The sequence below is a fragment of the Filicampus tigris genome, chromosome 16 (genome assembly GCF_054856515.1).
Source record: "Filicampus tigris isolate MCC_2025a chromosome 16, RoL_Ftig_1.0, whole genome shotgun sequence".
NCBI lineage: Eukaryota > Metazoa > Chordata > Actinopteri > Syngnathiformes > Syngnathidae > Filicampus > Filicampus tigris.
Genome location: NC_141232.1, coordinates 1,714,676 through 2,670,129, shown reverse-complemented (window position 1 = coordinate 2,670,129; position 955,454 = coordinate 1,714,676). Strand labels below are relative to the sequence as shown.

At 45.6% G+C, this 955,454-nt stretch overlaps 68 protein-coding genes, 12 long non-coding RNA genes and 2 other non-coding genes across 173 annotated transcripts; 38 read left to right on the top strand and 44 right to left on the bottom strand.

The window, feature by feature from the left end:
• Window positions 1-745: 745 nt before the first annotated feature.
• Window positions 746-28,835, top strand: mybpc2a (myosin binding protein Ca). Of its 6 annotated transcripts, XM_086055550.1 has the most exons (31): window positions 746-971; window positions 6,200-6,238; window positions 6,345-6,353; window positions 7,639-7,656; window positions 8,162-8,176; window positions 9,422-9,505; window positions 9,895-10,043; window positions 10,274-10,391; window positions 10,574-10,622; window positions 13,597-13,653; window positions 13,754-13,926; window positions 14,005-14,137; window positions 15,062-15,186; window positions 16,167-16,272; window positions 16,332-16,501; window positions 17,780-17,945; window positions 19,108-19,214; window positions 19,293-19,322; window positions 19,846-19,985; window positions 20,047-20,206; window positions 20,357-20,461; window positions 20,525-20,713; window positions 21,251-21,385; window positions 21,909-22,076; window positions 22,148-22,236; window positions 23,103-23,298; window positions 23,612-23,751; window positions 24,295-24,454; window positions 24,621-24,757; window positions 24,838-25,024; window positions 25,630-25,757. In XM_086055550.1, exons 1-31 carry the CDS (start codon window positions 884-886, stop codon window positions 25,659-25,661), a joined length of 3,474 nt encoding a protein of 1,157 aa, XP_085911676.1. In that variant the 5' UTR covers window positions 746-883; the 3' UTR covers window positions 25,662-25,757. The 6 variants fall into 6 exon arrangements, with proteins under 6 accessions (XP_085911676.1, XP_085911672.1, XP_085911675.1 ...); XM_086055549.1 differs by lacking the exons at window positions 746-971; window positions 6,200-6,238; window positions 6,345-6,353; window positions 7,639-7,656 and adding an exon at window positions 7,768-7,811; XM_086055546.1 differs by lacking the exons at window positions 746-971; window positions 6,200-6,238; window positions 6,345-6,353; window positions 8,162-8,176 and having other exon boundaries at window positions 7,359-7,811; window positions 19,846-20,199.
• A 1,882-nt stretch (window positions 28,836-30,717) lies between these two features.
• On the bottom strand, window positions 30,718-32,488 carry LOC147134051 (uncharacterized). Its single transcript, XR_015090168.1, has 3 exons — window positions 32,215-32,488; window positions 31,749-31,848; window positions 30,718-31,618 (listed from the first exon to the last, which is right to left on the bottom strand). It is a non-coding gene; the product is annotated as an uncharacterized LOC147134051 (long non-coding RNA).
• A 5,627-nt stretch (window positions 32,489-38,115) lies between these two features.
• Window positions 38,116-61,111, bottom strand: lrrc4ba (leucine rich repeat containing 4Ba). 3 transcript variants are annotated; one of them, XM_086055387.1, is made up of 4 exons: window positions 59,813-61,111; window positions 58,584-58,861; window positions 42,680-43,215; window positions 38,116-40,551 (listed from the first exon to the last, which is right to left on the bottom strand). In XM_086055387.1, exons 3-4 carry the CDS (start codon window positions 42,953-42,955, stop codon window positions 38,617-38,619), a joined length of 2,211 nt encoding a protein of 736 aa, XP_085911513.1. In that variant the 5' UTR covers window positions 42,956-43,215; window positions 58,584-58,861; window positions 59,813-61,111; the 3' UTR covers window positions 38,116-38,616. The 3 variants fall into 3 exon arrangements, with proteins under 3 accessions (XP_085911513.1, XP_085911514.1, XP_085911515.1); XM_086055388.1 differs by lacking the exons at window positions 58,584-58,861; window positions 59,813-61,111 and adding an exon at window positions 44,376-45,374; XM_086055389.1 differs by lacking the exons at window positions 58,584-58,861; window positions 59,813-61,111 and adding an exon at window positions 44,376-45,374 and having other exon boundaries at window positions 42,680-43,124.
• LOC147134049 (uncharacterized) lies at window positions 59,424-69,132 on the top strand. The gene is made up of 3 exons (XR_015090105.1): window positions 59,424-60,401; window positions 62,563-62,727; window positions 65,718-69,132. It is a non-coding gene; the product is annotated as an uncharacterized LOC147134049 (long non-coding RNA).
• On the bottom strand, window positions 61,262-73,359 carry med25 (mediator complex subunit 25). 3 transcript variants are annotated; one of them, XM_086055383.1, is made up of 20 exons: window positions 73,147-73,359; window positions 72,664-72,804; window positions 72,539-72,584; window positions 72,032-72,156; window positions 71,856-71,954; window positions 71,303-71,423; window positions 71,087-71,234; window positions 70,088-70,212; window positions 69,871-69,946; window positions 68,780-69,042; window positions 68,588-68,689; window positions 66,330-66,415; window positions 66,203-66,260; window positions 66,024-66,131; window positions 65,756-65,932; window positions 62,840-62,950; window positions 62,528-62,599; window positions 61,965-62,135; window positions 61,753-61,873; window positions 61,262-61,643 (listed from the first exon to the last, which is right to left on the bottom strand). In XM_086055383.1, the coding sequence occupies exons 2-20, from the start codon at window positions 72,798-72,800 to the stop codon at window positions 61,540-61,542; spliced, it is 2,250 nt and encodes a 749-aa protein (XP_085911509.1). In that variant the 5' UTR covers window positions 72,801-72,804; window positions 73,147-73,359; the 3' UTR covers window positions 61,262-61,539. The 3 variants fall into 3 exon arrangements, with proteins under 3 accessions (XP_085911509.1, XP_085911510.1, XP_085911512.1); XM_086055384.1 differs by having other exon boundaries at window positions 68,588-68,677; XM_086055386.1 differs by lacking the exon at window positions 62,528-62,599 and having other exon boundaries at window positions 73,147-73,358.
• A 4,323-nt stretch (window positions 73,360-77,682) lies between these two features.
• Window positions 77,683-99,585, bottom strand: syt3 (synaptotagmin III). Of its 2 annotated transcripts, none has more exons than XM_086055043.1 (13): window positions 99,320-99,585; window positions 94,770-94,889; window positions 94,144-94,459; window positions 89,436-89,834; window positions 88,755-88,863; window positions 88,206-88,382; window positions 86,231-86,357; window positions 84,402-84,620; window positions 83,361-83,481; window positions 82,039-82,210; window positions 81,830-81,959; window positions 81,606-81,702; window positions 77,683-80,674 (listed from the first exon to the last, which is right to left on the bottom strand). In XM_086055043.1, the coding sequence occupies exons 3-12, from the start codon at window positions 94,292-94,294 to the stop codon at window positions 81,610-81,612; spliced, it is 1,698 nt and encodes a 565-aa protein (XP_085911169.1). In that variant the 5' UTR covers window positions 94,295-94,459; window positions 94,770-94,889; window positions 99,320-99,585; the 3' UTR covers window positions 77,683-80,674; window positions 81,606-81,609. The 2 variants fall into 2 exon arrangements, with proteins under 2 accessions (XP_085911169.1, XP_085911170.1); XM_086055044.1 differs by having other exon boundaries at window positions 99,454-99,553.
• On the top strand, window positions 85,158-107,704 carry LOC147134046 (uncharacterized). Of its 7 annotated transcripts, none has more exons than XR_015090060.1 (6): window positions 85,158-88,363; window positions 89,439-89,701; window positions 90,974-94,942; window positions 95,059-95,115; window positions 101,836-104,375; window positions 106,873-107,704. It is a non-coding gene; the product is annotated as an uncharacterized LOC147134046 (long non-coding RNA). The 7 variants fall into 7 exon arrangements; XR_015090059.1 differs by having other exon boundaries at window positions 90,974-94,959; XR_015090064.1 differs by having other exon boundaries at window positions 90,974-95,115; window positions 101,836-102,051; window positions 104,246-104,375.
• LOC147134045 (uncharacterized) lies at window positions 103,729-107,994 on the bottom strand. The gene is made up of 4 exons (XR_015090065.1): window positions 107,853-107,994; window positions 107,097-107,274; window positions 106,898-107,002; window positions 103,729-103,848 (listed from the first exon to the last, which is right to left on the bottom strand). It is a non-coding gene; the product is annotated as an uncharacterized LOC147134045 (long non-coding RNA).
• A 703-nt stretch (window positions 107,995-108,697) lies between these two features.
• LOC147134044 (protein kinase C and casein kinase substrate in neurons protein 3) lies at window positions 108,698-119,414 on the bottom strand. Of its 3 annotated transcripts, none has more exons than XM_086056505.1 (11): window positions 118,779-119,414; window positions 118,411-118,652; window positions 114,491-114,558; window positions 112,309-112,465; window positions 111,500-111,735; window positions 111,173-111,328; window positions 110,833-111,008; window positions 110,487-110,607; window positions 109,945-110,015; window positions 109,796-109,875; window positions 108,698-109,702 (listed from the first exon to the last, which is right to left on the bottom strand). In XM_086056505.1, exons 3-11 carry the CDS (start codon window positions 114,548-114,550, stop codon window positions 109,593-109,595), a joined length of 1,167 nt encoding a protein of 388 aa, XP_085912631.1. In that variant the 5' UTR covers window positions 114,551-114,558; window positions 118,411-118,652; window positions 118,779-119,414; the 3' UTR covers window positions 108,698-109,592. The 3 variants fall into 3 exon arrangements, with proteins under 3 accessions (XP_085912631.1, XP_085912632.1, XP_085912633.1); XM_086056506.1 differs by having other exon boundaries at window positions 118,411-118,500; window positions 119,148-119,414; XM_086056507.1 differs by lacking the exons at window positions 118,411-118,652; window positions 118,779-119,414 and adding an exon at window positions 116,640-116,822.
• On the top strand, window positions 119,388-120,929 carry LOC147134041 (uncharacterized). Its single transcript, XR_015090207.1, has 3 exons — window positions 119,388-119,530; window positions 120,107-120,209; window positions 120,394-120,929. It is a non-coding gene; the product is annotated as an uncharacterized LOC147134041 (long non-coding RNA).
• On the top strand, window positions 119,932-120,022 carry LOC147134043 (small nucleolar RNA SNORD88). The gene has a single exon (XR_015090279.1). It is a non-coding gene; the product is annotated as a small nucleolar RNA SNORD88 (small nucleolar RNA).
• On the top strand, window positions 120,241-120,330 carry LOC147134042 (small nucleolar RNA SNORD88). The gene has a single exon (XR_015090280.1). It is a non-coding gene; the product is annotated as a small nucleolar RNA SNORD88 (small nucleolar RNA).
• A 344-nt stretch (window positions 120,930-121,273) lies between the features above and the next one.
• Window positions 121,274-163,037, bottom strand: shank1 (SH3 and multiple ankyrin repeat domains 1). The gene is given in 28 exon segments (XM_086054762.1): window positions 121,274-123,482; window positions 123,936-124,823; window positions 125,355-128,763; window positions 129,651-129,768; window positions 130,601-130,716; window positions 130,902-130,958; window positions 131,046-131,072; window positions 131,270-131,278; window positions 131,920-132,000; window positions 132,077-132,212; window positions 132,831-132,955; window positions 133,041-133,123; window positions 142,233-142,308; window positions 142,559-142,672; window positions 142,885-143,051; window positions 143,257-143,381; window positions 143,484-143,653; window positions 143,990-144,026; window positions 144,028-144,057; window positions 144,151-144,228; window positions 144,475-144,591; window positions 144,810-144,977; window positions 145,388-145,542; window positions 146,292-146,400; window positions 146,515-146,586; window positions 146,966-147,169; window positions 152,149-152,640; window positions 162,894-163,037. Coding segments are annotated over 27 exon segments (7,191 nt in total). The 5' UTR covers window positions 152,590-152,640; window positions 162,894-163,037; the 3' UTR covers window positions 121,274-123,403.
• Window positions 163,038-165,326: 2,289 nt separating this feature from the next.
• Window positions 165,327-178,374, bottom strand: kmt5c (lysine methyltransferase 5C). 2 transcript variants are annotated; one of them, XM_086054764.1, is made up of 10 exons: window positions 178,035-178,374; window positions 177,268-177,627; window positions 176,740-176,872; window positions 175,121-175,286; window positions 174,390-174,499; window positions 173,999-174,162; window positions 173,070-173,089; window positions 172,740-172,876; window positions 172,499-172,659; window positions 165,327-171,871 (listed from the first exon to the last, which is right to left on the bottom strand). In XM_086054764.1, the coding sequence occupies exons 3-10, from the start codon at window positions 176,850-176,852 to the stop codon at window positions 166,920-166,922; spliced, it is 5,823 nt and encodes a 1,940-aa protein (XP_085910890.1). In that variant the 5' UTR covers window positions 176,853-176,872; window positions 177,268-177,627; window positions 178,035-178,374; the 3' UTR covers window positions 165,327-166,919. The 2 variants fall into 2 exon arrangements, with proteins under 2 accessions (XP_085910890.1, XP_085910889.1); XM_086054763.1 differs by lacking the exon at window positions 177,268-177,627.
• Window positions 178,375-179,899: 1,525 nt separating this feature from the next.
• ppp1caa (protein phosphatase 1, catalytic subunit, alpha isozyme a) lies at window positions 179,900-190,378 on the bottom strand. Of its 2 annotated transcripts, none has more exons than XM_086055626.1 (8): window positions 190,070-190,378; window positions 189,721-189,819; window positions 185,894-186,025; window positions 185,074-185,304; window positions 184,851-184,955; window positions 184,299-184,522; window positions 183,369-183,503; window positions 179,900-183,278 (listed from the first exon to the last, which is right to left on the bottom strand). In XM_086055626.1, exons 2-8 carry the CDS (start codon window positions 189,773-189,775, stop codon window positions 183,162-183,164), a joined length of 999 nt encoding a protein of 332 aa, XP_085911752.1. In that variant the 5' UTR covers window positions 189,776-189,819; window positions 190,070-190,378; the 3' UTR covers window positions 179,900-183,161. The 2 variants fall into 2 exon arrangements, with proteins under 2 accessions (XP_085911752.1, XP_085911753.1); XM_086055627.1 differs by lacking the exon at window positions 190,070-190,378 and adding an exon at window positions 189,926-190,043.
• Window positions 190,379-191,822: 1,444 nt separating this feature from the next.
• LOC147134037 (uncharacterized) lies at window positions 191,823-195,723 on the bottom strand. Its single transcript, XR_015090041.1, has 3 exons — window positions 194,661-195,723; window positions 194,298-194,482; window positions 191,823-192,158 (listed from the first exon to the last, which is right to left on the bottom strand). It is a non-coding gene; the product is annotated as an uncharacterized LOC147134037 (long non-coding RNA).
• Window positions 192,122-196,248, top strand: cldni (claudin i). Its single transcript, XM_086054907.1, has 3 exons — window positions 192,122-192,221; window positions 194,318-194,450; window positions 194,887-196,248. The coding sequence occupies exons 2-3, from the start codon at window positions 194,319-194,321 to the stop codon at window positions 195,388-195,390; spliced, it is 636 nt and encodes a 211-aa protein (XP_085911033.1). The 5' UTR covers window positions 192,122-192,221; window position 194,318; the 3' UTR covers window positions 195,391-196,248.
• Window positions 196,249-196,300: 52 nt separating this feature from the next.
• Window positions 196,301-202,494, bottom strand: coro1a (coronin, actin binding protein, 1A). The gene is made up of 11 exons (XM_086054905.1): window positions 202,358-202,494; window positions 200,885-201,091; window positions 199,304-199,426; window positions 199,097-199,226; window positions 198,060-198,241; window positions 197,869-197,988; window positions 197,641-197,745; window positions 197,288-197,433; window positions 197,149-197,206; window positions 196,684-196,899; window positions 196,301-196,583 (listed from the first exon to the last, which is right to left on the bottom strand). Exons 2-11 carry the CDS (start codon window positions 201,080-201,082, stop codon window positions 196,491-196,493), a joined length of 1,371 nt encoding a protein of 456 aa, XP_085911031.1. The 5' UTR covers window positions 201,083-201,091; window positions 202,358-202,494; the 3' UTR covers window positions 196,301-196,490.
• A 982-nt stretch (window positions 202,495-203,476) lies between these two features.
• paqr4a (progestin and adipoQ receptor family member IVa) lies at window positions 203,477-210,195 on the bottom strand. The gene is made up of 3 exons (XM_086054906.1): window positions 208,013-210,195; window positions 207,264-207,482; window positions 203,477-206,543 (listed from the first exon to the last, which is right to left on the bottom strand). The coding sequence occupies exons 1-3, from the start codon at window positions 208,284-208,286 to the stop codon at window positions 206,110-206,112; spliced, it is 927 nt and encodes a 308-aa protein (XP_085911032.1). The 5' UTR covers window positions 208,287-210,195; the 3' UTR covers window positions 203,477-206,109.
• Window positions 210,196-210,841: 646 nt separating this feature from the next.
• LOC147134033 (perforin-1-like) lies at window positions 210,842-214,195 on the top strand. Its single transcript, XM_086054757.1, has 5 exons — window positions 210,842-210,942; window positions 211,380-211,942; window positions 212,025-212,163; window positions 212,226-212,437; window positions 213,193-214,195. The coding sequence occupies exons 2-5, from the start codon at window positions 211,416-211,418 to the stop codon at window positions 214,049-214,051; spliced, it is 1,737 nt and encodes a 578-aa protein (XP_085910883.1). The 5' UTR covers window positions 210,842-210,942; window positions 211,380-211,415; the 3' UTR covers window positions 214,052-214,195.
• Window positions 214,196-214,703: 508 nt separating this feature from the next.
• On the bottom strand, window positions 214,704-227,523 carry LOC147134031 (uncharacterized). Of its 11 annotated transcripts, none has more exons than XM_086054747.1 (28): window positions 227,329-227,523; window positions 226,515-226,652; window positions 225,241-225,349; window positions 222,853-222,980; window positions 222,237-222,317; window positions 222,080-222,096; window positions 221,336-221,383; window positions 220,912-220,935; window positions 220,766-220,825; window positions 220,633-220,668; window positions 220,348-220,419; window positions 220,205-220,282; window positions 220,066-220,089; window positions 219,955-219,999; window positions 218,855-219,589; window positions 218,081-218,143; window positions 217,964-218,008; window positions 217,800-217,856; window positions 217,665-217,718; window positions 217,552-217,587; window positions 217,137-217,181; window positions 217,003-217,044; window positions 216,848-216,919; window positions 216,699-216,773; window positions 216,180-216,206; window positions 215,954-215,995; window positions 215,402-215,458; window positions 214,704-214,981 (listed from the first exon to the last, which is right to left on the bottom strand). In XM_086054747.1, exons 5-28 carry the CDS (start codon window positions 222,302-222,304, stop codon window positions 214,977-214,979), a joined length of 1,827 nt encoding a protein of 608 aa, XP_085910873.1. In that variant the 5' UTR covers window positions 222,305-222,317; window positions 222,853-222,980; window positions 225,241-225,349; window positions 226,515-226,652; window positions 227,329-227,523; the 3' UTR covers window positions 214,704-214,976. The 11 variants fall into 11 exon arrangements, with proteins under 11 accessions (XP_085910873.1, XP_085910872.1, XP_085910876.1 ...); XM_086054746.1 differs by lacking the exons at window positions 226,515-226,652; window positions 227,329-227,523 and adding exons at window positions 222,754-222,787; window positions 225,643-226,499 and having other exon boundaries at window positions 225,241-225,412; XM_086054750.1 differs by lacking the exon at window positions 225,241-225,349.
• cox6a2 (cytochrome c oxidase subunit 6A2) lies at window positions 225,348-226,679 on the top strand. Of its 2 annotated transcripts, none has more exons than XM_086054760.1 (4): window positions 225,348-225,513; window positions 225,672-225,735; window positions 226,290-226,432; window positions 226,531-226,679. In XM_086054760.1, the coding sequence occupies exons 2-4, from the start codon at window positions 225,672-225,674 to the stop codon at window positions 226,618-226,620; spliced, it is 297 nt and encodes a 98-aa protein (XP_085910886.1). In that variant the 5' UTR covers window positions 225,348-225,513; the 3' UTR covers window positions 226,621-226,679. The 2 variants fall into 2 exon arrangements, with proteins under 2 accessions (XP_085910886.1, XP_085910887.1); XM_086054761.1 differs by having other exon boundaries at window positions 225,672-225,739.
• Window positions 227,524-227,971: 448 nt separating the features above from the next.
• Window positions 227,972-235,340, bottom strand: armc5 (armadillo repeat containing 5). Its single transcript, XM_086054744.1, has 7 exons — window positions 234,462-235,340; window positions 234,078-234,108; window positions 233,856-233,966; window positions 232,127-233,018; window positions 231,309-231,988; window positions 230,984-231,116; window positions 227,972-230,045 (listed from the first exon to the last, which is right to left on the bottom strand). The coding sequence occupies exons 1-7, from the start codon at window positions 234,819-234,821 to the stop codon at window positions 228,752-228,754; spliced, it is 3,501 nt and encodes a 1,166-aa protein (XP_085910870.1). The 5' UTR covers window positions 234,822-235,340; the 3' UTR covers window positions 227,972-228,751.
• A 14-nt stretch (window positions 235,341-235,354) lies between these two features.
• Window positions 235,355-237,034, top strand: LOC147134029 (uncharacterized). The gene is made up of 2 exons (XM_086054758.1): window positions 235,355-235,791; window positions 236,295-237,034. The coding sequence occupies exons 1-2, from the start codon at window positions 235,698-235,700 to the stop codon at window positions 236,873-236,875; spliced, it is 675 nt and encodes a 224-aa protein (XP_085910884.1). The 5' UTR covers window positions 235,355-235,697; the 3' UTR covers window positions 236,876-237,034.
• Window positions 237,035-237,781: 747 nt separating this feature from the next.
• Window positions 237,782-240,871, top strand: LOC147134028 (uncharacterized). The gene is made up of 2 exons (XR_015089992.1): window positions 237,782-238,182; window positions 240,554-240,871. It is a non-coding gene; the product is annotated as an uncharacterized LOC147134028 (long non-coding RNA).
• On the bottom strand, window positions 240,484-248,350 carry LOC147134027 (jupiter microtubule associated homolog 1-like). The gene is made up of 5 exons (XM_086054759.1): window positions 248,131-248,350; window positions 245,814-245,956; window positions 242,539-242,693; window positions 241,467-241,497; window positions 240,484-241,037 (listed from the first exon to the last, which is right to left on the bottom strand). Exons 1-5 carry the CDS (start codon window positions 248,184-248,186, stop codon window positions 240,901-240,903), a joined length of 522 nt encoding a protein of 173 aa, XP_085910885.1. The 5' UTR covers window positions 248,187-248,350; the 3' UTR covers window positions 240,484-240,900.
• A 944-nt stretch (window positions 248,351-249,294) lies between these two features.
• On the bottom strand, window positions 249,295-253,964 carry LOC147134026 (small ubiquitin-related modifier 2-like). The gene is made up of 4 exons (XM_086055018.1): window positions 253,694-253,964; window positions 251,996-252,127; window positions 251,002-251,073; window positions 249,295-250,034 (listed from the first exon to the last, which is right to left on the bottom strand). Exons 1-4 carry the CDS (start codon window positions 253,712-253,714, stop codon window positions 249,972-249,974), a joined length of 288 nt encoding a protein of 95 aa, XP_085911144.1. The 5' UTR covers window positions 253,715-253,964; the 3' UTR covers window positions 249,295-249,971.
• On the top strand, window positions 253,831-259,715 carry nup85 (nucleoporin 85). 5 transcript variants are annotated; one of them, XM_086055015.1, is made up of 19 exons: window positions 253,831-253,984; window positions 254,656-254,746; window positions 254,951-255,107; window positions 255,181-255,251; window positions 255,337-255,380; window positions 255,502-255,565; window positions 255,651-255,772; window positions 255,837-255,971; window positions 256,117-256,239; window positions 256,380-256,511; window positions 256,595-256,701; window positions 256,920-257,003; window positions 257,095-257,160; window positions 257,619-257,770; window positions 258,023-258,140; window positions 258,230-258,330; window positions 258,465-258,616; window positions 259,111-259,221; window positions 259,542-259,715. In XM_086055015.1, the coding sequence occupies exons 3-19, from the start codon at window positions 255,082-255,084 to the stop codon at window positions 259,638-259,640; spliced, it is 1,707 nt and encodes a 568-aa protein (XP_085911141.1). In that variant the 5' UTR covers window positions 253,831-253,984; window positions 254,656-254,746; window positions 254,951-255,081; the 3' UTR covers window positions 259,641-259,715. The 5 variants fall into 5 exon arrangements, with proteins under 5 accessions (XP_085911141.1, XP_085911139.1, XP_085911138.1 ...); XM_086055013.1 differs by having other exon boundaries at window positions 253,887-254,048; XM_086055012.1 differs by lacking the exon at window positions 253,831-253,984 and adding an exon at window positions 254,030-254,090.
• A 31-nt stretch (window positions 259,716-259,746) lies between these two features.
• Window positions 259,747-266,716, bottom strand: LOC147134024 (ADP-ribosylation factor-binding protein GGA3-like). The gene is made up of 17 exons (XM_086055017.1): window positions 266,653-266,716; window positions 266,269-266,353; window positions 266,104-266,179; window positions 265,930-266,028; window positions 265,335-265,458; window positions 265,155-265,258; window positions 264,830-264,910; window positions 264,542-264,679; window positions 264,389-264,470; window positions 264,094-264,204; window positions 263,622-263,873; window positions 263,471-263,556; window positions 262,967-263,100; window positions 262,326-262,600; window positions 261,963-262,132; window positions 261,264-261,374; window positions 259,747-261,170 (listed from the first exon to the last, which is right to left on the bottom strand). The coding sequence occupies exons 1-17, from the start codon at window positions 266,690-266,692 to the stop codon at window positions 261,060-261,062; spliced, it is 2,079 nt and encodes a 692-aa protein (XP_085911143.1). The 5' UTR covers window positions 266,693-266,716; the 3' UTR covers window positions 259,747-261,059.
• Window positions 266,717-266,895: 179 nt separating this feature from the next.
• Window positions 266,896-268,642, top strand: mrps7 (mitochondrial ribosomal protein S7). Its single transcript, XM_086056512.1, has 5 exons — window positions 266,896-266,993; window positions 267,368-267,559; window positions 267,838-267,901; window positions 268,030-268,197; window positions 268,400-268,642. Exons 1-5 carry the CDS (start codon window positions 266,950-266,952, stop codon window positions 268,619-268,621), a joined length of 690 nt encoding a protein of 229 aa, XP_085912638.1. The 5' UTR covers window positions 266,896-266,949; the 3' UTR covers window positions 268,622-268,642.
• A 654-nt stretch (window positions 268,643-269,296) lies between these two features.
• Window positions 269,297-272,576, bottom strand: LOC147134022 (MIF4G domain-containing protein B-like). 2 transcript variants are annotated; one of them, XM_086056516.1, is made up of 6 exons: window positions 272,342-272,576; window positions 271,721-271,849; window positions 271,544-271,653; window positions 271,129-271,284; window positions 270,241-270,333; window positions 269,297-269,965 (listed from the first exon to the last, which is right to left on the bottom strand). In XM_086056516.1, the coding sequence occupies exons 2-6, from the start codon at window positions 271,797-271,799 to the stop codon at window positions 269,738-269,740; spliced, it is 666 nt and encodes a 221-aa protein (XP_085912642.1). In that variant the 5' UTR covers window positions 271,800-271,849; window positions 272,342-272,576; the 3' UTR covers window positions 269,297-269,737. The 2 variants fall into 2 exon arrangements, with proteins under 2 accessions (XP_085912642.1, XP_085912641.1); XM_086056515.1 differs by having other exon boundaries at window positions 271,721-271,801.
• Window positions 272,577-272,899: 323 nt separating this feature from the next.
• Window positions 272,900-276,213, top strand: slc25a19 (solute carrier family 25 member 19). Of its 2 annotated transcripts, XM_086056052.1 has the most exons (8): window positions 272,900-273,043; window positions 273,314-273,423; window positions 273,529-273,680; window positions 273,865-274,020; window positions 274,116-274,286; window positions 275,090-275,270; window positions 275,378-275,508; window positions 275,775-276,213. In XM_086056052.1, the coding sequence occupies exons 2-8, from the start codon at window positions 273,396-273,398 to the stop codon at window positions 275,991-275,993; spliced, it is 1,038 nt and encodes a 345-aa protein (XP_085912178.1). In that variant the 5' UTR covers window positions 272,900-273,043; window positions 273,314-273,395; the 3' UTR covers window positions 275,994-276,213. The 2 variants fall into 2 exon arrangements, with proteins under 2 accessions (XP_085912178.1, XP_085912179.1); XM_086056053.1 differs by lacking the exon at window positions 273,314-273,423.
• A 357-nt stretch (window positions 276,214-276,570) lies between these two features.
• On the bottom strand, window positions 276,571-309,106 carry pitpnc1a (phosphatidylinositol transfer protein cytoplasmic 1a). The gene is made up of 9 exons (XM_086056054.1): window positions 308,513-309,106; window positions 289,752-289,900; window positions 284,794-284,882; window positions 284,319-284,326; window positions 282,430-282,501; window positions 279,964-280,059; window positions 278,588-278,743; window positions 278,289-278,352; window positions 276,571-278,208 (listed from the first exon to the last, which is right to left on the bottom strand). Exons 1-9 carry the CDS (start codon window positions 308,558-308,560, stop codon window positions 277,898-277,900), a joined length of 993 nt encoding a protein of 330 aa, XP_085912180.1. The 5' UTR covers window positions 308,561-309,106; the 3' UTR covers window positions 276,571-277,897.
• Window positions 280,919-355,770, top strand: LOC147134015 (uncharacterized). 2 transcript variants are annotated; one of them, XR_015090156.1, is made up of 4 exons: window positions 280,919-281,202; window positions 285,476-285,605; window positions 341,383-341,565; window positions 355,709-355,770. It is a non-coding gene; the product is annotated as an uncharacterized LOC147134015 (long non-coding RNA). The 2 variants fall into 2 exon arrangements; XR_015090155.1 differs by lacking the exon at window positions 355,709-355,770 and adding an exon at window positions 341,738-342,410.
• On the bottom strand, window positions 320,903-328,583 carry cacng1b (calcium channel, voltage-dependent, gamma subunit 1b). The gene is made up of 4 exons (XM_086056059.1): window positions 328,095-328,583; window positions 324,231-324,305; window positions 323,103-323,240; window positions 320,903-322,704 (listed from the first exon to the last, which is right to left on the bottom strand). Exons 1-4 carry the CDS (start codon window positions 328,333-328,335, stop codon window positions 322,472-322,474), a joined length of 687 nt encoding a protein of 228 aa, XP_085912185.1. The 5' UTR covers window positions 328,336-328,583; the 3' UTR covers window positions 320,903-322,471.
• cacng4b (calcium channel, voltage-dependent, gamma subunit 4b) lies at window positions 331,237-346,093 on the bottom strand. Its single transcript, XM_086056055.1, has 4 exons — window positions 343,742-346,093; window positions 335,146-335,229; window positions 334,219-334,359; window positions 331,237-333,748 (listed from the first exon to the last, which is right to left on the bottom strand). The coding sequence occupies exons 1-4, from the start codon at window positions 343,962-343,964 to the stop codon at window positions 333,216-333,218; spliced, it is 981 nt and encodes a 326-aa protein (XP_085912181.1). The 5' UTR covers window positions 343,965-346,093; the 3' UTR covers window positions 331,237-333,215.
• Window positions 345,372-350,203, top strand: zbedx (zinc finger BED-type containing X). Its single transcript, XM_086056051.1, has 2 exons — window positions 345,372-345,780; window positions 346,911-350,203. Exons 1-2 carry the CDS (start codon window positions 345,589-345,591, stop codon window positions 348,621-348,623), a joined length of 1,905 nt encoding a protein of 634 aa, XP_085912177.1. The 5' UTR covers window positions 345,372-345,588; the 3' UTR covers window positions 348,624-350,203.
• Window positions 350,368-353,767, bottom strand: aimp2 (aminoacyl tRNA synthetase complex interacting multifunctional protein 2). Of its 2 annotated transcripts, none has more exons than XM_086056057.1 (4): window positions 353,608-353,767; window positions 352,266-352,484; window positions 351,760-351,994; window positions 350,368-351,019 (listed from the first exon to the last, which is right to left on the bottom strand). In XM_086056057.1, the coding sequence occupies exons 1-4, from the start codon at window positions 353,614-353,616 to the stop codon at window positions 350,628-350,630; spliced, it is 855 nt and encodes a 284-aa protein (XP_085912183.1). In that variant the 5' UTR covers window positions 353,617-353,767; the 3' UTR covers window positions 350,368-350,627. The 2 variants fall into 2 exon arrangements, with proteins under 2 accessions (XP_085912183.1, XP_085912182.1); XM_086056056.1 differs by having other exon boundaries at window positions 353,494-353,762.
• A 1,513-nt stretch (window positions 355,771-357,283) lies between the features above and the next one.
• pvalb8 (parvalbumin 8) lies at window positions 357,284-359,951 on the bottom strand. Its single transcript, XM_086055007.1, has 5 exons — window positions 359,667-359,951; window positions 359,396-359,465; window positions 357,974-358,106; window positions 357,784-357,893; window positions 357,284-357,511 (listed from the first exon to the last, which is right to left on the bottom strand). The coding sequence occupies exons 2-5, from the start codon at window positions 359,454-359,456 to the stop codon at window positions 357,486-357,488; spliced, it is 330 nt and encodes a 109-aa protein (XP_085911133.1). The 5' UTR covers window positions 359,457-359,465; window positions 359,667-359,951; the 3' UTR covers window positions 357,284-357,485.
• A 2,428-nt stretch (window positions 359,952-362,379) lies between these two features.
• LOC147134013 (parvalbumin beta-like) lies at window positions 362,380-364,534 on the bottom strand. Its single transcript, XM_086054871.1, has 5 exons — window positions 364,483-364,534; window positions 363,874-363,943; window positions 363,602-363,734; window positions 362,766-362,875; window positions 362,380-362,659 (listed from the first exon to the last, which is right to left on the bottom strand). Exons 2-5 carry the CDS (start codon window positions 363,932-363,934, stop codon window positions 362,634-362,636), a joined length of 330 nt encoding a protein of 109 aa, XP_085910997.1. The 5' UTR covers window positions 363,935-363,943; window positions 364,483-364,534; the 3' UTR covers window positions 362,380-362,633.
• A 1,152-nt stretch (window positions 364,535-365,686) lies between these two features.
• LOC147134012 (parvalbumin beta-like) lies at window positions 365,687-371,512 on the bottom strand. Of its 5 annotated transcripts, none has more exons than XM_086055656.1 (6): window positions 370,983-371,512; window positions 369,160-369,247; window positions 367,116-367,189; window positions 366,644-366,776; window positions 366,063-366,172; window positions 365,687-365,733 (listed from the first exon to the last, which is right to left on the bottom strand). In XM_086055656.1, the coding sequence occupies exons 3-6, from the start codon at window positions 367,174-367,176 to the stop codon at window positions 365,708-365,710; spliced, it is 330 nt and encodes a 109-aa protein (XP_085911782.1). In that variant the 5' UTR covers window positions 367,177-367,189; window positions 369,160-369,247; window positions 370,983-371,512; the 3' UTR covers window positions 365,687-365,707. The 5 variants fall into 5 exon arrangements, with proteins under 5 accessions (XP_085911782.1, XP_085911781.1, XP_085911779.1 ...); XM_086055655.1 differs by having other exon boundaries at window positions 369,160-369,244; XM_086055653.1 differs by lacking the exons at window positions 369,160-369,247; window positions 370,983-371,512 and adding an exon at window positions 368,034-368,264.
• Window positions 371,513-372,822: 1,310 nt separating this feature from the next.
• Window positions 372,823-393,957, top strand: lmtk2 (lemur tyrosine kinase 2). Of its 2 annotated transcripts, XM_086056771.1 has the most exons (14): window positions 372,823-373,329; window positions 377,778-377,899; window positions 378,097-378,250; window positions 378,343-378,419; window positions 378,518-378,636; window positions 379,348-379,435; window positions 383,631-383,761; window positions 385,469-385,553; window positions 386,226-386,347; window positions 387,172-387,321; window positions 387,581-390,482; window positions 390,597-390,729; window positions 390,794-391,033; window positions 391,496-393,957. In XM_086056771.1, exons 1-14 carry the CDS (start codon window positions 373,227-373,229, stop codon window positions 391,522-391,524), a joined length of 4,455 nt encoding a protein of 1,484 aa, XP_085912897.1. In that variant the 5' UTR covers window positions 372,823-373,226; the 3' UTR covers window positions 391,525-393,957. The 2 variants fall into 2 exon arrangements, with proteins under 2 accessions (XP_085912897.1, XP_085912898.1); XM_086056772.1 differs by lacking the exons at window positions 372,823-373,329; window positions 377,778-377,899; window positions 378,097-378,250; ... (1 more) ...; window positions 378,518-378,636; window positions 379,348-379,435 and adding an exon at window positions 382,350-382,738.
• Window positions 393,958-394,300: 343 nt separating this feature from the next.
• tecpr1b (tectonin beta-propeller repeat containing 1b) lies at window positions 394,301-405,036 on the bottom strand. The gene is made up of 26 exons (XM_086056773.1): window positions 404,874-405,036; window positions 404,668-404,729; window positions 403,903-404,154; window positions 403,604-403,786; window positions 403,355-403,477; window positions 403,160-403,282; window positions 402,690-402,864; window positions 402,475-402,575; window positions 402,278-402,379; window positions 401,070-401,197; window positions 400,161-400,744; window positions 399,658-399,761; window positions 399,416-399,571; window positions 399,062-399,211; window positions 398,794-398,951; window positions 398,534-398,661; window positions 398,117-398,210; window positions 397,937-398,033; window positions 397,544-397,623; window positions 397,194-397,250; window positions 396,933-397,107; window positions 396,675-396,810; window positions 396,514-396,606; window positions 396,305-396,411; window positions 396,073-396,192; window positions 394,301-395,869 (listed from the first exon to the last, which is right to left on the bottom strand). The coding sequence occupies exons 3-26, from the start codon at window positions 404,125-404,127 to the stop codon at window positions 395,738-395,740; spliced, it is 3,531 nt and encodes a 1,176-aa protein (XP_085912899.1). The 5' UTR covers window positions 404,128-404,154; window positions 404,668-404,729; window positions 404,874-405,036; the 3' UTR covers window positions 394,301-395,737.
• Window positions 399,796-404,604, top strand: LOC147134010 (uncharacterized). Its single transcript, XR_015090249.1, has 3 exons — window positions 399,796-400,761; window positions 403,632-403,800; window positions 403,931-404,604. It is a non-coding gene; the product is annotated as an uncharacterized LOC147134010 (long non-coding RNA).
• Window positions 405,037-405,128: 92 nt separating the features above from the next.
• bri3 (brain protein I3) lies at window positions 405,129-410,318 on the top strand. Its single transcript, XM_086056774.1, has 4 exons — window positions 405,129-405,147; window positions 406,230-406,785; window positions 408,087-408,195; window positions 409,188-410,318. Exons 2-4 carry the CDS (start codon window positions 406,599-406,601, stop codon window positions 409,318-409,320), a joined length of 429 nt encoding a protein of 142 aa, XP_085912900.1. The 5' UTR covers window positions 405,129-405,147; window positions 406,230-406,598; the 3' UTR covers window positions 409,321-410,318.
• A 2,128-nt stretch (window positions 410,319-412,446) lies between these two features.
• On the top strand, window positions 412,447-422,147 carry LOC147134007 (structural maintenance of chromosomes protein 6). Of its 3 annotated transcripts, none has more exons than XM_086056648.1 (27): window positions 412,447-412,585; window positions 412,834-412,959; window positions 413,467-413,599; window positions 413,973-414,078; window positions 414,867-415,003; window positions 415,219-415,280; window positions 415,363-415,443; window positions 415,516-415,617; window positions 415,926-416,045; window positions 416,143-416,241; window positions 416,308-416,454; window positions 416,548-416,636; window positions 416,726-416,890; window positions 417,003-417,181; window positions 417,869-418,070; window positions 418,148-418,262; window positions 418,817-418,977; window positions 419,066-419,201; window positions 419,351-419,431; window positions 419,505-419,675; window positions 419,838-419,975; window positions 420,038-420,183; window positions 420,432-420,557; window positions 420,641-420,746; window positions 420,823-420,975; window positions 421,046-421,143; window positions 421,721-422,147. In XM_086056648.1, the coding sequence occupies exons 2-27, from the start codon at window positions 412,849-412,851 to the stop codon at window positions 421,806-421,808; spliced, it is 3,252 nt and encodes a 1,083-aa protein (XP_085912774.1). In that variant the 5' UTR covers window positions 412,447-412,585; window positions 412,834-412,848; the 3' UTR covers window positions 421,809-422,147. The 3 variants fall into 3 exon arrangements, with proteins under 3 accessions (XP_085912774.1, XP_085912772.1, XP_085912773.1); XM_086056646.1 differs by having other exon boundaries at window positions 413,464-413,599; XM_086056647.1 differs by having other exon boundaries at window positions 412,484-412,580; window positions 413,464-413,599.
• A 586-nt stretch (window positions 422,148-422,733) lies between these two features.
• Window positions 422,734-573,213, top strand: fam20ca (FAM20C golgi associated secretory pathway kinase a). Of its 2 annotated transcripts, XM_086056650.1 has the most exons (13): window positions 422,734-423,181; window positions 426,567-426,667; window positions 444,990-445,046; window positions 535,030-535,108; window positions 553,672-553,856; window positions 556,908-556,986; window positions 568,481-568,573; window positions 569,731-569,846; window positions 570,164-570,344; window positions 570,440-570,549; window positions 570,676-570,757; window positions 570,908-570,967; window positions 571,347-573,213. In XM_086056650.1, exons 2-13 carry the CDS (start codon window positions 426,661-426,663, stop codon window positions 571,588-571,590), a joined length of 1,293 nt encoding a protein of 430 aa, XP_085912776.1. In that variant the 5' UTR covers window positions 422,734-423,181; window positions 426,567-426,660; the 3' UTR covers window positions 571,591-573,213. The 2 variants fall into 2 exon arrangements, with proteins under 2 accessions (XP_085912776.1, XP_085912775.1); XM_086056649.1 differs by lacking the exons at window positions 422,734-423,181; window positions 426,567-426,667; window positions 444,990-445,046; window positions 535,030-535,108 and adding an exon at window positions 551,558-552,722.
• baiap2l1b (BAR/IMD domain containing adaptor protein 2 like 1b) lies at window positions 423,968-443,483 on the bottom strand. Of its 2 annotated transcripts, none has more exons than XM_086056651.1 (14): window positions 443,099-443,483; window positions 441,005-441,080; window positions 440,801-440,887; window positions 436,002-436,063; window positions 434,575-434,646; window positions 433,894-434,028; window positions 431,770-431,922; window positions 431,267-431,422; window positions 430,781-430,901; window positions 430,478-430,697; window positions 429,539-429,601; window positions 428,294-428,546; window positions 425,788-425,834; window positions 423,968-425,226 (listed from the first exon to the last, which is right to left on the bottom strand). In XM_086056651.1, the coding sequence occupies exons 1-14, from the start codon at window positions 443,147-443,149 to the stop codon at window positions 425,154-425,156; spliced, it is 1,569 nt and encodes a 522-aa protein (XP_085912777.1). In that variant the 5' UTR covers window positions 443,150-443,483; the 3' UTR covers window positions 423,968-425,153. The 2 variants fall into 2 exon arrangements, with proteins under 2 accessions (XP_085912777.1, XP_085912779.1); XM_086056653.1 differs by having other exon boundaries at window positions 443,205-443,483.
• Window positions 454,938-468,381, bottom strand: nptx2a (neuronal pentraxin 2a). Of its 2 annotated transcripts, none has more exons than XM_086056654.1 (5): window positions 467,603-468,381; window positions 464,678-464,924; window positions 462,708-462,952; window positions 459,988-460,167; window positions 454,938-458,872 (listed from the first exon to the last, which is right to left on the bottom strand). In XM_086056654.1, exons 1-5 carry the CDS (start codon window positions 468,086-468,088, stop codon window positions 458,645-458,647), a joined length of 1,386 nt encoding a protein of 461 aa, XP_085912780.1. In that variant the 5' UTR covers window positions 468,089-468,381; the 3' UTR covers window positions 454,938-458,644. The 2 variants fall into 2 exon arrangements, with proteins under 2 accessions (XP_085912780.1, XP_085912781.1); XM_086056655.1 differs by having other exon boundaries at window positions 464,678-464,921.
• LOC147134004 (uncharacterized) lies at window positions 537,276-542,543 on the bottom strand. The gene is made up of 8 exons (XM_086056075.1): window positions 542,343-542,543; window positions 540,410-541,693; window positions 540,128-540,222; window positions 540,006-540,050; window positions 539,259-539,483; window positions 538,741-538,918; window positions 538,478-538,651; window positions 537,276-538,387 (listed from the first exon to the last, which is right to left on the bottom strand). Exons 1-8 carry the CDS (start codon window positions 542,395-542,397, stop codon window positions 538,296-538,298), a joined length of 2,148 nt encoding a protein of 715 aa, XP_085912201.1. The 5' UTR covers window positions 542,398-542,543; the 3' UTR covers window positions 537,276-538,295.
• A 5,659-nt stretch (window positions 573,214-578,872) lies between the features above and the next one.
• Window positions 578,873-632,881, top strand: rai1 (retinoic acid induced 1). 2 transcript variants are annotated; one of them, XM_086054951.1, is made up of 5 exons: window positions 578,873-579,115; window positions 618,976-625,344; window positions 625,521-625,614; window positions 626,977-627,026; window positions 630,702-632,881. In XM_086054951.1, exons 2-5 carry the CDS (start codon window positions 618,988-618,990, stop codon window positions 630,708-630,710), a joined length of 6,510 nt encoding a protein of 2,169 aa, XP_085911077.1. In that variant the 5' UTR covers window positions 578,873-579,115; window positions 618,976-618,987; the 3' UTR covers window positions 630,711-632,881. The 2 variants fall into 2 exon arrangements, with proteins under 2 accessions (XP_085911077.1, XP_085911078.1); XM_086054952.1 differs by having other exon boundaries at window positions 618,913-625,344.
• srebf1 (sterol regulatory element binding transcription factor 1) lies at window positions 632,178-647,634 on the bottom strand. 2 transcript variants are annotated; one of them, XR_015090049.1, is made up of 20 exons: window positions 647,250-647,634; window positions 645,259-645,834; window positions 644,347-644,522; window positions 644,123-644,260; window positions 643,696-643,914; window positions 643,398-643,512; window positions 643,044-643,207; window positions 642,576-642,792; window positions 641,545-641,729; window positions 641,142-641,403; window positions 640,706-640,872; window positions 640,306-640,474; window positions 639,847-639,955; window positions 639,610-639,719; window positions 637,051-637,183; window positions 636,784-636,949; window positions 635,737-635,973; window positions 635,108-635,219; window positions 633,656-634,855; window positions 632,178-632,444 (listed from the first exon to the last, which is right to left on the bottom strand). XR_015090049.1 is itself a non-coding variant. In XM_086054953.1 (19 exons), exons 1-19 carry the CDS (start codon window positions 647,353-647,355, stop codon window positions 634,635-634,637), a joined length of 3,582 nt encoding a protein of 1,193 aa, XP_085911079.1. In that variant the 5' UTR covers window positions 647,356-647,634; the 3' UTR covers window positions 632,178-634,634. The 2 variants fall into 2 exon arrangements, 1 of the variants encoding a protein (XP_085911079.1); XM_086054953.1 differs by having other exon boundaries at window positions 632,178-634,855.
• Window positions 647,635-648,988: 1,354 nt separating this feature from the next.
• On the bottom strand, window positions 648,989-663,216 carry tom1l2a (target of myb1 like 2 membrane trafficking protein a). 3 transcript variants are annotated; one of them, XM_086055899.1, is made up of 16 exons: window positions 663,094-663,216; window positions 661,529-661,613; window positions 660,046-660,124; window positions 659,811-659,960; window positions 659,063-659,197; window positions 658,860-658,994; window positions 658,666-658,782; window positions 658,270-658,403; window positions 658,117-658,159; window positions 656,934-657,105; window positions 656,416-656,509; window positions 655,908-655,983; window positions 655,266-655,340; window positions 652,321-652,380; window positions 651,114-651,150; window positions 648,989-651,027 (listed from the first exon to the last, which is right to left on the bottom strand). In XM_086055899.1, exons 1-16 carry the CDS (start codon window positions 663,143-663,145, stop codon window positions 650,885-650,887), a joined length of 1,587 nt encoding a protein of 528 aa, XP_085912025.1. In that variant the 5' UTR covers window positions 663,146-663,216; the 3' UTR covers window positions 648,989-650,884. The 3 variants fall into 3 exon arrangements, with proteins under 3 accessions (XP_085912025.1, XP_085912026.1, XP_085912027.1); XM_086055900.1 differs by having other exon boundaries at window positions 660,046-660,168; window positions 663,094-663,137; XM_086055901.1 differs by lacking the exon at window positions 655,266-655,340.
• Window positions 663,217-663,550: 334 nt separating this feature from the next.
• drc3 (dynein regulatory complex subunit 3) lies at window positions 663,551-667,499 on the top strand. Its single transcript, XM_086056141.1, has 13 exons — window positions 663,551-663,612; window positions 663,950-664,149; window positions 664,223-664,339; window positions 664,645-664,811; window positions 664,900-665,055; window positions 665,161-665,280; window positions 665,347-665,459; window positions 665,555-665,729; window positions 666,210-666,338; window positions 666,479-666,549; window positions 666,694-666,817; window positions 666,986-667,117; window positions 667,193-667,499. Exons 2-13 carry the CDS (start codon window positions 663,966-663,968, stop codon window positions 667,286-667,288), a joined length of 1,584 nt encoding a protein of 527 aa, XP_085912267.1. The 5' UTR covers window positions 663,551-663,612; window positions 663,950-663,965; the 3' UTR covers window positions 667,289-667,499.
• Window positions 667,500-668,177: 678 nt separating this feature from the next.
• On the top strand, window positions 668,178-672,083 carry gid4 (GID complex subunit 4 homolog). Its single transcript, XM_086055269.1, has 6 exons — window positions 668,178-668,538; window positions 669,393-669,452; window positions 669,947-670,054; window positions 670,138-670,239; window positions 670,353-670,483; window positions 671,076-672,083. The coding sequence occupies exons 1-6, from the start codon at window positions 668,314-668,316 to the stop codon at window positions 671,137-671,139; spliced, it is 690 nt and encodes a 229-aa protein (XP_085911395.1). The 5' UTR covers window positions 668,178-668,313; the 3' UTR covers window positions 671,140-672,083.
• Window positions 672,084-674,493: 2,410 nt separating this feature from the next.
• Window positions 674,494-678,413, top strand: noxo1a (NADPH oxidase organizer 1a). Of its 2 annotated transcripts, XM_086055266.1 has the most exons (8): window positions 674,494-674,645; window positions 674,741-674,821; window positions 674,903-674,966; window positions 675,045-675,228; window positions 675,581-675,771; window positions 675,860-675,973; window positions 676,066-676,183; window positions 677,101-678,413. In XM_086055266.1, exons 1-8 carry the CDS (start codon window positions 674,583-674,585, stop codon window positions 678,035-678,037), a joined length of 1,752 nt encoding a protein of 583 aa, XP_085911392.1. In that variant the 5' UTR covers window positions 674,494-674,582; the 3' UTR covers window positions 678,038-678,413. The 2 variants fall into 2 exon arrangements, with proteins under 2 accessions (XP_085911392.1, XP_085911391.1); XM_086055265.1 differs by having other exon boundaries at window positions 674,903-675,228.
• A 414-nt stretch (window positions 678,414-678,827) lies between these two features.
• On the bottom strand, window positions 678,828-693,913 carry tbl3 (transducin beta like 3). Of its 2 annotated transcripts, XR_015090087.1 has the most exons (24): window positions 693,729-693,913; window positions 693,569-693,620; window positions 693,348-693,443; window positions 693,211-693,258; window positions 692,971-693,112; window positions 692,781-692,865; window positions 692,494-692,664; window positions 691,957-692,032; window positions 691,723-691,819; window positions 691,416-691,636; window positions 690,710-690,851; window positions 690,288-690,346; window positions 690,102-690,208; window positions 688,799-688,934; window positions 685,398-685,637; window positions 685,217-685,287; window positions 684,785-684,941; window positions 683,331-683,389; window positions 682,406-682,509; window positions 681,433-681,504; window positions 680,915-681,073; window positions 680,311-680,404; window positions 679,910-680,051; window positions 679,285-679,432 (listed from the first exon to the last, which is right to left on the bottom strand). XR_015090087.1 is itself a non-coding variant. In XM_086055264.1 (23 exons), the coding sequence occupies exons 1-23, from the start codon at window positions 693,758-693,760 to the stop codon at window positions 679,099-679,101; spliced, it is 2,754 nt and encodes a 917-aa protein (XP_085911390.1). In that variant the 5' UTR covers window positions 693,761-693,912; the 3' UTR covers window positions 678,828-679,098. The 2 variants fall into 2 exon arrangements, 1 of the variants encoding a protein (XP_085911390.1); XM_086055264.1 differs by lacking the exon at window positions 679,910-680,051 and having other exon boundaries at window positions 678,828-679,432; window positions 693,729-693,912.
• Window positions 693,914-693,920: 7 nt separating this feature from the next.
• On the top strand, window positions 693,921-698,411 carry rnf151 (ring finger protein 151). 2 transcript variants are annotated; one of them, XM_086055268.1, is made up of 6 exons: window positions 693,921-694,124; window positions 694,254-694,474; window positions 694,594-695,465; window positions 696,485-696,660; window positions 696,733-696,829; window positions 697,868-698,411. In XM_086055268.1, the coding sequence occupies exons 3-6, from the start codon at window positions 695,463-695,465 to the stop codon at window positions 698,327-698,329; spliced, it is 738 nt and encodes a 245-aa protein (XP_085911394.1). In that variant the 5' UTR covers window positions 693,921-694,124; window positions 694,254-694,474; window positions 694,594-695,462; the 3' UTR covers window positions 698,330-698,411. The 2 variants fall into 2 exon arrangements, with proteins under 2 accessions (XP_085911394.1, XP_085911393.1); XM_086055267.1 differs by having other exon boundaries at window positions 694,249-694,474.
• A 540-nt stretch (window positions 698,412-698,951) lies between these two features.
• Window positions 698,952-701,327, top strand: rps2 (ribosomal protein S2). The gene is made up of 7 exons (XM_086054635.1): window positions 698,952-699,038; window positions 699,333-699,470; window positions 699,551-699,640; window positions 699,924-700,031; window positions 700,170-700,503; window positions 701,003-701,094; window positions 701,198-701,327. The coding sequence occupies exons 2-7, from the start codon at window positions 699,336-699,338 to the stop codon at window positions 701,276-701,278; spliced, it is 840 nt and encodes a 279-aa protein (XP_085910761.1). The 5' UTR covers window positions 698,952-699,038; window positions 699,333-699,335; the 3' UTR covers window positions 701,279-701,327.
• Window positions 701,328-701,842: 515 nt separating this feature from the next.
• ndufb10 (NADH:ubiquinone oxidoreductase subunit B10) lies at window positions 701,843-703,393 on the bottom strand. Its single transcript, XM_086054636.1, has 4 exons — window positions 703,151-703,393; window positions 702,378-702,516; window positions 702,094-702,233; window positions 701,843-701,988 (listed from the first exon to the last, which is right to left on the bottom strand). Exons 1-4 carry the CDS (start codon window positions 703,296-703,298, stop codon window positions 701,897-701,899), a joined length of 519 nt encoding a protein of 172 aa, XP_085910762.1. The 5' UTR covers window positions 703,299-703,393; the 3' UTR covers window positions 701,843-701,896.
• LOC147133992 (large ribosomal subunit protein uL3-like) lies at window positions 703,042-708,002 on the top strand. 4 transcript variants are annotated; one of them, XM_086054633.1, is made up of 11 exons: window positions 703,042-703,395; window positions 704,626-704,818; window positions 704,979-705,051; window positions 705,175-705,343; window positions 705,421-705,556; window positions 706,020-706,206; window positions 706,793-706,953; window positions 707,032-707,133; window positions 707,518-707,613; window positions 707,680-707,799; window positions 707,887-708,002. In XM_086054633.1, the coding sequence occupies exons 4-11, from the start codon at window positions 705,231-705,233 to the stop codon at window positions 707,944-707,946; spliced, it is 975 nt and encodes a 324-aa protein (XP_085910759.1). In that variant the 5' UTR covers window positions 703,042-703,395; window positions 704,626-704,818; window positions 704,979-705,051; window positions 705,175-705,230; the 3' UTR covers window positions 707,947-708,002. The 4 variants fall into 4 exon arrangements, with proteins under 4 accessions (XP_085910759.1, XP_085910760.1, XP_085910758.1 ...); XM_086054634.1 differs by lacking the exon at window positions 704,979-705,051 and having other exon boundaries at window positions 704,626-704,799; XM_086054632.1 differs by lacking the exon at window positions 704,979-705,051.
• Window positions 708,003-708,011: 9 nt separating this feature from the next.
• Window positions 708,012-714,168, bottom strand: LOC147133991 (testis-expressed protein 2-like). 6 transcript variants are annotated; one of them, XM_086054623.1, is made up of 13 exons: window positions 714,028-714,168; window positions 713,810-713,934; window positions 711,712-712,831; window positions 711,370-711,549; window positions 711,022-711,292; window positions 710,514-710,698; window positions 710,117-710,299; window positions 709,831-709,930; window positions 709,615-709,746; window positions 709,215-709,338; window positions 708,690-708,899; window positions 708,482-708,602; window positions 708,012-708,410 (listed from the first exon to the last, which is right to left on the bottom strand). In XM_086054623.1, exons 3-13 carry the CDS (start codon window positions 712,729-712,731, stop codon window positions 708,348-708,350), a joined length of 2,589 nt encoding a protein of 862 aa, XP_085910749.1. In that variant the 5' UTR covers window positions 712,732-712,831; window positions 713,810-713,934; window positions 714,028-714,168; the 3' UTR covers window positions 708,012-708,347. The 6 variants fall into 6 exon arrangements, with proteins under 6 accessions (XP_085910749.1, XP_085910745.1, XP_085910750.1 ...); XM_086054619.1 differs by having other exon boundaries at window positions 708,012-708,347; XM_086054624.1 differs by having other exon boundaries at window positions 709,215-709,334; window positions 709,614-709,746; window positions 714,028-714,167.
• Window positions 714,169-714,532: 364 nt separating this feature from the next.
• Window positions 714,533-717,517, top strand: msrb1a (methionine sulfoxide reductase B1a). The gene is made up of 4 exons (XM_086054630.1): window positions 714,533-714,701; window positions 715,379-715,521; window positions 715,888-716,002; window positions 716,873-717,517. The coding sequence occupies exons 1-4, from the start codon at window positions 714,647-714,649 to the stop codon at window positions 716,890-716,892; spliced, it is 333 nt and encodes a 110-aa protein (XP_085910756.1). The 5' UTR covers window positions 714,533-714,646; the 3' UTR covers window positions 716,893-717,517.
• A 94-nt stretch (window positions 717,518-717,611) lies between these two features.
• On the top strand, window positions 717,612-744,170 carry LOC147133989 (heparan sulfate glucosamine 3-O-sulfotransferase 6-like). 4 transcript variants are annotated; one of them, XM_086054629.1, is made up of 9 exons: window positions 717,612-717,880; window positions 719,004-719,172; window positions 722,755-722,835; window positions 725,739-725,853; window positions 727,102-727,179; window positions 727,817-727,964; window positions 729,699-729,759; window positions 730,071-730,931; window positions 742,361-744,170. In XM_086054629.1, exons 8-9 carry the CDS (start codon window positions 730,480-730,482, stop codon window positions 742,977-742,979), a joined length of 1,071 nt encoding a protein of 356 aa, XP_085910755.1. In that variant the 5' UTR covers window positions 717,612-717,880; window positions 719,004-719,172; window positions 722,755-722,835; window positions 725,739-725,853; window positions 727,102-727,179; window positions 727,817-727,964; window positions 729,699-729,759; window positions 730,071-730,479; the 3' UTR covers window positions 742,980-744,170. The 4 variants fall into 4 exon arrangements, with proteins under 4 accessions (XP_085910755.1, XP_085910752.1, XP_085910754.1 ...); XM_086054626.1 differs by having other exon boundaries at window positions 728,053-730,931; XM_086054628.1 differs by having other exon boundaries at window positions 727,817-729,759.
• A 6,998-nt stretch (window positions 744,171-751,168) lies between these two features.
• fahd1 (FAH domain containing oxaloacetate decarboxylase 1) lies at window positions 751,169-752,389 on the bottom strand. Its single transcript, XM_086056467.1, has one exon. The coding sequence runs from the start codon at window positions 751,879-751,881 to the stop codon at window positions 751,219-751,221; it is 663 nt and encodes a 220-aa protein (XP_085912593.1). The 5' UTR covers window positions 751,882-752,389; the 3' UTR covers window positions 751,169-751,218.
• hagh (hydroxyacylglutathione hydrolase) lies at window positions 751,803-755,698 on the top strand. 2 transcript variants are annotated; one of them, XM_086056466.1, is made up of 9 exons: window positions 751,803-752,011; window positions 752,689-752,873; window positions 753,069-753,133; window positions 753,712-753,829; window positions 753,900-754,008; window positions 754,160-754,263; window positions 754,479-754,580; window positions 754,670-754,749; window positions 754,839-755,698. In XM_086056466.1, the coding sequence occupies exons 2-9, from the start codon at window positions 752,769-752,771 to the stop codon at window positions 754,936-754,938; spliced, it is 783 nt and encodes a 260-aa protein (XP_085912592.1). In that variant the 5' UTR covers window positions 751,803-752,011; window positions 752,689-752,768; the 3' UTR covers window positions 754,939-755,698. The 2 variants fall into 2 exon arrangements, with proteins under 2 accessions (XP_085912592.1, XP_085912591.1); XM_086056465.1 differs by lacking the exon at window positions 751,803-752,011 and adding an exon at window positions 752,162-752,330.
• A 147-nt stretch (window positions 755,699-755,845) lies between these two features.
• Window positions 755,846-768,321, top strand: e4f1 (E4F transcription factor 1). Of its 6 annotated transcripts, none has more exons than XM_086056461.1 (17): window positions 755,846-756,080; window positions 756,188-756,235; window positions 757,751-757,992; window positions 758,235-758,359; window positions 761,320-761,441; window positions 761,971-762,046; window positions 762,476-762,660; window positions 762,754-762,874; window positions 762,947-763,099; window positions 763,676-763,863; window positions 763,932-764,156; window positions 764,305-764,404; window positions 764,647-764,864; window positions 765,371-765,569; window positions 765,643-765,845; window positions 766,037-766,099; window positions 766,806-768,321. In XM_086056461.1, the coding sequence occupies exons 5-17, from the start codon at window positions 761,439-761,441 to the stop codon at window positions 767,190-767,192; spliced, it is 2,121 nt and encodes a 706-aa protein (XP_085912587.1). In that variant the 5' UTR covers window positions 755,846-756,080; window positions 756,188-756,235; window positions 757,751-757,992; window positions 758,235-758,359; window positions 761,320-761,438; the 3' UTR covers window positions 767,193-768,321. The 6 variants fall into 6 exon arrangements, with proteins under 6 accessions (XP_085912587.1, XP_085912585.1, XP_085912584.1 ...); XM_086056459.1 differs by having other exon boundaries at window positions 761,320-761,513; XM_086056458.1 differs by lacking the exons at window positions 755,846-756,080; window positions 756,188-756,235; window positions 757,751-757,992; window positions 758,235-758,359 and adding an exon at window positions 760,915-761,083 and having other exon boundaries at window positions 762,479-762,660.
• Window positions 756,654-760,659, bottom strand: ciao3 (cytosolic iron-sulfur assembly component 3). Its single transcript, XM_086056464.1, has 11 exons — window positions 760,512-760,659; window positions 759,735-759,830; window positions 759,516-759,659; window positions 759,217-759,346; window positions 758,937-759,071; window positions 758,675-758,793; window positions 758,314-758,443; window positions 758,179-758,251; window positions 757,978-758,115; window positions 757,746-757,903; window positions 756,654-757,068 (listed from the first exon to the last, which is right to left on the bottom strand). The coding sequence occupies exons 1-11, from the start codon at window positions 760,575-760,577 to the stop codon at window positions 756,827-756,829; spliced, it is 1,431 nt and encodes a 476-aa protein (XP_085912590.1). The 5' UTR covers window positions 760,578-760,659; the 3' UTR covers window positions 756,654-756,826.
• Window positions 768,322-768,441: 120 nt separating the features above from the next.
• grid2ipa (glutamate receptor, ionotropic, delta 2 (Grid2) interacting protein, a) lies at window positions 768,442-793,232 on the top strand. Of its 5 annotated transcripts, none has more exons than XM_086056451.1 (23): window positions 768,442-769,315; window positions 771,177-771,430; window positions 772,018-772,350; window positions 773,043-773,197; window positions 779,837-780,112; window positions 780,845-780,930; window positions 781,007-781,076; window positions 781,318-781,620; window positions 781,727-781,878; window positions 782,146-782,289; window positions 782,724-782,830; window positions 782,933-783,080; window positions 783,838-784,169; window positions 784,868-786,991; window positions 787,731-787,818; window positions 787,908-787,997; window positions 788,095-788,291; window positions 788,647-788,802; window positions 789,181-789,267; window positions 789,562-789,691; window positions 789,772-789,890; window positions 790,215-790,379; window positions 790,757-793,232. In XM_086056451.1, exons 1-23 carry the CDS (start codon window positions 769,234-769,236, stop codon window positions 790,835-790,837), a joined length of 5,679 nt encoding a protein of 1,892 aa, XP_085912577.1. In that variant the 5' UTR covers window positions 768,442-769,233; the 3' UTR covers window positions 790,838-793,232. The 5 variants fall into 5 exon arrangements, with proteins under 5 accessions (XP_085912577.1, XP_085912575.1, XP_085912578.1 ...); XM_086056449.1 differs by having other exon boundaries at window positions 784,868-787,024; XM_086056452.1 differs by lacking the exons at window positions 782,146-782,289; window positions 782,724-782,830; window positions 782,933-783,080 and having other exon boundaries at window positions 784,868-787,024.
• A 144-nt stretch (window positions 793,233-793,376) lies between these two features.
• slc5a11 (solute carrier family 5 member 11) lies at window positions 793,377-800,464 on the top strand. 2 transcript variants are annotated; one of them, XM_086056462.1, is made up of 16 exons: window positions 793,377-793,544; window positions 793,912-794,055; window positions 794,430-794,501; window positions 794,855-794,959; window positions 795,049-795,108; window positions 795,182-795,286; window positions 795,369-795,474; window positions 796,052-796,132; window positions 796,215-796,420; window positions 796,763-796,898; window positions 797,467-797,574; window positions 797,652-797,802; window positions 797,989-798,157; window positions 798,517-798,732; window positions 799,220-799,352; window positions 799,418-800,464. In XM_086056462.1, the coding sequence occupies exons 2-16, from the start codon at window positions 793,912-793,914 to the stop codon at window positions 799,645-799,647; spliced, it is 2,022 nt and encodes a 673-aa protein (XP_085912588.1). In that variant the 5' UTR covers window positions 793,377-793,544; the 3' UTR covers window positions 799,648-800,464. The 2 variants fall into 2 exon arrangements, with proteins under 2 accessions (XP_085912588.1, XP_085912589.1); XM_086056463.1 differs by lacking the exons at window positions 793,377-793,544; window positions 793,912-794,055; window positions 794,430-794,501 and having other exon boundaries at window positions 794,854-794,973.
• A 375-nt stretch (window positions 800,465-800,839) lies between these two features.
• On the bottom strand, window positions 800,840-816,439 carry arhgap17b (Rho GTPase activating protein 17b). 3 transcript variants are annotated; one of them, XM_086055295.1, is made up of 21 exons: window positions 815,984-816,439; window positions 813,108-813,147; window positions 808,981-809,085; window positions 808,288-808,364; window positions 808,027-808,138; window positions 807,862-807,938; window positions 807,420-807,522; window positions 807,272-807,340; window positions 807,108-807,189; window positions 806,890-807,017; window positions 806,478-806,589; window positions 806,318-806,399; window positions 806,166-806,246; window positions 805,983-806,096; window positions 805,810-805,901; window positions 805,499-805,634; window positions 804,606-804,863; window positions 804,057-804,178; window positions 803,034-803,435; window positions 802,421-802,472; window positions 800,840-801,635 (listed from the first exon to the last, which is right to left on the bottom strand). In XM_086055295.1, the coding sequence occupies exons 1-20, from the start codon at window positions 816,034-816,036 to the stop codon at window positions 802,465-802,467; spliced, it is 2,253 nt and encodes a 750-aa protein (XP_085911421.1). In that variant the 5' UTR covers window positions 816,037-816,439; the 3' UTR covers window positions 800,840-801,635; window positions 802,421-802,464. The 3 variants fall into 3 exon arrangements, with proteins under 3 accessions (XP_085911421.1, XP_085911420.1, XP_085911422.1); XM_086055294.1 differs by lacking the exon at window positions 802,421-802,472 and having other exon boundaries at window positions 815,984-816,438; XM_086055296.1 differs by lacking the exons at window positions 802,421-802,472; window positions 804,606-804,863 and having other exon boundaries at window positions 815,984-816,438.
• A 4,276-nt stretch (window positions 816,440-820,715) lies between these two features.
• On the bottom strand, window positions 820,716-823,549 carry LOC147133981 (meteorin-like protein). The gene is made up of 4 exons (XM_086056181.1): window positions 823,327-823,549; window positions 822,661-823,049; window positions 822,329-822,388; window positions 820,716-822,026 (listed from the first exon to the last, which is right to left on the bottom strand). Exons 1-4 carry the CDS (start codon window positions 823,413-823,415, stop codon window positions 821,686-821,688), a joined length of 879 nt encoding a protein of 292 aa, XP_085912307.1. The 5' UTR covers window positions 823,416-823,549; the 3' UTR covers window positions 820,716-821,685.
• A 1,339-nt stretch (window positions 823,550-824,888) lies between these two features.
• On the bottom strand, window positions 824,889-829,910 carry cbx8a (chromobox homolog 8a (Pc class homolog, Drosophila)). Its single transcript, XM_086056180.1, has 5 exons — window positions 829,729-829,910; window positions 829,449-829,492; window positions 828,835-828,900; window positions 828,271-828,337; window positions 824,889-828,063 (listed from the first exon to the last, which is right to left on the bottom strand). Exons 1-5 carry the CDS (start codon window positions 829,795-829,797, stop codon window positions 827,371-827,373), a joined length of 939 nt encoding a protein of 312 aa, XP_085912306.1. The 5' UTR covers window positions 829,798-829,910; the 3' UTR covers window positions 824,889-827,370.
• A 1,872-nt stretch (window positions 829,911-831,782) lies between these two features.
• On the top strand, window positions 831,783-848,227 carry LOC147133979 (uncharacterized). The gene is made up of 3 exons (XR_015090169.1): window positions 831,783-831,924; window positions 847,723-847,821; window positions 847,925-848,227. It is a non-coding gene; the product is annotated as an uncharacterized LOC147133979 (long non-coding RNA).
• cbx4 (chromobox homolog 4 (Pc class homolog, Drosophila)) lies at window positions 833,941-861,003 on the bottom strand. The gene is made up of 6 exons (XM_086056140.1): window positions 860,926-861,003; window positions 840,766-841,668; window positions 840,588-840,631; window positions 840,040-840,105; window positions 837,865-837,931; window positions 833,941-836,809 (listed from the first exon to the last, which is right to left on the bottom strand). Exons 2-6 carry the CDS (start codon window positions 840,832-840,834, stop codon window positions 835,154-835,156), a joined length of 1,902 nt encoding a protein of 633 aa, XP_085912266.1. The 5' UTR covers window positions 840,835-841,668; window positions 860,926-861,003; the 3' UTR covers window positions 833,941-835,153.
• Window positions 861,004-869,449: 8,446 nt separating this feature from the next.
• On the bottom strand, window positions 869,450-895,833 carry tbc1d16 (TBC1 domain family, member 16). Of its 6 annotated transcripts, none has more exons than XM_086056094.1 (13): window positions 895,554-895,833; window positions 891,721-891,924; window positions 891,330-891,492; window positions 890,748-891,077; window positions 887,608-887,784; window positions 887,385-887,532; window positions 886,173-886,337; window positions 884,365-884,513; window positions 882,143-882,277; window positions 880,346-880,592; window positions 880,148-880,279; window positions 879,258-879,404; window positions 869,450-870,484 (listed from the first exon to the last, which is right to left on the bottom strand). In XM_086056094.1, exons 2-13 carry the CDS (start codon window positions 891,890-891,892, stop codon window positions 870,428-870,430), a joined length of 2,022 nt encoding a protein of 673 aa, XP_085912220.1. In that variant the 5' UTR covers window positions 891,893-891,924; window positions 895,554-895,833; the 3' UTR covers window positions 869,450-870,427. The 6 variants fall into 6 exon arrangements, with proteins under 6 accessions (XP_085912220.1, XP_085912222.1, XP_085912217.1 ...); XM_086056096.1 differs by having other exon boundaries at window positions 880,354-880,592; XM_086056091.1 differs by lacking the exon at window positions 869,450-870,484 and adding an exon at window positions 874,465-877,961 and having other exon boundaries at window positions 895,554-895,832.
• A 260-nt stretch (window positions 895,834-896,093) lies between these two features.
• On the top strand, window positions 896,094-898,867 carry galcb (galactosylceramidase b). Its single transcript, XM_086056703.1, has one exon. The coding sequence runs from the start codon at window positions 896,162-896,164 to the stop codon at window positions 898,184-898,186; it is 2,025 nt and encodes a 674-aa protein (XP_085912829.1). The 5' UTR covers window positions 896,094-896,161; the 3' UTR covers window positions 898,187-898,867.
• A 133-nt stretch (window positions 898,868-899,000) lies between these two features.
• On the bottom strand, window positions 899,001-905,666 carry gaa (alpha glucosidase). Of its 6 annotated transcripts, XM_086056701.1 has the most exons (19): window positions 904,995-905,664; window positions 904,772-904,923; window positions 904,292-904,457; window positions 903,959-904,055; window positions 903,754-903,873; window positions 903,567-903,685; window positions 903,113-903,244; window positions 902,914-903,024; window positions 902,725-902,838; window positions 902,503-902,587; window positions 902,260-902,377; window positions 901,924-902,057; window positions 901,399-901,550; window positions 901,169-901,317; window positions 900,641-900,782; window positions 900,463-900,561; window positions 899,580-899,744; window positions 899,352-899,504; window positions 899,001-899,281 (listed from the first exon to the last, which is right to left on the bottom strand). In XM_086056701.1, exons 1-19 carry the CDS (start codon window positions 905,481-905,483, stop codon window positions 899,216-899,218), a joined length of 2,763 nt encoding a protein of 920 aa, XP_085912827.1. In that variant the 5' UTR covers window positions 905,484-905,664; the 3' UTR covers window positions 899,001-899,215. The 6 variants fall into 6 exon arrangements, 2 of the variants coding, with proteins under 2 accessions (XP_085912827.1, XP_085912828.1); XR_015090239.1 differs by lacking the exon at window positions 899,001-899,281 and having other exon boundaries at window positions 899,358-899,504; window positions 899,580-899,712; window positions 904,995-905,665; XR_015090242.1 differs by lacking the exons at window positions 899,001-899,281; window positions 899,352-899,504 and having other exon boundaries at window positions 899,580-899,712; window positions 900,657-900,782; window positions 904,995-905,666.
• A 726-nt stretch (window positions 905,667-906,392) lies between these two features.
• ern1 (endoplasmic reticulum to nucleus signaling 1) lies at window positions 906,393-919,044 on the bottom strand. The gene is made up of 22 exons (XM_086056700.1): window positions 918,762-919,044; window positions 914,970-915,090; window positions 913,833-913,866; window positions 913,662-913,734; window positions 913,475-913,547; window positions 913,142-913,264; window positions 912,662-912,763; window positions 912,335-912,596; window positions 911,429-911,507; window positions 911,040-911,199; window positions 910,848-910,963; window positions 910,559-910,753; window positions 910,123-910,387; window positions 909,934-910,024; window positions 909,668-909,857; window positions 909,482-909,581; window positions 909,202-909,401; window positions 908,779-908,926; window positions 908,565-908,692; window positions 908,356-908,479; window positions 907,707-907,774; window positions 906,393-907,620 (listed from the first exon to the last, which is right to left on the bottom strand). The coding sequence occupies exons 1-22, from the start codon at window positions 918,831-918,833 to the stop codon at window positions 907,189-907,191; spliced, it is 3,156 nt and encodes a 1,051-aa protein (XP_085912826.1). The 5' UTR covers window positions 918,834-919,044; the 3' UTR covers window positions 906,393-907,188.
• Window positions 919,045-919,135: 91 nt separating this feature from the next.
• Window positions 919,136-919,917, top strand: LOC147133973 (uncharacterized). The gene is made up of 4 exons (XR_015090243.1): window positions 919,136-919,379; window positions 919,465-919,558; window positions 919,729-919,758; window positions 919,838-919,917. It is a non-coding gene; the product is annotated as an uncharacterized LOC147133973 (long non-coding RNA).
• A 343-nt stretch (window positions 919,918-920,260) lies between these two features.
• On the bottom strand, window positions 920,261-935,239 carry tex2 (testis expressed 2). Of its 2 annotated transcripts, none has more exons than XM_086056698.1 (13): window positions 934,871-935,239; window positions 934,122-934,193; window positions 930,564-932,268; window positions 929,851-930,051; window positions 929,013-929,355; window positions 927,041-927,291; window positions 926,571-926,714; window positions 925,778-925,877; window positions 924,930-925,050; window positions 923,603-923,725; window positions 923,168-923,377; window positions 922,845-922,965; window positions 920,261-922,243 (listed from the first exon to the last, which is right to left on the bottom strand). In XM_086056698.1, exons 3-13 carry the CDS (start codon window positions 932,241-932,243, stop codon window positions 922,094-922,096), a joined length of 3,444 nt encoding a protein of 1,147 aa, XP_085912824.1. In that variant the 5' UTR covers window positions 932,244-932,268; window positions 934,122-934,193; window positions 934,871-935,239; the 3' UTR covers window positions 920,261-922,093. The 2 variants fall into 2 exon arrangements, with proteins under 2 accessions (XP_085912824.1, XP_085912825.1); XM_086056699.1 differs by having other exon boundaries at window positions 923,603-923,719.
• On the top strand, window positions 923,192-926,580 carry LOC147133972 (uncharacterized). Its single transcript, XR_015090244.1, has 2 exons — window positions 923,192-923,430; window positions 923,616-926,580. It is a non-coding gene; the product is annotated as an uncharacterized LOC147133972 (long non-coding RNA).
• Window positions 935,240-955,454: the final 20,215 nt, after the last annotated feature.

The window sequence follows — 955,454 nt, the reverse complement described above, 5'->3', positions numbered from 1 at the left end:
CTTTAACACCTTAAACAGCTGTGCTATTCTTGGTGGGAATGTAAATGTGGATTTTATATGAATCGTTTCACTTTGTCGCGTGTTCAAATGGCGTGTTGAGAAAAAGTAGACCGCAGAAGAAGGCATGCCTGAAAAGACTCAGGAAATCTGCCGTTTTGGTTTAAGGTGGGCATTTTACGGCCATTTCAAAGGGTGCTTCAAAGGCAACCTTCTGGAATATTTTGAAAATTCAACCCCTGAAGGAAATTTAACTTTGCAACTTGAAATTTGGTAGACATGTCTATGACGAGTAGACCCACAAAAAAGACTCAAGAAGCCATGCTTGAAAAGACAGAATGTCTGACATTTTGCTTTGGAGCGGCCATTTGAGCGTCAATTGTGTCATCAGATTGCTTCTGCGTTGGGTGTGCCAAATATTGTGTCTGCTGAGCTTATATTTAAATCAGCTGTAAAAGTATCCGCTGGCACGTCTGCGTCGGGGTCACGGGGAGTGTACAGGGCACCTCCTAAAGAACTCATGAGATCCTTGACCTTCTCAATCCCGCTCCCGCTGACAGCTCGGACAAATGTGATTGTCCGAGCGCAGGCCCGCGTTCTCCTTTTCCACATTTTTCGCTTTTTATTTTGGACCACAGAAACGCACGCGAGGCCTCGGGGCCTCCGCCACCCGGTTGATTGATAAGCGCGGCGGTCGTTAACACCTCGGATGAGGAGCTCCTCTGGGGTGGGCGGCGTCTCCCGCCGGCCCTGATCTTCTGCTCTCCGAGCCGCTGCCAAGGTTTCAGGTGACATGCGCTCTGTCACTCCAAGAAGATGAGATGACTGGCAGCGTTGGCGGGAGGAGGAGAAAGGAGGAGGCGGTGAGGTGAGGTGATAAAAAGGGATGGAGCAGGAAGTGCAGGCAGATCCCCGAGACGACGAAGACGCTTTGGAAGTGACTGTGACAGACATGCCTGAGCTCCAGGAGCCTGGTAAGATGTGGCACCAAAGCTGCCGGCATGTCGACACAAAGGAACAGCTAACTGCTAACGTAGCCTGTCAATCACCTTCCACTGCTCGACTCCCGACAGGCCCACCAGGAAACGCGCAGCTTAAGAGAGGATTTGAAATTGTAGCTTATATTCTATAGTTTTGAACGGCATCAGAGCTTAGTGTAAGGGATCCAGATGGATTGAAAAGTAGACGTTAAAGGCATTTGAATGAATGCAAACGATGACTGGTCTTGCCTGTGGTTGAATTTTGGTGAGTTTTTGAGACCAAACATCAAACGCTTGTCTGGAAATAATTTGCTGAATTTGTGCTTATGATCTTGTATAATGGCTTTTCTGACAAGGAGATTTTTAAAATGTATTATGATAGAAAATTGATGTTTTTTTTCTCATCATAATAGTTTTTCTTGTAATGTTTAAAAAAAGTTGTTTTTTTGTTTCAATTATATTTTGTAAATGTTCCTATTTTGTGTATTTAGATGTTCTTTTTATTAAATCCATTTTGTATGTTTACTTTAACATTTTAGTTTTTGTATCATTTAAAAAAAATGGTTTTTTTTGTGTATTTAAAATTTTTTGTTTCATTTTAGTGTTCTTGTATTTTTGAAAAAATCAATTTTTTGTTTTTTCCCCCTTCTTTATTTTTTGTCTGATAATTTAGTCCCCCCCCAATATCCTAATAATATATATATTTTTTAAATCCAGCACAGTGGTGTTTTTTCAACATATTTTGTCATATTTGGAACATGCCTGCTTTGGCTCTGGTCTGCTTCCGCCGGGCTACCTAATGTTTTGACTTGTCCCACTCCCAATGGCAAATCCCTGACGTGTCATCTTGCAGTGACTGAAATCTGTTGAGTTTGTGCGTCTTTGTGGTCATAAAGTGCGAGGTGTCACGTTCAAGAATAACCCGGCGTGTGGTGAAATCATGCCGCGGGGGCCCGTAACGCATGTTGGTGCTGTCATGGTGACTAAAATATGCGCTGTCGCCGCCTTTTGTCAACAGCCGCGTAAATCACAGCTCGAAACCTGAGACGAGAAGCCATTGCGGGAGGAGAGAGGATGGATGGGGAGGCCTCTGCCAAGGCAGGTGTAACCACCTTGTCCTTTCTCCCCCGTCTGTGGAATGTAGCTGTTCATTCCACCGAATTTCCTATGAACTATAGCCGCTGTGCCGTGTTTGTTGTTATACAGCAAAGCCCTCTTTATCGCGGGGATGCATTTCGCACCTTTTAACACATTCCACCACCCGTTTGAAAATATTCCATAATATCCGTTCTCACGCTCTTGCTGTCAAGAATTAGGCGGCTATCATACTACATCACTTTTAGGAAAAAGACTCTTGCTCGCGCAGTTCTCCGAAAAAAGAAGCAAAGTGTGCTTGTTTCAAGTTGTTAAAGTTCATCACACCGTCTCAGCTTTGAGCTCTCCTTAGCTTCAGCCAGACCATGTGACTCCCTCGGGGGTCTGGTTGTGGTTGGGGGGGGGGGGTGATCTGGAAGGGGGCACACACAGCCCAATAAACAGCCACCAGAATAGTTGAGGGAGGTGTGAGGAGACTGCTGGAGGCTGCGCTCATTTGATGGTGTCAGCTCTCCAATCGGGCGGGGGATCATCATCCTGCCTCGCGACAGGTGAGAGGTGCGAAAGGCCTCTTGGATGGAGTCACTTGCCCAGTGTGGGTGCTTGTTGGTGCTTGCGGGGGTGCGAGGTGAAGGCGTTTGGGTGCGGTGACCACTCCACCCCACCCCAAGGCCAAATAAGATGATAGTACTCGGCATATCTCCAAAATTAAAAAGTTTTCAGACAGAAGACGTCTGCCATTTTGGTTTGACGCTGCCATTTTAGAGTTAATTTGGCCTTTTCCAGGTGTCGTTCAAAGGTGGACTCGTTTAGTCCGATTGCTACCGAATCTTTTATTCTAGACAGATGGCTGATGCTAAATTGTGAAACGTAATCTCCCGTCAATTTGTTTGGTCATAGCATAGCAGAAACATTCGCTGAATTGCATTGTCTGATATGTACTTTGCGGTTTATCCACAGTTTTACACGGCTACTTTTACTACGACAGTAATAAACTTGTCCAATGACGGATGTTAGCACAGTAGGCTAATTAGCGTCTATTTTTAGCCGCTGCTTGCGGAGCTGCGAGTCCGGTGAGATTTAAGGCGGCCTCTGCTTTTAAGTGGCTAAAATTCCAAACAGATCTCGTTTAGCCACAGAATCACTTTGGAAGCGTCTCCCGTGCCGCACGCGCCCTCTCGAGGCCGAGCGCTTGTTGCACCATGGCGTGACCGACATAGCTCTCTGTTAGGGGGGAAAAAGGAGGATTGGCTTTGAAAAGGATCTATTTTTGAATATGCGCACGGCTGGTTTCACTGGCCTTCGCGGCACTTGGGCGGTGGCCATAATTTGATGTGAGGGGGGAAGCGCCATTATTACCAGGACGCTTGTACACATGAGTTAGCTTGACATTCTCCCCATCGGTGCGAATGGCCACCAAAGAGATCATGGTTCAGATCAAGAGATTATCTGTAAGAGGGACTCAGAGTCACGGATGAGGACACCTGTCCCGTCGGCAGTAATTGTTGATGTTGTTTGAATGACCTACTTTTGGTCTCCTGAGGCCAAAAAAAGTAAACATTTTGTTATTCTTTTTAATCATCTCACGAATATGTTATTTTTATAAGAGAAGGAAAGAAAAAAGGAAGTTGGACTAATCAACTAAGACAATTTTTATCTGTGAACCCCGAAATGTGACAATTGGAAAGGAAGATGAAAGTTGAATTCATTAATCATCAAACTATGACAACCTTAAAGTGGAAGTCACCCAAACATATTTTTTCCAAGAATATGTTCAATGCAATCCCACTAGTTGAAACAAGGCATTCTGATAAATACTGCATTTGTGGAATAAGAGTTAATCCACCCGTTTTTAGCCATCTCTGGGGGCAGCCATTTTGTCACTTGTGTTGACTGAAAATGACATCACAACCGCTCACAACGACCAATCACGGCTCAGATTCAGAAAACAGGTCAGCCGTGATTGGTTGTTGTGAGTAGTTGTGATGTCATTTTCAGTCGACAGAAGACAAAATGGCCACTGCACCCTAAAATGGCTAAACACGGGTGGATTTTGCTGCTTAACTCATATCCCACAAACGCAATATTAATCAAAATGTCGTGTTTCAACTAGTGGGCCTGCTGGGAACATTCTTGAAAAATGTTTGGGTTGATTTCCCCTCTCACAGCAGCGAGTGGCTAATGTGAGCTAATATCAGTCGGTAAAGATCCAAAGTTGTTGTTTGTCTTGCCACAAATGTTTCCTCCTGCCACGCTAACAGGCGCTAACGGCCTTGGAAGCGCTCACTCGCCAACATACCGGTTCGGTCAGGCATGCAATGCGTTTGGGAACGCCAAGGACGGGATGTTTGGCTACAACGACGGTATTACGACTTGTTTGGATTCCGACTGGGACGTCTTCCCGTGAGGATTTATGGAAGAACGAAGGGCGCCGTTATAAGGCTTGTGGGATAAAAAGGTAGTGAAGTGAAGATTACATTTTATGGCCTGACTGTAAACTGATAATTGGAGTTCCTCGAAAACAAATGGTTGGAAACAAAAAAGCTACTTTGAATCGTTTCCACCCCCTGAGGAGGTTTTGGGAACGCTCCTTCCATCAGTTAACTTGTCGTCTCTTTTTGTCTTTCTTTTGATTTTGCATCTGCCCGTCATCCATCAAGTGCCCGCCGCATACTCGCGGCCACTTGATGACGGCCTGGGAATGAGGTAACGCTACACCGGAATGGCAGGAAGTGAACCTCGGCCAAAAGAGACGTGTCCATCTGCCGGGCCACGACGACGACGACCTTATACTTATGGAAGAAGAGTGTAAGATGTTTAGCGGGTATCAAGTATGCCTTTTCAACGGCATGGTACCTACTCGGCTCGGCAAAGTCGGTGCTATTAGCTGAGTTACTAGCAAGCCAAACGTCATTTGGCGACGTTTTCTCAACTTATTCCAGGTTTAGAAAGTGCTGAGTTTCCGATGAAGTGTCTTTCATACTTTTGTCCGCGTGTTGTGGTCCTGTTGGGAACGAGCAAGCCTCACGGCCACGACGGGCTCGATGATCTTCGCGTACGTCTGCTCCGTAATAAACACGCGGCGGTGCTAGCGAAAGGCCACCGCGCCGCTTTAAGAGTGCAGGCGGAGGGCATACGATACCGCCAAATGGTCTGGCGCTCGGCCGCGCCGCAGGCTGCTTCTGGTTAGCGGGGATTTGGACGGCTCAGGTGACATCATGTACACACACACACACACGCAGGAAACAGGTGTGTTGCCCCGGCTACAGTTACGTGACATACTGTAGATGCATGATCAAATGTTGGATTTAGACGAGACGCCAAATGTCAGCAGAGATTAGGGAGGAACATTCCGGGGAGGTGGCCGAGTGGGATGGTTTTTTTTGTGGTTTTTTTTTGCAGTTTGCTTCCCACGCCTGTCTAAGTTGTTGCACAATATTAGGTTGGTGCGCCTTTACGGTGATATCCAGTACAAGGCTTGTGTCTAAAAGTGGTTTTCCATGCATGAGTGAGTTTGTGTATCACTCTTGAGTCGTCAAAGTTGTTGATTTGGGCCTCCTGGCGCCTTCGTTACACCTCTGCCGGATTACTGCAATGCACTTTATTTTGGAGTCAGGCAGTCCTCCCTCCAGCGTCTCCAGTTGGTCCCAAATACTGCTGCCTAACTGGAGCTCCAAGGAAGGAGCGCTAAACTCCAATTCTGGCCTCCCTTCACACTCCCTGTACCCTTTAACGTTATTTTTATGAGTGTTTATCTTTAAATGGTCTCTCCGAGCTCCTCAGGACAAGTCTTGAAAGCAAAGTTGAGCGTCAAGTCACTACGGTAAACAGTGTCTGTTGATACGCGAGTCTTGATGTCAAAGTTGTACATCTGTCACGACAGTGGACGGTCTTTCAAAAGCTGCGAAATTGTTAGCGGGATTTCTGCATTGAACCAAGCGTTGGACTAGATTACCTTTGATGCTTTTGTACGCTTGCAAATGTCTTTTGTTGAAGTGCCCAAGCCTTCGTCTGGTGTTCTTCAAGCCAATTGTTGCTGAAGACGGCCTTTTGCGGTTCATGTTTGGTTCATCCTGTTGGCATCACGCCGATTGTGTTTTCAATTCTTGTCTCTTGTGCAATTGCAGCCGGTGATGGTGATCAAGCTTCAGCAGCGCCTCCAGCTGGTGAGTGTGGGGGGGTCACTGAATATTGAATTATGTTAATTACATCACAACAACTATTTTCTCATTAAAATCTGAAATCTTTTTTTTTTTTCTCTTTCTGTTCCAGACACCAAAGGTGAGGAAAAAAGTGTTCAGTGTGATGTGTGTGTGTGTGTGTGTGTGCGTGCACACAAACATGCGTTCACACATTCTTACAAAATCCTCAGAATCATTTGCGTGTGCACACACACACACACACACACACACACACACACACAGAGTGAGTCTTTGAAGAGGCAAATCTGGTTGTGAGTCTTCATCTAAGTCACCATTCTTCATCCTTGCACCTGCTTATGCACTAATTCATCTGGATTGACTGCACACGCGCGCTGTGACACACACACACACACAGACACACTCTCACTCTCATCTGCTATTAGACTTTGCCTGGCTAGCACGAGCGCGTCTTAATCCGACAAGGTGAGCGCACAAAAGGTGTTTGTGACTCTCGGGGGGCTCGTTAGCGATTAGCTGCTTCCTGCCTGGCGAGGCAAACATCTCCAAACATCTTTTCGGAGCCTTCCTTCTACCTGCAGCGTTTCTCTCACACACACACGCGCACACGCGCGCGCACACACACACACACACACACACATGGCACTCACACACACTCTACTGCTACTGTCAGACGCCAGGAATAAAAGATTTTGGTGGCGAAAGGGTGAGAAGGGGAATAGAAGAAAAAAAGGTTTCCAGAAATACTTAGCTTTAATACAAAATTCCCCTCCAGATCTTTTTAAGTTTAGTGCTAAAGTGATCAAAGGCCCGAACTGCAAACTTGCACAAAGGCAGCTGAAGGACACATGAAACATTCATCCGCTTGGCCCGCGCCATTAGGAAATCACACACGGATATGCATACATGCCATAAATGTGCCTTTTTATTTATTTATTTTTTTTTTTTTTTTTTGTGACATCATTTGTAATGCGTGACTGTTTCATTTCCTGTGATTTTGGGTGAATTTTCTCTTCAAATGTGTTCCAAATGCATTTTGTTTGACTTTCACGGAGCTTGAAGTAAACCTTGAAAGTCACGTGATAAAACGGAGTGAGAATATATATATATATATATGTGTGTGTGTGTGTGTGTGTGTATGTATGCCTCTACCTGTTTGTGTTACACGCTCATGCACACACACACGTGCACATTTACACTCCCTCGGAAGCTAAATAACTTCCTTTTTACCTATTTATGATGTCCACCGGTTAACAGACATAAAGCAAAAATCATTTTTTTTCGCTCGCGCATTGCTGTTTTTTTTTTTGTTGAGAATTATGGCATGAATTTAAAATTGCGCAATGATGCTATCAGGCTACCGCAATGTGATGCAGCGTTCGCTGTCGCTTGTCGTCCATTTGCAGACGTCCAGTCGACCTCAGGTAAGCCGGCTGGCAAAGGCGCCGGCCGCTTCCCTCGCTCTCTTGCGTGTTTGTGTTTGTCACCAAATGTCTTCCTCCCGCTGCCGCTTTGCTGCCTCCACGCCTCATTGGCATCCATGTTTCCTCTCGCTCAGCAAACGCTGAGCCAAGCGACGGTAAGATGGCGTCTGCCAACAGCTTTGTCCGTCCATAGCCTCTTCTTGTTTTTTTTTTTTGGTTTGTTTGTTTTTTTCATATTCACATGACTATGCAGATAGATGTGTAGTTAATTTTGACTGACTCAAATGACTATGCGGACGCTGCATAGCTTTATCCAGACTGCATTTGCACATGGGATCCTTTTGGAAAACGTTCCCATCAACCGCTCTGGATAGCGTGTATTGCTAACATAACTCAACATAGTTGTGAATTCATGTGTTGTTTACCTTCTGACCAACAACGACAATTTTGCGTTTATACCGACTGACATGCTTTCTCTTTCCCACCAACACGCTTTACGATGCAGAGTTGCCTCCTGATGGTAAGACTTGCAGAGAATCTGTCTGTTTGCTGCAATCAAGAAATAAGACATGGCTGTATGAATTCAGGAGTGACATTGGCTAAAGCGTAGGTGTCAAACTCAAGGCCCAGGGGCCAAATTCAGCCAGCCGCCTCATTTGATGCGTCCTCTGAGGCCATCGTGTGCGTCGACTTCACGTTTCTTGTCAAAATTGTCAATTGTCTTCACTTTTAATCAGAGCTTAATATGGGTTCACAGTCACAATGGACCTCCAAGGAAAAGCATAACTACGATGTGGCCCGTGACAAAAAATGAGTTTGACATCCCTGCTCTAATGGGTGATTTGAGTGGTCCCTCACTTGTAGGACGCTTGTAGTTAATCATACTGACCGGCGTGGCCGCATGTATCACCAATTAGAGGTAGCAGTTAATATTAGTTTTTTTATTGATATAATCTACACTGACTGAATGTATCCCATAGGACTAATTGTTGGGGGTCAGGATACAAGGGAAAAACACTCAAGGGGTATCGCTGACAAGACATTGTACCCCTAAATGTACAATGATGATTTTTTTTTTTTTTTGTTGCTGTTGGTTGTTCGATCTGAGTGTGGACACATGCCGAATGTTGGGTGCTTTCACACTAGTCACTGAATCAGTTTTAATGGAATAATAGTTGGTTGCTTTGGACAAACAAGAGTCAACACAGCACACCAAGCGCATCCTTGTGTCTTGAGTTTCACCCAGAACAATGCTTTAGTTGCCAGCTTATATCATTAGCGATAGCATCAGAAGCTAATGAGACGAAGCCCGACATTATTGACATGCTGATTGAGTCCAAATGCTTCTGGAAGTCCAAGAAAAAAGATAAATGGGAATCCTAACTTCCATAGCATGTTAGCAGTTTTAATATAGTCACCTTGTTGAAGCCGGCTAGCTGGCGACAAATGCTAGTTTTGCGCCATTTTGTCATTTCGTTCACTCTTCCATATTCTAACTAGACAGTACCTCCTTCTTGTTTACACTCTGCCGACCTGTGAGAAAAGAGAGCCATTTTCGTTTTGCTACGCTTGGAGTTTTGCTTTGTGAACCTAAACTTAACAAAGCTTACAAAACAGATCAAACCGGAGAAAGTAGACAGTTGGTGTGAAAGGACTCCAAAAAATAATCGAGTTTTCCCCCCTCCTAAAAGATACGTAGTTACGGGCAGTATAGTGAACGTCCATTTTTCTTTGTGTTGATGGTAACTTGTGTCAACCCTGGCAGAGGTCGCCCCGGGTGAGGACACTCAGCTGTCCGAGCTGACCGGCCTGTTTGCGCTCAAGCCGGAGAGCGCCACCGCCGTCAAAGGTCTGCACAAAATCTCCTCTGCCCTTTGCTCGCTTGTCGTGTTCACGCACATCACTCTTTTAGCTGATTCTGGCTACTTATTTTATGCCTCATAATTACCTTAGCTTCGCTATGTTTGATCCTTATTCAACCTATTTTGCATTTTACTTACATTTATATGTCGCTCAAGTTTGTTGTACAAACAGTAAACATTTTAATCTAGCGGTATCCTCGATTTTACAAATGTTATTCATTGATTTGAAATGACGTCGGTTAATGTGAAATGTCCAAAATGTCATTTCCTGAGTGACATTTAACTTCGGAAAAAGCACTTTTTTAAGTGTGAAAGGTGCTGCAAAACATCTAAAGTATGATTTGATTGATTGATCGATTGAGTGTCGTGTGAGCAGGCCAGGATGTGACGTTCTTGGCCAAAGTGGACTCGTCCACCCTGATGAGGAAACCCACCATGAAGTGGCTGAAGGGCAAGTGGCTTGACCTGGGCAGCAAAGCCGGCAAGCATCTGCAGTTCAAGGAGACCTACGACAGGAACACAAAGGTAGGCTAAGCTCGTGGCACGGATCGTTCTCTCACTCGTTACAATCATCCATTGAACCTTTTAAACACAACTTACAAAAGAGATGGGAAATGAATGGCCGAGTCAGGCGCTTGGTTTTGTACGAAAATCGGGACGGCATTTAGGCGGAAAACGGAATCATACGGAAGCTAAGGCGCTTGAAAATGGAGGTTCCACTGCAATAAAGGCGTTAAACACATTTGTTTTTGCAGATCTACACGTACGAGATGCGCATGGTGAAAGTTGTGGACGGCGACGCGGGCGGCTACCGCTGCGAGGTCACCTCCAAGGACAAATGCGACAGCTGCACCTTTGAGGTGTCCGTGCAGGGTGCGTGGCTTCCTTGCCTTACTGTCGCGTTCCATCCGGCCTCCTCTGCCGTGTAACCGCCTTTGTCAGACAATAACTGTGTGCGCATTTTATTCCATCATCCGGCGAGGTCAAGAGTCTCTTATTGGCGTGAAGATGAAGGGACATCAGCGCGCTTCTACTTTCTTCTATTTTGCTTTCAGCTGTGGAAGAGCAGCAGCCGGACAACATTTTGGAGGCCTTTAAGCGATCGTGAGTGTCCGACGTCCATCTGTCCACCGCATGGAGGCTCTATCTTTCCGACCGGTCACTTGTGTACATGGTGGCACTTGAAACCTCGCACATGCAGCAAAACAATCCGTCTCGTACACGTCCCGATAAAATAAATACTCAAGTTCAGTACTTTCAGTCCTCTTGGACAAGGTAGGTTATGGCCCGGCAGGATTGCTGATACACACACGCAATCGTAGAGGTGTCACATGATTATCTTAATGCATAGGTATCAAACTTGAGGCATGGGGGCCAGATCCGGCCCTCGACATCATTTTATGTGGTCTGCAAAGGCAAAGCATGTGTGTTGACTATGTTTCTTGCAAATTGTCTTAACATTTAAGTAAACTGAGATATGAGAAATTGCAAGAGTTTTTTTTTTTTTTTACTGATCACCCCTTTTAAAATTCAAAAATAGTTGAACAATTTACTGGCTTCTGATTTCCAAAACTAGTTATATAACTTGTTGTGCGTGTATGTGATAATTTAAGGCGAGCATACATTTATATGGGTTCACAGTTACGACGGACCTCCGAAAAAAAACCTAACTACTATTTAGCCCGTGACAAAAATTGAGTTTGACACCGCCTTAATCCAATCGACCCTCGCGTTTTATTACGTGGTAAACTCGTCTCAAGACATCACTGTATATACAGTACGTGAACTGGCTCTCCGGTCACTTTTGCGATGCGATGCTAAATCAGCGTCCACCTTCAGCAGGCGTCCTTGTATCAGTAATCTGCGCGTGAAGGCAGCGTTTCCCGTCCTCGTTAGCGTGCCTCGTTGAAGACGAGCAGCGCAGCATGCGAAGCGACAGTGCGATATTGAGCCGCGGACATCATTTACACAGGGCTCATATCGCAAACGCCAAGAGGAGGAGGAGGAAATGGAAAGCGAAAGGTCGCCTGGAAGTCAGATTTATTAGCCTGCAAGGTTAAACGTAGCTGATGCTGTTCGCAGAATCTTTGTGGCCACCGCTGAAGTCTTTTCGAGATGCAGATTACATGATTTTGGGTTGCAACTCACGGGTTTATATAGAAATTGAAAACATAGAACATTGGTGAAAAATGGAATCAATAAAGTAGGTCAATTCAAAAAGTCAAACTCGTTTGCTAGAGATTCTCTGCGCGCAGTGAAATAGTTGATTTTAGCTTCGAATCGAAATGATTTTTAATATCAAATTACGTACGTGGACAATTTGGCAATACTGCCTCATAGTTGGGAGGTTTTAGGTGTGGATCTCCGGGTTGATTTTGAACTAGCAAGAATGAGCCTTGTCATTTGCGGATGGGGGATTGGGGAAAAAAAAAAAAACGTTGCCGAAATAATAATAATCGCCAGATTCATTAATTTTTAAAGACATTTTTAGTTGCAGCCTTTGTATCTCGTCTCTTAAGAGCCCTTGTTGAAGTTCCTCCATTTTTGGAATACGTGTCACGGAATAAGCTAAAGAAAAAGCCCCAAAGCATTGACAAACTGAGGAGCTTCTATGAGAGCCGCGATCCAGACACGCGGGTCAACCCAAGTCTCTACAGTGCCGTTGGCTTAAAAAAAAAAAATAAAAAAAAGAAAAAGGCTCATGGATTAGTAAGCACAATGCCTAAAATATCACCCTGGCATCCAGTAATGTGGCTAATAAGTTGACGAAATTGTTTTAATTGCTTGCCATCCTCAGCTTAGTCAAGCGTCCGCTCTGCCCTCCTCCTGGCACGAAGGTTATCTGAGGCTCCCACAGGCCTTCAAGTACAGTAGGCCGCCGCGCCGACGTTTTCACGCTCAGCCGACCGCCGAGCTGGCGCGTCCCGTCGACGAGGTTATTATCGCTCCCCGGGGAGGGTTTGCCCTCCTTCCGGGATTATACCACCACCATCAAGCGCGCGTGTTATCCTTGAGCGGAGCGCTCATCCATGCCGGCACAAGAGAGGCTCGGAATTTATATCGCCGTTGAGGTTTTTTTGGGGTGGGGTGGGGGGTATGGTCCTCTGAGGCCAGTGGAGTGGTAAGTGGTAAAGAAGGAAATCGAGTGTCAAGCAAATAATGTCACATTTGAAAACAGTTTAAGGTGTTTAGTTCGGATGATCTCCCCGACGCCTTTCTAGTTTCACAAGGGGCGCAGGTTGGTGTTTACAAGGATAGCAAGTGCTAAGTAAGAAAGTTGAGACTGAACTAATGAATGAAGAAAACTGTGGAGAAAAAGGCACTTAGTTCGTAGGTGCAATAAGATGTCTTTGTAACATTTTTGTGAGGCGGGCAAGCGGTGATGAATAAAGTTAATGTAGATGAATAATGTCACGCCTTAAAGAAGAAAACTGAAAATAAAAAAACTACCGGAATAGCTTTGCCAATCGAGAAAATGGTTGTGCCGAGGTGGGTAAGCGGAAAGAAAGATGAGGCCAAACCAACAATAAAACAAGAGAACTTCCAATAAAATGTGGATTCAAGCACCTTTCTACGTTAGCAAGCAGAGCAAGGGGTGTGTGCTAGCTATGCGAGTGCTAGAAAAGACATTTGAATTCAAAACATGCACAAAATGAAACACTCTTGCCACTTAAGAGAACTAGAAGGAATAATGTGAATTAAGACACCTTTATAACGATGCAAGTAGAGCAAGTGGTATGCGCGAGCCGGGTAAGCGGTGATGAAGAAAGTTTAGTCCAAAATCAAACATTATGGACACTAACAATCCTGAAACAAGAAAATTGCCAGGAAAAAATGTGGATTCACTCACGTTTGTAACTTAGCGAGTGGAGCAAGTGGGTGTGTGTGAGGTGGGCAAGCGGTGACGACGAAAGTTGAATCCCAAAGCAGCACTGTTGACAAAAACAAGCCTAAAACAAGAAAAAAGCAAGTGAAAATGTGTCTCCAGACACTTATGTCGTTTTGCGACTTGAGCTAGCGAGCGCCTGTGCGAGGTGGGCAAGCGGTGAAGCTCATGATGAATGTTCTTCTCGTTCAGTGGCGATGCAGGCGAGGACGCCGGTGACCTGGACTTCAGCGCCCTGCTCAAAAAAAGGTACATCCAGCAAATCCAATTTTTTTTTTTTTTTTTTTTTTTGCCTGGCCCGCTGGCGGCTGACCGGATGCCCGCCGCGGCGCTCCCTCCCCCCCGTCAGGGAGAAGAAGCAGCAGCAGGCCCCCCCGGAGGAGGTGGACGTTTGGGACATCCTGAAGGCGGCCAAGCCGTGCGACTACGAGAAGATCGCCTTCGAGTACGGCATCACCGACCTGCGCGGCATGCTGAAGAGGCTGAAGAAGATGAAGACGGTGGAGCCCAAGAAGAGCGATGGTGAGGCGGCATGGGCGGCGGCATGGGCGGCGGCCTCCGCGGCGGCGATGGCAAGCTAACTGGATGTTGCGCCCGCAGCCTTCCTGAAGAAGCTGGAGCCCGCCTACTCGGTGGACAAGGGCCGCAGGATCCAGCTGAGCGTGGAGGTGGCCAACCTCAACGCCCCCATCAAGTGGCTCAAAAACGGACAGGAGATCAAACCCTCGGCCAAGTGAGCGGCGGCAACGGCGTCATCGATATTGTTGGGTTAGGTCAGGGAGCCATGTGATCGCTTGCAGCCAATCAGCAAAGACGAATGACGGCAGGAGGGGAAAAGTCCCAATGAAAGGGAAATTCTTCTATGTAGAATTCATGACGTCTAAATATGATCGAGTGTATGCGGTGTGCAAAACCTAATGATGAATAGGTTTCAAAAGTTTGTTGCGTTTTAAAATGTTGAATTTTGGTGTAACTACATCCAAATATTGATTGAAAGATTTTTAATAAATTATGAAAAATTAAAGACACTTCATTCTTCACTATCAAAATAAAACCAAATTCTTAAAAATAAAATGAATAAAACAAAATTGTGAGTTAAATTTAATTTCAATAAAATTACTAAATATGTATTGCGTATTAAAATAAAATTTAAAAAAATCAAATAAAATACATTAGAATAATAAAAGGAAAGTAAAATGAAAAATACATACACAATAATGCAAAACATTTCAATCCCAGGATATTTTACATACATTTGCTATGTAAAGAATTTTTACTGTAAAAAAATGTAGATAAACTTTCACTTATCTATTTGCCCAGACTGGTGCTCTGGGCTTATATTTAGTAGCGTAATAACCCTGAACCAAGCAGGAAATACATCTACGACAAAACACACTAACAAAAACGCAGCATACATATTTGAAAAACAGTGAGAAAAAGCTGCGCTTCAATGTGAATATTTATAACGTACAATCTTAGAATTCGATTTTGAGCATTTTTTTTTTTTTCACCTCTCCCTTGCTGATTGGCTGCTGGAAATCCCTTGCTTGTTCCCAAGCAATTGTAGTCCTGTCGCTATGTATAAGGTGAGCTGTACGCCGGCCTTGCGTCACCGTGGCAACCGTGTGACGTCACGGCGTTGGTCTTTGTGCGGCAGGTACGTGTTTGAGAGCGTGGGCAACCGGCGCACGCTCACCATCAACAAGTGCAACCTGTCGGACGACGCGGCCTACGAGTGCGTGGTGGGCGAAGACAAATGCTTCACCGAGGTCTTCGTCAAAGGTAGCTGACTCACGTGTCGCGTCTTTGTCACGCGCCGTCCCAAACTCATCCCGGCCGTTTGTTCATCCAAACGGCACGAGGCAAAGCAGCCAAGGCCGTCTTACTACCGATGTTCAAAAACATGACACGTATCAAATGTGGAAGTCTGAAAGGCTTTCAAAAATTACAATAAAGTATAGTTCATAATTACAGTGCTGACTAAAAGTTCCGAATTGGGTGCGTTGTGATCAGTGTGCAAAATGTTAAGGGAATATGACGTCGGCATTTATCGAAATCCGTGTACGCATTATAAAATTTCAAAATAAAATTATTAATAAAAACTGCAATAGATAATTACAAATAAAAACAAACAGACCCGAAATTAAAATATGTGGAATAAATTAGTCAAATGAATAAAAGCACTATAAGTAAAAGTCGAAAAAACTACAGTACTACCACTGTAAAAAAAAAAAAAAAAGAAAAATCTAGGTCTGAAAAAAAAAATCTAGGTATAAAAATTAAATTAAATACCCAATTTCAATAAATAAAATATACCAGTCTGATTAAAAAAACAATGTATGATACGGTAGAGGAAATAGAAATAAATATAACCGTACAGCGTTATGAATTGCATTTATTTTTATTATTCATTTCAAATAAGTTAGACCTTAAATAAATGTCAGATCACTGACAAATGTCAGAAAGTATCATTCAAATGCACAAATGATGCAATTAAAACAGATCAAATTGAAGAAGTTTGGTTTTTACTGCCAAACTATAAAGCCCATTTCGGATTTGAGTGAATGCGCCATCGTTCGGAGGCGTCCTTTGAAGACCGCTTGAACAACTCAACCACTCAAGCGTGCCGTTAAAAAAAAATACATGGAAAGATGATTGTATTTCCACGCTTCAATCCAGCACCGGCGCGACCATCTCGCGTCGGAGTCATTTCCACGACTGCTCCAAAAATACGTCGTCCGTTTGACTCGCTTGTCCCTCAGAGCCTCCCGTGACCATCACCAAGCTTCTGGACGACGTCCACACGGTGGTGGGGGAGAAGGTGGAGTTCGAGGTGGAGGTCTCCGAGGAAGGGGCGCACGTCAAATGGTGAGCGAGACCCTTCCTTCGTTCCCGACCATCCTGAAGCAGCGCGCGTTTGTTTTCAGGATGAAAGACGGCGTGGAGCTGACCAAAGAGAGCGCCGCTTCCAAGTACAGATTCAAGAAGGACGGCAAGAGGCACATTTTGATCATAAACGACGTCACCAAGGACGACATCGGCACCTACTTCGCCTTGACCAACGGTGGAGAGTCCAAGGCTGAGCTGGAAGTGGAAGGTACCCTTGCGCTATTTACAAAAAAACCCGACTCACGTTGCCATTTTGCGCACTTGGGGCTTTCCAAGCCAAAGCCCGGCGCACGTCGAGCGATGCGTCCGAAAGCGACTCAAGTTAAGCTGCTTCTTCTTTGACATCCGTGACATGTTTTTGCGGTTCACTAACAAATAATCGAGTGCAATATAGTGGATGCGGAGCGTCAAAACCGCATACGGAGTCTTTTTACATTTGCAGCTCTCTGGAAGATGTGCCGCCAAGGGTCGCCAGCAGTATTTTTTTCCCGCAATCGTCCACTTCAGCTGCTTTCGGCCGCGTCTCTCGAAAACTAAGGAAAACTCGACCTCGACTTGAACCACATGACAAGTCTTCGCTGTTTACGTTTGAAAAGCTTTTTTTTTTTTCAATCATCGGCAAGTTATTTTGCATGTAGTGCGCCTTCACCGGTTGTGAAAGTCGTGATGTAGATTGAAGAAGGCACTTCATAAAATATGAAATATGGAGGGAACCTAGCTAAAAATCTGGGTTGAAGCATTATGCTTTTGCTAAGAGCTGAGAACTGATTGGCTCCTGACTTTCTCGCAATTTGTTGGCGACTCGACTTGACTCGCTTGATTTTTCTCACAGGAACTGGGACTCGGACGTTTAAGACCCGAGTCTTATTTATAACTCGCACATATGCGCCTTACTCATAATTACTTTTCTGCAAACGCGCGACCCGAGCTGACAGCGCGCCGTTGTATTCGATGCTAAACGAAGCTAACGCATCAAATCGTCCATGAAACCAAAGTGAAAGCCGACGGGGGGGGGGGGGGGGCGGGGGGGGGGGGGGGGGGGGATGGTGTTTGGGCCGGACGCAAACTAATTGGCCGTCAGCGTCGGTGGGAGGGGCGGGGGGGGGCAGTTTGCTGACAGGTATTTCAATTAGCTTAGCCGTCGCTACGTGTTGATGTTTTGCATTCGGACAAGCGTGGAAGCTCATCAATTAGTTACCGCCGTAATTAATAGCGCTCAATTTATCCGTGAGTCCGTCGATCGTGGCAGCATCCGTCAGGCTAATTTGCTTTACACGGCTGAAACGGATGACAGGGTCGCGGGATGCGTTGCCTTCCTCGCTACAAATCTCTGGAGCGTTCCTTCAACGTTGCCTCGGAAATGCCAAAAAAGGTGGACCCAAGTTTGATGAACAACAACAACAACAACAACAACAAAAAAAAATACGTTTGTAGTGTTTGGTAAGCTAATTTGCACTGCATTTTTTTTTTTTTTTCTTGTGTGCAGATAAGGAACTGCAGGTCCTGCAGAGCATCGCCGACCTGACGGTGAAGGCCAGCGATCAGGCCGTGTTCAAGTGCGAGGTGTCTGACGACAAGGTGACGGGCAAGTGGTTCAAGGACGGCGCGGAGGTGCAGCCCAGCGAGCGCATCAAGATGACGCACATTGGAAGGTAGAGTCGCAGCCGCGTGGCACCGGTCGCACCGCCAGGTGATTGTGTCGCTTTGGAAGGAATGAAGGTCGCACTGGAAGGGACCTGAGCCGCACTGGTCACATTAGAAGGTCGTTGTATCACACTGGAAGTTAAGTGAATCACAATGGAAGTTATTTCAGCAGGTAACAAGTGGCGCTAAAGTTGTGCGGCGCTACACTTGAAGGTAACTGGAAGCTAATGTCGTCGCAATGGATGTATGGAAGTTGCACTGGAAGGTGACTGAGTCCAGTTAGACGGTTTCGGCCATACTGGAAGTTCACTGCGTTGCACCGGAAAAGAAATGAGGCCCTCTGGAATGTGAGTGAGTCGCACTGGAAGGCATCGGAGCCACACTGGGAAGTAAGCGAATGACACTGGGAGGTAACGGGACCGCAACGGAAGGTAGCTGAGGTCCATTCAGTCGAAATGGAAGAAGTCACTACAAGGTAACAAGTAGACTTGAAGTCCGCCTGGAATTGATCAGTCGCGCTCAAAGTCACACTGGACTGCATCGGTGCCCCACTGGAAGGTTCCCGAGTCGCTTTGGAAGGGAAAAATTGAGTGGCAGTCGAAAGTAGAGCATCTGAGCCGCACCGGAAGGGATCCGAGTCGTATTAGTCGTGTGCCGCAAGGTCTCGGTGTAGCCCCGGAAGCTATCTGAGGCGCACTAATCGCACCGGAAGAGAGCGGAGGGGCTACCGCGGCGGCTCGTGGAGGAATCTCTGATGCCCGAGTCACACGAGTCACAACCGAAGGTAAAAGTCAGCCTGTGAAAATCGTCAGTTGGGCCACGCACGCCTCTGCCCTACTCCAAACGTCATCCAATCAATGCCAAAGGATTTGCGTTCGACCCATTTTTTTTTTGGGGGGGGGGGGGGGGGGGAGTTCAGCCTCTTAACACACACACACACACACACAGAGATAAGCATGCACGCAGAAACGGCGCCCGCAGGGTCTCCGACTCGTTGGCGTAATCCCTCCATCGCAGACACGGCAAGGCGGCAGCGGTCACGCAAGGTGAAAACCATTTGGGCTGATTTTGTTGCCGGGGAGAAGCGGCAGTAGAACGTGTGGGCTCCGTCGCTTAATTGCCGCTCAGGCGCCGGCGGCGGTCTCCATGGTAACCGTGCACTGTCTCCAGGACGCACAGGCTGACAATCAGCGACGTGAAGCCCTCCGACGTGGGAGATTATACCTTTGTGCCCGACGGCTACGCGCTCTCCCTGTCGGCCAAGCTCAACTTCCTGGGTGAGCCAATGAATGAGCATTTCAAGTCTTCATATTTTTGGGCAAACGGGAGCTAACTCGTGTGTTCTTTTCTTGCAGAAATCAAGATTGATTATGTTCCCAGACAAGGTGAGTCGCTCGTACTTATTGCTTGAGCATGCTGTAGTAATTACTGTCTTATTACATAGCTGTTAAGCCCTACTACCTCGGTTGTACCAGTCCAGCTCATTTGTAAGCCCTTAGCTTTATTTGTGGATATTGAATGTTTATATTACTAATCGGTGGTTATGAGTAATTGAGTATTGTGTTCCAAGTACTTTGCACACAGATATTAAGCTAGTAGCAATGCTGATGAATTTCTTGATTATTACAATGACTAAATGCCGGATTCATTTCGTGCCGACGCGATTCCTGCGTCATGAGATGAGTATTCGTTAGTAATTACGGGTTTATTACACAGTTGTCAAAAAATGATGACTGGGTTTTTATTCAGTAGTAATTCCCTGATCATTACCCAAGTAGACGTGAGTAAATAGTGGATTATTGAACACAATCCGGTCATAAAGCACGCATTATTATCAAAGGGGAATTGCTGGATGATCACGGCGGTCTTGAGTAAATACCGCAGCGTGACTGCATTGTCACATGACAGACCCTCCCAAGATCCACTTGGACACGAGCGGGACAGGCAGCAAGAACACCATCACGGTGGTGGCCGGGAACAAACTCCGCTTCGACGTGGAGATCTCGGGGGATCCCCCGCCAGTGGTTTGCTGGGTGAAGGGCGACAAGGTGAGCGAGGAGGTGGCGGGGCTCGCGCGCTTCGCGCACGTGACAGCTTGTTGCGCCGTAGACGGTGAGCGAGGCGGAGGGCAGGGTCCGCGTGGAGACCAGGAAGACCCTGAGCAGCTTCGTCATCCAGGGGGCGGAGAAGGAGGACGAAGGCTTCTACTCGCTCACCGTCACCAACCCTGCCGGAGAGGACAAGGCCGAGCTCTTTGTCAAGGTCGTGGGTTAGTTGGACACCACCCGTTGAAGTTGCCAGCTTCGGTATTTGGTTGTAAGGGGTTGGGGCTTGGGATTATAATACGGAGGGGTACGCTATTATGTTTCATGGGTTGTGTTCCCTGACCGCCACGTGATTCCGCCTTCCGTGCTGCCAGATGTGCCCGACCCTCCCGAGAACGTCAAATGCACGTCGGTGGGCGAGAACAGCGCCACCATGGTATGGGACCCTCCCGCCGTCGACGGCGGCGCGCCGGTGAAAGGTGAGAGCAAAATCTCCGTCTCGACCCGCAGCGCCTGATGGCGCGCTGACGCCTGGGCGGCAGGCTACCTGATGGAGCGCAAGAAGATCGGCTCGTCCAGGTGGACCAAGCTCAACTTCGACGTGTACGAGTCGACCGCCTACGAGGCCAAGAAGATGATCGAGGGCGTCCTTTACGAGATGAGGGTGTTTGCCGTCAACGGCATCGGCGTCTCGCAGCCCAGCTTCAACTCCAAGCCCTTCATGCCCATCGGTGCGCAGGCAAACGCCGTTCGTTCCTTCCCTCCTTCATGCCGCGAGTCTTTTTGCCATTTGGAGAAACCAAACTCAGTCGAACGGCGCGCGGCCTTGCCCGGAATGGTCCGATGTGAACTCTTTCACCGCCAGCTGTTTTCGGATTCTGGGCTGAAGTGTAATCGGCAAGGGATGTAACGATTCGCTCGAGCCCCGATTCGATTTCAGTTCCCAGATTTCGATTCCATTTTTAAAAAATTGCGACCATGCTTGTCTCCGTGCACTGGCGTGCTTCCGCAGCCATCCACGAACGCAAAACGCAATGTTTGGCGCGAGCGCATCATTTGATCTACACATTCAAAATTCAAAAACATGTCAAGACATCATTTTCGAGATGAATTCAATCAACTCGATTTTTTTCACTTTATCCAATCGATGAATCGAGACGAATCGATTTGAGATTTTCAATTCATCGTGACGTCCCTAATCATTGGACAGGAAATGTCCGCCATGTGCATTTCCTCGAGGCCTTGACGCGGCTTTTGTCTCCCGCCAGCCCCCACCAGCGAGCCCACCCGCCTGTCGGTGGAGGACGTGACCGACTCCACCTGCGCGCTGCGCTGGCTTCCTCCGGAGAAAGTGGGACCGGGCGGCATTGACGGATACATCATTGAGTACTGCAAAGAAGGAAGTAAGTTGCAAGCACGTGCTTGACCCTGAAAGGCGTTCACTGGGGTAAAAAAAAAAAAAATCCCCCAAATTCTGGAAGAAAGTGCAAAGCTCCAAAGACGGCAGTGTGAATGTGCAACTCGTCGAATGCAAGGCAGTCATTTGACGCTGAATGAGGCCGTAATTCTCGACATGAAGCTTTATTGAGGGGAATATAAAATGAAAACTGTGGTCATAAAGTGAGGAAATGTACTTCAATAATAATTAATGGCGAGTGCTGATTAGATTTGAAAGTAAAGAGCTGAATGAGACAAGTGCTCGGCGAGAAAAAGTTTTGGGTTGATTTAGGCTGGAGTTGATTTATTTAGTTTGAGGCTCAGGGTTGCATTGCAGGTTAGCGTTATATAAGGTGCTGGGGTCAGGCGGGGGGGGGGAAAAGAAAAAAAAAATCAAAGGATTTAATAAGGAAAGAAAATGGAAATGAAGTCTTGGTTCATGTTGGTTGGAGCGCGAATGAGCTTAAGCGGCTGGACGATCGCCTCCAGGTGACGAGTGGGTGCAGGCCAACAAGGAGCCAGTGGAGAAGAACCAGTACAGGGTGAAAGATCTGCCGGTGGGGGAGAAGATGCTGTTCAGGGTGCTGGCCGTCAACATCGCCGGGCGCAGCCCCCCCGCCACGCTCGGCCAGGCCGTCACCATCAGGGAGATCATGGGTCAGACCGCGGACGGCAAGTCACGAATCCGCTCCAGAAGCAAAGGAAATGAAAGTCTCTTTTGCCCGCAGAACACCCAAAGATCCGCTTGCCGCGCCAGCTGAGAACCAAACTGGTGAAGGTCGTCGGGGAGAAGGTCAACTTGGTCATCCCCTTCCAGGTCAGCCCGACTCTCAAACCACATCGCCGCGTTTGGCTGTGAAACACTCACCCGGGAAGAGCTCGCGGCTCGCTGCTCACCGCGCATACCACCGCCCGCACTCCCCGTTCCAGAAGTTTTATTGTTAATGATCTTCTTTTCGATTTTCCCAGTCGACTGAAACGATGAATAAATACCACCTCATTCATTCCAATATTTTTGGTTGCAAACTCAGTGAGGGATTCTGCATCCCATTTTCAGCCTGTTATGAAGATTTTATTCAGCATGTACTCTGATGATCACATTTGACACCGTGTCGCACTTGTATTTGCCTTTACTTGGCTTTGCTTTTTTTTTTTTTTTTACTCTGCTGACTTTGCAAATGCTCTCAAATGCCTTACCTGGCGAAGTTAATGTTAACTAAATCAAAAAATCTCCTTTGGCCATTTCCAAGTGAGATGACAGGCAAGGTCTCTTTTCTAGTAATCTCCTGTTTTGGTCTTGTTCTTGAATCCCCCTCAAAACATGTTCTCTGTGATTTAAAAGTAGACTGAAGTAGCCAAAAATACCTCCTCCCCCCACCCCCTCCAAAAAAATCAGTGTGTTGGCACGAAGTAGGTCAAGTGGCGGTGAAGAAACGACTGGCAGATTTAGAAGTGCTGACTTGCCCATTTTAATATTTGATTTTGCGTCTTTTTTATTTTTATTTTTTTGTCAACGTGCCAAATGCACTCAGGAGTCTTGGGCTTTCAGCCCAGGTGATGTTTTAGGGCTGGGAAATGATGACATGGCAGCAATAAAAAAAAAAAAAAAAAAAAAAAAAAAGACAAGGTAAATTGGAAAGGTAAAGGAAAAACGCAGACTCTTTGTCTATTTTGGCGACGTAGGGCAAACCTCGGCCGGTGGCCACCTGGTACAAAGACGGCAAAGCCCTGGAAGACCGCAGCGTGGGGACGCGCAGCAGCGAGGTGGACTCCATCTTCTTCATCCGCTCGGCCGAGAGGCTCCACTCGGGCACGTACACGCTGGCCGTGCAGATCGAGAACGTGGAGGACCGCGCCGACATCCGCATCCAGGTCGTGGGTGAGTCAGGCGCGGCTTGGGCGCGGCTTGGCAAAACGCGGCGCCGGCGCGCGAGCGAGCGCAAATCTCTTCAAACGCGCGATGGCAACTCCTCATTGGCGACTTCCCATCAAAGCGGCGCTTTAATCCTAAGAGCCAGCTCATTCCTCATCGCCTCACAGGTCAGCGGGATTACGCCACAGGATTATTTGTGTGTAGACCGGGATTAGGTTCATACTTGACGCTTGACAAGGTTGAGCTAATAAGAGGATGAACCCCGCTCTGGAATCATCTTCCCAAAAAGTACATGGCTGCCGTGTGTTCCTTGATGTAGAAAAGCCGGGCCCCCCCGTGGAGCTGCGCGTCACAGACGTTTGGGGCTTCAACGCCTCGCTGGAGTGGAAGCCGCCCAAAGACGACGGCAACGCCGAGATCATCGGCTACACCATTCAGAAGGCCGACATGAAGACCAAGGTGGGTCGCGGGCGGCCATGTTGGACTGGATGGACTGATTTTATTATGAGGCAGTCAACCCCCTTACATTTTTTTTTTCCAAGAATATGTTCCATGCAGGCCCACTAGTCGAAACACAGCATTCAGATTAGCATTGCGTTTTTAGCCATCTCCGGGGGCGGCCATTTTGTCACTTCTGTCGGGTGAACATGACATCACAGTTGCTCGGGTAACGGGCAATCACAGCTCACCTGTTTTGTGAAGCTGAGCCACGATTGGTTGTTACCTGAGAACTGAGCAACTGCCATGTCGTTTTCGATCGACAGAAATGACAAAATGGCCGCCCCCTCAGCTAGCTAAAAACGGGTGGATTTCCCATATTCCACAAAAGCAAGATTGATCCGAACGCCCTGTTTCAACTAGTGGGCCTTCATAGAACATATCCTTGAAAAAAAAAAAAATGGTTTGGGTTGACTTCTCTCTTTAAGTTGGGCAACAGAAGCCTATCCTACCAATTCTTGCGTTTGTCCAAATGATTTGGTCGTGTGTCTCCAATCACGGCAGGATTGGTTCACCGTGTACGAGCACAACCGGCGGCCCAACTGCACCGTGTCCGACCTGGTCATGGGCAACGAGTACTCCTTCCGAGTCTTCAGCGAGAACGTGTGCGGCCTGAGCGAGCGGCCCGGCGTCAGCGGCAACACGGCGCTCGTCCGCAAGACGGGTAAGTCGAGCGCCTCGTGTGGAGGAGTAGCAATTCTATGTGGACAAAGTTGAAAGTGCAGGTATGTCGTTCTACAGTTAGAAAGTACAAAGTGGCCAGACAAATGAATAGGAATGCAAGGAAACGGACTGATGAAATAGTCGCTCCACTGCCTGACTTCCTCCAGGTTTGGACTACAACCCTCCGCCCTTCAAAGAGAAGGACCAGAGCGCTTCCCCCAAGTTCACGGCGCCCCTGGTGGACCGGAGTGTGGTTGCGGGCTACACGGCCGCCATCAGCTGCGCCGTGCGCGGCCACCCCAAGGTAGGCGCATGCCCGTTTGACGCCGCAATGTTGCCATCGGCTCCGGTGGCCAGGAAGCTGTGCGTCTCTCGCCGCCGTAGCCCAAGATCATCTGGATGAAGAACAAGATGATCATCGGCGAGGACCCTAAATTCCTGATGCAGAACAACCAGGGCGTGCTGACGCTGAACATCCGCAAGCCCAGCCCGTACGACGGCGGCCGCTACTCCTGCAAGGCCGTCAACGCGCTCGGCGAGGACGAGGTGGAGTGCAGGCTGGAGGTCCGAGGTAGGTAGGACTACAATGCCGTTTGGCTGCTTTCGGCGACAAATCACTTTTTGCAGACCAGAGGGGAGTCGAGGTGGTTTTTTTTTTTTTTTTTTGTCAAGTAAGTGTTTTGATTATTTTTAAATTCATACGAACTCAGTGTTTTTATCTTCAGAGAAAAATTTTAAAATGCCTTTTTGACATTTTTTTTTTTTAGACTTTTACTTGCGTTTCAATTTAAGGAATCTTATATATTTAACATGCGTGGTAGAAATTATATTAATTTGAAATTGTACATTATTGCTTTAAAGAGTTTTTTAAAATTTAAAATGCATTTAATTGTATTGGTGGTTTGAAAGCTTTTTTTTTGTTTTTATTTGTTTTTCCATTTCTTCATTTAAATGATTTATTGATACATTTCATTGTAAACTTTTATTTATTATTCATTACGATTTTTTTTTTTTAATTTAAACCATCTTACTTATACATGTTTAAGTTTTAATTTATTTTAGGGGCATTTAAAAAACTAAAAAAAAAAACTTTAAAAAGCATTTTTGTTGACTATTAACAAGTGTTGCTTCCCTCTTTGCCGTGACGTCATCGCGGATGTCATTTTTCTCTCGCAGTGGTCAGGGAGAAAGAAGAAGTGAAGAAATGAGGACGGACCCGAATGGACGACCCGCTGAGTAAATATGATTTCCTGCGCCATCAACTGTTCCTTTCACGTCTTTGAGTATAAAGTCCTTCAAGTACATCTGCTGCTGCTGTCTTCTGTCTTTCTTTCTGTCTGTCTGTCTTTCGTCTGCACTTCCTGTCACTTGGCGGTTGAATGTCGGGATCAGAATTCATTTTTCCCTTTAGTGTCGTCATCTGCGGAGGTTGAAAACGGCAACGAGTCTGCTTTGAAAATGTAAGGCGTACAAACGTCCGTTTCCAAATGTAGGGAGGCAAAGTAAAAAGTGCTTAGAAAAAGAAAAAAACGAAAAAAAAACTAGTTCACGCCACTGAAAAATCTGCATGGTTGCCACGGTTTCCGGATGTTTCAATGGAAAGGAAGTGGTGCCTTGACTTGCGAGTTTAATTTGTTTCGTGACCCCATTCGTAAGTCAAGACAGTCATATCTCAAATCATTTTCCCCAAATGGAATGAATGGAAATTCCGTTAATCTGTTCCAGACCCAAAACATTCTAACAAAAGTGTTTTTGAAGAGGAGCAAATTCACTCTCCAGTATTGTACTTTATCAAAACATACAGCGTTAACATCATTAAATAGATTAAAAAAAATACATTTAAATGAATCCCATTGTGCAGGTCCTTTTTTGCCTTGTCCACCAGGAGGCAGTATAATACAATACGAAAATCCCCAAATGGACACTCCTTTGTTTGTCATGAAGAAAATAAATAATTACCCCAAACGTGAATAAGTTGGGGATCAGGTCCCCCCAAAAAAAATTTCTGGTTTTCCACACATAACGCTAATGTGCATTTATGTTATACACAGTCCGCCGCTACTGCTCAGTAATAACTGAGGATAAAGAATATATGCCTGTGAGCTTTATAATATTGCCTGTCGCTGCGCTGTTGGTATTCGGATAACTTTGGTGCAAGTTTCGTTAGCCCGTATATGCCGTTTTGCATTGTGTGTTAGCATTAAGCTAGCAGACTTTTGTAAGAGTTAATGTAGCATGCTTAAATACGCAACAAGTAATCCTCCTCACTCCAGTTTTGAAATCAAGGCAGCACTGGATTTGTACTTGCTCGCTTCCCACCGCTTTCTTTCTTATAAGCCAATAAAGCCCCGATACTCGCACGCTCGGTGTTGAGTGTTGACCCATTGGTGCAAGCAGCGGGTATCGGGGTCTCATTAGCGCGGAACACGAGATGCTCATTAAGGCACCCCGACAACAGTGGCCTAATTAGCTCACGCTCTCACTTTTTTTTTTTTTTTTCTTCCTTTCCCGCGTCACCGCTAAGCAAACCAATTAGCGCTAATTCGTGCGGCCGCAAAACAAACACGACGCAGCCAAGAGGGAGGACGGCGAAACCCTCGCAAGACGTGACGCACCAACCAAAACAACCACATCATGTTGGATCATCGCCGCTGAAAAAAACCCAACAACAAAACAAATGGAAAATTCCGATAATTAAAGACGTCAACAGCATCGGGTTCACGTCATAGCGACACAACTGGTTCAAATTTTCTTTTTTTTAATAGAAATGTAGTGCAATTGAAATGATTGATTTTTAAACCGATGTCAGTTACTTCAAAAAATTCTTACCTTGATTTGTTTTTAAACCCCAAAATGTACTAAAATTCAACTTAATTTAATCGAAGTTTTTTTTTTTTTTAAATATTAGACAGCATTGTTTTCTAAAAATATAATTATAAATATTTAATATTGAAAATGTACACTTATTAAAATAGTCAAATTACTTTCGGTAAGTTATTGAGTTTATTTGAACAAATATTACTTCACATTCATCCTCATTGATTTATTTTGCTTTTTGCACTAAAAAATTCCAATTCAATTTGAGTTCATTTATTTTTATTACACTACCTTTTTTTAATTAAGTATAACATTGTGGCATCATTTGACATATTTAGCCTTGTAAAATCTTATAAGTGAATCATTTCATTTAATACACATTTTGAAATGAAATGTAGATGCAGTAGATGGTCTAGTCGCCTTTTGTGACGTGTGTGGCGTTTGCGGATGACGTCGAAATGACAACCGGTGAACAAAATGTTGTTGAATGGTCGCACAGGAGACCTGCAGTGCAGCAACGCTCCGAATGTTTTTGTGTTTTTGTCCCCCCCCCCCCCCCCCCTCCCATGAAAGCCTGCGGGGGGCTTGTTCCTGGGATGATTGACACATAAAAGTCAGCGCGCATACACACACACACGCCTCGTGTGGGGCTTCAGGAGGAGAAGAACAGCATGTCACCACCTGAGTGCACACATGCCAGTCGCGGATGCTCGGTTGCTAGGCGACCGCATCCCTGCACGCACACACGCCGACATCACCTCAGACTGACAGCAACTTTCAATACACACAAAATCACAATTATCTATGCACACACACTCGCATGATCGGACACAAACAAACATTGTCACATTAACAAAATATTCTGGCGCATTCAACAGGTTTCGCACAAATATGGAAATGTGTGTACAGTGTGTGTGCGTGTGTGTGTGTGTGTGTGTGTGTGTGTACATTCCTACACACACACACGTGCGTCCAGCTTGCACAAGTGTGTGTGTGTGTGTGTGTGTGTGTGTGTGTGTGTGTGTGCTGATGTTCTTCAAAGGCTCTCTCCCATCCGCCACTTAATTGTGATGTTTTTCTTCCGCCAGCAAACGCTGCGAATTGCCGCACACGCTTTCATCTGCGTTTGTGTTCAATGATGTCATCACCTTGATGACTTGCATCTATGCTATGCAGCTTTTTTTTCCCCTCCCCTTGGACTGCGAGAAGGGGAACATTGAAAAAGTCATTTTTGTGTGTCTAGAAAGTGAGTAAAAAAAAAAAAACAAGTTCATGGGGGGGGGAAAAAGAGCATATAAAAATGTTGTGAAAGCAAATTGATATTGTTCGTTCCTCTCATCGTATAATTCCAATTTTTCTTTAGGGTTTTGCGGCAACTCGATGTCGTCGCGTGTCGGCGGCCTCCGCCAGCGAGGGAGGACGCGGCGTACAAATGCGAGCGAGCGAGCGAGGCACCAAGTGGAGTGTGGCACTTGTTTGAGAGCCTTTGGCTTGATTCAAATGGTTGCCATGGTTTCCGGATGTTTCCATGGAAATGCTGCCTGCCAATAAAATGAATGTGAAAGAGCGCGGGCGAGCGGCGGCGGATCTTTGCTGCCGGTTGGCAGGACGGTGAGATATGAGGGGGGGGGGGGGAAGGTGGGGGTCGTCAATAGACTGGGGTAAACAAGTGAGCTGGTCACCATGGCAACGCAGCAGGTAAGTCCATCGGAACCTGCTGATCGTGTCGTTCCAGCCTCGCATCCTTCAATCCTTCCTGCCCCGCTTCCTTTCCTCCGTCCGTCTCCTTCCATCCGTGGCCCGTCGTCTCAGAAGGACGGAAATGTTCCCGCGTTTCTGCGTCGCCACGGCAACACTGCAGCGAGCGGTGGCTGCAGGAGAGAGGCGGTGGGGGTGGGGTGGGGGCCTGGGCCCATGTGAACAATACTAATGCCACTTCACTCATCAAAGAAAACCCCCCCCCCCGCCCGCAAAGCTCGCCGTTAACCCCCCCCAGCGTTCAGCATTTGCTCCTCGTTAACACTCGGCTTGGCTTCACACTCGCATTTGTTAAGATAAAAAAAGAAAATCTTTGAAGAAAAAAAAAGCACCTATTTGTGAAAAAATGTATTTTTAAAGTATTTTAATTAAAAAAAAAAAAACGAGTTTGAACCCCAGCAAATTTCATACTCTACACTGAAACCTAAATTTGAAAGCGTAAGCCTAGTTTAAAAGCACAAATAACAAAAAGGCATTCCACGTTTGTTGTCGCTTAGAGGAAAAGTGTTCGGCCTTTTGGCGCATTCCCGTCACACACGGGAACGCCGCGGCGACCCATCCCGGCTTAGAGACATATGGCTGCTCTCAGGGCGGGGGGAAAAAAAAAAAAAAAAAAAAGAAAACACTTTAGTGGATCATCGGGACGTGAAATGACGTTCCACCGCCAGTCGGTCGTGTTGCCCACACAATTGCCTGCTTCCCACGCACAACATTTGCCGACATGTTCTTGATGTCTAAAGGCCCTGAGAGACCAAACCGACGTCGGAGGTGGTGAAGAGTCGCGCCGTCTGATTGGCGTAGTGACCACCGTCGTAGAGTCGTAACTCATCAGTAAGCGTCTGGGGGGGGGGGGGGGGGGGGGGGGGCGTTTACGTATGTTGAATCGGACATTTGCTCACTCTGATCGGCTGTTAGCTAGCAAATCCGCGCGCGGAGCACCAACGGGAAGTGACAAATGCGGATAAGTTGTGAAAACATCTTATGAAGGTCCATTTCTTGCCCAGTGCCGCTTTAATGGTCAAGCGTCGCTGTCTGTCGTCGCCGTGTGTTTTTCCAGCGTGATGCGCCGACAGCCGGCCGCACGCCGCGGGCGGTTAGCGTCCGGCGCAGTTGGCCAACGTCGGATTGGTCTATCTAGGCCTTAACTCCTGGTGTCATTGTTTCAATATACAGCATATGTCCTCGTGTCGATAAACACCCGTGCGCTAATGTTAGCTTCCAGCACTTGGCGTGGTGGCACGCGTACCTAATGAAGTGTCTTGAACGCGGCCTGTTCGCACGTGCCCGAGGCGCGTCACCTCACATCGCGTGCGTTGGGTTTTGCAAGCTTGTGTGTCACATCCGATCAAAGTCTCTCGCTCTCTCCTCCCGCTCGCTCGTCCGTCCGAGCGGCATCATGTCGTCGTCCTGCTGTCGAATCGATAACTCATCTCTCAACGTCCGAAAGCGCCTCCCCCCCCCCCCCCCCCCCGCACGTCCCCCGCGGGAAAACAAACGTCCTTCCAGCGGACACGCAAACACGATCAGGAAGGATCGTTGACCAACTACGAGCGAGCAGAAGACGACGAGAAGGAGGGACGGACGGACGGACGGACGCGTGGGGGTGGGGCGGCAAGACGTGTGTTAGCACGATGATGACGCCCGCCCTTGACGGCCATTAAACGCGCCGACGCCAACCTTGACCTCCAGACGACGCTCGCCACCGCCTCTTCCTTGTCCGCAACGTGAGAAATCACTTGGACTCCAACCATGTGCGAGAATTGACATTTCCATCACCCCGCTGGCCAATCACGCGTGTTGAAGTTAAATGCAGCGGCGGCACAAGCGGCTTCACGAGTCAACTCGCTGGCGATGCAACAACACTCCAGGGTCATTTTGCAGTCGGGGCAGTGCCCCACCACATCCCATCCAGCTCAGAAAAAAAAACAACAAAAAAAAACAAATTCAGTTGAGTACCGAAACCAATTTGTCAATATCCAGTCCTCCATTTTCCACAGCTTTTGTGCTCATGACTCTTGGCCAGTGTTGCCACAGTTAGCTTGGAAATGAAAAAAAAACTCAGTTACTTAGTCTAAATAACTAAATCAATATATACATACATAGTACAGAATAACAAAGTCCACCACGAAGACGAGAAAATATTTTTTCATATTATTCGTATATTATTTCAAACATGTCAAAATAAAAAAAAAATAAATAAACGCAATTCACTTGTGAAGACAAAAAAAAAAAAAAAAAGACCAGCAAACGAAAGCAACACCAGAGGAAATGACACAGTAGTCAGCAGTCACGATAAATGAAATAATCCATTAAATATACATGGTCGAAAGGGAGTAGGAACAAGTATGAACTCATCTAGTCCTTCCCTTACATGATCAATATATCAGTCATTTGTCAATACACTACAGTAGTTCTATATCATATGGTAATACAGCCCTAGACACACACACACACACACACAGTGTGCAGGTTTTAACAATGACAAGGGGACCTGGTGATGATGGGCTGTGCTGTATTGTGCATTCCCTCTCCGGACGAGTCCCAGGAAGGGAGCTGCCGCCTTTGTCTTCTGTGTCTTCCCTCAATGGAACTACATTGTATAAAAATAAAAATATTAGTGTAAGCAAAATAAACATATGACCACCATCTTAAAAAAAAAAAAAACAACACACGTCAGTCACCAACACTTCAAAATATCCCCCAAAAATAAGGGTTCCTACACATTTCAAATCTCCAGACCCTCGTTCCCAGACCTCTCCGTATTCTCCTTAAAAAGAGGTCATAAATCTTCTCCCCCTGCCGTTTCATTCTCAACTGACCCTATGAAAAAAGAAGCCAGTCTTGTTAACGTTACTCCTCACATCACTTATAATCACACAATGTTTAATATTCAGACTTTTAAGCTAGCAGGCTAACTACCGTGTTCACGTTACGTTTTCATTTAAGGCAAGGGAGCATGAAACAGCTAGCTGGCTAATTCTCCAATTTTTACACCTCTCGAATCATTGGAGGAACATGTCTATAAATAGCAACCCAAAGGAATTGAATGTAGACGTTAATTTTGAGCGGCTGTTGGAAGCTAGACCGCCGTCACGTTTACGTTTGCTCTCTGCTTGTAGCATCAACAACATCAATCTATTATTCATTTTAAACAGTGACTCATTGGGAGACCGGCGTAAAACTTACTTTACGACGAGGATTTCACTGTCCACGAAGGGTATCCTTCGTCGGCTTCTTTTTCGCTACTTTGTGGCTCTTCTGTCTCCGGCCACGATCAGCGACTCCAATCAGATTGAAATCTTCCTCTGTTTCTTCTTCTCCTAATGAACGTGGATTGCAACGCTTTGTGCTACATAGCGCCAACTACTGTACAGGAAGGACTTAGCAGTCGGTGCCGCCATATGTCAATCATCTGGGGTGGCACCTGCGGGGGGGGGGGTCCAATCAGATTTCAGATTCCTTCTCGTTAAGATTGAATGTACTGACGTCCATGTGATTTTTTTTTATCAGCGAGGGTACCATTCCATTGTCCGTCATTTTTCCCGGGGGGAAAAAAATAGCACCCATCTTTAGGCCGGTCCGCCTCTATTTTTAAAGGTCCACGTTACATGTTAACGCTGCCTCGAGTTGAGTTTCACTCGCTGACGTTTGTCACCGTGACACCATCTTTGCATAATCAATTTAGTGCGCGGCGTAGCGTGACCCTTTCGGCAAAAGCGCAGCTGTCACGTGGATTCGTGTAGGCACGCAGAAAGCGGAGGCGTAATCCATACCAGTCTAACGGGATTACGAGAGCCAGATTAGAGAATTTGCTGAATGTTTGATGGCAAAGGAGCACGGCACATGACAATTACACGTATGACGGCAACAACGTTCTCAACGCGGTTAGTTTCACCCCCAAAAAAAAAACGACAACAAAAAAAAAAAACGATTTCTGCGAAGGGTTTTGGGCTGTTAAAATGGGCTTGCATTGGGGAGAAGAAAGAGACCTTGCATCCATTTTGTTGTGCTCGTTACTGCCACGCAGAGGACTGGAGTGGAACAGCAAAGAAATGTGCAAAGGGGCATGTTTTGTGTGTGCGTTCACAGAATGCGATGCTGCAGGTGGGTGGAAAATGGCTGAAGAGAAAGAAGTAGGAGGGGGCGGGCGAGCGAGCATGTGTGACTCAAGGTGAGAGGGAGGGGGGTGAGAAAATTCCCCCCCCCCCCACATCCCCACCAATACCCTCTCTCACCCGCCCCCCGCCCTCAGTGGGGGCACAGAGAAGAGTCATTGCTCCTGGGGCGCTGGGTGACATATAAGCGAGGCGGCGGCCTTGCTCCTTCGCAAACACACATTTATGCAGATCACACACACACACACACACACACGCAGTATATGCAGATCACACACGCTCACGTGGATCAAACACACACACACACACACACACACACATTCGCAGATCACATGACCAAGACGTTTGAACGACTTCGCGGTACGTCCGAACCACAACGGCCAGTCTAAAATGTTGACTCCACATTGACTCATCCACGCTTGCGTAATTATCACTGAAAGCTTCAAAAAGAATTGCATTTTCCATTTTTTAAAAAAGACATGAAAAAAAAAATCATTTGATTGCATTGCCAAATCAATTAAGATTTTGTTTTTAATTTGTCCCAAAAACAACAAACACAGACAAATATTTTTCACTTAATACACACACACACACACACACACACACACGACTTAAGCCTTTGGCGGGGGGGTTTCGAGGCTCACTGTTGTAAATAAACAAATATGTCACATATTCCTCATTTCATGCCATTTTTGTCCTGGTTGTTTTAGAATCCTTTTTTTCTGCCGTGAAGAAAATGCAGCGCCTGACTGGTTGACCTGCGGGGGCATAGACAAAAAAGCGCCAAAAAAAAAAAAAAAAAAAAATCAATATGGCCTGTCAAAGTTGATTTCATCTTGATGACGCTTTTACAACTCTTTCCTCCTTGCTTTCATCTTCTTCAGGGAAAAAAAAAAAAAAAAAAGAAAGAAAAAAAGTCAAACCTCACCAGCCAGGAACAGGCGGCGGGATTTCAAAGCTCCTTTTGGCCTTTTGTAGCGCGCGTGACCTCTGCCTCAGCAGACGGCTCCATTATCACAAGGGCTGCTTACATCAACGCAGCCGGCGGAAGCTTCCGTACGGCGCGCCGCCGCATCGCAATTTACACTTCAAAGGCCCAAAAGGCGGCGACGGCGTTCCCGCCCGGCCTCGTCCCGACGGGAGCCGAAAGCGGGAAAAGGCCAAAACGGCTTTTCTCAAGCGGCTGGCTCGGCGCATCCCAAACCAGTCACGGATTCTTCGCCGCATTCCCGCCCACAAAAGCTCCACTTCTCCATTCTCAAGCGTGACGTCCCAAAGCGGCAACGGCGGCGGGGGTGGCAGACATTTCCAGGGAAAACCTTTCATCGCCCACTTTGGACATCTGTAGAAAGCCCCGAGAGCTTCGTCATGCCACCACTTCCTCGTAACTTCATCGTTAGCCACCGTGCGCACCGGGTGCTGCAGGCTAATTCCTTTTGTAGCGCCCCCTAGGATTTTTTTTTTTTAAATTGGCCCCTGACCCCAGTTTGACGTCCATCAAAACAATGCGCATGAAAAAGTCTCAAGGACCCATGAATGGAAATGGAAGTCAGCCATTTTGCTTTAAAGCAGCCACTATACCACAAATTCCCAAAGTCGCGCTGCCTGAAAAGTTAGAAAGAAAAACAAAACAACAGTTTCACCAATGTGCACAAAATTGAGAGGACGGATCCATCATAACAGGACGCACTGAACAGGAAGTTGGACATTTTGGTCTGGAGTGGCCATTTCGAGGCAAATGTGAAGTGCCTCCTGAAAAGCTACAAAAAAAAAACAAAAAAAAATGAACATGACAGGACGCGCAAAAAAGTCTCGAGGATTGAACAGGAAGTGGTCCATCTTGGTTAAAAGCAGACATTTGGGGCAAGCAAAGGGAACTCGGCCAAATGAGAAACAACGTCACGTCATGTTGGCCGAACACGGCCTCAAAGTTTCATGATCATTCCGAGCATGATTGACGTGCCCGTTTATTCATGAACCTATTCTGCCTAGCAACAAGTGACCGCACGCCAGCCGCCTCCAAGCCGACCGGCACGGACGTGTGGTCGCCATCGGCGCCCGGTAACCAAGGCGACGGTTAGCCGCTCCCGAATGGAGGACACCTTGTCAGGAAAGGTGACAGCTTTGCGGTGACCTCTGCTCGCAACACCCCTCCGAAAAAGTACGCCCGCCCCCAAGTCGACATGATTAAATCAACCAGGAGGTTCGTGTGTGATGACAAAGACAAGCGTCACGATGCATCAGCTGACTGTCATTCGTGAAGAGAAACATCCAGAAGCATCCAATGTGACCGTAATGATGATGATGATGATGATGATGATGATGATGGCTTGTCAGGGTGCTCACTGACCGAGTGGCACACAAAAATTGCCAACACATCACAATATCGTGGAACACGAAAAATGCGTAGCTGCAAATTTCATGCATTTATCCATTTTTTAACAAACTAATCTTTTCTTTTTCTTTTCTATTTTGGATGAATGTAATCAATCAATCCTAAAGTTGGGAAACATGCACACATGTTCAGGAAAAATAGGCCTGAAAAGTTAAGTAGTAAAATTGAAATTGAAAAATGTCTGTTGATTCAAATGTGAATTATCTGTATTTAATTGTTCCTATCCTATACCCCCCCCCCCCCGCCCCCCAAGAAAAATTTTCATTTTAGAAGAAAAAATGTAAAAAGCCACCAAATTTGGAGAACAAATATACATCTCCAAATGCTACATTTAAAAAATTGTAATTTCATTTGGTTGTATTCAGGTTTGTTGCTGTTTGCGTTGGCGCTCGAGATGCGCCGACAAATTTCCGTGTCGTGTTCCCGTTGAATTTCACTCGGCGTTTGCAAAGGCTATAGCGGCAACCGTCTAATGAAAACGATGCCCTTCCTTGCTAAAAGTGTTTCCACACAAGCGGCCAAAGGCATGGCCTCGTCAGCCCAAAAGACGCCAGCCCGCCGGGTTTCTTCTTTGTAAACCAGATGGCCAGTCCAGCCCCGGTCAAATGCGCCGGAAAAAATGCGAGCCTGTCAAGTTGCTAACGTTACGATGACTGCGGAGCGGCGTGCTAATAACGCAGAAGCTCACACAACAGGTGACGACTCACCTTCGCGTTGCTGCTTTCATGATTTTTGGCCCGCAGACAAAAAGCGCAGCACGCCAGGACCTTGCTGGCAGCTGCTGCCATTTTTGAACGGCAGACGGCTGCGCGACATATGTGCAACGCCGGTCGCCTTGGCGCACGCACGCACATCATGAACAAGCCTTTTACACAAGCGAAGGCATCGCCTGCCGCTACCTGTCACGCGACTTCTTCAAAGATGATGAGCCAAATAGACGCGTAGGTGCCACCCGGCTGTCTTGGCGCTCAAAAGTGTCTTTCATAGTGCAGCTCTTTTTTTTTTTTTTCTTTCTTTTTTTTAAATCACTAAATTTGAAATTTGGAGACTTCAAATGAAGGTAAATTACGATCAATACAAACATGCCATTCTGATACATTGTGGGTAAAAAAGAGCTTTTTCTCAAAGACAAAAAGGCAAGAATATGCAAATAAGTTGAGGGCAATATGCTAATAGTTGATGCAGCATGTGTGCGCACGCTTGCACAAGATGGTGCTAAAAAAAAAAAAAAAAAAAAAAAAGGCCGTCACGGCAAAGCCACAAACGAGCAGCGATGTCAGCCAATCGGCAGTCAGCGGGGGGCGGGCTTAGGAGTCTATTGCAGAGTTTATGGAGCGAATGGAGACACCTTGATGAGGACTGTCGCAGCAGCAACAGTTGCCAAGGAGACCTGATGATGATGATGATGATGATGATGATGATGATGGCGGCGGAGGGTTTAGGAGGGGGATGGGCAGCGAGTGAGGTCGATGCGGCGGAGTTTGTTAGCGCGTCGTCTTGGCGACAAGATGCTGAAATTTCAGGCCTTTGCCGCCATGCTAAATAGAAAGAAAAGAAAAAACAATATCGAGGAAAACATAGCACACGTTTGATGATCCTTTTCGAGGATTAGCCATAAAAAGGGGAATGTTTTTGCATCAGTTTCACAAACCAATTTGAAATTTGCTGGTTTAAAGTCTCAACAACCCATGCCCAAAATTGTACAGAACTCATAAGCAGGTATGCTAGCAAGATGGGCTGCGCTAAATTGGAAAGTTGTTTTTTTTTTTGTTTATGCCACTGGACGCTTTACAAACAACAAATACTGTACACGAAGAAGAAAAAAAAAAAAATCAAGAAAAAAAAAAAAAACAGCCACGAGAATCCAGCTGCCGCCATTTTGTGTGCCAGTTTTTTTTTTTTATTTCCAAAGTGACCTGGGCTATAACAGAACATTGTTGCCATAATTAGAACCCGTTGAATCATCTAATTAGAAGAACAAGAACAAGAGTACAAGAAGAAAGAGAACACTTTTAAAAAATTAAGAAAAAAACAAATTGAAAAAAAAAACAAATTAAAAAAACACTTAATCATCATCATCATCATCATATTTAATTTTTTTCTTTTAAGAGATCTATATGTTTCTATATTTTTTCATTGATTTGCTCTTTTTTTTCTTTAGAAATAAAAAAGTCAGTTTTTAGGTTGTTTTTTTTTGTCCCAACGACAAGTGCCGCTTACCTTCGGAAAACCGCCGTCGGCGAGTGAAGTAATCCTTCCAAAATCTTCCAATCCTGACGTTTTGCTCCTGCTGACATTTTGTGTCCATTAAAAAAGACCCTCAAGTGTACAAAAAAAAAAAAAAAAAAAAAAAGCCAACAGTGTGAAAAGAACAATGCTAATGCTAACGCTATCATGTGAATCCAAAGACGGTGAGTAGCGGGCAGCCTTTTGGGACTATGTACACTGTGAGCTTATGACGCTTATTATTGTTATCATCATCATGTTATTATTATTATTGTTGATGCTACACAGCACGCCGCCGCTGACCCTGTTGGTGTGAGCGCTGCCCCCCCCCCCCCCCCCCAAAAACGAGCCTGGCTAGAAAAAGAAAATAAATTCATCCAGCGGCCATCTTGAAAGGCGGACCACAAAGGACAAAGATTTTTTTTTTTTTTTTAGATTGTTTAAATATATTCTTCACACTTTCTACGTCGGCAGCTCCGTAAAGATTCTTTATAATTTATTTCTTCCAGTGAAAATATATTTACTGTTTATATATAATAATATCAAGTACTTTATGTTCTTTTTTTTTTTTTTTTTTTATAGCTCTGGTTTGTCCACGAAGCCACGTGGAAACGCATCCCGTTATTCCAACCACCTGGCCGGTCCGTAGAAATAATCCACAAAAGATGCGATGTCCAGTTCAGTCGGCTTGACTTGGGACTTTGGCAATAACTAGAGCTGCTTGTCACCTGAATGCGGGTGGGAGCATGTGCTCGATGAGGCGGAGTGGGGGGGGGGCGGCCGTCCACGGGTGACGCCTCCCCCCACCTTCCGCGATGACATGAGGCTACAGGGGGGCTGTGGCAGGTTCCCTCAGATTTGAGTCTCTTGCACGTTCTCCTTGGAACCGCTCTTGAAAAGCAGAGGCTCGTTCTGCCCCTTGGCCATGAGGCCCTTGAGGGAGCTGTGCAGGCTGAGCTGAGGCAGCGGCACCGGGGTGGGCAGGGCGCTGCAGGTCCCCAGGCCGCCGCCCATGGAGCTGGGCACTTGGGAGCAGGACAAGGTCATGTTCTGGGAGCAAGGCAGCGGGTTGTTGTTGTTGTTGACACCCAGTCCCACCATGTTGTTGCCAAAGTGGTGCGTCTTGTAGTAGTTGAGGTGCTCCGAACGGGTCAGGTGCGGCAGGGTGACCACGTCCGAGTGGTGCCGCCTCAGGCTCTGGCCGCCCCCGATTCCGCTGCTTTGCGTCAAGGCGCAGCCCCCTGAGATGCCGCCGCCGCCGCCGCCGCTCCGGCCGCCGGCCCCTCCGCCCAGCTCGTCCTCCACGTTGATGATCTCGATGGCCCGGGCGGGGCCGTGGTGCTTGTGGAGCTGGTGCTGCTTCCGCAGCTTGTAGAAGACCACTAACATCACCGCCGCCATGAAGGTGATGGCCACAAAGCAGCCGATGATGATCTTGGTGGTCTTCATCACGTCGTCGAGGCCGGAGAAGCCCGGCTCCGTGATGGGCACGGTGAAGGTGGGCCGGGTGGCGCGTGGCGAGGGCCAGTCGACGGAGAGCGAGGAGGCCGTGGTCGGGATGCTGTCGGGCCACAGGTGCCCCCCCGAGGGCGTCGGCACCGGGAGCACTCGGATAAAGGTCTCGTTGATAGCCACGAGAGCAGACTCTTCTTCTCCTGGAGTCTCCACGCTTTCCACGGTGACCGTCGTGAAGTAGGTGTAGTTGACGCTGACGTCTGCGGCAGTGACGTTGAGCACGGCGGTGGCCGTGGTGTTTCCGGCCGCGTTGGTCACCATGCAGGTGTACTGGCCCGTATCTCGCAGGGTGACATTGGTGAAGTTAAGCGTGCCGTCGTGCAGCACCGAGATCCGTACCCGGTAGGAGCCGTGGGTCATCAGAGTGCCGTTGGGCGTGATCCAGTTGACCGAGGTGGTGGAGGTACTGGTGCGGCACTTGAGCTCGGCCGCCATGCCCTCGGTGACGTTGAGGTCGGTGGGCGGCTCCACGATGACGGGCGCGTAGCAGGTGAAGTGGCTCTGGTCCAGCTCGCCGATGTATTTTCCCTTGAGGAAGGGGGGCGCATGGCAGCGGGCGCAACAGGTGGTGTTGCTGGGCACCGTCTCCTTCAGCCACCAGCTGAGCCACAGCACGTCGCAGTTGCACACCCACGGGTTGTGGTTCAGATGCACCCGCTCCAGCTGGTGCAGCGGCGTAAAGAGATCGTGCGGTAGCGAGTGCAAGGAATTGTGCGACAGGTTGAGCTCCTCCAGGTTCTTCAAATCGTCAAAGGCGTTGCGTTCGATGACCGACACCTGCGAGTGCATGAGCCACAGCTTCCGGAGCGAAACCAAGCCTTGGAAGGACCCGGGACGGATGATCTCCAGACGGTTGCCCGACAGCTCCAGCTCCTCCAGCCGCACCAGGGCCGTCAGCTTGGGAATGTCCTTGAGTCCGCACATGCCCAGGTTCAGGTAACGCAGGTTGACCAGGCCCACGAAGGCGGCGTCCGAGATGAAGTCCAACTTCTTGAGTTCGCCCAGGTCAAGCCGGCGCAGCGAGGGCACGCGGTGGAAGGCGTAGCCCGGCAGCGTCTCGATGGGGTTGTTGCGCAGCCACAGCTCGCGCAGCTTGCTGAGGTACTCGAAGGCGTGCGACGGCACCAGCGTGAGCCGGTTGTCGAACAGCTCCAGCGTGTTGAGGTTGGGGAGGCCATTGAACGCGCCCACTTCGATCTGACGGATCTGGTTCTTGGAGAGCTGGAGGATCTCCAGGTGCCGCAGGTGCTTGAAGGTGTCCGACTTGATGACCTGCAGGGCGACGACACGGAGTGACAAAGGTGAACGTCTTTGTCAGTGGAACTGACCTAATGGGGACCTCAAACCGTTTCCCCTGATTACCGTGCATTAATCACTTATTGAAGATTCATTTGGTCTTGTTTTCTGATGGAAAAAAACCCAACTCGACGACAACCATCGTGTGATATTGTCACACGAGAGAGATGGATTCAGCTACTGCTTGGGTCATTGTTTCCCGAGGTAAACGCAGATGTTTGCAAATGCCTTACGTTGATTAAGCACAAAAGATAATCAGTCTGCTTTCATAAAGGACCAGAAAAATCCCAGAGTAATGACTGTTGAGAGGCTGAAATCGGACCATTTCAACAGCGACTCTAAACGCTCGCTCGATTGTTGAAATAGTCGTCGATGAATTTTATCATCGATTAGTTGTCGATGAATCAATTACTTTGGACAAATCTACCCCACACCGGCTTCGTCTGGCAATCACAGACGCACGAAAAACTTTCAAGGAACATGGCCAAAATTGAGCAGGAATTTGGCCATTTGGTTTTAAAACAGCCAAGTTCAGGACTTGTACTTTGACAAACTGCCAGTCAGGGAATTCAATTCACCCAAATGAATGCGAAATTGCGAAGAAGCGTTTTTGGCGTTTTCTTACACGTCACCTAAAGTGGGTTTGTTTGCACACAGTGCCGCATCAAAGTTGGACGATCGTTTCAAGGTTTTGCCATAAACCGGCGTTACGGAACGGATTGTGTTCCACTTTGGGGGTTTCGGTGTGTGTGAGTGTTGCCTAATATTGCTGTGACACACACACACACGCAAACACACACTCCTGGAATTGAGCCACCTCCGCCTCCAAATGTAGAGCAGGAAGTGGGGGGGGGGCTTTTTGGAGGATTGGTGGGGTGTGTGAGCGAGGGGGTGGAAGCTGTCAAGGCTTCACCGCAAGGGTCGTCAGCCAAGCAAAGAAAAAAAATATAAGCCGGAGAATCTAGGATGCCTTCAGGTGTTAAAACATTTTTAGATTTTTTAATCATTTCAAGAGGAGCTGCGGGATACGAGCGAGCGAATCGGAATGTATCCACTCCAAAGGAAAACGAATATTGTGTTTTTCGGGGTTGTTTTTTTTGGTGTGCGGCAGCTGGTTGAAGTCACAGAAAAAGTTGCAAAAGATGGAAGAAAAGGTGACGTCAACGTCACAACACCATCCAAAAGCTGCGCCGCTAGACCTCCTTTTGGCCAACATCAAAGGAGTAACTACGTGTCACATTTTTACCAAACGGCACCAAATGAGGTGGCCATTTGTGTCATAAGAGGATGTACACAAAAGTCCAATTAGCATTAGCTGCGGTTGAAACGCGTTAGAATGCCGGAGCTCACCGCTGCCCTCCCCCCCCGAGGAAGAAGGCGGTACTGCAATGCAAAAGCTGCTCACTATCGTCATAAATCACAAGCTTTTTTTTCTCCCGCCGACATGTTTATAATTACTTCTCTCGTAAACCACCGAGCTGGTTTTTAATTGAAATCATCTGCGTGGTTTGCAATCAAGCGAGCGAGCAAAAGTGAGTCGATACGTAATATATAAACTCTTAATTGGAACAAGTCTGACGTTGTTGTTTATCGCCGCCAGTCAATAAGTGGCACGCAGATTTCTCCCGGGGGAGCATTTTTATGCGCACCACCGTAAACAAAACACAAACAGTATACACAACAATTAAAAAAAAAAAAAAAAAAAAGTCATTTAAACGCGATTGGGCTAGTTTGGGATTTTAGGATTAACTTGTCAATGTTCACTTTTTCAAACTGCACTTGAGACTGGGGGAACAGACGGAAAAGCAAAGCTGGAATAATGGATGAAAGATATTTAAGACGCCAGAGGACTAAGGGAATATTTTATAAACACAAGAGTGTGGAGCATTTACGCGACAGCGGGCCGCCGAGTAATTTGGAGCAATTGGGTGGGAAACGTTCTGATTTCGGACTGTCCCTGAAAGTAGCACCCGACATGACGTACAGGTACTTTAAAATCCATAGCCGGGTGGCAAGACGAAACATTGAAGGACATTTGGAGGAATCTGTCACGAAGGCGACGGTTGGGGCGTGTCCCTGAAGGCACGGCGACACGCCTGCTCACCTGTATGGCGTTCTCCTGCAGGTTGAGGTATCTGGTGTTGACGGAGATGCTGTCGGGCACGTCGTCCAGGCTCTGGCGGGTGCAGATGACGCGGCTGGCCTGGTTGGAGCAGCTGCAGTGGCCCGGGCACGAGGACGAGGAGGACGAGGAGGACGAGGAGGACGAGGAGGACGAGGACGAGGTGACCGACGCCACCAGCGCCAACAGGAAGTAGAGCAGCGCAAAGAGGAAGGGGGAAGAAGGGCCGGGAAGGCAGGTCAGCGTGGCGATGCGCATGGCAACTGGGTCATGACCCGGCGCTGCGATCCGAAGGTGCGGCCCACGTGTCCGGAAAAGCCTCGGGGGGATCCCGCCGCACTCCTTAATCCCAACGCGCCGCTCCTTAATCCCGCATCGCGCCTCTGCCGCCTTGGCGCCGCTGCCGATCTCTGCGCTTCTTCTCTCGCTTGCCGTGGGAACATAGAGCGACGCAGACAAGCAGACGTGATTCCCTTTCGGCCGGCGCTCGTTTGGGGAGGGCGCAAAGACGGGACTCACTGAGGATAAACGACAAAGACAAGGAGAAGGGAATTTGCATATTTTAGGGAGGCTTAATACAAAACAAAATAGCGGTTGGACAAAATATGGTGGACGTTTTTACCACGACTGGATGCGCACACAAAAAATAAATCATCTCAAGGAGCCATGCCTGCGATTCAACAGGAAGTTGGCCATATTGCTCTGAAGCAACCATTGTATGTACCGCCTCCCGCAAAGTAAATAAAATGCAGCCCCAAACGCCAGTTTCACCAAAAAACACAAAATTGGGTCGACGTGCCTACCCATGGCAGGACAGACGAAAAAGTCTCAAGGACCCGGGGCAGAAAATGAAAAGAAAGTCGGCCATTTTGGTTTGAAATGGTCATTTTGGGCAAATTCTTTCAGATGCGCTTCCTGTAAAGTTAAACACAATTAGCTCCCGACACCAGTTTCACCAATGGATGTGAAATTGGATGGACCAAGGACCATGCCCCGAATTGAACAGCAAGTTTGACATTTTGGTTTGCTGCCATTTTAGACAAATTGTCTTACTGTCAGTTAAAAAAAAAAACAAAAAAAAAAACATTGCACCTGACCCCAGCTTCAGCAATGGATGTGAAATTGAGTGGACACATCAAACATAAATGGACGCACCAAAAAGTCTCAAGGTCTCATGCCTGAGATGGAAGTGAAAGTCAGGCATTTTGGTTTGGAGCAACATTTGGCCCTCGGTCACAAATGTCAGAATCACAAAAATCAGGCCCGTTTCTCCAGTTGACATGGAATTCATCGGAGCCATCTATCATCGGACAGACAAAAAAAGTCTCAAGGGCCAATTTCCCACGGCCATTTTGGGCTTGCACTTTGACAAATTTCAACAAGGGAATGTGTCCAACTGTCGGACCCCGATTCTAAATTGCCATCTGCTTATTTGCGACGACGCAAATAAGCAGATGTTATTCCCTTTCTTCCTGACGCTTGAGTTGTTTGGGGAACGTAAAACCCGGGAGTCACCACGGGGGGAGCAACAAAGATGAGAAGCAGAACGACAATAAGGAGAGAGCGTATCAAAGCCTTTTGCTTCGACACAATAAACAATGCAGACATTTAGAGCTTATCAAAGACAAAGATCTTCTGGAACTATTGTGTCAAACAGACGGAATTGTTCTTGGCAGACCTCCTCCAAGGCCGAACGATCCTCAAGACAGACTGGTTGGATTGAATGAGGAAGGTTGATATACTTCAAAACGTCTCTTTTTTTTTTCCTGGAAACGGTGAAAACACAATGAATGGGGAAAAAAAAAAAAAAAAAACATCAAATGAACTGTAAAGATTTGAAGTGTATCGAACTCAGCCAAAGTCATCTAAACTGAGCCATACTTAACTGAACAAAAGTGAAGACAAGTGAACCGATCCCTGGCAAGCTCAAGAGGCCTGAAAAAAAAAAAAAAAAAAAATGAACTGAACTGAGCCGATGTCGACAGAATCGACGAGAAGGAACTGAATTGAACCGAAACAGAAGTCAACCGAAGTACAAAGGGAACCGATCCGTCCAAACTGAGCTGTAGCGAACGGAACAGGAATGTAACGCGCTGAACTGATTCATGATGAAATGAGCCAAACACAGCCACAACTCAACTCAAAAGAACCGAATTGAACTGAACCAAATGGTACCCAACCAATCCGAACCAAAGTGTACTGAACCACACCGAGCAAAACTGAGCACAACAGAGCCAAAATGAACCAAAGTGGCGCGAACAGCCCGGAAATGAACTCAACCCAACCAAAGTCAACCAAACGACGAGACCGGACGGAAATGCGCAGAACTCAACTGAGCCAAAGAAAAGAGAAGTGAATTGAACTGAAGAGGAACAACTGAACAAAACCAAACTGAGCTGGAATAAAACGAGCTCGAGAACAAACTCAGAACTGAACCAAACTGGGTAGAACTGAGCACATTTGAAGCAAAGCAAAGTGAGGCACATTTCTTCCTAACAAACACATTTCCAATGAAAACATCCCCTCTCCTTTCTTAATCATGTCATCCTTCCCGGCCTTAAGCGACGACACTGCCAACAAACCACAAACACAAAAGGAAGCTAAAATGCTAATTCCTAGCCTGGGGGAAAAGACATGCGCCGGCCTGCCGCAGTCTGCGCTACAGCTAAGCTAACAGCGTTAGCGTCCTGGACGCAAATGCGGGCGGGTGGCCCGGCCCTGCGCAGGCCCCCCCCCCCCCCCCCGCAACAGGCGCCGACACATTTTCCCATCGACGACGGCGACTTTAATGATGCCACTTTGACACGGCCAGGTGAGGAAGGAGCGAAAGATTATTCGTCTGATGGATGGAGCAGAAGGAGGAGGTGGAACAAGAGGGAATTATCAACGGCGTAATGGATGAATACTGAGCAGCTGCAGAGGAGGAGGAAGACGGGGGGGGGGGGGGGGTTGAAGAACATGAAGCGGGAGTGAAAGGATGATGAGGGATAAAGAGATGGTATAAATAGAGAGAGAGATTAACAAGAGAAAGAGAAAAAGAAGAAGAATTCTGAATATTAATAAGAAGGGGAGGGGGGGGTGCAATGAGAAAGTGAGAAATGGTTGTTCCAGAGGTTGACAGGCGGAGGCGGTTCGAGGGAACTTTGGCGTGATCAATAATATTTTTTTTTCATGAAATGTGAAGATCAGTATTCTTCTCCCTCTTCTGGCAATGCTTAAATATCCACACCGCCCGATTGCACAAGTATCGACACGCCGACGTCGGGTATCGATCCCTATGACAAGTTTGACTCTCTCCAAGTGCTGTCAACACTCAAATCTCAACATATATGCCATTAGCACCGTATTGATACGTGTTGTCGGGTATCAATATTGTTGCCATGCAGCGTTCTGGTACGCCGCTGTGTCCAGCGGCTGCCGGCTAGACGCCGCCGCAGTGACCTCGCACTTTGATGAGACATTAACCTGCTACCATGTCACACATTAACCCTTTTGACACGAACACGCGCACACCCACACACACACACACACACACACACGCGCACACACACACACACGCAGAGCGCAGCTTCCTCTCCCAGCTTTGCTCCGGCTCGCTGTGCATTCAAATGTTCGCCAACAGTTGCCATGGAAACCCTATTCAGCCTCCATCCAGCTGTATCCCACTGCCGCCCTCCCACCGAACCCCCCTTAACACCCCCCCCCCCCCACCCCACCCCGGCTCATTAGCAGCCCAAACACAGGCCTGTGCAAACTACACGGCCTGAACATCGTCATATCGCTGCCGTGACCGCAAATGACAATGTTATCGTGCGTTAGTGCGACAAGTCAAGTGGGCGCTACGAAGACAACATTTGGAGCTCGTTACAAGTGGCGTTGGTGGAAATGGGTTGGTTGGGGGGGGGGGGGCAAAGTCATTGTTTTCATATTGTGGGTGGCACCGCTGTTGTGCTGTGGCTAACCTCACTATCTATTCCATTGTGCCGTCTTAGCTACGCCACGGAGTGACACCGCCGCCGTTAGCAAAGCGATGCCGCCCAAGCTAGCTTCAGCGCCTCTGTTGGCGACAACTAGCTATGTCGCCGCCGCTAGAAACAGCAGCTAGCTACATTTCCATTTATGATGAACAAGGAACAATTTTCAGTCAATGTTTGACCGTTTTTTTCCACCTTAGCAAGATAAGTCTTGTAGCATAAACGCTACTGAATTCAACTTACAAATACCGGTGGAAATAGCTACATTTTGTGTAGTGCGAGAATTGCAACCAGGGTGAGGTCCTAAGGAAAGAGGTAGCCACGCAGTGCCTGTTATGGGGTTGAGAAATGAGATGGAAAAAAATAATGAAGAAACAAAAAAAATAATCAGTGTTTTCTCAAAAAGCAAACAATGCAAGTAGACTATCATATCCTATGCCTGTTGCCAGTTGACAAGAAGTGGATTGTTCTGTAATGTTGAGTAGTTAGTCACAATAATATAGGATTGAAGGTCTACCATACACTGACAGAAATAAACGGCATTTGCTCTTACCTGAATCAAGCTAAATGTAAAAAAAAAAAAACAATCAAATTAGGACAACACCAAAAATATGACATTAGTTCAAATGTGAATCTCAGGTTCATTTTCCACAACTATTTTTCGTAACAGTAATGATTGTTTAGCCATTATTTCAATCGAGGGTTCTCCAGTGGCTTTTTAAGCGTCCAAAACCTCATCGGCACCCCTGATGGCAGGGCTTGAAAAGCAAAGCATTTCCTTCGTGTCTCTCGGTGCGTTTGAGGACAGCATGTTAAACTGTGACATTTAGCATAGCATCCAGCAGGCGCATGACACAGTGAATTTGATGTTTGTGTGTTGTGAGCGGCGAAATGTAGGCACTTCACTTCCCGTTATTCCCAACACGCCCCCTGGCCTACAGACATTCTGCTCCGTAGCGTTTTCTTCCTCGCTCTCTCATTCTCTCTCTCTCTCACTTTTTTTTTTTTTTTGTCTTCTTAAATCTCAGTGAAATAGTCCAGACGTTGCGCGCATGCTTTAGTGCGTTTAGCGTGCGGGGCCGTAATGCACGCTGACATATTTCATATCTTTGGACGCGTGACAGGAATTCCTAATCGCACACGAGCTAAATGTTTAATGGCCAATGTGTCGGCTGGAGGAGGTTAAAAGATGTCTGCACGTGCTTGATCCCGGCTCGAGGATTTGACTTCCTAAAGAGCAAATGCGCCTCTAAAGTAGAGAAGATTACGAGGCGCTACATTACCGCTTGCATCGTAATTGCAATCCATCGTATTCTACTTGCAGTCGATCGTATCGCACGGAACGGGAGTGAATTGAATCGAAATTAAAGTGAATCCTTTTAACGCCGCACGAAAAATTTATTGTCGATTTTCTTATTGATATCGGAGTCAATGAAATCATATTGCATCATAATTGAAGTGAATCGAATCGTATTGTATTGTAATTGGAGTGAATCGTATCACATCAAAACGGTGAACGGTACTGTATTGTAGACAAAAGTGAATTCTATCCGAGTTTTATTGCATCAAAATTGGAACCGTATCGTGTCATCGTTGAAGTGAAAAGTACCGCGTTGGTATTTCAATGAATTTTTAATTGGAAGTGGACGGAGTCGTACCCTATCGCTTCATTTGTATCATGATAGTATGTCCTCGCAGCGGCGCATCAAGAGCGTGTACGCACTGCATCAGCTCCAGTGATGGACTCCTTCCCACACATTTCGAGACGAACGTGCGCGAATGTGAAATGTACGAGTGTGAAAAGCGTTGTAACGTCGTCCAAATGACAAAGCGATGACACCGATTGACTTTGACGCTTTGTCTACTGGACGTGTGAATCGCCGGAAAGAACCGCGGCGAGCGAGCTGCTCCGCTCGTCAGGACACTCTGCAGGTAAAGCGTTTGTGTGTTTTTTTTTTGTTTTGTTTTTTTCCCTCCTTCTTCTTTGCCGGGTCCAGTCGAGCGTGAACGAGGACCCAAATCCGTCATCCGCGCTCGGATAAGGCGGGAATACCTGGATGAACCCCCCCCGGGAGCCGACACGCAGCGAGGCGCTACGGCGAGGCAGAGTGATAGAAAAGAGGAGACAGAAATGACTTTGCCCCAACATCAGCCCTTTGCCAACCGTACTTGGCGAGTAAAGTGTACACCGAAAGCGGGTGTACATTTTAGAACAATTTGACGCGGCCATTTTGCAACAAAGTTCAAAAGGTGGAGGGGCGGCATGACAGTGGCAGGGTGTGTCGGTGATTTGTTAGTGTCACTGTGTAGCAATGGTGTAATGGTGAGGAACGGTACCCGCTTCCTTGTGTGACGACGTAGCGAGTGACGGGGCGCCGTCTTGACTTTCTCGTCTGCCTATGTAGCAATGGCGTAGGTAGCAGTTGACTGACTGAGGGGCAGCGGTGGTACTTGTTTCTCCATGTGCATGCGTAGCAACGGCGTAGCTTGCGATCGGCAATCGTTAGTCGGCGACAGAGCGGAGGCGAGGTGGCGCAGCAGTACAACGGCGAGGTGGCAACAGCGTAGCGACGTTGGTGCTTATCTCTGGTGTGACCTAGCTTAATTGTTTACTTGGTTTTGTTTAGTTTAATACCAATTAAGTTGAATGTAAAATCATTTTTTTAAAACAGCTTAATCGATAAAATAAATCGATTCTAAAAATATTTTAAAAATAACTCATTAATATCAAATAAATAGAAAGCCTCTAATAAAAGACGATTCGATGCGCATCTCGATATATTTTAAAGTGTAATGATTAAATTCGGTCTGATTTGACGCACTTGCATCTTTTAAATCGATAACGATTTTACGATTCAAATCTGTTTTTTTTTTTTGTTACACCCCTAGCAGTTATGGTGTAGCAATGGCTTAGCGAGCAGCAAGCAATCCGCGGGGCAATGGCATCAGTCACTCCCTAGCGTCACCTTGCATAGCAACGGTGCAGCTAGCGATGGCGTGGTAGCATAGCAAACAGTAGAGTGACTGCAACCTTTGGGTCCTTGTGTTGTTATCTTTCATTATGGTCTAGCATTAGCATAGCAATGGTGTAGCTAGTGGCAAGGAGTCCATGGGAAAAAGGCATCGGTTGCTTCCTTGTGTCCTTGCTAGTGTCGCACAGCTAGCGGTAGATACTTTAGCTAGCTCTGGAGTGGCAGTGAGGCATTGGTAGGCGCGATTGCGACACTTCCGCGCGTCCTTACATAGCCTGAGTGCAGCTGGCATCCGTTTGTGATGTTTAACAAGAAGGAACACCCAGTGACAAGGTAGACTGTGACGGTGGCTTCCGCTCGGCCAGCTAGCTGCTGTATCCTTGCCTCGTGCGCTCAGTCTACCACACATTAGCAGTCATAATCTGTGACATATTAAAAGTCTCCATTAAGGGCGAGTTGAGAGCCACTTCCTGTGTGTATGTGTGCGTGTATGCTGAATCAATGGCGGTATTGATTAAAACGGCACGATGGAATCCATCATGTCAGAGCGAGTGCGCCGCTAAACGCATTTTAATAAAACGTTAATGGATGGAGTGGATGGATTCAATCAGCGGCTGGCAGCCATGCCACAATGTGCCACATATTGCGACATAATGTCATACAGTGTGACATATTGCCTCATATTGTGATATAGTGCCACACATCGTGCCTGGGCTCCTAATGGAAGAAAATCATATCCTAATTGGAAAGAGTCATATTCTGATTGGCGTGAATTCTCTTGCAGTGCGCCGTCATTTGAAGTGAATCGAAAGCAAAGTTAGGAGGGAATAATATAGTACTTTTAGAGAAACACCCCGTAATTGGAGTGAATTGTATTGTAATTATGGAGAAACGCACCATAGTTGGAATAAATTGAATTGCATTGCAAGTGCGGTGAATCATATCGCAATTATGGAGAAACGCAACGTAATTTGCGTAGATTGAATCCAATCGTATCGAATCATAGTTGAAGAGAATCATCCTGCATCAATAATGGAGTGATCCTGATTGGAATGAATCCTAGCACATGAAATAGGAGTGAAGAGAATCCTTTTGCATCGCAGTCGGAGTGACTTGTAGTCGAGCGGAAGTACAATAAACGGGATCATATTCATCATAATCGGAGTGAACCTGACCATAACAGCAAATATTGTGACATAATGCAATATATTGTGACATATCGTGCCCGATTGAGCGGAAGGGCATCCGCTCAAGTCCCATTGCGTCTCGCCGTCCCCTTTGGGCGGCGGTCGGGACTCGGCTCGCGCCGCACGCCATCTGCACGGCGCCGTCTTTTCTCAGGCTCGCCGGGTCGTTATCGACAAGCTGAAACGTGGAAACCACAAGGCCCTCAGGGAGTTGGCTTTATCCGTGAACTGGAAAATATCGAATCGATGATGCATTGTTAATCATTTTGATTGATTTTATGTGTCGGGAAAAGAGGTATGACGTGAGTTCACTCATGTAAACATGAAATGACTTGTTGAAATTAAAGACGACACACTCCAATGATATGACACGCTCCAATTACAAGATAGCAAATACTTCAATTCCGATCATTTCAGAGCAATAAATCAGAGCAAATGCTATATGTTTTGATTGCAATGCAATACGATGCACTCCAATTAGGATACGATTAATTTCAATCCAATTTTAATACAATCCAATCCGATTACGATATGATAGGATACACAAAAATGACCCAATTTACTCCAATTACGATATGATCCCCTCCAACTATAATCCGATACACTCAAATTACAACCCGGTTCACTCCAATTGAGATCCAAGGCGCTCAAAATACAATATGAGACAATTCACTCCAATTACATATGACACACCTCAATTACGATACGATACCAAACGGTCCAATTATGATACCAAGTATTATGACAATCGGTACCACCGAAATTACAATATGATTCCCAACGTGCCACAGCCCAATTTCACTGTGCAATACAAACCAATTAAGGTACCATCCACTCCATTTACGATCTGATTCACTTCAATTCCAATCCGATGAAGCCCAATAACGACTTGATACCGTATACCTGTATGGTGATTCACTGCAATTATGATACCGTTCACTTCAGATGAAACATGACTGACAATATGGCTAGGCTTCATTCCGATGACGAGAACGCTACACAAAATTTGCTGCAACGTGTAGCGCCGCTCTTTTTGGCGCTACATTTTCCCCACCATCTTTGGCTTGAGCGGTGCAAAATGGTACACGCCGGAACATCAGCGGGCCTCCTCGCGGGGCTCGTCCATCGCAGCTCGCGCTGGTTGCGGGCGCTTATAAACATTTCAAACCCTTGACTAACCGCCGGGCAGAATTGACTTTGCCCGGGGGGGGGATTTTGAAATATGAAAAAGGGGGGAAACTCGCAGACGCTCTGATTTAAGGCAACAACAAGAAGGAGAGCGAGAAGGCGGCGTTGAGGACCAAAAAAATGCAAAAGACGAGGGCAGACGTGAAGAAGAAAAAGAGGACAAGACAAAGACGGAAACGGTGACTAAGTTGAGGACAAAGACCACAAAGAAGCAGAAGGCCAAGATGGCAAAGAATAAAAGATGAGGAAGACAACAACAAAGACAAAAAGAGGATCAAGATGAGGACAACAAGGACGAGGAGAAAGACGGAGGACTACGGCGGGAATGAAAGAGAAAAGGAAGAGGATCAAGTGACGAAATTGAGGGCAAAGATAAAGACACAGATGACAAGGAACAGAATAAAAAAAGACAAAGAAGGTGAGGACGGATTGGAAATAAGTTGAGGGGAAACCAGATGAATAAGAAGACAAAGAGGACGAGGAAAGTGAATAAGTCGAGCAATAAGATGAAGAAGCAGAACACAAAGACAAAGATGAAGACTGAGAAGACTGAAAAGGAGACGCAGATGACAATGAGGAAGAAGAAGGAGAAAGTTAAAAAGAAAACCAAGAAGAGGAATTACAAGCGGAGCTGGGCATCGCCCCTCCGTCCCCGAGTTTCCGTCCTGCATATTTAATGGGCCCACGTGGTCCCAGTCGGTCGGAGTCAGCCAACCGGCGTCCAGAACGGACTTAACCGATACCACGTCACACACGAAAAATTATTTTACAGGGTGTTGTGTACCTAACAGACGCAATGACACGTGCCCCATATTGTTTTGTGTCACTTGTTGACGGAAACTCGGGGACGGAGGGACGATGCCCAGCTCTGATTACGCGGAAGAGGAAAAAGCAGCCGATGAAAATAAAGACGAAGACAAAAAAAAGACAAAGAAGACGGAGAAGGAGAAGAGGCGAAAGAAGCAAAAACCAAAGAAGTAGCGGAAAGAGATCACAAAGAAAAAAAAGTTCAAGATGGTGAAGAAGATGAAGTAAGTCATGTAAGTCAGCATAAAAAAAGCAAGCAAAAAGAAATCTAACGTTTTGAAAAGTGAAGGATGAACGCTACGATCTAAGTTTCATATTTCAAAGTTAAAAAAAGAGAATAAGTGCAAAAGTAAAATGTTTTTTTTTTTTTTAAGGTAACCTAACTAATGTAACAATACAGAAAGTGTCTTCCAAGTATAACATTCAAACGCTAGAACAAATGCAACAACGCAAAGTAAGTAAAATACTGACAAAGACTCAAAAGCAAAAATAAACAGACGGGTATATAAGATAAATAAAAGAAAAAGTGAAAATGGAAATGGAAGCACACACTTTTATGATGAACACACACAACGAATCCCGAACTCCATCAAGGCTCAAGTGTTTGTCGCCTTTCGTTGCTGTCTCCTTTTCCCAGACTCTCCCCAAAATCCAAAGCAAATCTTTCATGTGACGCTTGGCGGTCCCGAGGGCCGTTATTAACTTGTCCCGCGCCACCAAAGCGCCTCCGGCCCCAAACATCAATACCATTCGCGCAAGCGCACACGGCACGCGCGTGCGCGTGCGCTCAGTTCTCGCTGCACGCGTGTGTGATGATAACGTGTGCGTCGGTGAAGTGGCCGATGTAAAGAAGTGCAGCGGGCTTTGTTGTCCCCCGCATGAAATATTCAAAAGTTGCTGAAAAGACGCACGCGGGCCTCCGGCGATCACGTGCGAAAAAAAAAAAAAAAAAAAAAAAAAGACAAGCAGTGCCAATTGCAAGTGCCTCAATGTCAAAGTCCATGTCAAGGTCAAGCACAAAGCACAATAAAAAAAAAAAAGTGTCAATACTGCGGGAAGAAGAAGTACGCAAATACGGAAATGAAATGGAACACGAGAAGAAATCGGCATTTTACGCCAAGCCTGTGCCTGCGTTCAGAATGCAGGACACACGACGGCATAAATATTCATACACACTCTATACTATCTGGCACATTAACATCAAAGACAACACCGGTGGAAAGAAACAAGACCGGCTGAAAGCACTTTATAAAAAAAAAAAAAAAAAAAAAAGGCAAAGGTAACAGTAAGTAAAGAAAATCTAAATAAAATGCGCAATATTTTTCAAAAGCAAAAAGTAAATAGAACATTTTGAAAAATTAAAAACAAGTAAAACAAAAAGTCATGCGATTTAAACAAATGATTAAATAGCAAACAGTCAGTAGAAACACAAAGTAAAAGTAAAAAAAAGAAAAAAACATTAAAAATAAAGGCAAATAAAAATGGAAAAGTAGAAAAAGAGATTTTTCTTCTTACTGCTATACACTTTTGACTAACATTTTTCTTTTCTGTTTTTTTTGGAGTTTCAATGATGCACAATTGGTGGTACATGCGGTTGCCTTTCGTGCAAAATAAAGTCAAATATGCAAAAATAAATAACCTCAATAGTCAGCAAAAAAAGATAAAAAAATCCACTTGAATATGTTCATGTACATACATAATGTTCTACTGTGTGTACCTAATGAAGCGTCCGCCCAAGCGAGCAACAAATGGCACCTGATCGCGTACGTGACACTCTTGGGCGACCTCTCCCGAGATGATTGACGCGCTGACTAATATGCGACCGGATCAACAGCGGCCCCGTGTGAGGACGCGACCCGAGACCGCCGGATGATGGACGTTGCCGCGGCGACGCGGCGCCCACACCGAAAGGCGACAAGGGGAAGACGGCGGGAGAAAGTCTGGGCGCTGCCACGCCTTCCTGCCTTCCTGCCTTCCTGCCTTCCTGCCTTCCTGCCTTCCTGCCTTCCTGCCTTCCTGCCTTCCTGCCTTCCTGCCTTCCTTCCTGCCTTCCTGCCTTCCTGCCTTCCTTCCTTCCTTCCTCGGCTGAGGCGCGGAGGCCGTTTGCGCGCGTCCTCGCGCGCCCATGTGCAAAATGGAAGCGCTCTGGGGTTGCCATGGCAACGTGCCACGCTAAGCACTGGCCATCTTGCGGCGCCATCATCTGAAATGAGGCCCTGGCAACAAGAGTTGTTGTTGTCGAGGTTAAGTTCCAAATGTGACAGCTTTCCTGATTCCTCGGTGCAACACCGGGCCACCTCCCATTTCCAAGATGGCGGCGGAAGAAGACGAAGCTAGAACAGAAAGCAGCCAAATTGGATCTTGGACGCCTTCACAAGCGCTGCGGGAGAAAAGTGCAAGCGGGGCAAAACGTGGAAATAAAGCTACGCCACTGAGTCAACACTGAGCCCGCCCCGCGTCCGGGGACTTGAGGAACAAACTGAGAGTAATGGTCCAAAGCGTGCACACATCACAGTGGTTGGTTCCCGTGGGGGCCCACCTCCCTCCGCCCCCTTGTGACATCAGCACCCAGATTAGGTCTTATCTGGTGCGACAGTGCTCCCGCACTGCGCCCCGGGCGCCTGGGAAAGCGGGCAGGTTGACTCGCTCGCAAGTGGCGGCGGGGCGCTAAGGCTATTCGCACGTCCACGCCGTCAATGTTTATACGCTAGGCGGCAGGGACCGTCGGTGGTCCCGACGGGAGCCACCGGCTCTTATTGTGTCGCTGACCCCGAAAACAACGCGCACCAAAGAGGGCCCAAGTCCAAAGTCCGCCCAACTCAGCCATGCGGGAGATGATAACAACCAACAACAACACAATGCTAGGATACCGCGGAGCGCCGCCATTTGTCGAGCATAGTGAAAATCCGAAGAAAATTGAAGAGCGTTATATTTGCATTAAAAAGATTTTTTTTAATTAAATCTTTTTTTTTTTTAAATATTGAAAAGAATAAGTTAATTTGTGGGTAAAAATTGCATTGAAAAATAAATTTAAAAAAATAAAAGTGAAGAAAAAAAAAGTAAGCGTACAAAAAATTAGAAGAAAAAAAAATCTAAAAATCTGCTATTGTATTATTATTATTATGAAATCATGATGTGCTAGAGAAAAAAAACACGGGCAGATTTGGAATCAGTGCAAAAAAATAAATTGAGAAAAGTTTACTTGCTGATTAGAAACTGTTGTAAAAATGTGTTGATTAGAACTGTATAGCACCTTTTCAAGGAACCAAAGAACACTCAATGGTAAAATAAGAAAGTTAAAAAAAAAAACATGACATATTCAATATGGTCCAAGTCCAGAAATCATGAGATTTGGCAAAATGCTCAAATTAGTTTAAAAAAAAAAAAAAGAAAGAAAGAAAAGGGGGGGAACCAAATATGCAGAGGAAGCAACTCTCCTGCAAAATGGCAAAAAATAAATAAATAAATAAATATTATTTTAAAATCAATCAATCAAGAAACAAATAAATAATCAGCATCTCTTCTCTGTCTGCAAGGAATAATCTAGGAAGACAAAGTCTCGGTCTGGTGCCGTCGTGTTTCCCGCCGATGGTCGGCGGCATCAATCAAAGTGCGCGGCCACCTTATGAAGAAAGACATCAGCGCCTCTCGCTCGCTCAGCCGCCCTGATTACGGCCCTTTTTCTGCCATCCATAATCTCGGCCTCTCTGCTGCTGTCTGGAGGAGCGCACGCGACGCGCATCCACGTCCTGTGCAGTGTTCGCGCACACACACATTCGCACACACCAAATTTAGGCCAAGTGTTACTCGCTTTGCATCCTAATGCGGCAGCCGGACGTCCCTCGCAAGTCATGCGGCCTACCTTCAACTACACCTGACGACGATACGCATCGACGGCGGGAAAGGGGAAACGTGATACCGCGCTATAACGGAAGGTGGAAAAACGCAAGTGCTGACTTTGACAGCTGCCCAGTTTGTGTCTGTCCCGCTCACACAAAATGATGACTCGGAAGAAGCGGGGGGAAAAGACAACTTTGACACTTAGAAAGGGACAATTGGATACTAAGTCCTTGGGCCGACTTTGACAACTCCCCAATTTGTGTCAATGCCTTTCACACAGAACAATGAGTCAGAAAAAGCCGGGGAAAAAGATCATTTGGACAGGCAAATGCTGTCTGATACTACCTCTGAAGCCGGGACATTTTGTGCGCCCACTTCCACACCTTGAAAAGACGATCGAAGAAAGGGGGCGATCTGATAGTTCATCTGAAGCCAGCCACTTTGATGCCCCCATTCCGTGTGAGCCCCTTTCACGCAGGACAGTGATTCGGGAAAGAGCTTGCGCCGACTGGCAGCGTGAAAGTGACTTTGCGGGTGGACTTCAACACCTCCGCCATTTGATACCTTTCACGCACACGAGAAGAAAGGTGGCGTGTGAAGGGGCTATCTGGTAACAAGTCCACAGCCGGCAACTTCCCACAGAAGGGCAACGCGTGAAAACGCCGTTCAATTCCTGTCTGCGTGAAAGGGGCTTGATGAGGGAGGCACAACGACGACATTTGCATGTGACGCCACACGCTCCCAATCCAAATCAAACATCCGACGTTCATGCAAATCCCTGCACTCTGCAACCCCCCCCATTGACCCCCACCCCCACCCCCCGCCGCCTCGAATCTTACAGAATCTCGCACCAGTGCCCCCTTTCGCCCCCCCCTTAAGACACAGTATTCCTTCGTAAGCCTTCTATCTATCTGCTCCTTGTTCTCCACCGGGGGTAGGGGTGGTGGCGGGGGAGGGGGGTCTCTGACTGACTCACACGCTTAAGCCGGCGCACAGGCAGCAGCCCCGCAAGGTGCCTGCGCAATTTCCTGCGATCATCACGGCGGAGGCGAGCCGGGAAACGGATTATCGGCGCAAACAAGTGCCACTAATGGGCGACGGCGGGGAGGAGATTGGGTTGCTGGATTGGGGGGAGGGCTCAAAGCGAGACCACCACACGACATTGGGGGGGGGGGGGGGCATTCGAATCTGTTGAATTGAGAGTATGCAAATCTGTACTCACTCACTCACACGCTTATGAACACACGTGTACATCAACACTCAGACACACACTCTCACACACAAACTGATCACACACATACAAATCACACACACATGCATGAATCAAACACCTCAACAAATACACGCACACACTCAGACCAACAAATACCGACTCACACACACACACTCATTAACAAACACACACACTCTCAATAAACAAACGCACGCCTACCACTCTCCAACAAACACACACACTTTCCAACAGTCTCTCACACACACACACACAACCACATATTACTCACCAAGAAAAAAAACTGTCTCGCAAACTCACACACACCTGCACTCCCTCACAAATATCACAAAAACACACACACGCATGATACAAAAACCCCAAAACACACACGCTCACAAAAAACACACTCAGTAACAAACACACACTTGCCCTCACGCTCTCATGCGCAGAGCAACACACCAGCAAGCACACCCCCACTCGCACTCACACACACACACACACCCACACTCACATGCCAACACACACACACGCACGCGCGCACGCACCATTCATTCATTGCAGGATGTTCATGCCGGGACGACGCGGGTGCGGGATGCGCATAATTGCAAGTGTGGGAATAAAGCCCGCATGTACGCGGGCGCTCACAAGTGTTTGTGCAGGCTCGCCATCCCTCCTCGGGAGGACGGACAGGCAAAAGCGACTCACCTTGTCGGGAGAAGAGGCGGACGATGACGACAACGCCAGCGGGAAAAGACGCATCCTGCACCGGGCGCTCTCACGGCAGCGGCGGCGGCGACGACGACGACGTGCTCCTCTGCAGAGTGCTCGCCGAATGGGACGACGTCTTCCTCCGCCTCCCTCGCTCTCTGTCTCGCTCTCTCTCTCTCTCCACCTTCTCTCTCTCCCGTGAGGAGGAGGAGGAGGAGGATGATGATGCTGCTGCTGATGATGATGATGATGATTGCGGAACACTCGAGAGCTCCCTGGACGGCACAGAGACGAGCAAGTGGCGGTTTAGGGCTGATGACGATTATTCCTGACGGCGTGAAAGTGTTCGATTCCCACGCGCGGCGTCCCGCGGGTTGCGTCACGTCGCGTAGCCGAGCGGTCGCCCTGGCAACGCCCACGCGCACTCGGCGCAGCGCGCGCACACCTCTCGCGCGCTCTCACGCATGCGCGCACAGGTAGACGTTCACGCAGGTTGGTGGACTTGTGAAGCGCTTCACATCTGTGCTGCACGGAACGCAACTTGTGGCCTCTGTCAACTGCTCTTCCGGCCCAGGACGCTAACTCCGACTACTTGTACTTCCACTCCGACTAGTGGGCCGGCCGGGGCTGGCAGCCTTTGCTGGCCTTCCTTCCATGCAACACAGACGCGAAGCGGCCCAAGAGTCGAGCGCGGTGCGTTACACGTGTCGCTTTGCCCGTAGCAACAGGACGAGCAACCTGTTCTCCCGTTTGAACACGTGAGCGCCGCTGCATGCGCCCCTCGTGCACTTAATGAGCACTATGTAATTGCTCATTAGCCGAGAGCCCCCCCCCCCCCCCCCCCCTCTCCCCTTACACGCCGTCTGCAGTGAGGGTCTGTCGTTATGATGCCTCACACACAGCAGCAGCTTGTTTAGTGGCTCCCTCAGTGTGGCTGCTATTAAATTTCCAGTCACACAACAGTGCAGTGGAGAACCACTCCTCCCCCCCCCCCAACCACACACACACACTCTCCGCTCCCTGCTTCACTGTGTGTATTATGGTCATTCCGGATGTCTCCCTCCTCTCTTGTCACTTTACCTCCCACCCTGACTCAACACCCCTCCCTCCATGCCTCATTATTTAAATAAGCACCCCCACCCCACCTTCCCTCCTCTTCCTGTTTGTGCTGCAGAGCCTTTAACGCGCGCACACACACACACACACACACACACATACACACTTACCGCATGGGACTGGATAAAGATGGCCGCCGGCGTTAGGCTGGAAGAGCCTCGGGTGGCATTTTAGAGCCTAGCAGCCTTTGCCTTTCACACAGAAACCAGTCAGGGAGAGGTGTTGCTGTGATTGGGGGTGATTTCACACAGCAACATCTGGAAATCACATCATTAGCTTGGATAAACACAAGTTTGGGACGTATGAAATACAGGGTGGGAGAAGTGAGTGTCAGGTGTTAAGCTTCACGCCCTCGTCCCGGCTTTCCAACATTCCCTTTCACGCGGCCACTTCAACCCTCCCATTCAAACTTGGGAGTGCAACTCTGCTGATTGTTTGATTCCTTTCGCATTGCCCATCGAATCCCGGATTTCTGTTTAGCCGTTTTTTACTGTCAATAGTAGAAGCCGACCGATTAAATGGCAGATTGTTTTTTTTAAACACATGACAACACGAGACAAAGATAACGGCGGTCTAACCTCCCCAATTCTCCTGTTTTCATCGCTCGACCAATTTCATCCAAGAGGAGACTGTGGATAGCAAGAAAATGGATTACGGACTACAATCCCTTCACATCCAGAGCTAAGAAACGGCAACAAGGTAAGCTAATGCCGGCGCGTTTTTGTCCGTCATGCGAAAGCAATGGCAGGCTTGCAACCTACGCTAGAAAGCATGTGCCGTGTAAAATGGGGCCTCAGACAACAATGTCTGGTGCCGTAGCAAAGCGTAGGAGTGCACATGCAGCCGCTAATAGCGACGGGGGCAGGAAGACGGAGGTGGCGAGACAGAGGGAGGTAGGCGAGAGCGACGCCGAGCCGGGCTCCCAGGGACCTGCCGCTGATTAAGGGATGAGCAACAGCCCAATGAAGAGGACAAGTGAGGAGGGCCTAATGAGCGCCTAGGTGATGGGACCTTAGTGACGGGGAACTATTGAAGCGGGCCTAGAGAAGGACACTTAGTGAGTATACAATATATATATAAGGGGTATACTAGTCTAGTTACAGCTCCCTAGTGAAGAAGGGTACTTAGTGAAGGATATTTAGCGAAAGGGAGTTGGGGGACGGCTAGTGGGAGGGCCTAATGAGGAGGAGGAGAAAATGGGCCTAGTTAGGTAGATCGTGGAGGGGCGGTCCCGGTGAAGGGGCCCTAGTAAGGGGGCCTGCAGAAGTCAGCCTAGTGAGGGAGCTCAGTGAGGGGGCCTAGTGTCCATTTAGGGGAGGAAGGGAAAAAAACGAGAGAAAAAAAGAGGAGCCGCGGCCAGTAAAACAAGAGCCCACTGTCGCCGTATCCAGGCAACCATCTCCCCGGGTGACGGACGGCGACGTCACTTCCTGGTTGGCCCTATTGGTGGCCCAGCGACGCCATCTGGTAGGACTACTTGGCCACGAGCGGCGGCTCTGGGAGGTGGGAGGGGGCGACATATTGGAGCGGTTAAAATTAACACGCTGACACCGTTTGGCTGCAAAGTGGAAAAAAAGCACACAGTGGACCGTGTTTATTTTATGAAATTTGTTGTTAAACACCTTGCCATGTTTACTGAAGCTTCGCTACTACTACTTCCTGTGTGGGTGTGTGTGTGAGATCTAACCAAACCAACGTTAGCTTCGCACACACTCTATCCCGTCAATCTCGTCATTTGGGCTTCACTTATGTCCAAGGTCTGCAAAAAAATACAAATATAAAAGAGTCCAAAAAGCGTCAACGTAAGTCCAGGATTCGACCCGCTCCCAAAGTTCCCTTAAATGAGGTCCATGAGGATTTCGTCCTCCATGACGCTGGAGACTTGGGGCATCCCAGGTTGGGGGACGGCCCCCCGCTGAGCTCCGGACATCAGCATCTGACCTGCGCAAACATCAGGACCTAGACTGTTATTTTGTAGCCAACCACCCGTGTGCGCTGACATCTCACAAGTGTAAAAAGAATCTAAGCAGCGTCACTGAATGAGTCTCACCTGGCATGGGCTGCCTCCACTGCGCCTGCATTTGAGCGCCCGCTCCCGGCGCCGAGTGGACCATCTGCTGGCCGAGCCCCTGGTGCGACATCATCCCGGGCATGTGGGACACGCCCCCCTGCTGTGAAAAGGGTGCGTTTCGGGGTGATGACAATGTTGAACCTCCGCCAAGGCCGCAGGCGGACGCGCGGGACGTCGGGCCGCGTTCTTACCGGCTGCTGCTGGCTGAGGAGGAGGCTGCGCAGTTGCGGGTTGGCCCCTGGGTTGGCCAAGCGCAGGATGGGGCCCTGGGGCGGAGCCTGGCCGCCCTGTGTGACCTGATTGGGCGGCGCCCCGCTGACGGGCGGCTGCTGGCTGTTTGGCCCCGTCGCTCTCATGCTCATCTGAGGTCAAAGGTCGCCAGTGTGAGTCACGCCCGCCGGCTCGGTTCGGACGCTTGCGTTTCACCCTCGCACAAACAAGTCACTCTGAATATGCAAGATATTTTCCCTCTGAATACATGCCAATAATGTGTTCGCTAGGAATACGTTGAGCGTGTTGGCATGCAGCTGCAAAGGAGAATGCGAATGGAGCGCAAAGTCTCAACCGCTGTTAACATGAATGAAACACACTTATGTTAAAGTTAATGCAAGAAATCATCTGAACAGCGGCTATCATCTCGAAATAATCAGTCGGGTCTCTTGTATCTCAAGACTGTATATGAATATGTGCGCATGAACCTGTCGTGGTTGCCGTAGCGCACATCACGTGTAATGTCCATGCACGAATCGCTCACCATGTTGTTCTGCCTCTGCTGCTCCTCCATCATAGTGACCTGACTAACTGGGGGCATGCCCACCACCACCGACTGGACAGGAGGAGGAGGAAGAGGAAGAGGAGGAGAAGGAAGAGGATGACGAGGAGGAGGAGGAGGAGGAAGAGGAGGAAGGGTGTTGGCGGTGTTTTGGAGAAGAACCAAAGACTTCATTAAAAGAGGCAAGCATTACATGCACACAAGTCAGCAGCACCAGGCAGTGTGTGTGTGTGTGTGTGTGTGGGGGGGGGGGTGCACGCGTGTGTGTGTGTTGTTGCTGTTGTTGTCACCGACCTGCTGCTGCACGTTGCCATGGGAGACGGGGATGGGGCCGGGGGGCCGGTTGAGGAAGTTCTGGTTGGGGGGGACTTGACCGGGCTGCATCGGACCGCCGCCGCCACCCAACTGCCAAAGCGACCACAACAACAAAAGCGGATTAGTAGAGTCATCATTAACATCATCTTCAAGCTACTTCTTGCCGTTATCACATTCTTACAAAAAACAGTGTACAAATGTAGAAATTAAAAAAAACATATATTCCAAAATATATATTCCATTTTTTTAATGATATGTATTATCACGTATTAAAAGGACAGCTGAAAAATTATCCAATTTGGCTAAATCGGGGTTAGAAAAATGATATCTGGATTAAAACAATAAAAACAGCATTTTATCAAATGTATTGCAATTATTATTTATTTCATTATGTACATATATTCCTTTCAAGAAAAGACTATTTTAAAAAAACATTATTTTTCGAACTATATTTTGGTCCTGTGTGCGTCCATCTGCCTTGTCAAGTATTCCGACAATAGCACGCTGGCCCGAGAGCGTACACACTGCCACCTGCTGGTGTGGAGAATCAAATGTTTTTCTTGCATTTTCCACAGCAAAATTCAAGCAGTACCAAAATCCATCATTAAGTCTTTTACTTGATGACATTAAAAGGTAATGCGGGAGGAACTATCCGATTCATTAAGTTATTCTTGCATCTATCAAGCCTGACAGTTAGTAGTCCTAAAAGTGTCATCATTTCAACAAATTAAACGCTTTCCATCCACCAGAACCAGACGAGAAAAAAAAGGAAGAGCAAAGCAATTTAGATGTGACGAGGTGATGAACGAGCATGTCGGACGACGTGGGGGTGGGGGGTGCCGTGCGAGCCTCACAAATCATGGCAGCGGGGCGCTAACATGCGAGCAGACGCGGAGATCCTAAAGTGGCGGCCCCGGGACGTCAGACACACTTTCCAGGGAAAAGCATCACGCGTTAAGAGGAGCGTGTGGTCCCGTCGAGCCCATCCTGGCGACTATGTGCAAATTGAAATTTTAATTACGCCTCAAGATTGCTGCTGCCGTGGCGCCCTTTATTAGCGATGCAACACTGAATATGTGATGATACACAAGAGGCGGCTGGAGAGAGAGAGTGAGGGAGGGGGGAAAAAAAATCATTATTGTTTTATGCGTTCTGCTGCCTCTAAATGCTCGAGACGCACACGCACTTTGTCCGGATGTAAAATTAGCAGGATGACTAAACAACAACCATCGCCAACAAGCAACACAATGTATCGTGAGTTATTTTGCGGTACAGCGTGGCTCAGTCAACACGCCAAATTATTATTATTTTTGGGGGCCTGGCTAAGATTACAGTGACAGTGGTGCCTTGAGACACAAATATTGACCAAGCATTTTTGGGGGCCTATTCATTCAGGGCTACACCTACTAAAATTTTATTTTGCTAAGTGAAACATTTGGTCAGCTTCTGACGCTGTATTGCTGGCTTATTTGAGTTTTGTGTTTTATGGCAAGTCCTCACATTTGCTGCCAAGCTCCGCCTACACACAATGCCGAATTGTCAAAACGTCATCGTTGTCCATCTGTCTAGTAAAAGTGGTTAAAATTGAGCAACAATTGGGCAAAATCTATAGAACGTGCTAGTCTACGAAGGACTCATTGAAACTGACAAAATTGCCAGTACCCAAAAATGGCTGCTTAAAAGCAAAATGGCAGACTTCCTTTGTCTTGTCTGACATGGCTTCTTCAGATGTTTTGCGCATCTAACAATGAGACATTCCTACCAAATTTCAGGTTGTTAATCAAGATGGCTTTGGGCTGCATTAAAAAAAAAATTCAAAATGAGCAGGCTGTGTAACCCCCAAAAAGGTCGCTGTTTACGACAAAAATTAAGTTTCTGTCACAAATTCCTGGCACCAGGCTTCACTCTCGAGTGAGAGGACTGCATCAGAAAAGTGGTTTTACCTCCTTCAGGAAGACATGACATGGGGGTGGGGGAGGAAGGGGACTGTGCTTGCATCTCTGCAGATTGGCACACGGCATGTCTCATGGAATATATGTGACATCTGCGCTACCCGCTCTCTATTATTCATGGCAGTCCAACTTTAGCTTTGTCTAATCTGATCATTTTCAACATTGCTGAAATACACGACTGGGCTTCGCGCGCACTATGGAACCGTTTATTAGGCTCTCAAACCTTGCGCGAGAAGACACAGGAAGGCTGCCGTTTTGGTTTGAAACGTCAGTTTTTAGGTCATTTTGGGACATTCCAGGGCTTCTAAAAAATGGAATGCAACATTTTCTTCCAAATGACGCAACATTTCAAAAACATATACAAGCCTTGAAAGTCCGTGAAAAATCAAGCATTTCTCACCACTCTCCAACGCTGTGGGCATGTGCCCCGAATCTGCTGAAACCACACCCACTCAACTGTCTATTAAATAGCTCTAATATGACGTGGATAAAATGATGCTACTACGCCAAGCATCTTTCTTATGCCTACATATTTGAGCTGCACAAATATAATAAGATATAATAAAATAAGTCATGATGGTCAACGAGGCGCTCTAAAGCAGCCATGAGACATCACAAACCTCTGCTGGCCTTTTTTACCCCCACACCTCTACAAAAACAATACCACTTGAAAACCGAATGTGAGCACAAATAGGCTCGTAAAGGCATAATTTAGAGTTGGGTATTGGCCAGAAAGGTTGATGATGAGGGCTCGTGTCGTGTGCCATTAGCCTCTTGCTGGGCTGCAGTGGAGTGCTTGCGCTGAATGAAACGTCAATAGCGATGCAGCTTAAACACCAGTCACCTCCCCCGGCGCTCCTCAACGTCAACTCCTCCTCATCATCGTTATCTTTCTGCTCCGACAGAGCGCCATCCCACCTCCGCCCCCCCTTTTAGCACTCACCGCACGGTGACTCTGGATCTGCTTGTGGTTGGTGATGACCTGCCGGATGCCGTTGACGAAGCCGCTCTGGTCATTGGGGATGAGGCCCATGAAGATGCGCTTCTTGGACGAGTAGAGCAGCATGAGGACGCGCACCTCGCACGGCGACGTGGTGTGCGGGAAGTGGACGCAGCCGGCCTGAAAGCAGAAGGACAAAAGCTGAGCAGCTTGGCCAAACACAGCCGAGAACAAATGTTCCCGAATGGCCATTGAATTCCGGGTAACTTACAAAACCGTTGGCCATGATGCGGTAGAGGCCTTTGAGCGACTCCATGTCCTTGTTGGTGAAGAGAAACTGAACCATTCGAGAGTTCCTGAACAGCGGACCCAACGTCGTCTGCGGAGAGAGTAAGCGGTCAAAATGGCCAGAAACAGGCTGCCGTAACAATTGAATAAAAAGCAATTCACCAAAAGCTGCTGCGGGATCAGCTGCATGATGAGCTTCTGCGGCCATTGGTCCGTGTTCCTGTGGAGACGAAAACGTCAGCGACGAACCCGAAGCCAAAGGTGGCCAAAGAGCGAGCGGCCCACTCACAGGTTCTCCCCCTGGTTAACCTGCACTTGACACGGCAAGGAGCGTGTCAGATTGGTGGCCGAATCCATGGAGGAGGCTTTGGGCTTCTGCAAGAGGAAGAAAACATGATCAACGCACAGTCCAACTCAAACACGTTATTTTCCCCCCCCCCCCATCCTCTTCTTCTTCTAACACCTGCTCTGATCCGCGAAGTCACGAGGTGAAAGATTTCACGAGATAATTCGACGAGGTACATCGCCGACACTTTCTATTTTGGGTCTACGTGAGAAGTCGACTCATTTTTAGGACAAGTCTACATCGTAGTATAGTTCTTTACAATTTGATCAAAGTTGTTGCCTGCACAACTCAGTAAATATACAACAAGACTTTGCTTTATCCATTATTGATCACTAGTATTTGTGGGTTTTGGACTGTCCGAAATGGAACATATTTAGAAAGGGAGTGCAGCCACATATCTACTTGGTGTCCAAAAAAGATTTTAAAAATTAGCCGTTTAAATCGGAATGTCATCAAATCCGATTCTCGTCGAGTTGTATTATGTACAGTACATGTGTTATGTTCCCTCAGCATATACTAATATGTCGTTTTATCGATTTTTGATAAGATGGTAACAGTCCATTTTTTGGGGATCGTCCTACGGGGAATATATTCACAAAAGGATAGGCAGTCAACCTCCAGACGGTTGTCGTCTTCGTAAACAAACACAGAGCAACTCAGCGTCTGGCTAACAGACTTGCTTGTCAGCAATATGTTTTTTGGGTGTTTCGATTGCATAATTTCAAGTTTTCAAACTGTTACCTCAAGTTGTAATGCATTACACATTTAATTTTTACTCCTAGCGTTTTCATTTTAGATATCATTAAATCTGCTGCGGTTTATACAACGAGAAGCACATCTTCAGCATTTTATACATCTACTTTATCCAATTTGAACAAAACTATGACCTTAAAACCGTAGAGGGTCCCTAATCCCCTTTGTATTCACAAGGTGCATTATCAAGCAGGCAGATTTCGATCTTTTCATCCCTGTCGGAATCTCAATCTAAAATGTTACTTGGAACTTTTTCTGATGCCTTTCTTTAATATTATGCTTTTTTTTCCCTGTTTTTAAATTTAGAAGGAAAAATCAACTGGACAATTTACTTTTCACCCTTCCTGATCCAAAAGAAATTAAAGAGAGTTAATTGTACATCCAGCTTTGTTCTTGGTGCCACTTGTGAGGTCTGCAAGTTTTCCCACCTAGACAGGCATCTTTCCTAACATCTGATGACAGCGAAGCGACGGCGTGTAAATAATGTCATCCTAAAAAAGACCCTCCCAGCAGTCCATCTTGCGTGTCGATCCGGTGAGGACACGGTGCCACCATGACCTCAATCACATGTGTTGATGACAACAAATGGACTTTTGGGGGAAAAAAATGTCATAATGAAAAAAAACATGACAACATCCCACTGGGAAAGCCGCCGTTCATCTTCAGGCCGTGGATACGGGACCAGTGAGCAATCACCCCAGCCCTGCGAGGTCGTCGTCACGGTGACGGCTGGTAAAGTCGACTATAGTCTGAGGTGTGAGGTTGCCGCGGGTTTGATCTCTTAAAAAAAACGAGCCGCCGAGGTCGCCGGACACCCGTTGATGACAAACACATGCTGACTCAGCATCATTCGCTGTCCACAATTGATCAGGGCTTGAGGTCAGCCAATCACAACGGGACGATAAACTGATGCGCAATTAATCCAAAAGCAGCACTGATCAATCACTTATGGACACGTGAGTGACGAGCGCCTCACAACGAGCTACAACAAATCACATATTAGTTCAGCAAGCGCCGGACACACAGCACTAATCTCATCTGATTATTTTTCCACTCCTCCGATTCAATGACTTATAAAACACGTTATCAGTGGCGGTTTCTGGCATGTGCATTTTTGTGCGGCCGCATAGGGAGGCATTGCTGGTGGAGCAATTCAACAGATCCAAATTCAACAAATCCAACAAATGACCATTTTCAGTTCTTCTTTACAACCTATAAAATGTCTTGAAACACAGTTGTGCGTAATAATTTGGAACAGTGCATTGAAAAATACTGCTAGCATTGGGCGATTTGTTTAAAAACATTCAAATTACTCTCTATCAGTAGTTGGTGACTTGAAAATTATGTAGTGACATTTGTATAGACTATTTAAAAAAAAAAAAAAAAAATCTGAGGAAAAACATTAGCAGAATAATTTGGAACACGGTATAACTCTCAAAATCATTTACCTCCTGCCACTCCAGCACGCCGCTCCATGCCACAATCTTGTTGGCCATGCCCTGTTGCTGGCCCATCGGATTGGGGTTTCCTTGTGGTGCCTGCACACCCGACTTAAAAATAAATAAATAAAAATACACACATCCAAACGTAACTATGTCACTGCATGCACAGACTGGGGCACAACTGCTTCAACGTCGTACCATGTTGGGTTGTGCCGTGGGCGGCGCGGGCTGGTTGGGCGCCGGCTGCTGCTGAGTGGGAGGCTGAGGCTGCTGATTGGGCGGCGGCTGGCCAGGCGGCGCCACCACTTGCTGCTGGTTGGGGCCGCCCGGCTGCTGCGGCATCATGGACTGAGCGGCCGTGGTGACGGTGGAGATGTTGGGCTGGTTGTGCTTCACCCCCGACAGCGACGGCATGGACGGCTGGCCGGCGAACGGCGGGCCCGCGCTGACCATCCCCGAGACTAGAGGGGGGAGAAAGGACACATCGTTAGAGAATGACTTTTTACCTAGTGCAAAGTGTCATGAAATACAGTGCTGCCTTGAGATACAAATCGAATTTGTTCCACAACACACTTGTATCCCAAATCACCTTTTCTCATTAAAAATGAATGGAAATGCCATGAATCTGTTCCATTTTTTTTTATAATCTAATTGTATTCATCATTTTGTAAATGTAATGTATTTGTGTTATCTTCATTTATTAATTTGTCATTTAATTATTTAGTTTTATTTATTAGAATATTTACTTATTCTGTACTTTGATTTTATATTATCATTCTGATTTATTAAATTTTTCATGATTAACAACTTTTATTCTGTTTAGTATTACATTATTTTTGTTAATGTATTTATTGTCAAAGAAAAGAAAATGTGTTCATTTCATTTTTTTTTTTTTAATAGAGTTTTGGGTTATTCTTGTCACACTACTTTCATCATTGCCTACTTTTACAGCCTGTTCTTACAACCTCAGTCAGGAATTTCATTCCATTCACGTCAGTGCAAATTGTTATTAAAAAAAATCCTTTTGAATTATGAGATGGTGCAGATATGACTAATGCTGTGGCCAATGATGTGTCCTGTCGAATGACCTACAATAGAAAGACTCAAATTCCGCCTCAGCAGTGTTAATAATCACCCTCACAGTCCCGTGCATTAACAGCTCTTGCGTGTAACTCTTGGTGAGAACATCCTCTAAATAGCAAGTACACAAGAACAAGACAAAACAAGTGGAAACTTGGCAAACACACACACACACACACACACACACACACAGTCAGCTGACAACTCACATCGGTTCTTCTGGCCTTTGGCTGCCTCCACAACCATCTGTGCAGCCACCTGAGCAGCAGTCATGGTGGGTGGATTCTGTCGGCGTGCGGATTAAAGGGGAAAACAAAGCTGCGTCAAATATTTTCACCCCGGCAACACAAACGCCGCCGGCTGAACGGCGGCCAAACGCAAATCGGCGTGAATTAAGACTGCCACCGCTGGCCACTGGCTGCTGACCTGATAAGGATGCGCAGCGCTCATGGGGGGAGGAGCCTGCGGGCCTCCGACCAGAGGCTGACTGACAGTCAGCGGCTGAGGCGGCAGAACAGGCTTCAGGGGCCCGGGACCTCCGGCTGACGACACTGCAAGCCAAAAATGTTTCCGTTGCATGCTTGATTACATTACTATTTTGATGAAAGTGTTGACATTTTATTGAGTCATGTTTAATCATCACACACAATTCTGCTGACTCTTCTTGCTGCTTTTGGCCCTCCACATATCTAGTATACATAACATAATATTGTTTTGTGAATAATAGGGCTGCGCAAGAATCAGTGGTGCCTCGAATGGAGAAGCAAATTGGTCAATAAATCCTAGGTAGGCAGTGGATCAACGCCTTCCTTTACTGGCTGTTAGCCTGTCACGCCGTCCGAGCAAAGGAGAAGAAATACGAAAATACCCAGGTTAGCTTAGCGCTAGCTAGCAGCTGGTAAGACGCAAGCTGATGGATTCAAATAGGTCCGTCATGGGTCGGGATATGGCGAGGGATTCTGGAGGTTATAGTAAGTTTTTTTCAACTAAAAAAGAAAACCTTTCCACAGGTTGACACGGCTTTGTTAGTTAGCGCGTCAGTGTATATTCCAGTGTGTTTTCAAAAAAGTAAATACGAGGCTTTAGTAAAGCGCTTTGATGTAGATAAAGTGCTTTATAAGTGAACACCATTTACAATTATGATCAAATTGGACTTTTCATTTCTTGGGACTATGAAATGCTTTTGGTAACCCATTTGAGTTGATTCGAGACTCACTGATTAAACGGTAAATGATACAACACTACTGACTATTCTTGCTGGAGATGGATATTACAATAGAAAAGTGTATGTTAATGTTACAATTAACGGAATAATATAAAATAAAAATTTATGGCCTGTAGCAGCAACTGACATAAGACATGACATCAACCGTACCAAAAAAAAAAAAAAAAAAAAGTGCAATCCCGGTCATGTGCGCGACCTACCAGGCAGTGAAATGCCCCTGACCAGCACCATGTCTTGGCTGTAGTCTGGATGGGGCTCCACGCCGCCCCCCACTGGAGACGCCCGCTCAAACAGAACTCTCAGGGCAGGCAGCTTCCTCGGCGCCACCACCGAGAAGTGGATTCCTCTCTGGAAAGAATATACTGACGTGAACAACAGCTGACATGCAAACATTGCAAACGTTTGGGTGAACTCACATCTCTGATGATTTTGACCAGGTTATCGGCAGTGCAGCCTGTGTAGCTGACGCTCTCCACGGCAGGAAGCAAATACGGCGGAGAGTTACACAGCAGGACGCAGACTTTGTGTGTCTGACCTCTGGCGATGGTAGAAGAAAAGTGACATAGTAGCGAGGAAATTATCATCATGGTAGTTGCTGTGTGCTTTGCCTCGCTCACGCTATATTAATATTACTAGAAGGTGCTGAGTATGTCCTGCAAAGAGCTGGAAAATTCAGCCCCTGAAGTCAGTTTGACTTAATAGCCACACATTTAGTAGGCATGTTTATCATGAATATACGCCCAAGAGTCTCAATAAGCCAAGCCTTAACAGACACAAGGGTGTCATTTTGCAATGTAACTTAAAATGTTATTTTTATGATTAGTGATCATTGATTTTATTTGACATTGTATTAATTTTGGCTCCAATTTCATTTGGCCACCTGTATGTAACCAGACGGTGTGTGTGCGTGTGTGCGTGTGGGGGTGTGTGGGGGTGTGTGTGTGTGTGTGTATGTGAGAAGAGTCGCACATTTGTTCCCGCATCTTCTTGAAGTCGTCAAAGAGCTGCAAGGCTACTGAGAGGCCTTCCGCAATCAGACTACAACTCTCTGCTCCTCCCCCCATGAATCTGTGTAGAAAGTAGGGGAACACTTGAGATTTGCCACGGTTAAATACAGCATGTGCGTACCAAAAAGCTAGACTCACTGGATGCTGTCGATCCACGAGACAAACTCGAAGGCCGAGCTGGTGGGAGCGTGACACTGGACGTACGATTCGGGGGCGCAGTCCACCGTGTTGAACACCACCAGGCCGTACTGAGTCCCTCCGTACTGGAGGAGGGTGTGGAAGGGACAAAAAAAAAAAGCATTCGAGACAGGCTGCTAAATGTGTGCAGCTAATAGAGGCTTTGGTGAAGCAGCATATGGTGCAAGTATCAATTTTACACTGTTCCAAGCAACTGTAATATAACAAATCTTGATCATGTAGTCATGAGTCCTATTTATATTGCCTTTTGTAAGGTAATCAATAGAGTGGGGGTATTTGGGGGCAAATGTATGCGCTCCTTATTTTTTTTTTGCAGCCTGTTACCAAGTGGCCCGTGGACTGGTAGTGGGCCGATGGTTGGGGACCACTGCCATACACCACAGTTTGATAATCCCTGGATAAACAGTAAATGATCACAGTGCCAGAAAATAATGCAGAAACACTCACATCGCCTCCAAAGTCTGTTTCTGCTGGTGGTCCTCCATTGAAATACCTGCCGTGGCACATGCATTGCATGACTTATGTGATTCTATACATGAGGATCTAGGAAATGTTATTCATGAGGGTCTTACTCAATAGCTGGAAGCACATAATTCTTCCTGAGGGATTCAAAGTATGGCCCTAAATTGGCTGTGCCCTCAATGACAAAGACCACGTCAGCCACCTGGTTGCTGCCCGGCTTGGTGGAAGCCTCCATGAGGGACACCATGGACCTGCACACACAAGCACCATCAAATGTATCAACTACCATTCCATTCACATTATTGACTACATTCTAAAGGTCTGGAGGTTTGCGGGTATCTGAATAACAGTGGGAATTGACAGTGACATCACGTCAACAAAAACTTTGTCAACGCTTCATTCTCGCTGTACACTGTTATGGCAGGGTTGGGAGCGCGTATAAATAGCTACAATATATTCTATTTAATATTACTCCTTTCCTATGAAATGGTGACATAGAGGGACAAATAGAAAGCGAAAGTACACAGAGAACCACAAGGAAATGTTTTGACTGACAAGAGCCATTTGGCAGGCGCCGATTTTTTTAAACTCACGCGAGTCAAATCAAAATGTCCGTCCGTCCCGTCACAACATGGCGACACATAAACTAGGCTGGAGATGAAGCTTTTGGTGAACTCAAAGGCGAAGTGAAATATCCAAACGTGGAAAGCTGACTTGTCACAGCAGGGCTAGTATGAGCGTTTTGTTGTATTTTCACGGGAAGTGGCGGAGCACAAACGTGAAGTGACGTTGTTTTGAGTCTTCTTCGCCGCCATTTTGGGGCGATATTCAAACTCTACCGCCACTCAGCGGACATTTTAATTTCCGCAGACTTGTCTCCCTCTCACTGTGCGCCTCGCCGTCCAGTAGATGTCAGCAAATATCTACAGTGGATCAAAAATGGATGCCTGATGATGAACAAGAGAGTTTGAAGGCTGTTCAGGTACTGTTTACTACCTCTACCAGGGAGTTACAAGTCCGCAATACCGTAAATCAGTACAAATTACAATACACACGTAGCTAACATTAGGCTGTAAAATATTGTTATGCTAGTAGCATTAGTAATGAGCAAGGTACTTGGAAATTTTGGAGAGCTAAGATGCAAATTATTCAAAATTAAACAAGCTTGGAAGACATCAATACAATGTACACAAGGCTGTAAGACGTCAGTACAATGTTGTAACATAACACACCTGTACAACCTGCAGGCATCAGAACAATGCACACGCGACTGTAATGCGTAAGTACAAGTTTGTGACACCTGTAACTTTTCAGTACAGCACATGGAGCTAACGTGAGGGTGTAACACGCCAGTACAAGCTTGCGACAAATCAATACACACACGATTGTAACAAATCAGTACAATACACACAAGGCAATAATACAAAGTTGTAACACATCAATGTATAACACATCAAATCGTCATCATTTGAGTTCTTTGCTGCTATGTTACATTGCATAATTATGTAACGCGTGTCTGACATTGTATTTTTATTAATATTTTATTTCATTTATTATTATTATTATCATTACCGTTATTTTTTTTAACAATTTGGCTCTTCTTTCTCTGTTTGCTGTTGCAGCACCCTGCCATTGCTTCAACCCCCCACCCCATTCTGTTCCGGCTTTTGCTTCAAAGACGACACACTGGAGCAGGGATGATAAACGGCGGTCATGTGGTCACGCAGTGATGGAGACAAATCATCTCCGTGGCGTCGGTGCCCAGCTGGGATGCCGAGGGCCAGATGGTGCGTTCACCACAGGTAATCATTGCAGGACCGCAAGTCGATTCACCTGCATCGCGTCACCAGCGCCAGGTCGTTGGAAAAATATATTTCTCTTTGGAAAATCTTGCATTTTGGAGATAAGAGACGATATAATACACACAGTGAGTAGCTCCTGAATAAAAAAGCCACTCATTAAAATATTGTAATTAAAATTAAAACAAGCCCAAAAAAACCCCCGTAAATATTACAAAATATATATAATTTTAAAATTCTATTCAAAATACAACAAAAATCATGATCATTATAAAATCATTACAATCAAAACATTAAATTAAACATTTTAAATACTAGACCAAAAAAATTAAATCTGAAAAAAGGTGCACATATGTTTGAGAATTAAAAAAAAAAAGTTATACAAAAGTAAAAAAAGAAACAAAAAAAAAATCACAATTATTCTAAAATTATATGAATTACAATACAATTTATTAAACCAGAAATGCAAATAGCTATTCAAAAAAATAGATATGAAAAAAAAGTACTGATAACCATAGATCAGAAATATATAGTGATAAACAGCAATTTCACCCAACGTGAACACTCAGCACTAGCTAGAAAACACCACTAAGTGGCAGTACAGCTTGCAAAACACCCTCCTATTTGGCATCTTCAGAGCCTGAGTAGTGTTACTTCATTTTAGTCAGTGGGTAACTTGAGTTGTGTAAGCACTAAAAACGCAAAAACTCTTCAAGTGTGGCCATGATGGTTTGACCCGTAACGGATGATTTTTGTGTTACGTATTTGGTCAAGCCCCATGCGATGCTGCAGCAGCACGCCGTGATTCATCGCTCTTGTTATGCTAATGAGCTACATTAGCATTAGCGGCTAATGCCTGGCCTGTCAGTTTCTTAATCCGAGCAGCGTTGTTGTAGAAACACCTCGCACCCCCACCAAGACCCCATCGCACCACCTCCTCCCCCCTCTCCTCACACGCTCGCTTCTCTCAGCCCACTGAACTGAGTCAAATGTCTTTCCCACTAAATGATTTTTTTTTTCTCTTCTGCACGGTGGGAACGTTGCCATGGAGACGCTAACCCCCCTCGTCCCCTCCCCTCGTGTTTTTCTTCTGGAGCTAGTGTGTCGTTGTCGTCGTATGTGTGTGATAAGTGGGTTTATATACACAGCTGTCCCACACAAAGCGTACAACAAAAATATTAGAAAATCCAAAAATGTTGGGAAATGGTACAGAAATATTACTGGTAGGTGAAAATAGACACAAAAAAAAGCAAGAACGAAACTGAAAAATTAAAGAAATACTTTGATATAGACCAAAAAAATCACAACAAAAATTGAATAAATTAGGAATTAAATATTACAAAAAAATAGTTGGAAGTTTTACATAAATGGTACAAGAAAAATATTTGCCAAAAATACAGAAATCTAAAATATTACACACATTTATGCGGGTGAATATAACAAAAATACTATGGAAAAGTATTTTTTTTAAATAACTAAAGAAACAAGTCTTCTATTTTTTTTTTACATCTCGAAAAATACATGAAATATAGCAAAGTTATATAAAAAAGTAAAATTGCTCAAAAAATATACAACAAATACATAAATATGAAGGTAAAAGGTCATGGGGAAAATAGTCACAAATATATGAATATTCACTGAAAACTACAAACAATTTGAAAAAAATGCACATTTGAGATATTACTGAGTCACACATCTTTGTGATTAAATGATTTTTTCCCTCTTCTCGTCGGTGGGAACGTTGCCATGGAGACGCTAGCCCCCTCAGCCCTCCCCTCTTATATTTCTTCTCGGGCTGGTGCGTCGTCATACGTGTGTGTGCGTGTGCATGTGTGTCTATATCCAGCTCTGTCCCACACACTCGCACACAGCCCCCATCCCCTCTTGAATCGTCGTCTTCCGCCGTCATTCCAGATTGCTCTTCTTCCTCGTGGCCATCTCCAGCTCGAGGAGGAGATAATGACTACATGACATATCCTGTGAGGGGTTTGGGGGTCCAGATGGAAGCGAAGAAGCCAAGTCGTGCTCCATTTTGCATTTGGGCAATATAAATGCGGCTATGATAAAGAATTCATGGCAAAGTAACTGAATAATTACACATCGCTGACTTAATGCAGAGCACATTTGGTCGGGCCAGGTAGACAAATATAGATGTGTGGTCTATACACTCAGTGCTCCTCTATACAGCATCCTACACATTGTATATGTGCTGGGTGTGTGCTGAAAGAAGCCAGAGACACCGACAGGTTGCCCACAAGAAAATAAAATGAAATAAAATCCTCAAACATCATGCAAAAAAAGGTGCAATTAGAAAATAACAAAAATATTGGGGTGGAAAAAAGCACAAACCATATTACTACAAGATGCAAAATGTAGTTGACAAATCCTCAAATGTGTGTGAAGACACAACTAGGAAAAAAACAAAACAAATATATTACATGAGAACTATCAGAAAATAATGCAAAAACATTGTATATGATAATATAGAAGCTTTACAAATAGTATACGAAAAAGAATTAAAAATATTACATAAAAATATTCAAATATTAGATGAAAAATACACAAACGAGAAAAATCATATTGAATATAAAATGCAAAAATAATAGAACAAATAAAAATGAAAAATAGGAAAAGCAAAAATAAATTAGAGAACATTAGATTCAAAATACAAAAGTATGACAAAATAATTAACTAAAAATACACACATATGACAAAAAATAGAAAATATTAGATAAAAGGCAAAAAGTACAACAAAAACATTAAACGAAAAATGCAGAAATATTACATAAAAAATCTGAATTGTAAAATACTAAACAATTACAAAAATAGAAAAACGACAAAAAACAAGAACAATAATCAGAAAATAAAACTAAAATATATTTCTTAAAAAAACAATACAAAATTTGCTAAAATATACAAATAATACAGGAAAAATACACAAATGTCAGAAATAAACATGAAAAATTATGAGAAAATTTGACATAAATATATAAAATACTACATAAAAATACACCTTAGGATACAAAACATTTAAAAATATACAAATACTATTACAAATACAAAAATATTAGCTGAAAATACAAAAAAAGGAAAACAGACAAAAACACAACAAACTTAAAACTGACAAAAATAGTACATGGAAAAATACACAGAAAACAAATAAAAATAATACAGGAAAACACAATTGAAAATATGGCCTTTACTTGCTGCCATCTTTTAGATTATGTAACTATTTTTGTTCTCGTATTCTTCGTGCGTCTGTTGCTGCGAGCGTGCAGCAGCATCCACATTGCACACGCGTGTTGAAAGAAGCCATAGACGCCAGCGGGCTACATGATACATATCTTTTATTTCCAACAGCATTGCTTCACTCTTCCCGGACTGAAACAATCGCTCCCCAGCTTAAAAAAAAACATACTCGTGAATAAACCCTTTTTATTTAAAAAAGAATCCCAATTGATAAATATGCATCTTAATTCTGACACAGAGAGAAAACACACATTTGCCCCGCGTATCATCATCGTGGTCGTTAGTTGTATTAGTAAGGAGTTCATCATTTTCTTTTCTTTTTTTTCTTTTTTTCTTAGAGCTCTGAGCGTTGCTTATGTCATTTTGCATCGAGTTGACATCATTCGTGTTAATTGAGAAGCATGCAGACCTCCATCGTGACCATTCACAACACCACAAGACAGCCAGGGTGGGGTCCAAGATGGGTGATAGGGAAAAATGAGTCATGAAATAGATGGACGAGGAAGGGGGTGGCGCTTAAAACGAGGTGGCAGCATGGTGTTTAAATGGTGTCGAAATGAGCTGATGAAAGGAAGCGAGAGGGGTCGCGTCATGGAGCACTGGGTCCGCCGGATCGATAACTTTTCTACTCTGACAAAAGTTGATCCATAACCTACAAGTCACATGACGCACATTCACGCTTACATCCATTTCATTTACCTGATGAATCAAAAACATTTTCACTGTATTTATTTATTTTTTTGCCGTTGCCAAGGTTTTCGCACAGCACACAAAACAGCGAAGCACGACAGAGTTACACGACATCGGGAAGGAGTGACAGGGTGGGAGACCAGAAGGGTTTCGTGATGAGGTGAGAGAGAGCGTCGTTACACAGACTGCAAGATCAATCAGGTGAGCAGTTTTACTGTATCTTAAAAGCAATTCCATCTGTACCTATAAAATGCCACTAGGCGACTGTATGGATCTGCAGTTCAATTTGAGTAGTTCATGGATTATCAGGATGTCGAAGGAGCCATCATATTTACTGGTATTTGACAGGTGAGCGGAGCGTGCTCACAGCAAACGCTACACTTGATGGGGTTCTGCGTTCAGAAAAGTTGTTTTATTGGATTTTAGTTTTCGTTTAGAAGTGGTTCACTTCTGACTTGTCCACTTGATTAAGTGGTGCGTCCCAATACTTTTGCACTGACAAGCATGCTCCAAAGCAGTATCCGTGAAGGACTATTGCTGAAAAATACTCCAGCACTCTGTGCCTATTGTCCCCTTTGAGAGCTCCCTTCCTTCCAGCGATTACTTGACAGATGCACACTATCATCTCACTAAGTTGCCCCCAAGACACAAAGTTGCTGATAACAAGTGAAGTCAATTTAACTGTCTGCTCTTTGCCAGGGGAAGCCTCACAAGTCCGGAATCTATGGGAGTTATGTGGGGGAAATGTCGCTTTGGTGGTGTTGGGAGCCAAAGCCCGGACCTAAAATCCCTTAACCATGAAATGTAGGTGGAAAAACAACCCCTTTGGTGCTGTTAAACTAACCCGAAACCGTATCCTTAAGTCTATCCCCAAAACAGCTTTTGAGTCGATTTGTGTGAAGTTGCAGTTCTTCGAAACCTCCACGTTGCATGTCCTTGTCATAGTTAAACTTAGAGAGTTAAACTAGCCCCCATAGAAGCCCTAATCATAACCTATTAAAAACAAATGTGGGAAAATATCACCCTGCCAACCCCATTTCAAACCCTAGCTCAAATCCTAGCTCTAATCTTAACCCAAAGTCAATTTCAGTTCATATAAACGTCCAAAGTCCCTACCCTTGGTGGAGTTGAACTCTAACCCTAATCCAATCTATGGAATTCATGTTAGTAATTCTTACTGAACCTAACAAGAAAGTCTGACCCAAGGCCAAACGGCCATTTTCGTGCATATTTTGGTATAATGTCACAGTCCATATACACATCTATGGTCCATGTCTTTGGTGAAGGTAAACTTTAAGTCCCTAACCCTAGTTCAAGCCTAATACCAAACCTATACCTAACCAGTTGCAAATCAAAGCCCAACCCTAACCCTCAAGTGCTTGCCCAACTTCTGTTTTTGATAATGTTGCAGTCCAAGTGAACGTCCATATTCTGCCATCTGGATAGTGTTCGCACAACAACATGGATCCTTGTGATGATGTGAGACAGGACTTTTTGGAGGTAAAGTCAGAGCAGGACAAGGAGATATGGGGTGTCGGGGGGTGGTGATCACAGAAGGTCACTAGGACACAGGCATACGTACATACATACATACACACACTCACACACAAATACAAAACAAACACACCAACAAACACGGAAACACACACGGATAGAAGCAACACAGATGTGTGTCACGTGTGACTCGATGATTCTAAAGCTCGTGATGGGAAAAATACAAAGAAAAGTCCTTTTTTTTGGGATGCATCCGCCAAGGAAAAGTCTGACAGTGTTTTTGGGCGTCCCTCACATTGCTGGTACAAAACGGGACAACGCTCCATCCCGAGAATGATAAAAGAAGAAGCCATGATGGCCACCGCAAGCATGAAGAAGACAGACACAAGGTAACATGCTCAGGCTACAGTCAGTCCTGTCCTGGCTCCTTTGACATCAGTGAAGATCACGTTGGTCCTCCTTCCTCCTGGGGTCAGCGTCGGGTGCATTGAAGGCTGGCAAGGCCTGGTGAATCCAGCAGGTCCCGCTACCTTGCGTGATACAGTAAGTCTTTTTCTCTGAGATTCTGTACAAGAGCTTTGGTCCCACTCCAGATGACCGTTTGAGGATGGCTTCATATTTTAAATGTATTTGGAAAGAGTTTATCACATCACACACCTCCTAGATCAATTACTACTTATCAACTACGCATATACAGCAAACCGACTGTGAGTTGGTGTGTTTGTCTCCCCTGCTGCGAGGTTGTGTTTTTTTTCCCCGTCGACGGATTAGGGCGGAAGCACAAAAACGTCGAGTGTATCTGCAAGTCTCTCTTTGATGGAAAAAAGATGTATTCACAGATGAGAGGAGAGAAAAAGGAAAGGTCTGGAGGTGGAGAGACGGCGTGGACCTAAGGAAAAAGAGGAAATGAAGATAAATTAGGCCGCCGACAGCAGGCGGTTTACTGGGTAGAGGAGAGAAAAGGCTTTGAGGCATTGCATAAGAGCTTTAGAGAGCGCCCACGTCTGACAGACTCTTCATCGCACGCAAGCTTTTACATACTTGACCCTTAACTTTAACACTAACTCTAAATCAAGCACTGACACTAACCCAAACCCAAGCCGAACCCCAAACTCAATCCCATAGCCATTCCCAAAGTATAAACCACTACCATCTGACCATGGAATCTGATGCTGGTGCTCTTCATTTTTTAATCCTAACCCAAACCCTAGCCATAGCCCTAATCCAAATCCTAACACTGAACCTAAACCTTATCCAAATTTGGACTCTGATGCAGACGCTAATCTTTTAAATGTAACTCATACGCAAACCTCAATACAAACTCTTGCCTTAACCTCAAGTTCTCAACAGACACATGAACCTCAATCCCAACCCCAACCAAAACCTAACCCGACAGCACCCCCTAAACACTTACACAAAGCCAAACCCAAGACCACAAACCTACACCCTATCTCATCCTTACACTAGTAATGCTACAGTCTTTGTTCTCATCCTTACACTAGTAATGCTACAGTCTTTGTTCTGCCAATGTAACTAGTGTCCACTCAACAACGTGGCTGCTTGGGAAGTACTTGCATAAGGCGTGTAACATGAGATGATACGTATGCCTCTGCCAGAGAACACCCAAATACGACAACCACTTCATCGCGCGCTGTCAGGTTCAGCTTTTACACACTTGACCCGTTTTTCTTCTCTCATTCCGCCTGACAACAGGCAGCCTGAGGAATAGTTGTCATACAGACTACTGTAACTACTAAGCAAAAATAGAATGCGAGTCAATAAACAAATAAAGGCAGAAAAGAGACGAATAAATAACTGACCCGTTTAATCGGAGTGAGGACTGTCCACCACGATGTGTGGCTTGGAGGAGGGTGACGCTTCGCCCTTCGTTGACACAAACGTACCGATTGCTTTTTCCTGCCCAGAGGAAATAAAATTCAAAACACAGGGTATGGTTAGGTTCGGGTGAGGGTTAATGCCAAGGGGCTAGGTTAAGTTTAAGCTTCCACTTCAAATGCTGTTTCAACAAATGTGTGCATGTTACCTCAACCAGCTGATGCCAGTGCTCTATTGGCTTGCGGGGATTGGCCAACATGGCGGTCCAGTGCTCCCTCCCCGGGCCGTCGGCATCACTGCCAACACGGCACATTCCTATCACCTCGTTATGACCAATGCTGATGGGGCGGGAGAAAAAAAACAGCTGTCACAACTATTCATGCTGGATGAGCCCATCAGCTCCAGGACAAGGCTCACCAGTCGTAGTCCATCACGGCGATGACGATGGACACGCTCTCGATGTTCTCGTTGGGAATGTCGAACACCAGTGCCTCGTTGTAGGTTGGATTCAGCGTGTTCTTCTTGATGGACGTCTTCCTCTTCTTCAGCCGGCGACCGTCGCAGATCAATGAGGCCTTCACGTAGGGGTCTGATGGGAAGAGGACGACAGAGACGCTCATGGAATTAGTCCAGAACGCAACGTAATGTGAGGTCACCTTGGGAACAGCGGCGGATAAAAAGCAGCAGGTTGATATGCTTTGTTTTTCATTCAGCACGCTGCCCAGGGAAACGCACGCCCACGCCGCCGTCTTTTTTTTTTTCACACTGTTTCCCTCGCGTCTTTCTGGCACTGTCGGGATCACACTGGCGATAACAGTTGCCATCTCGTTTATTCCGGGAGGGAGACATGGCCAATGCTAACACAGCTGCTGCCACCACCGTTGCATCTCCCAAAGTGACGAGTAATACAACAGCTGTCAGTCAAAGACGGCGGCTAACAGGTGTCGCTTTTGTTTGACAAAAACAAGCCAGGAGGTTCACACTGCTTTAGAGAAGCAAAACTAGACCTGACCTTTTAAGAACAGAGTCAGGCTCTTCTGGGCCCAAAACGAGACCAGGACCAGCATATCAAAGAAAACCAATCAGGTGTAGTCGAGCCCTTTCCCTGAGAAAAACTGGTGACGCTCATGTCAGTCCATTGCCTGAGAAGAACAAGTCTTTACAGGTATTCCTTTACAGGAGAAACATGTTAGGTTCTCAATAATAGTTTATTAGAAGAATGAGTCAAGTGTACATTTCTTATTACTTGAAAAACTGGTCAAGGTTATATGAGTCCATTACCAAAGAAAACAAAGTAGTTCCAGGTAGCCCTTTACAGAAGAAACTGATCGGATACTGTTGAGTCCTTTACCCAAGAAATTAGTTAAATTCACATTATTCCTTTACCTGAGAAACTACTCGTTAGCCAAAAAACAAGCTGTTACCCAAAAAAAACAGTTAGGTCCGGGTTAGTCATCAGTGTTTCAGTCCTTTGTTGAACAGACTGGTCAGGTCCTCATTAGTTCATTAGTTAAGTCTGTGGTAGTCCTTTACCTGATAAACCAGTCAGGTCCACATGTATTTTCCAGAGAAAACCACATAGTTCCAGATGGTCCTTAACCCAGTCAACCAGTCTAAGTTGATCCTTTTAGACCTACGTTCACTATTTACTTGAAAAACCACTAATTTCCATGTTAGATCTTTTAGGCCGACATTAATCCTTTACGTCACGTCCAAATTAATTCTATGTTGCTCTTTACCTGAGAAACCAGTCAGGTCCATGGCCTTCAGATTGGTGGCCTTGATGACTGTGGCCGTTAGTCTGCCGGCTGTGGGCAGGTAGCATAGCGAGAAGTTGAGCTCCCCGAGGTCGGCCTTCTCCTGTGGATTCAGATAAAACAGAAATCAAAAGGAGTGTTGTGGTGGCGGTCGGTGGGAAGAAGGTTGTTAGTGGGTTTCGAGGCGGCTGGGTGATGTGTCACTGTAAATAAATCATGCTCCAATCTGTCGCTGCCAACTGGAGGCGACGTCTCTTTTGTGTTTTTCACGCCTCGCATCCCTTTTGGATCGATACTTCCTCTGCGAGTTATTTAATAAATCAGAGTCCATGAGTTGTCTCGTATGAATATTTCATTCGTAATGGACTCTGGCCATTTTTTTCTTCATTTGCAGGCTGCATGCATCTGCTGTTGATCAGTCGGCCAATCAGATGCATGGCAGCGTCCGCACTGCTGATCAAAAGTAACTTTGAAGGAACATGCTAGAACAGCAGACAGTAGAGGGCTCAAGGACTTAACGTCAACCGCGGATCAATATTCAATACGTGAACGTAAAATGTGCCTTTTTAAAAATAAGCAAGTAGACGCAATGTAAAAGATGAGCTATTAATGAAAGAATTTTATTGATCAGGCCCTTTGAGTCAGCAGTGCCTGGGCCTCTAACTGGTTGTTTGGTATGGTCTCGCTCTGGTTTAAACAGTGCAATGTGAACACAAGGTCACAAGGGTACATCAGTCCTCTTAGGTCCATGTTAGTCATGTTAGCTGTGAAACCAGTTAGGTTCTGCTAGTCCTCCTACGTTTATTTTAGGTCTTTACCCAAGAAACCAGGCAGATCCACATAATGAGGTTTACGTTCGTCCTTTGTTTTAGATACTAGTCACGTCTAAACAAATTACCTATTACTAGAACCAAAATTGGGTCCTATTTTAAGACACATTCTTTTTAATGGACGACAGCAGGGGTTCATTTACTTGGCCTTAGATCTGATTCTGTTCAAATTCGACCAATCATGGAGACCCACCGCCGTTCCTTCAACGATGTCCCTCCACACTGGCTTGTCTCCGCTGCCCTCGCTGAAGTCCAGCAAGTTGTCCACAACCACCTGCCCAATCAGGTCGTGGCGGGAGAAGCGGTCAAAGTCATAGACAGAGAAGTGAAGCTTGCGGGAGTGGAGCTCGTTCAGAGGCACACCGAACTGGAACGTCTCATTGAACACAGGATTCAGCGTCTTTCTGTGCACCTGCGGGGATACAAAGTACACAAATCGCAAGGAAGTCATCTTTTGTTGTTGCTTTTTGTGGTTTCTTTTCTGCTTCAGGTTCTCTGAACTCTTGTCCTTATAAGCAGGCTGTTTCACCAAGTTCCAACAGGTCTTGTTGTTGTCTTTGGTTATTACCTTTCGTTGTTTCTTTTCCCCGTTGTTTAGCGCCTGGTTCTCCAACAAAGTGCTTACCTGGTTCCCCAACCACTTTTCACCAGGTCTTTCTTTTTTTATGGCTTTTTTCACTCTCTACCAGTTCCTAACGAGTGTTATTGTCCTCTTTTTCACTCTCTCTCTTCTTCTTGTTCATCAACCGCTTCCTGCAACCAGGTACTAGCAGCTATTGCTGATTCTGTTGTTGTCTTTGGTCATTTTGTTCTCTCTTTCCTCTCTGTCTGTTCCCTCTCAAACCTTGTACCATCATCCCTCCTAGGGCATGAAAAATAGGATACACGTGCACGCACGCACACACACGCACAAGGGACTGGCACAATTGCCTGGTTTCCACAGAAGCTATTAACTCCTGTGACACCTTCACTGATCCTCGCTTCTTTCCTGGCCGCCTTTCCCGCCTCTCATCGACGCTTGATGCTACTAATGTTTCATTCCCACATTTCGGGCAAACCGACCGGCACTTTTTGTAAGCCCCCTAAAACAAAAAAGGGCCCCACACATACTACACATCAACACACCTCTTGATTAATTGCAAGGTCGTACTCACTGAGACGTCCTTGGGAAACACGCGCAACCTCAATGACCAGCCATAGAGCGCAAAATTAAATTTCTCCCGTTTTTCCATGGGAACAGAGTATCCAATTAACCTTCATTAAAAGCGTCATATTGTGTCTCACAAAAATTTCTTGTTTGCTCCGCAGACATCCAAAGCCGCTAAAACGAGCACATTGACTTCGTCTCTTTGTGCAGTTTGCTGATTCACCGCAACAATTGAAGCGTTTGATGGAATGAACAAAGACGACAACGAGGCGTTGGTTTCCGATGCTCGCTCGGTCGTTTAAATCCAACCTGAGAGGATCTGTCACTCCCGCTTATTATTAGCGCACCATCATCTCCTGTTAGCGGCGCGAGCTAACGGGAAGCGGATGGAGCGGACGGCGATCAGGCAGGCAGCAAACTAAATGAGGGCCTGATTCCATTAGACTTTGTTGCTTCAACACATGCAGTAGCAACCTAACTTACATTCCAGATCACAAAATTCCTTGTTTTCAGTGTCTATCGCAACCTATTTTGGCAGTCATTTAGTTGGGCCTGATTTGATTTTGCTCCATTGCTTCATGAAAGATTGACTACACAACTAACCAATGCTAACAAATCCCTGATTCAATGCCAACAACAGCCCATTTAGGGTTAGCAATTCAGTCAGGAGAGAATCCTGTGACCTGAAGTCCACAGAACAAAATTCCAATTTCCGTTTGTACAGCAGCCTGTTTAGGCAGCAAACTGCTAAGGCCTGAATCCAGTATCCCAAAAGATAACCTTGTTGATGTTAACAAATTCCACATGCCCAAATTCCTGTTTCAATCATCAACGGCAGCTTGTTGAGGCAGAAAACTTGGCTCAGGTAAGCCTACCTTAGTCTGGAACTTCTTCTTGCGGTCGGGCAGCAGGTAGATCTTGACGTAAGGGTCGGAAAAGCCGTTGGCATCCTTGGCGGGCAAATCCAACGCCTTGAGGATCTTCACCACTAGCTGCTCCGTGCTGACACACACACACACACGCAAACACACAAAAATAGCCGTTTAGGCTAATACGCCAGACATGCTCGGCCCACACACACCTGGCGTGACTGTGTACATAAATAACAAGGTGGGAGGTTGTTTGTCTCTGGAGCAACGGTGGACCAGAATAGCACATCAACCGGTGCGTGTGCGTGTGTCGCTACGTGGTGTATTTAATTAGCAGGCGGCCACTAATCAGACCTCGTTAGGCGGCGTCTGCACTTATTAGCCGGCGTGTCGCCACTTCATTAGCCGCTCGCCGTGAACTTTAGGCCGCAAATTCGCCGCACCAGCTTGTCGACAAGGCGACCAAGTGGCCGATCGCCGCACACGTGTTCACCTCCGTTAAGACAATTATAAGCAATGGCACGCAATCATGCTCCATCCCGGATGGGGATGATGGCGACGACCTTGGCTGCTGTGTGAGTGAGCAAAGCCTGGACACATTTCAGTACGCCCAAATCCAATCTTCAACCCAATCTGCTGGGTCAACATAATTAACCCAAAAGTAACCCAATCTGCTCAAAATCCACAGCTACCCAGTGAGCGAGCGGGTTAGGAAAACTGCTTAGCATTTTTTAGTGTATAGATTGGGTACTTGTGTTTTGGTAGACATAGCGTAAGTGTAGCAAAGGTTTTATTATCGTTTTGCTAGCATATTGTGATCGAGCCGTGCCTAATATTTTCGAGACCTTCTACTGGAGGAGAACCTGCGAGCTACTGGAAAGTGCCGCTGACAATGTGGGTGTTTTTTAAAAACAAGCTCGCATTCCTGACATTTTTTTTTCTTGTTTTTTTTTTTAGCTGGCAGTGGCGGCGGCGGCGGCTGCGACACGTTGAAGCATTGCGACGGCGCCGCAAAATGCTGATGGTCAGAAAAGTAAAAGGCGGCGCATGAATTATAAATGCTGAGCCGCTTGAAAGCGCAACAACACATACACACACACCAACACAAACACGCGTGACGGGAATTAGCCAGGCGGCGGGATGGCCTCATGATGAAAAGCATTCATGTGGCCCATTTATGAGGGCCAGTGCAAGATGATTTATGATATGATACGCCACACTCTGGAGGCTCATTACTGGAGCCAAAGTGGAGTAGTGTGTGTGTGTGTGGGTGTGTGTGGGTGTGTGTGTGTGTATGTGATAGCATGTTGCTAACGCGTGATAACACCGACGGGCCCTGCCGGCGTCACAACAACAGAGTCAATCTTCCTCGCTTTCCTCCAGGGCACAAAGATTCAATCGGCAAGTCCATTAAAAGCTGACACACGGGCCACGCGGGAATAGGCCATATCTTGTCCGGGTGTAACGCCACCTCCGCCCACCGTGTGATGCCCTCACGATTCTGCAAAACCTTGGGCATGCTCACGTACAATGCTGTCACCTTTTTAAGCAAAAAAAAAAAAAAAGTTTTTTTTAGTATAGTTATATTTTTTTCATTTCATTAATTTTTTTTTTGTTTTTGAAGATTTTGGGGGGATTATTCATGGAAAACGTTTTAGAGAGAAATGCTTTTTTTTTTTTTTTTTTAAAGAAAAATGTTTTGTTTTTAAGACTAAAGTATGTGTTTTTCCCCCAAGAAACATTCACATTTCTAGTGGCATAGGGGCTAGGGGTGGGGGGTGCGCAGCATTTTCAAGTTATCTTGTAACTTTAAAAATAATTGATGTTTTTCAAATTTTTAAAGGGTACGTCAAGTCAGGCTGTTTTGAAGGCGGTGGCAAGCAAGCGTAAAGTCGATAGGGCTCAGCACAGACGCTGATTCAGCATCTTCCCACCAACTTGGCTGACGTGCGTGTGCGTGCGAGTGTGCGTGCACGCTCACTTGAAGGCGTAGCGCAGCAGAAAGCTGATCTTGCCGCAGGCTTCGCCCTGCTTGCCATCGCCCTGGTCACCTTTGGGCCGGTACAGCTCGGGTTTGATCTGGCCGATGCTGGTCACCTGCTCCTTCTCCTCGCCGTGGAAATCGGGACTGGACAGCTGGTGAGTCATCGGCTTGGGCCTGAACGCACGCACACACCGCACCAGACACACACAACGGAATATCAAGTGACGCCGCTTCTAGTGCGACCGTTTCCAGTAGCCTGACCTTATTGCAAACAATATTTCAAGCCTCGTCTAATAAAAACTAAATAAGTGTTAAGTGCACTTAAGGCTTTTTATAAGGAAAGGGAGTGAATTTGATGATTAAACTCAAGACAAAATGCTTTAATATTTTTTCCCCAAGAGGAACTTTGTAATTCTGCAAGACTAAAGTCATATTTTTTTCGATAAACATTTGGATGCTGACTGAGCCAAGCCAAGCCGCAATCCTTGATGTCATGAACTGATATATGTCAATCGAAGATGTCATTAGTGATGTCATTAAACTGACCGTGCAGTGACCTGCTGCTGGGAGACGGCGTTGGGCAGATCTTTGTGAGGGTGCGCACCCCCCTCGGAGTTGGGCACATCCGGAGACGTTTGGCTCAGCTTCAGCGTCCCTGAACCAAAAAAACAAAAACACACACAAAACAAGAAGCAAAGCAACATCACTTACAGTGGAAATGGAAACGAAAAACACGTCAATAATTGTTTTCAATTTGAGTACGTTTTTTTATTCCTCAAGTGCGAGGGAAATGTGATGATAGCCATAGATACGAAAAGCTCTACACGAGCCGTACAATGACATCAAATTGTTATGATACATAGGACATTATTTGACCAATGAAGTCATATTGTACTTTTTCAACAATTTTTGTCTTTTTAGATAATACATTTGACATCAATACAATACGATACAATACAACTTTATTTATATAGCGCATTTCATAACAGCTACAGCTGGAATCGTATTGTTTCAGGGAGAGAATGCATATTTTTCAAGAAAAAAAGTCTAATTTGTCAAGGAAAAAAAAAATTTCAAGAAAGTGAAACAGCAAAAACTTATTCGTAGAAAAAAAATTAAGGAGGAAAAAAAAATCACATTGTTCCAGATAAAAAAATATTTTGTGGTATAAATTAAGATTAAAAAAATATATATTCAAGAAAATCATTTAAAAAATATTTACTTTACCAGCATTGTTGGGGTAGGAGTCCATGTCCAGGTAGGAATGCTCCTGGGTCTCATGCGGACCACCCACCAAGCCGCCACCGCCGCCGCCGCCATCACCCCTCTCCAGCCCCACCAGGTCGGAGAAGTGCGGGTGGTGCTGCCCCTGCTGGCCGAGCGAGGGGTAGAGCGACGATGACGACTGGCCCTCCTTGCGCTGCAGCAGCGGCGGCAGAAAGGAGGAGCCGGGCGCGCCGCCCACGCCGGCGCTCCCCGGCAGCAGCCCCGAGGTAAGGCTCAGGCCGCCGCCCTCCTTGTCTCGCCACGGCAGCCAGCACAGCTTCCACGACACGAAGAGCGACACCGACAGCAGCACGATGCCGCAAAATGTCACGATCACCGACAGCAAGCTCACCGAGATCTCTGCAAACGCAACATCGACCGCGGGTTAGCCAAACATTGATTGGAAAGCCAGGGCACTGATTCGCACATGGATAATAGTACTAAGTAACTGCAGTAACGACAAGCTAATTGATTAAATAACTAATGAGTAACAAACGAAAGATCTACTTGACAAACTAACTTAAACTAACTAATAAACAAATTAACCTCAGTAGCTAACAAGCAACTAACAAAATACCTAAGTGGCTCATTAACTGACTAAACTACTAACTCTCAGACAAACAAACCAAGTAGTTGACAAGAGAACCTACCTAACAAACAGTCAACGAACAAAACGATAAACAACTAATAGCTAACGATCTAGCAAAGCAACAACTTATTGACGAAATAACACTTAACTCCAAACAAACTAGATGGCTGAGCAATTAGTAGTGATCAAACAACTAATTAACTAATAACCAAATAACTAACAAACTGACCAACCAATCAAATGACTGACTTATTAACTAACTGATAAACTAACTAACCAACTGACACATTGACTGACCAACTAAGCAAACCACCAACAAGCTAACTGACCACCCAACTCTTTGACTGACTGACATACCGACTGACAAATTGACTGACTGAATAATTGACTTGCCAAAAAACTAACACACTAACTGACTCATTGGCTAACTACTGTAACTAGTTGAAGGCGGACTGACTCACTGACCAACTAATTATATGGCTAACTAAGTAACTGATAAAAACTGACCAACTAACCAACCAATCAGTGACAGACCTACCAATTAACTGACTAACTAAAACACTAATAACCAAATTTGCTGACTGACTGACCAATCTTATCAACCAACTAATAATAACTAATACACAAACTGAAAGACCAACCAACCATTACAACCAACCAACCAATCTACCGACTAAATGAATGACAGACTGAGAAACTAGCCAATTAATAAACTTACTGACTGAGTGAATGATTGCCTAACTAACAAATAAACAGCTAAAAAGCTAATTAGTTGAATACAAACTATTAATAACCAAGTGGGAAATGGGCGTCGGATCAAGTGAAGCATTTGCTCCGCTGTTAGGCACACGAGATTAAAATGCGCAGAGGATTGTTACAGTGCTGTTCCTTTTTCTTCACTTTGTTTCAGAGTGAAGCTTCCACTGCGCTCTCCTCTAAATCGAAACAACAAGCCTCTCTCCTCCTTCGTGCGTCTCCTCCACTTCAAACTTCACTCGGCCGGACGCTCACTTAGCGAGCAAGTGAGGAGACGCATGATGAAAATGTGCAATGTCAGCGCACATCGCCTCCTGTTGGCGTGACGGCGAGGACCACGTGCACTAAAGTTTGACGGCAAATTTGGAAAAAAAAACAAAAAAAAAATACTATATATAGCTCTAAAAGGTGCCTCTCATTAACCCCAAATAATGTTCAGCTGTTCACTTCTCGTGATTTTATTTTTTTTCTTTCTTTCTAGCGGATGCCAGACGCTTTTATGCTAGCACTGACTGCTATTTGGAACTGTTTGTAATTCCCTCCATATTGACAAAGGCCCCAATTCCCCAAGTCACACAATTCTGAAAGCGAGGCTTCCATTTGGACTCAAGTTATCAAATAAATACGAAAGTGTTTCTTTCTCAAGGTCATCTTTTCTCGGGCCAAGATGTTCAATCACACGCCGGTAGAATTGTGAAAACGTTGACTGCTTGCTGGCAGTTTTCCCATGATGCCCTCTGCTTGCCTGCTTGCTTGCCTGCCTGCCTGCCTGCCTGCCTCCTGTGAATTATTCATCAGTCTGTGTATGTCATTAATCAGCACTTGTTCCTCAGCGATATGACTGCGAAGACGCAGGCGTGGGAGGAGATTCGAGAGGGCTTTTTCATATTGCACTCGCCTCGTTTAGCCCCACGAGAGGGGAAAAATATTAGTGATGCCTTCGGGGACGCAAATCGACGGACGGAGACGCTTGTTGCCAAGCGCGTCTGTTCCTGCTTTTCCTTTGTCCCGAGGAAGTTGATGAAAACGAGCACGTGTGAAGGAGAGGTGGGAGAAAGCAAGCTGGCGATGATTTAGGGCCGAGGCCGGCAAGGGCGATGAGAAAGGTTCAAGTATTGATTGGGGCGACAGAGGAAGGATAGAGCGGGTATATAAAAGGGAGCCAAGACATCAAGAATTGTTAATAATGTACCGATTCTATAACATCAATAATATAATATAATAATATAAAAACCTCAATACAAACACCTCATATGGAAACAACAACACACATTGTGGTGCCACACAAGAACAAAAACAATCAGGCAAATAAGTTAAAATAATGAACATCAAAGAAAATTAACAATTTTAAAGAAATACCATGATCATCACAGAAAAAGTAACAGCTAAATCAAAGACAAAAAACGCCCGTCAAAGGAAGAAATTTAAGGGGGAAAAAACAACAGGACAAAAACAACAACCATAAAAAGTAAAAAATAAACAAAAGAAGAATCTAAGACCGAGCCGGAGACAAAAGCGATCATCAAAGACCAAAATCAAAACCCAAATAATTGATGATAATTGACAATTCACCAAAGTGGAACACTTAACAAGAAAAATCAAGTCCAAAATAACAAACTAAATTAAAAAAAAACAAATTAGCAAAGGTAAATTTTAAAAAAGACAAAACACAACAAAAAAAAAATCCAAAACCAAAGACAAAATAAAGTCAAATAGCAAACCTTCAAAGATCATTAGGATCAAAGACAAAGTGACCAAAAATCATCAAAGGTAAAAACTGAACCAAAATGATGACAAAAACACCCCCCAAAAATGTGACAAATTAAAACAAAAATGTGTCAAACAACAAAAAACAAAAATAACATTTATCAAAAACTACTGAACAAAGGAAACCTTCTAAAACAAAAGCCTCTATGTCGCGATGGCGTCCAACACTTGCTGTCAATCACGTCCTCTTGCGACCGCTCGGGGAGTGCGCGCGCGTCAAAGCTGGCCGCTCCGCTTACAAAGCCTTTTTTCCCCGGCAGCTTTCCCCGTCTCGGCCCTTCTCGCTCCTCCGAGGCCCTCGCAGACTTCCGACACAACCGCCTCGGGCCTCGCCGTGACATTTTCTTTGCAAATCTCCTGAGGCGGCGACCAATCCGGGCTAATCTACACGGCGGCGGCGGCGGCGGCGGCGGCGGCGGCGACGCTAATTTGCATAAGAACGTTCGACTCCGGAACGCGCACCGACGAGCGCCGAGTCCGGCGGAGCTAACAATCAAAGAGCTCTCGCAGCGAGAGTCTTCGGGGGCTCGTAAAACAAACGAGATGCGCCCATGAATATTTCATGCGTCCGCATGTTGACGCATCTTTTTAACGTGTTTGCGCTCGACGTAGATCATAGCCAGCAAACGTGGCACGGAAAGCATCCTTAGCTTACTTCAGCACGTGTCATTCCATAGACAGCAGTCGGTAGGCCACCCAGTGGTGACGTTTTGGTTGGGTTCGCTTTGAGGCAACGCCTGAAATCACACTTTTTAGTTGATAAAAGTGGTGCGAGTAATTGAAACAATCGTTTTTGGTTAATTTCAGTTCAATTAGTTCCGCAAGTCCTTGTTTCCACCAAAGTACTACGGTTCGGTTCAGTTTGGTACGGTACGCTATGGATTTCGCAGTGTATTCATTGGAAACTATCCGAAAAGTTAACATTTCAGTTTTCTTGTCTTTTTTGTTGGTATCAATTACACTAATACATTAAATCTGTGTTCCTACCGAGTGAGCCAGTTTGGTTTACGGTACACATTCCTCGGTGTATTTCTTGTAAATAGTCATAAAATATTAGATCCAATGAACCATTTTTTGTATGTTCTTTGTTTGTATCATTTGCGCTAGTACAGTAAATGTCCGTTTCCACTGACTAGTAGTTTTATTCGGTTTGACCTTTCACCATATTCTTCAAGAGTCCTAAACTATCACAAATATGACACATCGCACTTATTGAGCCTTCTAATTCGGCAAATCGCAATCCAAATCCGAGTTGCCGCCAAATACTGTAGTGTAACACAGGCTTTTTGGGGCATATTCTTTTGTCAATGATATAAAAGTACCAGACATGTAAAGCCTCACTTTTTCCCATCAGTTTGGCTAGTATGGTAAACTCTCGTTTCCACTGAGTGGTACAGTTCGGTTCACTTTAGTACGCTACGCATTTCCCCGAAAGAGGCCTAAAATACCAGACACGCAACATCTCACATTTACCACTCTTTCATAACGGTGACGGCGGCGCTAGTAGAGTAAATGGTCATTTCCAGCAATTAGCAGGGTTGGGTCCAGATTCCTTACCTGCGTCCAGCTGTCTGTTGCGCCCCCTGAGCAGGTAGCTGAACTCCTGGCAGAGTTCGCTCTGGCTGTGCCCGCGAGGCGAGTTGAAGCACAGCTCCTCCACCAGCATCAGTGCCTTCTTGCACAAATCTTCATCCCAGTCGCCCGACATCCTCCAATCCGCATCGCACTCTCGCCCGCACTCGGCCAGTCACAGCGCAGCGCCTCGGCCCGCCGCCCGACAGAAGAGGCTCGGCCCGCGAACGTCGGGGCCGGATCACGCTGACCGGAATGACGGGCCCATGAAGGAGTGACCCACCCCGCCGGCTCACTTGGACTGGAAAAAAACAAATCAACAACAAAGGTCTTCGCGCTGGAATGTTCGATGGGGATGCTGGATTGTCAGGTTGTCAGGGTCTAGCTCTAAAAGATTTTACTTGGAATTCTATTGGGATGTTGTACTTCAAAGGTATACTGGGAAGTCCTCTTGAGATGCTGTACTAGGAAATTCCACTGGAATTAAATGATCGCATTTTGATCATGTCAAATTAAATGAAGCAACAGTAGAGGCAGACGTGTACAATACAACGTGTGTGTGCGTGTGTGTGTGTGTCCGTGTGTGTTAATGCCTGGAGCGTGTGGGTAACCTTTAGCATGTTGTCGCGTTGCTAAAGCAGCTTGCTTTTTTTTTTTTGTCCTCCAGCGGAAAGCAATCAACCAATCAACGCGGACTTCCCGGAAGGACTCTCCAAGCTGCCTGACATCACCTGAAAGCACACGAATACAAGAAACCCATCAGAGCCGAAAATCATCATAAAAAGTTGAAAATGCCAACACGTTAAGTAGCATGCTAATTAGCTCCCGGGGAAACTTTTGTTTTTGAACTTATTCTGTCAAAAAAACGGGTCAAAGCCTGAAACTCTCCCTTTCTCACAGCCTGAACGCCTCCAGGGATAACTGAAGATCGACCACACGTACAGGACTCTTTATTAGGTACACCCACACACACTATAATACATTAGAGCTGTTTAATACGGTTCAGACTAATTTCTCCTTGTATTCCTTGTGAAGCTACCCGAAATTTCAAAAACCTAACACCTCACGTTTTAGCACGCTTTCGTTATCGGTATCACTGGTATTGCAAATCCACAATTTCTCCAAGTAGAACGGTTTGATTGAATCCTTTTTGGTAGCACTGGTTGGCCCGGTACAGTAAATGCTGGATTCCGCCATTTTAAGCATGTACCTAATGTCATGTCCAATACGTCAGTGGTGGCGAATCAATCACAGGCAAAAGAGCGGCGGGAGGCCGTCTTGAGCAGCGACTTCTCCGAGCGCGTCGGAGCGAACAAGGACTATCGATCCATCGGTCGCTGGATGCCGTTCGGGGAGACATTTGTCTTTTGAGTGGCAGCTGGCGGCCAGAGTGCTCGTCAATGTGTCAATCAATCAATCAGTCAATCAGCCAGTCCGCCGCATGGGGCGAGAATGAAGCAGGGGAACGGTCCCGCCGGCTTTGAATGGACGCAGACTGTCACGTCAGTCCATCGAAGGGAGAAGCACTTAAGTCTATTTATCTGGCCGTGGTAGCGTGTTGTGGAATCCAAAATTGGGGGAACAACAAAAAGATCCAATATTGCTAACATGGAGCCCCGCCCCAGTAAATCTGTCTGAGTGACTTTTAAATGAGAACATCTCACTATGAGCAATGGCCGGCTGGCAGCGAACAAGCCGGCGGTCTTGGGGCTTATTGCTTTGCTCAAAGACATTGTTTACATCCACTCATGTCCTGTTACCGCTTAGCAGTATGGCCCGGGTCACTTCGGTATGCATTTTTTCACTCTAATCAGTCCTGACGTCATTCCATCCCTCTGTCTTAGCACCCTTTGATTTGGTGACGGTACGATAAATCCAACATCTACATCCGTACGGTTTGGTTCAGCTCAGCACAGAATGTGTTCTTTTTGTCGCTGAATAAAGTAACGACGGTAATCCGCTCTCCTCTCGAGGTTACGTTCGTAGGCGTGAAAAGCAGGATCGAAGAGGCGTTGAACTGTGCTCAAGTACTTCTGTTTCACTCTTCTTGTTCGGAATCTACGATACTATATTGTGTCAAACAAAATAGTGTGCCACAATCTCCTGGTTGACAGTGGAATTACACCCAAAATAAACAGGAGAACAAAATATAGTTACACACTGAAAAAATAAAATCTGAAAAATAGCAGGCCCCTCCGGTGGACTGGCGATTACTCTACTTAAGAAAAAATCCAAATTGGTCATCTCAGGTTGGTATTGTACAATTTTCCTGAGCTCTTATTTTGTTTGCTGATTGGCTGTGAGAATTCACATGCTTCCTGGAGGCTTGTAAGGCTCCAGTTACCGATAAAATGGCTAACCAACTCAGCCACAGTATGTGCGGCTTGCGGAAGCGGAACACTTCCATGACTGCGGGATAAAGGAGCCTTTTGTGTACGCGCGGCAACACAAAACCTCCCGCTGATGCTCCATTGACTGGCGCGCCGCTCGCGATCGATACTCTCAGTGGGCCGCCCAGTCGCAGCCGTGCTGCCCGGACAAGGTCGCCTTCTCATTATGGCGCGCAAAAGGAAAATTACGGGAGATAATAGGCGGTCAGATTATGGGGGAACAGGCGGAAAGCAGGGCGGCCATGATAAAAATTCCACCGACGACCTCCAATTAATCATTAACAAGCTCTCGTCGTCTTTTTTTTTTTTTTTTTTTTTTTTTTTTTTAACGACTACATCCCGCCATTACTTGGACAATTCAAGAGGCCGTAAAGCCGATGAGGTGTTTATGTTGCATCATTCCCAGCAGTTGACTGGAATTCCCACAACACAGGTGGGCGGAGAATTCCATGAAATTTACATAATCGTCAACGGAGCAGAAAATACAAAGCACATAACCAATTGAGAATGACGCTAATTACAGATTTCGGCTCGGTTCAATTCGGTATGGTACTATTCACTGTATTTCTCTTTCAATACATTTTCAAGTTACTCAAACTGTTTGACCACTTCTCATGCTTGGAATTGATCAATAGAAACAACAACAAAAATCCCAGCCCTAGCAAAAGGCATATGAGGGATTATTTGCATAAAAGTGGGAATATGGACTACCTCCTCATACCCTGACTGGATTTGGGAATGACTGGATTAAGAGTACAGATGGCAGGAGGGAAGATGAAAACGATGATCGGAGATTCCGGTAAAGACAAACAACAAACGTCGACCTGAACAAAAGGTTTATTAGCAGAGTGGCGGGATTATGGAATGCGGACAGGGTTATTTAACACCTTGGGTGGATTTAAGAATGCCCAGGAAAGGGAGAGACGGAAGATGAGCATCATGGGCTTCCCTTAGTCAGAGATTCTGAAAAAGACTAACAACAAATCCCAACCCACGCTGAAGGTTTATGAGGGATTACTTCCAAAGCGGTGGGCATGTCAAATATTTTAATCCGGTGTGAATAACACACCTTGGCTATTTTGGGAAATAGCAGAGAAGAGAGCAAAGAGAGGAATGAGGGAATTCCCTTGCTTTGAGATTTCCAATTAATGCAATCATCCAATTTCAGTTGAAGCAGAACATTTAACTGGCATTATTTCCAGAGTGCCGGGATTGTGGAATCTCTCTTTGCACCTTGACTTGATTTAGAAATGACTGGATTAAAAGAACGGTTGACAGAGAGAAGACACGAACCATGGAATTCCCTGACTCAGAGATTCCGGTGGGGGCTGGGGGTTAGTTTGTCAAAGTTGGTAGTCAGAAACGCTAAGGGAAGCCCGTTTGAAATAATAGTCGGAGTGGCCTAGAGGCGATCGCTATTTGGTCCGGCCGGACAAAATGGAGGATAAACGGAAACCCGGAAACGGACGGCGAATTTGTAGTAAAATGCCAATAAATTGTGATCTCTTTGTTCTGCTGCAGCTTTTGGAATGAGCTGCAGATCTTTCGAGGCAGTGCAGTCAGATGACCGTTAGAATAATCAAGTCTACTGGAGATAAAAGCGCGGGTATGACAGGCAACTAACAAATCCCAACCCAGGCAGAAGATTTATGAGGGATTATTTCCAGAGTGACAGGTTTATGGAATTTCTTCCTACACCTCGGCTATTTGGGAATGGTGACAAGGGGTTGGATGAGGACATTTCCATGTGGACTAACCGAAGATCCCACCGGCAGAGCGGAATGTTTCCTTTCACCTGGTGCGTGTTTGGGACTGGCGCGAATGCCGACATTTGGACAGCGCTTGTTTCTCATGGCGAGGCGCCATCGTTAGAGCCAAACACAGCAGCAGTGGCATGCACACTGAATAAAACATGTTGTTGTTCCGGCGAGAAATGATATGGATCAATACCATCCGCCTTCAATCACCTTCACGGCCTCTTTGTTTACAAAGATACAGCTTGTTGTTTACAAAGCTACACGACACGGCTATTTGTTGACAAAGCGCCGACCCCGTCAATAGTTGTTTTTTTTTCCTTTAGGACTTGGGTGACTAAACGAGCGCACGTTGGCTCATTTATCTCCGACGGGGCGGCCTAATCCATCGGTTCTGCCTAATGGGATGCTTCTGCTTTCGATTGCTTCTGTCTGGGCCACCTTCCTCCTGGCGTTTTTCGGTTCACAAACGAACCGATTTCACACTCGGAACGTAGAGGTCACGACTTTCACGTCACCGCTCGTCTTAAGGCCCGGACGCCGTCTTTGTGCCGTGCCAGGCGGGATATTGACGCCACAAAGGTAATGATAGCTGCGCCCTAACAGGCTGCTCTAGGTCATGTATATCTATGTAAACACACCTCTGCTGGAACAGGAGCCGTTTTTTTTTTTTTTTGCAGCCTCGTGTACGCGCACACGCACGCGCACCGCCTGCAATTTGCATGAATCACTTCGGTGGTCAAGGTAAAGGGGCGTGGCCCCGCGGGAACTGCAAGCAACGGAAAGGAGACGGTTGTCGGGCGCGCGCGCGCACGCCGGGTTGACGTGCGCTCGCGTCATCCTACAACGTCTGCTGTTGCTGCTGGCTCTTTATTCTTAAAAAATACTAAGTTGGAGCATCTACATTTGGTGCACAGAAAGAAAAGCAACATGGACGCCGTGCGCGCCACACATGAAACATTGATGTGCGCGCGCACGTCGCGGGATGTATGCGCGTGAGGGTGCGTGCGTGCCTACCGTGGAACGTGCACGAATCTCGCTGCCGTCACGTCAGGTAAAAACACGAGTGGAGGGGCTGGGGGGCAGCGACAAAAGCAAGCATTCCCAGCGCTCTAGTTGCTTTTTAATTTTTTCTTTTGGTTTTCTCCCACCTCTTTCTCTTCCTCTCACGCACGCGCCGGGATGAGCTGACGAGGCCGGAGAGAAATGGAGCAAATGATGGCAGCCCTCCTGTTCGCTCTAATATTCCGGACCCACCTCCTCCTCCTCCTCCTCCTCGTCCTCCTCCTTCCTTGCTGGATGCTCGCTCTCAGCTTCCCGCCCTGTGCTCGGAATACTAATTCCCTGCCTCGCTCTCCCACTTTTTCTCTCTCTCTCTCTCTCTCTCTCTCTCTCACTCTCTCTCTCCCCCTCTCTCCCCTACTAAAGACACACTGATGTATGAGAAGTGTTGCTGTGCGTGTGCTTGTGTGTGTGGACAAGTGTGAGTGTGTCTGTGTGTAATGTGTATGCGCTACCTACGTATAGCATCATATCTGCGCTATTAAAGCTGCGATGAGGTCATAATTATAGTAACAATAGTGCTGCCACCGCTGCTGGATGGGTCCCTGGAGATGTGTTGATGGGGGTGTTTGCGGTGTGGAGAGCTGTGTGCGTGGTTCCACTATCGTTACTGGAATTACGAGTACAACGATACAGCTGGCGTCACGACACTGTTAGGGTGATACAGCTGTATCATCGTGCGACAGCTAGTGGTACTAAATCGCTTGTATCGCAATACAGCTATTATCACTATACTAGTAGTATCACGATACAAGTAGTATCACATGTAGCTAGTATCATCACGATACAAGTAGTACCAGGATACGCCATTATGATATTGGTAGTATCCTAATACAACCAATATCTCATTAAAGTTCTGTCACAACCAGACAGTTGGGTCAAATGAACCCAAATAGTGGATCAGTTCATCTTTGACTCCAAATTTGGTTCTTTTTGACCCAAGTGTTTTTAGACCGCGGTGGTGACACAACTGGTATCACGATACCACGCTGACTGTAAACCTCACCAAATGTTTCTGAATCTGGCGATGAGCGAATGAGAGAAGAAGCTACACCGGTCGTCGTTGCCATTTAGCCCGTAAGCCGCTAACATCTCACTGAGGCTAACGAGGCCCGGCGAGCGTGTTTGTTTCCCAAAACGGCGTTGCCCTCGCAGGGCTCCGTTGCGTCTGCTTTCCTGGAGAGAATCTGATTTGATTTGTTGTTCAGGCGGTGAGGAAAATGTAATTGGAATGTCAGCGAGATGTCCGTCTCCGTAACAAACGGCATCCATCAGGAGAAATCTCATCAGAGTTATCAGACAAAGTGATTAGATGGTCGGGGGGGGGGGGGGGGGGGTCGGAGGGCGTCCCTCCAGAGAGCGTGTGCGAATGGGGTCCCTCAGCCTCGGGTTTGGGCCCGACGCCAGCCTGCTGCGTGGTTATGTAAGCGGTAGAAAAGTGGCGCGTTTTCCCCTCAAGACGCCCCACCGCCGCCATCCTCGCATGCAAGGCGGCGGGCACCCGACACGGGGACGCATGATGAACACGGGCGACTCTTCGCCGCACACAATGGACAATTCATTGGGCACACCTGCCCGGTCCTTGTTAAGCAAAAGGGGGCATTGCGCAAAGCAAAAAATAAAAATCTACTCGTAATCGGCTTGTAAATCGGAACAGACTAACGTTTACGTTTCGCTTATTCACTGCCAGCGAGAGCGTTTTGACTGTTTGACTTCCAAAGGCTTGGCGTTTGTTTCCCTGATAAGCGACATGACTCACAAGATTTAGTCTTGATCTTCGACTCAAAAGCTGCGCTGAGCCCAAATCCAAAGCGATGTAACGCCGCCTTCTAATGGTGTCTGTTTGTCATAACAATTCACCGACAAGCCGGATGAGACCCACGTCCATCCCTACCCGTGATAAAGACATACGTCGGCTCCATTTGACGAATAGAAACGTCCACGGCAAGGAACGACTTGCCTCTAGTAGACAATCCAGTAAGATTTTTTTTTAAGAAGTAATAATGCAGTGCATTACAATATCATAATCATATTGTGAAGTTTACTATTCTCTGACAGTGTCAATCAAAGGTAAGAATTGCTAGCTTAGCTTTGATCTGATTAGCATGTGCATGCTAATTAAGTGACCACTGAGAATGGCTCTCGTCTCAGCATGGCCTTTTTTTCCCCTCCTCACGGCCGCCTCCTCGCTAACAAGCTGCCAGGCGGACTTGACGACCTGTCACTCGCGCGTCATAAACAGGAAGTGGCGCTAGCAGCCAGCAGTGCCGGAGCGTGGGTTGCCAACACCAGGGGCTCAGGCAACCCATTGGACTTGGTAGCATTATTTTTATTTTTTTTCAATTCAGCCCCCAAAGCCAGTTTGACTTTGCAACATGAAATGTTGTAGGCATGTCTGTCATGAGTAGATGCACGAAAACGATAACGGAAGTTGCCTTTGCGCTTTGTTTGCTGTGTTTGTTCCCCTGCAGTGGAGGGCCATGATTGTCTACTAATTGCGGCTAAACCGTGACCTACGCCAAGTGTCACAACACACACCGAGGAAGTCAACAGAGACAGCAGGAGAGGGAGAGGAGGAGGCTGGTGATGATGAAGGGAAAGGGGGAGTCCAAATGGAAGCATAAAAAGCAAGCAGCAACAACCAACCCAGAAACCTTGTTTGTATTCTCTCGCAAACAACCGCCGGGGTAACGCCACTTTTTGTAGCTATGACAGATCCATTCTTTTGGGAAAACTTGACTATTTTAATATAAGATGGAGGGGGTGGGAGAGGGTTGCAAGTCTTACTAGCTCCACTTTACCTTCTTCCCTCCACAAACGTTCCACCAGTGGTCAATCCAATGACACAAATAAAATGCTGCTTCTGTTCAAATGAGATAATGGAAGTACATCAACTTCAGGAGTTGTTTGCGGGCCACTGCCACCTTCTTAAGTCAATTAGCGGCCAGCGGTGACAATTTGACTCATTTCGGCTGCTCCTGGACAGAAGGTTGACAACATCATCATCATCAACAACAACCTCATTCCCGTGTCCGTCCATCTGCTCCGTCTCCTCTTGCCAGGGGACGGATGCAGCGAGGCACCCGGCGCTCGCAGACTTTGCCTTTTGCCTCAGTGTCACACAAACCAGGAAGTAAAGTCGCACGTAAACGAACCGGACAGCAAAAGCGGACCATTCATCACCATGGTGACCCCGTGTATCGCGAAACAGCTGGTCTCATGATACTGCTAATGTCAGTGCCCAGCATTTACACAGCTAGTATGACAATAGCGTTACAATCCAGCTAGTATCGCGACACCGCCGATATCGCACCATGGCTAGTAGTGCGATGCTGCTAGTGTCACAACACTGCTAGTGCTGTCGTGTGATACTGCTGGTGTCACGTACAGCTAGTATTGCAGATTACCACGAGCTGGATGACTGAGAAACTACGCAGACATAATACAGATAGCATCACGAACTGCAAGTGCCACAAGACAGCTGGTATCGCGACACCACAATTATTACGATAGAGCTAATGGTGTCAAATAATTTGTATCAAAATTTGGCCTCACCCAAACCAGGCAGTAGAGTTGCAGGTAAACATACCGATTGGATGGAAACAGCAGACCATTAGTCACTATGGCAACACCAGTTTAAAGTAAAAGACTGTTGACCTTCACGGCGACTGTTAGTGCTTAGGTAGCATCGGCGCGCTCACGGTCTCCGAATGATTACCGGCCACATCACAGCTGATCAGCCTTGTCGAAAATAATCCGTTCCAGGGTCAAACTGTCAACATTTTAAAGATACCTACCTCTAGTGTCAGGACGATACCGGATACTTTTTGTAACACAATCATGCTAGTAAAACGCTGCTAGCATCATCATATGTAGCTGGTATCACAATACCACTAGTATCATGATACCGCTAGTATCGCAATAACTGCTAAATGTGGGTCACCGTAAAGTCTAGCTAAGATTTGCTCATGAGTGACGTGCAGCAAAAATGCCAAAGAAAAAGCAAAATGGACCAAGTGAGCTTTCATCTCCTGGCAGTTTTGTGCGCACTTGATAATGAAGGTGGAATTTCAAATTGTTGGACCAGTTCTTTTGTTTGCCTTGTCCATCTTTTGAACTGCTTACGACCTTGACTAACCCCCTGCTGCCTTCCTTCCAATTTTATGGATCCCTGACAGTGAAGAACTCCTGAGCCAGCGAAAGGCTTTAAGTACACTTGGCTGGCCGAGCCCTCTCGTCTCTTAAGAGGCCCCCCAGCCCTCCGAGAAGCGCGATCCCCTTTTCTGGCATCGGCACGTCACGTCTGCGGCGGCGGCGGCGGCGGCTCCTGTATGTCTTTTTTCTGCCCGTGCTCACCCGTTGCCGTGACAACCTCCCTTCTCTCTGGACGCCCACCGCTTCCGTTCGCTTTGGAGCGTCTGTCGCGACTCCCCCGTCACCCGTCACTCACTTTACATTTCTTTTTACACCCCACTCGTTTCCGCCTGGGGGAGACAAAAAAACACGGGATCATCGTTCGACTGTATTCCTTGAAAGAAAGCAAAAGAAAGCCGATGTATGCAGTATAGAATTGTTTACTGTATTATGACAATACTGAGTTATGGGCAAAAGTGTTGGGACACCTACAGGAAGTGATTAAACCCTGAAAAAGAAATCTTTGAATATTTTTCAAGATTTCAGTATAGAAGAAGAAATTGGAGTTGTTTTGGGCCTTCACTGAGGGGCGAGGCTGCATGATGATGATGATCAAGTATCCAAGGTTTTCGGACCGATGACTAAAGTTGATGTCACGTTTGAGCGAAACAACAATCTGCTTCCTGATGACAAACATACAATTGTTGAGTCGGAATATCATCATATTTGAGTTTTGCACAACTGCAGGCGGTGAAAAGTGAAGAAAGGAGGGAGATTTGCCATCAGGCACCTGCGGGGACGGAGGAAAATGCCGATTCATCACGCAGGCGGCCAACTAGAAGCCACAGATGACGGACGAGATGACCCCTTCAGGAAGGTGGGGATTTGGGAATACTTGCCATCCGAATGCTTTGTTTTACAACGTGAGGTCGGAAGGCGTTTTTGTGGCCTTTGAAGGCGTTGCGCAAGATTTAGCGTTAGAGAGTTAGCAGATATTTTACACGCACTCTTTGATACACGTTTGCCTTCTGCGTCACAATATTTATCGACGGGCGGGCTGGGCGCCGGCCTCGTGTCATCGTTCGTCTCTGCGGGAGCCGGGAGACCAGTCTCATCCGGCGGGGGCCTGTTCTTCACGCGTAAATCACGCGCCTTTGACTGCGTGCGTGTTATTGTTCTTCTGGTAGCTGTCGTCTGTAGGATGCCTTTCTTGCTGCTGGGGGGGGGGGGGGGGGTTCCCTTACTGTTACTTTTTCAGGTGCCCTTGTTCCTGTTCCTCTTGTTGTTCTTTCTGTTGGTGATCTTGTTACTCTCATCATCTTCCTGTTGTTACTGTTGTTCTTGGTCCTGATGATCATGTTCCTGATTCATGGTGTCATTATTCGCGTTCTCATTTCTGTTGCTGATTTTCTTGTTGCTGTTGTTGTTCTTGTCCCTGTTGCTTTTGTTGCTCTTGATACTGTAGCTTTTCTGTGCTGTTGTTTTTTCCATGGCCGTGGTGTTCTGTTCCAGGTGTTTTTTCTGCTGCTGGTGTTCTTGCCCTCACTCGCTTGTTCCTTGTGTTCTTGTTGTTTCTGCTTGTGTTCTTGCACGTGGTTGTTCTTGTTCCTGTTTCTGGTGTTCTTGTCCCAGTTGATTTTTTTTCCGCCTTTGTTCTTTATGGTGTTGTTTTCATTGTTCCTGTCGCTCTTGTTATTGCAGATTTTGTTAGTGCCGGTGTTCTTGTTCCTGTTGTTCTCAGTGTTAGTGGTAATCCGTTACTGTTCCTTTTGTGGTATTACTGTTATCTGTTCCTCTAACTCCGGTGGTTGCCGACATTTTCATTTCTCCCGTTCTCTTCCCGTTGTTCCTGCCCTTGCTGTTACTTCCGTAATTCATCTCCTTGTCGTTGTTGTCGCTGGGCGGGGACACAGTCGTCCGCGGCCAGAAGACGAGCACTTTGGAAAGCCGGCTGCACTTTTCTGGCGTATGGATCGCCGGGCCACGCCAGCAAAGCACTTCGCCTTGAGGGAGCAATCAGAGCCGCCACGTTTCTCCCAAACACATTCAATTGAGAACGGGGCGTTGGCGTTGCTCCAAGGAGGCTCATGAGAAAAATGTGGGGGCGGGGTGCGCTATTGTATATCCTGAATGTAGAGACGCTGTCAAGTGCCAGCAGGCCTTTCTGGCGCCTGTGAATTTTGGGACGTGCGTACCTGTAGACAACACGCCGGCAAGGTGTCACGCGATTGGTTGGGCGCGGCTAACGAGCGCCATTACATGGCAGCCTATTAACTGTGAGCATCAGACTGAGACCAGGAAATGAAAAGGATGTAAACGACATGGGAATGGCGCTCGACGTTGTTAACACGCCGCCATGCTGATGTGGCAACGCTTTGCGTGTGCGTGCGCGCGTGCGTCTGTGTGTCGCTCTAATAAGCGCGCCGCACGACCATCTGGCAGCCGGATGCTAGAGTGTCTCGCTGACACAAGGCACCTCCCCCATCAATATGATATCATATTTTATGTTATTACTATGACCGTATTATGATTATCATATTTTCTTATCATCCTTTCATATTATCTCCTTTATGTTTCGTTAACATCAACCTATTTTCGCCCGTCTTTTATTCAAAGGCTGATTTGATTGCTAGAGATTTATACTTTCATTATGTACGCAGTACAATTTCATAATGTATTTGTATTTTTTTATTTTTTTTTATTTCATATCAAATAAGCTTAGTATTAATAGTGAACATGAGCCAACTTTTTTTTAATGTAATTAAGTATATTATTTTCATTACATTTTTCCAACCTTAAAATAAATCTTAAAAAAAGGAAAAACTCAATTAAAACACTTGAAACAAAAGAAAAATCATCAGGATGTTTCCAATATCAGTGCTCCACAGTTTTCATTTAAAATGTAAATCCAGCCACTGACTTGAATGCATTTTGAGAGATTTGCACTCAGCACCAACTTGATTACAAAATGCAATTTGAAGACCCAAAACTGCTGCCTTGTTGATTTTTTTTTTAAAACATTTCCTTAAGTTTACCACGGTTATTATCTTTTTCAAAGCCGATGAATAAAACAGCTGTTAAGAATACGCTGCAAGTACTACCCTTATTTCTGCGTTGCTTTGTTTAGGTGTGAAAGGGGGGCAAAGACAGAATCGCTTACATTTAGTGTAGCTTCAGGGTCGACTAGTTCACAGAATGCTGAAGGCATCTCTCATTACTGAAGTAAAAAAAAAAAAAAAACATGGCTCTTAAAACAGTTGGTGTGTTTATCTGTGTACAGTCAAGGTGTCCGTGTGGCCTTGGTGGAGCACTGCGCTTCACTCGCATTGGAGTTGTTTGTTTTCTTGAGCTGTGATGCTTCCTGTGCTTGACAGGAGCGGAGCAAACACATTCCCTCACCTGGAACGCTGCAGTCATCACGCATCCCGGTGCGCTTCAGCGGCTCGCCGTGTCCCAGCCCAGCCAGGGGTGTGCGTGCGTGCGCGTGCGTGCGTGCACCTCAGGCTGCGGAGGGGAAAAAACAAGAAACAAAGGGTTAATTTGTCCTGCTTGACTGCTGAACTCCTTGAGAGCTGCACAAGTGCACACGCACACGCACCATTGGGACACTTCTGACGGCTGACTCTTTTCAGTGGAAATTCACGGGCGAGGCGAGAAAAAAAAAAGCGCAGCCGGTTAGCGGGCCAGAGAACAACGCCGTCCACATGCAACGTGTGTCCCAGAGGAGCAAAGGTGAAGTCGGCGGCAACAACAGCAGGAACAAGACTAACCGCAGCCTGCAACGATAACAACAACATCAACAACAAGCAGTGACATGAAACAAAAAAAGCTCTCCAGAAAAACCACTCCCAGCTCTCGGCCAACTGCTGAGCACTCAAAAATCCCGACTAAATCACCTTCACTTGAACGCTCCGCAGCCAGGGACAGATCCCTGCGGACGTCCGCAAATGAGGCACACAGAACGAGAGGTACAATAACCCAACCCAGAGGACCAAACTGTGGCTGTGTGTGTGCGTGTATGCCCCAAATGCCACCTTGTATGTTAATTAGTCTAATTAACAAAAGGGCAACAGGCTTACTCTAACAATGGTGAGTATGTGGGTTTGCGCATGGAGAGGAGACTGGATAGATGTGTGTGTTTTGCATTGCCTATAGCTGTATGTGACAAGCAGTATAAAAGTTGCAGTCTTTCACAACTGACCAGGTGACTCGTTTCCCCAACGCACACACACACACACACACACACACACACACACTCACACACATTATAAGCCATCATCATATATGACGTTACATGCAGCGCGCGCGCACTTTCACGTTCCTTCATTGACTGAGTGCAAATGTAAGGAGTCACCCCAGCGACTTCTGCTGCTCTCAATTACGTAGCTCTCGTCGCCATGACGACGCAAAGTTCCGTGCAGTCGATGCGTGAGAGATGAGGGAATAAAGACATTTTCCCATTAGGCCGCCAGCCAGCCCGCCGCCCAGTCGGCAAGATGCCGGCGAGCCTCACTGTTTTTTTTTTTTGTTTTTTTTTTTTGGCGAGCCTAGCTGGTGGGTGTGGGGGCTGATGATGTCATAGCGCCCTCTGCTGGAAGATATCAAACGCGTAGTTGAGCGAAAGCAATGCCCTTTCTTGAAAAAAACAATTTTGCCCCAGACACCAGTTTCACCAGTCTACGCGAAATTGAGAAGAAATGGTTATCATGATATCTCACACGAAATTGTCTCAAGGTCCAATGTCCAAAAACAAATCAGGCTAAACCAGGCTAGGCTTTATTTTCACAAACTCGGACAAGGAAATTCGCCCATATGAGCCCCAATCGGATGCAGGATTATGGAATTGATGAGTGAAGTTAAATGACCAAAATTGTTTTTATCTATGCCATTTTTGGGGTCCGTGTCTATTTTGGTTATTGGATGTTACGTTTGAAACAAGATATTCAAACTCGAAAAATGACTCATTATTTGATTTTCGTTTTAACATCAAAATTGAAATAGAAGCACTCTGACTCGACTAGTGATGTCTGGAGAAGGCAACGTTTGACCTGCCATCACCCCGGATAGTCTCTGGGCATGCACGCACTTGACGTCTGACATGGGTGGAGATTCCCAAATGTGATGTCGCCATGACTCACACACTCGCACACACACACACAATTTTTACAGGGATAAGTATTTTGGCCCAACACTCTCCACTCACATGAAAATTTCAAAAGTTTATTTCCTAAAAAAAAATAAAGTGGGCTACAACGTGTTTCACACACACATAGTGGATATAAGATCAAAGCGGAATGCAACTTTCTTATATTCATAAAGTTTAGATATATATTCAAAGGAACACGGTTACCAAAAATGGCATTTCTTGCTAATTAAAACATAGCTTCTTCTGAACAAGGAAACATAATAAAATAAGACTTAGCACCACACTTTAGCGCGACAATAAATACACACATCTTGGCATTTAGCATGCGTCTCGTTAGCATCGCTAATGCGCCTGAAATAACGTAAAAATGTACAATGTCGAATTTTCTCCATTGCGCCAGATGACGTATGTTGTTACACCAAACAGTATAGCCAGAAATGACGTTATTGACATACAATCACACAGTTGGAAAGTACCTCTTTCTTAACTATTCATAACATAAGTTCATAACTTACATTTGGAATGTAAATTGACTCTGCAAAAAAATTAGTTGTAATGTACCTTCCCAACATTGCTTCATAATGTACCTTCGTAACCTTGGCAACGCCACTTTGTGGTGTAACTTCATAACGTGCACTTGTAACGTACATTCGTAGCAAAAGCTCGTAATGTAACTTCGGAATAGAACTTCCTAACGAAAATATGAGGAAAGTTTGGGGTAGCTATGGTGAACTTTGGAAACTAAACACAAACAGTTTACAATCCAGAGCGTAAATTGTCATCTTAAAATAAAAAAAATCTTTAATTTCTCTCTGCAATGTTAAAATGTTCACAGATCTTTGGCTACCAGCTATATTTTCTTTTTACAGCATCATTTTTTTCTTGCAAAGCAAACATCCACAGGAGAAAAATGATCAACTGGATTAAATACAATATGATCTTTTTCCGCTAAACCACCTCCACGTAATTAGCGGGATAAAGTCCCTCCAGGCCACCGTCCTTCACCCCCCTACACCAGCCCTGGTCATCCTCTTCCTCAGTCTTCAAGAATTCTTCACCTGGAAAAAGGAAGAGGAATGGAGTTATTATTTTGAAATTTTTTTTCTCATGCACAAACATCATAAAAAACAAACGTTGGGAGTGAGGTTTACCAGCTTTGAAGGAGAGTTCATCCGTCTCCTGGCCGACATAGTCGTACAAGGCTCTCACTCTCACGCCGACAATCATTGCGCTAATAAAAAATGAGAAGAGGTCATTGACCGCATCGTCATCATCATACTTTTACGCTCACTTTCTTTACCTCTTTTCTAATGTTGCTTTCTCTCCAACCACCTCCTTCCCTTTCTTGTTTTTTTTCTCGGGGATCCATTCCTGAAGATCAATTCAGTTAACAAAAACTAATTAGTATGTTAGCCTGAGTAAATGTGAGCTCATTACTAGCATGTTCTGCAAACACTATAAAGTTAATGTTAGCTTGCTACTAGCATTAGCATTGAAGCTAACTGCCCCACGGACGCCTCTCGACAATTAGCAGAGACGTTTAGTAACTCTGTGTCCGGTGGCTAATGTTAGCTCACTGAGGCTAACTGACCTATTGGCAACTGTTGACTGTTAGCAATCATGTGTAGCTCTGTATTCGCGACTTAATGTTAGCTCACTACTAGCATTGAGGCTAACCAACTCATGCCTGTCAACAGTTTATCTCTGTATCCACTTGTTATCCCCCTACTACTGCTGTGCTCAGCTTGAGTTGACTTTGCCATTTGATGAGGTTTTCTCACCTGTGTGTGTGTGTGTTTTATCTTTTATTTTAATGCTAAGCTAATCAACCGTGAGAGGCACCTGGAAGTGCGGCCAGTCCGTAGGCATGCCCGGCCCGTGCGTGTTCTTCCACCAGCGGAGGTCCTCGTGCTCGTCGATGGCCGCCACCGTGTCGTGTAGCTGGCTGTAAACTTCCTTCACACTGTGCAACGACAGGTCCCTTTGATGTTGATTTAACTGTACAATGGTACTTCTTATGTGGTTCATTCGAAAATATACGGCGGTAACAATAAAGTTGATTTAAATCTGCAGTGGTATTTTTGATTAGGTTGATCTATATATGCGGTAGTGCTAACTATGACGTTGACACAAATATACAATTGTGCTACTTCCAAAGTTGATGTGACTAGACCCGGGCACGGCTTACCTGTCGTTGGTGGTGACGTCGAGGTGCTTGTCGAAGGAGAGGAAGGCCTGCTTGAGGAAGACGATCCTCTTGCGCTCCTCGTCCTGCGACTGGTCAAAGATGGCCTCCATCTCCTCCATGTAGCGAGGGGCGTAGCGATTGGTCTCCTCCAGTACTTTCTCGTAGCGGGCTCGCACCTGTCGGATACATAAAAGCGCCACGTCATTAAAAAAGGGACTTATGGTGTGCTTTGCTCTTTCATTGAACCATTTCACTTGATTGATTTACAATAAATCAATTAACCAATTATCGAATGGGACCAATTCATTTTCATTTACTGTTACTGTTGACAGGCCGTTACCTTGTGTGTCTCCTGCTGGACTATCTCTCGGTCCTCCTGAATCTTCTTCTGCTTGTCCGCCGCTACGTTCTGATTGGACCGTGCCTGTGACTCGCGCTCCCGGGCGGCGTGCTCCTTGCGGCTCGCCTTGTGGTACGCCCGTCTGGCTTTGTCCAGCTGAAAAGCGCACAAAAAAAGGTCACACTCGACATCTTGAGCGATGAAGATCTCCCTTTCCACCAGGCGGGACGGCCAGTTGGGACAATTTGTAAATCGAGGCAACTGGCCTACTGACGCAATTTAGTTCTCCTTGAAACCTTCAGAGGTGCGTTGGACAAGGTTGCCAACCTTTTTGAGGCGTTTGGTCCAAGGCTTTTGTGCTCTGGCGTAGCCGGTCTCGGCGTCCTGGGCCTCCTTGAATCCCCCAAAGATCTTCTTGGTGAAGGCGTCCTTCTGCCAGGTCCTTAGCTTTTCTGCGTCTTCGGTTACCAGGGAGCGGCAGATGGACGCGTGAAGAGACGCCAGACGGTCGGCCGAAGACAGAAAACACTGCCAGGCCTTCAGCAGGGACCCGTACAGAGGACCTGAGGAAGACACAGATTCAATATTTTATACATTTTATATTACAATGTTCATCACCTCAGTAGCAATTTCACATACAACTAGTAGCTGTGAACATTCAGTAAAACAATACATACCAACCTTTGGACTAAGACCTTTCCTAGATAGTAGTTGTAGTCCTCAAGGGAAGGTTTTAGTCCCGAGAGACTGTTCACGTCCCAAGAAGTTTTAGTCTTAAGCAAAAGTTGTACTCGTTGATAAAGTTTTACTTCCCAAAAATATTGTAGTCCAGACTCCAGAGAAAAGGTATTAGTCCAGAGAAAAGTCTCTAGACCTGAGAGACAGTTCCATTCCTAAGAGAAGGTTCCTGTCCTGAGAGATCTTAGTCGCAGAAGAAGGGACTTAAGTGAGTCTAGTCCTGAGTAAGGGTACTAGTACTGAAAGAGGGTTTAAGCCCCAAGAGAAAGCTTGAGTCTGAAGGGATAGTTGTAGTCCCGAGAAAAAGTTTAAGTCGGAGTCAAAGTACTAGTTGTGGGAGAAGGTTTCATTGCACACTTTGTAGGCTGGTTGTGGCTTTCTAACATTCGAGCACTCACTGGAGTCCACGTGCGGCTTCCACTTGTTGCTCCACTCGTTGAGCTGCACCGCGTACTGACGCTCCACTCGGGCTCGCTCCTGGATGCACGTCGCCAGATCGCCGCACGCCTGGAACGCATCCTCCGTGCGTCGTACCGTGCGCTGGTAGTTGCCGGGCTACAAAGGCAGAGAGACGAGGACTTAGTCCTTGAAAATCAAAAGCGTCCCTGCTCTAACGTTGTTAACTAAGCTCGGTTGCTAATGAAATCTATAGACAAAGTCAGATGGCTGTGGGAAAAAAAATCCAAAATTACACATTTCCTTAATATGGCGTCTGGGCCTGCAGTTATCAAGAAGACCACCAGAGGATGCTAAAGGACACAAAGCCAGAGTCCCACACAAGGAGCGAGTGAGAGAGGTCGGTTTGTGGATGTGGAAGCTTGGACGTCACAGTCCAAAGTTTCCTGGCAGCCTTCGACTCTTCCTGCACTCCTTTTACTGTCAGCTCGACAGTAAGTCATCTCATTTCATGACATGACAGGAAATGATCATGGAATTAAGATAAAGAGGAAGGAACATTTATTGGAAAAGGCCTTCGGAGCCTTTCAAATCTATGAAACAATGCCAGAATTTCTATTTGAATGTTTGATCTAGTTCTTGTCGTCTGTTTTCTTTTATTGAGGGCTTGTGTGTTGAGAAAGAGACTAATTGGGTGTGAGTGAGAGAGTGAGTGTATGTGAGAGAGGGAGTGAGAGTGAGTGTGTGGTGAAAGGAGGAGAGTGTGAGAGTGTGTGACAGAGACAAAGTGAGTGAGTTTAAACGTGAGATAGAGTTGTGCGCGTGTGTGTGTGTGTGTCTTCCCTAAGCAGAACCAGCTGAGGAATCCGCTGGCGGGCCAACGGAAACAACACAGCAGAAAACCAGTTGGCGGATGCTAACAAGCTAGCAGCAGCAGAGGTTCATTGTTGTGCTGTGCTTGCAATGGATTCTGCGAAGTCTGCAATGCTATCATGGCTAGCCTAACGCTAGTAGATATTTTCTTGGTGTGTGCGGTTTGGCCTAACATCATAACGTGCTAGTTGTAGGAATGCTAACATATAGCAGAATGATCACGCCACCTAAAAAAAACAAATAAATACATTTTTTTTTAGATAATAATAAATTAAGAAATAAAATAGCACCAAGGGCAAAAACATTGTGGGCCAATCGATAAATATTTTACATCTTGCTTTGCAGTCAGGAACTATTTCAGTTTCAAATGAGAATGGCTAAAATGCTAACATATAGCCAGACTGCAGCCCGAGTATGGAAAGTACGGACCGCAAAACATTTTACACCTGACCTGTGGGCAAAAACATTTTTATGAAGATTGCTAAAATGCAAACTTTTTAACAGTTGGTATCTAAAATGAAATCAAATACAATTAGGAGCTACATATAACAACGTTTTACGAATTAGATGCATAAAAGGAGAAAAGGTCTGCATTAAGCGATGGCTGGACATTGTGGAAACAGGAGTTGACTTGGAGGCACACTGCTTCTTGTGTCTCAACTGTGAGCTGCATCCAATTAGTGTAGCGTAGCATGCTAACTGGAAACAATGAAGGGGGAGGGGGTGCCTCATAATGAATGTCACGTTGCTGAAAGCCAAAATGTTTTCTCATCCCCCCGCATGAAGGCTAAAACAAGTGCAGGAAGCAGTTTGATTTTAAGATGATTTTGATTCAACTATTGTGTCATGTGAAACACAATCGGGAGCGAATCCACGTTCAAGCTTTGGAGTTGTAATGGCTGACTTCTGTTTACGTTTCAACAAAGAACACCTTGTTAGCGATGAGAGAGCCGCCGCCTCTAGCGCAGACGACACTTTGTCATGTGTTTAGACTCGCACGCCATCACTATCACACAGACGCGCGGGCGCGCACGCACACACAGTAGCATGTTCTCATGTTTTAATGTCCTTGTTAAGGCAGACTGTACTGCACTGCACTTTTCTCAAAATGCTAAGCTGTTAACATTTGCTATATTAGCAGCTATCCGGATAGCAACTTAAATACAGAAAACTATTTGACAAATAGATGAGTGTTTTACATCTTTTTTCCTGGTGATCAGGCACGACCAAATGAAAATTGCTAAAATACTAACATGTTGCTGTTGGTATGCTAACATGGCGAGATGTTCTTAAAACGTAACATCATCTTACCATCCAGAAGCTGCGATTATTAGCATCCTCGCGGTTGTTGTCGGCTGGCAGCGTCGACATTTTTGTGTCTGCAAAGGAAGCAGAGTCACATTAGTGTAAAGTCACATTTAGCTTTAGCCGGCTAGCCAATTAAATCGCTCTGATGTCATCATGTGCCACTAGAGACGCCTTTGCAAACTGCAGACCGGGGTCAAATCCCGTCCTCGAGGGGCATCTATCCTGCATATTTTAGCTTCCCTCCGGTCTGCAGACAGTTGCATAATTTGTGCTGTGGAACAAACAAAACAATCAACCCAAAACATTGCACCAAATATCACGACACTTGTGCAGGTTCCCCAAGCACGATCATGCCACGATGCTAACTTTGCTAACCGCTAACTAGCCTGCCACGGCCATGCGCATGAAAGTGACCCCCGAATCAGCCCTTGTTTTATCAAAATCAGCCAATTTTCAACTCAGTGAAGCCTAAAAATAGATCTGGTGGGAACAAGCGAGTAGCGACTTCCTGTCCAAATTGAACTTGATTCCCACGCTTGCTAACGGTAGCACGGCGTTCATCTTCCCATCCAGAGCCCCTAAGCCTTGCTGCCTGCTGCCATTAAGCGTCCAATCATCACATGCTAGGCACCTCGCCCTGTGTCTCGTTCTCTTTCACTGGTGAGAGTGACATAACCCTGAAAGAGGCAATGAATTACCATAGATTTGAACCCTGACCTCCACTTCCTGTGTTGTATAGACAGGGGTGCCTGGGGGCTACTTTTAAAAAGCACTTTTGCAAGTTTTGCAAGTCATTTGCCAGTCAAATATGTTGATGCCGAATTAAGCATAGAAGTGTGTTGCTGCTGCTCATAACAACATCTGCAAAATAGATTACTTGTACCATCACTTTATCAGCAATCCAACAGTCAATTGTTAGATGTTTGAATGGACTCTTGCTACAGTTAATCAACCTTGACTTACAGACCAAAAGTTTCCAGTGAGACTCAAGTTGACAAAATTGCGTGAAAACAGCATGCCGAATTAAAGAGAAAAATGCATGTGTACTACATATGAACATCAATTTCTAATGAATTGCTTACATCATCAGTAAATCAGCATGGCAACGTTAAATTAGAAGATTTTGTGAATGCAGTCTTGCTACAGTCGCATCAACTCACTTTGAAAACGTATACAAGCCCCTAATGGATTTGACACTACTGCATCAAAAACCAAGCTGAATTGATCACAGAAGCATTTCGCCACCTCTCATTAACATCATTGTCACATTAATTGCCTGTGTCATCATTTATCAGCAAGCCAATCTTAATTTGCACTTTTCTTTAATGGAGTATTGTTACAGTTGCATTAACTCCATTATAAGTGGACCAATGTATGAAAAGTCCCTAATTAGAAGCCGATTAGACATTATTCCGTCAAATACTGAGCCGAATTAATACGTCGGGCCCACTCATGAACATTGCGGTCATTAATTTCCTCTGTCATCAGTTAATCAGAAATCCAGGGTTGAATTAGGTGGTAGAGTTTCATTAACTCGTTTTGTATGTTGACTAGTGCGTAAAAAGTCCCTAATGGGAAGCCGATGTGACGACAGCGCATTGAACACCAAGCCGAATTAAATCCAGAAGCACGTCGCCACCATCCGTGAACATCATCATTGTCATATCAATATCTGTTATCACTTCATCACAAACCCAATGCTAAATTGACAGATTTTTAAGAGGAGTCTTGCCTTGGCACACAGAGCAAAGCTGCAATAATCAACTTTGTTTTTTTGCTTAAAGAGGCCTCAATGGTCCAACTGAACTTTTTTTCCCAGTGCATGCCGAGGTCACTTTTCGCCCGTGCTTGCAGAGGCCCCAACTGAGAGAAAAGTAGCTTAAGATTCCTGTTGAATTTAGAACATTTAAAACAGTGGAGGAAAAAAAAAAAAGAAAGAAAAAAAAAAAAAGAATCATGTGGTGCTTCCCGGCAACCGAGCGAGCTCGAAACCTGCAGCCAAGCGGGCGTCACGTTAGGCCCTCCCACTTGCCCCCGTTTTCATCTGTCAGACATAACTCAGCACGCACACACACACACACACACACACACACACACACAGGAAAAACAGCAATGACAAGCAGAATGAGGATGACTCCCTTTAGATACTTACTTTGTAAAAAAGTTCTCTTCTGTTGTATGTCAGCGTGATCACCTTCCACGCAATCTTTTTTTTTTTTTTTTCTTTCAATCCTGCTCCGGTCTCGTTGAGTTCTCCAAGCGGTCGCTGCACGGTGCCGCTCCCGATCGTCTCCCTTCCCTTTGGCTTTTTTTTGCGCTTGTGTCAGATGAGTTGGCCTCCTCTTCCTCCTCCCTCCACAAGCCTCCTCGCCCCTCCTCCCTCAGTCCTCTTTCCCTTCTTCAGTGCCCCCTTTTAGCTCCGTCTCCCCCCCTTTTGCCTCCCCGAAACAGCTGCAGGACTTTGTTTGTTCTTTGTTTCGCGCTTCTGTACGCTCGCCGTCTTCAACTTGGCGCACAATCTTTCGTTACGCTCTGCGTGTGCGTCACAGATGAGGCCGTGACTTACTTTGTCGCCCAACAAAAGAAGCTCAAAGCAGCACAAAATTTCCCTCTTTACCCCCTCAGCATTCCCCTGCAAGCACAGCTGGAAGACACATCCGGCGTGCGGGTGTGTGCGCGTGTGAGACATGACCCCCCCCCCGAACAAGTGCAGGCGCATTTTGCCAGCAGCAACTTTACGACAAACTTTTGGAGGATAAAAAGGGATTCATTGTGTGTCAAAGGTCAAGGTCAAAAGAAGACCCTGTTAGAGGCGGGGACCTTTTAAGAGGTCCAGGAACCTTTGGGTGGAAGTCTGAAGATCTGACTGGAAATGTTTTGCTCCGGGAAAGTAAAAAGAATGAAAAGTGACTGTCATTTCAGATGGAAATGCGGCAAAAACTGGACAGCAAGTCCGTTACCCCGGAACAACCAAATTGAGTTCTTGGTGTAATTTGTGTGGGTCAAACGAAGACCCTACTAGATGTGTAGTACCTTTGAAAGGTCCAGGAACCTTTGGGGAAGGATTTGAAGCTTGAAACATATGTGACTGGAGCCTTTTTGTTCCTGGAATTCAAAGGTGCATTTCAACAGCAGGAACTTTACTATAAAGTTTTGAGGGGCGTTCATTGTGTGTCCACGGCCAAGACCATGCTAGAGTCATCGTACTTTGGAGCGGTCCATGAACCTTTGCCGTTGAGATCTGCACATCTTATTATTTCCAGGAACCTCAAGTATCAAGAGATAAAAGTTAGGTGGAAAGCCTGCATTTCGGGAACAAGAACTATAACCCGGAACATTTTGTTTGGTGGTAATTTGTACCAAAAAAAGACTCAGCTTGAGGGGTGTGACTTTCAAGGGGTCCTGGAACCTTTGGAGGTGTGGTCTAAAAGTGAACTTATCCGGCAACTTTTTTTTGTGGGAACTGCAAATTCTAAGGTGTCTTTGGACTGCAGGACCTTTTTGCAAGACCATTCTATCGTGTCTCAAAGGTAAAAAAGAAGCCCCTGCAACAGGGGTAGTACACTGGAGGGGTCCGCCAACCTTTGGAGTACAGTCTGCAGATGTAATTCACAACCTTCAAGTTCCAAGAAATGCAAGTACCAAGGGTGAAAATTTCGTGGGACTTTAGGTTGGATTAAAAAATGCAAAGAACAAGGAATCACAAAACCGTTGCCCAAATTCAGGTCCTGATTAATGTAGCCGGGCAAAGACCTTGCTAGGGCGCAGTACTTTTAAGGGGTTCAAGAACGTTTGGGGTGAGGGTCAGCAGCTCTGAACATATCTGATTGGCACCATTTGTTTCCAGGAAGCCAGTGTAACAGACCAAAAGTTCCTGGAACCCGTGACTTGTGTCTCCCATGCATGCGTGCATGTTGTCTCACCTCATATTCTGCAGCTCTCGTGCGGCCTGACAGTGTCCCAACTTGCCTTGTAGTAAGCCGGTTGATGCAGCTGTTGTGTAGTAATGCCGGCTGGAAACAGCAGTCAGCAGACGGTAGTCGTTAGTCATCCTGCCATCAAAAGCGGACAAGACGGGACACACACTGGGACGCCCTGTGGTTCAAACGGTAGCAGACACCAAGAGGACAGGAGACGCCTCCTTTCAAGTGCACTTGTAAGGTCACTGTTAAACAGGGGGGTGGAGTTGATTATAACGCCGAACGACGCAAAGAAGCACGCCGGGAGTACTTGTAACATAATCTTCATATTAATTGCTCATGTTTTCAGTTAATCGGCGGGACAACGGTACCTTTGAGGATTTTCAAACGGAGTCTAGTTGCAATCATATCGCTTCACTTGCTGGTGTTTAAAAGGAAGCGTATTATTGCAGCACCGTCATGCCGAATTAAACACAAGAGGCACATTGGCCCAACCTGTGAGCATGATTGTCATATCAATTGCTCGTGCTGTCTATTAATCGGAAAAGCGACGGAAATTGTCTGATTTTCAAATGGACTTTCGCTACAATTCACTTTTTAAGTGGATCATTGTGTGGGGTGAGGGGGGACAAAACGTCCATGATTTTACATCATTTCAAGTTTCAACATGCCGAATTAAACACAGAAGCACACGCACGTTGTCACGATTCCTAAAAATTGTAATCAATACAATAGCGTACTCATGTCATCGGTTTATCAGCGAGGCGGCGTTAAGGCAGACGTTTAAGTGGACTTGTTGCGTCAATTTATAAAATGACCTAAAGTGTAAAAAGTATCCGACTTGACATTACTGCATCGCTCCGAATTGAACACAGAAGCCCGTTGTCAATACTCGCGAACATCGTCGCTGTGTTAATTGAGTGTCAGTTAATCAGCGAGACGGGGCTGAACTGGCAGATTTTTAAAGCGGGGTCTGGTTAAACCACTTTGCTTTTTTACGCCCCCCATCCACGCGATGGCAGTACAGCACACAAAATTTGACCGGAAGCCAGTAAGCGAGCATAAAACCGAGGCAGTCGCGCACTAGTCGTTCATTTTCACTGATGACATTCAGCCGTGTAAGGTAAGATTCAACTTTTAACATCAAGTTATGAGTAAATATGAAAAAAATATGTCACAACACTTGTGTCATTTCAGAATTGCAGCAGTGATTTTGCGAATGGCATTCTTTGCCCCCCTTTTTTTTTTTACACTAGCTAATTTGATGCTATTGGATAATGGATGGATGTATTGTAAGCTTACTACTAGTTACTTAATACGTTACTACTATTTATAAAGATAAAGATAAAGCACTCTTGATCACTCCTGTTTTTGATCGGCGAGAAATGGTTAAATTGTCGCACTTGTTAAATGGAGTCTCGCTCCAGTGGGCCTCTGCGCACGTGGTTAGCCTGCCAGGTGGCTATGTAGCTACAAGCTAACTCAATATTGTAATATGATTTGCGTTATTGACTTGCATTGAAAATGCTCCTGTGATGACGTGCACTGGGCTCTGAGACCACATGGAGATACTGTGCAGCTTTGGCCTTGACAAGCCAAAGTTCCTGAGGAGACTGTAGCTACATTGTAGCAGACATGATCAAATTTGAGCTGACCGCGATCTCATTGTGACTTTTTTTGTTCACTCTTATCTTTGCAGATCTCCACTTACGATCACTATGGGATCATCCATGTGTGGACCCACCAGGGTTGGGCATCGCTATCGCCTCTCGGAGGTTGCTGAAGCTGGTCAAGACACGGAGGTACATAAAATGATAGTTATCATTTTTTTAATAAATTCTGTGATGGATTGCACTGGGCTCAGAAATTTTCTGTTGATGAAAGTGCAGCTCTGCTACTGACATGGCAGAGTCTGAGAAGATGTGAAATTGGTATATATATTTTTTAAGTGGATTTATCAACTCTGAAGAATATTTTCTTTTCAAGGACCTCAGGTGATTGGTCAGACTAAGAATGATCTGGAAGATTCTTGTGGACCATAACCTTCCCGCTGGGATGTGCATCCTCCAACCCCCGATGCGGGTCTGTTGGTGGGACTCGATGGCGAGTACCTGGTGGTCGGTACCGCGTGGGCTTAGTGGTGGCCCCCGTGAGGACAAGATCACGGATACAAGCGGCAGAAATGAGTGCCAGCACCTTTTGGGTGTAACGTATGACCAGTGGAGATGGGCGCAGTCTCCCCATCTTGTCAAAGATGATGGAGATGCTTTCAGGGATCGGTAAATCCAGGTCCAGAAAGTAAAAGCCCTGCCACAGGTGCTTCTACTCAACCGGCAGGTAAATGACCTCAGTGGAGTAGAAGCACCTCTGACACAAACAAAATGTGGCTGGGTTTACTTTCTGGACCTGAATTTCCCCATCAATGGATACTTTTTAAATCCAATTTTATAAGTTTTATTGTTGAAGTTCATGAATGAAATGTTTTTTTATTTCACTTGGTAATAAAATGAATACAGTCTTCATGGAGTCCAATTTCCTCTTTCCTGCACATAAATTTATCTTAACCCACCCCAAATGATTCATTCAGTAGCCATTTTTTTTTTTACTTGAGCAAATGCTATAATCAACACATTTGTTGCAGAACCACAACTAAAAATTTACTTGCATCAAATAATTAACCTCTTAAGTGGCATTCTAAAGTCATTTTGATGTTTCTACATTTAAAGCAATATAAGTACTTAATCCTTGTTTCTTTAAGTGACAGCCCATGGTACAAGAAAAATGGTCACAGGTAAGCGTGACCCGGCTGTGATTTGAAACAAACCTGAAATGCAAAACAAATGAACACTTTTCCATATCACGATGATTAACGGTCCTTTGTGAAGTGCTCCCAATTGATTTTTTTCCCAAAATATATTTAAAAAATATAATTTACAGCTGAAAGTGCATGTGCAAGAAAAACTGCTTTCATGTATTAAAACCTTTTCATCTTTATTATAATTCTAACAATTTGTCTCTTAAAACACTTTATATTCATATATTTATAGGAATGTGTATATGCATGTCACATATACATACTGTATGTATATATATATATATATTTATATGTAGTAAATTATCTTTCCACAGTTCATCTCTTTTTAAAGATCTCTTAACGGAACAGAAGGGAAGAAAAAAAAAAGCTTTCTATGCAGTTGAGCCAAATTCACTAATGGAGTCTTGTAATGATTTGTCGGAAGAAGAAAGTCCGAAGCGACTAAAATGTACCTGCAACTCTTCTCTGGTGACGGAAGCAGGATGATTTTGCATAAAAACATGCTAGTCAACAAAAAAAATTAAGTAGGGGGCTCCAATTGGATAGAAAGCAGAGGTGTTAATGATAACCATAATAAGCACACAATACCTTTTCATTTGGAAGACAAGAGATTCTGTATAGAGCTTAAAACCACATTAGCTTCATTCGTCCTTATTGTTATTCTCAAACATCCCTCGGCGACCAATCACAGCAAATTATGCCAATATTACCGTAGAAGGCAAAAAATTAATGTGGATGTAAAATGTGAGAGAGAGAGAGCCCTTTTTTTTTTTTTTTTAAGTTTAACTCCATTTCAACTTGCGCCATGTCTTAGCATTTCAGCGTCTTTGCAGTACGTTAGCATAAGCGTCTCAGCGCTACGCTTCAAAAATAGGATTCAAGCGTGGAAATGGGAAAGGGGAAAAAAAAAAAAGATTTGTAAATATGTTTGAATGCAAAAATACTTTGTCTGGTACTCAAAGCGTACGTGGGAATAACAGTAAGGACGACGACAAAATGAAATCTCCCCGCTAACGATGTCCGTCGGCCGGCCTGGTAAAAAGTTGTACGAAGAATCCGAGTAGTAAAAGGAGTCCTCCGGGATGGGAAGAAAGCGGGACATGGCAGTTTGTATCCAGGAAGTGTCTTTGCCCCACAGGAAGTCCTCAATCTTATTCTGTATTTATTATCCAAATGCTTCTATATATATATATATATATATATATATATATATATATATATATATACTATATACTCTATATACCTGTATGCGTCCCATAAAGTTTTCTGTGTGTGCACGTGTTTGTGTGTGTGTAAACCATTTGGGCTTTTATTAGGTATCCTACTAGTGCCCTGATTGATCCATGTACTCGTATGCTATTTGCAGCCTCTAGTTAAACAATTCAGCACATTAGTAGAAAACAACTGGGGTGTACTACTACAATGACTAGTTCGCACTAGTAGAACAACTACCGGTACATGTTACTAGTGAGGCAAAACTGTACACTGGCAACTGTATGTCACTCGTACTTAGTGACATTATAAAATTCCAGTTGTTAACATCTAGCGCTTCATTAGTAGGACTAGAAGCATAAAGGCGTCAACTGGTGCACAGCTTTTCCTGACGAGTAATGTGCTTGTTTTACTAGTGCGCACAAATGTCAGAGCAGTGGAAGGCATTAGTGGAAAACACGTCACTAGTTGGACAGTTGTTTGACTAGTGTGCTGGATTGTCTTAATAGTGAGGACAAAGTACACGAGTACATGGACAATTCATCGCACTAGTATGATACGGCCTCGAATGCTCAAAAGGGTTTTCCATAGTGTGTACCATTTTTGATGTTGTGTGTCTGGGCACTTGTTTATGCTACAACAACGTGATACAGTGACCAGTCTGTACGTTTGTCATTAAAAGTGACGTCGGATGTCGATCACAGCGCTGAGGTAAGCCTGGAAATATTCTCCAGTGTCAACCGAAAATCTTCTCCGGCCGGCCCCCATTTTGGATTTTGCACCATTCCTTTGGTCAGTCTCGCTATTGTGATGTCATAGCGCTGCCAAACAGCATTTGGGGATGAGCGGGTCGCCTACGGGGAGCCCTTTGTTGGTCATGACATATTCCGATGATTCCATTTGGGGACACCGCATCATCTTCCGCGACTTTTCGGGTCGATCCACCAACCTATTCAAGGGAATTCCACCTCAACTGCGACTCCCGTCATCCATCCGCCCCTCGTCCCGAGGCGAGAGGACTGACATGGGGAAGGGGCTGCTGGAGAGCCTGGGGGACACCAAAAGACAAGTCAGACTTTGTCGCTTTGTTAAGATCACGACTTAAAAATGGATTCTCTAAGATTGGGAAAGAAAGGAACCGAGTCAAATCAAGAGTCACTGAAGTCCAGTGTGTCCTACGCAAAAGTTAGCTGCAGAGGATGCGTGCCACAAAAAAAATGGACAGTTGGACGGAAGGAAATCCTCGACAATGGAAGTATAGTTAAAGTAGTTAAAAGTTCCCATTTGCTTCCGTGAACATCTGATAGTACAGACCAGTACGCTAAGTATCGGATGAAAGAACACGAGAATGCAAAGTGAAGATACTATCTAAAATCCACAAAATTGCCCTATGGGAAAAAAAAAAAAATCCCTTTCTGAATGAAAACCTGAAATCAAGGAGACCGTTCCACCATCCATGCCCATCATCTACCGTAACTCGTCAGTCAATCGGTAGCCATACCTGTCAATCACCGACCGCAGGGCCCGTTCTATGTTCATGCGGTGGCCCACACGGGTGACGCCCAAATCCAGGTAGTCGTCCTTGGTGAGCGAGGGCAGGTGGGTGCCGTCAATCTCGTTGTCCAGGAAGCGCTCGCGGTGCTCGGCCAGATTCAGGTAGCCCAGCCAGTCGGCCACGTCGTACTTGGTCCAGTAGGGCAGCGGCTTGGAGGCGAAGGGCTTGGTCGGGGATGGGGGCGGCAGGTGCGGGTAGCTCAGACAGGTGGGCGGAGGGAGCGGGTGCAGGGGTGGCGAGGACGTCCCGGACAGGAAGTGCGTGGGAGAAAGAGAACGGGAAACAACCAGGGTGGAGTTTGGAGGAGGCGGGGCCCCGGAAGGCGCAAAGAGGGGGGGCGAGGGCGAGAAGTAGGGGTCTCCAAGAGCGTTACCGGGCGAAGGTGGGGTGATTGAGCCCCGTAGATCGTACATGGCGCTGTACAAGGGAGAAGTGGGGAGCAGAGGGAGGGACGAGGGACGGGGCGGCCCCAACTTGGGCCTCTCCGACGGGGAGATGAGAGGACTGGGTGCCCGCCTGCGCTGGAGCATGTGAGGGTCTTTACGTGACTCGCGACTTGGGATGAACTGGAACTCGAGTGCTTTGGTCCGGTAGACGGGTCTGTGCTTAGGGGAAGTCGGGTACGGGGAATACGACGTCGGGGACAGCGGGGAATGCGAGCGGGGAGGCTGCGAGGGGGCGGGAGGCTGAGGGGATGGCGCGCGCCCCCAGTTGGGGTACTGGGAGGCGGGGCTCGGCGACGGGCACAGGGAAGGTTGCGATAAAGAGATTGGCGACGGTGACTGGGAGCGAGCCGACGGGGGACTCAGGGCTGAGGCTGAATCTTCCGAGAATCTGAGGAGTAAAAAGAGAAAGTCAAGTCACGAGGTTTGGACTGAGTATTAGAAGAAAAGGTGGGAATAAGGCACATGGGTGAAGTTACGTACTGTCCTTTACCTGTCGCTTTTATATTGACGGATGAAGTTAGATGTCACAATTGTTCTGTTTCTCACCTTTGAGTTGCAAACCTTGCACGTTAGCAAACTGCTTTGACAATTTGATCAAAAACATAATGCTTGGATCTTTGGAAATCCCTCCATAATACGTCCCGAGGTGGACCGTGCACTCTTCTAACCGATCTTTCAAAAAAATAAAAAATAAAATTGCACCCTGGAGCTTTTCCAAATGATAAATGAAAGATTTGTCATGTTCAAGTCAAAGTCAAGCCACGTGAAGACTAAGTCAAAGCCGAGTCTTCCGTAATTTTAGCCAAGCAAATCCCAAGTCCTGAAATTGGCGACTCAGTCTGACCCGAAGTCAAGTTATGTGACTCGAGTCCCCCGCTTCTGATCCGAAGGTCATGAAGCGACAAAAAGGCCTGTGTACCTGTGTCTGCTCAGTGGTCTCTGGCTGCTCCAGTTGTCCTTGGTTCTTTGCTGCAGTTTACTACTCAGGTCATTGATCATGTTTGGCTTCATACTCGACGCCGGAGGGTAAATCTTCTTCCCTTCTAAGAGTGCCCCGAACTGCCCCCCGGAGTCACCGCCCATCTGTCCCTCACCCCAGAGGGGCTTCATTTCGGGAGTGCGTGGGCGCTCAAAATAAGGTGAGGCGGGTCGCCCTAAATTCTGCATGTCCCTCATCCCGTAGCCATCCTGGCCGCTTTCGTCTTCCGTCGCGGCGCCCTCCTCCGCCTCCTCCTCTTCCCGTTCGCGGTCATCTCTTCGCCTGTGAGAGTGGAAAGACGCGGGGGCGGTACTGGTCTGCCTGTGGAGCTCGGCCCCTCGACTTCCCTCCCTGAAGCGACTGCTCTTCGGGTAGGTTGACGCCGCCGCCGTGGCATTCTGCATCTCAAAAGTCTGCCCGTCCAGGTAGCTCATGTACGACTCCAGAAAGTCCCCGCGTTCGGCCGGTTCCGCCGTCCCGCCGGCTAAACGGTTGCCCGCCCTCTCCCCCCGGTCCAACCGGTCGGCCCGAACGCTAGCCAGGATGCTGTCTAAGTGGTGGTCGCTACTACTGCGGCTGTCCAGCTCTTCTATGCCCGAGTCCACCACCGTCTCCTGGGATTCTCCCTTCTTGGCGGCCGGGGGCGGACGGTGGCGCTCCCCCGTCCTGTGGTGGGCGCCCTGGATCGGGGCGGTGTATGTGGCGTGCGTTCGCTCATGGTAGAGCTGCGTGGAGGTGCTTGTTGTGGTGGCAGCAGCGGCGGGTGTGGCGGCACAGCTTGCGGTCATGGCGAATGAGGCGGTGCCCCGCGCAGGGGCGGCGGTGCCGGCCGTGGAAGAAAGGGCCGGGGGGCCCCGGTAGGCGGGCGGCGGGGTTACCGTGAGCGGCGGAGTGGGTGAGGAACGCCCCGGAGCATGGGTGCTGTTGTACAGGTGGTGAGGATGGGACACGGATAAAGGTCTGTGATAGGAGCCGGGAGGCGGGGGTGGTGACACCGAGGGTGGAGGCGGGGGTCCGCTTGTTGACGTGGGCTGCAGGATAGAGGGCGAGTGGGGGGGCGGCGGCGGCGGGTTGGGCGATGTCTGGGAGGGAGAGTGAGCGGATTGAGTCAGATTGGCGACCTCGCTGTCGTAAGACGTGAGGCTGGAGGCGGTGGAGTCGCCCGCCTGGGGCGACGGCAGGGGCGTGTGGCTGGGAAACGCGCTTCCAAACAGTTCTTTTTGGACAGGCGGAGGCGGTGGCGGTGGCGGGGGAGGCGGGGGAGGCGGTGCCTTCTGTTGGCCTATGTTGGGGAGAAGCCGGCGTTGCGAGTATCCCCTGTCAAAGCTGTTGGCAAACTCTAACGGCGGTGGCAGGGGGTCTGCGTAGACAAATTCATCGTCCGCGTCCACTGAAGGGGCGGGCGGTGGAAGAACCATCAGGCCGGACCCTGTGCTCCCAGTAGCGTTGCTGCTCGTCTGCTGAGAACTGGTCGGTAGAGTGGAGGTAGTGGTGCGGGACAAGATGTAGGCGTCGGTTTGACTCTCCATCCTGAGAAACGAGGGCCGCCGGGGCTGCTGGGATCCCTGCTCATTAGCGGACTGTTCAGCTCTCCTCGCGTAGCCTTCCTGCTCTTTCTCCCGCTCTCGTTCTCGAGAGGCCTCCCTCCCTCGCTCCCTCGAGCGCTCCCGCTCTCTCCCCTTGAAGCCGGGCTGATACGGCTGGGACTGGTAGGGGTGCGCGTGGACGGTCTTGTCCTCCGAGAAGCGGACTCTGAGCCCCTCGCGAGCGCCACCCCCTTCCCGTTCTCTCTCGACAACGCCACCGCCCTCCTCGGCCCACACGCCCCCTCGGAGGATTCTTGGCGAGGGTGGACGTCCGACGGAAGGCGTGGTGGCGGCGAGGGAAGAGGAAGTAACCAAGTAGGAGCTGGAGGACTGGGCGGAGGACGACACCGGCTGCGAGGTGACAGTAGATGAAGGGAAGACTACGCTGGACATCTGGCGGATAAAGGGGCGCTCCGGGCCCCTTCGCAACCGACTGTCGTCCCGGAGGGCGCGCTCTCTGGCCGCCAGGGCGAGCCCGAGCGGCGAAGTGGGATCCAGAGCTTTTCCCGTCAGGGGGTGAATGAAAGTGGAGGAGGGGGCCGGCTGTCTGCCCGCGGCGGTGTACAGGTCAGCGGGAACAGACTTGGGCTGGTAGTCCAGGGCGGGCGAGGAGTACTCGGGGAGCCCAAAGGCGGGGGGCATGCTGCGCGTATGGTGGATGAAGGTGTCGCCGGAGAACATGCCCTCGTCGATGGACTTGGAAGGCCGGAGCTTGGAGCTGGAACTTTCAGCTTGGGTGTTGAGCTGCTGCTGTGACAGGTGAGCCCGCGTCAGCCCTCCCACACCGTCACCACCGAGGCTCATGTCCTCGTCCGCCGACATGAATAGGGAGGCACTCTTCCTGCGGGCTTCGTGGAAGCGCTCGCGGTCCCGGCGAGCCGCGCCCACCACGGCCGCCCCGAACTGGCTGGTGAAGTCCAGCCCGTCCTGGGCTCGCACGGAAGGCAGCGACGGAGGCGGCGGCGCGGGGACAGAGGGCGGCGCGGGGGGCTGAGGAGCGGAGGTACGAGGAGGAGGACCATGGCTGGGTTTGGATTCGTCCGCCTCCCCGGGGGCGGGGGCGTCGGCCTCCACGCTGCTGCCCTGGCTGCTGCGGCCGCTGCTGCTGGTCGACGGGGCCTTGACGATGATGGTGGGGATGGGGATGGAGCTCTTCTCCACTTTGCCCCCGAGCGTGCCCTGGGCCGCTCGCAGGTCCTCTACCTTGGATTGTTTCACCAGGGGACCCTTGCCCCTCCGGGCGCCGCCTTTAGGACCCCCCGCTCCAGTTAAGCTGCGCTCCACCCGTTGCGGTTGAGCCGTCTGCTGTTGCTGCGGCATGACGGTGGCGACGCTGGACGGGGGGGCGGCGCCGCTGTAGCCCCTCCGAAGACCAGCCGCTTTGACGCCACCGGTAGGCTCTCCGGTATAGGCAACCTTACGTGTAGCAGTCCTGCTTTGGGCGGGGTGGGCGCCCACGTGGGAATAAAAAGAGGAGTGGTCCACTGCTGAGCCGCCCGCCCTCTCCCGGCCCAGTTGGGTCAAGTGCAGCGCCTGGGAGTAGGGCTGGTAGTACGAGGAAGCAACCGTGGACTGCGACACGGCCACGGGAGGCTGCTGCGACGCCTTGGCTCGCCAACCAAGGGGCGGAGCGGAGGAAAAGGGAGGCTCCGGCGGCGCCGTGGTCGGGGGTGGCGGAATGTCCTCCGGGCCGGGCACTGACAGACTGCGGGCAAACTTCACGGCCGGAGGATGCAGGAACTGCTTCTCCTCCTCGGGCACCCCTGGAACCACAAAAAAAGACGCTGAATTTGACTTCCTTAAGGTAGCGAGACCAGGCACAGGAAAACGGGAGGATGTTTGTCTCTGTCTACCTGCCCGTCTACCCACCGCCAAGTCTGTCCTCAAGTCTTGGGCCAGCTAATGTACCAGTCACTTTGTCTTACATTGTCATGTTAGCATCCAGAAGCAGTAGAGAGTGAAGTATCGCGAAAAAAGACCAAGCGTGAAACCTTGTGACTCCTCCAGGGCCAACTGGCGGAAATAGAAAAAGAAAAAAAAAAAAAAAAGAAATCATGGAAAAAAACTGCCCCTTATGTCCGATAATTTAGAATTCCTTCAATATTCTGAAAAATCAGGTTGGCACATCATGGCGGTCGCGTGAAAGGACAAACTCAGCGCAGTAAGGCATTCCAAAAGAAAGAAAAGCCTTAAGAAAGAAAGAAAGAAAAAAAAAGACGCGTGAGGCATACCTGCAACGCAGATTAACATTGTTCATCGTTAAAGTTAAGACAGCAGTTTTTCCGCGGTCAAAAACGTGACCAGGAAACACCATCTTGAAATGGTAATGCGACTAATTCTATGACACTAATGTACATTTACAAGTACATCAAAATAAATTGCACCCAGCAACTCGACAGCAACAGTCGCTAATGCTCAAGTGTTAGCAGGTACTCCATAATTTTGCTAATTATTACGTCGAGAGCGCTGGCACATGAGAGGAAGACGGCAGTGGCCTTCCTCACAGACACGGAAAGGGCCACGGACACACACAGCGGCACAGCACGGACCCCCAGCGGGTCCAGAGGACAGACAGACAGGCGGACGCACTGGAGGACGCACGCACGGACGGACGCACTGACGGACGGGTAGAAGAAACAAACCACCTCACCGATGGATTTCTGCCGCAGCATACCGTGCGGCGGGCCGTGAGGCGTGGCGTAGTGGCCCCGCTCGTAGGCCAGAACCAGGCCGGACGCCGCCAGGCCGGCCTGGTCCGCGTAGTTTGGCTGAAAGAGCAAACGTTGATTAATTACACAAACATGCGTATAGCTTATACACGCTGGGCCAAAAGTTTTTTTGTTTTTTGTTTTTTTTGCTTGCGTTCGTACAGGTACCTTGACTTAACGACCGATAATGGGAGTCAAGAACAAAGAAAGCGGATTCGAAAGCAGTCTTGGACTGGTACCAAAGAAGGAAGGAAGACGGGAAGGCAGAAATGTCGTTTTTTCAGAGACGGAAGGTTGTAAAATGAAAGGACAGCGGGAAAGTGGTCAGGCAAGAAAGAAGACCAAGCAGGTCTGAAAGGAAGGAAGAGTAGGAAGGAAAGGTGAAAAAGGGGGCCTGAGGATAGGCGAGAAGGGCTAACAAAGGAAGAAGGACAAAACGGAAGCTGGGAGGGAAGGACGGAGAGAAGAAAGGAAGGAAGAAGGGATGGAGGAAGGGGGAGCAGGCCGGATGTGGAAGAGGGAAAGAATGGGAAAGGAAGGAAGGAAGACAAAGAAAGCCGCAGGAGAGGAAAAAGAAAGAAAGAACAAAGAACCTCTGCAGTCCAAGGACAGAAACGCTTTACATGAAGAAAGGAAGGATGCAAAAAAGCTAAGTGAGAACGAGGACAGGAAGTAAGGAGGCCAGAAAGCTCGGAACAGAGGAAGGTAGACAGAAAAGCGGGTTTTAGTGAGGACAGGATGAAAGGAACAAAACAAGAATATAGAGCAACTCTATCGTAAGGAAGGACGGACAAAATCTGGGAATGTATCAAACCTTTTTTTGGTATTTTTTTTTTGTTTTGTTTTGAATGTCCACTTTGTACATACCACACACGCGCGCGCGCGCACACACCTCGTTGCTATAGAAAGTCCGTCCCCTGTCGCGTTTGGGCCCCTGTCCCCGCGTCCCCGCCGCCTCGTTGGTGCTGATTGTCTGCTGAGCCGCTGCAAGAATTTCATCTAATTTATCTGAGAGGAAGAGCGAGGAAAGAGGAGGGAAAGAGAGGAAGGACGGAAGAGGAGGGAACGCACATGACAATGAAACAGGAAAAAAAAGAAAAGAAGGGGGACAGCGGCCACGCAAAATGGCAAAACGGGGAAAACCGACGGGACGAGGAAGGCGGGACAAGATGGCGGCGACCACGTGGCCTTACTCAGAGCCATCTGATACACGGTCCTCTTCTTCTCAGCCACTTGGGAGGATTCCAGTTCTGAAAGGAGGAGAAAGGCGAGGACTGAGCGCACACGCGCGCACGCTCAGGATAAAAAAAAACATGAAAAAGTGGACGGGAGATTACCTGACTTTTTTTTCCACGGGGTGGCAGCTGCGGGGAGGACAAAAAGGACACTCGTCTTTGGCGGGAGCGTGACAGCAGAGTTATGCGGAATACTAATAACGTTCTCCGGAGCGGGACATGCACTTGGGCGCAAAAATTGTCTTGCGCATGAGTCAACTCAAGTTATCGCCAAGACACTTTTGACATGCACTACCAAATGACATCAATCAAATAAAGACTTGCACCTCTTTCCACTGTCCAAACGTTCCGATGGCACCACGGGGGGACAAAACAGAAGAAATGGTCAGTCTCTCTTAGTTTGACGGGTGGAACCTGCTACGCAATAACCAATACTGCCACCCATAGGACCGGAGGGGAAAAACATCTGCAAGTGCAAATTTGCCTAAGCGATCGTCCATTTTGTAAACTCATATTTGAACTTTGTTGGAAAATACTCTAAAACTAAAACATCCTTGCCCTTCAATATCACTAATTAAATCTCAATAAAATAAGAGGGCTCAACATGAACAGCGGCCCGGTGGCCCGGGGCAATGACGTGACTGCGTTGGGCCATCCAAACGTCTCCGACGGGCCAGTGAAAACTTGATGAATAAATACGATGAAATCAACACATTCTTGCCGTTTGAATTCAATATTTTGACAATTGCTCAATCCCGACCTGTCACTTTTACTGCGCTGCGATAAGGACCGGCTTGAATGAGATCAAAGGGCCAGAAAATGTCAACGGTTGAATATTCAGTTCAACAACCCACCAAAAAAGACAAAAACACAGAACTACCATTTTGCGAAAGGCTGAATTGAATCATATCGACGGTAGCGGAAGGAAAGTAAGCGAGCGCAGCGTTGCTTGAAGCCATCTGGAGCGCGGACTCACCCATCTCCTCCAGCTCCGACGTCATGGACTTGGAGCGCAGGGCGATGGCGGGCGCGCTCAGCCTCTTGCTTTGCTGCGGGACTGCAACGCAAGCACAGCGGCGGCCACAAGGGGTCACTCGCGAGGCTTCCTTCGCCTGCGTCGCCCGACGCCTTACTTTTCTTGCGGGCGCCCTCCTCCATGTCGGGGTTGCGGGTCACCATGACCACCTTCACCATCAGGCTGTTGCCGCCCTGCCGGATCATGTTGACCACCTGGCGGTGACCCACCTTCACCACGTTCTGCCCGTTGACCTGGAAGACGTTGGGATTCTTTTTCCTGCTCGCCGTTTAGCATGGCAGATACCCACTTGGGAGTTTTACCGAGATACAAGCCATCACTCGTCAAGACATTTTTTTGTTTTGCTTTGACTTGCCAGAGTGCTGAGTGGTGGCAAACAACTACAAAGCTTGACCTTTGGATAGTCCGTTTCGCTTTTTAGCTAACAAGCAAAGCCAAACACCGCAGACATGCTAACAAATAGCATTGGTGTTGCAGCGTTATAACCCCAAATGCAACAAATACATTTGAACATAAACAGTGAAAACAGATAATAGAACAATACTCAGACATATATTCTTTCTCCTCTGCGAGGAATGATCAATATTACTGTGGCATACAGAGAAGCTCTGCCCGTCTCCATGTACAAGTTGATGTGATATTATTGTATCATGCGGAATCAAACACAGAAGCGCATCGCTGCTACTCATAACATCATCGGCATATTAACGACGTGCGTGACGACTTGATCAGTAATCCCACGTTCAATTGGTCGATTTTTAAATGGCCTCTTGATGTCCATACCGCGAAATAAAAGCTGGACTTTTGCCTCGTATGCATCTTTTGATCCGAACGCCATGCGTGCAGGTTACCTCGATGAGGAAGTCGCCCATCCTGAGTCCGGCCCGCCAGGCAACGCCGCCCTCGTCCACCGACTCCAGGTACTGCAGGGCGGGGAAGGCGGGCGTCGGGGTGAACTCCTCGATGGGGGTCTGAGCTGCAAGACGGCAAGGAATCAACACGGCCCGACGTGGTCGTCGTCTCCGTTGCGTCGCGCTCGCTCTCGCTCTCTTCCTCCTCACCTTTGGCACCTCGCAGCACAAAGCCGAAGCCCTCGCTGTCTTTCTTCTGCAGAAGCACCGTCTTCTCCTTGATGATGTAGTCGCTGTGGTGGGGAGAACAACGGGCAGCTGAGACGCGGGCCACACCGCCAATTCGGCGGGACAATTCATTTCATGGGGGGGGGGGGCAAATGTATTTGATATACAAAATGACAAAATTTGTGTTACAAAAGTATCGGTGTCGCCAAAACGAGACTTCCGACTGCTTTACACACGGCACAGTGATTTAGTGAAAAGGCGGGGGGGGGGGGGGGGGGGGGAACGTCGTCAAAGCATCGGATGAGAGGCTTTGATCATGCTGTCATCTTTCAGCACGCACATGATGCACAAAAACAGACTTTTCATGTCACACACACACCCCCCCCCCCACTAAATCATGAGTAACCAGGGAGAAAAACATTTGCATTGATGTCAAACACGTTTGAAGGCTTTGCTTTGTTTTATCAGCCCAGTCGAGTTTCACAAAGTCAACTCTCTATGGGTTTTAATTCAGTTCTCTGCTTTTTTTTTTTTTTTTTTCTCTTTGGGAAAAAAAAAAAAAAAGGAACACGTCAAAGCAGGAGTTATTAATACGCATTTGAATACATATGTTATCCAGAAACAAAGGAAAATAGGTGAACTCATCTAGCGCTGACACAGCTACTGTAAAAACCACCAAAGTAAAAACGCCGGTTCTGCCAGGAAAAATAAGGCCGCCATAAAAGTTGCACGGATTCAAAGAAGACGACCATCATTTTCCAAAAGTCGCACTGATTGAAATGAGACAATGGTAAATCTCCAACCTCCAAAAGCTGTGGGCAGGGGGGGGAAAGTGGAAAAGAACAAAGAGGACAAAAATAGGACGACCATAAATCTCTCAATTGTGCAGGTAAAAATAATATCACAAATCCAAAAGCTTGTGCAAGTAAAAATAAGACTACGGTAAATCCTCCAGAACTTGCACATGGAAAAAAAAAAAAAGACTACTATTAATCAGGGGCGGAGCTAATGGGTGGGCCTGGTAAAATCAGGGTGGCCCTGAATATTTCTCTTACTGAGCACAATCCTCCGACACATTGTATATTCAGATAAAATGACAAACGGAATAAAAGGAAGTTCAGAACTTCCTTAGGCAACCACAATTATCCCATTCTTAATCTTCAATTTAAAAAAAAAACACACACACAACTAAACACAAATTCAAAAATAATTGACTAAAAATGTCAAAGTATCTATTTTTTTTCATGAATCTCACTGGGTGGGCAGTGTGTCAATCCGGGTGGGCCCGTGCACACCCAGGCCCCCCCGTGGCTCCGCCCCTGCTATTAATCCTCCAGGTACAAATAAGATAACCGAAATGCCCCCGAAATCTGCACGTGTCAAAAATAAGTTGTCCGGATAAAAAAAATCAAGCTCCAGTTCAAACATGTTTTCGAAAGTAACTGCAAATGCTCCAAAAGTTAGCATAAAGCTACCGTAAAGCCACTAATAGTTGTGCACTTTAGTTGAAGTCTGCAACTGGCCCGCGACGCTCCGCAAGGCTTTTGCGACTCGGCCACTTGTTCTCTCTCGCCGTCTCAAACCCGCAAGAGAAGAATCGGAGCGGCGTTGCAGTGCCGCAAGCTCAGCTCAGACAAACAAACGAGCAGGAGGGGAAGTGACGTCAAACGGAGTCCATGCTTGTGGCTTCGGGGGGTACAATGCCTCTTCTGGGGGTCATACGGTAGCCCTCAAAAGTCTGCTTGCGTCAAACGCGAGCGCTACGTTGACTTGCGCCGTAGCTTTACTGCAAGCTTCCTGGCTGAGGCTATTTCCAGTGGTTGTGCTTATTTATGCTTATTGTGACTTCTCATTAATAGCAAGCATGAGAAACATTCCACAGAGGTGCGGTTCTGTTTTGTTTTGGGGGGTTTTTTTCCCCCCAATTGTTGTAGGTGCCGGTTATCAGTAATAAGTACCGTGCCTGTGCATGGCATGGATTATTTCGTGTGAGTTTTTATTTATTTATTTTTTTCTTTGACGCCACGTCAACTTTTCTGACTTTGTAGCTTATTTCGAGTAGCAATTATCAGTCATAGCAAGAAATCTCGTCGACGTGCAAGAGGGAGGGAAGTGTAGTGTGCACAAGCAGGGTACAAATTGCCTCGCCTGAGTGCTTTCTTTGCCTTTATGTCTTCCAAACATTCCCTTTATACCACTTGTCTATGTCAGAGCAAGCGTATGAAATTCAAGGCCACTTCTTCAAAGTGGACATGGTCCAGATTCTCTAGAATGAATCTTTTTTTTTTGTGCTTTTTTTTATCCCATTGTGTGTTTACCTGTGAAAAAAAAATAGCTAAAAGTAGGACTTCTAACAAGAGTTACTCGTCATTTTTCCACTCCCAGGTCATTTGACGATGCTAAAATGAGACTGACGTGCAACCGTCGGAACGCGATCAATGAGTTCGTGGGCAAAATCCACTCGAAATCGTCCCAAACGGGAGGCGGAACTACGCCGCGATTGCTTTTGACTGCGGAATCCAGACTCACATGCGTCGATAAACACGCGGCAAACATGACCGCGCACAACATGCCATCAATCCACAGAGGCGTGACACCGACGGGGCGCGCGTGTGCGTGCGCTGCTCGCGCACGTTCGTTCAGTCAAACGCTGGCACACGTGCCGCGCACACACACGCACACAATCAAAACAAATCCAAGCGCCGCAACATCTGTCAAGTCGCTCCAATCGATCCTGCCAGCCGTGACGCCGAGGCATGCGACTCCCGCCTACGGCGACCACGGCGACGGAAGGATGGAGAGGAGGTTCAAAAAAAAAAAAATAAGAATAATAATAGGTTGGACGGGTACCTGTAAATGAACCAGATGCTCCGATTCATCGGGCCCAGCATCGGCCAGGAGGAGGAGAGGGAGAGGGAGCGGGAGAGATCCTCCTCGCCGCATGCCCCCGCCGCCATTTCCTCCCCTCCCTCTCCTTCTCGACAGCGGCGAGAGGCAAACGGCGAGGAGGAGGAGGAGGAGGAAAGGAGGAAGAAGAGGAGGAGGAGGAGGAGGAGGAGGAGGAGGAGGAGGAGGAGGAGGAGGACGGGAGTGGGAGAGGGCCGCACTCCCCCAGCCCCTTCATGCTTAAAAAGACGGGAGGCGAGTGGGAGCTGCGTTGGATGCGACAGGGATGGTGGGAGGTGGCGTAAGGAAGGAGGGAGATGCTTTGGAGACAGGTGACTGGCTTTCTGCAAGGAAAGGGGCGGGGCCTTCATGCAAACACGCACACACGCACGCACGCACATGCATTCAAAATCACTTGAGTGTCATGAAGTCCCATTCATAAAAAAAAAAAAAAAAAAAACACACACACCATACAGTCCAAGCTACTGACAGCGGTCACTCATCAAGGGACTGTTGTGATGATGCAATACGACACGCGATCGCAGGGACGCGATTGGCTCAAAGACGGGGGGGGGGTCAGTCGATCGCTATCGTGGCCGATATCACATTTTCATCAGGCTTTCACGCAAAACAGGCACGCGCTGTCCGTCGATGTCGGGGTTGATTGATGACGGCGCCCCGAAGCGAAAACAGGCCGAGGAACAACAAAAAGTCACTGTATCGTGATATCACTTTGGTATTATGATATCATCAAGAAAGTATTTCTATCGTCAATAATATAATCACAATCACATCGGATCAGGAGTTATTCCCAAGACTATTAGTGAATGTACATGCTCAGGGGTGGAACAAAAATGCATATTCTGACATATCGGGTTGTGTTTCACAGTACAAAGTCAAGATGAATATCGATAGTGTGGCTGATATCAGCCTTCCATTGGCTTCAAATGTCCAAATTGTGGCTGATTGCTGATGACGCACTTAACCGACAAGAAGAAGAAAGGGGATAAAAGTCAGCGTATCACGACGTGGCATCAGTTTTCTGACTTATGATATCATCAAGGAAATATCAATATCGATACTGACAAGAAAATATTGCAATCATATTGTATGATGAGTACTCCCCAACCTGTACATAATCAGCAGGAGGACAAAATATCGATATTATGACGTATTGTTTTGTTGTCTCACGATACATAATCAACTCAAATATCAATATTGTTGCTGATATCACACTTTCATTGGGGTTTCATGCAATCGGGCACAAGAATCAAATGTTGACATCATGGCTGACTGCTTAATTGAACAAAATCACTGTAACGTGATTAGGGATGGGAATTGATACAATTTTACAGATTACAATTTCATTATCGATACTGCTTGTTGAACAGGTTCCTCAGATATTCTCTTATCAATCATCATGAAAATATATGCCGTCAAAGATGTCGTTATCATTATCCATATACAATATCATACAAAAGATGTTTCTGCATAGCGCTGTGTGATATGTGCAGAATTTTGTATCCTGATACAGCATTTGTCCTTAAAGTGACATGAGCGGCAATTTTATCAAAATACACCCCGCAAATACAAATAATTGATCTATATTATACAGTAGGCGGTTTTATATCGCACTATGATACGGAAAGCCCAGAACCAAACTGCACTTTTTTACATGTGATGTCACTAATTTGCAATCCAAGAGAACTCGATAAGTGAAATCATCATACAACAAACAATTCCTAAGAATCCAACTACTTCACCGGCTCCTTCGTCCCGCCCCTAAACTGAAGTATAAGTAGTATACCACTTTGTACTTACTATACAAGATAGTGTAGAGGCGCAACAACGAAACGATTACAACTAATCAATTATCAAATTAATCTACGAATATTTTCAATCAATTAACCGTTTTGAGACCTTGTTCAATCTTGCAAACATCGACGTCGTCACTGTCACAACATTTTTCATCTCTGTATGGCCCGCACATGCTTAGTCAACTAATATCCATTGTCACGCAATGGCTGTGTCATGCTACTAATACGGTCACGTGTCAACCAAAACAAAGCTCCCCCCCCCCCCCCATTTTGTTTCTCTGCGTGCACGTCGCCTCCAAACATGAACGGGGCAGACAGCAAGAAGAGGAAGAGGCGGCGGAAACTCACATCATCATCATCATCATCATCATCATCATCATCATCATCATCCTCGCCAGCATCTCAGTCCGAGTGGCCGACTACCGAGTGGTCCTCCATCGAGGCGCGCACCCCCTCCGTCCTGCACCCCCTTCATCCATCCTTCCCTTCCTCCCTCTCCTCATCTCTCGCATTCGCAGACCATCGCAGCTCTCGCCGGCAGTGCTCTCGCATGATTTTGTGTGTGTGCGCGCGCGCATGTTTGGCGAGCTTCCAGCCGGGCGTCAAGGACTCTGCGGTACGACAATTTTGCTATAAAGTCATTTCAAACGGCCATCTGGGACAGTGAAATACGTTTTGTACGTTAAAAGACTTTGCTCTTGCAATTGGATTCATTTCAATTTGTAATATTTAGTATGTATTTTTTCCTTGAAAAAAACAAAACAAAACAGTATTTTCTTCGTATTCTGCCTTAAACAAGACGTTTTTTCAACTTTTTGGAGTTTTTCTAGTACAAGTATGGCCTTTTAGCCCAAAAAAAAGACTACTTCAAAAGATTACAACTCAAATCTACTTGCTCTTGAAAGATACCACTTAACAATGCAACTTGTTTTGGGGGGGAAAAAATGTTTTCATTATGCTTGTAATTTATGACTTTTTTTTTTTTTTTAAATCAGAAGATAGTTAATATGCCTTTTTTCATATGCCTCTTTCCCGCAAAAATTAAATGTATTTTCCTTTTTTTTTTTTAAAGACTGTTTACAAAAGACTACTACTCATTCCTCTCGAAAGATCCTTATTTTTATTAGATTTTTTTTAAAGAATACACATTTTTGGGGGGGAAAATATGACTTCTCATGATTGTATGACTTTTCCCTCTGAAAACACACTTTAGAATATTGTGCGTTATTTCTTAAAAAAAATCCCCATATTTCACCATTTGGGGACTAATCAAGGTTATCTTATTACACGTTTTTTCTCTTAAAACATTTATTCTTTTAACTTAAACTGCGTCCTCCCCAATATGTTTTTTAGACTTTTTTTGTTACTTTATTTAGTGGCAAGATTGAGCCCTTAACCCCCAAGTGATGCCTTTTTCTTAAATGACTTTCACTCCTCGCGCATGAATGTGCATGCCTCTGCGCGTGCGTGTGTGTGAGCATGTGTGTGTGTGCGTGTGTGCGCACGTCTGGCCAGTTTCCATCCAAGCGTCAAGGACTCTGCGGTATGACAATTAGACTATGAAGTCATATCAAAGCTCCATCTGCATGCGTCTCTTTGCCCCTCTCAGCACGGCGACGGAAATCTTTGAAGGCTAATTTGGAAGGAATCCGCCACTCGGGATAAATCGGGATTCGGATCCAATATCGGGCCTTTGTGCAACCGGCCAGGTTTTTTTTTTTTTTTGTGTGTGATTTTTTTTGATTTTCCACAAATCAAACAAACCATCTTTTTAGTTCCTGTTGTGTAATGAACGGGCTGGTTCTTTGATAGCCTGGTGTCCGGATACTTTTGGACAAGAACGATATCGCGATGATGGACGTGAGCCAGCGAGAGTATCGATAACCGATGTTGCCATATCGATCCAGCAATGATACCAAAACAAAATCGAACCTTGACTTACGAATTTCCTTGCGTGAAAATGTTCGTAAATGAAAACACTTGTACCTCATATCATCTGTAAACATGTTTCGTCCACTACTGTCGACCATCCAACATTTAAGTTCCAACATCCATGGTCTAGCACTTTTCTCATATTCTCGCTCGCCACTTAAGACACAAATTGGCCGAGCTAACTTCCTTAGCGCCGATGTGTGGCTTTTTAGCGAGACTGGTCTGTGGGGCACGTTGGACGTGTGCCCCGCTGGCCAGATGGCCGCCTCCCCGCACCGCCGCACAAGCCACCCCACCCCGCCCCTCACGCAGCTGTCCGTCCAGATCGTCTTCGGGCTCTACCGAGCCAGGCCATAATGGCCGACGGCTGTTTTGGTGTGAGCCGACGTAAAGCGATTGAAGAGCCTCGCCGGGGACGGCAAATTCCCCGTTTTGTCCAAGGCAGCATAAGTTCTCCATTTGAAAAAAATGACACCACCGCCACCACGAGGACTGCGCAATTTTCTCCAGTAAAGGCTGGTAGGCAAACATCGTGGCCACTGATCGTCTTTGGCCGAGTTGGAGCGAGCCGTTGTACGCATGAACGCATGCGGTCTGTGCATCTCCTCCGCATGAGATCATCGGAGGGCCAGCGGCAGGTCGGACGAGGACACCCGAGAAGTCATCAGCGCTCCGCTCAGGCCGCTTTACGACATTTGCTTGGTGGGCGGGGAGAGTTTCCCCTCGGGGAAACGGTCGACAACAATGCGCCCCAAATTGCTCATTTGCAGCTCGCAGGCTAAACATTAACTCTTAATTGTATTTATTAGGTCCTGACATGGATTTTTTTTTTTTCAAGCCAATGCAGATTTTGATATTTAACTCAATACAATTCCAATAACAGATTAATAAAACATGAGAATGAATGAAAATGCTTACAACAATATATGAACCACAGCCAGAACACTTGACTGTTGTACAATACTTTGTCCTTTAATATCTGTTTACAACAAAACATAATTGGCAAAAAACGGAATTTTTTTTCTCTTTTTATGTTGTAATAAGTTAATGTCTAAAAAAAGAGTTAATGTCTAAAAAAATAAAAGAAAAACAATGAGCAAAAACAGGCAAAAAGTAATTGGTGCTTTTTATGGGGAGGATACATAATGAGGGTGCACAAGCGTGCTTTCTGGTGCTATGCTGCCCCCTCACTGACTGAAATGAGATAGCAGGAACATCACTGCTGACTTGTAACGCACTTGAAATATAAATGATTGAAATTGTGCAGAACACTTGAGAGTCAAGATGTTCAAAGTGGACTTCCTGGTACATTCGCATCGAAAAAAACAAAACAAAAAAGTGTCCCCTTTGTTGGCCTTCAGCGTGTGGTCTCCAGATGGAGACACCACAGGGGCGAGGGAGCGGCAACTGATGGCTGGACAATTAAAAAGTGCATCGGGGGGTTCTCGGCTAAATTAAAAAACAACGGAGGGACGCTGCGACGGTCACGGATGACAGGAGCGGCGGCGGGGGATTTGACCCGTGTGCCGTGGCCGACTAAAAGCCGCCGCTTGAATTATACACCGTGACGGAAAGCATTTTGAAATCAATAAAATATGATGGCTTTGGAGACAAGCACGGTCTGCCGGAGAAGAGGAAGTGTCAGAGATTGAAATAAGAGGCGGAGATCATTAAAAAACACATTCAGAAGATAAACTGAGATTTCTACATTGCTAAAAGCTAATAGGCCTGTATCTTATGCTCAATGCTAATATGCTAGCAGTTGGCATGCTAAGACCGAGATCGCAGGCAGGCAGATTTTACATCTTGCTCGGTAGTCGGGCACTATTTTGAATGGGAACGAGTCAAATGCAAACATGCTAAGGCAGGATGCTAACTTGTATTACAATAGCAACTTGGGAGAGCTAAGGTTGATTAATAAACCTCACCCTGTTGTCAGATATGATTATAAATGACAATTTGGCAGCTATGCTAACATGTTAGTGGTTGGTGTAGTGGACCAAAAGGCAGTAAAGCAGCTCAGGTACCATTTTGATTGCAATTAAATGAATTGCTAACACGCTAACAGTTGCTATGCTAACAGACCACAAAATAGCAACCAAAGCACACAAGGAGGAAAGGCAGATCGGTAAGGATTTTACATCTTGCCATCTAGTCAGTGGTAGTATTAAAAAAAATAAAATAAATCACATATTAGCAGGAGTTCAGCATCAGTTAGCGGCTAATGGATCATTTTAGGGGACAATTAACCAGCACTTGAAATGTTCTACGTAGAAATGAGTGTGCACTGGCAGACGTAAGAGTCAACCTGAAATGAAGTGAACAGCTGGCATGGCGGCAACCCAGCCCCCCCGCGCCATCACGCTAACCCTCAAACAGCTGGCACCTCCTCCAGGGAAACGGTGTCCCGCGCCCCACAGTCACAACATATCGCGGTCACCGCGACAACACAAGCAGAGTGACTCAGCATGTGCCAAGTGTCCAAACACATGAACACAAACGCGGCGGCGGCGGCGGCGGCGGGGAGACTTTCTCTTACCTGGGAGCGTCGAAGCTGTCGTAGGAGCCCACCGTGTAGTGACGGAACAAACGCTTAGCACGCTCGCCACGGCTCTCTGGAATCAGAATCAGAATTTTTTTAAAAATGAATATAGCAATAGCATTACATTAATACCAATAATACATATAGAGTTGACCCCTGCATTGAGATTTTTTTCAATATATGTTTTTTTTATTAAAGAAAATAATAATAATTATATAGAATAAAATTGACCTGATCAGCCTTCTTGACTTTAAATGTGAAATTATGGACATTTATTTATTTATCTATTTATTTATTTGTAAAGATAAAAAAGTAAAAATGACCTGATCTGGCTTCTTGACTTCGTAGCAAGACTTCCTCCACACAGTCAGAGGGGAACCAGCCGGTGCGTCCGCGGACCGTTCCCTCCCAGTAGCCGCCTTCGCCCACACTCAACACTGCCGCCCACACACAAAAGTGGCATCGTTCAGACTTTCTTCCGGCCACTCGCTGAAACGGTCCCCGGAGCTCAACAGCAATTTGCGCGTTCGCTTAGAGTCAGCCCTCAAAAGTTTCAAAATGTTGTTTTTTTTTTTTGTTTTTTTTTACGCCAACATGAAGCCACCCGTTGGCCCGACGTTGACGGGCGGACCGGAGCCTCTGTGCTCACCTTTGACCCTGTCGCCCTTGCTGAAGCTGATTTCGCGCTCTCCCTGGGCCGAATGCGCTCGCGTGGCCACGAAGACGCGACCCGGCACGGCGCTGTACAGGCGCCGACGTTGGCCCGCCGTCTGCGCGCTGGCCGTGCCGCCGGCGCCGGCCGGGGCGGCAGTGGGCCTGGGGGGAGCGGATATTTCAAACACACACAATGCAAACTCAGACACTGACAGTGGGCTAACTCCATTCTTGGCCATGTTACTGAAAACATCGCCTCAACAGGCTTTACAGTGTCCACGATCTCATATAGGAAAAGTTCCAAAGAAAATGGGTTGGACCTCCGAGGTTCCAATTCAAATGAAATGAGAAATTCTTCCCCCCTCACCCTTGTTTGCGACTCTGCTGCCGGCTTCGGTCCTCCTTGTCCCCCATCCTGCCTCGGGACGGTGATCGTGTCCTGGCCCCTCGGGGACTGCTGGAGCTGCGTATGGTTCCGGTGTGCTTGAATCCCTACGAGGAAAAATGCCAATGAGTCACTTTCAAATATCTTCCGTTTGCGACTCGGCAGGAAGTGAAAGGTGCAAAAGTCGGCGAGGTTTTTCCAGCGGGTACCTGCACAGAGACGATGTTGGTGCTCAGCGAGTTGGGCATGGCCATCCAGTCGGGTAAGTTCATGCTGCTGTCACTGTTGGCGCGCAGGAACGGGTGGGGGTGAGGCAACGTCAGGGTGTGCGTGCTCTCGCGCCTCTGGGGGGCGTACTTTGGAGACTCCACGAAGGGAACTGGCGGGTGAGGGTGAGGGGGGTTAGGGGTGGGTTAAGGAAGTTAGCGTTAGGCGGTTAGGGTTACAGGGTCCGGTGGTTGGGGGGGGGGGGGTCACAGTTATAAGGGAGGTTAGGTGGTTAGGCGATTCGGCAGTTAGGGTTCAAATTAGGATTTGAGCGTTAGGGGGTTCGGGTTGCACAGGGAGAGGTTAGGGTCAGAATTAGGGTTAGCATGAGGGGGTGAGGGCCTTCATGTTTTTATCTAGCGAAAGCTCATTTTGCCTTCCACTTGCCAAACTGAAATAGTCTTTTTTATTTTTTCATCTGCGTCAAGTAAGCGAGAAAAAGACTGACCTACATCGGCGTCCCGGTGGTTTTTGATGATCTCCCCCCAGCTCGAAATGACCCGACATGACGGCCACCTGATTGAAGGACATGGCAAGTCGCTTGTTTCGCTTTGCCAACAAACAAAAAAAAAACAACAACAAAAAGGCACAAACGTCACCGCGTAGTACCTGGAAGGGCGTTTGGCCGCTGTTGTTCTTTGTCTCTTTGTTGGCTCCTCGGTAGAGCAGAATTCGTGCGCAGCTTTCCTAAATAAATCAAATTGAAGAAATAGCAGTGATGAATGCGGCCACAAAATTAGGCACACCTGTATGCAATACAATACAATTTTATTTATATAGCGCATTTCATAACAGCTAGAGCTGTAACAAAGCAGTTTACAAACAAAACAAGAAATAGAACAAAAACGATAAAAGGCTGCGATACATGTATGAATAAATATAGACACGTTGTGGTCAAGACAAGCGGGAAAGTTGACATGATGAAAAGTGTACCTTGTTATATAAAGCACAAATGTGCAAGGCAGTGTTTCCAGATGCATTCTGGGAGGTGGAGTCGGCGCCGTAGAAGAGAAGGTGCTCCAGGTGCTGAGAGTTGCCGTTCTGACACGCCTGAGTGGCAACAACACACGTTCGCGCCTTCCCGCGCACACGCAGCAGCATTCGTACCAGGACGGCGGCGTCATTCATTCTCTCATCGATGACGATGACGATGGGACTACCTGAATTCCGCCCGGCGGGTGTCGACTTGAGCGGCGGGCGGATGGTGAGATGGCGGACACACGCACACAAGAAGATGAATGACGGCGAAAGACGAGAGACGAGCAGACCTGGTGCGTTTCGTCCCAGCCGTTCTCGTCCCTGATGCCCAGCTTGGCGTGGTGGTACAGCAGCGTTTCGCAGCACGAGGTGTCGCCCCCTGTCAGCACAGTGTGGTAGAGCGGCGTCAGACCCCGCCGGTCCTTGTAGTCCGGGGAGGCGCCCAGAGACAGCAGGACCTGCGCCCACGTTCAGTTGGAAAAGAAGAAGAAGGAAAGAAAGAGAAAAAAAAAAAAAAAAAAATCAGGTGAGGATTAGTAGCATTTATTTGAAATCGGAATTTCTTTTTGTGTACATGAAATGTGGCGGATAAAAACATTCTATTCTGACTGAGAGACTTCAATTTTAATGCCTTTTTAATGCATATTTACTAGCAGAACGCAACACGTTTTATGTGCGGAATACAATAAGCGACTTTGTTGTTTGCTTGTTTGTGTGTGTGTGTGTGTGTGTGTGCGTGTGCGTGTGCGTGTGCGTGTGCGTGACAACGTGGGCGACTGCGTTGATTTAAGAGGCTCTCACAAGGGCCAAATGGGAAAATAAAAGCAGCCCCTTTCTGGAATTGGATGTGCTGTGCTGTGGTTTGTACCAGCAGGGCGATATGGCGGTGGCCTCGGACAGCCTTGTGGAGCGGCGTGTGGCCATCTTTGGCACGGAAGTCGATGTGGGCGCCTCCCTCCACCAACACCCGGATGGGCTCGCCGCCGCCCGGCTCGCACTGAACCGCCAGCGACAGCGGCGTCTCTGCGGGGACACCGACGCGCAATGCACATGCATGAACACACACATGCAAAAAAAACACACACACACACACACACACACACAGAATGAGTGTTAGTGTAAACAGGCAGTGTGCGTGTCTTCCTGTCTGAGTGTGGCGGGTGTGCGTGAGTGCAAGTGCGCACACACACAGGCACACACTGACCCCGCTGTTGACAGGAGGCGCTAAGCGTGTGGCCACCCGCTCGCTGGGTGACACTGACTGCCAAGCCAGTGTCAACACACCAGCGTAGACACCAGCAGGAGGCGCCAAAAGCAAAGTGACGGCGCCGCAGTCGCGGACGCCTTCCTCACATGACGCCACTTACTTGCTGCCCGCCTGCGTGACAAGCTCCGCAAAGTCATTATTCAGTATTCATTTGAATGCCCTTGCGTCTCTGTGACATCGCTTACTAATGTAGTAAGAAGTCAGACGTCGTAGTAAGAAGTTAAGTCACTCACCAATTTAGATAGAAAATGACATTTTGGAGACAACCGCCCAACACTGTCCAGTTATTGGGAAGCCAAGTGAGCCCCTTTTTCGGGACACTAGTGCCATGTATCGCAATACAGCAGACAGCTGATTTCACATTTTAGAATTTTGGGGGGGGGGATAAATTGCTGGATGTTCTCACTTCTCAGAGCCCATAAAAAAAAGTCTCCGGTAACAGTCACGCATTTTTATTATCAAGCGCATACAAAAACGCTTGGTTTTTGTTTTGCTCTCTGCTTACCGCCGGTGTCGGCATCCTGGTAGTTGGGATCGAGGCCTTTGTCCAAGAACTTGCTCATCTTGTCCACACCGTTGGTTTGGATGTAGTCCATGAATTTCTTCAGACTGGCCTGCGTGTGGACAGACACACACACACACACACACACACACAAGTGGAAGCTTGCAGTGGCGCCCCCTAGCACATATGCCTTATATGACAATGTCGTTTTTTCCAGGTTGCTCACCTTGGTGTGCAGTTTGGCCAGCTGCTTCTCATCCAGGTTGGTCTGCTTGTACACTCGCGTCTTGTATCGGAACTAGAAGGAAAGCCAGAGACGACTTATGAGACATTTTTTGGCCTTTTAGGTCAAAATCGACACATGCAATAGTGATGAGAGTGCATGATAGGCTGCTTGCAGCTATGTCTGAAAATCAGGAAAATGAGAAAAAGATGGGGGGGAAAAAAAAAATCAGGATTTACTTTATCAGTTGTCAGCTACAGGACGATGAACTTCATGAATAAGTAAAGTAAGACAGTGCATAATAGGCTGATTGCAGAAGGGCAAGAAAAAGGTGAAAAGGGAACAAAAATAAGGAATGACTGTCATTTTTCAGTTGTTAGCTAAAAGACAAATAAGAAAAAAAAAACGACATCAAGACAGCGCATGATATGCTGCGTGAAGTTGGTGCGCGTACCTCCAAGTAGGGTACGCCTTTCTCAAAGGACTGCGGGTACTCCTTGAGAAGCCTCTCCTCCTCCAGGAATTTGGCGTCGTGGCCGTCGGTGGCGGGCTGGAAGAGGCCGTAGTTGAGGACGTCTCGCAGGGACTCGGTCAGCGAGCACAGCACTTGCTGCTTGGCCTTCCACACCGTGGCATCCGGGTTGAAGCGCAGGCATTTCTGGGGGGGGGGGGGGGGGGGGGGGGGGGGGGGGGGAAATCATTCATATACATGTGTTTGCATGACCACAAAATTGCTCTTACGATATTAACAATAATCACATTTCACTTTAACTTGAGTCAACGAACTCTTTACAGTTTAAATGGACACCATTTGGGAGAATTAAGACAAGAGGAGTCGCAGTGCACCTTCCGTGCAGCAGGGGGCGCCAACGGCAGCGCAAAATAGGCCAAGCCCAGTGAAGAAGGTGCACAGAATGTGAATGGCTGTACAGTGTGGCTTCACACACACACAAACACACGCAGACACGCGCACACCCCCCACACACACACACACACGGTGAAAGAGGCACTGTCAGCAAAGTGAAGAAGTCACAACACAAAAAAGAGCGTGAAGGACGACTGTTGTCACGGCAACGCCGCACTGTCGCGCCGCGATTGGCCCTCGCAGAGGATACACACGATAGCTCACTGTCACTCACACACACACACACACACACACACACACACACACACACACACACACACACACACACACACACACACAAAGATTTGCGTATGCACCACATTCATTCTCCCTCGGTTTTATTCACCGTCTCGCACAGCCAGCACGGTTACCACGGCAACCGGTTCATTAGCCGAGCAAGCTGCTTGTTGCCATAGAGACTTCCCATAGAGATGGGGTACTTATTGTGTGTGTGTGTGTGTGTGTGCATGCGCACGTGTTGGAGTGTAGATATGCGTGCGTGCGTGTCCAAATTGGGGTGGGGGTTAGAATGGAGGGCAAATAATTCAGAGAATATGATGATGATTAGTTTGGTTCTGTTTCACACGCACACACACGCGCAAATACAGAAACACGTCCACGCATCTACAAATTGTGCGCTCCAATAAATAAATAAAAAATAAAAACGCTGACAACGGTGATTCTTAAGCCGCATAAGGCGTTTAGGCCGGCCTATCGAGCGGCGGTGCCTCCAGGAATTAGACGGTTCCATCGGTTCCGCCAATTAGGGTCCATCACAAAAGACGCCGCGTTCCTCGTCGTCCTCCTCCGCCCTCCTCATCAAGGACGCCCGTTCGCAGACAGTTTATGTAAAAAAAATAATAATAATAATCGAAAAAGAGTTCCTCCGCACTGATCCGCTCTTTGCGTTGATGACGGTAAGGCTGTCTTGAGAAACAGACGGGAAGTAAATGAAGTACAAAAGCAAGACGGTACATGATATGCTGCGGGCAGCTGTGGCTCGCTGAAGAAAAAAAAAAAAAAGATAACGTCACAAAAATGTGTATTTGTTTTCTGATTTTCAGTGTTCAAGCGAGCGGAAAATAAAGAATGGAAGCAATATGATATGCTGCTCGCACACCATGTCAAGCAGAGCTCAGAAAGACGATGACGTCACATCAGCACCAAAATTTGAATGAACTGGTTTGACTTTTACAACATGACAGATGGCCATCACCAAAACAGAGCCTTTGCATTCAGCACCGTACAGTCAAGCGACGACATCTCTTCTACTGACCATGATTTTGTAGAGACACGTGAGAATGTTCAGAAGGACTGAAATAATAAATGATGTGAAGCGGAGAATGAAAAGATGTGAAAAAGAAATCAATTGGACGCAAAGAAGGAGTGATCCCCGAGACGAAAGCCGAACTTAAACGGTGACATGACGTCGTCGTTTTTTTTGTTTGCATGTGCACGCGTGTTGGAGGTTATTTCCCCACAGAGCTCATTAAAGTCTTCCCATCCCCTGAAACACTCAAAGGCCAACAGGAAGGCAGATGTTGGGAACGAGAAAATCGGTTGGAGGCGGGCAGATGAAGACGACGAACGGCGCGGACAGACGCAGTGGCGGCACGAGAGCGGAAAAGTGTGAATCCACTTTAAGCCTAGATTTGCTGTTGTTATTATTTATTTTTTTGTAGGCTGCATGAACACAACTCGCTTGTGATGGGCTTCATGCCACACGTACGCCAAGACTTGAATCTCGCACCAAATCCTAAGTGTGATCGAGAAGCTGAAAATAGTCTTTCAACTGAAGCAAGATGTTGTATGATACGCTGCTTGCGGATCTCAGGAAGAAGAGAGGAGAAAAAAAAGACAACACCGGGCCCAACATTTGCATAAATCTGAAGGAAAACAGTCACACTGTGCTGCTTGTTGCTTGTCAGTTTGCAGAAAGTAAAGATGGAAAGCAAGACAGTGCAGGAAATGCCACTAGTTGACCTCAGGAAAAGGAAAACACGACGGCAAAGGTCCTAAAGTCAGTATCAACCTATGGATACTTTTCACAAAAAGCCGGATTTATTTTGTGGCTTTTCAATTTGCAGCTAACCAAAAGTGGCCACATTTTCAGTCATTTTTGACTATTTCTCGGTCCGCAAACATGTTGTAGGAGGTCCTCCCAGAAGAAGGACATTTCCCACTTTCTGAAGGCCTCGCAATACTTTTGCAGTCGTTGCTGGATCAACGCGGTGGCTCCCCGGTCTCATTAGCACGCAAATTAATGAGCCGCCGGAGTTTATCGTGGGTGAATTAGCTGACGCGCGGAACGAGGCTGACGCACGACCAACGACCTTCCGAAGGGTTAAGGTGAGGGTGTGCATGTCAGCGGGAACCGGCAAATATTGACTCAATGGGAATAAAAATGATCCTTCAAGATGTTTTTTTTTTTTTAATTTATTATTTTTTTTAACTATTGTTCCACAGGATGTATTACGGAAAATTGACTTTTTTTTTTTTTTTTTTTTTAAAGCAGTGTGTGGGGCAGAATGAGGGCTCACTTGTAAAAGACAGGTTGACGATAAGGTTGGTTCGCATTAGGCATGAAGCTAGGAAAGAAAACACTTTGATACTATAGGTGGCAGCTGAGCTTTATGGTAGCTTTATTAAGTAGAAGCTAGGCTAGGACGAAGCTTGGAAGCTAGAAACTAGTCCATCTAACTAATAGGTGCTTTGGTAGACGATTGATTATTTGGATGCTAGGCTAGGAGGATGCTAGGCCTAGAGCAGTTGTTGTATCAAGAAGCTTGATAATTATGATCTTTCTAATCAGGTGTGTTACAGCAGGGATCGATGGAAAACAGGCAGGACACCGGCCCTTGAGGACCGACTTTGGACATCCCTGGCCTAGAGGAACCTCAAATGGGGTGGAAGCTTGGATGGGTTGAAGCTAAATTAGCTGAAACTACGCCAGGCAGGAGCAACATTAGGTGATTAGTCTAAAGAGAGGCTTTGTGATCGCTCGGATAGATACGCTAGATTGGCTGCAAGCTAGGCTAGGAAGAAGCCTTTAAGACTGACTTGTATTGCTAGCATCGGTGACATTATATTTATAAGGTTTAAATGACTCAAAATGAGGTCAAGTTGAAGAGAAATGATCACTTTTATGACCCCTTTTACAACTCCCGCGTGGATTTACGCCGGCATCCTCTTCCGTGTGCGCCTTCTCTAATCACGCCAGCTAGCGCCTGCCAACCTCAGTTCACCTCTGTCCGTCTCCATTTTGCCGCCGCCTGTAATTCTCTCTCCCTCCATTCCCAAATGGCCATCTTTTTTGGTCTTCCAGTGATCCATCCTTCCCATTTGCCCGAATAAACAAGTGTGCCTGTGTAAATTATTCATGTTGGAATTTATTTAAAAATGGAGAAAAAAGGCGGTGGATCAATAATACATCACACACGTCAGCAAGAGAGAGAAGAAAAGCAGGCATTTTTAGCCATTGAGACTGTGTTAAGATACCGAAATTCAGCTCTGGGTGCGATTGGTTATGTCTGTTTGCTCTCACACTCTCACAAGTAGAAATTTTCACAAAAAGATGCGATATTCACCGCAAGAGTTCCCTTAGTTTCAGGGCTTTCCACAAGCCAAAACAAAGGACTCGGTTAAAGTTCCTGGTTATTGCGAGGTCAAAGACTTAGCGGGCACATGGTCGTCAGTAGCTAGCTGCTGTCTGCTAATTCAATTTTGGCAGGGATTCAAGTTTATATGAAGATGACTGGGATCGAAGTTGCTTAGTGTGACAGGGTCCGAAATGTACTTGCAACAAAAACACAAGTGGTCATACATCAAATTAAAGACTGCGTTTTGGCAGTATGTTCTTGTATGTTGACACAATAACCCAAAAGCTTTTTACTAGCGTGGCCTGGCACTTGTCACCTGCCACAATCAATTCCCTCTTCACACTGCCACATGCTACATTCACAGTGATGGAACGCGACAGCTCATTGATCCATCCCGATTGAGGACAAGCCCTCTTCAAAAAAAAAAGTATTTTCCTGCTTGTATCGCACCATTTCGGACCTCTTGTCGCTTTTTACTTCCCCTCTCCACATGCTTTTCCCACAAGGAGGGCTTTTAAACCCCTCTTGGTGACAACCATCATGGTGGCGCGTTAGTGATTTTTTTTTTTTTTTTGTCTGATGTCACCTTGAACATCTGGCTCCCGACCTCAAGCACGGTTGAACGTCATGGATTGAAGCGAGTTAGCATGCTAATAAGTACGCGACTGTTATTAGCATTACCGTGAACTGGGCTACTTTGCAAATCAATGACACCAAACACAACATTTTTAGATTTTCACACTTGCTTGCCCTGTTAACGTTTACAAATGAGCGGAAATAATCCATCGAGAACACAACAGTTAGGATAGGTGGTAGTTAGGTTATAACGCAGCAATATGAGAACTTTGTAAAATATGAATTAACCAGATGCTAGTGCTAGGTTAGGCTAGCTAGGCCTCAATATGAGAAAGATTAGGTGGAAGATTGGTAGAAGCTTGACTAAAGTGAAGTTAGGCTAAGTGTGAGCTAATAGGAATTCAAATTCCCTGTTAAACATGCTTAATGTTTGCCAAAAAAGGTTTTGTTGTTGCCATAGTTACACAAAGAGAGGCTAGCGCTTGCCAAAAAGCATTGTGGCGGCCGCGTTGGCGTTTTTTTATTTTTTTATTTTCAAGCTACTCAGTGTCCACTCACCGTTTGTTTGATGTCTGGAATGCCGATGCGGAACACCATCATGGCGATGTGGGCGTCCTCGGGGGCCGGCGGACCAGTGCCGGAAGTGCGCTCCTTCTGCCTCCGCTGCTGCTGATTGGCCAGCTGCTGGTGCGGGGGATTGGCTGAGTAGGGATTGGAGGCGCGACCCGGGTTCCCGGCTCGTCCGGCGCCTTTCCCCGGCTGCCTCGGCCCCTCCCCCCTGCCGCCTCCTCGCCGGACCTCCACCAAGTCCTCGTCCTCCAGCTCGCCGTTTTCCTCCTCGCCGTCCTCGTCGCGCTCATCTTCCTCCACCTCTTCCTCCTCTTCTTCCTCCTCCTCCTCCTCTTCCTCGTCCTCCGCCCCCGGGTACGGGTGTCGGCTGTTTCCCAGCATCCTCTGGTGCTCTTCGTCGCTGGACAGCGGGCTGAAGGGCATTGTCATGGCGACAGCGAACGCAGCCCCAAAGGCAACGCCATCATTCCCGGGGTGATGCTACACAGGAAGGACAAAATTACCAAGGAAGTATGTGAGAAACCAAAGAAGAAAACAGTGACAAAAAAAAAAAAAAATGATAACGACTTTTTGGGTCGAGTTTAAAAGGGAGGCTAGCGGAATACAAGACAAAAATGATGACTGGCAGTAGTGTGGAACAAACTGAAACCGGTTGCAAAGGGATTGAACGGAGGTCCCCCTACCTCCATACTCCCGGTCGATACATGTCCCACCCATTTTAGAATAAGGCTGTTGTAATGTAACAAAATGTGGAAAAGTGAAGCAGTGTATATACTTTCCAAATGCACCGCATTGCATTGATTGGCTAACATAGTGGTCAATAAAACCACAACAGGGCAAAAATGAAATGGTCAAATTGACAACCAGGTTAGCATTGGTAGCCCCGAGTCCACAGCCATTTCCCAACAGGAACAAATGAAGCAATCAAAAGATCAAAGTAGCCATGCTAATCTGCGCTTGGTAATCTGGCCGTCATCCATCTTTCCCTCCACCGAGCTCCTTGGAGACCCGTTTCCGTTGCGCGGTCAAATTGTTAGTGCGTTCAGTCATCTCAGCCGCATTTTAAAAAGCGTATTAACCCCGCTAACCCTGTCAGTGATCGTGCCAGGAGAGGGCCAGCATAAGGCGCGCTAATTTTAAATGCAAAAAGGTAGCCTATACATCAAAGACAGCGCGGCTAAATTAATATGTCATAGATTAGTAGAAGAAGATGGTGTAAAATACAGCGGCACATCTCGGCTAAATAGAAGCTAGGCCATGTGGGAGCTAAACTTGGCGGAAGTGAGATTTGGTCAAACTAAAACTAAACTAGCGTTGACTTCAGCAAGGGGTTAGATTGATGGAAGCAAGGACAGGAAAGTAGGCTGCGCTCAAAGCAGGTTAGATGAAAGCTAAAATGGGTGGTGACTTGGCTAGGTAGAAACTAGATGTGGTGAGGCTTGGCTTGGTAGAGGCTAGCTCAAATAAATCAAAGCTTTGCTAAAAGTGGATTCAAGCTCAACTAAGTGGAAGCCAAGCCCTGGTGGCACTGCCTAGCTAACAAATGTCTTCATTTAAACAAATAAGACTACAACTAAAACCTTAGTAGACAAAAAAATATGTCACTGCCTCACGAAACTCGTCATTGGATGATCAGATCCACATAGTCTCTTGCTCAACTCAATCAGTCAACCAAGCCGCTGGCTCAGTGGCGTCATCAAAACACCAAACGTGACATTTTTAGTCTCGTTGCACTCAAACGCATCTTCATCACGCTCGGCTCTGCCCTCCCGTCTATCTGGGACACTTGTATAGATAGACCTACTCCTTGTCTCGGCCCCCCCCGAGACATTTGACTGGGAAACTTCCAAAGAACACATTGGCCCACTTTCCTGCCGAGCAAAAGTGGAGCGGCCAATTTGCCTGCCTGCTTGTTTGACACGGTCGCACGCAAAGTGACACGCGCACACAAATTGTCCGAAAACAAGGCCACTTGATGTGATTCGCTGTGTGACATTCAGGGCGCGTTTAAAGGGGTCACCTGTGGGACCTTCAGGTCACCTAGGACATCTCGTAATCGTCCGCAGGGACCGAGAAGTCACACATGGCCTTCTTTAACCCGTGTTGTGAGGTAACAGCCCCGCCGGGGCGATGAGCGGGGACATCTGAACCGGCTCTACTCGGACTACAACTCAGACAAAGAGTCGCTGACGTTATGCTTGTTTCTAATTGCTTTTGACTCTCGTCTAGCATCGAGTGGCTAATGTTTCGACTCGTAGCAACGTTGCGCTCATGCTGCGTACCGCAATCACTCTGCTCACTATCGCGGCGATACGGAATCTGCAATGTGGAGCGTCAGCCTCTGTCAGTGCCGCTCGGCGTCCCAGAAGCGCCTCTCAGCAGACCCTGACTCATCGGAACCGTCCCAACAATAAAGCCACAAGACGTCAGCGCCTCCGATGCGCTGGCGTCACCGCGTCCCATCGGAGTCGCCTCCAGTCCCCCCCGGCGCCAAAACCAGACAGTCTCGCAGCGAAGATGCGAGCGGGCGTCGCAAAGTACGCAAAGACGCCATAGAGGACTTGTTTTCATTCCTGGGTGTCGTCAACGGAAGCCGACAGCCGCACCGGGTCTCTATTAATGGACTCGCCGGGTCACCTGCAATAAAATTGAGTATCACATGACAGCGGACAGACGCCGACAACAAAAGGTTTGTCGTCAATTAACCCGAGGTGGGAGTGGGAGCCGCCACCTCGTCACATCAAGACAATTTATTAGAAATAGACAGGCATCTATCCGGACACCTAAATATGACTAGAGATGTTTCAAAACAACAACAAAAAAAAGGTACCAGTGTTTCCCAATCTTTTGGAGCCAAGGCACAAATCTGACATTAGAAAAAAAAAAAAAATCTCACGGAACACCACTGAACAAAAATGCCACAAAAGGTCATTTATATACACTGAAATGATGATCTCGCCTTAATTCACTCAGAATCTTGTACATCCGCAGTGTGAAACCGCCGCGTGTGTAATAGAACATAAAGCTATTATTCTCTCGTATGAACACGAACTGCAATTGCACCTTTTGTCATCTAGCGGATGGATCAGCGTTTAATTACTCTGCCCGTCACTATTTTTAGTTGACAGGCAAGCAGACAGAAAAAAGAAATTGCCCCCCACCACCAGTATGACTGATCAAAGTGAAAATGGCAGACATGTCTTTCATGCACCAAGCAACCAATTGAACGGGAAGTTGACTGTTTTGAGTCAACTTTAGTTTTAGCCAATTTCCTTTAGTAGTGAAGAAAAAGAATTAGGCTGCGACACCAGTTTTGTCGATTGATATGAAATCTGGTGGACTTATCACTTAGAACGCATAAATAGTCTCAAGGACCCGTGTCTAGAATTGAACAGGAAGTTGGCCAATTTGGGCATACTCCCTCAGGAGAGAGTTAGACAAAAAAAAATAATAATAATAAGCCCTTGACACTAGCTTCACTGAATGACACAAAATTGGACCATTAGCCCCCTATGGGCAACTAATAAAACAAACGACCGACTAACGTAGCAACTTTTGCTCGTGCTCGACCCCACGCTGCGACGCTGCGACGCTGCGACGCTGCGACGCTGCGACGCTGCGACGCTGCGACGCCCGCCCTCCAACCGGCGTGCGAAAGTGTTCCTATCCTCCGGAGAAGCCGTGACGGCGCTGCGGTCCGCCGAGAGCTGCGATCCCTCGCAAATAGCCTCGCAATTAATTAGCTCCGCTCCGTCCCTGCGGGACCGAGGGAAGGCCGAGGCGCGCGTTCCGAAGGCGAGCTCGCCGAGACTCGCCGCCGGGGCCCGCTGGTGGCCCGCGGGGGGGCCTCGCCGCGGGCCGAGCTCATCCATAAGTCAACGACGACGGGTGGAACCGCGGGCCGTGAGGCTGCCTGAACATATGAGGCGCTGTGAAATATTAACGCCGGATGCTAACCGAAAGGAGGACAAAGAGGGAAGTTTGGCGCATTTTTTTTTTCCCTCTTAGAAAGAGTCCAGTTTGATTCGCTGCGAGAAAATCAGGGTTAAGGTTAGCGGTAAACACAAAACCATAAATTGCACCGTTCACACCGGCCGGCCGGCTTTGATGACGAGTGTTGGGTGTTAAGTATTCCATCCCAATTCCCCATTCCATCCTCTGATGACATTTAATTTGCAGAGCTGTTTTAGGGGAACCCTAACGCTCATTCGGCCTCTGATACCAACTCGGAAATCAGGAAAATTTGCGGGTTTCGTACACGGGACAAGTCCTGCTTCAACGGGGCAGTTTAAAAAGGGGCTGAATTGTGACATCAACTAAAATCGTACATCAGTGATCTGCTAATCGAGAGTGATTTCCGATCGATAGAGCACAGCAGAGAAGAAAAAATATTTACATTTTCTGCAACCGCCTCGATCGGCGATACTCGCGTAAAGAAATATTCCGGTAAAAATCCAAGTTGATCATTCACGCGGCGTCATCGTCGCAGCTCTAAATTGCACATTTCCGAGTGAAGTCGGTCGGCCACAAGCCACCGGGGAGTAAATGACATTAAAAGTGTCGTTCATCAACGCAACAGGAAGGCCAAAGGCTTCCTGCTGCTTCGTCATCAGAAAGTTCCAAATAAATAAATAAATAAACACCCACAGGTGCCCACTGCTGCTGGCACAAGAAGACAAACGCGTGACAAGCGCACCGGAGGACGAGGAGGAGGACGAGGAGGAAGAAGAGGCAAAAATAACTCCTCTCCATGTCGGATCAGTAAATGCTGGGAGGACAGACGATCGATTGGTCCCATTAGGCGGATTTTGCGTGCAATCAAACCCTCTAAACACAACTTCAATGGACAGTTTTTCCCCAGGGGAAATCAAAACGTGTTACGGGGTCATTTCGTATTCATTTAAAGGCCGCTTTTTTTTTTTTTTTTCTACGAAAAAGTCCAACTTGACAGCCATTATGTAGACAGAGGCTTCACTCTGGTGTGGCTGTATTAGAGTGCCTCGTTATCACGGCGTGGACAAGCCTGGCAACGATAGTCTATGTATCCGGAGGCTTTAAAAATTGTCCTGAGTTGGGGTCGAAATCGCACAATTTGGAATTAGAAGCCTCATTTTATATGTATTTTTTGAAAATTATTCACATGTTGCAGGGTTGTGGCTGCGTGAAAGGGGAATAACAGAAAGCGGGCCCAACGGCGTCGTCAGCCTTAACACCCGAAATTCGCTTTTCCCGCAATGATAGCAGCTCGGAATCTGGTCAATTTGCGGGTCGATGTCACGACCCTCATTCCACATCGGAACACCTTTTCATGCAGGAAAGTGACCGAGCCGGTTTTGATGTGGAAGCGGCTTGGGGTATAAGAAGAGAAGTGATGGTGCGAAAGGGGAGAGCAGAAAGCGAACGGCGGCAAATTCCCTGCTTCTGCCTCCGATATAGCGCACAAGCCATCCGATTCAAGCGAAGCGCTACCTTTCACACAGTCTGGCGAGCCAGGAGAAAAACATGAAAGTACAGCTTTGGTGTGAAATCGATTGCGATATCGAAATAGATGCGGAACGGACTCGACGGGCGGTGAATGCGTGAAAGGCTAGAATAGAAAGCAGGGACAGAGTGGGAATTTCAATAACTCTGGCACTGCGGACGTAAAAAAAAAATAAAAAATTGGAGCTGTCTGCTTTTGCATTTGAACTCTTCCCTGTCACATTTGCAGATGGGCACCCCCATTTCACGCCAACACCTTTTACGCAGGAATACTACACGACACGAGCTTCCCAGCAGGTTTGTTGATGTATTTAAAGCCTTGGGGGGGAAAAAAAAAAAAGAAATAATCCATACAGAGATTTTCTTTGATCCTTGCCAGCTTTCTGCAGCGTTTGACACACATACGGCGTTTGCGGCGCGCGCGCGCGCACGCACTCTCACACAGCAGCAAAGATGAAGCACTGCAGTGACTGCGAGAAACTCCTCCCAACATGACAGCTAATTCCTCCGTTTGCGGCGTTACGACGGGAGAAGCAGCGTGCGTGTTTCCCGCCGGACTTGAATGTAACGTGAAAAACTGCAAACAAACCCATGACACGCACACGCACACACGCACACACACCCACACACACACACACACACACACACGCATGCACGCGTTGTGATCCGGCCCGTCCACCGCAGCTAAATATAGAAGCGCCAATTTGATGATGCTGCGGTGATGGTATACAACCCCCACAGCCTCGCTAACCCTCAGCACTCCTCGCAGCTCAATAGCAGAATTAGCCCCAATAAACTGGGAGTGACTTTGTGCGTGTGTGCGTGCGTGCGTGCGCGCACCGGCAAGGCAATGAGTGTGAATTTCCCAGCTTATGAGCTGATCTCAGAGGTGGGACGTGGCGGCTGTGTGAAAGGGGGATTGAGGATCTTGATATATATATATAAGGTGTTATACCCATCCGTCTCTCCTCCCATTCGGTGGTGTTGAAAGCAGTTGTCGAATTTCCCCACTTTTAAGGTCGTATCAGAGGTGTAATAGAAGCGTGAAAGGGGCCGTGAACTGGCGCCAAGGTATGAAATTCAACACCTGGGACTTATCACTGCCCGTCCCTGCGACCGCGGGGTGAAAAAGTACAACTTCTACTGCTCTGTTGCGTTGAGAGATGTTCTCATCAAATGCCACGGCTTCCGAGGTAGAATCGCTGCCATAACGGAGGCATGACAGCATCTGCGTGAAAGGTGATAAAAGGAAGCCAAGCACAGTGGAGTGACGTTTTACACCCGCGGCTCACTTATCACTGTCCGATGATCTGTGTGAATGTTAGCGACATGGAACGTGGGGCTGAAGTTGGCATGCAAAGAACTTCCTGGCTCTAAGATCATCCCCCCTTTCACGCAGCCCCCATTCTGCCTCTGATACTAAAAGTGCAGCTCGACTTAGCAGAATCGGTAAGCTTCACAGAGGGCAAGCACCCAGGAAACCTTGACGTGAAACTGACGTGGTATTGGAATGGATGTGAATACGGCTAGGGGTGTAAACAAAGGAAAAGAAAGGTGGCTGCGCGAAACGGTGAAGCCGGGACGGGGTGCGGCCGTCCCGAATAACCCCCGCGCCCGTCACGTGACTGACGATGAACGTCGAGGCCACGTGGACGGCGTTAAACGAGTAGAATGAATTAGCTTGAGCGGCGGCGGCAAAGTAGGGCAGAGCGCTGGGGAGGCTTCCTGTCCCAGATCGGTCGTTAACCGACGGCGAGAAAGGGGGAGAGCGAGTGAAGGCGCTGGCTAAATCTGGAGTTATGAAGCGCAAACCCCCACCCCCCCCCCCCCCCCGAGCAGCCGAACAAATATTGGAAAGAAAGCCAAGACGCGCTCGGACAAATAAAAGCGGAAGAAGCCGAGTGGAGCGCGCGAAAGCTCCTTGACGAGCTGTCGATAAAACCGTCCCTGCGCTTCTTCTTCCCACGCTCTGATGCTATCGTATTCCTTACCAAATAATCCAATTAATGCTAATTAATCAGCCTTTATCTTCAGCCAGGATGCTTTCAAATTTCCCGGGTAGTATCAGACAGAGGGCGGATGGCAGCTGTGTGAAAGGGGGCATCAGAAAGCCCTGGCAAAAGCGGAAAGATCAACATTCAAGCTTCACTTCACCCGTGCGACTGGCAAGTTTCAGACATAGTAAAGGAGGCGGGAAGGCATCTGTGCGAAAGGGGATAGATCTTACTTTCACCCAGCTGCTTTCTTGCACCTCTGATACTACCCCTATTTCGTAGTGGTACCTTTCACACACCACAGCAAACCAGAAAAAAAAAGGCATCTGGAACTGATGTGATGCTGAAATTGATGTGAAAAGGGCTCGGAAAAAAAAAAAAATTACCAAATTTCTCCTGCTCCTGAGGTGGGAGGGGCCTGTATAAAAGGGGGTTGCAGAACACAATAACTGCTTTTTCAACACAACAGAGTGGGATTTACCCCTTGTCTCAACTGTTAAACTTCACACCCGTCCCATCAATCCAAACGGTTGGGGGTGGGTGGTGTGGCGACTAATTAAACACCAGACACTCACTTGACAGAATCCCCTTACACACAGCTGTTGTTCCACTTTTACATACTGATAAGATGGCCAATTTTTTCGATTTTACATTTCTCGATTGTTGATGTGAGAGGGGGGGGGTCACCGAAAGCCGGGACATTTGGAAGTTTGGAATTGAATAGCCGACACTCACTTTGCAGGTCCCCCACATTGCAGAATCCCCTTACGCACAACTGTTGCTACATCTGAAGATAAGGCGGTAAAATTGTGGATGTGAAAGGGGCATAACAGAGGCTGGATCATACGAAAGGGGGGGGGGGGGGGGGAGTCGAAAACCAGGACAATGGGAGTGACAAATTCAACAGCGGACACATCTCTGGTTTTTCCCCAATCCCCTTACACACACGTTGTTGCGCCACTTTTATACCTCTGAGCCCGCAGGACCTTTTCACACAGAAAGGAACCCAGGAAAAAGCCAGCTTTGTGAAATACTGAAGAGGTGTGAAAGCCAATTCGTGTAACAGCTACTACGGCTGTGTATGAAAGCGCTAGTGGACAGAAGAAAGGAGCAACTTTTGTCCGAAATGCTTTCTTTCCATCTGTCACTGGTTTGCTGTTGTCTTTCCAAAAAGTTGCTAATAAATGCGCCGTCACTCGCTCAAGAATCTGCGAGACATATGAACAAGTCTCACAGGCCGATCGCTCCATCGTTGCGCTCTCGCCGGCCGGGCCCGGCGATGACGTCATCAGCCGATCCGAACTTTGACTGGCGCTCAAAACCGAGAGACTGACTCATCCAGTCTGTGGCGGAACAATAGCGAGCGATCGTTGTGACAAAAGCTATTGAACGTCACTCGGGACAATGCGGCCAGTATGGAGGCGTGCAAGGTTTTTTTTTTTTTTGGTTGTTTTTTTTTTTTAGATGCGGAAAAGGGTTCAAAATGTTGCCGGTCAACTGTGATTTTCTATCAATCCGTTTTTCTCTTCTGCTCGTCCTGTATGGAAGTAGAACTGCGTCACCCGATTTCGAATCTGAATTATTAAGGCTGCTTTTTATTACCATCAAAATATTCAACTTTAAAAATTCAACATTCAGCTGCAAATCGTCACTTGCGGGTCACTAGGAACTTTTTGAAATATCTGTAGCTGACAAATACTTTTTAATCTGAATGAATCTGAATGGAACTGACTGTTCCATTTCCTTTGTTATTGTCTCACTTTTTCTCTTTATTACACATTATTAATCAGAGATGGCTTTGTGTGTCCCTAAAGAAAATGTTACTTTTTTCCCAAGCACATCACTATTTTGATACATTCATACGTTCATTTTTTTGTTTTTAAGTGTAAAAGCTTGCGCAATATGGACTTTACCGAGCACAAAAAGCTAGCCTATGACGTTTCAGAAAAAAAATCCCCTTAGAAAAGTTTACTTTAATCTCTGATTTAAAAAAAAAAAAAATATATATATATATATATATATATATATATATATATAGTAAAAAAGTGTAAACCAGTGTTATCATTGATACTTAAACACCAAAAGCCAAAGAAAAAGCCAAAAGAAAAAGTACAGTGGACCCATAGGAACCGGGCCGGCACGCAAATTGCGTAAATTTGCAAATAATTGACGGCCAATATAACTTTTTGAATACATTTTTTTAACCTTAGAAATTCTTGACTAAGCGAGTATATTCTGCCAAAAAGCATTTTCCGAGAAACATGGTTGTTGGCTCCAGAAAAAAAAAAAAATCTGTGAATAGGTGAATCCGATGGTGCCAAGCGGCGAACGTGTGGCTCCACACCCATGGGATTTGATTTCTGCACAACTCTTGGGCCTCCACTCTGTTTTTTCAAACACACATTTTTAGCGCTACAAAAACGCAAGAAAAAATAAAAACATACGACAAAAGCGGTTTTGCGCAGAAGGGATTTTTATGCACCAGTCGGCTTGAACTAATAGCCAAAGAAAAAGCACTAGGCATTAATCCTGAGTCAAAGTCTCACGGGATTTGCTGAAGTCTCCGGAGATTTTGTGTATGAGTTCCCTTTGATCGTCCTTGATGTCTCAGGCTCATTTTCCCCGTATTTTGGTGGTGCCACTATGTTGCTGAACACCCCAAATCACGCACCCCCTGAACACACATGAAATAAAGCAAACAAGTGCGACCAGTGCCATTTCCTTAACATGCACACCAAAACCCCCAAGAAAAAGCACCAGAAGCTATCCTTATATCTATAAGCCGAAATCTCACGGGATTTTCCAAAGTCTTGCCAGAATTGCACGTGTGTTTTTCTTGATCTTCGATGTACGACATATTTCGGGGCTTTCCGCTGTAGTTTGTCATGTTACCCACAAAAAGGTTGTGCTAGTTCAACACGGCGACAAACACGGCAAACAACCACACTGTTTCCACACTGCTTAAGGTGTGATTTAATGCACCAGTTGGCCTTTTTTTTCACGCCCCCCCCCAACATACATCCATACTGTACGTGGGCGGGACTTCGAAGACGTGACTCGAAACAGCAGCTGCTCCACTTACACCCATACACACACAAACTCACTGCTACGTTAGCATTTGGCAGCCATGCAGCATCTGGGCTGCCTTGCTCCAGGGCACCCCGGGAGCTCACTCGCACAACACACAAATGTGGTAATAACAACAACGACAATAAGAAGAAGAAGAAGAAGAAATAATCATATTGGAGAGGTTCTTACGGTCTTGTCGAGCTCCTCTTGATGGTGGTGATGATGGTGAATGTGAAGAAGAGGAGAAGTCCGGAGGAGGCGACGAGGCGAGATGCTGCTGTTGGGGAGGAGAGAGAGCAGAATGGGAAGAAAAAGAAAAAAAAAAAAAAAAAAAAGAAAAAAAAAAAAAAGGAAGACAGAAGAATGAGAAGAACAGGCACCGTGGTAACCAGGCTGCCTCCTCTCCCGCTCTCTCTCTTCTCTCGTCGCCGGGATGGAGGAGCGTTTATCCCGTCCTCCTCCCGGAGTGACACTCGCTCGCTCCCCGTTCCTCCCTACCTCGCCCCCCCCCCCCTTTGCCCCTCCTCCTCCTCCTCCTCCCTTCTGCAGCTCCATCCTGGGTATACCCCCTTTTCTTGCTCTCATCCTCCCCTCCCCGCCTTTGATGTTTGGACAGAGCGAAAAGGAGAGAGATAAAGCAATGAAAGGGAGATGCGGAGCAGATTAGCGGCGTGACTCAACGTGAGCGGCCAGCTCACATTGATGGGGGAAGCCATTGCTGCAATGCTTCTTATGAAACATGAAAGGGCAGAGGGGGAAAACGGCAAGTCCACCGTGAAGACGACTCTCCATGCTGATTTCTGGAGTTCTTAGGGGCGACATGATCTAATCCAGGGGTCATCAACCTTTGTGAAAGAAAGCTGCTGCTTAACGTGAAAGGGCTACCAGTTTCATACGCACTGCTAAGTAAGCGACATTATTGTAGCGGATGGAAAAAGATTTACCTTTCATCAGTACGGTAGACCGCCGCTATTTACGCGGGGCAGGGGCCCGGGCAACAACGGGAAATGGTGAATAACCGGCGGTCATGGTGTTGGTGAGAAACGCAACAGGGATCAACTCCGAGCCCCTTCCTCTTTGCGCGGGCCATGGATTGGCCGACGGATGCGGTTGGGCAGGAATCAGGACCGGGAGGCTCGCGGATGACGTTGTGATCTGCAGTGAAAGCAGGGAGAAGGTGGATGACGATTTTGACGGGTGGAGGCATGGGCAGGAACGCAGAGGAACGAAGATTAGATGAAGACACAATTGATATGCCTGAAACGGGGGAGTGCGGATGAGTAAGGCAACAGGGAGAAGCGGTAAACGAGAGTGAAGAACTTAGCATACTTCTTTTAGAGTCAACAGTCCAGAGAAATGGTGAGTGCGGTGAGGAAGTGAAGAAGCTGCCCTGAGCAGGCGAGAACCGGAGAAAGTGTCAGGTGGGATGTGATAGAAGAGTTTGTGTGATGAGGCCATGTCCAGATTTTGAAAGGTTCTCTTCTAGGAGTGACCGGGTTGCAAAGGGATGGACCAAGGTTCAAAGATTTGGGGGCCCAAGTTAGCGAGAGCAGACTTTGATGGTTTGGACACATTCAGAGGACACATAGTGAGTATAAATCGGTAGAAGGCTGATGAGGATGGAGCTGCCAGGCTGGAGAGTTTGAGGGAACCCTGAAATGTTTGGATTGTAGCGAGGCAAGAGATGAATTGGCAAGTGGCTGGCGTTCCAGACGATGCAATAGGAAGGGGTAACGCGTTGTGGCAACACCTAACGGGACGTGCCCAAAAGGAAACCACTGCTTTTACCAGGATCCGTCACCGTCCCATGGCCGAAGGTCGAACCTGGCTAAGTTTTGCTGGCTGGGATCTCTGCCTCTTTCCTTGTGCTAGCTAGCTCTCATCTGCCACAACCGTGGGTGGAGGGATCCGGACTTCATTGCCCTCTGCATTGACTGCACCGAGGCTCCTTCCAGTCCCAAGGATGAGAAACTTGTCTGGGAAAACCTGGGGATCCCTCCTTTTTTCAACCCTCTGGGATTTGCTCTCTTTTTTTGCATAGCATACCAAATAAAGTAATACAATAAAATAAAGTAAAAGTCATTCCTACAACAGATCTAAAGTTTCAAACATGTAGATGAACCCTTGCGTTTGTGACAAATGAAATCCATGACTGGCAATGTTTAGGACTCATGTTTCTTAGCAGCAATTAAATTCTCTAGTTGCTTTTGGTTTTTCAAAAACAGTCACGAAAGGGGTTGGAACGCCAACTTTGAACTACACAAGTCGTAGAAGAAAAACATCCTATCAGACATATCATGCAGCCTCCAATTATGGTGACGCTTCTCTTTTCCATCCCTGGTAGCATTCTTTCAGTGCGGAAACACAAAAGAGTAAAAGAAAAAGCACCTGTGGAGTTAACCCATGTGCCTGATAGCTGTTCCGAATATTTTGACGAGCCCAAAAGGCAACACAGACTCCAAATATTAATAACAGAACAGCCTGTGCAGTCAAAAGTCATGAACATTCAAACACAAAAACGAGTCCAGAAGTTGAAATATGAAAAGGAGTAAGAGTCTTTAATACAAGCTACATTTTGTACATTTCTACAGCAACCTTTTTTTTTTTTTTTTTTTTTTTTTTTTTTTAGTAAGACTAACTTTTTTAGGAGGAGGGGTTTGAGGGGACTAATATAAACTTTTACAACAGCTGATGAGAAATTCATTACAAGTCATATAATATATATTTATATATATTTGTCATCTATATATCCAGCTCAATTAGGTTTTTGTCCCATTAAATAACCGTAAAACATTTACTCCTATCAACAATCAAGGTGAAGTATAAATTAGGTTCAAGCACCATTTAGTTTTAAAACCAGGACCAGGCCAAGAAGTTTCAAATAAATACACGACGGTACACTGGGATGTAAGGCTGTCATGGAGAAATGACAATGAGGACGACACGGGCGACGGTTCAAAAAGATGACGACAAAAAAAGCACAGTGGAAAGATTGTCAGCGTTTGTTCCTCAAAACAAATTATTTGCTTGACTGTGGACGACAGCACGCCCACCAAAGTTCGTTCAATTTCATAGAATTGTCCTAAAAGTTAAAAATGCTGACTATTACCCTAGTTAATGGTCAAGTAAATTTAACGAGACATACAACGGAACCATTTTACACCGTTTATGGGCTATGTGAAAGGGGATAGCGGAAACCCGGGAGAGGCGGTGTGAAATTCCTATTTACTTGCCGTATGGTGTTACGTATAAAACCGTTGTCAGACACCAACGACCGCTTTCACCAAAACAAGGGAGAAGTGCTGTCGGATGTTAGACTTCAAATCTCCACGCTAGGTTTCCACCATGCCCTTTCACACTGACAACATGCCCCCGAAAGCAGGTGAGAAGCCGGTAAACGCCGAGACAGGGTGGGGACTGTCTAAAAGGGCATCACAGAAAGCCGGGACAGAGGGCTGGAAATTCAACACCTGACACTCACTCGGCACCCCGGCATCTGGTGTGATGTCGAAAAATCGTAGTTCTCAAACAACACAATAGAGTGGGAGACGCGAGTGTCCGGTATTACGTTCCACAACACCATCCTGGCTGTCGGCTACCCATTTTCACACAGCACCCATTCTACCTCTGACGCGGGAAACTTTGAGGGGTTCAACCAACACTTCCGATCCGTATTCCGTACCTTTCCCGCAGAACAGTGAGGGAAATATTCTGACGGTGTGAAAGGGGCGAGAGACACCTCGATACAGGTGCTACTACCACATTGTTGGTCATTTTTGACCGGATTTTACATGACATTTTAGGTAGCGTTCAGACAATGGGGGGGGGGGGGTTAAAAAAAAAAAAAAAAAGTTCTGAAGTTCCACTGTGAGACTTGACAGCACGCAGTTGCCAATAGCGACCGCTCGACTACTAAAAACACACTCACGCGCGTACAAACAGTGAGAAAGGTAATTGTGGGTATAAAAACCGGAAGATTTCAAAAGGTCTGATAGGAAAGACGGAGGCACGAAGCTGCCCTTGAAAAGCCCAGCACACCAGTAGCATGCCCCGGACTGCGCAGTGAGGCTCATGAGTCGTCTGTGACTTTCAAAGACCGGTCGCCAATACATTTCATCATCAAATCAAAAGTCTCTTCCAGGCTCGTTCAAATGATGAAAAACTAAGAGCCCCTCAAAATAGTTCTGCACCAACATACGGGTGTATTCCTGTGGATCAGTCAGAGTACTGGAGGTCCAAGTCCACAGTTCCGTCCGTCACAACCAGCCTCACCCGCTTGGGCTTGGTAGAGCCCATGGAGTGAGACGTCGGTCCATAATGTGGTATGTCCTGGTGGTCGCCTGGCTGGTTCTGGTGGTGTGCATCCTTCTTTAGGTGTTCTTCCGGACCCCCTTTGTGCCCCAAGAAGTTACCCATGGAAAACGAGGGCGGGTTGGATTGCTGAGAACCGCAGGGCTCCAGGACCAACCGCCCCTGAGTGCCTGACGGTTCCATCAAGCAGTGGTAGGTGTAGTTTGTGGGGCCGAGTCCCGGATAACCTTCGGGCCCGTCCCTGAGACCCAGTGTCAATGAGTGGTCACCGCTAAAGTTGAGGACATAAGGGGGTCCTTGCGGTCCATAAGAGAAGGAGGCCGCCGGGTGGCTCTTGCCCGCCGATGCCGGCGTGCCGGGCGGCGTATGGTGGACCACTTGAGGACTGCTGTGATGCGACATTGGAGAAAGTGACGAAGTGAAGCTAAAATCAAATGGATCCTGCTGAGGGTAGCACGGCTGGTTCTTGTCAGAGCCCAGCGGAGTGCATTTGTCATGTTTGGAGGTCTTCTCCTGTGGGCAGGAATAACTGTCTTTACTGGGAAAGAAGAAAGGTCTCGGCAGCGCAGAGAAGTTTTTGTACGTCAGGGTGGTATCGTCCTGCTTATCTGAGGCGGTTTTATTTCGGTTGAATGACGGGTGCAAGGATGAACTGTGTTTGTTGAAATGGGCACTGGGCCTGCTGGGGTTGGCGGGGGGAGCAAAATAGCTGAGGTTCTGAGCAGAAACACTGCCTTTGTGGTGACTCTGCGAGTCCTCACGAATCTTTTCTGCCGATTTTATATGTCCGAATGTTTTGGACGTGGAGTGGCCGCCGGCAGCCAAATGGTCTTTGGAGGGAGCACTGTACAAGTTCTGGCTTGGGTTCCCACCCTGAAACTTCAGAACCCTGTGGATCACAGTGGAGGACTTCTCCTGGGTGTCGAAAGGATTGTCAGGGGGGTTTGGATTTCTTCCGGCCAAGAGTTGAGGGTTGAGGAATTTATTGGCCATCGGAGACGGCAGGACGGGTTTCATCTGGGTGACGCCGCGCTGCACGGGTGGCTGGCAGCTGGGAAAAGACGGTGGCTGTTTGGGAATGGTCATGCGATGGAAAGGTCCATTTGTTCTGAGGTTGGATGTGGCTTTTGACTGGCTGCTGCTGCTGCTTGCCTTGTCGTTCAGGGTGGGCTGGACGAAAGGAAGCGTATTCTGACACATGGCAGCAGGAGTGCCAAATAGGCGAGGTTTGGTTACCACGGAAGAGGAATGACCTTTCAAGTCCTCTCTGGACAGCCGCACTCCGTGATTTTTGCTGAATAGTCGGTCCTTTCCCGCCACGTCTGGGTTGGCGAGAGCTGAAAAACTGAAGCCTGCTGGGGGCGGTATTCTGCCTGAGGCACTCTTTGCCTCGCAGTCCAGAGGAACTGAGTCATTTTTGGATGGTAGCAGAACGGGGAAGAATTGGAGATCTTCACTGGCGAAATTGTTGCCAGGACTCGGGGGGCCGAGGTAGGGCGTCTCAGTAGTCCACGTGTCGGAGGGACTGTGCGAGAGGGGGCTACTGAAGGGATCCGTGGGGGGGTCCAGCGAACACAGATCGGAGGGCGACGAGTTGAGGATGTTTTGCGGCTGATCGTAGCCTTCGAAGTTGAGACACTGGAAGTCCAGGATGTCGTCGCAACAGTTTGCGAAGTTGGGCTCGCCCGGTAGAATGTTGTCCGCGCTCGGAAACGGTGGAGACTGGGATGAGGGCTGGATAATGGAACTGGGAATTCCAGACAAGGCGGCTGTCTTTTCCAAAATCTGTGATGAGCAAAGACCCTCAGAGAGCCTGGAGAGGCTGTTGTCAATCTGTTGGAGGGACTGACTGAGGCAGCTGGTGGGCGTCTCCACGGGGCCGCACCTAGTAGAGGCCATTTTGTGCCGCTGCTTCCTGCCGCCGCTGCTGCTGGGTTCCAGTCTCTCAGCAGTTGCGTTGGTTGCCACCACGCTCTCTGAGCTCTCGTTTGGAGGGGAAGACAGGGACAGCGGCGACAGAGACAAAGACATCTGCGGCGCTTCAGTTTTCAGGAGCAAGGAGTTACCGTTCAATTTATGAGTCGACGGTGGTGGCTCCTCTCGGACCTTGCTCAAGTCCAGCAGTCCTTGTATTTGCTTGGCCGAAGGGGGCCCCCGAAGCTCTCGCTTCACCGGCGTCTCCATTTTCACTTCGAACCTCTGCTCCTCATCCTTGTCATCCACCTCCCAGATGTCCTCTACCTTTCTGCGCAATTTGAGAACCGGCAGAGGAACACCGTTGAAATCAAAGTTGGACTCCAGTTTCTGCTGCGACTCACTATCAAACAGGCAGCAGCTTCTCAAGAACCCATCTTCGGTTTTCGTTTCGTGCACAAACGATGACATCTCGCTCGGGGTTTTGTCCGAATGAAGGCTCGCGCCAGAAGTAATCTCCCCGTCTGTTTTTTCTTTGCCATCTTCTCTGTCCAGCTCCAACATTTTGAAGGCATTCTTCCTCTCGCCCCGTTTTTTCAAGCGAAGGAGTCTGCTCTTGGACTTCTTACTGGCCTGCACATGAGCCTGAGCCGCCTGCATCTCCATGCTCAACACAGACACTGAATCCATGATGGCTTTAAAAGGATCATCGTCAAGTTCCCCTTCCTTTTCCATTTTGATCAAACTGCCCAACTCGTTGCTCTGCATCTCCCACAGTTTCCCTCTCCTGCGCTTGAAACGAATCCTGAAGTTAAGTTCTGGCTTTGTCTCCTCAACATCACTTTGGTCCAAGGCTGACGTTCCCATCTGAGGGTCTTTCTCTTGCTCATCCTTCATCTGATGCTTCCTGTCAAGCCGAACAGTCCCTTGGTTGCTGTCCTCATCTTGCCTCTCGGATTTTAACTTGTGAGCTTTCCTCAGTCGACTCTGAAGGGCTTGAGTGCCTCTGGGCCTTAGCACCCTGCCCGTGTAGTTTTGCCTCGTGACCCTTCTGGAGCTCATACGCCGGACTTTTGCTCGCATCGCTTTGCTTTTTCTGTCACGTTTGACAATCTTCTCTACGTGGCGATCCGGTTCCTGCCTTGAGGACGAGCCGGAAACCTCTTTCCGGCTCGCGACAGAAGCAGCAGTTGCGCCTTGTTCCGGCTCCACGGCGCTGCGGAATGTCCGCTTCTTCAGAGGTATGTTGGACTGCATGGCGTCAAGGTGCTGAGCGGTCTGGCACGTGTTGGCTGAAATAGGCGACTGGAGAGGTAGTGGGTTGAGACAGGCGGCCGCCGGTTTGCCGAGCTGGTCCGGATTCTGCGCCACGGGGACCAAAGCGGTTTCTGCGCAGTTCGACTTCAGCTCGGCTTTCGTCTTTATTCGTCTGTGGATTTTCGGGCACCGCCCGGCATACTGTCTTGGCGCCACATGGCTGCCTGCAAGGAGTCCTCTCGGACTTGAGGGACAACTATCACCCTGCGGCTGCTTGTCGACTGACGGTTGCTTGTCTACGGAAGCCTTATCTTTCTTCAAACAATCAGACAGGAGGACCTTGGCCTGCTTTATGACTATTTCATTGCTTGGATTGGGTACTGGTTTGTTTGGCGTACAAGTTAACCGTTCTGCAACGTCAGCCCCACCTGAATTTGGAAATTTAACACCCTGCAAGTTATTCTGTTTGGTCGTGTTTGCACCAGACACCGTCTTACGTTCAGTAGCGGCGGCCTTTCTCTTCTCGATGTGCTCTTTAGGTTTGTTGTTTTCTGGCCGCGTTTCTTCACCCGCTACCGTCTGGATTTCAATAACCTTGTTCTTCCCTTCTTGCTTGAGCCGGGAAGAGTCGTCCACCGTCCCCTTTGAGGCGTTCCGTTTCCGTACTCTTCCTTCTTCCGCTACCGTCTGGATTTCAATAACCTTGTTCTTCCCTTCTTCCTTGAGCCGGGAAGAGTCGTCCACCGTCCCCTTTGAGGCGTTCCGTTTCCGTACTCTTCCTTCTTCCGCTACCGGCTGGATTTCAATAACCTTGTTCTTCCCTTCTTCCTTGAGCCGGGAAGAGTCGTCCACCGTCCCCTTTGAGGCGTTCCGTTTCCGTACTGTTCCCTTATCAATGGCTTTGAAGAACATTTCCCGCACTCCTCGAGGCGTTTCGGCAGCACAAGGGTCCGGCGTAATTGGGGATGGCGGTCCCTGCCTCGGCTGGGATTTCTGTGTAGTCAGTGGTCTGAGACCCTGAATCTGCCTCATCTTCCCTCTCAGCTGCTCCCTTACGGCGCGGTCGTGAACGCTCGTTTCCGGTGCCTCCCTGCAAGGCGCTGAGATTCTAGTGAGGCGGACGGTAAGGTATTGCTTGAGTAATAGTACCGGCTTGTCTGAAATTTTCTTGGAAGGGACCGGGGCACTCTGACAGACACTCAACTCCAAATTCTCTTTCTCCTTGCTCTCCCGCTTTTTTGTGATTGAGGTTTTGTCCGAGTCAACTCTGTTTGCGCTTCTGGTTCGGGACGAGCTCCTCAAGGGAACGCCTCTGACAGATTTCCCATTTGGGCCTACTCGTCCTCGGTTGCTCTGAAGCAGACCAAACGAGAAATGCTTCACGTCGGGGGTTGCCCTTGGATTCGCCAGCTCCAGCTGGTGCAGGAGGGCCCTCTCTTTGCTTTTGGGATCCTTGCAGACCAGGAGAAAGTCCAGCGAGTGGCGCCGCACCCTGATCCTCAGGTCTCGGATCACGCACTGCGACAGGAGCGGCAGCGCTCCTCGCTCTTTCTTGGTCTCACTCGCTTCACAGGGTCTTGACAGCCTGTGGTTCTGTAGCCTCCACTTATTTGTCTGGTTCCACTTTCTGTTTTTAAGGGCATTCTTCCGCATCTGATGGGTGAAGGAGTTCCTAGAGGGGATTGCTAGAAGGGAAAGAAAGACAAGGTCAAGACACTGCGCTGAGTTCCAGTTTTAAAAGTACAGTTGTACCCTGACTTACAAGTTCAATTCATCCTGTGACCAAGACCCAGTTTATTCATATAGCAAATCAAATTTGCCCATTTTAATGCCATTAAAAAACAACATTTGTTTCAAGAAAGACAAAAAACACATTGCATAAAACCATTATAAAAACAATGAAAAGAACGAGGGTTTTTGATACTTTATACTTTTTGATACAGTGCATTGACTGACTATGGGCTTCTGTAGAATTTGCATTTGGGAAAGGGAGTAACGTCGGTGCTGGAGTCAGTCAGGTTGGCCTGTGATTTCAGCGTGAGCGCCTGCACCTCGTCAGTGTTCTTTTCTATTTGTGTGTTTGACTGCTTGTACTGTCCAATAGATAGCTGAAAGTTCATCGGTGATTGTGGCTCCCCCTACCCACACGTGAGGGCATTACAGTATCGTAACTCCCTTGTAACCTAAACTTTAGCTTGCAACGCAAAGCAAAAAAACAAAAGACCTAGTACTCATAAGTCAAGGTACCAATGTATTTGAGATTTCTGAAGTTGTTACAAGCAAAAGTGAAGAGAAAAGCCCTGAAAGGATACCTGAATGTAATCCCGGAATAATGGGCCTGGAGTTTAAGTGTCCCTTCTCTCGCTGGTGACGAAGGTAGCGCTCTCGGAGGCGGTACTTTTGGCCCACGGGGTCCTTTGTTTCCTCGCATTCCGGCTGCTTCCCTCTGTGTTTAAAGTGACCCTCCCCTTTCCTACAGGAGAGTCAACGTCGGCGCATTACACATGACTCAAAGCAGGTCCGAAATCTCCAGCTGCAAGGGCAGCGACGCACCTCTCGCAGGTGCAGCACTCGCACATTTCGTTGCCCTCGCCAAAGAAGCTGGCGCCGTAGTAGCACGTGATCTCCTCCCCAGGCGAGATGGGTCGAATCACCTCCACGCAAGCGCCATTCTTCTCACCGGGGACAAACTGGGCGTGGGGTTGGGTGGAAGGCGGGGAAAGGCAAAAGGTTGGCCGGGCCCCCGAGAGACGCACAAATAAGACAGATGGCGAGGACAATAAAATCTGATGTTAAACATTTGCAAACAATCAAGTAAATGATGTGAATCCTTGTCCAGATTAGACATTTTGCTTTGTCTCCGATGAATGAATGTTTGCTCACCTTGCAGTTTGGCTTGCAGTCTTCCAGCACAAACACAAGAGAAAAGATGTGATTAGTTTGGGCACAAATTAACGTCAAATGATGTAACTCGCTAAAAGGCTCCTCACGGGATTAAGTTCCTAAAGGCTCAAAAGATCCTTTATCGTGCTACAGCAGACATTAATCAAATATATTTGGGGGATGTAAATGAAAAGTTTGTTTTCGGTGATGACTAAACGCCAAATGTTCCGTACAAACTGGTGGATGATATATATAATTGTTATTGTTACATGCCTTTGTTTTTGTCATTACAAAGTAAATATGTTGTTTATTGGGTTTGTGGCAAGTTTACGCTTATCTTTGTATATTGAGATTCAAGGATTTTTTTTTCATAATTACCCATAATGTTGTTTATAAGAATGACTCTTAACTATCCTTAGACATGACATTTAATCCTTCCAATTACATCTTTGGAAAAACAAATTCAAGACTAAGAATCCATGAACACCGAGCATCATGAAAATGTGATTTTTGGCACCTTTCAAGACAAGATTTAATCCTTAAATTTTCATTTGGGAAAAATCACATTTCTGACTTTTTAAGGGCACACCTACCACCAGGAAGCAATGACGGCAGAATGGGATTTAAGTACCTTTGCAATGGCGATTATACAGGATATTATATCATATCCATAAAAATATTTTCACCTTTTCAATTTGGTAAACTAATTGCAGATTTGTAAAAGAGCCGTGGACATGCCAAATATCTTTAAGCAATGGAGGCAGAATGGCAGTAGAGGGCGCCATTTATTCAAACACAAACAACTGTTGTAGAAATTCATGGCCATTTAAAAAAAAAGTACGGTCCTTTGAATTAAAACCTGACTTCTTTAGGCTCAATCGTGTTTTTTTGTTTGTTTGTTTTTTGCTCACTTGACTGTCCAAACTGACCGTGGTTGATGAAGGCGGCGGGTCCGAGCCAGAGCTGAGCGCAGCGTTTGCGCGTGGAGTACATGACGCTGAAGTCGTTGACGCCGGCCTGCAGCACGGCGCTGTCAGCCGGACTCAGCTCGGCGATGCAGCCCAGAAGGACCTCCACGCGCTCCCCCGCGAACCTGCCCGCCAGCGACAAACGTTACACCCTAAAGTCTTGTACAGTCACATGCACATATAGACGTTTTCACGTTTGTAAGCGTTAAGGGTTGAACCACCCCAAAGTACGTGTGACGTCATGATGAAACGTCCTATACAACGGCCGCGCTATTAACGTTAGCTTGACGTTGCGTAGGCAGCGAACTTCCATTGGGGAGCACTGCTGCAGAAGAGCAAAGTATAGACGCACCAGTGCCTGGTGGAGGTAATCTTGGCTCCGTTGGTCTCTGAGGAGTAGCGGTCACATGACTGGATCTGGATGCCGCTATCCAATAGGAAGGCGTTGAGGTAGCGGTTGACCTGTGGATAAGACAGAGGCTTCAGAACACTCATTTTGCGAGCCACGGAGTCAACATGTCACATCTGATATACACACCAGATGTGTGACAGTGAGCGCTGTGGATTTTGGACTATGGATTATTTCTAGTGGTTCTGTTTACTGTACTAGGTGATGGTTATCACCAATAACTAGCAAGTGGAGCCACAGCACGAACTGTGCGATACACGCCACATGCGCGACAGTGTGCTGGGGATTATTTGTAGCCTTTTTGTCAAGGCGTATTAGGCAGAGTGGTGCCGTGACAAATATAATTGGCAAAGCGTGCTATGGCATTAATTCTAAGACATATACATCGCATGACATATGCGCTAGTGTGTGAGAACGAGAGCCGTGGACTTCTTGGACTATGGATTATTTCTAGTAGTCATCTCCTTTGGCTTATAGTACACTTGTGAAATACTTTATCCACAGGAAAAAAATACACAAAAGCAGGTAAGGGAATTTTGGGTTCAGAATTCTTGTCTGTCTTGAAACGTTTACAGCAAATTTCAATTCACTACTGCCGGAGACATACCAGGGGAGGCAACATGCAATTGGTAGAGTCATTCATATAATGTCAATTCAAATGTATGAGTACACACGTGCTGCCTCAGAAGCTCCTGCCGATGACTCCCCAAAGCGTTGAAGTAGTCGCCCGCCAGCTCGCCCACCGTCAGCGCCTCGAAGGTGGCGTTGAAGTCGTGCGTGCGCTGGAAGCGCAGCAGCGTCTCCTTCAGGTTGCCCCAGCGACGCACCTCCGGCGCTGGGCTGCACACACGCAGAAAAAGGGGGCTTGAAACTTGAAATGTTCAAATAGAATTCGAGCGGAGCCCTGCATGGATCGTTTCAAGATGTTCTGTTTTTTTTTTTTAATTAATTAATTTTTTTAAATCAGACAAGGTGGTGAAAAACAGGTGAGAGGAGCCAAGTCAATTACACTGGTCAACATTTTTTTTTTTTTTTTTTTTTTTTTTTTTTAAATCAGAGATGCATGTAAACTTTTCTAGATTAAATTTTTGCGCCGACTCCCAAAAACCTGAAACGGTAGAAAAATAGAAAAAAAAGTAAAGAGCTTTTTTAAAAATCTGCCTCAAAAACACATTAAGGCACACATGAAGCCATCTGTGATGAAAATGTGCTGTTGCTCAGTGTTATATGACAGAACGTCATGTGTGCTTGTGCATGACTGAGTGTCTCATGGATTATTTTTGACTCAGTGGACTATTTCTACTTTATTTCTATTGAGCATGGTGGCAGCTATCATGAGTAATTGGCAAGTGGAGTGATTACATTATTTATATCACACTGCCATTTTTTTTTTTCTACGTACAACTAACACTAAACTTTCATGACCTTGAGGATCATTTTGAGTTATTGAATGTATTTATATTGTACAGGCTGCCAGTTAAATAACTCACAAGGACATTACTTGGTGGGGGGGGGTCCTCTGTTTACAACATTCCTGATCTAAAACATTTTGAGGTTAAACCAAGGACCCCGCTGTATTTCTCGGTCGAGGCTGCTGCCTGCTTGGGAGCAGAGGTGAAAAACACAAGCGCCTTTCATGCGGGGTTTGTGGAAAGTTGTCTAATTGGATTCTGCATTCCCTACTAGAAATGTGTCAGTATTTCCAAAAGTCTCTTTTTTTTTTTAAACAATTAGGAAAGCCAATACAGCAGGTCCTTAATTTACAATGTAGTCTAGGCCCATGCAGTATGGCGCCAAATCTACATCAACTGTAAATCTCTCAAATTGAATGAGTGTAAACATGTATATTCTGGTCAATATTTGTGGTCCTCCTCCAATAATTACAATTTGTACTTTATATTGCATTGTGACATGCACATACTGTGCAGCTATCACACCGTAAGGATCAAAGTTAGTTCAGATGGCACATACCTGTACAAATAGATTCATGTTGACATGTTATACAAGATGTATATATCATCTTGTGTCTTACATGCTGAACATACCGTACATGCGCTCTAATTACTGCTCATTCTCCTCTGGTGAGTTACCATGTGCATTTCATTACCTTGCACTTCTCAAATGTGTCAAGTTTAATCCAATCGCAAAGTGTGCGTATTAACCACAGTTGATTACACACAGTTTGTAACCTCTAAATCTCGTATGTCAGGACGTAAGTTTCAAGTGGGCTCAAGTACATTTGGAATGGCCTCGTGACGGCCAAGTGATCGAGTCGGGATCACAAGCAAATTACCTGATATTCATTTTATGGGTGGTGAAGCCCAGGAGAGGGTCCAGCACCAGGCTGGTGGCCAGGTCATCGGTCTCACACAGCTCCTTCACACTCATTCTAGTGCAGCAGTCCATCGCCTCCCACCATCAGCATGCTGAAAAAGGTTGCACGTGTACCATAAGTGTAGCAAAACAAGTTGGGGGGGTGGGGCGGGGGGTTGAGGGTAAACATCAAACTGCAGGAACTCAATCACAATGCAATTCGTTGTGGGTCTAGTTAATGATACTAAAAACAATTGTAAGAATTTAACCTTGGGGCATTGTGTCAAACTGTGACACAGGTGGAGCAAAAGCTTGAACATATTCAACATATTAGAAGTGTTTTACTGCATAACTCAGTTTAAAATGTTACTGTTGCTTTCGTCTGCATTCATTTCCTCCACGGAAGACTACCTACAATTTACTGAAAAGAATCAGACTGTTGATGTTCCATTTTTCATGTCATTGACGACTTGCCACCGAAGCGTGACCTTAAAACCAAGGTACGTACCACGAGTTGGGGATCTCTTTCTTTCTGCCCTCATTCCTTCTTTCTTGGCTTCCTTTCCTCAGACCTGCTTTTTATTCATTCCACACTCCATCCTTCAGTTGCTTAATCCTAACTTCGTGCCTTCCTCTCCTCCTTCCATCACATCTGTTTTTTTTCTTTATTCGTGCATCTTCCGTCACTTAAAGCTGAGTTTCTGTCCCCCTCCTCAGACCCGTTTTTCTTCTTTCCTTCCTTTCTGCCTTCTCTCAGACCCACTTTTTTATTTTGCATCTTTCCTTCTGCTTTTCTGCCTTCCTTACACTGCTGTAGAGTCCACTTCCTTTGTTCTGGACTCAAACCATTTATCATTATTCTCGGCTCCTGTAAAAGGGGGGGAAAAGTTAATTCAAACGATGCACACCTACCCTGAAGATGAATGTGGTTTCTCAGTTATAACCCGAACCACGATGTGACACGCGAGAAAAACAACTTTGACATCTCCTGACTGTTCAGTATGGCAACACACACCGGCCTTCGTGGTTCATAACAAGCTTCAATGAGGCCACGTGTTAAAATCGTGTCAAAAGGTGTCCCAACTAGGAGCCATCAAGTGTCTAAGAGTTCATTATTGACTGGGTTCAGCTTGTTATCTTAGCATGTAGCTCATCAGCTGCTGGGGGACAAGTGTGTAGTGTATAACGGGTCGGCGAGCTAACATCCCCTTATCACACAAATACATCGGCGACAGATTCAAAGCCTAGCCTAGACGCCGGCCGCGTAGAACCCACCTGGGAGTCTTTTCAGGTCAACGAAAGTAGGAGCGTGAGAGTGGAGGAGTAAGATCCCAAAAAAGCAGGTCTTCGCCTGGTCGGCTAGCCTAGCAACATGCTAACTAGCGAGCTAGCTAGCTAGCTGGCTGGCTAGCTATCTTTCCACCCCAGATTACGAGAACACTTCTGGGATGTAATTAAAACGCAGCGTGCAAATATCCACGATTCGGGCTGCAAGTGCACGCAATGGGTTGTGTTTGTTGTTTTGTGTCTGTAGTTGCCAGCTAAAACAGTGCTTCGTCAATTTATATTATTTGGAAAAAAAGAGAAAAAAAGATTCGTCTCGTAGTAAAAGTTGATCGGCTACATTGCAGTGCAACCGAACTTCTGCACCTTGTGGACACGCCCACCAGAGGCCCCCATTTGTCGGGTTCAAGGTCAGTCAGGCAAATCAAACGCACCAGGTTGGAATCCGACTTGTGTGATTGGTCGGTTTGTATCGGTGGGGCGGAGGTTATAATGAGTTAATGCACAAAGTGGACTGCAATTTCGCCAATGCCATTGGTCGAGTTCGGAAGTCCATTTGGCAAATCACACGCCGCCGGTAGTTTTAACGCCTATGATTGGTCGACGTTTGTGCGAAGGCGGGGTTACTGATGCTTCGATTTACAGTGAGGAAAAAAAGAAAGTACTGTACAGTACAGTACAGTGGCCTCCTTTTGGCATCACGCACCACTGTTGCCTCCTCCTCGCACCATCTCAGCAGTGCAGTGCTGTCAAATACGCTCGACACGCGCTGCTACTAGGGGAATGAGGAATTCAAGAATTTGTCACTTGGTGAAGGAGCAAGCGTGGGTTAGCCGGCAGTTTAATCATTAAACCGCCCATCACTGCACATGGGCTACAAGCAGAATCATCGCTCATTGGGAGATTGTGGATCTTTCATTTCATTTGTACATTTCCAAAAATGTAATCAAAAATATACAAGATTGTACTCAAAACATGAAAAACTCATTGTGATGCATTGTGAGTCACGGGGGTAGGCCTTTTATTATATTTTTAAATGCACGAAATTAAAATTGAATAATAAAAAAAAAAAAAAAAGAGCAAAATTCAAAAAACAAAGAACAAACTACCATTAAATTGAAACCCCACGTTGACAAGAATAGTGGAGTGGAGGGATATTGATTTACTCATTTACTGCCAGACATTTTCAGACCCTCTTTTACCCTAATGTTTGAAAAAAAATTGAAACAAAAATAAAAATAAATTCCTGGGATTGAATGGCTGGACTGTGAAAAGACAAATTAACATGTCAATGGCAGTGAATGTGTTTGATCATTTTTGTGGCATAGTAAAGGATAGGCCTTGAGTGACTTTAATTTTTCAAAATATTGAAAATACAAAAAAGCTTAAAAATTAATGTTACAATTCAATCAAAATTATTTAAATTCCGATAAATTTAAATGAAAATACTATTTTTTTTTAAATAATTAAAACATTTTCAAATTAATGTATTAAAATTATATTGTAATACATGCAATAAGTGCAGTAATTATTTTACGTAATTTCTCATTTAAAATTAAGGGAAAAAAATTACGTTACAACCACACTGACAGATTTACAAAAGTGAAAATTAAAAATACACTTTGTGGCATAATTTAGATATTTGATTCATCCATGCATCCATTTGCTGCACTGCTTTTACACTTTAGACACTTTATATGTAATATTTTGTGTTTTCTTATAAAAGATGTCCTTTTTGACAGACAACCTGGCTGCTTTTGTGTAAAAATGGGTCCCCTATGGCTGTTTATTAATTTGCATTTCAGTCATGTAAAAGCCAACCCCCCCCCCGCCAAAAAAGCAACCAGAAACCAATATACAAATTCTATGCATATTTTTTTAATTTCTATACTTTTAATAGAGACAAATTGCAATGAGTTGAGAACTACTGGTGAAATTAACAAACAAATAGAATATCCTAATTAGTTTCACTTTTTTCTCTTCTTTTTTTTTTTAAACATGGGAATGATCTGATCAGCTGCTGCACCAACACATCCAGTGAAAGCACATGGTGCAAAACATCCCTGATCCGTTCCTTTCAAAACAAACAAATTCCTACATCAGAGAGATACATTTGTCAGTAAAAACATTATGAACAAAAGTGATTAATAACAATGGTTAAAAAAAAAAAAAAAAAAAAAGCACAAGTCTGTACAGCTATTATGAAACTATGGAAGTGGCCTCGTGTGGCCATCTTGGACCTTTTTTTTTTTTTTTTTTAGATAAATCCTTAATTAGTTAATTGACTACTCCATGGACTGCAATTGCATGCCTTTCCCCCTTTATACTACCCGGCGACAAACTTTTTTTTTTTTTTCTTCTTTTTCAATCATTGAAGGTTTTGGTGTCATGTATCTGTACGTATGATTTGGTATTTCCTGATCTCTTCCTGAGTTGATCTCAGTGGATGGGCGTTGACGTGTCGTGGTCACCAGACTAAAATGGAGGATGCGGACAAACGTGGCAACAGAGAACAGAGAAGAGGAGACGGCAGGAAAAAAAAAAAAAAAAACTGTAAGAAACCCTGAAAGACTGCAGAAAGATATGTTTCCATGTGGAGCGACACCCTGTTTGCCTTATCCTTATTATTATTATTACTACCGACTCCATGCACGCTTATCTTACACATGATGAATGTTAATAATGTCTATGGCTCTTGTTATCCCATCACCCCCCAAAAATAAGCAGAGGCAAAAGGCATGTCAATCAAATCATGGCCGTCATACCTTTCACATCTCCTTTGGTCAGTTGTCATGGTATAAGTTCACCCCGGTACTACTCCCTATTTTAGGCTGCGTTCACACTTGTGGTTCGGTATTCTGGCCTGGCGCAAAAGCATTTTGATTCAAGGGAAAAAAATTAAAGTCTCAGCTAGACTTAGGCGCATTTTGCGTAACGTGCTGTGAAACATTTATGATTTGTTGTTTAAATGGCTGGCGGTCTGTGTCCCGATCAAACTCAAACGAACGGAACCGTGCCAGAGTTCACTTACGAGAGGACCGTCCCGTTTCCCACTTGCCATTTTTGTCCGTGTTCACACTGTGCCGCCGGCTGATGTTGACACTTGTAATTTTGTACTCTGGTTGACTTAGCTTTTATGCTGGGCATTAGCATCATGCCAAAAGCTGTTTAAAAAAAAAAAAAAAAAAAAAAAAAAAAAAAAAAAGCACTTCTCAAATCGTGACTTGATTGGACATGTTTTGCGTAACGAAAACAGTTCACACTACATCTTAAAACTGAACTGCGGCAGAGTTCAATTGCATGTGGTCCATGTTCATTAGGAGTTGCTTAGATTCGTCGACTAGTCACGATGACGTCGACAATCAAAATCGACTATTAATTTAATAGTCAACAAGTCGTTTATATCCTGCCCGCTGTAAGCCTTGGCTGTGACGCACATGCACAGTAGTGGTAATCCGAGTCATCCGTGATGTAAACAGAAGCATTGTGGGTAATGCAATGTCATAGCTAACCCATGTTAGCAACAGTCTGAAAGTTTGGGGGCATTTCACCCAAAATACTTCACACGATACAAACCTCTTTTTCATGGCAGCACAGTGGTGATAAACGAGCATCGAAAAAGGAAGCACGTTGTGGCTGATGCCCGATTTAATTTCTGACAGTGGGACGGTCGTGTCTTGAAGCTAGCTAGCTTTAGCTCACACAGACTGCCGTGTGCGTTTGATGTGACGTGGTGTCCTGTTTGGTATGCGAACATATTGTGGCGTCGACTATGGATTCGGAGGCATTAGTCAGCAAACTCACGTTTATTAACAAGCAAAACAGTTTTTTGTGTGCCCGTGGTAGACATCGGTCACTGGCGACCACGCACTCAGTGTTGCGTTTAGCAATTCGGACATGGCAGCAATTCAAAGTACCACAACATGACAAGCCCTCAATGGCAACACATAATAAAACACGTAACCTAATTAGTTCAATACAATATACTAATTGACAGTGCTAAAAAATATACGTTCCTCCTAATCTTTAAGTTTAAATGTAATAAAAATAAAAAATAAAGGAAAAAAAAAAAGAAAAAAAAGAAAAGTGGCCCAGTTTGCATCGCATTCACACTAACCCATTTTTATAAACGGGAAAAAATATTTAGTCCCAACCTGATTGGACTGTGTTAAAGAGGTTTTGTATGACCAAACACCAAAACATGGAACAAAGCCTCTTTGTTCCCTTGCATATATTCATTAATTTTACATTTTTGCTATTTTTTTTAACTAACTAAGATGTCAGGAAACGATACCGAGATGCGTTTTAAAAAGTGCACCCAGACACGGATGCTGATCTTTTACTCTTATAACGCGTGACTTTTCTAAGTTTTTTGCTGTCACTCAAATGCCGGTCCATAACCGAACCCTCAAGTGTGAACGTGGCCCGAGCGGCAGTTAGCCATGTGGCAGTTTAACATGATCTGAAACCATTTGCGACTGCTTTCTTGCAGTCGAGTCTTCTGGATCAGTGCTCGGAATACAGGAGAGCCTTCAAGATAATCCCGCCCACCAGCACCAGCACACCTCATTTAGCATCAAGTTAAGTGCCACTTTCACAAGGTCATATTTGCTATTGGCAGCATGATGCGTCACCTTTGAGGGGCCGATGTGGGAAATGCCTCAGTCCGTGCGTATTCTTTATTCACCTTAAAAAGGACATGATGTCGCTTTCAAATATCTACAAAATTCAAAAGTATTTCACATCTTAAATTGCTCCTTTTTGAACGGCTACCGCCTATGCGCCCACCCAGCCAGCGTGCGCTATATACGCGCCCCCAAACCCCCACCCCCCCTCGCCCCAACCAGCAAGACACCATCCTGAGAAGACGGCGTAGAAAATGCAGTGAGTACACCTCAAAGATGGACACAGCTTATTTGCCGAGAGGCGGAAAGGAAAATGAGGGGTAAAAAAAAAACAAACAAAAAAAAACTTCCAGTGTGACGACGTGTACGTCGACAGGGACGAGAAATGAGTGAAACGGATGTGGGAGGAAAAAAGGAAGGAGAAATGAAAATAACATCAGGCGGACTTCGGGGGGTGGGGGAGAAAATGAGGGTGATGAGCCAGTAGTGGGTGTTATTTCTTAGCCTTAGCGGCCTTGGCGGAATTCCGTGGCGGGGTGACGGGCCTTCCCGATCCCATCCCAGCACCGCCGCCGTATGGATACAGCTTCTTATCCGCCGGCTTCAGGATCTGAGACACACAAACAGCAAGTTGGCTAAAACGCTCCGGATAGTTTTTCAGTCAAAATCCGACACCTTCCGAGAAACATGAGACACACACCTGGAAGGAGCACATGAGCGTCTCGTCCACACTCATCATGGCGCCAGCGTTGTCGAACTCTCCGCAGTAATTGGGAGCGGAGAAGAGCGTGACCAGCTGCCTCTTGGCAAAGAACTCATAGCCGTCTTCTACCACCTGCACAAGAGAAATGAGCAACATTAGCAGTCGAAGACAAATAAAAGAGGGTGTAATATGGGCCATCAGTAGAGCGCATAGAATTAAATATGGTACAGCAAAGGCGCACTGAACCTTACGTGGCCGAAGTTTTGGGTTTTTTTTTTTTTAGAAAATACAAAAAAACTGAACCAAATACTGATTATACAATATTTATTAACATTTGTTTGGAATCAAATCATCTATTTAACAAAGGACATAGTTGCACAGAGCATAAAGTATGACACATTTGAGGTGCACCGACCATTATGATACATTCGACTTGCACAGAGCATTCATTGAGGAACATTAGAGACGCAACACAACAAAGTCGGGTTAAAATGGGGTCGTCGGGAGGTGCACAGAGCATTAAATGTGGTACATAAAAGGTGCACATTAAATTAAGGTAAGGTACATTTTGGTACATACATACATTAGCCAACTGAACCATTAAACAAAGTTCGCACGTCAGAAGTTCATGAACGATTCAAATGTAAATTCAGAGGTGCGCAGAGCATTAAATAAAGTTCATTTAGAAGTGTACAGACCATTAAAAAAAGAAGCAGACCATGAAATGTTATCATAATACAGCACATTTAGAGTGCACAGACTACTACATTTAAAATGAACGGTGTGTGCACTTCAAATGTAATGCTCGCTGAGTCTACATTACGTTAAGAGGTGCACAGATCTTGAAATAAGGCAGCGCTAAACGATTTAGCAGGCAGTTGCGCTGCATGTCAGCAGGCTCCCGAGGTGAACCGGCGCCCAGCTCACCTGATGCGCCCTGCATATGAGGTCCATGTCGTGCTTGTGGAGAAACTTGGCCACCACGTCGGCGCCGAACGTGAAGGAGACGCCGCGGTCGTTCTCGCCCCAGCCCAGCACGTCCTTGTCGGGGTCGGCCCACAGCAGGTCGCACAGCAGACCCTGGTCGGGCACGTCGGTGGGCCGCATGACTCGGCGGATCTGCTCCATGGACTGCAGGTCGGGCGACAGGCCTGGAAAGGACGCGTCGGTCAAGAGACACGCCGTGGAAACCCTTTGCCTCGTTTTTTTTTTTTTTGTGGTAAACTTTTATCAGCGTTTTTGGAAGAATTTGGGGGGTTTTAAACTAATATTGATATGTAACAACCCCCATTCCCCAATTCATTTGAATGCATTATCTGTCAATCATTTATATGAGGACTTTTGCAGGCCTATCTCGTCCCCATCCCCCGCAAATATTGGGGCTCCTTCGTATTTTACATGTCGCAAGACATTTTTCCCGGTGATAATCGGGCATTTGCTGACTTTGAAGAAGTGCCAGTGGAAGGCAGGCGTCGCTACCTCCATGGCAGCAGAAGATCTTCTCGTCGACAATGGCAGCCACTGGTAAACAGTTGAAGCAGTCTGTGAAGGTCTTCCACAGTTTAATGTTATACCTTCGCTTGCCTGAAACGCACAAAACGGCACACAGATAAACAAAAATAGTAAACAAAAAAAAAACAAAAAAACAACAACAACACAGATCAACGAGTGACTGCATCAGTTTGTGGCCCGTGCTGCTCACACTCGTCGTAGAAGCCGTAGATTCGGTTGATGGAGGCGCACTCGTGGTTGCCGCGCAGCAGGAAGAAGTTCTCCGGGTACTTGATCTTGTAGGCCAGCAGCAGGCAGATGGTCTCCAGGGACTGCTTGCCTCGGTCCACGTAGTCGCCCAGGAACAGGTAGTTGCTCTCCGGAGGGAAGCCGCCGTACTCAAACAGCCGCAGAAGGTCGTAGTACTGGCCGTGGACGTCACCTGCAGAGGGCGCCAGAGAGCGGTTCAAGTGCTACTGAGGCAAAGACGTTGCAGTATCAGTGCCCTCTACTGTCCTCGTATTAGTAACGTGCCAAGAAGATCAGATCACTGGTAGAAAGAGGGTGCACTAGTAGCACCACAACGTATTACTGATAAATATTTTCCACAAGTGTATGACATTTCTGCGCACTAGTAGAACAACTCCCTGTTCAGAGTTAAAACTGAGCATTTATTTAATAGCCTAAAGGGGCACGGAATTGTCCCTGTACTACTACACTCTTTGTCCTTATAAGACAATTCAGCTCAATAGTAGAACGATGATGCAGTTTTTGCACACTAGAAGAATGACTACGATACACTAGTAGAACAATTACATGTTGTTAGTGACACAAAACGTGCATGCTACAAGTACTACTACTGATGAGATGCTACTGGTTGACAATCAGGGCTACACTAGTAGCACTTGACAGACCAACTAGAGCAGTTTCTAACAGTTTTGGTACCATGAAAACTCTTATTATCCGAGCAGTGTTTGCACTAGTTGGTTCCTTTTTAACGGTTTAAACTTGTAATTGTGTGCTGAGCTCACCGCAGATTTTGAGGGGGGCCTCCAGCTCCAGCAGGATGGGCTGGCTCAGGAAGATCTCGCGAGATTTGAGGCACAGCCCGCGGATCTCGCTCTCTGTCAGCTGCACGTTCTTGCCGGGCCGAGAGCCCTTGACTGCAAGGCAAGATGGAGACCGAGATGAATGGGGACACGTCGAGGCGCACAAGAGCACAACGTCGCCCGCGCACCAAACGCTGCCAAAAACAAAAAGGAACTGCTAGCACTCATTAGCCAAGCTCAACGTTTTGATTGACAGCTGTGTGTGAACAAGCGAGAATCCACATTCACACGTATCATGAATAGAAAATTAAATAAGGTGTAAATACGGTACATAAGACATGCACAGACCATTAAATGTGATGCCATCATAGGTGCACAGGTCATTTCTTAACTGTCTAAATAGTACCATTAAATACAAAACAAGTGTGATGTATTAGAGGGGGACAGATCATTAAATAAAAAGGAAGAATAAAGACCTCGGCCAAGGCCATCTTTTTGAGGGCTTAGGACCAAATACATTTTTTGTTGTCTGCGTAAGAATGATTGCCTCAATCACACGCCCACATACGCACGTGCATGCATGCGTGCTGCTCGATAGCACAGCAGAGGGCCGCCATGATGCACCGTGTGACATCGCACTCCTCCCACACCGCCGCCACACTTGTCCCGCACACCCGCTGTGTTGTTTTATGATGGACACACTTCCCCTCTACTTTCTGTCTTCTGGGGAGTGTCCACTAAAATGTATAACAAGACATCACATAAATATGTGTATATGTGTCACCCGAAAAAAATGAAAGCAGACACGCCGATGCTGCTACAAATGAGTCTAGTCAATGGAGGTCAGAGCACAGTAGATCAGCTACTTAAAATGGACGCCCAAAATAGTGAAAGAGGGCCTAAATATGAGCAGCGCTACTGCCTCCTAAAGCAGGATTACAGCCATTTTAGCCGCAACACGGCTAACTTCGGAATAAACCGTGCCGCCAGCAGGAAAAGGCGGGCTTATCAGGGGGAGGGGCGGACACAGACACACACTGCGCTGAATGTAACTTGAATTTATTATTTATTTTTTTAAAATAAAAATCACACTATGATACAGGTGCACAGCAGCGATGGTCAAACATGAGAATCAGTGCAACAGACAAAAAAAACTAAATCACACTCACAAAAAAAAAAAAAAAAAAAAATTCACATTCACTCAAAAATAAACAGAAGCAAACGCTCACACTAAAAATCAGTGTCACAAAGTCAAATCACTCACTTGCACAAAACATTCACGCCCAACAATGACTCGCATTAATGAAAATGGTCTCACACACAGACTCACAAAATGACAGCCACGAGTAGAAATTAGCCAAACACATACAAAAAACGGTATACAGAAAAAATAAAATCACTCACAAAAACAGAGAGACAAACCACACTCTCAAACGCTCGCACAAAATTACAGTGACACAATCATTGTCACACAAATCATATACACAAAATGACAGTGAAACAAACAAATAAAGAAATCATACAAAAACAGACAAAAAAACACAAACACACAAAAATCCATCACACAAGGGAAGAAAAAAAAATATCACAACAGTCAGTCTCACAAAAATCTCACACCCTCGCATGCAGTCACAAACAAAGAATTTAGACACAAAAATCACAAAATAACTGTGGGGGGGTAAATCACATACACGAATCAAACATTTGCACATACAAAAAAAAAAATCAGTCTAACACACACACACACACACACACGACACCCTTCCACCTCCACACACACACACCCCCACACGCAGTCACACAGTGAGAGTTGCGTTACTCGAGTTTGTCAGTAATCCAATTGATTTGAGTTGGTGGTTATCCCAACACGTTTAATCGGCTTGTTGTTGACACTCACTCAGTGGACACACCGCATACAGCACAACCAATCAATCATTTAGAAATGCAAGTGTGTGTGTGTGTGTGTGTGTGTGTGTGTGTGTGTGAGTGCGGTTACACTTTGACACCACACTATACAAACAAGTGATTGCTTGTTACGGTTTGCAATAAAAAAAAAAAAAAAGAAAAAAAAAGAGACACACGGAAGGTCAGCAGGGTTGCATAAGAGTATATAAATACTGCCACTATCTGCCTTGTTTGCGCACACACACACACCCCAGCTGGTCCGCAGTCAAAGTCAACAGCAGCTAATATGACTGCTGTGCTTGCTGTTTTTTTGTTGTTGTGAATAATCCAAGTCACCTCCTGCAGATCAACTCTATTAAGACAACATTCCCCAACGCTCATTCATCCAGTTCACCTACAGAGGACACATGAGCACGCAACTGTATAGTATAAATATTTCTTTGCATTCTGGCAGAGCACTGTTTTGAACATAAGGGAAACAGCATTTTTAATTGCAGCTTACAGGTTAAAACTATGCGATAGCTCCTTTTTAAATGGTAGTCACATTTTGTGGTCATTAAGGACCTTGTCAAGGATTACTTAATTGCATCTTGATACAACTGAGAAAAATTGAATGCCAGCAGAGAAGCCGCTTAGAATTTCTATTCGTGTCATGGTAAGCGAGTGTTTATAGTTACAAGCATGGTCACGGAACAAATTCCACCTTTAAGTTAGGGCACCGGTGTATACTGTATAAAATATAGGTATGTGACAACTGCCATTTTTCATGGACATTTTTGTGTCATCACATCACGTACGTCTGTTTTGCACTCCCCTCAGAAACATCTGCTCCGGCTTGTTAAAAATGTGTTTTCCGCATCTATTTTTAGGGAAAGTGGAGTCTCGCCCTGTTTTCAATTTGATGACTTTCATGCAATATTTCTATGTTTATTGCTTGTCTTTGACCGCCCAAAGTGTTGAAAGCTAGCTGGCACATTTATATCAACCTATACAATGCAATTTTTAGGTATTTGGGGACATTCATTTGTGTCCCCTAACCTTGAATGGGGGCGGGCGCAGCCGTCCACATGGATAAGCTAGCTGTCCATTGCCAGCAATGGTGTGGGAATCTCCGGTAGTCAAACAAGCAGACAGGGATCGCACTGCATAGACGGTTTTTATGGCAGTTGTAGTCGCTCCCCATGCTTATCTCGATTCAAAATGTTTCTCTTTGCTCTTACTTGACCCTAAACAGCCGCACGCAACTTCGCACACTCAGTTGCAGGTCATTCCTTTGTAACAATGAAGAAAGCTTGAGACATTTTTGCCTGCTTTTTGAAGCCTTTACAATGTCATAACTTCCTTAAGTCTTAACGTATTGATAACATTTAAACACAATTTTGTTCTTTTATACCAGCGCCTTCTGTTGACAATTGGCCTTGCTGGGGCAAAAAAGATTTTAATTTTGTCACGTGCCTATACAATTCAGACAAAACCACAATTAATGGTCTCAAGTCGGTTACATTTCCTTTCTCCCCCCATAAAGCTTGGCTAAATGGCAACGACCAGAGCACAAAGCAAACGTGTGTGTGCTCTTCGGATGAACTCCACACTTGATAAGATTTACGCTTGCCTTAAGTGTCCTCGGGTTTTTCCTTGTCTGTCCATTACACAATCAAGTGGTCGACTATCAATAAACCAAAAAAAAAAAGCAAAAAAACATTTACTTCTGTCTCGCATCCCTCCATTTAAAGCAAAAGTTAAAATGGGGCTAATTGCAGCATTGATTTAATGTTCATGCTTATTAGAGTGCAGTGATGGTGTTTAAGCGTCAATCGCTAGGCACATTCATCTCCACACTCACTGCAGAAACACACAAGTTATTCGCATAAAACACAATTTGCTGTCGTTCTCTGTCGTCTCACCTTCCAAAAGACGCTGAATGATCGAGTCGATGTTTAATTTGTCCGGCTCCGCCATTTTCTGTTGATTCTCTCACGAGCTTCGCGATTCCCGTTTGGCACCTTCAATTTCATTTACAAAACAAAAACCACACACAAAGAAAAACAGGATCAGAAATGATATGGCTATCCATAAATCTAAACCGCCTCGCATCATAACATTACGCACCGTTAAGAATAGCTAAGGAGTGTCTCACATTACTCACAGCCTCATTCCATTCACTCTGAGCTCATGCTAACTTGTTAGCACTTTAGCCGAGCTGCTCACATAGCCAAACAAGCGACAGTGACAAGTTAGCTTGCATTGTCGTACCTTATCGAAATAACAGTTGTCCCAGCGTGTTAGTAAAAAAATAAAATAAAGATAAGAAAATCCCCTGAGCTCGGCCGCGGCTTCGGTTCCCCCTTGCCTCTTCCTCCGGGAACTTTAAAAGCAGGCCGTGGTAGGCTCGCCGCCGCTCGAACTCGGAGTGTCTCCGGTCGGTTGTCTTACGTCGGAGAGGGCCGGAATCAAACTTGCTGTCGTCACATGCTTCTTAGAACGTGATAGGTCGGAGGCGTGTACACGCTGGAATATGATTGGCGGCGGCGCCCGTTGGTCTTCGGAACACACCCCGCCCCCCGGAGAGACGTCAAACGGCGTCAATCTAGTGGTGCCCAATGTGAAACTCGAAGGGCGCCATCTAGCGTGTACAAACCAAATTGGAATAGCATTGAATTTGCTTTTGACTTCAAAGTTGACACTTGTGACGTAGGATACGCTAAAGTGACGCAAAAAGCCAGTCGTGACGGTGACGTAGGGGTTGAAGGAATGAGACATTGTGGCGTCATCAGGGAGGACTTTTTCTTCTTTTTGCATCAATGACACATCAGCAATTTTCATTTATTGCAACGATCACATAAATATTCTTTGTCATACACGAGAATCTTTTGCTCTTCTTTATATTTTCAGTTTATGTGTAATCAGGTTTGTTCTTATTTATTTTTATTGTTTATTATTTTTTATTACTTGAAATCCCTAATGAACTTTAGGGTACTACACCATAAGTGTCAATACAAGAGCTGTATCACTAAATTCTGTATTACCAAATAAAATAATGCACCGTTTTCAGTGACACATCCAATGTGTGTTTTTTTACTTATGCATTCTTATTCTATTTGTATTTAATTTTATGTCATTTTATTATTCAACTATATTCTATTTTTGTAATTTATTATACTTTTTGTGATGCAGATGTGTTTATTTTAGATGTATTTCTGTATTATTATTTATACTATTCATGTCCAGCGGTTCTCAAATTGATGTACGAGTACCGCTAGTGGTACGATGGCTCCCTCTAGTGGTATGCAAAAGAATTGCTGAATTCAATGTTCAATCAGTGGTTTAAAGTACTTTTGTTGGGCTCAGTTACGTGTAATACAGCTACATTTAATCTTTTGAAACTGTGTGTTTTCAAACATTTATTTAGGCAGCGGCACAATTTTTATCCAACTCGTAGGTGTCATACATTTTAGTTGACTCCTTATTTAAGTCGGGTTTTTCTTTTTGCAATATTCAAGGGCAGTGTTAGTGTTCAAAGTGTGCATATTGGTACAGTCTCTTAAAAAAGTATTCTAGAAACCTTTAATAAGCGTTAAACTGAGGCATTTAATGATGATGATTGGTAGCTGGAAAGCTAAGTTTTGTGTGCGTGTGTGTGTGTGTGTGCGGGGGGGGGGTGTAAAAACTTTTAAGAACCACTTTATTAGCCCATATATCCATACGTTTTGTATTTTGATTGCTATACTTTTGTATTTTTTGCAAACATATGAATGTATCCTCTCTCTGACCCCCTGGTTTGGATCTCATGAGCTGGCGTATCGAATGTTGCATGCCAGTCAGCTTTCACAATCTCAACTCTTTCAACGAGAAACCCAGCGCGCCTTTCCCGCAACCGCCACAAACTATGACATCACAACCTTTCTTTTGTCATCCGTTTCCACAGTGGACAGCGGTGTGTGTGTGTGTGTGTGATGACTTACCATGCTCACAAACACACAGCCTGGTTCGAATGTGTAGTTTTTTTTGTTTTTTTTTTATGTATGAAAACAAGATGAGTCAAACAGAATTGTGAGCATCATGAGACCCAAATACTTTCTGCTGGTTTGTTGACATCACAAAAGCGTATTGAAGGAGAAAAAGTGTGACGTTTTTTGGCATTCAGGTTTGTCAGGAGCCGTGGGCGTTTTTTTTTCTTCTTTTTTTTTTTTTTTTTTTTGTGGTGTGAGAAAGAGAAGGAGAAGAAGAAGAGGGAAGGACAAGTCCAGTCTGGTCTGCAGGTACGTGGTCGTCATGGCCCCACCCTGCACATCACATTCCTCTACAAATACTCCCATCTTGTCCCGGCATCTCCACACAATCTCTGCAGGACGACAATCGACAAGAAGACAAAGAAAAAGCCAAGAAATACATCTCTGAGCTCAAGGTAAGGCCATTTCTTTCCCCGTATGGTGAGTGTAAATATATTTCAAGAGGATGTTTTCATAGTATTTATTCTTGCCAAACTGCGTGGATTTGAATGCTAAAAAAAAAAATCCAAAGTAGATCAAGTGGTGACTTTTTTTTCCCTTTGTTTTTTTTTTTTTTTTTTGCTTTTTAAGAAAAATGTTTGCACCCCAGGCGGGATCAGTTTCCTTCAGCCCTTCAAAATGAAAAACAACAACACAACATTCAGTTGAGGAAGATTACAATTTGAAACCCAAAAAAATATATACAGTATATTTTTACTGTAAAAGAAAAAGAAAAATCAAGAAATAAGATTGCAAAATATCATTTAAAAAATACACTAAACTATAAAAGGTGAAAAAAAACCCGGGGGTAATTAAAACTAAAACTAAAATAGCAAACTGGAAAGATAACTACAATACTAATATTATTCTTTTTTAAATGTGATTTTTTTAAAAATCGAATTAAAACACAAATGTAAAAATAAATATTGCAACAAATAAGATTTCAAAAATAAAATGAAAAACAAAGATAAATGATATTTAACAAGATGACGAATGGGAAAAAAAACGAGAAACAAAAAACAAGTAAAGGACACTGAAAAAAATGGTGTATTGAAGTTACTCAATTGCATTTTGTCAAGTGGTGGCACACGATAGAATCGTCTGGACTTAGACACATTTTGAAGTACATGACTTGATGTTTTGTCTACTTAAAAATGTATCTAAACCCAGATGAATCTATCGCGGGCCATCACTTGATGGAATACAATTGAGTAACTTCAACGAAGCATTTTTTCTTCAGGGTACTTCCTTCTAATGATGACATTTTGAAGAAAAAGAAGATGTGCAACTAAATTGAAGCGCAGCACAAAAATGCTTCCAACATCTTCCATTGTCAATTTCCCACAATGATTCCGAAATGTTAAAAAAGCAAAAAAAAAAAAAATAAAAGTTTTGGGGGGTAATCATATCCGGACTATGCTTTAAAAACAGGAATATTTTGTGTCTCTTTTTTGGGGGGGGGACTTTTGAGTGCTAGGGAGCGGTTTTGTGCTTTTACTGGGTGGAGAAGCAACAACCAGCGGGCCTGTTCAGACAGGCGCTCATTTGAAAACGTAGCCCAAAGCTACATTATACGCAACGCGTGTGTGTGCGTGTGTGTGTGTGTGTTCTTGTCTTACTATATGTGTGTGGCACCACCCTTGACATTCCATCTTGATCCAGGGCACATTTTTGAATAGAAAACACTGAAATGAGGTTCCAAGCATGGGTGGGCTCGAGCGCCCCAAAACATATTAATAACGTTTTCTTGGATTTAAAGCAATTATTAATTCACATGCTTAAAAACATGATGGTGGTTTCGATTCCCAAGCAATGGATTATTCCATCTTCTTACTGCACATGTGCAGACTTGATTGATTCAGGAAGAGGGCAGCAATTAGCAGCTTGTTGGCGCATTGTGAGGAAAACGAAGCGAGTGATCCCGGAAAGCCAAAGGAAAACTAACAGATTTTATCAGAACTACTTGAGCAATGGTGACACCAAACCGGCAACAGCAAGAGCCAAACACTCTTGATTATTTTGCCATTGAAATTCCTTTCACAGTCTTATTTTTGTTTTATAGTTTGCGTTTTCGCAAAAAAGCTAAAAAAAATGTGCGCCAAAGTCACTGTTTCTCTGTTTTTGGGTCAGAAACTTGTGTTTTATGGGTGAAACCAACCCATGTTATACTGCTGAAAAATGAAGACGCTAGAAAAAAAATTCTGGTAAAAGAGGAAAGTTGACTATTTCTTTTGATAGGCTTGGTTCTGAAATTGTGGCAGAAGGCAATAGTTTGTGGGTCTTGAAAGATCGGTCGAAATATTCAAAAAACGACTGGCAGTCAATGATAGCGCGATCTATTACACTAAAAGCAATTCGACGATTCGCTTGCAATTGAAGTACTTTATTTCAAATGTTCTCAAATTCACATTTTAGTTGAGGAAAAATATTAATATTCAAAATCTTTGCAGATGTAGCTCCACCCCCAAAAAAATGACTTTGTGCATGCTGACCTTTGACCTCCTTTTGTCAGAATGGGATCGGTGGGCGTTCAGATCGTGTGCGTGGCCCTGGGGGTCCTGGGCCTGGTCGGGGCCATCGTGTGCTGCGCCGTCCCCCGCTGGAAGGTTTCCTCCTTCACCGGCTCCAACATCGTCACCGCCCAGGTACGCGCTTCTTCACTCCGACGCAGGAAGTACTTTCAAGTCGAAAAGAGGAAAAGAGAGCCAAAGAGAGCATTGATTATATTCTATACTGCCCCCTCTTGAAGAATGTGAGAAGCACCACTAAGGAAAATGAGCATTGTAATACGAATGTTAGCATGCGTTGTAATTTATAGCTGTATCCATTATTTTATTTATTAATGCAGTGCTTGCATCAGTATTATTCCACGATTTCTAAATTCCATAAAGTGGATGACCTCCAGAAGTTTCAATGACACGGTTGATTTGGTATCAGGCAGTGCTCCTCGATTCCTTCGGGTTGCTCGCTCATTTAATGTGATTTGAATCATAAACCGTAAAGCCTCTTGCATCCGTTGTGGCTCCAAATAAGAGGAGCGGGACTGAATGGCGATTTTTGTTTTTTTTTGTGCACGTTCAGAGCCACCAGGAGGGCCTGTGGAAGTCGTGCGCGGTGCAGAGTACGGGCCAGCAGCAGTGCAAGAACTACGACTCGCTGCTGGTCCTGGCCGGGGACCTGCAGGCGGCCCGCGCCATGACCATCATCAGCTGCATGCTGGCCGGCCTCAGCCTCATGATCCTCTTCTGCGGGGCCGACTTCACCACCTGCGTGGAGAACGAGGACGCCAAGCCCAAGATCAGCCTGGTGGCCGGGGTGGGCCTGCTCCTGGCCGGCCTCGTTCTCATCATACCCGTCAGCTGGTCGGCCCACAAGGTGGTCCAGGACTTTAACAACCCCCTGGTGCCGGCCTCGCAGAAGCGGGAGATGGGGGCGTGCATCTACGTGGGCTGGGGGGCTGGGGTCCTGCTCCTCCTCGCCGGGGGGCTCCTGTGCTGCTTCAGTAGGCCCAAGTCGGGGGGCTCCGGGGGCACGGCCAAGTATTACAGCAACAGTGCCTCCGCACCCAACAAGAACTACGTGTGAGCCGGGAAGAATTGGTCCGATTGCGGCCGGAGGTCCGTTAGCCGTTCTAGCTTAGCACCTCTGTACATAGTCAACATAAATGACATTAAAACGTTTTTGTGTCTGGTGCGGGGATCAAAATGTACATTTAGCTTCAGGCTGCTTCCGTTTTGTTGCAATCAAGTTAACTGTAAAAACAAACTGAAATTCTAGCATGGCATAGATGTCGTGTCATCTGCTCACTTCTTAACAGCCATCGGTCTTAGCGCATTCTGTGCTCAGTTGCTCTATTCTTTTAGTTAGCGCAGCAACTGTTAGCCTTTAGCAATTCTTACTAATTGCAGAGTAAAGGGCAACATGCAAGATCCTTATCAACCTTCCGTGCTATTTGAACTCAGGTCAGCTGATCTTGCGGTTTTTGTTCGCGTTTCAACTAGCTAGCTAATGTTACGCTACGTTAACATTTGAGCCATTCAAAATCGTATGCTAAAAGTAAAATAAGGGAAAATATATGTAAAATACATATTGTGCTTTCCGTACTCAAGTTGCTTTCTTTCTCTACATTAGTGTACCACCTGCTAGCATTTTAGCATTTGATTCATTCTCATTCTAAATAGTACCTAGCTAACTACACGGCCGAATGTAAAATGCAATCTGCCTCAGGGTTTCTTTACTTGTTTTTTATCATTTCATCAGTTCTCATTAAAAACATTAGCCGACTCAATGCCAAGATGTAAAGTCCTCCTCAGCGCTTTCTGTAATGTGTTGCAATGAAGTTGTTGTTTGCATGTTGCATTTTATCTTATTCAAGTAGTACTTGACCTCAAGGCAAGAGTTTTGTATGACAAGTGCAAGTAATTAAATGATTTGTTTAAACAATTGTTGTGATTCTGTATTCGGAAGAAAATTAAAAAAAACACACACACACAAATGGTTGGAAAACATTGATTTTATTTCAAAGAAGTAGTATATATTAAAATAAAATTGGACCAACAAACTTGATGTCTGGAGTGAGTAGGTTTGTCTTTTAAGTTTCTATGGGAAAAAGTTACCTCTTTTCTTTAGTTACTTTAATATTATTTATTATTTCTTGTGTAAAAAAAAAAAAAAGTCCTGGTGGTTTAATGTTTGCTCTCCAGCGAGCTCACACGATTGCTAAGCTCCTCCAGTGACGCTTTCAGAGCCGTCAACTCCTGCCTCAAAGCCGACACATCCTGAAAATAAACGTCAATAAAATCAAACGACTCAAATATGTGAGCCTTTTATGACATTTTTGGTGAATTAAATCATGAAAATGGATGGCAAACTTCTCACCCCTGCGCCGCCATCAACGTGGGTGGCTGAGGCCACGGTGGTCTTCAGGAGGCTCTTGAGAACTTTGAACTCTTTGGCTTTGGTGGTGGCCACAAAGCCGTCTTTGAGCGAGATGAGCACGGGCGGCGCATCTTTGCCCCCAAACCAGTCGTCGGCTTCCACGGAAGGTTCCGGACCGATGGTGTCGGGGTACAGGTCCTCCTGGAACAAGTCCGACTGCGCCAGAGGAAGAAAATCGAAAATCCTATCAACACATCATGATATCGCTGCGTAGACCCACAACAGTGATGCGACACATTATTATTTTGAGATTTGATCCCCTAACCAACAACACGACACATATCACAATTTTGTCCACTTGCCCTCCACCTACATGCCGATATATATATATATATATATATATATTTTTTTTTCTGTGGTGTATCGGCAGCATGTCGACAAATATAATGCATTTAACTGCGTCACCTTCCTGGGCACCGTCATGACGATGGGCTCGCACTTCCTCTCGTGGAGTTTGTAGAACCTGCCGGCGAGAAAGAGTGACCTTGGGCATGTGAGAGAAGACGTCCTGGACTGTGATGCTAACATGCTAACATGACGCTACCTGGCAATCTCACACTTGTTGACCTCCAGGCCCCTCTTGGTCATGTAGCCCATGCCCTTCTGGCTCTCCTTGCTGCTGTACATGGACAGGTAGTGCACGTAGGGCGCCTCCTCCGTCACCTCGAAGTAGCGGATGCTGCTGTCGCCCTGCAGGGAGAGCATCATAGCTAGTGAGTTGAGGAGTTTCATTTAGACAAAAGTAGCACTTTGCTGACATCATGTTCACTATCGCAAATTGTCACTAACAGTGTACGACACCAACATGGTTAATTACACTTTATAAAAACAACTGATGTCCTTATATTCTCTTTGCTATTCCTAAACATGTCCAACTGTAGAGGGCAAGATTGTGACCTTGCCGCACAGGTACACCACGCCGGTGTCCGGATCGAAGAACGGCAGGAGGACGCCGCTGCTGGTGTCTATTTCCTGCAGGGTCAGCGGGGAGCCAAAGTCCTCCTGAGACAAAAACTTAACGGATTAAAAACAGCGAGAGACGGCCGAGACCATTATCAAGGTTTTAATTGCCGAAGACCGAACTTTTAAAGGAGAAATATTAAAAGGAAGTCCATTTGGACTCACCAAGTCCCACAGCGCCACCTGCCTCTCGCTCATGCGACTGAAGCCGGTAGTGAGGATCCTCCTGTCCGACACCCACACGGCCCGGACCGGCCTGGAGCCCTCGTGAGGTTTCTCCTTCTCCTGCGAACAAGGAACAGTCGGACCGTGGCGGAGGCGGGCGCGTCGGCCACGGCGAGGACGAGGCAACGTACGGCGAGGACGGTGCCTTTGCGAGGGTCCAGCACCCGCATCATCTTGTCCTTGCAGGAGGTGAGGATTTTGGAGCCGTCGCGGTTCCAGCAGGCGCAGTAGATCATGTCCGAGTGCACGTCGTCGATCCGGATGGCCGCCTGGCCGCGGGCGACGTTCCAAAGGATCACCACGTTATCGCAGCCTGACCAAGCAGCGGGAGGACTTGGCGTGAGGTCTTGGGAGGGCACTGCCCCTCCGCATCCAGCAGAGGGGGCTGTTTTTGCTTTCTTTTCAATGCCATCGAGTCAGTTAGCTAGTTCAATAGAGAGCCCTTGAGGGATTTGAAGACATTTTTTGCGGGATTTTGTACTTAATACAGAGTAGTGATTCAGTGCAAATTGCAGTTGTACATATGTTATTGAACTCAAGTGTTTGCTGAATTGTCTTCATTTTTTGTCTGCGGGATTAGGTGTTTGCACAAACAGCTGTCTTGAATTTTCAAAATAAAATAAGTGTTTATGAATCTTACTAAAATGTGTATTTTAATTGTTGAATATGATAGCAAATAACATTGGTCGACAAATGTTCACTATATTATTTAGATAGATCAGAGATGCCGGTAAACTTTTACAGATTAATTTTTTGTGCAGATTCACAAATATGCCCTTGTTTTTTCTATAGCACTTCAGGTTTCATAATAACAATAATGACAATAATATAATATGTAATCTAGTGTAATAATATTTAGGAATTAAGGGTTTGGTTCAGCAAGAGGTGGATTTTTTTTCAGAAACCTCAAATCACATCCGCCCCCCCGTTTGTTCTGTTCTCCCCCAGGGCTCTGTCTTGGGCACTCTCCTCTTTTTCATCTTGCCCGCAGGCTCTTGACCAACGTAATGCACTGGTACTCTAAAGTATAGTCGATAATCTAATTGAAAGTTTTATCATTATAATAAATGACACCAAGCCGAGGCCTTTGTGGTGGATTTGAAGCTTTTAAGCTCTTGATCGAGTGTTTAAAGGACTTGTCCAGTATATTATCCGTGCTTGTGCTCACCTGCACTCATGAGTACGTTATGGGCAGTGGGGTGCCAGCTGAGGATGCCCACACGTTTGGAGTGACCCTCCAGCTTCACCACCGGCTGCGTGAGCGGCGAGCTCAGCCCGGAGTCCGGGATCTCCCAAATCTGCCCAGAAAGACGACGGGAAGCTCAAAGGAGATTTGCTGTCACGGGCGGACGTAGACCACCACCACCCGACTCACCATGACGCTGCAGTCCTCAGAGCCGCTGGCGATTATGTTGTCGTTGTGGGGGCAAAACTCGATGTCCAGCACGGGACCCGTGTGGCCGCACACCGTCGGGTAAGACATGTCGATACGACCAGTCTGCACACATGCAAGTTGGTAGGGGAGCCGCCACAAAAATTGGGGGATGGCACCGCCACCAGGAAGTAATTAAAAATGTAGCCCCACAAGTCACTTTCACTCAGCAACATGAAATTTGGTAGACATGTCTGTCATGAGTAGACCCACACAAAAAGTCTCAAAGACCAATGCTACAACAGGCACAGGAAATAGTCCATTTTCCTTTCAAGTCGACATTTTACGCAAAACGATGGCCATTTTTGGTTCATTTCACACTAAACAATAATAATAGCGCAGGCCATGCTTTGAGAATTCAGCCCCAGAAGCCAGTTTCACGCAACCTGAACTTTGAGAGGGATGTCTATCACGAGTAGACTTACAAAAAAGTCTCAAGCACCTACGCCTGAGGCCAGACAAAATCTGCCTAGCAACAATTTGCCTATGTTGATGTACACTGATGTGATGATTCGCTTTAAAGCGCTTTAGTTTCATAAGGTGCATTAAAGGAACAATGCACCGCCACACAGCATATATGTCGTCTTTCAGAAAAGTGAGGTGGGGGGGAGGCCACATCCGGCCCAGACCGAACAACGTCGACCTCCAAATATGGTGATAACATCTTTACAAGAGAGAGGAAAAAAACCCTCTCCAAGTTGCCATCAAACTTCCTCATTTGCTTCAAAGTGCGAACATGACTGGCAGTGTGTATGTATTTGGACCCCTTTTACACCTAAAGATGTTAGATCATCTTAGGACCTCTAAAAACTACCAACATTGATCATAGGAATGATCAGGCATTTTATTATTAGTTTGCATCATATCTTCACCATGAGAAGCAGCTCATTTGTGTGATCATTGGCGTGTTTTTTTTTTGCACTTTTGTTCACCACAACTACCTGTAAACACTAGTTAATACTACAAGTCCCAGAATGCAATGCGAATATCAGATACCCCAACACGTAGAAATCATGAGCGCTCATGTAGCTTTTTTTTCAAATTTTATATTTATATATATATATATATATAAAATATGTATATTTTATTTTATTTATTTGATTTCTTTTTATATATAATACAGACCAGTAATGAAGAGGTCTCAGAAACTACGGTGGCCTTTTAGGAATGCACCACAAAAGAGTCAGTTGTTAGTGTTCATGTAGGTAGTTTCGCTAAGGTTGACCTAATCTGTAATTAATGTTAGTGAGGCTAATACCAAACAAACTAACATCCAAGATAGTAGTCAGATTATAGTTCTATATAACATGTTATCGCAAGACAATATCAATGCAGGCAAGCGGGAAATATGGTGGCCGATAAGGGACAAAAAATATATTGTGGGACATAAGATGTCACAAAGCAAATATTTTATGTATCACAATTGATGAATATGTTAGATACTGTATTCAAGCTAGTTTACTAGCACAATGTAGTGGGAAGTACGGTGGTCATCCAAGGGGCAAATATGTTTTTTGGTCGCACCTTGCCGAGGGGCAGCACCATGAACGCACCGCCGCCGCTCGCGTCGACGATCATGGCCACAAACTTGGGGTTGACGGAGCAGAAGTTGCTGTCCCAGGTCATCTGGGAGATGCGGATGTCATCGTAGCAGTGGTCGGCCTTGGTCGCCTGGCCGAAGACGTGGCGGAACTTGCTGCTCCGCACCACCTGCCGGGACATGGCGGCGACCTAGCGGGAATCAACCCCAAAACAGCATCTTTACTGTGACCTTTTTTCTTTCTATTTTTCTTTTTTTTTAGCCAATCAGCAGTGACGAGGCCATTTATGAGCGACGTGAAAGAGGAAGCGGGACGAGCTTTCACAACTTCCGCTTCTTTTTTTCTGCCGGTGATTGTGTCCGTGTAAAAAATACGAATAAAATGCACGCACAAGGGGAAAATGTACACTTTGAGAGGTGAAAACGACACAAAAATTATGCAAATTATCCTAGGCGAAGACCTCAAAAGGCGCAAATGTGTTGTCAGTTAAACCGCAACACTTCCTCCTGCACACACATTGCCAAATTCCCACACAAAGGTTAAAAATTCCTTTACATGCACACCCTCACAAAATAGTTGTTAAACGAGGGGTGGGCAACCTAGGGAGTGCATGTGCCATCTCTTTCTAAAACCCCAATGAAACTCAGGAACAAACCTTTTTGCTGCTTGTGTAAAAAGAAAAAATATATATTTTTCAAACATAAAATGCACATACTAGGTGGTTTTAAAATAAGACTCCAAGAGGTTAAAATGACACAAGATTATGCACAACCCCACAAAAATGAGCACTACAATTCCAGTTGTTTTAAATGAGTGTTGAGCATGAGTGTGCACTCCTCATTTCTCACACCAGATTAATACCTCAGTAACTACATTATCTTCTTTTGCTGCTTGTATGTATATATATATAAAAAAACAAGAAAATGCACATACTATAGGGAAAAAAAGACACTTAAACCAACACAAAAATGACGCAAACCATCCTTTGTGTTGGCCTCATAGATGCTGATGTGTGAGGTGTTGTCACTTAACCGTCACACTTCCTCCTTCACACAAACACTTGTTCTCATTCATTAGTGACTGCAAAAACCCACACAAAGCTTCAATTAACAGGCCCAAACTCACAAAATTGCTTCTCGTGTTCATCTCATTCCAATTGTTTGAAATGAGGGCTTGGCATCGTAGGGAGAGCATGCGTGCTCAGTCTCAATCTAAAGCACGGATAAAAACCTCAGGAACTGTTATAACTAGTACGGTATTAAAATATTTTCACTCCCACAAATGTCAATCACATAATAATTCTACGAATATTTCCAGAAATTTAGTATGGTCGTTTTAGGTCTTAAAATGGACCCTGCACTGACTCACTTATATCAAAAAACATCACATTAAAGTGGATCTAAAGTGAAATGGCAGGTGCATGATGGTGATGATGATGGAGATGATGAAGGCCTACCTGGTGGTTGGTGGCGGTGGCGAGGGGGGTTGGGTGCTGGCGGTTGTCGTCGTGGAGTAGTCGCTGGAATGAGCAGCGAGAGGAAGAAGAAGAAGAAGTAGAAGGTTGAAGAACGCCGCCAAAAAAGGCTAGCCACGGGGTAGGAAGTGCGGCAGGAAGTAGGCGGGGATCTCACGGCCACCAGACTAGGATGTCAGTGGTGAAAGGGTGTCAAAATTATCAGGGCTCTAAAAGTTGCCCAAAAAAATCTACAGAATGAGATTTGCAATGAGATCTAAGAATAATCGTCAATAGCGTTTATATGCAGACAAAGCAGTCTGCAAAAAAAGACGAAGCTCTGGTTAAAATGTGGTGGGGGAAAACGCACAGACAAACATGTTAAACATGAATTGATTCGGGATTCTAAACTCTAGATTCTGACTCTTCGCAATTGAGCCAAAACTTTAGAATTTAAAGTCTTGAGTCTTGACTGTCTACTTAACATTTACTGTCGATGCTACGCTCCAGACTTTAAACTCCTGTTTCTTGAACTTTAACTCAAGACTCTTGACTTCAGACTCCTTACTCTGGAGTCTTGACTCAAAGCATTCAATTCTACACTCTTGAATTTGACTCCTGTTTCAGAACATGAAACTTAAAAGACCTTAGACATAGATTCTGGACTTTAAAAAAAGCTTTAAAATCTGGACTCCAGAATATTGACTTGCAACTCTTGATTCTGCACTGTTGAATTTGTTACATTTTTATTCTTTTTTTTTTTAATTCATGTTTCTAGACTGTAAATTCCTGACATTAGGCTCTTGATTGTTAACAGTTCAATCTTGACAATAGACTCCAGACTCTTAACTCTGGATTCTCAACTCTTATTGTCTCAAAACATAAGATTCTACACAATAGTGTCTTGACTTGTTTCTAAACTCTACAGACTTTTGATGATATTGAATATAAACTTTTGATTCTAGACAGTTGACTGTAGACTAGATTCCAAACCGTTGAAATTGTGCCAATTTGAACAAGCATCCGGGATTGAAAAGCAATAAGCAGTGTTTTTCCTGCCACCTGGAATTTTGACACTGGCCAAAGCAACCGGACTGCCTGAATAGAAGACATCAGCAAATATTTACAAATATAGACTTCAGTTTATTGCACAATCGAGATTGGAGCAGAGACAGTTCTAGGTGTGACGCTCCACTCGGACCACAAAACGGCGCCACCTTGAGCTCGTCATTGGCGCAGCAGTCCATCACGCCCTCACTACATGATGAGCGTTTCCCTTTAGAAACTAACAGGCTATCCCACACCTGTGATATATTCCGATTATATTTTTAAAAAGCACAACTCTGCCGGCCCGCGGTGCCGTCCGGAGGCCATTTTGTGGACGGGTTCCACTTCCCGTCTGGCGCCATTATGTGCCAAAATACGCGGCGCGAGAATGAATTACTCAACCAGATAGAAGCCTCGGCATGGCCTTCCGCTACCGTTACGGCACCCTGAGAGGCGGGAAAGAACATAGAGCGTGTGTCCATGTTCCCTGTTGTTGACTTATGCATAGATTTACTCGCGCTATCGTCCATTTTCTCTCTAAAAGTGATACTGCTCGTATGTATACACGATCTACATACATGATATACTTACATTAGGTCTATGGACTCTGAGCCCTTTGCGAGCAAAGAAATGAATGGCGAGGCGAACCACGAGCTAACTTGCTAGCGGCTCACATGCACCGGCGAAAACTCAAACGTTAGCGTGTTAGCGTCCGCGTGCCAATTTGGCAAAGTGAGACGCCAGTGTAATGATGCAAACAACAGGTGTGAGCATGTACATACGTACATCCTGGGGGAGAAAAAAAAGTGCAGTGAAGTGAATCCAGTGTAAGAATGCACGTAAACAAAGAAGCATAAATTAACATAAAATGAACACATACATTTTGTAACTTCCCTCCCCAAATAAAGAGCGTTAGACCAGCAATGTTTTGTTGTGTTTTCAAACAAGATTAGCGCGAAAACACAACAAAACCGTACTGGTCTATGCTCATTTTTTTCCAACAGGGTTGTGGATCTTTTTCTGGAAAAATTCGCACTACAGCGGAACCTTTTTCAGTCAGACACTTATTTTGCCTTTTTGTTTTGGACATTTTGGTGACAATCATTCCTAAAGAAGCAACCTGGGCTGCAATTTGACAATTTATGACAGTTAATGCGTTTTTACGCTTGTAAAAATGATTTTTTTTAAAAACAGGCAGAATAAGGCGCATTCCCAAGTCGGGAATGTTTTTTTGTTTCAGTGGTTAACTTCTTTTTTACACTCGTATAGCAGTCAAATGTGTAAAAAAAAAAAAAAAATGAAATTAACAAAATATTTTCTAGTGTTCTACATAGGGTAGCTTTAACCAACACTTCCAATCGCATTTGTGATGCGAATCTCCTAATTTCTTCTTTTTACTATTTAACGGTGGTTAAGTTGAAGTCCACACAGGAAAACCAGAGATCCAAATTTGACTTCAGCGATTCCGCTGTAGTGGCGCCACCTACAGTAAGCAGCATTCTGTCCCATTTTGAGACGTAAAGCACTGTACTGTTGTAAACGCAACAATGTGACGTGCGCTGTGTGGATACAATCAACATATTTCTACGCGAAAATCAAAGTGTGCATGGTGATGCATGACGTCACTGATAATGACGCATAGGCAAAGACACGGCCGTCTGACAGCCTGTCGCACTCATCCAAGAAAAACAAACGTCCTCAGTAACCTCGACGGTGTGACTTTACAGCAGAGGTGGGAGGAAGTCACACACACAAAGTGCGTGCAAGTCAGAAGTCACAAGTCTTAAGCTTCAACTTTCAAGGAAGTTCGTTGTTGCTATTGCAAAAAAAAAAAAAAAAGCTAAATCGAGTCGCCACTTAATTTGAGGCAAGTTGAGTCAAGTCGCTGCTTGGGTGAAGCCAGTCACGAGTCAGGTTGGACAAGCTTGCATATAGTCGCACAATATAGACACTTTGCACTCAGTGTCTGTGTACTCTAATTGCCTCTGGAAGCCAAGGGATGGCTGGAAAAAAAAGATTTTTCCTTAAATCACTTCCAAAATAGTTCCTTGAAATCAAAAAGCCACAAGATGATGGCAAAACACGATGTTTGTCTAGATGAGACTTCTCAACTCAATTCAACAAAGTTTCATGACACCAAACATACCGTAAAGTGGCAGCAAAGCACTATTTTTGTCCAGGTGAAACTCCTAAACTCACTTCAACATTGCGCCTCGACAATAATGCCACAAGATTGCGGCAAAGCACTATTTTTCTCCCTCTCTTTAGCTCACATCAATATAGTTGCTTGACACCTAGATGCCACCGGATGGCGGCAAAGCAAACATTTTCCTCTGAAAGAAACTCCTCCACCCACTTCAACATTGACACCAAGATGCCACCAAATGAATATTTTCTTCTTTGGCCTGAGCACAAAATCAAACAAACAAGGAGTTTAGCGTGTGGAAAAAAATAAAACTATATCAAAAATGTTTTTATAAGTTGCCTCTTATTGTGACAAACACTTTAGTTCAAGTGTAATTCAAGTCGAGCCTTTCCTAAGTTGCAGCCAAACAAATGTCAAGTCCTCAAATTGGCGCCTTAAGTCTGACTCGAGTCAAGTCCCCCCCACCCCCCTCCACCTCTGCTTTACAGCGTCTGCTACTGCACGGACGTCCACGAAAAGGGTGGAAAAGGGCCGAGAACGTTCCGGATGTTGGGTGGCGGCCTCAGTCGGGGGGACAGTTGTAGCTGTTGATCCACAGCAGGTCGTCCAGGACGCCCCAGTGCAGGTAGAGGATGGAGCCCACCACCAGCACGTGCATGATCTGGTGGCTGTTGCACCAGTAGTCAAAGAGGCCAGGGCGGAAGCGCTCGGGGATGCGGGCGATGTTGATGACGCCGCCCAGCACGGCCAGCGCGTCCATGGTGAGGAAGTGGCGCAGCGAGGTGGGGCTGCCACCGCCCACGCCGGCCCAGCGCAGCACGAAGAAGGAGAAGCGGAAGAGCGCCTGCCAGGCGAAGGAGCGCAGGCGCCGCACGCTGCTGCGCGCCGTCACCGCGCAGTAGATGCCGTAGCTGGACAGCAGGATGTAGACGGACAGCGCCGCCGTGCGGATCAGCGGGTAGCACAGCAGGGTGCTGTACAGGATCGGCAGCGCCCCTGAAATGGCAACCGTTTTCTTTTGAGGTTTGCCCGATAACAGCTTGCGCAATATGGATTTGACCATATGTTGTGATTCATAGCTATAACGTTTCAGAAAAAAATTCCATCGACTGTACTTTAGAGTCAATTTCAATGGACAAAAGCAAATTTCAATCAGCGATAACTTCATGTGTCCCAAAACGTACTTTTGACACTGATTTCAAAACATTTTTTTCGAGCACATCTGGTTTCTGAGATATTTTGTAAGCGGTTTGGAAAATGGATGGATGGTTTGCCTATCTCTGAGGTAAATGACAAAAAGGAGGGGGCCCAAGGCAGAGCCCTGGGGGACAACAGAACAAACAGGGGCCGAATGGGATTTGACATTTCAGAAAAAAAATACACCCGTTGTTGAACCAAACCCTTAATTTTATTCTATAGATCTTTAGTCTAAATATTTTTTCAAAAATATTTTGGGGAAATATTTACTTTTTTTTTTTTTTTCCCCTAATTATCTGTTGGATTATCTGTATTATTGGATTTATTATTTAATATAATTTAATGACATTATGTATTTTTTATTGAATTATATTTTTATTTAATACATTTTCTTATGATGTAATGGAATTTGTGGTTCTTTCATTTTTGGCCAGTAAGTCTATGAGGATGATTATTATTGTTATCATAGATTTTTGGCGTGGTTTTGATTGTGTGCGGAGGGGAAAATCCGGCACCTACCCAGCGTGTTGATCATGCAAATGCCGCACACGTCCAGCTTGAGGAGAGTGTGGTAGACGGGCTCGCCGCCCTCGTGGTTCATGAAAAGGTGGTAGAGCACCGAGCCCAGCTGCGGTGACAGGCAAGCCAGGAAGTGCACCACGCCAAGCCACGTCACGCTGATCTGGGACCAGGGGATGTTGAGCGGCAGCAGCACCAGGAAGCACACCAGTGGGATGCCTGGTGTGGGAGGAGCATCCAAAACAAACCGGTTATGCTCGTGCAAAGCCAGGTCTGTCCGCAACGTTGCATCAATGGTTCTGCAAACGCTACAGAGTAGGGCTGAACAATTTGGGAAAATGATTTAATTGCAATTTCTTTTTTGTGATTATGATTTAATGTATTATTTTAATACAATATAATACAATGGACTAGACTTCCTCAGCACTGAAGTAATCTAGACGCTACACAAATAAAACCTAACTCAGTGACAGTAATGAAGCTTTTTTTTTTTTTAAAGAAATGGAGCCTGTGGGATTTGAAAATTGCATTCTACTACATTGCGATGTCGATTTTAATTCGATTAACTGTTCAGCCCTAGTTCATTCCGATTAAAAGCTTCCAATTTTTAATATTTCCCAAATTCCCCATCTTATCTTCCCTTGGGAATTCACCTGGAAAATAGAGTCAATGTTCTGCCTCTTTGCAACCATAACTTTAAATGTATTACTATAAAGTAGTGGAGTAAAGTTCCACCAACGTGTGCTCACCGTGAGTGTAGATGTTCCCCAGCTCGTTGTGCAGGTAGAAGAGGCTCCGGATGCAGTCCTGCACCGAGGAGACGGGCCGGTAGCCGGTCAGAACATACTTGTTGAACTGCAGGTGCGGCGGCGAGCTGGCCCAGTCCAGCAGCCGCGGGCCGTTCAGGAAGGCCAAGGCGAACACCACCGACAGCAGCACGCCGCCGAACAAGCACAGGACGGACTGCACGCCGATGTACACGTTGAGCAAGAGGACAGCCACGAGAACCTTGTGGGACACCATTTCCAAATGCGCTCGCTGGCTTCTGCTCCACGTCGTCTGTCTGAGTCTCGCTACTCCCGCAGCCGGGGAAGCTGGCCCCACGCCGGTCCGGCCGCTACCTGGCTGAGTGTCATCCGCCGGGCTGGGGCGCCGCACGGCCGGCCACCTACATGACCACGTCCGCACCGGTGAGTCATGGGGACAAAGTCAGCGACGCACCCAAAGGACACAAGCCAACAGCCGCCTCGTCTTCATGTCAGAGACACTTCCTCGTTTCTAGCATCCCGGCCGAGGAGGCGGCCGCGTCACGGGCACAGATGCTGCCGGCGGCCGGCGCGGGCGCGCGTCCATGCAGCTCCGAGGGAATACCGCCTCGCCTCGATCCGCAGCCCCGATCACGGCGTTAGCATCACGGACGTACGGAGGCGCTTAGCTGCCCCTCCCCGGTGCTCCTCCGAAGGTCTGACCGGGAAACACGAGCGATTCTCGGGAGCTGAGATTGGAGCTAGCAACGCCGGGCCACCGCCGTCCTGACGCCGCGGGGTGGGGGGGCGCTGCTTCTCCCTGTCTCCACACGGGATGTGGCCACCATTATCGTCGCTGGGGTCAATGGAAGCTTTTCTCTTCTTTTCGTTTCTTTTGGGGCCGAATTGGAGGCTGTTGTGTCCTCGCAAGGCGGCCTGGGATCCGCTGCAACGCCTCGGAACCAAAAAGTCAAGTGACACCGAGAACAAACGGCTTACTTCCGCCTACGACTGCAAAATAAAACCAAGCCCGTTGACGTTTAGGCAACACAACCATGATTCATTGACTTCAAAATGTACATAAACAATTCAACAATTAAATAGCTTGTGAATTATGAAAAAGACTGAGTCTACTTCAAACCACGATACGTCAAGAAAAGCAGCACGAAAGATTTTACTTTGGAGGCCTTGTTTCACATTTTCCGGTCTATCGTGGGTTAGTGCAAGTACCTTGACACTGCCGCTCGCCTTCTACTTGACATAGCCTCACTGAAAAGAGCCATTGTGCCCTTTTGTCACAGCGGGAAGTCTTACATGTGCTGCCCGGGTGCGTGTGAATGACGCCAAAACAAACAAACAAAAAAAAAAAAACAACAACAAATCAACAAAAGCACGCAGACACAACAAATGACATTCCAAGCAGGGGATTGAGCAATTAAATCATCTTTTTAGTAACCTTGGTGTGAAAGCATTGTCCATTACAAGATAATAACCGAATTGCTACAATGCAGCTCATCGAGTAAATGCCTCAAATTCAAAAGTTTCTTCCTGTCTATTCATAGTTTGATTGTAGCAACTAATCAGTAGGGGAAACCAAATTGCATTACATCTAATATAGAGTAAGAATGTATAGAATTGCAAGCTTTAGGTAAATATCCCAGTGGGCATCTGATGTGAGTTCAACATCAATATGATATCAAAATCATTCACTTGATGTCATATTGATGTTGCGTTGACATCAAAGGCCCCCTGGGATTGACGCTTGTACCGGGAAAGCAAGAGAGCTCTTGAGGCAGCACCAGTGGGTGACGTACGCAGTGAGGTTGCGGATGAACCACTCCACTTCTCACCCCACTCTGCTGCCTCATAACCGACCTGAGAAGTGTGAACGACGTTTGTTTGAGTGAGAAGGGAACGGTGTCATCTGTGTTTCCCACAGTCGGGCCCAAAGTCTGCGGTTGGAAAAACAACACATTCAAAATGAAACGAGACTGAAATACTCTCAGCTTGAGAGTTTAACTTAAAATTGTCCAAATGCTGATTTCAGCCTCTCAAAAGTAAATATTGTTGGATTTCTGTAGTCCTTCATGAAAGCAGACTTATTTTTATTGTTTCATCCAAATAAGACATTTCCAGACATCTACTTTTACCTTGGAAAACAATGATCAACGTGTTTTCCCATTTTCTGACACCATAAAGATGAAACCACTAAATGACTCATAATCAGTTTAAAGAAAAAAACCAGGCAGTTGAACGAATTAGGAAAATCGTTACTTTCAGCCAAAGTATGAGTAACATGTAACCATGGGGAACACCTTTAACAAGCCTATGTAGAGTAGGTCGTAATAACAGAGCACATCAACCCTAGGGATGAGGTGGGATTGTAATGAGTCCAGGACGGACCCTCGGGGGGGGGGGGGGGGGGGGGGGACACTTCTTATGGGTATACGTACTAGGTCCCTAAAAGTGAGCATAAAGTGGTGAGAAATAGGGACCAAGGATAGAACCATGGGGGACACCTTTAATGTGTCTATGTACTTGCACACAATCACACAGCTCAATAGACCTAAGGATGACTTTGAGGGTAATAATAGGGACCAAGCATGGACCCCAGGGGACGCTTCAAAAGAGAAGCCAACGATGGAAGCTAAAACTGCCCGTTCAAGGAATTGAAAACTTGTTGGTTACTAACCTCAAACTGATGAATAGAAGAACTTCACAGGAAATAAAAGTGCATGTCTCAGTTACTGCGTTGACAGGAACACTTGCCCCCTGCCGACCACATGCTGGTAAACAGACCACTATCACCCACCCCCTCAAAACCTTGACTTAAAAACAATGAGGTCAGACACGGTTGCACAGTTTGACACATCCATCCATCCTCATCCATCTTGTATATCTAGAAGTTTTAGCGGCACAAAAAAACAACAAAGGTGAGTCCGAGTATGATGTTGATATTTCATGTCGTGATTTTTTTTTTTTTTTTTTTTTTTTTAAGTTTCGTGTCGTTAGGTTGCTTAGCGTGTGATGAACGTGTGACATCATTGAAATCTGCTTGACACCAGCTTCAATTCTTTAACTATACTATAAGGATAATGTATCAGAGTTTTTGGGGGGGTCAGGTAAAGTCAAGCCCACACAAGATTTCTAGCAAGCTGAGTCATGTCACTACTTGGGTTAGGCAAGTCATAGTCCGAGTCGGCTTACTTTGTCTTCTCAATCAAACACTTTAGACATAACGGTCATGAAGCTTAGTTAATGTTTGACACTGCGCAGGACAGGCCATAGTCATGAAAGCAAGATGACTCAATACAAAAAAGAAAAAAAAAGGAAAATCACCAACAAATTTCCTCGTTTGTCCGTTTTTCAGATCAAACGCTCGGTGTGCCTCCGAGGCAACCTCAACATGTTTCCGTTGACTATTTGTGCTGCCCTGGCGCTGTTCCTGCCTCAGCCCACACATCAGTCCTGCACAGTGGGCTCCCCCAAGGAGTGTCTCCAGGCAGACATGGCCCCGGGTACCAATCTGGCCGGGGAAGGCTTCGATATCACCGAGATGAAGCGCAAAGGAGCGTTTGTTCTGAACATGAATCGGTGGAAACGCAAGGACAAAACGTGCACCCTGTGCACCAACCTCTTCCTGGAGAAGGTGAAGCAGAAGCTTCCGCTGTCCGTGGTGGACTGGAGGCCAAAGCAGTCCTGCAGCGTCAACGTGGCCAGTACCATTCACCAGTCCAGCGAGGCTCTTGTGAGCTCCGTCACCTCTTTAGTGGAAAACGACTGGAAGTCCAATCTGGAATTGAACGTTGAGGACAACGGTGCAAAATTCATGCTGGCTGCCACCCACTCAAAAATGGCGGAGTACTCCATGGAGAAATCAAAGAGTGACAAGTTCAGCTTCACCAGCCAAAAATTCTCCTGCGAGTACTACAGGTAACAAGGTTCAGACTTATGACAATATTTTCACAAGGCAATACTTTGAGACAATTCTTTCTTTGCATTTTGGCATATAAAGCTACAGAGTGTCCGGCAAGCCTGAACTGCACAGTGAATTTCGACAGGCACTGAAGGAGCTTCCGAAGACCTACGGCCCTGAATACAAGCACCGGTTTTACAGACTGATCGACAACTTTGGCACCCATTACGTCACAAAGGTAGGACATCCGCACGTTGCGATTGACAAAAAGAGCAGTGCAAGCATCTTCTTTGAATGTAGGTGAAGCTGGGAGGCTCCGTCCAATCCGTGACAAGCATCAAGGTGTGCAAGGCCAGCCTGCAGGGCCTCAGCGTGGATGAGGTGAATATGTGCCTGGAGACCGAGGCCTCCGCCACCATTAGGGCGACCGTAAATGCTCAGACCAAACACTGCAAAAAAGACGCAGACAAGACAGAGAGCAAGGCGGCCTTCTCCAGCCACTTTAACGACAGGTTAGAGCTTTCTGTCTAGAGGGTCCGTGGTTTATGACAAGGTTGCCTTTCCAATGGCAGCTATTTAACCCAAATTCCTACTGTATTATAAGGTGTCTGCAGGCGTCAGAGTCCATTCCCAATTGACACTAATGAAGTAGTTCATTTGATTGCAGCAAATATTTGTACGGAAAACATGGTCATAAATATAAAACAATCACCTAAGTATGTTGGTAATGGTGACTGAGCCCGCAGTACGTAACCTCGAAATGTCAGAACCGTCGTGAACCGAATGCCACCGGCATTGACTGAACTCTTCCAATAGTGTTGTTGGAGTCATGTTCTCCCAGTTCTACGAATCAAGGCCGAGGGCAAACAGCAGTCGAGAAGCCCAAATGATCCTGTCTCCGGCCAAGTCCTCGTGCTAGACTTGGCGGATACCGACTGTATGCGTTCCTTAACCCGCTGTTTGAGATGATCCTTCCAGAGCGTCCTAGGTCTGCCCCTACCGATTATACATGCCCGGGCCGCCTCATGTGCTGTGCTCCCGAACACACAAAGTCCTCACCTTATCTCTAGGTTGAGCCCAGGCAAAGAAACTCATTTCAGGTGCTTGCAGGTCTTGTGTGTTCAGTCGCTATCCAAAGCTTGTGACCACCAAGTATCCTCCGATAGCCTTTGTTGTTTGCCTAAACAAATCACGTTGACTTTGCATATATTCATACCCATCAGAGAAGCCCAAGGTGGCTCATCTGAAAGACCAGTCTTCCCAACAGGTTGACAGATATAAAGGGGGGTCACACCACGCAGACGGACCTTCTGTTCTCTGCCGACAAAGATCCATCGGCCTACAAGGAATGGCTCGACACGCTGCCTCACTATCCAGACATCATATCGTATTCCCTGGAGTCTCTGCACGAGCTGCTGCCGACTAAGACTCCTCTTCGCAAGAACCTGCGCTTGGCCATAAGCCACTACATCCTGGAGCGGGCTCTGATGAGGAACTGCAGCGGGAAGTGTCGGGCGGGCATCAACAGCGATTCCCGGGACCCTTGCGTCTGCCAGTGCCACAATGAACGCGCCGTAAACGCGGACTGTTGCCCGACCCAAAAGGGCATTGCCCGGGTCATCATCACCGTCCAACGGGCCTCGGGTCTTTGGGGTGATCACACCACAGCCACCGACGGCTACGTCAAGGTCATTTTCAACAAGCGAGAGCGGCGTTCGCCCGTCATTTCCAACAACAACAACCCCCGCTGGGACACCGTCATAGACCTGGGCACCCAGGACTTGTCAGCAAACCCCAAAGTCATATTTGAGCTTTGGGATCAGGACAGCGGCTGGGACGACGACCTTCTGGGAGAATGCGAGCAAGTACTGACGGCGGGCGTGAAAAGGGATGTGTGCGCCATGAAACACGGGCATTTTTTCTACAAGTGGGATGTGGAATGTGCGCCCAGTCTGGGCGGCAGGTCGTGCACCGACTACAAGGCTTCGCCCGTGAGCCAAAGTTTGATGAGCTCGTACGTGTCCCGCCATTCGCACCCTGTTCCACAAGCCATTCTGCAAAGGATGGGCGTCTTTGTGAACAGTTGGAGCACAAAGACAAACCAGACTCTCACTGATGTGCTTTAAACAACCAACTTAGACAAACCAAGAGAGTCAGAATGAGTTTTACTGTAATTAAAGCTGATTTGCCGACTCGGGGGTGTTTGTGTGACTGGTTCATCTACTGCTTTTTGCTCACTGTATTAAACTTAAATTCATGGCATCATGAGACAGGAAGCGGTGACATTTCCTGTGAACAAATGCGGCGTCAATGAGCGGTGCGTGCTAGCAAACGTGATGGGAAATGGTGTTAAGTCTCTACGCCTTGTGTTAAATTGGGAGGATGGAATCAATACAAAGTCAATGTGTTCTTTTTTACATATTTATTTTAAAAGACATCATCCACTCGTCGCGTCACTTTCACCAGTGAGTGAATGTCGAAAGGTCTGTTACGCAGAGAGATTACAAAAATATAACACACACACACACACACACACACAGACTTAAAGTGGAAGTCAACGCAAACATTTTTTTTTCAAGAATATGTTCTATGCAAGCCCACTAGTTGAAACAGGGCATTCTGATAAATATTGCGTCGGTAGAATAATTAATCCACTTGTTTTTAGCCATCTCTCGGGGCGGCCATTTTGTCTTCTGTCGACTGAAATCGACATCACAAATGCTCACAACGAGCAATCACGGCACAGATTCAGAAAACAGGTCAGCCCCGATTGCTCGTTGTGAGCAGTTGTGATGTCATTTTCAGTCGACAGAAGACAAAATGGCCGCCCCCGGAGATGGCTAAAAACGAGTGCATTTTGCTGCTTAACTTATATTCCACAAAGGTAAAATTAATCAGAATGCCGTGTTTCAACTAGTGGGCCTGCTGGGAACATATTCTTGAAAAAAAACTATGTTTGGGTTGACTTCCGCTTTAAAAAATAAAAACATTCAAAAAATACAAAACAGTGACTGGGAAACAATCCACTTGGAAGCCAGCAGGCCAATTGAATCAACCTGACAAAGACACAGACAAACACGGCAATTATACTATGCAGACTTTTTTGAATGAGACAAACAAAACCTTCCATGTAATGTGTGAATAGGAAACTTGGACACTAAACTTCAGTAGGGTTTTAGTGTTAGGGCAGGGATGTCCGCATGTGGCCCGGACCCACACTTTGATGGCCCCTTGCTTGATTAATTACACAAAAAAAAAAATAAGAGGGAAAAAAAACATTTTCCTCAAAAAATTTGGGGTGGGGAAAATTCTAAACATATATCCTCTACTACAGTTGACCCCGCATACTCATGGTTCAGCATCCACAGATTTTGCGCGAGCAGCGCTGATGAAAAGTTGCGGGCCCCCCCCCCCCCATCATTCAATTGGCCCATTCCAGTATTAGTGTTTTATTTTCAAACGACCTTCTTTCTTACCTTTGTATCCACCTGCAAGTGGTCCGGTTCTCGCGCCGTACTTGGCTGCTTTCGCTCCTGTGAAAAGTTCGATTCACATTGGAAAAGGTAAGAAATGTGTGTTAAAAAAATTGGGAACACCCAAGAAATCACTAAGCCCCAAATAATATAATATAAAAACACAAAAATGCTACTGGTTGATATTCGCAATTCTGTTGTTCTGAATTTTCCTATTTCAATAACAGATTGACTTTGTTTACTGTGATACTGTCACGGGCAAAAAATCATTCGATTTTATTGTGATTTAAATGAAACCACGATGAGATTCTGCCACTCTTCTTTTGCTTTGATTGACCTGAATGTAGAATAAAAAGTTTTTATTACAAACAAAATCGCTAAAAAGTCAAATTTCCTTTTCCTTCCCTTGAGTACTAGAAAACCAAAGTATCTTCATTTGGATCTACGCTGCTCTAGTTTCAACACTGTGGCCCATTGAGGTGCTATTGGTGGCATTTTGCAACAATGCCAGGAAGTTGCTTGTGAAGGAGGAAGTCGGACTGGCGTCTCGCTTACCCAACGCATCTTGACTTGGGCCTAACTGCTGTGGAAGGTAGCCTGAGTAAACGCACAAAAAACACTTAGTGAACTTGATGTGACCATAAATGAAAACATACAACAGACTTTTAATTCTTTGCATGAGTCCATATACTTGATACAAAGTGCAGTGTGAGTGAGTTAAATACGTAGAACAATGACATGATGTGATGTGATGTGATGAGAGAACAGTGAGTAAAGTCACCTGCTTGTGGAGCTCCAAATGCGTAACCTGAAAACACAAAACATCATTCTGGTTGAAAAATCCCATTTCCTGGTGAATTTAGATAAGAAACCGCACTCTACTTCCAATGGGGTATATTACGCTTTTTCTACAATTTAAAACAATTACCAGGTGTTTGTGATGTGCTTTGCTTACACTTTAGACCTTTTCAAACATTTAATTAGCGTTGAATTGTTTTTAACTGTGAAGCGCAATATATTTAAATTGAGTACAATTTTTTATTTTCCAATATTTATGCGCAGTGCTCATGTTCAAACTGTGCATAATGTTCCTGTGGCTTACAATAATCTTTTGGGGGGACATGACGGTGGCATTTGGAGAGCCAAGAATTTTTTGAAATGGTACTTTCACACTTTAGTTTGAGAACCACTGAGCGGGGGGCGTCAATTAGCGACAGTTGTTGTAGACAGGCTGAGTGAAAATGGGTCAGGTCCAGAGGAAGCGCACGTTTCCCCTCACGGCAGCATCACTCGTTCTCACCGTGCTTGCTGGCGCTTTTGCTGCCGTCGCCGCTAAGGCCGATGGGCTGGGCGGCGTGCGGGTAGCCGCCATCTCCTAAATGAGGAGACATGTTCATGGTTATAGTTGTGGCAAAGTAACAAGTTAATTCAAACGTGAAAACAAGCGACCTTCGAGTCTGCCGGGAGCAACCGGAGCGCCGCCATAATTGCCCTGAGATGCCGCTACGGGTGGTGCGCCGCCTACAGGATGAAAACAAACTCTCACAGTCGTATTTTCATGAGTAGGTGCCATTCTACGATCGCACCAAGTCGAGTATTCTCACCATACTTGCCAGCAGTTGGGTCTAGTCCAGCATCAAGTCCTCCTGAAAAAACAAATGTCCTCAACATAAGTTACTTTATACACACAGATACTTATATTGCAGGACAGACATTATTGGACTGTTTAATGTCTTACCATATGGCACCTGAGGCTGGCCAGCATAGCTTCCAGTACCCAGAGCTGCAACATAGAGGGGAGAGAAGAAAAAAAAACACTTTTGACCATTCATTACTGTTTTGAGTGACTTTTGAGTTGAACTGGAGCAGCAAACTGTTTCCTGAAAAGTAATGCTTTTGGAGATGACTGCGGAAAATAGATCACACTACATTAATTTTACGAAAAACCTTCAAGTAAGGTAACACATTTTCCAGGACACGTTACTGGATTGAAAACTAATTCAAATGGACAGTTTTACAACAGCTACACCTAGTGGACAGAAGCACATGCTGCACCCTTAATGCCCCAGCAGCACGTAACCTTTATTTACTGACTTCCTTTATTCAAATTCACTCCATCAGCTCATTAAGTTGTTTTGTTGTCTTGTACTCACCAGCTCCATACGGGTTGGCGTAACCATTTCCATAACCTGCCAAAAGATGTGGCAAGTAACAGTAATAATTTCACTACATCTACGCGTTCATCTTTGGTTTGATGGTTTCTTACCCAAGCCATTGCCCGCCAGAGCACCGCCGTATCCTCCCGCACCGTTACCATAACCTGCGATTCAACACAATCTCACTCCATTGGATTTGTAGAGGAAAATCCATCACAGGAATTTGCATCGAAACTAATCCTGACCTGTTGATACACCTGCAGGACCTTTAGTGTATCCTCCCTGACCAACAGCAGCTGGAGCTGACGTGTTTGACATTAAAGGATAGGAATTAGCAAAATAAAACACACAACAGACAAATGAGGGATTATTTGATGATGGCTCATCGGGTTTAGGATGATGGGGTTACCTCCAAGTTTCCCAGCTGCTCCCAGGTATCCTCCCTGTCCTAAAGCTGTGGCCAGTGCATAAACATTTTTCATCATTCACATCATGACCCTTGGGAAGGACTGTTACTTTTAATTACCTGGTCCGTAAGCCCCCGGCGACAGGTTTCCTCCATGGTAGTTCCCTGCGCCAGCAATATAACCTGTGGAAGAATAGAACACAAGTGGCTCAACACAAGAGCACACCACAAAATATCGGCAAAACGGTAGCATGGATGGAAAAAACACAAGAGGCACAGAACTCAATGGAAGCTGGTAGACATTTTGGTGAACGATTCCCATTAACTAATTAAGACCAAAAGAAGTAGACGCACATGTATATTCATATTTCACCTTGAACAGCATTTTTTTGTAATGATTGTGCTATTCTGATATATGCCACAGTTGAATTTGAATCCGACTAAAATTTTGCCTGATGATGACTCAACTTTTCTTTAACGGATGGTACACAGCATAGGAACTCTGCCAGGGTACTAAAACGGTGCAACAGTATCACATGGGCACCACCTTGTGGCTTCCCGTCGCCAAGGAACTGTGTTGAAGCGAGGTGACAAGCTTCACGTCGTGCTTTGCCACCCACCCCGCGGGGTCTTGTGACAACAACGGGCAGTTGCAACATGGGCAGATTTTGGGCCCCACCTCTGCAAAACTCTATTATATTGGCAGTAAGACTTGAGCTAAGTCTGACGTTTCCCCAAAATAAAATATAGCGTAGGTGACTAGACTTTTTTAAGATCTTCAAAAGCAGGAGGATAAGAATGAGAACAATTAAGTCCTTCATTCGAGGGCCTGGGGAGATCAGTTCTTTCCAGTGATCTGATGACACTGCGAATTATTGAAAGTTTTTTTTTTACCTTCTTGCTCTCTCGCCCGGGCAAGACTTAGACCTGTCCCCGGAGACAAAGGTACATTTCTCTGCCCTTCCTGTACTTGAGGATTTGACACTTGCTGGCCCAAAGTGCCACTGATTTGTCCATTTGAGACATCTGGACTCCTCTGTTCGGGAGCTAAAACGATTCTGGATGTGGGAGCTTGTAAGCGTGCGTCTTGGGATGATAGATGTTGATACTGATCAGGTCTTGGATCTTGAGGAGCTACATTAGGAGCTAATCTGGGCGTCATCCCGGAGCCGGATGGCTCACGGCGATTGTTTGGCGATAATCGGGATCCACAGTTTTTGTTTTTCCGGCGTTGTGGACGAGCAGAAGCCTGGTTTCTGGCGTTCTGTGCTGGAGAAGCCGCAGAAGCCAGTTTTTGAAGCTCGTCTTTACCAACAGACTGTGGCTGTCTTGCTCCATGACTGAGGACTGACGGCACAAGAGCACCTCCCTGACCAAGACTTGAATCCCCTGTGGTGGGTCCAAGACTTGAAACCTTGGGTTTTGGGTCAAGGATTTTGAGTCCACTTCCAGTTGACACCACTTCAGGTGCAAAACTGTTGCCACTTCTTGTCCCCATGGTGGACCTTCCAGATTCTTCTCGTCCTCCAAACAAGACACCGAGTGCTCCGGTTTTTGCTGTCTTGGGATCATGAGCGGCCTGGCCACGGGCGGCCTCCTCCAATCCTCCCAATTCCGCCGCAGAAACACCTGACGGGGGACATACCATCATGCAAAACGTGTTCATCCCACGGCGTCAAAACAACGCCGGTTATCACATGCCCCTTGCAAGCGCCAGCATCCACGTTGCCAGGGAGCTTTTGGGTCGGATGACACCCAAAGTGGCCCCTGATGTGAAATAAACTTTACAAAAAGGGATCACATAAACTACTGTATATATGCGTTCCATGTTGCTGTGTTAAATGAGCTCAGAACCAAGCATTATTGTGGATTTTTGCATAGAAGATGATAAAAAAATTTTTTTTTATAATTTCCACAGTAAAAGTATTGCCCTGCACCTAACCTCAAGAAATTTTACAGAAAGTCCCAGAGTTCAGATAAAGTGGTTCTAGTACCTGGTCGGACGGCAGGGTAGCCCATTCCGGCGTAAGGAGCATATCCTGGAAAAAATATATACTGTAAATATCAACAGCCCAACGTGGACAAAATTGAACTGAACTGCTTACCTGGAACAGGGCCGACGCCATAAACTGTAAAATCACACACAAAAAAAACAACCAAAAAACGTTTTTTAACTCACAACTTCAAATGATTTAGCTTAATTTCCCTAAAGGCTCAGGAGAGCGCTGCAAGAACTTGTCTTACCACGTTTGCCTCCGTGGCCCAAGCTCAGGCCATTTGCAGGCGCCAGCCCCAGTGGCAAGCCCGTGCCAAGATTGCCACCTGCAATCAATATTTGCAGTCATTTTACACAGTCAGCAGCTCTGCTAATGATATGCCTTTCATACCATAGAGTCCGGGGTTCCCATAGGCAGGAAATTGTCCAGGTACAACCCCTTGTCCAAGAGGTTGGTAGCCCCCTATGAAAACAACAAATTGTTATGATGGAAACAGAGAAAAAGCACCATAAAAAAAAAATATTAAACTTGAACTTCAGTTCATCATTTAATGTTTTTACACATCTCACACAATTTGAGATTATTTGAGCAAGATTTGTCTCTGTTATTAGACGGCTAATTTTGGGGCGCAAGTTCCTGTTTATTCTGTGCTCGCTTATGAAGATGACAACTTACCAACACCAAGTGGATTGGGAACAGCATAATGGCCAACTGGACAGAGAAAAGCATTTAACATGAGTATGACTTTCTTTGCAACCTCAACACTCAGAAAATCACATTCATCAATCCCAAAGAAAATCAAACATACTTCCGGCCTTCAATGGTTTGTTGACATATCTGCTCCCCAGTGCTCCGTGGGCACCATTCACTATGAAAAAACGTCCATATATGACAGAGATCCCTCACAATTCTCAGTGTGTACAGATGAACATGTCCTAAAAAGAAAGCACTAACCGCCTTTGGTTCCGATGCCGACACCTGCAGAGCAGACGAAAGCGTTTATCAGGGGTGTCGTTTAAACAAGATCTTGTGTTTCCTCAATTAGTCCCCAAATATTGCTTCGTCCATTCAAGAGGGGGAGACGCCTCACTTTTCCCATCAGGGAAAAAAACAAATAGCAAGAGTATGTATCTCAGTTCATAGACAACTGCTGAACACTGTTGCGAATTAAAACAGCAGCACTGAATGGAGCACATGGTCTCTCAGATGAATTGAATGAATGAATGAATGAAAAAATAAATCCCAATTATTGTGACATATGACCTGTGCAACTCAGATGAAAAAAACAGGCCTCCCCTACAATAGCCCAAAAGAAGCCTTCTCCCCTCTGAAGGAATAGAGCGAGAAAGACAGGACTGTATTGAAAGGTTTAGCGTACCTCTGGCTGGCATGATCCTCCTCCAGGACATGCCCTGAGCTTTAACCCCTGAAAAATGAAAATAGTAAATAACCAACCACATGAACCAATTTAGACTTTAGAATTTAGATCTCCTAAATACTGAATAGTCACATCAAAAGAGGCAACCACTGAAGATAACCATTAAAAAAAAAAAAAAAAGAAATAAAAGAGGCGACTGTGTGGAGCCTGCAGCTTCTTCTCACATGCGACCGCCAAATTTTATCCCTCAATCCTTTGATCGAAGCGATATTAAATGATTCAAAGTGCGGTAGAGTTGAGCGATTTTTAACACCCAGGTGCGAGGCAGCCACTGAAGGCGCCGATTCATGACGGCTTTGGAAGATAAATCATCCCACTGTGTACGCAACAGAACAGGCCGGATTTGCTGCTGTGGCGGCTATTTCAGTCAACATTAATAACAACAATAGCTGAAATTTATAAAGCGCTTTTGAAGCATAGAAGTAGGTCTTTTTTTAAATACTGTTCAACTTAATTAATTTAAGAAAACCTCACTGAGATAAAAAAAAACCGCAGTTAATAGCAACTAAGTATACATGAACTGTCACATTTGGAATATTTGTCGAATATTAAATCTTTATTTTATCAGGAGGAGCCATATTAAGTCGTTGTAGGGCCATATTACATTTATGAAAAAATAGCAAATATAGAGCATACAAACATTTGTCAACAGTTTTTGTGTAATTGCAAGCGTGTTTTGCTTACCGAGTTGCAGAGTTTGCCTGGCGAAGCAGAGGAGCAGCGAGGTGTGAAGAAGAGCCGGACACCACATGACGGAGGAGGGCAACCAAAAACGGATGAATTAATGCATGAACGTAGCATCCTCGGAGGTCTTTTATATCTACGCTCCTACTCCTCCCACCGAGCGGCAGCCGCCCTCTGCGCTAGCAGTGTCAGGTCACGTCGAGGATGGGCGAGCGCCGCTCCCATGGCAACGCTTACGCTGAAATACAGAGCGTCTCTGGCTTTGGAGTCCACAATAAAGCATCTGCATGCGCACAAAAACTACTGTAGATTGTACATTTTGCGTACTTGTGGAATGACGTTAAGAGCAAGGCTCAACTGTACACTAGTTCGCTACCAGGACTACTAGTGACACTTTAGATGTTAACTAGTAAAATTGTATTATGTCATTAGTATTTGTAGCAGGTCGTCATCAACTGGCGTACTTTTGCCAAATAGTAACAAGTCACTGTTCGACGCATTAGTCGCTCTAGTGCGCTGAATTGTCTTACTAGTGAGGATAAAGGGCATACATGGACAATTCAGTGCACTAGTAGGATATTGTTATTACTAGAACGCTTGTGGTGTATCGTTTCATTATTTGTTGCTTAAAGGGCTATAACTACTAGATATCGATGCTAGTTTTGTGAGCTCACCTTGTGGCCTTTTGCAACGTGTTAGCATCAAGTCCTTAGTGAAATGTGGGTTGGTTAAATACACAACATAGCAAACGATGTCACCAAGAAAGACCTCACCTTGCCCGAGAGCACAGCAGCGTAGTAGCACACGATGCTATAAAGGTGTATAAAAAGTGAGTTTCCAAGATTTTGGTGGTGGGCTCACATCAGTGTACAAGATGGGACTGCGACCATGCCAAGGCAATCTGTGCAAAAATGATATAGTAAGAGTTTCCATGGCAACAAGAGGTTGCGGCGATCAATTGTTGAGACTACGAACAAGAAGCATCGGCCCGTGTGATAGCATTTATTTCATTATTTATGTAACATTTACATTGTGTGAGCACATCAGTACATAGTTCTGCCTTGAAAGAGTGCACTATAGGGTTTTTGTTTTGTTTTATTTTTTGGGGTGGGTGCAGCCGACTTTGGACCACCGCATCGTCTTCCTTGGAGGTAGCGAGCCCAAGACCAAAACATCACCCCCGCCTGACTCACTGGCTGTCGGTTCACCTCTAAACATTTGTCTGTCTTTGCGCGTTTGCTTGGCAAAAAAAGCCACGCCTGCCATACGTAAGGAGCGGCTGCAGCGTGAGGCGACGGCTGCCGAGAGCCTCGGCGGGACAAAGGCGGACTGTGTCGGCTCGATTAGTCACAGAGGGGATTGAAAACAGGGGAGGGCGTCTGGAGACTCATCTGGATGCGAGTTTCATGGTGGTCTGTCCGACTAGAAACACAAGCCCAAATGTAGACACAGAGAACAACTGTCCTAATGTGCCCTTAGAACTATTAGGCAAGCACAAAAGTGACAACAGGTTAACGCCTTGTCAGATTACAACTCGTGGTGCCATCAAAAACGGTTTAGTGTCTTCATTGTCTTGACTGTTATCTTTATTTTGTAATATTTGTAGGATGAAATTCTAATGTGATCATTTATTAAAAATGACTAAAAGTAGGGCAGTCCACCGCTAAGTCTTTGCAACAAAAACTGCATTCAAATTATTCTATAATAAAAATATGAATGGGCCTGTATTTATATAGCCTCAAAGGGCTTCCAGGAAACAAACAGAGGAACAAATTGATAGATTAGAAGTAGAAGAAATGGCCTCACTTTCAAACGGATGAAGAAGTGTAACAAACTGAAGAGACGATTGTTGTTGAGAAACGTGATCATGTGAAAGCGGTCTAGTGACAGTCAGTCCAAAAAGTGACGAAAGGTACTTACTACTGACGCGAGTCTGGGGGACCTCACTCCATTTACAATTTTTTTTTTCACTTTTTGTTTGTTTCAATAGCCACAGCAACCTATTAAGGCAGCAAACGAGTTGGGCCTGGCTCTGAAACACGTGAAAATGAAAATCACCTGCTGGTGTCTTTTCTTCACCTCAGTCAAGAATTTACAGGCAATTTTATGCTCGTGTCAAGTCAGCATTGACCGCCTGCTGCGCGAGATCAATATTAGTGTTGCGCTTATTGTAGCATAGTCTCACTGGTGGAACTGCATGAAGACGCAACATTGGTTCAGAGAGATTTATGAGCAAATATCATCTTGCGGTTTTAAGTGAACTTGTTGGTCAGGGAGTTCGTAATGAAGTAGATGACTCACGAAAATCCGTATTTCACTAAGGTTTACATTCAGCAAAAGAGAAAAAAATATAAGCGAGCGACTCCTGCAGAACACCTGCAGCGCATGGAAAGGTGGGCCCGTGCCAAGATGGCGACTAAGTTACTTGCCACAATAACACTCTGGAGGCGGTCAGACTGACTGTTTGCATGACATCACTTTTGGCTGACTCAGGTGGTCTGAGAGTGGCCAGAAAACAAAAGCAGTGCTAACAATGTGAAAAAAAAAAAGATGTAACAGACAGAGGAACTCCCATCATCTGTCTTAATACTCAACTGGATTTTAAAAAAAATTTTAAACTCAATATTGGGTGACCATTTTCTAGTGTTAGCATATAGACAGAAATACAGTGATGATATATAGTGTCCCCCAAAATTGGACATAATTACATAGTCCTAATAGTCATTTTACTTAACAATAATAAATAAGCTAAATTATATGTTTATCATGCGATTAGGACCATAAATCAATGAGATGTTGGGGTAACCATCATTTAAAACAATGGGAAAAACGTAAATGATCTGTAATGTCTAATATTAGGATTATGTATCTATTGTCAAGTGTGTGTTGTTGCTGCGGACACAGTGTAGTTGTTTTCTTGAAATTTATGCTTGTGTGCATGTGGGTCATTTCATGTCTTGAAATGGACATGTAAATGAATAAAAAATTGTAAAAAGTTATCGGCATTAAGTGGGAAATGGGCACTTGGCCTTGCAGTGTAAATCCAGCCTAAGTGACAAGTAGTACTAAACATTTTTCCACTGACTTTCTCGCCTACACGTCTGCCTTTGCGTCCCGCCAAGAGTTTACAGTCATGTGAGACTTAAAAAACATGGAAATACCGTAGATCTTTTTATGAAGCGTCCCGAGGCAGAGACACGCCTCCTCCACTGCTTCTCGCTCACATATCAGCGGCCTGCTGCACTTGGTTTAATATAAACTTGACGTTGCCTGGCACGGCGACAGATTGAGAGGAGGGAGGAGCCTGCTGCAGTGAGTTCAACTCGGGACAGACTGAAGGACAAAACAAGCAGGAAGGGGACGAAAGGTAAAGGCAGCAACAGGCACGCTTGCGAGGGAAAATAAAGACTATTTATTAGACTGCCCGAACAACAGTAAGTTCTGCAAATGACTCATTCGAAATCTCTCTTTACTGATATGCATGTTTCAAATGAGAAAGAAATGATTGTTCCCACGAGTCTGCATAACACAGAAGTAAACAAGACTGCGTAATCATGTCTTACCCTGAAAACTGTGGTCTCTCTGTCCACAGATGTCGTTGTCGGCCGCTCGACGGGTGCTTGCCGCCGCATCGCATTCAAGCCATGAGGGGGGTGGTCAGTACGTTTTTACGAAAAAAAAAATAAAAAGAAATGAAGCCCCCTGATGACATTCAGAGCATAATATGAACACAACAATGTCTTCATCAGAGTGTCAACGCATTCTTTGGCTTAGGCTTTCTTCATTTCAAAATAAGACGCAGCCTCAGTAAGGGCCTTTATGGGACGAATAAAAATAGGAAGTTCAGTATCATGTGTTGTTACTTGCTGTCAAAGAAAATTAATTTGCTATAAACAGTGGTTAACTTTTTTATGACAGTTAAGAATGTGGATAAAAATGAGATTTTTGCGGCACATCTGTGTTGCGACTCACCTGCCGTTAGCAATAATTAGCCCTACAGAGAGTTAATGGAGATTGACACAAGCAGGATTTTTCAGCATACCGCATCAGAGGGGTCACATTTTTGTTCAAAGGGAACTTGTATCTGAAGAAGATGAACTTTAAAGCTGGCAGCCAGCATGTACATTCTTGCTCCTTGGCAGTCATTCATATGGAATCCATCACGGACCACCATGAAAACATTTCATTCATTCTGCCAACCTTTCCACAGCAAGGACCTGGAAGATCCTGACCTTTGTGCTGGCCTTGCCCGGCGTGGCCGTGTGCATGGCCAATGCCTACATGAAGATGCAGGCACACTCGCACGAGCAGCCGGAATTTGTGCCCTACGAACACCTCCGTATCCGCACCAAGGTGAGCGGGCCCTTTACAACCCCTCGGCAGTGTTTGCACTGCATCGCTGCAAATTTGATGGCAATACTCAGACATCACTCACCACTGTCTCCTGATAGAAATTCCCATGGGGCGATGGTAACCACTCGCTGTTCCACAATACTCATACCAATGCTCTGCCCGATGGTTATGAGAGCTCCCACCACTGAGGGGCCTTCCAGCTGCACAGTGTTGTCTTCCACTGGAATAAAGATTGTCATCTTGCAAATTCAAGTGTCATCACGTGTTTCTTTTTCTTTTTTTTTTAACAAATGATGACAGGAGTATTACGAGAGAGCCCCAAAAGTGACTGAAAAAGAAAGCAGCTACTTCAAGCAGTTGGGCGCTGACTAAACTCAAAGTCATGATTTTGGAATGTTTTATTGACCTTAAATGTGTGCATTAGATATCCATAGTTGGATGGCTTTTTTACCTTTCCTAACACAATGGCTTACAAGCTACTTGGTATAAGCACTATACACACTATTTGTTACACGTACAGCTGGTGTAAAATGTGTAATTAAAAACGTGTGAGGTTTATAGAAAAACGTTTTCTTACGTAAATGACTTAAAATCTACTTTATTTACCAACTATATTGTGGCTCAAAAATAAAAATATTTTTTTTTTTTAATACAGGTTAAAAATGTACATATAGGTAGTTCTAATTCGTGTTAACACTATGCTAACATTAGCAATTCGGCTAACGCCGGATAGCGCCTAAAAGTTGCCTCGTGCGTCATGAACACACATCATATTATTCACATGAAAATATAGTTTTTGTGCCAGAAAATATAGTTTTTGTGCCAGTGGTGGAATGAAACTACCGAAACTGAGTTAACACGTCCACGGCTAAGCGTTTTACGGGGGAATGTCTTACCTTGGACGAAGCCAGTCACTTCCTTGCGACAGGTCAAGATGGCGCCAAAGACCTCCACCAAGATGGCGATAATTTGCTTGTGCTTTTAAAACATTGTTGCCTGGGTTGACTATTCAAGATTAAACATACTCCACAGTTAGAATGCCAAGGCAGTGCGGAGAAGAATCAAGGCAAACAAATTGAGCTGAGATCTCTCCTGACTGACACTCACGTGAAAATTGCATCCCTGAATCAGGATTTTTAAAGAGAATTTTATATTTATATATTATGAACATCTTATGTGTTCAGACAAACAATACTTTGTGAGACAAGATCTAAACCAGTGAATGTACTTTGTATGAGGAAATTTTATAATTCAAATTATTAATTGAATACAGTACCTGTATAGTTTGGAAAGTCAACATCCCTTGTATCGAATTACTGGTCCACAGGAATGACTAAATGTACCTGGACTAGTCTATGTAAATAAAACAAGGAACATTGCATAGCATGTGCCGTAAATCTTTATATTTCAGTGGTATGGTGTTGATATCGCGCAGGTGAAATCTACACCTGTGTCTCCATTTCATCTCTATGTACAAAATAAACAAGACATGACCCTGATTCTCCCAGTACTTCCAGCAAAACCACTTGAAACAAAGGCAACAGAGACAGACTTTATGTCTCATTTAAAAAAAAAAAAAATCCCAAAACAAACGGAAGTACTGTATATCATAGCCAATTATGATATGAGACGGGCTTGAATACATCAATACGGTGTCCCCGTAAAATGTACTTACACTTTTGACTGCCAATTACTCATTTTAGGTGCAACTGATCCTAAGTATTATGAATACACGATTAACTTCGGACAAAAGAAAGTTTGTCCTTAAGTGCGACTAAAAGTTACGAATGTCTCACAAAATGATATCGATGGATTGAGCGAAGAGGCACCGTCGAATTTCCAGCACATTCCCAAAACCTCACGCAATATTGCAAAGGATCTTTACATTGAAACAGTTGATGAGGTGACAGAAGAAATCAGAAGGCAATGTCTCGGAATTTCAAATGAAATGTTTTTTGAAATCATCTGGAAACTACTGGCATCATCAGCTGTTAGCCACCATCTTGTGTCATTTAGAGGCAATTAAATTTTTTTTAGGGGGGTGTCCATTACTTGCGGTTTTGGCTATTTGCAGCGGGGCTCGGCTCCTCGCTCTATTTTTCCAGTTGAGTTGATTTCTTTCATTAAATTATCTTAAATGTTATTTTTCATTTGATTTACATGTATCTAAGTCAATAAACACCTAAAGCAAACTAATGGCCAGTCAAAGAGCGGGTCCATTTTTTTGGTACACCCTGAACATATGAGGAAAAAAAAAAAAAAAAAGAATGCAGTTTCCCAAAATAAAACAAAACATGCATACAGGCTTTCCAACGCTTCTCAGCTTAGCGCATCTGCAGCCAGACTGAGAAGATCCTGCTTGAGCGCGTCAACGCATTCGGCCTGCCCGGCAGCCTCTCGCAGGCAGTCGGCCGCCTGGCGGGTCGAGAAGCACGGCCGCCGCCCCGTATCCCGACAGCCCAGCAGCAGCGTCAGGCAGGCCCGACGCAGCGCCGCGTAGTTGTAGCGCTGCGCGAAGCAGTACACCTGCGGCAGAAGGCCAGCCGGGACTCTCCTCGTACCTCCTTCTGGTTCTTGCTCCAGGGGGTTGAGGCAGTCCGGAAGTTCTGCTTTGAGAAGCTGAGCCGAGCTTTTGAACTCTGGCTTCTCCTTTTCTGCGCAGGTTTTCAAACTATTGATTTGACAAATAGCATCAACTTTCCTTGCTGGGATGTTTTTGCTCTCTTTTTTGTTCAGGAAAGTTGCTGTTTTCACACCCTTCTCTAACAGAGTCTCGATTTGCAGTTGAACACAAGTCAGGTCCAGCTCCGACGTCCTGCTGGCCAGCTGCTCCTCGGTGGTGTCCTGGCCACCTCCTGAGGGGGGCGCTGCTGCATGATCGTCAACAGTGGTCGCCGCAGTCATTTCAGACAGGAGAGAAGCCACGCAGACCCCCTCCAGTTCTGTCTGAAGCTCGGTGGCCAGGAATCTGCACGCTCCCATCATGGTCTCGCCTAACGGAGTTTTCGGGAAGGACAGCTCGTCCGATTGGCTGCAAGCCAGCCCCTCAAGTATCAACGAGTCCAAAAAGTGGCACTCCTCCGCCCGGTTCGACGCTGCCAGCCGGCACCCGTGCAGGTGGTGCAGCACCGGGACCAACATGCCTTCAGTCACGTCTTTAATGCAGACGGATTCTCCGGATTTGGCTTCCCCGAAGCCGCCTTTCAGCAAAGCCCTGAAGTACTCCGAGCCCGACCCGGCCACGGCCTCCCTGTTGGCCGGCACCTCGGCCCCGTCATCCAGAAGCAGCAGAAGGTCAAATTCGTATGTGGCGTACGGGCAGATGTGAGCGTGGCGAGGTTTCTTAGAGGGAGGCGGGGCTGCTGAGTCAGCTCGACGAAGTTTAATCCGGCATCCGGCATCAGTTGGCGATTTGATGCTGGACACCAACGGAGACAAGCACCCAATCAGGAGGGAGAAGTAGAGCGAGTGGAGCGAGGCCTCCGGCCAGGTGGAAAGCAGACGTCGACAATCGGCGGTGTGGGCGTCCGCGTCGTCGCGGCAAGCGAGAGGCTGCAGGGCCAAGAGGAGGCCGCCGGAGTCCAGGAGGAGTTTCCGCAACACAGACTTGTTGCTATCAGAACAAAGAAATTACAATTACTGTGGGCTCTTGACTTACCAGGTTACTCTGTTTGAGGACCGAACCATTTAAGGGAAATGGCCACCTGGGAACTGGACATGTCATTGTCTCAGATGGATGTGAATTGAATTGAACGGAGTCAGCGCTCCCTCTAGTGGATAAAGGTTGCCAGGACATCATTCTGCGGGGCACTTAACAGCATTTACTACTTCACGAGAAACGCAAAATATGTTGATGGTTCCTCAGCAAAAGGCTTGTTATGACCATTTTGGAAAAAGGGCTGAAATCAGACGATGATTTGATGAACACTGTAATTACTGTACGGTCCCTTATTTTATTTGGGAAATTGTGTATACATAAAAAAAAGACTTATAAAAAAACAACCTTTCCTTACTTTACTTTTTGATCTAATCACTAAAATAAAAAGAGTATGACATTTAAAGACAATTTTGTGATGAAATTTAGTGACGACCCTAACATTTCATTTTACTTACTGAACCATTATTTGATTATATTCCATTTTATTTATATTCTTGAACTGAATTTAATGCATGTATTCAGTTATTATTCATTCAGACATTGCAAATTATTTGTTCAGTTCAATGTATTATCCACTCTAATATTTAAATTTATTGTTTGAATAAAGTATAGCACGTCAGTTGAAGTATTTTTTTGTGCAACAAAAATGGTTAATTTAACATATTGGGTAGTTGACTAAGAAAATGTTTATTGGGATTTCCTGTCCTCCCCCCACACAATTTGTTAAACATGCCCCTGGTCAAACTGACCCAGTAGCACTATTGCTGTGCTAGAGAAACAGCAAAACAAGATATTTGTCGTGTTTGTCTCCATGGCGATGCAGCACACGAAGCTCCAGGACGTCTGAAAGTGACCTGGGAGCAGCCATTTTTGGCGGTTCAAAGAGGACTCACCTGCTGATTAAAGGCAGAGACAGCGCACAGTTGACTCGGTCCGACTCAGAGCCCGACAGCATGACGTGTGCGAGGATGCCCGCGCCGAACGCCGACTCGCATTGGACGTGCAGATTGTTGAGGAGAGTCATACCTGCACAAAAGACCAACGTGCTCTTCACGTACTGTTTTGACATCATTTTGAGCTCCACCAAGTTTTGACCACTGCTGATTCTCAGTGCTATAAAGACTGTAGTTTTACTTTCAAGTGTTATGCCCCATATGCTTGTCTCCCAGCAATCATTTTTCAAACCTTGAAATCCAGCCTGTCAAGTCAACATCTTACCGAGCTGTTTGACCTTGGCTCTGACCCGGTCTTGCTGCCGCACGGCCCCGCCGTTCCTCTGGCAGAGGTGGTGGTGGATGAGCGCCACGGCCCCGGTGCGGAGGAGTGCCCGGAGGCAGCTGGGGTTGCAGGTCAGGCGGCACAGAAGGCGGAAACAGCGGCTGCTGGGGTCCTGGTGCTGGCTCAGGTAGCGCAGCAGGCCCCGCATGGTGCCCGAGGTGACCAGGGTGGGGCTGGGGTCGGCGGCGTGCGAGAAGCGCGACAGCAGCAGCAGGACGGGCGACTCGGGCGTCCAGGGTTCGGGGTGGTACGGGTGCTGGTAAGCGAAGCGCCGCGGCGCCGACGGAGGTGCGTCGACGGTGAGCTTGGCTGCGGAGGAAAGCGATGAGGAAGCCCGCTGCCGCCTTCTGTGGGGCGATGAGAACTTGGAAGGGGAGCCCGGGTGGGTGGCTTTCGAAGGGGGGGACACGACGGGAGGGCTGCACGGCGACGACGAGGAGTTGGGAGCGTCTTTGTTTGAGGTAGTGGCGTTGAAAGGGGGGCAGCTTTTAAGTGGGGCCAGGCAGTGGGGGTTTGGGGAGCTTTGAGGGGGCGACGCCGCCCAGTCCCCGTCGGTGCTGCTCGAGGAATCCAGCAAGTCTTCTTCGGAGGAGATCATACCCTCGGCCAGCAGCCACGACCTGGGCGCAAAAACACCAGTCAAGTTCAGCGCGTGAAATAGCTTAACACTAACGATTTGAACAAATTGCAGTTAAAGAAAAAAAGTCTAAATCAAGCAAATATCACAGGACTCTTGTGAATGTAAATACTTGCTGTACCTGAGACTCAAAAAGCTCGACGAGCCTTGCTCCCTGCCGCCCTCCTCCTTCTTGCAGCCCTCGAAAGGCGCAAAGTCGAAGGAGTCCAAGCACGACGGCGACAGCAGATCGCCGTGAGACGAACCCGAAGAGCCGCCGCCGCCGCCGCCGCCAGCCGCGTCCGCCTTCTCGCCGGCGGTGAGCGCCACCAGCCGGGCCACCAGCAGGGGGACCAGCCCCAACTCCTGCAGCTGCTCCACGGCCGACTCGTCAAAGACAAAGTCCACGCAGGCCAGGATGGCGAGCCGCGCCAGGGGGTGACTCGGGTGCGCCGCCAGAAAGCCCACCAGCGCCTCCAACCCGCCGCTCTCCTTCACCTTGGCGCGGTTGACCGCCTCCTTGCAGCACAGGCACAGCGCCTTGAGGAAGACCCCCGACTTGAGGGGGTCCTTCTTCGCCTCGGCCGTGAACTTGCCGATGACCCCCAGGGAGCCCACCAAGGGGCGCAGGCATCCTTGGGAGCACAGGTTAGCCAGGGTCTTCAGCGCCAGTTCCTCAAACGGCTTCCCGGCCTCTCCGGACGCCATGACTCCCAGCTGGGCCGAGACCCCCGAGCGGGACACCTCCCTGGCGCATTCGGGGCCACAGCCTCGGGTGAGCTCGTGAAGGGTCCTGAGGGCCGCCCGCCGCAGGCCTTGAGGGTACTCCGGGACTATGAGAGGGGCGAGGGCCGACAGGGCGCCCTGGGTGAGAAGAGAAAGGCGGTTGGCGGGCGTGTCCGAGAGGTAGAGGAGCGCCCGCGAGGCCGACTGGGCGCACTCCAGCTTGGGGCAGGCGTCCCTGGGCGGCGTGGCAGTGGGCGAGGACTGGGCGGACGACAGAGACAAGCACAGGAGGAGGAGAGGAACGCCGCCTGAGCAGGAAAAAGGACATGGTGGCGATTAAAATCAGTTTTTACTCATGTGGAGTGACGACTGCATCCAGCATTTTACATTTGACTGAGTAGCCGAATTCTGCCCAGCAACAAGTGACCCGAGCAGCCATTGCCATGAAAAGGAATGGACCAACCTTCAGTAAATAGTTAAAATTTCTTTATTCTTGTTAAATACATTTCTTTTATGAACTGATCTTCAGCCTTGGGAAATCATTTTATCATAATTTTATCTAAGCTAATTAAAGTTTGGTTGCGATTCTGCATTAATGGGACCAGATGGTGCTGTTTGTCTCATCTTTCCAGAATCAACAATGTCATTTAAACAGCTTACTGACTGTAACCCACAAATTCGACCTTGCAACAAGTAACCAATCAGAACATAACCAGGGGAAAGAATTCAATCCATTCTGTCACTCTACGTTAAAGTGCATGCTACATTTTCATTTTATTTTATTAAGCTAACAACCTTTAGCTGCAAGCATTCTTTTTGTTTTAAGCAGTTAATACATTTTATGACATTTGTACAACTACCATTGAAGAATTTGTTTGTGTTTATTTATAGACGTCCAGCTATGTGGACAACCTTATCGGTTAATTTCACACTTCTTAAAATACCGCTACTTAAAAGTGATCCGACGTAACCAAACCACATAATTTACGAAACTGCGAAAATGCTAACACACAATGCAAAACACCATCGACAGGCGAATGAAACTAGCATCAATGTGGCGATTGTATTGCGATATCTGACGCGTTTGATTTATTCTTGATATGAAATTTTCTAACATGCTAAGTACAGTGAACACGGGGACTCACCGGCCGAGTGGATGAGCGCCGAGCTCCCCGAATCCATGGCCAGGTTCCCCAAAGCCCGCGCAGCTCGGTTCTGAATGGTCTCCTGGGCCACGTTCCTCTTCATCACATCCACTGAAGCAATGAGGACATTTGTCAAATGCCGTCAAGTTTGTACAGTACACACACAGGTGCTGATTTACGCCAGGAAAACATTTCAGCAAAATGTCTAAAAGGGAAACTCACCAACAATATTTATTCCATCGAGCTTGCAAACCTATATTGGAAATACATAAAAATGTCATATTTGAAAGAAGATACGGTTGAAAGAAAAAAAATGTGAACCCTTTGGAATTATCGGGATTGCTACATAAATTGGCACTCTCCCCTGTGACATTTTCATGTACTTATGGATTGCTTTAAATACACAACATGTAATTTTCTTTGTTTTATGTGTAGTTAGACCAAAAAGTTTAACAAACACTTTAATACTTTTATAGTATCGTATACTGTGTAGCTCTAGTTCAAGTCACATTTTTATGACCAATTGATATAGAAATCCTAACAAAGAGTTCCCAAACTTTTTCCTGCAACTGTATAAATAATTGCAGTGCGTTTCCTTTCTCTCACCTCCATGCGCGTCTCCAGCTCAGTGCAGCAGTTGCCTAGGATGCTGAGGGCCAGGTCCAAAGTCTTCCTGGAGCACTCGGAATGGCCGAGCAGGTCCAGCAAGGGCCGCAGACCCCCCTGTTTCCGGAAGTGGGAGATGCCGGCCTTGTCGCCCTTTATGTGCTGCGTTCGGATAGCGACCAACGCTCGCCACTGGGAGAATCTGGACCTCTTGTCCAGTTCAGCCCCCGAGTCAGGTGGGGGCTTGCTCAGGTGGGTCAGGCACCAGGTCAAGGAGGACTCTGGCGCCGATGGAGATCCTTCCCTGCTGGAAGGGGCTCGAGATGGCTTTCGGCCACTTTGCACGGGTAAAGCAGTCATGATTCCTATAACCAGGTAGCCTACCGGCTCACTAGTCTTTAACTTTTGTTTGATAATTTATTTATATACACATTATTCCACTGCTTTGGGGCTTTTGATAGCATTTCATTGAGTTCTGAACTCCAGTGATGCCCAGACTGAATTCATTCATAGACTATTAAAAAAAAAAAACACACACGCGCGCGCTCACATAGTCACAAAACTACAAGTTCCGGTAGGGAAATTTTTTTTTGTACCACCTGATGCCGCGGTTGCTCAAGGGAAATGGAGTTCCGGCCGCTTCCCCTCCGCTCCCCGCAAAACAGGCCTATGTCGTGTCGAAGGCCAGCCAATCGTTTTTCCGGCTCCCTGACGCGTGTTTGTCCAATGTAACACATTTACACACACCGAGTGACGAGGCAAAGCTATGATTACTCGCTGCTGTGCCGCAACCGTCCAAATAGTTTGTGTGACACAAAAAGCAATCGCCTGTGTTAGCCGCTAACGCCATCTTTAGCCAACAAGAAAACAGGGGCGCTCGGGGAAAGAAGCAGGGAGCGCGGAGGAGGACTCGGTTTAATAAATGCTGGGAGTTGTAGTCCAAACTTAACGCCGAGTCGTTTTTCTATTGTACAATTTCCGCTTGAGAAAACTACAATTCAAGTGGAAGTAAGAACACAATACGGCGCGTGGCCTTTCGGGATTGTAGTTTTATTGATGAGCCTAACACAATTACATTACACTGTGCGTGGGATGAAATAGACGACATTTCCCAGAGCCACCACGCGTTTTGTCATAAACCCCGATTGTCCAATGCAATAAGAACGTTTTAAGGGGTTGTTAATCTCCACGATGGAAACATCGCATTTACCGAAATGCTTGTGATTTTGCAACAATATGGAGATTGCCGAAACAATTGTCATACAAAGGACAGGAATGGAGGAGAAGGAAGCGGCGGTGTCCATGGTGGACGCCGAAGCAACTAAAGCGGGTTGGTATTTCTTGTTGTTTAGATTTCATCGAGGCATCGATGAAGAGTAGGAGGGCCTCACGATGGGTGGATGAGTAGGCAGGCGAAAAAAAAAAACTGGATATGAATTATTTTTGAAATTACTCATATTTTTTAATTAAATATTAGGGCTGAATGATGTGGTCTTTAAAAAAAAGTATTATTTTCATTGATAACCCTTCCCCCTTGCCAAGAGAAAAAACAAATGACATTATTAAAAACAAGTTTTGTTCAAGATCCCCACTTCCAATCTGTAATTTGCTTTATTCCTCCTGATACGAAACAAGCTTTTTAAATCCCTTCATCCAAAGAGATGGCTTAGGCATTTGTTTAGGAAACCTTTTGGACGCCTCCCTGTTGAAGTGTTCCGGTCTTATGGACACGCTGAAGGCTGGGGCACGCCTTGGGATCAAACTGGAAGAGTGAGACGAAGTGGCTGGGGAGCGGAAAGTCAAATTAATTTGAAACTTTCTTGCCCCTTTTAGAGTTCATATGGACCCTCCAGGCCACATGGCATCTGGTCAACACCCGTCTGGAAATGGACCAGGCTTTTGAGCAGCCCGTGTGCAAGAAGAAGAAACTTTGGGAGACGGTGGCCGAGAGGGTCAACGCCCGCCTTAGGGGGGAGTCGCGGGAAGTGGCCGCCATGGGTGTCAAGGCCCACGAGTGCGACTTGAAGTGGAGAAACATGCTGACCACCTACAGGAAGAACGCCGAGCGGGCTAAGAGGCTGGGGGACGCCGCCGTCCACTGGGAGTTTTTCGGGGCCATGCGCCGCGTCCTGGGTAAAGAGGTGCAGGCTGGGCGGGGCGCCAAGATGGGTGGGACTAAGGCCAGCAGTAAGAGGTTCACGCCTATTCTGCCGTCGCCTCCTCCGGCGGTGTCCTCGACGACGTGCGGGCCAAGGCCGCCGCAGGATGTCCTGCAGCTGTACATGGAGCTGCAGGAGAGGAAGTTGAACATGTGGGCCCAGCAGAAGGCTCTAGAGGAACGGAAGATTGAGGCCATCAACAACCTGGCCCACGCCATTGCCAGCCTGGCGCAGAAGGACAAAGAAAGCCGATAAACAGACAGATGGACTCGCGTCGATATGTTACTGTTGTCGTTTTCTGTAAGTTTGAACAATTCTGTTATGGGTCACAGTTGTTTCATACTGAAAATATTTTGTATATTAATGTTGTGTTGTACATTTTGATTACAAAATACATGCAAAACTGAACATGCAGATTTCTCAAATTGCATAATGACTTCAATTTAATAATTAATTGCATTACTTGTTCAAGTCTCGTAATCAGACTCCAGTAAATTGCTGTCGACGAAAACAACCACATTGATGGCAGCGCTGTATAAGAATAAGAATGCCTTTATTGATCCCACAGTGGGGAAATTTTATATGCGTTCAAGTTTAAAGGGAAAGTCCCACCAGATTGTGTCACTGCAGGAGGTCCCCAAATTTGATCGTTATATTTACATACAATGTAGATTATAAATGCTGAAGTTACTTTATATTAGATTTTATTAAAACAAATTTTTATGTTAAGTGAAGTCTAGAAAGACTGTTAAAAAAAAAAAGTATTCCATTTATGTTAAGTGTAAGCCAGAAAAGACTTTTTTAAAAATGAAAGAATTAGGGTGTGTAAAAAGGTTTGCCTTTATTTTATTTGGAAAAAAAAGAACTTTATTCTTAAATGTTACTGTTAAAAATGCACCTACAATCAAGCAGCAAAACTGGGTGTCATTTTTATGTTAAGCAGGGTTGTCAGTATCTGATTTATGTTAAAGTAACTTGTAATGTAACTTAGTTACTTTAAATATGAAGTAATCATTCAAGTAACTAAATACTTGTGCAAGGTAATTGGCAACACTGATGACAACAAATGAAAAGGCCTTGAAGGCCCAGGTACCAAATGCAAGGCCCGCCACCGCTATAAACACATTTCCCCTTCAAATGACGACTCTTTCGAGACCAATTAACGCCACATTACTTCCTGCTTCCTGTGGGAGTGGACTGATGCCCTTCCCCGGTCATCTAGCAAAACGAACCACAGCTGGCCGTCCATTTAGCAATCATCACATCCTGTTTACCACTTCCGCTGAGTGAGAGGCCAGTTTGCTGAGTCAGTGCTGTTATGACTCAACGAGGGTATTGATTGCCAGTGGTGGGAAGTCATCAAGTCCAAATACTTTGGTGACTGTACTGGAGTTGACATTTCAGGTTACCCGAGTATCTGCAATTCTACTCAAGTACCGAGTGTGAGCACTTTTACCACCGCTGTTTTGTATCAAGCAGGGACAACTCATCTCATTTCCTCCCCAGGAGTCCCGGGAGAAAACATACACAGGGCCTCATCTGGCCAGCACGCCGCCAAAAAGGTAAAGATGGAAATGACCCAGGCCCAATGATTATTCACCATCAGCTGAATAAGTCAGCGTTTGGCTGCCCGTGGGGGAGCAACGGGGGGCCGCTCACCTCTTTTCAGAAAGATGACATGCATATTGCGAAGTAGATTCAATTTTGCTGAGCAGGACAAAAAGATTAAAAAAAAGCAGAGTTGGTAAAAGTACTTACACTTTGCAGTTAAACAATCAGTCAATCAGCTTTATTTACAGACTCGAGATCCAGACATCGACAAACAAGAAACACAATGAGCGTCAACAAGGTAAAAATGAATACATACACCAAGACAATCATAAGAAAATGCATATTTACTAAATAGCATCATCCAAGAGGCGGCAATGTCTCCAGAAGTTGTACTTAAACTTGCAGTGTCTTTTTCTGTAGGATAAAAATAATTACTGAAGTATCAGATTTTCCATTTGGGTTCCGACTGACTGACAATTGTCGACTTGGCCCCAACATGCTGGCATGTTTCCAGGACAGGAAGTGCTTTTCTTGATCCCGAGTGACCCCTGCATGCCTCTCAGGCTGGAAACAGCCTGCTCAGGTTCCAACTGTATTGTGATTGTAATTCCAGGTAGGGAGGGAAGAAGATCCATCTGACTTGGCCAAATGTCTTCAGATAGCAAGCGCTGTCTAATGCCAAAACGCAATTCCTTTACGGTTGTGTTGGGAATCACTGTCCATCAACCATTTTGTAGGGCTGTTCAAATGTGTAGTTTACCTGAACTAGGTCAGACAAATGGTGTAAAAATAGCCTATAAGATCTTTTAAGCTTGCGGTTGTGACAGAAGAAAACCGACCGAAAGTTCAAAGGTCGATTTAGTGTCTCATCGAGTACTCAAAAAGAAACCTGTAGAAAAGCGGCAAGAAACCGCTGCAACGACTAATGTAGTCCTTTTGTTTCCTGGGGACTACAAAAATGTCTGAGCTGAGTGATTACCCCCAAAATAAATGTCAAAGCAAGCAAATGTTGTGCTTAACTCATCAGAAAGATGCACTCAACATGGAGTCACTTCCATTCTTGAAGAAAACATAGTGCTGGGTGATTTTTTTTTTTTTTTTTGTCCAATCAGATTTAAGCAGTTTCTGTGTTGCCTGTGTTGTCTATTCTGCCCGAGGTCCTCAGAATCAGTTGTGCTGGCCCATGTAGCTTCTAACTCATCAGATTTTAATTTTGGCCTGCAATAATGTCAGCTTTTTCCACCGTCTGGATTGCTTGGTCTGAGGAAAACTGTTCGTTAAAAAAAGTATGCAAAAAAAAAACACAGAAAAGAAATAGTGTAAACTGGATAAGATCTGATGTCACACAAAGGTCCAATGGTGTTCTGGATCTGGTGTTTTCCCAAACGGTGCTAAAGAAGCCAAAGGATTGAGGCCAAGGCGAGCGCTTCCAAATAAAGCAAAGTCTTGAAGAGGGCTGCATATTCATTGCATGTCGCACAAACCACATCAGCGCCGCAATAAAAGACACACGCTCGAAGCACATAAATCAGGTCAAGGAGCTCCACAAGTCTGTCGAATGGCCATAGAAGAAAATGTTTTCCCTCAAATACGTACATAAACTGTAATACAATGCTTACAAATACATATTTAACGTATTTTTATCAATCGCTTTAACTGGGAAAAATGCAACCGATAGTACAAGCTGTTTCTCTTGGCCCCCCAGCAAAATATGACTGACCAAGAAAATATGATGTATATATCCAAGAAAAAAAACCTTGTCAAAAAAATAAAACCTCTAAAAAACATCCAGCTTATTATCGAAAAAAAAATACATTACAACTTTTTCCTTGAAAATAAAGATTCCTCAATAAAAATAACTTTCCAGAAAAAGCCCGACTCTCTGAGAATCTTATAATCGAACATTATAATCTAAAAAAAAAACAAAAAAAAAACTTTTTAATCAAGAAAACAAAACATGTCTGGAGAAAAAAATACTCAAAAATGTATGACCGTTATTTAAAGCAATCACAATTTTGGTTAACGAGACTACAAGTCCATTTTTTTTTTTCTTCATTCATTCATTCTCCGAACCGCATCATTATGTCTGTACTATTGTGATAATTTGCCAGTTTGTGAAAGTTTGCTCAGGAAAGGTATGTTTTCTTTCCTGAGGGGATAAAGTAGGCGTTTATTTGAGGTTAGGTGTGTATTTTTTAAGTCAAAGCACCCGATGACCGAGGCACGCAGTAGAATGGGGCCTCCATTGAAATAGATCATATTTTAAAAAATGTGCAATTGAATATGAATGAAGAAATACAAAAGAGCCCCGGCAAATTCATATCAATCTTTATTGTATTTAGAAATTCGCGCAACAATTCAGTTTTGTCTTCTTTTTTTTAGCATTTACAACATGGACGAACAGGATGGAAACGAGCTAAATGTTTCGCCTTCCCTGGCAGGCGCGATGCACTACGCAGGATGGGCTCCAACGGGCGGGAAGGAGGGCACAGAGATACGTAAAGTGCTTTTATCGACAGTTCTTTAATAGAAAAAAGGATGAAAAGGACATGTTGGTGTTAGCAAGGAGGCGGACGTGACCGTGTGGAGGACACGCGCCACAGAGGTGATAGCTTGATGGAGAGGAAGCGAGTGACGGGGGGGATTTATCTTTCAAAAATAAAAAATAGTGTTCAAATGGAAGAGGGGGGGGGGGGGGGGGGGGGAACCAAAAAGAGGAAAAGGGTTTCTCAACCCAGGATGAGGCTGGACTTGCCACCGGGTGGGTTTCTTCGGCCGCCCGCGGAGGAGTTGGCACTTCCCGACGGGGCGGAGGGCTGTGGCGCCTCCTGCTCCTCCTGCTCCGCCTCCCCATTGTCAGGGCACTCTGTCAAGAGAAGAGCATGCGGTCACGACCAAACGCCCGCCGCACTACGGAAGCGTTTGTACTTTGTTACTTTGCACCTGCGTTTCTAACCAATGTCGCTCTCGAAATCATCATCACGTCAAAACATATCCTAGTGGTGCGACCGTCACAAGCATTTGCAGAAAATAAAATGCCATGCATCAACACTTTTGCCTTCTGGCTGCCCTTCTCACTGAGCGACATTGTTACAAGGGCCTCCCCTTAAAAAAACAACAAAAAAAACACTTGAGAGCCTTTTAATTTGAGAGGATGCTTGCCCTTTAAAACAAAAAAAAAAAAGAACCAACCAACCATCACAGCACAAAAAGGGAAGTACACAAGTGGTCTATCAAGACATCTCAGCAGCTACATTTTCATACACGGAAGGGTTGCAAATGTCAAGATGCTCACCATTGTTTACTTGTTCTTGGCCATTCTCCTCCTGTCGTGAAAACATGAAGAAAGAAAGCAAACGTGAACCAAAGTGACCCGTTTAACTGCGGCCTGTTCATCCAGACTTGGGACAACACCCTGTCATCATGTGACATAATTAGCAGGACAGCTGAAGCCCTGGCCTCTCAACTCAGGAAAGGGGAAGAACAAAAAAAACAAAACAAAAAAATACGAGAGAGAGAGAGAGAGAGAGGAATTAGAGTTAAGTGAGGCAAGAGTCAACAACATGTACAAACAAGTCGCCTTTGACAGTCGACATGCATTTCAGCAGGTTCCCATAATCGGAAGCAGTACTTGTGCTTCCAATACATGTATGCGGATGTTTGAGTTGTTTTTGTTTTTTAATCCAATTAGTTTTCAGCCTCTCCTTGTTGCCATGTCAGCGTAATCTGCCAAGGGCCTTCAAGGTAAAGAGTGCTGGCCAATTGTAGCGCAACTACATGAGCAATGAGACTTCTTTAACCAATCAGATTTATAATTAATATTTTATCCATCCTCTGATTGGCTGAGCAACATGACCCATGATTATATTATTTATACATTTTTTTAATATCCGGAACAATCAAGTGTTACGGACGCAACGAGGTGGCGTTCAGTGATGTCCGTAACAAAATTCGGACAACCCGTAACTATGCTGAAGTGAGATGAGGAGCTTCATTTAAACACAAGTAGCGCTTTGCAACCACCTTGTGCCATCTATAGGCAATTCTAAACCATTTTGTGGGGTTGTCACTCGTTCCGGAATGGCGCTGTGGCCCGCAATGAAATCCATTTTGACATCCCCGGTCTAGGTGGCGCAACCTGCAACTAAAGGGAGGGCCATTAGTTGAGGCTCAGTCCCTAATATTTGTGTCAAAACTGTCTTATTCCCAGCAGTGTAACGTTCAATGCCAACAGTAGATTGGATTAGATCCTATCCGAGGAACGTAGTCCTCCTCGCCTCTCTGAGGTTTTCCCTGAGCTGTCACATCTCATCCGCGGCAACGCTGATTTGGAGAGACAACGGCGGCCACGGGTGTCGTTCGTGTACCTCTTGTCTTTGGCTCCACACCAAAGCGGCTCCAGAGTTGTGGATGGTGGTGAGCTCCGGCTGAGGGTTCTTGGGGAACAGAATAGGCTGCTGGCACCGTCTCAGTGGGGCCGAGGGCTCCCCGCACAGGGTCCCCGCCGCGGCATCGCTGGTACCTGGGAAAAGTTCACCAGAAAGTCTTCAGACCAAAGGCCGCGTGCGGGTTTCACATTGGAACATTTGAGGAAGCACAAAATGAGGATCAAGAGATGGAATTGTAAGTGCTAATGGAAGAGAAAAACATAGTACAGAGTTACTTTAATTTTGGAGGGGGAATCGGCAAGTGCATAAAAGCCACATTTTAAGTTTGATTTAACTCATGCCAAGTGCCCATCCTGAGTAACAGTGCGTTAAAAAAACTAAACAAAAAAAAACTTGGGGATAGGCCAGCACCAGACAATTGTCACAGTGCACTGAAATGACCCAGAGCGGCGCAAGGATATTTGGAGTTTAAAGTAGTTACGTCATAGGCCACACGGCATGACTCCTTCTTTCGACTGGCTCCGAGTCAGCCTTTTGTTCACATCGTCCACAAGCTCCAAAAGTGCATTGCTGAACAGACACAAATTTGGGTTTCTGGCATATCGCAAATGTTTACATCCGCTCTCTCCGTGGCCTCGTTCTCGCCACAATAACCGCTGTCATGGCTGCGCAAAGTGATGTCGGTTTGCAACTGCCAGAATTGCGCCCGTTGCAAACCTTTAGTAAATCCGACCCAAAGCGTCTCATATTTAATCCAAATGTATGTTTTTGGCTATGGGATGACAGAAGGATTAGACAGGAAACCGCTGAGACGGATGACCCGCAGTGATTCAGGCTTTTGAGCAGATGTCCTCCAATATGGAGCCTAATGCAATTAATCACACAGTCGCCCCCAGACCCGGCCGGGCGCTGTAAAACATGAGTGAGCCGAGCTACATGCAGAAAACTTGGGTCAGCGGTTCGACTGAGCTCTTTATGATTGACCTTTTTAAATCTTTGTTTTTCAATATTGCATGAAGGCCGGTTGAATAGAAAAGATTCCCTCTAAAACTCAAGCTTTACAGAAACACGCTCCAGGCAGTCGACCTGAAAGCCAGCACAGAGCGTCTTTGTCACGCGGGGAACAATGGACGCTAAAAAATCAGAGGAGTGGCCACTCTGGTTAATGGAGTGAAGAGCTTCCGCGTCGGCCCCTCCACAACAACGGTTCCTTCATTACCGGCATTTATGAGTCTGCGGCGTTCTCTGGGCGGCGCGACGCAAACATTAAATGGAAAGAAGAGGAAATGAATTGAAAAGAAGGCATCAGAATGACATCAATGTCTTTCTACTTCAACTTACAGATCCCTTGGGCGCATTTGGTCAAGTGTGCATCGTCCACAAGCTTGGAGACGGGAAGACGCCGACATCACAAGAATGTAATGCCGATGACGTGACAGTTTTCCAATGATGAGTCAACAAATGGCCCCGCCAGTGGAGGCCTTGCGATTTAATGACAACGTTCAACTTTTACAGATGACTTTGACATGTTGAGTTTGGATTTGATTGATTACCAAGATAGAGGCGGGTGGCGGCTATGCTAACGGTAACAAAACAATTCCTACGCAATAAAAGCAAACGCAACCTGAAGTAAAACCCAAATAATGACGCCCAGCCATATGCGCTACTCTCAAAAAGTTTGGGATACGTTTCCTAGCTCAAATTCTTAATTCCCACCAATGGGTGCATCTTCCCAACATCCCAAACTTGTTGCGTATCGCGTTGTCTGTATGTCTACGCTTGAGAATGTGCGTCCTGAGGACATTTGCCTCAGCTGAGCAGCTGCTCCCAACAGCTGGTCTAAAGTTAGCAACAGTCAACACCCAAGTCACTCACAACGCCGATGATGAATGCAAGCCACTGCGTGCATCGCCACCAGCACTCAAGCGCTTCGTAGCCAGGGGGTGGCGAAGGCTTCTTGTGCGCTTGTTTTTGGAAACACTCTGTACTTGAAAGTAAGAGCCTACAACTGCTTGCTGTTCCTCGGAAAAAAAAACCTGCATCGTCAACTCTTGAACAAACTGGAACCCGTGTGAACTAAGCATGCGTAGTCAAGCTTTTTTTGACAGAAAAAGGGGTCACGGGCATCTGGCTGGCTACAGCAATTTACACACGGATGGAAGCCAACACAAACACTTTCAAACAAATAAACATCTCCCGCTTGTTCTTGTCGATAGGAAGTAGTACAGGAAGGCCGGCCTGAACTTGGCCTTCACTCTTGTCAAACAATGCCAGCAGGAAGAAGGACCATTCCATTAGGAGGAGAGGGCTGGGCTGCTTTCGGGCAACGCATCGTCGCTGTCGGCGGAAGCCTCGTACGTCCAAATATGGTCAATTTAAGCTTTTCCACAAATCGATACTATTGCTCCGTTCACACGTCGCCTGTTATTCTTATGCGTAATCAACCAATGTAGAGTACTGCAAATAGCTTGAGCCCCAATCTTTAAAGTCTCTTCAATGCTCAACTGTCTGTGAGGTTTTGTTAAAAAAAAAAAAAAAAAATCCAGCCTCTCCCCATTCACTGTGCGGGAGTCATGTGGCATGTTGTCGCCTCAAGACTGAAAACCTGGATGCCTTTGAGATGGCGAGTCAACATACAGTAGCTTGGATCTAAAACACAAATCAAGCCTAAGCGGGGCTAACTCCACCATATAAAGCGTTGCGCCTTTCTGCAAATAGGTTGGAGTGAAAACACGTGATGCCGTGAATTCTCGTCAATGTGCTGCGGGTGCTTTAGCAAACGGACACAAACGCCGGCAAACTGGAAAAACCACAGCCTCCCACTTGAAGATCATGCTAAACAAACAAGACGGCTCGTCGCCTTACCGGGATTGTTGAAAACAAACAGGCAGGCAGGCAGGCAGGCAGGCAGGTCCCAACTAACTATCATGGGAGCTCACGCCGCCTTTGTCATTGAAGCCTCGCTCATGTCTAAGCAAGGCCCAAACTTGAGCGGAGCCATTTCTTTCCATTGAGGGCTGATCTAATCCCCCCCCCCCCCAATAACAAAGCCCCGGGTCAAATTACCCGTATCCCAGCTGCAGCATTGCAGAGTTGCTCTTCTGGTCTATTAGACCAGTGGAATGTTCTGACTACTTCAACGGAAAAATCCAAACTAAGTGATACTTGTCGTTTGTAACTTTTCCAGCACGGAGTCAAAGCGCTCAAAAGTGCAACACATTCGAGAGGGGCTGAATGTGAAGAGGGGAACTGACTGGGTGGGTTGTTCCTCCGATGCGCGTGGGGGTCCTCGGGTTCCCCAAAGATGCTGGAGGCCATCTTGTTCTTGCGCTGCGGGGTGGTGTTTTCGTCTGTGCCGAAGGTGAAGCTGGAGGCGCCGCCTGGCGGTCGTAGTACCCTAAGGGAAGAGCAAGGTTTACTTTTAATGCTTTGCAGGTCGGACGTCCCTGCTGGTCTCAACTTTACAACCCAAAATCCATCGCGCATCCAATGCACGCCATTGTACTGGCATGCGTACCTTATTTCCTCATATAGTGGACTGTAGAAAGCACTATTTGAGGTACTATTATTATGGGGTAGGTCAAGATTGAAACAAACACGGTTCTTTAATATTAGATTCATCTGTACAAATTTCAACCAGCTGTCGCCTTCTTGCTTACTTATTTTCTGGTCACAAGTCGATCGCATGGAATATTTCAGCTCTAAAACTTCCTGTCCAACTTCACACTAACTTCCTTGTTCCTGAAAAGTAGTCAGCGACGATATGGTTTATCTATATTGCAGATTTCCACACATGGTGTGTGGGTTTGTAGCAGACTCCACCCCCCGCGAAAAACGTGGGTTCACTGCACATTGAAATGACGTCGTGGTTCTCGAAGCTGTCACAGAACGTCCGCTGACTCCAGCTCGCTGCAACCATCGGATTCTTTTGCAGTGGTTATCTCCGTTATTGAATGGCGACATTGAATCCACTGTTCTCTTCTGGGTTGATATTACTCATCCCGGGTCAAAAGTCGACATTATGTGTGTCACTGCGTGAATAGATTTGGTAAGCAAAGTATGTTCACACCACGAGTTGAACAAAAGCTTTAGACAATAATAAGGAAGGAGGCTTTTTTTTTCTCGTTGAACCAAAGGACAAAAAGGCCGACTGGACCCCTCCCTCTTTTTTTTCTTCTCTGCTCGGGAGTCAATGAAGCCACCAGCTGACACACTGAGCAGCTGTCCAAGGCTCTGCTGGCCGGTATGGAAAGACGGCAAATGTGCGTTGTCTATCAAGCAGTGCCTGCGCATCCGTGTCTTTTCTGCTTGGCTTGTGTGGGAAAAGCTAAAGCAGAGCTCACCTACCGGGCCAGGGGATGAGCTCATGCTTTCCACACAGACAGAGAGAGAGCGAGCGAGCGAGAGGGAGGCTTTAAGCGGCCTGGCAGCGGACCCCACCCTAGAATCACACTGCAAATGACATCGATGTGAAACGGCTTTAGCAGACGGGGGCTGGCTGGGGTGGAGGGGCAGCCAGTGGGAGGATGAAGCGTTTGTGGGGCCAAAGACGGCAAGTCCGATAAGGCAGACGCTCGATTTTGGTGGCCTGGTGAGATCTGAGCCTCATTCGGGTCGCCTGATTGCCTCTGGAAGGAGCCCTTCGGACCAACCGGCCGCAAAGATGAGCATTAAATTAAACTTGAAAGGAGCGAGAGAGATCTGAAGGAGAGATTTGGGAGGCTTAGCGAACCCAAAGCCCCCGCCCGAGCACCCCCCACCCTTCTACACATGCCAGATCAAAACGCTTGATGACTGACACATATGTGCTCAGCAAAACAAAGATCAGGTCACCTCTTGCAAAATCTGATTTGTAATCCCTGATTCATAGCCCCCCCACCCCATCCAAGCACTGAGACAGCACATTTTTCTTTGCATTGTTTTGTGGGCCAAGTGGGAGGCGAGAAGGCGAGATTCATGACTTCCAGCTATGATATGACTGCATACCTTTTGGATGAGTAGCCCTGCAGTGGGGCTTACTCACCAATTGGAAGTTTTCAACACATTCAGTGGTCTTTCATTTGAACTGGCTCGACAATGAACTATTCCTGCGTTGAATGACATTTGCAGATCCAAAAGATTCTTCCTGTTTTCAGGGCACTGTCAAACTCTTTATAAGGCGTTACGACCACAATTATAGAAGGAAGATAAGAGCAGCAGTTTAAGAAGAGGGGGGGGGCTACAAAGTTATTAGGCCTAGTTTCTTTAGCGCCACTTCCCCAAAAAACATGAATATGATTAATTCCCTCAAGTTATTGCCTCTCTTAAGCTCATCCACCTAATTATTGAACAGAGCCCGGACAGAATGACCTCATGCAGTGCAGCTAAAGTCAAAACGGCGCATCAGATTAACTTAATTAGCAAGATTGTGTGACAGTTGAGCTCAAGCCACAGGAATCCCCCCAGCAGCAGCTAGAGCAGGCTAACGGCGGCTAACGGGTTAGCTTCTCGGGAAGAAAAAGAGGCGTTTTTGTTAGCCGCATCCACTCCTTTTGTTCGCAGCCGCCGAATGGACTCAAAGCCGCCGTTTACCTGGAACTGCTTTTGGCACCGGGATCCACTCCTTGAAAGGTGGTGGTCGTCGTCATCTTCGAGGGCTATTTCAGTGAATTCGAAGTGACGAATATAGAGGGGGGGGGGTAAAAAAGTCAACGGCCAACGGGGCTCAACTGCGGTGGTCTCCACCCGACGATGTGGAAAGCCTGAAGCCGTCCGTCTACAGAGAAGAGCTGCTTGGGTAACTGCAAAGCCTGACTCCGCCCACTGTTATTCGTCTTGCTGTGATTGGACGAAAACTCGTTACAAGTCGTCTGCCATTGGATGAAAAACACGGAACTCACCTCTGTTGTTGGTAGCAGCTTCCAAAGCAAAAAAGGCCACAATCCCCCAGGGCCATTTTCTCTTTGCGTTTTTATTATTACAGAATTTAATTGATAACATTTACTAGACAGGATGTCAAATACAGCTTGCAGAGATCTGTATGTGTAATTTTTTGGGAGGGTTAAAGGTGTAGATTTAATACTCGAGCTGTCTGCCTCAAAAGTTCTGAGGTTGTGGGTTCGAATCCAAGCTGCCGCCTTCCTGTGCGTTGTTTGCATGTTTTTTCCCCTTGGGGTCAAATTAACTGTTACTCCTTTAAAACAGAAACTGTTTCTCGTTCAAAATATTTTATAGAGTACAAATAGTATACTTTGAAATTACATACATTAAAAGTAAAACACGTTTCCAATTTTAGTGTCAATCAAAATTTTGAGTCGAGTAACAGGTATTCTGAATTTACAGTGGGTGGGCGGTTGTTTTACTTGAGGCTGTTAACATGAAGTAAATAAACCCAGTGCAATTTTTTTTATTATAATCACCTCCTGAAGGTTTACATGTAACTCAATTATAAAATGTATTAAATTGATGTCTATATGGTCAGCCTTTATCCAACATTGTGTTGTGTCCATAGTTATAAATTGACGGCTGTTGCGTAGATGATCTCTCATGATGTAAGACTGGATAGTAGTTTCGCTGAGTCTGCACATCTTTTTCATTTTAATAATCCACTTTGTGCCTTTTCATGATTAGTACCCATATTATAGGGGTCAATTTAACATATTTCATCGACAAAGCACCTGAAACATACAAATGTGATTAAAAATCTGTGTTATAGTTTCATAAACAATCACACTGGAGAGCATCACAAAATAAGAGTACTGGAAAAACAACAATAGCTTTATTTCAACAGGTATCTTAACAGACAATACAGATTGTTTGCATGACGGCAAAATCTCCTCCTCCTCCCCCTTCCCCCCACCCCCCAAAATGACGTTTGGTCTGGTCAACGGATTAATCAATGCAATTGTCCACACATTCACCACCATAAAAAGGTAAAAATCTAATTTATTTCATATAGTCACCAAATGAGATTTGAGGCCCATTTCAACAGTTTGATAAAGCCCAGACATTTATTGATGTGCTCCGAATGGCCAGCTCTCAAGTGGACAACACGCGGTGATTTCATCACACAAATCAATTTTGCGGGTGGTTAGTTTGGCCCCTTGTGACCACATTCGTTAAGTAGTGTGAACCTCACAGACAGTTTCAAAATAGCTCACCTTTAGAACCAATTTACTAGCAAAACACTGGACCTAGCCTGGCAGTTGGAAAAGTTACAATCGTTCTCATTCGAGAACCAGTCCAATTTGACGACCTAAATCCTAATCATCGATCTGGATTGGTTTATGTACAAAAAGTACAGAAGTAACAGGGCCAAGATTGAAAATACTGTACAGCAGAGTCATTTAAACCTCAATAGGACAAGATGTGGATGATATATATACCAGGCTGCGGTTCGGTTGAATGAGGAAAGATGACACGGGGGCGGTTGACTAAATCACTCCTCCTGTCTGTTGCTGGAACACGTCAATCGTGTCTTCATCTTCCATTTCCAACTGTGAACAAGAACAATTACAACAACTATTTTAATTTGTTTGAACATGTCAGAAACCTAGAAAAAACATTGCACTTTTTCCCCCTTATATCTGTATTCCTTGTTTTTGTTCATTTAATGTGCTACCATAAGCCACCGGCAGAGCAGACAGGGCGAAAATACGCCACATAGAAAGACCATTAAAAAAAAAAAACAAAGTTTGAGTCCTCCCAAACACTTTAAACACCTTAATTAAAACACTTTTACAAATATTTCTGGGCACCTGTTCTCACTTTCTCTGTCGTAGACTAGTGTATAACATCACTTTGAGGAAACAAAAAGAAGACTCTCTCGATGGCACGGTTCTCCAAATAAGAGGAGAATAAAAATCTGTGAAACATTGTGATGTGACGATCATCCATCATTACATTGAATAACATTATAACATCACAAATGCAGATATAAAGGCCTCTCTCTAATAAGTGCGTTTCAACTAATAAAGCCCAGGTAATCACTGCAATTGAGTATCGGTTAACAGTTATGTTATCTGAGGAGATATGGTATTTTTTCCTTAATTCAGTAAGGAGTTAAGCAAGCATGCTGTTGGGGGAAAAAAGTCAAACTGATGTCTTGATCTGCACCATAATTACACACGTTCTTCTTGTCCCATGCTCTACTTGCCAACAGAGCCGCTTTTGTCCATCTGAGATTCAGCATGTTTGCAATAAGTCTTGGAGGGACACTGGATACAATTTTGTCCAGGGGCAAAAAAATCAATTCAAGAATGACTCGTCCCTGTGTGGAACATGGCAAAGAATGCATACAATTCTGGACAACCCTCGACCAAGACTTGACACGAAGGCTGCAAATGCATCAACAGCAAATCACGTGGAGATGATTCCAGAAGCACAAGAGTGAACTTCAACAGGTCCTCTTGGAATGACGTGTTGTTTTATTTTATTTCATTTTTTTAAATGTCTTAAACTTACTTGTGATGGTGTGTCTGTCTCGTTTATTGGCTGGCCATCAAATCTGAACCGGATTTGCCTCATGGACAGTCCCTGGAAAAACACACAAACACATTGTCAACATAGATCTTGACTTTAGATATAGGGGACTGTAGTTCAAAAAAAGGTAGTTTTCACAGGTGAAACCCAAAGCCAAAAACAAGCACTATCAAATGTTTACGCAATCAATTTAAAAGGCAGCACCCATCAGTTACGTGTTCAAGTACTTTTGCTCACTTGAAAAGTGGGTGGCTTCAAACAAGAGGTGCTCTGTCCTGAGTTGTTGAACACAACTGGAAAATAAAAGCTGCAATTCTCAACTTTTGTTTCATATTCATCTTTTGATCTAAAACCCAAATGTCTTCAGTATGCAACATCAACAAAGAAAGTGCCCTTGTCGTTTCAATACTTTTGGAGGGGACTGTATATAAATAGATGGTGAATGATGTAAAAACATTCCTGACATTATAAAACACAAAGACGCTCAATTATCCTCTTAGCGTGACCGCTTAACAGATAAAATTACTAAGACAGAGTACAGCACAACTTTCTTTGTGGCTACTAATGAAACAAGTTGCACAATGTGGCAACAATATTAGCTCATCACAAGATTTTATTTACTGTCCTCAAAATAAAAGAAAACATGCTTGCAAAGTACAAACAGTTGTTCCTCCTCTGAAAGTCATTTAATTAATTATTTCCATATGATACGCCACAAAGCAAGTATGTACTGTACTGCATTTGTACCACTTCAGTCGGTTAGAAAAAATACTTGTGGGTCCGTGATTTTAAGACGGAACAAATTGTCAAAGACGCCGTATTGAAAGTGCAGACACGTTTCATTTCCCACATTTTTTTCTTCTTCACTTAACTCGAGCAGCGACGAATCTGATCAAGCGATGGCTCGTAACTGGAAAAACTTGTGAGTTGGGGCCCTCGTAAATCAAGGTCGGACTGTATTTTGTCAAGCGCTTACCTGTCTGTCGCAATAGGCCTTCATGAGTTTGCTGAGCGCCGTGTGTCTCTTGATCTTGAACTGCACGACGGATCCATCCTGGCCTGCCACCTTCAGGTTGATGTGTTCACTACCTTCAGTCTTCACTCCTTCCTAATGGGACACAAGCAGGAAAAAAAACCCCACAAAACCAGACATTGTTACGTTGCAATGGTGGGAGGTCACATCCAGAAAGGCTTTCTCTGTTGGCTTACATATCGCTGGCGTTAAGCCATAACCTCCTATTTCACAATTTGGTACATTTCATTTTATTTTCATAAATCTATACTATTGGTCAGTCCGTACATGCGCATGCTATTTTCACAAATTATTGACCTAAATTTCAATATTTGTTCCATGAAATTTTATTTTTTTGTCTTTGTTTTGTAGCATAGTAATCCTGTGAGTGTACTGTATGTGGATGTCGGATTTCAGCCTCTATGTGTTGCCAAGTCAATCTAATATGCCCAGGGGCTTGCTTCAGAATCAGGAGTTCTGGTTCGGCTTGTTACGTTGTGGACTGATGAACAGAAAATGCTAAATCAGGGATGGGCAACTCCTCCCACCCCCCACCCCTGGCACCTGTTTGTGGCATTTTTTGCCAATATTCAAGACTTTTTTTTTAGGCTTGACACAACTGCCATTTTTCATGGAAAACTTATTTGGGAGGTTTATCAGTGTGTTTTGAAGAGTTTTTGAGGTTTAAAAAAATAGTAAGGTCACCTCCAACAAAACACATTCAAAAATCCTGCAAGGGGATGCAAATGTATCTTTATGCCATGGTATAACCGCTGAAAAAAATAACAAGCCCATTTTGACAAAGTAAGAAGTAGGCTGGTCAGTCCTACGCAAGCCTTGTTGCATGAACTTATGAAGCCTTCGCGGATGAGAGGCAAAACGTCTTCTATGACAACCAGAACAGTCCAGTTGCCATCGATTCAATGCGCCCTGAGAAAGAAATGACCCGGATGAATGAGAATATCCACAGGCCTAACAGATCTCAATGGAGGAAGTAAAAACAAAAGTCAACCTAAAAAGACTCAAGTGCAGCCTGCAAAACATGCTGAAGTGCAGCAACAAAGTGTTTGGACTTAGTTATTGAAGTAGAGCTACCAGAAAAATAAATCCAAGTACACTGACAAAGTATTTGTAAAGTATGTGTACATCATTACTCAGACGACAGACACCTGAGGAAAGTAAGCACAGGAACAAAATACTCATTCCTCGTTAATGAAGTAGATACTCGAAAATTATACTTATGTATAGTAACGTTTTATTTGTACTTCGTTACTTAAGTACCGAATAGTGACTAATCTAAATATAGCAACATAGTATTTGTACTTGGTTACTTCGCCACCACTGGCCACATCGTGCGAGTATTTGTCCCCATTCCAATTAAAAGGATGGAAATGTTGTTGAACGGAGACATGAAGTGAGGGTGACACCAGCTGGTTGGCTGCGCCGTGTGCTCATGCACAAAATGCCGGCCGCGCGCCCCTCAATGCGCGTGCACAAGCCTTCCGGTCTATCCCAGTTTGTACAACGACTTCAGTTGTCGCTTGCAAACTTAGACAAGATTAGACAAAGCACGTGGAAATCCACGCTTCATATGAGCCCCTGCGCTTCCCACGTTGTGGATTCAAGTCGCATTTGAAGGCGGCGTGGTGTGGTGGCACTCACCTTCGGTTTCTCATCAGCCATGGTCACTCTTTTGGCGCTTTCTCTTTGCTGCCACACAAAGAACACGGGTGCGCGCACGTGCTCGTTCCCGCTAAAAGTTTCCAAACCCTACGTGCGCGGCCCCGAGCCGGTGCGCGCACGACACGGTGCGCTCCGATTGGCAGCCGGCAGTCACGAGGGTGGACGCCAGCCCGGGCGTGGGCGGGAGAGGCAAGATGCGCGTTACAGAGACTCTCGGCCCCGCGTGAGCGCGCATGTCGTTGTTTTTCCTTTGTTGGCTTTTAGATTGCGGTAAATGCACCGAATCAAAGCACAAATCAACACAAAACCGACTACCTTCGAACGCGTGCCCCATGTAATGCTCTCTTTGTTAACCGCCTACGTACAAACGGCCATCGTATGTTCGTCATTTTTGTCTTTCAAAATCCTTTACTTTCGTACAAAATGGAATACCACATGATTGTCGCTGTAGTCATTGTCAAATAGTTTTAATCTCGCAGTGTAGTGTCGGTCCTTTATCGGTAAAACTGCAGATTACCTACGAAGCGAGTGCAGATGGAAAATCAGGCATATCAAAGGGCAGCCGTGGCCTGACGTCATCAGGCGACACCACGGGGGCCTTTCACTGTATGGCTGGCGCGCGCTAAATCATCACATTTGTAGTTCATTTATCCGTATTTATCACAATATATGTGCTATTTCATATTTTATTGTATTGGTGATATCATTCCGTGATGGAGGAGGTCGACGTTGACCCGACAATTACAGTAGGAGTCTTCAGTCGCTAAGTTTCTCTCGTAATTTTCTCGCTAAAAAGCCAGACGCAAACCTCCAGCTCAACCTTTCAAACATTCACAGCATTGATCACAAAATGTATTTTATTGAGTACAGGTTCATGTTAAGAGATGACAATTGTCTGCTGCTGTTGTGTTCATGCCATGTCTGTTTATTTTTTCTTATAGAATATTCCAACATCCAGTCATGGGAAGCATTTGGGTTTTGCTTGGGGTCCAGGAGATATTCTCGTTTACGAGACCCTTTACAAACCATCTGGTGTGTATTCGGCGTATATAAAACGTCTACGCACCACAATCACAATCAAACTCATTTGAAATGACAGTTAGTAAAAACGGATGAAATTCTTATCTTATTTTATCTTAAATGTTCCGGGACTCTTGAAAATACAAATGGTCAAGTGTTGCCATACATACTGCCAGGTGTAACCTCTTCCTACTTGCTTGTGACCTCTTTTCGTAGGCGCTTCTGGGTCAAGCAGCTCTTTCATCCACGAGGTCAGGAAGGACGAGGACATTTACTCCCCCATTTTACGCAAACTCTTCAACGAGTCACACCACATATTTGTTGGCCTGCAGACAATCCGAGAGGAAATGCCCAGCAAGAACAAGAAATCCCAGTAAGGCTAACTCAGTACTTGTCCAGTTCACATGTAATCATTGTGTCAAACATGTTTTTTTTTTCCTCCATAGATTTGTCAGCATTAGTAAAAATTATAGATCCGTAATACGGGCCTGTATTGAAGAACTTCAACAAGTTGCAGGTTCGCATATTCTTACTACGGTTATGGATCGTTACCAGCTATTCAGTGATAAAATATAGTTTGTCTTGTTCTTCTTTTTTATTAGTTAATACCAAAGACTCAGCAGTGTGCACACAATATGGAAATCAGGTGTGTATTTTTTTTCATTTAGCATCATTCAGAACATTTGTTATTTAATAAAATAACAGAAGTGTAATTACGTTTTGTAATGCATTTGCATCTCACCCTACCATTTGTTGTGTTTAATAAGGTGTCAATCCTGTTGGCCATTGAACTGATTTGGAATCTTTGTGAAGTGCTCTTCATTGACGCTGGTCAGTGTCACTGTGCTCTGGTTTATGTTCTCCCTTTTTCGGAGTTCACAGCCAGCCTTTCTCTTGTTTGTGCTCGTGTCTCTAGCGGGCGCCCTGTTGCTCCATCTGCTGGACTGGGTGAGGTTACACAAGGCCGACGTGGACGAGAAGGCGGCGCACGTGCTGCAAAGCGAGAGTCCCGTCGAACACCGCGACTACTGGGACGTGGTAGGTCACGTGCACAGGCTGCCTGTGAATCGGCGTCCATTAGTGATGGCGTTTTGTTGCACAGGTGGTGGGCTACGTGCTGCAGGGCCGCTTGGAAGAAGTCAGACAGTTGCTGATGAAGCAGGCCACCCTCCAGCCTGCTTCCAGGAACATGTTCAAGCTGATGGACAACCTGCTAAGCAAGATGCCCTTCTATAATGTAACTAAAATTCTGTGTTTAATGCGTCCTGGGTAATATACTCAAATTGACTTTCAATTTATTTAGGCTATCTGAATGTTTGGCGGGCCAAATTTGGCCACCGGGCCATTGAAATAAACCCCACTATTGTTCAATCTCCCCTCAGCCCGGTGGTACCCAGACACAGACCGAGTTTGACGTCAAGTGGAGGCACTGGCACGAGGAAGTGGACCGCTGCCTCCAGGACAACTCTTTCGCCAGCAACCCACACCTGGAACTCATATGCAAGGTCAGATCACCCTCAGCACAGTGCACTTCATCAAGTGTCATGAATGTATCAACTGTAGTATCCGTGTTTTGGCTGCGTGCCTTGAAGGCATTTTTAGCCATCGAAAGTCACTTCTGAAGTTGTATTTCCTGTCCTTTTAGATCTTAGTTGGGGATGAAGACACTTTGCTGGAACATAAAGAACTTGTGGGCACCTGGTACCACTTCCTGGTCACAAGGCTGCTCTATTGCCACCCCACAGTCAAGTCCACAGAGCTGCATTTCTACGCCCATGTACAGTGACCACAGCAGCGCCGTTTGCTGTCCATGCCACGTCCTAATGGCGGCTGTCTCATGTGTTTGTGTGCTCTTTGCAGTCATGCATGACCATGTTTCTGGACCCCAGGAGCGTGCCAGAAGCCCTGGACAGCATCTTACTAGCCGCGTTTGAGTTTGACATCCATCAGGTCATCAAGGACTGCAGGTAGTGTAGCTTTATGGAATTCACTGTGCGTTGAGACTCGCTCCCTATTCACTCTATAGGATATCAAGGCTTACTGTATGTGGTGAGGTGGCCATTTTGAAATGTGACAATAGCCAGATGGCGCCTTCAGTGTATCCCACGACGCATCTCGAGAAGTAACAAACTGCACACAGCCGTGCACGTGGTTTTGCAAAATCCTCCCTTGTGTGTCCCCTCAGCATTGCTCTCAACAATTGGTGGTTTGTGGCCCATCTGACAGATCTACTTGACCACTGCCAGCTACTCCAGTCCCACAATCTGCAGTAAGGACCCAACTAGTGACGAGACGTGTCAAATTGAGTGACATTTGACGCAGCGATGCATCAGATCCTTCTTTTTTTTTTGTCTTTTTAGCTTTGGCTCCAACTTGAGAGAGTTTCTGCTGTTGGAATATGCATCTGGTCTCTTCACTCACCACAGGTCGATGCTTTTGCATGATTAACTCATTGACTGCCAGCCGCTTTCAAAGCACAGTTCCTCGTATTGGCACCCATTTTAGAGCAAATTAGCACATCTTACAAGACACAGCATATTGTGTTCTGTCGCAGTCACCTGAAGCAAAAAAAAAAAAATCGCACTTGGCCTTTTTTTTTTTTTTTTTTTTTTAGTAATCAGAAATACAATTTGGGTTAGTTGAAAAGAAACGTCTTCTATGACACCTCAAACTATAACATTTTTTTTACCGATATACCGATAACTGAAATACCATTTTTTTTTTCACTTGACTCAAGCGGCTGCATATCTGAAACTTGCTTGTAACTTCAATTTTGGGTAGCAGCACAAAGCAAACAATTGAGCGAGCAAATTAAAACGTCCTCCATCCATTATATTTTCTCCAACAAGCCTCGAGTCTTACCCGAGTGCGTTCCTGTGTTCAGTCTGTGGCAGTTGGCCGTGGACTACTTTGACCACTGCCCAGAGTTTGGCCGCGTCTACCTGGAGCTGCAGATGGAGCGCATCCCCTTGGACACGGAGCGCAAAGCCCTCAAGGTGCTCAGGATCTGTGAGCAAAGGCAGATGTCAGAGCAAGGTAGCACCTTTTTTTGAAGATCCTTTTCCCTTTCAGCTGTTGTTTTTATTGTTTTTTTTTTTTAATGAAAGCAGTGATTTTCAGTGGTACGTTGCCTCCCTCTGTTGGTCAGATTCACTCAATGTTCAAACTGGGGCTAATGTTACAGTGGCTTGAACATTTATGCACAGTTCAGTTGTATTTACCTTTTGAGGTCAATACATTTGCATTTGCTCTTTTCGTACTCTTGTCTTTTTTCCTGTTCTTACCCAGTGCGCAGTATTTGTAAGATCATGGCCATGCGCGCTCTGAGGAACAACAGACTGGGATCCGCCCTCTCCTGGAGCATCAGAGCCAAAGACGCTGCCTTCGCCACCTTAATTTCAGAAAGGTTTGTTTGCGCCTTAAGAGGACTCAATGGAAAGATGCCAATATTGCCATCAACCCGTGTAATCAACCTCTGTATGAATTTGGGTTCAGGTTTTTACAGGATTACTGTGCCAGAGGCTCCTTTTCCGATCTGGACCTCATCGACAATTTAGGTCCGGCCATGCTGCTCAGTGACAGGCTCACTTTCCTCGGTATGCACTAAGAACACACACAGTTAGGTGTGGTTTTGATTAGCATCACTAGCAGTCCACGTCCTGTTCGTGCTGCACCTTTTCTGTCGACATGCAGAATTTTATTTTCGTCTGTTTTCTTTTTTCTCTCTCAGGGAAGTACCGGGAGTTCCACAGGTTGTATGGAGAGAAGCGCTTCAGGGAGGCGGCCAAGCTTCTCCTCTCCTTGATGACCGCCAAAATCGCCCCCAGGAGCTTCTGGATGACGCTACTGACCGACGCCCTGCCGCTGCTGGAGCAAAAAGAGGTCAGGGGGGAAAAACATTTTCAATATGAGTTGGATTGCAAAAAAGGGTGCAACCTATTGCCGGCATCAGGTGAAATGCTCTGGAGAGACATTGAGCAGGAACCTGCAGCTTTAAGGAAAGGGAGGGGATGGAGTTGGCATATATTGGCATATTTCTGGATTCAATGGCATGGTAGACTTGAAAGCGGTGAAGGAGAGTAGCTTGCTGTTTTGTTGTGTAAACAATTAGCGATATGCAAAACATGTTTTGCGCAGACATTTTCCATAAGAGCCAACCTTCCATTTTGAAAATTCTGATTGATTCACATAAAGTACTGTTGGTTCCCGACTTTGAAAATTCCAACAACCTTAGCTATGAGCGAGCTTCCGAAACGCCGGCGCTACGGACGGCGGCAGAGAACGGCACAAACGGCACCCAGCGTTCCGCGTCTCACTCGGGCTTTGAAAATGTGCACAAAGGGAAGGAAATCCAATGACGTGTCGCTGCATTTCAGGCCATCTTCACATCCGAGCAAACCTACGAGCTCATCTTCTGTTTGGAGGAACTCACCTCCTCCTCCAACAGCACCGCCGCCACCTCTTCCACGGCCGACACCCCCATGCAGGTCCACATCTCTTCAATATGTCGAAGCCTAACGTTAACCCGTGTTGAACAAGAGGCTTAATCTGATTTTCAGTCGTCATTCACTAAAAAGCTTCCGCTTTCAATCTTGAGGGGACATAATGCAGCACGGCTCCCACATTGTGAGGGAGGAAGAGCTCTGCGAGAGAGTTAATAGATTTGTCCTCAAGATATTTTCAACTCTTTTCCAATTGGTTAATAATGCTTCAAAGTAACAGCCCGACACACCAATGGTACCGGTATGTGAACGGACAATATTTGGCCACATATTCTTCCTCTGCATTTGTATGTTTGCTGTTGAAGGAGGAAGACCTGGAGGTGACCAAGGTGGAGCTTCTGAGACTCGCCCTGGCCAGGAACTTGGCCATGGCCATCGTCAACGAAGGCACAGTCGAAGTGTGAACACTCAGCATACACGGCAACTCTTTTCTACCGTTTATAATGATTTCCAACTAAAATCCTGTGTTTGATAACGAACCCGGTGATGCCTCTTCAATGACACATCAGCTTCCACTCACACAGAAATCTTTATTTCATGCAGCAAACAAACTGAATGTACAAATGTCAAACTCGAAAGATGTCACATATTCACAAACGACAATACAGTAGATTTGATTTCTGTACACTTCACGCGCGCCTCTGTACATCCCCTATGCAACTGACACTGATCAGAGTAATCACCATGATGTAATTGCACAATTGAGTATTTCTTTAAAATCATGTCCATATATTTTACTTCACATTGTCGAGGTTCAGTGTTAACTGACAATTGAAACGCACCGCAAGTAGAATGAACCCCTGCTTGTGAAGGTTTATAATTGCTTCTAGATGCCACAACGTGGCGACAAAGCACACCTTTTGTCTAACCGAAGTTCATCGACTCACTTCAACATAGTTCCTCGGCACGCCTCGAGACAGCAAAGCTAAATGCCAAACTGCGAGTACGCAGGGGTTCACCGGACTCCCTGATACCAGGAATAGTTGAAGAAAAATGATAATCCAAATGAACCAAGCGTCAAATGAAACAAAAGATGCGTTGCGTTACACTCAAGTCATTTGCTTGTTAGAAATTAGAATTCTTCCAACAGTGGCAAAAATTGCAAACGATATTTGAAAAGCAAAAATATTTGCTCAGACATTTGTGTAAACAAATACAAATGGTAAAATACTGACAACCTGACACATTTCACAGATTAAATTTCTAGTTACAAATCTGATACTGCAGGCAATTCTAGGAATATATTTTTGACGCTAAAATGTAATGCAGTCAGGATTATAGTCATTAAGGGGAAAAAAAACAAGTTATTCACCCCGCCATCATCGGTTTTATTAATAACTTTGAATGTGACACTGTGATTTTCTTTTTAGGGGCTTCTAGCGCATATTTGCCAATGTGCACTATTAAGCTGCCAACAAGGAAGTTTACAAAGCTACAGCCAGTGGTGCCAAATTAGCAATTTGGTCAATATATGCAACTACTTTTCCAACCGCACTAGTGACAAAAAAAATGTTGGGGGGAAATATTAGCGGAAAACTCTGAAGTCGGGGCACTCAGAAGTCTAGGTTCAATGTATTTTCATACAAGCAATTAAAAAGTCAATTTTCCGTAATATGCCCCCTTTAAATATGACTGTCTTCATCAGTGCTTCATCTTTGACCTGAAAAAACAAAACGTAAAAGCTATATATAAATAAAACCTCAAATATCTCTAAACCAGCTGAAATGTTGAGTCGTTCCAACTGTTAATGCAGTGATGATAGGGCTCCGTTTTACAGGCTGCAGTTTCCTTGGTGAGGTGTGTTTGGATAAGTGTCTGTGTGTTTACAGGTGCCCCCACGTCTCAGGTGTGGGGAACTGGTCCACCTCCCCCACCTCGTTGCACACAACATCACCAAGCGTGAATGCCAGCTTATAGCGCAGGCGAACCTTCTCCTGAAAATACGCAAACAACAACAAACTGAGTCAGCAAAAAGGGAGTAATTTCATGCCAGGGCAATAACGTGCGCAGGTGGGGGTGTGACTCGCCTTTGTTGGATTGGCCAGCAGCATGATCTGCGTGATGGAGGCCGGGGGTAGGATGGGGTTAAACGCGGCCAATTCTGTTCCCGAAGGAGGCTGCAGCTTCACCTTCATTGACTGGAACAGGAGGGGGAAAAAGATAGTTCACTTTGTTAAAAACAAACGAACCAAGAAAAAATCACTTCACTTCACTATTGTGCATCATGCACTACTTCCCAAAAAGTTAGGATTATTGGGCTTTTTAGGGTGAGATTTCAGGATGAACCTAAAATGTACTACGACGCCCCCCCCTCCCAAACCACATGTTTATAATTGCGTATTGATGACATTAGATTATGCCGAATCACTACTTTTGTATCAATCAGGGCTTTGTCTTGTCTAACAAAAGCTCCTTAGTTCGCTTCAAAAACGGTTACTTTGCACCAAGATGGTGCCAAAGCACTACTTTCGTTTGATAGGGCTTTGGCGCCATCTTGTGGCACCTTAGGGTGTTTCAGAAAAAGCACAAAAGCGGCAAACGTTTTTCAGCAAATGGTTTCCCCCAAAAATTGTGAAAAAGTGAATTTGCAGGTATTGAACTGCAAACTATTTATACTTTTTCATAATTTATTTATTTTTACAAATCTAGGTGTGAATGTAACACTCCTTATATAGAAACACTGTATGTTAAAAATGAAATGTCCACAGTCCACGCAGGTGGATTACCTTTGGTACAGCAGCTTGCAGTACCACCCCATGAACAGGGAGTGGCGCCGTGTTAAGCATGGACACCACCATGACCAACACATCAGGCCTGCCGGGGGGAGAGTCGGAAGCAAAGTTGAGCAGAACCCGAACACCGTTCTTGTCGTAGGCGGTGACCGGCAGCACTTGACCTGCAATAGAAAGGACGTGTTAGCCAATCAGAAGCCAGCACACATGACAAACAGCCAATTAGGGTTGCAAAAATCTTTTGGAGACTTTCCACGGGAATTCATGTCAATAAAGCAGGAATTTTACCCAACTGAATGTTGGCTCTGAGTATAGTTTGGGAAATATATTTGAGCGTAATCCTTTAGTCTGTCTCACTGGGTCTGATGGCGTCCAGAGGAACGTGAACGTTGCTTAGGGACAGCTGCTCAGCTCGGGCGGGGCTTCCCTGGGCGGCGGGCTGGGCCGGGGACAGCGAGCGGAACAGCGGGCTGCCCGGGACCGAGGCCAGGTTCTGGGCCTTGGCGTGGCTCGAGGCAGGAGAGCCGGGCGCGACGCCCTGGAGGAGCGATGCTGGACATGGGGAGCTCGACACGGCCGCAGGGGGGGGGACCAGTGTGGGCGCCCCAAAACTGCTTCCCATCGTCATGTGGCTGGAAAATGTGCAAAGTCACACTATAAATTCAACATTCTGTTGTTTAATAGACAACGTTTTATGAAGCCTGCTCTGATTAAAATATGCTGTTGATCAGTGTTATTTACCGTTTTACTCTACAGAGTTGAAGTAGCGATATTACCAAAAATACTTCTTAGTTAAAATGGAAAAAAGGTGTCATTTTATGAGAATAAAGCTGTAATCATACCAGGGGGCAAAAGTTCATTCCCACCAGAATAAAGTTCATATTCTCCAAATAAGTAAAACAGATTATCTTGTTATAGTGTGATTATTATTATTCTTATTTACAATTTTCGGAGATTTACAAACAAACATGATCAAGCAGTACTTCTAGGCATGGCACCTCTTATGATCGGGGAAGCCCATGAGAGCCAGGTCCTGAAGGTCCTGGAGTGAGGTAAAGTCCGGTTCTGCTGGGGGCAAGAGTGGAGCTGGACATAGCGCGCTCCCAAACAAATCGGTACTCGATGCAGGGGCCTGAAAATATGGAAAAGCCTCTGAGCACTAAATTGAGCGTATGATCACTAGTAAGACAACAAGTACTGTACGACAACCGTGTCTAATGTCTTTTCCACCACCGTATGTCATTTTCGTATCACACTAGTAGGACAACAGTGAGCATTTTGATGCCACTACTACTGGGTGCATGAAACAGGCCTAGTAGTGTTACTAGCGCTGCATAACAAGGTATTCGTGTGCTAGAAGGGCACTAGTAGTGGGGGAAAATGAATCACAATTGTTCTACTAGTGCGCTGAATAGTGAGGACAAAAATGTATACTAGTATAGGACCGCCATCACCTCCTATTGTGTGCGTAAGTTACCCAATGAGTACTTGTACAATGTTACCTGCAAGGACGTCCACTGATTGGATGCTTGCTTCAGATTTGGTTGGGATTGCTTGCTCAGTAATGCGGGCTGGTCGTCATTTAGTCCTGCGGGATGTACAACATGCATTTTCTCGTACTTGGCTACTCAAGTCGAGGAGGCGAGCGCGCACCTAACGACAGCAGCTCATGATCAAGAAGCGCCAGGGCGTCGGAGGCCGCGTCGGGCGGAGGGTGACCCGGGCTGCCGGTCAGCGAGGCCGGCGGCCGGTTGGGAGGCGGCGGCAGGGCGGGGAAGGACGAGTCTCCCAAGATGTCGGACAGGTGGCCCGAGAGCGTGACGGGGGCCGCGGCGGACGGCTGCGGGGGGCCGGGCGGGTCCGTGCCGGCCAGGTCGATGAGTGTGTCCGTCGTCTCTGGCGGCTCTGCGGGACACACGCACACAAATCTTGAATGGGTTTTGTTTGTCAGTGTGTTGTTTTCTTTTTTTTTGTGTACGTTGATTATGTTTGAGTGTCGTTTGTGTGGGTCAAGCGTTTTATGAGTGTGTGTGTGTGTGTATTTTGTCCTCTGTTTGTGTGTGCGATTTGTGTGCTAATTGTTCGTCGTTTCTAAACGTGTGTTTTGTGCGCGTGATTATCTGACCGCTGTGTCCACGAGGCTCCTGGCTGTCTCCATTAACGGGCAAGCCTTCCACTATTTTCTTGTAGGAGTTGATGACTCTGGAGAGGTCGTCGCTAGCCTGCAGGATGTCACCTGAGCATAATAATCCATTCATTGCTGGTTAAGAACAAATCGATTGTGTGTAATTGATTATTGGTTAATCACGTGGAAGAAACTGAAGCAAAATGGAGTGCAACACTTGGCTAGCAAAGGCGACAACACATTTTCTGAACATCCGATGCAAAAAAAAAAACCAACCCCAACCAATTCTACAAACCTAAACTTGCATCGTTGTCCTCGGCCTCGGTGGCCATTTTGAAAGCGGCCCGCCTCAGCTGATCACAGCGCTCGTACAGTTCCTAAGGCAGTCAAGAACAAGTTTGCCAAGTAATGCTTCAATTTAATCGTGAGATTTTCTTGGAACACAAACCTTCATAATCTCCTTGTCGGACTCTGACGAGGCGTCTTTGTCGTAGTGGGAGAGCATCTCGGACAAGAGCTTGACGTTGATGTTCACCTCCTCCAGCGTGTTGTTGCGCTTTGACGCCTTCTGCACCCGCACCTCGTCCTGGGGAAACAAATAATGCAGAATAGTATAAAGTGTAGATTTTTAAAGACAACTAAGCCATCTCTGGCGATTACCACGGCAACAAGGACCGCATGAAATGTTTTCAAATAAAAATATTTTGCACCAAGCCATGACTGTGAAGTGTCTCACCTCTTTCACCATATTTTTGATTAACCTGTTGGCTTCCTGGAGGTCTTCTGGGTTTTTGCTGCGGAGAAGCTCAGCAAGGAGCTGTGGACACGCATACAAGCAAACACAAACGCATTTGTTTGTAAAAATACTTCAGGCATGTTTCCACATGTTAACTGCAGAACACGTGCCAAGACTGACAACTAAGTGGTGCTCACTCCACCACTATCAAACCATCAGCACTGTACCAAAACGCTAGAAAACTGCAGGCACCTATGCTGTGTTTAATCATCTGGAGCCATTCACAATCAATATTTCAGTAATAACATTAGAAAAAGTTGCAGACCTTCCCCATGTCCTCGTTGTCGAACACCGGGTGTTTGGGCCGTGTGGGCGGAGAGGGAATCAAAGTCCGGTCCAGCGGCAACTCTGGATCCCGGGTCACCAGCCCTGTGGGGAAGAGTGTTGGAATAAACAAAGAAAAGGGGGAGGGAAAAGTGCCGATCCAAGTCGCGCCAAAGCCGACCTTGTCTTCTCAGTGTTTGGTAGGCTTCGTTTATCTTGGGCTCATTGGGGAACGCGATGGTCCAGCTGTACAGCATTTCTACGATCTTTGTCTTCACCTTCTCAGGTGCACTGTCGCCCATGTACTGGAGATCAACAAAATGGAGCACACATCCAGTCACTGTTTGTTGACCGATTTGATTAGAAGACATGATATGGTTTGGCAAAACTTTCTGTTTAAATGTACTACGTTTAGTGGTTTATTATTTTGTCCGTTTTTCATTCAACTTGAAGCAAGTACGCTTTGCATCTTTTTTAGAGAACTGTGCAAGAAAGTCATCTTTTCATTTTCTCAAAGTAAAGTAATACAACGTTTCATGACAGTTAAGAGCATGAGAAAAGGCGCTCAGGACAACTTTAAAAAAAAAAAAAGTGTTTCAATAGGTTTAGATGTGTTTAGGGCTGTGGGGGAGGGCAGAACTATAACAAACAAATGTTATGGTTTTTTTCGACAGCCTCTTTATACTGTATTGCATATTTTTACTTATCACTGTTGGGACTAGAGTGCATCCCCGATATAAGCGAGAGTTCACTGTCCGGCACTTAAGACAACTCACCTTTGGAGACACAACTTTAATCAGCTCGTTTAAAAATCGGTATTTCCCAACTTCGTTGTGAAACCTCCTCCCGCAGTTCTTCATGCACGCCTCTAACACCTGCGCACACAATCAATAAATTCAAACCAACCAAGTTTGCTTAAGCTGCACTGAGCATTGTTTTTCTTTTCTTACTGTAAGAGCCTGAAGAGCTTCCCATTCTTGTGGTGAGTGGATTTTATGGACCAGTAGTGGTATTGCAATTTGGGGTCTGCAAGAGGAAAGTCCAAATGATTTTTTTTTTGTTCTAAGGAAGGATGAAAATAATCATAATACTACGTGTTGTAAAATAAAACAAACCCTTCCAGTTCTTTGTTGACTTGGTCACAGAAGCCAATGATGTACTCCCAGTCCTCTTGTCTGTTTGTAGGATGGGTGGCTTTATCTGATACGCATACATTTTCACACGTTACATATTGATCATCAGTCCAATCATACAATTAAAATCTTGTGTCAATTCAACAGACTTAAATCACACAGAAAAGACACAACATTCAAAGACCTCCACCCTGATGACTGAAATGATGCACACACAGACCAGACACGACCACAACGGCGCCCAAAGTGCCGCAAAGCAGTGCTGACAACCACTGTATGACATAATTGACTGTCTCGTAACGTTGGCATTGGAATTTGCACGACTACTGGGGTCTTGTTATTGATAAAATTGCAATAATCACTCACTGAGCCAGGATTCAAGCGACTCCCCTTCCTGGTACGCCATAGTAATCAAAACATCGCGAGAAGTCACGAGCGTGTGAACGAGAGTCGCGTATAATGACATTCCTGGCAAAAACACAAGACAAACTAAAAGTATCAAATAACACACAGTAAAATACAAATCAAAATAACTTGGCGTTTGATTTAGATTGTTATTCATTTTTGGAAAATTTGAATTTGAGTTTGTTTTATTTTCAGATGGCATCTGCACGGGCTACTAAATTGTGTCGGGGTCCTGATTGAGGGACTGGCATTTTCAACATGGCGACATCCATCTCTGGACTTTTAAAACCTTGGACGCCCAGGTAATATCCCATTTTAGCGAGATAAGTATTTACTATAACATTTAATTTAATGAATTTCACTCTATCGAGGACGTTTTTTAAGGGACGTTTAATGGACACACTAGAGAAATTCTGTTACAACTCCTGTTAGATTGGACTTAGACTGGATAAGCGTGATCGTTTTTGTTTTGTTTTTTGTTTGCTATCTGCGCATAATATCTTGTTTTGTTGGTACAATGGAGCTACTTGGTCACGTTTGTGTTGATAGTCTCACAGTCTGCCCATCATTACACATATGAATTTACACCATTGTTAACCTTCTTCTGACTAAAATGCATTACAAATGCACTGTATGCCTGATATGATAACTATGAATGAACGTTTTGTGTTTGCAGGGTGTTGGCGATACGATGGAGCAGATACAATCCATACTACCTGGAGCCAGAGGTGAGGAAGGAGGCTTATGATAAACCAGAGACAGAACTCAGCAATGAAGAGAGGGAAGAGCAGGCGCTGAAGGCTACAAGGCCCATCAAGGCCGCCACAAACAGCATCACCAGCTCAGTTTTCCATGATCCCGTCATTAGGTATCTCGCATACATCCTAGAATGCTTTAATCGCCAGAGCTGGCAAAACTACTCACACTCTGCACTTAAGTAGAAGTATTGATATTTTTGCTTATTTTGGTTGACTTGATGGAGCGTAAAACTAAAAATTGTCTGAAAAGTAATTACTCAAGTACTGGTGCCTACCTACTGAAGTACAGTATAATAACGCTTTTTAAACTTGGCTATTTCCCACCACTGTCAGTAACACACATGGGCGAACTTTGGAGTTGCTGATCGTTTTGATTTTGGTTTTACAGTAAGTTCATCAACTTGATGATGGAGCATGGAAACAAAGTTTTGGCAAGAGGGATCATGACAGAGGTACGGACACACTTGCATGTACTCACAACTTCAGAGACTTTATTAGATGGCAGACTGTATTTCAGAGGAGGCCTTTAGCTGTGGTATCTTTTTTGAGTCAGTTGAAAATGTGCCTGCCCCCTTCCCAGACATTGGAGCTTATTAAAAGGAAACAGGTAGAGAAGTACCACAAAGCTCCAGAGGGGAAGAGAGAGGAGATCGAATGCAACCCTTACGCCATCTTCCATCAAGCTTTAGACAACTGTAAGCCTGTTGTTGGTCTCGCCAGCATCCAAAAAGGTGGAAAGTACTACCAGGTCGGTATTGATTACATAAAACTTATAATAAGTAACTAATAAAATCTCAAACATTTTTGTCCATACGTATCAGATCACTTATAGAAAAAAAAACAAATGACACTAATGTCACCACTCACCAGGTGCCACATAAAAGTTTCAAATAAAAGCATTTTAGAAATGGGGGGGGAAAAAAAAAAATCAACATCCTCTTGTCACTCAGGTGCCAGTGCCGCTTACAGAAAACAGGCGACGCTTCCTTGCCATGAAATGGATGATCACAGAGTGCAGGGACAACAAGCACCGGCGCACACACATGGATGAAAAACTCTCCCAGGAGCTGATGGCGGCCTCCGTGAAGGAAGGAAATGTCTTCAAGAAGAAAATCGAGCTGCACAAGATGGCCGAAGCCAACAGAGCGTATGCGCATTACCGCTGGTGGTAGAAGTGCACAGGACTGGGGGGGGGGGGGGGGAAAAAAGTCTTCTTGACGGCTTGAAAGGTGATGTGTGGCACCTTTTGTCAATAATGGACTTCATAAAGCTGGAGGGTGGAAGAGTTATGAACTACAGGGATGGCTCAATACATCAGAATGGCATGGAAAAGCTCATTTATTGCAGTTGTTCAATTAAAAAAAATTAAACTCTGTTACAGTATATTCAATAAACCAAAAAATACATTTCTACCTAGCGCCCTATTCAACATTTTCAAGCTGGCCGTCAAGTCAACTTTTCGTCCGCTCCCACCCTCCGTTCTGTCTGTGAGGTGTGCACACTCAGGGCTGACAACGAGCCGTTCTAAAGCAACTGCGCCAGCTCTTCTCTTCAAACATTTATAACATATTTAGTATAAATATGTATAATATATATATATATATATATATATATGTGTATATGTGTATATGTGTATATATATATATATAGAGAGAGAGATAGATATGTATATGTAAAAAACCCTGAATTTATTTCACAGGATGTTTTTGTGAGTAGTGTATACGAGTTTCACTTATTGTATCGCAATACTAATAAGTTACATTTTACAATCTTCAAATTCATTGTGAGACATCCGAATAAAAAGGGGACATCGGTTTAAAAAAAGTCAGACTAATATCAAAAACGTGTTGTTTTTTTAAATCTAAGATTTATTGGAACAAATACAAAATAACATTATTCACATAGCAATCTCCCTGAATAAAACCATAAGTTAAACACTCATTACCAGCTGTTAAGAAACCATACATGCAGAACTGCAATGCAAATTTTGAATCATAAACTATTCCTAAAAATGAACAGAAATTCCTATTTCTTTAAGTATTTGTCACACATCAGAAAAAGGGTCAAACCAGCTTGCATCTGATGGGGAATATCCCAACTTTAACCTTGAAATGATTTCTCATGAAAAGGAATGCGTTCAAGATGTATAAAACTCCAATAAATAAAGGAGAACTAAGGGGATGTGTGACTGAACCTCAGGAACCGAACTCTGAGGATCTATTGCACATTCTTGATGTCCGTCATGAAAATTGCTGGTGTATTCTCCCTCCACACCCCTTTTGCCTCCTTCAGTCTGCAATTTCGCTGTAGTAGTATCTGTGCGCTGTGCCGCTGAGCACCCAACCCCCCGCCCTGAATTCCAGGATCTCCAGCAGCAGCAGGCGGGCCATGGAGGTCAGGCCCTCCTGGAGCAGGAAGCCGTCGCGCAGCAGGTAGAAAAGCTCGTCCATCCGCTGGCTGCTGGACTTCTCCAGCTGCTCCCCGATGCGATGGAGCTGCAGCACCAGGCAGTCCACCTGAGGGAGGACGGACCAAAGCCGGAGGTGAGTACGCTGCTACCAAATGCAAAAAACGGACAGGTTTCTTATTGTCAATTGATGCCATTAAGGCAGCAGCAAAGCAATAAAAACAGGATCACAAAGCATCAACAACATGCATCTAACATGTACGCAATCATGAACCAATGGTTACATAAACGACTGAATTCAGAAGTGAAATTATTCAACACAAACAAACCACATTCAGACCTTATCAAGCATACTCAGCCTAAAGAGAGTGCGCTCTTGCTCACCTCCTCTTCATTCATCAGCGCGTCTGGTTGCGCCAGCCTCATCAGGCAGTCGTACACGGGATGGACTAGCGCCGCCATGGGCATGTTGTTCACCTGAGTGGCATCATAAAAATTAAACCGGATCCTTTGAAAGATGTGCACACGTCCATATCTGGGACCGGCATACTTTGATGACTTGTCTGAGTATTGATGACCTTTTATCCTGACAAGATCTTCTTGTAAATTACAACTTTTTCAATCCGACTAATTTTTTTTCTTAAAAAAAAAAAAAAAAAATCTTAAAATTATGAATGTTTTTTAATTTCTACAGAATTTTGTGGTATACAATAGAAAGTTTTGTCATTGTATGGTGAACAATGAAATGTGGGTGCAACTCCCAAGTTTTGTTTTCAAAAATATTCAAGTTGAAAATGAGACTAAACAAGACTAGAGTTTGCAGGAATAATAATGCACAGTGGAATAAGGTTTTATGCTTACTTATTGTACAATTAGTTTGTTTCACGCTTTATGTACAGTGCTTTGTTACAGCTGATCTTTTTAAGTGCTCTAGAAATTGAGTACATGGTCTACACACCCCTGTTCAAATGTCAAGTTTTTGTGCTATTAAAAAAAAAAAAAAAAGCAATACATTCGAACAAATGATGTCAAACCTTTCCTCAGCCTTAATGTGACCTATTACCCATACAACTCAGTTGAAAAAAATGAACAGCTAAAATTTAATTGGTGTGAAACAGGTGCAGTTTAAATGGGGGCAGCTATGAAATTCTGAGCACAGCCACATCCCCAGTTATGAGTGCACACTTGTGCAACCACATTCTTAGTTGATTATGTGACACATTCTCATTAAATCCTGTGAAAAGCAGATAGTGTAGGTGTTTGCACGCTCACTTTGACGTAGTCGTAGATGTTACAGATGAAGGTGACGAAGCAGACCCATTCCTGCAGGGAACGAGCTCGGGTCACCTCGCGTTCCTTGAACTCCTGTTGGAGCCTGTTCAATAAGTTCCTCCTGAACACGCTGCCGTTATTCTGCTTGGCCTCCGCCTATGCCACAAATTAATTTTTTACTAGAGAATGCAAATCAAAGTGCTGCACCCCTTATTGATGCTTGGTGCTCTCTTCCATTGAATTTGGAGAAAACGTTTCCAAATATTTTTACCATTATAAAAAAAAAAAAAAAAATGTTTTTTTTTTTTTAAACTAATAATGGTCTCTCTGCTTTTATGCTTAATGTTTTACTTCTGATATAGACACCAATAAACACACCACTGGCCACTTAAGTCATTCCTGACATTGTAAGCACCTGCACGATAGTGTAGCAAATGCGTCCTGCCTCTTTGCTGAACACTTGGTCCTTCAGCGACTGATCCACAATGATGTTGGACACCTTCTCCAGATTCACTGACCCTGGATCTGGAAGATGATTAATATGTCTGAGTCCACTGACACACGTTTGAGACGATTTGTGTGTTACAGTCACCTTTCAATGCTGTTTTGAGCAACATTTGCGTTTCCAGGTCAAACGACTGGATCCTGTAGTCCTCGGGAGCGTTTTCCATAGCTGCAGACAACACCACCGAATGCGATCACAAACTCTACTTCCGATTACCTATTGGGATTGGGATTTTTGTTTTATATTACACTACTCTACATAGAAATAACTATATATGGATTTTGATTGTGCATTTTTAGGGAAATAAGCAGTCCACTATAAAAAAAAAAACCAACAACAAAAAACCCAACAACTAAATTCTTACTCCTACATAAACTATTTAGCAGGCAGAGACAACAATAGCTCCAAAATCCTGTGGTGTCATCAAATTGGCTGCAGACGAATGGAGCGCAAGGATTAACATGAGCAAACTCGGGTCACATTCACTTCGTAGTGCGCTAAATGAACAAGTTATCACCACCAAAACAACACTTTTAGCCAATCAAGAAATCAGTTACTAGCAGTCGTGTATTTTTTTTTTTACATTTAAATTGAACGTGATGCTAGCAAGCTAGCTTGTTTACTTGTAGTCAACAAGTGGGAGTTAAGTTTAACGCAAGAGTTTAATGTCGAGTTATGAAAACATCTGGTTTATATTTCAAGACTTACATTTGGAAAATGCTAAGCGAATCGTAAAGTTAATTGAAGATTCTTCGCGTCTTCATTCGCATAGGTATGGCGTACTGGAGGCATTCAAAGATGAAATATCTTTACAAGATAATTCGCGTTTCCAGTCTAATAGATAAGTGTAGTCTTTCAAAGATACAATTATCAGCACAAGACCATTCACCGTCACTGGATCGGGCCAATGAGACAAACTCTCGGTTGCCACCTTGTGGTGAGAGGTTCCCCACACCCCAGAGGCTCCCCACACGCCCTTACAAATTCTATTTTTTTCCATTTTTTTGTACGTATCACCTGTTGATTATTCTACTATGGCTTCAAATTTTGTTTTTTTAAACACATTTATGGTATGAGAAGTGTTTTTTATCGCTTCATGTAGTTCCCTACGCCATCCATTAATGTCATTACTGTCTTATTTTCCAAAATATTTGTTTTATTGTCAAAATATTACTTTTTACAATTCCATAAATTTTCATTCGTCCATGTAAGAACAAATGAACAAAAGAATAAATAAAACATACAATCAGCGGTGTCAATCGCATGGTACTAGATGACGTCAGCACCCGGAAGTAGTTGTAACAGTCAATGGCGGAAGCCTTATTCATTTAACTTGTCCATGTCAGATTTTCTACGTCTACGTTGATGATTTAATGCGTATTTTTTTAAAATAGCGACACATTTAGCCAAGTAAGTTCTTGAGTTCACTGTATTTATCGTTGTATTCCTCCTCGCGAATTGCTCTCGTTGTTAGCTTAGCTTTTAGCGAAGTCCTACAACATGCCCTCTACTGTCGGCTTTGTTGACATATTTGTCACATTACAGAAGTCAGAACCCTGACAGTTGCTGTTCAGTAATTTGACTTTTTTGTTGTACTTTATCTCTCCGTTTGACGAATACGAAAGGGAAGTTGATTCCATGTCGAATCAACCAAGAGTTTGACATTTGTCTCGATTTTAGGTGTGGCTGGAAATTGTAGGAAAAGACTGCTGCTCTACATCTCAAATGGAGGGACAAAGGGAAAATTCTTACTTGATTTTAGATGAATGAGCCAGCGCAAGTTCACTCCTGTAAATTCTACAGTGGGAGTTATTTCATTGGAAACCAATATCAGTTTCTCCTTATGCGAGACGACAACGGCAGCACAATGATTCCCCATTTGTCCGTTTGAACAGGTAGCAGAGGCCTTGGCGACATGGTGGGCTACGACCCCAGGGCACAGGGGTCACCGCTTAGTGCCCAGGAAGCTGCCCTGGCGGGCTCGTCTGCTGGCATGGTCACCCGAGCCGTCATCAGCCCTTTGGACGTCATTAAAATTCGATTTCAGGTAGCGTGGCTTGTCGAGTCGTAACATTATTCATTTTCCATCGGGTTTGTCCTCATTATGGTTGTGGGTGAGCTGGGGCCTATCCCAGCTCATTTGGCGGACTGATTGCCAGTCAATTCCATGGCACATATGGACAATTTAGGGATGTCACGGCGTGAAAAATCAATATTACTTTCCCTTGCAGCTTCAGATTGAGAGTCTGTCCTCTACGACGCCGGGAGGGAAGTACTGGGGATTATTTCAGGCGGCACGTTGCATTCGTGCAGAGGAGGGCCTCGCTGCTTTTTGGAAGGGTCACGTCCCCGCACAGCTGCTCTCCATCTGCTATGGAGCAGTGCAGGTACAATCGATTGGCGGTGGAGCAAATGATCTTATTGTATCTTTGGGGTTTTTTTTTTTTGTAAGTGTGAAAACGGCTATTATTTTCTGTTGCAGTTTTCCACTTTTGAGTTTCTGACCAAGGTTGTGCACGACACGACGGCGTTGGACAGCCAGATGTCCGGGGTACACTTCCTGTGCGGAGGCTTGGCCGCCTGCTCAGCCACGGTGGCGTGTCAGCCTCTGGACACGCTGAGGACGCGCTTTGCCGCCCAGGGCGAGCCCAGGGTGGGGGACGGCCTCAGCGCTCAAACGTGGCCATTGGCCAACCTTTGTGATGACGGTTGATTGCGGGGGGTTGTGTTGCAAGGCAAACTTCAACGATGAAGTTGGAATGTGACGAGAGAAACGCTGTCGTCTATTCTATCCTGCTGCAAATAGTGAAACTCCACAAGTCATTGATCAAACTCAACTCACTTCAACATATACTGCAGATATCATCATAGTTGCCTAAAGACGGCGGTAAAGCATTGCTTTTGTTTAAATGAAGCGCCACAACTCACCTTGACTGTTCTTTGGCACTAAGATGCCACAAGGTGGCAGCAAAGCACTTATTTTGTCAAAGTGAGGCTCCTCAACTCACTCTAACATAGTTCCTTTGCAGCAAGCTGCTGTGAGGTCGCACCACAGCACTACTTTTATCCAAATCCAGCTCCTCAACTCACTTTTACATAGTTACTTGGCACAAATATGCCACAAGGCGGTAAGGCGCTACCTTTGTCTAAATGAAGCTCTCAACTTACATTAACATAGTTCCTTGGCACCAATATGCCAGATGATGGTTTCATTCAGAGCACTGATTTTGTCTAAATGAAACTCCTGGCACAAGATGGCGTCAAAGTAATACATTTATATTAGACAACACTTTGGCCTGAGTTTTTCAGCAAATAGCAGAGGATAAAAAAAGAAATGCCGATCTGTATATTTGCAAATGCTAAATTTGATTTGGGGAAATGTGTTATGTTTGAAAATATTGAAATGTGCATGTGATATGATCTGTAAACGTGGGTGGCCTTATTGTGTGTTTGCAGTTGTACAGAAACCTGACAGACGGCGTGCGTACGATGTGGCGCTCGGAGGGTGCGCTGACATTCTACCGCGGCCTCGCGCCAATGCTCATCGCCGTCTTTCCTTACGCCGGCCTGCAGTTCTTCTTCTACAACGTCTTCAAAAGTCTGCTGACGCCGCCTCCTTTCGCTGGGAAATCGGGTGGTCAGTGCACTCAGTCACGCTTGTAGTTGAAGTAGGTGTGATTGTGCCATTCAGACCGTTCACGCTTGTGCTTATCATTTTTTGGGGGGGGGGATTTTGTGTTGAAGAAAGCCTGAGGAGTCTGGTGTGTGGCAGTGGAGCCGGAATGATTAGCAAAACAGTCACGTACCCGTTGGACCTGTTCAAGAAGAGATTACAAGTTGGGGGCTTTGAGGAGGCCCGAGTCCACTTTGGACAGGTCAGCTGCGTATATCCAAATTTCCATGTCACTTTATTAAACAAAGACAGGTGACTGTTTTTCTTATTTAAAATGTTTTTTTGTTTTTTTTTTAAATTGGGATGTTTTTTGGCCGGCCGGAACAGGTTGTCATTTCCATTCAGTTCAGTGGAGGAAATTGCTTTGAGATACAAGTGTTTGTTACGAAATGGTTACGGAATTTGTTAAACCTGTTATTCAAGGCACCCAAGTTGATTATTTTTTTTCCCCTCAAATGCGTCCCGTAGGTGCGACGCTACCGAGGCTTAGCGGACTGCGTGGCGCAGATAGCCAAAGAGGAGGGTGCGCGAGGCTTCTTTAAAGGCCTCACTCCCAGCCTGCTCAAGGCGGCCCTGTCCACCGGCCTCACGTTCTTCTGCTACGAATTGTTCCTCACCGTGCTCCGAGACCTCAAAGGCGTGCCCAGAAGTAACGGAGACCTCAACAGACGGGTGGCCACAAGATAGCCAAGGTGGGAAGTAGTCACGGCCTCTTCCTGTTGAGTTTACAAAATGGAGGTTGCTTTTGTACACTTGCAACATTTATTTATTCTATTATGTCTTTAAAATAATAATCTCCCAGTGTTATTTTGATATTAAACGGAACTTTGCACATTTAAACCATTGACTCATGTTTTGTATTCAGCCTGTGTGTTTATTCATTTGAGTAAAAACGGTGGTACCTTGATTTACAAGTTGTCTTTTTTTTGCTGTTTACTCACGCCTGAGCTTCAGACACTCCTCCACTAGATGGCAGCAGTGAACTTCACATCTGTTACCTCGCAGTGAGCGTATGTACTGGTATTTGCCTTTTGTGGTTGTGTTTTCCTTTCCAAATGTATTTTTTTCTCCCCACGTGTCCAAGGAAAGTGAAGCAGATTCAAGTCCATTGAATTGAAGCTTGAAAACATTGAAAAACATGAGACTAGCGATAAGACTTCGACTAGCGATATATGCACACATTAAAATATTCAATCATCATCGCGTACCATAGATACATTTTTTGTTTTTGTCATATTAGTGCAACAATAACAAGTCATTCCTATTAATGCAACAAGATTTTATTTCATTGACTTTACAGAATAGGAACCCCGTGAACAGAACGAGGTGAAAGTGATTCAAGCTGCTCAAATGCTTAAAGTAGGAAAAGTACACAGGAAAGTTGCTATCACGTGGAAGAATATGCGGAAAACACTTCACATTCAATTTGCCCAAATTCAAAAGTCATGCAAGTACACCGCGGCTTACACAAGTGCTGTGATGAACACACACGCAAAATAGGCAGATTGTGCGTCCATGGAAATGCACGACAGTCAGTTAGCTGTTAGCATGACAGCACCAGAGGAGACAAGTGTTCCCACGCTATACCGCATTTTTTAATTTTTTTTTTATTTTTATACAGTATGCTTACTGTGATGCCCCCTCATGTGGGAAGGGAGAGCCACATTCACCAACGCACTTTACAGCTGTTTATTGAATGACAGGAGAACAGTAGAACACAACGGCGCTGCTGTCAACCACCGCTCACGCCCAGGCACTCACGCAGACTTGGTGTTGCCGCGTGTAACCCCAGCTGGCCCCGTCGCTTAAAGGCACATGCATGGACACAGACACTACAATATGTACAGTATTTTACTATGCATTTGACGTCAGCAGTTTTATTTTTTGCGGGTGTTCAAATATATTTACAGTATGTTTAAAAAGTGTGGTGGGAGTGGTAAAATTGTTATCTCTAATTACAGATTTTGCGACGTGGGTCTGGAACATATCACGGCAGTAAAAGTAGTGCTTTGCCGGCATCTAGTGATTTCATGGTGCCGAGGAACTATGGTGACACGAGTTGAGGAGCTTCATTCAGACAAAAGTAGTGCTTGGTTCCATTATGGTGGCAACTATGAACCTTTTTAGGAGATGTTTTGCATTTCTGCTTGGTCCCTATTTTCTTGGCGTTCATGGTATTTATTTACAGCTTTTTTTTTTTTTTTTTCATTCCCCCAAAGTCGTATTAGTCAAGTGACTGACACAGACACGTGTCAAGCACGACGCCAGCTCATGAAGCAAAACAAGCGTCCACCACATGTGCATCATGTGACTCCATCACACATACGTGAGCACCCACACCCTGAACTTTTGTGGGTTTTTTTTTTCCTGTAATTAATTTTTTTTTTTTTTGTGTAAGGAATGTATGCTACACTTAACGGGGCCAAGAGTGCCGAGCAATGCGTCGGGCTTGTGTGTTCCCGTCTTGGCAACCTCCAGGAAGTCCCGTCAGGCTCTGCGGCGGGTGCGGGAGCCAAGACCGCCGCCAGGCCGGAAACCGCCTTCAGCCGGCCGAGGGGTCGTCACGGGATGCGCCGGGCGTCCTCCAATCTTCATTCGGGCTGCGGACCCGAATTCCAGGAGAAGAAGCTGGGAAGTTTGAAAAGGGAATCCCGCCGGCCCGGGTCGGGCAGGGTCAGGGTCTCCGGCGCCGACTTCTTGCGGGGGCGGTCTTTGGGCACGGTGAGGAACTCGGGGGCCTCGGTGGACAGCGGCGTGGACGGGGCGCTGTTGGGCCCGCTGCGGGCGCTGGACGGCAGCGGCGTCTCGCTGATGGCGATGGCAGGCGGGAAGGTGCCGATCTTCAGGTTGGTGGCTTCCTGCGTGGCGCGCTCGTACTCCCGCACCTCCTCCATGCTCATGTCTGCCGTCGGGGACACATGCGGGACCGGTCACGTGACACTCCGATCACATTATGTAGGTGGTGGAAGGTTTGCCACTCACCAATCCACTCATCCACCCATGCAAAGGCCTGCTTGTGTCCCAACAGCAGAACATCTCGTATTACCTGAGCACAGTTGCCACAAAAGAAGAAAAACAGTTAAGAGGCGCTTCAAGGCTGCGAGGCAGGAATCGCTTTCAGTGCTCTCGTTGGACCCTTCGCAGATTCAAAGTACTTTGTGTCCAAAATAGTTTGTATTCGCCCCCGAGAGGGGCGATGATTCACCAGTTGAATATCCGCAGCCTTCAGCGAGTAGTGTGTGAAACCGTACTTTCTTTTTTCGAAATGTTCTCAGGCTGACCTTGTGCACAAATTGCTCCACGCGTGTCTGCAGGCCCCACACTTCAAATTTGACGCTGACCAGCTTGTAGGAGCACATGACGGGGTCCTGCGTGTCCATCCAGCCCTCCTGAAGGAGGCCGCGTTCGGTCTTCTTGGACTTGAAATAGCGCAGATCCTAAAAGCACACACCCGTTCATTCAAACGTTTCGACATGCCACAGGACGGCGCCAAAGCACTCCTACTATATTAGCCAGTGCTTTGGTGCCATCTTGTTTCCAAGGAACTATGTCGAAGATTAGTTTGTATTAGACAGACCATCCCCCTGGCTGATATAAAAGTAGTGCTTTTGAGGAACCCCCCCCCTCCTTTAAATCTGACCAACCAATCAGAGGACAGGAAAATGCCGACATCATCGAGGGCCAGCTCACTGGCCCCGTGAGGACGAATCTGAAATGTGATTGGTGAAAGAAACAAAGTTGATATTGCTTGGGCTAGCATTCCTGATTGTGAAGGCTCTGGGCGGATTAGATCGACATGGCACCGAAAAGAGCCTGAAATCTGATTGGACAATACAAAAAACAAAAAAACTAACCTCCACATACATGTATCTAAAGCAGTATAGCCAAAAGAAATGTTACCAGATAGCTAGTTACTAGAATAGCTTGCTGGGAGTAAATTAATCCGCTTTCATGCAACAAATATGAATTATTTATGTTGGAAATGTAGGTCAGTGCTTTTGATAGTGTTCAGTCTTTCTCTCGGGATTAAATGTGACTTCCTAACTTGAAGCGCGCACACGCAGTTGGATCTCCGGACCGCAGGAGCACCTGCGTGTGTAAAAGGCCTCATGCTCGACAGGCGGGCTCTCATTGCCAAGTTGACGTGAGTTAATAAGCGGCCCCTCTGGACTCATTATGCTCTTGCACTCATTTGTTGGACTGCGGCTAACGCTGCGTCCCCGCGGGGAGAGCCGGCCAGTGGCGCGCCAGGCCTGCCGCGTATGCTAAGTGCCGCTTTGCTTTACCAAGCGAGGTTGCCGCTGTTGGTTAAAGCTCGCCGCTAAAAAAAAACCACACAGCAGTTTGGAATTTGCTTTTCTTAAAGGGAAAGTCAACCCAGGCATTTTCTTTGGATTAATATTGCATTTGTGGAATAAGAGTTAAGCAGCAAAGTCAACACGTTTTTAGCCATCTCAGGGAGCGGCCATTTTGTCACTTGCTGTCGAGTGAATATGTTACGAGTGAGGATAGGAGCTTCTATTAGACAGGCCACAAATTCACACTTTTCCTATTTTTTTTAACCTATCCTGCCTGATTCCCCCAAAACTAAACGTTTTGTTCTTTTGTTGTTTATTTTTGTCTTTTTTTACAAAATGCCAAGGTGATTAACGGTCACCTCTGAATCTTTGTAGTGGCGTTCCGGAACCTCATCGTAGGCGATGTCCACAAAACAAACCTCCGTTTCCTCGTCTCGGGGCTCGCTGCAAAATATCTGCATGGGAAGGCACAACTCAAACAGGTGACGACAGCCTGGTCAATAACGCACTTTCGACCTTTGACGGAATGTGTGCTGACGTGCTGTGATTTCCCCAGACGCACCCTCCTCCGTATGCGTGTGCGCGGAGTTGCTGCTCAAAATGTATCAAGGAAAACGATGACGATAACATGGTATTGATAAGGAGTTCAGAAGTTGAAAAATGCATCAAACTCTACCGGCCAAACCAAACCTTGCCTTCTTTCAAGGTATTGCGTACTCGTGAAGGATGCCTATACCAGCCACTAAAGTAAGAAATAAATAAAATAAAACTCTTGACATCGACATGTCTGCCTCGGCAGTAGTCGGTGCAACACTGCCACCGTTTGACACATTGTCACTCATCATGTGTGCCAGAAAGACAGAAAGGTCTTTGTTCACAATTATCTGTCATTGTGTTGATTAAAATTGTATGCATCATTAAGTTCTAGTGGTATTGGTACTTGGTATCGGTATCATTCAAGAATGAAAGCTCGGATGTTCGAAAAAAGTGGTATGGAACACCCCTGGAAACAAGAAAAACACTCACTTGTAATTAATGACAAGGGAAGGTGAGATGTGCCACAGCCGTTTATTTAGTCCATACTTATTTGTCATAAAATGAATAAATACGTTAACATGCAAACTCTTTGTTAAAGATGGAGCTTGCAGTGATTAAAAAAACAAAAACACTTTTTGTTTTTGTGTTAAAACTGTCTGGATGACATGACAATATCATTAAAATGTTTTTGGGGGAAAACGACCCCTCTCTGGAATCTTTTTATGCCTCACATTGAAATTTGTAATCATTATTGCGGAACTTATCATGACGTCATTAAAACTAACCAATCAGATACAAAAACCGCTACCGAGAAACTTGTCCGTCATTTGCTCAGCCGCGTTGTGGCTCACACACCAGCTCTTGCTAAAAAGGAGATTTTTCTACTTTATTGGCCGGTTATTTCACTCAGTAACACTCTTCACTCTTAGTAGCAACACAAGTTCAAAAGAAGGAATTGGAAAGTTCTCCACTTGTGTTTGTTGTCTGAAGCGTGGACGGCTAATTCTGGACAGCTGCTACCACCACCTGCGTCCGCGTGACCGTTAGCATCGGCTAGTTGGGTAAGCTTTTTTTTCTTTTTTTTTTTTTTTGCTTGTCGGGTGAGTTGAGCGCTTCTCTTCTGGTTTAATTGATTGTACTTTACAAGTTACGTAAGGCTAGAGTCAAGATTTTTGTGTCGATACGATACCAAGTAAACAAAGTGCCAGTATCGCTGATATCGATACCAATACTCAATAAATAAGGAAGATGCGTCATCAAATTGATTAAGAATACTAAATACATTTTTTCCCTTTTTTTACATGCACAATTACGTGTGATTCCTTTTGACACAATAATACAAAAATAAGAATATCTATGCTATTATATAGTTTGCTGTGTAAAAAGGATGAAAAAAGCAACAGATTTAATTGGGAATTAAAATAAACATGTCAAAAATAATGGCGGCGCTTGGACAGATTTTTGGTGGTTCAGGTGTCATCCGGCGGGTGCAAACTTGAGAATTGGGCCGGTGGGGGGGTCAAACTAGCACGCTTGCTTCAAGTGTAAAATGTGCACCATCTGTGATCTGTGAGACCCAACGCTCTTGCTGGCCACTGGGTGGTGCTGTGGCCTCTTTTATCAAAACTGTGATTTAGCATTGCGTAATGTGCCTTTAAAACGACACAGCTGACACAAAAAAGCAACTTAAGACTTGTAGTACTAGATTTGCAGTACTACATATGAATAAAAAAAATTATTGATTCACCTCCTACGGCCCTATTTTCCTGCCCAGTGCAAGTACAGCGCTTAAGTACAAAAATAGTTGTTAATGAAGTATTTGTACTTAGGAAACAATATCAAGTACATTGATTCAGATTTGATTATCTTTTTTTCTTTGCTAGGTGCGTAAATGATTTCAGAAGCAATGGCGTCCTCGCCACATACAGAAGGAAGTGAAAGGTGGCACATGCAAGGGCTTGCCAGCCTGCCACTCATCTTCCTCACTTTTCAAATCCCCATTTATGATTTAAATTAGTACTCCCATCCTCCGTTTCACGTCATGGCCCATTTCACGTTCACCTTCAGACACTTTACCAGCTCATGTTGGCACTCCAATTTCAAGGCGCTTCACTGCTTGTTCTGCCAAGCCATTACCTGCTCTCGCTAATACCTAAGATATTCCCGCACGGAATTACTAAAGTCCGCTTTAAGCTGCTTTGACAGAGAAAGATAGCCGAGAATTTGAGGAGAAAAGGCAATCAAATAGCCTGCAAGATCGCGAAAGCGTTGTGCAACTTTTTACTCACGTTGTCGTTGCTCCCTTTGTTGTCCTCATATTTGCTCTCTATGTGGATGGAGAACTTGGGCAGGAACGAGCACTAGCGAGAGACACACACACACACACACACACACACACACACACACACACACACACACACACACACACACACACACACACACACACACACACACACACACACAGACTTCAATTTTTAACAGCACCACCAAGCAAGATCTAAAAAAGTAAGTAGCTCTCCAAGTAACACCATCATGACCTACATGAAAATGTAGTCAGTGGGAGGTCTAAGTGCTCATCAAAAAACATAACATCATTCCTATAAAGTAGAATTCCTACAACGCATATTTCACAACATTGTCAGCCTCTGCAACATTATGCATTTGAACATTTAGTACTGCCCTCAAATACTGGGGCGCACGTTTTAATTCAACTATTTGAAATGTATTGCACATTTAATTGAAATAAAACATGCACCTAGCTTTTCATATAAAATGCAAATGTCTTGTAGTCAGAAGTTAAATACAACTGAACTGTCATTTTGGCACGTCGCCTAGAAGGCAAAATCTGTTTGTATTTTGGGGGGTTTTCTGCTGAAACGCTTGCAAGCGAACCGTCCAATGGAAAAACAATAATAGCACGGCAAGGTATATTTGATAATAAAAAGCATTCATTGCATCAGCGCAACCCTGCGAAAGCCACTCAAGCTCTAATGAGCAGCGGGAAAACACTTGACCAAACCTCTGTGCGTGAGTGCCACACCTCTGCCAAGGCCAACTTTAATTACAACATTTCGTTGTTTCCTTTTTTTTTTTTTTTTTTTTTTTTTTGCATTGGGTCTGCAGCAAGATGTAAACAGCGAATGTATATGGACGCTCCAGCCTTTTGACGAGTCTCCTGATCGTCATTCCGATGGATTTTTGTGTAAAACAAACCGCCTGAAGTGAGAAGATGAACCTGCTGCTGTTGTTTTTTTGTTTTTTTTTTCCCTATTGATGTTTTCTGGACGCCTTCAGTGGACAGGCTGCTCCATCTTAAGTCTAAGAGCAAATCATTAGCGCTTCACCTCAGCTCAAATCAATTAACACGTTACGATATAGCTGACAGGGGCTTAGGCGGAGCGTCTTCGCTGGCAAACGTCCTTCATTTGTTCATATTGACTCGCTGAGCTTATTGGGCCCAAAAACATGAAGCTCTTGGAAGATGATTTGTGTTCATCATAATAAAAATCCACGTGCGGATATGCAGGGATCGACTGTAGTTTGAAGTGGTAACACCACCAACCACCACTAGGTGGCAGACAAGCCTCGGTTGCATTTGACTGGGTCTTACACGGCTCTTTACTACGTGAGTGGGCCTAATTATTTTTTGCAGATTTCGAATGATATGCAGGGCAAACGTAGTACCTCAAAAACATTACAATTCTGAATGAGGTGATTTTTGTGAAAAATGTACAATACGAGTTTGTGCACTTAAGGTTGTTCAGCAGTTTTGTGCCATCCTTGAACGGTCATTTATGCAAGAGAGCCCTTGGACTGGGGAAAAAAAAAACAGTATGTGCTATATTTTAGTTTTTTGTTTCAAAGCCTTTATTGTTGGCTCAGGATAGTGGATCTTTCATAGATGCATTGAAAAATGTATGCACGGATTTTGTCCGTATTTAGAATGTCATTTTTTGACATGCATCTGGTTAGGAAGTGCGTGGTCCTCTGCGGCGCCCCCGGTAGCGCTGATGAAAAATGATATTTGTACTTGTTTACGTCCTTGCCACCGCTGCTGCTGTTTGATGTCACTTGAACAAATGGAAGCATCACTGTAGTCATCAATACCAACACGGATGTCACATTTCCACTTGTATAATTATGTAGCTTTATATGCGCAGACATCGGAACTACTCACCGTGTACTCTGATCAAATTCCCAGCGGTGGGCGTCGGTGTAATAAACAGAATGTGTGAAGGGGCCAGGGGGGTGGCAGGCAGGACGGGAAGAACAAAGTAAATAAAAAACAGTGTGAGTGATGAAGAGAAAAACAGCATTTGTTAAAAAAAAAAAAAAACCCCGCCACATTTGGAGCTGCGATATCATCACATGATTGATTGAACCGTTTATTTATACATTTGAAACGCTATTTCGTTCCCACTCCGTCACCATGACCAAAGATATTATCCTTGAAGAAGTCTAATCTGAAATATATGCATATTTTCCTACACATACGGTACGCACCTTTACTCCCAACATTGTCCCATTTTTATTATTTTTTTAAGGTATGACTTTTGAGTGTAATATTTCTTCTTCTTTTGTCTTTTCCCCAACCTTTTGTTGAGGGTGCTCAACGTTTAGGTAATTGAAATTTCAAAGTTGCGTCAGCGTACCGGTGATGGTGTACGGGTAGTAGTTCCAAGCCTTCTCTGTCACGTAGAAAATCTTGGGCACCACCGCTCTGGCCCAACTTGGCAGCTTGCTGGAAGGCACAAAACAAAACATGAAGACGTTGACAACAGAGTGAAAAAGGAAACATTTCAACATTTGTGTTGTTGATTTTTTTTTTTTTTTTTTTTTTTGGGGTGTAACAAAGTCAAACCTGGCAACACATTTTGCTAGCTTGGAAAGCTTTCCCCCTTTTTTTGTTGTTGTTTTGTTGCCCCATTTGTAAAGAACATTGCATTTGTGGGACGGGCACAGCAACTGCGGCCGCATGTGAAATGTGCCAAATGCTCGCTGCCTATGCCAAACAATTCATTCGGCTTTTGCTGCAGACTCTCGTTTAGTGTTTTTTACTGGTCCTCTGCTGGCCAAAGACGCACTCGCTGACTACATTTGTTCAGTGAAATTGTGTTGGTTTATTCCCTCCAGGTTATTGTCTTCATCTGAAAGTGTTTCTCTTAGCTGCGCTGCTTCCAGTACAAATATGTGGATGGTAGATTTTTTTTTTTTTTTTTTTGTCCAATCAGATTTCAGCCTCCCTGTGTTGCCATGTCAACCAGTAGTGCTGGCCCATTAACTTCAAGTACATTAGCAATGTGACGGTTTCACATTTCCAATTTGTCTTCACAGGGCCAGGGCGCTGGCCCTCGATGACGTCGGCACTTTCCCGTCCTCTGATTGGTTGGCAAAAACAGTTTGATGGGGAAACGACGTCCGTACGACCTGCGACCTGCGCACACTAAAGCCGTCAGCATCTCTGGTGAGTTTGATGTTTTTTATTTTTTTTATTGACCTGTTCATGTCTGTGTTATGTTATTGGGAAAATGTTGATTGTGAACAGCTCCAGATGTACGTGGCACACTTGTGTGCCCTGATATTGCATTTTTGAACATTTTGGATGGTTTGTAGAACTGCACTCAGTACCAAATGTACAGCCCACCGCAGATTCTGAGCTTACGTTCCAACGTCCGTGGGCAAAATCATGATTGATCGCCAAACATTTCGCCATGTTTTTTTTTTGTTTTTTTTTTTGTTTTATATATGCCGGAGTTGCCAACAAATGGTTGGAAGTTGTGGAAACAAAACAATAGCCTCCGGCAAAATAAGTTGTTTGGCATCGGCAGTGAAGGTTTGGCACACTTTTTATTTTTCACCTTTTTTTATGCATGTTCATAATTTACCCGGCACACATTTCTCTACTTTTGCTGCCGAGTAAACGTTCAGTGGACCGTTGAGAGGGAATGGACAAAATTCACAAATAATTGCCTACGGTAATCGTTTTATCCAAATACACCACAGAACAAACAAAAAAATAGGCAGAGGCACTGCAGAGCATCCAGCGGCGTAAAGTCTCACCAGAGGTCATTCATTCACGATGGCCTCTGTTAATGTTGATTACACCCAACACCCTGCAGTGGACTTGCTCATAAAAACGACGTGATGGACTCTTCATGCTGATAGTTGCAGGCACCTCATTGGGCGTCCCCGTAAAATCGAAATAAGTCATGTGAGAGGGTGAAACAAGGACACAGCGGGACTTTGGGGTTAGAACGAGAAATGTTCAAGTCACAGCTTAGGAAAAAAAATGAAATGAAAAAATAAATAAAATAAAGGCGATACTTATAGAACGTAACTGTTGATGGTGAATGGACAGCCCCATCAGAAACGGTTCTGAGGCTCGCTCCGGATTACTGCAGACTGAAAATAACGCAGGCGGCAGCCGAGTTACACACCAAACTGTCGTTAGAAGCGCTCCATGTTTCAATTTCTCTCTTAAATCGGCAGTGGAGTGTGATAACACATTGCTCTGAGCAATCCTAATGGCTTGATCGAAGTGAACGCCAGACCGGGCGGGCCATTGAGGCACTTCTCTCCTCGAAGAGAATTTTCCAGACGTGGTCGACTCGTTACGTGTCATTATGCAGCTTTATGCGCGGCCAAAGACACCTCGCGCACTGACACGCGCGCGCACTTGATTGCATCATTAAACAAGCGCAATTGTCCACAGAGGCGCGCAGCAAGCAGCGTTTAACCCTTTGTTGAACAGGGACCCACATTTATAAAATACAAGTGGACCGGAACACCCGAGCCAAGAAGAGATGTCAAATAATGACAATCAAGAAAAGCGTACAATGGAATGATCGCGCTTTCTAATGCAACCCAATCGTCGTTTTGCCATTTTAATCCAACGAGGATCTCGGGTTGAAAATGTGGGCTCAATGCTGGCCTTTTGTGTCCACTTGGCTTCCTTCCATGGGATTGTGATTCTGGTCGGCGTCTAGCCTCGTCTCGGGCTGACAGAAGGGCTCCAAGGGCACGCGGTCACGTGTGACAACTTCTTGATCCTGGGGAGGGAAACTGCTCAGGAGGAAAGTGGCAGATGGTTGCCACAACCCGGAGGCGTTAACCCGATTATATATATTTGATCAATGCAGAGGGAATTCCAGTGCGGTCCAATGCTAACACCTGCAAACTGTGTGGCTGTCCATCCGTTACATATCCCGGACTGCGCTATTTCACATCTGAGCATGAAGAGCAAAAAGGGGGTTACGTTTTGAAAACGGTACATATTTGATAGAAGTTAAAGTTTCAAAACTTTAAGGGGTAAAAGTAGCTTGAAAGAAACAACATCAGAAAAATGACATTGCATTAAGTTAGCTGTTTACAATTGGGATGGACTCATGACAGCATTGATACTCAGCATTTGGAGTTATATCATCCGTTTACAAGAAGAAAAAAAATCTGACCGCCGATAAGAGCACAATTTAAAGCTGTGTTAACGTCAGGCAACTATTTATTTACATTTTCACTTAACTGGATAAGCTATTTTGTATCCTGCTGTACTTGGGAACTCATTTTGTTGTTGTTGTTGTTGTCGTTTGAATTTCAATGCAAGTTTAACATTTGAGTGACTTTAGACATTTTGGAAAACTATTTACTGTTTTTAGGGAGCTATTTACATGTTGAAGTTTTCATTGAACTTTTTAAGACAGTTCGGGAGCTCCCTGAACTTTTTGTTGTTTTACAACAAAGATGTCTATTGTTTAGGATACAAAAAAAATCAATTCAATATGCTTGAAGACATTTCAACAACGTTAGGACTTGGAGGTTGTATTTTTAAACATTTTGACACCAATATTTTCCCTTTTACTAAAAATTCATACTGGCTGCAAATATCGTTTATCGGCCTCCTTGATTACTCATGATGGGGATCGGCCTTGAAAAAAATGTTCCATCTCTAATTTGCAATCCAATTCCAAGCAGTCGTGGATAGTAAGTGTGATTGTCTGCCTTGATCTCTCTCTCTCTCTCTCTTTACAAACACACCACACACGCACAGTTCTGTTCAAAGCACTTCACTTCAAATCTCCCAGAGGTCCATTTACTTTTTGGTCCTCGACCACAAAATCTCAGCGCGTTTGCCTGCTGTACGGATATCTTTTGATCTCGGTCTAAAGACGCTTCTTAGGATCGAGTGGTGGGCTGTCTGTTAAAATAAATAAAATAAAGTATTTCATTCTGCATGTGAATTTAAAAAGCACAAGTCCAGGGTGAAGTCATTAAGGAATTGGGCATGTAGGGAGGAAAGTGAGCAAATGTTCGACTTTCTATAAGGCCAATCTACTCATGTCCCAAATGGCAAATGTGTGCAGCATGAGACCGACCACTCTTCAGTATGATCATTTCCCCGCGAGGGCATGGAACACAAGACGTCTGCCAATTACCGCGCAGTTCATTTTGTGCCTTCTGGGAGGAGTATATGCAAATGCATTAATTTAGCACGCACAATGTGATTCATTCTACACGAGACAAATTGCTGTGGCTGATTTTGTGTGCGAAAAGCGGCGATGAGGCGACGGCGTCAACTTATCATTTCCGCTTCTTAGAATTGAATTGAATGAAAAGAACTGTGGTTGCTCGATGATGGGAAAAAAAAAATATGAATCACGATTATTTGGGTAATAATTGAAAACAATGATTATTCAAACAATCATTGATTTTTGGGCACCAAAGACATTTTTTGGAAACACTATGTAAGCTCCTTTTGGACCAAACAAAAATTATGAAATTAAAAAAGGTGCAAATATATGATTTCCTTGTGTAAAGAAACAGTGCGTTAGATATAAATGCATATTAATAATCGTTTTTTTTCGATTATGCCAATTTTGTAATCGTGGAGTGTAATGATTGTCATTGAATTTCGATTAATTGCATAGCCCGAGCCAGATGGAAAACTGTCCACTTCAGTTTGGTTGAGGCGTATTGGAGTGTGCGATGGGCATTGGTTGACGACGTTTCTTGGCCATCTGCAGTGTTGGGCCGGTCAGCGGCCCCGGAGGCCTTTGCAGTCGTTTGGAAACACAATAAACAAGATCAATGAAGTGAACCGTCACCGTCACCCGGACTCCACTCTCAAGTCGGAAGTATTTCGAGCAAGCAATTTAAGCATTCCTTTCGGCGGCCACTGCACACCATCATTATTACGTGCGGCATTTGATTGAGTCAACCATTTAAAACAGTCAATTTCACACTGAGGAAGCTCAGGAGCGCACAGCCGCCGCCGCCGGCCCGGCCCCATCACTACGCTTCATGCCTTGCTTCTTCCCCAAATGGTAAAAAACATGGCCGCTGCGGCGAGCAAAGCCGAGAATATCCTGTTCTATATGTGACTCGGGTCTCGGCTGTTGACGTGTTCAAGTGTCGCGCCGTCGCATTTCAAAATCCCCCCCCTGACGTTTTTACGAGTGGCGGTCTAAATCGCAACGGTTGTTTTCATTAGAGCACACAAGAAGTGACTCCAACCCGTCTGCTCGGGAGCAACCGAGAAAGGCGGAGGCGTAAAGTCGAGCGTTTTTAATTGTCGGTTTGAAGGCGGATTGTGGCGTTGGAAGCGGAGGAGACTCACTTGTTGAGGTAGATGCGCTTCTCGGTGAACTGGCCCGATCCGTGCTCGGGGTCCTCGTAGGGCTCGTTCTGCACCACCTCCACCCCCTCGCCGCGTTCGCTCTGTTCGTTGCTGTGCTTGCTGATCATGTACAGCTGCCCGATGCGGTACTGCAAGACAGCGCGGCAGACAAAGAGGTGAAAAGATAATTGCTCGATCCATCCTTCCGTCCAGTTCGGACGGTGAAGGTCATCCTGACTGACAGATAAGAGCAAACCACCTTGGATTCCATTGAAAGGAAGCAGCGCCGGCTGGCAGCAAAACGTTCTTGCCCAAGGTTGACCCGATACGGTGTTACCTTTTAGTTATCGGCAGTAGAACAACGGTCTGTTTCGGATTTGAGGGGTGTGGCCTAGCAAGTGACATGAGGAGCCGGAGTCCGGTTGTGTGAGTGTCCGGGCGTGAGCTGTGGCCTATAGCAGTTCCTTGCGGGAAGTCTCATTTTGTATTTGTCCTGTTAATTAAATGTCTGAAAGAATTTGGGCCAGCAACATAAAGCCCCCCCCCCCCCAAAAATGGGAGCACATGTAAGCCAAGGTAGCCCTGTAATGTTAGAAAGCTCGTAAAGCTAAATTACCACAGGCAAAGTGAAGGAACAATTTTCTGTTGATGCCACGAGGGAGGGCCACCAGAGCAAAGGAAAGCCGCGCAGATGAACAGCTGTCTGCCCAATCCTGAATTCGCACCAGACGACACAATAGTAACCTTCATTTGGAAGAGCCCGCTCCCCTTCCATTCATCACTCACTGGCCCACTTGGCCCCGCGACAAACTCGTACTAGCCCTCATGACAGGCCGGAATGCAGAGTCAGGCGGCAACTATTTTCCATACATTTGAAGCAAGCGTTGCAGTGAGATGGAGAATCCGGACCGCTCGTACGCCTATTTGCAGGCCTGAGAAATGGATACAGCGCTCGGCAGGAATGCCGAGGGCTCATACGGGCGCGCGCACGCACAATTCGGAGTGCCAACGGAGGATCGCTTTGTTAAGCTCGTGGAAAAAAAAGACAACACCCCTCCGGTGCAGGTTCCAGGTTTTTTTTGGACAGTTTATAACTTTATTTCTGTCTCTCAATTATTTTGGGTGCAATTCCACTGTTGAGCACTGGATGGCGGCAGACAAACGAAACTGCAAGTATATCAGCGCAGCCTAGTTTTTGTTGAAAATGACACGAGTCGACAGAAAATTTGAATCCTAGATGGCTTTATGTGTCTATCAAGGTATTTTTTGGTCATTTAAATGCGGCTGGCACATGAGATCTGTGAGATTTTCGTTTTTAAATTTGACCGATAAAAGCTTGCGCAATACGGATTTGACCATACGTTGTAATTTATCGCTACGGTGCTTCAGAAAAAAAATCCACTTGTTGCTGAACCTAACTCTTCATTGAGAAATATTACATATTATATTATTATCATGAAAACCTGATGATCTAGAGGAAAAAAACCCGGCAGATTGGTAATCACCGGGTAAAAATAATCTAGAAAAGTTTGTAAATCTTGTAAAGAAAGCGACGGTTCAACATCTTTTAGTTTGGAAAAAACGAGATGTGTTTACTGTAAACATATTGCGTCATCGGTACACCCTTGCTTGTACGCTGCACTTGCGCCCTCTCGGTATTTGTTTTTAAATGTGTTATTTTAAAAGTGCGTTTAAAGACCTTTAAAACCATGCCTAGAGAGAATTAAAAAGGGTATTTCACTTGTGGTGGTCTGGAACGCTCCCCGGGAATGGAGAGAGTGGAAATGTGATCACGTGGCGGAAAATCAATCCGGCCAAGAAGCCACGGGGCGCGAGTTCGTATATCACAATGCCATCACAATTTTCCATCTGACTGTCAGGTGAGGAAAGTGACGCTGGAATTTGGAAGGCGCTGCGTTGCTCACTGAGCAGCTGTTGGACCGCGGCGTCGTTTTTCACTCGGGATGACAAAGTCACTGGCAAGGAAGGCGTGATTATAACGGGAGCTTGTGTTTGTTGTCACTCAAGTACGCGGTCACATTAGCATAGCCAGAATAGCAAGAGGAGCTGCCACAATGAAGGATGTGCAATCAAATACAGAAAACTGCAAATCCGGCTCAAAGAAGACGAAAAACAAGCTTGATCAAAAATCCGTTGCATTCTGTAAAGCGGAAAAAAGGGCAAAGGGTGGCATTTTCCTCAATGTGCTGTAGAGCAGTGAGTCTGCGGTAAACTGTATTAAAACTTAAGTTATATCATGTTATTAAATGCTATTAATCTGCTCAAACACCACCCCCCCCCTCAAAAAAGAGATTTTTTTTCTTTTTTTTTTTTAAATAGGAAAATGGCACTTAAAGAATTTCCCACTTCCGGTCATTCGTATCTCAAGGCACCACTTTTTTAGGAATGGATGTCAACACTTAGTCTCAGTATGCTACAGTATTTGAATGTTGGTCGTGGCTTGGAGAGCTCAGCGTGTTTTTTCTGTGGTGTCAAAAGTATAAGAAGCGCCGATGTAGGTGAGGAATGGGGCAGATGGCATGTATTTGGAATTTTCCTGTGTGTGTGTGTGTGTGGGGAAAGTAGCAAACAAAGATAAGGGACTGTTGACATTGCTCTCATTAAATCTCCCCGGAAGGTGAAAATGATCACGGCCCAGAAATCCTCAAGAGCGCCTCTCGGATGACGGCTGGCGGCGCTCTATTCAAACATCGAAGAAACCCTTTTGATCATTTTTTTTTCCTTTTGGCTTCAGTCGCCGTGTGGACATAACGTGCATAAATGTGCACATTTGCCATCCGGAACCCTTCCTCTGCGTAGACTTTGTTTTTCTTTCCATAATAGGACATGGAAGTGGCTGTGTTTTGAGCTGGCTGAATGCGTTGTTATCATCCCTCTCGCCTTCTCTGAGAAGTTGCAAGAGGCACTAGGCGGGCTCGCGATGTGATGCAAACAAGTCAATATGTTGCCCTGGCAAAATGCACGGTTCGGATTTCTTGCTCAGACAAGATTGATATCTTAGCGACATTTTTTTTTTTTTTTTTTTATCACAAAATGAACATCCTCGTAGCTGCCTTGTGTGCTGGCCCACTTCAACTAGAATAGCAATCGGATTGTTTCTTTGAGCAATCAGAATTTGTTGGTCTGAGCAAAAGTAGTTACAGCGAAATTTGCAATCAGTGTTTTTCTCTCCTGTGATTAGTTGGTCTGGGCAAAAATTGTTATCGGCAATTTTAACGGCTCAATTCACAAACACGGTAAAATAGAAAAGAAATACACTAGAAATATGAAAATGCACCAATTTTAACATAGGGGCCCTCCATGTGCCATAATTGTGCCGGCGTACAACGGTCTGCTGGCAAAACCCGGCGGTGCCGCACCAAACAGCCGTAAAGTGACAAACGCCTACGCTTGGCGAGTGGACCGTTGCGCTCGGCGGACGCGCTCGGCGAGCTCTATCGGCGTAACCTCCGAGAAGCGGCGAGTGAAAATGCAGACGAGGGTCGTAAACAAACGCTGTGACAATGTGATAATTAAAATGATTGGGCAGTGTGATGGTAGCTATGGTTACGGTTAAATGTAGCACTCTGCGGGAACACTTGTTTTTCAATTAAAACGCTACACGAGCCGCTGTGGGAAGATGAAACGGAAGCGCCGCCGCATCACACTGATGCCACCTTGACAGAACGAAGAACACGTCAAGACAAAGACTAATATGTGATCAAAGTGTCGTCTTTGCTGCCGCTCCGTTTTCTCACAACAGCAGGCGGGGGCGGGGGGGGGGGGGGGGGGGTTGGTTTCTGTTGGGGAGCGAAGTGCTGGTCATTGTGCTGCAGCCAAGGAGAGTGTTAGTGTCAACGCGCGCACACACACACACTTACTGTACTGAAGACAGTAGTGGGCACAGTGCTAACATGTGATTAAAATTCAGCCACAGACAATGTAATTACTGCTTTGAGCGCGCTGTACTCTCAGAGAGGTGACTGCGCCAAGGAGATTCATAGCTTGTGCCGATTGCAGTGGTGCCAAGTACAAATACTCGGTTACTCCGTTTACGTACATTTTGCAGGTAGTTGAGTTTGCTCCGTTCTGTGACCACGCTCATAACGCAACTCTCCGTCGAGGTTGATTGCCGTCGACTACTACTTTTTTTATGGGAACGGGCAGGGACAAAAAAAAGTCCGATGGCAGCATCGGGTCTCTTTTGGACGAGAGCGCCGTGTATCAAGACGCTGCAGACCACTGGAGATTTGACTGTTAAAAGCTGCTTGGGATTGATCAAAATGTTTGTCACGTTGAATCTACTGCAGAGCGTGTTACAAAAGACAGAAAGGATGACAGAGACTATTTACTTGTAGAAGCAATGATGTATTGTACTTACATACAGGCGCACACACTACTATATACTACTACTACTAAATGGTGTGTGCAAGGTTTGTCAAATCCCCCAAAAATGTTACACCGGTGATATTTGATGAGATTTATATTCTTGTCGTCCAGCCCATATTCTACTGCTGGTTACTAAAAACTAGAATAAGGGCAAAGAAACAAACTTTGTGGTAATGAAAGAAGAGAGTCTGATCTTTCATTTGGCAGTTTCTCTTTTAACATAGTCATAAAACGCAATATAACGTGAGCCTTGAAAGATCAGTCAGAATGTAACCAGCATGATTAACAATGGTGCGGCAAAACATATAAACACACAGTCACTGATGCATTGAGGATAAATGACATCAAATTAAAAACCCTACTACACTAGAAGCGAGGTTAAAGGCTAATAAAATTTGCTGAAATTGTTTTCCAGTTTTATAATTTGACCATTGCAAATGAGCCAAACTCCCTTAACGACACAAAGAAAACAATTCTTGCTTCCCCACAGGCGTCGGTCTTTCTGCGTTTTGCGTGAAACGATGCATCCGCATGCCTTGTTTGAGCGAAACAAATCATTTAGCCAAAAATCCACTTAAAAGGCAAAAACTGACCACGGAACTTACTACGTTTCCAAGTTATACCCGTGGGCATGATTGCATTGGATAAATCTCATGAAGTGGCAAGTGCTCATCTCCTCTAAAGTATTTCACAGAAGAACAATGTATACGTGCAGTCTCATAGGGGATTATAAAAAAAAAAATAATAAAAAGTCAGTGGCTCTGCTCATGGATTATTGCTTGACCCAGCTCCACCTCACCACTGAATGAAAACAGACCAGCACTGAACACGTGTTTTTTTTTTGTTGTTGTTGTTGTTGTTGTTTTTTTTTTTTTCTAAGTAATGAAAGCAAGCAGCCTCACAAAGAAGTCCAAACTATACAACACCATGAATAACGTCCGCTATCAGCCATCATGCGGAGGTGAGTGGGTTCACATTGTAATAAACGACATAGTGCTCCCGGCGAGTTGAGGGATTCGAGGTTCCAACAGAGCACCGCTGCCATAAATAAACGTGTAAACAGGAGCAAGCAACTGAGTTGGTGGTGGGGGAGCGAGGCGATCTATTTAGACGGTGAGCTGGGCTCATAACAGGAAGTCCAGACTGCGACCCAGTGAGGGACCAGAAAGATAAGACTGGGATTCGCTGAGGAAATCTTTGGAGAAAAGCTTTGAAATGAAATAAGACGAAGCCAGACTGAACAAAAAAGTAGAAATTGGCGAGCTGGTTTTTTTTGTACAACCACAGCAACACATTTTTAAATTCATGGGCTATTTTTGTTTTAAAAAAAAAAAACAACCTATGTACTATTTTTCAAATCATCCTTTTATGTATTTTTTTTCCTCTTAAGGCAAGAAAATGCTTATTTTACCACCAAATAATGCCGACAAGAAATACACATACTGTATGTAAAAATCTGCGATCTGAAATTTGCTTTGTAGTCCTTTTGAGTTGTTTTGAGCACTGCAGTCTTGATGAGGGCGCTTCATTGCATGTCCGACTGGCTCCTCCTCCCAAGCCGTCCGTCCCTTCTCTCCCCAAGGACTCCAGCCGAATTGCGTCAGTGTGTGTGTCCTTTGCTGGTTCAGCACAAGCCCAAGTGTCGCTCGCTGCTATTGAGAGCCAGCCCACGGCTGACTGAATTTGGACCATTCAGCAAAAAGCCAAGCGCCCTGCGATACTTCGAGCCAATGTGATTCTGCCGCATGCGCGCGAGAGGAGGGCGACGGGAGGGAATGGCAGGGATCCGGCAGCCTGTACACAAGCAGACGAGCAGCCTTTTCTTTTTTCTTTTTTTCTAATTTCACCATCTGACGCAAGCACTCGATTACAAGATAAATCCAAGTGTAATAAAACTGTCAACACAAATGCAATGCCGTCTTATTCAGGAGGAGACGGGAAGCTGGGACGAGTGGAGAGCTACTCTGCGCGCCTTTTTAATGACGTCTGCTTCCTCCCTTAATCAAGCTTGAACTTAAAACGAAAGTGATGCCGGTTGCAAAACAGAGGATGAATGTTGAAAACAAAACAGAATTACAATATTTTCATTGTAGAGTTCAAATAGTAGATTTGTGACGGTAGATGGAGGAGAGTCGCGATTCACAAAACTCCAACCAGGATATGCACAAATGATGTCAGAAAATCAGCAGAACTGTCGATTCATTGTTTTCCAAATTAAAGGCGGATGTTTGCAAATGACCTATTTTGATAAACCACAAAGATGATCAGTCTGGAGGACTACAGAAATCTGAGATTTACTCTTGACAGGCTGAACTCGATTTGGGAAATTTCAAATCTAACAAGGTAGCTAATAAATCAGTTATAAAACGTACTTATCGACTAATTTGATAATTGCTTGTCAATTAATCGTTGCACGTCTACACTGAAGCCTAACCCTTGGACTGATTGAATACAAACAGTGCAGCAACGTATGTCGACAGGCACAGTACTCGGTCACGTATTCTTTATCCTCTTCAGTGAGTGCTGTACTGATGAGCTGCGAAGAGTTGAGGTGTCGCAGTGAATAGTATCTTGTCTGTCAGTGTGCCAAAACCGTTGAACACTTTTCAATTCTATTTAATGACGTCGTGACAATGTGTTTTTATAAAGTACAATATTATGGAGTGCTTCAACTCCCCCCCCCCCCCCCCCCCCCCAAGGCACCGGTGTATATTTGCGCCGATCCTTGCCGGTAGAGACTCTTCCTCCTTCGTCCTCCTCTCCGTCTCGTGTTTTCGTCCTGCATCTGCAGTGACTGAGGTCACTCATCCGCCCGTTGCATAACGTCAAGATCACTCACTCCGGATCCTCACGTCATCTTTTTTCATTTTATTTATTTTTTTATTTGAACTGCCTCAAGGCGCTGTGGGCGGCCCACTCGGAAGGGGGAGAAGACGGGATGGGAGGGGGTTGAGGTAGAGAAGATCAGAAGGACTGCGGGCGTAGCAAAAGGTAAAGCGCTGCGGAGGGAGCAGGCAGATTGGGGCGCCGTTACGTAAGAGGATTTGACTATTTGTCTTCTTCCTCTTCTCGCACGGTGACAAAAGACACGTCTCCAGCCTCCTTTACCTGGATGGATCACCCCTTAGCTAATAGTGGAGGGGTACAATTAACTTCTTCCTCCTCCCAAGTGCAATCAACCAATCCATCAAAATCAGAAGGACCATTTCTCACTTCCTTGCTCACGTCCGCACTTCCCACCATTTTCCTCGCCGTCTTTTTTCCACCACCCCCCCCCCTCCAATACACGCTCAGAAAGGCGGCACATAATGACAAAGAGGTGCGGGCCGAGGGTGGTTTTTACACTCACGCCGACTGTAACCAACGGTGAGAATCCACATTTGCGCTCTGTGGAATTTCTCATTTGCACTCCTGCAAGCCTGCAGCCATGAAGCAGGTGACTCCATCTTCACAAGGCTCGCTGAGCGGCTTGATAAACAAGACTCCCAGCGAGTTACGTAAGCCCGCACGCCTACCCCCGGGTTCCGCTCTCTGGGGCGTTTTTGGTACACGTTGAATTTCAGCCTGCCCGGGCGAGTCCACCTTGATTTGTTTTGCATATGCGGCACGCGGCGTGCGTCTCGCGTCTCCTGCTCGGATGGAGACGGATGGCGAGGAATGAGTCGGGAATGCAGAAGAATGGAGGGGAGAAGACGCAGCCACAAGTGTTCAGACTTGTGGTGGTTTTTTTCTGCTAGTTGGAGGCATGTGAGAGGACTTGTAGAAGGCACATTTTTGATCAGTCTGAGGCTGGCCGTGCAAGAAACTTTCACGCCCACACCCAGCAGTACCTTGATTTGCAAGTGCCCTCAATTTACAAGTCTTTTGAGCCATCTCTTGGTCGAATTAAAAAAAACAAAACATTATTATTATAATTTATGCTTTTGTGTTGGGAGCCAAAATTCACATCTTGAACAAACTTCAGATCCGCCAACGCGATGGTCTTCGATGCACTTTATGCCGATTACACTGGTAAACAAATTTTTACTACAGCTAGCAGCAAAGAACGCATTTATTCACCTGTTCCTTTTCTACAGACTTAGCCGGTGAAGCGGGATATTGCTGCAAATGTTGTGCGTTTCGCTTTCAGACCAATGGAAAAATTGATGTCGCCACGTTTTGTGTGACGTACTGCAAAAGCCAGTCGGATTTGGATGACTCACCGACCAAAGCTGCACATTCACAAATACAAGACAATTTAAATCACTTAAGGCGACAGCTTCATTCCGGACTAGGAAAGTCAACTAGTCTACTAGTCAACTAGTCCGTAGAACCCCAAACAGCCGGGCGGCCCAATATTTTTGTTCATTGTGTAGGACGTAACAGAAACCTAAAGCAAAACTGAATCAAAGATCGAGGCTTACAAGTTATATATATATATATAGTCAGTCCTTTTTTCGGTTTTCTTTCATCGCTAGATCAGACGTACAGGAAATGCTTTTCTTCACATTTACAAAAATATGAATGAAACTGTTCACGGTATTACCAAGTCAAGGTTGTACACATAATACCCTGAGAAAGTGGTACACGGGATGGGCTGTACGCATTAAATATGAGATTATCTGCAGTTTTTTTTTTTTTTTTCCCCCCCCCCACAACCTTCATTTAAATGTCTAAGGTGGGGTAACTAATAGGAGAGACACTCATGCGAGGGTCGTTGACCATTTTGCATGCACAGGTGCACACTACACACGCGCGCACAAGAACACTTCATCTTCAAGGAGATCTCTCCATCAGTTGTGGGTTGTTACCATAGCAACTAGGGACACTGCAGTCGACATGGGAGCACACTGTACAGTCACACTGCACCCTTACGTGGTCACTGTCGTTCATGCTAATCATGTAAACTGTAACAAGCGGAGGGACAAGGGCCCTAGAAAATGGTATTTATCATGTACGTAACGCGGGGCCCAAAATAGTCTCTTTCCTTTATGGGCCACCCCTGGTGGCACGTCATTGACACAAATGCACAATTTCAATGCGGACTTTTAGGGGCGCACCATTGACTTATTAACAAGTCAAATCGAGTGCTTTGGTGTTCGCAAAGGAAACATTTTCATCGCTGGCGTACACGTTTGATCTGCAACAAATTCAAACCCCAAAGCATCTACAGGATGGAATAAAAGGGTCAGAAATGGTTACAGGAAAGGCAGATCTTCCCAAACTTCGGGATATTCTTAATTCAACACCAATTCCGCCACAGGAAGATTAAAAAAAAAAAAAAAAATCTTTCTGATGAAACAGCAATTGACCAACTCCCACTTGCACATTGGAACATATCCAAAATCGAGTGTCTCATTACTGCTGCTTGTGTACAATTAAATTGCTTTTTCCACTTGGGTGCAACAACGGTTTGCATATTAAAAACAAAAACAAAATACCCTTCAATATATGTTTGTAATTTAAGTGGATGACCATTGTTAGTGTTTAGTGCATGAAACCATTCGCTTGACATTTGCTTTTTTCGTGTTGCCAGCCATTTTCCAGCTTTCTGGCGGATCTTTCCAGACCCACAGTGCATCTGTGACAAAATTGGCACCGAAACTACCGTGAAAAGACTACAGTCTCTTCTTTCAACAGAAAAAAATGGCTTTCTAGCTTTTTCCGTTCTTTTAAAAATCGGCAGTAGGAAAATGAGTCGCTTTCACCAAAACCAGTCAGTTTCTGACTTACGAGCAGAACTTTTGACGCTAATATTTTGGACTTTTGTGACACCCCGGGAAGGGATTTTTATAAAAAAAAAAAAAACGGTGCCATCTATAGGGATGTGTCAGTCATCACAGTGGTTTACAAACCTGAAGTTCACCGACGAGACCCTTTTCCACGCCTACCCATTGAATAACGTATTGACGAAAATATTCATCAATGGCAGTAGATGGTTGGACTGCATGATTTATTTATTTATTTTTTAATTCTCATGCTTTTGCCATGTTATGTGAGCAATATTGACTGTGAACTTCCGTTCTGGTATAATGTTGATCATTTTTGAAGTATTAAGAGATATTCGCACCACATGCACACAATACAAAAGTGTCTATTCAATATCTTAAGAACAAAAATAAATAAACTACACCGTCGTTGATTTGTATTCACATCAGTGGCAAATAAAAGCCGATTAGCGCAGCCGTGGGCGCCCGGGAACAAAAATAAACCTTCAATGACACATCCAAAGAGATGAGTAGTGATGAACGCCGCTTCGGAACACATTTATGAGTGTGTTCACTTGTGCGCCGCGTCCTGATACATTGTGATCGGCGCACGCCGTGACACGGCCAGCTGCTCACCAAATGCCCACCCCCGCCCGCCCCCTTCCCACGCCGCATCTCTGCCACCTCCTGTCCCGTACGTCCGGCCGCCTCGCTTCTATTCTCAGAGGCCGCCATCGCGTCTTGTTTGGCCAGCGTGTTGACACAAAGTGCGGCGATAGCTTATTAAGTGTTTCCTGTCCAATGTTGTCGCTTTGACTTCCTGTTGCCGTTGGACTTTACTGTGCCTTGTTTTGCCACCTGTGTCTCCTCTATCCCATCATGTCTTGTCTTGCTAGCCTTCAGCCCCCGGTACCTTCCCTTCTGTTCGCCAGAATGTGTCAAGCTATCAGTCTTTGGAGACATTTGAGGTACAGTGTGAAATTGTATTCGTTTATTCCAAACGGTCTATTCTCTTCATTTCGTTGCGATCTGATGGCTGTGCTGCTTGCAGTTGTTGTTGTCCAATCAGCTTTGTCGAGCTCATCTTCACAATCAGTAGCGCCGCGCGCCTTCAATTATGTGAACAACGGGCCTGTTTCTTGAACCAACTGGATGTTTAAATTTGTCCTCATGTGTGCCAGTGCGCCGGCCCCTCAATGATATCAGCATTTTTCCAATCGGCGCAAAACCTTTTTTTTTTTAACAGCCACCTTTGACTAGCAAGCTGTTGTTGGTTGTTTCTATAGTCGCGACGTCAGTTCAAATAATCGAATAAGTAATTAACCTACGTTCTATTCCCTTTGTTTTGGTTTGGGAAGTAATGTTTCACAAACTCTAAATAAATTGCGGCGAAGTAGACGTGTGCGCGAAAGCAAGCGGTGCCTTCCACCTTGTCTCTCTTTCCTCCCTTCCTGTAGATGTCGCCCGCCCCCCTCCCAAGGCAACATGTCCGATTCCCTTAAATTGGTTAGTGTTTCCTCAGGCGTGTTTGTGACAAGCCAAAGCGTTTCTGGCAACCTCAACACATCTGATGAGACGATGGAGGTGAGGTTTAGCTTGCGCGGATCATTATCACCTTTGGAAGCTCAGCCTCCAAAGGAGCCTCATCTTTATTCCCACAAAAGAAGTGGAACAAGACAAGAGATAATGAACATTTCGAGATCTCACGAATTGATTGCAAATGTTACACAAACTCTTGTCAAGGGAAGTATGTTCCGTGGGGGGGGGGGGAGCAACAGATGGCAGATTTCAAATGAATCCTGAGATCTCCGAGATCACAGCAGGGATGATTTATTCATGATTGGCCCGTGTGGGATGTAGTTCCAGTGTGTCAGCCCTTGCAGGCGTGTGTGTTTGTGTGAGGGACGAATACAGTGTTGTCTTCACAGCTGCATGGGCACACGTTCAGTCAGTCCGGGGCGGGGGGTCGATTTAAAAAGTCCCCCGTCGAGCGTTCCTGCACAGCTAAGGTGCAAATATGTGCTGTGAATGTCGGAACATTTGTAAAGTAATAAAGGCCAGGGCAGAGCAGGTCAAAGCAATCGCAAGTGCAGTATGACTTCAATGTTAATTGAAACGACACATCAGCAGCAACTTTAGAGGCCTTCGAGCTCAGGGCACTCGCTTTTTTTTTTTTTTTTTTTTTTTGTCATTAGCACCCCGCGGCCTTATATTGATTCACGTTTTTAATTCGAGACGCACATCGCGGTCACACAGATTGCCGCGACTGGATTTGCGTTTATTAGACCCATTCTTCCAAATCAACTGGAGGGAATTCTCGGCGCCGAGGGAATTGATGGATTGAAAATGGATGGTCTGCGCCAAAATGAGCTCGCAAATGCGGATTTCCTGACTTATAAAGATGAACTTCATCTGGCATCATGTCCTATCAAGATGCAATGTGCGTGTGTGTTCGTTAGGCAGACGTAGTCACACTCTGTACATAAGTAGAAGTACTTGGATAAGTAGAAGCACTGATTTGATTGCGTTGCTTAAGTGCAAGTAAAAAAAAAAGGAAAGACAGAAATGTGCTTTTACGCGAATGTAAAAAAAAAAAAAATGCTGTCAAAGACACAATTGCAGTTCCTACTGAACTTTTTTTTTTTGGTGCTGTAAAGCAGGCTTACAGAAAAACGGAGCAGATTTCTTTTGCTTTCTTCTCAGCTCTCCGCATTTTTGTCGTCAACTTAATCCGCATGGTCGCCGCGTTGTGGGTCCGAGTGGCTCTTCAATTCCACTTGTGAAAATGCTTTGCATGTGTCACGGTGACCCGGCCACGTCGGCTGACCAAATGTCCCGGCTTTGAATTTGGTCGTTAGCTCTCTGCTATTAATAGAAGGCGCTTTGACCCTCGGTGTTTGACATTGCCGTTGCTATTGTCGCGCTGACGTGTCTGCCCCGCTATGGAACTTTCGCACATGGCCAAAGTACTCACATTCTGTCGCTTAAGAAGACGTGTAGATCAAGTGGTGCCTTGAGATTCGAACGGCGCCACTAAGTTTCTCAATCTACGAGCAGCGTTTTAAAATTTTTTTTTTTTTTTTTTTTTTTTGCTTTGCTTCGATCCAAAATGTGAGATTTGAGCGCTCTAAAAGGAGGCTCCTAGTGGAGGTTTACTGTCAAACTAAACATCAAACAAAGACAGTTACACATCGTGTACTTCATAAAGTCGGTTTCGCTGAATGATAAAGAATGCAACGGCGCACGTGGACAGAAAATGTCACGAAATTCAACGACACATTTGCCATCGCTCACATGCAAGAAAGCAGTCAACATTTAGTCTTTTTGAAAAGGATTTGAAATCTAGCAAATCGGAGCGTTAGAAACTGCAGCGTGCTCGCGCGTATCAACCATGCGTATGCGATCGCGCCGCGGCGTGAGAGATTCTCTGCTCGCAACAGATCGCCGCCCATCAAAAAGGGAGCATCAGATAACACAAAAACAACATTAAAATGAATCATTCCACAGCCGGGAGACAAATTGTACCGCGTTCATGACTTGTTGTTTGTCCGAAAATGAGGCAACCCGCCGCCCACCGTCATGTTGGGGCATTAAAGGGACGAACGATGAGATGGAGTGAAAAAGGACAGGAGCTGGAACTGCTGATTCTCAAAGCGAGAGGAGAAATGAAAAGTGTTGTGATCGAGCAGCCAGACTGTGTGAGCGATGGGAAGCAAACAAGAATTTTGATCAATAGCCATGAAAACATGGACGCACTTTAAATTATGTCATATTTAGTTAGAGAAACTGCTTGCTTCCTCCCGGTGGGCTCTAACACTGCGGCTCTGTTGACTTGGGAGTCAAATTATGGCAATATGGAGCGTACACATGGGACCAAGTTGGCAGGATTGTATTCTGAGCAACCGATTAATTGGCCAACTTAATAAAAATAATGTATAAAGAGAACAATTGGCAAAAATCTGTCAATTTTAAAAGAGTATTAATTAGCCATTTAATCGGTTGGACCCTTCTTACACATTGTCATCATAATTGAAGTACATAATGGTGTGATCAAGTATCAATACTTGGTATCGGTGTCGTGCATCTCTTGGTGATTTAGTCAAAATGATTCAACTGCACACTTTTCATTCTCAAACACTGCATTTATGATTGTTTGAAAAACAGTTCATGGATCGTAATCATCACAACTTAATGCTCGTAAAATGAATAACGATTTCTACTTCAAGTTTATGAATTTGAAATGGAAAAAAAAAAAGCTTTGTGGCCATAAATCATATGCACAGTTTAATGGAATGCGACTATGCAAGTGAAGTCACGCTGCAATAGATCGAAAGCAAATTCCTCCTCAGTCGTCCGGTTTGATATTATTAGAACAAACAGGCGATATAAAAAAAATCATCATCATACCGATTAAAATCACAGCAAAACCTTTTCCACCATTAATGTGCCCTATAACCCGTACAACTGAATTAAACAGCCGTCATGGAGCATCAGCTGATAAAGACGCGTCACAACCACACCAGTGGCACTCTGATGAAGGCGGAAGTACACGCCGAAACAAGTCAGCGAATAAAACGACCTAAAAATCTCCATTGTCTGTTATATATGAACCAACCAAAATAGAGATAACAAGACACAACGAACTTAATACAACTACTGAATTAAAAACAGTTTGCATCTTTTCTACAAGGTATGTAAAAATGAACGACTGAAAGATGTGGTTGCGTAAGTGTGCACGCCCTCTTCTAACTGGAATGTGGCTGTATTCACAAGTAACCAATCACATTCAACCTCATAAATGGGATGGGAGGAGTCAGCACATACCTACTGCCATTAAACTGCCTCCAAGTAACTTCACCTAAAGTTCAGATGTTCTAGTAGGCCTTTCCTGACATCTTTCTTTTTTTTTTTTTTTTTTAACTTTCTAGCAGAAGCCTGAAGGTTTTGCGCTAACATTGACTGCCATTTCGAACTTTTGATCATTTCACCCACCCTGTCTAAGGCCCAAGCTCCTGCTGAAGAAAAAACAGCCCTGATTCTGATTTTCTTTTAGTGGTGAGCAGTGTCAGTGTCATTGTTTTCTTGGTTTTTTTTTTACACCTTTTATAATCTCTGCGTGCCCCCAAAATGATTGTGCGCATGATGTTAACTGTAGCGGTAACGGATCGATTTGTAGACTAAACAGCAATTTTATTTTTACAGTCTTAAAGAATGAATTGAAGGAGATTTGCCTCTGCTCTTAACTCACAGCTCATTTGCTCGTCTTTTCACCCGGGAAGGGAGATGATCGTGCCAGTGGTGGAAATCAAATCAAAGCTCTCAACCATCTCAAAAGGCTCTTTGACTAGCGTCTGTTTAATTACAGAGGAAGCTGCACGGCGTTTGACAACGCTCGTATGCAAAAAAAACACAAGCAGATTCTGCTGACTTGAGTCACCTCATGTCATCTAGCACCTTATTGACGCGCACCTGCCGTCTCCCAAATGTCTCATCCTTTGACATCTGGCCTATCAAAACTATATCCATATGGTGTGTGTGTGTGCGCGCGCGTGCGTGCGTGTGTGTGTGTGTGTGAGCGAGCCAGGTCATGAGCTACGACCACCTGCGGAAACAATAAGGGAGCAGAACTCTCATTAGTCAGGCTGCTGAGCCAAAAGGCAGCGGGAGGCAGTAATGCAACCTTTTGGGTCGCCGCCCAAACATGTAGCATCTGCATATGCACACACACACACACACGATAAATAAAAACAAAACTGACCTTACACAACAAGATGATGTCGCCTGTTGTTACGCAACATGCACAGCAAAATGAATCATCACATCACGAAAATGCCTGTTGGAACAGCTGAACTTTATTTGGGGTTAATCAAGCACGGTGGCACACTTGGGCAACCACATTGTTTACTTTTTTTTTTCTTCAATGGAGTTGTACAGGCTATTGGTGGAAAATGTTTTGAAATGGTTTATCTTAGTACTATTTTTTTTTTTTTTAACCATCAAACTGGCATTTGAACAGGGGGTGTGTAGACTTTATATCCACTTTTCATTTACAATCGAAATTCTAACATTTGTTCCGGGAAATTATATGAATTTATTCTCAACATATTCTTTGAATTTGGTAGTATTTCCTAGCTGCACTGCTTCCGGTATGTGAATTTTTTTTCATCCAATCTTATTTCAGTCTCGGTGTTTCCATCCCAATCTACCGGTAATCTGCCCAGGGCCTTCACAATCTCTACCTCTGGCCCATTTAACTTAAACTATACTTCCAAAGGTTCTTTTTTTTTTTTTTTTTTTTTTTAACCAATTAAGAGTTCAAAATTGTCCTCACGGTGGCCCTCAATGATGTCAGCATTTTCCCGTTCTCTCGTTGGTTGGTCAGAGCAAAACTTGCATCCATCCATTCTTGTAGCCCAATACAACTAGCAAGACTCGTGTGTTGCGCACGCACACACAAATAAAAACAAAAACCTGACCTTACACAACAAGCTGTTGCACAGCATGCAACATGAGTCATGACAGAATCATCACGACCACAATAACAAAGCGACTACATTGTCTGGCGATGCTGAAAAATCCATAGCGTAGCGGTGACGGCTTCAAGCCCAATTGTGTATAGTGACCCAAATTTGTTTGCGCCCGTTGCCATTCTCCCGATTGCCCGCAGTGCTTCCATTTAATATTACGGAGAAGGCCTGTTTGCAGGCGCATTCAGCTGCGTGTACAGAGCGCACCGCTTCACATTGAGGAGATTTGGGCCATTCAACAAGGCTCAAGGAGTGAAACTTGGAGGCCTTAAAGTCGAGATGTGATAAAGTAGGCTGCCGTTAATTACAAGCATAGAACTCGTAGAAACCACTTAAGGCTTTAAAATGTCACCATCAAGTAAGATTAGGATCAATAGACTTCAGGGAGAGGGCCCAAAGTATGGATGGGTTCAATTTCAAACTGCAGCCAATGTAAACCAAAGTAAATGGGCCTCGCAAACAGCACGGCAACGACGCGATTTCAAGCTAACCACTGCATGAGCCACTATGGCAACACGCTTATTTATAGATGCAATGAATCCATAAGGTGGAAGGTTACCTCGCACCACACACCGTTAAAACCTGGAGGACAATTATGTGCTCGATAAAACATCTGCAGGCGGGGTCTGACACGAACCCTTTTTTTTGGGTGGTGTTCCTGCCAGAACTGGCAACGGCCCTCGTTTGAAACGATGCGTTCTGAAATTCAGAATGGTGTGCGTAGGCCTACCTGTGGATGTAATGGTGAAGCGTGTCGTCTCGTATTGAATATTTATATGTAATATTTTTACAATATTTAAAAAGCAAACATGTGTTGACGTCATCGTATTCATTTATGAAAGTTGTGCTGGTTAATGTCGGAACCCGGTTGACGAAACGGGGAGTTCACGTTCAGGCGATAGTGAAATTCGTCATTCATCACCATCATCATCATCATCATCATGGTGAGTGAACTATATAGTTGACTGCAATGAAAAAGTTTATTTTTTTTATGCTCAGGCCAAATACATACTTTATATAGAAAATATTGCTTTAGCATCATCTTGGTGTCAAGCAACTATGTTGAACTGAGGGGAGGAACTCCAAAATGTGAATAAGGAGCAACAGATCAAAATACAAAGAAAACTAACATTAAGCATCGTACACATTGTGCGCGGATTGTGGTTACGAGGCTTTCGATCAAAAGCAGCACATGTTGCATAAGTATCGTTTCACATCCGCGTTGAGGAGGAGTCACGTAACCACGGTGCAGTCGGCCCAAATGATCAGATGCACCTGAAGCCTTTATGGAACCAAATCATCCCGACACTGCTGACGTTGAGCACAATCCCCCTCTAATCCCATATTTCCCAAAGCCAAAACAGAGGAGCGAAAGAGGATCGTAGCTCCCCCTGGTGCCAGCTCCCTCACAATCTCCAAATGAACACGAGTCAAATGTGTCAAACTCGAGGTTTAGGGGCCAAACACATCATTTCAGATGGCCCGCTTCAGCCCTGTATGGTGGCAGTGACTCAACTCATTTCACAACAAGTAATAATTTGTCAGATAGATTGTATTCTAAAAAAAAAAAAAAAAAGAAACAAAGAAAGCCTTTTCACTATAAACATAAAACAAAAGGGTTATACTTTGTGCATTTCAAATAGCTTTGCTCGAGAAATGCCCGCTCGCTTAACGCTAACAAATGTCATTGACGTGCTAATGACTAGCGTGTTATACCTATTTAGGCAACGCAGATTTGAACATAAATGATATTCACTGGCATCTATTCTTGAGCCTCCGTGATAAATGATGTATTGCATCTTAGATTAGTGGTTACTCTTCTTCGTTTGCCTATATGGCTGCATTATACTGCCCCCTGGTGCCCATGGCTGGCACACCAGAAGGAGCAGCACAAAAGTATTCAATCAAGCTGCACAAACTGTTTAATTCTTCCAAAACAACTATGTCTTTAAAGTACGTTTTTATTAAGTAAAACAAAGCACAGAGTGCAGTTTTTCCTCATTGAAAAAGCACATTTACAATTTTTTTGGGGCTGTTTTCCGATGCTGGAACAGACACCGTGGGGAAAGATGATTTGTTTTGAATGTATATAACATCAAATGAAAAAAAAAAGGCAAGGTGAAGCTTTAGTAGCTACTTCCAAACAAATGTGCCTTACCTCCTCCACGGTGAGGGGCATGCAGATGCGATACTCCTTCATCAACATAGTCTTGACTGCACGGTCTTCTTGTTCTCGTTGAAAAGCACACTTGTGTCTGACGCTTGACGCTTCGAGTGAGTCTTTGCGTCGCAATCATTCGTTGAGAGCAATGACAGCCATTTGTTTGCCCCCCTCCGCTCCCAAAGATGCTGTAAAGTTCACCGATGCCACCTTGAGGGTAGGCTCACTTTTCGGCTCCTCTCGTTTACGATCCGCCGGGTGACAAGTTTCAAAGTGGGAGCAACACGTCGAAAAAAGACAGAATGATAGTAGCAGGAGCCAAGGGCGACTCGCAAGAAGTCCACTCGTCAGTTGCGTGCACGCAGCTCCGCGCAGCCAGTGAAGAACACGGCGGTCTGAACTGAAGCGACGCAGTCAAGTGGGAGTTGGTGCGGAGGCGGAACAGGAAGTACGGAAGTGGGGCTTTCACAATAAAATAAATCATACTGCTTTTAAACGCTAGCTAAGGCAACTCCACTCGTTTTAGAGTAGCGCCTTTCCTCGTGATGTATTTAACCCACGTCCGTCTTTAAACCCGTGTTCATGTCTTGTGGTCGATGTATGAAACAGCCATTGTCGGTTTATTTTGGAGTCCGTGACAGGAAAGTTTGATAGCGGTTGTTTTTCGGAGGGAAAAAAAACCCCGCCGTGCTAATAAGGCTTTATGACCTAGTGATTTAAAACTCACAAACGGGATTATAACGCATTGAATACGCAATAAATAAAAGGAATTTAATACACTTTGAGGAGTTTTAAATATCGCTCACTACCTGAACCTAAAAATAAGAATTAAAAATTAGGACAATAACGTTACATAATTTAATGTTTTTTTGTTGTTTTTTTACTGTGCTTCAAAACAAATATGCAGTGCTGATAATAGTGATTAACTAAGGTACATTACAGCAGTTATTCTCACCAGCGAAGACATCGTCTGTGTGAAATCGTGTATCCAAAGAGAGCTGACCTTGGTCCTGAAATGTAGCCATAATTAGTTTTATATTTAAAAAAAAAAGTCCAGAAGATGGAATGCATTTCCAAACGGATTGCTAGTATGAACTGTATGTCATCCATTGATGTAAGAACGATCTGAAATTACAGACCGCAATAACCTTCAAGATTTCACATCCATCTAAATATTAATTAAATTCCAGATATTTTCCTGCTCATACACTGAAGGTTGAAAGTCTCATTTGCACTAAATGGTAGGTTAGATGCAAGGTGTATTTTTCCATAAAACATCAACACAGCAGTGGTAAGTAAATGAGTGGAAAAAAAGACAATGTATGTACCCGACACGTGCTGGACGTATTTTTGCCTGTGAACATTTCTGGAACAACTACGGGACATGCTTGACAGTTGTTATGATAAAATATTGATCCTGTCATCCTCTAAATGTATGTAGTAGAAAACACGTTCAGGTACAGCAACCCTTTTAGGAAATAGTGTATGCAGTTCTCCTTTTCAATGGCAGATGTCACTGGAGAGCTGTTCGTCAGTGTAGTACAAAACTTAAGGAACACTCGAAACACGTCCCCGCATTTACTCAAATCGGATATCTCATACGTTAAAAAGAGTCTCTATTCCTCTCCTTGTTTTGCTAGTCCCTATGAGACACTAAACAACAATGAAATTAAGATATGTAAAATAAGGTCAGATAAGCGAATGAAATGGTATTAATCCACCCCCCGAACACTGCTACAATTTTTTAATGTGGATGAAGAATAATGAATTAATGCGGATTTTAATGAAGAAAAATAGCAGTGTGGTATTAAAACATAATGAACGAGCATGGGAAGAAATAAACTGCTTTTTGTGTGTGTGTGTGTGTACATATGTATGCATATTGTAATTACTATACGTACAGTAGTTTTCATATAAATCTATGGATGTGTCTATTGGTTGAGGTTGGTGGTAAAGGGATTGTTGGAGGCTAGTTGTCTATTTTTATTCATCTTGTATACATCCCATTAGTTTAATAGGAAAAAAAATGTCAACGTGTTTGCTAAAAACATTTTTCCCTTTCTGTCTGTGTAGATTGGCAGTCATCCAGGTCATGGTAATCCGTAAAGAATCGATGCAACTGGAAAATGTCCAAAAATGGCTTAGCCAATTATGCTCTTCAGTTAGCGCTACGGTAAACACACTTCTATCGTTATTATCTGCCTCAAAGTGGATGATGATGATCTCCAGTTTTCCTCAAACAAACATTATGACGGGTCGCTTCCTTTATGTAATGTTGATCCATTCCAACTTTGGACGTTTTGTTCTGTACTGTTTGCCTTTGGACACAATCCAAGCTGCATCTCGTCCACAACAATCCGTTGCTAAGTTACCTGAGCAGCCAACAGAATGCTTCAGTCGCTCGCCTCATAAAAGCAAAGCCAAAGAGGCTTGATAAGATTGAAACTCACACAAGCAGTGGCGAACCATGCGAACTCCACACAGGAAGTCCAGAGTTAAAATTCGAATTCAGACACTCGGAACTGTGAGGCAGCCATGCTAAACACTCAATCCACCATTTGTATTTGTGCTTAGCAATGAATACACAAAACGTAACAGAATTCAATTGCACTAAAGCACATTCTGTGATATGATTGGCTCTTCCACAGCTGACAGACTGAATACGTAAAATCATTATGAAAATAAACCTTTAGGTTCATCAAACTGCTTTAAAAATCTGGTGATAAAACTATGGTGCAAAAAGTAAGAGGACAGATTTCTGGCAGGTGTAATTCACATATTGAGCACAGGAGGGCGCCGTGCTCTCGCAAATGTGCGCCTGTGGCTGATGTCTCGTTAGTTGTGCAAATATTGAATATTGTTTTATACACTTCGTATCACTTATACCATAAATAGATAAGATTCGATTTTTTTTTCATGAAAATACTTGAAATAAAAGCCCTAATGAGTAATAATTGTTAAGCTCAATTTTCTGATTTTGTTTTCTTGCAGAGGGTTGTAAAGACTGTGAAATTTATGCAGTGGTGCTTTGGGATACAAATTGAATTTGTTCCTTGACCACGCTCATCCCCCCCAATTGAAATGAATGGAAGAAACATTAGAATGTTGTGTTTGATCAAAAAATATTTTAGCAATATAATGAATTCATGATTCCTTCACTGCGACTCCTTCTGGTGTCTGTGACTTGGCCACCAGGCGGTAGTATGATACAGTTGTGCAAACACAAATGAAAACCTATTTCACTCAACCTCTTTAAGCATTTTTGACAGAGGATGAAGATCATATGCATGAATTTTGGTGTATCGTCCGTGTTCAATTGTCCGTTGCGCAGAGGGTTATAACATCGTGACGATCGATAGGATTGGTTATTAGCTCATCTGTGGCGTTTTGCTGTCTGTATTAGCATTAAGCCAGAGGAAGGCAAAGTTGTGTGGTTGTTTTTGAATACACATCCATGAATATATTTATACTGAGGAGATTTCAGCATAAAAAATGAGTTTATAAAAATGATGCTCCCCAACGACGACTGTGCAGCTCTGTGAGCATGTGTTGCGACAAACACAATGAAGCTTATCGCACATTACCGCCTCCCCGGATTTAATTGATACTTTTGATCATCTGACTCCCACGCAGACGGCAAATTAAAGTGTGACAAATAGAATTGTTGCACGACTTCCTTAGTTACAGCAAGGCAACATCAAAAAGCAAAAGTACTTTTCTTCTCTCTCTCTCTCGATGATACCTGCCACGGTCTGGCCGGCGCATTCCGATCTGCTGTCACACAGACGCGCGCACACAAACAAACAGCATGTGTTCGGGCCGGTGGCGGCGAGGAGAAGCTGTTGCTAAGAGACCTGCCTTCCTCGCCTCTCCACATCATTAGCTGGCCTTTAACGTCCGTCACTTCCCCGCAGCCGCTGTGTTACCGCGCAAAAAAAAGCCGCCTCGTTTCTCGGCACCTTCCAAAGCAGCGGAGACAAAATTTAATAAGGGGCCTTATTGGAGTGGGGTGGACACTGGTGGAAGGTGGGTGTGGCCGAGCGGCTTAATGATGGCACGACGCCCAGGTGAAGAGGAGTGCACGACGTGGGCGGCTTTTTTTAATGTTTCACTTGATGTCACACTAATTGGACCATTGATGAAAACAGGACTGACAACTACTGTCAGTAGTACTTCATTGTCGGAATACGTTTCAGTTTTCCTCATTTTTGGGGGCGTGGCTAAAACGAAAGAAAATCTCTCACAATACCCCCCCAAAAAAAACACAAATTAAATATTCACACACATCAAAAGACTTCTCACACGCAAAATCAAAGAAAACCTCACACCAAAAAACACTCACTCATCCCAAAAAACTCACACATCCCCAAACCTCACACACTCTCCCCCAGAAACTCTCAATCACCCAAAAATTAACTCACACGAAAAATTGGCCCCCCCAAAACTTACTTATACCAAAAAAGTTTCACACACACCAAAAGACCTCCTTTGTCCAAAAAGCTCTCATATTCAGAAACTATAAATCCCCTCTCAAACAAACAAGTATTGGCAGTGCAACAGAGCGAGGGCGGGGCTTCTTTCATGGTCGAGCCAATCGGCATTCTAGATTGGAGTAGTTTACATTGACATTTTTGAGCTTCTTTTCACGTGCAATTTTTGACTCTCATATAGACAAAAACGATCTCACACAGGATTTTTTTTTTTTTTTTTTTTTAATCACATGATGAAGTGCTGCCAAAAACACAAGGCCAGCAATCCGCTTCCATAAAACTGCCGAGTGCTCCAACTCTGAGGCTTTGTCTGCAAACTTTGTACTTTCAGTCCAAAATATGCAAGATGAATATTTCATAAACAGCCAGCCAAGAAAATCAAGTAGCAGGGTCTGATTTTATTTCTACATCCTTATCCTTCAGCAAAGTGGCGTTTGACGCGCTGCCGTCCGCGCCGTTACCATGGCGACGCAATCCACCTCTTTGCTTTGCTTACACTCAAACATGCAGGAAGTGAAGTTGAACAGATGAGTTGGGGAGCGGCTCGTCTTCCCGTTTCGCAGTCGAGCGAGGAATCGGACCTCGGAAGATTGTCCCCTGCATAATGGATTAGAAAATCTCAATTTACTGCCAGTGGAGTGTGATTGCTTTTCACACAGCGCCAGCGTTTTGGGTGCGCTTGTCATCCCTTCAAGGCTCAGTGCCACGCCCCTCTAAGCTGCTGCCTTCACGTCACTATGGTGACAGCGGTTGCTATACATCGCTTAGTTCACAACAAGCAGCGCTTTGGCGCATAGAATTGACACTTGTTCGGAAAAGAGGCTGCCAGTCTCACTTGAAGTTTACAGTCAAAGAGGAATTATGCGCTGTGGATTTGAAAGCAAGCGCATAGCTTTGCCTTTAAGTCTGCTAGTTTCATGCTAAGGGAAAGAGCAGTGGAGCAGAAACAGCGGAGCGACACATGTAAACAGACAATGTAAGAATCCTCGCTGGCGTATATTCTTTATCCTCCGCAAAGGACCACTAATATTGGGCCAGCGGAATATGAATCAAGATGCCTTATCCACATTTTTAAAATCTGCGTCAGAAATACATTTAAAAAGAAGCCATCTCTGCTGAAAATTTGCTGTAGACCAGTGTAATGGTTCAGCATTAAATGTATCATTTGGGTTAAAATAGCTTCAACATGCCCATGTCGTAACCTTTACTGAAAGATTAGAAAAAAGAAAAAAAATTGGGACGCTGCGGCATAAACCTTAAATTGGGTGAAGGGCCAATAAATGTAAGCACTGTGATGAATCTCAGGACTATCTAAAGTGTGCATGCTGATGTATGACACTAGCAAGTGAGACGTGTGTCTAGGGCAGACGATGGGCAAAAGGTTCATTTCAAGAATCCTTGAGGGCAACGAAGGGGAAATTTCCCTCCCCTAATATTAGTCGAGCAGACTGCAAACACGGAGGGCGCAGCGGGATTAGAGAGCTTTTCTGTTCGCCCCAAAGTGACAAAAAAGTTCCAATTGCTTGTCGTGACCTTTGAAAGTTGAACGTGCACTTTTGGATGCCGAGAGGGGACTGGACAAGCGGGGCGATAATGAGGGCAAAAAGTACTCGGACTCTGTACTTGAGTAGAAGTACAGATACACTGTAATGGACAGTGTTGCCTCAGTTGCCTTGCAAAAGTAACTCAGTTACTTTACAGATGATGTGACTTTAAAAGTAACTCAGTTAAGGTACTGGTTACTTGATTTTAAAAGCCACTAAATTAGAGTACGTGTTAGTTAAATTCAACAGACGCCAACAACATGAAATTGACAACCGGTTTTGCCAATAACTTAATTGGGAGTACATTTTTAACAATCAAGTTTTTGATTACAAATAAAAATAAATACATTACTTTCCAATGCGTTACTGCCATCGCTGATAGACACACGCGAAGAAAAGTTTCAGAACTGACTCGATGAGTCTTTTTTTTTTTCTTTTTTTTTTTTTCCCCCCTGATGAAAGCTTCAGACAACCTCCTTTAAAGAATGTACAAAAGCGCATAAGCAACTTTGCGTGCAGTGAATATTGAAAGCGGATGGAGCCACGCGAGCGATTTCAATAGAGCGCGGGCCTCTTTCTGACACAATGCTCTCCAATATTCGAAAAAGAGAGGCCAATCTCGTCGAGAGCACCTGATGTGCACCTCAATTAGCCCTTCGTTTCCTTACCTTGGAGGAATTGTCACTTTCACTGACAAATACACCTTGACGTTCTCACAAACAACACGCTTTGGCGCGAGGAAGTGCCGTATATGTTTCGACACACGTTGCTGACTTTCTGCTTTGCAATTCAAATTGCCTTCGAAATTACATTTGCATGTGCAGAGTTGTCATGCAGAGTGTCGGCAGGTGGGCGGTGGTGGTGGTGGTGGTGGTGGTGATGATGATGATGGTGCGTGCGTGCGTGAGGTGGGGGCGATGGCATCCATCTCGGCATTCCAACCACTTTGTTGTCTTTGTAGCCAGGCAAACTGGTTCACCTTGCAGCAGCTCTCCTGAGTGATATCTGGCAATGTCATTTTTCGCGCGGCATCCAAAAGTCCTTCAAGTCACGTTTTCAACACTTCAATTCGGGCTGGGAAGTTATCATCTGTTCCATTTGAAAATATAAAACCAATATTTGGTGTGCATTCCCTTTTTTTTCCCCCCCATCCGTTTGAGATGTCCTGTTTTTCTCGGAGTCCTTGAATGCACCGTCAAAAGTGAAAGTACGTCTCCCCATGCAGCCACCGTTCCCTAACAATAATTATTGTGTGCAGCTGCCAAAAAGTGAGTCTGACCCCTTAAGTGAGTTTGTGTTAAGTGCTAGTGCACATATTCGTGACGTCAGGTCAATTTGTGCTAGCGTGTTATTCAGGCTATGCTAGCTAGTACTATTGATGAGCCTCACGCGAAGGTGGTTTGTTTGTATTAAAAACTCAGCCAGTACAGTCATTTAGGGGCCTTTCTCGCTAGCCGGGAATAGTTGGCAACCCGATGGCGACTCGAGTCTGTGTCGGTCGCAAAGACGTCTCGCCGATGTCTCCTGGAGACTAGCCGGCTCGTCGGGGAGGCCAGAATATAAGCCTGGAGGCGCGGCTCCACAATGATGAAGTGGGGTCTCCCTTAGTCACCTGAGTCGCAGCAACGTTTCTGCCGGTGGGTGGGATGGGCCCTTAATGTAACGTGGCCTCCTGATTGTGCACATGCTGGAAACCTCATTAAAATACATTACAAGGTACCACCGTGCACACCAGGTTTCCCACCAAAATTAAGTAGGTACACTTCACCCCCCCAAAAATCTGTGACGTAGCATAAGTGCCTCTCTACCTGACGCAAACCACTAGGGAGTATTTACATCTTCTACTGCATGCCAGTACTTTCCACACAGTTTGAGGAGTTTTGAATTGTTTAATTTGGCACCACGGCAGCTACTGAATCCTCCAAATCCTCCAGAATAACTTGAGCGCGCAAACCCGCAAGAGGGTCCTCTGTGGAGAAACGTACGCCAGAAGTCACCCAGCCAGCGTGACCTTTTCACCAAGCTCTCCTTCTTTCGCTCCCGTCGGGTCTCGCTCCCGCGCCGTCGCCATGGCGACTGACAAAAAAAAAAAAAAATCCCTTTCCAAAGAGGAAGCCGTGTATAGAGATGATGTTTTCAAATGAAGATTGCAAAAACTTTGCCTGTACTTGGAGTATGTTTTCTCCTCCCACGTTTTGCCCGTGAATGAGTCACAAAAGGCCTGCATGATGGAGATGAGTGCTTTTAGTCAGCCGGCGAGTGAGAAAATATTCCACAAGCGTCATTCAAAAAGTGCAATTAGTATCGGCTTTTTCTGCCCTAGTTGCTAGTGCAACCTGAATGCAAAACACTTCTGCTGCTTTTTTGACTTGTTTGATCTCATTCTTGCCTCCGTGGCGATGCCCACAAAGAAAGAAAAACAAATGAAAAGAGAACGCATAAATGACCAAAGTGGTTCCTTTGACCCGTTTGAGACACTCATCAGGAGATCATTTTCAATTGGTCTTGGTGACCACAAATCCGATCATGTAATCTTTCCATGCGGTGTTCCCCAGGGATCCGTTCTTGAACCTCTCCCGTTTCACTTGTACAGGCTCCCTAATGGTTCTATAATGCAACAGCATAACATATCATATCATTCTTACGCTAATGACGCACAATTATACATATCTGTTTCTGATGACCACTTGAGGATCTCATCCAATGCATTAGCAAAGTCCAACGCTGGAGAGTTTTCTCCAACTTAACGAGAACCAAACAGAAATGTTGTTGCTAGTCCCGAAGGCTCTGAGGCACCTTGTTTTTCGTCGCTGTTGTCTCCCTTCTCCATAAGACCCAATGAAACGAATCAAGACGCGGGTCATGGCAGCTGAAGTCTCATCACTTCCCGTTCATACGTAACACAACACCCACCCACCGTCATTTCTAATAGGAGAATGGAAACAATAAATAGTTGACCAGGGCAGCTTTTCTCTGGCAGCCTCTGTGATGGTGCGGTGTGAACTCTATAATCATATCTGCCTTCCTGTCTTCTGTGCTTTGCCGTTACGTAACGTATACATAAAATCATAATGGCGCAGCTAAAATCTATTTTCCACAAGAGTGAAGCAAAATTACGCCCGCCATTCTTAACAATTGTTTCTTTTGCGTTTGTGTGACTGTGTGTTTTTCCGCAATCATTCCCTGACCTTTTCCGCCGCCTCCCGTTGATTGTGAAAACAGACTTGGATTAGTCATTTACAACAAAAGCATTGAACATTTGCACTTGCCTGCTTGTCCCTGGCAGCAACATGAGGGAACCTTTGTATTTTGGTCCGCTTTGGATGCCATTTGAACAAAATTGGCCACGTAATAGATGTCATTATTGTTGGCATTTATTGTAGCTCGTGAGATTGCTTCGACTAAAGTGGCTGAATGGGAAGTTTGTTTGCTGGGCAGGGTATTTAAAACTACCACTGATTTGATGACTTCAGGTTGTGCATACATTTGCTTTTGCTATTATCATCCTTTTTTTTTTTTTTTTTTTTTTTTTTTTTTTTTTTTTTTTTGGTGCATTTTCTTCCAGCCTCAGTGATAATGTTTTACACTTAGACAAAATCAGTTTGTTTACAGTTAGCGTACGCAAATAAATCTTTTGTGAGCTGGCCATTTCGGAAAATTCTGAAGCCGTTCTGAATTTTGCCCCACTGTTGCATCACAGTGAGGCTAATTTACATAATACCGCCGCTACTCTGAGTTTTCGATGACCACGACTTGTAGGCTGGGCGAAGATCCAGAGTCACCCCCCTAGACCGTATTGTGTATACACTGATTGGCGAAGTTCTGCCCCTTTGTGGAAACAGAAGCCATACTGGACATGACATGTATATTTGTCTTGTATCTTCAACACATGCTTCACTTGAAAGACAGACACTCTTTCCTCTTGAGAAAAAAAAAAAAAAATCCAAAATCACAGCCCATCTCCTTTTCTGTCGGCAATCATAGCAGATTTAGTCAAGCGCACTCCTGTTCTCTTCACATCCATCCTTGCTCGTCATCTTCCAGGCCAGAGTGCATTTTGCTGCCTATCGCATGTACACGTGAAGTAGCGCTGTAGCGCACGCTTGGATTGCCTTATTACACATCTGTCTGCGCCGAGCCGAGCCATTAGACAGCCGAGTGCCTGCTTGAACGAGCAAAAAAGAGGCAGACGGGGGGGGGGGGGAATAACCAACTGAAAAACAGATCGAGAAAGCAGCGCAGCAGTGACGGAACAAAAAGAACAAAAACAATCGGATTGAAGAGGATTTAGAAGAGGGGACACTTGGTGATGAAAGTGGAAGCGAAAGATGTGTAATATCAACTTCCAAAGATGCGTTAAAGAGGACAGCGGTGGTTTATTCTGAAGGTGCCTTTTTATGATCTTATCGAACATCTGTGGATGTAAGAGTAAAGCAAACTCTTCTCATTTCAAATTGATTTCTTCCATCCAGCAGACTTTGCGATTTTTTTTTTTTCTTTCTTTCTTTTCTTCACCCTTTCAGCCGGCTCACACTCTCTCGGGGGGGATGCCGACGGATGTAAAATGAATGTCGATTTGGCCTGTGTGTGGAGAGGAGTAACATGTCTGGCAGAGGTCAGGAAACCACTGCTGACAGCTTCCAGTCACACTGGCGCCCCCGTGACTCCGGAAATTGCGCCTGTATCAATACTGGACACTGAGGGGACGCAAAAGAGACAATCGTCCTGCTGAAATGATACTGACCAATGAATAATAAGAAGAGTTCCGTCCTGCATATTTAATCGACCGCATGGTCCCGGCCCATCTCTCGTTGGCGACAGAACCTAATGGTCACGTCACAAGCAGGCGCCGCACAAGCAGACACGCACGCCGCCAAACAAAGAAAAAATATCAAACAAAATCAACAGACATGCACAGCGTGGCGATCGGTGAAATAAAAACAATATGGGGCCCATGTCGTTGCGTCTGTGGGACCGCAAGGTACACAACACTCTTTTATTTTATTTTTTTTCCCTTACTGGGCCGTGTGTCAGGAGTTTGGCTGACTCGGAACGACAGGCACCACGTATGCACAGCTCTGAATAATAATAATAATAATAATAATAAATAATAATAATAACAGTTTCACCCAATCAGAGTCCAAATAATTGAAATGATGACTTGATGTACAAGGCAATCATCATCATCATCATCATCATCATCATCAAAATAATTATTCTCCAAAACAATTTGTCACACCCGGTCATGGCAAAAAGGATTGCATAATTAAACCGATATGGAAATTGTAACAAAAGGTCCCAGCCAATCAACAACAAAAATGAGTGCAATAATTAAAAAGGGATAAATTCATAATCAAAACAATTTGTTACGCTCAGTCGGTGGCCAACATTGAATATAATTAAATGATAAATAGTAAATACGTGTATCTGCATATACTGTATGTACAGTACACATATTTATATGTATATTGTCGCTGTCCTGTGAAAAACACTTATCTCCAATTTTGGAAACTTTTGCAATCTTTACTTTAATGCGATGTTGATGATGGACATGTTTCATATAAAAAATAAGAAAATGAGAAAAAATGGAGATGTGTTTTTCACCTGACAGCGACGATATATGCATACCTATATGTATATGTGTATACATGTACTGTATGTATGAGCAGTGAAATGAAGCTTTTTTTCCCCCCCTCACATAATGAATTAGCGTGCGGGCGGTGTTTTCCTCCACAAGCCAATTACACACCAAAGCAATCTTAGCAACTGACCTTTCCCACTAGCTCGCAGAATAACCAATACCGCTGCTGTATGCTGCAATAGCACGCAGATAATGCCGATTGTTTACACGGCTGCACGGCCCCGAGCGCAACCTTTTTTTTTTTAAAGTGACACAGGAACGCGTTTATTATCTTTGCGAAGAATCCTTCTCGTGCATGCGAAGGAAATTTTGCCAGGTATTTATCAGAAGCAGCAGGAGGCCCCCACAGCGTGTGAGAATTCCCGGAATCAAACATGACAGTGAGTAAATACGAGACGGGCTGCATCTATCACTGCAAAGGTAAAGGTCTCATGAAAGATTAAGGCAGCTCCTTGCATACATTTCCTCGCAAGCTGCGATCAGCAGAGTGTGAAGTCTCGGGAGATTTTGTCCTTCTTTCGTCTGCCTTCAACAAAGGTTTTCCTTCCAACGACCCCCAGAGTTCGACATTAAAGGAACGAGAGGAGGCTAGAAAAACAAATCTGTTTTTATTTGCGGAAGGCGTTTTAATGACTGTGGGGGAATATGATAAATCTCAATATCGTGGCTGTTGGGCCAAATCCTCACATCTCCAAAAGTTCCAGCTGGTATTATACCTTATATGGCTATCATATACAGTTAGGCACCAATATCATCACAACAAAACACAACACCCCAAAATCATGTTCAGTCACTAGTTTAATACACAAAAAAATGTGCTCATTTATTACACTGGCATCGATTAAAATGACTGCGCTTACATCATCTTCCCAAAATCGTTTTCATCGGTCTTCGAGCCATGAGGGATGGCGATAAACAAAGCGATGAGCTGACGAAGCATTGAAACCCGCCGAAATGAAATTTCCCTTTGTGCCACAAAGCATGACAGAGATGCATTTTTAACTTCCTCAAAATGTGTTCCACCTACTTTCACTCATTGCCTCAAAAGAAAACATCTGGACTGTAAACGTTGAGGCAACATAATGCGACACAGCTCCCGCAGCCAAGGTTGAAGAGGCGGGGTTATGTCAGACTCGTCCGAGAGTTGAACGTGAACAGATTTGATTTGATTTGTCGAGAGATGTTCAACACCGCAAGCGGCACACGGTGTCGGGATGCTTATTTTAAAACGGTGTGCTGTACAAAGTTGGGAGTGATATTTCTTGTTGTCATTTTTGTATATCACCAAACCCTGGCACTCAACCAGGGGCGTGTAGACATTTCAAGTTCAAGTTCAAGTTCAAGCCGCGGGATGAGTGACTGATCCGGACAATATTATGGACGGCGCCTTGGGGATTTGAGTCCGCGGGGGGGGGGTGTCGAACGGCCGAGCGGAATGGATGGCGATTGCCACGGAGGACGAGTCTTTCCTCTTTTCTTCAGCCGCCAGAATCGGTTCAGTGTCGCCTCTTGCTTTGCCCACCATCAATGGGTCCCATTGATCGGCAAGAGAAAAGAGGGCGGTGGAGGTGGGCCGTGACAACCGTTCACTACTCCTCTCACGGGAAGGCAACGGTGTCATTTCTGAAACATTTTTATCCCAGAAGCAAGGATTATTAATTTTTTTTTTACATTTTCTTTTGAAAGAGATATTTTTGAGCGACGTGGATTTGCGACTGAAACAATCACTCAATACGTTCCAGACCCAGTTCCTGGTCCTTGTTCTGCATTATCAAAAGACCCCCTAAAATACATAAATAAATACCCCTCCCACACACTTTAAACACTTTTACACATACCAGAACATTTCACATGTATTACAAGACACTTTTAAAACACATTGCAAATGTAAATTCGCCAAAAAGAATTGATTGCATGCATTCAGCTATTTGAAAAAAAAAAAAAAAAATCTTAATAAATGAAATAATCTTAAAATGACATTTTATGTTTGCCTGGGTTAACTCTGCTGATATTTACACTTGTTTGATGATGTTAAAATTAAAATGCGGAAACTGTTGGAAAATTTGAGAAGAGAGCAAATAGTTTTTCACAGCACTGTAAGTCAAACTATTACTACTTGGCAATGATCCAAATTCTAGTCTTACCAGGGTAATCCACAAAACAGCCTAATATACTGCTAATACATTTTTCCCATCTGATTTCCTTCATAATTTTCGAATAATTTTTGCCGCGTAAAATCTCTCTCTGGAAGTGGTCTTGTGCATGCGAGTCAGGTGCGAAGCTAATCTAAGGCGTCGGGCTCGGCGTCCATGCAGGTCTCCCAGGGGTTTCTGGGCATGTGGGGCATAGAGATGAGGAGGAGGGCCACGCCGCTGACGATGAGGAGGGTGAAGGAAGCGCAGGCGCACGTGAAGGACCACGAGTAGTAGTACTCGATCCAGATGGTCTCGTCGCTGTCGATCATCCTCTTGACCGACTGGCGCATGACTTCCACCGAGATGATGATGCACAGGCCTGCGGGCAAGATAACCAACAATTCATCACCCTACTGAAGTCGGGTTTTCGGCGATCTCTACTTGACTCAAATATCGTTCTGATCACCTTTACACCCGACGTTTGGAAACAGATATCTGCAGTATATACTTTGCCAAAATATGCTTGTTCCTTTTTTATCGACGGGGCGATCGACGTGGATTTTTTTTTTTTTCCTTTAGGCCAGTGCCGATTCTGATGTTTGGCAGAAAAAGTGAGCGTTTATGTACGTCCGGGCCAGTCTACTACTGTCCCCTCACGTGGACATTACGTGTGGAGGTAGAAAACAAAGTTTGTAGAGAGTGCAAGATTTTCACATGTTGGCAGTAAAATTCAAAAGCGGTCTGAAAAAGACATCATGAAAATAACGCGAGGTCTACCTGCGAAGGCGAAGAACATGCCGGCAGGCCTCAGCAGATAGTCGCGGCCCTTCCCGAAGGAGAAGACGACGCACAAGGTTCCCAGGATCATGAAGAAGAGGCTGAAAATGGCGATGGCCGCCGCCGAGATGTTGTACTCTGGCAACGAAAATCAGTCAGCCACTGAATGTGACTCACATAATTGACCTACGCCACACTTAATTAGCTTGCCGCCGAAAACAAGCGCCGCTTCTGCAAAGCGGCCGTAATTCAATTTGCATGACACATTTGCAACAGCAACATGGTCACATTAAAAAAATAAAAAAAAAAAACACACACACACACAATGTGGTCTCTTCCTCTGTGTGGAAAATGTGAGGAAATGATCCTTGGAGCACTCTTACATTTAGACAATGTGCATATGTATGTGTTACGCGCTCCATAATCTAGACTAAACATAAATGGGACTACCATTGTTTTACTATGAGAGGCCAAATCCTCTCATACATACGGCAACATTTGTTTTCCGCTCACACACGAACGAGTGAAATTCATCGCACTGAAATGAGCTCATGTGATATATTGAAATGCTCGTTTCAGTGTCGTTGTGTGTAAGATTGTTTCAGCGGCGAGCATGAGAGCATAGCGGTTATGTACTCACCTGTTTTCTGAGGCTGAGCCATGATTGGTCGTTATCTGAGCCCCGAGCAACTTCGATGTCACCTTCAGTCGACAGAAGGGACAAAATGGCCGCCCCCTGAGCTAGCTAAAAACGGGTGGATTCCTCATATTCCACAAACGCAATATTAATCGGAAATTAGACTAGTGGGCCTGCATGGAACATATTCTGGAAAAAAAATATGCTTGGGTTGACTTCCGCTTTAAACGCAGACTTCCCACCTCGAGTCCAAATGTGCAGGTGTACCTAATGTTGTGGCCTTTGGGTCTTGCAGTAAATTAAACGGGGACTAAAAGTCTAGCCAGAGCTCGTCACCTCTATATTACCACAGGGACGTACAGCATCACATTTTATTGTTTCTCATCATGAGCCGAAAGCGCATGCTTGTATTTGTGGATGTCCTCCTATAAGTATACACAAAATGTATACGCCCGGTGGTGTCGTGGAGGAGGTGATGCAACTTTTATTACCCTTCTGGGTCTTGACTTCAAAAACCTCCGCTTCTTCTCCTGATGTGAAGTGTTTGAAGTAGGAGCAGTTCTTGGCTGCAAAGACAAATACCAGGTGAGATACCGGAGAAAAGGAAATTGACCGCCCAACAGATAAAGATTCCAAATCGGCCCACGTCTTTTGTCTTGCGCAATAGGTTTTCATCATCATCATCATCAAAATAATATGTACGTTATAGTCATATTTATATGACCAAAGGGTTAGCTTCAGCAACAGGTGGAATTTTCTTCTGAAATGTCATAGGTGTAAATTACAACACATGGTCAAAATCCATATTGCGCAAGCAAAAATGGAAATGATCTGATATGTGATTTTTTTTTTTTTTGGGTGTATCTCTTGTATGCTCCGCTTGGTAGTATTTCAATAAAACCAGTGAGAATAATCCAATTTTCATGGTAGCATAGCAGACCTCTTGCATAGTGACGTAAATGTCACATTGCTGGACTTTGGCAAAAAAGTCCTTTTCACCACAATGTACACTACAATTCCAAGGGGTTAAAAAAAAAAAAAAAATCCCTCCCAGCCATCTTGTGTGTGTCGTCTCTCAGTTGAAAGGAGCCACGGAAAAGACAAACAGTCACACTTTTAACCGTCTCATTTCCATCGGATTCAAACCAAAAATCATACAGTTGCTCGCTCTTTGTCCACACGGGCGGACAATATTGGCGTGTGCGTGTGTACGGGTGTGCGTGCGTGCGTGTGTACGCCAGGCAACAGAGGAGCCGTTTGTTACTCTGGATGAGAAAGAATCACTAAAGAGGTTACCTAGCAACAGGCTGCTGCCGGTCCTGGCTGGTCCAATTCATCCACATGTTAAGGGATAGCAAGGGGACTGTGAGCATGCGTGTGTGTGCGCCAGCATATTATACAAACCAAATCATCGATTAGAGACTGAAAGTGCTGTGTGAAAAAAAAAGTCTGCCTTTATGTAGATAATACTGCTCAGTTTTGACAGCGCTGCGGCGCTTCCAGTCCATTTTTGTCAAGCCAGATTTCTACCTCATTGGGGTTTTATTTTCATGACCGGCGCAAGTCTGGCACGAGGTGTGGTGTAAAAATGCACTGGGGCAGGCTAGACTTTGTTTTGGTAATTTTGTTGAAAACGGGTGTTTTTCATCGCCGTGGGCGTGAAGACAGCTGACTTGATTCGCCGCAAACAGAAGCGGCCTCTCTTATTCCCTTCGAAATCAGCCCGGCGTGACGATTTCAAAAACATGTAATCGGATGATAATGTGTTCAGTGACTTCACACATCCACGGGGCTCGGAGGCCGTCTGCCTGCTCCTCAATCGAATTCACCCAAATCGCGGGCCAATACGAAATGACGTTTAGTTTACCTTCAGCCACCAAATCGTCTGGCGCATGTCAAACAAAACGATATGCCAGATCACCCGGCACCGTGCCGAGACCTGAACCGAAGCAACCGGTTTATAACCAAGATATCATATATACTCTATTGAAGGCGTTTATTTTTATCATCAAGAAAACACGCCACAAGTGCAACCACGCTGTCTACAAATACGGAGCGGTGCGTCTTCTCTGTCAGTCTAATCTGCTCGGGGTCTTCACAAGCTAGTCATTAGTATTGCTGGCCCACATAACGTCAACGATGCTAGCAATGGGACGGTTCTTTAACCAATCACGTTTCCGAGTCATCCTCGCAGGGCCAGTGATTTATTTCCTGTGACTTGTGAGAACAAACCACTTGGGAAACACTCCATTATGACCGCGCTCTCTCGCCGACTTGCCAATAATGCAATAAAGGTTGCAAGATTGCATCAGTACGTTATCTTCATGCCAACAGACTCGCCGCTTGTCGTGGAGTGTGTCCCATATGAAATGCGGCGTTCATTAAACGTACGCCGCGGTCTTCTAACAAGCCAAGCTGGAACCGATTGGAGGGCGTTCGCTCGCGTTATTGACCTTGCGGTCCAACTAATCGAGTTTTAGTTGCGGGCGAGTGATTAGAACTGCAAAAGGTGTCGTGTTTCCCGACCCGACATTCCAAGCTTTTTAATTTTTAAAAAAATTTTACGCAGTCTGTTATCCGTCTGTGTCGGCAGCTTTCCTTGGTGTGGAGTGACCGCTTAGTTCTGGGTCAATGTGAGCGAGGGACCGCATGAGGCGCTCGGATAAAGTGGGACACCACAGCCTTCAGAGACTATTTTCATCTCCCATATCGTTCATCCGCATCCAGCGGTGGATGATACTCTCCTACCCCGAGGTCTGACTCCAAAAACGATTGTTTTCAATCGTCTTAACCCTGAAACCAAACCTCAACCACAGACACTCTGGGCAGTTTCTCGACCCCTTATGGGCCTTCTACCGACTGACCCAAAACCCAAACTGGCCGCAAATATTTCATTCCGTATATCGTTTAAGAACTGTCCTTGATGTGGTGGATGTTCATTCAAATGTGAGCATTTTCCCAGGCAATTTCCCGTTTGCCCCAACACTTTCTCAGTCTCAGCTCCGTCCAAAAAGGTTCTATGAAAGGAAGCACGTGGTGTACTGGTTGGGCATTTAGGTGCTTTGACAGCACATTCTGCCTCCACTAATATCCAATAAGACGATGTGGAGAGCTTCAAAAGGAACATTCAAGACCCACTAAAAGCCCCCTTTGGACATTTGAACATTCTTCAACTTCCTTCCTCGTCCTCAGCACACGAGTCCGTGCCTCTGTCTACGCACGCAGCACCTCGCACCCCCCGTCAATCCCCAACACCCCCTACCGCCCCCAAGTCGGCTCTCCCAGGTGTGCTTTTAACTGGTGAGACGGAGTGCTAAGGCACACTTTATTAAGGCTTGTCCTGATGTGGAGCAGCAGGCGCTGCCGGGCTAAAAGTCAATGAAAGAAATCTCAACACCGAAGCTGTCAGGCATGCACACACTGCCACAGGCCAGGCACATGGCCCGATCAACTGTCAATCAAAGTAAAAGTGCCAGTTGGCCTAGCGCTATTGACTTCCTTATGCATGCTCATCCGTACACGTTTGCGCTACCACAGCCAGATTCCAATTCTGAGCCAAAAATGGCCTACCTGACAATCAAGCTCGTTCCAAGTATCCATACTTCTACCGAAGTACACCTTGTGAATACCTTTGTCACCTTGGTCTATTCCTGGCACAAAGGCGTCCGTAGAAGATGCTAACGTGAAGGCCGACTTTCATTTTCGACTCTTCTTCCGCTTTGACCTTCGAGCTGCAAGCATGAAAAGCTTGTGTGCACCTTTCTGCATTCACAGCCTCAAAGGAAGACAACCTCCATCCTCTCATTTGCGATAGCGCTTGTCCTCACCAGGGTCACTGCTGAGCTGCAGCCTATCCCAGCTGACTTTGGCTATTTCAATTACAAATAATATTAAAGTTAACAGTGTTCACTTAATGTTGCTCGCAAAAAAGATGTTGTGACCATTTTTTTTCTTTGTGCCCTTATCTGCCGACGGACTGATCAACCGATTTGCCCGATCCAACTGACTGTTCGCCCATTACACTGGACCAACTGCTGACCGATTTCTGTAGAGCTCAGACTTTGTCTTTCTCAACGGCTGCAAAGTCAGATTACCAAATGAATTCGTTCTGTGTCAGTCTTGCCACACTGCAAGTCTGATCCGTGACGCCAAGACCACGGTCCGACAGCCCAAGACACCAGATCGGCAGTCTTTGATTACGTCACACTCCACGGGGTACGACGCTTCAAGACAACCCAAAATCGGCCCTGACAGTATCCAAATCCGGCTGTGGTCTGAGCTCGGCATTACCTGCCTACCTACCTACAGATCAACTGACTGGCCGACCCAGCTGCAGCCTTTTGTGGTCATCCTACCTCCGGGTAAGCCGATGGGGCCGCAGCCTTTGCCCTGTGGGTCCTCCTCCACCATGAAGATGTTTTTCTTGCACAGCCTCCAGAGGCCGAAGTGAGCGGCCTGGCAGGTGGCGTTGAGCTTGTCCACGCGGGGGCTGAGGACGGCCCAGTGGTCCGTCACCACGGCGGCCAGCATGGCCGACATGCCCACCACGATCACCGCCGACGTGATCTTCACCTTGGTGGCCTGCTCCTCGAACATGCTGCCCGGAGTGCCCAAGCCGCCGTCGCCTCTCGGACGCTTTGACTCCGGAGGTTCTCGTCCCGTGTCGTCCTCCGGTCCCGTCCGCGACTCGTTCTTTCTTGTCTTTCTCGTCTTTCGCGCCCTCAGCCTTGTGCCTGCTGCTTCCAACAAGAAAAAAAGGGGGGGACCTGAAAACAGCGCCCTACTTTCTACCTCTCCGCTCTTGCTCTCTCTCACCACTTTCTATTTGGTGAGGTGGAAGCTGTGCGCTGAATGAAGATGTACTTTTGACACGGTTCTAAAGTCAACTTTAGGTCAATTATTGGTTCCCTCCCCCCTCCTCCCTCCAAATTTTGACACATCTAGGGCCTCAAAAACAATGTTGTCATTTATGTAGAACATTCTCATATTCTTAGTAGCTTCAAAACCCATTTGTGTGTCAGGGGACCCCTGGGGGGGATATTTCCTTTATTAGTTGTCAGATGAGCTGATCTACTTACTCAGCCAATCAGGAGTCACCGTTTCATAAGAGGGTCCCACCTGATGGCAGTAGATGATCCACATTTACAGCCATGTTAAAAAAAATCAAAAAAAAAAAAAAATCAATGTGTTTATCTAATGCCGCGTAGCGGGAAATAGATTTTTTTTCAAATATTGAATAGGTATGTCATCGAAGGTCCATTGGAAAGCATGTTGCACCAAGATTCTTTTTTGGGTCGTATTTATGTGACTAACAAAAATGATACATGATTCCCAAGTTTGAGCGAACCCCCAATTTGGAATCCAACTAACATTTTTTGGGAAACTACACTTATACAATTCAATACAATTTTATTTTTATAGCGCATTTCATAACAGCTGGAGCTGTAACAAAGCACTTTGCAAACAATAAACAGTAAAGAATAACAATAGCAAACAATAAAAAGGTCATAATACACAAGTGTTGATCAATAAATTAACATAAAACACTCTATCACTATATAGTCACTGACAGTTTGCTGTAAGATGCTTGTCATTGTTAATTTGCTGTACAGTGATGATTTCTTATGGAAAGAACAAGTTTTGAAACATGAACAAACGGGCTTCTGCTCTAGCTGCTTTTCATTGGACTGCGCCAATGAAACCAAGCGACGGATTGTCATGTTCAAATCTCAAAGAAGAAAAGCCCACCGAAATAATTAACGAATTTCACGAGCACAATCATCCTTTTCATCACCGCGAAAGACACGAGTGAATGGACATGCTTATTTATTTTTTTAATGGAATAGGACCGGCCCCGCTTTTTTGGCAGAACTCTTTTTCAACCTGAAACTCACAAGTGGGGTTTCATACCCAAAGTTCAAGCGCGTGCTTATCTGAGGACAAGCTATGTGGTTGTTTTAAATGCAGTTTGACAGCCAAATGAGTGGGTGGGATCAAACAGATCGAAGCCTTCAAGAAGACAGACCACATCCTTGAAGTGCGGCCACCGTTTTGGTCCAAAGCCCTCCCAGAGGAGCGGCCGCTGCGAGAGCAGCAAGTCCGTTTTCTTCCATTTCCACTTTGCAGGTGTAACGTGCATTTCCCAGCCGCGCCGTTCGCATTCGGAGGCGGCAGACTATTTTGGAAAAAGCGAGCGTGCTGTGAAAGTGCTCTGTGTAAACACCGTCGCCAGCGAAGCCAAGCGGGAAATTGATCATCAGAGATAAATCAGATGGCTTTTAAGGAAGTGGAAGCAGGCGGCAGAGAGGCGCTTGTTTCATTATCACGTTCCAGCTGGATGCATTTGCGGCCCAGGCGCTTTTGCTCCCTGGAACATCAAAGTGTGTACCGGTAATAACGGTGTCTTTTGGCCCCGTCACCCTGCGGACTCTTTCATTTGGCGGATCGAAACGTGCGGCCGCTGCGACGCAAAACGTTTGTCGGTGGCGATGGGAGCGCGGCTTACGCATTTGCTACCCGCACCTTCTGGGGATTTACCTGACTTCAATCACCTTTTTAACGCATGTCGTAATTATAGAAACCATCGCTCTATAGAAAAATGCAACACCAAGGAAGTGTTTGAACAGCTTTGATCCAACCAACCAATCGGAGGATGGAAAAATGTCATCAGGCTCAAAGTTCTGACCCTTTTGAGGTCGAATTTGAAATCGACCCCTGATTTATTAATTTTTTTCCATGACTGAAGTGACGAAAACGAGCATCCATGATTGACGCCACTAAACCGCGCCGTGATTAACTTCAATTACAGCTGCCAGCCACCCTCTGAAGATTTTTATTTATTTTTTTTTTTTATTCAGGGGCTGAAAAACACTTTTAATTGGGAGCTAATTTTACCCGTAGCGGAATAGATTGCTCATCCTTCAGAGGCAATTCATTTGCTAATGACGGGCAACATTTCTCCAGCTAAATTAGATTAGCCGTGGCCCTCTGGCCACTCCCGTTAGACGGATACTCATCCCCGCAACACAAAACACGGCGCTTGTTTGTTTTGGCGGCGTCCCCGTCCGTTCGACCCGTTTTGCTCCATCAATCTCCTTTGGAGTGCCGAGCGCTGTGTGTTAATGAGCCCCCGCGTTTAGTAAACATGAAACTAAGTGTGAAGGCGGCAGAAAGATGGGCAAACCACGACACTACTTCACTCAATAACTCACCGCTGCAGCGTTTTCACGGAGGAGCACTCAGCGTACATTTCATTGCTAAGAATGCCATTATACATTTTGTAATATAATGTATCTCTCCGAGTGCTACTCAAAAGATTTGCCTGCATCATGTTGTCAGCACCATCAACAATGAAATGAAAGGGGAAAAAAAAAAATGCTACAACATGTAAACCTATTTGCTGTACTTCAACACAAGAAAACAAAAACTAAGAATTGGCATTAACTGTTATGTGGCATTTTTTTTTTTCAACAAACGATGCTCACAATCGTGCACAAGTCTTCTTTCCCACATTTATTTCTGTAACGTTCATCGATGATTGTAAGCCACAACCCCCACACACACACATTGTAATATTCAAGAATATACACATGGCTTTCGCTGACTTGTGATCAGCTGGATAGACAAATCTGAATCTCTATAGGACACAATAATTACAATCAATTATAAAATAAAAAATAATAACATGAGGAAGTCTAATGATGCCCTGCTCGTATTTTCTGAAGTCTTTGCAGGGCGCTAAAATACGTACAAAGTCAAACTGAAACATACAAACCTGTATATTTGTGTAATCCTCATATGTAATATTTTTGTAATGATATGACATTTCTTCACTAATGTGGTTCTATGGCTTCATAGTGAGGTGGTGTCCATTTTATGTACTGTGCTTCAAACGTATAATGGCGGAGAGCATTTATTCCCTCAATTGGACAGAGCACTAGGCATTTGTCAAGAATTAAGGGTAAGGCGCTTGAGCGGACGCTTTTGTCAGAATGCACTTTCATGATATGAAGTAATATTACACATGTCCACAAATGACTCAACAATACATCTTTCATTGTCATATCTATTTCAGTTGGCCAGAGGGGGCCAAAAAAAAAAAAAAAAAAAAAGGTTTCCATTTGAGGCGCGGTGTCCATTTTCATTTTCAAAACACGGCGAGAGTTCATTTTCAAACAGAGTGCTTTTTATATCACCGGCCCGTGTCGAGAGGACCTTCGCGATTGAAATAACTTCGACGCCCTTCGAGGATGCGCTTGTACAGATCAACGTCCGCCTCCTTCGGGGGTTTCGAAGACTCGAGCAGCGTTTGGAATGCCGGGGACAGGCTGCTATAGGAAGCCCTTGGAGCACTGAGTTCACATCCTCCATGTCCAGCTTAAGGTCCATGCACTAGTACGATATTTGTCCTCAATAAGAGTTCAGCGCACAGGTTGAACAACTTGGGCCTCTGGGAGAACAACAGTGTCTTACTCATGTGTTTTCCACTGCTGTACGATATTTTTGCACACTAGTAGGACAACCGTAGCATACTACTACTACAACTACCAGTTGGGTGTATTAGTGTTACTAGTGCAGCAGGAGTTACTAGAACAAAAGTGCAAGTAGTAGTGCAGAAATGTTACTAGTTAGACACAGCCGTTCTTCCAATGACTGTAATGGTGAGGACAACAAGTGTACTAGTACATTGACCTGAAGCAAGATATGAAGGAGGCTACTAGTGCGTGACACATGCCTAGTGTACTATTACCAGTGCAGCACAGTAGTTTACTAGTAAGGCTCATTTGTGTACTAGTAGGCTAAAAGTGGCATTAGTAGTGGAAAAAATGTTGCGAGTAAGACACGGTTGTTCTATACCAGTGTTCCTAGTTGCTCTACTACAATTGTATTATAAGGATATAGAGTGTACTAGTACATGGACCTTAAACTGGATGTCAAGGATATCCAATAAATGTATTTGACATCCTAGATGAGGAAGCTACTCGCATGACGCATGCCTCCTAGTAGTCTAACTAGCGCATCACAGTAGTTTATCAGTAAGGTTCAATTGTGTACTAGTTGGTGAAAAGTGGCACTAGTAGAGGAAAACCCATTGCACTGGTCAGCAAATTTGTACTACAGAGAGGCAAAACGTAAACTTTTCGAGATGACAGCGTCAAAAATCGCATATTCAAGCCATCTGGCATTCAAATTTGCTGTTGACCAGTGTTTTTTTTTATCGTGCCAAGTTATCAAACGAGACAGTAAACATTCACTTATACTTTTGTACTTGAGTACATTTCTGTAGTTTGCACTCTTTTTTTTTTTTCTTTTTTTTTTTTTTTACACAAATATTTTCACTTCTACTATAGAGCGTGAGTACTTTTTCCCCCCTTGCGGTATCCAGCTGAGCGTGCGCGTCATCTCGCCGCGGGAGTCGTTCGGCGAGCGCAAGGCCGGCTTGTCCTCAATTGGCCGTCGCCCCCCCGCCGTGGGTCTCACACGGGCGTGGTCCTGCGATTCACGCCGTCCTTCAAATCATTGGGGAAACAGTTATGCACCTGGAGGAACTCGGCGGCCGCCTCGCGTTCGGGACTGTACGCGTTGTCAGTCACGCTGTCCCGCGCCAGGGCGTACATGGACAGCTCGTCCAGGGGCCCGCCGGGAGAGGCCCCCCCGGCCCCCTTGGGGCCCGCCGCCGGCGAGTTCTCCCGCGACGCCTCGGTGGAGTGCGAGCTGGCCTGAGACGTCCGCCGGCGGTAGCGGAAGCTGGGGATGCGGGAGTACGGCGACGAGGACGAGAGGGAGCGTATGAATTCGCGCCGCGCCCTCCAGCGCACTTCCTTGTTCTTCTCGATGTAGATGTTGACGGCCAGCACGGCCACCGTTTCGGCCACGATGAAGGACAGGGCGCCGAAGTAGAAGGACCAGCCGTAGGAGTACGTGTACTTCTTGTCGTCGTCCCGCTTGTCGTTGGGGTCGCCCGCGTTGCTCGAGATGTAAACGATGATGCCGATGATGTTGCTCAGACCTGGTGGGCCAAGCGCAAAAGAGAGAGAAGGGGCAGAAATCACATCAGTGGTGGGAAGTAAGCAAATACTTGGCCACTGTACTTCTACACTACTCACTTTCGGGTTATTGGGATTTGACGGGAATTATTGGCTGCCATTCAAAATGTGAATGGCAGGTCATGCCAACATTGCAGAGGTAGTTATCTAGCAGGTAAATTGTACAGTATGAATGTCTGGTATGTACCTGTGACAAAAAAAAAAAACAAAAACAAAAAAAAAAAAGCCAAGTGTTGAGAGTCTCTGAAACAGACAAGTGTAGTCAATTGCCTAATGTATTATTTCAGTTCATGACCCAGAATAGCGGAGCGCTTGTCATGCTGTCATACGACAGCGTTGACTTTGGCACAAAGGATTTGCCGGCTCTGCCCATCCAGCATGTGGCCAGTCTTCACTCGAAGTGGACTGACAAACGGGGCGACGCCTGACTCACCTGCGGCCACAAAGAGGATCCCGGCGCTGAGGAGGATGTTATTAGTCTTGCTGTAGACTCGGCCCGCTCCGACACACAAGCCGCCCAGCATGAGCAGCACCGTGCTGAGGATGGGGAACACGCTGGAGGCTCGCACGATACCTGCCGCGCACACCAAATACTCGCTCTGACACAGACTCGTAGATTTCAACGCAAGTCAAATAAACAACCATTTAGCCGGTGCATTAGCTAGATGGATAAATGTCAATGGATTTATTCAGCACATAATACTTTTGAAATGTGTTTTTCAGGGGCTTGGGTACCTGTCAAAAGGCCCTGATAGACCAAACCGACGTCGGAGGTCGTGAAGCGCCGTGGCGTCTTTCAGCGCCGTCTGTTTGGTGCAATGGCCACCGTCGTAGTGCCGTAACCCGTCCGTAAGCGCCTTGGTTGGCGTTTACGTATGTTGAATCGGACATTTGCTCACTCTGATTGGCTGTTAGCTCGCAAATCAGCGCGCGGAGCACCAACGGGAAGTGACAAATGCGGAAAAACGGTGAGCAACGCCTCCGCCGCCTTAATCTTCTTACAAGTAGAAGAGCGAGGGCTGACGACCTCCAGCGTGCCGTGCCGACAGCCGGCCGGACGCCGCAGGGGGTTAGCGTCTGTCACTGTTGGCCAGCGTCTTTTGTGGTCTATCGGGGCCTTAACAAAGTTGCGCCAAGCACAGCAAAATATATGACATGACCAATAAAATTGAAAAGTGTACCATTGACGGTTGAGCTGGTCGAACCACATTATATGTGGACAAAAAAAAAAAAAATAAAGATCAAATAAATTGTCCGTTTTTGAGAAATATCAGTGCATAAATGTTCCTCAGATTCTGGAATGTGCCATGATGATACGTAGACATGAGGTTGGGCGACGTGGGTGGCGGTGCGCACTTACGCAACAGGTATTCCGAGCTGTCCGTGTCGTAGTCGTTGTCGTCGGGGAAATGGTTGATTCTGTAGCAGCTGCCTTGATTGATGCCTGTATGACAAAGACAAAACAAAACAAAAAAAAATAGACGGAAAAGACTTTCAGTGTTCCGTGAGGAGATATGATGTAACGAAATAAAACAAAACCTGTTTGTTTCATTAAGAAACAGCGTCAAGGACATTTTACACTAGGTACAATCAACAGACACTCGATTCGGTACACACCTGAGGAGAGCTAATACAAGAAAGAATTCTCAACAAAATGTGTCTGTTAAGAAAACAGAACCACTCACTCACATTTACATAAATCCTCATATTTATTCCATAAAATTCTAAGAACTTATTCCAAACGGGAGAGGACACAGGATGTCTGCCATTTTGGTTTGAAGCATCCATTTTGGGCTCATTTTCAGGGTTTCTTTGAATGTTTGCAAATTCAGCCCCCGAAGCCGCTTTAACATAGCAACATGACGTTTGATAAACATGTCTATCGTTAGTGCGCCGCCCAAAAAAAAATCTCAAAAATCCCTCCAAGAAGCATACCCGAAAATACGCAGGAAGTCAAGCATTTGGGTTTGAGGCGGCCATTTTAAGGCTCATTCTTGGCCGTTTTCAGGATTTCTTTGAACGTTTCGACATGAAATTTGGTGAACATGTCAATAATGACTAAAAAAAAAAAGGTAAAAATTCACTCTACAGGGTCTTTATGCACAGCGTGTGAGTTCTTTGGAAGGTGACATAAGGTGACATTTGACTTTAAAAAGCGCCTCCAGCTGACAATGGAGTCAATGGACTATAAAAGCCCCAATCTAAAGATCACAGCCCCACTGGCAAGTACCGAAGCTTTTTCTTTTTTTTTTTTAATGTAGTGCACCCGTCTATACAACGGCCTGATCATGACTGCATTGTGGCGGAAGGAACATGAAGCCCGTTTGAACACAAAAGCCCACGTGTCGGAAGCTTTTAATGGTAGAGGTGTGTCGCAATTGGACAACGAAGTGAGTGGGGGGGGGGGTGCGGGGGTGCCACTTTGACCGTAATCCAGCAAGAGAGTTTAAAAAAGGGAGAGGAAAAAAAAAAAGACTTTGTCTAGGAAGAACCGAAGGGGTTGCTGGGGTTAATGGAGGTGCTGGGAAAATGTTACAAGCTCCCGTGTAGCTGTAAATATCGCCAACACTTGATCAAAGCTGTGTTAGCTTCTAATTTGCATAGAGCGTTTCAATTGCTACTTTTATACCCAGAAGCTCATCTTAGCATTTGCTCGTGTGCATTTTAGTATTCTAGGAGTCCATCCTAGGAAACATGTGGAGTATATCTGTACTTCCATTCGGTCAGCTAATTGCTTTACCTTGCCTTTATTATTATTATTATTATTTTTATTTTTTTTTTTATTAGTTTGGAGAGTCACATTGTTTTCAATCCATTTTTGAAATGTTTTGCAGTGGCCTCGTGGTTTTGCACCAGAATGTCATCCGTGATGCACATTTGACATAACTATTAAATCAAGTCAGTCACAATTGAAAAAAAAAAAAAAAAAAACTTCAATTGGTTGTGCTTTTTGTATGAACTCATTACTTTTTGTCCCCTTGGATGCATAAGAGATGATGAAACTCTCCTTTCGAAAACATTTTTTTTTTTTTTTATACTTTAATAGCAAACACAAAGTGCGTCAGTACAAGGCGAGGTGAGATGCTTAGCAACCATGTCAGCGTTAAAATCTTTCAGGGGCTATTAAATAGGTCTGTTGCTTAATGGGGGACATCCAAATTAATTAGTGTCATATCAGAAATGGAGCACAAGTTTCTGTGTCTAGCCGCAGATGGAAAACGGGGCTGTGCTCTATTTTAAGATGTGATGTGAGAATTTGTACCTGCTGGAAGACAGGAAAAAAACACACGTACATGCCTCACATCCTAGCAGATAAAAAAAAAAAAGGGGTCTAAAATACTTTTGTCACTAATACCAACATGGCGTCACTTGCATGGAAAAGGGAGTTAAGAACATTCAGAGAGATCTTATCGTAATATGTTAAAAACCAACAACTGTGGAAGTTTCCCCTTTTTTTGTTTTTTGAATATCGGTCTCTGGCATTGAGCCCTATGAAGTCTGCCTAGCAACAAGGTGACAGTTCCCTTTGGCCCGTGGTGCCGTTCTCATTGACCCTCGTGGACTCTGCCTAGCAACAAGCGGCCATTTTTTAATTTGCCTCTGGAGCAGTAATGAATAAGATGAGATTTTCCACACCAAAATTCACTTTTATGGACCTTACTTGCAGGAACAGAAATGGGCCTACCCCAAACGTATCACTCAATTGATAAAGAGGTGCGTTTAATGCAGGGCGCCAAATGATCTGTGTTCGGAGCAGGCCTGGTAAACGAGGAAGAAGGCATTGCAATTAAAGTGGTATGCTAAACTGACAAATGAAAACATAATATTACCCATGTAACAAAGTCTTAAGCGGCGTTGCCAAAGCCTCCCGACTAAGCATCTCCGCCTCTTCCCATGGCAACGCCCATGGCGGCCGTTCGTCTTTCAAAAGCTCATTTACACGCGTCCGACGTCTTCTTTTGTGTCTTATCGTTTGCTAGCCGGCAAACACGACACGTGGACATGACACGTTGGTCCACTGCAAGGGAGGCAAAGCCGTACGGACACATCCAAATCGGCGGCGCACGCCGGGCGTGTTGGAAGCAGCTGTGTCGCCGATAGCAACGGGATGCCGCTGACAGGGACCTTGTCATTATGTTGAGCGATGCACCCCCAGCATCGGTGGGCTACGAATGAACATATAGCGTGTACTGCACCGTGTCCTTATCCATATTTACAGCTCCCAACGTGCACTAGGTGCTCAAATATGACTTTAGAATTTGACTATTCGACATTTACATTTATTTTAACCTCTATCATTTGAAGTTCCATGATGCAAAAGAACACACACATGCATATGTCCAACATCAGTTTCATTGGGTGTATTCAAATTCGTTGCTATATTCTTATGGATAACTAATTGCATACGCTCCCGCAGAAAGTACGGTTTGAAATAGTACGTTCGAATGAGGCGGGTCGTTCTTCAAAATGTTCATCTCTTCAAATCCTCGGCTGGTGCTCGCGTCTTGCGGTTCACCAAGTCCGTGAGCGGCGCTCGGAAGCCGGATACTCTTACAAGTGTGAGCGGGTGAACGGGCGCGCGCGCGCGCGCACATAGGGCGTCCATGCAAAGTGAAGTGCAAAAGTGAAATCTATCTCATCCACAGGACGAGTGTTGGCGGCTGTGACAAGAACGTGCCCTGACTTGTTTGCTTTCTTCACACTCACTTTGGCGAATAGAGCGAGTGTGAAGAAAGCCTCGGTAGCGTAGCCTCCGCTGGGTGCTATTGGTCCACCGACGCATCGGGCTTCATCCAACACGTTTACAGCGAATGGGAGCGGAAAACAAGCTGCTGCTGCCAGGATGGCGTGAAGACCGGCTAGGGAGGCGGCGGCGGCGGCGGCGGCGGGCTTTTACAGCTCGTGGAATGAGGAGGTTTTAGAAAGCCGTAAACAGATGACGGCGTTGTCACCGGGGGCCATGAATCAAATGCGGGTGTTCTCGGCATGTCACAATACTCTCGTTTATTACTACAAAGGCAGGGGAACAATAGAAATACATCACTGAGTGTTTACAAATCTTCAGGATGGAAAAAAAAAAAAGCAATCAAGAGATAAGCAATTAAGATTTTCTTCGATTTCGATTTCAGCCTCTCTGTTGCAATGTCAGTGCAATCAGAATGCTTGAAGCAATTGCAGACAAGTAGACGGCTAATATAAGGCATATATTCCTTATCCTCTGTGAAGAAGGACTAATATTGCAGCGGAGCTCCCTCTATGTCTGTATTATACTGCCCCCAGGTGGTCAGGGCCCACACACCAGAAGGAACAGCACAATGTCCATTGAACTGACGCAAAAAATGAGGCCAAAAAGGTTGAATTCTTTTTAATTTTATATATTTATCATTACTGTATGTTTTTATGAAGTACACGTTTATAGATTGCTATTAATGTTATTTAAAAAAAAATTTTTTTTTTTAAATCAGATTTTTGTTGTTTTCGGTTTGGAACTTGGTCCCGGAGCGAATTCATGTTGCATTTCTGGGGTGGCGTCAATTACTGGCAGCTCACTGTATGCAAATACTCGACCCTAATTAAACAGTGCAAGAAGACGGACGGGCTGACTCTGACTAATTAGCGCCCACATGTGACTTCCTCGTTATGCTCCAGTGGCACGGCCTGGCGCTACGATCGCCCCAACCCATAGCCACCTTCACCCACACACCCACAAAGCCTGCAAATGTGCACAAACGCCGCCGCCTTCTCACTCCAAACACATCCGCTCCGCCACAACCCGACGCGGCGTGGGAGGTTTACTGTAAACTGCTTATTGCTCGATTCATTCCATTATTCCTCCGTTTGCGAGTGGCCTTTATTTACTGCGGTGGCACACGTCCAATAAGCCTCGACCTGAGTGCCACGCACTGAAAGCAAGCGGGGAGAGGAGGGCACGTTTGGCCTCGGCGGGGGTTAATAAGCGGCCGAACGCCGCCGAGTAATGCACGACGCCTCGTAAAGCAAAGCGAGCTCGTCGTTGGCTCCGTTTGGTGGCGAAATGTCAGAGCACAGCAGACCTGCGGGTGAAGAGGTGAGGCTTGTTGAACGCACGACAGCTTGAGCGAGAGTCACGATGAGTGTCCCGTCTTAAACCTTGCGCACGGTGCTTTTATCATGTTCCGAGAATCGGAAAAATTGTCCTATAGCGGCTTTTCACAAACTTTTTACATCAACTACTAAAACAAATTCTCAGCTCTCCAAGTACCACCATCGTGGCCAACATAAAACATGTGCCGTTTGAACAATAACATTGTACTTAAATATATGAAAAAACGAAGTACTCAAGCAATGATTCAATTGAAACATATTGATCGTAAGCTCAACACAAATTATGCATAAATGGTTGAAAATAGTGCAAATGTGTTGTACTTGAAAGTTAAATACAACTGAACAGCGGTTAACCAAGAAAAAAGTTGAAGCCACTGTGATATTCTGCACATTTTGAACACTATCACTGCTCTTAAATAATTGGACTGTAACCAACTTAACTGAAATAATTCAGTTAAAATATTCTGCACCTCAACACAATTGTATTCTGCGGTACTTAGAAGTCGAAGGCAACTAAATTGTACTTAGCAAATGTACTGTGTTGGATTTAAAATGACAACAACACAGTAATCTTGTGCACAGTTTCCGCACTTCATTTCAGTAATCCTTCCATGTACCACTAGAGGGCGCCTGCTTAAGACCATTTTTGTTGTGATTTAACACACACATTGCTAAATCTAAAATCCATTTTAGCAGAGCTTCAGTGTTCACAAACTGTCCGAAAGTTGTTACAATATCAAATTTCAGGGTGAACGCATGACATTTAGACTTTTAAAAAAAACATTTTTTTTTTTTATTGCTGTCAAATGTCAAAACGGGTCAGATTTGACCCAGGCAATATTAAAAGCAATAATGTCCTGCCCACAGGCGGTAAATCACACACAGGCATCACTGTCAATAACCTGTGTGTTGCTCATATTGATCGCAGGCTTGCGTGTGAGTGTGTGTGTGTGTGTGTGAAGCCGGGGGTGGGTCCTCCCTCCTTGTCGTCTCCTCTATACTTATAAGTCACCATGACAACAGAGCCACCGTCCACTCGCTTTAGGCAGAGGCACTGAATGGAAAAGAGAGTGATGTGCTAATAGGCCAGCGTTTGCTTGCACACATTAAAAAAAATAAGAATTTAAAAAAAGAAAAAAATCTTTCTCGTCACAAAAGGAATCAAAATTCAATCTGGGCTGCTGCGGCGATTCATCAACTTTTGTTCATTCACTTCCTGTCACTTTAAACAGAAACATGGGTGGCATGGAAATGTTTGATCATTTGTCAGAGCTTCTTCTTAGCGAGCGGAAGGCCCAGTCGAGCGTGACGTCACAACAAGGCTTGCGCCATTTTGTATGGGTAATGACTTCATTACAATGCTAAGAAACAAAACACTTTTTGCCACATTTTTTTTTTGCCTCAATTCAGCGGACGCCGTGCTACTCCTTCTGGTGGCCGCACCTTTGCCAGCAGTTAAGATAATACGGCAATATTGGCTTTATAAAGACGGACTATATTTTTTATTTTACAGATGGACAACCCAGTGACTGGGGAGCCAGCGCTCCTGTACGCGATTTTAATGATACGTCATCGCTCACATTTAATGACGTGAGCGAATCCATCCCATCGACCTCGTCAATGGGAGGCGACAAATCAAGTGGCGGCCGGAAGGAGGGAAGGCTGGTCAATGAATGAGCGTCCGTCTGCGTCCGAGGTGAGACGTCAAACACGAGCGCACTTCAGTTTTCTCACAACACAAACAGATAAGAAAGTATCTTAGCCACAACATGGCACATTTTAAAAAATGATTTATTTGGACTTTTTGTACTCGGACATGACATGTCTCCGAGTCATCTATTTTTAAATCAGCGGCCATGTTTCCATAGCGATCGCAGGGATGTTGCCAAGCAACAGCATCACGGAAGATGTGAATGAAAGTCGACGATCAGTGGGCACTTTGCTCAGAGTGAATGGACACGCCACTTTAGTTTTCTTTCTTTCCTTTTTTTTTTTTTTGTACTCGCGTTAATGCGAATACCAAGTTTTGTAACAGCCTGGGAGCAATCTGTTTCTTTCTGTTTCATTTGTTACTCTACTGCAGATTCAAGTTTTCACAGCACCACGTCTTCCTTTCACACATTCTACGTATCATATACACGTTTGTTGTTTTCCCTTCATCTTAAGCCCCCATCCATTTGCCAATGATGCAGATTCAAAAAGGATTCAAAAGGGTGTGAACATATAAAAAAAGGTTTAAGGGCAATTTGGCCCCCAAAGTCCATGTCTGTCTTTAAGGGCATCAGGGTCAATTACAACCAAAACGCTGCATAAAACAATGCTGAACTTCTCAATACTACGAGACGAACTACTCTCCTGTGTTGTGAGACGTTAGACAAGAAATTTCTAACAGCTACACTAGCAGAGATGCAAAACTTTTGAGGTGCGAGTGTATAAAACAAGTCAATTTCAGGGGTAATCTGGAATTTTTGGCCCAAAAGCATTTCTTTAAAGGCATATGGGTCAATTATCAGCAAATGCAACATAAACTAATGCTGAACTTCTCAGTGCTACAAGACAAATTATTCTCGTGTGCTGTGAGACTGTGGATAAGAAGTCTGCAGGACCTAGACAGCATTGGTGGTGTGCCTTTTTAGGATGAGTGTATAAAACAGCTACATTTCAAGTGTAATCTGGCATTTTTGCTCCAAAAGCCTATCTGAGTTAATTATGGGCATTAGCATGAGCTAAAACAATGCTAAACCTTTTTATATGACACCAATAAGACCTGCACAAGCAGTATGAAACTTCAGGTGTAGTCTGGCATTTCCTCCCCTAAATGTCCATCTGTCTTGAATGGCATCCTGGTCCATTTTTCATCAAAAGTAACATAAAACAAAGCTGAACTGCTCATAGACGAACTATTCGAGTGTGTCATGAGTGTTTTCGGAAGGAAACTATGAGACCTAAACAAACAGTGGTGGGAAGCTTTTGAGGGGTGAGTGTATAAAACGGATGAAAAGCAGATGTAGTCTGGCATTTTCTAGTCATTGGAGTCAATTACAACGAAAGGCAACACAAGACAAAGCTGAAGAAAATGTAATTAAATTAGAATTTTATTCGGACAGCATTGTTATGTTTGGAACTGAACAGACGAGCACTGAAGAGGCGCTTTTGAAGGGCGATGATGTGGAAAACGGACGAATTTCAGATGCAGTCCGGCAACGCTGATTGTAGGAGCCCATTATTGTCACTCAAGGAAGAATTCACCACTCGACTCAACATTGGACTCCAATTGTGGAAGGAAACCAGAGTAGCAGTGAAAAGCAACCAATGCAAGCACAGGGAGAACACGCAATGGCACACAGCAAAGCCGTATTCGAACCTTCAACCTCCGAACACTGAGCCACATGTGCCAACCATAATCTTTTCACTTGTCAATATGACACATGCAAACCAGCTCCAAAATGTTTAAGGTACTGTGGTCTCACGGTGTTTCCAGAAAGTCAAAGTGACAAAAGCTGTCAATGAGGGGTTCCACCCCACTGTCAAGCCACTGAACGCCTGAAGGGAAAATAATGGAAGCACCCGACATAAAAATGCCCAAAGGGCTTTTTACTTGCGGTGCTTTTTGACGTCCAAAGCGCTTTAACAATATCTCCTCGTTATCAGGAGCACCTGGCAGTTCAGCAAAATCTTGCTCAAAGACACTTCAACGTGGTCACGAGGGCTTCGAGTCGAACCTAGAACCTTTACCTTAGGTGACGACCACTTTCGCCACTTGAGCAATGACGCCTCGAAAGCGCAAGGAACTCATTTTTTTGCGTGCGTAAAATGCCAGTTGGAGGAACTGTGGAAAAGTGCTCACGCTTGCATGTTCCGTCCGCACTCACCCTCAATACAGCAGATCCTCCAGAGTCCCGAGTGCGTCAGGTCCCCCTTCCTGCTCCGGGGCGCCGGCTGCGACTCGTCGGCGGTGGCGTTGGTGGCGTTGCAGATGTACGCCCGCGAGTAGAGCCAGTAGTCCGTGCCGATGGCGATGCTCATGAGGCTGAAGGCGGCGAAAGCCCCCACGGTGGCCAGCAGCGTCTGAACCCCGCGCTCACACCAAGCCATGCTTCCTCATGCTACACGGGGGACGGACACGCGGCGGGATTGGCGCCAGACGGCGCAGTCGGGACACCGAGACACACGCGCGCGCACCGGAGCGCGTCAATGCGCGGGGGCCATGCGCCTACTTGTTGAGGCGTGCGCTCACTTCTTCTGCAACAACACTGGCCCGAGCTCGTGGGAGCCACGCAGAAATGCTCCCGCAAAGCAATCCGGTCCCTCTAAAAACCTGCCAGTCCTCCCCCATCTCATTTGTCTAAAAGAATCCTCCCGACGACTCCAGTGTGGAGCACGTCAATAGCTTTTAAAAAGGAGAGCCCACCCTCACCGAAATGCAACCAATGGAGGACGGCTACGGGGTGGGGGAAAGTATTGTGTCATTAAAGAAAATGACTTCGAATAGGACTGATTCAACTGCTTAGTGCAAAAGAACTGCAGACTGAAATGTTCCCAAGTATAAAAGTAAAAATGAATGAACCTTGTCAATTAATACCCACTTTGATAACTTGGCTCAATAGGAAAGAAAAACGTATCCACTTGCATTGTGCTAGGAGGGATGCTAATCGAAAACTGTCTCTCTTAGAGATACAGTTTGCACCCATGTCCAAAAAATGTATAAAAATGACAAAAAAATAACATTATTAAAGGCGATTTATAATTGTTGTCACAAGGACTGTAAAGCAAGTCAAGTAAGTCAAAACTACACACACAACTGAGCAATTTTTGAATGATGATCTCTGTGAAGAAAAATTTCTTGTACCGATGGGAAGATTTGGGAGAGCTGCTGCAGGAACTGATCACCCTGGACTCCAAACTCACCAATAGGCCCCTGTGGAGTCGGCCATTAAAAGGCAGCACGCAAGGAGGCTGCACGCCTCCACCGGGCTGACCATTCATCACTAATGCTCCTTCTGATTAGCCACACTCCTCCATTCCAAACAACAGCTGCTTCTGAACGCAAACGTCCCCCAAAACACGGAGAAAAGGCACATGCGGACTTTGATTGAACCTCCACCAAGTACATAATTGACCTGTGTATTCACTTTTGTGACATTTTTTGGGTGGTGATGATCTGAGCTTTTTCTAATGTAAAATATGTGCCTTATTGTCGCAATTGAGAACACTGAATTTAAGTAAACCGCGAAACGCCCAATAGCATAGTTGCTACACTCATTTCTAACTCACTGTCACAATGTCAATAAAAAATATAAATGCGCTTGCTTAAACTGCTTTTTTTTTTCTTATTCTCCAAAAACGACAGAAAATGAAATCAAAACATTAAAAGTTGCAGTACCTTAAATCTTCCAAACAGTGGCGCTAGCTTGCCGTTGTGGCGGAGGGAAAGGGGAAGCTAGTCAGCATGCGTATTGCCTATTCGGCGTCTCGCGTCACGTGGCCCCTTCCAGTGCGCACGCGCGTCACCTCGCCGATCCGCCATTGGTGGAGCGTATCTTGTTGTCCACTCCTGCCTGGTTCCGTCTAAACAAAGACCTGCCCCCTTTTTTTTTTCCTCCATGAGGATTTCTCCGCCGCCCGTCGTTACTTTTACGTGTAATCACGATTACTAAATCGGATTACGACACGTATATTGCATTTTACGTGCTTTTGGCGCTCACACGCGGCTTCCCAAATGGACGCGGAGTTCAATGAAGGCTGTGGCGAGACCAAATCGGCCATCCATTCTTGGCGTTATCGCCACCATTTCACGTACAAGGCAGATCAAGGGAAAAATATCATCGTGCAATGTAATCTGTGCCTGCCGAGGGTAAACCTGCTGTCCACGTCCAAGACGTCCACGTCAAACCTAAAGAAGCACTTGGACGTAAGTTGCGAGTCCGTCATGAACTTTTGAACCGTCGCTTTCAGTCGTCGCCTGGTTCATGTTTGAAACGAAACAGCGTTCATTGAGTCATCGCGACGGCGCTGTTGCATGCTAACTACCGGTGGTGGGCGGTCAACAGCAACAAGGCCTCCTTCTCGACTGGCCCCAACGCTAGCGATCTCGCTTCTAATATTTGTTGATGTTAACTTGTGGCGTAGCCTGTCGCTTGGCTCACTGCTTCCAGTACGTGAGCGTTCGTGTTAGATTTTCTTCTCCAAATTGGATGATTGCAGCCTACAAATGTTGATATTCCAATGGCCTTCACAATCAGTAGTGCTGGCCATCTAACTTTCAAATAGATAAACAGTTTCTTTAACCAATCAGATGATAAAGTCCGCATTTTCCATCATTTGATTGGTTGGGGGCAGTAAAACTTGTTAAAGCCAATTAGCGCTCTGCGATACGGACACAGTGATATACACCGATGTACCTGTAGATTCATTTTCCATCCTAATAACGATATATATACCGATTAAGTACTTTTTTCCGTAAAATTGTAATTATATGAATTACAGTTGTATTTTTAAACACTTCATATAGAAGAGACAATTAATCGTATAAAGAGCCCGCGACGCGAGACGACCCACTGAATTTAAGAATATCTGTGAAAAACACTTGTGTCCATTTTCTTATTTTTATGTGAATGATGTTTCCGCGTTACAGACATCGCATTGATGTGGAAATTCTTTATTTTCTCCAAAATTGGACATACGTGTTTTTCACAGGACAGAGACGATATAATCAAGCGGAGGAAAACACATAACAGGATTCCCTCAGCAGCCAAGAGGGAAGCCTAACATAATCGAGCAAACGACACAGATTTCTAGCATACGGTAGACGTTTTCCCTGCAATTTATATCAAAAGTAATATCGACCAGGCAAACCTATCTGTAGCAAGATGCACACGTGAATACTTTTAAATGTGTTGAAATTGTGTCGCGTTATGTGCTCAATATTTTCAACTGCTCCGGGTGTGTACGTGACACGGTTTTGTGCTGCTATGCAGTGACCCATGCTTAAAGCGGAAGGCCCCCCCCCCCCCCCAAGCTTTCAAACATGATATCTTTCAGAGAACACATCTCGGATGCGACGCCAGGCCCGATGCAAAGCGAGGGCGGAAGAAGGAGGAGTACAACGGCGAGGAAAGCAGCCACTGTCAACTGAAAAAGATCAAAGCGGAGATCCTCTCCAAATGCATGACCCAGGAGAAGATCGACGAGCTCATCTTCAACTACATCGTGGAGGACTGCCAGCCGTTTCACGTGCTGGAGCAGCCCGGCTTCAAGAAGCTGATCGCGGGCTTAACCGAGGGTCTCCGCCCCATGGACAGGGTCACCTTATTCTCCAAGGTGGACCTGAGTTTCTCGAGGATGCGCGAGGAGCTGATGGCCAAGCTGGCCGGCGTCCAGTACGTGTGCACCACGGCCGACCTGTGGACGGCGGGCGGCGGCAGCTTCTTCGGCATGACGTGCCACTGGATCGACGGCAACTCGCTGGAGCGCAAGTCGGCGGCCCTGGGCTTCGCCAGGATGCGGGGCCGCCTCACCTACGACTCGGTGGCCGGCAGGATCCACGACATCCACGCGGCCTACGGCATCGAGAGCAAAGTCCAGACCACCGTCACCGACAACGCCAGCCCCTTCGTCAACGTGTTCAAAGAGTTTGCGCTGGACGGCGGCGAGTGCGGCGACGACGTGGGCGTTTTCGAAAACGTCTGCGCCGTGCTGGAGGGCGAGCCGGAGCAGGACATGCTGCTGTTCCTGCCCACCATCCAACGGTGCGCCTCGCACACCTTGGAGCGAATCGTCACCGAGGACTTCTGGCGGGCCGTGTCGCAGGGACCCATGTGCCAGCTTTATTACAGCACAATGTCCAAGGTCTACTCCATCTGGACCAAATGCCACCTCCTGCAGGTCGGCATGGAGGCGGCGGAGGAGATCAGGAAGATGGCCTTGTTCGTCCCGGCCGTCATCCGCTGGAACGTGGAGTACTGCGCCCTGCAGAAGATCGTCTCGCTCACGGAGCGCGAGCTGACGGAGCTCTCGGCCCGCCTGGATGTGACGCGGCTGCAGCCCGAGGAGATGGACTTCCTCAAAGAATACGTCAGCGCCTTCCACCCGCTGGCTTTCGCGCTGGAGCTCCTGCAAGCCGAGCAGAAGTGCTACCTGGGCCTGGTCATCCCCACCGTCCTCAGTCTGAAGAACAAGCTGAACGAGCACAGGGACTCGGCCAAGTACTTCGGCGACGTCATCGCGGCCATGGTCAGCGCCATCGACGCGCGCTTCCGCGACCTGTTCGCCAGCGACGAGGCCAAGTTCGCCACGGCCACCACGCCCCAGTTCCGCCTGTGGTGGCTGGCCGCCTCCGAGCGGGAGGAGATGTGCTCCCTGCTGGCCGCCGAGGCCTCGCAGGTGGAGCCCTGCGACGTCATCGAGATCAACGCCACCCGAAACGTCGCCACCATCAAATCCGAGGACGACTTCTTCAGCTACGGCTCGGCCAAGCTCACGGCTCACATCCGGGAGCGCGGCGTCACCGACGAGATCCGCAAGTACGTGGAAGGGACCGGCAAGAGCCTGGAGTGCTTGCAGGACTTCCCCAGGGTGAAGCAGTTGTTCCTCAAGTACAACACCACCTTGCCGTCCACCGCGCCCATCCAGAGGCTCTTCAGCGAGAAAGGCAACCTGAGCACCTCGCAGAGAAACTTTCTGACCGACGACTACTTTGAGCGCATCCAGCTGCTGAGATACAACGTCAACGTGTGCGCCGTGCTCAACAGCTGAAGGGGCGCTTCGTCGCCGCGTTCAAAACGAACCCTCGTCACAACATGCCGCACTCCCTCATGTAGTGCCCGCTTGTTTCCTCAAATGGGAGTTGGGAGGGCGACTTTAAACGCGCTTTTGGAATGTTGAAACTAACCATTATTACATTTATCGATTCACCTCTCCGGTGTTTTTTCCATTCATCAATAACTCATATTTAAAAAAAAATTAAAAACATTTTTAATTTCCATCCTTTTATTCAAAAACAGGAAATTATTTAAAATGGACAAAATGCCCCCCAAAAAACAAACAATCTGATTATGATTCAGTGGTTTAATTGGTAACATCTTGGGGAAAAAAATGTTGATCGTTGTTTACCAAGGATGTTTTGCAAATATCTGTTTTTGTTGAAACACAAAGATGATCGGTCTGCTTTCATGGAGGACGATAGAAATCGGAGGATATTTCCTGGTGAGAGGCGGGGAATTTGTTCCATTTTCAGTTAAACTGCGTTGTTGTCAAAATCGTTGTTCAAATGCTTTTGTATTTGCCGAATTCTTAAGGACGCGCAAGCGAACGTGTCCATGAAACCAAAATGAAATGTAAGCACAACAACATCATGGAATGATCACGTCACGTGTCAATAGTCGCCGTCTCCTGTCGCCACATCTGCCAACACGTGGCAAGACTCCACAATAGCGTCCAGGAAAAGAGGCGACCACTATTGCGGATAGTCGGTAATCCCGATAAATGTCAAGTCTTGTTCCTTGCCTTTTCTAATCGCTCCTTCCTTTCATTCATATGGAAATATTCAATTGACAATCAAGCGAATGATGCAACGGCGGGATTAGGATTTCACAAAGTAAACAGCTGTTGTCATTCTTTTTTTTTTCTACGGCTGTTGAGAATGTCGTGTATGTTTTATAAAACAGTATGAGATGGAAAAAGCATTTGGTGTACTTTCTGTGCCCATCAGGCCCCCGACTTGAGAACAAAGATGTTTGGCTAGCATGCGCCGTCTTAACATCGCGTGACGTTAGGAAACAAAAGCGCGGACTTCCCGGCTCCCAAGTGCTTTTTGCGTTCCGCGCCTGTCAAGCGGCGCTCATGTTGTCTGTCGCCTAGAGGCCAACGGTCAAGATTGCCTTTCAAAACGTGACATATCTGAAAGCCACATCCCAAGAGTAGAAAAACCTTTTCCTGTTTCAGCATTCATGCGCGCAGTATACTCGCACGTCAGCTACAGCTGCTTCACCAAAATGATCATGCTGAATTTATTAGGGGGAAAGCGGTTCTCAAAATGTTCGGTACTGAATGAGTTAAAACAGCTTTTCAGATTTTGCAACATGCTTCTGTTTTTTTTTTTTTCTTTTTATGTTATATAATAGAAAGCTTTCCAAAATGTCCGTAAAACTGAAACGTTAATACAATACAATTTTATTGATACAGCGCATTTCATAACAGCTCGAGCTGTAACAAAGCACTGTATCTTATCTTAATTTAGCTTTGTTTCAAGTTAAAACAAAAACAAACAAAAAATGCAGGTTGTTCCCAGGCTCTGTAGCATGTCTTGATAGTGAAAATTAAAAAAAAAAACAAACTGATGTTTACCCAATTTTAATTTTGGTCATCAGATTTTTTATTTTTTTTTTTAAATGATGACGCCAATATGCGTCAACATGCCAAATATCAGCATCGATAATTGGCCCGGCGGATAATCATTCCATCCCTACTTTTGTGCACAATTACCACGTGAGCACACAAACATTTTCCCAACTGGCATTTATTTTGTAGGCACAAAGTGGATGAAAGGTGTTTGCGCATCCTTGTCCTCACAGTCCTCTCGTGCTTCCTCCCTTTTTTTTTTTTTTTTTTTAAATCTCATAATACAAAAGCAGCATGGCAGAAAAAGACCAACGTGTGCCTGGGTGTCACGAGAGCGATCTTATTCAAGAGGTAAGCACGAGAAGGCTGCCGGCCCATTTTTCTCTCACTCGGCCCTCCTCGCCTCGCCATTGGCCGGACTCAATGCAGGAGCACCTTGGCGGGGCCGAAGAGGCCCAGGTTCTCGCAGGCCTTCAGCCAGCGTTGGACGTTGGGGGGGGCCGAGGAGGAGGCGGCGCCGGCCGGCAGCAGGCAGCAGTAGCACGCCACGTCGGCCAGGGAGACGTCGCGGCCGGCCAGCCAGGGCGCGCGGCCCAGGGCCGAGTTGAGGGCGCGCAGGACGGCCGCCCGCTCCTTGGCGCCGCCCTCGGCCAGCTGGAGGAAGGCCGCGTCCACCCAGCTGTCCACCAGGGTGGCCGACGCCGCGTCGGACGGGTACGGCGCCAGCAGCTTGAAGAGGAAGCGCGCCACGCTGGCCTCGCCTTCCACGGGGCACATGGTCTGAACGCTGAACTTCATCTGCAGTTTGGGGACTGCAGAGGAAAAAGGCAGCGGGGGGTTAGACCGGAAAAACATTTTGTTGTCGTCGCGGCCAACACGATTGGCATCTTTCCGGTTCTTGCGAAAAGAAACTGAACAAGAAGTGCTTTAGCTGCAGACCCTCAGCTTTCATTTGAGGGCATTTGCGACGACCGGCAAATCAAATGTGCCTGCCACTTTTTGAAGGGACCAAACGTAATGAGACAATTGGCTGCTCAGCCGTTCCATGGCCAAGTGGGCCCAAATGGCTGCCAACGGAACGGCTTCCCTTGGATTTGTTCTGGATGGGACTGCTAACAAAAGCAACAGGATAAAAAAAAAAAACAAGAGTGATTTCCTGCTGGCATTCAGACAAATGCTTCACATCTCATCGGACGGCGCTTCGCATTGCAAATGGACAATGACCCGCAGCTTACTGCCAAAAAGATTTGGAAGGAAAAGAAGTGGAATGTTATGACCTGAATCCGATTACGCTTGCATTTCGTTTGCTGAAGACAAAACCGGACGGAAAATGCCCCAAGAAGCAACAAGCAGGAACTGAAGTCAGCTGCAGAAGAGCATCACCGGGAATAAAAACCAGCGTCCAGTCATGAATCTTGTTCATTTCATTTCAAATCCACCGCGGTGGCGTTAAGAGCCAAAAAGATGACAAATGTGTCCACGTTCCAACATTTACGGACCCGACTGTATGTTTGGCTCAGTATGAGCGAAGACGTTTGGAACGGCGCCTTACCGTCTTTCCATATGAGGGTGAAGCCTAGCTGGAAGAGATGTCGGGCGTAGCTGTCCGGGTGGCGCGGGCCCAGGCAGGAGAGGAGCTGGGCTGGCACGCTGCTGACCGACGAGTGGACGTGGACGCTGGAGAGCACCCGGTAGCGCTGGCACAGCAGCTTGTGAAGAACCAGGAGGGTGAGGGGGGGCTGCGACGGATTGGCGTTGATGACGATGTCGCGGAGAGCACCGAGGTCCTTGGGAGGCAGGACGAGACCACCTTAATACACTTACACAACTACTCGCCATAAGTGAAAATCTGCCATATGGATGAAATCACCATTTAAAAACGGCACTTTGTTCACTTTGAGAGGGGAAGTCAAAACTAACAACCGCGATAATGTGGTTGCCTAATAGAGCAGCTGAACTTGATTATGGGTCAATAAGCGGCCCTTAAAATGGTTTGTGGGTGTGTGCCGAGTCGCCATCCACGCAAGGCACTGGCCCCTCTTCCACTTTGCGTCTTACCTTCCCCAATAGCGCGTCTAGGTCGGCCACGCCCCGGAAGCAGGCGGAGCTGCAGCTCTGGGACGAGAGGCTGCCGCTGACTGTCAGGTCCATGTCGGCGTCGGGCGTGGTCACCGTCTTGGCCAGGCCCTCCACGGCCGCCTTCAGCTCGTACAGTTTGCGCATGATCTCGTCCTGACGGGCCTCCAAGGCTCTGACGGACGGGTCCACCTCGCCATTCTGCAGACAAGAAGGAATTCCGGCAAGCTCAATTCGGGAGCCACTCTCTGGCACATAACGCTCGCACGTTCCAAGAAGAATGTTTTTTGGGGCCGGCGGAGGATGCAGGAGCACACTGAGAAAAACAAAGCAAGCATGAAGAGAACACGCAAAGTCCACCCGATAAAAAGAGGAATCATTTTGGACAGGCATTCAAAGGCAATGCCATTTTTGGCCTTCATTAAATAGTTCAACTGAGAATATACAATCTTCTGGTAATGTTAGTATAGCGAGCAATAAAGTTAAAGGGACCGGCTAAAGTTCTCTCAGGACTTTTCACCCCCGAATCCCAGAACTGTGCGGCAGATGTACGTACCACTCATCCACGGTGATGCTGACCAATGCAAATTGTAAAACACATTTTTATGGCGCTCTTCTCAAAATGCAGACACCAACTGCTCCAGTTTCTGACGTCACTAGCAGGCCCCGCCCCGACAATACTACACTCTGTACAATAACAGCACATTAAATCGGTTCTTCACATTCTCTTTTATGTTTTTATACGACATAGTGACACTGGTATAAGTTAAAGGGAAAAAAATCAATAGAATTTTAATTGATTTCGATGCAGTAATTTTAATTACAATTAAAAAAGGTCATGGACTGAATTAAACCCGTTAATCAAGTGTTTCGAAATAAAACAGTCTAGACGTTCGAGTTAGCATCTTTTTTGTCTAATCGAGGCGGCTGCAACAGAGCATACAACGAGAAGTTTTACTGTAATTCTGGAATAACCATTTTTGGAAGGTTGCGGCAAACGTCAACTGCCTTTGAGTTGCATCAGAAGCTCGAAAGCGATCTTGGCTGAACTGGGCTAGCTAACTCATTAGCGTCTTCATAGCAATCATGTCGCGAGTAACTAGCAGGCTATACATTGACTTGCTACGCAAGTATAACAGGAGGCGACGTATGGGGAAGCAAAGAGAAAGTGAAAATCATGTCGCTGGTAAATAACTGACTTGTCGATTACCTGCAGCGCGTGCTCGTGGGTGCAGCTGTTCGCCGGCTGCGCGTGGACGTTTGCTAGCTTGTACATGCAGGTGGGCAAATCAACCTTGACGTCACACCCGCAGATTGGCTTTACCTGGTACATGCTGGAGGGCAACAGTGTTTCCCAGTGTTTAAAAAAAAAAACGGACGAAAAAGAAGCAATTCGGGACGCAAATCAGAAATGGAAGAAACGTGAGCTTGACAGCCAGCAACAGCCCACTCACCGGAAGAGGCCGGAAACAACGACAACAACGACAACGAAAAAACTCCCTTGGTTTATTTTAGGTACTTTATTTCGGAATTCAATATTTTCAATATAGTACGTGTAAAACGTACTATATAAAAACTTTTTTCATATTTAATTTACAGTGAGTTTTAAAAACGAGTGGTTACCGGATCTAGTAATGTGTTCAAGATACGCCAGAGGGCGCTCGAGCATTGTCTTATTTACTAGATCAGCTGTTTGAAGTCAAAGGTCAAAAGAACAAGTCTGACTGGTATATGAGCTGATGAATTTCCAAAGGTGACACATGTACTCACACTCTGTACTTGAGCAGAAGTACAGATAGCTACCTAGATGGATAGATAGATAGATAGATACTGATTGTACAGGCCCTGACAAGGTAACACGTGAAGTCTGAAATCTGATTGGGCAAAATATTCCACATCCATATACTTGAAGCAGTGAAGGTGAGATGTATGCAACCATATGACTGCAATAGACTACTGGGAAGGAATCAATACACCGTCAAGGGCCAAATGTGAAACTTTCTGTTGTAAATGTAGGTCAGGTGCTTCTGGTAGTGGCGAGGCGAACAGTTCTCTTCTTGCTCACGCTGCTGACTAGTGAGCGATGTTTTGTCGATCAACAAAGCAGTTCTTGAATTGGAAAGCAAGTCTGTGCGCGGCTAACGTTTCAATCACGAGTGGTCTTTTGACCTGATCAGGTACGGCAACACAATCCGGCAGGAGGAAGCAATTCAAGAGGCCCGCACTTGGCCTAGTCGTCTACATTGACGTGTCCCCTTGTGGTCGCCTCCCGTCACTGCTTTACACCTGAGCTACATCCACTCTCTGGCGCATAATGCTCGCACGTGAAACTTGAGGACTGCTGAAACCTGACAGTGACGGGCAGGAGCTTTAAATGATGCACGAACAAGGGATATGCACTTTTTGAAGGCCGCCGGCCGGCCGGGTCACGCGGGAGGACGATTGAGGCGACGCGGGCCTTGTAAAGGCTCGTACACTTAAGTCGCAGATGTCTGGTGTCATGTTGATTCTAGGTAATGAGCCTGTCGGTTTGCCGTCTCAAAGACGAGCATGAACAATTCGTGGTGAATAAAACAAGTTGCACGGGTACGCAGGCTGCCGGTGGCGAACTTGCATAGTTAGTCCAGTTAGGAAGCCTTAAGCTAGTTGAAACGATTGTCAATATCCCCTGTTCAATATTTAGTGCAGTTGGACAGGGAGGAGCTTTTGTGAATAAAGTAAAAACACGTTGCTCGAGGCCAACACGATATTGAGGGAATGAAAATAAATATTGACATAATTAGGGAAACATTGAGATAATCAGATGAATATTGAAACAATTCCCGCCGCGTTTATTTGTTTATGTATTTGTTTACCTTAATTTGGCACTCGTAGTCCTCCATGGACGTGCTAAGCGGCTAAATTGTGCAATGAAGATAAAACTTGAATGCTAAACACCTGCCAATGAACTCAAATGCTGTGGAATTAATTGAATGGTTGAAATGGAGAACGTGAGACTTGAAGTTGAACTCGTTTGCATCGGTTAAGAAATGTGGAAAGGGGAAGTAAACGAGTAAAACAATGTCTCACTTCATTTGAGACTTTTATTGTGAGAACTGGCAATTGTTAATTCCTCTCGAGGCGTCCTGAATGTTTTGAATCATGTGAATTTGTATTTTGAAGTTGAAATGGTTTGAACAGTTGAGAGGTTCTGGGTAAACCGGCGTTTTGTCTGTCTTGATCACTTTTGAGTCCCCCACTCACGAGACACGAGCGGTTTGACAGTCTGCCTCCAGGATTGCGCACAGCAAGTCTGCTGTTTGTTGTTTGAACGCCATGCTAGCGTGCGTAATTGTGCCTTCTCACTCGGAAAATTCTTCACCGCACCCGATTGCCTCTCGACAATAGCAACTGATTAACTGTAAGCATGTCTGTCTTCTTTTTAGGCGACACCTGCCTGCTCGCGACTTTAAAAAGTGGGGTGCAACTTTGAGGACAGGCTCATGAGACACAAAGCATTTCTAAAGGTAAGGACGCTCACTTTTGATTGACACCGCGCAAAAGGATGGCAGCCGCACTCGGAGCAAAGCCCGCAAAGGATTCAGTAGACACTTCCGAGTTGTCACCAAGAAAAGGTGCCTCCTCATGTTGTGAATTTTGCCATTTGGTGTCACAGAGCAAATTGTGCAAGCGTGAAGGCGGCGATCCCCCGCCCCCCTCTTTGTTTGATATGACTTGAAGATGGGACGCACATGAAACTTTTAAACGGCCTTAATGAGTAAGATGAGCCTGACACACCTTTCTTGATATGACTTTTTTTTTTTTTGTTCTTCTTTTTGGAGACAATGCCGTGAGCGCATCAATAATTGATGACCTGAGCTGATAATCAGGCCGTCCCTCACACGGCCTATTCAGCAAGAAATGCTTGAGGTGAGGTGTCAAGATTAAAAATGAAAAAAAAAAAAAAAAAAATGCACGACAGCAAGTAACACGCTGGAGCATAAAAATTGGATGAGCAATTACAGCCGGTCATCAAACTAGTTTCCAACCAGTACATAGAATTGAATTAATTTCGATAGATGCAAGTAATGAAAGTAGCCCAAATTGGGCGAAACAGCGACACCAGCGCCGGGTCTTAAAGGGACTGAGCACATGCTGGGTTATTTAAATTGTCCACCCGGCACATTTGATTTGATTTGATTTTATTTCCGAGGTGGGAGCAAGTTGCATATGTGCAAATCTAAAGTCGGGACCTTCCAGTTTCAAGCAAGTCCCAAGTTAGTCTTTCCCTGGTTCAAGCAAGTCATAAAAGTTTGCTCAGTCACGACAAATATTGGAGTGATGATACAATATTTTATTCACAGATCGTAACACAAACATTACCTCTAGAAATGCAGAAGTCATAATCCGCAAACGCAATATTAATCCGAATGCCTTATTTCAACCAGTGGGCATGCATAGAACATATTCTTGAAAAAAAAAAAAAAAAAACCTTCCCCGTTAAGTCACTTTTCGTCATTTCCTGTGCTTGTTTGCTACTACGAATCTTGTTTCTTTGGGACTTTGTTGATTTGTCATTTTGAGTTTTCCAAATACCTCGATTGCCCTTTTTGTACATAAATGTTTTTTTTTTTTTTTTCGATTCCTCTTGCTCGCCTGTCTTGCTCCGCCGCGCTTGACAAAAACAAAAGGGGCTCCTCGCGCTACGACTTTGATTGGTTCATGTCATCCGTGTTTCCGGGCGCGTCCGCTGGTGGTTTTGTTGCTTTGCATGCATCGGCTGGGGTCGGGTTTATTTTCCAAAGCTGAGGTGTGGGACATTTGATCAAGCCCCAGTGAGGACTCCGGCGGTCGCCAAGGTCACCTCCTCTGCTTACATTCAAACGCCCACACTGTACGCGAGTCGTGAATTGTGCATTCGCAGCTTCGGCGTGTGTTGACTTCCACTTTGAGTCGCCTGACATTGTCGTCACTCTTTTTCATCGCACAAAATTCACACTGCAAAAAAAAGTGGAGCAAGCCAAGGTAGATTTTTTTTTATTTATATGGGTATATTAGATGACTTTTTGCATTTGTTTGTGCAGTAAATCATTGTGATAAATAAAGGGGGGTGGGGCTGGGGGCGGGAGAGAGACAGAGCCGTGGTGCTGACCATGTGGACCAGATGGTTCGGAAGGGACTTGTTGACGTGGTGTAAAACGAGGGACAGCTGAGAAAAGGGCTTTAGGACAGGACCATAGCTTGGAACTCTGTGGAGGAGAGCAAAAATGCTTTGATTACGTTGAGGCCATTAAGCAGGATTGTTCCAGTCTTCTTGAAACTATAAAGCCATCAAGAAATGCCGTTGCACACACTTCGGGGAACAATTAAGAGACCACGGCTACAGGGTCCACTTCTTAAATGTTGCTATTTACAGGAATATTTTGAAGGCAACATTTTATTGGCAACATTGCAAATGAAAATTGCGTCTGTTTTTTTTTTTTTTTTTTTTTTTCCCCCCCAAGCTGTGTAGCGCTCGTACCATCGACTCCAATGCGGCCGTCGTTGTCGTCGTCGGCGGCGCTCATGAAGCATTTGGTCTCCTTTTCTGTCAAGACCCGAGCGGTGGGGGAAAACCTCTGGAGGAAAAACCTGCGAAGGGCAGCGAATCGGAGGCAATCCGTGAAAAATGCGACGCGCGAGGGCTTGATGTCGCGATCCGCGCCACTCACTTGAGCTCCTCCTCTTCAATGTAGCCGCTCTCGTCGTTGTCCAGGCTGGCGAAAACCTTCTTCACATCCTGCGGGCTCTTCTTGGCCAGCCCGCACACTTGGAAGAACCTCTTGGGGCAGAAGGAGTCTGGCGCTAAAGCCCGCAAGTAGATGAACAGCAGAGCAGCGTTAGCGGCATCGTCTGCGGAGTCCCCATCCGTCCGTCCGTCCGTCCCGCCTCGGAACCGCCCGTCCTCGCAAGCGTTCCGTCAAGTCAATTGGCGCCGAATATTTGCGCTGCCGCCCATTGGCAGTGTTGCGCTCGGGCCGATAGTGTTAGAAAAGTCGGCGCCATTTGGTGGCCAGGAATTACATTCAAGTGAGTTGAGGCGCCTCGTTTAGACAAAAGCAGTGCTTTGGAATTATCTGGTGGCGTCTTGGTGGCAAGGAATTATTTTGAAATGAGTCGAGGAGCATCCTTTACGGAATTGCCCACCCCTGATTTAGACATGGTAGACCTTGACTGCCCACTTTTAGGGGGGCGTCACCCACTTGAACTGAATTGAATAATGCTGTGGCCTATTTTCACACTTTTATAATTCACCATTTTGCATTTTTTGGGGTGTGTGTGGGGGGGGTGTGTGTGGGGGGGCTAGCTATCTCCTGTTAATAACAGGAAGCACGATTATTTGCTTTTTTCTGCTTTTTTTATACTTGGTCCCCTGTTTATTGACACTTTTTTAAGCCGATGTCCGGCTTATTCACGTTTTTTGTTTTTTTTCCCCGATCACTCCACTTATCAGCAGAGGTTTTTTTCTGCACCCGATCCCTTGATTATTTGCATTTTTGGTTTTACCCACTCCACTGCTAATTAGCAGCTTCTTATGACCCAAACTCCCAACATATTCACACGTGTTATTTCCAGGCCAACTATAGAGAGCGTCCATTATTTGCCTGTTTTCAGATCCACTGTACTGCAACCCCAAAAAATGAAATGTCCTATAATTTTGTCCACGGTGCTTGTAATGCACATTATTGTGCTGCATTAAATTGCACGCGTTGCGCGGTGAAGTGAGTGTGAGCCCAACGTTCCCGTGCCGCAATCAGGTGACAGCTGCGGCTCGCACTTTTGCCTTCCCTCCAGCATATGTACTCGGACTTCTCCTAGCTTGTCAAATTTACATGATTTATGCAACAGCAACCGTGTCAAATGAACATTTTGACATGCTAAGAGGAGATTCACGCAGTAGGATTTGCAGCTCTATTCAGGCCCTTTTTCGAATGTGTCTTGATAACTAAAACTTGCACCTGATGATGATGATGATGACGATGATGATATTGCGCAAAAGAAAGGCACGGGCAAAAGCACACAAACAACGCGTGACACAAGCGTGGCCCCGAAATGCCAAAGACAGCGATGATGATGACGATGCAAGACGATACCTTGGCAGTCCTTGATCGCGTTGGCGACGGCGTCAGCGGAGAGGATGGATGACATCGACATGTTCTTTACCTGCAGGTGCATGCAAAGCTAGAATCGTTTCTGAATCGTTCTCCTATTTCGCCGCGGGGGCAAAAAGTGGCTTTTTTTTTTTTTTTTTTTTCGGCTTTGCAAAAGTCCCTCATCAAATAGTGAACTATAGTGCAAAAAGAATACCTCCCTTTCCCTTTGCGGTTAATTCGACTTGATCATCGGGCGTATCGCGGGACTTACCAGGTGAGGCGGCTGGGGGCCGGTTGTTGACGCAAGCAGAGAGGAGGTTGGGCCGAGTGCTGAGCGCCGTCCGTCGAGTCGGCTTTTATAGGCCCGGCCGCACTGACAATGGGCTTCGCTTGAGTTACCTGTCCGGGGATCAAATTCTAACTGGCCGCCCCGATCCAGTTTCCCAGCTACCTAATTAACCTTTACTATTTATAAACGCCCACGGCCAAAGAGACGGGAGCCGTGGACGCGTGGGACGCCTAATTCACTTCCCAAAGTATGCTCCGCTCCCACCCGATTGGCCGCCTCCTTGCCTGTCTTCTTTTGAAGTACACAATGCAAGAAACGGACTTTTCTTTTTTTCTTTTTTTTTTTTTTGTCGCCCTCCTTTCTGCTGGCGCTGACCAACTCACCCCCCGCCTATCAATTCATGGACATATCCTTTTACAGGCGGCAGTCTCAGACCCAGAGCACATCACAGGATGTCTCTTGGAGGACATTTCACACACAGAGTGACAGGCAGGTGCTTAAAACTGACCCAAATTATTCATACAATGAAAAAAAAAACAAACAGTAGTACATAATTTAACTTATGTATTATGTTTGTTAACACAACTGACACACAGTCAACTGTTTGCCAAGTAGGCGGAGGGAAGCTACAGTCAGCAAGTCAACACAGCCCTGTTTAAATGGCAGGTTTTTTGTCATATTCAAAAATGCGACGCAATCATTTGAGAAAAAAAAAAAAAAAATGTATATATATATAGGGAATTAAGAGGTTTTTATTTATTTATTTTTTTTCATCCAGGGCAAAAGGGCAAGTGCTCGAGCACCATCTAGTAGCTACTGTATGTGTGCACATGCCTGTTAAATTATGTGATAATATCGAATACCGCAGTATAAAATTCATTTTCCACATTTGACTCAGACTGTATATTTTACACACCGAAAATGGACACAGAGAAGCAGTAGAAGCATTGAGGATCAGCCAGCCAATCAGACATCAGAATAAGCTAACGGCGGGAATGACAAGGTCAGTGATAAACAAATACCGTAATGAAACCACCTTTGACACACACTACACCGTCCTTCTCGTGATCATTTTCTATATCGAAGCTGCAAAATGTATTTTTCGGATCCCGACTAATCCTCGAACACACGGCGGCTTCCGAGCGCCATCTTTCTTGGGCCTGTTGTCGAATTGCTCCGTCAACTGCGCTGATTAACTTCGGGTTGAAAAGTCACCCTCTGCTCTCGGTGGCCCCTCGCATGCTGCTGCTGATGATGATGATGACGATGAAGATGATGATGACGACGATAATGATAATGATGGTGATGGCCTTGTTTCCAAACGTCGTTTGTGCGATCTGCTAGCATGCAGCCTCATGCTGGAGAATTGCAAAACAGCCCAGTCCTGTTTATCGTGCTTTTCAGACAAACCACAGACGTTTGTCTCAACTGGGCTAGCCTAATGCGAACATATACCACAAAACGCCATAGATGGGCTAATGGAAATGAGCATGGACGGTGTGGTGATTCCAAACCTTCAAACGACGACTATTTGCAAACAGACATGGAGCAGCGACGCATACAAACTGCCCGTTCTACTTTTCTATGAGCGAGGTTACCCGTTGCAGAAAAAGAAAAAGGATCCAAATCTGCGGGCGGGGGGTCGCTTAACTCTTTTGTGTCATGCTGACAGCAGTTGACCTGCAGCAGAGGAAGTCAGCAACCTGAGGTGTCAGTACATTGCTCTAAACGTTACTTAAAGGCCGCAGAGCGTCCAAATACATTTTGGGGCGTTTCTTTCTTATCGGTCGGTTCCCGATTATCCCCGTTTGTTCAAATATTCGTCGCCTTATTCATGGCCATCAAGTATTGGTGGATGTTTGCCATTCACAGCTAGCTAGCCCAACACATTAGTGAAAATAAATGCATGGCCTTTGGCCTTTCTCTCGTTATCCAACTGCCATCCTTCCCTTTTGGTTAGTGGGTAGGAAGCCGAGAGAGAGAAACTCAATCGTGTCGGCCAGAGAAGAGACGGCAGCGGGACTCAAGCCACCGCGGCGCAGTGGCCGCATGATGTCATGTGCCAAGGCGATCCCTTTGCACGCTATTCGGTTACAGACGATCATTTATTCATTTACATTTGCTAATGCCACCCGGCCCCTCCCCTCGACCCCCGCCCCCTTCCTGCCTTCTGGAACTTCAGGTATTACCACCTCGTCAATCGTGAGTAAGTAAGTAAATAAATAAATAAACGAGCCAAATTTAACAACCACGTAAAGTGAGAAAACTGAGCAGCATCTGCATAGCAAAAAAAATATTTGTGCCAGGTGCAGTGGAAAGACTAGTTCTAGTTTGTATATTTTGGACTTGAATTGATTTTAAGTGTTGCAATGTTTTGGATTTTTTTTTGATAGTGTATGTCATTCATATCATCAAGACTTGAGTGTTGTAATTGTAGGCCAGGTTGCCTTGTTTCAAGTGGAGGACTCAATGTGGCTAGGTGGCGCCATCTAGCGGCAAAGTGTAAAGCCTGATTTGAGTGTGAGGCAAACTGGCCGAGCGCGATTCTTTTTTTCCTCCTCATCGCGTGATGAAATGGCAAGTAACGTGTCATTTTTCCTGTCCACAAGTTTATTCGGTGCTTTTTTTTTTTTCTTTTTTTTTTTGTCTTCAGTCAGATGTCACATGGTTGAAAAGACACATGATGAACGTCCGATTGACCGTAGCAAAAGAAGAACATTTTATTCTTTCCTACCGTCTGTTCCTGGAAAGTGCAAAGAAGCAAAGTTGATATTTAAGACATGAAGACAACCGAACGACAATCACAATCATCTTTTTGCTGGACAGTGTGTGTTGCGTAGGAGGAAACGTCTCTTAAGCAAATGTATAAAAACGATTTGTATTCGGATGAAAAGGGGGAGGTGGGCGTTGTTGTTCCATGAGAGCGGGTGCTGTTGGTCACGTGCCACTTTACGCCCGAACCAAGTTGGTGAACTCTAAAGGGGGTGGGGGGTGGGGGGGGGGGGAGAGAAAGATTGCAGCGTGAGCGTTTGTTGTGAGCGCAACAATTGCGGCCGTCCGGCCGGCCGGCGGCGGTCGTACCGTCAACGCCAATCTTGCCGTCGCCGTCGGTGTCGCCGGCCTGGAGGAAGGCCTTGGTCTCGGCGTCGTTCAGGGTGCGCGCGCCGTGCTTGAAGTTCTGCAGGAACAGCCTGCGGCGGGCACGCGCATCGTCAGTCTCAGCAGCCGCCGCGAGCGCTGCTTTTTCATTAGCATACAGCCAGACAGTAGTTTGACGGAAAATGATGTTTATTTATATTTGATTGGATCTTTGCGTTTCATTATTATTATTTATTTGTATCATTTTTCAAAACTTAATGTACTTATTTTATTTATTGTTATTCAATATATTCACTTATATGACTATTTTTGTTGACTGTATATTTTTACTGTATTTACGATCTTCTTATGTATTTTATCATATCATTATTTCACCTTTATTTAGATATTACTTGAATCATGTGTGGAAATGGTTTGATTCCTTCTTGAATTGATTCAATTTATTCTGCATTTTTGCATGAGTATAATCAAACGTGATGTAGGATATCTTTTGTTTTCTTCATGACGACATCATTTCAAGTTATATTCACGATTGTGTTGTATATGTAAGTACATCCTGAAAAGTGTCGCCGCCGATCGTAGTGAAGGTTGTGCACCTGTCAGTAACAGCAACCTGAAAGTATGACAAACATGCAGTTTGGCTAACCCGTCCCGGAGTAAGTTCATTGAGCCATGTGAAATATGCTGCGTCACTGTCCGCCATTTGCGAATCAACCAAACAGCAGACGAGAGCGTTGAAATGTCATGCAAACGAAAAGCGTGTTTCCCGCATGACATGTTGTTAAAGTGCGCCCTGTATTTTGTGTCCCTTCCCTTACTTGAGCTCATCCTCCTCAATGAAACCACTCTTGTCCTGGTCAATGATGTCAAAAGCCTCCTTCAAGTCGGCCGTGGACTTGCCGGACAGGCCGCAGGTTGTGAAGAACTTCTTGTGGTTGAACGTTCCGGCTTCTGAATTTCAAGCGGGACGTGAGCATGATTAACGCGGGAGCCTTGAGTTTGCAAACGTTTGCGTGTGTGTGTGTGTGTGTGTGTGTGTGTGGGTGTGTGTGTGTGTGTGTGTGTATGTGAGGGTGAGTTTCCTTGCCACCTTTGCATCCATCCAGGGCTGCAGCGACCTCAGCATCATGCAGTTTTCCGTGCAGGGCCATTGTGATTCGCTGTTTTCAAACCAAAAATGTATCATCAGGGACACGGATCGCAAAAGAGACATGGTGATTCGCCAATGTTGTACTTTGAACAAATTAACACAGACATGCAATGTCCTTTGGAAAAAAAAATCACCATAACAGTGACTTTTTTCGACCCTATTGTCGATCGGCGATAGTCGATACGATTTTATTCACTTCCCCATTAATGGTCGACCGCATCAATCGATCCAGGGCGCGATGCATTTTTCCACTCAGAGGAAATTTTATGAAAAAAAAATAAAATAAAAATCACGGGACTTCTCAAATTAGAATTCATCTCTACTAAACATGCCGCAATTTAAAAATCTATTTCAGTCAAATGGACCCCGTTCTGAGTGGCAGGTCCCATGTGAGTTTGTAACTCAATCGGCGTCAAGAGCGAGCTACATGTCTTCTCAAGCAGCTGACGCCTATATCTTCCCCCAAAACTTCATGTTATGCCTTAAAAAAAAGTCTCCTTCTCCAACTTTTGTCCGTCAACATGTAACGTCTTGCAGAATCAAACTCACCTCTGAGGGGGGTGTCTTTGTTTTGGACGGTACGGATGATGCGGGACAGGAGTCGACTGCAGTGATCGCCCCCGTGTCACCGCCGACCTTTTATAGGTTCACCCCATTGAAATCTGAGGCACTGGATAATTGACACCGCTCAAATGGGGAAGGGGGGGGGGCGGCTGGTTGGGGAGGTGAACATTTTGTCTGGTAGCCAGGGAGCGCTCTATTTTTAAAGTTTCACAAACGAAGATGCTTAAAAGGTGCGTTTGAAGAAGTCTGTGATCAACCCCCCCCCCCATTCCCTTTCACCCCTCCCTTGCTAAGAATAGTAGGACGGCGGGGGGGGGGGACAAATTAGAAATGGTGCTGGCAACGCGCGGCCATATTTAACAAGTGGAGCTTTGATTTTGAATGGACAGACCAGCGTCAAGTTGTAAAAGGCAACAAGTTTGCAGATTAGCGCACAATTCGACTGTGAAGAGCTGTTTTTTGCGCCCCTGGTAGAGCAAACCCGAAAGTCAAGGACCACCGCTGCTTTTGGCCTTGACGTTGCAGATTATTTGTCGCATGTAGGTGGCACTACTGTCCCATGTTGGGGGTCTCACTTGCCAGCTGCCACTTTGAACGCTAACAAGCCCCAAGGAGAGTCTGACTGCCCCAACCCAGGGAGATTTCTGACTTTGATGAGGGCTGAGCTGGCCAAGATTCTTTTTGGCCAAGGTGACAGCCACAATTTGAGTCAAACCAGAAAATCTGTTTCATACGCAACTCAACTGAGCAGCCCCAGTAGAAATCTGCATACCATTGGAAACTGAGTCCGGTATGCGTGCCAGCACCAACCAATTAAGAAAACAAATGCGGAGCAGGCCACTGGCACTGTTGAAAAAGCCTGGCAGGTGCCGGCGCCGTTTTCCCCCTGCCGAATTCCCGAGCGCGGCCCTTCCAGTGACATGGTCGCTGTCTGCATGTGTGTCGACTGTGCACAAACAAGCGGGCCACAAGAAAGATGTTTTTTTTTTGTTTTATTCCCCATTTTTCACTCTGCCTCAGAAGCGCAGATGGTGTGCGTCTTTGCACAAGTTTCAGAACATTCACACAAGGATGTGTTGAGAAATAGTCCGCTGGTAACTCGTAAATACAAAATATTCTTTCAGCTGATGATTACCGGATCCAGCGAGGACGTCGGAGAAATCAACAGGATCTTGGTCGGGGGGGGGGGGGGGGGGGGGGTGGGGGGAATTTAGCCCTTGACGAGGGCAATAAATTCTGTAGAAGGAGAAGAAGGCAAAGGCACATGAGGGAGAGTGTTGAAGCCTTTCGATTATGTTTCACCTTGACTTTCTTTTGACACCTCTGTGATTTCTGTACCATTTCTATTCTACTTGAATGTCAACACTTTAAAAACATGTTGGGTGAACTCGGGCAACTTTGAAGTTGGGCGATCCAACTGAACGTTTTAAATGTTACATGAAAATGGGCTTTCCTGCATTTCGTGACAACACAACCACACGTTTAGCCTTGGCGGTCGAAATCCACTATTTAGACCAAATCCATTTTTGAGGCTGCGTTTGTCGAAGTATCAGGAGACGTTTTACCCTCAATTCCGATCATGCCGTCACCATCGGCGTCACCGGCAGCGAGGAAGGCTTTGGTCTCCTTGTCGGTGAGCACTCTGGCAGACGCAGAAAAGTTCTGCAGGAACAGCCTACGAACCGGGAAAGCACGAGTAGTCAGCGTTATTCTGCAGCAAATGCTTTGGCACGTTTTCAAAAAACATTATTTTTAAAATCTTGTTTGATGTCGTCGTAAAACGACATCAAAGTTACCAGCTCCCGGAAGTATAAACCAATTTGAAATTCCCAACTTTAAATTCACATTGAAAATTCAATTTTCAATCCCTATAAAATGTTACTAGCTTCTGAATAATAAAAAAAACTTTGGAATTCAATCGTTTTAAATATATTCAGGGAAATTGTCATTTCAAAATCGTATTGATTTTAAATTCCTTAGTATTTGTATTTTAATTGACACTTGTAAAATCTTCATGCACTGGAGTCAAACCAATCGTTAGCCTCATAACAAATGCCCGAGTAGTTTTAAAATGACTGTCCAAACAGCAAAAAAGAAAATAAAAAAATCACCCGTATGGTTGCTAAAATGGAAAAGTGTGTCTTACTTGAGCTCCTCCTCCTCAATGAAGCCGCTGTTGTCCTGGTCGATGATAAGGAAGGCTCTCTTCACGTCATCGGGAGACTTGCCGGTCAGACCGCACACCTTGAAGAAAGACTTGAAGTCGAACGTGTCGGCGGCTGCAAAGCAAACACTCACGTGAACAACGCAAGTGAACAAACAGGAGGTAGAGAAAATACAGCACGAGATCGCTTGGCTACGCTCAATTGAATCAAATAGCTTGGATAAGAGCCATTGCAGAAGAGAGTTAAGACGTCTGTCGTGATGGAAAAAAAAAGTTATCCCGGATGGGCCAAGACACAATTTGAGGCATTCAAGATGTGGAGTATCAGATTTTGAGTTGAAAAAAAGCTACAAATATGTGTTGCTTTGCCGAACGAGCAATTTGGTGGAATGGCCCATACGTGGGTAGATGTTGTTTGATCCACGACTCTAGATTCTGTTTCGAGCTCGGTTACCTGTGCAGCCATCCAGAGCGGCTTTCACCTCGCCTTCTTTGAGGAAAGTAGATAAGGCCATTTTTTTTCCTTATCTACAAGAGGGAGAAGCAAGAATAATCAGCATACATTGTAAACAAATCACATAAAGTGGTGACAATTTCAAAGTGGCGTCAAGTAGGCAGATTGATCATTTTACTTGAATGTCTGCTCAGTCCATCTCAAACTGTCCACGGCATTGTAACACTCATCTTGTCTTCTTCTTTGAGATAGCTTTGGAGTTTCTTTGTTTCAGACATTTGTTCTTCCCCCAGTAAAGAGAGAAAACTCTTACCTTGCTGACAGCTGTCACTCCAGCCTTCGACAGAGCTGTTAGATTTCCGTGTGATGTCTTGGAGAAAAAAAAAAAAAAAAAAAACAGCCGATGGGGCCATGCAGGGTGGAGCGCAGTTTTGATCCGGTCGGTCACGGAGCCTTATTTTGAAGGTTTCCCGACCCGATCAGCTGTTTTTTTTAGAGACGTCCCACGGAAGTGTGACAGCTCTGTCATGACGAAGGCAGAAGTGACCGCTGAAACTGCCTGCAAGGTTTTCTCTCTTTATTGGCGAAAAAAAAAATGGCTGACAAAAACAAACTCCGAACCAAATCTCAAACTGCCCAGTAACGAAAAAATGTTGAGCACGACTTATAATGCCAAGCATGTTTACGCTGCTACGACGTAACGTGAGTTTTCCCAACAAGATGCGTGGCGCGCGGCAAGCGCATTGGATGACGTCATCCCAAAACTCAAATGCTCAAGTCTTCTGGAGTCTCGTGATCAGTTGCCACAGTCGCCTCCTCCTCATTCTTATCATTATAGTCCAGGCCAGGATGTAACAAGGGTCCTTGTGTGGGGCTCCTCGCTTCTTGGGGAGGGGGGGGGGGGGGGGGCGCACTCACCTTTGCGCTGCGTCGAAGTGAGACAAAACACCAAGTCGGATTCCGAGTGAATGTCCCAACAGCGCGTTGCCTGCCTTATATACTGCATCCTGCAGCAACAGCATTTGCAGAGCTTTGGGGTCCGCGGGTATCGGGTGCCAGGATGCAATGGCGCTCGAAAAAATGTGTCTACTAGTCCGCTCTATTTTTAGAGCAACAAAATGAGGGATGCTTCCATGTGCGCCGCGCTTAAGCCGGTGAAGAAAGGTCCGAGAAAGCCGAGCGACGTCCGCTGGTTTCACACGACAACTCGCCGCCAATCATGTTTGACTTTGCGCAAAGTCAAACTGGATTGGCGGCGTGGAATGAAAGAAATGCGCGCGTAATGAGGCCTTCCTGCTCGGTTGCAAATGACAACACTCGGGATGTGTTTATCGCTGTGATGATGACTTCTGTCTTCGTATTACAAACACATGCTCATTGACGTGCACTTTTATATCGGGAGCCCAAAGTCCCAGATCAACTTTGTCACTTATTGCCATTTATATAAGCATTTTTTTTTCATCCGTTTCTTTATCAAAATCAAGTCTCACCCAAAATACTGGGAAAATGACAAAAATCATAAAAAGCCCAAGTGAAATGTCCACTTTTACTGCACATAGATTTGTCAAATACTTAAGACGCATATAGGCTATATGTTTTTTACTGCGATGTGATAATTGTTTTTACTGGTTTATTAAAATATTGCCCCCCCCCAAAAAAAAACCAACTAAGATGCTGTATATTGTATAAAATGAAAACAAAAATAGGCACTAATGTGCAAATGAGATAGCTGAATAAAATTAGGGGAAAATAAGTGAAATTGTATGCATGGATATTTTTTAAAATGTAATAAAGTCAAGTTGTATGTGAGTAGTTTTGCACATTTAGATAGAAGCTGGAATTGTCAATTTTCACCTCACATTCATCTTTTGATGTGAAAGCCAAATGGCTTCAGTCAAAGGTGTGGCGATTGGCCCGTCGCTGCTCCCTCATGAAACATGCAGCGTGTGCTGCCTCCAGTCCGTGCGCTGCCGCCGCTGCGCCGCAGCGAGATTAACGCCTGCAACTAAAACGGCGTCACTTGCCATCTAGTTTGTTCACATACCGGGAGGGACGTCAGCCGCTGGGCCTGGAGGATCTCCCTTCATCGGTGGTGTGGATTTCGGGAAGGTTGACTCGTCAGCTCTTTACTTCTTGGTGATAGCGTCATTAAAAAAAAAAAACACTTTCAATAACTTGATCGTTTTCTTAACATTGAACAATGCCCGGTTAATTCACAATAATTCCCATAGAAAGTTTCCAATCTGGAATAATTACCACAAAGCAAATGATTTCCACCAATTTAAAATGTTTGAGTTTATTCCTTGGCCGTTTATTTTCAGGTGACTAAAAGCAGCAGACTTATCAAATCATAAGTACATTTATTGATCATGTCCAGGTAACGTCTTGATTGGCTGTCAAACAATCTGGAAAGTCAGGATTTTCCATGTGTTTTTTTTTTTTTTTATCACAGGGAAATACAGCCGTGGACAGCCAGAGGCGGTTCTCGTTATTTCAAGAGATGGCAGAACTCTGGCAGAGAAAAGAACAGAAAGGAGGAGTTGAAACGTAACATGCGTGGGCGGGTGTGACATTTCTAGAGTGGTTTCAGCACTAGATAGTGGAGAGCTCCCTCCAGCCCCCTCGCCACGTTTACTATTTTTTTTAAGAAGCGATACAGAGGATGGATGGATAGTTGGGCTTTGGGCTGAATGCCTTGATCCAACACAGTTGTGTTTCCCCGTCATTATTATTATTATTATTATTTACATGAGTAATCGTGGCACTCCGCCCCCCTCACACAAAAGAAAAGTACATACAATGAGCTTGTTTACTTAAGTACAAAGTGATTATATGAATAGCTATAGGTGGATAAACAGGTTCATTGTCGCTTCTGCCACACATTGGAAGAATATTTCATTGCTCTGGAAAACATATCTTTTTTGTGGGATTTTTCGATTAATTGCAAAAAATAATTGACAGTTTTTAAAATAGTCATTAGTTGCAGCGCAGCCACACAGTTAGGAAAGGGTGTGCACACTTGTGCAACCACTTTTTATGATTTGTTCCCACTTCCCCTTTCTAAAATGTTTCATTTCTTTATTCAATTGAGTTGACCAGTTTACAGGTTAACTGTGGAAAACGTTTTGAAATGATTGATCTCGTTTTTTAACAGAGGGGCGTGTTGACTTTTCCTATCCAACGCATACAGGAAATGTGTGTCCAATTTGATTGAAATGTTCATCCTCGGTGGAAATCTGCCCGTTCCAGTTGAACGTGGACATTTTGCATCCACAAACCTCCGCTCCCGTCCCGGTCCAGGACCGCGAACACATTCTTACAATTTGCTTCCGACAAGTCGGCCAGTCCCACTTGTGACAAAAATGTTTTGTAGTTGAATGTGCCCGGAGCTGTGACATCATTAAAAAAAAAGGAATTAAAAAAAAAAAGAGAGAGAAAAAAAGAGGACAAAGTTAGACCGCAGCAGTGGTCACTTTGAGTGACTGGATTGAGTGTTTCGTCGTACTACAACAAGTCGCCAATTACAAGTCAGTGACAAAGACGAGGACGCTATCTGATCAAAATGTCTTGCGCATTCACGTTAGATACCCGAATCAAACTTTGAAAACAAAATTTCCAAACAATTACATGCAAATGTCATGTTTCTGAAAGTTAAACACAACTGAACTGCACCGTACTCGTGCACCGTGTGCAGCGGGAAAACAACCGTTTGCACTTTTGAGAGTTAAACGATATGGTAAATTGAAATTCAAATGAAAAGTTATATATAGCATCTGGGAGTGTCTAGCTTTGTATATGTCTATTTTTGATTTTTGAACTCCGTACCGTGGTGATTGTAGCGTGTGAAAGCCTTTTCCTTTGACTCACCTTGACACGCCAGCACCGCAGCCTGGATGTGATCGTCTCTCAGCGTCCCCGCAAATGTCACGGCCCTCGCTTTGCTCTGCGCTTGCCCGAGGGAGTCACGCACATGCACGCAAGCGACAGTCCAGCCCACGTGTGGCCAAGGTGTTTTCCGCTTTCAGATGACACATCAATTTGCAATTTCAAAGCATTGCCCAGGGCGTAGATTTGTGTGCCTTTTTTCTTTCATTTCATGCGCCATAGCAAAAAGGTACCCCCCAAAAATATATTGTCTTTCAATAAAGATTCTAGCATCCTTGTTGACCGCTATTAGCAAACTGGTCGACACATTGTTTTGCTCCCCGTACCTTGCTAAGGAGCGTGCGGCTGCAACGATCTGCGGCAAATGCCATGTGTGTTTTTGAGCACACTTGGCCAGTGACGATTATTCTAGTTGTGAATCTTGCCTGTTCAACGCGCCTTTACACAGCAGAAAGCCTGGCTACAAATAAGTTCATGCGGAATACATTTGAAAAAAGATGCTTACCGTTCTGCAGCCAAGCTGCTACTTCTTTTTTTTTTTCCCCCCACACTCTGCGCCTGGGTTTTGTTCTTTGTGCCTGAAAGCCACAAGGCACCGCTTGCCGGTCTCTGGTGCTTTGTGCAAGAAGCAACCTGGCGCATCTGTCATCAAACCCGCCGAGAGTGTCCCCACCTCGCCGCAGCAGGCGTCCGCTTCCTCCTCCTCCTTCATCAGTTAATCAGAGCACATAATTCGCTTACTCATATTGTTTTGGCAAACTTGCAAGCACGCTCTGAGCAGGAGTAAATAATTCAGAGTGCTGCAATTTTTGTCTAATTATTGCTGCTGCCGCTACGTATTTTTGAAATCAAATATGATAAATGAGTTGCATTTATAAAGCCCATTTAGTATCCTCAAGCCATTTCTTTCTTTATTTTTTTTCCCTGGACAATATCGACCTGCTTCAGTGACACAATGATGATGGCAGTAAAACAGCCAAAAATCCAGATGCCAGGCAATGGGCAATTTGCATTCTCGGTGTGCGAACAAAAGTTGTTTATATGAGCAAACATTCTAGTCTCTGTCATTTCAGTATTTTAATGGTTGAGAATCGTTTTCCTATCCCATGCCATTTCAATTCTTATAAAGTCCACTGAGCCACCCTCACCGCCCCCCCCCCCCCAAGAAAATAGATGACTAAAAAGGCTTTTTCAACACATTTATGTTGGATACAGGATGTTCTGATCCAAGTGTGGACATTTTGTGTTCATGACCTTCCTCTTGCAACACTGTTGCAAGATCCAAGCACCAACACCATCTGCTTCTACATTCTCCAAAATTGTACCAGAGGTGGGGGAGTATGCGGCGCATTTTCCCATTCCACATGTGTTTGTTGATTTTGTCATGGCCAGATGAACAAAAGGTTGAAGTCTAGGTGGCAAGAATGACCAACCTGAAGTGTTGAAAATGGCTTCCTCTCTTTGACGATGCAATGTTAATGGTTGAACAAATATGCCGTTTTGGGGGTCTCCTGAAAAGTGATGATGTGGTATGCCAGGGATTTACATTTCAGTGCATAGCTAACTTCAGCACAGAAGTTAAATTGATACTTCTTTTACCAGAGTATTTTTAACTCAAGTATTTTACTTGTACCTGAGTAAAGACGGAGTGTGAGTACTTTGTTGACCTCCGGTTATAAACTTTCCACAACCTTCACGCAATGCGTTATGTTTCTATGGCAAATAATGGGCGCTGCTGATTGGTTGTATGTTGTGGCGTCACAGTATTCCAAGCGGCGATTGGCTATTATGGGGCGTCAATCACGTGACGCTACCCGCCCCGTTTGGCGATGTGACGTCGAGAGGGAATATGGCGCTTCGGAGGCGATGAGTTTCACGCTAGTCCGGTTTGATTTCTTGCTCTCAGCCAGCGTTTTCTCGCGTAACGCCAAGCGGCATCTTACAAATATGACGGGGCGACGAGCGCCGTGCCTCCTTTTGTCCTCATGGACACCGGAAACGGGCGTTTTGTAGCCGCGTTTGCGCTCGTTAGCTAAGACTGTTGCTAGCCGAAGCTAAGTGGCTAAAGAGCGACAGAATGCTTGTGCGTGCCACCAACATCAACGTTCGCTTGTCAACCACCAATGAGTGAAACGCGACTTGTGGTGGTAGCCGGGCATCAGTTGTTGACGACGACGACGACAATTCCCAGCGTCTAGCGGCTTGTTTTGGAGCAAAGCTTGGAGGATGAAGAACTGTCATGGTTGTGTTTTGCCGCTGCTCAACGCGATCTTGCTGTGGGCATGCTGGCCGGCTCAAGGTGCTCCTCTTCAGTACCACCACAGCACAGGTAAGGCGTTTGGGGAATTATTGCTTAGCTTTTTCTTTTGTTGTTTTTTCTTTCACTTCATATTTTTACAACCTCGTCAGCGGTTCCTGGCCGAGAGCGAACGCTAGAAGAACTGAATGAATCCTCAACTATTGATTTCTCTTGACTGCACTGATTTCGTCGATTTTTTTTTTTTTGTATTTCAGCCTCTATGAGTTGCCATGCCATATATAATCTGCACAGGCCCTTCAGAATCAGTAGTCCTGAAAACTGCATCAGCAACCAATCAGATTTCATCGTCATCCTCACGATGCCAGCGAGCTCGATGACGTCAGCCTTTTCCCATCCTGCGATCCAATCACAGGATGGGAAAATATCTATAGCAATGTACAGTACACTCATTGATACATTTCATCGTCAGTGTCTCTGCTGACTACGTTTTTTTCAGCCTAGTACTATGGCTTTTTGCGACTGTCACACCGATCTCTTGTGTGGTTACAATTTCCACACGCTTGTATCATCACGTTAACCGTTTTGTGGTATGACATGAATCAAGTTTTCGTTAGCACACAAATGTGGCTCCCAGGAATTATTGGCATGATGTGCTGCTGTCTCACATTTTTGTGTCGTAATAATAATGGAGGGGGCTTAAGTCAGATAATCAAGGAACAACAAGAATGACAAATGTCCTTGCGCTTTCTTATTGTTTGCAATATTTATGTTCTATTCTGTCATTTTTTCATTGCTACCTGCGCTACTTTGCGCTACAGTTTCAGAGCTCGCTGCAGGTACAGAAAGGTCAACTTTTATACAGCGTTCAGTCAGTCGTTGACACGCATCACTCAACACGCTCAGTGGTTATGAGTAACTCCTCGTGCGGCATTTAACTCTTGGCTCATCAGTATTAGGATAATAAATGGAGGGATGTCATGGTCCCTATCCAAGGCTCAAGTAAAAAGCAGCAGTGAATATTTTGTAAAGAAGCTGCCAATGTGCAACCGCGACACACATTAACAAGTTTATCATCCCTTGTCAATTATTAGCAACGGTGTTGTTTGCTCAATCATAAGACAGCATGCAGGAAAGAAATGTTGATACAGTGTTTCATGTTTTTTATGACATTGTGGCCTGTCCTTTGCCCCGTCTTAAAATGTCAAAATATGCTCGGTCGGAATGCAATCCATGACATGAGTGTGAACGCAGCTGAGATGAACACGCTAGTTGTTGGTGCGACTTTCAGCTTGGCCCGTCAGGGCTCAGCGCAGTGAGCCGCTCGCAAGTCGCAAACCAACCCGTTTTGTCTCATTACTTACATTTTCTGGATCAAAGTTCATGAAAATTCCCATTCTACCTTCTTTTTTTTTTTTTTTTTTTTAACTTCGCTCGAGCAAATCCACGCATCCAAAGCTAGCTCCGAACTATCCAATCCAATCCAATTTATTTCCATTGCGCATTTTAAAACCAAAACAGTTACAAAGTGCTGCACAGAGTCTCTGGTCGTGAAATCACAACCTTTGAATGAATGAAAAAAATAAAATAAATACATCATGAAAATAAATACATACATAGAATAAAGTTAAAAATGAACACACCCTCATACAGCGACAACAATCATGTGACTGTTGAAAATGAACCAATCACAATCGAACTCATGTTAAATGTGAGTCAGCTCAGATTGGCCACCGTTTAAAGTGCCTCTGACAATCCCCAAATCCACTTCAGATGAGAGAAGTTCTAGTAGGCTTTTTCACTCGTATGTTAAGGTACCACCTTAATGTGAACAAAACAAGGCCGATAGTTCAGCTCGGCTCAAGGTCGTCTCTCTTGTGACAATCAGGTGACAGTGACACTACTCGTCTGCTCGTCAGGTTGAACATTGGCCTCGACTTTCCGTCATGTGGCTCGGACTTTCAGTGACCTCTTTTACCACAGAGCTCCTGCACAACTGCTCACCTGTCCGTGCTCATTTCCGTTAGCCAGACTGTGGTGTTTTGCTCTATAGGTTAGCATTAAGCTAACAGGATTTCTTTAGACGTAATTACATGGTTTGGTAGAACATTTTGGTGTTTTAATGTGCAATTAGTGCTGGGCAATATGGCCTTTAAATTCACTTAACACTTACCATTGAGCTTTGCCCCGGTAGTTCGCGAGCTATTTTTTTTTAACTAGCCCAGAGCTGGTTAAAAATAACGGCGCTGGCAGCTCCTTCAGCTCTGTGGTGAGATGTGCTTCCAGCCATTTTCACAGTGAGGCAGATGTGATGACATCATCATCAAGCATTAGCGTGATTGGGTGGTCGAGTCCAAATATCCACCCTAGGCCTATTTTATTCTGGCTGGCGTTGAATTTCACCTTTTGCAGTCTTTTGGGTCTGCAACGTAACCGGCGCGATGAAGTGGACTGACTACATTGGAGTTGCAAACGCACAGACTTGTAATTGCATTTTGCTTGAGCACATTTTTGCCCGCATTTCCAGATTTTTCGGATACCAGCACTTGCACGTACCTCTTCTAATTCCCTTCTATTTAGAAAAGCCCAAATGCGTCAGCGAGACACCGCCGCTCTATTCTTTAACGTTGCACTACTGCAACTACCGGTGAGAGAAATTTCCCAAAGTGGGTCAGTTCCACCCGTGTGAATGTCTGACTGAAATATGCCACCGAGAACAGGCAGCTGCAGTCCATATTTGCCCCGAAATGGAGCTGCGCCATATTGTGAGTTCTGCTACATCCTGATAGGAGCACATGACTCAGATAACGGCTGATGCCGTGTAGCCTTTGGAAAAGGAGGCGGGGCCAATATGGCTCGCAAGGTGCAACCGTCGACATACGTCCATTGGCTACCATTAGTCCGTCTTCTATGGCTTTGGAACCTCCAAAGTTGATGCCAAGCCGTTGGCCAATATTCAATCCGTTGCCGTGCTCACTTTGTCCGAGAGTCTCGCGAGAAAACCTTTGGTTGAACTTGTCGCACTTCCTCCTTCCGTTGACTGTTTCGGTCTAATGTCGCGCAGCCCCAGACATTCAAAATGTCGGCTACCGTCACATCTTTGTGACTTCTCATACGACGAGTGTCTTGGCGCCTTATTCAACCTTTTCAGTCACGTCCGCGCTGACATTTCGAAACTCTCAGCAGCCTTGATATTTTTGTACCAGGTGTCAATCTTTAACTGCTAAGTGCACATTTTATGCCTCATAAAGCCGTCGCTCTTGGTTTGTCAACTTAAGAATTTTCCTTTGCGTTTCAGTGACTTTTAATAAAATGGAGAGGCAAAGTGCCTTCAAGGGCATCGGTTGAAGCGGTGCTGTCGATCAATTACGACAAACGCCAACGATTTCCTCAAAGCTTCATGATTTGTCGCTTCCTTGAAGGCGACAAGTTGCCTGTGCAGTGTGGCTGCAAGGCTGATTAAGTGTTGCAGTCATCCCATTAGACGCATACAAAAGGGAGCCCTTGAAAAAGCGGCTTAGACGAAAAGGCTGCGTGACAATTTGAGATTTGAGTTGAACACATAAAGAAATCCGGTATGTGTTTGTCATTTGCGATGAGAAATCGGTTGCAAGTCTGCTTTGGATGTCACGTGTTTTATCTCACCCAAGTACGCTCCGGACACCCTTCAAACATTTGTGCAAACAAACAGAAAGACGTTTGATTTCAATGATTTTGCAACTTCCCAGGTGCATGTCACAACGCCGCGGGGTCTAATAATACACTTGCACGACACGGGCAAAAGTATTGGGATGGCTGTCCGTGGCGGGGACTGGAAAAATGCCGAGCCGGTGCTCCCCATGTCCTGATGTGACACGAGCACTCGATCCCCGTGCCTCTCGGATTGCGCCGCAAGCGTCCCTTCGAACATTCGGAGACGCCGTGATGTCAACAAAATAAATCCAAGCTGCCACGATGATGGATTGACGCTAACGCCGCCGGACGGTTGACTCGCCGCATCACAGAGAGCCAGAAGGGACAAAAAAAAAAAGAATAAGTGTGCAGCGGTCGAATCTTTGAAATGAGCAGTGAGATTTGAGATGTCAGCCAAGGAAGGTGCACATGCTGGTGGCAGGACAAAATCCGCCTCCAAAAACAGACAGAAATAGAAGAATACAGTGGGAGCCCCAACTTAGAAGTCATGAGCTGTCGATTAGTCGCCTTCTCCTTATTTACTTACTTATTGCTTTGTGTTTTGCTGTTTGAGCCGGCTCTTGATACGATGATTGATAGATTGATTGATACGCAATCACTTGAGTCAAGGGTCAAAATATTGTGCAGTTAATAACACTTGACTGTGATGTTTAGTGACAGAAAAAATATATTGCAAACTACCCGGTACTTAAAAAAAAAAAAAAAAAAATGAATAAAAATACTAACCAAAATGAGATTTCCCCCCGTGAAATGCAAGTGCAGTGCGGAGAAGCCCTAAAATGTGTGTAACGGCGCTGTCAACTTGTCTGCTTTTTGGCGGGCGACAGGCAGCGGCGCCGGGGAGCCGTTTTCCGCGTCTCTCTACTTGTCGCTGGCGCTGCTGGTGGCCCTGGTGGTGCTGCTGGTGAACTGTGTGACCTGCTGCAAGGAGAGGGAGATCAACTTCAAGGTGACACGACACGCTCAGTCCCGCCGCCGTGCGTCTTGCGGCGCCATTGGCCCAAAACGTCCACCGCATAGCTTGGAATTAGATGACAGTCCAGCTCCTGACACTTTCACGTCTTTTTCACCGATGTCTTCTTTACGCTACGTGTTCTTTTACGGCCGCAATTCCCGATGGTTCACGGCGCATGTTTGTTGACGCAGGAATTCGAAGACCACTTTGACGATGAGATCGACTTCACGCCGCCGGCCGAGGACACGCCGTCGATGCGGTCGCCGGCCGAGGTGTACACTCTGGCCGTCTCCCCCGTGGCCTTGCCCGGACCGCTGCATCTTCTACCGCCAGCGCCCATCGCAGGTTGGCCAAACGACAGCCTTGATTTGATCACACGTTGGATCACATTAAATGGAAGGTGACAAATGTTTTGTTTGTGCCGGTGGGATTTCCAGAAGGATCCTCGGGTGTGCAGGTAGCCCGTCATAGTTTGAGTTACATTCAGGAGATCGGCAATGGATGGTTTGGCCAGGTCAGATTTTTTTTTTTTTTTTTTTTTTTTTAACCATTCTAAGATAATCCAAAGTCCACTGGAGGCTTTTTCTCAACTGTCTGAATGTTGACTGACAGGTGATCCTGAGTGAAATCTACACAGATCCCGGTGGCACCAGAGTGATAGTGAAGGAGTTAAAAGCCAACGCAAATGCCAAGGAGCAGAACGACTTCTTGCAGCAGGGGGACCCTTATAGGTCAATGTCTTTTCTTTTTCTTTTTTTAATCACCTGTTTTATAATTTATAAAAAAAAATAATATACCGTGTTGCCTTGAGGTGCAAGTGAGCATCCTTGTTTTTTTGTTTAAGACGCGAGCGCTGTATGTGGCAAGTGCGCTTTGGCACCCAGCCACCCGTATTCTGAAGCGCTTATCCAACATGCCTGCAGGCATATTGTTTTCTTTATCTTTTGTGACAATTGGCAACTATTATCTTAGCTCACCGATTCAGTCAGTGTGTATCGCACAGCTTCCGGGTGGCCGACGTAATCGCACCGGAAGCGGCGGCATCGTGTGTAGTGAATTGAAGCAAAAAAAAGATGGTAGAACTGTTTGATTCTTCACATTCTGTTTAATTAGGTCTTTGCAGTGTGCATTTGTAAAGTAAAAAAAAATAAAGTGTAATAGTTGTCCTGTTAAAAGCAAAAAGGCAGAAAATGTTGTTTTTTGGGAGGCTCAAATGGATAAATGGCATTTCCAGTCATTTCGATAGGGAAAGATGATTTGACTTGTGAATGTTTTTGAGTTCCAAGCATTGTCACAGAGCAAACTAAACTCGTATCTCAAGGCACCACTGTGTATGTGACATATGTCAAATTGTCATATTGTCCACTGAAAAGTCGTGATGCATAACACACAGAACTGCCCCGCAAAAAACATGAACTATTGTGCTTGTTTTATCCTGACAGAGTCTTGCAGCACCCAAACCTCCTCCAGTGCCTTGGACAGTGTGTGGAAGCCATTCCCTTTCTGCTTGTTTTTGAGTACTGTGAAATGGTGAGTAACTATGAATTGTGTTTGCAAAACCCTTTTGAACGCTTTTTTTTTTTTTTTTTCAACAAACACAAGCAATATAAATGTCAGATTTCAGATATCTGCTTTATTATTCAAAAATGATTTGGTCTTATAGGTTAGTCATACTCGAAAATAAAGGCGTTACTCGAGATTGCGCTCACAAATTCATCAGGCAAGTGCCGTTCATTATCCGACCTTCCGCCGTGTGAACCCCGAATTAGAGCATCTATTTATCGTAACGTACCGCACCGACGTCACAGCAGCTGATCGATTTGCCGTTGTGCTGGGTCTATTCCGGGTGCTCTGATTGGGAGCGTCCCTCCCCCACTGGCCCATGCCCCTCCCTCTTCCTTCTCCTCCCGCCTCCTGTCAGCTCGCCGGCCTAAGCTTGACACTTCTCACATTCCCACCTCACCCCGTAAAGCAACGAGCTCCATTTACACTCCTCCAGTGTCGCCTCCTCCAGTTGCTGTGTTTGTGCATTTCTACTGCCGGCCACTTGTGTATTTTGGATCCTTTTTAGCTAACTAACTAACTAACTAACTAACGTAAAGCAAACAAGATCCGTTAGTATTTCTGGCCTAAATATTGGCGTCATTCAGCTTTTCTTTTTTTCTCACCGTCAAATACCGTTCAGCTGGAAATGATGACGTGTATACATTGAGCTCTCTTATTATAACCGCAATTGAGTTGACCCAACCTGATCGAATAGGTGTGACGGGATGAAAGTTTGAACGAGGCTGCGGCTGCTCGCATCGTCTCTGTCACACGCGCGCCTGCTTGTTTCTTGGGGGCGACACAAAAAGTGACTAAGCCCGCTTCCAACATCCCGTTTGTCCAAGCTGGCGACATGCCCAGCAGGTTCCAGTTGAGTCCCCTTTGCCAGACATCGCGTCACGTTGTCAGGTGCCCGGCCGGACCTGGCTGCTGTCCTGGCGCTGTGCTTCGGAAGACGGCCACGTTGAGTTATGGCTCTGACAGGACACCCAAATACTTGCTGTATATTAAGTATGTGTGCCATTCGGAGTGGGATAATATTTGCGTGTAGCATATGCTCTCCAGCAATCTCAACTGTCCGATACGATCCAAAACAAAAGCTGCATTAGAAATCCACTTTAAACTCCCTGTAAAGTGAAAATAAATAGCCTTAGTCTTAGTCAAGTTGACATACCACCGAGAAGTGTTGGAAACAAGCCTGCGGATTTTAAATGGTTCAAGTCAAGAAAAGAAGAGCCAAGCCGTTCCCTCTGCTCTCAGATGCTTTGGGCGAGTCCGTTGAATCTGCTGAAACCACACCGCGCTGGCATGTCAATCAAATGCCACCATTAGTCTTGGAAAATGGATGCGACTTCATCTTATACCGACATATTTGAGCTGAGAAAATATCTGCCAAAGTCTCCGGTGGTTGGAATATATCCCCCTGGGTTGTCGTGAGGCTCTTCCAAACCGTGACAATGAGGCACTCTAAAGCGGCCACGCCAGCGCAAAAGCCCCTGTTCACATACTGGCTGGAAAAACAAAAACAAATCTCACCTCTCCGTGCGCTCTCGTGTTTGATTGATCACTGATTTGAAACAGGCTCAGCTACAAACAAATGGAGCCTTTTCCGCAGCCTGTTCAGGCCACGTCACTCATCAGCTATATGTCGAAAGCTGAAACATGACGCTGACAAGGAGAATCCCAAAAGAGAGCACACGGTATGGTGACGTAACGTTAGCGCCGGCAGGCCGCTGATTGATTGACGGCCGTTTTTTTGCATCCCGCTCCACCCGTGCACGGTAAACCTGCGTCCAAGCGTTTTGCGCATCGAAATACATGAGGCAACTGCTTCAAGAATGTCGCCCGCCAGCGTGCGAGTGACGGACGGCCTCTAATGTCTGCGTCTCCTCCCTGACGCTTGATGTGCGTATTAGTCGGACCCCTCTCTGGTTCCGGGTGTCTGAGCGCCAGCTTAGCATTGCTTTCCAAAGTCTTTTGTCTTCTGCATTCCTTCTTCTTAGTGGATGAGGCCAATTATTTTTGCTGAGCGCATATTTATTTTCAAATGGATATGAGAGGAAGCTTACGTTGTAAACAATACAATACAATTTAATTTATACAGCACATTTCATAACAGCTGGAGCTGTAACAAAGCACTTTACAAACAATAAGCATAATGGCACTGTTGCCATATTTTGTCCGCTTGATGATGACAACTATCTTCACTGTGTTTCATGGTAAATTCAGTGTCTTGGAAATTTTTTTGCAACCTTCCCCTGACTGAAGATTGATCTTGCTCTTAATGTTTTTTTTTTTTTTTTTTTTTTTTTTAAATTGATCAGGTGTGTAGACTTTTGATATCGACGTTGCAGGAGGCAGTGTGCCCGTGAGTTAACTGTGAAAACAAGTTGACTACTCCTTTGGCAGTTGAACTCATCCAAGATGCATGACACGCATTTGCCGGGGCGCATCTATGTGGAATTTACACACATGGTGGAAAAAGCCAGCTTGCGAGATCCGAGAAGCGGACTACTTATCACCCCTCGGCGCGCTCCAGGACATGTCCGCATACATGCGCACTCTCCGGGACTGCGCTGTTGTCCACTGACTGATCTCATTGCCCGACGCTTCCTCTGTTCCTAAAGAGGGACGCCGAGAGGGAAGCCCCTCGTAAGCGCGCGCATGCCCCCGTCCGCCCGCGCGCGCGCTCGCTCGCTCGCTAACGGGACGCGATTAGACAAAAGTACCTCATGACTGCTGCATGAGCGGCCTGTTCTTAACTCATTCCTCAGGGGGCTTTGTGTTGCTCACTAATCTCCTTCACCGCACGCAGTCCTGCCCTCATATTGTAGCACATTGTTGTCATGCTGCTTGGCGTTTAAAAGTCAAGAACGAGAGCGAAAACGATTATTGACACTGGGTGAGCGACGGCCGCAGGTGCGAGTGACATTGGCGAGCCGCCGCGGTTTGTAAGCTGTCAGTGCACAGTAAGTCCCCCGGGAAGCGCTCCAAGCACAAAGACCCGTGTAATCTTTTGATCTCCGCGGAGGAGGTACGGTACACGCAGTGCCTCGGATCGACTTTTGAAAAACGCCTACTGCATAAGACCGACTTATTATCTCGCGTGTATTGCTTTGTTGTGTCGGCTCAGGGTTCCCTATTATCTTCTTTCTTACACTTGAGCCCTTAAAACTGGTAGGCACTCGCTAAATAGTTCCGCCAGAGTTCAGTCCACTCACAGGAGAAGTGAGAAGACGGCGACTGGTTAATTTACTGCCCCCATGTGGCAGCTTCTGCACACTGCAGGTACTAAGAACTTCACATGGTACCGTTTCACTTGCCAAATATGAATTTAGTGTAGTGTAGGTCATATACGCAAGGTTAAAATGTGAATTTGACTCCACTTTTTTTTTTTTTAACAGTACCTCAAGTCACATTTTCAATTTTAAACATTTCTTGCTATGCACAGAGATTTACAAGACAATTGTATAACTTTTCCTATTCCAACGATAATTCATACTCGTTGTATTCGCAATATAGCCCAGCATAAATCATATTCCTGAAAGTGTTTTGAATTCTTTCCTTAATGACAAGATTCAGGACATGCTTTGAAAACGACAGTGATATAAATAATTGAGCTACTTTACTGTTTTAACCGAATGTTAAAAATAACAAAAGAGGCATGCGAACCATGCCAAGCATTTACAATCTTTTAAGTAGTATCAGTTACAAGAATGTGTGAATGGATCTTCCTGACCATTTGCTTTCTAAATGTTTAGGTGCTTGGAATGTCCCTGTGTGGGGCTCGCAATAATTACATTAGCATGCATTTGTGTAGGACAGATTATTTCTTCAACAGTTTGGAAATACAAACAAGGAAGAAAAAAAATGATGTATTTTTTTGTTTCATAAGATCCCGAAAGGCAAATATGGAGTCGTCATATATTGTCATCTTTGAAAAAAATTCCACTTTTCTCAGAAACTGCATGAACTGGAACAAATACTGTATGTATTATAATTATGACTAATTTCATTTCAGGGTTAGAATTGCATGATCTGTTCAACGCATAAACATGTAGACCAATTTAGCAGAAGAAAAATCCCAAAACATCGGCTTTTATCTTAAGAAGAGTTTGTATGTTGACTGTGTGTGTGTGTGTGTGTGTGTGTGTGTGTGTGTGTGTGTGTGTGTTTGCAGGGGGATCTGCGAGGATATCTGTCTCAGCAGGACTGGACGTACAGAAGCGACGAGATATTGCAGCTGCAAAGGATGGCCTGCGAAATCGCCGCCGGGCTCACTCACCTTCACAAATACAACTTCCTGCACAGGTATCATGCCACTTTGCATGACACGGTCGCTTCCTTTCCGTATTTCATTTCGATATTTCGATCACAATGAAGCTAAACCTTTTAGTGAGTCTCCCCCCAGAAAAACAATCTCTATATATATATCTAAATATATAGTAGGGGGGCGCGGGGTGGTTGCGGGCAAAGTGCGGCTGAGGGTAACGTAGGCCGCTCAGCTCATCAGCTCTATTTGCATGCTGGGAATAAGCTGCGAGGGCTCCAATTGCACAGCTCCGATGCATTGCCACAGTGTCAGCTGTCCGCTGCCGGCGGCACATGATGATTCTGCTCTTTGCGTGTAAAAGGATAGCCCCGTTTTGGAAGATGTCTTTTAAATCCTTGTTACAACTCAAACATAAAGTTCTCTACGGATCCCAGCAAGAGAGGGAGTCGAGCCGGCCGTCCCGAAAATGTTCTCACATCAGTGACGGCTCAGTGTCCTCGTTTGCCGTCGATCAGACTGAAAGTCGGTGTCGCGATTTGCCATCGACTGAAATGAGGAAAATCAAATCACGTTAGTCGCGTTCTGGTTGCCATACCGCCAGCTGGCCTTGTAGGGTTCAGTCGTAGGGCCCGTTTCCTTCCCGCCCGCCATCGGGCACGCGGCCAACTGGAGACGACCGCAGACTTGAAAATAAATCAGCGTTTGTCCGGCAAAGGAAAGAGCAAAATAATCAACCGCTAAGTGACTTATTGTGAGCGTTTTACCGCGACTTCACCGCGCCACATGTTGATTGAATTAACATACAGAGGAACAGAGCCACTTAGTGGTGCACGCCATCTCCTGGCAACAACACAAATAGTTTGCACGGCCTGTATTTCCCTCAAGAAACAATATCCTGCTACTGTATGCACGAGTCAGGAATAGAACCTGCGCATGTCTTGTTGCAGGGCGAAGAACTGCTCGAGCCTTCAGAGCCTCACTCCTTTCGTGGGCTGGGAGGTTCAGAGCAAAAAACGCCAAAACACTTTGTATGTCAAATCCTTGTTCCCCATTGAAATGAATGAAATTCCAGCCTGCCAAAAAAACGTTAAAGGTGATTTAAAAAAAACAAAACATTCTTGAATATAATGTAAAGAATCAAACTGTTTTTTGCCTCATTTCGATGGACTGCTGCTCCTTTGAATGTGCCTGGTTTGGCCACCTGGAGGCAGTATAATAAATCCAACTTCATTTGTACTGCGCAATTCATACATAAAGTGCAGCTCGGACTGCTTCACAAGAATTAAAACTGTTCCCGCCCATCACTGGTCCACAGGGACATAGGCACTCACACACAATTATGCAGGTTAGAAATAAAAGCGCAGTGACCTAAGAACCTGTAATCAGACCTTGAGACCCACACAAAGACGCTTCCCAGCGGACTCGGTAAGCTGCGGTAAATTCAGTCGCTTTTGGCCAAGAATAAAATATATGCCTGTGAGTATTTTGGAATTGTATTGTCTGTCTACAAATATTGCTCCACCATTTGTGTTTATATATTACATGGAGGGCAAACACACATTGTCTTGCCATACCATTTTTTTTTTTTTTAAGTTAAGAAACTTTGTCCGCTGGACTCAGAATAAAATGTACCAGAGGCCAATTTTGTGTTTAATTTTTGTAACTTTACACTAGAATGATAAAATTGTTGAGACACTAAGAAAATGTGTTTTGACGCTCCAACTTCTGTGATGCTTTCTTTCCAGTGATTTGGCGCTGAGGAACTGCTACCTGACGGCAGATCTTACTGTGAAAGTCGGCGACTATGGAATTGGGCCCTATGCATATAAAGTGAGCACAAATGGGATGTTCCCACTAATTTCCTTGTTTTGTTTTTGGCTCGCACAGTATCAAGTACTCTGTGACCTTGAGTTTAATAATACAGCGGCTGTAACTCAAGCCTTGAAGTCTCGTTGTAGTGCAAGTGAGAAACGCATGCCGCCTAACAAACGGTGCTCAACAACACGGCAGGCAAGCAAAATGCCAGGTCCAGCTTGTCAATCTGACAAGTCGTCTAATTGGGCAAGTGCTGGGAAGAAAAAAAAAGAAGAGAACTTCTTTTGTAAAGCTAATGTGACAAAGACAGCATGCTGCTGTTTGAAGAAGCTAAAAACAAGGAGGACGAAAATGCCCGTGTTTGCTTTTCAACCAACGTTGTAATGTTCTCATGACGTGCGGAGCTGCGCAAAGTGAGCGCGCCAAGCAAGGCCCTCCTGTCTGCAGCGTGCCTTCAATTCTGCTGATCCGTCACTTTGAATTTAAGACTCGTAAGATAAGGTCAACCGCCGGGGCTATTTCTGGAGACGTCGGGGAGTCATTGCTCGCCCGCATCGGAGCATCAATCACTTTTGCAGGCTCCAAACAATAAATGCCATTTGTTGACACGCTTGTTTGGCCCCCTTGTCGGCGCAGCGTTTGTAATCTCGCCCTGTGATGACGCTTGTTTTGTCACTGTCATCGTAGGAGGATTACATCATCACAGAGGACGATGCATTCGCGCCCCTTCGCTGGTTGGCCCCCGAGCTGGTGGCCGAGCGCCACGGGGGTGTGATCGCTTTGGAGCATACCAAGTCCAGCAATGTTTGGTACGTATACAACATATGCTGGCGCTTCAGGAGCCGCACAAGTGATCCAATCAAATGACCTCATGAGAACGAAAGATGGCGAGGAATGACATCGCTCTTGGGCTCTTCTTTGCTCGCTTACCGTTCGTTGGTGTCGTGATACCAAAATTTGGACTTCCATAGATTGTTCACATGATCTGATATACAAGATCCAAAGTCGCATACTGTATACTGCAGTGACACGCGCAAGCTAACGTCCGCGGCAGTTATCCGCTCTTTAGAGATGTGACCCCACAAATCCCAGCCGAGTCTGCATAATGCCTGCCGCTAACAAGGCGCTCCGTAAGTAGCTCTAATGTGTCGACTGGCCGCTCTGCCGCTTGGCCAAATGCTTCCCGGGCGGTCCGAAATTGCTGCGTTACGCAAGGTAGTTCTTATTACAAGAGCCGCATTGCCTTCTGAATAAAGACATGTTGAAATTCAGAATGTCCTCCCCTGTAAAGACCTACTTTGCTCGCGATTAGGTAATGGTTTAAGTTTGGCAGCTGCTATCGGATATGCCGTGCCAATCATGGAGAACGCTTGAGCCGACCCGACATGATGAAGCGTCATGTTTGGTGTCGCGGCTCCATTAGCCGGCTGAAAACAAGGACTATTTTGCCACTCTTCAGGTGGTGCTATTATCCAAGGGTGTGATTACGCTCTGTCGTCCGCTCTCTGCCAACTGTGCTCAGTCCTCACGCTTAAGGTTGTGGAGTCCTGAATTACATTGCAAAAAAGGCCAGCAAATGCTAATTGTTTGCTAACGTCCGCAACTATTTTCTCTTGTCCGTAATTGTTTGTAGGTCCTTGGGGGTCACTTTGTGGGAGCTTTTTGCGAATGCTACTCAACCATATCCGCATCTGTCTGACCGGGAGGTGCTCAATCATGTGATCAAGGAGACACAGGTCAAACTCTTCAAGCCGCAACTGGAGCTTCCTTATTCTGACAGATGGTGAGTATTTTTGTTTCTCAAGGAAGAATGAGACTCTGCTCACAAAAATGTGGGGCTTTTGAGCTTTTGGGGCTCATTTCAGGATGAACCTAAAATGCAGTTTTAACCTTTACTGGTGAACTTAATTCCAAGGACTGTGTCTTTGTACGTCTTTTGCAAATGTGCTGATGACACGTTGTCGTTCATCTTCTTATTGGAGACATTCATCGTTTTTTTTGGCCTGAAAAATAATAATTTTTTTTTTTTTTTTAACTTGCAGGTACGAGGTCCTGCAGTTCTGCTGGCTCTCCCCCGACAAGCGTGCCACGGCTGAGGAAGTTCACCGTTTACTCATCTACCTGCGCATGCAAGGCCAACGGGACATCGAAGAAGACTTTGAGCAGCGCTGGGACGCTCTCAAGCCCAGCGTTTCCACGCGACAGACCACTGTTAGCCACTCCTCCTTCCCCATCCTGGAGCAGTTTGCGGACGATGCCCTGCAACAGGACATCGATGAGGTGCTGACCGTCACCGAAACGAGCAAAGGTCTCAGCTTTGAATACATTTGGGAGGCGGCCAAGCGCCAGCACTATGACGGCAGCCATTCGCACCCAGACATGGACGCAACGGTGAACTACCACAGCATGTTCTTTCCTGTTTCCACCGAAGACATCCAGGCTCATTTCCCAGATCCTGTCGCCAGATCGGCAGCCGCCGCCGCTGGTGGGAACGCTCCGTCGGGAATACCTGGGATCGTGCCAGTGTTCGATGCCCAGAAGCCTGCTAATGGGGATGGCTACTACATACAGCTTGAGGATCAAACCGGAGACGGCGCTATTGGACAAGATGGCGCTCAAAGGACGGGCTTCAACTCAAGCCAACAGGACTTTGTGGTTCTTCAAGATGTTCGTTTGGATGAATCCAGCACGGATGCCGACTTTTTCCACCACAGCATCGACTCCAAGGATTCTTACTTACCAGACAGTCACATCTGGTCATCTCTTGAAAATGACAGTCCGTACCACACTAATATTTTCACAGAGGGAGAGTCCAAGCAGGAGGAGGACTCTGTGTCTTGGAGACACGATTTTGTGGAGCTTCCAGATCGCAACACGAACCCTTTTTGCGCAAATACTCCTTTGGACGTTAATGCACGGGATTCTTTTTTAGGCAGTTGTTCGGAAGCCGCTCACCGGACTCTGGAGGAGGCCAGCGCTGAGACAAAGAGGCTTCTGAACACTGAAAAACTGGCAGAGAATTTTGTTTTTCTTAAGGAACGAGACCTGTTGAAAGAAGACACAAGGTTTCTGAATTCACAGCAGAATTTTCTATCGCCTGGTGTTGTCCATGAACCGGAGGAATCCTTCAAAATGGCTTCTTGGGACAACCTGGACCCTTACGGCAGCTTAAACACAGCAGATTCTTATTTCCAACCCACATGGAGTAGCACATCCCCAAGACAGGGAATTTTGGACTCATCAAGCACCAACTTTGGGGAACATAATCCGTTTCGGGTACAAAATGAAACACTGGTGCCTTCCATTACGGTTTTCTCGGAAGAAGACGTCAACAACCAGCTGCCGGCAAGTAACTGTTCTTCCGCTGAGGACCTCACTCTGCTCCAGCCGTCAGACAGAAGCATAGACTCTGATTTCCATTCTACCTCGGAGAAGTTGGATCTTCTAGTTAGTCAGACTGACGACGAGATTCCCGCGTTCTCCGAGAGTGCCACCACAAACGTGTCCCGCACTGATGCCAATCCCTCCACCCTTGACCTTGACTTTGAAAACTCAGCCAGTAGCGCTCAACAGCTCATAATAAGTCAAATACCTGAAAAACGGCATATCCAAGCCTCGGTTTCAGACAGTGGACACATTGACGATCTGACGAGCGCTGATCTGCTGAGTGAACTCAATGAAGATGCGGATTTGGAAATGGAATCAAATCTGTCAGACCACGAAGAATTATTCACGGACACCAGTGGGCGACCTCTCGGGAGATCCTCTCTGTTGGTCTCCGGTCCTTCATTGGACCAGATTAGCCAAGACAGCTTGCTGGAGGACAGCACGTCCACCACCCAACCGACTGTAGACCACTCCGCCGAGACGCCAGACTCTTTAGACTCTTTGGACATTCACCGGCTCGGAGACCAGCACAAGCTCCAGCCTCCATACAAGATAGCTGACAGCGGGTATGAGACGGAGAACCTGGAGTCTCCTGAGTGGAACTCTCTGCCCAACGATAAAGACCTCTCACCGGTGAAAATTGACGGGAGTGTAGCTCAAAAGGAAAACGATACTGAAGAGACTGCTGCTCCCGCCAATCTGGTTCCTCCGGAAATTGTCATCTCTGAACCGGAGGGCTCGCCGGACGCTCCTGCCGAGGACTGCGATGACGTCATTCCCGTCGAAGAACCCCTCATGAGCAGTAATTACAGAGACTCCGCCTACTTCTCAGACAACGAATCGGAGCCAGAGAAGAAATCTGAAGAAACAAAAGCGGAAAGCTCCGTTGAAGTCATCCTGCCGCAGAACTCTACTGAAGTTCCGGTCCCAGTACGGGACGAAAGTCTGACGCAAAGTCTTGTGGAGTCTTTAATACCTCGCGAGGAAGGTTCCGCTGCCCTCGAAGCGCAGGGCGACATCGGAGGAGAACCAGATCCATCTCCATCTCCGGCGCTGCATTTAGATGTAATCGAACCTCTAAGCTGGCCCAATCATGATGGAGACAGATCCGACTTTTTCAACGACCTACCTGAATCTCCTGAGCCAAATCAGCCTTCCCCCACGGGTCCCCTCCCATCGGCCGAGGACGCCGTTCACGCTAAGCTGACCAGGACCTACGGCGGGGAGGCCCATAAAATAAAAGAGCCCGACGCGGAGGGCCGTTACCTGGGCCGGCGCGACGGCCCGGAGGACGGCATGGACGCCGACGAGGAGAACGAAAACAGCGACGACTCGGACGAGGACGTCAACGCCTACCAGCTGCGCAGCTCCAGCTCGGACAGCGAGGACGAAGGCCCGCGCGCCGTGCCGCTCGTCATCTCAGACGACAGCCATGCCAAGAACCTGAGGAGCTTGTTGAAACCAGCAACTCTCAACTCCGAGGCTCCGTTCCCGGCCACGACCGCCAGGAGAGCCGTGTCCTTCTTTGATGATGTCACCGTCTACCTCTTTGACCAGGTACCCTCAAAATACCCATGAGTGAGAAGCAGAATTCTGCTTCAACCAAAACATCTGTGTACATTGTGCGCTCCCCTTTTTTACTCTTAATCTCAAATCCGTGTTGTGATTCAGGACACCCCCACCAAGGAGCTGGGCGACCACTCATCAGGCTCCAATTTGCACACGCCACAATTTAGCAGCCCGGTGCCAAGTTCCAGCTACCTGAACCGCTTCACTAACTCCGAGAGCTCCACGGACGAAGAAGGTAAACGTTTCCACATGTGCGTGACTCCCCGCATGCTAATCAGCCATTTCGCCGCCTCCTTCAGGTGGTGGTTTTGAGTGGGACGACGACTTCCCCTCGGCGCCCGCCTTCCCCTCCAAGACACACAAAGACGCGGCGGCGGCGGCGTCAAAGAGCTCGGCGGCGTCTCGCATCTCGTCTCCAGCCCTTGCGGCGGCATCTAGCTGGGGAAGCTCTTCCAACTACTCCCGCTTCTCCATCTCACCGGCCAGCATCGCCAGCTTCTCCCTGACGCACCTCACCGATTCCGACATTGAACAAGGAGGTCAGTTGAACACGGCGGCGTACCCCACTTAACCCCCTCCTTAAATTCCCATGACACGTTTAGCCGACTGCACAGTAAAGACAAGTATTGTAGTATTTTTTTGGTCACTTTTTTGGTAGTCTGGTAGAATGCAACTAGGGTGACCCCGCACCAGAGTTAAGGTCACTTTGCCCTGTTGTGCAACTATATGAACACGTAGAGGCTGAAATGTGATTAGACCCAAAAAAAACCAAAAAAAATCTATCTAACATGCACAAGGGGAGCGGTGCAGTGCCTAAATGAAGAGAATAAACTTGGGAATAAATGAATACCATTTGATGGCACAAATACACTACTCCCCAAAAGTTTTGGATATTGGCCATTTTGGGTGAAATTTTTGGATTGAAGCGAACTGAATCAGACCTTCTGTACATTTTTTTAAAAACACATCTTTGACTTTGTCTGTTTTGGTCTCCCTTTTAGGAAGCAGTGAGGACGGTGAAAAAGACTAGCCTTCGCATTCAAGGCACTCCACTAGTTGTCATCACACTATGAAACAACTTGCACTTTTTGCGGGATCAGAACCAGAACTGGAGAAGGTGGCGGTGGTCGCGACAAGGGACCCGCCCGCCTGGTGGTTGACGTCGATTGCCAAATTCTCCACGGATGCGCAAATCCACTTGGGAGCGGACAAATAAGCCGAAGCGGGACGTCATGGGGTGCGTTTAGGAATATTCTCTTGGAATCCATCTGGACCTGGTGAGTTCAAGTGTTGTTCTTTCATGCTCACTGCCATTGACCGGTCTTGTTTTTCTTTGGTTTCGCATTCATGTTCACGATCTCCTCCTTGGAGAGAAACTCTCTCTCTGTCTTCTGTAGCCTCCACGCTTTAAGGCATTGTCGAAAGAACTAGTGTCCGACCTTTTTTCCTCACGAGTACCTCTCAAGGATATGGAACAAATGCTCAAGCGACTTGAAAGACACCTTCAGGTCCGGGTACTTTGTCCTCACTAGTAAGACAATTGACCCGGCTGGTAGAAAGACTAGGTTGCCTGGTAGAAGAAGAGACCCTGGTAGAACTAGTGTGAAGAAATGTCATACAGTAGTGGAAAAAACATTGCTAGTAAAAAGTCATTCCACTAGAGTACTTTTGTATCTCGGGTGATGTACTGTACTTGGTATACTAGTGTGCCCTTGTGACTCAATTAGTGAGCTGAGTTGTCTTACTAGTGAGGACAAAGGGCTTGTAGGACAACTTTGGCGTGCTACTAGAACAACGACATGTTACGAGTGAGGCAAAACTGCACTTGTTGACGGATCAGGGGTGGGCAATTCCGGCCTGTTTTCCATGTGTCCCTGTTGCAACACACCCGGTTCAAATGATCATATAATCAGCAGAAGCCGGATAGCAATACTGATGATTTGAATCAGGTGGGTTGCACCGTATAAAACTCGCAGGATAGAGACGGAATTGCCTCCCCCTGTCATGGATAATAGTTAAGTGCTCGAACAGGTTTGGCGTACTAGTAGTACAACTACATGTTACTAGTGAGGCAAAACTACAAGTGGGCAATTTTGTTGCTCGGAATAAGGTCCAGGAGGCTACTAGTGTGTGACATGGGCCAAGTTGTGTTACTAGTGCAGCGCAGTAAGGTTGAAGTTGTTCTGCCAGGGGCCCCAGTTGTTTTACTAGTGCACTGAATTGTGCTAGTGAGGACAAAGAGGGTACTAGTGCATGGACCTTACACTGGATATTAAAGCATATGGACAAAGTGCTCAAATGGCTGTGAAGGCCCCGTACTGGTGTTCTTTCTTGTGTAGCCTCTTGCCACTTTTGGGTTTCAGATAATGCCCATGGAAATTGCTGACGTGAACTTGATTGAATTGAGTTGTGACAAACACTAAAGTTAGTTTTGTAATCGTCCCTCTTGCGATGTGTGAGGTAAAAAAAAAAAAAAAAAGGCTGCTCGCGCCGATTGACGGCGCTACCAAATGTTATTTTTAAACGACCCGATGCACGCGGTCGAAGTTTGGTTAAAAAAGAAAAAACTGACAAGAAAAAAATGTGCAATGACTTTCTACTGATTGTTGTAAATGGTGGAGGTACATGTTGATGTTGCGCAACCATGCGCACGCAAGGAGAAGAATCGCAATCGACACGACACTCGTCTCTTCCTTGCCTTTGTTTTTTTATGACATTTGATTTCATTTTCTTGTGATTCCATAGAGATTATTTTATTACTGGTTTGGCTTGATTTTTCCTTTAGTTGTATTTCCTTTTATTTTATTGCTTTTATTGTTTACTTTTGTTTTTTTTCCCATTCAAATTTGTATTTGATTTTAGTTTCATACCCAAAGAACCTCAGATGGGCGTGTGTGTGAGAGAGAGTGCAATTTGTGTGAGTGTGTCTTGCGTGTGTAAAGGTCTGCGTGTGCGTGTGCGCGAGCGAGTGTGTTGAGTGCACGAGTGTCGTGAATGTGCGAATTAAATCGGCATTACAAAGCATGTAAGTCAGAGCCCCCTAAACGCGTCTTTTTGACCTCCACTTTTGTGTAGCCGACGCCCCCCCTCTCCTACCCCCGCGCGCCCCCCTGACCTTTATTGTGGAAAACCTCATCCAAACGTGGTTTATTTAACGACTGAGCGTCGTCGACGCTTGCGTCATCTTGCACATTTGACAACATGTAACTGACATGGCAGACAGCCGCTGCGCGCGAATGTTGAAAATAATTTCGGGGGCGAGGTTTGGTTGTGCGAACGTAATGGTAGTGGCAGTTCAATTCCAAGCCAATCAAGACGACGATGGAATCGAATCACGCTGTTGTTGAAACGTGTCCATTTTACAAGTGATATTTTTACTTCACGTTGATCATGCGTTAGTGTCATTGAATGAGATGTTTATAATTACACTGTTTATTATGAAAATAAATGCAAATGAACTTCTTGCGAGGCTCCCTGTCGTGCTTTAATTAGAACACGATGAATGGCTTATAATAGGTAGTAAAAAAAAAAAAAAATGTCACTAGGGTAGGGTTCAAACCAGGTTTAGGGTTTTGTGTGCAGCAGTGGTTGCTGTCAGTAAAGTAAATGTCAATAAAGTTGGGTCATTTGAACGTCACAATCCGACTATCTCGAGAACACTACGACACAAGGTGACCCGACTGCTACCAACAATGTCCAACTTATTGACTTAATGACAACTTATTGATTCTCCACCAGAATGTCTGTTCAAAAGGCGACTTGTATCGTGAGTGTAAAAGTGTCATGAAATGAAAATAGACAACCACTTTTGTTTAGTCCTTTGTATTTGACATTCTACAATAACGCCCCAATGTCATGTCTTTGATGCTAGCAGGAAGCGCTTCATATTTTTATTACAATAATTATTGCACAATCCAGGGAGATGTGTCCATCCCATCATTCCTCTGTATATACAGTTTCACCATATTACATTATTTTATCTTTGGGGAGGGGGGTACCACCAAATTGTAGCAAACAGGCCCAAAAAGCACATCAGACAAGCAAATACATAAATAATCATGAAATAAATAACATGCATCATAAATGACAAGACACAAAAACAATTAACCGAAAAGACCATTTGGGATGTTTTGGTACTTTTAGCCCTTAAAACGATCAATGTTGACAGGATTTTTTGCGTTTGAATTCAAGTCAATGACAAAACACAAACACAAATGTGCACAGTATTTCGTATTATGACTTTTTTTTTTTTTTTTGTCACAAAATATCACTGAGTCTGTGTTTGGAATCATTCGCTCGTTCCCTAATAACTTTGTTGTTCTAGTAAATCATTTTCCACTAGTAACCGAACCCACCCGCTGGATATCAAGAATATCGAATAAACCACTGAAAGAGTTTTAAAGCAGTTTTAGTATTTATTCAATATTCTTGACGTCCAGTTTAAAGGTCCGTGTACTAGTATGCTCGTTATCCTGTAAAACAATACAGCACACTAGAAGCACAACTAGCGCCCCTGGTTGAACAATGACGCAACAACTTGAGTCCCTGGGAAGTGCACTGGATGACATCTGCGCACTACTTGTACTATTATTAATGTCAATAGCAGTACGAATGGCACACAGTTGTCAACTAGTGCACACTTTTGCCTCACTAGTGACGTAGCGGTCTACTTACTAGGATGCCAAAGTTGCCTTTGTCCTCACTAGTAAGAATTCAGCGCACTAGTAGAATCTTACTAGTAACATTTTTTCCCAGTACTGTATAACATTTTCTGCACAATAGTAGGACAACTTGTCGAGGCAGGTATACCATTAGGACAATTAGGCTACTGGTGAGGCAAACTACTAGCAGGGTTCAGAAGGGTGTTTGGGCCTTTAAGTACAAGCGCTGCAATTGTGTCACCCGTAGGGCAAAAGTAATTTTGGAAAAATCAGGAAGCGTAAGTCAACGTTATTCTACCAGGGGTCCAGCTCAATTATTCCACTGAATTGTCTGACGAGTGAAGACAAATAGCATACTAGTGCTTGGACCTTAAGCTGGAGATCATACCATAAGATATTGCTTTCCAAGTGACTCTCGTTCACTATTTCGAGAGGGCCACAAGAGGGCTCGTGATTGATTCTCAACACAGATGATGATTGTGCATTTTTATTTGTGGCGCTTAAGTTCCCAATGTGGAGCCAGGCACAAACAAGAGGATGAGGTGGTTGGGGGAGGGTGGGGGGTGTTTTGGGCTAGTGCATTTACACACCCACGACGGCCCCGTTGATCCGCGGGGGGAGCGGCGATGACGGCGGCGGTCCGGCTGGAAGCGGGTGTTGGGTGCGGGGGGCCTCCACAGAGTTGGCCCGCACGCTGATGTGCTCCCATCCTCCCTGGGGAGGGAGAGGGGATTAAAACAAACAAAAAAAAAAAAAAAAAAAAAAGAACTTGACTTCAAAGACTTCATCATCAGTGCTAATATGGACAAAAGTCCCGGGACACGTTGACTTTCTTCTTCCAAATTTTCAAACCAATAAAGTCAATCCGGATCCTTTCCCACAGCACTTTTGCTTGACAAACGTGTGACATAACTCACCCCGATCCCGTAGTCCCACTGTTGACCTTTAGGCTGCATGGGTCCCACCCCCAGTCTGTGACAAACGGCCCCTGGAGTCTCTGCAGGGAAGCCCGCCACTCCATCTGATATCATCCACACCTAAAAAAAAAAAAAAAAAAAAAAATCTAATCAAAAGCACACTAAAAAAATACATTCTGCTCAGGATGCGACCCGCACGGACAGCAGGAGAGATGAGTGCGGCGGTACTGGCCTGGTCCAGCGGTCCCACCGAGACTTTGGTGACGTTGTTGGAGATGAGCTCCCAAGCGGAGCCTTGAGGGTAGCTGGGGGTCAGGCCCTGTCTGTACCACAGGTTACCTGGGGTCATCCACCAGGAGGGGGGGGGGGGGGGAGAGGTTGTAATTAGCCTTTTTGATTTTGCAAGGCTTGAAATTCAAATTCTTCAGGGTTGGTACTCACAGTTTTCATCCACCGCAAACACGGACGTCCGGCCCACGGACAATTGTCTCAAGGTCTGCCGGGAGGGAGAAGGGATGTGGTACCAGCATTCTCCTGTGATGCCACCACAACGCATTTCAAAATGATCCTATGACCCAAAAATGTCATCTTTTGAGGTTTACCCGCAGGGTTTTGTGGGGACACGGAGCCCCTGTAGAAGACGGCTCCATCCTTGGCGATGGCCCACACCTGATTGGCTCCGCCGATGGAGATGGACTTGAAGGGCTGGTCGGTGCCGACGTGAAGCCATGAGCTGCCCTGGAACAAGTCAAACGCAGCAATACGTTGAGGGGGGGAAACCCCCCCGACAGTCTGTTGGCGGGGCTCCGTCGCTACGCCCTGAGAATGGCGCAAACGCAGAGAGGAGGACGCATCCTCACCGCTGGGTTTTGTGGGGTGACGCCCAGCCGGCACAGCACGTCGCCCTTGTCGCTGAGGGCCCACAGGGGCACCTGCTCCATGCTGCCGTGGGCCAGGCACGGCATCAGGGACACGTCGCTCACGGCGACGGGCGGGACCGGCTGCCACGGACCTTTCAGTGTGATCTGACATTTTCTGCACACGCAACACACAAAGGTCGTCATTGGCTTACCATTTGGAATCTGGAAAGCAGCAATGTGCGTGCGTGCCGAGCCGGCCACCTTGTCCAACGTCTTCGCCGAACAAAATCCTTCAGTGTTTTGTGGCCATGAAATGTTCTACAAGAAACAGGTAAAAACAAACATTTAAATCCAGTCTCTTGTTCGTTTGACTTTGTTGTTTGAAAAATGATACTGTTCCATTCCAGGCCTGCAGGTGGCGCTAATTTACACTACAAAGTGGCTGCCCGCAACCAGCTTTCTTTCTTTCAGCTCAATCAACTAGACAATCAACTGCCCCACTGAAGGTCCCCATCCAGCTGCAGGTCGCCGATCGGTCTCGTAAGTCACCCGACTCTTTTACCGACGAGCGGGAAACGCATCCGGCGATCGTCGCCATCGCCGTTACGTACGCGGGAAAGTCGGCGGCATACTGCCATCCTTCCTTGTCCGTGCCACCGGGAACGCCGCGGTCCACGGCCCACTCGGACACCTGCAACGCAGCAAAGGGGCGCGCGGCACCTGAGCAAGGCATTTCAAGCATCAAATGTCACCAAGTGGTGTTTTGAAATGAACTTAATCAGAATCATACCATAGAGCGGTGACCAAAAATGGCCACCTGTTGCTGGGAAGCGTTGCCACGAGTCAATTCTAACTTTCTCATAGTTTAATCGTTTTGACAAAACGTTTTTTTTTTTGGAAAAGAAAAAAAAAAAAGTGTAAAGCGTTTGTAAGGCCGGAAACAATAAGTCTATCAAACTGAATCACTGCTCTATAATAAATCTAAAATTGACAGCAACACTTACCCACGCCCACTGAGGGGAGGGCGGCTGCGCGTTGCCTTTGGTGCACTCCCTGAGTCCGCTCTCGTCACTCCACATGGGGCGGTCGGTGGGAAGTCCTCTGGCAGAAAGGCGCGCAACAAAAACAGCTGTCCGGCTAAAGAACGCAGGTCACATTTTGCTTTGCTTCGTCGTGCTCCTTACCTGTCCGTGTAGCCCGTCACGGGGTTCCACCTTTGATTCTCGTACAGGCGCACGCTCCTGATGTCAGTTTGCTGGTGCACGTGACCTGCATCGCCTGCGAGGAATTTTGCCGGTCAGTCCGAGCTCCACCGTTCTTGGTCTCGGTTTTCGGCAAAGAAAGCAACCCCCCCCCCCCCCCAAAAAAAAATGCCACTTCTTCATGATGCATTTTCAAAGTGTCACGACTGACTCATAATGCCTTCCGTGTAACCAATATTTCAAGACTGTCTGTCGATCATGTAAATGCTCAGTGGCCCAGTTTGCTCGCCCCTCAGCTAGCCTGTGCACTGACGAAAAAAAAAAAATCTAGATTGTATGATTATAATAAGCAGCGGTGGTATGGCACCTGCACAATCTAATGATGTAATTTGTTTTTACCCGGGTTGTCCTGCCGCCCGGCGCCCCCACTGTACACCCAGGCCGTGCCATCCCACCCGATGCCCCACACCAGCCCCCGACTGTTAGCCTCTACGCAGCGCAGGTGGCCGGGGACCTGCCGCCAGAACCTGCAGCGCCACACAGCCGAAGCAGCCACGGTTAGCGTGTTAGAGCAGCAACAAACAAACAAACAAACAAACAGGTTAGTCCGGCAGCGGCGACCGAAGCCCAATCAAAGACGCCGATGGCGTCGGCCTCACATCAGGTCACATGACGGCGTGTGCGCGGCCGCCTCCAGGGAAACGGACGGCTCGTGGACAAAAACGTCCCCTTTGGACGTTGTGGACCACAAGGCCCGCCCGGACGGCGGACTTGTGATTCCGCGGCACTGGCAGCAAACGTCCGACAGCAAGCTCAGCTGGGAAACGCAAAGAAAACACGGGCAAATCACCATTTGGCGCGGTTCCGCAAGCAACAGTGCAAGTGGGCGTCGTGCAAATTACTGGCCGCCGTCGCTTGGAGGCTTACCCAGTCATTCATGTCCTTTTCCGTTTGGGCTGCCAGGAGCAGGGGACTCCTCAGTCTGGTCCTGGGGCCCGTGTACACGGCAAAAGCAAAGTGGCAGTCCCGCAACACCGGAACCAGCGCTGTCACTTCATTGATGAAGATGTGAAGGTACTGCGAGAAAGAGAGAGAGAGAGAGAGAACAGAGCGTTCGCTCTGGAGTCGAGGACTCGCGTCTTGGGACCTCCCGTAATCGCTCGATCGGGTCAGGCGCGTTCAACTCATTTTCATTGTAGCAATGGCTTCCCCTCGCTTGACCGCATCGTGTTATTACGCGCACGCGCCGGCTTGCTTGTGCGTTTCACATTTTCAAATGACCTTTTTCTCGTCGTATTGCGTGTAGTAAACAAAGAAGATGCTGTCCTTCCGCCCGTCCGACTTGGTGGACTGTTCCAGGGCGGCGGCCACGTCCACCCAGCGCCGCGGCTTCCAGTCTCTCCACCAGCGGAGCGAGCCCTTGCGCACCCAGATGGACTGCGGGAGGGGATGCACACGTGCGGACAGTAACGCACCAAGCCTAAGCGCGCGCCGCTGAGAAGGAAAGATCAAACGAGTCGTACGTTGCTTCTTTCCAGGGGTTTCTTGCTGATCTCTTCTCTGTGCCGCTGATCGCTCCAAGCCGAAGACTGCACGGGTGTCAGTGACAAAGAGCTGACCAGTGGGCCTGACGCACACACACGCGCGCGCGCAAAGTCAGGCAACCACAAATAATGACACAGTACATATGAGCACAAGCTACACGCACACACATTTGAAACGAGCGTTTATGATCAAATGGTTCACGTCACGTTTTACATGCCTTTGTGATCGAATTGTTATGTGCGCAAAGAAGTCACTTCAGTGGTGTTCAATTCATTCTACGACCACGCTCGTAGTTGGACGGGCCAATAATGGGGCAGATCACAATTGCTAATGAAATCACCACGAATAAATGCGATTATTCATTGATTTCCAACCCCGGTCGTAAATCGTTCCTTCAACTAGAACTTTATTTTTTGGATAAACTCCTAAGTTGGAGCAAGTCAAGCCACCGCAGTAGCTGCAAACAAGTTTGTCCTTGTACCTGTAGCACTGAGCCAGCTGACTTGGGAGGCGGCGTCCACATTGCAGCCCCCGCCCGAGATGCAGGCCCACACGGGAGCGTCGTCCTCTCCGACACCTTGCGCACCTTCCAGAGCCAGTCGGTAGGGGGCGCCGCCGTTGCCCGGGTGAGGCCCTTCTACTGCTGGCGCGCTTCCGGCCGCCTCCGCGCCCTCCAGGTCCACGTTGCTCCAAGGGCTGCCGGGCCCAGAGGCCGCCGGGCTCATGGGGATCTGTGCTGGGGAGACCCGCCCCGCCTCCTCCGGCGGAACACTCGGCTGTTGCTTTGTGGAGGTTTTGTCGCGGTCCGAAACCAGGCTGTTGATGAAGCTGTCGCTTGCAGGGATGAAGGTTTTAGGCGCTGTGGGAGCGGCGTCTTGCGTCTCTAGCGGGGCGACGGGGGCTCCTCCCGAGGGGACCACTGACGGGGCGGCCGCTTCCAAGACGGGGGCGTCACCTGCGCCGTTTGGCGGCTCCGCCGGGCCCAACTCTGAATCGGAGTCGGTGCAGCTCATCACCGAGCCTCGGGAGGCTTCCGTCGGCTGGCTACTGAACTCGCAGCCGGCCCTTTTGACAACAAAAACGTGAGTTACGCAGGGCACAAAAGTAGGCGATGTACGCAGCACGCTTTTTTACCAGCCAGTTTAAAAAAAAAAAAAAAAAGGTTTACTGTTCACAAGAAAAGAACGGGGCTAAAATCGGTGCTGACAGTAAGGTCGGTAAAAAAAAAAAAAAAAGTTCCTTGGCAGAAGCCTTCATAGGCCAATGGACAAAAATAGCTACTTGATGCTGACGGAATTTATAACACCCAATCATAAACAAACGTTAAACAAAATAATGATTGTTTTATAAATGATTGTCTTTAATGTCTCCTTTAAAGACGCATACAGACCTGTGCGGGACATTCTCTTTACTGTTGCCCCACTGGGCAGAAACGGGGATCCAGCCATTCCCACTTGGTTCGGATGGCGTCACCCCAATTCGGAAATAGAGGCCCCGGTCCTCGCCGACGGCCCAAACCTGACACCAAAACAGCGCAAAAAGCTTTCAAAACTTGTTTTCATGCAATCTCAATTGTTGTGGCCTCGGGCTTTCGTATGAAAGGCTCAAGTGGATATTTCAATTCTTGGAGAAAGAAATGACACGAAAAGCCTTCAAGTATACCAGAAATGCACTTGCAAGACGCAAGAAGCATCCGTGCCTTTATAAGGCACTATATTGTAACACTGGCACAGGCGCCGCCTTCAAATGCAGCCCTGAAATACGAAATACGGGATTTGATGACAAGCTTCTAATTAGGGATCGGCCCATATGTCAGACCGGTGGGAATATAGTCGGGTGGATATATATAAGGCTGGACTGGAGGTGCTGGAGCTGGCGAGACTGCCTGCCCGCCTGCGCGCGCTCTCGTGTTACAGGACAGTCGCGGCCGGGAGCACAGGGACTCGCGGGGGGGGGCGCTGTGTGTGGGAGGCGGGATGTCCCCAGGCTGAAGGAGGTGGAGTGACAAGTGGCTTTGCAACGCTAGCAAAGTCCTCCCGCTAAAAAGATTCTCGGCAGCAAGCCCGGCCTCGTTCGAGCTAGCCGATCATGTCAACGGCTAACCCGGTCGCATTTCATAGTGCCGAGCTGTGGTTCTCAAACTTTTTACACCAAGTAATACCTTAAAAACAAAAAAAACACACTTTGCTCGCCGAGTACCGCCATCATGACCAACATGATTATACTTTGCTTAAAAACACAGTATCGGCTAAAAAAAAAAATAATCACGGGACTAAGTGGGTGTATAGCACACACACCTATGACGATTTGAGAATCACTGGCGTTTAGCGAGTGGCTGACTTGAAAGAAATTAACCAACTTACTAAAAGTTTTCTTTTTGTTTTCATCCAAATTTGTGCTTTGTGCAGGGAAATTGCGACCCAAAAAAAAAAAAAAACCTGAATATCCACCAAACTGTGCAAACTTATTAAATTGTGCAGGTGTGCCAAAGACTGACCAGTGAATGTGGAAATAGGTTTGAAAAGCGTGATGAACATTGACTTGAATTAGGTGAATGCTGACTCAGCAGCTGTGATGATGCAATAATGAACGTGCGACCTGGTCGTTGAGCCCCACGTCAAGCATCATCATCTCGCCGACGATGCTGATCCATCCCGAGCCGCAGGGATTGTGGGAATTGACGCCCCGCCTGAACCACACCTGCGAATGCATATCCACACGGGCGCGCAGAGGTTTTACCACGTTGCGACGACAACGACATCATCATCATCGTCATCCTCATCAGTGTGACTCACCTTGTAGTCCTTGGTGACCACCCACACAACACTAACCCCCACCGAGACGTGGAGGGCTTCCACCTCCTCCTCGGGCGATTCCACCTCCAGCCACGACGTGCCTGGCGGAGGACCAAAATGAGGCTTTTACTGACATTGCGGAAATTCCATCGTCCCTCAGCAAATAAAAATAAAGGAAGGACGAGGAGGCCAGAGGCACAGAGGCCACCACTGACCGGTGGGACTGTCCAGGCTGAGGCCCGTACGGACCAGCAGGTTGCCATCCCACAGAACGGCCCACAGCAGGTCTCTGGGTCCCAATGCCAACTGGGCCACCTCCTTGGGCACCTCCACCTCATCCCAGCTGGTGCCCTCGGGGACCCGAGGATGGATGCCCTCCCTGAACCACACCTGAAACAAAATAACCACCGCATGACTATTCCAGCTCTTTAAAGCCCGCGAACACTGTCAAGTATTTGAAGTCATGCTGCCCCCTGGTGGCCAAATGCTAATAACTTCAAGCCCCCGTTGTAGGACTTCACCTCATTGAAATGAAGTTTACACAAAATAAATAGAATTTTGGTCCGTCATGAGTAGCATAAGACATTTTTCAAATGAACTTAAATCCCATTATACAGAATAACCAGCAATTTAAAAAGAAAACATAAAGTTCATAACTTATCACCCATTTTGTAACCATTCTGACCTGTCCTTGTTGGGACACAGCCCAAAGGTAAGGATACCTCCCAGACGCGTCACTCATCTCCCAGCCGCCGCAGCTGATGTCACACAGAGGCAGAGGGGGCTTCCTGGGATGGTCCGAGGGGATCTGCAGGCAACATTTTCTGTCCAATCGGAAGTACAGGACAGTACAGGATTTAAAACAAAGTCGAGTCGGAACCTTGGCCCAGGTGCCTTGTGCAGTATATCTTCGGTAGCGGATCCAGCGCCTACGACGCACGCAAGAGTTCCACTTCTTGTCGGGGGAAAAGTTAGCGGGGAAGTCGACGGCATATTCCCATCCCTGCAGGAACGCATGTGGAAAACGTATTTGCCCGCTCCATGATTGTTTTGCTGTCCGTCCACATTATCGTTTGGAATCGTCAAGCCGGTCTTAATGGCGCTAAATAGGGAGCATGCGTGTTCTCACCCCGGTCTGACTGGGTTCTCCCCCACAGCTGTGGTCCACATACCAGTCCCCCTCCCACTCCCAGCTGCGCGACGGCAACTGAAAGCTGTGGAGCGGTTGAGGATTCATCCCAGTCACGTCGCTCCACGGCCAGCGGTCGGTGGGCAGCAGCGTATCCGTGAAGCCGTCCACGGGATTCCACCTCTGAAATCACACAGGTGAGAAGTTTCTCATCGACATGAACAACTCATAGGATGAGATATGGAGTCCCTTGCTCAAAGGCACATTTCGCCTCAGGGCGATGGATAAAGGGAAAACACCTGGTTTTCATAGGTCTCCTCTTTGTAGCGGATGGGCGTCTCATGGGGGATCATGTTGAGGTACACGTGGTGGTCGCAGCCGGTGCCCCAGCAACGATCTTTCCCGGCGGTGACGCGCTTGAGCTCCAGAAGCGCGTCGTCGGCGCGCACCCAACGCCGGCCAGCGGTGGAGACGCTGTACACCCTCCCGTACACGTCCACGGCCCACAGCAGCGTGATTGACATGGTGCTCCCAAAGCCAAACAGAGCGGGCTGGTAGAACCAGAGAAGAATGTATCATACATGAACATAACATTATGATGATGTGATTTAAGATTGTGCTCAAATTAACCCTCATGGTGGGATTTTTTTTGATGATCAAAAACAATTATAGCCAGTTTAAGTAGAATGTCTGTCAGTTATTCACAGAAATTAGAGACTCTTGGTCCTTAAAGAGTCTCTATAAAAACGTCAACTGTATTATGATTAGGAAGTTGGCAATACGTGACTCCAGCCCTGCTCATTAGTTTTACTTTGAAACACCTGGTCGTTACTTTTACTTTGAAACACCAGACCGGAACTCTTCTTTGTAGACGGACACTAATCCGCCATACTGATACCTGATTCCAAACGGATCTTTATGGACTTTTTTTTCGTATTGTCATTGTTTTTTGTATTCATCTATTTAAACCAGAACTATATTAAAATCATGTATTAGACTAAGGCGAGCTGTGTAGACTTCACTGACAACGTCGTTAAGGAACTGTGCAGTGGCAGGTAGCCTACCTGAATGTCGGTATCCGATACGCGGTTGTCAAGGAAATGTGGAAGGAGGCGTCATGACATACCTGGGGAACATTGTGCAAGATGGAAACACGCGTTAGCAAGAAGACCCGTTTACCGCAAAGTAGTCGAGAAGCTGTTTACATATCCACTAGCTTTTAGCCTCTGAACGTTTTTTCGTCTCTTCTTTTTAAACCCACAACACTTACTTAGTGACACATGTGGCTGTGCAATTGCATTACGCGGCCAGTCGGAGTCCCAGACAGAGCAGTCACGCCAACATTTTCCCACAATGGTGTTTTGAATTGGAGAGTAGCGGAATGCTGGTTTTACAACTCAGGAAATGGAGGTAGCTGCGCTCTAATTGGTTGAATCGCCTCAAAGGGGGTGCGGCTTGTCCTCCTTCCTCATTGGTCCAACCCGGAAGCGCGTGACATTTGTTGCTGCTCGATTGACGAGCAGTATTTCAATAATTTATACAGAGTGAGTGTTCTTAATTATTTAAGAAGAAGGGTGCGTTCTTCTCAATATACTGACCTGTCTTACGCGCCCACAAGAATTAGCAATGAAACTTATTACATTATAATACACTTTGTCTTTAAAAACCGGTGTAAACTTGTTTGCGGGTCTTAACACCAATCAATTAAATAATTATACATTTATTAAGAAATTATGAAAAATAAAAGCGTAAATTAATACAATAAACGGTGTTGGGTCAACGTAGCCCCGCCCACAACTTTGCGTCGCTATCATCATGTAATGTTCAAGGGTTATCGGAATTCCTAAAGCTACCCTTGTGAATCTCACGGTGACGTTGTTGTTTCACGACATTAAATTTGTGAATGGAAATCAGCAAGACATATAGGTGTCTCTTTTAGTGAGACACGCAGGTGTGTGCCGACTCCCATTTAACATGAATTTGAATGAGATTGGTTAATTCTGACCGCAACCAGAGTTATGAGAATGTGCAACCACATTATCGCAGTTGTTTATTTTTTAAGCACAATTGCACCGCGCCACCTGTACGATTTTATCACTGTCAGGCGGTAACCTTCTACAGTATGTCCAAATTTGATCAAATTAATAATTTTCCACAGATTGATACTACTGGTCAGTCCCCACATCGGTCTGCTATTTTTATTTATTTTTTACAAGTTATTGACCAATGTTAAGTGCTGAAAATGTGCCTGTGCGATATTCTCAATCATCCAGGTCATTTCATTCTCAGGGCATTGAATCGATCATAACTGGACTGTTGTGGTTGTCTTGGAAGGCTTGTCGCTCCAGTTCTTGCAACAAGGATTGCTTAGGACTGCACCAGCCTGTGTTGGTGTAGAAAACCCAATTTTTAGCACAAAAAGTTGTATACTATGCAATGTCGTAGTTTACATATACTTTCTCGCCCAACAAATACGGTTTAACAGACTGCTCCAAAGTAAGTGGAAAGGGTGGTGCCAAAGCGAAGTAGGCCCTTTGTTTTGTTGTACTGTCACTTTAAGAAGCCTGGGAACTTGCAGGGCAGCACCAACCGCTCATCACATGATTCTTCTCTTATGACAATCTAGAGAGGACAAGAAAATAACAGCCCGTGTGAGTTGAGCGGAGTTGCAATGCGTTTTGGTGACACATGATTGTTGTCCTGTCGCCGAAGGAGCAACGATGGAATTCAGTTAAGTGTCCGAACGTTCCCGTGTCGACGTGGATATTGTCAACTGAGCTTTGATGCGTCGCGAAGGACAAAGTTGGCGCATGGACAGCGACCAACTTTCGTTTTTGACGCAGCGTCTTTTTTTGTGAACCAGTGTCGTGTCATATTTTCTATTTTCGTTTGTTTACTTGTTTGTGGGGACTGACGACAAACTGTTGAGGTCGTGAGCGCACCTCGGCGTCCTTCCCATAAAGTTACGTAGCACACCGGACAACTTTTGGCTGACATGGTGGACAGCAAACCCACTGTTCAGGACAGACCTCCCGCCTACAACACCGTCCCCGGGGCTTATGACTACGGCCCCCCGCCGCCGCCGCCGCAGCAGCAGCAGCCGCCGCCGCCGCCGCCGCACGGCTACGGGGCCATCCCCGCTGCAGCGCCGCCGCCCTACCAGTACCCACCCGGCGGCCATGGTGGGTAACGAGCCAGCCAACCAGTCTGTTGTGTGTGTCGCATAGTGGCGCGATTCAACGGAACGAAACTTAACACGCAGTTGAGTCATCGCCGCGCACTTCCGGAGTCGTTTATGCGCGGGTTGTTTTGCTATCACATAAAAGGGATGAAATGTGCCGAACATGTTTATCATTCATATACCTCTTTAAGGCCATACGTAGTATGCTCGTTAATGTCGCGATGAAAGGTCAAAATTATATTTTTTGTTTTAACGACAGAAGTCGTGATTGTATCACGGAAGTATGATTGGGTGGAAGTTTTGATTCAATCCCGGATGTGGGACATAGACGACGAACCAACAACGAATGCCTTCGGAGTTATTTACTCATTTTTTCCTCCCTATAAACAACATAGGGATTTTTATATCGTTTCGTGTAGTTTACCGCGTCAGACAGGCAAACAAACACCATTGGTTCTCACAACTTTTTACTCAAGTACCGCCTTTTTAAAATTACTCAAATCACAAGTTGTATTTAAAACGGCGTATTCTCCAAGTCTTCAACTAGCACCATCATTAGTAGAAGTCAAAGCTGACAAATAGTTGCAAATTATGTATTGTACTAAAAAGTTCAATGCAACAGATCTGTACTGAAACAGTGATTCCTGCACGCCACCAGTGGTTAAAGTACCACACTTTCTGCACTACACATTAAAACCGCACAAAAAAAAAAATCTACATAGGTTTAAGCCCTCTAGCATTTTAGTTAGTATTGTAAAATACATTGATATATTATTTTCCCCGCCCCTGAATATATGGGTCAAGCCCCTCCCAGTCCCCTGAGAGAAAAATCCTGCCGCTGTGCCTGCAAGGTGTTGAAGAACCATAACACTACTTGACTTGTTAATGATTACAGCATGTACAGTGAATTAAAGCGTCATTCTCTCCCCCCCCCACACACACATGCTGCTTATCTGTGCTGTGACATGCTATCTTTATATCAAAGTTCACACAAACAGCTCTCAAGACTAATGTCAAATATTGCCTGAGAGTTACTCACCCAGATTCAACTCACCTTTATTTATTGAGCACTTTAAAACAACCATTGCTGCGTACAAAGTGCTGTCAAAACTAATTCATAACAGAGTCTCACGCAGAGTCAAAAGCCAAAGAATAAAAATGTGATTCAAGATGAGTTTTAAAGATGGGCAGAGAGGGGACTTGTCCAAAGATGACATTGATTAAGTTACTGTGTAAAAACTTGAAACTTGCCTCGAAAGAGGTTCTTTGTGCAATCATGTGCATGTTTCTTCTGAACGGCAGGCTACCCCCCAGGCCAGATGGGAGCGCCTTTGTCCCATCAGCCCTATGCTGGAACCTACACCGTCATCCAACCCTCCGTTGTTGTGGTAGGAGGCTGCCCGGCCTGCAGGTAAAAAGATACACAAAACACATTTAAACACACACGAAAAGATGATGTCACCACAAAAAAAAAAAAAAAAAAAAGTGAGCAATGTGAGTGTCGCGTGGTCACTGTGACAAAGCCTTTAAGTCTTCTCGCATCCTTTTATTTTTCTCAACCACCGTCATCATTGCTTAATGTAAGGTTGAACCATGACACACACACACACTCGCATATTTTGCATCTTGTGAGCGGACGTGGCTTTCACACACTTTTTTCATTTATTTTTTTACTGGACGTCAGCCAGCATGCTGGTAGTCACATGCCGAGCCGTACGGGGTAAAAGGTAAATCGCTAATTCACTTTCAGAACGCTGCATCAGTGGTTGCATTTTAAGGAATCTTTTACAGGAAATGATTGTGTAAATGTTGGACCATGACATGACAGGTTTCAATATGTGTGTGTGTGTGTCCTATATTGCAACAAGGTTATTGTAGTTCATGAAATAACTAAAACTACTTGTTATTGAAAACATTTTTTTTTTTTAATTAAAGAAGCACAGGGCAAGAGATTGACCTAAATAAAAAAAAAAAATCACAACTCTTTTGATGAAACATTGACTGACAAGTAGAGTAGTTGAATGGGACTTCATGCCCTGAGGGGGTCTGAATTGTTTTTACTGGCACGAAGCAACTTTGAGGAGGGTGGGATCAACCCTGGCACACAAAAAAATACAAATGTCCTGAATTGCTTTACAGCATACTAACTTCCTCCTTTCCCTATAAGGACGGCTCAGGATTTCACAACCGCTACGCGCTGGCACGCATGGGAAATATGGTTGATTTTTGTCAAAACACTACCGCTCTTGTCCACATGGCGCCGCCATAACCAACTGATTAATCGATAGAATAATTGATTGTAAAAATATTTGATAGTGACAGCCCTAAGTGCTTGTACAACTACAGGGAGGTTAACAAGCAACTTCTCTTTCCTCCCCACTTGATATTTTTTTTTTTTTCCAGGGTTGGCGTTCTGGAGGACGACTTCACCTGCTTGGGAATCCTGTGCGCCATCTTCTTCTTCCCACTGGGCATCCTCTTCTGCTTCGCCCTGCGGCAGAGGCGATGTCCCAACTGCGGCGCCACCTTTGGATAGACCAAGCAAACAAAAGTGTCAAACACACATTCACGACGCACAAAAAGTTTGGGTTCTTGGGTGCTGGGCTGAAATTTCAGGAGGAACCTAAAAATGCACTCTAAGCTATACAGGTGAATTAAATTTGACCTTCTGGAATTTTGAATAAACGCGTTCAACTGCAGCGGCGGTTTCTGGCATGTGTGTCAGTACTTTCTCTGTACAACTTGCTCGTCTTTAGCAAGGAGCTGATGGTCAAAATTCAGCAAAGCGCCTGGCTACACGGTACCGACCCCCCCCCCAACTGCTTACGGCCTTCTCACTGCGATGAGCACACACTTGTGACTGGCAACAAGGCGCTCTAAAGTGGCCACACTCTGGCTGTCAAGTCAGGCTGCATTTTCTTTTTTTAGATCTCCTATTCTTTTCCCCTCCTTGTGCTTGCGCCTTTCTCACCGTGATATGAGCAAACTCGCGACGACAACGAGGTGCTCTAAAGTGGCCACGGCGGGGCCGAGCCTCTTTCCACATTCGCATATTAGGTCCATCCTGAAATTTCACCCAAAGACCCGATATCCAGAACCTTTTGTGAGTAGCGAATACAACAACAATCCAGTATTTTTATGCCTTTTTTTTTTCTTATCACACACTGTGATACTGATCGTTGATTATTCTGCTTGCTTTACCCCCCCCTCCCTCCCTTTTGCATCTTCTCCGGGGCCAAAAAATGCCAACCTCAGGTACTTTCACCTCCATCACTGTTTAAATGTGGACTCTTCATGTTTAGAGCACAGAAATGATTCAAAAATGAAACCGCTGGATTTGTCTTAGTGGCCCCTTCCTCTTCGGCAAGACAATCAAAACATGTCATCGTTGTCTTCCATCCCAGCAAAGGTGTCTTGAGTACAAAAAAGTTTTTTTGCATTTGGAAACAAAACTACGCATGCTTGCTCCTATGATTGAGCTTCTTTTTTTTATATACTGTCCCACTAGTTTATGGTATTAAATATGTGACCCAAGTTGTGGACTGATTGATTGTTTCCATAACATCTCATCTTTGTCCATAGATTCCTGTTAATTACCACTGGAAGTGTCCCTGGAATTTTGCAAGCATTAGTAATCAAAGTCATGTTTCACTGCCAGTCCTTACTGACGGAAACGCTCCGTTAACAGCACGGCTGTTTTCCGTTATTATATATATTATATACGCTTTCAAAAGATTTGTTTGCTGCAGCTCTGCAGCGGAAGAGAAACAGGCAACATATAAACAGGATATCACTGTCGGCAGATACGAGATGGGGAACTTGGTGCATTGTGGGAAATCCCCTTAGTAGTCAAGTCCTGTTGGAGAACAAACGTGAAATAAAGCCAAAGTCAGCCCTGAATCCATTTGAACACTTTTATACTGATTGACTTCAGCGTTGTTCTAATAAAAAAAAAAAACACAACATAAAACATCAATGTAAGATTTGTGCCATGAAATTGTATTCATTTGTTCCCATCAGTCTTCATAACATTTCTCTTGGCTGCAGTAATTGCATCGAGTTTTTGTGTAATCTGATTTCAGCCTCTGCGTTGCCATATCTAATCTAATCTAATCAACCTTGGGCCTTCACAATGTTTTGTGATGACACATGAAACTTCAACTTTATTACAGATGGGACCCTTTAACAAGTAAGAGTTCCAATTTGGCTCACAGGAACACAATAGCATTTTCCATCCTCTGAGTGGTTGGTCCGAGCAAAACTTGTTTAAGACAACTTTGACTAACAAAACGTCTGCAGCGATCTGCGCATAATTCATTTCGATATATTTCATAACTTCAGCTCAAGATGGGGTCTGAATGTGAAGGAACACAGCATTTTATGACTCATAAAATATACATACATTCTTTCACAAAGAAATGACCACTAAAATATAAAAGGATATTATGTAAGAAGACAAAGGACATTAATAGTGCGTCATTCTGTCACAGAATGCATGGCGGCAAATAGGTTGTGTCTTAAAAAGCGTCAGGTTCTAGTGTTAAAAATGATCTGATCTAAATATCCTCATTTAACGAGGTATGACCTTCATTGAGATGTAAAATATCAATCTTTTTTAAGAGTGGCCTGGCCTAGATGGCAGCACAGTCAAAATGGTGACACCAACATACAAGACAAAAATGAAATATGATCACACACACTACAGAAAAAACAACAATGACTCCGTTGTTTTTTCTGTAGTGTGTGCACAGTACACGATTACATGATGAAAAGTCTGAAAAAACATACATGAAAGGTGTATTTTCTAGGCATCATCATTAGCTAATATTAGTCAGTTCAGATCATTAGCAAAGCAGTGTGTACAGCGTCCGTGTCTCGTTTGGTCATTGGATATTATGTTTGGAAGCAGATATGAAGACTGGCAAAACGACTTATTTGATTATCATTTTAAAAGACAAACACGAGCATTGAAATACAGCTTAATTTTCTATTTTGTTGTCTGGAACGAGTAAGGAAAAGTCTAAAAAGGGTTTTATTTTCCATTTTTAATTCCAAAACGAAAATAGAATACAGCACCTTACACAAATCGAAATACTGCTCGTATATCTGTTTTAGATACCCGGAAGTTGTCACCGAAAGCATTTCTCCTAATGGCCAGGAGATGGCGACAGCGCCGCGCCTGAAGACGATATCGTGAACTGTATTGTAACCTGGAAAAAAATTGTTGGTATCCTCTATTTCCCACAATCCCATGCGGCGGGGCGTGCTTCGCCTTTGCGAATGCAGTGCAGTATATATATATATATATATATATATATATATATATATATATATATATATATATATATATATATATATATATATATATATATATATATATATATATATATATATATATATATAATGTAATGTATGTATATATATATATATATATATATATATACACATATATGTAATGTATGTATATATATGAATATATATATATGTATATATATATATATATATACATACATATATATATATATACATACATATATATGTATATGTAATGAGGGTTTCGATATATATATATATATATATATATATATATATATATATATATATATATATATATATATATATATATATATATACATACATACATATACACACACACACATATAGGCACGAGATCTTGTGTATTCTCGCGAGATGTCCATTAGAACGCTTGGCGGTGGAATTTTGATTTGCAAGTCTTGCAAGTTGTTACTTCTGCACCGCTCACTGGCACATCGTCATCCATCACGTCGTTCGAACGTAAGGTACGCTGCCTTCATATAGTTTGAAAGTCCTCCAAACCTCGGGAATAATCTCAGCGGGTAACATAACGACTGCTCACATTTTGCTGTCACCGGCCGTTTGATAGCTAGCTGATGCTAAAGCTATGCTGCTACCGTGTTAGTTTCGTTTGCTATGTGCAGTTAAGGACCAGTGACAATGTCGCTGTTCGTTTCATAGCCTGACAGTGAGCAGCACGCATCTTAGCCTTTTCCTTACTCTCACTTTTTAGGTAAAAGAGCGCAGAATGTCCAAAAGGAAAAGTAGTCTTGTGAACTGCACTCCCCACAAACGGCTGGCATCTGAGCAGCATGACGACAACGAAGATGAAGAGGGGGAGTCTCAACTTTGTACACAGGTAAACATGTGCTTAGGCTACCTTTTTGTTGCTGGTTGAATCCGATTTTTTTTTTAATGTACTCGTTCACATTACAAAACCAAATGTGAGTTCTAAAGTGAACGCAACGCGTCTGTGATGTGACACGCATGCGCACAAAGCACGACGTAGAGCGACGTTCCCCCCCAAAACGACGTCACGTGGAATAGTGTTTACGGAAGTAAATATGGTCCCGCGTGTAAGAGCTCGTTAAATCATAGTAGCGAGGCGGGAGAAGGTCGAAATATATATATGTATTTTTTGTGTGTGGGGGGTGAGGCAACGCACCTCGATCTCCTTATTTGGAGACGTCTACTAAAGATAACGTTTTATCATTTAAGCATATGAGCCGTCTTAGTGGCTGAATTAATTAATTCCCATCACCACAAATGTCAACGTAATGCTTCATCTTTGAAGTGGGATTAAATTAAAGTCAAATGTAAATACAACAACTCTTACTCCAAACAACCATGTTTGCTTGTTTAGCAGCAAAGCTTCGGTGAAGTGGCGAGTGACGCTGGCATAGTGGAGAGCATCACGTTGAAGAACTTCATGTGTCACTCTTTCCTTGGTCCCATCACCTTCGGATCCAACATTAACTTTGTCATCGGCCGCAATGGAAGTGAGTGGAAGTGATATGATGGTTAGTTGGTTGCGTTAATTGTACTTTGGCTGGGCGATTAATCGATTCTTACTTGTCAAGATTATTTGCTTGCTTGTTTGTATAGTTGCCTCTGTTATTCAAAGTGAGTCCCCGCTGTCATGCACTGCTTACACAAATCCACGGAGGGCTAAGGAACAACAAAAGCAAAACTTGTTTTAAATGTCATTGACATTTTCGATAAGCCAACGGGGAAATCGCTTAAACACGGATCTTGTGCTTTTGTGCAGAAAAAAATATTTGTATTTTGGTAATTTGTATCTTTTCATCCAAGTGCTCCTTGTTGCCCATCCCTTTAGTCATTTGGCTTGAAATATGACCTTTTTCCGTGCAGGTGGAAAGAGCGCCATCCTGACAGCGCTCATTGTCTCGTTAGGCGGGAACGCGCAGGCTACAAGCAGGGGATCGTCCCTCAAGAGTTTTGTCAAGGAAGGTGAAAGGTAAAGGTTTTGTCCCGCCCACATTTTTTTGGATGACAAATTTTCTACTACAGCCCCTGTATTGGATGCCCAAAGGCTGGATTTGCACTGCAGGTCCAAGTGCCCAATCTGATGTAATGCCTATACAGTGCAACAATTTGTGGCTGTTTATTTTTGTGTACATTTCCAATTGACACACATTTGCTGACTCTTGATCATCATTGACTCATTGATTTGAATGTAATCTCCCCTATTTCTCTCGCTTCCTCCTTCATCTCCCTTCTCTTTTGTTCTTTCTTTCCCACACTTTCGCCCTTTTTCTTTGATTCTTTCTTTTTCTGACTTTTTCTTTTGTTGCATATCCACGTTTGGAAGTGAATGTTAAAATGTTACTAAAAACAGTGCCTGTTGAGTTGAGAGAGGTTTTATTGGTCCTTGTGCCCGGACCAAATGAATGGAATGCAAGGAGTGCTTACTCATTTGGCCTAATTTGGCTTGTTAACTTTTGCTCGCCATGTACGCGTGTAGTGGCATCATGCAATTGGTGTTAAAAGTCAAAACCAAGTTGACACTGAACAGAGTGGCACACTGCAGTGTTGGCTGGAGGCGCTACCTCCTGGTCTTTGAAACATAAAACCGTTTGATGCCATTTTGGCCTTGAAACGTACCAGCACGGAACAGAAACATTGAATTGATTGATTAGAACAACTTGGAAGTTGAAAAGCATCACACTTTGGAGGCTCCACTGTATTTGTATGCCTTGTGACGAATACACAATGATGCTCGTTTTTGTTCCTCCGTTGTCACAGCTCGGCCGACGTGTACATCACCCTGCGTAACCAAGGGAAGGAGGCCTACAAGCCTGAGCTGTATGGTCCGGCCATCGTCATACACCTGAGGCTGACCCACGATGGCGTGAGAACCTACAAGCTGAAAAGTCAAAGCGGTAAACTGGACGTGAGCTAGGGTTGACAGCAGCTCACATGACCCTCTTGTATGCGTTTTATATTTAGTATACTGTAAAAACCATCACCTTTCGCCGCAGGTTTCCACAATATTGCTGGAATTTCCACATCAGACAAATAATACGTTCCACAAAAGAATCTCTTACCCCTTCTTTGTAACCGTAATCCCTTTTTGGTTGTTTTTTTTTGTGTGTAGGTCAAATCATCTCAACCAAAAAGGATGAGCTTGCATCTATTCTGGACAATTTTAATATTCAGGTAGCAGCTGCACAAATAGGGGATATTTATTACTTGCGTGAGTTTATGAGAGCGTGGCTCAAGCTGACTTTTTCTTCCCAAGGTCAACAATCCTGTGTCAGTTCTCAACCAGGAGATGAGCAAGTACTTCCTGCACTCCAAAGGAGAGGGAGACAAATACAAGGTTGCTTTGCTTGACGTTTGTGTTTTCTGACAGATTGTGTTCATCTCGTCTCACTCGTCTGGTTTTGCTCAGTTTTTCATGAAGGCCACGCAACTGCAACAGATGAGAGAGGACTTCATCCACATCAAAGCCACCAAAAATATGACCGAAGATAAAGTGACGCAACACGGCGAGGTAACAATTGCTGTCGGGGGTGGAACCGGCATCAATTTCTTGGAACTAAAACAAAATATGCGTGAAAGATGCATTTGTTGTCATTCTTTTTTTTTTTTTTAATTTATTTTATTCCACTCAAAAGGAAAAATAATATTTCAGTCTTGTTGTGTTGAACCACTTTGATGATGGCAAATGAACGTGACGTCATTTCCCGTGGGGATTTTTGGGAGAGAAAAATGAGAACAGCTTGCCAGTCAAACGGTCCGAGAAAAGATCGGGTTCGTAATGGCCTTTTGAGACGGCGTTTGTTTGAACGTGTGTCGCAGTACTTGAAAGAGCTGAAGCAACGGTACCTGGAGCGAGAGGACCGTTACAAGAACCTGTCGTCCATTGACGAGATGCGCACCAAGCTGGAGGAGTTACAGAAGCAGATGGCCTGGGCCCTGGTCAGCTCATTTGCTCGGTCCTTTTGAGTCACAACGTTGGTCAAGAGACTGTGATCCGAAATGATATTTTGGCGTGGGCTCTGTGACCTTGTGGCAGGTGATGGAGATGGAGAAGGAGCTCGAGCCCATGAAAGAGAAACTGCGGGCCAATAAACAATCCACGGAGAAATATGACGACAAAGTGAAAGAATGGAAGGTAATGACGCCACCGAAGCCTTGAGCGCTTCTGTCCACATGAAGAAGAGCGTGCCTCCGCTTGCAGAACAAGGTCAAGGAGGCTGAGAAGAAGTACAAAGAGATCCAGGAACAGCTGGAGGGCATCACCCAGCAGGTGCAGGAACTGCAGCCCAAATGTGCCGAGCTCAAGGCCGAGGCGCAGAAACACGACACCCTTTTCAAGTCCAGCGAGGTTAGCGGCGGTGTTTTTGTTGTTGTTGTGTTTGCTCTCTTCAATTTCAACACCGTTCACCGCCCTTCAAGCGTTTGCGGTCATTGTTTGCAGGTTGCAGTCCACAGATTCCAGGTTAGCCTGAGAGACCTTGAGAAGGACAAAACTCAGCTGACCTCAAAGATCAATGACCTGCGGCTTAGGTGCAGTACACAAACGGGAACATTCTGCAGCGCGTCTCCCCCCCCCCGCCCCCCTCCCCCAGTCTTTTTGACTTTGAGCATCCTTCCAGCATCAACAAGGCCACAGGGTCGGCCAGGCAGGCCAGGGCCGAGGGCATGCAACGCATCCGGTGCCACCTGGAAGATCTCAATCACCAGATGTCAACTCTGGGACAGCAGATTGGCCAGTACCAGCACGCCTGCACTCGCGCCAAGGACGAACATGGAAAGTTACGGTAAAAGGGGGAAAAAAAAGCAGCTATAGACATTGATGATGATCAAATCATCTTGAAGAATTCTTTTGTTTGTTTGTTTGTTTGTTTTTTTTTGTCCCCGGTGCGTGTTCAGACAAGAGCACGATACACTGAAGAGGTCCACGGAAGCCCACATTAGAAACTTGCGGACGATGGAAGGCAGTCGAACCAATCGGCTGCGGCGCTTTGGGGAATACATGCCTGAGCTGCTGTTCGCCATCCAGGATGGTCACAAAAAGGGTCTATTCAAGCAGAAGCCACGAGGACCCCTGGGTAATAAGACACTTTCTCATTCCGTGCGCCTCTAATATCGGGATCTCCAAACGGTCGCCGGGCCGTAGTTCCGACATTGCTGCTTCAAGACATCCCGTTGAAACCGGACGTTTACATGCACTATATAAAGAGAGTCGATAAAGTGTTTTTTTCCCCTCGCTGTCTGACAAGAAATCAGATTAAAATTGCTGTTTTAGGTCAATTAGGATTACCAATATTATTTCTATTTGCTATTTTTTTTTAAGTCAGAAGTGTACATGCATTTCATGTTTTTTTCCAGGTTTGTTTAAAAACATTCAAAAGACTTGAAAGTTCTTCTGAGTGCCATTTGCATGGATGATTTATGAAAATCCGAGAAAAACATCATTTGCATAATAATTTGGAACACTCCATTGTTGTCCAATGTTGTCAATACGCTGATCAGAAGCTTCCCAAGGCATGACATCGTCATCTGGGTTTTGTAAAAAAAAAAAGTTAAGGGCAAAGTAATCTTACTTTGATGAAAATAAAGGAAAAAAAAAAACCACTTCTCATGATTCTGGAATTTAGCAAATAGACGTAATTTGGGTAATCCTAATTGACTTGAAACAGGAAAGGTTTTGTCTGCTTTCATGTCAGAAATTGGGAGGAAAGGTGTGTGTGTGTGTCTTTTTGCGTGCTTTAAGTCTGTTAACTTGTGCGCTGCAGGTTATCTGATCAAGCTGAAAGACCCGCAGCAGGCTCTCGCCATCGAGGTGTGCTTACAAAGTCTGCTACAGACCTTCACCTGTGACAACTACGATGATGAGAAAGTGTTGAAGGGGCTCATGGCCAAAGTCTTGCAGTCGGGCCGCAGGCCTCCCATCATCACCAGCAAGTTTCTCCCACACGTCCACGACACGAGAAGGAGGTAGCGCAGGGTCCGGCCGCCTACAACCGAACGTCTTCAAATCTAGAGTTGAAGTTGACTTGCTTTGTCTCATTTAGGGCTGTGAACCACCCGGACTACCCGTCTGTGCTTCAGACTCTAGAAATCGATGACCCGGTCGTCGCCAATTGTCTGATTGATCAGAGGGGCGTTGAGAACATTTTGCTCATCAAGGTACTCTAAAAAAAAAAAAAGAAGCAAATGATTTTCTATTTGCTAAAGGCCAGAATCATGACAGAAGGATTTTTTAAAGACACATTTTCATGACTTTTCCATGAGTTGCCACTTTGATGTGATGTCTTGAGACCTTAAATAGATCTCAGAAGTATAGCCAATTCATTGCAACATTTTGGGCCTCTAAGTGGAATATTAAACCGATAATATTATTTGTAGCTGCATCAGGAGTGAAGCAGAAACGTATTTTTGTTTCGCCTTTTGGTGGTTTAAGAGATGCATTCAAGGACCTCCAACAAAACAGGACATCGCAAAGGTACTGTAGATGAGAAAACTATCACTGAGTAGAAGCTAGCTTAAGCCAAGATTCAACCAGATGGTGCCAAAGTAATGCTTTTATTACTTTGGACAACAAATACAGAAGATTTCCTGCACATAATGGGGGACACAGCCCCCCCCCCCCGACTATGAATATGCGGGGGTTCACTGTAGCTGGTTGTGAATATTTCCGCCACTTTGGTTTTAGTTGACCGTGTGTATGTGCTCGTGTGTAGAATCGCGCTGAGGCTTGTCGCGTGATGATGTCCGGACACCCGCCCCACAACTGCTACCAGGCCTTCTCCAAGGATGGCGACCAGATTTTCACCAACCGCTGCTACGCCGCCGAGCAGACCCGAGCCAACTGCCTCTCGGGGGACGTGGAGGAGGAGATCAGGTGAAAATCTCCAGGCGAAACGCCGGCGTCGTGCGAAGCGCCGAATAACCAAACCCGCTTTATCGGCCTTTTATATCCCCTTTCTTAGACACCTACAAAGAGAGCTGGAGACTCAAAAAGCTCAGGCGTCGAGTTTGCAGCAACAAATGAAGACACTGGACGAGGACATCAAACAAAACGAGAAGCTGGAGAAGAAAGCCCACGCAGAAATGAAGATTGCCAACGTACGGCCTCGCTTTTTTTTTTTTGGTCACGTTGACTTTGTTGTGAAATGTTACCGACCGTATTTATTATACTGATTGCAATTACTCTGATCACATTTCATCTCATTGATATGAGTGCGGAACTCTACAACCGCGCCCACGAATTGCAGGACAAAGCCACAAAGTATCGGCTGGAGCTGTCGGACCTGCAGAATCTGGAAGAGCCTCAGCTGGAGGACCTCAAGCCGCTGGTCGGTTGCCAAGTGCGCCGTTGACCCGTCTTTAGCGCGGTCCCTCCAGTCGCCTCAACTGTCAACTTCACAGGAGGAGGTCCTTCAGGAGACTGTGGCCAAGATCGCCGCAAAGAACAGAAAGTGCGAGGAGGCAAGGGCCCGGACGTCTGAGCTCAAGGACAACTACGAGACGGCGGAGCAGGAGTACAAGCGGCACAAGGAGCGCATCAACACCGTCGCCGAGGAGGCAGACGCAATCAAGGTAAGATGCCTCGGAGCGCTTTCAAAGGGCTCCGAGCAACGCGCCGAACGGCTTCCAAGGCAAACCGGGCGGTCCACTTGCGATCGATTCACTGACCTGACGGAGAAGATCCACAAGCATGTTCAACGGCCCGGCGCGTGACCGCCGTGTGTCGTTGCGAAGGAGGAGCTGATCAAGGTGGACCAGGAGGTGATGAAGTGCAAGCATCACAAGAAGTACTACGACGACAAGCGCGACGGCCACCTCCAAAGCATCCAGGGGCTGGAAGACACCCTGCAGAGCAAGGAGCGGGAGGTTCAGGTACGAGCGTCCCGCCGTCAACGTCAAGGAAGGACTCACCCAGTGGGGCTGATCCTGCGCAGGTCAACATCTCCAAAGCCAGGGAGATCTGGCCCGAGCGCCTCGAAGTGGAGCGCAATGCCAGGAGCCTGGACACGGAGATCAGCCGCCTCAAGGTGAAGATCGGCACGCAGCAGGAGCAAGAAGGCGACCGCGAGGAGGTCATCAGGTGACTCGGTGCAAACATTCGCTCAGCCGGCCAATCGGTCCCGTGGCACATACAAGCATTTGCAGATCAGGGCCGCTGAGCGGTTTTCATTCGCCGGGCCGCGCACATTTTGGAATGTGGAAGGCAGAATACGAAGACAAAATGGACCCTTCTCACAACCCAATTTCAGCAGCAGATTTCTAGCAGACCCTGCAATGTCTTTCTCCCCCCCCCCCCCCCCCCCCCCCCCCCCAACATGCCCGTTGCAGAGAGTACCGCGATGCTCTGGCCAAGTACAGGAACACGGCGCAGCAAATGAAGAACCTCAACATGTTCATCAAAAGCCTGGACAGGGTTATGAATCAAAGACTTAAGGTTTTTGGTGACCTGAGGAGGTAAGCCAGGAAAGCAGCCACAAGCACATTTCGCCGAGTACCACGACTACGCTTTCAAAGTCTCCGCACCGCCTCGTCTTCAGGTACCTGTCGGCGCGTTGTCAATATTACTTCAACAGCATGCTGGCGCAGAGAGGCTACACGGGAACCATGAACTTTGACCACAAGAACGAGACCCTCACCATCTCGGTGAGAATGCCCCGCCCACCTCCGAAATGAGTTGTTCGCCGACCGAGGCCCTCGCGCCTTCTCTCGCCCCCGGCAGGTGCAGCCGGGAAGAGGAAGCGAGGGCGACCGGGTCAACATGCGCTCGCTTTCGGGGGGTGAGCGCTCCTTCTCCACCGTGTGCTTCGTTCTCTCCCTCTGGGCCATCACGGAGGCGCCCTTCCGCTGCCTGGATGAATTTGACGTTTACATGGCAAGTCGCGTTTTGTGTCGATGCTGCGAAAAAGAGCGTGTCTTGAAGTGCGGTACCGTGTCGACTTTAGGACATGGTGAATCGGAGGATCTCAATGGACATGATGCTGCAAGTGGCCGATAGCCAGCGCTACCGGCAATTCATCTTCCTCACGCCACTCAGCATGAGGTAATCGCTCGTATCGCCAATGTTGTTTTATTACTTGGTTCCTGATGGCGTACTTGAGAGCTTCACGTGGGCCCAATCGATTCCTTGCATTTTTACACGTTTGAAAAAAAAAAAAAGCACTTGAAACAGTTGAGCTTTATAAAGCAGCAACACCACGCGGTCATGAATCCATGTTCCATAAATGACTGTTCACCCGTTGGATTATCAAGCACAAACATCACTTTCACGTGAGGCTCATCAACAGTGGTAGCTGGCATGCTAGCACAAATAAGGCGCAAACTGACATGACATCACACGTGAGCAAAATGGAATAGTACAAGAATGGCGTTGGATTTTCTAGGGAAAAATAGCTTCAACCGTTAGCTAAAATCTAAGTTGATCTATTTATTTTTTTTATTTTTTTTTGTACTTTTAATAATTTTACAGACATTATTTATAGTTGTGGTGGAGAGTTGGGGGTGTGCAAAATATGTCCTGCTTCCTAGGGGGGCATAACAGAAAATAAATGATTTTTTTCCCCTCAGAAACAGTTTCATTCTATATAAAAACATTGTACATCTTCCTTCTCCTCTTTAAGTTCTCTTCCAGAAACTGATCTCATCACCATCCTCCGTCTCAAGGATCCACAAAGAGGCCAAGAAAACCAAGATGAAGATCCATCCTAATGCACACGTTGTAGCATTAGGCTCCCAGCCTAAAAGTATTTCTGTTTTATTTAAAGTATGTTGACTCCCAAAAAAGTCTTCTATGCCGCCCCACTCGTCTAAACATGGTGTTCTGATTAATATTGCATTTCAGGGGTGTGGCCATTTTGCCCCCTGAGGTGGGTAAAAACGGGTGGATTTTGCTCCTTAATTGATTGCACAAACGCAATATTCATCAGAATGCCATGTTTAGACGAGTGACCATGTTATTATTGTAAAGAACATGTTTGACTTTGACTTCCCGTTAAAAGGTGTTATTTTGATTTGTTTCTGCGCACATAATAAATGCTTGCACTTTCACATTGTGCAAGGGACTTCATGTTTGTCTCAAATGCTGAAATATAAATGTTCAATCCATCAATAAAACAAATGTTGTATGTTACAAACAGTAGTGTAATGTGAGTTGATTGTGTCGAGAGCAAATTTGGACAGCAAAATTTGGTCTTGGAGGACCACCGCGGTTCTTGACATTTTTTTATTTTTTTCACAGGATACATTACATGTTTCCAGGCCACTTGTTGGCAAATTTAATGAGGCTCAATCATAACTACCCCATAAGCCAACGACGAAAAACGTATCCCAGCCATGCCCACGTGTTGCTTGGCAGATTCATGGGGCACAGTCATAACTGCCTCAAAGGCCCAAAGGGAAAAAAAATGACCGACCACTTGTAGGCAGAGTTCATAGAGCACAACCTTCACAGCGCCATGAACTCAAAAACAACAATAATAATTCAAAAAAAAATCTAATTCAATCATAATTGCCCGATATGCCACTGGAACGTGCGAGTTCATGGGGCTCAATCATACCTGCCCAATAGTTCAATGAAGAAATGTCATGTTTAACACACGCACTTGTTGCTAGGCAGACTTCATAGGTAGACCGGTTGTAGCTAACCACCGGGCGCTTGTCACGATCGGTTACCGCTTGTCACGATCGGTTACCGCAAACGAGAGAAAATGAATGAAAATCAAATAGCCCCAGAGTTTCGTCGTAAAAGGGAAAAGGCCAACTGAGGTGCCAGAAGAGAGTCCTTCGACTTTTAAGAGCTTCTTTTAACAGGCTAAACAAACACTACAACACGGACGGCTTGAGCGCTGCGACAGGTGTTTCACGAGCAATTAAGTCAAGATGGCAAACGTTTGTGCAACATGTTTGGGCACACGGAGACCAAACATTCTGGATTAAAAGAAGTCTTTTTGATTTAAAAAAAATAAAATAAAAACGTTTGCAAGAAGGACGGAAGCAATTACACAGGCTACCACAACAAATACGCGGAGAGCATCGAAGTACATCCCTCAAGCTCACAGGGCTCCAACTGATTCAGCGTTATGGTGAGTTTTTTTTTCTTCTCCATTGTACCTTTGCTTATTTATGCTGGTCTTGTTTTATTTTTATGCCACACCTTGAAGGCTGGTCCGTGAAATTTATAGCTACATTAAACTGGTCCGTGGTGCAAAAAAGGTTGGGGGACACCCGCCTAAAGATTAATTTGTCACACCTGCTTATTGCCAGGCATACTTTTTTTTTTTTTAAAGGCTCAATCATATCAAGACTTCACATCAACAGAAAACAGTCACTCTTAAAATAATGGACAAGTCATAATTTGACATCCCCCCCCTCCCCTCACGTTTTTTTGTTCATTTTTGTCTTAAACATCTCATGATGCTAGCCACCTCTGATCAAATAGGCTACACCCCAGTTAAACAGGTCATTCAATTCTACCCCTAAAGTAAAATTATTCAGTTGTTCGTCTTTTCTGGAAAATACACTGGAGTCATAATTTTTTGGAAGGTGACGAGTTTTACACAAGGGGGGAAAAGTGGATACACAGTTTTAGTACCTTCTGCCATCTAGTGGAAGCGTATTCATTGTTCTGGCTGTCATTATATGCCGTTGGTATAGCTAGCTAGATACTGCACTACAGCACATTGGTCAGAAATGACTTGCGAGTTATTTGTAGTCCACTCCATTAAATATGAAATATTCTCAGGCTAGATGATGTCTCTTGGTGCAAACAGCAGTAATAAAATGACACTTAATTTTCCTTCATAAAAACAACTTTTCCTGAAGTAGTGCTGGGTAGTCTTCATTCTTTAAGAATGGGGGGGGGGGGGGAATCTTGTAAAATTGATACTTTATTCTGGGAAAATGACTTTCAAGTGAAATGACAACTTTCATAAACTTTCCATACGTCGTCCCCGTAAAATCATTGTACTACAGTACATCATATTTCTTTTAATATCATGACTTAAAACAAGGGTAAAAAACCTACACGGAGTTCAAACACCTTTTGTAAGGAAAGCAGTTCAAGCATTTATTCCATTTCCTTGATGTCCATGTATTAGTACACTCATCTAACTAGTGAGACAATTCCGCACACTAGTTGGCAACTGCGCACTACTAGTAAGATTGTGTGATTTCAATAGTACTGGTAGCGCACAATTGTATACTAGTGCACAGTTTTGCCTCACGAGCAACATGTAGTTGTTCTATTTTCCTACTAGTGATAACAAATAGAAGAGAGACAAAGTGTTCGAGTATTCAATAGCCTTGATATCCAGCTCAAGGTCGTGGTACTAGTACATTCTTTGGCCTTACTAGTAAGACTATTAATAGGACAACTTTGGTATACTAGTAAGGCAACTACCGGTAACTAAATAAATACTACTTAGTGGGCATTTTGGTACTATTAGTAGGGTCCAGGAGACTGCTAGTGCGGGACACATGCCTATTAGTTTGGTTTCAATGTTCACTTTGAACATGAAAACAATTTAGGGAAAAAAACCCCACATTTGAGCTAATAGTGATACTAGTGCAGCACTGTAATTAACTAGTGAGGTTTAATTGTGTACTCGTGGGTCCTAGTTGTTAAACTAGTGCGCTGAATTGTCCTACTAGTGATGACAAAGAGCGTACTGGTACATGGACCTTTTAAACTTCATATCAAGACTATATCAATAAATGCCGAAATGGCTTTCCAGAAAGGCATTGGAGCATTTATTCCATATCCTTGAAATGGAGATTAGTGCGAAACTAGTTGGGCCTAGCGCCTACGGGTTAACGTGAGCTGCTCCTGCATTTCCAAATGGCGGCAACAACAACAAAAGAACAAGCATCCTAACTGTGGTTTTGAAAATGTACAGCATTTTTTTTTTTTTTTTTTCTTCCTGGCCCCTCATGTGCATGGTTGCGATGTGGCTATTTCCAAGTCTCACCACCACAAACAGACATTTTGAGTTTAGATAGAGGAACATCAGTCCTGTAAAAGCTCCCATAGAGTTCCATGTAAAAGTTCAGGTAAGATCAGATGGCCGGGGCCGAGCGGTCGTTGGTGACGGTCGGACGTAGTCGCACGGTGGAAAACGGGTTGCCTCCCCTGGAGAACACAAGACGAAAGGATCAGTGTGTGAACTGACCGGTCGACAAATATCATACCCTAGCGTCTGCTTGGACACGAGGACGAGCGCCGGTCAATCGATAGCGTCCTTATTGTGAAACTGAACGGTTCGTGTCAAAAAGAGCCGACTAGTGTTTGACTCAAGCGTCAGCCTTCATCGTCTTCCACCACATCCAATCCCCTTCACAGCTTCACAGACAGTTGGAACTTCAAACTCTAGCAACGATTCACCGTTGCTACACTAAATTCCCCCTTTTGCGATTTTCAAAATTACAGTACCGTATCGAGTAGCAATCCTGTAGTTATGTTCACTGCTAACAAGACACGCTTCTTTAAATTCCGACTGGCTGTGAATACAAGACAATTTTATTTATATAGCGCATTTCACAACAGCTACAGCTGTAACAAAGCACTTGACATACAACAACAAAATAGCAAGATAACAGCATTGTGTAATAATACAACAAGAAAGGTGTCTGAATGTGATCGGAAGACTCCGTTTGTGTTTGTTTGACGGTGGAAGAACGAGGGCTGACTCACGCCAGGTAGGCAGGTGTAGGTCTGGAGGTGCCGTTGGTCTGGTTTGTCTGTGGAGGGAAACAAAAAGACGCTTTTGAGTCACATGACGTGTTACCGAATACTTTTCATGGGACACCCTTAAAAAAAAAAAAACAAACGCACTATGTAAACATATTTCTGTGTGGCGAAAGACAACACGAGGCAACGTGCGGAATCTTGACCGTCTGGAAGTGCAAGTTGGGGCCACAAGTCTTGTGTGTTAAGTTAATGAAGTTGTACACACGCTGTGTAATCTTACAGCCAAGGCACTTTTACAACTCAGTCACAGTTTAAAGGGCTTGTGTAAAAAAAAACCCAATAATAATAATAATAATCTCGCCATTCCCCTATAAAAATATATAAAACATTTGAAATCTGTAATATAACTACTAGCCTCGAATAAAAAATTACTTAAAAATTTACATTTTTGAATAATGTGCCTAATATTAATAATTTATCATTAATTCATCTAAAATATTGAAAACACCCCCAAAAAGTATTTTTCTTTTCAAATTTTCTAAAAACATGTATTTTTGGAGACACTAAAATTACAGCCGTGAGCCATGATTGGTAATATAAATATATATTTTTAAAATATGCACAAAAAAAACCCATCACATCAAATTCAAATAGAATCTATTGTGTGGCGTGAATACAGTGTCAAATCAGGTTTATTCCAGATGTATACACTGTTCAAAAATGTAAATCGTCCCAATGAGGCTGTAATTTGGCACTCTTTATGTTTGTGTGGTATGATCCAGCCTCCTTATTGGGAATCTGCATGAGCTTTGGACACATTCCCTCTTCACTGAAGTCGTTGACGCTACAACCTGCAGCCCCAGCAGTGACCACAAGATGGCAGGTGAGCACAGACAGACTGCTTGCACGGCTTTCTTTGGTCCAACACCATTTCAACGTCCTCATTTGCTTCAAACGTGTTTGAAAATCCATTTGAATTGTATGAAACATTAAGATCATTCCTTCACACCCAACAATGGAAGGTGATCAACTCTGCCCAGGGACACGCTTAATTGACCTTGGAGGTGATTCTTTCTGCTTGGTGCCGATGGTTCTCAATAGCAAACCAGTGAGATTGCATTGTTTTGCTCTTGGTGACCGTGCATTCCAGAGAAACCACGCCCCTTTCCCAGCCCTCCTTTCTCCTTTTCTGCTAAAGTTCGAGAGAGTTTTAATACATTGTGCTCTCCATAGAGTTGCAACAAACCCTCAAGGCGTATTCTCCTGCAGGATATTATATTATTAGGCTATTATTGTCCCCAAAGAAAAAGGCTTCATACTGAGCAGAGATGCTGATTATTTACAGCACGACTGATTGTGAAGGCTCTGGGCAGATTAGATTGAATGGAGGTTGCGTGGCTGTGTAAACTGCGCTGACTGCCACAGTTGGCGTGCATGCATCAAAGCATTGCATTGAAGCCAACGAGTCGCAGGTGTTTTTCTCAGTAACTGGGCAACGGCGGGAATAACGTCGCTGGCTTTGCACAAGACGACAGTAAATGATGACTATGGCTGCCTTTGCATGTTTCTTCAAATGGGTTGATGAGCAGAATTGTTCACCCAACTGAAATAATTCAAACCCGTGCGAGAAAAAGAAACACAATGAGCCAAGTTACCGCAGGTCAACATTCTGGAATGTTCCAAGTTGGGAAATGGGGCCTTGTGAGCGGTTCCAAGTAGAGGTTAACATGAGCACAAAACCTTCAGGCCTCTTCTTGACATTGTAAAATGTTAAGTCAGGAAAAGCCTACTAAAACATCTGAACTTTAGTGGGGGTAATCAGAGGCAATTGGCATGTGCCTGCTGACTCCTACTCAACATGAGTTTGAATAAACTGCTGAACACAGCCCCAGGTCTGAAGGTGTGCAGACTTGTGCAACCACATTATCACAGGTGGTTTTTTTTTTGTTTTTTTACTTCCTCTTGCGAAAAGACTTTTTTAGAGTAGGTCACAATCATGGTGGAAAATCTTGATGCGCTTTTTTTTTTTTAAATCACAAAAACCTGGCATTTGAACAGGGGTGTGTAGACTTTTTAAATTGTGATGCTTTTTTTTTTTTTTTTTAAATCACAAAAGCCTGGCATTTGAACAGGGGTGTGTAGACTTTTTAAATCGTGACAAAGACCCTCTGTAGACACGATGGAGCACGCGGCCAAAATGTCAATCTTCAGATATATTGTACAACAATCGGGAGTGGCGTCCATTGGTATTGTTGCAAGGGAGTTCCCTGCGTATAAAATGTCCTGACTTCCTGGTTCACAACTACTGCGGTTCCTCAAATAGTATTTTGACAGCGAGTATGCAATTAGTCACTTGCCCTGCCTTGCATCCGGATTTTGGCCTGTTTTACTGCCACTTCTCCATGCGGCTGTACTGAAGAGGGCAAAGCAGCATTAGAGTCTGCGTGAAATGTGAAGGAGGAAGCTTTGTGTTGAGAAGAGACGAGCGTATTGTGAGCGAGTGACTGACCGCGTGATGATCCGATGATGATGAAGAGGAGACGGCGGAAGGCGTGGGCGAGTGCTGCCGGTGATTGTTCCTGGCGACGAAGGTGCTGCTGCTGCTGCTGCTGGCGGCCGACGGGTGGTGGGTCTTGACGGCGACGCGCCCCGGGCTGTTGACGTAGTCCTCCGGGGGGAGGATCATGGTGGCCTCGTCCGTTTCCGTGTCCTGGTGGTGCAGGTTGACCACGCTGCGGCTGCGGTACGGCGCCACCGCCACACTGCGTCACGTGCACAACAGATTTGCATTTAAAAAAAGACCGATTTGAAATGCACATGTAGTCATTATACGCAAAAAAAATAAATAAAAAAAAGACCGATTTGAAATGCACATGTAGTCATTATGTGCAACAAAAATAAAATTAAAAAAGACCGATTTGAAATGCACATGTAGTCATTATGCGCAAAAAAATAAATAAAAAAGACCGATTTGAAATGCACATGTAGTCATTATGCGCGCAAAAAAAAAAAAATCGACATCTACATGCAGTTAAAGCGCAAGTCAACCCAAAGTTTTTGTTTTTCAAGAATATGTTCCCAGCAGGCCCACTAGTTGAAACACGGCATTCTGATTCATTTTGCCTCTGTGGAATATAAATTAAGCAGCAAAATGCATTCGTTTTTAGCCATCTCCGGGGGCGGCCATTTTGTCACTTCTGTCGACTGAAAATGACATCACAACTGCTCACAACAACCAATCGCGGCTGACCTGTTTTCTGAATCTGAGCCGTGATTGGTCGTTGTGAGCAGTTGTGATGTCATTTTCAGTCGACAGAAGTGACAAAATGGCCGCCACCACAGATGGCTGAAAATGAGTGGATTAACACTTATTCCACAAAGGCAATGTTGATCTTAATATTTTTTTTGGACAATGCCTGTTGACATTTTGGCATTACATGACCTATTTTAAGAAGCCACGCAGAGGAACAACATTTGTCAGTCGGGTTTGCCGTTGAAAAGGCTTGGGAAATCCTTCATCCAAAGCACAATAAATCAAACACAAAGGTTTACGTGCGGGAGGGGGCGCCAAGGTGGAATGTGACTCGGGACAATAAGAATCAAAGGTTGAATAAGGGGAGAACCCCGCAAGGGTTCGATAGCTTATCGCTCAAATGGGGAAACGAAAGGAAGTCGGGGCTAACGCTACAGCTGCTTGCAATGTGAAACCTGTGCGTGCGTGCGTGCGCGCGCGTATCAGTCGGAGTCTCCTTACCTGTTGTTGTTCACGAGCGACTCAGAGAATGCGCGGCAGTATGACGAAGGGAACCAGCCCCTCCTAAGCAAGGAAAAGAGACATGAACAGATTATTTGGGGAGGTCAAATTGTGTCATATTGTTTTATTATTTACTGTTCAGCCATTTGATTTGTCATTACGTGGCTACCGCACCCCTCCCTCAATCCCTCCCTCCCTCCGCGTGTGTCAATATTTGCACATTAGACGAAAATACATGTTAATGCTAGCCTCTGTTGACTCATTGGGGAGTGTTTTTTTTTTTTTTTGTTTGTTTTTTTCCCACGTTTATCATCGTCCATCACGATTGGGACCCGAGCGGCTGTCCATCCATAAAACCTGCGTGGCCAGGCGGCCATCGTTTAGTAAATATTAAAAGGAAGTCTGGCATGAAATGCTCAGTGTGTTGGAAATGCAGCCGTACTGTAAGGAAGAGTGTTGCAGTTGTGTTTGCGTGGGTGTAGCCTGGGTGAGTTGCCCAGTTACGTTATCAGAGCTGAATACAAAGAAGAAAGGGACCATCATGTCTCAAAGGCAAACTCAGGTCATCAGAAGGTGAACGCTGATAAGCACCATGGCACCTCCATTAAAAAAAAATACATATATATATATATATATATATATATATTTTTTTTTTAGAAGAGAACATGCTTTGAATTTTTGGGTTATGATCCAACTTGATCATTTTTTTCAAACAGATCAGGATAGTGAGCAGTTGTTCAACAAAGAGGCTTCAAGCAGTTTATTGCCACTTGCAGCTCAAATTTCGTGTCAAAATGAACGTCAAATAAGGACACTGACACACATAACTTTGTCGGATGAAAGTCAGTTTAGCTTCATGCTAACAAGCGAGGCAAAACGCCACAGACAGGCTAACAAATAGCACCTGTGTCGCGGTGTGATAAACCTTAACGGACTCACTTTCCGTTCTTCTCCATTTCGCCATACATCCAGCCGTCCTTCTCTTCGGGGATGAGCAGGATGACGACGTCGCCCTCGTCAAAGCTGAGCAGGGTGTTGTTGTTGCCGGCCGTGTGGGGGAAGATGGTGCGAACCCGCGGCCTTTTCACCCCCGCGTTGTTGAGGCCGGTGGCCACAGACACGGACCTGGCCAGATTGTTGTCGCCGTTGCTGTCGAGGTCTGGCGGCAGCAAACGATTTGAAGGGTGTCAACGCGACGCGGTTGAGAAACGCAGCGCTCCGGCACCTTGTTTGCGCTACTACCTGTGTTGTTGTGGTGGCCAGTCGTGGCGACGCTGGCGCTTTGTTTGTTGTCTGGAGTGAACATGTTCACGAGCGGGCTGACATGAGCCTTCTGAGACGGAGCAGGTGGAGCGGAGATGTTCTGTCACACACGCAACGAGGCTAATGTTAGCGCTCCGATGAGCTGCTACATTTGTGGACGGCAAAAAAAAAAAAAAAAGAGTACTAGTGACGGGCTCGCTGGTCACCGAAGAGATTGTACTATATGTTTTTCATTGTTATATGTTCATTCAGTGACATCGCAATGACATCATTGTTGAGATGTTTGGTTGTGCAAGTGACCTTAGAACCGCGGTTTTAAGGATTAAATGTATTTTTTTTTTTTAAAGGATATAAGGATAATTTAGGCCTTCAACTTTCATTGAAATCGTTTTGTCCTGCCACAGGGCACACATCAAAGATGTTCATTTTTTTTTTTTTTTTTTTGGGGGGGGGGGGCCAACATACCAAACTGTGTCGCGAGGGTGTGGGAGAGGGCAGCGGCGTTATGGAGATGGGCGTGCGCAGCCCCTCGATCATGCTCATGACGCTTTCGGGCATGTCTGTGGCGTCGTTGCACTGGTCCTGCCAGCTGTTCAGCTTAGCCATCAGGATGTCTCTTGCCTGACCAGGCAAAAAAAAAAAAACACAAAAAGAAAACATATAGAACTGTCATTTCATTAGTATGGTGACTGATCACTATGCGTCTTGAGCGCACTATGGTATTTTACATCAAGGTCCTGCCATACATTTGGTACCTGGGCCTTCGGTTCAGATGAATTTAATCAACTTGATTTTCGATCAATCGGGGCGACTCGATTTTAAATGGATTTTCGATTAATCGTTACATCCCTAGTCATTTAGCATTCACGAAGACGAGCTTGGACCGTGACAAGCCCAGTCAAGCGATAGCAGACCGACTGCAGAAAAAACAAACAACAACAAAAAAGTTGTCAGGTGTGTTGTGTAACCTTGTCATGAAACGATGCGATCTGATAGGAAAACATGCAGTGTTTGTCCACCAGGAAACAGAAGCGTCGCTTCTCCTCCAGCAGAGCCTCTTTGCAGCCGTCCGCAATAAACAGCTGCATGTCCATTTGGCGATTCGTCAGCGTCTCCACGCACTGAGGACAGACAAACGGCAGGCACGCGCTGACAGGAGTGTCTTCACAATCAACACAGCTGCTGTCATCCACCAACTTAATGGCGGCGTTATCTTGCTGCCCACATGGTTGACATGTTGCCATATAGCCGCCCGCTGTCAGCGCTCAAGCTAACCTCTCAAGATCAAGTGATTGGAAATGAGCGAGCTTTCTTTTTCAACTTTCTAATCACAGCCGGGCAGTGGATGCCTTAGAAACGACTGCGGTTTTGGACAAAAGGACGGACAAAGGTGGCAGGACACATACTGTGTGTTATCTACAAAAGCAGGCGACACTGCTTGTCTGTGTGTTTGTATAGCATCACGCGCGTTGTAGCCGCAGTAACAGCAGGTTTGTTTCAACCGGTCGTGAATTTTTTCAAACCTGAACCTATTAGCTCTATTTTTAGCCTCATCAGCTTTTATATGGTGGATGTCGATGACACTATCAGGTATATTTGGGTTTTCAAAAAAAAAAGAGAGCAAGTCTCCACTTATCGTGCCCTGGAAAATACCTGACCGTGTGCGATTGAAGGCATTCCTCGCACGCACGAGAAAACGTACGGGTACGTATGAGAATTTTCTCATGCGGCTGTACACAAGAAAACTTCCTGGCGCTCTCCTGGTGTATTATTATTTTATTCAATGAATCAATGTCAAACGGCAGAAGAGGTGTCGGCTCAAATAACGTTGCCGGTTTGCAGTACCTTCACTAATCTCATCAGTTGGAGGAACCCTGCCTTGTTTAGGTTTTTTTTTTTTGTTTTTTTGTTTTTTTTGCCGAAAAAGACAATTTCAAATGAACTGTATAATGACACAGGCAGAGATAACATAACAAATTAACTACGGAAGGTGGGTGGCAGATTTCCCATTAACAAGTTGGAAGAGAGAGAAAAAAAAAAAAGGGAGGCGTGTGAATTTTTGAAATTCTCTCCGTCATACATAAACAACACAAAGCTTTTCACTTTTCACCCGTGGGCACTACAACAAGCCTGTTGCCATGGGCGACCTGCCTTTTATGTAAGGCGAGAGCTATCTATTCAGACACAAGTAATATGCATGATCCATATTGTTCTCTCGACTCCGCGATCAACGACCGTCCCGTCTGCGCTCGTACGTCTTCATTGTGTTTGCGTCAGCGAGGTTGTTCAACCCGCCGCTAGCGCCGACTGTATTGACAGAATACACAAAACCCTCAAAGATTCACAAAGACACACGTCGCCCGGCCAGCCCCGCTCGATCGATGCAACGAAGCTTACATAAGCGCTGGACTTTTCAAAATATATGGAGCAGGTCGCTTTGGCTGCAACTGTATTTCGCTCTTATTTTGAAAGCCAAATCGCACAACCACTGCTGGCAGCGCAAGTAGCTGACTTGACGATCATTATGTCTAACCGTCACTAATAAACATCACCACAACACGTTGCGGCGTACCAAGTAGGGGTGTAACGATTCACTCAAGCTTCGATTCGATTTTCAATTTTCAGTTCCCGATTTTCGATTCGATTTTTTTGAAAAAATTGCTACCGTGCTTGCCTCTGTGCACCCGTGTGGTTCTGCAGCCATCCAAAAACGCAATACGACTCGATTGTCCATTCATCGTATCGATTAATCGGGGCGAATCGATTTTCGATGAATCGTTACATCCCCAACTTCAACAAATGTCTTTCGGGCCTTTTTTTTTTTTTCAGGCTGTCTGTGTTTTGCTGAGTTATGTTTGTTCTTGATGCGTCGTTCCATGTTTGTCAGTGTGTAGGCAAGATGCCAGACGACTTGCAGTCCGTCCCTTTTGTCCCCAAACACTGCTACACCTGTGGCTCAGGTGGCTTCAAGCGTAATGAGATCTTGGCAAATATGAACAGTCCTGCGTGTGCGTGCGTGCGTGCGTGTCAGTCAGTGAAGGGACATTCACAAATGTGTCAGGTGTCTCCAGGCGTGTCCGCATCCGTCTCACCTCGCTCTCTTTGTTCTCATATTTGTTGGCGTTCTTGCCTTGGCTCTTCCTCCTGAGCTTCTTCAGGTCTGCTTGGGATTTCTCCAGCGAGTCTTGCTTCATCTTGTGCTCCATCTGGTACCTTTTGTACGTGGCCTGGAAAGATCCACAGCCGCACAATCTCCTTATAGGGCCGCAAACAAGCACAAGCTTGCCAGCTCATGGCTGTTTTTTTTTTTTTTTTGTGCAATTTCTCAGCAGTGTTATTTGCGCAGACTGATGAGAATTATTATGCACCGCGTTACTTTTGGGCGTTTGAACGCCGCTACTTTAAAGCAATCAGCGGCAAAGAATGCTAGCCATGTACGGTGTACCGCAACATAAACTGATGAATTTCTTTCATGTTGAAGCAATGACAGCATGCATTAACGAGCACAATTACAAGACAAAAGTAATTACCGGTACATAATGACTCAAAATATCTCCTGCGGGCGCCAAAAAGTCAAAAGCCAGTCACTGTGTCAGGGTTGGACAGTCAATCAAAATACAAAGCCGGTTGCTAGTTTTGCTGGCGCCATCTTCTCTCCTCGCCATCACTTTAACGTAACTTAAGTTTGCGAAGCAAATGTTGCACCTGCCAACACCCCAACACTTTTTGTTTGCGTGTGATTTATTGCATCTGAACACAAAGGCGCTACTCACAGTCATGTATTTCACATCCATGTCCGTCTTTCGCTCCAGCTCGGTGATGATCTCCCTGTGGAACGTCTTCAACTTCTCAGGTGAGGAGAGAAGACCACACATGTAGCCAGTTAGAAACTTGACGGGAAGCTGCAGCATTGCTCGTTGGCCAAGATGGGCGGGGGGGGGGGGGGGGACGTGTTAAATAAGAGAAATCCATTTCAATTCTATTGGCACATATGTGCGGGGGTGCGCGCTGGGTTCAAGGTTGCCCTTATGAATGAGTCAGAAACAAAGCGTGGGAATGCCCACAGACTGGTCCCGCGCTTCCTCTTCAGATGCGACCGCGGCTCATGCGTGCGAGGGCGGCCGAGCCTGCGCCGTCCACGTGGCGCACTCGAGTCCAAGCGCAAAACGGCGCCTTCTATTAAGCGCGCGCCGATGACCACGACAAGCTGTTGTCCCCCCCCGTCAATTCCTATGACGCAAACCGATGCTGCGACTCGGGAGTCCATTAGCACGTTAGCCCACCCGCTCGTGGCTCTGAGCAACGGCGTCTCAGAGGAGCTACTCGCGACGTTCGGCCCGTGGTTCCAATTTAATGAGCGTGAACCGAGTGAGGCCCGCATGAGGGGGGGGGGGAAAAAACAAAAGACCCGCGTTGCATTCAGGTTCTGCTCAAGGCCGTCGTCCTTCTGCCGTCGGTTCACATCTTGTCCCCACTCGTGCTTTCAACGCACGTTGTTCACCGTACCGCACTGTGCTGCGGGTTGGACTGCCTCCGCGTTTCAACGGCCGACAGCCGGCATCGTTTTCGACAAGTTGCGGCCCGCGCAGGTTAGCGGGACTTTTACACACATTTGCTTCAAGCGGAGGTCAACCCTACGCTATTTTTTTTTCAAGAATATGTTCCCAGCAGGCCCACTAATTTTGCCTTTGTGGAATATAAATGAAGCAGCAAAATGCACTGTTTTTTAGCCGTCTCCGGGGGCGGCCATTTTGTCACTTCTGTCGACTGAAAATGACATCGCAACTGCTCACGGCTGACCTGTTTTCTGAATCTGAGCCGCCATTGGTCGTTGTGAGCAGTTGTGATGCCATTTTCAGTCGACACAAGACAAAATGGCCGCCCCCACAGATGGCCGGATTAACACTTATTCCACAAACTCAATATTGATCAGAATGCCGTTTCAACTAGTGGGCTCGCATAGAACATATTCTTACAAGAAGAAAACGTTTGCGTTGCCTTCCTCTTTAAGAGTGACTCTTGGATTGTAAAGCTTTGCTTTCCCCTCCCCGCCCGTCTGGTCAACTTCTGCCCTGCAGCTGGTTGGACAGAGCCCCGACGGGTGGAGGAAGAGCGCCGCGGCCCAGCCGGGATGCCAGATGCAAAACAGACAATCATTAAGTCCGACTTGAAGCGTCAGGAAAACACAGCTCGTACTCACGTTGTCCTCCCACTCGAAAAAAACCTTCCTGTGGACTTCCGAGATTCCCATTAGCACCAGTCCTGCCCGGGAAAGAACAAAACAGCGAGAAAGTTGTGCCATGAATGGAATGCGGTGCTTGAAGAATTGCAGATGAGCAGCAAACGCATTCCTCGCTCGCGCTAAATGATTCTTTGTCCGCGTTTGACGCTCAAGCGCAGGGCCCTCAAACGTCACCGGCTTCGGATTGTATTACAAAGGAAGAAAAGGGAAATAAATGCGCGCTCCCCAACCGGAAAAACTGGACCACCGACGGTTTGGCTAATGAAAAAGCGCTCAAGTGGCAGGCGGCCACATGTTGCCACTCGATGTCTCGCCCTCGCCAAAATAATCAATTCGGGATTAGGACGTGTGCGGGCTGAAAGCAATATTTAAAAAAAAAAAATGCTCCTGTTTCTGAAGTGCGGTGGGCAGAATTGAACGTGGAAAGGTCCGTAGTTCGGATTGAAGCAGACAAGCAAACCTTTTGAAACAATCAGAAATGTGGACATTGAATCAATACAATGCTGGCGTCAGGAAATGACAATTAAAAGAGTCAATATGCGGCTTGCCAAGTAAGCGGGCGGCGGCGGCACGCCAGCTGACTTGAGGCCGTTTTCAAACCGAGTCTGTGGTCTGTTTGTGTATTTACACCGTTCCTTGACAGACAACACTTTAGAACACTTCACAGATGACCGTGGCTTAGTCATGGACAGTGAGCGTGCACGTGCGCGCGTGTGTCAGTTGAAACGCGTCAGCTCTGTGCTTGTTAGCGGTGCTCAACACCATTTTGCTTCCATTCGCAGGAGAGCTTGATGATGCCTTCAAGTTATAGCTTTTTTTTTTTTTTTTTTTTTCAATTGTATTTCAAATGTTCATTTGCGGAGATGAAATGTCAAACTTGTCAGCATAGTGCACGTGTGCTGAAGAGTAAAGTTAAAAGCACAGAAGTGCCCCCCCCCCCCCAAAAAAAAAGAATTGTGGCTAGAATGAAGAATGGCTGAACTGAGCAACGTGTGACTGCTGAGATGATTTGGAGGAGGTTTTTTTTTCTTTCCTTTTCCCGCTATTGTCACAGCAAAGGACCGAAAGTGATATGATAAACACGAGTTTCTGATCCAGGGAGCAAAGTTGCCCTAATCTTGAGGTCCTTTATTGTTGATTGTGAGCTCGTTTAGTAGGCCTGCAACACAGGCGGCCTTTTATTGTATTATTAACTCATCCCGACAATGTAGTCCTTATTTGTACAAACACATTTTTTTTTTTAGAAGAAGAAACCCATTTAGAACAAACAGGAAAGGCCCACAAATGAATTCATCTGAAAGATTGTTTACATTCCTCGTGGGTGCTGCTGTTTGGATGAGCAACAGAGTTGAAATGAGCTCGGCAAATGAACGCTTGAATGCAATGGCGGCGACGACTAGAGGTAATTAGCCATCATTATCCCATCGTGACTGAAATGCGGAGCAGAGGAAATAAAAATGATGTTGGGCTATTTGTAGACAACATCCTTGTTGTTAACAAAACCCGACAACGACCGCATGAGACAATTTTCATAGTCAGATAGTGACTCAGGAGCACCTGACGACGATTCACACCACAGACACCGTCAATCAAGTCTCAGCCAAATGTGAATGTGTCGCGCTACGATTGGACCAAGAGCGACTTCATCGTCACGTCACACATACCAAGTCTGCTTTTTTTCCAGCCATTCGATTGTTTGTTGTTGTTGGCCTTTGGAGAATGTCGCCAGGCAGCAGGCTAACGTTCAGCAAAAAAAAAGTCTGAGAGCTGCGTGCGGCACGATGGTGAGAGGACACCAGAGGCGATGGGCCGCACGGCGCTAACAAATCAAACCCGGGGTAAAGTGCACGAGGACAAAACAGTTGATTACAATATCGGTACAGTTTCTTGACGCTCATGTGCAACTGCTGGCTCATCATTTTAATTCATCTCAACAAGCACAAATGTGCCGTAGTCTCACAGAAGACGTGGACAAAGAGCCAAACACATTCCGAATACAGCAAAAAAAAAAAAAAAAGGAAACTAAACTCCCACGTTTAGGCTGATTTTAAAACAGCATTTTGCTGTGAACATGCAAAGCAGCCCACAGTGCTTGCACAGTTTTGTTTTTGTGGGCAAAATAATGGTGGCAAGAGCGAGCGAGAGAGCGAGAGAGCGAGAGCCACGTGACGCGGCATGCAAACAGGCTGCCATTATGTCAAGAAAGCCGCGTCAACACACGAGCACATTAAAGGACATTGTTGGTCCGTCAAAGATGAGATGAGGTCGCCTCAATGCTGGCTTCAGGGTTGTTTTTTTTTAATAGGGTGGCAACTAGTCGTATAAAAGTTGAGAGGGCCAACTGCTGTCTGTCATACGTGAAGTCACAAGTCAGTTTGTGAGACTTGAACATCAACAGTCGATGATGAACTTGACACGCGTGCAGTATTTTGGCTTTCTCACACAGAAGGACTGAGCTCAATTTACTTCATTTTTTTTTTTTAATTTCTCAAAGGAGAGGACAACCAGTATCCTGGAATGCATCGCGTTCAACCTCAGCGCTTCGGCTGTATCTTATTTTGACTTTTGCCCTTCAGCCAGCCTTGGTTCAACCTCAAAGATACGATCACTGATCATGGATTCTCGCTCAGGGTCTGGCTGGGGCAGGGAAGCCAGTCAGGAGTGTCTGAAGGAAAAAAACTGGTGACATTTGAACCGGACGGCAACAAGGAAGAGCTTGGCAGGCCCAAGGAATTAAAGGGAAGACGGCAACAGGACGAGGTGCAGCGGTCGGTCCTGCGATATCTCTCAAGGGTATCCCGTTTCTGGTCGGCTACGCGTCACCGAAGCTCAGGTTTCTGACCGGGCTGCCTGACTGCATCCTTGAGCAGGCTCGGAGGCCAACAGGACTTTCTATTCTTTTCAGCACAGCTCCATGAATCGTTCTTTGCTGCAGTCCAGATGTCCTGACTGCATTCACGTCCGGTGGTTAATGGCAGGAATGTGTTGCACGAGACAATCGCAGACACGCTGCGATTTGTGTTGGCTCACAGCAACATAATGAGTCACCGAGAGCTTCTCTTTTTCCTTGCCTATCATTCTGGGATTAGTGAAGTCCATCCATTAGGGATGTAACGATTCATCGAAAATCAATTTAAAATCGATTCCCCCCTGGATTAAATCGAAAATCGCGTTGATTAGAGTCGTCCAGAGAAGGATGTCTTGAAAGGTTTTTTTTTTTTCCATTCCAGATGCACAGCACATTTTGAATGTGTAGATCAAATCATCGTCATTGCGCACGGGGACTAGCATGCTAGCAATTTTTAAAAAATCGAATCGAAAATCGGGAACTGAAAATCGAATCGGGGCTTGAGTGAATCGTTACATCCCTCCTATGGATAGGTTAGCGGTCAGCCAGGAAATCATGTCAACTGTCTGCATTTGGCTGTGATTACACCCGGCAGTTTACTTGCATCCCGCCCCTCATTTCCTCAGCACTTCCTATCAAAGGAGTCCAACAAGTGTTCTCCGTTGACAAACAATCGCTCTCTTTGCTGCCCTTTTGCCTCACGGCCTCTTCGGACATGTTACAAACGCACCAACTGCCACACGACTTGGGAGTGCAACAGCGGTTTGCTGCAAAGTTTTAACTGATAAAACAAATAGCTTTACGGTAAGGACAACAAATAGATTGTGTTCAACGTTGGAACTTCCCCTGTCTAGTTATCAAACAGCGCTTCCGTCATAATGCATCCCTAATCAACGAGACTGCAGGCTGACTGCTCCCGTTTCTATTCCTCAAGCTGAAAGAAAAATGTTGCAAACTATATCAAAGAGTGTGGTAAATGATTCACTGCTTGGCCGGCGGCTCCCCGTAGGTGTGCCAGGAGGCCGACATCACCCGCCAGCTCCCATTGTGCTGCTCAATTTAATTAGCAGCTTTTTTTCCTCTACCCGCAGGGGAGCTGGGAAACATACAGTGGCTAAATCAAAAAGTGTTCCATAGGTGATGCGCATATTTTTCCACCTGGAGAGTTGTCCTGGCAAAAAAAGGGTGCGCCATTACACAAGCAGCACGCTCGCCCTAATCCATGTCGAGCGAGCGATATCTTGATGTACGGGGGCCAAAAAAACGTATACGGTACAAGCTGTTCCTTGGTTATTTTTTATTTTTTTGCTTTGTGCTGCGAGTCAAAATTTCAAGTGAGGAGCTTCAAATGCGTGGCTGCTTCATTGAAGTGGGGGGGGGGGGGAGGGGGGCAATTCATTTCCTGTTTGTTTATGCACGGTATGAGCAGCAACATTGTAACACGCGTTAGCTACGGATTGAAGTGGAACGCCATTGAAAATCGGTCAGCCTTGGCGGAGGTCGGCCCGCTACTGAGCACCGTGCAAGCTTTTATCGGAAGGGCTGCAGGGCATACTTGAAGGCACTTGACAAGAAATGTCAAGATGCCCAAACATGCTCAACTCCGGTGAGGCTGAGAAGATACTTCCCGGGAAGGTGACGATCCCCATGGAAAGACGTTTTGGGATTTTTGACATCCCGTCTGTAGTTTCGATCGAATGTCAAACGTCTCGATCAAAATGATCTGCTCCGACTTGGGGGGGGGGCCGCCGCACACTCAGCGACGCTTTCGACTCATTTTGGTTGCCGATTTGCGACGTCCCCGCATGGTGCAACCGCCATTCCAACGGCTGACGTCGAATGCTTCCGACACACGAATGAGACAAACGGCCAGCAAAGGCAAGTCAAAGTACATCAACGTTAAACGTACCTAAGTCTCTGGATACGGGAGACACCACTGCGCTCTCTCCAATTTTAGCCATGGCATCAAAATACAATCTTCCCGCCAAGGTCATTGCTGGGGAAACATACATGGAATTATTATCAAGAAGTTGGCTAAAAACCGGTGGAAAACACATCAGGTCTTAACACTACTCTTGGGTGTAGGCGTACATGTCTGCGTCAAGAGGCTTACCCGCGACAGATTTCTCGTAGTTCTTCCCCAGGTTGACCAGGTTTCTCAGACCTGGGTTGAACTGGTCCATCACATTCTGAGCGGCCAAGCGTGGAAAAAGAAAAGACTTTAATTACACGACTCGGTGTTGGCTGACCGATATTCCAGACGAAAAAGTTCTGCCCTTGCTTGGTTTTGAAGCGAAAGGAGAATCATCCTACTGCGTGATTTGATTCAGACCATTCGGGGTTGATTTTAAAATAACAGCGATTGATGAAGGTACCACATGACCCGCCTCACATTCTGCAGCATTGGAGGACGGTGAATAGTTGGCGGTTTCCCGCAGTTGGCGCATCAGTCAGCCTTGCATCTCAGAAACGTCAGTTCCGCTCGGAGTGAATCGCTCCGGATGCTTGGCTTACTGTCACTTCAGTACGAGAACGTTACGGTTCGGCTTGCGCGTGTGAATACGAAGAGCCGTTGGCATTTCTTGCCACGCCGGTCGGCTTTCCTGCGCGTTGCTTTTGTGTGAGCCAGCGATTCATGTTCAGTTGTTTAAAAAAAAAAAAAAACAACCTTTCAGGGATTAGGGGGCGGCCATCGTTAGCAATCACTCAACCAAGCCATTACGAAGAAGTGACTCAATGGTGTGCGATTGATCAATTGTGTCTTGAAGCTGCGCCACAAGCAGCAACGGCGCTGTTGATTTAGTCTCGAGGTTGAGCTACACCCTCAATGACCTTGGCTAGCTATGGGACAGATCCAAATAGCCACAGCAATAATAGCATCCCCTTAAAAAAAAAAAAGAGTCAATGAAGAAAATGTCTTCAATTGCCCACGCCCACCTATTCCTTCTTTTACCACCAATGTGGTTTCAAGAATTGTGGTCTCAGTCCAGTTGGCCTCCATTGCTTATCTCTATAATAATGTCAATTAGTGATCTTTTCCTCGCGTGTGACATATGTGAAATACCCATGTCTGGCTCACTCACACCCAAATGCAGAATGCAGGAAACGATGAAAAGACAAGTAGTGAGCAAAACTTTTCCACTGCCTTAAGAAACTCGGGATGACCTTTTGTCAATGAATGACACGTAAAGTGGGACCACCGCTTCTGATGGCGTTCTTTCAACACACTTGTGAAGTGACACTCACGGTGGAAATCATTAGGTGGTCTTGCTATATAACCTTCCCGAACGAGTCAGATAAATAATTAAACCCGCAGTCATTTCTGTGTTCCCACCAAGATGCTGTGGCCGGAAGTGAGAAAACCATTGGAATTAGTTTCGCTGTTTATTTCCCACAACAGACATGTTGTTGAATGAAGGTGGCAAAAGTACTGACAAGGGCATGCACTTTGAACTTCAGTAAAAGTATGGAATCTATGGATACTTCTCTGGTCCTGCTTATGCTTAAAACCCTGAAACCATTTTGACTATTATTATTATTTTGTGAAACCTAGTGCACTTTTTTGATGGGCTTTACATGATGCCATCTGGGGTGATTGAAAAAGTAACAAGCCTGTTCTGACAAAGAAAAGTTGTTGAAATAACAGACATCAGCTTTTAAACGTAGGGATTACAAGCAAAACGTTGTCAGAAAGAAAACACTCAGGTGCAGATACCTGAAAAATCCAAATTCAATACAGAAACTGTTTTTGGTTAATTCGAACCTCTGAGCAGCCCTCATCTAGATGACCCCAGTACCACCGTATCAGCATAACAATGAGCCCAATAGCATAAATGTACTGAGATACTTTATTTATCCCATGACTGAAATTAGGTTGTCATAGCAGCACCAATAAAGGAGCAATAATCAAAGACAAAATAGTTTAAAAAAAAAAAACAAAAGTTTTTTTTTTTTGGTCTATGAAGATGGTCAGTCATCATTTTTCGAACACAAACAGACCCTTTATGTCAAAGGTTAAAAAAAAGCTCGTTTGTTTTAACTTGTTTTCCCAAAAATGACTTGGACAACTGCGCTATATTAGGCTACGGGTAATTAAAAGCAAGTGACGCAATAGTCAAACAGTGTACGAGACACGAGTGGGTGCCCGCCAGTGCGCTTTCTTTCCTTGCTTATGTGGGCACACCTGTTGTATTCCCACAGTACCCACCTTGTATGTACTTTCAGTCAGCTTGTTCACCTCCTCCGCGCTCCTCGACATGTTTAATCCGTTTCGATAAGGATGGAGAAAAAGAAAAAAGAAAAAAAACACTCACACCAACGCGACGGTTGAAGATGTCCACCCTCAGTCGACAACAAAAAGGAGAGGAGGGGGGGGCGAAAAAGTGGGCAACAAACCTACGGTCGCACTGAAGTCCTCATTGCCAACAAGAGAAGCGAAACGCGCTCATACAAAGCAAACATGAGGAAAATTGTTTTTTTTAAAGACTTCCAGAGGATGGAGGTCCTGCTGTGTTGCGATGCCACGCAGGGAAATAAAACTGCTGTTAAACTTGTTGCGGGTTGGCGAGTTCTCGAGTTCACGCGCAGGGAGGTGGGAGCTTCTTTCAAGTAAAGTTTGTCAAGGAAGTGTATCCCTTTCCGGTTATTAACTTCAAAATAAAATACATCTACTTTCGAAAATTTCAAATAATTCATTTTCACTTTTTTTCGCTTTTGCTCAAGTACATTTCAGAGTGGTTTTTTTTTTGCACTTAAAGTTAAATAAGTACTTCTATTTTTAAGTATATCCGTCCACAAATATCTGTACTTGCATTTAAGTACCGAGTGTGAGTACTTTTGTTTATCAAGTAATTGTGTGGTATTTTTCCTAAAATTTTGATAAAATTGCATCGGAAAGGTGAAGGCACAGCTTCCGTTTTGTTTAGCGGTTGTTTCTGTAACTTGACACGAACTACAAAGCAGGTGTTCATTTGTATTTGTACAACCTCGAAAGCGGACAAATGAGGGGGAAAATGGAAAGGCGCGCTGCCTGGAGGCAACTAATCATTAGCACAGTCACACTAAAATAAGAGTTTAAAGTCCAGAAAAACAAGATATTTGGGAAGTTGAAAGGCTCAGTTTTCTCCGGCGGTGAACGATATGATGCAATGCAGTCCACAGCCAGCACGTCGTAATCTCATTGAATTGTATTTATCATTTATTATCCTGTACTCACTCATTATAATTCCTCGGGGAATAGAAATAAATAGTACACACTAATTGTTTCTGAACACGCCCCACTTAAATCTAATGCCCTTACTCATCAAGCGCTGGAGATTAGAGGTGCCTGTAACTATATAAAATGTTGAGTTCTAACATTAATTTCCTCATTGCTCATTCATTGGTGATAAAGGTTTGAGGCATTGCAGTATCGAGCACAAGTGTGGCCCACCACTAGATGTCACTAAGAGTCAACTGATTTGTCACTGGCTCATCCTATTAAACCTGTTTCATAAATGCAACTGATGTGTTTTGAATATTGCAATCAGCCTCGCCTGTTTTGAATGTTTGCTGTCTAATGTGGACGTGCGAGCTGTTAAACAAATATCATCCTGGTGGCCTAGTAAGTGCCATTTGTTGTTCCACCTAAGCAGCGCTCCCCGCTGAGAAGTGACACTACAAAAGGAGGTGAAACCTCACGGCTTTACACGTGAATAACTACAAGGAGATGTGAGCAAAGTGTGTCTCATCTCCAAAGACGCCAGCAAAGTCATTGCTTGCATATTTATGTCAACCGTTGCTTACACTTATCGGAGCAAACTCGTCAAATTTGCAACTAAAGAGAAAGAGCAATTCCCTCGGAAAGGGTTCTTGAATGATGAGAAATGACTGAGAAACATTAAGTGAGGACTATGATGGTTAATGCAACAGAGCAAAAGAGCGCAATCCCTCGAGACGGGGCTCATTTTAGGTCGACAAAATATAGGTTGGACGTGTCCCATAGTTCTTGATTATTCAGCTATTTTGACAGAAGACACCTGAGCTCTGTTTCAAAGTTAAAAAAAATGGGAGCTCAAATGTTTCCAAGTCTAATGCAATGTTGCCCCTGTTGTACACAGAAGCAGAGCGAAGAAGCCAGCTGGAATCGTGGAACCGGCAGCATTTCTTCTCAACAGGTGAGGTGCAGCTCTTTTTGATTTATAATTGATACACGCCCAAAAACCAAACTACATACAGATAACATTTAGTGTTATCGTTTCACTCCCTTACGACTACGTCATGCTAGTGACGAGCAGCTGTGGCTATAGCTGTTGTCTGTTACATAACGCCGCCTTGAAATGTACGTTTGCAACCAGCTACAGGAGGTAGTGTGTCTACAATTGGGGAAATAAACACTTTTGACTTGCTCCTGAGGCAGCAAAGTCACTTAGCATAAGTTCATTTCTGCTCTAATGCTACTTCTCGGAGCGGGCAAGCGCCGAGAAGTAGCTAAGCATTTTCCCAGACATAAACGCTTTTGCTGTTGTGCAGATTTGTTGTATTTAAAAAAAAAGAAAAAAAAAGGTTGTTCTCCTTTTGTGTGCTGAGCGCATTCAACGGGAAGAAGTTGTTGTAATTTACCTCAACTTTTCCAAATAACACATTTTAGAGTTGTCGTTGCAATGCCGCGAAACCGCAGTCTTTTTCCTCACGGGTATCATATCCGAGCAATTTCAACTCTGATAATGGTCGATGCCTACATTCAAATCTTGCTCGCGGTTTTAAAACGGCTCTTAAAAAGTTGTAGAGGTCATTAGAATTCGTTCAGATTCAGCAATTTCATGAGTCTTCAACCTTAACTGGACAAAAATATCGGTGTTGATATTGACAAGACTGGCCCGTAGATATCGCACACCACTAACGATTGCTACACTTGGAGAATCACTGATATAACACCCATGATAGAACACATGCAAAATGAGCTCCTCTTTATCAACACGTTATTTTTTGCACTCGCTGGAGCAACACTTGTGAGTTGAAGCCGTGCGCAGCGTGTTGCAAAACAGATGCTACGTGACGCAATACGGAGCGGAACATTGCACGTTGGCGCATTTGCAGAGATTCCGCACCCCTCGCATTGTCCGCATTGTCCGAGCTTCGGTATTCATGACCTCCTCGGTCATGGTTGCGCTTTCCCCATCGGCCCGCCGCTCCGTCGGTTACGTCGGAACAACTGCGAGACCTTCACCAGACGAGAAAAGAAAAGCCACTGTTCTTTACTATATTTTCAGGTTGAAGCGCTTCCGCACGCTGCGTCGTGGACGACAGAGCTCACTCGAGAATATTTCCCTATACCCTTGAAAAGGATAAAGAAACGGTCGCCGGTTTTGTACCGGCCGCTTACAACCAATCACGATGAGTCGGGCGCAAGGACATTCTGTAAATGCTTCCTATTCAAAAGGTTTCTCAGTAATTCTCTTTGTACAACATTCAGACTGTGTTTTATAACACATGAAACGCGGCGGTAAAAAAAAAAAACAACAACAAAAAAAAAAAAAACGACAACTCCAAATATACTGAAGTTGTCTGCTATTTGGATCCAAACAGATGCTGCTGTAAGCGTGGGAGGAACTTTTAAGCCCAACTGCAACACACGGAGATGATGACTTTCACTAAGCCAGACTTTAAAACGACTTGTAATATACTTGGTAAACGCAATCTGAATCTTGTACCGCGTTCATTTTGGTTCATTTAGCGCCGTTTATTCTACTTTACTTCATGTGTTTTGAAATGTTTTTTTTCCCCCGATTAAATAAGCCACATCTGGTCTTTGCCTACTGCATTTGAGCGCACAGCAGATAAGTAAATAATTAGGAACTTCATTTGCTGGAAAAAAAAAAAAAAAAAAAAAGGATGAGTAGTTTGGTATTCTGCTTTGAATACCTTTGTAGTTGCAGACTAAATGACAAAATCTTCTCTTCTAATTGCAAAAAAAAGTAAATGGAGCAAAGGTTTGATTTTTTTTTTTTTTTTTTTTTCTTTTTCTAATGAGCTGCAGAACTGCTGACTCGTCTGTTCAGGTGTTCTTCTCGATTATTCTGAGAGCAGCCTGCTTTTCATTTATAGCACATTTCTAAAGAGTGGGAATATATACATGCGTTTGGTTTTATATCCAGTCACACTTTTTATTGTGAATTATCCTCAGGCCTCAAAGCCCAATTTGCATTGACCACAAATGAGTGGAACGCTGATTCTCAGAGTGTGGTTGTACACGGGCTCCCCCCCTTTTTAACGTGAAGAATCACTGGATGAAATGATCAAACTGTGCTTAATGTTACGGTTTCTTAAACATTAATTTTTTTAAATCAGTACATTTGTTTCATACATTTTTTTTTTCTTCATATTTAGTTGTTAGTTGTATTTTGTCACCTCTGCCGGCCGAAAATGAAAAATCACAGTTGCTCGGGTAACGACCAATCACGGCTCACCTGTTTTCTGAAGCTGAATTGGTCACGGTGCAAATGAAACTTGAATGTCCTTTCTCAAGACATCGCTGTATACTTGTGAGGAATAATTTCACTACTATATTTTAATGGTGGCCAAAATCCACGAATCTTTGTCATAGTAGAACCTTCATTTGAGTCAAACACATTTTTACATCCGCTTGTCCGACAGTCACAATATTTTGGCCTGATCTGTTCTCATTTTGCAAATTCCATAGATCACTGATGACAATCTTTTCCCAGAGGACTCAAATAGTGTGTGTATGTGTGTGTGTGTCTGTTACCGGCGGCCTTCTAGATGGATTCAAATCCTCCGTTTACACTAAAAGTTCACCTAAGTACCGAGTGTCGTTAGCATGAATGTGTAAACACAGCGCGTCATTTGCGAGATGCGCATTTTTGATCAAATTAAAGTGCGCGCCCACGCATTTTGTCTGAGTAAGACGCGAGCTGTCACTTTTTTTACGCAAAAGCAGCCGGGGGGATCTTGAGGCAGGCGTGAAGAGGCCTCGCATAGGCACAAACACACGCGTACAAACTCACTTATTACCCTCTTTTGTCATCACCAGCAAGTGCTGAGATACTCAAGGTATGAGTTTGTGATCATGACACCTCCCTTAATCCTACGCATTCTGCACGGCTCTTCAACTCTGCTGACAGACGGGCAGCCTTGTAGCCTTGTTAAATGTCTTATGCAAATACGATGAACGAGCGAGTGAATACGCGTCGTTATCAGCCATGAAAGAGGATTAGTTCGTTATTTAACACTTTGTTAAGCAGGGAATTATCTTTGAGTGTAACATTTTCTTCATCGAGACGATACAACAGCGTGCAGAATGCAATTTCTGTCGAAATTGCGTGCGAAAGCTGTTGCCAAATTGAAATGCTGTGGAATTCATGGAATTGTGGGAATGAAGAATGTGAGATTTCAAGTTGGAATGTGAAAATTGTAAAATATCTCGTAAAGCCATCTGCGGGGGCGGCCATTTTGTCTTCTGTCGACTGAAAATGACATGACAACTGCTCACACTGACCAATCGGGGCTCAGATTCAGAAAACAGCCGTGATTGGTCGTTGTGAGCAGCTGTGATGTCATTTTCAGTCAACAGAAGATAAAATGGCTAAAAACGAAGTGGATTAACACTTATTCCACAAAGGCACAAAGGCCTGTTTCAACTAGTGGGCTTGCATAGAACATATTCTTGAAAAAAATATGTTTGCATTGACCTCCGCTTTACTTTGGGAATCTCACTGTGTGGGTAAAAAAAAGGTTTTGAATTTTGGGGAATATGAAAATACGTCTGTATATGCCCTAAATGAGCACAACTATTTGACATTTGAACGGTTTAAATCTGTGGAAGGAGGAATTCAATATGTAAAATATCTCTTTAATTGGTAGTTTTATTGTGAGAAATGTGGAATTCTGAAAAGGTGCACTTATTGCCACGCGTCAAATAGTTGCCATGATCCATCCTTTTCCATTGTCTGAAGAGTATTGCGCAGAAACACAATTCAGCTGGCGTTTGGCTTGTTTCTTGCTGCTCAGTGCTCTCAGCTGATATAAGAAATAATGTTTGTTGCTCAAACAAGACCCACGCTGTCCACTCAAGGAGTTGACAAGGCTGTTTGTGAATGTGTGTGTGTGTGTGTGGACGCTTGTTGTTGGTCTTCAATGAGATACGGCTCCCTCACAGCGCAGGTTCCGCAGCAAGTTGAACACAAATTTACTGCATCTTACGTGAGCAACCTTGAAAGTCGAGTGGAGCTACTGGCACGGCCGCCTCGAATGCGGTCGGCGCTCGATCATGGCAAGTGTGACTCAGTCGCTTTTTGCCACTGCGCATTGCCTCCATGACTACGTTGCAAATGACTTTGCACATTGAGGTTATTGCTTATCTTCTCAGTGTAAGACGTACACATCAATAATATCTTAATATCGTTTTGCCCAGTGTAGTGAGAGTAGTTGGGTGCAAGATATGAACGGGGAGGGGGTGGAAGAGGTCGACAGGATTAGCAGCAGGTTGAAACAGCACGAGGTAGTTGGCAGGAAGGTCACGCGGGCTTTGGGTGGCGCAAGACCCCCCCCCCCCCCCGTCTTCTGGTCAAAGGTCTCCAAGGAGGTGGGACGAAAATCCACCCTTGGCTTCATATCGCAGTTTTGTGGCCACCGTTTTCAGCTCGGCTCGTTATACGCCAGGAGACATTACTAGTCCCGACATGCTTTTTTTCATGTATTTGGTAAAGAACGATAGCGTTAACAAATGCAGAACATCGGAATGCAAAGTGGTCCCATACAGCAGACAGACGCGTACGCTGCCAAATATTTTCCACTCATCACGCGGGGCAAACGTCTCACTTATATTACATATTCGGCACTTGGCATCCCGTTTTAGGTGCATTCGTGCGAGTTTCTGCTCCGGGCTCGGCGCGACTTTGCCTTGAAGCTCACTCAAAATGAGATGGGGGGGGGGGGGGGGAAAGAAATGTGCGACTTTGAACTATGATGGTCGGATTAATCAGAGACAGCCTTGCGAAGCATGGCGGTCAAAACGGGTGACGCCAAACAATGAATATCCTCAAGATCAGCACATCCCAGGTTGACCAATCACACAAAGTGGGCTTGTGCTAAACTTCTGCCATGCTCACATCAACGTAACGCAGACTTTTCTAGGAGACGCTGGGGAAATTGTTCTGCAGCGTAGTGGAATGAATTATCCGTGATCAGCCCACCTCGACTCCAGCCTCTTTTTTTCTATTGGACTTTGATTTCTTCCCTGCTTCAAGGGACTAATCAAATGTAGCTATTGTAATAACTCAGCCAAAATTGGACACAGGTAGGACTTAATTTCACTCAAGCGCCACAGTTTGAATGAAGTTGTTGGACGATGAGGGACGGAACGCACGCAAATTTTCCCGACATGACTTCTGCAAAAGTAATAATTAAAGCAAGAAAGCTAGTCGTGAAGTTAGACTTTTGCGTGGTGCCGTATTATGAGAAGATTTTTTTTTCATTTGTTTATTTTTGTAAATGCAGCGGTGCCCTTGCACCTTGTCGCTCTTATTGTATCCGAAGTGTTGCTCTCACACTACGCACACATACACGACGGATGCTTATTTGCCCATCTGTCACTTCCTCTCGCGCTCCCTTTCCAACAAATGCTCATTTTTGTTTGGACCAATCACAAACTCAAACCAGGCCCTGTTCTCAACCACCTGCTGTGCATCCTTAGCAGAAGTCATAAAACACCCTTTTTTTTTTTTTCTTTTTTTGCCTCAACCAAACAAGGATGGACTTAGCGGGAACAGGAAGTCCATATGCATAAATAGTAAGCAGCCACGGAGACTCTATAAATAGTGAAGGGATTAATGAAAAAAAACAAAAAAAATCTCTAGATCCGTTTCCGGATGAGGGTCGCATGATCTGCTCATGGCAGTCGAGAGCAGGACTTAATCACACCAGCGCGTGTGTGTGTGCGCGTGTGTGTGTGTTTGCAGGGAGAGTGGGTCGATGGGAGGGTTGCTTCCTCTCTTGGGTAGGAAACACTGGCTGCTGATGATTTTGTTAGCAGCAGTGGATGAACTAGATAATACACTTAGCACAGCCCCCGTGGGGGGCAGGGAGGGGCGGGGTCGGTGGTGGTGGTGGGGGGCGGGTGGTGCTGCTATCATCAAATTAGATTGCACAAAGATAAAAGGATCACAGCCAGTCACATGTCTGCTGTATAACTGGGTGACTTTGGAGTGAGAAGGGGGGGGGGGGGGGCTCTTCAATTGACACCAGATAATGAAATTATAACGAGCGGCGTTTTAATTAGTGGCCAATTTGTTTTCGAGTTTAACTACTTGCTGGACCAATCGGTCCGTGAAAAAAGCAAATGGGGAGCATGGATGGCTGTTTGGCAGATCAAGTCATTGAAGGAATTATTGCACCTGTGTGACGCTCTTTGTTATCGTAGAACCCAAGTAAAGGGAACATTGACATTTTTAGCTACAATTCAGTGGACATTGTGCTGCTCCTTGTGGTGTGCGCACCACGGTCAGTAAAATACTGACAAACGGTTTCCGCAGTAATATTGGTCATCCCTTGCAGAGCAAAATAAAGGAAAAAGAAATGATTTGATGCCTCAAACGTTATAACTGGGGACGTAGCATTTCACTCAAGCCCCGGTTCGATTTTCAGTTCTCGATTTTGTTTAATTTGACAATAAACTCCAACTGGGAAAGATTTTGAAGCCATTTTATTCAAGAATTGTTTATCTGCCAAACTGCTTGTTAAGTAAGTTGAGTAAGTAAGTTTGCTGCCACCATACAGCACTTGTGTAAAAGTCAAAGCAAAAAAACAAAAATCGGCTGAATGACAGCAAAACCTGTAAGTCGGATCACTCGCGTAAGGCGCCATTGTAAAGATTTTTGCTGTGACTGCCCAAAGGAAATCTAACATCCAAACTTTTATGTTACACTTGTTAAAGTATTAATGCTTGCGGTGAACCCGAGGTGAGTTTTCCCATCTGACTCACTTCGTCTTCTTTCATAACAAGTTGGTGTGTCCTCGTTTTTGCTTGTGGTGATGGTGGGAGTGGAGTGTTAAGTGCTGTGTTATCCCCAGATGGACTCATCCACACAGGGACGTGTAAAAAAATAGATTCATGCTTTTTCTACGACTCAATATTCAACCAATTTTTTTTTCTTGTTTTTTTTTTTTTACAAAATAAGTGAACATTTTAATGCTAGCAAAACAAAGAGAAATCACCCCCTGAATAGAGATTCTGATTTAAAAAAAAAAAATAAGTTTTTCAAGCAAACCTGTTCAATATTTCCGATCGCAAAGGCTTCTGTTAGCGGTCAAAACCGAGTTGGGTCGAGCACGTGACTCACAACCAAAATCTGAATCTGTATTATTATTATTATCATTATTATGTGTTAGATTGTTTGAAAATGTTTTTGTCATGTTTCCAGATGAATCCTGTAGATCTGTGATCTGGCGCATGTACCGAATGCACGATTTTTGATCGCTATTCAGAGCACGTCGGCGGCAGGACAACCTATTGATTACAAAAATAATGATGATAATTTAATTTAGCTTGTTGCAATTTTCCAACTTCACAAGTGATGATTTTATGTGTACTAACCAATGTCCTGTGCTCCTCGGCGCCTAATAAACAAAAGAGAGCCAACGGTTAGTGTTAAACACTTTATATTCTGCTTGGGAATCTGCAGTGATTTTTTTTTGTTTTTTTCTTTCAAAACATGAGGAAGTTTGAGAGGTTTCATCATACTTGAAAATATCGCTGCAATGCTTTGCCAAAGAAAATCCAAATGATTGTGTTCATCCCGCGTCCACACTTTGATCCTCTTAGAAGTGACATTACAGATTGTCTCAGCATCTGCTGCCTCTGATCAATTTGCTTCGTGGGGCAAATATGTGCACTCTCTCTTGCCTTCAAAACGTGTGACTCTTTCAAACAGGATTGTTATCAATCACAAATGTATTCCGGGGGATGGTTGGCAACATATTATTGCCACAACACGCGAGGGTACTTGTGTGCCTAATTTAAACCTAGCTGCTAGACAAAACCGACGATAGGAACAGAATATTCTATTGGCGCTGCACAATTTTTTGAGAGCACTCACACAGGCTGAAGGGTTGATCTGTGACATGCTGGAAAAAAAAAAAAACATCACCCCCCCCCCCCCCCCCCCCCCCACAATGCCAAGAAGCGACTTCTTCATGGGCTTTAATTGCAGGCTTGCAGGACTTATCGGAACTGAGTTCTTAAACTTGTTTTTCACAGTCGCTCCTTCTTGGGGGCTCCGTGGGGACGCGATGGCGCTTTAATTCTAGCCCCGTCGTCGCTCCCCTGCACCTCCTCTCCTGCAGATGCGCACATTTGATTTTGGGCTGCTTCACACTTTTCGACACAACCTTGGGCAAGGCTGCAGAATGTTCTCGAGTACTCGGAGAGCTGCGGACGACAGCTTTGTGCCGAATCATCTTGCGCTGTCACTCTCCTGACACGGACGTGGATGGAAATGCGCTGACAAGCTGGCAGCAGCCCCGAATTGAATACTTCATTTGAAAAACAATGTTTAAAACATGCACTGTGGCGGAAGAAAACAACAAATTGAGCAATATCGCTCTTTGCGATAAGAGTCCTGAGAACATAAAGCCATGATATTTAAAAAAAAAAAAAAAAACAACAACAAAAAAAAAAAGAAAAACTTCTTAGGTGGCGCGTACAAGGTGCAAACATGAAAATCGACCGTAAATTGGGTTGATATCATCGCTTAGCTTGGAAGGCTTCTGTTTTGTGGAGTTGACATGGAAAAAAATCCTTCTTTTATCCTGTTTGGAGATTATGAGCTGCCTTGCTGGGAATGTTTCACTGGTCCAAAAACGTTTACCATCATCCAGCATCCACCTGCAGTCATGTCTCCTCCTCCTACCTGCGTGCTGGCCATCTTGTGTTCAAGCACAAACCTCCACCCACACTCAACTCCACTGAACTTGAGTTGCACTTTTCTCTTCACAGTCCACCAACGGACTTTCTTCCTCCATTCTTACTTTGTGTCCGTAGGTCTTTTTTTTTTTTGACACAAGGAGCCGTACATTTGCTGAGAGGTCCCATGCCATGATGTTTTTTAATATAATCTTTACGTCCTTGTATTAGGTTTGCAAGGTAACTTGGGTTGCAAATGCCCACAATGCCATTTTTCAAGCTATCCTAGTTTGGTCTTAAATGGCCGGCATGTAAGACTGTTGAATTTCTCATTGATATTCAATATGTTGATATGCTTTTGCTCCGACTGGTAGTTGTCTTGTAGCCAGTGTGTCTCTGCAGCGCGTCGCCCCGATCCACCTGGAGCAAAGTAACAAACATCAAAAGACCAAACCCAGGAAACATCATCATTCTGTAGCAACTTCATCCTTGGTCCTCAGTTCTTGGTCCTTGATGGTTAATTGTTGATCTTTTTATGTAAAGTACAATACACTTCATGTGCAGCCTCAAAAGCCTATACGGGCTTGTCCATATAGAAAATCTCTCATTGTGTAGGTGTGAGTCGCCACCGCTTTGTGAATTCTGTTCTATAATGAGGGGAAAGCCTTTCCATATTCATATTAAGTAGAACAGCAATCTAATCAGAGCATAGCATATTTACAGATCAAATATTAATGAGAAGTCCAGCCATTCTAGATGCCAGGCGTTTTTTGACCGACCAGAATAGCTTGGAAAGGGCATTCTGGCCATCTCACACTTAAATAATTTTACAAATCTGATAAGGGATATCAAAGATGATAAATTACCTTTAAATACTGAAACTCTACTCATACATCGACTGGGAAACATTAAGTATGATACTTTGTGACAACAGCAATCAATCTTATGACGAACCCATATACCATATGTGTTAGGTTAGCAGCAATGAGCAGATGTGCTTTCTGTGATTAAAAAAAAACCAAAAAACATTTGGCAAATGTGGCAGGAACCTTCAAATGATAGTTTGTAGCAACATATTTGTATCCCCGCATAACGCTTCCTCTTGTAAACCTCCGAAAAAAAGACATTGCATTGATTCATAGGCGCAGGTTGGAATGGTTTGTTTATTGAGCGTTGTACAGCTGACATTTGCAAACATCAGGATGTGCAGAGAATGCAATAAAACTTAAATGAAAACATCACCACACGCACATTCTTCATGGAGTGGATTTGTGTATCAGAGGCCACAGATTGGTATGAATTCAGAGAGTTGTGTTTTTTTTTTTTTTTTTCATTTGTATATATATATTTTTTTTAACAAGGCAAACACTGTTGCGGCTCCCACAAACCACATGGACGTTTTTTTGTTGTTGCCAGTTTGGCTTATGTGGTTGCGCTCACTTGTGATATGCATGACACACAATTCGATCTCTACGAGTCTCGTGCTTAAAACGGACAGAGCGCTGATCTTTGCTCTTGCGCATTAAATTTTGATGCACAGAAAAAACATTCATAGGGAAAAATGGTGCACTCTTGTTCAGCTCTTTTGTGATTAAAAAAACCCCCAAAAATTAGCTTGTTTTTTTTTTTTTTGGAGTACAAATGCCAGGTTGAATACCTAAAGAGATACACCTAATAAGACAACAGCAAATGTTTATTTATTTTTGCCTCTTGCAAAGAAAAAACGCTTTTCCAAAAAAGGCTATTTGACATTTTTTAGGAAAAAATGTTCCACTGTAATATACTGCTAATGAGCAAAAATCAAGAGCAGAAACAGGCAGGAAAATTTGCTCAGGGAAAAAAACAATCTTGCATGATTTGACATTGAAGCATGACAAACAAAATGGAGGCAAATTCTACAATCCTCAATCGGGCGCCTAAACACCCTTTTTACAACATTCCGCGCTGTCTTGTACGATACTGCATCAAATCCTGCCGAGGAGTATTTAAGATAGACTCAAAAGAAAAAACATAGCTACACCGAGAATAAAGTTATAATTTGATGAGAATGCGAAATATGGATGTCAGTTCCTGTAACAAATTGCTAATCATTCATTCAAATGGTTGCTTTTACGCTTGTTCTTTCTCCAAAAAGTCCGACTTCATTTTTGTAATCATTACTTCTTTTCTGGTAATATATATTCCGACTTTATTCTCGTCACCTTACTTTCTGTCTTTCAGTATTCTAACTTTATTCTTTTAACATGATTTTTTCTTTTGTAAATATGATTTAATTGAATTATTTGAATATTCTTTTTTTTTTTTGTTTTGTTACAATTTTATTCTCTTATTTCTTTTCTTTTCAGTGTCTAATACGCCCCCGTAATATCCATTAACAAATGTAGACACGAGCATTGATGAAAGGACACAGCGATGATTTAAAAAATAAATAAATAAAATACAATTCTGACATCTCTATTTTACGTTTTTGCTTGATAAATTCTTGTTTTTTTTTTCTCTCTCCGTGCCTTAGATTAACCTTGAAGGCATTGCTAGCTGATTTTTAGCAAAAAACTATACAAACAAAAATGAAGCTGCAAAAGTGCAGTGATTTTGAAAATCTGTGCCTTATTGACCCCCACCCATAAAGACCTCTCATGTGTATCGATGCCACAAGAGGCCAACGAAGCACAATTTTGACATTAGACTTGGCTTTGGCCTGTGCGCAAAAACAGAACTGTGAATATGCGGGCTTTTCACTGTAATCCATTTATGCACTAAAATGTGCTAAAATCCCAGGACCCCCCCCAAACCCCAGCCCCCCGCCTCCCCCCGCCACAAAAAATATAGCATGACTTCAACGTTCATAATGTCCACAGAGCGCTGCTCATATTTCAAATGCAGATTGGGTCGATAATCCCATGATTCATTCCAACATTAAGACAGAAAAAACATCCAGTCACATTGTAGACATCATTTCAGTGGTAGCTTGACTTACAAGCCAATTTTTGTTTTTGTCTCGTGAGCAACAATTTAACATACGAGTGAGCTTCCGTTGTTTATTGCCACTCGCAGTTGAACGTTACTGTAAAACTACACACACATAAGAACAACAACAACAACAACAACTAAACGCATTTTCTGAATTTAAACCACACCACGCCTGTCTCATGACAGTTTGCTAGCTTAATGCTCACACAAAATATGAAACATCATAGACGGGCGGATGGAAGTAGCATTAATATAGCGGTCCTTTACAAACCTGTAAAGAACTGAAATCTATGTCTGCTGAAGTATGAACTCATGATGCAAAATCTGTTGAATTCTTTACATTCTACTTAATCAATCACGTTATTACTCTTTGTTTTCATAAAGTAGAATACTCTGCTGTTTTTCTCATTAAAAACAGGTGACATTTTTTTTCGGTGGTGTTTTGGGTCTGAAATGGATTCATGGCATTTGCATTCATTTCCAATCGGAAAAGTGGATTGGGGATACTCGTGATTTGGGTTGCGAGTGTGCTCACGGAACGAATTCAACTCGTAAGTCAAGGCAGCACTGTGCTTCATAATGGAGGAATTAGCGGTTGGCCTTGGCGGTCAATCCCTCGCTGTCCCCTCTGGCACGTCGGCAGCCATCCGCTGCCAGGTTTTAGCCGGCTCTGGGCAGCTGTGGGCTAGTCGCCATTAACCTGAGCGCAAGCGTCCATATAAAGCTGTTTGGGATATGGCAGCTGCTCAAGGGGCAGAGAGGTATTAAGCGCAGATTTACAAGAATGAAAATGTCCTCCCTCGCTGGTAATCTCTGGTATTTTAACACGCAAGACATTCTCTTACGTAATGTCCACGCTCTCACTCGTAACACGTACACACTCCGGACCAAAAGAAGGCATGCGCTGTCTTTCCTTCACTTCCGCTCTTTGCTCGGGCTCATGCATTTAATATAACGTTGCGATGCTTCACAATATTCACGCCGCCAACTCCTGAACGCCTTTCCAACCTCGTTGGTTTGCTCTTCAAAGCGTGCAGCGTTGCTCCGTCTAACACAGGAATCATGTTTCCACAACACATGAAAGCCGGCTGGAGCAAAACACTCACGAGGCGCAACGGTGCGGCATTGGCAGTGGAAGGAATGCATGACGAGCCAAACGAAAGAAGAAGAGAAAACGCACATGGCCTGATTTACTAAGATCCCAATTTCCCAAATAGCGGGCGCTAAATTGTGCGTTCATGCCAACAGATTGTGCTACAAAGATTGCACTTGTTTAGTAAGATCCCAGCTAAATATGTTTCCCGGCCCGTCGATCATTTAGGAGCTCCGAAATTAGAATCCGTAGACGTTGTATTGTGATGATTTTTGTTTCTGGCATTTCAAAAGTGTAAGGTTCTCTCTCATTTTGCCTGTCCTATGCTAGCACTGCTGCCTGTGCATGTCGGTTTGCAAGTCCCTTTCAGACGCGGTATTTAAATATACAAAATGGGCCATCGCGATTGGTCATTGCCTGAGCTAAGTGATCAATTTGCATATCCTCCTTCCAGGACAGGCAAATGATTTGTACAACAATTTTAGCCATTTGGCAGATGCAATCCTGTTAGCGGATCAGCTTGCGCATCTGTTTGCGCGAGCAATCAATTTTGCGCCTGTTTTTGCACGTGCAAATGAGTAAATCAGGCCTAGAATGTCAACAACATCGTATCTTCTCCACACGGTCACAAGTGTGAAGTCTTCTCCACGGTTAAGACTGGATGGACACACGTTTAAGCCAACTCGTGAATCTTTGAGTGACGCGCGTAATACGGATACGCGCGTCACCTTTTGCTTTTGAACATTGAACAAGAATACTTGGCTTTTTTTCGATTCCGACGACTCCCGACATTAGGAATCAAACGCACGGTCCTCGCATATCTCCAGAGGAGCTTTGGTGGCCCCGCCGAACACTTCCACGTTGGCGTCTATCCAAGGGACCACGTTGCCGGGCATATACGCCGAGCAGTTGGCCAGGCCCACGATGTCCATGGGCCGCAGTACCCGGTCCCACATGTTGAACTGGCTCAGCTCGCCGACGAAGGCCTGGGTGGCGTCGAAACGACCTCCAACTATGTCCTTGGCAGAAGGAGAAGCACGAGATGAGATGCTATGACGCAAGCATAGGAAAACATCGGCACACTTTAAATCATATGAATCAATTCTCTTTGATTTTTCATCAAAATGCCATCGGATTTCTTGTAACTGCCTTGGGTTTGTCCGTCTATACATATTATTTCTGTGGAATTCTATATTTTAAGATAGTGGCGCCTTGACTAATGAGTGCACCAACTTACGAGTTTTTTTGAGTTACAAGATGAGAGCTGTCTCCTGGAGAAAATATCACACCCTCATTTTTGAAAATGCGGTTTGCAGCAAATATGAATGAAACACCTTCATGTTTCAATGTAATCCAGATTTGGTCCCGATTGTGTATTTGGTCCTAAATTAAACTCAACAGGGAAAATCAAATATGCTTATGTTTATACTCGAGTCAAATCTCAATGGAAATGTGTCTAATATGGTCGCCTGTAAAATATGGATTAACACATCAACTCGTTCATTGCCATTGACGAATTTACTTGTCTTTTCACAGTCCCGTCATTCAGTCCCAGAAACGTATTTATATATTTTTTCAATTTTTTTCAAACGTCGGGGTAAAAGAGGGTCTGAGAATGTCTGGCAGTGAGTGAGTTAAGAATCACTGCTTTGGGTGATGCGATTTTGTGGAGTATTAATACATGTTGTGACCTTGCATCCTGACGAATTACATTTCTTTTAATTGAATTGCTAGTTTACAGATCCCTCTCTGACTCTTCTCGTTTTTCATTTTACTCTCCTTCAGCATTGAGCTCCCTAAATGAATCACCATCCGTGCCGCCACCTCCCTTTGAGTGCGCTTTAAAGCCAAACATAATCCAATATGAATGACCGTCTCGCCGAAGATTATTAAAGCAAATTAGTCATCGAGCTAACCCGCTAATGAAACGACATAATGCTTCATCTTCGCAGCAGACGAATGAGGTAATACTTTAAAGGAACACAATAGCGTGAGAAGCGTGACTTTACCCCGATCCCGCCTGCACTGCGCCTTGGGCGCTCAGTCCAGAAGGAAAATGCCTTCTGGGACATGGCAAACACGCATGCACGCGTACGTGCGCTTGCTCGCGCGTGAGCTGCTGTAAAGCTCTCACCTGCTCCTGGCCCAGAATGATCACCCCGCCAGGTTTAATTGGGTGCCAGGGGGCCAGGTTGTCCCCGGTGCCCAGTCGCTCGCCATCCTGGTAAGCCTCCCAGAAGCCGTCTCTGGTCGTCCAGGTGATGCAGATGTGGTGCCAGCGCCCGTCGCTCACCGAAAGAGGAAGCTGCGCCACCTGGACACCAGTTGGTCCGGGGAGAAGAGAGAGAAAAGAGTGTCGGGATGAGAGACGTGCGCTTAATTGCCGCAGCAGTAACAAGGACGGCAATTAAAAGGACCGGGTGAGGGGGCTTCAAAAGACGGCGCGCAAATTCTCTAGATGAGCCAGCCGTATAAAATATACATTACCCAGGTGACACACACACACACACACGCACACACACAGAGCAAAGGCATGAAGGAGTTTTCAAAGCCGTCAACCTGCCGGCAGCAAAACTGTGTCCTCATGCTTTGCTGACGGATGAAAGGGAAACGACGACCTAACGCCGTGACATCACGGTCCGCTGAGGAAAGCGCAACACTCGATTTGCTCTCTTTATTAGCATTTGGAAAGAACGACTTCACAAGCCGCGATTCAGTTCATCCATCTTCTGTACCGCGTCGCTTCACTCGGGCCGCGGACGTGCTGGAGCCTAGCGCGGCCGACTTTGCTCGAGAGGTGGCGTAACACCCCGGATTGGGCATCAACCAGTCACAGGGCACATAGAGAAAAATACGAGAGATTTTCAGAAAGAATAATCAAATATCGGACACTTGGTCTTGGTCTTGTCTCAGACTGGACTCCCAAAAGTCTTGGTCTTGTCTCGCTCTCGGACCGGCCAGATTCGTGATTTTTCCGTATGAGACCAGCACTGATCTTGCGATAATAAGGAGAAGCACTTGGCAAAACAACAAAGGCCTTCAATTCATGTGTTAACAACCTCCCCCAAACGACTGCAACCTTTGCAGCGTTGTGCCTGAGGGTTTTTACTCGAGACCGCATTGTGCATGTTTAGGTGCGGCAGTCTCTCATGTTTCTTCTTGAAATCTTCATTTTGAAAAGCAGACAAGCATTTATTTTTCTCAAGAATTTATGAAAAAAAAAAAAAATAGATTTGAGATTTTTGCTCGGCTGCGCTTTGAAAGAGTTGCAGAAAGAAAATGTTCTTTCAATGTCCAACCATGCCATGGATTTGAAAATGGATTTTTATCATCTTGGCCTTTGACTTTTGTCTTGACTTGAGTTTTGGTCCCGGGCAAGTCTTGGTCTCTGATAGTGTGGTCTTGAGCACAACACTTTTTCTGCTAATAATTCGGCAGAATGCTTTTTCAGATTACATCAGATTTACAAACCCTGTAACTTCAGAGCGCTTTCTCTCTCTCTCTCTCTCTCTCTCTCTCTCTCTCTGGCTCTCTCGCATTAGCTCTCTTTGACTTTCTCTCACTCTGATTTCCAACAGAACACCATCTTAATGTAGTATAAGAATGACTGAACCCGTCCGTGGTGGATTAAAGCCCTGGCAGTTACACTCGCTGGTTAAATGAGATGGCTTTGTGATACAGTATTCCAGTGCTGTTTTCACACCAACCAAACCAAACCAAACCACTGCGGTGTTATGACAACCAAAATGCTCCGTGGAGACACAACCACACAGCGTTATGCGCCGCTGAGGTTTTCTTTTCAGCTTCCTATGAAATTATGCATTAAAACATGATCCTGGAAGGTGTATACCGTTCTTCATCCATCTGTCTGCTCCATCATAACTTCCTTTTCTTCATCTTCACTCCACACTCGAACCCCCCCCCCCAAAAGCTCTGCAGCTCTCTAGTTGAGTTTTCCTTTTTTTGGCTCTCATATTTGCCACCCTTCCTCGCACCATCTTCCTCTCATCTGTCTGACTTGAGTGCATTTATAATGCATGACGGAGGGAAAGCAGTGAGGAGAGCTGACTGACTGACTGCGCCTTCGCCCCCCCCCCCCCCCCGAATGCAAGTAAACCAGCGGGGGAAGAACACTTTTTTTTCCTCTCTCCGTTATAGGGAACATTCTATGTACAAAACAAAACCAAACCGCCAAATTAGCTCTATGCTACAGAGGCGGTGACAACGAGTTTTCTGTCTAGAGACGTGCAACGTGATGGCATTCTCTATATTGGAGGTTGACCTCCATCCATCAATCTGCCCAACGCAACGCTCCCATTGAAATGCGAATTGAATTGAATTCTTCATTTCAAACAACAAAATCTGACAACTGCTGAGTTTTATTGCAATGCCCCCACCCCCCCCTGAAATGTAACTCGTGTTTATGAGCAAATGTAGAACTCTCTCTGGTTTGGAAGGCGTTAAAGGATTACTGGGCCACTTATATGGCTGTAGCTGCCGTATTAGCATTTACAGGAAGGGGTGGGGGGGGGGAAAAAAACAAGGACGATGCCCTTAAATCAGCACAGCAAATCTCTAATGAATTACTGTTATTGTGGAGCCAATGCGGAATGTGGGTCACTTGTATGAAATCTTCAGAAGATGCTAATTAAATAATCACCGCTGAAGGTCCGAGACACCCCTTTATCGTTGTTGTGCTCAAAGGTACATAGAGCGCGACGCAACAAGCAGGCGTACGCGCTTTTAATGAGCACCGCCGCCGTCATTAGCATCATCACAGCCGGAGGGGTTCAAATAACCGGGACGTGACGAGAGCGCTTCTCCCCTGGTGAGAAAACAATGTAGCGCACCTACCTTATCGTTAACCAGCAGCTCAATGGGGTTGTTGCCCCATTCGATCAGCACGATCTCGTTAGCCTGGCCCGGCACGCCGTACGAGAAGGGGGTCCCGATGCCGGGACTGGCGCTGGACTTGAGCCACATGCACACGGTGAAGGCGTACATTTCGGGGAGGCTCTTCTTGATGCGCCCGTACAGGTAGTTGGTGCGCAGAGAGAGCGACACCTTGAAATCCTCAGGCGACTTGAAGGCGTTGTTATCTGAGGACAAATTTAGGACCACGTTTAGGATGACCCGCAGATGCACAATAACCTGGACGGGGTGAACTTGATTGGACCTTTCGGGGTCCAACTGCTCAGTGCACAACTTGCTGTTCTCCAACAAGGAGATGAAGGGCAAACTTTACGAGAAGATTATGGCGACAAAATCAATGCATTTGCATGTTTTTTTTTTTGTACCAAAGCCTTGCTCTCTTAAATAGTGACAGATTTCCATGTTTGGTGCAGGTGCACTCCCTGCGGTGTGTTTTGTGATTTGACAAATGCTTTTCTCGTCAGATACGCGTACACACACACAAAAAAGAGCCCAGCACATCAACAGTTCGCGTTGGGATTTCTAATCTTGGACCTGTGCTGTAGCCAAGTGTATTCTGAAATATGGAGTAGTTAAAGAGGAAAAATCAAACTTACACCAGTTAAGAATTTAACAGACATGGAATGGAAAAGTGAGAAAGACATATGGTACGGTATATCTAAATGCTTGACTGAGCATCATCGGGGCAGACTGGGAGGCTGATAAGTGAGAAACGAGAATAAAAGAGGAGAATGTGAGCTACGAAATCTGCCAAAATAATGTGTAATGTATGAGGTTGCCGCAGCAAAATATGCTGCATGTTTTAGTAGGAGTGAAGCGCAATTGGAAAACCGTCTTCACGACACCAATACACTCGCAAAGAAACAATCGTTTGTCCTCCCCGTCGCCGAGGCGAAAATTAGACTTGACATGAATATTGTTTCAGGTGGATGTGTTTATGTGTTCACCTCCTTCAATCGGGAGGAATTGCTTTCACCGAATCAATAAATCAAGCCTCGGGGGGGGTATACAGATAATGCCCATCGAGGCTTATAGAATACAATTACAGCGTCATTTGAACTTAAAAAAAAAAAAAAAAAAAAGATTTATGCATGTCTGCCACAGCAATGCGTCAACTTTTAATCTCATTTCAAAAAAGGATGTTAGCTTGTTGTACACAAGAAGTTGCCGATCAGTCACCCGTCGCCGGCAGATGCCATGCACCCGGGCACGCTCATGGAAACCGATAATAAAGACGGATGTCGCCTTCTGGCTTTATTAATATGATCATGCTCAGTTTTGAGTGACATTATCAGAGAGAGTCAAAAGCAGACTCCTGCCAAGGTTAAAGCAATTTGCGTTTGCCTACGGGCAAGCCCGACTTTAGAGTTGCGCACCTTTGGTGCAGTGCCGCAACATCCTGGGCAGTAATGGAGAATATGCAGCGGAATTAACAGCCACAAGGAGAGGCTATTGTTAAGATTTTAATGACACTACTACCATTAACGATAGTTATCTCTCCGGTACTTTAACGGTATTCTTATCGGAACTTATTTTTATTTCGAGAAGCACCAAAATATTAGAATTAAGACCGCTTTCTCATGATTATAAATGCACGTCATTAACGTAAAATAATTGAATAAAAACAAGGCTGCCGACTCACAGGCGACTTCAACCGGGAGTGACCAGCAGCTTGAAGCAAGCACACCGCGCCTCTTATTTGGAAGACCTCTTTCCATACCGCAAAAAGTGTTGTTGCATGACAGAGAGCGTGAGAATAGGTGACAAGGAAACCTTTAAAAAGTGTGCTTCAACAAGTTCCTCCTCCTCCTCATCCACTTGCAGAGGGCCTGACTAATGTCTCTGGCATTGAAAGTGAGCGGCATTTTCACAGCTCCGTCCGTCTCGCTTACTTTTCTCCAGCTCTGTGATCCTCTCCAGAAGCGAATTGAGCGCATTCTCGGTGCGTTGGCGATGGGCCGCCGTCTCGTTGTAAAGCTGGCTCTTCTCCTCCTCCAGCTCGGCCACCTTTCGCAGCAGCTGCGTCTCCAGGAGCCCCAGACGCTGCCCCAGGAGCTCCCGCAGCGGCGGCGGCAAAGGGGTCAGTGCCGCAACGCTGCCGGCTGACACGTTTGCGCCGGGGAGTTGCAAACTCTGCTGCTGGAAGGCGCGGTAGGAAACAACAACAACAACAACAAACAAAACTATTAATAGATATTGAGAGACGGTGTGCACATGTGCTCGCTTGCTGACCAGCAAGCCACGGCTAGAATGAGTTTGGAAAAAAAAAAAGCTGTGTGTGCGCGACATGACCCAGACTTCACACCAGGCGCAATCACAGATGGATCTCGGAAATCAGGACAAAAACTGGCCAGGCCGGAGCTTACTGGTTGGCCCCTCTGATACAAACGTGTCATTTTGTTGTTGATGCCGCCCATCTGTCCCGTTCACGTTCACTGAGTTTGATTAATCTTCCCCGACACAATGCCGCCGTCGGAGTCGCATCAAATTTGCTTCTCCTGTAAGCCGGCAATAAATTAAGTATTGCGAATTGCAGATTTGCCTGCGGACGGCCTCGATTAGTGAGAGAGTCCGCCACATGTTATCGTCATCATAATAATCACCCGCACGATTGTCTACGGAAAGCTTTACATCATTACGGTGGTTTACAAACCTGAATTCCACAGATGAGCTTTTCCAAGCCTATCCGTTGAAAAACACACTTGAGACATACAGTATATCCAGTTGTTGGATTCCGGGTGGCCGAAGCGTCACGAGATATGCCGACATTTACGATATTTGCCAAACTCTCATGATTAGTTCAAGTCCCGCGAGAAGTGCAGTGACTTCACGCCTTGACAGTTCACTTCTGCCGCATTGGATTTTGCATTTTCCAACTGTGTGCCAATGAGTTTCGATTGACGAGGGGAGCCTGGTGTTCTCATCCGTCATTAAATCAAGCGGATCTGAATCGATAGATGTATAACTGCGATCAAATGTGGTAAGCATCCTCAAATGCGTCGGGGGTCGATCTGGACATTCAGGCTTTCAATCAAGCAAAGATGAAAAGGGGAACACAGGGGAAAAAAAAGAGATGTTTTAGTGTCGCAGCATACAGTATAAGAACGGAAATGAATCAATCAGCATTGGGAGCGTGTCTGGTCAGGGTAGCACTCACGATAGCGGATAAAGCCCGGTTGTATTTCTACCTTGTCCAACGCTTGACTTTACAGCGACCTGTTAGCGGCAGGGTGGGATCTTTACTACCCGCCGCAGACTTGAATAGACCCGAAAAAAGACCACCGTGGAATGTCAAAAGCCCTTCCTTGGCGTTGGTTGCCATGCACGTTCATTTGAAACAAATGTTCCCATAAGACAAAGTGTAAAGTGAATTCAGTCAATGGAGCACCACTCAGAAAAATACTACTTTGACGTAAAGCGGACCCCCGCTGCTTAGGAGAGTGAAAGTCCACATATAACTGACGACTATTCTAACTTGCATTCGGGATTTTCTTTTTTGTTAAAGACAGAAGAAAGATAGTCGGTATCCCACTTGCTGTGTTATCACACGGAGCGTTGTGTAAATCAACCCCAGTCTCCTCTTGTATCTCAATGTGCTACTCTTTGATGTTAAAATGGAGAAGAATGTGTCAAACTGAAAACAGGATCACGGCAACAACAGTGCCACTGAGTACAGCGTAAAACCGCCGCAATGAGGGTTGTCAATACTCAACAATATCGGCAGAAACAGAGCGCCCCGAAATCTCATTTATCATTTATGGAATGGGGGACCGTGAGGACATTGGACTTCTTTCCGTGTGCTCATCTAAAAAGAAGCTGTGACATTGGCATGGCAGAGTTCCGACCCGCATCGCACGATGCCTTGTGCAGCTGGACAAGAAGCCGTTTTTCAAATCCAGTGGGGCCCTGATTGACGTCATGCCCCGCTTGATAGCGGACCAATGCTCCAAAAGGCGCTACACGTACAGGTGTGACGGTTTCAGGCAGAAACGCCACAACAGGGCAGCCAACACCGCTAAGTGCCTCGGGCCTCGAGCTCAAGGGGGCCCCGAGACGCCGCTGATACTGGCCCATATCATTGACGGAACAATGGCATGTCGGGAATTCCCTGCTTAGGGTACCTGCGCTAGGCTAGCTGTTGCTAGCAGGTGGCTAGTAGGGGACCCCGAGAGACAACTAATATTGGTCCATATCAACGACACAACGGGAAACCTAGACACCGTAATGAGACGTTCTTATTTGGGAATCTCCTCAGCGGCGCCCCCTTATATATTTTACTATTATACATTTGGAAAAAGTTGATATCATATTGTACATTTCTCATATTGTGTATTCGTCCATAATTTACGCCTATCACACGGCACGTGTCACCAAAAGGTGGCAGACAACGTTGTAGAAATGGTGATCAAATGATCATTCATTTATTCATTTTATCAATTGTTGACTACGATATCAGCGCGCCACAGTGGATGTTTACAGTAGATAGCTTCCCTCATTCCAACCACATGCCCGTATAGCTACATTGCAGACTTGAAAATATGCAAAGGAAAGAGTGGTTGGTTGTCTTTACGTGCTCCCTGATTGGCTGGCAACCAGTCCAGGGTGCCTCTCGCCCAAATTCACTCTAATGAAGACAACCTGGAGAGAAAATGGATGGGTGAGCGGATAGTTTTGCTTAGCTATTGTCCGGTTTTAGTGGGGTTGTTTGGAAAGGCGGGCTGCACAATGCTCTTTCTTGCCTGGGGGGGGGGGGGGTGTTAGAAACGCCCCTGGCTGCTGTTTTCTCACATTTACGCACCGACGTGCGCGCGTCTTACCTCCAAGCTCTCCAGGCGCCCTTTCAGGCTTTGCATGGTCTTCCCAAGCTGGTTTATGGTCTCGCTGGGTTCCCTCGGCAGGTCCCCCATCGTGTTCTTGCCGTAGTCCTTCCTCCTGGAGCCGTGGCCGCGCGCCTTGCCCGGCTGCGCAGAGTCGTCCGCCGCCGCCGCCTCGCAGCGCGCCAGCTTGGAGTTGAGCTCCTTGATGGTCCCCTGCTGGCTGACGATGGTCTCCTTCTGCTGCAGGATGGTCTCGCGGAGCCGGATGATGGTGTTGCGCAGCTCGTCCTCCGCGGGGCCGCTCGCCTGCAAGCGGTTGCCGGAGCCGGAGCCGGAGCCGCAGCCGGGCTCGGCGCCGGGCGGGATGGCGTTGCAAACGAAGCGGCTACCTGTGGCCGTGGCCGCCGCCGCCGCCGCCGCCGCCGCGTCCTGCAGGCGAGCGGCCGAGCTGAGCAGGTAGAAGAGCGGCACCAGTTCGGACAGCATTCTTCCTCGCACTAATTCCGAGAGTGAAAGCGGGGCGGGGAATACTCCTGCTACAAACAACTTTTACCCATTCAAGTGTTTGCTGAGCTCAAAATAAACGTGGACCGATCACAAAGCATACATCCAGGCGCTCTGTTAAAAATGACCATCCCGTTCATTTAGAGAGGAGTGATATTTCCTTCACTGGACAAAAAAAAAAACAAACAAACAAAAAAAAGAAAAAGAAAAGATCCAGAGAAGTTGCCAGCGTATCTGCTCGCTCCGGCGTCACCCAGTGAGTGCTTGCGAACACACAACAGAGCTGCACAGACAGGCGGATTATGATGATGAGGAGGAGGATGACGATGAGGATGATGGGGTGGTGTGTGCATGCGTGTGTGTGTGTGTGTGTGTTAGTGCTTTGGTGTGTTGGTGTGCGCTCCACGCGTCAGCCCGTGCGCCATCATCTATCTCTCAGTGATTGAAGCCACGCGCTGGCGTGCTTTAATTCACTTTTTTCATGTGCAGAAATTAAAGCATCAAGGATGAAGAAGTATGCACAATGATTACTCTTCAAGTTTCCCGTCGAGTGTCTGTCTGTCTGTCTTTCTCTCTCTCTCTCTCTCGCTCTCTCGCGCTATCTCTCTCTCATCTCTCATCTCTCATCTCTCATCTCTCTTTCTATCCTAATGTAATCGAATCTATAAGCAAAATGTATTTTGACAGTCCAAAACAGTATTCAAGTTCAAACCATCATTATGTGCAATGGCAATAAATCCCACAAGACTTCATTATTGAGTGTTAAAAGAAGGCAATTTTTTTCCTTTCTTTCTTTTTTTTTTTTTTTTTTTTTTTTTTCACACCACTACACCTGCAGAGAAGTAGTGATGGCTCAAAATTTATATGCCACACACCACCCTCCAATAAAATGTCATGGGGAGGAACATTTTCAAAAGGTGAGGAGTAGCTTCATTTTATTTTTTTTAGAACAAACTGGTGAACTTTTTTTGAAGTATGACAATTAAGAATGTTAATTAAAAAAGAAATCTCATTTTTAATAACGATTTTCTGATGGTGACACTTTGAGTCCGGAACAAATTAATTTGCTCAACGTGATTTCCGATGGGATAAATGGTTTTGGCAGTACACCAGTGTCACAAATTGTCTTTGGCTGAATATCTGTCAAGACCTACAAAAAAAAAAAAAATCCCTCATGCTCATTTAAAAATTTGACACTCCACCCCAATGTGGGACTGCATTTATTTGATTTTGTTCCCCATTTCCCTGTTTTTCGTAGATGTATAGTGAAAGTGAATCTGCATTTTTATTTGGAAGACTTTCCAACGCATTTCACTGGGCGTCATTTGTACGCGGGCGCCGACTGCACTACATTTTGGTTTTATTTGAATTATTTCAATTATTTATTTTCATTCTACGTTCACTAGCGCAGCCACAGAGCACGTGCAACAGAAAATAGTTTATTCCGCAAACACTTCAAAGCCATACCGTAATTGCAATACGGCAATACCACGAAAGTGCAACATTTTTGCTCACGCTTATCATGCTGTCACAATCTGATCGTGGCCCTGGAACACGTTAACTCTTTTTGAAGTACTATTTGCCGCAGCTCAGAGAGGACAGAATAATATTGGATCTATTGCAGGCTAGTAATGGTATCGGTTGTCGTAGTATCGCAGCGCTTTCACGCCTACGAGTGCAGACACATGAATCACCTTTCACTTGTGCCGGCATCTCTCAATACATTTTCCAAATCTGATTTTTTTGCTTGAAAAGCTCCCAATGGGCTGGCGGTTGGCTGCATCCTGCCTTTCTCAACATGCCTCTTTTTAAAAACAAGGTGTTCTCCTTAGCATCCTCGGATCCTGTATTGGAATTGGCCGATTGTGTTTTGTAAACAGCTTTTATTTCCTGCTGGTGCTTCATGTTATTATGCTTTGTATTACCATTTTTTATCGGTCTACAGCGCATTGGTCGACTTTGTTGTTTTTATGTATAAATTGGATTGGGTAAGAAGGATCTTTCAGAGGCCATTTTAGCACTTGTAGTCGTAAACATCATCTTTGGCGTTTGTTTTAATCCGGCTTTAACCGTTAGATAAGAGTTGTATGTTGGCAAAGTGTGTGGCATGTGGAAAACTTGTCAAAGCTTGCAATTGGACCATCTTAGATGGCGTCCTGGGTGGGGACGCTTCTCGGAACAAGGCAGAAATCAAACAAATATTTGGAACAGTTTGAGAAATCTTGGTGTTGACACAAATGTGATTATGTTCGCCATGTGGCGTTATTTGACGGGCTTAGAAATGCGAACGCTTGGCAGAGAATTGGTCTTGCTGTGAGGAATATCACATCAACTTTTGTTTGGGGCTCCATGTTAGAAAAGTGCTTTTCAACAAACCGTTACAAAACAAACACGATTAAACAACTACAAGAACAACAGATATGAAATCTAAGCATTGATGTAAAACTGCTTGGACGAGCGTTGCTGTGTTTAAAGCATCGCCATCGGTTTGTCATGAATCTCTCGCCATCATTTCAGGCAAATTGTTCAGGAGTAGACAAAACTTTTAGGAGTAGATTATTTATCATCCCCTCGCATTCAGTTGCAAACAAGGGTTGCGTTAAAGTAGCCAGTTAATTAAATGTCCAATGCCAATAGAAATTCAGTCAGATATGATTCTTGCCAGCAAGCACATTATTATTATTATTATTATTTTATTATTCGAGATTACATCAACGGAGAACCTCTCAGAATCACGGCTCGTACGAGCTTATTGCAGGGATATTTCCAACCGAAACCTGCCAGCCAATCAGAGAAGAGGTTCCCCGAGTAGAAGACGAACGGTTGAGAAGGGGAATAACCAAGCTCTACCTTTTTTTGTGTTTTTGAGCAGATTTTCTTTAGGCGACATCGCACAAAAAGCAACCCCAGTCAGGCCTTTTTTTCCCCCAACACAAAAACCTCAATTTCTCCAGACTTCGAAAGCTGCTACTTAATTCCCTGAATTCTCATAGAAAGTTTCCAAGTTGGGATCGTTCCAAGATTGAGAACAAGCGCAAATAAAACACAAAATGAAATAATGACTGACTGTAAAAGAACTCCAGCGCGAACTCGACGCCACCCGAAGTGTTGGCACTTCCGTTGTCGTTTTGTCTCACTGCGATCAAGCCAACGCACGCGTGTCGTCTTGATTCAAAAGACAAACGCTGTCTGGACAAACAAGCTGTCAGCAAGTCTTCCTCGTCCATCTCCACTTCCAGCAGATTTGCGAATATCTGGCGAAACGCGTGCCGGCGACGTCGCCTCGCCGGGGTCGCCGTCTCGTGTCTGTCGCAAGGCGCCCGCGGGCTAAATGTCAGCTGCAATGAATTCACACTGCACACTGGGCGCCGCGTGGGTGCAAAAGGCCAGGAAAAGCCCGGAGAATGAACAAAATGAAATGTCCCCCGAGAGACGCAGAGGGACAGACTATCGCCACGGCAACCGTATCTCTGGCCGTCTTCAATTTGAGGACCCCTGAGAAGAGAGATGACATGGCTGACTTCAAAGTTGACGGGATGGAGTTATTTCCTTTTTATGCTGCAACTGGCGAGCGCCGGGGTGCAGGTACTTCCAGTGCTTGGATCCGCTTCAGTCGCAGGGGGGGGTTAGCAAGTTAGCCGGGATTGAAAGCTTCGCCTTGCTCGACTTCTCTATCAAACGTAAAACACTTCAGCACGGGGATTACGCCACAAGATATACCGAGAGGGAGATTTACTTTGCTTGTAAAAATTAGAAATGGAGCATCCATCAAGGTTTCTTGTGGCATTCTTCCAATCACAAGCAACCTGAACATTTTGGGCGATATACAGTCCAATGGAGTAGATACAGTTCGGTCACAGCAGTTAGATTGCCGTTTACCGTCATTTGTTTTGAATAATTTGCCAAAAACATTTGACACCGCTGACTATTCCACTTTCCGAGCACACAGTTGCCTATTCTTCAAATTACCTCAGCAGTGTAGTTCCCAGTGCATGAAATATGATGGTATGTGTTCTAAATTTGTTGCCATCCAAAATGGGGTGCCGCAGGGTTCGGTATGGGGCCCCCTCTAATTTGTCATCGATATCAATCAATTAGGAGGACTAAATGTGTCCGATGCAAATGAGCATTTCTATGCTGCCGACTGTCACTGTTATTTGCTTCTATGGATCAACTCTTTGTCAGGTTCTCTGCAGAAAGCTTTTGTAGTTGTCCGGCAATCACAAATTCACATAAAACCTGTTCTCAATGCTGGAAAAACAAAGCTGGTGTTGTTTAATAACTATACAAAGTCGCCTGAAAATGATTACTAACTAAAGAAATGCAATGAAATTCCCACCATGTCCACTCTTGAAGGAAATGAAATAGAGCTGGTGCTTGGGTGTCTTAATTGATGACTCACTCACTTTCACGCCTCATATAGAAAATCTTGCGAAGAAGCTGAGGCTAAAAGCGGGTTTTTGTTTTCAAAACGAGCGGCGTTTTTCTTTTAATTGAAAGAAGCGTCTTGTTGTTGCAGCATTTTTATCTGCGTTGCATTCTGGAGATCATTTATTTATGAACGGGGCAATAAAATGTCTTGTTGATGTTTATCACGCTATGTCTTTGAGAATCATTACTAACTGTAAGTTGTCCACTCACCACTGTGAATTGTACTCTCCAGTCACTGGCGCACTTGTATTTATAAGGCAATTTTGGGACCACTCCCTTCGTATATTTGTGCCTTAATTACTCTGCAAAATGCGGAATCGTATTGTCTTCGGTCACAAGATTATTTGTTGCTTTCCGTCCCTGTACAGAGTTGGATAAAAGAGCTTTTGTTTACTCTGCGCCTTATGCATGGATGGAAACTCACTGATTTAATTTCTTGGAACACTTTGAAACGTTTTTGAGACAAATTCCACAATGTGCACTTGTTTCTCATAATGTGCTTATCAAATTACGTCTTCAGTATATAAGTGTATTTCATATTTGTTTGTTGCTGCTTCACTGCCATATACAACCGTGAAGCAGCAGGCCTTTTTACATGGCGTTCACCGGTCACTCCACGAACCACGTATCTTTTGCCACGATGGCGACACACACTTTCCACTAGCCCGACACGCTCTGTTTTTACCATACACGTACGTTCAAGTTCAAGTGTGAGGTGCCGAAACTTGTCCGACATCCAACGTTTGGGAATTTGTCTCCCTCGTGGACACGAGAAGCCGGGATTCATCCCCTGATCTTTATCTTCTACCAAAAGCTGAGCTGATCTCTAATCGAAAGTGATGCAGTGGCGCCATCTACAGGGACGTGTTAGGCATTACAATGGTTTACAAACGTAAATTTGACAGACAAGCTGGGCGAGATCCCCTTCAACGGCTGACCGGATAGTCGTCGGTGGCAGTTGGTTTCCGTCCAACCAAAACAAACATCCTCAGCGGTGAATGAGTTAATCCGTCTATTGATCCCGAATGATATCTTCCTGAGGTACCAAGTTTACAAGTCCAGTCCAGATACTCAGCTCTCTGCCAGTCAATAATCGAGGAATGCTTGTAATTAAGCAAGACGGCTATTGAAATTGAATTGAATCTTCCTCCGGGCTTTTTCTTTCTCTACTGTTGTGAATTTTCTCCCAATGCCCACAATGCCTGGCAGAATGGTATCTCATTAGATTGTGCAGGTGTACCTAATCAGGTGTCCTCTCAAGGCGCCAGCCTCCTGCTTTTCTGCGTTGCAAGAGTAATCTCATGCGACTCTGTTTTTTAAGTTGCACAAGCTAGTCCCTGGAAAGCCTAAATGGATGTTCAATATCCATCCGCTGATAATATTCTGATTTAGTGCAGATGGGCAGAACTGATTTAGTCAACAAGATCATTTCAGGCTGTTATGAAGATGCGTATTAGATTCATTCCACTCAGTCTGTGCGTGTCAGGGGGCATTTGGAGGATTGTGTGTGTGTGTGTGTGTCTGTGTGTGTCCGCGCGCGTGTGGATGAATACACGCCGTCCACAAAACGTGACTGGAGTGTGTGATTCCCCGCTGACTCAGAGAGTGCGCTTGTATCATGAGCTGCAGTCACACACGTGATTTTGCCAATACTTGATTGAAAGTACATTTCTAACAGTGACGCTTAAGAATAAGTTTCTTTTTAATTCAAATAAAGACAACCTTTTTTGACTGAACATAAGCAATTATTTTTATTTTGAGGGGAAAAAAAAGAGTCTTCCTGGATTTCATTTCACAACACAGCTACTTGTTTTTATTATTATTTTCTATATTTCTAGACTTCAGATATCAATGTTGTCTTATATATTTAATTTATTTCCTGTGTTTTATTGCAATTCATGTACTTTAAAATGCCTTTAGTTATTATTATTCACATTTCCATTCTTTAGTAAAGCATCTGGGTAATTCCTTTTATGATGACTGATTACCTTTAAACATATTTTCCATCTTTTCAGTGATTGTTTGGTTAATTTATGCAGTTCTTTTTTTTTTTTTTTCTTAAGGGTTTTTATATTGCGAAGTACTTTGCTGCTGTATGTATGAAAGTGCTTTACAGCTCCGTGAGCCCATCTTCAAACCTGACGATGTCGTTACCATTCGTAGTCACGCGGCAATGAAAAATATCCTGAAAGAAAATTTGGAGACGGCTGAAAACTTTGACCAAATCGAACCTTGACTTGGGATATCTGCAGGCAAGTGAAAGAAATTAACATTTGAAATCAATCGATTTCGGGCTCCCTTCCTCACTCTGCCGTTGCTCCGCTGATTAGCCGTTAACGGGTATGACGTCTCAAGGCTTCGCTGCCAACATTGCTTCAGGACTATTTTGCGGACAAGTAATCGTGTTTGAGATGCCCTCCCCGCCCGCTGTCACTTCCTCGGAGGCGATGCCTTGGCATCTGCTTGCCGCGGAACCTGCCGACTTCTGCTTTCATTAGCCATGTATGGCTATTTAACGTAAGCTAATGACTCATTGTGCGCCAGATGCTATTTCTTCCCGCAGGATGGGTCTGAAATCCCGCCAGTTGCCTCTGTAGCATTTCAATAAATGGAATAAATATCTGCCCAAAATGGAACGATTCACGAACACAAATCTGGCAGGCTACTTTATCCTGTTTCAGGTCACAGTTTCTTTTCCCCCTTGCAGCCGTTGTTAGCACAAATGGGTGGAAAAATGAGTGACACTCAGCTCACCATCTTAATTTCTGTTCTCGTGCTTGCTCGAGCATGAGTCTTCTCACACATTTCTGTGTGAGAAGCGGCATCCAGTCTACATGGACGCACAAGTCATTAGCGCCCTTGCATTGTTGTCCCAGCTCGCCTATTTTGAGCGGCCATTTGGTTTGCAGGCGGCTCCTCATTCGCTTATTTGTAAATCTTGTCAAGATCGCAGCTGCATTTGTGTCTTGCCTTTTTAAAACACTTGAACTGGGGTTAGTACTAGGCTACTCGTTATGGCGTCAACTTTATTACCTTTACCTTTATTTATTTATTTATTTTTATTAAACCTCGAGAGATGAATCCACTAAGTCCCCCCTGATGGTCCAGGTACCAAATGCACTGGCCCCCACTCATAAAAGCCACACTTGGTCTTTGTCAGCCTACATGTCAGAGCAGGGAGGTCCAAATTCTCATTTGACGTGCTGCCCGCTGAGCTCCTAATGACTCGTCTGCAACGGACAACAAACGGGGTTTGCTCAGAGGTTGACGTTACCTCATTCGCATGCTTGCCACAGGGACACGACGCCCACTTGCGCCGTCCACACTCGGCCTTGTGAGTGAATCGCACCTTCTCCATTAGCTCTGTTTGTGCTTTGTTGTCAAGGAAACAAATTGTTGTTTTTCCAAAGAACATCAATTCAAGTAGAAACGCAATTCCTTTGTGGGAATGCCGGTAAATGCGCTTGTAAAGAAATGCATCGTCAACATTTCGCGAAAGTCTGAGGGGATATGTCGTTTGTTAGCACGAAAGCCAATGCTGAAAGTCAGCAAACGCTTGCGCTCCAACTCAGCGTTTCTGATGGAAAAATAGGATAGCTGCACGAGGCAGCGGTTGGCCCGGGATGGGCGAGGGGGCGGGGCCTTGGCAGCGTCCACACCTGCAGATTGAGACGCAGAGCGGTGCATGTGCAAAGTTGCCAAATGTCGCCCGGACCGCTTGCAAAGCAGCCTGGTTGGGAGCCAAGGGGCGGGGCAACAGATTTGTCTTTTTCCAAGACTTTCACAGATGCTCATTGCTGGCTTTATACGTTTTAGACGCTGCATATGGAGTTCCCAAAATGAGATAAACGCCAAATTAAAATATGAGTGATTGCCGTGCCAGTCATGATGTTCAGACTCATATTAACTTGGCTTGAACATGTTCAGACTGAGCCAACAATTTGTTTTAACAGGATAAAATTGAGGTTCAAACACATTTAAATAGGAAGTCGACCCCAAAATATTCTTTACAAAAATCAGTTGCAAGAGCCTCCTCTTGTCAAAAACACGGCACTCTGATGCAACATTGCGTTTGTTGAATACGGGTTAAACAGCAAAATCCACCTGTTTTTATCCATCTGAGGGGGCGGCCATTTTGGGAAGGGGACTTCCCTTTTAAGGTTTGGGTAAATGTATGTCAGTTTTTTTTTTCAGAATACTCAAAATGGATTTCTTCGATTTTGGAAAAGAGCTCTTCATATGTGGTGGACGCCCGCCATTCGTAGCAGATAGAGACTGAAATGGATCGCGAATAGCCAGGTCCCGCGAAAAATCTCTGCTCCCCTCATGAAAACACTTCACTTCATTATCATTTTTATTACGACTTTCAGTGTTTATGCTAAAAACTACCATTGATGTCATTCACGTGATTATTATTATTATTATTATTTTTTTTTTTTTATGTCATTAAATGGTGTTCATTAAGCTCCAAATCGACTGTCGAAATGATGCTCTGGATTAGTTCTCGGAAGCAAAGCAAGAACCGAACTCCAGCCAGGATCGGTGTCATCTGCGACTAATGTAGCAAACAAGACTTACTCCCGCGTTTGTTTTTCTCCTCACGCTTCAGCCCGGCTGCCGACGCTTTCAACGGATGAGCGGGGGAACTAACTGTGACTGGACTTGACAGAACTATACGGCAGCTTTTGCAGAGCCCGCTTATGCTTATGCATACGCACGCCGGCTCGGGCGCGTCTCCGAAGCGTCCTCGCGCGCGAGGTTGACATGCCGCCCCCAGGTTTAGCGTGGCCGCGGGGGGGGGGGGGGGGGGGTTGTCAGATGAATGCAAACAAGACCTGCAGAGATGTTATTATTAATGGCATTCAGGCAGATGGGCCAAACTTTACGTACAGTTAGCGCATCATGTTTTGGCATCAGGCAGCCTCGCGCATCTCGTGTCAAAAACGAGTACACTTGCGTCAGGAAGCGAGCGCTGTGGGCATGACCCCGCTCGCTGTACGCTCTGAGTTCACACAAAATACGCTTCATACTGAAAGTTGAAAAGTACGAGGCACTTGCAGGGAAAAAAAAACAAAAAAAACTTACCATTCAGGAGTTGAGCATAATAAATGGTGTTTGCAAGTTTGAGTTTCTGTCGAATCCACCAGAATATTATTCGTCGAGAGTTTTTGTAACCCAATCACGTTTTGAAGACTTCCCTTGAAAACATACGCACGATGATATAACCCTTTTTACATTTTGAATTCAGCCTCAGAAAAGAGTATCTAAGGCCACACTAATAACGGCATGACACTGAAAGTTACGTGAATAAAGTATAACATCACTTTAATGACAGCCGTGCGTCACTATTTTAGAGTTGAGATCTTCATAAGATTGTGACTATTTTTATGGTCTATATTCTTGAAAGAGTATGACTTTTTGCCCCTCATAACGTAATATTGCAACTATCTGCAATCCTGACTTTTTCATAGAAAACAAAACAACTGATTATATTACAAAAATCAATTAAGAATAATTCTAATGGCCGACAGTAAAGTCTTAATATCGTGAGGGCTTTATTGCAAAGTTGTTTCTTTGTTCTGGTACCTTTTCCCTTTTTGTCAATGCGACTGTTTGAGCAATGCCTCGATGCAGGAATTAGACCAGGCGACACTGACGGATTTGAAAGGAGAATGCACCACATGGTTGTGAATGATCAGTCCATCTCCTGAACACAAAAGTGTGGCGATCCCTATGTTTGCATACAGTCACTTGCAGCTAAGTACGATATACTGCGCCCAACATAAAAGAACACTTACGCAACATATCCAAGAGCTCCATCAATGAAATATTCCGGTTGAAAATCTTTACCCGTAACATAGCAAAATGCTTTGAGAACAAAATTGAAAAAGAATGATCAATGGAAAGCTAAATAATTAGTCGCGGGAGGTCTGGAGTCCTACTCCAAATTAATGTTGGGAAACATGACAGGGCGTATTTAGTCATTTGGAGGCCCAAAGCAAAGCCAGTCATAGGGTGCCCGCCCGTCCGTGTACTGCAAACATTTTCAATATTCATGTTTATCATCAACTCAAAAGTCTGAATTCTATCTCCTCAGTTGGATATACATCAAGTCCTTAAGATTCTAAGACTGACAAAACGCCGACGACCATTTCTGCGGTCTCCAAAACTTGATGAAACATCTACAATACATCTTTATTTCCACTGACAAAACGCGAAGACGAGGTCACGAAAGGAGGAGAGCAAACCAAGGAGACGGTTTGATGCGTCGCAAAAGGCAACCCGCTGAGAAACGTGCGCTCAGCCGCTGTTTGCGTCATTGCCGGCGCACTCTGCGCGTCCATCCTCCACCTCTGTTATTGCTCATCAGTTTGACTTCTCACGTCAAGACAAAATAACCCCGCCGCCACTTGGGAAATCCGACAGGATGTTTGCCACTGGCTGTTACCAACGACAGCCGCCTCTCAGATCGTCACGACGGCAAGTGTAAGTACGGACTTTTGTCAGTAGGTAATATTCAAATGCAGCCATCATTTCTTTGGCAAAAAAAAAAATGGCAAGTCTTTGTGCAAGGAAGCCTTTGCGTGATTTGGAGCATCGCTGTATTCAAAGTGCCACCTTCAGGAACAAATTCAAAGAATACCAATGACTAGAAAGGGTGCAGCACAAAGCCTCGACGTAGATGAATTTGGGCCAATTTTCTCCCCCCCCCCACAAGTGGCTTAAAGTTGACTACAGCTCTATTTGTCTCATTCTTTCTTTGCCTCTCATTCAGGAGCATTGGAGAAACTCATTTGTGCTCCAGCTGTCCCATTTTGGAGCCTTCATTTTCAAAAGCAGAATATGTGAATGTAATCACAACTGACCGTCCAACAGGCATCGTTTTATGAGCAAGCGAGTCTATTTAAAATCTTTATCGAGCACGGCCAAGCTTTAGAATTGCAAAAGCAAGAGTGAAAATGCAAAAAAACCAAAAAAAAACAACTTCATTGTTCATCGTTGTTGATGCGCGGTGTACTTCTTTGATCAATGAAGGTTCCCGCTGGTGTGAATCTTTTCGGACTAACGGCGATTGGAATAATGAAGTGGTAAAGTTGGTTCACATCTGTCATTTGCCACAACGTGATTTTTTGGCCCACCTTTGTTCAACTTTTAGTCAATGTGATATATTGCCGACGCTCCACAAACTTCTGGAAAGAGACTTCAGTTTTAGTATTGACTATTGAAGGTCACCTAAATTTTCCACCCACATATATTTCGAACACTTAATCCCGCCTAATCCGGGTGACTCAGAGAGATTTTCACACTGACTGTCTTTGTTTGCGTTTCACTCCGCAAGACATGTTTGCCTTTCGTGATCGGCGGATGAGCATCGGCAAGTCTGACTAAATCAGAGGGACAGAAAAGTGAACCGGAACCGACACGATTATGTTGTAGGGTAAATAATGAGGTAGATGAAGCTAGAAAATTGGTACGGATGGATGGCAATGGCAGTGTGTGGCGTATAAAGTCAGTTTTGCAACTGTACGTATTGATAATGTCGTGATGATATTTTCTATAATAACGTAATCAGTGACTTCATTTGATGAGCAAAGTTATCATTTTGAGGAGTGTTTTTTTTTTTGCAGGTTAATCCCCATGGTTTTGTAAAACAAAAATACGACAATATGACAAATGAACAATTGGTTTTCGTTTTCGTGAATTTCCATTTAAACTTCATATTTCTGAATTAGTTGTACAGTTGTGCTCAGAAATTGACATGCCCAAACTTCTCAACATGACTTCTCCTTTTTTTGTCGTGGACCCTTGGTGAGAACGATTTTTTTTTTTTTTTTGTCAGAAGTGTATCTTTTTCACCACCATGTAGGCGATGATGACTCACATCACGTCGACTCCACAACGTGATTAGCGGCACTAGCTAGCAAGCCGAAGCTCGTTGCGAGCTACCTGACGGCGCATAAATGGCGCTCAGCTTGCGTCCAGGTAGGTGACGTAAGCGTGTTGCGCCACACCAGTGAAGCTTTTGGGGACCATCTTCTCCATTCAATTATCGGGAATAACTTCCTAATGTGTGACTTTCAGTTTTGCTATCCAACGTGTTGTGACGAGGCGCTAAATGCAAATTTGGACTCTCAAACTGCCATGTGAAACCGCCTATTTCAAGCCTTGATCTTGAATAAGGATAAGGAACCACATCCTGCTTCACCATTCTCCCATGTGGAAGCCGGCTGTGTTCGATTTCAATCCTCACGGCAAATGCGGCCAAACGAGCTCTGCCCGTGCTGGAAATGTGCATGTTAAATGTTTGTGTTTCAAAAAGGAATCTGTGGTGTTTGTTGCTCCCACCAGCTGTGAGTAGGGCACTGATATCGCATTCTTTTTGTCCTCTCAGCCTCACACATCCTCATCACATATTCTTTATTATTGCCTCTCCCCTGAGGGGATGCGGGAGCCAGAGAAACGGGAGAGTGGGGGAGCTGCGAACCGAACGCTGACCCGCGCTGGCTTTCCTCGCTCGCTTGCTCTAATTCCTAATTTTATCCACAACTTGCTGGCTCTCTTCAAGCCACTGGAGCCTGTGCTTTATTTGTATTGACAACGTCTTCACGTGATCACCTCCGGACCTTGTCAAATGATTCCGACGTTGATGTTTTGGAGTCGTCCTCTCTGGCACTGCGTCTTTGACTGCTTATGTTAGCATCTACAAATGAAACGTACACACCGTGCCGGGTCACTTTAGGATTCTAGCCGCGCTTCCCGGGAAGTTATGTCAAATCACATTTTTTTTCTGCTCTCTTGACTTTCGCCATGCTTGACTGGATTGCAACTCGCAATTGTAGAATCCTCAATCTGTTCAAAAATACATATCGAGTAACCCTCGGGCACTGTGATGTCATTTTCAGTCGACAAGAAATGGCAGTACGAAGCAAAATGGCCGCCCTCTGAGAAAAACAGGTGGATTTTTCTGCTCCATTCATATTCCACAAACGCAATAGTCTTCAGAATAACATGTTTCGACTAGTTAGTGAGGGATGCGCACAACATATTATTGTCAACAAAATGTTTTACTTAAATTGAATTTGGAACACTAAATTGGAACACAACAAAGTTCAAGGTGCTGTCTGTGTTGCTTTTGGGATCCTTTTTTTTCGTCCTCTGCTGTTTACTCGAGATGATCAATGATGATGATCAACAATCCATCAAAATGTCATTTTCCACAATTGTCTTAGTGTACGTGCAAAGAGCCCATTGCTTGAAGCCGTGATTAATGAGCAATCAATTCCACACAATCGACACACTTCTTAGGGATTTATTAACAAATGATTCTGCCCTGACATTGAGGTGCCACTAAATGAAATGTTCCGCCATTTTGCACGGAAACACACATTGGTGATAGAATGCTGAAATTCAGATAAATAGCTAAAAATATAATAAATAAATGGAGCCGTCATCCCATACTTAGCAGGCCTCGGCGTATGGTAATTTTTTTTCGATTGGCCTATTGATCGGCAAACTAGATTGAGCCCCAGGAACCCAATTGGCTGTGCAAATATGTGACATGACCAGAAAAAAAAAAAAGAATTGGATCAATTATGTTCCTTTATGTTGCTGCCACTGCAAAATTGCTAACATGTTATATCAGCTATAAAGTTTCGTCAAGTTCAAATAACATTGCGCATGCAGGAAACTGAATTTTTAACAGATGTGTTTTTAACCTCCTGTTTTTAGTAAAAGAGTTTCCAAGACTCAGAATCAAAACAGAGAACAGAGAAATCTGTCATAAGATGACCACTTGGAAAGCAAACTCAATTAATCATGAATGTGATATGTTTACAAATCAGACCTTGACAAAAAGGGGAGGGAAATATTTTTTCCCTCTGAAACGGAATGATCGTTATTCATAAGGCCTTGTAAAAAGAAATGTTACTACGGTAGGTTTATTATAGTTTTATATCATTTCTTTACATGTCTACAAAAGCTTTATAAACTGCATTTAGTAATAGCAGTCGTCATAGTACCCAGTAGGGTTGCAGGCCGTATCAAAAGTTATTTTTTGGCTAGGATGCGGGCCACTAGAAACTGGACAATGGGCCGCGAATGCTCCCCGGGCCATCATTTGGACACCAAAGCGATAGAGCAGCAAAGATAAATTCCTCTTTTTCATTGGTCAAAACGATTCTTCTGCATTTGATCCACGAGCTGTGTGCCTCAGTTGGAGTGTGCGCAGCGTAGCCTCCAGTCCGTTTATTCCTTCCGATGTGTCATCACACCGCCTGGTGCCGTATTTCGTAATGAAACACTGAATAGCATTTGTTACAATAACCACAACCGACGATTTGTTGTCAGTATAAAACAGTCACTGAGTGCCATTTGCTCAAGCTCAACTACGCTTTTCATCTACTCGTGCCAGTGCAACCGATAAATACATTTGCATTCTATTCTCGGATATTTTTTTCATTGCTGACAAACAGCTGCTTCTCACGTCGGCCCATTTATCAGTAGTATAGTGAAAATAAGTAAGATGAATATTTGCTTAAAAAAAGAGTCACTCTGGAGCCCTGCAACTGCTTTGCCTACAGATACTGCATGTTGCTCTGCTGGTATTTACTAAACGCGTAAAATCTTAAGAAAAGACAGCGTGATGACACAATGTAGTGGCCGTAATTAATAATTGCACTCAGTGGCATTTTGAAAAGCTCACGTATGCTTTACATCAATGCCACACTCTGCCAAAGTAATTTTGTTACGTTAGGTGACTTTACAGTAAGCAAATAGCCAATGACATGCCCTTTCCGGCTCATAAGTGCTGCGAATGGCCAATGCTAGCAGGCTAATGTGGCTAACAGACGCGCAACCATACGGACTAACTTGTACAGTGCGGGGGAGTCAATTTAGGCCCCTTTTTTGGGGGGGAATTGCATAATAATCACAGGAAATGATGGCACTTAATCATTTGAATTTGAAAAAAACACTTCTCTATAGCCTTTCAAATGTCCGACACATTTATTATCCACTTTAAATCCAAGTGCAATTTTATACTGCCCTGAATGTACTATATTTGTAGGATTTTATATATATATAGTATATCGGTAATAAAAAAAAAAGTGCACGCACTCCCTGCTTACTGAACGCAGTCGCTCAGTGCTCATAAGAATGACTCACCGAGAATATATTCTGCCTTTTCTGTCAATGGAAACACTCTTCCAGTTCCCTCATGTATCACTTTTATATCACTCGTTCTTTAGTGGGAAGAAACCACACCTTGGAAAGATTGAAAATCTCCTCTTCTGATAAGTCACAGTAAAAGAATTTAAAAAAATGTTAATATTAATTTTTCCCCAAAATATTGGTTGCCTGTCACTGTCATTCGGTTTCCTTTTTGAGCCCTCACTCCTTTTGTGTGTGTTTGTGCATGTGTGTGTCACGTAGGAGTAAAATCAAGTCAAATCCATGACTCACCATAGAGACCCCCAATTTTGTGCGTGCGTGCGTGCGTGCGTGCGTGCGTGCGTGCGTCCGTGGTCACGCGTGATTGATGTTCAGGCGAGCGTGAGGACTGCTGGGTGTCATTGTCGAAGAGTTCTTTTGGAAATACTTCTGTGGCTCCCTAGCCGCTGTGTGCTGACAAGAGCGTGTGCGCGTGCGCGTGCGTGCGCGCGCGCTGAGCCTCGCCCCGTGTTTTGACATGCCATTGATGTTGGGTATGAATTTAGAAGACATTCTGTGGTTTCTTCCCCGGCAAAGAAGAGGGGTGGAAGCGGCAGATCAAAGCGAGTCTTCAAATGGATTCACAGCGTGCCAGCAAATTATACATGAAATTGAAAATATTAAAGTTGCATGCGGGCAATTAAAACGTATGACAACGACTGAATATGTATCCCTTTTTTTAAGCACTAATATGTGGTCATTGAAGTTTCAAGAATTGAGGGGTTTTTTTTTGACTGGAAAATAACAGTTGATGTCAAACTTGGTGGCGTTTTTATATGACAGGAAATAATGCCAGGCGACATATCAGGATAACAACTGTACTTTCTCATACAGTCTGTACGTTTTTACAATACAAATTTCTTTTCTGAAAGAAGTATTATAAATCGTACTGGTAGAAAATCGTGACTAATTATAAAACCTTTCAACTGGAGCGACATTTGAACGCACAGTGTTTCCCCAACTTTTAGTCGAGACGCATATTTTACATTGGAAAAATGCAAAGAAAAAGAAAAAAAAATCACGAAACGTATCAAATGTAGACTGAAATAAGGATGACCTCATCTCTCGACATACCAGTTGATTGTGTGCACTGCCATCGAGTGGAAGAGCATTCAATTGTTCTACCTGTCATTATACGTCAGCACCATAGATAGTTGAACAATAGTTGAACGTGATTTCTTGTAAAGCCATATAACGTGAAAGATTCTGCATAGTATGTTTGCACGGGCGCATGTTGCTAGCTCGGCACTCGAGGCCTCAATCATAACTGCCCCATCGTCCGAGGAAACAAGTTGGCTGCTTGTTTCCAGGCAGGGGCTCATATCCTAACACTCAAGAGATCCATGAAAATAATCACCATTTATCATAGGCCTCAATTATACTGTAACTGTCGCATTAGCCAATGACAAAATTGCTTGTTTTGTCACTTGGCGGCGATTACATGGCTTAATCCAAACTGCCCCATGGGCCAAAGGAAATCATCTGCAGTCTTTTGCCAGGCAGAATTCAGAAGCCTCGATCACGTGCCCAATCGCCAATTGGCAAAAATGGCCACTTGTTGTCAGCTGAGTTTTAATAATGATTGTTATTTTTCACATTGGGTTGTCGACGGCAAAATGGAAAGAAAGAAAAGATACGTTTCAATATGCGGCAAAGAGGTGGCGGGCCCCCGAATCCCCGGCGACACCCCCGGGCGTAGGTTGACGTCTCCAAGCGCGGGAAAAATTGCCGCATGCATGGAAGTCATCGTCCTCGATGCACAATCTGGGTAATAATGAGATATCGGAGACGACATGCAGAATGAAGGCATGAGGAAAGAGAGGAGAAGCGCCCACACACTTAATGAAATGTATTCCTCCCACTCGTGTGCACTCAGATACAATTCAACAGGTGTTGCGAAAAACAAGACCAAACAAAACCAAAAAAAAAGATATGGCTTCAAGACTTTCAAAAAGTTTGAAAAGTAAAAAGTAAGTAAAGTGTAGCATCATGAATATTTACATGGTTTCAACAAGAAAAGTATTTTTGAAAGGCGCAATAAAGTCCGATTTTTCTGACCGAGGTTTAATGAGAATAAAGTCAGAATCTTCCAAGAACAAAGCTGTAATCTTATGAGGATAAAGAGAAACATCAGTTTCACGGAAAATCTATCATTTTAATTGAATTATTAATTTTTTTCAACATAATGTTAAGAAATGTTTTTTAGTCCCTCCAGTTCAGTATGAAAGCCTACAATGAATTTAGCCAGAACGCTTTAGAATGTACATTTTCTTTAAACTCGTTTGACAGCAGTGGTCTGCAAAAGTCGGGGCGGGGAGCTGGGGGGCGGGTGGCGGGGGGGCGATGGGAACCTCGGGCGTCCAGCTGAGGGGGGTAACCTTCCACGTCCCCTCCCCTACCAGTTAACCAAATATTTTGATGAACAGCAAAATAACTTGAGCCGGTCAATAACATACATATAAGTATAAACAAATCTTAGGGGGCACAACACGAAAATATTTCTGTCCGCCGTTACACCGTTGACACCCGTTGATGAATGGGCATCGAACCATCAGAGGGCGGATCTATTTCGACAACAAATGGAAATATCGACAGTCTGCACGTATCCGCCCCCATCATAATCAAACACTCCCCCATGGCACCCACTGTGCTTTGCACACCTAGTCAGGCTAAATGACAAGAAAAATCAATTACAAATTTCACAACCTCAATTTAGAGGCATTTTTTGGAAGTGGACCAATTTCTATTATTTTAAGTGGGTCCCCCGCCTTAGTACCTGAACCCTTTAGGATGTTCTACCCACTTCAAAATGCACATGTGAGCGCCAACTAAATGTAGCCGATAGTAATAAAGTCAATTAAAGACGAGCAGCAAATAGCGTCAGAGCTTCGTTGCGGGCATTAATGGCCAAACTGAGAACGGCCCGCTTGTGAGGTGAACGAAGGGATTAAAAAAAGGAATTCTAGCCTGAGGGAAAAAGGACGGTTAAAATTAGCATTGAGAAGTGGAACAGGGCTGTAATCAAAATAAGAAAACAAAAGACAAATAAATGAAAAGGAAAGCAAATCGAGCGGGACAAGCCAAAAAGCGGTGTTGCGCGAGCGAGCGAGCGAGCGAGCCGTCGTTTGCGCTACCTGCAGCAGAGAAGGTTCAATTATTCACCAACCTCGAGCGCTTTGCTCAGCAAACTCGCGCACGGCTTCCACCTGAACTTTTCACATCCGCTCTCATATATATGCGTGTGTGTTTTGTGAATGTTTTCTTCCGCTGGCGCACTCGTAAGAAGCGTCAGAAGTTGTCCGAGTGCGACGGATGGATGACGAGGGGGTTGGAGGTAAAGACGAGACGCGACGTGGCGCGGCGCTCTCCATCCGCAGTCTGGATAAAGGAAGCTTGAGGACGCGAGGGCCCACAAAATAGGGCGCAGGCGGCCTGAGCTCCGGCGTCGGCTCCATTGATCTTCTCCACTGAATCGCAACACGCAGGAAGGAAAAGATATCCGCTGGCGGCTTTATTGTTTCCCCGTCCGTGCGTGTGCTTATCATCTAATAGATTAGAGAGCATATCTGATCCGTAGACCATGAGGCACATTTGCGAGCGAACACCTCTGCTTTTGTTCTCTGACCCACTTTGCGTCCCACCTCCGCGCTCACCTCCCTCGCCGGGCGCAAACAATAACTCGCAAAGCCCATTCCCCTTTATTTCCCACGGGGGCAGTATCGAGTTGCATTTTCAATAATGATAAAAATAAAGTTTCCTCAATCGCTCTTAACGCCTCCTCGCGTCGAGCTCGCTGGATGGACCTGCAGGGGGGTTTTATTGCTGCGTATCGCGCGGCGAGTGGAGCGTTATACCCGACGCTGGAGCCTTTTCAAACTTCCAATTGTGGAACGCTAAAGTGCAGCTGTTGTGGCAAGGCGTCGGCGAACATCATTTTGCCCAAATTTACGAATAGGTTGGCAGAACTAAATAAAGCAAAAAGAAGAAAAAGAAAGCTTCAAGCCTAACGCCGAACCAGATTGGTTCCCCATGTCGGTATCTTCTACATTTTTCTGGTGTTGTTCTCTTTTCATATTTTCATAGCATTTTTACTTTGCAATACTCATGACACACATTTGTGTCTCACTCATCTGTACAGCACTTTGACTCAACGTGCTCTATAAATAAATGTTTTATTATATGATTATATTCATTGCTTAAAGGGTTATAAAACCGAGACAATCGATGCTAATCGTTAGCATGTCGATCGAGCTAGCGGGCTCGTTCTTTCGGCAGTCGTTTCAATTCGACAATGTGTAAATGTCTTTGTTTTATGTTTAGTTTGACGGTGAACTTCCATTTACATTTTTTTAAACTTCCTTTTTAAAGAATTGTTCCCTGTTTACCAATGTGCAGTTTCATGTGAAGGGATTTCATTGCCACCATACGAATCTCAAGTTTGTGCTGGCATGTCCAAACAATCATTCTCAGCCGGATGACTGCTTGAAAAATTCATACGCCAGCTCACTCGTATCGCGAGGCACCGCTGTCGTGCCAAAGAAAAAGAGCGAATCCTTTTAGAAAGCAGCATGAAGTAGACATACTTGATTTGCTTTCGTGGGCCACAAAAAAAAAAAAAAAATGTCGGGCTGGACGCGCCCCCAGGCCTTGAGTTTGTCACGAAACATAGTGTACCTAATGTGGTGTCAAAATGAGGCAGGAACCAAGTCCAAGACGTTGCGGTGAGCGCTCACCGGCGATGTCCAGACCGTACAATCGACTGATGCAAATCCAGCACAGCCGCTGCGGCATTTTGGTCTCCCAGCACAGAGGCGAGGAGTCTGCCCGCCCCAGACTGCTTGAAAAGTAGCACGTCCAAGTTGGCCAGAAAATGCCCCAAGCCGCATTAAAAGTCAATGGCACACACTTTTTCTGGAGTGGAATCCCTGCGGCGATGCTCTGTGTCCGCATCGCCTGCGGTCTTCACCTTGGCGGTGCACACACTTGCGCAGGTTTGGACACTTGAGATTCAAGTTCACTTTGGAGCCCTGTGGATTTTCTCTCTCTCTTGATCTGAGGAGCTTGTCGAGTCCGCGGCGCACCTGATGACAAATAAACTGGAGGGGTCCTGCGTCGAACACAATGCTTGGCCGAGATGCTTTTCCCCCTGTATGGCGTCTTCCAGCTGCAGCGTTTCCTTTGATGTTGTTTTCCATCCACGACCACAGCAACGCTACAAATATGCGGCTGTACGCTAGCTGAAAGAGAGAAACGTGGGTTACCAATATGTTCTACTAGCACATCAGGTCTTGGAGATTTTCATGTTTTGTTTTCAAGTTTGACCTATAAAATACCGATTTCACCATGCGTTGGAATTTATCGGTTTGGCGCTGTATTTGTTTGAATTGAAATTCCAAATACAATTCCTGTCATTTTAGATCATTTATTTGCAGAAAAATACCCCAAAAGGTCTCATTTTTTCCAATCCCATAAAGCGCTGGTTTGCACCTCTGTTGGCTATTCTGAGCTCTAATCAACCGCACCAGCCTACGTGGCGACTGGACATGAATAAATAAATACTGTACCGGACACCATACTGTATGCATGATGTGAATGAATAAATAATAAACAGTATATATATATATATATACATGTGCTGTTGTAGTGAGAATTACTTTAGCAGTGTAGTGACAACTCTACATGAATAAATAATATAGAAACAGTTTCAGGCGCTATATTTGTTCAAATAAAATGATCCCCGCATGCAGTTATAATGACTGTGTACGGGAATAATGACTACATTAAAATCACAGTTTGTGACCTCCACCGAAAAATATTTGGGTGTATAAGACTTGCGCTCAAGGAGAATCGGAAGGATTCATTCCATACGTGCATACCGTTACAAGTGCATTTCACTTTTTCTTTGGGTTTCTGATATATATATAAAAAGTCGTTGCCAAACAAAATGCTGCTGCTCACCCTTTGAAAATCACTAATCTAACTGCTGACTTCTTCTCCAGTCACAAGAAGGAGTCATGCCATACGACCTATGACCAAGACTACATTTCCTTGCATGCAGCACACACACACTTTGTTGCAGAGTCAACCTGGAATTTAGCGCCTGCCCCAAAAAAAATCAGGAAAACTGAAAGGGTTAAAAACGCTAAAGCTCCACAATTCAGGACTACATAGTTATCAGTCTTTGCGCATTTTCAACAATTTTCCTCAAACATGTACAATAATATTCAGAGATACATTTTAGAGTTGACTTCACTTGAAAAGAATGTGCCAACAATGAAGTGTGCCAAACGGGGCACATCTCCAGTTTCATTGCAAATGAAGCGATTCTCCAGTGAGCCCCAGGGTCATTTTAATGCCGCTTCAGCTGTTGGAGCCTTTGAAAAGTCCAAGAAAAAGGTCGGAAGTCTTACAAAATTGCTATTCGGCGCCATTGTTGTCGAGATCAATACAACGCACGCTTGCCAAACACTTTGTGGAAATGATTTGCAAAGGACCTCGCAGGTCAGAGTTGAGTGCGCAGCTGCGATGTGAGTGCCAGTCGGCGAAGGCAAAAAAAAAAAAAAAGAAGTCCGGAAGAGAAGATCTTTTCATGTGTACTTCCCGATAGACAAACGCCACACAGTCGCTAATGAACACCGCTAGCCACGCCTGAGAGCTTGTCTTTTGAAATCCGTCCTGATTAGTCGGCCCCCTTTTTTCCACATTTGCAGCCAATCAAAGTGTCGGAGCTGGCCGAGCGTATTGACCGGACGTACAGGTTATACCCGCAAGCCTTCCGTCCGCTTTGCCAATTTGTTATGAATGACTCTCGGAATTGGCCTTTTGAAAGGCAAACCCCGAGCGCCGTGGGGAGGACGAGCGCGTAAATATGGCCACTCGGCGCTCTTGATGTCGGCCACGTGCGGCGATAATAGCTCATTACGGCCTTTGAGTGGCAGCTCATCGCGCTCGCGTTGGCTTTAATTAGGGAAATGCAATAATCTCCCAGGATGAGCTCCGCTTGGGCTCAACGTCCGCCGGCACACGTCCGGCCTGCTTCCCCCCCCCCCCCCCCCCCTTTCTCTGGTGTAAAGAGGAGAGCTTCGCGTTGTCGTCACATTTTCACTTGATATGAAGAAATTTGCCTCTTGAAGACGAAAGGCAACCTTGATGTTTGACCTTCCCGTGGAACTGAGCAAGTTAAGTAGTATCACTCGGTCCACCTTAAATCAAACGTCCGTAGCATATAGAATCGAGCCATGAGGAGGAATCGAGAGCTCAATTTGCAGGCTATCGTCCAGTGGCGCTAAAATCATGTACACTTGTGCATTGAGATGAATTCATTTGAAATAAAAAAAAAATAAAAACACACACAACAAGAAACATAGCACTTGAGAACTACACTTTATAAAAGAACACACTATTGACGTCATGAATCAGAATGTAAAGAATGAAGATGTTTTTGACACATTTGAGCGTCTTTCCAATGGAGATTGTGCAGCTCCTTCTGGTGTGTGCACCTTGGGCACCTAAAAAAAATAAAAAATAAATAAACATGAAGGAAATGGTCATAATTGCTCCAGAAGCTGCAGTAATATTAGTTGTTCTTCGCAGGGGATAAAGAGAATATGCCTGTGACATTTGGACTCACAAAACAAGAACTTGTACAACCTGTAATGTGTTGAATGTTTTTGAGTCATTGCTTCCCAGTTGGAAATCTTCTAAAAAAACAACAACAAAAAAAAGCAGTAAGTGTTGTGTTAAAGTGAAAGTGAGTGTTCATGTTGCGTGTTCAACCTCCCTGAAGTAGGTTATTGCTTTTTGTTCCCAGGTCTTGTTATCCATACAGTAACCATGGCAACTCTTTTTTGTGGCACTCGAACTTGTATATATTTACCGTCAGGAGCACTCGTATGTGTCGTCGCGGCAATAATAGCTTATCGACCTTCTCCCGTGTGTTTGGGGGAGGACTCAAGAGGGAGACAAGCGGCAAAGAAACTGCAATTTCACGTTAAAAGGCCATGGCGGGGTGAAACGCCGCTAAATCTTTTAGAACTGCGGAGGCCCGCGGCCTTGAACGTCACACGATCTCGCTATCCAATCAGACGTCATCAAAGTACAAAGAAAATGGGAGACGCTTTCCATAACAGGAACCAACAACGGAGGACATGTTTTGCGGGTGAAGTAGACGCTGGGCATCCCAGCACGCTTGGCGGCCTTTGAAAATAAAGCACTTGTCGCTAATTACGCGTTTTGTCGTTAATGGTAATTGGGGTTGTGTACGTTTTGTTGTTGTTGTTCCTGATAAGAGACTCTCTTGTTTGTTTCACAGCTTGGAATTAGTGCGCCATCTTTTTGCCCAATCCTAACTGTACATAAATCAGAAATAAAGGAAAAGATTTGCGTTGTTTAGTTCTCTGCTACCTGGGCAGGGCACCTCGAGTCATGAATTTGATATCTATTATATAAAACAAAATGTCAGCGCCCTGATTGATGAAAATCTGCTTTTTTTTTGTTTGCTGGCTCTCACGGGTTCCTCTCATTCAAACTTCTGTGCAGAGCAGAACAATTGCACCTCGCTTGATTTTGTCGCAAGGACAAGGACACCAAATCGCAGCCACTGAATGTTGTTCATGATGTCATCGTTTGCGGAGAAACTGCCTGTCATAAAGACAACAAAGGTTGTGGCCAAGGCCAGGCTTGAGTTACATCATTCTGCCTCAAACATCTTTTCAGCATGCGGCATGTTTGCTCACACGCCTAACGTGCACGCGTGCGTGTGTGTCTGATCGCATCGCGCGCCACTGTTGATGACTGCAGGGCCACTTGAATATAAGTGGCGATGGCACACTGACCTGACACACGTGGTGCCCGTCATGGAAAGTCGGTCCCGCGACAAAGCTTTGGAAACCATCCCAAGATAAAGAAAAATAAGAATGATTTAAGGAAAAAACCAAAAACAAAGAAGGGGGCGGTGGAGGGTGGAGGTTACTGAAAGATTCATAAAACCCTCGTTCAACAGGCGTTTCCATGGCAACACAATCATCTCCGACTACAAGAACCCAAGGCCTCGTAGCGGAGCGCCTCAAGGACCTTTTGATTTTCTGTGTACTCGGAGGAGCGCAAACTCGCGCTCGCGTAGCTCCATTTCCACATTTGCTACGTTTAAGCATAACATTACCACGGCAAATTTCCCCTCGCTCATTTCCGCCGTCCCCTCCTTCATTATCTCATTGTCATTTTGCAAGACGCACTCGACTAGCGTGGCAATAACGCCGTCTGTGATCGCATTCAATGCGGGAATGCGTTGGAACTGATTTGCATGTTGTCACACAAGGCGTTGCATGTCATGACGCCAAGATGGAGAAATGAGCGGGATGTTCAGCCTCAACCATCGATAGGCCGACCCCCGTCATGTGGAAGCGTTCGCCTTTATTATAGTCCAGGATTCCACAAAAAAAAAAAAAAAAATCAACATTGCAATGCGTGTGAGGCGGTGAAAAGTTTACTTTGTTCATCAATAAAGCACGAGTGTAAGATGCTTCCAGCTCAAACAACAAGGATAAAGCATTACACTTGCCCAGTGTCATCTTGGCCCCAGGCAATCATTTGTCTGCTTAACGCAGCACAACATTTGCTTTCTCAACTCATCTGCATCCTGCGCCACTATGTTGACATTTACGGAAACAATCCTGTGCATCTGCCTGTGAAACTGTCAAACTGATCATCAGCCTTGGAGTTGTAAAAAAAAAAAAAAAAAAAGTAGCTAAAAGGAAAAATAACTAATCTCCAAAGTGGAAAGGGCCAAATGATGAAACAGAAGAAGGAGAGCCGCCAACTTACAAGAAAAGAAACCTGCATTGATATGGGCAGTCCTACTTAATATCCGGCTTTATCGCGACCGATGATTCTCACGCTTTGCCAGTGAGGCAATGAAACGTGTCTCTTCGGGAAGTGAGATTTTCTGCATTTTTTTTTTTTTGTAGAATCGATTGGACTGAAGTAACACATTTAGGTAGTCATTGTCTTCCGTTACCGCGAGATGAGCCCATCCCATTTCAGAGAAACAAGCAAAGGGCTTCCCACTATTTTCAACAGCGACATTGGCCATCTCAAATCATCTTTCCCCATTGAAATGAATGCAAATGCCATTCATCTGTTCCAGGCCTTGTGCTCCTTCCGTGTGCCACCAGGGGGCAGTATAATACAGACACAGAGGCACACACGCACGAAGGACAGTGTCACATGCCAGGGGCGGAGCTATGGCTGGGCCTGGGTGTGCACAGACTGCCCACCCAGTGAGATTCATGAAAAAAAAAAAAAAAAGAAGGAAATTACTTTTTTAATTTGCGTTTTGTTGTGTTTTTGTATCTGAACATTAAGAATGTCGTTATTGTGGTTGTCTAAGGAAGATCTGAACTTCATATTATTCAGTTGATCATTTTATTTGAATATAGGATGTGTTGGGACAGGAGGATTGTGCTCAGTGAGGGAAATATTCAGGCCCACCCTGATTTTTCCAGGCCCCTCCCCCATTAGCCACGTTCTGGCTCCGCCATTGGTCGCGTGTACTATTTAATTAGTCGTTCTTCACAGAGGATAAAGAATATATGCCTGTGATTACTGTACCGAGATCTGTCTACATTGGTTGCTTGACGTTTTGTGTTCAAATGTCGATGAAAGGGAGCATGTAGACAAGCAAGCATTCAGTCATTCATTCCTTCACACATTCATTCAGTGGAAATTGAAGTCAGTGTTAGAATGCAAGATTGATTTTCTATACTTTGGGTACATGCTCATGAGGGGAAAAAATGCTTTTGTATTGCAAAGGACCTTGGCGAAACATTCACCAGATAACATGCACGCACAAACGCACATTAGGACAGCTCTCCTGACTGACTGGAGAGATTAAGAGATTAAAAAAAAAAAAAGTCCTTCTTCCCATGCGTGTGCGTGTGTGCGGTTGGCGTGGGTGGCGCAACACGTGATGAGAATTTTAGGTTTCAGTTCATGCTTGCGTGTCAGTCACACATGTTTGGAATGTTCCCACGGCTGTTTTTTTTTTTTCTTTTACATTCATAATAATATAAGATCTGACGTCAATTTGCCATTCATAAGAACAAAACAGAAGGACGAGTCTTTGCTTCAGCAGCTCAAGGCCTTTAGAAATAAAATTCTATTTTCTCGCTTTTAAAAAAATGTGAAGAAGCAGCTCTTTCATTCAAATAAATGTGAACTCTTCAGGTCATGCAGAGCAGTATTTTATTTTATTTTTTTTAAAGAAGGCACTAAATAATTATTGGGATTATATAAAGGTTTCAGTAAGGGGAGGCAGGCTGAGGTGGATGATGGTTTAGGTTACAGTGCCTTCTTCTGGTGAATAGTTAGAATTGCAGCATTTGCAGACATGGCCTTGATTTCAAAAAACTGCACTTGGACTGCACACTCACTCACTTGCTCAATCAATGAGATGCAATCCTCGAGCTCTATCAGAACCTATCAATATGTTTATTCTTGCCGGCATTCACAAACGTAACAGCAAAAACAATTAGAATATTAGAGGTTCATGGTCATGGTCTCATATTATCGCATCTGCACAACAAATTGATGGATTACTGGTTCTGAAATCAGAAATCAAGGATAATAGTTTGTTCAATTGTTGCTGAAGTTACTGGAAAAGAAGGTCACAAAAACATTTGTCATTGTTATCATTTCTGACCCATGACAATTTGTTGGGGTTCGGTAACGCCGTTTGACAGCCCCGAGTGACGTCAACGCGGCTATCTCCATCCAACTGTTGGACACTCCACGATTGTTTCTTCGTTTGCTCTCCTCCGATCTGTTTTCTTTGGCGCCCGCAACCCGTGGCCAATTACTGTCCGTCATGTTTGCTCTCTGCTGCTGGTGCATGGCGCAGGCAATTTGTATGACAAAGGCTCCATTTCGTGCATGGCTGAACGCCCGCCCGCCCGTCCGCCTGAGCCAATAGACTGTGGACACACGATTAACACGGGGGAACACGCCTGGGCTCTGCTTGTATATGATGCTGATACATGCATATACTGTTGTATACATTTTAAAATTGCTGTTAAGTCTCTGCTAATTGCGGCAGCCATCTATGGCGTTTGACATTTCACGTCAGCCTTAATGCGGAAGTCAAACCAAACATATTTTTTTCAAGAATATGTTCCATGCAAGCCCACAAGTTGAAACAGGGCATTCTGATAAATATTGCATTTACGGAATAAGTGTTAATGTACTCGTTTTTAGCCATCTCCGAGGGCGGCCATTTTGTCTTCTGTCGACTGAAAATGACATCACAACTGCTCAGAATGACCAATCACGGCTCAGATTCAGAAAATAGGCCAGGCGTTCGTCGTCGTGAGCAGTTGTGATTGTCATTTTACTGATGGAGTGTTGCCGTGCCCCCCTCATTTGCAGAACTGCGCAAGCGAGTCTTTTCATTTCCTCAAAGTGATGGAATTCCAGATATGACCAGTTTTCCCAGATTTCAACATTTTCCACACAAACCCCACTCCCCAAAAACGTATTCATTTACAATGAGACATTCAACAAAAAAGTTCCCCCATCATTCCAAATTCAAAACTCATTCAAATCGCCTTGGAAACGACTGTGCCATATTTTCAACATTCCAAGAATTCCCATATTCCAAATTCCACAAGAAATGTCTCATATCAAAACACATTTGACATTTTCTTCTCCTTCCACATTCATTGACCGATTCAAACTACTACTACTTCCAATTGTTCATCTCATTTTTAGATTTATTGACATTTGAAAAATGTACATATTGAAAGATTTTTTTTTTAACGTATTTTCCACATCTTGACCAAATCAAACAATTCCAACATCAAAAAGTTCAGCACAGTGAGGACATCTTGGGAACTATTCCCATGCACAACATTCCTCCATTTTTCAAAAGGAAATTCCAAATGAAGATGTTTTGACACATTTTCCTCCAATATCCACATTTGATGACAGATTCAAACCATTCCAAGTCGTTCGTTCTACAAATGTCACCGATTTTTTTCGATTTTCACAGCATCAGTTCAGTGTCAGTTTCCCGGCATCCACACGCAATTACTCGAGAAAGGTGGCCGCATGCTGACTCAGCGCGGATTACCCTAAAATGTCTTTTGTGTAAAATGGCGACCTCCGTTTCAGGGGCGGGGGGCGGGGCTAAAGGCTTCTGACCCCAAGGTGTTTAATTAATTGATTAAATGGTGTGTACACTAGGTCGGTGTGCTGAGGTTGAATTGTTGAGGTCAGCCAAAAGATAATTTCATCGTCCATTAAGTCAGAGCAATTAGTTAGCGCGTGAGCGCGTGTGCGTGCGTGTGTGTGTGTGTGAGACGCTGCAGGTTGCACCTGTGCACAGCTTTTTTCCTTTTTCAGTAATGCTGCTATTTTTTTTACGTAGGAGGTTTAAACACTAGAGGGCACTGATAGATCTGCCATGAGCAGAGAATGCAGGAGTGGCTCCTACAGGCACATTTCGAGCCACACATACAGTTGAGAATTTTCCGTCATTGTGGCCTACAGTATGGAATGTACAACTCAATTGGGGGTGATAAGAGCCTACTAGAATCTCTGAACTTCATTTGGGTTGAATCAGAGGCACTTAAAATGCTGGCGTGTGTGTGCGCCGTCTCCCTTTTCGAAAGAGTTTGAATGTGACTGGTTCACTCCCAGCACAGCTCGCCACACCCCCACTTGTGCACATGGTCTCGGTTGTTTATTTTTACTTAGCCTCTCAAATACTTTTTTGAACTATGTACGGATTGTAAGTCACATGAATCTTGGAAAAAAGTTTTTAAAGGATTGATCGTGGTCTCATTTTTTGGGTCGTTAAATCAGTTTAGACACAAACGGACCAAAACGTTAGGTACACACTCGAGCGAGATCCTGTACAAAGCTTGTACTCAGTTTTGATTTACAGTCAAGGTTTTCATTGTTGGGCTCTTAGTTTTGACCCAAATAGCGATAGACACACCCCATGAGTTGTCAAAGCCATTTTTTTTTTTTTGGTATCATGTTTTTTATTTATTTTTTTTATTTTATTTTTGATTTTTTTTTAGCACTGCCATTTCCAATCCTGTTTTTTTATCAGCTAAACATTTGCCATTTACTTTCCTTCAGCTGACATTTGATTCATTGACAAAAGCATTTACTGGCAAATGTCACATTACACACAGACGCGGGAACCACAAATATGCTCGGAGATGTTTAATTGTGCAAGATTTTTCAATCGAATGGTGGCAGAAAGCTCTTTTACCATTTCCACAGTTGACTTTCTGAAGACTTTTGCATCGGTTTATCTGATTGGGTGTCATTTGGACATTTGTAAGGCCATCAGCATTGGCAGTTTTTCTACGCATGCACGTCATTCTCTTCCCCGTGGCTCACATTGCGGTCAAAAACTGTAGGCCTGCTGTCTATTTGAATGACACCTGATGTCAGAGGGTCAAAATGTGAGGAAAAAAAACCCTCTTATTATGATACAGTGTAGTCTTCATTTGCATAGTATTAAATGGATACCTCCTTGCACCGTCCATGCAAATTCTAGATTGTACAGGCGGAACTTTTTGTGGCTATGTGCAGGTGTCGCCAATGTTGAGGCTGGTGATAGCCATCCACTTCCTGCGCCCGCCACCTTGGCAGAAGTCGGTCGCCGTGCAGCCAAAAGATATTTGGGCAAAGGCGAATCACTCGACCGTCCCGGGGGTGCCACCTGCACTTTTTAGCGACCGCTCCAGGCGACGTCTAGTTAGTGTGAACCAGTGGAGTTCAAGCGCTCGCAATATTTGACACGCACGCTGTGTTTTGTGTGTCCTTGGAGGCCGCGCAATGTTCTCCCGTCTTGTCGGCTCGAGTCGCCGCTGCTGGTATAGGAAAAGAACGTGATTTAGGACTTGGTCGCACGCTCACAGTGTCTCATTTATCACACGTGGAGGCATTTAGGGACAGCACACAATCAGGGAAGGAATACAAAGCCGGCCATTTTTTGGGCCATTGAAAATTTGAGGCGGCGAAAAGTGGAGATTTGCTTATTTGTTTTGAAATCGACCACAAGAAAACAACAAGTGATTTTGCGCGTCAAATTTAGGATCCGATCAAAAATAGGAGATTGAGTTTAGTATGTTTACACGAAACATGATTTTTTTTTTTCATTTTATGTGTGAGCCACCTTAAAAAGAAAAGAACGATGTATTATTACACAGATTGTACGAAAAAAAAAGAACTGTGAAGACAGCGCTGTTGCATTTTGAGGTTTTGTGCGTGTGAGGTTCTCAAATCAATAGAAGTTGAAGAACATGGAGCGCAATCAATGCTTCCATTTGTTGGTAGGCTGTGAGGATGTAGGAATGCACATGCAGACACCTGCTTGTGTATTTTTCCATTGATTGATCAGCCGGTTGTGTGTTGCAGATGGAAATGAAACAGAATGAGGCAGTCTTGCTCCATTGCCTCGCATTAATGGAACATGGAATGCATCATTGCTAAAAAGAAATGCATAAAAAACACACGCACAGTGAAGATCGATGATGTAGCGACAGTTACCAGTGATGCCACCAAGTTCCTTTCCCATCCGATACTGGGAAAAATTCAAATTTGATACCGATACTTCACGAAAGTACAAATGATGTGAATAAAAAAAACCCTCTAAAACAACGTAGTCTACTTGAAAGGGAAGGTTCACAAAGAATACAAGATAACAAAGTACGGTAATTGGTTTTATATACCAACGATATAAAGCAATGATGTGACTTTTGTGCAATTGGGGTTGACCCCCACAGCATACGCTCACATGTCAAGGTACCGACAAAATGGAGCGCTCCTCGCTAACAACGGTCGTTCATATTTTTGGAGGCTGCTGCATGACATCTCCCAATCCGCTGATTAAATCTTGAGCATCGCGACTTCCTTATGTAGCCCAAGTACAAAGGCAGTCAGCCTATATACATTGCAAGTGGCTCCCTGTTTGCTTTCTGCCTAATGAGCACTCTGGTGGGAGGTGATGCTGGAGAAACTTTTTTTTTTTTTTTCTTGGTCTGACAGTTGCTTTCATACTGCTTAGGTCGCCCAAAGTTTGATTATTCAATTTACATTATTTCTCTCGCTTCTGCTTTCACCTGAGTGTGAACCTAACATTTGAGAAAGCCTTGCAAAGTCGAAGCAGTTCAGTCTAATATCGAGATCTTCAGATACTGTATGCCTGGTTAGTTCAGATTAGGTACAAAAGCCCGCTTGTCAAAATATGGTCCATTTCACATTTTTTTCGTGCAGTATTATGTTGCCTCAAGATTGAAAGTCTGCAATTTTTTTCAGACAATAACAAGTGGCAGTAGTTTGGTGAGATACATTTGAGTCAGCCAGTTTTGTTAAAAATCGCTAGCTGTTTCCGTGCAGAAGGAACGGGCCAGCCACGAAGGTAAATACATACGATGCCTTTTTTTTCTCCTGAAAAGTTGTCATTGGGGAGATTATTTTCATAAGACTGCAACGATGATAAAGATTAAGTTGTCATCAAGTTTTTAAGTTTGACTGCTATGAGAGCAAATCACTTTTTTGACTTTAGCCATGCTAAAATGTGACCTGTGCTGTATTTTAAAGTTACCTTAAGATGAAAGAATGACCTCTCTGTCGTCTTTATTTAAATGCTGAGATTTTTAAAGAGGGAATTCATATCACAGTCTTATCAACAAACTTTCAAATGTGCACCAAGTACGTATGCTAGATTGCATAAATATAACTCTTGATGGCCCAATAGGATGCTGCTGAAATGGCGCAACTAGGCTGTGTGTCAACACAAAATCACATTTATTCCCTTGGATGATGTCATCGAGACAAGCCAATAATTATCCGTGATAATCTTTGTGGACTTGGTGGCTTGTCATTTCCAAAGTCGCCAGGCCAGTCAACAGTACACAGACCCCAATGCGAAACCAGAAGAAGTCATTATGACGGCTTTACGGCTCGCCTTTCATCCTAGACACCAACGCTGGCAAACAACATGCTGTGAATGACAAAAGGACATCAATGTCAATTTTGACGCAAACATATACTGCACACCATGTATCTACTTTCCATCAGCCGGCGGCCGCCATCAATCCGCGACAATGACCGACACAAATGGATTAAAAAGAGGACGCGGTGCCACGCGGTGGAAGGATGAATGAATCGCCGGTCCAAACGGCCACCTTGTCCTTGCGCGCCTTTCTAATAGAGCCATAAATATGTCCAGACGTCAAGCACTCGGCCATCAGCTGCTTCGGGGCCGTCATTCATCCACACCGAAGTCTGCAGAGGACCGCCATTAGAGTGTCCCCAGCGCACCCATGGATTTAGTAATCTACAACTGTGGGGGAAAAAAATGAGGAGATCCCCCCCCCCCCGAAAAAAAAAAACACTGGACATTTTTGGGGGAACTATGATGATATATTTATTTTTTTAATTGCTTATTATTTGTATTTTGGAATTTGGGAATTATTATTATTTTAATAGGGTATAGAATAAAACATACAAACAAACATACCTATAAATAGCAAAACTTTAGCTAGCTAGCTAGCCTCCACCTTGTTCTCGTCAGCCCTGTTCCTTGTATCGGACAATCGGCTCCCTCCAGCCACTCGTGTCTCGTGTCCAGGTGTGCCTCGTTGTTTTTTTTTCTTAATCTTTTTGTATTTGGTTCCCCGCTTTCTTTCGGTCCGTGTCGATTCATTGCCGCTGTTGGTGTTGCTGTCGCACGTCAGGTAGCTTTAGTCCTGTAGTGGTGAGTGTTTTGTTTCCTGGCGTTTCTTTGAATTGGATTTGTTGGGGACTTTGTGAATTTACTCATTTGCCTTTTTGAAGTTTCTAAATATTTACTGGAGATTATTCTCCTGCTTCCCCACATTTGGGTCCACCATTGACCTCCACACACGACCACCACTACATCCGTCCAGCATCACGTGTCTCACTTATAATTCGTGATATGAGGAAACCGAGTTACGAACACAGACACGGAACAAATGAAACCCGCAAGTCAAGGTTCTGTTATAATTTGTAATAATCCCTTTCAGGCTCCTCAAGTAGTGGAGCATTGCCCAGCTAGCATGGGGGTTAGCCAGCATCACAGCTCTGCACAAGAAGTTGACAGATGGACTCCTGGCCGCCACCTTTAGTCCGCTTTCATCTTTCCTGTTGCAAACTGTCACTGCGCTTCCCGTCCAGCTGTTGCGGGCCATGAAAGAGCCTTGCAGCTGCTGCAAAGTCCTCAAACTGGCAAACTCATGGAACCACGTTCTTGGCTAACCCGGGTCAACGAGGTCAGACTGTGCATGCTTTGTGCAGATATGCAGGCGAGAGATTGGCGGTTTGTAAAAAATGTTTTTTTCTCCTTGATCTGCTCTGAATAAAATTTACAAGGAGGAGAGTTTTTTTTAAAGATAACAGTTAGTAGCTAACAGTTAGCTTAGTTTATTCTATGGCTGTGTTTGTGAATCACTTCCTATCCACGGCAGTATAGTGCCAAGCCAAAAAGGGCGGATCTGAGGCTTGCTCAGGTTTTCTCTTGCAACAGAAAACCAAAACTGGATTGGTTGGAAAAACTCTTAAATGAATGAAGACACAAGCGTCAAGCGCAAGTGAGCAAAGAATGCTGCAGCCAGCAGCCGTGTGGGAGTGCACATTGACTTAAACACACGGAACGAAAAATAACCTTTCAACCCTTCCCTGGCCATGTGGAATGAATTTGATTGGCCTTTGGCTCCGTGAGGCCTCCCACCTGCCAAGGTGGGCGACCTTTGACCCCACAAGGGAGTTTGGGTGCTGCCTTGCAGAAACCTCGTGAGGTCTTTCTCCTTGACAGAAGCGAGCCCCGCTCCCAACTTCTGCGGGCATGAATACGACGCTCATGAATATTCAGCGCCCGCCGGCCTCCTCCTTGCGGGCCTCGCCAGCCTACTTGAGGAGGAACAAAAAGTCCGAAATTGGCACGCAACAACAATCTTTCACCCAATTACGTCCAGCGTGTGCATCATGTGAATATTCACGTCAATTATTTTCTTCCATCCACTGCAACCAGCCTCATTAGTTTGCAAAGGTTAAAGCTGCACTGACAACCTTCTGTTTGATGAAGGTCTTTTCCGTTGTAATATTATACAAGAAATATTAATGGCCACTTGTATCATATTATAAGATCCAACACGAGATTCATATCAAATGATCAACCTTTGCGAAAATAATGCCCACTTTTGATGGACCCTGCCAGAAAGCTATTCCGAGAGTCAAATACGGAACATAGAAATAGAACCGTTCATACTATAACGCCGAACAAAAAAGTAAAGACATTAATATGAAATGAATAGCAGCTTTTTGTGCTTCATAGCATTTCTGAATGATAGATCGATTATAATTGAAGCCTCATTTATAATGAAAACGCAATAATACACGTTATTACTTCTTTGAGTGAGCTTTTATATTAGTATATTAGAATTAATTCACATATACACACACACACTTTAAAAATAAAATCTCTCTCTCTTTACATATATATATATATATATATATATATATATATATATATATATATATATATATACACACTAAGGGATTGTATTTATTGCTTTTGAGAGATTACGCCGGCAGGAAGTGTTGAGAAGAAATTTTGACTTGCCTTTCTAATTAACAAAAAGCTGATAGAGTGTTCTTGGTTGCCTGCTTGACTCACTCGTGCGTGCATGCGTGCGTGTGTGTGTGTGTGTGTGTTAATTTGGATCCCACACTTATTTCCCCGCTCCCCTAAACACAAACTATTTCATATCACACACAAGCTAACACATTCGGTCGTGGTCCTGCATTTGTATGAGGGAGTGAATCATTAGTCATTTTTCATAAGGTTGAAATAGAATATACTGTACTTCTTCTTTGCATGAATTTTAAACTGTGACGTGGGTGTTGAACGCTCAAAGTCGAAGACGATTCATCGATGACGCCTGATGGTGTTTTTCAGCACAGTACAAGCGGTCATCATTTGAAAATAACAGACAATAATCCTAGACTACAGAGTCAGGGGCATAAGTGTGCAAAGGTGCACAATTTATACTCTACTTACTTCACAGCTTGTTTGTGCAATTAAATTCGATTTTGTGTGTGTGTGTGTGTGCGTGTACAATGATTGGCACACCGCAGGGATGCTGACACTCTCCTGGGATTGAAAGTGTGTCCTACATCTGGGCAGAGTTTGGACTGGTCCCAACTGTCTGACCGCGTGACAGGATGCTGAGGTGGGGGTCGGTGGGGGGCGGGGTCACTTTTCGACAAGGGCAGTCAGGACAGCCAGCAGTCAGGACTGCTGCCAAATTGTGCTCCTTGTGTCCATCCGTACTCACAGTCTTCAAACCACTTCAAGCTACAACACAAATGATCAGTCAAGGAATGAGAATGTAAAAATAAAACTCATCCCGCATTCATTGGCGAGTTCTACAACTGAAATTATGAAGTAAAAATCCTTGGGTTTTTTTTCCAGCTTTATTCTGATCCGCACCACTTGGCCTTAATGCAAGTGGAGTGTAACACCAAACACGACCCCCTCCCCCCCAAAAAAACCCTTCTACAGTATTTTAATGTAATCATTTGTCACTTGGCAGATGTCCAACTAACATGCAGATAAAGGCAAAAGAAGTAGAATTATTTCTTTTTGGCAGAGGATAAAGAATATATGTCTGTGAGTATTGTGATATCGTTTGCCTACATGCGTTGCCGCACAAGTGCTCAAATATCCGTTGCCACATAGATGACATCCATTATCCCGTCTTTTCAGTTTCTTGGTCTTTGAGCCTTCACACGCTAACACTAGTGATGCTCGAGTGCTGTCATCCCTCATATTGCTTTCCACTCGTCTGGAGTGGAAAGAGAGAAAGCAGATCGAGGCGCCCGGTAATGTGCGGCCCCAAGTATTTGTCAGTTAACTCCGTTAGCGTCGAATCGACTTGCCTAGCGAGAACGGCAGCGGGCTCTCGATTAAGTCCAATAAAGGTGATGAAATGTGACAGGGGCTCCAAGGTGGCAGCGGGGAACAGCTGCACACCTCCCCAAAAGCTGTAATTACTTTTCGTCCTCAGCGCTCCCGACCCTCTGATTACTTACCTGGGAGAAAATCTAATTGACGCAGCAAATTGGCAAACACATTGGCCGAGGTTCCGCACCAAGCCAGCGCGTCCTGACAACGTAATTGGGGGGCAAAATGCGGCTTTAAACTTTCCACCACTGTTGCGGGAGGCCATTAAACAGCAAATACAGTAATTGTGCTGATCATCAAATCATTACAGGGAAGTTAAAGACCAATGGATGAAAACAGATGCTCCTTTTGAGTCAAAAGCTGCCCTAAGTACATTCATTTATTCATTCATTTCTTTTTTTGATTCATATTTTATTCAATATCTACTGAATGTATTACTTGTGAAGACAAGTCGAAAATAATTCATTCAACTATGCAAGCGAGGTCAAGCCCAAACCATAGTGACCCTTGCCAAAAGGTGCCAACGTGTTGGCACTTCTCTTCCTCGTAACCGATGTGACAAGTCAAGATTCATCGCTTCATCTCATCATTTGTGCTGATCTCAAATGCAAGATGATGCAATGATGATGTCAGTCTTTTACAAAACTCCATTTCACCAATAAGATGGGTGAAATCCTCTTCCACGCCATGGCGCTAAGAAACTTATTTGATGAAAATATACGTCGGTGGCAGTAAACGGTTGGATTCCACTTGACGAATTTAAACCTTCCTGGCAGTGAATGAGTTAATCCAAGCAGTTTATTTGACATCCGCTGTTACGCACTTTTATTATGTTTTCGTATTTGTATTTTCCAATGCAGTGCTATTTAGGATTTACGAAAATAGGATTGCATATATGTAGATTGACTTACGATATTGGTCGTGCAACAAATTCAACTCATAAGTCAAGTCCCACCATAGACGAAATCTGTAGGACAACCACTTCCCAAGGTTTCACATTCTCACGACTGTTGCAGGAGTTACATTCGCCGACAAAGACACACAATGTAATGTAACTGCAAGCACAAAAAGCTTAGACAAACATAAACGGGGGGAGTGGGGGTGATTTGATGTCCCAACATCCGTCACCTCGCATCACGGCCGTTACATCAACGTCTTGGAGCGTTTGACCCCTTGCTGCTCTCAACTGTCCCACTGACTGCACAGTAGCCCTGAAGGGAGACCAAGGGGTCAGTTTGGCTACTGCAGAGGTCTTGTCTCTCCCTATCTCCCTCCTTCCCTCGCTCCCTCCCTCCCTCCCTCCCTCCCTCCCTCGCTTCTTTCTCTGCCTTCAGCCGAAAATGTAAGCGCCACAGCGGGCCGGCTGCTCCGGGCAGTTACCCAGCAGAGAGGCAGCCAGTGGAAAAGAGAGAAAATAAGATAAGGGACAGGATGCCCTGATGTGAGCACAAGACGGATGACGTTTACTCAAGGAAAGAACAAGTTGGGCTACAGAGGCAGAAAGTTAAAAGGGAGCTGAAGAGACGGAGGTGACAACCAGAATCAAAATCTGCGGAGGCAAAGTCCAAAACAAGAGGAGGGAATCAGTGCAGGACTTGAGCTCACATAGAGCAACCCCACAGGCCATCGTGGACCAGTCCTCCAAATGTCAGCACCACCCTGAGAGGGCAGCGAGACCCCCTGTGGGATCTGTGGAAAAACAGATCCCAACTGACACCGGAGAGCCCAGTTGGCACTTGCGCACATCCTCTCGCACTCGAGTTCCACGACCTCACAAGTGGTGTTGCGACGACTGAGTATCGAGCCTGATCCGCATGGGTCACAGTCCCAACAATAGTCACGGGCAATGACAGTCTTCCTCAATCAGCCATTTCGACATGACATCAGACATTCTTCTGGCTAGCAGAAAATGTTATCTGGCCAAGGTGGCCTGAATGGTGGGCAGCCCTTCTTGGACCTCTTGCGTGCATTGCGTGCATGTCTTCCGTCACTTTTGGATTGCTTGTGTTCAGAAAATTATTTCATGGGTAAGGAGAATTTTCTCCCCACTTTTTGGGGGATTATCTAATCTGAAAGGCAATCAATTTTTGTTCAGGTCAGTACTAGTCACATACGCTCTGCCACCAGCAAGTAGCCTGGCGCTGATTATGTCCAGACATTTTAAAACGGTCAAAGGTACGAAACTGTTCCCAGTTGAGAACGCCGTCAAGAAGAGAGGACGAGAGATGTGTCGGCGAGATCCAGAAGCAAAAGAAGAGATGCAAAAAAATAGAAATCAAAGACTGCGAGAACAAAGCGCGGTCTCCCCGCCCACGGTGAAAGACCGAGGGAGGAATTAAAGCCAGAGGGAGACGGACAAACAAAAGTAGGCGAACGGCAAAGAGCAGTGCGATTAATTGAGACAGAGTCAACTGAGCGCAAGTCATTAAGCTGCCACTGGGCTGAGCGCCAGTCACTCGACATTCTCCTCACTGGCACTCGGGTTGGCGCGCTCAGCTCGCATCATCCCTGCATCACCTCGCTGCTTCTTTCGCACACTCGCTGATGCCGGCCGGGGCGTCGTTCCTCCCCGACAGGATGCTTTACTCGGAGAGCGTTTGGCTTCATTAGGCATCCCCCTCACAGGGTTATCGTCTGGGACGGCAGCTCTTAAGTGCGGCGTGACAAATGAGAGTCTCACAACACCGGCAGAAACGGAACACAGCAGGCTTGAGAGGTAGATTTGATCTTGTTAGGGTCGGAAGGAGTGTCTGGTCTCTGTTGTAGGTCTGCGCTGTAGATTGTGGATTGGAAAAAACAAAGCTTGAAATGGTTCAGTAAAAAAAATTCTCTTTCTAGCTCTTTCCTGTTGCGTTTCTTTGATCAAAGTTGGGCTTGAGTTAATTGTGCCCTTTGATGGGTAAATGGCAAGCAGTAAAACACATTATTGCTGCATTTCTGAAGACTTAACAACGTAATGCAACAGATATAAAGTACAGATGATTATGTATCCACCCGCCCGCTCGGAAATTCAGTGCACTTGAATAGGCAGGGCTTGGTTTACGGAGCGAAAACAATGAAATCTCAACAGTCTGGCTTCATCCCCGAGTTTTGTGTTAGGCCAGGGCTGACCGCTAAGATCAGTCCGACAGGATGGTGTGCAGACAGTGTGGACGATTAACTCATGTGCACCTAATTTAGTCCATTTGAAGATCCGTCACTCACAGGCAAGGAGCTACTCTCCATGGAGATGAGCGGCTCATTGAAAAAACGTCACTCCGATTAAAGGCAAGAGCGCTCGGTGTCAGGGCCAGGTCAAGCTCATTTCAACATCAGGATATATAACAACTAAAATGTCCACTTTCTCCTATTTTATGTCATGAATTGTTCATTTGGGATCATAACTATCTTGCTAACGGTTTCCGATGCACTACTTTGGGCACGTTACGGACAGACGAACGATGGAATTCGGTTTTCATTCGTCAGCGACGGTCCGCCGGCGCGTCACTGGCCGACGCCCATTTTTCTGACGTTTTTTTGGGGGCGCCCAATTGACGGACCAACGGACTTCTGACGGACTAAATGACCGACTTAATGAAATGATGGACTGACTGATGGATTGACGGACTGACGATTACAATTCAGTTCGTCATGAAAAATGACGGACTGACGAATGACGGACCAGCAACATTTTGTAACATTCCCACTTCTGGGAGTGCTGAGACGGTACAGGTAACCCACGGTTTGGGCCATACCTCCGTTTTTGGGCAGTACATCTTTTGTACATAAAGCGAACAACAATTTCCTCTCTCAGAATGGTCGCCTTATTTTGCTTCTCAACAACCTACTCCAGAGATTTGAAACATTTGCAAGCTTTTTCTTCTATTGTCTGCACCGCACCAAAACGTACATGCTGCCACCTTTTGCCATCCTCGCAAATGAAACCCCCGAACCCGTCGATGCAACACCTGACTCGTCAAGCAGCCCCGTCTCTCGAGTGCCCTTACACACCTCCCACGCTCGCACCTCCGACGAACACGCCGACACTCCGACCGGTCTTGACTCTCTCTCCTCTGGTGTCATCATCGTGTGGAAAATGTGAAGTCCGGACTGAGCTTTAACCCGCCGTCTCGTACGCTCAGCTTTGCCGCGCTTGCGTGTGTCCCGTCGCGTTGTGCTCACCACCTGCTGCGACCCGCTCAAGCGCTGATGACGCATGGCTCTCAATTCCGACTTCCGCTGTCACCCCCTCGCATCAAATCGGCCATTTGATAAGCAGCCTCGTGCGCTGCTCATGGATCACTGCCTTGTGAGTACGCGGCTTTCATGACAGCCCTTCACTATTGATTTTGCTCATGTGGTCTCATGTAACAAGAGAGCAAAGTTACACGTGTAGATGGTCGAGAATCTCGTGGGGAAAAGTCCAATTTCAGAACGACATGCATCCATTTTCTTTCCTGTTCAAGGATCATTCCAGGGCCTCGAGTGGGAATTGATCCCACTAACGATTACAACCCTTTAAGAAATGGATATTTCAAGAACAACGCATGTACACAGACAATATAACAATACTCACAGGCGTGTATTCTTTATGCTCTGAAAAAAAAGCTTATTACTGCAGTTTCCTGAGTCACTTGCAGTAGTTCTAAAATCAAAACCCTTCAAGCAACAGATTGAACAAGCTCTGAAATGTAGACAGTCAATACGACAGTACTCACAGTGTCCTATTCTTTATCCTCTGCAAACAATGACTAATTAGTAATGTGATGAGAGGAAGTGAGACATCCTTCGGTGTATTCCACGCATGTATTTGTTTGCAACGTCTTAACCTTGACTGCATAATCCGCGTTGGTTTAAAGTGAATGCACCAAAGCCCGGCCCGACCTTGTCGTTGTTGTGTGCATGCGTGTCATGTATGTGTTGCCGCGCCATGTCGTCGCGTTCCAGCGTGCTCTCTCTCCACACGTCCTCGCCTGCACCTCAGCTGGGGATCGAGTTAGTGGCTAATGGCTCCCCCCCCCCCCTCAGCCCAGCTCTCCACTGGGGGACAGCGTGACCCGGCTCGGCTCCGCTAGGCCGTGGCTGTGAGTCACACTCTCCATCTCCATCCTAAGTGTGGGGGTGTGCAGGATGGCACAGCGCGAGCCGTGGGTGACATTTACTTTGTCTTCCCGATGCCGCTTTGTCTGCGTAGCTTGCGCAGGTAGTACATTTTCATAAAAGAACAGGGTATGTGCACGAAAGTGTCTGTTCTTGGATGTTGAGTCACAGCTTCAATATTTTAATGCTTTCATCGTCGGAGACCTGAAATGTGTTGTGCTCTTTTTCAGTCATTTCTACCTTCTGCTCACTGTACGCATATTAACGCAGTACATAATATATGGGACCGAATATCTCATTTGCGATGCGTTCTAATGTGCTACAAGTGAATAGTCTGTTATGATGTTGAAGTAGCAACAAGGTAGAAAACAACCCGTGATAAAGATGTCTTTGTATGGTTATTGCTTACTCTAAGCATAATCTAAATGCAGTGGTAACTTGAAATGCCACTTCAGTTTGTTCTGTGACCATGCTAGTAACTGCATAATTGAGTCTTGTCCACCTATTAGTCACCATGTCGAACTCCCGCCCCAATCACATTCACACCCAATATGTGCAGTGGCGGTTTCTGGAATGTGCAACACAAGTGTCCGACAGCACGCCCCCAAAATGATTATTTTCAAAAACGCAATGTGAAATGGGTTTGCGATGTGGAAATGTGTAGCGCAGCCACCTCGGTTGAGCCGTGCAGTTTGTTGTTTGGGTTTGAATCCTCTGACAAACGCCGCTGTCAAAATGAGCTGAATAACGACGTTAGCGTTGCGTCGCGGTGCCGCTCGGCTTCAGCGCTGGCAGCTGAGGCTCACGTCCCGACAAAAGCGCGCCTCGTTGAATCACTCAAGTGCACTTAATAGCCGCGGATGCTTCATGAATGGGGGAAGAGGATCATGTGTATAAACCTCGACTTCAACGGGCCCAAAGAATCAACACACAACAGATTCTTGCACTCGAGCCGACGTGCGCTAATCCGGCAAGGTCTGTCAAGATCTTTGCGCAAAGTCCTTTGCATTGTCAAAGATATTCAAATATTTCTCTCATCTTTTATGATCCTCGACAGTGCAATGTATTCACAAGACCTTTGGCGGGTCGAATGTATAAACTGCCGCATTAAAATCCCAGCACGCATTACAATGAGTGAATGGCGTCGTTTGTATTCAAACGTCAAAGTGCGTGCCCCCCCCCAGCCCCCCTCAAAGGGCCGCACACACCACTCACCACACCTCTCCTTCATTTAGTTAATAGGAAGATAAGAAGCACAAAGGGAGAAATATGTGATTAAAAAAAAAAAAAAAAACTTACCTGCGGGGATCAGCACTTTCATGAAGTATGGACGTGGAATTTTAACCACTTTACTTCTTTCCCCGCTAACAAGACAAAGATGTTGACTGCATTTATTTACAGAAATAGCCGCTAGCAGAGCTTCTCAAGCTGTTGCGCCAGGTACCAGCACAAAAATAATCATTTGAAAAAACATAGCTCTTCAGTTGCAACATATGGCCAACAGAGTAGGCTGAAGTAAAAAGGTTTTATTTCTCAAGTATATTTATTGTCACTGTAAGCCGCTGGAACAAGATCAATGCTTTACTTCAATATAGGAAATGGGGAAAAAAGAAGAACTTAAATAATACTTCACTGAAGCTCTCCAACACATTTTAAGTTCATCAAAAATGTACCTGAATAAATGTCTGAAAACAAACACATCTCAAAGATTAAAAGTAAATGAACTCAAAAGTAAAATCCAACTGACGTGCAAGGAATGTAGTTGTTAAATTTATTTTTGCTTCTGTTTTGCAGTATAGCACAGGGTAACTTTAAGTTTTTTTTTTTTTTGTTTTTTTTTTGAGGGCAGGTGAATCAAACATGAACCAGGAAGTAAAAGTGACAACCAGGAAGTAGGGAAGGTAATAAAGGTGCCACACATTTTGAGGTGGGATTATAGAAATGTGAGCATCCAGGAGGAAAAGAAAATGGAGTTACAGGACGTACTGTATTTGCCATATGTTGCATGAATCTTCTCTTACCTTGGATGGCTCATTTGTGGAGTTTTGTTGGAAGGAAATCTTTCTGGAAAGGCTTACCTGCCCGGTCTGAAATCTTTCAACATAAAAGGTAAGCGATATAGCGTCTAAAGTTGTGTGAATGTTGCCCAATTTCTCTTGGCTGACTTGTTGCTGCTTGGTGGCCATCTTGTCTTCTTGCTTCAGACAATGTGCTTAGCATGCGTGTATAGAGACTTGCATGACGCCCCTGAAAGTAACACTCAAGTAAAAGTACAAGTATCTTCACAGAAAATGGCTTTGGTAGCCGTAAAAGCGCTAACTGTTGCTTTTGCTTGTTAGCAGGTCTCGTGCAAATTGATTCATTGGCTATTGGGCGGCCAGAATGTCGCTGCGCCTTTACAGTCTGCAGCCGCCATGGCGATGCATGACCGGCGTGGGTCTCGGGGGTGTTTGCTGGCCACCGCAAGGTCGAAAAAGATGTCACATGGGCTCTTGGATTAAACGCTCCTCTGGGTGGGGGATTCTCATCTTTGTGGATCTTGGCTGACCTTGGCCTGGAGCTAAGGAATGTTTCCTACCTTTTACCATGACTCCAAAGCCGGTTTTGCTCATTTGACTGCTGGTTCAAGCCGAATTCCGCCGTTGTATCTGTCTGAAACAAATATGCCGTCTTCGAAGAATCGATTGATTGTTTGGATTTCAAAACATGACGAGGGAATTGTGGCGCCGCTTTGCTTGTTCCGATCCAGACTGTCAGCAAAATGTAATATGAGGAAAGCAAATAGTGACTTGTCGAAAAATCCACCGTGGCTCATTTGGATTTAAAGCATCGGATGCTATATAAATATACAGCATATATAGCAACAATAAATGTGTATATAATATATATATTTGGAGGACTACTTTTAATGTTGAGTTGTACTCTTATCAAGTAACCTTACTCTTACTTCCGAGTTTTTTCGTTCAGGCCCCCTGTCTCTGTTTCACATACTTTTGCATGCTTCTACCGCGTATTGCAGTTGCACCATAAACTTCTGGAACTGTGAGAAAAGATTTTTTTTTTTTTTTTACATGAGAAATGCAGTGGGATAATAATTTGAGTCGAGCAAGCTTACAAGGCATGCATTGTTCTATATATCCAATCCACTGGGGAATACGTATATTTTTTTTTTCTCTCCTTTTCTGTTGGCGTGTGATGCCGCCACATCCAGACTCAGCAGCTCTGCTCGCGTACATGTTGCTCAGCGTGTGAATCCCCAGGCTCCAAGCTGATTAGAATATGCCCTGCTTGCGGGGAGAAGAACTGATCCACTCCATCACATACACACACTTGCTCTATGTTTCTGTCAGCCCGCATCTTCTCAATTAATATCATAGCTGGCAGAAAACGGACGGATGGAAGCATGGCCTTTTCTTGTTTGTTGCATTTGCATGATCCATACTACTTGGACTGTACATGCGATTGAATGCGCCGGGTGTAATAAGACACCGCAAGTGAGCTGCTGCTGCTGCAAAATCCTATCATATCAGCAAATGCAATGGAATAATAGATGAAAGAACACGGCTATTGCCGGCACTTAATTTCATCATATTTACCTCATATATATGCAGACATGACTTATTCAACAGCATTTCATAGCCCAATCCACCAGCGTGGCAAAGGTCTGAACTCTACTGAGTACATTTTGTGTTTGTGGTATGAATTATGTTGGACAGAGAGGAACATGCTATGACTGCCAATACCCAGAAGAGATTGATTGATTGAAAACAAAGAGAGCTCATGCGTTATTTGTTGGTTGAATTCAAAATCAACAAAACATTTGATGATGTTGGCCTCTGGTCATAGCAAATGGTCTTTTCTGTCCAGAAGTGTTTAATATTGTCGCTGTTATGTGAAAAACACTTCTGTTCATTTTTTTCATGTTTTAGAAATGTTTTACCTTAATGGGGTTTCCAAAATTGGACATGCCTGTACGTGTTTTTCACAGGACAGCGACCATGTGCATGTTTATACAATGCCGGACTACCCGCGATTCAAACGCAGAACCTCAAAACTGTGAGGCAGGCGTGCTAGCCACTAGCTCATGATGCTACCGAACTTCAGAAGATTTTGGGGGGAAGCTCAACGCGGCCAGGTCCCGATGCGGCGTGATAAGTTCAAAAGGAAGTCAATTATTGACAATGAAATGTCTTCAAACAGGCGACTACTTCTAAAAGTAAACATTAATAATGGACTTGACAATGCCTTCAGAATGTTATTTTGTACTTTTATCCTCATTTTTTGTAAGGAATTTGACAACATTTATGATTAATTTCTGATTGTGACAAGTTGTACCCGCTAAATAGAAATCTGCTGAATTGATTAAATACAAAAAAAAAAAAAAAAAAAATCATTTCACTCTCGCTACCTACTCAGAAGCGGCGGAGTATTGATTCACGTTAGATTTCGGGAAGGTTGAGATCTAAAGTTGTCAGGTGGACTAATTGGCCAAGGCTCTGAAAGTGGCTAATGACGGATTCCCTGCAAATCCGCAATACTTTCATCTGATGTGAAGCGCCGGTGCCAGGGATTAGACCGTAAGGCGAGATCTCTAACGGCATCGATCAACACTTTGTGCTGAACACGCTAAAAGTAAGCTGAGGATAAAAGTTTTGCTGGGAATAGAGCTGATTTGATGTCTCCTCTTTTTTTCTCTGGAGACTCCAATCTGGAGTGTGTGTGTGTGTGTGTGTGTGTGTGTGTGTGTGTGTGTGTGTGTGTGTGTCATGGCAGTAGTAGTTTTTTACCACCTTTTATTACGGGTGGGTGTCGACATAACACCATAAAAGTCACTCCTCTGGGGTCCATTGTTGTGTCTCATAAACAGGAGGCATGTTGGGAAAGAAAGAAAGTGAGGTACTTGAAATTGTCCAAATAAAAGGCGGCAGCGACCCACTTGAACGCACTCGCTCTTGCGTCCTCTCGAGAGCACCGCACATCACGACCACGTTGTGCGGCAATACTCTGAAACCGCCCAATGCTTCTAAAGAAACTCCTGGTTGATAATATGGAGTGACTGACAATATGAGCTGAGGGAGAGTAGTTTAGTCATCAAATTAAAAAAATTCAATGCACTAGTTACATGTCAACAGCGGGTGACTCAAAGACAGAAAAAAAAGTCACATTGTTTCTGTGGAAAAAAAAATGAAAACGAAGCGTCAAGCAAGAGTGAGAGAGACAACTGCATCTCTACCTTTTTTTACTACCCAATTTCGGTACAATACTTTTTTTCTTTCTTTATCAGACACTGAACTGAAAAAGGTGTTCGAGCTAACATATTTGCCAAATTGTACTCAACCTAATTTTGATTCATCATTCTCATGCCGTCACTGAAGTTTTTGCAGGAAAGCAATACAAAGGTTTTCGAAGTCCTGGCTTCCAAGCAGGGGGCGGAGCCATGGGTGGGCTCCTCGAACTCTCTTTGGACTTTGGATAATTAAAATATCTTTCATCATGATAACTCTCCGCCAAAATGTATTCTCCTTATCCCCTAAAAGTTGATGAGATCCAACAGATGGAGTGGTTTTGGAGATATTTTCTTTCTTTTTTGCAGCTAAATCTATAAATCTGATTGAATGTGAGAGTAGGCTCCACCTTGAACTGACCATCACCTCGGCTTTGTCCGCCTGTTGTAGCAGCAGCGTTAATCCCTCCCCCACTGACTGAATGTACCCGAGCAGCATGCGTGGACCACTGATGCGCGAGTTCAAATTGTCACAAGTCACTTTTGGCACTAGGCCGGGTATACTCGAACCGATTACTTTACGAGTCAAGTCGACTCATTCTCATTCGAATTTAAAGCTTGAAGTCAACTCATGGCTAATGACATGGTTTTGGCATCTGGCCAGTTGGAAAAATCTCCTGTGTGCTGCCGTTGCAGGACTCGAACATTCTGTGGAGTGGCAGAAAGTCCTTCAACCTCTAATATGCACCATGGTGGTCTTGATCTAATCCTGACTTTGATACTTTCCCGTGCTTCTTGACTCTGCTGTTATTTTGTTTGGCCACAGGCGGATTTGTTGTTTACCAAAATTAATAAGCAGTTTAAGCCGTCTTGGTTTTATCCACTCTATCTGATTACAGTTTTGTTTACCGACCTTGATCAGAATAGACGCGATGTTTGTTTGTTTGTTTTTTATTCGCACTCTCTGGAGTCTGGCATTTTTTGTCTTGTCAAATTAGGAGCAGAGATGGCAGACCTGCAAGGCTCGCGTGCTTCATCTGTAAAATCGATGCATAAACTAAGCTTTGACATTTTATTTCATTAGAAACAGAATGGATTTGAGATGTGGATTCGTCTTGCGTTTCCTTTTTTTGCTACGAAGATCCAACATAAGGACACCAAATTAAAACAGGATCTGTAGAGATGTCACCATGATAAACACTCCAGATGGGACTTTCCATTGATAAATGCGCAGTCTAGGTCAGATAAGGATAAAAGTGAGTTTAGTGTGTGTAGATTGTCACCATAAAAAAGAAAAAAGAAAAAACCTGCAACAACATTTAACTCCAAAGCAATTTGTCCAAAACTCTAGCTAGAAAGTTGACCATCCCCAGTGTAAGACGCTAGCATCCTAATGAAGTCGTTTGCTAAACCATTGATCCCTGTGGACATCAAAAACTGCCTTGCTGTGTCACCTCTCGCCCTGCCCAGTCATCGTGTCCCTCCATCGCGCTTTATGGCCAGTGAGCCCCGCTTATTAAACAAGGTGCCGGCGCGGCTAAGAGCGGAAAATGAGCCCTAATGGCGACACAGCCGGCTGTTCCCGCTGCCCGCCGCAATATCATTTTGCACTTATGGGAGACGCCACATTAGCGCCCTAATTTGAGCGTCATTGCTTTGCTACCTACTGCAAATATTTCCGTCCACTGCCTTGACAATTCCAACATTGTCTTCCGATTAGTGATGAAAGGCTGCGCTGGAAGCATGCGAAGAAGCCGGGTAAACGCACCGGTTTGCAGCTCAGGGTAACAGGACTCATTTAGGATGACACTTGATCATGCCACCTCTCTTGTTAAGATAGCACACTGCAAGGACGCCGTAGATCTTGTGGACACGTCTCATCAGAGGCAGTTGAAGGTTTATGGCGGCATGTTGAGTCACTACATCCGCACTAGAGCACTCGAGACTTCACAATAACCCTGGTTGTTCTAGTTAATGATTTACAGATTGAATACTTTTGTCACCTTTGACTGTGATCCCTGCATAGGATGGCTAATATGGCTTTGTAATAGGCGTTTCCTGGTTTTATGGTGCTTTGGCCATGCACCGCTATGAAAAAGGGTACTTAGAAAAAAAACAGGAGCAATTGCCATGAACATAAGGCATAAAAGGCAGCTTTTACTGCAAGTGGTATCAGCAACCTATTAAAGACCCTGGAAAGTGAATCCAGAGATTTGTTTCTAAATAGGCTACGTTATCCGTGTTTGAAGATAATTGCTGAAAAGATTGAAAAAATGTCAGATTAACCTGTGGAGAATAAGCGTTCAACTGTTTATGACCATTTCCACTCAGCACTCAGCAATTGCGAGGTACTTGGTTGTAATTACTTGGCCCATTTCTACCACTGCAGTGGTCAGTTAGCTAGCTAGCTAGTCGATGAGAACTTGGAACTGAACATGGGGAATTAAAGAACAACTGAAGGCAGTCTTAGTGTCCAAACCTTTATTCAAAAGCCTTTTTTTACGGTCTGTCATTTAGTTTCAATCATTTTCAAAGCAAAGTGAAGATTAGCGCCGATCGATTTTTGGCTCTGGACTTGCTGTCCCACTTTAGTGGCTCAGTCAATTCTTTATTAGCAATTAGTCTACTTTGCAATGATCCATGATTCCAATAAGCTCTTGTGTGGCTTTTGCCTTTGGAATCCCCTACTTGATCGTTCTACTTGTTTCCACTCAGTTTGTTTTTTAAGCTTCTCTTTTTAATTTACTGTGGTTTAAGCAATTCCCAATCTGCTTCCATTATAAGTGTTCAGATGATCTCAAAACATTAAGAATAACAACAATTTTTCGTGTGCTAAATATTGCTCCTGCTATTGTCTTTAGGGCATCCAATGACTTATTCATTTATGAACTTCGTTTAGCAGTTTTTTTTTTTTTTTTTTTTATCATCCTGTGTATAATTCATGGGTGGGCGGGTGGCGGGCGTTTAAAGACTGCTTAAATGTATTCCTCTTTAGTTCATTAGTTCATTTCGTATGACTACAAACAGTTTTTATGTCGTTTCAGCTTGGGGAAAAAAGACTTACTTCACGCTATTTCTCCAAACTGTAAACATTCAACATTTGTACATACCTAACATAGTGGTTGTCTGCTAAATACTATGAAAATGTGTTGGAGTGACGCACAAAAATGACTCATTTCAGTTTGTCAAAGTGAGCGGTTTTATCACAAGGGTTTACTTTGCAGGTAAACTTGCAAGTAAACTTGTCACCGCATGTGGCCGCATTCTAAAGGGGCAACCCTTAGAAGGTGATAAACACTTGCACTGCACCACTGTGAATTAATAATGGCTCCCCGCTGCTTTGCTTTATTCCACTGCTCGAGGGCAACCAAAGTTAGGCTGCAGTATTCTCGCTTTGCCCTGGCGTACTTTGAAGCCGCCGTTGTTTCCTCCACAAACTTCAACGCTTGTCTGATGCTTTCATGCGGTGTGATCCTTTATTACGCTGGGTAAATACATGGCGAGGTCTTTCTTCTTTCCCTAATGTCCTCGGGCAGGTAGACAAACTTGGACTGAATCAGACAGTCGAGTCTCGCGTTGCTTTTCCAGTAGGCCAAAGAAAAAGTGCTGACAGAAGCGGCGCTCGCTGGCAGATCTTCAGGGAGGAGAAATGGCTTGTTTGCAATTGCCGGTGCACAACGCTCCTTTGCCCTTTGAAATATACACTCCAATTGACTTTGCTAAGTAGAGGCCATCAGTGCAGTTTGGGTCTTTGATGAGAAAGTAAGTCTAGTGCCAGCACTTCTGGAGGGCCCTGAAGACGACATCTGGACGGTACCATTTTAGCAGCCTCTTATCGAAGCTGGGATAAATTCATACAAATATCTGAAGTACAGCGGTACCTTGTGATTCGAGTTTAAAATGAATTTCGTGACTCAAATCATTTGCACTCATTGCAATGAATGGAAATTCCTTTAATCTCTTGCACCTTCCCAAAATAGAACCTCGGCCTGGCGCCGTCCTATGTGGGTACGTTGAAGAGAGACGGTGACGTTTGCGTCATTTGCATACTGGAGATGGAAAACGGACTGAGTTGACAAGTGAGAAAATCTAAGCGACATCCATCACTTAGTCGACTCATCACCATAGCGCCGACTACAAAGAGTCTGCCAAGTTCTGGCAAAGTTAACAACAGACAATGTGAACAAAGCGGAAAATCAAAACATATTCAAATTCCCAGATCACCTCCACAACTCCAGTTAGGCAGTCATCACCGCCAGACATTCATTTGGCACTTTCCCGACTTTGAGGATGACCTACAGCCTCTGTGTTGACTCTGAGTGTGAGAATAAATTGAAAGTAGCCTATGGATTAGCATTAAGCGGGAGTTGACATCATTATCGTAAAGCAGATCCAAACTCCCCCGGGCTCCCTTTGGAGCAGTGAGAGAAGAGACCCAGAAACCGATCAGATTCATCGCAGGCTAACTTTATAATTATTTACTCCATTAGCCATTAGTGGGCCACACAAAGTGCACCGACTCGCGAAATTAGAAACTTTATCTGGATGCTCCCGAGCATTCAAAGAATGTAGCGGAATGTGGCTCAACAAGGAAGTGCTGTGTGCGTGGACGTAGCGGGACACTGAGGAGTGCGTGCGTGTGTTGCTAATTGTATTTTTTTCGGTTTGAGATTTGATTGTTAGAATAGACAAATGAATGGCAAATGTTTCATCTGAATTGTGCATATTGTATTTCAATTTGACTATGCGGAATCGATTGGCATCTTGACGCAATTCAGGCCAAATCTACGCCAACTCGTCTTGGCGGAATTATTACAACACTGGCAGTGAAACAGGAGTTCAGAACGTTGATGGAGAGATTCTCCTATCCCATGAACCCATGTTAAAGCTGACGGCGACGCCGATGCCCCCACCACGGTTGTCCCTCCATAGAGCGATTCTTAACGGGTCATGCGTCCTTTTCGTCTCTCGTTCACGACACGTTCGCATCCCTTCGCCTTGAGAAGTTCACTTCAAACTCAAGTCATCATTACACTAAAACACTCCTTTCACAGCCTTAATAGATTTTCCTCTGAGGTTTTGTGTTGTTTTGGCCGTTTCCAAATGGTCGTATTGTTGGCGCCGATGTTTCCGCTGTCCACCTCGCGATGCTCCGTGAGGAGTCCATTATCCAGACAGTGTCCCAATTTCCGTCTCTTTCTCTTTGAAATGTTTGCGGCTGCCAGTTTCAATGTCCTGATGGTGCAGTTCCTGACTGAGCAGTGACTGCTTTTAGTTTGATTATCCAGGCCTTCTTTCAGGACTTTCTATAGAAGCAATCTTCGGAGACCTCACCCTACGTGGTCTCTGCGCTCGATTTTGACAAAAAAGACGACGACATAGAGTCGAGTTTTATTGAAGTTTTGACTTGAAAGTGTTCGAAATGAGGAATTCGAAGTTGACAAGAACCAATTGCCTGTACAGCAACCAATACCAGAATTCGGGGTGGTAGTAATGGCGCCCACTCCTCTGAGAAGACTTTCGACATGATTTCTTCCCGCAGTCGAAAGCACAAAGAGTTCCAAAGTTGCCCGGCAAGGTGAAGAATGACTATTTGAGGCCGAGTATGTTTACCGAATAGCGTCATTCAGTCGGCTCAGCAAACAAGCAGTGACACATACACAACTAACGTGTCACTGTATATTTACTTTTCTTATACATACAAATGAAAGATTCTGAATTCCCCCGAGCCACGGCTCATTCCAATATCTCACATTCACTACCTTTATTTCATATCTGCCACAAATCCACAGAACAGCGTCACCTCTCTCACTTGATTTATGCAGCGCCAGTCGGGGAACGGAGATTGAAGTAAATAAGGTGGCCCGTTACTCGCCGACGCGTCGACGGACAACATCTGCCAGGAAGACACCGCCAAACACCGTCGGCCTTGAAAACGAGACGTTCAAGTCGAATGCGTGACATTTGCGCGGCGGGAGACGAACGCGCGTCACAGACTCCAACTGTGTTTGGTCACTCAGCCATGAAGCATTTGGAAAAAAAAAACTGTTTGACTTTTGTTTTAATCTGGAATCTTTTCTCTATTTGGCTTTATGGTTCCAATATCTTATCATGTGTTACCATCCCAAAATCAATCTTGTCAAACTTCCAACTGTTAACATTGAAAACAATGAGTAGACCAATCCGAAAATCATTTGACAAGAGGCTTTACTGCACAGTCTGACTTGGATTTTCAAAACTGTCATGAAGATCGTACGGTTCTGCTTCAACGAGGACCACTGTAAGCTCGTGTCGTTTTCACCACGCGGTTCACAATTTTCTAGAACTGGCCCGAATGGATGTGGCAGACAGAATGTTCGTCCCTTCACGTCCTAACAGCTCCCCCCGTAGCTTGTTCTCAGTTGGACATGTGAAACAATCCATCTGGGCTGTCAGGTTATAAAAGATTATTCAGCAATGGGGGAGAGTCTGTTTTTTTTTTTTCTTTGTTTGTTTGTTTTAGAATCTTAGCAAGTTCCCATGCAGGGTTTACCTTCTGCTACCCCCTCAGCTTCAGCCCCAAGACTATGAACAAAAATCTGTTGTTGTTCAAATGTTTCACCCAGACTTAATTTATAGGGGCATGATTTTCTTTTTTCTTTTTTTTGCTCCTTATCACTATCGATGGTGTTGAGAAGAAGAGAGGTGATGGTACACGGAAGGTGGCAGGACATGTTATGCTAACACTTTGAACAAAATGATGTGAAGACAAGCAAAAAACTGACGAGTAAGACTACGAACTGGACTTCAATAAGATTTGGCCTTTCATCCCGTTGGTGTGAGAACGAAAGTTACCGGAGCAGCTTTGACTTTTTTTTTTTTTTTTTTTTTTGTATCCTTATCTTTGCTTCTCTTGCGGAGGACGCTTCTGTTAAAAAAGGAAGCAGCAATTATTTCAATTGTTCCTCATTAGCCCTGCTTTCAGGCAGAGAATTATGCCAGCTATTAAATATTTACAAGTTCCCGTGTGAAGTGAGACCGTCTGAAATGAACTTTTTTTTTTTTTTTTATCTTCAGAGTTACATTTACGCTATTCAGAGGTGACATTTTTGATCTTCAGTACTAGGTAGCAAAACTGGTTTCAAGAAAATCTGGTGTCCGGTACATGCAAATGTTGTTTTCGATTGAATGTGATTTTGGGGATGAGTCACCATCCTTTTTCCAGGCCAGGCAGTTAAGGCGATTGAATTAGCAAAAGGCCCCGACGGCGTGTGCGCAGGTAGTACAGCAGCGGCGCAGGAAGGGATGCTTTCAGAGCTCGGGCTTGCACTTGATGAAATGAAATGGAATGCAAATGAAACGGAAGCCCGACCGGCCTCTCGGGCAAAAACATTCTTGTGCTCAACGCATCAAGAAAAGCCGAGCGACTCGAAATGTTTCGGGGCGGGCAGAAAACGACGCCAATGTGCTTTGTATGCCACTGGTATTTTCTCAAATGATTCTACCGAAAAAGATTTTCCACAACAACAAAAAAAGGAGTTTTTTTTTTTTGTCCGAGCTGTTGTTGAGATGAATGCGGGTCACTGGGGACTCAACATTCACCACCACTGTGCTATTTATTGTCAAAGTAACAACTTGTACTGAAAAGTCCTTCGTTTGAGCATTCTCATTTGCACTGACTGAGAAATGACATACAGCAGCTTGATGTTGCGGGAAAAACATTTGTGATGCTCAAGCTAAAGGACTGGACTGGACACAATTGACAATTTATCTGTTCCGTGTCACTGGCTGACTTGTATTTACATGAGCATCTTTTATTTGTCATGGAATCAGGAAGTTCCTTTCAGAATGGTTTGAACTGTAGGTTGTAATTGATTTCTAAGGCACATTTTCCAGGACATTAGACGTGTTTGACTTTGGAGGATATCAATACTTTCTGACTGAGCAATTTAATCATAAATAAAAAGTGCATTCGGTTTTAGAAGCTACGCACGCACATTCTGAAAGGAGTGCAAAGTGCCTCGGAGAAATGACGTTAAATGTATGTATGAGTCGGTGAATCCGGCCGGGAAAAGGGATAAAAGGCAGTCGGAGTTGTTGCCCGCAAGCGTGCTTGCTGGTCTCTTTTGTTGCGTTGGACAAGTCCTTTCCCCAAAGTCTGAGTGGAGGCTGTCAGAGCAAGTTTGCTTCCACCGGGTGAACTCTCGTGTGCGCCACTTTGGGAGCGACGTTCACTAGCAGCCCACCCCGTAGTCTGACTCCAGCAGAGCTGCGCCCAAGGACACAGGCTTTTAGAATCTCCCACCAAACCACGACAAAATCGGGACATCACTGGCACAGCACCATGTGGAGTCCAGCATTCAAACTGGAAGTGTTCTTTTTCAGCTGTGCAGAAAATGGTTGGATGGATAGATGGTGCGAATGGTGGCGAAATGCTTGTTTGTTAGCGTGTATGTGGGCGCCTAAACGGCACGGAAGCATGCTTTGTACATTTCGGTCATTTCCATATGTATTTGCCGCAGTGTGCTTCAGGCTCCCATTTTTTTGAAGCGCTTACAGGGAATCGGCGTTCGCAGAATGTGGGCAGCTCTTCCCGAAAAGGCCTGATGCATAAATGCATGAAATCTTAAAACCAAGCCGAGTGTTTTCCTTGTGTCCAATTCAACATGATGGCAATTAACCGCCACCTAGTCGATGAATAAAATTACCCAGTAAAATTTGAAGTGCCCGTTAAGTGTTTGTGAAGGGCGGCAGAAACGACTGCTTCCTGCCTATGAAACACATTTCGAGAGTTGCTTGACCTTTTCTAGCTCAACGTTTCCAAGAGAGGGCAAAATAAAGATAAGAGATTCCAGAGACTTGTAATTAAAAACTATGGCATATTTTTCCTTACTCGTCTGGCCTGTCGGGATATACGGTAGTAAATAAACGTCTTCTTTTATTGTGCGGCAGCCAGCCTAATGAAAGGCTCCAACATTGCATTGTAATGACCACATCACAAAAGAAATAACATTATGACATGTTAATTACGGCAACTTTTAAACTTATCTTGTGCAAACTTTGAGAAAGACTCTGAATGGTCGTGGTGTGCGAAACTACAAGATTTGGTGTTGATACCAACTAAAAACCAGGCTAGCATCACCATTTCCAAACAAGTACGGTTGCTACGGAATGGCCTTGAAGTTAAAGTTAAAAATGATTCAAGGAAAATGTAGCTCGTACACGGTCTCCTTTTCACAGTTATCGCAAGCGCATTTCTTTGTATTTAATCGAGTCCGAGCTGTGTTACATTAGTACATTTGTTTAAATTCCGCTACAGTTGTCCGTCGCTGGATTGCAGTTGACTTTTTGCGGGTTCGTCGCATGACACATTTGTTCACTTTCGTTCTTTTTCACTCGGATGCTTACTGCCGATTCGCGAGCAATCGCGTAAGTCGCTCAACTGCACGTCTCCGCTCAAGTAAACATCGTTGGCTAATTGAATGTATCCTAGCGTACCGCGGCTAGTTGGAACAAAATGCAATCCGTAACAGGTGGTTTGGATGGCGGGCGGGTGACAAGAGCAGCTGGTGCTCCTTCAATTACTTTACTGAACAAACGATGACAAAACGGCACACCAAGATATTAATGTGTGTATGGCGACCCCAAATGGACAAAAACAATACCTGCAGCTCACATGCATATACTGATGTTTGCTAATAGTGTATGCAAATAATAGAATAAATTTTCCGTTGCCGTTTAGCGAGAGAAACTCAAGTGTGGATGTCATGACACTGATGTTGATCAATATCGATACTAATGTCAATGTCAATATGTCCTATATTAGGATAGCTCCGCCCACCACTCACGGATGGATCGGACTCGGCTTAATCGGTTGAACCAAATTGTATTCCATACAAGACTAAGGTCTCGTGTCTTAGTTTTTTCTTTGGAATCCTTTTCTCCTCAAATGCTCTCATGTTGCCGTGTGTGGCGCTGAAGGTTATTAGCGCACTACGATACAGCCAGTGGTCATTAGACTTGCACACAATCAGCGTCTTTATCATAATAGCCAAGGATGCTCGGCTCACACAAGCTTGTTTCTTTCTCCTTGTCTTGGGCTTCGTGTCCCCGCTTGATAAATATCCCATTAACTCTTGTGTTCCACTTTGCGGTCTCCAAACACACTCACACGCACACGCGGCCACACACACACACACACACGGCCCCCACCCCCCCCTCACACACACACACACCTTCCCGGCTTGGTGCACTGAAACGCTTTTGTCAAGTGCGCGTTGTTGTGTGCGCACCCCCGCAAAGTTGACAGTACGTTCTGCTGCTTTGTGTGATCCCACCGGGCTTTTGTTGGACATCTACTTTGCAGAGTTGTAAAGCATTTGCCTGCAGGTAAATGTGTTCATATGTCCTCTCCTCACATTACTAGCACCACCTCCGTAATACTTAAAAAAAAAAAAAAAAATTCCCATGCGAAAAAATACAAAGCAAAACCAAAAACCTCCGACTGTGGGAAGTGTAAAGTCATTTGTGTCGAATGCGACCCACTGTTGTGTCTTGCTCACTGAACAAGTGAGTTTCTTTAGTCAATATGGCGTTTTTCTTTCTTTCGTATTTTTGTTGTTGTTTTGAACGAGAAGCACATTATGTTTTTGATGACAGTATTGTCGCATTCCGCCTGACCGACCTTGATGAACCGACCTTTGCACTCAGCGGAATAGCAAAAAAACGAGTGACTGCTGAGCTCACGTGAACCTCTGTCGCTAACCAAAACAGCAGCACTTAAAAAAGCTGCTCGGATGGAATAAAGTGGGGAGACCTCCTACAGGTTCCCTGCACATAAAACATGATCTTATGCAAGCTGGTGCAATAGCCAAGTGCAGTTAGCTAGCTAGCTGCGCTTACGCCCCCGAAAATGCGTCTTCTCTTCAGATCGTGGAGAGACCGTTTTAGAGCGCCTCATTGTTGGTCCTTGAGTGCACGCATGCTTGCTTTATCACGCCTCATTTTCGACTCAGAGATTTTTTGGGGGGGACTCCTTCATATTTCACAGGCTTGTTAACAACACTCACCTCTGCGGTGTGTCGAATTTGGAGGACGTTTATTGTCACTTTGCACGGTTTCCCCTTGAATGGAGAGAGTGTCTGCACTCGGGACTGCGTCAGCAAGACGCAGGCGTGTGAGAGCTAAAATGCTTTACCTGCCATTCTCCTTTTCAAAGGCCTGCTCTTCTATTTCTATTTCCAGAGTCAAATACAGCTTGAGCGTCAGTCTTCTTGTCTTAGTTGGATACTAATGCCGAGTCCCATCTGTAGAGCGGAGAGGGCAAAAGACAAATTGAAAGCATTCTTCTTTGTCTAGCAGTTGGCCGTCCGGGAGAGTCGATACGTTGCTAATTACAGCCCGCAAGATACTATTGGAGTCACGCGTGCGTTGTCATGCCGCTGACATGCAAGGATGAGTGGCGGGAATTTGGCCATGATTGACAGCGCTGAACATGAGTCACGTGTTTTTTTTCCTCAGAACTCACACATCATCTGCTAGCGTCACCATGACAACCGAGCTATGTTCACTGCTCGGTAACCTCGACCAAGTGTTGTTGAAAGCAAAGCCAAGATAACTACAGCGAGCAGCGACAACAAACTATTGGGAATTATTTTTCTCAATTCCCATCCCCGATTATCGGTGCGTATTCCTCTTAACGTCATCGGTGTTACTGCATTTGTAAGATCAGCAAGCAAAACCTCGACCACAAAGGTGTGCTTTGAGCCCACCACCTAAATGTTCCATAAACCCCCCAGTGAGCCGTAAGAGGAAGACAATACCTTTAATGGGATTATAAAGGCCATCGGAGGAATAGAAAGCTCACCCGCAGCATCGATTGTAATCGTCAACTTGGTGAAAGATTTCCGTTTTACGCGCTGATATGCCGACTCTCCATTACGCCTCACCGGGGACCCGGAGACGCGTTTGAAGGGTCATCCGGAGGGTTCGTTCGACGTCTGAGCCCTGAACTGAAAACCCAATTAGCCCAAACAATTCGGTCAGGCTTAATTAGGCTTGTCAGATGTGCGGTAGATCCATTATGTTTCTAATTAAGTCCCTATCAGCCAGATAGAATGAACGGCTTTATAGCACATCGAGGCCGCATAAAGCGACAGCCGCCATGACGGGATCGGCCAAACATCATCACGAGGTGCCTCGGAAATTCGGTACATTGAAAAGTAAAGAAGTGCGAACCGATATCTGACGGCATGCAAACAATCGCGATCTACTTTTAGGTTGCAGTGCTGCTCGGTGAAGTTTAGTTGGAGCTCGTTCTTTCAACCAGTTTTACTGCCTTGCTATAAGCACTGGCAAAAACAAAACTAGGACCAAGTGTCTTTGGATAAAAGCTTTTGGTTGACACGGTGTCATTTATTTTCCATTTTGATGAATTGAAGATGACCTACTGTACATACTGTACTGTACATGAAATTTCTGGCTTGACTCAGAGGTTGGAAAAAAACGAGGGATGCACGATAATTATCATGGCGCGGCTATCGCCAGTGTGCCATTTTTTTCCGCCTACTTTCACTTTCGAGACAGTCTTGTAGTTGACGGGTGCTTACAGGAAGTTGTGGCCGTGGGCACTTCAAAAGAACAATTACCCGAGCAAATTGCACGTACACCAATACAAAGCACTCTGCCCAAAATGCAAAGTGCAGCCGCTTATTGTTTTGCTAGCAACTTTTTCTCCGGTCCGGCTTGTCAGTAAAGTCAAGTGTTTTTATTCCCGGTCAGAGCAAACAAAGAAAAAGCCGAGACATATTTGTACTAATCAAGCACACACAGCAGCTTTTCAGCCAAATAAAAGTGAATATCTGGAAAACAAGCCAAGTGTAATTTCATTTTCTACCTCATTTAGCCAGCTTAGCTAATAAGCCCTAATTGGGTAGCCGCTGGCTGGCGGAGCGCTAACGGGCCTCCGCACGCATGCACGACACTCTTCTTGGATGGCGATACAATTAACCAAGTGTTTCACACTCCAAAGGTCAGAAGCTTGACTTGATTGGAAATTAGCTTGTGTTGCACAAATAAAACCAATTACCTTCATGCCTCATGAGGGGCCCTCAAGAGTGTGCAGAGTGAAGTGGGGGAAGGGAGGGGCGGGGCAAGTAAATGTGACGGAAAAGGACGGACACTGTCCAGTGTGGAGGCCGCGCTAACAACGCCGAGTCGTCTTCATCTCCGGTCAGCGCCGTCAATGGCATCCACGCCGTGCTCACCTTTCAACTTATTATTTCCAAGAAAACGCACACGGCAAGATCTTAAAAAGGTTGACCCATGCCCATTTAATCATGTTGCGAAATTAGCCACGGCTCTCTTGCGTCCTCTCCACGCTTCGTCGTCAGCGGGAGTGCATCCAAAGTGCTGACTTTTTGTTCTTAACGTAGCGCCGAGCGTGATGGCAATTTTCCCCAAACTTGACGAACAAGAACACATTTAACTTTGGTGCGCGCCCAGATAGCAGGGTGAGTTCAACCAATGTGTGGCGCTTATCTTTTGAATCCTGACGGAACCTTTCAACCTTCATCCAGGGGCGGAGCTGCACGGTGGTCAGGGGTAACCACGGCCACCTCTGGCCACCTCTGGCCTCACGCAGGTGCATTTTGATACCTGTGACTTTTCCTGCCATTTTCACATGGACACAAGATTCTTCGAGCCCTTGATACTCTGCCACAGTCATCGAGTAACCGCATACTTAAAGAATGCAAACTCTAAAAGTATCCGTCTTAAGTAAACATTTGCCGTGATGTTTTTTTTTCTGATGTTCCCATCTGTGTGTGTACATTTCTTTCGGCAGAGTGTACAATGAATTTTGCGAGGAAAGACCACAACCACGAAATTCCCGTTTTCTGTTGTGCACCTTTTTGGATCGTTGTCAACTTCTCATTGCAAAACATCCCTTCTGTCTGTGCAACGTGCCGCGCGAGCACACAGGAAGTGCGCCCGTGTGGTTGAGAGATTGAAGGGCGACTTGAAAACAGACCAAGGCCGCATTCCTTCGGTGCCTTTCCAGACATTACTGTTGTTTTTAAAATCCAACTTTAGCCTATTTACCAGCCACCCCATTTTTAACACGCGCTGCTGTGAATGGAATTTCATCCTTCTTGTGGCCTGTTCGGGTGGTTCTAGTGTTTGTTCTTGTTCGACTTTACATCAAACAACATTTTCAGTTGAAGTAAGGACTTCACCTAATAATGATAATAATAACTTGCTCATACGTCTGTAAACTCCACCTCTGACGTCAGTGGAAAACGCTCTTTTGGGTGGATGCTGGAGCGACTTGAGGAGCTTCCGCCGTTTTAACTAACAACCCGCAACAGTTTTGTCTTTGTTGCTCATGAAAGCGGGCTGAAACATTTCCAGTCAAGGGCATCTTGGACTGAAACAGGGTGGCCAATTAGAGCTTCATTGAGCTCCAAAAGTTGCGTTGCTTTTATTAGACAGGGAATCACTGCTGAGCCGAAAACAGGGGCACTCAGTCACAGAGAAATTGTCATCAGGTTGACGACAAATGAGTCAGTCAACCTATGACTCACCGAAAAATCAAGGGCCTGTGGCATGTTGGAAAAAGTGTTGCCAAAAAGGCCACTTCTGAAAAGCACCATGTTTTATTCTCCGCCAGTCTTTTTTTTTTTTAATTTATTTTTTTAATTATATATAAAGTCTGCACCTGTTAGCGCGCCAGGTTTTTCTGATGTAAAAAAAAAAATGAGACCAAGATAAACCATTTCGGCGCTTTTTTTCCACCATTAACGTGACCTACACCCCGTAAAAGTCTTTTCAGAGCTAAGTCAAAAATGAACGGAGATAATGTGGTTGCACAAGTATGCACACCCTCACCCTCTGCGCTCAGAATCAAGTCATTTAAACTCATGTTGGACTGGAGTCAGCCACCATGTAAAGTTCCTCTTATTAAGTGATATAAATGCAGTGCAAAAAAAAAAAAAAAGAAAGAAAAAAAATCATATCTGGAACAAACTCCTAAGTTGGCTCACTCTTATGTCAAGGCACCACTTCACAAATATTCCATTGGGTGGCCAAGCGAGAACACAACACAAAAGTGCGTCCTCGTTGACACGCAATCTGTTTTTGTCGGCGTTTTGGCTCGTGTGGGAGGCCACTGGCTGCAGTGCGCGCGTTTGTGTTTGTTTGCCTGCGTTGAGGCAAGTTGCGGAGTATAAACGGAGGGAGGAATTCAGACACGTGGGTGTGTGCGGCCAGCTGTGGTTACGTGGTGGATTCCCCTCTCTGTACTTACACTGACCAGTGTGGGCTGCCCTGAAGCCGCCGTGACTCTTCCTGGCGCGCGGCCACTTCAAAGGAAAAAGAAATTCTTTACAATGTGAGCAGTCACTGCTTGCTCCACTTCCTGTGTGGGTTAGGACGGAAGGCGGAGTCGTGCTCGCTTCCTCACGTTTAAAGCCGCATGGTGTGCTCATTTTACCTTCAAATGGCCACATCCTAATGGTTCCGATGACACACCGGCTTGGAATATAAGCGTAAGCTGTCAGTACATAAATAGTCATCCACCGCTGTTAATATTTGGAAGAAGTCTTGAAATGGTTGAAAAAAAAAAAAAAGAAACAACTCAACACTTTTGAGTGAGGTGGGAGTCGAGTAGGCTGTTAACTAGCGAAAGCTGAGCAAGTCTGCGTGTTTTGACTACAATAAAATTGACCCAAAAAAATGTTGCATACAGGAACAAAAGCTTAAATGTTAACATTTAAATTCAACAACAAAAAAAAAAATGCACTGAAAAAGCTTCAGTGTTTACTGTATACGACTGTTAGATTTTACAGGATCAAGTTTGCACCTGTTGCTCTTGTGTCGACATTTTATTCCCTTGCCTCCAGACAGATGTCATCGATCCTTCTTTAAGCTTCTTTGTCGCTTGACTGATTTCACCAGCTGACAAACGTTGAAGCCTTGGTGGCACTCATTTGCGTACTGTTGTTTTTCACTTTTTATCGCTCACGTGTGCCTGAAGTGAAAGCCTTTTCCAGGTGGGAGGTTGTCTCCCAACTAATGCTGACATGTCGCCTGCCGGTTGGCGGGCGGGCGGGCGGGCAATTTCCACCCCACGCTGTCACCTGACAGGCCCTGAGCCCGCACAGCGCCGAGGCCCAAATGTCACAGCAGAGGAGAGGCAAGTGCTGGCGTAACACATTCGGTATCGACTAACACCGCAGCTCAAATCGTGCCATATTTTGTGTCTCAAAATGTCGCCTGGTATGGAATATTGGCCATTTTTCCCTCTCTTAAAAGCTTTTTGGCTTGAAAACAATGCCTCACGAGTTCATTGAGTGACTTCAGTAACTATTCTGTTCAAGTACAATATGTGCTGTACCGATAAGCAACCTGTAAAAAAAAAACACGCCTTGAATTTTAGACACGTTAGCTTGGACCGTGTCTGTACAGCCATGACAAACTCGTACTATCAGCAGATATTCAAAGAGATTTCCCACAGTATTCGACAGTATTTCATATCTTATTTATCATGTTCCGCCGCCGCCGCTGCTGCAGCGGAGCGCAGAAAGGCAGATGGAGGATGATGAGCAGGCTCGGCGTGGAAAAGGGAGGAACATAATATTGTTATATATATATATAATATATATAATATTACCAAAACTACACATTTTTAATCCCTCACACTGTGTGAAGAACCTTGGCGTCATTTTTGACTCTGAGCTCAGTTTTATTCCTCATATTAAAAATGTAACCAAGATTGGTTTTTATCACCTTAAGAATATCGCCAGAGTCCGCCCGTTTCTCTCTCAGGCTAACACGGAAGTGCTGATGCATGCCTTTATTTCCTGTCGTTTAGATTACTGTAATGCCCTGCTCTCTGGCCTCCCGAAAAAGAGCATTTCACCACTGCAACTACTGCAGAATTCAGCCGCTCGGGTGCTGACGAGAACCAGAGGGCGGGAGCACATTACGCCAGTTTTGAAATTGCTGCATTGGCTCCCTGTGTGTTTCAGGATCGATTTTAAAGTACTTTTATTAGTTTATAAATGTGTTAATGGTCTTGGGCCATCTTATTTATCTGATTTGCTTTTATCATACCAGCCCTCGCGGATCCTGAGGTCCTCTGGCGCCGGCCTTTTATTTATTCCAAGGGTGAGGACCAAAATGCATGGCGAGGCTGCATTCAGCCATTTTGGTCCTCACCTTTGGAATAGCCTGCCAGAGGATGTCAGGTCTGCAGAGACTGTTGATATTTTTAAGAGGAAGCTCAAGACACACCTTTTTAGTTTGGCTTTCAACAACTTTTAAATAATTTATCTTTTCTTTTGATTGAAGATAATTCTATGTTTTGCTTTGAATGTTTTAAAGCACTTTGAGTTGCATTTTTATGTATGAAAAGTGCTATATAAATAAAATGTGATTGATTGATTGATTGATAATATTGAATCATTTTTAGTACCCGTGAAATTGATCAAGGCTCCGCATAGTAATGATAATGTTTCCCATTGTGAGTCCAACCAATGAGCGCTGCTGCACAGTAAACGACAGCTCTCCAAACGACGAGATTCAATCGGGCAGCAGATGTTATAGGTGTGTACATACCAAAGTGGAGGCGAGAGCAGATGTGAGTCAACACCCCTCCGCGCTTGCTCATTTTCCTCGCCGCGACATTACTGCGCGCAAAACGGAGATGACGTCCGACATCCGAGCATTTATTTGCAATTTGCCTCCTGTGTCAATCACCTGCTTGTGCTCCTTCCAAGTCTGTGAAACCAACGTCGACATCCCAGCGGTGCTGAAATCCACCCATAGATTTCCACCCGCTGATGTATTAAACAAGGCTGATAAGGGCAGCGCTTCAAAATACGTGAGGATGTTTTGATTGTGACCATTGATAGAAATCGATGCGTGTTGGACAGGAATGAAAATTCATCTGAATGCAAACGTAGCTTCGTGGCTGACCATTCTGCATGGAAGCATTTGACTCGATTTTTTTTTTTTTTAACAAAACAGGCCTTCCTTCTCAAAGGTAACTATTTTAACTCAGTATTGTCTACAGACATTCACTGTAACGACAAAATGCTCCCACCGATTGAAAAAGCGTTCAACTCATACGACATCTCTCCGTGGAAATGTTCAAAGAGAGTTTCTCGATTTGTACTCGAGCTCTTTTCAACACTCCAGACCGGTTGATCATTTATCCAAATAACAGACCACGTGGGACGAGCCATTTGTATGGACTCGTGAACAAATATGAAATGACCATATTTGGACAAGGTTTCCGCCCGACATTGACAATATATTTTGACAAGAATGCTTTTGAAAAGAAAAAAACCCCCGCCAGCATCCAATTAAGGGGAACCAGACCGCTTCCCAATCCATCATTTCAAAATGGCCTCCATGACACGGGTGTATAATTGTGTTGCGGTGGCATGATTGGCAATTGGCGAGTTCTTTCATCAGCAGGTCGGTACGGCCTGAACAACGCCGGAGGACTAATTGGACTAATTGAACTGCTGACTTTGAAGTGTAAAATAGGTGAGCAGGAGTGGAGCTTTGTGAAAGGTCAGCGCCACAAGCGAGCGGAGCTCAACACTGCTGCTTTGTTCCCTTGCAGAATTTCACGCAAAGATATTCTTCTTTTGATTTTGCTTTGATTCCTCGCGCAAGTTTGGCCACTGTTTTTCGATCATTCCTTTCGTTTGAAACGCTCGCTAAATCGGACTTTGCTTGCATATCGCCATCTATCGAACAAAGGCGAGTTTACTTCTCAGGTTTCATGAGCCGCAACTTTATCTGACCTCAACAAACATGAAAGCAGTGTTGTGAATGCAAAAAAACAAAAACAGTCAATCATCATTTCTCAGATATGCAAATGAGTGTGCAAAACGCAAATTCCTCTTTTTATTCCCCGAGGCGCCAAAGCAGTTTGATGTCTGTGATTGTTGTTGTGACGAGATGAGACCAAGACTTTCAGCCGTCGTGTCAAACATTTCAATTGTGGAGTCAAAGTGATTGCAAGACATTTGGGAGAGAAAACTCGCACGTTCAATGGGAAACTTGACATTGCTTTTTGTCGCGTACTGCGCGTGCGTTGGCTAAAGTAACGGAGCAACGACTTGTGAGTCTTGTGACGCGTCCTCCTCTCGCTTCATTCTTTGCCCTCTGCCGGGTCCGCAAAATCACGCGTGTAAAACAAGTAGCTTTAAGCGGCCTAGCCGAGCGAACAAATGACTCCTGGGAATCGGATTACTGGTAACCTGTTCTAGAAAATAACCCCGTTGGGAGCGCCACAGCAGCCGGGTCGCTTTAAAACGAAAATGGGGGCAACTAAGAGTCTTATTGCTTTTGTCCATATTCAGGTACTCGGGAAATGACGACACGTAGTGAGAAAATCCCTCCTGGTTCCACATCTCGTCATTTCAGATGATCGCCTGTCAGACGTTCCTTCGGAAACGGAAATCGCGTTTATCCGTCTGACATTTGCGACGGCAAATCCGGAACATGTTCGGCGACGCTTGATCGCTGACAGATTTGAGGAGGAATCGGCTCCGTTCGGCCTTTGTGGTATCGACGCGGGTGCTTGTTCCAGGACACGCTTTGCCGAGCTGCACGGAAACAATAACAAGCAAATCAATATCAGGAGCCAGATTGAAGGTCATTGGGAGGGAACGTAATTCCGCCTCATCCCAAATAGCTTTTGGGGCTCCGAGTGGGGAGAAAAGACAACACAGAGGAGCAATTTGACCAATTGGCTGCACTGCCACAACCCTCATGTACGCTGTACTTGGTGTCAGTGTTCTTCAGCATCAGCCCCTCGCCTAAAGTTACCATCAGCATCAGTCAACGTCAGCCCGGCAATTTTTCTTCTTTATTCCTCTCCTATTTCCATCTCTTTCACTTTCATCAGCCGGCCTGTCACTCATGTCGCTGCTCAATAATTCACAACTCTATTTTTTTTTTTTTCTCTCTCTTTTCATCCCACAGAGAGAAACCACCGCCAAAGCCGGCCCGAGTCAGACCGGATTGCGAAATTGGAGTGCCGGGCGGGCATTAACCTGACTGGGTATGTACATATTAATAAAGTCATTATCCGTAGTGCGGATGGTGGCGCGGCAGTGACATTCACGAGGACACAGGCGGGGACGAGTCATGTAAAAGCGAGCGAGCGTGCGCACGGGCTGAGCTCGAACCTGCTCCTGCAGCACTTGTAACCTCCTCCCTGCCTCCCTCCCTCCCTCCCTCTCATACACCCACGCTCATTTTCACCTTTTTCTGCTAATTGCCTGAGCAGAAGGTGCAGGACAGCATCATTACTCATAAGCAGCTTCCGGCTAAAAAGCTCAAGTCAAAAATGCCTGCAAAGTGGCGGCAACATGTTGATGCCTACAAAGTACGTCATGCACGTTATGTGAATTCATTCGATCACAGCCTTTTTCCAGCTAAGCGAGCTTACCAAAAATATTAGAAACAGCTCTCAGTCACATGTAATGTAGTGCTGTTCTAGATACACAATGGAAAAGTGAAATGTGGTAGAGCCACTTTTTTTTTTTTTTTATCCGCTTTCTAACAGCTGCTGATTAACTAGTGATTCAGAGCTTGACAAGGTATCTAAATTTCCAAAATAGCTCTTGTTCGGAGTCAATTAAGCATTATGGGAGCATTGTGGTTAAAGGGAGGCCACAAGCGCTTGAGTCATTCACTGTAAAAAAGTACAAGCGCACACTGAAGATTGATGGATGAGTTCAATTTGAGTGCCTGAAAGCGCTTTAATTGTCAAATGTCAAAAATGGAGTGCTTTAGTGTACGCTGATGAAGCGCTCAGTGGGGGGGGGGGGTCGGTGTGGGGGGTGTGGTGGGGGGGGCAATATATTGGATTCATCGTCTGTCCACAGGCCACAGGAGCCGCTGCAGATTGTATTTGTTCACGGATTAAAGGTATCATTTGGGGCTCATTGATACGGAGACCTCAACGTGCAGGCAGAAATCGTATTTCTTCCTCTAGTTTAAATGCTGTCGTGTGATTTTTCTCGCAGATGATGTCTACATACACTTTTGTTTGGTACGAGGGTCCGTTATTGATTTGTTTTAATCCATGGTTGCATTTGTATGAAGAACAACTATAAACTTAAAGAGGATTCCAATTGGGGCGCTTACATGAGCTGCTTACGGAGAAGTTCCTTTTTGTATTTCTTTAATTACATACCCTGCATATTATGTACATAGGTCATATGTCCCCACCATTGGAAGAAGTGCACGTAGAAGTTGCGTGAGAGAGATTGAGTATAGATTTTATTTAGTTCATTGTTCCAGTAGTCTCCACAATGGGGGAAAAAAAAAACAAGGCAAAGCTGGCATGGCGAATTACTAGTAATGCTAAAAAGACTGAAACATGGTCAATATTGTGACTATACAATTCTTTTAAATGCATAAATATAATTGTTAAAAAAATAGTTTCATTTATGCGAAATTCTGTAGCAAGGACAAAAGTGCAAGGACATGCGTTGGATACAAAACACCCCTGTTCAAATGCCAAGATAAGGCATTTCAAACTTTTTTTTTTTTTTTTTTTTTGCACTGTGATGTGACCTACAGTATAACCTCTTGTCCATCTCAATTGAGAAAAATGACATTTTTGGGAGAAGAAGTCATGTTGTTCAATTGATTCATTGTATTCAAATGAGATGTACAGGTTGTCGTGTTCATGATGGAAAACGTTGGTCTTGCTCTCATCTTTGATATCACAAAAGCATGTCCTTTGAACAGGGGTGTGTAGACTTTTCACATTCCACTCTGTCGGGAGTTAGCGTCGCACGGCATCAACTCTGACAATCGTGTTAAAGTGCAACGAAGGTGTATACATGTCGACAATAACATCGTCAAAAACAACATCACCCCAATCAGACCTCGGTTAAGGTCATCAGGAAATTGTTTATGTGGCAGGTTTGTACGTGAAAATGGCTGCTCGTGTCCGCCCAGACACTGACTCATTACTCTGCTTCGCCCTCATTTGATAATGATCTCTTCCCGAGATGAACATCATTTCATATCAGCTGACTCATTGCTCAGTCTATCACATTTCCTCCCGCTGGGCTGGAAAGTAGACGCATTAGCGCAGCTCGCTCACTAGCTACTGGGAAGGAAGGAAGGAAGGCAGGCAGGCAGGCAGGCAGGGACTCAAGGCATCATCATCCACCAGCGGGGCTCTCAGTCACGTCCGACGCTCGGGCGGAGGCAGCGGCGGCTGTGGGCGCAGTGCTGGTGCGAGGCATCCCCACTTTGGCAGCGAGTCTTAGACTCGAGGTCCTCGGCATTATTCCGCCGCGTTGTGCATGAAATATGGATGACGTGCAGTCATGGCAAGACATTAAATATGCATATCATGAATAGCCTATATATCATGTCAAAATAATGCGGGAAAGTGAGCGATAACTTAGTTTGTTGCACCACTGGCTCTAATACTTGCATCATGATGGCTGGTTGGTATAAATGCACTGATTTAAGTAAAAAAAAAAAAAAAAAAAAAGTCAGACCTACTAATAGATTATTGGGTTGACTTCTGAGTGGCGAAGGTTTGCGCCCGGCCGGATTGCTTTTTCGTTAAAGGTTGCAAAGACGTTCGCCAGACATTCGCAAACAGTTTCACCGGTCGTAAACAGTTTTTCTTGTCGCAAATAAATTTTGAACATGTTCAAAAAAACTGTTTGTGAATGTCTGGCGAATGCATTTGCAACCTTAACGAAAGCTGACGGGGAAAAAAACCAACATTTTCTACCTTCGCTAACACTCGCAAGCCATTTGCCGCTCAGAGAGCCGTGGCCTTAGCAAATTCATGGCAGTCCTAATGTTTAATATAAAAGTAGGTCTGTTGTGAGGCTCGCTCATCATAAAAAAAGTCAAAAATATATCATTAGGTGTTCCCTTGTATCGTAAATCCCTTTTGCTAAACTTCAAATGGCTACACTTAAACTTCAACTTGTAAACCGTAAACGTTAGCCTGCATTTCTTCATTGCTGACATTTTTTTCAGTTACTTGCTCAATGATTTATTAAAATGTTGGTGGACCAAGCCAGCGCTTTGTACTTTGCTCTATTCTACTTGCCCCAAATAACGATGACGAGATGGGCAGCATTTTCCATCCAACCAACTTTTAGTTTTCCCCCCTGAAATTCCCTGTCTTTCTCCGATGGATATGTCGTCTGACGTAACTTTTTCCCAGCGCTATGGCAAAGGGTGTCGAGTGTTGTGTAGAATCATATGAGCCACGGGTGCTGCTGCATCTGCTCCAGCGTGGCCCGCTTCTCCGGATCCAAATCCAAGCATTTCCACAAGAAATCTTCACATTCTGATTTGAGAGTGACAAGAGTTCAACAAGTGGGCGTACGGTCCAATTGTTTTCAGGAATACGGAAGGAACAAGAATGAGCATACCTTACCTTCAGATAGAACCCGATTCAATCTTAGCATCTGGGAAAGGAACATGACCGTATCAAAGCGCTTAGTTCCAGCCATCAACTCAAAAAGAAGTGCACCCAGATGCCACACAGTGGTTGGACCGGCACTGTATGTTCGTCTGAGAACGTACTCTGGAGGAGCATAACACAAGGTGCCTACAAGGACCAGACGCATGGAGGTGGACAAGAGTGAAAAGGAATGGCTACATCTACAGATGTCACTGGATCAGAGTCAGGAGTCCTACCGTTATAGTCCCGGTAAGGCTCGTTGCTTGCAAAGCAGCTACAACCAAAATCAATGATTCGCACGCGAGGGACACCGGAAGTGGCCTCCAAAAGAATATTTTCTTGCTTTAAATCGCGATGGAAAACATCCACAGCATGCATGTTGATAGCTGCAACAACCAGCTGCTTCATGATGTTCTGCGAAGAGGGGACGCAGATAAAGTCATGCGTCGTGGCATTTAGCAGTCGGTTTCAAAACTGGAAACTCTTGGACTAAATCTTTGGCAACGAAAAGGCGGGATGTCTCGGCAGGCAGATACTACAACCGACTACTGGTAGTCCAACGAATGGATACTCAAATGCAGGACTGACAAATAGTCTTCTAGGGAGACAACTAGTACTGAAATCTAGATAAGGTAGACGAGACTGTTTGTTTCTTCAACATACCCCAACGAACGATTGCTCAAAAACAGAAGTGACAAATTTGAATGGAAGTGTGATGTAATCACTGTATGTGTGCTCCACGTATTTTTAGTACCTTTGCCTCACACTCCGGCAGGGCACCAATCCTACATCTGGTAATGTACGTGAACAGGTCCACAGACGGGACTGGCCTCTCCATGACCAGTACAATCTGGTGCTCCAGATCATATTTGTTCAACAATGACACAACTGCAGACTTCCCATCCGAGTTCTTTTTGATTGACGCTTGGAGCATGAGCAATGCCTCGATGGGAATGTTCTTCTTCAATCCATTGATGTTCTATCGGATTTTTAAAAAAGGTTTGAGGGACAATGTTCAGTAAGAATTCAGTTCTATTCATTTCTTTTTTATTCTGATTACGGCTGTGACGACTCGAATTCTGCAATGATTCGACTTATACAGTCCCTTCCATTAGAGCTTTACGAGCTGTACCTGGAGCGCAACTATCAGGAACAATTTGTCCTATGTAAACCTATTTAGCTCCTTTACCTCGATCCACTCAACTCTGTACGTTTTCAAGACCTGGCCCCTTTACTCAAAGCTTCCACCAATTGGTTCCTGTCCAGATGTTAAACAAAGTCAGATTGTCCTCCCAGCAAGATTAGATGAGAGACACTGGTCGTCGCTGGGTCTTTGACAGAGTTGTAATTCCAGGACAATTCACCATAGTGGACTGTCCTTGTCCATTTTTTTCTATTCTAAAAATGTTATTTTCGATTCTAGATTAGATTCAAATTTTCCGAGGTTATGTGTCCAAGTTAACAGGATGTCCGTGTCAGTGGAGTCAGATAAAGTACTCACCAATGGGACACTTTTGACCTCTTTGGGTATGTATTTAATGGCCACCTATAGATTAGAATCATCAATATTTGGTTTTCACGGCTAAGGATTATATTTGTGACCAACACATAATGAGCACTTACCGGAAAACAATCACTTTTCCTGTAACCAGCATAAACGGATCCGAAGCCTCCTTCACCAAGTTTATTGACCTGCTGATATTTCTGTGCAAACAAGGCTACAGAGACACAAGCACTGGTAGATTTTGCTCACCCAGACCTTGGTTCAAGTAAACCAGACTTGACCCAAGAGTAATTGAAGAGCTCTTCAATTATTTTTTTGCAATTTCTCTCATTTTGGAAAAGATTTGTTTTCTATTTGAATTGTATCGATATGGATTTGTAAAATGAGAATTAGCAGTTTACCTCGATTGGTTGCAGACTGCTGGGAGGTTGATGTGCCTTTGAGCCTGGGTGGACTATCACTGCTCGTCTTCATCAATGTCATCTGCTCAGGACCGGTCTCTATCTTGGTCTCCCCAAAAAAGACCACAGACAGCTCAGTGGGTATTTCACTCACCTTCTGCGAGAGCGTCTCTAGCGTTGAGTTACACGTTCGATTGGTTTCCTTGGCTGGCATGTTTTTTTTCACAGATCCCTCAGTTGTTTTACCCCTTAATTTTTTTGCGAGGGTGTGTCTTGTTTTGCCCGACCTTTTTTTTGTCCTTTTACCAAGCGCATCCTCTTTGGACAACGTAGTGGATTCAGTTTTCTTCTTGAGAGTTTCTGGTTTTGTGCTGCACTTTCTCTTGGTGGCTTTCGGTGAGGAGGTATTCACTAGTCCATCACTTTGCTTCCTTGGCTTTTTCCCAAAGGCTCCCAATCCCGTATTGGATTTTCTCCTTGTCCTTGCCAGTGGCACAGCTTTCTTCAAGCCCTCAGGAGGTTTATCCTTCTGCTTCCTTGCAGGAGTCTGTGGTTTAATGCTAGACTTTCTCCTGTTCCCTTTAGAAGGCACCGATTTGACAGATTCCCCAGTTTGTTTACCCCTCAGTTTCTTTGTGGGAGTCTCTGTTTTTTTGCTGGACTTTCTCCTGGTCCCTTTAGTCAGCACAGCCTTTGCCGACCCCTGGTTTGCTTTTCCTTTCTGCTTCGTTGTGAGTATCTCTGTTTCCTTGGTGGACTTTCCTCTGGTCCTTTTAAGTGTCTTCAAGCACCCTTCCGGTGGTTTGCCACCCGGATTCTTCTTACTGGAATCTGGTTCAACGTTAAACATTCCCCTTATCTCTTTAGACTTCTTGGAGCCATCAGAAGTGTTTGTAAGAGTCGTTGATCTCGTGTTGGACTTTCTCTTCGTCACCTTGGACGGTATACCCTTCCCAGACCCATCGGGTTGTTGGCCTCCCTGCTTGCTTGTGAGGTTCTCTGTTTTTGTGTTCAACTTTCTCCTTGTCCCTCTAGCTGGTACGGCATTGACAGACATGTGAAGGCTGTGCCAGCTCTGCTTTTTTGTGAGGATCTGCGGTCTTGTGTCGACCTTCCATGTGGTTTCGCTTCCAGGTCCACAATCAACTGCTACCTCCTGAGGTTCACTGGTACTTGGGAGCCTTTCACGACATCTCTTTGTGGGTTGGCGGCCATTGCTGCTAGCCTTCCTTTTTAGTGTCCACACAGCACAATCTTCCACAAAGGAGGTGATTTCTCTGTTTTCTGTAATTGGCACATAAGTGAGCATCAAAATGTGTGTTATGTAAAATAATAGAAGCAGTTACAGGATGAGTCTTTAGGGGCCACTTTCAGCCATGCAATTTTCTTTGTTCAGTCTTCATGTTGAAATTCTCACTACACAATAGCAGAAAATATGCGCAGTATTCGTCTGTTTGAATAAGCATCAAAAACAAGTTCAGTTAAAACGAGTGACCCGTGAAACCCAAAGGTTAGCAGCTACGCCAGGTGCAATCTTTAAGGGTCATGGAGTGGTAATTGCCATTAAAACAGTGTCATTCAATTATGTTCACTGCATTGATTTGACAGAAATAATTACTTATACGTGCATGCACTAGATAACATGGGGCACTGTGCTTTTAATTCCAGTTAATAAAACGATGCATGGTTTTTGACCTTATGCATTCACCATGTCAGAGAAATGAAAGCATGGACAAAATATGACACACTTAACGTTGCTTGTAAAACACTGTTAAAGCCGTTACATGTCAAAGAATTTAGGATTTACGGTCATTTCCCACGGAAAAGTGTTCAAAATAGCATTGGCAGGCATACAGCATTAACTCACTGTTAAGGAGTTAAAAAAACAAAAAAAGTTTCCAATGAAGAAAGCTCACAAGATGTAGCAACTCACCTGAGTGGCTGTCAGAAGCCGCAGCCACTAAAGGTTGAAGCCTGTCATCATCCATGTTGTTTCATGGTGCATGCATCCAGAGGACAACGTTTAAGTGGCAAAAATCTCATCAGTTTCCAAAACGTTGTGCAAAATAACAAAAAATAACAAGTGCGCTGATGAGAGAAGTTCAGGGCTTCCATTCTTTAGCGTCAACACAGTAACATCAATGTCACCGCATGTGCAGGGTGATGTCATCAAAGGCAAATAAAGTCATGTGTTAATTGCCCTGGCTTAAAACCACTGATGACAACATAAAGAATGATGCACTTTGGACAAGTTGCATAATATTCAGTCAGAATATTTGTGATTTACAACCCCCTCAAAAAAAAAAAAGAATTTGGAATTGTGGCCCCATATGATGGCAAGAGCCAACACGATTTTGACTCTAAAACAAGATTGGTGAGATTAGCCAATGGTAAAGATATTCCCTTCGTGTATAATTCATCGTGGCTCCTTCTGCTGTGCACAACTCTGCTAACGGCGGCTAACGAATAAGAGTTTCACAACGACTGTACCCGCCGACTCAGTAACTACAGGAATATGGATAAATTCCTGTAAATATTGGTATATTGTCCATCCATATTGGTTGATGCACCATTTGTGTTCAAATATGTTATCTAGCAATTCGTTAGCCCGTCTACGGTGTTTTGCATTGTCTGCTAGCATTAAGCCAGCAGAAGGCAAAGTTATGTGGTCGTTTTAAATACACATCTAATTATTGTCTTTGTTTAGCTTAGCAGTTGAATTGTATGTTTTTATGCAAATGCAAAAGGTTAGGTTCTCTTCTCTTTAGTGAGACAGTAAACTTCAACTCAAAGTGACATTAAACGGCTTAAATCCTCTTTTCGGGAGAATTGTTCACTGTCCGCCACACTGCTGCTTGTCCACTGACTTGTGTGAACTTTTCCATTCAGAGTTCTGAGCATTAGTTCATTCTGCGAGTGCTGTCAAACACATTTTTATTGTTTTTGTGCTGGCAATGAGAAACTGCTAGCTGCTCAGTCCATTTAATCATGAGCACCAGTGAGAAGTTAATCGGGCCGTATATTAGAGCAAGATATCTAGAGATCTTTTTGAATAAATGCACCTAATCCACAATACTTGGAAAAGTTTTGCTCAAAGGTGCCATCACGTGCGATTCCGTGCAGTTACTCACACATTTGGCGACATCTGAAAAAAAAGAAAAAACATGCTATATATAGCCGTAGAAACACATTCCCTTGTGTCTGTTGTCCTGAGTCACCCTCTGACAAAAAAAAAAAAAAAAAAAAGAATGTTTACTAAATGATGAGCACAGTGACATGAGGGCAGCATAACTTTCTGTAGCCTCGACTGCCCTCTGACCACTGGCCATTGCGTAACTTTAAGGCCGTTTGGGTTTGTTCACTCCAAACCACGCGGTGGATGACCCAAACTGGAGTGGCGCAAAGGGGAAGATGAATCCGAGTCAAAAAAGAGAGGAAAATAAAACCGCAACCTTGAGTGTGACCTTACCTTAAAGCTTCTGAAAATTGCTGTTATTTCACACAAATGAGATTCCAATTTTCTTGACTAAACCCAGCTCACCAGCTCCTTTTTTTTTTTTTTTTTAATTCCGTTTATTCTATACATTTTTCACCTCAGTATTACGGCGCTCAGAGTGTTGAATATAAAATTTGAAAGTGACAGCAAAGTCAGCAGAGTGTCCATATTGCAAGAGTTTGCAGTTTTGTTGTTATTTCTCCCGGGTAGAGCGCAAGATCAATGGACCGATGGCGCGCAGGGAAGTCAACTTCAAATATGTATTGACGCTTACCCGAGTTGACCAGCTGATGCGGTATTTTGATTACTTTCACTACACTTTGTTATTAATGGACAACCTGCAAAGAAGGGATCCTGCCACATGGTGAAATACTGTTAACTCCATCACCGCTGTGGACGTTTCTGTTCCTCAACCCATAGATTTGGGAGAGGGTCTTGTCCAGCTTGTCTGTGAAATTCCGGTTTGGTAACAATCACAAATATGAATATTAAAAAAAAAAACATGCTGTTTCCAACAGACTTGTAGATGGGTGGGCGTGGCTAAAACAGTGACGCCACATGACTCACTTTGTAAGCCGGCACGAGTCGCCACTGCGCCGCTCTCGAAGAACTTGAGCGCCTTCGTTCGCAGCAGCGGTTATCCATCGCGACGTGGCCGCTTGAGAGTGCCTCATTGTTGGCCATGAGTGTGCGCGCACATCATGGAGAGAAGGCGAAAGAGTAAGGGGATTTTTTTTTTTTTTTTTAAGTCTCACTTGATAGCCAGCACTGAGGTGCTTTTATTTTTTCTCATTTTAATTATCATTCAAGATTTTCACAAAATCAATTGTTACATGAGTGCCCTACTTTCCGCCGAAGCCTTATTATACGAAGCAGCGAGCAGCCCTGCCATCAATAGGCAATTATGCGAGTTCAATTAAACATGAGTCTTTTGCCTCTATGATCAATAATGATCATTTTGTCTAATCACAGGAAATGTTTCATCGGGGACAAGCGGGGGCGTCTCGGCTATAATTAAACCCCCGCTCTCCTCGTCTGGAGGTGAAGGGGCTGAAAAAAGGAAAAAAAAAACGGAAACCAGGGTGATAGGCTTGCACTCGTTCCTGGGCAGCGTGTGCAGCGGCTGCCTGATTACGGACGTCGCGGCCAACAAGACCAACACGACACGCAAGCAGGCCGCCACGATAATGAGCAAAATGTCGGCCTCCTCGTGCAGCTAGAAGAGCCGCCACACACTTTTTGTGTGTGCCATGTTGTTGTCTTCTATTTGTGGGCCTGCCGCCTCGCTTTTCCGTCTGGCTGGCGGGGAGCGCGGCCAATGAGCCGCGTGTCAACAAGTGGGAGCGGCGTGTGTGCAAACAGGATGCGGCCCGTGGGGGATGCGGCGGCCCGGCTGCAGCTGGCCCAAAGTCTTGCGCAACAAAAGCGCCCGCGAAGTCACGCGCACGTAGGGAGGAGCCAGCCAGGGTCAGAAATGCACGACTCATTCACTGTTTGTTGCATGCTGCACTTGTGGGAGTTCACGTCACGTTTAGAAATGCTCAACGTTGATTGCATGGCTTCCAAAACACATTGAAATATGTTGTAGGGATCGTAGACTCTGCCGGCCGCTCTCCGATTGGAGATGTAGTTAGAATTCCTAAATATGCGATATGTTCTTCAATTAGGTCAAACATTCTCTAATCACAAAACCATGCAGCTTATCTAAAGTAAACATTTTTACATGACAGAATTTGCTTGTCATAAGCAAACTTTACAGAATTTCGGGCACATTTTTCTAGTTTTAAAACCAAATAGTAACCAAGCAAATTTTGCTTACCCCATTGGCAGTTTGTTTGTTTTTTTTACTCAAAATAAGTCCGGTTATTTTTGGGGGGCAGAAGGGGGGTGCGGGGTGGTATTATACACACAAGCACAGCAAGCTGAATACAATGTAGTACTTGGGAATGACCTCCATGTGTCATGCTAACCTGCCACAGTAGGCCTCAAGGTTATCACAACCAAACAACAGGCACAATCATCACATCATAGTTTGTCTTTCATCACACCGTACTAGTGGCGCTACTGTTTTTGTGATTTTATTTTTTTCCGGTTCCCCTATATCAATTCATCAGATAGCTGCACCTGCATGGCACAATGACATGCACAACACAAGACGCCAATTGTTGAATGTTATTATGATCAAACATGATGTGCTTGAGAAAAAACAAGGGCAGATTTGGAATCGGTGCAAAAAATTCATCTTAAAGTTTTCTTGTATCTGATTTAAAAAAATAATGAAATAAATCCAGTAAAAAGAAGTTGAGCGGGGTAATCCTTCATTTCTTTCCGCATGTTTTTATTTGATTTCAAAAACAAGACCAATGCTGCAACTGAGACTTTTTTTGTGTGTGTGTGTGTGTGTGTGTGTGTGTGTGTGTGTGGAGGAAAATAGGCACTATCCCAATGAAGCAAAATTGAAAGTGACACCTCGGCAACTTTTGGGTTATTCGCTTGCACGCGTGACTTTCGGCGGCTTGAGCGTGTCTGCGGGGAATATGCCGCGTCTCACCTCCTGAGGCTTCCCAGTTTGACATCTCCGCAGCTAATACGACAGCATATTAGCACCGCGGGGCCGGCTTACCAATAACCTTGTGTGAGATTGTTTTGTGCGCTCACAGCTCATGTAGCCCCGCTCGCTGTTTGCCGCTCGTTGTCACACATTTCCACAAAGTGATCATTCAACCTTGCACGCTGTTAGATTTCATCTCCTGCAATTGGGATTGTTGTGTTCATCTGCTGAGAAGTCCCATGTGTTGTTATTAGAACATCCACTATCATTGCCATCGTTTTGTGTGTTAAGAGTAGAGCCCGATTTGGATTTGGCGGCCATTAAAATGTCCATGAAAGGCCGATATATTGCTATTTTCTCATGAAACGATGGTAAATGCTGCTCAGTGTTGGGGTCACTCAAAATGAGGTTCCTTCTTTGGCAAGATGGCGCTGTGACAACATTCAAGCCGAGAAGAGTCCTTACTGAGGCAATCGCGTGTTGTCCAGTTATGGCGCCGACATTTACGACAACCGGAACGGGTTACCGTGACTTATTTTGCAGTCAGCATTTCATGGCGAGGAAAATAATGGCGGAGGAGAAATGTAATTTGACGTTAAAGGCCATCAGGCATAAATCGTGTTTTGCCAGGAACGTCACTCAACGTGCGTGACGTCGACTGCAAACGTTGATGGCCATCAGTCCATGCTTTTGTTTTTGTACTTGAAAATTGCTCTCTATTAAAAACTAAAGGACAAAATATTGGGAAAAAATAAATAAATTGGCTGATTAATCGGTTATCAGGTGGGTTTTTTTCTTGCCAAATATTGGTATCGGCATCAGCCTCATAAAGTACAAAGCGGCTGTCCTCTAATTAGGAATTCAACTAAAAAGACAAGTCAGAACTGAAATACTTTTTGGAGCGTCAAGTTTGATTCGTGCCGGCATCCAAATGGACGCAGGCCCGTTACGCGGATGCAGTCGATTGCACATTTGTCCCAGGTAAAAATCCAACTTAAAAATAACTGCAGAAGGTTCCAGAAGTCGTAAAGTGCAAGCTCCAATATGTTCCGAAGCATCATTAAAAAGGAGTGGCCGGTTGGAGGATAATAACAATAAAGTGGTTCGCGTTGGCCGTGCGGGGGCGGAGCATGTCTCCGTTGGAGTTAACCTCCCTGTTATTCCCTGTTATCAATTATTTGTATTTTTGCCCCTTGTTGCAATAACGCATGTGCTGGTAGAACCCTTTGTTTCCGGAGTTCATCCCGAAGGCTCAAATGCCTGCGACAACTCATCGGATTGGCTACCAGAAGTTACCGTAGACCAGGCCTTGTTGATTTGGAATCAAAGAATGAATGAATCAAAGAATGAATTGTTCCCATGTCCACCACTAGAAATCGTACTCTTGAATCAATGGCTCGTGTATTTTTTTATTTCTTTCTTTAAAATAAAATAACTGCATTGATCATAAATTCTTTGCTCGAGACATTCCCCGCAAGATAAATGTGCTCATTTTGGAGCCAGCGTTGTGGTCTCTGGAAACCTGCAATGAATGAAATGTCTTCCTTGCTAAATTGTTACCCAATACTTTGCCTCACTTATGTGAAGTCATGTTCAAGCAGCATGTTTTTGGAAAACATGATTTCACCCTGTGCGGCTCATTTATCCCTCGTTGCGTCATTTTTGTTTTGCTTTTTTTTTCTTTCCTGCGGGTGGGTCTCGGCTCATAAGAGCAAATTGTCTCCCAGCTCACATCCGCTCCCGTTTGCAGGTAATTAAAATCGTTTGAAATTGGTCCAAAAAGTGCTCTTGCGACGCTTACGGCTGGTCTCCCCCAAACAAGTGTCCCAACTTTCAAGGTCAGCCTCCACTTGCACTTAATTGAAAATCCCAGCGCTCAATTTAGCGTGTGAGCGTTTGCGATAACGTGATCAACGCAGCGGGGCCGCCGCGCGGCCGTGCGCCACGACTCTCGTCTCATTATTCCAAAGCTGCGTCTCGCCGTGATTGGCAAAATCAAACACTAATACACTCCGTCTGACGCTTTCCTCTTGGAAATTCATATTGCGTGTTGAAAAGACGATGAGCCACAACATTCGTATCGTGAGCACGTTCCAATTTCAAATCCCGGCACCCGGTAATTGAAACTGCAAAATGTAATCAAGTCAAGTTCACTTTTAAATTGAAGTTGCGGCGCGCACGCCAATGATTCTCCAAGTGTGGTACGAATGCCACTCGTGGTACGCGGGCTCCCTCTAGTGGAATTCAAAAGAATCACCGAATGAAATACAAATCAAATTGACGAGTAGCCTGTTTTTTTTAAATATAGTTACTGATTTTTTTTTTTTTATTTGTATGGATTTTTTTTTTGTTCTTTTTACTTTTCATATGCAGTGATTTTTTTTTTTACCTTTAAAGTACAGTACATGTGTTTCACTTAAGTGCAGTACAATAAGTGTAATATTTTAACAACTGATTGTTTTTAAACATTTTTGTGTACATTTTTTATTTAACCTATGTGCATTACATTTTAATTGTATCATTTTTAGGTACTTTTTTTTCTGTGTATTTAGAGTGCCGTGTTAGTGTTTCAAATTCTGCATAATGTTTCAGTATCTTAAATGAATCAATTGCTGGCTGAAACCTCATAAGTCACAATTTAGTTAATGTTTTTTTTTTTCTCTCAAAAATCTATACTATCAGTCAGTCCTTGCGTGTGGGTGTCATTTTTACAAATTCAAAACCGATCTAAAGTGCTGAAAACGAGAAAACAATTCTTATTGGCTTTCCGTTCTCGGCGTCTCCAGCAAAGTGACCATTTTTTCAAAGTGACTTGTCACTAGACTATGTTCGTCTAGCACCGTAATAAAACATTTCAATGTTGGGTTCATTTTCTTGTGTCCCACATTCGAAAAATGAGAAAAAAAAAAGTTATTGTCAAGTTAATCCAGGCACAAAGAGTGACTTTGTCCTTTTCTTTGGCAGGCGACTTGGACGTTGTCACTCCTCCTTGTCAGCGTGCCAACGGCGCCCGGTGACGGGCCGTTTGTCAAATCAAATGTGGATTGCGATTGCTGCGTTCAAATGATTCCTCAGTTACAACTTGCCCATAGTCATTTGCCTCTCGACTTTGAATTAGCCGTTCACAAATCATGCGGCTCATAAAACTGCCTAATGGGGCTTGAGTATTTTGTGGAACGCAGCCATAAAGACAGAGCGACGCTTCCCCATCATTTCTCCCCACAAATACGCCACGTCACTCAATCGCGTTCCGAGGAAGCCTTTTGCTCGTTTTCGATGGCCGATCACGTTGGTCAACGGCAAATTGGCATCAAAGATGGCTTTTACTTTACGCGTCAGAGAAATGTTGTTTCAAAACGTCAACATTCGGACCTTAGCGACCTACACTGCAGGAGTCCAAATCAATTTCAATAAAAATGCCGCCCATTCTTCGATTCGCGTTTACGCCAAGAGATGAATGGTACCATGTGGTCACGATCAATAGTAATGCACCCAGACTTGCAAAATATGGCGGCGAAACTCCCAGCCAAATTTTCACCAAGTTCGCCCGGACCGGACTCTAGGAGCTCTTTCAACTTTCATGATCCAGAACTAAAGCGCATCAAAGCGGGGCAGACTTCTCCAACGTTGTCGGTCTTCGAACGGAGGCCAATGGTACGATCCTTGCGCTGAGAGCGTCGCCGAATGTCGCGGTTGACGAGATGGATCACACCCTCAGTGGGAGTGATTGGATGGCGGTTTGGTTTTGATGCGCAAATCGAGTGGCACAGTAAAAGGACTTTGTGCAACTGAGCTGAAAGCGACGGCATCATTCGGTGGGTGTGTCACAAGGCAAACGATTGCATGCGTTTTTTTCTTTTTCAATCCTTTGAAATCTGCGAGTAATCCACTTCTGATGAACTTACGCTGAAAATTGTGTTTTGAGTGAATAGCAAATAAAAGCTTGGGAGGAGGCTTGGGTTACACATAAAAATTTTTTTAAAAAAGAACCTGAAAAGGAAGACTTTGGATTGCAAGCATTTTTGAGGTTTTCTCCTTTGACTGAAGCTCCTTTACTTTGCAGTCACTAGTCACACTCCGGACTGAGCATCTCTGGTTTGGTGTCATTATTTTGAAGTCCGTATTTGAATTAGCATCCACATCATCGTGACAAGTCTGGATAATTGAAAATTACAATTGGTGGAGCTATTAATAGACGAGCCGTTTGAGAGCCCAAATGGAACCGACTGAAATGACCCAATTAGAAAGATTTGTTGGTATTCTCACTAGTAGTTTGCATATGACAGACATCTGCCTGGTTTCTTTTCCAAGTTACCACGAAAATATGTTTGTGGTCAAGCTTATAGAGATATTCCGATACAGCTCTAGTAATGTCTCTTTCTCCATAGAGGATAAAGAATATATGCCTGTGAGTGTTGCAATAGTGTCTGTCTACATGTATTGCGCCATCATTTCTGTTTGAACAAATATTGCTAAAAGGGTTATTACACTCTCGATGCAAAGTGTGAGCCCATCAATGGTGTTTTCCATTATGTTAGCATTAAGCTAGCTGTCATGATCTTAAGGCAAAATTTGGGGGTTGTTTTAAACACACGTGTAATCCTCTTTGTTTAATGTGACTGTAAACATCACCTAAGAGTGACCAGACACAGCTCAAAGCCTCCTTTTTATAGGAATTGATCAGTCATTGTTTTTTTAGTTCACTGCCAAGTGTGCGTTCACAAGTCAAAGGAAAAAGGTGTCAAATGACAGGTTGTATCTTGAAAAACTCCTCAGTTCACTTGTTTTACATTTTTGTAAATGATCTAAAAATTCATCTTTACTTTTTACTTTTGCTCTTGGTTATTAGTGAATTTCATTTCTGTACTATTCTGTAAATTAAGTATAGAAGTTGTAGCAGTTCGTTTTAACTACCTTCACTCTTTTTTTTTTTTTTTTTTTTTTTCATGAAAGTATCTGTTCATATATAGAGAGTTGGGTACATTTGCCACCTTTGGCTGTCTCTGCGGTCCCCATAAATATGCTAATAAATCCATCAATGCAGTCATGGGCGTGTTAACGCCCTCTGGTGGCGCCTGGCAGCGTCGCAGCCTTTGCAGCTTTGCTGTGTGGGAGCAGGACGTGCAAGCAAGTCAGTGACAGCTAGGCGCCGCTTGCATGTGCAGCCAATCGCTTCCTCCTGACGCCACCGAGGCTGGCCTCCTCCACGGGGCTCGGTCTCGGATCGGATCGGATTGTCTTCTTGCGCACATGCAATGAGGATGCACACTTGCAAGCTTGCTCGAGCCACGGCGAGGATGCAGCTCGCACCTGTCGGCCGCTCGACGAGTCACTGACTTCGGCCAAGCTCCTCCTCGCGACCGCGCAGCATCCGAGCGGATCGGCTTTTGTTTTTTTAGGAATATCGTCATCCTTTTTTCTTCTTTACGGGACTACTTTGCATTGTGGACTGCATGTATTTTTTGATTATTATGGCATACTGGACTTTCCTTGCGCAGTGGATTAAGATGACAAATGTGAAGTCTCGGAGCATTCAGTCAAAACTACTTGGACTGTTCTAGATCAAAAAGCACGATGGACTTTTTAACCCGAGCAAGGAATCCCGCTGACGCCCGTGCAGAAAGGTGCGCGTGAGGCTGACTTTCTTCGCGTGGACCAAAGCAACAAAGGATGATCATGTTCCGTAAATTCCGAGTCTTGCTGCTCACGGTCTTCCTCGTGGCGTGCACGGTGCACATCATGATCGACTTGCTGCCCAAACTGGACAAGAGGGCGTCGGCGGCGGACAGCGGTGACAGCGGCTGCCAGTGCGCCCAGCACGCCGGCGCCGAGTCGCCCGACTGGGCCGAGCGGCGGCAGCGGCAGCGGCAGCAGCAGCAGCAGCGCGTCAGGTCGGCGTGGCCCAACAAGCACACGCTGCGAATTCTGCAGGATTTCAGCAGCGAGCCCAACTCCAACCACTCCGCCTTGCAGTCCCGGGAGAAGAGCGCCGGGCCCGGCCAGTCCCACCGGGGGAGGGCGGACGCCGACGCCGACGCCGACGCCGACGCCTCGGCAGGGAAGGCGGACGAGCACAAGCCGCTCATCGGCGAGGCCAGCGGGGGTCGCACGCTCGCCGGTGCCGGTGCCGGTGCATCCCGACTCGCGGCTCTCTTTGAGCATCCTTTGTATAAGATTGCACTTCCGCCCCTGACGGAGCGGGACACTTTGTTTAACGTCAACACGGATATCAGATTTTATCCCAAAGCCGCTGACCAACAGGGATGGTAAATGACTTCAACTTATATGGAGAACTGTCTTTTTGTCTCTCTGTCTCTTTGTCTCTGACCCACCATCCATTTGTCCACCTGTTCATTCATCAATCTGTCATCTGTCAATTTCTATTCGTCCATTCATGCATGCGTTCGTTCATTTATTCTCTCCATGATCTACCCATATACCCTTCCGACATATTTATCCGTCCATATGTTCATCCATTCATTTATCATTAGTGTCGGCTGCATATCCATCCATTCATCTGTCCATCCTTCTGTCCATGTGGCCATATACAGTATCTGTCCATTCATCTACCCATGCAGTTTATCCATCTATTCATTCATCCATCCATTTCCAATTATTTCATCCATCCATCCCTGGCATACGGATCTCTTCCTGCTGAATTTTGCTGTGTTCAAGCAGGAACTTAACCCAACTCATTTTGAACACGGGCACACGCACACACACAGATGTCAAAGAAGAACTGCTGCTGATGTGGGATTCAACGTACATGACAAGAAAAAGCCTTTGAGAGCCTTTTGGTCAAGACGTTGTTTTGTCCGGGGACGAATCCTCCTGAATGCTTCTGAGCACTCAAGATCAAATCAGCAAATTGTATCTTACGAAGAATGCAAATCACTCGTTTGGGGGATTTTGATGAAGTAGTTACTTGAGCCAACTACCACCTCCTTTATAAACTTTCTTAGTTCCATCCATGTTGCGACCGTATATGGCTAGTTTTACATTTTGGCGATGGCACAATCCAGGAAAGTGTCATGGAAGTTTTGTAATATTGTTGCGTACGTCCTTTTTTTGTCTTGCCGTTTTCTCTTGTTTCGAGTCATGACGACACCTCTGATTCATGATCTTGTCATCATTGTCATGAGATGATCCTTGTTTGGCGGAAGCGTCCAAAAACAAACAAACAAACGTCCGTCTCCTGGTGGTCTTTTTCTCCAGGCCGACCGACGACGGCAACGCGCGGCATGAGGAGCGCGCCCGAGCGGCGGAGGCGACGGCCGAGTCGTACCCCAACTGGCTGCGTTTCCACGTCGGCATCAACCGCTACGAGCTGTACGCCAGGCACGACCCGGTGCTGGACGCTCTGCTCCGGGACCTGCTGACGCAGAAGATCACCAGCGTGGGTGAGTCTCGCGGGGGAAAGGCCAGACGTCGTCTCAAGGCTGCGCAATCGCGGCCACGTGCGCGCCGCCGAGGCGGCAGGAAGCTGTTGAGTCAAGAAAGTGGAGCAATTCAACGCCGGAGCCGTTCTGGCCAGCAATGACGCTTGCTCGCGTGCGCCTTGGTCAAATGTTCACCACCTTGTGACATCCTTTCCTTCAGACAGCAGCTCATTTGCCGTCGGATGCTCCTTTGTTGCAAAGGTAGCCTGCATTTTCCTGCTCTGTCATTTTTTGTGACGACCGGAATTGTCATCGTCGGTCCGTCGTTTGAGTCCGGCGGTTAGTCCGGCACTAGTCCGTCGGTCCGTCCGTCAGTCAGTCCTCCCAAATGTCAGAAAAACGACTGAAGTGACGATCCGTCAACGACTGATGGACACGGTTAGTGACGATTACATTGACGGATGAAAGCCCACTTGCGTCATTTTTAAAAGGTGTCCCGTCAATCGTCAGCAAAATAACAAATTGTTTTAGAAGGGATTATCCTATCGGTTACTCCATCGATGAATCGGGTAATCCATTCCCGGTCACGTCAACACAGACTGACAAAATGGGCATTCTGTCAACTGACTGACTGCCGGAGTCGCTGATGTATTTTATTAGACGTACAAAAAAAACCATCCATTTGTCTGGAGTCACACCTTTACCAAACGCAGTCTTGTGAGTCCCTGCAAGCTTTTATTTCCCAGCGCCTGCGCCCCCTAATATAACACACACGCGCACTTATCTGTCTGGGTGACAGCGCAAAAGCAACGAGAGTACAAGGCTCCAGCGTCCCCCCCCGGGGCTAATGTTGCTTTATCTGGCCTCAAGTCGGCTCCGCGTCGGCCTTTTGTTCCAGCTCGGATGAGGCTCGTAAATCATACGCGCTCTTTGGTGACGCGACACAGGTGGAAGCGCGGCGGATTTATCATCGCAACGTGAATCTGATTGCGGCCGGGGGTGGGGGGGAGGGGCTGCCATGCCTGCCATGCCTGCAGCTCACCCAAAGGCCAGACAACAGCAAGGTGTCGCACAAATGTGATGAATTTGGAGACACGGCGAGCAAAAGATGGATAGCGGCTCAAGGCCGACGTCCAATCGGAAGACGGATGGCCTCGGGAGTGGCAAGTGCGCAGTTGAAGTCGACTGATGTTGTCGTGTCACGACAAGGCGTTGCATGTCAGCACGCAAACAATACAGTAAGCTCAGCTTTGCCGAGATTTGTCCACTGCAGGAGGGGATTACCCCCTTTTTTTTTTTTTTTTTTTCCCCCCCCCCCCCTGTAGTTTTCGATTAAACAACCAAAAAGCGAGCAGCCGCGGAATTGAGGTCACTCCCGTGAGGATCGCGGCCTCCGGTGGCAGCGCAAGCTCGCCTGCTTCCAACACACACGTCAAACGGCTTTTTGCCAGATGTGTCCTTGTGGCAGACTTTAATCTTCACACTTGATGACGCCGCGCCAGAGCCACGTCGACTTGACCTGGCCTCGACAAATCTGGCTCGTGGCTCGACCTGATGGCTTTTCTCTGGCTTGGATGAGCTAAATAAAACACTTGTATAGTGTGCAAGAGGTTTTTAACCGGAGCCCCTTTTTTTTTTTTTTTTTTTTTTTTCAGGACGTGTCGCGGTGTCAGTATCGAGACGGGCTGAAATGAAAATTCCCATTCCCAAAAAAGTCACATTTTGTCGCTGTTTGCCCAAATTTGGTCAATGCCCAGCAGTATTTTGTCACCAATTTTTACAAATTATTCACCAATCAAAAGTATTGAAAAAAAAGCTTGCTCTTTTCGTTATCTCCATCTTTCCCGTGACCCCGAACTGGAGAAGCAATTGAACATCGATTGAAGGTTCTAGAGTGTAGTTCGAAAAAGATGCTTTTTGAAATATAGAAACGCAACTTGATTAACAACTGTTTTTGCCATTTCCTGGCAAGAAGAAAAGAATGAGGAAACAAAATCCACACGCCCAGCAGACCTCGTAAAGTGTTCATGACGGCGATCAGCGACAGTTTGTCGTCGGCGGCGGGCGGGCGGGCGGGCGGGCGGGTTGTTCGTTGGCCGGGCCAACCGTGGCTAAGTGGCTTCAGCGCAGGGGGCCATTTTGAATCCGAGGCTTAGCCAGCAGGTCGCTGTCATGTGATGCTCAAGTTAATACGCTGTAATAAGTGGACAAATCCCACAAAAGCCTGTCCATTAACAGCCAAACATTTTTGGGGGGGACCAAAGCGCTCCTTTTATTCTGACTGTGATTTTCATCATTTCATTTATCTTGACTGGAGTCTATCGTGACCAACAATCAGCCCGCCAATGATGTATTCCTTTTCCCCGTCAGCCCAAATCAGTCATTTCATTTGTGTCGGATAAACGTGGAGACGTCTCGGCTCCTCGGCAAGTCTTTTTGGTTGTTTTTCTGATGAGGATAACGGATTTATTGTAAGCCACAATAACAAACTTGAACGTAACAACAACAGCAAAAAAAAAAAAAAAAAAAAAAAAAAAAGTCATTTTCTCTGGAAAGAGACCATTCATTTGCTGATGCATTGGATTGTGCGGGTTACCCTCGTGAAATGTAAATGAAATTACATTTTGTAAATTTGCATTCAGGACTCATTCAGCAGCTTCTGGTTTGCCGTCGTGGTTTCAGAATTGTTGCATTATTATCATGTTGCGCCCAACCTAAAACAACACAGCCATTTGAAAAGTCAATTCAGCAGTAGGACAAGTAAGCGGCATCGATTTGAAGTTGATGTTCCCAAAAACAGCCGACCGACCTTTGCCCAGCATAGCTCACTGTGAATTATTGTCCAACTCACTCGGCCCACTTGTACCTGCTGATTATTTTCACGCCACTCGTCCAAAGCGCGCACAATTCCACCTTGATTGCTCATTGTTTGTCGGTGGACGTGATTGCTTTTGTTCCGCTTTGGTGCCAAATTGCTTTTCCAATTTGACAGCCACCAAAAACAGCTGTGGCGAGGCAGACGTTTTACATGCATTCTCTCTCTCTCTCTCTCTCTCTCTCTCTCTCTTGCAGCCATGAAATCGGGAGGCACCCAGCTCAAGTTGATCATGACCTTCCACAACTATGGACAAGCTCTGTTCAAACCTATGAAGTAAGTGAATAGCAAAGTTGAGAAAACGTGCACTTGTACTTTGTGGGCAAATAGCCAAGAAGCAAAAGCTCAGTCTAATGAGCCCACACGCTTCCCAAAAAATCTCCTGCGAATTGCTTCCGAGCTTTGCCGCGGCGTCTTTGGCCGTGTCGACATACGCGGCGTGATCTTTTTTTAATGAACATCAGCGGGCTTACGCGTTGATGAACGCAAGTCGGCGGGCGGGCCGTCGTCTTCGGGGAGACGTTGACGCCGGCGAAATGAAAAAGAAGTCGCCATGCGGCCTTTCTCTCGGCCGTCCCGTTGAATTCCCTCGCCGCCGCGAATCAACAGCATCCAGGCCAACTGGGCTGTGATCAAAAGTAATTGCTCACAAGATCGCTTTGATGGCTGGGAAATGCCGAATGCTTTTCTTTTCTGCATGGGCGTCTCGCTGGAGAGTGTTTGATTGGATTCGAGGAGCTCGTGGAAGTAGGGAAGCAAAAAAGATGGATTATGTTGGGGGTTTTTTTGGAGGAGGGGGGATTGTGTAGTAGTGCCTGAGGTGTTTAATTTCTAAGTTTAATTTCTTCTCCCCAATTGAATGGAAATGCCATTAAGTTCTTCCGGCCCACCAAAAAAAAAACAACAAAGAACTTTCCAACAAGGAATCAGTCTTTTAAATTTATTTATTTTTTTTTTTTTTTAACAATAAAGAGCACTCTACAGTATTGTATTGTGTGTATATTGTGTGTTCATCATGATAATTCCATGGCTACTGTGCCGCTCACTCCGGCCACCAGGGGCCAGTATAAGACATTGCCATATGACTCTGGTTTGATTATAAAACAGAAGGAGGTTGTTTCAAGTTCTTCTAAGAAGATAAAGAATAGATGCCTGTGAGTATTGTTGTGATTTGAATGACCGTTTTGAAAGCGGCATCTCGAGGGATCCGTCGTGGAATTGCAGAGAGGCAATTAGAGGCCGATATAGTGGAGCTGGAAAAGGTTTTTGGGGGGCCGGCACGGTGAGGTCGTGGCTCTTCCGTCTGGAAGCTGCTCACGGGCGCCGTGGGAAGACCCCACGCCAGATTTGCATGTCTGTCCCGTCTGGCGCTTGTCCCTGGTGCCTGCCAACAACGCGTGTGTGTGTGTGTGTGTGTGTGTGTGTGCGCAGAAATATGACGTCGGCCTAATTGGATCATGCCATGGGCTCCATGCTGCTTTAATCTCCCAAATTCCTTTTTGCTCTTAATCTTGCCTGTGTTTGTCACTGCTGTCGTCAGTTACGTCATCGCTCAGGCTTCGCGTTCTCACGTGAGGGCACGGGCGGGCCCGCCCATCCTGCAGCCGTCGCGCCGCGTTTATGCAGAAGGGAGAAGTTGCGTCGCGTCGCATCCTCCTCTGGCGTCTCTCCATTGGTGTTGACGAGCTTGGCAATAGCGGCAAAAGCCAAACCGCTGCTTTATTTCTGTCGCGCGGCGGCGGGATTCCATTGGATTCGGAGTTGTTTGTCCGTCTTTTGTGTTTGCAAAGGACGCGGGTCACAGCTTGATTTAGAACGGGTTAGCATGGTCTGCATTGTCCGCCGGGCTTCAACATGTCCTTCATTTTGAGGAATTTGGGCTGGGGACGAATTGCTCAATACAATTTTGACATTCTTTTCTATATTTCAGTATTGAGCTTCACAATTTGAGTGTGTCAAAACATGTCATCCAAGTAATAAACTATTGTCCATTGCCAAAGTTGGCATTTCACTCCCTTTTGCTGGTCCATCACTCGTCATCCGTCAGCGGTACCCGTCTGTCATTCGTCGGTCCGTCATTTTTCGGGACGAACCCAATTGTAATCGGCAGTCGGTCAGTCGAGATCGTCGATTGGTCCGTCGGTCAAAAAATGTCAGCAAAATGGGCCTGAGGATCCGCCAGAGACGATCACTTGGGTGGATGAAAATGCACTTTGGTCTGCCATTTTTAAAAGCGTCCCGTCAATCATCAGCAAAATGGACGACTGACGGACCGGTCCGTGTGTCCGACAGAACGCCCACCTCTGTCAGTTCCAACTGGGCATCTTAAACTTCCACAGGTATAAGTGCACGTACGTTATCGATGGGTGGTGTGCGTATTGAATTTTGGGGTTTTTATGTGTTTCGGTCTGCGATTTTTGCCAATGAACTTATCTTGGTAATGGTGAAGGCGTAGACTCAAATTAAGTTTGAATTCTTCCTGCTCCTTTTCAGGCCAGCAGTACATTTGGGATATTTATACCCTAGATTGTTTTTGTGTTTTCCCGGTTCTTGCCTGTCTCCACATCGACTTCAGTCAATCGATGAATCAATAGGCGTGACTGGCCAGAGATGAAAATGACAATGAGAAGCGTTGAGGGTGACGCAACCGGGTTTAAAGGATCCGTGTCGAGACGAGCGGCGGAGCAGATTGTCTGCTTGTGTCATTGAGGCTTTGTTGAGGAAGGAGAAGCGCTGCCGTTTTATCATCTCCAAGCGTCGCCTCTCGGTGACAGCGTCGTAAAAGGACTCATGACACAAATAACAAGCGTCTGCGGGCAGTGAAGAAGAAGAGGAAAAAATCCCACGTTGAGCTGTCGCCGTTTTGCCGCGCATCTGTTGTTGGCGGAAATGAAGTGAAAAGCGACGAGATGTAAAAAGAGGGCCGATAATAGCATTACATCCATCACACCGAGCAGCAGAAAATCCAAACGGCTCGCGTTGCTCAGAGCCTCAACGGGGAAATGCAAACGCGTGTAGATGCGAATGACATGGAAATATATGCGTTTAAGACCCCCTCTGGGATTCTTCACCGTGGCACAGCGTATATCATATTCTAGATACTCCAAAATTGGATTTTAAAAAAAAAATGTTTTACCACCTCCTCCTCCTCCTCCTCCTTCTTATATATAGACGTTTTATTAAATAGCGTTGCATCAAAGAGCTTCCGTCAGAGCCTTCGGGAAACTGGGGAACTTGTAAGGATTTGGAATCCATTTCTACAATGCAACATGGGCCCGGCAATCAGTATTTTCAAATTGCGCTGGACTCATGTTTTTCATGTGGTGAGGAAGAGCTGGCTCCTGCTGGTTGCCAGCCGGAGTCTGTTTTAGCCCCTCCCCCCAAAAAAGGCAATGCTCAACAGAGAAACTCAACTAGTAAAATAGTTTGACGCTATCTCCACACTTCAGTACTGCTTACTGTACTTCCTTCTTGAGGCGATCAAGAGTGATTGAAAGACTTGAAAGCCGTAATCCAGGTTGATTCATAGCTTGGCAGAGATGACTTCTGCCGACTTGTTTAGAACAGTAATTGTCATTTTTCCTCCCATTTCGTTTGATTCCAAGCATCTGTTCAGTCTATCAAAATGTCATGAAAGATGACAAATCGCATTGACTTGTGCTAACCCAACTTCTCCCTCAAACTTGGGTCGAATTCCAAATTTCACATCTTCATGGGTGGAGAGGTTCCACTTTTTTGGCGTTTCGGGGGGGGGGGGGGGGGGGGGGGGTCAACCGTCACTCGGACGGAGCCGTATACTTACGGCAGCTGCGTTGGACCGCAAACTCACTCAAGAGGGCAAGTTGTGTCGAGGGTGACGGAGTTCAGGCGCCCCGCCTCACCCAGCGGCCGTGCCGGAGAATTGGGGGGTATCGGCGAGCCAAGCCGCAGCTGCGGCCGCTCCAGCGGAGATTTGGCGGGATTACGCGGGAGGTGTTGACGGCGTGTCAGCGCGCCGCACACAGCAAGAGGAGTCGGAGAGCGCTTTGTCTGATCGTTTTCAGAATTCAAGTAATTGTCCTTTCACCAGCATTGCGTCCAAAAAACACAACCGACTCCATGGGGGAGGGGAAGCTGCAGCAAAACAGGCCAAAGTCCAGATGTCAAGGATTCAGCCAGGGCAGGAGACTTGAGAGTTGTATTCATCAAATGCCGCTGGAATTTGCAGAATACAATTAGAGAATACTCGGGAACCTTTATAGTTCTCAGAGTCACTAAAAGACCAGACTGTGCTCGGTTTTTATTTTTGTTTTACGCTCATTGTGTGCACAGAACAAAAATAAAAATGAACTCTCGTGAAAGGAGATGTGAGTTGACTTTCTTCTTTTTAAAGCCAACTTGAACGCAGTCAATTAAGCATTTGTCTCGTGAAGAAGTTCCCACAGGGGATTTCAAATTGGTCCAATTAAAAATGGATTCAAATCCAGAATATTGATTCCACCCGATAAGGGGAAAGAAAAAATATTCCATAAAAAATAGGATTCAAGGATGCACTCAGTTGTTCATGCGCTTCCCGTTTTTTTTTTGTTGCTAACTTTCAATCTTTATGTCAACTGGTCGGGACAGAATTTATTCAACCCATGGGTGAACATTTTCAAGATGAATCTTGGCACACTTCATAAAAAGAGTCGATCGTCGAAGCCAAATCACTTGTGGGCAAGTTAAACCATTCAGGAACGTGAATCGATCAATCGTGTTATCCATCCTTGATCATCGAAAGGACATCGTGATCTATAGTAGTCTGCTTTTCTCGATACTTCACCGCTAGAGAGAAACTTTGCCGCTCATTTCTTCTCTTCTCGATGTGCAGTCTGAGGCGTCATCCCTTTCCCTTGCGTCGAGTCGCACGCACGCACGCACGCACGCAGACGCAGAAGAACAATTGAAGCGGAGAGCTTCTCAGGACACAAGCCGGCAATTTGTTTGAGCCGGCTGTCCAAATCAGAGATCAAGCGGCCTTTGTTTGCAAGTGGGCAGCCAAAGAAAAGAAATCAAGAAGATTCGGGAGAAAAAAACAAGCCCCTTTTGTCATTTCCCGGCGTGCTTATTGACTTCGTGTTACGTAGCGACAGGGAAGCGAATCGGAAAAATGTCGGCAGTATTCGCTTCCATAAATCAAATACGGTTGCACGGTGACAAAGATCGGACGTGATTTTTTTTGGCTTGTTTTTCCTTTTCCTGATTGAACGATACACTCCTGCTAAGGTTTTATGCTCTCACTTGACATGCGCTTTAATTCAGTGTGAGCATGTGGCAAGGTGAACATGAGCTTGACTTGTTGTCTGCCATTTTGCTCCCATAAATGACATTGTTGAGCACACCATCGTGTGGCAAACTTGTCAGTTGGGGTTGAGCGACTTTTTTTTTTTTTTTTTTTGCGGTCGACGCAAAGGTGAAAATAGTTGGCGGCGGCGGCGGTTAATCGATGATTTTCTTCTAATTCCGGTTATTCATATCATGTGTTTTTCTTCTTCTTTTTGGCGGAGGTCAAAAGAAGCGAGGTCTTTGTGTCTGACTTTTTGTGTGCTTGGTCCTGCGCTGAGCTCAAAGTCTCGTCTTGATTCGGGAGCCTCGACACTTGAACGTGTGCCACTGACCCAACGCGTCAGTCTGTCACGGCAAATCTCTGATGACTTCCTTTCTGATATCAAACTGCCAACTCAGACACTCTGGAAGGGGGGGAAAAAAAAAAAAAACATCCCCGCAGAGAGCACTTTTCTTATTTTTAGAATCCCAAGCTTTCAACTCTCCTTCCACACTTCACATGGAGACATCGCTCATGAATGTTTTACTAGGTCAACTCCTCAGGAAGTGGAGCGTTTTTTTGTTTTTTTTTTCTTTCGCTCCATTCTTCCCTTGTTCGTCACTCTCTCACTTTCTACCCGGTCTACTTTGTGCATCGTCGGGTTGACGTGGCTAAGCTAAGCTAGCTGGCCCCTGGTTGCTCCTTGAAGTGCCGCCATCACTTTTCACGCCGCGGCTTTGACGTTTTTCTGGCCGTCAAATGTTGCGTTGCTGCGTCAGCATTTTAACTGGCGTCAGGATCTACCCTGATTCACTGTCCTAACCAAGCGAGATCATTTGAAAATGAATTTACAATACGTTGGCCCCTCTTTGGAATCACTCATCCAGGCAAAGGTTTTGGGGGTGGGAAACGAAAAAAGACTTGCAACTGTTCATTGCGAGAATTTTGAGGCAAACGTGAACCGCAGCCGTCAAATCCAAACACTGTTGAGTCTCTGACAACACTTTTGGCCCCGACTCTTAAGTTATAGCAAAAGGCACACAGAGTATTTTGCTTTCTATTTTTAGTGAGTTTATGCTTAGTGTGCATTTAATGTTTATTTTTGGGGGTTACTTGACCAAGTAAAGCGGCGAGACCTTGATATTTGTGTCGTTACGCATGCGTGTTGCGGCACGTGTGTTGTTATGACTCGACTGGCTTGCGCCGACATCCCACCGTGTCATTAAAAAGTCTCAAATGTGGGATGGGTGAATTCCCAGGCTCCCCGCAAGGAATGTCGCTGGTGCTTTTTGTCTGGAATGCTGCAAATGTGCCTCCAGGAGGTGCGTTTGAGACATCCAAATTGACCGCGTCTTTTTTTTTTTTTTTTTTTTTTTTTTTTTTTTTTAGATGTAAGCGTAAGCAAAGCAGGCTGAATGTGATTTATGGGACGCGTCAAAAACAACACGGCAGATATCCCGAGCGTGTTGTCTTCAGCGGGCGCTCAAGTTCAAAGGGTCTGCGCCACCACCGCAAATCAACTGGCGCTCGCCAGCCAATGGGCCACACGCAGTTCAGCGTTTGATTCGAGGCTTCCAAACGAAGGATCCAAGCGCGCCGAAATGTAAAGCGCCGTCTCCAGAGAGGAGTGACGTGGGAGCTTTGCCAGAAACGATTTTTGGGCTCTCACTTGCGAGCACAAACTTGACCGCAACGGCTTCATGGCATTTCTGTCCTTTTCAACTTGGAAAGATGATTTGAAATGGGGCTGCTTTTAGTTACCAAACAAAGCAAACTTGTGTCTCAAGGCACCGCCAAGCAGAATGAATGAGGCAACACTTCCACTGCACACGCAGAGAAAGAAAGAAAGAAAGAAGGAAAGAAAGAGCTCACTGCGGTCGTCTAACTTTGTGAGCCAAAGTGGCAATTAGGACCTTGCGCCCCAAAGGTCAGGTGACAGCAGAAGAATACAATCATTGTGCATCAATTTAATCCGAGTCGGGCTCGCCGTGGCTGTGCTCATTGTCTTGCCAGGAAGTGGGAGGGGCCAACTGGCTCAGGTTTGGCATCACCCTGCCAACGAGGCCCGGAACCCGACCCCGAGTCGGACCCGTTTTCAGCGCCTCGCTGCCTTTTTGGCAGCCACTCAGGCTAATCATGTTGGTGTCTGAAAGATTGCTTCACTGAATCGTGTTTTTTTGGGTTTTTTTTCCACTGCCAAATCAATTAGAGGCTAGCAAAAGAATCGAAGCCAGAGAAAGGTTGCAAGAATGCTCAGCCCATTACACTGAAGTCGTCACTAGCCGCCACGAGTCGAACGACTGACTAGCATGAGCGGCTGACGGATTGCGAGCTACATTTCCAATGTACACTCACTATTTGCAACTTACTCAATTGGCCTCAACAAAAGCAGCTTTTTGTCTGTTTCATGCGCAACCGCCACTTGACAGTGTTTCCACATACCAACATAAAAAGTACACAGGTGAAAAGTAATTGTGCATTAGAATTGACTGAGAATTTTCAGTAGTACGAAAGTCTTGGGAAGAAAAACTTTAATGGTGATTCCTGTCATTTTGTCTTATTTGTTATGTTCTTATTTTGATTTGGAGACATATTTGACCAGAATTCCAAACTGCACCGGACTTTTCACTGCACATGTAATTATTGTGCTCAGCCTTGGTTTTCAACTCAAAACCGACTCTCCTGCCAAATGAATTTCCTGCGTCCTCACGTGTACTGAACGTTTGCGCGCTGCTTAGCCGCCATATAACCGCAATCATCCCAAGCGTGGTTTATGTATTTATTTTCTGTCCTTATTTCTGGGCTTTTCCCCACTTCCTCATTGGCGGCCCTCACCCACTCATGACCGCAATGACATCTCTCAAGCAGCACTTAGCCTCTGATAGATGCTTTCTATTTAGAGAGCGCCGACCGGCCACGAGGCAGCGAGCGCGACACCGCGAGGCTTGACAGCCAGCTCCAGTCGGAAGCACAAACACCTTGGCCCCCGTCGCTCGCCGCCCAAACACTCTCTTCAATTGTCTGCTGCTTTTTTTTTTTTGCTAAGTTGCCACTCCATTGTCGTTGGTTTTCAGCCACCGCTGAGCAACGAAGAGAAAAAAATGAACGAGCGGGCCGCTCCAATGTGGTTTTTGGTCTAGCGGAGCTCCACGTTGGGATGGTTCGCGTGCAATAAACTCAAGCGTTTTGGGATTGCGCAACACAGTTTGCATGTGCGCTGTTACTGAACGTTCCCAAGGGAGCTGACGAAAATAGCTGGGCAAGTGAATGTGCTGCGGCGTTCGAAAGAGTCGCGTTAATAAGCAACGCTGACATGTTCGAGATCAGCGGTAGCCCAACTTCTTGGGCAATAAAATAAATAAATACCAACCGGAGCTCTCCAAGTGCCACAGTCGTGATCAACGTTAGCGCGGAAGGCCAAAGGGTTCATCAAAAATGTGCCAGAGGCTTTATTCCTAAAAAAAAAAAAAATGTAAGTATATTCAGTATCATTGTAAACCCCTGCACCATTATGCACAGTTTGAACATGAACATTGCACTGCCCCCCTGAAATATGCTTGGAATTTTTGGGGTCTGTAAAAAAAACATTTTTTGTTGTGCGGACCCTCCTTAGCTATAAGGAAAAAACTCCTAGCTCCGCCAGTGTGCACAACTTATCGCCAAGCATTCAAGTTCAAATCCAATTTCTGACTTTTGCAGAAGGCGTTCCAGGAACCAGTACATGTTATCCTTTTTAAATCTTCACGATGGACCAAAATAAATGGATTCCGTTTATTGTGTACCTAAAGAGGGCGGCTGCTTTGTCGGTGTGCCAAGAGGAAATTCTTTGTGAAACGAGGCGAATCATTTTCATGAAGTGGTGCTGCCCCAAGTCGCAATTATTTTTGGGGAAGCACAACATGAATCATGCATGCAACATTTTTACTTTGGGAAATTCCGCTTGCATGTGGACTTTTCTTTGGTTAAAAATCCAGTGGAGCCGCTTCCGGCCCGTTTCCACTTGTGTGGCCTTTGTGACAAGGAGCTGCTTTTGCCATCACTGGTGTCCTGACTGGGGGAAGAAAAAAAACAAGCACTACTCAAAGAGTAATTGCAAACGTGGCCAACTTAATTATAATTGGGCAGTGAGATTTTTTTTGTCTTTTTTTTTTTTTTTTTTTTTGCAAAGCACACTTTTAAGACAATTTTAGATTTTCCCTGAGCTGTCGTCTTACACAAAGCATGACAGAAGTTCAAATGTGGTTGTTTCGTGCGGCTTCCAAAGCGTATACGCATTGTCAACTGACAAAGTGAGACTTCAGCGTTGCACTGTAATCACCTTCTAGTCACATGCAAAACAAAGCAAAAAACGCTCTCATTTTCTATTTCCAGGCTGCACTGTGCACCTTCAAATCATGTTGGAATCCAAGCTGGCAGTGCTCTCGCTTTCCCGACAGGATTTTGTTGCCCTCTCCCGTGTTCTCCCGTCATTGTGAGTCATCGTCATCATCAATATCGTGATCATGACGACGACGATGATGATGCCCTCTCATTTCATGCGTGGCTTGAAACAAAAAAAGCTCTTAAAGACCCCCTTCCCTCCCCCACAATGATTCAAATTGTCGCTCAAGTCTGATGACCAACGTCAACATCTTTTGACTTGCCTCAGGTCTTTTCATTTTTGCTCCCTTAGCGCCGCTCGTCCAAACTCACCTGCAGCGTTGTCCTTTTCAAGCAATAGATTGTAGGAGGAAAATGCTTCCGAGCGATTGCGCGCGTTGGATTAAAGCGACAATCCGCCACTTCTCCAATCTCGTATTCAACAATGAAAAGCAGCATGCCAACTTGCACTCTTATTTGCCCTCAAAATTGGCGCCGCGGCTCGCGATGGCAAAAAAACGCGTGCGGGATTTCACGGCCGGCGTTTCTTGCGCTAAATCTGCCGCTCCGTGACGAGATCACGGCTGACCCAAGAATAGCCCCCGTGTTGCGGCAAATTTGGAATCGGGATTCAAAGCAAAGCCGCTGGAGAAAATGCCAAGGATTTCCTCGCTGCTATTGAAAAACGGTTAATCCTCCGTGGATGGATATGGAAATATGAGAAAGAGCGGATGTGCGTCGCTGGAACGCGCATGCGGGTTGACAACAACCCGGGTCTGGTTTTGTTTGTTGTCAAAAGTCAGCCAGAGAAGCTCGGAACCTGTCCTGTCATTCTTGGATTTCTAAACCTCCTGATCCTCTTGCGTAATCGCTGAAGCCGCTGATGCGTTACTCTAATGTTTCCTTTTTTCCAAAACAAAGTTCAACTCGAATATTGTTTATCAGCTCAAGCCTTCCTTTCACGTAACAAGAAACATCTCCATAAACAAATGCCGTGCGATACAAGAGCGCTATCAAAAATACGGTGAAATGCTTTTGTGCTGGTCGCATACGTTGTCTAAACCTCGTCCGGGTTTTCCATCACCGAGATGGACGTTGATACGTCTTCCTCTCTGGTTGTCGAGCATGTTTTGTCCACGACGCGGTCGCTCGAGTGTGATGCTGGGAGGGTAGCTGGAGAGCGAGCGGCGAGGCTTTGAAGAGCCGTAAGCCGCCGCCTGATCCTTGCCGGCGACTCCAGGCCATCTGGCCAGATGAGGCCGTCCGTCTCCGTCCTGCTGACTCTTGATCGAGACTCAAGCTGGCGCGCCGGCACGCCCAATTGATGCTGTGTTGGATGCGAGGCGCTGCCAGAGAGGCTCTGGTGCTCACAGATAGTCACCTTGCCTGCAGCCGTCGCGCTTCCCGTCCAAATTGTAGACCGCGCTTCCCGCTGGGGTTGGGGGGGGGGGGGGGGGGGTCCAAAGTGGCCTGTGGCCCGGTGGTTGGGGACCCCTGCTCTACAGGATGTGCATGAGGAGGGAAAATTACACGTCTTCATCCCTAGCGTTTGCGACCAACCCCCCCTGCCCCCCATTTGTCAGTATAATCGTCAGCCGCATTCCAACCTTGCATTCCTGCCGTCATGAAGCACATTTTTCAACAGGTTTTGACTTTCCTGTGAAATTCAGCTTTGTAAACAACTGCAATGACGTACAGATGCCTGTAGATGGCGGCGTTGCACCGCTTTGGGTTTGAGATCAGCACTGCTTTGGAGTCGAACATCAAGATTAGGGGGTGAATCTGTGCTTGTCACGTCGCTTAGGAAGGAGAGAAATGGCAGGACGTTGAAAGTCAAACAAGGCTCGGCACCTGGCGCTCCAACAGGGTACGCATGAACTGCGTATGTGGGTAAAAAAAAACGTCACTGACTCAAAGGTTCTTTATAGCCGCAAAATGTCTGCCCAACATCAACAACGCTTTTTTTTTTTTTTTTTAGTGGCTATTCAATATTTTTGACAGTAATTTTATCCAGTGAAGCATTTGACCCGGCATCACCCTGAAGGTGTTTCTTTATTATTCATTTATTTGCATGTGCTTCCCGCTCTTCCTGCCTTTGTTGACATGGTGGTTGTTTTCATCTTTCAGGCAGACGCGCGAGCAGCAAACGCCTCCCGACTTCTTTTACTTCTCCGACTTTGAGAGGCACAACGCTGAGGTGGCCGCCTTCCACTTGGACAGGTGAGCCTGCACTGCTGCTCTCCTTGTTTGGAAGATGCTCTGTGAGCCCGTGAGACTTTCTTGTGTGTGTGCGTGCGTGGAAATGCGTCTTTCGACTTCCGTGCAGGCGGCGGCGCATTAGAAGCAAAGGTGCAATTTTAATAGACTTAAACGGTGAATATTTGAACGGGATTTGAGCACAGGAGGGATTAGCTGAGCACACCGAGTGCTGGGATCATCGCTTTGTAATCGCTGTTGAATTTGTGGATTTTCACATGATCCCTTTACGCGACAAGCTAAAATTACAAATTATGAATCATTCCAGCGCAGGTTATTTAAAGTTGAGTTGCGGCGGCGCAGCAGCAGCTGGAGCAGTTTTGTTTCAGGAAATGCCTGCTTTTTTAGTTCAGGAAAAATCACGCGCCAAATGGAAGAAATGTAAATCAAAACTATTTCTAGCATGTGACGTCTTAGAATGAACATGAAAAACGGAGCTAGCATTACCTCTTTGCATTTCGTACCTCCAAATGTCGGTAAACGTATCTTCTTTGAACTCCTTGAGTGTGCACTCGCGCGCTCTTTCTCTCACGCGCACACACAGAGCGATGCCAAGACAGGTGCTCCTTTGTCTCGGCGGCCCGACGTGGCGGTGCAGGTTGCAGCTCCTCAATGGCGTCCTCTGTGAGCTTAGGTTTCGGCAACGCTGCTCGCATCAGCACGTCAGCCGTTGTGAGTGTGTGTGTGCGCGCGCGCGCGCACTCTTGCGTGTGGTGTGTGCGCGTGTGTGTCTGCTCCCACGAGGCTTAGTCTCAAACGGGTCACTCGGAAAAGTAAACAAGGTAGAGTGTTCTTACGTTACAAAAAGCAAGCAAACACGCCAAGCAAGGAGGCAGACTTGTCACGTGACTTTGCATTTTGTCCCGTTTCTTCCTCTGAATGCGACCGTGCAGCATTGAAATCAAGAATAAAGTGACAATTGCAACTTTCATTTTTTTTAAAAAACGCATTCGAAACTGCACTCAAGTGAAAAGCGCCGTGTGGATGGCTACACTTTTGTTGCGAATGAATAACATTTCAACCGCAGACGACTGCAAGTCACTTGAGAGCACATGCAGCTGCGGCGTCTTTTTTTGAACTGGAGGCGACTTCAAGCATCCCCGCTGTCCTTTTGCTTTCAGGATCCTGGACTTCCGGAGAGTTCCCCCAGTGGCCGGGCGGCTGGTCAACATGACGCGAGAGATCCGAGACGTGACGCGTGATAAAAAGTTGTGGAGGACTTTCTTCATCTCGCCAGGTAGAAACTGCAGCGGCAGCAGCGCAACGCAAGTCGTCGCCGCTTTGCACTCGAATGAAAAGGAGGGAAAGTGAGTCATTTCCAAGTCCGACCACAGGGTGGCGATGTAGGAACGCAAATCCTAAGAGGCTTTCATGAATGGACTAGAGTAGACTTTAAAAAAAAACGCAGGTAGCAAAAGGACTCATGTTGTACTTGTAGAAGTAGAAACGCAGAAATTAAAAAAAAAAAAAAAAGAGAGAGAGAGAGAGTTTAAATGAGAAGTTTGCTTCAAATTGTTTGTTGTTCAGTAAGCGCCCGTGTCGTCTCTGTGGCAGCCAACAACGTGTGCTTCTACGGCGAATGCTCGTACTACTGCTCCACCGAGCACGCGCTGTGCGGCAAACCGGATCAGATCGAAGGCTCCCTGGCCGCCTTCCTGCCCGACCTCAACCTGGCCAAGCGCAAGACGTGGAGGAACCCCTGGAGACGCTCGTACCACAAGCGCAAGAAGGCCGAGTCGGTCACGCCTCCTCACCGTTTTCTTTTTTTTTTTTTTTTTTTTTGCAACAATGACCTCTTATTGATCACTGACTCTCTATTGACGTGAACAGGTGGGAGGTGGATCCAGATTACTGCGACGAGGTGAAGCAGACGCCTCCGTATGACCGCGGCACTCGACTGCTGGATGTCATGGACATGACCATCTTTGACTTCCTGATGGGTACCGTTACCAACTGTTGCTCCTAAACTCTGCTTCAAGATTTCAACTGGAACATTGGGGGGAGGGAGACGTGGATAGAATTTGAAATCAAAATCCATAGAGTTGAATGTTGCTTTTCCTCTCCAGGTAACATGGATCGCCATCACTACGAAACTTTTGAGAAGTTTGGAAATGACACCTTCATTATTCACCTTGACAACGGAAGAGGGTAATGTCAACACTTCTTTCACTATTTTGCCATTGTAAGGCACAAACACATGTTTTTTTTTTTTCAAATATATTTTGGCCCAAATTTGCTTGTATATTCTCTTTCTTAGATCTAGCCTGATGCTAACAGTGGTTGGATTTCCTTTTTCAGGTTTGGGAAACACTCCCACGATGAGATGTCCATCCTGGTCCCTCTCAGTCAATGCTGCAGGTCCGAAGACACAAACATTTTGTCCGCTTCACTCACCATTAGGCGTGGCTCCACATTACATTCTGACACCATCATAACTGTGAAAAAAAAATTAAAAATCCCCATTGAACACAATCTATTTTTTGAACAGAAGAAACCTTGTTATTTTTCTTTCTAGCAGACCCGTAGGCTACTCATGTTGTCCTTGGGGCTAACCGGGACCCACTGGCACATTTTTTCTCTTTAAATACAATACACATGAATGACAGCAAAACGATCCCTCCCTCCTCCTCTTCCGTGCTAAACTGCTCACCCCTCCCCTCTCTTCTCGCCGAGAAGGAGACAAAAAAGAACTTCATTGAAGGAATCTTACCAATAAAAGTAAACCCTTTGTTTCCAGGGTGAAGAAGTCCACCTTCCTCCGCCTCCAGCTCCTGGCGAAGGAAGACTACCGTCTGAGCGTCATGATGGAGGAGTCCCTCCTCCGAGACCGCCTGTCGCCGATCCTCATCGGGCCTCACCTGCAGGCCCTGGACCGCCGGCTGGGCCTGGTGCTGCAGGTGCTGGCCCACTGCGTGGAGAAAGAAGGCTACGGCAACGTGGTGGAGCAAGATGCGGGCGCCCGGTCCGGCGCGCACAGGTAGTGAGGGAGCGCCAGGCGGCTCAAAGAGGAAACGGGAACGCTGGATGCGGCGCCGCTGGGGCCAGTCCCAAGTCTCACTTTTCATATCACGCTGAATTCAGTGAATTCCAAGACTTGTCATCGATGCCTCAGCGGGAGCGCGTTTCGAACCGAGACGGACCAACAGACTCCACAAACATTTGCTTTGATCACGCGGCAGATCCGCTGGCCAACGTTTTGTCGAGGCTTTACACGATCACGCTTTTGGAGCCGTTCACTGATCAGCGAGTTTAAAATAAACCATCACCGATCCAATCGGAAGATGGACCGATCCAACAATTAAACAACTTGTTTATCTTAGTGTACAGTCGACCGCCATTGTTCGCAGGGGATTGGGACCCGACCGGCCCACAAAATTTGCCTATAACCGACTCCCGTTGAAATGCATTGGAAAAAATGATACCAATTAAATCCTGAAAATTCTCCCCAAAATGCTGAGAAACATTCACTACATGGAAAATGGGCAGGGCCACCAAATAACCCCCCAAATTATTTACAAATATTGGGAGTTTCTTTTTTTTTTTTTCAAATCCGACTGTGTATGCTGAGGAACGTTTTCTTTTGAACGATGGCTGCCAGAAGATCCCTGCAGTGAACGAGGTTGCGTTTGCTGTAATATTCTCTTGCGAGTCCGATCAATGACACCATTGATCGATCGGTAAATGATGACATTACAACCTATCACCGATTTTACATGAATGCAAAAACAAAAGTGCAAATATGCAGGCGGTGGTTCACTGTATTCCGTCAGAAAAGAAGCTTTCGCAGTCGGTGCAACATGGAAAAATGGAAAATTTCTTAATTCACATTTTTTTCACACAAGGATAAATATTTTATTTTAGTTTATTTTTTCTGTTAGTGTCTTTTATCATACTACACCAAATACTCAAAAACCTTCGAAACGTGCACCAACATGATATGCAGTGTCTTTTACTGGCCTTATTCTGCTTGTGTTTCAAGTAGCGGACGTTGTTGATTCACTGACACTAATTGCAGTCTGAGATTACAATCAAATGCTGATTCACATTCAACTATTCACAACTTTTTGTTTTATGAATTGCACTTCAAATCTGATTTTCATATGCAGACCATGCAGAGACCGTTCGTGTCAGTTCACTTATTTAAAGAATTGTTTCATAGGAAAAAGTTGCAATTTGTGTTTTCAGTTTACTTTCTGGGAGGTGTCCAAACGACAATTTATTGGTCAGCCACAAACTTTGCGGGGTTAGCGTTGCAATGCTATTTGCGTTGACTTTTCGTCTTATTTTCAGAGCAAATTACAAGTGATAGAAGCCACTATTTCAATGTCGATGCGGAATAAAGGAAGTACGGGACGTGTCGGGCGCAAAGCTCATTTGACAAAAGAAATGGAAAATGCTTGATGTCACCCACTGAGAGAAAAATAACGGGGGCTGCGCTTTTCAGTTTCTTCTTTTTCTTCTTCTCCATTGTAAATACATCGACGTACTTTGTTGAGCTAACATGCGTCGCTGCGCAGTGATTGGCTTGTTTTCTGCTGTTGCATTGTTACTGTGAAGATCTGTTTACTGACGTGTGCAATCCAAATAAAAGGGAAGAGAAAGCACCCAGCAACTGAGTCACTGGTGGAAGGCAGCAGGTAAGTTCGTGGGAGTGTCGACATTGCGCAATCACATGTGATAAGTTTCGCTTTCATTCCAATTAAGTTCACCTGTAAAGGTTGCACTTGAATTCAATCATCAAAGTTCCCCCAAAAAGCCAAATACCCTATGCTTAATTTTGGGAGAGCACTGTATATTGTTACATACAAAACGTTAATTGTTTTTGTTTATTGTTAATTAAACCGAGCTATATCACATTTCGCCAAAAGGATCCCTAAAAAAATGATTATATTTTAAATGTTTATGTGGACACTCACACGACTACTATGCATGCATATTTCTGTAATGGATTTTTAAGTGGTCTTAATATGTCATAAATGAATTCCCAACTAGCGGTAAAAGTTTAATTTTCAATGCAAACATATCTCTAGCTCGAGGTCTGCTGTCCTTGGTCCTGAAATCGCGTCTTGATGAGTTTGTGTACTGCCAATATTATCCAGCAGAGAACGCGAGTGCATCGCGGTTCCTTTTTGAAACTTTGGCTTCAATATAGACTCCATTACAGCAAACAGTCGCTAGGCGGCAGTATTGTCCTGGTTGAAAGTTTTCCAAGCACAAACCACAGTTTAAGTTGCGGCTAGTGACTCCTGCTCTTCGTGTTGTTGTTTTTGTACGTTGCGCTGATTCCTTCAAGTTTCTCGGCTTAGTGTACTTCCGTTTCCTGTGACGTCATACACATACCCTCTGTTTTATGAATATCTCAGGCTAGTATTTATATTGCACTGGTAATAATGACAAAGACGTACTGTGCTTTTAAAGGGAAAATCTCTCCACCACATCATTCGAAGGGAGCCTTTCCTGCCTGGTAACATCACTGTCCCACTCGTCGCTATGGCAACAGAGCACCCCATCACACACACTCCTCCCTTGCCTCGCATTGATCCGAAGTGTGTGTGTGTGTGTGTGTGCACGTGTGCGTGTGTTTCTCGACGACCCCGACCCACGCATGCACGTCCCCGGCCACCCCACCCCCCACCACCCGCCCTCCCCCCCAGGCTACTTGGCCCTTATGTGAACTTGAAGGGTGCCAACGCAGTCAGTCAGTCATACCTGCGCTGAATGCAAAACACGCCAATTAGCAGCCGCCATGCATGCAAGCGAGAGGAAAAAAGTAGCACAGAATGACGTCATGGGGCTGAAAGGCAACTTCAAAAGTACGCGCTCGCTATGCGGGCCTCACAGAACGTACTTTCAGTTCAATTACAATCCTTTTCATTTTAAATTATTTTTTGAAAGCAATTTATTCCGAACATGAATACAAATAAGAGTGGATTGTAACTAACCACATTTCAAACTCATCCCCGTCTCACAAGAACGTCCTCTGATTGGTTGGTCGGAGCAAAAGTGTTCAAGTAGCAAATGAGGCCCGTCGTGGTCTGCTCAACGTGATGCATTTCAATCCCAATCGCAGTTTCCTTTACCAGACACTTTTGTCTATATCCATTTCTTCCAGCAGTGCCTCTAAAACACCAGCAGGTGATCTGAACTTGCTCCAAACACTCGCCAAATCCCGCCCGTCAAGCATCTTCAAAAGGTGAGCATGTTGGACTTTCGCACGTAACCTTTATTAGTCGCACATTGTCCCACAACGGTTTGTGCATCAGGATTTAATACTGCAACTCCATTTCTTGCGTGCTGCTCCTTCTGGTGTGCCCGCCTTGGCCACCGGGAGGCGGGATAATACAGTCATGCGACGCAAACAAAGAATAGTTTCACAGCGACTGTTAAGTGCCTCAGTAAGATGCGGTAATAATATTCTCTCTTCGCAGAGGATAAAGAATACATGCCTGTGAATATGGTTACATCTGTCTGTGTTCATTCACTGTTGACATTTTTCAAAGAGTTGTAAAACCACGACTATCGACGCTAACTGTTTGCACGTCAATGGCGTTTGCCATGATGTTAGCATTGAGTTAGCTAGGCCCTTTCTTGAGGCATCTTTGTTTTATATCCATAATGTGACTATCTTGGTTCTACGTTTAGTTGGGGACTAAAGTTCAACCGCAGCGGCATTTTTCAAGAACCTTTTGACTGCTTTTTGTGAACTGAATTGAACGGAGTTGACTGCCACAAACAAAATAAAAAAACAAACAAACAATGATGACTGCTCGTAAAAAGTCCGGTCACTCGTGTCTCATGGCGCCAGTGTATTTCTAAACTTGTATGACAGTTGAGAAGGTCAACGTGGCTTGGAAAAACATCGCCCGTGCAGTTGAAAGCGTTTCATGAGAATTCCCTTGACGTGCTTTACTTTCCTCAGGGGCAAGCAAACGTTTTGAACTTCGACCAACTTGAAAGTCAACCTGCAGCGTGACCATCAGGCACGGAGGAGAGGAGAGGAGAGGAGAGGAGAGGAGAGGAGAGGAGAGGAGAGGAGAGGAGAGGAGAGGAGAGGAGAGGAGAGGAGAGGAGAGGAGAGGAGAGGAGAGAGGGGAGGAGCCTTCAAAGGCTTGTTGGCCGCTCGAACCTCAAGTCGGCCTCGGTTGATGTCGGAGCTGCCGGCGCGTTCACATCCGAGCTGATCAAAACAAACGCGTCCGTCCCGGTGAGGATTCCCCCCCCCCCAGTTGCTGGAGCAAATCATTCAAGCGCCGCGCGCCCACGTCAAGCATCGCGTCTCCGAGCGATTCAATATGCGCCGGTCTCATCTCCATTTTGGTCATTATTATTTCTTTCCACTTTTGTAGCAAACTCACAATTGCCCGCTCGTCTCTTTTTGGTCTCTTGTCGTGTCGCTTGCTTTGCAGGCCTGACGTGAGCGCGCCGTCGCGCAACACGGTGGCAATGCGCGTGCATGCCGGCAGGAGCAGGCGGGCTCCGTGTCTCAACTCATGAATTATTCACGGCGCACTATTTCGCCGCCGCAGCTAAAATTAGGAAGCGCCGCATTTTGTCTATAATTAGAAGGCAGATGGAAAGCGTTCGTTTATTATTATGGGGGGGGGGGAGGGGATGGGGCTGCAGGGCTGCAGGTGATGCGCTTGCGGGAGACGTGACCTCTGGCGTCTCTCTTCAAGGTCAGTCGAGGGCGCCTCCGTCAAGAGCGCCCGGGAGGGAAATTAAACGCCAAATCAATTGGCCGCCCGTGCGCATGCGCGTCGACTTGACTGCCAAATGGGGGCGCGTGCGTGCGTGCGTTCGTGGGTGTGTGTGTGTGTGATATGAGAATGAAAGCAGGTGTGCGCGTGCGCACCATGATTATTTTCAAGATTCTCAAAGCCGGCTGTTCATCTGTCAGTCAACCAAGAGCAGGTTGAATGGGAGGAGAATCAATGTCTCCTCCTCTTCCTCCTCCTCCTCCTCCTTTATTTTCATTCACAGCACAATCAGTGACGCGAGCGCGTCGTCTTCATGCAGGAGCTGCCATCAGTCGCTCGCCATCAAAACATGCCTCCATCATATCGAGCGGTCTTATACAAACTGCAGCCTGGCAGTTGTTTGTTGTTGCAGCCCAGAGCGAACCTATTTACACCTTTTTTTTTTTTTTGCCTGAACGTGTTGTCTGTTGTTTGCTCAACTGTTTTGCTGTCTTTGTGCTCAGGCCCAAGCGCCATCTGGCGGGGTAGTGTCGGCGTTTGTGATGTCGTGTTTTGTTTTGTTAACGGTCAAACCTCAGTGAAAGTACAGTACGGTGCGGCAACACGCGTAGACAAACAATACAGGCTTATATTCTTTATCCTCCGTAACTCTCGCTGGTAGCAGCCGAATGAAAAATTCTCAATTCTACAAAAACCTTTTGCAGAAAAATGCATCCAAATAATCAGAGAAGCTTCATCATGCCACAAAACAATGACCCAAAGGATTTGGGACCCAAAAGCCCTTTGGCAGCTGGTATTCTCGGATTTTCATAGATTTCTGAATAGCATTTCACGTCGTTTGTTTTTAGAATGCTAAAAAAATTCAAGGTGAAGAAAGTCATCCTTTGTTGTTCTTTTTTCCGGCGCTCAGAGAAAAAAAGTGTGGACACCCCTGAAATAGGCGCACGCCACGTACAGTCCTTCTCTTGTGCCGAAAATACACGCACACACTGCAGGCCCCTCTGGTCCTTATTTATTGATTTATTTATTTTGTCACCATAAATGAGTAAACGTATGCGGAGGCGCACAAATACGAGACGCGAGGCACGCGATGGCGTCCGCGCCGCAAGTAAACAAGGAGCCGCACGATTCCCACGCCAACACAAGCGCTCAAATAACAACACGGTGGCCTCGCACTTCAAGCGCTCGCGTCCTCTACTTTGCCGAAATTTGACGGCTCCGCCGGTCCGACCATTGACTCGTTTTACCCTTAAGGCCACTTTGCAGGGTGTGTGCTTGTCGCTCTGTGCATTGACTATTTTTTTTTTGTTCTGTTTTGCAGGTATATTTCGTCTTCCACCCACATCGCCGATCAATGCTTCTTAGGTTTATTGTAAGTATCCAAATTGGCCATCCGGTGGCTAGAAAAAGTCTACACACCCCTCTTCAAATGCCACGCTTTTGTGATCCGAAATGACCACAATCCCACAATCAATTCTTTCCAAATGTTTCCCGACCATCAATGTGACCAATAACCCACACAATGCAATTGATTAAAAAAAAAAAAAAAGTCAATAAACAAGTGAGATGATGCGGTCGCACAAGTGTGCACACCCTCAACCTCTGCCGCACTGCATTAACCCCCCCCCCCCCCCTTCCAGACCCCCACACTACGCCACTGGAAGGATGTCGAGGTATCCGATCCGAAAGGTGAAGAATAAAAATAGGCTGAACTTTTCCACGTGCAATGTGATACTATATGTGACTCGCAAGTGGAACTTGTTGTTTTGGTCCACATGCCTTCACAGCCTTCAAACACGCACGCACAATAACGCTGCATGCACAGCCGCATTGGAAGAACAAAGACGCAACCTTCGTGTGCTACATACGCCAATTGGGCTTCAACACCCAGGGTGAGGGTGAGCACGAAGGGTGCGATGGGGGAGGGGGGGGCTGAGTGCAGGTGACGTCATGGGCTCTCTTTGCAGTCACCAGGATGCTTTGTGTTGCGTCACAGCAGGAGGGACCATGATGATTGACTTTTGCCGATTCAATGACATTTTTGAAGGTCATTGATGAGGCGAGTCCATGTGGAGTTGCGAAGGTCGAGAAAAAAGGCTGACAAAGTTGATTGCAAAATTCAAATGATGATTGGTCAGCTCACGCTCTCCTTCCTTCCCTCTCTCTTTTAGTGTATGGCGACTGTCCAAAAGGCTCCTTGCTGACATCCTCCCCCTGCAACCTCCTCCTCCATGAACACCTATACTACCCCCCCCCTCCCCCCATATTCCACCAGCCCCAACCTTCCTCCACTCCATACCCCCATACCTCCTCTCAGCTAATTCCATTATACATCCCCAACTGGAAGGAAGAGGAGCTGTCTTCTAATTGCTTTCTTATCCCCCTGAGTCCCCCTCTCCTACCGCCACAACCCCCCCCCCCTCCCCCCACCTACTCACCTCCGTTTGGCCCGCCCCCTCACCCTGCGTGAGAGACAGAGAGAGAGAGAGAGAGAGAGAGAGCAAAAAGGAGAGAGAGGGGAGAGCGAGAGTGAGAGAGGGGAGAGCGAGAGGGAGAGAGAGGGGGAGTGTGTGGGTGAGCGAGAGCTTGCTCGCGCGTTGGCGGCGAGTGAGGCTGCCTTGGCGAGTGAGCGCCGCCGTTGCCATTTGCAGCCTCGGCAGTGGAAGGCGACGGGAGCCTCCGCCGCCGCCGCCGCCTCCGCGTCCTCCCCGGCCGCCGCTTGACGTTCGGCTCGGCTCGGCTCGGCTCGGCACATCGCAGCCTCGCCACACGGAAGCCAGCAGCAGCGAGAACGGCTCACCGCTAACAGGTACCACACACGCCGTCCCCCCCCCCACCCTCTTGCTGCCTCTGCCCCCCTCAGCCGCTCACCCGTGTGGACCACACAGGTGGACGGAATCTGATGCATGTGCGCGTGTCCGTGGACAGCCGGGCTCCGTCACGTCACGTCACGCCACGTCACGTCACTTGCACGGCCGCCTTGACTTCTTCCTTCAACTTTTGCCTTTGCGCTGCACGCTGACCCGTCGGTGCCAAAATAGAAGCTTATCAGGGCGCGCTGTTTACTCGGCCGATTGCGTAAGGGCACACGCACACGCACACACACGCGCGCGTGGGCACACATAATTGCTCATCTGAATGCAAGGACGATGAATGTGTTCTAGTGGCTGGCTTAGAATTTTCGATGCATGTCATGTATGGCTCTTGGTGCTGTGGTGCGCGTGCGCGTGCACGTGCATGCATGCCTTCAGTTGTGCCATGAAAGCGAAGACTGCAGTGTCACGGCTGACTTGAACGGACGCTCCCGACATCCTCGCTCGCTCGCTCGCTCACCCCGAGAGAGGGAGGGCTGCGTGCGTGCGTGTGCGCGCGTTACAAGTGGGCACGTATTCAAAGCGCGCGCCTATGCGCGTCCTTAAAGTGTGTTGATGAGCTGTAAGGACAGATTTCACAGAGCGCGTGTGTGTGTTTCAAAATGGTGACAAATATGAGCGAAGGAGTGAGAGAGAGTGTGATGGAGCACGAGAGGCCGAGGGATAAGAGGTGAAGGGGGGAAGAATATATGAATGGGAGATGAGACGCACGCGCGCGCTGCAGTGACAAACAAGACACGTGCGTGTGTGTGTGTGTGTGAATGAATGTTTGGGCCGCTTTTGCCGTACCTGATCTTCGTCGCACTTGTGCTGCTGCTGTTTTGCGCTGGCGTATTTCGTGCTGACTCAACTCTTCTACTATCGCGCGTACGCGCGCGAGCGTGCGCGAATTTTCTCTCCGAAGTTTTTCCTCTTGTGTGTGTCAAAGTGTTTCCCCGCATGATGCAACGCAATGAAAGCAAGCTGATTATCATGCAAATGCCTGCACGAGGCCGGCAAGTGAGCGCTGCGCTTTTCACCACTTGATGATTTCGCTCACATCTTTGCACCCGAGGGGAGGAGGGAGTGGGGGGTGGGGGGCGGCGGTGTTGCTGTGGAGTTTTCAGCACAGGCCTATTAGACACGTTTTTCCACGGTGTGTTGTGTGTGTGTGTGCGCACGTGTGTGTAATGATGCAGTAAAGGGCAGCTGAAATTGGCATTTTCTGGCCACGCTTCCTTGTTTAACTTTCCTCACCTTTCGGTCACACTTTGACGCTTGGAAGCGAGGCGATGAAAGTTTCGACTTTGGAGTCAGCCAGTCTTCCTTCAAACGGTTCCAAATGCGGCCGCTCACCTCTTAACTGGAGCACACACGAGGGAGCACAGAACTTGGCCTACCTGTGCACTTTCGAGTTCTTCTCAAGATTCTGCTCTTTGCTTTTTCAAATCTTGAAATATACAATATATGCAAAATGTACACACACGCATGTACCCCAAATGTGCAAAACTAAATAATGAAAAACATACATGGAACATAAACACCAATTCAAAATTCAAAAACAACACTGTAGTGTTATTTTGATTGTTTCAAAACAAATGTACAAAATCTTCGTTGGTGTTTCAGAGCGAGGGAGGCAAGCATTGACAGAAAGTGACAAAGGAAGGAAGGAAGGAAGGAAGGAAGGAGGCAGGGAGGGAGCATCTCATCTGTATGCGTGTTCCAGCGTGCCGCTTGTTTGATTGGTGGCGCTCAGTGCCAGCTGGGAGGATGCCGCAAAGTGGCCGAGGCAAAATTAATACCGCCTGTGTCATTCCGCCGCCTTCCAGGTCGTCCTCACATTGCGGGGACAAAGCCAAGTCCCCGTAATCGTTTCGTTTTGGACTAAAGTGGGCTTGCTTTTTTTTTTTTTTTTTTTTTTTCTTTTTTTTCTCTCTCCATTCTTCTCTTTTGCTTATCCTTCCTTGAAACGCACGCTGGGACTCCGAGCGACGGCGCTTTGGAATGGCGCTGCTAATAGACGGAAAAAAAAAAACAAAAGCCGGCACCCAGCCGTGTTTGGGGCCATCTCGGCTTAATGAAGAGTTTTGTGATCAAACGTGTCTCATTAGCACGTAATGAACAAGATGATGCTGAGGATTGCACCTTCACCACACCCAAGGAGCTTTGCTTGCACCAGCTGCGCGTCTCTTTTCGACCACGGCTTCTTTTCAAGGCCTGAACCGCTTAAAGTTGATTTTTAAATACGACTGCAGGCCTTGGCGAGCGTATTGCAGTGTGCGATGCGTTTATTTTTATTTCCAAACAATGGAAGATTGGTAGGTGAGGGACTTTATCGTACATGCCAGACATTTTTAGAAAGTGCCGTCATAAAAAAGGCTAGTTTTCATGTGAAAAAAGCACATAACAAACCTTTTTGTTGTATTTTTGGTGGCAGGCTGGAACGGATTAATTTCGTTGACATTCATTTGAATGGGGAACGATGATTTGATGTGCAAGACTTTATCGTATTTTTTTATACCTTGCAGGTAAAACTGTATTTAGACACCTTTTATATGAATAAAGCATCAAATTAATTAATTTATTTAAATGATTACATTCATGTTAGTAGTCCAAATTTTGATTTGACGTAAAAGTCTGTTTCCAATTTGGGTGAGTGAAGATTTCTTCAACATAATCGTGTGCATGCAAATTCTTTCGTCTGTCTTCTAAGTAGGGCACAATAGCAGCACTTGCGAAAAAGAAAAAAGGAACAAAAAAAAGACAGTTTTGTGGCCACCAAGCTCCTCGCCGCCTGCGTCTTTGAACACCTGCTGACGTTACGCAACACAAGCGGTAAGATGAGGAGATCATAAGACGAGGCCGACGGAACGAGGGAACACGACAACGACGACGACAAACAAACAAACAAACAGTCGGTGCCGTGGAGCAAAATGGGCCATCACACAAACACGGGACAAAACACGTGCCTCTACAATCTCCCAAAAGGACCCGAACGACTTGGCACCGATCTTGCTGTCCTCTTGACTTTTTCATCCCTTTTGCGAACCAGTCAAATGTTTTACTTTGGGGACCCAAAATGAGTCCGCTGAGGTACTTGAATGTGAACTGACCTTGAGGGACAGACTCCCACCATAGCTGTACAAATCCCCAAGCCTCCCCCAACTCGAGTTGTTTGGTCCAACGTGCCATGTTGCGCTTCCTTTTGGAGCGCATTAGCGCCATCCCATATTGAGCGGTGCTGTTGCTAGGCTGCGTGCTTGCGGCACACGCGTGTGCCCGCCCGCGCGGAAGCATGCGCGCGTTTTGCTTGACTGCCTGCGTGCCATGGACGCAAAGTAAGATCGCCGCCTGCGAATTAGCTGCCATGGCAACCGCGTCGCCAAGGGAAGCGAATGAAGGGATGTGAAAGTGGGCGACTTGCCAACTTGCGCGGGCAAAGTGACGGGCTTCAACGGCAGGGCGGCGTGCTGCCGGCGAGGACGCTTGCTGGCAGTTGTCGTCCGGTCCGTGGATGCCAGGCCATGTCAAAAAGCGGAATTTAGCATTTTAAGTCAGACAAACACAGCAGGAAAACAACAGCGCTAACGGCTAAATCAGTGGTTCTCCTTTTTTTTTTTTTTAGTACCAGCTAAAAAAAAAATACTTAACTCTGCAAGTAACAGCATTATGACCAACTTTAAACTGTAGGAGAGTATCGGAGGCCTTGGCAATGATCCCGCATTCACTCAATGCACTCGTGTAGTTCTGCAACAAAGGCTCTCCCCGCTTTGCTTTTCAGCCACATATGAAATGTTCAACTTTAGGGCACAGATGGGCAACTTAAATGCTGGAGGGGGGCCTCCATTTTTCAGCAGTGCTGCATGGGGGCAGGGCACATGCTCACGCACTTCCGAACCATATGTATCACAAAAATGCTATTTCAAATATGGATAAAATACCGTGCAAAATAGGCGCTCCTAACATTTCATTTTTGATAGTACACTTTTGAATCCCGTGTATAAAAGATTGACTATCCTAACCCAACAACAAAAGCTTTGAAGCGCCCAACAAAATAACAACGCAATTGAATTGTTTTCCTTGTGCAAAGGGCTCGCTTGCATAAAATTTGCCATTCAAGGAGGGAACAAAACTGCTCAACAAGAAATTCACATGAAGTGCTAGAATTTATTTTTATAGAGTTCTTCACAAAAATCAACCCACTTTTCCGCTGCAGATCACCCCAAAATATATTAGGCCTGCCACCGAGTGGTGGTTAGTGTTATTACAACCGAAAATCTACAGTCACCGTCTGCCCGTGGATTCGCACACCTCCGGAGGGTAGCCGGGGGTTCATTCATGAAAAATAATAATTTGCATCAAAGTCAATTAAAATTGCACCTAAATGTTTAAAAAAAACAGTTCCTAAAGATTGAAGGCAAATGGACTGAACTTAAAAGTTCAACACAGCTGCACTGTGCTTTGCGAATGACTCATCTAATGTGTCGTTCCATTTCTCTTCAGGGATGGCCCCCAAAAAATGTGCAGATATTTCATTTGCTTTGGTGGCCCGCAACAACTGCTGTGGCGGGCCAGATGTGGCCCCCGGGCCTTGAGTTTCACACATGTGCTTTTGTCCCTTTTGCTTTATTTTTGTTTTGTAGGGTGACCTATATTACCATGTCTCCCTGCGCGCGCACACACACACACACACACACACACACGCAGTACAAAGCGAGGCGCCCATCGCACGCTGAGCTGTGCTGAATGAAGCAAAGCCTTCGCAGCGCAGGAGATAAAAACACAAACAAGCGGCAGCCAAGACGTTGGCGGCCGACGTCATGTTGGCCGGCGATCTGGCGCGCCGAGGTGCGGCGCTCTCACGCAGGTTGCTGTCGCCCCGCGGCTAATTGCGACTCAACTCGGGCCCGGAAAACAAGGTGGGGGAGGGGTGCGGGGGCGCTTGGGGCGTGCGGCCTCACGGCTGGGACGCTAACGACCTCTGCGATGTCTCTCGGCCCGCCGGGCTCCTCGTGTGGCCGCGAGGGGGACGTCCACGTAGGAAATGCTCACCCCGGGGGCTCAGGCAAAAGAGAAACGTCATTTCTTAATCCGATTCCGATTTGATATCGTCAATTACGGAGCTGCGAGGCGAGTCTGTGCTTTCATCTTTCTGGGTTGCGGGGGCAAGCGTTAGCGTTCACGGCAGCAAGGCAACTCTTTCTGCATAGCGCAGTTCCGCAAACAGTGGCCGGCGGCGTTTCTTCGCTCAACTTGAGAAACGCTGCATGGCTCCCATTTTTCTTGTGGGATTCCAAACCCGCAGCGGTAGCGCAGGCTACTCCAGGCTTGGCGGATCTGCTGTCATTTCATTGTCCTGTTCAGTCGCTGCAGACTGCTGACTGCCTTTTACGTCATGCCCCTCACGCCACACAAAAAAAATGAACATGATCCCAAATTGTGGAGCGGACATGATGAAAACATCCAGTAATGGCATTTTTTTTGTTTTTGTTTGTTAAAGATGCTTCAAGCTGTTTCTCGCCACCCCCAGCTCAACAAGAAAATACAAATTTGAGAATAACAACAGATTTAAAACAACCACATCTCTTTGACTTGGATGCCCTGCTAACACATAATGGGAGACGCTATTGAGGGGCTAACAAAACTAGCATCAATATTGTATGTAGTTGGCAATGAATATTTGAACACAAACGTTAGCAAGACATGTAGACAGACAATACAACAAAACTCACGGCCGTATATTCTTTATCCTCCGCAGAAAATGGCTTCTACTATTGCATCTTACTGAGTCACTTAGTTGTGAAACTCTTCTTCATTTGTGTCTGTATGTCGATATCATACTGCCCCTTGCACACCAGAAGATTTTGAGGCGTGATACGATTAAAGATACGCTCACTACATGCGTGCTTACACTTTACACCTTCTCCCTTGTTTGTCGCTGCTTGCGCATTCCAGGTCAAGTTCCGCCGATTGCCCCTTAATGCACCATCTCCTTTTTTCCATGCATACGCACTCCTCGCCCACGTATGTTCGCTAATCCATGACGACTAAAGTGCACGCACGCACGCACCCACCCACATGCAGTCGGAGGGCACTCATGCATAAGCATCAGGTCTCACCTGCAGCCAGGAGCTGCGCAGCCAGCAATGCATAGCAAAGAGACGGATGGACGGCTTGAGAAGGGAGAGCTGGAGGACAAGATGGCTGACGCGCTTTTGGAAGGCCGGGCCGATCGCGAATCAGATCTCTGCCAGTCAAACGTCACGCGCCACGCCGCTATATCAATCAAATTGTATTGTATTGAAGCAATTACATTTTAAATTTGGCCTCACAGGCCCTTGATGACATCGGCATTCTTCTGTCCTCTGATTGGTCGCTCGGAGCAAAGCTTGCTCCAACCGTGTTTGACGAGCAAAGCGCGTCTGTAGTGTTTTAATCACCCGCATCTTTTAGGTGTTTGAGTTTTTGTCATGTTTTTCAAACGATCAATATTGGCTCCGATCTGCTTTAGACGAGATTCACGTGGCATGGTTGCGTGCTCTTATTTTGCGTTTTTGGGGCGCTTACTGATGGTCTCTGAGATGTTCAGAAGTCAGGATAGCATTTCATTCAAAAAAAAAAAAAAAAAATCTGTATGTAGTGTGATTCTGAATGATCAACAATTCACTCCTACCTAAGTCGTTTTGTTTCTTTTTTGGACGATCCACTCGGTAGGAAAGCGCTAACACATTGGTGTTGACCCAGTGAGGCTGTTAGCATGTTAGCTTGTGTAAGAGCATGAGTCACCGGCTTTGCCGCACTTTTAAACATCGGAGCAGTCAACAAACCCTGGGCTATCTCTGTGGCCACATTTATTTATGTGCGCTGACACTCACCATCTCACACACACACACACACACACACACACACACGCGCGCGAGCGTACACATAAAGCACACGCCAAACACACTCTACGCACACACGTGGCCCGATAAAGCAAGTGCATTGGATGTACATTTAAGGGGATGTTATTGATGTTCCATATGCCACAATATTAGGCACACTTGCACAATCTGATAGGATCAAACATATTATTGTTTATCAAATGTCCTTTGACCAAACACACTTTGTTTACAATGTTTTGTCTCATTTTATTGATAGATATTGTTATTATTAGATATTTTATCCATTATATATTATTTCTTGTTAGCTCCATAAGAAGAGATTTGTATTGGATCTCATTAGATTATGATAATGCTCTTTTTTAATTGATACAATAAAATGCAATTTTTAACAAATGTATTCATTGTTTATCATAATTTGTGATTCAAAATCATTTAATTGACTTCTTATTTTTCCATGTGCATTTGGTCAAACTAAAAATTATTTAAAAACACCCACATATCTTTGCCGTTACGGTCACTAGCTTAAAGCTCTTAAAGCCATAGACAGGCTAACAAATAGCATTTATGTTACAATGTGCAATGCTTTAAGCAGCGGATAGTTGACCACAAACAGTGCAGCAACACATGTGGACAGACAACGTCACAATACTCACAGACATATGTTCTTTATCCTCCGTGAAAAACGACTAACACGACTGCAGATTACTCGGTCACTTAGTCGTGAAACTCCTTTTGGTTATTATAATGCCCCCTGGTGGTCAAGTGGTGCATATTTGCCTGAGCTTACATGATAATTACATCAAAGCCTTTACAGCTATTTGCAATCTTCCAACCTAAAACATCAAATGAACAAACATTCCAAATATGGTGACATTGGATTTTCGTTCGTTTGTTAATTATGCAAAGACGTGACGAGGCCGAAATAAGATGCGTGCGCTTCCTTCCCTCTTGCTTGCCTCTTCATCTCCACTTTGCTCCTCCTCCACTTTTTGTCCTCCACTTTCATCCCTCCATCCTCCGCCACGCTGTCAACACGCTGCCCGTACCGCCTCTCGTCCGGCTCCTCCTCTCCTCCATTTTCCTCTAAAGCCCCCCCCCCCCCCCCGTACACGCTCCCCCGTCTTCTTCTCACATCTGTTCGTTTCCCCCTTTTCCGCATCTGACAACCGCCCCCCCCCCCAAACCCCCCAGCCCCCCTCCTCCTGCCCCTCCACCCTCTTTTTTGAACTTCATTAGCGGCTCTGTTATTTTTCTTTTTTTTTTAAGCGCACTTTCCTCTCCCCGCCCCTCCGGCTCGCATGGAGGATGACACATGACGGCAAATTCCTGTCTCATTCAAATGCTCACTTCCTCGTGCATTGACTCACACGCTAACACGCACACGCACTTTTGTCCGCCGTTCCAATATTCAACATGCATGATGTCATCGTCAAGGTTAACAGCCGAGGCGCTAATGGTTGCGAGGATGCTGAGGCTTGTGGGTAGCGTAGTGAGGGGGCAGGATGATTTTGAATACAGATATTCCTATGACGTTTTTTTTTTGGGGGGGGTAAACCCATTTAGAAAATAATGAAATTACATATAAGTATAAACAACAACAATGTACAGGGTCAAATATACAAAGCGCAAGAAAGCAAACAACAAAATATAGAATTTGATGCAGTATTTAGGACCACAGTGGAAAAAGTGTCAAAGGTTTTCGAGAAAATTCTCATATTGTTTTCCTAAAATGATGAGCTTATTCTCACTATATTTTGACTCCATTCCAATACAATTACAACTTCATCTCCGTAATATGTCAATTTTATTTCCTCAAATTATACAGAAAAAAATAACAACGTACTTAGTAAACCCACAAAAACACAAACAACAATTTGTAAAAGCTGGAAAATAAAGCATTCGGAGTAAGCTTTCGAACTTCTCCAAGCCATTAAGCAAAATGCCACAGTCGGGCTCGTGAATTATATTCAGTGTTATAACGATTTAAGGAACATACGTCGAAAGATGTTATAATAATCCTCACAAGCATATATTCTTTATCCTCTACAAAAAAATCACTATTGTTACAGTAGGTTAACAAGTCACTTAGGAAAGCCTTCTTAGTTTCTTTCTCCATGTCTGCATTATGGCGCCCCCAGGTGGCCAGGTCGCACACACCAGAAGGAGCAGCACAATATCTGTTGAATTGGTGCAGAAAGTGTCAGAAAAGCTGTTGAATTTTTGACATTCTACTGAATGATGTCATGGCGGTAAGCTTTTACAAAGCACAACATTCTACGGTGTTATTTTGATGATTAAAAAAAAAACACTTTCCAAACTTTAAAACCGCTCCTCAAGGCATCATTGCACATAACACAAAATACAATCGGTGCATATCACCAACTATCGCATTGTTGTTGTCGCTGTTGCCGTGGTAGCTGCCGAAAATGAACCTGCAGGTTGACTCCCGCCAAACGTGCGCGTCGCAATTCAAATGTGGACAGCAAAAAGTCAAGGCAATCAAGTGAGGAGAACGTCGTTTGCCTCCGGCTTCTCTTTTCTCTTCATTAATGTGAGGAGGCGCTGTTGCCGCATGGATAACGTCGCTGCGCGTTTGCGTCGGTCCGTCCGTCTGTCTTTTGTGCGCGCGGCGAAAAAAGGCCTGATGAGAAAATCACCTTCCCAGCCTCCCTCGTCAGTCGCGATGACGAGAGAGACGCCTCTCTTGCTCCCTCTATTTTTGTCATCTTCACACGCACGCACACATTCTGTCTCTCTGTCCTTGGGTGTCTGCAGCCAGCTGTGTCTTCGGGCCATTAGTGACCCCCCCCACCCCCCCTTTCCCCCATTTCCCTCCCCTTCCTCCTTCCATCCATTTTCCCCATCACCGATTTCTCCGGCAGACTCGCCCTCCCTGCCTCTCTCCCTCCCTATCCCCCTCCCTATCCCCCTCCCTCCTCCTCCCTCCATCCCTCCTGTGACCACTGGGCCTTCATTGTCACAGCAAAACAGTTTCGGGTCCGCCGTTCTGTCACGCCACTGCGCCAAACGCCGACGAGCCGCCGCACACTCGCGTGCGCCCCCGCCCCGCGCGCGCGCGCACGCACGCACGCACGCACGCTCGGCCTCCGTTTTGTATGGCAACATGCCGTTAATCCCAAAACAGCAGAAAGCCCCGTCAGCAACCTCGGCCTCTCCTCTGTCTTTATGCAGACATCCTCCTCCTGCACCGTAAGCCTTTTGCAGCTTCCTCTCATTATGCAAAAGCAATTTGCGCCGTAAGACGCACACCTTCCGCAGAGTCACTCATCATAATAAAAGCCGGATTGGCTCCTCTTCCCGGTGGCATGTTGACGCCACGGCAGGAAGGCTTTTTTTTTTTTTTTTTTTTTTTTTTTTGTACGCGTGGGCCTGGGCTACTTGTTGTTGTTGTTGACAGTCAAAAAACATCCCTCTTATTGACTTCCGTAGTGTTTGTATTGAGAAGAGAGGAAGCGGCATTAAAACAGGCCAAAATGCGGATGTCAGAGGTGAGGCGAGGTGAGAGAGCAAATGCGAGTGTCCAAATCTGTCTTAAGTTGAGATGTAAACATTCGATTGTAAAAGCATCTCATTTCCTCCTGGATCCCAAAGAGATCTCAAACCTGTTGACCTTGTCAAAGTCACTGCCAGACTAATGTTGTGCGCGTAAGACTCGGGATGGAACATATGTAAGGTATGGCTAAGTCAGCCAGATTGCAAGGTGCTAGCTGTGTCATATTTTATAAGTAACAGCAACTTAAGATCACATCTCAGGTAGACCGGGAGCCGTGCTGAGAAAAGGAAAAAAAAAAGAAGAGAAGTGGCATTAAAACAGGCCAAAATTCAGATGTTAGGCAGTGAGGCATGCAGGGTGAGAGACGAGTGTGTTGTTCAGCCAAATGAGAGCGTAGAAATGAGTCCTATATGGAGATTAAAGCATTTCAATGGAGGTTGGCACTCAATTTGTGAGAGGAGGGCATCCAGGCGACGACTGGAGCCCAAATGCTGACGTCAAACTTTGGAGTCGTTCGCTCTTGCTGCAGCATTTTCAAAGCTAGGGACCAAAAGTCAAAAGTTGGCAGAAAAATAAAGTACAGATTCCTGAGAAAATCCACTTAAGCAATAATGAAGTAATTGTACCGCGGTTGTTGTTTTAACTTCTGTGTCAATCTTGAAGTCTCAATCACGAGCTTCTGTGATGGAAGTGGGCGGGCCTAACTTGTGATGGGCAGGCCGCTCACTGCACAATTAAGGTGGCGGAAAACAGCAGACGCCAGCCATGCCCTCCCCCCCCCCGAAAAAAACCCTAACCCATGACATCATTCCCATTACATCACCTGCATCCCTCTTCGCCACACCCCTTCTTCACGCCCCCCCCCCATCCCGCTCCACTTCCTTCTGCCCATTACGTACCCTAACCCCGCCCCTCAAAAAAAAATGACACCCTCCCCTTGCAAGCACTCTATTGATTAAGCCATTCGATGTTAGCCTGTAATTAAACTGTGCGCTGTTGCACTTGAATATGCAAATGAGGAGTCCATGAAGGGGGGGGGGCAGTTCTGGTGTCGCTGTTGCCATGGAAACCACACACACACACACCCACACAGAGGACGTGCTCACTTGCTCTCTCGTTCACACACACCTCGGCGTCTCTTTGGTGTGTGTGGGTGTGCGTGTGTGTGTAAAACTGAGGGGGGCGCAAGGACTCAAATGACCTCACAGTGCCCTTGAGTGTGCGTGTGCGTGTGTTGGGGGGGGGGTGGGGGGGTGATACAGTACGTGTCCACTGCCTTTAAAGACTCCCCCGTCACACGCACGCACGCACGCACGCACACACGCACGCAGGCACAGACCCTGTGTCTCCCTCCCCCCCCACCTCCCTGGCTTTCCTCCCCCCTCCGTCCATGTTTATGCAGGCGTCTAATCACAGTGACAGGAGAGCAGCACTCTGGCACCATGCGTGCACGCAAACGCGCACAACAACACGAGCGCGCACATGCAGAATTCATACGCTCGGCGTGTTTTCTTCCCTTTTTGCCACGCACGCACGCACGCACGCACGCACGCACGCACGCACATCCAGCCTCTTCAGTACTGTGGGTCATCAACACTAACATCAGCCCTCTCTTGCCGGATGTTACTTTGGGGACATTTTTAGGTCAGGGGGATGTCACACCATGTGCACGCGCGCGTGTGTGCGTGCGTGCGTAAGTGGGGGTGCATGTGTTTGTTTGTCGTGGTTTCGGTATGCAGGTTTTGGTGTTTGCAGAAGCATTCTGACCTTCAAGAGGATTTCTAAAAACATTTCCAAGTCATTATAGACTCTTTGAAGTGAATTATTGTTGAAAAGAGCGAGAACTATATGTAGTGCTGAATTGTGGAGATGTAGCTTTAAACTGTTTTCATCATTTCCTTGTTCCCAATTTTTGGTATGTGCGTGCGTGCGTGCGTGCGTGCGTGTGTGGGTGTGTGTGCCCCAGCACAATTTGCCCCTCTCCCACGTTGTCCTGTAAGAACTTGAGCACCTTCATTCGCGTTATCTAGCGCAATTGCAATGTGCCGTTAGCTAGCTAGCTATGCCTACACGCCGAAAATACGTTTTCCCTTTTGGTAGTCTGCGAGTGTGGTTGCTTTTGAGCACCTCGTTGTTGCTCTCGAGCACACGAATGGTGCAGAGTGAAAGGCAAAAAAGTGACGAGCGCCAAATTCAAGTGACTTGATAGACTTGTGGAAATGGGCTTCAGCTGGCTGCTTTAGAGTGCCTGGTTGTTGACCGCGAGTGTATGCATGTCAGGGAGAGAACGGCAGACAAACAAGTGACATTTTATTTCTTTTTTTTTTTTGTAAGTCTGAAGTCGTAACTAAAATGTAGACCTGGGCTTCTGGCCGTTTTAGAGCGCCTTGTTGTGGCGGCACAAAAAAGCTTTGCAACCACCCGGTGGGAGAAATTCCAGCCAGTGGAGGCTTGAAGCAGGCAGCTTTTGATGATGAAAGATGCCATTTTTCCAAGTGGTGGTCGACATATTGATTGATAGTCAACACTTGAGCGGGGTGTGGTCCCAACAAATTCAGCAGGCATATTCAAGAGATTTTTTTTAATCATTCAAATTTGTCAGGTTGTTAACAACATTCTCCTCTGTGGTGGTTCAAATTTACAAGACATATTTCTGTTTTTACGTCACGGGGACTTTGATAACGCTATGCGGGGATCGTGCCACGCAAAGCAAAAGGATGGAAGGAAAAAAGTCAGAGTGCAAGGTCAAGTTGTATGGCTGCAAAGGCTTAAAGAGTTCAGAAGGCAGGGGGCGCCATCCCCAGCATCAACAAGGGCACTACTTGTTTGCCTCAAGCTTGCAATTGAGGCAATCGCTCTTGCAGTCCTTTTGGGAGTTGTTTTTTGTTTTTGTTTTTGGTGCACGAACTTGCACACGTGAGTGCGCAGCAGCGATAGTCAAATGAGCTCGTCAGTATGCGTGGCAGGCCAGGCCTCTTTCCGGTGGCGGGCAGATGACAGTGCGCTGATTGGGCTGATTTCAAGCGAGGACGTGAGGGGAAATCACAAGGCGGCCTCCGGGCCCAGGTGCTTATCGCCGCCGCACGCCGCCAAACGCGCAGCCGCTCTGCTCCGTCAACACGCGCAAAGTTTGCCACCGCGCGCGCTGCGCGCACGGCCAGCCGCACGCGCGTGCGCGTTGCCGCTCGCAACTTGTTGCGGTCTGAACAAGGACGACAGACACAAAGTCGTCAATGGAGGACAAAGAAGCCAAATTGAAAATTGTTCATATTGGTCAAGCGGGCATATTTTGTGATTTGGGTGGGGCGAGCTCATTTTTCAAGACCAATTTACGAAATATGAATCATGATAATGGGGCGAAATGAGCACCAGTTGCTTGATCACACAAACACTGGCATGCCCAAATGAGTTCTGGCAAAGGGCCTGGCTGCTTTCTGGGATGATCGCATCATTTCTGCGCATTGTCAGAAGCCAACCAGACGACGCCCCTCATCACAATTTTATTGTTTGCGAGGCCGCGGGGGGAAAAAAAACGATCCATCTGTGTAAGTAAAGATATGCTCGCACATCAGCATATTGTTGATATAAGGTATTGTTTGTGTAGACCGCAAACCTCTGCCCTTTAAAGGCAACGAGAGGAGCCTCTTTGGCCAGGAAGCAAGTCGGTTGTGTTTACCCCCACAACGGCGCAGCCCAAAAAGAAAGAACTCCACCCATGCGCACAGTTAGACTACGCTTTACGCTAGGACCCAAATGACCTTTTGTACTGCTTAACAATCAGGTAATAGTTGTTGTAGTAGTCGTACAAGTCAGTCGTCACTTTTCCCACAGCCAAACTTTTACGTTGCAGTGTAGTAAGAAGCGCATTGCGGGAAAATGATTTGGGTCGTGTCAATTGTTATTTTTAGTACGACAAAATGGCCGGCAGGCAGGTTAGACTTTGGACGCGGTTGCTATCGACAAATGCGATCAAATAACTTCCATCTTATAATATTGGAATCCCAGCGCCTGTCTTGGATTGGCTGCCATCAGATGGCGAAGCGAAGCGAGTGGCAGATTTGTCTGCTCTGTTGCGGTCGCAGGCGCACGCACGTTTGAGGTGAGCTCGACTGATTGCTCGTGCGCAAGTTGGAGCACCGGCGGGCGAGGCGTTCCATCAAATGTGGCCTGGAAAGACGCGGGGGGAAAAAAATTCCACACAAATTGCCGTTTGTGCTCCAACCTTGACTCTTGTCCTCGCGTTGCGCTTCGCCTTCCTACGGCGTGATGCTCACTCAGACCCGCCTCCGCCGTGACTTTTCTTCTTGAGAGGGAGGAGTGATGGGGAGACTGATGCATTGATAAGATCTGCCGACCCCACAGTATTCTTGCTGCGAATCCCGTCTCTCTCTCTCTCTCTCTCTCTCTCTCTCTCTCTCTCTCTCTCTCTCTCTCTCTCTCTCGCACTCATCCCTCTTTTTCATTTCAGGACTAATGCATCCGTATACTTGAAATGTCACTTCAGCATGGCAACCTATTAGACGCTTAGCCCGAGCAGCTGACAGCTCCCCCGCCCCTCCTTCCTTCCTTTCTTTCCCTCTCTCGGTCGAGACGGAATGATTGGCTGAAGCTTCTGCAGTCATTGAGAACAGGTAAAAAAGGAAAAAGGAAAGGCACGCAGACAGACACTGACGAAGCAAAGGACTCCCCTGCCCATTGAGAAGCTTGACGCCGTCTCACATTTATCACAGCGAGCCTCGCTTGAGCTCCGGCGTACCGTAAATCCGCAAAATAGAGGCCTCCGCTCTCAATTAGTCGCCGTGTTGTCCACTTGAAGGAATAAACGTCTCTCCCTCGGCAAATACGCAGCAGTCACGGGACCAACCAAGGGCAGCCTGGAGCGGTCGCCAGCCATTCGCAGGGTGCAAAAAGACAAACGAGCATCCACATTGGCAACTGTGGACGATTTGGGGTCAAAAGTGAATCGAGGCAGCGGAAACCAAACCGCAAGCTGTGTTTAAAAAAAAAACATAACTATATTTATCATTTCAATGTACTTGTGGCTAGAAAGCAAAGCGTAGAAAGTCTCTGAGCTCAAATTGCACGGGCGCAGTCACGGATCGGCCGTTGCCAACAGCCTCCCAAAATATCTCCTCTGTTGTGGCGATGCTCTCATTCCTTGACAACCGCACCATGTTTTGGTGGTTCGATGATACAGCAAATTGTATGTGGAGCCTCCAAAGCGGATGCAGCCTCGCGCTTTTTCCATCGCAGCGTGCATGTCGCTTGGTGGGACATGCCAACTGTCGTTTTTTTTTTTTTTTTTTTTGCACTCTTTTGCATTTGAATTGTCTACTGACGACTTTGTGAAGCTCAATCGCAACATCTTCTTCTTCCAAATGCACTGAAATGCTTCCAGGAGATGAAAAAATAAAAGGACACGTGAAATATCTATATGAGACTTACACAGTGCGTTGACACAGACTTAGTAATTCTTCGTCAACCAATCAGTAGTCAGCGCAAACATCTATGAAAATAAAGAATTAAATAAAGGTCTCCATGCAGCCAAAATAGATCAACGACTTGCACTTTCGGTTTGGGGGTAAATAAGCAATTCATGCGCTAATCTCTGCACTTGTGATGGGATCTTTTTCCTGCCAGTTACTTGGACCTTTGTGCTGTGGGGGGGGGGGGGGGGGGGGGGGGCAAGTGGGGGCAGTTAGTGACTTCTCGATCGCTATCTCCGATTATCCGTCATTGCAGCCAGGTAGGAAGACGCACGAAAAGTGCTCGCGCGCGCGAGAGGGAAGCAGAGATGCAAAAGTCTCCAAATCTCCAAACAGCAGCCGAGCGAGAGCGGCATGAAACGGAGGATTAGAGTCTCGCTTAGTCTGCGTGAAATCCCCTTTTCCCTCTCGCGCCCTACAAAGCAAAGACGGCAATTGGCCACATTATACAAAGACGGGGAAGCGTGTGCGTGTCTGCACGTATGCGAATGCAAGCGTGTGTGTTCATGTGAGCAAAATCTTCCTTCCTTGGCTTCGAATTGCCCCACGCCGCCTGACGTGTGACGTCGCAGTTGAGCAACACAGGAAGCTTCTTTTTCCTTGTTGACCACTAGCGGGAGAGGGGGAGGGGAAGGGGGGTTGTCGTGTGGAGCGAGGGGGGGGGGGGGCGTGTCTACGGGAAGACGTGACATTGGCCTTGAAGTCTGCTATTGTCTTGCCTCCAGGACTGGCAGGCTGCGGCTCCGTCACACATCCAGCCAACGCGAGAGCATGACAGAGAGAGGGCGAGATGGTTGCCATGGTTACTTCCCCGGGAGATGCGAGCGCTCTTGTTTATCTGTTGGCCGAGGGAGCGAGTGCATGCGTGGCGGCGGGCCCGCTTGCTGAGCACGTGTGTGCGCGTGTGTGCGTGTGTGTGTGCGTGTCTTGATGACTTGATGCCGCAAAAGAGCAGAGCTCATAAAGCGATGCCTCCGACAGCTTCCTTTGTAAACAAAGCGAAATAAACGCCAGCTTACTTGCACTCGAGCCCCCAGGAGTGGCGCAGCCGCGGTGACGTCATCGGCTCAGCGTGACCTGGGCACCGGCTGAAAATTTGAGCTTGAACCCGGTTCGCAATTTGCGAACTTAACAGTTCCAACCCATGCAGGAGACGTCAAACTAAACTGTGCACGTGCGCAAAAGCAAAATGGCGGTCGCCGTGAACGCAGGCTAAATATTGTGAAATATTTTGTATTTTTTGAAGGAAATCGCAGGTGGCAGCAGTTGAGGTTCCTTCCAAATGAGGCAAGGGCAAGGCAAACCAGCTGTATTGTTGGAGCACATTTCATACACAAGGCAACTCAATCACACAACCAAACGAACACTTACAGACAAGCATTTAGAGACAAAACAACCAAAGAACAAAAGTAAAAATGTCTAAAAGAGTGTACATTGGCACCATTTCAATGCACTTACAAACAGAAGATTAAAAGACATTTATTTAACCTTCTGCAGGCAGGTGTTGCACATTCGCAACAACTAATTGCTAATCCCCTAATGAATACACATTCATATTATATGAGCCTTTTTTTTTTTTACTCAGAAGTGCTAAAACCATTACTAAAAGAACGTACAGTGAAATAGAACGGGAGGAAATGGGTGGGGGGGTCTCTTTTTAAACTGGATTTGAAAGCATTTATGCTTGGGGCCGACTTGACGTCTTCCATTTGCGTGCATCATAACAACTAAATGCGGCTTCACCGTGTTTGCTAAGTAGAATGCTTTTTTTTTTTAATATTCGCTCGCAACCATCCGAAAATTTCGATTCGCCAATTGCTTTTCCGCTCCCACTCAAATCGCCGACACCTAATTTGTGCGCAGCCTGACTGGAAGCAAGCAGAGAGGCGGCAAAAAGGGAAGGAAATGAGAAGCCAAAGCGGGAGCGGCGTGACAGAGGAGGCGGCGCGTGAGAGACAGAAAGGAAATGAGCATCCGGGGAGAGACGGCGCCGATAAAGAACAATGCGGGACAAACACCAGCATTAGCGGGGACGCGAAGAAGGTCCCACACAAAGGAACAATGGCCGCGCAAACAAAACGCGGCGGCGGAGGAATTAGAAGGGGTCGGGGGAGGCGGGGGGGGCATATAGGCGCAGAGCAGGAAATGCAATGTGATAAGATGACTTATGACGTGACGTGATGTGATGCGACGAGCATGCGTCGGCGCGGAGCTGCCCCCGCGCTGAGCGAGCAGCCACTGCGGGCGCTCCACTATGTCAAATGTCACACACACACACACACAAACACGCGCACGCATTCATCCGTGTTGCCCCCACGCGGCCGTCGAGGCCTCTCACGTGTCGCTGAAAGTGTCGGAGCGTTTTTTTTTTTTTGTTGTTGTTGTTTTTTTTTACGCTGGCTCTCTGTATGTTTCCATGGACACGCAGCAGCAGCAGCGGCATATTTGCGAGTAGGCCATACGCGCTAAGCTTCATTGTGTGTGCGCGCGTGTGGGGGTGCGTGTGTGTGTGTGTCCCTGTTTTATTCCGTTGAAGGGTAAGCTCCAGAGTCACCCTCCTTAAAATAACAAGCAAAGCCTCTCCCATAGGACAGGCAGATAGCCATCTCGCATGCGGCAGGCACGCGAGATGGCGGGCCGGCCGCCCCAGTTCACCGCTCCTGCATCCGTCTCCCCGGTTGGCGCTCTTCCCGAAAGCAACCACATCCACATCCACAAGGCCAAGATGACCTTTTTGCGATCGGCACACCTCCTGCTTCAAGTGTTGTCGTTCGTTACAACTTTGTCGCCTATTTTCCCTACACCCCAAAAAATGGCGTAATGAACAGGATGGTCGTTTATTCCCGCGTGTCGAGGAGTTGCGCATGCGGGCTGCCCGGATGCAAATGAGGTGACACGGCCCTCAAATGGAGGGAGGAGAATGAAGGCCTAAATTATCTGGAGGCGGAAAACGGGACCAAGACCGTAGGAAACAGTGACTACTAGTGGTGGCCTGTGGTGGTGAATCAGGACGCACATGAAAGCCTGATGGCCAAAGGGACAAATAAGAACAGCACGTTTGCCATTGAAATGCACGAGATGGACGGTGCGATGTGAAAAATGAGCTGCGGGGGGTGCGCTGGGGTGTCTTCAGTCATAGAAAGGATGAGAGGGCTGGATGCTGGGGGGAAAAAAATAAAAAAACAAAAAAATGGGAACAATTGAGGCAAAATAACAAAAATAGATGCAGCGGGAGAGCAGGGATGAAGGAGAGAGGAGGAGGGTGGAGCTGGGACATTGGGGGGGAAAGGGGGGGGGCGTTGTTTGGAGACTGTGGCATGCATCTCAAGCTGGCATGGACTCTATCAGTCACTTTCAGGCCTGGGCACTGGGCCCTGGGTGGCGGCGTCTCACGCACGTGCGCGCGCACGCACACACGGATCAAACACAAGGACATCGCTTCCCTCTCGATGTCTCGCTACAAACACGCAGACAGCTGGCTTGCGTGCATGCACGCAGTGAGTTTTAGCCTCACACACACACACACGCACAGCAATGCCTTGAGATAAGAGTGACTCCATTTACATTTTGCTTGTACACAATCCACGTTCCAACGTGAAATTATTCGACACAAACAATCTTTAAATGAGGCTCACAGCACTCAGTCATATATTCTTTCTCCTCTGCGTAGAACGGCCAATATTAGTGCCGTGCTGATGAGCTGCGAAAGGACTTGAGAGTCAATAAGCAAATAAGTGTCGGGATCGGGAAAAAAAACCCTCAAATAACAGGGGTAAGGTTCCCCCAAAAATCCGCAAATCTGTGAATCTGTGGTGCGCTGTTTTTAGGAATACAATATTACAGAGTGCGATTTTTCCGACTAGAAATCACATCAAGTCATTTTTTGTTGCTTTGTTGGGGGAGGCCGGAACGCATGAGTGGCATTTAAATTCATTTCTATGGGAACAGATCATTTGAGATACAAACGCTTTTAATTACGGTTGTGCTCGCAGGACGAATGGGACTCTTAACTCAAGGCAGCACCATATATGAACGCCTGCCCGTATTTGCATGTGCGTGCGTGCACGCGTGTGCGTGCGTGCATGTGCACATGTGTGTAATTGTGCCAGGCCAGGATGAGCGATGGCGTCTCAGCGCTGCTGCTCCCGCTAATAGCCTCCGACTGGAGGTGACAGTCTCTCGCTCTCTCCTTCTCTCTCTCACACTTCCTCTCTCGCCCTTCCCTCCCTCCCCCGCTCTCCAGCCAATCAGCAGCCAAGCGCATCTGTCCTTCCTTCTTTGGCCCCCCTCCCTTTGTTTCTCACTTCCCTCTTCGATCCCTCCTTTGCCCTTTCACAATCACCCCCCCCCCCCTCACTCCCCGCATCCCCTCGCCATCCTCCTCCTCCCGCTTTCATCTGGGCTCCTTACCCCCTGCCACCTCCCATCGCCCCCCACACCTCCACCCCCCCTCACGCTGTCCCCTCGGCCCGATCGCGATGACACACAGGCGGCGACGCTCGCCTCATCGCGTCTGCGCACACACAATAACACGTTTGTGTGTCGCGGGGAAATTGTGTGTGTTGATGGATGATTTGGATGCTAAACACATGCGGCCACGCTTTGTGCGTGCGTGCGTGCGTGCGTGCGTGTTAGGCGGACACAAGTGGGTGCACGGTTGGAGCGAGGCCACTATGGAACGTCAGTTTTGATGATGAATTTGTTCCAGAAATGACTCCAATCAAAAAGTATGAAATCCAAAGCAATGTTTCCCACAGGAAATCATTTAAGTCCAATTCATGTGTTCCAGACATTGCCAAATAAGAACAGAAAAGACATTTTTGAGAGAATCATGATAGTTTTGAATACAGCGTCAAGTAAATGTAAGACGAGTGAAGTGGATTCGTGAACATTTAACCTCACTTTGCCTTAGAGGCAAAAGATATTTTATTTGCTTGTTTCTTTTTTAATTGGATCATGTTTTTTCCATTTGTCGTCAAACGCTCAAACTTTCCGTGTGGAAAGTGTTCAATAGACAGCAACGCGTGTTGCACAGTGCAAGCTTTCCTTCAAGCGGTCAACGGCGACATTGAGCTGTCAGCTTCCTGTCCAAAGTCAGGCCTTCAAAATAAAAGCACAGCAGTGTAATAACATTTCCACCACACTTTATTTAGGCCTCTGGTGGCTTTTGCGACTCTTATACAAGCACAAGAAAGAAAGCGTGTCATTATAGCGCATGCGTTTATTTTGAAGGTCTGACCTTTACCACTGACAAAATCTTTGGACCAGCGCGCTTTAAATCCAGAGCTCACATGTTGTTGTTTTGTTTTTTTTTGGGGGGGGGGGGGGGGTTCAGTCACCAAAACCGAGAGGATTGAGAAAAACATTGAAAACCAAAGCATCCGAAAACGAGGCCAAAGAAAAACGAGGTTCCGCTGTACAGCATCAACGTCTTTGGGTCACGTCTGGAGGCACAAGGCAGGAGGATGTGCGGCACGTTTGGAGACGTGTGCAATTAGCAAGCCGGAGGAGCCGGAGAAATATGCGTGCGTGCGTGCGTGCGTGCGTGCGTGCGTGCGTGCGTGCGTGCGTGCGTGCAGGCAATCAGGGACAGATTGCAAGGCACGCATCTTGGTCGGCCTGATGTGGAGATGAAGAAGGGGGGTAGGAGGTTGAGTCTCTTAATATTCCAGAGGCTGCCTGCCTGCCTGCCTCGCCGTGTGCGCGCGTGTGCGTGTGTGTGCGCGCGTGTTTGCAAGGGCAGATTTAGCATGAAGGCAAACACAGACAATTGCCTGGGGCCCCTCCATTTCCAGGGCCCCCAAACGTCTCATAAAACACATGAATGAAGTTCTCTCCAATTTCAAGCAATTGGGATTGTTTTGGCCTTCATTTACATGCTGAAAAAAGAGGAAAAGATTTCACTTATCATGACCCCCTCAACTCCTCCCCCCCCCTTCTCATGCGATGGAGTATTCCATGAGCTGAATGCGCATGTGCAGACTTGACTCGGGAAGGCGGTCGCAACGCTTACTTCACGACAGTATGCATGCGTACACACGCATGTGTGTTCTTGTTTTTCTGTATTCGTGTGGCGCAATGCTTGACTGTGTGGACGTTTTGTCTGCTCAACATTACAAAAATGAAACTGTGTGTGTCTAGGTTTGTGTGTAGGTGTGTGTCTAAGTGTTTTCTTGTCCTTCTATCTTTCCGCTGCACAACTATTGACTTTGAGTGGACATTTTGTCGGGTCAAGATAAGAAAAATGCAGGAACTCAAGATGTTCGTGTGTGTGTGTGTGTGTGTGTGTGTGAGCGTGTTCTTGTCTTTCTGTCTGTGTGCGGCACAACTATTGGCATCCCACTGTTAATGTGTGGATGTTTATCTTTGTATAAATATTTTGTCCGGTCAAAATACAGAAAGTCAAATGTGCTTTTGCGAAGCTTTGGCATCTCACCATTACTGTGCGGGTATTGATCTTTGTGTGGACAGTTGTTCTGGTCAACTTAAGAAAAACGCAAGAATGAACCCATGTGCATGTGTGTGTCAACACGTGTAGGTGTGTGCGTGTTTTCTCACGCATGCTCATACACTGCATGTGAGTCATAGTAACACAGACGCAGTGTGAGACCAAGATGGAGGCGTGCATGCGTGCCGATGTGTTGTCGTACATATTTAATGTATGCGTGTGTATTCTCGGGTGAAGCGTGCGTGCGTGCGTGCGCGCGCGCGCGTTGGCGCGTTGGCCTACCTAGCGGGAGCTGGCCCCTGTGGGTGTATGCAAAAGCGCGGTAGAGGGGAGGGGAGCGGGTCTTTGCATCACAGCCAATCACTTGCGCTCTGGCGAGGCAATCATCATCCGTCGCCGCCACGGCAACAACAACATGGCAACAACAACGCCGAGCGGCACGAACGCTCCTTTTCTCGCGCTGCTTCCTTTCCACCCTCATTTGGCCAAAGTCGCATTGTTGCGGACGCTCCGACGGCCTTGTCGGGGCCGCAAGCAGGTTGCGGGCGCGCTTTCCCTCCCGTAAGATTTCCTTTCTTTTCATCAGCTTTTTTGCGCCTCTCTGCGTATAGCTCATATGTATGCAAATAAGTTATCCTATGCAAATGAGCCAGGTAGCGGCAATGGAGAGGAAGTGCTGGAGGCGAGGAGAGCGAGAGCGAAGGAAAGCAAAAGTGGAATGAGGTAAACAGGAGGTGAAAGAGGAAGTGATGTCGGCACTTTGCCTTCTGCCGAGTTTCTTTGAGCATGCAATACAGAGCGCTGATCAGAAAAAAAAAAAACCCATATATATATGGAGCACTCATTGGATTACAGTGGTGCCTTGAGATGCAAGTTGAATTCATCCCATAACCACAAACGTAATTCAAAACATTTGCATCTCAAACCAGGCTCCCTCTTTGAAATGAACGGAAATGCCATTTAATCCCCCCCAAAAAAGCGACAAAAATGTTTGTTTTTTATAGAAGAAAAGCATGATGCTAAAACGTTGTACTATATTTCAAGAATGCATTAGTGTCGTATTTAAATGGAATGCTACGAATTCATTCAGCTCCTCAGTTGTTCTTCGCGGGGGATAAAGAATGTATGCCTGTGAGTAATTCCATTATTTGTGTTCAAAAATCCATTGCTGAAAGGTCTGTCAAACCGCAACTATCGATGCTAACCATTAGCATCTCAATGAGACGTTCCCTTCGAGCTTTAAGATAGCGTTGAGTTTTGTGTTGAAATATTTGTCGCTTGAATGCTATTCGTTGGCCTTTTTTCTTCATGGTGTTTGTTTGTTAGCATTCAAATCTTTGATTTTCTTTCCTGATTGGCTTGTGAGAAAGCGTTTCCCACAGCCTGATTTGAACCTCACTCGCGGAAGCAAAACGGTCACAAATACGAAGCACTTTTTTTTTTTTTTTTCGAATCCAAAGAGGCGCCTGGATCATACGCCAACACTTTTTGTTGGACGTCCATGTTCTCCCGCCTTCATATCACAAAGCTGCGTCGCCACTCCTCTGCCTCCCGAATCCTCCCTCCCTACCCCCCTCCCTCCCTCCCTCCCTCCCTCCATATGCGTTTGTTTTCTCATCCGTTTCACAGTAAAATCAGAAACATCTTGGAAGAGAATTTTTCAAGCGGCCTTCTCCACTTCCACCATCTGCCGTCGCAAGGAACCCTAAAAGCGTCTTTTTCTTCTCCTTCTTTCTTTCTGGAGGAGGAGTGACTCTGAATTGTGTGACACATTTTTCTTTTTTCCAAGACGTGTTTGCACCTCGTAATTAAAAGCGCTGCCAGTCTTGCCAGCGACGAGCGAGCGGCCTTTGTTTGTCGTCGGCGCGCTAATGAATCCAAACAGCGGCGCTTTTCTTGATGAGACCACGTCGGACTCTCAAACTTGGTGTTGAATATTTTGCCGTGGGGGCATGGCGGGCGCCTAAATGGCTGTGCCTAAGGAGGACAGTGGTGCGTTGCCATGGAAACAGGAATGGCGTGACACTAATTGGCTGGACACTGGTTGCTAGGTGCCTCCTGGTCCACAAAAGCTAACTAAGATGGATGGATGGATGGATGGCAAAGTAGCCGTTGAGCTGTTGAACTGTACACGTAACAATAACAGGGAACCAAGATTTCCCTTATTTTATATTATTTGCCTTAGAAAGTTCTGTTTCGCTTAATGCGAAAAAATAATGCAAAAACACAAAAGACCGGTTGATGGGTAGCAACTTTGTAGCACTGCTACAATGCTTTCAGGAAGACGATATAGAACAACGCTCACGCCATATATTGTTTATCCTCTGCAAAGAGCAACTACTATTACAGCAGATAACCGAGTCGTGTTGTTCATTGGTGTCTGCATCAGTGTATTCTATTGCCCCCGGTGGTCAAGCTACACACGACACAAGGAGCTGCAGAAACTGTTTCATTCTTTGCAAGCTATTTGATGACAGACTAAAACGTGTTTTAGATACTGATTTTTTTTTAAAATGTCATTACTTTGTGCTTTAGCACAGCGGGGTTTTTTAGGCATTTTTTTTTTTTTGAAGTTTGACCTATAAAAGCTTGCGCAATTTGGATTTTAACATGCATATACCGCCCATTTATGGCTATGACGTTTCAGAAAAAAAATCCACCGATTGCTGAACATAAGCCTTCATTCATAAATATGACGATATTTCATATTATATGATTTATCAATATGATGAAAACTTGACGTGTGAGGAAAAAAAGGTTAGATTTGGAATCAGTAGAAAGAATTATTCGAGAGAAGTTTTGCTTCTCTCATTTAGTAAAAATGTGTCGACCAGTGTGATGTCATGTGTGTTTTTTATAAAGTGGAATATTATGTACTATTTCCCTTGTTAAACAACACGCTACAAAAGTACAAATCGATTGTATGCACACACCAAAAAAATGAAGGCTTTTTTTTTTGTCCACAAAAGACAGTTTTTTTCTTCCTTTGGTCTCGTGGCCTGTTGCTTTGTCACTTGACGGGTGGTCACTGGAGGACATCGGCGGGCTGTGGTTGCCAAGGCAACGCTCTGCAATATGACCCATTTGACGCCATTAATCAATGTTATTCTCCGCTGTCGTTGTCGAGTCACCGCAATCTCCGGCGGTCCGATTTGAGCTCGATCTATAGCTGCCCGCTTCAGGTCGCCGCCGCCGCCGCCGCTTATTTCCTCCATCATCGCTCCTTGTCAAGGCGCATTGTTGACGATTCTGCCGTCGTCGTCGCTGCTGTGTGTGTGTGTGTGTGTGTGTGTGTGTGTGTGTGTGTGTGTGTGTGTGTGTGTGTGTGCAGCTTGTCCGACCAAAGAACTACAAAAGTACACGACTGAATTGTGCAATGTGTTGCTGCATACTTTCAAAGAGCAACATTTTCTTGGCAATAATCTCTTTTATGTGACCGCAGTAGTCGGAACACGGTATTGCGTTTGTGGAATAAGAACACCAATGAAGATTTGTTTTTTACTTGACTGTGTGTCGGCTAACGGCACCAAATGCCGATCGGGTCGTGGCGCATCGAACTTTAGAATCAGTATTATGCACTGCACTTACTGTATACTTCAAGGTCCGTAGACTGTTACGATTATTTGATTTGTGGATGGTTGTTTTAAAGATGCTCCAAAAAAATGTTGTTGAGTTCTTACCACACAATTAACGTGATGTTTTTTTGAATCCTGCAGACAAGAGATACACCAAATTTTTAAAAACCAATTCTATCACTAATAAAATCCCAACTAAAATGAATCATTTTTCGTAAAACTAAATGAAACACTAACAAACAATCCTTGAAAAGTAATTAAAACTAACCCAAAAAATGAAACAAAACAAACAAACAAAAACAATTTTAAGAGCAGCCTTGGCGTCTCCAACATGCCGGCCAGTGAGCTCGTCCTTGTCGTGGGCGGCGTCTCGCCCACGCAGCAGGGAGGAAGTCATGCACTTCCGACGTATTGCGGCTCACCGCGTCCTCCCTTTGCCCTCGCTCGCTTCGTGGCGATATTGCACAACGGGGCACCGTTGCCTCCTCCACGCCAGATTTTTTTTCAAGTCCGGCGTGGTGGGTGGCGAGCGCCCGTGCACATGCGGCTCAGCAGCCTTGCATGACGGGCATATCCTTGATTGTCCCCCGATGTTCCCCACAGTGCACCTGCCCACCAACTGTGGCTAATATTCACCGTCAACGCCTGCTTTCACTTTCACTCGGGCGCAAACGCTCATGACGGTCACCTCGTCTTTCGTTTCCCACCCGATGGCCCGCTGGAGGCCTTTTTTTTTTCATTTTTCATTTTTATTCACTGATATTCTGTCAACTGGTTCAAGATTGAAGTGGTCACGGCACACGCGTGATCCTCCATTAGCGCCGCAGCGTTCAGTCAATCATTTCATGGCGGCTTCATTTCCAAAATGGGGCCTGATGATGGCTAATTCGAGCATTGTCCTTTACCGCAGCATTTGTGTGCACATCTAGGTAAACGCTCAGCTGGAAGACCTAAAAAAAAGATGGGGGGGGGGGGGATTAGTTGTGGGGTGAGGGATTTGCGCTGTTCAAATTTGATCCCAGTTTATTGCATTTTTTTGTCTTCTACGCTCCCTTATTGCGTTTTTAATGACGTGTCAAGGTGGAATTGCCATGAAAGCTAATCGGGTGGCCTGTGTACAATTTACACTTGATTGAGAATAGGGATGCGCGAGTACCGATACCAGGATATCGCTACCTTATATTATGGTTTCATGTTTGTTGTGGAGGCAGTCGATACCAGCCACCGATTCTTAAAGGGGAAGTCAATTCAAAACATGTCTTTATAATATTCTTTTCTTTGTGCCACCCTCGGTCAAAACGCAACATTCTGATTCATATTGAATTTGCGGAATATAAATTAACTCCTTCACTGCTAGACATTTCCAGACCCACTTTTACCCTAACGTTTGAAAATTTGAAAAAAATATGAGTAAGTTCCTGGGATTGAATGACTGGACTCACAAATAAATACATCAATGGCAGTGAATGCGTTAAGTAGAAAAATCCATTGAGTGGCGCTGTAACCGTCACTCAAATTTTGACTCTAAACACAAACAAAATAATTGCCCAAGCGGCGCCTCGAAGAACCCGGACGTCGGGGCACTCGTAGGTCAAGCTCGCGCCGCCATAGAACCTAAATTGGCAAAATGAAAATAAAAAAAAGTGCTTCATCCTTACATGGGAGCCATCGAGTGGTGTGCCATTGCAGATTGTGGTCCCATCGCGCAGCCATACATCATGCTGATGGCGTCGTTTAACAAAGCCGCTTTGACATTTGGAGGCGTAGCAGCCCGTCGCTTAGCCGGACCGCACGCGCGCGCCCACGCACGCGCTAAGCAGACAGAGGGATGCTTGTGCATGAACATCAGGCTTGGAAAAGGTGGAGGTGTCGGAAAATTGGGCTAATTATCATTAGTTCTCCGTGAGCGACCATGTGGCTCGCTCGCTCGCGCGCGCGCACGCACACGCACACGCAGTGTTGTGATGCCCTCTGCCTGATGCGTGGCACAAAATGGCGGCGCCCGAGCAGAGGCTGCGTCTGCTGCGAGGAAGATGGCAACGAGGCCAGGCAGGCAGATGGAGGAAGACGAGGATGCCAGGACGGCAAATTTCAGCAGCACTCTTGGAGGCGTAAACACGTACGCCTCACGAGTGGCGGCAACAAAAAAGGGAGCAAGTTTTTCCTCCTGCAGGTGGAGTGTGACCTTCCTCTCTCTCTCTCTCTCTCTCTCTCTCTGCCTTTCATGCATCTGTCCATCCCTCGCTGGCTGGCTGGCTGGCTCCCTCCCTCCCTCCCCCTCCCCATCGCCGCCGCCGCCGCCCTCGCCATCTCACTCATTCCACGCATCCCCGTAGTTTGGCGCTCGGCTGCGTGGCAGGTAATTTGCGCGCTATTGGAGATTAAAGTTTAATTAGTGAGCGAGGAGTCATTTGGGTCTCAGTTGAGTGGAATAAGGCCGTTGTGTGTGCGTGTGTCCCTTCTGTTCGCTCGCTCACCCTAACACATCAAGGCTCATCACGGAGGGAGAGAAAGCGGGAGTGGGAGTCGCCGCTCCCATTCCTGCTTTCATCAACAAAGAACAAAGGATGGAGTCTTCCCCTTTCCCCCCCTCCCCCCCCCCCCCCCTTCATCTCATCCTCTTCCTCCTCTTCCTCCTCCTTCCGTCGCTGCCCAGCTCGCTTGGCACACTTCCACAGCCGGCTTCACACACTCCCTGGCGAGACGCGCACACGTCACCCCAAACTTTGGCTCGCTTTCATCGGCTCGCGACGATGCGTCGCCGCTGACTTTTCATGCATCGCCAGCTTTGTGCCGCCAGCTAGTGGCCAACAGTAGAATTACACCTCAAAGAACCAGGCCGTCGACTTATGTTACACGGTTCGGTGTTATTTTTTTGTTAACTGCAAGAACGTTGATGCGCAGAAAGTGCGGCCATGTCCTCTGATCTCGTCGCCTGAACAGTGCTGCTCCAAATTTGGATCGTTTGGCCTTGGCGGAGGTTGGCACTCCACTGAGCGTCATTGTAGTTTTTTTTTGTGTTTTTTTTTTTTTTGCCACGGGCTCTCAAGCCCAGAGGGATGGCAACACGCGCGCGCGCACGCACACGGGCGAGGTTCGAAGGCGACCGAGGGTGTTCTTTCAGCGCTCGAGACAACGGCGGCAAATCAATAGTCAGCGCGCCGGCGCGATAACGATCCCGCGTCTCGTCCCCGCTTGCATCTCGCTGCTGCACTGCTGCAACTCCTTCCTCGCGTCTCCCTTGATCTCCATCTACGCCCCCCTCCCTCCCCGCCCTCCCTCCTCTTCTCACATCCTCCTGGCCCTGAACACCTTCCCCTTGCTAAGCATCTCCACTTTGCTTCCCTTCAGCACTCTGGCGCTCCGCAAGCAGCCTTCCACTTTCATCTCTTGCTCACCCTTTCCCATTTAAGAAGTCACTTCCTGTCGTTTTTTTTTTTTTTTTTTTTCCCGGGCCTCGATCGCACCTTCCATATCCCCCCCCCCCCCTCGTCTCTCTGACCCGCTTTTCCTCACCTGCTCGCTCTTCCCCAAAGCGCGGGATCAAAAGACTGGCGCCGTCTTGGCTTTGCACATTTCGATCATGTGGTCTGTCTGTTGCTCGGCCGCGTGTCTCGACTGCCTTTCGCAGTGGGATGCAAAGGAATACTTGAGTTCTCCTTACGGGCGTGTGTGGGGAGGAATTGAAAAGTCGCCTTTTCGCTATTTTATGCTCAGGCCTAAGCACTGTCTAGCAAAAAATGAGTGCTTTGGCGCCATCCTGTGGCGTGTTTGCGCTAAGGAACTATGTTGAATTGAGTGGAAGAGCTGCCATTTGACTGGCAAAAGCTCTGTCCGGTCTAAAAGTGGTGCTTTGCCGCCATCTTGCGGCATCTACGGTGAATCTGCGCGTATTCGACCGTGATTTGCTGAATTTGCTCATTTGCTCTTTGTGGCGCTCGAGCCAAAGTCCTGAGATGAAAGTAGTTCTTTGGCGCCATCTTATGGCATGTCGGTGCCATGAACTATGTTGAAGTGATGGGAGGAGCTTCATTTGGAATAAAAGTAGTCCTTTGCTGCCGTCTCGTGACATCGATGGACAATCTAACGCTCGGGGGCATCGGCCAGTGCGGATTGTTACAGAGGCTTGCAATCGCGTCATCAAAGATTTCCGGAATAAAAGCTCTGCCTCATTTTTGTGGGCCTGCTACGTTCCGTCTTTCGGAAGCGGCGCCGCTCGTTGCAATCGGCGCGTTTCACAAATCTTCAGGAGCTCAATTTCTGACGCGCATGCCCATTTGAATGCGCCGCGCAAAGATTGGGGGACGTTTTGATTTCTTCGAGGACGCAGAGAAGCGGCGGGAGGATGTGCGTGCGCGTAGGCAACGCGGCCTCATCAATTCAGCCAAGTGGCACAAAAGCAGGAGCAGGTGCAAATCAGCGCGCGTGTGCGTGCGCGCGTCAACATGTGCGTGTGTGGAGCAAGAAAGAGTGCGAGAGCACCAGCAGGGATGTGGCACCACACACGCTCGCCACAATTTCCTGCAAAGGGCAGGTGTGTGTGTGCGTGCGCGTGTGGTGAAATGGGTCTGTGTCTATCCAAACCATTCTTTGTTTGAACTCCGGACAACATTTTTCGACAATCCACTCCGTAGTATTGTTTTTGTCAAGATGTTCATTGCGTGCGACGAAGATGATTTGCTATTTCCATGACGCTCAAGTCGTGAGGTTTGTCTGGCAGTATTCCAAATGATTCTCGTAAAAATAAGTGAACTTTTTTTACATTTTTATTTTTGTAGAATGGCAATATTTTCCTCCTAATATTCAGAAGAACTTGTAAGTTGCGTCTTTATTCCCGTCGAGTTACAAAACGTTCATCACGTTCCAACTCCTGTCAACTTTATCCTCCCGAAAAGAACTTTTTTCAATTATTACGACTGGGAATATTCCGTTTGGAGTCCCTTGGAATATGTTGTTGCCTTTAATCGCGGCCGATTCCGCTCATTTTCTCCTGAAATTCCAACTTTCTTCCAATATTACTCTGATCGAAAGAACTTTTTTCTTGCAAAACATTTTCCTTGCACGAATCAAACTTGAAATTGCTCCACAGTTGATTGCAACTTGTTTGCCGTCATTTCCTCCCAAATCTGTCTTGAACATCCTTCATTAGCTCACATTATGACATACGTGCAGTGATGAGCTTTTGTTTTTCTTTTCAATTCTCCTTTCAACGCAACTCCCCCCCCCCCCCCCCCTGCGTCCGCTTTCAAGCAAGTTTGCACTCTAAGCCGTCAAGTCATTGCGCCGTCCAAATTTGGCAAGTGCCTTCCGCTCGGCTCGCTTTTGTCTTCTCCCCTCGTCTAATCTTCCTCCTGCATTGTTTCTATCTGCTGCTTGACAATCTCCCTCGTTGATGGAATACCAAGTAGCTCTGCAGACCACATTGCAGGACCTGCGCTGGCTGGCAGCCTCGCGCGGGCGCGCGCGCCCCAGCGTCGTGTTGCGGAAGGTCAGCGGGAGGCCCGCTAAAAACGCACACGCGCGCACACACGCACGCACACACACGCCATGCAGGGGTAATCCTGGAAGCTTGAATCCATTTCCGAACCGAAACCAAAACTGACCCATGCCTGTCATCACCTGCATCCCCCCCCCCCCACCCCCCCCTAGTAAATAATGAGCGATCCTCATTCTGGTCACATTTCCAGGTAACCACGACAACCCAACGTCCTTGCACAGAGGGAGGCAAACGCAAGCGATGTGATGTGTGTGCGTGCGCGCGTTTCACCTCCGTCCTCCTCATCCCTGCCCGTCTGCGCGCGCCGTTACCATGTCAACAAAGCCAGGTTTAGCCCTTCAAAGGGCAGCTGCCCGATGGAGGTGACCGCGCCTCGAAAGACGCGGAGGAGGGAGGGAGGGAGGGAGGGCGGGAGTAGGATGAGGGGGTTGCAATGTTTTGGGGGTCGGGCGACTAACTGTCGAATTGGGAAAAGTGAGTCAAGATCGTTTTTGTATGGTGGCACCTTAAATACAAAAGCAACACATGCAGGCAGATGTTACAGCACTACACACAGACACGTTCTTTATCCTCTGCGAGGAGCGATGACAATTACCGTGACTTGGTGAACAATTATGACCGGATATTTCGTTGCTTTATTTTGGAAGGGTGGCCAGCCGCCCAGGAATCACTTTGGCATTTCCATTCATTTCAACGAGGGAAGACGAGCATGGTGACGGAGTGAATGAAACTCGTATGTCGAGGCGCCGCGGCATTGCTTTGATATGGATTTCATTTGCATGAACCACATCGCTTGACTGGCCACTTAATTAGGCACACCTGCATGCGCTCCGGTTTCAGAGGACTGCGTGGCGCTTTTGCCTCGGGCTCACACTGACTGACAGGTGTTCCTAATATTTGGAGCATCAGTTGGAACACCAGACCCGAGCGTTCGCATTATTGCCACTGCTAATTTCTTGAAATCCGCTTTTGTCCAATCGGATTTCGGCCTCTGTGTGTTGCCATGTCAATCTAATCCGCCCAAGACCTTCAGTCGTCCTGGGCGCAAGTGTTGCCACGTATATTAGCAAATGGGATTGATTCATCCTCACAGGGCCAGGGCGTTGGCCCTCCATGACGGCGTCAGCGTTTTGCCGCCCTCTGATTGGTTGGTCGGAACAAATGTTGTTAAAGCCAACTTTGACTAGTGAATACATTTAATAATCAGCATTTCTGGTGACTGAGTTTTTTTGTTTATTTGAATGTCACGAGATCAATGTTGACTGATGATGACGACGATGATGGTGTGTGTGTGTTTGGAATGTGTAATATATGCGGCGACCTGCCATGAACATCCCGCAGCCAGATGTTGTCCCCAGGTTGCACACTTGCATGCTTTCTCCATGCCGCTAGCATACTGAGTGGCTCCCCGGTCGCCATGGCGACAGCGGGCCCCGCTCTTTGTGTCGTTGTCGTCGTCGTGGCTTTTGGATGGCGAACCTGGCGCTGTGCGTTTGTTCCTCTCGTAAAGGTCAGCAGGCATCGTCAGCCTGGCGCGTCGCAGGGACGGACGGCGCAAGAGAAGACGTGTCGCGTTCACGTGCTTGGCATCCCCTGCCTGGTTTCTCCTGCCCTGCTTATTTTTATACAACAGACCAAAGGGAATTCCTTGAAATAGGCTCTTTACGTACATAAACAAAAAAAGTCCGGCTCATGAAAAATGTGAGGGGGGAAAAAAGTTTTGTGTTTCTATTTCTGTTCGGTGTACGTATGATGCATCCGTTTTTCAGCTCCCGTTTTGACTTTTGAGTGGACACTTTGACATTCATTTACATTTCCAACCTTACTTCCCTCATGTTATTTTTTCTGCCGGTTTAAACGCTCTTCCTTGGTGAGCGACTTGAAGCCATGCCTACAAAGTCTTCATTGTTTGCTTCATATCGCTATTGCACTTGAGTGTGAACTTGGACCTGTGTGTTTGTGTGTCCGGGGTGAATGTGTTGAAGTAATAGCCACCGTTCGAGTGTGTGGTTTTTGGGGTTTTTTTTTTTCGGAGGGCTGGTTAGACATTTTCGTCTGGAGTGTCATCCTCATCAGCGCGAGAGCACAAAGTCATGTCTGAATGTCGATGAGTCATCCTACACCCCAGAAATGAGGCAATTGCACTTTGCGCACACACAAACCCGCGCACGCGCAGCGACCCCGTGTTAACCGCCACGCCTCACGCAACTAAAATGGTCTCCCACAAAATGGAGCGGCGCCAAGGCGAGTTTCCTGACTATTAGATGCTATTGAGCCGTTTCAGCCACCCACTTCCGTCAGATCGCCTCCAACAAATGCTGCATTACTGGATTTAATCAAGTAGAAGTGAGGAAGAGGAGGCTCCTGCAAGACTTTAATATCCCCTCAATAAGGCTTTCGGCCATATTGGCAAAGATACGTTAAGTTCTACCCTTCCTTGGAGGAAAATGGGTGGAGTCGAGAGGATCCTTTGTTTTCCAACAACATTTTTCTCCCGGACGGCGAAATTGATTTGTTTGGATTCATCCATTAAGGCTTCAACAGTTTTCAGAAAAACAATGAGGCTAAACATAATAAGATTCTACTTAAGTTTGCAAAAAAACAACAACAAAATTAGTGGCGGGCTGTGCAATTGCACCTGGGCCTTCAGTAGGGCCTTCATTTACCTGGCTTAATCCACCTCTGACATTAAAGAAACTGGACAAGATCCAAACTGTTTTGAAAACTGGCGTAACAGCCCTTGTTGCCTCCTTAAAAACATGATTACAGAATCAGGAGTTTATGTCCAGATGTAAAAGTACGTTTTGAAACCTGCTAAATATGGCCTCGGTCCCGACGTCAAATGGAATCTGGATCTGATCCAGATCAAACCATAATGCAACCTGACGTAAAACCCTTTGCCCCTCTGTGAAACATGTTGTGACAGAGTCTGGACTGGATCCAGATCAAACCAATGCGGAACTTGTGGAAATCCCTTTGCCTCACTGCCAGGTTGTCACAGGATCTGGGTCAGATCTGGATCGGGAACAATGGCTGTCAGCCGGTCCCAAAAAGTAGGCAGGACGCCGCATAAAAGCCAAAAGACGACTTCCTGGGTCTGCCAGGCTGCCTCCGGCATGCGTCCGTGATCCGTGGCGAACACATCATTTCCTGACTGTCGGCCAGCCTTGGCACCTCATTTGCCGCCCGTCCACAAGCGTCGGCGTGCCATCTGTCTGTCTGCGAACATTCAATAGCCTCACCTCCGTCCTCTCGGACGATTATTCTGTGCCACCCCATGTGACATCCAGCTGTGTGCCATGACAACGGGACACTTACAAATGTCAGAGCAGATATTGGCTGGATCCATCTCCCGAGCGTCCCCCTTGGGGTCCTAACCGCCTGCTCGGACACTGGGGAGAAGGAGCGCTCTCTCTCTCTCTCTCTCTCTCTCTCTCTCTCTCTCTCTCTCTCTCTCTCTCTCTCTCTCTCTCTCTCTCTCTCTCTCTCTCTCTCTCTCTCTCTCTCTCTCACACTCTCTCTCTCTCTTTCTCTCTGTCTGTCCATCTGTCTGTGTAGCCAGTCTTCACCCAAACAGTTCAGTTCCAGTTCAAGACTTTTTAAGCATGCTTCCAGTGTCTGTGAGCTACATGGCTGTATTTTCGTAGGAGGGCGCGCGGGTGCTTCTTGAGTTCCGTGCCGAGGCAAGTCCACCTTACTGTGTTTGGGAATTTGGCAGACCGCGTTATGCCTTGCGTGCCGTTCTAGCGGACCAAGGGCATTTTGGCGACAGAAGGTAGACTAGACTTTAGAGCGGGGAAAGCAGGTCTGAGATGTGGCGCAGGTGGCGTAAATGTGATTTTGGTGGCTTTGATCCAGATGCAGGCAGACAAATTCTGCGCTCCTCCGATATGCGTGGCGGATGTCATCGTATTTCATCCATAAATATGACATGGGCATGCATCGCACCCTCGGAATCATTGTAGAACAGAATTGATTGAACGCGGGGCGGGATTATCACACAGGGACGCACGATTGGGGGTTGGATTTGGGGCTCACCTGTCAAGGGTTTCGCCTTTCTCCATGGCTGGGAACGGTGCCTCTTTCTTGGAGTAAAAGTTTGGGTTTTTTCACCCTCCTCTCTTAACTCGTTTTACTCTGTGGCGTCAGCAGGATCACACTGGAGAATGAGCTGCTTCAAAGTGGCTAAGTCTTGGAATAACACTATCGCTAGCAGTTTTCACTTCCTTTGGAGCAAAACCGAGGGCAATTTAGAGCAACCCAAAAAACACAAAGACACCTGCAATGTGCGCGGCACTTAGCCAATGTTGTTCGCCTTCCGCGGCCATGTCGAGACTGTTCAGAAGACGTCATTGCAACATTTTAGTCCACGAACCAAATTGTTCGTCGATCTGGTGGTTCGTTAACCAAGTGGACTCTGTATTCATGTTTTTAAAAGACTTGTGTGTTTATGATTTTTCACATTATTAGTCATTTGGAATGCTTTCTTTACCTTGCCTTGTTGTCATTTTGGAGAGAACTAGAACAGTGAATTTCACTTGGATGGGTAAAGTAAAAATAAGTCCTTGTGTCCATCCGTCCATGCCGTTCAGTATCTACTGCACTATTACAACTAGCTACAGTAATAGCCCCCTCCTTTTTTATTTTAATTGTATTTTTTTGTACAGTTCATATAACTCCGCTTTGTTCTGCCTCATGGTTATTTGGGTGTAATTCAACTCTCAGCCAGTAGATGGCAGCACACTGATAGGTTTGAGACTGTAAATTTGAAAGAAGAAGAGTGAAAACAGGAAGTATTTCAAGATCAGTCTAATTTTTGCTGAAGTTGGTTGAATGTGCAATCCTTTTCAATCCTACTTTTTAAGCCTACGCAAAGTGACGGCTGCAGGTTCTTTTTAGAATTTACATCATGGGGCATAATTCTTGATGTGTATTATGAGATGATACGTTTTTGCTGTTGCTCTCTCAATAATACACTACTATGATTCTATGATGATGTTTTTTATTACTTTAAATGTGTTTGAGGACCTTTAAAAAAATAAGTGCTGTAAATGTGATGTGCGTATCTAAATAGGGTATTTCTACAGTATATGGATGTATATGAGGTGGGCTTTATTGCATCAATCTAGCTAGCTCGCTAGGTAATCAGCAAGAAATCTGAAGTATGTGGGTGCGGCGTCTACTGCACCGACGAGAGGTGCACCGACGAGAGGTTATTTTTGTGTGCGCATTTAGGGAGGTGTCGTATGTGTGGTATGGTCTGCTGTGTAGTTGTTCCGCAAAGTTTAGTTAGGCTGATGTGTTAAGAGTGTTGATTGGGGGGGGGGGACTACACTTCGGTTTTTTTTTTCATCATGTCTTGTGTGACTCGGACAGCGCTAGTTTTGATGATGACGAGCGAGCGAGTGTGTGTGTGTGTGTATTAGCTTCCAGGCCCGCTCCGCCTCCTCACTATAAGAAGCTGCGTCTGCATGCATAATTAACAAGGACGAGCGGGGAGGTAAACACACAGCGCGACGTTCCATCCCTCCACTCTGCGAGGATGGCGGGCATCCCTGGTGTCGGGGCCACGCAAGTGAGCCCCCCCAAGCCCACCCCCCCCCCTCCCCCCCCGTACGTGATACGTGATTATATTTCATGCACAGCCCTTCTTTAAGGTCACCTTTTGTGTTGGTGTGTGTGTGGCAAAAGAAGATAAATCCCATCTCAAAGCGCCTGTGAAGATGATGCGATGAAAGCGAGCGAGAGAGGGCGAAGAAGGCGCCAAGAGAGGAGCGGAAGCGTGCGGCAGCTCGCCACATTATGAAGCATCCAGCTCACCAATCTGATTTTCTTGCCGTCTCCACTGGCTGGGCTGGCTTATTGATGTGCGTTTATAGACGGAAAGCTGCCGTCTGGAAAGGTCGGCGCTAGTACGTTTTAGCCCCAAAAAAAGCTTCAGGTAAATGCTGGGGGTGCCCGTGAGGCGCAGTGGCCTTGCCAAGTTGGGAGGCGTGCGCAGCCCGCAGCAGCCAATTACACACACATCAGCCACTTCATGTTTTCCAGCAGGAGGTGAAGCTAATTACGGCGCTCACCTCATTGTGCCAGTGTGTGCAATGTACCATGTTGCGTTGCATTACACTACATCTGCGTGTGTGCATGCGTTGCGAGCGTGTGTGCGAGCGTGTGCGTGGACTTTACGGCAACTCATATTTCCCAAGAGTCCAGATTGCAAAGCCCACTCAGTAAATCGTCGTCTGCACCTCCTTCGAATGCTCATCGCTGTCTTCTTCCAACTTTTCTCTTTTGGTGTTGCCTTTCGTTTTTAAACCATTTTGTTCTTTTTTCCCCTCATTTTATTCCCTTTTTCCGACTCTGCGTTTTGGACATATGTTTCAAATTATTTTTATTATTATGTAGAATTTGTAGTATTTTTTTTTCATGTAGAATGTAATGAACTCAAGAGTTTTCACTGCGTTTTTTGGTTTCAATTCAAGCGGACACTATGCTGCACATTCTGGTGTGCATGCCACGGCCACCTGGTGGCAGTATATACAACCCTAGCGACACACATGAAGAAGAGTACAGAAAGCTGCAATAATATGAGTCATTTGTCACAAAAGATAAAAATATATGCCTTGTAGTATTATTATATTGGCTGTCTACGGGTGCTGCTCCCCCGTTTGTCTTCAAAGGGGCTATAACACCATGACGTTGATGTGATTCATTTGCCCTCTGTGGCATTGTGCACTGTTTGTTGGCAGTAGGCTTTAATAAAGACAGGTGCTGTGCTTAAGTCCTTCTTTTGTTTTATGTTTAGTTTGACAGTAAATGTCAACTGCGACTTGAGTTCCTGCCACCATACAATGCTCGTATCTCAAATTTCTGCTCACAAGTCAAAGTAAAAAAAAAAAAAAATCAGCCAAACGGCGGCTTATCTAAAAAAAAATAGTAAGTTGGGTCACTAGACTTGACCTGAAGGCATCGATGTATTGCTGAGCAACTTCTTTGCTTTCGGCAGCAATCCAGCTCTGCACACAGACAGTGCACACAACAACAACACAGCACCAGCTGCAAATCAAATAGTCCCTTGTCTCATAAACATTTGATGTATGTCTTGGCCCAAACAAGTATGTGTGGCATTGTTGGACGTGTCCACCTCGATGGGTCTTTATTTACATTCACAGGCCCATACGCCCCGACACACACGCACACACACACACACACAAACGGCCATTTAGGAGCACACATGCACAGACCAGGAATTCACTCTCACTGCCGTGCCTCCTCACACGCACACAAATTGCACGTTTCAGACATGAATAATGCCAACGCGCGTCTGGTGGAGCGCACGGCGCTCCCTGGGGCAGGTTGCATGCTGGGATATTGTGCGGGTGGCGGCAGGCACGCACAGCAAAACACAAGCTGACAGGCTGAGAGTTGAGAGCTTCGTCTCCAGGTGACTCCGGCTCCTTGTTGTTCCCCTTATACAACTCCGCCCCTTGTATCCCCCCCACCCCTTTTTACACTTTGTAAGAAGAAGGCACACATGAGCACACATTTGCAGACAAACATTGCCATGTGCACTCCGCTAGAAGAAAGACCAAAATAAACTAAATGCAACAAGTGCAGGCATTCTCTTACGCCGCTACTGCTAAACCCAAAGCAGGGCAACAAAACTGTCCCACTGTGCTTCAGTTGAAATTAGATTTTTGTGTATTTAAACCAACCACATGACCTAGCCTTCAAGTCCACTAGCTTAATGCTACCCCATAATTGGAAATGCCAAAGATGGGCTAACGAATAGCATCTATGTGGTGGTGTTATATCGCCTATGGATACTTAAACAGAATTGGTGCAGCAAAACACGCAGACAGACAATATAACACCACTCACAGGCATATATTTTTTATCCTCTGCAAAAAACAACTAATATTGGTGCACCATACTGTGTCACTGTCTGCATGACTTTTATACTGCCGCTCAGTAGCCCAGTCGCACACGCCAGAAGAAGCCGCAAGGAATTAATCGTGACGCACAAACTCTTAAACTCTTTCTATTCCATTAACACACTTACACTCGAATCTCAATGCCTGACAGGATTTGCTTATTGTTCTATCATTCAATAATATTTGTATGTCTCATAACCTTTTCATCATGTCTTTTCTGACGTTGTCTTATCAAGTGTTTGGTGAGGCTGAACGAGCATTCGGACCTGGAAGCTGCAATCGAATTTCTTGTATCGCTGTCTTGTCCGAACCTGAATCTGACTATGTCAAGTGATCGAGCTATCATGCCATACAAGTCAAAGTGCAATGGGCCTAACGAATGTCTCTATGTCCGTCCCCCCGTTTCACCCTGTGCCCAGTCCCCCCTTACCCCCCCCTCCCCTCTTACCCATCTCACCTCCCCCTCCCTGTTCTGCTTTCAGACGGCGAGAGCCATGCAGTCCTTCCGTGAGCGCGCTGGTGGTTACCACAGCAACCAACCCTGCTACCAGCAGGAGCCCCACGAATTATCACGCCTGGAGACGTACCGACAACACCCACATCATGCCCACTCTCAGCTACCCCACCCGGGGCCTGGTCCGCATCCAGGCCCGGGTCCAGGCCTTTCAAGGTCAGCCTATGAGGCCCGCTCACTGGTAAACACTACAAGTATGTCTACAGCCGAAGGTACTGGAGGAGCACCTAAGGACTGTTATAGCCAGCCAGTCTACCCTGGTTTCCCAGTCAATGGTGGCGGGAACGGAAGCGGAACCTCGGCACCCTCGCAGGCAAAGAAGAAAATCCTCAAATTCCCTCCGTCAGGTTCCGGTCAACTTCTACAGGGTCATGGTGGTTACAGTAACCACATGGGCCCTGGGACATACTCAGCCCAGTACATGAGCGGGGGCCACCTCCAGCAGAAATGGGAAGAGCCAGCTCAGTTGACGTCGTATGAGCATGAGATGGTTGGCCGAATTGAGGCTGGGGGTCCGCCTGCCACTAACTCCTCACAGTACATGGACCAGAACATGCTGGGCCACTCCCAGACCCAGTGCCACCAGCACCCCAGCCCCTCTTACCCCAGCCCCCATCACCAGTCACAGGCAAATAACCCTTCCCCTTCACCTTTGCTGTATCCACAAAGTCACCTGCAATACCCCCAACCTTCCCCCTCGCCTTCACCTTACATAGAAAAGTGCAGCCCCATGCCGCCGTGTTATAAAGGTTACAGCATGGCGCCGACCTCCCAGTATGGCCGACAAATGAGCAGCCACAGTAATCTGAAGCAAGGAGGCTACAGGCCACCCCAGAATAGCTACAGCTACCAACACTCGAGAGGTTATGAGCCACAGCCCCCTCTGCAACCCATGACCAACCCCCAGGAACCCCAAGCAAAATACCAACACTTCAGCCAACCACAACAGAACTACTGTCTCTCTGAACTGTCTGTGAGGTCACCTGAACAGTATTATCAAACTTGCAGTCCCTCCTCAAGCCACTCTCCTGCGCGCTCAGTAGGACGCTCCCCGTCGTACAGCTCCACCCCTTCGCCGTTGATGACCAATCCAGAGTCATTCCAGTATGGCCAGCCGCCCATCACCCCAGGGGCAGCCTCGTCGTCGTCCTCCTCCTCAACGGGCCACCAAGAGCAAGGCGCTTCCAATGCTATGCTGTTGCCCCCGCGCTCACACCCATCACCCAGTGTGCCCCACGCAGCACCCCACAGCTTCACAAACACGCTACAAGGGCCTACCATGAAAGAGCGTTTCTCAGAGAAGCTGCTGTCAAACCCCAGCTTGTGGAGCCTGAATGCCCTCACCTCTCAGGTAGAGAACATATCTAACAACGTTCAACAGTTGCTGCTTTCAGAGACTCTGGTGGCCAACAAGAAAACCGCAAAACGAAACAGCGGAGGAAGCAACAGCAGTTCGGGAAGCGCAGCGTCCTCCAAAAAGGGTGAGGAGTACAAAAATCCATATCCAGAAAGTGCTGGTGGTTTAAGCGGCGGCCCAGTGCAAGACCTTTACTCTAATGTGCAGCATCAGCGGATGCCGATGGAATTGCACGAGGGAGGCTACTCCAGCAGTAGTGACGAACAGCTGGAGAGGGGCTACTACTACAGAAACCAGGGGAGGAGTCCAGCTCGGCCTGCCAACAACACACATATTAACGTGGACACAGTGTCGTCCTGTTCCATGACATCTCCGGATGACGTCTCCACCAGGTCCGGAGACTCAGGATTGCACAACTTTACTCCTGACCCAATTAGATGTCAGTCAGTGCAAGGCGAAGATACCACTCCGGTCAAGAGCATCAGCGAGGGGAGGTCTCCTATCAGCATGACCATTCCCAGTCCTATTAAACCTGACGCCGACTCATCTCCCGACATACAGCCGATCGATGTTAAAGAGAACTTTGAGGAGTCAGTGTGGATGGACAAGTCAGTTGACAAAGAAGCGGCCACTAGGCCAAAAACACCTGACTATGAAAGAGATGCTGACGTGAATAAACTGACAGAGAAACAGGAGAAATGGTCAGATGAGGACAAATGTTCATTTCTCTACAACCAAGTAAACAAAGGGGACGGCGACAAAGACTTTTGCTATGCGGAGGCAGTGTACGGAGGGGTCCAGAGGAAATATGACCCAGATTCACTTGAACAGTCCCCAGCTGCCTGCTCTGACTCAAGCCGCAATTTTGGCCAAGAGATAAAAGAAGCATACAAATCAGAGTCATCAATTGCTTCTGAGAGCTCACTGAAAACATTGCCTTTCAATCCTGTGAGTGACCTTGAGCAGGATCGATATTCCACAGAGAAGGAGGACAGCTCAGACAACACCCCTCCAACCCCTCAAATTGAGGCCTTGGAAGAGGAGCATTCAAAGAAGACAGAGCGCAAACAATTGATTGAGGAAGAGGCAAAGGAGGAGGAAAAGGATGGACAAGAAACAGACTTAGATGAAGGAAAGCAGCATGCTCTTTTCCCGCCCCTGTCTGATGAGTTGAGGAAAGAACTAGGGGAGGAGGAGAACATTAGCCAGTCATTGAATTCTGATTTCATGAATAACAGACACGGCTCTGAGAAACCTTCTCCCAACCTTTGCACCAGGACAGAGAATCAAAGAGCCGAGTTCCATAGTGACAACGAGCTGGCAGGAGTGCCTGCGCATCCAAATGTGGCAGCAGCCCCGGATGCCCCTTCGAGAGAATCGGCCATTGGTGACACTGCTCCACAGCCCCAATCTGCTATGCCAGTCTTCTCGGCTCTCAATGACAAGACAACACCAACTCCAGCCCAGTCCAGGGATCATATGGATCACAGTGACGTCAAAGTGCTGGAGCCAGACTCTCCTCAGTTACCTGGGAAGTCAATACTTCCCTCAGCCCCCTCCTGGGCGGACACACCACCCTCCCCGAAGAAAGGTGATGAGGACATGGAGCCGGGCCTCAGCTGCTCCAGTGCCGTGACCCCCTTGGCCAAGCCAGAGCCCGTGGCCCCATCTGCTCACCCCAGGGCATTTGGGCGTAAGCATGCAAGGGGGAGAAGGAAAATGCTGCTTTCAGGTGTGGCAATCAGGCGACAGCTAAGCTTGGCAAGGGACGAAGAGAAGGACGAAGAGGGAGACCGCCTGGCCTCTGAGAAACCTTGCAGGCCTTCGAGCAAAATGATGCTGTTCTCGGATCAAACTGACCTAGCTCACCAGGAATCAATAGTGAGTCAAACAACCAAAATATTAACTGAAGGACTAAGTTCAAGAATGTGCACACGCTCATTCAATGCAGCAGACTTACCGCCCAAAGGTGAGGCTCATTTGAAGAGGAAACCAGGCCCAAAACCTGGACCCAAACCAGTACTAAAAAATGGATCAAAACCAGGGCCAAAACCTGCAGGCAAACCAAGCCCTAAACTTGCCCTCAAGCTTTCACCAAAGCCTGGGCCAAAGCCAGGACTTAAATCAGGACTAAAGCTTGCGCCAAATACACCTGATCCAGCAGAGAAAATCGAGTCTCCGGTGAAACGAAAACCCGGGCCCAAACCAGGCTTAAAACCTACGTCAAAACTTGGGCCTAAACCTCTTTCAAAGACAGGTACGAAACCAGGGTCGAAGCCTGGATTCAAGTCTGAAGACGCTTTGCCACCCAATGAAAACATCACCATCAAAGCCCCTGTTGGTCGCCCCAAAGGCTCAGTTTCGAAGGCGAAGCAGACACAACAGGAAGAAATCAGTCCACATTTGACAGGGCCACAGGGCAGGGCCAGGAAGAATATAAAGACTACTCTATCGCTAATAAACCAGGATATAAAAGTAACAAACCATGATGAAAAGTCCCCAAATGACATAAAAGCACAAGAAAATGATAATAAAAATATGACCTTACGGTCAAGAAAGCCCTCACAGACAAAAGCATCAAAAGAAAAGGAGAAACCCATACACAAAGATACTTTAACGCCAGCACTGACTGAAACGGTCACAATTGAATGTTTGAAAAAAGAGGAATGTTTAACTAAGGAACAATCTCCTACTCCAAGTCATTACATGGCAAAAAAGATAGATAGTCCAACAAAAACCTTTGAATTGCTTCCAGCTGGAAGTACTGAAGAAAAGACGATGCTTCCACTAAAATGTCAGTCATCCACGGAACCCTGTATGGTGCCTGGAAAGAAGAAGAGGGGTCCAAAGCCTAAATCGAGACCACTACAGCCTCAAAATACACCGCTGGAGCAGGTTGTCTCCACATCTAAAGAGGGGGACGGTCTGGGGCCCAGAAGAAAGAGAGCGCCACCCACGAAAGAGCCTGAGGCCCCCTTCCCACCCAAACACATTCCCTCTCATGAAAGTGATCAAGGTGATGTGCCAGTAGTGCCTCCTCAGTGCCCTACTAGAACAAAAGTTCTTCCTCCACGTAAAGGCAGAGGACAGAAATACGAGGCCATGGTGCAGAAAATCACATCACCTAGCTCGAAAAAATACCTCCAAACTTCTCAGACAGACATCAATCTCAACGATGATGCAACAACTAAGGACTTTTCTCCGCATGCTGCCAAAGACGGAGAGACAACTATTCCTGTAAATGGCGCTGAAATGATGGAAAGTGAAGCGAGAAGCCGACAGGAGGCTGTGAAACACCTCGAAGGCACTGCAAGAAAGGAAGTCAAACAAGAAAGTGACAAGCAGGAGATAAGTCAAGAAGCACCGGTGTCTGAGGAGTTGAGACAAAGGCTGTTAGAAGAGGATGTCAATGACGAAGGGCCAATGGAAGAACGTCAACCTGGGACACTGTGCAACATCCAAAGAGCGATGGGGGCTCAGGTTGACCTCGGTCCCCGAGGAGAATGGACCCAACAGGTAAAAGCACTTGTATCCGGAGATTTACCTACAACCAAGTCCTCAAAAAGGAAGCGATGGGCCATGGTGGAGAGTGCAGATGCCTCTGTCGTAGCTTTGGAAGCGGGGAACCTAATAGTGACAACCCCAAGAGCTGCCAAACAGAGGGCCATTAAAAACAACCATGAGATGCACTTAAAGCAGAAGAGGAAGCGAAAAGGTCAGTCCGCAACAGAAGAAACAGAAGCAGCAAAGGAGATCAAACTTGAACCTACCGAGCAACAAGACGGGATAGTGGAGGAGACCATTGCCCTTTCAGAGGTGCCCGCATTGCCAGTCAGTCCTGACGATATCAAACAATGCGCTGAGGTTGGCAGCGCAGAAGTGGTCCAGAAATCGAGAAGAGGACGAAAACCATCTGCATATCCAGCTAAGCGGAAACGGGGCAAAGCTTTATCTGAGGAGCCAGGATCTGACAAGCCAGTCAAAGTGTACAAGAAGCCGGGGCCAAAACCTGGAATGAAGGATGCCTTGGAGGTCATTGAGGCGGTGGTGAGGGCTGCTGGGTGTGAAGCAGAAAAAGTAGGCAGGCAACAGCCGGAGACAGAAATAGGCACGCGTGAAAAGGAGGAAAGAGACTACTTTGTGGGTCCTGCGGTGACAATATCAGAAAAACAAACCGAGACCATTTCTGTAAAGAGATTCAGAAACAAGCCGATCCAACAACACCCTCTGTCTTTCTGTCCGTATGTGCGAATGAACAACTCCAGAGATTTTCCCTCTTGGTGTGCCATCGTCAACAAGCCCGAGGATGTGCATGTATTTCAAAGACGGAGAAAAAAGGGAATCCTCCGAATGAAGAACCCCTTCACGGTTGCAAAGGTGCTGCCGCACGCTGCGGCCATGCTACAAGGACCCGCAGTCAATGCGGATCAAACTGCTAGGCGTCTCACATGTTGCCTGTGCGGCAAACCATCAAACTACAGAGATTTGGGCGATCTGTGTGGACCCTACTACGCGGAAGACAGAGTTCCTCGGAAACGGTTGGCCGCTGAGCCCGCACTCTCCCTTGGGGAAGTCCAAGAGAAGAGCGACCTTGATGGCGGCAGCGAAGAAGCGTGCACACCATCAAAGGCTGAAGATGAGACTGGCGTAGGGAAAGCAGAAAACACGGTGAAATCACCAGAAGAGGGCAGAAGTACCAGACATCACCGCTGGCCGTACAGAAGAGCAGACAGAAAAGAAAGAACGGGTCGCAAGGGCGTTCCTCGGAGACTGGCACTTCGAGAGAGGTTAAAGAGGATGAAGCAGCTCCAGGCCGGGCCTTCCGATGACCAAGAGGCTTTCTTCCAAAGGCTGCAAGAGGAAGCAGAGGCCAATGAGCACTGGGCTCATGAAAACTGCGCTATCTGGACCAAGGGGGTGATCATGGTGGCCGGCCGATTGTACGGACTGAAGGAAGCTGCTGACAACTCAGCCCAAACGGTATGAGAGCAAATGTCACCGAATCACAGAGCAGCTGCCTCCAGATATTCCCACTAACTTTCAAACTTTTGTCCTCTGCTTTTTATTCCTTCCCCTCTTCATCCCCGCTCCGTGCTCGGTCACTTTTTACGTCTCTTGGTCCCGGCCCATATGTCCATCTGTCTGGCTAACCCCAGAGCTGCCAAAAGTGCCAGATTGCCGGGGCGTCCCTCAGTTGCTGTTGGAGAAGCTGCTCTCGCAAATACCACTACATCTGCGCCAAACAGATAGGTAAGAGACGGGAAAAGTTGCCCCCAAAAAAGACTGAGACCAAAAGGGAAGCTGAGCCGGGGGGTGGGACGCATACTGGCAGAGGGGAGTGAGACGTTTGTGAGAGGAGCGCTACAAACAGGAGATGAGGAAAGGGAGGAAATAGGACGGTCGAAATGAGGGTGGGAGGGAGAAGGATGTTGAAGTGCTTGGGAGGGAGACGAGCCGGAGATGGCGAGAGGAAGGGCGGATCCAAGCGCTTTAGTCGTTCATTCAACCTGCAACAAGATGGCTGAATGTGCAGCTTTTATGTCGCCATGCATCACAAAACCTGTCCATACTTGTCTGCGTGATCGCATGACATTTGGCTGCATGCGAAAAGTGCTTTACACGTTTCTTTGCTTACAAGTGCCCCCAAGTTTCTTTTTTTTTTTGCTGTGACTTGTGAGGAAAAATCTGAGATGCAACAAGCAGCTGTTCGGAAGATAGCAAACAAGTCTTCAAAAACGAGGCTTCCGGATGTCGAGTGCAGTTGAAATTGGCTGCCAAACAACACGTAAATCAAAGACGCATCATCCATTTGCAACAGCCATGATTTAGAGTGAAGACTAAAGCCATTATTTCCGCTGTGATTTATTCAGCCGCTTTCATCCATCTCAGGGCGCTGCCATTTTGTCCCGTACCGTCCTCCACTATTGACTGAAATTGACACGGAAGTGTCTTCGGGCTCAGGTTGCAAACGTCATCGCTCACCTGCTTTCTGGCTTCGGTCACGTGACCTTCGCAACGCGAGCCCGAGGGCGCCTGGACGTCAATGTCAGTCGACAGCAGCGTCTTGAGATTGTTGAAAACGGATGGTGATCAAGAGGCTTAATCTTTTGTCCACGAACACGGTATTAATCGGAAGGCAGAAAAAATACGATAAGGGCCACAATTTCCATTTCCATTTCTTTGAGTACGTTCTTTATATTTTAGGGTCAAAAGCTATCTGTTTTTTTTTGTTTTTTTTTATGTAACTTTTATATATTTTCTAAGAATATATGGCGCGGGTGTACCTAATATGAAGGCATTACGTCATGCGAAGGATGTGAGAGGATTTAAAAGTCTGCCAAGGCACCTGGGGTGGGGGGAAGCTGGCGGTGGGGGGCGGGGCAGAGCATAAGGCCCATTTCCCTCCTGCTGAGTGCATCAGCCATACGTGACGGGGCCGCATCCCCTCACGTCCTCTCCTCATCCCTTTCCTCCCCATGCACTTTGTCCGTGCTTCTTTTCCACGTGTGCTCTATTTCAGATGCTAATTGTGCTGGGCTCTAACCTGTTGCTGTTGTCGTTTCTTATCCCCCCCTTTTTTTGTCGTTGCTTTCTGCCGAACGGGCTGGCCAGGCTGCACATTCCACGAAGATGACTTCTCCATCAAATGCCCCAAACATGAGGTAAGAAAGACGACAAACATGAATGCACGTTATCCGACATGAGTCACGCGCCGAGGAAAGGGATGGGAGGGGGTGAGCGGGGGAGAGGCGCTATCAAGCCCTCGCACACAAACACGGTGTGTGTAAACACAAAAAAAAAAAGGATGAAGAGGTTGTTGTTCCCCCAAGCACACTCGAGCGGACGGCTTCGATTTTCCGCGGCGTGCCCCCCTTTCTCCTCTCGTCGTTTTGCGTTCTTTTTTAGCGCTCCTCGCCGAACAAAAGCGGCTACGCGTCGACGCCACTCAGTGGGGGGGCTTCTTTTCCCTTTTCCGCTGGTTGCTGTTTTTTGTGCACTTGCACTCGTGGCCCCGGAATCAAGTGGCATTCGATTCAGCACATTCAGCGTTATTGTAATGGCTCCAAATAACAACAAGGCATCAATCGAAAATGTCAAAGCACTTTTCTCTCCGAGCAGACGGGAAGTGAAAATGAAAGAAAGAACATCAACGCTGTTGGAGCTGGCTCGCAATCTCTGTGAGAGTTCGTCGCAAAGGGATTTGATGGGGTTGAGGTCAGGGTTCTCAGGTCCGGCCCTCATTCATGTGGTGTCAAACTCATTTCGGGGGATTTTTTCACAGTCAATTTGAAGTTATGTCCTGGACCAGACTTTTTTTCGCCATTATTTTTTGCACAGATTAATACTAAATACTTTAAAAATATATTTGGATACACATAATACAATCGGATTAAAATTTTCTGTTACCAGTGTTTTTTAGAATAATCGTTAGTTGCACCCCTACACTACTCGTGATGGAGTACTACTCCGGATTCCAACATGTTTGCATTTCTCTGCCTCATAACGGAGGTGAAAACTCAAGCTTCAACCCTAATCTTTGTCTTTGACTCAAAACCTGTGCTGATCTTAAATCCAAAAGGTAGCGACAGCGCCATCAACGGGGATCTGTTAGTCACTGCGCTGCTTTACAAAGCTGAGTTTCGCAGACAAGAGACCCTCGTCCGGCGGGAAAAAAAATGTACGTGACGAATACACACGTTGACGGCAGTAAATGATTGGATCCCAGCTGACGAACATAAACATCCGTGGCAGTGAGTGAGTTAAATGCTGCTTCTCAGAAGCACTTAAAAGCGCACTCCACTAGAGTACCACTGGAGGGAGCCCTCATACCGCCGGCAGGTTGGACGGATGGATGGACGGATGACTTTGCAGTCAGCCAGACGTCATCTGCTGGTGTTCGCTCCTCACTGCAGCCTCAAAGAGGAAGGTCAAAGGCAGCAGGAGGGGGAGGGGGGGGGGGTGGAGAGGAAGGGGGGGGGGGGGTGGAGAAGGAGTGTGAGGCTGACATTCAGCAGGGAGCATCGGTGCATTGAGACAGCAGCGGCCTCCCCTCCTCCCCCCTCCTTCCTGTTTCTGTTCTCCTCCGCGCAGACTGACAGTGATGAAACGCTGGCTGCTGATCAAAACACCCCACCCACCATCACTGCCTGCGACGCGCCTCGCATGCTACACACAAACACACACTTCCCCTTCTCTCGTCTTGTTTCTCCTTCCTTCCCTCGCTCGCCGGGCTTATTTGGCGTCTCCTCGCCTCCCCCCTGCTGCTTTCGCTCGTTGCGTTCACCTCTCATCCCCGACCAGTTCCTGCCTCTCTCTCTCTCTCTCTCTCTTTTTTTTTCTTCCATTTTCAGTCATGCCGCCTTCATCCGTCCCTCCCCTTATCTCCTCACGTCTCCCCCCGCCTTCTCCCTTCACCTCCACTCCCACGTCTGAGCAGCACAAGGCAGTGAACTGCGAGGAGAGAAAAGGGAGGGCAAGAAAGAGAGTGGTTTGTTGTTAGCGGGAGGAGGCAGAGCTGTCATCAGTGGAGGGATGCAAGGCGGCGTGTGTGCGTGTGTGTGTGTGTAGGTCGTTGCTGTGCCAATTTAAACTGCAAAGCCTAATCAAAGGGCCTAGCACACGCACACAAACACACGCAACCCCCCCCCCTGCAAACACCACACCCAAGGGTCCCCTTGTGAACACACACACACACACACACCCAAACCCAAGGTGAAATAGCAAAAAAAAAAAAAAAAAAAAAAAACGCCGGCTTCTCCCCCAGCTAGGTGAGTCGTTGTGAGTCAACACAAGGCTCATTAACAGATCACCTATACGGCGGTTGCACGTATGGAGAAGTAGCGAGAGGCAGGAAAGACAGAAAGCGGCTTGTTTGCGTGGGCGCCACAGACAAATGGGGACAGTTACATCAGAGGAGGCGACGCAATGAAAGAGCGAAGGAGAAGGAGACGCCGGGAGGGTTGCAGAGGAGGAGAACGGGGCCGCGGTGGGGGTGGGAGGGGGGGTGGATCGTTTCGGGGGAGTAAGCGCTTCTCCGCCGACAGTCAGCGCAATTAGTGGGCGTTCCTGCTGGGTCGCTGCCTCTCACGCCGAGCGCGTTTCATGTTTGGCGAGTCTGGGAGATGAATGGCAAGCGTGCGCAATTGGCAGCCGCTTCATTAGGCACGCCTGCACCGCGGGATCGGCCGAAGCGATTAATCGACGAGCGGATGAGTCGACTTTACTAAAAACCGCCTTACTACACATGGTCGTTTTTTTGCCCCCCCAAAAAAGCCTTATGGTCGTCTTTTCCCCCCAAAATTCCTTACTAAAATTCACCCCCCCCCCCAAAAAAAATTGTCCTTTTTTCTCCCAAAAACACATTACTATACAAGGTTTTTTTTTTTTTTTTGCAAAAAAACGCCTTACTATACCCTTACTATACATTATCGTTTTTTTCGTGAAAAAACGGTTGTAATTTTATTTAGTAAAAAAACGCCTTGCTATATACCCTTACTATACATTGTCATTTTTTTTCATGAAAAAAAAAACTAATTTTATTTCGTAAAAAAAAAAAACGCCTCCTTTTTTCGCAAAAAAATGCTTTATGGTTGACCCATGGTCTTTTTTTTTTTTCACAAAAACGACCATGTATACGTTTTTCAGCATAATGCTAACACTTTGTTTCTGTTCCAAGATTTGGTTAGCAGTCGGTTGACCACAGTTGAGTGGTTATAGTCCAGGACTGTGACATAGATGACCAGGGTTCAATTCCAGCCTTAGACAGCTTTCAGTGGAACTTCCTCTTTGTCTGATATTTTCACATTTAATATTGTTTGATATAATGAATTATGATTACACATCAGCGACATCTTGTAGTAATTTTTTTTTCCCAACTATGCCATACATGGTCGTTTATGTTCAAAAAACGGCATACTATACATGGTCGTTTTTTAAAAAAAAAAAAAAACCTCCATACTAAAATGTATTTTTTTTTCCCAGCAATGCCATTCAGTATGGGCGTTTTTCCCCCCTAAAAACACCTTACTATACATGGTCTTTTTTCTTTCTTTTTTTTTTTTTTTTTTTCAAAAAAACGCCATACTATACATGGTCGTCTTTTTCCCAAAAAACGCCTTACTGTACAGTATATAATGATAATGTATGTGTAATCCATCCATTATCCAATAATAAAAAAAAGCTTAATTTACACTTCATGTCTAAAAAGTGTGAGACACTTTACTTCAGAATCTGTCTGCCGGGCCTTGACTTTGACAGCTGTGCTCTAACCCCAAAATGCAGAATTTTGTGTGTGCCCCTTGTAGTCACGCCCCATCTCTCTTTCCTTCCCTCTACAGGATTTGTAAGATATCCGAGTGGACCACCTCGCAGGAGCAAGGCAAAGATAAACGCTGTCCTAAGAGCCAGCTAATCCTATAAAAACGGACAGGATGACGGACAGGCCCGGCGCCCTCAGGCGGTGCTCCGACACCGACAGCAAGCGAGAGCGAGAGCGAGAGCGAGAGTGCCAGCCAGAGAGAACTCTGACAGACAGGAAAGAAAGATGCTCCTCGAGAGAGCAACTCCTCAAGGACTCGGACACCCAACGTGTTGTGGAGCCAAGGCACTCCGGGACGGGGGGAGGGGAGGGAAGTTGTGCTGGTGGGGGTTCCTGTTTGAAATGCAAAGCGAGGAGTCTGTGTGTGTGTGTGTGTGTGTGTGTGCGTGTGTGTGCGTGTGTGGGTGTGTGTGTGTGTGTGTGTGTGGCCTTCCGATGCGTTGCTATCATATTCCCACACCTGGCCGACAGAGATTGGACAGGCGCATCCATCTGTCCACTTTGTGTGCAGGCCAGAAGGTGTGTGTGGGGGTGTGGGCGGGGGTGTGTGTATACGTGATCTTCCTAAGCATCACTCTACTGTGCATATCCGTACATCTCCAACACAAAATGTCAACAAAGAGCTACTGGATGTGACACAAAACTGTACATGATCATGCGCTTACACAGATTCGAAATATCATTTGCAGCGGTGCCTTGGGATAGAAGTGATGATTTGCAAGTCTTTTTTTTTTGTTTTTGCTTTTTTTTTTAGATACCAGCCATTGTTCAACTTTGAGATAGTAAACAATTCTTCACACGCAAAAATTACCACTATAGTTGAAGTTTACTTCCAACCTAAGAAAATCACACCTTGTGTTTTCAAAACAACCACATAGCTTAGCCTGTCAGGTTGCTAGCTCGATGCTAATGCTAAATAGCATCTATGTTGGGATGCCAGAACCCTTCAAGCAACTGGTTGAATACAGTTTAGCAACACTTGCAGGCAGACAACATAACAGTATCCACCTTAATAAATTCTTTATCCTCTGCGGAGAACTGGTAGTATTAGCACCGCACTGATGAGCTGAGAGGAGATGAGATGACTCAGTGAACAGTATAAACATGTCTGTCTTATACTGCCTCCAGGTGGCCAAGGTGGGCAAACCAGAAGCAACGCAATGTCCTTTAAAGCAAAAAAAAACCCAAAACGTGTCAAAAACGGATGAATTTCTTCACATTCTATTGAATATGTCGTTCCTCTATGTTTTTATAATGTAAAATATTAGTGAGTGCTAGTTTCATTATTAAAAAGCACATTACATTTTTTGTTGGGTTTATTTGAGGTTGGAACGGATTCATGGCATTTCCATTCATTTCAACGTAGAGAGATTTGAGTTTCGAGTTACATTTTCAGAGTGAATTAAATTAGCATCTCAAGGCACCAATGTACAACACTATTATCTTCTGTAGTGTATATTATTGTGCATTAATCACATCATCACACCACCCTTGGTCAACAGCCGACTTTGTATTCTTGGGAAATAGTACAAAAGCAAAACAGGTGACCAAAAAAAGGGTACAAATATTCAATAGCTGCCATTGTCTTTACATTGCGAGGCTCCAAGGGTCCAACCGGGGGTCGGGTTATCTCACCACATATCTTCTGTACAGTTCCGAAATCGTATTCCCGTGGCCACGATGTGTGAATCCAGTTTTTGCGAGACACGCGTGGTCTCCGATGTAGCCTCTTCCACCGCGCCACAACGCACAAGCTGTCCGCCTATGTGACGGTCAAAATCACGTATTTATAAGTGCGTTTAAAAAAATAAAAATAAATAAAAAAGATAAAAGAAAAAAAAGACCGCCACGCCAAACATTCAACACTTTTATGACGCTCATTCTTTCATGGTGTATATAAGTATTTGATGCTGTTTAAATGTAAAATGTGCTGTACTAATAATAACTGTGTATAGTATTTCCTAGAGATGTTTATTTTCTATAAAATGGAATATGTTATTGCTTACAAAATATTATTAAAAGAATCCATTGATGACGATATGTCCTCTTTTTGGAATGTCACCTGTTAATTTGGAGCATGCTATTTTTTTTTTTTTTTCATTATTTATTTTCATGTTTGAACTGGATGACACAGAATTGCTTTGTTGGACATGTTTTTGTACCGCCAGTGTTGAAATATACCAGCACCTTTCAATGCTGCCCTTCCTTTTTTTGTCTTTTCTCAACACGCACCAACTGCAACACGCTGATGAAAAGGGAAGCAGTGAGGCCATTGTTCAGATTTCCAAACAATCGCAAACTATTAATCGGAGCAATCGAATTTGAAACATTTTTAATATACTAGGATCGCATTTCAATTATAATAATGTATGTCAACCTAAGTATGTAGATTATTTTAACAAAATAATTGTTCTGTGATTTCTAATTAATTGAATTCAAAATCAAATCAATAATAAACCGAGTCTATTTTTTCCAAATTTTATTTAATTTTAATAGAAAATTCTCATTTTTTATTCTACTAAAAAACAAACATGTTCGAGTACAATTGCTTTTATTTAGTAATACAATTAATTATTTGTAATTATTTGTGATTAATTAGGAATAAACATGTTTGTAAATTAATATAATTAAAAAATAAAAATTCTCAATTATAGTATTCATTTTAACTAATTTTAAATAAAAATCTAAATGAATGTATCTTTTTATTTCAATAAAACCTCATTTGTCATTATAAAATTTGTAAATGTACATGTAAACATTTGTTGTTAAATTAGCTAACAAATTCTTCTAATGACAATGTATTTTCACAAAATAATTCTCATTTTTAACAATGGCATTTGTAAATGTACATTTAGATTTTAGTAACATAAAAGGGGAACAAAAGCTAAATTTACTAAATATACAAACAATAAAAGAACAATATAATACATGAAATATTACAAAAGTGTTGTCCAGTTCTCCTTAGATCCTTACTGAGTTGTCAACTCCAAATTGCAGCACTTTTAGGGCATCCGACTTCAATCCAATGATGAAACACACATTTGTTTGTCTAAAAACAAATAGAAAAACAAGAAGAAAACGATTTGCTCGTCTAAAAACTGTTTTAATATTGACATGGATCACGGCGATGAACATTTGCAATCATTGTCCTGTGTGTGTGCCACCCGCAAGCATGCACTTCCTGCTGCAGAAACACAATAGCAAAATTCTTGGGTTTTTTCGTTTGTTTTTTGCCAGTTCTAAGACGCATCCATGGTCCTGAAAACACTGAAAGACAAACTAGCGTTCCTGAAATTGGAGCCACAACCAGGAAGAAGTCCTCTTTGGATGTTTTTTCTTTTTTAGCTGCGTGGAAAAAAAAGCAACAAATGTTGCGCTTTACCAAAGGTCAACCGAGTCACCCGTTAAATGTCACCTTGATGACTTGACGATTGCCATGGCAACGCAGCCCTCCACTGAAGCATTCACTGTTCCACGTATGCCAAATACTGCTGAATCCAAAAAAAAAAATCCATCATAAATACACTATTAATAATCTATGTACACGTCAAAACAAACACTCTGAAAAGAACCTCATAAAGCCATCGCGTCGTTCGCTTATCTCTTTGAAATCAGCCTGGCGGGGGCCTAGTGCACGTGGAACAAATATGGTCGTTTTGCTCCTCTCAAATAAAAAGAAACAACTCACAAACGCTCGTCAGTCACACTGCACAGTCCACTGACAATGAGGATGTGATGGCGCCCCTCTGAGGTCAAACTGTGGCACTGCAGTGGACTCACACTTGGAGAAATGCTTCCTAGATTGTGCTCATAATCCATAAATGCCGTGACCTCATCAAGTGCCCAGGAGGGGAAATATGAGTCCCTTTTCACACGACAATATGTGTTTTTCTTTTCTTTTTTTCTACAAACAGCGTCCCAAGATGAGTGGATTGGTCGGCCGGGCGGTCTCTTAGCTGTTGGTGACGGTGGTGCCGCTGCCCAGCTTGATGATCATTTGCTGGCAGTCGTGGAGGGTGCGTTTGTCCCCCAGCTTCTCCAGCGTGCGGGCGGCGTCGGCCAGCATGCCCACCCGCTGGCCGGGGGCCGACAGGAAGGACGGGGGCAGGTAGCGGCACGCCAGCATCACTGCTTCCGCCTGTTCGCGCTGGCCCGGCCGCGTCTCGCACTCCTCTGTGGCAAACAAAGGAGAGGTCGGCCGTTAAGCCGGCGGGATCTCCGAAACATTCGGCACAGCTCGACTATCGTGTTCCAAGTGATTATCGCCGCTGTCTGGCACAATCCTCACGCGGCCAAAATGACTCGTTTTCAGGAAGCAAGCACATTTCCTCCTCCCTACCTCAGCTTCGGGCAAATTCAAAGCTGGGACACGATTGTGTTTTTGTGACAGCGTGGTCTTCTCTTTTGGAAAGGAAAGCAACACACCTGTCTTGGTTCCGGGCGTGGCTCTGCGTCGCAGCGAGCGGTCCAGGAGCTGATGCGTGCGCGTGGGACTGGCCCCCGCCATCAGCCTGGCCGTGGCTTCGTGAAGGAACAACTGGAGACAAGAGGACGCGTGAAAGTGAGTGGAGTAACGATGACTCAGACTGAACACTCAGCTTTGCCTGCCAGCTGCGCTGCCAAACACTTAAGCTTCATCAGTGTGTGTGCACGGGCGCGCCCCAACATCTCAGCTAAAAGGGACACTTTTACACAATCTGTCCACAAAGCTGATGTGAGCTCGTCCTTGAAAGAACGCAAAACGCTAACTTGACACCCTCAGGTCAGGTTGGCTTGTTTGTACGAAGCTGTCAGGATACTGAACAACGTGTCAGCTATTGGCCCAAACTGCTTCCATTTGATACGGCCAGCAGAAAATCCAGCAGGGGTGTGCGGTATATGCTATAAAATGGGGCCTTTGGTATGGATTTGGACTCGACCGACCGATCGTGATAATGTCATTGCACTGACCACGAAGCTGAGCATATGTACTCAAAAATACTCAATTGATTTACTATTTTATTTTTGCCTAATCCCGCATGCCAACAAATGAAAAAGAAGGCAAAAATACATACCCTTCGCATGGCCGGCCTGAAGCTCTGCGCCAGCTTGCGTAAGGAGCTGAGGTCCTGTTGAAAGCCTTGCAGCTCGGGCGGGGAGGCCTGCTGGACCCCCAAGGGAGCGGCCGGGCCAGGCCTGGCCGCGCTGGCCCCCTGCTGCTGCTGCTGCTGCTGCTGCTGCTGCTGCTGCTGAAGATGCCACACGTTGGTCCTCATTACCAGCAGCAAGTCGCACAGCAGCAACTGCACCACCTAAGGATAAAATGTACACCGATAAACGGTAGAGAAGGGGAACATCCATTTTATAGCCAGAGAACCTTTGCATATTTGCACTTCAGCATTTGTCAACATTTTTCAACCGTCGTCGTTGCACTTCGGAATCCTTGCACCTCCAACATTGTAAACAAAACAGGGTGACTCCAATCTACTTAAGCCAAGTAAGTATTTAACTCTCCAGTGACGTCACTTCGTGAATGCAGCTGATAATGATTTCGCCCAACAAGACACCCACCCCCCTTACATGGGCTTTTTAACTCTTACTCCACAAATGCAATATTACTCAGGGTACCTTCTTTGGACTAGTACTGGCACATACAATGTATTCTTGCTTCCAAAAATGAGGGAGGTTTAGAAGTATCAAATCAAAGTATCTTGCTGTTGGAGGCTCAGCTCTGTGTTGCACTGCAGGAACATTGCATTTTGCGTACACACATGCAATGCAACTACAATGCACCACAGCTCAGGCCAAAAACGCGCATAAACACACATTCGGTGCACCGGTTGCTGTGTGGGAGTGTGGCTTTGCGATAAGGACTGCGCGTGTGCAGTGCGAGTGATGATGCGTTTGTGCAGGCAATTTCCCCGCGTTTACAACTTAATGCACGGCCATGTGCGGCCACATCTGTCAGCGAGTATTTGCGTGCGTGCTTGAGCATGTTTTATATTTTTAAGACAGACGCCAGTGCACACACGCAGAGAGCCCTCTCAGGAGTGATAAGCAACAACTTTTATGGGAAACAAATTTGCACGCTTGTGAGTGCAAGTGTGCGCGCGCGCGCGTACCTTGTCTAAACTGGAGCCGTGGGAGTGCGGGCCCAAGTTGAGGCTGTCTCGGAGCAGGGCGCTGGCCTTGTCGCTGTGGCTCAGACTCAACTGGCAGTTTTCCGGCTTGGACAGCAGAGCCCGCACCGCTCGGAAGGTGTTGAGACAAGCCTTGGGCAGCAGGCTCCTGACAGTGGGAGAGGACACACACACACACACACACACACAGAATGCGGGTCAGCGCGTGAGGCGACACAGGGCCCGGGGAGACGTGAAGCGCCCACTCACTCCACGTTCTGCAGCGTGCGCGGCAGGTGCTCGACGGTCGGATACAGCCTCTCCGCGGCCGGGTCGTCCCCTTGGAGCCAGTTGATGATCACCACGGCGACGGAGGACCACCATTTCGAGTGGGGGTCGCAGCCTGGACGACGGGACAAATGCGGCACAAGGTCAAAACAGAAATCGACAAGAATTTCAGCGAAAAATGGAGGAGAGGCTCGAAAAAAACAAAAAATATTTGCAAATGGGATTGCGGGGATAACTGTATGTGTTGCATTAAATCAGCCGTCCCAAAAAATATTGCTTGTTAAGACACTTTTTTCATTGTAAATAATTTAATGAGACATTAACAATTTTACAAATACATTTAATGTATTTATATGTTTACTCTCTACCACCACTGGTATAGCGTAAACACATCCATGTTAACATCCCAGGTTTTGGGATGTGAAAAAAATGTATGCTAAATGATCGTTTAAAAGAGCAATAATGTGACATCTAGCTTGTACAATTCATTCAAAAACATCTTAAGGAAACGCTTGAAAATAATCTTTTGGGTAAGACTCTTGCAAAAGTGCTTTCAACGTTTCAGTGCAGATTTTCAAGTGGATTTAGGTCTAGGCTCAGTCTCCATTTCAAAAACATTCCTTTCCATCTGGTCATTTGTTCATTCAGAAGTATGCTGGACAATTTGTCCTGTTGAAAGGTGAAATTCCTCCTCGGCTGTAGCAAAACTGCTATTTGGAGCTGTTGACAAGTGACTAAGAAATAATCCCAAAGCAAGACGCCGCCGCCACCACGGGCGTGCTTCACCGTGATTGAGGCAAAAGCTCTGACATTGGAGTCGCTCGGCGCCCAGGGTGGAATTTAATATGCACGGCGGCGGCGACAGACATCTGCTGTCTGTGTTTGACCTCTGAATCAATCTGTCAGAGCCCTCCGGTAAACTTACAACATGATGAGAGCAGAGACCATTTTGACGACTCGGTTATGAGAGCAAAGTACTTCATTTAGACACGGGGCCAACGCGCGCCCAATTCCGACACTAAGTCAGTGCCAAGAAAAGGCTGCCATTAAAATCCCCACCGCGCCCTCCATCCCTCCTCCCGCTCAAGGTGATCACTGATTTGACAGGCCTGAAGATAGATGAAGCAATCCAGCGGATGACTCCCATTTGGCGAGCCAGGCTCCGCTACTCCCCGCACCCCCGCTTTTTTTTTTTTTTTTTTGCTCAGATGAGCGATCAGCAAGTCCAGAGTGAAGCTGTGGGAGGGTGGAAATCAGTCCACTCAATCTCCGTAATGTGAAAATCAACGTTATCTCGCGGCTTCTATTAGGAATATTAAAGCAAAATGGAACCGGCAGACCAGGTCCAGACAGGCAGCAGGAAGCAAGAGTGAAGAAGAGTGGCGTTGTATTCAAATGTAATGTAAAAATAGTATAAGTCATCTTGTATTTACTGCTTTATAAGGCTGCAAATTTACTGAAAAAAATATCGCCATGGCGATAATGGCACATGCAATATGCATATCGCAAAACATTCACCAATCAGATGCAGCCTTAATTGCACATCGCTATCCAGTACGAGAATAGTAGTTAGAGGCATTCATTACATTTCATTATGGCTATTAACTATCTATTAAGTAATTAATCACAGACTTTTCCATAATTGCAATTGTCAACAAAGCCTGCAGGTATTTATTGAGTAAAATCTTTGAATTAATGTAAGAATCATCAAATAGAAAGTATATTTTGTTTCAAAGAGTGTCTTAATAGCTTTCTATGGTCTATCAATACAATTCTTCTCCTGTCAAATACAGCTGTTGAACAAAATGATTAAAAACTTGGTCCTTTGCTGCCATCTTGTAGCACCAACAGGCAAATCTTTTTAGGGGGCATCAATAACTTCCGGATTTTCACTACTCGCGGCTGGGCTCGGCTCCTATCCCCCGCAAACAACACTGTACTATTGTTATTAGTAGTAGTATACAATATCGGCAATATTGCAATATTAAAATTGCCACGATATATCGTAGTTGTCATGTCACGATATTAATAGCAGCAAATCTGTTTAAAAGCAAAAGTTGTTTTTCATTTGTGCAGTTCCAGCACCCTCTAGTGGTTAGTTTGTTAGTGCAGTTTAATTTCATGCAACCTATTTTTAAGACCCACGCGAATCGCCAGATGAAGGGCAACTGCGAATTGTGAACTATAGTACATAGAAATGGATACTTTGTCCTGCTGAGACAATTTGAGCACATGACTGGCCAATCTGATTTCTTTGTAAATGCTGTTATGTACAAAAATAGAATATTGTGATTTTTTTTTCTAATATGAGCCCTTTTTATTTTTTTTACAATATAGTGAGTTTTGTACAGTATCGTGAGCTTTTTATATATTGCCAACGTCCCCACAATAGCATGATAATTATCGTATTATGAGGTTCATATCGTGATATTATCATATCGTGACATTTGGATATTGGGACATCCCTAACTATTATTATTATTATTAGTAGTAGTAGTAGTAGCAGCAACAGAAGTACTAGTAGTAGTAGAAGTCATTTACCCGTCACAGTGGCCATGTTGGAGCCGATAGCAAAGGACTGCGACGTGGCACCAGCTGCATCAGAAGCGCTAATCAGCAGCTGCAGATACTCCAGAGCGTCCGCATACTCCCTGAGGACAGATGAACAATCAAGTCAAAGGTAAAAATGAAAAGCTGTCGCAAACAACAGCACGCCAGATCATCTGTTGCACATGATATCATGACTGCATAAGAAGCTGGTCAATGTGCTTTGCTTACCCGTCGCCCTGACTGGTGCTTTTCTCCCCTTTTGGCTGGGCTACGCAGTAAAGAGCCTTTTCCAGCAAGTGTTCTCTGAAGGCTTGAGTCACCTGAGCCAGCGGGTCCACTGAAAAGAGCGTCGGCAAACCATTTACAGCAGACACAACTTGGCAATAAACAAAACGTTACAAGATGGTTGTGCTATGCAATTTGGATTTTTTTTTTTTTTTTTTTCCACAAAAATGAATACGCATCTCATATGCAAATTTTCGACCGGTATTATTGCCACATTTTTGATGAAGTAAACTTGATTAATCGATGGGATAACAAATTCTTAAAAAAATAAACAAATAAAAAAAATTGATAGCTGCAGCCCCATTCTAAACGTTCAAAAATGTAACACTTGGTTGATGTCTATAGTGGAAGATAAAAATGGATTAATGATGCAAGCCCTCTGTGTTTCCTGTTTCTTCTTACCAGTGTTGCCCGCCTGGCTGTAGATGCTCTCTTTGGGGATGCTGCGAATGGCCCAGTCCCCGTCCACGAAGAAGCGGTGGCCGAGAGGGTGACAGAGCCACTGCATGGCCGGGGGCACGCTCCCGCTGGATGACAAGCATGCCTGACGTGCACTGCTCAGGAAAACGCGCTGAATAAAAAAATACCAAATTATTAGTCGGCACAACATTTGGTTGACAGTTTTTTGACACTAATAGCCAATCAATTGTGCTTTGGTATGTGTTGTTCAGTTTGTATTAGTCCCTCAGAAATACTTCCTACGCTGCTTTAAAAAGTGCAGGTACACAAAATGTGACAAGCAACTAGGCAAAAAAATATTTGCTGACATTAGCAGGAGATAAATGAATGAGCGCTGACTCACAGAGGTGAAGTGCAGGATCCTTGGCAGGCTGGCTTTGACTCGCAGCGCTGCAGACACGTAGACCTCAGCTAGCGAAGCGACAGGCAGGCAAGATCTGGCGCACTCCGCCAGGTTGACCGCACTGAGCGCCATGTGCACGGCTGACAGGTGGCTGCCATTCAGCTTACCTGCATGTCAAGTTACAAGACAGGAGAAGCGATATTGCAATATGATTACTTCACGTTGAGAAAACGCAGCCTTAAATCTGCTCGGAGTGCATCGCATCACCAGAGGCGGAAAAAAATGCTTGCACTAGGAGCATACATGTGGTTACGTAAGATGAAAAGGTCAAGTTGGCAGAAATTTAAATACTGAAGTACAAACACCTGAAATAAAAATCTACTTGTGTACAGTAATGAAGAATTTGTCCTCTGTTGCTTGCCACCACCATGCCAACCTGTCATGTGCAGCTGGTGCAGGCGGTGGTAAACCAGCGCGGCGTCTCGGCTGCTCTTGCAAGCGTCCTCCTGCAGGGGGCGGTCCGATCGCAGTCCTCCCGCCCGGGCAGCCAGCCAGCGGCCCACCCAGAGGCGCTGAAGGCAGAATCTGAGGAGGGACCACAGCGAGGCGCAGGCCAAATCCAACTGTGAGGTGGGTAAGGGACGACCCAGAGCTTTGAGACAAGTCCAAAGGTTCTGACTGGCCTGGGCAAAATCCCCCTGTGAAACAAAAAGCCTATTAATAGACGATTAAAGGCCACCAAGAGCGAGTCTGGAGGGCAGATATTTCTCACAGTCACAATCTCGCGACGGGATTATTTTCAAGGATGAAGCCATTTCATCCCTTTCAGCTATACATACTCTTGCCAGGTCCAGGTCGGCCTGCTTGCGGTGCCTCCAGAACAAGACGGAAGATCCCGAATGAGGTCTGGTTACAGGCTCGCCATACACCAGAAGGCGGATCAGAACTCCCAACACCAAGATGCCGTTCACAAGCCACACCAGAATTGTTGGTAGCATCCAGTCCATCCAGCCCCATGAGTCCGCTGCAGAGACCACAATATTTGGGTAAATAGCAGGACGACAAGCTTTGTGCCATTGGTGGCATGTCATGTATTTCCCCAAATAGAGGCCTCCGCTCTAATTTATTCTAATTTGCAATTTATTGTCAAGGTTGGTGGCCCACGGAGACCAAAACACAATACAGTCGGTTATTTACTATTCAAGATATTTGACCATTACAAGCGACTTGCGATTGATCAAAATGTTTGTCATGGTAAATCTACTACAAAAAGTGTCACAAAAGGATGGCAGGGATGATTTAAATTTAGAAGCAGAAGCGATAACGTAATGCACACAAACACGTGACGATGCACGCACACACTATTAAATACTACTACTACTAAAATGACTAAATAGCCTGCAAATAGTTTGTCTAAAGTAAATGAATGGTGAATATTTATAAATCATCATTGTTGTTGTTGTTGGTATTTTATATAAGAAAAGGACTGTTCAGATGCTAGAGGCATCACTAAAGCAAAAATGATTAGCATCAAAGTCACTGTTTTGCATAGAATAGATGTTTTCACAAAAAGCTTGTTTCTGCATCTTTTGGTCCAAAAGAGGTGATTTAGGTGAAGCCGACCCATGTTCTACTACTGATTACGCTAGAAAATATGTTTCGGTGTGATGGCGTGTCTAATATTTCATTTGGTAGTTTCTGTCTTTTCATTGTCAAAAACTCAAACAGGTCCTATTTCTGTTCAAATGGCTGGACTGGAAAGAATTCCAGTTTGTAGTATATTTACAGTTTGAATGAATAATGTGGGCAATTTTAAAAATATGCATCTCCCCTACTTAGTGTCTGCAGTTGAGCAGTCTCCTCCTCTCACCTGCAATGTCCAAGCCCAGTACACTCCTGCCGGCGTGATGGGAGGCGCCGGCAGCGCTGCTGGCCGTGCTGCTGCCGGACGACGAGCACAGCAGGTTGGCCAAAGGGTTGAGAGAGAGGAAGAGGAAGGTGAACGCGCACAGCGCCATGCGGGAGCGGTCCAGCATGCCGCCAGCGCTGCTGCTTGTCGCCGATGGGTCCAGCATGCCTACATTTGGCTGGTGGGCACAATAACAAACGGAGCCGTTCACGTTAAAAAAAAACAAAAACAAAAAACAATCAATCAAATAAGCACAGCAACTTTTTTACTTTGCTGGTGGGATGGAGAACGGATTGATTCATAGCTCATAGCTCATAGCTTGAGTGGATGTTGAATTCAAAACTTTTAAGATTGATGACTTTCATAACTGTCACGAGGCTACTTTCAATGCATTATGTTTGGACTTGGAAGCACAAAACGCCGCCATACCTTGGACTCCTCTCCCATCGGGCTGTCGGGTTCCGAGTCACTGCCGCAATGCGAGAAAGACGAGGGCGAGCCCACGTCCGACGCCGGCGGCGTGGGCAGCTCGGTCTTCACGTCGGACGGAGGTGCGTCCACCTCCATGGCAACAACCAGGTCCTTGAGAGACTCTGCAGTCAAGATGAAGCCAGAAGTTCAAGGGGCAATCAAGCACGCAGAGGTAAAAGCATCCGCCGGATGAAGAGGGCCGTTTGGCGAGCCTTTCCACTCGGGGGTTCATCACGAAAAGGTCAACTGCTATAAATTGCGGAGAAACTAGGAAATAATGTCGTGAAGGGAAAGGGCAGGACGAGTGCGTACTGTTTTTCTGGGCTGCCATTTTCAGTGCCAAGTTCTCCTGCTTGAGCTTCTGATTGGATTGCTGCAGGAAACGGATGACGTCGATGGCTTTCCTCAACACGGCTGACTTATTGAGCTACGACACACAACACCTTTTTTTAATGACACGGCAAAGCCATATCTATCACAGATGAACCGTATCTATTTTTTTATTGGCCAAGTATCTGATACTCATGTTTCAAATAAACTCTTTATCAGATATCTTCAGTGTTGCGGCTTTAAATCCAAGCGAGGCGATAAGACGGACAAGATAACCCACCTTGGCCTCGGTGCCGGCGACCAAGTCTTTAAGTTCGATGATTTTGTCGTTGATAGACGAGCGGTAGCGCTTCTCGATGGCGTTGTGGGCCGTGCGCTTCTCCCCCTTGGCGGGGAAGCCGCCCGGCTTGCCGTTGCTGATGATGCGGTTGATCGGCAGCTTCTCGGCATCCACCATGACAGGCACGGTGGTCAGGAAGGTGCCCCCGCCCACAAACGCCTTGGAATACACACAACGGACTTGATGTTTGTGAAGCTTACGTCATAAGACAGACTTTGCTATCTTTGCTACTGTAACAATGAAAATTTCCCCACTGTGGGATCAATAAAGGCATTCTTATTCTTATTCTTATTCTTATTCTTAGACTTCCCATACCTTGCAACCGGTCTTTGTGCCTTGGCTCAATACAGGTTGTGAATTTGTTTACCTGCAGTGACGCGCTCTGAACTGGCGTGGTCGTGGCCAGCGACGTGGGCGAGGCCACGGTGGTGACCATGCAGGGGTCATGCTTCAGCGTGGTCAGCAACAGAGACTCCGCTTTGATGAACTGCGGTTGCAGCAACACCTGAGAAACACGGCGACGATCATCTCTTTCCACGCGTCCAGCCAAGCAACAAGTAGCGATCGGAATGGAGTGTCCCGCGCGCTTACAGGTACTTGTCGCACGTGAGACGTGAGCGTCGGAGCGGGCGGGCTTCCTGCCGCGGCCAGCAATGGAGAGGCGGCCGTCAGTCCTGGGAGCGGAGTCGGAATGGCCACTGGCTGAACCTTGGGAGGCGAGGAGGACAAAGTGGCCACCGGTTGGCTGACGCTGCCGGGGCTGCCGGCTGAAAAAGTGGAAGGTACGCCACAATCGGCAAGCGGATGCCAGCAGACGGGCGCCGGGTCAGGGTAACACGTTAGTAGACCACTAGGTGAACTGTTATCTAGTTGTAAGTTGCATGTGATAGCAGCATTCAGTGTGTCACCTTTGCAGTCTTATCAACTTTAGCAAAAATGACAACAGTAGGTCCCTTTTTTTTTGTCCTCAAGCAGTAAAACTAATTGCCATGTGGTGATTGAACAAATGCAGCAAAGGAGATTTCCTTAATCCTCATCATCTCAACCTTTTTTTCTTTTCAGTATTGTAAAAATACTCCAACAAAAAAGCCAACACAATCTTTGACTGTTATATTTTTGTATGTCATTTTCTTTCGAAAGTGGCTGCCTATGACATGAGTGATATTGATGATTGTACGACTACTGTATTATGGATACTATACAACAGCTTAATGCTAGCAAACAATGCAAAACGCCATAGACAGGCTAATGGGTACCACAGCTTAAGCAATTTGAACAAACCGTGGGACAATACATGTACTGTAGTCAAATTATTAATATTCACATTTTCCTTATTTAAAAAAAATACAACAATTTTGGTTGGTTTTAGTGGGATGGCTAGAATTGATTAATGGCATTTGCTTTGATTTCAATGGGGAAAGATAATTTGAAATGCAAGTGTAACAACGGTATACTCTAAATCACAAAGAGTTCAGCATCAAGATAAATCATCCCAGTACGTACCTATGTAGCTGTTCTGGCCTCTGTTTGGAGTCTGGTTCTGAAGATGTGGCTGCAACTGGTTCGGAGGCTGCGGCGGGGTTTGGGGCGGTGAAGGGGAGGTGAAGAGTTTTGGGGGCGTACTGCTGAATGCGGGGTTTGGAGCCGGCGACCCACGAGGGGACGCTCCGGGAGCAGGGGCAGTCTGGCCCACAACGGGTTGGGACGGTTCCACCTTGGGCAGTTTGAGAGTGTGAGCTTGCTGCGGGGACGCCGGCTGCTGTCGCGGGGTAGGGACGGACACCTGGGCCAGCGGGGACTGCTGAAAGGTGGTCGGCTGGAAAGCTTTGTCTGGGGTGGATGAGCTGCGTGTGATGGGAGGGCCCAGGAGCGCATCCAGGTGCGGGCTGCTGCTTAGGATGGAGGAAGAAGAGGAAGACGTGGATGGAGGCGGAGTCGTGGTGGGCAGCGGCGTGGACGACGTGATGGCCTGGGGAAGACCAGGAAGTTCCAGATTGGCGGAGGGCCCTCCTGTGTATGGGGGGTTATCAAAGATGCTTCCAAGTTCCCCTTCTTGATGGATGAGGAGTTTGAGCATGTCTAAAAATCAAAGGCATCATGAGAATGGAAAGAAGGAACAAACAGAACAGCACTGTACTACATTTTACATTGCATTAATTATTAGGGCCCAACGAATATTGATCTTTTGATTTTGATATTTGACAAAAAAAAAATATGTAAGGAATTTTACATAAAATTTTGGTGCAGTAAGGTCTAGTAAATATACAAAATAAGGCTGCCGAACAAAAACATGCATATCTGCTGTCCTAAAATGAATCCTGTCTCTATCAAGCAACAAAATATTACTCATAAAGCAAAAAACGTGTGATTTGATGAGTGCATTTGCGAGTCAAAGCATTATGTTCTGAATTGGAATACACAATGCCATAGTTTTTTAATCAAATAAAAAAAAAGAGAAATGCTTGAAATGTATTTGCTAATTCTAATTTGCATAGTGAGGCATCACGCAATGTGGGAAGTATTATGCGGTAGATAGAATGTTTTTCAAGTGCCTCAGTGTAAAAGTTTTAATAATGTTAATTGATGGTAATAATAACAGACTGCGGTTACCTTTATTTGTGTGCAAGCATGCGGCTTGGGCGCTTCTTAAAACTGCATAAGTGTTTTGTATGAGGTGATCGCTCTTGACCAATCACAGCGCGTCTCGTCCAAGACAGGAAAGTGCATTATGGAGAGGTTACTATCGGTCACATGCGGAGGGTGGAAACACCGTTGACCGTCTACAGTGACTTTTTAAAAATATATATATCTTGCGATAAAATTCACACATAGCCCAGTAATATAAAAAGGTCTACAACTGAAAATAATAAGAGTTAAAAAAAAGAGATATATCTTTTTAATGACGGCCGAGCAAATGTAGGTTAGCCGTGCAGTGCACAGTGCACAGTGCAACAAAGCAGTGCCTAGACAATAACACGCTGGGCTGGGCTATAAAATAAACCCAGATGGTGGTATTTAACAAGCATCACTTTTTCGTGTTGAATGGACTTGCGTGCAATTTCGGTCAAATGAGGCTCCGTGAACCCGTCAAGGGAAAACGAACGCTAGTAACCTCAGTCTGGGAAACTTGCTGGGGGCGGGGCGCCGCCACGAGCACGTTAGCATTGCCAATTTGAAACATTTCCCCTCCATCTTTTCAAATTTCAAATTAAACATACCTTTCTAAGCGTGTACTAAATAACACACTCGCCGTAAAAACGCCCCGAAACGTACATTTATCACCTATATAGTTCACGCCATTAGCTTGCTCGAACAAAGCTACAGTACGAGACGTACACGCTTCATCATGCTCTTGAAATAAACGTTTTTGCCAATAATAGGATGTGCTTCAAAGATTAACGATGAGCGTTATTTAAAGAGGCTCGCCGGTGTGAGAGTGATGTTTTTGTAAACGTGACTATGCTCGTTTCGTTTGTATATAAGATTATTTTTACCATCAATGTCGCTGAGAAGGGCCGTGTCAATCTCGCTGGGGTCACTCAGCGACAATGTCGAATCCAGATTATCCAACGAAGGATCGTCAAACGACAAGTTGTTCATCTTTGCACTTGTGTTTTGAGGATATTCCAGTGTCAAATAAAACGAGGCTGTCCCCAAATGGCGAATACTCGTCAGATTCTCGGGTGGCTACATTTGTCCAAGTGTACCCGAAACACGGTAGAGGAGAATTTCTTTTCCTTTTGCCGATGTGTCAACTAACTGTCCGGTGTTACCCCCATGATGGCTCCGGGAAACTTGTCAAACCAAACACTGAAGCCCATTCACCACTTCGTGTTTAGCCAAACTAGCCCGCCTCGCTTGATGATAACGGACAGGTAATCCAACAAATCACAGGCATTTTAGTCAAATCACTTCCGCATTCACCCTGCCTCGCCGTCGGGTCGTTTGGACTGTTTTCTGACAGAATGTGGACACAAACAGACGACCGCTTTACAGAAGAATACGTGCTATACCACATAGACGTCATCTAAAAAATGTGTAATATAATGAATTAATGTCAAATTCATCGTTTTCTCAAATCCTGTCAATTAATCAAATTAACCCTTGTTTGTTTCCACACAATATTACAGGATGGGCGGGTATCATGTGGGCTTGTCTCCCGAGAGCCAATAGGAGCGAGCGTGCAAATGGAAATAAACATCAAGTTTGCTTGACTTCCATTCGCGGCCCCGCCTGTAGAACCAGTAGAATTGTCCAATAGGAAGCGGAGGAGAGGAGTGGTGTGACATGACGGCACAACTGTGTGTCTGGGATTACATCATGTGCTTCGCTGTTTAAAGAGCGACAAGGGAAATAACCTGACGCCAACCTTTAATCACATTTTAATTTGGGTCATCCACAAATAATGTTACAAAAACAGTACAAAAATATGCTGAATTAAAAACGACTAACTGCTGCCTCCCTCCACAAGCATCGGAATTACTGATAATGTAAACAACTGAGAGAGCAAACAAGCATGGGCTAAATAAAACCCCATTCGGCGTCACATGTACACAAGAGTGCAGCGCTACCGAGGAATGGTGCATGCTGGGGAAATGGGTCACTGACCTAGAGTAACTAGGTTCAAAGCCTTGTAGCAAATTCCCTTATTGTCATGGAGAAATACGTTTTGGAACCACTCCAGTGGGACAACACATATAGCCACGCGGAGTAAAAATAGCCTGTATAATGGTGCAGTGTGGGAGATTCAACTATGCATTTCATAGTTCCTTCCTGGTATTTGAACCATCCTCGCCAACATTCTGTTCACATTTTGATATATTGAAGCCAAGACGACACAACAATTAATCATCAATTGTCCAAACAGAATCTTCTTGACCAAGTCATTTTAGAGTAGTTCAAAAAGGTGCCGTAGAGTCAGCAGCCTGTTACAAGAGTGACACTAAAAGTCTCTCATTTATTTGTACTTTCCCACCATTTTTAAGTCATTTAGTTAGTTTTGCCTCTTAATAAACTGTTTTGAATTATCTATACCGTTTTATCCGTGACTGCATGCATCCTGAAGGAGGTATGGAGAGCCAAGAGCCTGCGATAAAGCAAAGTGAGGACTTTTTTTTTCTGTATGCTTGTTACTTGCCAACAGACAAAGTAATGGCTGTGAGAAATGTTTACATTCAAACTTGAGCATGCAGCCCAAGCGAGCGATGTCATCTAAAAATAAGCACAAACCGTGTGAGGTAGCAGTCTCACATGTGTTTTATTGGGCAGTTACAGACGTGCATAAAGTCACAGAGAGACCAGACAGTCAGCAATGGCAGCAGATGGCACGGCCCAAACAGACTCGGAACATCCACAAATGAAAAACGTGTACAATGAACGTTACTCAATAGCACAACCTGAATTTGGAAGAGTCCATGCTGCAATCAACATGTATGCTTCATGAAAACAATCTGTTATATAGTCCAGAAATCCATAAACATGACATTAAGCGACGTCAGGCCACATTTGCTTAGCCTGTATGGTAACTTTTTTTCGCAATAATTTACTGTTAAATCTTTTAAATTTCCAGCCATTTAGTTAAACCTAATCCTAGAGAGTTAAAAAGATTATGTTAGGCAAATGTATTGTTGAATGCATATTAAGATTGCTAACAAATCCAGTGGACTAAGCAGACAATAATACTGCATTTGATGAACAAGGGTTTTGGTCTTAAGCTGAAGTTTAAAAAAAAATTTTTTAAATGAACATGCAAAGCAAAATTAGGACAATCCGGGAGGTTAGAATGCAGGAATTTAAAAGAGAATGCATTTTGGGGATCTTGGGAACACCAAAGACATACTACAGTCCCAGAAGAAAAGATGAGTGAGGGCTGAGTGGGGGTGGGGGTGGGGTGGCTGACGCGGATGCTGCTGACAACAAAATGATAAATGGTAAAAAATGTTTCTCAAAAACTGTTAAAACATATATACACTACGAGGAGAACAAATAATACATACATCCCCCTCTGTTGTCTGCATAGCACGATTAATAAAAATATTATTGACGTTTTTCGTTTGAGATAAATAGTGTATGTATGTATGTGTATATATATATATATATATATATATATATATATACATAACAGAATATAATGAGCAGTCAATGATATATCCTTAATAATACTATTAGTTTATATTTATTGTCCTGTAGGTAATTGATTACAATTAGTTTGTCGCAGTCCTGTAAGTTTAAACACCTGATTTCTAGTCCACATTTCTATTCTGAGCAAGAGTTAAGGTTTTTTTTTTTAAAACCTATGTGCAAAAATGAAGTTATTCAAAAGAATATTTCCCTTTTCCTAGAAAAAATATGAACCATCTTGTAAACACTCAGAACAACAAAGAGAATGTTTTTTTTGTTGGTTTGTTTTTTTGCATTAAAGAGTGAAGGCATTAATATGCTGCAGGTTAACTATTTTTGAAGTAGGGCCTAATTACTGAAGGGGGAAATGAAATGATCAGTTTGGAATAATTCCAGATATTAAATGTAGCTCCTCGGAACAAAATGTACTCAACGGGCATATTCTGTTCCTATTTCGATTTGCCAAACAGCCCATTTTCAAAACAATGGTGCATTGAGCTACGATTTTAATGCATCCGGTGATCACACTTGCATCTCAAATCATCTTTGCCCTCGAGCCCAACTCCTTTAAACCATTGCAGTACTTTGACATGAACGCTTGCCTTTTATAGCAGCTAAATGCAGATTTGTTAGCAGGCTTATAGACTCCACTTAACTGTTCGTGGAAATACGTATGGGGAGGGATGAAAATGTTTGACCATAAACACAGCACTTGTGCATAGTACAGCGCAAACCATTAAAACGATAAATGCAAGTCTCTTAGCAAGTTAGGCCATTATCCTTTGGTGGAGCATTTTAAAGGTGAAGTACGGCGTCACGACATCCCACATTGACGGATCAAATACATCCACGAATGTTGTTACACAACCTGCCCGGCGTCTGTGTATGATCGAGCAACACGGAGGCAAGAGGATGAAATGGGACCGGAGGACCGTTTTCAGCAGGAAGCGTTCAAAGTGCCGAGCTTCAGACGGCCCAGAGGGAGCGACTGAGCTGCTCAGATGCGAGTCTACAAGGCAAAGAGGGCATCTTCTGTCCGTTCAGCTTTCTTGTGAGAGCCAACGGGAGCAGGGAGGGGAGGCAGAGCGGGGTTGTCCCCGGCCGGAGATGTGTCAGATGCCTTCGCTCGCTCCTCCAGGAACTTATCAAACTCTGAGAGAAACACAAGGAGTCTTTAATTGGTCGTGCATTTATTTTGAAAATGAAACAAATGAATAAAAGCAAAGGCTTTGTTCTACCTTCACTGGTTACGCCTTCATCTGGACGATCGCCTTTCTGTAAATGTAAAGCGGTTATTGATAGTTTTGTAAAAAAAAAAAAAAAATCTTACCTTATCTTCTGAAAACATGGCCTTTGAGTCACTTAACACCTTGCCACCAGTAATTGCTGAGTGCGTCTTCCACGTGAACAAATAAAGGCCTCAACAGGGCTGCAGCTACCGAACATTTTTAGAATTGATGAATCGGATTTAAAAAAATAATTTTGCATTATTGAACACAATAAAGTGCATGTGAGGTGCAGGTATAAGTTCCGTCCACTTGGGATCTCCATCCTCACGTTCTACTTAAGTATTTGTGACGGAGTGCGTGCAGCTTTAAAATGCAGCACCTTGCCTGGTGAGTGACGTGGGTGTCAGCAAACCGTTTGTTTGGTAGAATGAGCTGTTGTGAAAGTAGATGTTATTGTAACCACGTTAACACAGCGGCGTTTTCATTCAGTCTGGACCATTTGCAGGAATATTCTTTATCTATTATATAGATAACATGTACAATTTATGAAACTAATATTAATTATAAGAAAAAATATTTGAACTAAAGGCCTCTTCCTCACTATTTGTTGTGAGTGATGTTACTGGGATACTCCCAATAATAAATAGCCCACTTCTCACGTAATATGTCAACAAGGCCTCACTTGACATCGATTTCTATAAAATATGAATTGCTTTTAGTCCACTGACAACATGCACAAAGCCATGTTAATATTGGCTGTACAATAACATACAGAATACACTAAAAAGACACTTTAATTTGGTGCACAGGCATTTGTAGTGAGTAGAGTACTTGAAATAAAGAGAGCTTATTTAAAACTTGAGAGGTGCAAAATATTACACCTTGCAGAAAGATGCAGCACAGGTTTACGCCAATGCGAACTGCACAATAATAAACGTAATGTGACATTAATACCTCTCTAACCATCTCAAAATTGAACACCGCTAGGCAACATGCACTCATTACATTATGCACGTGTACCACACCAAATTTGCGGGTGAGTTAAGCCTCACATGCATTCATCTGTGATGTCAGTCATTGATGGAAATCAAGAACGATTAGTGAGAATAAAAGGAATGTGATCCTAGAGGAAACTCGTGTTTTGCAGGAAGGATGGGTCAGAAAAAAGTCAAAGGCGAAAAGAACAGATGTGAAATCAAGGTAAATCGAGTCTCACCACATCAGCACAGAGCCACTCCTCAATGTCATCCATGACAGAGGACTGCGATACAGGGATCTACGGAGCAAAGCCATGGACAAACCAGGGAGCGGTGTCCCAAAAAAAAAAAAAAAAAAGGCAACCACATCACACAATGGAAACAAATTTCACAAGACTTGAATAAAAAGAGGAGGAATCACTCATAACTCAGGCAGGAGGAAAATGAATGAGAATCAAAAAGCAAGGGCCAAGCGACTGTCAAGTCAGTGCCGTCGTTGCGCAACAAACTGCCAGGGAGCCGCTGACCTGAAGAACGGGAGTTCCCGTCTTCTGCGTTTTCTCGTTAGCTCCGCCGTGCTGACACGGCCCGACAGCTGGCGCCTAATGTCACGCAGCAGCGTTCATTACTCCGCATCATCAGGGAATTAGCAAATCACTGCCACCTGATTACGAGATGGATCGGAGGAGGAGAAACGCGAAAGCCGCGAGGACTGTCGAGAGGCAAGCACGCACACATCTCACACCTGAAGCACGCACGCGCGCACACGCACACAGGGCTGCGATGCTGGGATGTCATGTCGTGTGACGGACAAGCAACAAATATTCAGAGTCATTTTTATGGGAGGATGCTTCAGGAGAACCTGCAAGTTGTCATCGTTTTAAAGCAATTAACCTACTTTTACACTTGTGTAAGCATGTTAACAAAACTTGTCCTTTGTCATTATTGAGCGTTTCATAGTTTTTTTGTCTTAATATGAAAAGTGGTTAACTTATCTCTCTATTTCGGACAGCTCTCAAAGTGCAGAGCCTTGTGCACTCCCTCTAGTGGCATGTGAAACTATCACTCCCTAAGTACAAGTTCAGTTGTGTTTAACCTTTCAGTTCAAAACATTTGCATTTAATCTTTACGAACTGTTATACACAATATTTTTGTGGTACACTTCATTTATGTGCATTTCATCTAAAATGAATCAATGTTTGGGTATAGTTGTTTATTTTTGCTACATTTGGGTGCAATGCTAATGTGCATAATGTTCGTGGCTTAGTTAGGAATAAAACCTGTCTCATTTTTGATGACCGCACTTCTTTTTTTTTTTTTTTTTTTAGGTGGTACTTGCTGTAAAACGTTTGCGAACCACTGAACTGTACACCTTATAGAGAATTTACAATGGTGTCAGTTAAACTCTGAACAAATCAGTGTCCCCAAACATGTTCAACCTCACAGGAAACATGAAAATAGAATACTCAAGATAAAACGTGAGTTAGGTGACATCAAGGCACCCCGCAAAGCAATAAAGATATTTTTGTTTGTGCAGCCAAATCAACCATCTGAACCTGAACCATATTTAGGAACAAAAAGAGTCTTATCAGCAGACTTATCAAAAGTGACGTCGGTTCTTGTGAGATTACAGCGGAGAAAAGAGCTCATCTAAAGTAAAGCAAGTGAGAGACATTCACAAGTAACAAAGAATGAAACTGAAGTGGCAAAAGTGGGAAACTGGACTTTGAGGGCTCAAAAGGTTCTTATTCGAACCGATTTCTATTGAAAACAAATCCAAATCACAACTTCAGAGTCATGCAACAGTTGACGGGTTGGGGTCAGGTTGGACTGGGACGTGTGGCGGCCGCGGCTATCTTAGGTCTTGTTTACCTACAGCTCAATACTCACGGCTACACGGACATTTTGCAATAAGCACGATACTGCATATCCGAGAACAACATGACATAACATGGCACAGTGGCTGTGTTCAGAATGAGCCAATCAAAGTCAAGAGAAAGGGGAATCACCACACACGTGCCCCCACTTATATGACCTCTGATTAACCACAAATAAAGTTCAGATATTCTAGTAGACATTTTGATTGTGATTTGTTAATTCTATACTCAGCCACATCCCCACATTATCTTTAAAAAAAAAAAAAAAGATTTCTACAGGTTATAGGTGACAAGGTGGAAATACATAATGGACAACAAAAGTTTTAAAATGATTGATATTTTTTTTTTATACGACAAAAACCAGGCATGTGAACAGGGCTGTGTAGCCTTTTCATATCCGCTTCACTGAACTAGAACTGTCTAAAATGTCTTAAAAAATTCAAATGTAGGGCTCTAACCATGAGTAATAATTGATTAAGGGATGCCCCCCGCCCCAAAAAAAAACAATCTACTAAAATGATGACAAGGAAGTCTAATTAAAAGAGGCTATTGCTTTGCGTTGTCACATTTCCTCCAACTTCAACAGTAAATTGGTGTTAAAGACCTTTTCTACTGTATGTAGCAGCGCTATTAAAAGTCTACTGTGGGTTTAGCGTGCTTATGAAACAGGATGAATCTGCTGGCTGATGAAAGAAGGTAAAGGTTCATGTCAGGCCTATTTATTCCCAAGGGCAAGGGGGAGGGGAGGTTGTTTAAGGTGAAAGGTGTCAGTCACTTTTCAGTGTTTGGCAGCTATGTCAATAAAAGAAATCAGTGGTGGGCAATATGGAGAAAATGCTTCCAGCATGTCGACATTTTTCCAAAATGGAATTGGCATCTGAAAGCTGAAATCTTCATCGAGGCTTTAAATGAATGCAGCAGAATAAATACCTGAGCAAACACGGCGTTCTGTCATGTAAAATATTCAAGACCAATGCTGGCACAAAGCCACCCTGTTTATAGATCCGCAACACCATCTGCAATATTTAAAAAAATGTCTCAGTCAGCAAAAGAACAGCAGTGCCAAATTTGCAGCCGTAGGCAAACGTTATCTTTAATGTCGCCATCCTCATATTGCCCATCGCTGGAGTGCAACGCCTGTGTTAGACATGGAGTTGGCGTAGGGAAACTTTGCCGCTACGGGGCTTTTATTTGAGCAGTCCAGGAGAGAGTGGCGTGAGACTCCAAAAGAAGGGCGGTGGATTATGAATGAGGCCGGATGAAACGGGTTGGCGATGGTGGGGGAGCACTAAGGATAGAGTCCTCACCATTCCTTGGGTAATAAGCCAGCTGTCTATGGGCAGCTCCTGATCTGCTGGGTTATCATCCCCTTCTACCCTCAGCTGAATCAACAACAGAAATACACCTTACTCCACAGAAGACGCAGCACAGTACAGCACAAGACAGCAGAGTCAAATATGGAAGAAGGGCTAAGACAGACTGAAAGGGAGGAGTGAGAGGAAGATGAAAATACGGGGCGGGGCGGGGCGCGGCGGGGGGTTGGGAAAAAAAAGGGAAAGCAACTTGAATTGGCGCTGCTCATGCCTGCCAGTGTATGGAGGCTGAGATTTTACAACTACGCTATCTGCGTGCAAAGTGATAACATGCAGATGCAGCACATGGACACCCGGCCAGTACACTTACAGGAGGTGAAATGGGAAAAGGATGGCAGATTTCTCATGACCACTTTTGTCCATGTGGTGTCTTTTGCAATGTGTTCAAACAGAATCGAATCAATCCAAAATTGTGCAAAGAAGTGCTGCTTCACTCTTTGACTTTGTATCAATGCACACAGAAGGCCATTGCGAATGTCAGCGTGGCAGAGCGTCACAAGCGAGGCAGACGCTCGTGGCGGCCCGTGCAACTGACGCACGGCATCCGCGCCAACATTGTCAGTCGGGTGCACTCACCCCTCCCGCGTTGTGCTGTCGAACATCCAAAGCCGACGCCAGGCCACCCAGAGCCTGGGGATCTTCGTACTTGACACTGTGCGCAACGAACACATCAACAAGGCAGATGAGCACCAATGGCCTCAATAGCTTCCTATTGGCTGATCATCTGAACAACTGTCTGTCTTGTTCTTGTTGTAAAAAAAAAAAAAAAGACTCTCACACGTATACACTTCATAAAGCTACAGTATGTTCTATGCAGGCCCACTCGTGCAAACATCTAATATTGTGTTTGTGGAATATAAGTTAAGCAGTCAAATCCACTCATTTTTAGCCATCTGAGGGGGCTCAGGTAGCGACCGATCAGGGCTCAGCTTAAAAAAAACAGGTGAGCTGTGGCTGGTCGTTACCTGGGCCCTGAGCAACTGTGATGTCATTTTCAGTCGACAGAAAGTGATAAAATGGCCGCCTTCTGAGAAAATGTTCTCAACTGGCAATACAAGCCAAAGCCAAAGGCATGTAGACCTACTTTTTGCGCTGCTCAGCCAGTGAGCTGCTCCGAGTCTGGGCAAACATGTCAAAGTCGTCCTGGGTGCGGCCTGCTTGATTTGCTTGGCCGACATCTGCAACGAGGTGAGATCACAGCGGGAAGGGCAACGGCGGAAGGAGGAAAAAAGCAGTCGTGGAGCTTGTTAAGGAAACATGGAAACCAACAGCGCAAAACAGCACGACATAAAGTGACCTAATTATTATTGCCGCCCTGTCACAGGAGGACTCTGAATATCTCCATTATAGCTGTCAAATATGTTTCCCAACGCTTTGTGCTAATACTTGAAGATCTTTAGTTGACACTGGGAGCGATAATAACAGGTTACCTTGAGACAAGCTAGCAATTATTTGCGTAGTCCTTCTTGGATACAAACTGTTGAAACACTTTGGTTGAAAAGCATAGACTAGTCCCTAATTGCCAGTTCCTCGTAGCTATTAGTCACTCTGAAAGTAGGCAGACAGACAAACTGCAGCACGCAGATTGCGATGTCTTCTTACCCAGGCCGGCCAGCGCAGAGGAGAGCGAGGTCGCGCCGGCGTCACGGGCCGGGGAGGCGGCGGCCCCTGCGGTGCTGTGAGGAGGCGGGCTGGACGTCGCTCTGGGTGAGAGCACAGCAGGGGAGCCGGGACCCAAGTCGATCAGGTTGTCATCTGTTGCCTCGCCCAAAATCTAAAAAGACACAGGCACAAGTCAAATGCAGCTCGAAAAATAGAAATGAAAATACTCTGCACCGGGACACTCATTAGTTATAACAGAGCTTCCACATGATTCTATTGAGCAAAATTGCGGGTGCACAGTTGTGCACAAATTGCAGGAAAAATGGGGGACAAAAACAAGACGCCCCTCTAAAAATGTTTATGAAGTTAAGAAATGTATTGCAAACGATGATCTAACATACTTTCAAATCATTTCAAAGTGATCTTACAAATTCATCGTTTTTTGTTTTTTTTTCCCCCATAGTCGCCCAGCCCTACAAATACGTATTGCTATATTGTCTGACGAAATGTGCTTCACCACATGGCAACAACGATGCTATTAGCTAGCCTGCCTTGAAGCTTGGATCCTGCCCGAAATACAAAGATACTGTCTTGACGCCAGTTACGACCATTTCTATTAGCCGAGGCTTTGGCGCCATTTTGTGGCATCTCTGAGCATCATAAAGAAACACTCAAAAAACACAAATAGGTGATTTTTTTTCCCGGTGACTAACTGAAGATAGGTTCCACAAAAAAAAGTGAATTTGTGAACAGTGAAGCGCAATTGGGAATTAGGGGAGGGTTCATTGCTACAGTGAGGGGTGAAAACAGGGAAGGTCACGAGGCACTGACATGGTTTTGGATGTTGACTACTCCCCACCGTTCACCCCAGGAACTTTGGCTGCCACCAAACATGGCAGCAAAGTCATACTTGCCTGCACTTGCAAGCCACAATACAAACAGGCCGAGCACACACAGATCAACAGAAGGCAAACACAAACAGCTCTGTGGGATGTGGCGAGAGATGCCCCGCCCCTCTCAGACTGCACATCCAAACGACAGAAGAGTGTCGCTGGGGTGATCATCTAGCAATGCGTTTGCATTTTGCACACAGTCCACTTGCAAATATTTACGCGTTCAAACAGCTGACTTCCTCTCACCATGCAAATCAACAACAATGGATGCAGCTACTGGCAACACTCACCCCTTTGTTGTGGGCGCCTCGCCCCGACCTGTACCTCTCGTACCTGGAAGCAGCACAACACACTCGGCACTGTCGTAGGGAATTGGTGCAGCCGCAAGCGCATAATCATCGCAAACTGTTTTGACCCCGCGTGACCCTTTGGACCGAGCGCACCTCTCGTATCGGAGGAAAATGTTGTTGAGGTCGTCGTTGACGTGCAGCAGCTCCTCGGTCACTTCCTCGTTCGACACGCGCGAGATGAGTTCGACGACTCGCTGCTGCATTGCTTGGCATGTCCTGTGCAGCTCCTGGAGACAGAATTGGGCATAGGAGAGAAATAAAAAATGTATGGATCTGATTTAGGATGCAAGGTGTCCTGAACATTTTGCAACTAGTGTGTTTAAAGGGTTGAATATACAGTAGTAAAAAGTCAAGTCAGTAAAATTACAATGAAGGCTTCTGCAGCAATATGATCATAACATGACCAGGAATCATTAAGACCTGGGTAAGCTACTCCCCCTGGTGGTCATACAGAGTTTTGTATAGTGTCATGGAAATCCTCTATCAAACCTGGAGCAGCTCGAGATCAGATCTATCTTCCTGGCCGGGGACCATCTCCGTGAGCATCTCCGACAAGACTTTAATGTTGCCTCTCACTATGTCCAACTCGCTACGTAACCGCGCCACCTGCAGGTCAAAAGTGAACGATGAACATCAGCGTGAGAAAACAGACGCCGGACGCCGGACGCCGGAAGGAGCGTCACCTGCTCGGGAGTTGCTGTGATGGGGCCGCGTGGGGAGGCCGGCGCGGCGGGTGAGTTGCCGGCAGATCTTGGAGATGCAGCAGTGGTTGCAGGTGCCAGGTACTTGATCATGGCCGGGTCCACCTCTGGTGTTCCCTGGGAGGAGAAAAATCACATCAGAGTCAAAATGTAACAACAGCAGATTTCCCAATGGAGGTCTTTACCCGCTGTGGAGTGTGGATGGGGGACAGTGCATCCAAATCGGCCATGGGGAACTCCATGCCCTTCCTCTTCAGTTCTTCATAGATGTGGACCACGCCAGTAAGATCAGGACTACTCCGGAAGGCGTCGGCCCAGGCCTAAAGCACAGAAATAAACACTTAGTCACTCACTAAAAGGTTATTTGAAAAGGTAGGATGACGCAGGTGCCAGTATGGATTATCTTAAGCCAAGTGAAAACAAGAGAGGCCTCTGTAATGACAATAACATCCCTGGAGATGGGAGTGTCGCTTTGGAGTTGAGATGAGAAGTAGGTACAGTATATAGGTGGTACAAACTGAGTATGTGTCATGCTAGTTAGTCAAAAGTGTGTGTCGAGATGGCGCAGTTCATGGAATGAATGCCCAACGGCATTTTTAAAAGCCACAAATGCAACGCTCGCGAGTCAGTGTCACTCATGCTGGATTTCTTAGTTGTATATCTGAAAAGAAATTTGTACTTTGCAATCAAAAGCCCTTTCTCAGTCTTGTTTTGGTGGTTTTATATTTTGAAGTGTCACAAAAGCAAAATAGAAATGCAAACTGCTTGATAAGTTTCTTTTTGCAAAAGCTCGTTTTCTCCATTTTCACTCCAAAAAATGTGTTTTTGCTGAAACCAATTGGGCACTGCTGATTATCAAAGAACAGGAAATGGTAAAAAAAAAATCTGGTGAAAGAAGAGAGTGTGCGGCTATGATATAAACGCAGTCTGTACTTGTATGAGCGACAGCACTTTGTCTTGCACGATGGTTGGAGGATTGGCTTTGGGCGAGATGATTTTCACCAAAACGCCATCAATGAAGTCCCTGCTGGCCACCTGAACGTGAAACCTGTGGCCGCAGTTCTTCACACACGTCTCCACTACCTAGCCAGTCACAGAAGATCGATCAGTGAAAAGCATGCAAAAAACGTCATCATTTCAATCTCAAAAGGCTGGCCATGCGTTTCACCGTTAGCGCCAGCATGACTTCTCTGTAATTCTTGTTGCCACTCAGTCGCTTCTTCAGCGCTCGCATGGCGTCTTTCGGCCTACGGGGAAAGAAAGGCATGTCGACTTGAAAGCAGGACTCCAGCTGAGGTCGGACATTGACATCAGGTTTTGGAAAAAAAAAAAAAAAAATGAAATGACTGTCAGTCATGTCAAGTGCATCATTATACTTGAATTGAAAATGGTAGTTTCCATTTCAACGCTGTCCTCTTCACGCTGATGAAAAGCGAGTTGCATTTCCCTTCGACCGAAACCGAAGCAAGGGTTTTACTGAGATGGCCTTTTTGCTTCAAAACAAAGGTGGCTGTATATTATTATACATTTACTGGTAGGATGGACAACTACTTGGGCTGCTTTTTTAAAAAGCCATATAGAGAAGCCTTTACATACTGTACGTGCATACCAACATATATACAAGTACGCATATTTACATATAGTATGCCCTTTTATTTTGTATACATACACCAACCATAAAATATCCATCTTTATTAGGCATTAACTTCTTCTTCCAATTTATTTTTAAACTCTATGTTCATACTTTTGCAACCTAGTCCATCATTTCCCCCTTTTACAAAAAAATTCCTACAATTTTAGACTTAATATACCTCTGAAATTAAAGCCTCCTTTCGTTTCAATATAATCAGACACAAACTAATGAATTAAGATGGAGATAATAGGAGTCGTTTTTTAAATTGGTCCAGAGTATCATTTTATTCATTTTTTGTAGACTGTGACTGGAATTTTTGTTTTTTCAAGGCAGGCTAACAGACGAGCATTTGTCAGTCGGTGGAGGTTGTGCAGCCATCCCACCATCTGCTTCTCTCATTTTCCTCCTGAGGCGACGTCGCCGCCGTCCACGCGTGAAGAGTCCAGCTTGGCTCTCGCTTGGCCGTGTCGGCCCTGCAGATGAGACTTGAGACGCTCTCGTGCGCCGCTTTATGATGCGCCGTGACATCTTTTATTATTACGCATTATCATTTGCTCTTACACAAACCAGCGCAGCGTCATTGTTCAAGTGGCGGAAGAATTGTGTTTTGTAGCCATATAAAACCAACAAACCCACTCTAAAATGCCAAAACTACCAGAATTTTAAAATCAAAAGGAAATGAAAATGAACTATAAGGAAGAATCTATTATAATCCTGGTGCGTAGGCATGAAGAATGCAAAACGATTATTTATCTCAGTCAGGAAGTGATAATCTCAGCCTAAATTCCTGCATGTGAGCGTTTGTACGAGAAGTAAATGGAGAAGGCAGTACATTCAGTGACACCTCCCAAGCTAACAAAAGGCTTTTTTGTGCTGGCCATGGACTATTGCTGGAGTCAGCCAGTCAGACAAAGAGCGCTCCGACGTGACAAAGTGACGTGGGCACAAGCAATGCGAGAAGCAGCATTCTTTGCACCGCCAACAGCAAACGCCGTGGGGGCTCATTTCGCTAACTCACCCCTCATCCGTCTCGTTTATGATGTCACAGATCTCCATGTTGAGGGCCCAGTCTTCATTCTGGAGGCCTCCATCAGTGGCCCTTTCTGGAAAAAGAAACAGAAACTGTGGTTTGTACTCTTATTGAATACACCAGCCAAACTTCATGCCCAGGCAAAGAGCTTCTCAGTGGGCCGAGTTTGCAACAATTAGAGGGTTCAAAACCCACAGAGAGCCACATGGTGCCAACGCCTCGCCACTCCCACCCCAGTCCTGGGAACTGAGACCCCGTCCGTGGAGTCCGATGATTACGAGGCAGGCAGTGCCAACTATGCTGCTGTCCCTCACAAGTCCAACCCTCCACATTTCACGTTTTCAGTCCACTTTTCTCGTTGCTGCTGTCACACTACCAACTCGTCTTTGTGACAAGCAGGCTACCAAAAAACAAAAAGCTCAACGTGGGCTAAGGTTTAAGGGTCAACAAGGAGTCTAGTGGCTTTCAGTGGGGGGAAAAAATAACTTCTATACAATATCTTAATGCACAATTATGAATTTATGTAAAGTTGGGAAATTTCATGTTTATTCCTGCGAGTGTAGGTCACAGTGGCATACGAACTACATGGCATCATACAGACAGCTGTTTCTATTAGTTGGAGTCAGTAATTTATTTTTGCCACTTTGGGAGTCTTGTCCAAGCTGTGTCAGAAAGGTTCCCGGACTGTTGTCACATTAGACAAATTTCAGATCTCAACTACAAGTTTGGGCCCTTTGAAGTCCTCTGGAGTCTTAACGCACTTTCCCAGCCTTCTTGGCCGCCACGAAAGTAGCTCAAGCACAGTGATGTTCTTCTAGCCCAGGAATTGTCAGATGCTCAGGGCGTTGTGAGCTGGTGACTCACCTCTTCTCACGCACGGAGCAAAGCAAGCGCACTTAACTGGTGACGCGCAGCTTGATCGTCCACATGGCAGGGGAAACTCATAGTTCATAGCTCACAGCTCATAGAAAGGTATCTACAATGTATTAAGACACCAAAACTGGAGTTTTTCCTGACACACCTCGTATGAATAAAATGTACTTGCTTCATGTTTCATCCTCTTATATACCTTCTTAGGGCAACCACAATACTGGAAACGCCTCTCATTTCGAGATCAACCTACAGCATGTCATTTGCTGGATCCTTTTGGCTGGTGCAAGCGTAGACAAACACCTTTATTCTTATTATGATTGCATATGGACTTATTATGAAATTTAAAAAGCGGACGTTTTTGCCACATCCCTACGGCCAACTTTTCATAACTAACGCTAACTTAAAGATGCTCCCGTCCACTGTGGACTAAAATGCACATGTGATGAGGCTGTCGTCGAATGAATGTAGTTACAACGGAGTAAGTCGAAAGTTTAGTAAGAGGGGAAAAAAAACAAGGGGGGGAAAAACGTTGTCAGAGAAGCTCGTTCCAATTAGATGACGTTTGTCGCAAGGATGCTAGCTCGCCATTTCCATTGGCGCACCTCACCAAAATGTTAGTCTGCGTATTATATCGTAAAATGTCATTGCATCGCAAATGCACGATTTTAAAGCGAACTTACCTACGCATTGTCCCACGGGAGTGCTGTAGGGATTTCCCAGCAAGAACTCCATTTTGACAGCAAACAATCCACTCGGTGGTGACAGGCGGAGGCCCAGGAGCTACTCTTAAGCCCCGCCTTCAGAGCGATCCTATTGGTCAACTCACATCCACAACTTAAATGCCAATGGTTAACAACGCTGTCAGTCATGTTATAACGCTCGTTGTATCGGTGTATATTTTTTCATCCAAGTGTATGACTAGTTATGAATTTTTAAAACATCTCACGTGTGTTATAACTTCCACAAAAGGCCTTTATATAAAAAGCTAGTCGTTAATTGAAGTTTTGACCTCTGAAAGTGAAATATGCGCTACTTCGACGAAAACGTTTGTGATTTTCGAGTGTACATGAACACATCACACAGTTGCTATGTAACAGCCTGTAAACATTGAAGAGAGGAAGTGTAATGTAATTTATTAGGACGTAAACACGCTCCGCCTTCCCTGCTGTGGCTCGTTTGTATATTATCTGCTAACATAGGTAACTCAAATAATTATTGCATTCAGACGAACCGTTATACGCGTTTACAATGCTCATTTTCAGCCAATTAGCACGTGTCACTGTCGTTTACCACGTTCATTACTGACGCTGTTGATGTACCCTTTTTGTGAATTAAAAATACAAAATGCAACGTTACATGCAGTATACGACATGTTCTGATAGGCAGTATGTGCTCCCCTCCCCCAAATATCTTTTTATTGCCAAGTACAGTATTTGATATATTTAAGCAAAAGGTAGTTGCAGTTGTCTAACTATGCATTACCATTTAACCCGGACAAATTGTTATACAGATTATCTTTTTCTTTCCTTTTAACAGGCTGTAACGTCAAGTCATGACTTCCACCAAGGAAACATCCAACATAAGCGGTTATCATGATAAAACCCCTATTTACATAGATGACGAGATTCTGCAGGAAGCCGTACTAGAGCAAGGTCTCCAAGATCAAGCTGAACGCATTGCTAAGCAAGAGGGAATCCTCTTTAACGAGGCCCTCAGATTGAGTCTGGAATACAGCAGTGAGTAGAAAAACGCAGGCTTGGTAATATTGAATGTGTTGCGTGGAATGATGTCACGTTTTTCCCTCCCAAGACATCCAGAAGATTGACCACTTGTGGGAGTTCTCTTCGTTAACCAAGTTAAATCTCAATAACAACTTCATCAAGAAGATCGAAGGATTGGACCATCTGGTTAACCTGACATGGCTCAGTAAGAAAACATGTTTTATATGTATATATATATATATATATATATATATATATATATATATATATATATATATATATATATATATATATATATATATATATTCCCTAAGACAATATAGAGTCTTCAGTTAACATACCACACACCAGTTGGTTGGTCATTCGGCCGGATGGCTGAGTAAGGTGAGATTGTTGCCATGGCGATCAGTCTTTTGGTGCGCTGATCAGAAGACCAGACCATCCCGCTAGAAACACCTTTCGAGCAGGAACAACTCGCAACTTTAAAATAATGCCAGTTTTGTGTCTTAGATCTGTCATTCAACAACATCAAGAAAATTCAAGGTCTGGATGGTCTTCAGAAGCTGGAAGTGCTGAATTTGTCCAACAACAGAATTTCTCTCATCGAAAACATGGACGGCCTGATGGAACTAACTGTTTTCTGCATTGCACACAACAAACTCAATCAACTGAACAATGTAACGAAATAGCCACATTATAAAAGCAAAATGCTCTTTTTTGGGGGAAGCATTCCCGAAGCCAAAATCACTGTACTGCTCTTTAAAGGTGGTCTACCTGCGGAAGTTCAAGAAACTCTTCACCCTCAATATCGATGGAAATCCTATCCCAGAGGAGAACAATGAGGAAAAGTACACCCTTTTCCTTGCGGCCTATTTTCAGCAATTGAAGTTCCTTAACAACATATTTCTCAATGAGGATATAGTAAGAGACGTGCACTGTTTTGACGCAAATGCCAACTCCTTTACATTCCTGCACCTTCTGCGATTGAAATTGCGATTTGCCTCTAATTCTGTCATGTGTGTACAGAGAAACAGGGCCTCTGCCAAGTACAACCTTGACATTGAGGAGATGAACCAGGGGGAGTTACAGGCGCAACAAGCCGCCGAGGAAAAGCGAAAACAGGAAGCTGTTCTACAAATGCATGAGGTGAGGTCAATAAACATATTTGGTGTTCAATCCGTGATGACGTCTTCATTTTTATCTCTGTTTCAGGATGCTTTTGTGGAGCAGATGAATGGAGATTATCTATATAACAACATCATCCAAAATGATACAGAGTTAAAAAAACTGCAGTGCCTTCCGGGGGTGGACGAGTTGCTTGAGGCATATCCTTTGTTGTACTCAATTGAAATCCACACATGTCAAGTTGTAATTATGGATAGCAAATATTTGTTTGACGGCCTTGACCCTTGATGTTTACGTTCGAGCAGCAACTAGTGGACCTGTGCAACCAGCTCTTTGAAGTCGGCTTGACCGAGTATAAGCGAAGAGATGTCGAAGTGAAGTCGTTCTTCAGTCGACTCAATATAGACGTGGCCGACAACCAAAGCAGAGCATCCAAAGTGTTGGCTGATTTTCAGATAGAGCATAAGCAGGTGCGCAAGCGTAACCACAAGCGCTCCATAGTTCCACCCCTATATTTATTGAAAATAACACAATTACCAATATGGGGATATGAATCAGGAGTCCACCAGATCACCTTTTACAGCGGCCCATTTTCGCAGATGTAAAAAAAAACATAAGGGGGGGGGGGGGGCTGGGGGACAACCGAAGGACTGTGCTCCTGTTAAGCCTGCATCCCACTGAGCAGCGAAGGTTTGCGAGCACAATTTGTATTTGGGGGAAAAAAAACAGGTATAATGCACATTACTATACAACACACAGGCTAGCATATGCAGACGTGGGTCGGGCAGTATTGGGGGGTTACATCACAGGACTCCTGCAGAGGGCACGCTTGCTCGCCATCACATCCAATTCTGCAGGTGCGCCGTAATAGTGGAAGGGGAGATGGGCTGGGGGGTAGCCGACGTTCCGAAGAGCCCCAATGTATGTAAGCAAATCTGCTGCTTTTCTAGAGAACGGTGGAGTTACAGGAGGCACCGGAGAATGAAAAGAAGAGCAAGATGGACATCTGCCTCAAAGAAATCAAGGTTCTGTGTTACAACCTGATGGCAGTGGAGTTTCAACTATACAGCTACCTGGAGGTAGGTGTAGCTGCCTATCTACATTGTGAGATGTGAAATTTGATTTGAAGTACAGTCGATGCAGATGATGAGTAGTAGCGCACGACCAAAAGTGATTCTTTATGAAAGTAAGGTTGGAAGTGAAATGGTGCTCCTTGCAGGAAACAATCAGAAAGTTTGACAACAACATCTCAGAGATGACCGGCAGCTTCAGTGAAACAGCTCAAGGCATATATCCTTTACGTGCACTCAGTTGCAGTGAAATCTCATGAGAGCTGAAATGTTGCGTAACGTCACACGCGACAATGGATCGATTGTCGTTCGAGGCATAACTTTGGCAAAAGTCTTTACCGGGCCTTCCTTGACTCAATCCCACATTCGTCCACTGTCGAGAGCTGGAGGACAGACACCATCAGAAGATAACACAAATCGCCGTCACCACACTGGAGGTGGTGGCGAAGGGAGAAGCCGAAGAGGACTTGCCAGATGACGTCCGAATGGTAGGTAGTACTGTGTTCCGCCACATGATATCACATAACAGCAGTTGGAGGTTTAAGGTTAGTACTACTGTACCTCCATAATTCAAAATGCTGCATACGGGAATACAAAGAACTCACTGCTATTGCCATTCGCCTAATAATGTTTCACACGTGCGTTTCTCAATATAGCTGTTCTTGGACAAAAACACAGTGATGGACACGCTAGCTGCTAGCCATGACAACCATCTACAGACGATCAATGACAGGGAAACTCAGCTGGTTACACGCGCCGAGGCCTGGAAAGTGGCCCTCATTAAAGGCGTAAGAAAGTGAAATGACAGAAGGTCGTGTCTCGCGGGTGCACAGTGCTCATGTTGTCCTTATGTGATGTCACAGATCGAAGACACGGAACTGAAGAGGAACCGAATGCGCATCGCGGATATCCACAGATATGCCGACTACTTGAGGGAGCAGCTGAAAGAGTTGATGTAGTGCAAATTATTGGGGGGGAAGGCATTTTCAATGGATGTGTGAGACAATTACAACAAATTTTACTGTGCCCAAATATGTATTTGTTCCATGAAAAAAATACATACATAAATTACAATGGTTTACATAATCTTTTGGGGGCTGTATTTGTTTTAGCAATTCTAAAGTGATATGTACTGCAGTGTCAACAGCAAATTTTAATAGAAGATGGCTTTATGTGTCCCTAAATGTATTTTTGATGCTGATTTAAAAATGTATTAACTTTTTTTCTAGTACATCAGTTTTGTTTTATTTTAGCTATTTTCATTTTTTGTTTGAACTATAAAAGCTTGTGCAATACGGATTTGACCATGCGTTGTCATTTATAGCTATGATGTTTCAGAAAAAAAAATGCACCTGTTGCTTAACCTAATCCTTCATTCATACATATTCCTTGATATAGTATTATCATTGTTGTTTTAAGTTGTTATTATTAAACCTGAAAACAAGAGCAAACAAGGGCAGATTCAGAATCAGCGCAAAAACTAATCTAGAAAAACTTGCATCTTTAATTAACAAATGTGCTTGCAATTTATTATTATTATTATTATTATTATTATGGGTTCTTTTCCACACATATTTCAGCCTTAACCAGAAGCCTTTTCAACTCTTCTCTTTGCAAGTATGAATTTGTCTTTCTCCAACATTTATGAAGAAGATAGTCAAAACTGTAACATTCAACAAAGATATAAAGACCAAAGTTTAAAAAATGAGAAGAGGGGGCGAACGCAAAAACGTTTCAGATGGCTGAAGTCGTCAGCCCTTTTTTGTAGCCTAAATCGTCATATTACTACATGTCCCAGAATTCCTCTCGGTATGACTGTAGCCAATAAAAGGCCCGCCCAGCCCTCTGTTCTTGACCAATCACATTTCCGGAAACTGAACTCTCCATTCAGAGTCTTGCTGAGGTCGCCAGTCAGAAGAAATCGTCCAAACTTTTGGATCACAGGAGCATCGTTCGCACGCCACGCTCTCCTGCTCCAAAGTTGATGACAGTAGCCGACGGTGACACGTTGCCGCTCGCCATGCCCGTCCCAGCCGAGTGCCGCCTTGCCTCCGACGCGGCCTGCGCATCCCCGGGCTCGCTTACGCCGCCTGCGCTGATCAATGGGCAGCAGCCCGGCGTGGCCACGTCGCTGTTGTACAGCGGCTCCCAGTTTCGGGGCTACCAGAAGAGCAAAGGCAACGCCTACGACGTGGATGTTGTTTTGCAGGTAAAATGCAGTGTCCACTTTTAAGCGTGTTCTCCTGAAAATGCTGGCATTATTTTTAGCTTCAGTTGCTACGTAGGTCGCTTACTTGGCACGTCGACGTTGACATGCAATACTAACACACTGACCCTGTTTGTCGACCAGTTGAATGCAAGTGTGACATTTGAAATGAATGACAATTAGAAAAGATCTCATGTTTAATAGCTTTTGTTGCAACTTTGCATTTAACTATATTTTAGCAATAGAGGTGCAAAATTAACGGATTACCTCACCGATTATCAACTTAATCGACAATATTGATTGGTTTGGTTTGGTTTATTTCATTTGCACAATATAAAAGCAGTGGAAATAAAGCCGAAAACGTATCACGTCAATTTCTGAATATAGAGTACATGTGGAAAAGACTAAATAAAGTAAAATGTGCTGACAGAAACAGACGTGGTAACAAATATTGCATGAGTGCAGAATTGAGATTTCATTACAGTGACTAATCGTTTAGAAACCTGCACTGTCAATTTGAAACAACGTTCTGTTTTTGAATTATGGGACAGGAATTAAACTTTTTTTTTTTTTTTTTTTTCCAAACAAATAATCCTAAAAGTAATTGACAGATTATAATCGACCAAATGGTGAAATCACAAAACACATTGACAATCAAGTTGAAATCACTAAATAAAAGCAAGAAATTATATTTTCGGTTTATGGAAACTCAAAGATTTCAATCCAGATGTACTGAAAGTTTGAGCAGATGCAGTTAAGGAGCATAGAAAAATTGAATTCTGCTTGACTTTGTTTGATAGCATTTTTTTAGATGATTGACATCATCAGGTTTCACTACAATTGTTGATTTCTTCTAGCATGTGACTCCAGAGGACTCCTACTTGTGTGGCTATCTGAAGATCAGCGGCCTGACCGAGGTGAGTGAGTGTCAACCTTCGGCCGCTGTCAAGAGTTGTTGTCGTTTTCTGACGGGACTCGCCGCAGGCCAGTTGACGCCGATGAGTGCCAATCGCTATTTTAAGGTCCGCACTGCTGACCTGAATGTGTGACACAAGTGTGTATCCGTTTCATTCTGTAATTGTTTGAGGGTGGGGATATAAAGGGGAGCAGAATGTTCAAGGGTGAAGCTAAGTGGTGCAGAAACATGTTGCCAGCAGGTCAGATTGCAGATCTCATTTGACGTGGTGTGTTTGCTGGCACGAAGGGAACACATATTTTCTCCAACCTTATTCTTTATTGTAAAAATAAGTAAGCAGTACAATTGGGTACCAACCAGGGTTATAATTGTTTGGGAATTTTCATCATAGTTATTTTTTTATTTATTGAGACCATTTTCAGACCAGATTTGCTTCCTTTTTGTTGTTTTTATTCGTTTTAGTATTTGACAATTTCCTCGTTTTTATGTTACCAGGAGTATCCGACGCTCACCACGTTCTTTGCTGGTGAAATCATAAGCCGGAAGCGGCCTTTTTTAACCAGGAAGTGGGATGCTGACGAGGACGTGGACAGGAAGCATTGGGTATGTTCTCCTCTAAACTCCAGCAAGGCGGTCACGGTTTTATTACAGTTTGTCTGATTTTGATGGAATTGACTTTTTGGCAGGGCAAATTTCAGCCTTTTTATAAAGTCGCCAAAAGCTTCAACTCGGATGATTTTGACTACGATGCCCTGGAACGAAGCGATTACGTCTTCATGAGATGGAAAGTCAGTCCGAAGGTTTTTTTTAATTTTTTTTGGGGTGACTTTTTTTTTTTCTCTCCTCCCCAACTGTGAACTTTGACCTCTGAGCCTGTCTTTTCTTTTTTCCGCCCGCAAAGGAGCAGTTCCTGGTCCCAGATCACACCATCAAGGACATCAGCGGTGCGTCATTTGCAGGCTTTTACTACATCTGCTTCCAGAAGTCCACAGCCACTATTGAGGGTTACTACTACCACAGGAGCTCAGAATGGTCAGTCATGACTTTAGGATTATTTTACATTTCAACATTTATGAAAATCATAAGCAACAGGGATGGATAGGTACGATGTTTGGAAAAGTAAAGCAAGCGCAGGTCCCTGAGCCGACATTTGAACCCCGAACTGTGACGCTGTGCTCCCCCAATAACTAAACAAACAAAAATGGATTGTACAAGGTTAAGTAACCCAGCTACTGATTTGTTATCACACCAAATATGGTCAATTTCCTATTTTTGTCCCAAATGAATACTGTTGGTCTGTCTGTTATTTTTTTTTTTGTTTCCACAGTCTCCAATTTAAAGTGTTTGAAAATAGCTTGAGAGCAATTCGAAGAACACGTGAAATGTCTGAGAAGTGTCGTAAAACGCTATCATTTCCTCACTCAATGGGAGCTGTGCCCTATTATGTTGCCTCAAGATTGAAAGGCTGGATGTTTTTTTAGACTAGAACAAATGAAAATAGGTTAGGTACAGCGCATTAAGACTTGTTTTTTTTTTTAAGGGTATACTTCCTGAAAAGTAGTGATTTGCCAGATGAGAGCATTCTGCCTGACAGTAATCATGTTTAAATCCCGCCCCCTTCCAGGTATCAGTCACTCAACCTGAACCACGTCAGAGAGCACGGTATTCCCATTTATGAATTCCGCTGAAAAAGATGACGCAGAAATGTGTTTGTCAAGGAGGGCTCAGCTCACGCCGCCCTGATCTTCGATGGGATGCACAAAATCAATCAATAACTAAGGATGGCGAGAGATCCACTCGCTGCCCGGAATGGAGCCTGAATCCCACTCGGCATCCGGCGCACTGCACAGCGCGCCGCGCCGCGCCCTGACTCCTGTGGAAGACTGAAAGAAAGACGCCAAGGCAAACAGACACGATGAACAGGTCTCCCCGTGGCCGCAAGACCTGATCACGTCCACCTTGAATTTGTCAATATGGCTTGATTTTTGGTTTTTAATTCTGTTTTACACAAGCTACTTTTTACTCACAGAAAGACACCTTGGCCTTTAAGTTGAAGGCAACAAAGCCATGACAAGATGGTGTGATGTCATTCGTATAGTGCAATAGCACATTGATTTTAAGTGGAAGTTAACAACCATCATGCACCATGGCTCAATAACTTGTTTCCATATTGCCATCACACAGCAAATAGTCAGAAAATTGCTTGAAGTGGTTTTTTTTGGTAATTCAATCATGAAACTTTACGTTCCAGTTGCGTCATCATTTGTGTGCGAGGGAAGTTGTTGCTGACACACGCAAAGCAATTTTAATCCAGTTGGCGTGCCCGTTTTATGCAAGCAGAAGTAGCAAAGATTTTGTTACCTGGTTGCGTAAGTGACTTTGTAAAGGAATGGGGAAAAGAAATAAATGGTCAGTCTTTAGAAAGCTTCACTTAAAAAAATATTTAAAATTGTATTCCAAACTTCCTGGTGCCTCACAACAAAATTCGAAATTGTCAGAATTTGGATTTGAAGTATAACTGACAGCAAAATGCACATTTGTTGACCTTTTGATTGCTTTGACCCAACTGAAAAATGTTGGATTTGTCTGTACCAACCGTGAGATAAAAAATAGATTAAAAAAAACAAACTGATTTGTGTGTGCGTGTCACGTTCCTTCACATTTGACCTGACTTAAAGCGCACTGTCCACAAGATGTCAGCAACGCACTGCATGTCTTTCAGCATTTCATCGTCGTGTATTGCGCCTCAACTAAAAGAGCGCTCCTAAATTGCATCCTTTTAATACATATTTTGAACAATGTCGTTTTACGTTGGCACACTACATTAAAAGTAATTAAAATAATTTACAAATACATTGGCAGCTATAATTGATTTAAAAAAGCTTCAAGATGTAACCATTCCAAGCTGAAGATTAAACAAAACTTCATAAATATTACGAGCTATATTATATTATGAAAACCTGCTGTGCTAGAAAAAAATGTGGGCAGAATCAGTGCAAAAGAACCTTTTAAAGTATACCTCCATCTCTGATTAATTTTATTTTTTTTAACTTTTTTTTAAAAACTTTTTTTCATTTTTTTGACCAGCACGCACAGCAGGTTTCTAGACTGTTGAATACTCCCAAACAACAAGCGTAAGTGCCGTAGCCATGGAAAAAGCTGAAAGCGAGGAGACGCCAACATTGCTTCACAAGATGCAGGAGGGAACTTCCTTATTGACACCGCAACTTGCTTATTGACACCTCTTTTCTTGGAAGTACCTCGCGTAAAAAACGTGACTAAGAATTGGCAGTCACTTGGCATTTGATTTTCACTGCCAAAATTATGCAAAACTAATTAAGGGGTTATTTATAATTCATCTCATGCATGCAAATCAAACCACAGCTGGTATTTGAAGCACATTGGAGTGAACGTTTTTTTTTTTTGCTTAATTAAAGGATTGGTTTAAGTGGAATCACCATGCTCCACTTCTTTGCCAATCACATTTCCGATTAAAATTGGCACAGTGGACGAGGAGGAGGTCTTGGCCCTTTTGGACTAATCCTGTTTGGCTTGAAGAAGTCAGCCAAGTTCTGACTTCTGATAAAGATCTGATAAAAAAACAAAAAAAAAACAAAAGTATGCTTGCTGCAGCATCATGATCTATTGTTATGTTTTGTCTGTTATTGTGTAGATTCTATTGCAACAAAACAAAAAAAATCTACTGCAATTAACACTGGGGAAAAAGCCAGCAAGACTCTCCAAAAGTTGCATTTATTTCTCGGCACAAAGATACAATCTTTGTCCCATAGAACGCCCTCTTTCAACTAGTGGGACTGCTGGGAACATATTCTTGAAAAAAATATGTTTGGGTTGACTTCTGCTTTAAGCAAGATTAAGATTATTTCATTGATTCAGAGGAGAGGAATTTAGTCTGGAAATGCATTTTTTCCTTCTTCTTGCTTCAGTGGCATATCTAAGTCAATGAGAGAATCTACACAGCCCAAAAAGTGTGAAGCAGCGCACCTTTTCTGACTTAACCACGCGGGAGAATATGCCCCTGTGCAAACACTTGGAGTCACTGCCAAGCCAAAGACCAAGTGCGAGACCTAACCACATCAATGAAATCAGAACACAACTCCAGTCCGAAATGCTTTACACTGGCGAGCAATTTTAGTAAGATTATTTCTTTACTTTGCCTTTAAATGACTGATGTTTCTTTTTATTTTTTTCAAAAATGTTTACTTAATTGAGCAATTCATTTACATACCTCTAGTAGGAGCTTAAGCACTACTAACGACACTCTTACCGCAAATTGGGAATTATTGCATTAGTTTCAGAAATATTATTATTGAGAAATAATCTCAGTGTGTCATTATAGGCTATTTTTATTTTCTGTACACCAATAATTTGATGACGAATGTATCCAACACGGCGGCACGGTGGTCGACTGGTTAGCACGTCCGCCTCACAGTTCAGAGGTCGCGGGTTCGATCCCGGCCCCGGCCTCCCTGTGTGGAGTTTGCATGTTCTCCCCGTGCCTGCGTGGGTTTCCTCCGGGTACTCCGGTTTCCTCCCACATTCCAAAAACATGCATGGTAAGTTGATTGGACTCTCTAAATTGCCCCTAGGTGTGATTGTGAGTGCGGATGTTTGTCTCTGTGTGCCCTGCGATTGGCTGGCAACCCATTCAGGGTGTCCCCTGCCTACTGCCCAAAGACAGCTGGGATAGGCTCCAGCACGCCCCGCGACCCTTGTGAGGATAAGCGGTATGGATAATGAATGAATGAATGAATGTATCCAACAAAGACAACTTACCTGCGTTGTGGTTTCTGAACATATATTTCTCAGTTGAATTGTACATGTTTGAAGTCACATTTATTGATTTTCTCGTGGCCTTTTCTTATTTTTTTTCTCTCTATCTTACTAATTGTCCTTTTTGTGGCGTGACGCCAGGGTCGGTGCAATGTTGGACTTTCCCTTGAGTGAGTGACAAATGCTGCTGTCGTGTCAAGCAGCCACACCTTTGCAGGTAGAGCGTGTATAAATTGAGTGGAAGAGCTCCCAGGCGTTGAACTGCCAAATGCTACACGGAAGTGGACGCAATCTTATTTTGCTGCTTCGGGCGTAGTCGTTGCACTTTGGATTCGCCATGTCCCAGAGGTACCCCATCAGCATCCGTTTAACCGGAGTGATGGAGAAGGACAAGAAAAAAGTAAGGCATCCATTTTTCTTGGAGAAGCTTCTCATGTTGAATTTTTAAAGAATTTGGACGCAAAAGTTGTATCATTTGACGTTTTCCTCCTCTAGCTGTACATCACCTCGGTGCTTTGGTCAGACGAGGAAGAGATTGTCGTCTACAGGTCAGTTGAGGACTTCAAGAAAATGCATGTAAGTGTAAAACACCTCTTTAACATGTCAACACACTCGATGCTTCGGTAGCTAAATTTGTCACATTGCCTTGTTTAACAGAAGCAGATCAAGAAAGCGTTCCCCGGCACGAAGAAATCAGAGAGGATCGTGCCTAAATTTAAAGGTATTCAATCATCAGGCACTCACTCGGCCTCGGTGAAGACGACTGAGAGCCTAACCCGAGTGTCGCGTATGCTTCTAGTCACAAAGAAGTCCAAAGCAGGGCAGAAGAACAGCACCTCTAAGTCCCTGAATTACATGAAGCCCTTGCAGAGGTACTGCAATGAATTGCTGAGCTGTGATCCACAAGTCAACCAGTCGGTGCACCTCATCCAGTTTCTGCACCCCAAAAAGGAGGAATTGCAGCCAGAGTACTCCAAGAACAGGTGTGTTTTTGTCAAATTCCAGCCCCTAAATTCCTATTTCCAGAACAATTGAACCATTCAAGAGTACATTTGAAGCACTTTGACAAAATTCCAAGTGCTCACTGGAGCGCTAAGCATGCCAAATGAGGCATTGTTGCATCATTGCAGGCATGCTTACACGCCCTAGTTGACAAGTGAACAAGCAGGATGGTAGCGCAAACACTGACCTGGATGACAGCCAATCGCAGGGCACACGCTGACAAACAAGCATTCACTCCTATAGACAACTTAAAGTCGTCGCTGAACCTACCAGTCATGTTTTTGGGCCTGGTTCTGCAGCATATCTACATCCGCTTTTCCTTTTCGCCCTCAGCGTCATAATCATGCCCCCCGAGACCCAAGCCCAACAAGAGCAATTTTTCAGCCAGGGTGGCAACGTGACCCAGCCCTTTAGCATGGAGACTTACAGGTGTGTGGCCCCCTACGAGACCAAGGACACCAAGAACAAGCCGTTCAAAGTGGGGTTGAATGAAAAAGTCGACGTGCTCATCAAGGACAAAGCAGGTGAGCCGAGCAGCTTAGTCAACTTTGGACCGAAACGCAAAACCAAGTAGCATCCGGCTCTGACGTTTTCCTCCGTGGCTGGCTTCAGGCTGGTGGCTTGTTGAGAATGACGACAAGTGCTTGGCTTGGTTTCCCGCTCCGTACCTGGAGAGGACGGACGATGAACCGGAAGGGGATAATATTGATGGACTTCCCGAAAGAGGTACAATACATAAGCACCACTCAACCCCGGGGACACCCTGCCATTTTCTCAAATGTGTTGGATCACTTAGTTTGTCTCTGTATCGCCATCAGGATTGTTTTACACCGTGACCAAGAGCTACAAGTCCACCAAAGATGACGAAATATCAGTGAGCTTCGGTGCCTCGGTGGAGGTTCTGCAGAAGTCGGAAAACGGCTGGTGGCTTATCAGGTATTCTAAACCTTAAACCTTTTTCATCAGAATATCAACAGAGTCATTGGGATTGTAGTGCTACGGAACCACTGACATTAGGGGTAGAGACTATCACTGTACTCAAAGATGAAACCGCTTTTGAACCCTTGATACTTGACTTTTACAGTTTGCGGTCTGTTTTTAGTCCCGGATGAGGTACCGCTTTCTCTAATAGAGGACTCGGATGTTAGAGTTTGAATACAGGATACATAAGTGTAGGATTCGAGTTCAGGGTTATCATTGTACCTGTAGCTTACACCTCATGCCATTGACTAGGTGCGCAGCTTCACCTTGGAGTCCAATTATTACTATGAATACTAGATACAAAAGTGATCCAAACTGACATAAGCGGTACAATGGCTTGTCAGTGGGGTGCTACCCTCAAAGGTACTGCTTTTGTACCCTTGACACAAGACTTTAGGACTTGGGAACATACCCAGACCCAACTGGTCACGAACAATGTACAAACTGAGAGTCCAATAATTATTTGGGAATAGACGAATACCAGGACCATACATAGATTGGTGAAAATTAATAGTACCTGTGACAAGGGTTGCAATGGGGCTGTTCGTTGGTATGGCACCCTCAAAAGGTATTGCTTTTGTACACTAGACACTTGACTTTTATGACTTGGGAACATACCTCTTTCCCATTGACCGTGGACATGGTACAGTTACCTTAGAATCCAATAATTAGTTGGAACGCCACATACATTTGTTTAGACGCTACCTCAAGGGACAGATATTGACACAAGGGGTGCAATGGCTTGTTAGTGAGTGGTACCCTTGACTTTAACGACTTGGCAACATACCTTGCACACCTTGTCCCTATTCCTGATAGTGAAGAGGCTTTGTCCGATTCTTCAAAATTTTAACTCAACCTTTGGCTTTCCACAGATATAAAGGCCAGGCTGGCTACATCCCCAGCATGTACCTGAAGCCCCCAAGCAACGGCTACGTGGGACAAGGCCACCGCGAGCACAGCAGCCCCATCCTTCTGTCCCCCACCAACTTGCCAGTGCAATCACAGTCGATAAGCCGCTCTCAAGACAACCTCCAAAAATTAAATACCGACAGGCCCGCCTCCCCAAACCGCCTCCCCCCCCTGACCAAGCAATTGTCCAGATCCGCCGAGGTCCTAACGCCACCTACGTCCACTCTGTCCCCCGCCAAGCCGCCCGCCATAACACTTCCCAAGCCGAGACCTGTCCCACCTCCGAATACAAGACGTGCCCCATCTCCCGATCCAAGACGTGCCCCATCTCCCGATCCAAGACGTGCCCCATCTCCCGATCCAAGACGTGCCCCATCTCCCGATCCAAGACGGGCCCCATCGCCCGATCCAAGACGGGCCCCATCGCCCATGCCAGGACACACCTCACCTTCCAATCCAGGACACACCTCGCCTCCCAACGCAAGTTATGTCCCTACGCCCATCATCATGGTGAGGAACGACATAGATAGCGATCTTCCCCTTAGCCTGATCGAGGACAGCGAGACAGAGTTCACAAGTGACAGTGACTTCAGCAGTGACGAATTCAGCTTGTCCTCGGCCAGCACGACCATCAACCTGGCCATGAGCACAGACGACTATCGCCTGCGCCAGAGCCGCACCCCTCCGCCCCCATCCAGGAACACACTGAGCCCGCAAAGCGCAACAGGGGGCAAAATGTCGCCCGCTGTTTCCGACCCAAACATCTTCAAGAGCGTTTCAGCGCCCAAGGTGCCGCCCAGGCCGGAGACCAAAGAGATCCTTAGCCGTTGCACAACCATCACCCGCAAGAACGCAAACAGATCTGCCAGCCCGACGCCGACTCCCATACAGACTCGGTAGAAGAAGCCGATGTGGAACAATTCAGATCAGACAATTCCAATCCAGCAGAATGTGTTCAACTGCAAATGGCATGGAGTCACACCAAAACATTGACTTCTCAAACGAACTTGTTCAAATGTATTTAGTGTGTTATACTAGAACGATTGCTAGCACCTTTGCAGCTAATTACCATCCCAAACATGCATCCCCTCAAGTCTTTTCAGTCTCTTCAAGGTATATTTTCCATATCGGAAAACATCTGTTGCGCTTTGTGCATTTAGACATGGAGCTCATTTATACATGTAGCCAAAGGTAGTTTGCTTGTTCGGAATGTTAATTGACTCAGGGTGTGTTGTGGTTTGTTTGCTTTGACCCAAATAAAAGCATGGTGATCAAATGCGCAGTGCTGTGACGTGGCTTAAACAAAGACAACAATGACATACCGCAGGGCCTAACTTCATTCCAGTCCTTGATGGTGAAACTCTCAAGTCCTTTCATAGTGGGAACAGATCTCACGCCAGCGGCACAAAAGTCAGCTATATGAACCACTACACTACCAATGGTAACATCATTTCCTTGCTATTCGGCTGTGAACCTTTCCCTTGGCAGCTGCATGAACGTCAGCTATATGAAACACGATTAACAATGACCCCATTATTATGTGTTCCCTAACGTTGCATTGTGAACCTTTTTGTCCAATCCCAGGCCAGCTGCAGCTATGGAAGAGACACGAGTGATGCTCGTTCATGAAAAGACGTCACATTTGCGTCCTCGTGTTATGGATGAAGAACATTTCCAGACACTGATCCGCTCGTATTAAAGTACAGATTGTTTGATTTTAATTCAAAAGAACAACAAGCACATGGCTATTTCATAGTCGCAACAAAGAATCGAAAGGCAGCGCCTCGCTTGACTGTGGAAGAGCCGGTCGATCGGGCAGAACAAAACAGTCATTGTTAGTAAGCTGCTGCTTCTTGCTGCTACGTGTAAACAATAAAACATTGCTTCTGCTTGCTCAATGGAACGCTGCAGGTAATAAAAAATGTTGACCGCAGGTGTGCACGGGAACTTGACGGTGTCGGTCAGCTCGTGAGAGTGGAGTCTTGTGGGAAAGAGAAATTGGCAAGACATTTTGCAGCTTTCGCTGTCATTTGATGCCGCTCCTCGTCTTCCTCCTCAGAACTCTCCTCCCTCTCTGGAAGGTGACTGCCATTCGTGGAGGCTTTCTTGGCAGCGCTCACCTTCTCGTCGTCATCTTCCTCTTCCTCCTCAGCGGGACAGTTTGGCTCTTCCTCATTTCCGCTATCGTCCTCATCACATTTGTCTTTGCCGCTGCCCATTCCCCCATCCTTATCGATCATAAAAATGGATTCAGAGCCAAGAGGTGTGGTGTCCATTTCTTCATCTTGGCCCATGCTAGTAGAGAGGATGGGACATTCGTATTACACTCATCCATTTCTGTGTATAACTGTAGTCACTTCTTATCAGTCCTAAATTCTCCCATCTCGTAAAAAATGTGCACGTTGCAACTTTTTGTGCCAACAATGACAGTTATTTGGAAAAGTTCATAATTCTCTCTAGCTTGAGAAAAAAAAGTCAAGAAAAGATGACTAGAACAGACGAACTTCATGTGGGGTTAATCAGAGGCACGTGCTCAATTGAGTTGTATAAGCCACATCAATGATGTAAAAAGTTGACCTTCTTTTACATTTATTTGGCATACATGTTCATTTAAATTCATTCGAACACAGCACCACTGCCATCTTTATAAGCCTAGCATTAGTCTGCTAGCTTAATGCTAGCATAAAATGGGAAATGTCATAGTAATACAGTTGAGCAAACTTAAGCAGAAACACTGCGGTATCAAAAAAGGAGAACATCATCAATACTTACAGGCATATTGTCTCTCTGCTCCGTGGAACTGCCGAAGTTCAGCTTGAGCTTTAGTTTAGTTAGCCGACTGTCTATTTCTTCTTCACATCGATCAACTCTACCTGAGTCACACTACTGCCACCGTCAGGCTACGTCGCCTACACTAGAGAGGGCACCACAGGATGTGTAATATGTGTGGCTTACGTGCGAAAAAAGTTTGGCTTTTTGAATATATTTACGTAGTGGGGGTGTGGCTTCTATACCAATGCACTCAATAGATGTATTTATGTTGCAAATGGTATGTTATTGATTTGAGTCATTCGAATTAAGATGGGGAAATTACAAGCATTTCCTGTGTTTTCTGCTTTGTTTGGCAGTAGCCTCGACTTGCAGATGTCATGGCAAAGATGATCATCCCTCACCTGGATGGCGCTGCGGCTACTCTCATCTTCTGCCACATGTAGTTGAGGAACATGGATGCCTGCAGGAGACGGCCGATCCTCTGCATGTGTCTCTCTGAGGGCGGAATAAGCCAATTAAGAAGGCAACAAACCTAACGTTGTATTTTGCACATCTTGTGGTTTCAATTTGTTCTGCCAAGCTCTCATACATAAGTGTATGTGAGTGCTACAGAGTGAGGGAGAAACCGGTAACTGTTATGGCAGGTATCCCCGCTGATGACTTCAGCTGCTTTGGAAACAATGCTGTCTTGTGTTTCACTGCTTGAACAAGCTCAAATTAAAAAACGATATCTTTCCAAGAGCCATGAAGTTACTCCTCCTTCCACATATCAGGTCACTTTATTCACCCAGATTGACACATTTGCATTTGTATTGACATACTAGAGATGGAGAAATCCAACTATGGAGAAACTGGGCGGTCTCTAATCGGGCTCCAGAACTATTTTGGCCTGTTTTACTGCCACAACCGCACCCCCTCCCGGCTTGCTTTTGATGGTTTCTATTGTCTCAACTGAAAGCCCAGGCAGGTACCCTTTGCACGGACCGCCGCTGGGAATTTGCTGACCTGTGTACGGTATGAGGCCCTCCAGCACAGTGCGGGCGCCCTGGTACTGTAGGAGCTCCTCAGGTGGGAGGTGCGTGAGCAGCACCTTGAGGACTGCCTGAGCATCCAGGCAATTCCTGGCATTCGTGTTCCACACCCCGCAGTAACGCAGCAGTGACTCTGAGAAAGACGACAAGACGAGAGCAAAAGGGACAATCGATTGACTCCGCAACTTTGAAATTGTGCATTCATATGTTAAATTGCGCTAGTCTTGGCTAAACGATGGATACAGGAAGATTCTATAATAGTGGGGGCTACACACTCATGTCTGTCATAGTTTTTATACTTCCTGATTAGAGCGTTCCGCTGCTATATCAAGTGGCCAATTTGAATGAGCGTTTACAGTGCTCATGCAGTAAATGATTATGATCACTCTATATTGCAGATTTGCCCTAACTCCAGCGGGCTTGGAAAACATCACCCGCGATAAATAGCTTCACTTCAAGGTCATGGATGATTTTGCATTCATCTCCGTTTACCTTTCTGATCCACTCGAAGTTTCAAGACTGTCTTCTCCAGAAGCTCGCTACTGTCTTCCGCCTGACGGATTGCTATAAAGAACAGAAGTTGTTCCATGTCAGTTAAGTCAATAACAAAGCAGGACCCCTTCTATATTTCCAAAACAGTCATCTGCCACATTTGCATTTGTACGCCAGCGTTGCGCAATGCCGCGTTGCGCAATGCCACGTTACTCAACGTGTGCGCAAATGACGTCAGACCGTAGAACAGGGCAATAAAGTTCTGACATGGGACTATGCAGGAACCTGTTGAACCAGATTGCTCCTCATGTGCTCGTGACATTCTTCACGTAGAAAAAGCAGACACAAAAGATTGTGGCCAGAAGATCACCTCAGATTTGAGCTAAAATGGAAAACGTTTTGACACCTCAAGTACAAATATGGCCTAAATATTTCTCTCTTTTCCCGTTTGCTCTTGTTGCACTCATGTCAAAGGCCAAAGCAAACAGCTGAACTTGTTTTAGCAACCGAAACCAGACATCAACAATGAGAAATGACAGCCTAACGAGTGAATGATTAATTATAGGTCAAAATACATTTTTCTGTCAGTTTTTTATTGTCGCAACAGAATGATGTCACCTGAAGGCTCGACACTTAACTTTTCCACAGGTAGCGCTGATGCGACCAACATACCGAACATGGTTTGGTCGCACCTTTTTTGTGGGAGTACATTCATATGAATGGAGGTCCATTCAAATCCAAAGTAGAATTGAGGAAACTATGGAAGAGTGAAAAAGAGGGCAACTTTCACCCGCAAAGGCCTGTGTTAGAGGGAGCATTAAATTGTAAGCAGTCGCCCAAACAATTCGAGGAAATGCTTCCTCGCACACACTGGAAAAAAAGATTGCAGACTCTGCCCTGAAACAAACGCATTTCAGGTTAATTCAAGTGCAAGACATACAAAGAAAATACCTGTTATTCAAAGGTTAAATACCTTTAATTACAGACAGCACGGTGTGCGGCTGGTCCAAGGAGATGGCGAGGCCCAGCGCTTTCAGGTATTTCTTCTCATGGAGCAGGTTGGACAACTCCTGCTGCCTTCACATAAACGGGGAAGGACACAGAACAGCGTTTCAACAGGCCAGGTTTTCTCCCAAACAACGTTTGCTCATCACTATCCACTGAGCGCGACAGATTGTTTCCTCTGTTGGCTTTCTGTCCACAAAACAGACTGTTATGAGGAAAAGAACTCGTTCTGAAACGGAATGCCTGAAGTAACTTGCTCAGCTTATGATGTTTGCAAAGAAGTTCAGACAGTTCAAGCGGCAAGCGAACGTAGAAACATGCAGCAACTCAAAGGTAAAAAATAACGTAGACAAATGTCTACATTTCTGTGTACAAATGATCTGATCACTACTACAGATGAAATGTCGAAGTCTCAAATTCTTGTGTCATCTAATTAAACCAACTGTTGTGATTCACTATTGAAGGTACCAAAATCACTGACGGCAGTTACTGTATACGATATCAAAGATGAAAGTTGCGAAAATTACGAGACTCCTAGTGCGACTGCTGCTGTAGCTTTTGCCATCTTTCTACAAAGTCATATCAACTGTCTGGAGATTAATGTGAAAGTATGTTCAAGCCAAGAACAGGAAATAATTCGACCTCTTGGGGTTGATAAAAGATCACATGTCCGCTTAGTTCTAAGAAAAGGCTTCATCGTGCGAAACCCCGACTGCGTGATTGCTCAGCATGGAGTCAACCTGTCGCCTTCTCAGCCCGAGGTATTGTCACGCTCAACAGACCAGGATGACAGCCAAAACGGCAATCTAGTCAATCAGATGTTTGCTAAAAAGAGGGACCCAGGTTGTTTTTCAATTTTGTGCCGCAAAAGCTGGCGTGGCCTGGTGACTTACTTCATGATCTGATCCTCCTGCTTGGCCTGCTCCTCGGCCAGCTCAATTTCCGTCACGTCCTGGGAGTGGGCACAAAATCATTCTGCGTATTGACATGGTCTCATGACAACACATGGAAAAAGTAAAACATTGGTGGACTTCTTTAGTTAGCTGCCCCTTTTTTTCATTGTTATTATTAATACGTCATCACAAGAAGGCACACTCATTGATTTTTGTTTTTATATTAAAGTTTGACAAGTGTTTTTCATAGCAACGTTTACTGTAGGCCAGAATAGAGGTGGGTCAAATTTAACAATCTATGAAGTGATTAATTTTAGATGCCAGAAAATACTGAGAAACGTGTGTCTTTTTGAAAATATATTTCAACGCTAATGTATTTGAACAATCGTTGTGGCAAGCAAACACTAAACAGTTTTGAATCAAGTAAAATGTCCTTTTGTCTTCCTCCCTCTTTCCCAAACGGCCATATTAGTGTCATGAAAGACTCTAAATTGTCCACAGGTGTAGAAAATGGATGGATGGAGATTGACGGTAGCTTTCACTTTAATTCTCTTTCGTGCAGGTAAGTAAAACGGACCTCCGTCCTAAACTGAGGACACCCCCAAACATGGTTCAAGCAATCCTCTTCATTTGTATAGATACCGATATTTTCTTTCTTCCTTGTGACCCAGTTCACACCGTTTGGCAAACGGTGAAAATAGGTTGGAATTGGATATCTTCAGATCGGACTTCAGCCTCAGATTTAACTGCCAATGTGAAGGAAGTGTAAGATGACACTAGCCTGAGAGTGTGAACCACATGCCATTAAAATGTGCAGACTGATGAATTGTGCACACACACGCCTACGCAAACACACCTAAAAGTAAGACCATCACATCGGGAAAATTACGTTCCACGCCTTTTATCTGATGTGACGTTGGTTTCAGCTTTGTAAACGTTTGGACATATTTCAGGTATGTGCCCGTGTACGTGGTTGCGGGTGTTTGGTTAATGTAAGACGAAAATGGGTCACTTGAAAACAGAAGTAAATGTAAAAACAGAGTTTGAAAAATGAATACAAATCTGATATAGGCATTGAGTCGGAATTGTGCATTCAGTCCTGCAGGCTAAATGCATCCAAAGGCTTAAGACATAAATAGTTTTGTGAAATCTGCATGTTGAGTTGATATGTTTGGAGAAAGTCCATTCATATAATTAGCATCGATCATGTTAGCTAGTTAGCTCACTAGTTTATGCTAAAGCTAGCTAGGCACGATTATGAGATACAGTACCGCTTATAGCTATCTGTTCTGTGAGCAAGTTAGCTTGCTAGGTGACGCTTAAGCTACTTAGGTACAATTTTGGAGTCCATAAAACATTGTGAGCAGGTTGATCTTATTGTATTACCATATAATTATCATTCAGTATCTATTTGTCTTAGTTCTTAGCTTTCTAGCCATCAATCCATCGCTCACCGTCCACACGGTGATGTTGGAGTCGGCCGACCCGGTCACCATCTTGTCGTCTTTCTTGCTGGCGTGGAGCCCCCACACCTTGTCCTGGTGGGCGTCGAGAGTCTTCACACACTCGTTGGTCTTGATGGTCCAAAGCTTCACCAAACCATCGGAGCCGCTGCGGAGTGAGCGCCAGTGGAGTTGTTATTGCTAGGTAGTAGAAATATCTGAAGCCATCTAGCTCAAATTAAACAAATAAATACAGTACAATTTCAAACACTGAAATAATGAAAAATATTAACATTATGTCCAGTTAATTCAAATTAAAAAGATTTGTATTCAAAGCATTGTCGTTTTTAAAACTTAAAAAGCAAAGAAAGTTTTTTTTTTTTTTTTTAATAAAGTGTAGTAATTGGTTACCTTCATGTATTGTGACAAAGGTGTCGAATTTACCTGCTGAGTAGCTGAGTGCCTCGGCTCACAAAGACAACCTTCAACACGGACGCGTCGTGCCCCTCGAATGTCTATTTAAAACAACAAACCCTTTTTTACTTTACAAGCAATTCAAATTTAACAGCATGCTCATATGCACGACTCTCATTTTTGTGAGTAGAGCAGGCGTGCCCTGGCCCACCTTAAGACAGCTGAAGTCCTGCAGGCCCCACAGCTTCGAAGTGCCGTCAGCGGAGGAGGTGGCCAGCACCTGGTCGGCGGGCGAGAAGCACACAGACCAGACGCCGCGCCGGTGGCCCCGAAATACTCCCAGCAAGTCGACGGTGGTCTCCCCTGCCAGTGACCACAGCTTGGCCGTGCGGTCCTGCGAGCCAGAAGCCAGCAGCTTGTCGTTGGGAGAAACGGCCACGCTGTTGATATCCTGCAGTAGCACAACCGTGACACAATTTAGGATTGTGATGGTCTTTTCTGCACTTTCAAATGAGATGTTCAATGACATTTACAATGATCTTATGAGGAAGTCCAATTTTGAAATAATCAAATGTAGCAGTGGTGGATTATCCTGTACTGGAGTATTTCTTTCTCTGACGTTTGTCAGAAAAGACACTTTTGTTTTATGGCTATTGACTCAACATGAGACCTTTATGTCATTACTTGACTGGGTGTAATAGTGAAAAGCAATTTTACTTTTGACTTTAGTCATGAAGTAGTACATTTCAGAGTCTGGACTTTTTTACTTTTAATTAACTAGAAGAATTGAAACAGTACTTCAACTGGAGTCTTTTTTACACAAGTAGCTGTACTTCTACTAAGTAGAGGGTATGTGTATTTTTGCCACCTTTGATGTGTAATTGCAGTAGAAAAGCAAAAGCTATTATTTTTAGATTGCCCTTTTTGGGGTAGTTAGAAGGATGGAATAAATAACAGATTGCCACAAATCATTATTCAGATGAGAAATAAAAGCCCTTAAATTTCAATGAGGATCCGGCTAAAAGGTGCAGGTCAGAGATGTGAATGAAAATTGATTTGTTGGTTCAGAATTCTGTTGACAGATTCGAATGGATTGTTGATTAACCGTGTCTTGAAGCAGTTGATGCAAAACGGAGTGCACTCCTCAGCGTACGACTACTTGTCCTCAATTGGATGAATTTTCCGACATCTAAGATGAATTCATAAATAACCAATCCTTACATTTTGAAATTTGGAAGGAAATGTTGACAAATGCTCATCCCTCGTGTGGCTGCAGCAATTTTCAGCTAGTCACCATTACTTCAGCACAGAAACAATAACTCGTCCTTTCATAATGTTTTGCGGCACTTTTTTTACTTGTGCACGCCTGCATGTGTTGTATGAAACACAACAAATGTGGTCACGGAAAATGTTGGGGTTTTTTCAGTAGTTAAATTTTAAAAATAGTTAACATGTAGGTTCACTATACACAGTGATTTTATCCCCAGTGATTTTATTGAGAAGCACTGGTACATACCGGTATATACAGCAGAGCGTATATTGAATTTCCCTTTGAGGGATCATTATCAGGAAAATGACAAATTATAACATCCTTCAAATACGGCACTCTATTTTTTATTAATTTTCCCCCCACTTGTCAAATTCAGCCTTAGCGGAGGTCTGCTCCCTACCGAATGATAATGGAATCAGAACATAATTTGTTGCATAAGTTGAATAATGCTGTTGAGTGCTCAAACTTTGTCTACACGATGCAGATTTAAGTCATGATATTGACTATACAACAGCAACATTCTGTTCACACATTTCTTTGACCTGATATGTTCATTACAGTGTAGAATTTCCTGTTTCTTTTCTCTCAACAGCACTGTAGACTTCTGAGAATGAATGAACTTGGCAACGCCACCAAACAAGATTCCATGTCACGAGCATGGTTTCCTTTTTTTCCACCCGACAACCAGGAAACGAAAGAATTTCTACACAAGTGAATATCAAGTTCCTTCCTGAGAGTGGGGAAAAAAAAAAAGTATAAACGCTAAGCCGTGGTGGATAGCGAAACATCAATGGGTGGCAATTTACTACAATGGGTGGTAAAATGCTGGTTGGGGCAGTATTTGTAATTCTGTAATGACTTATTTTCCACCTCCGAATTATTCTAAATTGCCATCTTTGACATTAGCTACTGTGCTTTCAGGTTATTAAGAAATCCACTGTTGTGAGCAGGTTTGATAACTGCATTTGACTTGAGATTGCTATCTTAGCTTAAATAAAATAACCCCTCAATACTCCTACTCCTAAATCCTATTGCTCTATTCTTCTTCTTCTTCTTTTTCCTATTATAGTGGATTGAAAAAGTCACACAGCCCTGTTCAAAGGCCAGATTTTTGCGGTAGAAAAAAAACACAAAAAAAACAGACCATGACAAACAATTTTAAAGCCTTTTACACGTTAGTGACCTATAACTTGTACAACTCAACTGAAAGAAAAAAAAACATTTTTTAAAGGGAAAAAGTCAACCAAAACATTTTTTTCCAGAATATGTTCTATGAAGGCCCACTAGTCTAAACACGGCAACTAGTGGGCCTGCATAGAACATATTCTGGAAAAAAATATATTTGGGTTGACTTTCTCTTTAAGAGAGGAAAGTAAAAATAGACAACTAAGATAATACGGCTTCTCAAGTGTGCACACCCTTTTAACTGGGGATGTGGCTGTGTTCAGAATTAACCCATTGATTAACCACAGTCAAAGTCACATTAAATGCTAGTAAGCACACACCTGCCATTTCAAATGCCTCTGATTAACTTCAAATGAATTTCAGTTGTTCTAGTAGGTAGGAGCGGTAGGTCCCCAAAAAAGGAAAGATGTTCTAATACGCATTTTCCGGAAAATGCTTTTAAATGATTTTATCTTGGTGTCATTTTTTTTTATATCACATAGTCCTGGCATTTGAACAAGAAGAGTGTGTCGACTTTTTAAAGCCCATGTACTGGATTGTACCAGTGTCTCACGTTTGACTGACCTTTGGTGTTGAAAGCAGTGTGCCGCACCCGGAGGAAAAATATTCAACTGTTTTAATTTGGGGAAATATTTGGGAAGTAAAAGCATTTTTAATCACCAAAATATTTTCTTGTTTCTGTAATAATGAATGCACTCATCTGAAATGATACTTGGAATACTCCAAAGTACTGTTTTACAAAAATAATGAAGAAAAGGTCGCCTTCAAACGTATGTTTGACAATGCAGTGTCTTTAATGAACCCAAGAGGCATGTTTTGGAAATGGGAGGAAGAAGGCGTACCTGGAGAAAACCAGCACAAGCACGGGGAGAATATGCAAACTCCACACATGAATACTGACATTCAAACGCAGAAGGTCAGAACTGCGAGACAGACATGCCAACATCCTTGATCCAAACAATATGTATTAATTACTCGAACGCCAATTAACCTGAATAGATTGCCAGGCTGAAAAATTATGATTGCAACATCCACACAAGATGCCGACGCAACGTCAGGGCATCAATACAAAGACACACCTGACCGAACAATTCAATAAATAAGATAAACAAAAATGGAAACTTCCTGGTTGTTCAAGTTGATCGGTGTCGGCGTACCTTATCGTGCGCCTTTTCCGTGGCACGTGCAGCCAGCTGATGCAAGTCTGTGTCAGTGGCGGATAAGTCTGCAGGGAGATCCCACACCTTTACTGTACAGTCCTGACTGCCGGACACGATGAAGGATGTTTTCAACCTGCGCACACACACAAACGTGCATTCATGTCCAACAGATTTAAAACAAGCCGTTTTGGGTCCAAAGGTGTCTACACTGTGTTCATGGATGGATGGATGGATGGATGTTCATTTTCCTAAAGCGACTACTTCACAGGTGTCGCATGATTTCAGATGACCAACTAAAGAAAATTAAGTTTGTCTACGTTATGTTACTTGCTAAATGGATTTGTTGTTTTGTACGTAAATTCTTCTTAAGACTAAAAGGGGAAGTCAACTGGAAGAAATTTTTTGCAATATGTTCTATGCGCCTTCACTAGTCTAAACGTGGCATTCTGATTAATATCGTGTTTGTGGATTATGAGTTAAGGAGCAAAATCCACCCGTTTTTAGCCATCTCAGGGGGCGGCTATTTTGTCACTTCTGTCGACTGAAAATGACATCACAGTTGCCCAGGTAATGACCAATCACGGCTCACCTGTTTTCTGAAGCTGAGCCATGATTGGTCATTACCTGAGCAACTGTGATGTCTTTTTCAGTCGACAACAAGTGGCAAAATGGCCACCCCCTGAGATGGCCAAAAACGGGTAAATTTTACTGCTTAATGCATATTCCACAAACATAATATTAACCAGAATGCCGTGTTTCGACTAATGGGCCTGCATAGAACATATTCTTGTAAAGACTTTTTGGGGGTTGCCTTCCACTTTAATGAACAACAGTGCAACAATTTTTCATGACTTCTGATTTCAAACTAACAATGGAATTATATGGGACTTGTGTTTATGTAACAATATGATATACGTTAAGATGATTTTGATCATAACGGCCCTTCGAGGGAAACCATAACTACCGGTACAAAACATGAATTTGACATCCCGGCCAGGTCCATGGTATTCACAATGATTATGTTTCCTAATCAAGCACGAAATCCATTAGGCTCTATAACGTGCATGTTTTTTTGTAAAAATCAATACTACTAATGCTGACAACAGTATTTTTTTATTCAAGAAATACAATCTTCTCAATTATTATGCACAACTGTTTAAAAAAAAAAAAATGTTGTAAGGAACTACATATTTCTATGACATATTATGACTCTGAATCCCCAGGTTCTCAATAGTGTTGGGATCAGGGAACGGTGGTGGCCACATTTGAAACTTAAATGTTTAACGGGGCTGAATGTTACCTGGAACAGGAAATGGAGCCCACAGCGTTGGAGTGGCTAGAGCCGAAGGCCACGCAGCGGACGTGGCCGCTGTCAGCATCCATGTGCCACACACGCACTGATCTGTCCTGTGGAATGAACACGCCACATGACATTACATGACTTGCTGGAAAAGTGTCCTTATGTCAGGCATAGGCGTGTGCTCACCTTTGCGCAGCTTGCAAAGACAAAGCCTTTTTTAAACACGTCCAATGACAGGACAGTATCTGCGAGGGAGGAAATGTGATAGAAAAGAACAACATTACGTCAACCTGCTCATTCAGTAGTCAAGCATCACAGCATTGTCTTCATTCATAAGACCAACGTTGCGTAAAATTGTAAATGTGTGTGTAAACCATGTCAAGCCTTGTTACATAATTGTTGCATCATGTTTCCACTGTTACGGCACGACCCTTACTATTAAATAACAGCACCAGGAAATGGAACATATTTGCAGTTCAATGTTCAAGTGAGTAAAAACGTAATACATTCATTGCTGACCACTCTCGCAACGATGTGACTAAAGCGTACTGTTCTCGACTGTTACATCTCAATGTGCATGCCCACGCTGCCATCTGCTGGCCACTCACCCGAGTGGCCGTAGAGGATCTGGCAGGTGTTGGTGAGCAGCTCAAACACTTTGAGCTGGCAGCTGTTGGTGGCCACCACGATGTGGCTGTCGTTTTGACCCAGGAATTTCACATCCAGCACTTCATCACTGTAACCCACAAACTGCGGGAAAGAACTCATATTAGAGAAGTGGGTGTCTTCCTGCTAGGTATCACGCTTTTGCTATGACTTGTACTACCAAATACAGTCATGCAAAAGGTAGCTTCAAGAGGAAAGCAGGACGTTTCAGTTGATTATAGTGGCAATGAGTTGCTGGCCTTTTGGAATTGTTCATAGTTCCATCCACCTTGTCTAAGGCCCCAGTTCCAGTTGAAGAAAAACAGCCCCAATGTACAACGCTGCCTCCATCATGCTTCAACTACATCTCCCCAACATGTGGGAAAATGTGTCCACAAAAACCTGCCATTTGAACTGGGGTGTGTAGACTTTTTATATCCACTGTAGGTTACCATTCAAAACCAATGGGGGGCTGATTTCAAAAACAACTTCAAGAAATTAGGTTAGGCAATGTGACTGGAAGACCACAAACAAAAGACTATTTGAAAGCCAAACCTTACTGGACCTATTAAATAAATACCCTCCGCATCAAAGGCAGAATTTTTGCACCACTTGCATATGTTTCTCTATCTAACTTAAGTATCCAGATGCATGTCACTCATGGCTCACCTGCTGCTGTGTGCTGAGAGCAGGCAGCTGGTAGAGGACAATGTTGTGCTCCGCAGTGACGGTGGCCAGCCTGGCAGAGGCTGGCAGGTGAAGCAAGTGCGTTAGACTGCGGGGGTCGTCATCCGTCTCCTCCTCATCCTCCGAGGAAGGGCCGAGGTTGGACGGGAGGGTCTGGTTGTAGACGCAGCGGGCCGTGCTGGCCTCCCACACTCGCAACAGCCCTGCACGGGCCAGTAGGAAAGAGTTTTGATGTAACGGAGAGTAGGAATATATTGTTAGCACATTTAGGAACGGGTCATGGCTGAACCTTTGCTGCCAGCTGTGATGAAATGCAAGTCTCTGCTCTGGACTCCTATTTTCGAGAGGTCTTTTTTCACAGGTAGGATCACAACGCCCTCCACAGCCTGCACACAGAGGCCACACACTGAATGAAGTCGTGGAGCTGCAGCATCAGATGTAAGTTTTAGATCAATAGAAGACGCAACGCCAATTCTAGTTTTTGTTTTTCTTTTGTAACATCCAATAGCGGCCGCAGTCTTACCTCATAGACGGGTACAGTTCTCTTAGCTGTCCGGCTCTTCAGATCCCACACTGTGCAGATCTTATCTCTCCCTGAACTACATACCAACAAATGTGGACAACACAAAAACATGAGTGACATTACAAAACACAGCACGGAAGACAGAAGATGGCATTCCAATCCAAAGTTAAAGAGGTCCATTACAGGAAAATGTCTTGGAGCCCAGGTCAGAAGCATCCTCATGCATAGCAAGCATTATGAGTGACCTCAATATTTTGCCAACAATTGACTACCATTTGATTTTAAAAGACACAACTCAGCAATAAGTAAATGTTACACGAAAACATTTGTGGATTGCTGCATTCTTTCTTGATAAAATAGATTTGCGAAAAGGACTTATATTTTAAACAAATATGAATCACCACACAGCTAAAATCCCATTTTCTTCACCGTTTTCTTGCTTTAAAAGACAAGTGTTTACCCTGAAGCTGCTTTGAAAACGGAATGACTGACAATGCATGTGATTGGACTGCGTATATCCACACACAACATTTGTACCTGATCATGGTGTCGCCATCGGGGCTGAAGCTGAGGGAAGTGACGGCGCTGTAGTGGCTCTGAAGCACACACACACACTGGCTGGTGTGCAGGTCCCACAGTCGGATGCCGCAGTCTACGGAGGATGAGAAGAGCTGCAAACGGCCAATGTCTGGGTGGAACTCCACCAGGCTGTACACATATGATTGATGTTAAATTTATTGTTATTTAGTTCAAGCGTCAATGACATGAAGGTACTGACATGCATATATGGAAAGGTCAAGAAAACTGTTGCATATCACACTTACTGTACAACACCAGAAGAGCCTTTAAGATTATGTGTGCAGTATTGCTTCACCACATCCCAGAGCTTAATAGTGCCGTCACAGCCACCTTAAAGTACATATAGGACACTTGATGGAATTCGTGCAATTCCTTTCGAACAAGGGTAAATGAGTGCAACAAGAAAAATAACAGGTGATTATTATTAATGCGGACCTGTGGCCAATAGCGTGGAGGTGCAGTCAAAAGTCATGCTGGCTATAGGAACAGTGTGTATGGCCTTCCAAGTGCGGGTGCACTGTGCTTGCCTCCAGTCCCACTGCTTTAGCAGGAGCGCTCTGCTGGCTGTCACCAGCATCTGTGGAAGGGCGCGAAACACAAACACAATTAACTTCTCCACAGCCAAAAGCATTGTTTCCATTCAAGATGGATGACCAAAAAAGCATGCAAGCTTACCTCGTCGTCGCAGCTTAGCGCAAACGATGTGATGTCCTCTAGATCATCCTGAACAAATTCATAAGATTCATAAAAATTCATAAAACGCAAATGTCAGATCACAGTGCTGTCACTGCTAGGGTGTGTTTCGGCCTTACATGCTCAATGCTGTGGACAATCTTGCCTGTGCCGATCTCCAAAACATTGACACGAGAGCCACATGTGCAAAAGATGTATTTTTCATCTTTGCTGATCTATCAAAGAAATAAAGCAAAAGGTTTAACGGGTCAATTTGCTGATTTAATTGACTTTTATTGTAAAACACGTTTGCCCTGAACTAGTAAATGTTGACTTTTGAATAAACAACTTGAGACTATACCTGCACTTTTCCTCCTTTGTAGAAAGGCTCAATCTTACTAGAGACAGCATAACTGTAAAAGGATGACAGAATTGTAGAAGACGGTGAGTTGTTGCTACAATTAGCTTAGCTTGGTTCATCGAGTGGAGCCACCAGCTCGTGCGTCGGAACTCAAACTTACTTTGTTTTGAAGTGTAAGTTGATATTCGCCATAATGTTTGCGACACAAGCTTAAACTGTTACGCTATGTCGAAAACGCTCACTGAAATTGAGGATTTGTTAGCCCGCACGTTGCCTCCAAGCAACACATCTTATCCGCATGTTGATAGTTGAGTCGCAATGATTGTACGTCTTCAGTAGGAACGCTGCTGATTTGGTCGAGATGGTTTACGTCATATACAGGCGACGCTGTTAGAATTGTTGAATGTTAAGATTGTCGATGAAAACATGGAGGCTAAAATTATCCATGCTGTTTGTGGCCACCCGGTACTTTATGATAACTCCTGCTCCCATTACGGGGACCGTACGGAAAGACAGCTGGCCTGGAGAACGGTGAGCAAGGAAGTTGGCGTATCTGGTAAGTAGATTTATTGTACTTGTTGTCTGTTGTTTACAGTGACACCAACCACCGCCCACCTGAGATACAAACACACTGTCTGACTTGGTTGATCTGCGATGGTCATACGCTTTTTTTCTGTCAGAGTAGAAATGCCGCAGAAAATGGAAGGGGCTACGGGACACTTATTTAAAGGGATAGAAAGAAGGACCAAAAGAAGAAGAGGTGAAAGCACTCGGCGGCCCTATCTTTTCTTGACGCCTGTGTGCTACCGCGAGAGGCGTGTGGTAACGTAGGCCAGGGGGGCGACGAAGATGGCACCGCAGAGGACTAAGGGCCACGAATAGCACAAGAAGTTGGTCCAGAGCATGGTATGCTTTTCTCAGTGACTACTACTGTATTCCACACTTGTCATTATTGGTTGTCTGATACTTTAACGACTTTACAAACGGCTTTGTATCACAAAATATGGTGTTTCCATGTCACACAGGAAAGGGGAGATGTAAAAGGATCGCTCCAGAGGGTGAGAAGGAAACAAAGCTAGAGGAGCGCCTACTGTATTGTTTGAGACAGCGTGTCGACGTTCCAGCCCCGTCACCCTCAGTGGATGATCTGTTCCTGAAAAGTCTGGCTCCTTCCCTGCAGCGATTGCCACCCCAGCAGAAGGAATGTGCCATATTTCAAATTCCCAAATTAATTTTTGAAGCACTGTACCGTTAGATTTGGAATGCTTGGAATAAATGTCTGGGTGTTGATTGTTTCTGTATTCATTTTTCTAGTGTTCTTTTGTTGAGGATAACAATAAATCTGCTTAAAGTCCAGGTCGGGCAAGTATATGTCATTATTCAGCTGCAGTGTTCTAACAGTTGTACGTTTTGTTATCAGCTAACTGTGATCCATAATAATGTAAAAAATTAAATGTCTAAAATACAGTTTATCCTGGTTATAAATGAAGACAGGTAGACCCAATGTTCACTGTGAATTGACGATGTTGCGTTATATAATCATTTTGGTACTGATCAAATAAAAATGCAGGTTTTTGCTCGAAAGTATGCGTGGGCGGATTTTGAGACTTGGAATGCCCTTTATTTTATTTGTTGTTTTTCTTCCTAATAAGGCCGCGTTTGGATTGATTTCATTCCAATTAATCAGAGGCAAAATGGCTCCGTTTAACACGCCCCGAACTGCGCTGCGCAGTCCGGGTACTTGCACATGGTACCTCCCTCGTGTTGTGTCAGGAATGTTCACGTATGCGTGTTTTGTCACGATAACACGGGTGTGAACGCAACGCCGTTACGTTGGTCGATGTGGAGTGAAGCTGCTGGAATGGAAACATAACGGATAGTGGAAACGAACAACATGGTGAGTAGTAAAGAGACTTTTTAAACCAATGTTTCATTGATGATATGATGAACATTCTCTATCACATTCATTTTAATTTTGCCTAAATACTACCAGTCGTGTTTGTTAGATTTTCTGTGATCTTTTTTAAGAGGCTCTTATTGTCAACTAAGGATAACCATCATTATTCACAAATTATGTGACAGTAATATCATGCACGTCTCTTAAAACGTAATGAACCACATTGATGGTTGGCAGAACAATTCCGCTTCGCCATACAGCCTTTACATTGAAAACTTTAATGAAGACCAGGGATGGAAAATCCAAAACCCAATTTAATAATCTTAATTTTGGTTTCAAGTGTCAAGTGTCCTTTCAATTCGTAATAAATTCAATTTCAAATTATACTGTTTGGGTTCAGGTTTTCACTACAGTAACTCAACAAAAACGTCACATTCCAATTATGGGATTAAAAATCAGAATTAAATGCAATGAAATGCAAATATAAATGGTTCAAATTTGAAGTTGGTTTGCTACCCTTTTCCTGAATAAAGATTGCACATGCGCAGTAACCCTGCCCTCTCTAGCACATCAGGTTTTCATAGTATTAATATGAATGTTTTATTTATTTTCAGAAACTATAAATAACAACTCAAGGTCAAATCCATATTGTGGAAGCTTTTATTGGTCAAATTTAAAAACAAACAAAAAAAGAAAATATCTCAAAAACCGGATGTGTTAGAAAAAAGTAAAGTCATCTTTTTAGACAACGCCAAAAATACGTTTAGGGACAGAAAAGCCAGCACTGCCATTTGCTGTGACCAGTGTTATCATAGATTAAGCATTGTGATGTGTTTTGAAGGTTTAAATCGAATACAACTTTTAGTGGTTCTTGTGAGATGTTTGGAGACCCCTGGAAATCTTGGGACCTGAGCCGATTGACAATTGACTCGTTCCAACATGTTGATGCAAATATCTCCTCCCTGCAACCTGTTGTAAAGTTTTCCTTTTCTTTCTCTATTGATGTTGTCACCGTCCAGACGGATGCAGATGTGTCATCGCAGTCGCAGAGTGGCGGCTATGACGTGGAGCAGTTTGTGGACACCCCAGACTACGATCTCATCTGCACCATATGCCAGGGGGTCCTGCGGTGCCCCGTTCGGGCGGCGTGCCACCACGTCTTCTGCAAGAAATGCATTTTACAGTGGCTCAAAAGGTACAAGCAAACATGGAGTACTGTCAAATGTTTCAAAGCAACTGTTGAGTCACTGTTGTTTCTCGTCGTTAGACAGGAGACGTGCCCCTGCTGCCGAAAGCCGATTAACGCATGCATGATCTTTGTCATGTTCAAACTCAGCAAGTCCATAGGACGCATGAAGATAAAGGTAGGCCTTAGAAAGACTAGAGACAGTACTGTATGCTGGGGATCACGTTTACTGTAATTCAGTCAGCAATTAATTGGAGAAAGTTGCTCAAATGAGGATTAGATTGAAGTAATTTATTTAGTCCATTGTGATTATGATGGATCTAACAAAATTACTAGCCATTTTGCTTGATAATTTAATCTTAAACCATACCATAAAGTATCTTAGGTATTTGTTTCTACCATTCAATATGTACATATATGGTTTATACTGCAATTGTTGTACAAATATCCCCAAAGTAAATAATGTAAAGTAAATTCATTTGTTCCCGATTCAAACTGTTGCCATCATAAAACCTTTATTAACTATTCAGGTTGTGTTTAGGTAATAGTGCAACATTCATCACTTTGTTATTAATACAGAGAAATCAACAACTTTGTAGTAAAACTAGAATAAAGTAAAATCCTTGCCCTTCAAAGTAGTAAAAAGGAGCCTGTTATTATTTTCTCCCTCATCATTATCAGCTTCATGCTTCATGTTCGCATCGACCTGGTAAAATTCATTTGTGTAGTTTATAGATATTTATTTCTTATAATATCTCTTTGTTATGCCCATATGCCTCTTTATCCTCTGCAAAAAGTAACTTATATGACTGCAGTTTTACTGAGTCACTTACAGTAGTTGTGAAAGCCGTCTTCGTTTGTATTTTCATGACTGTAGTACACTGCCCCCTGTGGCGAAGTTGTGTACACTAGAAGGAACAGCAATGAAGTAATCATGGTGCGCAAAATTCTTTCCATTCTATTCAATTGTCATTACTACTGAATATGGTTTCCCTAAAATACAAAATTATAGAGAGCTATTTTGCTTACTGAAAAACAATTGTCCCAAATTGTTTTCATTTATTGTCATATATTTTTAACAACAAATTGAGTTTGAAGTCAGCAATCATGGAAAATTGTGACAACAAAAAAATAAATAGTCATTACGATTTATGTTAAGAAGGGGTTTATCGAGAAAAAAAAATCAAATGATTTTGTTATGTAATGTCTTTTACAGTGTAAGAACGAGATCCGCGGCTGCGCAGCGACATTCGCCCTCTCGGAGCAGTACTGCCACAGCCTGAACTGCTTGTTCGAGCTGGTCCCTTGCCCATACGCCGGGTGCCGGGCGCAGCTCCTTCGCCGCGACCTGGAGACCCACGCACGCCACTGTGAGCACTGGCGCCAGCCGTGCCACATGGGCTGCGGCACCGTACTCTCCCACCGCACGCGGGCTCAGCACAACTGCTACATGCAGCTCAAGCTGCAGTACCAGGCCAAGAGCAGGAACCACGGGGCCATCGCCGCCGCCCTGCACAGGAAGATGAGGAGGATGCAGAACACCATGGCGCATATGAAGAGGCAAATCGGGCTGATATGCGAGAGTCTGCAGGTGATGGACGAACTGCACAAGGTGGACGAGGACTTGGGAGAGGGCAGCTCCAGATCCACAGGGACGAGATTTAGCAGCGATGGCTGACAGTAGAGGGAAGAATGTGTTCAGTTCATTGTGTTGGAATATGCAGATTGGTTTATCATCACATTCAATTGAGTGCATTTGTAAGATATTGTAAATAAAACAGGGATCACTAAACATGCAACTGTTGTTTATTGGTTGGATTTTACTTTATTTATTTTTTAAAGGAAAATACAGGTCAAGAATGTGTCTTTTTGAGACACTAAAGTATTTATTGAAATCTTTAAGAAATGAAAACATGTCTGAAATGCCTTCTAAGTTAGGGGATAGCCATACAGTATTAACAGAAATGTCCCCGCCCTCACACACACTTTTTATATTCAAACAAAATATGTAAAACTTTGACTCCAGCACTGAAAAAAAGGTGTTGCTGGAAGCCATTTATTGTATGATGTATCAAATACAGTAATAACATTTATAGGTGCAATGTTTTGTAACCACAATGTTTATGTATACTGTTGCTCACTTAAGTAAATTCTTATGAAGTGAGGTTCAAATATTCCAAATGATTATTTTGATTTAATCAATTTCAAATTATTGAAGTAAATAATACAAACAGTATTCGTGCTTTTTTGCGCTTCTGAAAGCTGTTGTAGCGAAAGGTTGCCACTACGAGTCAGTATGTGGCGAGATCTTCTAAGTATCGCGATGTTTCATATATATAAAACCCAGTGGGCCCGCGGTCAGGTCTTCTTCCTGTATTAACGATCACGTAAGTACTACGAAGTGTTTACATTTGAACGCATAATCCATCAAAATCTTACACATCCTCATCTCAGTCCTATCACTGACAGGCAGAAACTAACGTGACGATATATTATTTAGTGAAACTGACGATATTAGTGAGCGTTTTCATACATTGTGAGCCCAATTGTGTCGTTCTTTTTACTCCCAATATGGCGGCGAAACTCATGCGCTTTAGTCACCTATATCACGACTACTTCAAAGTTGTCCCGAACGCGTTTCTTTTTCGGCTTCAAGTGATGTATGGCGTTTTATTCCACAGCAAATGGCGGACGACGCCGGTGGTAGGGGAGGCTTTCGCGGAGGTTTTGGCCCTGGTGGCCGTGGTCGGGGCCGTGGACGCGGCAGAGGCCGCGGAAGAGGCCGCGGTGCCCGGGGAGGCAAAGCCGAAGACAAGGAAGTGAGTGGACCACCTTTTCTACTTGTTTGAAAGCACTCACTTATATCGAGTCGACATAATTTGAATATTTCCCTTTGTAGTGGGTGCCAGTCACTAAGCTGGGCCGCCTGGTTAAGGACATGAAGATCAAGTCCCTGGAGGAGATCTATCTGTACTCTCTGCCCATCAAGGTAAGTTAGTTCTGTGCATGTTTAGTTTATGAAATAAACGGATACTTCAAGTTTGCTAAACACTTTCAAACGGGAAGTCAACCCAAATCATTCCTTTAAAATATGTTGTATTTGATGATTGTCCTGTCAAGTCCCCTTTGGCTGCATTGTAAACATACTGAACACAACAACATCTGTGAGCATAAAATGCATAGAAAACTCGTAACATAATTCAGTTCTGACTTGTATTATGCTCCTATGTGGAGTCTTAAATTGCACACATCTTTTATTTTTAACTTGGCAGGAGTCTGAAATCATTGACTTCTTCTTGGGGTCCGGTCTGAAAGATGAGGTGCTGAAGATCATGCCTGTCCAGAAGCAGACCAGGGCTGGTCAGCGCACCAGATTCAAGGTGAACACTCAGTCATTGCCATTTGGGATGTGATTTTTTTTTTCTTTCTCTCTCTCTCTCTCTCCCCCCCCCCTTCTTTTTCGCCTTCTTACCCCCCAAAGTGGAGTTCCACATGTGAACATGCGTTTTTCATCACAGGCCTTTGTTGCAATCGGCGACTACAACGGCCACGTGGGCCTGGGAGTCAAGTGCTCCAAGGAGGTGGCCACCGCCATCCGAGGCGCCATCATCCTGGCCAAGCTGTCAATCGTGCCCGTTAGGAGGGGCTACTGGGGTAACAAAATCGGCAAGCCACACACTGTACCCTGCAAGGTGACGGGCCGTTGCGGCTCCGTGCTGGTGCGTCTCATCCCGGCGCCCCGTGGTACCGGTATCGTGTCGGCCCCCGTGCCCAAGAAGCTGCTCATGATGGCCGGAATCGACGACTGCTACACCTCCGCCAGGGGCTGCACTGCCACACTCGGCAACTTTGGTAAATTCTAAGTGAACCCTTGTTTATCGCTAGGGGCAACGGTGAACCTCTATATACGGTGGTGCCTTGATTTCAATTCTTCATCTTAAATTGTCTTTCCCTACTGAAAGCAATGGAACAATGAAGCTATTCTCTACAACCCCCAAAACACATTAAAATGGTAATAAAATTGGTCTTGATGATTTATAACCTAAAACATGTTGGGTTAAGTTGAGGTAACACTGCAACTTGGAAACACTTTTTTTTCTTTCTTTCTTATATTTGGGTTTGGGTGTCTTGAGCTCATCTTTCTCCTTGCTCTGCTCAGCTTCACCTTTGCCCGTGGTGTGGTTGTCGTTAAATGGAGAGACAGAAAGGGGCGTGCATGTAATTCACAGCAGACTGACTCTATGTGGTTTCTTCTGGTCATCTTACTGACGCCTGACACTTTGTCCAAATAAACTACTGCGGGGAAACTTTGTAGAATCACGTTAGAATCAAATTCTTCTTACTCCTACAGCCAAGGCCACCTTTGATGCCATCTCCAAGACTTACAGCTACCTGACTCCTGACCTCTGGAAAGACACCGTCTTCACCAAGTCACCCTACCAGGTCTGAACGCATAGCACTTGTTTCATTGCTCACTCCTCAAGCCAGAAGTAAATTTGTCTTTATTCTGACTGATCAATCTTGCTCTTTTCTTTTTCCCCTCCAGGAGTTCACTGACCACCTGGCCAAGACCCACACCAGAGTGTCGGCGCAGAGAGGCCAGTCTGTCCAGACGGCAGCCTCCTAAACTCTTGTACAGCTGAACTGTTGAAATAAACGTTCTGATGAAAACATCACATCCTTGTGCTTTGTCACTCACACCAATAACTTACAAACTTAGATTAATATATGAGCATCTAATTATTGATCCAACAAGGCAGGAAACATTGACATCCAATACTAACTATCTGAAATGTCCATGGAAATGCTCCATATTGAATACTCCAATAAGAGCATCTTTTAAAATTTCAGCTTTGCAAAATTATTGAATTTCTGCAGTCCTCTATGAAATTGGACTGATTACGCTGAACAATCTTAATCACATGGCTGTGTCCCTAAATGTATTGTGATGCGGTTTTAAACCTGATTTGAATTGCTAGGGAAAAAAAGGTAGATTAAGAATCTGCGTAAATTTCATCTGGAAAAGTTAACTTGCATCCGATAAAAAAATGTTGACCAGTGTTATCGTTTGATTCATCCATATAATGCTTGAGTAACCATCATTGCCTTTCCTGAATGTGGTGGGATGTAGTTGTGTGTGTATGTGGTTATTATATACCTAATGACAAAAATAAAACAGGATACTATCAAGACAGATTCAAAGACTTTATTTTACAACTATTACACAGGCTGGACAAGAGGACTGTTAAGCATTTTGAGTCTGAGCTGCTGCCATCATCCTCTCCTTTTGCTTCATCAGACATTTCCTGCCGCTGGCATATGCTCCGAGGTCGCCGTCTGGGTCAAGGCATGAAAACATGAAATGATTTCCAGGGTAAAAAAATAAATAATTGATTAGTTAACGCAATGTCAGTGAACGAAGCAATAAAGTGCAAAACCTACAGCGTAACTGGTAGTTCTTGGTGACCTCGTTGAACTGCTCTATCTCCTTCGAGCAGTTCTGCTGGAAGCTGAAGCCTTCTCTCTGATGGCAGGCCCTCATACGCTCCTGGATGACCTTGACGATCTCCTGGTCCACTTTGCTGAGGTATGGCAACAATAATTGAGCATTATAAGCACAATTTTTAAGGCTTCTGTTGTATTGGGATCGAATAGTCTTGTGCAAGTGTACTAAATGAAGTTGACAATTCATGTACACTTGGACTGAATACAAGAAATAATCTCACTAGTCTCTCCTCCACTGCATCTCAGCCTCGTAGTAGCACAGGTAATCCCCTTCTTGGCACTGCGTCAGGTCGGGAACGCGGCGGAACTTCTGGTGGTAGTAGACTGGCTTGTTTTTAGCCTGAATGCTGTCGACAACCTCTAAAAACAGAAGAAAGCACATTTTGGAGTAAAAATGTTTAAAACAAGGGGGTCATGTGTATCCATCCAGTGACTTTGTGACAGCAATTTGGTACCTTTTATTATTACTATTATTATTAATGTTGCGTGGTCTAAATAAAGCTGTATGTGCTGATATGCATGACTGGCTTTCCCCTAAATTTTCTCACAATGTGTGTTTTATTTGTCGAAAGCACTCAGACGGATGAACAATAGAAACGTTTTTAATCTTGCTTGTATAATTCAGAAGTATAAATAAATCCCTGGCAATTTTTCTTTTATTTTGGAATGTACCAAATACTTTTAGTGTGACTTTGACAAAAGCCACAAGTAGTGATTTTGTATGTTTTGTTCAGGTAAAAAAAAAAAAAAAAAAAGCGTTCAAAGATGCATTATGGAATATGTACATGCGTACATATAACAAAATGGCATGGTGACTCCGAACACAATCAAAGCACTAAGAAAAAAAACACTCACTCCGGTTATACTGCAGCTAAAATAGTAATTCGTGGCATATTATACAACGTAAGATACGCATACATAATGTGTTTAATGCACGGTTGGCGTCATTTGTTGTGCTAGCAGCCAGCTAGCTAGCTGCGTTAGCTTGGTTTACCTCTAAAAGTAGTGACAGGCAGATCCACCGAGTAATAGAAGAGTTTAGACAAAATCAAGGCCGGGTTTGGCAGAGAAGTCTGTTTGTCCACAACCGGAGTCTGTCGAGGAGGCTCCGGATAGGCGTCTTTATCAAAGTCGGACGGCATTTTGCTTTTATATACTCTTAGCAGGATCAATCCTCCTATTCGACCTCGACAGTTCTCCTCTGCAGGTGGCGCATGCGCATTAGGGTCGACGCTGGAGGTGATTGAAAGCGTTTCTTTGATGAAAACCTTTCGACTAATGATAGTTTGGTTTTGCTCTTTTAAAAACACTGGACGTTGAATATTTTGTATTTAGAATCCAGACGAATATTTTCTCCCAAACAGAAAGGTCGAGGAGTAAAGGTCGGAGTTGAAGCTGCTTTACATTGAGCAGCCAACAGATGTCAACAAAGAACCCTAAAAAATCTGTGACTTTCCTGAAACGTTGTAAGAATGGGTCCTCGGTTACGACAGTCTTGACGTACGGCGTTTCCAGGTTACGAACGTATTGCAATCGACACTAATATTGCCCCCCCCCCCCAAAAAATGAAAATGTTACTAGTGAGACAGTATCGTTCTATTTTTGCACCCTTGTTGCTATTTCAAGATATTATTGTTGCTGTACATTTCTGTCAAAATTGTGTGGTGTCTCTTTTTAAGCCACTAGGAGTTAAAAGTCCTTAAGTTAGTATTCGGGCAAAATTAAATTAAACCATGTGTTGTTTGGTTGTCGTTGGAAAGTCAGCTATAAAATCACTCCCCGCTTGAATAAGTTATTGGAGTTCTGATCAATATTAGGCAACATGAAGTCTGTTTGATGATCTGTTCGCCTCGGACTAGTACCTCTGATATTCATCTTTCAAAGGATGTCCGTTTTTTTGGAACACCTGTATATTCCTTCAAACTGTTTTGGTGATTTGCACGTATCTGATGTTCTTTTGCAGCCATCTTCATTTTACAAATCAACCAATGTGGTAATTTTGCAGTGACTTTGGCTCTTCTCCTCCTTATGATTACTAAGTGTTAATAAGTGATGAACTTGGTTACCAAATGAAATGCATCCCCCTCTCCACTCCATTCTTGGCTAAACTGTTCCTCTCCACTAGTCTTTGCACCACCTTAAACTTCTGAGCGCCCACTCCTCCCATCTTCTCCACTTTGGCAATGTTGTTTGAAAGTGAACACGGCTCTTCAGTGGGGCCAAACACCAAATTAGAGCCTGACGCTGTGTACCTTCCAATGTCAGGTCCTTTTTTGTAACTCTCGCCTGGTCAGCGTGCACAGAAATGGTCAGTGGTCTTTGTGTTATGTTTCTATTCTGCATTAATGTGACTGCGACATGTTTGTTTTAGGATTTTTAGGAATCTCAGATGCTGGCTGTTTACACCAATGTCTGAATTCTGTATTAACTTGCATGCGTTGTCTGTGGGTTGCGCCCTCTCCTCTCTAGTCCCATCGCAAATTTCACGCACCACGCCATGGACACTTGGGCTTTCTCCCTCGCAAACGTAGCAAGCGGCACCGAGGCAGAGTGCGTACGTGGCCTAAAGATGACCCCAGCAAGCCTGTGCACCTCACCGCCTTCTTGGGATACAAAGCTGGCATGACACACACCCTCAGAGAGGTGCACCGCGTTGGTCTCAGTATGTACATTATGCACGGTGGGGCATGTGGAATTTTTGAAATGTGATTTAGGAAAGGCCATTCAGATTGTAAAAATATTATCAACATGCATTATTTTCAAATACCTACCTACCTCCGTACCTAGCTATGATACACCAATCCCCCTTTTTATCTACCTAGTAAATCTCACTAAAGGACCTATGTACCTCCCGTGGATGTAAAAAGTCTACACACCTCTATACAAAGTTGAAAAGTAAGGCTGTCAAGAACGGAGTCTGACTCCACGGGAAGACCGAAAGGCCCTCCCGCGCACCACAAGTGGTAGCTAGCGACTATGTATGACACTTTGAGAATCACTGTTCCATTTGCTCCACAGAGCAAACAAAGCGGGAAGAAGTGGAGGCGGTAACAATCATTGAGACCCCCCCGCTCATGGTGGTCGGAGTGGTGGGCTACATCCGCACCGTGCGGGGTCTGCGCGCCCTGAAGACTATCTTTGCTGAGCATCTCAGCGACGAGTGCAAGCGCAGATTCTACAAAAACTGGTAGGTGCGTGTGTGATGTGACCGCCACAACATTAGGTACCCCTGCGCAACCCTGTGCATGTTTGCATTGGTTTCAGGCACAAGAGCAAGAAGAAGGCCTTCACTAAATACAGTAAGAAGTGGCAAAACGAGGCAGGAAAGAAAGCGCTGGACAAGGATTTTACCCTGATGAAAAAATATTGTTCAGTCATTCGGGTCATTGTTCACTCTCAGGTAAGACAATTTCAGATAACCTTCAGATCATAACCATGTAGATCACAAGTGTAAAAGCAACGTGTAGCTTTCACTGTGGCGAAAGGGCAACATGCACCTGACCACATGCAATAGAAGCATTAAATGTCACACCTCCCGGCTGCTTTGTGCAAAAAAAAAAAAAAAAAAAAAAATCTGGCCGTGGTAAGTGGCTGCTGTTTCAAATGACACTTTAAAAATAATTTTGAGAGCGGAACCTGTCAGACTTTGCCAGGGGAAGCCCTTGATTTTGGCAGCCAGTACGGTGAAGGTAAACCAAAACCACTTATAACAGTGTGCAAAGGCTTCAGCGTGGTAACACGATCAAGATGCACTTCTAAGAACAGATGTGATCTCATGCTTTTTATCACAGCGAGCTCAAACATGAGCTTGTGAGATAAAGTGCATCTTACTTTGCACTACACGGTTCTGGATTCTTTTTCAGATGCGATTGCTGCCCATCAAGCAGAAGAAGGCTCACGTCTTGGAGGTGCAGTTAAACGGGGGGAGTATTTCAGAAAAAGTGGACTGGGCCAAGGAGCGTCTGGAGCAAGCTGTGCCCGTGTCCGCAGTTTTCCACCAGGATGAGTTGATTGATATCATTGGGGTTACAAAGGGTCACGGCATTAAAGGTGAGATGCCAATCATCCAGAAAAACAAATATGATTTCACCATGACGTCACATGCACTTCCGGGCGCAGAAGCTTGAGCAGTGTCCAATGGCACCACTAGGCCACCCAAGGGAGAGCAATTGGGGAAACAGGAAATGTCTTGAATGATGATTTTAGCCTTCTTCTCTACCACTGTAGTTTGAACGTGTGACATTTCGGTCCAAAAGATGCTACGTGAGGGAAATTACACGTCAAGAGGTAAATTGATTCAAAAATAGATGTGGTGGAAATTCAGACATCTAGTTAACATGATCATTGTGAATTTCTTTTCTGTTGCTCGGATTAATGGCACAGATGTGCTCTTTTGTCTTTGAAATGGATCGCTTACTCTAGGCTGACATTTGCTAGCAAGCCATCTGCTGGAATAATTGACATTATTTTGAAGGAAGTCGAAACAAAACCCCTAAACGTTTTTGGAACATATCTGGTACTTGGCGCAACAGATTTCAGTTCAGGTCAGTGGTAATCTCTCGCTTTCTGCCACCCGGAAGTAAGATGGCGCCTATTTTTGACCAAAAAGGCAAACTCAATGTTCACGTGCCGATAGGTGTGACAAGTCGCTGGCACACAAAGAAGCTCCCCAGGAAAACTCACAAGGGTCTGCGGAAGGTGGCGTGCATCGGGGCGTGGCATCCAGCTCGAGTGGCGTTCAGCATCGCGCGGGCCGGTCAAAAGGGCTTTCACCACCGTACTGAGATCAACAAGAAGGTTCGCTTTGCGCCTGCGACCAAACCGTTGCCGTCTTTCCACGGAGGACCTTCATGTTCGATCTCCCGCTGGCCTCAGATCTATCGAATCGGTCGGGGCGTTCACATCCAGGATGGTAAGGTGATCCGGAATAATGCCTCCACCAGCTATGACGTCAGCCAGAAGACCATTTCCCCAATGGTATTTACTTTTCCATTGTCGAGCTGGGACATCAAGCTCATTTTTGTCGGTTACCTTCTGTGAGACCACTGACAGTTGTGCCTTGAGTTTAATTTGTTCCGTGACCATGCTGGTAACTGTGAAACCCTCCTATCTCACATCTATTACCATTGTTCGCTATAAACTACAACGCATGGTAAAATCCGCATTGCGAAAGCTTTTATAGGTCAACTTAAAAAAGTGAAAATCTCAAAACCCTTTGCTAGAAATACTGCATACCGGTAAGTACATTTTTAAAATCAGCATCAAAAATAATACATCTAGGGACACACAAAACCATCGCTGATTAAACTGCTGACCAGTGTTCGGTCTAGATGTGTTGTTCCACTATGTGTTCAAATGCAGGGAGGCTTCCCGCACTATGGCGAGGTGAATAATGATTTCGTCATGGTCAAAGGCTGCGTAGTCGGTGCCAAGAAACGCGTTCTCACCCTCCGAAAGGTAAGTGTCACCTTTCAAATGCTGCCTTTTATCATAAAGCAACTTCATCACCATCTTCCTCCCAAGTCTTTGCTGGTACACTCGTCTCGCAAATCGTTGGAAGCCATCGAGCTCAAGTTCATTGACACCACGTCCAAGTTTGGTCACGGTCGCTTCCAGACGGCGCAGGAGAAAAGAGCTTTCATGGTCCGCCACTTTTCCCCCATTACACAACCATGTTTTGCTTTCTTGTGCTCCCCACTGGCACTCTCTTGACCTGTGACTTACCTGCAGGGCCCACGAAAAAAGGAAGCCCTGAGGACTCTGCCAGAGCCTCAACCAGAGGAGCTCTAAAACATTTCCCAGGATGAAGCAGTTTTCCGGAAGGAAGGTGAAATTTAACATTGAAAATGCAAATAAAGGTTTTGAACACCTTTTTTATTGAACCAACAGGAGTCACTTATTACATTAGCATCAGGTTTCCACAATATGCCACCAGATGGCAACAAAACTGTATTTTATGAGATATTACTTCATCTTGAGCACAAGAGTTTGTAACAAATAACTGAGAATAGGTTCTCTCCCCCAACTCCCAAAATAAAAAGTAACTATCGAAATGCCATCCTCAATAACAATGACTGGAAAATGGCCACTCATTCACATCACAGCAGCCAATGGGCATTCTCATCCACCGTTTGTAGGCCTCCATCGGGGATGGGCGGCGATGAAGTGGACTCCGCCAGGGTGCGAATGGCCTAGACGGGCCATGTCATGAGAGGCACAAAGAAATCATCCATGTTGGGCATGACAAACAATTTCTGTTGACGATAACAGCTGTTGTGTTTACTGTTCACTAAAATCCAACTGTTGAGGTGTAGGTGACACTGACCTGGAACTCTCCTTTGAGCTTTCTCTCAATCCACTCGGTGACTTGAGTGAAGGTGACTTCCCTCTCCCCAAGCATGGGATGCACACGAAGGTCTAACGTAGGAGGTTCCCGGAAACTGTACCTGAAACACAATGGGTAAAGCACAACAACAGGTTTCGCTTGTGCTGTATGTATCCTGACACACTAGAGAAGAAAAGACATTGAATACCATATCCTGTCTGAAGGAGGCGGCGGGATATTGACGGCCAGAGTTCCAGAAAGTTCCAGAACTTCAACGGTGAGCATCAGTGGCATGTTGGTCACCTCATCTATCTTCTTCCTGATGTACTCATTCTCTCTGGCCTTCTGGAAATATCTGGACTTTGCTATCTTGTCCATGAATTTCAGAATCTTTGTACTGGTCCTGCCTGCCGACTTCCTGGCAACGAGACGGTATATATCGCCGCTCGGTTTAAGTTGGATATCAACCGAAACAAAAAGGCATTACACATTGCGTATTCAAAACCACCACATATACGTGTATAGGCAAGTCAATTAGCTTAATGCCAACAGTGCAAAACACCATTGACAAGCTCATGAATACATCCGTGTCACATTGTTGCAACCCTTCCATCTATATACATTTGAACACAACTGATGTGTGTGCAGTGTGTGTGGGGTACACATTCCCTCGTTCACAAACGGGGCGCCTCGTAAAAGACACAAGACAATCACAGCAGTGTGTTGAACGTACATGTCAGCCGCAGCCCGCTTATCTCCCTCACACCCCCGGGCCTCAGTGAGTAGGACGTCGTCTTCGTTGGAAGAGGCCGCACTGGAGGACTCTTCATCGCTGTCAGCCAGTTTAGACACACTCCAGTTTTGCGCACACACACACACACATTAGAACCTCTCCTGACACATCGTTCATCAATCACCGCCGTTATTAATCTTTTATTCATTTAATTGTGTGGTCTATATAAAATATGCATTTTATGAATAAAAGAACACACAAAACCGCCATTCATTTCAAATAATTGAAAGGAAAAATATCGGTGTCTGTTGTTACCGGGATCTAAAATGAACCTATATTGAGAAATATAATGTCCATATCGTACCACTCCACACACCACCAAATGGTACAAAACGTTACCGTTCTCGCTGAGCCTCTGAAGCGCACGGAGCCTCGTCTTGGTCATCTTTACCCAGCTTACTCAGGTTCAGCTTCGATTGCAGGGTCATTTGAAAGCAGCCTCTGTACACGATATCCAGGTCCAGCCAAAGACCTGAAAGTTCATGTCGTCATCATAAACTCTTTATTGTACGACTCTATAAAAGGCCTGTACAAAGATGACGCTGTGTTTGCGCACCTCTTTGGTCCAGTGTAGGTTTGGAGATGCTGAGGATTTGAGGCAGGCAGGTGCCCATGTCCAGATCAACCAGGGCCAGCTCAGTCAATAAGTATTTTAACTTGAGTGAGACAAATTTCATCTTTTAAGGACGACTTACATGTCTTGCAAAACACAATACATTTGCACTAATGATTCTGAAGGACCTGGGCGGATTAGATGGACATGGCAACTGTGCCTGTACGTAGAAATTAGGTTGCCTGGCCAGAGTTATGACCAGAGTCTGTATTTGGACATTCCGCCTTACCTTGAATTTCAAGAGTTTCTGCTGAATCTTGTAGGCCACCACGTCGGTCCAGTACTGATCCTGTAGAAAACACAAGAAGATCCTGCCCGCCAGGGAGTTCAACCAGGCAGTTTGGCCCTCTGCTGGGCCTCGCCCCGCGCCGCAATCTGCGCTCAACTCGGCTCTGGTTGCTTCGGTGGAGACCTGCAGCATAATCGAATCACAGGCCATAGGATGGTGCGCGGGTGTTGGGAGTGTGGAAAGATGAGGCTAATTTATTCCATAACATTTGAAATGAAATCAAATGCCATTAATCCGTTCCAGCTCCACCCAAAAACAGCCATTTGTTGTCTTTTCATTCCAAAAAGTCAAATATGACTTTTTAAGGGGGGGTTTCAACGCATGTGTCGCTCATGACCTTTTTCTGCGGCGTGGGGCTTCCCTTTTCGCCGACGGAGTCTTGAGCAGGTCTGCAACTCTCCGCGCCAACCAGGTGTGCCATGTAGGCTCTGTAGTCCAGCGATTTTCGAGCTCTTGTCGGCTCAGGAAGATTAGGATGCTCCTCTGTGCTTTCTTCACCAGTATCTCCTCCAAGCGATGTGTCTGAGTGAGAGAAATTACGACAACTAATCGATTACAAATTTAATTGACAAGTATTTTGATAGTTATTTTTTTTCTCAAGGAGTAAACAAGCATCATCATTTTAATTAGGCGTATTGACCCCAGAAGAGGGGAATGTATGGTAGAATGGACGAAGGTGTTTTTGTTTGTGCAATTTCTGCACTTTCAGTTTGAAATAATATATTTTTTTAGTAAAGGGATGGAATGACTTCAAACTCTTTCTCAGAGCATCGTTACCGGTACTTTTAAAATCAGATTTTGGATGCATTTACAGTGCAGGTGTGGCGACTGAAGTGTGTGCTTACCTATGTTCTCACAGCTTGCGGCTCCAATCCTGGAAGCAGACCGGAGGTTCTCAAACCACCACTCCTTCTCTCGTCCCGTGCGGGCAAACAGGTAGAGGGTAAGTGGCGGCATATTGTGTTCAGGGGGGGCAGGATTTCTTGTTGGCCCGTCTCCCTCCTGTCCTTCCGCCAGGTTCTTCTCACCCACCTCCCCCTTAGCTAGAGTGATGCAGATGGGGTATTTTTTGTTCCAGAGCCTCTTCCGAGCCAAACCAGGAGGTGCGAGCAATATCTGGTGATAGCAGTCAACGGAATGGCATCACTTTGTAATGCTTACAAAGTCCCATCGGTACAGTGAGCTTCACCAACCTGACAGTTTGCCAGCTGGTAGGTAAGTGAAGGCAAACGTGAGCTCTCTTGGGCGGGACCATCGGATGCTTGAGGGTATGACAGCCGCAGGAGACTGCCCGCCAGGCTTGCAAAGACAGGATGTGTGGCGGACTGGTGGAACGTCTCCGGGTTGTAGCTGTCTGTCTGATTCAGCCAACCCTGGGAGAAATGCGTAAGGCTTTTAATGGTACAAGGATCCAAAGACTGTGGTTCTTGTCACTCGTAGTCGTGGTGTGTTTAGAACAATTGCTGTGACATGATAGCTACGGTAAACAAACCACATTGAGGACAAGAGTTATACAAAAATCATTCAAGTTTTACCTCAAGGGTTTCTGGATCTGTGGGCTTTGCGTCCAATGGATCGCGACTTCTTGGCTCGATGATGCCTGACTTTCCTGTAGATCTTGAGCATCGTGCAGCAAGCACACAAACAAGGAGCAAGCCCAAGATGAAGCCGCAGGCAACCCCCACCGACATCCCGGTCACATACGAGGCTAAGGGCATCGTGGACAACACGTACGTCGCAAAGCCCACCAGGATGAGCCAGTGAGTCTGAAATGTTGTGTCTGGGATCACGCCACCGGATTGAGGCTCAATTCTGCGCCCTTGTGCACCTCTCGATCCATTTGGCGGGACCGGCAACTTTTTCATATCACCGCAAGTGTGAATCCCGAAGTGACCGTCTCGGCTAGACGGCCGCCGCTGCTCTGGAGACGCAAAGGAGCTCCACCGACGTCTTCTCAGAAGAGCATCGCTTGCATCCCCTTCAGCTGTCGCCTGCCACTTCAGGTCTGCATCTTCTTGTCCCGGTGTTTCCGGGTAGGCTGGTGAGCCTCCCACACCCAAACCCAAAGCCCAGCTCTGCCTATGCCTTTCTTGCCCATGCATGGTCTGATTGTCCTTGCTGCGAAAGTCATGCAAGGCCTTATAGTGCTCCCTACATTGGTCCTCCTTTGTGGCAAACCACAAGGTGTCTCTATGCTTGGTAGCTGACGTGTGATCTGGTGTTTGTTGGCCATTTTTCTCATTTGGGACTCCACTTGTTGCAGTTTGGGTGTTTGGGGTCTTTGTTTGCTTCAAGGGATGCAACTCAGGCTTTGTGTCGGATTGAGAAACGTTGGCATCTGGCTCAACATTACATGAGAACTGAGGTTTTCCTCTCTTGTCTGTAGAGTAAGATTTGCGCATGCGTGAGGAGGAGGATGCAAACAAATCATGAAAAGGGAGCTCGTAGCTTTGGCTCTGATCAGGCTGCTCCTCCATGGGTTTGTCTTTGGAGAAGGCCACCGAGGGACCTTCCTTGTGGTAGTTCATATTTAAGAAGAGCTTACGCTCCTCCATACTGTTTATAAAGTTCGTCCAAGATGGATGGGAAGGATGGCATCAAATCACAGCGCACTGGAAGGCTGTAATCATCTTATGGAGCCTCTGGGTAGTCACACTGAAAAATTAGATCCATAAAGACGCCTTACTATACAGTAAATATACCTTTGAAGATTAGGCATTCAACTTTTAAACTTGTGTGGCTGAGATTTTTTTTTAAATCTGTATCTGGGACATAATTGATAACTAGTTCTAACATCTTATTATAATATTGCACCTGTTTACTTGTTTTTAATACATGTGAATGACTTAAGGATGTTACTTAAAAGAGGAAGTCAACCCCAAAAATTCATACAATAACATTCTCTATGCGCCTTAACTTGTCTTAAACACGGCATTTTGATGAATATTTGTGGAATATGAGTTCAGCAGCAAAATCCACGCATTTTTCACCATCTCAGGGGGTGGACATTTTGACACTTTCTGTCGACTGAAATGACATCACAGTTACTCAGGGCTCAGGTAACGACCAATGACGGCTCACCTGTCCTCTGAAGTCCTTTAAAGAAAATGTTTGGGTTGACTTCCACTTTTAAACATCACCTTTACATGTTTTTCATAGCGCCAAGTCTATCCTACAATGACAGGAAACATTTTATTCCTGAGTGGAAAATTAACTGGATTTGCAGCAAGAGAGCTGTGCCAGTCAATCTCATCGTTTAAAATGGTGCAGGTAGATTCAATTAATGGGTAAGATTATAGCGATTAAAGCATTAACTGAAAACACAGATCCCAACGTCAGAACAAAGACATTAAATCCCAGTACTCATTTTAAATATTTTACAAGTGGTGACACTGTTCAAATAGTCAAAACAAGTTCATCAAGGTGGAAAAGATGCAAATACTACACCTTCTGCGCGGCATTATCACAGAATATGCCCGATTTTACAATAATAAAAATGAAAATAAAATCCCGCATCCACACCTTTAAACAGAATGGTATGTAAAACGTAAGAGCATCTTCTACCTTTGTACCCTTACCATTTGACTATGAGAAAACACTGTGCATTTCCAGTCCTGGAAAATGTGTAATTACCTTGGATGGTCAATTGAGGAAGATTTCAGTGATAAATATTTGACCGTGTGCTGCAAATGTGTCCCGACTGACCCGTTGCTTCGCGAGGAAATTCTTTGGGGTGTGCTGTGTGCATCATCTGCATCCTGCAAGAAATTGTACGTGCGTCAAAACTTCAAAGCCGGGTCTTTGTTTCTCAGATTACCCTTTTCCCCACGCAAAAAAGAAAACAGAAGTACTTTCGCGCTCGTCTCTTCGTTTCCTGCAGGCGTCAAACATAAACGTCATCATGTCGTCTCTTTGTTTTCAGGCGTCAAACTAAAGCATCATAATGCGATTATTGGTCTCCAGAGGGCAGTAGACTGGAGGACCCTCTTAATCCAGATTAGTTTTTGAAGTAAGGCTAACACTAGACAGCAATGAGTCAAGGGGAATCAATTGCGAACTCTTTTGCAATCGCATTGCCTGCATTGCACGATTGTGAACACACGTTTTTAACCTCAAATTAAAATATTTGCATATTGGATACACCATTGTGTACAACTGTACTGTCTCATAGGGAGAGGTGTTCCTAATATTTCGTCTGAAAACCAACGTATTAAAAAAGACGATTAGATTGATTGAGTGCAGTTCCTCGCCAGTTAGTTACACTGGCAAAATCATGCATATTTTATTCACGCGAGTGGCCGCTTGGTGAACGATATATAATTTCCGGTTTTATTTTGAATTATGAGGTATTTTAGGCCGGAAGTTGTTAGTGTATACAAGTTACGTGAGGGCTGAGTAGTGCTCTGTACTGTATATATCGGACCGATTTATTGTTTACTGCTGCGCGAACTTGACAAAAAGCAGGTGGAAATGTCCTTCTGTTCCTTCTACGGTCGGGAGGTTTATAAAGACCATTTCAAACCAGGTGCTGTTACGACTAACGCCACTTTACTCGATGTTCTTTTGTAACCTGTTGTCATTTAAAACTCTTGAACGTTCCAAGTCACCGGTGTCGAGCTAGCTGCTTAGCCGCGCTTGTTATTTAACTTCCTTTTTCAACTGTCGCGACAGCTATGCCGGGGAATTTAATTGAAGTCGAATTATTATACATGTGTGACATTACAGAAAAGTTGCCTTCGATTGTGTAATTCATACAACTTCAAAACGACGAACTTTAGAAACAAACGTGTAGGTTGCACAACCTTTACAAAACACCAGGTACTTCCTCTAACAAGATAATTTACACCCCAAATGTCATTAGCCATTCATCCATTTTCTGTGAAGTGGCTGCCTTTGGGCATCAGGTAGGGTACACCCTGGATTGGTCGCCAATCACTCACAGAACACAACAAATAAACACAAATAAATAAATAAACAACCATTCAGACTCACTTTTGACACCTATGAACAATTTAGTCAGCAGAGAACTGAACAGCCCGGTGTTTTTTTTTTTTTTTTTTCTAAATACGGGAGAAAGCAGTTGAAAACCCATGCAAAGTCCACTCGGGAAGGCAGCAACAGAGATTCGACCCTCAAAACTGTGAGGCAGACATGCCAACTTCTGTATTTAGAGGCATCTCATCCAATTTTGTCATCCTGTAGGAATTTACGCTTGCGCCAAATGTGATCACCATCTATTCTCCAGCCGCTCCAAGTATGAGCATTCGTCTCCCTGGCCCGCCTTCACGGAGACAGTCCACCAAGACAGCGTGGCCAAACACCAGGAGAGACCCGGAGCCTTCAAGGTACTATCACAAGAAAACCACAAATAGATTTAAATCTATTATATTTTCAGCCATAGTATGATTAACCTGCAACTGGCATGTAGTCGAACTTGAAGCAGTCTCACAAGTGTTTTATCAATCGAGTAGGGCTTTGCATGAATCGGTACCTGAGAAATAGCTGTCAGTTTCAAAAACGTAGGTGAATACATCACTTCCTGTCGTGTGATATTGCTTGATTGTTATTTTGATTTAGATAGATTTTGCATTACACTTGAATACAAAATGCAATTTTATCAGATTATTTGATTAGTCGACAGAATAATCCATTCTAAAGATATTGGCTAGTGACAGCCCTACAAAACACTCATGAAATTTGTTTTGCTCCAGGTGCTGTGTGGCAAGTGTGGAAATGGCCTCGGCCACGAGTTTGTCAACGATGGGCCCGCCAGAGGCATGTCTCGTTTTTGAATATTCAGCAGCTCACTGAAGTTCATCCCAAAAGGTACAGTCAAAGAACATGGAATTCCCTCAGAAATTCTGAATGCCGAGAAATGCTGTCACCAAGCACAAATGTTAAAGAATTAACTGAACCCAAAGACAATTGTCAAGCAATCAGCAAGAGTAAATACTTTAATCTTCTCAGATTGCCAGTTTTCTTTTTTGTGCCGAATACTTGACTCGGCACTTACACAATTTGCTCCATTAAAACTCCTGCAGTGCCTTGACTTGTGAGTAAAATTAGTTCAATGGCCATTTGTAACTTGTATCTCATATCATCTTTCCCCGTTGAAATAAATGAAAATGGCCTTACAATACTGACATACAGACACAAACAAAGAAGAGTTTGCAACTGACTCAGTAAGATGCATTAATAAGTTGTTGTTTGCAGAGGCTAAATAATATATGCTTGTTAGTATTTTATATCGTCTCTCTACACGTGTTGCTCCATCATTTGTGTTCAAATATCCATTGCTTATAGGGTTTTAATACTGCAATACCAATGCTATTCATTAGCGTTTCTATGATATTTTGCATTGTGTTTAGCATTAAGCTCGCATACTTTTCTAAGGCAAAATTATGCAGTTGTGTTAATTAGAAGGAGGCCTTTATTTGTATAGATTCATGCTTCAAATATATATTTTTTGCATTTCTTTTCTGCCGTCAGTGTTAGCTTTACAGATGTCATTTCTGCTTTTCAGGCATTGTGTATTGTTGTAATGATGTAAACAATAACGGGAAAAAGTCTTTTGTTTGGGATGTGGTGTTTATTTGTTCAAAGGGCCACCATTTGAGAAAACAGTAGTCCCATCTGAATGCCAAGAAAAGCCCACATAATGCCTTTTTTTTTTTTTTTTTTTGCTTTGCCACACAGACAAAGTCGATGGACAGTAAAGTGAGCGCACATGCAGGAGGCAGTGATGCTTGACGTATAAACGTTTGTGGATGCCGCTAAGTAAGTGTGGACAGCGAATGAAGCGCTCTGGGGAAAAGCCCGACTGGGGAGTACCAGAGTTCGGATGGAGAATGGCCGCACTGGACAGCAACAACAAGAAGCGCGCATCCATATCACTCAATGTTTTAGATTCAGGAAAGAATGGCTTTGCTAACTTTTACAGTAGATAATTTAAGTTATTGTATTTGTGGACCTATTTGAAATTTTATAATTATACTTTACTTTCTTCCTTCTCAGGTTATTAACATTTAAAAGTAATCTTCGCAGTGCTGCGTGTATTTCTTTTTATTACAGAAATGTGTGAAAACATGCTCAGAAGCAACATAAGATATTTGAAATCATTCAGTAACAGATATTTTTAGATCCTTTTTTACCCAAACATTTGAAAAAAAAATATAACTAAATTCCTGGGATTAATTGGCTGGACTGTGAAAAGACATAAATATGTCTTTAGGATTGAATGAGTTAAGATTTTAAAATTGGTAACCGTGATGAAAATAAGATGCGCTTTGCTACCTGGTAACACAGTCATGTTTAATAAATATGGTTTATAATACATTTGAACCGATCTTGTTGCTCTTTGTTTCGCCCGAATGTTTTCACGTATGACCAAGGCGTAGCATGAAGAAGCAATGTCGCGTTCTACAGTCACTGTCAACCGTTTACAGCTTATTGTAGTAGAAAAAGCTTTTTATCTGGAAACCAAAAGTGTTTGGTTGGTTGCTCACTCAAGTTCATCCCAAATGGTTCTCCAATGTAGTTGATCAGTGACGACTACACCCTCATTCATAAGCTACTTGATTATTTGACCCTTCTTTTTGCCATAGAAAAAATGGATGGAAAAAGGGGAGCGGTCCTCTAGTGATCAAGGTTTGGATGAAAGGTGAGGAGCTCTAGGGTGAAGCAGAGCGGGACTCCGGTGCTATGGTGGGTAATGTCTTCAAATGGCGGCAAGGCTTGTATGAACATATTAAAATAATGTGGTTCCGATGGATGTACTTCTAGTTAAATGTTGTTGTTTTTTTGTTAATAGTCTTTACAAACAATTCACTGGCTTCATGAGAATACAATACATGGACAAAAGTATCAGGACACAACCGGTCATTATATCCACAGGAAGTGAAAATGGAAAACCATACACAGTTTGGTCCCACCTTTGCAGGCAAAGGTTGAATGCATGTAATTATGATTCAGGGGGAACTATACACCATAATTATTTATTAGGAGCCCTGTTTGATTGGTTCATTGAATAAGAGGAGTGTCCTTTTGACTTGTCCTCTGTGTTGGATGGACTTAAAAGTGCAATTGTATCATTTCATCAACAGGTGGTGCTATTGTACCTTAATCATTGATGTACTGTATAAAAGCAAAATTGATACTGTAAATGCAAGTTATAAGGCACCAGACACCATCTAATTGATATTTTAGTATTATAAAAAATCGGTATCATAAAAAGACGTGTTTATAATCATACGTGCTTATAACTATGCTAAACGGCCATTAAATGAACATAAATGTAACATTCCCTCCAGTCAGGTGACATACTGTATTCACTCAAACTTAATCAACACCATTAAATCTCAGGGCTCTTTTGTGTTCTTTTAACCCAGCAAATATTTCCAAGTGGACTAGCAAGCCTTCCTTTTTGTAGTTTTATTTTATAGAACACAGGTCCATGTTGGAATTCCAAACAAAGTGAGGATGTGGGCACGTGTTCAAAAGCTCTGGTGCTGCCTGATATTTCAGGCAGGAGCAGGTGTGAAAACACCTGTGGACTGTTAAACAGCAACACTTCATTGTATTGTAGCATGATGCATTTGTGCCAACACCTTTTCACACATTAAGTAATGAATGTTCATTACAGTTTGTGCAGATGTAGGCAGTTAGATGTACCTACAACGACATGCAGACACACAAAAATGTCCACACACTCCAAAATGTTGAAGAGGAAGACTTTTTTTTTTTTCATTCCTTTCCAGTTCCTGAAGTTGTGTCTAAACAGATTGTCCAAAAAGCCCCTCAACACTAACTTGTTTCTATTTTGTTTCAGGTATCATTCCGACTGACGTGAAGTCATCACAAATTGACAGCGCAGGCTTCGCAGTTTTACTAAGCAGTGTTGCATAATTGCTGCCTGGCAGGAGGTTTTTCCGTCCCTGACTGCAGTTCAGTGACAGTTTAAGAAGCTTGATGGCCACCGCGCAGTTCCATCGTGTAGTGTAAGTTTCTCCAAACAGGATCTGTTCTTGATAAATCACGCACCAGAAGGCCTAATGCGCCCAACACGGATGAAAACACCAAACTCTTACAGCAGGCGTTTGCGCAAATCCAGAAAAAATTGATCTAGAGGACTCGATTGAAAATTTGGCATCTACAAACGCTCAATTCAGTGGATGCTTCGCAGAGTGATGAAGCTTTACCCACACCAACTTCAGGTTGTTGTACATCATCATCTTCCGCTTGAAACCTTTGGACAACCTGATGCTGAATTTTAGCGCGCTCCCCCAGATAGACTTTCCCTAACTTAGGAAGCCTATAATGACTTTTGGAACACGCTGTATATTTGAAATCTTCAATCTGTAGACTATTAGAGTCGTCAGTTGATGGCCTAAGCTCGTCCTCTGCGTCTTGTCCTAATTTTGCCCCGGAGCCCCTCATTTATCCAGTAATACCTTCCTTGCCACTGATTAGATGTCTCTGTTGTGGTTCCCCTTTAGTCGCCACACACAGCTGGCACACAGACTCCTCATCGTCCTCGGGGGTGAGGTCTGGATGAGGTAGCAACAAACCCAGCAGACAAAAATACAAAATTAAACCAGATGTGAGAATGACAGATGGGGAGGAAAAAAGGAAGGAAGGGTTGCAATTAGCGTGCGCTATCTGCAGTCGAACACTCTTTCTGGCTGGCAATGGCTCAGCAGCTGCATGGCCAAGAGGAAGTAAACGGGAAGCAGGAAGTGGTAATCCTCTGATAAAAATCATGAGACAGGCTTGGCTTGTGAGCACTTTTTTCCCCCCCTCTGTCACTGATCTCTGGGGCTCATCCTGAATGCGGATCCGTCATTATGTCGAACCAGTGGAGGATTCCAGCCGGCCGAGGGCCAAGCCCGGAGGTTGCCTCTGAACAATACAGTACACACGGCAGCAGGTTTTGATTGTAACATTTATGAGCAGCTCACGTCCACCGGGTTGTTTATGAGAAGTTGCACCTGCTTCTGTTTTGACTCCTATAGAACAACGCCATGCCACGCCACCGAATGAAAACCGTCTTGGGGCCTCTGTAGTGGAGTAGTTCGCCGTGAGGGGGTTAACGTGCCAGAGGAAGCTAAACACCTCCTCCTATGTGAAAGCTGTGGTGAAAATGTCCTCCATATGGCTTTGGACTCGGCGTAATGAAGAAAAAGATAAATGGGGCTTTTATACAGTGGGATTCTTGCTGTGGATCAAAGGAGATCACTGGAAGAGATTGAAGGTGCTCCAAGGTTTAGTGTCTCTGTCAGGACAACACATGCTCGCAAAAGAAGGCCCCTGAAAAATGAAATCATAGCAAAAAAAAAAGTTGCTGGTACTTCAGTCCATGGCTAACCTTAGCTGCGAGCCCCACGCTAATTGGCAAGCCGCCAACTAGCAAGCCGCTATGAGTTAATATTCAACATTACGGTGAAAGTCAAACACAATCTGTTAAGTGTATCTGGTTGACTTCCAAGTTGCTCCAATTTCATCCCAAAAAAAAAAAATCCAGACTAAAATGTTCCTGGCAAAACTGTCGCCATCATTTATTCCTTATCAACTGTACAGAAGTAACATTTTAATATTCCTATCATGTTGCTTTATTTCCGATTGAAATTTGTTTTTAAAATACAGCACAAAGAAATTGTAGGGGGATTTATCTGAGCATGTAAACCAATTTCATTGTGGTGTCTTGTTTCGACTATAAACACCATAAATATCAACTTCGACCCTATATAAACATGGATTTCTACCTTAAGCAAATATTGTGCATTTCCACCAGCAAATTTGCCAAATGCTAAAAAGCTTACATGCTGGACAAAGATCCCACCTCTGTGGGCTGCCACTTAGCAAATAAACAACATGATTCATTTGAAAGCAAGCGCATAACTTTGCTGACCTGCGCCACCTTTTTGTCACTTTTATCACATGATCACATTCCTTCTTCTGACCTCCAGCATCTTCAGGAACACCGGCGGGGTTTGGAGCATCACGTATGTGTTTGCAAATATCTCTCACTATCTCCTCACTCATCTGTCTGACAGAAGACAGCACTTCACCCCCTGCCCCCCTCATACCCAGACAACAGCACAGGTCCACCTGAGAGCTTCAAAGTCAAGTGTGGTCCCGGTATTGTTCTGGCGGATCAGGGAGACGGGCTCTTATTTTCAAGGCAGGACAAAAGTGGCTGATTGTGGGGCCCTCATGCTATCTTTTATCCTGGTCTCATCGCAGACTACACAGGGATTTGGGGGGGATGGGGGGGGGCTTTAGCGGGGGCAAAAATAATCCTGAAAGAAACGCTCTTCTTTGTGCTTTTTGTCTATGTCTGTTGAAAAAGACCAATGCCTTAAGGGACTGTTTGGTTGCATACTCTGTGGATTTTTTTTGAGCAGGTCTACATAAACAGTTGAACTAAACAGAACTTTGGAGAGGTTTTGGGGTTGAAGGATGAAATCCTGAAATGATGACCTGAAACCTTCAGGTTTTTGCTGCTGTAAAACAATGACAACACAAAAACAACAGTCAGGAAGAGACTACTCGAACAACTGAACTTTATTGGGTATAAATCAGAGGCCCTTTAAATGGTGGCAGGTGAGATTTGACTCCCGTTTAACATGAGTTTGAATGCTTTAGTTCATGCTGAACACAGCCACATGCCAGCTATAAGGGTGTGTGCACACAAACTCAGTTTTTCAGTTATTTTTAAATACCCTTAAGATGAAAAAAAAAAAGAAATTTAGTTATATTTTTATCAAATATTTTTGTTCACAAATGGGCTCAGTGACACGTACTGTCCTCCCGCAAAGCGGCCCACCCCGTCCAAATTTTAGCCACCCACTGAGCCAAGCCTGCAATTTGCTCATCCTCTCTCATCTTCTTGGGTAGTTATGCCAAAGTAGATGCCACATGAGATGCACTGCATACCTACCATGCGGCGTAAACGAAAAAAAAAAGTCAAGGGTGTGTTTTTGAGAAATTAGCCTTAAATATCTTGGGGGTGTGTTTGCAGCAGATGTGCACTTCAAGGTTTTGGTTTGGCTTTGGCTAACCAAGTTGTTTCTTGATGGTTTTTTTACCAAACGAGAAATTGTGCAGAACCTGATTGTTGGAAAATGCTGGCATGAGTGCGTTAAATTGATCAAGAAAGAAATGAATTATTTGTACGGCGGCCAACTATTTTTAACACTGCACATACGTATAGGGAATAAAAACAACTGCATTGAAATAAATTATGGTAACAGACTCAACATGCGCGCACTGGAAGTAGTGCAAACAAAATCATACAATTTCATGGACCAAATATTAGAATGTTGTTCCATTTTCTTTTCTTTTAAGCATGTTCAGATAGTTTGGGCGTAGCCTGAGAAAATGAATAGTTCGCACGACCTGAACCAGCTGCAGGTTTTTCTCTTTGATTGTGTTGTCTGGCAGTGTTGAAACAGGCCGAGCAAAAATAAGACACCAGCACTCCTTCATGATTATCATCCAAAGACAAACTGCTACGAGCATTCACCGTGTTGTTATAATTAATAACGTAGACGCTTTCTGACTCGTGTCTCTTTTGATAGGTGAGCGTGAGGAGCCGTGCTGTCCCACTGAACATCAACAAGTGCAAAAGGAAGAGCCTATTAACGAGATTGCACCACAAAGTGAGTGACTTGTTCACACAAATGCTTTAATGTAGTGTGTGTGTTTGATTGTGGGATCACCACATCTTGAGCAGGTGGAGTGGCGCTGAGGGGGGATTTCCACTCACCTGACAGCTTCATTCCCCTCGGCACCTCCTGTGCAACACACACACAGCACAGCACAGCACAGCACAATACAGTACAGTAGAGTACAGTAGAGCAGAGTAGTTTAACACACTTCCTCAGTTGCAGAGCCAAGTGAATCTCCACAGTTATCCATCATCACCTTCCCCTTGCATGTCAGGAAATCATTTGACATTTAGCGTACATAAACTTCAGTTCTTCTCTGGTGGATTTTTCTTTTCTTTTCAGAAGGGCCAGAAGGGCAAACACATGCTCTGATCGCCTGTCAGCACTCAGCGAGAATGATTTCTCTCGCTCTCGCACCCAAAGGATGCACCGATTCTGAATGAGGATGTCTTTTTACCTTCATTATTACATCCACTGGCAGTGAAGGCATCTTGTTTTGATCACTCGTAGGACTTTAGAAATGCTACACAGCCGAAACGCCATGAAACTTGCTGTCTTTCAGTGCAAATCTGGATGAAAATGAGGATTTGTTTTTCTTATCGACTTTTGTAATTCTCAATGCATCAGGAAGTAGCCTGTTAACTAAGATCAAGTACTGCATTATTTCCTCCACCCCACTTTTTCTGGGTATTACCCCTCCCCCCTCCCTTTGCTTTTTGCACCAGAAAAGAAACCTTCCTTTACCCCAGAATTGAAAATGTTCTGATCCTGTCATCCTCCTGAAACCCAAAACGTATATTTATTTATATAAATATATACAGTATTTGTATATATTTTATTTGAACACAGACCTCCATTTGCAACCTGAATTCTAACGTATTTGGATTCTATTGTACAATACATCATAATTCTCCAGCCTGTTGCTCACTGAGCTTCCCTCACAATAGCGCTCTGGGGTTCATTAACCTCAACGACGGCAGTAAAGTCCTGTGGCAGTATTTCAAAATTGCCAGCGGTCATAAACTCCGTCAGTGTTACGGCACAAGCGCTTCACAGTATGCTCACACACTGAATTGGGTGGACGCTTCCATGTAAAATACCAAGCGGTCATCGTTTTCTCATCACGAGCTACCGAGCCGTGCTGTCTCACGCAAATGGTTGGTAGTGTATTTCTTTGTAAAACACCGAGGCAGCAGTTCTTCTCACTCGAGGACTGATAAGGCCCATTGGCTTCACCAATCATCACGCTAAATAATAGATGGAGTCACTGGTGTGTTGCGGTCGGAAAAGATATTGGCACCGTCTTGTCCACTGTCCACTTGTGTTAATGAAAAGACACGCAAAGACATTCAGCTGGAATTATTTGTTTTCACCTTCCAGGCTGTGGGCGCAATGATGATTCCGGATGGGGATCCGTTTTCGTTTTACCCCTGAAAAGCTTTCGTTTGATTGCGAATCTGGCTCAAAATTCTGATGCAGGTAATGCTAACGTCTGTTTGGTTAATTGTGTTTGCCGAACTGCGATGTGGACTGTCAGGGTTCACAAATTGCCGGTTATTATCCATCTGATGCCTGGGATAAAAACATAAACAGATGACCTCTTTTGATGTAGTTGATTGAACCTCTCCATGGAAGTGAAACACATGTCATTCTGAAGCTACTTTCATTTCCCAGCCAGCCTGTTTTCCTTCTCCCGCTGGTGGGTCACATATTTGGTACACTCGCATTGCCTTTGGCCAAAACCGCTGTCAGCACCCAAGCTGATAGTTTGCTCGTTTGAGTCGAACAGAATTTTGCATTCCTTTTGAAATGCAGACTATTCCCACGGGGTAGAAGCCCATCTCCTGTTTCTGCAGCATGAAGCGGTTTTGACACTCACACAAACGCAAATGCTGCTTCGCTCATCTGCCAGATATTACAGGACAGTTGATACTATTCACTCCCAACTCCTCAAGGGAAGGGCAACCAACAGGTTTCATTCCCTCCTTTTTTTTACAATTTTTTTAAAATTTTGAATAGCGACAGCTCCGTTCTATAACATTTTGGATTCGACAGACTGGAATGACAAAAACTTGGGAAACTCCAGCAAGTGGCTAGACAAAGTGCTGTGGTCTTAATGCCCAGTAATTAGAGGCATCACACAATAGGCCGTATAAAAGAAGCGGTTGTAGAAATATGACATCACCCGCTAGTTTGCGGACTCCAATTTAAACGTCCTCAAGGCTGGCATACTTGTTATATTACAACAGGAAGTGACCATCTTTGGATGAGAGGGTGGAGGTCTAGACTGGAAAAACGTGGGAATGCTCTATATTGTTCCAGTGTCAAACTGACGCTGTCTTAAAAACAATATAAATACTGTCTAATTTAAAACTCAAATTCAAGACTGTTGGCCTTAGATAAGACACCAGGGGGCCCAAGTCAACAGGATGAAATGGTCAAGGGCCACTGGGACCAAACACCATGATTTCACTTTTCTTTTCATTGAAGTTCAGGAAGTTTAGTGCCATCCGGGCTTTGAGCTCCGCCAGACAGGAAAACAGTTTCTGCTTAGCGTTACATAGATATGACTGTCATCCGCATCGTAATGAAACGAAATGCCATGCTGTCATATGATGGAACACAGGGGCAGCAAATGCAAATGAAACGGCTGGAGCCCCAAGATTGATCCTTGTGGAACACCATACGACAGTGGGGCAGAGTGGGACTCAGAGCAACCAAGGCTAACACAAAAGGTCCTGCCTTCCAAATAGGATGCAAGCCACTGTAAAGCGCTACTACTACATACTGCTACTATTATGACATAGTTCCTCAATCTTGACCTGTTTTATTCAGCAATTATCTTCAAACATGTATAGTGTATATAGAATAAAATCTCTATTTTCACATTACAGGTCTTTAATTCCCATGAGAACATCTTTTTTTGTCATTTGACAAAATGATTGCTTGATGAATGCGAGGCCAACAGTGGAGTTTAGGTTTGAGTAACCCTATGACTCACATCATTGGGTATGTATGCAACTACTGTTCACTTGAATCACATTTGCCGCTTGACTCACTTGTCCCTCATCGAGATATGCTGGCAGCTGCTGTTCATTTTAATTTCCTGTTGTAATTGTAACTGTGATAACCAGGCCGCAGCCCTTTCAGCTTTTGCACTCCTGCTACTAATGCTAAGAGCGGTCGCTAAGTGTTCGATCTCGTTGTCCGTCTCGTTGATTTGCAGAGATGGAAAGAATGTTGTTCCAAGTGCACGGGGTGGGGGAAGTGGGGGTTGACGACTGGTGACAGTGACACAGTAAAGGTCGGGCTGCGGTTTTCATTCTGACGTCAGGGCAATCAACATTTCAGAAGATGAAAAAAAAAAAAAAGCACCCTTTCAATTATCTCATTTGACTAAGAGCGTGGGATCGGTCGCCACTAAACGTTCCATACAGGAACAATAGGCCTCTGCGCACACACATCCACAAGAAGAATGTATAGGTAATAAGATGACTTGCACGCACAATTACAGACTACCTGTCAGATTTGCAGCCACATGTCTCCGTGAATCCCCCAAACAGGGCTTGAAGGCACAAAACTCTATGCCAAACTAATCACACGTGTCTTTTTTCTTTTTCCCCTTTCTTGCTCCCTTTCACTCATTTTGTGTCATGCACACACAAAGGGCCCCATACCCCCGCACCTCCACCCTCCCCTACACACCCAAGTGTGCATAGGAGCCAAACTCCGGATCCCTCTTCGGCCGCGAAGAAAAAAAAAAAAAAAAGCCGCGGATTAGAAGATGAGGCATTTCCCAAACGTTGTGCAGCCCGTGTGATGACATGATTGTCACTCCGCTTAATTCCCTTCAAACTCTTGCAAAGATTCAGCCTGGGAAGAGGGAAGGTAAATAACAGTTTTAAGTTAAAAAAAAAATGGTGCTCCTGCCCAGACTTGCTCTCTGGAAAGGGATTTTATTTTTTTATTGCCAACATCAAACAGGCATGAAAATTGCTCCAGTGCAGCTGGTTTCTATAGCGGTCGACGGAGGGCGGCCCATATTTTTGTTTATGAGTTGCATAGCTGTTTGCTTCTATCTCCTCCCGGTTTGGGCCCATCCCGTAAAGTTGGAGCGGATAGCAGCAAACGCCTCTTTAGATTTAAATTGCTTCCATGCCCAATGAGAGGTTCCTTCACTTATGTGGGTTTTACCGCTCTTTAATGCTTTCAAGGCTGTTGATGTTTTTTTTTTTTCCTCCCGCGCGTCTTCTCCAGCTATAAACGTCTTTCGCTGCGGTGATGTCTCCATAAAGCAGGAAGTCTGAGCATTGTGGATGGACGCACCTGTGTGAGGTATGCAGATGCAGAGGGGGCACCACATGAGGGTGCTTTCGTTCTGCACGTGCATCCATCATTCTTATCGCCTTGCTCCCGTTTTGAAGGCACATGAAAAGTTTGGGGAGGCTCCCGGCTTGTTGCCTTTGTAGCTTTTGTGTTCTCTTCTACCTGAGGGGCCCCATCGCCGAGCATCTTACAAGTTGCGTGTGTGATGTGCGTGTAGCTTCAAAAGGAGCCGTACTTCAAACACTGTGACGTGAGCATTTAAGCTTGAACTGTTTGGACTTTATTCGAAGAATCGCGTCACTCCGCAGAAACACTTGAGCTGAAACATAAATGCAACACAGACCAATGACAGGGAGCAGCGTGATTTTTTTTTTTTCCTGTTTTTTTCTTTTTTTAATGTCTACGTAGATTGCCAGTCACTGAGGTCTCATGGTTATCCGCAAAGGTTGAATCGAGGCAACTGGGGTCTTCATGTTTGTAGACTTCGTTTTGTTTTTCTTGTTGTTCGAAAACGTTAAAAAATGACTTTGTCTTACCCAATTAGGCTAATGACATTTTGAAGGGATAAGTCAACTCAGGGGTACACAAACACCATTATAAGGAGTATGTGTAACGATCATGTGTCCCATGACTTTTGTCCATACAGCATCTTCCAAGGAAAGTGTAGCCGGGCCCCTTGCGCCGCAAAAGGAGTGGTGCTTCCCGCACATCGGTCATGGCAGCTTTGAGGATCCTGTCGGGTATCTTGCGGGTATCTTGCGGCTATCGCAAATGGTCAGCAGCTTCTTCAGACCGTAAGTGGAACATTTTATTTGTCCCCGCCTCTCTCTTCCAGCATTTTGCAATTTGCCATAATAGCTGACACGTGTACACGGCACGTAGTGCGCCTGGGGCCAAAGGAGAGCTCCATCAGATGCGGAGAATGCGGCGGTGCAACACACCTGCGGGCCAGATAGTTGACACAGCCTGTACTTGAACGCACCACTTGCTAAATCCTTGCATCCTCTTCCTTTGCTACTGCTGAATGATTGTTCCTTTAATCTGGCTGTTTAAATTACCGGGCCCCTAGTCGTCAGTAGAACCCCAAAACAGGGCAATCAGCGGAAGGGGCAAAAGCAAATAAAAGACGTGATGAAAGCAAACGCTCCATCCTGACCTCATTCGGGCTGCGTGTGCCAGCCAAGACATTCACTCCCAAAGTTGTGAATTCCTCCGTGCCAGAGTGGATTTACAATGGCTGTGCCTACTTCAAAACATATCATTATTCTATATTTGCCAGTCACGTCGATGTCCGCCGAGACTTTTTTTTTGTGCTGTCCCCCCGTCCCCCACACTTCATGATCTCAGTAAAAGAACTGCAATCACACTTGTTTTGATGCTTAACTTTATCAATTTGACAGTTTCCCTCTGGCTTTTTAACCAAGGAAGATGGCCAAATCTGTTGAGAGGAGGAGGAAAGAAATTAGAAAGCTCTATAGAAGCTTGCCAGATTCATTTATCAGTGTGTGAAGAGAACTCGGCCTTAGGCTGGTGGGTGTGTGTCTGTGTGTGTGTGCGCGTGTGTGTGTGTGTGCACTTGTTCGTCAGATATCTATCTCCACTCTCTGCCCCCTCGTCCATTCACACGGTCATTTAGTCAGGTTCAAAGTCCGAGCATCTCTTTGCCAGAGGAAACTGGAAACCTGCTTCAGCTCTGCCGGGGAGTAAAAAGGGACGGGGGGGCAGGGGTATTCGCGCTCATGACATCCTCCCCTCACATGCAACAACTATGGCACCCTTTACTGTGATTGGTCTGAAGTGGTGCACTTGTCCCGCCTCTATTTCAGCCACATGTAGGGGTAAGTGATTGGTTATTTGGCACTATTGGCACCTCAGTGCAGTGTGGAGTCCTTAAAGCAAAAAAAATAAGTCGTCAGTCTTCCAGGTTCAAAGTGACTTTGGGGCTTTTTCCTTGAATGGGTCAACTTTTCGGGGCTATGACCTGTTAAAAAGATAAAACGACATCATTTCAGCTGTTTATTTACATGACAATGAGCTTTTGGAACCTGGAAAGATCTCCAAAGTGTATTTATTGCTCCACTAATGTTTCATCGGGCCATGGCACCAACTGAAAAAAAAAAAAAGTGCCAGGAAAAGCCTACTCAAACATTTGTACTTCATTTGGAGTTTATCAGCAGCACTTTAAATGGTGGCAAGTGTGTGCGCTGATTCCCATTTGACACGAGTTTGAATATGCTTGGTTCTGATTCATTCTGATTGCGACCACATCCCCAGTTTTAAGACCGCACATGAAAACGCCACGCAGGAAGGCCGTAGCCCGGATTTGAACCCACCACCTCTCAACTGTGACATGGATGTGCTCACTTGTGATGATAGTTTTACTTTTAGTTTTGTTTTCTTTATACTTGTATCACACTTAGGTTAATGTTCAGATGTTCCAACATGACTAAAGAATTAATGCCGGCTGCAACGTGTTTTTTTTTTTTTTTTTTTTTTTTTAACTCCGTGGTGGTTTGAATGTAAAAAAGTCAAACATTTATGAAGCGGACCCACCTTCAACCATCCTTTTCCCGCCTCCTTCTTCAAAGGGTGAGTGCAGCTCTTTTTATTTGACTTTCATTCACTTTTTTTGTCATACAAACTACACCCGCATTTTTCTTAGTTCACAATGCTGGCAAAGCTATGTCAATACTGTACATTATTTAGCGTATCCATTTTTTGTTGCAAGTTATTTCAGGAGAGGAAGCATTTTGTCTGCAGACAAGTTCTTTATTTCTATTGTGTCAAAATGGGTATTGCCCATAATTGACAGTTGAAATTCCGCTTACTGTTGTCGAGAATTAATTACAGTCGGTACATTCGCCAATAAAGTAGTTAATCGCCTTTTTCCCCCTGAACAGAACTATCTACGTCCATCCACTTAAGTACAGAGTGCATCTGAGTCCTGTTGCTGCCACCTCAGGGGCTGTTCATCAGAGTGCAGAGAAGGTGGAGACTTGCAAAAAAGGGGAGGTGAAGACACCGAGCGCGAGAGAGAGTGAGAGAGCAAGCCTTGAATGAGCACTGAGTGCATGGAGCTCAGAGTGCAAAACACACAGCAGCCTGCAAGCGCACCTCCAAGAACCAACATGAAGCCGGTGTTTGACAAATGTACCGTTTGCTCTGCGCACTTGTGCAAGCCGCTCGTCGCCTCCTCATCTTGACGCATCAGGTCAGCACCCAAAGTGCACCGCCGACGGATGTTGTGAGGCTGGAAAGAAGCATGCTGTCAAAGCCGAGGCCCTTCGGCACCGCGCAGGAGCTCCACTCATGGGATGTAGTGCATGCAGAGTCAGGTGCAACTCGGCCAAGGCGCTGTCCTTCCTCACCATGCTCCTGATCTTCACCTACTTCTTCTACTGCCTCACGGGACTCTGCCACTCGGCTCCCAGGACATTTTACGCCGACGATGTGCGTCGCAGCCTGTTGGAGCGACTCGGACCTCCGCCTGGGAACAGAAGCGGGTCCCCGGTTGACGCGCAGGCTGTGCAGCCCCGCAGCCTCCTGGAGGACAGCAGCAGCAACCAAAACAACAACAACAACATGCCCGTGTCCAACACTTTCGGCAGCAAACGCTTCCCGCAGGCAATCATCATCGGCGTGAAGAAGGGAGGGACCCGCGCCTTGCTGGAGTTTCTCCGGATCCACCCGGATGTCAGAGCCGTGGGAGCCGAACCTCACTTCTTTGACAGGTTCTACGACAAGGGACTCGAGTGGTACAGGTATGATACGCAGCACACTCGTAACACCCATGTTGCACATGTACAAGTAGCCTGTTCCATTAACTCACTCATTATTGGGTTTACATGTTCTACATACATGTGCATACACAATCTTTTAAATGATATCACAATCAACCATATATCTGCATAGAATTCTATAAATGTTATGAATCTAAATATTCCTACACACTCGCAAAGACTAAAATGAATTAGAAACACCCCTGAGTGTGATGCAGTACTTTTCTACCTTCTACTGCTACCTTCAAATTTGCATTATTATTTTTTTTTTTCCGCCCTTGACTTTTAAACTCAGGAACGTTCACACTAACGTTATTCTTATAAAATGTAAATAATAAAGTACTCTGATTAGCCTGGTGGGCTGCATTGGTGTAAAGGACGGACTTATTTCTGTTTTCTAACCTGCAAATAAGCCTCTTATTAAATTGACTGCGATTCAAAACTCAGCATTATCTCTGGACGCGCGGATCATTTTTTCGTATATGGTTCTTGTATTGGTTGTACGGTAGACTTGTGGTTGTTCCTTGTGAAGTGGCGCCAACCAGGCTTTACCTTACTTCCCGCCCGTGAAACCAATGAGGTTATAGAAAATAAATGGGTAGATTGTGTGTGTACCTAATGAGGTGTCCCAAGAGTCTGCATCATGACCAGCCTGCAAGTGAGTTTGAAGTCATTAGGGATTCAGATATGTGGAATTTCACATTCAATAGCAGCTGAATCTCCCCGATCCACTTTATGTGAATCTCAATTTGCAGCCAATTGTTGACGATAATATCATTTCAAATCTTTTCTTACAATTAAAGAAAAGCACAAAGCTAAGGACACCGAGTTGCAGGAATTGTTGAAAATCCTCACAACAAACCGTTGAGTACACATGATAGCGCTGACATTTCCTGCCAATACAAGACCGATCAAGTCACGCATCATCATCATCATCGTCATCATCATGTGCCAATATTCTCCTCCCAACGATGGTAAATCCCCCGAGGGAGCACTTCATCATTTTTGGCAGCGTCATCTGAAATTGTCATCCAAACACCATTTGTACACATCACAAACATCAGGACATCCTGTCTGACACACTTTAGACCCGAATGCAATTAACACCTGACTATGATGGATGAGAATCGGCTCTGCACAGTTCTGCTTTCAACTTTGGGGAAGTTTTGGTAGAGTGCTTTTTTTTTTTTTCTTTCTACCAGCTAGACCATTGTGTGGTCCTCAAAGGCACGTTAGGATGAGTTTGGTATGGAAACGCTAAAGCTGCGTCGGTACAGTGTTCAAGTGCTTCGCGTCTGCCTCACAGCTCAGAGGTTTGCGGCTTGTTTTATTCCTGAGGGACTCGAGTCACGTGACTTGACTCGAGTCCCACTTGAGTTGCCAATTGAAGACTTGGGAACGATTGTGCTGAAATGGCTTGGACTTGACAAATCTCGCCTGTTGCCTGAAAAGCAGTACGTCCAAGGTTATTATAGTCAGCGAAAACTAATGAAATAACTGAAGCTAAAATTAAAAAAATAATCAAAAGCCTTTTCATTAACAAAATAAAATAAAAATGAAAATGTTAAAAGAAAGAAAACTGAGACTGCATCTTACGTTTATAAAATTACCTACAACTAACTATAATTATGGTGAAATCGACCTTTGTTTTTGTTTTTGTCAATTAATATCACGCATGAGCTTTCAGGAGTCATTTTAAATCCATTCATATCGGTTTTGTTGTTCATTTACAGCTACAGAAGAAGGAAGGTCAAACAGAAGTTTGAGAACTGTAGCTTATCACACCAGTCTTTTTTTTTTTTTTTTTACATCTTGCACTCAACAAATACTCCATAAATTAAAAAAAAAAACTAATAAAAACTAAACTAAAACAAAGCATTTACGGGGCCAAAAAATCTCCTCATAAAAATAAATGAATTTAAAAAACAAAATACAAAACGAAACAAAAAGTAGCTAGTAACTATTTTGCCATGGGATGTCATCAGGTTAGGCCAAAGCTTACCTGGAAGCATAACGAGGCCACGAAAATGGATGCGTCGCTGTTGAGTGCAATTGGAAGTTGTGGCAGTAGAGGCTGCTCTTGCTTCCGCAAAGCCCTCATGGAGATTGCGCAGCAGCCGAGGTGATGATCATCTCCAGATGTTGTTTAAGCTTCTGGGGAAGGTCTCAGTCAAGCTCTGTAAATGTGGGAAATACTCCTCGGGACCTGCGAGGAGCCCAATAATGGTCTTTGATAGCGTGCGGAAAGAAGAAGTGCACTCTAAGAAATGACGTGCAATTTCTTTGCCTTGTTTTTTTTTTTTTTTTTTTTTTTTTTTCTTGCATCCCTTCAGCAGTTTCATCACACATGGAAATACTTTGACTGTTTATACGTTTTAGCATGCTAATAATTTTACACGCACACATGCGGCACACCATTTTGCCTACCACACTTTTTTTGGGTAACACATTTGCAACCACTTTCTCTCATTCTTTGATCCACTTTTCACATTTCATTGTCACACTTTCTCCTCCCAGTCTCCGTTAGAAGAACTTCCAACGACTTGCTTACTACACAACGTGACGAGCACTTTTCGGCCTTTCCTAGTGTTGTGATTTGAGTTTGAAGGTGGTGGAGAGTTGGGGGGGGGGGGATTAACGCCACAAAAAGAAACGGCGGCAACACGATCCCGAGTGAGGTCAGCGAAAGATGACTCGCTTGTTGTCAAGCGAATCTCCAAAATGGGGCTGGGGAGGGACCGTTTGCTGTCATCTGCAGCCACCCGAGGAGAAGTCGCCGGAAGTCATGAAGCGTGCGTGTGCGTTCGGAGACAGGGATTGAACTCGTTCAGGCGAAACAAGCGAGTCCTCTTCTCAAACTGCCAGCTCGGTGTCACATTTGGAAGCGCACACACCCCCGCACACACACACACACACACACACACACGCACGCACACCTGATTTATTCCAGGCCATTGTTTGACAGGCCCTGAAAAAACATCAGTGAAACTTTTGACCTTTCATCTTGTTGAAGTTCTCAGTGTCATCTGATGATTGTATTTTGGAGAAAAAAAAACACACACACACACGCACTGGCCAGCCACAATATTAGGTAATCCTAAACAACCTAATGATGCAAATGATACAAGATTTTTTTTAAATGTTGCGCTTTGACAATGTCCACCGTAGTATATCTGTGAACCAACTCCCTCTCGCCTGCCAAACATCACCTCTTAAAAATGCGTAATCTATTGTAACCGTTTCAATTGCTCGCCCGTCTCTTCTCATGCACTGGACCGTTCCATCTTCTTACTGCGCATTTGTAGGAACTGTTTCAAGAAGACGCTAGCAAAGCGGCTACTGAGAGATGCGTCGAACCTTGCGTTTACTGTATTTGGCTACATGAGAGGGTCAAAATATTCCAGAGGGCACTCGGTATGATGCCGTTCAGTTGGCCGCCACTGCAGACTGCACCACAATAAATAATAAACATTGATTTATACTAGAATGACCCGCCAAGGCCAAACAATCCTTTCATCCATGACTTTTTAAACTGGGCCGTCTGTCTTGGGTTATCTTTGCACATGAGTGGATGTGATGTAATTAAAAAGTAGATGGATGAGAGAGGCATGTTGTCAGCAGGCCATCAACGGACTGGAAACACTTGACAGAGAAACGGAACATGTTGTTACGTTTTATTTTATTATGACTTCCGTGAGATTTTGTGAAGTGATCCTGAACTTTCCATGGCACAGCCGCTCTGATTGTCTCTTGATTTAATGCCATCTTTTAGTGAAAAATCACTCATTCACTTATTTTGTGGCTGAGTGGGTATTTAGGAATATTTCACTTTGTCATGACATGTCACTTAGCTTAATGAGTTCAAGACCAGGGAAAGTTAAGACAGTGATTGGTTTCTAAATACTTGTTCAAGGATGATTACTGAAAATGTGCACAGACATCGTAGAAGTGAATGGTGGTGATAAACTGTAGTTACAAGATGTTTTCACCATTCCAGGATTTTCTGGATTTTGCGGGGGCTTGTGGCTAAAATGGGCCACACTTGGGCCTCGGCATGTGTCGCTCCAGAGCTTTGCGTTATCCAGCCCACTTTGTTCAAAGTAACTGTCATTTTTTTTCATTTCTGCTCGCTCATAAGGTAAAGATGAAAAACAACTTTTGGTGTCAAAAAGACGACAATGTCGAATACTGATCTGTGGAAAGGCTTTACCCATGTCTCCAAAAATGCAGTTTGAGTTGTGGACTAAACACAGTCCGTAGAAAAATACACTTTGTAAGAGTGAGTCCTATTTAAAGCAAAAGATGTCAAATTTTAAATACCAGACATGCAATCTCCATAATATTTCACTTGCTCATTGATGTTTTTGAAAGCTCGTCAATTGTCTGACCTCCAGTCCAGACGTTGAAGGTCAAAATGTGGCAGTGCTATTAAAAGACAGAGCATGTCCTTTAAGGGCAAGCAGCAATGTCAGCGCTGACGAAAATGACAAATGTCTTCAGAGAGATTTATTCAAATCTGCATAGAGATCGATTCCGCTCTCAGGAATAATCCGCGTCACTTTAATTTGGATTTTAAAAATAAAATTAGTTGGACTATATGAGATAGAAATACAATTTCCTCTATAATACGTTTTTTTTATTTATTTTTTTTTATATTCAAGCTGTGTATTGCCACTCCCACTTCAACTTTACCGTAAAACTAAACATAAAACAAAGAGATCACATGTTTTATATGCAACCAAACCATGTAACTTTGTCTGAGGAACGTCCACTAGCATAATGCTAAAACCACAAAATAAAGCGCCATGAACAGACTAACAAAACTAGCATCAATGTTTTAGAACCTTCAAACAGCTTCAAACACAAACGGTAGAAACACAATCAGGCATCATACAACAATACTCACAGCCATATATTCTTTATCCTCTGTGATTGTCATTCAAGATAATAGTTTTGCATCCATCACCAGCCTTTTGAATTCTTAATAGTATTTTCACATCACTGTTAACTTCTGGCAACTAAAATAGCAAAAGTGAACTTTTTTTTGGTTTTTGTTACAGTGCCAGGGTCGATAAACTGAAAGACAGAGTGCTATTTTGGACACCTCACTGAATAGCAGCAGCTGATTGGTGTAACAGATCTGCCATGTTGTTTAACGGCGGCAACGCTTTGGCTGGAGTTGGAGCTTTATGTGATGCTTAAAAGGCTGATTTAAAAAAAATATATATATATATATATATATATATATATATATATATATATATATATATATATATATATATGGCCAAATTCATACACCATATGGAGGGTATTATAGTAAACCGAGAGTTGTGGTTCTTGTTCTTGCAAAGAGTTGAGCTGTGTCACCCTTGTTTGGAATAATTACCTAGGCAAGGAAAAAAACTGTATGGAAGCAATGAATTACTGGAAGTTAACAGGCATGTACAGCAGTGAAGCATGGGACAAAGAAGATGCATTACATTTTGGCACTGTTGAATCTTTCGCATGAAGTGGGAATGACCAAGTGGCTTGTTTTTTTTAATAGATAGATAGCTGTATGGACAGAAAGATACTTAGTTCCTCCACAAGAATAAAGCATCTGCTCCTCTGCTTGGAGATGGTGTGGAGCAGTGGATGCTCTAACTGTGCCTTCAATAAAAGGTGATCCCCAAAAACCTAACCATGAACCCATTCTGCATCTCAGTCTTAACTTTGGGAAACAGTGGCACATAGTCCATAACTTTAGTGAAACCTACCAACATTTTTGTTATTTATTATTTTATTTTTTTTAATGACAAATGTCAGACAATTCATTCAAGTAAAGGGACTTTTCAACCCGATGACTCACTGTTCATATTAGAAAATAAAAATACAATTCAATAAAATATGATATTGTCACAAACTATAATTAACAATTCACCCACATCCACATCCTTTGCCGTATCCTGCTAAAACCTTTAATTAGCAGGCATATAAAATATTATTACATCCTTCTGGAAATACATGGCCATTCGCCTCCTGTTGAGACAACCTCCTGTACCTCTATAACTGCATTGTTATCACCGCCCCCCCCCCCCCCCCCCCCCAAAAAATAATGTGTTCACAGTATGTTTCCAAACTGTAGGTGGCAACTATGATTGGGCTTGTCATGTGGCTTCTGACGTGGCGCTTAGCCACCACTTCCTCAGTCAGCCTATGGAGGAGGGTGTCAACTCACACTCGGACGCATAAATACAACACCTGGCTCCCATGAGTAACTCTTGAGGCTGCTGCATTGTTTGGAGGGTTATTGTCAGTTGAAGCCCACTCGTGTCACTCATTGAACAGCATACCCAAGATTTCATTCGATTAAATCCACAGCCATGAATTCACTTTCACCATTCAAAATTCTTGCTCTGCACTCTACCCTTCTGATTTTCCGATCTATCCTTATGAATAGACGTCTGGCAAAATCCAAATGCTCCATTAATCTGACGTGTTTTTCTTTTCAGAAAATGAAACGATAATTGCATTTTGAAAATACTTTTCAGCTCAACGTCCTGCACAGAATGCCTTTTGTTCGGGCGCACCAGGGGGGACGGGCTTGGGGGAAGCCATAATGTTTTGAGGCAGGAAGTCTCTTAGCCACATCCACGTTTGCGGGGTCTGCATTTAATCTGGCCATCCAGACTGTCTCGGTGTATCAGTAGTTTAATCAGCGTCGTATCACTGAGGGAGGAAAAGCACTACATCCTCTCCACAGCAGGGAGTTCCAGACTAATGTGGCAAGTCGGCAGTGTTTTCCGTTGTCATGCTGCTGATTTACTGGCTCTGCGCATTTAAGCGCAATCGACTGCAAACTCATTTTTCCTCAGATTAACTGTATGTGCTGTTGTACATGTTGCTACCACTTTACTGTGTGAGGATGTCATAAACTGGGTATGAGTAGAGATATAAACAGGGAGAGTCGCCTTTTGTTTGCCAAATACAGAGCCCTCATTTAGCTCTACTTTAGTGATTTGTTAGTTATAAATTACATTTCCTGTGGGGCTCCCTTGTGTCCGTTTTGGATGATAAGACTATTGATCCGTCCCTGGGGAAATGTTTGTTAAAGTAGCACAATAGAAGGGCAAAAAAGATAATGAGCATAAAACTAGAACAATTGTGGGTTAAAATCAGAAACAGACAGTCTAGATAGTTGAAGTTACATTTACGTTATCAAGAGTTCTGTAATATTTGAGCAGTAGCATATTTTTGGCATACTAAAACAAAATTGTTTAATTAAAATGTATGCATTCATAAAAAAAAAAAATATCTCATAAAATAATTAAGAAATATATATATTTTTTTCTAATAATTTTCTAACACACTTTTCTATTCACTCATTGTAATAAATAATTGGTTACGTAATTATATCTAAATTCAATATTGTAAAGGAGAATTCATTATTAATTTTTAAAAAAAATATCCTAATATCAATTCACAATTACCACAACAAGTATTTGAGGAATCTTGGTAATGTAAAACGCTCACTGGGCTCACTATTTTTACCACAACAGGAGTAGATTTACATGCATGACAACAAGCACAAGAACAGAATTAATCACACAATTAATCACGTTTGTCTCTCGGCACCACATACAGGAGCGAATTTATGACGACAAAATGTCTCTTATTGATTGTGCGATCATAATGAGACACATTGTGCTGAGGCCCACAGCATTCATTAGTCATGAGGACAACGGATGAACAACTTATGGTCAATTACCCAAGTGACACTTTAGTGAAGGACAAATCTCAGAGAGGAGGAGGAGACGCCTGCTTTTGGTCCTCATCTGCATCTTTACACACACACAAAACCACAACCACACACACACACACACACACACCAGGAACGATCTGTCATATCGAGACAGACATATTGATTGTACACAGATAAAGTGGGGACAGACAGGCGGCGATGGGACATTTGCAGATCCTGTACTTGGATCAGAATCAATTAATGGTCTTTTATCACAGGGACCATTGGAGTAGTTTGGGATTCAAATTACTTAAAGTAAACTTGAGATCAATGTGTGATTTAAAGTAATCCACTATCTTAATGCTAACACATAATGGGAAACACCATAGACTGGGTAACGAAACTAGCATCACCGTTGTAGTAATTCCAAAACGTTCACCTTTTTAGCACAAATGGTAGCAGCACATGTAGACAGACAAGATAACAATACTCACAGGCATATATTCTTTCTCCTCTTTGAAAAATGACTAATAATTACTGCACCTTACTAAGTCTTTTAGTTGTGAAACCTTTCTTTGTATCTGCACGACTATACTGTAAGTCACGCACACCAGAAGGAGCCGTAATGAATGAATCACATTGCATTTAGTGTTTAATTCTTTCCATTCTGTTTCATGATGTTATTACTCTATATTTTTAAGTAGATATTATTGAGTGCTATTTTGCAGGTGGCTAGAATAGATTCATGCCATTTCAGTGACGTCAAATGATTTGAGGTTGTTTTTTGATTTACACTCCTGGAACAAATGAACGTGTATCTTACTGTATTTAACTCACTTGTATCATAATGTTTACATTCGTTAATACGGTATTTCCTGCGACAGTATGGCCTCCTCCCTATTAGGCGCCACGACTCCATTAATCACTCATTGAATCATCCACTTAAAACAAATAAATCCTTATGCGTGGTAACTGTAATTGAGTGTTTTTCGTCTCAGTGGTGTCTGCATTTTTTGGTTCTTATTCAATACAGTATTATTATTACACAAATAAGTCTCCTCCTTACCCCTAGCAGTTTTTTCCTTGGGTGGTGACTGTAATTATGGTTCCAATCACCCTCGTGCGTATGCTACAGAGTTGCTTGTGTGCATCTGTTTCTATGTTTTTACATACCCTCACATCGGTTCAGTCCAGTCTGCCTATGTTCATCTCCTGTCCGGGTGTTTTCCGTATAATAGTCCTTCTGTTTTATTTTAAACTACAGTTTGACTTGGAACATGAATTATGGTACACATCCTACTAGTTCCCATTTGGTGCAGAGTCCCGAAATCCCCTGTCATTGTAAATCAATGTTTATATACGTAATTTATTTCCTACAGTGCAAATGATACCGTTATCAACACAATATTTACGTATTACGTATTCTTAAAATATGTTCGAACAACTAAAGCTCCTGGCACCCTCGATAAACACATTACCCCTCAATGATACCTTGTCCTTTCTGTGGATGAGTACAGGAATTACCTTATGCGTCTTCCAAGATCCCATCTGGTGTAGAGTCCCTCAAGGCTCCATCCTTAATCCCCTGTCATTTCAAATAATTGTTTACATAGTTGTCTCTTTCCTACAGACTGAAATATAATAGTATGCAAATGCTACCATTTTCAATGCCTTTGTGAATAAGGCATTATTCTTTCTTATTATATGATTAACCACAATAACGTTCAAAATCTAAACACACTTCCCTTGAACCTCCATCCATCATCACTACTAGCGAACGACGCCTTGCTGTTGACACGTCAAGCCAAACGCCAATTATAAAACAAACGCGGCATGCTCTTTTTACACAGCAGCTTCTTCTTTAGTCATTTATTTTAACCCAAGCCACATGAAAGCTCAATTTTTCCAGCAGCACTCCAGAGGACGTGTCGAGAAAATAAAGCTCAGAGCATTCATTCAAAAACAATTTGCGTCTGAAATCTCCGGCGGCTCCGTCTGTGTCGAGCTCAGACACATCAATGAATTCCCGATTATCGGGGGGGGGGGGACCACATTACACGTAATAAACAGGCAGCCAAAAATTTCGCAGGCTCGGCTAAAATCAAACACACGTCTGTGTAAGATGGTTGGCGTCTGGGACAACGTCTGTGAAGAGGCGAGGGGATGCAACTTTGATGAGCTTCAACATGAACGTACTGACTACGTTATTGTTGATAAGCTCACAGAAGCAGCCAACGCATGCATCTTTCATCGTTGCACCCCACATGTTAAAAAAGACGATCTGAGCTCAGCAGTTGGCCATGCCGATGGGGCTTTCTGCACACTTTTGGGCCAGAGGGAGTTTTGGGGGGGTGCTGAAAGGTCCCTCCTTTCTTGCTCTCTCTGAAAGAACAGAAGAGATGCAGGAAATCTGTAGGAAATTGCCGTTAAGTGTTTCATGAGTCTTTGCGGTTTTGACTGATCAGGGGCTGCGGGGGGAGCGGAGGGTCCTGGTGTGCCTTGGGAGTGAGAAGCCCGCACAAAACACACACCAGAGCAAGAGTCCATGCAGCTTTAATCAGAGCAAATGTTGGGGTGCTTCCATGTGCAGCGACGTGTTTAGGTTATCTCTTGATGTTCCCCTTTTTTGAAGTGGTGTGCTCTAATGAAGCGTGTGCGTTCCACCCGCCCAGGCAGAGTTAGCCACGAGCTAGAGTCGACACCAAAGACCAACTTTGAAAAACAGGAGGGCGGTTTAAAAAAAAAAAAAGACCAATCACACAAATAGATGAATAAACTCAGACTTTACCACCAAGGATGAACATTTTCAAGCTGTGGTTCTTGACTGACAAGTGACATGTTTTGACTGCTGAACGTAACGGTACAGTTTGTTGTCGGTTCCTGTTATTATCGTAGCCATGACTACCAAGCTCCCGTTTTCCCCCTGAAGCATTTTTATAGCAGCGCTATATAGGCAGCGTCTGGAACAGACGCTGGTGAGGCTTTTTGCAGCACTTAGTCCTGCCTAAGGAGTCGTGTCTATAAAGAAAGTTCAAAGAAGAAAACTGTTTGAAAAGAAGAATATCCACCAGAATTCACATTAAGACCCTCATTCAAAGCAGTTAGACCAGTGTGGGCTGTCAGTCGCAGTAGTTGGGATTGACTGGCGACCACTCGAGTGTCTAGTCTGTTTTTTGCCCTGAGTCAGCCGGGACAGGCTCCAGCCGCCCAACCCCTTCGCGCACCCTCCCTACCGCAACCCTGAACAGGGTGAGCGGTATAGAAAATTGATGCATGGGTGATTTGTTGTGTCTACGTGCTATGCTATATATAACATTTCCATTGGAAGACTCAGTGAGATCAAAAAAAATAAAAAAATGGCACATCAGACATTCCGAGAGAGTACTGTACTTATTTGGGGGGCTATGTAGCCTGTGGTTGGTGCATGTGGTTGGTGTTCCACCATATTTCCTAGTTGGTGCTAATGAAGATGGTTTCAAGTGGCTTTATTGGGCAGACACTTTCTCAGTCTGTCAGGACTTGTTTTTTTGATCAGAGTAGGTTCAAGACTCAATGTAGACCAAACAATCTGAATTTGGGAATGGTTGTTGCTCAAAGTACTCATCAATTAAAAGACCGAATTCCTTCATTTGTAAAAATAAATAACTCAATTATTCAAATAAAGACCGTAACACGGATTGTTTTGTTTCAGGAACTTGATGCCTCGGACGCTGGAGGGTCAGATCACCATGGAGAAGACCCCCAGCTACTTTGTCACAAAGGAGGCTCCGAGCCGCGTCTGCACTTTGAACTGCCAAACCAAGCTCATCGTGGTGGTCCGGGATCCTGTGACCCGAGCTGTGTCGGACTACACTCAAACTCTTTCCAAGAACCCGGGCCTTCCCTCATTCCAGAGCCTGGCCCTGAGGAACGCCTCGACGGGCCAGATTGACACGTCGTGGAGCGCCGTTCGTATCGGCCTCTACGCCAAACATCTGGAGAACTGGCTTCGGCACTTCCCCTTGTCACAATTTCTTTTTGTTTGCGGCGAGCGGTTAGTGTCCGATCCCGCTGGGGAAATGGGTCGAGTTCAGGACTTCCTGGGCCTGAAGAGGGTGGTTTCCGAAAAGCACTTCTACTTCAATCAGACCAAAGGTTTTCCCTGCTTGAAGAAACCCGAGGGAAGCAGCAGGCCTCGCTGTTTGGGGAAGTCAAAGGGAAGACCGCATCCTCAGATTCCCACCGGCGTTCTGCAGAAACTGAGAGACTTCTACAGACCTTACAACCGACACTTCTACCAGATGAGCGGGCAAGACTTCGGATGGGACTAGCAGGGGAAGGGAACCCGGACAAAAAAGCCTGACTCGAACTTTGTCTCAGGAACCAGATGTGAGAAATCAGACAGCGTCCTCCGAGTGGACCTCCTTCAGGACTAGTGGGGGTCCAGGACACAATATGGAAAAGGACCCCCCATTTCCCTCAAGTCCAGAGTAAACATGAGACACTTAACTCATTCACTGCCAGACATTTTCAGACCCTCTTTTACCCTAACGTTCGCAAAAAATGTAAAAAAAAAAAAGATCAATAAATTCCTGGGATTGAATGGCTCGAGTGTGAAAAGACAAATAATACGTCAATGGCAGTGAATGAGTTAAAGAGGGAGTATGCAGTTTAAAAAAAACAAAACACTTGTAAGATGTGTAGCCTCACCTCCCTCCCCACCTCGAGTCTCACAAAATGGCCGGCCATTGATAATGACATACGGTTGGAAAAGTGCGTCGTTGTGAGCTTCAACTAAGTAGCAGTGCTAAGCTAGCGTTAGCACTGTAAACAAGCTCATGTTAGCAACAGCTGCTCTGTTGGCTTATTTGGAAGAGCGTGTAACGATATCACTAAATGTCATCGGGTTGAAATTTTATTGCTTGCAATTTTCAAAAAGAGGTGATAGACTTCATGTCGAGCAGAAATGATGCCAATTCTGCGTTTCTTGTGTTTGAGGTCCCTGAGGCTTCTTACAAATCAAAGACCGTGCCAGAGACGGCTGACTTTTTTTTCCACAGACAGTTTTAACAAATACTGACTTTAGCCCCCCCCCCCTAAAAAAAAAATACAATTTATGACCACCATGACATGCGACTGCTTTGCTGTCGTGTAAAAACTTCGCTGGCTTTCTTTATCAAACTTGCTTGTTTGTTCGCATTATACGGAGGAAAAACCAAAGGGAAAACATTGCCTCTGAGTATAATTTTTGACTTTAATAAGCTGATATTTATAGTTTGTGTTGGTTTACAGAAAAATGAAAGATTTTTATGTATTTATTACACACCACGTTGTGAAAAAGAATGCCTTACTCCGCAATGATGAACCACTATCTCAATTTTGTTTACAGTATTAACCTAACTGGACTGTTGCTATTTTCACAACATTTACTGTTCAGAAGGAAATATGTTTTATGTTCCAGGGTGCCAACTGTGTTTCATTTTAAACTCCATATCCAAGTTGTCGTTGTGTTGTAAAGTAAAGTTCTATCTTAACTGACTGCCAGCGTCCCTGCTTCATTTCACTGAAGTTGGCTCGGCCTCGCAGAAAAGTCGCACGAGTGCCTTTCAAGCCGTATTGGAATGGAAAGCGCTTGTGCTGCCGCAGTGCCGCGCAATCTCTTGGCCGATGTGACTCGTGCACTTTGTGACTTGGTCACACTTCCACGGAGCGAAGCCACGTGAACAATCGGAGGCCTTTAATTACTAAGATGGGGCTCCGAATTAGAGAACAGAGTTCCGATCCTTTCGTGGCCAACTGCTAGCCTGTATCAAAGCAACAAAACAAAGAAAAAGAACAAGACATAAAAAAGTTGAGTATTAAATAAGGATATAACAACTCCCTCAAACCCCAATTCAATTCGGTTTTCATTTCCCAATTCAATTCTGTTTTTTAAAAGTCCTTTTTTAACAAAATGAATGACTTATTTTATAACCAAAAAGTGTTTCTATTTTTACATCTACATTTTGTCCTCGTTACAAACAGTACGTTTTTGAAACAAAAAGTTGAAAATGAACTAATCATTTTGACTGTTTAACTACATTTTTGTCTTATCAGTGTTTTGTTAGTGCCAGAACTAAACATGAAAATAAGTAAGCGTACAATAGATTTGACTGTTATCATTACAAATCCTCTTGCGATCAAAATGTCAATATCGATTATTTTATTTTGTACATCAATGCATATTCTGAACACTTTAAATGGATTTTTTTTATTAATGGTATTACAGCCTTTTGGGGGCACTTAAAATGATCATGATTAAGCATTTTGTTGTGTTTGTTGTTTAAAGAAAACTTTTTTATGAGACATTTGAGCGCACTTGGAAATCAATTGTCTGAGGGACTTGATGAAGAAGTCCCTGATATTGCAGACATTCACGCAGATTTTTCTGTCCCGCTCAGTGACCGTAGGCGTGAGTGTGAATGTTACGCGTGTGATTTGATGCATGCCCAATGTGTGCTTATTCCCCCAACTTGGCACGCAAACACGCCCAAACGCTTTGGCCGTGGTCCTGGGTGTCTATACACGCCCTCTCTAATTGCACTCGGCATTTTTGTCACATTGGCCCTCTTGTTTTATGAGTCTGGCATCAGTTTTTGAGTGGGCCCCCACCAAGATTCACGAGCGGGCCATGCCAAGGCTGGCTATTGCCAACGCGGCTGATAATGCCTTTCACTGTATACTAACCGGGCCGCGGCCGGCGTTGACGGAAAACGCGATGCCATCTGTGAAACGTGTTAGTATTCACGGCATCTCATTAAAGCCACGTGACTTTCAACGTGATTTGCGGTTGTCATTAAAGCCTGGTAATGATGTGAGAAATGCATTTGCGGTGACCTGTGATAGCAGCTGGAGGAACGACGGAGGCACTCTAATGCCTTGTTGTAAGACTGGAATGATGCCATTTTTAATCAATCATTTCAACATTTGAAAGTTAAAATAATTGTTTGTCATGATTTAAAGTCCACATCACAGAGAAGAGTTTTGTTAACAACCTTTTCCAGTTTTGAATGATTTGACTTTTCCTTAGCCAAGACTTTGTGACATGCGTGCATTCCAGGCTGACAATGAGGCACTCTAAGGTGGCCACGCCAGCTCTATCTCTGCAATTCGAATACTGTACCACCTCGTTGTCAGTCTTTGCATGTTTTTATCAATCGTCTTCAAACGTGAAACAAATCTCTGGATTAACTTTACGGTGTTTTTAAAAATCAGTATTTGATGTCGTTTTGTTTGACAAGGGGAAAACAAGGTAGTGTAGAGTCTCACGAAGCTTCCCTTTCACTGGGGAGGGTCATTTGTTGGACTTTTTTAGCTGGAATGCAGCTTCCAAACCTTTCAGGCCACAGTTTAAATGCATACCACCAATTCCTCCAATTGTGGATTTATTTGCATGAGTGGAAATTGGGCCTCTGTGGCTATTTGAGATCAGGCGTGATGAGTGATTTTTTTTTTTGAGAAAGATGGAGAGGAGGAAAAAAGTGGATTTCTTCAAAGCAGATTTAAAAAAAAGCACGATTAGAAAGTTGGAGAAGAAAAAGAAAAAAGTGGTTTCTCTTGCGAGCAGCCACAAATGAAGATGCTTGTGGGACTCATTTTCCATCCTGTACCGCAGTCTCCTTGAATCGAGGGAAGAAACGCAGAGGATTTTTTTTTTCTCTCGTCTTTGTGGTTTTTGGGCCTCGCGGAATCTCTAGTTGTGACTCCCAACTTTAATTGACGAGAAAGTCATTTGGCTCGGAGAGATCCTACATGCTCAGACCAAATTACGGAATTTATGGAAGCTCAAGTTGGCCTTTTACAAACGGGGATTTTCACACGGTTGTTTTTCTGCAAAACGTTTCAGTGCACGCTTGTTGACAAAAAAACAACAAAAAAACACGCTTTGACTGAAGTTGAGCGAGATGCGTGCTCTTTTATGACGTCCCGTTGCCAAATGAACAGAAAACTCTCACACTGAGGCCTTTGAAAAGTGAACGGATGCCTCATGTGGAAGCGTGGAAGCTGTTTGGGATGTGGCTTTTCAGGAACTCACGCGACACTTTTAACAGTTACATGTGTCGCGTGATGCACGCCACACTTTTTCTCCTCCGTCTTCCAGCACAATGTGTGTGTAAATGAAACTGATTTGCACCTGGCTTCCATGCTTGGCTTGCTTTTCATTTGCATAATTCGACCGCCTCAGCTTGGCCCATAAAAAAAAAAAAAAAAAAAGGATCTCCACTGGCTGCATGATTTTAATATTAATGATAATAACCAGCCACTTGTTGATGCAGAGTGTGGCGGTTTGCAGTGTTTGAGATGTGGTAAAGGTGACTTGACTTCATCTTGCATGTTGTGCAGCAAGTCTAGTGTGTGATTGCTTTCATGCATCCTCCCTGACTCACTTCCTCCAACGATTTTTTTCAGCTTCACCACAGCAAAGTCTGGTGACATTCAGCGCAGCACGCAACGTACAAAATAGTCATTTTCCCAGCGCGCGCGCGCACACACATAGTTAAGGGCAGCTCAGTGCAAGATCACTTCCAACTTTCTTTCTTCTTAGATCCTTTTTCAAATAAAATGCATGCATGGGTTGTATTAACCTGCCATTTTTCCCATAACGCTCTTCTGCAATCACTTCTATAAGAATAAACACGCTGTAGTAGAGGCCCAATAAATGCCTCAGAGTCATTTGATTTGGTTGTAAATGTACATGCAATCACTTCTGTTATTTTGACAGACCTTTTGATTTTGTCATGTTTATTTTTGATTTTATTTAAAAATGTATTTATTAAGTCTGGAAAGAATCTTGTTGCCCATTTACTTTTTTTTTTTCTAAATAAAAGTCTAAAAGGTTGTCTTTATTTTTTATCAAAGACAAACTTTATTCAGAAATCCTCTCTGTTACCTCACTTGTCACTAGCCAGAAATGGTAAGGCTAAAATGCGAACAGCCTCAAGGGCCAAAACACAAAAAGCCATTTGTTGCTAGGCTGAATTCATGTCTCAAATCATTATGTTACATTACATGACACATGGTAATGTCACATTTAAATGACTGCTCTGTATTAAATATATCTCATACGAGTTTATATATATTTTTTTTAAAAACGCTCTAACTGCCTAAGTAACTTTCTCCGCTTCCCGACTGCATGAACCCTTCTGCTTTCTCTCCTTGTAAAAACTTTAATTTCCTCGGTCATGGCTTAAGTCGACTTCAAGAACAATGTAGAAATGCTATAAAAATGTCGGTTTCTATACAGTATTTATACAAGGGAGACTTAAATCTCTTCCACTGCTGCAGCTGGTGTGGTAGCAGAAAGTCTTAGTTTAGCGCATATTCCCCCGGCGGCTTTTTTGGCCTCACTTTCCACCTGGCGTGACGTCAGCGCACGGTGACATCATGCCGGACCGCCGGCTCGGCCTCGCCTTCGATGCCCCTTCACGGCTTGCTGCGTGCGCTGAACGCTAAAGCAGAGCTGGCCTAAGCTTTTGAAGTCATTGTTGCTCCAAGTTTCATGGGCTCACACCGCGACCATGAAGCTTATGAATCCAATTCTCATAAACGAGAACACCTGTCAGGAAGCACACAGCGGACTTTTGCAAGAAAACCCGTCACAGTTTCCCACGTTTGACTTTTTAAATACAAATACAGTTGACTGAGTGAGAGAGGACAAAGAGCACTAAACAGTGGCGTCACCTGTATCACACTGATGAAATGCCTTTGACACATTAGCATACAGACTGTCAAATTGAAAATGAAATGGGTCCCAGGCTTGAGCCTTGGGGCACCCCTTTCCTACCATCCACAACAGAAGTGAATCCAGCCACATGCACGCACGATGGTCTCTTTGTCTCTCTGTTGCACTAAACTCAGTGGTCACTTCCCTGGGAGAAGGTCCCATTTGAAGCCTCCAAACCGGATGTTCTTGCAGCGAAGTGGACGCTGAGCTTCGAGTGTCATCGGCAGGTTCCGACAGAGACACTGGAAGAGTGACAGAAAGGCCTACAAGTGGACATCCTTTGGAAGGTTTCCTGGATCAAAGATTTGTTGTGAATTTTGCGCTTCAGCTTCTTGTTTGAGCGCAGCAAGTTGCGCAACAAGTATTGAAACATTCAACAGTTGCACATTGAAGAGTCTGGATATCAAATCAAGGTCACACGTGACGGTTGGAGTGCATTTTAGATTCCTCCTTGAAATGTTACGCCGAAGCCAAAGTGCGCATCTCCTTCAGAGCCCCCACACACAACAAGTGACTTGTGAGCAGGGCGACACGCCCTGCAGGTGAGTGACGGCGATGCGCACGCGCTCACGTTACAGCCGCGCCGCTTCTGATTGATCCTGAAAGCAAGAGAGGCCTGTGGGAACGCACGGTAACCCAATCCGGAGCAGATGTGCATCAATAGGACATTTGAAGAGTCCAAATCTGCAAGCATGAACAGCAACACAATCATTCTTTCTCCCCCCCCAGCAGGCAACGCGGCTGGAATGGAAAATGAATCTCGCAGTGTATCCATCTTTTGTCCTGAAGCAGAAAGCTGGTGTTGGAGCGTGACTCCGTCCAAATGCTGGCGGGGCGAAACGTGTCCTGACTGATCCAAACGAGCAGCGTAATGTGGTCCGGGTTTCAGAAGGAACCACAGATGGTCGCTGCCAAAACCGTAGTCTTGCACAAACACCAACTTGAACTCCGTCGGGCCTCCGTTTGCCGAATTGGACGCCCATCGTGCATGGTGCCATTCTCAGAGGTATTGATGTGACACAACTCGTGATGGCAGCAAAGCAGTTTAACAGATACTGAAAAATTCTTCAAAAACAAGACTTCCAGATAACGTTTACTGAGAGTTACAAGTAGAAAAGGAGATTTACAAGTTGCGTGTCTCAAGCAAACAACGTTGCCTTACAAACGATCCCGTTAGGGTTACATTATACATGTTTGAAGATATTTGCTGAAAATGCACAGACTGCTAACTACAGGATGTAGTGCGCAACTGTAGGGATATAGCGTTCAACTGTTTCTCACCATTTCAGTTCTCCCGTTTTTCAGGGGGGGTTTTTGGGGGGGGGCCAAAATGGCCCCCGGTGACGCAGTTCGGCTCGGGTGTGAGTCACCCTCCCTCCCCCACCAAGTTAGAACTTGCCTTTTAGTTTGTTTTTCTAGATTTTGAAATGATCTCTGTTAATACTACAACCTGATGATGACCTCAAGTAATATAAAGGAAAAGGCACAACATGGCAAGAAAACATGTTTTAAAAAAAGTAGATTGTCTCATTATAAATAGCAAATGTGCAAATTTGATGTCATTTAAAAAGTACATTTAAGCAGAAAGCAAAAATGACTGCTAATTCTTAAGAAATTAAATTACTGACACAGTACATTGCTGTTTTAGCCATAATACCAAAATAACTTTGCATCACTAGAGCGTCACTCAGCAGAGCACATCAGTTAAACTGATAATTAAAGTGGAAATAAAATCACTGAGCAGAATTTGAGTGTTTTTTTTCCCTCCCAATATTCATTAGTTAGCGGTCATGGTTTATGGAGGTTTATTAACACATGGGAGGTGCCATCATGTCTCTGAAAGGTGGACGGCCTGCACTGATGTCATAGTGACTCAAATGTTAAAGAAGAAAAGAAAAAGGAAAAGCAGTACTTGAGCCATAACTTAAAAATAAAAAAAAAGTTTGAAAATCTTCTTGTTGTACAATCAAGCTCTGTCTGGTCTTGGACCGAAATATGTCACATGCCCTTTTAGTTCACTGAGACCTCCAGGGTGTCGGGTGCGGGCTAATGTATGCTTCCAGAAGAAAACAAAGTGAAGCAGCATTGGGTTTCTATAGGATACTCAAGTGCGGAACAAACAACTGTGATCTGCTCAAACTGATGCTACATTTAAATCTTAAATCTTAAGTTATTCACTGCTGCTTTTTCATGAATCCAAAATATTATTATATTATTTGTGGGGTTTTGTGATTGTCACGTGATCATGTTTTGTCATTTCACTGTTTTGTTGTGCTGCGGCTTCCTCCCACATTCTAAAAACATACGCGGTCGGTTCATTGAAATCTCTAATCCACATGTCGCCTGCGGGAACGAATGTTCGAAAAATAGCTCGCCAGTGATGGCAAATTGTGATTTCCTAGGAATGTTGCAGAAGTGATTATTTGAAAATGTAAACATGTGCAGAGATTTAGAGAATGATTGTCTTGCCTATTGATATTCATCGACCTAAAATATTTGTTGATACACTATAAAATCACAACTTGTATTTTGGGACCTAAAACAAAAACAGTCATTTAAGTTGGGAGACCTTTAAAATACAAGTTACTGACATTTATGGCAACAATGCTAACGCAAAAAAGACCAGTTGTTTTTCCTTGCCTTGTTTGATTAAAAGTTTCAAAAACCAACGCACAATTTAGTGTTTACAAAGTCCCATAAAAAGGGTCTATCACTGCTACCTACTGGACAAAAATGGCATTGGCCTGAAACGTGAAATTCTCCCTTCATTCATCATTTTATTAACTCCCAATTCATTCAGTCCACTGCTAGTGATCTTTCCTCTCAACTCTGAAGGTCATCGTGACGACCCCATCGATGCCCGCCTGCAGCTCGTCGTGCTCCTGCACAGCCGACACCCCCTTGGGGGTCCCGGTGAGGATCAGGTCGCCCTCCTCCAAGGTGATGAAGTCGCTGATGTAGCTGACGAGGTACGGGATGGAGAAGATCATATGGGACGTGCAGCCGCTCTGCCTCAGTTGCTCGTTGACCTTCAGCCACAGTTTGACGTTGCCCGGCTCGGGGATGCGCTCCTTGGGGATGAACTCGCTCACCGGGCAAGAGGTGTCGAAGGCCTTGGCCAGCGTCCAGGGAAGACCTTTGGACTTGCACTCGTCCTGCACGTCCCGGGCCGTCATGTCCAAGCACAGCGCGTAGCCGGCGACGTGCTCCATAGCGGTGGACTGGGGTATGGCCGCGCCCCCCTTGCCGATCACAACTCCGAGCTCCACCTCGTGGTGCAAGTTGCTGGAGTAGAAGGGCACCAGGATGGGCGAGCCCTCCCGGACGTAGGCGGAAGGTGGCTTCAAGAACAGAACCGGCTCCGTGGGGACGGCGTTTTTTAGCTCTTTGGCGTGCTCGGCGTAGTTTCTGCCCACGCAAATGATCTTCCTCCCCCATTCCCAAAATCGGGACATATTTCTTGCCGACATTGTTGGGGAAATGTGGAGATTGCAGCAAACTTGGAGCAGTGCTCACCAGACTGTGATCGACACCCGGTGCAAGTTAAACATTAAGCTACGGCCAGTCGTAAGGCACAATTTGTGAGCTCATTCGTCAAATGTAAGATAATACCTTAATTTATTTAAGAAATTAACCATGAAATAGACACGTATTTGAATATTTAAACATGTGGTTTAACAACTTTTAAAAAATTATTGCCTAAATGAAATTAAAACACAAAGGCATTTTAACATATTGCATAATCCACTCCCCAAATTTGATTGGTAGAGCCTGCGAGGTGAGTAATGACGAAGGCGGAACTGAACCAAGGCCAAACTTTCTGGTTCCCACTAGCTAATCTTCGCAATTGTAATGTTACTCAAATCACTCATAGGGAGTGCCTGCACTCTAGTAGGAGCTGCGACAGCCTTAAAACTCGGTAGGAACACACTTCATGTATGACATTTCGCGTCTTACAGTCTTGTGAGCCAAGGTTTATCGTCTTAAATTGTTGTTGCGTTACGACACATTTTTTCGCTTTATGACACACGGAGAATACGAGTTGTTACATGAAAACAGCTGCGCAACCATGATGCTGTCTCTTACATAACATCTATCTATCTATCTATCTATCTATCTATCTATCTATCTATCTATCTATCTATCTATCTTTTTAAAGTATTGTTGTTGAAGATGAGGTGTCAAATAGGTGCAGAATGCAGCGTGCGTCACGTGGATACGTGTTGCTTCAGGTTAACTTAGTGTCAATGATTGACTCTTTCTGCGTTGTCCCGAAGTGCCTGTGGAAGTCAAGGCCCAAGCAGCGGCTCTCCTGCACAGCACCGTGAGAAAAACATCAGTAGTGGAGCAAGCCAACATGAGGGTGGAACTTCTACCGGCACTCAGTGACAACTACATGTACTTGCTCATCGACACGGACAGCAAAGAAGCAGCAGTAGTGGACCCGGTGGAACCTGTCAAGGTCTGTCATACTTTGGAGTTGAGTTGAGTTGAGTTGAGTTGAGTTGAGACCTTGGTCAGGGTCAGCAAGGCCTTCTTTGCTCACGGGAATATTGTTAGACCAAATTGTTTCTCCAATTTAATGTCCACTCCTGCAGCCTCGCCAAACTCTGAACAGGAGAAGTGCTGTAGAAAATGGATGATTGCTGTTTTTCAGGTTGTCGAGGCAGTCAGAAAACATGGCGTCAGGCTCACAACAGTTCTGACAACCCATCACCACTGGTAAGCTGTATTTCAAAAACATTTGAGGGAGATGTTCACTACTAATATACTATGTAATATTTATGAATTGAGGGTTAGTCAAGTGAAATTTATTTATATAGCCCTTAATCACAGGAAAGTCTCAAAGGGCTTCACATATGCACCAGATCATATACACGACATCTCCTGATCTTAACCCCCAGGAGGGCAAGGAAAAACTCAAAAAACCCTATCTGGGGAAAAGTGAGAAACCTCGCGAAGGGACCACAGATGGGGGAATCCCCCTTCCAGGACGATTAGGCTGCAATGGATGCTGAGGGTTAGGTTCAGCAACATGTGTTTTTTTCCCCTGAAATGTCAAAGCTATAAATGACAACATATTTTAAAATCCTTATCATGCAAGCTTTTATAGGTCAAACTTAAAAACAAAAAATGAAACCATCTCAAAAACCTGATGTGCTAGAAAAAAGTACAGACAGTTTTTAAATCAGCATCAAAAATCGGATTCAGATTTGTTGTTTTCCAGTGTTATCAGTAATAAATTGATATATTTTAAGAGCAAAGTGTTTGTTGGGGCCTTACTTAAAAACTGTTCTCAGGGATCACGCTGGTGGGAATGAGAAGATGGTGAAGCTCATGCCCGGCCTGAAAGTCTACGGAGGAGACGATCGCGTCGATGCCATAACAAAGAAAGTCTCTCACGCCAGCAATTTGAAAGTAAGGACGTCACGGTGTAAGCTGAACGCCTGGCAATATGGGCATCGCTGACATCCTCCTTTTTCCTCAGCTCGGCTCGCTTAACGTCAAATGTCTGTTCACGCCGTGCCACACAACTGGCCACGTCTGCTACTACGTCACCAAAGACGACAGCTCAGAGCCTCCCGCAGTTTTCACAGGTGCAACGACATACTGTTATCCCCAATAAGAGGCACGTTTTACGTGAGCAATCGGTTTGATGAAGTTCCCGCTAAAAAGTTATTAGCTTGCCATGTGCGATGTTAGTGCCTCATGGGTGATTTATTTTTATTTTTTTCCCCCCGCATGCAGGGGACACACTATTTGTTGCCGGCTGCGGGAAATTCTTTGAGGGCACCGCCGAGCAGATGTACAAAGCCTTGATTGAAATTCTGGGACGCCTGCCTGCTGAAACGGTGCCAATCAAACACTGCGTTCTGTGTAGCCTAATTGAAGATTGGACTGTATATTTGAACATCAAAATGTTCAACCAAACCATACACTTCAAGTCTGCAATCTTAGTTCTATCCTACAATGCAGTTGAATCAACTGCCGCTTTGACACGCCTGTAGCAGCAACACATGAAAACAGAAGCATATGAACAAAGATTTTTTTTTTCCTTTTATTTCAGCGAGTCTACTGTGGTCATGAGTACACTGTCAGCAATCTGAAGTTTGCACGCCTCGTTGAGCCAGACAATGAAGTCGTTCAGAAGAAGCTAGCATGGGCAAAGGTATTCCTTTGTCAGTCACGTCCAAGCAGTCTTCGCATCTATCACGATGAACACTGAGTCTGAGATGAAATTTGTGCCGATTTCTTTAGGAGCAATGCAGCAATGGCGAGCCCACAGTCCCGTCTACTTTGGCGGATGAATTCGCCTTTAACCCATTTATGAGAGTCAAGTATGTCCCACCAAGTCTGTGGTAGTTTCAGATGCAACAAATATTGTGTGCTTGGAAATGCACTCAGCAGGTTTGTATGCTCAATACAGGGAGAAGTCCGTACAAGATCACGTGAAGCAGACCGATCCAATCGAAGCCATGAGGAGTCTGCGTAAGGAGAAGGACGCCTTCCGAGTGCCCAAGGAGTGATGATGCCCGGTGGACTTAAAACCGCTGATGACACTGCAATATGACTGTCCATACTACACAAACTGTCTGCAAGTCTCATGAACCAACAGGATCAACTGCATTCATCCTTGCTCACACTTTGCGTTAATTATTTTGAGGCCCAGTTAGGCTATAAAATGAGCAGTCAAGTTGTGTTTGGCGTTTGCCTGGTATTGTTTTCAGTCATATGTGGCCATTGAATGACTAATTGAGAACAAATAGTTCTAGAGTCTTTTTAGGTGGGTTTTGTAAATATTTATGTAATTCTGACATGATGGGATAGTTCTGCTTTTCATTTAACCGACAATTAATGGGAAGTTGTTAATCTGGTTACGCATGCTCTGAACAGAGCATTCTCAACTCATTGTGTTAATATGAAATGTTAGATGTGCTGAACACTTGTTTGAGTACAAAAATATGCATGTAGAAATACAGTACATATTGTAATTTTTAAAGATTTCCAAAAGCAATAAAACCAAACCAGAATAAGGTCGTTTAACATAACGCAGTTGAATATGTACAGCAATTTCAGAAAATGTTTATCTGCTAATATAAATTATATTTACGGTTTAATTTAGCGGATAAACCGTTCAGTTGCTTTGGTTACGCGCTTGCGCTACCTTATGAATGTTTCTGGCTCGATTAAAATGTCTTGGGACTGATTGTTACGTCATCACGATACTGTCGCGATAACTTTGACTAAGCGGAAGTGTCAATAAAAACAACAGGTAACTACAGTGTATATGCTCTTGTACATAATTTATTTACTTAATTTGGACCGCATTACCTTGCCCGTTAACTTCCTTTAGTTCACTGCCTTGGATTTGTTAGCCTAAGATAGATTTTTATTTATTTGACGTGACTACCGCGCGCCACTGACGGCCATCTTGCGTTGCCAACCGCGAAGCGTGCCTAACACTTCTCACAAAACTGTATATCATTTAACAATATATTCTGTCTGCACGGCAAGAATGCCACAGTGTGTGCCCGACGGTTGTACCAACATTAACGTCCGTAGGCTAAAGTGATCTCCATCCTGTCCTAGTGGACAACCACAAGTTTGTAGCTGGTGATTGAGCAGCAGACCAAACACTGGCTTCAGCTGTGTGTGGACTCTGCACGAGGTAAGAAACACTTGAGCCTTCTTTGAAATGTGATAATTATTGGCCTGGGGTTAATGTTTTAGGAAGACATTTGACTCTAGTCTTTTTCCATCTGTTTCTGGAAATAGTGGAGTAGTTGACATTGGAGGCTGTTCTCAGCACAAATCCCAGGCAGAGTAAGTGAAAAGACCACAAGCACCTGCTGGTATGGCCTTAAAATTAGATTTCCACCCCTGTGCTTGTAGTAAAAACAAATGACAATGTCATTCAATTTCCCTGGCTTTAAATGTTCAACATGGTAACATGAGGCGTTACACTGTATGACTCGGCTGGTCCAGGCCTTTTTGTCAATGGCAGTCGTTGCCACACATGCTACCCATAGCCGAAATTGCTACCGGTCAGAGGCAAGTCTTTGTTTCCATTTACTGTCGTAAATGTGACACAGGCAAAATGTATGTAGCTCCTTGGCAATGTTCAGTACGACCAATTCACTTCCATCGACTCCTCGTGTCTGGTGCAAAATTCTAGTAATCATAAACATTATTAGAAAATGTTAAATCAAGAAAACAAAATACTGTAGATGGCACAAACATCTTTGGTTAATGTTTTTATTTGGTCAAAATATATTTGTGTGATTTAAATTAAAACGCTACTGGACCTAGTTACAAGCATTGAGGATCATATACATAATGTAACTTGGCATATTATTTTGCCAATGAAAAGGACATGAATGCTGCAGTCACGTGTAATTGGACGGTTGTGCGACATCACCATTTCATCGTGAGCCCGTTGGTCATCTTCTCCACGGCGTGGTAGTCTGTGTGCAGTAGCTCTTTGGCGTGCTCCTCGCCCACGCTGCGGAGCCACGAATGGTATAGCTCGGCCACGCGTGCGTCATCTTCCGGCGCTTGGGCCGCTTCTGCTTTGTAGAGCGCCTCCACCTTCTGGAGGAACTCCTTTGGGTTCTGACCAGGGGAGGGTTTCAGTTGCCCGCCGCCGTTAAGACAACCTGGGGATTTGAGAAACACCAAGGACCTTCAAATAATATTACAATGAGGGTGAAGACTTATTTAGTCATTAAATAATAAAAAATTCTATCATTAAAGGACAATAGTTGGGGAAATACTAACCCACTTGCTCAATAGTTTGCCTACAACTTTGCACCTTTAACACAATAGTAACTATTCTGCATTCTTATTTTATTGTATCATTACAATTTGTTTCCTAGTACAATTGACTAACCTCCTAATATTACTACTTAAAAAAATTAATTCTTATTCTCATGAGAATACAACTGTATAAGTGAAACATTACAACTTTCTGGTGAAAATCAAGACTTTCTGGGGAAATATGTAGTTTTCATAAAATGCAGCTTTAATCTTGCATTACAATTTATTTTTCTGATACGAAACTGAACTTCTGCTATACCACAAAGTTTTTTTGGAGTAAAAATACAACTTTACTCTTAAACAATCCCTTTTTTTTAATCAATACAAGTACTTCATCATAACTTTCCACTTTTGTTGTGATAAAATGAATCTAAACGATTCATCGATTATCAAAAAGAATGATCAATTAATTTGATAATGAATCTTTTGTTGATTAATCGTTGCACCTCTTCTTTATTAGTATATAATGACACCGTTGTGTTAAAGTAATAGACAAATGTGTATGATTTTCTCCAACCTGAGGGACAAGCCATAACTTCCACAAAGTGGTACGGCGACTTCCCCCTCTTGAGTTTCTGCACCAGGTTCTGGATGTTGCGGAAGCCGTACGTGGACGCAAAAGTCAGCACCGCCGCGCCGTCCTTCTCCAGCGTCACCTCCTGGAAGTCCTTATTCCTGCGGCAGAGACACGGAGGCTCCGGCGGTGATCCGCTATCACTTATATGAGCGCGAAGCATTCGAGGGCTCACCTGAGAGTCTTGTAGGTGAGATCCTTCACATCCTCTCCAAAAATCTGCCTGGCTGCATACGTGAAGACGTGATGGAGGTAACCGCCTGAGCCGCTGCCGGCGTGGCTCAGGAACTCGCCGTCGTTCACGTTGCTGAAACTGGACAGACAATGACACAAATGGCACGAAACGTAACACGACGCACAAAGCGTTCAAACTTACAGTGTGTCGAGAGGTCCGGCTTGTATCTCATTAAGCGTCACTTTTTCCTCTTCCAGCATTTTCTGAACTTCTCCTAATGACGAAACGGGAGATGAGGTCTCACGATGTGCATGACGATGGACGTGGAGGCCGTACCAGACGTGATGACGCAGTCCACTTCTCTGCTCTCTGCTTTCTTCAGGTAGAAGTCCGGCCTGGAGGCCTCCAGTTTTTTATCGAAGCAGGGCATCACCGCCACGTGGTAGATTTGCTGTGGCCTCAGGCCCTGGCAACACGCATACAAAAAACACTGATAAACATTCAAAATATGTTTTCCACGAAGATTATCAATGAAGGTGTATAATTTGGGCCTGATACAATGTAGGCTAATTCGGCAGTGATCTGCTGTGAGTCACTCAAGTTACTACTAGATTTTTGTTGTTGTTTTAAAGGTGAGTGATTGTGCGATAAATATAGGCTGATTGATAGAATATTTTTCCAAAGTGTATGTCTGCACCTGTTGTTCAGCAAAATAGCCTTTAACCAGCGAGCCCATCATCGCCTGAGGGGAACGAGTGGTGCTGATGTAAGGAAGAATAAACTCTCCGTGCGTCTTCTCCGCATAGCAGATCCAACCTGAGCAAAAAGAATCCAACACAAGTCAGTCTCCGTCCTTTAGTAGGTAATACACACTCGGGGAGAATTCCACTTGTATTGGAACGTTGACAGGAGAAAGTGTGAAACATCTGATGAGCTTGCGGTTTGATTTTGCGGCCCACCTGGACATGCTGACGTCATCATGGGCAACGCTAGGCTGTCTTGCTCCTTCCTCTGGAAACGCTCCACAAACTCTCTTTGGCTTTCCAGCAGGCTGAAGGTCCGACTGAAGCTAGTGTCAAACACGTGGTGGACGCCTGCAAAAGCAGCATTCGTAAAAGCTCGAAAATGAATCAACCTGAAATTTCAAGTGGGAAATGAGGTCCAAAACGACAGACTAGAGACGAGAGAATGAAAATGAACGGAACCGATAGCGTTTCGAAGACGTGACCTAATCCTCACCGAGGCCTTTGAAGAAGGAGGTGAGCCTCCTCCCCGCCTCGCTGCTGCTGAGCCCGTAGAATGCGGCGAGAGACGCTCGGGACTGAGGTGACACCGACACCACCACCACCTTCTGCTCCGTGGCGCTCGCCTGTGGAAAGAGCGCGTCCCTCAATCAAACATCCATCTATTTTTCTATCGCCAGTCTCCTCATTATGGATATAACTGATTAATGTCATTTCAATGGATTTGGCATTGAGTTTGGTCATGTAACAAGTTGAACTCGTCAGGGTAAGACCGGATGGATGAACTGAGGTCACCTTGTTGTTGCGCAGCACTTTGAAGAGCTCCTCATGGCTCTGCTGCGTGATGAGGACGCTCTCAGCCGATGTTATACATCCACTGCAAGCCAAGCAGTCATTCAGTGTGATCTTTGCTTTCTCAAGTTTCTGCTTCTGCCCGGCCTATCAACAAGCAAGCATGCCAATCAATCATGAGGGGGGAAAAATAAAAAAACAGACTGATTCCTCAATACTCACTTGGTTGATTTGGACGTAACTGCCATCATCCTCTATCTGGATTTTGGCCACAGACTTGCCCTGTTTCTTCTCAACCTTTACAGGTTTGACACATTCCTGCAAAACCCAGTATCAGTTAATTGTCGACATATTTGACGAAACACAATCCTTCCAAATTGAAATGATGGAATGTGGGAGGACGCCAGATTACCCTGAGAACAAGTAAACTCTACAAAGCAAGACGGAAGTACAGATTCAAACCCTGAAACTCAGAACACTGAGCCGGACGTGCAAACCACTTGTTCACTGCTCTTGACTAAAAATAAAGAATTCAAATTTCACTGCTGAGCTTTGAATTCGCCATGCATAAAATACCAGCAAAGTGAGTTATCTGGAAAAAAATACAGAAAGAGATTTAAAAGAAAAATATTTCAAATGACCATATTTTCATGAGGGGAAGACACTTAAGTTAGAGGAGTTGATATATGGGAATAGAAACGTCCAGTCACAATGACTCAGCCAACAGCACGCATCGACACGAACATTATTTTGCGGAAACCGCACTTTTCCAGTAGCTTCCCATTAAATGGCTTTACAGCTTGCTAACAGTAACCGATTCACCTTGCATTAAAGAAGAAATCGGCTATTTGCATGCGTTATTGTGCTACGTTATGAATGACATAACATCGAACAAGCCTCCTCTCTGTTATTGCGGCTTCGTTTGAGTCAGGAGTGAAGGGCATCGTCTCATCGAACAAAATCATGCGCGAATCTAAATATAATATGTGAGTATAGTACCTGAGATGGCGTGATAAAATCGTCGAGATCTGTCAACTGCAGCACACCGCTAAAGACAGAAGCCATAGCTGCTGCCGTAAAGCGATTCGTTGTTTACTTTCTCGTCGTAAACTTAAAGATTAGTAATGCGGCACAACGAGCCACATACCAGCGGTTTTCAGTTACTTATGCATTCAATATAATTTTATCGATGAATGAAAACCACAGACTATGGAGAATACAATAAAATGGCTATTTTGTGCTAGACTAATGTTTTTTTTTTAATAAAGCCATTTTTATTTACTGAGGCAACCAGTGTTAATTGTTGCGAAGCATTGGAATAAAAACAAAAATGAAATACAAGTTTGTAAATACGATCACGTTGATGTCCCTCTTGCGAGGGGCGCGCGCGCGCAGACGGTGTTGTTATGACGACGGGGTCGTAAATCCGCCATGTTTGCCACCCCGCGGCCGCGTTGCGACACAGACGGAGACCTCGAACGACATGAATGTCGAAAATAATCTTACGGCACATAAACACGCGAAGGACGGCAGCGAGACCATCACCATACACACCAATCTCGGAGACGAAGGTTAGCTTCGTTCCTTTCTCAACATGCCTTGTATGTTGTACTTTAGTGTTTGGGCCTAGTAAAAAATCCGTCCAAATGTCGACATTGTTAGCAGCTAGTAGCTAGCAGCTCCGAGTCGTTAGAGACACGAGTTGAAAATTAGGCTCAGATGTTCGCAGTACACGCACACAAGTTTATATTTAAATGCTGCATGAGAACAATATAAACACTCTAAGCTTGTTCTGACGTTTTACTAGATGAGGACGTGCACAAATGTGGACGCTGTCAGAACGAATTTTCCACCTTGGAGGCTTTTATTCAACACAAGCTTCGTCACAGCTGCAGGCGTGAGCCGAGCAGTCAAGGCGAAGAGCAAATGGTAAGGCCAACGATATTCGTTGAGTGTTTCAATGCTGTTCTCAAAGGAGCTGAACTGCAAAATTTACAACAGGTGAGCCATGAAAATTTCCAAGGACGTCCACTCGTGTGCTTTTCAGTGACTCTCTTTCAGTCTCTCTTCCTCTCTGTGGCTACTTCCATCTGACAACATCCAGTTTGAGGCACTGTTGGTCGATTGCTATGTGTCGTCTCGGTCTCCAGACGTCAAAATAAGAACAGCTTGATGAAGACTCTATATACCAATTATAAATGAAGCAGCAAATTTATTGGTGCGTTCATGGATCAAACACCTGTTTGTCAATTTTGCTGATAGAGAACAGCAACTTGTCTGAAAAGTACATAAACATTGAGCAACTGGACATATAGCCACAGAGTTTCACTTATCTTGACATTGATGTCATCTTTTTGGCATCACTGTAATTTTCTTTTCCTACTCTCCATGTCCCTTTGTACGTCCAATAAAGATGATTCTGATTGTACCGTTGAAAGTATCATGACCCTTTCAACAGGTTGAGGCTGCCAATGGAGGCACGCAAGCGCTGCCAGAAGCTGCCAGAGAGCCAGAGAGCCCCAACATTAAAGACAGTAAGTAAACTGTTCACTACGCCATTGATGTGTACTTTGTGTTGTGTTCATGTACAATCTAGTGAGATATGTAAGAATCATGTTTAAAAAGTTGCAATAATACTCATTCTCAGAGAGGTAATACATAGTCACGTTTGGTAGAGTGGTTTACTCACCTAACATTCGTGCAGGCAGCGTGGGTTTCATTCCAACTCGGTAGAGTGAATGGCTGTCTCTATCAACCCTCTGGTTGGCTGGCAACCAGGCAAGGGTGGAGTCAGCCTTTTACACAGTCAGCTAGGTTAGAATAAATTGGATAATTGTCTATTAAGCGCCATAGTAAATAGATGGATGGTTTAAATTATTATAGGTCTAATTTCCAATATTATGGTTTTTTTCTCTCGGTTGTCCCTTACCTGCGAGTTGACTGGATTGAGTTTGTTTTGCAAGCAGGTGCAAGTGCTGCTGCGCTGGGACGAGGCTGCAGGAAGAAAAGCACCTCTCTGAAATTTTCCAAGCAGTCTGAGACACCGAAAGTCTCCGTTTCCGACAACGGCGAGGGCGAGAAACCCGTTTACAAAGTCAACGGAGACGGCCGCTACCTTTGCCATCTCTGTGACAAGACTTTTAAAACGGTGCGTCAAAAATAAGGCTCAAATTACACAAGTGATATGATAGCAAGCAAGGGTGACGATTGCGACTAAAAAACCTTTTGTTGCATTTAACAGAGCAACATCTTGAAAACTCATGTGAAGACTCACAGCGATCAGAAGAACTTTGCGTGCGAACTCTGCGGCAACTCCTTCCGCACTAAAGGCTCCCTGATTCGTCACAACCGCCGTCACTCCGGTATGATAAAGTCCACAAAGGGTTTCTGCTTAAAAAAAAACAACAGATGTCTGATTGACTGCCGTCGTACAGATGAGCGTCCGTACCACTGCGTATTGTGCGGCCAGTCCTTCCGAGAGTCGGGAGCCCTCACCAGACACCTCAAATCCCTCACACCCTGCACTGAGAAGATCCGCTTTGTTCAGTGCAAGGAGATTCTGGTGAGCAAGGATGGAAGGAAGAAAGGTATTAATGCCAAAAGCCGGAAAAAAAAAATCCTATTTGGATACCACACATTCAGAGAGCCACCTCCCGCATGACTCACTAATTACGGAGCTGCATTTTGCAATATTAACCCCCCAAAAATTGCGTAGGTAGGACATCTGCATATTCATTTACCAGCTCTGCAACAAAATTGAATGAGTTTATATCGGGCCGATCTTTTTCATAACTATCTTAGCTAACGAGGTAATGACAGTGATAACACAGCCTCCTAAACAGTGTGCAGTAATCTTTGGTTCCTTGTTTGCAGCAATAATGTGATCAAGACAAATTTGCTTCATGCTGATTTGTTCAGTTCCAACTATTCATCTTGATCTCATTACTATGCAGCATGTAACAGTTCCATATTTTTTGAGGAGCAATAGGTTGTTATAAAGTGAACATTTTGGGTTTTGGGTGTGACTGTAATGGATTAATGGCATTTCAATTCATTTCAGTGGGGAAAATGGATTTGAAGTTGTATTGGTTACGGAATGAATTCAACTTGCCAGTCATGGTTCCACTGTATGCGGCTGAAATGTTTGTGTGGCGCACATCCAGGACTTGGCGCTGACATCCCAGCTGAGACTGGCCAGCGGGAGGTGGTGGTGGTGGAAGAGCAGCCGGCGGAGGAGCAGGTGGTGGAGGCGCAAACCGCCGTGGTCAGTTTGGTGGAGGCGGGCTCCCAAGAGGTCCTCCACCAGGTGCACTTCACCATGGAGGTGGATGGCACAACGCAGGAGCAACAGGTGAGTGTCCAGAAGGCTTGAGCGGCCACAACATGAGGAACACCTGTGCGCTCTCCCTCCTGGCGTAGGTGATGGTGGATCAGTCTCAGGCAGAAGCCCTGGCCGCCGCAGCCGCCGCGGGCGATAACCTCATCTGCCAAGCCATCCTCAACTCGGGCATCGCGCTGAGGGTGGAGGAGGCCGCGCAAACTCCGCAGGCCACACACGAGCTGGAGAAAATGGTCATCGAGTGTCCGGCGGCCGACGGCACCGAGATCCAAGTTAAAGAGGAGTTAGTGGAAGTGGTGGCACGGGTAAGCGGCAAAGGAAAAAGTGCAGTTTACAAACTGTTTGATGACTTGGTTGTGGTCTGACAAGGGTACACTGCTTTCATGAAGCAAGATTTTCAGATATTTGCACACCAGCCTTTTCAAAACAGGCTTATTTCGTTTGTCTTTCCAGGAAGTGGATCAGGCGGCCTCCAAACTGTACACATGTCCGCACTGTAATCGCTCTTTTAAGGGTTTGAACTACTTCCGCTTCCATGTCAAAGGCCATTTGGGTAAGTTGAAAGACAAAGACAAAATGCCACAGACACAATAACCAAACCAAAACCTGATCTTTGAGGTTTCGTTTTGGTGAGTGTTGATGACATAGCATACTTTGCACCAATAAACGCTGCTACCTCTTAGCTGCCATCACTGCAAATTGCTTTCATCCATATTTTATACCGTGCCGAGAAAATATGATGCTAAAATATCAGAATCCTTTGTAGTGGATGAGCGTCGAATGTTGCGCTTGCAGGTTACAAGCCCTTCAAGTGCACCCTTTGCCAGAGGGACTTCCTGAGTGGCTACCTGCTGAAGAAGCACATGGAAGTCCACCTCAGTGAGAGGCGCTACAAGTGTGGCGAGTGCGGCAAGCTGTACAAAACCGTCGGACACGTGCGGGAACACATGAGGGCCCACTCGGATGAAAGACCCTACCACTGTGCCAGATGCAAGAAAGCCTACAAGACCAAGGTGACCCAACCTAGACAGTGTGTCCCAACTGACTCTCCATTTGAACTTAAAGGTGGTGTGCAAAAGTAGGCATACAAATTAGCATGGTACTGTGTAGGGATGGGCGAGTGCCGATACCAGGTGTCAATATTGTACCTTATTACAAGGTATCGGGTACTCGTGACGATGGCCGATGCCAGTCACTGATATCAAGGCGCCCTCTTGTGGCCATTTTACTTCCAGGAAGTAAATGGCACGCATGGTTGACAGAACATTTCTCTACTGGGGCACAGATTTCTCGTAAAATAATTCACACTCCTTTGACTTGTATTTGAAGGCATGTCAAGTGTCAACTCTTTGGCAGTGCCGTTCATCCAGCTGTTTATCAATGCTTCATATTGTGTCGGGCTTTGCAGGCTAAGTTTGTGGTATCTTTCGACTTGTCCGCACTGTTGGCCGTGTAAACCAAAATGATTCCGCCTCTCGCTCAGTGCCACTTTTTTCCGTATGTTCTCGCTGTGGTTTAGAACGCTCTGCAGGTGCATCAGCGGACCCACGGCGAGGAGAAGCCCTACGTGTGTCAGTTCTGCTTCCGAGGCTTCCGAGAGAAAGGCTCGTTGGTGCGACACACTCGCCACCACACTGGCGAAAAGCCCTTCAAGTGCCCAAAGTGCGGCCGTGGCTTCGCCGAGCACGGGACTCTCAATCGCCACATACGCGCCAAAGGTCTGCATTGGTGCTCACGAGACAGACTTTGTGTCAACAGGCCTGATAGCGCAAATGGTGTCCTATCCACTAGGGGGCTGTCATAAGGACGAGTCCAGCAAGCAGCAGCCGCAGCAGGCGGAGGAGGAGGAGGAGGAGGAGGAGGAGGAGGTGGTCACGGAGGAGCAGCTTTCCGCGGATAACGTCCCCACCGCAGCAATCATCACTGAAGACCCTCACGCACTGCTGGTGGAGTTCTCCTCCGTGGTGGCAGACACGCAGGAGTACATCATCAAGGTGAGAGTCCACGGTGGCCAAGTTCTGGAACATTGTAGCAGTCTATCTTGGTTTCCGGTTGGAAAAAATAAATAAATGATTTTGTCATGTCAAAAGTGTCTCCCCCCTTTCAATCTTAATGAGCATTCAAGCAAACAGTTTAATATTTTTTTAAATTTTTTTATCTGCTGCTCTTCTCATATATCCCTCAGACGCAAACAGACGAGGAAGTGCATGAACAAGGGGTTACGCTCATTCAGGACAGTCAAAATGAGGTCAGTATCCGCAGCCTGTCATTCTCTGAACTACTTCATCATATGGGCTCTGTTTGCAGTCCACTGGAATGTAGTACATGGAACTGTAGTGGCCTATATAGCGGGTTTGCCATTTTGTAGCACTGTTCGAATGTGAATGCGCAATACAGTATCTATCTCACACTCACACTGCGTCTTGAAAAGTTGATAACAACTGACAGTCAATCGAAAAGCAATACAGTGAGTTTAGTTTGTTTCATGACCATGCTTGGACCTCAAAACATTTGTATCTTAAATCATGCTTCCCCACTGACATGAATGAAAATTCCATTCATATGTGTGTCTTTTGCTTCAAGGGGTATAACCCAGAGACACTGCTGTTCATTCACTCTGCTTTTTTTCCCCCCAAAATTGTTAGCATTAAGCTAAATGGATATCGATGAAGCTTCTTTTTTTTTTATTTTGAAAAATTGTTCACTAACTGAGTGGAGTTGACTTCATTGCTGCCGTACAGAGCTTGACTGCCAAATTTTTCAGCGCAACAAATCAGCCAAACGACGGCCGATATCTTGGGGAAAAAGTGAGGTCACTACCTCAAGTCAGTACTGTGTCATGATCGCAAGTAGGAAATGACCAAATAATTCCAAACACATTGATAGTTTGCCACAAGTCCCTCCAGCTGCCAGTCACATGATCCCCGTAACCCCGTTTCTCCCCCTCGCACCAGATGGGCAACCACATCGTGAAAGTGGTGCAGCAAATCGTCAGCCAGTCGCACAGCGCCGGCGGCACGGGCAGCCACCAGATCATCCTGCGCAACGTGAGCGGGGGCGAGGAGGGCGCCTCCATCGTGGACTGCGGCGACACCATCACTATCGCCACGCCCGAGAGCCTGACGGAGCAGGTGGCCATGACGCTGGCCTCGGCCATCAGCGACGGCACGCTGCTGGCTGAGGCTGTCAAGACCGCGCAGGGGACGGTCGCCATGGTGACCACGGAGGGGGCGGTGGACGAGCCAATCCAGCTGCTGGAGCAGCAGCAGCAGCAGCAGCAGCAGGGGGGATATGTGATCACCACGCCGCAGGAGGTGGAGATTCAGACTGTCATCGTGTGATTGAGGACGAGCCGCATCGGAGCGACTCCGCCAACAAACTAAGGTCAAAGCGGTTCGTGCCGCGGTTCGAGAACATCAAAGCACAAAAGTTTGTAGTTTGCAGAATCAATTGCTTTTTAGTGACTCCCCGGGTAGCAGAATATGATCCAGAAGACATCTATAAAATCGCTGCCAACTGTTTTTTGTCATTTTAAACCACATCCGCATGTATTGACCATGATGTCATCTGCAAGCCTTGTTGCTTCTCTGCAGTCCAAAGCCTCTTCGTCTAAAGAGCCGCTTGCCGAGTGGTAACCAAGACAGATCTGTCACTTCTCGTACCTTCACCAAGGATATTCCCTTTTTGGATCACACTTGTTTTTCCCCCAATTTTCACTCAACAGTTTCATTAGGCGACACAAAATAAAAGCTATTTTCTTTAAAAAAACAAAAAAAAACTATGCCAATGTTTTTTTGGACTTTTTACATCAAGTACCACCTAAAGCAGGGGTCTTCAATCCTGTTCCTCGAGGTCTGCTGTCCTGCCTGTTTTCCATCTGTGCCTACTGCAACACGTCTGATTCAAATGATAATCAGCAAGCTCTGCAGGATCTGGATAATGATCCTGATCATCAGGTGTGTTGCAGCAGGCAGAGATGGAAAAGAGGCAGGACAGCCGACCTCCAGGAACAGGATTGGAGACCCCAGACCTAAAGCAGTGCCTCGCTCTCCAAGTGCCACCATATTAGCCAGCGTTTTCTTTTTTTACAAGAAAGATTAGAATTAGAATGTTTCTTTGCTAAGTAAAAGTGTTTTGTCAAAAACATGACAGGTTGTATTGCTAAAAATTAGGGTGAAGCCTTATCGGACGAGAGCCGAAATGTTTTCCAAGGCAACATGAGCAGTCGATTCGATGCCCTCTGAAAGAAATGACCTGACCGAGTGAGAATATCCACAAGCGTTGTGTACTTTGCGCATTAACACTGTGATTAATTATTAGAAAATGAAAACCGGTTCTTGAATTACATCAAAATCTGTTGCACTTAAAAGTTTTCAATCGATCGGCTCAATAATTAAATCGGTCGATGTTACAGCTTTGCAAATTGACAAAAATCGGCTGAATTAAGGGACCAATAAAGAAGTTATTTTATTCTTTGTGTATTCTTAAAATGAATTGAAAAATGACTCATCAGAATTTTTTTGGCCTCTTATCTGAATTCGCATCTGCCTCCAATAATATCAGTCTGACCCTCATTCTAAAAGATGAAATACAAATGTAGTGAAATTCAACCGAGCAGTTTCTAACAAATGCACAATACTGGATTTAAAAAAAAAAAAAGTTAAAATCATTGTAATTTTATGCTCAGAACATTTAATCAAGTAATTCTTTTGTCTACCACCAGAGGGTGCCTGCGTACCACGAACGGGACTCGTACCACACTTTGAGAACCCTTGTCATTTTCTCACTCCAAGTTTTTTCCACGCGACTCGTCTGTAATGAGAGGCCGCTTGAACCACTTTGTGTGCGTGTGCGCGCAACCTTGAGGAGGATCCGCAGGTTTCCTCACTTTAACTGGCACTCGGTCGCAGAGGTGAAGGCAGACGCTCAAATCATTTCCCTGGCTGCTCCACGCCGCCGTTTCTGGGTCACTCGTCAGCCCTCTGAGAGGCCCGGCGTCCACGAGCGGAACATGAAGAGAGAGAGAGGAGGGAAAGGTATTTATAGAAAAATGGGGCTTGGCTGTACCGTTTTCTCGCGAAGAACCATTTCCGAAGTGACTGTCCCACTTCTGGGATCGCCATCCACTCACTGAGGCTGGAGTGAGCCCTCAGTGTGCCTCGTTGCCTTCTCATTGCGCATCGGGACCACCCGTGTGACCTTCTTGGGTGTATTTGATCTCTCGAGCCGGCAGGGCAAGAGAGCGTTTTTGGAGGTCCGGGTTGAGAGGCGGCACGAGGGCGGTTGTGGCTGGGCGCTGCTCCACTGCGTCCGCTCCCCCCGGGCCGCGGGGGGCCAAAGGTGAGGCTGGCCGGGACGTGCCCTGCCGCGAGCCGGGCAAGGATGAGGCGTTTCCTGAGCAGAAAGGGCCGCTTCTCCCTGCGCCAGAGCAAGTCTGGGACCCGGAGCGCTTCCAAGGATTTCTGTAAGTCTCCTTTACCGGCTCGTTGTCATTTTGATGTCATGTCATGAACTTTTGTGAGGGGAAAGAAGCAGAAAATGCATGCGTTTATAATGGGGCAAAGAATAGAATGCTTGGAAAGATTTTGGATGCATATTTTATCAGGCTTGACACCATCTTGTGTTGTGATTGATATTTATATTTAATTCACCCAGGCGCATCTCAGACTATATGGAGCCCTGATTAAAATCCTTCGCACCGCTCGTTGTCTTTTTTTTTTCTTGTTACTTTTCCATCTTAGGTCTTCCTAATTGGGCTTCCTCGCTCTGTCTTACTTTTCTGCGCCTCTGAACAGTTGCACAAAAGAGAAATACTTCCTTGCTGCTGTTTTGATGGATGACTTGCGTTCCAATTAGCGTGCTCTCTTATGTTTCCTTTGCGATAAGCTGTAGTCACATATCGTGCGTCGGTGTAACGTTTTTCATCTTAAATCATCTCCTTGACTTAAAGAGGCCGTGTTGTATGACAATAGGGTGTTTTCATATTTTATATGAACTTCTCACAAGTACATTTTTTTTGCAGCAGCAACATTCCACTTAACTAAGACTTCATTTGATTTGAACTTTCATTGGCCACAGTACACAATGTAATGGAAACCGCTATACATACAATGATGATGCGGATCCTTTTTGCAATTCAGCTGACAAGTGACTGAGGTAACTTTATTATCGTTATTGTATAAGGTTGAAGAATTGAACAAAGCCACTAATGACTGCCTCTGAACCGATGACTAAAATAAATCACCCCCTCTCTCCAAATAGTCAGGTTTGATGTATCCAGATGTCATTTTATCCTCTTGGGACCCCTTGCGGCACCAGTAGAATGAGGTCAGTGACCGCCAGGGGAAGGCCAGTAGGGGGCATCACTGTGATCCAAAAAGCTACTGTCACTTCTAACCTGCCTATCGCGGCTTGTTTTGCTTTTATATCGAGCGCTGCAGCTCCATCGCTGAGGTGTGAAGGACACTCTGACCTTTATTTCACACCTGCCAGCCTGCCCGCGTGTGAACCGGTGAAAGGCTAACATTGTTTCATGTCACATGCACCTGAGCCCACCATTAGTTTTGTTGTTGTTTGAATGACCTTTTTCACAACAGACAATAAAACAACAAATAGTAGGACAGATGCAGGGAATGGGATTACACAAAAAGGTGCAAAACTGATGTCCTCAAAACTTTTTGACCAATCTGCTCTAGTGGATTTGAACCCAGTTAGAGTTCATGTTTTATGTGAAGACCACAATACACTCTTTGATTGACATGATTGACAAAACTGTAGATTTATAACTTTTTGTCCAACTGTAATTCACCATCATCACCAGTAGGTAGTGCTACACTCTAATTATGCTTTTATCTACCCGCTTGTTAGAATGAAAACTAATGTCAGCCGGAATTAGGACTGGGCGATTTAATAATTACAGTTTCAAAGTCAAAACACCCAAGTTACAAATATTTTTCACTTAGCCTCACCTGTACAACTCCGTATAAAAAACCCCAAAAGGACTGACTACAGCTGCCCAGCCATTTGGATGTTTTTGTCGTGTTAAAATTTGTTTTGACAAAAAAACTGTCAAAGCTTGTTTGGTTTCAGGACGAATAAAGCAAATCCACGAAGGGTGGAGGTATAGATGCATGTTTCAGTCATGTCATTTCATTTTTTTTTCGGTACCTGGAAGAGGAAATCAATTAAAATCTGCTTTGTCTATAAAATATATCTGAGATTTCATTTGAATGCCATATGGGCCAGCCCTGACTAGAGCACACTGTGTCCAACGTCAAACTACAACCATGCATATCAAGATAGCAACTCTCCATTTCACCTTGCAGTTCTTGGTCTCCCCGCTACCAATCAGAACTGGCCCGAGGCTTTCGGGTTCCGACTGGGCGGCACGGGGCCCAGCTACATCTTGTCGGTGGTGGAGGGCAGCAGCGCCTTCCTGGCGGGCCTGCAGCCCGGGGACCAGGTGGTGGACATCGAGGGCCAGGACGTGACCAACCTCAGCACCCCGGCACTGATCGCGCTGGCTCAGACCCTCAAAACGGTGCCACCCAGTATTGGTGTGGTGTCACGCATTGAACAGGTAGGCCCAAACTACTTATAATGTGAGACACATGCTCCCTCTAGTGGTACAGGAAATAATCGCTGCGTAAGTATCAGTCCAAGTACCGTATAGCTGTTGTATTTAACTTTGAAGTTAAATACATTTGCATTTAATATTTCAGAAATATGTTCAATGCACTTTAATCAAAGCATTGTTTTAGTCATTTTAAGAATGTTGCAGTTTGGCAAATAAAAATAATTCTTCAAAAAAAGAATCTTTCAAATCTTTAGTCCGGTAGCTTAATGCAGAGCATGGACTAACTAGCATCTGTGCTGCAGCAACACATGTAGACAGAAGATATGACAGTACTCAGTCATATATTCTTTATCGTCTGCGAAGAACGAGAGGCGCTGGGAGAAGCCAAGACATCTCTACGCACAATATTTACTTCATGTTTTACGTTGTAGAGTATTCAAAAAAACAAAACCTTGTTTGGGGGGGGTTCTGTGGCTGTAACCGGTTAATGGTCTTTCCATTCATTTCAGTGGGGAAAGATGATTTGAAATAAGTGTTTTGAGTTTAGAGCTGCAAGTGAAACTCACACTTGCCGTTTTCCCCTCCATCAGATCGACATCACCCCCAGTCCGGACGGCCGCTTCGGCTTCACCATCGTGGGCGACAGCCCCCTGATGGTGGAGGACTGCGTGCCCAACGGCGCGGCCAGCCGCAGCGGCCTCAAGGTCAGGGACTACGTCATGGAGGTCAACGGCATCCCGGTCAAGCATCACGAGACGGCGGCGGCCATGATCAAAGCGGCGCAGGGTCGTCCGCTGCGTCTGGGCGTGCTCAGCATGGCGCGGCGCCCCAAACGGCTGAGCAGCAGCATGAGGGTCGTCTCGCAGAGCGGCGACAGCGTGCGGGACAGTCGAGCACACAAGGCCATGGAGTTCAACAAGAAGGTGGGTGGGGTCAAAGGGGGAGGGGCGGGTCAAGCATGCCTACCTCTGTTCTTCGGCCTCATCAAGTCATGTCAACTTTTTGATTTGAGTAGTTTAACAACAACCCGCAACTGTACATAAGGTGAACGTTATCATCTGTCAGTTTTAAAAATAACCTTTGGCCCTTGGGCACAAAAGTTTGCACACCCCTGAGATCTACACTCACTAGACGCTTCATTAGGCACACTTGCACGCTGATCTCATACAAGTTGTATCATCAAAAGTTTTCACAAAGCATTCAATGCTGGTTTGCGAAACGAGTGTATTTCATTTTCATTCTTGAATGTCATGTGTCTAATAGTAATAACCTAGAATTGATTAAAAAAAATAGGAACAATATATCCGAAAATGTAGACAGGAAATTGAAAAACGCACACGTAAACAAAACACCCACGCAGATGAAAACAACTCATTTTGCTTTTGCAAAGCTAATAATGAGACTTGGTTTCGATTGACACTGGCAGAGAAGAGATCGTTCTGGCAACCAAAGTGCTGCAAAAAGCTCTTTTTATTCAACCTTTCTTTAATAAAAATATAACCTCTGACAGCTGTCAATCAAACCGCAGGTGCATCAAGCGGATTGTCCCGTGAGCTCCTGTCGTCTGTCTCACGGGCTCGAGTGAGCGCTTCATCCTGGTCTTGTGGCCCCTCAGGTGGAGGAAGTGCTGGGCGAGGATCCAGATGTCAAGGAGCAGCTGTTTGACGTGTTGAAGCAGTACGCCGCCGAGCGCCACGTGGACAGTCTGGCCGAGGCCCTGCCGGACATCCTCATCACAGAGGAGCATCAGCAGCTCATTGCAAGTGTCAGGTCAGCTCATATATTTAAAAAAAAAAAAAAAGGTCCCTAGCATTGCATTGTATTTCCTCCGTTTCAGCACTGATGTGCAAGTCAAAAGCAAACAAACGTCTACTCCGCTGAGGCTTGCAATGTTTTGTCACTCATCCACCAAATTCTGCTTCTCTCACGCTGGCTTTATCTGCCGCTCCCTCTCTCTTTTCTTGCTCGTCTCTCCGTCTGCTGTGATGCATTCTGTCTTTGATACACTATTGTGTGTGTGTGTGTGTGTGCGCGTGTGTCACATTTGCCGGTTTCTTTTTATTCCCTCCTCTTTGTGGAGCTGTCCGAGCCGCTCCAGTCCGTTCGCAGGCTGGGCGGCTTTGCGCTGGGCATGCACATTCCGAAATTGAGAGAAACATGCGTGCGGCACTTTTGGTCGTACGTGCGCAAGGTTTTGTAGCTTTGCAGGTCGTGCGCCCGAGGAAATGATGACTTGCTGCCTCAGGTGAGTACTCGGGGAATCATCTGTCAGGATTCTATTGGAGTTGTCATTTTCAGTCACTTGTGTCAGTAGTTAAAACGTCGTTTGGGGCACACTTTTAATGGCCACAACATAAGCTGCGCTTGCAGATTGGAAAGGGAGCCAATAGATGAGATTGATCCAGAATTGTGCCTTTGCAAAGTTGCTTTTCATCCACGGTGTCACTTTAACTTCGGTGATTACAATTGTGGTTGATTTTTTTGCACCGTTTTGCAACTGCACCGCATCATGCCGAGAGCTGTTTGTAATATTTGGATCATGAAACTGAAAGTCAATATGATGCAGTCAAGTTTACAGCAAAAAAATCATTCTCAATTCAAGTGGTGTGTTTTCGTTTTTGCATGTCATTCTAGTGTGCGGGTGTACCTAATGATTTGCCCTGTTTTGAAAAGTGCCTGCGACAATGTTGTGTTTTTTTTTTGTTTTTTTTCCCCACAAGCGTCTCATCTATTATGCATCAGCTGCATCCATAGAGAATTGTGACGGCCGCAGTGATGATTCTTGATTCTTGAATCTTGCGAAGGCTAACTTGAGCTGTTGTAACTTCCAATTGCCTATTTCTGGCTCAGGTGCGCTGTGACCTTGTGAGACTTTGATATGCAAAGTTATCCCTCCTCCTCCTCCTCCTCCTCTTGCGCGTGTCACTGTGACATGGAGCCTTTTTCAGCTAATGCTGGGTTTGTTTTCCCCATGAAAGGCGGATGATATTAGTGACACATTTGGAAGGAGCAGCAGCAGCAGCAGCCTAGCGGAGTGATGTTGTTTTGGTGCCGAGAGTCTTGCAGCATTTTGCCTCCGGGTTGCCTCGGGGTGGTTAATGGCGTTAATGTGACAACAAAATGGCTCCGACATCTGGCGATCCCAAGTCATGCTGACATACTCAGCACAGTTTTTATGCCAGGGTGCTTGTTGTCTGCTTTCTCAGTTGCACTCATGCCACATTTAGACAAATGAATTTAAATCATATGGACAAAAGTGTTGTGGGCGCCGGGTCGGATAAAGTGAAACACCAGGACAAAGTATTGTAAAACAGTTCATTCTTCAGCCTTTAATTTATACCTTAATTGTTGTAAGCATTAAGGGACCAAAAAAGAAGCTAATTTATTCATGATTATCGGAATTTCATACAAATATTGGAATCAGCCTCAAAAAAATTGGTGGTGCCCGACAGAAAATGGCCTTCTCCAAGGTGAAGTTTCCAAATTATCTCGAAAAGACGACACATGAAGATTGAGGGGCGAACCGAAGGGTTTGAACTCAACCTGTGATTGATGAGAGGTGTGTCCAATGGTGCCTTTCTTCTCCCGCCATCCGGCGGCTCACGCTGGCTCCGTCCCCTCCTGTGCCTCGCCCTCCCACGGGAGACGTTCTATTTATAAGCAGCCTACTTCTTTTAATACATTTTCATTTCGGTTGCTGTGACAGTTCTTAAACTGTTCCCGAATGGCACGGGTTAGGGAGCGCATGAAAGCCGCTCGGCTCGCTCGTGCGCGCGCCCGCCCGCCCGCCCGCGCGGGACGTCTGATGATTAGAGGCAATCCTGGAACGTCTGGCAGCGCTTTTGTGGCTGTTGAGTGACATTGTTGGAAAGGCGCAAAGATTTGAATTCATTCAAATGTTCACGCGCTCTGAGCCGTGATTACAAGTCCAAATTGGAATGACATGATGCTTCAGGGAAATTTCTGATTGCTGCCATGATTGAGGCCGCTTACCCAAATGACTATTAATCCTTGACTGTATTTGGACAACCTGAGCGGATATGAGGGAGGTAGTAGAACCACACGGTTTTTCTCAGCCAATCCGCCAAGAAAAAAAACTTGTGGAAACTGACCCTAAAAATAGTCAAAACACGACGTTGGGAGGAATATTGCGTTTGTGAAACATGTAAGTGACAAAATGGCCACCCCCGGTGATGGATAAAAATTAAGAAAAACTTTTGAAACACTTCCCCCGACATGAATAACTTGTCACCCAGCTCCTCCCTGTTGGCAGCTGCATTGTTAGTGCAAGCAGTGCACATCAGCGAAGACGCTAATCCCGAAAGGGTGAAAAGACACAAAAAGCAACTTGTTTTTAAGTAATGTCACTGTATCGCTTTTTCTGTAAGGGAAGTGGAAACGATTCAAATCAGATAAATGGGGTGAGAAAAAAAAACAAAAAAAACATGTGTCTACTTTAAACTGAACTGCTCAAACTGTAAAGAAAATGGTTGGATAGCGGATGAACATTTTGTAGAAGTATTTCCGTGTGCCAATAGTTGTCTCGGGTTTCTATTTTGAAAGTATATCACTGGATGCCTTGTAGGGCTTCTCACACACGCGCGCACACAATCCTCGGCAGTCCACCGGGGCCCCCCCTCAGTTCTTCTCCCTCCTCCTCTTCTGACAGAAGAGACGATTGTCACTTTTGTTCTTGTTAGCGCTGAATGATGGATGAGCCGGTCCAGCAAGCGTGACTGCCATGTGTGTGACTTTGGGCAAAAGATGGAAGTTGGTGAAGATCTACCGATGCCGCTCAGGGAGTTTTTGCAGGTGATGAGGGAAGCTTTGATCTCTCGGCTCGCTGCCTCCGTCTCCCTCGCCGTTCGTCTGGCGTCTTCCCGACCCTTCGGCGAGCGCCTGTGACGAGCGGGACGCTTTGTTTCCCGTCCCGAGACATCGGCTGCTCACGCTCGCCGGGCGGGAGGCGTTTGCATGGCGTAACCCGGCGGCGGCGGCGGCGGCGGCGGCGGCGGCGCTTCCTCCGAGAGCCATGGGACGAGAACGCAGCCTTGCCAGACATTTTCGGTATGTTCCTTTTTGCTTTGATGCCGGCGCTTGGTAGTGTGAGGAGACGCTGAGGCGCGGGAACTTCTTTGCCCTCAGGTTTGCGTGACTTGAATTGTCAGCATCGAAACGCCACAATGGCAACAATCACAGTGGAAGTCGATATTTACTATTCAAGCAGCTTTTCACATTGCTTTTGTACTTCTGTACTTTTTTACTGCAGTTAAAAAGGAGGGATTAGGCTTGTCTTCTCCTGTCTCTTTTTCCAAGCGGGAAAAACTTGCAGTCTATAATAATAGCATCACAAGCATATCCATTTTCTCTCGCGCTTATCCTCGCTAGGGAGACGTGAGTGGGAGCCTATCCGAGACGACTTCAAAACCGATTGCCAGCCAATCACAGTAAATAAACAAACAACAGCCCCCCCCCGCCAGCCCCAATATATACTGTATAGCAATTCAATTAATCTGCTGGACAGATTGAAATTTTCAGTAAATTAGGGGCACTCTTTCAAAATATACTTCGAACTTCTAGACTTATTTTTACAATGAAAAAGTATTACATACGTAAGTAAAATCTACACAATTCAACAACAATCAAACAAGAGTAGATAAAATCACATTGAAAAAGTCATCATGAAAAAAATCATGTACATCTTCAGACATAGAGTACATATGCATAAATGTGTATATCCCCTTCTCGAATTAGACCATTTGGCTGCTGAAGCCAATACAAAGCAGATCAATGTCCTATCCAAACTATTTCAATATTTGGGCATTTCTGACTAGTTTTCCTCCACAATTTTTAAGAAAGAAATGTGAGAACGTACGACATGAAGACAGGACTCGGCACTTTGTGTTGTGCAACAAAATTCTGAACGGAATATCCCATAAGCAGTTTGTGACGAAAACGACCAAGGTCAAGTTAGTTTCCCGAATGTGTCCAGAAGGGCAAGCTTGGAGGTGGTCTTTCGCAATGCTGGCCATGACTCCAGCGTTATTGTTTGCACATCGTCGCACTGCCGTGTCATCCGCATGTTCTTCGCTCCTAATTATAGGCTGCTCTCGTCCTGCTTCCGATTGAGGCCGCCCCCGATCCAACTTCAGCAGCAAACTTTGGGCTGCCAAATGTCACAGCGAGGACTGCTTCCATCAAGCGGCCTCATTGTGTTGCGTGGGGCCGCTGATGTCTGCGTGCGGGGCCCCCATCGGCCCCCAGTCAGCGCAAGCGTGTTCCCGTTCCCCTTCCATGTTCCGCGACCCGGCCCACAAAGAGCTCCTACTCCACATTCTTTCTTTTCGACTCCCTCCGCAGGCTCCATTCTTTCACTGAATGTATGTCAGCAACGTTTTGCGAACACTTATGAACCACTTGCCTGGAAGTGTTGTTTTTTTGTGTTTTTTTTCCCGCCTGCCCCACTAAATTTTGTATGCCGCATAAAAACCAAATCAGATCAACCAGATGTCACAAATGCAGCCTTGCATGTTTATCCCTCAAAAGTAAATGTGGACATCGTTCATTTCCCTTCATCTGAGGCTGTTTGTGGTATTTGAAATGTGCCCGCAATAAGATGAGGAACCATTTCTATCAATTGAAATGATTAATATGATTGTGATTATTTGATTATCGTCGGAACCTGACCAACTTTTGCAGTCTACTTGACAAAAAGTATCTTACAGCAAGTGAAGTAGTTAACAAACCCAATGCCTTTGTCGTCATTTGGCAGAATTTTCGATACCATTTGTGTATTGGATCTCATTACTAGAGGTGCACCGATTAATCAACCACTAATTAATGATCTTATTATTTTGATGATTGATGCGAGACAACTTCAACTTTGACCAAATCCACAGAATTTCAGCCTCTCAACATTCACAGCAAACTGAATGGAATCAAAATAAGACATTTGCAAAAATCTTTTTACTTTGGAAAACAATACCTCAAACGTTTCCTTCGCTACCACTATCTTAGACAGAGCGTGAGTACAACCACTTATATTTGAGTATTCTCCAATACGGAGTGCGGATACTTGATCATCCCGTTTTGCCTTGCAGTTGTTTTAAGAAATCATTGTTCAAAAATACAAACTTTGATTGAACATGGCACAAGCTTCATCACACTAAAGTGGTATTGATGTCATTGTATCGGAGTTTGTCAATGAATGAAGTACAAGAGAAGAAGAGCCTTCACCTCTCTCAACTTCATCCCGTCACTTAATCCTTCTGCAGGCCGCCTGGCATAAAAGCATTAAAAAAAATAATCAACTCACCGCATATTGTTATGATGGACGCGCCAATTAGAGAGACGTCTAATCCTCTCCTCCTCACTTCCTCCAAGCCTACAAAGGAGGCGCGCTGTACCTCTGAAAACACAAGTGCACCGCCGTGCCTTGTCAGCGGGTTTTTTTTGTTTTGTTTTTTGTGCTTGAGTCCTGTGGATGCTCAGAGGAAGTGGGCCATTCCGGAACAGGCAAAGCACCCCTGGAGAGTTTGGATGAAGGCTGCGCTGTGGGGAGAAAGAGGACGAAAGGCGGTGTTGATGATGATGACGAGGAGGGATGCGGTAGATTTACAAAATAGCCCAAGGCCAAATTAGAGTACGGATGGGCAATTTGCTTGTGTGTGTCTGTTTGTTTGTTTGTTTGTTTGACAACAGAGAAGCTGCCACGTCTGTCAAATTTCCTGCATTTCTGGGTCAATCCTGTGATTTGTTTTGCTGCTCTTGCAGCTAATTGGCGTCATACAAACCAGGTTGGGGTCTTGTCAGGCTTGCTCGGTGGGCTCTTGTTGATGAGAGGCAAAAGAAAGAAGAGGCTGCTTTTCTGCGGCATGCGCTGCTAAATTCAAAGTGGGCGCTCAGTCTTGCTTCTCTTGATGGCTCTTGAGCAAGCAATAGCACACAAACAAGGGCTGCAAATTCAAAATTCCTTCAGTGTTGCAGTCTGACATCTCTTCATGCTGTGGGGTGTTTCTTCTTTTTTTTTTAAATTTTTGGGGAAGAAAAAGGCACCAGATGTTGGTTATGGGTGGGGATGGGGAGCGGACCATGAACTCCCAAATGCTCTTTTGTGTGCGAGTGTGTGTGCACTTGCGCGTGTTTGTGTGTGTGTGTGTGTGTTTAATATGCGAGTGAATATGAAACCCTCCTTACACTTGCTCCAGCAAGTGCACAACCCAAAACCGTCTCTTTGCAGCTTGCTGAGGAGACCGTTTTGAACCGATTAAGTGGAGCCTACCCATGTTCAAAAAAATTATAGATCAATTTTTTTTTTCGGCGCTTATTTAATCCATATTTTTTTTACAATTGTCAAGTTCACCTCGAGAGCTTTCCTCCCCCCCGCTTGTCCTCTACAATGTTGGCCAGGATCTTCATTCCCAAGAAACACCGGGAGCGTTTCGACGAGGTGGTTTCCCAGAGCCTGATGAGCCGGCTCAAGGGGCGGAGCTTCAGCGACCCGAGCCGTAGCCATCTGCGCCGCAGCCGCAGCGAGGACCCCCCCGAGCACCTGGTGGTCTCCACGCGCGCCAGTTCTGTGCCACGCACCCACGCCGAGGAAGGCTCCGCCCCTCCGTCGCGCGGCATGCGGAAGACCACGTCGCTCATAGCTGGACACTCCAGCGGCTCCGCAACCAACTGCAGGTCAGTGCTACAAATCAACACACAGATTTCATGACTATACTGAAGTCGATTTTTCAGCCATCTCAAATCACTTCATGCAAATAAATGGAAATGCTAGACTTCCCCATAAGGTACCCAATATCCAGCAACCCTTCAAAAATAATTGAAGGAAATTCTTTTCAGTTTAGGTGGAAAGACATTTTCAAAGACCATTTTCATCTCCTGACACATTATTAGACGGCCTGCAATCTGGAAAATTGGCCTTTAAAAGTGTGCATAAAGCTGTCCTAAATGTACATTCTATATTAGACAATTGGAGTCTTTTCTAATAGAATAATATAACAATAACATAATGAATGTGTTGATGCCTTTTGCACCTATCGAGACAAACCAGACACTTTATTAGGTACACGTGCCCTGTCCAAGACCCCATACGAGCGCAGTACGGTGTCACTCAAAACGAAGCCGCTTTATGTTCTTAAATGTGATCTTTTGCAATGGCTCGCATTCATTACGCAGGTGTGCCTAATGTCGTGGCCCATGTCACTATTTCCTGAAACTGAGATGACAAATTGGAAATGACTTCTGGATGAACAGGAAGGGCTGAACATTGCACGTGACGCTTTGAAAACAACTCCTGAAACTTTGTGTCGTTACGACAACGCCCGTTGAGCCACGATTCTCCATGTAAAAGTGTTGCCCGTTTCCATTTTGCATCTGTTGTTGGCGCATCGCATTCATTCTTCTTCTCAGGACGGTGCGAGTGTGCAAAGGCAACATGAGCTTTGGCTTCACTCTGCGGGGTCACGCTCCGGTGTGGATCGACTCGGTCATCCCCGGTACAACATCCAACAGTTGTTCAGAGATGCTTCACAAAGCAAATGTGCTCTTGCTTTGACTCGTTTTGCTGTGCAGGGAGCGCAGCGGACAAGGCGGGTCTAAAACCAGGAGACCGCATCCTCTTTCTCAACGGACTTGATATGAGGTCAATCCACTTCATTTTTGTGTCGACAAGATCCTCTTATTGGTTACACAACCAACATCAGGAAAATAACTTATTTCGGGATAATTGCGTCTTTAAAAGACGTTCATTGAAATACGGTATTTTCTCGAGCCCTCTAATTAAGGCGCCATGCCCCAATTGTGTTCTGAGTTCACCGCTCTTATCGCTCACACACAGTGAAGAGGCTAACGTGCCGTTTTCCTCCACTCGTGTGCGGCCTTAGGACCTCTTCGCACGAGAAGGTGGTATCCATGCTGCAGGGAAGCGGTGCCATGCCCACCCTGGTGGTGGAGGACGGCCCGCCCTCTTTCAGCATGCCGGAGCCGGAACTGGCGGGCGGCGGCGGCGGCATTCCCAGCGAGCGGGCCCGCTCCCCCGCGCTCAGCTCCCTGCAGTGGGTGGCCGACATCCTGCCGCCCAGTATCCGAGTCCACGGCCGCACCTTCGGCCAGCAGCTGGAGCACCTGCTGACCATCCAGGAGAGGTACACCATCTGCAAGGCTCTGGAGAACTTCTTCCAGCACAGGTGGGCAAGTAGACGTCCAAAATAAGCAAGCGGGTGTGTTTGTCTGTGTGTGTGCGTGTGTGTTTGTTGGACTGAATTCCAAGACGGGGTGTTTCCATGGCGACAGGAACGTGGACACGCTGATCGTGGATGTGTTTCCAGTGCTGGATACTCCGGCCAAACAGGTCATCTGGCAATTTGTTTACCAGCTGCTGACGTATGAAGAACAAGAACACTGCCAGAACAAAATCTCGCGCTTTCTTGGATTCAAGGCGCCAGGTGGGAGAACAACTTTTTCTACTTTTACGTCATTGGTTCTTCAAATGCATCCTAAAATTGCTAGCCCGATGTCGGCATTTTTCTGTCTTCTGATTGGTCGGAAGGGGCAAAACTGTCCGCTAAACGAAACACTTGCAGCTATATTGCGATTTTGTTACGATGCGATAGTGGATGCCCACTAAAGGCCCAGGTGGCAAATGCCAGGCCCGCCTGTGGTTTTTATGTGTGTGTGTGTGTGTGTGTGTGTTCCTGTTCCACCACCACCAGCTCCCCCCCCTCCTCCAGAGCCCGAGGTTGCCCCTGAGCCCCATCGTCGCAGCAGCTCCATGAGGGTGACGGGCACCACGTACAGGAGCAGTGTGAGGGGGCGGAGCTCTGATGACCTGCTCATTGGCACACACTTGAGCACGGGTACCCAATCTGACTCCGCTTTTTTTTTTTTTTTTTTTTTCCTGATCGCTTTTATTCTGACACACCTGTTAACCGAATGTCCGTCATGTATAGTAATCCGCATTTTCACATCATCACATTAGTTAGTGTGTCCACCTACACACTCGAATGAGATGTAGAGTGGCTTAACTGTTAAAGACAACCGTGTTTGTTTTTTCTTGAGTTAGAAAAAAAAAATAGTGTTTATTTATTTATTTTTATTTAAACCTCTTACTCCCTAAATGACATTTGCATGTACTATAGGCTCAATAATTGAAGCAAATCTTAGTTCTCAGCGTTGATTTACTAACTCAAATAAGCCGAATGTATCCACCATAGAACGTGAATGTTTCCCTGGTGTCGGCACATTAGCAGAGTTGGGCTAATAGCTCATTGTAATGCCCGGATCACTTTAGGCTTCCGTGCAGACTCGCTACTGGAGGCAGGAATGAGGTTGGCTCCAGGAGAAAGACAGTCAGGGGACGGCACTTCTCTTCCCGAGACTCCCAACAACCTCACAAATGTGCGTGCCGGCCCCTTTGCACTGCAGTCCAATGACCATTTGCGGAAGCGTTGAGGGCGTCAAAAAGGTCTAAATATCTCTTTTACATGTCCACCGCACAAGCTATCTGCCGTGTACGCCGAACTGGAGAACATGTACGCGGCCAAGAGATCCAAGTCCCTGAAGACTCGTCCTCCTCCCGCCCCCGAGACTTTGCTGGATCTGGACCCTCCCTCCCGCGCAGCTTCCCCTACACCGCGTGCTAACACAGGTAGCCCCGCCTAGATCTCCTTCCACTCGACTGACTGATATGAGCTAAGGCATGGTTAGCCGTACCCTCCCGCATGTTTGTCTCTCTCAAGATGGACTCGGATAGGTGGAATGAAATGAAAAAGTGCTGCGGCGCAGCAATGCAAAATCCCCAAGCAGCTAACCCATTTCCGAATCTTATGAATATCCTTGAATTTTGCATCGGTGATGATATGTTGTTACGTAAAACCCCCAGCAAGGTAGGCTTTTGAAACTTTTGTTGTCAAAGTGGCGCACTTGAGCTTGAGGGTTTGGTGATGGTGGAAGTGGAACTGGGAAACACACAAGAGGCCCGATTCCTCAGAGCAGTACCATTTGGATCGGGTGAAGGCAATTTTATTTTTGCATTCTCACTGTCAAAAGTTGGGTAGGGCGCCAAGGTCAAAGGTGGGAAGTTCTTCTGTTGGGGTACCAGTTGCACTGATACAGTATCCAAATGGTGGAGCTCGAAAACAAAATGGATTCCCTCCATTGATTTCCTTTACCCTTTCACGTTCTTCTTCTTTGTTGAATTATTGGTGAGTTCAACTGTGCTACTATTTACACACCACTATCACCATCATACTTTGAAAACAAAAGTCTCAGAGGCATTTTCTGTTCCAAACCAGGCAACCCTCCCTTCTGTCAATTATGCTTGCTCACGCTAATCCCTCCGAGATGTTTTTTACTGTCATTTGGCTGAGTCTGAAAGCACGTACGGTATGTCTCCCTTGTTACAGGTAGTCGTAAAGGCCCCCCGCCGGCTATAACCTGGCCGGAGCCTCTCCCGAGCCCTCCCCCTTCCCAATTCTACCCATCAGGCCTGACGAGCCAGAACAGCGGGGAGTCCAACCCCTACATCAGCCTGGACAGCCCACCACCCTCACCGCCGGAGCTCATCGACCTGCCGTCCAGTCCGCCGCCGCTGCGAAGCAGCAAACGCCGCTATACTTTCTCCAAGCCGCCGCGCTCTGAAGACACCGACCGCTTTCTGGACGCGCTGAGCGAGCAGCTGGGCCAGCGAGTGGCAATCGTTGATGACTTTCTCACTCCTGAAAACGACTACGAAGAGGTAATGATGGGCAGTCTTCCCAAGTGATCAGTTTTATGGATTTTTACCTTATACTTAATCAAGAACAGCTTTTCCGCCGTTTATTGAACAGCGTGAGAACTGTAAACGTAAACAAATGTGAGCACGCTCCCGCAATAGCTGCTGTTGACCACAGCTCGCATCCAGACACTCCCACGGGTTAAAATGGGGTAAACCTATATACTGTATGGTCTGTATATTGCAGAATTTTTCACCTGTTGCGAGTGGCTGTGGAACAATAAACGGGCTCACTTTACTGCTTTTTGAATTTAATACAATTTTTGTATGCAAAACACAGGTTACACATTTTTTTCCTCCCTCCAACAAGCGCACTGTATCTGTAACGACATGCTGGATGTCACTGGCGCAAACAATAAAGGCCATTTTACTCTTGGAAACAGCGGTTCAGATACTCTGTGTCTTTGCGGCCATTGCTGTGGATCTTCTCGCAGCCCGAACTGGTTATGCAGAGAAACTCACTGCGGAGGAAGTTTCTTCAATGAACGGGATGCCACACGGGCTTGCTCACAAAAACGTTCTCAGAAAAAGCAAATAAGCGATTTACGTGCTTGTTTAATTTCACCCTTGGTGGGTGGGCAGGCACCGACCGCAGAGGCCTCAGTGTTGGTGCACAAGCAAATTCTGAAGTTTATTTTCAAATATCTCCCCTTTAATGGCAGGAGGTTGTGCAGATGACGTTCCCAGATGATGATGATAATGATGATGATGAGGAGGAGGAGGAGGAAGAGGATAATGATGAAGAGTTGGGCATGGACGAAGAAGACAACGGAGGATTCGTGGGTCCCGAGCTGAGCAGCCCGAGCGACATCCAAAGCAGCAGCGGGGACGATAATGCTTCCTCCCTCACCTATTCCTCCTCTTCTGACCACATCCCTCCGCCCCCCATGACGCCTCCTCCGCCTCCGCCCGTTCAGTTCAACGACACGCCGGCTCCTCCAGCTGCAGCTGCAGCTGCACCTGCACCATCTCAACCGCCAGCACAACCACCACAACAACAGCAGCCCAACTACACCCCTGAACACTCTCCAAGAGCTTACGTGCCCATCCGCCGGAAATCTGGCCCGCCTCCCCCGCCCCCGCCCCGCAGCAATGCGCCACCAAAACGACACTCCTTGCATAAAGCGCTGCCCTCCAAAGAGGAGCTGCAGGTCCAGGCCGCCATACAAGAGCTGAAGGCCTATCAAGAGGAGCAGCAAGCCTATGAAGAGCTGAAGGCCTTTGAGGAGCAGCAGTCGTATCAGGAGCAAATGTTCAAGGAGAGGCAAGCCTATGAGGAGCAGAAAGCCTTTGAGGAGCTGAAAGCCTTTGAGGAGCAAATGTTTCAGGAGCAACAAGCCTTCCGGCAAAGACAAGAGCAAGCCTTCCAGGAGCAACAAGCCTACGAGGACCAACTGATGCAACGCCTCTACCAGAGCCACCACTCAATGCCTGCCCAGCCCACTCAGCAGAAAGCCCACTCGCCAGTAGCACTCCAGCAGCTGCACCAGTCTTTACCTCCGCTCCCTGCGCCGGAATCCGTCAACCACCACCCTCGCCACCCTCTTTATATGATGCAGCAGCAGCAGCAGCAGCAGCAGCAGCAGCAGCAGGCGGCCCAGCCGGGGCACCACCACCGTCGCCTCTCCCGGTCGGCCCCGCCTCCGCATCACCCGCCTCCTCTCCCCGCAGCCAACCCGAGTCAGCAGTACGCCGAGGGCGTTTACCAAAGCCGCCAGAGCCTCGGGGCCCGGCCCCACCATTCCTCGGCCGAGATGCTCCACCAGTTGCAGCAAGCGCAGATCCGCCAAGCGCCGGCGGAGATGCTGCCGCAGGTGCAGCAAGCCGGCAGCCACTACTCATCGGCGGAAATCTTCCACCAAATCCACCGGCCCGAGATGCATCACTCTTCGACGGAACTCCTCCATCAAGCCCACCAAATGATGCAGAGGCAGCCCCACCACTCGTCCACGGAACTTCTCCATCAAGCCCACCGGATGCGCAGGGGGCAGCCCCACCACTCGTCCAGCGAGCTGCTGCACCAGTCCCATCAGATGCACCGAGCCCAGCCCCATCATCACTCGTCCAGCGAGCTGCTGCATCAAGTCCAGAAAGAGCCTTCTCCCCAACCGCTTCCCGCGAACCGGGAGAGCCACTCGCACCAGAGCCGGAGGAGTCTTAAGAGTCACCACCAGACCAGCCAAGCCTCCCCGCGAGACCGGACGCTCCAGCAAACGCATCAGCCGCAGCCCGTCAAGCCTTCCCCCCAGAGGCCTCATTCACTCCAGCAGACTCAGCACCACTCCGCCACCCCCCACATCCACCACATCCACCACATGACCCCGCAGCCCCCGCCGCAGGACTACCAGCACCACATTCACGTCATCCACCCGCCGCAGCAGCCCCAGCGCTCCCACCCGCTCCTGTCGACGTTCCAGCCGCTGCAGCCGCCCCCGCCCTCCACCTTCCAGCCCCCGCCCTCCACCTTCCAGCCCACGCCCTCCACCTTCCAGCCCCCGCCCCAGCACGCCCAAGCGCAGTCGGCCACCCAGACGAGCCGTCCCCACTCCCAACCGTCCCACCACCTGATGCAGTCCCAAGGCCAGCCCCAGCGCAAAGCCACGGCCAGCCCAAGTCAGCCCCAGTCGCTCCCGCACTCTCTATCTGACCCCACAGAGCACCTGGACACTCAGCCGCCACCGCCGCCACCTCTGCCTCCGCCCTGCTCGCCTCCGCCCTTACCCAGGCCCACCCTCTCCAGAATGGACTCCCATCACATGAGTGTCAAGAGGCTGCGCTGGGAGCAGGTGGAGAACTCTGAAGGCACTATCTGGGGCCAGGTGAATGTTGGGCTAGTTGCACGTGGCGTGTGTAAGGCTACGTTTTAGGATTTCGACTTGAAAAGAGTCTTTAATTGTACGCAATGGACCCGCCAGAGTCTAATGCCCCGCGGCTAGCACAATTTAGAGTGTGCTTTGGCCCGGTGATTGGGAACCACCTTTAACTTACCATTAAGTGCAGAAATTCTGTACAACTTCCCAAAGTCACCTTTACGGCTCTGCATCTTGCTTTCCCCTTTTAATCAAGCCGCTTTTCCATTGTACCGGTTCCACCCCGGAGTGGCTTTGCTCAGACGCGAGTGGTCGCTTTTCCATGACACTTTTACACATCCGGACTTTCAATCTTGATTCGATGTAATGCGCTCCAGCAGAGTGAGAAAGATGCGGGCATTTATGACACTTCTCTGCGGTCAAAGTTCAAGGGTGTTAATTTTCAACACGTTGATTTGGAAATAATGTGTAAAACTACCAAATGACGTGGGGAAAGGCAAATGATTTCGGTTTGTGAAGAAATATCGAATCTGTATGTTTGGACGTGCAGGGTTAACGCCCGACAGTGACGCTACGGTGGTTTCCTTCTTTTTCCACTCGGTCTGGCAGTTAGCAATAGCTCATTCTTTAAAAATGGTCTCACTGGAGCTTCCATTGTACGCAAGGCAAATATTAGTCCTGCAATTGTGGCTAACATTGTCGTATGTCTTGGTAGTTGGGCGCAAATTCTGACCATGAGAAACTGCACGACATGGTCAAGTATTTGGACCTGGAGATGCACTTTGGGACACAGAAAGGTTCCCGTAAGTTTACTCGCTGGCTTCACTCGTGATATATTGTCAAAACGTGTTCTATACCTATATTGACTTTTAACCCGCAATCATATTTTTAGTGCTAGTGCCAGAGCCCTTACCACAACCGGAAACATTTAAGAAAAAAGATGTCATTGAAATTCTGTCCCACAAGAAGGCCTACAACGCATGTAAGTGTGCAATCGTACTCGCAATCCTGCATTGAACAGCAGCTAGGGTCGAAGTGGTCTGTAGGAGAATGTTAATGACCCTCCACACTCCCCCCAGCCATCCTGATAGCCCACCTGAAGCTGTCCCCCGGAGAGCTGCGTCAGGTGCTGCTGAGCATGAGCTCCGACAGGCTGGAGCCGTCGCACATCAAGCAGCTGCTGCTGTACGCGCCTGACGCAGAGGAGGTCAAAAAGTACCAGGAGTACAGGGAGGACCCCGGCAAGCTCAGCGAGCCGGACCAGTTTGTACTGCAGGTACCGTGAAGTGCCGACTAGTAGTCAGCCTTCTTCTATTGATCTTATTGGTCATATTACGTTCATATGGCCATGATAGATTCCATTTATAAAATTCACACGTAGGGCTTTATTTTAGTGACCAGCGCTGCGCAAGTCTGGCGCAAAGTGTGGTCTAAATCCGTGCAGGGGCGGGGCTGGATGTGGTTTTGGTATATTCACACACGTGTGCGTGTGTACCTTTTCAAAGTAATGTAAAAGTGAGTCCTCCACTACTCGTTTTTGTCACCATTCTTGGCGCGCATATCCATATTCATGAATTGCCTTCTGAGTGTTTGCATTTTCATTCTCTTTTTTTTTCCCCCCCAAAAATGAGATGCTGTCAGTGCCTGAGTACAAGACCCGCCTGGAGAGCCTCCTCTTCAAGTGCTCGCTGCAGGAGAAGACGGAAGAGCTGAGGGGAGCCTACGACTGCATTAGCAAAGCCTCCTCAGAGCTCAGGAGCAGCAAGAAACTTGCAAAGATTTTAGAGGTACACATTGTTGAAGTCGCAAAGGCGAAGGGAATGATCCCTGAAAATGCTGAAGCCTTTCTTGTGCCACCCACAGGGTTATTTTTGTATTTTTTTTTTTTTACCTTTATTCTCAAAGATATGAGAGTGTGTTCTTGTATAATTAAAACGTTTTTTCTCCCATCGCATTTTGAAGTTACTGTTGCAATGTTGTGACTTTTTTCCAAAAAGGTAAAAAAAAATGCCGACTTTTTTTTTCTGGTGAAATTATGATGTAGCTGCAAAGATAATCAAGGTCGTGGTCACCAAGGCTGTCCCAAAATGTAGGCTGCAGTCATACTGTGCTAACTTTATGTATTAGCATCTTTTTGTGCTTTTTTTTTTTTTTTTGCCCCCTAGTTTGTGTTGGCCATGGGGAACTACTTGAATAACAGCCAGCCCAAAACCAACAAGACAACTGGCTTCAAGATCAACTTCCTGACAGAGGTACACAAAGCCTGATGGTAAATGGAAGCTTATGAAAGTGATGAGAGCAACCTCTCCCGCATCTTGGCTAGCTGGCCAAAAACTGTCTGCAAAACTTCCACTGAGCAAGGTGCTTAGTGGACTCCTTCTTTGCTTGTTAGGTTGCACAGTCAAAGCGGTGATTTGGTGTTCTTTTTGGTATTTCAGGGAGGAAGTGGGAAAGCCCCGCTTGTCCAGATGTCGATTTCTCTGCTAGTACTACCATAATTCTTGCCTATAATGCACATTTCTTGACACCTTGATTCATCTTTGCAGCTGAGCACAACGAAGACGATGGACGGGAAGTCGACGTTCCTGCACATTCTGGTCAAGTCGTTGTGCCATCACTTTCCCGACGTCCTGGATTTTGCCAAAGACCTCACCACCGTTCCTCTTGCAGCCAAAGGTGATTATCAGCATTCAAACCGTTGAACAAAATGTCTAAAATTGTTCCCATGTCATCATTTTCTCATTCCATCACTTCAGTCAACCAAAGGACTATCACATCCGACGTGAATGACCTGCACGCAACCATCCGGAACATCCGCTCGGCCTGTCAGAAAATGCCTGCCACCGCCGAGGACCGTTTCGCCACCGTCATGAGCGTATCCTTCACCCTCAGCTTGAGCTCTGCTGTCAAACCGTGTTTTCGTCACGGGCCTCATCCAATGAATTTCTTCTGCACTTTTGAAAGCGTACAGCTAGCCACGATGTCTGCTAGCCTGAAACTGAGCTGCACTGTGTTTGTTTACGGACGAGCTGTGTGACTATTTCATAATCACCCATGTGTTATCTTATTATAAATGTTATGGCCGAACAGAAGTCAGGGAAAAATCGTGGCAGTGACCTGGAGGTCCAGATGGCGTCCGTGAGCCTTGAGTTGGACACGGGTGCATTAGTGTCATGTCCCTTGACGGAGACACGTGCAGACGTTCCTGGAAAACAGCCATCCGGCCGTGCAGTCTCTGGAGTCTCTCCAGCAGAGCTCCCTGGAGGACTTTTCTCGAACGGCCTCCTACTTCGGGGAGGACAGCAAAAGCACCAACACGGAGGCCTTCTTTGGCATTTTTGCTGAATTCATCAACAAGTTTGAGGTGAGGGTGGACCATTTCACATGCGGATGCTTTATTTGTTTTTGTTTTTTGTTGTGGGTTTTCAAGTCTTCCCGTCCCACAAATAGAGTCGCTTTACAAACGTGAATGCTCCTGTAATGACTAACTTAATGGTGTGGAGATAAAACAATTCCACCAATGCGTTAGTTCAGTACTGTACCTCTATCACTATTGTTATTGTTACTTTCATGAACTGCTCATCCTCATAAGGTTTTATAGCTTCAATCACCAAAGCTAGCATCCGCATCTTTCTTATTCGGTCACGCAAAACAAAGGCAGCACCTCTGCCAAGGCAACATTGTTGCCTGCAGACTGCACTGTTCCAGTGACTACAAGGTATATTTTTTGATTTACCACAGAGGGTTCTCAGTGATCAGCAGGCGGCCGAAAACCCGAAGAGCCCGAGAAGTCCTCGATTGGCCTCCCCGCTTGCCTGGTAGCGCCTGCGGAGAACAAACACACACTGCAAGGGCACAAGTACGGCCCACGAGAACACACGGCTCGCTTTGTTCTTTTATTCTTTCCCACCAAACATTTACACAAGAGTTTTGAGCACTTTTTACCCGTAAAGGGAATTCAAAGATTTGTTTCTAAATACACGATACCTGTTGCTGAAAACATGCAAACACTGAGAAGTATTTCGTACTCAAATGTGGAGATACTGTCGAGTTTTCACCATTTCCGTTTTCTGTGACTACTACGGCGAATATGAGTGCTAATACAACACTATTGCGGCTTACTTCTTGATTATTGCTACACTACCGTGTGCACTTAGCTAGCTAGCTGGCTATAACCACACTCTAAAAATGCATCTTCCCTGGATGCCGCAATGTCCCGAAGAGCTCGGTGTCGTTATTGAAATTCCCAAGCGAGGAGGTGATGCCGCGGACGAGCCCGTCACGTCCGCCAGCCCAGTGGAGACGCGAGAGCCTGCTGGCTGGCGAGCTAGCCGGTGGCTATTAGAATCGAATTCACTTTAGGCACTATTTATTGTTTCCTTTTTCCATCTCTCATCTGGCTCCCTGTTGGTTTAAAATATCAAACGTGGCCCTTGAGCACAAAAGTTTGCACACCCCTGTTATAAGCACTTACTGGATTCTGTCCAAGTACAATGTACTTCACTTGGTACACCAGCTTAATCCAGCACCAAATTTGGACCAAATATTCTGTCCCTACAAAGGCAATAGCGCACATTTTTGATCGATGTCCGCAATTGAGTACTTTTGTGGTCGTAGTTTGCATTAAGATTATGAAGGTGTACCTAATAATGTATTTGGTGACTATATAAAAAGAAGTATTTTACAGTGTGTATGATATTCCGTGAACTGTTTCAGATGTGCAACTTGTTGCACTTTTCTGAGCCAAATCAGCTTTTATGTATCGTTTGTACTTGGAAGGAACATAATAGTTGGATGATCTGTTAACAGTGTACAATATTTTATGTAAAAAGATGCATTTAAGTTTCTTTTTCAAAGGTCACCAAACACCCAGGTGGGCGTGTGCTGTAACACCACCATAAAATCATTCATGTGTAACATCATTTATCTGTTGTAGATGGCAAGTGGAATGGAAATGTGAATTCATATGCAAATGTAGTCCCCCAAAAAGTGCCGAGTACAGTCTTAGCTTTCTGATTATTTTGTTTAGTTGCCCACCACACTGAATGTAAAATAAGTCCTTAAGTGTAGTTCATATTCGGGATTGTCAAGAGATATTGTTTTGAAAAATGTTCTGACAAATGGCAGTTGGCTGTGCGATTTCCTCTGAGCTGACAGTGGGCAGTGTGCAATATGCTAATGTTTGCCTTGTGGCGTTTAGAAAAAGAAATGACTAGGATGCATTCATCAGCGCTTTCGTTGTTGACTGAAAATATGTCTTTTTTTGGGTCCATCTTATGAGAACTATAATGCAGATATGTTGACTTTTAATTTCATAGCAACAGTCGTGTGCATAATTATTCTGCAAACTCTCGCCTCTAGTGTAAGCCAATGCTTTGTAGAACATACAGTAGAGCAACTATTTATTCGAAAGGTTTTATCGGAAATGACATAGTATATTTATTTATCTCATTGTTCATCACGGCAGGGCGGCATAGCTGAAAATGTAGCATGTTGGGGGCGTGGGGGGGTAAAGCTTTTACAAAATATCAAGAATAACAGTGGATGTTCTCTACAATCGTGGAAACATGCAAAGGGTGTAGCATAATTTTATTTTACTTTATTTGGAACTTTATGCATTTATGAAGGACAATAAGGGCCCCACACACAGGTAAATTCTGGACAATATAGTGATATTAACATTACAGGAATACAATGATTTGTTTTTTCTTTGATAAAATTTGTAATATCACCAAAAGTCATCATTTTACGGAGTGAATGTTAGCAGTCTTTGATTCTAGTATTGTAAACTCGGAATATTACATTTAAAGTGACCACTTTATTCTAGTAACATGACTACTTGGTTCTCATGGCATTTTCATGTCAAAATTTCAACTTTGTCATATAAATTGCTAGCTAGAGCATAAGTGCCCAAGTGCTTTTGTAACCTTTTCACCTTGATGTCTTTCTCTGGATATTTTGAGTTTATTCAAATCAACTCTTGACATTTGATATTATTCTCACTAGATGACAGCTCTTTCTCCTAAAATTCAAACCTTGTGACATTATGATTTTATTCTTCTAAAATGACGATGTTGTTCACATCAAGTGTCTGAATTTTTTTTGAAGAATCCATCTCGCTTTCCTCCCTTTGCATTTATGACCTGCAATGTATCGCGTGTGCATTATGTATTGTATCTTTAACACCGCCTAAAATATAAAGTCACATTATCTCCTTGGGGCGAGTTGTGTGTGCTTTTACTGTACATGGAATAAATGAAGAGGTCTGTTGTCTGTCGTGAACTAAGCCAACATGCATAGCACTTGCAATGGGCGTTTGTACACTCGCTGTGTGTGTGTGTGTGTGTGCGCACGCGTGTTGTGCGTGTGAGAGGCAATAAATCTTTTACATTTTAACTAATGCTCAGCGCGCACGTGTTGCAAGTGGAGTTTGATCTCCTGCTGCGTGAAATGAGCTTCCTCGCGCTAATTCACTCATCCTCGGCCAATTCCTGGACATGCTTTGTTGTCTGTGGCAACCTGCAGAGAGGTGAGTTTTATTTACTTTTTTATTTACGATACAACACAAACTTAACACATGACATAGGTCAGCTGGTGATTCTTCTGTTTTGTTATTGTTGTCGTTGTTGTCATTTTCCCTGTTTGTGACAGTTACACCATACTTGCAAGTTTATGCACTGGCCGATTGAATTGACAGCACTTTAATGCAAATAAACGGGTTGATTGACTCATTGTATTTTTTAAATCGACATGCAAGTGGTGCTCCTTGCATGTACAAGTACCTGCTTCTAGTGTAATATTACTACTAGTGGCTTGTTCTAACACGTTTTTCTTCAATGAATGATGGGAGTACATCACATTTTAACCACAATTGTTAATATCGCGATTCTTTCCAGATGACCTTGGATCTTACAGTAACCCAAAAAGGGAGCACCATGTCTACCACGCCGTCTCCTGGCGGAGGAAGTACTGCCTTTGTAGCCGTGGACATCGTGGTACTGGTGCTCTACTTTGTCTTGGTTCTGGCTGTGGGCTTTTGGGTAAGTTGAAGATTGGGATACGTGTCATCACATGAGATCCACGACACGTGCTGTATTGAAAAGGTCACACAGACCTACAACCAAAATTCTAATATTTGTTCCATGAAATTGCATTCATTTAATCCTCAGCAATCTATTTATTTATTTTTGTCCAATCAAGTTTCAGCCTTTGTGATTCTAATGGGCCCTTGAGCATAAGTAGTGCTGGCCCATGTAATGCATGGGAGAATGCAGCATTCTACATGTCGAATTGTTTATCTTGAGTATGTTGGTTCTGGATACTTTTTTGAAGCCGAAAAAAGTTCCAGGAACTTCCTCAAATTCATTTTACTGCTCCATGTTTCTCTTTTTGTGTTCTGTCATGTGTGTACTAGTCAATGTGGAGGACCAAGCGCAGCACAGTGGACGGCTACTTCCTGGCAGGAAAGAACATGACCTGGTGGCCGGTGAGCCTAAACGCGTTAACACGTAACCAGACTGACTCTGAACACTTTCATATTCATCTGTAAATATTTGAATATGGCTTCACTGAGCCAGACACAGTCGATGATTCAGTTTTCACCCAACTTGACACTCTCATGCATTGACACCCATTTCACTCACCAGCCTAAGCCCCGCCTTTAAAAAGCCATACACTCTCAAAGTCACAGATACTACAGTAGAACATGAAGAGAGTGACCCCAAGTGGGGAAAAAAAACCCTGCACCGCACATGGATGTTATTAATAATGCGAAAATACTCTATTCTAAAAAATATTCAATAAAGTTATTGCAGGTTTTAAGGTACGTTCTACTTGCAGGTCGGGGCCTCGCTGTTTTCCAGTAACATCGGCAGTGGACACCTAATCGGGCTGGCCGGATCCGGAGCAGCCTCGGGGATCGGGGCGATCGCCTACGAGTGGAATGTACGATACGCCAAGTCAGTTGCCAGTGAGAAACGCGCGACCCGTCAGAGACTCGGCGTGCTCAAGCCGTCCATGTTGCTCTGTGACAGGGAATCTTCATGGTGCTGCTGCTCGCGTGGATCTTCCTGCCCATTTATCTGGCCTCCGGGGTATGATGAGTCCATACCGACATCAATTTTCTTGTATCATTTTGTAACGCTTTTTCCGGTCATTTCCTTCCAGGTGACGACCATGCCAGAATATTTACAGCGGCGATATGGCGGGAGAAGAACGCACCTGTTTATTGCCATCTTGTGCTTGTTTATTTACATCTTCACCAAGATATCGGTCAGATTTTTACCCTTGCTGTACCTTGATTTAACATGCCCAAACGAGTATTATAATCACTGTCTTTCGTGTGTGATGTCAGGTGGACATGTATGCTGGTGCATTGTTTATAAAGTTGGCTTTGCAGTGGGACATCTACCTAGCTATAGTGCTCCTGCTATCTGTCACTGCTCTCTACACTGTAGCAGGTGAGCCGCCTACTCTCACCTCGCGCCAATAATCGGATAAGAATTGATTTTACAATAAGAAACCATAATGCGCACGTAAGGTGCTTGTGTTATTTTAGTCCACTTGGGGTCGCCATTCTCACGTTCTACTGTAGTAACTATGGCTTTGAGTGTCTATGGCTTTAAAAGGCTGGCTTGGTGAGTGACGTGAGCGTCGGTCAGGTTTTTCTCCCAAATTGTTTTTGCTATCTATTATAATGAACTCATTCTATATTATATGACAGTATCATATTTTTATAGTGTAATGAAATATGAACATTTGAGGATTGTGCAATACATGTACAACAGGGTAAAAAAAGAAAGAAGCCACATGTTATTGATACTAGTGAAACATGTTATTGTAAAAGTAATTCCCCCCCTTTTTTCCCCCGTGAGAAAACACTCAAATGAGGTATTAATTGCACTGAGGCGACGGCAATTAATCAAGGCCAGCGGCCATTGGTGTTAGTACTCCATTCATAATTCTATGCCCAACAAGGCTTCCTTGTGTCTTTTGATGGTTGTTTACGAGTGAAATGGGTGTTGTCTTGTTCTTCAGGTGGTTTGGCTGCAGTCATCTACACCGACGCTGCTCAAACGGTTATCATGCTGGGGGGAGCACTCGTCCTCATGGGCTTTAGTAAGCGCACCCTCAAACCATGACGCAGCCGCCCATGTCATGACCTCTTTTTATGTTGGCTTTACTTTTGCGCTCCGTGAAGGTTTCGCAAAGGTGGGAGGCTGGACTGCTCTGATGGAGGGCTACCTTGACGCCATCCCATCGGTCCGCATACCCAACACGACGTGCGGTATCCCCCGAGAAGACTCCTTCCACATATTCAGGGACCCGGTGGACTCTGACCTCCCGTGGCCCGGCGTCATCATCGGCATGTCCCTTCCTTCCATGTGGTATTGGTGCTCTGATCAGGTAAGGTTTGCCATATTGCTTTAAAATAGAAGAATAATGTTGGCATTCCTCAAGGGTCACTTCTAGAAACCTTACTTGGTCTATAATTGCTCCTTGTTGTGCACTGTGTTTGTGACCACAAGTGTTTTGTAATAAATAGTACAACATGAGGCATCCCACAAGGATCGCTTCTTGGGACCGTTGGCCTTGAATGACCTCTATTGTCTTGTGTGAAAAATACATTGCTAAGAAATTAACCATCTCAAACAAACGTTGACATTTACACCACTAAAAATCAATGTACGCAAATCGGTACCTAAAATGTGCACCACTGAGGTCGGTCCTTGTGTGGTTGTGATTCAGGTGATCGTGCAGCGCTCACTGGCTGCTAAAACGCTGACCCATGCAAAAGGCGGCTCCCTGCTGGCTGCTTACCTCAAGGTTTTGCCTTTCTTTGCCATCATGTTGCCCGGCATGATCAGCAGGATGCTTTACACAGGTGGGAAATGCACCGATTCGATAGTCAAGTCTTCAAAGGAACAACGTACTGACATTTTGCTAACAGTAGCTTACCATGTTAGTTTGTCCTTAGCTCCGGACGCTGCAGTATTGCGCGCCACTTTGATGTGGCTTGTGGTTTGTTTTCCTGCTGCACTCGGTCTCCTGTAGGCTATTTCAACGATAGCCAACTTATTGCATTTGTCTAATTTCCATGCATTGCTGTTAACTCAACATTTATTAAGGGGCACTTGTGTTACTCATTTACAGAGCACTTTGAAACAACCATTTCTGCCTACTAAGTGAATTGTCATTGGCTCTTCCTTATAAAGTTAGTGTGTGCGGCTTTAAAAGGCGGGGTCCGGACCGGTGAGTGACGTGGGCGTCAGCGGATGAGTGTAGTTGGCTGTTGTTGGCCTCCGTTAGCAACTGGTTCTACCTTCTTTCTTTTTTTTTTTTTTTTAAGTCAAATGATCCGATTCAGTCGACTAATTATTCCGGTCCAAGAAAATGCCGATCGTTTTGACTCCTATTTGGATCTGAGTGATGTCCTTGAAAAATGTACGCAGATGATGTAGCGTGTGCCGATCCAGAGTTGTGTAAGCAGATCTGTGACAACCCAGTAGGCTGTACGGACACCGCTTATGCCAGACTGGTCATGGAGCTTCTCCCTGCAGGTGATTTCCACTCTAAACACTCGCCTTCCCTTTCTCCCCCTCAATATTCCTAAAAATGTCTTTTGTGCCTCTTTCAGGCCTCCGGGGTCTGATGATGGCTGTGATGATTGCCGCGCTCATCTCCTCTCTCACATCCGTCTTTAACAGCGCTAGCACCATTTTCACCATGGACCTGTGGCAGACGTTCCGCTCCGGGGCATCCGAGTGGGAGCTCATGATCGTAGGGAGGTGCCTTCATCGTTTTATTCTTTCGTGTCTACCACACAGTCACACAGAAACTCTGTGGGACTGTGCCGACACTTTTTCAAATGACATAGTTGGAGAATTGCATGTTTTACTCTGTAGGCTAACCAAAACGGCAGCGCCAAAAATATGCGAGACATCATTCTGATGTGCAAATGTTTTGTGCTGCAGGGTGTTTGTGCTCGTCCTGGTGGTGGCGTCCATTTTGTGGATTCCCGTCATTCAAGCCAGTCAAGGGGGGCAGCTGTTTATCTACATCCAGTCCATCAGCACCTACCTGCAGCCCCCCGTGTCCATCATCTTCCTCTTGGGCTGCTTCTGGACCAGGGCTAATGAGAAGGTCAAGCAGTGTGTGTTTACTATTAATGCAGCCGCGGCCATGTCGTGGTTAGAGAAACCATCAGCCAGCTTGCTGCCCCGGAAGGATGAATTTTGAAGACGATTCCAACGCTAGTAGAGTTGAAGTTACATGGCCCGGCACAAAAAAAAAGAATAAAGGTGTTGCGAGTTGAACGTTGGTTCTCAGAAAACTGGTCGCTTTTATTTACGTATATCATTCATTTCTATTCATTATTGTAAACAGTCGACAGTCAAATCTGGTGGAACTGGGTCACCGTTGGCAGCCATGTTTTCCGAGAACCACCGCGAATCCATTTTTCCTGGTTTGCTTAGTCCATTTGTCCCCCCCCCCACCGACAGGGTGCATTTTGGGGCGTGGCCGTGGGCCTGACGGTGGGCTGCATCCGCATGCTGCTGGACTTCATCTACCCGGCCCCGCTGTGCTTCGAGAAGGACGACAGGCCCGCCGTGGTCAGATCGGTGCATTACCTCTACTTCTCCATGCTGCTGTCCTTCATCACGCTCGTCGTGGTCGTGCTGGTCAGCCTGGCTACTGACGCGCCCAAAGCCGAGCAGGTCAAGACCGCCGACGCGCTGACAACGTGGCTGCGAACATAGACGAGCCACAGTAGATGTTAAAAAGCCTACACACCCTCTTTTCAAATGCCAGGTTAAATCATTTCAAACCTTTTTTTCACCATTAATGTGACCAATATACAGTACAACTCAATTGCCGTTTTTTTCTTGACCGGCAAAGTAAAAATAAACCCCTGAGATGTGGTTGAACAAGTGTACACACCCTCTGATAATTGGGGATGTGGCTGTGTTCCGAATGAGCCAATCACATTCATACTCATGTTAAATGGGAGTCAGTAGTGCACACACCTGCCACCTTTTGAAGCACCTTTAACTCCAAATAAAGTTTAGCTGTTCTCATAGGCTTTCCATCTTCACGTTATTCTCAGAATCAAGCGAAGGTTCCAAAAATAAAAACTATATTCAAATCTTAAATCCGATTTTTGTGGAGTTATTTGACCGTGGAATGTATTTTTCATGTTTTTAGATTGATCGACTGACTTGGTTCACAAGATTTGCCCCCGTAGAGGCCAAAGAGCAGACCTTGGAGGAGGTTACGGGTCACGAGATGGCTGAGATGGTGGCTACAGAAAAGGAAGGAGACAACGGCACAAGAAAAGGTAGTTTGGCGTCCGTTTCACATGGTTCCATCCAGTGCTTCTTTCTCATCTCGGCCACTTTGCAGATTCGTCGAGCTCGGGCTCCGGCGTGAGACGTCAGTCCCGGCTGGTGTCTGCTCTCTACTGGCTGTGCGGGATGGAGCGACGGAAAAAGGAGGTGGAGAAAAGTCCCGTGACGCCGGCGGCCCCCGACCTCAGTCAACTGAAAGAAAATGCACGTCTGAAGCAGGTGGTCAACGCCAACCTCATCGTTTGCCTCTCTGTGGCCGCGTTCATCATCGGCTACTGGGCTTGAGAGCCCGTCACTCGTTTCAGAGGACGTCTCACGGGGCCCCGCGAAGGTTGTGTACACTTTTTTTTTCCCCATTTCAACTTGAGCGGACGTGCGTTTCCATATTGCCGCGATGAATCTGAAAAATGGATAATTTTCAAAACTTTCATTTTGAGACAGATATGTGTTTGAAAAAATAAATACGTTTGCGCTTTGCGCTGCCCCTTTACTTGGGCAATGCCAGAGATTTGTCACAACAGGAAGAAAAAGTGACCACTTCAGTGCCAAAAACTCAGAAGTGACACATGTACTTGCACTCTGTAATTGAGTAGAAGTACAGATACTTGTGTAAAAACAAGACTCTGGGAAAAGTAGGACTGATGTACTAGACAGTAAGCTAGTTGGCATTGCCTCAGGCTTTTATGCTTAGTGTCTTCCCAGAGATTTGTTAACATTTTGAACTGAGTGCAGAAAACTGCTGAATTACATAACTTAATACACTTTACGCGTGTCCATTTTTTTTAGATGGAAATCTTGCTCAAAATGAAGTGATGAACTTTTGAGAGATTTAGTGTGAATTTTCCCTTGAGGGACATCACAAGTACAATTCAAAAAGAAAAACAAAAAAAGAACTCTCAAAACATTGTGCTTGAAGTTCAAAAACGTGTAGCGTTATTAAAACGTGTGCACGTGGTTCTGACTCGGGAGCCTTGTAGATAGTCATTTGAAGTGGTATTAATAATTGCACTTTCTTAGCACTAATCTGACTGCGCGTGTGTACTGTAGTAGACTGGTGCAGAAACGGTGCTTATTCATGTCTGCTCATCCACTAATGTTTGGTGTCAAATATCTTATTAAAATGTGATTAATTACAAATTGTCTAATAAGTAATTGCCACTCATTTGTTATCATGTGTAACATTTTTGTCCTGGACCGTTTTTGTCCTAATTGCAATGAATCCAGGCCACATTACAGCAGCATTAGTATCAGCTTTACAGATGCCACATCTTGATCATGTTGTATTTGTGCGTCTTCTGGTAATAATCCGTCATAGTAAAGGTAACAACGGCCAGGTTTGTTATTTCCTGTAGGATATCTCTTTAAAGTGCAGCATAACATTTATTGCAGTCGACCCCATGATTTACTGAGGCGCGGCGTGTGTGAAAGAAATGAGGAACTGAAATGAAATATATCAAACTTCACACATGAAACGGTAAACGTGGCACGATTGTAAAACTTTAATCATCACAAGTCATGATGCAACAACAGTGTCATGTTTCAGTATTTCCAGCAAAAAAGAAACACCGTGAAAAGAAATAGACAACTCACTCAAAAGAGCCCAAGAATGTGAAAGATTGTCAACAATATGAAAGCTTTTCAAATATTTGGTCAAAGCTTTGAAATTTTGGAGTGAAATTGGTCAATAACCGGCATTAGAAATACTTATATATTTAAATAAAAGAAATCACTTGACAAAATGACAAATACATCCTCAAAGCAATTTAGAATGTAGTAAATCAGTCTAAAAAAAATACAATTGCAAATGTCAAGGTACCCCCCCCCTCCCCCTTTTTGCTATAATACTACTACATAAATACTACACTAAACCAATATGTGCCACTGGAAGACAAGCTGTGCTGAATATTGCACTTTGGTCAACAACCACCACCACAGAACCACTTTTTGCCTTTTCTTTGGTCCTCGCAATTTCACTCACACTTTATAATCTGCCCGTGTGTTAAATAGATTCATAGGAAAGAAAAAAAATACTTTGGATCAAGCCTGCTGTCAGACTTGTAGCAGAACGTCATAAAAGCGTCACAAAGGAGCGGAGTGGCGTCTCCCCTTGGGCGAGTCGCGCTCTCGGATGCCCGTCCCGCTTCACAGTGAGGTGCTCTCTGCGTGTGCGTCGTGTGGCGGCGGCGGCAGGGAGGCGGGGGGCTCCGCTTGTGGGGTCGCCACCGCCTCCGGAATCCACGCTCGTCTGGCCCCCTTCAGGTCCAGGCCGCCGTCTACACATCACAGGGGCAAAGTTCAACGTCCGATACAAACGACCACCAATTCACATTACGCACTACCGTATACCTTGACACACACTTTTAGACACCAAGGACTCCATTACAATGGTGCCTTGAAATATGAGTAATCCCACGTCACATTTTTTCAAGATACAAGCCATCGTTTGGATTATTTTGCTGCTTCGACTTGTGAGCATAATTTGAGAATTGAGCACTGAATGGTGGCAGTGAATTCAAGTCAATTCACAAAACCTGCCGGTTTAGCACAATTGTCAACTGTTTGGTGAAAAAAAAAGGCTTCGAGCTCTCTATTACCACTCCCAGATTAGTGTCAAACTAAACATCAAACAAAGGGAAGGGAACACCTTACATATTTAAAGCAACCCCGAGTAACTTTGCCTTGCTTCTCCTGCCTTATCGGCTGGGACCTGTGATGTCCATTGGGGCGAAAAAAATGACGTTCTTTGGAGTCTTTGGTGTATATGTCAAGTGTGGCACATGATCTACACACAGCGCTACATAAAACAAACAAACAATTAACAGCACACCGTCAGGTTTTTTTCTTTTTGTTTGTTTCTTTTTCGTTTAGTCACACTCGAGGTTGATGTTAGTTTGTCTGGACAGCATTGATACATACACATCACAAAGTATGTATCTACTCTACCATGTGCTTAGTGACATACAGAGAAGTTGAACCACCCACCTCCCCGCACACGCACACACACACACACACACACACATGCAAGCAAACCAGGCGCGTCAGCCAGTTGGAGTCTTACCATCGCCTGCCTTGCAAAGCCCATCTTACAGGCAGGCCGCCACCTCAGACATCTGCAATGTTACACACACATCATGCTTCACGTCACCACAGTCGCATTGGGCGTGTCAGGTGAAACCCAAAAGCCAGACAGAAAAAAAAAAAAAAAAAAAAGGAAGCCAAAAATGACACTCAGACCGCAAGACATCCAAACCAGCATGTTGTTTTGTCACATCTATGAACCATTTTTCAAATACATTTTTGACTTCAATCGCAAGGCTTTATGGTCTTTAGTCTTTAGTTAATTCAACTCAATTTTGGGGAATGTAGCTGGGGCAAATCTGCAAACTCCACACAGGAAGACCAGAGCCGAGATTCAGACCCGGAACCTCACGACTGCGAGGCGGGGCGTGCTAACCACAATGCCACCCTCTGTGCATTAGTCTATATTATCATCCATCATCCGAACAGCTTACTGGCCCACAAGTACAACGGCCGTTTGGGAAAAATTCACACATTTTCCCCAAATGCCCGATGGCCGCCCCCGCCCACGGATATCGTAATGACGCTATCAAAAGCCCATTGGCAATTTAAGAGATCAAGTCCTAATTGCGCCAATAAGAGAGCTGGCTCACCTGTGATGATCTTGGACGAGGAGGCCAAGAGGCCGTTACAAGCGTCGCTGACAGCCGGTTGAGGCGGCGGCGGCATGTTCGGCCGAGGCCGCGGCTTGGGCGCCGGCCGGGAGGGGCGGGGGAGCGAGCCGTACTGGTAAGCGGGCAGCTGCGACTGGGAGCCGTCGTGGGGCGGAGTGTCGGGCGGCGTGGGCGTGCGGGGCGGCGACGGCTGGGGCTGCTCCCCCGGCGCTTGGGGCGGCTGCGGGGGCGGGTGGCTCGGAGCTTGGATGGGGCTTTCTTTGCCCGGGTGGCGCCTGGGGGTGATGGGCGGGTGGTGCGGGGACCCCGGGGATTGGCTGGCAGACTGAGAGGCGAAGGGACTGGCTTGTTTGGGTGGTGCCGGTGCCTGTTTCTTGGTGCCTGTGTTGACCAAACGAGGAAAGGCGACGCATTTAGAATACTGCATTTCTCATTTACTTGGCGGCGCGTGCAGCGGGGACGCGGCATTTATTTGACAGGAGGCCTTTATGGTTGACGTTCGCAGTTTGGTGATTTGTTCCATTGGTAGTGTCCGGGCTCCCTCTAGTGGTATGCGAAAGAATTGCAGTTATGTTGTATTTAACTTTTCAATTCAGTACATTTGCTTCTAAAGTCGTTTATTTTAAAACATTTTGATTGGCCTTTTAAGTGCAGCCCATTTGAATTGAGGTATTTTTTTCCCAGTAGTGTGCATGTTAGTGTTTGTTACAGTATTACATTTGCCTTTCAAATTCAGTTTGTATTTGAAAACAGAAACCAAGTCATGGCATAGCGCAGAGGCAACTACTTGAGGAAACGCGCTCCACTTATACCAACAAAGAGAAATCCAAATTGCCTGTCGGGAATTTTCACATTTTTACATCTTGGTACTAGCTTGACTTTTTTTGTCTGGCATTTTTTTTTTTTTTTTTTTTTCAACTTCACATGCCATTTTTTTCTGGGCTTGCAACCTGCTTGTCAAGCCCCCGTCGCATGTGGCAACAGCATGTAGCACCCTCTTACCTCTGCGGACCATGTGAGGGCTGGGCCCCCTGGATCCACTTTGGGACTGCGACGTTCCCGCCGTAAGATGGGCCGAACCATTCCTCTGTGGAGGCGGCGTGGATGTGAGCTCGCGGGCGGGGCTGGAGAAATAGAGCGGGTCCAAATCAGTTTCCGTGCCGACACTGACGTTCGCCGTACCGCTCATGTGTTACGCCGGCGCGAGGGCATGCACACAAAAAAACAAGCTCGCAGCTTACAAAATAAACGGACACAAAATCAGACGATGCAAGACTTGTAAATGGACGTCATGCCAGTCGTAGATTGCCGACCAACCAAGCAGGCTTAATGAAAGCAGAGCAGGGTGAGATTAAACAGTGAACGGGCAGGGAGGACGTCGGCATCACCTGGAAACAAAGCGTCACGGGATTGAACTTGGCGGACATTTTGAATTTGGTGGCTTCCGACAGACACACGAGAGGCGCGGCAGATCCGGGTGGCGTGGATTGCTTGAGGGCAGGCGGCTTTGCGGGGAGCGTTTGCGGCTACGTCGGCTAGCTGGCTCCTTACCTGCTCTCCTCTGCGCCGAGCTGGGAGACCGAGTGAGCTTGCGCGGCGGCTAGCCGACCCCCAGCGCCCGCAGCGCCAGCCGGGCCCGGCTGCTCGGCCTCCGGGGTGGCGGCTTGGGGCTGGGGCTCGAAGCGGGCGGGACCCCCGCCTTCCTGGGGGGCCACTAGGGCTTGGAAGGTGGGCGAGCTTAGCTGCGGCTGCTTTCTAATAGTGCTGCCGGCTCTACGTGGGTTGGGCTCCGGATGTTTGTTAACAGTGCTACGGAAGTGAGGGTGGGGGAGAGAGGAAGGGGTTGGGGCAAACCACACACACACACACACACACACAAATGGTAAGAAAAAGCCCAGGAGAGCAAAAGAGGAACAGAGAGCGGAGGGCGGGCAGAGACGAGCCCTCCGAAAGCAGAACCCGATGTGAAGTTGGAGCCACGCGAGCGGCTTAAAGTGGGAACCGACGTGGCCGCACAGGACAGATGCCGGGAAGCCAACACACAACCAGCAACCTGCAGTCCGGCCTAAGCTTTAATTGCAAGTTAACACAAGAGTACACAAATGAATTCAGACCACATGTTGCGACATTAACAAAGGCCAAAGGCGCTACATGTTTTGTCCCAGGCGAGAACACAAAGGAATATTCTCAGACAGTACAAAAACTTTCCCTTTGACTGTCCCAATGACTGCATCGACGGGAGCTACTTTGGACTAGAGAGCACAGGCTGAAAGTTTGGACAGGGCTGCTGCCGGGTGGGCCTTTCAGCCACCGTGATGGACTCGTCGGCCACTACGTAGTGGGCCGACACCGCCGGGCCCCGCGAGTCCTGCCCGCTCGGTGTCTTGGGGCGGGACGGGAGGGGGAGCGGCAGGCTGAGGCTGAGGTTGGCGCGAGACAGGTACCTGTCTTTGCGGGGAAGCTGCGTGTCGCCGCCGTCTTGCCCCACCAGGCTGCCGGGCCGCTTCCTCTCCAGCTCGCCGTCCGACGCGGTCGGGTGGGTGGGCATGGCGAACATGCCCGACACGTTGAAGTCCACCTCTGGACAGAAGGGAGAAGGCGGGGAAGCAATTGGGTTACGTTCGGAACCCCGCTGACGGTTTCCAGTACGGGACGTTGACGTCGTCTCGCTGTGTCGGCTACTTGATGTAAGTTAGGGCTGAACAACTTTGAAAAGGAATCGTTTTCTTTTTTTTAGCCACTACTGAAGCGTCACCTTCGGGAAAGAACCAATCGGCGTGCTGGATGATGGGCTCGACGATGGCGACCACGTGGACCGACGTCGCCGCGGCCATTTCTGCCAGTGTCCTGAAAATCCAGAGAGGAGGCCAAAGGTCAGCGGCAGCGTGAAAAGAAACCGACGTGAGCGTGCGCTAAAAGTCCCCTCACCCCTCCGTCTTCGCCCACAGCAGGTTGGGCCCCAGCACGATGGCGATGTTGCTGGGGGACATTTTGTTGACGTCGCGGTCCTGAGCCAGCTTGGCCAGAAACTTCACCAGGTACCTGCCAATCATTCATTCAACGACGTCTGCACTAATGCGGCTTCAGCGGCAACGTTGGCCGACACCTTACCTGAAGTTGGCCTTGTGAGTCTTTGGCAAACGGTCACACGTCACCCACAAAGCCTGAAGCCGCTTGTCCGGGTCAGGCACACTGTAACGCACACAGCAAATGAGGCGAATCGCATCCCGGACACGCCGTTTCAGGGGCGGGCGCCGTCTTACTTGGACGCCTGCGTCCACTCGTCATACAGGCCAAAAGTCATGAGAGGTTCAGGAAGTTCCCTGAGGTACGACTTGAGGGCTCCTGTGTGCAAACGAGAAGGGACAAGAAAAAGCAGGTCAGGGTTTTGCCAGGCCCCCCAAGACACACAAAAGTTGTTACCGGCGACGGCGTGCGGGTCCGAGTAGAACTCTTCGAGCTGGGAAGTGGAACAGTCCAGAGCGGCTTTCAACTTTTTTAGTTTTGAAGCTCCCGCTGCGATTCTGAACAGACCCTACAGCGTCAACCCAGAGTGAAGGTGCTACAGTTAGTCCAAAGTATTTTCGATTCGCAAAGTGTGCTACGCAAAAGAATCGTTTGGCCAAGTGCAGTTCGCTTGTATTTCACTTTTGACTTCAACACGGCGAGCATTTCATCTTTCACAATTGTGACCTTTTGAAACATTTTCAGATACTACTAACATGGTCACTGGAATAACGACCACCGTGCATTTCTAGTTTTTAACAAAGACGGCGAGGACAACTTGAACTGATTTTTTTTAAATTGCCCAGCTGTGCCTTTGCCTGGGGCGTACCTCTTCTTTCATCCCCGTCTCCAGCAGCATCATGACGCAGGCCTCGATGGGCAGAGCGATGTCACGGTTGCTCCGCTTCAGGTGCTCCTCCAGGGCCGTGCCGAACGCCGGCTTCTCCATCCACGAGTCTGGGAAGAAAAAGAAAAAAAAAAAAGGTACCAACTTTGACCTTTCTGTGTTCATGTCCTCTTCTTGTAACGAATTGCCTCGCTGCTCACCTTGCTGTAATTGTATATTCGGAATCGCTTCCTCCAGAGCTGCCAGAGACCTTCTGTGGTAGTCCGCCTGCGCCTTTAATAACTGTCGTCCACGGACGAGCATTGACGCGGGTCACTTTATCGCTCGTCCCAAAGCCAGCGAATCTCGCCGTCGCTGTACCCACCATGAGATAATAGCGAGCGTAGTCTCCTTCTTTGGACGCAAAGTTGTACATGTCTGCCGATAACTGGTCCTGCGGGGGAAAACGTCCACATACGTTCTGGATCATTTCGATTTTATGTCCAGAATTTTCAGCGCAGTGGAAAACCTACTTTACATATTTCGACTTTGTTGAGAGCCTCGTCCATCTCGTCCTTGAGGGAGTCCACCTTAGTTGCCATGGCCTGGTTGCTGGACTTGGTTGCTTGGTACCACCTGCGCCACAATCAATTCTTACACCCGGAAAAATGTCTTCCACGGACCAGATGATGACGACGACGACTTTTCAAATGTACTCGATCATCGCCCGTGAGCAGGTCATGAGCGTTTTTACAATCGATTATTCAGGTGATCGCCCCAACTTAGTTCAACCTTTGTTCAGGTGGAAAATGACCACTGCGAAGCTTTGTGGCAAGAGATTATCGTCAAATTATTTGAATAATCGTTGCAGCCCTAGTTCACCTCTTCGGCCAAACAGAATCATTGAGTTCCGTCCACTGTCGCCGTTTGGGCTTAGCCGACCACATTTTGCGAGAAAAAAAGCGGACACACAACCTTGTCTTGGCCGAGTCATAGTCCAGGACCAGTTTGGCGAGTTGCTTCCTCTGTTTGAGAATGTTGGGTATCTCAACCTGTGAGACGCCAAGTTTCAACCATGAGCGCAAAATCGAATCGAGAACAGCCGCCCCCCCCCCCCCCCCATCAGAGCAGGTTTCGTACCTCGGCCAGCGTGTTGAGAGGATCCAGAATGTCTCTCTCGATCTGCACTTCATGCTGCATCAGTTCACTGGCCAACCTGCTCTCGGCCTCGCCGCACACGTCCATCATCTTGCTGTTCGCACACACCAGAGAGAGGAAAGACATGCGGCTCGTGCTCAAAACACACAAACGCGTTCCCGATTGGTCCGTTTGCAATTTGGCAGCGTGACAAGCCGTCAGTCGGGTCGAGGCAAACTTTGAGTTGTCGTTTTCATCTCTCACCCGATCAGACTCTCGTCGCCCAGCTGAGAGCCGCCCTCTTGCATGGCCTGAGACAGTGCAGTCAAGGGCAGCTTTTTCTACAGCCGCAAAAAAGATTTCAAGGAGAGGTCAACCCCAGAATTTTCTTTCACCAATATGTTCTAAGCAGCCCCTTGAGTCTAACTGATGTTATCCATCTCAGGGGGCGGCCATTTTGTCACTTCCTGTCGACTGAAAATGACATCACGGTTGCTCAGGTAATGACCAATCACGGCTCAGCTTCAGAAAGCAGGTGTGCTGTCGTTACCTGAGCCCTGGTGATGTCATTTTCAGTTGACAGAAGTGACAAAATGGCCGCCCACAGTGATGGATAAAAACGGATGGATTAACTCTTATTCCACAAACTCAATCTTTATCAGAATGCCTTGCTTCAACTAGTGGGCCTGCTCGGAACACATTCTTGAAAAAAAACCGTTTGGCTTCACTTCCGCTTTAATTGAATTACAGCAGCAATAAATTCCCAATGTTGAGTGTGTGGAAGCAGCGCATATTTTGCACTCCATCTTTGCGGTAGTCATTGCGCAAGGGCAATTTTCCACAGTGATGATGACAACGGGCACTGTACATATGTTACATTCTCCGCTGACATACAGCGCCCCTCCCCCTCCCGGTTGTTCTCGCAAAAGGGCGGCCGTCGGGTGTTGCGGGACTCACGTGTCTCTTCTCGGTGTCGGTGCCCAGCTGACCCTGCAGACAGGACACCAGCCTCTTGTGCGTGTTGTGCGACATGAAGCGCACCAGCTCCATGCGCCTCTCGATCTGAGCGTCAACATCACACAACGTTCACGTTAACACACACAGACACACGCACGCACGCTTTGTTTCAATGTCACGATTACACAAACGGGGGGGGGGGGGGGGGGGGGGGAGAGCGCCCAATCCAAACACAGATGCTTCTCCGACGCTCATCCATCTGTCACGTTTCCATCATGCTTACTGAAAGGGCGCCGACGGCGTTTGTCAAGCTAGAGTTGCCGTCGCTTCCCTCGTGTGGTGATGGAGCGGGCAAATACACGGGAAGGGACTTTCACATGTCATTCTTGGCCGCTTGCAAGTTATGCTTTCATTCAAACTAGGCAGCACTGTGCAAAAGCCAGATGCCGATTTAGCCGGACCGCATCCGACTAGTTCTCCGTCAATTTATTACAAAAGAAAAATGTAAAAAGTGCCGAGTGTTTAGCGTAAAATCCCTTTGGACTCTATTCTGTCTCATATTGTAGCTCACGGAAATAAGATACATTTAGGCGCAATGCAGGGAAGTGTACCTTTGAACCATTCCCAAGGTAATAACGTCTATACAAACAACATTATACAGTTATGTAAGGTTGCAAGAGCTTTCCTCTTTAAAACCAGAAAACAAATGGTGGCCATATAAATGCCGACTTGACATTCATCTCTTTTTACAAAGTACATAATTGTCATTTGGAGAAAGAGCTGACAAGACTCGGAGCGCACATTCAGTCAGCGCAGCTTTAGTGGGGCCAATTGTCCCTTTGCGTAAAAATGTGCATTTTGCCATAAGTGCTTTACTTAGGCCAGAGAAAATTATTTGGAGTTCGGCAGTTTTGAAAAGGAAGCTTTTTCAAGGTTTTTTTTTTTTTTTGGGTGGGGGAGTGGGGTGCCCAATTCCCCTGATAGCGGGCCCTCGTCCTTTGGATTTTGGTTTTGAACTTTGAAAAATCACATCTGAGAAAGATGGCATCACCTAAAAGCACACTTCCTCTTCCTGTCTCCAAATAAACAAGCAGGGCGCCTCATTAGCCGAGAGATTCCCATCTTTGACTCTCTCATCTTCCCATTTTGAGGGCTCACATTTTCACAGTCGTCTCCCCTCCTCCCCGCCGCCCGGCCGCAGATGAACTTCCCTGTCTGGATCCAATTGATTAGCTCATCATTTGGCCGATGCTCGGCTCAGATTTGCGCCGATCTTTTGACAGCTCGACTGGATCCAGACGCGCAACACTCGATGTCAGAAAACAACTGCGGTGGCCTGACGGCCCGGACGCATCGGCTGATCCAATCGTCTGGTGCTGACGCGTGCTTTTGGAGTAACCCAAGAGGCACGCTGGACAAGGTGCCTGCGGTTTTTGATTCAAACGCTTTAAGCAGATCTGGAGTGTGGGCGAAGGAAGCATCCCGTTGATGAAGCCCAGGCTCTCCCATCACTCAGTTTAAACTGCCAACATGCAGCATTCAGCAATCATTCGCGCTGCATGTTTGGCTTTTTCTTTGGCTTTTTTGTGTCCACTTTTCAAATGGAGCATCCTACTAAGGGTTTTATGAGACGGATGAATGACTTTTCTATTGCTTCGTGTAGGCCCCCCCCCCCCCAAAAAAAAATTGAAATCCAGGCAAACTAGGGATCAGACAACCTCCCGGAACAGCTTCTGTCAAACCTTAGAAGTTGACCTCTCCGGTGTATGTTCTGGGATGCACCAGGGCTCCTCCCTAGTCCCATCCTCACTCTCTCCTAACCTAAAGTAGCTTCTGCAAAGAGCCTCACTGTGGTGTTGTAAGAGAAGACAAACGAGCTCCAACTTGTCAGTTCTACTTGTACATGTTTGCAACGCACATTAGCATGGAAAGCATGTTGGAGGAATACACGTTCAACAAGCAGCTTTGCCCACAAATATGTTGCTCAGCTTTCAAAGCACGACCCAAGTTCTGGCTTTGTACGCCTTCGAAGCTACGGTCACTTGGAACTACAAATGGACATTCCTGCTTTTGTCTTGTTGTGTCTTCTTGACTATTGCAATTCTCGCTCCACTCGCCTCAACAAAACTTCTTTAGTCCATCTCCGACTAGGTCAGAATGCTGCCGCTTGTCTTCTGTCCGCGTGTCCCAAGTTCAGCCACTTGCGTCCAATTCTGTCGTCCTGGCATTGCTCATTTTAGGATTCCGTCTCAAACTTTCAGTCACTTGGAGAGTCGTCAGTGGCTCGGCTGCTACTTTGTGGATCTGCTGTCGTTTTATTGTCCTGTTATGTCACTTTGGTCTGCTGACCGCCTTCCGCTGTCTCGCGCGCAAGATTAATAAACGCCAAAGTGCCTTGCAGTCTGCTGCCCCCAAATTGTGGAATGCGCTTCCTCTTTTACTCCACAAGTAGTTCAAAACGTAGTCGTTGAAGCAGTACGACTTGATTGTTTTTTCAGTTCTTGTTTCGTGTATAACGTTTGCGACACAATTACACGGATCCTTCGTTTCAAGTGCTCAGGTTTCACCCAATCTGTTTGTATTTCCCATAACTTGTACTGAATGTGGCCTGGCGTGGGCAATTTAACGATTAACAGAACCTAGCCGCAATCCCTCCGGGCTCAGCGCTGAAGTAGGTGAGCTGTCCAAAGGTTTACAAGATGGCCGTGACCAACTTCCTTTTCATCCTCAACAGCGGCGCGACGACCTCGGAGCAGCCACCGCGCAAAATGGGTTAGCATTTAACACAACACAAGAGAGCCTTGAAAAAATAATAATCCCTTGTAAAATCGCAATGGCAATAATGGTTGCTATTGAGATAATTATTCTGAAATCATTGTGATTTACTAAGTGTTGAACGTATTGCATCAGTTCCAACAAGCCATCACCTTGTGTGTCCGCAGGCCTTCGGCTCATAAATGAAACACCAAGGCCGCGACTCTCCCACCGAAGCAAGACGTGTCCAAACAGGATCAACGACTCAGCCGGCGCAAAGCACGGTGTGGGGGCAGGTGAGGGGGTGGGGGGGAGACAATAACATGCGCCAAGAAAATCAAAGTGTCAAATTTCACGTCGGAGGCCACTGAGGAGGTGGTGCAGGAGCATGCTGCTGCAATGGAAAAATGAGGAAGGAAAAACAAAACAGCGGAGAGGAACGTTTGACCGCTGGTGTGCGGATGGCGCCGCAACGTGAAGGAAGCGCAGCCGAAATGCTGAGTGATGAAGCAGCAATTCCGAGCCTCAATGCGCCGCTCACATTCCTCAACTGGCGGAATGTCCGACGCATGCACAAAGCTCCTGACGCTCAGCAGCCCTGTTTGCGTCGCGACCGCCATCTGAGCAAAGTTGACCGCCGGGCCTTCGGCTTGGCATCATCTTTCACCCTTTCACCTTCTCCTCCTCCTCGGGAAGGACGTCAGCCTTACGTTTCCACGCTGGCCAACATTTCAAGAACGCAGAACGTTGCCCCCCCATTTTGGCTTCAGCGGGAAACCGCGACGTCTCCTCCCCCCGTGCGGTCGTCAAGCAAGCCCGAATGAAAAGACTCGGTCGGGCCTGATGTTGTCATTCCAAGAGTTTTGCTTCAAACTTGGCCCGAGTGACGATGACGACTTTAGCAGGCGCAGCTTGTCAGGGAAAACGACTTCCACAGTTTGACTTTTCAAGAAAAAGGACTTCCACTGTACGACGGCATTTCTTGCGCAAAGCCAGCGATGGAGCTCGGGGACATTCAATCTCCACAAAGGGGATGACGACTTTGTGGAATATGAATGAAGCGACAAAATCCAACATTTTGATCAGGCAGACTCACCAAATGGTTTGAAATGGGAAAATCAAAGTTTGTAGTCACCAAATTTTCTCCACCAAAACAAAACGGTCCTTCCCTGGCAGCCTTCTAAACGGTCACGGAAACTATTGACTTTCATATCCAAGAACCGGACCAAGAAAGCACAGCCTCGGTCGGGAGCTCAACTTGTGATGACAACACCAAATAGTTTTTTGACATCTCAAATAGTGCAGCGGGCAATTGTTTGTGTGTGTGATCAAGATAAACGACGCTAAAAGTTCACCTGGCCCAAGTTATTTACCTGGAGGAGGTCATCACTCAGCACTTCCGTTTTCTCGGCCCTGCGGAGAGAAAATGTGCGCTTGTGGTTAAAACGTCAACAACAGCAGAACAGGATACACGTGACGACCGCATTTGACGCAAGTGCTTGATTTTAAAGCCGTCCGTCTTTTGTTTCAGTAAAAACGAGACTTGGCCTTCTGCGATGTCGAGTCGCCCCGTCGTCTGCGCACATTCGCGCTCAACGACACAAGACTGGATGCAAACAAGCTGAGCCTTCCAAATGTGGCTCAACCTGTCTTTTGTGTACACGGCACAAGACGCTCGCTAACACTTGACCGGGATCATAATCAACTCGGTGTGTTGACTGCGCAAAGCTCAGCAGAAAGGCCTTTCTGTGAAGGAGCCGTCAAATTCCTCCGGCGTGTCCCTCCCGACGCTCGCTTCCTGTTGTGCCGCCGCCTTTGTTATGGCAACGGAAGGTGAGCCGGCCGGCCGGCCGGCGTTGTCAGGGGGCTCGTTCGAGTCTGGAACGCTCCCTTCGTCACGATGACGTCGTGCCAAAGCGTCTCTGGGGAAGCTTCAAAATTGAATCGGCTGGCTGCCGTGACACAATTGGTGACTAACGCGCTTTCGACGTCACCTGAGGCAAACGTTGATCTCGATCACCGACCAAAGAACGACGTTTGCTAATCCACGTACCGCAGAGTCACAATGAACATGTTCTCTCTCCTTAGCAAAGTTGAGAATTAGCTTTGAAAAGCAGCACGTTCCAATAATTCTCTTGTATTTGATTTCACATGTAAGTTATCATGTAAAAATCCTTCACAAGTCTCTCTTTCCTTTTTTTTTACTGTAGAGATGTGGGCAGTAGAATGCTACCAGCAACCACCGTCTAAAATTCTAGATTCAAAACTGTCGTTTTCTTGGCCTAGTTGTTCTTTGAGCTAACTGCCTCGTGTCATTTAAAAGTGATAAAAGATTTTTTTTTTTTTAATGCTAAACCAAATGCTTTGACCATACTAATTCGTTACACTTCATGGATGGCCCTCAAATTGTGTAATATGACTCCCCCCTCCCCCCCGACACGCCTACTCATTTAGGAGCCCCCGTTAGCATGCATGAACCCGACAAAGGGAAATAATTGGAGTCTGATGGTTAATGACTGCATCAAGCATTTTTTCACATCACGTATTGTGCATTGTACAGTACATATTGGATCGTAAACAGGACAACAGCTTCGCCATGACCCCGACACGCAGCCGTTGGTTTAGAGTGCACACAAGCCCCCGACGAGCCCCCAAAGCAGAAAACTTGAAGCGCATTTGTGTCATGTACGCTTGAGCGTTGTTGCCTTGCGTGAGGACAACTTGTAAACTTTTGTTTCCATTCAAGCCTATGAAACCCTTTAAATTTTACAGCTAGCCCCCGCTTTCATCCCCCGCCCCCTTCCCGGCTGCCTTCCACTGTTACTGGCAGTCAACGTCCCCAAAATTGCTTACTCCGCACAATCCCTCAACTGACCCTGCCTGAAAAGCACATCACAGGGGAGGGACGCAAATCCCCCAAAGAGTTCCACACGCGCCACTTTGAGTGTACTGGAGGTTAAAGCCTCAGTGGGCGTGTCTCCGTGCAAGCATGTGTGGGATCCCAAGCCAGACACACACGGAAGCCCACAAAATACAAGTGACATCCGAATGACCGCTGACCTGAACCCCATCGAACACCTTTGGGGGAGGTTCTTCTCCCGGAGTCAATCATATCACCACCATTTTAGCATCTGGCTTGCAGGTTGTTTAAGAGTTGATTTCAAGATGTACTTTTGAAGCATTTCCAGCTATGTCGTCCAATTGAAACCCCCGACTTGCCACCATCTTTGTTCTTGTTGCTCCAATGCCTCGCCTAAAACTGGCTTTTAAGCGATGTCGTCTTGGCAGACCTTTATTTTTTTTCTGTTGTGTAAAGCTGGGCTCAAACCGTACAATGTTCGCGGTCTCAGGCGAGAAGCTGAAAGTCAGAAGGACGTTTTCAAGTTTTACTGCAGTCACAGCGCGCTGCCGTCATCAACCATCGTTTGGTGCAAGGTGAGCACTGCAAAAATGAAAACCGGTAACTACCAAAAGCGTAATAGGTGGAAAAAATTGTATTGCAGTAAAAAAAAAAAAAATAATAATAATAATACAGTTGTATTCTTGTAAATAGTGGGCCTGCAAAAATCACAATCTTTGTTGGTAGGTCAGTAGGTGAATTGTTTTGGTGGCTGGGTTTTCTAGGAACTTATCGGGGGTTGGGTGGGTCGGTGAATAGTTTTGGTGTGAGGGGGCGGGGGATTCTAGGAATTTATTTAAAGGGGGAGGTAGGAAGGTCTATAAAAACCTCAGTAGTACCTTTTCTCGTTTTTTTTTTTCTCGGAGCTGGCTATGGAGGCTTAAATGGCCGCTTAGGTTGGCAGGTCGAGTTTGCCTTTCAGTAGGATAGTTCACTGGACGTGTGAGGGGATTGCTTCAGTATAATAACACTGTAAACTGCAACCACAATCATAAACGCATTGAGCGCCTTTACACGAGCGTTATTATCTGTGTAAAGCGGTTATGTTGTGAAAATGCCTCCTGTACTGGCTCACATTACGTTTTGCCGTTATTCGTTTTAATGTGAAGTCATCAACCCATTCAAGTACTTTGTTTTTAGAATGACTCACAAATGCGTTCGTTTAGGCGAAGTGACTGACTCACTGGCGTCCTGTCCTTCCCACCTCGCCCACGTTTGAAAATTACAAAATGACGTACAAAGTGTCCAAAGTTGCATTTGTATATCAAAGCAAGGCGTGTTGTTTTCTGCCGTTAAAGGCCACCGTGGAAAATGCAGCCCGTTGCAAGCTGTTGGAAGTCCGACACTCACCTCCCGACCGTCTGGTTGGCCAGTTGCCTCATTCGGTTAAATTGTTTCTTCATCTTGCTCGCCTTCTTGCTTCTACTTGAAAAGGAGGTGGAAAAAAAATGGGGGGGGGGTGTCAACGGCACCTCCGCGGAACTCTCACAACGGCTCCGAAAAAAGTTGGGCTAGGTCGGAGCCATTGTGCCTCAAAAAAAAAAAACACACCAAAAAAAAAAAAAAAGCGAACTCCACACTGGCACTCAAATCTTCCTCGAAGCTTCCGTATCGGCTTGAGACTCCAAAGCAAGAAAGTGCGAACAGAAAGTGGCGCAACTTGTGTCCCGAGCAGCTGCCAACATGCCAGCGAGCACAAGCACGGACGAAAAAGTGCTCGCAGCTTCGCTTCGCCTCGGCTCGGCGGCTTGCTCAGGACCGAGCACAAGAAGGAAGTGACTCGACTTTCCGACTGTCGCACACGCACACGCACACGCACACGTGATACCGACGCGCGGGGGAGACACTTGATTAGGTACACCTCGTCACAGTCAAAGAATTGTTTGGAAACATTCCATTTCTGGTCTTTACAAACGTGTTCGCGGGCGCACTTTTGACGGACACTGGTAGAGGGGCGTTCACTTAACTTTCTGTCAACTATTATTGGCGTTGGAGTTTGTTTGCTCGTTGCTTGAAAGTCATCTGCTGTGTCTGCAGCAATATGCCATTTATTTACATGATTTAGCTCCAGATGAGGCCAAAGATAGCATTCAAATAAATGCTTATTAAAACGCAAAAGTCTATATGTATTTTTTTGTTTTACCGTGCAAATCTACAAAGTGAGATGAGAGGTTTCATTTAAAAAGAAAATGTGTAAATAATAAATTATAACATTTATTTCTGTTTATCGCACTAGTCATAGCCGTTGTCAGAGATGGTTGAAAAAATGTCACATTTGACAAACTGTCAGATAAGCACGTCATTTAACAATATAAAATAACACAGGTCAACAAAATTTCTATTTTTTTTTTTAAATCAGAGATGCAAGTAAACTTTTCTAGATGATTTTTTTGCAGATTCCAAATTTGCCCTCGTTTTATCTCTAGCACACCAGTTTTTCTTAATAATAATGATAGTAGTAATAATAATACAACAACGATATAACATGTAATATTAATATGATTTGTATTTAACTTCTAAGTGCAATTAAGTTGCATTTAATCTTTTATCACAGTTTTTAGCCATTTGGTATCTATTTGATTAGACCCCCCCCACCACCACCACCACCAGCATAGTGAAGTACAATATTGCTGTTTAAACTGTTTATATTGTAGAAGTGGTTTCTGCATTTTAAAGATGATGCGACCATGCATGGAGAGCCAAGTCTTTTTTTTTCTTTCTTTCTTTCTTTTGCAGGTAGTACTTGCTGCTTTGAGAACCACCAATTCGATGCCAAGGCATTTTTAGACTGGTGTTCTTAATGAAGAGGTCAGGAAGTGCGCTTATTTAATTTGTAGGTAATTTTTCAGGAAATTGCTGTCATATCTATAAAAATCACACCTACAAAAGGTTGACAAATTCCCTACGCATGTTTCCAGGTACTTCAGTCCTTCAGCTGAGTGGAGATCAGTTGTGTGAGGGCCTGCAGGGGCTGCGTCCTTTGTGCTCCAAGCTGCCCAAGCATGGTAAGAATGTTCCACTTTTCCATAATAATACACCCAAGACGTCTTTCTGAGTAGCCTGTCAAAACGCAAGATCCTCAGTAAAAGTTTTCGATCATAGCTGCGGCACTCCTCTGCCTTATCGGCCTTATCTGGCCTTTCCTGACAAGAGCCCGTCATGTAAAGGCCCTGCTGGGATTCCTGTCTGTTGACCTCTGGACCTGCGCACTGTGCAGTTAGTCATAAGCACAAGCAAGCGTTTTGTCGGCCTCTTGTACTTTGCTACTGGGGCGGTTCAGCTGATTCGAAGCGTAGTGTGGGGCAAACTCTCGTAATCTTTGAACAATGTGTGGAGGTCGACTGGAGTTGTGAAAATCGCATTCCGAACTGGATACACGGCAGGGCCTCAGGACGCGACGCGTGAATGTTTTGTTTACGGGCGCCATCTACAGGCACTTTGGGCTCATTGCCGCTCTTTCTGCTTTTCAGCTCAAGTCATTCAATCACAATTTTCATTCACTATTGCGTCTCTTCATCAGACATGTTGATCTAATGTTTATTTTTGGTCATATAAGTGCATGGTCAAGATTGAATGCCGCCTGGTTGGGTGTTTCCTAGCCTTGATTGAGCTGTGGCACATATTTTACTTTCAAAGAATCTCACAGTACCTGCACTAAAATGAAGAAAAATGCCCCCCAAAAGTGGTTAAGGTACAGTATAATGTTAATTAAGAGTTAAAATTTCTATTATGTACCTTCAGAAGAGGATTTAATTGCTGCCTGTCACTCTATGTCGCTGAGATCGATAGATGAGCAAGATGCATGATTTGAAGTGTATAAGTAATATTTTTTCGAACCATTGAAGTGATATTGGACAGTTTCCTGATGCACGTCTGATGATCTGCGCACATAGTAATCATTGGGGTTGGCAGGGCAACCACTTAAACAAGAGCGTGAGGCGTGCTTTTTTTTAACTGTTGAGACATGTTCAGTGCGTCTGGGTGGGACGGTTCTCAACAGTGTGTCATGAACGTGTCTAGAAGAGACAGTCTTGTTCGCATCCTCCCAAATGGAACACGCCGCTTGACTTTCAAGTTCAGTCAGCAATTTAGTGTGATGAAGTAACACTTTTTGCATTCTTGCACAAATTGCATAGCTGGACTTGACGGACATGATTCAAAACATTTCGTATTGTAAGCAGAGAATCGTTTTGCAAGTTTGCGCGTATTTTGAAAGTGGCATTTTTGCCACGCCATCTCTTTCTCGGTTCACTTTTTGGTGCGCCGTCTGCAAGCCCGTGAGAGCATTCACAAAATCCAATTCTCAGCCAGGTGCTTGGCATGTGCATGACTGATAGTAATTCTATCTAAATGTGTTATGGGGGTTGGGGGTGAATCCCTTCAATAGGATGTCAACTTGGGCAAAAAGTCAATTGCGTCCCACTTTCAACCCCAAAAGCTGCCTGCGCTCAAAAGGAGGGCCAATGGCAAACGTTTCCAAAGCCAAGTGGACATCTTTCTCCATCTTTGTGTTGCCGCAGCTCAGTGCCGAGCGACTCTGTATAGCAGTGGCGCTGAATGGCCGCTCGCCACCGGAGGGTCTCACGCTGCTTTCATATTGTACCCCCGGGCCTCCACACAGCAGTGGCCCACATGGGAAAGCGGACCAGGCGGCGAGATAAACCAATTACCCCCCAGCCAGGCCGGACTCCTGCCGATGAGCCGCGCGGCCCATCGGCGCTGAGGCCTCCCGGGCTGCATCCCCATGAGAGCCGGCTGGAATTCCCACAGATGAGAATTGGGAGGTCTCGAGAGCCCGCGGAGAGGTTACATTTTGTTTAAAAGTCTGACATTGGGGGGAGGGGGGAGGGGCCTCATGGGATAATACAAGGGGAGGACACTTCAACCCGGGCCTCCTTTGGGCTAAAATAAGTTTGGTTGAAGGCTTGATTTATGTGCCGTATTGATGGGAATGTCCGTTAGGTCGTTCATTCAAAGCACGGGTGCCAAACTTAAGGCCCGGGGGCTAGATCTGGACTACCCATCATAATCAGTGTCAACTTTTGTTTTTTTAAACGGATTGAAAGTTTTGATTCGAATACAAATTTTTCTTCACTCTTTACAAATGTTACAAGCCACCAAATCCCATCCATCCAATCATTCATGCTTTATAGAATCAGAGCCTGCTAGCACATTAGGCAATACGCCCAGAGGCAAATGCGAAGGGCAAAGTGGCCACGGAGCACCATAAAATTGGGACAAAATGTACTTTTTTACTGAAAGATGTTACCACTCAAAATTCTGAAAATGAAAACGCGAACAGATTGAAATTTTAAGCAAATCCCATTCAAATAAATACATGGCATACAGAAGAGTGCAAACGTAGGTATGCAATAGTATCTTTTCTTACTTAAAATGAGCACAGGGGCCACATCCGGCCCGCGGGCCTTGTGTTTGATAGCCCTGCGCAATAAAGGAACATTGGCCGTTGTAGTCAAAAGAAGCAGCTGAAGAAAGCAAAGCTGAGCTCCAGCTTGTCGGAATCCTGCGCCGTGATGTTTTGGACATGGCGCTGGTCATTATGTCTGCCGGGGGCCTTGTCAGCGCAGGGCCATTGTGCGGGCGCCATTCACCACCGAGTCATTTACACTTTCATTGGCAGCTATTTAGTTCCCATAAAAAGTTCAGCGCACCAATTTGTGAGCCGAGGAGAGGCGCGGAATATGTTGGCGCTTTAGAAGTCAATTAATTGTTCCCCTCGGGTGGGAGGGCCCCAAGGGGAGGGGAGGAGGGCTCGGGGGGCCTCACATCTGTCCGTTGGGTCATCATGGGCCACGACGATGCGGGGGCCACGCGGCTCAATGGCAAACGACTGCTTCGGATTTGCCTCGACTATTAGCTCAAGAATGTGATTTCGGGGGAAAGATGAGACGCAACAGAAAAAGGAACAAAAAGGCTCGTCAGAAGTTTTGCTTTTAATTGCGTTCTAGCACAAAACAGATTCAGCATGATATGACGGACAATGAAGTCGCAACTGAAGGCTTTTAAAGGGGCTTGCGAGCTGGAGAAGCTTTCGATGCGCTTCGCCACAAGGACCGACCCGATGGTCTTCTTTTTCAATTTTCATTGTGCCATAACAAAGTAGCCCGCAGTAAAATGCACACGGTTCAAATTTTCGTGATCCTAACAAGACTCCCCATGACATTCATCATTTTCCACCAAAAAAATGACTCCGGAGTTCTGAGTTGATGTCTTTATGCAAAATAATCACATTTGAAATCTTGTTTCTCGTTCAGAAAATACCAAGAAGGAAGTATTAACGACAGTGTAACATTATACATATACAGATGTTATTCTGCAATCGGTGGACTCCGTGTCTCCAATTAAAAAAAAAAAAATGCAGGTGTCTTTTCCATAGTGCAGCTGTATAGGGTACAAAATCCATACATTCGGGGTAGTCTGCGACATATACAGGTATAAAATATACATGACAGGAAATGTGAACAATACCATGTGATTTACATTTAATTATGAGAAGAAAAAAAAATGCTGTACAAAAAATGTTGTTGAAAATTGGTCTAGTTGCAGTGGAGGAAGCGTCGCATTCACCCAGGGTGGCAAATTTAAATAGCCGAGGCAACGTCTTCCCTCCCGCCTCAGTTCAGAGGTCAAACGTGCGAAGTGAACCACAGGCGATGTGGCGACCAGCACAAAGAGCTCGCTCCTCTCCCACAAACGGGAGGGACAAAAGCCAGAGCCAAGTCGCATGCATTCTTCATATCCTAAAAAGAAGACAAACTATTCATGCTGCACTTTCCTAGAGGGAAAAGATTGAAGCTGTTCATCTTTCATTTTAAATGTCATGAAATCACAAGCACTTGCATCATTGTTCCCGACTGGAGCCAGTTAGTATGAAACCAACCGTGACCTTAACACCAAGGCACGTAACAAATTGTCATTTCGGGTGAAGCGATCCTCCCCGACATCGGACGATGCGGCCCCTGATGAAAACTTATCTGACACCCGCGGAATCGTCAATCATCCTGACGGTTGAGAAGAGTTGGAACGGCCCCTCATTCCAAAGGGAAATCGCACGGGTTTCGAAGCCGGGCCTTGGCAGTCCGGTAGACGGACAGGAAGTCTTTGTAACGCGGGGCGCAACCCAGCCAAGCGTCCCCGAAGTGTTCCGAGCCCGTGAAAAGGAATTCTCCCTCTCCGGGCTTCACGCCGCACCGCAGGTTGGCACGGATGACGCCGCGCCACCAGCGGGAGGCCCGAGACCCTCCGGGGGGCGTCGTGGCCTGCTGCTCGAACACGGCGCCGCGCTGCCGGTGGACCTTCGGCGCCAACACTTCCACCAGCGATATGTGACCGTCACGGTTGTGAAGCACGTCCTTGATGAAGCCTCGAACGACTGCAAGGGCACAAAGACGGCGATTTGGAATTGGAAGGGAAACGATTTGCTAATCTCTTCAGCCACGTTGTGACGCTGGTGCGCAACGCGCGTGCCACATTTAAAGGGAGTGAAAGGAGAAGCGTTGATTGGCCATGATTGAAATCGGCTGCGACCACTCCCGCAGCAGCGCAGCACTCCCTCTCACAGATCCGCCGGCCAATGGCTCTATTCTGCCTCCGTGTGGATTTACGCCAGTTGCGGAAATAGAGCCCTTCATCGAATTGAATTGAAAGAGTCGATTTGGAGGATAAAAGTCTCACCAAAGTCGCTGTTGCAGACGGCCATCAGAAGCTCCGTATCGTTGCATGGACGACATGAAGCTGTGGGGGGGAAACATCACAAACGTGTTGCATGATATCACGGCCCTCCGAGGACTCATTTCAGCACCCGGATTTCTTCTTATTCCAAATAGTTCCAATGGCGGATGTTACGACTCAGTTGCAGGTGAATATCTTAAATTCGTCATAACGACGCAAGGTCTCGTTTCGTCTCATCAGTACGGCACTAATATGAGTCGTTCTACGCAGAGGATAAAGAACATATGAATATGAACTGCCTCTGGAGAACCGAGGAAAGCAAGAAGGAAACTCACTCGTGCGGTGTGCACTCCTGTTGGCCATCAGCTCATATCTGAAGCCCAGCCGACGCGGACTCCGCCCTTCACCTCCCGGCGGGCCCGTCTGGATGTAGATGGCCGGCACGTGTGGCCCGTCTGCCCTGAAGCAGCTGACGCGCTCCGCCCGCCCGCCGTCCGGCACCAGCGGCTCCAGCTTCCCGCCGCGTTGGATGAACAGGCCGGCGCCGCCGAGGCCGGGCCACGCTTGGATGCAGAGCGCGCCGCGCCTGGCCGAGGAGGCCAGGTTGGGCTCCAGGACCACCCGCAGAGCTTGGCCCGGGTGGGCCCACCTGACCGAGCCTTCTCTGCAGCGCAGCCGCACCTGCACGACCATCCTGGCGTCGACGCCGGCTGCAAAGCCGCTGCTACATCAACAGGAAAGGCCAAGTCAGGCAGATCTTGATTTTTTTTTTTTTTTTTTTTTGCCGAGGGGGGGGGGGGGAGCTTTCGGAAAACAAGAAAAAAAACATAACCAATTCAACAAACAAGAAAAGGCCAGTTGCCTTGATTAAACTTTGGCAGGAAGCAATGACCTGGATGAGTGAGAATCAACATAGACATTCTGGGGGAAAAAAACACACAGAGACTTTTAAGTTCGCAGTCGGCATGTTCCTCGCGAGCAGTCCCCGAGCTCGCGCTTACCTTCCACGCCAGTTGCACAAGTCAGCCGCACAAAGTTGCACTTGTCGGCTCAGAAAGGACACGACCAGGAGGAACACGCCGGCAAACATGGCGAGCGCGCTCCAAAACGTCCCAAGTCGGCGAGAGAGAAGCGCATGGCTGGATGCTGACGATCGAGCCGCCCTCCAGCTTGTGATGCCGCCGCAAAACGCCGACTTGGTAGATGAGATGAGGCGCGTTCACGTGGTCGCCATGCGCGCGCACATTTGCAAAGATCAACTGCGTGACCGAAAACGGAGCGATGCCGCAAACTGAATTTGATGGCATTTGGGGACTAGAACAGGAATGAGTTGTTTGGATAGTCAATGTTGACGCTCCTCATAGGAACTTTAGAGGGAAATTGGTATACAAGCAGACATTGTGAATACAGTACTGTGCAAAAGTCTTTTGGTTTTAATTTGATAAAACTGCTACTATTAATTTCATAGTCGAGAGCTTTTACTACAAATCAGTTTTTGGTTTGTATTTTTCTGATGGAAATAATTGTAATTTTGGGATGATGATCTCATTTTAAAACTGGAAAGCAGTAATTGTTGCATCAAATATGATGGCCCAAGACTTTTGCAAGAAAAAACGTGTTCATTGAATTTTAAGTATGAGTCTCTTTTGTTAAATGACGGTTTTGTTCTGAAATGCCTCCCAGTTTAATTTGAAATTTGAAAAAAAAATGTGATGAGTGTTTGCAGCTTCATCTAGCGGCCAGATGACAAAACGCCAGCTTCCTCCTCACGTGGAAGGCGGCACAAAATGGAGGCCGTGACGCAACCATCCATAAACATGGCAAGTGAGATGTTTCTACTCATACGACAATCAAATGTGTATACACCTAAACATGCATTACGTTGGCCTAACCTCATACTGAAGGATTATTATGAAAAACGGAAAAAAAGAATGTCGTGAGTGGCGCCCTCTTGTGGAGGCAAATGTGGAACACACGTCATTGTCAAGGCCCGCATGCAAGCTCAATTGTGTATGTTCAATGTGGGAAATTAATTGTAGTCATATGTGCAAGAGATGATTCATTTCTAGTACGTTTTCAAAACAACAACAAAAAACGTTTTTATAAACTCAGTCGTTTACCGATTATGATACATGTAGGTGAGAGATTACGTCCAAAGTAAACGTGTTAAATTGCTTCAGAGATGTTTCTGGAGAAGTGAGTTTCCAACCAAATTCGTTTAATGTTCACTCGTATTATGTACAAGCAAGCAAAAGTAAAAGTAAAAAAAAAAAGCAAAATAGACTTGGCTTTGTGATCCAAGGAAGTTTTTTTTAAATAAACGAATGAATGCAGCCGAAAAGTAAAGTTATGCAAGCATTCGCTTCCACAAATTGCATTTTACATCGGGTGTGAGCATAGTAATTCTTACCAATTTACCAATACCAACTAGGTCAGTGTTAAGGGCCGCGTGGTTATAAGCTTCCGTAAGAATGAAAACATTTTTATTTTTTTTCAACGTCGACTCGAGTCACAACCTGAAATGAAGGCCTCGATTTCTGCATCTGGACAAAAAAAAAAACGCTTTGCAATGTGCACGTTGACGGTTTTATTGCAAGCATTTTTTTAAACAAACCCTAGCTCGCCACGTTTTCAACATGAATACTGCAGCTCTGCACGCGCGGGAATCAATCTAAAAGTATTTCATCATGTTAGTGATTGAGGAGCAGCGGCACGTGTGAAGGGCAAAAAAAGCATGCAAAACGCAATTTAGCGCAAACTTGGCTTGACCAGTTCTGCAGCACGGCGTTCATTTTTTGAATCATCTGACGCGTGAAATGCTTCAAGTAACACAGTGAGGCTAGTTGGAAAGTGAAACAAACGAAAAAAAAAAGACAAGTGCACACAAAAGACAGAAGTGGCTTTGTTGGCAGTCAAAGCGGCTACAAATGACAATGCATTCTAAAATTGGCCAACATTAAAATGTGCAAAAAAAGCATGATGTTACACTTTAATCATATACAAAGATTCGCTTTTTAACAATTAAATACTGATGTTTGAAAGCTCTACTTTTTAAAATATATATTGTATACCGTGAGCATGATGACAGTAGCCTAATTGTTAGTCGCTTTGTTAATTGGCCACAACATTAGCTACACCTGCACAAATGGACAACGGGGTGGGCCAAAAGTAGGGATACGCGTTTTAAATGTACTTTTTAAAAAAGTACTTCAAAATAATGGCAGATAAATGGAGTTGGGAACAAAGAAATTGAGGAAATACAACACGTGCCTGAGGGAAGAGGATGGGGAAGGAAGAATGGGGAAGGAAGGCCGCCTGGATGGAAGGAGACAAGGGCAAAATCAGGTCTGAGGTGGAAGGAAAAAGTACAAGACAGAAAAGACGGTTGGAACGAAAGGAGGCAGGAATGAAAGACCGAAGGCCTAAAAATAGAAGCATCCAAAAAGAGAGGCCGAATGAATAAAAGAAGTATGACTGATGGAAGGCATGAAGGAAAGAAGTCAGGAAGGGTGGAAAAAGATGGGCTGAGGAAAAAGATGACAGCAAACATTTCAGGAAGGGAGCGAATGTAGGAACAAAAGGAAGGATGGAAGAATTAAAAAGCAACCCTTTGAGGAAGAAGGTCAGGAAGGAGAAAAGGAGAGAAAGAGAGGGGAGAGCAAAAAGTGGATTGAAGCAAAGGAAGGGAGGTCAGGTGGGAACGAAGGCAGAAAAGGAAGTTTCGGCAAAATAATGATGGTAGTAAGCATGAATATAAAAGCAACCTTAAGCAAGGAAGGAAGGCCAAAAAGTTGGTTGAAGCCAAGGAAGGAAGCAAGGATGCTTTAAATAAAAAGTGCATCTGACGGAAGGAAGGCCTTTTTGTACCAAAGCCATGTCTAATGAAAAATGATTGCTTTGCCGCCACCTTGTGTAAGTAACTACAAACCTTTTCACCTACTTTTGGCTCCCCTTCTAATATTTGTAAAGTTTGCAGTGGTCAAGGCAAAGTGAGAATTTTTGAGTTTGACTTCCTCATTTCGCCATATGGTGCGACATATTAGGAACAGGATACACTTGTATAATGCTGCTGCTGCTGCTGCTGCTGCTGTCAGTGTCAATCCAAATTGTGCCTAATAAAGTGACCCACGTGATTTTGGAGGCATGTCTGAAAAGTTCCAGGACTGTCGTCACAAAAAAGAAAAGATAATCCAAATCCAGCAGGGCGGAGCGTTGTTCTCCGCCAGGAACCGTCAGATGCTCAGGGCATTGTGAAGCAGCTACGAATCGTCCTGCCGCAATTTTTGCCTCTTCCCGCGCACTGAATGAAGGCCGCAGGATCCCTTTGAGGACGTGCTGCTACATCGCCCGGCCCGCATTGAAGGGCAAAACTCTGAGTTTGGCTTTCAAATCCACGGACTCCTTAAGATACGACTTTCATTTGTTTCCTCACTCAAAACACGTTCCCACTTTCCCCATCCAAATAAAGAATCCGTTCCAGCCTGCCCCCGAAAAAGAGTTTTTGCACTCGTTTCTGTGATACTTTTAAAAACATAACATTAATTGTGCAGAGAATGTAAAGAATGAAAGAGTTTGTGCATAACGATTAATTCATTGCGGCTCCTCCTGGTGCGTACAACGTGGCCACCGGGGGCAGTGTAATACAGTGATGCAGCTTAACGAAGAAGAGTTTCACCACGACTAAGTAAGTTGCAATAATAGTAGTCATTTTTCGCAGAGGATAAAGAATATATGCTTGTTAGTTTTTGCTATACTGTCTGTTTACATGTGTCGATGCCAGTTCTATTAGCCTGTTAGCATTTTGCATTGTTTGTTAGCATTAAGTGAAACGGACTTTCCAAAGGCAAAGCTATGTGATGCTACGCTGCTTGTTGTGAAGTGAGTTTTTGCTCGCAATTCAAAGCAAAAAAAAAAAACCAACCGTCCGGATGGTAGCTCGTATCTTGAAAAACGTCTCGGCCTGGTCACTTGGAACTCAAGGCAGCACTGTAAATGGCTTGCGACGCCGGTCCTGGAACTTTTGTGACGCACCTCATATGCGTCTCTCATCTTTTCCCTCGAAAAAACCCTTTGTCGGTGTAGTTCTCTCTGACGGTGACGGTGAGCAGGTTCATGGTGACGTCCGTGACCGTCACCGTGTCCATGTTGGTGAAACGAGGGGTCCACGAGGAGCCGGGGGGCGTGGGGGGACACACCACCCCGAGTTCTTCTCCCGTCATTATCGGCAGGTTCCTGTTTTTGTCACGGTGCTTCAGAAGCGCCAGGTAATGAGTTCTGCCTCCTCTGTCCGGGCAGGTGTAAGCCACGCCCACGTGCTCGCTGTTGGACCTGGGCGTAATGGTGGTCTCCTCCTGGAACCTTCTGGTCAGCTGGGCCAGGCTGGGGTCGGACGCCCCCCCGTCGTGAGGAAAGCGTCTGGACATTTTGGGGGCGGGTTCGGCGCTTTCATCGTCATCCCGCTCGTAGCGCGGACGCAATTTGGGCTTGCGTCCTCTCTTTTTGGGACCCGGTTCTTGGTGCGAACTTGCTGCCGATCTGGGCCTTCTTTCTGGTTCTAGGGCTTGGCTGGCGACGCTCTCCCCTCGGTTGACGGCGCTCGGGGGGAAGATGGTGGGGACCACGGCGCGCAGGCCCTCCCGTGCCCTCGGCGTTATGACGGGCTCCGGGACCGGATAGGAGACCTGGATGGGTCGGACCGGATCTCGTCTAAATTCGTACGTTTTCTCTCTGGCTTTGGCCTGTGTGATGATGACAAAGTTAAATACAACTCAACTGCATTTAGGCAGTGACTGTTTTGTTAGAAGCAGCACACACTTTTGAGAATCACTGCTGTCAACCCAAAGTAGTGTAAATCTGTATCCACAAGCGGCAATTTTAGTTGCTTAGGTTTATTTCAAAGGTGACAGAAAAAAAGATGAGCTATACACATGACTCAGTTAACCAACCTTCAAGAGAAACGTCTCAGGTTTAGGTCCTCGCTTTTTTGGCCCAAAAAGCTCTCTCTCACGTTCCCTTAAGGAGGAAAACAAATAGATATGATTCATTATGAAATATTTAAAACAACAAATGATTGTCCTCTATTTATAATTGTTCACTAGTTAGCTGCTCTGATGAGGCTAAAGCTAGCAATTTATCCGTCGATACATCGAGCTAGCTGGCTAAAGCGGCCGGCAATCTAGATGATCTAGAGCAGGGGTCCCCAACCACCGGGCCGCGGGCCGCTTTGTGTCGGGCCGCGGCAGCCAACCTTGTTCAAGTGGCCAAGAACACACCGAATACACCCGGATGTTCTTGTCTGCTAGCTTAAAGCAAGGATGCATCATTTGGTGAAAATTTCCGACGATGCATTTCGCGCTGCTGTCACAATGAGCAGAGAAGTCACGTTTGTAAGTACGCACTGACACTGGGCCTGCCCTATAATGCCCTTTATTTGTAAACTCAAACTCTGTGTTTTTTCTGTCTTTTGAAGTGAGACCAGCCCTCATCCACAAATGTTTCTTTGAGCTCACCTCTCCTCAAAAGCTGCCAGCAGGCGCTCGTCCAAGATGTTCTCCTCTGGCTCCCATGTGCTGTACCTGGAACAAGGAGAGGTATGTTTCTCACCTGGGGGGGTGGGGTGGGGGACACATCTCAACAGAAACATGAGCCACGCACTTGACCACCATCAACACAATACTATGCGTTTGGTAACTGGGCTTTCAGTGGGAATTTAGTTTTGCTTTGACGAACCCATCAGAGGATGGAAAAATGCTCATGTAATAAACCCTCTGAGACGAATTTTAAATGTGATTGGTTAGAAAAAAACGGCCCATTGCTAATATTGGTGAAGTCACGTGGGCCAGCGCGACTGATTTTGAAGGCCTTGGCTTGATTCCATTGACATGGCTGAAGTGCGATTGGATGAAAAAAATATAAGTATTGGAATTAAATTTCATGTAACAAATGTTTGAATTGGGCTTATAAAGGTAGGTCAGGCCTCAGCACTGCTTGTCTACTGTAAACAGAGCCGGGATAACATGGCTGCAACTGTTATTTATGCAGTTCTGCACGCCGCCACCCGGGGTCGCTGCCCCCTCCACAACCGCACGTCTTGGCTACGAAGAGAACTGTGTACTGTACTCACTTGTGAGACCAGCCCTTCCATTTCACCAGATATTCCCAACGACCCTGCGAACGACACACACGCACACGCGCGCGCACAGACAGACGCGCGCGCGCGCACACGATCGGGTTTATCCTTTCCATCGGGTTCGTGCGTGTCGCCGCTGCGCAAACACACGCTTGCGTAACAGGCGGAACCCAAAAAGTATGGAGGGCCAACAAAATCAAAAAGCAGCAGCAGCAGCAGCAGTAGCAGTAGCAGCGGCGGCGGCGGCAGCGGCAGCTGCTGAGCAACACCGTACCCGTCTGATCCGTCGCTTGATGATGGACTCGGCGGCGAAGACGCTCTCCCCGACTGCAGACAGCTCCATGACGCTCGCTCGCAATCCCCCCGCGGCCCTGCGCTCTTATTTGCGCCCGCTAGCCCGCGTCCTCCTCGGGCTGCTTAATTCCGCACATCCCATAATACGCAATCTGGCGTCGACGACAGGGGAGGGAAGGGGGAGGGGGAGTGGTGACGTAACGCGCTGTTGCCAGGCACCGCATTCGGCAGGGGCGGGCGGCGGCGCAGAGTGATTGGCCAGCTTGTTGCTACGGGCGACGAGGGAGGGGGACAGGGGGGGGGGGGGCGGAGTCCGAGTGCAGCGGAGCCCGCTGGAATGTGCGCAAGTGGCGGACTCGCTGGCTGCTGCTTCCCGGGAGCCGCGAAGTCCCACCGGCCGGGAAAGTTTTCGAAAGAAAAAAAGATTGATTTAATTTTTCTGTATTTAAATTCATGAGCACTCCCAGTTCTCACCAAAATGCCAATTGGAGAGTTGAATCTGAATAATTGATCAGTCAGTAGTAATAAAAGAGAGCCTGCAGTGTGATAAAAGATGATGAAATGCTTTGTTTGACTTGATCACTTTATTTGATGTCCTATTAGGTGAATTTACACCTATAAGAACGCTTGTTTTCCAGCGCTGCCATCTTCATTAAATGCGCATTTTATTTACTTTACGCCTTCAGAATCCTCTCTGCTTTTATTATGGTTAAACGTCATAAATCAGCTACACAAAAGTTGCGTTCATCAGAGAAAACCGTGAACAAAAATATTGAAATAAACGGGGTTTTTTTCCTTCGAATGTCCTTTCGCTTTATTCCCTCTGTTTTTAAATCTGACACTCAGAGGCTCTTTTGTTACCGCAAATGCAATGTCTTATAATTGCTCATAAACTGCGAATATTCCAAAACAATTTAAACCCTGACAATTACGTAGAGTTAACAACAATCGTTTGGATTTATAAAAATAAAATAAAGGAGCACTTTATCTCCCTGGTTTAATTCAAGTTAATCGTGCGCGTTGCGTAAAAAAAAATCCGTATGAATTGGTCACGAAAAAATCATTTTCAAAATGACATTTTGACTTTCCGAGCTGGTTAACTAATGTGTTGTAATCAACGCTCATGAAGTTTGGACGCAACACAATGTGCGGCATTTAACATTCGATGTGATCAGAAATATTTTTTGACAGAACGCAAACAACCAAAACACACTATATGACGCTCCTGTTGCTTTCTGTCTGCACAGGCTGTCTTCTTGACAAAAGATTCGTCGTTCGTATTTCTTCAGGTAAAATGTTTTTACATTCAGCGCGTGCAGGCTAGATTAGTTTTAGCGCTGGAAAGTCATTTGTGCATTTATTTATTTTTTACTTCATTAAATGTCAAACAAAACACGATGTTTTGATTCAATATTTGTAATATTAAAATAAAACGAACGATTTATTGTTATTATTATTATTATTATCATTATCATTATCATTATCATTATCATTATCATTGTCATTGTCATTATCATTATTATTCTTATTCTTATTATTATTATTTGTAGCCATTTCTGTATTATATGAAACATAGAAGCAATCAAAACGGAACGAGAAATTTACTATATATCTACACTTAAAGCGGCAGAATATGTAGGTCAGATTTAGAAATAAATGAAACCCAATTCCACCGTTTCTTGGTGTGTTCAAATGTTAGACATGGCGATTGTCGTTGAAATGACATTTTTTTTTTAGATGAGCTCGAGCTTCCGATGTTGTTTCCACGCACAACAGACGTGCCTCCGTTTATTTCCAAATAAAAGGCGGACTAATATTGCGCCCTCCCTCCAATTATAGCTGGCATAAAATATTTCATTTTTTAAATAAACATTAAAAGATTAACCAGCCTCTCGCCGGTTATTTTCGTTGTCATACAAACATTTTTTTCTGTTTCTCAAATGAACTCGAAGCTGAAAATGTTGAAGCAGCAGAATGCGTATCAATGTCATTTATTGTTTTCCCTTCCCTTCCTCACATGATGTTGACGACGTGAGCACGCAAAGGAGAAGACGACGCACGTTTGCTGCGTTGACACGCGGGCGCGGATTGACGCGACGTGACGTGACGCGACGCGACGCGACGCTATCGAGGTGGAGCCGCGTGGAAACATCAGTTAACACGGCAGTATGCAAAGGTTGGTGCTGACGCGCACGCGCACGCTTGCATCTCCATATTTGGGCGCAAGCCGACGCGCACGCGGGCTCGCGAGGAGCCGCGATGGCGCCTGACTCAACCTAGCACCCCCCCCTCCTCTTCCCCATATAAAAAAAAAAAAAAGAAAAAGAAGAAGAGAAAGAGACATGCAGAGAGCGAGCGAGCGAGCGAGCGCCATTGGCTGTGTGGTTTCTGGGCAACGTGCAGCATGCAGGCGTGCAGGCGACATTTTCTTTTTGCAGCCTTTCCAAAATGAGAGGAGAAAAGACCTGCGTCACGGTGCGAAGGTTGCCGGGCCGGTGATTTTTACGCTATTCGGTGAAGCCTTAGCACAGCTGATTTCATGCTTATCGTGGCTATCATTTACATGTAAGATGCACTTTTGAATCATATTGAAGACATGTCTCTTATATTAAATATATGTATCTATAATCAAAGATTGTTCGATTATCAATCAAAGGTGAGCATTATTCTAGGAAGTGTCGAACGTGACATGTTTTGGGTTGTTTTGCGTTCAAAATGATCTTAATAGTGTAAGTTAGCGTTACGTCCGATGTAGGCCGACCTCATTTTAGGCCCAGTGGCAATTTGCGCATTTCAACGAGGCCAGTAGGCCCAAAATGTTGGAACCTGGTAGTAACCGGTTCCGGCGTCACGCAGCCTGCAGCCTGCAGCCCGCCGGCAGGCAGGCCTCATGCGAGGTCTGATGATAAAGGCGGAATGTGAAACAGCACACTTGCTCTATAAATATGATAGTGTTGTGCGCGCGCACACACGAACGCACGCGGCCTGCATGTGCACGAACGAGACCGAGTCACGTGACCGAGAGACTCCAGTTCTGCTATAGATAAGCCTCGTTGCTGTGTCAAGAAACGGGAGAGCCACGCGTGACCTGCGGGCAAGTGCATGTGATGTTTCCAAAAAGCCCTTTTGCGCTCTGCATCAGCTCACATCCACAGCGCGACAATTACAAACGCCGCGCGTTTTGCTAGCGTGGCGGATATGTGAGTGCATTTAGTTCCTTCAGAATTGCTGCGTCATGGTGAGAAAGCGTGAAACGCAAAAGACGCGAGAACAGCGAAGTTAACCTTGAGCCAGCGCACTCCAGCGTGCCTGAGGAACCAGATCTGAAATGTCCAAGGCTTGTTTTGACACTCCTTCCTGCTTCGAGTCCCGCTTTGTTGCCCTTTCGAGAGCAGCGAACCATATTTGCTCAGCCCAAATGGATGCCTGAGTGCATGTAGGCAGCACAAGTATGTGATTTCTCCCAGCCGGCAAGGAAAGGAAAAGTTATGCGATACTTCTCATACAAACACATTTGGGGATGCACTACAATCACTTTCAGGGTGTGTGCGTGAATGAATCATTTCAACTAGTGCGTGTCCGATAAATGTTTAATAAATGAACCACACCACAGTAGACATTCAACCACTTGCCCCCTTTCAAGTTGCTCTAACGTAGAGATAAAGTTGAATCAATGCAAGCAAGTGACCTTTGCGCGCAATTGTTGTCAACGTGGACGTTTTTGTCGTTCACAGTGACTGTAGCAAGAACCAAAGTGAAAGCACAAATCATGCGGAACAGTCCTTCTCAAAGTGTGGTGGCATGCCTAATAAGCGCAGGTTGAGTACAGTTCAGTTGTATTTAACTTGAAGTTCACTACTTTTGTGTTTATCACATTTTTGTAGGTTCCATTTTTGATTGAAATTTTGCCTTTGTTCCAATTTAGTTGTATCATGTAGTAGTTAAAAAACAATCCTATGCACACTATTAATGGTTAAACTGTACACAATATTACAGCGGTTTACAATGATACTGAATACTCCTGTCATGTCGAAGCCTCATTTTACACAGCAGTCTGTGATTTCTTTAATCATTCAAATTTGGCCGGGTTGTGAATGACACTTTAGTGGGGTGTCAGTTTTACAAGACATATATTTTCACTTTTAGCCGGACTTGAAATAAATGCATGTTAAGAAATAACAAGACCCGAGCGTTACTAGGAACTTTGCTTCCTTTATTGTGAAAGTGTGCCAACAGACTCCCTCACCAACAGTGCAAGAAAGGATCAACAAATTAAAGCAAAAAAAAAAAAAAAAGACAGACAGAAAGAACCAAAATTTGCAATTGGACACTTTGAAACATTTGTTAAAAGATCCCTCGCAGCTTCTTCCGCGACAGATTCAATAAATATGCTCGCTTCCCGTTCATTCTTGTAGAATGTTAGCATCCTTCTACTGGTTTTGCATTCAGTGTGCGTAGAGAAGGTGATTCCCACTGTACATCCAACAGATTCGACATTTGCATTCGAAGTAGCATAAACAAAAGAGCCGGCGCTCACTATTCAACTGTGGAAAACAAAGCTTTGATGAGTCACATTTCTTGGGTTAACTAGCGAGACCGTCACAAACAGCGGCCACGAGCCTCTTCAGATCACAAAAGCCCCAACAAAAAAAAAAAAAAACGGAGATGAAAAACGGTAATCGGGTGTTGCGCACTTGTATGCGACAGTACCTGCCTGAATTTGCATTTCCATCCCAAGATGGTCGGGTGTGCCAAACAAGAACGGGCAATAACGGGGGACAATTCATTTCCTCCATAAATGATCAATTAGGCGCTTCAAGACACCATTAATCAACTACCATTTCCACACAAATAATAACGCTGAATCGATTATTTTACGCCATCACTGAATCGAGTCCGAAGCTATGAAAACGACCTAAAAGAGAGCAGAAGTTTGTCCCCTAATAATGAAGGCAATTGACGAGAATTAACGGGTGTGGGGGGGGAAACAAAAAACAGGAATTAAGTGCTTTCAATTTGATCTTTGATCCCTATCGACACCACAAGTTCCTCTCTAACGCGCAGCGGGACCCCAAGTAATCCATCTAATCGATACAAAATACGTATAAACCTTCATACATCTGAGATTATAAGTTTGGTACAGGTATGGAACAATGGAATATAATATTTGTTTGTTGTTTTTTTTCAAGCCGAATACATCCCGTCGAATGCATTCGCTCAAATCCTCGAGGGCACTTGCTTGGCTACGTTTCGGAGTTGCAGTATAAAACATTGTATGAAACATATTCAATTTGAATTATAAATTAGAACTTTGCATATGTACAAAATCTCCATGTTTTTGGGGTGTGTTTTTTTTTTTTTTACAGTATGCACATGTGGACAGAATCCGCGAGTCAGTCGCCTCCTTAGAAAGAAACGTACTCCTTGAAGGTTACAGTGAGACTGTTTGTTGTGACATCAGTGATGATGATGTTCCCCATAAAAGGAGAGATCTTTTGAGCTTTAGTCTTCTTGGGCGTGTCTCGGGTGGCTGTGGGTGTGTCCTGGACAGCGGGCGCGGGTGAGGGTTCAGGTTGTGGAGCAGGTTCGGTTCGGGGTTGTGGAGCAGGTTCGGTTCGGGGTTGTGGAGCAGGTTCGGTTCGGGGTTGTGGAGCAGGTTCGGTTCGGGGTTGTGGAGCAGGTTCGGTTCGGTGTTGTGGAGCAGGTTCGGTTGGGGGTTGTGGAGCAGGTTCGGTTGGGGGTTGTGGAGCAGGTTCGGGTCGGGGTTGTGGAGCAGGTTCGGTTCGGTGTTGTGGAGCAAGTTCGGTTCGGGGTTGTGGAGCAGGTCCGGGTCGGGGTTGGAGTTCAGGTCGGGGGGCAGGTTCCGGCTCAGTGTGCCTCTTAGTCTTTGGGCAGCTCAGATCCATGGGCTCCTCCTGGCCACGGCAGTCCGTGGCGTCAAACGCCGCCATCCGTCCCGCGCGCTGCAGGTCCATCGGTTTGTCCTGAGGCGGAGGGAGCGCGGCGCCGGAAAGGCCGAGGCTCCTGGAAGCCAACAAAGTCTTGGAAAGCCTGCGCTCGTCCGCAGGCTCGGAGAGTTTTCTCTTGCGGCTGCTGGGGTAGGACGGAATCCGGATGTGGTCCATCATGGTCGAGGTGGCGACGTTGCCGTCGGCCGGCCAAGACGTCGGCGGCGAGCTGGCGGTCAGCTGGAGCGGCAGATCGTCGGGCAAGTCGGCCTGACCCCGGGCGACCTCCGTGTTGTATTCCTCGGCCGTGCTCGGCGAAGGCTTGAAGAAGTGTCTGTCCTTGGGGGAGCACTTTTGGGGGTGATCGGCGGCGGGGAGGGAACTGCTGCCGCAGATCTCTTTGGGAATGCCGTTCTCCGCCATTTTGGTTCCGTGCGCCGGATTGCTTTGCGCCGGTCGGCCGCTTTGGCTTTTCTCGGCGCCGCTCGACGACTCCCCGTGTTTGCCCTTTGCCCCGTGAGCCTTGCTACTGTCCATGTACTTGCTCATGACAATAACGATACGTCCGTTCTTGTTTTTGTTCTTGATGATCTTCATTTTGCCGCTGACGGAGCCGGGCAGGGTGGCGTCCTTGGGATTAGGCTTCAGCGCTTGCTCGCTTTCCGCGTCTTTGGGAGCAGCTTTTGGTAGCTCCACCGCCTGCTCTTTGACTTTACTCAAGCAGCCGGTGTCTTTGTCACGAATCCATTTCTGCTGCAGCGCCAGGGGCAGATTCCAGCCAGGGTTGGCGGCTTGAGCGGCCGCTTCCTGAACTTTGAGCACCTTCTTAAGCTTGGAGGCCTGGGCGTGGTACACGTTGGGGTCGGGCTCGTAGTGGTGGTGCTTCTTGCTGTTGAGCTGGTAGATGTACTTCTTCTTGCTGTTGGCGAGCTGCTCCGCGGGCGCCTCCTGCCCGCCGGGCTGGTACTGGTGGTGCTTCTTGCTGTTCAGCTGGTACTGCTGGGGCTGCGAACGCTGGACCGGCACGGCATCGGACTCGGGGCTGCCGTCCGCGTCCGCAGAGGTGTCGTCCAGGCCCGCGGGGATACTCGATCTCCGGGCAAACGAGGGAACCTGAAAGAATAGACCAGGTACTTGAGTCTACTTTGTCCAAATGGCAAAATGACAGAAATCCTTGGACGTATTTATGACCATATCGGAATGTAGCGGCCACCTCTAGCCGGATTGAACAAAAAACACAATTTCTGCAAAGCGTTGCTGGGGCGAAGGCAATGCAGACAATACTTTGTCCGCACTGTTTGACACGAACAAATAAAGTGCTCGGCAATATTTTTTTTTCACCGTAACGGTTTGGCCTCGGGCAAATTTGTGAGTTATTACAGCCTTGCTGAAGCAACAAACCTAATGGTGATGTAAGACCTCTGCACAATACCTTACAAAAACCCATACAGACTCAATTCTTGTGTCCTTCGCTTCAGAGGAAATGAATGGACCGCATCTATGGAAGACTCGGTGCTTTAGCAAAGATAAAACCGCGCGCTTAAATGCTGGGACGGACGGGCGTAGAAAAATCGAAGGACCGCACCAAAGCCAAGCCTTTCTCCCTCCGGCACAGGCTGACCCCTCGGGCTCTCAGAGGGGCACGGCCGCGGAACGCTGGAGACCCTTCGGCCGTGACCTCGGGTCAGCCAAGTGCCAGCAGACATGTCACGCTTCATGTCTGATTCCGGAGCACGGCTGACTCCAGCTAAGGAGTCGCGCCGCATAGCAACCGGCCCACATTTGCTTCATAACAAGCGCCTTGAAAATGAGACAAAGCCAAGCATGGCACAGCACAAGTCTGGTGCCGGGCTTGGACGCTCTACAACATGCTGAGTCGCTAGCTCGAAACTGAGCGTGTCCGACAAAAACAGCGAGTCAACTCTATCCCTCATTCAAATCCAGACAGCAGAAGGGCATAATAAACATTCCGCTGCGACAAACGGGCTGGCGTCATCTTGGGCAACAAACTGAGGGCAAACCAGATCGAGAATGTCTCTCCCCTCTCGTCGGTGTCTGAAGGAAAACTAAAAATAAACGAGGACCATAATAGGAGCGGCTCGACAACACCTGACAGGAATCTTCTCCCGTCTGACCTCTCACTTTTAGGGAAGCGCGAGGGAAATTACCTGCAGTAGATGATGTTTTGGTTTGGGCCCTCGTTTGCGATATCCCATCAGCTGCTCCTGCCTCTCCCTGCGGAAACAAAAAGACAATGATAGCTTCTCGTGTCTCGTCCTCGCTTTCAACCGATATCCAACAAGAAAATGAAAATGAGAGACTCATCTATTTCCCTTCACCTCTTCAAGGTCAAATGTGGAATTTGGCTCCGGAAATCCGCCGGCGCGTGATGTGAGCCACCGCAAAGCATTGTGCTCCTTACTGGCATCGCACTCAGTGCTAGTCATCCCGCTCCGTAGTGTCGTTGCAGAAATTCAATTAAGGCCACAGCCAAGAGACTCTCTGCTTGTCTTTCAAACATCCTCCCTTCCGTACGCTCTCACAACTGTAATTAGGGTCATGAGGTACGTGTCCAATGGGATGAATACACGTGAATAACCCCGAGGATGAATGCAGGCTAATAGCTTAGCGGGCCGGATGTCGGGCAAAAGCAGAACGGGGATTTGGAAAGGAAATGGGAGGACCCAAAATGCATCGCGCGGCTGCGATGGCGAGGCCCTGATGAAATATTACGAGCAGGAATAAACCTTGACTAATCAGTGACTCGTAAATAACCCTCGGTGGATGAAGGCCGGTTAGCGAGGGGTCTCGCCAGGCGCGCTACAGATGTTCAAGACATCAAGGCTGCCAGAATAAACAGCCCCGCGCCGATTTGCAAACGCAAAATCCGACGAGGTGACCCCTATTCACAGAAGATTTGGCAATTACAGGCTCCCTTGTCGGATCCCCTCCCCCATCCCGCGGGAGCGCGCAGGATTCCACACACGCCGCACACTGTGGAAGCCCGCGTGTCAATTAGCCCCTTTCCAAAATGCAAATGTTGTTTTGGACGGCGGGAGCGTCGACGGGTCCGGCAGCCCGTACGAGACGTTCGGCCGCGTTCGTTAGCGTTTAACTTCAATGCCTGCCCAAGGTTTGTGATTATTGTGCAGGCCTCGAACTGGGGTGCATTTTGCCCCCAAACCTTCGACCATGTGCATCCAGTTGAGCGAACGCCTCCTAGGAACGCTCACTGGTCATTTTAGTGCAATCTTACAATGCAGTGCTGTTTTGACAGGGCGGCAGATAACAACTAAGTTTACAACAAGCGGCAGTTTGGCAGATGTGGTAAATATTATTCCAAAACGATGCTTGACGGCTGACATTCTCAGCTGAAGGTTAGTGTCAAACTAAACATCAAACAAAGAGAATTACTCTACACGTTGTGCATCGAAAACAACATAGCTTTGCCTTAAGGAAAGTTCGCTTCGGTGAACGCTAATAAACAATGCAAAAATCCATTGACGTTCAAACGGTTAGCGTCGGTAATCCCGGTGTCAGAAGCAACGCGTATTTGAAGACAAATGATGGAGCAAAACATTTAGGCGGATAATATAGCAATACTCACTTATCCTCCACCAAAAAATATGGCTAATTTTACAGCATCTGACTATGCATCACTTACAGTAGTAGTAGTAGTAGAAGCAGAGGTTGTTGGTTTGTGTGTGCATGACACTGCCTCCCAGTGGCCAAGGCGGGCACACCAGAAGGAGCAACACACCGAATTGGATTGCAGCATGAAATCATGACACAGCAACTGTTCAATTCTTTCGATTCTATTGAATTATATTACCGCTCTCTGTTTTTACAAAGGACAATATTATAGAGTGTGTTTGTACCTAATTAAAAACACAAACACATTTGTGTTTTGGGGGGAGGGAGGCTGGAACAGATGAATGGCTTTTCCACTCTTTTCAATGGGGAAAGTGCATTTCAGATGCAAACTAATGAACAAACAAATTGAACCTGTATCTCAAGGCACCACTGCATTTGTAATGGCAAACCGCACCCAATAAAGTGGCTAGTGGGCATCCGTTGGATAGTGTAGCATCTCTTTTCAAAAATGTGATTCAAACAAATGACCTGCCAATATAACGAGTGATGTACCGTTGGCCAAATTCATGTTTCCCAATGACGTCGCGTGTATCCTTGTTCAAGCAACGCTCACCGGCCCTTTTCCCAGGATAGCTGCGGGTCAAGGGGGGTATCCGAGCGAGAGGAGCGCGGCCCCTCCCCCATGCCCATATAAGGTCAGAGTGGAGTTGGAGGAGGCCTCCGCATCCAAAGTCCAGCACGAGTCTCACCTGTATTGAAATGCAACGAGAAGGCGCGGGTCAAGGATGTTTTCCTCTGGCTCCCATGTGTTGTATCTGCAGGGAGGGGCCAAAAAGAACTGTCAAAATGAGGAACCCCAACAACATTGCAGAGAATATGACATGGGCATCTTATGCAGCCATTTGAACGTAAGTACAGGCGCTGCGGAGACTCCGTCTGCATAACGAGCAGCACGTTTGGTAGCGAGCAGTGAGTTAGTTGGGAAGAAGGTGAAACGAAGGCGAACGGATCTGTCTGCTGTGTGCGCCGTTTCTGCGCGCCAACATACAGTCGGCCATTTTAGCAGCACTGTCTCTCAAATTCGTTGGCAGAGCAGAAATAATTAAAACGGGATTACATGGCCGTGGCTACCCTCCCTTTTCCCCTCGCATAAATTAGTGAAGGCATCCACGGATGAAACACTTGCCCGCATACACACACACACACACACACCCCCACACACACACTGCGCCCATGTATGCCCTCGCTCGTTTGCATTATGCACACATTCAGATGTATACGCAACATTAAGACTTACTTCGGAGACCACCCGCGCCACTTGACCAGGTACTCAATCTTCCCCTGCGTTGATAGAGAGAGAGAGAAAAACAGACATTTTCCCAAGAGGCTAGAAACGCACCATTGCAATACGTGCGCCTTCTTTTTCTTTTTTTTTTTTTTCTTTTTTGCCTGCAAAAACGCGCCATGCAGTTTACCTTGCGAATGCGCTTCTTTTCGATGCCCTCCACCGCAAAGACGTGCTCCCCGGCGGCAGGGAGCTCCATTCTCGCCGCAATCCGACCTCGAGTGACGGTTTAGAGGGGCGAAAGCGATGTGTGCAAGGAAGGAGAGAGACGGAGAGAAAAAACAAGCCAGACAAGGCAGGCAGGGTGGTCGCGCTCGCGCTCGCGCTCGCTCGCCGGCTTGGTAGTTTTCCAGCGTGTATCCAAATCCAGCGTGTTATTCCCGTCCAGCTCGCGTCGTCCCCCCTTTGCACACTCCACGCACAGTCCTGGCAGTGTGCATCGAGAGACAGTCACAGCCGAGCCGTGGTGAACTGATCCAGTCGTGCAAGAGCTCCGGCTTTGGCGCATGACGTCAGCAGGGGAGGTGGAGACCTCTCCTGGTTGGGCTCCATCCCTCCTCCTCCTCCTCCTTCTTCTTCTTCTTCTTCTTCTTCTTCGTGGACGTGTGTGAATTCAAATAAATCACTACATTAAGTGTCACGGCACATATGAGCCACTGCTGTATTTCATGTCAGGCAGCGAGTAGGAGGGAGAGACTCCCCTCCAAAAGTCTTTATGTGGATATGGACGGAATAATGGACGCGCAATGCGTGTGAACATGTCAACCGCCAAAAGAGGAGTGGTCCGCTCACAAGCAGGCAACATTTCAGATTTATGATTTGGACAAATGACACGCTGCGGTCGCGCTTTTAAATGCATCAGAAATAAAATACACCACCTTAAAAAGGGGCAAGTATGACACAATTATGATGCCAGGCAGCCCAAAACAAAGCAAAGCCTTTTGTGAGACGAACCATTAGGAAGTCTATAGTGGGGCTTTAAATACAAAATCCTGAAGACCAACGCGGCATTAGTGGTGAGTTTGTGATGGGTCTGTAAAAAAAATAAATAAATAAAAGCAATCTGACGTTAAGCTCTTATGAGCTAAATTTTACAAAGCGACTCAATTCTAACTTATCAAAACAAGAATCAGCAACGATGGTGTAATCAAAGCTACAAGACGAAGCATTATCGTGTCGTGTGTCTTCAAGTACGAAATCCACAAGACCTGTACGACATTGGTGGGGGGCTTATGAAGGGCAAGTGTAGAAACAGCTGAAGTGCAGGTGCTTTCCGGTTGTTTTTTTTTTTTTTTGCTTTAACATGCAGCAGAATTCTCTGAAGGGAATTCTGAGTCTTTTGTAATCTACAGACAAAAACAGAATAGAACAACAACAACGACATATGTTGAATGCTACTAAACGAAGCGTTCTGTTGTGTTTGAAGTTGTTTTGTATGAACTCCGCTAAGACCCACGCAAGTATTTGTAGGGACAATTTCAAGGGTAAATGTACCAAGAAAGTGAATTTCCGGTGTCATTCGGTTTTCGTCTCTCAAGGCTAATCTGGATGCAGCGAAATGGGGAAAGAAGTCATTGTGAGACCAAAGCAGTATTACAAAGTGTTCAGAATGCTTGCTTGACTTTGTTGTTTAATGACATGTCCTGGAAAAGGAACAGTCACCTCGAGTCCAAAAATGAGTCTTAGTTTGTACTTTTAGTGGTGAAAATCAACTCCTTTTGTTCATATTCTGTCAGTGTAGCCAGATTGCTGTCGGAATTCAGCTTTTATTTTGCCCACATGCCCCCACCCCACCCCCCGCGCGTGTTTGTCTTGTCGATTTGCTATCTCAAGACTTTGAACCCACTCGGACGGTCCGTCTTGTAGCCATGACCTTGTCAGCATTGATTCACGTGACTTTTTGTTTTGTTTATGCTTGGACTTTGCGTCCCACCCAAAACTATAATTGATAAAATCCCGATGCCCCGTAATGCAGCACGGAGGCTTACATTTCGATCTGCTCACTGCACTGAGCAAATATAGGTCACACACTCACACCGAGGCAGACTCTCTCTCCCTCTTTTTTTTTTTCCCCCCTCACACACCGATTGTGAGAGCAGTGCCATGTCCTCTGGGCTCAACTGCCGTTAATTGAACACGTTGCAAGACGGCAAATCTTCAGCATTTCAGGTTTCACGCCACCATAGTTCATCGGAGCCGTTCATTTCCTTTTTAATTCCGCCTCACGTGAGCAAGAAATGTGCAAATTACCCATGACAGTTTTAAGTGCACTATTGTATGCTTATACTCCTGCGTGTTGTAACGGGGGGAAAAAAGAATGTGAGAAAATCACTTTGGACCTGATCACAAAACGCGCCCCAAAATGCAAAACTTAACGGCGAACGCCGCCCCAAAACACATTCGAGCTGCAGTTTTTTGGAGTTTTTTTTAAAGCTTGAAAAAAATAATTCAGCATCCAAAGGGTTAAATGGAAGCTTGAAAATCCGAGCTGCGGTGGGCAGGCGCGATGTATCTGTGCCCTGCCATATTTGGTCATGCACAGAAAGCCGCCAAATAGACCAGCGCGCGCCCCGCAATTCGCCACTTTTGCACCGCAAATGAACACGGGGGAGCCTTAAGACCCCCTTGGCAGCGAAATCGCCCGATTAAAGCGTTGAATTTGCGCCCAATTACATTTTTTTCCTGCACATCGATGACGCCCCCCCCCCCCCCCGCCCCCAAATCCTCCTGCGGTGCCCTCCAGCCGCGGCCACGGAGCGCACACGCCCTGCTTCCCTAGCAACAGCAAAACCAGACACAGTGACACGCCGAGAAATTAAATTGGAGGTAAACACTTGGAAACGCTTGGAATGTGCGCCCTCTCTCAATGCGTTGAAGTCACATTCATATTGCAGAAAATGCGCATTGAAAGCGCGAGGGAGGTTCACGCCTTCGTATTTGTGAATTTGGCTGTTCGTCAACTCTCAGCGGCTATTTGACATTTTTAATTAAGCGTCCATCCAGTTGGGTGAAACTGCACAGGATAGAATAGAATTTATTGAAAGCATTCGCTCAGCCCACAAGGGCGTGTTGCACATCAACACAGCAGGTCGACATTTTTACATCAGCAGCTGTGTGTGTGTGTGTGTGTGTGTAACGACTAAAACTCATAAGGGGACACACCCAGCAAGGTGCAAAAGCAGGGTTACTTAATGTAAAGGCAAATATAAACCATTTCAGAACTTTGCAAAAAATAGGACTGCCTGAAAACGGAACCAATGTGTTGGTGTTGTATATCTCGATTTTGCGATTTTTTTTATATAGCAGACCAGGCTAGTTCTTGAAAAAGTCCCCCCCCCCCAAATCCCTTTGAGATTAAGGAGCAAGGATTGAGAGAATGATTCAGAACACAGCAAGTGAGATTTTTACATAAAGGATTTAGATCGTGCCCTCAAAAGTTCATTACAAATCTCAAAAAAGAATCAGGGAGTTGGAAATGACGAATTATTCCAACTGTGTTCGGAAACATTCATCATCCCTTTATCACCATATGTACACTTGACATGTTTTTGTGCTCGGGCCAAAGCCACGTCTAATGTTAATAAAAAAAATTGCTTCGACAGCAAAGATGCTTACAAAATGTTGTCAAAGCTGGTGAAATCACAATGATAAAATATGAAAAATATGAAGTAATCCAATCCCCAAAACAGTTTTTTTTTTCTGCCTTCAAGAGTCTTGAAAGTGAACTCGGAGTTTTTCATCAAAATACACATTTGAAGATTGTTAAAAACGTGCAAAGACTTCAGAGAAGTATAGAGCTGAATTTATAGCGTTAAACTGTTCTTCACCTTTTTATGATTTTTTTTTGGGGGGGGGGTGACTACACTTTGGAGTTGCTCCTCCTCTACTATATGAGAACTCGGCTGACTTTGTCTACATCTGTAGTTATCCAGCGCCTACATCGTAAATAATTACATAGTCTCTTTGTATAGTCCGCTAGCGTGTCCGCTTTAGAGTGCCTCGTTGTCAGCTGTGAGTGAGGGTGGAAGTTCCAAAACCACCGGCTGGGATCTTTTTATGCTTGTGCAAGCACATTCAGAGAGTTGCTGGATTTGTTGTTCTCGAGTGATGTGATGAGAAAAATGGAGGAGATGGGATAGTTGAAATTTTCGGGCCGCATCGAGTGCCTCGTCGTTGTGGCATGACAAAGCCCAGCAATGAGGGAGATGTTTTTGCCACCAGAGGCTTGAAGCAGACATGGCTCAAGCGTGCAGTTTTGTGTAGGCGTAGGAAAGACGCAAGACGAAGCGGCATCCGTTTTTCCAGGTTGTGCTATTTGATGGAGAGTTGAGCGGGGCGTGGCTTCAGCGCACTAAGCGGACACGCCCACAGCCTTTGAGAGTTGGCTTGATTTTCCAGCATTTTAAAGGCTCCTTTGGTATGCTTGGGAATCATCGGCGAGCCCTGCAGAAGCCTGATCGTTTGAATGCCGATCATTTGAATATTGATCATTTGAGTGTTGGTGGAGGGAAACATCTAAAACATGCAGCATCTAGGGCCCCTCGGGGATCGCAGCTGGTGACCCATGATTTAGAATGTTCCTCTGGTGACATTTCTTTTCTTCGGAGGAAAAAAACTAAACGAGAGCTGCTAAATGTTGTGCCACAACCATATGGTGACAATCATCTTTGGAAACAAGTTGACTGTGTTGTGGGTGTAAGAGGACACAGAGCCAACGGTAAACACGGCATTATCCTCACAATTTCGTGTCCCCCAAAGCCTTTTGTTGATCTCATTTCAGCACAGTGAAAGTGACTCCCAATCCGGACTCTGACACAAAAGCGCTCTTGGAGCATGTTGTGAATTTGTTCCTTGCAGCAAGTTCATTTTGACCTTGTTGCAAGGTCAAAAAAGCAGCACTTATCTGCAGCACACAAGGCCGGGCTGCCTGTTTTTTTTCCCACCTTTTTTTTTTTGCTTCTTTTTATCTCAACGCGGCCTTGTTTTGTTTTGACAAGGTCGTCTGTGTTTTATTGCAACGTATAGAATAAAAAAGATGGCTAAGTCGTGTCACGCAAAGTGCTGAGGGAAATTGCAAAGATTTCTGCAGGGATTGTGAAGCATTGCAGAAATGAACATTTTGCATTTGATGCGCTTGTTAATTTGCCATGTTTGCGCGTGTGCGTTCCAGGGTCAGGTTAGGTCGCGATCTCGGCGATGCTCTCTGCAGGAAACACAGATATTTCAACCTTGTGACCTTTTTTTTCCGTTCCTTTCTTTCTAGTCTCATTTCCCCCGTCACGCACGGGCACAGGCACACGCAGAGGCACAGGCGCGCGCGACTCCAGCTGGAGCTCAATCACCTTCTCTAAAAATGGAAGAAATGGCGGCTCGGGCGAAGCCAGGAGGCCTCCCCTCCTTTGGCATCAGCCACCCACGGTGCCACGAGTGCCAGCTGAGGGAAGGGAGATATTTTGGGGAAGGGGAAAGGGAGGTGTCTGTGTGTGGGTAAAAGAAGCCTTGAGGTAAAGTAAGTTCAGGGCGCTGGGGGAATAAAAGAAAGAAGAGGGAGGAAGAGGAGGAGGCGGGCGGCCATGATGAGAGATCCCCGCATTGGCCCAGAGAAGCATCCAATTCGTTCCTGCGCTGGAAGAAAAGAGTTGATTGGGACAGAATGCAAGGACAGAGTGGAGAGAGGGAGGGGGAAGGACGTGGGGGGGGGGGGGGGGGGCGATGCTTGGTGGTATTAGAAAAATGTTAAGAGGGCTCGAGAGCCTGGCGGTGCTCAGCGGGCGGTCATTAAAGTACACTAGCAAGGAGCGAGGACACGTAGACGCAAAATCTTTGTGAAAAAGCCTCGACGCAAGCTAGCGTCTTAATTAGCTTTCAATTTGCTGTGTGGGCAAACGTAAAAGTACGACAACCCCCCCCCCCCCCGAAAATAACAACGTCCCCACGTTCTTGCTTCAGGGGTAAGCACACATTTTTGTTGTTGACAGACATTTAATTACGGTCATTTCAACAAATGAGCACTGCGAGGCAAGGCAAGCTTTATTTACATTTTTTTTTACGCGCCATAACTCAATGTGCTTGACAGAGTTACAAAACTACTTTTCAAGGCAAACAAATTTAAGACATTAAAAAAACAAACAAGCAACCATTTACAAGTAAATACTAAGTCGTGTACCAAAGTAAATAAAAGAACGTACAGCACATGAATTTGCAAAAATGGATTCTAGGAATTTCTCAAAGGCCTTAATCATAAGAATGGGGGGGGGGGGGGGGAGACACCGTTTGGAACCTGGTTTTAAAAGCATTTCCGCTTGGGGCTGACTTCACTTCTGTTGGCATCTTATTCCATTTGCGAGCAGCAGAACAGCTAAATGCCGATGCAGCGTGTTTGCTTTGAACTATGGGCTCCACTTATTGACTCGTCAGAACCCTACTGGGTTATTATTATCATTACAATGATTATTAGGCCATGAGCATTTCTTTCGTGTTACAGGACCTAAGCCATTGAGACCTGTAACCTAATTTCTGACATGTATTTTCCAGCTGTCTGGGTGCCAGCGTCAAACTTTGAGTCTATTAGGGGGCCATTCATTTTGGCAATGCAGATTTTATGAAACGGGCATATTAAGTCATTTGGGGATGCAAAGCAAACCCAGTTGAAGGACCTTGCACATTCATCTACTCCCAAAATTTGGAATATCAATCTTTATCATGAGCTAATAAAAAAAAAAAAAAAAAAAAGTGAATTTGACTAAACTCGCCTTTGCCGTGCTAGATCCCGTCCTTAAAATCCTTGCTTCTGATTCTCTAACAAAGGAATGGTTATCAAATATGAGCTGCACTTTACAAAAATAATTAAGAGTCAAACCTGTCGAAGCAAAGTTTTAATCGTCTAATCTGAGCTGGTGACGTGTGTCTGTGACAATTTGATGAAGGTGTCGTGTTTTCTCAGCTTGTTTGTTGAGACAGTTGATGTTCTGTCACATTCTGTCAGTCGGGTTGACAACTTGTTCCCCCTTTTAATCAAATATTGACTAGAGAGAAGGAGACTTTTTCATAGCCATCGCCTCCATGGAACAATTCACTCATTTTTCAGTCGCTGATTTGCATTCTACTGTGAGTGAGTCAAATGATGAACCCCCACCCGACCCGACCCGACCCGGCTAAAATTGGGACTCGTCCATTGCACGGGAAGGTAAGAGAGAGCACGCCAAACAATCCATTCAGTATTTGGACATTTTTAAGCATGTCAATTGAGACTAAAACACTCCTAAATGCATCAACGTTTTTTTTTTCAGAGACTTTGGTGTGCCCCCGTGCAGTCGTTTGTGTTTGCTGGCTAGGACCGCCCCTGCTTCGAAGACGGGGCGTTGGCGTCCGCCGAAATTCCTCCTCCAGTGTCACATCCATTGTTGCAGCGAGGCGACAGGTCTGCATTGTGGGGTGCTCCTCCGCCAGGGTGGGCTCCCCTTCTCTTCCTCACATGCCCCCACCCCCCTTTCTAACCAACCCCCCCCAACCCTGCCTGCGAGGCTGCCGTCGTGTGGGGTTCATCCGCCATACGCTTATACACCCATTGATCCCAGGGAGCCGGAGCAGGAGGACGGGGGTGGAGGAGGGAGGGTTGTGAGGCGGTGTGTGTGTGGGGGGGGGTGCACCAGATTTCAAGGGGGGGGGGTGCGGTGGAATTCTGTCAGAATGGACACTTGTCAATACTGTACGGAGCTGAGCAAGACAAACATGGAGGTTTGATGGATGCGTTGATGACAATAGCGAACTCGAGCGCACAATGGAAGGCTGCAGAAAACAATAACAGCCCCGAAAAAAAAAAAAAAGAAAAAAAAGGCGTGAATAGATGATCATTTTTATCTTTGAGCTAGTATAGGATTCCCGTCTGGAGGTGTTGTTTTTATCATAGGCGTGGAGAGCTCAACAAAAGGTGCCCGTGAGCTTGTGTGGAGATTTGGCTCCCCTCCTGTCTAATGATGAGTGACACGGGCCCTTATCCTGAGAGCCCTCGCCTCCCCTTTTCCGCACCCCTTCGCAATCTCCCGAGAGCAGCCTATTTGCCTCTTTCTAATTGCATTTTAATTTAGGTGTAAGCCGCGGGATGGATAACCGTTTCATTTCCTTCCCCTTCCGCACCCGCAGCGCATTCGGCACATTGTGCTAAGCAGGAAGCGCAAGAATGATGCATGGTTTTTCATGTTTTTTTTTTTTTTTCATGGGCTGAAAATGCTCTGAACTGTATACAAATGTAAAAACCTCAGAAGAGAATTGAGAGAAATGAATGCAATGAATGTGCATATTGTATTATGCATGTGTCGGTTGTGTGCCTCGAAGGGGTGTGGTTTAGTGAGTGACATCCGGCTGGCGTGCCACCACTCCACCCACTGACCACATTACTTTTTTGAAGAAAAAAAAAAAAGAACATTGGTGATAATAAAACAAACTATTTAAAAATCATTTTTTATATGAGCAGAATAAATGTTGAATGGTGACTTAAGTTGTTTCGTTCATCTCTGCCATCCAAATTTGTGACATATTTCTAGTCTTGGACGCACAAGTCTTTACCCACTGCCTCTTGTCAAAAGTTTGGCATGCGCAACAACTCCTTTTCAATGCAATGGATAGGACCAAGGTGGGGCGCGACATTCCAGTGCCCGGAGCTGGCTGACGCCACGGCGGAAACAGAATCGTTTTTATTGGCCAAGTATGGTTAAACACACAAAGGGATTTGGCTCCGATCATTTGAGCCGCTCTTGTGTTTGAGCAACAAGCGACATCCCAGCTCGGTCAGCACCTTGGCGTCACCGTGCTGCATACTCGATGGTGTGTGAACTTCTGGTCCGGTCGTTTTTTTTGCCCCAAAAACGCCTTATTAATGGTGGTTTATATCCCCCAAAAAGCCTCACTATACATGGTCGTTTTTTTTCCACAAAAATGACCATGTATAGTATTTTTTTTTTTTTTAGAGTCGAGGACTTTGACATGGATGACCAGAGTTCATTCACATTTTTGCATTCAGCATTTTCAGCGCTCACACGCAATTTCACCAGAAATTGCACATCGTCATCAACAAAAGTGGCGCGAGCAGTGATCCCTGCGGTATTCCATGGCGGACTACATGGGTCTGTGAAAGGAAATTTAAGATTTAGGAGAGCAAATTGAGACAAAACTACCGTCGAACACTACTGGTCAGTTTGACAAAAGACCCTTCACAATTGTGAAATCACAAGTAAAATCACGGCCAGCTTGCGCTTTATAAGGTGGACAGCAGTCCATAAACGAGTGAAGTGTCCGGGGCAGATAGTCCCACAGCAGGTGGGGGTGGCAATTCACGTCAAAGCCAAGCCGGTAGCCATCTCTCCATCAACAAACGTAATAAGAGCATGAGTGGATAGCGAGCTTGCAGATAACCAAGTTTAATGTGCGTGTCTATCTATATGGAAATTCAGCCACACGCGCATCCGCCCGGCTGCATGTAGCCCTCCCCTTTTTTTTATTTATTCATAATTCACTTTCCATTGGCTGCGTGAAGAGCAAAGAGGAGACGTGTGTGTGTGAGGAGGAGCGGAGCGATAAAGCGCGCTTTCTTTGCACGAGCCAAGAGCGCAACGCAGATTTGTATTAAATTTACAGAGATAATAGAGCCGCCGCTGTGCGCCGCTTGTCATTGTTTGCCTAAAAAAAGAGGTGACAATCACTCCCAAAAAAAAAAAAAAAACTGCCTTCTGTGGCAGTTTTGACATCACAACACACGCGCGCGCACACGCGCACACGCACACACGCCCCCACACACGCACACACGCACCCCCACACACACGAAGACTTTGTGGCTCAACGTTATCTTTTGTTTTCACACTTTTCTGCATTTCCCTCATGTGTGAGCAGTTTGCCGACGAAACGCACTGGGCACGTTTACATTTACAACGGAAATGGTATAGTTTTTCTTTGATGAAATTGTTTGAACTTATTCCTAACATTGGTTTCATGGCGTTTCTCTTGGCTGCCCTGTCCAATCAGATTTCAGCTTCTTTGTGTTGCCATGTCCATGTAATCTGCACAGGGCCTTCGCAACGGGCGGAACTATATTAGCATTGGGACTGTTTCCTTAACCAATCAGATTTCAAAGTTAGCCTCACCGGGCCGGAGGGCTGACCCTCGATGACGTCGGCAATTTTCTGCCCTTCTCCCCATATACGTTTCATAATCTGGTGGGTATGATATGTATGATTTGCATTTTTGATCTTTTTTTTGCCATGTTTGTTTGCTGGCACAGTTTATTGCATTTTTTTTGTATCGTAGCGATGTTCTCTAAAACTGTGACGGAACGGATGCGTTCATTCAGCTCTCCATTCCACATCAAAACACGAAGAGGATATTTTTTGGACACACAATAGCATTAGTGTCCAATGCTCGTCTATCAACATTCAGCCAACACGCTGTAATGCCTGGAGAATGTTCCTCAAAGCAAATAATTGCCTCGACGGCCCGGGGCCAGTCTGTCGGGTTCTAAACATGTCGTGTTGGCTGCGTGCGCCGCTGTCAATCGGCAGTCGTCACCCTTGTCAACGCAAACACCCCCCCCCCCCCACACACACACAGCACATGCACACTCGACACAACATCAAGCTTTGAGCACAGGAACTGAGCATGTGTCACAAGTGCTGCATCACAGCAGCACAAAAAGCGCCTTGTCCCCCAACAAGACTTGAACAAGCAGATTACAGCCTCAGCAGGTTGGCCTCTTGCGCCGTCCCGATTGACTATGAGGAGGCAAAAAATTGCCTTGTGAAAAAAGACAAAAAGGGGAAAAAATGGAAAAAGTTACTCCAATTACAAACAAACGTGTTCCAATGGAAAGATGACATCAACATTCTGGCAATGTTAGTTATCAAGATCAATTTTTCAGTCAGCTTAACATTTTCGGTGACTGAGTGGCTCGCTGGATGAAAACGCTCACAAACGTGCCTGCTCGGTTTCTTTCGTGGTCCAAAGTTTTATACAGTTCACATTCGAATGTCGAAGAAAAAGTCATCTTATCTTTGAATAGCGTCACATCAATGTCTTGAGTGGCGCTTGGCCTGGAAATTGAGGAAAGAGAAATCAAATATCAAGTGCCAACCAATTTGAAAAATAAAAAATGCAAGTCTGTGATTTCTGATTATGTCTGTGGCGGGAAATTCCAAGTACTGTCATTTCTTTAGACTTTTTCTTTTTTTTAAACATCTACCAAGCTCAACCAGTTGTGGAACAGCGATCTAGTAGAAAGTGGTCATTGCGCCATCAGCGTCAAAGTAAACATTTTACAAGTACAGACTGAACTGTACCTTAGCCTCTAAGTAAAAATGATTTTCACTGTTAATTATAGAGACGCTTCATGTCACACTTTAATGCTCAAGAGCTAGCTAACGTAATTAGCTCAACTTTTATGCTAACAAAAGTTAGCTTTCACATTTTACGGAAATGCAAAAGTACAACACCGTTCAATGACGTAGCGACTAGTGGCACGTACAGACACCTGTTTTAAAAGTTAAGGTGTTCAGAAACACAAATATGGAAGTGACGTACGGATACTGGAAAAATCCGCTGGTTACACCGGCACAATTGAACGAGACGCAAAGACAAAAGTGTTGCGCTATGGAAAAGCAAGTCACACGTTTAAAACATAGAAGGTTTCATTTAGGTTCCATTTTTGTTTTTCAACTTCAATAAAAGGCTTGTTTTCATACCCTGAATATGAAATCACACTAAAACATAAGCTACGGCACCCAGTCACAGAACAAGGTCAAGCGCAAACAGCAAGAGAGACGCAAGTACATCCTTGCTGACTAATACAAACGCATGCAAATGTTGTGGCGCACGGGAGGAACGCCTCGCGCTAATACAAAGAAGCCAAACACACGCACAAACACAAAGAAAAGGCCTGCTTCAGCAAAGCTGAGCCTAATTCACCAGGCGCATCTTTAACCAGCGCGAGAGGCACTGAGGAGATTGCCTCACTCACGCGCCGGCGTGTTTCCCATCCGATACGCCGCGTCCGCGATGGATCTCGCTTGTCCTCCTGTGATGGTTATTTAAAAGGAGAGCCATGGATTTTCTCCCCCGTGCAACATAATGGCAAATCAATACGCCGGGCAAACAGAAAGAGAGAGCCAGAGCGCATTTCATCCAGCAAGCGTAAGCGTCGGAGGCCAAATCGTCCTGCGCCGAGGCGGCTTGAAATGGCTTTCAAACTACAACAGTGACGGCGCGGCTAAAAAGTGCAGCGGACTTGAGACGGTGCCGTTCAGTGCTACCGTATGTGGAGGGCCGCGTTGCTGGTTAAGAAACACCAAAGCGCGTCTTTGAAATGACCCCAGCCCGTCCAAAGACACTTTGGGCCCTCGGGACTGGGAAGGATGACATCATCGGGCTTTCTCAATCGGAGGCCTTTTCTTGCCGTAACAGGCTCGACAAAGCTGTGCGCCATTTTTTTTCATCAGAGACGCAAGATGATTTTTTTTTTTTTTTTTTTGCGCTGACTCAAAATCTGCCCTCGTTTAGGTTTTCATAATAATAATAATAATATAATAGTAACAATATAATATGTAACATATGTAGTACTATTGCTGAATGGAGAATTAGGCTCAGCAACGGGGTGGAATATTTTTCTGAAACGTCATAGCTGTAAATGTCAACGCACGGTCAAAAAATTCAAAACAAACAAATCCCAAAATACGTTTGGTAACGACTTACTGTCATAAGTTAAAAATGACTTGTGGGTAGTGGTATATTTTGTTTTTATTCGTCTTAATGGGCCAATTATATTTGCGATGAACTCCGCTTAGCAATACGTAGCCAAATGTTTTTCATTGGCCTTTGGGGAAGTCGTCAAGTTTTATCATCAAGTTTTCAACCATACGATCCCCAATGATTGTTGTAGCATGTACGTTTTTTTTTTATTTTATTTTTTTTAAGTACATTATTGTGGCTTCCTTAAGCGGTGGCTGCCCCGCCGCTTTTGCCCAACGTAAAAGCTGCATTGTAGCCATGAAATGAAAGGACTCGTTTGACTTGGCGCCGTCTTAAAAACAAACTTATTTCGGAATATCAGCTCTCCTGTGTTGCATGAAGTCGAGCTCCCGGCGGTGTGTGTGTGTACACATAACATACGAGTGTATTTCTCCGTGGCAAAAGGACGCGCACACACGCCCGTCTGACATCATGCTGCGATCACGTGGGAGCTTAAAACCTTAACTTGAAACCCTAACCCTAGTTCAAAACCCTATTTCATGAGTTTAAGACTAGTCTTTTTCTCTCTGGCACACACGCGCACACACACAAAAAAAAAAGACGCTTGTACAGATGTCGTCTTATGACAGCGCTCACGTGTGTCGTTAATCTAACACTTTGCAGCCGGAGAATTAAAAACGGTAGCGGCGCTCACACTCAGCACCTTCCTGCTCAGTGTGACTTAGCACCTTCGCGGCGTGGGCGTGTGGGCGTGTGTGCGTACCTCACAAAGCACACACGCTTGTCTACTTTGGCCTTTTTGTTGCTTCACATCACATGCGTCAAACTCAAGGCACAGGGAGCAGATTTGGCCCACAACATCAACTTCACATTTCAGACGGTCTGCACCCAAATAATAGGAGGAGGTTATTATATCATTTCCACTGTTATTGTCATATGTTCATTTTCTCTCCGGGGGATCAAATGTCACAGCTAGTGGATGAAAAGGACGCAAAAATCCGACCAAACAGCAAGAAGGATTGGGAAAATATGAAAGGCAAAAGCTGTGCGTGGTCTAAGACCACAAAAAAGAAAGATAAGAGTGGGGACAAAATGCCATGAACAGAACAAGTGATATTAATGGTGAAAACATTCATTTGTTGAAAAGAAATGTACCATACATACAATCCTACATAGTCAAATGTAATGATTTGGTAAATATCAATATAATATAGCCTATAAAATTGTCACTGGGAGGTAGTAGGGCGATTGAAAAGCTTTTGTTTTACGAGGCAACTCTTGTCCGGTGAAAGGAGGGAAGATTTGCAAACGGTCCATTTGACTGATGGCTGCTTGCAGATCATAAAAATGAACGCAGCCACGGGGTCAGCGTACAAGACCCCCACGAGTCCGACGCCACTTATCGATTGAAACGGCCAAAAGAATGATGGGGCCGCATGCATTATTGACAACCCCTCACACAAACAGTGTAATTAAAAAGTCCCCCGTGTACACGCCGGGGTCACGAGGACGCCGATCGGCGAGAAATAACATCAGGAAGAGTGTTGCGAGTCAACGGGGGGGAAAAATCCTGCATCGTAATACGTTCAATACGTTTAAAAAAATTTTTTTTAAATGATGTCATCTAGAAGAAAACATACAAAAAACAATTTTAGAATGACGCCCATTTCACCCAAATTGTACGATTCAAATCAGAAAATGAGGATTTTAAAATTGTAGTTCTCACGTTTTCCAAAAGTGAAGAGGAGGGCCTCAAAAAAGTCAAATTTGATGTCAACGGTATTGTTGTTAATATATTTACAGAGCTGCAGTTGCAAATGACAAACTCTGACAAATATCACCGCCCCTTGGCAAGTTTTATTACATTTGCATTAACGCAGTTAAAGTGGTTCAAGCATAGAGCCCTGAGGGACAACTTTCTTTGGATCTTAATAAGAAAACAACATGAAAAGCCCATACATCTTCATATAAATGCATTACGGCTCATGTTTTCACGCCTGGCACATGTCTTAATTCTTTGCCCCACGGGGGCTTTTGAGGGCTGACCTATGCCTTGGCGCACATTTGGAGAAGGAGCTCTACTCCCATTTTGACGCCGCGTGTCATCCATCTCGCCTTGCCCTCCATTGTCCCGCGCTGCGTTGAAATGACAGTGATACATACGCCACATTACAAAGACAAAGGCTTTGACAAGCCCCCCCCCCCATTTGTTGCTCACGTGAAAAAAAATATGTGACGCGTTTAAGTGAAATTTTGGCATCTGGATGGGTCGAAGGCGACGATTCCCATTAAAAGGGGGGGGGGGGATTTTGGCGGAGCGGTCTTGTAATCATCCCTCGTTCCCTCTCAGTTTTATCTGCAGAGGATTTGGACGATCCTCCCTCCCCCGAAGCAGGCATTAATATTCATAGAGAAGATTCCCAACTCGCTGTGTTGCCGCCTGTAGCGCTCGCACTCGAGAATGTAAAATATGGCCGGCAGGCTGCGTGTGTGCGTGCGTGAGTGCGTGCGGGGAGAGGCCCTTCGGATTTTCATACGCCGCTCGTGTGAGCTCATCACGCCGAGACGAGACACAACATAGTTCAAGCCTCGTTTTGGAAGCCATGGTTGTTTTTTGGTTTGACAAAAATACACGATAATGTTATAGTCATGTCATGTCATTCTCTTTTTCCTGAAAGTTTTACACAACGGAATCGTTTGCTATCACAACATGGAAAGTGTCCTGGCTGGCCCAATTTCCTCAAGCAGCCGATGCGTAGCTCACCATGCGAACAGCAATGATTCCACATACTGTAGTCCAACAACATCGGCAACTAATCGAAGGAATGGAAAGTAAAACTAGTTTGAATCCGATTTTTCGATGCATCAACAAAATAATCGTCGGATTAATCGATTGCTCAAATGCTAGTTTCTAGTTTCAGCCCAAGAGGGGAGCATCTACTTGACGCTGCTATTAGAATTTCTTTTGAGCAAAAAGGCGCCTGAAAAAAGCTGTCTGCGTGCACCTTGCACAAACGCGCCAACATGAAATGACGGCATTTCCTTTTTTGCAGCAAGCACACTTCACTTTTTCCAAACTTATTGCCACTCGCGAGCAAACACTTGTGAAGAAAAACAGGATTCTTTCCAAGTCTTGTCTGCTTCCCTTCCCTTCCCCCTTACAATTTTTGTTTTTTTTCTACCAAGTCTGACAGGATGCCGGCCTGCGCGCAGGTTGCCAAACTTTGCAGCTCGCAAAGCATCAATAACACACGTTGCATAACTTGATATATTGACGCCTTGAATAAAGCATTTTCGCCTCTAATAATACTTCAACTGTTGGTGTTTGTTTTGAAATCTTTTTTTCTGCAGCTGTCACTGGGCGACTTTAAGTCCCCAAAAATGTTTTTTTTAATGGAACAAGTGACTCATCAACACTTTGAGTGCAATTGATGAGGACGTGAAGCGTTCCACGTGCCACTTGATATCCACTGCATCCTCCTGGCCTGGCGCTACCGCGGCTGCTGTCAGTTTCGTTTTCGCGCGTCCGGCGTGGACGCCAAAAAGCTTGAAACTTCACGTCTCTCGCCTTCTCCTTTTCTGCGCTCCACTGGAATAAGTCCACTTCATTTTCCTCACGAGGCGCCAACACATTTTTTTTGTGCTGCCATCTTCCTGACCCAAGTCAGATGGAAAAGTCCATTGCTTGGCAAGAGAGAGGGGAAGAACTCCAAAACGCAGCTAAATAACGAATGCTCGAAATTAATAAGAAGAAATGGGTTAGGGTGCTTGACATAAGTCTCTCTGCTGAAAACTTCAGTCTTGCCCTGGTTAAGATGGACAAAGTTCTCTGGCAACCATGTCCAAGAAACGGTTGAAAAGAGCATCCACTGGACTGGCGTCATCAGAAGACGCAGTGATGCGCAACTGTGTGTCGACGGACCTACAACACGAAAGGACCTATAATTGAACCTTGAGGCACACCGCACGGTACTTCATAGACCACAGGGGTCCAACTCTGGTCCTACGGTTTGTTTCCCTCCTCCCACACACCTGATTGAAATGATCCAGATCGTTGTCAGGCTTCTGCAGAGCTTGCTGATGAGCCGATGGTTTGAATCAGGCGTGTATTTTCACCTTTTGCGGGTGGGTCCGCAATACATCCCGCATGATCAAAAGGCTTTCACTGTACGCTCACTGAGCTCGTGGCATCAAATAGCACATTGGGTCCGATCCCTTTAACATGAACAACATTAAGTGGGATGCGGCAGGCACTCGAAAACGGCAAAGGCCTTTTTCATGAAATGAATGTTCATTTGAAAAGGGGGGGGGTGGGGGGTGGCGCGAGGGGGCTTATGCTGCCGTGTCCTCATATGGGGACGGAGCAAATCTCCCCACTCCACTCCAGTGCACATAAATGGCCAAAATGTTGGCCAAAGCTTCTGCAAACATTCGCCTGCGCCCTATCTGACCCCGTGGCGCACAAGACACTCGAGCGAGTGAGTGGAGTGCGCTGGAGTGTGGTCGCACTCTCACGCCGCGTCTCTGGCCGCCCCGCGCCTTCTTTCACATGTAAATGAGCCTTTAATCTGCGCTGCGCTAATAGACAACCATGGCAACGGAGGCAGGCCTAATGAGGCGGAGGTGCAGGTTCAAATGCGGCCACATGCGCCCGGCACTCACGCAGTCAACAGTTTCAACGCCGCCAAACTCCAGCGGGCGTATGCTCAGGCACGCACGTAGAATTAACATTGAACATGCAAAGACGCCTAATATACCGTGCGCGAGCATTTGTTTGTTCCCGCTTTCCTTACGGCCCCGCGTGTCAGGTAAGGTGTGACCCAAAGAGAAGGCTGCGAATGAAAATCTTTGGCCTTTTTGCCCATGTCAGCTATTTAGACCAAGCATGAAATCAATCAGACAGCAAGGAAGCAGTGCACTCAGCATGGAACACTATTGCGCTGGAAGAATGACAATGTCATATGACAACAAGTAACTCATTGAACTGAGCCGCACTATGGCAAATCGAATCGTAAGCGCACTTAATCGAGCAGAATCGAATCGTTCCACTTGAAATCCGAACCACCCTTTGAATCGTGTTGCGCTCCGATATTAGTACGCGTAAGGTCATCTTTCCATCATACGGGCATGCAATGACATCACAACTAATTAGTGACACTGCGTATAATGCATAAAGTAGGCGTCATGAACAGAGATGGAAAAAAAGAAAAAAAGGCCAATTCCAGCACTGCATATAACGATTGAAGGCCATCCTACTTTTTATTTTCCAGAGGTCAACCAGAGGCCATTTTGATCCACGACATTAACGGGAATGTTATTTACGCAACCGATTGTGGGAAGAAACCGCTCATTCAAAGCAATAAATGCAAGAGACGTAAATATTATTCTGATAATGTGACGGATGAAAGACACAACATGACTACTCCACTACACACAACATTGTGTCTGTTTTAACATCATTCTTTTTTGTTTGACACAAACTGCACACGACTCTGAGCGTTAGCACGGACGCTACGCTGCTAAAATACGGTGTGCCGGCTGCTCCATCGAGAGTATTGAACAGTGATTGAAATGCGCGGCACACACGTCCCAGTGGTGGAACGTGGGCTCCTCCTACTGGTAAATGAAAGAATCACTCAATGAAATGTTTCACAATGTTACAGTAGCGTAACGTTTTTCTTACATTACGTTTGCTCGGCGCAGTTCAGTTGTGGTTCACTTTTAAGTGCAACTCGTTTGCCTTTTTGCAAATTTTCAGAACCTTTTATCTACACTTGTATTCATTTCACGCACAGTACATTTGAATTATAAGACTATGAAGTCGTATTTTATTTTCCTATATTTAAATGCAGTCATCATTTTTCAAGATGTGCAAATATTGCCGTGGATCCAACTTTGATTTCATCCAGTGCAGTTCATTTGCTACCTCCAGTTCAGTGGTATTTCACTTTTAGGTACAATACATGCATTTATTTTCAAAGAACTTTTCCAAATACTTTCGGTACAGTTTTTATTGCAAAACAATGAATTTGTTTCATTTATTACATTGAATTGAATTGAATTTTTTTCCCATTTTGAAGTGCAGCGTTCATGTTGAAACTGGTTCATTCATAATGCTGCAGTGGCAAAGTCGAATATGAACTCCACTTTTGAGGAAGAAAACCTCTGCCTCATTGTGGATGAACAAGTATTTTTGGAAGTACGATTTGGTGTCGAAACATTTGTTGTATGCCCAACACTCAACCACTGTTGCTGTGGCAACCACACAGACTCGTCTCCCCTTCCCCAACGCGATGTACAATCGGAATGAATCCCCATGTTTGAAGCGAATATCCGCGAGTGACCAAGGAAACAGCGGCGCGTGCAAATGACGACAAAGCGAGCGTCACGCAAAGTCAAGCGTTGTTGTCCCTCTCGACTTGGCGCATCCAGCGGATGTTGACGCGCTCTTTCCACACTCCCGCTTGTAAATATTCAGCCAACGCACACACTGCTAACTCCTGCGCAGAGCTATTGCAACACCGGGCCTAATTAGCAATTAACACTCATACAAGTATGACAACAACGCCCATCGGGATTCCCCCGGGGAGGGGGGGGGGGGCGTTAAAGTCGGTAAGTAAGAAAAACGAAAAGCCTGAAGGAGAAAATTGCCCAAAAAGGAATCAATGTCGTAATTATGTGGAAGGAGGAAACAACACAAGGATTCGAACACGGCAACATTGTCAACTGCGACACTTGCTGCCTTCAGTGCAATGTTATTTTTACCCCGAGGCCCAACACAATTAACACTCTGCCATCGAGCAGTGTGTGCCCGTGTGAGAGAGTTTGTGTGAGTGCAGATACGAGCCGCTTTAATGTGTTTAATAATTCAAACAAATATTACTGCTCTTCCAACACAAAACATGTGTTTTGCCGCCATAATGAGCACACATACATTCCCGCGCCGGGATTCGCTCGCGACGCTCTTGATTTTAATTAATTGCCCTGCAGAATTTAATGCCTCAGCAAATGTAAAAGAAGCCCCCAATAAAGCTGCGATGAGAAATTAGACACACACACACACACACACACACACACACACGCACGCAGTCAAATCTCCCCAAATGGGGCCTTCCAATGCAATTCAATGACATTTGGACATGTTTAATGTATCATTTAATCAATCCCTACGCCCCGCCCCCGCCCCCCCCCCTCGCGACCAGAAACAATAATGTAGTAAAAGCACAAAGGCGGTTAATTTATTGCCTCTGTCGTGGCATAAATGAAATATGAGCAGACAACAACATGGCAGCAAAATCTTCCCGCGGCCTAGCAGGGCAGGTCCGACTCGGAACGGAGGAATGTGGAAGCTGGTTGCGTCAAAACAATCTTAGGTAACAAAGGGCAGTAGAAAATAGGAGGACAAATCCAAAGCGGCCAATAAAGCAAAACAAGGGAGGATTTAGCTGTGCGGTATGAAAAGGCACCACACCTATTTTGTGGCATGCAAATCTCGGAGTTCACATTCGCAAGACATGAAGACGCTTTTCAAGAATGCCTCAATAATTTGCCGCTTACTCACATAATCGGCCTCATTTTGCACCTGAAAGCGCACCAATATCCCATCCCGGCTCCCCCCAAAAATGAAAGAAATCAGCGCTCCCAATTCCCGTGCCGAGACGCGTGTAAAGATGCACAATGTAACTCGGGAGGTGTGCAAATCTTCCCTCCTTAATCCCGAAATCAGTCGAATGAGGCAACGAGGGATTTGGGGCTGTCGCTGCTAAGCTGCTCGTTCGTCGCCGCCGTGCGAGCGGCTGCAGGTTGGGGAACAGCAAACACGTAGGAGGAGCATGACGGCCGCAGCTTATCGCCGCCGTGCATCGCCTCGGCCGTGAATGCCGGGCCACCATCTTTGAAGGCGCGACAAGCAAACAGCTTTTGGAAAAGAATTCTTGCCAAGATGCGAAACGCAGCATTGAATTGGTTTGCACGCACACTTTAAAAGAAAACCGTCTGGTGAATTCGGAGATTTGTTTCGAAATACATGAAACGCGTTTGAAGATAACGGCTGAAAAGATGGAGAACTACGTCTAGTATGCAGTTGTGGACATGTAAGCATTTTTATTTAGTTTCTTTTTTTTTTACAAAAAAGAGTTTGTTGAACTTTTGACCGTTAGATGAGAGCGTTTGGTGGTTTTGCTGACTGACGGCTGCTCATCAGCTAGCATTAGCCTTTGCAGATGGCCGCGTGTGTAGCACTAACAAGGGTTAGGGAAGATTAGCATATTTTGTAAGTGACCGTGCTACCGGTCTCATTTTTCAAAAATTAAATATCGCTACATGCTCGAGGCAGCGTTGCACGTTTGCCGTGTGGACTCAACAGCTGTTGATTTCAGCGAGGCGCCCGCATGTTGTTGCCAAAACACGTGATTGGCCATAAATCAACTTCAAGCCACAACCGTCATTACGGAGTGGTAAAGTCGACCTGTTGACTAGTTGGTTCGACCCCTACTACAGCGTACTATTAGCTAGCTAACTAGCTACACCTACAGCCTGAAAAATGGCATCTTTCCTGGATGCTACAATTTACAGCCCAGCTCAATGTTGCTATTTAAATTCCCAAGTGTTGTTTATTTTGTGATATTCGGGCTACATTGGAACGCGATGCATCGTGGGTTTCTAACCGGCAGGAAGAATGAGTATAAACATTTGACTTCCCTTGAAGTGTCTCTGTTTTGCGGACCTACACACCGGCGCGACAGTAAGCTAGGACGTGACGCAACACGCATCCGTTTGGCGAGAGGAGCCCCGGTTAGCTTGCAAGCTAGCTGGTGGCTAGCGCCTCTCGTCGCCGCACGGAAAGCATCGGCCAGCGGATATATTTCATGGCTCCAACGTGCTGGGATGTTTTGGCATTAAATAGACCCCAGACAATGTAGCATCCACTTTTGAGCAGGCGCGTCGTTTTCACGTTCCAAAGCAGAGACGGCAACTTGAACATTTTGAAGCATCACTTTAGATACTCTGCATTTTTTCTTAATCGTTCAAATTTGATTTGGTTGTCAACAAGACTCTCCTATGAGATGCGTCAATTTTACAAGACATATTTATTTGACAGGGAATTAAAGGAAAGTGACAGTCGTAGCGGAATTGGCAACGGCACGCAAAACAAAAACAACAAAAAAAAAGGGGGTGCAAAGGATTGTGAGATGAATAAGACGAGCTGCGCGCGGCATGCGAGTGGTGCGCAGTGCTATTCATAGAGCCTGCAGCTTGGCTTGTCTGGGAGTGCCGGATTGTAGGGGGGGGGGGGGGGGCGTGCAGACGAAAGACAAAGGAGGGAGGCTGCAGGGGAATTCACCTGTGTGAAAGAAAAGAGCGATGATGTTTAGTAAGGGATAATTAGAGCACGAAAACACACATTATGTGTCAGGCACTTTGGGCTGGGCACGTGATTGCCGATGACAGCCACTCGGAGGAGGTGGGGGGTTGGCGCAAAAAGGCTGATGGAGTGAGACAGGAACACGTGTAACGATAGCACACAAAACAAACACGCCGCGTGCATGGAAACCAGCAGCTCTCGAGGGGAAAGAAATCAGAGGACTCTCTTCTACAAGTGACTGGGTACCTCCAGAGATAGGTTTCCTGTCAAACAAAGACAATTACACTTTGTGTATTTAAAACAACCACTAGCCTCCGCTAGCTTAATGCTAATGCATAATGGGAAATGCCATGGAGGGGCTAATAAGTAGCATCCAGGTGACAATGGATGTTTGAACACAAACTGTGAAGCAATGCTTGGAGACAGATAATATAACAATATTCACAGGCTACTATTCTTTTTCCTCTGCAGAGAACGAGAACGAATTCCTCAATATATTTTTGACATTTTTTTTTTTTTTTACTTCCTTTTAGTAGGCTGGAACAGCTTATTGACATTTTCATTGACTTTAAAAGGGTAAGATGATTTACAATATGACTGTGCCGAGTTACAAGCGACAAACAAATTAGAATGGCTATGACCACAACTTGGCAGTCAAAATATTTGCCGTGTTCTCAATTGTTTGCTGCTGGGAGAAGCCGAAAAATAAATGCTACTCTCCGAGACGCTAAATGCGCAAATAAGAAATAATTACTGCCCCTCCCCTACTTGTCTCGTAGTTTTTCCATACATGGTAATTATCTTGAATTGGTTGTCCACCGGCAGTACGCACTCACTTCTTCTTCTTCATTGCAGGAAAGCTCAGAAGAACTTGAATACCGAGAAAAGGAAATGCCCAAATTAAATCAAAATTACAGTTCTAAAATGTCTTAATTTTTTTTTTCCACCATTGGACACAATCTATTTTATCTTTAAACATTTAAAAAAAGACAACATTTGGCACATTAAGAAACGTGTACTACATGACGGTGAGCTATTTTTAGAACAGACCCATAGGCGACTCATGTTGCCCTTGGGGCTAACTAGTACCTGCTGGCGCCATGTTTTTGTTTTGTTTTCAGGCCGGTGCACATTAATGGACGGCAGAACGGCATCCGTGTAACTATTCTGGAGTTGGCGCAGTTGCGCATGCAGCTTAGGCCCTCATTGTTCATGTTTTCGAGCTAGTCCGTCTTTGAAAATCTGACGGTAGCAGTCCCAAAGTGTTTTCTTGCCCGGCTGCATTCCTTTACCAAAAACAAAGCTGTTGCTGTTCACCACATTACATCAGATACAGGTTGGCATTGAAAGCCAGCCACTCTTCAAGCGTCTTCATAGCGCCGCTTCTCACCACTTCAAACGGCAACTCGCATCTCTCGGGCACTTGTGAGGACGTACGTGTGTGTGTGTGTGTGTGTGTGTGTGGGGTCTTAATAACAGTGATAGTTCATTGCTAACACATGTTTCATTAAGTGCAAGAGGAAATGGAAAATCGAAGAGTGTGGTAATTAAAAACAGGCCAAAAGCAGGAGGGGGAAGACAACAAAATGGCTTTTATGCCCTTTAGGAAGGATTTGACAAGTATGCACGGAGATTCTTTCACTCGAATCCTATTGGAGAAGACGACTGCGGCTTGATTTTGCAATTAGCGCCGCATCCCTTCCTCTTCCGTTGCACTCGCTCTCTCCCATCTCCTGACCCAGACGTCTGTTCCCAGCCCGGGCTCCCCCTCGCCGGATTCCGGCGTCATGGAGGAATGTACGCGCCGAGCCGCAATTAACATTTCAACATTTCATCGGTGTGGCATCCACCAACGCACGCACGCACGCACGCACGCACGCACGCACACCTATGCAGGGTGCTTAATGACGCCATATTTATGAAGGGCAAATATTTGCATGAAGAAAAGCTGCCTTGGAGCAACTCTGAGATGAGTGGGGGAGAAATGAAAGGAGCTTGAGCAAGACATACGACTGGCCTCTTACTGGAAAAACACTGCCTATATGGACAGTATATTTACCTCGATAGCTATCTAGCTAGTAGCTAAACACATACACACACGCACACACACACATTATATGAGCAGGCATGTCTTTTTCACACAATTTTTATATTGTTTTTGCTCTCTTTTTTGGTGAACTAGACTCAAAAGTACATTTCCCTCCAATACAGTTCCCAAATTTCTCCTTTGTCAAGGTAAAAGACAATCCATCCCACCTCACAGGTGTGGTGGCGTATCAACATGCTGATCATGGGAGCAAAGACTAAATTGTTGTGTTTCTATGTCTTCATTAAACATGCACGTATCCACACATCAAAATACATGCATACATCTATGCAGTACGTATAGAAGTATATATGCTCTACATATGAATATATACACGCACGCACACTCACGCACACACATCAAGTGTCGGCAGTGCACGGAGAAAGAAAACAAGAAATCCTGGCACAGCAATGCGGGGAGAGACAGTGAGCCGGAGGAGAGAGAGCAAGAGGCGGGGGGGGGGCGATGGGGGCGGGGGGGGGGCGAAAGGTGGAGCGAGATATTTTCTGTGGCAATAAAGACGAGATCCACTTGAAAAAAGGTGAAGAAATGAAATGTACAAGCCCACCACAAAAGAAGAAGAGATGCGGCGCGCTCATTCTCCCGTTTCCCCAAAGAATATCCCGCCCCCCAGCTGGGAGGACACACACACGCACGCACACACACACACCCCCACGCACACACACGTATCACACACTTCCAGCCCAGCTGTCTGGATGCATGGGGGAGGGGTACACCGGGATGCAGCGACAGTGAGAGAACGCAGCATAAAAGAACAGAGGAAGGCAAAGCAAGCTTGACAACATCATGAGGAGGAATACCCGGCAGAATATGGCGCGTGTGCGTGCGTGTGCTCACGCGCGCGCGCGCGCACACACACACACACACACACAAATTGGGTGAAAGGAGCTAATAGGCAATGAGACAAAATGTCCACACAATAAAAGGCGCAATGTCAAGGGTTGTGCCATACAAATATAGAACGACGGGGGCGCGTGCAAGCGCACACACACGCACGCACGCAGGCAGGCAGGCACGCACACACACGGCCACCTGACTCAGCAGCGTGCTCTCCATCACTATTCATCACCTCTATCCTCCTGCCAGCTCACGCACGCACGCACGCACGCACGCAGGCACGCGCACGCACACACATTCCGACAAGGCCCCCTGCAGAGGAGTAAATGGTAAGTCAATAAGACAACACACAATGCCATATGTGAAAAGAGACGCGCACGCGCACACACTATTAATTACAGTCTCCAGTCACTGTTAGGCCTCATTGGGTCCTTTAAAAGATGCCGCATAAATCCCACTATTAGGATCGTTATTAGGAACTTTCCACAACGTGCATGTCCCTCTACGTCAAGCATGCACACACACATTAACAAAAAATGTTTTTAAAAAATTCATTTAAAAAAAAAAAAAAAAAAAAGTCATAGCGTTTCTCTTAGTTGCATTGCTTCCAGTATAAGATTTGGATTTATTTTTGTCCAATGGGATTTCAGCCCTCTTTTTGTTGCCATGTCAATGTAATCTGCCCAGGGCCTTCGGAATCAATCACGGGGCCAACGTGTCCGCGACTGTTTTCGCAACGGGAATCGTTCTTTTTTTGCAGGCCCTCCGCGATGACGTCATTTTCATTTTCACGCGGTGATGTCACATCGCGCTTTTGGTGGCTTCTATCGTTGCGACGTGATCGCGGCGGTCGCGGATTACGCAACGCCATGTTTATGAATGTGCTTGTGTTTTACGGCGCTGTGGAATCGCACTGACAGCAGTTGCGAACATTTTGGTTAGCCGCAACGAGACAGCTGGAGCCATCAAAGGCTTCCTTCGGACGCATCCGAGACGCCGTCTTTACATCTCGGCCGCTTACGCGCTGCTGGGAATGACACGTCTCAAACACACACGCTCACAAATGCTGACTGCCATATAAGGCAATTGTCTCTCCGTCCCTCCCTCCCTCCCACCATCCCTCCCCCCCTCCCTCCGTCCGTCCGTCCGTCTCTCCGTCTCCCTTTCGGCGGCACGCGGGGGAGGGATGAGTGGTTTCAATTATGAGCAACAAAGACTAAATTAGGCACCTGGCAATTCCAATATGGCCTCTTTGTCTGCGTCAAGTATAAGATGCGGTTGCCGTTCTGTTCTGCGCACGCACACCCACTGGCCACAACATTAGGTACACCTGCCGCAACTAACATTGCGCCGTTACAAAGATAAAAGTGTTGCACAGCATCGGCTGAGAGAGGCGAAATACGTCGACATTTTCAACTAAATCACACAGCGTTGCAGAGAGATTTCTTTTCCACATTTTAAATTGGTCGATCAAAGGCACGGATAATGTTGGGACGGACGAATAAATGAGACGAATTAGCTTGGAAAAGAAACCCCCCCAAAAAAAAACCCTGACCATAAACTTTCACACGATATATTGGGGAAAACAAAAAAACAAGCAAAAAAAGAATTCAGACATCGCAGCTCGGCAGCAGGCCGCCATTGATCGGCACGCCGCCGCTTTGAGAGCCATCGACTACTTTGCGATCAATAGTCGCTGATTACTGCCTGAACTAAGCAGCGCGCCTGAGTGATGTTTTTGGCAACAAAGATGTTCCAAACGCAAGCGCTTTGACTCGCTCCCCCTTTTGCGCTCACTTGGGCCCGCCCAGGCTATAATGTACAAATGCATTACGCCGGCGTGTGGATGGCCTCTCTAATGAGGGCTGGCAGTTTGCAGCTGCACGCTCGCACCCCCAGAGGCATTTGTCACTCGTGTTGCTTTTCCAGCGCACAGCAGCGGCTCCTTGGGGCCCACGGTTGTCCGCTTGCAAACTAGTACCTGGGGAAAGTGGCAAATCCACAGCACGGTCAACGCATCAGTGGAAGCGAGATGGCAACGGTGGAGGGGAATGAGGGTCGCCTGTATTTACTTGTCAGCGTGTAAATTATCCAAAGAGGACACTTAGGACGGATAGAAAATGGGCTGTTGTAGCAAAGTGGGCACTATAGAGTGGAGTGGGTGTATATATGTACTGCACACACACACACACACACACACACACACACATATACTCATATGTATATATATATATATATATATATACATATATATACACACACACATTAGGGATGTAACAATTACTCGTAAATCAATTAAAAACCGATTCACCGAATAATCAATTTGAAACTCACAAGGCCTATACAGAAACATGTAACAAAAGACATAACATACCGAGATCATTACAATGTACTCATTTAGAGTGCAAAAAATGTCTTTCTTTTTACCATTCCAGATGCATACCACATTTTGAATATGTAGACCAAACTATGCACTTGCGCCAAACATCATTGGGTATTGTGTTTGTGGATGATTGCAGCACCACACTGGCACACAGAGACAAGCATGGTAGCGATTTTGAAAAAAATGGAATCGAATCAAAAATCGGGAACTGAAAATCGAATCAAATCGGGGCTTGAGTGAATCATTACATCCCTAATATACACACATATATATGTATATATATACATATATGTATATATACATACAGAAACACATACATATATACACATACATAGATATACACTCACACACGTATCATACACACATACATGGCTCACCTTTCCCACTTAAGAGGGCATTAGAGTATAAAAAGAACGATCAAAAACAACGGCTTGAATACACAGCAATATAGCGGGGGGGGGGCATTGTCCAATTGAAATCTCCCTGGTAAGGAGGCCACCACCATGTTTTAGTGTGTGTCTAAAATCAGAAACATCATCTGGCCACACAGCACGAGTGAGCACTCAAGCCTCTCGCCGACCCTCTGCCTGCCAAATATGGACACGCAGAGGCTCGGCATCCCTCACCGGAGGCCGAGGAAAAGGCCGGCCTCTAATCCACTGAGCTGCTCAGGGAAAACGTGCTGACTTTGCCCTTTTTCCAATCGACTATCAGGACCCCCCCCCCTTCCAACCCTTCCTTAATCCAGCCGGCTGCAGGTCTTGGGGAATAATCCTGGATTAGGAGGTCTTCCCCACAGCGCGGGCTATACGTATGGGGGCCCCCCCTCCCCCCCCGCCATAGCCGACTGCGCCTGAGGCGGCGTGTTATTCATACGGCGAGAGAACACAAGGGTCCCTCCAAAAAGAGGCAGACGACGCGTGATGAGGCTTGAATTGCTTGCGAGCGCGTCTTGTCGCCCCGAGGGGAGCTGTGGAGGCACATAATGCTAAAGAGGGATAATACTAGGCGGGCGGCCCTGCTGATATTCCGCGTGCTTTTTATAGGAGCTCCTCGGAGAGACACTTTGTTAGCGCGAGAGAGACTCTAATTGCTGTAGCCTGACTATTGTTTTCATCAGAAACCCCACGTGTGTGTTCCCACCGAAAAACAAAAACAATTGTTGCCGTCGCTCCACATGTGAGGCCAAATTCAAGTTTTATATGCACGTGTAGCACTAATCGATGCCATCTCGTGAATAATTCAAGGTCCAATTTCACACGGCGTGTATTTTTTAAAGGGTGCCCGCGATAGCTGACGAAATGCTACTCCGAACCCGCTCGACGATACAAAACACGACATGTAGAAATACGAACAATATGTTTAACCACGGCAAGACTATATGAACCATACACAACATTGATTTAATTGAACACGACACATAACCATAAAACACTCTATTTTATACTAAATCTAACAATGGAATCACTTTAGCAATAAGAACATTACACGTTTGATACCAAAAGACTACATTTAAATATACAAAATAGTAAATTTGATGAGAAATCACAATTTAAACCTAAAAACACCATATTGGCCACCACATTAAACAATGAAAACACTGCATTAACTCTACATTTAGCAACAAGACGTTACATTTGACCACAGCACAGTAAAAAAAAAAGAAAAATACTATAAGCATTTAAACCACTATATGCAACCACAAGAACAGAGCATTTAATCATAAAATACTTTGAAAAAAATGTTATATTTGGCAAAAAACACTGTAGGCAACACTTCAGTTCAACATAAAAAGAAGGCAAACATTTAGCAAACAGAACACTGCACAAACACTATTTCAACCCCTCCCAAAAAATTGCACCGTGACCAACCGCTACAAAAAACACAGCAGTTAACCGTAAGAACATTACCTTTAAGGATAAAAAGCCACCATTTAACAAAAAAAATCCACAAAACTATTCTACTTGACACTTTAAATTCCAAATGCAATGATAAAATTTCACCTTAAAAATATCAGTGGTCGCCAGAAGGACATGACATTAGCCTGTCAGAAAATACGCAGGGTACAAGTGAACAATGACATTTTGTTCGAAATTCTTCAAATATGAACTGTACATTTTCTAGAAATGTCTCCATCCGCGTATTGAAAGCGATTGCCGCCACCATCCCTTGAGAAATTAATAAACGTATGATGATTGACACTGGTGGTCAACAATCACTCTGAAGGAGTATCAAGACAAGGCCCGGCGGCGGGGCTGATCGCACGCGCACGCGCACGTGCGTGTTTATTTACCTTGCTGGCCGCAGGGGGGGTCCAACTTGCGTCAGAGCCCAACGTCCCAGAGGCATGCTGAGGCCCAGCGGGGGGGACTTCATGTGTCAACATCACCAACGCTTTGCATGATGACTCCCGAGCCAAAAAAGGGGACCTGTGCAACAATATACACTATGGCATGGCGTTGTTGTAAAGGCAACATTCATTTGTCATTAAAAAAAAAAAAAAATATTTTATTGCACCTTGCCATTAAGATAGTATATTAAAGGCAAGCTGGATGATGTTAGCGCTGCTTTCAAGTCGTTAAAATGTCATTATTGCTGATGGCAGCGACATTTGAGTCCGCGCAACGTAGAAACGGAACCTCTCTTTAGCCAGTCACGTCAATTCATCCCATGTCCCGCACCGCTGGTCCTACTTCCACTTGGCCCGCTCGCAGCCGACTTGGAGCAAAAGAGACAACTGGCATGATTCCCACTTGAATGAAACTAACCACGCTTGTTTTTGGAACGTGGCGAGAAGCGAGAGTTCCTGGAGGAGAAGCGAGCCAGTCATTGTCTTTGAAAGCCAAAGACCAAGCGCAACACTTTGGGGTGCCAATTGGTGCTGAAAAACATCTGCAGACTGAAGGGTTGCTTGCGTGCTCCAAGCAGACCAGGAGAAGCGTAGCTACGCTTTTATCCGCAGTAGACTTGATGATTCCCAACGCTCGTCCGACCGGACTCGGTCAAAAAGAGCATCAAACAGCCGCAGCTCGGGTTCTGACCGGATCACGGATTGCTCCAGTCCTAAAAGCTGCCAGTCAGCTGTAGAATACATCGGAAAAATTCTGGTCTACAAATGATAAAATGGCTTCGGTCCGGAATACATTCAAGAAATGCGAAATGCTAATTGCTTACACGTACACACTTGTACATTCGCTGAGACGCACACGCACTGAGATGCTCTCTTTCGCACACACTTGCACATGCTCATTTGCTCACACACACGCGCGCACTCTCCCCCAACCCCCCCCCCCCCCCCCACCCCCTTGCGCAATATTGCAACGTTAATGTGGCACATAACACCTGAAAACGTGTTGAGAGCAAAGACAGCCCATGGGCCTTGACACACGCGCACGCACACGCACACGCAAAACACACATCTTCACTCAGCACCCCCTCTTGCCTGGAGCTGTTGCATGGAAGGGGGGAGAAAAAAAAAGAAAAAGATTTCCATTTCCATGACTTGATGATATAGCGCGTACGGCGTCTACAAGCTATTGTCATGATAAAAGGCCACGTCAATCTATTTGCGTCAGATTTTCCAGACCCATTTTTGGAGACGGAGGCGCCCGGTGGAGCTAATGCCGGTCTCCCGTCATATACGTGATTTTGCAGCGAGAGAGATGCCTGTTGGAAAAAAGGACAAATGTGCTGGAGATGGGGGGGGGGGGGGGGGGGGCAAGGGGGTTGTCTAATGTGAAGATTGCATGAAGGCCTCGAGATCAATTTCAAGACAACTTGGGACAGATTGAGTGAGATCATTTATGAATATTATGTGCCTGTCTGAGACTAACTAAGAATGTCCAATTCATTTCAGTGAATCGAAAGAAAAAGGACCTATATGAGGATTATTGATTTCATTTTGAACCTGATTGATTATAGAAAACAACAGTTTGAAGCAAATTAGCCAACAATGATGTCAACGTATACAGTTCTTCGACCGGTCCCTTTAGCCACTTGCATGAATTGTTTTTGCGATAACAAATATCCATAAATGTTTTTTCTCCCCGTTTTGGGATTTTAAACATGGAAACGGACTATGGATCGTTTCAAATAATGTATAGAAACGCGGCAGCATTTGAGTGTGAATTAACTGTCTCAAATCTAGCGCGGTCGTCTTTTCTTTGCCTTTTTAAAAACAACGCTGCAATGAGCATGCCAGGCCACTTGTTGGCGATGTCGCGCACTAAAAGTGCTTCAATCTGAAACCTGCTGATATGACAATCTACAGTCAACCCCTGCGTATATGCACTTCGCCACCTGTGGATTTGCATATTCACAGATTTTTTATTTTTATTTTCCAATTTTTCCCCGGGATATTCTTTCCCCATTCACCCCTTTAAAAAAAAATGATAAATAACCAAAATGGCCACTCAGAGTGTGGTCACGGGCCGCACGCCCGCAGTTGCCCATCACTCTGTGCTACAAATAGAGCCCGAGTGGAGCATCAGGCCAGTACGATTCTCAGCCTGCAACCCTGAAAGGCCCATTAACACCTCCGGAGGGCGCACAGAAGGAGAGCAGCAATGAGAGAAGCCGCCCCCTTCCCTCCCTGGCCCCACCTCTATAAAGAGCCCAGCCGGACATCCATCCTAATGGGCCCGAGCTCATTCGCAGCCTGGCCGGCTGCAGGTGGGGAAGCCGAGGCGCGTAATTGCTCATTAGAGGGCGACAGGTCCGGGTGGTTGCGCGCGCCGGCCTCCTGACAGCGGAGGGAGGGGGAGCGTGACAGCATGACTGCGACATCCGATCGGTGGCGGCACGCAATCGAGACAATCGACGGTGGGAGTGGGGGCCGCAACATTAGGCACACCTGTGCAAACAAGCGGTGCAAAGGATCAGCACCGATTTCAGGTAGAAGATAAAGAATGGCACATTGGAAGTCGGACACGTTGAGGCTCTAAAATGTGCGTCGCGGTAGTGAGACAAGATGGCAGTTCATGCGGTGGATGGTGAGCGGCGTGTAAAAAAGCCACTGATGTTCAACTTGAGCCATTTTTCATAGTTGCGGTACATAAATGGCTATTTTGCCATCAAAAACACTTTTTCAGTCTGGTTTTTGTTGCTTTATAAAAACTATTCACGTACAAGTCATTATTCAGCTTGATGTTTCTTTGCACAAAAATCTATGTTTTCCGCCGTTTGGTCAGAAACTGGTTTTGGTTCTGCTGCTGATTTCACTGATCAACAAATTGTTGCTAAATCTTTTCATCAGGGGCAAGTGAATTTTCTAGAGGATTTTTTTTTTGCACTAATTCCAAATCTGCCCTTGTTTTTGTTGTTGTTTTTTTTGCCTCAATCTAGCACATCAGGTTTTCATAATAATGCTCCAAGTCATCTTAAAACATTTACCTTCTTTGGCTTTGAGTCAGCATGAGACTCAGCATGTTTTTTTTAGTCTTTTATTGTGTTGACTGTTTTTGTATGTGTTTCAAGTCTGATATTTTTTTTTACTTTATCCCTCTTCTTGTGTTGGGGTCAAAAACGACCCGTTTTTCAAGTCAATTCTGGGGTCAATCTGAACCCAACACAAGACAAGGCTTAAGCACTGCACTTTGAATGCAGCTGTGGATTTTTTTCAAGTGCTCTATGAATAAAGGTGAGTTGAGAATTATACAATGTTATAGTAGCAGACTTTAAAAAAAAAAAAAAAATCAGGGTCAAAAATCCGTTGAGGGACACAAAGCCACCTGCGATTAAATGTTGCTGTTGACCAGTGCCATTAAAGAGGAAAAGAAGAGGTAGAACGCAACTTTTCTTTTCTCCAGACTGGGTCGGCTTTAAGCAAGTGCAGATGTATTTCATGTCGCATGCAGCCTTTATGAGTGCGTGCTGTTTTGGCTGACGCAAAGCCGGCAAAAACGGGGTCACCAAAGATATGACTTCATAATAGGTGGCGTGTTATTCATTTCCATCCATACTGTCATTTAGTCTTTATCTCATTCTGCTGTGCATTAGTCCTCAGAGGGCCTATCAATCGGGGGGCTAATGGCTCGTAATTGCATGCAGACGGCTGCGAACATGACGAGCGGTGGTGGGGGGCGGGGGGAGGAGGGAAGTGGGGGTGGGGGGTCGCACGCGGTCTCACACGTACAGTAGAAAATTGCTTACGATGGATTAAGCCACCCCCAGGGCGACGTTGGGGTGCGGGTTCAGGCCATTTCCGACTCGGAAAGCTTTTTGCGCGACGCCACGCATGCATTAACGTCGTTCCCACGTAGGGAGAAGAAATGATTGGGAGACGACCGCGAGCACAATGGCTGCTCTGTCCCTCTTCTAGGATAAAAATCATTCAATCATGCACATGATCGAGTCTGCTTATCGATCCGAGTCCGTATCGATTTGAATTGGGTGAGGCAACTGGTTCAAGAAAAGTCAACAGAGTTCTTGAAGGCAGAGCTTTATTTATTTTTAAATGAATACCAAAAAAAAAAAAAAGGCTCATTTTCATGACGTGTGATGTAATCCAACAACATGTTGTAGAGAGAAATGGCAACACTGTGCGTTCACTGTCGACTTTTTTTTTGGGGACTTAATTCAACTCCTTGAAACAGCTCAGGTAGTCATTCGGAGGCAGCCGCTGCGCGCGCGCGCGCACGCACGCACGCACGCAGTTTGATTTTCCGCTGATGACTCCATCGAACGCAGGACAAATGTGTAAAAGTGGTTGAAAGTTGCAGCATGAAAATTCCCCTCAGCATCTTGGATTGTATTTGTACGATAGTTACGGACTTAAAGCAACAACCCCTGAAGCTTTGAAAAAGATTAGGTAGTAGACAGCTTATGATCCACATCATTTCAACTTGACCTCACGCAATCATGTTAAGCAAGGAGGGTCCGTTCTTTTTTTTAAAAATGCAGACGAATGATGCAAAAGGGAACCAAAATAAGACAAAGAAGTGTTACCACCGAACTTTCAAAAACGCTGAAACTAGGGGGGAATAGCAACAGAAAAGTCGACATTGGGCAGATCGGGCGACAGAGGACTCTGAAGCAATGCGGAATTTGCAACATTTCTGCTCGACAGGTGCATTTCTCACCCCTTGATTTTTAATCCACGGTACAATCGGAGTAAGCAAACTTTCAACTTTGTGTTATAGTCGCACTCTATTGTGACAAAGTCATGCAAATATAATCTGTTTGTTTTACTTACAATGAGGAATTTGGAGGAGAATCCCATGATTGAATTATTATTATTTTTTTTAAACAACCGTTTTAAAGTCGCCCACCCCCACGCCTCGTCCCTGATTGAGAATCTCTGCTCTAAAGCGCTCGGTTTTCTCCAGCTTCATCTTCACGATGAATGCTGTAATTAGAGAGTCGGAGCCAGGGGGCTGCGGGTGGTGGTGGGGACTTCTACGCTCCACTTATTACCAGATGTTTGAAAAGGTCACTCCAGTTTACACACGCACGCGCACACATTAAAGAGTTTGGGCCTGTTAAGTGCGAGTGAAGCGAACAAACATTTGAACGGAATGGGAGCAAGCAACGACACCGACTGTCGCTTCAGGTAAGCGTGAAGGTGAAGTGGATGGGGGTGGGGGGGGGGGGGGGGGTAATTGACCGTTGACGATTTGACACTCCAGCGTGGACACGGCTGAGCGCACATAACAAGACTTCAACTTGCACTTTCTCTTGGCACAATTTTTTTTTTTGCTCTGTTTGGCTGTGATGAAGCCGATTTATTTTTGACCTCATAGCATCGTTTCCACCAAGCGGTGCGGAGTTACATTGCTAGAAAAAGACATTACAAAGATTGTTGTTGTTCCGTTGGGGGAGGTGGGCGGGTACCATCAGAACATCAGTGTTGTTTTCGTCAGCAATGACAAACTTAAGCTATTGGCAGATAGTTTTTGGCTTGTCATTTTTTTTAGACATGTATTTCTGGTTCATTGTCATTTCAGAACAGCAATTTTCTTTGTATATATTAAATAGGATTGAAATGTCGTCCATATTTGAAACAGCATTTTTGTCACACAACCGGTTAGGAAGTGCGTAGTTGTATGTGCAGGAAGGAAAGACCAAAAAGCAAAAGTAAGAAGTGACTGCAAATCATGAGGTTATTAGGCCATCGTATTTTTCTTTTGTTTGGTTGATAGTCAAGGCTGTTATTTTCTATTTTCTTAACAGGGTACTACTTTGTCAAAATTATGACATTATAAATGCTTGAAAAAAAAAAAAAAAAAATCAAAATGATTTTTGATTAAAAAACATTTTGAATTTTCAGCAAACAAAACTATGAGATAAAGAGATGACTAAAATGTGACTAACAAGCACCCCAAAATTAAAATGGCTGCCAAAAAAGAACATTGTTAAACATTCAGATGGTCTCATGATATTATTATTATGAATTGATCTTTCCTCAAGTCACTCTTGTCAAACGTCCATTCCGTGAACCGAAGCGTGCCTACCGCTTGGTGGAATTCAGCTTGTGACTAAAGGAATTACTTGAACGCACCGCCGGCTCACTTCCGCCTGCCCGGAAGCATGGCCACAGAACAAGACAGTTCAGCAGACGTGTCAACTCTTTCTTCTGCTTTTTGGCTTTGTGTGTCAAAGATCAAAGTCAGGCCTACTTGAGTGTTCTACATGCAAGGATATCATATTGCTAAAAACGTGTACGCGTGTCTGCGGACAGCAACAAGTGACGCGCGTCTCACACTTGGAAGGTGAAATCTCTGCTCCGGCATTTCCTTTGTGGCCTTTGGATGCCATCCACCCATCCATCCTTTTTCTGTAGCGCTCATCCTTATTAGGTTCAAGGGTGATCTGCAGACTATCGCAGGATTTGAATTCGGGCAAGAGGCTTGGTGCTTACTGAAAATTGTATTTTTTTATTTTTTTTTTAATGCTCGTGTAAATTAATGAAAAGTTGAATCAAGGCAACCGAATTCTTTTTGTTTGTTGAATTTTGTTGCGGGGTCTTGGGCAGTGAGGCTAGTTAGGCTAACGTTATGCTTTTATTGTCCTGTACATTTATCACTGACTTTGTAAATTGTTGCGTCAATTCAGCATTTATTGCGAATATGACTTTTTAGTAAACGCACGCTTTCGCCCAATGAAGCTCCAGCTCACTCAAATGAGGGCAAGCGCTATCGAAAATGGATGGAGGGATTTGTATCCACAGAGAGAAAATGAAATCACCCGAGCAGGCGCAGGAGAGGTTGGCGTTCAAAAATATTTCCCTTCGAATAAAGATATGCACATATAGCTGAAGACAAACGCGTCTTTGTGAGTGCGCGAGCCCCTTTAAAAGTTCACTCGCTCTGAATGAATTCCCAGTGTACAGTTTTGACCCGAGCCGGTCAGAGTCTGCGGGAATCCGCGGCGGTTCGCCTCCGACCCAGTCTCAACCCCGCGCGACCCACATCGAGCCCATGGAAGGGTGCCAAGCCAGAGGCGCGCTGCAACATGAGGTCACGGCGGGCCGCCAGAATGGCCGCCGATTGTCCGCCGCGCTTGAAAAAGGGGGAGGAGAGGCTCCGCTGACCTCGGTCGGGTTTGGTGTGACGGCGCGCCGCATGAAAGGCTCGGGTGACAAACGTCCGCAGTGAGACGGGGAAAAATACTCCAGGCCCCGAGGACGCGAAACTCGGCTCCTCCTCAGGACTGTTTCCTGAAGGTGAAAATATCCCGGGATTTGGCGCCCGTCGAGGGCGAGGGCGTGCACGACGGGGCGGGCCAGGAGGGCAGCGGCGCGGACGTGCCCCCGTAAGGGCAGCTCTGAGAGTCCGGGTGCTCGCCGGAACACTCCACGGCGGGGATGTAGCGGCTATCCCACATGCCCGGCCCGCACAGTTTACACAGGTCATGGAGGCTGCAAGGGATTCTGGGTAGGAGGCGGAATTGGTAGAGGAGGCTGCGCGCCTGGAGGGACGAAGGGGGGGGGGGGGGGGACAAGATCAACCCAGATAGCTTTGAAGCAGTGGATGCAAAACAGCTTGTTGCGCATTTTCATAACAGACAGCTTTTAATAGAATCAATGACCTTGAGGTGAAAAAAACAAGGTCAAGGCTACGAAAAAAAAAAAAAAAAGTGATGCAAATGCGAGATAAACAAAAGCAGAACATGGATTGCATGCTAAGGCGATGGCTGCCGCATCCATAAACATGAGGACGCAGGCGGCGGCACACAAGCGCCTCATAAATCCTCGCTGCTCGCATCGCAACAAGGCCAGTGAACACCTGACAGTCGGTTTGGCGAGCGCTGAAAAAAAATGCGCCACAACGCAACACTTGCTTCATTTCAAACGGCAACAAATTGATCTTAAATGTGCGGCTTTAAAATCATCCAGATGACAAAGTGCCAAGGTGGCGCTTTGGATGTTACCACGGCAACCCCACATCATTTATTCCCGTCGTTTATGAGCCAGGTAAACTCGTGTTGTGAACCACTTTTTTTTTTTTTTTTTTTTGTAGTCAATGCCAAGCTGATGATAGACAAGTCATCTGTTAATCCATTCATTCAATCATTCATTCATTGATTTTTTTTTTCCAGTTGTCAATTTGCTGTCGCTTATGTTGCAAGAGTTCTACAAGTTCCGACTGTCTGTGAGACCCTGAAGGTGTCCGTGACCATTGTTGTGACCATTTTAAATTTCATGCAAATAAATCCAAATGACAAGATTTGTAATTTGAATTCGGGAGTTCTGCCGTCAGTTGTTTTTAGAATGAAAAACAAATTCTTTTTTACAGGTACTTCAAACTAGCATAGCATAGGCAACATCATAAAAAGATCCAAAGCACATATACGTAATGAATTTCATAACAGACTTGTCATGTTAGCATGTAGCCTGCAATTAGAGCTGGGCAATTAATCTAGTTCATTGATTTTTTTTTTTTTTGGAGAGGTGTTAATTTTGTAGAGTTTTTTAGATTGAAAAAAGCATAGTGATTTATTATTCAATGATATTACATTTATAATCATTTTATTGAGTGACTTATCCGCCCCTTCTATGAAATATTTTTCAAAAAGCAACTTGCAGCTTGAATTCCCGCTAACATGAGCAAAATCATTTTAAGACTGCTCCGCATGACGAGAAAGGAGTTGTTGCATTTTTGAAACGATATCCTATCCCACCGTTTGGTTCTTCTCGTTGCCTTCTACTGTACGTGTGGTGCATGGAGTTGACCGCTAAAGGCAAGGCGGCGTGTGTTGCGTCACCTTGCGTAGCACCAGCTCTCCGTTCATGTGCATAGACAGGTTGCTGAAGTGCAGCAGCATTTGGTCGGTGGCCAGCTGCTGCTCCGTCACGTCCTCGCCGTAGAGGACGATGATGGCCACGCACAGGAACAGGTGGAAGTAATCCGTCTGCAAAAGGGACATTTGGCTTCTTCATTTTTGGCAATACTTGCAGGTTCTCGGAGGGACGACTAAGTTGACGTTATTGTGGCCAAATTAGGAGAAACGTCATCAGAAATGTCTTGATTTGGAAAGAAAAACAAAACGAAAAAAACTACAATACTATACAGGATGCTTTTATAGTCATACTAATTATTATTTCCAACATGAGTTTTGCAGCTGACAAAAATGCATCGGGCTATTCAATTGCTTTATGTAATGTCAATGACTTGCGTCACAAAAAAAGACCATAAAGCCGCATATAAAATTAGGAGTCTTTAGCTACTTTTTCACACTTCTATGCAATTGTATATTTTATAAATTATATTTTAACAATCATTTTGTGATGACCAATTTCATTCATTTTGTTAAGAATTACAACTCTTGAAATAGTTATAATAATTACATTAGACATGCAGAATAATTCAAACGAATAATAATTTGAAACATTGAATTATTGAAAACCATTTTTCTTGGCCTTTTGAGTGAGTACAATTTTCAATTAGAACAAACAACTGAAGGAAAACATTTTTTATGGATTATAACTATTCATTTTCCTTCAATAGGTATCATTAAGATTCAAAATCAATATTTTAAGGGCATTCATCAAGAATATTATACTGCAGTCTGCGGTCTGACAGCTTGCACTCTCGGCTCCCTCAAACAAATCGTGCGTGCGTGCGTGCGTGCGTGCGCGTTTCTTTGACAGTGACCTGGTAGTGAGCCCAGCAGGCCTCCCACATGCGCAGAGCGTCCGTGTCGGGGAACTCGCGCTTGAAGCAGAGGAGGATCCAGCGGTGGCAGAAGAGCAGCTGGAGGCCGTCCTCGCCCAGCGCCGTCAGGTGCTGGTGGAAGTCAGGCAGCATGAGGCGCAGCAGCTCCCGCAAGTACATCTACGCACACACGCACACCTTCTTACAGCCGGCTCCGCATATGAGGAGGCGCACCTTCCCACTTTGATGAGACGCTACCAGCTGCCTCTCCATGTCGTCATCGCGCGGCGAGCTGATGAAGATGGTGTTCTCCATGAGGCCCACGAAGCACCAGAAGGTGTCGCTTTCGTCTTGGATCTCGGTCAGGAGCGGGGCCACCAGGTCCGACATGCCCTGGCAGTAGCCCATGGCGGGGTTAAACACGGCGTAGTTCAGCAGGATACGCCTAAGGGAAAGAAAGACACGCTACGCATTTTGTACTGCAATCGATTTCGTCCAGAGTAAACATTCCATTTACACACTTATTGTCAAACACGTCTTTATTTAGTAGCTAACGTCTCCATGCAATTGTGCAGCTGTGGGCCGTGTAAGCTATTGCGCTACCAGCACAATTTATTAATTGCCTCGGCGAATGCAACCAGTGGGGGGAAACGCTTCTCCCAAAACCATTCGCTCGTTTGACTTGAAGGCAAGTTCTTCAAATGTGCTAACCTGCTGCGTTTTGAACCTTTGATATAATTAAGGACGGCGTTGAGCGACGCTCCCTTCCGCTAGCTTTCTAACGCTCCGCGCAGAGCGGCTTTGACGTGCCTGTCGTCAACGTAGGTAAAAATAATTCCAGTTGACACTGCGTGCATCTGGAAGGTCAGCAGGAGCGCCACGCGTAAACCATGTGTCTTCTTCTATTTCCCCATCTTGCACCCGTGACGAAAAAGGCACCGCCCACTTTTTTTTTTTTCCCCCCCAAACAGTTCCAGTACTTGACTTGGTGCCAGACATCTTCAAAGGGTGAGATGTTTGACTTGATTTTCATTTCATTAGACAGCGATCAACTTCTCTTCCGAAGAAAGATGGCCTGGTGCGGGGCAATATGCGTTTGGCAATTGAAGCAGGTGTTAAAATGTGGCTTCAAACATTTCCTGTACAGTAAATAAATGTTTGAAAATGATTTCCTATGCGATCTTTCCATTACAACAACTTTGAAGTTGAACTTCCCGCGTTCCACTTGGGAGATTCCGCATGCGTCGTGTAAGGATGAAGCAGCACCGTGACAGCGTCTTTTATGGACACGTCCATAATGAAGCACGGTCCCACCCGAACGTACTGAACGTTCAAATGTGTGGTTCATTGCAAAAGAAAAAAACAACAAAAAAACACACACAACAAGCCCTACTTTAAATGGTTGCCATGCCAACGCCTATGGTAACTAGGGAGCCGTTTAATGATCATTCTTGTGTGCGCGCGCAAGTGTGTGTGTGTGTGTTTTTTTTTTCCTTTTTATGGATAGCACTTTAAAGTGTCTCTGGTAGCACTCATGCATAATTAAGTTGTCTCAAAAACAGAGAAGGAAAGCCTTGAGGACATTTTTTGTTCATGTCACAATATGAAAGAGTGTCAAGAAAGGGAAACACAAACCAGCCTCAGCGAGGACTGAGGGGTGCAGCCTCTGCAGTGGTTTGGATGATTAAAGATTCAATGATAAGCTTGGCAGCTATTTTTTTTTTGTTTTCATTGAAATGATGCAGTCGGGGGAAGCGAGGGGGGGGGATTATCTATTAGATTTCTGCACCACAGATGAGCGAGACCACTGCAAAAAATATGCAACATAAGGAGGACGGATCTGCTATTTAAATCCTCTTTCTCCCTGTTTGGACATCCATTAGCTTTGAGCACACGCATGCTAAAGTGCTTTGCTTAGTCAAAGCCAATAAAGCATGAAACTCGTTTGTGGCTCCCGAGGGGCTGAGGGGGGAGAGCAGCGAGAGAAGGCCTCACCTCATGATCTCCACGTTGGGGTTGTTGTCGCCCCGGAAGAACTGGTTGCTGCGGTCCGTCCTCACCACGTCCTTGTCCACCGTGAACTGGACTTTCCTCCAGAAGTCACTGTGCTCCTCGGGGCTCATGGACAACCTGGCGGGGCAACGGCGCATCATTTTAAAAACCCTCAAACGTAAATTCAGAGTTGGTTGGATACGCATTAGATGTGTTTGAAGAGAATCGCTGAGAACAGGCAAAGAACGAGAATGAAGTAGCATTCAATTGTGGAGATCATAAGAAAACAGCTTGCTGATGTTTTACAGCACTTTTCTGCGTCGGGTCAAATGATTATTTTCGTTATTCATATGATTTATTTTCACTTTACGGGGACTTTGCACTGTACTTTAGCTTATGTTGTGCACTCAAGTCTTAACAAGCAAGGGATTTAATTAACACTGTTTGTTTTGCACGTAGCCCCGCCAGGAATAATGAGCAAGCACCTGATGCAATGCCATGCAAGTCGTTATTTGTGTCGCCGGGCGCCTCCCTGCGACACCTTCCTCACTCACTCACGCTGGCTTCTTTGGAGTTTGATTGCTTAGCAGCAATGATTCAGCGAAATCTACCGACGCTTACGTGGGAGACTCGCCGGCTAGGTCTTGAGGCGCACCGGAACAATCGAGTGAGCTTGAACGAGCGCAGCCTTGATCCAAAGAAATTGACGATCACGATGTATTGTCGTACGGCGCGTATGAGCAACATTATTGCCATTTATCACTTGCGGTTAGTGTCATGCGCAAAACGTACAATGTCTAAAGAATACCATTCAAAGAATCTTTTTTTTTTTCCCCCACTTTGTGTATTAACACTCTTGGCAAATCTAATTTCATCTGTTTATAGTGAGTGTATTTTCCACGTCCTTGCTTTGGCGTGCATCGGGTTTTGATGGTAATCCAGAAATTCCATCCTTGGATTAAATAAATCAGTGCATGTGTGGCAAATGTGTACATTGTTCATCTGCTCTTCCGCGCTTCACGACCTTTCCCCTCCACTGTTTTGTTTTTGGTCACGTAGCTTGTACATAACATGTGTGAGACATGTTGCGCGTGTACTGTAGCAGTGACGCACTCAGCAAACTGATACAAACGATGTCCGTGTCTGCACAGTACCCAAAAAGCTTTTAAAACCATCAGGTTCTAGAATAAGGGCAGCTCAAATGTCATTGAGAATCGGCACTGGGGAAGCAATATCGTTCTAATAACGCTAAGGGCCGCGTGCGGTATCGATTTTTAATCACACAACGTTTGCACTCAAGTGTATCAGGGGTGCCTAAAGCTGTGGCCAGCCAGTGACGAGCATGAAAATGCAATCATTTAGTTTCGGAACAAGTCAAGCAATGATGTAGAGCAAGCACTTAGTGAATTTCAAACATTGCTGACATACTTTCGCTGAATACATTTTATGTCATGTTTTGCTCTGGATGAGAACAAGCCAAGATTGTTTATTGGCCCGTTCATCACCTTCTCGTGATTGACCGCTCGGCTTGGCTTGAAGTCGCCGGAACAGCTGCTCCGTTTCCGCGCTCGGCCGCTCAGCTTTCACGGGCGGGAAGGGCCAAGCGGAGGAGCCGGCAGAGAGGCCAAGAGACATGGATCCTGCCCGCTAATGACCGACGAGAGGCCCCGCGGGTTGCTCTTGACAAACGGCCCTTGAAAAAGGACTCCCCGTACGAGTCACAACAAAAGAGCTTTAATTATATTGATGGGACAACTCCACATGTTAGTAGGCCACACAGATCAAACCTGGCTAATTATCAGCCTCTTTACGGTCATGTGGAATTATGTGCATGCTCAGCCTGGGTGGAGTTGAGGCGCTCTTGTGTGTGTGTGTGTGTGTTCATGCATACCACAGCTGTTTTTTTTTTTTTTTTTTTTTTTTAACTCTCCCTGACAGCAGAATATGATCTGATAAGCGCTGACATGTTTTTTCTCCAGAGACCTTTTATTTCGCACCCGCCGCCTCCCCTTAACACTTGGCTCATTGTTCCTTTTGATTGCTCGGCGCCTGCGATGGGAAGTCACAGTACACTCACATATGGTTTAATGTTTGACTGAGTGAGCGTTTGGCAACCAATAACACAGCCGTGTGACAGTGGAGCCGCCCATTCAAGTGCAGCGACTACCCAAAACAAAAATCACCCCCTCTCCCTCGAATGGATGGCAAAAGCCCAAAATGTTCACCTCCTCTGCTGGACGTCGTGGTAGTGCGTCCGCTTCTGCAGCCTCCACGCCTCCCTCTCCTGCGAGGTGGAGTCGCAGGTGTAGTAGTGCAAGAGGAAGGGCCACACCTCGCCGCGGATGGATGGGTCGATACCGCCGAAGAAGATGGCCTGGTGCGGGGCAAACACAGCCAGCACAAAGGGCCGCTTGTCAAAAGGCGAGGGTGCGTGTATGTGCACTGTGTCACCGGGAAATAGCCATTGATATCAAAACCTTCCGCACACTTGACATCTATTTGTTAAAATGTACACAGTTGGCTTGCGACGTGAATCGTGTTTGCTAAGTTAAGTTGCAATAAACGCTGACATTAGCCAAAAAAGTCCAGCCGGACCGTAAGATTTGCATGATTGACGGCTTTCGGGTAATTTATGAAAAGGTGTGATAGCTTGACCAACAGGCAAGGATGGCATCTAGCTAACACAATGAATATAATCATTCCTAATGAAAAATGTCAACTTTTTGGGGGAGTAAAATGGGGAAGTCTTAAAGGAAGCATAAAAATGGCCTCTGTGCTGTGCCACAGGGGATCAACAGAAGGCAAACTTGTACCTGAGTCAGAGCTCCCCGCTGACCACCACTAGCCTACACTCACACAAAGTCAAGTCTTAACTACAGTAAATAGCGGTATGAAAACACTGCTGTCACGTCTACTGTAAGCAAGGGCGTAACTGAGCCTCCCTCACTTTTCTTTTTATACTTGCATGACTGTTAAAAATGTTAAAAACACAATTGCATCAAGTCCACGACACTATTATTTTTTACTTCATTTGGCATAGTTCTACACCTGTATAGCAATTCATGTTAAAATGTCAATGGCCACGAAACAAAAAGACTGTGGCCAACTTAATCATCATGATTTTGTGGTCAACTCATTACATGTTTGAGACAGTTAAGACTGTTCAAATGTCTGCTGGTAACGTTTGTGGCAGCGGCTACGTAATGGTGACATTCGGACTCTGGCTCAGATGGGTTAGGCTCCAGCTCGCCAGCGACACTAGTGGGGATAAGCGGTATAGCTAATGGATGGAAAAAGTCATTTTCGTAAGGTTTCACTAGATCGGGCTCACAGTGTCGATCAAAACTGAGCGTAACCGTCTTGATGGAGGCAAACTTTTAAAATGTGTCTTGTATTTATTTTCTGATGTGTGCGTCAAATCATTAACAAAGCACCGTTATTGTGAAACCTGCGCCTAAGCCCAGACAAAAAAAAAGGCTCTCTTGTTTGCAGAGAGAGAAAAAAAAAAAAAAAAAAAAAAAGTCATCACGTAAGCACGACTGAGTCATTGCAGTAAATGCTAAACGTTGAAGTGAGTCAATCCCAGAGGTCTCAAATGACGCACAGTGTCTCAGTGGCCATGACACACACCACACCGAGAAGATTTGTCAGTGCTGGATCAAAGTCAAAAGTTACGGTAAAAGCAAAAGTGTGAATTAGACAATGATTTTAAGAGATGTCTTGGATTCAAAAATAAAATAAAAATCCTGCAATCCAACTTCAAGTAACAATAGCGGCCAGCAGGGGGGGCCGGTGAGAGAACGGCGTCACCACATTCATTGCCCTCGCGAGATCTCCCCCATTTTCATGTTTTACAGTCACATTGAGGAGGTTACGAGCAGAACAGGCTTTATGGCCGGGCTACTTTGTGGCTGACAAGCGGCTAACATGGGTGATGCGAGCCTTCCATCACAGCTCAAGGTCAAGAGCGGCTTTTATGGAACGACATGCCATAAACCCCCCTCCACCTCACAGATGCGCGACGCGGGCCCACCTTGCGCAGCTTGTACTCCTCCTCCACCTGGCCGTCGCGATTGAGGTGTCGTAACCAAGTGGTGACCTCCAGCCTGCGGTAGAGCTTCTCCTCGGGGTGGCTCTCGGCCGACGGCAGCGTGGACCTCTGGATGGAGAACTGCATGCAGGACTTCTCATCCGACACCTGCCGCGCACGCGCACACAAACACACACACACACACGAGTCGGGAATGTCGGGAAAAGGACCGGAGAGGCCAACAAAGCATCGGAATGAAGAGGAGAAAAGATGGAAAAGCTTGATGTGGGGTATAGATTGGGCTGCTATGGAAACAAATGAAAAGGAGCACATATTGCGAATAACGTGGTAAGATATGAAACATTTTTATCAACAATGTTCGCTTGGCCGCTTATCTCTGCCAAACCTGTTCTCATCATTTCAGGCATGGCAAATCCTCACACCCAACACTAATAAACGTCAAAAAGCAGTTTTCCGAAACGATCAAAGGGCAGCCGCCGACCGGGCGACACTGCCCAACGGTGACTGACACTCACACACATAAGTCGCTGCTTATCTGGAAACAACGGTTTGAGGTGGCGTGTATGATTTTATTGAGCCACAAACAACACGGTGCTATTGTCAAGGAAGAAGCGGATTTCCCCGGTCGCTCTCGCAATAGATTACAATAACACAAAGAGAGGAAACGGGCGAGAAGAAAGGAGAGAATGTGGACATTTGGGAGGCCGTAATGTGCGGCATTCATTTCCTGACGGAGACTCTCCATGCTTTGCTTTTGTAGTCATGCTCAAATATATTTGTATACTTCAGGGGTGGGCGACTGGCTGCCAGGCGTCCACACACTGAGTGGCCACTTAATCACAGATATTTTTTCCACACGTTTTGAAATATTTGGCTGTTTTGGGGGGGAGCCAACCCATGTTTTTCATTTAAAATCACGGAGGAGGCTCATCAGTGTTTTCCGATCAATATTTTAGGTTGACAAAAAACGTATACAAATCTGAATCTTGACTCTTTCAAGATACGTTTGCTTCCCTTGAATCCAGAGGAAAGATTAGATTGAGCGGCTTCAGATTTGGGATTCATTTCACAGGCGACACCTGTCGAAATTGTTGTGGCTTGGCCGAGGTCTTATTGTAACTCCATATGGTGGTTGTCATCTTTCTTTCTGTGACATTTTTTGTCGTTGCCGGTGAACTTTGTCGACTTCCCCACCTGGTCTTTGAGCTGCGTCTCCCTGCAGCACTTCCACTGCTGGAACACCTCGGCCAGCTTGTCCAGGCCGGCGTGGTGAAAGTGGAGCACCTTGTACTGGCTCTCTCGGCTGGCGATCACCAGCTGGCCGCCGGTGCACGCCTCGTCGCTGCAAGGGCGCGACGAGCAAAGCGCGAGTTGCATTGAAAACATTCCTGTTCACCTGACACTTTCCCCAACCGACCTGAAGAACAGACGCAGTGACCTCATGTGACCCAGGTCCACCCGGAACACGCCGCACAGCTGCTCCAGCGCCAGCACCTTCTGCTGCTCCTCCCAGCGAGCCGCCTGCGACTGGCCGTTGCTCTCCAGGCTGGAGGCGGAGCTTACCGAGTGGTGCATCAGCTCCTCGGACAGCTCCCTGGCAAGACGGCAAAAATAAATAAATAAATAAATGAAATGACTTGCCCGGTGCATTATTATTGGAATGACTTTGTTCCAGGTGTCCCAATACTTTCACATCTTTCATTCAACTTTCGCTTTCCCCTGTGGCAACCTTGCGGTTCCCAGCTTTGAAACATGAGTGCGCAGTTTTTCAGTTGTGGGCACACACACACACACGCACACAAGCACGAAAAAAGGTGAGATGTCAAGGGCAGCACAAGGATAGAAAGACAAGAGCGCTCACACTTGCATAGAACATAGACGTTTAAAAAAAGAAAAACAGGCCTAAATGGCAGAGTTGTTGGATTGTAAGACTTCGCAGCTGCTATGATCCTCTTCTTTCCAACACACATGCACAGGCGCTAATGAAGCATAGCTAATGACCATGATGCTCTCTCATACACGTCTCGTGACATGTGAGTGGTGAGAACCAGAGCAAAGCGCTGAAAAGCGTCCAAGCCGCTGGCATTCCAAACTCAAGTCACACTTTCCTCCAAACCTTCACCAAATTCTGTGTTTTCTTACTGGTTATTGTTTTGTTTTGGCCATATGATGTTACATAACAAAATGAGCGCCAAGTTTGCAAGAATGTGCACAAATCAAAAACATGCTCGGAGCAAATGACACCTGAGCGACCTAACAAGAATTTCTTACAGACCATTGATGGGGGCAAGCAACGTCTGGCTGGCACACTCAATCCATTCTTGTCTGGTTAAACATTTGCCGCCAAGGGGATGGGGGCGGTTTAGCTGCAGTAGCACAGACATTCTCAGCTACAACATATTTACCGAAAGAAAATATGTCAATAGTAGATACTCGTGCATTTTTACACGAGGAGTGGGACATAAACACTCTGAAATGTCCCTATGAAGAAAACTTTTTTTTTTTTTTTTTTTTTCTACGAAGTGATGCAAGCAGGCTGTTTTGAAGCAGGCGGCTACAACCTGCGCCTGCATTTATTCAATTCGGTGTGGAAGAATACTACGGATGGAATTGCTACGTATGAAGACGGAGCATCTATATCCTCCTAACTTTTTCCTAACTTGCTCTCTCGTGCCCTAAATGAGCCGTACGTTGCCCAACCTGACATTGGATTGTGCCGCTGTACCTAATGTAGTGTCCTTTGAACGGGCGCACAAGCGCGCTTCGCTTGAGGCCTGCCCGGCAGCAGACAGTTGTTACTTTGGTTACAAGTGTCAAGAAACTCCATGAAAAGCTCGGCTGTGGATTCTTCTCCTCCGTCTCCCTCCCAGCGCTCTCGTCTTTCATCCGAGCTTGCTCTCCCATAGGCGGCCCTTTTCTCTTTGAATGATTCCAAGTGACATGTTTCCAGTTCCCGGCCCCCTCAACGGTGTCAATTAAAGCGAGGGAGAGAGAAAGGGCGATTGAGAGAGTTTTGGCCGGCTCGCTCTTTCGTCCTCTAATCCGGCGAGCTGACATTCAGCCCAGCACAACAACCCCAGGCGCGCTGGAAATCAAAGGGCTTCACACAGACTCGAGGAAGGGAAGGAGGGCCGGGGGGGGGAGGGGGGGGGGATATTTGAGAGGTGGGCAACACTTTTGGGGGGGGGGGGGGGGGGGGAGAAAAAAAAACACATTGAGAATGGGAAAGTATAGAGAGGAAAAGATGTAACATTTGAAAAACAAGGGTGGAACAAATATGGGAAAAGGAGAATCCCGGAGCGGAAGGAAAATGTGCGCACACGCACACACACACACGGGCTGGACACGGAGCCGAAGGGAGAGAAAAAGGGCAGCCGGAGAAGGCGAGGGAAGCACAGAGTAAACGTTAGAAGCCGAGAGCGCTGCCAAGTCACACACTGGCTGCACTTAGAGTAGGCAGGCTGGGGGCCGAGAGAGGTTAAAAAGGCTTCAGCGATGCGCGCGCACACACACACACACACACACACACACGCGCGCAGATTGCGGACGTGCTCACTCGGCCAAACGGTGAGTGTGTGAGGGGAAAAACACACTGAAGATAATGACTCCCAGATAAAGCCATCATGAGCTTTATGCTTCGGAAACAAGCAGCCCTGATTGTGCGTCATGCCACCTTGTGATGTCATGTACCTGCAGTCGCTGTTTCAAGACAGAGGAGTGCGCCGCCAATTGAACTCAGGCGGTATTTCACCCTGGGGCGCGGTGGGGGTTGAGTTGAATAATTTTTCGTATGGCTCCACTTTGTGGCGAGATGGAGTAACTGTCGCTCGGCCGTTGCCAAGTGGAGGGATTTTTCTTTGTTTTAATGTTTAACTCTTGGCGTATTGACGAAAAATTATCAGGAGACGTTAATAAAAAAAAAAAAACATTAAAAAAAATGATGAGGCTACATTAGGTTAATGTTACGCCCACAATCCAATCTCAGGGTACATCACGGCAAACAAGCAGTGGCACCTCTGGACAATTTACAGGCTTCAATCAACCTGTCCTAACATGCATGTTTTTCAAACGCTGGTGTCAGCCAACAGATCCAACCATTTGGAGGATATACTGCACTTTCCTTTTTGCACCATTGTAAAGCAAAAGCATACTGGAAATCTTGAGGCCAAGCAACCTCAGGCCTGTGGGCCGCGACAGCGTCTAATCTGAGCTGCCACGCAAGGCCAAAATTCAAACGAAACTGTCGCAGATAGCCCCGAAAAACATGAAACCCACAAATGCGCGGAACGGAAGGAGTCTGATGATCGTGGCATCCTAGTTTCCACGAAATGTTCACCGGCCCCCTGAGAAGATTAGAGACTCTCATTTCAATTTGGTGTAGCTCTCAAATACAACACACAAGCACAATATTGCATGCAGGAAAGGAAAAAGTGTACGATTTGACACATCAACTGTTTTTGACAGTGGGACAGCTGACGATAAGTCGGATAAGATAATAATACGACGGAAGATTTTCTCCCCACACTACTAACGGATCCAGCATCTCAATGCACTGACCTGCTGTCATTGTCCAAGAAGAGCGAGCTGCTGCTCTCACACAGCGCCTCGCTGACGGGGGACAAGCAGAAGGGCGAGGAGAAGGTGTCCGAGTCGGAGCCCATGGTGCTGTCGCGGCTCACTTCGTCCGACAGCTCGCAGGAGCCCTCGTCGCCCTCCTCGCCGGGCGCCGGCGCCGGCGCCTGCTGCTGCTGCTTGGGCTGCGCCGAGGGCGGGTCCGTGCCGGCCTCCGTTGCGACCGAAGCGGGGCTCTCGGCGGAGGAGCCGCAAGTGATGTTCCGCTCCTCGTCCTCTTCTTCCACTTGTGCGGCTGCCGGGCGGGAGTGCGCGCTGCAGGGGAGAAGTTTTGCTAACATAGAATATGCTTCTGCTTCCTGGACACTTTATTAGGTACACAATCTAATGCCACGTTTTCCCTTGACGGCTATAACGTTGCCGGCGAGTGTGCTTTCTGACAAATGTTCAGTTCTTAAACTTTTATAGCTTCTAACCGAGGTTTAGTTCCTCCCGAGGGTGCCGTTTCATTTACGGTCTCATGACTGCCAGGAGCGAGAATGGCAGCTGACTGATGATGCCTCTTACCGTCGGCCTCTGCGGCGCGCGTTCCGTCGCACGGGCGAGCTCTCGGGCGTGATGTAGCGCAGCGCCTCTTCGTCCTGCCTCTGGATGCGCGAGTTGGGCACCCAGGTCAAAATGAGAGTGGAGCCCAGGCTCTCGTCCTTCTCCACGTGCACGCACAGGTAGCCTGCAGGGGGCGTCATCAGACCGATTAATGGCAGGACACGGGGAAAGCAAATGCGAGGCAAATTTTGACCCAGAACTCGAGAACTGGAGTAAGCTCTGACCCAAAACGTTTGGCCTCGTGACTGAATGCACTTGGCGACATTACAAATGTTGAGGTTCCAATCTTGTCTTTATTCTAGCACTTGATAACTTGAAGAGTGACGCTAGGAGTGTAAACAGGCAAACCCACCCGGGTGGTGCTCGGCCAGGCCCGGCAGCGGCTCGGCGGGGTGCACGCACACATTATTTTTGGAGTAAATGATCTCGCCATCCAGGCCCGAGCGCAGCGCCGCGCCGGGGTTAAACGTCAAGAGGTCGGAGGCCTTGGACGAGGCGCGCCGCAGGAGCCGACCCAGAGACATCTCCTCAGAAAGCGGGACGGAGGGCCCATCCTCTGCGGAGCCGGGGGGGGGAAAAAAAGGGGATATTAAGTATCGTCTTTGTGACGCTACTAAACGCCAGCTTCGCTCTTCCTTGATTGCTCATTTTGCCTCCAGTGTCCAACTGTCGCTTTTCCCCACCTTGAGTAAACAACCCAAACTAGCAACCGCCACGTGTGCGCTGGTGTGACAATCTGAGCGCATATCAGCAGCCAGCAGACGTCACTCGGCATGTGCGGAAAACAGCCCACTCTTTTCACTTGTCACCCTCGAGCGGGACGACAAGCAACAAACTGTTTTCCTTCGACTGCAGCTTGATGTTCTTTCCCATGACTCTTTGCCGGAATGTTTGCGCCTCGCCGTCAGCTCAACTTGCCAACTTCCTTTGTCCAAGGAATGTTTTCTTGTCCTTCCTCCTCACTCACTCGGTCGGTCGGTCGGTCGCTATGTTTACCTCCGCCTGGGTGACTGAGCAAGCTCCCCGCTACCCGATGCCGGTCTCTAGACGGGAAGTGCCCCGGCAGGAAGGGTCGGGCGTGATTGCAGAGTGGAGAAGCACTGTTGCGAAGGCGTCAAAATGAACGCCATCCTCCCTTGGAACAATTATCACTGCTAGGAAACTCCGAAATACCTCAAAACGTGTCAGCAAATCTGGTGAGAGGAATAAATAAATAAAAATAAGCAGGAAAATTGTGAATTATTATAACTGTGTAACCGATTAGTAACACCTGCCCTTTTTTTTTTTTTAAATCATTGCTTTCTAAGATACAAGTGACACCAGAGCTATCTGTTAGCACGCTTTGCAATGAATTAAGATTAAGCTAACGGTAAGGAAGCTACGCGTTTGTAAGAATATAACCTTAAAGCCATCACACATTGAGTCTTTTTGAAGATCGTTTGCTCTCTTCCAAATTGCTCACGGGTGTTCAAGGTGGACCCAATACAGCAATATTAGTATTAATAGTAGTTAGCGACAGGCTGGTATCGGCTTTCATGGTATCGGAGAGTTTTACGCGCCGAGTGCAAGTACCGACGCACGTTATCGGCACTCGTCCCGATATCGACGCATTTCTAGTCTGCACAGTTAATAAAAGAATTTACCATGGCGACAAAGGAAAATCTCTTTCTACGCTTTAAAAAATGATTCGACCGCAGGGATTCCACTAATGTATAGTTCAACATGAATGGCAACGACAAGCTCAACACTGAACGCCCAACTGAGGGGACGTTGATTGAAGAGGCCGCCGACTGTGACATATTCCTTCCTGCTCTATTATCTTGTGGTTATTTCGGTCTGCAGGGACATTGTGGCCCACTCAGGTCAGGTCAGTCGGATGGACTGGCTGCTGGTTTCCATGGTACAGTCAGTGTACTGTACTTTCAACCTCAGGGGTACTTTGTTACGCTGTAATCTTTAAGTTGGAATTGGACACCAAAAGAGAGAAGTGAACACAAGGTTACAAAAGGCTTCCGAGCTTCTCACCTCAGGCGTCTTACGAGTCACGCTGAGATATGGATTTTTCAAAAGACAATAAAAGTGCACCCTGGTTGACAAAGAAGCCAGAAAAACATGTTTTAGGTTACTGGGCTTTTTCATGACACCTGGCAGGTGACTCATCTGTGGCGGATATGAGCAATTTCGGTTGGACAGGAAGTATGGATCTTTTCCTACAATGCTCATCAAGCATAACACTCATAGCACAGCTCACCTTTCACTATTGAAATAAAGGGAAAGGTCATTTGGTGCCTGCATTTTGGTCACAAGGGCGTAGTATAATACAGGCATCCCTTGTATAGACAAAAAAAGAAGACTGCTCAGTAAGCTGCAGTAATATTATCGCAGAGGATAAAGAACGCATGAATGTGAATATTGTTATATTACCTTTCTACGTGTGAAGCTGCACCATTAGTGTTCAACTATCCGTTGCTTAAAGCGTTACAACATCGCCACATTGATGCAACTTTCGTTTGTGGTGCTCATTCTGACTAGCATATGAATTCTGTTTCGGAAGGTAAGATTTGGTCTTTTTTTGTGGGCGGGGGCAAAGGATTTTTCCTCAAAGTCAAACCAAGTATCCAGTTGATTTTGGATGATGTCCAACAGAGATAACTAATGTATGTAAAACATCTCATTTTAACCAACCTTCCTCAAATATCTATAAATAATGTACCAGGCCAAAACAGACACCTGACTAATTTTGAATGACAAGAGAGGCTGTGGTAGTTGTGGTCAACTTTCAACCACACTTTATCAAACCTTTCTGGATTTTTTAGTTGATGTATATGCAAAGGCACCCTATTGAGTTTGACCGGTGTCCGAGATAATGAAGTGGCAGAGGTCAGAGTTGAAATGATTATAACTATTTGCTTGCAATGCTCTTTCCCATTTCTCACTGTCAAAGCAAGTACCCGATTGATTTTGAATTTCATCCATTTCCAGAAGGCCAAAGTAGCAAAGGTCAACGGCCTAATCAGCACATGCTCAATCAAGGAACAGTCCCACTCAAACAATCAAGATTCTAATCAAGTACCCTTTTGATTTTAAAAGACAGTCAGTAGAGTCACATTGATCTAACACTCACTTTCAAGCAATCTTTTTCAAACGAGGCTAAAGGCACCTAACAGATTTTTTTTGGACAAGATGCCGGGCACATCACAGGTTATATTTGCAGTATTTTACCTAGTACAAATTGGAAAGGCCAATCTTCAAAGTTCAAACCTTAAAGGGTTGTTTCTAATGACATCTGACAAAACACGGCTGAGGTAGCTGAGGCCAGTGCTTGGAAAGTCCAATCTTCAAAGTACCTTGATTGTTGTCTTAGCTCCAAGTACACACTTGATTTAGATGACCAGTCTAACAGCGGTGCAAGACGGAGCACCCGTTCATTACTTGCAAAATTTGTGTCAAAGATTTTACCACTGCAAATAGTGAGAGTTCACAGGAGCATAAGCAACACACATGCAGGGGTTGGGATGAGCCTTGTCATCAAATACTGGACTACTTTCCCATTTAGACAGGCCTGCGGCAGCATTTCATGGCATATTAATTTGTTTTCACTGTATTCAATATGCATGTGAAGAGGGGAGCAGCATGGTGGAGCAGGGTTCATGTCGTATTTCATGCCCATTATTCATTTAAAGGTTGCTGGTTTTTTTTTTTTGGGGGGGGGGGGGGGGGGTTTCAACTGCATCTAAAATGGCATGCAGCACATAGTTGGAGCAGATCCTACAGGACACTTGATGTGCTGGAAGTGCTTGCGTCAGCTGCGTGGGTGAAAGTTAAATCAAGTGAGCGAGGCGTACATGTAGTAATGACTTGTCTGGGGGTGGGTCGGGTTAGGTTGGGGGGGGGGGGGGGGGCTCTATCCCTGACTGTCAGGAGGCAGCAACCGCCTGACATGACCACCAGTCAGGCCCGCAGTAACACACCAACCAGCTCACTCCATCCCATTTTATCTGGTTGGAAAAGCCTCACTTGACATTTCACAGCGTTTGCAGTCGCGGAGGTGGAAAAAAAAGTTTAAAGTTAATAGTGTACAGAGGCAGAAAAAAAAAAGCCGACTCTTGACGTGCACCTGTTTCAGAATCTAAATGAATGAGGAGCCAAGCGGCATGTACGGACAAGAACGCGGACACGGCTCACCTTCGGTGCCGCCGCAGCAGTCTACAGCCCATGGTGGACGTCCATGTCAGGCCACAGCGTGTGCCAGCACCGTGTCACAGCCTGTCCCGGGAATTTGTCTCGAGGTTTACGGGTTACAAGTCTTGCTTTCCTCCCTGTGCGTTCAGTCTGTGACGGCATACATTTTCACTGCTGCGCTGATGCTACTACCTTTTACATGCCCCAACAAATATTCCACTTCCGGATATTACTTTCAAATAAACCCTTCTCGCGTGGAAACGACATAGGGCTGATCTGAACGAAACATTCGTTTTAAGTTGATAGGCATATTTCGTCACTTCCTACTTTTTTACATTTAGCTTGACTTTCCGGCCAGACCAGATCTGTCTCCTGAAAAAAATAAAATAAATAAAAACACCGCTTCAGGCATGCTTTTATTTTGTTTGTGGTGATTATTTGTTGTTAATGTATGTTTGTCCAATTTGTTGAATGTGTATTTGCAATAATTGTGAATTTGACATATTGATAAATTAGAAAATAAACAAAAATCACCGCCTCGGTCATGTTTACGATGGATCACATGACACGGACCAGGAAGTTTTAACCGCAGCGAAACGGCCGGTCGTTCTATGGCGTACAAAATACAGGTTTCCCTTGTAATATTTTCAAGTTTATTTCTAGTTTCCTGCTTTTCGCAGACCTACGTCCTAAACGACACAGGGGGATTAGGACAAGTTTTTGATGGAATTGGAGGACTGAGTGGTGGAGGGGCGACGACGCGTTTACTGGTCAACTATGCGGAGCCCTACCGAAGTCAGATCCTCGATTACCTTTTCAAGCCAAATTTTGGTGCCTCTTTGCACATTCTTAAGGTTGAAATAGGAGGAGACGCTCAATCTACTGATGGTACGGAGCCATCGCACATGCACTATGAGGACGATGAGAACTACTTTCGAGGATATGAATGGTGGCTGATGAAAGAGGCAAAGAAGAGGAACCCAAACATTACACTTATTGGTTTGCCCTGGGCATTTCCTGGTTGGGTCGGCCATGGTCAGCAGTGGCCCTACGACTTTCCAGACATCACCGCAGAATATGTAGTGAAGTGGATCCTTGGCGCAAAGCAGTTCCACGACCTCAACATCGACTATATTGGCATTTGGAACGAACGGAACTTTGACAGCAAGTACATCAAGCTGCTGCGGTACACTTTGGACAAGAGTGGCCTGGAGAGTGTCAGGATCATAGCCAGCGACAACTTGTGGGAGCCCATTTCGCTGGCTCTTCTGCTGGATCCCGAGCTCAGCAGTGCGGTGGATGTGATAGGGGCCCACTACCCCGGCACCACCACGGTGACGGAGGCCCTGAAGACCGGGAAGACCCTGTGGGCTTCAGAGGACTACAGCACCTTCAACGATGCTGTCGGAGGAGGCTGTTGGGCACGCATCCTCAACCAGAACTACATCAACGGCTTCATGACTGCTACTATTTGCTGGAATCTGGTTGCCAGCTACTATGAGGCACTGCCATTTAGCAGAGACGGGCTGATGACAGCGGCCGAACCCTGGAGTGGCAACTACGTCGTGGAGTCGCCTATCTGGGTCACGGCTCACACGTCACAGTTCACCAAGCCGGGATGGACCTACCTGAAGACCGTTGGACATTTGGCAAAAGGCGGAAGTTATGTGGCCTTGACTGACGGGAAAGGAAATCTTACAGTGGTCATAGAAACGATGACCCATGGTCACTCGTTGTGCATAAGACCTCCACTCCCGCCGTACTCTGTGACCTCACAAAACGCAACCTTTCAGCTGGAGGGCTCGTTTTCCTCCATCAAAGAGTTGCAACTATGGCGGTCGCGGTTTAACTTCAAGACACAAAAGCCCACTTTTTTTCAGCGTCTAAGTCCTTTGAAGCTAAAGAACGGAACATTCACCCTCAGTCTTTCTGAAGACGAGCTTTACACAGTAACCACAATGACAACGGGACGGAAGGGCAACTACCCGGATCCACCTGCCTCCTGTCGCTTCCCAAAGGACTACAAGGACGACTTTAATGTCCGAGAGGCTCCCTTCTCAGAAGCTCCAAACTTCGCCGACCAGACTGGAGTTTTTGAATATTATACCAACCTGACAGATTCCGGACCTCATGCATTCACTTTGCGTCAGGTTCTGACTGAACGCCCCGTCACTTGGGTCGCGGACGCAGACCAGACTATCAGCGTTATCGGCGACGAAACGTGGCAGGATGTGAATGTCGAATGTGATGTCTTCATGGAGAGTGGAAAGGCTGGCGGCGTTTTCATCGCGGCCAGGGTTGATCAAGGAGGGGTGACGATCCGTAGTGCCAGGGGGATTTTTTTCTGGGTCTTTGCGGATGGAACATACAAAGTTACCAATGACCTTGCTGGACGAATGATTCTGGCTGAAGGACAGTCTGGTACACGAGCGGGCGACTGGCACACGCTGTCGCTCACTGTCAAGGGCCAGTTGGCATCAGGAAAGCTGAATGGTTACCAATTGTGGAAGAACGCCGTGGCGCTGACGCCAAAGAATGGCTGGGCCGCCATCGGGACACGCTCGTTTGAGCTGGCACAGTTTGATAATTTTGCAGTGAAGGCAATGGAACAAGAGCCTTACGTTGTGATTGTTTGACGCAACAATTAATCGGCAACTCATCGATGAACAAAATAACTGATTTCGATAATCGATTAATCGTTGAGACCTTGATTAACTTATCCATGGAATTTCAGCCTCTCAACAGTATTCGCAGATTTCTCTTGTCCTTCCTGAAAGACTGGTTATCTTTTGTGTTTAATCAAAATAATATATTTGCAAACATGTCTTGCTTTGGAGATTCATATCCTAATTAATTTATTGTTGTGCATTTTTTACACTGTCAACTTGAAATAATGTCTTGATTCTGAATGAAAGGATGGAAATGAAAGTTGTCTTTTTTTTTTTTTTAAATATGATTTAATCGCTTGTATAAAAATAATAATGGACAGTTTACTCGATTAGGATAATTGTTAGTTGCAGCTCCACTTTATAGCTGGTGTCTTTGGACAAAAGTTAAATATGGATACATGATAAGATAACACAAACATGAAAAGTCCAACAAGGGCTATTTTCATCTTTGGTAGCTCAAGCATCATTTCTGCCTTGAAACTCTTGTGGTGACTTTCTAAATGGAATGTTTGCTTGCACAATCTTTAAACATTATGAGCAAATAGGTGATTTATTTTTATTATTTTCTATCCATCTGTCGCTTCAGACAGTGTCAAGTCCAACTTCCTACTTTTATGCAATGTAATAAAATTCAACATACTACTGCAATCGTGAAGTGCCAGAGTCAAGAGTTTTTGAAGCAGCTTATTACATTAATACGGGTGTACCTAATAAAGTGACCCATCAGAGAAGGAAATAACATGTAAATGTCCTTTTCTAATGATGCACATCCTATACGATGTAGTATGCACAGTATATATTTATTTCTCTTTTTTAAATTCAAAATACGAAGAAAAAACAACATTATTTCCTATTTACACAACAAGGGCAAAAGTAGGCAATATTTTGATCCAGTGTAGCAGTGACAATCAAACAAGGCAGCATGGAAAGCTGCTGTGAATATACCTGGCGCGAAAATGGTCTCCAGTGGCATCATGGGTAATAGAAAGCAGCGCATCATAGTGCCCACTGGACTGTAAACATCTTTGACATGGGCAAGGCCAAGCTGCTCACTTTTAAAAGCTGTTGGAAGAGACCAAGTGTTATCCTTCAGGAAAGTCCTCATTATTTGTTTCCATGTTCACTCACTAACCTTTGTATCGGCATTATAGGTGAAATCCCTGACTTTCTCCCCGTTGGCTACCACGTATTGGGGTGGCGAAGGCACGCCGAACACCTGCATTGCACTCAGTACCAGACCATCCAGGGCTCCGTTTAGCCGGATGGGCTCACTCGCAACCTGGGACTGAAACCGTGAGGTAGTCAAGCAAAAGTATAGTTGACATGTCAGTTGTCAAGTTTAACCGCGGATTTGAGCTACCTGTCGAGCAGTGAAGATGACGTAACAATAACTCCCTTTTTCGAAGGTGCCGATGCTGTCGCCGTCATCCCAGAACAAGTCGCCCCGGGCCGAGCCTCCCGCTGACAGCGCCACCGTCAGGAGGAAGGGCTTTCTGCGGGACACTGTTGTCGTTAAAGCTGGCTCCTTCCGGAGAGGACGGATCAGAGAGTTAAGATGTGGTCATTTCTCCAGAAGGGGGACAACAGTAAAACAACACATTCACTTGCACTGTATCTTTAAAATAAATGTTTCCATAAACTCAAACGTGTTAATGATGTCATTACAGATGTTAAGTGGAGACAACCAGATAAACCAGTTCAACACACCACAAGGATTTAGCACAGCTAGAAAGAAGGCTTAAAAACAACATTCCACCTACTGTAACGCAATTCATCCAAAATCTGCAGATTTCAACCAACCCCACTTTTCTATTAATCTTCTTCAGACCATTATCGTTGTTTTTTTTTTAAATGACCCATTGTCAGAACAAGTCGTTTTCTTTATTGTTTTACATCAATTGTTGTAATTTTCCATTCTGGGCAGTATCCCACCGCAACCAGCAGATGGCGCTGTGGGAAAATAAACTGCTTTATTATTTCATTCAATTGCCAAAAAAAGTGCATACTGTAGACCATCCTTCTCATAGACTCTGCACTAGTAGCTACATTGCGACATTAATTTTCCATCCTCCTGCACAGTCGCAGTTTGGCATTTGCAACTGTATTCAATAATCAAACGCCCCTTGCCGCGATCTCTTCGGTCATAATCCGATTTTTTTCATTTTTTTTTTAGGGTACAGAACTCACATTGTTGTGATGTATTTGGAGTATGTGCAGCATGATGGTTATCGCGGTCCACCAACCTGCTGGGGGACAATGTGCCCCTCCCTCACATGGATGTTGATGGTGTCCAGGGGGGCGGACAGAAGCAGGTACTCGCCTATACTGTGCGACGGCTGACCCTGAGAAAGAACAAATCATTTTGGTTCGAGTGATGAGGCAAGCGAGTGCAATTCATGAATCAAAAGCTGTGCAGCTCACACTGCGCAGGTTGTACCAAGTCCCGGCAGGCAGGTAAGCAGCCACCTCCACTGCGCCCTCCTCCAAGACCGGGCTGACAAGGAGAGAGCGCCCCCACAGGAATTGACGGTCTATGACCTGACAGTGAGGGTCGGTGGGAAACCTGAAATGACAAAGGAGTGTGTCACAATCGGGAGAAAAAGGCCACAACTGATGGGAGTGAATGACGAGTGCCATGTAAAACAGCCACTGACGTTCAACGCAAACCAGGTGGTGAGTCAGCGTCACTCATGACACTTTTCTTAATTGTGTATCTGCAAATAAATGACTCTGTTGCCATCGTTCTATTTTCTCTATTCCATTTCATTTCATATTTCTGTTTTGCCTTTCTCGCTCCTGTTTTAGGGTTTGAAATGTCACAAATATTACCATCAGTCTCTGCCCTGAAATCTTTTTATCCACTTTTTGGTCAGAAACAGGTGTTTTTTGTTGAAACCAACCATGTTCTGTAGTAAAAAAAAAAAAAAAAAAAAAAAGGTCATGACTTACTCCATGAAGAGAGGCCTGGCCACCGTGTCTCCAGAGGCGTGCGCGTGATGGAAGAGCGTGTAGAGAAACGGCAGGAGAGAGTAACGAAGATTGAGCGCACTGCGCATGGCCGCCTGGGCCTTCTTCCCGAACACGAAAGGCTCCTGAGGCTGCGGAGGGCCAACGTTAGGACGCGGCGCGAGAAAACAGATGGCGGCACAATGCGTCACGGCGATGTGTGCGCGTCTCACAGCATTCGGCCGATCGTTATGATTCCTCATAAACGGGTAGAAGGCCCCGAGCTGCATCCAGCGCACGCACAGCTCCTCGGTGGTGTCGCCTCCGAAGCCGCAGATGTCGGCGCCCACCAGGGGCACCCCGAAGAGGCCCAACTTCAGCACCGCTGAGGGGATAAGGTCACAACGCAAACGCAGTGGAATGTCGACTACAGTGCCACAATCTGGGGCGTCTTGAGATGCAAACCGTCGTTCATCCAAATTTTTGCTTTGACTTGTGAGCAAAAAAAAAAAAATGAAGATTCAAGATGCACGAGATGGTGGCAGCACATTCAACTCGACTCACTTCAACAAGCAGCAGTTTGGCAGAGTGAACAATTCTTCGGCGAAGAGCCGAGTATTCAAAACAACCGCAAAAGGAACGTTCACTAGCTTGATGCTAACACACAATGCAAAACCCCATAGGCGGGCTAACAAATAGCATTGATGTCTCTAACTGGTTTTGGCGCGTGCAATGGCACCGAACACGCATCTCCTCACAAGGGATGGAGTATCCAAGTTGTTCCCAGTTGCTCCGAACATCTCCCGTCCACACTCCGGAGACGCGTCCGATACTTGGGAAGGAAGAGCGAGACAGGACAAACGGCCTCTTCCCGCGCGCTTTCACCAGAGCACTGCCGATGACAATCACATGATGATAACGCCACGACACTCATTGCGCATTTCCTTTCCCACTTGGCAGGGCATTTTCATAAATAAGTATACTGAAACGGCCAAATGACGGTGTCTTTAAAAAAATTAAAATAAAAAAGGATATAGTGAAGTTGCAAACAATGAACCGCGATAGAGCCGCGATAGAGCAACACGGTGACCAACCTGTGCGTGGCAAAAGCTTCAGTCAGCCCGTACATGTTGTGCAGGTTGTAGTGAGTGGACACATTTTGCTGAGCCGACATACAAAGAGTGAAAGAGCTCAAGCGGCCTCCGACCACCCCTGTTTGGGACACAAATATTGACCATATACCATATTTGAGTCATGTATTTTATCCACTGATCCATATCTATAATATTTATGTATAAAAAGTACTTTATGACACAGTAAAAATGATACAGACTCACTGGGTGTGTACGGCGGGTTCTCAAGCTCCGTATCGGGGCAACCCTCGAGTGAGCCCGACACAAAACTGGCTGGTTCGTTCATGTCCTGTGCGGAATTGGAATGCGGCCAGCCAATCACAAGGCACATTTAGACAAACAAGCATTCGCACTCAGATTCACACCTAAGGACAGTTCCTGTCTTCAATGATTCCTGTTTTCGTGTCTATATGTGTGTATTCTTACAATCCATAATCCATCCACTGGTACTTTGGAATAAAAATCCAAAATACAGTCTTCCCACCACTGTCTGGTCTCCGGGTTGGTAAAGTCAGGGAAGGCCGTCGCACCAGGCCAAACCTGGAGGCACATACAGGAAATGCGTCTTTTTCACCATTCTTCACACATGCTACATTTGAGATTTTAAAATCTAACCTTGCCTATTAAGAGTTGACCGGTGGCGTTTTTGATGAACACGTCCCGTTGGAGACCATCATCGAAGGGATGGTACGTTCCTGGAGGACTAGTTGTGCTGATCCCGGGATCCTACAGTGGAACACAATTCATACATGACATTTTAGGAGGTGCTATATCGCCACCTACTGGGGATAAAATAGTTGAAAATGTCGCCCACCAGGATGAGGACGTACTTCAAGCCCCTTTGGTGAAATTCCTCCACCATCTCTGGAAGGTCACCGAATCGCAAGGGGTCGTTGGTGAACACCCTGCCTTTGTTGGCGTAATCCAGGTCGTTCCACTGCACATCCTGAAGAGAAAAAAAAAAAAAATCATAATAAAAATCGACAAGAAGGCTCTTACCAGATGACAACATGGGATGAATGTGCACTGTTGTTTTGTTCATTTCATTTGCAATACTTTTCATTTATAGAAGACAAAACGTTGTATTGTCACTATAATTACATGTCACATGTAATTATACCGTATAATTACTTCTTTAATTATTTATTATGATCAAATGTTACATTTGTCCAGTCCCCAAAAATGTGAATGCAAAATCCACACAAACCGCAAACGTGGCCTGTGTGCTGATGTCTGTCTAACATCGGGCTGATGTAACATGAACGTACCATTGGCAAGTTAGCGTCGTGCATCTGCTTAGCCACCTGCCGGGTGACATTAGCGCTTTTGTAGCCCCAGCGGCACAGGTGGAAGCCCAGTGACCAATAGGGAGGCATCGTGGGGAATCCTACAGAAGAATCCCTTGAAATGTCCATCTCGTTTGCGGAGAGTCGCTGCCGACTTGGCGTAGCGTACCGATAACTTGCAGGTATTGACGTATAACCGTCTGAGCGTCGGGACCCATGAAGATGTACAGGTCTAGGATTCCGCCTGTGGACACCCACGTGAGAGCTGGCAGGGGCTGCAAGATCACTTCTGGACACACACACACACACACACACACACACGGAGAATGAGGAGAAATGTGTGAAAAGTAGCCCTTGTTGAACAAAGTCGTCACCGATGGCATTGCTGTTGAGAAGGAACACTCCGTGTGCCAGTCCGTCCCCCTCCTGGACCACATAGAATGGGTGCGAGCCGTACAGGTTTGCACCAGCCTGGAGAAAAAAAAAAAGAGAGTACATGAAAACCTCACTATAGTGCAAAATGGATGAGAGAAAACACATATTTTTCAGATGAATATGAATCGCAATCCAAGTTTAATTGGAATGTCGTGTCCATTATTGAACTCAGCACTCTACATGATGATTTTCTCTCTCTAGATTGTGAATTGTCACTGTATCCAGATATCTGACCATACTGTGTTGATATGAAATGAGTCCAGCATACGCACATGAGGAGCCATGTCCCTGTTCCAGAGAGTCAGGGAGGTCCAGTTGAGGTCCAGGCGGAGGGACGTGTAATGCTCGCCGAGGCCTGACACCAGCGAGGAGGCCAGAGTGGTGGACAGCTGCAGGTACTGGTCGGCAAAAAGCACAGGGGCCACCGTGCTGTTCATGCTAAATGGGGAAAAATAGGGAGAAATGAGCATTGCATTGGAATGACGATGAATGATCGGTCACGTCCGTAAATAAACTCGACCTGGTGGGGTCTTAAGACAATGAGGAGAACATTTTGAACAGATGGAAAAACTAGTAAGTGTCAGAACACACACACAAACACAAATCAGTCTTCTGCTATAAGCAATAAATAAAATCAATAAACGAATGACTGAACGAATAAACGATGCAGCCTGCAAATCAAATTTGAACCCATTTGAAGCTCATCGCTAACCAAAAGAGCAGTACCTATTAGCGATGCTTTACATACTCACATGACCCTCCCATTGGATGTACGCCTCACAATGAATCCAAAAGGGTTGGACTGGTACTCAATGGTATACAGGGCATCTTGGCGACTGATTTTGCCCTGAGGGACTCCATCTGGAAGTTCGACTTCATACCGGTCCGACCACCGATCCTTCAACTGCACAGAAAGCACATGTTTGGTTAAATTGGCGTTAGGCGTTAAGTTGTCAGAGAGCAGTTAAGTCTCACAGTGAGTCGCAAGCAGCCTTCAGACTCTTGACTTTCTTCCAGGTGAAGAGTGGCAACATCTCGGGGCAGGTAAGAGGGTGAGGCGCGGGTCAAAGTGGCAGCCTGGCCTCGCTCGGTGGGCGTCAGGACGCCCATTTTGTAGCCCGGGTACGAATGAGGGTAGAAGCACCAAGGAGCTTTTGACGAGTCGTTGAGAGGAGAGTAACAGCAAGAGCGCGCTTCACACTCCCGCCGACTGAGCGCTCGATCCCGGCCACAGTCGAAGCGACTCTCCGGGGACATGACGCACCGCGAGGGTTGGACGTCCACATAATTGTTCGGTGGTTCGAGTCTATGACGGAGGGCGGTCTCGAGTGACTCGCCAGTTCGAACCAGTCTGCTATCGAGAACGAGCATGTGACCAAACTCGGAACATGTGTAAAATGCTAAAGCCAAAAGCGCGGCTACAGTTAGCTTGACCCAAAGAGCCATAGAGGGTTTGTACAACATTCGGAAGGGATTAAAAGTGCATTGAGCAGCGGTCCATTACTGACGCCGTGGCAAAACAAACAAGTAAAAGTCATTTAAATGTCCGCATTGCTGGAACGTCCCATTTTTGTTGCATGCAAGTACTTAAAAGTGACAACACAACGACGGCAAGCGAGGTAGGTCAAAATAAATTAATTGAGATACTGATTACCTCCAGACTGTTTTAAAATTTGAAATGGTTTGTACTAAATAAATACTGTACACTCAACAGCTCTAAACTAAGAATAATTCAAGAATTAAAAGTATAAATCTCACAGTAGCATAAAGCAGGGAGAACCTTTTTTTTTTTTTTTTTAAATATCAAAATTTCTGTAACGTTTGTTGCATTAAAGCCATGTAATACACAAACATTTTAAAAACAAAAGGCGAGTTTTTTCAATTGCATAATATTCATTATAAAAATACTCCAAATGAAATGTTATTTAAAAATCCATTGTATGATTGACTGTTTTACAATTTGGGATTTCGGTATTAAATCTTTCACGTAAGAATATTCATATATATATAATCTATACGTGACTGATTCAACCAATTAATGTGTTTCGAACGGCCTTCTTTACCACACAGATGCTCAAATTTGTTCCATTCGATAATTGCTAGTAAACTGCAGCGTTGAGAAGATTTTACATTTGCTCAGCCTGTTTCCATCCATTTACCATATCCGCTTATCCTGTTCAAGGATACTGAGATCAGACAACACCCTGGAGAGGTTGCCGAGCCAATCACAGGGTACATATGGACAGACAACACTCATACCACCAGTGAGTTGGAACAGAACCGACGCTGCAAGTGTCATGCAAGTGAACCACTACATCAACACTGACTATGCAACCACTTTAAATAGTCCAAACAGAGAGACAAAACAGCCAATTTCAGTAAAAAACAAAATAGAATTTAATGTGCAAGTTATCAACTTCACTTTGACACATATGGGGAACGTTCCGGTGCACGTACGAGTGCTCTGTAGACTGACCTTAAAAGTCACACTTGAATAGATAATCACATCATTAAAAAAAAAAAACCAATTACCTGCAGTATTCCGATCCTGACAACCTCAGAAGAAAGTCCACTTGTAGCACATCTGCACAAGTCTTGATTGACAAAAGAGAAGCTCTAGCAGCATTAATAAGCAGATTTACAATAGTCAATTAGAACCATCTGGAGCCATACCACACAGTTGTTTTAATTTCTTTTGCTGAGTTATTATTATTTTGTTAAAAAAAAGGCACATTTGCCACATGGATCAAGTCTATAAAAAATATTCATACAGTATCTGGGCAGTGTACAAGCTCGCTGCAAAATACACCATCGCACAATAAAATTACCCCACATCTTCAACAATAATAGTCAACATTTCCCACAATAGAAGGCCGGACATTTTTGGGACAAATACTATTTTTGGACTGGATATGAAATATAAAAAAAAAAGAAAGAAAGTTCAGCTACAACACAATATCCAACAACCTATTTGGTTGTCAAACTTGCGGATGGTTCTGTTGCATTCAACCCAGAAGGCACTTATTGGATTCAGGGTGCAGCAGCTGTTCTGGGCAAGCGGCTCCCAGGCACTGCAGGCCTGGTCCTCACCGGCACAAAACTCCGCCACAGGCCCACCACTCTTTAAGGCAAAACTCTGCAACGTTGCGCGAGATGCGCGCGACTGCGTTCAAGCCGCTCCACCGTCCGCCAAACTGGACCCGTTTAACCTGAGATGAGTCGGCGGTTCCGAGGCGAGCGTGTGACAGTGCAGGTCTGACAGCGATGCTTCGGCAGTCTCGGTCGGCGGGTCTGGAGAAGCGGCGGGCTCTTGCGGTCCGACGGGGGCGTGTCCCTCCTGCGCTTCCGCTCGTGACGCGTGTGCGGATTCTTGTGGTTGTGACATGTCTGTTGGTGGGTGCTGGCTTTGCAGTGGAAGCTCCACTTTTGCCATTTTGGAATAGTAAGGCAGGAAAAACCTCTCTGTGGCACAGGTCCGCATGGCCAGGTATGTGTGCATTAGCAGGTGGGGGAAACGCGACGTGAAGTAGGAAACAAAGTCGTCGGGGATGGAGCCAAGCGTCTCTTGGACCTCCGCAGGCAACTCCCGGTAATGATGTTTCTGTTCAAAGAACGCAAGTAGGTCTCGGGCTTTCAAACGCCGCAGTTGGGAAGCGGTGCACAGAAATAAGGCAAGCACACTCTTACCTTGTTCCTCATTGCGCGGAGGAGGTCTCTGACTGAGCCGCCTTTGTAGGAACGGAACTTCCTCAGGTCTGTAAGCAATGACAATTGCATCTTGTGTTTGTAAAAAAAAAAAAAATTAAAAAAACAACACGTAACTTTGCCTAGGAAATCTTAATGCTAACAATGAAAAACGCCATAGAGTGCAATATTATAGAGCACATTAATAATTTAACTACTAATCAAAATAATTTCACAAAAATCCCATTTTAATAGATTTTCCCCTTCGCTTTTAGAGAGAGCAACTGACATTTTGGTTTTACTTTTTGCTATTTTGACATTTGGTTTATTTCTCGAGACACCAAAAAAGCTTTGAAGCAGATTTTCCCTCTTCATGAACTTGCATCAACTTCCACAGAAACAATAGGAAGAAACATTCTTCATGTGATTTGCAAAGTGCTTGTGTCGGATGTTGTCTGTTTTGATCCTTAACGGATTCACTTTTTAAATGCTCCCCAATTCAACATCAAATGAGCCATCAAACGGCATGGCTCATTTGACATTTTCAAAACCAGTTGGCACCCTTGTCAATACACTCAAATGAATCGATCAAATGGATGAATGGCGGATGCCGAGGGGAAGATGGTGTTTGCCTTTAAGACTTGTGCCCTACCCGTCTGCAGCGGCACTGTGATGTGTTCCCTCCAGTCGCTCTTGACCACGGCCCGCCCTCCTCGCTCCAGCTGTCTCACGATCGCTCCCTCCAGCGGCTCCTTCTCGATTCTGTCGCTCACATCCTGCAAGCGTCATCAAGACTCCCGTAGTATTTGTCTCGAGAATTTATAAACGACTTTGACCGTCGCGAGCGAAAAAAAAACAAACCTGGAAGAACTGCAGTTCCTTCTCCAGACTCCAGAAGAAAGGATGTTTGAGAACGCACTCGGCCGAGGGCCTCAGATGAGGCTCCGTGCTCAACATCTGCTCGATTAGGTCTCGGGCTACGATGTCGCCTGGTTCAAGCCAATGACACAAACGAGGTGCTCACAGATGTCGGCAAAGCCTTGCTTGGAATCCAACAGTCGGGCTCAGGCCTTACCATGTTTGTCAGTCTGCAGATGGTCCAGGCTGTATGTTCCCAAAAGGATGTTGGCTTGCCTCTGCAGGGACTTGCCGAAAGGGTGGCGACCTTGAGACACCACGTAGTAGAAGACGCATCCAGCAGAGAAGATATCAACAGTGCAGGTCTTAAAAACAATGAGAGAGAGAGAGAGAGAGAGAGAGAGAGAGAGAGAGAGAGAGAGAAAAAAACTTGAATATCATCGTTAAATGAAAATGTAAATTGTTCACTGAAGTTAATACACTTTGAAATAGATCTCTTCATATCTGTCAGATTTTTTTTTTTTTTTTTTTTTTTTTTTAGAAAGGCCAATGGCGATTATGGATAATCAATTTATCGGTATCGTCCCTATCTACGATATACATTACACGGCTTGATCGCACAGCTGGGCTTTGAACTCACCGGGTTGTCTTTGCAGTCCTCGCTGAGAACCTCGGGAGCGATCCAGCCCTCCGTCCCCGGCACGCCGGACCTTCTGCTGAAACTATGGCGGCCCACCGCTAATTTCTTGCACAGGCCAAAGTCTGAGATCATGGCCCGGACCCGACCGTGGGCGTTGGGCATGGACACCAGGATGTTGTGAGGTTTCAGGTCTCTGTGAACTGCAGCTCAAAGTTGAGGGGTGGCGGGATAACAGTGGCGCCTAGCCGCTAACCGAGAACAAGCATTTTCAAACAATTACCGATGTTGAGGGAATGCAGATGCGCCAGTCCCGACATGGCCTGCTGCAGCAGCATAATCGGCTCCAGTCCGCGTCGGTCAAAATCTTTCATCTCCACATACTGGACAGATCCAAAAAGAGCGATTTCTTCCCGCGCGGCCCTCCCTCAAATGTCCAAAAGAAACGTTTGAGCGAATGATGGCGCACCTCTTGAAGTGAGGCGGCGCACAGCTCGGTGGCAATGTACTGGAACTGCCGGTCCCGCTCGGTGCAGAAGTATCGAATGACGTTGGGGTGCTCGTCCGACTCCCGCAGCAGCTGAACCTCCCGGTCTGCGAAGCTGAAGCACTCCGGCAGGATTCTTTTCACCGCCACCGGACGGTTGTCAAACTGACCCCTGGCGGTGGAGGTTACGGAGCTTATAGAGCCCGGCCAACCCGACAACAATATCCTCATGTCTCGCTCATGCTTACTTGTACACGATGGTACCTTCAGCACCATGACCCAACACTTGTTTGGGATGGAACGTTATGTTGCCCACTCTGACGGTGTTGGACTCGTCCTCTAATTACACACAATAGATGCAAACCGTCAGTTGTTGTTGTTTGAGTTTTTTTTTTTAAATAGAGGCACACACACACAAAGAATGAGTGTGACTTCACCTCCATCCTCGTGTTCATTGGCAGAGCTGCCCAGCTCGGAAACGGAGAGATTGGAGTGGTTGGAGGCACGCGGCGTGACGTTTGGGCTGCTGTGTTCCGAGCATTCCGAGCGAGCGTGAGCCACTTCCAGGTAGTCGCCGTCCGCGACCAGGGGAAGCGACATGTCCGCGGCGGGGAAAGGCTGTTGCCTCTGCAGCAGCTCCAACCGTTCCTCCATCTGTCGTTGGAACTCCTGATGCTGCAGCTGCTGCTGCTTGTGGACACTCTGCAACAAAACAAGACATGAAGAGAAGAGGAAAAAAAAAAAAAAACACCCGACACAGCACTTCAATATTGTTCTTGTTTTTTATTTCAAGATGGTTCTGAGCAGATGCAGACTTGCAACAAACACATTGCAGGTATTTAATCGTCCACTAGATGGTGGTATTTCACTTGCCTTGGGGTAGGTGATCACAAAGGCCACCCAGCCGGCCAGGAGGAAAGTGGAAAAGATGATGGTGGCCATGTCTTTCAGCATGGAGTCCACAGAGGCCTCCGGGCGTAGAGTGCGACCGCTCAGCGCGGGTTCTTGGATTGATATTCCTGGCATCGGAGGAGGCGGAATGTCCTCCACGACGACATTTTTCACGTTCTACAATATGAAGAACGCACGTGGTGGAAAAAAACAACTTGAGGACCACGTTCACACAATCTAAGAAAAGTGGGGGACGCACGCACGCACGCACCTCCTCAGCTTTCTTGTTGCTAGTCGGTGGAATGACGTTGCCCTGGTTACGAGGGAAGCTGTCAGGGAATCTTTCCAGCATCTTGTTGTGAGCTTCGGGAGGCGTCTCGTGATGACCTTAAAAGTGAGCCTCTTGCGTTAGAAACCGCAACCACATTCAGCTTTGCCGAATGTACAAAGACGGGGATCGTACCGATGAGCAGCAGGTAGTTGCGCATGTAGTTAATGCGGTTGCGCTCGCGGAGCGCCGAGTTGAACTTGACGCTGGTGCTGGGCGTGATGACGCACTCTTCGTCCTCCTCCGCCTCCTGCCTGTCGGGACCGTCCAGCATGGGGAAGGTGCTTCCTCGAGGCTGCACATGCAAGCTAAATATTTCAGCAATCCAGAAATGTTTTCCTGTCATGGCCGTCCGAACACCGCAATGACGGCAAAACGGCGCTCCAATAGTTTCCCCAGACTCTGCTAGAGTCCATTGATAAAAAGTGATGCTTGTCCTTGGGAAAGTCAATTCAAAAATGTGCATGTACTATGTTCACGTCTTAACATTAAGGAGTGTTAACAACAACACAAGAGTCACTCACCACCACTGTGACTCCATCATGCACCAGGGAGGGAGACGCATACAAGCTGGTGGAATATTTACCCACGTACAAAGTGGCCCTGAAAAGAAAAGAGAAAAAAAAAAAGATCTGACACCACCGGCGACTGAACAGGTGTACGACGGCATATAGGGAAATGAGCGACAGACTGAAAATGAAAACGAACATTGTGAGCTTTCCGACACAGACAAAACTGTAACTGAAAGTATTGCTTTTCATGATGAGCAAGAGCAGATGTGAGTAAAAACAAGTCCTGCATGTGGGCATAAAAAGACTTCAGTCTATTGTGTTGACTTGATTAATCTAGCAAATGAGCCAAAGTGGAATGCACGACTTCCCACTGTACTGTAACGCATCGCCTTCATCACATCTTGGCTGGATTCACTACCGTGCACTTGACTTTGGAGTCAGCCAGCCCCCCCTCAAACGTCTTCAAATTGCCACTGTTCATATTTGAACTAGAACACCAAGAGGGAGCATGCAACTCCTATTCTTTCTTTCTTTCTTTCTTTATATTTGATATATTGTTTATGTCTATATTTATTCATCCATGTACCACATCCTTTTATTGTTTTTCTTTTATTTATTGTATTGTAAAGTGTTTTGTTGCAGTCCTAGCTGTTATGAAATGCGCTGTGTAAATAAAATTGTCTTGTATTCTGGCCACTCTACATTTGAATCGTGAAAAGTTATATGTTGAATTTGTATTTATGTTTCAGCTGAAGTTGCTTGCAAAGTGAGTCGCTCTTGACTCAATTTTGTGGTTGAAACCGGAACAAAAGATGAGCGACATCCTTGCAGTTGTCCACTGTGGCATTTACTAACCACCTAAAAGTCAAGCGGGGGTTCAGCCAAATCGGCGGCAGCAAAGAAAGAGTGTTTGCTTACATTAATTTATTGTCTGGCTTCTTCTCCTTGGGAAAGGGGTACTTCCACTGGGTGATGCGGCCCACCTCCCCAGACATGAAAGTCAGATAGCGCAGCGTTTCCACGGCCACGTTGGTGTGGGCCACTTTGCGGAGGCCCTCCCGCTGCCAGATGTACATGGCCACCACCGGCGAGTTGTAGTTTTGCACCCACTGGACGTCGCCCGATTCGCTGTCCACCGTCACCACCAGGCCGTCGCCGTTGGACACAAAATGGGCCATCTCTGCGGGGTGAGCGGGGAGCGCATTAGCCTGCGATCGGGGCACCAACACAAGCCAGGTGACTTACTATATTTGCTGTCGTCGTCGGGAAGGGTGGAGGCGTAGTCCGAATAGGTGGCATTCCAGCGCAACTCTCGGCTTTTGGTGTCATACATGGTGATGGTGTATTCTACAACAGCGGCGCAAAACGTCACAATGTATCCGCTTGCAAAAGACAACACAGGTGGCTTATAAAAGTCAGCGACGAAGTGCCCAGGATCTATTTCAGGGTGTCAATGCACAAAAGAGGGTAGAAAAGTGGAACTTGACTCTAAATAGCTGGTGTCAGGTGTCATTGCTAAGCCCTCTTTTGCTTCCCGTGATGTAACACCTTGAAGGGACATTTAAAGCCGCACGTCCCAAAACATATTGAGAAAAGTTAAAAGTAGTCCAGAACTACAGCTGCACTAAACGCAATGAGTGTCAATGCGATCAAACTTGACACATGAAGAACTCTGGAGCAGGACTAGTGGCAACTTGTTTCGGGAGACGCGTTTGTTTTGTTCACCTGTGCGTCCCAGATAGAGCAGAGATGAGGACGGGCACAGCATGTCGGCAAAGGACGACGTCAGCGTCTGCTGCTTCTCGCCGGTCAACAGGTCCACCACGTGCCAAAGGTCCTGCTTCTTACCTACACACAAAATGTCACTCACCGCTCACTCAGTGCACGGCGTAATGGATGAAAAACATTGAACGCATGATAAAGGGTGAATGGCCATCATCATTGATAACATTGTAACTAGGGCTGCAGGCCCGCGGCTATTGAATATGTGTAGACATATTCTTCTCTGCCTAAAACCTTTCAAATGTGGGACAAAAGCATTGTAAAAGTCAGCCTTACCCATGTAAAGGATTCCATCGGAACTGCGGCAGGGAGACGCTTGCACCAATTCAGGAATAGTGAATGGTAATTTCTGTTTGAGAAGGACGCATAAACACGAGCTAAGCGCAACGCTGCAATTATTCTATGACAGCATACGGGAGAGGGCGAGAGAGACGCCGTTTGTGCTCAAGTCATTTGCTCTTACTGTGAGGCCTTCGTTGTTCTTTCCGCCCAGAGAATACAGACTGCCGTCATTGGGGTCAGGCAGAAAGGCCGGCCTAGAAATTGGAAAAGGGGACGAGCGTCATCAAGAGCGACATCACAGGGCAAGTTCAACTGCTGGAAAGACGTTCGTTGTTGACAGAAAGCTACGTACTCTGCAACATGCGTGGGGACCTGAAGAACTGGATCTGTAAGGACAGACAATTAATTAGATGGCTCCAAGTTGCCTTTCAAGAGTGTCAAACGCATCAGACAGCACAATGACCGCTAGTTGTACAGCAGGAATATTCAACCTCAACTGACACAAATATGCGCCCAAATGAATCTGGAATTTCTAACAGAAGGCTAGAAACCGTCATACAGAAACCTGATGGTAAAGGTGGAAAAAAAAGAAAAAAAAAAACCCCAGCTCAAATTCAGTGAATTCAGTTGATTGGTCAATTCACAGTGCTATTTCTTGTCAACATTTGTTGTTCATTCTTTTCATCTTTCGTTATTGACCTATGAAACTATAATGAAGGCAGTTACGAATGTTAAAAGTGTGACGCATGACTCATTAAGCGCACATTACGTTGACTGTCGTGCACCTTCAATTGTTCCGGCCGAGTCCTTTAATTGTCACGTTTCACTCATGGCGACAGTTAACTGCTTTTTTCGCATACTGTGTATGGCCGTTAAGAATCGACGGCACAGTACAGTTCCACCTTATTTTTCGATGGCGACAAGTCAAATGACTTTTCGATTGCCTTCGATCTTCGAGAGTCAGTCGAGTTTTTCTCCCAACGACGACAACGACGGCAGCGCATCTAACTGCCAAGGCCTATCTTATCTCTTGCAAGTGGAGCGCGCGTGCAGGCAGGCAGGCAGGCAGGCAGGGCCTCCACAAGCGCCGAAGCTCGCCATGTTGCCTTGCCCTCGCCCACTTTGACCTTGATTGCAGGCGTTTTTTGCCCCTCTCTCGGTTAATCATTACACACGTTGCAGAGTCAACAGAAGATCTCGCAGGATTGACTCAAGTGCAGGCCCCCAACCCGACATCTGCAGTAATCCTGGAAACTTTTTCAGCAGCCCCAAGGCTGAGTCCGTAAAAAACAAGACCGTGTATATGCAAAGTCACATTTTGCTCTATTTTGACGGATGACTTCATTTGTTTGCTCATCTTTCAAGATAGGAAAATTTGGGACATTCACACGTTTTCACACATCACACAGGGTGGCACCTTGGGGTAGGCAGATTGTCATTAGGCAACAACGACAACAATAAAAAAAAGTCGGTGGCCCTCTCCTCTTACCTTCTTTCAGCGTCCATTTGATGGCCCCAGATTTCTTGCTCACGGCATGCAGGTTTCCATCCAGGGTGGACACAAAGAGCAAGCTTTCAGGCAGTGAAACCGTGCTGGCGTTGCAAAACACCTGAAAAGATGAGGGAGGGGGGGTGCAGAAAGATCAGTTCCATGATCATTAAGAACTTGAAACAGAGCACATTGTCAACTATAATTATCTGCAACAAAAGCTTCTCGAACTGGGACATCTTGATGCTACATAAGAAGAATAAGGCCAGATATCCAGGCCAGGGGATTTCCCATCAAGTATCTCAGCAACTTCCGTCATTGTCCTGTATTATGAGCGTGTGTGCGTGTGTGTGTGTAAGATTGGTACATGTGTGCATTTGATTTCATGAAACGATGATAAAACAATGACTTCTCAGCCAAAGGAATGATTTGGATTGATATTGACTGCAAAAATTAAATGTTATTCACTTAAGACAGATTCTTGAAAGGTTTGCGATCAGATGAATTGCATATTTGTTCTTGCCAGGGGAGTGGCCATGGCCAACCCTGGCCGCCATGTAGCTCCGCCCCTGAAATAACAAATAACCCCTTGCATATAATGCAGATTATCCATTGATAACCGCTAATACACTCATCTCGGCATTTAGCCACTTTTAGCGGGCGGAGTAGGGGGAACTTCAAGTGTTCTTAAAGTGAAACAAACCCCGCCCCCCAAATCCGTCATGGAGTGCAAATGCGCCCAGCAGTTCACATGAGACAACCTTCTTCTGTCCCATTGCTCCACTTACCTCTAGACAATATTATTTAAAAAAAAAAAAAAAAAACAATGATGTCATGCAGGCCGCTTTAACATTAAAGCAGGATTTTTTTTCTCTGAAAGATCGTCCTACTGTAATCTCACATCCTACTCAGGCATTTGTGTCAATATTGTGCACCTGTTACTGCTCCCTGTGACTGTGCCGCAAGTAAAGGGTGAGCAGAGCACACTATTCCGCTTCCTCATTTTTCAAGCCGCCCAAATAATGTCAAACATGCAAGGACATTTGTTGTTTGTCATGATGCAGAAATGACAGCCGTTCCACTTTGATCGTGGTATGAATTTCTTGTGTAAGAGGATTTCACAAGATTGGAGAAGTGGGCGGCTCCAGCGGTCGCGATTTGCAGTTTCCCCTCTGGAGCCGGGCCAGACTTGGGCGCGAGACCTCTCGTCAGCGGGCCGAAGTGTCGCCGTGCCGCACCGGCTGCATGGCTAAGCATCCTGAACCGAGGGCAAAAGCAAGTGGTCCATTTCAGACCGTGACCGGGTCAGGTTCGTCGGGGCACAAAACCGAATCGCAAAACTGTGACGCTCTAAAGTAGCGTAGCAAACAAGTTGGTCGAAACGGGACTTTGACTAACATTTGCTGTTAACCAACACTTGAGTTAGTTGGGGATTAAGCGCTCAAGAAGCACACTGAGGAAAAAGCAGTCACTGCGCTAAAAATATCCAAGGAGAATGACGACTGTTTCATGTAAATACAGACAAGTACGGGAGGTAGTTGGCGTTCTTGGAAACATGATGTCAACTCCGCGTCTTACATGAAGTCGTGAGAAGGACACTTTGCGAACGCCTACCCAATCAGAGTGATCGTATTTTATGCAAATGTGCAGCACAATTCCAAGAATTTGAATTATAGCGTTAGCCCATGATCCAAGAAATCACATTGTCAGAGAAACGATTACCAGATTGACATACAAACGGTTGGAAGCTCCAATTAAAACAACAACAAAAAAAAACTCAGTTGACTCTCTCACAATGGGAGTCAAACGGCCTGAATTCACACACTGTACAGTCCATCTTAAATCGGACTATTGAGAAGCACACTACTCTTCACTTATCGACACGCAGAAATGAGCTGTTTGCAGACAAAAAATAAACACCGGGGCCAAAAATGGGGCAATAAACAAAACAAAACATCGCCACTGGTTCCCACATGCACTCTAACTGTAACACGAACAGACTAATTGTCTGTTTCCCTTCAGGGCTGTGCAAAGACGAGAGCATCCCAAGGGTGTTTGGCTTTCTTCAAGTTCATAGCAGGCACCGATGCCAGGCAGATATTCAATATGCTAATACTTAAGACAACATTGGAGGCATCTGCAAGAGCAAACAGATGATGAGCTGCGTTGGGATGAAGCGCGTGCCATCGCATTGAACATTTTCGCCACGCATTTGTCCACGCACGACAAACACGGAGGCGTATGTGTGTTTATCAGAAGCGTGGCGGTCTTTGGGCCGACTGCGGCTCACGTGTCGGACCCCCGCGCGGGCGCGCACAGCCAATCTGCAGCTGTGATAAGATAGCACAAGACCACGGCTTATTTGTGAGCAAAAGCAGCCTGTGTTGGTGCAGTGTGACTGCAGGCCACAGTGAAGGCCACAGTGACCAGTTCCAGGCAACAAACATCCATGGAGGCAAGTGCGGTCATTGAGCGCTAGATTGCTCATTTGTAAAAGGACACAGATGTGAAACAAAAGAGTTGCTCAAAGCCACATTCTTTGACAGGCGCCAAATCAGATGAGTTTAAGGTGAGCCTAAACTGCCCCAGATCTTGCCACGCCATTAGAATAGGATGAAACCATTCCCTTTTTTTTTTTTTTTTTTTGCTACCGCTTCACCCATCCTTCTACTTCCTAAGATAGACAAAGCCAGGGCTTTCTGTTGTATAGTGACAAGTCCATATTGACGAGCTGCGGCCCACTTTACCTCCAAACCAGTGGGAAAAGGCACCAGGCTACTTCTTGTTCAGTCGCTTAGCAACCAGCCACAAATATGGGCAAGTTTGCCGTGCCGTCATCCCTACGCTCTAACAGCGTGCAAACCAAAAAGTGTGAAAATGTCTTTGCAGTTTTCAATGAAGCAAAAATGCATGGTCTTCTGGAATGTTTGAGGACGCTTCTGGAGGAAACTTGCATGGCGAGAACAATTTCATTCCACACAGTAGGGCCCGAGGCAAGATTCGAACCCGGGACGTCTCGTGAGGCAGACATGCTATTCCAACACAGCTGTTGTCATCAAGCTCATTTTGACTTTAAATCAATAGACTTTGTCCAATGCTAGCCCTTCATAAAATCTGCAAATTCACAAATAACCACGAGAGAACAAGTGCAACATCTGAAATAAAATGGAGATCTAACATGCGATGGGTTGAGTGACTTCCTGTGGAAAAGTGTGATGTCCTCTAAAAACATGAAGTCATGTTGATACTTCCTCTGCTGTACAATTCGACTCTAAAGCATTCGATTACTCTTTGGGCTTCTGCAGCAAGTTCTTTGTATACTGGACTCTCCATCATGCATGGTCTGCCTTCTGCAGTAAAAATGACACAGCCTTTTCACATCACAGCTGGACCGATGTTTAATGGGCCGAGTGGAGGATGCAAACATGATTGAATCAACACACACACACACACACACACACACACACGATAACAAAAACACAGGCTGCTGCTTTGATATACAATTACTAGAATAGCATTAGTATCAATCAAGGTGACACGCGATTGCCCTACCAACAACGCAGGACCACAATTGTCACTTCGACGTTATCAATTACGCCATTTTACGTTTATTCGTCATGTTGTGTGCAGCTCCCTACCTCATGTGCTGCAGCAAAGCAGGCTCACAATAGCATGCTTCTGTCATGATATTAAACACGATTCACTTTGACAACTTCATTTTTCACTTACAAGACAATATTAGCAATTCTGTGTGGAGAGAATTTGTGAACTCAAACGTCAGCTGGTTCCTACCTGGAGTGGCAGAGCAGCGTAGTAAAGCAAAATGCACCACACCAGGGCCCGGCTGCTCACTGTCCAGTCCATCGTTTGGTCTCTGAAAAGCGAGAGGAGACGACTGCTCTTTCTTCGACGTCCGTTCACTCCATAAAAGACGTCATTTGGCTCCCTACGCGAATGTTGTGAAATGTTTGATCAACAGTTAAAAACGACATTGTGGCAGCGCTGTGGCCAAACGCGGCGAGTTAGCTTTTTTTGCTTCCTGATGAGAAAGCAGGGAAGGGGCAGGACTTCGGGATTGACTTGCCACACGAGTGGAGGAGGGGGGAGACAGAGGCAGTGCCAGCCAATAGGATACGAGTACTGGCGCCGGAAAAGGTATAAAATACTTCCGGCTGCGTATCCGGGTTCATTGCGAATGAGGCAATCCTTGGCTAAATATGCTCTTGCTGCTCAGGCCGCTTCTGCCCGGAAGGGTGTGCTTAATGACTACAAATTACTTAAATGACTTATTTAGTCATTTTAACCCAACATGACGCTTTAATTATGTCGATTTTCGTAATTTGCTTAAGCGCTCGTTGGTCACGTTGCGTCAGCATGGCCGCTAGGCCGCATCGATCTATAAACGTTACGGTAAGGAATTTGCTTTAATCCGGACAAAACTCAGAGAGATGTTAAATTTTACCCTAATGTGTCATTTTCTTCATTATTTGTCCAGGTGTGAACGCTAAGCCATGGTGAACTAGTCGTCACGTTGCAGCCACGTGGCGAAGCACATGTTGCAGCACATGGTGGATTCCGTTCCTTATCACGTAAGTATGCGTTCATATTGCAAGTACCGTTTTTGTTCATGATGATTCAAGTGCGTTAGACTTCTGATGTAAAATGAAGTCACCCTAATATCTGATCAAGCACCATATGCGTTCATGCAACGTTTGTATCTGTGTGCTGCACACCTAATACATTGCTATCTCTCGTGCAGCCTTCAGTGACGTAGTGGCTCAGGAAAAGCGTAAGTTGTGCAGAATGTTTAATTTTTTAGGAATTTCGTCTACTGAAATAAAATGTGCTTATTTTTCCCCCACATTCAGACATTTGGACGCTCTGGACCCAGAACGTGGATCCAAGAGCATGATGCACCTTCAAATAAAGCACATTTTCTCACCAACAATATGAGTCTCATTTAATGGCTTGTTTTGCAACATGAATTATGCACTATAATTAAAACCTGGTTGACATTTTTGGTGGTCATGCAGGTTGAAAAAAAAGTAAATGGTGCAAGAGAAACACACGTCCTGCTATAACTGGAGTTTCTTGGTGGCTTTCCCAATTTTCTCTTTTAAAGCATGATACAGTTGAGTAATTACAAGTGACAGGCAGTATTATTTTTTTTACAAACTTCAGTTAATGCTAAAACCGGAAATGCAAGAATAACTAGAAAGGCTTGACTGAAGACAAGGTGTCTATTGTAGGTGTTTTCCCAACTCGGAAGTGAAGTCTAATTACGACTCCCGTTTATCGCCACATTTTTTTATTGATCCACAACCTGAACCATAACATTCTGACATCACTGAACACAACAGCAATGTTTCTTCACAGTGCAAATGAACATAACTGGTGGAAACAATTTGTACAACAATAATGGCACAACTTTTTTTTTTTTTAGCATGGCTGCAACAAACACTTCACTGTGGAGGAATGTTTGCTTATTATAAAGGCACTTTGTGCCTCATCCACATAACCAACACTCAACAGAAACAAAGTGGCCTGTATAGCAACATGACAAGAACAAATGAATTGACATTTTAGTTGTGCACACGGTACAGAATGAACAGCAAAATTTGAATGGCAAAATGAGCATTGATTGGTTGGATACCTGCTGAACATCTTTCAGTTTCTCCCGTTAGGAGTCGCCACAGCTTTGCACATGTTCTGCATCCTTCTCACAAATTCATGTCTTCCCTCACATCAAACAAACTTCACTTGGGTCTTCTCTCTTCTGGCACCTCCTAATGTTTTTGAAAATGCGCACCAGCACACTCCTCACCCATGCCCCAGACATGTTCTCACCCTCTAGAATTCTACTGAACAAATGTCTTGACAATATTGAAACTATATGGCTAAAATCCCGAAAAACCGCATCTTTTTGATCCCCCAAAACTCACGTATTTTATATTCCTGTTGATCTGACAAAAAAAAAAAAAAAAAATCATAAATACTCCCTGCAGATGACTGTCAGCCTGTGAAATGTACAGATTTGAAAGCAAGTGCACTCGAGACATTTGCCACTAATTACCCTTCAAGCCGAACTGAAAGAATGCTTTGGAAATAAGAACACATCACTGGCTTTTGAATGAAAAACTCGCTAAGAAGCACATTTTCAGGTGAATGAGTAACTCGTAGAAATACATTCATCAGATTTCGGCAAAGGTTTTGGCTGCTGTGTCTGCACATACTGTAAATTGAAGTTCATACAATCCCCTTCTTTTTAAAGTCAGGCTCACGCTTTAAAGGGGAAGTTACAACAACAACAACAAACGTTTTTTTTCAAGAATCTTCTATGCATGCCCACTAATTGAAACAAGGCAATCTGATTAATACTGCATTTGTGGAATATGAGTTAAGCAGCCATTTCACGGCTCAGCTGTTTTCTGAAGCTTAGCCATGATTGGTCGTTACCTGCGCAAGTGTGACGTCATTTTCAGTCAACAGAAGGGACAAAATGGCCGCCCCGTGACATGGCTAAAAATGGCTTCTTAACTCATATTCCACAAATGCAATATTAGTCAGAATGCCTTGTTTCAACTACTGGGCCTGCATAGAACATGAAAAAAAATGCCTGGGTTGACTTCCCCTATAAATCAAATTTCACTTCAAAGCATACAGCCTGGACCGTATCCATGCGCACATGGTTCAAACTCTTTACATCGCCATTGACCTGTTTGCATTCACGCGCCAGGCACAGGCAGCAACGATGAACGATAGAAATGCGTGTACATAGACAGACGCGGGGGATTATTTTCTCATCACTCCCGCAAGTGTTTGCTCACTCGGGTCGACGACCTTTTCGCAATCCATTGTAAAGGTCCCACAAATATACACTGTACAACTCAAGTTTGGTGTAGCTGTACATCACAGGTTGATGGTTGCTATTGTTCAATCAAAATGGCTATTTCTCAAAGCGCCAGCACGTACGTTTGTTCAACAGTCTGGACTCTAGACGCCCATTCTTTTGGAATTGGCCACAAATGATGACAAAACGTCCATTCTGAGCCACAAACACACTCGTCTCAGGTGCAGTGTCAATGTATTGCCATGGCGAAAAAACAGCAGTCCGGACGTCGTCTTCACATGTAGGAGACCTCAGACTCTTCAGGTTCTGGGCCCCTCAAGGCATCGTTTGACTCGCTAATCAAGCTGGCGTTTGAACGCGTGTCCATGGCAGAGTGCATGATGGGTAGCCACAAGTCATCCATGTTTGGCATGACAAATATTTTCTGTCCGGAAGACAAAATACTTAGGCATTGGAGTAGCAAAAAAAAAAAAAAAAGAACATTTTCCTCATGTCATTAGCCCAAGTAAGTCATTTTTAACTTACTGTTTCAATATCAATACAAGAACCAATGTGCTTTCTTTTTTTCGGAAATTATTCAAATATTTCTCCCTCTTGCCTGATGTACTGAAATTATGTCTGCTCTGAAGTGTCGGCCTTTGCTGTGGTAATGATGACCACAAAGCATTAAGAGTAAAAATAATAATATCCCCCCCCACACACACACACATAAGTCAGGTCATGTTACGTGTGTAGAAGACCCGACGGGGGCACTTTGCTGCAGTAGTGCGAAGGAGTGCCTCAGGACAGCGCTACACAATGTATCATTAGCTGGACTATTTATTACGCTGCTTTGAAGTGCGTGTTTGGGAAGCAGCCATAAATTAATTGCGCTGTTGAAATTTACAACCTCCATTTGCACCATGAAACATCTGCAACGTGCTCTGCTTTCAAGGTTTCCAAGTTCATAAACGTCTCAGAATTGGACGGCAACTTTATGAGCAGTGCGAATATGAAAACAATTCAAGTTGAATGTCACGGCGTACCTGAAACTCCTGGTCCAGTTTCTTCTCAATCCAGTCCGTCACGTGGACGAGGGTGACCTCCCTCTCGCCAAGTTTTGGCCGCGCTTTGAGCTCCAGGTGAGGTGGACTGCGGAAACCGTACCTGAGCACCCAAAAGGAAACATTAATGGGGCATGTCGGATTTCTCCTCACATATTCGTGAAAACAAGCAAGTCAGGCAGACGCGAGCCGCTAAGCCCAGCAAGCCGCTGTCCCAAATCGAGCATATTCTTGCAAACTGTACACAGCAGAGGGTGCAAGTGCTGTCTCCTTAAGCTAGGACCTCTTCCAGGACCTGAACTTACCATATCCTGTCTGTAGGAGGCGGTGGTATGTTGACGGCAAGAGTCCCTCGACACTCCTGCACCTCCACGGTGAGCAGCAGCGGTGTGTTGGCCACCTCCTCCATCTTCTTCTTGATGAACTCTGTCTCTGTAGCCTTCTGGAAGTACTTGGACTTTGCGATCTTATCCACAAAGCGCATGATCTTGCTGGGCCTGTGGCCTCCCACGTAGCTGCATGCGCAAACGGAGAGGAGAGCGTCCATAAAGAAGATGGCAGGCAAGCGGTGAGTCACGCTGATTATTTATTAACGACAGCATGTGCTGCCGCTAAGCCCCCGTGATGGAAAAGTGTGGGTGGGAGCTCCATGAATTCAGCAGCGAGTCGTCGGTAAACAGGAGGGTGGAACATTCAGTTTCGACACGTTAGCATGGATTTTCAAATATTGTTCTGCTCACCCTTCGCCTCCAGGGAGAACGGCTTTGTCACTGACAAGTTCCGGGGGATCCTCCTCATCTGAGGAACCGGCGCTGGACGACTCCTCGTCGCTGTCCGCCAGACAATAAGTGCGTGGCCTTGACCTGGGGCAGACACAAAAAAAAACAACAACACACAGTCGGAATTGGTACGAATTAACATCACAGGAATCCTCATACGCACTACATCAACAAACCAAAGCGGGTACATTACATACATTACATCTAGCATCAATCTTTGAGTCCTAATGAGTTATTGGGCAAATCCCAAAACATTGTTTTTTTTCCAGAACGAGACTTGCACATGACGGCGATGACATGGCGGTGGGAAGAAAGCACATTTTATTTAAGAAGAGCTTGAGGGTTATAGAAAAACGGACCATTGCAGTAAACTGGAGATTGGTCAAAGCTCACGCACAGCAACAGGCTAAGCTAAAACTAGCATGCATCTTTTAAAAAAAATAACTTCTAGTTGTATCAATTGTATCATGATGTGACAGACCAGCAGTGGTTCACGTTATATGACACATAACAGTTTTGAATTTTTAATTATAGTTTGTTATTAGCTTTTTTTTTTTTTTTTTTACCTTTAATATATAAAAAAAAATGTCACTAAATACTGTGTAATAAAGTTAAGTCCCGGTAGTAGTAAAGTAGAATTCCCAAACGACTTCCCAAAGACCTTTTAGATATAAAATAAACCCCAAAAGCTCCTACAGGAAATTAATTGACAAAATCAAGGACATTTTCGCTAAAATGTGTTAGTTTTGGTTACTTTTATAGATGTAAAATGTTGTTTCAGTTAGTTATCCTTTTTTAAAGCAGTCATTTTCATTTATTGTAAAATATTTTTTTCAATTTTAGTTTTAGTTCATTTTGGTTAACTATAACAACCTTTCTATGGCGCCGTCTCAGCATGCTTGGACAAGCAACTGTACTTATGACTTTACCACTCTTGCCTAAAATATCGGGATAAGTTGCCACATAAGGAACGGACCTCGGTAGTAAACCAAGGACCCCCTTATGGCCAAAAATGAATCTCCTTCCAAGTATCCAGTTGTTTTAGTGATCTATCAAACTCACCATGTATTGGCCAATTCCACATTGGCAAGCGTCCAGAGAGATGGTTTCACATAAAAGGAAAGCAATTGTGACAAATCAGATGTGACAGGCTATAATGACTCCAAACAGAAACATGTCTACTCCAATCAATTGGCTTTTCCCCGACGGCCTTTGAGCGACTGCTCTCACAACGCCGCAGACCAAATGTCTTTGATTGGAATGTCGCAAAGGACAGCGAAGGGCTCACCACTCCTTGCCGTGCTCGCCGAGGCCTTCGCCCTCCTTGCCCAGACGGGCCAGGTTCATCTTGGTCTCCAGAGTCATGAGGAAGGAGCCCGCGTAGCAGACCTCCAGGTCAAACCACAAACCTGGAGGGACAGCCAGACAAAAAGAAATCTTTTAAGCTTGTCCTAATGATTCAACTATTGTTGTTTGTGCCACGCCATTTGATTCCCTGCACGTCTGCCAGAAAGTGGTTTTATCCTGTAGCGGATGAAAAGGTCAGGCCTCGGGCAACTGCACGTCCTCGCCGGGTGAACTTCCTCTTTTGATCGGATTTGCATCCCCCTGCTGTTTCCTGCTCCACATGCCCGAGCTTTCCAACTGTCTTTCCAAAACTCGTTTCAATCACAACTCCAGCGAACCCCCACGATTCGCAGGGGGGAGGGACTGAGCTCTGACGCCAACAACAAAAGTCGGAAAATCTAATTGACGCCCACTCAAAAAGGGTTGGAATTTCTGTTAGATTGCATAGAATGACACAAATGCACTTTTTTTTTTTTATAGTAGACAAGGCGATGGTCGGACTAAATGAGAGGAATAATGGCACTTACGTTCATTTCACCCAAATATTAGCACATGAAATAAGATGGGAAACAGGTTAATCCTCAAAGAGCCAGAAGAAGAGGATGGCTGACATTGAATACAAATGTAAATTGATGATAATGACAACTAAATGGACATCTGTTGCTACACGGTGGATGCAGGTGTATGTGAATAGTTAGCTAGCTAGCTAGATAGCAGCAGTATGGTAACTGTAGCCCATCTCGGCGGCGAATGGAGATTTTGGGTGCGAGTCTGAGCTTCAGTTGCTACCTTGGTGGTCCACAGAGGGTTTGGAGGCACCGAGAATCTTGGGAATGGAGAAGCCCATGTCCAGTTCCGTCAACGTCAGCTCATTCATAACATACGGCAGCTGAAAGAAAAAACAACAACAACAAAAACATTTCAGCTTTAGATTTCAAAACCCCAAATTATATTGAAGCGACTTCAAAGAGGCACCAGAGTTGGCAGCCAGCAATAACTCTGTCAATTTTCTCCTTTATTTTTGCCGTTTGCTAAGCCATTTTTTAACCATTAAGCTGCGACCTGTTAGGCTTTTTCTTTGGTCGAATGGTGCATCCCAGATGAGATATTGCTAGAATGGATGGATGGCTGGATTTGAACCACTCTCTCTGTATTTGCCTTACTCCCTATCGGACGAGCTAACGGCCGCTAGAAAAGCGCAGTTGTTTGTTTACATTCAAACGTCAGGTATTCCGATTACAGCATCCCGGCGCCCTCAAAAATTCAGCGGAGTCTTGAACCTTGTTCCTCTCTCTCATCCACAACTTGTAGACGGTATGGCAAGAGGGAATAAAACTCGAGACCTCCTCTATGCCAATTTGAAGGAAGCTCTTCTCTGATTGGTCACATGAAAGTCAACAGAAAGAAGGCTTCATCTATCCATCCATCAGGCTAAAGTACACCAGAAAAAAATCCAAGTGAAAATCTTGATTACATTTTTGCAATCAGATGACAGAACCACTTTTTTTTTTTTAATGATTGTGTTCACACTTGAAGCATTGCCTTGAGTTTGATTTGAAATAAACTAAAGGGCACCACCCACCCGGATCTTACTGAGCTTCATTTGAATCTTTTTGGAGACGACATTGGCCCAGTACTTTTCTCCCAGGAAGTCCCAGAATATTCTCCCCAGAAAAGCGTTGACCCAGGCTTCTGGTTCAGCCGACTCATTTAAGCTCCTGGGCACCTGCGGGGCGCGCGCACACACACACACACACACACACACGCACGCATAAATACACGGGTAGATATGACATACGGGCAGGAAACATATTCAGTTACTTAAAGTGTCCCAGTATGCTTCATGATGGAGCAGAACAACTTATTTTTACCAAACCAATCGGCTGAAAACGGTCACACTAAAAAAAACAACTAATGAATACAACAAAAATGTGATGAAATGTATGCAAAATAAAATGTAGTCATTTTAATATTTTGGGGAAGAAAGTCATCAAAGAAAGTCATCGAATTTACAGGGATTGATTGTAGCCCCCCTAAAGGCTGGCCCTTTACCTTTTTGGTGGATTGCGGGCTTCTCTCAGGGCTGTGAGCGGGGCTTTGAGCGGCGGGCGGGCTTGCGGGCGCAGGCTGCGGCTTGACAAACTTGGCCATGTACAGGTTGTAGTCCAAGAGCATCTTCTGCCTCACGCCTCCGGAGGAAGCCGAGGAGCTCTCTCGGGGGCGAGGCTGCTCGTCGCTGCTCCCGCCGTCGGCCTCCTGGCCGCCCACGGACTGGTTGCTCTGGCTGTGGGGGGGCTGCAAGGCTAAAATAGAAAAGAGGGGAATTGGCTGCATACTAAGTTAAAGTTCTTGAGTGGTTGCATTCAATTTGCATGCTTTACGCAGGGCAGGTCTATTGATTTCATCCAATTGTTATGTATTGATTTTTTTTTTTTTTTTTTTGGGAGGCTCTTGTATTTGAAACCACCGATGTGCACCGCTCACACGATCAACATGGTCGCAAATAGAGAGGATCTACTTGACCAAAGCAGAAAGTGTTGCCAATATTAGCGACTTTCCCCAACTTTCGCACGAGTATTTTCCACAAGTTGAATTCCTGCTCAGAAGTAGACAAGTTGAACGGAATCAATTCCACATTCTTTTCCGTATGACGAGAAAGCAGCCCAGTTGAAGGCCATCACAGAGTCACTGCCGCTGCGGCTGAACATTTTCAAAACTGCCCATTTATGCGAATCCTCACTTTATTGTGCCTTGAATTTTACATTCATTCCAAGACTTTCAGGCTAATATTTTGGTTGCCTTACTCATCAAGATTAGAGGGCACAATTCCACATCACTGCACCATAATAACAAACATAACGCGCCTCGCAGAGAGAAAGAACATTTGCGCAAATGTAACTGCTGTAATTATGAGCTAATGGGAAGTAAATGAGACATTAAGACAATGTGATGAAGCCAATTTATGATCATTAAATACACTTTTGCTAAATTTAACACCTCTCTCACCGCATGTGTCCAAAACGAGCATTAGAATCGGATCACAGGCCGATGTTTGATGCAGTCGGATCAAATAACGCCACGGCGTTTATTTACTCAGCTGCAGGCAAGTCGTCACACTCAAATGAATCGGAGAGGCCGTTTACATGTTTTAGTGCTGCTCTTTATGCAAGCAGCACATTCCAAATGGCCTCAGCAGTTAACTATTTCACCTAACTCTGATTCATATTGTCTGTGTGAACAGTTATGCAAGGCCACGATTACAATTAAGGGAAAAAGGAAGGAGACGTTTATGTGTCTAACGGTACGTACTTAGGAGATTTGTTTCTAAATGCATTGTACATGTTTGAAGATAATTGCACATCATTTCAAATGTGCAAAGACCGAGAACTACGTAGTACTCAATTGTAGTCCGAGAGTGTTTTTCCAATTTCCTGATCAAAACGGCGCCCAGTGACGCACCTCCGCCCCCGGCATGAGTCGCCCACCAAATAAGAACTTCAACACCTTTGTTTGCATCAACAGTTATCCGGTGTATTTGTCAAGTGCGGTTAGCTAGCTAGCAATGCCCAGACCATGAAAAGACATCTTCCCTTCAGACAGTCCACTGGCGTGGCCTCTTTAGAGTGCCTGGTTGTTGGCCATGAGTGCACGCATGTCACGCAGAGAGAGAGCGAGGGAGAAGACAGAAAAGACAGCCAGAGTGTGGACCGGGGCTTCATGCCGGCATTGCCGCCTTAGAGCAAATTTGGGAGGGTTGTTAACATCACTGTTCTGTGTCAAATTTAGAAGACATTTATTTTCATTTTGCAGGGACTTTTACATTTTCACTAATCCTGTCCCAAAAAGGTCCGTCCTGACATATTGCACATGCAGGAGAGACCAATTCATGTATTGTAATCCTGCTGACCCATTCACACTCCTCACTTGTCTTTAAGATGGAGCTTACGTGCAGATCTGATGCCTAGGCAGTGACACACTCAAGACCAAATGTGTGTGTGTGTGTGTGTGTGTGTTGCACACTGACCACTCTTGGGCAGACCGCCACCTCCTCGCCCGTCAGACTTTATCTGGGAGGCGAGCAGAAATCTCCGGAACCACTCCTCCTTTTCCCGCCCCGTCCTCCCAAACAGGTAGATTGTGAGATCCCGTCCCCCAAGCGCCGGCTTCTTCTGCTCGTCCACTTCGGCTTTTTCCGCCTTGCTGTCCACTTGCTCTGCTTTCTCAGCAAGCGCCGTCGCTTTGTCCTCTTCGGCCTTCTCCCCCTGGGCCTTGGACATGAAGTCGTCCTGCTTGGCCAGCTCAATGCAAACAGGGTACTTCTTGTTCCAAACTCGTTTTCTCGCAAGGCTCTGTGGCATCAGGTAGATCTTTGGAGGAGGGCACATATTTCACAAAGTCAGCTGGCATAGCCAAACATTTGCAAGTGGCGTGTCCCAAGGACAGGCTAATATCTCTTACAAAATCCTGTTCTGAATAAATGATTTATTAAAGCAGAAGTCAACCCAAAAATGTTCTTACCACTAATATGTTCTACGCAAGCCCACAAGTTGCGTTCTGATAAATATTGCGTTTGTGGAATAAGAGTTAATCCACCCGTTTTTAGCCATGTCAAGGGGCGGCCATTTTGTCACTTGCTGTTGACTGAAAATGACATCACAGTTACTTGAGCCCCGAGCCACTGTGATGTCATTTTCAGTCGACAGCAAGTGACAAAATGGCCGCCCCCTGACATGGCTAAAAACTGGGGGGGATTAACTGTTATTCCACAAAGGCAATATTAATCAGAATGCCGGGTTTGGACTAGTGAAGACGGGAAATTTCACAAGACGAAATAAGCGCTGAGCACGTCACAGCTACTCCACCTTGCTGTCAGTCAGGTCGTAGATCTTCTGGCTGATGTAGGTGACGTCGGGTTTAAGCTCGTTGTGAGCGGCACGGCGGGAGATGTTGCGGTTCGGTTTGGACAGTCGCAGGACGGACCCTTCCAGGCGTACGTAGACCGAGTGCGTCAGGGTGGCGTGGTACAACTCCGGGTCGTAGCTGTGGATCTCGTTCATCCAGCCCTGAGATGTGGCGGTGGGGCGCGAGGGAAGAAAGCCGAGTCATTTGTCAGACAAAAATGCTTGAGACACCCGAGAGCGACGACAAAACTTTTGAAAAGTGATTTTTTTCTAAAACCTTTGACATAACCACTCGCGGCAGACTTGCAGCCGTGTACTCCAGACTTGGGGCTATATGCCGAGCGTTTGCTTGGTAGCTAGCCGCTTCTGAAGGTCTCAGAGTGCAGACTGCAGAGTGTGATCCCCCCCAAGAGTATTGTGCCCAATAGCGCCGGCCTGAAGCATTCGGCACACCGGCAAAAGGTGCGATACTGCAGCTCAATTTGTAGCTGAGGCCTTATCAGTCCCAAAGGATGTTGGATAAGAAAAGCCATTTGGATTGGAAACAAAAGACTGAAACACTTCAGCGCTTGGAGGCGGTGTGTTTAAAAAGTGTTTGAGACAAGAGTCGTTGACCTACAAACGAGCGTGTGGACCGAAGGCAGGCTAATTTGGCAGATTGTTTTTTGTCTCACCTTGAATATGCCCGCTTCTTTGATATCCGGCCGGGCCACATTCCGAGGTTCGATCCGGCGTCTTTGCTTCCTCGTTGCCAAGTGGGAGCGTCGTGGGGCCGACAGCCAAAGGAGCAGAATGGCCAAGGCCAAGCCTGCAAACATCCCATGCAGAAGGGCGCACACATACGCTGGTAGCGGGAGGACCAAGTACCAGTACACCAACTGCGTCAGGCAGAGCAGGCCAATCCAGGGCACGCTCTCCGCTTCCTCCTCCTCCTCCTCCTCCTCCCCCTCCCCCTCTTCCTCCTCCTCAAGATCCATTTCACTACACAAGCCAGTGCTGCCAGTATGGAGGCCCCGCGATCCAGCGTGATCCCCGTCCGGACTCTCCGTGTCAGTAAACAAGTCAAAGTCTTCGCTGTACAGCTCACAAAAATCCTCGTCCTCCTGACGAGCCACCAGCGCCGACATGGAGCAGCGCCCGAACGGGAGCGACGGGGACCTGGCCGAGGCGGACGTGGCGCCCTGGCCGGAAGTGGGCGCCGGCGTCAGCGGCGGGAAGGAGAAGACGACGGAATCCGCTGCTCTGGCGGCGGGCGGCGCTTCGTCTTCTTCCCCCTCGGCTCCCTCCTCCTCCTTGATGCTGTAGCTGTAAGCTTCCGAGGCTCCGTTAACCGCCGTCATGCCGCTTAGCTCCGACGCGCTTGACGACAGCAACCTGGCTCGGTGGGGGCCACTCCCCACGCCGCCTGCGCCCGATTCGTCCCCCATGATCTTGCTAAAAAGCTGCAAGGGGTCCGACATCACCTCGGAGAGACGCCGCCTGGTATCTTCGATCTTGGCTTCCACTTCTTGAACCTTGAAGAAGGACCTGCCGTCCGGCGACATGGTGGGAGACGAGGGGGCCGTTTTGGAGTCCCCGCCGACCTGACTGGCAATGACGGGGGCGGAGGACAGGCGAGGCTGGGAGAACTGTTTGAAGAGCTGCATGTTGCGAGGAGGGGGCCTCTGGGACGGCTGCGCTTGTTGCTGGTGGGGGCCGTGATGGACAACTTGCTGAGCGGAGCCTTCCTGCTGCTCGGCCTTTGACGAGTCCGTGGAAAGGGACTTGACGAACGATTTCATTAAATGTCTGTGGCGGGCATGCGACGACGGCGCCGCCGTGGTCGCCGGCGGGGCGGCTTCGCGGGCCTCCACGTCATTGGACAAGGACCTGACCAAGCTGAGGAAAGGTCTGGAGGACGGCAGCCCGGCCGACTTGCAAGGGGAGGAGGAGCCGGAGCTGGTGGCTGGGAGATTGGCTGAGGGACGCTCATTTGGCCAGGAGGAGCTGGTGGGAGGAGTGGAACCGAGTTGAGGACCGGTGAAGGTGGGAATGATTGTCATGGCCGCAGAGGCGGCGCTTGTGCGAGCATTTACTGTGCTGGCTTGGGACTCAAAACCCAGCTCCTCTTTCGGCCCGAAAACATCAAGAGCTGTTGCACCGTCTAGCCCGGGATTCCCTCCGCCGCCGTCCCCGTACAGCTCCTCTTCCTCGTCATCCTCCTCCTTGCCCAGAGCAGAGAAGTGGATGGTGATGGTGTCACGCGAGAGCGAGCGCTGAACCTGCAGCTTGGGTCCGGAAGTGTGGCGAGAGGGGGGGGGCTCGCCCTGCTGGCAACCTCCCCTGCCGCCGCCGCCGCTGCCGCGACTGCTCATCACCACCCAGTGCGCGGCTCACAGCCTGGTGGGCAACGACACAGGAAGGCCACGGAGAAAAGTTAACATTTCGCTCGTTGCAAAGGTCTTACGGAACATCGGGAGGCTTTGCAGCACCACATCACTGCGCAGTTATCACCGCTTATGACGTCGCCTGTGAACAACAAGGCTCATTTTTCACAGCGTTTGCAATTAGCTCCTTACAACCTCTGGATCTGAATAAGTCCGTAATATGTATTACATCCTAACCATATAATTTAGGCCGCAGACCATCAGCAATGTTTGCTATTAGTCCAAATGAAGACAGCAAGCGTTAGCAGGAACCCGACTTCATTTCCCAACGGCGCGAGGCCGATATTAGCTGCTCGTAGAACAGTCGTTCCGTTTAGTGTCTCCGAGTACTACTAAAGGCAGCGTGTGAAGACGAGTGTTGGGAAATAACATCCCGCGGCTTATAAAAAAACATGAGCTACGCACAAATAGACAATTTCGAATGAATATGCATGGCGTATTGTGTAATGCGCTTTCAAAGCCTCGCAGGTGTTTGAAAGGAAACAACAAAGCACCGGCTGTATATTTACATCTACAGTGAACCCCTGCCAAAATCTGCATATAATTGTCACCCCTTTATAAATGCATTGATTTTTTTCATTTTATCTTAGTTAACCCAAAAAATCTTGAAAAAAAATGGAGATAAACCTCTCACTAATTTCTCCCAAAAAACGGACGCGCCCCTTAAAAAAACAAAACAAAAAAATGTCTTTAATTTTTTCAGTAATTCATGGATTTCGCTATCCCGTGCGAACAGCGGAGGTCCACTATACCGACTTGCACATATTCTTTTTCCTCCGCAAAAAAATGACCAATATTACTGCCCCTTACTGAGTCACTTGCAGCAGTCTTCTTCGTTTGTGTCTGCCTGACTGTATTATACTGCCGCCCTGTGGCCAAGTCGCGCACACCAGGAGGCGCCACAATGATTTTTGGTTATATCATTACTGTATGCTTTTATGCATCGATTACAGAGTGCTAACCAGATAGCAAGCAGCTACAAAGACTTCCATTTCTTGGGATATTTATAAACATGCACCTTTTATTTGAACAAAGTCCAATTGGCGTGTGTGTGTTCTACAAGTCAACGGTCTGTGTGTGATCCTCGACAACGAATGGCTACTTCCTCCCTCTTCTCTCGTCGGGAAACTTAACTTCCTGTTTGACAAGGAGTGGAAACAGCAGCCGTTATTGCTCTCAGTCGGTTAGAACGCATTTGCGGCACAACATCACTGCTGAGCTGTGCAAGTGCGACCGCTTTGTGCTGTGACCGAGTCTCTTTAGCTGACCAGTGTCTACACGCTCACACATATTAGCGTCAGAAGCAATTAGCTGTGACACGCGCGCGTATTTGTTACACTGACGACCGGCTGCGGGCTGCTCCGCTGGCTTTCTAATCAGTGTGGTGTTGACTAGCATGATTGTACAGTGGCTGGTGCGTGTGCGTCAGATGTGTAGGCCCGTGAGTCTGAAAATGGTACATTCATAAATATGACAACAACGTGCATTGAACCCTCTGAATCCTTGTCGAAATCAGTTCACTGAATGCATTATTATGATCATTTTCCCAGAGTCTTTAAGTCCATCCATGAGGTGGGCGGGTCGGGGGGAAAAATGCTCATCTGAGAACCACACCATCTTTTTCATGTGCACCTCTGTTCATAGAAACGAATGTAATTATATTCAACGTGATTTGACCCCCCCCCCCCCCACCGGTTTTAGCGCCCCCTGGATTCTGTGGCTTACATGCGGACTTTTGCGCACTTGTGTATTGCAGTCAGACAGACTGAAGGACATAAATCAAGTTGGGACCAAGGGACAAATTACCTTAAGACTTGACATTCAATCTCCTTCTGTGGGTCGTGTTGCCTTCGCGCCCACGTTGACGCCGACGCTCATCTTTTTCATACACAAAAAGAGACAAGAGAGAGAAAGTCATTTCTAAATATATTTTAGAATATCAAATAAAATGCTTGTGTAGCTTAACTTGGGCTACACCGATTTCTGACAAGGCTATAGCCCCCTAGCACCACCCTTGGATTTATGTTGTCTGTAATTTAGATGATTATTTTGCAGCGAACTTTTTTTTTTTTGCATACATTGTCATCAGGATACATGTATGCACTGAGGCAAACTAGTGAGTACTGGTGAGTTTGGGGGCATGTTAAAGACACCACACCACCCTTCCCCAAAAGACCATTAATACAATTTCAAAGTAACCTCAATCCAATTTTAGGAACTCTTATAAATCCTCCCCCAAAATGCTATTAATACTATTTGTTGCATCACAAAAATCTAAAATGCCAGGGTGGCGGTTCCACGCCCCTGCACTCATTCACATCGTGTTCATTAATTGCCATCAATGTGTTCTTAAAGGGACAGGACCTCATTTTCGCCTCGCATTGCACAGTGTGCCGTCGTGTAGCATCATCACCACTGCTTTATTCATCACGGTTGCTAGGAAGATTTGTGCTGCTAATCTAATCGGGTCTACGGCAACAAAGTAATCGGGTTCATTGCCAAATCAAACCGCAGCATGTTGAATGCATAAAGCGTGTAAATACTCTCAATCTCACCCTGGTTGCTGCATCCTGATTTTGGGGACGTCCAGGCCATCGTAGCATCCAAACCAGGCTTTGGAAATCTGCGTAATCCGAGTTGGTTCGGACGTAATGAGCCCCACGCGGGGACTGGAACCCCCCCCCCGCGCCCCACACGCACACACGCGCAGACAACGGGGAGGGCTGCTTTTCGGGGGTTCCGAGCGGCTCAACCTGCTCCCCGGCACGTCTCACTGGCGCGATTACAAGAGTTGAGTTGAGCTGAGCTGAGCTGGGCTGGGCTGGTTTTGTTTTGATGAACGGGAGCTGGTCAGCGCCAACTCGCGCCACCTCGCGCCACCTCACCCCACCCCACCCCCCAGTCAACAGTGACAGTGCATTTCCGTCCCCTCCCTCCACGGACACAGCTTGGTCATGTTTGTCGACGGCAGGAAGACGCGAAGCTGCAGCACGATGAGGAGGCGAGCTGCGTCATGGCGCCGCGGGGGGAGCTCGGAGCTTCCCCTTCCTCAAATCCAGCCCCTTCTCGCCTTAACAACATGGACTACAAGTCAGAAAAAAATAAAACATTAATTAAAATAAATAGTTAATTATTTGGATTCAGATAAGATGGCAAAAGGCAGGAAATGTCAAAAAGCTCGATATTTTTGGGACACAATCGAATTGCGAATTGCAAGTGCATACAGTACAGTACTTTTGTCAGTGTATCTATTGGGTCATGCTGCCATCTAGCGGTCGGATTGAGCATGTCAGCATGCGCGTCAACCCAATAACAACACGTTTAGTTCATTGCATTTATTTTAGCCTTCATCAAAGCATTTTATAGTTAACTAATCATAACTTATAATTTGACAATGCAAAATATAATCGAATAATTTCATACGTAATATCCAATACATATTTTTTAAAATATTGATTCAACATTGTGTGGTGAATGATTAAGTTAAAATGAACATATTTATTCTTTCCTGCGTAATCACCACCACACTGAAGAAAAACAAAACCATGACTTTATTCAAGTCACTATTGTAATATTTCATACATGTTATCATAATTTAGTAGTGGAGCTCTTCCATTTTGATTTACGCTCATTTTAATACTTGTACAATATTTTTGATACAATTTTGGCCGTACTGGGAAATAATATCTGCGCATTATATTGCATGAATTAGGATGCCATTTTTACTTGGATCACCATCCCTTTTACGATTTGAATTAAGTCCCATGAAATGGAAGCATCATTTGCCTCGTGTACATGGATGGTGTACATCATTACGAGATCAACAGCACCACCCTCCGGCTAAAAGATGTGCAGTACATGGCGCTCTTCATCAGCAAGTTAAAAAGCAAGTCCGCACAGAAGAGTTCATCAAAACTATTGACCAAGCTTTAGGAACTCGTCTCATAAAAGGAAACGAAGTGGAACGTGTTAATTATGACTTCACATCGGCACACTTTGTTCTGGCGTGAGGTTCTCGTAGCTCCCTCTAGCTTTGCAAAGTGATTCCACATTATGATTCACACAAGGCCCCCTGCTGTTCAACTCTCGAGGCAGGCACTTCATCTCCATTCTGATGTGCTAATGACCCAATTGCTTTAAAGACAGCAACGCGGGTGGCGGCAACAAAATATTGCAGCCAGCCACCTCATTTGGTCTCCTTTCAAACAAAAACGCATCCAGATTACACGAAAGCGTTCAACAACTGCTGCTACGACCAAGGTTAAATACAAGGCGCTTAGCCCATTGGGAATCAAGCAAATACAAACGGCAAGTTACAAGCAGGTCATGATTCCAATCATATTTGCAATAAACAAAATCACACAAAAACCTCTCACTCGCCAATAAATGGTGTACACAAAAACAAAAAACTCACACGACCCATACCTCTCACGTCACAAAAAACGCGCAGGAAAACAATTCTGTACACACCAACACTTACCCCCAAAATTCTCACACTCATCAAGAGTCAGGCACAAAAAAAACTCACCAGCAAAATTCTTACTCTAAAACACTCTCACCCCAAATAAAAGTCACACTTGGCCACCCCCCAAAATGTTCTCAATTTCATGTCTTTTTTTTTTTTTTTAAGGTGCACTGCTTTTGGATTTTCTTGAACCAATCATCTTTCAGCCTCTGTGTTGCCATGTCAATCACCAATCTGATTTCAAATTGGTCCTCACAAGGTCAAAGAGCTCAAAGGTCAGCATTCCTCCGTCCCCTGATTGGTTCGTTACGCTTTGACTAGCAAAAGTCGTGTGCAGCAATCACTCAGCTGACATGAATGGCCACCATTTGGTCCATTCCCGGCACAGCAACATCAACGCGACATTGGCAACTAATCCAACAGACCACGTTGGAATGAAATCTCCAAAGTGCACAAATCTCCTCAAAGGGTTTGGGCGCACAACGAGCTCCATGAAGTTCCTGACCTCCTTTCATGCCTGCATCCCTGCGCCGCCGCCTCGCCTCTTTTTAATACAAATCAGCCTCTCAATGGCACGCACATGTTTGTGTGTTATTTGAACTCCGCCAGAGAACTTCAAACGGTGTTCAAAGTCTTTTTTTTTTAAGCCCCCCCGCACCTCTTTTTGGGGGCACGCATCCGTGCTCGCGCACCTGATCAGAAGGTCGAGAGATGGGGATTATGATATGCAAATGAGGCTTTGTTATCGTTTGCCGACATTCGCCGCAGACGTGGCATGAAAAGGTGGTGCCCCCTCCTCACTTCACCCACCTACACCTTTTTTTTCCTTTTTTTTAAGCACACGTTGGCCTACAGAAGCCCCCCCGCCCCCAACACCTTTTTTTAATCCAGATCGAAACAAAGCAAATCGTGAGATTGTTGTAAACACATCGTATGCGTCAACCTATTGTTTGGACTGCCTTCAAACTGCCGCTATCTTGTGGCACGTTGGTGTCATGGAAGTGCAGAGGTGCCTTGACTTACAAGTTGAATTTCACTCATATCTTAATGTAAATCATCCTTCCCCACTGAAATAAAAGGAAACGTCATTAATCCCTTCCAGCACTTGGGCTCCTTTTGGCCTCCAGGGGGCAGTATAATACAGTCATGCACGCATACATAAACAAAGAAGAGCTTCACAACTACATGACTCAGGAAGCCGCAGTAATAGTCATAGTTGTTTTTTTACTGTGGCCGCGCATCCACTGCGGGCAAAGCCGGACTGACGGTCCCCCGCCGCCTCCAGAGCCTCCGTCTCATTTCCCCCAGCCGACGCCAAAGCCGCCTCTGTCGGCTTTTCAATCTTCTGAAGCAATTAGAAGGAGATCCCCGTCTTTTGTCGCCTATCCCCGGAAAGAAGAAAGCAAGAGAGGCGGGGTGGAAACAGAGGGCCTCGGAAGCGTCGGCGGAGGTGCCGCTCGGCGCTAGCCGGGAGCCACTTGTGAAGCGGCGATATTAGGACTCACATGGTTTGTTTGGAAAGGCTCCTCCAGGGGCCCGAGTGGGATTACGTTGCAGATTTCAAGTTCCCATGGAAGGGGCCTGCACCAGCCGGGGCTTTGGTGGGTGGCTTTCAGGTTGGGGGCCATAGAAGAGCCCTTTATGAGTTTGGGCTCGGTCTGAATGGACACGGCCAACTCCCAGCATGCTAGCCCTCCATATTGGATGGACACAGAGAGGCTATTGAACTTAGTCAGACATCGACCCCCCCACCCCCCTCCAAAATCCTTTAGTTCTCGCCCTCGTTCTTCTCTCTTTAAGGTTTGCCGGGGGAGAAAAGGAGTAAATTATACTCCAATTTCACACAGAATTGAAATTATCCTTGGGTGTCCATATTTATCCGCAGTAAAACCAACATGACAAAGCTTTAATAAAGCTTTGGGAGCTTTAATAAATGCGCGGACATCTTTTTTCTGTGAAATATTATTACATTTGGGGGGGAAAATGTGGGCGATGAAAGGAATTGAAAATATTGTCCACTTATAGCCGTCTACAATGAATGACAAGGCACTGCAAACAAAAGGAAGGGAAAAAAACCACACACAATATCCAACTAAACTAAGACAAGGTGGTCAAATTTCCTCATTAAAAGCATTTTAGTTGTTGTTGGTATACTCAAATTCTTTGCTGCAACTGCCCAGAATCAAGCTATAAAAAGCATTTGGATTTTTTTATCTTTCATGTTTACTCTGATTTTCTTGCCTTCACAAAGAAAAAAATAAGTAACAGATTATACACATCTTGTTCAAATTTTCAGATCATTTGAGCAAAAAAGCTGATATTAGACAAGGACGCCGTGTACTTTCTCAAACACTGCAGAATGAGGAAAGGCAAATTCCGAGCCTAAAAAATAATCGTATCATTTACACCTAAAGGCGAAAATGTTCTTTGTTTTAAAAGTGCAACATCAAAACAAGGGTACGATGTCATTTGCACTTTTCTGCCCCTATGTGGTAGCGTCTGGCACTGTAGAGTCATTCAACAGAGCCCTCTCAAAATCATTCACATCAGTGTCACTTTTGCTCACGTTTTGAGACAAAATTAAATTCGGTCATTGAAGTTTATGGATTGATTGATATATTTTACTTGCCAATTAGTTTCATCAGCCAATGTTCGTCACACGGCTCTGTCAATATTTCATAAAGCAGCAATGGAACAAATATAGAGTGGTACTTTGAGACTTGAGTTTTTCCAGATGCGAGATGTCAATGGAGCGGTTTTGTTTTGCTTTGAATTGCGAGCAAAAGACAAAAAAAAAGAAACAAGTGTTCTATGGTGGCAATTGAACTCAATTGAACTCATTTCACAACAAGCAGCAGCAGCTCAGCAGATAGTGAACAAAAAGAGGCTTACTTGTTTTTCCTCTGTCTTTATAGTGATATTTATTGTACAAATAAATACTTACAAAATAATTCAATGCATAATTGACCCAAGATTCTGCACCATCACTCCACAGATGTCGCCCACTGCAGTGCCGCCCCCCCCCCCCCCCGAGCCCCCACCCCGCATGCACTTCAATGTCTCCCGTCTCCACCTTTCTTCCCCTCATCACCCCATCCATCTTCATCTACGGTCGCCCTCTTTGCCCCCCCACCCCCGCCCCACAGTCGTATCCCGTTGAGCAGTGCCGAGTCTGTCGACGCAATGCATAAATACATAAATCTACTGTCTGTGCATGTAACGTGGAATACGCGTTGTGCGTGTGTTGTGGCGGCTGACATATAGGCGGCAACCCCGCGTCGACCTCTTTCATGTGTCACCGCATTACAGACGCACAACAAGGCCCGCCCCCGCCCCCAGAAGTTGTCACCCGGCCTGGGGGGGAGCGCGGGGACAAAAGCTGCCAGTCAACCTGGGGGTGCTGGTGCCAGACTGACTCTCATGCTCTGAAGCCGTGCCGCCGACCTGATGGCGGATGCAGCCCACAGGTCAAAGGGCAAAGAGGCTGTTAAAGCGTCAGCTGACCTCCTTTGGTTACCAGGCGCACACACGCACACACACGCACACTTGATTTAATGTTGTCTATATCTCAGGCAGGTCACGGCTTCCACTCGTCACGGCTTTAATTTATACTTCAAAGGCAAAAGATGATTTTTACACTTGTCCTCAAAGTTAACCTGTCTGCGTCCGTCCGTTGAGAGAGAAAACAAGATTTAAAAGCGGCTTTTAAGTGGAAACGGATAACGTGGCGTGGCTCGGGCCGTTTGTGTACGTGACCGGAAAGCCTGGGAAATATTTATGACATGTAACATTAACACCTTTGTAGCTTTTCAAGAGGAAACAAGGCAAAGACGATCAAATACAAATGATCGCAATCATTTAAAGTGGACTTTTTATTTTCCGCTAAACAGTCAATGTTTCATTTTACACAGCCACAAAATTCCACTTAAAAAAAGTAAAAAAAATATAGAGATATTTTTTTACAATCATTTATTTACAGATATACACCTAAGAATGACAGTGGCTTTTTTACATGTTGTTCCTCATAATACATAATTTTCATACAAATTAAGTAAAAAGTTTCCCTGCAATGTCACCTGAGACATCCTCACTCTGATCTTTATAGTGACATTGCCACCTACTGGCCTGGCATGCACACTACAGCATTTTCCGCTCCATTTGCAGGCTCATGGCAACACTGTTTCTGCTTCTAAAACCTACAAGGAAAACATTTTATGACATCTGAATTGCTGTCAAAAATGTTACAAATGACAACAATGAAGAGAATTTACCAAAAGATAAATTGCAACTCTTCTCCTCACCTCCCTGAGACAAAGAAAAAGGTGAGATGAAAGTTGAAAAAAAAAAAAAGAGCGGAAATCAACAGCGCTAAAGGAGGATTTTTTTATCCCGCTGCGTTAAATCGTCTGTGACGAGGAAAGATTCAAAGGACGAGGGGGGAGGAAAAAAAAACAACAACGCCCACACTCGCCCGCACAGCCGCTCCAAAAACAAATTAACATGGAAAATGCTCGGGCTCGTCTCCGCCGCTCTCTTCAAACCGTCATCGGGCCTCTAATGGGGGCCAAGTTCAAAGCCCCACTAGACTCTCGCCCGCCGCTTTGCCGAGATGGAGGAACCGGCGCCCTCCTGATGTTTGTTTATCCTCTGCATCAGTCTCGCCGTCATTGATCCCCCCCCCCCACTCTCTTTGAGTCCATCCCCCCTTTTCTTGACTCCATCCGCCATCGACTGCATTCCCTTTGACTTTGTCTCCTCTCATGCCTCATCTTTGTGACTCCAGGCAGCCTTCATCACATGCGCCACTCTTTCAGATGCGACGTTGATCAATGTCGGCGGCGGCGGCGGCGGCGGCATGCGCGCCGTCCTCCTGCAGGTCGGCTTCCAAGAGCGTCCCGGCCAACCTTGGATCCAAGTCAAAGCCTTGACGGGAGGACCCTCAAAAACGAGCCACTGTTCTCAGACAGATGGCCGCACAATGCTGAAAGACCAATGGCCCTTTCTCCACTGCATGCTAGCTTCTGGCCTTGCTATGACGCTAAAGTCTTTACTTGCTATATGTACATATAGTAGATACAATATGTATCTTCTCTTATATAATAATACCCAACTCTAATTTCATATGGGTTGTGGTTAGAAAGCAAAGTGTGGAGGGTCTCTGTTGCCGAGATACGCAAGTCATCGATCATTACCAACAGCCTCTCAACATATCCACATGCTCTCCTTGTCATCTTCACCCGTTTCCTCTTCTTTTTAGCCATCTGTTTTTTCCTTGACAATTGCACCATGATTTTATGGTTCGTTCAAAAATAACCCTGAGTACAGACAAACTTCACGCGGGACGGTCGGAGCTGAGACTCAAATCCCCAACTTGAGAACGATGAGGCGTCGGGCATGCTAAGCACCGACTCACCGTGCTGCCGATTACGAATTAGGATTCAGGGGAACTAACATTGGATTCATTCATTAATAGATTGCCGCATTCTGCGCATCACTCAGGATTAAAGTCTCCCTCGCCTCGTCTCGTTTCTTCTCCCTTTGCCCCTTTCTCTTTCCAAGATGGCACTTCCTCAAATGATTAACTCGGGCTATCTGCTCATTAAAAGGTCTTCAAAGCCTCGCATTGATGTAAAAGCATCCATTTGAATGTGTAATCGCCCACTGTGGCGCGCGGCTGCTGGGCTCAGCGTAATTTCCTTCGGATTTTTATGATAGGCGTCCCTCAAAGAGCTAACAACAAGCTCGCTCGGAAGAAAGGCAGCGGACTTGATCAAAAAAGAAGAAAAAAAAAAGAAATCCTCGGAAAGAGCGGGCCGGCGCATATTTGCGAAGGCTTTGTTTATATATGCTGACAAAAAGAATCGTAAGATTACACGGAAACTGGAAATCGCCCACACTGTCAGCGCGGCAGAGATAAGACGTGGATAAGCGCGGTTTGAAGATCAAAAGTTGCGACAGCCGCCGATGAAGGTTTTTGTCTTGAAAGACACTTCCAAAGTCCTCAAATTGGTTTCCGTCTGTGACGTCGCACCTTTTGCTGACATTTCTCCATTTGGGGAAGAAGGTTGAACAGAAACATCGGCAAACTGCGTCTGGAAGACGAGGGGGGAAAAAATGAAGCAACGCGGCCCAACTTTACATCTGGAATTCCTCATCGGATGGAAATGTTTGAAGTGAAAATCATCAACATTAGCCCAGCGAATAAACACACATTTGAAAGCTTGTTATGATCCAAATAGCGCTCCTCTTTGACTTGGCCGGAATATTTAGCCAAAATGAAGTGTGCTCCCAAAATGAGGGACCACCAATTCGGGGTGGGGGGTGAAGGGGTCAAGTCCAACCTATTTATTGGCGTAATCCCATTTAAGAAATACTTTTTTATCTGTCCTGTGCATGTGTGTGTGGTGGCAGACGTGTCAACCGCACTATTGACTCCGGGCTAAGCCCTTCCTGATGGCTTTTTTTTTTTTTTTAAGACGCAGATGGAGACCGGGGGCTCTTGACCTGTGACCTGCGCCACTAAATCACATCAGTCGTTTGGCTGGAAGGGGCCGCGCGGGCTTTCACCGAGCAGATGGGCAGCTGTGCACATGCTCTCATGCACACGCGCGCACACACTTGCAATGAGCTGTGCGTAATATTGCAGCAGCTTTCAATAATGTTCAATACGTTGCACTTTTGCGTTGTCACTTGGTGTAAAACCTTTGAGAAGCGCCGATCTAAGCCATCGCAAAATGAATGCCGAAACAACAACATCGACGCCACCTGGCAAGCATCCCCCGCGGTTCCTCCGATGGAAAGAGGCTTGGTGATCACTACAAAAGCTTCTTAGGTCCCTTGGGAAATTCCTACCCCTTAAACCCCCCCCCAGCCAAAAGGTGGAGACGGCCTATTTGTTGTCCGCACAGCAGGCACCTTGCATTCCTGGCATAGCCGTCTCCGAAAAGCATCAAGAGCAGCAGACGATCTCCGAGTCGGAGCGTCCACATCTTGGTTGCCTGGAGACAAACAAACAAAGTAGCGGGGGCACGTGACCGCAGGAGGGAAGCCGAGAGGGGGGGAAAGGCCCATGGAGGACTGACCGTGTTTGTTTGGGATTCTTTGCATTTTTGAGACCAGTGGTGCCAACATGCTCTCCGTACTCTCTGGTTTTCGCTTGTGGTGGGAGAATGACCGTTGGCAGTAATCCCAACGCGTGGCCGAACGTAAGGCTTGTTGAAATACAGTATATGGGCAAAAGCATTAGGACGCAAATCCATGAATATGTCCATCAAGACATGGACTACACCCTTTGGTTTCTATTTTCAACCCTGCACATCTGCCGCAACTCAAATCGGCCTCCCTGTATCATGTTCTGAAACTCCAAACTCCAAAGTACATTGCAACGCATTACTTTGATTCAACCACAAATACGTGGCAGGATTGTCAAGGAAGAAGTGGGTCGCCACAAAGAGAGGAAATGGGCGGATGAAAGGAGAGACTGTGGAGATTTTTGAGAGGCCGCCTTGCCCCATGCGCCGACCGCACCGCGGCACCGTGCTACATCGCTCACGTGCATTTGGGCGACAGACTCACTATTTCATCCACAAGTATGTTGACATTAGGAGTATAATTGTTGTAAAACTGTATACACTTGATTCGGATGGCAAGTGATGAAGCGCAGCAAATTCGGCGGCGGCTGACCGTCGTAGTCGTTGCCCAAGAACAGGACTGGCTGATGACCTCACCCAATCGAGCCTCTCTCTCCGCTTCCAAAATTTTGGAGAAAGTCTTCCCAGAAAAGCGGACGCTGGGGGACTGGAAAGTGCATATTTTTCAACCATTTTCACTTCCTGTAGGTGTAATGTGCAGGTGTCCTGACGCCTTTGTCTATATAAATGTAATGCGCAACACATGTAGGCCACAATGAGATCATGTGAATCGCGAAGAAGAGCCGCAGACATTATCCGCATAACATGTTTGCACTTCAAGGCAGCAGCCGGCCGGTCATGATGTAAAGCAGCACATTTCCCTGCTGGAACACATTGGAAGGGAGTTTTTCTTTTTTGTTTTTCTTTTCTTCCGAGTGTCATTTGAAAAACACATCTACGATCAAGTCCGCCAACGCATGATCCATGGTAAGAAAACACGGCCGCACAGTCCTAGTTCAGGGGGGGGGGCACCTCAGACTTCCGCCTTCCTCTGCCCGTGAGGGCCTTCGGCCAAACGGCCCGTGCCCTTCCGTGATGTCATCAGCTCGGCCCCGTCACGGTGCCTGAGGTTTGGCCTTTGAAGACGCATCTGACGGCGTTGCTTCCCTTTCATCCCGTCGGACGATCAAGGGCGCTCGCAAAGCAGCATGTTATTTGGGCGCTGATGTCATGGCCGCGGGGACGCCGTGTCATGTCTGAGGGCCTGGGAAGCATCGAACACGCGGCTTAGCTGCGGTCCGGGCTCCGCAACATAATGACTATTATGCCATTTACTGCTGAGTTCAGATTTTCCTCTTCAAGGCGATGTGCTTAAGCCAAATGACATCTGCGCATGATGTGAAAAGCTTTGACAGTCTTGGGATGACAATAACCTTGATGTCACCAGTCAAAGCTCGGTCCACGCGGAACTAGACTAGGAACTAGGCGCAGTTGTTTCAGGAAATATCCTCGCTCAGACGAAAACACTTGAAACCACTCCAAATGCACGATAAGGCGCATATGCCAAGCCTGGATGGAACTGAAACAACATGAAAGGGCAAAAGATGACGTGAACTCCAAATAAAACTCCGGTGGGTCTATTCGTCTGAACAACATGTTGACTGGCCACCGTTTGTCCATCCATTCTACACTACGCCATCGGTGACGAGACGGAAGTTGGCGAGTTGGCAATAGCGGTGAAAGGCGAGAGGATTTTGAAGACGATTCTGTAGCAGCAACACAAGCCTGTTTGTGTGCCACCTCTCTATCCCTTACTCGGGTTGGGGTTGGGCCAGCACTGCTCGGGAGTTAGGACTTTGGGGACTTTGGGTTCAAGGCTTAGTGTTCGGTGGTTAGATTTAGGGCTTCAGTGGTGATGGGATTAGATGTGGATTATTAGGGTGTTAGAGTCAGAGGTGACGGTTGGGTAATTAGGGATTGAGGGTGCGGAGATTTGGCGTCGGTGGTTGGACTGAGCGTTGCATTTGGGTGACTCGGGTTAGGTTTAGGATTAAGAATTGGGAATCAGATGGGCTGTTAGGGGTGAGGGTAAGGGATTAGGGTTCGGTGGTTAGGTTTTTGGGATTAGGAGTGGGCTGCAGGGGCGGGTTTGCAATGAGGAAAACTGAGACAATTGCCTGAGGCAGATTTCCAGGGAACCCCAAATGTGGCACAAAACCAGATTGTCTTTTCCACCTTACTGCTCATGTGCAGACGTGAGATGTCCAACTTGTGAGATAACAATCCTCAAGACGTATTTGAAGGACTCTATCTATTTTAGGACATTTTTGAGTGATGCTAACAGCTAATATTCAAAATCTTTGAGGGTCCCATGAATGCGTTTAAAGGATTTGGGTTCGGACTATAGTGAGGTGGGCTGTGGGGCTTGTAAAAATATTGAGTGTGGACACTCCAAAGCCATTTGGTTGTTTAGCCACGTGGGATAATGCGGGATTCAGGGTCATCGCGCGGAGGCAACGGTGAAACGAGAGGCGTGCATACCACGCGTTGGCGGTGCTTTCAGGGACCGGGTGAAAGTCTTTGCTTGTCCAGATCGCGCTCCTCGATACGAGCCGGCCGGTCCGGCGGCGTGCCGAGCCAGCACAAAAGCTTCCATTGTTGCCAGCACCTGTGCGGGTTTGTGCATCGCAGCCGTACTTGGCAGAGAATACAGAACACCTTGAGTCAGCATGTGCGGCTGAGAGGTCACTACCTTTGATTGGCCGGGATAGGAAGGAAGAGCGCGCACAATAACGATGGAGACCGCAATGGGCCAATATGCAGTACATTGAAATCGAATCGGGTTTTTTTTGTTGTTTTTTTTAAATGGATAAGATACCACCCAAAAACGCGTCTGGACATTCAGTAGGTGTCTCGCCACGATTCCGGCATCTTCAATCCGAACCATTTCAATCAACCCTGTTTTAGTATTGAACTTGCCTTTTTGCCTCACATTTTGGATATTGCTGACCGTCTACCTTTTTACAAAGCCCAGCGCGGTTCTTCAACAGAGTCTTTCCTTTTTTCAGTCTTGCATTTGGCTCTTCCTGTCCTTGCATGGCAGCAAATCCTTTTTGAGTGCCATGTGCTCAGGAAATGTACCCAAAACAGCTGCTTGATGCAATCCGATTCATGTCTTTGTTCCACGTGACGGTGAACAATACTGTTTGTGATCAGGAGGCGGCTCAATGTTTAGTACAAGTGCGTCAGTCAGGAATTGTTGCATACTGCCTTGTGTACATTTTGTGAGCATCTGTCCAACATTAGTAACCTCACACACGGACCAAAAATCTCCACAAGCTCAGACTATTTTGCAAAAAAAAAAAAAAAAAAAAAAAACTGTGCTTGCTTGATTGACAATCAATAAAATATTTTACTCGGACCAACTGACGCAGGACTTAAAGTTAGTGGGAAGGTCGTCCTAAAGGTTAGTGCTTTAAACCATGTAGGCACTTGCAACATAATAAAGTAAATTTAAAAAAACAAAAGAAGTTTTTTTTTTTTTTTCCTCTTCAAAACATGTGGCTGTATTCAAAGAGGATAAAACAAAGAAAACGACAAGTAGCATTTTCGTCCATGGGGGATTATCCTCAGGTGCAAGTACACAACTTCCTCCCTTCAAAAAGTAAGCCATTGTTGCTGTGTTTGAAATCCTGCAGGATGAAAAAGCCTAACTAGGTTGCGTACTGTGTTGGGGAGGGCTGGAGGGAGGATGAAGAGGATATGTTTACAGTCTTGCCGGCGACAACCAAGGATGCATATTTCCGCGTAAAGCACACCGAAGCGTGTTGAAAAGTGTTCTTCCGAAACTTGGTATGGGCCGCTCTAAAAATGTAGGGCCAAGGGGGGGTGCATTTCACGGCATGAAAAGGTGACGCGTCGGGAAAAGTCAAGTGTGCACCATTCAGCGTCTCATCAGTTGAAAAGTTAAGGCAGGTCGTAACTTGATTGACAGATAGCAGAGACGTTCACTTGGCCGCCAACTGACTCATAGAAACAAACTACATTTACTCTATTACTATTGGTTAACTTACTTTTTGGATAAATTGTACTTGTCAGAGAAGTTTTAATACAATGTAACTCACCTTTACGTGAGTATTTTTGACATGTGACTTTTATTCTGTTGCTACATTCCGCTCACTCCTTTCAACAATATGACCGCTTGCGCAATCGAGAGGGAGAACTGTGCCCCGTCGCATGACCTTGTTCCGGCAAGCCAACATAAGCACGAGTGACGTTTCGCTCCATTTGACCAATCAAACAAAGCCACATTGAAAGTACGAGAATGCACAGCAAAATGACGCGCCGTCTGTCTCCCTAAAAATGGCCGCATTTCAGCTTATAAGAACTCCAATTGGAACTTCACATAACACTTTTGCTGTCATCTCTGCCTGGTGAGCCCATTGCGTTGGTCCACAGGTGTAAACAAACAACAGACAATTTCTTGCTGCTGTTTTTGCCTTCATTTTTACAATATGCCCTTCATTTACATTATTTTACTGAGATTTCATTCACTATTACTGTAATAGCAATATCTGAAGTTGCCCCTTCCTAGTTCATATTTTTGCTATGTGATGTACATCAAAAGTTACTTACCAATAGTCAGTGCTTGAGTATTTTTTTTTTTTCATTTGGCACTTGTACTTCAGTCATAATTTGGAGGATTACTTCCACTTTGACTGCGGGTCATATTGTAACAAATACTCTTTTGAGTGCAATGTTGGCTACTCAAGCCACCTCTGCTCTTAAGCAGCTCATCTGTCCTCTTCCTTTCCTCGCTGGAGGCCTCACTTGCTGTCTTTTGGGCATCAATCTGGATGACTTTTATTCTCTTTCAAATGCACACATCCGCCTCGCCTCTAACGACAGGATGCAAACTTCCTTCAAGGCTTAACAACTTGTCGATTTTTAAGTTGCGTCCAAGCCCTCCAGCACGTGCAAGTCTCACGTTTCCGCCACCAGGAATGGGCAAAGATGAGATGAGAGCTAGATTCACAACAAAGACTTTGGTGTGTGTACGTGTGTGTGCGTGTGTTTGTGTGTGTGTGTGTGTGTGGGGGGGGGGTTGTATAATCCAAGCCTGCCAAATAGCTGCGGGGAAAACGACATTCCCCGTTTGTTTCCCCTTTGCAGCATTCCTGCCTCCTCTTTTGACATGCGCGACCAGGAAAGGTGAGTGAGGAGACGGAGGCAGGAAGTAACAGGTTGTTTCATGCCAAACTGATCAGGAAGTAATCACCTTCATTCCAGCAGGCACCTGCTCACACACACACACGCACACACACACACACACACACACGGAGGGTCCGCCTTCAAGCCACTCAGGTCTGCAAGCAAACAGGAATGTGCCCTCCCGTGAAGCAAGAGCAACGCTCTATTTCGGAGCACCGGGGATGAAGAGGGCTATGATGATGATGATGGTGGTGGTAGTGGTGGTGAAGCCACACACACACACACACACACACACACACACACACACACACACACACACACACACACACACGCATGCATGCAGAAGCTTAGTGCCAAGCGCTCAGGGCTGAGGAAGCTAAGAATATACAAAATAAAAGCAGAGCATGACAGCAGGACAAAAAAAAAAAGTGTGCTCAGGTGTTGTTCCACACTGGGGATTGTGAAGTTTCTTGAAAAAAAGAATACAAGTGTAAAGTAACTCTGCTCCTCAGCAAGCCTCCACTGAATTCAGACCTGAGCTATACACACTATAAAACCACACAGGTGGTACACTATGTAAGCAGAGTTAGGAGAATTATCCAGGGCCTTTTTTAATCACTCATTATTGAAAGATGGTTCCTTGCCATAAATTGTTATTATAGTCCATGTAAAGTGAAAACGAAAATGTATACATTTGACGCACCACAAAGAGGAGTGACTGACAATTCTGCCTAATTTGAATGGCTTCAAAACCATTAAGTACAAAATAAAACGAGGCTTCCGAAACAAACAAACACAAAAGTCCCAGCTGGGCTTTTCTACGTCGGGACAATGAGGCACTCTAAAGCGGCCACGCCAGTCCAAAGATTTGGATGCCAGTCAGAACTTTTTCACCCTTCTTGTACTTTCTTTGTTGTCACCTAAGGTCAGAGGTTCTTGTTGAGCCCCAAGTGGGAAAAAGCAAGTTGGAAAAACAAAAAGCACAAAGCGCGACGCGAGTCGCCCCTGCACAAAGACAGCCGTGACCAACATACAGTATGATTTATTGACACTGGTGCAGCTCCATTTTATGAACTTCTCCAAGTGTTAAAATGCAAATACATAATTGAAAAGTTAAAAGTGGAGTCACAAAGTTAAAGCAAAAACACCTTGTACGGATTCAAGCCACCCAGTGCCGGATGTAGCAAAGCAGCCCCAGGAAATAACTGAGCCTCTACCATACTTCACAGTCGTTACAGCCAGGTGAAATTGTTAGTACGTTTTTGTTGAAGAAAGACAAAGACACAATGGTCACTGAAATAACTAGAACGTTATGAGACTAGAATTTGCCAAGCATGCATATTGACACGACATAGTCACATCAGATTTATGCTTACCGACACAGAAAAGAAGCATACAACAAGTTGCGTGAAAATCACTTGATGTCGTCTTTGTGGAATGCTGGCAACCAATGAAGCCAACAAATCTAAACCAAAGCAGTTGTCTCACACGGATCAGTCAGAAGGTTTAGAGAGAGAGAGAGAGAGAGAAACATTTCAATGACATACCTCCTGTCGTTGTGTCTCGCCAAGTCTCATGCTCCACAACTACCTGGCCCAGCTCGTTAGGCCAGCTAACATGCCAGCATTCCGCAGTCGAGGTGTGACAATGCTTCCGATGAGGCATTTACAGCTACACCATTAAAATAAACATCAATAAATCAGCCTAAGGTCGTATTTTATTATGATGGTTCGCCTCTGGGAGCCAAGATGAATGTGACTGAACTGGACAATCAAAGCAGGTAATCTACAAACACACACACACACGCACGCACACGCACAAATGATTAACATCAAAGTCACTGTCGTGCATAAAATATATCTTTTCTCAAGATGTTTCTTTTCTACGTTTTGGGGTCCAAAATGGGTTATTTGAGTGAATCCAACTCTTGTTTTACTGCTAATTGTAATTACTAAGGAATGGAACAAGCAAGCCAAAAACCTTTTTTTTTTGTGCGAAACAAGAGAGCGTAATCTTTTATTCTCTTTTTTTTTTTTTTTTTAGAAAAATGGCTGGCATTGAAAGAGTTATGCATTATTGTAAAATATGTACTTTTACACTTGTATGACAGTTAATGTTCAAATATTATACACGCCCGTTTCACATCTGGAGATTAGGCAAGCTTTGTTAACACCATGTCAAACACACTTCAAAACAAGGCTCATCTTAATCCTCCGCTCTCTTTCACCACCTGACACGCACACAATTTTCTCTATCAGTGAAAGGTGTTCGGGAGCTGAACCCCAATACGCCCCCAAAATACGGTTTCGAATTCCCACATCGACGCATTAACAACCTCCACTTTTCTTTACATTGCCAATGAGGCCGGGCTTCAGATTATAGGAGAAAAAGTGAATAAATGAAGAGGAAAAACATCATCCATCACGACGCACCCACACACTGCACGGTACAATTAAGCAAATCAAAATAACAACATGCTCTGTGATGTGTGCATAAAAATGCTGAGCAGGCCCAGTTGATTTCAGTTTTGGACGGAGAACAGACGAAGAACAGGAGAAAGATCTAAAAAGGATCTTTGGGAAAAGGGTTCATTGTCGGGGCACAGACAGCAGCTTCAGACATGCAGATGCGCTTTTAAGAGTAAGCAAGCTGTGATTAAAATGACATCTGCATTTGGATCACAGAGGAAGACAACATTCAATTTGGTCCACTGCTTTGGTCAACGGCTCGCATTTGAGACACGCGTCTACAAAGCACAGCGCGAGTTCTGCTTCTCAAGTCGTTAAGTGTTGGAAAAGTTACCAACGTGATCCATACAGTTGTCATTCTACGCTAGCTACAGGGTTGGTCGACCGATAATTGGCACAAACTGCAGTTCCGTTCCTTACTGTTTTTCCCCAATTCAATGAGGGGTTAAACGCAAGGCTCGAAATAAGCAGTTTAACATTTGCGAGACAAAATTAGCATTTTGCGTCTCATCAAAACAAGTTTGAGAGCAAAACTGAAAATCCACCACTGAGCCAGCTAGCAAGTAGCTTCGGCTTCCACCAGAATTGTCACAACTGCTCTCGTCATGTAAAGCAGGTCAGTGCTCTCCCCGCAGATGCTGTGCTAACTAGCATAAGTACGGGTTGATGACATGATGGTTTGAACCCAAACTTGCTAAAATTGTGTTCAAAGCATTAATGCCACCCAGAAATGGGTCTTTGTAAAAAAGCGAACCTCGGATACTACTTGGGCCAGTTCCCTTTGAAAGAAACAAGCAAATAAACTCGAACACCGCTGTGGTGGTTCGATGCTCCGATTTAACAGGAAGGCAAGTGAAAGAAGCTACAGTATGGATATTTTTTCTCAACTCAACTGAAGCACTTGGTGGCCTTAAATAATTGGGATAAACTTCCTTTATAGACCAATATGACAAAACAAAAGCAAAAACCGAACGGACACTAATGGCAGATGCTGCCATGCACGGTGCCAAGCAGCTCACCCGTTGCAGTAAGGGGCTCACAGGAAGGGAAACGGATTCAAGCGCTAACCGTCCAATTATGAGACGCTTACACTTTCCCCCCTTGCGCTTGCTCCCGACTTAATGCCACGCAGAACCAACAACTGGCGTGAAACACACACGGTTAAATAAAAATGTGATCTGGTCAAATGAGTCATTCTTTGCCGCATTCTTGACATTTTGGTAGCGGCTTACCGCTAGAGAACATTACAGACTAACGCCGTCACTGGGGGGATTCCTCTGCTTCTGCGGACACGGTCCACTTGTCCTCCTAATCCCCGTTTGTACGCACCAAGCAGCGCAATTTTGTCTCGTGGTCAAAAGTTGTAAAGGCTAGCGAAGTAAGTGATCCGTTCAAAAGGTCGAGCCACACACTACTTTTGTTGACTCATTGACCGAGATTCATCATTACTATGTGGGGACTGAATCTGTTTACTGTGTCCTTCGAATGACACTCGGGGTGTAACGCTACAAGGTAGTAGATTGAGAATTGTCGCGACAGAAAACTTGGGTTGGTACAGAGGCGTGCATAGTTCTCACATGGAGCACTGTAAACAAATACAGTGCAGCTCAGAATCTGATTAGCAGATGTCATGGCTAGCGCTTTACTTATGGCATGACAACAAACGTATTTAAAAAAGCCTCAAAACATGATTTGCTGTTTTAAGATACAAATTCAGTGCCAGCAATTAGTATTTTGTATGCAACCAAATTGGTTATGTTTACACAAAAGCTAGATGCCTACAGTTGTGTTTTTCATATTCTGCACTTTTTCCCTTACTGCACACCTCATGTGAAATGAACCATGACTTTAAAAGGATATGTACAGATAACAGTGGCTTTTGGTGGAACGATAGCAACCCAGCTTGCATGTCTTATTTAAGTGATTTCTAATCCTGTCTCCTGAAATATTTCAATGATGAATCTGCTAAACCAATGAGCAGCCAGGAGCGGTTTACTTATGGTCAACCTTGTGGTAGCAAATGGAGCCCGGATTTACCAACTAATAAAAATCCCTTACAGGGGGCCATCGGTTTAGTCGGAAAACATCGTCTATCTACGCTAACGCTAACGTATGTCACAATTACACTCCAAGGCGTCAAATATAACTAACGTACTAACAACATACATCCAACTAAATATAGCTTTCAAGTGTAAACCAGTAATTAGGGTGGTGATTGACTGTGCCTTCTTTATGACATATTCTAAAGCCACTGCGCAAGCTAGTTCACTGTCCATTGTTGATAACATCATCATAAACCGATAGCAAGTAAAGTTGTGTCATGCCAACAGACGGAAAACACCTTCCAACTCTTTTGATCCACCTGCGCCACATTTTTGAGCCCTGACGCCCAGCGTCCTTCTAGTCAGCTTGAGCGCAGCTTTGACAGCCTTAAAATAACTTCTGTTGTGAGGTTGGGAACCACCGCCTCGCATTGTGTAAGTCACGTTGCGCATCTGTCTTTCCATTTACATACATACAATACAAGCGCCAGTCTGAGAGGGGGAACTACGTCGAGGTCCGGACCTAAGGGCCTTCATAGCTGGCCATGGCTTCAATCTGTGGGAGATTTGGGGCCGATAATTAAGAGTAAAAGTAGAATTTACTTGCGTTCCTCTTTTGAGGGTTCCACAGATGTAAGCGGTCTTTCCTTCAAGGCCCAACAGTTTGCAGAGATGCCTTCCATTGGCTGTTGTCCTTAATTTGCTCCCGCGTATTTGACTTGGTGTTTGTTCCACTGTTGTTGCTTCATTGCTAATTAAAGCAGAGTGTGTCATTAAGGCTGACGGAGGGAGGGTCAGTCGACCTTTGTGACGTGTCCCTGACATGATTGATTGTGACTGTCAGGCCTCTCAGTTGGGTGTTTCTCAGTGTCGGGGCCCCGCATAAAGGATTACACAAGCTGGCGCTAACCTTGGCTGGCTTTGTGCGCCCGGGGGTCCCGCATCAAAGACCCGGCAGGGGACTTTAGCATTTGTAATCAGGCGGGCCCCGACTCTGTGCTGGCGCAGGATGCCGGATCACTTTCATCGCGACGACACGGAGAGCGCGGATATGAAGGCGATAAGCACAACAAGGACGAAAGAAAGAAAGAAAGAAAGAAAGAAAGAAAAAAAGAAAAAACAGAGGTTTTATAGGCACACCTGTCTCTCTTTTGTTGCTCAATTCGGTAACCAGTGCAACACAAACTACAATAACAATAATAGACATACTGGTACTTTTAAATCATTTACAATGGTACCTGACCCAATTTATGAATTTGTTTTTGGGTCGCTTGGCCGATTTTTTTTCGCAACAAGCAGCAGTTGGTCATAGTGATCAAATTTTCAACAACAACAAAAAAAGAAGTCGTTTATTGCCATGCCCAATCCAGTTTACTGTAAAACTAAATAGAAAACAAAGAAAATGACACATTGTGTATTTATGCAAACCACATAACTTTGCTTTTAGAAAGTCTGCTAGTTAATGCTAACATACACTGTAAAACCCCATAGATGGGCTAACAAACTAGCATCAACGTTGCAGTAGTTATAACCCTTTAAACGATATTCAAACAAATACACTACAGTAACACGTTGTGTAGACATACAATGTAACAATACTCATAGGAATATGTTCTTTATCCCCTGTGAAAAACAACAAATATTACCGTAGCATAGACCTGATGGTCTTCTTTGTGTTATACCATCAAATGTATATTTTTTTTATGTACATCTTTCTGTACGCCAAGGTTTTCTCAATGAAGTACAGCATGAAATCATGGTGCAAAATTCATTTAATTTCTTAACAGTCTATTTAAGTACGTTATTAATGTATGGTTTTAAAA

Coding starts and splice junctions, on each gene's coding strand:
- arhgap17b (XM_086055294.1), bottom strand. CDS start 816,036: ATGAAGAAACAATTTAACCGAATGAGGCAACTGGCCAACCAGACGGTC. Junction 805,635..805,809: donor CGATTGGTTCTTTCCCGAAG/GTGACGCTTCAG, acceptor CCTTCTGTCCAG/AGGTGGACTTCAACGTGTCG. Junction 803,436..804,056: donor CCCTCACATGGTCCGCAGAG/GTAAGAGGGTGC, acceptor TGGTCAACACAG/GCACCAAGAAACAGGCACCG.
- LOC147134044 (XM_086056505.1), bottom strand. CDS start 114,550: ATGTCGACGCTGCCAGCCGACAACAACCGCGAGGATGCTAATAATCGC. Junction 112,466..114,490: donor ATAATCGCAGCTTCTGGATG/GTAAGATGATGT, acceptor CTGCCTTTGTAG/CCCGGCAACTACCAGCGCAC. Junction 109,876..109,944: donor AAAGCAACATTAGAAAAGAG/GTAAAGAAAGTG, acceptor ATTTTTTATTAG/CGCAATGATTGTCGGCGTGA.
- nptx2a (XM_086056654.1), bottom strand. CDS start 468,088: ATGCTGTCCGAACTGGTGCCGCTCTTCTACCTGCTCAGCTCGGCCGCT. Junction 462,953..464,677: donor GATCACAGAGCTGGAGAAAA/GTAAGCGAGACG, acceptor ATTTGTCCTCAG/ATAACAACGCCTTCAAGTCG. Junction 460,168..462,707: donor AGCTGCTGGTTAACGATAAG/GTAGGTGCGCTA, acceptor ACTGGTGTCCAG/GTGGCGCAGCTTCCTCTTTC.
- LOC147133989 (XM_086054625.1), top strand. CDS start 730,480: ATGGGATGTAGTGCATGCAGAGTCAGGTGCAACTCGGCCAAGGCGCTG. Junction 730,932..742,360: donor AAGGGACTCGAGTGGTACAG/GTATGATACGCA, acceptor GTTTTGTTTCAG/GAACTTGATGCCTCGGACGC.
- tbc1d16 (XM_086056091.1), bottom strand. CDS start 891,892: ATGTCTCTGGGTCGGCTCCTGCGGCGCGCCTCGTCCAAGGCCTCCGAC. Junction 891,493..891,720: donor CCTGGCCGAGCACCACCCGG/GTGGGTTTGCCT, acceptor CGCCCCCTGCAG/GCTACCTGTGCGTGCACGTG. Junction 882,278..884,364: donor CACGACGTCCAGCAGAGGAG/GTGAACATTTTG, acceptor TTGCCCCGCCAG/GTTGTCCATGAGCCCCGAGG.
- LOC147134029 (XM_086054758.1), top strand. CDS start 235,698: ATGGAGATTGCCGAAACAATTGTCATACAAAGGACAGGAATGGAGGAG. Junction 235,792..236,294: donor CGCCGAAGCAACTAAAGCGG/GTTGGTATTTCT, acceptor TGCCCCTTTTAG/AGTTCATATGGACCCTCCAG.
- slc5a11 (XM_086056462.1), top strand. CDS start 793,912: ATGACCTTGGATCTTACAGTAACCCAAAAAGGGAGCACCATGTCTACC. Junction 794,960..795,048: donor CGATCGCCTACGAGTGGAAT/GTACGATACGCC, acceptor GCTCTGTGACAG/GGAATCTTCATGGTGCTGCT. Junction 796,133..796,214: donor ACTCGTCCTCATGGGCTTTA/GTAAGCGCACCC, acceptor CGCTCCGTGAAG/GTTTCGCAAAGGTGGGAGGC.
- LOC147134033 (XM_086054757.1), top strand. CDS start 211,416: ATGTTTCCGTTGACTATTTGTGCTGCCCTGGCGCTGTTCCTGCCTCAG. Junction 212,164..212,225: donor GCACCCATTACGTCACAAAG/GTAGGACATCCG, acceptor CTTTGAATGTAG/GTGAAGCTGGGAGGCTCCGT. Junction 212,438..213,192: donor TCCAGCCACTTTAACGACAG/GTTAGAGCTTTC, acceptor TCTTCCCAACAG/GTTGACAGATATAAAGGGGG.
- coro1a (XM_086054905.1), bottom strand. CDS start 201,082: ATGTCCCGGCAGGTGGTGCGGAGCAGCAAGTTCCGCCACGTCTTCGGC. Junction 198,242..199,096: donor TAACGTACTCATGAGTGCAG/GTGAGCACAAGC, acceptor CTGCTTGGTCAG/GCTGCGATAACGTGGTGATC. Junction 196,900..197,148: donor TCATGACGGTGCCCAGGAAG/GTGACGCAGTTA, acceptor CCTCTGGCGCAG/TCGGACTTGTTCCAGGAGGA.
- baiap2l1b (XM_086056651.1), bottom strand. CDS start 443,149: ATGTCGAGGAGCGCGGAGGAGGTGAACAAGCTGACTGAAAGTACATAC. Junction 430,698..430,780: donor TGGCCACCACAACAACACAG/GTAGTAGCGCAA, acceptor TGCTGCCGCCAG/ACCTCGACAGCAACGGCGAC. Junction 425,835..428,293: donor CATCATCGGATCATCACGCG/GTCAGTCACTCG, acceptor TTCCCTCCACAG/ACAAACCAGACCAACGGCAC.
- aimp2 (XM_086056056.1), bottom strand. CDS start 353,616: ATGTACCAGGTAAAGCCAATCTGCGGGTGTGACGTCAAGGTTGATTTG. Junction 352,485..353,493: donor CCCACGAGCACGCGCTGCAG/GTAATCGACAAG, acceptor TCTTGTCTGCAG/AATGGCGAGGTGGACCCGTC. Junction 351,020..351,759: donor CACCCTCATATGGAAAGACG/GTAAGGCGCCGT, acceptor TTTCCTCTGCAG/TCCCCAAACTGCAGATGAAG.
- ern1 (XM_086056700.1), bottom strand. CDS start 918,833: ATGGACTGGACAGTGAGCAGCCGGGCCCTGGTGTGGTGCATTTTGCTT. Junction 912,597..912,661: donor CGACGACGACAGCAAATATA/GTAAGTCACCTG, acceptor CTCACCCCGCAG/AGATGGCCCATTTTGTGTCC. Junction 907,775..908,355: donor CACAGTGCCGCTGCAGACGG/GTAGGGCACAAG, acceptor CATTGCTTACAG/ACCTGAGGAAGTTCCGTTCC.
- rai1 (XM_086054951.1), top strand. CDS start 618,988: ATGCAGTCCTTCCGTGAGCGCGCTGGTGGTTACCACAGCAACCAACCC. Junction 625,345..625,520: donor CTGACAACTCAGCCCAAACG/GTATGAGAGCAA, acceptor GGCTAACCCCAG/AGCTGCCAAAAGTGCCAGAT. Junction 625,615..626,976: donor CATCTGCGCCAAACAGATAG/GTAAGAGACGGG, acceptor CGGGCTGGCCAG/GCTGCACATTCCACGAAGAT.
- paqr4a (XM_086054906.1), bottom strand. CDS start 208,286: ATGGTGTCCCACAAGGTTCTCGTGGCTGTCCTCTTGCTCAACGTGTAC. Junction 207,483..208,012: donor GGGGAACATCTACACTCACG/GTGAGCACACGT, acceptor CTCCCACACCAG/GCATCCCACTGGTGTGCTTC. Junction 206,544..207,263: donor TTGCATGATCAACACGCTGG/GTAGGTGCCGGA, acceptor TTGCCATTTCAG/GGGCGCTGCCGATCCTGTAC.
- slc25a19 (XM_086056052.1), top strand. CDS start 273,396: ATGAATGAGCCAGCGCAAGTTCACTCCT. Junction 274,287..275,089: donor CCGCCCAGGGCGAGCCCAGG/GTGGGGGACGGC, acceptor GTGTGTTTGCAG/TTGTACAGAAACCTGACAGA. Junction 275,509..275,774: donor CCCGAGTCCACTTTGGACAG/GTCAGCTGCGTA, acceptor TGCGTCCCGTAG/GTGCGACGCTACCGAGGCTT.
- syt3 (XM_086055043.1), bottom strand. CDS start 94,294: ATGTCGGGCGACTGGGATGAAGATTTGTGCAAGAAGGCACTGATGCTG. Junction 88,864..89,435: donor CTCCTACCCCAACAATGCTG/GTAAAGTAAATA, acceptor TTTTTGGTTCAG/GGACGCTGAAGCTGAGCCAA. Junction 88,383..88,754: donor CAGCAGCAGGTCACTGCACG/GTCAGTTTAATG, acceptor GCGTGCGTTCAG/GCCCAAGCCGATGACTCACC.
- cacng4b (XM_086056055.1), bottom strand. CDS start 343,964: ATGGCTTGGTGTGAGCGCGGGGTTCAGACGCTGCTGGCCACCGTGGGG. Junction 335,230..343,741: donor GAGGATCTGCTGTATTGAGG/GTGAGTGCGGAC, acceptor TTTGTCATACAG/GCATCAATCAAGGCAGCTGC. Junction 333,749..334,218: donor GATCCTCTTTGTGGCCGCAG/GTGAGTCAGGCG, acceptor TTGGCCCACCAG/GTCTGAGCAACATCATCGGC.
- LOC147133991 (XM_086054619.1), bottom strand. CDS start 712,731: ATGGAGGAGCGTAAGCTCTTCTTAAATATGAACTACCACAAGGAAGGT. Junction 709,931..710,116: donor AGAAACTCTTGAAATTCAAG/GTAAGGCGGAAT, acceptor GTCTCACTCAAG/TTAAAATACTTATTGACTGA. Junction 709,339..709,614: donor TTCAGAGGCTCAGCGAGAAC/GGTAACGTTTTG, acceptor GTGCGCAAAACT/GGAGTGTGTCTAAACTGGCT.
- LOC147134022 (XM_086056516.1), bottom strand. CDS start 271,799: ATGGAAAACGCTCCCGAGGACTACAGGATCCAGTCGTTTGACCTGGAA. Junction 271,285..271,543: donor TTTGCTACACTATCGTGCAG/GTGCTTACAATG, acceptor TTTGTGGCATAG/GCGGAGGCCAAGCAGAATAA. Junction 270,334..271,128: donor ACATCTACGACTACGTCAAA/GTGAGCGTGCAA, acceptor GATGCCACTCAG/GTGAACAACATGCCCATGGC.
- bri3 (XM_086056774.1), top strand. CDS start 406,599: ATGGTGGACAGCAAACCCACTGTTCAGGACAGACCTCCCGCCTACAAC. Junction 406,786..408,086: donor GTACCCACCCGGCGGCCATG/GTGGGTAACGAG, acceptor TCTGAACGGCAG/GCTACCCCCCAGGCCAGATG. Junction 408,196..409,187: donor GGAGGCTGCCCGGCCTGCAG/GTAAAAAGATAC, acceptor TTTTTTTTCCAG/GGTTGGCGTTCTGGAGGACG.
- cbx8a (XM_086056180.1), bottom strand. CDS start 829,797: ATGGAGCTGTCTGCAGTCGGGGAGAGCGTCTTCGCCGCCGAGTCCATC. Junction 829,493..829,728: donor TCAAGCGACGGATCAGACGG/GTACGGTGTTGC, acceptor TGTCGTTCGCAG/GGTCGTTGGGAATATCTGGT. Junction 828,064..828,270: donor CTGAGACGTTTCTCTTGAAG/GTTGGTTAACTG, acceptor ATCATCACACAG/GCCAAAGCCAGAGAGAAAAC.
- LOC147134013 (XM_086054871.1), bottom strand. CDS start 363,934: ATGGCCCTGCACGGAAAACTGCATGATGCTGAGGTCGCTGCAGCCCTG. Junction 363,735..363,873: donor AGCCCTGGATGGATGCAAAG/GTGGCAAGGAAA, acceptor CTTGAAATTCAG/AAGCCGGAACGTTCAACCAC. Junction 362,660..362,765: donor CGGCAAGATTGGCGTTGACG/GTACGACCGCCG, acceptor CACCCCCTTTAG/AGTTCACCAACTTGGTTCGG.
- zbedx (XM_086056051.1), top strand. CDS start 345,589: ATGGACGCGGAGTTCAATGAAGGCTGTGGCGAGACCAAATCGGCCATC. Junction 345,781..346,910: donor ACCTAAAGAAGCACTTGGAC/GTAAGTTGCGAG, acceptor GATATCTTTCAG/AGAACACATCTCGGATGCGA.
- cbx4 (XM_086056140.1), bottom strand. CDS start 840,834: ATGGAGCTCCCTGCCGCCGGGGAGCACGTCTTTGCGGTGGAGGGCATC. Junction 840,632..840,765: donor AAAAGAAGCGCATTCGCAAG/GTAAACTGCATG, acceptor CTATCAACGCAG/GGGAAGATTGAGTACCTGGT. Junction 837,932..840,039: donor CTCGTTGCATTTCAATACAG/GTGAGACTCGTG, acceptor TTGTTTCCGCAG/GGAGAGGCAGGAGCAGCTGA.
- LOC147134004 (XM_086056075.1), bottom strand. CDS start 542,397: ATGGATGATGACAGGCTTCAACCTTTAGTGGCTGCGGCTTCTGACAGC. Junction 540,051..540,127: donor GGAAAAGTGATTGTTTTCCG/GTAAGTGCTCAT, acceptor TCTAATCTATAG/GTGGCCATTAAATACATACC. Junction 538,919..539,258: donor TGCCGGAGTGTGAGGCAAAG/GTACTAAAAATA, acceptor CCCTCTTCGCAG/AACATCATGAAGCAGCTGGT.
- nup85 (XM_086055013.1), top strand. CDS start 253,989: ATGCACCGAATCAAAGCACAAATCAACACAAAACCGACTACCTTCGAA. Junction 255,381..255,501: donor GCACACAATATGGAAATCAG/GTGTGTATTTTT, acceptor GTGTTTAATAAG/GTGTCAATCCTGTTGGCCAT. Junction 257,771..258,022: donor AAGGCAGATGTCAGAGCAAG/GTAGCACCTTTT, acceptor GTTCTTACCCAG/TGCGCAGTATTTGTAAGATC.
- pitpnc1a (XM_086056054.1), bottom strand. CDS start 308,560: ATGTTGATGAAGGAGTATCGCATCTGCATGCCCCTCACCGTGGAGGAG. Junction 284,883..289,751: donor AAGCGCATCTACCTCAACAA/GTGAGTCTCCTC, acceptor TGTGCCTTCCAG/CAAGCTGCCAAGTTGGGCCA. Junction 278,744..279,963: donor GCCACTACAAAGATTCAGAG/GTGACCGTTAAT, acceptor GTGTGCTTTTAG/GATCTGCGCTATTTCAAGTC.
- ppp1caa (XM_086055626.1), bottom strand. CDS start 189,775: ATGGCGGAGCCGGACAAATTAAACATCGACTCGATCATTCAGCGTCTT. Junction 185,305..185,893: donor GGCCCCCCTCAAAATCTGCG/GTGAGCTCAGCA, acceptor CGCCCTCTGCAG/GTGACGTCCACGGCCAGTAC. Junction 184,523..184,850: donor GATCTTCTGCTGCCATGGAG/GTAGCGACGCCT, acceptor CGTCCTTTCCAG/GCCTGTCGCCCGACCTGCAG.
- mrps7 (XM_086056512.1), top strand. CDS start 266,950: ATGGCGACATCCATCTCTGGACTTTTAAAACCTTGGACGCCCAG. Junction 267,560..267,837: donor TTCCATGATCCCGTCATTAG/GTATCTCGCATA, acceptor TTGGTTTTACAG/TAAGTTCATCAACTTGATGA. Junction 267,902..268,029: donor CAAGAGGGATCATGACAGAG/GTACGGACACAC, acceptor CCCCCTTCCCAG/ACATTGGAGCTTATTAAAAG.
- tom1l2a (XM_086055899.1), bottom strand. CDS start 663,145: ATGGAGTTCTTGCTGGGAAATCCCTACAGCACTCCCGTGGGACAATGC. Junction 661,614..663,093: donor TCCCGTGGGACAATGCGTAG/GTAAGTTCGCTT, acceptor TTCTTTTTCCAG/AAAGGGCCACTGATGGAGGC. Junction 658,783..658,859: donor TCACAGCAACTCCCGAGCAG/GTGACGCTCCTT, acceptor TTTGACCTGCAG/GTGGCGCGGTTACGTAGCGA.
- lmtk2 (XM_086056771.1), top strand. CDS start 373,227: ATGAAGAACTGTCATGGTTGTGTTTTGCCGCTGCTCAACGCGATCTTG. Junction 373,330..377,777: donor TCAGTACCACCACAGCACAG/GTAAGGCGTTTG, acceptor GGCGGGCGACAG/GCAGCGGCGCCGGGGAGCCG. Junction 385,554..386,225: donor TTGGGCCCTATGCATATAAA/GTGAGCACAAAT, acceptor CTGTCATCGTAG/GAGGATTACATCATCACAGA.
- lrrc4ba (XM_086055387.1), bottom strand. CDS start 42,955: ATGCGCATCGCCACGCTGACCTGCCTTCCCGGCCCTTCTTCCCCCTTC. Junction 40,552..42,679: donor TGCAGGAGAACGCCATACAG/GTGAGCAGGCGT, acceptor GTCGCCCTGCAG/GTCATCAAGTCGGACACCTT.
- hagh (XM_086056465.1), top strand. CDS start 752,264: ATGTTACTCAAATCACTCATAGGGAGTGCCTGCACTCTAGTAGGAGCT. Junction 752,331..752,688: donor TGCGACAGCCTTAAAACTCG/GTAGGAACACAC, acceptor GTTGTCCCGAAG/TGCCTGTGGAAGTCAAGGCC. Junction 754,750..754,838: donor AACCCATTTATGAGAGTCAA/GTATGTCCCACC, acceptor TGCTCAATACAG/GGAGAAGTCCGTACAAGATC.
- LOC147134031 (XM_086054747.1), bottom strand. CDS start 222,304: ATGGGAGCGGCGCTCGCCCATCCTCGACGTGACCTGACACTGCTAGCG. Junction 220,936..221,335: donor GAGGATCATGCCAGCCAGAG/GTACGCTAAACC, acceptor TCTGCTCTGCAG/GTGTCGGCATCGGAACCAAA. Junction 215,996..216,179: donor ATTTGGAGCTCCACAAGCAG/GTGACTTTACTC, acceptor GCGTTTACTCAG/GCTACCTTCCACAGCAGTTA.
- galcb (XM_086056703.1), top strand. CDS start 896,162: ATGGCGTACAAAATACAGGTTTCCCTTGTAATATTTTCAAGTTTATTT.
- tecpr1b (XM_086056773.1), bottom strand. CDS start 404,127: ATGTCAATCACGCTGCTGTGGGCCGTGGACGTGTACGGGAGGGTGTAC. Junction 397,108..397,193: donor CGGCGAAGACGTTGGACAAG/GTGGCCGGCTCG, acceptor TTGCGTGTGCAG/AAAATGTCAGATCACACTGA. Junction 396,811..396,932: donor TCACCCCACAAAACCCAGCG/GTGAGGATGCGT, acceptor GACTTGTTCCAG/GGCAGCTCATGGCTTCACGT.
- fam20ca (XM_086056649.1), top strand. CDS start 552,127: ATGATCATGTTCCGTAAATTCCGAGTCTTGCTGCTCACGGTCTTCCTC. Junction 568,574..569,730: donor GCCGCCTTCCACTTGGACAG/GTGAGCCTGCAC, acceptor TTTTGCTTTCAG/GATCCTGGACTTCCGGAGAG. Junction 570,345..570,439: donor CACAAGCGCAAGAAGGCCGA/GTCGGTCACGCC, acceptor TGACGTGAACAG/GTGGGAGGTGGATCCAGATT.
- armc5 (XM_086054744.1), bottom strand. CDS start 234,821: ATGACTGCTTTACCCGTGCAAAGTGGCCGAAAGCCATCTCGAGCCCCT. Junction 233,967..234,077: donor CGATGGAATAAATATTGTTG/GTGAGTTTCCCT, acceptor TCATTGCTTCAG/TGGATGTGATGAAGAGGAAC. Junction 230,046..230,983: donor TCTCTGCCTTTAATCAGCAG/GTGAGTCCTCTT, acceptor TTGTTCTGATAG/CAACAAGTCTGTGTTGCGGA.
- LOC147134024 (XM_086055017.1), bottom strand. CDS start 266,692: ATGGCGTACCAGGAAGGGGAGTCGCTTGAATCCTGGCTCA. Junction 266,180..266,268: donor GTCAACAAAGAACTGGAAGG/GTTTGTTTTATT, acceptor TTCCTCTTGCAG/ACCCCAAATTGCAATACCAC. Junction 264,680..264,829: donor TCAAAAATATGGTGAAAGAG/GTGAGACACTTC, acceptor TTGTTTCCCCAG/GACGAGGTGCGGGTGCAGAA.
- cldni (XM_086054907.1), top strand. CDS start 194,319: ATGGGATCGGTGGGCGTTCAGATCGTGTGCGTGGCCCTGGGGGTCCTG. Junction 194,451..194,886: donor CCAACATCGTCACCGCCCAG/GTACGCGCTTCT, acceptor GTGCACGTTCAG/AGCCACCAGGAGGGCCTGTG.
- ciao3 (XM_086056464.1), bottom strand. CDS start 760,577: ATGGCTTCTGTCTTTAGCGGTGTGCTGCAGTTGACAGATCTCGACGAT. Junction 759,072..759,216: donor CTCCTTCTTCAAAGGCCTCG/GTGAGGATTAGG, acceptor CTGCTTTTGCAG/GCGTCCACCACGTGTTTGAC. Junction 758,252..758,313: donor GGACTGCGTCATCACGTCTG/GTACGGCCTCCA, acceptor TTTCGTCATTAG/GAGAAGTTCAGAAAATGCTG.
- tbl3 (XM_086055264.1), bottom strand. CDS start 693,760: ATGGCGAATATCAACTTACACTTCAAAACAAA. Junction 692,866..692,970: donor CTCCACGCTATTGGCCACAG/GTCCGCATTAAT, acceptor ATGTACTTTAAG/GTGGCTGTGACGGCACTATT. Junction 683,390..684,784: donor CCAACATCACCGTGTGGACG/GTGAGCGATGGA, acceptor GCCCACTCCCAG/GACGTGACGGAAATTGAGCT.
- med25 (XM_086055383.1), bottom strand. CDS start 72,800: ATGGTGTCCCTCATGGAGGCTTCCACCAAGCCGGGCAGCAACCAGGTG. Junction 69,947..70,087: donor GCGCTGCGCATCCTTATCAG/GTCAGCAGCCAG, acceptor GCACGCCGACAG/AATCCACCCACCATGACTGC. Junction 69,043..69,870: donor CAAAGGCCAGAAGAACCGAT/GTGAGTTGTCAG, acceptor TCCCCCCTCTAG/TCTCGGGGATGGTCAGCGCG.
- LOC147134027 (XM_086054759.1), bottom strand. CDS start 248,186: ATGACGACGACCACCACCTTTCAAGGAGTGGATCCCGGTGCCAAAAGC. Junction 242,694..245,813: donor TCGGAGGAACAACCCACCCA/GTCAGTTCCCCT, acceptor AACTTTTCCCAG/GTACCAGCGATGCCGCGGCG. Junction 241,498..242,538: donor TGTGGAGCCAAAGACAAGAG/GTACACGAACGA, acceptor TTTTCACGACAG/GAGGAGAATGGCCAAGAACA.
- LOC147133992 (XM_086054631.1), top strand. Junction 705,344..705,420: donor CGCAGATTCTACAAAAACTG/GTAGGTGCGTGT, acceptor CATTGGTTTCAG/GCACAAGAGCAAGAAGAAGG. Junction 705,557..706,019: donor GGGTCATTGTTCACTCTCAG/GTAAGACAATTT, acceptor ATTCTTTTTCAG/ATGCGATTGCTGCCCATCAA.
- pvalb8 (XM_086055007.1), bottom strand. CDS start 359,456: ATGTCGATGTCATCCATCCTCTCCGCTGACGCCGTCGCCAACGCGATC. Junction 358,107..359,395: donor CGCGATCAAGGACTGCCAAG/GTATCGTCTTGC, acceptor TGCGGGCTTTAG/CGCCAGACTCCTTCTGCCCC. Junction 357,512..357,783: donor CGGCCGCATTGGAGTCGATG/GTACGAGCGCTA, acceptor TCTCCTCCACAG/AGTTCCAAGCTATGGTCCTG.
- srebf1 (XM_086054953.1), bottom strand. CDS start 647,355: ATGAACAACTTGTCGTTTGACGATCCTTCGTTGGATAATCTGGATTCG. Junction 643,915..644,122: donor TTCAGAGCGCGTCACTGCAG/GTAAACAAATTC, acceptor GTGTATTCCAAG/GCGTTTGTGGGCGGGGGCAC. Junction 642,793..643,043: donor CGATGGGAGAGGAGTCCAAG/GTATGGCGGCGT, acceptor TGTGCCCACCAG/CCAAATGTAGGCATGCTGGA.
- gid4 (XM_086055269.1), top strand. CDS start 668,314: ATGACAGTAGCCGACGGTGACACGTTGCCGCTCGCCATGCCCGTCCCA. Junction 668,539..669,392: donor ACGTGGATGTTGTTTTGCAG/GTAAAATGCAGT, acceptor GATTTCTTCTAG/CATGTGACTCCAGAGGACTC. Junction 670,484..671,075: donor TACCACAGGAGCTCAGAATG/GTCAGTCATGAC, acceptor GCCCCCTTCCAG/GTATCAGTCACTCAACCTGA.
- cacng1b (XM_086056059.1), bottom strand. CDS start 328,335: ATGTTCGAGGAGCAGGCCACCAAGGTGAAGATCACGTCGGCGGTGATC. Junction 323,241..324,230: donor TGAAGTCAAGACCCAGAAGG/GTAATAAAAGTT, acceptor TTTCGTTGCCAG/AGTACAACATCTCGGCGGCG. Junction 322,705..323,102: donor CATGTTCTTCGCCTTCGCAG/GTAGACCTCGCG, acceptor TCTTGCCCGCAG/GCCTGTGCATCATCATCTCG.
- tex2 (XM_086056698.1), bottom strand. CDS start 932,243: ATGAGCAGTCGCGGCAGCGGCGGCGGCGGCAGGGGAGGTTGCCAGCAG. Junction 930,052..930,563: donor AAGAAGCGGGCATATTCAAG/GTGAGACAAAAA, acceptor GCCACATCTCAG/GGCTGGATGAACGAGATCCA. Junction 923,378..923,602: donor GTTCTCCCTGGAGGCGAAGG/GTGAGCAGAACA, acceptor TTGCGCATGCAG/CTACGTGGGAGGCCACAGGC.
- gaa (XM_086056701.1), bottom strand. CDS start 905,483: ATGTTGTACAAACCCTCTATGGCTCTTTGGGTCAAGCTAACTGTAGCC. Junction 903,686..903,753: donor TCAATACCTGCAAGTTATCG/GTACGCTACGCC, acceptor ATTCTTCTGTAG/GATTCCCCACGATGCCTCCC. Junction 900,783..901,168: donor GCCAGGCCTCTCTTCATGGA/GTAAGTCATGAC, acceptor TTGTCATTTCAG/GTTTCCCACCGACCCTCACT.
- rps2 (XM_086054635.1), top strand. CDS start 699,336: ATGGCGGACGACGCCGGTGGTAGGGGAGGCTTTCGCGGAGGTTTTGGC. Junction 699,471..699,550: donor GCAAAGCCGAAGACAAGGAA/GTGAGTGGACCA, acceptor TTCCCTTTGTAG/TGGGTGCCAGTCACTAAGCT. Junction 700,032..700,169: donor GTCAGCGCACCAGATTCAAG/GTGAACACTCAG, acceptor TTTTCATCACAG/GCCTTTGTTGCAATCGGCGA.
- rnf151 (XM_086055268.1), top strand. Junction 696,661..696,732: donor ATTTTACAGTGGCTCAAAAG/GTACAAGCAAAC, acceptor TCTCGTCGTTAG/ACAGGAGACGTGCCCCTGCT. Junction 696,830..697,867: donor TAGGACGCATGAAGATAAAG/GTAGGCCTTAGA, acceptor TGTCTTTTACAG/TGTAAGAACGAGATCCGCGG.
- grid2ipa (XM_086056449.1), top strand. CDS start 769,234: ATGAGGCGTTTCCTGAGCAGAAAGGGCCGCTTCTCCCTGCGCCAGAGC. Junction 772,351..773,042: donor CCATGGAGTTCAACAAGAAG/GTGGGTGGGGTC, acceptor GTGGCCCCTCAG/GTGGAGGAAGTGCTGGGCGA. Junction 780,931..781,006: donor GATCGACTCGGTCATCCCCG/GTACAACATCCA, acceptor TTTGCTGTGCAG/GGAGCGCAGCGGACAAGGCG.
- cox6a2 (XM_086054760.1), top strand. CDS start 225,672: ATGTCGTTGTCGGCCGCTCGACGGGTGCTTGCCGCCGCATCGCATTCA. Junction 225,736..226,289: donor TTCAAGCCATGAGGGGGGTG/GTCAGTACGTTT, acceptor ACCTTTCCACAG/CAAGGACCTGGAAGATCCTG. Junction 226,433..226,530: donor ACCTCCGTATCCGCACCAAG/GTGAGCGGGCCC, acceptor GTCTCCTGATAG/AAATTCCCATGGGGCGATGG.
- fahd1 (XM_086056467.1), bottom strand. CDS start 751,881: ATGTCGGCAAGAAATATGTCCCGATTTTGGGAATGGGGGAGGAAGATC.
- noxo1a (XM_086055265.1), top strand. CDS start 674,583: ATGTCCCAGAGGTACCCCATCAGCATCCGTTTAACCGGAGTGATGGAG. Junction 674,822..674,902: donor AGGACTTCAAGAAAATGCAT/GTAAGTGTAAAA, acceptor CTTGTTTAACAG/AAGCAGATCAAGAAAGCGTT. Junction 676,184..677,100: donor AACGGCTGGTGGCTTATCAG/GTATTCTAAACC, acceptor GGCTTTCCACAG/ATATAAAGGCCAGGCTGGCT.
- mybpc2a (XM_086055550.1), top strand. CDS start 884: ATGGAGCAGGAAGTGCAGGCAGATCCCCGAGACGACGAAGACGCTTTG. Junction 19,215..19,292: donor GGCCAAGCTCAACTTCCTGG/GTGAGCCAATGA, acceptor CTTTTCTTGCAG/AAATCAAGATTGATTATGTT. Junction 19,323..19,845: donor TGATTATGTTCCCAGACAAG/GTGAGTCGCTCG, acceptor GTCACATGACAG/ACCCTCCCAAGATCCACTTG.
- ndufb10 (XM_086054636.1), bottom strand. CDS start 703,298: ATGCCGTCCGACTTTGATAAAGACGCCTATCCGGAGCCTCCTCGACAG. Junction 702,517..703,150: donor GCCTGTCACTACTTTTAGAG/GTAAACCAAGCT, acceptor TTCTGTTTTTAG/AGGTTGTCGACAGCATTCAG. Junction 702,234..702,377: donor ATGCAGTGGAGGAGAGACTA/GTGAGATTATTT, acceptor GCCATACCTCAG/CAAAGTGGACCAGGAGATCG.
- LOC147134007 (XM_086056646.1), top strand. CDS start 412,849: ATGTCCAAAAGGAAAAGTAGTCTTGTGAACTGCACTCCCCACAAACGG. Junction 416,637..416,725: donor ATCAATGACCTGCGGCTTAG/GTGCAGTACACA, acceptor GCATCCTTCCAG/CATCAACAAGGCCACAGGGT. Junction 417,182..417,868: donor GAAGCCACGAGGACCCCTGG/GTAATAAGACAC, acceptor TGTGCGCTGCAG/GTTATCTGATCAAGCTGAAA.
- LOC147133981 (XM_086056181.1), bottom strand. CDS start 823,415: ATGTTTGCCGGCGTGTTCCTCCTGGTCGTGTCCTTTCTGAGCCGACAA. Junction 823,050..823,326: donor TTGTGCAACTGGCGTGGAAG/GTAAGCGCGAGC, acceptor CTGTTGATGTAG/CAGCGGCTTTGCAGCCGGCG. Junction 822,027..822,328: donor CGTCTGCAACAGCGACTTTG/GTGAGACTTTTA, acceptor GTGCCCTTGCAG/TCGTTCGAGGCTTCATCAAG.
- drc3 (XM_086056141.1), top strand. CDS start 663,966: ATGACTTCCACCAAGGAAACATCCAACATAAGCGGTTATCATGATAAA. Junction 664,812..664,899: donor AACTCAATCAACTGAACAAT/GTAACGAAATAG, acceptor TGCTCTTTAAAG/GTGGTCTACCTGCGGAAGTT. Junction 665,730..666,209: donor TTCAGATAGAGCATAAGCAG/GTGCGCAAGCGT, acceptor CTGCTTTTCTAG/AGAACGGTGGAGTTACAGGA.
- LOC147134026 (XM_086055018.1), bottom strand. CDS start 253,714: ATGGCTGATGAGAAACCGAAG. Junction 252,128..253,693: donor TGGCTGATGAGAAACCGAAG/GTGAGTGCCACC, acceptor GTGTCCCATTAG/GAAGGAGTGAAGACTGAAGG. Junction 250,035..251,001: donor AGACAGACACACCATCACAA/GTAAGTTTAAGA, acceptor TCTTGTTCACAG/TTGGAAATGGAAGATGAAGA.
- LOC147134012 (XM_086055656.1), bottom strand. CDS start 367,176: ATGGCCTTATCTACTTTCCTCAAAGAAGGCGAGGTGAAAGCCGCTCTG. Junction 366,777..367,115: donor CGCTCTGGATGGCTGCACAG/GTAACCGAGCTC, acceptor TTTGCTTTGCAG/CCGCCGACACGTTCGACTTC. Junction 365,734..366,062: donor CGGCATGATCGGAATTGAGG/GTAAAACGTCTC, acceptor CTCCTTCTACAG/AATTTATTGCCCTCGTCAAG.
- kmt5c (XM_086054764.1), bottom strand. CDS start 176,852: ATGGACTGCTGCACTAGAATGAGTGTGAAGGAGCTGTGTGAGACCGAT. Junction 174,163..174,389: donor ATTACCTCCACCAGGCACTG/GTGCGTCTATAC, acceptor GCTGGCGGGCAG/GTTCGCGGGGGAGCGCGTGG. Junction 173,090..173,998: donor CGCCGCCTTCATCAACCACG/GTCAGTTTGGAC, acceptor TTGTGCTGGAAG/ACTGCAAGCCAAACTGCAAG.
- e4f1 (XM_086056455.1), top strand. CDS start 760,996: ATGAATGTCGAAAATAATCTTACGGCACATAAACACGCGAAGGACGGC. Junction 763,100..763,675: donor CAAGGATGGAAGGAAGAAAG/GTATTAATGCCA, acceptor GCGCACATCCAG/GACTTGGCGCTGACATCCCA. Junction 764,157..764,304: donor TAGTGGAAGTGGTGGCACGG/GTAAGCGGCAAA, acceptor TTGTCTTTCCAG/GAAGTGGATCAGGCGGCCTC.